Source organism: Planococcus citri, chromosome 2 (assembly GCF_950023065.1).
Source record: "Planococcus citri chromosome 2, ihPlaCitr1.1, whole genome shotgun sequence".
NCBI lineage: Eukaryota > Metazoa > Arthropoda > Insecta > Hemiptera > Pseudococcidae > Planococcus > Planococcus citri.
In genome coordinates, this window is record NC_088678.1 from 62,534,584 (window position 1) to 63,609,741 (window position 1,075,158).

The 1,075,158-nt window shown below is 34.7% G+C and overlaps 26 protein-coding genes, 13 long non-coding RNA genes and 1 other non-coding gene across 72 annotated transcripts; 23 read left to right on the plus strand and 17 right to left on the minus strand.

Annotated features, from left to right (window-relative positions):
* Positions 1 to 2,027: 2,027 nt before the first annotated feature.
* On the minus strand, positions 2,028 to 13,413 carry LOC135836962 (microsomal triacylglycerol transfer protein-like). The gene is made up of 15 exons (XM_065352058.1): positions 12,053 to 13,413; positions 10,855 to 11,061; positions 10,408 to 10,551; positions 10,140 to 10,308; positions 9,805 to 9,953; positions 7,951 to 8,111; positions 7,700 to 7,863; positions 7,499 to 7,596; positions 7,210 to 7,364; positions 4,424 to 4,684; positions 4,037 to 4,268; positions 3,756 to 3,971; positions 3,518 to 3,672; positions 3,265 to 3,432; positions 2,028 to 2,363 (listed from the first exon to the last, which is right to left on the minus strand). Exons 1-15 carry the CDS (start codon positions 12,347 to 12,349, stop codon positions 2,210 to 2,212), a joined length of 2,730 nt encoding a protein of 909 aa, XP_065208130.1. The 5' UTR covers positions 12,350 to 13,413; the 3' UTR covers positions 2,028 to 2,209.
* Positions 13,414 to 16,187: 2,774 nt separating this feature from the next.
* LOC135836968 (basic salivary proline-rich protein 2-like) lies at positions 16,188 to 18,602 on the minus strand. 2 transcript variants are annotated; one of them, XM_065352062.1, is made up of 6 exons: positions 18,444 to 18,602; positions 17,337 to 18,277; positions 17,077 to 17,249; positions 16,892 to 16,997; positions 16,696 to 16,806; positions 16,188 to 16,609 (listed from the first exon to the last, which is right to left on the minus strand). In XM_065352062.1, the coding sequence occupies exons 2-5, from the start codon at positions 18,254 to 18,256 to the stop codon at positions 16,704 to 16,706; spliced, it is 1,302 nt and encodes a 433-aa protein (XP_065208134.1). In that variant the 5' UTR covers positions 18,257 to 18,277; positions 18,444 to 18,602; the 3' UTR covers positions 16,188 to 16,609; positions 16,696 to 16,703. The 2 variants fall into 2 exon arrangements, with proteins under 2 accessions (XP_065208134.1, XP_065208135.1); XM_065352063.1 differs by having other exon boundaries at positions 16,188 to 16,626; positions 16,695 to 16,806.
* Positions 18,603 to 23,188: 4,586 nt separating this feature from the next.
* Positions 23,189 to 24,131, plus strand: LOC135836963 (uncharacterized). The gene is made up of 3 exons (XR_010557105.1): positions 23,189 to 23,375; positions 23,483 to 23,556; positions 23,844 to 24,131. It is a non-coding gene; the product is annotated as an uncharacterized LOC135836963 (long non-coding RNA).
* A 2,437-nt stretch (positions 24,132 to 26,568) lies between these two features.
* Positions 26,569 to 29,555, plus strand: LOC135836965 (uncharacterized). Its single transcript, XR_010557107.1, has 2 exons — positions 26,569 to 28,143; positions 28,214 to 29,555. It is a non-coding gene; the product is annotated as an uncharacterized LOC135836965 (long non-coding RNA).
* Positions 29,556 to 29,602: 47 nt separating this feature from the next.
* Positions 29,603 to 31,171, plus strand: LOC135836964 (uncharacterized). The gene is made up of 2 exons (XR_010557106.1): positions 29,603 to 29,828; positions 29,919 to 31,171. It is a non-coding gene; the product is annotated as an uncharacterized LOC135836964 (long non-coding RNA).
* A 4,548-nt stretch (positions 31,172 to 35,719) lies between these two features.
* On the plus strand, positions 35,720 to 37,138 carry LOC135836966 (uncharacterized). Its single transcript, XM_065352060.1, has 2 exons — positions 35,720 to 36,016; positions 36,108 to 37,138. Exons 1-2 carry the CDS (start codon positions 35,894 to 35,896, stop codon positions 37,038 to 37,040), a joined length of 1,056 nt encoding a protein of 351 aa, XP_065208132.1. The 5' UTR covers positions 35,720 to 35,893; the 3' UTR covers positions 37,041 to 37,138.
* A 6,558-nt stretch (positions 37,139 to 43,696) lies between these two features.
* Positions 43,697 to 46,512, plus strand: LOC135836969 (uncharacterized). The gene is made up of 2 exons (XR_010557109.1): positions 43,697 to 43,838; positions 43,947 to 46,512. It is a non-coding gene; the product is annotated as an uncharacterized LOC135836969 (long non-coding RNA).
* LOC135836967 (uncharacterized) lies at positions 46,326 to 140,724 on the minus strand. Of its 2 annotated transcripts, XR_010557108.1 has the most exons (37): positions 140,267 to 140,724; positions 139,977 to 140,114; positions 95,633 to 95,763; positions 84,503 to 84,626; positions 79,651 to 79,782; positions 74,044 to 74,187; positions 70,767 to 71,057; positions 70,498 to 70,658; positions 70,271 to 70,376; positions 69,940 to 70,062; positions 65,204 to 65,421; positions 65,015 to 65,114; positions 64,743 to 64,928; positions 64,400 to 64,653; positions 64,169 to 64,304; positions 63,958 to 64,095; positions 63,696 to 63,881; positions 63,447 to 63,618; positions 63,264 to 63,359; positions 62,803 to 63,185; positions 58,768 to 58,948; positions 58,278 to 58,672; positions 58,035 to 58,183; positions 57,798 to 57,933; positions 57,537 to 57,716; positions 57,320 to 57,453; positions 54,345 to 54,504; positions 54,055 to 54,266; positions 53,707 to 53,972; positions 53,408 to 53,628; positions 53,157 to 53,333; positions 52,834 to 53,073; positions 52,573 to 52,740; positions 52,371 to 52,484; positions 52,133 to 52,289; positions 47,946 to 48,157; positions 46,326 to 47,851 (listed from the first exon to the last, which is right to left on the minus strand). XR_010557108.1 is itself a non-coding variant. In XM_065352061.1 (36 exons), the coding sequence occupies exons 2-36, from the start codon at positions 140,091 to 140,093 to the stop codon at positions 48,018 to 48,020; spliced, it is 6,228 nt and encodes a 2,075-aa protein (XP_065208133.1). In that variant the 5' UTR covers positions 140,094 to 140,114; positions 140,267 to 140,724; the 3' UTR covers positions 47,943 to 48,017. The 2 variants fall into 2 exon arrangements, 1 of the variants encoding a protein (XP_065208133.1); XM_065352061.1 differs by lacking the exon at positions 46,326 to 47,851 and having other exon boundaries at positions 47,943 to 48,157.
* A 6,824-nt stretch (positions 140,725 to 147,548) lies between these two features.
* Positions 147,549 to 346,827, minus strand: cno (canoe). Of its 8 annotated transcripts, none has more exons than XM_065352083.1 (35): positions 346,552 to 346,827; positions 319,753 to 319,914; positions 285,095 to 285,287; positions 282,127 to 282,236; positions 279,081 to 279,243; positions 278,064 to 278,347; positions 273,542 to 273,686; positions 192,043 to 192,213; positions 184,035 to 184,279; positions 181,799 to 181,920; positions 177,892 to 178,158; positions 174,420 to 174,699; positions 170,451 to 170,614; positions 170,270 to 170,372; positions 169,912 to 170,187; positions 169,665 to 169,814; positions 169,328 to 169,585; positions 169,106 to 169,234; positions 165,614 to 165,679; positions 165,467 to 165,540; positions 165,249 to 165,367; positions 161,309 to 161,518; positions 157,073 to 157,204; positions 154,498 to 154,624; positions 153,993 to 154,409; positions 153,750 to 153,903; positions 153,512 to 153,661; positions 153,179 to 153,417; positions 152,972 to 153,098; positions 152,721 to 152,897; positions 152,292 to 152,521; positions 151,992 to 152,160; positions 151,398 to 151,883; positions 148,544 to 148,647; positions 147,549 to 148,465 (listed from the first exon to the last, which is right to left on the minus strand). In XM_065352083.1, exons 2-35 carry the CDS (start codon positions 319,870 to 319,872, stop codon positions 148,162 to 148,164), a joined length of 6,465 nt encoding a protein of 2,154 aa, XP_065208155.1. In that variant the 5' UTR covers positions 319,873 to 319,914; positions 346,552 to 346,827; the 3' UTR covers positions 147,549 to 148,161. The 8 variants fall into 8 exon arrangements, with proteins under 8 accessions (XP_065208155.1, XP_065208153.1, XP_065208157.1 ...); XM_065352081.1 differs by lacking the exon at positions 346,552 to 346,827 and adding an exon at positions 335,045 to 335,065; XM_065352085.1 differs by lacking the exons at positions 177,892 to 178,158; positions 346,552 to 346,827 and adding an exon at positions 335,045 to 335,065.
* Positions 346,828 to 352,699: 5,872 nt separating this feature from the next.
* LOC135836970 (mitochondrial ribonuclease P catalytic subunit-like) lies at positions 352,700 to 355,104 on the minus strand. The gene is made up of 5 exons (XM_065352064.1): positions 353,956 to 355,104; positions 353,635 to 353,887; positions 353,426 to 353,562; positions 353,160 to 353,346; positions 352,700 to 353,084 (listed from the first exon to the last, which is right to left on the minus strand). Exons 1-5 carry the CDS (start codon positions 354,930 to 354,932, stop codon positions 352,947 to 352,949), a joined length of 1,692 nt encoding a protein of 563 aa, XP_065208136.1. The 5' UTR covers positions 354,933 to 355,104; the 3' UTR covers positions 352,700 to 352,946.
* A 297-nt stretch (positions 355,105 to 355,401) lies between these two features.
* Positions 355,402 to 357,711, plus strand: LOC135836991 (uncharacterized). Its single transcript, XM_065352094.1, has 8 exons — positions 355,402 to 355,609; positions 355,697 to 355,965; positions 356,062 to 356,140; positions 356,246 to 356,348; positions 356,434 to 356,637; positions 356,724 to 356,972; positions 357,053 to 357,301; positions 357,385 to 357,711. Exons 2-8 carry the CDS (start codon positions 355,768 to 355,770, stop codon positions 357,503 to 357,505), a joined length of 1,203 nt encoding a protein of 400 aa, XP_065208166.1. The 5' UTR covers positions 355,402 to 355,609; positions 355,697 to 355,767; the 3' UTR covers positions 357,506 to 357,711.
* A 77-nt stretch (positions 357,712 to 357,788) lies between these two features.
* LOC135836990 (mitochondrial ribonuclease P catalytic subunit-like) lies at positions 357,789 to 362,842 on the minus strand. The gene is made up of 6 exons (XM_065352092.1): positions 362,633 to 362,842; positions 361,565 to 362,552; positions 361,238 to 361,490; positions 361,027 to 361,163; positions 358,040 to 358,238; positions 357,789 to 357,965 (listed from the first exon to the last, which is right to left on the minus strand). The coding sequence occupies exons 2-6, from the start codon at positions 362,533 to 362,535 to the stop codon at positions 357,831 to 357,833; spliced, it is 1,695 nt and encodes a 564-aa protein (XP_065208164.1). The 5' UTR covers positions 362,536 to 362,552; positions 362,633 to 362,842; the 3' UTR covers positions 357,789 to 357,830.
* Positions 362,843 to 366,633: 3,791 nt separating this feature from the next.
* LOC135836989 (uncharacterized) lies at positions 366,634 to 688,538 on the minus strand. Of its 3 annotated transcripts, none has more exons than XM_065352089.1 (9): positions 688,215 to 688,538; positions 640,183 to 643,287; positions 630,902 to 631,256; positions 474,543 to 474,608; positions 406,162 to 406,992; positions 376,606 to 377,969; positions 369,846 to 370,008; positions 369,492 to 369,660; positions 366,634 to 368,687 (listed from the first exon to the last, which is right to left on the minus strand). In XM_065352089.1, exons 2-9 carry the CDS (start codon positions 643,027 to 643,029, stop codon positions 368,492 to 368,494), a joined length of 5,991 nt encoding a protein of 1,996 aa, XP_065208161.1. In that variant the 5' UTR covers positions 643,030 to 643,287; positions 688,215 to 688,538; the 3' UTR covers positions 366,634 to 368,491. The 3 variants fall into 3 exon arrangements, with proteins under 3 accessions (XP_065208161.1, XP_065208162.1, XP_065208163.1); XM_065352090.1 differs by lacking the exon at positions 688,215 to 688,538 and adding an exon at positions 662,790 to 663,506; XM_065352091.1 differs by lacking the exon at positions 474,543 to 474,608.
* LOC135836971 (uncharacterized) lies at positions 567,373 to 568,705 on the plus strand. Of its 2 annotated transcripts, XR_010557111.1 has the most exons (5): positions 567,373 to 567,623; positions 567,720 to 567,816; positions 567,896 to 568,065; positions 568,143 to 568,299; positions 568,382 to 568,705. It is a non-coding gene; the product is annotated as an uncharacterized LOC135836971 (long non-coding RNA). The 2 variants fall into 2 exon arrangements; XR_010557110.1 differs by having other exon boundaries at positions 567,377 to 567,816.
* On the plus strand, positions 571,313 to 572,643 carry LOC135836972 (uncharacterized). Of its 2 annotated transcripts, none has more exons than XM_065352066.1 (4): positions 571,313 to 571,732; positions 571,923 to 572,104; positions 572,174 to 572,330; positions 572,408 to 572,643. In XM_065352066.1, the coding sequence occupies exons 1-4, from the start codon at positions 571,711 to 571,713 to the stop codon at positions 572,428 to 572,430; spliced, it is 384 nt and encodes a 127-aa protein (XP_065208138.1). In that variant the 5' UTR covers positions 571,313 to 571,710; the 3' UTR covers positions 572,431 to 572,643. The 2 variants fall into 2 exon arrangements, with proteins under 2 accessions (XP_065208138.1, XP_065208137.1); XM_065352065.1 differs by having other exon boundaries at positions 571,321 to 571,732; positions 572,391 to 572,643.
* On the plus strand, positions 573,230 to 573,688 carry LOC135834120 (uncharacterized). Its single transcript, XR_010556609.1, has 2 exons — positions 573,230 to 573,382; positions 573,452 to 573,688. It is a non-coding gene; the product is annotated as an uncharacterized LOC135834120 (long non-coding RNA).
* Positions 575,454 to 576,661, plus strand: LOC135836974 (uncharacterized). Its single transcript, XM_065352067.1, has 5 exons — positions 575,454 to 575,502; positions 575,682 to 575,780; positions 575,948 to 576,129; positions 576,199 to 576,355; positions 576,425 to 576,661. The coding sequence occupies exons 2-5, from the start codon at positions 575,759 to 575,761 to the stop codon at positions 576,451 to 576,453; spliced, it is 390 nt and encodes a 129-aa protein (XP_065208139.1). The 5' UTR covers positions 575,454 to 575,502; positions 575,682 to 575,758; the 3' UTR covers positions 576,454 to 576,661.
* Positions 578,276 to 579,514, plus strand: LOC135836975 (uncharacterized). Its single transcript, XR_010557112.1, has 3 exons — positions 578,276 to 578,718; positions 578,899 to 579,216; positions 579,290 to 579,514. It is a non-coding gene; the product is annotated as an uncharacterized LOC135836975 (long non-coding RNA).
* On the plus strand, positions 582,334 to 583,662 carry LOC135836977 (uncharacterized). Its single transcript, XR_010557113.1, has 4 exons — positions 582,334 to 582,836; positions 582,946 to 583,121; positions 583,199 to 583,349; positions 583,429 to 583,662. It is a non-coding gene; the product is annotated as an uncharacterized LOC135836977 (long non-coding RNA).
* On the plus strand, positions 585,803 to 587,092 carry LOC135836976 (uncharacterized). The gene is made up of 4 exons (XM_065352069.1): positions 585,803 to 586,254; positions 586,366 to 586,523; positions 586,598 to 586,748; positions 586,829 to 587,092. The coding sequence occupies exons 1-4, from the start codon at positions 586,206 to 586,208 to the stop codon at positions 586,867 to 586,869; spliced, it is 399 nt and encodes a 132-aa protein (XP_065208141.1). The 5' UTR covers positions 585,803 to 586,205; the 3' UTR covers positions 586,870 to 587,092.
* On the minus strand, positions 666,427 to 666,562 carry LOC135838264 (small Cajal body-specific RNA 8). The gene has a single exon (XR_010557354.1). It is a non-coding gene; the product is annotated as a small Cajal body-specific RNA 8 (non-coding RNA).
* Positions 688,539 to 689,547: 1,009 nt separating the features above from the next.
* LOC135836978 (uncharacterized) lies at positions 689,548 to 693,176 on the minus strand. Of its 3 annotated transcripts, XR_010557115.1 has the most exons (7): positions 692,943 to 693,176; positions 692,700 to 692,847; positions 692,357 to 692,562; positions 691,457 to 691,551; positions 691,200 to 691,309; positions 690,404 to 690,527; positions 689,548 to 690,163 (listed from the first exon to the last, which is right to left on the minus strand). It is a non-coding gene; the product is annotated as an uncharacterized LOC135836978 (long non-coding RNA). The 3 variants fall into 3 exon arrangements; XR_010557116.1 differs by lacking the exon at positions 691,457 to 691,551 and having other exon boundaries at positions 692,700 to 692,824; positions 692,943 to 693,171; XR_010557114.1 differs by lacking the exon at positions 691,457 to 691,551 and having other exon boundaries at positions 692,943 to 693,171.
* A 2,500-nt stretch (positions 693,177 to 695,676) lies between these two features.
* LOC135836992 (ras-related protein Rap1-like) lies at positions 695,677 to 790,911 on the minus strand. 4 transcript variants are annotated; one of them, XM_065352095.1, is made up of 5 exons: positions 790,396 to 790,911; positions 715,223 to 715,415; positions 705,489 to 705,617; positions 699,505 to 699,657; positions 695,677 to 699,277 (listed from the first exon to the last, which is right to left on the minus strand). In XM_065352095.1, exons 2-5 carry the CDS (start codon positions 715,403 to 715,405, stop codon positions 699,188 to 699,190), a joined length of 555 nt encoding a protein of 184 aa, XP_065208167.1. In that variant the 5' UTR covers positions 715,406 to 715,415; positions 790,396 to 790,911; the 3' UTR covers positions 695,677 to 699,187. The 4 variants fall into 4 exon arrangements, with proteins under 4 accessions (XP_065208167.1, XP_065208168.1, XP_065208170.1 ...); XM_065352096.1 differs by lacking the exon at positions 790,396 to 790,911 and adding an exon at positions 790,117 to 790,374; XM_065352098.1 differs by lacking the exon at positions 790,396 to 790,911 and adding an exon at positions 789,598 to 790,042.
* A 2,288-nt stretch (positions 790,912 to 793,199) lies between these two features.
* Positions 793,200 to 802,382, minus strand: LOC135836993 (uncharacterized). 2 transcript variants are annotated; one of them, XR_010557119.1, is made up of 4 exons: positions 802,239 to 802,382; positions 801,669 to 801,771; positions 801,540 to 801,572; positions 793,200 to 793,929 (listed from the first exon to the last, which is right to left on the minus strand). It is a non-coding gene; the product is annotated as an uncharacterized LOC135836993 (long non-coding RNA). The 2 variants fall into 2 exon arrangements; XR_010557118.1 differs by lacking the exon at positions 793,200 to 793,929 and having other exon boundaries at positions 801,196 to 801,572.
* A 112-nt stretch (positions 802,383 to 802,494) lies between these two features.
* On the plus strand, positions 802,495 to 808,298 carry LOC135836979 (beta-galactosidase-like). Its single transcript, XM_065352070.1, has 12 exons — positions 802,495 to 802,844; positions 803,017 to 803,216; positions 803,304 to 803,454; positions 803,651 to 803,714; positions 803,798 to 803,892; positions 803,992 to 804,172; positions 804,245 to 804,466; positions 806,532 to 806,653; positions 806,723 to 806,992; positions 807,077 to 807,211; positions 807,295 to 807,504; positions 807,587 to 808,298. The coding sequence occupies exons 1-12, from the start codon at positions 802,791 to 802,793 to the stop codon at positions 807,998 to 808,000; spliced, it is 2,118 nt and encodes a 705-aa protein (XP_065208142.1). The 5' UTR covers positions 802,495 to 802,790; the 3' UTR covers positions 808,001 to 808,298.
* A 146-nt stretch (positions 808,299 to 808,444) lies between these two features.
* LOC135836980 (beta-galactosidase-like) lies at positions 808,445 to 820,122 on the plus strand. 3 transcript variants are annotated; one of them, XM_065352071.1, is made up of 12 exons: positions 808,445 to 809,493; positions 811,453 to 811,652; positions 811,738 to 811,888; positions 812,735 to 812,798; positions 812,882 to 812,976; positions 815,504 to 815,681; positions 815,754 to 815,975; positions 817,765 to 817,886; positions 817,962 to 818,231; positions 818,312 to 818,446; positions 818,528 to 818,737; positions 818,818 to 820,122. In XM_065352071.1, the coding sequence occupies exons 1-12, from the start codon at positions 809,440 to 809,442 to the stop codon at positions 819,166 to 819,168; spliced, it is 2,052 nt and encodes a 683-aa protein (XP_065208143.1). In that variant the 5' UTR covers positions 808,445 to 809,439; the 3' UTR covers positions 819,169 to 820,122. The 3 variants fall into 3 exon arrangements, 2 of the variants coding, with proteins under 2 accessions (XP_065208143.1, XP_065208144.1); XR_010557117.1 differs by lacking the exon at positions 818,818 to 820,122 and having other exon boundaries at positions 817,962 to 818,131; positions 818,528 to 818,659; XM_065352072.1 differs by lacking the exons at positions 818,312 to 818,446; positions 818,818 to 820,122 and having other exon boundaries at positions 817,962 to 818,131; positions 818,528 to 818,686.
* Positions 820,123 to 820,450: 328 nt separating this feature from the next.
* LOC135836981 (uncharacterized) lies at positions 820,451 to 826,840 on the plus strand. Its single transcript, XM_065352073.1, has 2 exons — positions 820,451 to 820,733; positions 824,834 to 826,840. The coding sequence occupies exon 2, from the start codon at positions 824,890 to 824,892 to the stop codon at positions 826,621 to 826,623; it is 1,734 nt and encodes a 577-aa protein (XP_065208145.1). The 5' UTR covers positions 820,451 to 820,733; positions 824,834 to 824,889; the 3' UTR covers positions 826,624 to 826,840.
* A 4,806-nt stretch (positions 826,841 to 831,646) lies between these two features.
* Positions 831,647 to 835,026, plus strand: LOC135836983 (uncharacterized). Its single transcript, XM_065352075.1, has 2 exons — positions 831,647 to 831,768; positions 833,309 to 835,026. The coding sequence occupies exon 2, from the start codon at positions 833,368 to 833,370 to the stop codon at positions 834,595 to 834,597; it is 1,230 nt and encodes a 409-aa protein (XP_065208147.1). The 5' UTR covers positions 831,647 to 831,768; positions 833,309 to 833,367; the 3' UTR covers positions 834,598 to 835,026.
* Positions 835,027 to 856,967: 21,941 nt separating this feature from the next.
* Positions 856,968 to 863,345, plus strand: LOC135836984 (uncharacterized). The gene is made up of 2 exons (XM_065352076.1): positions 856,968 to 857,057; positions 858,774 to 863,345. The coding sequence occupies exon 2, from the start codon at positions 859,500 to 859,502 to the stop codon at positions 860,547 to 860,549; it is 1,050 nt and encodes a 349-aa protein (XP_065208148.1). The 5' UTR covers positions 856,968 to 857,057; positions 858,774 to 859,499; the 3' UTR covers positions 860,550 to 863,345.
* A 2,761-nt stretch (positions 863,346 to 866,106) lies between these two features.
* On the plus strand, positions 866,107 to 873,328 carry LOC135836985 (uncharacterized). Its single transcript, XM_065352077.1, has 2 exons — positions 866,107 to 866,207; positions 870,939 to 873,328. Exon 2 carries the CDS (start codon positions 870,994 to 870,996, stop codon positions 872,722 to 872,724), a length of 1,731 nt encoding a protein of 576 aa, XP_065208149.1. The 5' UTR covers positions 866,107 to 866,207; positions 870,939 to 870,993; the 3' UTR covers positions 872,725 to 873,328.
* A 3,399-nt stretch (positions 873,329 to 876,727) lies between these two features.
* Positions 876,728 to 880,078, plus strand: LOC135836986 (venom protease-like). Of its 2 annotated transcripts, none has more exons than XM_065352079.1 (7): positions 876,728 to 877,010; positions 877,195 to 877,260; positions 877,353 to 877,540; positions 877,637 to 877,743; positions 877,835 to 878,094; positions 879,499 to 879,656; positions 879,810 to 880,078. In XM_065352079.1, exons 1-7 carry the CDS (start codon positions 876,920 to 876,922, stop codon positions 879,987 to 879,989), a joined length of 1,050 nt encoding a protein of 349 aa, XP_065208151.1. In that variant the 5' UTR covers positions 876,728 to 876,919; the 3' UTR covers positions 879,990 to 880,078. The 2 variants fall into 2 exon arrangements, with proteins under 2 accessions (XP_065208151.1, XP_065208152.1); XM_065352080.1 differs by having other exon boundaries at positions 876,729 to 877,010; positions 877,198 to 877,260; positions 879,810 to 880,077.
* A 43,533-nt stretch (positions 880,079 to 923,611) lies between these two features.
* On the minus strand, positions 923,612 to 926,987 carry LOC135836994 (uncharacterized). The gene is made up of 2 exons (XR_010557120.1): positions 926,703 to 926,987; positions 923,612 to 923,934 (listed from the first exon to the last, which is right to left on the minus strand). It is a non-coding gene; the product is annotated as an uncharacterized LOC135836994 (long non-coding RNA).
* A 3,253-nt stretch (positions 926,988 to 930,240) lies between these two features.
* On the minus strand, positions 930,241 to 957,531 carry Dhc64C (dynein heavy chain, cytoplasmic). 4 transcript variants are annotated; one of them, XM_065352099.1, is made up of 62 exons: positions 957,390 to 957,531; positions 956,972 to 957,306; positions 956,804 to 956,903; positions 956,567 to 956,740; positions 956,241 to 956,496; positions 955,977 to 956,163; positions 955,689 to 955,909; positions 955,490 to 955,611; positions 955,153 to 955,417; positions 954,776 to 955,084; positions 954,567 to 954,702; positions 954,289 to 954,488; positions 954,039 to 954,212; positions 953,906 to 953,944; positions 953,320 to 953,391; positions 952,985 to 953,248; positions 952,770 to 952,913; positions 952,542 to 952,694; positions 952,345 to 952,458; positions 952,148 to 952,269; positions 951,892 to 952,075; positions 949,036 to 951,812; positions 948,778 to 948,964; positions 948,512 to 948,635; positions 948,333 to 948,421; positions 948,156 to 948,185; positions 947,703 to 947,938; positions 947,450 to 947,627; positions 947,139 to 947,366; positions 946,899 to 947,056; positions 946,581 to 946,797; positions 944,163 to 944,322; positions 943,908 to 944,095; positions 943,559 to 943,834; positions 943,279 to 943,472; positions 942,942 to 943,203; positions 942,664 to 942,855; positions 942,405 to 942,585; positions 941,861 to 942,317; positions 941,625 to 941,784; positions 941,334 to 941,535; positions 941,060 to 941,255; positions 940,871 to 940,988; positions 940,585 to 940,800; positions 939,748 to 939,903; positions 939,487 to 939,660; positions 939,231 to 939,395; positions 938,857 to 939,154; positions 938,548 to 938,759; positions 938,288 to 938,464; positions 937,989 to 938,212; positions 936,366 to 936,528; positions 935,987 to 936,279; positions 935,687 to 935,900; positions 935,401 to 935,595; positions 935,103 to 935,314; positions 934,883 to 935,013; positions 934,615 to 934,802; positions 931,476 to 931,799; positions 931,178 to 931,355; positions 931,003 to 931,102; positions 930,241 to 930,927 (listed from the first exon to the last, which is right to left on the minus strand). In XM_065352099.1, the coding sequence occupies exons 2-62, from the start codon at positions 957,219 to 957,221 to the stop codon at positions 930,750 to 930,752; spliced, it is 14,094 nt and encodes a 4,697-aa protein (XP_065208171.1). In that variant the 5' UTR covers positions 957,222 to 957,306; positions 957,390 to 957,531; the 3' UTR covers positions 930,241 to 930,749. The 4 variants fall into 4 exon arrangements, with proteins under 4 accessions (XP_065208171.1, XP_065208174.1, XP_065208173.1 ...); XM_065352102.1 differs by lacking the exon at positions 953,906 to 953,944; XM_065352101.1 differs by lacking the exon at positions 948,156 to 948,185.
* A 414-nt stretch (positions 957,532 to 957,945) lies between these two features.
* Positions 957,946 to 961,419, minus strand: LOC135836996 (uncharacterized). The gene is made up of 4 exons (XM_065352104.1): positions 959,869 to 961,419; positions 959,628 to 959,768; positions 959,404 to 959,559; positions 957,946 to 959,335 (listed from the first exon to the last, which is right to left on the minus strand). The coding sequence occupies exons 1-4, from the start codon at positions 959,973 to 959,975 to the stop codon at positions 958,120 to 958,122; spliced, it is 1,620 nt and encodes a 539-aa protein (XP_065208176.1). The 5' UTR covers positions 959,976 to 961,419; the 3' UTR covers positions 957,946 to 958,119.
* A 13,128-nt stretch (positions 961,420 to 974,547) lies between these two features.
* LOC135836997 (uncharacterized) lies at positions 974,548 to 979,247 on the minus strand. 7 transcript variants are annotated; one of them, XM_065352110.1, is made up of 4 exons: positions 978,370 to 978,560; positions 977,851 to 978,014; positions 977,520 to 977,771; positions 974,548 to 975,716 (listed from the first exon to the last, which is right to left on the minus strand). In XM_065352110.1, the coding sequence occupies exons 3-4, from the start codon at positions 977,718 to 977,720 to the stop codon at positions 974,877 to 974,879; spliced, it is 1,041 nt and encodes a 346-aa protein (XP_065208182.1). In that variant the 5' UTR covers positions 977,721 to 977,771; positions 977,851 to 978,014; positions 978,370 to 978,560; the 3' UTR covers positions 974,548 to 974,876. The 7 variants fall into 7 exon arrangements, 6 of the variants coding, with proteins under 6 accessions (XP_065208182.1, XP_065208179.1, XP_065208181.1 ...); XM_065352107.1 differs by having other exon boundaries at positions 977,520 to 977,779; XM_065352109.1 differs by lacking the exon at positions 977,851 to 978,014.
* Positions 979,248 to 991,782: 12,535 nt separating this feature from the next.
* On the plus strand, positions 991,783 to 1,037,912 carry LOC135837000 (D-beta-hydroxybutyrate dehydrogenase, mitochondrial). The gene is made up of 5 exons (XM_065352115.1): positions 991,783 to 992,301; positions 997,601 to 998,128; positions 1,033,570 to 1,033,722; positions 1,037,010 to 1,037,211; positions 1,037,514 to 1,037,912. The coding sequence occupies exons 2-5, from the start codon at positions 997,627 to 997,629 to the stop codon at positions 1,037,734 to 1,037,736; spliced, it is 1,080 nt and encodes a 359-aa protein (XP_065208187.1). The 5' UTR covers positions 991,783 to 992,301; positions 997,601 to 997,626; the 3' UTR covers positions 1,037,737 to 1,037,912.
* Positions 1,011,708 to 1,017,277, minus strand: LOC135837003 (uncharacterized). Its single transcript, XR_010557123.1, has 2 exons — positions 1,015,823 to 1,017,277; positions 1,011,708 to 1,012,560 (listed from the first exon to the last, which is right to left on the minus strand). It is a non-coding gene; the product is annotated as an uncharacterized LOC135837003 (long non-coding RNA).
* cin (Molybdenum cofactor synthesis protein cinnamon) lies at positions 1,037,641 to 1,067,102 on the minus strand. Its single transcript, XM_065352114.1, has 13 exons — positions 1,066,935 to 1,067,102; positions 1,066,699 to 1,066,835; positions 1,066,446 to 1,066,630; positions 1,066,171 to 1,066,375; positions 1,065,976 to 1,066,100; positions 1,065,762 to 1,065,909; positions 1,065,506 to 1,065,687; positions 1,065,319 to 1,065,435; positions 1,065,094 to 1,065,252; positions 1,064,852 to 1,065,013; positions 1,064,603 to 1,064,771; positions 1,064,427 to 1,064,523; positions 1,037,641 to 1,038,063 (listed from the first exon to the last, which is right to left on the minus strand). The coding sequence occupies exons 1-13, from the start codon at positions 1,066,960 to 1,066,962 to the stop codon at positions 1,037,930 to 1,037,932; spliced, it is 1,848 nt and encodes a 615-aa protein (XP_065208186.1). The 5' UTR covers positions 1,066,963 to 1,067,102; the 3' UTR covers positions 1,037,641 to 1,037,929.
* LOC135837001 (uncharacterized) lies at positions 1,049,918 to 1,051,728 on the plus strand. The gene is made up of 3 exons (XR_010557122.1): positions 1,049,918 to 1,050,383; positions 1,050,466 to 1,050,676; positions 1,050,761 to 1,051,728. It is a non-coding gene; the product is annotated as an uncharacterized LOC135837001 (long non-coding RNA).
* Positions 1,067,103 to 1,067,233: 131 nt separating the features above from the next.
* On the plus strand, positions 1,067,234 to 1,071,067 carry LOC135836998 (putative leucine-rich repeat-containing protein DDB_G0290503). 2 transcript variants are annotated; one of them, XM_065352113.1, is made up of 15 exons: positions 1,067,234 to 1,067,504; positions 1,067,580 to 1,067,664; positions 1,067,742 to 1,067,843; positions 1,067,916 to 1,068,110; positions 1,068,187 to 1,068,275; positions 1,068,346 to 1,068,543; positions 1,068,619 to 1,068,858; positions 1,068,927 to 1,069,183; positions 1,069,253 to 1,069,425; positions 1,069,492 to 1,069,547; positions 1,069,625 to 1,069,769; positions 1,069,843 to 1,070,057; positions 1,070,118 to 1,070,258; positions 1,070,336 to 1,070,538; positions 1,070,610 to 1,071,067. In XM_065352113.1, exons 1-15 carry the CDS (start codon positions 1,067,385 to 1,067,387, stop codon positions 1,070,617 to 1,070,619), a joined length of 2,229 nt encoding a protein of 742 aa, XP_065208185.1. In that variant the 5' UTR covers positions 1,067,234 to 1,067,384; the 3' UTR covers positions 1,070,620 to 1,071,067. The 2 variants fall into 2 exon arrangements, with proteins under 2 accessions (XP_065208185.1, XP_065208184.1); XM_065352112.1 differs by having other exon boundaries at positions 1,070,336 to 1,071,067.
* Positions 1,071,068 to 1,075,158: the final 4,091 nt, after the last annotated feature.

Here is a 1,075,158-nt window from a genome sequence, read left to right on the forward strand (position 1 = left end):
AAACACGTTTCCACAATGCTTTGTGAAAAAAAAAACTTCAAAATGAAAATATCGCGAGTCAAACTTACAAAAAGTTACCAAGAATGGGCAAATTATCCAAAAATTGTTCAGAAATCTAACTCAATATCAGTAATTGCTAAAAATACAAATTTTAATTTCTATTTTCAAAAATTTAACAAATTTTTTTCAAATCCAAAAAGTACCATACACACATATTATTATGCTTGATAGTGAGAGGAAAAAAATTTCGACTAATAGTAACCCATCGAAATGCAAACCAATCGTTTGAAAAATCCTTTTTTTTTAGCATTTTCGTAGGTTTTTTAGCCATGCTAAATATTCTAAAAAAAATATATTAAGTACGTTGTGTATCTTATCTGTAGATGTGTTAGCAATAGGTATCATTTTATCTACAAGTAGGTATGATCGCACATTTTTTTCGGGTCGGAATTTTTCTATTTTTAAAGAAAACTAGAAAAAATGAATAGAAAAGGAAGTCGAGAGGAAAAATATAAAATTACGAAGATTGATTTTAAAAATTGAAAAAGCAGCACCTTTTGGACAAAATCTGTCAAACGTTAGCACTAGCACTTTTTGACAATTTTTGCAAAAGCTGTACTTTCAGACTATTCTGGCTAACAACAATATTTTATTGAACATTTCGGCATAAAAAAGAATTTTTTGGATAACTTGTAAAAAAAAAAAAGCTCTTTGTCTACAATATTTTGTCAAAAAAGTAGAACTTGCTGCTGAAAGTTTTGTGCAAAAAGCAGGAGTTTTGAAAATTTTGGCCGAAAGCAGTAGTTTATTTTTTACAATAATTTATTCATTCTGGCAAAAAAAACCTGTTGTTTTTTTATTTGATAACTAAGTACGAAAAAAATAAATTTTGGTAATGATTTGGCATAAAACAGGACTTTTTAGGATGATTTTGGCAAAATTTAGAATTTTTCCCAATTTTGGCAACAGGATGTTTTGAAAATTTTGGCAAAAAAATGGGAGTTTTTTTGGGCAATTTTTACAAAAGTTAGGAGTTTTTTATAATTTGGACAAAAAAGGAACTTCTTTACAATTTTGACATACCTAAACGAGATTTTTTTGACAATTTTAGGCAAAAGCATAACTTTGCAGTCTACTCTGAAAATTTTTCCAAATTCGCCTAGAAAACTGAATCTTGATTTGTATCCTATTTTCGAACTTTTGAGTTGATTGGCTATGGTTTCAAACCGTTCCGAAGCCTCTGTGGGATCTTATTTTTTTTCCAAACGTAATCATTGCAGAGAAAACGTGGGATTTTGAACAAGCTTTCAAAGTTTTCAAAAATATTTGCCTAAACGAGTTGACATTTGGCTCACCGAAAGAGCACGTCGCCCATACCTCGGAACCCAATTTTTCAGCTGTCGAAGTTGCAAGTTGATTTTTTGAACAAAACGAGCAAACATATAAATATTAGAGATAAAAATTGGAAAAACTTGACCCTTGACTGCGTGTTTTCATTTTTACATCAAATTATTCATTTTCAAAAATAATGATAAAAAAAGGAATCATTGAAAATGAACAAATCAATGTCGTGAACGACAAAAAATTACGACGTAATGTACCAGAAATTTTCCGCTCAGTCGACATTCCGTATTTTTCACCTCGAAAATGAAACTCTCTGGTCTCTGATCAAAAATTAATCTAGATTGATATTGGATTAATCGAACTTCAAAAATCGATTCGTTTGTTATTTTCATCAGTCATTCCATATGATCGATAATGTACCCATGGGAATAGAAAGTCAAGTTGAGCCGCAACTGCCACAAGAATTGATCGTGTTATTTCGGTTTGATCGCAGTAGGTATAGCTCTTGGACTAAGGGTTCGTGATTGAGCAGAAAATATGTTCCAATTGCCCAATCGCCTTTTTAGACCAGGAAATGACAATTTCCTCGTTCGCCCATCTCATAGAGTTTTTCAATTTAAAATGATGATATTATGTAATTAGGCAAGAGTTGTAGGTTGTTATCAATGATGCTTCTATAGACGCAAGTGTTCAAATTTTCTTTATTTTTTAGAGATAGAAGGGGGAGGGATGGAAATTGTTCCCAGTTTTGAAGAACAAAAATAATAGAAATAAATAAGCGAACATCTTGGATTAGGTAATTAGAAAATCGACGTCAATTATGAGGATGCGTGTGAAAATTTCAATGATGATTTTTAATTACGACTCAGGATGGCTGTTTTTTCAATATATCGTTGCACATTTCGTTATTATTTTGATTCAGTGCGAAAGTTCGTCCCGGAACTACCACTTTCGAGCGTCTCTTCTGCATATGAACGAACTTCGTTTCCTCCAACTTTTGGTATTTCTCACCGACCGATCTGTGAAAAAGTCAACATCAAATCTGAGTCTTAAAAACACCATTATCCGCACTTCTTTCAAAATTGGTTCCCTAAATGCTATTTCAATTCGGATGTGACATGTGAGTGTGACCAAAAATGTATTTTTTTTTTTTTTTTTTTTTTTTTTTAGAATAAATTATATTGTAATTTGAATTTTTTTTTCAATGTATAATATAATTCTCTGAACATCAAAAAAATTTAAATCCTCGTAGGTACCTAACATCTTTTAATTTTTTTGCTTGAGCACCAGAAAGATTTTTTTGGAATCTTCGAAAGGGATCTTCACGCTCTGGAGGGAAATGTGTAAAATCCGTGACTTGAGTGATCAAGAGGTTCCACTTTACACTGATATTACAAATATGTGCTTAAGAAAAAAATACTGACTGTAATAAGGTACAAGTACTAATGATATTCCGCTCCTTCAGATTCGAATTTATATTTGCCATCCGCATCCTCCCTGATCAATTTGAGCATACTTTTCAAATATAAACTTTTGTCAAATTAAATCTGTTTTTCATTTTTCTCAAAAAATTAATTACTTATGAGTAAAATATGGCAAAACTTCCCAAAAATATAACAACTTGCACAACATTTCAAAAAAATTATCAAATTAATCAATATAGGTACCTGTTGTGAGAATTGAATGAAATTTCAAAAAAAAAAAAAATACTTGAAATATCTCATAAAGGTCTATACATTTACTCAAAAATGTGAAATATTTGGCAAAAATGAGGTACGTACACATTAAAAATTTTGAAACGGATCACGGATGTGAAAACAACTGAAAATTATCAAAAATGGCCACAATGATTTGAAACACCATTCATCCCTGAGATCCTTTTGGAGAATATCATAGGGATCTCAATCTCATCAGACATACCTGACTTCAGAGTCCAATTGCGAAATTCTTAAACAGAAGGCCTTTTCGTCCTGAAAATCGAGATCACCGGTCATTTCGCCTTTCTGTTGAGAGTATACTTTGAAATCAACGCCATTTTTGACAAATGACGAGCTTACATTGAGAGTGCCTTCTATAGAGCCCCCAGCACTGAAAAATTTGTAAGAAATGTCTTAGATATTAATGTCGCAGGAGCACGAACATTCAAAAGTAAGTAGATTTGGCCAACACTTACGCTGCTTCTACTAAAGCATGGGCATTTCGCTTCCAAAGGCTGAATTGAATTTGACCAGATAAATCGTAAGAACCGGCGCCATTCAGTTGAACCCTGAGGATGTTTCCCGTTCCTAGAGCTATCATTTGGTCGACTTCTTGAAGCAGAGCTGTGCCCTAAAGCATTTCACGTTCGAAATTATTCATCAACTGCAGCAGAGGGCAGAAAAAGTCGAATGTTGTACGAATTTTTTTCATACTTGTAAAGCGGTGGTTTTCTCAGAGGCTGTTCCAGAGAAAATGTGACCCATCAGTTGAACGTGCCCGTCGAAGAATACAAAAGGTCGAATTTGCACACCTAGCACAGATGCCTCTAAACCAGCAGTCAAGTCTTCAGGCTCGTCAAGTTCGTCTTCAACAGTGGTAGTGTCATCTGACCATAGGAAAGAGCTTAATCCATCGGTGAATATATCTAGCTGATAAAAATATGTCAAACTACGAATACAATATTGTGATATGACGATAAACTAAGATGACTTACTGCGCCCACTTCCAACGTATCATTGAACCTTTGGAGTGAAACGCCAACGTGACCTTTCTTGAGCACACTTTTTGAGATTTCATTGACGCAGAAGAGGGTAGCATTCACACTTGGGTCTTCTGAAAACGTTCTTCTGAGCACGTTGGACAAACCTCGTTGAGCCAAAATGCCATAATGATTCATATTTTCCTCTCTCATCAAGCGTTTAAAAATATTGGAAAATTTCTGGTCGCTGAAACAACCCCGGATGATCAAATTGATATACAAAATTTTTTTAGGGGAATTACCGACTGAGTTGGAATTTTTATGATCAAAAATTGAGAAAATTATAGTACATATTTTAAGGTATTGTTACTGTTGAAATATACTTAGTATACTCTTACTCACTTCGAAGCGATCTGATTGAGTCTTTGGAGAAGGTATTTCCTTATTTCGAAACTGCTGTGAGACAATAACGATTTCACCAAATGTCTTACAGTTTGTTCGCTGGGATCAGCTTCCAGGAGAATATCGACGGCAATCACTCTGCTACTGCTGTCGTACTTCTTGTCTTTTTGGTAGTAGATTTTCTCCATAGCTGAGAGAACTTGTTCATCCCAGCTGGAATGTGGTAACACGTAGAGCACCTTTAGAGCATTTACGGTCACTCTGCGAAGAATAAAAATTTTGCTTGTGAGCTGCGTAGGATGCAAATAATGCTCAGAAGTGTAATATTTTTTCTAGACTTCCAGATCAAAAATCGAGATTAGGCACTTAATTGGACCAAAAAATTAATTCATTTGCGATTTTTAATTCCATATGATCGATCAATTGTATGTATTTGTACCTATTTATTGACGAGTCAAATTTAACCTCAGAAATAGAATTCCTTGTATGAAAATTCATCATAATCAAACATTAATTAATCAAAACTCAGAAATAGATTTTTTTACAAATTAGAAAATTCCTTGTATGAAAATTAATGATAGGTAATTAAACATTAATTAATCAAAACCCAGAAATCGATTTTTTTCCAAATTTGAAATGAAGAATCAATTTTTGCCTAAAAAAATACTTCTTTCGACCAGTCAGGGGGCCCGCATAAGGATCACCTGCACCCCCTTGCCGATTCTCCGGGACAACTTTTTTCTTAAAGGGGAAGTCCTAAGGAACATTTTTAGCCCTTGTCCTCAAAAAAAAAAGTGGCCCTACTTACAAAATGGCGGCCATTTTGATTGACAGGTCAGCCGAAATCGCAGGTTTTGCGTTCCAACATAGGACTTTCACGGGATTTTTCAAATTTTGGTGAATTTTCAAAAATCAAATTTTGGCCAAAATGTGAGAAAAAAATCAAAATTTTACCAAATTGACCTAGAAATCTGAAATTTGGGATATATCCTATTTTCGACCTGCCAAATCGATTGGAAACTGTTTCAAACCGTTTTGAGCAGTTCTGGAGCCTCCAGCAGATTTTTGAAACTTGAAATTCTCACAAAATTTCATCAAATGGAGTTGGAAAGCTGAAATTTATTCTGCAAACTAATTTCAATACGCTATGAAGTCGACTGCGGGTGGTTTTCAAGTCGTTTTGGAGCCTCCAGCGATTTTTTGAAAATTACTAGAGCCTCCAGCAGATTTTTGAAACTCGAAACTCTCACAATCACAAAATTTCATCAAATGGAGTTGGAAAGCTGAAATTCATTCTACAAACTAATTTCAATACGCTATGAAGTCGACTGCAGGTGATTTTCATGTCGTTTAGGAGCCTCCAGCAATTTTTTGAAAATTACTGGAGCCTCCAGCGATTTTTTGAAAATTACTGGAGCCGCCAGTATAGATTTTTGAAACTTGACATTTCCCCAAAATTTCATCAAAATGGTGTTAGCAAGCTGAAATTAACTCTGCACATCAATTTTAACACCTTCTGAAGACGACTTCAGGCGAGTTGAAGTAATTTTGGAGCCACCAGTGACTTTTTGAAAAGTTTCACCGCGTTTTTAGGAGAATTGAAATTTCGAAAAAGTAGCTGGAAATTTCAAAACCACTTGAAACCACCATGCAGTCGACTTCATATTGTATTGAAATTAGTTTGCAGAGTAAATTTCGGCTTGCTAACCCCATTTCATGAAATTTTGGGAAAATTTCAAGTTTCAAAAATCTATTGGAGGCTCCAGTAATTTTCAAAAAATCGCTGTAGGCTCCAAAACGACTTGAAAATCACCTGCAGTAGACTTCATAGCGTATTGAAATTAGTTTGCAGAATGAATTTCGGCTTTCCAACTCCATTTGATGAAATTTTGTGAGAATTTCAAGTTTCAAAAATCTGCTGGAGGCTCCAGAACTGCTCAAAACGGTTTGAAACAGTTTCCAATCGATTTGGCAGGTCGAAAATAGGATATATCCCAAATTTCAGATTTCTAGGTCAATTTGGTACAATTTTGATTTTTTTCTCACATTTTGGCCAAAATTTGATTTTTGAAAATTCACCAAAAATCGAAAAAGGCACTTTAGCACTTGAATTTTTGCCTGCTCTTTCCATCTATCTTTGTACGGTTTAAAAAATTTTGTGCTAGTCCTATGTTGGAACGCAAAATCTGCGATTTTGGCTGACCTGTCAATCAAATGGCCGCCATTTTGTAAGTAGGCCACTTTTTTTTTTGAGCACAAGGGCTAGAAATGTTCCTTAGCACTTCCCTTTTAAGAAAAATGCGGTCCCCCCGACTTTTCTTGTTTTAAATATGTTTTCTTGCTCTCAATTTTTGAGCAGATTTTAGTTTTGTTTTTGATTTTTCAGTTTCAATTCAATTGTTTTACAATCGTTTTCCTTTCTAATTTTTTTTGTGCTTCAATTTTGTTTTGTTGTGTCCCATTTCGTTTTTAGAATTTTTTGTTTTCATTTTGAGTTTTTGAGGATGATATTTTCTTGCTTTTCATTGCGAGGTCTTGTCTTTCAGTTTTCTGTGTTTGTTTTTAACGTTTATTAAAGTTATTCTTTTTTGCAGTTGCAGTTTAAGTTTCAATTTTGGTTTTATTTTATTTTTTATTTTTTAATATAATTTTTAATGTTTTTTTTTTTGTTTATCATCTTTTATTCAGTATGAATTCGCGTTTCATTCCTCGAGGCTCGATATCATTCAACTGGATTTGATTTAAAGATCGAGGAGTCTAATTACGACATAGGTAGGGTCACTTACGATCTGGTGCCATTCAAAGCAAAGTCCAGTAGAAGCGATTTTGAATGCGGACTTCCTAAATTCTTCAACGACCTAATGAAGGTTATTTTGCAAGGATCGTCTTGTTTGCATTGTGACATTTTTTCTGTAATGAAAGAGTACACCTCCAACGCCACCTGTGTAACAGAAAAAACAACAAATTTTTAGATTAGACTATACTTATTATGCATTTGTGTAAACGAAAATCACGGATGCAAGACATTAATGATTTTTTTATTTGTTTGTAATGTAAATCTGAATAGGTACTCACTTCATCTGAAATTTTACGCGCCATCGCAGTTAAACATAAGACTAGAGAATCTAATAATTTTACATCGTTTGGTTTTTGATTTATAATATTCTTCAAATCTATAAAAATGCGAGAAAAAAAAGATGAAATTAATTTTTATACGTTATGGTGAGGAAAAGGACTAGAATAGGTCTGAAAGGTTGACTAAATATTTCCCCTTACCTCGTACAAATTCGATTTTTGGTTTCTTGGCGACAGACAATGACCACAAATATCGCTCCACAGCATCCAATGACGGGCCAGGATTAACGAAATTGAAATGATTTAAAACGGATTTATGGGCAGGTAACGTTTGAGCAGATCCCAGCACATCCATTAATTGTTCTCTAGACAATATATCGAAATAAGGTACCAAATAGGTTGATGATTCCATTATTTATAAAAATTGAATATTTCGTGTCTTTGGCACTTACATAATGAGTTCGTTTTCTTTGTTTTTCAAAACTTCGCTTATTTCTAATTCTGAAGATTGAAGAACTGATCTGAGCACAGCAAGAAAAGCCGAAGCAGATGTCGCGTTGCCTAAGTTGTTGCTTTTTAAATATTCTTCATTATCTTTGATCACTTTTGGTAACTGAAATGGTAGGAAATGTTATTGTTAAAACCTTATTCAGCTCTTGTCAGCTTCGATCAAGCTGAAATTCGGCTCATTGAAAGAACGTGCCACCAAAACCTCAGAACCAAATTTTCAGCTGCCGAAGTTGATTTCAACGCCTTCATGGAGATATTGGAAACTGCTGGAGAGAAGTCAACTATTGCTGGAAGCTCCAGATCGGCCCAAAAATAATGGAAATCTATTCGATGGGTTGATTTTAATTAAAGGGATGGGCAAACGTTGATGATTTTTCGATGTTTGGTCAATTTTTGAAAATTGCCAAAATAGTCATGTTGGTAGGTCCTACCAAATAATTTTTGACAAAAAGAGCAAACACAGAGATAAAAATTTGAAACTCGGTTCGTATTCCAAAGTCAACCTCCCGAATCGATTGGCACCATTTTCCAGCCGATCTGGAGCCTCCAGCAAAAGTTGACTTTTCTCCAGCAACTTCAAATCGTTCCAGAAGGCGTTGTAATCAATTCCGACAGCTAAAAATTTAATCATATCTCAAGATCGATATTCCAAATCGATTAAAATTGGTGAATCGAAAATCCAAAGTAACCGGTTGAAGTTGAAAACCGCTTGAAAAACTCAAATTTTCCAAAAATTCCAAAAACGTCAATTTTTGCAACAAATTGCTCAAAACTTCACCTACCCTATTAAAGTTGACCCCACAAATCCATTTCCATCATTTTTGGACCGATCTGGAGCCTCCAGCCAAATTTGAGTTTTCTCCAGCAATTTCAAATTGCTCCAGAAGGCGTTGTAATCAATTCCAACAGCTAAAAATGTAATCATATCTCAAGTTCGATATTCTAAATTGATTAAAATCGGTGAATCGAAAATCCAAAGTAACGGGTTGAAAAACGTATTTTTTTTTACAAAATTGAAAAATCTCAAATTTTCAAAAAATTTCAAAATCGTCAATTTTTGAAAAAAAATGCTCGAAAACCTCACCTACCCCTTTAAAGTTGGCCCCACAAATCCATTTCCATCATTTTTGGACCGATCTGGAGCCTCCAGCCAAAGTTGGCTTTTCTCCAGCAAATTTCAAATTGCTCCAGAAGGCGTTGTGATCAATTCCAACAGCTAAAAATTTAATCATATCTCAAGTTCGATATTCCAAATCGATCAAAATCGGTGAATCAAAAATCCAAACTAACGGGCTAAAAAACGTATTTTTGTAGGGCTTACAAGTTTTTAAAAATCTCAAATTTTCAAAAAATTCCAAGATCGTCAATTTTTGCAAAAAATTGCTCGACAACCTCGCCTACCCCTTCCAAGTTGACCCCACAAATCGATTTCCATCATTTTGAACCGATCTGGAGCCTCCAGCAAAAGTTGACTTTTCTCTAGCTATTTCAAATTGCTCCAGAAGGCGTTGTAATCAACTGTCGGCAGCTGAAAATTTGGTTCTGAGGTCTTGGTGCCATGTTCTTTCAGTAGACCAAATGTCAGCGCGATTGGAGGTGACGAGTTGTAAAGGTTTCCTTGTTTAACTTATCAATTAACAAAATAATCACTCCAAAAGTGCCCTCTTCCGACTTTTTTTTTACCAAAATTGGATTTGGATTTCCATTAAAATTCGAGACGGACACTCGAAGTGATTTCCTAACGAAGCAAGCTACGAGTATATATTTGCCAGGATGGCATTTGAGGGTTTATTCACCGGTTTGACAGTCGACTGAATAGGCTCCTCGATGATGTACAAGTTATCTGGTTCCAAATTAAGGTCAAGATTCGCGATGGTTATGATGATGACTTTTTCATACGAATTATATGGTAACATTTTTCGGTTAGTAGTCGAAGAATTTGTACCTGGAACAAAAAAAAAAATTGAACGAAATTTCGGTAACGATTCAACATTTAGTAGGTACCTATTGATAATGGAATGTTTGAGAGGCTAATTACAGAAAACACCTATTTACTACTTTTGACATGGTATTTTTTTGAAGGCTTCATGGACTGTCTTGTTTAAGACAATAAGCGTTGAATTATACGTACCAATCAAGCTGAGATCCATGGAAGCAGTAGCTGAAGCACCAATTTCTCGCTTTATGTAGATATTAAGATCGATATTCTCGTACAACGTTGCTCTGACCAAATTGCTCATCTTATCGTCGTCAAATTGGTACAAGACTCTTCTACTTACATTCGTATTCGTGCCCAACATCTGCTTACACGAATAGGTAATGAATAATATACTTAATAATCAGTGGGTAAGAAGATTGACTCGAGAAAAAATTATTTGTGCTACCACTATCAGATCTACCTTTTCGGGATGCTGATTATCAGGTAGGTTCGAGATACACTTGTTTTTCGTCTTCAAGATTGTTTTTGAAACGATGAGTTCGTATGTTACGGAACATAGGCCACATATGTCGCATTCTTCGGTGTGAATGTGATGCTTTTGAAACTGAAACGTAGGTAAATATAATAAATTATTAGCTGATATAAACGTATTTTTTTGCCATTCTACAAGTACCTATTTATGCCGGAAGGCCATCTATGATAAATCTCCTAATGTCGATCTATTCTGCGAAAATTAGATTCCAATCGCAACAAATTGATCAAAATTACCGGAAATTCGTTATTTTTGCTTGCAAGGTTCTCGTGAATAGTGTATTTGGAGATGAAACAATATTTTTTTATCCCATTAGGGATAAATTGAGCAGATTCTAATTTAATGCATTCAAAGTTTAAGTATCTAAATTCTCACCTGAAATAAGCTGGCCAATGATTTTTTGATGTTTCTCAACGATACGTCTTCTTCCGGATTCAGGTATATGTTCAAGATTTTGAAATTTTTCCAGTGCACGAGGAATACGTCGTTCTTCAAATCGTCTAAAGATTTGGTCGGTTGCTCCTCGAATTTCCATGACGAATTTTTTTGATATTTGATTAGCGTAATTTTCAACGAATCTATCTGGCCAAAAAACAACAGTTTTATGTACTTAAATACAAATATGACTTAATTATACAGGGTGTCCGAGGAGTGGTGGTACAAACTTCAGATTTAGATACAACCGGGTACGACTAAAAAAAAAAGGTTATATGTGAAGGGGTGGACTATCTTAAAAATTGAAGGGGAAAATACGTTTTCAAAATCCAAGAGCTAAAATCCAAATTTGACCATTGGGCTCGGTAGTACCTTGAAAAATGAACAAAATTATTTATTATGGCTTTTTGTCTAACTTGCAAATTGAAGGGGCTACAAATGATTTTTAATTTCAAAAAATGAAGATGAAAAAAAATAAATGCGGGCTACGTCAAAAAATAAGCAAATTATTGTTTTATGATCATTTCTGTTTCTTACTCTGAAAGTCTGTTTAAGAAGTTTGTGAAGCTCGAAAATTGTAAATTTAATGAAATTTTTAGCAAATCAAAAATTGCTGAGCTTCAAAAACTTTTTAAATTTTAGAATAAGAAAAAAAATGATTGAAAATTCATTGGTTACTTTTTCATGTTCTATGGATTTATTTTTGTTCGGACCCAACATTTTTTTCTCAAATTTTTGACCAGTGCCAATAAAGATCAGTACGAAGTAAATTTATTACTGGAGTGAAAATTTGATTTTACCCCTAATTTATTGCTCACCTGCACTTGAGAAAATTTTTTTTAGAAAATTCGAATTCTTGAAAGAAGGAGAGGCCAAATGGAAAATTTTGAGCTGATTTATTTTCGTTCAGTTCTACGTAACCAAAGATGAGCAATCAAAATGCCAAAAAAAGACGAAAATCAACAAAAAATGTCGAAGTTTGATTTTAAAAATGGGGAACCAAGACAATTTTCTCCGGTGTTTCAATATTTGAGAGGAGGAGGAGGAGGAGGGAGGGGGACTGTAAGTTTTTTCAGATATTTTTTTAAAATTCCGAGTCGCTCAAGAGAAATTTTTTAAAAAATTTATACAGACTTACTCTGAACTGAAGCAGCTTTTCCAATCGATCATCAGGATTCTGCCATATCACCGAAAGCTGAACATTTCCAGTAGTCTGGAAGGCCAAATCACTCTCAGAATTGCTTTTATGAACTTCGTTCAGCCGAATGATACTATCAAAAGCGTACAACCTGTCAACGGCGCTATCCGTGAATAAATCGAGTTCAGCCTCAGGGTGACTGTGCAGTGAGCCGGACACGATGTGGATTAACAACAACAACCACCGGAATGGCACTGTTGAAAAATACGCGATCAATATTGAAACATTGGTTAGCATATTTTTGCATTCATTGTGATCCAAGAACTAAAATTTACGATCCATTTTTGGCCTACGTTGTTGGTATCGATCATCGCAGTCGCAATAACGCGAAACAGACCAGCTGAACCGAATACGAGTGGCGCGAAGCAACTAATAATCTGGGCTGTGTGCTGTGTGACTGTCTGTGTTCGAATAATAAACACAATATCGAAATGGTAGGTACAAGAGAATTAACTGCATACCTTGCTACACAAGTACGTCTATTTCTCTAGAGCTCGCGTCTAAAAAATATTTCGAGGCAGGCTTAGGTACTGGTATGTATGAGCCTATGGGCTATGAGCCTTCCATCAGCTGATGAGTACAGTTAGACGCGATTCCAAACGCGGAAAACCGGTTCAACTACGTCATCAGCTCGCGCATTCGCATTGTTATAGGAACACGAACCATGAACTTGATCATCAAAGAGACAGCGACCCCGGGCTTGGTCAGTTGAACACCGGCATCGACTTGGGGGATTCTCTATCAACTCGGTACCTATCGGCTTAGATACTTCCTCTGTGTTTGTAGTACGTGGTGTGGTTTGTACTCCTGCAGATTTGAAAGATTTAGAAAAATTACATAGAAAAATTGATCTTGAAATCGATGAAAGTCGTGTGCAGATGCATGCTTTTTGCTGATTAATTTTCCTAGCCATTTTCAGGTGGAAAAGGATGAGCAGTTTTCCACGGTAAATTCTCATCAGTTTGTCTGGTAGACAATGGTGGAATCAACAACAACAACAACGCAGAAGGACGAGCAAGCGGCTAGTCCACAACAAAGACGATTTCGTTAAATTTTCATGGACGATGCGCGTAAGTGGCGTTTTGGCTGAATTTCATGGAGCAAAACCGCCCCACAGGCATCCAATCAAACTCTAGCAGGCTACCGATCACCGCAATGAATTCCTTGGCCCGAAAACCCCCCCTAGACGCAATTCACGACTCATTTGCTCGAATTCGATTCTTGATAAATTCACACTTTTTGCCAATAGTCGGGGGGCTCGCATAAGGATCACTTGCACACCCCTGCCGATCCTCCGGGACATCTTTCTTCTCAAAGGGGGAGTCCTAAGGAACATTTCTAGCCCTTTTCCTGAAAAAAAAGTGGCCCTACTTACAAAATGGCGGTCATTTTGATTGACAGGTCAGCAGAAATCGCAGATTTTGCGTTCCAACATAGGACTGGCATAACATTTTTTAAACCGTACAAAGGTGGATCGAAAGAGCAGACAAAAATTCATCACCTGTCAAAATTTCAAATGCTAAAGTGCCTTTTTCGATTTTTGGTGAATTTTCAAAAATCAAATTTTGACCAAAATGTGAGAAAAAAATCAAAATTTTACCAAATTGACCTAGAAAGCTGAAATATGGGATATACCCTATTTTCAACCTGCCAAATCGATTGGAAACTGATTCAAACCGTTTTGAGCATTTCTGGAGCCTCCAGCAGATTTTTGAAACTCGAAATTCTCACAAAATTTCATCAAACGGAGTTAGAAATCCGAAATTAATTCTGCAAACTAATTTCAATGCGCTATGAAGTCGACTGCAGGTGAATTTCAAGTCGTTTTGGAGCCTCCAGCAATTTTTTGAAAATTACTGGAACCTCCAGTAAATTTGTGAAACTTGAAATTTTCCTCAAAATTCCCTCAAAATGGAGATGGAAAGCTGAATTTAATTCTGCAAACTAATTTCAATACGCTATGAAGTCGACTGCAGATAAAATTCAAGTCGTTTTGGAGCTTCCAGCAAATTTTTGAAACTTGAAATTTTCCCCAAAATTCCCTCAAAATGGAGATCACCCTCTGAAAACGACTTCAGGTGGGTTCAAGTAATTTTGGATCCTTCAGTGACTTTTTGAAAGGTTTCATGGCGTTTTTAGCAGAATTGAAATTTCCAAAAGCTGGAACCTTCAAAACCACTTGAAACCACCATGTAGTCGACTTCATATTATTGTATTGAAATTAGTTTGCAGAGTAAATTTCGGCTTGCTGACACCATTTGACGAAATTTTTGGGAAATTTCAAGTTTTAAAAATCTACTGGAGGCTCCAGTAATTTTCAAAAAATTGCTGGAGGCTTCAAAACGACCTGAAATTCACCTGCAGTCGACTTCATAGCGTATTGAAATTAGTTTGCAGAATTAATTTCTGCTTTCCAACTCCATTTGATGAAATTTTGTGGGAATTTCGAGTTTCAAAAATTTGCTGGAGGCTCCAGAACTGCTCAAAACGGTTTGAAACCGTTTCCAATCGATTTGGCAGGTCGAAAATAGGATACATCTCAAATTTCAGCTTTCTAGGTCAATTTGGTAAAATTTTGATTTTTTCCACAAATTTTGGCCAAAATTTGATTTTTGAAAATTCACCAAAAATCGAAAAAGGCACTTTAGCACTTGAAATTTTGACCGGTGATGAATTTTTGCCTGATCTTTCGATCTACCTTTGTACGGTTTAAAAAAATTTATGCTAGTCCTATGTTGGAACGCAAAATCTACGATTTCGGCTGACCTGTTAATCAAAATAGCCGCCATTTTGTAAGTAGGGCCACTTTTTTTTGAGAAAAAGGGCTAGAAATGTTCCTTAGGACTCCCCCTTTAAGAAAAAAGTTGTCTCGGAGGATCGGCAGGGAGGTGCAAGTGATCCTTATGATGCCCCCCCCCCCCCGACTACAAAAACTACGAATTTCTGTCTTATGAGTGCATTCCAACCCAGTTTCCGAGTGATGGCGTGAGTTTGGTGAATAACCAATACCGGCAATGAACTCAGCGCCTCGAAAAACCCCCGTAATCAAATTTTATAGCTTAGGGGTGACATTTTCTCCAGTTTTTTTTTTTTTTTGTAGACAAGAATGAATGAAATAAAATGAAAAATAAAACAAACAAATAGACTGAATAATTAATCGTGAGTAAATGAATAGTCATGTTGAAACTACAGTCATAGAGAACCAAATGAATGCGATTTTGAAATGATTAATCTGTGAACATGAATGAAATTGAAGAATCGTAATTTGAGCAAAACCAAATCATACTCCCATTAAATGAACAAATCCAGAACAAAACAAATCAGAGAATTCTCAGCGAGTCAACATCTTGAAAATGTTTAGATTTGGTACCTAGGTACCTATACCTATTGGTGAATTCTAACAAAATTGTTTGTATCATATTACAATCTAGAAGCTGTAAAATACACATTTCTCCGCACCAGATAACTCCAATTTTTAGCTACCGATAAGATTATTTTATTCTCATATTTTCTCTATAGACTTTTATATGTAGTAACATCACATCGCAATGAATATGAAAGACACAGTTACGCGATTCATCATAATTGCAATGTTTTTTTTTCTTTAATTTGTAAACGAAGCTAGACTAGTCACAAATACTTAAGCGAGCGATGAAACCATATTCCTGGACAGAAAGAATCTATCCACTAAGTCGAACAGTACAGTGATTTAAAAATCTCTAGTAGGTATATAAGATAAAACAATCATCAGCCTTAAAATCAGTAACAATAACCACCTAACTTAAATATCCACAGATTAAAACTGTGAGAACAGTTGCAATGACGACGTTCATTTCTCAGGCCGATGGGCATAAGTGGAATTTTGGCTAAATTTCATGGTGCAAAACCGCCCCACAGGCTCCCAATCAAACTGTAGCAGGCTAGCGATTATTGCAATGAATTCTTCGACCCGAAAAACCAACGTTTTTTTTATATAATGGTCTATCGTAATAGGGTACTTCAAAATGCAAATTGCAGATTACCACTTTACATGAGAACATGACCAAGAGTTGTTTCATCAAGTATGCACATTCAATTCAATTGTTAAAATATTTTATAATAAAATTTAAAAATTCACTATGTACAATCATTTATGCAAAATATGAATTTAAAGATCAATACAAAAAGACGCTCGCACATCAACTACCTATCTACATAATTATAGTGAAAACACATGAATCCACTCAAGCAAATCAATAGGTATACCCACATAATACGAGTAGGTACTACACAAATGAACACATTCACGTCATTACTCCTCACAAATGCATACATTTTTACAAAACATTTTGTTCTCAAATTAATCTACAAAATATAAAATACACTAGGGGAAAATATCCTCGGGACAATGAACTGTAGAATGTCTTATCCAGTAAACAACACAATCTTCCTTTCTTCATCACCAAAATTTGCCAATAGACACGTTCAGGATAACCAAATAAAATACAGTTGGACAATCTAATGAGCAAAATTTCCATAAATAAAATCTAAGGAGATCCGAATTTAAGAAATAAGCATGAACAATCGTTATTTTCCCCACTCACTTCGCTTTTCAAGCCCATTCGAAGAAGTTGCACCGGTCTGGGTCATTCCGCTGTCTAGGACAGCAATAAAATTCGCGACCTTTGTTCGGAGTGTCTTTTTTCACCACAAATCTATATAGGGGAAACATTATTGTCTAGTAAACTCCTCATAATAAGAAGTTATTTCTCAAAAAAAAAAAAGAAGTTGCGATCTTACTTTTTAGCCGGAGCACCACACCCACATACAGGGCTGTCGCCATTATTGGCTGGTCCTTGAGGAGGACTATCTGCATTGGATCTACCATAATTTGACTTCCCATAATCTATAACATAGCTGCACTGTAGAACAATCCTAGTTTGGGTTCATTTTGATATGTTCAAGAGATGAGTTTGTGTATGTACTTTTGTTTTTGGGTTTATAATTACGGTTTGAGCCACCACTAAATCTACCACCGCCTCCACCAGCAGCTTGATCTCCCCATGAGAAGAAATTACACCTTTCTGGATCATCTCGTCGTCTTGGACAAACATACATTGTACGACCTTTGTTTGGTGTGTCTTTTCTCACAACAGTTCTAGGTATTTATGAAAAAAATAGGTAATCAGAAGGTATAGGTAATTCAATTCGAAAAACAAACAAATCATATTTCAATGGATCTTACTTCTTAGCTATTTCACCACAATCACATCGGATTTCCCCATTTGCTGGTGGTGGTGCAGGATAGTTATTTTGAGGAGGTGGTGGATAATTGTTCTGAGGATGTGGTGGATAGTTGTTTTGAGGGGGTGGCGGATAATGATTTTGAGGGGGTGGTGGATAGTTGTTTTGATAAGGCGGAGGCTGGTTGTTCTGGGCATAGTAGTTATTTTGCGGTGGATAATTGTTCGGAGGTGGTGGCTGATCATTGTTTTGGGGCGGGTAACCATTCTGAGGAGGGGGAGGATTATTGTCTTGAGGTGGATAGTCGTTCGGAGGAGGTGGAGGATAGTTATTGCCCTGAGGTGGATAGCCATTCTGAGGAGGAGGGGGAGGATTATTGTCTTGAGGTGGATACTCGTTCGGAGGAGGTGGAGGATAATTATTGCCCTGAGGTGGATAGCCATTTTGAGGAGGGGGAGGATTGTCTTGAGGCTGATAGTCGTTCGGAGGAGGTGGAGGATAATTATTGCCCTGAGGTGGATAGCCATTTTGAGGAGGGGGAGGATTATTGTCTTGAGGCGGATAGTCGTTCGGAGGAGGTGGAGGATAATTATTGCCCTGAGGTGGATAGCCATTTTGAGGTGGTGGAGGATAGTTCGGTTGGACCTGGTAATCATTCGGATACTGTGGAGGATAATTGTTTTGAGGTGGATAACCGTATTGCGGTGGTGGATTATACTGGAATGGAGGTTGATGATTGTTTTGCGGAGGGTGATTCATTTGATCGGCATTGTTTGGGTCTTCATCTGGATACGCATTACGTTCATCTTCGGGTGTGTTTTCGTCATTATTCTGTTCGTCATCTTCTTGGGTTTCATCATCTTGGGCGATTATCACTTTCAATGCAATAAGAACCACAAATAGGCGAAGAATGCCTTTCATATTGGGTCTACGAAAGGACAGCTGCTGTCAACAAGAAGAACAAAGAAAAAAATGGTAAGAATCTTGAGGGCTTGTAATTTGAGCTATTTCAATCAAAAATACGACAGATAATCAGAGAAAAATATGCCCAAACGTAAGTATTACGAGTATGTTTGCATACTAAATGTTAGAAATCATTCTTACATACCTGAAAGGTGTTCAATAAAACAAGCAGTTAAAAATTTCAATTGGCCATAAAATTACCTATTCGAAAAATTGAAGTAAAATATGATTTTGTTTCAACCTCATGGTTGCCATTCGGGCTCATGAGATTAAAATCGATTAAGTACGAAAAATTAGGTATGTACTTTTGTAATACTGATAATTCAATATTAAAGATAGGGAAATTTCAGGAAATGTACAGTGATCAACAGCTTATCTAGATGAGTAAAACGAGCAGATTAAATGAGTTAATTATAAAAGATAGATATCAAGTACCTACATATTAAGTAGTCAAGTTCGGTTATTCAAGTTCTATGAGTTATATGTACTTACTCTAGTTGGATGAACTAACCTTTGAACTTTGAAGCATAGTCGTACAAAACAAATGAATGGCTGCTGATATTTAATAAGGACAGCCGATTTGAAATTGCATTTTAAAAAACATGGAATCGAAGCTCTCTGGTGAAATGGTCAATTTGGGTGCCTACCTCACCTACTGAGTAAAAAGTGATGAAATCAACTTTTTTTGATCAAATTTGAAAACTCCAGCGAATTTCTGGATTTTCTGTTCCTAATTCCTAAAAACTCAAATGATCGTTCCTATCTTAAATTTCATAGTTTTAGGTCTAGAATTTGGTTGGATATAACTGTTTATTTGTTTTTATTTCCATTTTTTTCATTTTCTCATTCTTCCATTTGTTTTTTTTTCATCTTCATTGTTTTTGTGTTCAATTGAGTTTTCTTTTTTTTGGTTCTTCCTTCATTTTTTAAATCTTTTTCACTCTTTTCTTTTTCTTCAATTTTTTCACTTTCATTTTTTTGCATTGTTTTTTTTTTGTTCATTTTTTCATTATTATTCAGTTTTTACTCTTTTTTCAGTTAATTAGGCATTAATTGTAGTATTTATCTATTGATCATATTTTTATTTTTTTCCGCTCATTATTTTTATCCTTTTCTGTTTTTCATCAATTTTTTTCTTGAAGTTGGTTCATTTTTATTTTTATGATTTTATTTGCATCTTTCTTTTTTTTATTCAATTGTGTATTTTTCTTCATTTTACTTATCTTCACTCATTGTATCAATTATTCATTTTATTTTAAAGGTAGGTAATTGTTGTATTGGTAATTAAAATTTTCATTAATTCCCTCTATTATAGTTTTTTTATTTCTTTATTCTTTTTCTTTACAATTATTTCATTCTTTCATTTTTTCTCATGTTTAAATTTTTTCTGATTCTTTGTTTTATTTCATTTCAGTTCCTACCAGTAATTGTTTTGAATTCTATTTTCATTTTTTTCCCAAAGTATTTTTTTTATACTTATTATAGATCAAAATTGAGGGAAAATGAAAGAATAAGAAAATTGAAAAACAAATTAATGAAAAACAAAAAATAAAAAACAACAATGAAAAAAAAAATATGAAAATGGCATTAAGTATAAACAGAAATTATATAAAATGAAAAAATAGAAAAAATACAGTAAGTATTTCAATTCAAATGACAATAAAAAAATTGAAAAATATGAACTAAACAAGTAGAAAAATTTTAATTTAAACATGAAAATGAATAAGATTATATCAATTTGAACTGAAAAAAAAAACAAGACTGAAAATGTAAAACAAATTAAATAGGTAGGTGTGTAATGAGGACATTACTAGAAAAAGAAAAAAAAAGGAGAAAAAACAATAAATAAACTAGAATGAATGAATTAAAATGAATATAAACAGGAATGAAATAAAATTATAAAATAAAAATGAACAAATCTAGAGAAAAAAATTTAAAAATTACAAAATTTCAGGTACAAAAAGAATTTTATTGATACTGATATGGTGCAATATGCCTTCATCGCTAAGGTGGTTATTCTAATAATGCATCCTTACATCATTCTATTTATAGCCCACAATGTAAAGATGCATGGTAATGTGGGAAATTATTTAGGGTGTGTTAGAGGATGTACTTGAAGGTACCATGCTATGTGCCAAAGACCAGAAGTACATATATACAATCACTTGATTCCAGCTATTCACGGTGGCAGGAGTCTCGTCAATGATGGAAGTTAGGTGTAATTCTATTTATTGATATGTGACAGGGATTTATGATTTATCTCAAGTCACATTGTTTTTTTGTAGCGGCCCAATACTTGCTTGGTGCTGAAGTGATTTAAATCTCTCATTAAGTTGAATTTACCCAAAGGGATAATTTAATGGTTTGGTTACCTTTTTGGGGCAATTTGGGATGTAATGTACCAGTACCTAGGCATCTACAAATTGGTGCGCATGTTTATGGGTCCCAGTCCTCAATTCCTCATCAAAGTAACACAGCCACCAACAGCCACTAATTATTGGGGTGGGCTAAGGAAAGAAAAGAGATGGTGAGATGGTCAGCAGTGTTAGGTAAGTAGGTACTAGAGCTGAAAACGGATACGCTACCAGCTAACCAGTATCTGGTTAAAATACCGGCTAAACCCGCTAGTGGTGGTATCGGGTTGAATCGGGTATAGATAGTAGTGTATAGTGAGCACAACCCGAATGTTTTCTCACTTGGTCTGCACACGCGACCCCAAAATTTGATAATGCGTAAGTGGGAGGAGTTACGCTTCAACACCTGTCGTTCGTATGTGTGATTGACATTTGACATGATTGATGACAATGATGATGTCATGCCAGTACACTAGCTACGCATTCAATGTGCTACTAGTTATATTGTGCACCGGTGCGACGTTTTTTCAACTTGCTACCTGCTACTAGCGAGAAGCGAGAATTTACGATACGGGTACAGTAGACTAGTTACCCAATGTCAGCAAGTTCCATTTTCAGCTCTTGTAGGTACTTACATGGTGGTGTCTCCACTGAATTAATTATAGCCTAATCTAGTTAAATGATGAAGTTATTTTATCATAGGTAAGTAGAAGACAATGATCTGATACTCAAGAATGTTTTAACCTCATTTTGCATATTTGATTATAGTGAGAATATATGTAGAGTTGAATAAGATATCAAGGTCTGTTAATTGCCGCAATCTGCAGATATTTGTACCTTCTTTGGTACCTATCTTATTTATTAAAATGAATCGGATTTGTTATGTACTATATGTATAATGGTATATTATGTATACTTATATGTACTAGAGCTGAAAACAGTACTCGCTAACAGCGGGTAACTACTGTACCCGTAGGTACTGTAAATTCTCGCTACTCGCCAGTAGGTGGTATTGAGTTGAAAAAATGTCACACCAGTTCACATTGTAACTGGTAGCATGTTGTATGCGTAGCAGGTGTACTGGCATTATGTCATCATTGCCAACAATCACTGTCAGATGTCAATCACACATACAAACGACCAGTATTGAAGTGTAACTCCTCCCACTTATGTCTTATCAAATTTTGGGGTGCGTGCGCAGACTAAGTGCAAAAATGATCGGGTTGTGCTTGCTATACGCTACGCTACTATCTGTACCCAAATCAACTTGATACATCCACTAGCGGGTTTAGGTGGTATTTTCACCAGATACTGATAAGCGGGTAGTGTAACTGTTTTCAGCTCTGATACGTAGGATGAATGTTGTTGAAACTTTAATAAAATAAACCTTGCACATAGAAACTGTTATACATGTTCATTTGCTATGCATTATGTGTAGGTTAGAATTGGTTGGATTAATCTAGACTAATGCCTATCCAAGCTAGGTAGGTATTCAATAAATCTCCCTTCTAAAGGAATATTTATTGATCAAAACACTAAGGAGATCATTCATCACCTTTTTACTTATACCTAGTAATCCAGAAAAATATGAATTGAACTAAACAACAATTTTTTTTAGAAAAACAATTATACTGAGAGAATGAGGGAATTGAGAGGAAAAAAAATTTAAATTTAAAGAAATAAAATGAATAAAAAATATGAATAATTGAACTACTTAAACAAAAAAATTGAATTAAATTAAAAAACAATAAGTTTAATAGGCTAATAAAGAATGAGAAAATTAGGAAAAAATGAAAAAAAAATGAAAGAAAACTCAAAAAATGAACGCGAATAAAAGAAAGTTGTAAAAATGAATGAAGATAAAAAAATAAAAGTAACAAAAATTGAAAAAAATTCAAAATTTCAATGTAAAAAAATGAAGAGGAAAAAAAGAAAAAATGAAACATGAAACAAAGTTAAATTTCGGGGGAAAATAATTAAGGAATGAATGAATCAAACTGAAAAAAATTAATGGTTAATGAGAATGAAAAATAAACAAAAGACTGCGGAAATTGGAAGACAATGAATGAAAATGAAAGAAAAAACAAAAAGTAGACTAGAATGAATTAAATAAAATGAAAAAAATAACAAACAAACAATGAAACAAATAGACTAAATAAGTAGGTACTGGTGAGTAAATAAATACGTAGTCGTAGTCGCAATCAAACTAGATTCTAGAACCAAAGAATGCGATTTTGAAATAATTAATCTGTGAACATGAATGGAATATTGAAGAATCGTAATTTGAGCAGAACAAAATCGTACTCCCATCAAATGAGCAAATCCAGAACAATACAAATCAGAGAATTCTCAGCGAGTGAGCTTTTTGAAAATATTTAGGTAGGTAGGTAGGTAGGTAGGTAGGTACATAGGTAGTTAATACTGATCAATTCTAACAGAATTTCAAGTACCTACCATACCTAATATTACAATTTCAAATCTGTGAAAAACACATTTCTCAACATCAGATAACTCTCATTTTTATCTACCTACCTAACTAGATATCATACTCGTAAACCAAACGATAAGTTTATTTTACTCTCATATGTGCTCTAAAGACTTGTTCACATCACATTGCAGAGAAAATCATGATTACGCGATTGATCATCCTTTGCATTATTTTATCCTTCGGTTTGAACGATGCTAGACCAGAAACGTATTCCTGGACAGAAAGAATCTATCCAGTAAGTCGAACAAAATAGTGATTTAAAAATCTCTAATATATAAAATAAAACTATCATCCGCCTTAAAATCAGTAATAACAATAACTACCTAACTTGATTATTCACAGATTAAGACCGTAGGAACATTTTCACTCCCAAGTAAAACGTGGTATCCCACAATATGGTTACCACCCGAAGACCCGTAAGTTTTTTTTTTTCAAATGATACACACTAAGCTTTAGCAACGTAATTATTTAAGAACGAATCCGAAAAAGGGCGAGTGGGTGAATTATATCATACGTAGGTACCTAATATATGTAGATTTTTCCTATCTTTTCGTTCAAGCAATACATATTTTCGGTTTCAATTTGGAAACTCTTCGAAAAAGTACCCGAACTTCAAAAGTTTTTCTTTACCTATCTCTTGAAAACATATTCATATTGATTATACCTATGTACGTATTTCTCATCACCATGATTTTTCCACCAGGCCCGTACCTGAACGATCAAGAATAGGAAGAATATTCTCAGACATGAAAAACAAAATAAGGAATTTCCTTGTTGCTAGCCGGCCTAAGTGACGACTCGATCAACAAAAGTATCTGTCAATCTTACACTTATCTTATGCTACATAATTTATAAGGACCTGAAAATGTTTTGTTGTTGGAAATCAAAAGAGGAAAAAAACTTGGTAAGTAACTAAGTACTCAATGGTAATTTTAAAAATATGAATGTATCTATATGTTGTTCTTCTTTTATTAAAATGTTCTTCTCGTAATTATTTCAATAAGCTGCATTCAACATGAAAAACACGCAAAATTTTGCTCTTTTTTTTGAACTGAACATGAAAATTACTTAAGACAATTGAGGTTCACAAAATGTTCAACAATTACTGACTTATTAGGCATACATAAACTATCAAAAACGCACTATGATTGCAGGTGGACGAAAATCATTCTAAAAAAACATACCTAATTTACCTATAAATACAGCGAAAAATAGAACGAACCAAAGTGTTAAGATCGCAAAAAATAGGCCAAGGGTTGCGATTGGGAACGAAAAACCAAATTGAAGTAGTTGAAAAACCACTGAAAATTACGATACCTATCAGTAAAGTTTTGTAAACCATTGGAATGATGCTAACAAAAATCATTGGAAAAATACTGAAAAAATAATAAATCGAAATTATTGTGTTAATCTGACCAAAAAAATGTGAAATAAAAAATTTGTAAAAAATTGCCAAACTGACACAAAAAAAAGTTTATAACAAATTGCAAAATTACGAAATCAAGAATAAAAACAAGTCGTGAATTATCGTTGAAACAGTATCTGAATTTCATGAAATAAAAGTAAAATTCTGAAATACAAAATAGGTATGTAACTATGTATTATCAAAATGGCTAGTTTTCGTTTTTGATAAAAATTGTCAAAAAAGTCTTGTTTTTTGCCAAAATTATTAGTACAAAGAAACTTTTTTTTTTGTGAAATTCTCCAGAAAATGTTGCTTTTTTTGTTTCAAAAACATCTGGGTAAGGGTAGTCGTTTTTTTTGCCAAAATCGCAAAAAACGTGCTTCATCATAAAAATTGTAAAAAAGATTCATTTTTTGTCAGAATTACCAAAAAAAAACATTTTCTACCAAAAGTCCTGGTTTTTTATTCAAAGTTGCCAAAAAGTGTTATTTTTTACCAAAACTGCAAAATAAGCCTTATTTTGGGTTCAAACTCTCCAAAAATCTTGCCTTTTCGCCGCAAAAAATCTGCTTTTCTAGTCAAAATTTCTCAAAAAAATATTTATGTTTCTTGTTAGTTCCACTTTATTCGTAGAAATTGCCAGAAAAAGCCTGTTTTAAAAAAATCAGAATTGACAAAAAATTTCTGTTTTTTCATCAAAATATAAAAAAAAAACACTTTCTGGTTAAAATTGCAAAAAAATCCACTTTTTTGTAAAAATTTGTAGAATTTAAAATTAAAATTGCCAAATGATTAGTTTTTTTTTGAAATAAAAAAAAAACATGGTTTTTTGATATCATTACTTGCCTAAAGTCTTGGCCTACTTTTTGCTTGCAAAAATTGCAAAACATCCTATTTTTTCATTAAAATTACAGGGAACTTGAGGTGGCCACATTCAGTCACTTTACTTTCTTGTAGAAGATTAATAAGTTGACTGAAATTCTTCCTGGTGCCGCATCATCCCTAGGGGGGGGGTATTGTGATTACGATGCAGGGGCCGCCATTTCCCTCCTGACACATGCTGGGAAGCTGCGCCCAATAGCCTTACCAATGGAGTCTGTCCATCTTGAGGGGGAGCGTCCACGCCCTCTGGTTCCCTCTACCTTGCCTTGGATGAACAGGGACTCCGTCACATCAGCCCTTGTGACATGCCCAAAGTATTTGAGGATACTGCTGAGAACTACTGCCAACAGCCTTTTCTGGATACCAATTTCCCCCAGGATGGAAACATTGGTCCTTTTTCTCCATCCATAGGATCTGGAGCATTCTTCTCCAACACCACATCTCAAGCACATCAATTTTTCTTCTGTCTCCCTCGCATACTGTCCGGGTTTCTGAAGCATAGAGAAACGCTGAGGAAACCAGAGTATATACAAGCCTTATCTTTAGGGTCTTGCTCACTGCTGCATTTAACCAAATCTTCTTTAGGCGAGACATGGCGCTTCTTGTGATTTGCACTCTGCGTCTTATCTCAGCTTCATTGCCTCCTTTGTTATCCACAATGGATCCCAGGTATACAAATTGGTTCACCACTTCGATTCCCTCAATTTCCTGGATCTCAGGTGAGTTGTTCTCAGGCCGACTCACAATCATAATCTTATCTTCATCTTTACCTTATTTATCAGCAGGCCATATTTTGCACTAACCTCTTCCAGGCATTTCAGAAAACCAGTCATATTTTCGACACTTGAGGCGATGAGGGCTGTGTCATCAGCTTAACGGAGGTTTGACATTTGTACACCTCTGATTGACACTCCTCCCAGCCATTCTCCTGAGCAGGCCCGGACCCACCCACTGAGTTACCAAGAAAATCTTGGTGGGCCTCGGTGTATTTGGGCAGATGAGGTAAAAACTGGTCTTTAAAAAATGAGAGAAAAAAATGTGGCTGATTAATTGAGAAGCCCAAAATGAGGACCGCTAAAATGGGATATCTCGGTGGGCCTCTAAATTTCCCGTGTTCTTGGGTCCAGCCCTGCACCTGAGCCATCATCATTGGTGCTTTCTGATACAAGCAGCTGCAGAGTCTCACAAATTATATATTCTCGGGAAAGATTAAACAGGAGTGGGGACAGAATGCAGCCCTGTCATACTCCTCTCATTCTAGGTGGAATTTCTCCAACATTGTTTCTCTGTTAATTCAAACATTTGCCATGCTCCCCTCGTACAGTTGTTTTATCTGCAGTCACACCAGAAGTATTGGGGCTCCCATCTCGATTAAAATTCTCCACAGTTTTTGCCATTGTACGCAGTCAAACGCTTTCTTGTAATCTACAAAACACAGAACAGTATGCACATTGTATTTGTGTGCTTTCTTCACACCAGAAGTATTGGGACTCCCATCTCGAGTAGAATTCTCCACAATTTTTGCCATTGTACGCAGTCAAACGCTTTCTTGTAATCTACAAAACACAGCACAATATGTACATTGTATTTGCGTGCTTTCTCAATCAGCAATCTGAGGTTCAGGATCTGCTCCCTAGTTCCTCTTCCTCTCACAAATCCTGCTTGTTCTGGAGGGATTTGACTGTGCATGAGTGAGTATAACCTGTCGTACATGATCTTTAATAGTACATATACCTACTTTCTGACTAAAATTATGTACCAAAAATTGAGCCCAGATTTCATTTAACTTGTAAAAAAAATGAAAATAATTGGTACTACCAAACATGAAACGAGGTTAAATTGCTGCCAGGTACAAGTAATTTCAGCAGGTTTTTATTGAGATAAAATTTTTCATATACTTCTTTGGCTTTTTTTTACGATTTTTGTTGTCAATTTTCTAATTATTTTTTCAACTAATTTTCTATAAAATTTTAAAACAATTTTCTAATGACCTATTCCTAATTGTCTGATAATTTCTTTTGTTAATTTTCCAAGTAAGTATGTAGTGATTTTCACCCACACATACTTATATATCAATTTCCCTCACCAAACCAAATTTCTATGATTTTTCCCAGTGATTCTTTTCTTCATTTTTTTCCTAGTGATTTTACATTTTTTATTCTCTCTTGATTTTACCCGAGCTACCCAATATGATTCTTTTCTAATCAGTTCATTATAAGTATTTTCAGTAGTTTTCTAGATATTTCTCCCTGATCTACATAAGTAAACTGTCAAGCAAAAAATATTATTTCATACACAATTAAAAAAAGGTTTTTCAGATAAATTTAAATTCCATTTTTCCCCTCAATCTAAAGACCACACAATTCTTGAGCAACTGTATGTAGGTAGTAATCTGACACAACTAACAGCATTGTTATCTACTGTATCATAGGTAGCTAATTTCAACGTCGTACCAATCAAAATTTTTCTTCATCAGATAACAACCATTTCAAATTCAAACAGACTATCGTGCCTCAAACGCTAAGAGTATTTCATTTTACTTTTCATCCTGAGCGAATGGTATATTCATTAAATGCATCGTTTTAGAAAATATAATATGTGAATCATGTATATTACGCAATTCGTCATTATCTCCACTATTTTATTGCTCGATATCAGCAACGCTTTTAGGTTCCCGTTTCGGTTCCCGTTTCGGTTCCCGTTTCGTTTTAAACCGGTAAGTCAAACAGTAGTGATTAGAAATTTAAAAGTGTAATAATTCTAAGAAAATATTTTAATTCCAACAGCCACCAATGCCACCATACAGACGAGGACAAATACCAGCAGGAGGAATACCAACAGCACCACTGCCATTCTTTTTCTTTGATTTTCCCACCCCACCGCCAAAGAAACCAAGATTTACATTACCTATAGATAAGTACCGCCTTGAGCAATACGTGAAGAGAAAATTGGCTGAACGTTCAAAAAAACATGAAACATACAGGAGGCCAAATTTTGTAGAGTAAGATATTGATAAGATGATTATATAAAGATCGTTGAAATTGAAAATTTTGAAAAAAGTTGAAAGGATATCAAAATCGTGTTAATTGAGATTAGGAGTGGTATGCAAAAAATAGGGATAAGAATTGAAAAATACATTTCAAAAATTATGGAATCTGCAGAAAGTATGAAGCAAATTTTGAAAAATCCTTCTTTGGGAAAAATTTTTATTTACCCTTTACCTCTCTGATGAAAGGAATAATAGAATCTACGATACAAATAGAATTAATGCACATGCTGCTCAATTCTATTCCAAATTGGTACCTACTTATAAAGACAAAAAACATTTGAATCCATTAGAAAATATCTCAAGAATAGGGCCTTTGGAGCCTGAAATTTTATCTAGGGAAGTGGAGTGGACTATAAAAAAAAAAACTTGAAAAATAACAAATCTCCTGGTTCTGATAAAATTATACAAACGAATGCTACAAAATAGGAGGGGAAATTTTTGCAAAAGTGCTGACCAATTTTTTTCTTTACAAAATCTTGAAAGAACAAAATACCTGAAGATTGGAAAACATATTTCAGACATCGTTTTAATTTTCAAAAAAAGGGGGAAAAGAACAAGATTAATAATATCTCTTCAAGTTCAAACATTTCTGAAATTTTTCTAAAATTCTATAGAAAGTAGAATTAGACCTTTTTTGTTCCAACCAAGAGAACAGGCTGGTTTTCGTTCAGTGTTTTCCACAATAGATCATCTTCATGACTCCATGTCTTGAACCACCCAAAGTGATAAAATCTAAAAATGGTGGTGGAGGTGGAGGGGAAGGGGGTAATGTGGGTACATTAAGGGATAACAGATGGACACAAAACGTCAATTTTTGGTTCATGGATACAGGAACAAGAAGACAAGGAAAACAGAAGGCTATAGCTGATGGGATGGCTTTAGGAAATTACCAACTTATCACCACTACACTACCAAAGAATTGCCCAATGGTGCAGCCGGATGGAGATTCTTGCTCTATACATAAATATGCTAGGGCCATGTTGTAATGTAATGTATTATTCTAATGTAACATTGTAACTACCTATTTAACACTTGTAAATAATAAAACTTTTGATTGATTGATTGGCTGATCTACCATACCGTATCGTTGTAATTTCAAAGTCATGCCAATCACATTTTTCTTCATCAGATAACAACTACCTACCTATTTTCAACTGTCTATCGTGCCTTGAACGATATAAGATTATTTTATTTTACTTTTCATCCCGAGCGAATGGTACCTAGGTATATTTATTTAAATGCATCGTTTTAGAAATAGAATCATGGTTAGTAATACGCAATTCGTCATTATCTGCACTATTTTATTCCTCGATATCAGCAACGCTTTTATATTCCCGTTTCATTTTCAACCGGTAAGTGAAACAGCAGTGATTATAGAAATTTAAAATGTGTAAAATGATACAACCATAATTTATACTAAGAGAATATTTAAATTTCAACAGCCACCATACAGACGAGGAAGAATACCGCCAGGAGGACTAAAACAGAATCTACTGCCATTCTTTTGGCCTATTTGGCCCGAACCGAGACGAAATAAAGCCCCTAGATTTACATTACCTATAGATAAGTACCGATTGGAGGAAAAATTACGAAGGGAAGTGCGAAGGGAAGTGCTTAAAAATTCCGAAAAAGTATGAAACACATGATGAAATACAGGCAACATTTTCTAAAGTATTATACAACTAAGAAGCGTCAAAAATGTTGAAAAAAATTGAAAAATATCGCAATCGTGTTGATCGGTAATGGTATGCAAAAATACTTACAATTAATATAAGTTACCATTACCGTTAATTTACCAACGAAATAGATACTGGTATATTACTGAAAATTAAAGTATTACCTACAAATAAGTAATTTATAAATATATTTTTCCAAAAAAAATTGAATTTTCTCGAAATGTTCAGAACTTTTCAAATCGAGAATCCAAAAAAAACGCCACCTCATGTTGATATGCAGTTATTCTTGTAATCATTTTTTCGAGAATTTTTGAGCAAGGACGCGATGGAGAAAATATCATTCTAGATTAGTAGTACCTAAGTAGGCATATTTGTAAATAATTTGGAAACATCTCTGACACATCAAACAACATTGTTTCATCTCCATATCAGCATAATTATTTTAATCGCTAAACCAAACTCAAAACATTTATCTTCATCAGTGATCAGATAGGTTACCCAAAAGTTTCATGCTCTCGTAAAATTAAGTTTATTTTCGTTTTCGTTTTGAGCACTGTAAGTGTAAGTAGACGTAAGTACGAATCGTTTTAAAACCATGGTTACACGATTATTCATCAACATCATCTACCTCTTTAGTATTTTATCCCTCGATTTGAGCGACGCCAGGTTGGGGATTCGTTATATTCCGGTAAGTCAATCAGTATACTGATCAGAAATTCATTCGTAATTGCAAAATTATACGTACGAGCATCGGTCTCTTAAAATAAGTTATATTTTGTAAATTTGAACAGCCATGAGCCAGAGGAAAACCACCGTCAGGAACGGCAGATCCCCTCTTATTGCCATTCATGTTATTGCCTACATTCAGAAAACCAGAGGTGAAGGTGAAGCAAAATGAATGCGCATGTTTGTGTAAATTACCTCACGAAAATTAGATTAATTCTAAATATAAGAACATTATTATGTAGCAAGTTGTTGTTTTCCTGTTATTCAATATACCTCAAACGACTGAAAAATTATATAATTACGTCTAGTTCAATGAGATGTAGGTACTCGAAATCAAAAACACTATGTTTGCTCCAATTGTTAGGCTGAATAGTGAATTGGTATGATGGACAATGGACATGCTTTAACAAAAAAATAATTAATAAATAAATACGCTCAACTGCCACTAAAAATCTTCAAAAAAAAAAGAATTGCGTTGAAAATCGTTCTTAAAGAAAAATACGAGTAACTTAAATACTGAAGAATCTTTACAAATGAAAAATGATAAAAATCAAGGGTAACATTTCGTGAAATATTGAAAATATGACACAAAAAATCGTTGAAAATTCCAAAAAAAAAAAAAAAGACCAAAATGATGTGGACCTTGAAAAAATATATTTGTCAAAAATTAACCAAAATAAGCAGAAAAATCATGCTTATGTTTTCAAAACATTTGTTCAATTCACAAAGAATGACTGAGTTTACGTAGAAACTGCGGAAAACTATACATAGTTGAAAATTGTGATACCTAAATAAGAAATATTTTCACCTATCTAAATTAAGTAAAGTAGAGTGGGGTAATTGCAAAAATGGTGTAATTGCAAAATTGTGACCTCATGCAAAGAAATATCAATTTTCTGGTTGTTCCAACTAGGGGGTGTCGAAGTAACAACCTTCACCGACATATTCGCCTGGTCACAACTCTCGGGGTTCAACTTGCTCTGTAGCAAACACTTTTATCAAAGCATGTTGAAACCACTCATAAGTAAAATGAGAGATGTTCTTTTAAAAAATACATGTGAAATAGAAAAAACTGCCGATTTATTTGGAATTTTCACGATTTAGGGTCATGAAGGATTGAAGTTTAAAGTAAGATATCACAATTTGGAAATTCTCGGGGTAATTGCAAGAAATGATTTTTTTTGCATTCACGCCAAATATTTTTTTGCCCTAAACTGCTTGAAAATTTCCAAAAAAAAAAAAACTAGACAAGTGCAGCTGTAACAGTGTGCGTAGCTTCTTTTGTTACAAAAGTACAACCAAATTTCAAAAAAAAAAAAAAAACACAATTTTGGATTTCAAAAGCACAACCGGAATTTGAAAAAAAAGCACAACGCAAATTTGGAAAAAAGCACAAGCGATTTTGAAAAAAAGCACAAGCGAATTTGAAAAAAAGCACAACGCGATCTAGAAAAAAAAGCACAACGCGAATTTTTAAAAAAAGCACAACGCGAATTTGAAAAAAAACATCATGAATTTGAAAAAAAGCACAACATGAATTTGAAAAAAAGCACATCGCGAATTTAAAAAAAACAACGCAATTTTGAAAACAAGCACAATGCGATTTTGAAAAAAAAGAACGCGAATTTGAAAAAAAGCACAACGTAATTTTGAAATAAAAAGCACAACGTGATTCCGAATAAGTACCTACACTATGCTGTTCTAAAAGCTCCAGAGTTGAAAATTTATAAAGAAAAGTAGTGGTAAAACTTGTAAATTGTGGAAAATTGTAGAAAAATCTTTAAATTTTTTGAAAAAAGTCATGATTTTTATTTTTTTGAGAGAATATTCTCCAAGCATTTTGAGAATATTCGCAAATATTCTCAGATTATGCACATTGAGAATATTCTCAGGCCAACACTAGTACTGAGAGAACCTCTTGGGAGCACAGCAAAATCACAAATGACTGGTGGGTTTTGATTCCGAAAGGGTAACCACCTGCTTTCGGTGTCTAGGTACTGAATGTGTGTAAATGAAACACCTGCAGGTGTTCTAAAAGCCTTTCTCAAAATTGAACAATAGAGAAATGTTTGAAATTGAACAATGGGAAAGATAACACTGTAGATAAGTTAAGAATATTTTAGGACACCTGTGGTGTTACATTTTAAAACAGATGTCGGGTCCGCTTTTGATAAATATAACACCACAGGGGGTCGGCTTCGCTTTTGATAAAATCTTTTCCATTATTCAATTTTGAAAAATAAATTCAAAAATTTAACAATAGAAAAGATTTTAGAACCCCTGTGGTGTTACATAAATTTCGAAATTTATCTGAGGTCGGCTTTTCTTTTGTCGGCTTTGCTTTTGATATGGCCCTTTTCCCCTTTTTATTCTTTTTTTGGTACAAATTTTCGTAATTAATTGCAATTACTCAAGAAGCTAATTGAGTAATTGCAATTATAATTACGGCGTTCCATGCTTCACGTTAGACCATATCTACCTATGTTATCTCTCCAAATATACCCAAATTCAATGATCATTCCAGATAACCCTTCAGAAATCCAGCAATTTATAACCCTACTAAAAAACACCAATCTAATAAACCAAATCTAAACCCTTCTTTCCACGGGTGTAATAATCCTGCAATTATAAACACCCAAAAAAAAAAAAATATCTACCTATGAAAATTTCAAAAAAATCCGCCCATCCATCTAAGAGAACATTCGTTCCAAAGAATTTTTCTACTTTCAGACCAAAACTAGGCCAAAATGATGTGGAACTTGAAAAAATATATTTGTCAAAAATTAACCAAAATAAGCAGGAAAATGTTTATTCAAAGGTAGGTAGAGTAGATTGAGACAGACAAATCAGTTTCTGGCTGCTTTTTCAAACGAAACTGGGTCCAAAAAATTGACCAGGATGAAAAAAAAGTTTCTCAACAATTTTAGACCAGTTACGCAATTACATATTTTAGGATTACGCCAAAACGTGTTTTTTTTTTGTTTCAATTTCACTCAATTTCAATATTTAACCAATTATTCGTAATTTTCAGGAAATTTTTCGACCATATTGAAGCATTTTTAGCTCAATTTCTGTAATGTTTCACCAATTTTCAGTTGATTTAAAATACCTAGGTATTCTTATAGGCATAAATTGTTAAATTTTCAAGATTTGGAAAGTCAACGAAAAAATGTTTATTTTATTTTTTGCATTTTTGACTAATTACCCCTCGATAAAATATCTATTATCTAACAATAGAACTTGGAAAAAAAATTAAATCCAGTATAAAATATGGTGAAGTTTTAAACACAAATAAATCACGTAGGTATAAAACACAACAAATCTATGATTTTCTGGTTTAGATATTTCAATTTTAATTCTTCATTTTCTGATCAGATTACCAAACCAAGTGCTGAAGGATTACAACTTTCAGAGTCAGAAAATTATTTTTTTTCTTGGTTTTTTCAAGCTATGTATTTGAGTGTAGATATATTCAAATTTGGTTCCAAATTTTCAAATTTAAATTAAACTAAAAAAAAATTTCAAAAAAAGTTGGTTTTAATAAAACATACATAGGTATGTTTTCAGTGTTTCCCTCATAAAAAACATTTTAGTTAGGTACTTAAATGATATCATATTAAATTAAAAATTCAATTTTGTGTTTTTCTATTGTTTTAAACGAAGGGGTAGGGGTGTATGGATGTTCGAAAATCGTATTTTTAACCATGGATTCTGGAATAATTTTTCGAAAGGAACCAGAAAAGTTCTTTTTTTCTGGATGCCCTAAAATTTCTGTAAACTATTGGCTCTGGCTTCTTCAATTATTTCAAAGTTGGACAATTTCACGAAATTAAATTTTTTACTCGTCTTGAAAAGTTAAGTACACAAGAATTTACCTTCAAAATTGACAAAAGTTCAACTTTTGAAAATTTAAAAAAAAAACTACAAAAAATGTAAGTAATCTATTCCCAAAATATCAATCAATCAATCAATTTCATTTATTTGGCTGATTGCTCGTAGCGCCTGCAGTTTTTGAGATAGGCAATTTTGTCAGAAAATCTTTTTTTCTTCCTTTCAAAAAATTATGCCAGAAAATCCATGGTCAAAAATTGGATTTTTTAAAATTCATGCTTATAGCCCTACCCCTTTAATTTCCAGATTAGACTCTCATGGCAGAAAAGCTAGGTACTTTATATTCAATCTAGCTCTAGACTAGCTCAATTCTTGCTTTCGCTTAACCCCAGCTTTATCTTCAATTGGCTCTAGTTTTGATTTTACTTTACAGTATTCATTAAACTCTTTCTCAACTTTGATTAGCCCTAGCTTTGGTTTTGCTTAGCTCCAATTTTCTATTCGTTCAACTATGTATTTCTGACTTTTACTAAGCTCCATTTTGAATTCATTTTCTTTCTGAACCGAAACCTACATGGTGAGGAGGGACATACGACGATTTTTTAAATTTAACGATTTATTACCTGTACAGAAAAAGTTTCCAAACATTCGTCAGAAATCGAAAGTCAACTTTAGCAGCTGAAAATTCGGGGAGGGCGGGGGGGGGTTAATTTGAGATTCGTGGACTCGATGGGTTCCCTGATCAAATGGTTTTTATTCTTCAAATCGACAAGTATCAGTGAGTGCCCATCAGCTCTGAACTGTTGTTAATCAGACTCGAAAACGTGATCAAATGATTTATCTACATTACAGGCCACAACAATTAATTCTTTATACGATACAGAGAGAAACATTTGAAATAATGCGTAGAATTGCACGATTACGACGTATCGAGTTATTGGAAATGGAATATTCTCCAACTTTCGCGCACGTGGTGGAAACTGAGCCCTTTTCAACATCATTACAATATAGGTAGAGGTACCTCTACCTACCTATCAGTGTTTTTCAATCCCGAAGCCACGCTGAAAAAATTTTTCTTCATCAGATAACAACCATATTGAGTTAATTATCGAGCGCAAGACGTTGAGATTATTTTATTTTCGTATTCGTACTCGAACACACACTAGTAAACGCGTTTCTTGATCATGATTATGCGATACTTCATCTTCTGCAGTATATTTTTATTCATCGATTTGAGCGACACAAGACCAGCACCGTTCAGGATACCAATACGTTTCGGGTCCGGGTTCGGGTTCGGGAGACCGATGGTAAGTTGAGCAATAATGATCAAAAATTTATTATGGTAATCATCAACCTAAACTAAGTACTATTTTTATAAATATAATTGAATTTCAACAGCCACCAGTGAATCCGCCACCAGTAGCGAGGGCACCAGTAGGAGCAGGGAAGGCACCAGCAGGAGCAGGGAAGAAGGCACCAGGAATGAAGCAGCCAGGCAAAGGAAAAATAGCCATACCTCGAACAATGCCATACATATTGCGTCAGTTTCCACCACCAATGCGCACTCCTCCAATACGTATAAATACAGGAAGAGAAGTAGGTGGAGCTGTAAGAACTCCACTACCAATGCGCACTCCTCCAATACGTATAAATACAGGAAGAGAAGTAGGTGGAGCTGTACGAAATGCACTACCAATGCGCACTCCTCCAGTACGTATAAATACAGGAAGAGAAGTAAGTGCAGCTGCAGGAACTCCACCGCCAATGCGCACTCCTCCAGTACGTACAAATACAGGAAGAGAAATCGGTGCAGGTGTAGGAGCGCTACCAACATTAGGCGCGGCAGCAAAATACAAAGCACCAGGCGCCAAAGCTTTAGGTGCTGCACTAGCAACGCCCAGGCCAATATTACGTCCGGCACCAAAATACAAAGCACCAGACCCCAAAGCTTTAGGTGCTGCACTAGCAACGCCCACGCCAATATTACGTCCGGCACCAAAATACGAAGCACCAGACCCCAAAGCTGTAGGTGCTGCACTAGCAACGCCCACGCCAATATTACGTCCGGCACCAAAATACAAAGCACCAGACCCCAAAGCTTTAGGTGCTGCACTAGCAACGCCCACGCCAATATTACGTCCGGCACCAAAATACGAAGCACCAGACCCCAAAGCTGTAGGTGCTGCACTAGCAACGCCCACGCCAATATTACGTCCGGCACCAAAATGCAAAGCACCAGGCCCCACACTACCACCTATGCGATCACACGAACACCCCCTATGGGATATACTTATACGCAAATTTGGGGGCGGAGATGATTCGAGTGAGTAATTTTAAATGTAAGAATAAGTATCATTAAGTATATGTATGTATGTAAATATGCGATGTTTTCCTATTCAGTATTCAATATAATTTGTACTTGAAACGACTGATGAAGTGATCATTTTGATGAGTGTTCAAAATCAAAGCCATACTCAAATCTTATACTTGGTCGTTCAAATGTCAAATGAGACACGTTTTCGTTTCAGGTCATTCGATTTTGCTCAACGTTGTTTTAAAGATTCCATATAATTTGAGAAAAGAACTAGGTAAGAGGGAAATCGTCATCGCTGACCTACCCCACTCGGTCCAACCCCCTTAGAATAGATAAAATGGTGTTTCTTTTTTTCAACAGTTGAAATTTGTCGTCGTAATGTTGCTTGGAACTTCTCTTATTGGAGTAAATCTACTTGAGATGTCTCAAGTTTCAAAAACATGGCCTCTCAAGGTCGTCTGTCGGACTGTGTGGTCTTTTAAGGTTACATTAGCCCGTCTTGCTGGCATCTTGGGGTCACTGACCTACCTGCCTAGCCTATTATGGTTGAATAACCTTTCGAGGTCCCTGACCCGGCTGTCTGACTTCTTAAGGTCGTCCGTCTAGCCTCTTCTGGTTGTCTGTCTGTCATCTCAAGGTCATTGACCCGTCTGTCTGGCCTCTCAAGGTCGTCTTTCAGCCAGTCTAGCCTCTCAAAGTAACTGACCGCCGTCTGGCTGGCCCCTTAAGGTCACTGACCTATCTGTCTAGCCTCTCATGATTGTCGTTCTGTCTGTCTGTCTGTCTGTCTGTCTGTCAGCTTTCCTTCCTGGAAATGACCCTAGGAAGTACTGGCAACATATAGATTTGATTAGGGGGAAACAAAGGGAAAAACTGAACAAATTAAGAATAAATCAGGAGGATGTTTTGGTTGAGGGAAATGAAATTAAGGTTTCTAATGAGTTTAATAAATTTTTCATTGACTCTGTTGATAACATCTCAAATGAATTCCAAAACCTTGAAACAAATAGGGTGTTCCCAACCAAGAAAATATTAAATAGCATGGGGTTCCCTCCAGCAACTTGTGATGAAATTCGTGCAGAGGTCTCAAGTCTTCCAAACAAACCATCTACAGGATATGATAACATTCCCTCTAAACTGTTTAAAGAAAATTCTGTTATTTTGGCACCAGTTATTACTGATATCTTCAATAAATCAATAGATCAAGGTAAATTCCCAAATTCTCTGAAAAAGGCCATTATTGTCCCAGTTCATAAAAATAAGAGTAAGATACTGATGGAAAATTACAGGCCAATCTCCCTCCTCCCAGTTCTGTCAAAAATTTTTGAGAAAGTTGTAAAAAATCGAATTTTAAATTTCTTGCATTCAAAAAATTTCTTTTCAAAACAGCAATATGGATTTTTAAATGGGAAGAGTACCTGTGATGCCCTGTTTGATCACATAACTGAGGTAGTTGAGGGTTTAGATGCGGGTGATAGTGTTGCAGCGGCATACCTTGATCTCAGTAAGGCATTTGATACAGTTGATTTTGGGATTCTATTGCGGAAGCTCTGGGACTGTGGAATAAGGGGTGTGCAGCATGATTGGTTCAGATCCTACCTGAAGGGAAGAACCCAGGCTGTTAAAGTTGGGAATAAAATTGGGAATTTCTTACCTGTGGTACATGGGGTACCACAGGGTAGCATACTGGGCCCAGTCCTCTTTTTAATATACGTTAATGACATTTTTGAACTGAAATTGAATGGGACATTATATGGATTTGCTGATGACACTACTTTAGTAATCAGGGCAAAAAATCAAGAAGAACTTATTGAGGTGATTAATGAAGATTTGAAATTATTGGGAGGGTGGTTCTGGCAACATAAATTAAAACCAAATTCATCCAAATCAAAATTGTTAAGTTTTGGCTATAGGGTTTCCCCTAACCTGGAGTTTAGGTGCTATTTGCATGAAAAACCAGAGTGTAGGGCTCTGTGTAGCTGCATGCCCCTGTCCCAAGTTGAGTCAACTCGGTACCTTGGTATAATGATAGATTCTAAATTAATCTGGAAAGAGCAGAGTTTATACCTGCAAACTAAACTTCGAAAACTAAACTACTTGATCCGTTTCCTGGCACAACATTTTGGCACTCAACACATGGTAAAAATTTATTATGCCCTTTATCAATCTGTGCTTCAGTATGGCTTGCTAATCTGGGGGGGAGCGGCGGACTATCATTTGGAACCTATTCATATTCTACAAAAATGGGCAGTTAGGAGTATTGTAGGTAAAAGGAGGGGTGAGAGCACAAAAGATGATTTTCGAAAATTAGAAATCCTGCCTATTCAAGAGCTCTATCAAGTCCACGCTATTGATTATGTGCAGAGGAACAGGTCCAAATTTAAAATTTATGTCAAGGAGAAAGGAAGGAAAATTGATAACTCTATTGCTCCCATACCTAGGTACCGACGAGACAGATCCAGTGCTCAGGCTCCTGGGTGTTTACCAAGGCTGTTCAATGCAGTAATGAGTAGAGGCTTGGGCTCTCGGCTGGCACTTATCCGGTGGCTGTTGGAGGGTGAAAACTCATTACAGACTGCTGGGTAGTGTTCATTGTATGTCTGTTTTTTCCCCCTTGTATTTCTCTCTTTGACAAGAATATGTAGGGTCATGTTATTCTTCTGCAAATGCAATTGTTAGTTTATTCCAGGTTGATGTATTCTTTACCCTTGTCAAATTCTCCCCATATTTATCATTATTTATCATCATTCTGTTTTGTTTTGTTTTATTTATTTATCCATTTATTATTCAACTTTATTTTTTATTTATTTATTTATTTATTTATTTATTTATTGGTTATTTCACTGTGTATGTCTTTAAAAAAGGTGTAAAACTGTAAGGTGTAGGTACTTTTGATGTTTACTCTTGCAGGAGGCCCCCCTCGCTCGCGCAATTGCGCATTGGGGGGGATATCTTATAAATTGTATAATGTATACTGATACAAATAAATAAATTCGTTCGTTCGTTCGTTCGTTCCTTCCTTCCTTCCTTCCTTCCTTCCTTCCTTCCTTCCTTCCTAGGGAAGAACTCAGGCTGTTAAAGTTAGGAATAAAATTGGGAATTTCTTACCTGTGGTACATGGGGTACCACAGGGTAGCATACTGGGCCCAGTCCTCTTTTTAATATACGTTAATGACATTTTTGAACTGAAATTGAATGGGACATTATATGGATTTGCTGATGACACTACTTTAGTAAACAGGGCAAAAAATCAAGAAGAACTTATTGAGGTGATTAATGAAGATTTGAGATTATTGGGAGGGTGGTTCTGGCAACATAAATTAAAACCAAATTCATCCAAATCAAAATTGTTAAGTTTTGGCTATAGGGTTTCCCCTAACCTGGAGTTTAGGTGCTATTTGCATGAAAAACCGGAGTGTAGGGCTCTGTGTAGCTGCATGCCCCTGTCCCAAGTTGAGTCAACTCGGTACCTTGGTATAATGATAGATTCTAAATTAATCTGGAAAGAGCAGAGTTTATACCTGCAAACTAAACTTCGAAAACTAAACTACTTGATCCGTTTCCTGGCACAGCATTTTGGCACTCAACACATGGTAAAAATTTATTATGCCCTTTATCAATCTGTGCTTCAGTATGGCATGCTAATCTGGGGGGGGGGGGAGCGGCGGACTATCATTTGGAACCTATTCATATTCTACAAAAATGGGCAGTTAGGAGTATTGTAGGTAAAAGGAGGGGGGAGAGCACAAAAGATGATTTTCGAAAATTAGAAATCCTGCCTATTCAAAAGCTCTATCAAGTCCAGGCTATTGATTATGTGCAGAGGAACAGGTCCAAATTTAAAATTTATGTCAAGGAGAGAGGAAGGAAAATTGATAACTCTATTGCTCCCATACCTAGGTACCGACGAGACAGATCCAGTGCTCAGGCTCCTGGGTGTTTACCAAGGCTGTTCAATGCAGTAATGAGTAGAGGCTTGGGCTCTCGGCTGGCACTTATCCGGTGGCTGTTGGAGGGTGAAAACTCTTTACAGACTGCTGGGTAGTGTTCATTGTATATCTGTTTTTTTTCCCCTTGTATTTCTCTCTTTGCCAAGAATATGTAGGGTCCTGTTATTCTTCTGCAAATGCAATTGTTAGTTTATTCCAGGTTGATGTATTCTTTACCCTTGTCAAATTCTCCCCATATTTATCATTATTTATCATCATTCAGTTTTGTTTTGTTTTATTTATTTATCCATTATTCAACTTTATTTATTTATTTATTTATTTATTTATTTATTTTTTGGTTATTTCACTGTGTATGTCTTTAAAAATGGTGTAAAACTGTAAGGTGTAGGTACTTTTGATGTTTCTCTTGCAGGAGGCCCCCCTCGCTCGCGCAATTGCGCATTGGGGGGGGATATCTTATAAATTGTATAATGTATACTGATACAAATAAATAAATTCGTTCGTTCGTTCGTTCGTTCCTTCCTTCCTTCCTTCCTTCCTTCCTTCCCGCTCGAGGTCACTAACCCGACTGTTTGACTTCTCAAGGTCGTCTGTCTACCTGCCTGGCCTCTCTAGGTCATTGGCCCATCTGTCTGATTTTTCAAAGTCGTACATCGGCCTGTCTGGCCTCTTCAGGTCATCTGTCAACCAGTCTAGCCTCTCAAGGTAACTGAGCCCGGTTTGGCTGGCTCCTTAAGGTCAATGAACTATCTGTCTAGCCTCTCATGGTTGTCTCTCTGTCTGTCTGTCTGCCTGCCCGCTCGAGGTCACTAATCCGACTGTCTGACTTCTCAAGGTTGTCTGTCTACCTGTCTGGCCTCTCTAGGTCATTGACCCATCTGTCTGGTTTTTCAAAGTATTTCATCGGCATGTCTGGCCTCTTAAGGTCATCTGTCAGTCAGCCTAGCCTCTCAAAGTAACTGAGCCCCGTTTGGCTGGCCCCTTAAGGTCAATGACCTATATGTCTAGCCTCTCATGGTTGTCTGTCTGTGGTTTTTCAAAGTCTTACATCGGCCTGTCTGGCCTCTTAAGGTCATCAGTCACCCAGTCTAGCCTCTCAAAGTAACTGAGCCCCGTTTGGCTGGTCCATGAAGGTCACTGACCTATCTGTCCAACCTCTCATGGTTGCCTGCCTGTCTGTCTGTCCCCTCAAGGTCATTGACCGGTCTATCTGGCTTCTCGCAATTTTCTGTCTACTCGTCAGAGTGCTTTTTTAGGCAATAGGAGGAGATAAAAGTAATTTGGAGGATCAAAAATTGTCACCAGAGAGTTTTTAAACGCACTTTTGGCCAGAGTTAACGAAAAGTAAGATTTTTTGACGGTTATTTTGGCAAAAAAAAACAAGATTTTTTGATAATTTTGATGAACAGCAAGATCTTTTTGATATTTTTGACCAAAAAGCAAAACTTGTTCACAATTTTAGCAAAAAAAAAAAACAGTAGAACTTTCTATCAATTTTTAGTGAGTTGGGCTAGTTTTTTTTTTTTTTTTTTAATTTTACAAAAAAACATGAAAAGAAAATTTTTTCAAAAAATTGAAAATTTATGGCAAGTTTTGAAACAAAATCAAGATTTTTGGCAGTTTTGTAAAAAGCAAAATTTATTTGGCAATTCTGGAAAAAAGAAAGACTTTTTGACAATTTTTGAAAATTTTGACCAAAAAAGCTAAAATTTTTCATAATTATTTTAGCAACTAGAAAAACTAGGTCAAGGTAACTACAACTTTTACTTTTTCACAATTTTTAGCAATTTCTGCAAGAAATCAAACTTTTTTAAGCAGCAAAACTTTTTCAGATTCAACTTGAAAAAAAATGTTTTTTCAAAAAATAAAGGACTTCCCATTTGTAAAAGTTATATAATGTTCATGTTCATTTTTACAAAAAAAATTTTATTACAAAATGAGTTATTTTTCTAATTTTTTTTTTTTGGCGGGAAATCAAATTTTTTGGGGGTCAACATGTCATTTTTTTCGTAGTCCACGTTAAATACAAGTAAATACGTATAATTTCAAAGATAACCTAGATAGGTAGGTAGAGGTACCTACACCTAGTAATTTTTTTCAAGTTTTCAAAAATCTAGCATAATGTCTGAAATTGAATGGAATTTTTTTCATGTTCTTAAAAGTCAAGATCAAAATATAGTAAAATTAGATAAATGTTCTAAACAGGGTAAATAATCAAATTTTTTCCAAAGTTTTTAAAAGTCTGATAAACTTGGTAATTAAAATGTCAGAGAGTATGGCAATATGACATAATATGATATCCAAATACCAGGAATTGGTTATTTTGGTAAGTTTTCAAAAATCATAAAAATAATAAATGAAGTATTGAACAATTTTTTTCAAATTTTCAAAAGTTGACGAAGCCCATATTAGCCTCGCGTGTATCAAAAATTTCGAACAAAACTCCGGCTCAAAAAATATTTATGTCAATACAAAATGTCTCAGCAAACATTTTCGAAAATACAGACGCAGGCGAATCCAAAATGCAAGTAATATTACCCCCCCCCCTGTGAAAAAACCAGCTGCGTCTGAATGATTCGTGTTCGTGATTCGAATCATTTTTTCAGCTGCGATTCTAATACAGCTAAGCTAATAATCATTAGATACGTTTATCTGCTATATCTTATATGTATGTATTATCACGAAGCGAACTACCGTGCACCAAACGTAAAGATTTATATTTACTCCCATGTACGAGTATTCGTTGAGCACATTGTAAATTGCTTTATTAAAATCATGGTTACGCGTTTCATCATTCTCTGCACTATTCTATTGCTCTATTTGAGCAATGCTAGCCCAGCATGGTACAAGAAAACGCCGAAAACGGTAAGTCAACAAATTAAGATACCTATTGTTAGAAATCCATCTGTAAAATGATATACTCGTTAGTCATTAGCTCTCAACTAATTAAATACATGCATACATAAATTTTAGCAGCAACCAAAGAAAGATCGGCCAAATGGTAATGAACTACGAATGCCATACATTATCCCCATACCAAGACCGGCATCCCAACTCAAAAAACCACCTTACCGTCCTCCAGAAGATAATAATGTGCAGCCTATACTCGTACCCGACTTTGATTGATTAGATTAATTTTAAATTGTATAATAACACCACTAGGTATGTAGATGTACATAAAACATTGTTTTTCTCTAACCACATTTAATATATCTAAACGGCTTCAAAATAATTATCTCAACGAATTTTAGATACTCTTATCAAAACCGTGCTCAAATTTCGCTCCAATTGTGATGCTGAAAAAATTTTGTATGGTAGAAATCCTTCTTCAAGGCATAAGTTCTGCTGTTCGAACTAAAAATTCAGTTTTTTTAATTCACTATAAAAAAAACAAGGGGAAAAATCATGCTGTTTGATTCCCTTTTTCAATCATTTAATTTTTTTTGTTAATAAAGGGTAATACCGGCCGAAAATTCTGAAGAAATTTTGAAAAAGTTCTGCTTCTAATTTTTCATTTTTTATAGGCTAAGTTATACTCGTACTTTTTTTTGGGGGGGGGGGAGAAAATTAAAAAATATTTTGTTGAAAATGTTCTGTGTTTAAAATTAGAAATTCAATCACTTAAACTTTCTTTTGCATGAAAAAGATCCTGAAAAGGAATTTTCTTGAAATCAAGAAGGTCAATGAACTCACGTTCAAGGTATCAAGGTACCTAATTATATTACATAGTACATACTAATGTTAATTTGAATTAAAATTATGAAAACTTACCCGCAACAATGGCAGAACATCATGATGATGATGCAAACGAAGTTCAAAACTACGAAAACGAAATTCGACGATTGTTGAATTAAATCTTCGGAAGTTGATATGAAATTAAATTCGCGACAAATCACCGCCGAAGCCAAACGAACTAATCAACAGGGCTGAAGCATAAAAATATTGAATCAAAAATATGAAATCACCAACTCTCAGTCGAGGGAGAACGAACTTATCAAAATTTGAAGAAAATATTTTTTGAGCATGTTTGAGAATTTGAAGCCCAAAATTTGGTCTAGATTTTCCGTATTTTTGAAAAACATGCCATGCGACTTATCAATATGGGTCAAAATTTTGGACAGAAAATCTGACGTTGAGCCCAAAATTGGGTCACGATTTTTGAAGTTTTTGAAAAAAAATTCCATGAGATCTATCAACTTATTTGAGTTGAAATTTTGGACAGAATAAAAAAAATTCTCATAACAACTTTTTTTTAGACTTTTTGAAGAATTCTGAACCCGAAACTAGATCTGGCATGATTGGCTTATCAGAGTGGCTTAAAATTTCGGCAGAAAATCAAACCTTTTTCAAAAATCGTACTCCAATTTTAGACCAATATTTTTCAAAAAATTTTCAAAATCGAATTTTTTGTGAACTTTTAACTCATTTTGATATTTAGCTTTCATGATAACTTTTTCGAAAAACCAAAAAATCGTGACCCAATTCTAAGCTCACAAAGAACTAAAGTTCTAACGGAAATTTTTGATTTTTTTTCAAAATTCAAACTCTGTAATAACTTCTTTAAAAATCCAGAAAATCGTAACCAAATTTAGAGCTTAAAATTCTCAAAAATACTCCCAAAAAAATTATCGTTGAAATATTCGAATTTTTCGTGAAATTTTAATCTACTTTGATATGTCGAACGATACATTTTCGGAAATCTCGAATCTCATTACTTAATTTTGGGCTCAAAATACTTCAAAAATGCTGGAAAACATTTTCGTTAAAGTAATTCGAATTTCTAGTGAAAGTTCAACTCATTTTGAGACGTTGCATGGCACATTTTTAAAACACCTCTACAATCATAACCCATTGAGGGGACTTACAATTCTTCAAGAAAGCTCAAAGAAAGTTCCGATGGAAATTTCTAATTTGCTGCCAAAATTCCAAATTATTTCGATAAGTCGCATGATACTTTTTACGAAAATTCCTAAAATTACAATCCAATTTTAAGCTTAAAAATTTTTCAAAAATACTCAAAAAACATTTCCGTTGAAATATTTGAATTTATCTCGAAATTTTAACCTATTCTGATATGTCGCTTGACACATTTTCAGAAATTCCAAAAATCACGACCCAATTCTGCGCTAATTTATTCTTCAAACATGTTCAAAGAGCATCGTCAAAAATTCTAATTTCTCGCAAAATTTAACCTAACTAATTTCGATAATGGTTGAATCAAATCTGACCAAACAGATGTGATCCGTTTTCCGAATATCAGGCTTAGAAAAATTTCCAAAGTAAATTCCCTCTTGAAAAAAAAAAAAAAAAAAAAAAAAAAAAAAACGTTGAAAAAACCTCTCAAAAAACCCATCTCAGTGAAAGCTTTTTTATTCTCAAGAAATAACATAATAATAATTATTGTCTAATGTCTATGTGAACAATCTTAAAAACAACATAGAAACCTGCACTTTCAATTCCCAGGTAACATGTTTTAGAAAAAAAAAAAAATCGATAAAAAAATTCGAAAAAAATGGATGGAGCATCGAGAGCGTCTTGCGTTGTAATCATTCAACTTATACACATTTCTAATTGACTTTAGACATACCCAAGTTAAACATTTTTAAGACCAAAAAAAAAAGAGAAAAAGAGAGGTCAAGCTGTGCGTTATCAATCATTGAATGAAAAAAAAACGAAAAAAAAACACCCACCTTTGTTCACATTTAAAAGAATGAATAAAAATCGACATTTTTACGAGGCGCTAAAATAAAATCATGTCGCTTACAGTCGCTTATATAGAGAAGAAGAGGGGTAGGTAGTACAATAAAAACATTCAAAGCTTATCAACGATAAAATAATTATAAATATAAATATGTATATGACGTATATAAATAGAACAAAAACAGAAAAAAAAGAGGTAACTTAATAATATAAAATGTATTATATATTTATATAACGTAATTAATCATATAACCAATAATGATCATATTCTATTTAAAATATAGTAACACATAAATGCAGAAAAATTTCTCAACAATCAAAAGTTTAATTTAGAAAAAAAAATTATTAAACAGAAACAAAAAAAAGAAAAAAAAAACAAAACCACCGCGATACTTTTTTTAAAAAAAGAATAAAACAGGATGAAGGACTACAAAAAAAACGCGGATGGGAGGCCGAAGACGAATCAGTGTTGCTCGAATATATAGGTAATGAAAAGTGCCCGACTCCATAACGAATGCAACTTTCTATTTAATTACACACTTATTACTTTGACTAGAATTAAAAACGTAGTTAGTATAACTCGTAAAAAGCATCATCACTCCAAGGCACGTTAAAATAGTAACTTACACATCGCCGTAGTAAATTTTGATTTTATATTTTTCAAAAATAAACAAAGAGGGAAGGAGGGACACTACGGCTACCCAATAAGAAAACTTACACATACAACCCATGATACAAGAAAAAAAATCCGTTAGAAAAAAAACAAGTTCAATATTATTGTCGCAGTGATTGTAGATAACAAAACGAAAGAAAGAAAAATGGAAGCCAAATTTTACGATAGGCAATTTGAAATGCCTTCTGTGACTGTGCTCGAGTTTCCAAAATTAGATAATAGGTAGGTAATTGGGTAGGTATAATTTTAAAAAATCAATCATTTTCAGCAGCTGTTCGATAAAGTTATACGTAATTATTAGCTTACGTACGTAGAAGAATAAAAATTGAAATAGGAGGAAAAATCAAAAGGAAAGATACCATTATAGGTAAGCACATCGATGAGATTTTTTTCTCGCGTAGTAAATAGAAAATTATACGATAAGATCCGTTCATGTAGAGGAATGATAATTCAATTGAGCTGATTCGAAGATGACCATCGTACACCGCAGCATTCTTTTTTAAATCTAAATAAGCAAGGTGTAAAAGATTACATTAGAATGATAAAAATGATCACCGGTGGAGGAGAAGGGGTTTCGATGGATTACTTAAATACGGTACCTTTTCTGATAGATCGTCCTCGTCACACGCGATGGTGTATGATGAATGGATGATAATTAACATTTTTAGGAATTAAGAAACGCACGATGCTGTGATCATGCCACCAGCACCTGGTAAATCGGTGCTGCCCATTAGGTACTGATCGACTTCTTTGGCCGCTTGACGACCCTCGGTGATACCCCATACGACCAGAGATTGTCCTCGTCTGCAGTCTGCGAACGAATAATAAAAATTATTTTAATTTTTAGGCAGCACAACGAGATGTTTTTTTGGTTGAAATGAAGATGTTTCATTTTTCTGTATTTTTTCCATTAGTGTTTGACTCACAAGGGAACCTCTTGAGGTGTCACACTCCGATTTGAACGGGACCGTGATTTTTGAAAAGAGCATAGTCTAAAACCCCCAAAATCAAATTTTCAGCTGCCCAAGTTCATTTTTCGATTTTTGGCGAATTTTTGAAAATTCAAAATTGACTGTTTTTGGCGATTTATGCTTTTTTTTTAAAACGTACTTGATCAGTAAAAATGGTCAAAATAAGTCCCAAAACTAATATTAATTACCCAAGTCCAAATTTCACCATTTCCAGCCATTCTGGAGCCTCCAGCGTAATTTTTCAATTTCTTCAGAATTTTGAATTTGCTCCAGAAGGCGTGAATATGCAGTTGGGCAGCTAAAAATCGAGTTGTGTATTATATTCGACCTGCTTAACGAGTTTATCTACATTTGAACCGATTTTGAGAGTGACACCTCAAGAGTGGTTTTTTGACCAGCTTTTTTCCAAATTAAAAAATCCAAAAAATCAAAAGATAACAGTTTGTGAGGAAATTTTTGAAATTTGTGCGAATCGCTATATTTCTTCAAGAACTAACCCCCGGAGCGCAAATTCTACCACTTCCAGCCGTTTTGGAGCGAGAGTGACACCTCAAAAAACCACTCTTGAGGTGTCACTCTCAAAATCGACTCAAATGTGGATAAACTCGTTAAACAGGTCGAGTGTAATATACAACTCGATTTTCAGCTGCCCAACTTCATATTCATGCCTTCTGGAGCAAATTCAAAATTCTGGAGAAATTGAAAAATTGCGCTGGAGGCTCCAGAATGGCTGGAAATGGTGAAATTTGGATTTGGGTAATTAATATTAGTTTTGGGACTCATTTTGACCATTTTTGTTTATCAAGTACGTACTTTTTTTTTAAAAAAATCATAAATCGCCAAAAACGAGTCAATTTTGAATTTTCAAAAATTCGCCAAAAATCGAAAAATAAACTTGGGCAGTTGAAAATTTGGTTTTGAGGGTTTTAGATCGCAGTCTCGTACAAATCGGAGTGTGACACCTCAAAAGGTTCCCTTGTCAGCTTTTTTCCAATTTTCCTAGAGGACCCGGAGCAAATATAATTCAGCTCTATTTCTAGCGAAGAAGCCAAGGAGAGGTTTTTTGAAAGGGAGGGGGAGGGGATTCGACTTGCCAATTGATATCATATTCACATGACATTAAAATTTTTATTTTTTGTTTTGGATTTTTGTGGGCCTAAATGTGAATTTTTTCATTTTAATAAAAGAAAAAAATTGGCTCGAGGCAAGTACGGGCGAAAGTTTTTGAAATTTGTATTTTGAGAGAACTAAAAACAATAATATATTTTTATGCAAGGAATTTACTTTTTGGCTATTAAAATTTTAGAATTTGAAAGACTTTTTTTCACGATGTTAATTTTGAAAAATTAAATAAAACAGACCCTAAAGAGGGCGAAAGTTCTTGAAAATTTTCATTTTGAAAGGCATAAAAGCGATACTTTTTACGCGAGAAATTCATTTTTTCACATGCAAAATTTTGAAAGTTGAATGATATTTTTTTTTAGAAATTTCAATTTTGAAAACAAAGCAAAACGAGCCCCAGCCAAGCGAGGACAAAAACTTTTGAAAATTTGAGTTTTGAGAAGCAAAAAAGTAAAAAAAAAAAAAGGGGTTTCTTTCATCATAGGCCCTTCTTTTAACGACCACACCAGAACTACCCCATTTGCCCCTTGATTTTTCAACTCATTTCATACAGAAAATTTCCTCTATTACTATTTTCGAGATGATTTTTGTTTCAAGTTTATTTTTCTCAAAATTTTTAGCAGCAATTTTTTTCCAAGTTTTTTATTTTTTCGTATAATGAGTCTTATACACGCCAAAGTCGTGGAGACTCAAGGAAGAGGGCAAAACGACCAGAAGGAAATTTACCCCGGATATCAATTTTCTGGAGAGCCTGAAAATTAAGGGACGTGAACAAAATCTATATAGCAGGCCATTTTTTTAGATGTTGCAATTTCTTAAAAAAGAAAAAGAGATTTGGATCAAAATTCAGGGCAACATTTTTTCAATTTTTCAAGAGAATTGGAAAAAAATATATTTTTTGAAAATGTTTTAAAATACATATCATTTTAATAAGAAGGAGGACGAGAGGTGGAAATTCGGTTAACATTTCTTAACTTTCAAAGGAAAACTAGAAAATTTTTTCAAAAATTCAAAAGTTTGGAAGAGAGAGCTTCAAAATTTGGAAGAAAAAAAACAAAAAAACGGGTGATTTTTTTTGCAAATTTGTCATAAAAGTGGAACTTTTAACAGAAATTTTTTTCAAATATTTCAACGATGAAATTGAAGGAAGAAGGAGGGTGTTTGGGTCAAAATTCATTCGTAAAAAATTTGTCAATACTCAAGGAAATCAAAAAAAAAAAAAAAAAAAAGGAAAAATCAGTAAAATAAAGTTTGATTTGCAAAATTATAAAAAGTAAACTTTTGTGCAATTTAGCTTGTTAACCAAAATTACTAAAAAAAAAACCTGTTTTGTAATTTTAGGATCAGGAAAAAATTTCAATTTCCAAAAAAAACTTGAAAGAAGTGAAAAAATTCAACATTTTGAAAAAAGAATAAAATTAATGAAAATGTTTAAAATTCAACTTCAAAAAGGAAAAAAAACAAGTACCTAGCTTTTTGGTGACTTTGGCAATAAAGGAAGACTTTTTGAAATTGTTGAAAAATTCAAGACTTATGGGAGGTAAATTCTTTTAAACGCTTATTTCCATGATTTGGGGGGGGGGGGTCGGAGGGTAATTGTGGATAAGAAAAATTCCAAACTTTGATCGAAAAATTTGAAAATAGGATTTTTTATAATAACAACTTTCGCATAACATCTGGATAAGATTAGGATAGCAAGACGTACAATGAAAAGACAGTTGGAAATAATTTTTTCTATAGGAGAGGTGGGTGTAAAATGGACTCGACCAATTTTATAACTCTATACAGCTCCGCATATTATAAGGTTTAATAACAGTTTCCATTTGAGGAGAGAAGGGTGAAATAAAAAATTACGACAGTCAAAAACCATGTTTTTAATTTTATTTTAGAAATGACTTTTCAAATTTTATTTTTATATAGGGTAATTTTTTTTTTATCATTTTTTGATGTTTGTTTTTCAGAAAATAACGTTCAATTTCTGATATATAAAATAAATAAAACACACTAGAGATTCAGAAACTGCAGAAAAATATTGTAGAACTGCTGGATTCGCATCGAAAAAGAGATAGGAATGTATTGTACATTTCAATTGAATATTGAATTACCAAAATATGATACTTACCTGGATATTCACACTTTTTAAATGAAATATAAATTTAAATTTGAGCAATCAAAATACTTATAAGAATTTTACAATATGAACGTCAAAAAACAGAATGAATTTTCAAAAAAATAAAAAGTCAAGTATTTACGTATTTAAAACGTGCAAAAAAACGAATGAAGAAAAATCAGAACTCACGAATAAAATTTTCACCACAAAAAAATTCTAAAACATCGAGGAAAAAATCGAAAAGTACTAGTTCACTTTTGAAGATTTTTCTGGTTGATTTGGATCAATTTTTTCGAAAACAGGAATTCAAAGCTGAAAATCCAATCATCAAATAAATGCAACTCGAAGAGATACCTACGACGTCATTATTACTCGTTATCTATCTTTTAAACTGAAGGGAAAAAAAAGTTGAAATCATTTTCGAAATAATACCGAATTTTACTTCTGTTTCAAAACAATTCCGAACTTTCCCAAAGTTTACCAAAAATTAAGAATTTTATCAGCGTATAGTGATCTGTACATAAAATCAACCCCTATTTCTATAAAATACATTTATAATGCAGAAGATAAAAGGTGTACTCACCTCCGGCAGCGAAAACTTTAGGATGCGACGTGGAATACTTTCCAGCAGGCGTTTCGTAATTCGAGCGAGGATCTAGTTTCAAGTCGAGTTCGGTCGAGATATACTTTTCCGGACCCAAGAAACCCATTGCCAAAAACACTAGGTCACATTTGAATACCTACGAACATACGAGATAATTTCACACATCGTGTTATGGTGTTCACTGGTAGGTACAGTTTATTTTAAAAAATCAACTTACTTTTTCCGATCCGGGTATTTCATCCATTTTCCACCTTCCGATTTCGTCTTTCGTCCATTTGACTTGAGCTGTTTTTATACCGCTGATTTGTCCTTTACCATTATCGATGAATTCCTATCATCGCAATAAAATACGAACACACGATTAGAGGGGGAAAACTTCACCCGAATATTCATTCTTCGACGACGTAAACTTAACTTACTTTGCTTAAAATGCTAAATTGACGAGGATCTTTGCCAGTTTTGGCGCGAACTTCTTCGTGTCCGTAATCGACTTTGAAAACGCGAGGGAACTGAGGCCATGGATTATCTTTCGACCTGCTAGTCGGAGGTTCTGGTAAGATTTCGAAAGCTATCACCGAATTAGCACCCTAGACCGAACAAAAAACACCATTATCATCGATCAGTGCCTCAAAAAAAAAACCCCAATAGGTTCATTTTGCTCATTTTCTACAGTTACCAACCTGTCTGAAGGAAGTTCCGATACAATCGCATCCCGTATCACCTCCTCCGATCACAATTACGTCTTTGTCTTTGGCCAAAATAGGCGGTACGTTCATATCGCCGGCTTGTTTCTTCTGCCACGATTCCAAGAAGTTCATCGCGAAGTGAATACCTTCCAGTTGTCTTCCTGGAATGGGTAAATCTCTGGGCCAGGTCGCTCCAGTACACAGGATCAACGCGTCGTAATCTTGCACTAATTCCTATCGATGGAAATGTCAAAATTAATCGTTAAAATCCTCCAACAGAGTCAGCAAAAAGGGTACGAAAAAAGATAAAAACGTACTTTAGCCGAAATATCTTTTCCTACGTTGATATTCGTCTTGAACTCGATACCTTCTTCGGCCAACAGCGTTACTCTTCTTTGTACAACTTCTTTGGAAAGTTTCATCGTAGGAATACCGTATCGTAGGAGACCTCCGACTCGATTATTACGTTCGTAAACAGTAACCCAATGACCAGCCTGCAAAATTACAACACCATCGTTATATAGTCTCGATTTCAAACCGCTAACTTTTTCTCAGCTAACCAACTCACTTTATTGAGCTGATGAGCGGCAGCCAATCCAGCAGGACCGGATCCGACGATGGCTACTTTTTTACCAGATCGTTTCAACGGGATTTCAGCTTTGATCCATCCTTTTTCGAAAGCGTTGTCGATAATGGCGCATTCTATGTTCTTAATGGTAACGGGCAGCTCGTTAATTCCGAGCACGCAAGCTCCTTCGCAAGGTGCCGGACATACTCGACCGGTGAATTCTAAAATATACACACATTCCAATCAGTATGCAATGTAACGAAGTCCACATGATTACCGGGTATACTTAGTCAACGTACCAGGGAAATTATTCGTCTGCAAGAGCTGATTCAAAGCTTCGGTCCAGTTATTATTGAAAACCAGGTCGTTCCATTTGGGTATAATGTTACCCAACGGGCATCCGTGAGAAGATTGGCAGAACGGTACACCGCATTCCATGCAACGAGCAGCTTGCACTTGCAGATTCTTACGTACGTATGGGAAATTGTAAATTTCATCCCAGTCGTTCATACGTTTCTCGACCGAACGATAAGGGTTCGTTTCACGACCGTATTTGACGAAACCTCTGCAAAAAATAATCAATTAATTAAAATAGAAAATTAATTTAAAATCATTTCAACTTCTTTAGTAGAGGAGAAAAAAAGAACCTAGTCTTATCCAAAATCATCTCCAGTTTCTTTTTCTGGAACGAAGCATCGGTGACGGTCTCTTCGATATCTTTAACAGAGCCGGAACCAGGTTTAGCAGCTCCTTGATCGCCTGAGGCTTGTTTCTGCGGTGCTTTGCCGTCATTGGCAGCAGTAGCCGGTTGTTTGGCAGCCATTTGTTTCAATGCTCTCTGGTATTCGAACGGGAATACCTGAAAAATACCACAGCATAAATGTATAAGTAGCCTGCGAGAGGGACTGGTTGAATAATTGTACTGTAAAATGCTTACTTTGACGAATTTCTCAGCAGCTGCGGGCCAGTTTTCGATCAAGTTTTTTGCGATAAGCGAGCCAGTTTTCGATTCGAATTCGATCAGGAGATCTTTAACGTAGTCCAGATCCTTGGGATCGTTCAACGGTAACAATTCCACCATTTCTTTGTTGCATTTGCTGAAAATTAAAATGGAAATTGAAACATTTTCATCTAAAAAGTGATATCGAGAAAAGAAATCAACAGAATTAGAAAATCGATATCTTGGTAGGTCATTTCAGAAGGTGTCCAGTTTTCAGATCCAAAAAAGTTTTCGAGCTAATGTTTTTCATTTTCAAAATACTTCTAATATGTATAAACTGAACATTACAAAAAATAGTGAGGCGTGGGAAAAGGAGGGGAGGGGCAAAAAAAGTTCACACGTCGTCAGTGACGAATTCCTTCAATTACCTAATCCACAAAATTTTGCAGAGTGTGCTGGTTGGCTTTCATTTTGTAAGTGTAAATTTTATTGCCTCCTCCCTCAGTCAACAATTTTTTTTGCAAAAAATGAAAATGGTCCTCTACGTATAATTGGGTTATCAGGATCTTAAGACCCTGAAAATGTTGAAATGGAAGTCGGTATTTTTGTGATTTTTTGCTTATTTGAGCGTTACACTGCTATTTCATAAAAAGTAGAAAAACATTAGAGAAAAATGTTGACCTTTTTTTTCAATCAAAAATTTCTTCAATACCCCCCCCCCCCCCCAATAAAAAACATTTTCGGTTATATTTGTAAAAAAAAAAAGAATTTTGGGCCATTCGAGGAAAAAAAGAGCCTTTTTGAAATTTTCTCAAAAAAAAAAAAATGATCAAACAAGCAGGACGTGCAATTTTAACAAAACAGAGAGATTTCGCTACAAAAAGCAAAGTTTTATACAATTTTAATTTTGACAAGGAATAAGAATTGTTTAAAATTTTTTTTCAAAATCACAGAATATTTGAAAATTTGCTAAAAAAAAAATCAATTCAGTCAAAATAAGGTTGTAATAATTTAGTAATTAAAAACACCCCCTCCCCTCACAAAAAACTTTTTAGGCAATTTTGATAGAAAATGATGTATACTTACCTATCTTACTTTCTCGCAATTTTGACCAAAAAAAAAACTTTTCAAAAATTTACCCAAAAAGCTGAACTTGTTTTGAAAAGTTGATAATTTTTGCAAAGTTGACAAAAACCACGTTTTTTCAAAATTTTTGGCAAAAACTGAATTTTTTTGCAAATTTTGTCTTAAAGACTGAACCTTTTTGAGGAAAACAAAACGTGTTCTGCAATTCAGAAAATAGACAAACTTCTTTGCAGTTTCCATTTAATCTAAATTTTTTGTAATTTCGACAAAAAAAATTTCAAAACATGGAAAATCGGAATATTGATTTGAAAATTACAGACTACAGTAAAATACTTCAATCATATTTGGGTTACCAGAATTTTGAGAAACTGTGTGGGACGAAACGAAGGGTAAACACTACGAAAATGTTGAAAATCTGTCAGTATTTCATTAATTTTTGAACATTTTGGCATCGCACTAACCCTATTTCTCCGAGCCAAAAACTGAAAAATAAATAAAAACTGAACCTCAGAGAATTTCGACCTCCAGGGGCACATTTGAGGACACTTTTATGCACCTCAAAATTATTAAAAACATCGGAAATTCACCTCATTCCACAACTTTTTTGACTAAAAAATTTCAACAAAGAATGTGAATTTTGACTAAAAATTGAAGGTAAGTATTTCAAGCTCTCGAGAAGATCTGGGAGGGGGGAGGGGGAGAAATTATAGTTAAATCTCGAAAAAGTTTAGAAAATTGTCATTTCGGTAATTTATTATGCATATTTTGGCGTTGCACCTACTTCTTCGTCCCAAAAATTAAGAAATACATGAAAAGCAAACCTCGAAAAACAATTTTCGATTTCAGAAGGTCAATTTGGGAAATATCAAAAATTTTGAAAATAACGAAAATTCATCTGATTTGACAATTTCTTTGACTGAAAAAAAAAAATGGATAATCTGAAAATGGTCGGGACTTTTTACACTCACAGTAGGCTGGGGGCAGAAGTGGAGGGGAAGGATTTTTAAAATGAAACAAATTTTGAAAGCGTTGAAAAAAATTGGGAGAATTTCTAAACCCACTTTCCCAGCCCATTCCAAGTATCTCATTTACATAATCAAAGTATACTTTATTTCAATTCCTAAATCAAAAATTAATTAATAATGATCAATTTTTGTAATTTCCAACAATTTTAGAACACATTAACTCTTTTCCAGTTTTACAGCTAAAAAACACTGCGACAAAATGTTCGAATTTGAGGAGAATACAAATTTTCAAAATTTTGGGACATTAAACCCCCCCCCCCCGCCCACCCAGTTCGTTCCCAGGTCCTTATACGAGTACCTTGAATACAATCGAAGTGTCTACAGCAATTTTTAAGCCAACAAAATTCGTCGATCAAGAGAATTTTCCTTGATTTCGGCAATTTTGGAGCATGAAACACCCCCCCCCCCCACCTAATGGGTTTCAATGATGGCAATCTTATCCTTCGACGTTTTCTTCAAAAGAATTTTCAATCAAAAAATCTCATGTTGTATTTTGTAGCCAAAACTAACTGATGAATAATAAAATTTGAGAAAAAATTTCCATCAAGTATAAATACGAGCCTTATGAAGAGGGAGAGGGGGCCATTAATTTCGTACTGAAAATTTGCGAAATTCAATGAAATTTCCATGACTTTTTCAAAAGAGACTTTCGTAGGTTTTCAACGTTTTCCACAGTCTGGACACCCTGTATTGTATACTTATATTATGCAGAAAAAAAATAGTCACGACCAAAAAATTTTAAAATGCATCGAATCAGAGCTGGGATTTTCCACGCGATGACAGCGATTTAAATCGTCCCAGCTCTGCACCTAATCTACAATTCATAATCTGTCATCATTCAACTTGACACTACTTATGTACCTGTTAAAACTGCCATCGACATCCAAGACGTAAGCAATACCACCGGACATACCAGCTGCAAAATTACGTCCTGTCAAACCCAAAATCACAGCACATCCTCCAGTCATGTACTCACAACCGTGATCACCAACACCCTAAATGAGCAAAAAACGCCAGATAAAATAAATGAAAATATTGATGCTAATTCGGTTCTCTCTCGTATTTAGTATGTATTTACCTCGCAAACCGTAACAACTCCGGAATTTCTGACGCAGAATCTCTCTGCAGCGATACCTCTGAAGAAAGCTTTACCGCAAGTGGCACCGTAAAGACAAACGTTACCAGCGATGACGTTTTTGTGCGATTCGAAGGTAGATGATTTCGGAGGATATATGATCACTTCACCTCCAGACAAACCCTGCGCAGAACAAAGTCAGAAATTCGATTAGAAAAAATCTCTAGCGAAGAGAATATCAAGAAGATGCTGATGACTTCTTACTTTGCCAACGTAGTCATTGGCGTCTCCTTCCAAGGTTACGTGGACTCCTTTGGTCAAGAATGCGCAGAAACTCTGACCAGCGGATCCTTTCAAATAGATATTGATGCTTTTTTCTGGTAATCCTTGATCGTATTTCCTGCAAATTAATTTAAAAATAATAATGATGTATTATGCATCGAAATTATGTACATATTGAGATAAATGAGACGAACACAGAGAGAGACAGAGAACACCTACATTGAAATATGGTAACTGAGAGTAGAAGCGAAAGCTCGGCATTCGTTATTAATAACCAATTCGATATCCACACTCTTCTTTTCACCATTCAAAACCGGTAACGATTTTTCGTACAAAATATTATCGAGTCGTTTCTCCAATTGGAAATCCTAAACGAAGGCAAAATAAAAAACTCATTTAGAAACATTTTTCGAAACACCAAAGATCTCTTCGATACACTTTGGAAATGAGAACTTAACGTACTTGAGTTTTCGATCCAGCCACAATATCGACTCCAGGTCTCATGTGCAGAGCATTTTTCAAAATTAATCCCAAGTTTAAGAACTTCGCCTTGGGATTATTCAGGTTTTCGGACGTCTTGAGTAAATCGGTTCTACCAATGAGATCTTGATACCGTTTGATACCCAGATTGGCCATATGTTCTCGGACTTCTTCGGCCAGCATGAATAGATAATTAATCACGTGTTCCGGTTTACCGGCGAATTTCTTGCGCAGTTCCGGATCCTGAGTAGCGATACCGACCGGGCAGGTGTTCAAGTGACATTTTCTCATCATCGTGCAACCCATGGCGATCAAAGGCGCGGTACTCATGCCGATTTCGTCCGCTCCCAAGATGGCGGCTACGATTACGTCGAAACCTGCGAACCAATAAATCAATTTTTAGAATAAGTTGTTGATAAACAACAATACAATTTCTACGAATCGAAATGAATGATTTATACTGAATACTGACCAGTTCGAATCTGTCCATCGGCTTGAATAACGACTCTGGATCGTAGATTATTCAACACCAAGACTTGATGGGTCTCGGCGACACCTAATTCCCAAGGTACACCGGCGTTCTTGATACCAGTCCAAGAACTAGCGCCGGTACCACCGTCGTGACCGGAAATGGTGATATGTTCAGCTTTACCCTGCAATCATACCCAGAAGATTAGTATTCTTCGATCACTGAATCATCGTTTTTCATTTCTTTCGAATAGAGTGGCCCTCATTTTAATCCCTTCTCTATCCTATTCAAATCTTCATTCAACTCAAAAATAAGCCACGAAGGTTCCGGTACAAAAATATCAAACCTTCATCGCAAGATACCCCTCCCCTTTCCATACAAAAAATTCTAAATCGGAATCGTACAAAAAAAATGAAAACCGAAGTTCGATTACTTGAAATCTGAAAATGCAAGTAGGATAAATTTCAAATCGAAGAAATCAGGAGGGCAAAGTAAAGGAGAGAAAAGTCTCATGACCTGAGATTTCGAAAAAAATATTCATTACATGTATACCAATACCCTACCTAATAGTACAAATTTATGTGATTTTACAACACTTGATCAATTGCTGAGAGGCCCGACAGGTAGACAAACGACCTTGAGAGGCCAGATAGACGGTTCAATGACCTTAAAAGGCCAGACACGAACACAGACGACCTTTAGAATCTGAACAGACGCGAGACGGGTCAATGACCATTGGAGGACAGTCAGGAAGACAGATGACCTTGGGATGTGAGACGGACAGATAGAAAGACAGACGACCTTGAAAGACTGGAGAAGTAGATCAGTGATCCTCAGAAGCCAGACAGACGGGTCAATGACCTTTAGGGGACAGACAGACAGACAGACAGACAGACAGACAGACAGACAGACAGACAGACAGACAGACAGACAGACAGACAGACAGACCGACGACCTTGAGAAGTCAGGCAGACAAGTCAATCTCAATACGCTGAAAACTTGGTTTTGAATTCTTGTAGAGGAGACTTTACACCCATTTTTCACTTTGGGAATCCAAAAAAAAATTCCTGAGTTTTTAAAACCTCAAAAAAATGGGTTTAAAGCCTGCTCTCCAAAGTCAGAATTAGACCAAATTATTGCAAAGTCAAAATTCATGCACCCTAAATACTTAATGAAAATGGATTAAATTTTTAAAAAAAGTTTTCAAGTCTGATAGGTACATAATATAATGTTAAAATGTTGAAAATTTCGTTTTTAAAAATGTTTTCAGAGGTCTGACTCAATATCGAGAATTTATCGGAATTTTTTCCAAGTTTTTGAAAGTCAGTCCAAATATTGTAAAGTCAAATTTACTTTCAACTTTGAAAATTGATCAATTTTTTTACCAAGTTTTATAAATCTAATATAGGATAGGTATTAAAATCCCAAAAATTCGTCTATTTTTGAACAAATTCTCAAAGTCTAACATTATGTCAAGAATTTGTTGAAATTTTTTCCAAGTTTTTTCTGAAATTTTAATTTTGTTTTTATCAAACTGAAAATGAGGAATGGACACATAATAATCTACATTTCGTCTCCACAAACTTGCAGTTGTCATTGAATTTCTACTCAAGTTGATTTTCAGTAGCTGATTAAAAACGGAAATAAGAGAGGGAAAATGTAAATTCTGACAAAATGATCGATTTACACAAAATTTTCAATTTTAGCCTCCATCCTGGACTAGGGGTCAAATTCAAGGCTCTTGCTGAATTTTTTTTTTTCAAAAAAATAATAAATTTGGTTACCAAAACAGTCAGAATTTCTAACTACAAAAGTGACAAAATATGGATGAAACCATTTTAGCATGAAACCATCACTGAAAAAACTAGAAAATTTCAAATTGAGATGTTCTGGTTTCCAATTATAAAAAGTTGAGTGAAAAAGCTAACTTTTTGATAACAACTTTAACGGAGGGAAGGTTTTTTTGTTGCAATATTTGAATAAAAAAGATACTTTTTTGAAATTTTTTACCAAAAAAATGACAATTTTTGGCAATTTTTTTGAAAATCTAGAATTTTTGACAATTTTTATAAAAGGAAAGCCAGTTTATCAATTTTTTGAAAAAACGTGAAACTTTTCGACAATTCCAGCAAAAAGCCAACTTTTGGCAAAAAGCGAGCCAAAGGAAGGGCATTTTGGCAATTTTTGAAAATACAGTGGAACCTCGATAACTCGAAACTCTATAACTCGAAAACCTCTATTAGCCGAACCAACTTCCATTCCTCTTGAAATCTCCATAACACTCAATGTTAACTTTACTCGGATAAGTCGAAATTGACTATACAAACCAGTCATAACTCGAAGCTAAAATTTTGCCGAAAATAGCAAGGAAGCCTCTATAAGTCGTACGTTGTCGAGCGTTTACCTCTATAACTCGAATATTTTTGAATTCATACTTCTATCTTTTATGCACTTACATATCTCAGTTTTAACTCCAAGCTAAACTGTTGCCAAAAATAGTAAGAAAGCCTCTATAAGTCGTACGTTGTCTGGCGTTTACCTCTATAACTCGAATATTTCAATTTGTACTTCTATCTTTTATGCACTTACATATCGCTCAATTCATTCATTTCGTAAGACCTCTATAACTCGAAGGCTCTCAAAATCTTACCTGCATAACTCGAAACTGATTATCTCGAAAACCTCTATAAGCCGAATGAATGACCATTCCCCTTGGATTTCGAGTTATCGAGGTTCCACTGTAAATCAGAATTTTGGAATTTTTTGCAAAAAAACGACAATTTAGCATTTCAAGCAATTTTTTTCAAAAACGAAGATCATTGACAATTGAACAAAAGGAAGGGCTTTTTGATAACTATTGGAAAAAAAGTAATACTTTTTGGCAATTTTTGACAAAAAAGCAAGACTTTCAAGCATTTTTTGGAAAAAAGCTGAAAGGGCTACTTTTAGAAATTTTGCTAAAAAGCTATAAAATTTTTAACCAAAATCAAAAGTTGACAATTTTATCAAAAAATTAGGAATTTTTAACATTTCTAGCTAGAAGACAACTTTTGGCCAAAAACGACGAAAAGGCTTTTCGTCAATTTTTGATAATTTTTTTTTGTTGCAAAAAACGACAAATTTTTAGCAGTTTTAGTGAAAAGTGAAAAGTTTTGATAATTTTAACATAAGGAAAGGCATTTTGGCAATTATTGAAAAAAAGTGATACTTTTTGACAATGATTTATGGCAGAAAAATGATACTTAGGTAATGTTGGAAAGAAAGTGAGATTCTTTAGCAATTTTGCTCAACAGCTAAATTTTTTGACCAAGCAAAATTCAACAAATTTTAGCAAAAATCAGCAATTTTTGAGAACTGTGTATTAACAAAGAATTACCTATACTTTTTCGAAAAGCGAGACTCATTTTGCGTTTTTTTTTTTTTTTTTTTTTAGGTACAAAAACAAAATTAGGTAATTTTTGGCAATTTTATTGACGAAAAAAGCCAGACTTTTGGACAATTTATGGCAAAAAGCAAGACTTCGACAATTTGGGCAAGTGGCAGGGCTTTTCGGGAATTATTTTGTTGCAAGAAACTGATAATATTTAAAAATTTCATTGAAAAGAGAGATTGACAAAATAAAGGGCTGTACTTAACACTTTTTGAAATTTTCTACAAAACACAATAAAATGTGAGAAATCTTTTTTTTTTGTCCCATACTTATTATTTCATTTTTTCGAAAGGTTTCTACCACCTCTCCGCCTTCCATTTTCTCCTGGCCTATGGAAATTAAAAATTTTATAATTGAAACTTTTTTTCCAAAATTTTTGTTTTATTTTTTCCAATCATACTTTGAATAGGGGGTAGGTCCTTGACTCACGGATTATTGTTATTTTATTCCTTGGAGGAAAACTTTGAAATTATAAATTTCACAATTGAGATGGATACTTTTAGAGAGGAAAGGGAGAACTGTACTTCAAAAAAAAAAAAAAAAAAAACCCACCAAGGACAACTAGGCCACTGCAAATTACATAAACCTTCTTCTGTATCTGTACTCACTTTAGCCACACCAGAAGCAACAACACCAACTCCGACTTCGGATACCAGCTTGACCGAAACACGAGCATTCGGATTGGCGCATTTGAGATCGTAAATCAACTCGGCCAAATCTTCGATCGAGTAAATATCGTGATGAGGAGGAGGCGATATGAGCCCGACTCCGGGAACGGAATGCCTAGTACGAGCAATATCTTCGGTAACTTTGTATCCGGGTAACTCGCCACCTTCTCCTGGTTTGGCTCCTTGAGCCATTTTAATCTGCAGATCGTCGGCGTGCGCCAGGTACGAGCTAGTGACACCGAATCGTCCCGAAGCTACTTGCTTGATAGCCGAGCGTTTGGAATTTTGCAGATCTGTGTCCAGGTATCGGTCTGCTTCCTCACCTGCAAACGAGAAAAAAAATCCGAGGTGAGATTTCTCTATATTTTAAAAGAGTCAAACATCATCGAGTGATTGCTAACCTCCTTCTCCTGTGTTGGATTTACCACCGATACGATTCATGGCAACAGCCAGAGTCGAATGAGCCTCGATCGAGATACTGCCCAAACTCATGGCACCTGAAATCAGCGTTAAATTTCATCATAATAATTGAGCAAAAAATAAAAATGTTTAATACAGCTCTACATAAGGGAAATAAGTCTCACCTGTGGCGAATCTTTTCACAATAGCAGCCGCTGGTTCGACTTGTTCGATAGGAACTGGACTTCTGGACGGGATTAACTCTAGCTGACCTCGTAACGTGCATTCTTTCACGCTGTCCATGGTAGACTCGCAGAATTTATTGTACGCGGTGTCGCTTTTATTGTTGACCGCTTCCTGAATAAACCAAAAAGACCAATTAACCACTTCTAAAAAGCTCCTGCTTACAAACGGAATTAGAACTGAATTCTTACTTGTAAATTAGCGATACTCAAAGGATCATTGATATGTTTCTCGCCTCCACTTCGCCAGTGGTAGTATCCAGGGTTACGTAGAACCAACATATCGACGCTACGTTCGGAATACGAAAGATGGTGCCTTTCGAAAGCCTCCTCGGCCAATACGTCGAAATCTACTCCACCGATACGAGAAGGTGTGCCCTAAAATATCGAATAGAAAATTCATAAATTATTCCAACCGAAGAATCGGGCTCTCAGATATGAAAATAATACTCACTTTGAAGCATCGATTGATCACTTCGTCAGCTAAACCGATAGATTCGAAGATTTGAGCACCTTTGTACGATTGCAGCGTTGATATGCCCATTTTAGCCATCACTTTCGAGATACCTTTATCCATTGCTTCCGAATAACTCTGCATGGAATTAAATGTATTTAAAATTAAGCATAATTTGGGGGTTGGAGGGAGGAGAAACTGCGATACTCACCTCGAAAACAACTTTATCGGTGAAAGACGAATCCAAAACGCCTTCCTCTCTAAGACTCTTGGCCATTTCAAATACCAAATAGGGGCAAATGGCATCAGCTCCGTAACCGAGAAGAACGCACATATGATGCACCTCTCTGAAAAACATCCCAACATCATAATCATAAATAACGAAACTCTCGCCAATTAATCTCATAAAAAATGGTAAAATTTCAACGATGGGCTCGCTCACCTGGCTTCTCCAGTTTCCAAAATCAATCCAACTTTCATCCTTTGTCTCTCTTCAATGAGATGATGATGAACAGCACCCAAAGCCAATAAAATACTCAGCGGTATCCTGTTAGCCGAAGCTTTGCGATCGGACAAGATGATCAGCTGGTAATTACCCATGGCTGCTTGACAAGCTTCGTCACAAACTCTAGTCAAACTATTCAAGAACCCTTTTTTGCCTTCGGATTTATGGAACGTGATGTCGATAACTTTCGTCTAAAAGATTAATCAAATAGAAATTAAATTTAGTTATTATTTCGAGAAACATAGCAACAAGGGGGAGAAGGAAACTATAATTTGCTCACTTTCCATCCTCGATGAGTATTGCATCTGAGCACTTCGAGATCGTAAAGCGAAATAATCGGGTTGGGTAAAAAGATACGATGACATTGCTGAGGTCCTGGTATCAAGATGTTTCCTTCTGGTCCGATGGGACACATCAGAGACATGACGACTTTCTCACGAATCGGATCAATAGGCGGGTTAGTGACCTGTAGATCGATAATTTTTTGAATTCAGTACAAAAATAAGATAAATAAAATTACGAACACAATTTGAAAATCATGATAATACCAACCTGAGCGAAAAGCTGTTTGAAATAATCATAAAGTAAAGGTTGGAATCGCGACAGACAAGCCAAAGGAGCGTCATTTCCCATCGATCCGAGAGCTTCTTTACTGCAAAAATTAAAAAACAGCCATTTAATTGAGTAAATATTTTCATAAAAATACCTACATAAATTTTGAAATTAAAAAAAAAAACTAACCCGGTACGAATCATAGGTAACAAAAGCATAGTAATCGTTTCGATGGTGTAACTGAATAACGAAAGTCTTCGGTCACCGCCCCAAATCCTGGTGATCTCATGCTCGGGTAGATTATCCGATATATATTTATTCTTTCCACCGCTGACGAATTCGATAGATTTGGCTTTAACTAGGCCGACTTTTTTCACAGCTTCGTTGCGTAACTCGTCCATTAAGATCTGATTCGACAAATTGGAAAATTACAGAAGGGTAGAGAAAACAGAATATAGTGCTCTGTGAAAGAGATGAGCGACAGCGGCGTGCTAAAGAAGTAGGTAGATAGGTAATTAGGTATAAAGCTCTGTGGTGATAAGAGTGGTTAATTTTGATAGACTGGTGTGACTGCTGACGAGACAGGAAAGCAGACCATCCAAAAGAAAGACACCGAGAAGGGGTGAAAATTGAATTTCCAACCACAGATCTCGATATCTCAGGTCAAAGTACAATTTCTCATCATCATAATATATTTTTTTTTTTGAAGTCAGTAATATTGAAATTGTGAATTTACAAATTTTTGTCAAAACAAAAATCAATTCAGAAAATAAAATAAATGGATTACTCCCCCTCATCCACCTCCTGCTCGAGCCAGCCTCACGACGACGACGAAGCCAAGGCACCAGTCAACTGCTATAAAAATTTAATAGGACATTATTCGAGCATTATACCTCATCGCCCAGTTGCTCGAAAAGGAGCCATGCGAATCCCCTGATTACCATTAATGGAAAAAAACAGCCGATAAAATGTAAAATATCATAATGAAAGTGCATTCTACAATTTAATTAGCTTATATCGTGATAGAACATGCAGAGTGTGCTAATTACGAGTATGAGATTCGCGGACAATTTAATAACTTTGCAACCCAAACAGCAAACATATTGGTGAGCTTACCGTGAGTGGAAAAAGCAAAAAAAAAAAAAAAAAAAATTTGGGTGATTTTTGATTCATTTCCTGAAAATGTTTTTTTCTTCTTAATTTGTAACCGACAGTTTGACAGGATTTGTTCCATTAAGGGAGATTTTTTATTTCCAATTTAATCTACCTATTGTTTCTGATGATCTCAAAAATATATATTTTCCGATCAAAATGAAAGTAGCTTCAAAGAAACCACTCAAGTTTCAACACCAATCAATAAAGAAAGGAAAAAGTAAAAATCTCTTCATTCAGAGTGCTTCAAAAATTGATCGATCAAACTGAAAATTTGGATTGATAACAGAGTAGATTTATCATTTCCACGCCCCTTGAAAAAATAAAAATTTACTCCTTCCACCTCCCCCTTACCCACAAAATTGTTCACCGGACTTGAAAAAAAATTAAAATACAACCAAAGGATTTTTAAAATGCAAACATTTTCAACTTTTATTCAAATTTCTATTACAGTTTTGGAAAAAAATTGTTCAACATAAATTTTGGGAATTTTGGACTGAAGGGAAGGGGATGCAATACATGTATTTTCAACTCGACAAGATCGTTGATAACGATTCCCCGCCATTTTTTCTCATTTTTGTATTTTGGTGGATGTTAAACCTTGAAAAATATTGCGGAAAAATTTTTTGAGCATCCAAAAAACAATTTTCGACAATTTTTTTGAAAATACCCAATTGCACTATCATAATAGGTGTTGTGAATTTAAATTTTTCAATTTTTCGAAATTCCAGTTTGATATTGATGATATAGGTCAATCAGAATAAGAATCAATTATGGTGAAAATTGATGGAAAGCTACCGAACGTTTGAATTTTCAAATCACTTTAGGGCGGATTTGAGCCACCCAGGCGCATATTTACATTTTTTTTTTTTTTTAGATAACCCAAATAAAATTTTAGCTCATCCCATCCACTCACATTTACTCAGATAAATTGTACTCACGAACCATTCAATTAATTTAGAAACGATTTTCTAAAATTCATTATGGTCTTTCTACGATGATTAATTTTTGAAGGAAAAAAAACAACATAAATATTCTGATTCGAAAGGGCAGAAGTATATTTTGGAAAATTGAGCATAAATCTGCAGTCAATATATCCAACTCCCCCCCCCTCAATTTCAAAAGAATCTTACGTAAGCCAAAATGTTAGATGCTTCAATGCAATGTTCTACTTTTTGTGAATTTTTTAAAAGTCAAACTTTGACTAGAAATGGAAAAATATTAAAATCTCACCTAGTAATTTGGTAATATGTACTATGTACCCTAATTTCGACCCCCCTCCAGTTTTGAGGCAATTTGAGAATTTCTACAGCCTCCAGCAAATTTTTGCAAGTTGAAATTTCCACAATATTTCATCCAGAGAAGTTGGAATGCTAAAAATTTATTTTTTATTCGAATGCAAACATGCTGAGTCGATTGAAGGTGGTTTTAAGCCATTCTCCAGCCTCACAAAATTTTGAAATTGAAGAATTTTTCGATATACGATTTTTTAAATGGAAAAAGTGCAAGAAATTCGATTTTTTTAAAATCAAAGTTACGAGAAAAAAAAGTGCAAACACTAGTTCTTTTTTACTAAAATTGCCAAAAAGTCTTATTTTTTGATGAAGTTGAAGAAAATTCTCTTTTTCATTTTTTTTTGCAAAAAAATCAATTTTTTTCATAATACGTAGTAAAAACAATTATTTTTTTTTACCAAAACCGCTGAAAAATCTTACTTTTTTCCAATAAAATTTTTAAAAAATACCCACGTGTTGTCAAAATTGCCAAGAAGTCCTTTTCTGGGGTCAATATTTCCGGAAACTCTTGCTTTTTTTGTCGCAAAACATCCATTTTTTTAAAATAAAAAATTGCAAAAAAATCAGTTTTTTATCAGAGTTACCAAAAAATTCTTTTTTTAGTCAAAATTGTGTAAAATTTGTAAAAAAAAAATCCAATACATGTCAAAATTGCCAAAAAGCCCTTTTTTTGGGGTCAAAATTTCCGAAAACTTTTGCTTTTTTTGTCGCAAAAAAATATTTTTTTTTTAAATAAAAAATTGCAAAAAAATCAGTTTTATATCAGAGTTATCAAAAAATTCATTTTTTATTCAAAAAAGTATAAAATCTTACTTTATGGTAAAATTTGTAAAAAAATCCGATATTTGTCAAAATTTCCAAAAAGCCCAGTTTGTTTTACCGAAATCCCCAAAAGAACTACGTTTTTTTTTTCTTGTCATGATTTCTCAAAGGTCTTATTTTTGTTTGCCAAAATCGCCAAAAAAATCCTACTTCTTTATCAAAGTGGCAGAGAAGACACGTTTTTCATTAAAATTGTCCATAAGTGTTGTTCTGTTACTGAAACTGTATGAAATTCTTACATTTTGAAATTAGGTTTTGGGCTTTTGAGCAAAATACGTTCGAGGGAATGGTCGTTCGATGAATTTTCATTCGGGAAACCGGTTTTAGGATTTTAGTAGTCGAGAAAAAACGACCGGAAAAAATTTATTCGGGTAAATATTATCCCACAATCTATTTTACATCTGTCCAAGTCACATTCATAGGTATCATTTTCTTTCAAGTACCTATCAAAATACGCAAATTCACTCACGTCACCACAACAGTGTAGTTTGGGTTGCAGCATTACTAAATTGAAGGAAACGTTAAGGGTAACTGATACACTCGTAAAAATATTAACATTTTCATGCAATTAATCAAGATAAGCGTATCCCCGTCCACCTGAAATTCAACCACAACCTTCATCTTCATCATTTCTCAATTCTCCATCACTCTTCTCCTTATCTGTTTTGTTTTCACCAACTGCACCACACCATCCTTAATCCAAATATCATGCTCAACATTAAAAGCAAATTAGATGATAGATGCACAATAGGTATTGTAGAATCATATAACCACAATTTGTTAATATTACAACTACATTAAAGTAAAAGGACAACTTGTATAGGTAATTATTATTAGGCTACCTCACAATCGAGCGATGACTGCGATATGTACAATATCGTACCATATTATATCTACATCAAAATCTAATCCATTAGAAGTTAACTTTAACTACCTTCTAACGCGTGATACTACGTACAAAGTTGAACACAAAACAAAAAAAAACAATAAAAAGCTAATCTACAACATCGTGTGTAATACCAACAATTGTGATAAATATTCTACTTCGGAGGAGGAGGAAAACAAAAATAAAAAAACAGCCTACACATAAAATAGCGTTGAAAACATCCCGAAAAATAAAAAAAAATTCAAACACAAAAAAAAAAATAGAAAACCCAAACAATAATACGATTCAATCGACTCACCCTCTGTTATAAATTTGTCAATGTTTCAATATAGTAAACGAACGGCACAACAAAAACACATAAAAATGAAATTAATTAATCAATCATAATTACATGAAAAAATGTACTCGGTAAAGATTAAAATTACTCGGTTTTAGTACGAGGTAGAATAGTACCTATTCCAGACCGGTGGAAAATTTATGGATGATCACCTTTCACCAACATGAACACTAATATTATACGAGGAATATCTAGTATAAAGAGATTTATGACGGTTTTTTTTCATGCTTTATTGAAAAAAGAAAAAAAAATGAACGAATAATAAACGAGACGTCGTCTATAATAAGGATGATTAATGGATGAAAAACGATGGAATACGTTTTCGTTAAGTAGATGCCTACCTACGAATTTTCTCGTATTTAAATTTTTTTAATATTTATTTCTGTATTCTTTAAAAATATTTGAATGAAAATTTTGGGTTGAGGAAACGTACCTGTTCTGATAACCAATTCGTGTATGGACGCGAGGTAGCTATGTGCTGTTTCAATTCGACATCTTGGATGATGGTTTTTTCTTTCGTGTCTACCAATAACATTCGGCCCGGTTTCAAACGACTCTGGAAAAAATTGAATAATTTTATTAAAATTACCTTCTCATTTTAATTTTTTTCAATTTGAATTTTAAAAATTGCCCAATTTTTATGTAATTCTCTAAATCAATCAATCTATCTTTCTTTTCAACTCTGCTTCTGACCCTCCTCCTCCTCCTCCTTCTCCACGAATAAAAAACCCTACCCATTCCTTAAACATAATGAAGGTTCTTACTTTCAAAGCCACATTTTCCGGATCCGTATCGTATACTCCAACTTCGGACGCCATCACCATAATGTTATCTTTCAGCACGTAGAACCTCGAAGGTCTCAATCCATTTCTGCAAAATTACCAAAAATTAGTCAGCTGTTCTTGCTAAAGTCTCATCTTTACATCAGCCATCTCAAATTTGAATTGATTTCTCTTTGATTTCGGATTTCACCTTTTTTTTTTCCACTCACCTATCTAAAATAGCACCCACATAACGTCCATCGGTGAACGTAAACAACGCCGGACCATCCCAAGGTTCCATAGCGCAGGCTGCCCAATTATAAAAATCTTTCTTCTCTTTTGGCATAGTAACGTCGTTATGCCAAGCTTCCGGTACCATGGTCATAATAGCCTGAACAAAAGCAAAAGTGAAAATCAGTAGTGGAAAAATTACAGCAAGACGACTTGAAGCTTTTAGTGGTTAAATCATTCGTATCTAAACGTGCGAATTGGCACCTACCTCTGGCAAAGATCGGCCTCCGGCCATGACTAAAAATTCCAATACACAATCGCACGATCCGGAATCCGACAAATTCGGCTCGACTACCGGATACAGCTGCTTGATGTTATCGACGTACGAACTTTTCATGACACCTTCGCGGGCTTTCATGAAGTTCACGTTACCGCGTAACGTGTTTATTTCGCCGTTATGAGCTAGCATCCTTAGAGGATGGGCTCGCTCCCAACTTGGAAACGTGTTCGTCGAGAATCTCGTATGCACCAAGGCTAGATATGTTTCGAATTGCGGATTCTGTAAAAATGAAAAAAAAATTACTTCAAGTTCTTTAAGTTATACGTAATTTTGATAATCAAGTACATCGATCTAAATTTGTAAATAGTTTTTCAGGTAGCATTTTGAAAACGAGAAAAACGAATTATGGAAATGCTCCTCTCATTTTAAAATGGTACCGATATAAAATAATGAGGAAAAAATCAATAGGTTAACTTCAAGTTTATTTTTGGAAAACTAAAGGCATAAAAAACCTACCTACTTCTTTTTAATCGACGACATAATTTTAGCTTTTCTGAACACCCCCTAGCTCCCATTCCTTTCTTCTCTTCGTGAATCTAATTTGCCTAACGATAAAGAATGTGCTCAATTTTTGGCTCGAGAAAACTTTTTAATTCAATTAAGCTCCTTCGTCATTCTTCACAGCAAAGAAACTGTTACGTAATTCTTCGATATGGAAAAGGCAAAGGAAAATAAACAGTTTAAAAATTCTCCGGAAAAGACAATAATTTATCAATCGTTTACAAACGCACCCTTTCGTAGCACTCCTTGAAAAAACTGGACTAGACTCAAAATACATTTTGTAATCTCGGAAATTTTCTTCGAAGGAGTCAAAATTTCATTTTATATTTCTACCAAAGATCGAAAGAATTTCGAAAATATGTATAAATATGAGTCAATTTTATAAAAACTTTCAAACTGAATCCCTGAAAGTATGTAAAGTTATAAAATGTTGTAAGCATCAGGCAGGTAAATACGATAAAATTTCAGGAAAAATTGTTCAAAACACCACGAAAATTGTAAAAAAAAGATCTCTAATGAAACAGGAATAAGGGAATAAGACTATGACAAATTTTATTTTCAAAATTGAAGCTACAACTTTTCACGTTGAACACAAAAGTTGAATGCCAGGTACAGTTTTAAATTATATACGGAGAAAATCTGGAACGTACCAAAAAATGATTGAAAAAACAAGAATTAAAAGGACATTTTTGCAGTTTTTTTGAAAGTTTGGCCAAAAAGAATCAGTTTTCTTTTGAAAATTTTGTTTAAAAAGCAGAATGTTTGTTTGTTTGACAAAAACATCAGAATTTTTCGAAATTTCGATGAAAAAGTAAGAAGTTTTGCAGAATTTTTGGTAAGTTTGGCAAAAAGAAATATTTTGGCAAAAAACAGGTTTTTTTACAAGTTTTGTTTTTCTTGTTTTGTGAAAAAAACAGGATTTTGGAAATTTTAACAAAAAAAGCAAGATTTTGGAAAATTGTATTTTAAAATAAGATTTTGTGAAAAAAACACAATTTAATGCCAGATTTTTTGAAAGTGTGGCACGAAAGAAAATAATTTTGCAATTGTGACAAAAAAGCAGGATTTTTGACAACTTCTGCAAAAAACAGAACATTTTTGCAAACTTAGTTTAAAGAGCAGAATTTTTTACAATTTTTTGCAAATAATATTGAAACTAAGCATTTAATGAAAAAATAATTTTTTAAAAGTTTACAAAAAAAGCACGATTTTAGAATTTTGGTAAATGAACAGATTTTTTAACCAATTTCACACTATTGTAAAATTGGTAAAATTTTGGGATTTTTTAAATAAAAAAAACAGGATTTTTTCGCAAATGTAACAGTGCAATTTTTCCAAAAAAAAAAAAAAAAAAAAAAAAACAGGATTTGCTTTAGTCTGACAAAAAAGAAAGAATTCTATAGCCTACTTTTGGCAAAAAAGTAAGACTTTATGCAATTTTTGTAAAAAATGAAACTTTTTAAAATTTTGTAGAAAAGGCAAGATTTTTCCCAAAATTTTCGCTAATTTGACAAAAAAATCGAAATTTTTGCAAGTTTGGCAGAAAATAAGGATTTTTTTAGAAATTTTTACACAGGATTTTGCAACTTTGTCAAAAAGCACAATTCTTGCAGGTTTGGCAGAAAAATCAGGTTTTTTTGTTTCCAATTTCGACAAAAACTAGGAACTTTTATGCAATAGGTAGGTATGTAATAGAACTTTTTACAAATTTGACAAAGAAGCAGAATTTTTTAAACAAGTTTGACAAAAAAAACACGAAATTTTCCATCAGTTTCATCAAAAAACAAAACTCTTATAAAATTTCAAAAACTAGGATTTCCTGCAGGTTTGGCCAAAAAAACACAGATTTTTCAGACGTTTTGACAGAAAGGATAATTTTGTAAAAAAAAGTAAGCTTTCTTCAGCAATTTTGACATTTTTGCGAAAAAGAATATTTTTGCTACAACGAAAAACAGAATTTTCCCAGATAATTTTTTTTAGAAGGGGGAGGGACGTCAAAAATACCGCCATCACTTCAACGTTAAAATTTTCAAGCATTTGACAAATTTCTTTAGGTAAATTTTCATTCTTGGTACAATTTACAAAACGATGGACATTTTTCAAGATGTTTTGATGAATTTTTATTCAATTTTCATAGATTGTCGGTTCTGTAACCATTTTATTTGCTTGTTTATTTGAAGTATTTTAACAAATTTCAAGGCATTTTGAACGATTGCTACATTCAAGCAAGTTTTTTTTTGCATTTTGCATAATTTTACATCGTTTTTTTTTGTCATTTTTAAGATTTCTGCTACGAGTTCATTTGAAAAATGTCATTCGAGATATTTTTTCACTATCAAGTATTTTATAGTTTTTAGGAACTTTTTAGGAATTTTTTGCAAATTTTCCAATATTTTGAGTAATTTAAAATTCATTTACAAAAATTTACATGGCATTAAAATAATTGTTTGATATTTTTAAAATCATTTTTGTCATTTTAGAACGAATCAATCACGAAATGTTGATGTGTTTTTTTTTTTTTTTTTCACGAAATGTTGATGTGTTTTTTTTTGTTTTTTTTTTTTTTAACAATTTTCATTGTTTTTTCCATGACGAATTATATCAATGTGACTTTTGCACCAAAATTGACTTCGCCACAAATTTTCTCTCTTTCTTTGAACATTCACCACACCCTCGATATAAAACGATCCTCCAAAAAACTTACTTTCAAATCCACAAAATACGTCCATAACTGATCACCGGTGAGCTGTCCTTTGTAGACGATAATGGCCGAAGATAACGAACAAATATAAAATCTTCGTCCCGGTTTCGGTATCGTATGAGTTGCTCTTTTCCTCAACACGAATATCTGTAACAGCAAAAAAAAAAAGAAGCAAAACAACCGTGATTAATTGATCATTTATCACACCACGTTACCTAAATGAAACTTGTCAACGACATATTTTAACGACGACCATCACGTTAACGTGATTAAATTATTACCCCAACCCCCCCCCCCCGGATTCCACCTATACGTAGGTACACAACGACCAGCCATCACGTTAACGTCCAAAAAAAGGGACAGGGGGCATAGAAGGACACTGCGGGCAGTAACTGACGTTTGAATTTGTTATTTCAATGAGCCTTTACTTTCACTTTGAAATTACAAGCACGTAGTAGGTAAAAAAATAGAAAGGTATACGTCCCTTTGAAGGGGGGAGGGGAGGGGGTCGCTGTTTTCCAAACATACACATTACGTTACGTCCAACCAAGCACCACAACAATAGGTACGAAAATTTTCTCGTACACAAAGCCTCGTCAAGAAGAGAAGGAGCAGAAGCAGAGGGAGGTTGACGTTGAAGGAAAAAAAACATACACACTGTTGTCGATCGATTAAATACGCAACCTTATAATAATATCGCGGTGACTTAGGCCGCCTCCGCCTCTTTCTCCTCCTCTGGGAATATATACGCGTAAATTCTTTCCCACCCCTTGCTCCTTTCCAATTTTCCATCCACCATCCTGAGTCGATTTAAAAGCTCTACGTAATTCGACAATTTTTTCCCCCGAATACACGTATAAATTCTATCGGTACCTTGAGGTCTGGTATTCCCCTCTCGTCCTCACTTATAATATTACCTACTTTCGCGTGTGTGTACTGTGTAGGCAGGTAATAGGCACCGACCGAGTAAACTCCGACAAATGTGTACATTTTTCACGGGCTATTTGCTTATTATGTTCCACGTCTGCCTCTCTCTATAGGTAGAGGTACTTTCGCAGCGTTCACGACTCTCGTCATATGGCGAAACATCGTCGTCGCGCCGAGTTTTTTCACGAACAAGTGCAGAGCAGAGTAAAGAGTACAGCGTAACGCTATTAAATCGAGGAATGGCAAAAATCCAATTTTTATTATTCGCCATTAAACAGTCTTACCCCGTTTATAGAAGTTATAATAATCGTTTCGTTTATAAAAACGACGACGACATCGGCGCAGCTTAGGAACTCTTCCTCCTCGTAAGCTTTTCGCCCTTCCCCCTCCCTTGCCTCTTCAACGTGCACCATATTTACCTCATTACTCTTCCTCTTCGCTCCCTCTCTACTCCTCCGGTCTCGTTCGCATGCTTACTTACGCCGGAGACGAATGGTTAATTAAAACAAATTTGCCTTGGCTGGCAAATGCTGGTGTTGGCTTTTACGAGAAACAAATTATTGTACAGTTTAAATCCTCTCTGCTCCCCCCGGGGCCCTTCCTCGTCTTCTATATCACATATGTACATATAATTCGTCTTTATACACCGCCATTACGGGGAGAGATAACAGCACTTGTGCCTCGAGCATCGAAATTTTACGTAGTCGCGGTTGTAAAACTAGAATTTAATAGCGAAATTCTATCCGGAACGAGACGAGAGGTAAAGCGAAGAATATGTAATTACGCGATGAATAAAAAATTCACTACTAAATTTAATCGTTTTATGCATACATAAGCGAGAAAGAGGGAAAGAACGAGCGAGGGGTAGATTAACGTACTAAAATGCCCAGTCTAGTCTGAAATACGAGAACGTCATTAAAAATGGAAATTAATTTAAATTTTTCACTCAGCTGAGCAAAATTGGGGTGCTTGTTTTTAACTAAAATTTTCCGCGTTATTAGACGAATGAAAAATTTCAAAGATTCCTGTCAAAAACATGTTTATTAGCTTTTCAATGTTAGCACAGCCTGAAAAAAAAATTTCACCGAAAAATTCCACCAATTTTTTTTCTTCTATTTTTGCAAAAGAAATATAAAAGAAATAAAAACGAGCAGAAAATAATACGAGCATAAGAGTATCTAATCTTCGGTTTTATTATACGTATCTAATTCGAATTTCATAAAATTTTCACAATTTATGACTGATAATTTCCTCTTGACCTACTTCTGTGTTTATTTGGATCGTTGAACAAATCCGGGATTTTCGAAGGGAAAGATAAGCGATGGCGAGGAGCCGACGAGGATGGAATGGTACAATAATATAAAATCCACATCACGTATAGAATTTTGCCGAGCTCAGAGCTGATATGTAGAATTTTTATGTTCGAGATCTTTATTCGCCTATGAGAAGTCTATGAAAAACTTCATACGAAATCGTGAAAAGCAAGGCTACGTATTCAGCCGAATACGTCATTCACTCCTCCATAAATTTGATCCCATAACTTGGATGAAATTTTGAGCCCTTCCTCTCTTCATGTTATTTGTTACTAGCGGTGATCCCGTCTTTCAGACGACGGTAAAAGATTCAGAAGTTTGCAAAATTCTAAACTAGGTATTTAAAAAATTTCTGTAGGATCTAGAACACAGCATTTCTTAATTTTTTAACTTCTCCCCTCCCATAAAACAGATCTCAAGTGCGGTATTTCTCAGATGTTTACGTCCACCTCTTCCTTTAGAAAACCAAACCATCACAAACTGTGATTTTTTTTTTCTTCTTCATTTCAATCCAACTTTTCTTTTTATTATAAATCCACTCTCAAAACTTGAGAACATTTTAGTCTTCAAGTCATCCAAAACAGTGTTACCAAACTCGATTTGTTCTTCTCAGTTTCTACAATAATACCTAATTGGAAAAAAATGAATTTTCTACGAATGTTTAATGAAAATTTCAGAAATTCAGAGCTAAATGCAAAACTATTTTAACAGGTACTAATTTTGATTTTCAAAATCACATTCTCGAATTCCATTATTTTTCATTACTTGAGGAACTACTGGACTACCCCGAAGCACTAAAATGGAGCTCAATGGTCCAAAATGTTCACAATTTCAAAAAAAATTTCTTCCCACAAAAACAAAATTTGATTAAATGAGATGCAAAAATTGAGTATCTAGAATGAGCAGAACAACCTGAAAATGTAGGGCAAAATCAACACTTTTAACGTGACGTTCTTTTAAATATTTCAATTTTGGAAGAGGAAGAGAACATTTCTTTAGTCAAACTTTTTCAATTTCTAATGTTTTTAAAAAAAAGAAAAAACGGACCAAAAATTGAAAAAAAAATGAAAATGAAGTAAAAAGTTTTTTTTGACAATTCAGCCAAAAAATTAGGGAAAAATCAGGATAAGCAGAAATACGGGTCATTTGGCAGGTCGTCTTTTACTTTTTTTTCAAAGTTGAAAGGGAAGGGAGGGGTAGTGATGGGAAGGGAACGTTGAAAAAATTGTGGAATGCTGTCAAAAGATCACGTATAAAATTTTGGGTCTGTGACTTGGACGTCAATTTGGCTCCCGAAGGTTTGAAATTCTGAAATCTGTGATAAAAATTGAAAAAAAAACACTTCATCAAAAAATTCTTTTTATCCATAAAAAGAGAAAATTCCAGCAATTTTTTCACTTTTTAGAGTTATCTTATCATAAAATTCACGAGAAATTTGTTTTCAACAAAAAAAACAACCACGACAATATTTTTTTTTCAATTTTTACTGTAAATTCCAAAATTTGAACCACAGGAAGGCAAATGGAAGTTCGAATCACGATTCCAAAATTTTTTCTCGTGCTATTTCAGCATCATCGTGCAACTTTTTTCCGGATTTCCCTGCCGAGATTCTAAAAAAAGTCGAAGACTACCCATCTCAAGTGTCGAACAGTCCTGTCAACGCTGTTTTTGTGCTGATTTTCGATCAAATTCTCAAAAAATTCTTCAAAATAAAATTTCAAAAATTTTCAAATTAGATATTTATTCTCTTCTTAAAAATTGAAAAATATTTGCGAAATGAAATTTGAGACCTCTCTCCTCTCCACCCCCCCCCCCCTCAAAAGAAATTTTATACTATTTGATTCTCATAAGTGAGTAATTTTTAAACAAATTTCTTTCGAGTGAAAAATCACAAAAGAGGAAAATTAAAAAATATGCACCAATAATTGAGCAGGAAAACCTAGCAAAATTTTGTCTCATACAAAAACATAATCAAAACCTCCACATACGATTTTGCGATGGAAAATGAAAATTTAAAACTAAACATTAATTCACCTCTTTTTCATCACCGATGAATTTTCAACGATCCACCTTGAAATCCTCCTCCTTCCCTCCCAACAAATTTTTTGAGAAGAATGTTGCTTTGGATCTTTTTTGCAATTTAGGTTCATTATACATATTACCAAAAAAAATGAACATCACTTTTTCCTCGCACATATTCTTTTTTTTCAGGAGACAATCGTTACCACGGAATTCCAATGCTAAAAAGATTTGAAGAGCAAGTTCACGATGGGGAAAAAAATTGGCGAAGGCTTGCAGAAAGGTCAAGATTTTCGGTGTTTTTTTTTTTGTATGATTTTTCAGCACTTTTATTATTTTTCAACATTCATCCTTTGGCCTATTTTTTATCGTTTTGATGTACACATCATAGATGAATAAAAAGCTTTAAAGTCGACCGACAATATTTCAAAAATGAAGCCCAAAAGGTCCGTCTTCTCGTTTCAACAGAATGAAGTAAGCTTCATCAGATTTTTTCTCAACAAACCATATTTTCATATATTAAAGAATATAAAATTATAGACTTAATTACTAACATGGGCTTTAAATTGATCATGAATGAAAAATGAATGAAGACATTGTGACCAAAAATAAAGCAAAATAAAAAAGTAATAGAAAATCTCAAATTTTGAAGTTACCTAAGATAAGGATAAAATTTCAAATCTTAAAATCGTAAGAAAGAACCAAATTCAAACTTAACTCCCCCCCCCCCACTACATCATCAGTTCATCACATTTAAACTGATGGAAATGTGGATATGTCTTTGACTTCCATATGTGGGTTGAGTAATTTTTGTTCAACGTTGAATGTAAAATGAATCAAAATAGAATTGAATAAGAAAAAACAGCTCAGCCTATCTGACCCAGTTACATTTTCTTAAATATTTTGCTCACAATAAAATTTAGGTACCTACTTTTATTCAAAAAAAAAAAAAAAAAAAAATGTCACTAGGCTATTGCAATTTAAACCTCGGGACGAATATCTCGCTTTAAACAATCATTTTCAAATATGTATGTACAAGTACATAATACATGTACACCTATTTTCGACGTTATAAGAATATACCTATCCTTTTTCACAGGCACCAATAACTTGAACCCCTGCAGAAATAATGAAACTCAAATATTCAAGTAAAAAATACGTTGAGAGCATTGAAAATCCCACACATTTTATTCAACTAACAAGAACACAAAGCTACAGTTCAAGAAAACATGAACTATATAATTGGGACAACCCAATACCAACCCATCCATCTTGTCACCAAATAAACCCTTTTTTCGGGGTTTTCTTTACCAATACCAACATTATTCGAGCATCGTCAAAATCAACTCACCTGTCGCTTAAACACTTCTTCCTCCATTTCCACATCCTGAACGACGAAGACCTGCCGCATGAAAGGTTCGCTGCCTCGGGCCACTTCACCGATACCCGAATTCTTCGTAGGCACCGTTCGCCAATACAAGACCTGTAAACAGCACCAAAATTCGTACTATTATGATCCATCTATCTATGTACATACAATCTATACATAAATAAACGAGTATAAATTGGGTAAGTATTTTTATGAATGTATTCTGCGTATGGGTAAGTTAAGTATGTATTTTTTCGTATGACACTGGGTGTCAAAAAAATATTTCCATGCAACTTTTTCCCAAAAGTACCTACATTATTATGCAAAATATTATGTTACTCATTTTTTAGGTAGGTACGTGTATCTAGTAAATAGATGGGTGAATCGTGTTAATTTATTAGATAGACCTACGAGTATCCCTGCGAATATTATATTATGTACATCTACAAATTATGTACTGAAAATCACCCAGTTGACGTTTATCAGCAGCCAGATGATATAATATGAACACAAATACGTACTATAGAACGTACGTATCATCGCACAGAGTGTTACATATAAAATACTCACGGTCAAGTATACAGGGTGTCCTATCGAACGTCCTACAGGCCACATATATCGGTTTTGAACGTAGCAGAGTTAGATTGACCACAAATCATACCCAAAAAGTGCTTTAGAAGTTGATTCTGATCTTTTTTTTTTTTGATTCCAGAAAAAAAAGAATAAAAAATCTCTCATTTTTTCAAAGACGATTCCTTCCCACCCCTTTCACCTCCCCGACCTATTTTTCTAAAAAAAGCCTCGGAAATATTTCTCCAAAACCCATATCAACCAAAAACCACATCGAAATTTCATCCATCACTACCCTTTAGATCCTAAAATGCTTCAAGAGACACCCTGTATACAATTTTGACAACGTTGAATCCGGCATTTCACAAAATTTATCATTTCTATAATAATAATCATTCGGTAAAGTAATGAAAATACCAGTCGTGTATTCGTATTCGTACTCGTACTCGCAATTTAATCATCGGCTCGTGAATTACACCGCAACACGATATTGTACATTGAAATGGCGCACTCAGGCGCACATCATGATACTAAAATGCTCACATAGTCGTCGTCGTCACAAAATATATACGTACTCGTATACTGTACGGTATTCCATAAAATACAAAATACCGGTAAAATATACAAAATACCGTCATCGAAACGACTACAGTATGTAAGCAGAGGAGTAATATTACGTACATTTCTTCGGTATATCTACACATCGATTCGGATTCTTTGGAAATTATACAATACATAATAATGTAAGAGATAGTAAGTATGTAATTTTATAAGAAGAGAGAGTAAAAAAAAAATAGAAAGAAGAAAAAAAAGGCGAATAGTAAAGTATATGGTATGTACATTATTATATTTGTAAATTTACCGATAATGATATGACGTTGGACGAATGGCGTTCGAGCGCACAATGCCAACTTCACAACACCCGCAATGAACCGAAAATTCTGCAATGAATAACACCTTACCTAGCTATGCTAATTCGTTTACTAATTAATTTCGCGCGGCGGGTCTCCAACCGACCTTATTTTTTACAATAATACTACCCGTACCCACTTCCTCCACTTTTGCATTTTGCTTTTGCTCTGTGTGCTGTTGGGGGCGTATGGTGTGGGGTGCTCACTCGTCGATCTCGATTCTCGATATTGACAATGAGAACTTTATAGGCTAGGTACTTTTCTGCTCTTTTTTCCTTTTTTCGCATCACTGCCATTGCCATGAGAAAAAGCGCGTTTTGAAAGCGAAAACTAATAATCTAGAAAACATTTCGTCGGATTTGGCATCATCGTTTTTTTTTTCGTTCGTTTGTTCGGGTTCGTTCTCGAAATTGGGCGTTACAAAATCGAAATTCAAGCCACGCATCTATTTTGTATCTAAAATATGTGATTAATGTGAAAAATATGTAAATATGGGTATCGTACAGGGTGATTCGTAATTCAGTATAATGAGCTCGGTTCCTTTGGAAATATGCGTAGGCAACTTATGTGACGATGTGTAGGTAAGTTGGAATGTTCATGGTTTGGTATCAAAACTGAACTTTAGAAAATTGGTCATTCCACGTCAATTCAACCAAGAAGTGGTAAGGGGGGGGGGTCGGTGATTTTTTTGAAATTTTTCCTGTGGAAAGGCCTTTCGAAGGAATGACCAATGGCGCAAATCACAGCCCTCTAGCCCTTTTTTAAATGCTGTTAGGGGGGTGTCAACGTTTTCAGTGAACTTAAAAAATATCATCCATTTCAGCAGTGGATTACTCGATAACCGCGACACCTACCAAAATGGAAATTTTTCCAATAGTTAGGGGGTTTGAAAGGCTTTTTGGTGATATCATGAAAATCAGTGTAGCCACTTTTTTTTGTATGAAAAATTAGCTCGAAAAGTTTCAAAACGTAGTTTTCATATCGTTTCGACTTTCAAAAATTCTTGAAAAAAAATATTATGGACAACTTTTCATGCTGAACAACACATTAAAAATTGGGATGGCGTTATTTCGTGAAGACGATTTTAAAAAATTGAAAGTTTGCAAAAAAAATGTGATTTTTTGATTTGAAACTTGAAAATAAGTTTTTATTGGTGATGTTGATCGATTTGACCGCTATTTTTATGTATCCGTTAAAAAATTTGGAAAACCCCTTTCACTCAATAAAATGAACTCATCACAAAAAAATCAGAATTCGAAAAAATTCAAAAAAGAAACGAATTCCAATTTTCTGCTATGGGTGTAATTTTCATCAACTATTTCATGAAAATACGAGTACGTCAGAAAGAGGTCAAAATAAGACAGCTGAATAAAATTAAACTCTTTTTAATGTTTGGAATTGAAAATTTAATTTTTTTGAATTTTGATTTTTTTGTGATAAGTTGGAAATTGAGAATAGATGAACAATTTTTTTGCAAGTGAATTTCTTATGAAGAGAAGATGATCGTTTCTGATTCTCAAAGGCTGCGCAGGGTAGTGTGTGGAAAGGGTGAGGAGAGGGGAGAGGGGGAAGAAGAGGACTAAACAGAGTAGAAAAAGGGCAGCAAAAAAAAATTAATCGATATGAAAAAATAAAATAAAAACCAAACTGAAGAAAAAAAATCAAAAGTTGAGGATTTATTTGAAAATTATTTTATTCTAACTTTCTTCATTTTCTCAAAAAAATTACTTTTTGCGATCTTTTTTTCGCGACTTTTTTTTTTCAGTACCCCCTCATTTTTGACGAAAAAAACAGGTTTCCAATAAAATTCACAATTTTTTTATTCAATAGGTAGTTCACGACATGTGACATAGGTCGAGACGATTTTAAGCGACTTTTTTTTTTTTAGTAAATTCGCGACTTTTTCTTGACTTTTGCGACCTATTTTCAAAATTGCGACTTTTTCAAGACTTTTGCGACTTGGTAGAAATCTTGATTTTCTTCTTTGAACCAGGAATCTCAAAATTTTGAAGAAAAAAAAACATAAATTTACTAATACTCTTTTTTTAAGAAGGGGAAGGGGAAGGGGGAACAATTAGCACTTTAAAAATCTATTGAATGCTTCAGACATGTTCAAAACGGATGTCAACTGCTTGCGATCAATTGAGAGGAGGAGGGGGAGGGGATCATAAATTTTAGAAGGGAAAGGGGAAGGGGGAACAATTTGCACTTTAAAAATCTATTGAATGCTTTAGATAATATGTTCAAAACAGCTGTCAACTGTTTGCGATCAATTGGGAGGAGGAGGGGGAAGGGATCATAAAAAAATGAAGATTATATCTCAATTAGGAAAACATATGGATTTTTTGATTTTTTGGGTCCAAACTGAATTCCTAATTTCCCAAAGCATCAAACATTAACTTTCCCTCGTGAAATTTTGGTTAGTAGAGTTTTTTTGAATGTTCTTTCAATCTAGCTTTACATTGGATTTTTTAGGGGGAGGGGTGGGTGGGGGGACAAATTGTCAGCCAATTAATTATGAATGACCCAGTCGTAGCAAAACTGAAACTGAAACTGAAATCGCAATCGATCTGAAATGTTGAAATTAAAATTACACGAGGTCTGAATTTCCATCTGAAAGTTCGAATTTAGTAAATCAAGTTTCACTTTCAGAATTTGCAATTTGTTTTGTTTAAAAACCACAAATTTCCGGACAATTTTAGGTTTTGTTTTCATCCTCAAAAGAATTTTTTTTTCAGTAAATCAAGTTTCGCTTTCAGAATTAGCAATTTGTTTTGTTTGGAATTGGAAACCACAAATTTCCAGGAAATTTCAGGTTTTGTGTTCATCTTCAAAAAAAAAAAAAATTTCAGTTTCATTTTTTATTCATTTTCCTGATAGACAACTTCTTTAGTCAGCATCAATGTGATGTGAAGCATGGAAGGTCGAATAAATTTGTTTTTTTAATCATTCTTAAGTCATATTATTGCAAATCAAAACCATCGAGTTCAGTATTCCAAACAGCTTTTATCAACATCACCGTTGCCATCTCGTGAAGCTATCATCGGCAACACGATCAAAACACACGTCACCAAAATTGCCTATACACAATAAGGACCCGCAACACTCTCGAATCACCCTGTACATTAAAATGAAATGGTTCGAGGAGACAGAAATAAAAAAAAAACCTCTCCTCGACCATCGCAATACATAAATGACAATGTTGGAGACCACATACGACGAGTATCGATTATTTTATGATGAATTTACGTAAAAAAAAAACAAAACAAAAAGAAAAATGTTTCAATTGCTTATCTGTGATGACCTTTAAAGTAGGTTCGTTTCACCAGTACTAAAATTGGAACTGTACCTACCCGTAGTTTACATTCTTGGGCAATCTGATCGAATATTTTTTCGCCATCTTGATGGTGCTGCTTATCGGTGTACACGATTCCGGTTGCGTATTTACCCTTGGCTGGTAGATCGATATTTTCATCTCTGTAGGAAATCAAAAATGAAAAGAAAAAAAAGCGATGAGTAAAATTTTATACAGCTTCATTACACAATCAGTCGAATCGTACACCTAAATAAATTACTCGTACATACAAAATGCCAAATTAGCTGCGTGTTTACGAACACACATATCACATTATACATTATACCAGTGCCTAATGTAAGAGAAATATCTCGCTGCTTCATTCATTCATTTCATTTCCCTTTTCCCTTTCATCAATTTCGCTTTTCTGCGAATTGCGATTCTCTTTTCACTAGCGTGAATATTGTCACCGATATATACTCGTACAAAAGCCGTCTCTCTTCTGCACCTCCTCTCTATTCTAGGAAAATACCTGCTATCCGAGTTGAGAGAAATATTATTCCGAATTCGATGGCGTGAATCGTGAAATTTCAATGTTGTTGTATAGAAGCGTATACCATTTGATAGTTTAGAAACGCCCTTTCGTTCTCATTTTTCATCCCTTTTATAGAGTATTATACCGCAGATCGAATAGTTCGACTCTTTTGTGCGTCACTGTGCCTCACAGCTACCTGTATAGTGTGTATGAATAGCCTAGCCTCAAAAACCTCATATGTATCATAATATGATATTTGACGAACGTGAATTCCAAGAAATCAAATACCACGGTACAAATCACCCAAAATTGAAATTTTAGAATCTATTCAGTAGATGTTTTGGTAGCTGAAATAACATTAGGATTAATTCATTCCACACTTCAACTTATGAAAAACAGGGTGTCTACTAAAATCCAAAAAGCTAAATTCATGGTTTTTTCGTACTCTCAAAATGAAATTTCGTACCGTATCAATGTCGTCAAATATACCGAAAGTTACCCCCCCCCCATCCATTCAAAAATTAAGTCTTCAGATTGTCCTCAGATTGTTAAAATATTCTAAATAAATAGGACATTTTTTGATATTTTCTTCATGAAGGCACATGGCCTAGCCAGTATTCTATGTACTATGGACCTCTCCAATGAAAATGAAGGCTTACTGCTCGAGCGAAAAAATTTTGAAAAAATTGGTTCAAAAAACGAAAAAACACTTATTTTTTAATGTTTCATATTTTCAATTTTTCAACCGAAAGAGGAGCACAATCTCCCCAGATTCCCTCCTTGGCTACAGCACTGATAAGATTTCAAGATTAAATCTCTTCTCCCCGCCCCTCTCTGCCCCTTTCATCATTTTATTCAAAAGAACGAGAGAGCTGTCAAAAAAATTTCACACAACCTCTAACAAGGTTTGTATTGTTCATTGAAATCCTGAGTCAGAATGTTTTTGTGATTTTTCGACTACTTTTTTGAATTTAAAAAAAATTGATGTGATGACCTGCAAAATTTTCATTTCTTTCCCCACTCAAAACTATCTCTTTTTTGAACAATTATTTTTCAGAAACGCGGAAAATTTGCCATTTTGTATGAATTGCGCATTTTTTAACAACTTTAGCAACCAACTGTTGAATTCGCAAAAAAATTTTGAATATCAAAAGTTGCTAACGAAAGTAGTGAAAAAGATGCACAATCAGACTAAGTAGATAGGTATTAAACTGAATTTTTCAATCAAAAATCACTACTTTTTCACTATCGAAAAGAAATTTACACAGCAGCTGCCTTTCTTGATGTAGAAAAAGCGTTTGATCCCATTTGGCATCTGGGCTTTCTTTACAAACAATCCAACCTCAACATTCCACTTTATATTATAAAAATGATGCGCTCATTCTTGCAAGATTGAACATTTGTCGTTAAAATTGGAACAGAAATATCAAACGAAAAAAAAAAGTGTTCATTGGAGTACCACAAGGAGCAGAAGTAAGCCCTCTTCTATACAATATTTACTGTCATGATCTGAAACCCGTAGACTGTGAAGCACTGATGTTTGCTGAGGGGCGTTTTAACACGAGACTACTCCTTAGAAGAAGCTATCATTAAATTACAGTTGTCTATAAATGGAGTCAGCGACTAGTACAATCAATGGAAGCTGAAACTTAACCCTTCCAAATGTGAATCAAAGATCTTTATATTACGAAGAGGACAGCCACAAATGACAAAACTGTATCTCATTCAATAACTCTGAAATTCTATGGAAATCAGACGCTGTTAGATATCTGGGTGTATGGCCCAATTCAAAACTTCATTTCACTAAGCACATCAAAAAGAAATTGCAATTGGCTTACCAAAGACTTTGATTACTCTATCCTCTCCTAAACAAGACATCAAAACTCAATGTAAGCTGTGGAAAAATTATATACACCTGGTTGCTTAGACCATTGACATTTTAGATATGGACTGCTAGTGGTACATAAGCCAATGGTCTTGAACATTTGGGCTGGGTACTCACAAAGAGGGCGCTAGTGTGCCCATTGTTCAGCTTCTTCAGACGGGGCTTTTTCTTAACTCTTTCTTATCAATAATTTTTTGCCAAAACGTTGGATTTACGAGTTAAAAATGAAAATATGATTCGGTCATGATTAATATGCAATAATAATCGTAAAAATAATGTACATCGAATTATTTTTTTTAGTTTTAACCCTTGAAATTAATGCTTTCCTAAACACTGATAAGAAAAGCCCCGTCTGAAAAATGTAAACATTTGCCAGCTCACTAGCACCCCTATGTGAGTGCCCGGTCTGAATGTTCATCCGTTAGTCGAGGTTTGGCTTCTGCGCATGCTTGAATCTGAAAAATGATGTCGTGTCATAACAGAGCTGAGCTGGCGCATGCGCAGATTGCAACCCTCGACTTACTATGTTCAAGACAATGGCTGTATGTTAAGCTTATGGGCCACTAGCAGTCCATATCTAAAAAGTCAATGGCTTAGACCCATCTCAACTTATGGATGTATAACATAACATGGCCAGAGATGGAACAATTACTGATTATAATCGATTATTTGGGTTCTGATTAAATAACTGGGACATCGTCGATTAATCGGATCTTTTATTTCAGCCTTTTTGATTGGTCAATGGTACCAAATGCCCCACATGATGTCATGTTTTATTGGCTGATTTAATCGGTCGATTATTCGGTGATTATGTTCGATTATTTTGAGAAAAATATTCGATGTAGCATTGATTATAATTGAATTGATTCCATCTCTGAACATGGCTAAGTACATCAAACACCAATATCAAGAAGATGGAAATCTTTCAAAACAGAATAATGTGAATTATTACTAAGAGCCCTTGGTTTATACCAGAGTACTGCACGGTGTAGTTGAAAAAGCCAGATAACCACCGGAGCTATCGGTTAATCTAACTACAGGTTACTAACTGCAACTGCAGTTACTTTTGTCGGCGCGTGCAACCAGTGGTAAGTTAGGTTAATAACAACTATAGGTTAACCGCATTTGGTTCTCTGGTGTCTCATCAATACATTTTGGTGACTTATCAAACAGATAAGACAGAATCAAACATTACATTTCCAATAAGAACGCAGTATAATCGCAGATAGTTTAGTTATTTCAACTACAAAATTATCCGCATAGGCTAACGCGGATATAACTGCTTTTGGATGAGTTATATTTGGTAGCTTACCGCACTCGACACGCAACTAACGCAGATAACTTTTAACTACACCGTGCAGGACTCTGGTTTGTATGCAACCTCCAGCTTCAATAATAACTCAAATTAACCTCCATAAAAGAACATATCCAGCTATTAATCATGAAATGTCTTGATCAAATGTGAGAAATTGAAGAAATACCCAACTCATCTAACAACACCTACTCCAAATTGGCGTCTAAGTCCAAAATTAGCTCAAGACATAATTGATATGATCTAAGTATGTAATATTGTTCCACACAATTTTAAGCCCTCTCCAGTCCCATTTTCCCCAACTTTTTTTGTGTTATTCAGAAAAAGTCACGTTTGAAGACTGGTGTGACATTTGTTAATTTCAGAGCAATCACAAACATCGAATGAAGCAAGGGCAAAAGTTTTACAAAATTTATACCAATTCAAAAAATAATCAACTCAACAATTGATATTATTATTTTTCATGTCTGAAGTTGATGTCATTGACCTTTGCATGTTTAAAATTTGAACAGTGATTTTTTGAAAATTTCAGTTTTGAACAAGAAAAGAAAATTGGCCCTAGCAAAGCAAAGGAGAAAGTTTTTGAAAATTAAATAATCGAAAGCTTGAATAGCATTAGGCCTATTTTTTAGGAGAGAAGTTGTTTTTGAAAATTTATAAATTCAAGAAGTATTAGATGTGTTCTTTTTACACGGATTTTAGCAGATTTTCGAGAATCTGGATTTTGGACGTTTTTTTAAATCGTTTTTTTTTCAACACTTCAGAGATTATATTCACCAATCTTTCAAAACCTCAAGTCTTATTTTTCTAAGTAAAATCCAAAATCCATTTTCAAAAGCTGCTACCCGAGCAGATTCTTGTGGATTCTAAATCTGCCAAAATCCAGATTCTCGAAAACCTGCCAAAATCCGTGTAAAAAGAACACATCTAATAAAATTGAAAACGACAGTTTTGATAATGACGTCAATTTTTTTAGAAATTTCTGCACTATTTTCGTGCTTTTGCGCTACCTAGGTCAAATTCTCGCCTTTTTCATGCTTTCTCGCCTGTAGACACTCTGAAAAGTCATCTCAATTGTAAAACAAGCCGCAGGGTCACTAGGTCTAATTACAAGAAAAAAGGTCAAAAGGCATTCTCAATTTCCCAAATATCTCTTCTGCTTTGTACAAGTAAATTGTCTCCTAATCTCGACCTATCCTATATGTTTCAAAGCACACAAAAACCCTCCACTCAAATACCACCGATACAGAAATTTGCGGTCTACACGAGTTACACAACAAAGGTGATATTTATTTACACGCAAAAATTCCATCATCAACACAAACTCCCCCGCAGTGCGATCGTTTCATTGGCTGGTTCACCGAAACACGTAGTATAAGAGAGAAAATTTCGCCCAGAACAGATGCTATAGCTCGGCTGGTGCCACATCTGTTAAGTGTCATTTGCACGCGCCAAGGGTTCATCCTTTATTAGATCCTATATACCCCTTCATGCCCACCAACTCGGACTCGAAATCGTGGCAATTTGAAGTTTCTACGTTGGTTTTCGAAGCTCGAACACGATGAAGCGGTATACAGGGTGCACAGTGGTATCCTATTTCAAACGCGAACCGAATTGAAAGGGTTGATGATGGAGAACGAAGACGAGGAAAATTCAAAACGAGCCAATAAATCTCGTATCTTTCTCTATCTACGTATTTCTCGCTGTTCTTCATTTGCTGAGGTGATGATACAAACTCTACCCTCCTCTTGGTGTTGTCTCTCTCTACTCTACCATACGGTTTGAAACATTCTACACGACTACACGTACACATACTCGTATCTATGCTTTTATGGAAAAATTCGATCGAATTGTTCGATGTTCAATTCGTATAGGCCACCCGAACGAGAATACATACATTTATTGTGTGCATTTGGTGTTCATATATTATATCTATACTCAAAAAACTTCCATTATATCGTCATCAAGTATCATTTTGACACTTTTCTCGAAAGATAGGATGATCGATAAACGTGAAATAATATCGTTATCCCCGGTTCGGTCTATCTATAAGTAAGCACTTCGTATTTCTACGAACGAGTATTATTTTCGGTCCAATCGTAATTCGTATCAAATGCCAGATAATAACGAACGTCTCTCAACGTACTTATGGTCGTATCGAATAAGACAGTCTCTCAATTCAACATGTATAAACAAATCAAAATTGAATGTCTGAATGGTACTCGAAAGATAACACGACAATCGATTAATACATATCGTAATAATTTCAAATGGAATAGAAACCAAACTATAATAATGTTATCTCGGTCTGTCTCTTCAAGTATTGATTATGGCTAGATAAAAGTGTTATTATAATCCTACAAATTCCTTTAATACGAGAGGATGACAAAAAATTGACCTTGAACCTGCAATCGGCGACCTTGTGGCTCAAAATCACTTGAAATGTTCCTACATTTATGAAAATTATTGTTCTTGATTCTTCGAGCTCATAAAACCCATTTTTCAAACCAACAAGCACAAGGAATACTCTGATTCGTACAAGATCAAATTAGATCGCAAAATCACGTTTTCTAACCTGCCAGGCCAAAATCTGGCTGCGATAGATGGTTGATTCATTTTTAGGAATTTGAATTCAACTTTATGACCATAATGAGGTAGGTACCCAAGTTGACTTTTGGCCTTTAGAGCAATTTGAAGTACCTTGAGAAAATTAAAAACTCACTACAGGGTCCAGAAAGACCCCAAAAAATGTGGTTTTCGAATTGTAGAAGTTTGAAATGAAGTAATTATTATTCACACCGCTTCGTTTTGTTTCCAAAAAAATTGTTAAGAACGAGAAAATTCGTCACGAGGACTGTTTTTTAAAAATTTTGAAGTATTTCAAAAATTCGCCAAAAACCTAAAAAATAATTTTGGTGATGAAAATTTTGAATTCGTGGGTTTGTAGACATACTGTTTCGATAATTTAGCTCAATCTCCTTCAAATTGAAGAGTGTCAGTCAGTTCAAGTAGTTCCCTCTTTTGTTGTAAGTGTGAAATTTTCGCAAATTGTATTGCAAATTGTATTGCAAATCGTACAAATAGGTACAAATGATAATTACATCCAAGAATTTAGTCACTCGTAATATTTAAAGAAAAAAGATTACATTTTTCCACTATTCCTAGTTATATAGCGTAATAGTTCCAACTAATATTCAATCACGCATCACAATCAAAATTATTTTCAATTCAAGCATGATTATGATGTTTCAAGAATCGAGAAGAAGATAGTAAAATACCACGAAAATTAAACGCAGTACGTCGTGAGACCGTTGAAGTACAGAAAAATGAAGCACAATTTACACGAAATTATTTTTGGTGCTCTGAATGAACCCCTGTTAAAAAGACTAGAATTCATTTGCAACAGAAAAAAATGATTTTTTGGACTGGGGAGGGGGGTACCAAAGTAAGATGTTTCATTTTTTTTTTCTTTTGGTTCTGCACCCCGAAGTTGTTGGCTTCTATGAAAGAAAAAAATTCCAGAAATTGCACCTCCCTCACCCTCAAACGAACCCAATTGAAAATGAAATCGCACTGAAAGCTTTTCAAGGTTGATAAAAATTTTTAAAATGAGACGAGAACATTTCTGCAGAAAATTAGCAATTTTTGCGTCAAAATTTTTTCTAAAATAAACCCCTCTTCAAAATAAAATACCTCCTCTAATCCTTGATCCAACGTTTTCCCACAGTTGAAAGAAGTAGGTACTTAAAAGAAAATTTTTCAATAATTTTGAAAAACAAATTAAAAATCAATAAAAAAAAATTTTTGAATCTCTATTTTTGGACCAGGATCGCATTAAATAATTCTATTTTTATGAAAAACCTCCCATACCCTCCTAAACGATCTTGGCCTTCTGTACAAAAACCCACAAAACTGAAGACGAAATAAAAAAAAGCAAAAATAACTAATAAGCATCGAATAAAACAATTTTTTTCAAATTTGAATTTCTGTATCGAAATTTCCTCTCGAAATGACCCACATTTTTTTTAGAAAAAACCTCCACTAGCCCCCTAAAAAAAATGTTGTTTCTCTATACTTACTCCTCTTTCAAAAACAAGCCATTTAAGCTTCGAAAAAATAATAATAAAAAAATTTTATTAGCACAGAAATTTGTAAAATAATTTTTATTTGCCTTTTTATTTCTGTTCTGAAGTTTTTCGACTATTTGAAAGCTCCAAACAGGGAAGTCAACGGTATTTGAAAGACAGAGAAAGTTTATTTTTCTTTATAGTGGCATCATTTAGATATGAACCACCTTCATTAATAAGAATACCTAACTAATAAGCAAACTTCATCACAGAAAACACGTTCATTTGATTTGAATTTACACCCCCTCCTTCCCCTCACCCTTCTCACATAAAAACATACCGAATCACATTAAACGAAACGGTCTTCCAAGGCTTCCAAGGTCGAGAAAATCGAACCCAGTCTCACACTAGCTCCATGCAGCTTCGAGCACTTTCCCAACACCATTTCTTCCAACTCAAACTTCCCCTTTCCTAAAACCAACAACATAATTCTTTTCTCAACATCACCACTCCAGCCACCGCAAGTTTTCAAACCCGACACAACCATATTACTCGTACAACTTTTAATATTTCCGTCTTCGTTTTCCACCGGGAAAATATTCTTTTAGTAATATTTATAAAGTAAATATTAGATATAGTAGTTCGACGAATGACACAGCGAACACAACACAGCGGAAAGACACTCGAAGCCATAAATTTCATTTCCCCAAGCGCGACGTTTCTTTTCAACTTTTCGTTATACTTACTCGAAGGAGAAATTCTTTCGCTATAGAAATTACTACTTACATCGGGATATACTAGGTACGATTCAATTTTCAAACAAATTTCACGACACGATTGTCAAATCGACGCCCACACGTTCGGTTCGTTTTCAAACTACGTATACGAGTAAAGAAAGATTTTAAAGAAATGTTCGCAGCGAGTTTGACGAAATTAAAAATATGTCTCATAGTCAGAAATAATATGAATATTGTAAGAGGAAGAAGGGTCATTGTGCACTTTGAATGAGCGAAGGAGGTATAAAAATTCAGTCTGAACTTTGAAATGACGATAAGATGAAAATTTTAATTTCACACTCTTGACTTGACTTTTACAAGTACATAATCCTTTACAGTATTCTTATAAAATTTGATTAAATTTCAAAATTTTTGAAAAATCGTAAAGCAAAATCGAAAAAATTATCCGAAAACCATCTCTAAAAATACACATTATTTTAACTTTTTCAATAATTGTAACTGAGAATGGTTTTTGACCAGGGACCACTCGAAGTGATTCCTCAATTAGTCAATTGTGAAGGGGGGGGGGCAAAATCGCTGAAAATGCCAAGTCTTGTTATCAAAATTGCCAACTTCACCCATTAAAATTTTATAAGAGCTTTTTTTGCTTCATGAGCTTGAAGTCAAGATAAAATATTTTTTATTTTGGAAAAGAGACAAACGAATTGGCTCAAGCGAAGGGAGGGCAAAAACTTGAAAATTCCCATTTTAAAAAGTAGGTAGGTACATATTTTTTTGGCTTTAAAATTTTAGAATTTGAATTGATTTTGTTTTGGAAATAGTAATTTGATGAAACAGAAAAGCATAAAGTCCTGGGCAAAGGGAGGGCAAAAGCTTCAGAAAATCCCTATTACGAAAGATAAAAAAGACGTATTTCTTGTACATATTTTCTATTTTGGTTTCAAAATTTTGGAATTTGAATATTTTTTTTTTTTAATTTGGAGCAAAGTTACGTGCCTATTTTTAAAAATAAGAAGTCAATTTTTCCAACTTTGGAATTTTTAAAACTTTAAAATTCATAAATAAATTTTTCTGCTTCAACATTTGACAATTTTTGTGAATTCAGTAAATTTTTGAATTTTTTTACAAAACGTTTGTACAACATTTCATAATTTTGACAACATCATAAAATTTGCCAACTTTGAGTCAATTTCTCAATTTTTTCCTGAACAATTTCGCGTAAACAACGCGTTAAAATCATAAAAGTTGCCTATTTTTGTAGTCAATTTTTATCAATTTTTTTGAAAAAGTAATTTCACCTGAGTGGTAAAAATTTATAAAATTTGCTGCATTTTATATATAAAAAGGAAATTTTTTTGGACTTGGAAATTTTAAAGAATTTGCCAAACATGTAAAAGTCTTAACAATGACAAGTATAAGAAAAGTTCGAGGTTTATCGACTATTTTTTTTAAGTTGTATTTTCAGCAGCTTTGGACAAAAAGTAGGATTTTTGAGAATCTTTGGTAGAACAATCAACGTTTTTCGTAATTTAAAAGAAAAAGTGCTTTTTGATAATTTTACCAGAAAAAACAGGATTTTTCATGATTTTGGCGAGGAAAAAAATGGAATTTTATAATAAGGCTGGAAATTCTCGTGACAAAAAAGATTTTTTGACAACTTTAGGCAAATTTCTCACAATTTAGGCAAAAAATTTAACTTTTACTTGTATATCAATTTTGGCAAAAAGTGAGATTTTTAACCTTTTTGAACTATGAAAGAAGATTTTTTGGATAAATTTTGGCAGAAAAATAGAATTTTTTATACCAAGGCAGACAAAAAGAAATTTGAACTTTACAATTTTGGAAAAATACTTGACTATTTTGAAATGAAAAGAGATTTTTTTAGCAAATTTTGGCACAAAAGTAGAATTTTTTACGAAGGCAGAAAAAATGAAAGTTACACTTCATATTACAAACACTCTTCCCCTCCCCAAAAAAATTGAAAAAATACTCATTTTAAAATGAAAGGGGATTTTTTGCAAAATGTTGGCAAAAAGTATAATTTTTGACTGAGGCAGAAAAAAAGACATTTCAAGCTTCATAATTGTGAAAAGAAATGGCCATTTTGAAATGAAAATGGTAGACTGTGAAAAAATTTTGGGAACAATAATTTTTCAATCAATCAAAAAAAGAATCCACTTTAAAATGCAAGATTTCTTCAGTTAACAAAAATTGGGACTTTGGCTCCGTAGAAAAATTTCACCAACGTCAACTTAACCACTTTCAAATTCAAACTTTGCTCCTTCAATTTCTCCAGTCGACAGACCGATCCACGCTTGTGTAGTTTGGGTTGCTGAATTACCATACAAATTATTCCATGGTTCGAATGAAACACCTGGTCCTGGTATTCTAACGATTTATGGCTATTCACGGTGGAATAATTTCTCAAATGCCAAAATTTCGATTCGCAGAATTATTATTTCTCCACATTTCACAGGAAAAATTATACCGGTCAATTTTTGATCTAATCATCATTTTTCTTAAATTCTGAGTTACTATAATTCCTCATATTTTTACGAAATAGCCCCCCCTCCCCCAGATTTGCAAAATATATTGGGCAACAATTCCCATTCTAAAATAATTTTCAACATAAGTATCTGATCGTACACTTACTTGAGTATAGCGTGAAAAAATTCATGAGGAATAGCGGTCAAAACGCCGGCTCCGTCACCAGTATCATTATCGCAAGCGCAGGCACCACGATGGTTCATACGAGACGATAACTTCTCCGCATCTTCTACGATCTGTAATCACAAGACACATACAACATCGTAGATTAATAGGTATGTAAAGCCAAAGGTAATAAGAACGTCAAGAACGAATGGAAAATTACACGCAGTACTACGTCTATACTTGTGCATTCGAGTATGTAGGCAAAAACAAAGAACTTCTGTTTCGCATACCTATTAGGAGTATTATGCATGTACAACAGTATACGTTTTTCAAATTGTATAGGATTCGATTGTGGATAGGTATAGAGGTACAAAAATAATGGTAGGTAACAGTGGTCTAACGACGGGTGGCAAATCAACTTGTTGAGTTGTTGAGCCCGAATGAATAGCTGTGTATAGGTAGATTACCCTCTAATTATTCGCGTTTGTCTACGAGTATGTTGTGATCTTTTCTGTGCCTTTGGTACAACAGACACAGGAGTATATGCCTCATTGCCTCATCGCCTCTTGCATTTTTGATCTTCAAATTCGCTCTAATGTGCTGTCGAATTCCAACCACATAGGTGATTTTGTTTCCCTCGCCCATGTTTGGGTAGATGGTATTTTCTAGCTTGGCATAAATTTAATTTGGGTATTAAAAATAGAAGAAAGAACTTGTTTTCTTATATATGTACGAAAACGCGACCGACGTTAATAAATACCTTGTTAATGAACGCGTATTCAAATCCACCATAGGTACCATGGTAATACTCATATGATTTACGAGGTTTTCAAAAGCACAAGTAGATAGGTACATATATAGGTAACGTATGTCTACGTAGTATGGTAGATTCAAGTACACATCATACACACACCTATCTATGTATACCTTGCCTTACCTTCCAAGTGCCAACCAATACCTACTTATGTATTCTGTACACTCCTTGGTACATACAATATTGAAAGGGAAACCGAAACCGTCTACCAAGCTGTAAACCAGACAGCAGATATTCTAATACAAACGAATAGGTACTCGAGTGCTTTTTGTTTGTTAAATCAACACATACACTCTCGCACATTTTACCACACTCGTAGACATAAACGACGAGTATCTTCTGTCTGTAAACAGATCGTAAAATCGTAGTGTGAAACTAATTTGCACTTTTTGATGACAAGACAAGACGTTGTTGTCGCCGGTCGTTGACGATGAATTCGCGACATATAACGTCATCTTTTGCACACATAAATAGGTACATACTACATAGTAACACTTCTCCGTAAACTTTATATACGCTGCTTTGCAACTTTTTAACGTCTCTGGTCGGTCGTATAATGTACAATAAGATGCTAACGAGAATAGCATTATCATTATGCGCAATATACATACGATGCTCGAGTGTGAAAATTACAATATTTGCGGGTTTTCTATAGAGAATATGGGTAGATTATGCAGGCACGTGTGACATAGATGATGAAAAACTGGAAAAATGAAAATACGACGAATGCAACACGTTCACAACATTCACACGTTACCAGGAGATCCGATCTTCAGTCTATAAAACTACGAGTATATTTGTTTTCTTCATGAGGTATCCATTTTTCTCTCTCTTGAAGATTCTTCTTGACTATTAGCAGATTAAAAAAAATTTGCAGGTTCTTTGACATCAGCTTAACAGCAAAAACAGCGAAGTGAAGGAAACATGGAAAAAATGTTCACGCCATTTATTCGTACCTTCGACTGATATGAGAAAAAAAATGCCAATTTTCCCAAATAAAACGAAATACGTATGAGAAAACAATAATTCTGCCAGGATGTCCACTATTTTTGGCAGGTCATTTTCTCTGACTTTTCCAGGTTTTCCAGACCAATTTTCCAATTTTCTATACTTGGATACCCCATACTTTGATTTTAGAAAAGTTTCAGGAGGGGGGGGGGTATTTCTCTTCGAACTGGATACTTCTTCGGATAAAAGGTACGATAAAAAACAGCTATACTTTGATTATCAACTTTTATAATTTAAAAAAAAAAATCAAACGTGCAATCAGTGAGGTCGAGCTACAAATTTTCTGGCAGTGAGGGAGGGGGAGGGGGTGGTGAATTGGGTACAAAATGCCGAATGAAAATACAAAGGACCGCCTCGAGAACTGATGAGGACTCGGGGCAGATATCATGTTGGGTCCCATTTCTAAAGTAGAAGTTATTTTCAGATTTTTGAGAGGGGGCATGTATTGATGTGAAACGAAAAACATCGATTTTGCTAATTGATACAATATTCATATGACTTATGAAAATTTTTCTTTTATTTTTTGGATTTTTGGAGGTCTCAAAAAAATGTGAAATTTGGTTATTCTAAACGGAGAAAAAAATTAGCCGAGCGAAGCGAGGGCGAAAGGTTTTTAAAATCTTTACTTCGAGAAGCCTAAAAACGAGGGTTTTTTAATGCGAGGAGTTTATTTTTTGATTTTTTAAATAATTTAGAATTGGAATGATTTTTTTTTAAAAGGAAGTTACTTTTGAAAAAGAAAAGAGAACAGGCTTGAGCGAAGCGAAGGCGAAAGCTTTTGAAAATTTGTACTTCGAGAGGCATAAAAACGATGTTTTTTTTGGTGAGGAGTTGATTTTTTGATTTTTATTATCCAGAAATTTTCACTTTGTTTTCGAAAAAAAATCTTTCGAAAACTTGTGTTTTGAGAAGTAAAAAATAATGTTTTCCTTTCTTCTCAGGCCTTCATCCGAAATTTGCAAATAGTTTTTTTTTTAAATTCCAGAGATTTTGCGTGAAAATTACGAAATTTCCTTGACTTTTCCAGATCGACCAAATTTCCTGACCTATCAAGGTTTTCCAAGAGAGTGAACACCCTGTTATAGCCTATCATGAAATAAACATTTTCGTTTTCCTAGTTCAATTTTTAAAAGCCTCAATTTCTTATTTTGCAAAAGAGAAACAAATTAACCCGAGCCCAGCGAGGGCAAAAGCTTTTAAAAATTCGTATTTTGATAGGTAAAAACACAAGTTTTTTATGTGAAATTTGATTTTTATCGATTTGAAAATTTTAGAATCTGAATAAGTAAGTAATGATTTTTTTAGAAATTCCCAGCTCGAGAAAAAAGCAAACAAGCATGAACGAACTGAGGGCAAAAGATTTTGAAAATTCGTACTTTGATAGGTGAAGAAGTTAAATGTGTATTTTATTAGAAGAGTTTGATTTTTTTGGTTTCAATATTTTAGCATTTGAGTGATGGTTTTTTTTTTTTTTTTAGAAATTCAACGTTCAAAAAAGCAAAGAAAACAGGCCCGAACGAAGTGAGGGCAATTTGGTGCTCGCTTCGAATTTTATGGTAAAAATATAATCATATAAAACTGGATTCAGAAGCTCAAAAACATTCCCCCCTTCGTCCGCCTTTCCCCACCTTTTTTGGCGTCCAATTTTATGGATTTGATAACTGAAAATCTTTCGAGTTTGATATCTTACATAAAGTTCTGAAATTTCGAGGCTCAATTTACTCTACCTACATTCAAAAGCGAAAAATGTTTAGATGCTTACGCCTTAGACTTGAGTAATGAGTATACATAGTTTTTTTTTTCTATTTTCAAATAAAGTCGAAACTGAATTGAGAAGCTCATTAAAATTTTTGAAAAATTGACTCTTTTATACCCACACTCTCCACCCTTTCTTTCTCGTCTTCTTTATAGGAATGAAAATGTGTCACTCCAGTTTTTGCAAAAATTCATTCCTTAGTATCGATCTTCTTCTTCATCTTTTGGAGGCCAATTTGCATTTGAGGTAAAAAAAAATCATATCATTCAAGAACGGATTCAAGACTTCAAAACACGTAGATCTCACATTTTTCAAAAACTCACCTAGTATCTTTTTTTATACGCCCCACCCTGTTCTTCCTCTTCCAGAGTCTCATTTCAACTCCGATGTGAAAATAAAATTGAAACCGAATTCAGGAAAAACAAGGGAGAAGGTGAGATAAGGAGAGAAAAAGAACATATTATTACTAAAAACTGGTGGACTGGACCAATAAATGTAAATTCCAAGCAGAAAGATCGAAAGAGCATCTAGAAATACATCACAAGGCACAACTTCAGAACCTGGATTTAATTTTTTCAATTTTTAGTAAATTTCTAAAAAAGCAAATTTGACTTGTTTTTCGTAAAAATGCAAAATTGGATCAAATTGAGATTTTTTCTGTTTTCGAAAAGTATGTACTCGGTCATCATGAAAATATGAATTATTTTGGAAAATCATGCCCGAATCGACCATTTGTAGGAATTATAAGAACAGTCGATCCAAATGTTCAGAATTACATAATTATACTTAATGAAAACATTCTCCCATTTTTTTTTCTGAAAAAAAAAAGGAAAAAAGAATTGAGATGCAAATTAACATTTTTTTAAACCGGTCTGAAGCTTCCAATAATCATGATGTTAATTGTGAAGCTTTCTAGAGAACCAACTTTTGCTGGATGCTCCAGATCGATCGGTTTAGAAGTTTTTGCAATCGATTTAAGAAATTGACTTCATCGTAGAAGGCGATTTCCAAAGTACGAATATTTAAATATTTTACTCTTTTTTTTTTGTAAAAAATGCTTCAGCCATTTTCGAAAATTTGCCAAAAATCTAAGAATCAACTTCGGCAGCTCAAAGTTAAACCCTGGGCCTGAAATGTGGATGACATGATCTTTCAGTAGGTCAAATTTCACCCCAATCAAAGTTAACGAGCTTTAAAGGTTCTCTTCAAAAATACTGAAAAGACCTAATCTGCATTATCTTTCTTCATCATCACTCTCAATCGATCACGTACATCTCAAGAAAAATTCCAACTCTTTCGCGTGACAGAGTGCACCTCCTCGAAAGTAATCAATGAAACAACAATTTGGGCTGACCGATCGACCAACAGAAAATTATTTTTGATGGCGTCGCGTCGTCGTCGTCGTCATCGTCATCCTCGTCAGCGTCGCGTCTTACTAGTACCCCAGTCGAGCAACGAGCCGGCCGGCCGGTCAGTCGATGAATAATTTCACACTACAGAGTGCTTCGTAAGTACCAAGTGCACAAAATCGTCCACCTACACCTACACATTCAATACTGATACCGACCATATTGACATTTTGAAAGCGAAATTTTTTCACTCACTTATTAGTAAATACTCTCGATATACTATGTAAAATAAAGACAACGTGGTTTCGAACCCGACTTCCGAACCATTAGAATACAAACATTCACCACAATCAGACTCACGTGAACACCACGTGACCGGTAGCTAGGTCGACTATTAACTCACAGTCAGTCACATGTATGTACTAAAAAATACTTTGGCAGGTACATTACACAATTCGTACGAAACCTATGCTTCACTTTACCTGGCTACAACTATACAACTAAAGTAAACTAAATATCGTCACACACCTGCAGTTGTCGCGCTTCGCATTACCCACATGTACCAGTACCACAATACATACCATTGTGGAATACCAAGAAATCTGTATAAATAATTATATTATACAACAACGTGGTTTCTTTGGCCGTCCACTATGTCGTCGTCATCGTCGCTTATTTTAAGAAAGCAAAGAAAAAGCATAATACATTGGGGTACCCCTGCATCATTTATACACACATTGCTGCTGCGATCTGATCCGGCCGGCGCGGCGGTCTTCTTTCGCGCTAGTTCGAGCTTCGAGCCATCAATTTTCATTCTTTACAGTGTTGCTGTAGAGACTAGAGAGTGTGCATTTATGTAGATGGCTTCAAGCCAGAGACGCACATTGAGGGCACACAAACTTCACACAGTACGAGCACATTGGAGTGAAAGAACTCGTAATTTGTATAGCTTTATTACGTGTAGGTGGTCATCGTCGGTCACTCAAAAATAATCACAGGTAGATAAGGATAAGAGGGTTATTCACACATTTTTCGAATGACTTTTTCTGAATTGGGAACTATTTTTACCAAACAAAATAGAGAACGTTTGCACCCCACCCCCTCACACCTCAAAAATGATTCGATGAATACCCAAAAACACAGAACGAGTCTACAATAAGTAATTGGGGCAACAACTTTTTTTTGAGGGGAGAGGGAGACAAAGTATAATAAGAACAGAACTAAAGGTTTTTCAAGAGGGGGAAGAGTGACCTGATTTGTCCATACTATTCACCTGTCTAGACTATCCACTCTTTCTCCTAATACTCACATTAAGGCTCATTGAAAAATTGTTATTTTCGTTTTTGAATTTATGGAAGATTCAAACGTGGATTTTTTCTTTAGTTTAGGAAAGAGATACGAGAAATTGGCTTGAGCAAAGCAATGGCAAAAGCGTTCAAAAATTTGTATTTTCATAAGATAAAAAACAGCGAGTTTTTCAAAAAATTGTTCATTTTTTTGGTTTCAAAATTTTATAATTTGAATGTTGAGTTTCAAAAAATTTCTATTTTGAAAATGAAAAGCAAACACAACTGAGCGAAACGAGAACAAAAACTTGATTCGAGAAGAAAAAAACAATGTTCATTCACGTGAAAACTTGAAAAGTATAAAAAATAATAAATTATTTCAAAGTTCAACTTGTAAAAAAAAAATACGCGCAAATGCGAGAGAAGATCGACGTTTTCTTGAAATAAAAATCTTTTACAAACGAATTGATTCACTTTTTTTAAAACATTTGCATAGCTATTGATTTGTTTACAATCGAATCGAATCATTTACGAACGATTGGTGATTAAATAAATTGATTGATTTCCTGGTGAATCATTTGCAAACGGATCATTAATTTACGATTGATTCAGTTTTTGTGAAACTATTGTACAGGAATTGGTATGTTATAAGCAAAGTGAATCGAATCATTCACAACCGATTGGTGATTGAACAAATTGATTGATTTCTAGGTGAATCATTCGCGAACGAAATATTTTTAGTGAATCATTCGTGGACGAATTGAACAATTTTTTAGTGAATCATTCGCGACCGAATTGATTTGTAAAAGTGACTCGTTCGCAAACGAATCGATTCATTTACTCAATTTTTGGTAAATCGTTCGCGAACGAATTGAATAACTTTTTAGTGAATCATTCGCGAACGAATTAAATAACTTTTGATGAATCATTCGCGAACGAATTGATTCGTAAAAGTGATTCGTTTGCGAACAAATCGATTCATTTACTCAATTTTTGGTGAATCGTTCGCGAACGAATTGAATAACTTTTCAGTGAATCATTCGCGAACAAATTGAATAATTTTTGGTGAATCATTCGCGAACGAATCGATTCATTTACTCAATTTTTAGTGAATCATTCACGAACGAATTGAATAATTTTTGATGAATCATTCGCGAACAAATTGATTCGTAAAAGTGCTCGTTCGCGAACAAATCGATTCATTTACTCAATTTTTGGTGAATCGTTCGCGAACGAACTGAATAACTTTTTAGTGAATCATTCGCGAACGAATTGAATAATTTTCGGTGAATCATTCGCGAACGAATCGATTCTTTTACTCAATTTTTAGTGAATCATTCACGAACGAATTGAATAATTTTTTAATGAGTCATTCGCGAACGAATTAAATAATTTTTGATGAATCATTCGCGAACAAATTGATTCGTAAAAGTGCTCGTTCGCGAACGAATCGATTCATTTACTCAAATTTTGGTGAATCGTTCGCGAACGAATTGAATAAGTTTTTAGTGAATCATTCGCGAACGAATTGAATAATTTTTGGTGCATCATTCGCGAACGAATCGATTTATTTACTCAATTTTTGGTGAATCATTCACGAACGAATTGAATAATATTTTAGTGAATCATTCGCGAACGGATTGAATAATTTTTGATGAATCATACGTGAACGAATTCATTTGTAAAAGTTACTCGTTCGCGAACGAATCGATTCTTTTACCCAATTTTTAGTGAATCATTCACGAACGAATTGAATAATTTTCTAATGAATCATTCGCGAACGAATTGAATAATTTTTTAGTGAATCATTCGCGAACGAATTAAATAATTTTTGATGAATCATTCGCGAACAAATTGATTCGTTAAAGTGCTCGTTCGCGAACGAATCGATTCATTTACTCAAATTTTGGTGAATCGTTCGCGAACGAATTGAATAAGTTTTTAGTGAATCATTCGCGAACGAATTGAATAATTTTTGGTGCATCATTCGCGAACGAATCGATTTATTTACTCAATTTTTGGTGAATCATTCACGAACAAATTGAATAATATTTTAGTGAATCATTCGCGAACGGATTGAATAATTTTTGATGAATCATACGTGAACGAATTCATTTGTAAAAGTTACTCGTTCGCGAACGAATCGATTCTTTTACCCAATTTTTAGTGAATCATTCACGAACGAATTGAATAATTTTCTAATGAATCATTCGCGAACGAATTGAATAATTTTTTAGTGAATCATTCGCGAACGAATTAAATAATTTTTGATGAATCATTCGCGAACAAATTGATTCGTTAAAGTGCTCGTTCGCGAACGAATCGATTCATTTACTCAATTTTTGGTGAATCGTTCGCGAATGAATTGAATAATTTTTTAGTGAATCATTCATGAACGAATTAAAGAATTTTTGGTAAATCATTCGCGAACGAATCGTTTCATTTACTCGATTTTTGGTGAATTATTCACGAACGAATTGAATAATTTTTGGCGAATCATTCGCTAACGAATTGATTTGTATAGGTGACTTTTACACGAACGAATTGATTCAAAACTTGAAGAATTGATCAATTCGTTGGCAATTCAGAATTTGAATACTAAATAGGTACTTTTTAAATTAAAATTTGTTGAATAAAAGATAAGCAAACAGACCCGAGCGAAGTGAGGGCAAAAGCATGCAAAAATTTATGTTTAGAAAAAGTGAAAATAGTATTTTTTGGTCAAACATGGGGCCCCGGATGGGAAGGGCTTGCGATCGCCGGGTAACATCATAGGCCAGTCCGTCCCTCGAAAAAACTCCACAATTTTGAAAATGAAATTTTAAAAATTTCTCTTCCTAGTAAAGCTCATTAAAAATGACTAATTTTGGCACCACCGCCAACATTAATACCGACATCGTCACCCAACGTGGACAAATCAGTGTTAAAATTTCGCCCATCTGGTCTAGATGAATTTCACCCACGATTTCCGGAATCAGAGGGTAACGGTTGAAGAGTTCGGATAAGGTCGGGTGTTTGTTGACACTTCTCTTTAGGTCTTTACGAACGGTTTAATCGTTATAATCGCATATCGACGGCGCACAAAGTTAATGAAATCATCATAGCATGGCATATCGAGCGATAAACGAGCAAACGAAGTTAATTACATCATCGTTGTCGTCGCACACCGCGATGGCGACGACGCTATCTCGCTAAATTAAAAAAAAAAATAAAAATGGAAAAATACTAAGGCCAGTATGGTATTGAACCCTCGACTGCGACGTTACTTTACTTTCCATTTCGCTAAAAGCGAACGTGGTTTGTGAATCGATATAATTTATGGTATACTACTGGTACGCTATATTACCTACCTACTCTAGCACCTATAGATACTTATGGAAATCGTTGCCAGCTAGACGTGTCTGCTGGCGTCGTCATTGCCATCATCATCGCGATGAGACTGAGGTGCGGGTGCGGGTAACGCGAAATTTTTTTCGGTGTCCTAATTCATTCGTATGAAAGGTTAGGAACCATGCTGTAAATTTATGTAAGAATATGTAATGTACCAAATTCACAGGATTGCTGCAGGTGTAAGTGAGTTGAGTACCTATAGGTGGTTAGGTAGGTAGGTATTAGGTATCTTCAAATGAGCCATCTCTGTGGCTTTAGCTTTGAATTATTAAGAATGAAAGTTCCTCATTTCGGGGTTATGAAAAGTAAACTTCGATCGAAAGTCTGGGAAATTAGAAGAGATGTGGTAAACAGGTAGAAATTACATCGCGTGTTCTACTCATAAAACGTTCAATTTTACATTAGCTGGCGTTTTAAACTGTGACCAACATACATAGGAAATTTCCTACGAACACGTGTATACTTCTCCAAGTGTATACGATGAAATTTACAAAACTGCTCGAAGTGCAGTGGTTTTGTTTACGTAGGTGCACATATTGATGGTTTGCGCATTCATCGATTCGAATTAGAACTACTTTAAGGAAATTGGAGAACATTTTCGATGGGCAATCGTTCGCGAACTTGGATTTATTTATTTGGAAAGGGCATAGAGCTAATCTCTCCCTAAAAAAAAAATCATAAAGGTAATGAATCTGATTTTAAGCATATCGTTCGCGAACGAGAATCACATTTTTATAACGAAATGCGAACGAAGACCACGGTTCATTAATTCAGCACAAATTTTCTGATAATATTTTGAATTTTCAGTTTTTCACTCGAGTAATTTCCAGGAAATCGTTCCCGAACGAGAATCGAATTTTTTTATAGGCCTAATGAATAATTTGTAAGCAAAGACTCAGTTTTGGTAAGAATTTTCAAAACTATAAATCAACCATTCCAATTTCGAGCAATTCATTCGCGAAAAAAATCACATTTTTTGAAACGAATCATTCGTGAACGAAAGCTTGGTTTTGATATTATAACCCATCATCGTTAATCGTTCGCGAACGATGAATTTATTTCGAAGTTTTGCTCAAACCATTTGAAAACAGTGAGATTGGAATAATCTGCTATTATCAAAATATCAATCGTAATTATAACTGATTTCAAAATTGGTAAATGGAAAATCCTAATAAAATGATTATGAAAAAAAGTGATTCGAATGAGTCAATTCCGTTCGTTGTTCGCGAACGACGAATCGATTTCAAAGTTCGGCAAGAACCATTTTAAAACTGCTTTAAAGGGAATAATTCGCCTCCATCAAAATTCCCCTACATAATCCACCATCTCGTACAATTCGATTTCGAATAAATCGTTCGAGAACGATTATCTTGCAATCGCGAATTATTTACTAGACAAGAATACTATCGAATGGCAATAATAACTCGTTCTAAAATTGGCAAATGAGAAAACCAAAATGATCTCGAAAAAAAATTTGATTCGACTGAGCCAATTTCGTTCGTCGTTCGCGAACGATGAATTGATCTCAAAGTCTGGCTCGCGAATGATTCGTTCGATGAAAACGATCAGCGAAAATGGTGACAACTAAATTCAAAAATGGTAAAAAAATAACTTGGAAATGATTTTTGGAAAATTCGCTTCGATCGAGTCAATTCAGTCGATCATTTGCGAACGATAGATCAACTTCAGGGTTTTGCTTAGGTCGATTGGATTTACCTACCTATAGTTTAATCAAATGGAAATTTTTTGATTTTTTTTTTCTTAAAAATTTGCTTACCTACTGTCTGTAATTTTTTGAACTTCGAAAATAGACTACGGAGAGCCTTGCGAAAAAAATTATCCCCGAAAATAAAAATAATTCTTGAAACACCTTCGGGCCCATTTCCTCGCAAAATTTCGCTACGTAAACCTTCGAATGAGTTAGGTCAAGTCTGTGTACTCGTTATTTTATACCATATTCGGCAATATTCCAAAATCGATACCATCCTACTCGACACTCTCGTACCTCGTAGGTATGTTTCTCATTAACACCGTACCATGGCGACAAACAAACCCCCAAAACCAGTATCTCGACTCAATACACTAATCCAAGCAAACAACACAAAACTATTTGAAAAATGTCATCACGTTGTATATTAATGTCACAGCATCTGCGTCCACGTAGTCGACATCTATACGAGAAAACACCCAAAAATAGAAAGAGAAAAAACCAGTTCAGTCATAGTTTCGTATCATAAATCAATGAAACCACCATCATAAGTACATACTGTTCCAAAAATAACCCATGCAGGCTCTGATAACGTTCTCTACTATGCATAGCACTCGTACATATTTCCAAGGTCAGTACAACAAATCCGGTCATCCCGCCATCGCGTCAAAAAGGGAAATAGAAAACCAGAGACACAAGTAGATGAGTTTCGTGCAGAATAAAACCACCACAAATTCCAACTTCCGCCTCGTTTGTACCTTTTCGTTTCAAAATTTTCTACACAATTGCATCGCATTCGCGTACTCGTATTTTATCAACCTCAATAATTTCACATGTAAAGGAAAAAAGAAATACGTAATAAATTCCACAAATCCAAAAAAAAGTGCACACATCATCCCATGTTACGAGTACAATCCATCGTTATCTAAAACGGTGAAAAAAATACATAGCGCGATATCGTATTTTATTAACATTACAAATCACCACGGTTAATTTATTTCGATAACCTTTACCTCTCTATACATTCGTATACAAATTTGTACTATACGAGTACATATCTTTATGCCTTTATTGCCTTTTCAATTATCTGATTTTATTTCAACCACGTTGATACGAGGTTCGATGCTATTTTCGCCTCGACTCATTACTCTCATAAAATGAAAAAAATAATCGATCAACGAAGAGAGCGTTTATCATTCACTTACTCGATACAATTACGTACTCGTACCTACTACATACGTGCGATATAATCGAAAAATTAAAGCATGCTCGCGACGTTTCGGAACTTTCAATAGCATTTCCCATTCGATTTTTTTTATTCAACGCTTCAAAATGTCGAGCTTTATCTCATTCGATAAAAAGTATGTAATGTACTACTAGCGTTCAAGACCCACTCGAACGACGAGCACGAAGCGAAAAAAACAACCAACACTCGATCGTTAACCAAATTAACATGTACTCGATGTACTCGTAGTTATCTGTATAATCGTGGTTGGTTTCTCCACGAAAAGTTGAGCGAGCATCGAGTACTTCGTCCAATGATACTCGACTTACATATCATATCGCCATAGAGAGAGTGCAGACTTACTCAAGTGCATTCAATGTTACAAATTCACACACCATTTTGACGCAATACTCGAGAGACAAAGTGAAAAAGAAAACCCCTCGAATATATAAAAATTAACACGTATTCGTTAAACCTACAACGTAATCAAAAATGGAGTGACGTTAATTTATCAATTTTTAATTTTCAACTCTTCGCCAACGCTTTGCCTCATCTCTCCACACCAGATTATCCGTAAAACGCTGCTTCGTATCGCAAAATTAACCCCATTTTCGTGTTCAGCGTCGTCGAAAACCTACATAACGACATACATGACGATATTTTATCATTTTTCAGAATCAAACGATCCCCTCCCCCCCCCCCCCTCCACCCGTATCACAGAATATTGTTCGCTGAAAATTAACCCCATTTATGTACTTATAAGTGCAGTGCTTTTTGACGTGACTGAAAACCAAGGCAATTTACCGATGTTATTCGATTGATTTTCCATCAAATTTTCATACACTCATCGCCCCCTGCTTCCCCTCCCCACTCATTTGCATCCGATTTATCCCTAATTAAAGCTTAAAAATGAGATCATGTGATTCGTAGCTAGACTCATCTTCGCATTTTAGCGCTCGAAATTGGGAGTTTCAATTATTGTGAGAAAAATTCGTCAATTTTGCTCTTTCTCCTGCTAAATGCATCCCCACTTCGTCTTCCAAGCGTCAGAAAAACGACACGTTATTCCTCAAAATTAACGTCCATTTCGTATTCTGCATCGTCAAAAACCTATAAAACGATATGCATGATGCTACCTTATCATTTTTTCTCCCCCCATCTCCTCCCTTCCCCCTTCTTCTACCCCCACCCCAAACTATCTAATTTTTGAATTTTTAATAAATGGTCACATTCCTTATACCAGCAAAAGATCCACAGTTTTGCCTCAATTGGGGTAAGATGGTTATGCTGCCACGTTTTCATCTCAATTTACCCCGCTCCACCTCCCTGTCCATAAACATCCAAGATGGCGGCATTCATGTAACATTTATTTATGTGATTTTGTTCTGCTTGAAAAAAAAAACTACTCGAGTCGAGTTCTTTTAAAAATTCATAGCATGGTACTCGAAGTTACATAATGTATAAAGACAAATACCTTAGACAAAGAGAGAGGGGGAACCTGATAAGATAAAGGATCCGAACATACGAGAGATAATTAATAAGTAGGTATATAGGTAACTCATTAGTCATTATCTTAAGCTTTAAAATCGAACACCTATACACGATTATGTAATAAATCACCCATGCAGTGTGCTAAAATGACTGCAATCATCGATAGAAAAATTTCAAGGTTAAAAAGTGACAGCGTGGAGGGGGCAATAAAATAAAAACCAGTGTCACGATGAAATTGATAAAAAATCATCATGCATATCAAAATATAGGTTTTCTAGGACGCCGAGTACAAATCTGATGTTTATTTTAAGCTAGGATCCAATCATCAAAACCTTGAACTCGAGGACAATGCAAAAACAGGTTTTCAGTTTGAATTCTTAATGAACGTAGTCCAGATTTTGATTGATTCCCATACAAAATGTCATATTTTTTTAATGGTATGATTGAAAAGTGCCAAGGGAGCAATTATGATTTTCACTGGGCTAGTACTCAATTTTTTTTTCAAAAAAAAAGTAAGTAACCAAAAATGTTGAAAAAAGTAACTACACTTTTCCCAAATTTTTGTCAGAAAAATGGAACTGCAAATATTTTGTAACTTTTTGACAATACTTAAGCCAAATTTTTAGACAATTGTTGACATAAAAGTGAGAATTATTGACAATTTTTGACAATAAAAAATTACAAATCATCATTAACATACATCATAATTCATAATACATACTTATTTTTCAATATACAGTATACGAAGTATGTAAATGAATGAAACTTAGAAACGTAAATGATCTATCTATATATGTGTGATACGAGTAGGTAGATCAACAAAATGATGACAATAATCTAGTATTGAGACTTCAACCTCCCCATCTTACATTTGGTTAGGTTGGGTAAATTGGGTACAAATTAGTCAAAATATATACACGTTGAAATTACGTCTAATTCTTATTTTATTGATCAGAGATTACGACACCTTGGTACAGATGCCGCCGATATTGAATATCACAATAATCGAATTGATTGATTGAATTGAATATGTGAGCTATCGCAATTATCATGATATCATGATACTGACAACTTGCGATCTTTTCTGCTAGAATCGCTAAAGTGAATGCGAAAAATCGGACACTGCGCATGCAGGCATGAAACTCACTATTTTATTTTTTTTAGTGACTTAAGTGACTGAAAAATAGCAAAAAAGTGACCAAAAATTTGAAAAAAAGTGACCAAAATTTTAAGAAATGTGAACAAAATATCGGAGAATTTTTTAGTAACCATCCCCGCCCCCTGCATGGGCGTAGAAAAGTGTTGATGTATACCCAGGGGCGGATGGGGCACTTCGAAGTACCGGGATTTGGCGCCAGTTGCTGATGCGACGCCAGTTTTTTTGGGGCGATGATTGGGGGGAGGGAGTGTGTAACGAACGAATAAAATCATGTGTACTTTTTTTTGAATTTTTTTACTTTGAATATTTTAGCCAATGTTGTAATTTTGAGGGAGGTTTAAAAATTTCAAATTCGTCAACTTTTGAGGGAAAAAAACGCAAAAAGTTGCTGATTTTTTTAAAAATTGAACAATTTGACGAAATTGAAATGAGTGTATTAGATCTACGTATTTACTGAACTAAATTAGAATTTGTATGCTGAATTAGGTCAACCTATAAGTATGAATTCGTAAAAAGATAGAACAAATTTTTGAAAAATTTACAGGTTTATGACTAAAAAAAAATCCACTAGCACCTACACTAAATTGAGTCAAAAAAGTTGAATAAAATAGGTATGAAACGGTGAACATTTTGCCAGAGCGGAGTGAGGGCGAAAATTTTGGAAAATCCAAACTTGAAAGGTGTAAAAAATGTTATTTTCGTTACTGAACATGCAAACTTTGGAGCAGATATCATCTTGGGTCCTATGTTGGAAAGAAAAACAAATTGGCCCGAGCGAAGCGAGGGCGAAAGCTTTCGAAAATTTTCATTTCGAGATGCCTAAAAACAAGGGTTTTTAAATGCAAGGAGTTTATTTTTATTTGTTTTAATTTTAGAATTAGAATGATGTTTTTTTAGGAAGTTAATTTTGAAAAAGAAAAGAGAACAAGCTCGAGCGAGGGCGAAAGCTCTTGCAAATTTGTATTTTGAGAAGAGGCATAAAAACGATGTTTTTTAAATGTGAGGATAAAGAGTTTATTTTTCGGTTTTAAAACTTAATTTTTTTTAGAAATTTTCATCTTGATTGTGAAAAATAAAATAAAACAAGCCCGAGCGAAGCGAGGGCAAAAGCTTTTGAAAATTTGTGTTTCAAGAAGTAAAAAATAATATTTTTCTTTTATCAGAGCTACACTTTCAGCACTGCTGCGGCGCCGAATCTTTTTCTTTTTTACACGACAAATTGTTAAAAAAGTGACCAAAGTCACTTTTTTTGGCCATTTTCGCTGAAATAGTGACAAAAAGTGACTTGCACGTGAAATAGTGACAAAGTCACTTTTTAAGTGACCTTGTTTCATGCCTGCGCATGTCAAAACTGTGGGTGGAGTTTACTTCCAAAAGTCAACTCCTCCCTCCAGTTTTTAGTGTAAATTTCTTGTTGCACACTAGCGATCCTTACAGAAAAGATCGTAAGTTGTTGGTATCGTGATATCACAATAATCGCGATAATGCGTCAACCTACGTCAACCGTATATAATGGACGAATAATTCAAATCGAAGAATATGATGGCCACATTTTGGATGCAGAATCCAGGAAATGTTCTGCACATGCGCCAGTTTTACTAGTGTTGGTAAAGTGGTCGGTAGTGTTACGAGATAGTTATGAGTGACATCGACTCGCGACTGTGTAGCATAGCAACTGCAACACTGAACCGTCCCTTTCTCCACCAGTGCCTGACCAATCATGACACTAACTAAAAACATCATGTTTAGCGCATGAGCAGAAGGTTTCCTGGATTCTGCATCCAAAATCTAGCCATGACATTTTGCTTCATTTTCAATGTTTAATTATTTGTCCATTACATATACGTATATGGTCGACGCGATAATGGGGAAAATTAATCAATTACCAATCGATAGTATCAGCGGCATCCCTGCCTTGGTACGTGAATCTATGAGAAAAAACTCATAATTAATTAAGTAGGTGTTTTTCATCACTTACTTGAACACTATACACGTTTACCATCGCTTTCTGCGGTCCCCCTAATGCTAAGGACGTTGATGGCACTTTAAAAAAAATTCAACTTTTGGAAAAAAGTGACACTAGCTATACATTGATCATTTACTAATAGACTGCCCTTCCTACCAGAATGAACGCTCCAGACACCTAAGCTCTAACCAACTCCAGGTCCTCCTCTCTGACAACCCTTCTCACACAGACAAAGTTATTAAATTTCTAATCTCAATAAAATTAGATAAAAAAATTTAAAATTTTGTGTACATACTCAGCTTTATTTCCTGTATAACCTAATTTTAAGCTTTTCACTTGTAAATACGAGCCTCTAGCCGATAAGTTGCTGTATATGGCTCATTAAATAAAATAAATAAATAAAAAGTAACCAAAAAAGTTATAAGACATGATGAGCAAAACATTTTAATGTAGAAAAAAATTACCAAACAGCCAGAACATTTCATTACCTAACAAAGGTAAAAAAAAATAAACAAGTTTCTGGAAATTACTGGATAAAATTAGGTATACTTTTTCCAAAGTTTTGTCAGAAAAAAATGATAAAAGTGACACACTTTTTGACTTTTTGATAATTCTTGACTATCTCTGACTTAATTGAGACAGCGATTGTTCACAATTACTGCTTTCTGGATTACCTACAATGGCTCAGAAAAAATCTTTAAGCAACTAAAAACAATTTAGGGCTTATCACGTTTTTTTTGCAAAAATTTGTTTTAAATTTTATGGGCTGTGAAGTGATTAAGCACTATCGTGACGCCAAATTTCAAACACTGAAATCAATTTTTTTTTCAATTTCACGCTAAAAATTCAATTTGGCTCATGAGTACAATGTCAGGTCCAACCGAGGTAGAAAGCCGAAGTTTGAATTACCGTCATATTTTCACTTTTCTGCACCAATTGAGAGCCGGTTTGAGCAGTCGTGAAGTCTCCAGCGGATTTCTGGATTCATAGTTTTGAAATAATTTCTGTGAAATGACCCAAATAAAATTTTAGCCACCACTAAAATTAATTTTTCTCGCGACCCTTTGAATTACCTCAGTAATTATGTGTACCTACCTACCCTACATACAATTTTTCAAAAGTTTTTCTCACGAGAATTATTTGAGCTATTTTCCATATAGTATAAATGTATTATGTAAATTCTCTCAGATTCAGACGCAATTTATACAATTATCTTGAAACATTCAATAACTACAGATAAAATGATGATAATGCAAAGGCACAAGCGATAGATTGAATTCTGTAAATGATAGGAATCCTCATTAAAATATCAAAACACCATTTTTCGAGATCGATGAACTCGATTTCAGAATTGATTTTAAATATTCAAGTTGAATAAATCTCATTGTAATCTACACTTGCACAACGAATCGTGTTGCTCATCGAGGTATGAGAACAATCAAGAAGGAACAATTACGTTCAAAATACAGATACCTACTTGGAAAAAAAATCAGAAGAAAATCTTAAACTGAAAATAAAATGAAAAATAGGTTTCGAGACGGAGAAACACCAATCCGAAGAAATCATCATTCATCACTCGCAGTAGTCGGATACTTTCCCATTTTCCTTTTTACTCACCATGCTCATACTGATAAGCAATTATAAATACGTACAAAATTCCTACATCTTATCGAAAAATTGCAAAAAATACGATAATTATTTCATCGTACTACAGATAAATCCACAATTAGCGACTACATAGTTGTTCATCCTCGTTAGTTTCCGCAATAAGCACCGGAAAATGGCGTCATTGGCGCAGACGAAAGAGAAAAGAGAAACAGAGACAGGGTTCACAAAACTTGATAAAAATTCTATTCGTACTCCGAAGACGTATCGATTTTCAAGGACGATAGATTCGAATTTAAATTAGAAATTATTTCAAGGTGAATTACTCATCGTGTCATCGGAGCACTGGGTTTTTTGATTAAATACCTACGTTGCATTCTACTCGTACTTAATATCAAAATTTGGCCAAATGTTATCTCATCTTTCACTATACTTGGAAACTTCATCTCATCAATCTAACTACAGCTAATTATTTTCACATCGCCAATTCGCCATTGCCATTTAGAATTCTCCCTCGCGAGTCGTTCATAAATCTGCATAAAATTTCGGTCATTTTTTTTCTAATAGCGAAATTCGGCAATGAAACGAGACGACCTAACCGCCAACCCTCTACATCTTACTCGAGAACTTTATCATGCAACGCTGCTGTAATTTTGGCTGCTGCCCTCGTAACACGTGCAACGTAACATTTACCTTGGCTTACTTCAAGGTGAAGTTTTGCAGACATTTGCCGCCGTTCTCGTCGTAGTCGTCGTGCTAACAACCGCCAATCGATAAAAGACCTATCGTATATACCCCTTTTTTGAACCAGCAGCATTTGCTTTCTCCTCCTCTCTTGCAGCTCTTCTTCTATACCGATTCTAGCGCCATTTACAGACCGAAAACACAAGAGAGCAGAAACCTTTTCCGGGACCACTATTGTAGCTCGTGCACCTGTGGCACTCTGCTGGAAAAATTCACCGGCCGGCAATTTTTCAACGACTGGAAATAGCCAGCATGTTTGAAGAACGCCATGATACATTTTTATAGGTAGGTAGACGTACGATATTTTGCTGGCAAGCACATTCCACGATATTACACTAACTCGATAACGATTAGTATTTTTATTATGTACGATGCGATGTTAAGTATAAGTAGGTATGTGGTTTAGTGAAGAAAAAAAAATTCATTAAGCTCTCTTATCAGATTCTGCTGCCAACGATAATCTCTCGATATCTCGAATGTTTCAATTTTACACGGTTAATTCTCAATAGTTGCTATTAAAAATATTGTTTATTGAATACGCGAGGTGATAAATTTTAATTCGTTTGTACAATGACGCCAAATGGATCGAGACCAGACGAGTATTTCGCACTACTAATCAGCAGAAGTACTATATTAGATACTACGTAACTCTTTCGAGTTGCTGGCGAACCGTGTTACCCTGATTTCCTTACGCGTTGATTGAATCTCGCAAAATTATTCGGTATCAGGCTGTTTTTTTTTAAGGACGAAATTCGAATAAGTTTTTGCCTATTTTTTCACGATGTGAAATATTTTGAGAAGAAAATATTTTCAAAACGCGAAACTGCCAACACAACGATACGAGATTTTCAATTTTTCATCCACTCGGTGGAACCCTAAAAGTAGTCTTGGATTTTGATGGCAATGGCCCAGATCGTCGCAAAATTTCAAATAACATATTCTGGGACTGGGTCATCCCCCCCAAACGGGTTCAGGTTGGGCAAGGGATAGAGCAAAAAACCACGATTTGGTTCAAAAATGCCCCCTCTCTAAGAACCCATATCTCCTCTCCAAGGGTACCATCGAAGCTAAAATTTTGCTGGGTGAATTTCCAATCAAAATTGAGGTCTGGTCTACTCTAAATTCGGTTAATGTTCTCCGATTTTTTTTTGGCGATCGACCCCAACATGATTAGGTATGGTATTGCAATTTCAGCTAAATTAGAAATTTATTGACTTTTTTTACTTATTTTCATTTTAATTAGATGAGATTATTTTTCAATTTGAAAAAATATACTCACCACAAACAGGAAATATTTTCATGCTCATGCTTAATTTGAAATTTCATCAAAACTTCAAACATTTTGCTCCTAAGGCTAAATCTACCCTCCTCTTTGAAGAGTAGGTGCCTATTTTTTGAATTTTTTTGAAAAACAACGTCAACAACAAAGTTGCGAGTTTAAGAAACATAAACTTTGATGCTCCATTCAAAAAACACAACAGATTTTGAATATTAATTCATTTAAGGGAAACATTAATGAACCAATTCATTAATTTTTCGAAAGAACCATTCGCGAACGAATTGATCAATTCTTCAATTTATGAATCAATTCGTTCGCGAATGATTCGCCAAAAATAATTCAATTCGTTCGTGAATGATTCACCAAAAACCAAGTAAATGAATCAATTCGTTCGCGAACGAGTCACTTATACCAATCAATTCGTTCGCGAATGATTCACCAAAAAATTAATTCGTTCGCGAATAATTCGCCAAAAATTATTCAATTCGTTCGCGAATGATTTACTAAAAAAATGATTTAATTCGTTCGCGAATGGTTCACAAAAAAATGAATTAATTCGTTCTCGAATAATTCACCAAAAATTATTCAATTCGTTCGCGAATGATTTACTAAAAAAATTATTCAATTCGTTCGCGAATGATTCACAAAAAAATTATGCAATTCGTTTGTGAATGATTCACTAAAAATAGAATATTTCGTTCGCGAATGAGTCACCTATAAATCAAACAATTTCACTAAAAAAATTATTCAATTCGTTCGCGAATGATTCATAAAAGTTGAGTAAATGAATCTATTCGTTCGCGAACGAGTCACTTTTACGAATCAATTCATTCGCGAATGATTCACAAAAATTGAGTAAATGAATCGATTCGTTCGCAAATGATTCAACAAAAATTATTCGATTCGTTCGCGAATGATTCACTAAAAAATGATTCAATTCGTTCGCGAACGAGTCACTTTTACAAATCAATTCGTTCGCGAATGATTCACTAAAAATTATTCAATTTGTTCGCGAATGATTCGCCGACAATTAATCAGCTCGTTCACGAATGATTCACTAAAAATTAAAGATTTCGTTCGCGAATGATTCACATAGAAATCAATCAATTTTTCAATCACCAATCGGTTGTGAATGATTCGATTCGATTCACTTCGCTTGAAAACGGATCATTTCCTATACAATAGCTTCACAAAAACCGAATCAATCATAAATTAACAGATCCGTTTGTGAATGATTCACCAACAAATCAATCAATTTATTTAATCATTAATCGTTCGTAAATGATTTGAATTTCGATTCGATTGTAAACAGATCAATTTCTTTTTCTATACAAATGTTTCAAAAAAAAGTGAATCAATTCGTGGATGAAAGATCTTTATATTTTGAAGAAAATTCGGTCTTGCTTTTTAGATTCCTCCCCTCCCCTCCATCCTAGAAGCTAATCTATCAGACGTGAAGTCTAAGTGACTTTGGAAACAGGTTTTTGAAGTTCAACTGTCAAACTCGGAGCCCTTACTCAATTTTTTCCCAAAAAAAAAGTAACCTAGTAACCAAAAAAGTGACAAAACATTAAAAAAACATTTTAATGTCCCTACCAAGAAAAAATCACCAAATTAAACCAGAATATTACAAAATGAAATGTTCGATGGTTATTAATTTCAAGAAATTCAGCTATTTCACATTATTTTGATAAAAAAAAAAAGCGAGACTTGGGACAATTTTAGCAAAAATAATGAATTTTTGGTAATTTCTGGCGAAAAATCGTAAAATTAGGACAATTTTTAGAAAAAAGTGAGGCGTTTGAGAATTTTTAGCAAAAAAAAACCATTTTTAGCAATTTTGCAAGAAAGCGAGAATTTTTGGCAAAAAGTAAGACTTTCACAATTTCAGTAAAAAGCAGGACTTTTCGGCAATTATTGACGAAAAAAGGGACTTTGGTAATTTTAGTAAAAAACAAGAATTTTCGGTTACTAGAAAGCAAAAATTTTAGGCAAAAACCAAGACTTTGACAATTTAGTAAAAAATAAGAATTTTTGGCAATTACTGGCAAACTAGACTGACAATTTTAGCAAGAAGCAGGACTTTTTAGAAATTATTGGCGGCAAAAAAACGATGTTTTTTCACAATTTTTGACAAAAAAAAGAGAGTCATTGGCAATTTGTGGAAAATAAGCGACACTTTTGGACAACTTTCACAAAAAGTGAGACTTTTTGGAATTTTTTCCAAAAAGACGACAAATTTTTGTCAATTTTAGATTTAGATAAAGGCTATTTTTTTGTCGAAGTACACGACTGACAGTTCTAGCAAAAAGTAGGACTGTTTGAAGACCATCGGCTAAAAAATATACTTTTTGGCAATTTCCAACAAAAAACGACACTTTTGGACAAATTTTGAAAAGTGAGATTTTTAAAAATTTTTTGCAAAAAAAACAACAAATTTTTGTTAATTTAAAAAGCGATATTTTTTGTAAGGAAGCAAGGCTGACAATTTTAACACAAATTAAGACCTTTTTATGAACCATTGGCAAAAAAAAACTACATTTTTTGGTCATTTCTAGCAAAAAAGTGAGCCATTTTGGATTTTTTTCAGAAAGCGAAATTCCAACTATTTTAGCCAAGAGTGGACCTTATTAAAAATTATTGTCAAAAAAATATATTTTTTCAAATTCTTTCCTTCAAAAAATAGAATTTTTGAAAATTCGTAAAAAAAAAAAGGTAACTTCAGGAGTTTAGTTATTCGTTGTAAAGTAACCGAGTACGAGCCCTACAAAGTTTAATCGAAATTTTTCAACAAAAAAAAGTTCACAACAGTACAAACATACTGAATTTAAATGATAAGGTTATCACTCAAAATGACAAAAATTTCGGCCAAGTTGAAAAGTGTTTATTTCAAAGTTGAATATCAGAGCAACGAAGCAATAAATTTTGAAAAGAATAAGACTGATATTTCTAGAACTTTTTCAACTTTTAGGACGAGAGAAAGGAGAGCATTTTGAATAAATTTGAAGAACATATCAATTCAATCTAAGGAGTTGAGTAAATATTTCAATTTGGCTTACTCATTTTCATGTTATTTCACTCAAAACTTGTAGGTATGAAGGTACTCACCTGAAACAAACAAAAAAAAAACAATAAAATATTAATTTTATTAATGGATTCAATTGACAATCATTTTTACAGAATATCTCTGAAATTACACAAAAGCAACCAACTATCACAAAGTTATCGCAATTCCCCACTTCTTTTTTTTGCCATCTTCATTTCCCCGGTATCGATTTCTTTTCACCGCTGTGCTCATCAAGAAGGGCTTGTTTTCTTAAGGGATCGTCTTATAAATTCGTCGTCGAAAAAGCAAACGAACTAATGCGACAAAACTCTTAATTGGAATTCTTTTACGACGATGAGAATTACACAACCCACACGTACACGTAGCACGTAGCAGGCACGTAAGGTATCCGAAAAACAGCGAGTCGAGTTCGGTAAACAAAATTTACAACAACATCGTGCTCGTCTAGAACGAGAATGCGAGAACAATTAAAACCGATTCGAAATTCATCGTTCGATGAGGAGATGAACCTGGCCGGATAAAAGAAGAGATCTTATCTCGAGCCTTTTATCGTCACTTGAGACACGTATTTTCTAGAACCAGATCAACGGAGGGGTTTGTTTATATGTTGTTTAGGTAACTCGAACAAATGAGAAAAGCTTATTGTTGAATACCTCCTGTGACTTTGTATTGTACATATAACTTTGTCCCTTGTAGACTTGAAATTCTACCTGAAATACGAGTAATTTGTCCGCCAGCAATAGTACACGTCAGGCCAATCCTACGTGTTAATTCAATTATCGTCGAATCGACAACAACGTGCTAAATTAGCAGCCTGCAGTATTCAACACGAATGCAAATCTAGCAATAATTTCAATCAGCGAATAACGACCAATAACGTCGCTCGCATCCGAAGTGCCATTTTTTGAGACGTCAGCATCGATGTGCTATATGTACGAGTACTAATGCTGAACTAATGCAACGAGAATACTCGATCGGATTTGAAACACGTATTACCCTGATAAATTTATTATTATGCATTAAGCAGGCAGCTGTGCATCATCTCGATGAGATATTTTAGACCTCGTTAAACTCCCAAGTACATACATACACACAATTTATCTAGGATTTTCAAACATTCATAAATCCAATTCGAAATCATCGCCAATAACAGAGGTCATTTTTATAGATACGATAATTTAATACCGAGTATACGAGCAAGTTTTTCGAAAAATTTTATCGATTCAATCGTTATGGCAGCTGAGAAAAAGCGGAGGAGACGAGGAGATGTTTTTTAATTCAATTTCGCCCTGCAAGAGGGTTGGATTTCTTCGTACGTATTTCGAATTTAATGTGTGTACCTACTATTTTTAAAACACAAAGCACGTTCGATGTACGAGTACATAACAAGACGAGCTCGAAACAAACCAATCTTGCAGTTTTTTCAGCGGTTATAATTTTAGGTGGGAAATCCCTCATCTCTCAACGGTTTCTCACTTCTTTAAATCCTAAACATATATGCGAAGAAGAATCGAATTTTCCTCCCCCATCCCTCTAAAAATACTTCTAAATAATGACGAAGTGCAGCATAAGAATAGTTGAACGACATTTTTGAAATAATAAATAAATTGTAAATAAAATTATACAAGTAGGAATAGTCTCGTTCCATTATCCAGCCTTCATTTCCAAATTTCGCACTAATCTTCAATAATTCTTAGCATAAAAAGGGGAAAAATATTCCAGAAAATAACGCCATCAAGAGAGAAAACTGATGGAAAATTTCCATCCCCCCGGCCCCCACCCACTCAACAAAAAATTATTCACGTTTGCTTTTTAAAAACATCGAATGAAAGGTGACGCAGATTACTTGGAAAAAAATCAAAGAAAAATATTTTCAATAGTTTCATTGTTTGTTTCTACCTTTTTCCTCTTCATTGTTCCTTTTTCTCTGTTTTTTTCTTCTTTTAAGTGAAATATTTTTCAATAATTTATCCATTCGAAACGAAATTTCCAAACGTTTATTCTCATTTGTTATGACGTTTCTTTCTTAAATTTTTGTTTCGTGCATTTTACATCAATACTTACCTAATCATTCCTTCGAGTGCCAAATTTACGAATTTTTTTCATAAATTTTCGCATTCAACCTTTCGAAGCTTTAAAATAAAATAAATTTAACAAATGAATTTTCAAAATTCTCCAATAAAGAGAAAGAGTCGAAAGAAAAATCAAGAAAGCAGTTTACATTCAATTTTAGAAATTGAAGAATTACTCAAGAGGAATTTCTTAATTTTTTCGAATGATAATGAATTCTCCTTTCCTCCCCATCACCGGTCATTTTCACAATATGTAGACTCAAGTAATTAATAACTAAAGCCTTCATTCAAATTCATCTCAAGTGAGGCGAAAATAATTTCAAAAATTCGCAACTAAACAAGCAAAAAAAAAATCATTTTCAAAGGACAAGACTGATTTTAAGATTTTTTAGGGGGGTGGGAAGAATTTTCCAAGCATCTTGTAACAGGGATCTATTTTTCGATTTTTGTCTAAATTTTCTGGCTGATTTCATTTTTTTTTGCTACTTCTCTACCAATTTAAAAACTCTCGGCCATTTCAAGGGAACTGCTTTGATTTTTTAAAAGTTAGATTTCGGAATTTCACTCATCTGAATTTTAGAAAAACAAAAATTCGAGTAAATTCACCATCGAAATTTTTATAACAGGTGAATTTTCCGTTTTAAGAGACCACAGAACTCGTTTTTACACTCCATCAACGTTCACATCAACATTTCAAAAGAGGGAAGGAGAGTGCAAATTGCATACTCTGTTTTAAGACCCCAGAAGTTAATTTTCATCGATTTTAGGTACATACGAGTATGTCCAATTTTTCATTTCCACTCAACTTCGAGATCATCTGAGTCAGAGAGCTCCAATTTCGTTTTTAGATTTGATTATCTAGATGTTGAATTTGAAGGGTTTGTCAATTTTCAGGAGGACGGAGGGAGGGAGGGAGGGAGGGTGAAATGATCAAATTACCTCGATTAGGAATTGATTCTGCGACCAATCCAAATGGCTTAAATTTCACACGAGAAATTCAAATAATTCGTTGAAATCGTATTTTAAGCATTTTTGAAGGATTCTGACAATAAGCCCAAAATTGGATCATGATTTTAGGGCTTGAAAAAAAAATATCATGCGACCAATCGAAATGTGTTAAATTTCACCAAAAATTCGAATATTTCGACGAAAATGGATTGAGCTTGAGATTGAAATTGATCCTGTGACCAATCCTAAATGGCTTAGAATTTCACACGAGAAATTCAAATATTTCGACTAATTTTATTTTGAGCATTTTTGACGAATTCCAACAATGAGCCCAAAATTGGGTCATGATTTCAGGGGCTTGAAAAACAATTTAATGCGATCAATCAAAATGTGTTAAAATTTCACGAAAAATTCAAATATTTCGACGGAAATGGATTGAGCTTAACATTGGCCATAATTTTTGGGGTTTTTGAAAGAGGTGTCATGTGATCTATCAAAAAGAGTTGAATTAGTTCTGGTTTCTGGTTAAGGTATCAAAGTTTCTGACAAATGAAATTTTAAAAAGGGCAATTTTGGGCTAAAATTCTTCAAAAAAGATCAAAAAAACATTTTCGACGAAATATTTGAATTCCTCGTGAAATTTTAACCCATTTTGATAGGTCGCATGACACTTTTTCAAAAATCTAAAGAATCGATGCACCCATTTCAGTGCTTAAAATTCTTCAAAAATGTTCAATTTTATCGAAATATTTTGATTTATTGTAGAATTTTAACCCATTTTGATAGGTCGTATGATATTTTTCAATGGTTCCGAAAATCACGAATTCATGACCGAATTTCAAGCTCAAAATATTGACATGTAGGATTCAAAGAGAAGCATTAGATGCGCTTTTTTGGAGGTTTCCATTTTTCAACCCCCCCTCCCCACAATTGCTTACCAGCCACGAAAAAGTTTATCAATCATCATGTTTTTTTTATGGACTTCAATTTTTTATCATTGCTGGAGCCTCCCTTGAATGACTTGAATGACAGAAATTCGACATCTACATCATGGAAAGATGCTCTAAATCAGGTTATAGGGAATTTCTACCTTTTATTCCTGCTCACCTCCTCTTAGGAACCTGAAAATTGGTATCTGCATTTGCAGGAAGCCATAAATGTATTTTTTGGTAGTTTAAAATTCTCATTTTAACCCCACATACTTAGCCACAAAACAAAACAATTAATTTTTTTGCCTCTTTTTAGTTTTGAATTTTGACTAATTTTAATTTTTTTTTCTCAGAAACATTTCTGGCTTTCAAATAAAATATTTTTTGAAATCGTAATCTTCAAATGAGTATTCTCAGCTAGTGAAATTTTGAACAATTTTCAACTCCTCGTTTGAACATCACTTTTTAAAAACTCATTGGAGGAATTCCTCAAAGCTGAAAGTGAGCATTGGACCGATTTTTCTATTCACTTTTTGTTTTTTATTCGACTCTTTTTCAATCAATGACCACTTTAAAATAAACGAAAAGTTTCAGTTGCCAAACCAAGAGTCCTTTGCAATCCTCCATTACACTCGCACACCATTTTTCAGCGAAAAACCAAGCCAAACATTTCGTTTTTCCGATAGGCTCAAAATTGAGCTCACACATTTCCTCTGCTAATCTCCACTTAGCATATTTTTTCCTCCAAAATTCAATTTACTTCGCAGTCACGTTCAATAATGCTCAATTATTTTATAAAAAACGTCTTCCTCGAATTGTTTTTTCCCCTTCAATATACATTATACAACATCAGGTATCTGTATCCTATCAACTTAATCCCACAATAAAATCCATTGTTTTTCAAATAAGGTCACGAAATTGGCAATTTTTTCTTCTCTCGTTCAAGTTAGGTATAGTCTCTCATCTCTACTCCACCAGCATCAACACCAGCAAATTTGAAGCGACAACATAGCCGCGTATTATTCTTACATCTCTTTTATTTTTTTCTGTTTTTTTTCTCTCTCGAGATAACGTGGTAAAGTTGACATAACAAATCAACGTTAACCTTTTCTTTTCTTCTGCACTTTCCTGCGCATCTTATCGCTTTAGTATAGGGGGAGGGGGTTAGTTTCTCGTGTGTTATATTTTACTATGGAGTCGAGTTGACGATGAAAAATTACCCAGACTAGCCCAGCGAGCACGTCCTCGTAATCTATCACTCTAGTTTGCTGTAGCGACGGATTCTGCCCACAAATTTTGTACTTTTTTTTTTCTTCTTCTCTTTTTCTTTTCATTTTTTTTAGGGTACGTAGTTTCTACTTTCTATGCAATAATAAAGAGTATATAAACTTTCGAATCAAGATGTAAGAAAAGAAAAGGAAAGAAAAAACGAACCATAATGAATCTCGAGTCGCAATAGACTCACCCCTTTTCACATCTTGCTTCTTCCTAAGCCATCGTGACCAATCAGAGAGTTCCAAACTTTCAACTTTTTCCTCCCAGTTCCAAGATAAGAATTTCATTTAATAGCCTAGCAAGTAAGCTAGCTAAAACGTAAGTACTCCTACGCTTATTCTTAACCCATAACACTTCCTGCAGTAATATTTTACCAGATTCACTGTTCAGAACTCAGAGAGAACCACGGCTGGCTGTATGAAAAACGAACGCCATCATCGTGAGATAGGGACAGGGAGCTACACCTACTCAGACCTCCGCCTACGATCGATTTTCCACAGGCAGCCAACACAGCCACCGTCCAGCACCACATCCCTGTACCCTACTTTCCTACAATGTAATCGTCGTTTAGTATTCCACAGAGTAAGTGAGAAAGAAAGGTACGTACATTCAACTCGCGACACACACGACACAATATTCCAGTCTCATCGCAGCATAATTATACGAAAACGAACAACGATCCTTTTTTTTATCATCCATCTCGCTCCTCTTCTGCCCTAATTTCAATTTCGATGACGTCATCGTCATCGTTTGCGCGTGAAAATTCTATTTCGAGATCCAACAACGGCGGAAAGCAGCTACGTCGTCGTTACCTTCATTTTTTTTTTACGCATGTATAGCGAATGGAATGGAATTGGAATACGATACACAGGAAGATTATAGTGGAAAAGAAACGATAGGGTGAAGGGGAGAAGGGACGGATTGATTCGGATTATTTTTCTTTTACACCTCGCTTATATACGAGTACTACTCGTATTTTTTTATGCCTTTGAAGAACTCGAATCGAGAAAACACCGACAACTTTAGGACTGTTTTGTATCGTTTCGTTGTTGAGGAGTTGGTTGGTGTGTTATTGCGGCAAAGGAAAAAACCTTCGTCGAATGGGCTAAGGGTGGGAAGGCGAAGGGATGTACACTACTGGGGTATCGATCGGTGTCGCCTATAACCGTCTAGGTTCTGCATTTATTCTCAGGCTTATTCTTCGCTCTTCGCCTGCTCTCTCTCTCTATCCTCCTTATACTATATTGCTCGGTTATATCGATATGGCTATTTATAAAATGCGACTTGCGAAAACACTCGTACGAATCGCGTACGGTCTTCTAGACGAGGGAGGAAATACTGTCGCGTCGAAGATGCAGCAGCAGTAGCAGCATCGACATGGAAGTTGAAACGGTGAGGAGGAGGAGGGGGGGTATCTGGTGAATTGTCTCTTGGATAATTTTGACGAAAAGTGGTTCAGGTAGTAACCCTCTGGGAGGCATATTATGCTATCTAAATTTTAGATATCTGTTTAAAAATTAAGACTTGAAATGAAATTTTGAAAAATTAATGTCTTCTGCTGAGGGACTTGCAAAAAAAAATATTGCATTACTTAATTTTTCAAATTTAATTGGGCAAAAAATATGTTCAGCCTTCGAGACTCCATGATAATCATGGTGAATCCAATTTCAATATTTTCTGCCTAAATCGTTATTTTGAAGCTTAAAAACAAAAGAATCAAAAATCAAATATTCGACTTCAGTCAGAAAGCCTAATAAAATTTTAAAATCAAAGTACAGAGCTTCTGTAGGTTCCTCCACTCCGATCAAATCTCGATATTCAAGGTGTGTTTTTGGTACGATACCATAAGTAACTTAGGTACATAAATTCAACACAAAGTAAAATATGTACATATCTCAGTTTTTGTTTTTTAAATAACTTAACGAGAAAAAATTAATTTTAAACAAATTTTAAAACTTTTAGCGGAAAATTGTTTCAAGTATTTAAATCTAATGAATGATGAGCGGATAAGGAGGAGGTGGGAGGGGGGGGGTCAGAATTGATTCCAGTTAGAGAATTTCTCCAAGTCGAAATTCGTACAATGTACTCGTACTTTCGAATAGAACCAGAAAAAAAGGGGGAAATTCGCATTTCTGAAAAAGAGAATGATGAAAAATTTCAACGTTTCATTTGGAAAATTGCTGGAAACTAAAAAACATAGGTATATTTTTGGTTAGTTTGGCAAAAATCAGAACTTTTATCAGGTAAAAAATGAAAATCTGTCAATTAGGGGGAGATGAGTCAAAATTTAATCGAATCATTATTTATCATCGAAAGAAAAGTTGAATTTTAGAAATTTTTCAATTTTCAATTATTTTACGCGATTTTGACATTTTTTTAAATTAGCTTCAATTTGCAATTAATTTTGTCATTTCAACAATTTCCTCAGAAATTTTGAGAAATTAAATGAACGATTTGAGCAATACTTCAACATACAAAAAGTTTTAGGATGATTTATTTCCAATGCTTTTAACGCTTTCGATGAATTTTTCACCAATTTCACTGGTTTTTTTCTGTTAAGTTCAAGCAGTTTCTCGATTTTGCATTTTTTTAAAACCAATTTCTTACATTTTAAAAACGCAGTTTTGATTACCTACTTTTTCATTTTTTTTCCCAACTCAAATGGTGTCATTTTTCCCAATTCTGCAGCAAATTTTAAAGAGTTTTATCAAGTTTTTGAGCAACTTATTGATATTTTTTTATAAAATTAAAAATGTTGGTAATGTTTTTCAAAGCTAAATCCAAAAGGGCACACCGGTGCAATGAAACTTTTTTTTCCAATTAATTTAAACATTTATACAGTTGTTTTTTAATAGCACAAATCGCCGTTTTTTCATTGTAAAAATTGTCGTTTCTAGATAAATAATTATTTGTCGTTGAATAAGTCACCAAAGTCATGAATCGATTTGAGAACCATATTAACATGTTTTGTGCTTCTTTTGAAACACAATGCCCTTGAAAAGCTGCATTTTCCAATTCAATGTTCATGGTTCAGGAGACTTTGAAAAATGTTATGTGAATTTTAGTCGATTTTTTTAGCAAAATTTTAAAAAAGTGTTTTGATTTCAAGGATTGGACGAGCTGATTTCCATCAAAATGAGTTCCAACAATATACTCTGGTTCTATTAGACAAGCTGGTTATTTTTCATCAAAATTGTTGACTAAAAATTTTAAGAGGGGGTGAAATAATAGGGTACGATTCAAGCACATTTTTGTATTTTTTTACCCAGTAAAAAAAAAAATAGAAAATCCATTTAATTATTGTTCTCTATTTTTTTACCCCCCCTTTTTTTAGAATTTTAGCTCGCTGACGACTGTTTAAAGGCGTGATATCAATTTTATTCATTTTTGGGGATGTAGGTATGTATTTGAATTTATGACTTTAAAATTTTGTAAATAATATTGTCCAAAAAACACTTGCTACATTATTGATACGCATCAATGTAAACAATCAACCAAAAAATTGAAGGTTTTCTATGATCTATGAAAGCAATCGAAACCAAAACTGTTGCAAAATTGAAGACCTTAGGTATAGCAGTAACATGAAAACAGAAAATTGGAGCAGGAACTTTCAGAGCAATTTTTCATCACTTATATCCGCAAAAAATTCTCAAAAAACAGTTTCTTGTGAAAAACAAGGCGGTCGGGTCATCTGGTGAAATTTGCGCAAATAATCTTTATAAATTCTCAATTTTATTCTCAATCATGTTTTTAAGCAATGAATACATACTAATGATCACGGAAATGGCACTTTTTGGCGTAATTGATTAATAATTTTTTAGGAAACGTTGAATTATAAGGCCGTTACCCCTACTTCATTAAAACGAAGTAAAATAAATTTCTCATAAATTGGAAAATTCAACTACATAAAATCATTCGTGCATGAATAAAAAAATATTAAAAATTAAACTCCAAAACAGTCCTAAATTTGGTTTTGATTTTTGATTTTGATAAACAGCAATTATTGCTGATTGCCTTTATGTCAAAATACTGTTTGTTGATTGGGTATAAACTGAAAATTCATAAATTTATTGCCGTTTAAAAATTGTGTAGAAATTTCTGATGAATACAGAGCTCAAAGTGCTAAAACAACTGCTACAAATAGATACTTCTTCGAATTTGGCGCCAAAATATTTCGGATCGTGAATTCGAAAAGATGTACAAAGAAAGTTCGATTACACGTCGTGAAATATAATTAAGATGAAGTCTATTTGTGGTAACATTGAGATGTGCTCGTTGGTGTATTAATTTTCAATGTTGTCTTTTATTTCGTTGTAAAATTTACTCAGATCAAATTTTGTGTAATGATAGATAAGTATATTTTCAATTTTATATCGCATAAAGCTTATTATCGAATATATTGTGTGAACATTTTTTTTATGCTGCCGAAGTGCTGATGAAATATTTTGCACCAGGGAAGCCATACATTTTCTTCTCATTTAGACTCAAACCGTCCAAAGGGAAGGTATACATAATTATTGTAAGCCCTCAAAAGTTCAACTTCGAGAGAAGCTATCGAATGAAACCCAGCAGCTGAAATTTTAACTATCAAAGTCTAAAGTCCAAACTACAAATTTGGCAGCAGCGTTTAAAATCTCTTCCTGCCCCCTCCCATTCCTGTCATTTTATCCATCGTCGAAACGACACTTCGATCGAGAATAAAATTACGCCACTCGTCTCCGAGTAAGTATCTTGTTCAACTTCTCGACAAAAAAAAAAAAAAGAAAAAAGGTTTACCTACCTACCTATTTTACAAGTCTAACAACTTGCAAGTTTCTTATTCACTCCCTCTTCCACTCACACCACCATCATTACCACCTTGAAACCCTTCGAAACCGCATCTTTTACATTGTAAATTAGGCACAAATAGTAAGTTTGTCGCGTGAAGTTTGTATACGCCATGGTTTGTTTGTATTGCATCATTTTTCAACAAGAAAAGCACCAACAGGGGAGAGAATAAGGACAGGCTACTACGTACGTATTTCGAAACGTTACGTAACTCGATATTAAACCTAGAAAAGAAAAAAAAACTTTTTTGAAAAAAGAACTAGCACCCGGTATCTTTGTCGACGTTGCCAAATATTCAATTACTGAGAAGATCTAGTTTAAATACAAAATACTCGTACAAACATCATGAAAAAAAAAAAAAAAAAAAATGAAACTACCTTCAAATTTCGTAGAAAAATTTTTTTCTCGTATAGTAATGAAAACAATGCAGAACAGTAACACACGAGAGAGAACGAACATCGACGACGAATCCTTGACCTTTTATTATTCAACGTGTAAAATATTGGATGTTGCCCAAAAATATTTAGAAAAATGGTACCTATTCTCATCAGAGCGTACCACCTCTCTCTCTCCTCCTCACTTTCTCGTTCTCTTGAGAACACACATACTCATTTTGCACGACATTAGTAGTTAGTACAAAGTAGTAGGTAAAATATATATCTACTCGTACTAATGCTTCGGCTGGCGTTGTTCAATTAACGAAGAGAACAGTACTTTTTTTTAACAGCCGAGAAAAAAAGAGATTTACCATACTTATTTGCGCTTTTAACGTTGAAAGCTCGCGAGCTTTAGATACTCGTAGAGCGAGAGGAGAAAAGCGAGCGTTTTGAGGCCATGGTATCCATAGTGGAGGGTGAGGCAGGTACATGGGTATTTATGTAGATATAAGCGATAAATGACATCGTTGTACTATAATGAATCGAGTAGCTCTTAAGAAACACATCAAAAGAAATACGCTCGGTTTTTTTCTTCTACTATGCTTGTACAAGTGCAGTATAATTTTTAAAGCTCGTGTCGTCGTGCTTTTTACATCGTTTCTTACGACTTACGAGTAGGTATTCTTTTTCCTTTTTCATTTCCTTTTATCTCGATAGACAGTAATACGTAATTCCCTTCGATGAGTTGGTAATTATTACTCGTACACAAATTCGCGCAGGAGACTTAGGTATTTAGTAATTCAAACGACTAAGGAATTTAATCCGCAGACATTGGCAAAGAGACTTGAGATGCTCAACAACTTGTAAGTGGTGGGATTTTATCGAGGGAATTTTATTGTAATTGATGGTGGACGAATTGAATTCGGCGTTTTGCAATATTAATGGAAGACTTTTTTCTTTTCCGATTATCACGATTAAATGGACGATATTTTAGGGGATGTTTTTGTTGGGAACAAGACGTCTAAACCTCCTACCTTCCTTCTCAACTCACACTTTGGATTATAAATTTCTATTCCAAATTATTTTCCAATCAGGTGAATCGACAATGGATTGCTTGCTTATTTATTGCTTTCCAACATAGGGTTCGCATGAAAATTTTTGAACTGGATAAAGCTAGATCAAAAAAGCATGCTAAAATTTATCACCAGCCAAAATTTCAAGTGCTGAAGTGCAGATTTCGATTTTTGGTGAATTTTTGAAAATTAAGTTTGAACAAAAAAAATGAGAGAAAAAAATCAAAAATTTACCAAATTGACCTAGAAAGCTGAAATTTGGAATATACTCTATTTTCGACCTGCCAATTCGATTGGAAACGGTTTCAAACCGCTTTGAGCAGTTCTGGAGCCTCCAGCACATTTATGAAAGTTGAAAATTACACAAAATTTCATCACATGCAGTTGGAAATCCGAAATTCATTCTGTTAACTAATTTCAATACGATATGAAGTCGTCTGCAGGTAGATTTCAAGTCGTTTTGGAGCCTCCAGCAACTTTTTGGAAATTACTGGAGCCTCCAGCGAAGTTTATTCGAACAGATTTAGTGGCATTTTTTGAAAAATATAAATTTCTAAAAAGTTGTTCGAGGTTCCAAAACGTATTGAAACTACTTGCAATTAAATGAAGGCAGAAAGATAGCTTTTCAAAGTTTTGAATAAGTATGAAATCGATGGACAAAAATATGTTTCAGGCTGGATTCGCCGATTTTGAAAAAAAATAACTGGTACCTTGTTATTGTCCATGAAGGTTCAAAAAGTAACTGGAAGCTTCAAAACGACTTCAAATCGTCTCCACTCGACTTCATAACGTATTGAAATTAGTTTTCAAAAGAAATTTTGACTTTCTCACTTCGTTTGATAAAATTTTGAGGAAATTTCAAGCTTCAAAAATCCACTGGAGGCTCTAAGAATTTTCAAAAATTCGTCGAGGCTTCAAAATGACTCAACTCTTCAGCAGTCGACTTGACAGCATGTTGAAATTGGAGTGCAGAGTAAATTTTGGATTTTCTGCTCTCTTTAGTAAAATTTTATGGAAATTTCGACCGTTGGAAAATCTGCTGGAGGCTCCAGTAATTCTCAAAAAGTCGCTGGAGGCTCCAAAACGACATGAAATCTACCTACAGTCGACTTAATAGCAAGTTTAAGTTGGAGTTCAGCGTGAATTTCGGTTTTCCAAATTTATTTGATGAAACTTTATGGAAATTTCAAGTTTTAAAAATCTGCTGGAGGCTCCAGAACTGCTCAAAACGGTTTGAAACTGTTTTCAGTGGATTTGGGAGGTCAAAAATAGGGTATATCTCAAATTTTAGATTTCTGGGTCAACTTGGTAAAATTTCATTTTTTTCCTCATTTTTTGTTCAAATGTAATTTTCAAATGAAATTTTCCACAAAATGTCACTAAAAGTTAGGAAGCCGAAATTTACTCTGCAGCCTGCAAACTAATTTCAATACGACGAATGAAGTCGACTGCAGGTGGTTTCACGTCATTTTGAAGTTTCCAGCCACTTTTTGAACCTTCATGGTCGATAAGGTAACCGAGCCCTTACTTTTATTCAAAATCGGTGTACGAGTATTACACTTTAAAATGTGATTTTGTCCATCAATTTCATACTTCTTCGAAAATTTGAAAAATTACCGCTCCGATTACACCCTACTATTGACATTAATTTTATTCAAAAGTGGACTGCAGGTAGTTTCAATCCTTTTTAGAGCCTCCAGTGGCTTTTTGAAAACGTCTGTTTTTCAAAAAATGCCACAAAATCTGTCCAAATTACCTTTAGCACGTACTGTGCTGAATGAATTTCGGCTTATCGACTGCATTGAAAATTTCAAGTTTCAAAAACTCACTGGAGACTCCAGTAATCCCCAAAAATCCGCCAGAGGCTCCAAAACGACTTGAAATCTGCCTTCATTCGACTTAATAGCACGTTTAAGTAGGAGTGCAACGTGAATTTCGTTTTTCCAAATTTATTTGATGAAACTTTAGGAAATTTCAAGTTTTAAAAATCTGCTGGAGGCTCCAGAACTCCTCAAAATTGTTTCAAACCGTTTCCAATGGATTTGGCAAGACGAAAATAGGGTATAAACCAAATTTCAGATTTCTGGGTCAATTTGGTAAAATTTTGATTTTTTTCCTCATTTTTTGTTCAAATTTAATTTTCAAAAATTCACCAAAAATCGAAAAATACACTTTAGCACTTGAAATTTTGGCTGGTGATGAATTTTTGCATGATCTTTTGATCTAGCTCCGTCCAGTTCAAAAAATTTCGTGCGAGTGCTACGTTGGAAAGCAAAATCTGCGATTTCGGTAGACCTGTCAATTAAAATGACCGCCATTTTGTTTGTATTGTCAACTTTTTTTAATTTATGGCAAATTTGCTATAAAATATTCATTTGGATTTTCTAGTGCTGAATTTGAGATCTTCGGTCAATACCAATCTATAAAACTCGAAAAATTAAATTACACGAAGTTACAGGCGTTTCGATACTTTCGACGCGGCAGTAAAATTGTTCTCAAATAGGCCAAAATACAGGCATAACTTTCCTCTAACAGCACATAAGGGGAACATTAATGCTGCGTTTCGAATTCTCTTCGTAACGCGATGAAAGCAATACAAGCTATGAAAATTCAGTCTACGAAAACGAAACCATGAAAAAATTCGCTCCAAAGGCAAAAAAAAATGATACTAATATAAGAATAAGAATTCATCTAGATAAATTTTCCCATCATCGTCGTTTCAAATTTTTGTAATTTTTCAAACAAAACGATAACGCCATTCATGACGTACCTCTATCATATCTACAAACGAAAAAGATTTTCTACAGCTGCTCAAAAAATATATATCTAATAATAAAAAGGAAAAAAGAAAACTTTCAACAATGCTGAGAAACATTTATTAAATTCCACAAATTCCACATCAATTTTCTCAGTCATTGTTTCAACTTTCAAGATCGAAATCGTACACCCAACCCACACAGAATTCCAACTTGAATAAGTTCCCTCCCCCTCCCCTTCATCCCTTCATTCATCACGTCGAAAAAAAAAACTCGACATTACGTATATTACGTACACAAATCTGAACTCAACTGAACCGAACATTTAGATCGACATTTCAAAATACGAGTAAAATCTCCCGAGTCTCTTATATATTTTTCTTTCTATACGTACACAACCCTTCCTGGCCTCTCTCCTCTCTCTCTGCTCCTTTCTTCTTTCACATCCTCGTCTCCAGCAGCAAGTTTGTGGCGTAGAACTTTAATTAGTTTCAAGCTGCGAGACAGATTTATTTTTCATTATTTTTTGATGGATTACGAAAAACAAAAATTTTACCAAGCGTCGTCGCGTTTGCTCGCAAAACCTATGTATTTTGCGAAAATGCCTGTCTGCCGTGCCTTGATTTCTCGTTAGTTTGTTCCATTAGGGTTGGGTTGGGTTGGTTGGGTTGGGTCGTAAACGTAGCAAAATTACCGAAAAATGTCTCATCTTTGTTAGCTTTTCTGTTTCCTTCATTCTCTTCCTTTCTCCCGTGAATTTCTCGATTTGCGCACGTTTCGGGATATTTTTATACAGGGTGTCCAAATCGTGATGGAAACTTCGCGAGCTTTTTGGTTTCAGGCACCATTTTTTTTCTCAATTTTGAAAAACATAGTGCTCCCTCACCCGTTTCAATCTGGTCGTAAAAATTGTAAAAAAAAAATGAAAAAATTTCCAGCAAAAAGTTTTAGTTTGAAAATTTCAAAACTTCGAAGGGGTAGAGGGAGAAGGTGGTTTATGAATACTTTTTAATTTGGTATCATTATATCAGAAAAACTCGAAAAATTAAAGGAAAAACATGACAAGGAAGGGTAATTGGGATCAGATACATTTGAGATTTTGGTTGAGTACGAATTATTCATACCTACCCATATTTTTATTTTTTTCAACTTTTCAAGACAATTCTTGGCTCAATTATCCAAAAAATACTTGCTTGAAGCACAAATAGAAAATAGATAGGTAGCAAATTATGAATTTGTGACCACTAAAAATAATTTGGATTTGAAATAGAAGGGGATTTTTCACCAAAAAAAAAAAAAAATCGAATACTTATCTATTGAAGAAAAATAACGAGCAAGAGGGGAAGAGGAAAAAAAATTTCAAACACTTATTGAACAAATGCACAAGGTGGCTCAAAGTCAAAAAAATACAGTTTCAAAAATTGAAATCTTGAATCTCCAAAATAAAGCCCCTTAGATTCGTTTCTTTACATTTATTTTTTCACAGAACATTTCAAGCACTAAGAGGAAAGTTCAACTTGAATTGATCGCACGTGAACGTTGTGATGAAAAATTTAATTTTTGTTCATTTTTTTTTCACACACAAAAAAATCAATAATTATTTAGTTTTACGAAAAAAAAATTCCTCACCAGAAGAGCCTAATTAGTAGGTGATTAAATCAGTCTTTTCCTAGAAGGTCTGTCCTCTAATAGCTCATTAAGAAACTAGAACTAGATTGAACAACTTTTTACTATTATGTTAAATATGAGCCACTCAGCACATTAGAAAATTAGGCCTCCTGCCTCACCAAAAAATTAAAATGTTAGGTGGCTTGAAGACAGAACATCCTCCTCTCTCCTCTTTTACAAACTCAAATTTTCAACCAAACTAGACAAAAATTCATTAAAATGGTTTGAGAAAAATCATTTTTCGATTTTCATTCTTTCATCTCGCACCTTCGACTTGAACGGAAAGACGATTTTTGGAAAGAGAAGTGTCTGGAACCTCAAAACCAAAATTTTAACTAACGTAAATACATACTCAAATTGATTTTTATCGAATTTTCAACATTTAAAAATAGTACGAGTTTGTACTAGAAATATTACAATGCATGGTATCTAACGGAATTTTTTTTGAAAAAAAATCTCTACTTTTTTCAACCAAATTTTCAGAAAGCTCTCCACTCGATTACCCCTCCCCTCGGCATACAAAAAAATTAACAAAATCGAATTTTTCACAGGAAAAATTTCGAAAATGAAAAAATAAAATTGGAAGAAAATTTGTATTGTACAGAGTATTTTTCAATTTCATCAAAAATACATTAATTTTTTTTAATGATTTGAAAGTTATTGTTGCGAATTTTAATTTTTTAATTTTTTCACTACCTTTTATACTAAATTTACTACTTTTCCAACACTTTCACAACCAGTTAGATACCCTGCATTGCCTCAATAAGATTAAAATCATGAAACTGGTGAAACAATTGAAAATCACAAAAGATCCTCCAAAATGGCATAAAATAGTGGAATTGGGAACCAAGAAGCGTTTATTTTAAAAAGGAAAAGATCAACAGAAAATTTTTGATTTTTTTCAATTTTTCGCCTCAAAAAAATGGTGATTGAAACGAAAAAAAACAAGACGTTCAGATGGAAATCATTCCAATGGAGAATAAATTCGTTCAACAAGTCGAAAATGAGCCGAAACTGGATTTTCAGTTTTGGGACTTTTACTGAGTATTTGAAAATTTGCAAATCTCTCATTTTTGGATAAATTTGTGTTTTGAAAATTTTGTCCCCTCTCCAATAATTCGTTTCAATTGATTAAGCCAAAACCTGGAAATACATATAATTTCATTCCTGGAACCGGCGAAATATTTTGGAACGCAATAGTGGCATTTTTTTAGGTATAAATATTATTAAACATTTTTAAAAAATTGCAAATTTTTCTCAAATTTTTGAAATTGGCAATAATGATCCAAAAATTGGGTTACTTCCCAAAATCCCGAATCCGAATTCCCGAATGGGATATTTCCTAAAACCCAAAATCCCGAATGTTTTTATCTCGAATTGCACTTTGCAGACATAATTTTTTTTTAATTAAAAATTTCGAAACTTTTTCTTTTGTGTTATTATTGTTTTAAATATATTTTATTCCTATCGATTTGCGATTCCTCCCCCACCCCAATTTATTTAACATGATTCTTCAAATTTTCAATCTTTTTTATTAAAGATCCCATTTTTTCAAGACTACTTCGTAATTTTTCATTAATTTGCGTTGTTTTTCATTTTTCCAGAATTTATTAAAAATTATTTTTGAAAATTTCAATTTTTCCTTGTTTTTTGAGATCTATTGCATTTGAAATTTCGACTTTTTTAATTATTGCATGATCGTTTGTTTGGTCATTTTATCGATTTGAGTTGGGCTTTTCCAAACTTTAAATTGATTTTTCCACTGCAGATCAAACTTTTTTAATACCTTAAATTTTTTTTATTCACTTCCCAAAATTATTTTTTATTGTTCTCTGGGCCATATACTTACAATTGAAAAAAATTCAAATCTTGCTTTGGTGTTCATTTAGTTCAATTTTCTCATTGAAGATCCGCGATTTTTTCAAAACTATTTTAAATTTTAAATTTTATCATTTCTGATCTGTTTCATTCATTTACGATTTCTTTTACAGAATTTACTTTGACCGATTTCTTAAAATTTCAATTATTTCATTATTTTCAGTTAGTACACTTTTTCCAATTGTATATGCTCATTTGTGCGAATTTCTGAATTAAAAAAATTAAATTCTTTGAAAGAAAAATTTTTAGGATTTCAGGAAAACAGTATTCGGAATTATAGAGCAGTCTCCTTTTGATATATTGTACAGGGGTCATTCCATGTCAATTGGACCAAGAAGTATTGGTGGTGGTGGGGGGGGGGGGGGGTCGGCGATTTTTTTTGAAATTTTTCCTGCGGAAAAACCTTCCGAAGGAATGGCCAACGGCGCAGATCGCAGCCCTCTATCCCATTTTTAAAGGCAACCAGGGGGTGTCAAAGTTTTCAGTGAACCTAAAATATCATCCATTTCAGCAGTGGATTACTCGATAACCGCGATACTTATCAAAATGGAACTTTTTCCCATAGTTAAGGGTTTTGAAAGGCTTTTTGGTGATAACATAAAAATCAGTGTTGCCACTTTTTTTCGTACAAAACATTAGCTCAAAAAGTTTCAAAACGTAGTTTTCATATCGTTCCAATCCTCAAAAATTCTGAAAAAAATACGTATATTATGGACAACTTTTCATACTGAACAACATATTAAAAAATTGGAATGGTATCATGTCGCAAAGTCAATTTAAAAAAATTGAAAGTTTGCGAAAAATGTGCGATTTTTTGATTTACAACATTAAAAAAAGTTTTGATTGGTGAGAAGTTGACCCATTTGACCCCTATTTTTACTTATCTGTCGATAAAGTTGAAACCCCCCTTCCACTCTATAAAATAAACTCCTCAAAAAAATCAAAATTCAAAAAAATTCAATTTTCAATTTCAAACATCAAAAAAAGTTTATATTAATTTATCCAGTTGTCTTATTTTGACCTCTTTTTGACGTATTTCATGAAAAAGTTGATAAAAATTACACTCACAACAAAAAAATAAAAATTCATTCATTTTTTGAATTTTTTCGAATTTTGTTTTTTTTTTTGTGATCAAAACTTTTTTTCATGTTTTAAATAAAAAAATCGCATTTTTTCGCAAACTTCAAAATTTTTTAAATCGACTGTGCGACATGGTGCCATCCCAATTTTATAGTATGTTGTTGAGCATGAAAAGTTGTCCATAATATATTTTTTTCAGAATTTTTGAGAGTCGGAACGATATGAAAACTACGTTTTGAAACTTTTTGAGCTAATTTTTTGAACAAAAAAAAGTTGCAACACTGATTATTATGATATCACCAAAAAGCCTTCCAAAATCCCCAACTATGGGAAAAAGTTCCATTTTGATAGGTATCGCGGTTATCGAATAATCCACTGCTGAAATAGATGATATTTTAGGTCCACTAAAAACGTTGACACCCCCTGGCTGCCTTTAAAAATGGGCTAGAGGGCTGCAATTTGCGTCATTGGTCATCACTTCGGAAGGTCTTTCCACATGAAAAATTTCAAAAAAATCGCCGAACCCCCCCTAGCACTTCTTGGTCCAATTCACGTGGAATGACCCACAGAATACTTGAAATTAAGTACCCTAAAAATTTCAGATAGATTGGTTAGTTACTTTTTGAATAATACACTGTCAAAATGACGTGTTTGGCATTTCAATGCCATTTTGCGAACCCCTGCTATACCGACGAAATTTCATGGAAAAGAAATGCGCAAACGATGTATTTTTTCAATCGTTTGCGCTTTTGAGAATGATAATCAAAAGAAAGCGCAAACGATGATTGGCCTTCTCAAAAGTCAACGATGCCTACGTTAAAATATCCGAGAACTTCTTTTAAATAAATAAATTCGGTTATAAATTATTCCTCAAGTAGCCTACCTAATTCTACACAATTCGGCAGGTAATTTATTTAACGAGAGTTGAAATTTTCGCGCATTATGCTGAAAAAAAGTACCTACCCAACCGAATCTAATTTAACAAACGACGACTAAGAAAGTAAATTCGTGCCTTAGTTACCTTATTCTCGCGCTTTTTAGTGCTAACTCAAAACTCGAAGCTCATTCATTCCTATTCGTTCGGTATACCTTTACCTATATATACCTAATTGCACCATTTTGTATACCTCGTTAAGGATCGATTTTTCACTTAGGTCGTAAAAAATGACACCAGAAAACACGTTAAATGGATCAGAGTGATTTGTGAGACGAGCAGGCATCGAGATCGAGGTCAGGGTTTGTGGTATTTAGCGGTACAACTACAAGAGGAAGGTATCACCGGAGACTGCAGCATATAGGTACAATGAATCGAATCAACAAACGTCGAACGTGTCCTGACTTGTCTTGGCTGATCATATCGTCAGCTTTTGGCAAGTTGAAGATTGAAATAGGTAATCTGAACGTTTGTATTCCAGCTCAGGTTAATTTCATTTTCATCGTTAAAATAACTTTGAGATTACCCAGCTTGGACGATATAGGAGGATCGCAGATGAGCCGAATAAGCCAAGCTGAAGTTCTAATCTCGCCAGAGGATTATATACCGGTACACCTATCTATCTATGTACGTATTACGTAACTCTGTATCAAAGTTGGTAAAAGTTTACGAGTTCTTACCTTGTGACAACTTTTGCCATCAATCGAGACGATGAAACCAACACCGCAGGCATCTTTCTCTAATTCAGGATCATATAAGCCGTCTTTAGGAGGTAAATTCCAACTATCGTGTTCCATCTGAGAACGACGAAGACCAATCTGCAAAATATTCAAATCAGTCGCAATACTATTAGTCACTAATTACGTATTTAGGTATGTAACTCGAATCTTAAGTTAGGTATTCGAGCACGACTAAGCAAAATCCAAATCACCGTGTTCAAATTGTAAAAAACTAAAAATACTCAACTTACCAGAAAAGCGTTTCGGTTACGTTGATATGCACACAAACTTGCTATTTAAAATAAATAATCTAAACGATCGACTTCGTCTCGTGTCGTAATTCGAAATAAAGAAAGAAACAGCGAAACACACGCTACTGACAGACAGCAGATTTTGCACGCTGTAAAAATCACAATCAGCCTTTTCCTTTGGCCAAGTTCGCAAACTGGAGTTAGTTTTACAAACTTTTCTTGCTGCACTACAACTCTATATAAACACTACTAACGACGATACGATTAATAATTATCACTCTAATTACCAAACAAAAAAAAAACAATAAATAAACTATTACACGATAAATAAAATTGCACAGCGATATACCGGCACAAAACGTGCGTACTCGGTCACCAAAAAAAGATATCACAAAATCGAACGTATTCGCGTACTCACAATAGCAACTTACGAATACGAACTAACACATTGACAAAATTCCTTCTCCAACGTACAACGCGGAACGTAGAACGTAGACTTGTCCTAGGCTGGCGCATGCGCAGTATCGGGGAATCGACGTTTGCGCGGACGTTATCGACTCCCTTCCTGCCGAGCTTCGTCTATGACTCTTTTTTCTGGCGTGTGGCGTGTAATTTTTTGGGTTGCTTTGGTTCTGATTCTGATGGTTTGAATATTCCGATTACGTGTTTGCTTTTTAGATTTTTAACTAAATTACTCATTTAACTAAATGAATAGGTACCTGGGATGGATTGTTTATCAATATGGAATTTATTTCACTTTTAGTTGCCAATTAAAAAATTATTGTGACTCGATTCTACGATATTTGCACCAGTCGCAGACTGATAAAAGGGTGCAAAAGTTAGTATTTTGAGGTTGAGGGAAATCAAAATTCGTTGAGATAGTATTGTATTCTGTATGACGTCAATGACGTCATATGGTGTTTGGTATGTTTATCGCTAAACAATGTTGCGTCTGTGTTTCCAAATTGTATAATGCAATAAACGATTTTATTTACGTAAAAAAAGATAATTTAAAGACTGCGGGTAATTAGATGGAATGTATAAATAAACTGAGTCATTTGTTTGTGCACGTATAAAATGCTATAAATGAACATGAAATCAAGATGAACTTTCGTTTTTCGGAATTCGTCGGTGAAGAAAAATATGCCTAGTTGGAAATCTGAAGGGGCAAATGAATGGTCAGAGTTTAAAAATAATGACACTTTTGAAGTTTTGAATACGTTTAGATGTTGCACGAGGAAAGTTATTTTATGCAATGACTATTCTTAACTTTTCACAATTTTCTAGAGAAATTTTACCAATTTTCCTCATCTTCCACGTACGAGTAGGTATCAATTTCACACAATATATTTAATAGTTCGGAATATGTCAATAAAATAATTGACCCCCCCCCCCCCACATCCATCACCGAGACTACTTTTTTCTCAAAGGGCACATCCTAATAAACATTTAAAGCAAACTTGCCAAAAAAAGTTAACCCTACTATAAAAAAAATAGCGTCCATTTTGATTGACAGGTCAGCCGTCAAGGAGCCCGCTTAAGGATCTATTGCACCCCCCCCCCCCTCTTGTCGATCCTCTGGGACAACTTTTTTCTTAAAGGAGGAGTCCTAAGGAAGATTTCTAGCCCTTGTACTAAAAAAAAAGTGGTCCTACTTACAAAATGGCGGCCATTTTGATTGATAGGTCAGCCGAAATCGCAGATTTTGCGTTCCAACATAGGACTTGCCCAAAATTTTTCAAACCGTACCAAGGTAGATCGAAAAATCGGGCAAAAATTCATCACCTGTCAAAATTTCAAGTGCTAAAGTGCGTTTTTCGATTTTTGGTGAATTTTTGAAAATCAAATTTAGGCCAAAAATGAGGGACAAAATCAAAATTTTACCAAATTGACCAAGAAAGCTGAAATTTGGGATATACCCTATTTTCGACATGCCAAATCGATTGGAAACTGTTTCAAATCGTTTTGAGCAGTTCTGGAGCCTCCAGCAGATTTTTAGAACTCGAAATTCCCACAAAATTTCATCAAGTGGAGTTGGATAACCGAAATTTACTCTGCATACTAATTTCAATACGCTACGAAGTCAACTGCAGGAGAATTTCAAGTCGTTTTGGAGCCTCCAGCGACTTTTTGAAAATTACTGGAGCCTCCAGCAGATTTTTGAAATTTGAAATTTCCCCAAAATTTCATCAAACGGAGATGGAAAGTCAAAATTCAATCTGCAAACTAATTTCAATACTCTACGAAGCTGACTGCTGGTGGATTTCAAGTCGTTTTAGAGATTCCAGTGACTTTTTGAAAGGTCGTATCATATGGCGTTTTTTGGAAAATTGAAATTTCCAAAAAGTAGCTGAAAGCTTCAAAACCATTTGAAACCATCATGTAGTCGACTTCATATCGCATTGAAATTAGTTTGCGAAGTAAATTTCAGCTTGCCAACTCCATTTGGTAAAATGTTGCTGGAATTTCAAGTTTCAAAAATCTACTAGAGGCTCCAGTAATTTTCAAAAAGTTGCTGGAGGCTCCAGTAATTTTTAACAAATCGCTGGAGGCTCCAAAACGACTTGAAATTTACCTGCAGTACTCTTCGTAGCGCATTGAAATTAGTTTGCAGAATAAATTTCAACTTTACAACTCCATTTTGATGAAATTTAGTGGAAATTTCAAGTTTTAAAAATCTGCTGGAGGCTCCAGAACTGCTCAAAACGATTTGAAACAGATTCCAATCGATTTGGCATGTCGAAAATAGGGTACATCCCAAATTTCAGCTTGCTTGGTCAATTTAGTGAAATTTTGATTTTTTCCCTCATTTTTGGCCTGAATTTGATTTTCAAAAATTCACCAAAAATCGAAAAACGCACTTTTGCACTTGAAATTTTGACAGGTGATACATTTTTGCCTGGTCTTTCGATCTACCTATGTAAAGTTTGGAAAATTTTGTGCAAGTCCTATGTTGGAACGCAAAATCTGCGATTTCGGCTGACCTGTCAATCAAAATGGACGCCATTTTGTAAGTAGGGCCACTTTTTTTTTGAGTACATTACAAGGGCTAGAAATTGTCTTTAGGACTCCCCCTTTAAGAAAAAAGTTGTCCCGGAGGATCGACAGAGGGGTGCAATAGGTCCTTATGCGGGCTCCCCGACTATTTCCAACATGAGATTCACACGAAATTTTTCGAACTGGACAAGCTAGATCGAAAGAGCACGTAAAAATTCATCACCAGCCAAAATTTTAAGTGCTGAAGTACATTTTTCGATTTTTGACGAATTTTTGAAAATCAAACTTATAGGCCAAAAATGAGGAAAAAAATCAAAATTCTACCAAAATGGCCTCGAAAGCTGAAATTTGGGATATACCCCATTCTCGACCTGCCAAATCGATTAGAAACGGGTTTAAACCGTATTGAGCAATTGTGGAGCCTCCAGCAGATTTTTGAAACTAATGAGGTTGGAAAGCTGAAATTTATATTCTGTAAATTAATTTCAATAACTTACGCTATGAAGTCGACAGCAGGTAGATTTCAAGTCGTTTTGGAGCTTCGAGCGACTTTTTGGAAATTACTGTGACCCCCAGCAAATTTTTCAATGGTCGAAATTTCCATTCAATTTTATCAAACATGGCTGGAAATCCAAAAATCACTCTGCACTCCAATTTTAACACGCTATCAAGTCGACTGTGGATGGGTTCAAGTCAAGCCTTCAGCGACTTTTTTGAAAATTCCTAGAACCTATATCAGATTTTTGAAAAACTAATTTTAATACTCCATGAAGTCGACTGCAGATGGTTTCAAGTTGTTTTGAAGATTCTGAAAACTTTTTGAACCTTTATGGCCAATAAGATATATGCCCTTTATTTTTTTAGAAATCGGTGTACTTCGGTCAAAAAGATATTTTTGTCTATCGATTTTATATGTAGGTACTTCTTTGGAAATTTATTTTGATAAAATTTTGTGGAAATTTCAAGTTTCAAAAACCTACTGAAGACTCATGGGAATTTTCAAAAAGTCACTGAGGCTGCTAAATGACTCAAACTCACCAGCAGTCGACTTGACAGCATGTTAAAATTAGTGTGCAGAGTGAATTTTGGATTTCCAGCTCCGTTAGGTAAAATTTTATGGAAATTTTGACCATTGAAAAAACTGCTGGAGGCTCCAGTAATTTCCAAAAAGTTGCTGGAGGCTCCAAAACGACTTGAAATCTACCTGCAGTCGACTTAATAGCATGTTTAAGTTGGAGTTCAGCGTGAATTTCGGCTTTCCAACTTCAATTGATGAACTTTTGAAGAAATTCCAAGTTTCTGAAATTTACCTGCAGTACTTCGTAGCGCATTGAAATTAGTTTGCAGAATAAATTTCTGCTTTCCAACTCCATTTTGATAAAATTTTGTGGGAATTTCGAGTTTCAAAAATCTGCTGGAGGCTCCAGAACTGCTCAAAACGGTTTGAAACCGTTTCCAATCAATTTAGCAGGTCGAAAATAGGGAATACCCAAAATTCCAGATTTCTAGGTCAATTTAGTAAAATTTTGATGTTTTTAAATTTTTGATCTAAGTATAAAGTTTGATTTTCAAAAATTCACCAAAAATCGAAAAATGCACTTTAGCACTATCAATTTATGGCTGGTGATAAATTTTTGCATGCTCTTTCGATCTAGCTTATTCCAGTTCAAAAATATATTTCATTTGGAGCTGTTTTTTTTTTTTTTGAAATTCCAAAGTTTATTACCTTAGGGCCAATTGATGAAATCGTATTTTTTTGACTACAGAATTGAAGTAAATGAAATGTGCTGAAATGTCAAGATTTTGAGATGTACAGAGAAAGGCGGATGAGGTTGAAATGCTCTAGAAACTTTGAAAATTGGACTGTTTCAGCCTCACAATGATTTGACTTTTACGACCGGAAACCCATAAAATACACGAGCAAATGTGAAAAGTCGGTTATTCTTACCATAATCAAAAATGAACTGATATACCAATTTTTCACCTCACTATCGAGTCCAATCATTGAGAATTAATCAGAATTTCCAATTCTCTGTATTCAATTAGATCAGGATAAAGCGCCGATTCGGATGTTTTTCATGATAAGGATCTTGGAAAACGATTGAACTTGCTATCAATAATACATATTAATAGATACCGAATGGTATAACATAATAATTACTCATTTTCTGCTGACGAATGTGATGGCTGATGGCGATAGTGGCTAAATAATAGTATAATGTCTATTGTCTATGGGTTAAAGTGGTACATGTAGAAGCTCTTCCCCTCTCTTCTTCATATCTCTTTTCGACATAAAGTTTTTACAAAAGTTATGTTTTTGTTTTAGTTATAATTTTACAAGTTGGAATAATTTGTAGTTTTGCTCTTGTAATTTGCACTCCGAACTTCCTGTTATCCTGGTCTAGTTTTCAGTCTAATCCCTTCTCTCCTCACCTCGTATGAATTTTATTTTGCCTATCCCTATATCATTTCATTTCTAAATTGAACTAACAATGTACCGAAAAACAAGCTTTGTAAAGGAAAAAGGAACATTTTCAACACTAGAAATTCATTTGCGAATTAAATTTCAAAACGACGATTTTAAATTCGTAATTTTTTGAAGCTATCGATTCTTGGAAAATTAAAAAATAAAGTATTTCTGTACTCAAAATGATCGTGGAGAATTTCGAGTAATATCAGATCCTTTTCCTCTTATATACTGTAATTTTACATCCAAATTATAAAATACGTAGCCCATGTATTTTTTTTTTTTTTTTTTTAAATAAGACCATTTAAAAAGTAATTTAAATAGTAATCGAAATCAAATATTTAATTTCAACTGATGCGAAATTCCAAATAAAAAACCGAGAGAAGAAAACGACCTAATTTCGCATCAAAGGCAAAATAAATTAGCAAATCAAATTGAAATTTTTCCAAAGAAAAACAAATCTACTAAAAGAATTAATTTGGAATTATTTTGGGTAGCCTTGTTCAGAGAAAAACAAACATAAAAAAGGTCTAGCAAAATAACCCAACTACATTGACGACGATTTTTCTATTTCTATTTTCTAACTGGTTCTGGCTGACGAATCTTTCATCATTATCAACCTCTCCAATATGACACCTCCACACAACAACTCGACACACTGAAAACCTCCCTTTTAACACTCTCGATAACTTTATCTACCTTTCAAGCTCGTACACTGCAAACATTGAGTTAAAAACCAGATAAGACGAATTTTGAAAAATAAACGTACGATTATGACAATCATATGACTTATCGATGAATCTCATTTGAAATTGAAACCGACAACGAGACCGTATCACCTTTAAAAACAACAACAAAAATAACGTGAATTTGTCATTCGAAAAAAGGTATTTCCTCTCATACCCTTTTCACTCTTCCCACTGCCTGATTATTCGTATCCGTCAAAATTACTCATCGATTTAAATTTAGTTCTTCGTATCTTCTTATCTGGTCCCAATTTACCTGCTCGCTTTTATTCCAGCCATTACCCTTTCCCTTTACTCTTCACCTCACACACAATACGAGTAAGATGAATTTCACACTGATAAACTCGTGACGTACGTAACGACGATCATAAAGTAATACGTTTCTGGATCTGGTACAATAACACGAATGTAAATATTTACATTTTACATCGTAATATTGTACATAGAACATTAGCATAAGACGTACTACGAATAAATATATCTAGGTACGAAATATCCCCTACCTACGTAAAATACCGAATTTATAGTTTCAAATATGCTAATAATTTAGTCCAAATTAAACGCGTATTATAATATTATAATACACTATTATCCTAAACACGTCGCGACCTATCTTGGAATAATTACCAGGGTATTCAGCTGCATTAGTCTTAGTCTCTAACATCACCATCAGCATCAGCATCAGCATCTCGTCGTCGTTGAATTCTCAATTCTCATTACATTCTGTGCGCACCTGTAGAACAAAAACATCGCGATTTATAAAGAATTATATTTATGCATATAAATTTGTGTCGTACAACTTAAGAGGTATAAAAAATAATAATTATTATTGTACTATAAATGGAAATTGATTATTATACATAAAACAGTCGTTCAAATTCGACCGTTTTATCATATATACTCACACAACGTAAATATTTATAATATAATTTTCAATATAATTAAAAAAAAACAGAAGAAAAAAAAACTTTTTAAATATTACACAACATACAACAACGAACGATATAATTTAACAAGATACAAATGAAAAAAAAAGTAAAATAAAAATTCACCATCAACAGTAAAGGTATATATAAATATTGATGTATTGCTATTTAAATAATACAGATACATATTGATTATTACAAGGTATATAAATTATGTAAGTTAGCTCGAGGAGAGAAAAAAAAATAATAAAAATGAAAGAAAACAACATATCGTACATTATACATTTGTTCTTCGAATTTTGTTCTTTCGTAATACAAAGAATAATAATAATAATGAGAAAAAAATAATAAAACAAAAAATTAAATAATATCAACAAATCGTGACCTATTTTGATTTAAACTTACGCTCTTCTTCTTTATTTTTTTTTAATAATAAAATGAGAGAGAAAAAAGGAATGCATAAAGGAATGTCCTTTTTTTTAGATGGGGACCCCCTTCCCATAACTAAGTGCTTAGAATGTGCTATTTACCCTAAATTTATGTACCTAAATAAAATACGTACCTCTGTATAAATCTCGAAATTCAAGTTGCTGGGAGGGTCGGGGCCGATAACTCAAAATGCAATGAAAAAAATTAAATAAACGATAACGAATCTTTGGTACTTGAATAATGAAGAAAAAAAGAGAGAGAAAAGAAAACTACATAGGTCCTAAAAGTTTTTCTTTTTTAAAAAAAATGCTCTTTCGTATAAATGTAAATCTATTTAACCTTATTATCGATAGAATCGTTATTCGAGTTGCTGTTTTTATTATTAGCGTGTGCGTGATTGGTAGGGGTAGATGCTGCACCAGCTGCATTCGGCGTAGATGGTGAATTTAGATTATCGATATCGCGTTGAGCTCGTGAGATTTTCACTTTATCTTTGGGTGTACCTTCTTCGCCCGTTTCCATCGCGAACATCTTCATTTTTTCCTTGAAAGTCAACTTTTCCGGTACTGGGACTACTTTGTTCGATAGAAGTTTCTGGTGTTGTTGCTCGGCTAAACGGCGTGTTCTTGGGTCTCTGCAAATGGAAAGTGAGTTGGGTAAATGAGGGGAATAAGTCGATATAAATGTGTAAGTGTGGAGCTGGTCAACTTACCGGTAAACTTCTTGGGTTCCGATGACTCCTGGTGTGGCGCCGATGAATTGACCGTCGGGGCTTTTCGGTGATGCCAACATTGATTCGGCTTCGTTAATGAATCTCTGTAACAATTTATTGTGAAAAATGTGTTATTAATTGACTGTTTTTTTTTCAAATCTGGATTTTGAACTTTGGCAAATTAATCAAAACTGTAAAATATAAGGGACAAGTGCAGCAGATATTTAAAGAGTTCGTAATAGTGGAATTTTAATCTTGCATAGATGCGAAAGGAAAGGGGAGAAAGAAGTTTCTGGAATAAAAGACACTCGAGTAAAATTTGGCTAAATCTAGGGAAACTGAAGAAATCGAGAAATTAACATCAAATCGTCAATTCATTATTTGCAAGTCTTATGATTTTCTGTCTCCCTCCCCATTTGCTCTCAGTTTCATTACCAGAAAAATTTATTTCAAAAATCATAAAAATGAAAAATATTTTTTTGGTCATCATTTTTAAAAACTACTAAAATTACGAGGGACATCCCTGTTATCAAGTTTATGAAAATAGGGGCAAAAAATTAATCTCGAAGTCGACCCTTCTAAACAGAAAATCAAAATCTTCAACTGATAATCTTTCGCCATCAAAAAATATATATATATTTTTTTTGCCAGAATACATTGGACCTAGAAAGAAAGTTCTTCATGTAGGAGGAAGATTCGTCGATTTTCATTTCAAAAACTAGACTTTTTTGGGAAGCCCTGAAACACTTGAAAAATTGTTTGCAAGGCCTTACGCATAAGTCTTTCCCTTTCTAAAATAAAAAAAATAAGACTGAAAAGTCTGAAAGGTTTTATTTTTTATATGTATCCCCCTACCCCTTCTAGAACACTTTAAACGAATTTTTATTTAAAAATCCAGGAACATCGAGCCAAATCCAAAATAATTTTAACAGCTTCAAATTTTCAAAATTTTAAAAGTTTTTTTTATACCCCCTTAACCCTTCTAGAACACTTTAAACGAATTTTTATTTAAAAATCCAGGAATATTAAACCTTTTGAGACACCCTCTGTGCGTGATTTTTTTTCCAAATGGCTTTATGTAAACTTGCTTTCCAGTTTTACACCTTCATGTCCTTCATACAAAGAATGTTCTTTGGGGAAGGGGGAAGGGGGTTGAGAATGGGAAACAGAAAGAAAATGAAAGATGATTTTATAAAAAAAAACCTTCCAAATTAAAACACAATTATTTTATGCTCCTAATTTGATTTTTAAAAAATTAAAAAATTTACAAACTCATAAAATATAATATTAAAAATAAAAACAGTTTTGCTACAAGCCAAGAAAAAAATCAAAAAACGACAAAAATTTCTCAAAATTGTATTTTCAGGGCATGAAGATTAAGTATACTATTCTGCCAGTAGATGTCATGAAAATACTTCTGAAACTTTATCCAGAGACAGGAGTTTTCAAAAACAATCTTTGGGTATTTCACTCGACATTTTTTTGAAAAAAAAACTTCAACAAATTTCTTCAGATGAAAAAAGGAACATAGGAACTTGAAAAATGCCAAATATATGAAGGTGAAAGATGAGAGAATTCTTCAATTAAATTCAAAAACAAAAAAAATAAAGAACAGACCAATAATATTTAGCCATCAATTTTGAATACATAATTATTTCAACAACTTTTTTCAATTTTTCAATTTTAGTAACTAAATTTCAAAAAAAAAAAAAAAAAAAAAAGATTTCTGGAAAGAAATCGAAAATATTATTTTTTGATGAAATTTTAACCAATAGAAACTTTTTCTGAAAAAAAGTAACAAAAAGACTTCAAAATTAATTGAAAACATGACTAAAATGTCGACCCATGTCTAAAATTTTCAAAAATTGTTTCGATCAACATTCTCGAAGTAAAATCTTGAACTGAACATAATTCACAGCATAAATAAATGATTAAAAATCTTACTGCAATTGAAAAAAAAACAGATATCAAACTTTTTTGAAAGAAGAGGGTAAGAGGCCCCAAAAAACCAAAATTTGAAAGAAAAATGATTGAAAAAGAATTTTTTAAATATTCGAATCAAGAGGCAAGCTTTTCAAGAACTTCCTGCTGATTTTCGAGCAACGAAAAGTTCATAAGCGTAGAAAAAGAATGATAAGAGCTCAAAAGGTGGGAAAACATTTTTTGAAAAATTTCAAAATTCGGTTTTCTCCGTCAAAAAAGGGCTCAATACTGCATGACAATTTTAGTTACCATTTTCTTAATAAACATTTAAAATCCTTGAAAAATACAACAAAAGGTCTTCAAGTGAAAGAAATAGATTTTTCAAAAGAAACATACAGTACTTGTTTGGAAAAAAAATCGACACGAAAATTACGACAGAATAAAAAAAATTGTAATGACAAAAAAATTATAAAAATTACAAATTTTAAATACACGTTTTTGAAAAACTTTTTTTTGTGCATTTTTTCTTTTAAAATTTAAATTATCAATCCCAATTTTTTGCAAACACATTGAATTTCATCAGATTTTGTCAACATTTTCTAACAGGTCATAATTTTTTTCTAATTTTTTCCACACTTGGAAACAAGTTGGTTGCGACTTTACATTTGAAACAAAAAAATTTAACCCCCCCCCCCTTCAAATTCTGAATTCAACACATTTTTGACAAGTAAGTTGCTTATTCATCATGGACCTATAATTAGCTCTCGAAATTCGACACATATTCGTAAAATTGAATTTCAAAGGAAATTGGGTAAACTGGGTTCAAGTTTGACATATTTTTTTGAAAAAAGGGGAGGTCAGGGCAAGTGAAGTAGAAAAAATTACACCCTCATATTACGTGAAAATATCAAATAACACGACAATCACTTACATTCGGATCCTCCAAAGTCTTCTCGACAGGGGTACTACTCATGTTATTCGTAGTATTAGCACTTTCGGGCGACGCATCCTGGAACGAGACCTTCTTCGGCGTCGTGTTACTCTGCATCGAGATATCGTTTCTGCTCTGCGAAGGCGTCGTCACCGGACTCCTGAAAGCCTGCGACATTACAGCGAACGACGATCCACGTTCCGGGGGCGGGGGAGCGGAATTATTCTGCTCTAGTAAGCTATCCAATCTTTGTTGGGGTGCCTGACTCGTTAGCGTCGAGTAATCGGTGATATTGCTGTACGAATTATTCGTAGACGACATCGAGTGGTTTTGTTGAACGGATGAGTTGTTGCTGTTGCTGTTGCTGTTGTTGTTACTCGTGTTGTTATTCACTAGATGGTCTAGTCTCAGGTGCGTGGGTCGGGTTAGCGTCTTGGTCGAGCCGACGTGGCCGTTGACGGCGATCGGTGAGTGATCATCGGTGTCCTGGAGAGATCAAGTATCATCGTTAGCAGAGTGAATAGATTTACAATCAGAATAACCTGCCTAGTTTTATTAAATTAAATGATAGATTACGTTGCTCGGTTTACTTGCCTTTTGTTGCTGATGTTGTTGTTGATGTTGCTGCTGTTGCATGAGCATATGAAGATGCTGCTGCTGTTGTTGTTGTTTATAGCGTTGTTCTTCTTGTTTCAAGTTTTCTTGTTCGACTTGTTTCATTCTCATGTCTTTTAACCGTCTTAATCGTTCTTTTTCTTCGGATCTGAGACGAAAAAGAAATGAACACGTTCGAGAAATTAAATCAAAAAAATGTATAAGTTCGAGAAATTAGATCGAATACATTCAGCTTCTCATCTCTACTCTCAAAAATGCATAAAGAGGTCATTAACTCACATATTAGGTGCTCCTTGAGAGTATCTGGTGGAAGTTCCGTTCATTTGCGAGTGCTGATGTTGTTGCTGTAGCTGTTGTTGCTGTTGCTGCTGCTGTTGTTGTTGTTGTTGTAGTTGTTGTTGAGTCCACCTCGGAGGAGTGTAGTTGGAGTTACTTTTGGTGGGTACAGTGTTTCTTTCGTCTTGTTCTCTCGCAGCACGCATAACGTCTTGAATACGTTCTACGGTTTCCTATTACGAGGCATAACAAACACAAAGGTTAATAATAAGCAAATAAATTTTCATTTTCAATTTTGAAAATTTCCTCCAAAAAAATGAACTAAATTTTGGAACTTAAAAAAGAACCTTTTCAATTTAAAAATGATGAAAAAAATTTCGATCCACCCAAAAATTCTCAATTGTATTAATTTCAAGCCCAAGTTATGTTTACCTGATCCTCTTCATCGTCATCTTCCTCTTCTTGAGCCCTTCGCTCGAATTCCTTTTCCAAACGCAGCGCTCTCAATTGCTCTTCCTGGCTTTGATTTCTATTCTGTCCCAACGACACGAGCTCGCTAATTTGCTGATCTCGCCATTCTTTGGCCGCTTCACGTCGTCGTTCCTGCTCCTAGCACAAAATAAGCGACGTCAAGATCGCCCCCAAAGGTACAAATGACAACTAATAAAAATCCCAAAGCTTACCCTTTCTCTTTCCTCTCTTTCCCAAGGATTGGTACCTTGCAATTGGTACTGCTGTTTGTTGGAAGGTGTAGACGGTGACGATGGGTAATAACCTCCTTTCGGTGGCTCTCCTACGCTCGCGGTGTATCTATTAAAAAAAACACACACAGATTAGCTTCCAATCTAATCCACAGTAGACTAAAGGCATTCTGGCTTCAAATAACTCACCGATTATCCGGCGACCGTTGCAAATTCGACTGGTACAAAGGATGTGTGGACGTAGGAGGAGGTGGAGGAGGCGGAGGACTCTCTCTGTATCCTAATTCTTCGATACTAGGTCTCATTGTACCGATTTTATGGCTTGGATAAGGCGGCCTGGCCGGTTGGCCGTCGTACATTAGGTGTTCAGGAGGTGGCGGTTTATGGTGCATGTATTGCTGACCTGGTTGTTGAGGTTCACCAGGTGACTGCAGAAAAAAAACACAAATTGGTCAATAAATCGAGATTCGGTCATTTTGACCAGCCTGGTGGGCAGTGAAATGAATAATTCCAATCAAATACCTGTATTCTGTTAGCTGGGCTAATGGGATACTGCTGCTGAGGTGAGAAATTAGCTTTCATTTCACGTCTGCGAACTTCTTCGCTCATCTCTTGGAGTTTGGCTTCTTGTCGTAGCATATCCCTGGTGCTTTGAGACCGGCCAGACATAGTCTGCAGAAAAATACACGTTTATAAACACTTATTTGAAACAAAAAGCAAAGAAAATCAGAAATCTCATCAAGGAAGGTGTTTTATTTACCATATTTTGAGGTGGGTAATTTTCTTTTTGCAGATACGCCGACGATGGTCTATCTTTCATGTACGTTGGTAAAATTTCAACCGAAGCTCGTCCTTGGGGTTGCTGCAATGAGGTTTGCGAACCTCTGAAACTTCTTTGGAATTGATTCGAAGACCTAACCAAGGCAGAGAAAAAACCAATCAATATTTCTTCCAAATTAAGATCATCAGACCATCGATTTCTGACCAGAAAATACTCAAGTACCTGTCTTGCTGCGGCGACAAGATCTTCCCCTTCATCATAGTCGCTCCTCCGGCGCCATCGGGAACGCCTCCATTTTGCATTTCGTGATTTCTATACACGTTTAAATTCTGATAGAAACGTTCGCCTTCGACGTGATTCGGTTGCTGGGCCGCGGCCGCCGAGTAATTGTACGGATGGTGATGTTGCTGCTGTTGTTGCTGTTGCTGATGGAGCAGCATTTGTTGCTGTTGAACGTGTTGATGGTACATGGGATGTTGTTGTTGCGGCATCTGGTGGTTCGGGATATAGGGATGATGCGGCGATGGTACGTTGTTTTGTAACAGGTTCGGATTCGATGGCTGTCTGTGCGATAAATTCGGCGTCACGTTTTGCGAATAATTACTCAGCGATCTGCTATCGTTTAGGTTTTGGCTGGACCTGATAAAACAATAAAGATTGAAATTAATTCTTCCTGCAGTGCAAAATACGTGGAAATTAAGGTGAGGTTTTATGGCCATTCGCTTACCTAGATCGAAGAGCCGGATGCTGCATTGATATATTATTTTGGGACGAAGTGCTGTTATAACTTGTATTGTATACTTCGTGTGTAGATCTACTCGCTACTGGGGAAACTATCTGACCTTCGTTAACACCTGTTGAAACAGAAAAACAACACATAGTTAGTAAATTGTTTGAAAAAATCAGAATTTCGAATAAGATTTTCAAAACAAGCAGATCAACAGAACACACAAGGTGAAAAGAATATCCAATTCCCAAATCAAAAATATCAGAAGAATTGTACAGGGTGTGAAGTTCACAGTTCACTGCACTCAGGTGTAAAGAAATTATCCTCCATAGTTGTTTTTTTAGGGGGGAAGGGGGTAAAAAAACTAAATTTTTTCGCAATTATGACAAAAACAGGTTTTTTAGAAAATTTTGAAAAAATTAATTTTACAATTTCTACAAAAAAAGGACTTTTATGCAAATTTTGACCAAAAAAAAAACAACAGACAGAATTTCCAAGTAATTTCAATAATTGTAAAAAAAAATAAAAATAAAAAAAAACTATTTTTTGCGACTAAAAAAAGCAACATTTCCTGAACATTTTGACCAAAATAGAGGTTTTCTGCAATTTTTGCAAAAAAATTAATCCTTTTTGTATAATTTTGACAAAAAAACGTCTTTCTTTAAAATTTGCAAAAATTAGGTAGAAATCGCAATTTTGGTAAATTTTCTCAGAATTTTGATCAAAGATTGATTTTTTTGAAATTTCAACAAAAAGCAAAAATTTTAGGAAATTTTAAGCAAAAATATTTTTTTTGCAATTTTGGGGTAAAAATAAAACTTTTTGGCAATTTAACAGAAAAACAGACTTTTTCAGAAATTTTAACAAATAAGGCAAACACTGACAAAAAAAAATGTTTTTCGACAAAATAATAAAATTATGAGCATATTCAGCAAAAAAGTAAAATTTTTTGGAAATTTTGATAAAAAACTTTGTTTATTTTCAATTGTGACAAAAAAATCAGATTTTTGTGACAAAAATGCAAGACTCCGAAATTTTTGACGAAACAGAAGGAATTTTCAGCAATTTTGGCAAAAAACTTGGACTTTTTGGAAAATTTTGATAGAAAAAAAACTGGCTTTACTGGCAATTTTGACGAGAAGTAATATGTCTTTTTGACAGTTTTCAAATTAAGTAGGACTTTTTTTGAATGTTGGCAAAAACAGGTAAGATTTTTTGGTAAATTTGATTTTAAAAATAAACACATTCAGAGTATTTTGCAATTCTAACAAAAAGCAAGACCTTTTTGTAAAATTCCAATCAAAAACAAATTTTTTCTGCAATTTTGGCCACAAAAACAAAATTCTAACAAAAAAACAAGTTTTTAAAAAAATTTTGACAAAAAACAGACTTTTTTAAAATTTTTGCAAGAGATGCGTTTTTTTGCTATTTTTACAAAAAAATATGAATTTTTCGCGATTTTGGAAAAAAGTAAGATTTTTTAATATGTAGGTGAAACAAAGAACTGATTTTTTTGCTTTTTTCGTTAAAAAATGTGTCTTTATAGCTGCTTTTCTAAAAAAAAATAAGACTGCCCTCCATTTTGCCAAAAAAATAAGTTTTTTTTCGTAATTTTAATGAAAATTCAAAAATTGTATTTTTTTTTGCAATTTTGACAAACATACAGATTTTTTTGCGACTAAGAAAAACAAGGCTATCTAGAATTTTTGAGCAAAAAAAAAAGGGTTTTTCTGAAATTTTGTCAAAAAACATGACTTTGTGGTATTTTGAATGAAAAAGAAGCTTTTTAGTAGGTAATTTCGATTTTCAAAAACTGAGCAAATTTTACGTCAAAAAACTGATTTTAGTAAAAAAAAAATTATAAAATAAATCCTTTTTGGAAATTTTGATTAAAAAAATGAGGATTTTCCACAATTTTTACAAAAGGTATGATTTTTTTGCAATTTTGACACAAAAAAGTTGAGATTTTTTGATAATTTTGGTTACAAGCAGATTTTTTATGGCGATTCTAGCAATTTTAAATACCGAAAAATTGGACTTATTCTGTGATCAAAAACCTAATTCAACCTAATCAGTAATCGAATTGCTGTTTGAGTTGTAGCATTATTGAATTGAAGACAATGACAACGATCAACACACCCTGTACACTATTTCACCCCTTCCCTGAATAAAAACAGCACAGGGTGCTCAAAATTTCAAATTCAGAGCACTCTGAAAATATTCCTGTGGAAATGAATTGCAACATTATTATCAATTTATTGAGCACATTCCCATGCCTTTCCAAACGATATTTTATTATAATAAATTATAAATTAGATAGGTAGTATATGTACAGAAAAGCGTTAATGATCCAGCAACCAGCATTCATGCTTTGAAAAGCGTGAGAGAGCTCCAAGTACCACAATACGAGTATTTTGCCTCCTTGATCTTTCAAATCAGCTCAAAACCTCCGCCACCATGTAAACTTAGAACCTTATTTACCTATACTTTATCATATCTCATTACAAAAATGAGATCCCAACACCCACTGATCCCTAAAAAAAATACTAATTCTACTCCAGAACTCCATTCTTACCGGGACTATTTAAAGATGGAACAGATTTAGAACTATGAATTAGTGGGGCGTGCATTGGAAGCAGAGTGGCTTGGTTGGTTTGTTCGTTCGATATCCGAGACGGAAGGTCTCTCTCGCTCATCCGTCTCCCACCTGTGTGAAAAAATACGCAAATTGCTTAAACTTTACTCCACGTATAAGTATATAGCATTAGTTTTGAAAAGAAAAAATGCAATGCAAATAAATGATTTTAAAAAAATAATCGCATAATTAATTCAAATGAAGAAAAAATAAAATGAAAATTATGCTGAAATGCGCAATAATGAAGGATTCGAATTCACCGATGGTCTTTTTTTTCAAAATTACGTACAAATCCCAAATTCTATGAAAAAAAATAGACAAATTGAGAAAAAAAACTCCCAAAAAATTATAAAAATGATGAATTTATGTGAAAAAATGTGATTCAAGTTCACAATTGATCATTTGAAAATCAAGGATTTCAAAAAAGCCCAAAATTTTCTATTTTTATCCTTAAAAAAAATTCAAACCAATTCCCACCTCTTATGAAGACCATCGGTATATTTTCGAATCCTCAAAGAAATAAATACGAAAAGCGCAACCTGAAAGCTGAAAATAATAATATATAATTCAAAAAAAAAATTAAAATAAAAAAGAGTGGTTCTCAAAGTTTTCTCAACCATTTTTTAAAAAACCTCCATAAAAATCATATAAATTCGCACAAAACTAACGTCAAAAAATCCCAACTGAGACGCTATAAAAAATATGATCTCATCAACGAAACATGCACGACGTATGTAGGATAGATGTACATTATCGTAAGTAAAATTCGTCATAATACATACATATTCCCACCATTTTCAATGCTTAATTTCGTTCGTGAATTTCAAAAATAAATGACCTAATCATTCCAAGTACTCCCACAAATCGCATTAATTTTTACGACAACCCAAAAAATTCGTAATGTTTTACATGTGTAATTAGAAGTAAATCTCGTGTACAAAATTGAGAACCACTATTTTTTTCTTTTTCTCACTCTTTATCGAGCGAATGCGATAATAAAATACAAATTCTGCGTAATGAATAATCCAGCCAGAAATTTAAAATATCGTAATTAATAAATCATAAAATTAAAACATTCGCAATTAGTACCCACGATTAAACACGCGGGTACCTCTATCTACCAATATTGGCAATAATACTAAAACAAAATTATCAAATCATCTACTAAAATAGGTACCAGCAACACTAAAAAAAAAATCAACAAAATCTACTCGACAACACACTCTAACTACTCAAACAGGGGGCAAGGCGAAATCTAAACCACAACAAAAAATCCAAGCAAAAAAATCAACAAAACTACAGTGACTCTAATCAGCCAACGAAAACAAAAAAATACCTCGAGAAAAAAAATCACAGAACAGAAAAAAAATGTCGTAGAGCCAAATGAAAAAAAAATAACGAAATGAAATCAGAGTCGATGCTTAAAAAACATAATGATAAAAATCCCATGCAAAAGCCAATGTAATAATTTTTGTCTGTAGGCGTAAATTGAATTAGTCTCTCACAGCTTATGACTCCGTCGGAGGACATCCTGCGATCTAGGGGCTGCTTCCATACCGGTATCCAGGCTCTGGCATCTGTTTCGGTTAAACACCTCTTTTTTCATTTCTTCGCTCAGCTTGAACCGATTAAGGTTCTCGCCCGGATACATCAAGAAACTACGACGACTATCGAGCTTGCGACATCTACGGAATCGGCGTCCTTTGAAGTAAGGTCCTTTGTAAACCCTTCTCAGATTACTTTTGAATGTGAAATCATCGCATTCGGCCATATCCATCTCTTGCAAAGGAGCGCTATCTCCGAAATAAATCGCGTCTACGGACATGCCGAATTTCAGATCTCTTTTCATCGCTGGCCTTGTATTTTCGGCTTCTCTGATCGTGGTGAAGTTGACGCAAGTTCGATTCAAGTTCGATAACGAGCAGCTTTTCACGTTGTATTGATCGATGCTGTTGCTTTTCATTCGCTTGAGTAGAAGCTCTTTGTTCGCTAGGTAGTCTCGGATCGCTGTGGTCATTTTATCGTAGTTGATTTTCAGGTTCTCTTCGTAGGCTGGTTTATTCTTGGCCAGAAACGATTCCAGGTTGAATTCCTTCTTCTCTTGTGACTCGCTCGAGGATCTTTTCTCCTTTTGTAGCTGTCTTCTGCGTACGGTTAGGTCATCGAACGAGACAACTTTTTTACGATCGTCGGTTGTTTTGCAGGCCGATTTACCAGCTGGTATTCGAAAATCGGCTAAGCTCGCGTATCTGTATAATTTCCTAGGCTGGCGATTTTTCGATTCTAACTCGTCGACGCTTTTCATTTTACAAAACACCGTGTTCTGGCGAGCGAACGATTGTCGACGTTTATCCAGCATCGATTCCTGTTTCACGATAGACGGTTCATTACCTCGTGACCGGCTCCGACCATCTTCTTGCCCGTTGCTATCCAAATCGTCGTTCAGTTCGGTCAAAATGACCCCTTTTCGATCCAAATCCTCCATACTGGACGATCGATTCGGTTTATGGTGCTTCGTATCGTCGTACGAGACACCGAATCCGGCCAGATTCGGTACAGATTTAGTCTTGGGTTCTGCACCAGGAGCCTTGATGATGCCGGCTTCTCCCAGACGTGAAAAATGTCTCGCTAATTCGGCCACTCGACCGGTTCGAAAATCATTCGAATCGGTCAACGAGGAGAAATTCGATCTGTGCAGACTTCCTTCGCTGGCTGAGGTATCACTATCCTTCAATGTATTCAGATCTAGATGCAGCATCGACGATGGGAAGCTACTAGCGCCAGTTTTCTTGCTCTCTGCTCCTCTGGAACCAGCCACGTTGTTGAAAAATTGCCCCGATATAATATCCTCTAATTCTTTGAGTATATTTTCGCGTTCTTCTTTGGTGAGTTTGCGATCTTTATCGGACATCTCCGGAGCAGATTCTTTATCACTGGACGTATCCGTATCGTTGGAACTGGTTCCGGACGTGGACGACGATCCGGTCGTCGTCGTTGTCAACGTCTCGACCGCCGGACCGTTGAAATACTTCCCCCTGATATCGAATTTATTCCCGCATTTGGTGCATTCGGCGATCATCGAGCAGCTTTTTTGGTACAGGCTCATATCGCTACTGGAACGTCGGGTCAGATCGACCAGATCTTTGGCAGGAGGAGCGATATCGCCTAGACTGCGGAAATTACTCAACAGCCGTTTCAAATTATGCTGATGGTATTGCTCGTTCATCATCACAATATCGCGGATCGCTTCCGCCGGCAAGGAAGACTTCACAGCCGGTTCCAGGGGCAGTGTTCGAGGCGGCTCCGAAACAGGAACCACCATCGATTCGCCACTGCTCCCTGTATTCGTTCCGTTCTGATACAGGATCTTAGTAGCTGGCTCAGTACCGCTGCGGATCTTCTTCTCGCATTCGCACAATTCGTTCTCCGGTGGCACCAGAGGGCACGAGTTTCTGAATCTGACCGTTGTCGTCGCATCGGCCGAATAACTCCTCCGGAACGAAGACTCTTCGGTCATCACAGATCTATCGACACGTCCACTCGGTGGCTCGACATCGTCGTTACACGTGCTCGCGTCACTTTCCGGCACAACACCCAAGCAACACGCCGTCACATCGTTCACTATACGTTTAGTTAAACTGGACGATGGAGGCTTCGGATCCGAGTAACTTCTCCTAGGACTCATTCGAGCCGCAGCAGTAGTTCGACTACGATCTAAAAAAACACCTTTTTCCGCATACCCCCAGTCCAGAGACCGTCTCGGCACATCTTTCGGATGCGGTTGCTGCTGTTGCAGCACATCTTCGCAAAGGCACAACTTGGTGTTCGGTTCTGAGGACGTGGTAATCGCTCCTGGAGCATAAGAGGAGCAAATACCAGCGGTCGTGTTACGTCTAGCGTTGTAATTATCCGCCGTCAAGACACCTCGAGGAGGTTTCGATGAGTTCGCAGCTGCGTTGTCGTCGTCGTCATCCTCTTCGTCGCCACTATACTGGTGATCTTCTTCCGGGCATGCGTTTTTGGGCCTTAACAAAGCGTATTCGGGAAGCAAGAAATTACCGAACCGTGGTTGGAAACCGGATTTATTACGAGGCATTCGATTCAACTGATTACCAGCAATACTACGACCACCACCACCACCAATCGTCTTGCAACTTGTACCGTTGCCTATCACACCTGTAGAAATCGGCGAAGGCATCATCGCCGCCGTCGTAGTCGTCGAAGTCGGCCCCATCCGATACTCCGACGGCGATGAAGAATCCCAATGAATGAAAGCCGGCTCCATGTAGCTGTTATTCTGATGTAAGTTTATCATCGAGTAACTCGACGGCAGCATTTCGCGGAACGGCTCGTTGAATAGTTCCGATCTGGGTCGAGGCCTTTCTACTAAAGTTGTCCGAGGGGTTCGGAATATCACACCATAGCGAACGTACGAGTATATACCCAAATACACGCACACACACATACCATCACGTATCCGATGAAATAATTTAAGCGCAGCGATAAAAAACAAAAGCATGGTTGTTAGTACAAATTATGTATAGGGTGGCACTTCGAATAGTACGTAATAATATGTAGATTAGAGAGCTACTGACGCCAAATTCCATCTGAACTGAATGTATAGTTCCATTAGGTCTGATGAAATGAGATATCCTCCTACCCTCCTTCTATCGAGAATTTCAAAAAACTTTTAAAAACTTCAAATATTATCAGCACCATATGAAATGGGTTGAAAAGAAAATTAATTCAAAAAAAAAATATCGCACAGGGAAAGCGAGATATTTGTACAATCCAGTGGCCAAAAACATCTCAAATAATTACTCTCATTTGCCAGTATCTTTCAAATGCTGAAGAATGATAGTATATTTTGCCCAACGCCTCCCCCTTCCCCACCAAACCGATTTGTACACTTGATCTACCTCAAAAAGAACCACTTGAAACAAAAACTTTCAATTTTCAAAATCCAGGAAATCAAATAACTATCTCTAGGGTTGGTTTTGGTACCCGATTTTTTCCAAAAAAAAGTAACTTTAATGACCAAAAAGGTTCAAAAAAGTAACCTAAAAACTCATATTAAAGCAAAAAAAAAGCTTCAATTAAAATTTGGTAATAATAAACTCAATTGAGACTTGGGACAATTTTTGCAGAAAGCAAGATTATTGGAAAAAAGTGACGCATTTTTGCCAACCATTTCTCAACTATGTGGCAAAAAACGTGTATTTTTTCTACATTTTTTTTGTGAAAGCGGGGAGGAGGAACAAATTTTTAGGAATTTTTAGCAAAACAAGAGACCTTATAGCAATTTTGAAAACTGGCGAGATTATGGCAATTTTAGAAAATACAATGCTATTTACCTATTTTTGGGCACATAACAAAAATTTTTAGTCAATTCAAACAAAAAAGTGCAACTTTGGTAATTTATGGAAGAAAATGAACATTTTTCGCAATTTTAGGTAAAAAAGTGAAACTTCTTCAACATTTCTAGCAAAAAGCGAGAATTTTCAATTTCTTTGGAAAAGCAGGACTTTTTGGAAATTTTGAATAAAAAAAAAAAATGATTCTAATTCGTAATTTTTTTCTTGAAAAAAAAAGCGTAAATTTTTAGCTAGTTTTGCCAAAAAATGTCCCTTTTTTTATGCCAAATTTGATAAAAAGGCAAGATTTTTACAGTTTTTGGCAAAAAAACAAGGTACAATTCAAGATTTTTAAATTCAAAAAAGAAAAGAAAAGAAAGGCAACCTACATGACCAAAATGTTAAAAAATTAACCTAAAGTGACTTTTCGTAACTCAAGTTACTTGATTACTTGAAAAGTATAACCGACTACAAACTGAAGTTGATATTGAGCATTGAAGGTTGAAGATTATAAGAATTACCAAAGGTGGCAGAATTTTGAGACATTTAAAAGAATAATATTATTTTGAATAGTTTTGGGGGCAAAATATGATTTTAGAATTCATCATTACAATCCTATGACCTCAAAAAATAAAATTTTCACAATTTTACCCGCATCTTGGGTATTTTTTTAGCTTTTTAAATTTTCAATTTCGATTTTAAAATTTTAAAATGAGCACTCCTCTCGACTCCAGTTTTGGGTTGAAAAATTCATATTTTACAATTTTTTTGAACATATTGTCCACCTGTGGACCTTTACACCAATTTTTAGCACTTTTCGAGTGATGGCATCTCTCTAATGATCAGAAAAACATGTTTTGACAACATTTTCTGCCCTCTTGAATCAATATCACCTCATTTGACCGAGATTTTTTTCTCATTGGAGCAAATTCAAAATTCTGGAGAAATTGAAAATCGCGCTGGAGGCTCCAGAATGGCTGGGAATTGTAAAATTTTGATATGGGGGGTTAGTTACGGACAAAATACAGCGATTCGCGCAAATTTTAAAAATTTCCTCACAAAGGGTTATCTTTTGATTTTTTGGATTTTTTAATTTTGAAAAAAGCTGGTCAAAAAACCACTCTTGAGGTGTCACTCCCAAAATCGGCTCAAATGTGGATAAAATCGTTAAACAGGTCGAGTATAATACAAAACTCGATTTTTTGCTGCCCAACTTCATATTCACGCCTTCTGGAGCAAATCCAAAATTCTGGAGAAATTGAAAAATCGCGCTGGAGGCTCCAAAATGGCTGGAAATGGTCAAATTTGGATTTGGGTAATTATTATTAGTTTTGGGACTTATTTTGACTATTTTTACTGATCAAGTACGTACTTTTAAAAAAAAAGCATAAATCGTCAAAAACAGTCAATTTTAAATTTTTCAAAAATTCGCCAAAAATCGAAAAATGAACTTGGGCAGCTGAAAATTTGGTTTTGGGAGTTTTAGACTATGCTCTTTCCAAAAATCGCGGTCCTGTTCAAATCGGAGTGTGACACCTCAAGAGGTTCCCTTGTGAGATAGAAAGCTTGAAGTTGAATTCAGGTAGCATTTTTGATAGAAACCTCGAATCGATCGATGACGATTTTTAGCCTTTTTCAAGTTTATAGCTAATTTTTAGATTTTCCAGTTTTGGAAAAATTGCCATGAAAAGGGTAAAAATAAAATTTAGCACCTCATCCATACAAAAAAAAAGCTAAAAATCTGCTGAAAGCTCTAAGAATCTAATCGATTCGTGAGATCAAAAATAGATCACAATTCAAAATTTCAGCTCTCAATCTCAGTTTTATCGAAATTCTGCGTTTTCCATGAAAAGTGGACCAAAAATAACTTTCTTCAAAATTATCACAAATTCATTGCTTGAAAAAAAAAATCCCAAAATTGACAAGAAACGTCAACTTATCAATCTTTCATGGAGAAATGGCCTGTAGAAGGCTGAAATTGAGTCATAGTTCCTTCAATTTTCAGAATACCTAGGCAAAATCCAAGTCTAGTTTTTCCAAACAGATTCAACTAGATCTTGGTGCAAAAAAATTCTATGCAATTTTTGTACGTAATTCTCACGACTAAACATAAACGAGTTAAAAACATTTAAATTTTATAAAAAATCACAACTCTTTCAATTTACAGCCAAAAGTACAAAAACAACTGCTTAATAAAACAAATTTGGATACGATACACAATGTGAGCAGAAATTCTCACTCGAATCAGAAATTCACTCATATTAAAGCTATTATCACTCCTGGATAGCTAATCCAACCTAACATTTCAAGAGACCAAATGGAACAAATTCAGTACCTACGAAGAAAGAAAAAAAACCGTAAAAAGTGCCTTCCTGGGACTAAGGTTAGTTTTCCAAGTTAATATTCTAATCGAATTATAAGGGATAAATAAAAACTATCTTCGGATAACATATTATAGGTATTAATATTAAATTTCACAATGTGTAAATATATATAGGCCAAGTTATCGATGTTTAATAATTTATTAGGTTTTACGTATTACTCGTATTTTTCTACGGAATGCGTCAGGGGCGACGTCCGCGCCATTCCTAATACGTGTGCGTCAGGCTACAAGCCACAGTGCTCGTGGTGCCTTTCTACTCACGCACGTCCGGTCAGACCGGACGCCGCCATCGCGATTAGCTCATTATATTAGGTAAAAAAAAAAGGTGTTAGAGAGATTTTCCAGACATTAAGACGCGAGTTAGTAAATCGAAGCTTACCTCTGGTCATGACCGGAGATGGTTGCGAGAGCAGGGTGGCTAATCCGTGATATATGGCACCTTGTTTGGCGACTTCTAGAGTTACGATCGGGCCGGTTCGTACGAGATATTCGGCAGCTCTGCAGGATTAATTACATTAGAGGAAATTAGTCGAAAAAAATATACAACTGATTAAATTATAAAGCAATTTTTCCACTGAGGAGATCAGTATTTCTTACCTTTCTTGGGTAATTCCAACTAAACTCTGGCCATCGACTTTGATCAGCTGATCTCCGGCTTGGAGTCGTCCATCCTGTAAAAAAATCACCACCATGTTAATCATTCGAAGCCAAATTCAGAATAAAAATCTGCTTCTGTATACTTACAGCATCGGCAGCACCTCCTTTGACCACAGCTTTGATATAAATACCCAATTTCTCTTGTCCGGCTCCCTGTAAACACCGAAAAGAAAAAAAATACTTTAAGTACACACGAAAATGATGACACTTCCACAACAATTCACAACTGAACGAAATTCGCACACGTCGTACTCTTAACCTTAGTACTTGGCAGTAGTACAACTACCTGATACGTTCGTCTACATAGCAACCAGTTCTACGCGTTTCGTTTCCCTCCCGTCTTCGTAATTACGTAATAATTTATGAGAAAATTACTGACAATGATGAGAATCATTCGTCACGAGGTGTACACGGTCATACGCGTACATATCTTTGTTAATTGCGAATCTTGTGAAAACTGCTATAAGACGTCTACTATATACCAGATACCTACATATACGATGTCTTCGCCGAAGCAGTTAACACGTTCAGACTTATTACGAATGGCATTTTTATTTCGCGCCAACCAGTACAGCGTTATAAAACTTGGATTATTTTTTTCCATTTTAATGAGAAACTTGTACCTATGTATCTATTCGTAAACGCGAAAACGCCTCGCACAATGTAGAAATTGTATAGCTACCATTTCCATATACGAATATGTTGTTAATTTTTTTCTCTTTTTTTCCCCTCGTACGTCTATACGTACAAATAATACGAGGAAATTTAACGTATGTAATAAAGCGACTCGTGAACCTACACTCTTGTGGATGTCAATCAATTTAAAATTCAATATAGATTTCGTAATTACGTACGATATTTTTTTCTTTCCTGTCTTTTTTTCTCATATTTTATTTTTCTTCTCAATAATTCACGACTTCGCTACTGTCGGTTGCTTCGAATTGCTCACTTGTAAGAATAATCAAGGTTATTCGATTTTTTCCACGTTTCTTTCATATACTCGTACAATTTGTTTTTCTTTTCTTTTTTTTTCTCTCTTCAACGAGACATTTATTTAATTTAGGAAAAAAATAACCCCGAGTAGTTTTCTAATCTATGTTATTGTTTCGTTATGGTTGTTTTTCTTTTCGACTATAGAAGTGAAGAAAGGGGAGGTGGAATAAAGAGGAATTGTAAAAAAATGATCCTGACCTGAGTTTACAACATAAAAATGAAAAATTTTGCTATCTTATCATCTAGAATAAGTAGGTATTGGAGTTTTTTTTTTTTTTTTGATTTTGTCCATCAGCTTGCCCCAGATCTAAAATGAACTCTTGAAGGGATGAAGAGTTGGAAATTCAAAATTTAGAGAACTCTAAACACGAACATGGGTATCAAAATGCAGGTTTTCCAAGATGCTGATTTCCATTTTTGGCCTCCATTTTTCCCCACCCCAAAAATGGGCCCTTGATGAAGGTGAAAAACTCGAATTTGATGAAATTTTGACGTGGTGATCAAAATATAGATAATCCATAAAGCTGATTTCGATTCTGACCTAAATTTAAAATTAGTCCTTGGGATAAGGAGAAAGTGAGAGGAAGGGTGAGCTGATGAAATAAAAATTTCAAGACTTTCAATCAGAGTGTTTATCTATTGCGGGCCTTTATTTTTCCACTCCTCTCCCCTGACCCAAAACACAGTTTCAAAATTTTGAAAAATTAAAAAAAAAATTTAAAGAACGCAGAATTTTAAGAATAGTTTGAAACGGTTCAAAATTTTACATAAAATCGTTGAAATTGCCCAAAAATGTATAAAAATTGCTCAAATTATTACAAACATTTTTCAAAATAATGTGAAAACAGACAAACATGAAATAATATTGAAAAATAAAATAAAAAGGAATTAAAATAGAAGGATTGATGACAAGATGCTTTGAAATGCATAAAATATAACGTCAAATTTTTTCCCAAACCGTGTGAAGCTAATTTATGGTATTATAAGTGCCCCACAATGAAGCATACCTTGAAAAAAAATGACCTGAAATGTATAAAAATGACCACAACACACGTTAAACATCTTTGAAATGGAAACAAAATTCATTGAAATGTAAATTGGCAGAAAGTAAGTTTGGACTGTTCACGAAAACTGAATTAAAATACTTCAAGTGAATTTCATTAGAACTGCTCCAATATTGTAGCCAAAATCTCGAAAAAAAACACTTTTGAAATTATAAAAATAAACAACAAAAAATCAAAATTCAAAACTATCATTAAAAAAACAGCTTCAAAGTTGTGTGCAAAAAATAGTAAATCGGTACTAAAAAACGACGAGAAAATAATGAAAATGTTGCAAAAAAGTTAACACAAAAATTTTCATAAAGGGGTGAATAAAAATAGTTGAAAAATATCATGAGAATTCAAGGTGGCATAAAATGGTTTAAAATGCAGTAAAAATTATAGATAAAAATTGAACTAAAATTATTTAAAATGCAGTCAAAAAAGTAAAAATCGTAAAAATTACAACAAACCTGCTCAAAAATGCAATGAAAATTGATAGAAAATTTTCTTTTAAATATTTTTGTACTTCGTGATTTGACAAATAATTTTCAAAAATTCATCTCATTTCAACACCTTAACACTTTTCAGCTGTTTTCAAGAATTTTCATACAAATTCAATAATTTCTCCTGCATTCTGAACTACTTTTTATGAGTTTTTAATTGAATGAAATTTTATCAATTTATATAGAATTATTTTAAACAATTTTTATGCAATATTCAACACACCTTTTCAACTTGATTTTCTCCTTTTTTTGTTTTTTTTCGAGAGGATTCAAGTTTTTACACAATTTCATTAGGCCTATATTTATTTTATTTTATTCACTTTTATTTAATTGTTTCAATTTTGACGTTATTTTTTTAGCAATTTTTAATCATACGAATCCTTAGCGTATTTATATCAGTACATTTTCGGATTTTCTGAAAAAAACTGTTTCAATTTTTCCAAGATTTCATAATTAGTTTTCTTACAAATTTTTGTCTCCCAATTTTATAAAATTATATTCACTTCAAATTGAATATTACATATTTCCAAAAAATACTGTTTCAATTTTCAAAGCCTTCATAATTTTTCCTCAAGAACCCGGTTTTCTCGACAGAGGAGACATAAATGATTCTCAACGATTTGAAAACTGAATCAAGAAATCCAGGGCTAAGGGAGAAGCGAGACAATGGTATAAAAAATGAATGAAAAAAGTACGAAATAATGTGATTTTCATCAATATTAATATGAGATATTAATTCATGACTTGCTCAAAAAAAAATAATTAAATAAAATTATTTTTGGCCCCTAAGCACATGATTTTAAAATCATTAAAAACTGTGATTGCAATAATTTAAATTTTTCGGCCAATTACCACGTTTCGTTTAAAAAGTTACAACGAGGTTTTGAAAACTTCTAAAATTCAAATAACTTCTCTTCTGTCCCTCTCGAAATTCCATGTCAAATAAAATAATTTTTTGTGAAAAAAAAACACAAAAAAAACCATTAAATCAGATTAAAATACTGCCATCGAATCTCAAAAATATACTTCGTAACACTCACCTTAGCAGCCACGATACTCAATCCCATTCCATTATTGGATTTATGTAATTTGATGACGTGAATTTCAGGTTCCTGGGGTCCTGGCAAATATCCCATCGATCTATTACTCATGGCGCTCGGACTCCTCATCTGTAGGTTAAAAAAAACACATGTATAAATTTATTGCTCCAATTTTCATACTTTTTTACTGAAAGTTCACATTGATCATTGATCATTACTTACCGTAGCACCTTTGGCACTAGGTAATTCCATGTAAACAGTCCATAATCCATTCGAACTGGATTGAGTTGATAATCTACATAATCCCATACTCTGCAGTGGGGCGACAAATTCGATCAATCCAGGAGGAATGCCTCGAACCACTTCGCAACTGTAGCTATCGATAGGTAATACGAATTCTAATTTCAGTTCTTGGTCTTCTTCTAGTTTCACTTCGCGGCCATCGGATCGAGCTAGTTCGTCTGCTAGACTTTCAGCGACCTGGTAACATGGAAAACTCGAATAAGTAAACATTTTCTATACATCCATTTAGCCAGAAATAATAATCAATGGTACATACCCTGACAACGTTTTCGATCAAGTCTTTAGGCAATAAAGGTTCATCTTGAGCCGGTTGATATTTCATTAAAAGCGTACGTAGCTGTAACGAGTTCAGTAAAAAACAAGTCGAACTTAATGAAGCTAAGTCTTCTCCGCTGTATTTAGGAGCCTGAAACAAAAAAATACACCATAGATTAATTTTCAACTGTTTCTTTCTATCCCATCTTCGATTCTTTTGCTTGTATTAAAGAATGATGTTACTCTACCTGTAAAAGATGAGCAGCTTGAACAATCCTAGCAAGATGTGTATCGGTGGAAATCTCTAATCCTTGTCTTTCAGCCCAGGCCTCAATCTGAGCCAGTCTGGACTTCAGTCTATGGCCCCACAATCGCGAACAGTAATTAGTATTAGACGCTATTAGCGTGTTGAAAGCCCATACGTTTATGTAATGAAACAAATGACTAAATAATTGTACGGTTAAGGCAACGTTGACTCGGTATCTGCGCAGTAACGCCATCGCTGACGCTAGAACACCTAACACCTGTACAAAAACAAAAAAAAAAATCAGTAAATTCTCCGGTCTAAATCATAAGATCTCCCTCAGGTGAATTGGCACTACTTACGGTAGGCGAATCTTCTGATTCATGACTAGTATCGTCTTTATCGGCGAAAAAATGAGGCATAACTGCAGCCAATTCACTCTTCTGGATACGTTTCACTAAATGCCTGCAACGAAACACCACGTTTATTAATATTTGGCAATTTAAAACCTCCAAATTCAACCATAGACCTATTCCAACTTACCGAAACGATATCTGAACGGAATCACTCAGAATACGACGAGCGTCTTTCGAGAAAGCAAACAGATGCCGATCGAATTGTAGAAAAAATAACAACTCCGATGAATTGGCCAGCCATAAAGCCAACGATTTAATATCGCAGTAGTGCTCCTTATCGCAGTAAGGTTCCTGTAATAAAATTAAGTTCGTAAGTTAAGTACATAGATGAACAAGTTAATACTTTCGTAGTCTACTAAAGGTAGGTACTGCAAAAGGGGGAAAATAAAGTAAAAGAAACATCGCGTGAATCTCTCATCTTATACGACGTCTTCTCTCACTTTAAAGACGAAGAAGAAAAAAAGGGAACACGAAGGCTCTTCAAGAGAGTTTTAAAATTATACCAATAGCTCCTCTTCTCTTTCCCTTTCCGTTCTTTTTGAATCTCAACTGAGCAACTTACAACCCGACGAAGTAATATAGCGTAAAATTTACATTTTTTTTTCACTCGTAACCTTAAGCGCTTTTTTTCACCGAGTCAATTAACGTAGCTCAGCTGATGCGAGTATCGTCTTAAAAATTTAACATCCTTGGAAGCCTAATCAAACTCCCCTTTTATCATTAATGTATTTTTTACTACTAACGTTTTTATTGTCGGGTCATTTCGACGAGCGAGGATGCTATGAATCTGCAGCACGAGTAGATAAGATTATTTATAGGGTGAAAAAAATAAGCTTTTGCGATAGTAGATTAAGATTCAAGTCTCAGCGAGATATTCTATCTAGTCGAATGAATCGAGTATTTTTATATCGTAAAATAATTGCGAAAAACATCTTATGATGGAGGAGAAGAAAAGGGTAAGTCAACTGGTGTTTTCATTGCCACGTCATTTTTTTTCAACTGGCTAAAAGGGATTCATTTTATTTTGCCCAAAAGCATAACTTGACCAATCACAATGCTCCTCAGTGGCTCATCAAGCTTTACAGTTACCTACAATTTTTTTGACTTGGCCCAATTAAAAAAAAACTTCTCAAAAAGTGCAAAATTGTGTGCAAATTTTTTGAAAATTTTCTGAATTCATTCTGAAAGATTCATACGATTTATACTTGAATTTCAACAATGTTCCATAGTGACCAAAATTGAAACAAAAAATTGATGAAAATTGTTTCGTTTATCGATGAAAAATCGTTGGAAAAATAAATTAAAAAAGAAACGAAAAAAATGAGAAAATTGAGAAAAATTTGACAATATTATCCATTAAAAGAATATATTTATTCTCAACTTGAATATTTTGGTTTGTGGGAGGGAAGAAGAAAGGCTTTAAATGTGAAAAAATGACCTATTAATATTATGTATAAATGTAAAGAGAAAAATTACAAAAGCTGCTTAAAACTTCTACCTCGTCAGGGTCGTTGAAAACGAAAAAAGAATCAAAGATTTCATAGTCAAAAATGAAAAAATTTTGGAATTACAAACACACATTTTCGAGCCCATTTTTTTAAATTTTTTTAATGTTCTAATTTTTACATAAAATTTTCAGGTCTCAATTTTGGAGAAATACATCGAGAAATTCATTCAGCCAGTTAGGATTTCGTAAATCGTTATCTCTAGTTCTTTAAACTTCAATTTTTTACAACTTTTCAGGCCATTTTTCTAAACAAGCAATCCAAAAAACTTTTTTTGAAGCTCACACAGAACTTTGTGAACTGACACCCTTAGATTTGAACTAAACCCAGCTAAACCAAAAGGGCATGTCCGAAAACCCCAATAACCAAAATTTTAGTTAATAAAGATCATTTTTTGAGATTCAGCAATTTTTTAAAAATTTGGAAAATTCAAAAAAAAAATTTAATGGTGATTTTTCAAGTTTTTTATAAAATATATTTTTCAAAAAAAAATGAGTCAATGTCTAAAAAAAAAAAAAAAAAAAACTATCAATTTTAGGCCATTTTGGACTAAAACCTCCAGAAAAACTTCAGTCTTTTCCAAAAATTTCAAATTGCTCAACCTGTAACTTGCAGATTCTAGTTAGAAAAATGATGAAAAAATGAAATTTTCACAAATGAAATCACGAGCAGTTTTTTGTTGGAATATTAAAAAAATAAGGGCTGAACTTAATTTTCAGCCTTTTCAGAGCCATTTGAAATTCCTGGAGAAAAACGAAATCTCGCTGGAGGCTTCAGAATGATCTAAAACCCGGTAATCTTGGAAGTGTGAGTGTTTGGAAAAAGGGAGGGGGTAATATTAATGAATCGGTTCATTTCGTTTGAAAAAAAAAAATTAATGCAGTAGAAAAATTGTCATAAAAACACTTTTCGTTTTTAAAATTTTCAAAAATTCTTCAAAAATCCAAAAATGAACTCGAACATCTGAAATTTTGTTGATGGCAGACTTAGGACATGCTCTTTCGATCTGGCTTGGTTTTATTTTAATCAGAGAGATAGTTCAAAATGTTCCTCAGCTAGATTTTGACACAGAATTTTCCAAAAAATTGAATTTGAGGGGTTTAAAATTCTCAGAATATCTTGTTTTTTGTACCCCCCCCCCCTCCCCAGTAAAATATTTGATGGAAGAAAATATAAATATTCGAAAAAAGTATGCATTTATCAACAATGCTGCCATTCGAAGAAATATCAAAATCCAGTATTTTTAATACCTTTTCATTTCAATTTATAGATTTTTAGAAGTATTATAAATTTTAAAAGATCAATTTCGAGCTGATTTAATGACTTTCTATGATTTTTACAACCTTTTTTCTTCAATTTTCTCCCACATCTGACTTTTCAAACACACGAATCGAGTAATTTTCCACACAAACATTAAACAAACACCCCTTCCCTGTTTCATTCCACCAACACACCTGACAGGTCACTCGACAAACCCACATCACGTATCTACATGACAAGAAAAACACGCTGCGACAAAGAAAATGGAAATCAATCGTTTACATTCTAAAATACGCATAAATAATAAACCAGGTCTCGAGCTTAATTACTAATGGGGAAACCTATCATGATAATTTATTGCCAAACGTTCGTTCGGCAGTCAAACTATTAATTTTACCTCTTTGAAAATGAAGAAAAATAATAAATAAAAAATAAGGAAGGGGTTAAAAAATCTAAATCTCACGTTACGCCCTTAGCCTATAAATTTCAAACGTATAACTTCAACAAACACATACGACCATTTACAAAAAGACCTTTCGAAAAAAAAAACCACAACGCCACTTCTACTCAAGGTCAAGAAAATACGAAAAACTCGCCTTCGTTCTTCTACACATACTACAACATAATACGATACATACATATGAGGTGAATACGCACGCTATCTCGAAATTTGGGATAAAAGGTGGCCGGAGAGGGGTAGATATTGCGAAAAAAAACCTTATTGTCCGATGCGTAGGTATAATTACGTATACGACGAAGCCTTTTTTTTTCCAGATCGAGTAAAATACCAAACGTTATTTCGCAAACTGAACAAATAAAACTTCACCCCCTACTCTACCCAGCTGCCTAATTTCGTGTCCACGACGCGATTATATCCGTTTGAAAAAAAAATAGCGCAATTAATGGCGTCGATGTCTGTTATGACAATACACGGTTGTGAAAAAGCTTCATCGCTCCCGAAGCGAGCTTTTATAAAACCGTACCCCCCACCCCACCCTGATACGATTATTTTAATCGTTTACGTACGTACACCGTACGTCGAAAGCTCATTAGCCCTACGCTGCGAGCATGAGCCTATCGGCTGAAAAAAATTACCGTTTCAGGGAGCAAGAACAGGAGGAAAAAAAGAACCGTCTATATCAATTATTCGCCACGACGGACGTGTTGAGCTCGTTAAACGTGCGTAAAAAGCCTCTAAATTAATACCCGTCAAGCGAGCAAGTGTCACATGTATCGTTAGGCGCGATGACGATGACGACGACGATGGCGAAAATATGCATAAATACGAGTATGTGTGTAGAGTAGTAGATGTGATGTGAGGTATTTCGCACCTGGATAATGTTCAAAATAAGCGTAGCTACACGTTCTAGCATCAACGTCAATCGATGTGCCCTTTCGGTAGGCGTAAGCTCCGGCCTGTAATGAGTGGAAGCACGATATCTGGCCATCAAGTACAAGCAATACGCTGGTGCTAGTTTGAAACTCGGTACGTTCGGATTGAGCGATGATACGATCTCGTTTAGCAAAGCCTCCTCGGTCTCTTCGCGGATTTCTAATACCGCTGGTAAAATAGCATCGGTACCGGAGCGCTGGTACGACGATCCTGGTATTCTGTAACATACGAATAGTTCGTTTAATATGGCGAACGAAATATTTGATTCTGTGAAGTAGTTTGATTCTAAATTATGAATTAGATAGGTAATTTTTTGAAAGAGTTTTTCAAATTCGTGGACTGTGATCAGAATTGGTAAAAGAATTAGAAATAAAAATTGGTAAGCTGAAATGGTGAAAATCGTAGATCTCAGACTTGGGTTGGGTATCGTTCAAACAGACTCCAATAAACTAGAATTGTCTCACTCGAAAAAAAAATCATGAAATACAAGGAACACTTCAATTTAAAATTCGCAGAATAATGAACAAAGACTGTTCTTACAGTTCAAGTTCTGATTAATCAAAAAGATTTCATTAAGAAATCAATGAAGCTGCATTTTTTGTAACAAGGTCGACCAATACCAGCGAAAAAAATCCAAGTCCAGATTCAGAATGTCCAAAACGTTTTTTTTTTTTTTTTTTTTTTAATATTATTAATTGTGAAAGTCAGATTATTTAAACAAACAAAAAAATCTTCGAATTTGTCAAAAATGTAAGATGGCTCGTAATTTTAGAGACACCCTATACACCAATGTAAAAGTTTTGGTACTAAACGTTGATGTTTGTCATATTGAAAAAAGTTTGGCCCTTATTTCAATTTCATAATGTTTCAATAAAATACCAAAATATCACTCAAGATACTTTTAACTATGTATTTTGGTAAATTGGGGGGAGGAGGAGGGAAGAATTTCTACTTTTTCAAAATATTCATGTTTTTCTCAATTACATATTCGAGAAAGTACGTCCTCCCCACTTTTCTGAAAATAAAATGAGTCATTTACCTAATACTTACATAATTTTTTTTTGATAGAATTTCAAATTGATTTCCTAAAACTTCAACTGAATCTCTAAAGATTTTGTCAAATAGAATTCCTTTTCCATTTCAGATTTTGTTTCTATTTTAAAAAATTGTATTTTTTGCAAAAAATGTTTCATGATTTTTCAACATTTTTTATAGCTTCATATTTTAAAAACACTTACTTAGATTCTTAAAAAAAATGTTATCCAATTTTTTTTTCACAAACATGTTTTGACACTTCATTTTAATATTTAAAAATTTTTTCGGATCTTATGAATTATTTTGAAACTATTTCTTTCTCTTATTCAAATTACTTCAGTTTTAGCAAAACTGGTTAATTAACTATTTTCTCAGATTTTAACTTATTTAAATCAAAAAAAAAGAAGAAAAAAATGCACCACTTTTTTTAGAATTCAATAAAAAAATATAATTAATGTTTTTAGAGAAATTTGTTCTCCTTTTATCGAGTTTTGATTTGAGTTTAGAAAATTGATGTGTTAATTTTTCAATATTTCAACAAAATGACGAATAGGTGTAATTATTTCGATTTTTTTTATTTTTTAAAAACATAGTGCCAAATGAGATTTCGTTCCATTGGGGAGGTGAGGGGGGGACGACTGAAGCAACGCTCTTTACATGGCTCTTCGTCTCAATAAGAAAACAAAAACATTTTTTAATTTATTCAACAGTTGCATATTATTTTTTAAAAAATTTCTCAAAAAAAACGTTTTTTGAAGAAGAAAAAAACGCAAATGAATTGGCTGTGCGACGGATACATAGAGCGCGCTGCTACGCGCCGAAACGTAAAGTTGAAAACGGGTCCAGTTGTACAGAGAGGATAGGGAGAAATCGCGTTTTTTAATTTTTACTCAAAAACGGTAGGGTTTTTTGCTATTATGTATAAAACATTATTTTAAGAGAATTTAATTTCCGATTTTTTGGTGTAAAAAAATTGAATTTTGATAATTTCTTTCACCCGTTTTCAGCATTTTACAACTTTTCAATTGAATTTCTTCGCGAGTATTGAAGCTAAAAATCTGGTAATTATATTAATGTAAAGAGGAGAAAATGCTGATTACTGAGAAAATTAAAAAAATTGGGATTTACCGATAAAAATTTTTGTGAAATGTTGAAAACGGGTGAAATTTGCTACACGAAAATTGAATTTGTCGCGTTGGAAATGGTCGAAGTTCATTTTTTTTTATACCAAAAAATCGGAAATTAAATTCCCTTTAAATGATGCCCTATACAATTGGTAAAAAACCCTACTGTTTTTGCGTAAAAATTAAAAAACGCGATTTCTCCCTATCCTCTCTGTACAACTGGACCCGTTTTCAGCATTTCGAACGTTCGCCGCTAGATGTCAGCCACTTTGCGTCGCAGTGCCAATTCACTTACCAGAACCAACTCCATCCCCCCTCCCTCACAACCCAACCTCCTCTCAAAACAAGAAATCATTTCGACATTTGGGAATTCTGAAAAAAGATTATAAATAATCACGAAACTTTTGCTTTTAATTTAAAAAAAAAAAATCAGAATTAGAAAATAGAAAAACAAAGTTTTATATATTAAAAAAGTTGAAATCAAAGCATTTTTCAAATACCTATCAAAAACAAAATTTGAAAAAAAAAATAAAAACAGAGAAAAATTGATAAAACAATTTTTAAAATTTTTTGAAATTTTTGAATTATTAATTTTTCATTTCCTTCTACCTCTCTTCTTGACGAAGTTCTTTTTAAAAATTCATCCTGAATCCTTGGTCGATTTTTCAAAATTTTGAAATCTGTTCAAAGAGGAGAGGACAGTCAAGTTGAAATTAGAGTTACATCATTAAAGACAAGATCAGCAAAATTTTGTCCAAGCAAAGCGCAAACAAAAATTCTGAGTAGACCAAAATTTTGTTTGAAAATATTCTAATCTTGAAAAATTGAACGAATTTTTCAGAAAGGAACAATAATTTTCTTGATTTTATGTAATTAAAATCAAATCTTGTCACTGTCGTGTCTGATCACAGCCCACTTTTTAACCTACCAAAAAATTCATGTGGGTCCACCACTTACGAAATACCCATTTAAAATTCCATAATATGTACTAAAACCCTTCCTATAATGTACACGTATCTATCTAATATGTTATGTAATTATTATGTATGAATATTTGATAAACTCAACGTGCAATATTTACACTACGATCACCATTATCATCAACAAAACACACACACAAGAAAAAAATGTGTCAATACAGTGATACCGATATGATAAAAAAAATGATAAGAAAACAAGCGCTTCGCAGAGGGATGCGGGGCCTTGCATTATGATACGAGTATTTCATATTTTGTACTGTATAATAAATACCTATTTCCATCTTTGCTACCACTTCCGACCGAACGTTGAGATCTAGAGTCCTCTTTATTGCCTTGACTAGACGTCGATCTTGTCTCGATATTGCCATCAACATCGAACGTCGTCTCAAAATTATGCGCCAGTTGCGGATCGGTTATATTTTGTTGTTGCTGCAGTTGGTGGAGTTGTTGATGTTGATGTTGCAGCGAGACATTTCGGGGTGATTTGCGATCCATGCTTAGGGTAGTCTGGCTAGAGGTTTCTTCTTTAGTCGATTGTCTGTGGCCCAATCAAGGTAACACACAAAAGCCATATAACACAAAGCCATTCTCACACATGCGATGAATATGAATATCGAACAACGAGGCTACTGTATACGAATGAGGGGTTTAAAGTATATTACGAATGATATTGGGGATATTGACACGAACTGGTTTTTGTTCTGTTTTTTTTTTTACATAAAAATTGAAAATTTACATCAATTTACATAATATTGATGATTTGACGAGAATATGATAAATTCGAGTCTAAATAGGCGATAAGCTGATTCGCAAAGCAAATACGTTCTAAGGTATTTTTTTTACAGTGAAGCAAAACATAAATTGAAAAAAAATGAAAGAAAAAAATGCTTGTGAAACACTCAAAAAATCAAAAAAAAATCAAAAGTTGTGCTAGGTTTTAAATCCTTAAATAAATTCTTCCATCTTCGATTAATTAAATAATCGAGACCAATTTCAAACAAAAAAAAAAAAAAAAAAAAATGTATAAGAAATTTCCCTCGTGATAAAATGACGTTATTTTTCTGTTTCATTAAAATGGCAACACTGAATACTTTCTACTGTTTTTTTTAAATAAAAAATTCACCCACACAGCAAACGAACATGACAGCTTGAAATTTTTTTCTTGTCTCGAAGTAGCCTACTTCAGAAAATATCATCAAAGATAAGAAAGTGAAGGGAGAGAGGGGGAAGCCAAACTAGCGATAAAACAGTGACATCGAACCAATCGAGAATTTTTTTCACTCAAGGTCTGGCCAAAATAAAGCACACGCGATGTTTTTCATCGAGGCGCTTTGAAGGTCTCGAATGAATCATCAAACAGAGCATAATTTCGCCCTCCTAAGCCTTGTTCAAATTGAAAACAAATTGAAACTCGAAAAGAATAATTGAAAAATTTAAACACATGTCCAAAATTGTTTCTCGATTAAAACCTTGGGGAATCGAAAAGTTATTAATTATCTACCAATCTTTGAGTAGTATGTACAACCAATAATGATAAGGGACGAGCAAGAAGGTAGACATGTAGACAATCGACAAAAAATTGAATATTTAATGAAATTGGCTTCACTGAAATTATTTTCAACAGGTAAGGTAAGTAGATATCAAAGCATCAAAATCTAAAACTTTTTCAAGTTGACCAGTCCCATATCTACCCATTCAACTTGAACAACATATTTTTTTAATCAATTTAAACTGTTGACAGCTCCCATCCCCCGGAGTTGCTGGATTTCATCCCTTGGGTCCTAAAAAAGTGGTTCCAAAAAACTCCTCAAAGTTTGAAAAATCAAAAAAAAAATTATTTGAAAAAAGTCTCACAAAAATTTTCGATTTTTGCAACAGATTTTCTGAATACCCATCTTTTGAAAACAATCCTCCCTTTGGATCAAAACAATATTTCTTTCCCAAATTCAGAGCCCCTTCAAATGTTCAAAAAATGAAAAAAAAAATCAACACAAATGAAACGAAAATTGATGAAAATTCTTCTGAAAAATTGTACAGGTTCCTACAAAAGCTCCTTTCCAAAAAAATGTCCAACCGTATAAAGTCCCAAAAATTTGAAAAAAAATCAAAAACATTGAAATAATGGAAATGTTTTTTAAATGTTTAATTTCTATGTTGAAGTTGCTCTAAAAATAGATAATCTTCTTTTCAAAAAAAAAACCACACTCAAAGCTCTCCCATTTTTGAAGTTTTTTTTTCAACTTGGATGTGCAACGTAAATTGAGAATTTTTCATGAAAAATATTTTTTTGCTTCTTAAAACTTTTTCAATGGAGGGAGAAGGGAGGGAGCTTCCAGCATGGCTCAATTTTCAATTAATGGCTAAAATTTTCAGTTATTTTTTCACAAAAATCCGACAATTTTAGAGGGTGAGAGCAATAAAAATCGAAAAAATCAATTCACTTTACTAACAGCGATCTCCTCAACAATCAAACTCATCAAACTGATTTTTTTTTTTTTTTTCAAACACATCTTCACAATCTAAGAAGCCTTCTACTTAACTCCTTTTCTTCATATTTTTTGAAACAAAAGTCAAATTAAAATTCAAAAAATTCATCAATTTTACAATCAGTAACCTCATCAAGGATTAAACTCAACAAACCATTTCTCGAATCGTTGAAATTCCAGCTCATTCCTCATCGAATAACTAACCAAAAATATATTTTTTCGAGCACCCTGTTCCCATGGCTAATAGCAAACGATTGAACCACCACTTCACAACATCAAATCTTTCATAAACTAACCTCATCCGTCATTCTGTAGTCTTTCTCTGTACCATCGCATCGAAAAAGATTCTCGCAATGAAAAGACCCGAGCACTCGAAAGTCAAAAGTCGAATCATTTACGAGTAATTCGCATCGCTCGTATAATATTTACACCGAAATAAAAGAGCACGAAAGGCAAAAACTTTGCAAAACTCTCGCCACAGAAACCACTTTCTGCTTGTTGCTTGTTCGTCTCTTCCTACTCATCAAACCGAGCCAATATTACATTTACGTCACAATATTTAGTCAGAATTACAGCAGCTAGCTAGCATCACGTATCAACTGCACTCGTAGTCCTTCTCTTCCTCCTCATCCTCGCAAAAACAAATCCTATCCATTCATTTCGCTATACACAAAATTGCACAGAAGACGGTGACGCACGCAGCATTAGGTAAACTTTCGTATGGTTTCAAAAACTTCCATTCAATTATCCACTCGACTTTTAACTCCATTACCACATCTCATTCTCATCCTAAGTCTTTCGAATCTGTCGCTCGGTTCACTTTTCCAAGCTATATACTTCATTCATCGTACAACGATGAGGATGAAAACCGCTGCAATTATCTTCAATTAAAATCTAAAATCTTCCTCTGGCTGGTTAACACGTAGCTATAGAGCTACGTCTACTTTAGATTTACCTGCTCGTTGTATAAAGCTTTATCCGATCAGCTTACGGAGTTGTACCTTTGAAAAGCACTCAACGAGTGTTAAATTAGCAGTGCACCTAATAACCTAACCCCAATATCTAACTATACACTAACTACAATCAAGGTACATATACACGTACCTACAAATGGCGTATGTGCGAATTAATATTAAATTATTTCCACAAAATGGTAGAGAGAGGTAAATCAGGGTACGATAACAAATCGAATAATTACTTTATATGTGCTTCAAGTTCGAAACAGTGAACACAAAACACTTTGTTCGACTAATAGGGTTAGTTGCACCACAACTATAAACCAATTAAGTCTCTGAAATTTTGAAATTTGAAACAAAAAGGCCCTTCGAGAGGAGCGAAAGATGGCAGGGGGCTGATCTCATGAAGCGACAAAGCGATCATGTTCGGTTGCGTGTAGGGACTACAACGAAATAAAATTAACCCGATAAAGTACGTACCTCCCTATCTACCCTTTCGGTAGGCTCATTTTTTTCTCTACCCACATTAAAATACATTGCTCGATAACGAACAAACGCGTCGTATTATTACGACAAATGTGATTTACAAGTCTCGCATAAATAATTCTATGTTGCCTTTTTTTTCTGCCAAAAAAAAAAAACTACTTAAGAGTTCAACAAAGCCTACGTAAAAAAATATGTACGTATTTATAAAAAGCCCACACACACGGTAGACTAATTAACATCGTATAATTACCTATCGTAAGCGTATTCGTGGATACTTCGTAGCGAATCATGGCGTTGTCTGAGTCTTTCTTCGAAATACGGATCGAGAAAACGAAAACAATGAATTCGGCCGAATTTAACGATAGCTCCGTTCTGTAATGAAAAATCACTTAATTAGATATGCTGCTGGCGGAGGGCTGCAAAAGTTGTGAAAAAATCGACGACGAGAAAAAAAGAACACCAGGAACTAAGCCCGTAAACAAAATGAATACTTACCGAACATTCGCACAAACAAGTATCTAACTTTTTTTGGTTCATTTTTCATCGAGAAACCCCCCAATTATTAAACTACGTCGGATGAAAAACTTTTAGTATTTAATTTAGCGTAATAGTGTAACTTTTTTTTTTTGGTCTTTTATTTTGTCAGGTCAAAATCATTAGGCAGATAAACCTTTTGCAGCTAGCAAAATAAAAATTGTACGTATAATTTTTTTTTTAATTCTTACATAAGAAAAAAACTTGTTTTTCATGTTTTTTTGGGGTGGAAAGGGGGTCATTATGGCTAAAATTCAAATTATTTCAAAATCAAATTTCTTCCACGAAATTTCATGAAAAGGAGATGTAAAGCCAAAATTTACTCTGTGCTCCAATTTTTAACACCCTCTGAGAACGACTTCAGGTGGGTTCAAGTCATTTTGGAGCTTCCAGTGATTTTTTGAAAATTACTGGAGGCTCAAGCTGATTTTTGAAACTTGAAAATTTCACTGTGCTCGTATTTTTAACACCCTCTGAGAACGACTTCAGGTGGGTTCAAGTAATTTTGCAGCTACCAGCGATTTTTTGAAAATTACTGGAGTCTCAAGCTGATTTTTGAAACTTGAAAATTTCACAACATTTTATAAAATAGAGTTGAAAAGTCGAAATTTACTCCGCAAACGAATTTCAATACGATAATAAAGTCGACTGCATGGTGGTGTCAAGTGGTTTTGAACCATTCCAGCTACTTTTTGGAAATTTCAATTTTCCAAAAAAACGTCATAAAACCTGTTGATGAAATTTTGGGAAATTTCAAGTTTTGAAAATCAACTGGAGGCTCCAGTAATTTTAAAAAATTCGCTGGAGGGTTCAAAATGACATGAACTGACCTCAAGTCGTCTTTGGAGGGTGTTGAAATTGGAGTACAGAGTAAATTTCGGCTTTCCGTCTCCATTTGATGAAATTTTGGGGAAATTTCAAGTTTCAAAAATCTGTTGGAGGGTCCAGTAATTTTTAAAAAGTCACTGGAGGCTCCAAAGCAACTTGAAATCCACTTGAAGTCGACTTCGTAGCGCATTGAAATCAGTTTGCAGAATGAATTTCAGCTTTCCAACTCCATTTTGATGAAATTTTGTGGAAATTTCCAGTTTCAAAAATTTGCTGGAGGCTCCAAAATGACTTGAACTCACCTCAGGTCATCTTCGGAGGGTGTTAAAATTGGAGTGCAGAGTAAATTTCAGCTTTCCATCTCTATTTGATGAAATTTTGGGGAAATTTCAAGTTTCAAAAATCGATTGGAGGCTCCAGTAATTTTCAAAAAGTCACTAGAGGCTCCAAAACGACTTGAAATCCACTTGAAGTCGACTTCGTAGCGTATTGGAATTAGTTTGCAGAATAAATTTCAGCTTTCCAACTCCATTTTGATGAAATTTTGTGGAAATTTCCAGCTTCAAAAATTTGCTGGAGGCTCCAAAATTGCTCAAAACGATTTAAAACAGTTTCCAATCGATTTGGCAGGTAGAAAATAGGGTAAGAACCCAAATTTCATCTTTCTAGGTGAATTCGGTAAAATTTTGATTATTCCCTCATTTTTAGCCTAAATTTGATTTTCAAAAATTCACCAAAAATCGAAAAAGGCACTTTAGCACTTGAAATTTTGACAGTTGATAATTTTTTGTCTTCTCTTTTGATCTTTATGATTCTGAATCAACGAAAATGTTCAAAACAATGGTAATCTGTAAAATATTCTCAAAGAGATGCATTTTTTGGGCTAATGAAAAATTTAAAAATAATTCAATTTTTCACCTCGACTACATCCTCTATATTACAAAAATGAAAGGAAATATTTGAATGTGAGAAAATTTTCCTGATAACTTCACTCTTTAAAATTTTTTAAAACACAAAATTTCAATATTATAAAAAAATAAGCCACCTAATTTCGCGTTAAAATTGTACACGCGGGCAAAATCAGGGCTAAAAAACCAACATAAACCGAAACTTTGAGAACTCACCCTTAATATAGTCGTTTCGTAGATTCGCTGTCCGTTTACATAAGTCTCAGAATCACGGCTACAGGGTGTGACTGTAACGATACCTTCGGTATTGGCAATCACGCAATGCCTAGGTAGAATATTTGGTCCGAGTAATTGCAGGTATTGCGATTGCGTAGGTGAAGTATTTCGCTCGCAACCGACCTCCGTCACATTTGGATGCAGTCTATGACGTTTGGCAGCACCGCCACATATTTCAGTACCGTCTGAAATTCAAAATTAATTCGTAAAATCAAAGGGTAATGAGAAAACAATGATGCATGTAGTCGATGAAGGGTTTCAAACAGATGAGGAGTACGGTGCGAAGATCCTTTCAAAAGATTCCAAGTTCAGTAGTGAGATTTCAAATTCAAATACCTACTCCCAAAATCAATTCAGGAAAGTTGAAAAAAGCTACCTAGAAATTCTGTCACTCTCTCGTTGATCCAATGATCCAAAATCCATCAGATCTTTTTTTTTATTTTTTGATTCTTGAAATCTTGGAGATCCCCTCCCCCCCCTATATCACTCAAAACATACCATAATTCAATTTTTTCCATATTTTTCCCAACTTCATCTCAACCCCAATCAGAAAATTAAAGAAGAGATTCCAAAAATCACCTTATACGAATGAATAGGTACAACAATTATCCATTATGGCAGGTTAGGTTACTTTACATAAACAACTCAAGTACTCACTCCCACATACAACAACACACTCCTTGCTTCATTATTTGCACCCAACAAACGTACAATTAAAAAAATAAAGAAATAACCCTAACGTCTCCTTCATTCAATACCTTACATTTCAACGTCACATGTATGTCAAAAACACCATTCGAAATATTGACATTTCTACGTAGAATAGCCATCGCTCGTTGAACCGACGCGACTGACCCGAACGAAAGTGGATTCGATCGAGGTAAAAAAAAATAGTAGAAACATGTCAAAATTTGCCAATAGGTACATACAATAACTTAAATTATTAAAGTCACCATTAACAAAACAAAAAAAAAAAAATGAATAAAAAGAGACAATGGACATCTGCTGAGGGATGGACGATCAAAAGGAGGTAAGGTATATATAAGTTACCAGTATATTTTTGAGTCACGCGATACCTCCCTCTTCTGAAATACTTTGATTAACTAGGTTATCAATATAAGAAATTGTAATCTTGGCTTAATAAAACATTCACAATGGCTTCGCCCCAATAGTTCGATTAATTTGAAAAATTTCTCGATAGAGTACACACGTTCTATACATTATGTACTTTCATTCACCTTGTACCAGAAAAAAAAAAAAGTGAAAAGGTAAAAGTTGGGTACCAATAGTATGAACAAATCAATTCGTAACTTTCGAACAAATAAACCTCGAAACAATAATACCACCAAATTCGAGAGAAAACCTAGGTAAAAACTCTATTAATCTGTCAACGAATCGTATCATATATCAGGTATCACTCTCTTTCTGCCGTACTGCTTTTCTTTTCAGCACACCACACCGTATAACGCACGCTGTATCCAGCCGTTAAAATACCATTTATCGAACGAGTCACGACTTAAAAGCGAACAATTTAATCAACTTTGCGATGCTTCAATATACCAATTCACACATACACACATCTTCGCATTTTCCATTATCGAATCTTGCGAGTCTTTCATTTTCTCCTTATAATCATCTTCTTTCTCTATATACGCCGCTGTAACGTAATTTTTCGCAAATTGATAAGAAAAGAAGTAAATCGAACCATTAACTTGGTAGGCTGACTTTTTTTCTCGAAAATAAGCCCTTCCCCTCCCTTCTAAAGGTCACAACGTAACCAATATTTTTCCATCAACGTTACATTAGCTCTTTTTCTACTCAATGCATAAAAAAATCGTTTAAAAAAAATGAAACTCCGGAAATTAATCGCCACTTCATAATGTTTTTATTTAGTTAACATCAAAATTAGGTACCACAATGCTCTATGTCATACTCGTTGTAGGAAATATGTGTTTTAATTAACGTCGAGGGTGTGTGTTTGTTTACACTCGAGCACGATGCAGCAGCCGTCATCATCATCTCAAACATCATGAGAAATTTTTCCAACCGAATTTCCCCGGAGAGATGTGAAAATTAATTATATTAAATCCGAAGAAACGTTTAGATGCGTTATTTTATCGCTGTATCGTCGCTTTGTGGTTTGCGATTTACCTTTCCGAGTGTTTAGATTAGGTATTTTTTTAATGTATGTAGTATTTTATTAAGGAGAAGTAATTTTTTGCTCGACAAAAAAAGGGCGCCAGCATGGCAAGTATTTTTACATTCATGGAAGTTGAACACACGACAAACAATGATACAGTTTCCAGAGTTTCCTATACCACATGAAGAATGACAGTAAGGTATGGATAAACGACTGAGAGTGTGTAATGAGATAAGCAATAAACACGCCTAAAAAATCATAATTTGCAGTCAATGTGAGGTATTCAACGAGGGGGGGGGGGACTGGAAGATCAACGAGAGGGAGAAAATGATCGGAGCTGTGAACAACAAACTCACCAGCCAACTCTCCTAGTAAGACCATGAAAGAAACGATCAGATATGCTATAGATACTGGCTAATATAGATGGAAATATACACTATCTCCTGTAAAGGAGTGCAACTACAAGGACAACGACCTATCAAAACATCGAGGAGACTATTTTTCTTTGTTTTCTTGATTTTAAAAATGCAAAAATTTCAAGAAAATACTGTTTTTTTTCTTCAGAGATTCAACTGCATGGTTGACTCATTTTCATCATTTTTTTTCACACTCCAAAGAAAAATCAATGAAAATCAGTTCAACTTGAAGAATGAAGATACATTGTAAGACATAGGCTTTTGCACCGGATTCTCATTTATTTATTCATTTTGGTGGTCATTTCTTGAATATTATAAGGTGCACCGGGGGAAGTTGGAATTCGGGGTAAGTTAGAAAACTTGCTCTAGCGCCTAGAGGTTTATATCTGGCGAAGTGCCACTAAAGGTGACTTGAGGGTACTACCCCTACTTCATCACAGCATAAAAATTTTCGAGATTCAGTTTCATTTTAGATGTCTTTGGTTCAATTGTATTTTGTTGTTGTTTTGAACTTATTTTGAATTTGGTCTAAAATACAGACATTCTATTTCTTAGTTTTTCGCATATAGCGGACGAACCGTGCGTCCTAGTGAAAATCTGATGAGAGTGATCTCAAAGAGAATTAAATTCTCTACAATTTGGTTTCTGTGCAATTTTTCTAGGACGCTCGGTTTGTGATCTACGTCTCCGCAAAGTTTAGCCTGTTCTGACTTCCCCCAATTGGGGTAAGTCAGGACAGTTTATATTTTATTCCACTGAGCGAAAGCTACTGTGTCAATCGCGCTCAAATTTTAACCATAGGTTAAGAACCCTTATGGGAGCCTACATAATAAATTTGATCCATATTGGTTCATTAGAAGGGGAGTAACAGCTGGTCAAAGTTGAAATTGCGAAAAATCATTCTGACTTGCCCCGGTGCACCTTACCAAAAACTAAACCCAGTGAGGAAAAAATTAATGATAAGTAACCAAATCTGAAGAAAATCAAATTCAGACTCGTAAGTATACGTTTTAAATTAGTTTTTCTGTTGAATTGTCTGCGCTTTGGCTAGTTTTTCATGATGTAGATAAAAATTCATTTTACTCCATAATCTGTAGCTTCAAGCAATTAAGTGTGAGAACAATGATAACGTTTAATTTCTTCTCACTTTGAAAAGTAAGAACACTTAGGTTTTACAAATCTAATCTTTATTTTAGAATGTTTTTAATGATTTTTAACTTATGTAAACTGATAATTCACAGGTCTAAGATCCTACAAACAATGTGATAGGTTTTGAAGGGAGAACATTTTTATCTGGATTTATCACTGTTATCAATAAGATAATCCACATTATCGACTACCTACTTAAATTATTAAAAATTGATGTACTTGAACCATTCTAATGCTGTTAACATATTTTCAGAATGAATACAGGATCAGGTGTCTATTTTTGAAAATGTTTTAAAACGTTTACAAGAGCCAATCAACTGTGGTCATTCGAGGTGCTCTCCCTTAATTTTGTATGTATGAATTTGGTGTTTTTATGTACTTATTTTTCTTCCTACTTCATCTTTCGTGATTTTTGTTCAAGTTTTTTGAACTTTTCACAATCTATACCTGATTTTGTTTTTTCAGTCATTGTATGTTTAATATTTACTACGAGTACAATGGAGGAGAACCCTTTTTTCACCATGCATAATATCTTCATGGAAGTGCATCATCTCATGAGTGAGGCGAATTTGCAAAACGTAAAACTAGAAGAACAAGTTAATGATGAACGAGAATGCAACAAAAATGCCATCATAAGGTTATCTAATATGCCGGTTCCAGACTATGCGCGGTTCGCGTTTTGTGGTTCGCATTTTGAGATTCGTGAAGGATTCGTGATAAAAATGATGAAATACGAAACACCTCGAATTTGCACTCTACACACTATTCGTATTTCGTCGATATATGTACATTTGACAAGAACGAACTTGAAAATTCGTGAACGAATCGCGAATCCCTTTGACGATTTGTCTAAAAACCACCTGGTTGAGAGATCGGGCGCGAAACCCGAAACGTGAAAAAACTGATTTGTGATGATTGCGAATCACCACAAACAGGTGTGAAATGTGATCTACACACTATTCGCAGTTCGCGATATATTCGCGAATCATGTTTTTTTCGTAGTGATTCGCGCATAGTCTGGAACCGGCAATAAACACGCATCTGACATCCAAGCAATGAATGAGGTAAATTGATCCTTAATGCTGGAAAACAATGTGTTAAAAGAAACCATAGAGAAGCAGAATTCAGAAATCCAGTCCATAAGAAAGCATAATAAAAAAACGAACTCCGATTTAGTTCAAACTGCTGAAGAAGCGTCGAAATATAAGAAACTATACAACGAAAATAGAGAACTTTTGAGGAAAGAACAAGATCATCAAGCTGCAGAAAGGGATGAAATAAGAAAAGCGCTGAGTGTAGTATCCAGAATATTCGACTACAGAGAAGACCATTTTCTTGAGTCAGTGAAAGGAGAATTAGAGATGGAGGATGAGATAGAAGCCCGTGCCAACGTAAAACAAAGCAAACAAAGTGATGAAGGTGAGTTCAAAGAAAAAGAGACCATTGAGCTGAATACAGAACCTGAAAACTTATCGAAATGAGTATGTTTAGAATAGATGGTAATAGGTATACCAGTATACCTACTGTTGCTCAACATTTTTATTTCCTAATATTAGTTGCTTTAATGCTCTCAAGTCATTTTCATTTTTCATTTTTTAACCAAGTTTTACTTGAATCGAGTTATCTATTTTATGTATTGTTTTAAAATTCTGCAAATCTGTAAATACTCATTTAAATACATGTAAGTACATAAATTTTGAGACTTTTTTTTACAGTTTTTTCACCTTGTGATCACTAAAAAGAAGACAACTAAATATAAGTAAAAATGCATTCTTTTTCCAAGGTCCTTATTTACAGAGTCTTTGAAGAGAGTCTTTTTTTTAGAATTTTATTGTTACATGTCTAAATTGGACCATTTTGACTTGTGATTTTTTCCCATATTTTATCATTTTCATTTTTAAAAAATTGAATCATGCTATTTTGAGAACCCCTGGCCTTCGTTTTGAAATATCCCACTGGGGTGAACTTCACTTACTAAAAAATTAAAAATAAGATCTAGAAGTATACAGAAAAAATTCTCTGATAATGTCCTATACATGTGCCTGCAAGTTTGAGAAAGTCAATCAATCATTGAAAGTCTTCAGGCAAATAAATCTAACTCAGAAATTTGAAGTTGTGGTTGAACTTTTGTTGTTGTTGTTGTTGTACTGTAACTGCTTTAAACTAATGCACAAAATTCACGAAGAAAATATTTTTAAAACACAAATTTGCTCAAAAATCATAATTTGTAAATTTTTAACCTCTCACTAGGACCTTAAATGGTATTGGATTTTGAGGGCAATGGCCCAGGTCAACACAGAATCTCAAATATTACAAGTATCTTTCAAGACTGGCCCATTTTTCGTAAAGTAGGTTGAGGGGGAATTGAAAGGGCGGAAAAACACAATTTTTTTGAAAATGCCCCATCTTTGAGACCTCATATTTCCCGTTCAGGCGCACCTCTGGAGCAAAAATATTTTCCGAGTTCCTTCAACTTGAATTTATGGAGGTCTTGACTGAATTTGGAGAAATCTTCCAGTATTTATACAGATTTTTTTTAATCCACTCTATTTTTTTAGAATCAATAGTTTTTTTTTTTAAATCAAACATCGTCTTTTTGAATTTTTTTCATAATTCATAACAGAAACACAAATTTCAATTCAACTTTTGAAACATCAAAAGTTTTTGAGAAAACCTCCTAGAAAAAAAATAAATTGCATTTCACTAGTTGAAATCATATGTTCAGCATGTTCGTTCTTCTTGGTTTTCTTTGTTTAGATTTTTGATTTTTCTAGAATTTTTTTCAATTCTCTCAAAGAACAAAATGACGATTTCTGAGTAAACCACGTGTTTTAGAAAAAAAAGGAGAGAAATAAAATCACAGAGCATACGTAGGATTTCCCACCTGTACTGCACTAGTTTTATTTCTGGGCAGATTTTTTCATGCGATAAAAATGATTCAAACTTCAGAAACCAATTTGTTTATTGATTATTAAATGGACCATCCTGCGTTGGTGAAGTTGGGGACGTTATCTTAAAAGTTGTAATGTACCTGCTAGAAATCAATACATTAAGTTGATAGCCTATACTTCAAGCATTTGTAGAGTTTTCACGCAATATCAGCACAATTGAATCGTTTTCTCATGGTAGTCTTACATTGTCTCAAAAGTTTGATATCAAAAATCTATCACATGACTTCATACTAACGAATCTCGGAAATTATATTTTGATACCTCTGGTACCGCCCCCTCCCTCATTTTTTTACACAATTGGTGATCAGTAGTTCAGTAACAGAAGAATTTTCGAAATTTCAATAAACAATAATTAAACCCATTTCATCTCATCTTTTCGCCATTTCCTCATATCCCTCAAGACTATAGGGTACTCCTTTCTACACAGCGTCGCACACCAATTTAAACCGCAATAAAGCCCACAGCCCCCACACCAACCCATATAATATACAAAACCATAATATAATTTAAACGAATATTTCAAAACCAATGTCCATTTATTTTTGTTTTTTGTTTCATTCTCATCTGCATGTCATAAAAAAAACTTGTTCGCATATGTCACGAATGGACGATGAAATAGAGTGTAGGTTAGGTACGTGTATCGTCCAAAAAATCCTACGCACCAACCAACCGTCGTACGTATTTATCGTTATCCGCGGCGTGCTTTTCTTTTCCATTATTTTCCAGCTTGGGTAAACCCTCGTCAAATGTATTATGGTAAAATTTCAACATTTATTCATGTTTATTGTACCGTAATAAAAAGACATATACGCGAATGAATAATGCACGTAGCATCGTACAAAATTGCCAATTATCATAGAAAAGTTTGGTACATTTAAAACAGACTCGTATAAAGTTGGAACTATTCGTATCTACGCGAAGGGAAGGGTTTTCTATCATTTGATGTGGAAAATTCCAGAATACTGAATAGAAAAATATCGCTGACGGAAGTTTCTACGAGTATCATTTGATGAGGAAAATTCCAGAATATTAGACAGCCCTTCTATGGTGACAATGGACACTTCTCACTATTTTCTCATCACATGAGCAAAATTGAAAGTACAATATTTTAGCAAGTAACCAACAGTTGGACTTTTGTTTTTAGTCATATCTTGAACACCATATCAGCTGATCATCGATTCCCCTTATCCATTCCTCCCATCACAACCATCGCACCGTACCACCCATCACATCCCAAACCTCCCCAACACCACATTAAAAAAAAAAAACAAATCAAATTATTCAGTACAAACCTGAATTTAGTTCTAAGAATAATGGTAACCTATCCAATCCGTCTTCATAGCGATACTCGAGCAATTCATTACTGCCGGACTGATGCTGATTCCATTTATGCTGCGGTTTTTTCTTTCTTTTCCGAGGATGGTAATCGGCCGGTCTTCTCCTCACGTGGAACATAATCGAACCTGCGCATAAGACAATACAAATCGCGTTAAATTAGAAAATAAAAACTGTCTCGGTTTCAAATCTCATCATCAGACATTTCTCGAATATAAGATGAAATATACGAGTAGGTACGCGAGAACAACCACCGAAATTTACAACTATTATCGTATCGTCGCATTATATAAATTAACTCTGGCGGCTATACATCGATAAAGCAGAGGTACGCATTTGCACATACGAGTAAAACACATTGCAAGTATACAATACTGACAACCTCAAGGATATCGTCGATGGGTGTGTTGGGACGTAATATGGCGAGATAATGGGTAAATCACAAACACACACTTTGCGTGGTATTGCCACAACAACAGATACTAAATCTACATAGTCTCGATTTCACACACGTAGACATATTTTGTTCAAAACCGTGTGCACATGAATGAGATCTGAAAATGAAAAAAATCTTCACACAACAGTCTCGCATATCACCGGAAAACGCACTCGGTACACAGATTTCAAATCAAATCGAGCTTCAACCTTGATCTCGAGCTATAAATTCATCGAGAATGGAACATTTCACTCTGAAAGGTAAAGCTACTTCAATTATGTCGAATGATTTAGTTATACGAAGCCAATGAAGAGAACTAAATCGTATGAAAATATTTTTGAAATGTCGAAAACAAAAAAAATGAAAAAATATAGGAAAGTATAAGAACAACGACCCACGCAGATTCTCTTCAAATTCTACATCACTAGAAAAAAACCACCAACAACTCGTTAGACCCTCCTTCCCCTCCAAATGAAAGGGATAAGCACAGCAGGAAAAATCAAAACTATAATTCTCATTTCCAGCTCACTTTTCTTCAGCCCCTACCCAATCTCCAGCAGTAAAAATCCAATTATCTAGCACGATCAATCACTACCTTATCGAAGATAATCAATCAAAATTAATTCACCGGTTCACTATTCGTTATAGGTTCAACCGGAACAGACGATAATCATTACCCTCCGAACTCACCCCTCTCATTCCTTCCAAGAAACCTGGAATACCTCACCTTTTTCTTTTTCGTATCGTAATACAGCAATATTAGGAAAAAATTACTCTCCTAGCACCATTCTGGGCGTCGGGTATACTAATCGAATGCAAATACCTACATTTCCATCATCATCGAAACACTATCGTATCACGATGCTAATCTCGCAAAAACGATGAATACAATTAACCACTCTAACCACCTTGTCCATAAGCAAGTACACATTTTATACAAAACGATTCGCGCTTATGGCTGCGTGTATTTTACCCTTTTTCACACCCCTTTCTCGTTTCTTCACTCAAACCTACGACGTAGGTACCGCTTAACACTCAACATAATTGAAACCTATAAATCAACTGTTATTCAACGTGCGTTATACGTAAGTTCGTGTTTGCAGAAATTCTACTTCAAATGCGCTCCCTTTGCACTTTACCTTCACGTCAGATGAAGTTCTCTCGAACGAATCTTCAATTTTCTGAACCTCTCTTTCTTTCTCGTATCTAAATTTTTCTTCCTTCGACTCTTCCTTTTCAATATTACGTACACGAGCACGTCAAAATTCTCCCCATCCCTGTACCCTTACCTTCATTGCTGAAACTAATCAACATTACAAATTAGCAAATTTACCAGCTACGTTTCACCTGCCAAACCCGGCGCCTTGCTTTGCCACGTTTTCGTATTTCTTTTTCATCGTTTACGTATCGAAAAGCAGCAATATTTCAAAATATACAATCTAATCGAACACGAGCTACTCAATAGACAGCATCGCACGTTCGACTTCGAGCTTACTCGATGAAAAGTACCAGAAGTAGTGAGGGGGCAGGGAGGGAAGGCAAGGAAGAAATTACATCGATAGTAAACGATACTTACAAGAGACCGAAGAGTACGGGATATGACAATTGGAATAATTGCACCCCCTCCCCCGCCAATCATCTGAGACAACTTTTTTCTTTAAAGAGACATCTTAAGGAACATTTTAAAGCAAACTTGCCACAAAAAAGTTGGTCTCACTAACAAAATGGCGGCCATTTTGATTGATAGGTCAGTCGAAATAGCAGATTTTGCTTTTCAACATGAACTGGACAAAGCTAGATCGAAAAAGCTAGCAAAAATTCATCTCCAGCCGAAATTTCAAGGACTAAAGTGCATTTTTCGACTTTGGTGGAATTTTGAAAATCAAACGAGGAAAAAAATCAAAATTTTACCTAACTGACCTAGAACGCTGAAATTTGGGATATGTCCTATTTTCGTCCAGCCAGATCAATTGGAAATAGTTTCAAGGCGTTTTGAGCAGTTCTGGAGCCTCCAGCAGATTTTTAAAACTTGCGAAATCCGAAATTCAAGCTGTACTCCAACTTAAACGTGCTGTTAGGTCGACTGAAGGTAGATTTCAAGTCGTTTTGAGACCTCCAGTGACTTTTTTAAAATTACTGGAGCCTCCAGCAGATTTTTCAATGGACTAAACAGAGTTGAAAATCCAAGATTTACTCCAATAACAACATTAAGTCGACTGCAGGTAGATTTCGAGTCGTTTTGAGACCTCCAGCGACTTTTTGAAAATTGCTGGAGCCTCCAGCATATTTTTCAATGGTCCAAATTTCTATAAAATTTTACCAAACAGAGATGAAAATCCAAGATTTACTCCAATTTCAACATCAAGTCGACTGCAGGTAGATTTCTAGTCGTATTGGAGCCTCCAGCGACTTTTTGGAAACTACTGGAGCCTCCAGCAGATTTTCAAATGTTCCTTAGAATGCTCCCTTTGAAAAAAAAGTGGTTTCAGAGGATCGACCGGGGGGGGGCAATTATTCCTATTGTCTTACGCCAGGCTAATACCTAGTACAAGTTACCCCCCCCCTTTTATACTATCCCACAACAGCAGATGATTTTTATCAGCAAAATTGCCATTTGAGTGGATTTTTGACCAATTTTTTTCAAAATAAAGGAAGAGTGGCGATTTTTGAAAATTTGACGAAAAAAAATTGAAAAACGACCCACTTTATGGAACTCTCACAAAAATTATTGAATCTTAAATGCTGAATATTCCCGTCTATCCGAACTGAAAAATCAAATTACCCTTAGAAAGTGAGTTCCCCCTCTTCATCCTGCCATCCACCTTCAGACACACGTCTCGATCAAAACCAGGAAAATACGCGGACCATCGTCAGCATCATCGGTATGGTATCGCGAACCTCCTACATTTAATTACACTTTCAATTTATCGCCTCCGCGTTCAATGCGTTCATAACAGCACATTTCTAACTTTAATCAGCTTTACCACCCCGCAACCCTGGCTCACCCCCAGTTCTTTCAAATAGCAAAAAATTTTCGATTGCTTTTCGAACCACGTATCGCACATACTGGAAAAGATAAACATTTTAACCATCGATTCATCAAATTTTGACAACGACGCATTTATTACCATCGAACACGAACAGCACTAAATTTTATTTTAATCAACTAGCACACGCATATGTCGTGCTCTCCTCCTTCCCAGTCCCCAGGGTTCCTTTTACCCCTGGCATTTGCCTCTTTTTCTCTCTCTATCTCTCTTTATCTGTATCTATACGTATCTTTGATAGCGCGACGACTGTTTTTTTCCCAACACACGTCGAGTCGTCGACAGCGCACAGCATACGACGGTGTGAATTATTTTACCTATAGCTCCTCCGCGTCGCGTCGTCTCTCGACATATGCAACATGACAAATTACAACGAAAACTCGCTCGACGTAGCGTAATTTTTTTCTGCACGTTCAGTACTTATGTAGACTTTTGGCTTTTACTTACCAAGAATGAAAGGGGGGAAAAAGCATCGGCATTAAGGACAAATAGGCATGTTTGCAAATACGTAACTTGAGTAAATGAGTTTTGCATTCTTTCATATTATTTACTTCGTCTCAACCTTCCAACCATTTATTGTATTATAAATACTTGCTCGTCTATTACACCAATTTACCTAACTGTTTTTGGAAATTACATACTCGTTGTACTTTACCTCATAAATACGTACATATGATATGACTTTTCCTCCTCGTCAGCTCTACCTCTACTTATTGTTCAACGATGTCATTATTGTCGGGAAATTATTCCTCGTTTACACTAACTTTCCAACAAACCACCCATCAACTGCGACTCATAGTCAGCCACAAAAGTTACACAAATTCTCGAGAGTTGAAGCACACAATAATATACGAGTATGTTTCCTCTCAATTGCACATAATACATATATTCTTCGGTACAGTGCTTTTCACACGTCATTGTCATTTCCATTCATATCAAACTTCTACTTACGTATGTATACAACAAAATGTCTCTATGTCTCAATGAATGCACTTGTTTGCACTTGCAGTCGAATAAATCCGCGATCGTCTTTTGTCGTCGATTCTCACACACCTGAAAAATTCCAACTCAGCCCATTTTCACGGCTGAATTGCTCATTTTATGAGCATAAATGTACAAACACATAATCAAGAGTAACGGATTTTAAAGATTAAGTTGACTGCAGCATTATAGCTTCCGAAACTGCAGTCTTGAAAGTGACTTTTTTTTTACAGTGCACATCGTTAATGCCTCCAGAGTTCAGTCTAGTGGTCATTTAGGTAATCAAAAAGAAAGCAGATGATAGACGAACGGAGGGAGTCGGAGGGAAAAAAATGAAGATTTTCAACGTTCATTGCGAATTTTACCCTGGAAATGAATGCATGACGCCTACATTGGAAATTTACGCAAACTGGCGAATTTTTGCACATAACCTCATTTCCACGTGGTAAGCTGCAGAATAAATTACAATAAATTTCACACATGCAACGTATTAAGGGACATCCATAAGTATGCTGTGAAATTCCCAGAACATCAATTGCAAATTCACGTAGAAATTGAGGTTTTTATACGTCCATGTTGTATATTCCATCCTCTTTTTCGGTTCTTCAAATCGATTATTTTTTCCATTTATAAAAATGTACTTAGGCATGTATTTTTACCAACATTTTTACGCTCCTTTTTTTTTTTTTTTTTTTTTTTACAAATTTTTGAATAAGAGGGAGAGGGGGTGCAAAAAAATGAAAAAATTTTGAAACTAAATCGAAGAATATTCTGGGGCAAAAACATCTACATCTATTCAAATTCATTTTCAAAGAAATTAAAAAAAAAAATCTTTTTCTCTTTACTGAAAAAGTCGATAATTTGCAAGGGATATACGTAGAAAAGAATGAAATCTCATCGAAATTGCTCCAGCCAGAAAACACAATTTTGAACTGATAAACGTTGCAGAATTCATAGATAAAATGCTAAAGTACATTTTTAGACTTTTGGTGAATTTTTGAAAATCAAAAGGCCAAAAATCAGAAAAGAATCGAAATTTTATCAAATTGACCTAGAAAGCTGAAATTTGGAATATACTTTTCGTCCTGCCAAATCGACTTGAAATAGTTTCAAGCCATTTTGATCAGTTCTGGAGCCTCCAGCAGATGTTATCAAGTCGACTGCAGGAGGGTTCAAGGCATTTTTGGAGACTTCAGCGACTTTTTGAAAATTCTCGGAGCCTTCAGTAGATTTTTGAGACTTGAAATTTCACAAAATTTCATCAAAATGGAGTTAGACAGCCGAAATTCATACTGCAAGGTAATTTCAATACGCTAAGAAGTCGACTGCAGGTAGTTTCAAGTCGTTTTGAAGATTCTCCTACTCAGCAGCTCGAAACCATGTAGCTCCAAATTTCCAGACAGAAAGTACTTTGGAAACATCGTGGCCAAAGTTCATCAACTTGAGAAATCTAAAATCGCACTGGAGGCTCTAGAACAATTCAAAACCATCATCAACCGACTCGAAAGGTCGAAAATTGGGCACAATCCAATTTTCAGATTTCCAGGTCAATTTGGTAAAATTTTGTTTTTTTTTCATTTTTGACCCTTTGAATTTTTTTTAATTCGTTAAGTAATAATCAAAAGATGAATTTCAAAATCTGAAATTTTGGCTAGTGCAGTATTTTAAGATCCTTTCTACCGATTCCATTTTATCCAGCTCAAAAATTTTTGTTCCGGATGAGACAAGACAAGACATTTATTTTTAAAGTGCTTACAACACAATAATATTTTGGTTTTAAAAGCACTTATACTATTTTTTGGAAAATTAAACTAGATGGAGTAAATTATCATTTTTGATTAACTTAATAATATTATTAAAATTTAATTTATTATCAATGAATTTGTTTAAATCATCTTTTAGATTTTGAAGGTTTAAAAAGGGGCAAACAATCATGGGTAATTCAGAATTGCAAAATAGGTGGTGTTCATATCACACTTCTGGGTAATAAAAAAATTGGGCAAACCCCTCCCCCTCCCCTCCCCCAAAAACACATTTCAAAATTGTCACAAAATTATGATCCATGGCATTCGTATTACTTTTCTGAATCCACAAATACTCCGATCACAGAAACAAAAAGTGAAACCGTAATTTTCTCATTTCTTTCTCATCCTCATCTTCACCTCCCTCCTCTCTTCTCTGCCTGATAATCAAACCGCAACCCCAGCATCAAAGTTTTAATTAAGTGATTTCGAGACTCCGGAAACTTTTCAATTCTGCCTTTATCAATTTAAACGGAAATTACTCGTCGAACCGTCGAAGGGGGACGATAAATTTCCAGCTGTATCTACAAACCATAATCTTGGCCAAGATGTCACCTTCCTTCTCCTCCTGCAGCTCCCAACAAAACCTTAAAATTTAATCCGCCTTTTTCGTGCTTTTCACAAACATTACATTGTACCTACTTCCCACTTCCCATTTACTTAGTTGCTAAATTGTTATTCAATATACATATTACGAACTTCGATAATTAAACCAAATCTAAGTAAACGAAGGCGTACCACAATCGCCTATACAATATTATTCGATCAATTAATATATCGTCGTAAAAGTGGACTTTCAACGAGTTCGATACTTCGCACTTGGCATATGCTAATAAATTAATTAATTACGAGTACACAATGTAAAAAAAAATCACAAACCTAGTAAAACTTCGCATTTCGAATTACGCAATCTGAAATTCGTATACGACCACAGTCCAATCATGTTGACGAATCCTTGCTCTGGACTTCGATATCGAATAGATAAGAGGAACTCTCGCGGTAACAAAAATTTACTTTGAAATAAAAAAAATCGCGTCGACTCGTCTCCCAAAGAGTCGTTTGGTAACGTCTAATTTTCTATCACAGCAGCGTCGATCACTATGATTCTAACGACATGATCGTCGTTTCAATACATCAAATTCGTTTTATATATGTACTTGTATCACACAAAATGTAAAAACAAAATTCTAAAAAAAATACAAATTTGAGATTTTCAATTCTCGAAATTGTCGTAGTGTCGTCGTCTCGACTACGACGATAGTACTGACGACAACCACGAGGGGAATTCTGATCGAAATCTTTTTCTCATACGACATAGCTCGTTATTTTAAAACTCCGCCACAGCGTGAATAATCAACCGACATAAACTTAACGTTATTCTTATACGTATACTATTCTTTCGAATACACCTCATTTGGCATTCGGCAATTTCAATTTGCATGTTGTAATATCCTCCACCTATATCTTTATCGTCTCTTTCGACAGACAGCACACACACACAGACACAGCTCGAATATCGAATGGAAAAATTTGTGTCATTTTGCTCTTTACTAGGGGTGCTTTCATCGTGAACTTCTCAGTCTCTCTTCTTTCTTTTCGTTTCAATTTTAAAATTATTATAACGCTCGTAAAATTGAGCTCACAAACACAAACCCAGCCTTATCGACAGCGAAAAATGAAAAAAATTTTAAAGCGATTTATACTCAGCATGTATACGCCTTCGCATTACTCCTTACACCCTTCCCTCGCTTCCCACACTCTATCAGATGGGAAAATAAAGCCACAACAAAAATCCTCTATATACTTATAGAACACTTCTACGTAGTACATACGAGTACGAGTCCTATATGTACGTAGTTAGTTAAAACTAACTGCAGAGTAGGTATTTAAGCGAACCTTTGAAAGCACTTTAAAAACGTTACCCCTGCATACCCTTCTCTCCTCAGATTACGGTCAATATTAAATTGATTTCGTGATGTATTCGAAATAGTTATTAATTTTTTATCGTCGTAATCGGCTCTAAAGGGAAAAATGAATAATTCAAGCGAGAGAGAAAAAAATTTTTACCCCAAAAGCAACCTCTTACTCCCCCACAACACAAACGCTGCTCGAGATATAATTGAACGATAACACACGTCCATTGGAAATTCACGTTTTGGCTTTATTATTATATTAATAATTTAACTATGTAGAAATAAATAACATCTCGAAAATTGCGAAATGAAAAAATGCTGTTACGACGTAGTTAACGCGAATGAGAATGGGTCGGAGACGCAGACGTGCTGTTCTAAGTACTCGATAAATACCTACGCTAAACGTACATGTACTGCGTATGTGGCTTTTTCCATCGCAACCATTCGACCTTTTTACTTTTCACTTTCCCGCGAGGACGAACGATAATTTAAACTGATAATGATACTCTACGTACGTATATAACATCGTAAATGTACCTCGATTACATTTTATTGCCGTTGGACGCAGAATATTCGTTTGACAACGATACCTAGGACGAACTTTACATCATTTTCACGTAAAACCTCATCGTTGTGTCCTTTCTCAGAGAACATGATTACATTATTTTCACAATACATCACACTTTTCGGTGGCTAGAGCGATTTATTTCAGTTCACTGCCAATTTCCATCTCATTGCATACAAATTGCATTTCAATTTCCAAAACATTTAAATTGATTCAAAAGAAGTAATTTCAATAAATAAAATGCAGCAGCTGTCTCAAATTTAATCAATTCCTAGTCCCTCCTCTAGCTCCTTCCCTAAAAAAAATACGTAGGACAGGAATAAAAGAACAATTTTATGGCGATAAAACAGAGGAACACTGGTTTCAAAAAACTTGAACCAGTTATTTTTGTAGCAAAACTTTTCAAACGGAAAGATGCTTTTCAAGAACTAACAACATAAAGTAAAATACTCAAGGTGTTTCTTCATCACAACTGTGTCGAAATTTTTCAGAAAAAACTATAGAAACCGGTTTCATCACTCATTTGAATCATAAAAAAACAGTTCGTTCCAGAAATAAATTTCAAGATGCAACAAAAAGTATCCTAAAATTAAGTAACCATTGAAAATGACGAATGAGTAAAAACCAACCAAACTGAACCGGTTCAAATCAGAAATAGAACTCACGACCAACCGGTTCATCATCGACTCAAAAAAGTAACACGTTCATTAAGGGGGTATTTCATCAGAATGTTTATGAATAACATCATTAGCATTCTTAAAAATACTATCAATTTAAATAAAACCAGTTCCAACCAGATTTCATTTCACAGGAAATCCGGTTTAACGAAAGAAAAAGTTGTAATGATTACCTCCCTCCCCTCACCCCCCCCCCCACAAAAACCTCGCCATCAGCCATTTTATAATTTATTCATACAGAAATGATCAAAAAAGTTCCATCAGAACCGGTTTGAACCAGTTACATGGGATGATCGAAACCAGTTTCAACCGATCCAAAACTTGAAATATGATTCCACTTTCATCAAATTTTGAATTTCTATAATTATAAATACCTATCAGAAAAGGCATTACTAATTGAGCAATTCAATTATTGAAAATCAAGTCAATTAAACTGGTTCAAACCGGTTACAAAATTGGTATTAAACCAGTTCGCCTCTTATTGAAAAATAACGTTCGTTCCAAACGTAAATTTAATCAGAATTTCTATTCAGGTAGGTAGATGAACAAAATGTAGCATCATGCATCAGTACCCAAAATCAAAAAAATGTTGATGAAACCGGTTCCAACTAGTTCAAGTATATATACTTCATAATTTTCAAAAACCAAATTTTCAAAACATAATAGAAAAATTCTTTCAAAAAAAGTACAATATTGTAGACATCACACTGACAAAAATACTATGAAACTGGTTCAAACCAAATACAAATCATTGAAACCAGTTTCGAACAATTCAAAATTTCATTTTTTCAAAAGTTCAACAGTTCAATTACAAGAAATTTCAAACAGAATAACAAAGTGATAAGTCATTTGATACCATAAACCTTTATTTGAAACAGTTCAATCTACTAACTGATTAATGAAACCGGTTTCAACCGATTCAAAATTTTATTTCTTTTAAATGATTGGTTCCATCAGAATGAATCCTAGGAAAAATAACAAATTAATGTCCCTTTAACCAAAAAAATTCTATTTGAACCAATTCAATTCGCTTACCAGTCGATAAAACCGGTTTCAACCGATTCGAAATTTCATTTTTTTTAGATTGATTGGAATTTAAATCAGAATGAACATTGTACAAAAATAATGAATCGATGTCACATTCAAAAATACCGTCTAAATCCAGTCCATTTGGTTATAAATTGATTAAACCGGTTTCAACCAATTCAAAATTTCATGTCAAAATAACTTGGTAGGCCATCATAATGGTCAAAAAACCTCATTCAAATTCGCTAAACTCGACTCAACTGCATAGTGATGAAACCGGTTTCAACCAATCCGAAATTTTTTGACAATATAAGTTTTTTTTACCGAATATCAAATACATATGACAAGCTGCAAGTGATTAAAAAATGACATTCGAAAGATGATTTGCATTAATTCATCAGAAATTGAAACGAATGGAACTCAATGTCATGTACCTACTCCTCGTACTAAACTTGTTAGCAGCACTAATTCCATATTCTGCCAAATAAAAATCACCTTCACCACCCTATAATTTTCTCAATTTTCACAACTCGACTATCTCCTCATTTACACCCATAGGACATCTTACTCTTGAAAATCTCTTCGTACATAATAATGTCTAGAAAGGGGGTTACACGACAATGTATTCAACCATAACACCACACACTCACGCATACGAAAATACCTCCTTCGCTACCCCCTCTTTCGCAATAATATCAGGTCCAAACAAAACAAAACCTTTGCTGCTCATTCGTGGCGCAGGCAGTCACCGAATCAATAAAGTAAACAAAACCAATATTTATCTTATAAAATTAACCCCGTAATTACTTTCTCGCTGTGACGATGCTATAGCGATAGAATTTTAATTTTTCCTCGTGTATCGCGGCCACGACAATTATGTATTCGTTCCTCGCACGAGCATAAGCCGATTCTCATTATTAGTAAAAACTGTCTCCATCAAACAAAAATGGCAACGTGGTATTATAAATTTCATACTCGTGATTCCTTCAATCGACAGAGTTTATATTGTTTTCAAATTCCAAGCTAATCAACAAATCGTGCAACGAAACAGCCCTTCTTAGCCCTATATTTCCAATCAGACAAATCACTGTGGGTGAAATCACCTTCTTTTATTCTTAAACGTACCATAATCACACCATTTTCGAGCCCTCTTCCTTCTTCCTCCACCAACTTGTCTCATTTTCAGATCGACTACCTTGGAAAAAAATTCGCCAAACTCGATAAAATTAACCCTCGACCGAAACGCATTAAACCAAACTGCGGTTCTAGTAAAAAGCTAGTCTTAATTTACAGGAAAAAATTCACTCTCGAGTCTCGAGTTCAGCTTACGTTACACTACGTTTATCGAAACAATCGCCATAAAATCGTATCGCCTTCGCACGTTGGCTCCACTATAGTAAAAAATTTTCACGATCCTCAACCAATCGTACCACTTTTATCACTTCGCCATATCTACAACGTGAAGTGAAAAAAACCCCATCATTGGATACAAAATAGTAAAATGAGGCTACCCCCTCGTCAATCTCGCTGTGTATCGTCATTCGTAAAAAATATAGCGCAACATAAAATCACAAGAGCGCGCAATAAGTGGATTTACTCGTCAATGTATAAAATAATCCGTAAAACCGAGTACCTAGTACTACATTTTCGTGAAGTCTTTTTTTCTCATCGTTGAAAAAAAAAAATACATCCTACTGTCTTGCCAAAAGACAGAGAATTTACCATTGTTTTTTTGTGAGGGTTTTCCAACCTCGACCATTGCACAATTACTCTCATACAGAGATCTGCTCGCTGAGGCCAAACTTAATACCAAATTTTTTCCTCAAAAACTACATAGCCCCTGTGTTCTTTACATCAACTCGTATGTCTGGTTGTATAATTTTCATTTCAAATTTTTTTCACCCCCCCATCTTCTCACATACTCATTCGCTGTTATTGTAATTGTATCAAATGTGTTGGTATTTTCTAGAACGTAACTCTCTCGTCTGACTTTGCCAGCTTCGTTCTACGGGTATTAAGATGAAACTCGACGAATATGTATAACTAAACAAATTTATATGCCCAAGTTATTCTCCAAAACACCGAAACTTTTTCCCAACTGTAGTCGTAAAATTAATATTTTTCTCGCAAACATAATACGATACATTATAAAATTCTACCCACAATCTTCATCTACCTTCTCCTCTTCGTCGACCTTCCGAGACGATGTAAACATACACACGTTCTTCTTTCCCTTCATCTTTCATTTCGTACGGTTTTTCCATCTGATTTTCCTTACGAAATTTACCACACCATCATCACCTAACTTTTATCCAGCCTTCGTTATTTTTCACTTCTTTAACCACCACCACCATTCTTCTCCTCATCCTTGGTGCCTTGTTTTATGGCATAATTTTCCAACGTGTATATTAGGTACCTAAATTGATTCATTACATTGGCTCTAAGTGTAATGGATGATCTTCATACTACGATTACTTTATACTGATCTACTTTCTTCTCGCTTCGTCAGGCTCTTTTCCTCGAATTTCCATATGTTTTTCCAAGTTTTTTTTCTGAGAAAAACATAACTGAGACCTCATAGGTTGTCTAGGCTGATTTAGAAAAGTATAAATGAGCAATACCGATCGAGAAAATTTCCCAGCTTCAGGAGAATTTTTAGAAACACCCGAGTAAAAAATTTCTAGAATCCAAATTTGAAGCTAGATACTCAAATTGACATTCGATCATTATAGTGAATTTTCGAAATTGGCAGAGTTATTTGAAAATCTGGCTGCTGATCCTATTCAATATCGACTCATTACATCCTGTTTATCGTCCTCAAAAAATTCTCAAGTTCATCTTTTCCAGTAATTCGACCAATTTTTCATTAAATGTTCGAAAATTTGCCAAGACTCGATAAATTAACCTGAGCAGACAGATATAAATGAGGAATATGGATTCAGATGCTCTTTCCGAAAAATTGGTTTTTCGTTCGATTCAAAACGTTCCCTGGCGAGCAATTTTTTTAATACAATTTCGAAAAATAACCAATCATTTTCTGAACAGGTTGTTACGATCGACTGTCGAGAAGAAATTTGCTTTCCTCAACAAGGCATCATCTTCTCCTTCGATTGCATCAAACTACTGGGGGGAAAAAGCTCAAGGTCATTAAAAAATAATTTAGATTCTGGCATATTTTCAGTCGATTCTGAAACCAAAGAAAGAGATACAGAGAAGGAGAAAATACATCAAATTAATTCAGGTAAACGGAAGGGGGGAATTGAATATTTAAATAATTTCAAAATACTTAAAAAATGAAACAAGAGAATAGCAACAAGACGAGACTACCTAACTTACTTCGAAAAAAAGAAACCCTGACCCATAAAAATTCCATACTTATAGCAGACAACTTTCCATTTTACGTGGCATCCGAAGAGTAAATTCAAAACACGACAAACGTTCGCGTTCGGAAAATTTACATAAATCTCGAGTCCCTTCCATGCTGTCAAGTTTCGAAAAGAAAAATCGCATAAAAACTTCGCCATTTTGGTGTTTTCCTCTAATTACAAATATCTATTCCCATATCAAATTACAACGCGCAGCGACGAACGAAAATTTGGAAGAAAAAAATTTACTCGTATTCTCTCGAGACTTCGAACGTCTTCTTGTAAGTACGAGTACTACGATGCAAAATAAAAACGTAAACCTGAACGGGGCGAAAACTCCTAAAAACTTTGAAATTTTTTCAACATGAAATACTCGTACTTCGGTGGAAAAAATTCTCGTTTTACGATTCTTAATAATTTGGTTATCCTTCCTCAGCTGCTCCTCTTACTCGCATTTTTTCGAAACCATCAAAACAACACGACGTCTTTCTTATTTACGCTTAAAATTTTTTACGAATTTTGTATTGGGCATCGAAAACATGCAATGATAAGGGTAAATTTCGCCACTTTAAAATTTTTTTCTCTGTTTTATACCAGCGAAAGAGGGAAAAAAACCTGATTCGTTTACGACGATCTTGTATAGTAAACTATAACGACATATCGTTACATCGAAGAAATTATCAAGGGACATTCGAAGAATACGACACTATTCTAGTGGTTAACTCGAAGAAATACTTGGGAAAAAACCATACACATTGCTCGATTTGTTTCACTTTTCTCAACATGTATACTTTTTTTTTCAATATAAGAACGAAAGAGAATGAAGAGGAGAAGTAGGGAGTACAGAAATTATTTTCCAAAGCTTATTTTTTTCCTACGACTTATTTTCAATTTCGTGGAAACTCTTTCGATTTTCATTTTAGAAATGATCGATTCTGGCAGCTAAGTACCGCTGAAAAATTAATTCTCCACTTTGACCACCTCCGTGATGACCTGTTCTTCATCAAGTCACTTCGTTTCGACCTCTCCAACAACAAATATCACTTGGCTAAAAATTAATAAATCAATCATTCGAGCGTGTATACGACTTACGATTTTCCAATGTTTCGACATAATAATTCCATTAAGTAATTTTTGATTCCTTCCTACTGCTTTCCTATCGTGTATCTCGTTCCTTAATGGAGGTGTATTGATATTATTTTTCGATAATTATATCCCCCTTTCCCACCCAGAGAATGGGAGAGGGTCAAAAAGTTGAAACAAGTACACGCTAAAAAGGTTATTACGAGTCAATTCGAGCGTACATTTTTCAATGAGGTAAAATAAAATAAAAAATAAAAATTATTGCCCACGTTGTTTTTTTTTTACTCAAATACAGGGTGCCTATCAAGGACTGACCAAAAATGTGCTTCAATATCGAAATGAGGAAAAATGAAAATGTTCTAAAATTTCACGATAATATGTAGGTACATGTTCAACCATTTGATAGAAAATTGGACCCCCCTTCTGCCACCAATCCCTCTTCATTCGTGTTACTCAACTGTTTCACTCTCACAGGTCGATTTCAGCCGAATTTAAATTTTATAGAAAAACACGAGTTGATACGCTTTGTGGAACACTCTGTGTACATACAAAGATAGACTTATTTTCCTATAACAACACGTTTTTGGTAAACGAGCACGAATCCAATACACACCGGTATACAACATACCATATTTCGATTTCGATTGCGTAATTTGTTTCTCAAATCCAGTCTATTTTTTTTCCTACGAGTACGTTACGTATCCTTTCCATCGCACACAATCTTACGTACCTATTTGCATCTCTTCCCTATGATAGAAGTTTTCTTAATTTCGCTCGGCTGATGGAAAGATTTAGATCAGATTGCTCGCGTTCGTTCTCGTCGTCGCCGAGTAAATTTTCACACCTCTGTTTTCCATTTTCTTCTCAAAACAGAGGCATAGAAAACTCGCACACACGCTTATACATATAGTACAAGTACACGAACTATAGGCAATAAAAATATCGCTTAGTTTAGCCGCACAAATCACCCTCCCGTGGAATTTGAACTCGACGAAAGGGAAAAAAATCACGTCGACACATAAAGTAGTAAACAAGCCACCTCATCACCATTTGCCGCCGATACAACTAAATGTGTGCGTCCCGTCCAATGATTGATGAATGAAGTTTTTTCTTTTCAACAAACGTGTGAAAAACGTGCGTATCGATTGCCATACCCTGTCAATATCCTTCACATATACGCACACAACACAGTACGAGTACAATACCTATAAGTATAATGGCCAAACTCCAACACACTGTGAACACACTCTCGTTCGGGTAATTCGACTCTTGGATGCTTAAATCACGAGTCGAGTACCTACTATGCAGGGTGAAAAAGCGTCGAGTAAAAAATGCCTACGATGTGAAAAAAAAAGGCAGCAGAAAAGAAAGAAAACAGTCGCAATTTTAGGATGTGAAAAATAGCCACCTGTATAAAAAAAAGTCATCCAGACTTTTCTAGTACTTCAATTTAATACCATCGGTGATGATAACAAAATTTATTCTTCGTGTTTTCATTCTGAAATTTTTTTCTCGAGCAAGGCTAATTTTCAATTTTGACTTCATTAAACCTCTGAGGTTTAAGTAAAAAATATTTCCAAATCTTCTGAAAAATTTCGAACGAAAATGCAGAATTTAATCATACGTAATTTTATCAGGTTTTTCTCGAGGCGATTTTTATCACCTTCCTCACCCCCCCCCCATTTCCCCCAAAAATAATCATTTTCAAAAAAAGAGAGAATGATTTCAACCGTTTGCAAACAAACTCCAAATTCTAAAAAAAAGTGATCGAAAAATGCAATCAAGTTTTTGAAATACAGAAGATGGATTTTTTCAATCATTTTTTTAAAAAAAAGCAAGAAAATTTGAAAAAAAAATGCAGAACTTTTCAAGCACACTTTGCAGAAATCAAAAGTTTTCCAGCACTTTTGCCATTCGCAGAACCTGTTAGACATCCTGTCCCTGAATATCATGTCATTATCAACACCTGACGTTTCTGAACAAAAAAATATATTTTTTTAAAGAGGGAAGGGGTAGGGCTGGATTTCTCAATAGGCAAGACCAGGCGACCAACTAGAGCAGCTGTCAAATTTTGAAAAAAAAATGATAAAAATGAATCATTTTGAGGATTTTTTTTTGAAAAAAAAATGAAAAGATGTTCTAGATTTTTTTTCAAGCAGTAAAATTAATTTATGGTTTTCCTAAAGTTTGTTTTTATACTGCGTAATTTTAAAATGGAAAAAATTGCGACAAAAATCAATTTGATTTCCGAATTTTTCAAAATTTTGTACTTGCAACTGTGGCATTTCTTACTGAAAGGGCATCCAAAAATACACCACGAAACCAAATTTTAGATGTTGAATTACATTTTTTGATTTTTGGCGAATTTTTAAAATTTAAGATGTTTTTTTTTCATTTGGAAAAATATCAAGATTTAATTCAATTGAAGTCTGGTTTGTGTTTTATTTTTGATCTCTGGAATTGATTGATGATAGTTTCAAGTCATTTTGACGCCTCTTCAGCAAATATTGTCGGAAGAAAGGACCCAAAATAAAATTTAGCATCTCATCATTTTCAACACAGAAAAATTTTTAAATCTCCTGGAGACTCCAAAAGGGTATAAAACAACCACCAAATGATTTGAATAGTCAAAAATGAGATATGAACCAAATTTTAGCTTTCTATCTCGGTTTTATCAAATTTTGATCCATAAATGTAAGCAGTTTTGAACTTGAAAAATTCGCAAAAAATTAGAAAATGAAATTTGTATCAGTGGTGTATTTTTACACGCTCTTCTAACTCTGTTTGCTTGATTCAGAAATTGTCTGTTGTTTGAGACATATTTTATGGTCATGATACGGGGAGGCGGAGGGAGGTTACAGTAAAAAAGTTCACCTACATCTGAGAATACTCGAACTCGGACCTGGAAGCGGGGTAGGTTGTCTCTATTTCGCTTCCTAATCGAGAAATAACCACAATCATAAATTATTTAAATTTGATGAACGAACAGAAAATTTTTGAATTATACCTATTCAAGTGAATTTCAATATTTCAAAACTTTAATACGTTACTTGTTTACCATCTCATTTTTGAGTGATATGACCCTCTGATAATGAAAACATAACAGAATCAGGTTTCACAACACTTCACATTGATTTGTAACAACCCCCCTCCCTCCCTCCTACGTAAAATTATAAATTTCGATCATGATGCGATTTGGGAAAACACACGATCAAAGGTTAAGGCCCAATGGGGTTGAGATAAAACATTTTTCAACACGAAATTGTAAGAGACCAAAGCTGTAGAGAATTAAATTTCTAATCGTTCAAATACCATCGGTTTTTTTCAACGTTTTTTTTTCAGGTAAGTATTTGGAAAAACTTTAATTTTTGAAAGGTGTTTACTGCGTCTAGTTGAACTTATTTTATCACATTCAAAACATTTTCACATAGTTTTCATGACATTAATCTCCAAAAATTCTTAACAAAAGGTTCTTTTCTTCTTTTAACAACATTTTCATACCAATAAAATTGAGAATGAACAAATCTTTGTATGAAGACATTTTGCTCTAGCAGCCTGAAGGCTTGTCAAACATGCCAAAAAACAATCACAAAAAACTATGAAATTTTCAGTTGGAGAGTGACTTAGGCTCTCGTAAAACATTCTGATACATTAATTTCTAAATTACTCATTTTCAATCCCCCACAAAAAGTATCCATAAACCTATTTTAGATCACAGCAATCGTCTCAAAAAACGTCAATTTTCCCGACATTAACTCAAATATGTATGTACCACGATTTTATCACATTTTTATGACAGTTTCACCTTCATTCAACGTCTTTCTCTCAAAAACAAAATACATATCACATAATCACACCAGCTCTCAAGATCCATGGCTCAAAATTAAACCACATTACAAGACATTTCTAGCGAGAAAATTCACTCAAAAACACTAACCAAAGGTTCGTTTCTTTTAAAAATAAAAACAAAACCATCAACTACAAATACTTGTACGAATAACGTCTAAAATTACACCATTACTTAAAAAAACACAACACACACGTCAACATCTCCACACCACCCCCACATACGTCAAAACAATCTCACTTTACACAATTTACCAACAATAAAATATCGATGTCGATCAGAATTCCTCGTAAAAAAAAAACAAAACAAAAAAAAAAGAAGAAACACTTCGAAGACTACACAATCACGTAAACAAACCAGTATAACGATACTTTTTCGTTAAATTACGAAAACGAGAATAATAATATTTAGGTAGGTAACGTCGGACGTCTCGAACTGTCGTCGTCCACCACACGACAAAAGATTATCGCACGTGGCACCGGGTACAGTACGTGTGGCGGAAGCTTTAAAAACACGACGTAAACTGTTCCATTCTTTCGCGGTTCGGCTTCTTTTCTACTCGTATACTTCAATTTTCCACATTCCTACGCTACGCGAGAAATTACCGCCGCCGATCAAAACGCGCACACCGTAACCCCACCGCGTACGTACCCGATGACGAGTATAAGTTACGACTACGACGACGACCGCGACGATGAACATGACGGTGGCTAGGCAGACCCCCACACATACAATTCAACCCCTTATAGCCATCTAAACAATCCGCCCGCCGCAAAACGCACGCGTAATTTACCACCATATGCACGTAATATACACGTATGTAGTAGTTGTATAGCATACCGTTCGCCTGCTGACTTCCTTCCCCTTCCCCTACCACCCTTACCATAATCGGTTACCTCTCAATCTCCCATTAAAGTATAAATGTCGTCACTTATTATACAGGTTGTCTGGTGAGGGGTGGATGTCGAGATTGGAAAATTTGGATCACTCTAAATGAACAAGTTACCAATTTGTTTACACAAAAAAATTAAGAGATGAATGGCAGTTGGAAAAAACTAAGCTCAAACAGGTTGCTTTCTGCTATGAAAATGAGGAATATCGAGAAAACGAAATGAACCAAGCTGCCATGAAATTATGGGCACTCGAAATGAAATTCGAAAGATTTACATTCGCCTTGCTATGAAATTCAAGGAGCAAAATGGCATTCAAAATTTTTACATGGATCATATCATATGTAATTTATTTATTTTTGTGAAGTTGGAAACAAGAAACGATAGAAAAATTATGTAGAAAATATACGTAGTATAGCTCAAAGCTTTAAGATTTATTTCTATAATCTCATTCGTTCCATGGGCATCAAAGTTATAAAATTCTCAAACAATAAATTGTATTTTATGTTTTGAAAGACCATCTGGGACTGTTTTTTTTTGTCTTCGTTCATTCTTCGAGACATTTTTTTCGGGCTGTCATCTATAAAATCAACTAGCAAACCGCAGCCCTTCTCTTTTGCTCATTAAAAAAAACTGGACGGGAACTTTGAATGGAAAATTATATTCTTATAACATCAAAGGCAACGTTTTTAAGTGAAAAAAAAAATGTTTATTTTAGAAAAGAGCTACTAGCATTTTAATTTGAAACCAAAATTATAAACCTAATTCTCAGACAATGTCCATCAAAAAATCAATCACATTCTAATGATAGGACATTTTATGCTTTATTACAAGTTTGCTTCTCTTCATTTTTTCAGTAGTAACCTCACTTTTTTTCTTTTTTTTTAAACAACTTTTTTGTAATGAAACAGTTTCTTGGAAATCTTAATTTTTACATTTTAGAAAATTGATTTTTTTAAAAACAAAAATAAGGGTCCTACTTAAAAACGGAGGGAAACAAAATCGTAGATCATAAAAATTCCTATCAGTACAAAGTTATTAGGTTTTTTTTTCAGAAAATTTTCAGTGGGGGATTATTTAGAGCGAATGTTTGACAACTCAAAAAAAAAAATAATAATAATTTCTACAAAAACTGTCGACCTTATGAAAAAAAAAAAAACGAAAAGAGCAAACAAAATTGTAGGGCATAAAATTCTCAATCAATTAAGAGTTATGTAAGTACTTTTTTCTTGAAATTTTTTTTAAAAAACATTTTAAACAAAGATTGGAATTTCAGCCACCCCCCCCCCCGAAACTCTGATTTTCAAATTTTAAAACTTGATTGACCGCACCTCTCTTGATGCTTTTTTGAAAACAATACATATAAGAATTACAACCGCAAACAAAATTGGGGATTGGAGCTCATGGGCTATTATGAAGAAAAAATTGAGCATGGACATCAAAAAATCAGGAATGAACTAAAACTAAAGTTTTACCGAATTACCAAATCGTACAGTTAATTTCATAAAATTCCACGATTCTGGTAAGAAAATTTCAAATTTCCCTGACATTTCAATTTTTTTTCCAGAGGGGCAAAATTCCTTGACTTTTCACGATTTTCCATTTTTTTTTTTTTATTTTAAGAAAGGACGCCCGCGCCCCAATGAATAGAATTGAGAAAATTACAGATTTTTTCAGGCTTGAATGTCACCCTGATCTTTAACCAGAAGAAGGCATTAAAAAAGAACGAAATTTCTCATCATATGTCTCAAACATGATTCTAAAATTGTGACTCACAACTCATAAGTCAATCAATCAATATTTATTCATTTCTAAAAATATTTCGAAATTACAAAATATCCCCCCCTATGCGCAATTACGCGAGCGAGGGGGCAAGGGCAAGGGGACGAATATCGATGCATGAATGGCATTTGCTTCAATCTTTCAACCAGAGCAAGATTCTTCCACAAATCATAAATAATAATGACTTACTTATTCTTACATGTACTCGAGTGTATATTTCATTACCCAAAGATGAAAATTGGTACTCACCTGAAACAAAGAAAAATACGATTTCGGGTTAGATAATGTTATTTAGTTATCTTACAGTTTACCTTATAATATTACAATGAGTCGTCTGTTTGGCGCGAGAACAGGAATAAACATCAGGCAAAAAACTATTCGCGATATGCACCCCCAAAGAACACCCAAGATTTTAGTGACGAAAAAATTACAATTTCGAAAAAAAAAATAATAAAACAAAAGCTACCCAAAAAAAAGTTTTTGAATCTCAAAAATTAATTGAAATTTTTTCATTTTTCCAGTTTTTCTACACTGTTTTGTATAGTATTCTTCAACCCCCCCCCCCCCCAAATGTAAAATCAGTCCAATTTTGACACGATTTTTTCGAAATTTCAAAAAAAAAAGTTGAAATTACGAAATGTGTACTTGATAAATGAGGGAAAGGAGGAGGGAGGTGGATGTTGATGCATTATAAAAAAACTCTAATTTTTTACCAAATAGATCAACATTAGTCACCTCAGAAAAGCACTCCAGCAAAAAATTGAAAAAATACCCAAAAAATCAAATCATTTCCAGGCAGAAGAACACTCGAAATGATTTCATTACGCTTTTTAATCATAACTTTAGACATCCACTTGCTTCTTCGAAACTCTCCGAGGCTCAAATAAAGATGAGTATATCCAATAAAACGCACCTCTTACCAGGTAAAAATTACAAAACTGAAAAAGTCTATCTTAATTTTCAATCGTACCAGCCCAGTGCAATCTCCGAATCACGAAATAGGCAACTGAATACACAAGGGTGCCACTTGAATCGCATATACTCGTACGAGCGACGCGTCGATACGTGAAATGAAATTTAGTAATCAACAAAACACACAGCATACTACCTCTTCTATATACCTTGCTACCACATACTGTAAAGTGTACTACACACATTATTATTATTCTGACGCGAGTTGAAAAACTCGAAAGTCCCTAGTACATACAAGCCGCCAACGTCCAATCGTCCATTTATCAAACTCTTCAAGGACCAAATGATGCTCGATTCCTGTTTGGTATTTGCTTTTTCACTCATCCACTCGGCGATATTACCTTTTGACCGAACGATTCGGTTATTTACCTTATCATCGAGGTGTTCTGCATTCCACATAGCAAAATAGCGACTAGAAAACTCGGTCAGAAGAATTCAGCAATGAAGGGCAAATGATGGGAGGAATAAGGTGACTGGTGAGAAATACTTTGAGCATTTTTAATCATCGAGCTGAGAAGAATACTGACGATGAGAAGTACGAGTACGATTTCGAGGAAACGACGAGACGACGCGATGAGGATAATTTGTACGTCCATTTCTCGCGTACTACAATTCGCTTCTTGTCTAGAGGAAAACAACTTTTCCAATTAATACTCGCCCAAGACTAAAGTACGCTTATTCCTCTCCAGCTTTTACTTCCTCAACACATACTGTAGCTGTCAATCTGCTATAACTTATTAATCGAACCTGCTATTTCTCTGATCGTTCTTACAGTAATTACAAAAAGTACATAGAACAGTCGATGTCGATATAGAAAGCTGGCTGCCATGCAATTGCGCCAAATATACCCTGAATTGCGCCGAGTAAAAAAATAAGCATACCAGCAATTGCGCCACATAAAGAAATGTGTTCATGGGGAATTGCGCCAATCAAAAGAACGAATCTTCCCGACCCTTTGCTCACAGTATGGACTGTCAGAATCGTAATTTTGGTGTAGTTGAAAAATTCGTTCTTAAAATTAGGTGTAGACGTAGGTACATATTAGGGGCATGAGGTACTGGTACTTATTGCCACTATATTTTCCACTTTTTATAAACATAAATTTTTGCAGTCTAAGGACATCGTTTTTTTTTACTTTTCGAAACAAGCTATGTTCTCCCTTCGTTCAGACCTGTTTGCTTTTCATTTTCAAAATTGTAACTTTCAAAAACTCAACATTTAAATTCTAATAAGTTTTCAACAATTACATTGTTTTTCACTTCTTTAAATACGAATTTTCGAACACTTTTAACCTCGTTTCGCTCAGACCAATTCCAATTCCTACCTCTTTCCCAAACTAAAAAATTTCATATTCAAAACTTCCATAAGTTCAAAAATTAAAATTGCAATTTTTTAATAAGCTTTAATGTGAGTGAGTATTATATATCAATTGGTAAAATTATCCTTTCATCTCCTACTTCATTTTAGAAATGCATCATTTTATTCGACGAAATTGGCATTTTTTCCTCATACCGATTGGAAAATTTTCAGTCACCCTCCCCCCCTCCCAAAAAACCTATAATTTTGTTCCTGTTTGTTGGACTTCCTTTTTCCGACATTAGGAGGTAACTAGAAGATTCTGGAGTGGATGAATAGATAACTTATGCGACTGAACGATTCATTCATATCTTGCTCGTTTCGCATTTTCTTAACTCGGCGCAATTGCCAGTATACTTTTTTGAATACCCGGCGCAATTTCGGGTACGCGATTTTGGTGATTTGGCGCAATTGCAGGGCTCCCAGAAAGCTTATACACACACTAGCTTATTTTTTTATTCTAGGTATAAATATGAACGCAGGTACATAGTACATACGTACATAGAACATGAACAGAAGCTCACGTACCACGAATACATTATATATTAAACGTCATTAACGTAAGTGAAAATCATTTCGAATCTATACATACGTGTACGTCAGAAAATAAATATCGAGCTGGCTGGCGTAATATCGACGACGACGACGACGACGAAAAGCTCGCGGTAAATCAACAATACTTACATCGTATCTACGTGCGAAAAGTAGGTATAGACACGGAGGAGGGAGCAGGGCTCACTCGTCTATTTCTCTACCTTTTTCAATGTTGTATCTATGTAAATACTTTTTCACGTATAGTAGATGCGGTATATTGCCTTCGAGTATACAATATGCATCGTATATCGATCATCTACATCGCATTTGTAGTCGATGTCGATATTTCCCAATTGCATACAGATTCTTGTCAGCGTCTCCCTCTACCACCCCCCCTTTGTTATTTTCATTCATTTTATCCATTTGCAGAATTCTTTGGAAGAAAAAAAAACTCCACCAAACACGTTATCTACATATCTGAAACACTATCTCCATCTTTGTTATCACCGACGATAAAAAAAAAAAGTTTACCCACTCAACAAGTCTCACACGAATACACGATTAGAACGCATAGCAAATTGAAAGCCCATCGAGAGTACTTTTTTTCACACAATTACATTACGTAAGCAGAAAATGTAGTAGTAGTACATCGATGCACTCAGCCTTGCCTTCCTTATGAATGAGGCAAAATGGAAAAATGTTCGTAAAGTGTGGAAGGGGAGGAAGAGTGCTTCGAATCGCAACAACTGGAAATTTTTCAATGAAGTAGATGCAATTCAATTTGTTATGTTTTTGAAAATGGTTCTTATTTCTAACTTTCATACAGATACGAATAAAAATATTACCATTGCGCAACTTTTGAAAAAAATTAAACTTTTAAGAATTCTTATCAAAAAAACGGCAATTTTTTAAAACTTCTGGTAAAAAAGTGAGTCTTTTTGACAATTTTTGGAATTTTTAGATAAAAAAACAAGATTTTGTGCAATTGACAATCTTAGCAAAAAGCGAAACTTTTGGGCAATTTTTGGAAAAAAAAACTGCATCATGAATTTTTTGCAAAAAAGCGACAATTTATAGAAACTTTTGGCAAGAAACATCGCTTTTAGGAAATTTTTGGCAACAAAGCCGATACTTTTGCTATTTTTAGCAGGCAGCGAAATGTTTTTTTTTTTCAAATAGTATGCCAAGATTTGAAAAACTTGAATTTTTAAAAATTAAGAAAAAGATAACTTTAGTAAACTTAGTTACTTACAAAGTAACCAAGCTCGAGTTCTGCTTTATTCATCCAAAAAAAAATTGAAGAAATATGAGTTGGGAGGGAGAGGTATGGAGGCAGAATTGGAGGTGGCAGAACGAGTATATTTAAAGCTTTCCTACTCTTTTTCGAGTGTTTTTGCTACAATTCATTCCCCTCCCTTGCCCCCCCCAATGAAAAATAAATCCTAGTTCATCTGTTTTGAATTTTTCTACATTTTCAAAATTAAAAAAAAGGAACTTCAGAACATGAAATGTTGCTTAGGGAGGTACATATTTAGGAAATGCTCTTTATGATCTAGCTTGATTTCGTTAAGATCGCAGGGAGCTAGTTCAAAGGCTCCCCTTTTTATTTCAAGTGAAACGAAATGTTCTAAAAAAAATGTTATTTTAATAAAAATTTCAAACGTTTCAAATATCCATGAACAATTTTTTGGATTTACATTGAATAAAGAGGCTTTTGGTAATAACATGTGACGCTCTGGTTATACCTATTACGTCATTACCTCACACAATTCAGTGCGTAAACACGTAAAAGTTAATAGGAAGAATGGGTCAATCGAAGTATATACATATTGGGCACTGGTTCTTGAGACCGAATTAAACACAGACAATGGAATGAACTCGTAAACAGTAAGTAACTCAGGTTCCAAATAAATCGACTGACGTGTTCGTCAAATTAATACTTAATAAGTCGGTTACTCGACCGTACGTATGTATGACGAATATCCCCGAAATAAAATTCAAATCATCCTTGAAAATCAAATGAAAAAGAAAACACCCCAAAAATAAAAGAATAATGGAAAATATCGAATGGAAAAAAAACAACATGTGTGGGTAGTTAATTCTTTCCTTCGTGTTTCGATGTATACATATACGTATTGCTTACCTATACATTCTTTTATTATTTAGGTATATGTGCTTATGTATTCTAGTAACTGTAGTTGGCGTAGGGAATTATGAGAAGGGAGGGGAAGTTTCATAGGAAAATTGAAGGAAAGAACAGGGGTTCCGCGTGTATTTACGATAAATAATCACCTTGAACTGCAGGTAAAATGTCACTGTGGTATCTTCGACAGTTAATATTGGTGATTGGTGTAGTACATACGTATAAGTTTTCATTGAACGTACACAGTACCTTAGCGTATAATATAACGAAACTAATGAAATTTTGTTCGAACCACGAATACAGTGGTAACGAGGTGTGGAATGGGGGTAGGGCAAGAGGGTACATGATAAATTATTCAGACAACCGGTGATACTTAATCGCGTGTATGGTGACGTTTGACGGATATTGGATATATTATACCATTTTCTTCTTTTCATTTAGGTGTATTTTGTTATAGCTGCTTTTGAAAATATACTGTGTAGTTTTAATGATGCAAGTCGTAAACGCACGATGACGATGAGGCCGGGACACCGGCGAGGGGGAATAAATCGACCATCAGGGGGGTCGGACGTAAAGCTCTTTCAAGTTGTGGCAAGTTTTTCTCTGTTTCGTTGCGGTTTTTTGAAAAATAACAGATAGGAAGAAGCTTAGCGATGGCTGGCTCGATCATTAGCGAGAGAACGTCGGAGCTAAAAGCGTTGTAAATTTAAATTAATAAATTCGTTGTTGCGGTAAACGACGACAAAACAAAACCAAAAAAAAGAAAGAAAAATTCGATAGCGAAGAGAGTATTAAAAAAATAAAAAGTATACCGGGGGATGGCGTGTTACGCTTTGCTGTACACCGCCGCCATTAGCAGTACGGAGTAAAGAAAAATGAGGGTGGAAAAAAGAAAAACAAGAAAGAGAAGAAATATCCGTTCAGAAGATGAGCAGTAGGTACGTCTACGTATAATATTCTCGTATTTTTACGAACCGTGTTTTTGTTTGACGAGCACCCGGTTAAATGTATTATTCGATTAGAGTTTATTTTTTATCTCGTTTGCAGCCGAGTTACTAATAAACGTTGCATCGTTTAAAACGAATGATTTTTCGTCACTGTAATCGAACAAACAAAAGTGCGGGAAAAAAGCCATCTCCGTGTACAAGAGCAGATCATATACATTTGCAGTGGTTTTTGACGTGTGCGAGCTGAGAGAAGAAGAGAGGGTAGAGAAGACAGGAAATATGAACACTGTTTTCATTAACTAGAGCATACAGGGTGCTGAAAAAGGACACCTTTTGATGAGAAGTATTCACTAACGTACGATAAGAATTTAAATTTCCAAGTTCTGGAGCATCTACTTTTTTTTTTAGATTTTAGAGCCCCCTTTTCATACTTCTGAGTGAGTTCTGCTATTGTCATCCACCTTCTTCTTCAGTCGAATAAAACATAGGTAATCTAAACTTACCTACCATTTCTCAGTAGGGCAAATATTTCGACGGAAATTAAAGTAGCGCACGACTTTGAATCGGAATGTCAACGCGAAGGAAGGAATTTCTAAGCTTTTGTGATTTTTTCCCCCTCGTTGAATGGTCGAGACCGTCAAAAAGATTGAAATTTAATGAGATATTCGTGTCATTTCGAACGTATACGAATTGATTTTTATTTTTCATAAGTCATAACGCTAGCGTCGAAGGTGGTGTGATTTACTTAAGATGGTTGGTAAAGGTTTAGTGTAGCAAGTCGTGAAAACTTTCAAGTATTTTTGCACATTTTTGCTGGTAGAATTTTATGCTCGTAAGTTGAAATCATGGAATTTTTTATATATTTTTCGAATAGGGAATTTTTAATTTTTGAGAAAGCACAATTCTCTAATTTTGAAAAAGCTCAATTTTCAGGTTTTGAAAAATCTCAATTTTGGACATGATTAAAAAAGCCCAGCTTTCAACTTCTGAAAAATCTCATGTATCAAAAGCTTGATTTTTTTGTGAAAATTTGAAAAAGCTCAATTCTCAACTTGTGAAAAAGCTCAATTATTCAGCTTTTGAAAAATTTTAACTTTCAACGTATACAGGAATTTGACTTCTGATTTTTGAAAAAGCTCGACTTTCAACTTTTCGAACAATCACCTTCAAAGATTTGAAAATGAAATAAAAAAGCTCGATTTCAATCTTTCAAAAAAGCTCAATTCTCAATTTTGAAAAAACTCATTTTTAGACTAGTCAAAAAGTTCGACTTCCATTTTCACAAAAGTTCGATTCTCAGCTTTTGAAAAATTTCAACTTTTAACGTGTAACATTTGAAATTACAGTTTTTGAAAAAGCTCAACTTTTAACTTTTGACAAAGTGCAACTTGTGGAAGACCTCGACCTCCTACTCGTGAGAAAGCTTGACTTCCAACTTTTGAAAAACCCTACATTTTGACTTCTGAAAAATCTCAGCTTTTATCTTCTAAAAGCTTCTTGATTTTTTTCAATTTTCAAAAAAAAAAACATTTCAAATTCTCTTTGGATTGAAAGGTTTTTAGCTGGTAAGATGACATGATTTATGTATTTTCCAAAAAATTGAGTGAAATGGGAAAACGTCCGGCAGAAACTTGGTCATTATTAAAGCCTCGTCATATCCTTTGTGATCTTTTTTTTTGGATAGCCTTCGAGTTCAAAAAACGTAATAATTTTCGTTTTGAAAAGTGATATAATGAACGCGAGGGAGGTTGAAAGGTAACGAAATAAACCAAAGCTCTCACGTGCGAGTATATTTTTAGAATTGGAAACCGCAACTTCCGTGTTTTATTTCCGGTGCCTATATCGTTATAGCAGCAGCGAGTATCGGCCAAGGCTGAATTTAATAATTGGTAGTCTTACGGAATTATAGGGTCTTTGGCATACGTATCGTAAGTAAAGTACGAGTATACCATTATTATTCTATCTTTGGATGACATTTTAAAAATAACTGACCCAAAAGCTCGTAGGGAAATTATAATACAATTCTGCCTATAAGTATATGCGTAGGTTATGCTGGAAAAGTGGAAATATTACACATGAAATGAAAAAAGGACGAGGTTTCTTTTTCTCATGGGAAAAGTATAGGAACTTTCCTACACATTTTTGAGTATGTATGTACATCTATGCCATGCATATTTCGTAGACGACTGCCGAAGCAGAAATACCCACACATTGATGGAAATCTCATCGAGTGTGTGAATGCAAATGGAAAAAAAATCTGTCAAGGGTACCTGTATCTTCTACTCTTACAATAGGAAAGCTACAAAATGTTTTTGTATCCTGTGTGTACGCACACTTAAAGAAGCATCGAATCGTATTTAATCGTATTGCGAACGCTTCAAATGGCAGTGTGTATTCGCCTTGCCAGGATGCACTATGGTTTGCCAGAATGCTACACACATGTGAGTGTAGGTATAGGCTTTTGTAAGTCACTCGAACGTATATTCTTGTTTTTTTCCGAAAGCTCATCTCCTCTATCGATATGGTTCTCTGCTTACGTAGGTACGTATAGTATACCTAATGCGTACGTGCGTCTTCTGTAGGACGATAAGTTTTGTGTAGTGGGCTGTAGTGTATAATTCGTGGAAAAAGCTCGAGATATGCACATTGACAAAGGATGTTTTATCTGTCATCGTTTCCATTGTCCAGATCTGGACTTGAGTAGACGACGTCTGTATTTTTCCATACGAGAAAACTAGTTTTGAATTTGTAAATGTTGAATTTCGATTTCATCTTCCTTCTCCACCATCCCCCCCCCCCCCAATATGAAGAGTATTTGATTTTACCTCCAATAGTTTGGCCGCTTCAAAAGTTGAGAATTGGATTTTTTTGAAAGTGCGAGATCAGCTTTTTCAAAATTGAAAGTCGATTAGTTCGAAAATCAAAAAAAAATTTCACACACGTTGAAAGTTGACATTTTTTGAAAGTTGATTTTTTCAAAAGTGAAAGTCAAGCTTTTTCACAAGTCAAAAAATGAAATTCTTTGAAAGTTGAAAATGCGAAAGCTGAACTTTTTAAAAAGTTGAAAATCGAGCTGTTCGAAGAAATGAGTTTTTATTTTGAAGTTGGAAAATTGAGCTTTTTTATTTAAAAAAGTCGAGCTTATGCACAAGTGAACTTTTTCAAAATTTGAAAATCTAGATTTTTGAATAATGAGCTTTATCAAAAGTTGGAGGTGGAGCTTTATCAAAAAGTGAATGTCGAGCTTTTTCAAAAGCAGAAAATTGAGCTCATTTGAAAAATGAACTTTGAGCTTTGTTGAAAGTGTGAAGTTGAGCTTTTACAGAATTTGAAGGTCGAGCATTTCGCTGGTAAAAAGTCAAGCTTTTACACAAGTTGAACTATATCTAAAAATGAAAGTCGTGATTTTTATTAAATAATGGGTTTTGTTCAAAGTTGAGCTTTCACAAAAATCAATGTAGATATTTCTCACACGTTCAAAGTTGAGGTTTTTCAAAAGTAGAAAATTGAGCTCTTTCAAAAGTGAAAATTTTTGCTTTTTCCCAAGTTGAGAGTCGAACTTTTCAAGATGAAATTTTTTCAAAAATTGATGAAAAAGCTGTAAAGTTGATTTTTCCAAAACTTGAACGTCGAGCTTTTCCAAAAATCAGAAATCAAGTTTTTTCACGGATTGAAAATTTAAATTATTCAAAAATTTAAAATTGAGATTTTTTGAAGTTGAAAAGTTGAGGTTTTTGTCAAATGAAGAGAAGAATTTCAAAATTGAATGTCGAACTTTTTCGAGAGTTGAAAATTGATCTTCTTTAAAAGTAGAAAATTGAGCTAATTTGAAAAGTGAAAATTCTGCTTTTTGAAAACATAAATTTGAGCTTTTTCAAAATTCAAAAATTGAGCTATTTCATAAGTGAAAATTGAGCTTTTTTGCAAGGAAAAAGTCGAGCTATGGCACAAGTTGAAAGTCGTTATTTTTGAAAAATTGGTTTTGCTTAAAATTGAGCTTTTACAAAAATTAATGTAGAGATTTTTCACACAGTCAAAGCTGATTTTTTCCAAAAGTTGAAAAGTGAGCATTTTCAAAAGTAGACCACTGAGCTTTTTCCCAAGTGAAAATTCAGCTTTTTGAAAGCATCAAGTTAAGCTTTTGTACAAGTTGAGCTTTTTCAAAATTTAAATTGAGTTTTTTTTTCTTCAAAATTCAACAATTGAGCGCAATTTTAAAGTGAAAATTTATCTTTTTCGCAGGTTTAGTCAAGCTTCTGCGCAAGTTGAGCTTTTTCAAGAATTGAGAATCGTGATTTTTGAATAATTGGTTTTGTTTAAAAATTAAAATTGAGCTTTTACAAAAATTAATTTAGAGATATTTCACACCGTCAAAGTTGATTTTTTTCAATAGTAGAGAATCGAGCTCTTTCAAAAGTGAAACTTTTGCTTTTTTGTAAGTTAAGAGTCGAACTTTTCAAAGATGAAATTTTTTCAAAAATTGATGAAAAAGCTTTAAAGTTGATTTTTCCAGAACTTGAAAGTCGAGCTTTTTCAAAAGTAGACAACTGAGCTTTTTCCCAAGTGAAAATTCAGCTTTTTGAAAGCATGAAGTCGAGCTTTTGTACAAGTTGAGCTTTTTCAAGAGTTGAAAATCTTGATTTTTGAATAATTTGTTGTTTAAAATTGAGCTTTTACAAAGATTAATGTAGAGATTTTTTACACCTTCAAAGTTAAGGTTTTTCAAAAGTTGAAAAGTGAGCATTTTCAAAAGTAGAGATTTGAGCTTTTTCAAAAGTGAAAATTTAGCTTTTTTGCAAGGAAAAAGTCAAACTTTTGCACAAGATGACTTTTTTTCAAAACTTGATGAAAAAGCTCTTCGGACCCGATTCAAAAATACAGTGAACACACTAATTTTTATTTAGTATATGAAACCATCTCGTTTGCATGGTTTTCGTTCTGATACCCAGGGTCACCGGGGGGGGGGGGGGCAAAACCTTCAAAATCTTGTGCAAAATGGGGGGGGAATGAATGCGTTGTGTAACATGTTTGATCAACTTATTTTTCGACTGTAGCCCTCGGACTTTCATAAAAATCCAAAAGAGATATGAAAATAACCCGACTGCAAGTCATTTAGAGGCTTTTATAAACTTCAAGTGGAACAAAACTCATAATTTCGATCTAAGGATCTACTTCGGTTAAAATGTGTAGATTTTTCTCTCGAATCGCACAGCTACATCGTTCAGATGACAAACCAACTAAACAGACACTCCGTATTTTAGAACTAACACGTAATCCACGTACCAACACACCAAAACCGTCACAAAAACAGACCAACAAGATACTCTGCAGGCTTACAAAACACAATCATTACTCTCCCATACACGACGACCTGACACAACGTAAGTAAGTTTCTCCAACCAACAACCAATCTCTTAGTACTGTACATAAAAACGTAACCTTCGCAACAATATTATACCCTGGCCTCGGAGTGAATCCTTTTCTTCATCATACCCATTACCCATTTACTCGCAGTACCTACCCTACCACACGCACCATCACACCACCATTTGGCTTATGAAAAGCATTACATCGTATGAGCCATGAGCCATACCACAGCAGGTAGGTCTAGGTGTAGGTACACGTATTCGTATACGCAGCAAAAAGCCGAGCCGAGCCGCCCAGTTAACTCATTAATCACGACGGCTTATTCAGTCGAGTTGTACGTAGCCTATACGTGCGCCTTGTTACCTTTTCTTAGGGTACCCCGTATACGTTGCTACCCGGCTCTATTGCCGGAAATATTCTTCTACGGCGTTATATTATCTAACGTACATTTGTCTTTTTCACCGACCAAACTTTCGTTCGCGTTTCGTATTGTTTTATCTGTCTGTATATTTTGAAAATTATTACGCTCGCCACAGCACCACCGACCAACCAACCAACCAACGTACACTAAATGACAAGGTCATTACGATGATTTCTCTCTAGTTTGCCTCATTTTGCGGTATACACTGTACATACATACCTACAGCGGGTAATTATAAATACATTTTTCGTTGTCGGTCATTATTACGAAGGGAGGAAGGGAGGGAGGATGGGCCAATGGGGAGACAAAGCACGTACATAATTTCGCATTGTTTTGACGGCCTGTCTGTTACGAATGCTGACACGCGAAGGGTGAGTCTTTTTGTTGTTTCAGTTTTTCATCGTATATATATTTTTTCCTTCCCATCCCCCTCCCTTCCGCCTTCCCACTCTTCAGCACCCACCGGTCCGAATGATAAACGGGTTTGTATTGTGTAATAAAGGTATTTTGTACGGTATATTAATACGCAGCTATGTCGTTTTCGTATTACGTCTACGTACCTATACGTATAAATTTACAGCGGAGGTTTCGTGGTCGTTTTCAAATGATGATAATGATGACGTTATTGGGGGTGTGGTGCCATGCCCGCCGTTTAAAGCAGTCGTCGTTATTAGAGCCGCATTATCTGTCCGTCGATATAACCGTTTCGGTAACATAAACGTGAATAATGAACGATTAAAAATGTCAATCGGTAATTAGACGTACATTTATGCGACGACGTGATATAATTTATGTTCTTCGCATAGAGCACGATCAAAATCAAAACCATTTTTCAAATTCACAACGAGTTAATTTGCACGGTTCATCGATTCGTATTGGGGTTTCGCAGGCATTGCGTCGAGATTTTAGGAAAACAAAATGGGTAGAAAATGATAGGGGTGGGGTTTTATTCGAAAAATATGTGTTATAATAACTTATAGGGCGGTCCTTATTTTGAATTAATGCTTTTTTATGCTCACGTGTCCCCTAAAGTTGTTGCTGGATTTTATGAGAAAATGATTTCCCTATTTTTTTGTTTTTTTTTTCTGCGGAGCTGGAAGCCCCCTCCCCTCTCAATGGAAAAAAGTCGAAAACGTACAATGCTTGAAAAAATTGGATTGAAAATGCGCAATTTGCAGCAGGATTTTCCAAATAACCCCTTTTTCAAGAAAACACCTCTTCTGGACCTTCGATAAATGCTGGCCTCCTTAAATAAAGCCTCCCAGTCCAATAATAAAAAAATGACAAAAAAATGAAATAAAACTAAAAAACATTGTATTTTTTTAAATTTTCAATTCAAGCATCATGGTTTCTCTAAATAAACTTTTTATCAAGAAAAAGTGTTCCCCAATTCACTGAATCATATTGGTGCCTTTTATAAGCCCCAAAAAGTAGAAAAAATCCAAAAAAGGAAAAAAAAACAAATTTTTCATCATGTTTCATAACGTACGAGTATTTTGTGTGAAAGTCCTTCAAATATTCTCTACACCAAAAAATTTTTTAGAAACTCCGCAAAGAAAAAGTAGGAATAGCATCGTTGATGGAGCCAGGGGATTTTTTTTCATGAAAAAGGGTTATTTTAGAGCGACGTCGACCTATTCAAAAAAAAGTTTCATTACGTTTTCCTCTATTTTATTTTTTTCGACTTTGGGGAGGGGGGTTCCGTCATAACTCAATTTTCAGTTGAAGGGCTAAAATTCTAATTTTTTCCCCCAAAAAACCAATAACTTAAAGAGGTGAGAGCAAAAGAAACTGCAAACAAAAATTGCTACAGTTTTGCATTGAATTGAAGGTTCTGACCCGATCTCAGAATCACTCTTAGCCCCCTCCACCTCTCACGTCAAAATTCGAAAACAAAAAAGGATGACCTTGTGCTGATATTTGAAGATTTTTACAAAAAAATTTCGAAAATAAAAAAAAAAACATCTTGCGCAGTTTGCAAGATCAACCGACTTTGCTCTAAATATACCTCAGTAATTTACCAACATTTATCTCAGTAATTTACCAGACATTACTTAAAAATTTACAAATTTATCAAAATGCGCGGAAGTACCCAAATTTACCGATTTAATGAATACGAAAAGTCGAAAACATTGACAAAATAAAATAGTCAATCATAAGTAGCCATCATATTACACTTTTATGAAATTGATTTTCAAATAAAAATTAGCGTACTTATGAAGACGTAACTGTCCGTATTACAAGTGGAATAATATATCAGGAAAATTGTTGACAAAAAACAAAATTATTACCGAAATTTACCTATTTACCAAAATTTACCAATTTACCAAAATTTACCAATTTACCTAAATTTACCAATTTACCAAAATTTACCTATTTACCAAAATTTACCAATTTATACCAACATTTATGAATTTACCAAAAATTACCCTATCAATTTACTAACATTTACCTCAGTAATTTACCAGACATTACCCACTAATTTACCAATTTTCCAATTTACCAAAAATTTCCCCAGCAATTTACCAACATTCACCTCAGTAATTTACCAGACATTTCCCCCAATAATTTACCAATTTTTTACCGAATTTTTACCGACTTTTACCGACTTTGTTTTTAGTTACCCCAGTAATTTACTGCCAAAGGTTTTTTTTTTACCAATTCACCAAAAATAACCCTAGCAATTTACGAAAATTTACCAATTGGAATACCAATTTACCAATAAAAATTACGCCATTAATTTACCGAAATAAAAATTACCTAAGCAATTTACCAAAATTTTCAACCAACTTTAATTACGAGTAATTCACCAAAAATAACTAATCATTTTATTTACTAAAAATTACTATTAATTCACCAAAAAAAAACAAAATTATCAAAATTTACTGGCTATTTACCAAAAAATTAATTTTTTTTGTTGAAACAAAAATTACACTAGAAATTTTTGAAAAATTTTGATTTTTTATAGCAAAAAAATTTTGGACTGATAAAATTAACAAAAAAAATAACAAAAAAATCAACAAAAAATTTTCTCCTCTTGACTCGCGCGGGATTCGAACTCCCGACCTCCGGCGCACCAATCCGTAACCTATACACCCTAACCACCCCATCAGTTTGTTGAGGGGTGAGCCATTTGCGAGATATAAGGGTTTACACAAATTTCTGCTTATCCATAACGTTGAAACACGCTTAAACGTTCATATCTCGTAAACGGCTGAACCGATTTCGACCAAATTAAAAATTTCTCTAGTTCAGTATCAAAGCAATATTTTGCCATCATCAGTTTCGACTTAAAGTTCGGAGCTTTTGAGTTCAGCGTGACACAAATTTATACATAAATTGATATATAAATAAATATATGAATACACGTACATAGTACCTTGTGGTGCCCGGGTCTTTTATGGTAATTGTGGTGCCCGCGTACATAGAGGATCACATATATATGTATGATAAAGGTGTTTTGGTGTAGTTTGGATTTTTCATCATAGTTAGTCATAGAGGTGCCCGATACATAAACTTGGTACTTGTAGTGCCCGCCTCAAAATTTTTTTTTCACCTTAGAGTGCATTTCACTCGATTCTGCATCGTTTTATATAAAAAGACCTTGTGGTGCCCGATTTGGGCGCCACAAGCCCAAAACCGGGCACCACAATGACTACGTATACTTAAAACGGGCACCACAATGACTAAGTTTAAATCTATGAATATATAAATAAATATATATATAAACTTATCTCGTTTTGCGCCATATGTCTTATCGTGATCAGCACACTCCAAAACGTCAAGAAAACCCACCCCCACCCAAATCTTCAACCATCATGACAAATACAATACCTTACTTTTCCGTTTCACGGCAAAGTCGGTAAAATGCCATCAGGTGAGAATTTATCACAATTTCTGAGTTAATGACGTCATCATCACTGAAATTTCATCAATTTTTGGTGACTTTCAAGCCATTTCTATGGTCACTTTTTATGACATTTATTCAAGTATTTTTTTTCTCAATTTCATTCCAGTTCGATTTATTTTTGAATAATTTTTCACAATTTTCCTCATTTTTTTTGGCGATGTTTTGCTCAATTTCAATTCGAGCAATTTATTTTTGCAAAATTTTGGGGGGGGGGGTAATTTTGCACATTTTTATCATGTTTTGCATTTAAAAAAAAATATATATTGTTCAATTTTCGAGGATTAAAGTTGGTATTTTCAAATAAAAAAAAAAATTGGACCTTTTTTCGTTCTTTTTTATGAGTTTTGATCTTTGAAAATTGAATTCAAAAAAAGAAGAGAATATTTTTAGCCCAAAGAAAGAGAGAACGCAAAATTGTAGTGAAATGATCGATTTTGTTCGAGCGAAAAACTTACAATTTGTGAGATACAAAAAAGTCAATTTCAAGTGAGATAGAAAAAATTTGTTTAATTTTTGACCAAAATGATGATTCATTCATGAAGAAAAAATTTGTTCAATTTAAGACCAAAATGGATGATTTTTTGACGACTTTGATGACCCAGTAGATACTTATTCAGTGGCGGAGAGAGGGCGAATAGTGCACTCGCCAACTCGACTTAGAAGCAGAGCTACCTCTTCCCTTCGAGAGAGTCAATTTCTGAAAAAGATATAAATCAACTTCTTCATTTAGCGACAAGAATCATAATTTTTCAATTCGTAATCGTCTTAAATATTAGTAAGCTCCCTGTACCACGTCTGAAAAATTATCTCCACCCAAAAAAATCCCAATTTCTAGCAAAAAGAACCCCGGCAGCGATAAAATAAAAACAAACATACTCGTATGTACTATGTACTACTGCAAAGTGCAAACACAGCATCGAAATCCCTCCTCCATTACTTCACCCAGCGAAGACTTGGCGTTAATAAAATTGCCTACGCAACCGCCGTAAATACGTTCAGCATTTCAGCAATAAGAACTCTCAGGCGCGTATATGCAACTTATGTGTAATCAACTCTCCGGCTACTCGTTTGTTTTCACGATCGTCGAGCCAATTAAGCCGAATCAATCGCTTACGTCAATCACCTCTATGTACATACTTTCACTTTTACCTAGAATGGTTGGAAAATCAAATATTACCAATTTTATTTCACCTTAACTCGAAGCATATTCAAGGTCACTGACATGGTCGGCGAATTTCTTGGGCATTTTACGCGTACACGCAATCAGAATAATTTATGAACCCGTCAAATACTCGGTATAGAAGAAAATTTTACACGTGTGTGCAAAAATCCGCATTATTGGAATAGTACCCTGACCCTTTTGAGTAAATACTTACATAGCTCAGAGACCCTTCGTACGAATATGACACAATGTACCATACTTATACTCTTTGCTCATTTGAATTTCGTCATTATTAATCTATTGTATCGTATACTTGATACACTATTATTAAATTCGTATAGAGTATCGATATACATATACAAAACGTACATCACCACCAAAGGTTAACCACCTCATCTTCGGTTTCGCGGAAAGTTTTGTTTACGCAATCAATACACACACACACACAGTACATAGGAGAAGCTCGCTGCAGGCTATCAAGATAACCCGAGTAAACGCCACACAGCATCATCATCGGCTGCGTTTTGTTTACTTGTCATCGCACAACGACCTTTACACCCTACCAGGGCAGAATTTTAAACCACCGTAATAATTTTTCAACCCTTAAAAAAAAATAATACCAATTTCAAAATCAATTTATTTTGGTTCCTTTTTAACGAGATGGCCTCGTAGGATTCGACGAAACGTTACCTTTACCAATGAGTATATTTAACAAAAACACAGCTATGTTGAGTATCGTGGGTACATACACCATTCTCGTTCTGAATCTTCCTCCTAAACCCTATGAAATAAATTTTGAAAATGACTAAAAAATTATACACCGAACTCATCATAACTTGATTTTTTTTTTGAAGAATAATGAAGAGAGGCGAGTCAATCACTTCTACACCCAAGTGCGATGCTAATTCCTCTCAAATAACGTCCCACATCACGAATATTACATCGAAAAGAAAAAATTAAAAAACCAACAAAGACTTCTATTTGCTCGTTTTTCCTAACAGTTAATAAAGTTCCCTATAGAGAGAGCAATCGTGTACACTTTAACCAACATCGTCGTCGTTGTCGTCATCAACGTCGTACCCTAACATTTTACAGCTGAGAACGAGAACTACCCTAAAAGCCGGCTAACCCCCTTTTATTCAGTATCACGTCGAAAGACGAAACCAGCGTGTTACGCATTCTACGTGAAAATTTAACCCTCTTTAGCGAAGGAATTTTCGCGTGCTTCGCAACGAGAAATTCCGTCGTCGTGTGGTTCAAATTCCTTATGTAGCATTGTTGGGCCAAAAGATACCAGTCACGTGGAAGATGGAAATCAGATTTTTTCACGAATGCCAGTCTACCATTCCATCTTGCATCAAGATTTGTACATGAATATGAATACACATCGCAGTATCAACTTCATTTACTCGCTATGGGGATCGGGTATTTTTAAGACTTTCTGTTTGCGAGGTTTGCAAAAATAAAAACCAATTAAAAATTCAAAATCAGAATTTAAAATTTGAAAATTTCAAAACTTGGAAGCTCAACTTCTTACAATACTAAATGCAAAAGTTGAAATCTGCAATTTTTCCCCGGGCTTTCACATTTTTTTGGGAGGCTGATAAGAGAAAATATTTGAATCTTCAGATGATGATACAAAGTTCAAATTATGACTCTTTACCTTATCCCTCCTTCCCTCCCTCCCAATCGAAAGTTGAATTTTTTTACAAATTTTCGAAAATGATGCACTAGTTATTTTACAATTTTTCCAATCAAATTTTCAAGTTTTCAATTTAATTTTTTCTTCAATATGAATTATTTTTCATTACCAGTTTTTGCATCGCATCGTAGCACTTTTTGAAAACCAAACATTTTTTTTGGAACGGATTTCGACCTTCCTCGACCCCTTCCAAAAAAAATTTACGACTGAAAAGTGAAAATTCTACTTTTCTCATTTTGTTAATACAACAACTTTTGAATTTTTCATTCATTCTCCTCTGTATGAATTTTGAATTTTTTTCGTTCTGTTTTCATTTTCTAAATGAAAAAATTTCAACTTGAGTAAGATTTGACACCCTCCGGCCCCCTTCAAAAAAATTTGTTTTTTTTTCATTTCTTCGGCAACAATTAATTTCTTCTTTTAGAGAATTTCTTTGAAAACGAAAAAATGTTGACCTCCCCCCTCCCCCCTCAAAATAGAAAATTTCCAGTCAAAAGATCTCGTTTGACAACTAAAGTTTCCAAAAAATTGTTTTTCAAAATTTTTTTAAACATTTTGAAAGTGAAAAAACGTTTAATTGGGCAGATTTGGACCCTTCTCTTTGATCTTGTTTTTTTTCAATTTTCAATATAACTACATCAAAACATTTGAAAATAATTTTTTGAAAAAGTCTTGCATTTTCCAAATTGCAGAAATGCTTTGCTTTTTCCCATTTCTCTGATCTGAATTCTCGACTACTAGAAATTTTGACTCTCTCCTCACCTCCCAGTTGATAAATTTGAAAAAATTCCTGCTTTTTTGAATTTTTTCACTTATTTTGTTGGTACGTGAGTTTTTATTCCCCCCTTCCTTTTCTAGTTCTTTTCAAGAATGAGAAAATTTTGACCCCCAAAATATTTTTTTTGGAGGGGGTGGAGTATTGAATTGAAGCTATATAACTTGAAAGTTGCCTCAACCTAGGTAAATATTGAAATATTGCCTCTGATAACGTTATTAGGGGGGGGGGGGGGGTATAAAAATATTGAAAATGATAACAAATCTAATAAGGTGCACCAGACGCATTCTAAATAATTACTTCTCATTCAAACATATCATAAAAATTCCTTCGATTTTGAACGTGAGGGTTCATGTTCGCACAGACGACTTACATGTTAATAAAATTGCATACTCAGTTCGCCGTAAATACGATAACCCATACAAACTCAACCTGAACCGAAAATGAAATCAGATTCAACGATTTTGTGTAAATTTTCTTTCATTAGCTCTCATCGATGACGCAACCACCATTATTTTCGTCCAGACCCTGCCGAAGTTTGAAGGGGAGTGGGGGGGGGGGGTAAACCAATTCGTCAACTTCAAAGGCTAATATAAAGTTGGTTCGATTTAGAGCAAAGCTGTTCGCAGGGTTCTGCAGAAAATAGAAAGGAGATTCAAAATCAGGAATCAAAATTTGAAAAGCTTGACACGAAACATTGATAGTGAAAGCTCAATTTTTTACAATTTGAAATTTGAAAAAAATGATGACGACGACACTTTTATACTCTCCTTTTCAAAAACTTATTTTCAAAATGTAATTTCAAGACCCCTAGTGAGAACAAAAGTCCCCCATCCTGCGATTTTGGTCACTAATCGAAAGATTTTAAAAATGCGAGTAGCATATCGATTGTTTCTCAATAATCGACCAATTTTTTGAATTCTACCCCTCAGTGTCCCTCCATCCATCAACTCTTTTTCGAAATGGGAGCTAAAAAGACGTGAATATGTTAAATTCAAATAATAATTTTGAATAACTCATTAGATGGGACTACTCATCAATCGTTCTGAAAGTACAGCTTGCAAATAGAGATTTTTTTGTTTCTCTAGGCCAGTTTTACAAGCTCGTAAAATATTTCAAAGGCATACTGAATCACCTCGTAAAACGTAAAAAAGGAGATTTGTACATGTACCTATCTCTTTACGCCTCCTTCCACCGATTCACTTCCTCATCCACACAACCACGACGTTACATTTACCAACTCGATCTGTCAAACGATGTGTGAAAAAAAAAGGAGCAGGAAAAAAATCCTCCACACTCCACAGCTTGAACATTTCAATCGAAAGACCATTTCGATTTCGTACACGAGGCGCTGGTAATTGATAATGTGCTGCCAGGCGGAATAAGAATGGATATGCGAACGAGAGAAACGGTTAGATTGGTTAAAAAAATTGATGAAAATTCGTCTGGTAATATTTCGCCTTTCGGAACGATCGACAGAAACACTGTAATGGTGTAGTATTCGTGCGTAGCGTCGTGTCACTCGTTGGGTTCTTTTCCTAAGGTATTTTCAACGAGCCTTTTTCTACCCCTTTACCTTCCTCTTTCTCTAGTGTTCGGAAAAACGGGGTTGAAAGGACGACGAGCGAAAAATAGCATTAAAAATAATACTAAACAAATTTCAATACCGTCGGGGTACAAAAGACCGGTGCCTTGTGATTGGGAATCGTATCGTATTGAAGGTTTGTTCGTTCGTTCTTCGTTGTTGGCAAATCGACTAGTATAGGTACGAGTAGAATGATGCGAAAATTTCTAAAAGAGTCGCTAGAAAAAATAGAGTACTGGCGTATCGAATTATTTCATCTCGGTTAACTCTTTTGATTTTGTACTAAAACGTAAAGAGATTTTTTTTGTACCTACGAGACCGAGCGCGAAAATCGTTGTGAAATGAAATGAAAGGCAGGAAGTGTTGTATGCAATGAAAATATACATCGTCGAGCTCCCTGTATAGCTTGCTTGTACCTTGGTAGTACTTACCCCCTTTCCTTATTTTCTTTCTCTCGCAGTTTGGAATTTTTTTTTGTAAATAAAATGTCATTATTTTTCAACGTCGTCGTCGAGGAATTTTCCCTAGTAGCTTTTGATTGCGTAATCGAATTTTTAAAAATCTTTATTATTTCACCGACGTACCTATTTTCGAATGTGCGAGAGTTTGATTTTCATTGTAGGTAAATTTCTCAAAATTATTTGATATCCAGATCCACTTATGTATTTTGCATGCGTAAGAAATACCTACATCGAAACTCCTGAAAAACATAGAACGAGAATTGCGAATAGAGGGAGGGGGAGGGAGGGCAGGACAAGGAAATCGTACAGAAAAAAAATCAATTCGCTTTTGTTTACGACGACGAAAACCTCAGGTGGAAAATTATGTCGACCTGTTTCGAGTAAGTATGTATACAAGTAGGTATAAAAGGTTTGTAAAACAGATAATGATAATATTTCCATTTAAAAGCGAAACCTTTGAAATATTCTCGCATTCACGTGGCCTGCAATCGCACGCGTACACATATTTGATCGAGGTAGAACGTTTAACCTTTTGTAGAACAGCTTTGGAGGCCGTTGAAGCGGATTAACCGGCGTGCTCGGTAAATTAGATTAATTAACGGGTTCGAATGTACACATAAATGCTGACGACGCGGTCAAGAGTTGCGATGTTTATCGTAATATTCAATCTTGTTTGGTGCTGAAGTGACTATAAGGATGAAAAGAGTCGAGGTAATTAGCGCTTCGTTCGAGGTTGGTGAATGGTGCAGTTTTTGTGGTCGGTAGAAGGTGGCCAAGTTTGGAGTTTGGTATTAAAGAAAGGTAGCTTATGTCGAGTGAGTGCAATTCACGTGAACGTAATGAAAATGTATCTTTTGTTTGCAAGTTTTCGGGTTGATTTTCTTGCAATGTTGCCGTGGTATTTCCCAAGCATAACTAGCTGAGTTTTTGAGTCAGTGTATGGTCAAAACACGGTTCGCGAACGAATCATACCATCACCCTCACAATCTGCTCCTCAAATCCCCAAAATCGCGTCGTCAAAAAGAAACCACGCTCTGCTACCATTTGATGAATTTATAGCCATGCTTTGCTACCATGTGGTGCATTTTCAACCACGTTCTGCTACCATTTGGCGAATTTATAACCACACTCTGCTACCATGTAGTGAATTTTCAACCTGCTACCATTTGATGAATTTTAAACCACGCTCTGCTACCATGTGGTAAATTTTCAACCACGCTCTGCTACCATTTGGTGATTTTCTAACCACACTCTGCCACCATGTGATGAATTTCTAGTACCTACTCATGGTATTCCTTCAAATATGACACTGCATTCACAGAAGTTTTTTTCGTTTCGCTCGGCTCATTCTACTTCACCAGTAACTCAAGGCGATATTGTAAAAATACTCCAAATCGAAATCACCTTGAACAAAGGCAGTAAACCCACAACCAACCCTCAGATTTATTGATTCGGTTATTCGAGAACTAGCCAAAGGGGCCTTTCGTTTCGATAAAATGACATTCGAATAGGTACATAAGATTCACATTACTAGACGAGTTAAATAACGGTAGGTGTATCTGCCAGCTTATCGTAGTGACGAATCATGTTCGTCGATACAATTACATACCTTAAAGGGGCTTAAACAAATCTTCGACATTTACGTCTCTCTCAGTACACCTCTCTTCTCTCGGTCTCGGTCTCAAAATACCAAACTGCCGCAAATGAATTATTCACCGACATATTCGAGCACATTAGTTAAGCGTCTCTTCACCTCTTAATCGACATGCCTATACTACTTATTTAGAGAAGAACCACTCTCGACACACCGCCGCCTGGGTCAATGAGTTAATCGTTCGCCATCTCGTTCCGCGATAGTACATACTTCCTCTTCGTGCCATATCTTTCACACATTCAACGTGCCAAACCAGCCCTATATCAGTTGAAGTACCTCTCCATGCACCCTATATGTACAACCAGGCATTAGACACATACAGCATACGTGTGTATCAATATCTACTTTTGCAACGTTATGGCACCATTTTAGTTAAATGTCGTTGTGGCACCAGGTAGCAAGTGAAAAAAACTTAGTCATTTACGCGAGCGTTTTTGTGGCAATGGTTAATTCATTAATAAAAACCAACTGGTGCCTCTTTATTATATGAGTATAGAGTGATGATTAAGGGTATAAGCAACAGCGCCATCTAATCGAAACATTTTACAACAAATTTTTACAAAAGAATACTTCGAAAACCAATGAGACCTGAAATGGTGCCATAACGTATGTTCACTATATAATTTTACCAGTATATATAAGGGATTTTTAAATGTCGTTGTGGCACCAGTACAAAAATTTGCCTAACGACCCCTGGCAGTGCCCTGATGACATTCCACACGATTTTAGGTAAAAACGTTGTGGCACCATTTGGTGGTGCCATAACGTAAATTTTGGTGCCTGAACGTGTGTAAAGTATATAAAATGGTGTCACAAGTACATCAATTATGAGTAAGGATAAGACATATTATATGTACATATACATATGAAATACGAATTCGCATCAAAGCAAGAACATTGTGCTTGTGCTCTAAGGTAAAGGTATACTACACCAAGCACAATGGTGCCACATTTCACGCCTCTAGAGACCGAAAGCGACTATACGTGTAATTATTTCGCAACATTAGTCAATCTTTCATTCCTTAATGAGCTGCTAGCAACCTACACCCCCTCCCACTCGATTTCGTACAGTTCATTTAGTATCGTTTAAATGTATTTGACGCTTTTTATCGTCGTATAAATAAATCCCAGTTACGTTTTCAATGTTCTTTTCTTTCATCGTTCTTTCCTACTTACTTAGATACGAACGAGCTGCGTTCCCGACGAAGGAAATTTTCACCGTCGTCGTCGTATTGTGACGAATAATAATATATAATGGATGGATGCTGAACGCGACAGAGTGACAGGGTGACGATGTGGAATGAGCTTTCATTTGACTTTTAATCGATTTAGTACTAGGTAGTTAAGTATACCGTTGAACAGAGATTAAAAAATTATAAAGGTATCGCCACGCATGGATTTTGCTGAATTGTTCCAAGGCGTGAGAAAAATCACAACGAGTTATCAAGCGATTGTTCACAAATCTCCCTTCATTATCTACGTTTGTTTTTTTCTGGATGAGGATGAGGGGAGGGAACTGGAAGGGGTGGAATTTCATAGAATTAATCGATGAGAAAGTTATAAAAAATCTAAAAAACGTGACAAAAACTTGATGATAATTTTAGGGCAAAATGTCCACAAAATTTTTCCTCAATTCATTTCTGATCATCCAAAAGCTGTCAAATGTGTTGGAAAGAAAGGAGGGAAAAGAAGATCGTTTTGAAATTTTCAATTCCAATACAGTAGACTCCCGATTATCCGACCTAATCGGGGGGGGGGGGGGGGTAAGGTGGGTCGGATAATCCAAAATGGCTGTTTTAAGCGTAGAAATGAAGTGCATAAGCTTGAGAAGACAATCTTTCATTCAGAAAATCAAGTTTTGGCTCAAAATAGGAACAAGGAATCGAAAAAATAACGAATAAAAAAAATTATGTACTTTTGTACATAAAAGACAATGAAATACTGACTCAAATTATAATTTTTTGAGAGAAGTTGGATCGATTTCAAGTAAAATAACACCGTTAGAATACAAAATGCTGCATACTGCATTATTATTTACACTCCAAAATCAAAAATTAGGTGTTTTTTGGATTATCCGACCTTGGTGGGTCGGGTAATGCGAACAGTAAGTCGGATAAATTCGTACCGGATAACCCGAAAGTCGGATAGTTGGGAGTCTACTGTATTCTTAAAAAGTCTTTCGTAGTTGATTAAAATAAGAAAAAAAGTAAAATAATTGAAAAATTGAGAAAAATCATTATGGCAATAAGCAAAACATTTAGACAATTTTTGGAAAAAAAGTGAAACTTTTTGGAATTTTTTTTCTGGCAAAAAGCAAGACTGAAAATTTTAGCAAAAAATACAAATTTTTGGAAAATCACCTATATTGGCAAAAAACGACATTTTTTCGCAATAATTGTGAAAAGAGAGAGACTTTTTTTGGCCAATTCTTCGGTTAGAAAGTGAGACTTTGTGCATTTTTTTCAGAGAAAAAAGCAAGACTTTCGGGTAATTTTCAGGGGGAAAAAAAGAATATTATTTTTTGAATTTTTTTGCGAGAAAACGACAATTTTCAGACAGTAAGAAACGAGACCACTGACTTTGCAAATTTTGTCAAAAGGTGAGATTTTTCGCTATTTTTGGCAAAAAGGTAAACTTTTACAATTTTAGAAAAAGTCAGGGCTCTTTTAATTGTAATGTTGAAAATGCAGTGTAGCCAGTTGAAAAGGAATAAAAAAGTATACTGTCCAGTTTCGCAAATTGTTCACTTATTGACACCGGTTATTACCATTTTTCCTCTTCTAGATGCATAAAAATCTGAAATTTTTGAGATTTTTTTTTTGAAAAAGTAACTCAAAAATGTAAAAAAGTGGCCAAAAATTACGTCTAGTAATATTACTTATTTGAAAAATAACCGAGTACTTATAATCCCTGGAATACTGAAAACACAAAAATTTAAAATCTACTTTCAAGATATCAAAAAACATTTTTCAAAGATTTCCTTTAAAAAAAAATTTTTTTTGCATGTTTTACATTTTTTTTTCTATTATTATTTCTCTCCTTATTTTTGCGTTTTAACCTATTCGAGCGATTTTCATTCCAAAGAAGCATTCATTTTAAACTAAAATATGGCTCGATTTTCCCATTTTTTTTTTGCTTGAAAAATGAATTTTTTTATGAAAAACAGACGATTTTCAATTCGTCTCAAATGTCGAATTCTTACACTTTGAAATGAGCTGTTGTTTCAAAACTTCAAAAAAAAATGAATTTGCACAATAAACAAATATTGTGAAATAATTTCAAAAAGGGCAAAGAAAAAATTTGAGTTTTCCAAGTACAAAAATATTGCATCCCCCCCGCCCTCTCCTTAGGCTATAACCTTCGAAGAAAAAAACGTACATTATTTTACTTGAAAAATCTTTCAAGATCATTTCGAAACAATTTCATCGATTCACACAAAAAAAAAAAATACCACAGCCCAAGAAATTGATCTCGAACTGAACAACAAATCACAAGATTCCGCAAAAAATGATTCACTCAAAATTCAAGAATAACTCAATCATCCATAAATCACATTTCTAGATCCAAAAATGAATCCCAATATTCAAACCATAATTTTCTAAACGAAAAAAAGTACTCACAACTTACACGAGTGACACGTTTGTATTCTCACTCGTCACTTTGAAATCACTTCAACCACATCTTCACTTCATCTGCACCATCCTAATCTTTCAAAAAAGTCATAAAAATTCCAAAAATACTCATTTTCACCCCCCCCCCCCACACACACACTCGTGCATTACCCAACATGCCAAAAAAAAAAAAAGGTCCTTAGGATAACCTTCAATGTTTACAACCTCGGTAAAATATTCATTCGCACAGTATCACCTGCTACTGTACACAAACACATACATACGTTAAGCGTAAACTCGCTTATAAAATTTCACCTCATTAAAAAAACATTTGTCTCGAATATCGCGAGCATCATACTTAAAAACCTATACGCCACTCATATTCGAAGCTTTATTTCCATCAGACACGATAGGCTACTTAACCATAAGCACTGACAGAAAGACACAGGTGAATATGGAATCCTTCGTTCGTTTTTATCGAAACAGGAAAAAATCTACAATCTACTACATGTCAAGTTTATAACCATACCCGCAACAATACGATACCTACGTATAATTGGAAACCGTCACATTTGTTTTTGTTTTTTTTTCAAGGGTTAATTTTCACATTAAACTGGGTTAAAATTAAATACCTACGTACAGAAATATGTAGATTGTAGATGTACTACTCGTAACACGAATACCTACTCGAAACTGAAACCATACAAAGTGAGCATATCGAAGTTTTGAAATTCTAAATCTCTTCCACTTCGTTAGATACCTCGTATGTAAAAAAAAGTAATACGTCGGATTTTCTGATGGAAAAATTCGTCAAAAATTCCATCGACGACGAAGCAGGCAGGCAAATATTTTTTCCAACAAGATAAAAATCTGCACACATTCGTACCATAAAATGTTCGATATTTCTACATATTCGACCTGACCAATACCTACCACTTTTCCAAGTAATTTTAGAAATTTACGAATCGATCAAATTTATGCATCGTTATATCGTACACTTCTATGTATGTATTTCTTTACCTCTCGTTTTCGTTTATTCTGCGCTAGTCGACTCGACTCGGCCACACACCAAATAGCACTTTCATTCTTTTCAAAACGATCCTATCAATCTATTATCGTATAACTTATGTACATACTTTAAATATTCCAACACACAAAAAGCTTCCACCCATATCAAATATATTACGTTCGCGTTTTTTCTTACTTTTTTTTTCATATACTCGTACGTATGTACATATTTTAATTATACAAAAAGCTCCCATAAGGGCCAGATTTACCTCATCGTGACACTGTCACCTTACCTACGTATATTTGACTGCAAATCGTAGGCGAAGGTACGAGTAGAAGAAGAAATGCGGCGATATTGTCAATAAAAATCAAACTCGTATCTCCTAGGCAATACGGTCGAATAAAATATTCATATCGTACATCGAATACCTTCACCATATCCGCACATTTATAGCATTTTCCATTCAGATGAATACTCATCACGCTGCCGAGAACAAGCTACAAGGAATGTCGATTTGCTGCTCTGTTCGAAGGAATTTTGCGTAGGATGGTTTGGAAAAAAAATTTCTACCTTCGAGTACGCATTTCCTTAAATTTCAATTAGTTAAAGGACAGGTGGGTACTGTAGAGAAAGAATCGATTTACGATAGTTCATAGCAGTTTTGTTGCGCTAAACCCAACGGTAATGCCGTCAGCAACGAGGTGGTCGTGATTCGAAAAATTATATTATTAGGCTGTTTCGAAACAGCACAGTTTAGAAAGACTAAAAATAGCCGAAGGATCGAATTAGCAAAAGTTTAGTATATGGTTACATATTAATTTTGTTTTCGGACCGGGTTCATTAATTATTCGTGAATTTTTTGTTACTTTTTCTTTCTTGGTCGTATTTTATGTATGTTATTCTTTCTCAAATTTTTGTTTTTCGGTTCAATTAAGTCAATAACGATACAGCGGTAGAAAGTGAGGAGTAAAATTGGCTCACTGGAAGCAGAAATTGATAAACGTATTTTTAGATCGAGGGGAGGAGGTTTGGGGATGTGATTACATCACGAATATTATGTTTTTGAAACAGAGGCTATCCCCAAAAAAACACTTGTAGACGATTTTTTTAATATCAGGGTGTCTACCAAAATTTGAATTTTAATATTCAAAAATCGCAATTTTTCGCGACATTTTTTTTTGGTAAAAATCACGACTTTTTCACGATTTTTGCGATCTATTTTCGAAATCGCGACTTTTTCACTTTTGCGATCTATTTTCAAAATTGCGACTTTTTCGCGACATTTTTTTTTTGTAAAAATCGCGACTTTTTCACTTTTGCGATCTATTTTTAAAATTGCAACTTTTTCGCGACATTTCTTTTTTGGTAAAAATCGTGACTTTTTCACTTTTGCGATCTATTTTCGAAATTGCAACTTTTTCGCGACTTTTTTTTTGGGTAAAAATTGCGACTTTTTCACGACTTTCGCGACCTATTTTCGAAATCGCGACTTTTTCACTTTTGCGATCTATTTTCAAAATTGCGACTTTTTCGCGACATTTTTTTTTTGTAAAAATCGCGACTTTTTCACTTTTGCGATCTATTTTTAAAATTGCAACTTTTTCGCGACATTTCTTTTTTGGTAAAAATCGTGACTTTTTCACTTTTGCGATCTATTTTCGAAATTGCAACTTTTTCGCGACTTTTTTTTTGGGTAAAAATTGCGACTTTTTCACGACTTTCGCGACCTATTTTCCAAATCGCGACTTTTTCACTTTTGCGATCTATTTTCGAAATTGCGACTTTTTCGCGACATTTTTCTTTTGGTAAAAATCGCGACTTTTTCACTTTTGCGAACTATTTTTGAAACTGCAACTTTTTCGCGACTTTTTTTTTGGTAAAAATTGCGACTTTTTCACGACTTTCGCGACATTTTTTCAAAATCGCGACTTTTTCGATACTTTTGAGACCTGGTAGACATCCTGGGTATCTACTTTTGACAATCCCCGAACCTTCCCTAATTTATCCCCCCCCCCCCACGATTCGATTAAAAGCTTCAAATATACATTAGTACTTCGTTCTCCAGAAATTTCAAAACTCATCACTCCGTGAGACTCAAACACCCCCCTCCCCGGTCATCCATCCACCATCTGCCTCACCCATCATTTCCTCCTCTTCCTCCCTTACACTACAACCAAAACGACTCATAATCGTCTCAAACAACATCATTAAATATAGGTCGAGTGAAACACGCGGACATAATGAAGAGAATAGGGGCAAAGGGCTCAACGCGTATAATTAAAGTAACATTAAGCCATCTCGGAGTGGAGTATATACTTTGATCATTCATTTTAGCAGAAAACTGTCGCCGTCGTAGACTATACTCGGTTTGTACCGAGCATTTTTCCAAATCCGTCGCCACCGAAAAACGACCAGCAACGAAAGTTTTAATGAATTATATACGTTAACGTTTTTCTCGCAATTTAATCATCCTGTGTTGTTTGCGTTAAAACACTATACGACAAGGCTGGCGTAAATGTCAACAAGACCGAGTGTTTCATCCATCGCATCGTGTGCCTGCACTCGGCCTGTCTGCTCGTCCATTTCAATCGGCCTGCTTTTCTTTACTGCCACATGCCACCGTCGTCGTTGTCTGTATACTACTGGTGGCGGTACACAAAGCTTCCTTTTTATTCTCTCTCTTTCGACGTCCCACTAAAAAGGTCTAACTTACCTATGTCTACTTCCCCATCGCAATTCTCGAGAGAAAAATCCGACACACTTTTGAAAAAGTAAAAAAAAAAAAAAACCTGACGTCGCCCCGACGATGCTCACTGTGTGTAGGTATGTATTTGAAAGATATTTATATGTACGTACCTGCGAACAAAACAAGAAGAAAAAAAATATTAGAAAACTCTTCGCTTTACCTACGGTTTTTTTTCATGTGTGCGTGTTTTCACACTGCAGTCAAAAGTCTAAACGAAAAATTTATCTTCGAAAAGCATAGTATAGTATCTCGTAATAATAGAATAGTATTTGGTATATTGGTCTACGATGAAGTACGATAATATTTGCGGGGGGAGGGGGGTAGGGATTTTTCTTTATGTGTTTTTTTCACGATATTATGTTCACGTAACGTATACGAAAATACAGTATCATATATATTTTGTCACGCAGCGAAATTTGGCAACATTGTCATTGATATGTATCATCAGTTCATCACATGTGTTTTTCTATACTTTTTGGGCTTGGAGTTAGTAACATTTTTTCAATTGTATTATTTGAAACTGTTCGAATAATGCTCAATCACGTTCTTAAAAAATTGAACGATTTTGTTTGATTGATCAAATCAAGAGCGAATATAAAATGACTCATTTAAAGGAAGGAATAAATGAAAAAAGAATGTAGACAATTCAATTTTTTGCATAAGCAGGGTGTCTAACAAAATTTCTTCGAAGAAATGCAATACTTTTACAGTACCTTTTGCATTACCTTATTTTTTTTATCCAGCTTACACCGACCCCTCCCCTCCCCTCAAGAAAAAAAATATATTTTTTAACCAGTTTGAATTTGTTGATAAAAATAAAATAGGTGCGTTCTTTTTACCGTCAACTGTTGGATAATTTTTCAACTAGTTTATGTTTAAAAAATTGAGTTGAAACACCGACGACGTCACAATTAATAAATTTGACTTGGTTTCCAACAAAACTCCTTTCCAAAAAGAACAAAAAACACTAAACTGTTGACTTTCACCAGAGTGCTGAACAAAATTCACGAGGTAATACATCAGATAAACATAAACAAACTCCTCAACTGATTCAACTCAACTTTGTAAACTGCTCTGGAGCAGTTTACAAAGTTGAGTTAAACTGTTTAAATTTTACGTAAAAAGAACGCACTCAACAGAAATCTGTTGAAATCCGTGACGTCATCGTTGTCAACAACTTTTTCAACTGAGTAAATAGAACGACCAAAACTCAACTTTTCTCAACAGTTGAATAAGTTGAGGTAAAAAGAACGCACCTAATTTTTACAAGTATCAATTTAACAAGTGTTGCCATCTTTTGAGGTACAAAATGAACATTTTTTTTTTTTAATTTTCACCAATTAATTCATTTTGAGGTTTTTAAAAAATTTTAGATCAATGATTCTGAGAAAAAATACAGTACTTTGCAGGCAAAATGCAATACTTTGCAGTATTTGCAGTACCAAGGATTGCAATGCAGTACTTTTACAGTACTTGCAGCACCTGCAGTACCTGTTAGACACCCTAGGTAAGTCAAAAAGTGTCAATTAATTTTTGTAAAAATTGTCAAAAGACGTCAATTTAAGTAAAAAAGTGTCAAAAAGTGTCAATTTTTGTAAAGATTGTTAAAAAGTGTCAATTATGATAAAAATTGTCAAAAGCTGTCAATTTTTGTAAAAATTGTAAAAAGTGTCAATTATGATAAAAATTATCAAAAGGTGTCAATTTTTGTAAAAATTTTAAAAAAGTGTCAATTTTTGTAAAAATTTTAAAAACGTGTCAATTTTTGTAAAAATTGGTCAAAAATAGTCAATGTTTGTAAAAATTGTCAAAAATGATTATTTTTTGTAGAAATTGTCAAAATGTGTCAATTTTGGTAAAAATTGTCAAAAATTGTCGCAGGTGTCATCTTCTGTAAAAATTTTCAAATGGTGCAACTTTTGTAAAAACTGTCAAAAATTGGCAATTTCAGTTACATTTTAAAAAAGTGTCAATTTTTGTAAAAATTTTAAAAAAGTGTCAATTTTTGTAAAAATTTTAAAAATGTGTCAATTTTTGTAAAAATTGGTCAAAAATAGTCAATGTTTGTAAAAATTGTCAAAAATGATTATTTTTTGTAGAAATTGTCAAAATGTGTCAATTTTGGTAAAAATTGTCAAAAATTGTCGCAGGTGTCATCTTCTGTAAAAATTTTCAAATGGTGCAACTTTTGTAAAAACTGTCAAAAAGTGTCACCTTTTGAACTGCTTTCTGATTGGAAAAAAATCAATCTAGATCAAAAGAGATGAGGAATTAAATTTTTTTCGTGGGTTCTATACATAAATTAATTGAAGACAAAAGAATCAAAAACATTTTCAAGTAATCTAATGAAATTTTATTTGAAATTTATCAATTTAACTCGTTTTGAGGAATTCACAATTTCCAACAAAAAAAAAAAAACGATAACTCAACAATCTAATTTTTCAGCACAATTTTCGCTCACAAATTTATTTGTTTTGTTTGAGGAATCTTCAATTTTCAAAAGAAGTGATGACTCAAATTCATTTTTTTTACCCACAATCTAATTTTCTAGCACAATTTTTTGTTTGTTCATTTAAGTGTCATTTTCTTAGTATTTCAAGAGCACATATTCTGGATTTTCAGTGCATAAAAATGAGCTACCCAATCATACTTCTAATTAATTTTTTTTTAACTTTTCAATAATTTTGTAATGGTACATAAATTTATTCTCCAATTTATGATTTTGCAAAATTTCCAGTAGAGTACAATAATTAAAATTCTAATTTGGAAAACTTTACGATGTTATACTCCCCCTTACCCTTCAGAAGAAAACTAGACCTTTTCTCTTTTTCGACACTATAAAACACGATTTCGACACTTTTATTGCAATTTTATCCGGTTATTCAATCAAGAAGTCATCATGGTACAATTTGACCCAGGCACCAAATAACCTGTTCCCAATTTGCTTTCTTCATGTAAATCCAAAATAAGGCTGAAGCAAATAATATAATTTTTCTAGTTTTATAAAAAATCGAAATGTGAAAAAATGATTCAATATTATCAGTATTGTTCATTTAGTAAAATGAACATGAAAATAGAGATTTTTCGACTATTTCGAACTACGACAGGCACTAGAGCGAGCGAGTATATCGAAACGAACACGAGCACTTGTTTTTTACCCTTTCGGGTTAACCTTTTCAGATACAGGAAAAAATTCTGTCTCTTCAAAATCACTAATTAAAACACCCTTTGTTTCCTTCGACAGTCTACGCTTCAAGGTGGCTTTTCCGAAGGATCGGGGAAGGGGAGAAAGGTAGAAAATAACACATAAATGACACAGTGTGTAGTGTATCGTAATATGGTATTCTTTTATTACAGCCTACCACATCTTCGTACGAAGAATCGATTACGTACGTGAAACTATAATATGGTGAAAAGCATAACACACATACATCCGATCGTAAGGACAGGAGGAAGATTGCACACTGTAAACTTTTCTTTTTTCACCCAATAAATCTTCGAACTGGAGAAAGGGTACGAGGTAGCGCGAGTAAAGTTTATATTATGTTTTGCCAACAATAAAGCCGAGGAAAATTATATTTGTTAAGAAACAAATTACACTTCACACTATTTGCCGATATTGTAGCTTTATACCTATCTACAAGGCAACGTAGCATAGAAACAAATATTAAATTTTCGCGTATTTTTAACAGCTATTTTTCCTTCTCCCTGCCAGCTCTGCAGCCTTTTCGACGTTTCGATATGTGAGGCGAACGTCTATTTTTTTTTCTCTTTCTGTAGACGTATATGATGTGCTTTTGTTTAAACGCGTCATTTCCTCCCAACTTCGCCTCCTGCGTTCTAAACGTTTGGAAAGTCTCGCGGAAAACCACCCACTTTAACACGAGGTTTGGTGGGAAAATACCGCATATCAGCAGCGCTGTGGTACCGCGCTGTGTTGTATTTCATATTCGATTCTTTTTTCGGCGGTTTTGCTTCATTTTCTCAATGTAATACTTGTTTTTACCAATTTACACGGGTTCTACTCGTACACACCCTGCCCCTGTGTTTTAACCCAATGATTATCATCAGCTAACAAAAAGCAAACTCGAAGAGCTTCGCGTTCGTAGTATATTCGTTTGGGTTGTTTTTGTTTTAGCTTTTCTCATTCTTCTCGCGATCCGTACGCTACTTTTACACAGTCTTACTCCTACACTAACTTGCCTTATATTCGTCTTTAATCTCAAAGCAAAGGCTAAGTGTACAGTGTACGAGTAGGTACACCACATTTCAACGTTGCAGTGTTTTAGTTGCGATTTTTGCTGCTTTTGAACACCCCCCCTCCTCCACCACAGTCACTCATTTCGCCTTTATTTCGTCATTAACCCTGTTTGAGCCGTATCGCTAGTTCTATACTTTATTATTAAATTTTCTGCCTCATAAAGACGCGTTTGTTCGTAAATTTTATTACAATTCGTCCTACACCTACGCTTGAAATTTTCGATTTTAATTGAACGATAAATATCGTCAATTGGGTCCAGAAAAGGATTATAAATACTGAGAATGACTGCGAGGACTATGGGACGATGACGATGGACGAGGGTGGATGAAGACTGGTCCAAATGAGTCATTTAATGTTATCCTCAGGTGTAAAATATGGTTTGAAAAATGACACGATTTTCTCCAAAATGAACTGCTATTTCAGACATTTGATCATACAGACGCAGAGAATGAGAATATCATGTTGATATTTTTTTGGGAGATGGTTTTTCACACAGATGACAATTTACACTGAATAACTAACATCACCTACGTAGGCAGAGGCACTCAAGTAGATACTGGATAGATGATGAGAATTTCGTTTTTACCCCCCTCTCCCCTTCGCAAAAAATGAAGTCACGATGTCTCGAATGTTGAGGAATACATCCTATCGATCATTTTTATCACATTGTGACTCATGGCATCTTGGTGAATAACGAAAATTACGATTGAATGTGTATTTTTGCTAACAAGGCAACTTTTTGTGCAGTTTCTACTCAATTTCATCAAATTATTTAGAAATTTCATCGTTTTTTCATAATTTTTCACAACTTTGAAAAAATTAAAAACTGCATGGGCTTGAATAGTCCCTTATTTTTTCAACCCCCTTTTTGAGCTCCCTTCCTCTGAAGTTGTAAGATTATTTGAAAAAATAATTCTTCATTTTTTTATAATGCACTTCTTAAATTTTGATGTTCTGAGCAACCAAACTAACTAAAACTTGAAAGGCATATCCTCTTTAAATTGTTCCATGCAGAAAGAATTTCAATTTTTTTTCATATTTTTTTTCCGATTTTTGAATACAGTACGAGTACCTACATACAGAATGGTACACAATGGAACCTATTTTGAGTATTTTTACTGCTCGATATATGGGTACAACAAAAGAATATCAATTCGTTATCGTTAACACTTTGCACAGCCGCACTTGAACCGTGAACGTATCATCTCACTTGAAAAATAGTACATCGAACTAATATAGCATCATTGAATAGTCAACTATTATTATACATACGGTGCAATCTCTAAAACACACGTACACGTGGATTCATTTTTACATCACAACTTGAAAAAAAAAATTCCGCAAAGCTTATCTGGCACACAGATACAGTTTCCGGCTTCATTCACATTCATATACGAGTACATGCACATATCGTTTTCGTCGCAAACGTAGCACATCATAATATCATATTTTTGCATACGAGTTCATCGATAATAAAATTACCCTCATGCAAGGTATGTATCGCGCGACATCATAGAGTAATTTAAATTAGATTAACGATACACAGCACACACCCTCGAGAGCTTTGGTTTTTTCTGCTTCTTTTTACACTGTAATCATTGCCAATGAACCATTAACTCGACGCTCATCTACTTAACCACCTCTTCGTCTCATCTGCTCACCCCCAATCCCCATATCTGAACTGTCAGTGAAACATCGTAAATGGTTGCACATCACAAACCATATACTACGACGAGCTTGCATCATTCTCGTGGCCAGAATGTACACGTGAAGGAGAACGTTTGCGGGGTAAAATACATCCATCAATCCTGCCCTTTCGTCTCGTCTCAATTCATATATGTAGGATGGAATATAGACACACACGAGAGACGTATTTAAACGCTAATCAATTACCAATACGTTTAACACACGTCAGTTACAGATAAAATACATTAAAAACGTCGACATGAAAGTAGAACTAAATCGATACGTATTAAAAGCAGGAAAATGAAAAAAACAAAAACAAAAACAAAAAATGGAAGTGAAACTCGATGATATGACGATGGCATCGAAGCGACTCAACTTGAAACAGGTAGATATTTAATTTTTATTTAGGTATTTTTCAAATAAAATCATTGTATCCTAGTCAAAGATAAGCTACCCCATCTTTCATCCAATCAAGGCACTAAATTATGTAATTTCACTCACGAGCATCTCAAATTACACAATTAGGTAAAATTTTCAATTCTGAAATAACCTTACTTTTTTTGGAAAATTTTTACGAATTCAAATCGTAGTTATTTCTCATTGAAAAAAAATCTAAATTTGATCAACTTGAAGTATAGGAACCTAAAAATTTGGGCTTCGATCAATTTTCAACCTCAGTTGCTTCCAAAAAAGACACAGAAGTTGATGAGATTGAAATTTTTTCACAGCAATAAGCTGCCTATTTTCAATACCTACCTAATTAAGCGCTCTCTCTATCGAAATCTCGAGCCTATTTACTCGTATATCCTTCTCTGACACACGAGTGAGATTGTTTACGTCAAAAGTCACCCGCTGGTTTCACGTAATAAAACTCCCATAAAAAAAAATGAAAAAAGAGAAGAAAAACCTACTACACGAGCAAAAAAAAAACCAATTCGCTAAAGTGCACCCAGTTTCAATGTCATTGTTGCGCTGTCGTACTACTCAACGTCACAATACCTGTACATTAAACACAGCAAACAGCAGAAAACAGAATCGTCGACTCGTTACAATATTAACGAGTTAATAATGATGACTCTCTCGGTACCCTGCGATTATCATCGAATAACGTGACAGAATGAATTTAAACGTCCGCCAAATCAAAGCTCGCATACACGTATCGTATCATCTGCGTCAATTTTTCGCACTTATTATTACTCAAATCGTACCTCAATATTCTCAAGTAGTTGCTCAGATTCCACTTCAGCCGCCAAAATGAATTTACCATCAGGCAGGTAAGGAAATCTCTTACCCTTTCCCTCTTTTTTTACTCATTTCCATCCCTTAATTATTTTAAATCGTTCAAACTCAAACATACGGTCAGCTCGTAGCATTAGGAGACAAGTAACTTGACGAAATTTACCCTCCCCCTCCCCTCTTTCCATTTTGCGACTGTTTCGTGAAGTAAGTCAATGTTACGTTGCCTTTGAAAAAAGAACCCGAAAGGGGAAAAAAGAGAAAATAAATAAAAATCGCTTCAGCTCCTATCGACGTTCGCCTTGAAACTTTATATTCTTTGAAATATCGTTTCGGGTACCCGCCAACTCCTCCATTGGCATCGGCATTCGGTCTACGTCTATACAAAATGCGGTGTGCGTGTGTATTGTATGCTTACGCGCGTATCTATGCAGGTATTTTAAGCGTATATATAGGTAATTCGGTGATCGATGACGTCGGTTTTTCGATTATAATAATTTGTAAGCGCGACGTACTGACTACTGAACCATATACGAGACACGAGTACATATAAGTTAGTGTAAAAGCTATGAAATATACGATCTATACAACACATTTGACCAATATTAAATGTAAGTACTCGTAATGAACTTAAGTTGGTCCCATTTTTGAAATTTCAAATGCCTGACCACCTCTACTTACATTCATACAAAATTGGACAGCTCAAAATTTCCCATCGTCTCTTCTCCTAAAACGGAAATATTTAAATCGGTGAAGAACAAAAATAGGAAATCTGTCATGACCAAAAATCGATCAATCGAAAGTGAAACTTAAAAATCGATTCATTTGCGATTTTCGATCTCATATGGTCGATCATATTCGAAGTAAAAAATCAATTATAACCTCAAAAACCGACATTCCAACCAAAAATCGGCCATGATCGAAAATCGATTAATCGAACTTGGAAAATCGATTCATTTGCGATAATCGATCATGTTCCAAATGGAAAGCAAACTTCAGCCTGAAAAATTGACCCTCGGACGAAAAATCTGTCATGACCAAAAATCGATCAATCGAACCTTGAAAATCGATTGATTTGCGATTTTCGATCTCATATGATCGATCATATTCGAAGTAAAAAATCAATTATAACCTCAAAAATCGACCATGATCGAAAATCGATTAATCGAACTTGGAAAATCGATTCATTTGCGATAATCGATCATGTTCCAAATGGAAAGCAAACTTCAGCCTGAAAAATTGACCCTCGGACGAAAAATCTGTCATGACCAAAAATCGATCAATCGAACCTTGAAAATCGATTCATTTGCGATTTTCGATTTCATATGATCGATCATGTTCGAAGTAAAAAATGATTTTAGCCTCAAAAATGGACACTCCGATCAAAAATCAGCCATGATCGAAAATCGATCAATCGAACCTCGAAAATCGATTTATTTGCGATTTTCAATCACATTATATAATCCATCATGTTCGAAATGGAAAATAAATTTTAGCCCGAAAAATTGACCCTCGGATGAAAAATCAGTCATAACACTCATAATCGAAAATCGATCCATCGAACCTTGTAAATCGATTTATTTGCAATTTTTGATCACATATGATCGGTCATGTTCGAAGTAAAAAATCAATTTTAGCTTCGAGACACTCCCATCAAAAATCGGTCATGATCCAAAATCGATCAATCGAACCTCGAAAATCGATTTATTTGCGATTTTCGATCACATGTAATCTATTATGTTCGAAATGGAAAATAAATTTCAGCCTGAAAATTTGACCCCCTGATAAAAATCAGTTATGATCGAAAATCGATTATTCGAACACCGAAAATCAATTCATTTGCAGCCAATTTTTTATCGTGTGATCGATAATGTTCAAAATAAAAGATCGGTTTTGCTCCAAACAAAAATAAACCTCACGATCAAAAATCGATTAATCGATTTATTTCATCGATCTTGAACAAAATTATCTTTGAATGTACGAGTATGGTTTCGTTTTTTCTTTGTTTTTTGTTTACCAAAAACTAACAAAACATTTTTCATCTTGAAAAACAATCTTTTGAAAACAGATTTTTTTTTATTTTCAAAAACTATCGATCTTTTGAAATCTGTACTAATCATTTATTTTGTTTTTTGTTATTAATTATTCATTTATTTATTCATCATTTTTTTTAGACAAAGTGACCAAATTTACGTACGTTTTTGTATCTTCACTAGTCGATATTTTTAATCGACTCATTTTTGAATTCCAATTTTGACCATAATGATTAATCAATCTTTTCAGGGACGATCAAGAGGCCTAAACAACTCGACTTTGAACTGCCCAAATTTATTTCAGTGTCTTCTGGAAAACTTAAAAAATTGAGGAAAAATCGAAAATCACGCCGAAGGCTCTAGAATGACTTTGAACAGAGGAATTTGGTTCGAAGCAGTCGATATTAGCTTCGGAACTGATTATCATCATTTTCACTGAAAAAGTAGTGGAGTCTCCAGCTTCGTTAATGTTTTCATAAAAAGATCTAAAACGAACTTCAGTAAGTATTTATAAATTCAAATTCGCATCCAAATAAACTTAACCCGACCCTTATAAAAAATAGAAGGAAAAACGTATCAAATTTTCCAACTCAATAGCAAATCCCAAGATAATCCTTTAATTAGTCATTCGCTCTATTTCCACGTAAAAATAAACAAATACGAAAGTATTCTCCAAAAAAGATCCCCTTTTTTTGTAGGTCGCCAACGTCTCCGCTGGTATTAAAATATTATTCTATACGTTGCTTTTTGTTGCCAGTGTTTTCTTCAAGGCTGCTTCTCTTGTACTATATTTTTACCCAGCCTTTCTTTCATTATATCATCCTTGAATTTTAATACAACGTAGGAAGAAGATATCGGCAGCCCATCTACTTGTTCGTTTCGTTATCTTTCGGCGCTTCGTTAATGTCGCGTCCCAACGACGACGACGACGTCGTCTTAACGCAGCAGCAGTCAAAACGAGAAACTTTCTATATAAATAAATACTGTATACCTAGTATTTTTTCCATAGGTATAGTATAGTTTCGCTAAATGAACGTAATCGTTGGTAGGAATCTTACACGTTTGAGAATATCTTTCCTTGCGGCGTTATTTTTTTTATACGTATAATTTTTCCATTGCACGGTATACGTATTTTTCTATTCGGGCGAGAGAAAAAAACCTCGAAGCATAACGTGAAAGGAAACGTTGTCGTGTAGGAGTTTTCTCAAACGTTATGCTTTTCAGTAAATTTTTGCAGGTAATCGTCTCGAATATGAGCTGGAGAGAAGAAGGGGAGAAAACTCATTGACGGAGAAGATATCTCATTCATTTTACTGTGTATGGAAAACTTCGATAATTTAGAATTTAATTTTCGAACCGAAATATCGTAAATATCGCTCCGAATTTCCTCTCGCTATGCAACTTCAATATACTCGTAGGTAGGTACGCGATACGCGAAAATTTCATCGTCTAATGTAACGCGATTCGCAAGTGTTTCCTTTCCGAGATACTGAAAAATCGACGGCGCCGGAGAAGTCAGCCATCTTGTCGCAAATTTTGAACTAAATAATTGGAAAAGTTTACAAAATATGCCGAATTGATTGAAAGACGAATTAAATTTTTGGAAAATTTCGTTGAAATTTTTTTAACAATTTCTTGCGAAAATTGCGATAAGAAATGTTTATTGTGTCTAGAAAAATGACGATAAAAATGATAAAATTTTGTTCAACTATACTACCTATTCAGAAATTCAAAGAGCAATGGTTTCGAGAATTTAAAAAAACGAAAGATAGGATGGAAAAGGGAGTTACATGAAAAATTGATAGATATATGTATTCGTTAAATTTGTGAGAAAAAATTGACACGTGTTCAAGGTCAGAAATGGGGAGGGAGGGGGTCGCCAGAGGCATCAAATCGAAAAAAATCAGTTAATATTCCAACTCAGTGCCTTCAATTCAGTAACAATCGATATGCAACTTCACTTAAATGTTTTTTTTTTGAATTTTGATCAAAATTACGGCCCTTACGCCCCCCAAAGAAAATGTGGGGATGGGATCTCATTTTAGTAATTATTAGTTTTTGGCAAAAAAGATAACAAGTGTCTTTCGTACTTTTATTTAAATTTTTGAATGGTAACTTTAAACTTTTTTGACTACTTACTCATCTCGCAAAAGTTGAGCTTTCACTCTGAAAATTCAAAATTGAGGATTTCAAATTTTAATTACCAAATTCAGATCCCTCGTACTCTATTATTCTTTTCAAAACTCCTCAAATGGATTTGCTCCAAGATCAACTAGTCTTGAGAACTATTAAGCCTTCAAAATTATAGGCATTTTCGCTTTCGCAACAAATTGCAAATGCAAGAAAATGACAGGGACCACGTCTCTCTCTCACTCTTCTGGAGGGTTTTGACCGAAATTACTATCACTGAAAGAAATGATTTTCAAAACGCTGTATTCAGTCTCGAAATTGATGCAATGGTTACTGCACAGTACAGTAATTTTCAAGTTACCTCATTTTGATGTAATAATTACATAGTTCAAATCAGAGAATGCATCAAATAATGGAATGAGTACATCGCCAGGATGGATTTATTGCATCACCTTCTAAAATTCATTTCTGTGTTCTCATTACATTTCTTGGGGGACTCAGTCCTGCAGACATGGTATTCAGAACATCATTTGGTGGGTAATAGTTACATCGTATAGTAAGCAATGATTACATTCCTTAAACAAGGCTGAGAACCATGTAGTGATTTACTGAATACAGTAAACGATGTACGAGTACATCGTCAGTGGTAAACATTCCCAAACAGTGAAAAACTTATAAATACTTTCTAGGGCCTGAATTAAATATTCTACTCGCGGCCATGTCGTTAAGTGCAGGCAGTTAGAACGAGAGGTCGCAGGTTCGAATCCCGGTTAGGTAGGAAAATTTTCGTAGGGATATTAGGTCTTGAAAAATTCGGTGTAGTGAAAAACATTTAGATGTGTGGAGAAACTTTAAATTGATAAAAAAAAAAAAAAAAAAAAAAAATACCTAACCCCACTTTTTAAAATTTAAATACTGTTGAATAAAAACGATGGAATGGTTACTGCACTTCTGTGTAATAGTTACTTCTCTAAATGTGTACTGATTAATGCGTTTCATTCCTATACCAAAATTACCGCATTTTAATGCACTGAGTGCATCGTTTTAATGCAACTATTACTGTTTATTTCTTTCAGTGTACAGTCCATCAAAAAAAAAACTGAACAAAATCGGAGGATCCGACTTATTTCTTTGTTTCTACATTTATGTAGTTCGCATGCGAAACCACTATGAAGACATCTGGCGGTGTTAATAAAATTGCATACCCAGTTTGCCGTAAATACGAGTACAACGTATTTTATTTACGATGAACCGAGTAGGTAGGACACAATTTCTTTCGATCTTTTTCTCTGCGCAATTTCTTGCACTACAAATGGAAATGAACTACGGACGAATCCGTTGGAGAAGGGAAGGGGGAGGATTAGAAAATGTACACGAAATTCAAATTCAGTCATAAGACTTTGAAAGTCTCAAAGCTGAAGTTTCAAAGCGAAAGTTCAACTTTTCGCAATAAGTAAATTGAAAGCTATCATGTATTTCAAAAATTGGACAGATTACTTTTACCCTCCTTTCATCTAACTAACTCATACTATATTCGAAATGAAATTTGTATATCGGGTTGGGGGGGGACTTGAAATATGTCCAACTGTATTAATAATCAAAATATAAGTAAGTATTCAGAAATACTTAATATTAATTGTTTTCAGTTCAGGGGTGCTGAGTTGGATTAATTCATTTCTACGATTCAACCTCCTTCCTTCTTCCCTCACTAGTGCCCTTAAAAATGGTCAAAATATCAAAAAGTTGAAAATGGCGAGTGAGTGGCGCGTTGTATGTACGGTTTTAGATGGAACCGACTTTAAGTCTCTACTTGTTTTCAGGAAATGACCCCTCAGTGTCACTCTAAGCCTCCTCCAGCATCTCCTTTTTTTTCAATTCAAAAAAATACGAAAAATGTGACCTGAAAAGTCGATTATTACCAATTCAAGATCTCTGAGTTCGGATACTCACAATTATCTGTTTATTTTTCGGATCCAATTCCTTGATGTTCCTCAAGCCTCACTATTTTTTCAAAAAATAGGGGGGGGGGGTTAAAGAATCATTTTAAAGCTTTGGAATAGCAATTTAAAAGCTCGTTGTGAGAGTTGAATTGTACATAATAATTTGTACTTTATTATACATTGATAAATTAGGGTTGGGGTTTTCGCAGTATATAATTGTTAGTAAATGTATAACTATGCAACTTACTCATTTCATCTTTTTTTAGTTACAACATGAAAATTGATTACTCACCTGAAACAAAACAAAAAACGAAATTTTGATTAATTTATTGCTAATTAGGCTAGTATATCGTACGATATCAGGACACACTATATAAATAAACAATAGTCAATAATTGATCAAATTCAACCATTTTTTCACAGAATCATACTGTAACGTGTTTTGATGGAAAATGTGGCTTCTACTCACACCTATACAGAAAAAACATCGGTCTATCTTCGCAATTTTTTTTCAAAATTTTTACCCCCCCTCCCCCTCCAAAAAGAGAGATATACTGACGAACGAAAAAATTAAATAACTACATCTCCAAATATTATTCTGCACCTCCTCTAAAAAATATGTTTACACGAGTAGTACCATTTTTTCACATTTTTCCTACAGCTTGGTCGTCTTCAAAAGCTCAAAAAACTTTCAAAAAAATAATAAAAGAGTTCTAAAATTTCACATTTTAAAACTCCTTCAAAATGAGTAGAAAACGAAACAACCATTCAGAAACTCAATTTCTGCCTCAAAGACACCCTAACCCCTAATTTTGGGGCAAAGGAAGATCGGTTGAATTTAAAGTGATGGTGGGGAGGGGGAGAGGGGGATGCGGAAAAATTTATTTTTGCTGGCGAAAAAATGTTTAATTAGTACCATGTGAAAGTGAGCACTATTTCCAGAAAATGCTCTACTTACAATATTTCGTCCAGTTCTATTTTAGAAAACACCACAAAACTTTTGTAATTCCAATTCGAAAATTGATTTTTTTTTTCAAAGATATGCAGCAATATTCAAATTAAAATTTCAAAAATCCAACAACTGACGAATGAATTTTTTCAACATATTAATAAAGAAAACTTTTTCAAATTTTGAAATGCTTAATTCCTGAGTAAAATATTGACGTAGACAGGAAACACTTTTTTTTACAAAAATTCTTATAGTTACTCGTTCAAATATACGATACGCACTTCGGTCGAGTTTTCGTACATTTTAAGCACTCCATTGGTCACTCGGGTCAATTGAAAAATTGAAAGCAATGACGCTCTTACGTCATTCATGAAAGTAGCTTGTCGAAATCAAACATTCGTTATATTATCGCATAAACATCATAATCAATCATTTCTCCTTCCGAGTCGTTTCATTTCTTCAATTTTTTTTTACCTCTTTTCACTTTCAGGGTGTCTAACAAAACTCCCAGACAAAAAATCATGACTTTTTCATGACCTATTTTACCCCCCCCCCCCTCCCAACATAAAAAAATGAATAACTTGAAACTGCGAGGAAATCATACGGGGTTGACATTTTTTACAGGATCAAAGATTAGATACCTATTTCAATTATTTCATTTTTCTGGGTTTTTGAACAAATTTTTCATTTTTTTATTTCATTTTTTTCATTTTATGGGCTTTAAATAGATTTTCAAGAGTGTTTCGAGCAAAATCCATCACTATTTCTTGACTTTTCATGACTTTCATGACCGTTAGACACCCTGTCTTTGCAAAAACAAATCGATTAATTACTCCTCAACTCAAACTCATTCCAATTCTTTCAAGATCTCAACATTTTAGTATGATCTTCCTTCTCTCCACCGAAAAAATTATCACCTCAATTATCAAATTTTCATCTGCCGCTCAGGATCGTTTCGACTATCACATAGTAAAACACACAGTGACCTCTTCTCACTCTCCTTCTAACTTTCACCCATTCAAACATCGTTATACTCTCACACACTGATGTCGAATAAATTGCATACCCTGACCGCCGTAAATACCGCATTAATCTTTCGAGAACGACAACGACATCGCATCAGCTCGTAGTGAATATACGAATAACGATTATACACAACAAACGCACGAAAGACAGCAAAGAAAGCAGGGTAGCAGAACAGTCGAGGAAAAAATTATGTACAGCACATTTCATAATGGTCCATTTTGCAACTTCCTGTATCTCGCTTCGCTTCATCTCTCGAAACAATTCCGCAATTATTCGAATATACTCGTACGTACACATTGTACTCTCGTACGTATAGCCTGCTCCTCCTCCAGCTGCTGCATCGTTGTACAATAATAAATCTCCAGAATGGAAATTACTCAATTACTCGTCGGCGTGATGGCGTTCGCGAGCGAGTCGCGACGACATTTGAAATCGTTCAATTTACATAATTTACGTTCACGTTAGAAAAGCAACGACGATGACGAGTAAGTATAGAGAAGTACGCCACTATAGTACGAAAGGATACCACTTAGAATATATTTATTTATATTATTGTCGTACAGAGAATGAAGGCGGTACAAAAAACACAGAAATTCCACTTTACTAGATAGGTATTAGGTAGGCATGCCAGCTACCATATACGTACAGCAAGAGGTAGGTGTACATAGACATAATATAGGAGTACACAAAGCGACCATAATATATACGTGATGCGTGATGTAGTACAGTACACGTATCCCTATCCACCTCGCAATCCACACATATGCACGTAAGATACACCAAGTCGTCGTCGTGCGTCAGGAAATAGTGGAATAGCTCGCTATTTTACCTCCTCTCCCTTCGCGTTTCTTTTTCTCTTTGTGATATTTAAATAATGCTTTTCGAATACGCACTAAACGAACCATTATTCTACACGGTACTGTTCGCGCCAAGATGATGGTAATTTTAGAATAAATCTAAATTTTCGATTATACTGCACCTCACCTACACCTACACACCTCTAGAACACCTCGTATTTATGTGCTTTAGCTTCTTTGTAGTGTATAGTAAGATACCAAGTTACTCGTACGACGACGAAGAAGAGTGAACCTGAGTCTACGTACACGAGTAGGTACCTACATACATTATGTACAGATACAAAGAATACGTGTTTTTCAAAAACCACACGTACGTAGTACGTACATTACATACGTTATGTTTGCTCTTTATTTAACCTCATATTCGTAAATTTAAATAAATAACTTTCTATAACGAGCCAGCAAACGCGAAACTTTCATCTGACGAGATGAACAAGAGGAGAAAAGTGAAAAAAACCAAAAAGCCAAAAAAAAATAAAATCAAATATACGCACGTCTAATCCCCCAGTCCATCATTTCTACGCCGATGAGATGCGAAGAAAAATCACCACGAACACGAAGAAGTAGAAGAGGAGTAGGAGATCACCGGCTACTTCTCCTGCAGGGGAGCACCGGTCCAGTATCACCGCATACAACACGTAACTACACCATTCGCACTGACCACATCCCCCTCAAAAAAAAAACTTTTCGAAAGGGGGGTACTCGCGCACCACAATCGAAGAGGGTTCTCCCCTCGCCGAAAACTTGCTAAATCGACATAGGTGATTATAGATCGCGATCACGTGGCGGATCGTTCGAGAGAATATCGCGAATTGACGAGAGACGACGATTCGCGATCGCGAACGACGTGTGTCCCGGTCGTTCGAAGGAAGCGAGTATGATTTATATGACAGATAAGGGAAGAAGGCCGCGACGAAATATTCCCGAATAAAAACGTTAAGGTAGGTGATAAGCAGTTGGCAACGCAACCGTCTCGATACTGCCAGCCTAGCTCGTTAGAGCGCGTTACCTACGACCTTACAGCCATAAAGTATAATTACATACTGTATACATACACTATACACAGTATACAAAAACCACCCCGACGGCGTGTGTACCTACTACCTACCATACTGTGTAGTGTGTGTAGTACGACGACACATAAAAACCCCAACCCCCAACCTCTACTCTCGTCCTGCTCACACACACACGCACCACGACTCGAGCAAGCACGTCAAAAGGCAACGAATAAATCGTCTCCATGATTGGCATTTAATTGAGTAGGTACCTCAATAAGCGCCGCGCCGAATATCGAGGCATTTTTTACACGTAAAGTAAAATGCACCTCGCACTTCTGCCTCTTTTGAACGATGATGACGACGACGACGACGACGACGTGTCCTCGCGACCTCTCAATATACTCGTAGTATACCTACACCTACCTACTCGGTATCGTCGAAACACTCCAATTATCACGTGTGTTTTTCTTTGGCTTTTCCAACCATCGACGTCTCCATGCCCCACTATCTTCTTTATATACGCCTATTACAAAAACACTCGAGTGTATTCTGCGAGCTCTCGCGAGTAATTGTGTGCATAATTTTCGCAGAATCTACATACTTGGTAGCTTATTTTTTAGTGTGCGTAGCACACTATTGGTTTCGCTTTGAGAAATGAAATTTTATTGGAACTGAATGTTCTCTTAAGCTATCCAACCGTTTTTTGTACCTATTGGACACCATTTGAGAATCATTAAGACGGAGGGAATAGATTAATTTTCATTCAATTCGGATGGGTAGTTGCTGAGTAATTGCAATTTTAGTTCATTATTTTAATGCATTAAATCCTAAAAAAGGGAAAAGGGGACTTGTAGAACACCTGCCGCTCATTGTACCCTGCTATACCCCCAGTCTATTCCATCACCAGCTGTGTTTCATTGTACCCTGTTACACCCCCAGTCTGTTAGCTGTAAATTCCAAGTGGGAGTGGTTTGGTGGGGCGTTTACCAAACAAATATATTATTTTAATGCCGTAACCCTCGTAGCGAAGTGGTGGCTGAGTGGTTAGGGCATGTAGGTAGGAATAGGAAATTTAGGGACCCAGGTTCGAATCCCCGTGAGGTAAGTAGGTAGGTGACAGATTTTTCGTAGGAAAATTGGATAGGTAAATGCTTCGGAGTTACCTATGTAGTAGGTACCAGAGTCCTGCACGGTATAGTTAAAAGTTATCTGCGTTAGTTGCGCGTCGAGGGCGGATAGCTATAGTTAGTAGTCATCCTAACGGCAGGTTATAACCGCACCGGCCAGTGCGGTTAATATTTGTAACTCAGATAACGTAACCATTGACTAACTTGTAGTTAAAATAACTACACTACCTGCGATTATACCGCGTTCTTATCGGAAAAATAACGTTTGCTTCTTTCTTATCTGTTTGATGAGTCACCAAAATGTATTGATGAGACATCAACAGAACCGAAGCTAACTTACCGCTGCATCGGCAGGTAGTTATAGTTAGTTATTTGTCGGTTGCGCGCGCCGACAAAACTAACTACAGTTCATAACGTGTAGTTGAATTAGCCGATAGCTCCGGCGGTTATTCGGCTATTTTAACTATACCGTGCAGGACTCTGGTAGGTACATGATAATGGGGTAAAAATAATGCTGAAATTGAGTTATGAATTATGATATATTTGCTAACTAAAAATTCATTTCATTAATTTTTTGTCTACCTATAGCCATAAGTATAGTAAGAATTACCTTGACATGAATAATTTTCAACTTTTTACTTATAATTTAAAAATTACTTCAAAATGAGTAATTAAACTAATTTTTGTACAATTGAAACATGTAATTTTTATTATCATGATTTAGTAAAAATTATTAAAACAAAACGATTTTTACTATTGGTACCTATAGCAAAATTTATTAAAATGATAAGTTTTACTATACGATTACAGTAAAAATTATTGAATGGGATCTGGTACTTAATTATGAGTATTTAGTTAAATTTTTTTGTAAAAATTACCCATATTTTTTTCGTGTAATAGGCAATGCAAATTCTTAACATAGGTATTTTATAAGATTTAATTCTTAATTTAGAATGAAAAGCAAGTTCTGAAAATTTGAAAATTGGTTTGAAAATTTATAAAGAAGACAATGGAAATTCTAAAAAAAATAATATGAAAATTTGTATTTAGAGACGCTAAGAATTCCAAAAATTGATTAAAAGTTCTGTAAGTTGCAGATAATGTGAACTTGAAAATTATATGAAATAAGTATTGTAATATTTATGAAGAAGATGAGAATTCTGAAAAATTGGAGGCAATGTGAATTCCAAAAATTGAGTAAACGTTTTACAATTTGTGGAAAATATGAACTTGAAAATTGAATTTGAAATTTTTTAATTTAAAGACAATAAGAATTCTGAAAAAATATTCAAAATTTGACTATTTAGAGGCAATGTGAATTCTAAAAATTGATTGCAAATTTCCTAACTCAAAAGCAATGCAAAATTCTGAAAATTTATTGAAAACTTTATGAAATTGTAGCGATGGGGAATTCGGGAAATCGATTTGAAATTTTGTAAATTTTAAAACAATGCAAACTATGAAAAACAACTAGAAATTTCTTAATTTAGAAGCAATACAAGCTTATAAATTATTCTGAAATACCTATTGTAATTTGGAAAATATGAAAACACTGAAAAACAATTATTATTTTGAAGCAGTGGGAGTTTCAAAAATTCTCATCACTGTGACATGGTTGATTCACTTATGCACTACCTAGATGCAATAACGGTTATAGCTGTAGAAAAGGCAGCTAGCTACGCACACTTTGCAGCTAAGCTTTGCTTAGCTGTCTAGTTTTTCTCTCCTCCATCTTAAGGAGGGCTAAATACGTATTTTCTCTTCATCTTTAGTTTTGCGAGACGATCGCCTGTATGACTAGCTAATTTACCCCACAAATACATGCACGCAGGGCTTTTTGTGGGGGAGCGCAGGAGGATGCAGTCTCCACAAAGAAAAGTTCAAAAATATCGAAAAAATGCCATAAAAACTAAAAAAATTAAAAAAAATTTGGTAACAACTTTTTCAAAAAATTTTGAATTATCAGAATAGTAAACTGCGAAAACAAGATTAGAATTATGATGAGATAAAAATCTGGAAATTGCTCTAAATCTAAAATTTAGCATTCAAGTTTGTACCTTAGTACTACTTACCTTGCACTTAAATTGAAACCAAAGTTACATTTTTATACTTCCAAAAATATTTGTTCAAACAATAAAAAAAATAATTTAGGTACATCGATTTTTTCCCCTCAAAATACAGTGGCCAGGGGGAGGGGGTATGAAAATTAGGGACTTGCAACTTCAATTTAGCGTCCGCCCAAAGAAAGAAATACAAAAAAAGGCCTGCAGTGATGCACGTATAAGTAGAGAAGGCAATTATAGTCACATTTGTGTCGGGTAATTTGCCTAACCTCTGAATGACATAAATTACTCGTATGCTCGTATTATGCAAAAAATGCGCAAATTGGCGAATCGATTAAAAAATTGAGTTTTAAAGAAGGAGAGGGTGGATGAAAAAAATTTCAAACTATCGAAAAAAGGGTCAAGGGTAAAAGGGTATCAAATTAATGACTTGAAACTATCCTTTAAAATCGTAATTTTCGAGAAAAAACGACGTAATTTTTTACGTTTCTAGACACATTGTGGTCCTATCGCAAATCTGATGCTTCTAGATGACTCTAAATCGAATTTTCCACAGCTTTGGTTATTATAGATTTTTCCCTAGGAAATCCCTTTCCCCTTTAAAATGTAAAAAACAAACGAAAAACTATGTGAAATGATGAATATCTTTAGGTACTTGAAACACATTCGATGATGCTACTCAATTTATCAATACTCAATAATTTTTTACTTTGGTTACTTATTATCATTTTTTCCCAATGAATATTACTTATTACATTAAATTCAAAAATTCTACCCATTAATTTTTTTTTTTAATGGTAAGTCAAAAGTGTCAAACTACCTACTGTATATATTGTCTGTTGGTATAATAAATCGAACAAATACGAACAATTCGAAATGTTCTATTTTGAAACAGATCAAAATGTTCATTTTGGATTTTTCAAAAACCCGAAAAAACGTAATTTTGAGAACATTCCATTTGTGAACCTGTACGGTGTCTTGAGGGGAGAGGGAGGCGGTCAAATCAAAAAATCAATTGCATAACGACATTCAACTTTCAAGTTCAAAAAATAATGAAGGAGTTGACATTTTAGACGGAAAAAAACTCGCTTTTTGTTTTGTTTCTGCAAAATAGGAATGTTTTGGGATAGTTTGGTTTATCTCCACCCCCCCCCCCCCCTCAAATATGCGATCACAAGTTTTTAAATTTTTACTATGGAACTCCTCAGAAAGCAGTCGATGAAAAATAAAGAGAAAAAATTTGAAAATTATCAACCTGACAAACTACAATTTCTATTTCCATGTTATAAATTTTCAGATTTTTGAAATTCAACTTTCCCTCCCTCTAACTGTACCTTCAGAGTGTCTAACAAAATCTGAAAACTAAAAAGGACCTTGAAAGGGAATTTTCAAAATTGAAAGTGTAATAATACCTCCCTCCCTCCAATTAATTTTCAAAAAATTGCCCAAAAAAAACTTCAAAATAATATAATTTTTAAAAGAAACAAAAAAATAATCAAATTGGGTTTCATTAACAAAATATTCAATTTTTTGCTATTCTATGTAATTATTTTGACGTTTAAAAAATAAAAAATTCTGAAAAATTGAGTTTTCATTTTTCTCTTGATTTTGATTAAATGACAGAATTATTTGAAAATTGGGAAAAAGAAGGACCGTCGAACAAAAAGAAGAACTTTTTCCTGATTTTCTGAATCGGGAGGACTGTTAGACACCCTGACCTTCATCTAGAGGGCTCAGCTTTGATCAGGTTGAAATTAGGGGAAGAAATAAAAATTTAATGGCATCTCCCCCAGCTGCTTTTATTCTCACGAGCTTAATTTGGGTGTGGATGAAATCAACTGAAGAAATCAAAGCTATAGTCACAACAAAAACCTATGCAAATTTCCATAACCATGCCACTGTTTTTAAGATTTCAATAATCGAATCCCTTGGGCATGTTTTCAGTAGTAAGGGAGGGGGTGGTAATTTGAGGTCAAGAGGGGCGAAAAGGGAAGAGGGAGGGTCAAGTGAACATTTTATTCGAAACAAAATTTTTTCATTTTTAAAGAAAACCACAAAATTTTGAAAGAAGAAAAGAATAAATACACAAAGTTTCTAAATTCAAATTAAAAAATTGAAAAAAAACAACATTTTTTGCAATTTTGGCAAAAAAACAGTACAAAAGCAAGATACGAGTAGAAGAAATCTTAAGCAATACTTAAGTAAGACAAAAGTAAGGAAAACAGGACAAATGATTTTTGAAAAAATCCATTTCTGTTATTTTATAGAATTCTGACATCTCAAAATCATAGCATTTGTTCAAAAAATAATAATGTCTCTTTTTGAATAATTTTTTCTTTGATCCAGTTTATCACTTTATCCTTTACCTAAATTCAGTAAAATGGTAAAATAAAAATTTTGGTTTTTTTGAAAACGGGAACAATTTTTCTAAAAGACCAACTTCTGCACAATTTTACACAATTTTGCTATGTTTTTTCAATTTTGATTTAATTCGGGATACCTAATGAAAAGTGTGATGATTTATTCACCAATTTTCTGGTAATTTTCAAGGTGCCACAATATCACTTAAGGTATTATTTCATTAATCCACAATTTTCAATGATTTCTAGTCGCTGACTTTCTGTTACATTTCAACAATTTATTCGACTTCTTGAGAAACTTTTCAACTTCACGTCCTTTTACACTCAATTTGTAATATTTAGCTACAATTTTCGAATCATTTAATCAAGATTTTACAAGATTTTTTCACTATTTTTCTTCAATTTTTCCATCATTTTTGATCATTTCACATCAATTTCGTTGAATTTCGAATAAAAATAATTTTGCAGTTTTCTCGACTTCTCAAGAGGTTTTTTGACAATTTCTATTATATCCATTTCAAAGTGATTTAGCAAATTTCTGGTATATTGATGATTATTAACATGCACATCTTGAAGAATTATTATTATTTATTGCAATTTCAAGCAATTTGCACAATTTTACAGAACTGACAAACCCTAAAACTTGAACCTTACAAAAAATCTCAATATCCATCCAATCAACAAGCGAACTACTTTTCAAAACAGACCATCTTGTTCCTATGCAAATCTACACACACTCGAGATGCTGTAATTACTTCACTACGAAGCATTCAAAGAATCACGTACAGTCACATTACACCTTGCACACTGAACAGTGCGAACACCATCTCAAGTACACGTATAGTCGATATAACAAAATCAACACTTGGCTAGTAACTAGAACAAAATACAAGAGCCAGCCAACCAACTAAACTTACCAGCGCTGTGGCGAATGAGAAAAACGATGGAAAAAAACAACGACAAAGAAAAACAATGAAACGAAAAAAAAAAGAAAATCGTTATCTGGTAATTAATAATTCAACCTTTGCGAAATTTTATACCATCGTCGTGTTGTTTTTTCGCTCGCAGGTGTAGGTAGGTTGAAAACAAGACGTCTTCTTCGTCGTTCAGCTCGTTTGCCAGTACGATATTAATTACCATTAGCGACAAAGTAGGCGCGAAAAATATTTCAAAAAAGAACACAGCAGTGTAACGACCATCTTTCTCGATACGAATATTACGACGACGACGACGACAGCTATGTTGACTTTTTTTTTTAAATATAAAAAATGTTCGTATGATTGCGAGGCAAGTGAGGGGAACGCGGGCGATGATGAGGAAGACATACCTACATTAACTTTAGAGAGTCGAGGTAAAAAAAAATCAGCGGTAAGAAAGACTTCAAGATACGCCAGCGAAACAAGAGAAGCGCAGCACGTAGGAAAAACGAGCGAGCAGAATACGACAGTGGGACAGAGAGAGAGGGACACGAAGAAAACAATAAAAACTACTCGTAAATGGGGGAAAATGTACTTATCTATGTAATTGTGACGAGAAATTAAGGGTTTACTTCATTAAAGCACCGAGCATGAAAATCAAATTAAAATTGGGTAAAAAAATGTTACAGCACGAACTCCTTTAAAGAAGAAAATAAAAACTCGAGAGAGCGAGAAACAAAGAAACCGAACGAGATAGAGAAAAAATAAATTGAAAATTTTCACCAATAAGACGAAAAAATTTACCAAATAATCGAAATAAAAATTGGAAAAAAGGTCAATCATTTTTTCCAATTGTTTCGAATCGAATAATGGAATTAAATTTTGCTGGGTTTCTTCCAGTCTTCCAAGTTCGAAAAGATTATGTTCAGAAGGACTCCCAAACATTGAAACTGGGTAAGACAAGGCCCTTTTTTTACGAGATATTCATCCCTGTCAATTTAATAGAACCCCTGTACCCCTTTCACCTTCCAATACTGATAAATTCCCGCCAAAATACCACAACCGAATGAAAATTAGTAAAAATTTTCAAATTCTAATAATTTCGTGTATTTTTTGATAAATTCCAAGTTCATCTGGCGAATGTTTTCGTTTAAAAATTACGTCTCATTTACCATCCAAGTAAAATCATTACATAAACCAAAGAAAAACTCCACTCCCTTCAATCCTCTCCTTTTTCTCTACAGCTTCCACTTATTACGCAAGAAAAAAAAAACTTTTCACATTAAAATGCTGTCAAAACGAAATTTATGCCGAAAGGAAAACTGTAAAAAAAAACACCACCAAAAACTTTCTTTTTTCATCCTTAAATCTGTTCACGACGCGTGTACGTCTCAGCATCTTCGAAACAATTTCATCGTTGAAATTTATGAATTGGAAATCCGTCTATTTGAATAATTCGTCGAAAACGTTATTTCCACAACCTGTTGCTGGCTTTCTTGCTCGCGAGAACGATTTCTCTCCACTCGTTTCATCATCCCAAAATATGACTTTTGTACGAGATGAAAAAATTCTTCTTTTTATTTCATCGTCGGTCGTACTCGTTTCCTCTCATCTTTTAACTTATTCTTACGTCTCGTTGGGGTAATATTAGCCCAGAAACGAACCTATTATTAGACTCATCAAACAAAAAGTAGGTTAAAGCAGTAGACAATAAAATACTTTATATACTTATTGTGAACTCTGGCGAGTGTAGACTAGCAACTAATGATCCTTCTTCATCTGCTACGCTTATTTCTGTTTTTCTTATACATTATGCATAATATTATTATGTTCATTTTTATTTCTTCGTTTTCTAAAATGACGCAATACGATAATCACAACTCTCTGGGGGGCTTCAATTGAGCTCTCTGAAGTCTGAATCTCGACAAGTATCACCAATTTTCCGCTCAGGTCTCCATTACTCGGCGATATTGGTGCCAAAAAATTAAAACGATGCCACGATCGAGTCGAAGATCAAGCAATAATCGATCAATTTCTCCACACTGAACGAACTCGAAACGTATTCTGTTCCTTAGATGCAAACTAGTCAATTTTACAGCATCTTCATCCTGTTTGTAACGTTCCAAAACGAAAAAAAAAAAAAAAATCACGCATCGAAGGAACCCCGACCGAAAAAACCCACAAACACGCGAGAATCTTACATCGACAAATTGATTTCACTACACTGAAAATTTCTTCACCATGGTGGACGTCAACGATAGCTTCTTCGATAACGGCGTGAAAATTACCCGCTATTACGAGTAAAAAAGAGGAGGCGCGAGAAAAAACAACAAATTACCAAAATGATATTTACCCTAGACCTTCGCAAGTCTACGGTTTGGTCGGAAAATCAAACAAAATCGTGGCCGTCGCCGCCGGAAATTTTTTTCACCGTTTTAATTTGTAACCTCGCGCGTGGCCGGAATTAAATTGACGTTTTTTCGCCTCGACTTCATCGTACCCCTTTGCCTGCTTTTCGAAGGCTATTTTTTCTCGTACTCCTCCTTAATTCTTTTTTTTTTTACAAGACGAAGTGCGTGAAAATTTAATCGGTTATTCTCGACGCTCATACGATAAAATAATACAAGGAACAGAAAAAGCATTGGTCGAAGTCGCTGGTAGTCGAGTCGTTGACAAGTCTACACACTACACACTCTTGTAGTTATATTTTATTACGATATACCTCTACCTACTCAAATCAGCCTGTTCTCGTCCTCTTTTTTTATTTTTTATCCTCGTCAATTCTATGTAAAAGTTCGTGCCCTTTTCATACTACATACTTATGATGTCTTTCTTCTATTTTCAGCTCACTCTAACACTACATAAGTGCAGAACAGTACGAGTAGGTATATTCATACGACAACTGTTCTAACAATAGGCATCGTATTATTGTCGACTCTCGACAATTTGAAAAATTAATATACACAATACGATGAATTTTTTTATTCGGTCGTTTTTTTTATTTATGTTCGGAGAAATTATTGTTCCTGTTCTCTTCGCGTACTTCGTAATACTCGACACGATGAGTTTTCAATCGAATTGGGGAGTTTGACCTTTTCACAAAAAATAACGAAATGGTTTGTTTACCTCGAGACCAACAGATACAATGATCAATAGACCTTTTCTTCTCTTTTCTTCCCATCTCATTTTATCCCATCTTGAGAATTTCATACTTTCAACTATTTTGGTCACAGCACTCTGAGGGGTCTACGGCACGTCTACGGATCACAGACGGATTGACAGCTCATTGACTCACCCACAATAAGATGAACTCGAAAGAAGGATTTTAGTCATTTCAAAGTTCACACAATTTCCTGTCCCTTTCAAAATCAAAATCCTTTATACTTTTTCACATCGAAATTTGAGTTGATTATTGAGAAAAAATGAGGTGGGGGAGGGTCTTTGAAAAATATAGGAAGAGAAAAAAATGATGGACAAAAATAAAAAATTGTTGTCGAAAAGCGCTTGAAAAATTTACGTTTTATAGTTCATTGTGAAAGATAAGGAGGAGAGGAGAAGAGGGAGACCGGTTATCTGTGACGAAATAAAACTTTTTTTTTCTACTCGTATTTCCGTTTAATATGGCCCACTCAGCTTCTCATAAGCTCATAAGAACATGAAAAAAGATATGCAAAATAGTATTTTTGCAACAAAAAAAAAATCCTCAATAAGGCTACTGATGATAGAAGGAAAAAATTAAAGCAAGGCGAAAGAAAATCAAAGAGTTAAAGATTGAAAGAGAATAATAAATGATAGAAAGCGAAATCATTCCACATGATAGCTAAAAGATAGAACATTTTTCCCTCTCAAATTATCACTGTCGAAGTCCCCCCCCCCTTCAACCACCTCAACAAAATCTATCGTCGAAACTAAAATTTTCAAAAGCTTAAATTAATTTTCGGGAAATTTTAAACAAATTATATAAATTAAAAAAATAATTTTTTACAACGATTTTCTTAAACTTTTTGTAATTTTTTTTTTTCAAAGACATGAACCAAAGTTTTAAGGCATTCTGGAGCCTCCAACGAGTTCTCAGTTTTCTCCAGCAGAAGTTTCAAATTGCTTTGAGAGGGCCAAAAATGAACTTCGGGATCTACAACTTTGCCTTGTGAACTGGTTACTTCTAAATTCCAAAAATACCAGTTCAAAAGAGATTTTTTGAACAATTTTTAATTTTAAATGAGTGATTAGGTGATTACTCGATTGATGCGTCTATATGACCATCCGACTTTGAAAACGATCGCTTTCAGATCATTTTACAGTCGCAACGTGATTTCAACTTTTTGCAGAAATTTTAAATTGCTCTGAAGGCTTTAAAATGTGCTACGTTGAGAGAGAAAAAAATGAATAAATATCGCGAGACGTGAATTTCTCAGATTTTTCTCAACTTTTTCGATCAGTATTAGCCACCTTATAGTTTGGTGTTCAGGAGGAATACGAGTATTCGATTTTTTTTTCAAAACAAACTGAACTTGGCTTGAAATCGGAAGATATGTTTCAAAATAAATAATGATTCCCTCCCCCCTCTCAGCCCCCAAATTACAGCATTTTTTGTTGTCGGTGTACCTCATTTTGAAAAAGATTTGAATTTTCCAACTCCCACCCCCTTAAGTTGTTATTTTGGGCGAGAAAATAATTCCCTATTTTTCATTTTCTGCCATCATTAAAAATGTGATGCCGGTAGCTCCCTCTCCCTCCCCCTCCAAGTTCAAAAAATAAAAAAAAACAATTTTTCCACAATTCTATCTTTTTGCATCAGAATTTTACTAATAAATCCCTTTTTTCAAGAAAAAAAACTTCGTCTGGGCCACCAAGCCATACTGTCCTCTTTGTAAGGAGCCTCTCAACGTTGAAAAAAAGGAATAAATCAAAATCAATACGATGTTGGTTCTCTTGTATGAAGCTCTCCAAATTTGAGAAAAAACAAAAAATTTAAAAAATCGTTGTGTCTACAAATTATTTTAAAATTTGTTCGCTTCTGGACAGAATCATTCCAAATAACTTTCATTTTCTAGAAAAACCTTTTCTCAGTACCCTAAATGATGTTGGTCTCCTTACGTAAAGCCCTTCAAAGTTAAAAAAAAATGAAAAATTTACATCTGTGCAAATTTTTTGTTAAAAATTTACACAAAATTGTTCGAGAAACTTTAAAAAGGTGATGTGAAAAAAATTTTTAAAAAATGTTAAATTAGTTTAGAATTTAAAATCAAAATTCATTTTATTGTTATTTATTTTTTTTTTTAATTTTCACAATCTTGATTTTGAACAATTTTTAAAATTATTTTCTTACTTTAAATCACTGTAACAGAGTTTGAAAAGTGTCACCCACTCGAAGTATTATCAATATTAATTTAAAGTTTTCAATGCACATTAATACCAATGATTAAAATTATTTTACCACATTTCGAACAGCTTTTCCATCACATTCTTTTTCTCAGTATATCTCAAGCAAGTAAAATTTCATGAATGCCGTTTTAGTATTTTTTTTACGTTATTTAAAATGATAATAGCGCAATTTCAAGCCATTTCACAAATAAATACTTTACTTTTTTCCAACCGCCAGCGCCACCAACGCTGACATTTTTTTCTCAACAATTAAATCGGTATCTTTCTGCGGAATAATTTCTTTTACACTCGAAAGTATAAAATCTCGCCAAGTTTTCGAGCACATTGAGCATGAATTTAAAAAACTTTCGTTATACGCAGGTAACGACTTGAACCGAGAAATTCATCGTAGGGAAAAAATAAATCGAATAATGCTGTGTCGTTTAATCGTTTGGAAAACAAAACAGGCAGTAAATAAATATCACCATTTTCCCCCCAAAAAAAATATCTACAGAAAATACGCCGCACATTATTTCTCTCATTTTGGCTGGATGATTTTCAACAACGTGACTGTTCCAAAATTAACAGCGAACCGAACGAGCACCAATATTGACAATTTATGAATAATCGTGCACGTTTTGTGTATTCGTAATACAGACAGATTAACACACAGCAAAAATAATTTCTCACGCGCATTTCTATTCAATTTTTATCTTTAAATATCGATAAGGAAATCTTACCTTGCGAAGACTGATGATTCATTAATATGGCGAGCGGGCATTCGTCATCGTCCAGAATATACTCCTGATTATTGTTATTATTATTGGCTACGTTATTCGGGTGATAATCTTTATTCTCTTTCGAATACTCGTTCATTCCGTTAACCTGAGCAAAAAAAATCCACAAAGGACGTGTTAGTTGATAAAATCCGATACAATACTTTTAGCTATATAGCACACATCGCATGAGTAATTATCATCAAAACTGAAGCAACATATACGATGAAATTTTTCACGACAATCCTGCACGTGAAAACGTACCCATATTCGAACGAAATGTCATCTACTCACGAGAATCTTACATTAAACGTACTGGCCGAGATTCCATATCAATTTCAAATCCATTATCTTTACTTTCGCAAATCCATGTACACTAAATAGCAAACATCGTTCTAGACCGGACCTTAAATAAAATCTACAGTAATCTTTCTCGAAAAAAAAATCACCAACCTTAAAACGATCACAGTACTCTCAACTTAATCTCGAACTCGGTTGTAAATAACGTTCACTCCAAATTACAAATACTTATCGTAATTAAAACTACCGTCGTGTGCTTTTAATTACTTTCCATCGATTTGCACTATTTCCTGTATCCTTTTCCTTTTACTTCCGATAGAATACGAGAACGTACGGTGCAACGTACTTAGTTAGTATTTTCGTATTAATTATTTCTCATGTAGAATATACTACGGTTCGGTTTTTCAAAACCACTAAATTACGTATAAATAGGTAGTCATAGTACTACGAGTACGAGTACAAACTAGTTAACAAACAAGTCAGCAGCAGAAATACGTATGTAGTTTGGTAAACTTATTGAAAAAGTTTTCAGCTGAAAGACCATACAGAGAAAAAATAGAAATAGAGACAATTCGAGTCACGAAATGTATCCTTTTTGGTTGCATTTTTGCATCATCAAAGTGATACAATTATGTCATATAGTTACTTTATCAAAGCTGGTTTTTTTTCATTTCATTTCAAATTTTAACGAATAAAAAAAAATAATGAAAAAAAGATACGAAGTTTGAAAAATATACACAAGTTTTAAAATAAGTAGTAACATCGTATATCATTTTTTTTTTTTATGGAAAATTATTCAACCGATAAAAAGCAAACGATACATGAGGGAGATGAGTTTTCCACTCGAGTAAAAAATGCCATTAAAAAGAAAACACGTACGCATAATAATTATTGTAAAACATTCCAAGAACCAAATCGAAATTTACTGTTTTATTTTTAAGAATTTTTTTTCCTGGAATGAAAAAACTTTATAAGCATTTGACTTTGAATTATAAATCAAATTTTATCGAGTATTTCGAGAATAAGGACAATCGCCTGAAATTTTCAAACTTTTAAAAATAATTTAATAAAAAATTATGACAAAATAATCATTCAATTGAAAAAACTCACCAACTCGTACATACGATACTTTTTTTAGAAACACAATAAACATGTTTATCAATATAGCATATATTTTTCATTTAAAAAAAATAATCATCTAAAAATCCTTCTTTTTTGCATTTGAAATTTTGCTTAAAGAACTGCCCTAAACTATTTTCCACCACTATCGAAAAAAAATTTAAATACTTCAAATACATCAAATTTCGTACCTTTTAAATAAACTTTCAACCTCAAAAATTGAGTACAAATAAATACCTTATCAATTATTTTAATAAAACGAAACGAAACTTTATTTTTTTTCAAACGAGAAAAAAAACTTTCAAAAAAACTGCTAAATAACTGAATAGGTAGAGGTACCTAATTCTTAAAATCCATCTATTTTCATAAAATAACATTCTCGTCGCTTTTTTTTGCTTCATTCAACAAATTCGACCCCTCCTAGGCTTATTTTCAATTTCATATTGCGTTTTAAAAATCTATTTTCTCATTTATTGATTCAATTTTTTAATATTCATTATTTTATGTTTTTTTTTCTCAATTACATACTTTCAGAGATCGTTGAATGGAAATTTTCATCCGAGTATATCGTTTTATCTACGAAATGAATAAATGATAAAAATTCATTTCGAAATTGAAAAAGAAAAACGAGTGAAAAAATAACACTGGAGTAGAAAAATTTCAAGATTAGATAATTTTACAGTCCCAATGGTTCAAAAAAAAATGACAAATTAATTTTTATAAATTGATAATAAACATGAAATGCACGACTTGCTAAAGCTACACGCACACAACACAGAAAATTTCAACTTTGATCTCCAATCATTCGTTAGGGAGAAAATAAAAACAATAAATTAACAGTTTCTTTTTTTTAAAAAAAACTAAAAAATGCAATAAAAAATGATTAAAAGCTCTTTTTTACATATTTTATACCTCCAAAAATGAAAAGAAAAATTGTAATTGAGAAAAGTATTGTTCCTCGCCATTAATTCGTCACATTTTTAGATTCAACTGAAATCTTATTATTCACTACAACGTTTTCCCATTCTCTCAATGAAAGAATTTAACTTTTTAAACTTATCAAAACATCAAATTATTTTTCAATTAAAATAGGAAGTTCAAAACTTTGACTATTTTTTGAACAGAGAGTAGAAGATGAGAAAAGTCACACATGCTAATTTTCCATAAAAATTATTTTTAAAAACACCTACAAAAAAAATGAAAAAAACGAAAAAAAGATTACTTTGGGAAAATTGAATGCCAACATTTCAAAGTACATTAAAAACATTTTTTATCAAAAAAAAAGGGGGAAAAAAGAAAAATTGATATCATGACAGAGAATAAAACAAAATTTTCACAAATTTAGAGACATCGAAGAAGTTTTTCAATTCAAAAGTATCATAATAATATTTTGATACTGAATTAATGTTCAGAAATTGAAATCTTACACAAAATATTTTTTTTTAATGAATAAAAATGAAAGAAAAAATCAATAACATTAAAAATGTACAATATTTAAGAAAATATTCAACTAAAAAAAATATTAAGTAAAAAAATCATCTTGATGAAATAAATGACATTTTTTCTGTTGAAATTTTGAAAATTGAGACTTTTTGAAATACATAAATACTCGTACTCAAATTACTTTTCTTATTTTCTCTTTTTTTTGCTGTTTACAATCGAAGATTTTTTTACATTTTAGTCAATTTTTGACGGATTTCAAAAAATTTTAATTCTCCACAAAACGAATAGTAATCGAGAGAAATTATTTTTCCAATTTTGTAGGTAACTAATGCTCATTTTTGAGAGTACATAAACTATTATCAAATCACGTCTTCCTTAAGATTTCAACTCGGGTAGTTTTAGCAGAAATCAGTCTAGAATTCTGTTTACCCGGAGCTAATAAAATTTTAGACAAGGTAAGCCACGATTTTTTTTTTTTAATCAGCAAAATTCAGCTGGTTCCATGAGTTTTTCAATTAAGTTTTTCAAAAATTAACATAGAAATTTCAAAAGAATCATGTCCAGTCAAGTTGAGCACAATGTAATTTCTATTTTTACTGAAATTTTTCGGGTGTGGACTATTTTTGGGAGAATATTACGTAATAATTTTAAAATTAAGGATCTGACTGTTCACCTGTGCGGCTTTAAGAAATTTTTAAATTCAAAGTTCGATTTTATTTTCAAGACTTGCCTGTTTTTTTCCATTATTTTTTATTTCGCCTCGCTGCTTTTTTCCCCTCAATGAACAATCTTACATTTTTTATTAGTTTCTAATGGATTTAAAATATTAAAAATTCTTCAATTAGGTACAGAATTTTTCCAAATAAAAACGACTCAATCTAAATTGATAAAAAATTCATCTTATTTTCCCAAAATACTCGTAACTTTGAAAAATTTTCTTAATTTCAAAACTAATATTAAAATTATTGATGATATTTCTTCACTTTTTTTTTAATTAAAAAAAAAACAACACCAAAATAAGGAAACTCGCAAACATGAAAATAACCTAATTAAAATCATCATCGAAAAATTCGACAAAATTAATTCGCGTAAAAACATTCAAAGAGGGTTCATCTTTTATCCTACTTTAGACCCAGCTCCCTTCCCCTCCAGCCATAAAAGAGTTTAAAAGCCATAAACGAATGACCTCTTGCTTAAAAATTCCTTCAAACATCTGCACATTGAATAGCCGCACACTTTGCATTCATTTCTATTTCTACACAGAACAACTTTTTACACAAAAAAACAACCTAACCCTTTCTTTTCTTTTCGCATCTCATACCTGCGTTCTTTTATTCCGCGACTCAAATCTCAATAAACCTCGTAATCTACACAACCCTATCGTTATAATCTGCTCTATTCATTGCTTAATCGGCCTCTCGCTCGTCACAAAGTTTACGAGTAAAATACACACGACTCCGACAAGATCGAATCAAACATGTACTTCTACCCCCTTCAGAGCTCGACGGAATTTCACGTGCAAAAAAAAACCTCCACCGCTCGAACCAGTTCGTTCGTCCCTTCAAAAAAGAACCCTTCTTTTCGGTTGTGTCTCGTGCATGGCTTCTGTTTCTCGGCGACTTACTTGAACTAAGCAATAATTATGCGGATCTTCTTTATCTAGACCGTATTTGTTCAGCATTTCTCTAACCACTTGCTGAGCGGTGTCTCGTATCGATAATAGCAACGTTTTGTAAGGTACGTCTCGACATAACGATTCGCCGTAGATTTTCAACGTTCCGCCGGTATCGGGGCCGCCGTCTTTGCTTCGAAATTGTTGTAATTTACGTTCTAAGATCTGCTGTCGACGACGACGCATCACCGCTTCGGGATTCGATATCGATCGAGTGAAACTGGTTTCCGGTAACTCTGCAAAAATACGTACATCGTCAAAATATAAATTTTCAAAAAATCTAACCAACGTATTGAAATATCTATTCGTATGTATACTATTATACGTAAGTCAATTTACAACTTCGACCAGAACTAGACAATTGCACAGATGCTCTCTCTGCATGTTCCCAAGACCACAACCACGTTTATGACTCATCCTGCATCATCGCCCAAGAAAGTACTACATGCGAAACCTCTTCTACGACTCGAATTACTATTCATTAAACTGGGTCATTTCTATTCCAACTGGCAATAATCTAGACGGACCTCTCGATCAACACCCTACGTACATATTCGTCCATAAAACCAACTGGACATTTTTCATTTTCGTCAAAATACTCGAGTATACAATACAATGATCTTTTATAAGAGTACTCTTAATTATAGCCGGTCGTCGTATTAACGACAACTGCTGCCAACCGAATCACGTTTCCAATCTACAACCGTAGGAAAAGTAATTAAAAACTCGCTTATAAATAGTCCAGTCGTTGTAATAAAATTCGCCAAACAAGCAAAAAAAAAATACTCCGCAACGTAAAGAGATCCGAGAGAAATTCTCTTTCTCCATTTTCCTCGCTATTTTCGTATTCGTCCCTTTTTCGTAAGTAGTTGTATTTTAATACTCGTGTAGTACGTGGCTCGGCACTGGACAGGAGACGATCTTATACAAATAATGTCTATGAACGTCGTGTTATGGTAGGGTATTAACCTGAATATAATTTTTCCGCGACTTTGGCGTCGTTTTCGTCGTTAGCAGTTCCGCGGCTTTGAATACGATTCAATTTTTCTTGCTTTTTCAACTGTTTCTTTTCGCGTTTAGATAATTTTCGGCGAAAACTAGAACCGTCTTGTTGGAAAGTCGCTGCGGCCACCTGAGGAAGAAAAAAAAACAACGATATTATTATAATGTCTATCGTGATTAGTACGAGCACGATGATGGTGATGGTGATCGTGATCGTTTGATCGTCGATCAACACAGTATGAAATACGTGTATACGACATGAGTATGTGATAAGCGATAAAACAAACAATCTAAATACGTCGCTTATTGTAAGACATAATAAAACACGACTGAAAAAAAGAGGTCATTTTCGATTATGATCCATTGTCGTTGTCGATATATACTTCCAACTACACCAACAGATGGCTACGTAGTGTTGATAAATTGTACCCAGCATGTTGAACAACGTATCAATGGCGATTAAAATTTTCATACAGACGAAATTTGCAAGCATGAGGTTTTTTTTTTAATTGTGCATATAAATTTGCTTTTTGTTATCACTGTTTTCGCATTAATAAATACGCTAAGTAATCTATGAGCATTATATTTCAAAGTTATTTCAAATTCACAGAAACATTGTACTTGAATTATCGAAATTACCATCAATTTGACAATATTTACGCCAGTCAACGGTAATTACCAGATTTTACCAACTTCATTTGAGAATAAATATAGGAAAATTTTGGAGCAAAAAAGCACGTGGAAACATATTTTTAAAATTTTCACATGAATTACCGTAATTACCAGTCATATGTTAATATTTACGTCAATTGACCGTAATTACCAGAATTTACCGACAAACAGATGACCGTTTGAGATCAAAATGTGGGCAAAATTTAAAGTAAAAAAACACATAGAAACGCATTAGAGAATATTTCACATGAAATTACCGTAATTACCGTCAATTTACCGGAATAATGTTGAGATTGACAAAAATTACTGACCATAATACCGACTGAAAATCAACATTACGACTTCGGTAACACAACTGACGCTTGGATTACCAAAATTACCATTTATTTCATTTGAATTACGGTAATTTACCAATTTACCAAAATTACGGTAATTTACCGAAATAATAAATACAAATTTAGAAAATTTGAAAAATACATGATACAATGATTGCATTCTGATTATTATTTCAACGTGTGGTGAATTACCACTTATTTACCTTCACGTACGGTAATTACGGTAATAACTCATCTAAAATGGAGAATTCTTGAATTGTTCCCAGCTTAGGTGAATGAATTGCCTTACAGCACATACTCAGTACTAAATCATAAAAAATTTCGTTCAACCGCCTCAATTTAGTGATAATTTACCATAAATACCGAAATTACCGTCGATATTGAAACATTTTGAAAAGTGTAGTAATTTTACCAATTTTACTGGCCGACGAATTTACAGATTACTCGTATGAACACAATAATTTCAGTAACTGCTCTTTTATTCATGGAAAAATTGAATTTACCGTAAATATGAAGTAATTACCTTAAATCCGGGGAAATTACGGAAAATCTTAGGTAATTACAGCAAATCTGAGGTAAATTACCGTAAAAGCGAATTTATTATGGTAAATATGAGGTAATTGCTACAAAAATGAGGTAATTACCAATGTAAAGTAACAAAGTACCTTAAATACGAGCAGCAAATCATCGTAAATACGAAGTAATTACTGTAAATATGAGAAAATGGTTGTAAATATGAGGTAATTACCAAAAATATAAGGTAATTATCTAAAATACATATGAAGTAACTAATTATTGTGGACCCGAAAAACTGTTAAAAATTCGAGGTAATTACTGCGAATTTAAGGAAATTACCGTAAATACGAGGTAATTGACATAAATCTCGGAGAATTACAGAAATTCAGGAACTGATTTATGCAAATAAATGCCATTCCATTGAAAAAATCATGATCATCATTCAGAAAGACGAATATTGTATTGAATTATCATATGAAACATTTTTCAAATAAAAGGCAAATGACAATTCAATTTCTACCCATTCCCTCCTCCTCACCCCTCCCCTCCCCTACTGCTTGTGTACTTCAGTAAAATTCTCATAAAACCAAATTTCAACGAGCTGTACCACTTAAAAACTTTTGATTTTCTTCCTAAGTTCTTTATCCTTATGAAATAAAATTAATTGTGTATTGAATCAAAGTTTTTGAACTCCCCTTTCCTTATCAGATCACAAATGTACTTTGTTTTAAATAATTCAAGATTTATGGTGATTTTTACACTTCAAAATTACGGTAATTTTAAGAGTTTGATTTCGATAATTTACCCATCGATATTGGTAATTACGGTGTATCGTATGATTTAAACCGTAATTACCGGTAATTTCAACACAATTTAATTGATGAAACATTTGTTTTGAAAAAACACAATTTTTTCAATTCCGGCAATTTTGGTAATTTACCCGGTAATTACGGTATTATACAATCAAACCTGGTAATTTCTGGTAATTTTAAGGTATTACGGAATTTTACAATTTTGTGGCAATATTTAATGGATTATCCATAATTTCAAGTCTTTGCGAAACCACATCAATTTTCAAATCATTTTTTTGGAAATTTTCGAGGATTAAAGTCGTCTTCATAATAATTACATCTCATTCATTTTCAGCAAGGAACTGTCATCAGACAACAAATTTCGAATATGTAAGTTCCATCAAATCCTACGACAACCTCCTCCCTCTTCCTTCCACCCTCATAAATTCGATTACACCGCAAAAATACCTCATATCTTGTAACGAATCATTCGCATAGATAACCTTCGCCTTCAATATTTCGCCATTAAATTATCTCCACCAATTACCATATGCAACATGCTAAGTACAAGACAACCATTCAACAATATACAACCATCATCGAAACGAAACCGACAACATGACAACCTAAATAGGTCTGAAAAAGATGAATTTCGCCGAAGTGGCGATTCAATTCGGGCCAATGATTCATAATACTTACATTGGTTTTGTCATCCAATCTACGTAATAAAAATCTTCCTTCTCTGTCATCCTTATGCCAATTCAATTGCACTAATAATGGTTTCTCATCCATGGCTAATTTTCTCTCTTCTGTATCAACAACAAAAAAGAAACATACGCGCATATTTAGTAGGTAGCTTAACCCATTATAACGTCAACTACAGTATAATAATCTCTATACTAAACTACGTACTAGGTACTCGTATGTATATTAAAAAGCAGCAAAAAATGTACGCTATTAAAATATCGACTTGTAGAATGGGGAACGAAGAATGTATACTATATACGTTAATACTCAGTATACATCCCAGATATCCATTCTTTAATTCTTTAATGTTGGGAAAACATAATGCACGTTGTACAAAAGCTTGTACATACATTGCTTCCAGTGATACAAGCAACGAATTTTATACAAGATCACCGGTCATTTCCCGAAATATTCCAACGTTTCACCTATTTTTTTAAATACAGCTCGAGCGTTTACAATACGTTCGCGATGCTTTATTTATACGTTGCTAGGCGCGATAAAGCGTGAAATTCAAAGTTTTTTTTTTTTTTACTTCGAAGATTCTACGATATCGTACACCGCACTGTATCGAGCCAATGAAATATTATCCGTACTCGCCAGATCTATACAGAAAGATGCTGTAAATAAACGTATAGATTACAAGAATAAAACTGCAGCAGTATAATCGTCGCAGCAGATTCGATGAATTAAATTGAGAATAGAAGCTCAGCTCAGGCAGCCATAATAGCTCAGTCATTAGACTCAAATGGGTAAAAAATTCCCAACTATAATGGTGTCGTCGAAGAACCTGTTTTAGAAGCACTTTTTAATCAACATCTGAACGAAATAAACTTTTCCATTCTGAAGGATCAGAAGAACTCACATTCTCAAAAAATCGTGCCATTTGAAACGGAAATCGAAAGTTTAGATTCATGGATCATCCATTTTTCCAAAGAACCCATTTTGGGCTGTAAAATTTAAAGAGCATCGATGTCAAAAATTTCAAAATGTTTCGTTGACAGGCAGGTAATTGAGGAAAAATCGAAAAATCAATATGAAAAAGTGCATAAAATTTGAGGAATCCCCTCCCCTCCTCCCTCCCTTCCTCCGCCAATCAACTACTATTCAAGATGCCCAGCAAAATCTCTTTAGCTTAAATTGGTATTTTGGGCCACTTTTCCAGTTTTCTTGACCTTTTACACCAAAACATTGAACAAATATTTTACAGACATACAATAGATAGGTATGTACTTACTTAATTTATTTTTTAAATTAGAGCAAGAAAATGTTAGGAAAAAGTGGTTTACAAAAACTTTCGATTCCAGTTAAATAATCATGAAAAGTGACCCCAGGACGAAAAACTGTATTTTTCAATTACAAAGAGTGAAAATATTTCTCAACTCCGTTAATTAAAAAAAAAATAAAATAAAAAAATAAAAATAAAAACAGCCACAAAAAATTGAAAAATTAAAATTAAGGAAAAATAGAGATAAAAGTACGATTTTTTTGAAAGGGAAAAACAAAAAAATGTCAGCAGAACTTTTCAATTTGGAAAAGGTAAGAGCAGTCGATTTTCAAGCAGACCCTTATCAATAACATGGTGAATGAGATGGAGGGAGGGGGGGTGGTCGACTTAATTTCAGGAAAAATTGGAACTTGAAAATGAGAAAACTTCACATTCGGGCAAAATTATCACCTCAAAAATTTCAGGAGTTGAAATTCATTTTTGAATTTTTTGCGAATTTTTGAAGATTCAAATGCACATTTTTTATGGAAAAATCAAAATTTGATCAAATTGACATAAATGACTGGAAGTTGCTTTGTACCCTATTTTCGACATCCAGAGTCAGTTGTTGATGATGGTTCCGAACCATTCTGGAGCCTCCAACGGATTTTCGGATTCTCCAGTTTTCAAAAAAAATCTCAGCAAATAAGATGAAAATAGAATTCAGCATCTATAAGCTTGAATCAACCACATTTGCAGATCTTTCGATCAATTTTAGTACATGTCTTTAAAAATTTTTTGAGTCGGTTCAAACAAAAAAATTTTCCCAACAATTTTATTTTTGAAAAAAAATTCAAAAATTCATCGTTCAGAAACGCGAGAACGAAAAAATCTAAAATTTGATTTTCAGCCTATTTTCAATAAAATGAGTCGATTGGTGATGGTCTCAAACCGTTCTGGAGCCTCCAGCGGATTTTTGGATTCTCCAGCCTTCGAAAAATCCTGCAAAAAGGGTAAAAATGAATTTCTGCACCTGAACTCGCATTCACTATCTTCGTGACATTTTCGATCGATTTAGGTTGATGTGATCAGAATCTTTTCGATCCGGCTCAAACCCAAAATTTTCGAATTTCAATTTTTTTCCAAATTGCTCGCTGGAGAAAATTTTATTTATTGAAGGGGTCGCAAATATGGTGAATCCGAGGTGCTATAACGGTTCGAAACCGTCCCCAATCTACCCTTGGGAGTTTGAAAATATGGTACATGCTAAATTTCAGCTTATTATGCTAATTTGATCAAATTTTGAGTTTTTTTCATAAAAAATGACCCAAAATTGAATGCTTGAAAATTCGCCAAAAATTGAAAAATGAAATTTGGGCTGATAGTGTCTTTTGGGGTCCTCTATCGATTATTTTTGAAAAACCTGAGCACCTTATGAGAAAAATAAAATTGTTTTTCCCGAAATACTAAAGCGACTCGTCGGTGACCAAACTAGAGAAACAGCTCTAGGTCTATCCCAATTCTGTTCTGAGCTCTTGGTGTTCTTTGAGGATTTGGATTGGATCCTTTTCAGTTCTTTCTCCAGGTTCCTTGACCCAGACATTATAATACATCGCAACACAAAATACAATTAAAACATTCAATTACACCGAATCATTATGACTTAAACTGAACAAAATCATCTTCGAATCTAAGACTTCGAAAGGAAAATCTCACCTCCATTTTCATGGATTTCGAACAGAGCATATTCTGGTAACGACAACATTCGCATATCGGGTCGAAACTTTTCTATCAGCGTTTCGACGACATCCTGAGCTGTGGCATCCGAAGCGACTCGAATACATTTCGTGGCTACTTTCTGACCCGAGTCTTGAAAGTAGAATCTCATGACACCATGAAATTCCAAATTCTGAAACAAAAACATCAAATAGTAGGTTAATATCAGCGAACATACGAGCTATTTACAACATCGATACGTAAATCTAATACAGATCTAATATCTATCTATCGGTCACACATCCTCAAATAAGACCGGAACTCAACCCAGCGTGAGAACCTCTCATTCGCATCTTTAGCCCGATAAATAACGCGTATTTCGCAGTAGGTAATTTCAGACACGAGATCATCCAGTGGCCAGCGCCAGCGGACAAGGGGACGAAGGAAGGCAAAAATCGGTTTATAAAGTGGCGCCTTTTCTGCTGCGTTCGGCCACCGCCGCGTAGTCCCCCTCAAATATATATCTCGCGCAATCGGTCCTCGGTCGTACGACTACTTTATACAAAAAAAAACTACTACTAACTTACAAAACCAGTTTGGTTTTTGTTTCTCTCTGTCTTTTATACGTACGTTGGTCGCGAGCGCGCCAGCCTCATCTTTGAAAACCACCATCCATACCGAGAGTAAGTGAGAAAGAAGAAGACGAGAAGGGATCGATAACCACGGGGCAAGTTGAGAGAATATACATGTACATGAGTATAATGATGATAAAAAGTATATCGATATTATTGGTTCATTCCGAGAGTACCTACAGAGAGAGAGAGAGACTTCCAAGGCAAAAATAGTAGTACTACATTATCCAATATACATGCATAAGTGTACCTAGTATCTATTCATGACGTTATTGTTGTTGTTGTTGTGCTTTAGCTCTGAGCGCACGACAACCAGACCTCTCCCCCTTGCCCCCTTTACTCTTCCAACTGGCTAATCCTTCTTATAGGTAACAAAACGGTAGCCGATGCGCAGTGTTACCATACGCAGCCACTTATACTCTATGAACTGGTTTCAAGATGCGATCAAGTGAATCAAACTATACATATAATCATACGCATAGCATTACGCACGGTATGATCCTCTCCCTCTTGCTCCTCTCATTACCGGTCACCGGTCTCTGGAGCCGATCGACGATCTACTTACGTCAATACACAAGAAGACGTGAGCTACAACAATATTTTCTGATGTGCCTTGAAACTGGAAGATTTGCCCGAAGGCATCATCTTCCAGCTCGCAGAGGCGAATTTATCAACGCCCCGGGGCACCTGAACGATCCTCGAACTGCGCACAAACGCGACAGTTGCGCGTACGTTGGTAACACTGTGAGTAAGTAAGTAACTCTGGGCAGTGGGCATAGAGAGGATAGGACAACAAGATACAACTAACAGATACCATAGTAAAATTTTTTCCTCACATCGACAACAATAACAAGCTGGTTTTTATGGCCGATATAGTATATGCTCCTCTTACATACACAATTACACATACAAGTATCGCAGAGAGTCAGAGAGACGAGAACTAGATGGCGTATTATTCTCTCTGCTCTGTTGTCGTCTTGGGCTTCGTACAACAACCCGTTTGATTATTTGCCAAATGCCAGCTCTAGCAGCGGAGTAATTTAAATAATCCGCACTCTTCCAAGATTAAATACATGTACTTTATACTATGAGAAGCTAAACTACTCCGAGGTTCTTGTCGGATCTTTTTCTTCGCTAGGGCATTTCACTTCAACTCTGACATGATGTGATCTTCCTCTCGTAGGTAATTATCACGTTGAGTGCTGCTTCTGCGTTTACTTAGCGCGGTAATTTCTATAACACACCTAGCTCATTCTTTTGGACATATCGATCAATCAAGTCACACATCAGGGGTGTTCCTTCTAAGCGCTAATAATGCAATAAAATTTTATAAACGATGGTTGAAAAAATTAATAACTCGTTAGACGCGCTACTGGAATCGTTGTCGTTGTCAATGGCTCGGAAATCAGTCGACGAACAACGATGCGTAACTTATTTCGTAATGGAAAGGATATTAGCTCAAAAAGTCTTTTTGGTTGAGGAAATATGACTCTCCCAGTTTTACTCAATGGAATTACAAAGAGCTTGAATAACGAGGTGTCTGAGAAAATTTGAAAATGAAAAAGCAGGACTTGCAAAATTTTTTCGTGACTTTTTATTTTGCACCCCCTCCCTCCCTCCCTCCCTCCCACCCTCCTCAATTTTTTCAACGAAAAAATTAGATTTTGACCAACTTTTAATATAATTTTAAAATCAAAAATTTGCCCCTTTTTATGTTTTCTCGTGTTTTTTGAGCTCTTTTTCAGTTTTTGATCTTTGAAAATTGAATTCAATTCAAAAAGAGAAGAGAGCATTTTGTTGCCAAATGAAACAAAGGAGGAGAATTTTTGGAACATTTTCCAATTTTAACCGAGCGAAGCGAGGGTGAAAGCTCTTAAGAATTTACAATAATAATTTTTAACATAAGAAATTTCAACGCAAAATTTTTTTGATCTTGGATGGTTCTGAATGAAATTTTGCTCCTCCTAAATTCGTGGTACGTAGTAAAATTTCGCAATTTTTGCACCGTTTTCAGCGAATTTTTGACAATTTCTGGAAAAAATTTAGACTTTTTCGGGATTTTCGAGACCTTGTAGAGACCCTCACGTTCTTCTATGTAAAAAAAAAAGTGTTCCTGTTCTTCAAAAATAACATACAACAGAGGAAAAAGAGTTTCGTTCGGGCGGACAATTTTTTCATTTGAAAATTGTTGTATTTCTCCATCTGCTGATTTCTACGTTTTTATCAGTCAAGTGGGAAAAACAACAATTTAATATATTCAAAATTCTACAAAAAAAAGGGGAAATAAATTGAAAATTTTAAGTCTGATTGAAAAAAAAGCAGAACTTGCAGGACACATCACCAAAAAGCAGGACTTGCAGGACTGTCAGATACCCTGGAATGAGCTACATTGACCAAACACCACATGAAATGAGCCCATCGAATTTCAAAAAGTGAAATTCTTGGCTTTTTAAATGTAAATCTGCCAATTCTTCTTAATCCCCACCCCCATTCTCTCTTCTGTAAAAATATGGAAATCAAAAATGGAAATTTGCAGAATAATTTCTCAAAAGTGTCAAATAAAAAACATACACAAATTCGAGCAAAATAAGGGTAAAACTTGTAAAAAAAAATAGATTTCCAAAGAACTTGAAAAAAATGCCTTTCTAGACTACTTGAAATGAAAAATTCGCTGGTGAAAAATGTTTTGTTTTAGGAGATACAAAAAAAAATACTATGCGAAATTCGCAATTGATACACAGAAACAAGATAAATAAATTTTTACGATTTTATGAGAGTTTGAAAAAATTCAACAGAGAAGTGAGAGTTACTTTGCACATTTCAAGATTTTTTTCCGAGGAGGAGGGCGTCAAAAATACCTTTCATCAGTTCAATTTTTAATCGGTAGGATATTCTGCTAAATTGTACAACTTTTTTGGGGGTGAGGGGGGAAATCCAATTCTACACGTCAATTTTTTACTTTCGGACATTCCAGTATTTTTCAGGGGAGACTCGACCCACCCCCTTCAATCAACAAAGGCAAATTCATCAACAGAAAAAATTTCAAATTGGACAAAACTCTGAAATTTAAAAAAAATGTAAAAAATGAACACTTTGATGGAAATCGCTTTCCACATTATCATATAAATAGTGATGCAATTTCGATTTCTGAAGATTTTGGGGCAACTTTAACTACTTAATTTGGAACTTGAATTTTCAACTGTTTTTGACTTCCTCTTCCGATTGTACAGACAACCCTATGAACAATTGAGAATAAAATTTTGGTACCATTTTCCCCCTCAAAACTTCAAGTTATTTGTAAAATACGTGTGGAATTATTTTTCAATTTCTCGAAATGTTCATTAATTTTCTCACAAACCAGATCGAACAAAAAACCGTCGCAGTCGCATCGCTGCTTTTTAATTATTGATGACTCATCGATTGTAAAATACCGCTTAGTTAACATATTTACATTTATACCAACCATACTTATTACACGCACACACAGCATAATATGAGTATAAGTATAATGTATAGGAATAATACGTCGAAGTGAATGTTATCGACATCTCTCTCTCCTTTCTGCCCACTTCGGCAACCAGTCAGCTCGAGGAATCGACAACCAATAATGACGAATAATTACATACGATAAATGGTTTCGGTCAACGAAGGTAATTTCTTGCTTATGAGAGGACGAACGTCTACACAAGAGGGGAAGAAGAAGTTTCAAAGATACGACGAGTACGACGACGATGTGATTCTCCTAATTACACACGTATACGTAGTAGTAAAACACGTAAATATCGTCGAAGAAAAATTACAAATTAGATAAAATAAACGTTAAATAACAAACTACAAGGAGGGGAAAAAATACGCCGCACAGTGGGCACCATACACACAATAAGACTTTTAGGTAAGTACGTGAAATAAGAATCATTTCGCATAAAATATTATCATTAGAGCGAGACGCAAGTGCTAAGTACTTCGTGTTCTTTTATAAACTCTTGTCTGTAATGTGTTACAAGTAAAGTATACATAATGAGAGAAAAACAGAGAGAGCATTTTGCGAGCTGTGTCATTCGATACGCGCTAATTTGTTCATATCGGTCGACAAACGTGTGTACGTAGAAAAAACGAAAATTGCGTTCTGAAAATTTTTTTTGCAATTTTTTTATACGAATAGATATCTTTCTCCTTTTTCGAGGAAATACACAAGGAAAAAAATTTAGGTTGATAGCCATATTCACCGGAACTCATTAACAAATATGATCACATCTCAAGTTCAAAGCAAAAATTATACCGCTTTTCAGGAATCTCTTCTTTGATTTCAATTCAAACGAAAACTTTACAAAACTCACTCGATGGAGAAAAATGACGAATTGAAAAATTGAAACGATCAAATCGAATCATAAAATTTCACTTTTCAATAAAAATTTCAAAAACTCATCAGATGCAAGTATGAGTAATTAATTTATCAATAAGACGACTTTTTGAAATTTCAAAACAAATTTTGAAAGGCACTTCAGCACTAAACTTTGATCGAAGCACTCAAGTTGATGTAAGAAAAGTTTCTGAGAAGCATGAGGATTCAGCAGAACACTTCTTTATAATTACGTTTCAGTTTTTGAGAGAAGGTAGTTTTTTAAAAAAATGTCTAATTTTTTCAAAAATGTTCATAAATTTTTGTTCAGAATTTTTTGAGGGAAAGAAAAATATATCTGAAAATGTTCTGATGTAAGTTTAAATCATTTTTGTAGCCTGAACGAATTTTTCTGAAAATTTTGTAAAAAAGGAGTGAAGAAGGAAGCGAAAAATTTTTTTTTTTCTGGGAGGGTGGGAGGGGAGAAGGATTTTTTTGAGTAGAGACGGAGAAGATTGAAAGACGTTTTATAATTTTTACTTTACGTCATAGTGGTGATTTTTATTTCAGACTATTTTTTCAAAAACAGTTTTTGAAAGAAGAGATGAGGAAGAGTAAGGAGGAAGTCAAAATTTTTCAGTTTTCAAAGAGAATACAGATGACAAAAAAACATAATTATAATCGGTCTGAAAGAACGTTTTTGAAAATCTGGTGAAAAAATAGTGGAAAAGTCAGGCATGAAATCCATTATTCAATTTTTTTAGTGACTTTAGTGACTGAAAAATAACAAAAAAGAGGCCAAAAATTTAAGAAAAAGTGACCAAAATTTCGAGAAATGAGAGCAAGTACATAAATTGCATTATGTTAGTCGGGGAGCCCGCATAGTGATCTATTGCACCCCCTCCCCTTCCATCCTCCGGGACAGCATTTTTCTTAAAGGGGGTGTTCCTAAGGAACATTTCTAACCCTTGTCCTCAAAAAAAAGTAGCGTACTTACAAAATGGCAGCCACTTTGATTGGCAGGTCAGCCGAAATCGCAGATTTTGCGTTTCAACATAGGACTTGCTCGATTTTTTAAACCGTACAAAGGTAGATCGAAAGATCAGGCAAAAATTTCACGAAATTTCAAGTGCTCAAGTGTCTTTTTCGATTTTTTGTGAATTTTTGAAGATCAAATTTAGGCCAAAAATGAGAAAAAAAATCAAAATGTTACCAAATTGACCACAAAGTTGAAATTTGAGATATACCCTATTTTCGACATGCCAAATCGATTGGAAAGTGTTTGAAACCATTTTGAGCAGTTCTGAAGCCTCCAGCAGATTTTTTAAACTCTAAATTCCCACAAAATGTCATCAAATGGTGTTGGAAAGCCGAAATTCATTCTGCAAACTAATTTCAACACGCTACGAAGTCGACTGCAGGTGGATTCTAAGTCGTTTTGGAGCCTACAGCGACTTTTTGAAAATTACTGGAGCCTCCAGTAGAATTTTGAAAATTGGAATTTCCCAAAATTTCATCAAATGGAGATGGAAAGCCGAAATTCATTCCGCAAACTAATTTCGATGTGCCACGAAGTCGACTGCAGGTTTGATTTCAAGTCGTTTTGGAGCCTCCAGTAGATTTTTGAAACTTGAAATTTCCCAAAATTCCATCAAATGGAGATGAAAAGACAAAATTCATTCTGCAAACTAATTTCAATACGCTACAAAGTCGACTGCTGGCGGGTTTAAAGTCATTTTGGAGCCTCCTGCGACTTTTTGAAAGGGTATGACGTTTTTTGGAAAATTAAAATTTTCAAAAAGTAGCTGGAAGCTTTAAAATCAATTTTAAAACCATTTGAAACCACCATGCAGTTGACTTCATCTCGTATTGAAATTGGTTTGCGAAGTAAATTTCAGCTTGCTAATAACTCTATTTGATGAAATGTTGTGGAAATTCCAAGTTTCAAAAATCTGGTGAGTCCAGTGATTTTCAAAAAGTTGCTGGAGGCTCCAAAACGACTTGAAATCTACCCGCAGTCGATTTCGTAGCGTATTGAAATTAATTCGCAGAATAAATTTCGGCTTTCTATCTCCATTTTGATGAAATGTTGGGAAATTTCGAGTTTCAATAATCTGCTGGAGGCTCCAGAACTGCTCAAAACGGGTTGAAACCGTTTCCAATCGATTTGGCATATCGAAAATAGGGTATATGCCAAATTTTCATTTGTCTTGGTCTTGGTCAGTTTGGTAAAATTTTGATTTTTACCTCATTTTTGGCCTAAATTTTGAGATTTACAATTCATAAGTAGAGAGCCTATAACGCAGTCTGCAGCTTGAGCCAGGCTTGTCTTCGTAAACAATTTATTTATTGAGGCCAATGAAGAAAAAAAAGTCCAACCCTAAACACCACAAACTTCAACAACGCGTTCCTTCCCTCTCTCTCAAAAAATCTGGCAATGGTTCTTAACACATGCATTGCAGTGAAATTCATTCAATTTTCCTGCTTCAATCACTTCGCTTCATAACTACCATAATTCACTCAATTTTTCACGATAATTTCACTTCATTATCCTCATTATCGCCGCTTCAATCCAAACAAGGAACTTGTTAATTAGAAGTGAATTTTCATTTAAGTAAAATGAAAATCATCTTCATCACTTCTCTCCCTGATTTAGACTTGTTTGTGCCATGCCATGCCATTTCAACTTTACAAATTACAAAACTACCGAATCCGATGCATTCCCTTGCACCAGCATCATATTGTATAGTACGACACTTTGAAAAAGCTGGCTCTCTTCCTCGCCTCAATATCCTGTTTAATAATCGGTGCAATGCACTCCGCATAAATATATACCAGAGCATAAAACGGACGTAATGTACGAGTATAACGTTGAGCATATGAGAGGAAAAGGAGGATTGTCCAAGAGGGGAAAAACTATACGAGTATCCATTAAAATATTACAACACTTCAAAACGTGAAAGAAAAACAGCCCTATAGTTGAGCCATTTAACTTCGAACGTATCAGTATACTTAGGAGGAGATTACATTTTGGCTTTAGATGTACTTACACGTTCACTGGCCTAATAACAATCAAATTAGCTAGAAACAACAACAGCAGCAGCAGCAGCTTGGACGATGACGCCACCTTCTCTTCTCTCATCCAAGTGCTTATATGCAGGCGACCGTACCAGTAACAATCCATAACGAAGAGTACGTCGGTAGTACCCGTTCGCCGGTGAATAAGTTATTTCCTCATTAAACACGTGGGTTTTACGTACGAGTATGTGTGTTTTTGTCTGCTGCTGCTATGTACGACGATAATAATATAATTTCTTCCGGTTCTCGCTTAAATACTCGTAGTACATAGATGAACACTGCAGTCTCGATCTAATCCAGTGGGAATGATCATCGCCCACTTACCGAGTACCCTGCTCTAGCTCTGCTTATTACATTCATTTGGTAATCGTCTCCATTTAGCTTAATTTTTCTCGTACCCTGCTCCGATGGTGATGATATATTAGGTATAAATCTAGCGACGAAGACAAACTTCCCAAAACTTACACCGGTTCGGCCTTTTAAAATCAAAGAAAGGCTCGTTGTCCATGACGCGGCGTCTAGATCATTTATCATTTAACGAGTCGGTCGCGAAGACGTCGCCATGAATGGGGATCGTTATACGAGGAGTTCCTTTGGCACCCTCTTTGGCTTGTTTTTTTCTCTTTTCAAAGTCGAGTACCCTTGTATATAGGTTGATAACGCCGAGGAAAAAAAACCGAATTGTATTACACGGATCTTTTGTTAGAGATGCGGAAACGGGGAGACGACGACGCGAAATGATACTGATTTTATAGCATTGTAATCCGCGCCTTTTCAATGGCACTAATGAAGGCGTGGACTAGTTTTTATAACACGTCATCGAATCCCCCAAAGAGCCGCAGCCGCCACCGGTCTGTTCGTCAAAACTGGAAACCTGAGATTCCGGTGTGCGGTGCACGGTGGTGCTGAGGTGAAATACAGTATGCTACACAAATGATGTGCGAAAGGGTTACTCTACATTGTTTGTGAAAAGTATTATCAACCGGAGTTGATTTTTTTCAAGTGGGTACTCTATATATGCGATTACGACGAATTTAATAAGCATTTGCCCAGTTAATGAGACATAATGTAAATGTATGAGTGTAATTTTATACACATACGCGGTGTTAGAGGTGTATGTGGTATAAGGCAGACGGGGGGAATGAACGTGCTCGGGGTCCTTGTCCCTGTTCTGCGACGAAGGTCGTAGGTAGTTGGTAGTTAACGTACGTCGTCGTCGTCACTGCGTCAAAAAATGAATCGATTCCGGTTCTCTCGTTTATTAGACTTTTTAGGGTCAGTGATTTTTCAACGACGATGGGGTGTGATATGACGCGACGTCTACGCGTCTGTCTGGTCCGAAGTGTCACGCGGAATACCCTAATAACGGGCGACGAATGGCAGGAGTCGTTTGCCTCCCTTTAGTACACGAATTATTCGCTTATAATGGTCGAATTTTCCGAATGAAATGGTCTCGTTATTTACCTTACCTACATCGTAGCTTGAGATCGTAAAAGTACATACATCATGCTTGTATGGATTCGTCACAAAAGGTTTCCAAAGGCGTGTTTTTAAAAAATTTCCCAGTTGCTAAGCGTATTTTGAAGAATAAAAAATGAAAGTGACATTTTCGCTCGAGCGAGATTTTTTCGAAAAAACTGACTCAAAAAACAAAAAAACGCCCATTTTACATGTACCGCAAGGAAAATGACGAAAAATTTGAAACTGTGGAAAATATCAAGTAAATTATGCGGAAATCTTAAGGATTCGGTTTTGGATTGGGCAACACTGCATAAAAAAATTCAGAACTAAAATTGAAACTCCATTCACACGAGTATGAAACAAACACCACTGAAGTATTTTTGAAGATTTTGAAAAAAATTTCATAAAAAATGATAATATGCTCTAAAAGGTGTGCAAAAAACTAAAAAAAACTTGATGAAACTGCATAATAGAAAAAGTGGCTGAAATTTAATGCAAAGATGATTAAAAGCAGAATAAAATATCAACTTCACAATGAAATTTAAAAATTTTCAAGTCATTTTTTTCCGCATAAAAATGTTTTGCTCACGTTTTGTAATTTTTTTTACGTTTTGATTACTTTTTCGAACTTTTTTAGCTACTCAAGTTACTTTTATTGAAAAAAATTGAGCGCAAACTTTTGGTATTTCTTTCTTTTACTTATTGGATTTTGCGACATGCTAGAAAAAATTACTTCTCCGCCACTGATGACATTTCAAACCATTCTTGCATTAAATTCAAGAAATTTCATTGAATTTTCATGCAATTTTTTAAAAGGTCAGCCCTCGCCTCGAATTTTGCTAAAATTGAGAAATTTTTGGAAAATGCTCCATAATAATAATAATATTATGTACGACAATTACAATAAAATCTGGACAATTAAAAATTTTGAACTCATTAAAATTTATATTTTTTGAAACGAAGACAGTACTAATGATTTTTCGACAACTCGAAATCAGTTTTGCAAAATTTATTACTGAAATACGAGTCAATTTTTTTGGAACTTTTCACACCAAAAATAATTTCTCATCACTTACTGTTTGAATTATAAATTCTCATTTCTCACAGCTTTTCCCCTTTTTTCACTCGAACCAATTTGCTTCTTATTTCCAAAATTCAAAACATCTACAGACAACCAGTTTGGCCAAAAATTCGCGTAATCTATACTCTCACATTAGATCATCTCAAACACCCCGCACCACGCTTAGCTCTACTTCAACACTCGTGCCTCTCCATCATCAAATCATATGATCGTAGCAAATATCCACATAGCAAAAAAAAAAACGAATAAAAAATTCGTCGAAAAACGAAACGGTCATTTTAACGGTACTCTTATTATTGGTTTTCCAACACCTCTTTTTTTTCGCCGTATCTCTTTGTCCTTGTAAAAATCCGCCAAACAAGGTAAGAATAAAAAATCATTCACCTAGGCCTTCGCCTTCGCCATCGCGTCCAGGCGTTGCGTCGAATCGCACCTCGCGGTCACGTAATTACGTCCGGCGGCGCGTCACTTTTAATGAAAACACCTTCTCGTCGACGATCTTCTTTAAATTAATCTTGTATCTACAATGTGCTCGTACACTTGCAAGTTCCAGCTTCCTCGAATAACGGATACATCACGTGCTATACCGGCATCGACTTCGGAATAAGGCATAACCATCGCCATCGCCATCGCCGCGTAAACGTAATATCCACAAATAAATCTCTCGGAAATCAGCGGTCGGCCGTTATACGAGTACACTAAACGTGTCGAAAATCTATTTATAAATACATAAATCGGCCAGTTTTTTTTATTCCTTCTTTATTCGGTATCGTTTCCATAAACAAAATATTCATTAAAAACCGATCATCGACCATACAGCTTTCCTCGTCTCTCCCTCTCACTCTGCACGCATCTCGCTTCCCGAATCTGGTTAAATTGCCTGCCGCGTGCAGCACATGTAAAACGACTTGTACTACTCTGTGTAGTACACACTAAAAAAATGCATAATATACACTCAGTGTTGCCGTTTTCAATTAGTAAGATTAGTCGATCAAAGATTCGATAATTTTGAAAAAAATGTAATTTTGGTTTTTCACCAGGTATTTTATGGAAAGAGAAAATCGAAATTGGAGGCAATTTTCTAAAAACTCTTTGTAACACATGATTATTTAAAGAAGAGGAAAGTGACATTTTCGCTCGAGCGAGATTTTTTCGAAAAAACTGACTCAAAAAACAAAAAAACGCCCATTTTACATGTACCGCAAGGAAAATGACGAAAAATTTGAAACTGTGGAAAATATCAAGTAAATTATGCGGAAATCTTAAGGATTCGGTTTTGGATTGGGCAACACTGCATACACTTTGAACTGGTCTCTCTCGTCTACATTTACGATACGATCTTTCGCACTCTTCTGTTGCGGTTCTGTGTATCGAATTAATTTCATTACGAGACCGGAGACCGGCTTTCGGCGCTAAATTCCGCCTGACCCGATTCAAGTCTAAGTCTAAATACCGTATAGTAGTATGGTTCGCGCCATCGACCCAAAAAATTACAGCTTCGGCAATGCTGCCGTGCCGCCGATTCAATGGTCGCGATCTCCACCAGCGCCTCGGGCCATTATAATTACGCAATCTGCAATCCAAAACATGGGCACGAATTTTTTCCATTGCACGTTTGTTTAGACATGTATGTAATACAGTCATAAGTACATGGGCACGTACGCATACGTAAGTACGCAAAATAAGCCTACCATTTTTGGAGACATTCGTACGTATCGCGCAATAGCATACAGGAATATCTAACTATAAGCCAAAGCAAAATAATTCGACCGAATAACTGCACTCGTGTATAATTTAACCTCCTCCCCAAAGGTGATTTTCGAGTCTCTCTTTATCGCATGTATGTAGTTGTGGTTTTCTACGAGTATTGCGTAGAAAGGAGAAATATACAGAGTGTCCTATCAAACATCTGCCATAAAAATATTCAAGTGTATTTGATTTTCGAAAATCGGCTAAAAATTTTGAAGCAAAAGAATACTTGATGATTTGAAATTCAAAGAAGCACTGGACAATGGTTTGGTGAAGAGCAAAAAAAAAAAAAAACAATTTTTCAAAATAAATTTCAGCCCATGTTATTCCAGATGGACTAGCAAACCATCAAATAAAATTACCCACCATCCAAGATATCGGAGGAGCTGAAATTCAGAAAAATTTGTCGTTTACAAACACTTTTGTGTAAAAAGCAGGAATTTGGTTGCATCAACACCCATTTAAAATTTATTGAGGGCTTTGCATAGCTATTATTAAGCCTCTAGTAGATTTTTAGATTTTTGAGTTTCGAAAAAGTTTACAGGAAAGATCAAAATGAAATTTAACATCAACATCCATTAACTGGAATTAGCCATGCTTGCGAGCCCTGAGATCGATTTGAGCACAAAATTTCAAAATTAATTTTTGTCAGTTCAAATTCAATTTTTTTTCACTTCTTGAGAACTCGAAAATTCAAAAATCTACAGGAGGCTCCAGAACTCGTTAACAGGGCCTCCAAATCGTTGGTACGGGGTCAAACGGGCGATTACTCCGCATTTGTACGAATTGAAACTCATTTGAAGCCTTCTTATGAGCATTTTTTCAGAACCTGGAAAAATCCAAAATTATCTGGAAGCTCCAGAGTGTCTCGAAAGCACCTCTGAATCGGTAGAAAAAGTCAAAAGAGCGATTAATCTAGGTTTGTAGGAGTTACAATCCATTTACCTTTTTTAAAAAAAAAAAAAATCAAAAACCGAAAAATCCAAAAATCCGCTGGAGGCTTTAGAATATCTCGAAAGTACCTTCAAATCGGTCGAGAAGGTCAAGAAAACTGGAACTGGAAAATTTAAAACTTCACCGAGGACTCCAGAATGGCTTGAAAGCATCTCCAAACCAATCAAAAGGTTCAAAAAGACAGTTAATCCGAGTTCGTGGCCGTCAAAATCCAATTGGGCCTTTTTATGCAGATTTTTTTCAACGTTTAAAAAATTCAAAAATTTTCTGGAGACTACAGAATGCACTGAAAGTACGAGTACCTCTAAATCGGACGAGAAGGTCAAAAGGACGAATAATCCCGGTTTGAGAGATCTGAAATCTATTTTTAGGCAACCTATTGAAGAGTTTTTCAAAACTGGAAAATTCAAAAATTCGATGAAGACTCCAAAATGGCTAGAAATCGCCTGAAAATCGATCAAAAGAGTCGGAAAAAGGTTAATCTGAGTTTGAAGGTGTTGAAAATCCATTTATGCTCTTTTTATAAACATTTTTTCAAAACTGAAAAATCAAAAAAATTGCTTGAGGCTCCAAAATTGTTCGAATCCGCGTCCGAAACGATCAAAATGGTTTTACAGCTCGAAAGGACTGTTATAATCTGACAGTGAGTCTGTGGATGTAAAAATTCATCAGACCTTTTTTTATGAAGATTTTTTCGAGACCAAAAAATCCAAAAATTCACTGGAAGGCTCCAGAATGGCTTGAAAGCACCTTAAACTATATTAAAAGGGTCAAACAGATGGTTAATCCGAGTTCGTGGGAGTTGGAATTCATTTAGCTCTTTTTTTATGAAAATTTTTTTCAAAGTGAAAAATTCCAAAATTTGCTGGGGGCTCTAGAATGACTCAAAAGTACCTCCAAATCGATTAAAAAAGAGCAAAAGACGGTTAATTCAGATTTGTAGGGACTGAAATTCATTTAAGCCCTCTGGATGAGGATTTTTTTTGAAATTGGAAAATTCAAAAATTCGCTGAATATTTCAAAATGCATTGAAAGCACTTCAAAACCGGTTGAGAAGGTCAAAAGGACCCAGGTTTGTAAAAGCTGAAATTCAATTGCGTCCTATTATGATGTTTTTTCTTCAGCAGTGAAAAGTCCAAAAATTCGCTGGAAGCTCCAGAATGGCTCGAAAGCACCTCTAAATCGATTGAAAAGGTTAAAAAAGGACGGCTGGTCCAAATTCGTCGTAGAAGCTGAAATTAATTCGAGCTCTTTGCTTGAGAATTTTTTCAAATTTCAAAAATTCATTGTAGATTTTAGAATTGCTCGAAAATACTTCTAATTTAATAAACGTCAAAACGGAAAATTCAATTGGGCCCTTCTAATAAGAATTTTTTTCAAAAATAAAAAAATCCAAAAAATCGTCTGGAGACTCCAGAATAGCTCAAAAATACTTCTAAAATGATCAAAATGGTCAAAAGGACGGTTTTTTTGGGGTTCTGAAATTCTCTGGAGACTTCTTTACAAGAATTTTTTCAAAACCGAAAAATCCAAAGACCCGCTGGAGGCTCCAGAGTGACTTGAAACATGATAATTGACAATACGTTTTTTCCAATACAAACTTAAAAGTTTCACCATTCCTATTTCCAACCTAGCTACACCTATAAACCAACATCATGACAGACGTTTGATGGGACACCCTGTACTGTACGTATTTCCAACTCACAAACGAGTACCACCTAGACCTACCCATACGTATATTTAAGTTTACTCGATAAAAACAAGGCGTGTACGAGTATATCTTCAACTCGTAGTCCAATGCTCTCCTTTCGTGCCTTCCTCCGGTTCTGTTTCGTTTCGTCCAAATACGCATAATAACACACGCCACTAAGCTCTAGGAAATTCGAACAGAGAAAACCAATTGCGAAACTAAGTACTTCTGTATAGCATCGGACATCAACCGGAACTGCGTAACAGGATAATGAAAATCGTTCAGGAAACGGACAAGACAACGCCTGGCCCATTAGAGTCAATATTAAAGGCTCTCCGACATTGGTCTAATTTCGTATCTTTATTCTTCTTCGAGTAAAATTTTTCCCCCTCGAATTTTACCACTACTTTTAACTAAGCTCTTCCTGTCAGAGAGCTCGCTCATGAGTGCGTTTCGTCTACACCGCGACCATCAAATTCACCACCACGTGATCGTTGCACAGGCAAGGTCGCCGTCGTCGGTCCACGAATCTGAACGATGATGGCGATGTGGTCGCAGCAAAATTGCATTAAGGTAGATAGTCGACTACCTGGTTTACTCCTGCTGCTGTGTAAGAATCGTCATTTATGCACTTGGAAACGTTTATGGTTGTAGGTATTTATTACTCCTCGTACAGTACAATATCGAAAGTAAAATCTTGAGTGTTCTCTTTCTCGCCTGTCTTTCTCCTTCCTTCCGCGATCTCTTTATCAAGCATCGTGTATCGTTTTTCTCGGTTCGTTTACTTCAGTAAGACCACAAAAAAAACCTAGGATGAGTAAACGATGGAAATATACCGAAAAGAGGAAGATAGCGCAGAAGATAGCGAATAATGGTACAAGGAACCTGAATCTAGCCGGTCGCGTCGCGTCGCTGCATCGCCGTAGAGTGCATCGTATTTGCAGCCGCTTCAGCCACGGTTGCTTGAAATGATAAAAAGCATTATTTATACTACTCGAGAGTACAAACTGGACAATATTAATACGCTAATACGCGCGGAATGTGGACGCCTTGATGTCATGGTCTGACTATCAACTAGGTCGTCCAGACTTCGAGACTGTAACCAATATAATTAGCTATCATTCGCTAGCCCATCGTGAACCATAGAGTCAGAAAGATGGCCGGATGATGGAGCTTAATACGAAATTTACTCGCAGGTGGATATAAAAAAATCTACAGGGAAAAATGATGACCATAGAAAACAATCAATAACTTCACAGAAATCAATCACTCCTGATGACATTAAATCTCTAATCACTCACAACACATTTACTAACTGGCAGAACTTTTGGTCACAACAAACTTCAAACAAACTCTTCCAACATAAAAAAACTACTCTCCCCTGGAAAAATCTAGGCCACCTGAACAGAAAAGAAGAAATCCTGATTACCAGACTGAGAATAGGCCACACAAAAATTACTCATAACCACTTGTACCAAAAAGAACCAAAACCCTCATGCCAATTTTGCAGAAACGAACCCATATCCATCCAACACATACTTTTCAACTGTCCCCAACTAAAACAAAACAGACTTACACTACAGATAAAAGAAAACCCACCTACTATCCCTGACGAACCCTCAGAAATACAAAAATTCATCTCCCTAGTAGAAAACATCGGCCTCACAAACCAAATCTAGCCCCCCCCCCTTACGGGTGTAATAATCTTGTAATTATAAACACCCCAAAAAAAAAAAAAAATTTAGCCCTGGAGAAAATCTCAAATGCCTATGATGTTAAGAATTGAAGTTTGAAAAAATCCATTATTCAAATTTTAAAAACAGTTTAAACCAAAAGAATTTTTTGATTTTTTTTGACAAAGAATGAGACTTTCTTGATAATTTCTCCAAAAAACGAAACTTTCTGACAATTTTGGCTCAAAAAATATGACTGACTTTTCAGCAATTTTGAAAAAATTAAGACTTTCTGATTTTTATTGAAAAAAAAAATGAGATTTTATGACGATTTTGCCAAAAAGCGTAACTTTCTGACAATTTTAGCTTTAAAAATATGACTTTTCAGCAATTTTGCAAAAATTAAGACTTTCTGATTTTTTTAAAAGCAAAGTAAGATTTTATGACAATTTTGCCACAAATTAGAACTTTTTGACAATTTTGCAAAACAACGTAACTTTTTGACAATGTTGGCCCAAAAAACATGACTTTTCCGCAATTTTGAAAAAATTGGGATTTTCTGATTTTTTTGAAAAAAGTAAGATTTTATGACAATTTTGTCACAAATCAGAACTTTTTGACAATTTTTCCAAAAAACGTAACTTTTTGACAATTTTTCCAAAAAACGTAACTTTTTGACAATTTTGGCTTAAAAAATAAGCCCTATGACTTAGCGTAACTTTTTTACAATTTTGGCCCAAAAAACGTGACTTTTCCGCAATTTTGAAAAAATTAAGATTTTCTGATTTTTTTGAAAAAAAGTAGGATTTTATAACAATTTTGCCACAAATCAGAACTTTTTGGCAATTTCGCCAAAAAACGTTACTTTTTGACAATTTTGGCTTTAAAAAATTGACTTTTCAACAATTTTGAAAAAATTAAGATTTTTTGATATTTTTGAAAAAAAGTAGATAAGATTATATGACAATTTTGCCACAAATTAAAACTTTTTGACAATTTCGCCAAAAAACGTAACTTTTTGACATTTTTGGCTCAAAAAATATGACTTTTCAGCAATTTTGAAAAAATTAAGACGTACTGATTTTTTTGAAAAAAGTAAGATTTTATGGCAGTTTTGCCACAAGTAACTTTCTGACAACTTTGGCCCAAAAAACATGACTTTTCAGCAATTTTGAAAAAATTAAGACGTAGGTACTGATTTTTTTGAAAAATTTGTAAGATTTTATGACAATTTTGCCACAAATTAGAACTTTTTGACAATTTTGGCAAATAGTAGAACTCTTGACAATGTTGACAAAAATTAGGGTTTGTTTTACAATTATGACAAAAAATGAGAATTTTTGACAATTTTGGCCTAAAGAAAAGATTGTTTAAAAAATTTTGAAAAATTGGGACTTTTTGATTTTTTTTGCCAAAAAATAAAACTTTTTGACAATTTTGGCAAAGCTTGATTATTTTGACAAGAAATCAGTGTTGGTTTTACAATGTTGAAAAAAAACTCCAAAAAAAAGGGAGTCTGATGATTTTGACAAAAAAATCAGGAGTGGGCAGAATCGCATTAAAATTAATTCGAATCATTGTCCTTATTTTTTTTTGGAAATTCAAGCAAAATATGCAGTTTTTTCAAAAAGCAAGACTTATTCAGAAATTTTGGAAAAATAAGACTTTTTAAAAGGCTGATTCAAAAATCAGTATCTTTATTTCTTAGCAATTTTTGTAAAAATTAGAACTTTTTGATAAGTTTTGTAAAAAGCGACACTTCATGACAATTTTGGCCAAAACGGGACTTTTTGTCAATTTGGTCAAAAAAAAGAGTTTTCAACAATTTTTTTACAAAATTGAGTTTTTAACAATTTAGTCGAAAAAATGGTGCTTTTGACAATTTTGTCAGAAATGAAACTTTCTAATAATTTTTCCAAAAAAAAACAAGTATTTTTTGGCAATTACATAAGACAAAATTTAGCATTTTTTTGGACATTTTGACAAAAAAGGACACACAAGAGCAAAAAACAAGACAAAATTAGTAAAATAATGATTTCCAAACTCAACCACACAAATTCCACCTCCGTAAGGGAAGTTTCAAAAATTCATAAACCATATCGTCCCTTTACCTATCTTCTCACAGCGAATCTCAAATAATTCACTAAAATAATCTAGCCACCGGTTAAAAAAAATATCATCATTTATTCAAACGACTCGATTCGCATTTTGCGTTCAATTTCACCTCATTACCTCCGTCGGTTACGTTTATTCGCGGTTTACTTCACAGGATCGATTGATCTTGACAAGGTAGCAGGTACGTCATTCCATCTCCACTCCGCCACTTTATCGTCGCCGATTGCTTGGCTTTTATAAGAGTATAATCATCGAATATCTTCGGACTAATTTCAATTCGCGTTGTGTTCAACCTCCCAGCAAGCACTACCGATTAATTCCATAGCCTCTCTCTGTATTACAAATTACCACGTCCATATCTTGACCGGTAATCGTAATTCGATCGATGATAATTACGTTAGATAAGCAACTGCGAGCCATTAGCGTTTCACGATTGCATGAATCCGCTAACAGGTTACCTCCTCACCGTGTGCCGGATACCTTTGCTCAAAATACATACTACATACTTTCCAAGTCACTATCTCGACTATATAGTGAGCGGCTCCAGGTCTTTATAATATTCTCAAAACGACCACAAAAACAAACGGTTGATCTCTTTTCGCGAAAACCATCAACGTAACCGGCCTAATCGTTTAGCTCGTTGAACATATATGCCGTTTATGATCCTAATCGTCGTCGCGGGCTAAACTGCGAATTACCAACTAACGAAAAAATCATCGTGATGACGAAGAGCGACTCGACGATGCGTGTTCGCGTGCTTTCTTTCACGTTTAGGTCGTCGTTCTTGCTGCCGAGAAGAAGAGGAAATGGAAATTTGACGCAAATAAAACCGAATTTATTAAATATGTACTCGTATACCTACAAATAGTAATAGTTTACAAATACACTACATATTCTCATCGACTCATGTCGACAAATAGGAAACGGTGTTCACCAACGTGTGGACAAGGTTCCGGCCAGTGTTACTGGTTTTTCATTTCTTTTTTTCCTTTCCTCCACTACACCTAGATATATGTATTTCGCGGTTCGATGTATGTGTGCGAGTGCAGCGCATAAAACGATCCTCTCTCTTTCTCTCTCTCTCTTTGGTACTCGTATAATTGGTTAATAGGTCATTATCGCGATCTACGTAGTACATATGATCGTTTCATCTTGGTCACGGGAGAGCGAGTATATTTTTTTTGGAGTCGTCGACATCGCATCCAGTACTGTAGTAGGGTGCGTCAGTCAGCTTTTCCTTTTTTTTATTTTTATGCAGCGGTGTTTTCTTTCTCATTTTCTGTCTTTGTTGCTCTGCTACAATGGAACTAGTTTACTCACCGCCACCACCACCGTGAGAATACTATTGGCAAGCAGGTGTTATTTTTTACGTCATTATCGACGTACCTCTACCTACTATGAGCGTACTCGTATATTTGTAGTATGTTGTTTATATACACATTATATACCAATAATACGGCCAGTACCTAGACCTACGCGTACTAAACCGGCACACCATATACAGCGAGAGCTTATTAGCTCGACAATTAAATAAGAAAATTGTGCACCGGTTCGTAATGCACGGCACATGACTGTCCGATCGTTACATATGTCAACAACTTTGTCCAATTTTTCTATATTTAGATAGATAGTAGGTAATACATTATACGTGATTGTACTTGCAGAGACTTCCAGGGAATAATAATCGACCGACGAATCAGCAGATACGTAAAATTGCCGCGGTAAAGAAAGCTGGCTGAAGGTATACCAAGTCCATAGACCTCGTCACGTCTTCTGTGGCAGACGGAGCGATGTGATCTAGGTTTAAATTGATAACGTATCGGCAATTTGCTTTTTGAACAAATTTTCTCAAAAAAATATCTCAAATTTTGAATTTCTCAGACCGAAAAATTTAATTTTGTGATTTTTTTTTTTTTGATTTCGATCGAACTTGTTTCTAAGCAGCCATTGAGATCAAAAATGCAAAACTTCTTCTTCAAAATGAATTAAAGAGACAAAATGTTGGAAAAATTTTCAAAAATTATGCACAATTTCACTTTTTTTTTGGGGGGGGGGGGGGGGGTTTCTGAGCTTACAATGGAACCTCTTGAGGTGTCCGCCTCCGATTTGAACGGGACCGCGATTTTTGGAAAGAACAGGTTCTAAAACCCCCAAACCAAATTTTCAGCTGCCCAAGTTCATTTTTCGATTTTTGGCGAATTTTCGAAAATCCAAAATTGACTATTTTGGTGATTTATGCTTTTTTTAAAAAAAAGTACGTACTTGATCAGTAAAAATGTTCAAAATAAATTCTAAAACTGATATTAACCCCTAAAATCCAAATTTCGCCATTTCCAGCCATTCTGGAGCCTCCAGCGCTATTTCACAATTTTTCCAGAATTTTGAATTTGCTCCAGAAAGCGTGAATATGAAGTTGGGCAGCTAAAAATCGAGTTGTGTGTTATACTCGATCTGTTCAACAAGTTTATCCACATTTGAGTCGGTTTCGGAAGGGACACCTCAAGAGTGGTTTTTTGACCAGTTTTTTTCAAATAAAAAATATAAAAAAAATCAAAATTTTACCGGTTGTGAGGAAATTTTTGAAATTTGCGCGAATCGCTGTATTTCGTCCAAACCCCCCCCCCCCCCCGAGGCCGAGTTCTGTCATTTCCAGCCATTTTGGAGCCTCCAGTGCAATTTTTAAATTTCTCCAGAATTTTTAATTTGCTCCAGAAGGCATGAATGAAATTGGGCAGCTAAAAATTTGGATTTGGGAGTTTTAGAACATGCTCTTTCCAAAAATCGCGGTCCCGTTCAAATCGGAGGTGGACACCTCAAGATAGAAACTGATTCAATTTTTAAACACGATTTCAATTAACTGAGTTCACCACTGCAGTAATGGTCAATTTTTCATGTTTGGTGGGGGGAGGGGGTGTCCGAATACTTTTTGAAGAAAAGACTGAACGTACAAAATCGTCATTAAAGATAAAAATTTCTACAGTGAGATTATCACAAATGAAAGCCACCTCGATTTTTAATCAAATTTTGAATTTTTTGGGATAATAATAAAGAGAAGTGAATCGAAATTAAATCTGAGCTCGATGGTTTTTACACTTTCTTTCAAGACATGTCCACTATTTATTATTTATTTTTCCTCACGGTGCTAATATACACAGATCAAAGACTGTCTTTTTTGGTAAAAAAAAGTAATACAAAAGAAATATTGATGCTTGAAAATTTATGGAATCACTGGATTTGGGTAGATTTTCATATTCTTCACTCAACCATGGAAATCAAGAATCTATCTAAAAATTGTTTTGATGGGAGGGGGCGTGAGTATGAAAGGAGGGGGTCTTTGTTGAGATTTTTAAAAGCTGTACAAAATCTTTAGAAATGAAAATTGTTTCCAGACATGGAATACAATTGATTTCGTTTTCTTTGAAAATTTACAATTTTTGTGAAAGGGAGGGGGAGAGGAGGAGGAGAAGGGAGGTTTGAATTGGATTTCTTTCAAAAATCACTACTTCTCTATTTCTTTTTCGCAATTATTTTCAGAAAACTCGCCTCAGGCAACAAAAATGGTTCACTAATTCAATTTCGAAAATTTCCTGACCTCCTTTCCGCTTCTCTAGCAAAAATTAGAAATTCAAATTATTTACAGAAAAAATTGACCTCACTGCATTTTTTCAATAAAAACTGTTCAAATAAAGAGCAGCTTGAATTTTCAAAATTCGAGTTTTCATTTTGAAACATTTTTTAAAAATCTTTGGCCCAAAAAATGAGAAAAAAACTCAAAATTTTACCAAATTTATCTAGAAAGCTGAAATTTGAGATATACTCGTAGATAGCCTATTTCCGCCCCCTACCCCTCCCATCGATTGAAAACAGATTCGAATTTATTTTGAGCTGTTCTGAAGCCTCTAGCAGATTTTAAAAACTTGAAATTTCCACAATTTCTCCAAATTGAAATGAAGTTAGAAAGTCGAAATTCACTCGGCATCTGCACTTCAACAAAAAGCAATTTGCTCGCAGCAGTATCAAAAGGTTGGTATCAACTGAGTTTCAGATTTTTACCTCAAAAGCCGGGAAAACTGAACCGAAATGAACCTCATAGACATAATAAGGCAGTGGGTAGATGCAAATGACATAAAAATCGACATCCAATTTCAAAGAAAAGTAACATCATCGATGTCGCTATTTCGTAGCCCATCAATTACGAGAATTACTGAAATTATAATCAATTTACTCGACTCTACGATTTCGCGAACCGTCGTCCGAGAGAGTTTTCATCATCATTTTCACGGATAGCAACAGCATCAGCAGTCACAGCAAACAACATAACCGACGCTTGAGGACGACGAGCGACGCCGACCAAGATGATGTCGTTTCACCTGTTGAATTTCGTGACTTTCGTGACCAAGACGCGGCGCGACGACTGCTGCGATTCAACGGTGTATTTTTGTTGTTTTGTTTTTATTCGCACGTAATATATTCGTATACGTAGACTATATCTATGGAGTTTCACCAGGTAGGTAAGCAGATCTCAATGCTCTTTATGTCACTAGTTGTTGTCGTCATCATAGACCATAAAGTTGCAAGCCGCAGCATGCATCTTTTTCAACTCGTACATACGTGTCGAGTCGGTGTAACGCAATATTTAATTATTACGTTAGAAATCGAAAAAGACGAAAGAAAAAAAAGCCAAAGAGAAGTGTCGCTAGACTAGACGTAATCGAAATATGTACGTTCATCTGAGCTAATGAAGTAGAAATATGTAGATTATAAGACAAGGTAAGAACTAAGTACTATTTAAAGTAGAACTATTGCATAGCATATTTTCACAGCCAGCAGATTTCGTATCTCATACCTACTGACGGTATAATATGTCCCGGAGAAGGTACGAGTACATAGAGAACATATCATAGTACTATGTTATTATGTGTACATCGGAGACATACGCAAATAGACGCAGACAAAACGATGACGTCGTGGTATAATAATTGTAACTATTCGTCGAATGGATATATAGAGGCTGAAAGAAATGGCAAATGGTACAGCTGGCATTACGAGAATCCTATAGACATAATCATAGTATAGATGTATCGAATATAATTGCAAAAATAACATCAATAAGAAGAAGAAGAAAAAGAAAAGAAATAGGTCTATATACATTTTACGATTGGGGGATAACTTGCAGGTATTATTTTACGACGATACGCCCCTTAATTTATTACAGAGTAGTATCACTTTTGCATCGAACGAGGGTTTGGTTGGAAGGGTGGGAGGGGAGGGAAGAGGAGTGATTATATCCGGCTTCATTTATCTCATGAAAATATAGTATTTCATGTGCTTGGTATTTTTTCGTAAGTCGACTTGACGAGATTTTTTTTTCAAAAATATTTTGTAGAATTTGTATTGTTGGAAGTGAAGGAGGAGAGGAGGATTGTAAAAATAAATTCGGTGCAAGTTTGTTCAAAAATTGAAAGAATTCAAGAAAATGTGATAAAAATTGACAAAAGGTCATCAGAATTTCAAAAAATTGTTATAACTATAACATCATAAAAATTGTTCAAATGTCATTTCAAAAAATTCAAACTCCTTAGAACATGCTGAAATCGAAAATTTTTGAATTAGACCGAAAGAGCAATTATAAAAATTCATGATGACCAACCAAAATTTCAAATGCTAAAGTGTATTTTTCGATTTTTGATGAATTTTTAAAAATCAAATTCTAGCTAAAAATGAGAAAAAAAATTAAAATTTTACCCAATTAATTTAGAAAGCTGAAATTTGAAATATACCCTATTTTTGATCCACCAAACTGATTGGAAAGGGTTTGAAACCATTTTGAGCAGTTCTGGAGCCTCCAGCAGTTTTTTGAAATTTGAAATTTCCACAAAATTTCATCAAATGGATTTGGAAAGCCAAAATTTACTCTACACAGTACGTGCTAAAGTTGATTCGGACAGATTTTGTGGTATTTTTTGAAAAAGATAAATGTCAAAAAATTCGCTGGAGGCTTCATAACGGCCAGGATTGAAATCGCCTGCAGTCCACTTCGTAATAATGTCAAAAATAAAGGGTAAACTGAGAATTTCATCTTTCTACCTCAAACGGAGCAGGAAAGACAATTTTTCAAATTTTCAAACAAGTATAAATGAAATCGATGGACAAAAATATGTTCCAGACTGGAATACACAGATTTTGAAAAAAATAACGGATGCCTTATGGGCCATGAAGGTTCAAAAAGTAGCTGGAAGCTTCAAAACGACTCGAAATCCATCTGCAGTCGACTTCATACCGAATTGAAATTAGTTTGCGGAATGAATTTTGACCTTTCAACTGTATTTGATAAAATTTCGTGGAACTATCAAGTTTCAAAAAACAGCTGGAAGCTTCAAAATGACTCAAACCCACCAGCAGTCGACTTAATATTGTGTTTGAGTTGGAGAACAAAGTAAATTTCAGATTTCCAACTTCATTCGAGGAAATTTTGTGAAAATTTAAAGTTTCAAAAATCTACTGGAGGCTCCAGAACTGCTCAAAAACAGTTTGAAACCGTTTCCAATCGATTTGGCAGATCGAAAATAGGGGGTATAACCCAAATTTCAGCTTTCTAGGTAAATGGCCACCATCTTTTTTTTGGGAAGTTGGCTTTAAAATATTCCTTAGGATGTCATCTCTGAAAAAAAGTTGTCCCAGAGGATTAGGGGGGGGAGGCGGTTCAATTATTTCTATTTTCATACGCCGGATTAATAATACAAATCATTTAGCTGATGTAATGAAAACCTCTAAAAATGAACTGAAAATCGTTCAAAAACATCAAAAATGGTAAAAAAAAATGGAAAAATTGTTTCGAAAACAATTTATAATCAATTATTATTTTTATTCAACGGTGATTAACAAAATCTCAAAATAAAAAAGCAGGACTATTAGCAGGTCAAACACTTTACAATTCTGGAGGAAGGGGTAAAATCTCACATTTTAATTTTTCGATTTTTTTGAACCTTTTTCCGGCATTCCAAGTTTTTAGGTGGGGAGGGAGGGGGAGGCGAATCAAAAATACCTCTACTATTTCAATTTTTGTTTTTGACGAATTCCGCACCAATTCGTGCCGAAAGTGAAGTCGATTCCAATCCAGCCCCCCTCCCCGGACGATCTAGTAAAATAACCACCATTATTTCTTACCAAACTTTTTACTAAGAGTAGAAGCCGTCAATGAGGCTCGAATCTTCTAAATCGCAAATTCGCAACAACTTTACTTCAAAGTTCAAAAATCTGCACACCACCCACTGCTCGAGGTACCTCACCATCAAACACACAGAACGCAATTCAGCAAACGGTATCGTCATCCATACCAGTCCATAATTGCAAACCCGAGTACCTCCATCGGCATACAGCTTTTGTCTCTGCGCTTGTCGCGTTACTTCCGTTGAATTTTACCTATGGACGTACATATAGTACCAGCAAGCACCTTTCTTCACGCTTCGAGAACAGAGGAATTTTAAAAACCGATCCACAAACAGAGCTGTGTGTTTGGCCGGAAATCATACCGGTGGCTCAGCGATGACCATTATGCCATTTTACACATACATAGGGTACTAGAAGCTCGCTCGAGTACGATAAATGGTCACCTCGCTCTTCAGCTCCGGAATAAGTTGAAACAATTCAGCACACGAAGTTTCTGCGCTGATTGCGATTTTCTAATTGGTTCAATTGACCCTTCAGTGACTCTTTGTAAATGAAGTGACGATAGAAATAGCGCAGATGAGACGCAATTCGCAGTTCTTTGATTTCGAACATACACAGACTAATATGTACCTTGCGTCCAGGATCAACTTTTGCATGGTGGATTTCTTCTCCAATATCGAAGTCGTCTTCAGCCGAGTTCTTTGGCCCGCATCATGGTCGTTTATAACGTGTGACAAATCCAATAAGAATTTAATTTAAAGTGCTCGATTTCATGCAAACATACATCTCTGCCCCCACTACAGCGCGTAGAGAGGAAAAACTAGTTGATCTTCGTCGTTGTCGTCATCACGATCATCATCACTATCATCGTCAGCTCATTTACGCAGTAAGAGTACGACCAATATTTCAAATAGGCTCGATCTAATGCTCGTACATACATATGTAGTAGTTCGTAACAAGTAATATAGTAATTTTTACTCGCGTACTTATTTCAACAGCAACGTGTTACAAAGCAGGTTTTTTGGTGCGTTTTGTCTCGCTACTCTTTTTACTTCTATCACTCTGCACAGATTCTGTGAACCCATCTCTCCAAGATCATCGTCGCGATCTATAACTCTGGTATCTTTGGATCTCGACTCTCGCTCGAGCTGGATACTCGTAGTATGTTTGTAAATACTCGTCAGACTCGTACCCCCGACCGCAGCAAAACCGGATCAGCGTCTTGGACCGCAGATCGCTGATCAGCGGCAAAACGCTATACGACGTAAGAACTCCGCGAGTACATTACGACGACGACTCAATCTTACTGAATGAAATTCAAAACTCGATAGACGACTTTTCTAACATCCTTTATGTATGTTTGGTACTCCTCGACAATCTTCGCTCTGCATGCGATAATATGTACAGTGAATCATACGACGCTACGTAACGTGTTTCTTACCTCCTCCTCCTTCTTCTAGTTCAAATCACTTTTCACGTCGCGTTTGTTGACTTCTTTTCCTCGGCTCGTCTGTATAGTCTTTGTATGCATGTGTTTCTTCTTTTTCGCAACCGAGCGATACATTATCCCAAAATTTAAAAGAAGATTAACCGCTACTGAAGTAGGTCTGTGCAACTAAAAGTACCTATAGATATGTAGCTGGATACATATAAGATAATTTGATTGGCTTGACAGAACGATACGTACTGTACGTATTTTAAAATGTCAGATTGTCAAACAAAATGTTTACCTACTATTTTGAAGGGTATCGCCAGAGATTATACGACTGAGTACGACGATGCCACGATTTCGAAATCATACCAACGTGTAATAGAAGAAGACATAAAAACGTCAAAATCTTGCAACACAAAGTCATTTTTTCTTCCTCTCTCTTCGATGAAAATATCTTCAATACATAATTTGACAGATTTACGACGAATTACTAGAATAATAATGCTACAATACTTCCCCCTCTACAATCTCCGTCTGTATTTATAAATGAAATATTTCTGGATGGAACTGAAAACTGAGCTCAAATCGAGGTCAAAAATATCGAATTTAAGACGAAAAAAAATATCTTTTTACGAAAATGAATTTCCAGATGAATAACTTCGGCCATAATCAGGATACAATAACGTTATCAGTCACTGAAAACTGAACGATTGTGTTTAAAAATAAAACACGTGACTTCCATGATAATGCCAGATGACTTATTCTGTAATTAAATGAATGAATAGGTCGCGATAAGAAAACATGCATCATGGATAGGTAAGGTACGGTAGGAAGTACTCGTACTCATAAATACCTGAACAATTAGTCATACAACTTTCATAGATCACCATTCAACGTGTAAAATATAATAAATGATAACGAAAGATAAAAATGTTCGCAATAAACTACAAATTCTACGAAAATACAATTTTTGAAAACTTGATTTTTTTAAAAAACTGTACCTTCGAAAAAAATACTAATAAAAAGAACACTGATAGAGAAAGGCAGGAAACATGGAATTGAAAAATAAAAAATGGCCAGAAGAAAGGCAGAAGGTAGTGAAAATTGGACTAATGATACCGTATATTGAAGGGGCCATAATCAACATAAGACTTCATTCATTTTTTTCACAAATTATGACAAGGTCAATGACCTTCAAGAAAAAGGTCGATGCAATTTTGATAAGAGCTGAGCACCAAATTTAATCAAAAAAAAAAAAAAAAAAAAAACAAGCTATCTATCACCAATTTGTCATTTACTAGTTTATGGTGCTTTATTAAAAAAATGCATAAAATATCGCGAAAATAAAAATTGCGCTGATAAACTACACAAAAAAGAACATTATGACGTAAAACGTAAAAACACTTAAAAAATTGTGAAACTTGCCAAAATTTAGCGAACATTGCGAAAAATATATCTCGTTAAAACCTCCTCAAAACACAAATCAATGCAATAAAAACACTAAAAATCAACAAAAAAAGACAAAATTGTAGTAAAATTTCCAAAAATGCACGAAAAAAATGATAAAATCAGTAAAAAATAGTAAAAACGTTCAAAATAGCATTGAAACTCTTAAAAATTAGAAAATACGACGAAATTCAAATAAAAGTACGAGTCCCGATCACACCATTTTTTGGCACCAGACAGTTATCTACTCGACCACTCTTAAAATGTTGCAATAAATGGGGATCCGGGGGTTTCCAAAGTTGTGAATTTAAAAAAAAAATTAGGAACCACTGAGTATTATTTTCAAAAACTTGTATAGCGTAAAATACCTGTTTGAAAGACCTCCGTCCTCCAACCATCCTACAAAATTTTGAGCCAAATAAAATTTTCCGCGGGTACTCTCAGAAATCCAATTTTTCAATTTTTCGTAATTTCGATATTTTGAGAACCCCTGGAAAACGAGAAACCTGCGATTTGCCCCTAACGCAACGTTTTAAAAATTAAGCATCAAGCTCCCTCAATATTCGTAATTTTCAACCCTTTTTCAAACCCCCCACCCACTTTGGGGACCCCTAAAAAAGGAAATTATGCATATTTTTTCAAACAAATTGAAGAATTTTTACATTTGAAAAACACTAACAAATGCTCGATAGTTTTTCATTTGATTTTTTCTGTAAATTTCATAATTACTGAGATTTTACTTCGTTGAAAATTTGAAATCGTGAAAACGTGACGTCAAAAATTAGCCAAAAATCGATTAAAAAAAGCGTTAAAACTATAAAAATGGAGTAAAAACAATAATTGGAATGAATTAAAAACACTTAAAAATATACGAAACTGCAGCAAAATTCATCAAAAATCCACGAAGGAGTAGTTAAACTGGCCATGCTATCTGACGGAATTTTTTTTTTTTTTGAAAAAAATCACTTTTCACTACTTTTTTCCAACCAAATTTTTAGAAAGCCCTCGACTCGACCCCCCCCCTCTTTATACACAAAAAATAACAGAGCCGAATTTTTCACAGGAAATTTAAAAAAAAAAAAAAAAAAAAAACGAAATTGGGAGAAAATTAAGAATAATATTTCTTACTTACAAAGTATTTTTTAATTTCATCAAAAATAAACTTTTTTCAATAATTTGAAGTTATTGTTTTTTGATTCGAGTTAGAATTTTTTAATTTTTTTACTACCTTTTTGACTAAATTCACTACTTTTACTAGGTACCTGTTAGATACCCTGACAGCATAAAAATGATGTAAAATATTCAATGAAATATTAAAATTACTGAAAGTTGGCAATTAAAGAGGAAACTTCAATAAAATTTGTAAAAATACATGAAAAAGAGCTGAAACTGCGTGAAAACGACGTAAAAATATATGTATTTGAAAAAAATTAAATAAAAAGGCTTTAAATGACCAAAAAACGACGAAATTACAGTAAAATTTCGCAGAAATGTATGAAAAAAAGTTAACGATTTACTACGTCATTCAATCAACTTTTGTATTATTGGATCTAATATATTGTGTATTTCCAAAAATTCATCATTCTAAATAATATTTCAACCTTTACGTTCAATTCTGCGATAAAATGGCTATATTTGTACACTATCTAAAATTTCTCCTGAATTCCTGATTTTTATTTTGTCCTCACAATCCGAGCCAAATATTCGGAGACCTTCTCACATGTGCAACTACCATCTACCTTCAATACCGACCTACCCTCTTTTTAACGCAATTTCTCTTCCAAATCAACACAACATTCACCCTAAATAATAACTCATTTCACTCAACATACTCGTACATCACAGCTACGTCACCGATACGACAGCACCAACGACACCATGTGCACAGCACACACCAACAATTCACCTGTTCACTGGTAGTGGCTGACGCTGGCAAGTTGCACGCTGCGCTATGCTGCATGCTGTATGGAGTCGACGGGCTCGCGAAAAAATATGCGTGTGAGAACGCGGCCGAGCTCAATGGAATGCGAACACGAAAAATGTAAAACACTCTTCAATGAGAGTACCATCATCGAGAGCCATCGAGTACTTGTACAGAGTACATGAAAGAGAAAGAGGGGCACGATGATGCGTTGTGTTAGGTTGATGGGTCGGTCGTTGACAATCTCGTACTAACGCAGCATCCATCCTTCGCGTGAATACGCCGAATAAAAAAATAAAATAAAATACTACCTTTGACAAAAAAAAAAAAAAACACGCATTATCTCCACGTACATACAAGTATCTCCCTCCTCATACATTCTGCTGCTGTAGTTAGTGACCGATCGAGAAAAAAGTACATACCATTGAATACAACTTATTACATCGTATACTAGAGTACATGAAATATGTCTATAGAATGATTTTTTTTGCTGTGCAGAGGTAGTTCGACCAGACTGCTTGATTGCTACTGTAGGTCTAGGTACATATCGGAGTGTCGAATGAATTGCAAATATCTGCAGCACATTTTCCCGCGTTCATCGATTATTATTCTATCGATACATAAACTTTCCATACTCCATAGTCCACACAGCTTCACACCATAATAAAGCAATGCTGCTAATTGGTACGTATAAGTACATGTAACAGGTTTATCTAGGTAAGTCATACACATCTACGTAATTTTTTATCTCCTCTAGATACCTGTAAAGGAATTCGTTAATGAGGAAGGAAACCGGACATGTGACCAATGTTGACGTAATCGTCACCATACACAGAGTAACGGATTTTATTCACCACATGACCATATCTTTGTAAAAAAAAAAAGAAGGGTTCAAAGTTCATCTCATGTTGTGAAAGATAATACGAAATCTACAATATTATTAGCTGAAAGACATCCCTAAATCTGTTATCGACATTCTTGGATACATTTCTACTCGTAGATTTCAATTGGTATTTGGTATCACACAAATAAGTACTTAGAGTAGAAACTACGGAATTGGTTTCGATGAGTTATCAACCAAGTTCAAGATAGTCCAATTTTTGAGGGTGTGGTGTTCATCGAGATGGTAGGCTAATTGAAAAACATCTTTCAGCATGTGGAGAGTGTTCAAATTTTAGATTCGAGATTTTTTGATTAAATTCCAACGTTTCCTTATTGGAAGAATGCATTTTTATAAATGTTTCAATATTTTTTGAGGAGAAAGGGAAGAGGGAGGGAGAAAAAAAAGGAGGGACAGGGGTCAACTTTTGTCATTTTCAAAAAAAAAAAAAATTAAACAAAGGGCAAACAATTATTTAGATTTTATTTTTGAAATTCTTTTTTAGATGGAAAAAAATAAAAAAATAAAAATTAAAAGTTGAAAATTTATGAAAAATTTTAAAAATTGGATTTTGAAATGGAAAAAATGGGACTTTTTTGGGATTTTGCCAAAAAAGCAAGAAGTAAGGCTGATGGGTTAAAGACGATTTAAAAAAAATTAGCCTTGAATAATTTTTTTTGCTCCTTTTTCTCCTCATTGGGTTACATTATTTTTGATGTTTGCAAAATTTTACTCGAATTTTGAGGTACTTTGTCAACTTTTAACCATATTACACGCAGTTATTGCCAACTTCAACTCAATTTTACAAAAATTTCATCAATTTCTTGCTGAATTTGTCAAACTTACAGCAAGTATTTGGTCATTTTCAGCAACTTTCAAGCCTATTTTTACAATAATTTTTCTACGTGTAATTTTTGCAACATTTCATTCAATTCTGACAATATTTCACGAATTTTCAGAATTCTTTATAATTTGTTTGATATTAGAATATTTTTGCAATTGTACACATTTTCAAGTATTTTTCAAAAGGTTTGCCGAATTGTGCTGATTTTTCATCAATTATAGTAATTTTTAATAATTGAGAAGTCAATTTGACAAATTTTATAATGCTTCACACAATTTTCGGAAATCTTCACGTAACTTTGAAAATATTTGATCAAAATTTGGAAATTTTTTAACAAGTTTCATCCAAATTTTTAAAGCAATGGTTGTAAAGTTTTTTTTGTTTTTTTTTACATTTTTTGAAACTGGGCGTGTATAATTGCCATGATTGTTATGCCCAGTTTCAAGGGGTCACAAAGTTTTGAATTTTCACTAAAATTCCATCAAATTTTTTTTTGGTAATTTTTAGCAGTTTTTGTACCAATTGGACAGTTTTTCTGAGACATTTCATCTAGTTTTTTTGGCAAAATGTTTAACGATTTGTTCGGTACTTTTTTGAATATTTTTGCTCAATTTTCACATTGCTTCATAAATTTTCAGTTATTTATTCAATCAATTTTTAATAATCTGGGTGACTTTTGCAAAATTTTACTCAACTCAAATTTCGAAACATATTCATCAAGTTTCAGTCGTTCTCAAGTTTTTATAAATTCTATGTCATTCTAACAAATTTTAACAATGTTTTAAGCGCAATTTTTGCAAAATTTCACATACATTTTCGGCAACTTTCAGATGATTTATACGCCAGTTTAACTGTTTTTATGACACTTCATGTGACTTTTCCGCTATTCATTCCATTTCGAAATCGTTAATATTATTTCAATCAATTTTTCGCAATTTTCAACAAATTATCCTTTTTTCAAATTAGAGCATTTTGATGATATTTTACCCAATTTTTTCGACGGTTCATTAATCGTTACCTCATTTCAGTCATTTTCATGACATTTTAACAAATTTTCAAGCAATTTTCGTAAAATTTTATTCAATTAAGTATGCTGATTTTTCATCAATTCAAGGTAATCTTCAATAACCGATAGCCGGGAGGGGGGGGTGAAACTAATAATTTTATTTTTATTATACTCATTTCACACAATTTTGGCAAATTATCATTCAATTTTTAAAATATTTTATTCCTTTTTTTAGTGATTTTCAACTATTTTAGCGATTCAATGCAAAATTTTACCCAAATTATTTGAATTTCCAATTTTTGTATTTTAGTTTCAGTTCGTTTCATTTTCCAGCTTCAGTTTCAGTTTATTTTTCAATTATTTTCAACTGTTTTTCCGCTCGTAAAATATTCCAACAACACGTTTTTCCATTTTCAAAAATGTTTCGTAGACCACGATTTGCTAAAAAAAAAAAAACTTCCAACCCCAATTTGAGTCAAAAACCGCATTTTTTCAACTTATCTATAGCACATCGATCGTCAAGTTATCCAACTTTTATATTTCTACGCATTATCACAAAATCCTTGTAATCCCCTCTTCTCTGCTATCGTACATATTTCAAATTTATCAATCAAAACAATACACGAATAAATAATAGAACAACGATCCATAATCAAGGTAGCAGCTAATGCCGAAGAGAGGAAGAATAGACGATGACGAGATGGGAAGAGAAAAGGGAAAGCTTTCTCTCCTCTCCAAGGCTTACCCACGAACAAAAAAAGTTCAAATTTAATCAGGCGTGCACCTAAACGACGATCAAATTATCTATCATCGCATCATCTATACCTAGTACAAATACAAACAGGTATCGGTATTTAGGTACCTCGTTCGTACTTGTGCAGCATAATGCGCATTATACACAACAATAACAATAATACGAGCCAAGCTCCACCATAGTGCTATGTACTACGAGTATCACAAACATCAATGGTGATAGCGTCCAAGAGGACCTAATTACCAGCCCTAGCAAACTGATTGAGAGTGAGGTGTGCGGCAAGGCAAGGTACACGTGGTATTTTCAGGCAGCCACCACCCATCATTGCATCAAGTTATCAGCTCAGCAGTGAATATCAATGTACCTCGTACGTACATGAAAATCAGAGTCACTCGCAACCGATAAATTAAATTACCACCTTTAGTCAGCTTACCTCGTTCGGTTCGGATAATTCGAAGAGATCCAATCGATTGGCATTCCACTGCTGTATGACGCTGCGTAAAGCCTCCCTTTCTTCGTTACGCTTCATCACCATAGCCATTTCCGGATTCATTTTACGCGGCCGCCTTTGGACACCAACGGCAGCTTCGGTGCGCTACAGGGTACCAAACAGAAAGAAAAAAACAGAAAAAATTACTCATCAGTTGACACCATCTACGATCTCTACATTGTACATGTACATCTACATACATAAACAATTATTATCGCGTATTATGTTCTTTATATAATTTTTCAATAAGCTTCACACCTTGCACACGTTGGTATACGCCATCATGGCACGATACCATTAACACCGAGCAGGAGCAACTCCTCGATTGTGCATCGTTCCCGTTAATCGACTTAATTCAATTAAAAAATCTAACGGGTTAGCTGCGTGAGTATGTGTCTCTTTCTTTCTACCTCCCTCCTTGCAGGAATACCACAGCCCGAAAATTCCTTCGCGGATCTCTTCTCTCTGTACTACCTTGCTATAACTTAATAATCTATACAGCGAATAATTCGTCGATTCCTCCGCCATCCTCGTCCTCGTCATCATCATCGACATCATCGTAGAAAGAATGATGATGACGAATCTGAGCGCGTGCGCTGTTCGACCTTCCAGCACGCGCCTCTTCCGAGTCCTCCCAGCTAACGAGAGAGGTTTTATTACAACTTTACCTTGTTTTTGTTGCTGTTGTTGTTATTATGGTATCCATTCTATACTCTAGCTTGGTTAATCCAATTCTCATTCCGTTAAGAAGCCTTCTCTATGTAATGAAAATATTTCTCGAATACATGGCTCGGACAACACGTCGCTCGTCAGCTTAAAAAGCGGCACGATTACGATACGGTTGAAGCTCCCTGCCATCCTCCCTCCCCCTAGTGCTGTCCGACCCAACCTTTCATACCAACTCGTAATCGCGTAGCACTAATTGAATTACAATCTGGGCGAAAAATTCCGCGTATGTGTCTCACCACACATTTCTTCCTTCTCAAAGTCCAAAAAAAAGACCAATGCTCTCTGCAACGTACAATATCAACAATGTCCAAAGGAATGAAATTGTCTCACCATCTCATCGTATATAAACGTCATCACGTACCTACAAATAAAAATATACGATTCTTTTCCTCAACTGTAGAGCAGTCGCAGATCACGCCATGGGTTCATTTCATTGACACCGACACGCACATTCCAACCTCTCCTCAGCTGTTTACCTGGCTTCTGTATTTTTTTGCTCGGTTCGCAGAAAAAATACGAGACATTATCGCGTATGTCATCGAATTGGCGATACCACAACAGAAAGGTAGGGCAAGCAGGTAAGGGGTTCGAGTATGGGTTTTGGTACTTGTACATAGCATATAGCATATTATTCGAGGGCGACGTAGTGTCGTTGGTACCACGCCTCTAATAAATCTCCAGTTCAATTAGCTCGTCGTCGTTGTCTTTATACTCACTCGTACATATTACACGTAGGTACGTCCAGGTACGTCGTATTTATAGGTATATACTCGTACTCTTCAATTCCACGAGCAGAAAAACACTCCTCTGTGTCCTCTGTCTTTTCCTTCGGTCGACTACGTCGTTGAATTATCGTCGTCCCCTTAACCTCTCACTCTCTCATTCCATTTTTTTTTCGTAGTAAATACGCGCTCAAGAATAATTTTTACGTCGTTATTGCCGAATAATTTCACTCGTGCACTCGAGAAGCAGTTTCACGACTCTCGAGTACGTTCTTGGCGATGGAAAAAATACACATACACGTTTAAATCTAACGGATCGTTTCTCGGAATAATTTTCGTAATGAAGTACCCATTCATAAAATATTATACCAGGGGGCTCAACAAAAAACCACGTGTAGTTGTGTTAGGAAGTTACGAATTTAAAAAGTGTAAAATGCAAGAATTCATTGGAAGGAGCATTGACCAATTTATAGTCCTTTTGTGGTGACCGTGACTTTGATGACCGAACAAGGTACGAAAAAATATAGCTTCATCATGGCCTCAGGAGACCAACAATTTCTGTATTTTGCGGCTGATATCATCTTTCTCCGGGTACATTTAACTATTATTCGTGATTTTTCTCCTTTTTCAATTGACTGTCGAGAAGATTTTTTCATGGGGTTTCATCCTCCTCCATTCATTTTTGGAGATTGGGATTTGTGGGAGGGACGGGGGGGTCGAGAAAAATTTTGAATTGGCCATTTTACTCTCCAAATAAATTAATAACAACTTCCTCCAAGTCAATTTGCAAATTTTTTCGGGGGGTCTTCATCCTCATCCTCCATTCATTTATGGAAATTTGGTTTCCTGGGGGGGGGGGGGTCGAGAAAAATTTTACACCATATTACTCACTAAATAAATTAATATCAACTTCCTCCAACTCAATTTGCAAATTTGGGGGGGGGGGGGTTTCTTCATCCTCCTCCATTTATTTCTGGAAATTTGGTTTCCTGTGGGGGGGAGTTCAAGAAAAATGTTACGCCATTTTACTCACTAAATAAATTGATATCAACTTCCTCCAAATCAATTTGCAATTTTTGGGAGGGGGGGCCTTCATCCTCCTCCATTCATTTTTGGAAATTTAGTTTCCTGGTGGGGGGGGGGCAAGAAAAATTTTACGCTAGTTTACTCACTAAATAAATTAATATCAACTTCCTCCAAGTCAATTTGCAATTTTTTTTAGGGGCCTTCATACTTCCCCATTCATTTTTGTAAATTTGGTTTCCTGGTGGGGGGGGGGGGTCAAGAAAAATATCACGCCAATTTACTCACTAAATAAATGAATACCAACTTCCTCCAAGTCAGTTTGCAAATTTTTTCAGAGGTCTTCATACTACTTCATTCATTTTTGGAGATTAGGATGCATGGGAGGGGAAAGGAGGGTGGGGTCAAGACAAATTTTGAATACGTCATTTTAACCAAATAAATTGATATCAACTTGGACTCCAAAAATCAATTTTGGATTTTTTTTAGAAAGTCGATTTTTATTGGTTGATGGGCTGTGAGGATAAAGAATGGGGAAATTTTCAAAATGTCATTTTGTTTCTATAGCATTTCAAATACTTACAAAATAATTTTCTTCCTCGTAATATTTCGATTTTCTCGTATATTTTGTGTCATGGGGTATGATGAAAACGGGGGGGGGGTGGGGGGGTCTGCAAAACATTCAGCACAGTGTTTTCAGATCCCTCTCCCCTGCCTGTATAGAAAAATGCAACACGGAGATTTGGAAGCATTTTCAGATTACATATTATCCGCAATCTGAATTCATTCTCGATATTTGAGATCGTTTTTCAGATGTTCATTCTTCCCCCCTCCCGGTTGTTCATCAATAGAGTGCGGATTTTTATGCACGAAAAATCTAAAATTATGCACATAATTTATGCATTGTAAAAGCCTGAAATATGTCATTTTTATGCATTTAAATGCTGAAAAATGCAAAATATGCACAATTGAGATGGGTGTTGTTGGAAAGCATTTTTCAATCTGAGTACAATGGTAGGACTCATTTTTTGTTATTTTCCAATTAAATTCTATAAAACACACAAAAAAAGGAAAAAAATACAAACAGCATATATTGAAAATTGTCATCAATTGAAAAATCACAAAATCAGTTGTAAAAAATTTTTATTTTTATTTTTTTTTTGTTTTGGCAGTCATTTTGATTTTCAAAAAACTTGGAAAATGAAAATTTTCGTCAAAATTTTTGAAATATGCTGAAAATGGCCAAAATATGTCGTTTTATGCACATTTATTGCTAGAATTATGACGTTTTATGCATTCACAGCCAAAATATGCAAAATATGCACAATCAAATTGGGCTCATTTTACTCAAAATGTTCCGAATCACAAAGATCAATACGATATGCGCAATTATCTCGTACATATCAAAATATGCAAAAAATAAAAATCCGCACTCTATTCATCAAATAAAATTGGGTCACTAAAATGAGCTTTTTTACACTTTTATTTCACCTTGACTCTAAATTTTTTAAATAAAAATACAAGATTTTCTTTTCGATTTCACGTGGAACTTTGTCCAATACAGAGCTTTTCCCATCCAACACTTCAGAAAACACAAGCAAGGAAAGCAAATATCAGACCCATTTCAAAAACCAGTAATTGTAACACACAAGTACAATATTCTAAATTGGAACGAATTTGAACAATAAAACCAATTTCTTAAAATCAAGTAGCTAATAGACCGATCAGCAGAACACATTAAAAAATTGCATCACACTCTCTTCTTTTCCTCACTTCTCCTACACGCCAGAAAAAAAACTCGTACGCGTCATTTCAGAAACAAATTGCACATCACCTTCACTTGTTCGATAAAAACTTGATCGAAATTTCAGCTGAAAAAAAAATTCGCCAAATTCCACCCAATCTCGATTTTTTTTTCAATTTTTACAAATACAAGTATGTCTCGAGAATGATATCGCTTGAGACTCATTTTTGGTAAAAATAATTCACCTTATCGTACCTAATTCGAGATAAAACAGCTATACTTATTACGTACGTAGCAACACTACTAGGTTATTCCAAATTGAACTGAATAAATAAAATTATAATTATCGCGTACGGAATGTTTATGGAATTCACCGATACAATTGTGAGAATAGGCATCTAAACTGACGACTATACGATGAGGATTTAATATCTGAATAAACAAACAATACACACATCGATCGGCGATAACTTTCGAGTTTTCGAAGAATACGTTTACTCAATACGTAATTTCAATTACATCATGTTCGAAACATGAACGATAAGCGGAAAACTACATACATACGTGAGATGAAAATTTGAAAATAGCAGACACTGGGGAATGTGTGTTGAAGGAAGGAAGAAAGAAAAGGGGCTACTCGATGTTCAAAAAACAAACGGTTTTGAGAATTTTTCAAACAAATTCAACAACTGAATTATAGATTCATTCCAAATAATATTTTTCATGAAAACTCATTTCCTGTTCTGATTTGGCGACAAATTCGTACCAAAGTACAAACTGCTACTATAAACGAATAAGTAATACTGATTGACCAATCTGACCTTATACGTATATCTTTTCTCGCTATCTCTATTCTTCTTAGAAATTGAAAACTCAACACAATCACTTTAAAAAATTGAATAATTTCTTGAAATGTCCCGATAACTTTACAAAAGCTCACCTTGACTTGAAAAAAAAACAGTAAGTTCGCGAGAAAAAAAAATATTTTACTGGGAACAACAATTTTTCAACCAAAATACCTCTTCACACTTTTACTCCGATTCCCATACCCTTTCTTTTCGTATTGACCACTGCTTAATTATTGAAAATTGGAATAACCTAATTTTTTGTATTTTTACAGTTTCAGAAAATGATCTCTATATTTGCTCCACATTTTCGCTATCGAATCTACGATAACATAAATTTGTAATTTTTCCACAATATCGACAAAGAAGCGACCCGACCGATTACGATACGTTGATTATTTTCGATCAAGTACGTGCTATTTGTAGACACAGATAATTTTTCATAATTGCGCATTTAGACAGCTGGTATCGAAAATCAAATAATATTCGTGATAAATAATAAACGTACATGAGAGCAGGGAAAGGAAAACAATTGGACAGAAACGTGATTAGTCGACAATATTCTCTTTTGCCATATTTTGTTCGTCGTTGAGTTCCTCATTTCCTCATTTGATCGGATGTTCAATAATCGATACATTACATACTGAATGTAGAAGAGGTTTCATTTTATCAACGCGATATCGCGTTTTGATACAAGAATATTCGTCTTCCTTCCTATATTTGGTCCAAAATTTGCTATCATGTTTTCGTACGTAATTTTCGAAGTGAAAATATTATTAGAAAGCTCGAATCTTGGGTTGCCCTCCCCCTAGGCAAATTCTGGCTATGTTATTAATGCAGTCTAATAATTATCATTTTTTCTTCAACAAATAACAAAATTCTGATTCTGATTTAAAACTGCAGAATTTTTCAGACTTTCAGTAGTATAGGATGTTTTTAGATTCAGGACCTTTTTTTCGACTCTCGAAAATCGTGTAATAAAAAGCTCGCTTTCAAACTCTCGAAACTTTCCGATTAGTACGAATTATTTCAAAATTTGAATTATTCGTAGCAGTTGTACGGAATTTCTCACCCTTCTGGCCAAATTTTTCTCACCTGTCAAGTTCATTCATCTCACCAAAGCTGATCCTCGACTCTCGTCTCATTCTAACCCATGACACGTTGCTTGACTTTCATAATTCACCAACTCCTAGCCATCATAACGCGTGTTTCCATGTACATATACCCGTATTACGACATGTACGAGTATACTAATTACTCGCTGCTTACATTAGATAATTTCCATGATCGTCGTATCGCCGATAAAGCGTTGTCGAGGCATTATTAATAATTCACCTCTAATCGCGTCAGCCGCCCATATTCGTTCGCCAATTTCCATTTCCGTAATGGCATCGCGAAGATACACAAATGGTTTGTCGAGAGTGAAAGTGAAACCACATCCATTTGAGAAGGTACTTCATCGTAGAAATTATTTGTACATCTACGTAGTACATACGATATTTTTATGTCACCGACATCTCCATCCACCACGTCAATACCCTCGAAATCTCGAGGCAAAAAATATTGATAATTGACGAACACGTAGTACGTCTATATAACGATACTTGGCAACAAAAATCTCTTGCATCTTGGGTCGTTCGAGGTGCAGTCTCGATAAAGTAGGTGTACGTACGATTTTCACCGCGTGGTCTACTTTTTTCATTGATCTTGGCGTAACGATAATCATCTGGCAGAATCGGTATCATGGTCAAGAGAGTAGGTATCTGGTATCTGCACCACAGAAACAGATGATACGCAGACGATTTCCACTTTGTTTTTCAGATCTTCTTGTAATAATAAAGCTGTCTTCACGATCACGTCGACACGTTTACCGGAATGGTGACCGGTGGGTGACGTTTTTCTCGTGTGAATTTCTCGTATTTTATTGTTGTTGTCGTTGTCAAAATGCAAAACGAGCGACGCGCCAAATGCAATATAGAAAGGTATAAATACGCAGCCTCATCATCGTAAGCATTACTAAAGAGACGATTAACATACTAAACAGCTAACACCTTGTATCAGAGATCGTCGATCGATCTTGATTAACGCACCAATCGTAAACCCAGTCGTATAAATGTGTCATTACGGCGTAGTAATCGAATCAAGAGAGTATAAGTATAAGTATATCCACGAAGGGAGAAATATATAAGAGACAAACAGTCTGCGAATCGTTTTTTCCTCTTTGTCGCCTGATTCATCTGCAAACATCACCTTCTCTTTCGTCTCTCACACTAATTGACTGCCCTCGTATCCTCCTCCACCTCCACCTTCATCATTTGCTCATCGTCATCAGTCAGTGATGCTAACTGATGGTACTTCATTCTTCTTCTCTTCAACGAATTCTTCTCATCTAGACATACCATCAACGATGTAAAAGAGATGACTACGTACGTCACAAATCTGCTCACACATCTACACTGCACAGAGTACTCAAATTAATACCACCTCGGTTCTTCTTTTTATTTATTTTTTATTGTAATTGTTTTAACGACCGCGGCGACGACAATGACGACTGTATAATTCACGTCCACGACGAATTTGCTGCTTGCAATGTGCGGTGCTCTGCAAGTGTGCACATTCTTCTCTTCTTCCTCCTCCGACGACGCACAAGGTTTAATCCACTCCGCTGATATGACAAATTAACTGTAAATTAACAACTGTAAATTTACGAGCCGATTATTTCGGGTTACCGGGTAAACACAGTCAACGAGGACCATATTCGTCTTATCGAGTTCGCATGTGTGTATCGTGATCGTGAAAAATTATCGCACAATGCGTCAGTAGTACTCGTGATGATGGTGGCGATTAATGCCGATTTTTCGGTGCACGAGCTGACTATTTTTGAGATACATATATTTATCGCTGATGTCATAGATCTGATTCGAGGTGATGATTGGAGTCGAATCAACCAAAACGAGTATCTAATGTTTGCCAAGTTGCTCCTGAGATGATCGTAAAAATTGTTTCAGAAAGTTGAGGAAATGGAGGACCAAGGTGGTTACATTCTCTATTTCAGACGCGTAAGAGTGAAAGGGAGGAAGGAGAATATCTTGAAAATTTTATCGAGATCTTAACATCTCAAATGAAATGTTAAAATCGTTCCCTTTCCTTTTTGTTTGCGAGGAAACTCATTAAAAAAAATAACAGTACAGGAACCCATTAGATAGCATTTACAAATGAAATGCCAGGAACTCACAAGGGAACTGTCTGAACTGGCAGAAACGAAAATGAACGAATCAAAGCTGGATCGAAAGGGGGCCACCTCAGGACCTCAAATCCAAAATTTCAAGTGCTAAAGTTGATTTCTCGATTTTTGGTGAATTTTTGAAAATTGAAAAATTCAAAAAATTATCAATTAATACCAAAAATAGAAAATATTCATGAAAAATGGAATTTTCTCAGGAAGTGGTTCAGATAGTGTCCCTAATTCATTTACAACTATCGAAATTCGTAAAACCTTTTTTCATGAATATTTTATATTTTTGGTATTAATTGATAGGTAATTTTTTGGATTTTTCAATTTTCAAAAATTCACCAAAAATCGAGAAATCAACTTTAGCATTTGAAATTTTGGATTTGGGGTCCTGAGGTGACCCCCTTTCGATCTAGCTTTGATTTGTTCATTTTTGTTTCTGCTAGTTCAGGTAGTTCCCTTGTCAGATGAAAAATTGAGGGTCCTACAAGGTTTTGGCTCCCTCCCCCCCCCCCAAAAAACGAAAATTACCTACGAGTAGTTGGAAAGAATTAAATGACAGTTAATACATTTCTGGTCACATTTTGAATTGCAATCATTTGCAGTGACTCTATGTTGACGTGAATAAGATTAATGGTATTTTTGGGGGCCAAAGTCTTCAAAAATGACCTAAAAATTGGAGATCGAGAAAAAGCTAGGAACAAAAGTTGCAGAGCGTGAAAAATTAAAACCATTTTTGCTGATCGGATTTTGAAAATGGCTAATTACGTAATTTGCAACCAGGTAACTTTCGATGGTTAGCTGCGAATTAACAAACCGGTTTCAAAATCTAATTAGCGAAAATAAATCGTTGCATTTTTCACACTCTACAACAACAACTTATGTTTCAAATTTTTTTCTCTATCTTCAATTTTTAATTTTTAGATGATTGTCAAAAACTGGTTGCTAAATGCAAACCAATGAACCGGTTTGAAAATGTGGTTGGACAGAATTGTGTAATTTTTCACGCCCTATAACTTTTGTTCCAAGCTTTTTTCTCTATCTATTTTGTACAATTTTTGGGTACTTTTTGTCAACTGGTTGCAAATTAATGAACCGGTTTAAAAAAATTCCCATTACGTGTTTATTGCCTTAGTGTGTAGAATACATTGCACCACTCAGTAAAAACCAGTTTGAATTTTTTGACCAAACCGGTTTTTCAGTTTGTGGACACCCTGTGCATGGGTCTGAAATTTTTAAGATCGCTTTTGAAAGCTCTTATTTTTCCCTACTCAACGTTGCTTCATTCATCTCGCTAGCTTTTTCCACTTGGAAATGAAAGCCACCGAACACTACTTAAAAATGTCCGAATACTTAGCTTGAGAAATGAACTGAAACTGAAACTGAAATCGGAATCATAAAACTATAGTAAATCAAGATGCAGAAACAAATTGAATGTAACCAGAAACCAACTGGTGAGAGAAAATTTGATTCGAACGAGTACTTTTAATCTATTTTCACACGATAAATGGCTAATTGATATCAAAAACTAACACCGAATCTGTTTTGACCTTTGCCCTGTCTCTCCTAGCTTCTTTTTAAAACCAGCTGCCGTTCTTCCAATCAGACACAAAAACCAAAGATGGAAATTGAGATAATTTGGACCATTCGTTCCCTTCCTCACCGCCGTAGTTCACTTCTTCAACTTGATAAACCCCAAATTTTCTATGCTTGACTTACTTATCTTATCATTTGAACGAAAATATATACTTAATGGATTGTTCATAGAGTTCGTCATATTATCATCTAGCAATAAGAGCAAGACCTTTCTACTCCAGATAGATAAGGGAAAATACACGATTAGTCATTCTTGAGTCTGGTCATCGCGATGACCTCCACCTCCAATTTTATTCGCAATTTTTTTTTTTGGATCACCTACTTTCATAATTCATAATAATTAATACAACCTCGATCATTCATCTTACAGCATAATTTTACAATTATGCCAAAATACACGTAAACTTCTGTAATGAAAATTCAAATGGAAGCGTGCTTTGCACTAAATTTTCAAATTTTCCCCAAAATGATCCTCGTGTCTTACAGAGATTTAATCAGTTAGGCTCAGGAACGGGAACCAGAAATGTACCAATGAGAGAAAAAGGAAGCCCTCTTCACCTCCACAGCTGAAAAAGTGTTGATTACTAAAAAATAATTTCAGAATGTGAGGGGAAAAAAATAAAATTGCAAATTGATTGATTAAAAATCATTATACTCGCAGTACGTAATTCTAGCCATTAATTTTGGCAACTACTTACAAAATGTCACACTGATCCTCCCCCCCCCCCTCCCAAACACCAATCCAAAAACTATAAATTAGTTCGCCACTGCTCACAGGCAAGATAACACAAATTTTTGCCACTATGAAATGATCTGAAACTAAAAACATGAAGATCGAAAAAATACTTTTGCTTTTCATTAAAAAATCTCGAATCTCTGCCATTATCATTCCAACAAAAGAAAGCAGGACTTCGCAGCAGGTAGAACAAATTAGCAGCCAATTCGACAAATATGCAAGCAGTCTAGACAACTGGGGTTATAGTATAGATCAATTCTAAGAATCGGTCTGAATTCGTACTCTCCTATATGTAGCGAGAATACGAGAATAGAACTCCACTCGAGACTTCAAATGGATGGTCGTCGTTTGCGCCTCGTTTATATTGAATTCGCAAAAGCAGGTAGGTACTAGGTAGGTACTAGGTAGGTAAAGGTACACACTTTGGTACATATCATGAGACAGAGATAATTTTCTTTTTTCTCATGGTTGATATAATATTATTGTGAATAGTGAAGACGTATAAAAATGTTCATATTATGCGGAGTAAGCATGAGTACAGTAGCGACGAGACGATCCCATATATAATGGCGAACGAAGCGATAACAAGGAGTATTTTTATTCATCATCGTATAATCTTGATATGATGCGTAGGCAGAATAATGTGAATCGAGTGTACCTTACCTTTTCTACCGCCTATTTTTATTTAAAAGAAATGTAGACGGATGGGGAAAGGTGTATGAAAATGATTCACAATCAGCATTGGTATCGATCGAGTGAGTGTGCGAATATTGCTCATAACTCTTCAGGTTACCTTCAGATTTTCATTTTCCAATTCAAAGCGAAGAAAAGTCAGAAACAGCTCGAAAATTTGAAATTCTGGACAAAAAATTTACAAAAGGGGCACATGAAATTGTAAAACTTGAATACTGAGAAGAAAAAATCCGAAGAATTTCATCTCGAGTTGGTCCCCTTCCCCTCTATAACCTTTTCTGAGGAAACGTTGAAGCTAAACTTGACCCTTGAACTTTCACAATCACACGGAAAAACATTACGAACTTCTATTTTTCAAGCAAATACTCACCACCACCACCTTCAATCTGCCTCATTTTAATCTTCTCAACATTCCAAAAATTCCTCAATAAAATATGCAAATTGCAAAAATACATCCACTCTGCTAGTTCCTGATCTCAATGACTCAACTCAACGTCTTCTTAAAAAAACCCACTATTTCTAAATCGATTCTAATACGATCACGAAACGTGCAAACCTTCGAGTCGCATCGCACCTCCTCTCTACTACAACCTCCCACGCAATCAACATGCAACCTTCTCGATGACCAGAATAGGTACACGTAATTTTACGCGAAAAAAGAAACAGCAAATTCTCGGTATTACACGAGAACGAACTGAAGACGTCGTCGTCGAATGGAGTAATTTTCGTTTTCATTCACGAATATATTCTCGCGCCGGCCGGGCCGCGTACATCAACCCATCAATTACCTTCCTCTCTTCTCCTCTCACCTTAATGGCGGTGGTTCCCGCGAGACCGGAACAATTACCTTTACCTGTGTATATTCGGAGCACTCGTATAATATCTTTTCACATTATGATTCAACATCGAACCGTATGGAATATCGCGAATAAAAAACCACTTCTCTTGATAATGTACGTATACCTTCAAGTCTTACACTACGACTTCTCGAAACCTGCAACCATTCATTCGATGATGATGAACTGCTGCGCCGTCTTATATACGTACGATGAAACCGAACCGATTCTCGGTACACGTGGAATTTGTCATAGAATAAACACGAACGAACGCGAGTTCAACGTGATAATTTCCATAAACAATAACCTTAATAAGTAAGCTCGCGATATACGCAATTGTATGTAAGTATACGAGTTGAACGAGGAAACCTAAAATTATATTTTATACTCGAATAATCGTTGCTGAGCTGATTCATCTTATTTCGTCGTCGATGGTTTATGTGAATATTATCTATTACATGTTGTGATGTACGAATCGCGCGTAGGACGTAATGTCCTTATCTAAATCCCCAAAGAATTTTACAGAGACAAAAACACCACATACGTTAATCGGGAGTTAGTCGTTTGTCGTTCGAAATAAAATTTCGTGTGACTTTATCAAATTTTTCAGAAATATTCCAAAAACTTCTAGCGACATATTCATGAAGCAGGAGAAGGGAAAAAGAGGGTAGGTTATAGATTTGAAGAAAAATTTGGTCATTAGAGGATGTAAAGATTAGCCAAAGTGGTGATTCATTTTATGACCTCGTAGCTGAGTGATGATTATTTTTTCAGCTTTCATTTTCAAACTCGTAAGTGGAAATTATTTTCGAGAATTTTAAGCCCAACTTGGGAAGATTTAAAATTCTGGAATCACAGTCTAACACCCCTTCGACTCCAACCACCGTGACTACAAAATCTGAAGCACACACTGAATCTACATTGAAACAGCTCCCACTTTTTCGATTTCGAATTTTTGATCTCCCAGCATCCAAAAAGTCATCCACGAGATTAAGGGAGCTGCAAACTCCCAAATAAAACTAAAAATTATGGAAATTGCTGACCTCGCTATCTCTTCCTCGCAGTCCAAAATTCAAATGAAATATCCCATTTTGACCCAATGGAATATTTGATTTTGAGGCAGAAACTATCAAACTGACTCAAAAAAATCGTTTTTCTGACACATCCCCCCCCCCAAATTGAAAAGTAGCTTGGCTCATTCAATGAGAAATTGAAAACAACTGCCATCAATTACGAATTTCAGATCTAAAAATTCGCGAAAAATCTCCAATTTCGAAATTGAAAATTTCAATTTTGAATTCAAAGCAAATGCAAAGTAAAAATCATCAACGCCATTTTAAGTTCTGAGTAAAATTTTAACCGCCCAGATCACGAAATTTGTAAGAAAAGATCCATTTTTGAAACTAAAAATTTTTGTTTGGAACTTTGGAATTTGCAAGTAGTATGAAAGGGGCAAACGTTGAAATAATCGTTATTTTTGGATCCAGTGCTAAATTTTAACCTATTTCGATAGGTCACAAGAGCAGTTTATTTAAAATGATTGAAATGTATTTTTCATGGACAGTCGCTCGAGTTTGAAAAATGATTACTTAAGTACTGTTAAAAAAGTGCACTTGAAGTGCAATAAAATTCCAGGTATAGTTTGAATATCCATTTGAGAAAATTCTGAGATTTAACTCTTCGAAAAAACGTTAAAATCACGTTTTCACGATTTCAACATAGTAAAAATCTCAGAATTTGCCCCAAAATAGCTCAATTTTGAAAGTTACTGGAAAAATCATTCGAAAAATTATCGAGCACTTGCTAGTGTGTTTCAAATGTAAATTCTTCAATTTATTTGAAAAACTATGCATAAACGCCTTTTTTAGGGGTGCCTAAAATGGGGGCTCTAAAAAATGGTTCAAAATTACGAATATACAGGGAGCTTAATTCAACTTTTTCATCTAAATAATCGAATATATACCTCAAAACGTTACGTTTGGCGAAATCGCAGTTTTCTAGTTTTCCAGGGGTTCCCAAAATTGGATTTTTGAGTATGTACCAGCGAAAATTTTTATTGAGCTCAAAATTTGGTAGGATGGAGGTCTTTCAGATACTAATAAACTGTAAAAAGCTTTTTGGCGTGGTTCAAAGGGGTAGGATCAAAATGGTGGTTCCAAAATTTTCAAAAAACTGAACCCCCCCCCCATTTCTGCCCCCGAGGGTCGAAAATAAGAAAATCACCTCACATAGCGTTTATCTGATTCAATAAGATATTTTACGCTAAAAAAGTTTTTGAAAATAATACTCAGTGGTTCCTAAAATTATTTTCTTAATCGCAACTTTGGGAACCCCTGGAGCCCAAAAAATGGTAATTTTGGGTCAACTAACCACGGATTCGTATTTCGGACATTTATTACAACATTTTTAGAGTGGTCGAGTTGAAAGCTAAGTGGGGCCAAAAAATGGCCTTATCGCAACTCCTCCTTTTCTGCCATCGAAAATATCCACACAATTTATTTTCTAGTGCCTTTTTTTGAACTCGAGGGGTAGACTATGTTCTGATGGGCACCTCCCTCACTCCACCTTCGAACAGATTGGGTGAATTTTTTGAATGAATCTTCGATCCATATCGAGTTGAGAATTTGAAAAATACTCAGAAATATGCCCATCGATCAGAACAATAGGTACATATTATGGCAAATCTCAAAACTCATGAAATCCACATTTTCCTCTTTTTCTCCACCATCCAGTTCAATACTCCAAACATAACAGTCTTTGATTTTCAATTTCATACGAGAAAATTCGTCCAAAACATACCCACGTATACTGCACTGGGAATTTCACGCCGAGCTAACAATTAGGTCTACTAAATCGAGGAAGACAGATAGATGAAATAAAAAACAACAAATCGCAATATCCGATCCATTTCCGGGATAAATGGTGTACGGCAAATTAACGCGATTATCGATGACCTCGAAATACCACCACCTTCCTCTTTTCACCGCATTTTTTCTCCAGTTCACGAGTACCTCAACCTATACCTAAAATAATAATACCGAGTTTATGTTACATATTTACTAATAATATAATTTCGTACCTTCATCGCAATGAATGAATATTTCGATCCAATTTACCAAATCGGATCACTCTCAACTATAAGTTTGAAGCGCGCACAGAGAACACCGGTTTATCACGACTCAGCATTACACATACACTCGTATATTAGAGCATTACGAACTCGAAACTAAAACGCGAACTTTGTGCCGGAGATGCGGATGCGGTTGCTGCCGCAGCCGTTGTCATCCTTATCAGTAATTTTGTCTCATTGATACGCCGTTGCCACTGCTCATTGCTGTCGTAAACCTGTGTATTTTTCCTTCTCCCAGAATCATTGGCAATTATTACGTACGTCGACTAATTTACTCTCACTCAAACAAAACATACGCATAAAGCTCGAACTATACAACTAACTATGAGTATGTACAATCGATTACGTAAAAACACATACTATAGTACATTTACGAATACGTATAAAAATATACCCGACGACGGCCGTATTACATACTTTATGTCGTCAATTTGTTTAGCGTATACTGTACACTGTACATAGAGTAGGTACTCGCGTATATATATATGCGTGCGCGTGTTATTTTCAACCCTCCTCTGCTCTCCTCTCTTAGCCTTTCTCCTATAAAAATTTCAACGACTCCTGTACAGAGCGCCGCTTGGTACCAAAATATCCGCGACGAGACGTTATCGTGGCGCTTTCAAAACGAAAACGAAAACAGTCCTCGCTCTTTCTTTTGATTTTTGCAGAATTTCCCAACTGAAAGAAATTCAGACGCTATTACGGTTATCAAGTTGGTTAACGATAAATTCTGTGATGGGGGAGGGGGAGAGGGGTTGGAGAGAGAAAATCTATTCTTTGTCAATTTCATGGAATTTTCTGGTGGTGGGGAGGAGGCTGAAATAAACGGTAAGAATTTGATAAAATTTGAAAACCAGCTTTGTAAAGAAATAGAAAACGATTATAATTTTCTGGTCATCTCCTCTCTGCACTTCTGTGCTCACACTTTTTCACCACTGGATTGGAGAAAAAACTGCTCGTAAAACCCAACAGTCGTAAAAATATCACATTTAGAAAAAAATCGCTGGTGAACTTCACATAAAAATTGGTCGTTGGAGGGGGGCTACTGGAGAATTTAAAGTATTATTTGGTCAAGAACCTCTAAATATAAGTCAATCCATGCATCACAACTCACAAGCCCCAAACCCTCTTAAAATTCTGACAAAAATTATGGCCGAGAAGGGGGAGAGGCAACGTTCCCCTTCTAGAGTGCCTACATTGAAAAGAAACAGAGTATTGTACATACATATTTCAAAATAGCACCAAGAATTGGTGGTAAGTTTTATATGTATGATTATTTATTACAGCTGGTGCCAACTACGTAAGTCGTTTTGAAATCTGAATTTTCAAATGAAAGTTCAATTTCCAATTTTTGAAAATTCTTATGAATAAGTTATGTCAAAATATCATAATACGTATGTTTTTCTAAGAAGTACATATTTCCATCAAGGCTTTCAAACCATAGAAATATTGTCTTTCGTTTTTTTTTTATTTCCAATTTTTTTCTCAGTTTCTACTTTCAGGTTTTGGGTTTTCATTTTTGCTCTCGTTTTTTTTATGTTTTTTGGTGTTTTAGTTTTTCCTTCAAATTTTTTTTTGCTATCAAGTTTTGCTTTCGCTTTTGCTTGGGTTCTATTTTTCATCATTGTTTTTCTAAAATTTTGTTCTTAACAAGGCTGTAAAAATATTCATTTGTTCGGTTTTTACGTTTTTTTTTTAGCTTTTCGAGCTTTTGTTTATTTGCAAGTTTTCGTAGTTCGAAATTTTCGCTTTGTTAAAATTTTTGTTTTTCTTCAGTTCTTATGCTTTTTTTTGTTTCTTTTTTTAGGGGGAAGGAGGGAGGGAGGGGTACTTAAAGGGTTATTTTTTTAGCTTTTGCTCTTTTCTTTCAGTTTTGAAGTATATTTTTTACTATTGTTTTTCTAAAATTTCGAACTACGAGTAACACTGTTGTAAAAACGATTTTTTCAGGTTTTTCCGATGGGGGGGGGGGGGGGGAGACAAAAGGTTTTGTTTTGTACTCATAATTTTTGTTTATCGTTTTTTTGGACTTCAAATTTTTCATCATTTTTTTCAGTTTCTGGTTTTTAGGATTCTTGGTTTTCATTTTTTTTTTTGTTTTTATTATCTCGCTTTTCATTTTCAGGGTTGTAAAAACGATTTTTTCAGTTTTTTCATTATAATTTTTTTGGGGGGGAGGGAGATGAAAGCTTTTGTTTTGAACTCATAATTTTTGTTTATCGTTTTTTTTGGACTTCGGATTTTGATTTTTTTTTCAGTTTCTGTTGTTTAGGTTTTTTGGTTTTCAATTTTTGTTTTTGCTTTCATGTTTTTTTTTTGGTTTTCATTCATGTTTTTTTTTCATTATCTCGCTTTTCATTTTCAGGGTTGTAAAAACTATTTTTTCAGTTTTTTTCATTATAATTTTGGGGGGGGGGGGAATAATAGCTTTTGTTTTATGCTCATAATTTTTGTTTATAGTTTTTTTGGACTTCGGATTTTGATTTTTTTCAGTTTCTGTTTTTTAGGTTTTTTGGTTTTCAATTTTTGTATTTGCTTTCATGTTTTTTTTTTTGGTTTTCATTCATGTTTTTTTTTCATTATCTCGCTTTTCATTTTCAGGGTTGTAAAAACTATTTTTTCAGTTTTTTTCATTATAATTTTGGGGGGGGATAATAGCTTTTGTTTTATGCTCATAATTTTTGTTTATAGTTTTTTTGGACTTCGGATTTTGATTTTTTTTCAGTTTCTGTTTTTTAGGTTTTTTGGTTTTCAATTTTTGTTTTTGCTTTCATGTTTTTTTTTTTTTTTATTATCTCGCCTTTCATTTATAGGGTTTCTAAAAACAATTTTTTTTTTGTTTTTGGCTTCCAACTTTCGTTTGCTTTCAGATTTCTTAGTCTTCAGGTATCATTTTCAAATTATATTTGTGTTCTTTTTCAATTTTTTCTAGTTTTTGCTTCTTATCATCATTATTTTTGTTTTTCCAAACAGGCTCGTACGTAAAAATATTTTTTTCAGCTTTCAGTTTTGGTTTTTTTTTTGGTTTTTGTTTACATTTTTTTTTTCGATCTCAAAATTTAAGTTTCAATTTTAAATTTATCTATTCAGTAAAAATGAAAATAAAAAAAACATTTTTTTTTTGGTTTTCGTTTATTAATTCTTAATTTTTATAGATAGTTTTTAGGGAGGGGGTGGGGGTCATCAATCGTTATCTGTCTCGATTTTATGTGTTTTTGTTTTTGTTTTTGTTTTCTTTGAAATTCGATACTGAACGTTAATCTATGTTTTAAGGTTGTACAACAGGGGAATTATTTTTCAAGAGATTTCAGTTGTTGATATTACATCACTGAATTTTTTTTACTTGATTTCATCTGAGATTCAGAATATTGGTTCGGCAGTTTTTCTAAACATCTATCAGAGGAATATGAAATGTGAATGGGGAATTTTCAACCATTTAAATTTCATCTTTTCCTTCTTCAAGCTTATCCCTGAACAAAAACCTCAACGAGAGAAAACCAACAACAATCACTCATTCTTGGACATTTGAGTGGCTTTGCCAACAGAAAAATCACACGCTCCGAGGAAAATTCGGCCATTGCAAAGCCGTATCCTACAGCGACGTCGTTTCACTTCCTTCTCCTCCATTATCACACAGAGCACTGGGGCTTTGAGGAGAGAGGGAAGGGGTTTCAACAGAAGCTAGCAATATCGACATTTTTTCCACCCCTTCCCTCCTCTTACCTTCATCACTCCCATATCGTCAATCAGCTCCATTCTTATATCCAAATCACTCGTAACCTCGAAATTATCTCGGTCAACGATTATTACGTAGAACTATACCAAACCAAACCATGTAGTATCTTCTTCTAATTCTTCAACAAGCAGCTCATATCCATCGAATAAATAAAAAAAAAAAACAAGAAGAAAATCGTGCTGCCAATAACGTCTTTATTACGATGGCGATTGGCAAGTATACCACATCGTGCTACGGCAGTGGCAGCGGCAGCGATGGCGGCATATGCCGCATACATAGAGGCCATTATCTGTCGGTGGCGGCGCGGCGGCTCGCGTAAATAATGGTAATTAAATCATCGCCTCTCATATCTCTCGGACGTGTGTAAATCGTACAGTATGGAATGATGAACGTACTACGAGTACGTACTTGTACAGCAGGTAACACATGTACACCTCCTCCATTGCCTGCTTTCGTTGCCCGAAAAATCACTCTGCCTCTTCCCCAACCCTCATCAACGTAGTAAATTTCTTCGAATTGGTCGTGAACGTCCGCCACACATCTCTTTACTCGTGCACAATACACATAGAGATCTGCGTATAGGTGCTCTGCTCTCTCTCCTTTTGTGTACAATTTTATGTATCGCGGATTAGGATGCTAATTATCGTCGTAAATACATACGTATGTACTCCAACCAATGAACCATGCTGTAAAATGGCCTCCTGCCTTGCCGACAATTTGCCAATATAATTAGCCCCTGATTGAGTCGTCTCATTGCGAACCAAACACGAGAGAAATCATTTCTATACGTCGCGTCGCGCCATCGAGTATCCTGGTATTTTTCTCTTCAATTTCAACTCGAGAGTCGACACTTGGATATTATTTTCGGCGTCCCAGCCAAGTAAACAGAATAAATAACGGTAAATAAGCCGCCATTCGCGTTTTGTTTACCTTAAAATCACGTAGATACTATTTCCGAATATCGCTATCGTCCAATTCTGACGGTCCGGACGGTACGGGCCCTACAGCTTCAACTACGTACTTGTAGATAGTAACCAGACTCGTGTGGTTTTTCAAAATGGCCAATTTTTTTTCACGTAAATAAGTAGAATTTTCGATAAATTCGGGCATCTGCGACGATGCTAGGATTTGAGTCATCTTATACGAGTATATCTGATCCTATAAATTCTGATTCATATCACATCAAAATGTACTGCACACTGCTCAAATTCATTTCAATTATTTCCGGTCCGATTATTCACGCGGGGAAAACCCATCATTGAATTTTATTTCCAATTTGAACATCACGAGACGAAGAAGAATAAAGCGAATGAAGATTTCCTGGACAACGAGTATACGAAACACAAAAATCACGATGAAATTTCACCGAACATTCTTCATACTCGTACAATTTGGCACGATTCGTATAAATAATTTAAATATTGACGAGCAGAAAGCGAAAGTAAAACGATTAAAAATTTAAATAGGGAAAATTTCAATTTACGTACCAACGATTTATTTAGCATTTTTTCGAGTCAGTTTGTGAAAAAACATTAAAATTTTTCGTATTCGTTGAATTTTTTCAAATGAATATGTACGACTATAAATACATCGTAAAATCTGTATGAAAGGAAAGTAAGAGGGGAAACTGATTGATATAAATAAATAACGAAAATGAAAAGGCTTCGAAAAAAATAAAGTCCCTGGCAGCTTTTCGATTCGATTTCCATCATCTAGTTAGGCCTTTGGAGATGATTGAAAATTCTGCGGGCAATCTGAAGCTCTTTCGAAAATTTCACAATGAGCCGAAAATTACTTTGAATCGATAGATCACGTCAAGAATGACAAACTGAATTTTTGAGGGCTAAGTATATGAAAATTTGAAAAAACTGCAAAGCTGATGCTTTTATATCCCTTTTTAACAAATCAACTTTCAAAATGGTATCTCCCCCCCTCCCCCCGATACTCCAACATAGTTGAAATTCTAAAAAATTCAAATTTTCGAGTAACACATGTCGTTTATCAAGTTTTCAAGGCTTCTGATTTCGAACATCAGTGAATTTTAAATTTTTTCCAGGAATTTCAAACCACTCCGAAAGAGCTAAAAATGAACCCATAACTTTGACTGGCGTTGATGGCTCAAATGGATAATTTAGACCCAACTATTTCGAACTACTACTGAAAAATTCGATTGGCTTGTTCTGAGAGGGCCAAAAAAAAATCAACATAAGCATGAGTGAGCTATATTGAAAAATTCAAAATTTTGTAAGATCTCCAATTTTCTAATTGGCAAGGGAACTCAATGATAGAAAAAAATACGTACTAAAATCCCATTGAAGAAAATTTTAGTAGCTAAAGCTAGTTTTTGGATTTTTGAACATTTACAAAATTTAAAAAAACAATTTTTACATCGATTTTTTAACTTTTTATCAAGTATGTACTTGTATTTCGATTTTAAACACAATAAACCACTGTGAATAATTATTTCATTTCATCCTCTCCTCTTCCCAGTTCGAGAACTACGTACCAATTTTGGGCAATTCCGAAGTCTCCAGCGAGTTTGAAATTTTATGCAGAAATTTTTAATTGCTCTAGAAAGGCCAAAAATTCCCTATAGCACGACTTTCAAAAATATGATGACGTTCTTGAGTTACCTATTCTGAAAAACCAAATCCATCCCTCGGTCCTCTCAAGCAAAATCTCGAGTAACCAAAAAACTCACAAAAAAAATAATCAAAAAAATTAAACAGTGCGAGTAAAACGTTTCAATGCAGAAAAAAAAACAGAACAAGTTTTCAATTTTAAAAACTTGGACTATTTTGAAACCTCATTTTTGCAATTTCTGGCAAAAAATCAAATTTTTGGCGAGACCTTTCAAGTTTAAAAAAAAGGAAGAGCTCTTTGGAAATTTTTGGTGAGAAGCAAGACTTGACGATTTCAGCAAAAAGCTGCACTTTTTGGGAATTATTGACAAAAAGTGACGAATCTTTCATCTTTGGTGTAGCAAACAAGCGAGACTTTTGGATGATTTTTGTCAAAAAAAATAAGACTTTTTAGCATTTTGATAGAAAATTAGAAAATTTTTATCAAACAGCAGGACTTCCAGAATTTTAGCAAAAAAGTAGGATTTTTAGACAATTATTGGCTAAAAAGTTTTTTTTGGTGGTAATTTTTAGTTGAAAAATCAAGAACTTCTCTGCAAAATTTTTAGGTAAAAAACAACTTTTTGGTGATTTTTGGCATTTTTCTGGCAAAAAAGCGAGACTCTCGAGAAATATTTGAAAAAAAAAATAGATTTTTTATGAATTTTGCTAGAAACCGAAAATTTTTATCAATTTTTAACAAAAATCAAGACTGACAATTTCAGCAAAAAACAGACATTTTTGGCAATTTTTTGAAAAAGCAAGATTTTTGGGTACTTTTTGGCCATTTTGACAGCAGTCGAGATTTTTTGCTATTTTTGGCAGAAAGCGAGACATCAAAAATTTTAGCAAATGGAATGACTTTGTAATCGATAACCATCTAGTCAGGGGGCCCGCATAAGGATCTATTGCACCCCCTCCCCCGTCGATCCTCCGGGGCAACTTGAGTCCTACGGAATATTTCTAGCCCTTGTTCTAAAAAAAGTGGCCCTACTTACAAAATTACGGTCATATTAATTTGACAGGTCAACCGTAATCGCAGATTTTGCGTACCAACATAGGACTTGCACGACATTTTTTAAACCGTACAAAGGCAGATCGAAAGAGCAGGCAAAAATTTGTCACCTGTCAAAATTTCAAGCGCTAAAGTGTCTTTTTCGATTTTTGGCTAATTTTTGAAAATCAAATTGAGGCCAAAAATAAGGGGAAAAAAATCAAAATTTTACCAAATTGACCTAGGAAGCTGAAATATGGGATATGCCCTATTTTCGACCTGCCAAATCGATTGGAAACGGTTTCAAACAGTTTTGAGTAGCTCTAAGGCCCCCAGTAGATTTTTTAAACTTGAAATTCCTACAAAATTCAATCAAAATGGATTTGGAAAGCCGAAATTCATTCTGCAAACTAATTTCAACACGCTACGTAGTCGACAAGTCATTTTGGAGCCTTCACCAACTTTTTGAAAATTCCTGGAGTCTCCAGCAGATTTATGAAAATTGAATTTTCGCTAAATTTCATTAAAAATGAAGTTGGAAAGCCAAACTTCGTTCTGCAAACTAATTTCAATACGCTATAAAGTCGACTGCAGATGGGTTGAAGTTATTTTGGAGCCTCCAGCAGATTTTTGAAACTTGAAATTCTCACAAAATTTTATAAAATGTAGTTGGAAAGCCAAAATTCATTTTGCAAACTAATTTCAATACGCTACGGAGTCGACAGCAGGTGGATTTCAAGTCGTTTTGGAGCCTCCAGCAACATTTTGAAAGTTACTGGAGCCTCCAGCAGATTTCTGAAACATAAAATTTCATCAAATGGAGATGGAAAGCCGAAATTTACTCTTCACTCCAATTTTAACACTCTCTCAAGACGACTTCAGGTGGGTTCAAGTCATTTTGGAGCCTCCAGCGACTTTTTGAAAATTCCTGGAGTCTCTAGCAGATTTTTGAAAATTGAATTTTCGCCAAATTTCATTAAAAATGCAGTTAGAAGGCCGAACTTCGTTCTGCAAACTAATTTCAATACGCTACGGAGTCGATTGCAGGTGAATTTCAAGTCGTTTGGAGCCTCCAGCGACATTTCAAAAAATACTGGAACCTTCAGTAGATTTCTAAAACTTACAATTTCATCAAATGGAGATGGAAAACCTAAATTTACTCTTCACTCCAATTTTAACGCCTTCTGAAGACCACTTCAGGTGGGTTCAAGTCATTTTGGAGCCTCCAGCGACTTTTTGAAAATTCCTGGAGTCTCCAGCAGATTTTTAAAAATTGAATTTTCGCTAAATTTCATTTAAAATGCAGTTGGAAGGCCGAAATTTACTCCGCAAACTAATTTCAATACGCTATAAAGTCGACTGCAGGTGGTTTCAAGTGGCTCTGAAGCTTCAAACTACTTTTTAGAAATTTTAATTTCCCAAAAAACGTCATTCCCAAAAATTATAATGGTAATTCTACCACAAAAAAACTCTGAATCATCAAAACCTTTTCGCTACGCCTTTTGCAATTCTCTATTCCAATTCTATACTTACCTACATAATCTCATCGCTATAAACTCGACCTATTATCTCGCATGGGAGATAACCTCTTGAACCCAAACACTCTCCTCTTTTACTTCTCGGTTCTCGATCATCACAAAAATCCATTCACTTTCGACGGCCACCTCGGTCATTTACTCTTTACGCAATCAGCTGATTTTAACGTATATTCTAAAAGATAATAGCCCACAAAAGCCGGGTGCGTGTTACAGTGGTATACGTAGCGTATATTAAAACAAGGGTAACCATGGTATTCCTTTGGAGCCTACTTCTTTAAATAAACATCCGTGAATTACGACCATCGTCGCGTATTTTTACTACTTTCATGTACTATATTTTGTATACAAAGTATACGTACAATGTACATAGATTACTTACTTGTATGTACCACATACATACAAACTCACTCTCACTTGTGTGAGTTTATTCACAAAATGCGCATCGTGTAGAGCTTATAGACTCAGTAACCCTCATTGTAAATGGCTTTTCACTTTCAACTTTTATACAGCTTCTTTGGTGAGGGCGATTTTAGCACAAGTTCGAGTCTCGTAGTTGGACAAAAAAAGGTAAATTTTAGAGGAAAAAAATCCATCTGCTAGCATCCATCTCATCCGATGATAATCTTCGGGTACTGGTTTGGTTGACACGTTGGTCGTCGGTGCTTCGATCAGTTCAGCAGCGACTCTGAGAGACCACGACCACGATCACGACGACGAAGACACTGGGACAGGGGACTGGGACGAGTATGGTGAGGTTCTGGAGAAGTTTCAAGGTTCGCAGGGGGGCCATTAGCGTCGATAATGACAACCTATACACAAACCTGGCGACGACAACAAGTATGCAAGAACTTCCGTTCATCTTTCACTCGGTGTTGGTTGTCAAGATCATGTTACCTAGTCGATTGCCGATTCGCAGAGTGTACCATGTACACTACATACGAGAGTACTACTCGTACATACACGAGAAATACGTAGCCCAGTACACCATAGCCATGGTACGTGGAAGAAATACAGAGAGTACCGCTTCGCTTCGATAGCTTTACAAATACACACACGCATTCGTCTTGCATCGTTTGGTGTTTCTGTTTCTCTCTCTTTCTCTCTCTCTCTGTACGTAAATAACAATACCTCTCCTGGAAAAAAATTTCATACGTACGTGTCGCGCACGCCTCACTCGCAACAGATATGCTCAGGTATTCCAAAGTCATTGTTTTATCAACTCCACGAGGCATCAGTGAAGAAAAATTTTCACCATAAAATCACCTCGATTGTTAACAATACCTTTACACATCTTCCTTGTTGGAATGGTTCGACAGAATACACTGTTTGATCGACACATCTGCGCCTGATCCAAAACACCCATAACCGCAGGGTGCTTTACCAGAAAGCCAGATCCACTCCACTGGTCTAGTTGACGTGTCTAAAGAAACATTTGTTAACGAGGGGGGTTTACCCTGGTCGTTCTATTTAATTGGGTTCGAGCTAATCACGAGGAAAAAGGCGCCTGGATTTTGATAAATCACCACCGTAGCACCTTCGATTTCAAAGGTCGCTATCGCTGGGTACTTTCCCTCCAAAAAATTGCTACACATGGACTGGACTACACTACGGTTTCATTCATGATGCTGCATCAGGATGACCAGATCTGCGAACTTATCACTCTGTGTACGTTGGGAACTTCCTACGATAATTAATTCGAAATACTATCAAACGAACACACATACCATTACCATTACCTACATATACACATAAATGATAATATCATTCATCTCGATCGCCGCAGCTAATAAAAAATTACACGGCGATAAAATGCGATTCAAGGACGTATAGTATCATTAACAAATCACACGTATAAATATTTCGCATAATTTAACATCACCTAATCAAAAAACTATCTCTTTCTAAAAAAAAGAGGATAACAAACTTTCACACAAGTTGTAAACGGTAGAGTTAGAAGTTTCAAGTTGCCTGCGATAGAAAGGAAGCTTTGACATACGCAGTGGTTTGAAAAAAATGCCTCAGGGTTCGAGTCGAGGTGTTGTCTACCTTGACTTTAGCACATTCTGCCATCAATTATATTATTAGAAATGGAGTAATGCTTTTGTAAGTTATAATTCGCGTTGAGGTTATTCAGTTATTTTTCAAAAACAGTCGAAGAACGGAGTTCTATATTATCGCGAGTCGATCATGAATAAACAAAGATCGAGAAAAACAATACAACTCTGTACAGCACGAACAGTCCGGTAACAATTACGATAAAATGCATCGATTGTGTTCTCAGTGTTATGGTATTGAATAATTGCTAAACAAAATGCACCATCGAGTAATTATTCCAATCGTACAATAATCCTCGACCGAAGGATCAAGATCATTCGGTGCATTGATTGCATCAAGATCCAAGAGTAAGTACATTGTACACAATATACTGAATATTTCCATCAACTATTTATTTTCAATCGTTCGAACGAGTAAAATCTTCCTAGCATTGATCGAATATTGAACCGAAATATATAAGTAAATAATAATAAATGATAAAAAATACATATCAAATCAATTCGAATACATACTGGACTTTGTTGAAATCAAACAGGTTGTTAGTTAAAACGCTACCAAACGCGTATCGTATCACATCTTCACTTTGATAAATTCACTTAAATGTATTATTGAACCGAGTATTTACACTACGCACATCACACCATATAATTAATACACTGTTCGTACACCGCAATTAATACAATTTAACAATTATTAATGCATTTTTTCTTTATTAATTTTAACACTAGTAATGCAACGCACAACACCGAAACATTTAAACAAAAACACTACAACACCTTCACTGAATAGGGAAAGGAGAGAGATGAAAAAATGTGAAAAAATCTGCGGGGTTGTGAGACGTCGAGAGGTGGCTAGTCACAGATCGAAAGTTATAGAAGGGTGACGTTGGAAACGGGTTTTGAGAATGTAGGGAGCGCTAGTGTTGCGGTTACGTGTAGCACTGTAGCGGTATCTGGCGGAAGTTGAAGTGTTTATGAACTGGTTGATGCGGTTTTGCTTTTTTTTTTTTATTTGGGATTGGGAAATGAATGAATACAAGTCGACCAGTTGCGGATAATTCCGCAACAAATTCTACATAAAATGTAGATACATGACGTCATTGTGAAAATAATGAATTTCGTGTCAATCAATTCTCCATTATTTCATATTTGTTAGAAGTTAATTTCATAATTTCAATAATTCAAACAAAATACTCTTGAACTTGGCTATATGCAGGACTGCAGGAGAATGGGAAAAAAATTTCCAAGTGGAGAATTGAAGAAGTTTGATTCTTTTTACTCAAAATCCTTCTATAGAGTACCTGGATCCCATAATTTTTTTATACCATTCCATAAGTAATAAGAAAATTTTATCAAAAAAAAAATCTGAAGCACTAAGCAGAACCCTTAACCTAAGCCTATAAATGGGTCAGTTGTCATTGTCATTTGACAATTCTTTCCAGCTGTCAGCTGTCCAGTTATAGAAAAAGTTGATGTTTTTCACTGTTTTTGTAAATCACCATCATTTCTATCAAATTTGAGTATTTGAGATGAATTGATGAATATAATTATGATCATTCGCATTCCCTAGTAAAAAAACCAATGGTTTCAAATGAAAATATCATGGGGTATTTTGAAACCACTAATATTTTTTTTAATCAGGGGTTTCTCTTATGAATTCGTTGGTGTTTTTTTAAAAATTTTTAAATCAATTGCCTAAATGAAAAAAAATGTACGAAAAAAATTACGAATTTTTTATTTTTTGTAAGCTAATCCAGGGATGTGAACTGCGAACAAAAAAAAATAGGTCAATTTATTTGCTCACTATATATGTATACTCACATATTTATTCTCGAAAAGAACTAAGAAGTTCAAAAAAGTCGTACAGACAGTGAGCTGAGCTCAACTGCTCAAGTCAAAGGTCATGTAAAAAATCTTACTTAGTTATAGTTTTATTTAAATCTGCAAAATGATGCTTCTGGACAAAGCACTGCCTCTTTACACATAATTATATGTATTTTAGTTGTTTTCTGTTGAAAAATGTGCATATTTTCATGATTTGTTAAATATCAATATATTAACATCTACGCCGATTTTCGGAATGTAGGTATTCATTTTCATTTTTTGTTCAACATCTTTTCTGCATTATTTTCGAGAAATGATGTATTGAATTGATGTATGACAAATTGACGATGATTTGAAAAATTTAATTAGATTTAATATTGATAGAAGTCTCATTACTCTCATTCAACAAAGTCTCTTCAACTTTTTCAGTTTTCAATTTTCATTTATCATCATCTTTTCAAAAACGAAAAAAATGTCTTCGTATGACGTCACACAACCTAGCCCAAGGTTTGAAGGTTTCATTGATGTTAATTGTTTCCAAGGTTTCGAAATGATGGAGGTACTGCGGATCTATTTTCGTGATCGAAAACCAAAACATTCTCCTGATTCCAAAATCCAACCATTTTTTAATTACAATTTTTTTGGAAAAATGTAAATTTTCAAAAAGATTCGAAGGCATTCGCTCAGGTAAGGAGGTTTCTAAACGTCAAAATTAATTCGCAAAAACCAAAAACGGCCGTACAATCGGCGCAAAAGGTACCAAATGGCTCCAAGTTTTGTGTATTAATAGTTAGAAATAAAAATAAAATAAATAATAATTATTAAATTACCGGGCAATGAATACTTCAACAGTTTCCACTCCTTCGAAACCGTAACTTTTACGTTCAAGTATTAAATGAGGAGGTTGGTTACAAAGTTAGACAAACGCCACTTCTACAAAAATCGAGTTAGATATTGATTCTTATAGGATTTTTAACGCTCTTTTCATTGCTGAGGTCTGTTATTTTCAATATAGTACGTATAAGGGGAGAAAATGCGCTCAAAGTTTTGACTTAGTTTCAAACACAGACATGTGCAAATTGTCTTAGTTTCAAAAACAGACATATCCAGGATATGTCTGTTTTTGAAACTAAGTTGATAGGATATGTCTCATTTTGAAACTAAGATAATGTTCACATGTCCGTGTTTGAAACTAAGGCGCAACTTTGATCGCGTTTTTTGACCTTTTATGCACTATTTTGAAACTAAGGGACCTCAGAAATGGAAAGAGGGTTAAAAATCCTATACGTATCAAAACCTAACTGATCTAGACAGCTTCACTTTCAAATTATCTTCATCTTAGTTTCAAAATCAGACAAGTGCATACTGCATTTTCAGGTTCTTTTTATTAGTGGTGGGGGGGGGTGATGGTGGAAGCATATTTTTTGTATTTTTGTTACTCAGTATCATCACTACAATTTGTAAAATATCCCCCACCTTTACAATGCTGTATATTTTTGTAACAAAAAACATAGATTTTCTCGAAATCAACCCTGTGGCGTTTGTCTAACTTTGTAACCAAGCTCCTCAAATTTACTTAAATTTTATTCTTTTCTTATTCATCAATGACATCAAAATTCAAATTCATTTCATTACAATACAAATTACAATATACATACAATAACAATTTTGAATTTTCTCCAATTTGATTAATTATAATTTATTAATTTTAGTTTAGTACAAGACTGACTATTGAGTATTGACTTATGAATTTATGATTTATGATGTTATTGTTATTGATCTTGGTTGGAGAAAACAGTTAGAATAGGAAAAGAATTGGAAAAGATGAACAGAGATGAGACAAATATGCAATCTTTTTGTTAATTTTGTTTCTCTGTTACTCCTTACCTACTCAAAATTTATTCGAAAATTCTGTCACTTCAAAATTCAAAAGTCAAAATAATGAATAATCGACGTAGATAAAGGAAAAGGAAAGGATTGAGGCTGTCGTACTCGCAGTTCGCAGTAGAATACATAGGAAAAAAATGTTCCAGTTTTCCACTGAAAGTTTCTGGAAATCATGATTGAAAAAATGTCGATATCCTTATCCAGTTATCCAGCCATTATTAGAGATGAATTAGATGATAAATTTCAGGAAATTTATTTTTTGAAAACTTCCAGAAGCTTTTGCTTTTGAAAGGTTTCCGGAAATTCATTTTTGTTTGATGAATGAGGCACCCCATACAGGTTTTTAACAAATACCAGTTTTAAAATGCTATTGTCAACTACAAACTGATGAATTATTAAATTTCCAATAGGCAATAATTCCGTTTTTTTTTTTTTTTCATTTATTCTCATTAAATTTCTGCAATAAAATGTTGTCATTTGTGTGGTGTTTTATGAATTTAAAAATGTGACCAAGTTCAAGAATTCAACGATTACTTCACAAAGAAAAAAAAACTGCACCAGAAAAATTTTAAATAACATGTGCCAACCTGCCAAGGTCAAAAAGGGACTCCTCCAAAAAACCACGGCTTGCTGCCGAAAAAAAATGCAGGGATGCGAACCAAAAGTTTCAACTGTAACTGGAATCAACCAGAAAATTTTCGGGGAAATAATTTTCAATTTTTTATCCAATTAGCCTTTACTGAAATCAAAAAAAAATTGGAATTGGAACCCAAATTTGAAATTTTCATTTCTCCAACCATGAACTTGTAACCTTTGAATATATTTGGTTAACTATGGTCCATATGAAATTTGAGACAATTGAGACAAATATTGCCATTTTCTCTCATTAGTCATTGATTCATTTTTTTTTTTATTTTAAAAAATTGATTCTTGAATCATTGACAATGCATATTGCATAAATACCTAGGAAAAAATAAAAGTATTAATGAATTTCTCATTTTTCACATTCTGAACTTCATCTGGATGGATCTGGAGAGTCCTTGAACTCCTTAAAGGAGACAACTAATTATAGGTATTTAATTATTTATTTTTGAAAAAATGTGCAGTATTTTTTTAAATTTCAAGAAATTGTCTCAAAATGGTTCATTCGCAGGTTTGTTATTGTTTCACCTGTTGAAAAAATGATACCAAGTCGTATAAATACGCGTATTTCGAAAATTTCATTCGAAAAATTTTTTAAAAAACCAAGAAAAACATATTTTAAATGTCATAATCTAGGTGTTTGTTTACTGTCAAGCATTTTCTTATTATGAATGAAAATGCTGAACTCTGGTGAGTGTTTTGTTGAAAATTTATAAATTTCCATGAAAATGGAAATTTAAAAATTTGAAAGTTTCCGGAAAATTTCCAGAAAAATTTCAAGAAAGTTTCCATTGAAAATTTCCTATCGTCTCTAAGCCATTTACTCGAACGAGGATTACAGAGTCTAAGCTACACGACGCGCATTTTGTGAAATAAACTCACCAGTGAGAGTGATCTTGTAAGGTGACCTATAGTATAGATATTATTTTTCAGAGGGGAGGGGGGGGGGGTAAAAATATCAGAATGTTCTTCAATGCTGAATTATTTTGTTTTGTTGCTTCCAATTTCTATTAGAAAAATGCAGAGGTACTTACATTTATTAAAAATGTTTTTCGATGAAACATGATTATTGATTACTTATGTTTAGAATAATTTTGAATTTATTTTATTTGACTACCTATTCAATCATAGTAATGAGTAGGTGCTTCACATTATGTATTATGCTAGAATTTTTCAAAATGTTTCGTTCGAGCGATTTTTTGTTTCTATTATAACTTATAAGTAAATATTTCCCACATTTTTCCGTAAGAAAATTCAAGTGCAATTTTTGGACACATGTACAACTCTCTCCTAATTTTGGGATGATGGATTGATGGAAGGTTGACACTTGACAACATAGCCGGGTATCGTTATCATTTAAATCAACTCCCTCCCTCTAACACGAATAGCATGAGCATACTTATTCATTTCCTGGCGGTGCTTAAAGCCTGAAAGTAAAGGTTGTGGGCGCACTCTATTTTTTTCCCCCCAAAAAAAGTAACTTTAGTAACCAAAAAAGTTTTCAAAAAAAAAGCTAAAAGTCGCGCGCTAAAGCATTCTAATGCATGAGAAAAATCACCAAAAAAAGCCAGAATACTACTTCAATCAAAAACGTAAAAAAAATATAGCACCTATATTGAAACTTGGACAATAAGCAAAACTTTAAGACAATCACTGACAAAAAATGATATCTTTTTCAAACTTTTTTCAAAAAATGAGACTACTTCGCAACGTTTTGGCAATTTTTGACATTTTTAGTTGAAACAGCGAATTCATGTAGCAAGTTGCTAAAAAACGATACTTTCTGTCAATTTTTTGACAAAAAGCACGAAATTATTCACAAAAATGTGATGCTTTTTCGCAATTTTTGATTTTGTCGAAAAAGTGATAAAGTATAGAGCCAAAACTTAAAAAAAAGTAACTTATTTATACTTTGGTAATCGAAATTTTAAAAAAGTAACGTAAATACCTAAATAATTGTTTACTCTCTCTATTTCATTTAAAAGCTCTTTACGTAAAAACAGATTCGTGCAACTGCGTAAGCATTTTATTCAGGCTTACCTACATGAATTGGCTGCCGAACTGGAAAAAAAATCAGCAAAAAATTAAACTATCAATCCAAGAATTATTTATTGAATTTTATGAAAAACACAAGGATCATATGATTCATAAATCTTACCTAACAATCTCTCATAATCTTGCATTTGGATCTATTTGCAGTCTACGGTGGAATCGCCTATCTATACCTTAGTAACGTTTTCACAAGTTTTCTTCATTTCAATAGAATTGAAAACACGAAAATATCAAAAAATGAATAATTCGGCAAAGCGAGAATGAAATCGAGAATTTAATTTCCACTTTAAACGTTTAGATTTTTAGAATATTATTCGTAAATCGTACGGTCTACATACTTAATAATGAACGTGAAATACCCAACGAATCAATAATCAACACGAAGATAATGATTAAAACTTGAATTAGATTCCACCTGGCAGAATTGGAATATTTCCCAGTAGATTTCTCAAATTTGACGCACCTAATTAAAAAAAACAATATCAACGGTGAAACAAGAAATATTATTTTCTCAAACACAACCATTTGGTTAAATTATCCTTATCATAAAGCTGAGCTCCGGTATAATCATCGTCGTGGTAAGGAATATGCCAATTCTGAGACGAGTTTCTCTGAGCACATATTTTGAATTGCAAAGGAGCCTGAGGGGAAAAAAATAAATTATTGCACGATAATCTTAAATTACTCAAGATGGTAACTCAATTTGAATAATATACTTCGACAAGTCCATCAAACCCCTGAGATGGAACTATTTGATGACTGAGTTGCCACCGTTTGAATAAATCACTGAGACGATCATCATTTAAACGAAACTTCTCACTTCTCATATAATCACGAGAAACAAAGTAGCATTTGGGACCGCTGTATAACGTGGAGTATATAATGAAAAGATCATCTCTCGTTCTACGTAAATAAATTAACATTAATTCGGTTTAATTTGCATGCGAACAGATGGGACTAAAATGTTGAAAAGAATACCAACTCGTTGTCAATTAAAAACATGGTACTTTTTTCTGCAACATCCTCCTTTATTCTTCGAGGAAACTTCGTCATATTTTTTCTGCCAATGACCAATATTTTTTTATCGGAGTTGAAAAATATGTTGACCATTTGCTGTAACTGAAACACAACCGAATCATTAAGTAATTCTAAGCAAAAAAAAATCCGACTAAAAATGTTCATTAAACCAACCAGGGAAGCTTTTATATGAAGAGGTTTTTGAGGACCTAGACTATTGACCACATTTAATCCATCAATCACGATATCAAAGGGAGCGTGCTTTTCGACCACTTTGTAAAATGAGTCCAATTCTTTAGGAGTAGTATTCCTGAACACATCACCACCAACCAGAGCACGATTAAGGAAAGCATCCCGTAACTCGTTGAATTCGTTCTTATGCAGTAAATTTTCTTCCAACTTTTTCTTGCAACTTGAGCATTTACCGCTGAAATTGAAATAATAATTAGTCGAGGAAATCAAATCGGATTATAATCTAATAGATGAATATTTTACTTGTGTTTAACAGTGGTCAATTCTCCAGTAAGCTTGTATTCGGTGGGTAGATGAGAATAAGCTCGAATCAAAGATTGGCACAGTGCTCTTCTCGGAACGACGTTATAATCTTTGAAAATATTTAATAGTTCTTCTAACCGTTGCGGATCATTTTGAAAAACTTCGACCCATTTTGTGAACACCGCATTAGTCAGTGTTTTTTTCTTATCGAGGTATTCAAATACTATTTTACGAGCTTCATCAAATTGGTGATTTTCCAATAAAGATATAATTAAAGGCGATACACTAAAACCATTAATTAGGTGACTCCTATCTGGATTTCTAATAAATTCAAAGCACGATTTCCAGTCACCTAAAATCGATAAGCCTTTGACCACCGATGATATCAACTTTCCATCCATCACTTCGAATCCAGTCAATAAATAATTGGTGAAAGAACGAACAGTTTTGATATCAACTTCGTCTAAAACAGCACGGCAGCCGTAGCAAGTGCTTAAAAAATCGATAACAACAGCTTGATTGAATTTTTTACCGTTTTTTTTTAAATACGTCAAGAAACTTTTAGCTAATTCGAGTTTTTCAAGGTGAGCACAATGCTCCATCACTTTTCCATGAATGTTGGATTCGTTTAGCGTTCCAGGCAGTTTGCAAATGTTTAGCAGTAAATCATCCCACTCTTCGTCGGTTGCAGATGTTTTATTAGAGAAGAAAGCACGAAGGATTTCCTTCTGGTTGTGGGTAGCTTCCTTTACTTGCAGAGGTGTTTTCAGTTCTTTTTTCCATAATGCTTTCTTCAATTCTCTCAGCTCAGCGCTGGTGTATTTTCCATGGAATTTTCGACAGCAAACTTGTAAGTGAGGAGGATACGGGATGTTCGATTCAGATTGATGAAAATTACAAACCTTGAGCGGTGTTTTTCTCGATAGAGAAAACACTATCGGATGAAATAAACGTAGCACATTACGGTTTGGCAGCATATTTTATGGTTGGTTATTCGAACACCTTCACAACGTTGCAATGTCCTTCAGCAGAATTAACTGAAAATTGGGAGATTTTCAAGCATATTTCGATCAATTTTCAGGTCAGAATTTTCTAATTTCATCATTTTTCTGAGATCATGCGGTTTGAATATTGTTATCAACGGAAAAATTCACTGATAAAAACCTACAGAGTGCTTAATGGAGAACATAAAAAGTCATGAATATTAAAACAGAAAATTGTTTTCATTGATGAGAAATATGGAGAATAATAATGCAATCGTCAAATACACTAAAAGACATAGTTTTGAACAAACAATTTTTAAGAATGATTCAACTTTTCAAAATAATTATGTTAATTAATTAAATTAAAATTTTGAATCTCACATTTGAGAAATTTATCGCTGGCTTAACCGCACATACTGTTTTGACACTTGTTTATTTTTATAGTTCATTAAAATTCCGCTAGGTTCGCTTTCCATCAGTTTCGATTTTCGAAAAAAATGTGCATCGAGTACTGGTTGAAGTTTGTCTTGAATTCGTAAATGAAACGTGCGATAATTAGTGATTCTTAGCGAAAAAATGAGTCATCTGCAAGTGTAAATATATCAGACTTTCATCCTTTTCAATGCACTCATCGTTGAATCGTCTATCAGTGAAGATTTCGAAATCGCAGAGTAATCATTTTTCATTCTCTCCATTCGATATTTCAGTGTTCGGAATTCCACGTGATTTTTACATCCAGTTCACGAAATTTGTTTCAGAAATTCAGAAAAGAGGATTCGTTCGATATTCGGTATCATTCTACGGTAAATAGTGCTTGAATACTTCTGACATGGACGACCAAATACTTCGAATGAGCCAAGCTGATTCAGAATTCGAAACTGTGAGGTTGATGAGCTTACAAGAAATATTTCGACAAAAGTTGAAGGAATATGTCAGGAATACTTCTGGCATTTATCGTCGCAGTTCTCCGGAGCCACTTGAGCAACTCAATTCTGACGAGTGTACGAAAGGCACCGATACAATCAGAGTAAGTCTTGAAAATCTTCGTGTTTAGTTAGAAATCGACTTCGATGAAATTGAATTTCAAACATTTGTCTTCAAAAATGGTACCTGTTTATTGCAGGAAGAAACCAGTACGAGTCATGAGCGAAGAAGTAACGACGTATTGGAAGAACCTATTTCGCCTCGTTCTGAAAAATCGAGTAAGTGTTCAGAGTACGTCGAAATTGTAAGAAAAAGAGAACACGAACAACATTTTGATTTTGTCGATCTTCATAATTGTTTCAATTAATGTGTATTTTGTGCAGTTACTTTCGAAAGTGATGGATATGGGCAAGAAGATGAAGACGTACTCATGGCCGAAGAATTCAGCTCTGACATCGCGTGCAGTTCGGAGAAAAACAATGCATGGTTCGAAACTTTAAAAAAAACTTGATGAGATAATCGATGAGGTAGTTAGGTAAAAAATAGTAACCAGTGTTTGTATATATTTCAGTGTGATCGAATGGAAAACACCTTATCCAAGAACAGTTGGTGCCTTTAAAATCAAATGCAATTTGAGAATATTTGTTCCCTGTGACAAGAACTCCAGATTGACGAATCGTCGAGTTTACACCTTGGATTGTGACGAACGTTGTAAAAAATACGCTAGAACTGCTGAAAACCCGAATGGAAGGTTTGAAAATTGTTACGAATCCAGGTATAGGAAACTGAACACTATTTTCTCATCACAAACTGTCATTAAGGATGGTATAAAAATTACGTTAATTTTCTCATGTTTCTTAGTTGGCCCAGTTGGTTTGGTATTGACGACTGCGACATCGCAAGATGCGATTTGAGAGTATTTCTGGACGCAGATTCGCTCCAAAATCGTCAAGTTTTTGTGCTCCGGTGCTGTGGAGAGTGTGGAAAATTCTGCGAAAATCGTGAATCGTCTGCGGTGTTCGAAAAATATCTCAAGTTGACGAATTTCAACGATAACGAACGAAGTAGGGAAAGTTCAGTGGACGAGTTTGAAGATTGTCACGAATGCAGGTATTAAAATTGACGCGAATTTTATCACAAAAAAAAATCGAATCTGATAGAAATGTACCTCAATTCTGACGTTTTTTTAGTTCTCCATGTAACTTTGAGAAAGACCACAGCGATGATAGCCACAACGAAGGAAAGTGTAACTTGAGAGTGTCATCAGATGAAGCTTCGTCCCACGGTCGTCGGGTTTTTGTATTGCAGTGTTTTGGCTATTGTGGAAAATTGTGCGAAAATCATAAACCTCGTGAAACTTCTGGTGAATATCTCGAGTCAATGGATTTTGATAGCTGCGACAGCTTATATGACAAGTTCGATGATTGTTCCGAATTCAGGTACTGTACTTGAAAAACATAATCTTCAGAAAAAAGTTAGCAAGGGGTGAATAAAAATATCTCCATTTTCGTGTGTTTTTCAGTTCGCTAGATTCGTTCAAATCATACTCGAGGGATGATTACCACTATAATAAAATACTCGATTTGATAGTCAGACTGGACGTAGATTCATTCCACGACCGTCAAGTTTTTGTTCTTCGTTAATGAAAAATATTTTGTGTTGGGTGAGTTCAAAAGCTCGTTAAAATATCAGTGTTTAGTTTAATTATGATTAATTTGTGTTGTTTTTCGTTTAAGTGTTTGTTTCGATGTGATATTTTTATACGTTTTTTGAAGTTATTTGTCACAATATTATGTAAGAAATCACGGTGCTATCGATCAACGTGTCGCTGTTTTTAAATTAAATTCTATTAACGCAAAAAATTCATTTGAGAACCCACAGCTGCAGGATTTTTCCAATTCGATAAACGAAATCAAACCAAACGTGAAACAAATAAAGAGAAAAATTTAATACAAAATTAGTTTAAAATCAACCATCATTTTTCAAACAAAGCCAACGTTCGTGGAGTCCATAATCATCAGTGCCACTATAGGTGTCTGGATGATAAGGTACATGCCAGCCAAATTTGGAAGGTTGGGCAGCCATCTCGAATAAAATTGGAGTCTGCGAAGACAAAAAACATCTTTGAAATATACTTTTTAAATTATCGTTTTCACGAATTATAGATCTTTTCGTACCTTGAAGAACACTCTGCCGGAGGAATAATTCACGTATTCGATGAATATCTGGTGACTTTGCTGCCATCGTTTGAACAGCAACGCTAATTTATCACTGGATAATTTATATTTTTCGCTTCTCATCAAGTCTCTGGTAACAAAACACGACTCAGGACCGCTGTAGAATGTTGCGTAGATCATGTAAGGATCATCTTCGGACCTGGAATGAAATCGAGATCAGAATATTGAGGTGATTTTTGGCACAGGCAGGGATTGTACTCAAATTTTTCTCAAAAAAAGTAACTTTGGTAACCAAAAAAGCCGGAAAAAGTAACCAAAAAATAACCAAAAAAGTGGCAACCAAAAAACTTCAATGCATTCAAAATCAAAAAATTACATTTGATTTTAGATTACAAAAAAAAAACAAAACGTAATGAAAATTTCGATAGCAGTTTTTTCAAAAAACACAGAAAAAAAACATCAAATTTCAAATACCAACCATTTTTGAAAAAAAACCTACCAAAAGCTCAAAACAGATAATTATTAACATTTCAAAAGTAAACTACTCGTAGATTAAAATACAAAAAGAACGCATGAAAATAATATTATGGATTCCGGAAACATAATCGAAAAATGTGTTAAACTACTAAAAAAATTGCAAAATTGAAAGAAGAGGGGGAAGTCTACCGAAACAGGGAGGAACGAAATTCAATCTTTCAATCAAAATCATTTCAAAAAAATCAAACACAAAAGTACCAATTGTAAAATACCTAGCAGAAATATTGACATGAGCGAGGATTTGACGAAAAAAAATCGAGTGTTTGAGAAATAATGAACAATAATTTGTAAAAAAAAATACATAAATGAGAAGACTCATTTTAGAACGGGAAACTCATTATAAAATAAACAGGAAAAGGCGGCAGGGGAGGGGGAGATTGCAATCCAAATTTGGAAAAAAAAGTGATTTGTGAAAATCATTTCAAAAATTCGAATACAAAAAAATGTACCTCGCTTCAAAAAGAAAAAAAACCTCCATCAAAACTGTCAAAAAATGACACGATCCAAAAAACATGGAAAAAGGTGACAAAATTATTGAAATTGAGAGAAAATAACCAAAAGAGGAAGCAGGGCGAAGATTAAGATCTGGAGAAAAAAAATATAGTCCAAAAATAATGTTGAAAAATCTCTTCGTGATCTTCTTTTAATAAATCAAAATCGCGAAATTCAAAATGAACCAGAAAACAGAGTTTTGTCAAAATTTAAAAAGTTGAAAAAAATCACGAGGATTCCAGAATAAAAATTCGATTAGAAGTACCTAGAAAAACTCCACCGAAAAAATTAAGGTAAAAAGCACTAAAATTTAAGAAAAAACATCGCAAGAATTGAAAAAAAACTCACGAAGGAAAATCGTCGAAAAATTGGAAAATAGAATCTATGAGAATTCAAAAGAATAAAACTTGAAGAAATCTTCAAAAAAATTCCAAATAAAATCATCTAGTCTCAAAGTCCAAAAAAACTCGAAAAAAATCTGTAAACAGGGGAATTCTGCAAAGATTTAGGCAGAAAAAATTTTCAAGATTTGGGACTAAATTAAGAGGAAATGTTATTGAAAATCTCGAAAATTCTAGAAAAAAGGTTCCGCCGAAATTCAGAACAAAAATTTAGGCAGAAAAACGAATCAATGAAATTCAAAACAAAATTGTGGAAATGATAAAAATTGAAATCTTTCGAAAATTATTCAGTTCTGCAAAAATCATTAAGAATTCAGAACAGAGAACTCACGAGAATTAAAATTAATTATAGGTACATTCGGAAATAAAATCGAACATTTTTTGAGGAAAATCATCGAAAAATTTCTAGTAAAACTGAAGAGGATTCAACAGAGAAAAAAAAATGTTCGAAGAGAGAGAGGGATCAACGAATAAAAGATATCAAGATGAAGAAAAATCCACCACAAAAGGTGAAAATACACAAAAAAAAACAAAGTCATCAAATTTTGAAGAAGCTTTCCTCCCTTCTCGAAAAAGAGATCAAAATTTAAAAGAAATTATTATTTTTGGAAAAAGAAAAATTACAATTCCACAAAAATGAGAGAAAAAAAATCATTTTGTTTTTTAAAGCACGAAACTCAAAAAAAACTGTTGAAATGAAAAAAAAATCAGTCAATAATTAGGCAAAAAAATGACCACAATAATTTTGGACAAAACTACAGAATCGTGAAAATAAAAAATTAAAAAAATCTTTCAAAACTGTAGAAACTTCGCCAAAATTTGAAACGAGAAAAAAATAGAAATTTCGAGAAATTATCGAAAAACTTGAAAAAAGAGAACTCGCGAAAATTCAAAAAAAATCATACCCGTCAGAATAGGGAAAAATCTACAAAAACTCAAAAGAAAACTCACCAAATCGGCGAAGAAAAAAATTCACAAAATTCAATAAAGTCATCGAACCGAAATAAGGAGAAATCCAGACTATTTGAGCAATAAAACCACACAAGCTAGAGGGAAAATTTTTGTGAAAAAATCACGAGAATCAAGGTGATAAAATTCGGCAAAAATTCAGGGTAAAAAGTCATCAAAATTCAGAGCAAAATCATGGAAAAATTATTTTGGAAAAAAATCACCACTAAAATTCAAGATATAAAAATCAATCAAGACAGGAGAAAATCCACTAAAAACCATCGAGAAATTCAAAAATAATAATACCTATCGAAATTGGAAAACCTCTTAGTCTTAGTACATTTCAAATCAGAACTGAAAAAAATTAAATTCATAACGCTGAAAAAGCAGTGATGCCATTTAAATGAAAGCAAAGTTTTTTTTTCGATGTTGGATAGAATTTTGAAAAAAAAAAGGAAACTTGTGAAAAAATTTGGAAAAGGTAACCTTTAGTGACAAACATTTTAAAAAAGTAACCAAAAGTTACTATTAGTAACTTTAGTAACTTGGTTACTTGAAAAGTAACCGAGTACAATCTCTGCACAGGGACCTGGGAAGGTAATAACGTACACGTCGTTGATTAAAAATAGAGTTGAATTTTCTCGAACGTATTCTAAATTCTCCTTGGCGTAATTATACATGTGTTTTCTTCCAATAACCAATACTTTTTGATCACGTTCGACGAAATGGCGAACTGTTTCGGTGAGCTAAAGGAAGTAAAATTGAGTTTAAAATGCTTCGAAGTTCACTGCAATTTGCATTTTAGGAAAATTCATCTCACCAGTCTGGAATAAACACGTTCGCTTTTCATGGTACCGCTCATATAAATAACATTTAATCCATCGATGACGATATCGAACGGCGCGTTACGTTTAACAATTTCGAAAAAATTCTTCAATTCTTTCGGAGTGGTGTTTTTAAATATATCATCTCGGATTAAAACACGATTAAGGAATTCGTCTCGAAGCATATTAAATTCTTCATCGGTAATATCAACCTTCTGTAATTTTTCTCCACAATTCGGGCATTTACCTCTGTGAAAAAAACACCACGAAATTTAGAGAAACACGAATCTTCTATCGAATAAAGCTACAAGAATTTAACTTACGAGCTTTCTATTGAAACATAAGTTCCGGTGAGCTGTTTCTCCGGTGGGTATTGCGAGAACGCTGCAATTAAATGATCACAGACTGTTTTACGAGGGATCACGTTACTAAATTGAAGAAACTTCAATAGCTGTTGAATCTGATCCGGGTTTGATTTAGTTTTTTCTATCCAAGCAATAAAAACATCGTTTCTAAGTGTAAGCTTCTTATCTGTGGAATTGGTCAGGATAGACCAAGCTTTCTGAATCTCATCGTTTTCTAATAAGCACGTCGCGAAGGCGCTGATTATTTCGTTATTTACAGCGATGTATTCTCTCATTTGATCAACGATTTCGGCACATTTTTGCCAATCGTTTTTCAGGCAGAGTCCTTTAACGATGCTTTCTCCGACGATGCTATCGAATACTTTGTACCTGACTAGTAAATACTTAGTGAATTGTTCCACCTTGGCGAGATCCTCCTCCGTACAAAGTCGTCTATTTTCGTAACATAATTTGATAAAATTGCAAACGGTAGATGAATTATATTTTCTACCGATATCTCTTAAATATTTAAGATAGCTTCGACCAAGATTCAAATTATTAAGAGTGATACAGCAATCTAGGACTCTACCGTCGAAATTTATCTCATTAATACTCCCTTCTTTAACTTCGAATACTTTTCTACTAAGTTCTATCCAATCATCGGTACTTGCTTCTTCGTTATTCATGACGAAACTTCTAATAAAGGTGTCTTGTAATGAAGTTGCGGCTCGACCGTGGATCAATCCGCTTCCTGGCTTTGAACCTAACCAGTGTTCGTTCATCACTGGTTTTTCTATTTCGACGCTGTAGCTGCGAGTGAAATTCGAAGAAAGATACGATTTTGTGGCATAAACCGAACAAATTTGATTCACCTTCTTCACTTGGTAAGTTGAGCAACGACGGTAGATTGTTGGTAAGTAGACCAATCGCTGGCTCGACTTGAGCAGCATTTTGGTGTATTTTGAAACTGGACATACGGAATATAAGATAGAGAATTATTAGCTAATGTTCGAGAGAATGATGAAATCGTAGAATTTATAGGCTTACCAAACTGCGAGTTGAAACTAAAGTTGAGCTATCATTTCACTGTACAAGAGAAGTTTGAGATGAGCTGCGAGGATTTTTAAAATTTGACTTCGATATTGAGCATTTTTATGCTAAAATTTGAATATTTTGTTCAGCAGAAGAGCAGAAAACACTTCACTTATCAATTTTTCCTTCGTTATTTATTTTTTTCCGCTCGTTTGTTTGTTTATTGACTTCGCTGCGATGATTTCTGGGCATTTACATGGACGTGTGCGAATCTTATTTTGTCTCTTCGCAGTGGAAGTCGTGCCCTCGTGCGATTTTTTTTCTCACAAATTCGAACTTCTTGATCTTCACTTCCTTGAACTCTACAGAAGGCTCACTGATTTTTTTTTTCGATTTGCAGTGAAACAAAGTGAAGAAATCAGGAAAGAACTGAAAAAATTTTCATTTTCAGTCCAACAAATGATACTGAAGTCTGAAATAATTCAGTAACATCATAACATGCTTTATTGGTCGAACATGCAAGAAAACCAACGGTACCTACCTATGTACCTGACAGAATGTATTCGTAATATTTCGTATGGTTCGATAGATTGCAAAAAAATACTAAACAGTATCAGTAAACAGCGATAAATACCGAGATGAAGATTCAACGTTTTATACGAGTGCAGTGTGTGGAATGCAGATTGTATTTAGATTTACATTTTCATCTAGTACTACATCTCCTCTGCTGCTCTGTGCTCTTCTATTGACGATTAGTAGTTATAGGTATTCGGCAAGCTGCTGAACACAAAAAAAAGAAAACGTTCGTTGAAATTTGATTTAGCTTTTGCCACTTTGTTGAGTTTTTGAAAAGCCTACTCGCCGTGGAATTACAATAGAATTTGACTCGAGTGAATTATACAAAATATGTATCCAGGTCCAGGTACCTGGGTAATAATCACTGATCAGTGAGAAGGTTCGTAGATCGCAGGAATAGACTGAGAATTCAGGATATTTAATCGACAGGAATTGTCAATAAGAACGTTGAATGATGATTGATGTATAAAAATACAAATTAATGATGCCTACTGTAGGTATGTTGGTAATTTGGGCTGCTGAAAAATTAATTGTTAAGAGTTCAGTACAAATTTATAATTTATCACGTATTTGGCCTTGTTCTGTAGATAGAGATGTGTTTTTTAATGTGAAATACTTGGGACTTGGGGTCCTATTAATAATGTTACTTAAGGACAGGGCTGCATACCGATAAACATAAACGGTATTGGTAGGTACCAGGTATTGGTATTTACTATTTAGCATACTTACAGTTCCCAAAATGGTATTGGTATTTTGGTATTCTCCAATACAGATATCGAATTTTGGTATTTTGGTATTGGTATTTTATTATGTTGTGGATTTTTTTTCGGTATCTGGTATTGGTATTGGTATTGTACCTACCAATATAATACCGAATAAAAAGTGTGTTTTTAGGCCAGAATTAACAAAGTTTTTCGATTTTTTTTAGAAATTACACTTTTTTTCTATTTGAACACCTCAATTTGCGAGTTCAAGGTTCATCATTATCAATTAAAAGCTTTTCAATGTGAGTAATTTATTAGTTATTTTATTTTTTATAATTTTGTAATCGATCAAAAAGAGTTGCCAACCCAAATGCCAGAATGGTGCTCAAGGGGGTATTTTGGGACGGCGAATTCAGTGCCGCAATCCGCAGCTCATGAAACCCCTCCATTCTCGCGGAAACCGAGATAGAATTCAAAATTTCATTTTTTCGGCAAAAAAGTGAATTTTTCAGGAATCGAATTCGCGTTCATGTTTTGTGAATGGGTTCCTAGAGGGTTTTTTGGGTCGAGGAATTCATTGCGATGATCGGTAGCCTGCTACAGTTCGATTGGAAGCCTGTGGGGCGGTTTTGCACAATGAAAAGTACCAAAAATGCCACTTATGCGCATCTCCCAAGAAAATGAAGGTCATATTCGAAATCAGCGACCCAAAATTAGTCCCAAATCGTCTTTGTTGCGGACAAATCGCTCACTTTTCTCCATACTTGTTGGTTCCACCATTGCCCACTAGGGGGTGGGCAGAAGGGGCCAAAAAACCACTGGAGAAAATGTCGCCCAAACGAGCTGAAAATTTGTGCCCGGGGGTTTTTTGGGATGGCGAATTCAATGCCGCAAACCGCAGCTCATGAAACCGCTTTGTTCTCCTTCAAACTGTGTTTGAATTCGCCAGAAAGATGAAATATCAAGGTTTTGACAAAAATGTGATTTTTTCAAGGACAAGAATGGTTTCCAGGGGGGTTTTCAGGGTCGAGGAATTCATTGCGATGATCGGTAGCCTGCTACAGTTCGATTGGAAGCCTGTGGGGCGGTTTTGCACAATGAAAAGTACCAAAAATGCCACTTATGCGCATCTCCCAAGAAAATGAAGGTTATATTCGAAATCAGCGACCCAAAATTAGTCCCAAATCGTCTTTTTTGCGGACAAATCGCTCACTTTTCTCCATACTTGTTGATTCCACCATTGCCCACAAGGGGGGGGGGGGTGGGCAGAAGGGGCCAAAAAACCTCTGGAGAAAATGTCGCCTTAACGAGCTAAAAATTTGGGCCCGGGGGTTTTTTGGGACGGCGAATTCAATTCAGCAAACCGCAGCTCATGAAACCTCTTTGTTCTCCTGAAAACTGGGTTTGAATTCGCTAGAAAGACGAAATTCAAAATTTTTGGCAAAAATGTGAATTTTTCAAGAATTGAATTCCCGCAAAAGAGGCGAGAATGGGTTCCAGGAGGGTTTTCGTGGCCTAGGAATTCATTGCGATGATTGGTAGCCTGCTACACGTTTGATGGGAAGCCTGTGGGGCGGTTTTGCACAATGAAAAGTACCAAAAACACCACTTACGCGCATCGCCCGTGAAAATGAACGTCAGATTCGAAATCAGCGACCCAAAATTTGTCCAAAACCGTTGCTTCCTGCGTGCAAAGTCGCAAGTCGCGCGGACCCATCAAAAATTGCAAATTGGAAGGTCTTTTACCTTGCAGTGTGCAGAAATGAAGGGTCCGCGCGAGTTTGCGAATTGGAATTTGAAAATGGTGTACCTGGGGGTTTTTTGGGACGGCGAATTCAATGCCGCAAACCGCAGCTCATGAAACCGCTTTGTTCTCCTTCAAACTGTGTTTGAATTCGCCAGAAAGATGAAATATCAAGGTTTTGACAAAAATGTGATTTTTTCAAGGACAAGAATGGTTTCCAGGGGGGTTTTCAGGGTCGAGGAATTCATTGCGATGATCGGTAGCCTGCTACAGTTCGATTGATACTCAAAAATGATCAAAATTGGAAAATATGCACTTTTTCAAAATTTGAGCTTTTCAGCCGAATGAAAGCCAAATAGGGTGCACGAATAGTCGATTATCAACTTTATTGAAAAAAAGCTTCATTTCACCGAGAACTTTGAGCTTTTTGATAGCACCAACACCAGAAATTGGTTCCTCGTGGCCAAAAAGCTCGTCTACGATCCTTCGTACGCTTCAATGTTCACCCAAAAGCTCAGAAAAAGAGTTTCAAATCAAATATACGACTGTAGCGCGATCTGTAATATAAAAAGTGAACCAAATGCCTAAAAAGAGAACATTCAGTGTAAAAAATACATGCAGCGCTGCAGACGGTCTAAACAGGAACTTCTTTTGTTCACATGGAAAATTGATTCGAAATAACCTTTTTCTGTATCCAAAATCAGGATTACAAAAGAACTTCTCGTTTACACCGCCTGAAGCGCTGCATCATAAATTATTGGAAATTTGTTCTCTCGTTAAGAAGTTTCCTTTCTTCACCAATAGATAGCGCTGCAAGTACGATTTTTTTTTTGGAAATTTTTCGTGGCAATTTTTCGCCAAGTATTTCTTTTCTACGAGTCGTTTTTGACCAATTTGAGGTCGCTGATCACGATTTCCACATTATTTTTTCATTTCGACGACCACTTCGGGCTAAAAAAAAATTTGCAAAATCAAAAACAATAACCAATACATTCATTACACAAATATTATATTTGTTAAATAATCAAAAAACCATTTATAAATAATGTTAATTAATACTATCTACACAAATATAATACAAATTGGGGGACAAGCCGCGATAAAAACATATTCGATATGATTAATGAAATTGTTCAAGGAGAAAAAAAAATAATAAAAGAGTTTACTCTGATCGTGTGTGTGCCTTTTACTATTTATAAAATTATTGCAAATCATTACAAAACTAAAATAAAATCATCTGTTAAAAATACAAAAAAAAAAAATCGAATAAATAAAAAAAAAAGAAGAAAAAACTCAAAACTCGAAATCAAATAAAACGATAATAATTGAAAATTAAAATACCATCTACCACACTAGAGACATCTTACACGAGTGATTCTCATCCTCGTAAGTAAATACATCTGAGCAGCAGTAAAATTAAAAACTCATTAAAATTAATTATTTAGAAAACATACAGTACAATAAATAGGGTTTGCAAAAATTCGTGCATTAAAAAAAATTATTATATTCGTCGTATTTTTTATTTTATTTTATTTTATTTGTACCATATCAATCGTTACAGACATTTTTTTTTGGCTCAATTTCAATCTCTCTGTAAGTAATTCACACAATATAATCGTACATACGTGAACATACCACACAAACCAATCTCGAATTATAACAATTTATAAACCGTTTCGTAGAAGAAATTACATAACGACGAATTCCTAAAAATCAACAGACACGTCGATGGCGATGATTGAATTTCTCGGTAAGTTTATCGTTGTCTAACTAAACAATAATAATTCAAACACGCGAATGCCTCTTTAGATATTCGAGTTACCAATTTGTAGATTTAAAAAAAAAAAAAAAAAAACGAATAAACATTACCGAAGAAAATATTTCACTTTGATAATCACGATTTTTTCAGGGGAAAATTATTTTTCACAGACTTCTCAAGATCGAAATGCTTAGAAAACCAATTGACAAGATTTTTTGTTTATTTTTTTCTTCTATTTGTACTTACTCTGAGCTCGTTAATTATTAATATTAATAAACAAAAATTTCCATTCGGATTCGACCCTGTGAGACGACTTCATCGAAAAAATAATCGATTATTGAGTCGATCGATACTCAAAGCACTTCGTAGAGCAACTTCAGCACGTAAATTTCTTCCAAAAACCAATTAACTTTCACATTCTATAAATTTACACCAAAACGACCCAAATTAACAGGGTGATCAATAATTTAAACAACCCGATCCATCATCCAAATTCAAACTACGACGACAATGACCCAAAACGTCGAATCCTTCGGTATTTCTAAGCATCAAGATCCACAGTACGAGTAGAGATAACCAAATCAGCCAATTATACATTCAAAAAATCAGTATTAAAGGGACACAGGGAGAGAAAAAAATCACAAATCCGAAAACTCTGCGGACTACACACAAACTAACATAAGCGAAAGAGTAAAAATTTAAGCGCACCCCTTCATCGAAACATTTCTCGACGGTTGGCGCTTTTTTTTCAACACACAAAAAAAAACTAATAAAAAAAATAAAACATTATCTAAGGCTCAAAAAAAAAAAAAGAAACAATTACACGAATGAAAATAAATATATAGAGAGAAGAGTGGGTTGGGGGGGAGGGAAGGGGGAAGAGAAAGGGGGACAGAAACGTATGGTTACATTTTCCTTTCATTATAATACACACGATAATAAATAATTCAACAAATTATATACTATACACAGTTATGCAAACATTTATAAAACATTTTTTTTTTTTTTTCAAAAAGTATATGTAATAAGACTACATAGAGTAGACGTTCAGGGGAACAGGGGCAAAAGGAGGGAGGGGAGAGGGGGACTCGTTACACGAAAAACGGATTCTTCAGCAACCTATGCTGTCGAAAATCGTATATTTTGCGGCAAAAGAATACCAAATCTAGCGAGGTGTTTTCCGGTGGCAGCAGCGAATGACGAGGGTAGCGTTTTTTCGACAATGGAGGCACGATTACGCTGGACACATCGACTGATTCTTCCGTCTGTCGTATGCTTTTATGGTACCTGCGTTGGAAAGGACAATAACAAGCCATTAAATCATAGTCGATTAAATTTATTCTATATAAACTAATTTCGTGCTATTTCGCCTGCACATAGCGTACCGCCGCTGCTCAAGTAGTCCAATACATAAGTAGTAAGTATTTAACCGGTTTCTCGTATACCAGAATCTAGAGGACTAGGACTATAGGAGTATACCTACGACGTATTTGAAATTTATTACGAGTTGATGCGAATTGTAAATCACCTCACACACAGCTAGCACTGAGATCTACACAGTAGACTTGATCGTAGCAGCAAGTAACACGAGCCATGTTTAATTTGTCGTTAACGATCTATACCCTATGGATGGTTATTATTTTTCGATGTCACTTTCGGATGCATTTTTTTTTTTATCAATCAGCTCGACCAAATTTAGAACCGAGCATAGACTACCAGAGAAATTCTTGGCTAATTTGAAGAAAGTTATTCGCAATATGATGACGTAGTCTGTGTGAAATTTCACCTACACCAGAGTAGTTGCAGAATCGAATCACTTTTTTTTGTGCAGACAATGACGATGGCATTTAAAATCCACCAGAGAGAGAGACAGAGAAAAGAGACAATGTGAGAGTGAGAGGTAAAAAACATATTCTGATTTACCTAATTAGCATGCTGGTTGCTGATGGTAAACCTTAAACCATACGATGAGGCATAAAGCATGGAAAATATGTAGGTACCATGTACATAGGTATCCTATCTATGTACCTCTCACTCTCACACAACAACTAACAAGAATAGGTAATATGGGTAAAAATATGGAACACGTACCTGCAATATTCGTTAAATGTTAAAACGTAACATTTATCTTCGATACAGGCTACACTATTAATATCCTTATGCTTAGACGCGTATAATTCGTAAGGCGATTCGCTGTGTATCGAATCGTGCTCCGTGTGTTCCGGTCTGTAGAACCAAAACAGCGACATCATCATTTCGCCTGCGTAAAAACAAAAAATTAGATACATCGATTATATATAGTTGTAGTTGCGAAGTGATGGGAATTAGAATGGAAATAATGTACGAAATACGGATATATAATACAAGTAAGATGATAGATGGATCAAGGATTATTGCTATTCGTTAAAGAGATAGAGGAACCAAAGTGATTAGAGTTGGACGTACCGTCTTCCGGATCTTCCCATAGATGGGCCACTTTGGCGACGTAAGGTAAATCAGACTTTTTACTGCCGGATCTGAGCAGTATGCAATCCTTTGGTTTAATTATGTCGCCGGATTGGTGCTTCATGGCGTGGTAACAGGTTCTCAGCACCTCGGAGCCTTCAGTCTGTGAGCAAATAAAGGGGAAAAAATAGAGATTAGGATGATTCGAAAATTTAAGTAGCAAATTATTGACTAGTATGGTAGATTAAAAAGCACATTCGATATTGTAATTTGTAATCAGATAATTTTCAGATAAGAATGCAGTGACATTTCAATTCAATTGACATGGATAGGGGAAAGGGGAGGATAGTCTGGACACTTTTTTTTCATTAATGAACGTGCTCTGAAAACTGATGAAAATTTTTTTTCAAGGAAGGATTTCAAAGTACTCCCTAAAGATTTGACACTACATTTTGGCGGGAAAATGTTAAAAAAAGATGCAGTAGGCACTTCCCAGCAAAATTTTGAAAATTTCCAGAACCAGAATAAATTTGAAATTAGAACCTCAAAACTAATATGTATTAGAACTGTTACAGTTTGTGATTGAAACCCGAATTTAAAAACCACCAATAAAATCCATAAGGTTTTAAGCCCTGCTTTTTTTTTCACCAAATTGAAATAAGAATTCAAATTTTTAAGGCAAAATGAGCGAAGTAAAAATATTTTTTTTTGATTGAATAAATGAGCTACCGGGTGTCCAGGAATAAGGGATTATAATGTTATCAAAAATGAGAGAAAATTCCCTGCTTGAAAATTAGAAAATTGAATAATCATAATTATGTAAAAAATGGGCGTTTGAGTGATTGTTTCAATGAAACACGAAAGAATCTTTCATTTTGTATCGAAACAAAAATTCAAAAGCACATTTTTTCGATTGTTATAACATTTTTCAATTTTTACTATTGGGAATTTTTTCCCATTTTGGCTGATAAAACCCCTTATTCTTGTACATCCGGTATCACAATTAGGTATTGTGATATCACAATACAGGGTGCCCAGGTTTTCTACTAAAATACTTTGATTGGTCACAGTGAATGATAATAATGATAGCACATGATTGGTTGTTGGACTGGAGAGATAACATTCCACCAATCATATGCATCTATTTCACGTTGCCAATGCCAAGCTATATTTTTAATGGAAAACTTTCTTTGGGGTACTCGATATTTCTGGGCACCCTGTAGTAGGGTAATTCTCAGAAAAAAGGTCAATTTTGATGTGCATAATTTTGAAAAATAAAAATCATTTTTTTGGAAAATTTCAAGTGGGAATCATTTGTATAGGTGTCCCAGATCCCTGTTCTAGTGTTGGCCTCAATTCAATCCCCCCCACTGTGGACCCCGGCCCCCCTAAAACGGCGATAATTAGGATTCGACCCTCATCGATGTGTAATATGTCGATTGATATGTTTTCGAGGTCGTAGAATTCGAATCTGGAGTTATTTTTTATGTAGAGGTGGAGGGTGAGGCGTGGGGAGGGAGAAAATGTCAAATTTTGCTTATATTATCGTGTAATATGTCAATTTATGTTTTTCAGGCCGCAAAGTTCGAATCTGGACTTATTTTATGGTAGGGGTAGAGGTGAGGTGTGGGGAGGGAGAAAATGTCAAATTTTGCTTGTTTTATCGTGTAATATGTCGACTAGCGCGATAAAAGTACAGCTGTCTGAAATTTGGCCAAGTCGAAGGACAAATGGGCGCTGGACAAGCCGAAGGACAATCTCAACATTTTTTCGTTTCTAGCCTTACCTACTGGACATTATTCGATTTTTAACGCGTAATAAATGTGTACTTATCATGTAGAATAACTTCCCTTTCTCAATTATCGTTTTTGGCGGGTTCATCAGGGTAAATAAAAAGGCAAGCCGAAGGACACCAATTTTGCGAAATATCATATTTTCAGAGACAAGTACGATCAGAACGAGCCATTGCGTAGGTTATGAGAATAACATTGCGGGGTAACATTTTTATGAAGACAGTGAACCAGTGCAGCCACTCACAAGAAAAAAATATTGGATTGGGAAGCTACCAAAAATAATTGAAAATTGCTCGAAAATTTGCGCAAAAAGTGTGTGACAGTTTTCAAATGTGAAATGTCAGCTTCCTATGAACTTATTCCAATTGCAATTTGCACAATAATGGACCTTCGTGTTCTATGATAATGAGAACGTGCCAATTTTTCCCCAAAAAAATGAAGTTCATGACACTTTATAACATTCATTTTCAAAAACATGGTGTGTGACAGCCAAGTCGAAGGACATTTGGGGTACAAAATCGAATGTACACCAATGAAAGGAGGGGCTAAAAATTTCAATACCATATGTGAAATGTGTGGGGGATGATCCTTGAATGGACCAAAAAAAAAAAAAAAAAAATTCATGCTAAAACCTTTGAGAAATTTGCCATGTACACGATTTTTACCTTTTTCTGAGAATTACCCAGTAACAACCTGGGATATTTTCCACAAGGATCGCTTAAGTGAGTGCGAAAAATCGGACACTGCGCAAGTCAAAACTGTGGGTGGAGCTTACTTCCAAAACACAACAACGTCAACAACCTCCCTCCAGTTTTTAGCGTGAATTTCAATTTTTTGTTGCACATTTGACAATGGCAATCAGAGCTGTGGGACCAAAGTGATTTTGGGATTGGGTTTTGGTTTCAGGATCAAAATTTATTCATTTCAGGATTGGATTTTTGTTTTAGTTTTGTTCTTCTAAATTTGTATACGAGGGCTGTCCGGAAAGTCGAGTGCACAATTTTTTCGGTGGGAAGGGTTGTACCTAGGAACCTGATTTTTGGATATGTTTTAGAGGGGAGGTTTTGGAAGCATTTGTCGCAAACCGCGTTTAGATTCATGCTGTAGTATAGTTTTACCGCCTTTTTGAACATGAGGGTCTCTGTCTATGTGTACTTGTCTGCAGGGCACTGGTACCTTTTATGATACATTTTTTTCATGCAAAACAGAGGATACTTTTGGAGATGAATCACAAGATTAGAGGTATACTTATATGGTTTGAGTGTGGTTTTTAGAAGACAAAGGTCGGTTTAGAGCCCAAAATTTGATATTAGTAAGATGTGTGTGAATCAGGGCTGGACCCATAGAACACGTGGTCTACCGAGATATCCCATTTTAGCCCCCTGATTTTAGCCTCCTCAATTAATCAGGCAAAATTTTTTCTCCCCTTTTTTAAAGTGCAGGACACTGAGCATAAAAATTCATTCAGAAATTTTTTAAGCGACCCAGTTTTTACCTCATTGGCTCAAATACGTCGCGGCCCAACGAGATTTTCTCAGTAACTCGATGGGTGGGTCCGGGCCTGGTGTGAATGATTTGCCACAAGATGGATGGGCAAGGGCAAGAGTGTTTTGAGACATTCAGAGTGTTGTTTTGGATAAATTTCTCCCATGTGGAGAAATAATTAGTATCTTTGAGGCGTTGAAGAAGCTGAGGAACAATATTCAGTTTGGTAAAAATCGTTGTGGATACCTCCAAGCTCGATCAATTTGTCTTTTTCGTGATAGCGCGACTTATCACATGGCAAGAAAAACAAAGGCTTGGTTATACAAAGTGAAATGGATAGTTATGGACCCCTCGCCATCCAGCCTGGATGTGGAAACCTTTGATTTTCACCTCTTTGGACTTCTAAAACAACATTTTGGTGGTAAAAAGCCCAATGACCACAACATTTTTCAAGTTTGAGTAAAAAATTCCTTCAAGAATGAGCGTGTACTGGTTTTTGAAGAGGGAATTTTGAAATTGAAAATATGGTGGGAAAAAAAGGTCAAAGTGGGGAAGTGATTATGTCTAGAAATAGTAGAAAGTCTATATTTTAAGGTGTATGTATCACTTTTTCATAAAATACATTTGTTGATTGTTTGAAATTTTGTGTACCTGACTTTCTGGACACCCCTTGTATTGAAAAAATTGTTTAGGTTCTGGTATGAATTGGTTCCAGTTTCAGGATTTTCATTTCAACTAATTTTAATGCCAAGTTGACTAATGAACCCTGCAAGGGGTCTAAAAATTGGTAGATTTTGACATGAGGAATCCAATGGTGTAATTAGTTTAATGTTTTAAATGCATATTATGCTTAATTTGTCAAGTAATTTCTATTATAATCTGAATGAATGATGATAAAATGATGTAAAATGACAATTTATTTACATAAAATCGGGGGAAAAATAAAAATCAAGAATAAAAATCCCAAAGCCTAAACGGTTTGGATTCAGTTCCAGGATTGTTTTGGGTTCAAGATTAGGTATATTGTTTCTGGAATTTTTTGGTTTTGGGATACCTTTTGGGATTGGATTTGAATTTTTATTTAGTTGGTTCCAGTTTTGGGATTGTTTTGGACCCACAGCTCTGATAGCAATCACTTTTTTTTTTGGAAATACTTATCCAGTTATCACTAACTGTAGCCATAACTGTAACTGTTTTTTGAGATCTAAATGAAACATAACTACATTTATAACTTAATTTTTTTTGGAAAAAACCTGTTAGAAATCTAAAAAAAATTTTAAAGGGCTGTTTTCCTTTTATTTATCTATGTTTTTTTTTCAATGCGATTTGAAATTTAAATTTAAAAAATGAAATGAAAAAACCAGAATAGAAAGTTCAAAAAATTTGAAACTGGTTGCATCATACTCGATAAACGATTTAAGCTTGATCTCAAATGATACTTTAGTTATAATGATAAGAGGTAATCAAGAATTGTTTTTTGAAAATATTGTTAAATTTTGAATTAAAATTTTTCCAAGATTTTCAACCTTCAAGTTCAAATTGAAAGTGTTTGGTATCATGTTAGAATGATAAAAATTTGTAAAATTTCAATCTCAGAGAAAAGTTTTAGAAGTTTTCAAATTTTCATCTGCAATTTTAACCATTAACCAAAATGTTTACCTTCAATTGGAAAAATTACCACCAAAAACATTGTAACCTTAACCTTAACCATTGACTGAAAAAAATGACCACCAATAACCGTAACCTTGAAAAAAAAATAACCTTAACCATAAACCTTCAACCTTTTGAATTTCTAATTTTTTTAACCATAACCTTGACCTGAATTTTTTTTTTACATTCAACTATCCTGTTCAAAACTACATTTGAAAACCTTTTGAGAGCCAGATCTGGGTACCTCTCATTTTCAAAGATCCTAAAAACCACCACCACCACCACCACCACCACCACCACCACCAATTCAAATTCAAACAGTTTTTTAATGCTCCTTTTAGATATGTACAAAAAAAATCAGACTTATGATAACTTGAAACAAAATTACTAAATTGCTGAGAGGTCAGACACAGGGATCAGAATGACTTAAGAAATCAAACGGAATGGTTAGGTCAGCAACCTAGAGAGACCAGACATACAGATCAATGACCTTGAGATTCTAGATGGGAAGGTCAGTGACCTTGAGTAGACCAGACATATGGGTCAATGATCTTAAGATGCTAGACAACCATATACATATATGACCTTAAGAAGCCAGGCAGACGGGTCAATGAACTTAAGATAGTGAACAGTGATCTTGAAGAAAGCAGACAGACGATTTTGGGAAGTCATGCTGACGAGTCAATGACCTTGAAAGGTCATACGTGCAGACAGACACCTCGTCAGCTAGATACGTAAGTCAGTGACTTTGAGAGTCCAGACACACGGATCCATGACATTAAGAGGACAGACAGTCAGACAGCCGCCCTTGGGAATCCACGGGTCAATAACCTTAAGATGCTGGACGGGTAGATCAGTGACCTTGAAAGTCCAGACACTAGGGGTAAATGCTCAAGAGACTGGACGGACAGCCAGACAAACAACCTTGGAAAGCCAGGCAGACAAGTCAATATGCTGAAAACTTGGAACCAGATGATCAGACTAGACCAGACCATATTATCAGATCAAATTTTGATTAGATGATTCATTGACATGAGTCCGTACAGATCATCTGACAGCTGACAGCTTGCTGAAGATCAGGCTGAAGACCCGGTTCGGATAATCATGTCTGATTTAGCATCGAGGCAACCAAACCAAAAAACATAAGTATCCATGATTTAAAATTTTCCTTGGAGAGGAGACTTTACAGTTTACACTTATCTTTTTCAAAAGTCTGGGACCTCCAAGGGCCCTGAGGCCTAAGTAGTTGTATTTAGAAAATGATTGGATATTCGAATAGATTGCAGTACCCTTGAATTGGCAGGAATTGACATGTCACATCACATCACATTTTCATGATTTTTCATTTTTTTTGCAAAACTGAGAAAAAACCAGACGCATTGGGGAGGGGGGAAATATTTTAAAAAAGGTGAATGAATTTTTTTCGAGTTTCAATTGTTATAATTTTTTATTTCATCAAAATTGAGGTAGGAACAGGGGACATCCGGGAGGGGGGGTCGTATCTAAAAAATGAGTGAATATTCGAATTCAGTGCCCTCAAGTTAGTAGAAATCGACATGTCACACCACCTTTTCAAATTTTTTTTTTTTTTTCAAAATTGAAGAAGTGGCATGGGACCTGAGAGGCGTGTCCTATCTAAAAAATAATCCAATATTCGAATTCAGCGCCTTTCAATTTTTCTACTTAGGAATTGACATGTTACACTACATTTTCAAGGTTTTTAGTATTTAGCTTTGGGGGAGGAGGGGGACAGGGCCACTCAAGTGTCATAAATTTAAAACATGAATGACGTCATGGTGTAAAAAAAATAACAGGTAGGTAGGTATACTCACATTGAGAAAAATTTTAGACACGAACGGCTCTCCCAGCCAAGTCCATCCGTTAGACCATTTCAATTTACACGAAGCTCTTTTCTGCGTCAACGAAAGTAACTCAGCTCGTCGGATTTTCTCCGCGTTTTCAGCCTCAATCTTCTCCTCTTCGCTGCCTTTGGCCGACTTGCTGCTCTTCTTTTTATTTTTCTTCTTGGTCGTCCATCTTTTACGTCTTAACCTGGGTGGTTTCTTTGGTTCGACGTTATCTGTACATTGGACCTGGTCCGAGGTAGATTTCGTATCCGGTATCTCAGATACCGATTCTTCGACCAAAATATCCTTACGTTGAGTCGTCTGATCGACCGTTTCGGTGGTCTTAGATTGTATCTTAAGACTCTTTTCTTCATCACGTTTCCTGAGAGGAGCCACATCTTCGGCAATCTTCAACAAATCCGCGTCTTTTTCTTCGATTTTCTCAATATCGACATCGTTAACCGAGCAAAGCTGTAAAGCCGAAAGATAGGTATTCTTTTCGACGTCGACTGGTTTCTGATCTTCGACTATTAGTATTTTTTCCAGTTCGTCGTCTAGTTTTGGTTTCTTGACAGCGATTTGACCATCTTCCAGCGGATGGATGATTTTTTGTACGTTTTCCCTCATGACCGGGTACGACTTGAGCATATCTTTATCCGGATCGTCGTCGATACTTCGACGTTTCCTGTTTTGGTATTTCTTGGACTTCGGTTCGTCCACCTCGAGCAAATTCTCATCGCAGTAGTCCGTTTCGCAGACTTCCATGATGGTTGGTTTTACCCTGGACACGTAATCGGTCACCGAGGCGGCGGCTATTAAACCGACGCTATCGGAATTCTCGGATACATCCGTGTAGAAAGGAGGCCTTCCGTTCATTCTGAATCCATCCGCCATCGATTTCATATTTTCGTCTTGTTTGCAGATGTGTTTGTTATGGGACGAGGAGGTTTTTCGCGATTTGAATTTCTTCATTTTTAGCTTCTTCAGTTCGGTTCGCGAAGGAGTCTTGAGGCCGTTGCGGACGACACCGTCGACGTTCTTCTCGTCACAGGTGGTTTTACTTATCGCCAGTAGTCCAGTTGTATCATAACTGCAGTCGGTACTCTCGGACCAACATGATGGATTCTTGGCCGTTGCTATGGCCGGCGATGGAGTGGGCCGGCATCCGGCGCTACCTCGAGCTGGGCTGGGTAAGCTGCGGATATCTTGCGGTTCTTTCGGCAACGATAAAGCTACGGGCGATAATGGGGTGCTGTGTTGTTTAACTGGCCCCTTACTGATGATACCAGTAAGCGGGCCAGTATGTCCGTTTTTTTGACACGTTTGAAGTGGACATGGACAACTCGTTTCTGTAACAAAAGAAAATACCAAAAAAATTATTATTTTATCAAGTTTAAAATTCAAATTATGAATAAATTACGCTATTTTTCAAAAAATTGACAAATTCGAGTATTTAGAAATTGAGTTTCAAAATTTTTCTCCATTTCTTTGAAATCGAACACTTAGTCGAGGAAACGTTTTTTCGAACTTGCACTCTTCGATTAGAACGAAATCAAACTAGGTTAAAAGGGTATGTTCTAAAACCACTATAACCAGAACGTCAGACCCCTAAAGTTCCTTTATCTATTTTTGGCAAATTTATGAAAATTTTAAAAATTTAAAAAAGCTGTTTCAAGGTGTTTAAAAAAAATCCGAGACAAAAAAAATCATGACTTGTTCATGACCCATTTTTCACATTTTTACTGAATGAAAATACCCCCCCCCCCACACACACAAAAAAATTGAATAACTTGAAATTGCGAGGAAATTTTTTCTGATTTTTAGGCAAGTAAGTGTATCAGATTTTTCATTTTTCTGATTTTTTGAACAAATTTTACATTTTTTGATTTTTTTTTTTTTTAATTTTAAGTTATGGAATTTTAAAACATGTTCAAGTGTGTTTCGAGCAAAATTCATGAATTTTTCATGACTTACATTTGAAACACACTAGCAAGTGTTCGAGAATTTTTCATTTGATTTCTCCTGTAACTTTTATAATTGAGCTTTCTTAGGTCAAATTCTGAGGTTTCACTTTTCGAAAACACGTTAAAATCATGTTTTCACGATTTCAACGAGTAAAATCTCGGAATTAAACCCAAAAAAGCTCAATTACAAAAGTTACAAGAAAAATCAAATGAAAAATTATCGAGCACTTGCTAGAGTGTTTCAAATGAAAATTCTTAAATTTTATTTGAAAAAATATGCAAAAACGTATTTTTTTTAGGGGTGCCTAAAATGGGGGGGGGGTGGCTTTAAAAAGTGTTCAAAATTACGAATACAGATGGAGCTTAATTAAACCTTTTCATCTAGATAGTTGAATATATACCTCAAAACGTTAAGTTTTGGCGCAAATCACAGGTTTCTCGTTTTCCAGGGGTTCTCAAAATATCGAAATTACGAAAAATTGGAAAATTGAATTTTCGAGTACCAGAGGAAAATTTTATTGAGCTCAAAATTTGGTTGGAAGGGGTAAGGTCAAAATGGCAGTTCCAAAAATTTCCAAAAATTAACCTCCCCCCCCCCATTTCTGGCCCCGAGGATCAAAAATAGGAAAAATCATCGCATAACGATTATCGGGTTCAAACATAGGTATATTTTATGTTAAAAAGTTTTGAAATAATACTCAGTGTTTCCTAAAATATTTTTTATTCACAACTTTGGAAACCCCTGGGGCCCAAAAAATGGTCATTTGGGGTTAACTAACCGTGGATTCCTATTAGGGATATTTATTAACACAAGATTTTAAGAGTGGTCGAGTCGATAACTGTCTGGAGCCAAAATATGGCCTTATTAGGACTCCTCCTTTTGATTAGAAAAAAAGGATTTTTTTCTACAATTTTTATTTCAAATAAAAACAGAAGGGGAAGCAAAGAGCGATCACTTTTTGAAAAATTATTAAAAAAACTCATTTTGTATGCATGTAGAATCTCGCTGCATATTTGGTTTTTTCGATTTTGCAGCCCTAAGAGCCGAAAATTGCAAATGAAATGTAATTATTTGCATGTTTTTTCTCAATGAAAATGGGAATTTTCAGTTTACATTGACGAATATTCCAAAAAATTGACGAAATTTGTTTCTGCATCTCCAATGAACCCTCGATTTCATGAATACCCAAACCACGAATACGTCATTTTGACTGATCAGAAATAATTTTAAATTAAAACTGCATAATCAGGGTGGACTGCGAGAAAAAAGGAGGAGTAGGTATCGATAAGGCCATTTTTTGGCCCCAGACAGTTATCGACTGAACCACTCTCAAATTGTTGTAATAAATGCCCCAAATACGAATCTGTGGTTAGTTGACCCGAAATGACCATTTTTTGGGCTCAAGGGGTCCCCAAAGTTGCGAATAAAAAAAGAATTTTTGGAACCACTGAGTATTATTTTCAAAAACTTTTTCAACGTAAAATATCTGTTTGAACCCGTTAAACATTATACGAGACAATTTTTTCATTTTCGACCCTCAGGGGCAGAAATTGTGGGGTTTTCATTTTTGAAAAATTTTGGAACCACTATTTTGAACCTACCTCTTTGAACCCCCCTAAAAAGCTTTTTACAGTTTATTAGTATCTGAAAGACCTGCATCCTACCACATTTTGAGCATAATAAAATTTTGCGCTGGTACTCAAAAATCCAAATTTCCAATTTTTTGTAATTTGGATTTTTTGGGAACCTCTGGATAGCTGGAAACCTGCGATTTGCGCCAAACGTAACGTTTTGAGGCATATATTCAATTACCTAGGTGAAAAAGTTTAATTAAGCTTCCTGTATATTCGTAATTTTGAACCCTTTTTTTAGAGCACCCCCACTTTGAGCACCCCTGAAAAAGGCAATTATGCATATTTTTTCAAATAAATTGAAGAGTTTACATTTGGAACACACTAGCAAGAGCTTGATAATTTTTCACTCGATTTTACCAGTAACTTTCAAAATTGAGCTTTTTTGGGCCAAATTCTGAGATTTTACTTCGTTGAAATCATGAAAACATGATTTTAACGTTTTTTCGAAGAGTAAAATCTCAGAATTTGGCCCAAAAAAGCTCTTCAAAAAAGAAACCCCCCCCCAATTTCTGCCCCTGAGGGTCGAAAATGAAAAAATTGTCTCGTATAATGTTTAACGGGTTCAAACAGATATTTTACGTTGAAAAAGTTTTTGAAAATAGTACTCAGTGGTTCCAAAAATTATTTTTTTATTCGCAACTTTGGGGACCCCTTGAGCCCAAAAAATGGTTATTTTGGGTCAACTAACCACGGATTCGTATTTGGGGCATTTATTACAACAATTTGAGAGTGGTTCAGCCGAAAACTGTCTGGGGCCAAAAAGTGGCCTTATCGATACTCCTCCTTTCAAAAAATTTTGAACAAATTCTGTAGGAACTTTTTAATAAACCAAAATTGTGAATTTCTTCCTGGTTTTCTCAAATTTTTTTTCCATAATAATTCCAGAAAATACAGAAAAAACCTTTTCAAATCACAAGTTTTTTTTTGATCTCGCTTTGTTTTTTGGCCACTTGGATTTTTTGCAAATTTTCTGAAAAATGATTGTTCAAAAACAGTGAGATAGTTTTATAAAATCGAGTAAAGAAAAAAATAAAAATTCTGCAGGTCATCGCATCGAATTTTTTTTAATTCAAAAAAGTCCAAAAATCACAAAAATGTCTCGACTTTTGAAATTTTTTTTGGCAATTCTCTCGTTCTTTTGAATGAAATGGGCAGTGTGTACCTTCATGGAGAAAAACATAAAAAAATCTCCTATTATAATATTTTTAAAATCTGAGGACACCTTGAAGACCTGATTTTTTTTGGGGGGGAGGGGAGAGAGGTGGGAGGAGGTGTACTTTTTTGGTTACTGGTGTTTTGGGACATGCTCTTTCGACCTAGCCGAGCTTCCTTCAATTCGAAGAGACTATAGAGAGAGAGCCAGTTCAAAACCTTTCCTAATCAGATCTCTGCACAAGAAAAAAAAATCCATAAAATAACCATTAAAAATAAAAGGTCCCAAGAAAACCTCCACCAAAAGCGTATCCCACTAAAAATTAATACGGTTTCGAAGACATCTTAATACTCGCATATTTCCTCATCCTCCAACTCGCTTCTCTCATCCTGACGTCTGGGTCTACTCCTTCCCTACCACAATCCACCGTGGGACACACGTAAACACGCAGTCAAAACACCAGCCCCTTCGTTCCTTCCCTTCTCCCCTTACGGGAAAATTTGACGCCAGCAAGTAAACGCAGCGCCACCATCATCTCTCTACGAGCCCGATTTAATTAAACGGCATTAATTTTCTAACGAAATAATAATGTAGCGATGGCGCTACCCCTCTCTCCCGGCCTCCTGTAGCTCTTTTAACCTCCACCCACGCTGGATTCTCGTAGTTCCCCACGTACAAATTTTCTTTCCCCAATCCTCATCCTAATTCGCTGGAAATTTCGTACTCTCCACCGCCGCCGACGAATTATCGAGCTCTTTCTCGTACATTCTCCGCATATTCGTATAGTATCGTCTTTAATTAATCGTTTTACATGTATACGAGCGTACATGAGAGGCGTCAAAGCATACACAACATACTCGTATCTCTCTCTCTCTCTGCCTCTCTCTGAAAGTCTACGTAGATTGTAGACACTCGCGAGTCGCGAGTCGGCGTGGTACTTTTTCATTAAGACGTTATATCGCGACAACGACAACGACGACGATAGCTATAGCGCGATATTCTTCTCGAGGGTAATTTTTCACGCTGTAATTAATCACAAATCCGCGAGTACTTCGTCAAATAGGCTTTTAAAATAAATCCGAGCGCGTCATAGAGTTGTCGAGATATGAAGAAGATACGCCAACGACGTGAGTCGAGTTGACAAATTGCTGAAATATTGGTTTCGGAATGATGTGATTTAACTACCAATGATAGGGAACGTCTTTGCTCAATTTTAAATTTTTTTCAAGAAAATAGCTCCTCTAAGAAATTTTAGCTGCCCAAGTAGAAAATTCAAAGTCCCCTGCACGGTTTTAAGTTTTCCTAAATTGTGCAAAAAATTAGGAAAAAAATTAGATTTCTATAGTACCTAATAATCCCAAAAATATTTACATCAAGGCTATAGTACATATTTATTAATTTTTTTGAAAAAATTGAGCTCCAAAAAAAAGTATACTTTTGTCACTACAACGTTGAAAGTGGCCTGAAAATTCCCCTAGGCCCAAAAATACACCAATACCACGAAAGAATTGGACCTCACAGCGTATTGATTGTTAGAATACATATAATCCAGAAAAAAAAATTCCTCGAATTGCAGCTGCTCAATCGTACATTTAGAGATATTGTGACAATTTTTTTGAAAAAAATTAGGCTCCAAAAATACCATTTTCTCACCTAGGTCGAAAGTGCCCCTTAAAACATGGTAATGGTCTATATACGTATTATTATGTGGAAAAAACAATCCCAGATTTACAGATGCAAAATCACACATTTCGAAAATTTAAGTCATTATTTTGAAAAAAATTTCTGTTCTCAAGAAACCCCCTCTTTCAAATCATGACAAAATATATACACATTGAAACGTATTGACAGTTCAAATATGACTCGGAGACTGGTGCTGTCGAATCACAAATTTGGAATTTAAGGGCATTTTTTAGAAAAAATTTGGGCCCCCAAAAAACACTTCTAAAAAATTGTGATGAAGTATCTACCTACCTACATTAAATCGTAATGGTATTTACGATAAAATATGACCTAAAAATACGATTCTCAGTGTTGCAGCTGTCCAATTGAAGAGCTCTATTCCAAAGTGGGTTAAGTCATTTTTAAAAAATGCACGTTTTACGGAGATTTTTACTTCAAAAGTGAGTTAAGTCATCGATTTTTCAAAGTGATTTTTTCAACAAGCAATTGTTCTATGTCCAAAGAAAGGAAATAATGTGCACCAACCTTTCGAAACAGAACAAATTTTAGCAACAAAAATTTTAAACGCATTTTTTGGTGAGAAAAATGACTTAACCCACTTTGGAATAGAGCTCTTCAATTGCATATTCAAGATTTTAGAGTATTTTTTTGAGAAAAAAAGTCTAAAAAATAAATTGGACCACAAAATCTGTTGGTAATTAATATTTAAAATAATATGACCTAGAACGTGGATTCCCAGATTTTGTAGCTGCCCAGTTGCACATTTGTGATTTTAGGGAATTTTTTTGAAAAAAATGTAGCCTCTAAAAATATAGGATCTATTACACCCCCCCCCCCGGTCGATCTTCCAGGACAACTTTTTTCTTAAAGGGGGAATCCTAAAAAACATTTCTAGTCCTTGTACTCCAAAAAAAAGTGGCCCTACTTACAAAATGGCGGCCATTTTGATTGACAGGTCAGCCGAAATCGCAGATTTTGCGTTCCAACAGAAGACTTGCACAAAATTTTTCAAACTGTACAACGGTAGATCGAAAGATCAGGCAAAACTTCATCATCTGTCAAGATTTCAAGTGCTAAAGTGCGTTATTCGATTTTTGGTGAATTTTGGAAAATCAAATTTATACAAAAATGGAGGAAAATCAAAATTTTACCAAATTTACCAAGAAAGCTAAAATTTGGGATATACCCTATTTCCGACATGTCAAATTGATCTAAAACTGTTTCAACCCGCTTTGAGCAGTTCTGGAGCCTCCAGCAGATTTTTGAAACTCGAAATTCCCATAAAATTTCATTAAACGGAGATGGAAAGCCGAAATTTATTCTGCACTCCAATTTTAACACTCTCTGAAGATGACTTCAGGTGGGTTTAAGTGATTTTGGAGCCTCCAGTGGCTTTTTGAAAATTACTGGAGCCTCCAGTAGATTTTTGAAACTTGAAATTTCCCAAAATTTCATCAATTAAGATGGATGGAAAGTCGAAATTCATTCTGCAACTAATTTCAATACGACTAGCTTGTACTTTATAAATTTAAATTCTCCAAAAAACGTCATACAATCTTTCCAAAAGTCGCTGGAGGCTCCAAAACGACGAAATCCACCAGTAGTCGACTTCGTAGTGTGTTGAAATTAGTTTGTAGAGTAAATTTCGTTTTTCCAACTCCATTTCATAAAATGTTGTGGGAATTTCAAGTTTCAAAAATCTGGTGAAGACTCCAGTAATTTTTAAAAAGTCGCTGGAGGCTCCAAAATGACTTAAACTCGGCTTAAGTCGTCTTCAGAGGGTGTTAAAATTGGAGTGTAAAGTAAATTTCAGCTTTACATCTCCGTTTGATGACATTTTGGATTAATTTCAAGTTTCAAAAATCTACTGGAGGCTCCAGTAATTTTCAAAAAGTAGCTGGACGCTCCAAAACGACTTGAAATCCACCTGCGGTCGACTTCGTAACGTATTAAAATTAGTTTGCAGAATGAATTTCGGATGGAATTTTGGGAAATTTCAAGTTTCAAAAATCTACTGGAGGCTCCAGTAATTTTCAAAAAGTCGCTGGAGGCTCCAAAATGACTTAACCAACCTGAGTATCTTCAGAGGGTGTTAAAATTGGAGTGCAGAGTAAATTTCGGCTTTCCATCTCCGTTTGTGAAATTTTGTGGGAATTTCGAGTTTCAAAAATCTGCTGGATGCTCCAGAACTGCTCAAAACGGATTGAAACAGTTTTCAATCGATTTAGCATGTCGGAAACAGCAGGGTATATCCCAAATTTAAGCTTTATTGGAAAATTTGGTAAAATTTTGATTTTTCCTCCATTTTTGGCCTGAATTTGATTTTCGAAAATTCACCAAAAATCGAAAAACGCACTTTACATAGCATTTGAAATTTTGACAGGTGATAAAGTTTTGCCTGATCTTTCGATCTACCTTTGTGCAGTTTAAAAAATTTTGTGCAGGTCCTCTGTTGGAAGGCAAGATCTGCGATTTTGGCTGACCTGTCAATCAAAATGGCCGCCATTTTGTAAGTAGGGCCACTTTTTTTTTGAGTACAAGGGCTAGAAATGTTCCTCAGGACCCCCCCCCTTTAAGAAAAAAGCTGTCCCGGAGGATCGACGGGGGGGGGGCTGCAATAGATCCTTATGCAGGCTCCCCGACTAATACATTTTTCAACTTGGGTATGATCTGAAAAAAAGATTTTCAGAGTCGCTGAAATTTCAAGGCATTTTTTTGAACTTCGAGGCCAAAAAAATTCACGTTTTTTCGTTCATGTTCAAAAATGGTCCTCAAAGCATTTCAATGGCTCAAATAATACGAGAAAGAAAGATTTCCAGATTACAAATTTCAAGATTTTAAAGCATATTTAAAAAAAGAGCACAAAAATACACCATTTTTTTACTCATGTCAAAAGTGCTCATCAAAATACGTAATATGTACACTGTACAGCTTGATAGTTGAAATTCGACCTTTAAAAAACACAATTTTTTCTTACTTATGCCAAAATTTGGTTTCTAAATGTGTCTGCAATTAAAATGTAGCCAAGAAATGTTTTCAGGAAGTCTTGAAAAAAACTGTTTGCTGTCAGGATTATCAAAATCACTGGTTCTTTTTCATAGAAATTGCCAGTCTTGTTTTTTTTGGCCAAAATTATGTATTGCTTTTTTTCGGTCAAAATAGCAAAAAAAAAAATCAGCTTCAAAATAATATTACCAAACAAATCTTACAATTTTATCAAAATTGTGAAGGATTCTACTTTTTAGCAAAAACTGTGAAAAATATCGTTTTGTAAAATTACTAAAATGTATCCCATTTTTTAAAATCAAAATCACCAAAAAATCTTATTTTATTTCCAAAATTATAGAAAAAACCTTTTCAGTTCAAAATTTTTTACAATTTTTGTCAAAAACATCCGTTTTTTCGTCATATTTGCCTCAAACAAATCAGTTCTGTACTAAAAATTATTAAACAATGACAATCGTATTTTTTTTTTGCCAAAATTGCGAAAAAATTTTCTTACTTCTTTTCAAATATTATGAGAAAAGACCCACGTTTTGTTAAAAATACCAAAAAAGCTACGTTTTTCACGTTTGAAAATTTCAAATGGAGAAAAAGTCACGAAAATGTGCACTAAAAATTAAGAAAAATACATGGTAAATGCCTCTTTAGAAAAGTTACCTAACTTTGTGCCAAAGAACAAAATTTTTCTTTCATATTACCAGAATAAATTTTTTTTTCAAGTAACGTGATGAAAAAGCTGGAAATACAGAAGGAGGTGGAGTCGGGGAAGGGGATTTTTTCTCATCCAAGGACATCACCCGAGCCTACAAAAGAAAATCGAAGGGGCCATTCCTTCTCTTATCCGGCCAGACCCTTTTTGAAAATTCAAAAAATTCAAAAACCTGTTTTGGGCGATTTTCATAAATATACTTTTTTCATCACGTCGGTTTTTCCAAAATTGAAAAAATATCGAGAATAGCAGGTCAAATTTCATTTCCAAAAACTTTACAGCTCATACCGATTTCCTATTAAAAATTCAACATTCCAAATTAAGGGCGCTTCCACTCCAAATTTCTCATAAGGTCGTTCGATTCGTTAAAAGGAATTCCTCAAATCGTATCGATTCCATTATAGCTCGTAAAATTAATACACCGCTATTACATCAACAGCTACTCGTATTTGAAAATTAAGCTCGTAAATTCATCGAGCTACCGCGTACATCGTTAAAATTGATGGCGCAGGTGAACAGGTAGGCCGCACAAACAACACCATCTACTCGATTCATCTGTTGAATACACCTACTCGAGGAGAAGAAAAAAGATAAACAATCTGGGATTTTCATCATTTTAATCAACTTTACGTTCCCCTCCTCCTGTGCACCTCTCATCGTCGCATAGACCATCTTAATGTTAGGGTCGTTTCTTTACTCGTATTTAGTCGCGTTTTCGCGTCGTCGTTTTCATTGACGATTAATTCTCTCTCTAAAATGATCCAAATAGCGTAGCCTAAGGCGGAGACACGCAGACCGGAAGACGAGCTCATTTAAATAAGCGTAGAATCCATCATCTCGTATACACGAGTGCGAACTGCGAAAATGGTACCTCTCGTGGCTCTCGTATACTCGTTCGTATAGGCAGGGAGGCCAAAATACGAGTATACACGTTCAATTGGTGTCTCGCCTCTCTCCTTTGGCCGCATTTCGAAAGCATTTTAATCATCTCGACGGCTCGCTAAAGTAAGATGCGGCGCGGTGTGTTCATTTAAAATAGATACACAGAGGTTGAGGTACCGTTTAAAAGCGGCCCCCTGAAAACCTGAGCTGCGGTGTAACGTAGAATGGATAATTTATGCGATTTATCGACGTAAAAGAGAGCTCGCGTTTACCAAAATTAAATAATTACCATTTGAAATGGCCGTATAAAGCGCGGTGAGATTGCCTTCAAGTACGATGACAGCGCGAGCGCATCCATGTAGGGTGGGTAGGCCGACCCAGCCTACGTTCTCATTACTCGATTTACCTGTTTATTTGTTTAAAGGCGCAGAGATGATACTGTCAGAGATATACGTGGGAGTAATTGAATATCCAAACGCCTTCTTTCTCTCTATTTCTCCCTGTTTTATGTCCCTTTTTTTTGTCGTCACTTTTTTCACGTATGACGTAAGAAAATCAAAGTCGAGAATTGAGCTACGGTGCTTTTTTTCATAGCTGAAATCTTCGAAAGTTATGATTTTTAACGAGAATAATACTGGAAAAAATGCAATTGTGGTTGTAGAAAAATTTAAATTGAGATAGGTGGTTTAGACTTACAAAAATCACCGATAGATTTTTAAAGCACGTCAATTTTGAGCAATTTCAACATTTTGTGAGACCCTGAATTTTGAGACTTGACAGCCAAAAATGCAGTAATAAAGTTTTCATTTATTTTGAGCAGACAAAAAATTCCCTTCAATTTGAAAGAGAGACAGATTGTGGCAATAGGCATTATTTTCCATTTTCAGCCAAATTTTTGTCAGAAATTATGGTTGCTGGTCAGTTTCAGTCCCGTTCGAAAATTTTAAATTTCTCGAACTAACGTTTATTCTAACAGATTACACGAGACCAAACTTGGAGAATAGAGTTCCTTAGAGGGCTGGATTTGACCTTTGACGTGCAGAAGGACGAGGCTGAAAATGCAGAAAGATCATTTATAGGGGGGGGAGAGAAAAGCGTAATAAGGACATGGACATACCAAATTGATGAAAATTCTCAAAAGTGAAGCCATGGATACGTAGAGTATCTCATTATGATCAACATATTCGCATTCCAGCATCTCAGATCACCCCACCCTCTTGAAGATGAAAAAATGTCATTTCCCGCCATTTTTTTACCCCCAAATTGACTTGAGAGATTCAAATTTGGCAGGTACATTACAACAGGAAGGTGCCAATGCCATACACAGATGTACTTTTGCAGATTTTAACTATTTATATTCGACCAAACTTGACCCTTCCATTTTTTTCTCTTTTTATAATTTTACACTCGCCTGTCAAACTCTCACAGTTCAACTCAGGAGGTCTAAAATAAGCATACAAAAGAAGAAAAATGCCATAGATATGTATTTTGCAGATTTCAACAATTTGATTTTTGAGCCAGTTCTTCGCATTTTATGATCTTTAGACAAGCATGCAGCCCCCCCTTGCAAGCTTTTGAAACTTTCAACTTTCCAACTTCATTTGACCTCTCCCCAGAATTGAAAAGGTCAAATTTCGAGCCATTTTCCACCTTTTTTGACATCAACACCAGCCTACAGACCTTCAAATTTAATCCAAGAGGTCCAAATTTGGCACACATGATGGAAAAATGCCACAAGAATCTTTTGCAAGTTAGTTTATTCAACCCTTTCAACAGATTAAAAAAAAGACTATTGTTTTTCATAGGTTTCAACCTTCCAATCCCTATTTTACATCTGTTCGAGATCAGAAAAGTCGAGTATTGAACTATTCCTTCGTTTTTCAACCTTTAGATCAGCCTGCACCCCCTCCCCCCATACATGGTGTCTAACAAAATCTGAAAACTAAAAAGAAGGACTTTAGAAGGACCTTTTGGAAGGACATTTTCAAAATTGAAAATGTACCAACTGATACCCCTCCATTTATTTTTGCAAAATTTTCAAAAAAAAAAAACTTCAAAAATTTATAATTTTGTAAAAGAAACGAAAAAATTAAAAATATTTAAATAGACCTGATCAGTTTCTTTTCCAGGGTGTCCGGTGTCTACCAAATCCATAAAACAAAATCTTATACCTTTTCCTTATTTTTCTCATATTTGTTTCACACGCCATATTTTTTAATTCTTTTTAGACATAAAAATTATATAAGTAATTATTTGGAAACTATTTTAATGAAAATTGTTAATATCAGGGATTGTACTCAAATTTTTCTGAAAAAAGTAACTTCAGTAACCAAAAAGTGATCAAAAAAGTGATTAAAAATTTTTTTAGTGCAACTCCCCCCCCCCTTCACACCAAGATTTTTCCAACTAATTGGCCAGATGTGGTTTGACATTTTTTAAAAAAAGAAGTTGAAAACAAAAAATGTCGAATAAAATTTTTTTGAATTTTTTTATTGATTGGATTATGTTTTTGGAATTTCTCGAGTTGATTTTTCCATTTTAGGAAATGTTTGAAAATTGATGTAGTAGAATTCAAATCTGATCGAGCGATGCAAGGATGAAAAAGCTGTGAAAAATTGATAATTCAAAACGTAAAACATCATTTTTTATGCAAAAAGTTGATTTTCATAGCTTCAAAACTTTCAAATCTTGAAATTTTTCAGAATATAACATAAGGCAGGTACATATTTATCAGTTTTAAAAATATGAGTAAACGCCCGAGCCAAGCGAGGGCAAAAATTTTGAAAATTCACAATTCCTGAGGGGTAAACCAACATTATTTTGGATTTAAGGAATCAATTTTTCTACCCTCTAATTTCGATTAGAGAAAAGAAAAGAAAAATGATTTAGCCCGAGCAACGCGAGGGCGAAAGCTGTGGAAAATTGATAAAATGAGATGTAAAACAACACCATTCCTAATTTCGAATAAATGACCGAATTATTTGAAAATTTCGAAAAAAGAAGGACCTTCGGGCAAAAAGGAGGACTTTTTACTGACTTTTTTGAAAAGAAGGACCTATAGGCAAAAAGACAAACTTTTACTGACCTAGAAGGACCGGAAGGACCGTTAGACACCCTGCGGCATAGAAAAGAATCACAGATATATCTTCTACTGATTTTTAATTCCTAACCATATTTCACCCCACCTTAGAATCGAAAAAGTCAAATTTTCAGGTCATTTTTTTCAGTTTTTGCAAGCTTCAATCTTCCAACCTCATTTGACATCTTCCGATGTAGGATCAAAAAAGTCAATTTTTAAACCATTTTCCCCTATTTGACTTTCAGACGCCCTCCCATCCCCTAAAAAATTGATTTTCGAGCTATTTTCCGATTTTTTTTCGGCTGCCAGACCAGCTTGCAGACCCTCATATTGATCTTATAGGTTCAAAGACATGTAGATGTAATGGGAAGGTGCCACAGATATGCCTTTTGCAAGTCTCAAATTTTCAATTCTACTTATGTATCTATTCAAGGTAGATAATAACATTCTTGTGTTGAACGTGTTCCGAGACAGTCATGTTTTTCGCTCGTTTCTGTGCTCATGCTACATTTTTAGAGAAACTTTGATCATATAATCGTTTTATTTTATCATCAGTAGATAACGTTTTATTTTCACACTGATAGTGACTGTTGCAAATTGTTATCTCCGGTCTCAGCTTGGCTGAGCCGGCTACACACCACACAATGACAAGTAACCCCTCTACTGGTACTGACTACAGACCAGTCACAACCTACTCATCTATAACAAGAAAGACAGATACCTTCCCCTCTGCCAACCAAGCAATTATCTTTCCGGCTATTGATAATGTACCTATAGCATACTATGCAAAGAAGATGATAAATGTAATTGGAGAAAATGTCTTACACTGCGCAAAAATCTCAGGTGAGAGAATTAGAATGTATTTAAAATCAAGAGAGATAGCTGAAAACTTCTTAAAATCCGGAGGTACCATTGAAATAGATAGGAAAATGATTCAAGCACGTTGGTATAAGAAAGAGCAAACAGACAAAAAAATAATAATCTCAAATGTACCTCCTCATGTACCTCATGATATCATCATTAAACAAATGGCAACCCATGATGTTATACCTACATCCCAGATGAGATTCCTACACATTTCTCAAGAAGAAGAACTGAAAAATGTCCTTTCTGAAAGAAGATCTGTATTTATTCCTATTGAATCTGAATCTAAATTACCACCTTCGGAGATGATTACTTATGATGAAGAGGAATATCGTGTTTTTTACAATAATGCTCAAGTTAAATGTTTTATATGTCACCAACTCGGACATACTACAGCAACCTGTGATTTTGCTAAAAAAAGATGACAATAAGACAGCAGAAAATACCAAAATAGATCCAGAACTTGACTCCAGTTCCAGTGATGTAAAAATAACAGAACAAAACATTGAAAATGTAGGCCTGACTACCACACAGATCCATGATAAACAAGTAGAACATATGGACCTTGACCCTATCCAAAATGCAGCTAAAAGACCCTTATCTACAAGTACACAATTATCTGAAGAGGTATTTAACCTACCTAATATCACCACTGAAGAAAAAGATAAACAGGACAAAAAACGCATAAGAGTTGAGCCTGAAACTGAACATCTAGAGCCAATTTCCATCAAACAACTACTTGCTCCAATAGAAGACAACTTCAAGGAAAACAGTGCAGATTATCCCATTTCTTTCAGCAATTTTGGTCTACTTATGGACATGGTAAAAGGCCAAAAAGATCCCTGCCAAAGTGTACTTCAATTCACTGCAGATTTCAAAGGAGTTATTAAAATTCTACAAGACAACTACAGTTATCTATCTCACAGATCCATGAAAACTCGTTTTACAAAGCTTCAAAATAAGCTCAAAAACCTCACCTCTAATGAACCACCTACTACAGAGCAAGATCAACAACTTTCAGATGAGAACTCTTAAACTTGAATTTAAATCATCAAGAACTCGCCAGATACTTCGGACAACTTTCTTTTTTTTCTTTTTTCATCAATTATTAAAGTATTTTAGTTATTTTTCCTCAAATAACTACCTGATTGATCTAATTATATAGGTACTTGGAGCAATGTATGTTAATTTTAGTTTTAATTTTAAGTTGTATTCACACCTAGGGAAATTAGTCACTGAGGTACAAAATTAAATTTTTTTTTTCGTAGCAAAAATTGAAAAAAAAAAAAAAAACATAAAAATTAATAAAAACAACAAAAAAAAAACAAAAAAGTTGAATTAAAAAAAAAAAAATGACATTTTTGATACAGTGGAACATTAATGGTGTTTATAGCCACTCTGGCGAGTTGAAAACTATGATTTATCACCTAAATCCTGAAATTATTGCTCTACAGGAAACACATTTTCGTTCCCATCATTCTTTCAAGCTTAAAAATTATTCATCTTTTCGTTTTGATTTTAATGGTGGAGAAAAAGCCTGTGGAGGTACAGCTATTTTTGTTAAAGACTCAAAAACAGCCTCTCATCTGAATATCACTACTGGAAATATACAAGCAAATGCAGTGTTGATAAACTCACCAAATTCTGCCTTTACCAATCTCACAATCTGTAATATTTATGTTCCTCCCCACCAAATTATTTCTACACAAGAACTTGAAGACATTTTCTCTCAACTACCAAACCCTTACATTGTTCTGGGAGATTTTAATGCCCATTCTAAAACTTGGGGTTCCATCTCAACTAATAATCGTGGCAATATAATTGATAAATTTCTCCTAAAAAATGATACCATACTCTTAAATTCTTCAAAGCCAACCCATTTCAATATTTCTACTGGTTCTTTTTCAAATATTGACTTGACTTTTTGCTCTCCAAACATCTCTCATCTCCTCTCTTGGAATCCTCAAGATGATTTACACTATAGTGATCACTTCCCAATTAATATAACTTTTTCTGATCAAATTATAAAACCAAATAGAGAAAAATGCCCCAAATGGATTCTTGATAAAGCAAATTGGTCCAACTTCAATAAAAAAATTCTCCCTATTGATTTTTCAGTTGAGGACCTGGACTCTATAGTTGAACAATTTACTAATTCTATTATTCAAGCAGCTATACAAAGCATTCCAAAATCTTCCTCCAAAATTTCAAAAAAATCTGTACCCTGGTGGTGCCAGGAATTAAAAACTGCAATTCTTGAACGCAAAAGGTCATTAAAAAAATTCAAGAAAAATAGCACCATGGAAAACCTCATTGATTTCAAAAAAAAGCGTGCTATTGCACGTAGAATCAACCTATCCAAACAAAGAGAGAGCTGGAATAAGTTCATGTTGAAAATCACTCAAAGCACATCAGTGAAAGAAATGTGGAAAAAAATTCGAATTTTAAAAGGATGTTACATACCAACTGAAATTTCCTACCTAACTGATGAAAATTTAACAATTACCTCTCTTCAAGAAGTGGCCAATGTCCTGGCCCAATCTTTTGCAAAGGTTTCCTCTACAAGCTCTTATAGTCCTACTTTCCAAATGATCAAGGCACAAGCTGAAAATGAAACACTTGATTTCTCATCTGAAAACCTAGAGCCCTATAACACCCCTTTTTCTATGCAAGAATTACTATACTGCTTAAATCACAACATAAAAGACTCATCTCCAGGGCCTGATGACATCCACCCTCACATGTTGAAATATTTGGATGAAAATGGAAAAAACGACCTGTTGAACTTATATAACAAAATTTGGACTACAAATTTATTTCCTCAAACATGGAAAAGTGCTATTATCATTCCCATCCTAAAACCAGGTAAAAATCCTCATCTTCCTTCTAGTTATAGACCCATTTCCTTAACATCAGTCCCTTGCAAAATCTTAGAAAAAATGGTTATCAAAAGACTAAATTGGTTCATAGATAGCACAAACTCTCTCAGTACCTTTCAAAGTGGATTTAGAAAAAAAAGATCTACACTGGACCATCTTTTTAGCCTACAAAATGAAATTAACACTGCTTTTGAAAATAAAGAATATGTACTTTCAGTGTTCTTTGACCTTGAAAAAGCATTTGATAAAGCTTGGCGTTACAAAATTCTCAGAAAATTACACTCCTTTGGAATTCGTGGACACTTGGCATACTTTATTCAAAACTTTCTAACAAATCGTTCTTTCAGAGTTCGCCTAGATAATACTTACTCAAAATCCTTTGAAATTGAAAATGGAGTTCCTCAAGGTTCTGTTCTTAGTACAATCTTGTTTCTGATACAAATTGATGACATTTGTGATGTTATAACTAAACCACTCTCTTTGAGAATTTTTGCAGATGACTTAAACATCTCTCTTAGATCTAAAAACACCAACCTTATTGTAGAAATAATTCAGGAAACCCTAAACCAAATTGAAAAATGGGCTGAAACAAACGGGTTAAGTTTTTCAGAATCCAAAACACATTGTGTACTTTTTTCTAGAAAAAATCAAATCAACCCAAAACCCACTCTAAAATTTAAAGGTCGCTCCTTGGAGTTCAAATCTTCTACCAAATTTCTCGGACTTACGTTTGATGAAAAACTAACTTGGACCCCCCATTTTCTAAATGTAAAATCAGAACTCTTGAAACGTATCAATTTATTAAAAATAATAAAAAATCCTAAATATAACCCTTCCCGTAAATTATTAATCCATCTATATAAATCTCTCATACGCAGCAAAATTGACTATGGCAGTCCATGCTTTACAAAAATTTCCAATAAAACCGCCAATATCTTAAAAACTGTTCAAAATTCTTCTTTACAAATTTGCATTGGAGCTCTTTACTCCTCACCCATAGATAGCATCTACTGTGAAGCTGCAGAACTACCCTCAAATTTCAGAAAATCACTAGTAACAAATAAATTCATTACATCAGCCTCAGCTAATCCATCACATCCCCTCCAAAATCTTATCTCAATATTCAGCTTACATCATTTCCAACAAAATGACAACCCACTTGCTAAGTTCATCTCTGAAATAAAGAACCTTGAAATTGATCTCAAAAATCTCATCCAAAAACCCATAACATACCCTCCTTGGCTATTAAAACCCTTACAAATTGACTTTCAACTGAAAAATTATCCAAAAAGAAACCATTCCCTATTAGAAATCAAAAGCCACTATCTTGAACTCATATCAAACTACACAGAATTCAATTTATGCTTTACTGATGGTTCCAAAATCTCTAACCTACATACAGGATATGCTTTTTCAATAAATGAAAAAATTTTCAATTTTAAAATTCATGAGGTCTCTTCAATATTTACTGCTGAACTTCTTGCAATTTACCATTGTCTTTTGAACATATCCACCACTCAGCTTGAAAACAAAAACTTTTTAATACAAAGTGACTCACTTAGCTCCTTGATATCCATACAAAACATTTTTTCAGATCACCCTATTGTTCAAAATATTCACAAAATTCTGCTAGATCTTCAAAATTCAAACTACACCATCCACCTTATGTATACTCCTAGTCATGTCGGCATTGAAGGAAATGAAATTGTTGACACCTATGCAAAATCAGCCACTATCCCCCCTCCCTTCACCATTTTCACCCCTGACGATATAAAATCCTTCTTCAAACAAAATACTCACTCTAAATGGCAAAATTTCTGGTCATCACAGACATCAAACAAACTCTTTCAACACAAAAAAACAATCTACCCCTGGAAAAACCTTAATCACCTAAACAGAAGAGAAGAAATAATTATAACCCGTCTAAGAATAGGCCACTCTAAAATCACACACAATCATCTCTATCAAAAAATTCCGAAACCCCCCTGTCAATTCTGTGAAAATGAACCTATATCCATCCAACATTTACTATTCACCTGTCCTAAACTACAGCAAACAAGACTATCTCTCCAAATAGACCCAAATTCAATGACCATTCCAGATAACCCTTCTGAAATCCAAAAATTTATAACCCTACTTAAAAGCACCAACCTAATAAACCAAATCTAAACCCTTCTAGTCACGGGTGTAATAATCGTGCAATTATAAACACCCAAAACAAAAAAAAAAAAAAAAAAAAAAAGGTAGATAATAAACAATTAAAAAAAAAAAACTGAAAAAATATGTATTAGTTGCAAAGGCCACGAGAATTCAAAAATAACCCCCCCCCCCAGGCATCCTAATTAGCAAAAAAAATATCGTGACAAAACTAATAAAAATGGAAAGAATATTCAAAAATGTACCAATCTGGTCAAATTGAGCTGATAAATTTCAATTTTTAGTTTTTAACTTCCTTAAATTCAAAAGCCCATATCTCTAAAAAAATCCAAAATTTGATGAAATCAAGGTAGGCATCTAAAATGTTTGTAAGGAAAACAGAAATGGAATTCAGCTCAGCACTTATAAACTCAAGAGTACCATCTTTACAACAATTTCTGTCCATTTTGATGACAGATTTTCAAAATCCACTTTGAAAGAGTTCAAATCCAATAATTTTCTCCAACAATTTGTTAAAGAAAAAAAAATGGAAACTTTGTTGGGTGCTAACAAAGTTCCAAAATTTTGATTAGTGTACTATTTTCGACCTACAAAACTAATTTAAGGTCTGTTTGCAGGATTTTGAAATTTCCAATATGTACTTATAATTATATTTTTGACTTTTTCAGGGCTTGAAAAATCAATTAGAAACGACAAAAACGATTTCAGAAGATACGCGCCCAAATTGATCAAAACTTATTCGAGTTGATAAGCATCAAATTCTATTTCGGTCTTTTTATTAAAATTTTTCACAAACTGGAAAATCCAAAACTCCATTGAAGGCTATAAAACGACTCCACAAATTCATCACCAATCGGTTCAGGGGTTCAAAAAATAGGACACAAACTAAATTTGAGCTATTTGCCTCAATTCGTTCGAATCTTGAGTTTTTTATTTATTTATTTATTTTTTGGTTTGTAAAAAATTAGCCTGATTGGAATTTTTCAGTCAATACTCGAAAAATTAAATTAAGCTCTTGAAACTTGACCTATTGATACATTTTTGGATACTCTTTCAATTTTCTTACGTCCTTGTTCATCAATTATTTGCCAGTTTATACACCTTACTTGGTGCTTAATGTAAAAATCCCAGAAAGCACTAAAAAAATCAATCCTAAAACAAAAATCAATTTCACTCTCGTCGTCTCGTCTACCAAATAAAAACCACTTTCGTTCGAAAGTTTAACAAACTCTAACAACGAGCGAAAAAGTAAAAAACCTCCGAAAAAAGGCAACTTTCCTCGAAACCTGTGATACGAATTAGTTTATCGTATATGTAGGTATTTCCCAAACGCATCCATCTCATTCTCTTCTCACCTCTCCACCTTATGGTCATTCTTTGAACCATATTTCACGCTAGTCCAAAACACCTGCTCTGCAACCCCCTGGCAACCTTATATTTATCAGGCCAGGACAACGTTGAAGGAAAAAATCCCTTACCGGAACAATTTTCATTACAGAGAAACTCCCCTCCTCCCTTCTTCCCTCACCCACACAATTCTCACATACAAGTACACGGAAATACTAAAATGAGTCTAAAACACGACCAGAAAAACAGCCAAAGGGTGAAGAGGAAAAGGCTTTTACACTGTATGTATTCTCCTCGCCAAACCACCTCTCTCACATGTACACACGTCGTTAACTCGAAAATGTTAAACTTAATTTGAAAACTTTTGCAGGTAATTCGTGGGTGAGAAATTCGAGAGTCGAAAGCAGCGAGAAAGAGAGTCGCGTTTGAAAAACACTGCATCGCGAAAGAGAAGCGAAAGAGGGAGAAAAAAAAACGTAAACACATTAAAATCAAGTATTACTCGCGCGCGCCACCGAAAGAGAACAGCTATTTTAATATGAATTTTAATACACGTTAATGTCTGTATCCCCTCTTCACCCTCACAACCTCTTCTTACACAGCTTGCTCGTTAAATAACATTCTCTTCTCTTTCTGCGGCGGCGGGAATAGGAAAAAAAATACCCTACGCGGAAAAAAGCACCTCGTTGTAGAGAGAAAGAGAACCAGCCAGGACACAGAGAGGGACGAAGAGAGACGCTAACGAAAGCTCAACTCGTGTAAAACTTTTTTCAAAAACAAAATTTACATTCAATTTAGTTCAAACATGAGGAAAAAGAAACTTTTCACCGAGTTAACGCGCCACAGCTATGGAAAAGCACCCGGCTAGCTTTAGCTTATACTCGTACCTACCTATAAAGTAGGTATACCTCTGGTAACCTACGCAGTTTATACGGCGATGAATTGTACTCGTTCGTAGGTACCTTAAGGCGAGGTAGCCAAGGGGATGAGAAAATTACTCGTTCACAAAATACACCATTGTGTACTACGATAGGATGACTAACTAAGAAGTGTTTAAAATTGCTATTTAAATACTATACCTCTATAGTTAGGTCGTATTATGTAAGCTGGATATTATTGTACGTGTGCTTTAGAGACTTTAAAGCTATAGGTATCGTATACTTCCGGTCGGGCGGATGCCGCCGCGTTGTTGCTCAAGAGGGGCGTATTATCGTCATTTTCCGGGCACGATGTATCGACCTTGACCCGGTAAAGTTTTTAAATTGAATTAAAAAATTAATGCCGCGCCGCGCCGTACCGATTTGGCGAGCCTATAGAGGCAAATTTCGGTGCCAAAACGTGCGTGCTTTCAACGCGGATTTCGTCGAGTTGGTTTTTTGTGAGGCGAATTTCCTTCGAGAAATTATTACGTTAGCTCTTGATATTTTTACGGAAGGTGAGGAAGGAAGGTGGAGCAAGAGGGAGGGATAGGTGAAGGGGGGAGAGAATAAGATGTTTCAATTAAATAAATTTGCATTTAAACTTTGCAAATGATGTTGAAATATAAGTATTAGAACTCAATTGTGACTTTAAATAATAATTTCGGCACAATTTTTCCAAGTTACGATTTTTTTGCATGAAAATAAGTGATTCCAAAAATAGCCGAATGATGAATTATTATACAATATTCATACCAACATATTTTTCAATGGAAATTACAAACCACAAAAAATTGATCAACTGAATCCAAATTTGACTTGACAGTGAGAAGAAAAATTTTTTTGACCAAAATAGACCCACCAAGAGGGACAAATCGTTATTAGAAAAATCAATTTTTCAGCATTTTTGAAAGCTTTTACCCATACTAATATTATTATTTTTTTTTAAACACGATATTTTTTTCGGCTCAGAATTTTTCTATTTTTAAAGAGAACTAGAAAAAATAAATATTAGAAAAGGAAATCGAGAGAAAAAATATAAAATTACGAAGATTGATTTTTAAAAAGGAAAAAGCAGCATATTTTAGACAAATTTTGACAAACATTAGGACTTTTTGACAATTTTTGCAAAAGCTGTATGTACTTTCAGAATATTTCGGCTAACAACAAGATTTTATTGACCATTTCGGCACAAAACTGAATTTTTTGGTTGGCAATGTTGACAAAAAGCAGGAGTTTTGAAAATTTTGGCTAAACGCAGAAGTTTTTTTCACCTAGTTTATTGATTTTGGCAAAAAAACAGTTTTTTTTTATAACTGCGAAAAAAAAATTTCACAATGAATTTGGCAAAAAACTGGACTTTTTAGGATAATTTTGGCAAAAGCAGGAATTTTTGAAATTTTGGGTACTAACAAATTTTTTTGGTCATTTCTGCAAGAAATATTAAAAATATCAAAAAAAAGTATTTTTCCACAATTTTGACAAGAAACAGAGCTTTTTTTTGGCAATTTTTAGAAAATTGGGAGTTTTAGATGAGTAGTTTTTTTAAAAAAGAAACTTCTGTACAATTTTAGCAGAAATTGGAACATTTGGCAATAAACAAGTGCTTTTTTGGCAATTTTTACAAATTTTGGGAATTTTTTATAATTTTGACATAAACGAGATTTTTTTGACAATTTAGACAAAAACAAAACTATGCAGACAATTCGGGCAAATAACATAATTATAACAATGACTTCTTAGGATAATTTTGGCAAAAAACGAGACTTGAATTAAGTTGGGATTTTTTATAATTTTTTCAAAAAAGAAACTTCTATACAATCTTGGCAAAAATGACTTTTCTGACAAGTTTTACAAAAAGTGTAGACTTTTGATAATTTTGGCAAAAATAGGAATTTTTGTTCTTTTGGCCAACAACAAGGTTTTTGTTCATTTTAACAAAAAATATTGAGACTTTTTTGATAACATCGGCCACCTTCAATCCATTATTGACTACGGATCAATCATGTAAGTATATAATTCAGCTGCCAAATCAGAACTAGACAAACTAAATTCCATCAGAAATCATGCTCTTTGTCTCTGTTTAGGCACTTTACGCACAAGTCCCAAATCAAAACTTATATCAGAAATAGGCACCACCACGTTACAAGAAAGAAGAAACTGCCTCGCTCTAAAACACTACATAATATAAAGATCGCTATGAATCTGAGTCACATGAATTACTTCAAGATTTTTCATTCAAGCCTTAAAAAGCAATACTCCACCCACAAACCTTTTGGAAACCATACTAGAAAATTGCTGGCCTCTGATAATATTGATCCTGCCAACTTAAATGCTATATATGTAGTAAAGAAAGAATTCAGTCATAAATAAAAACATTATACCGCATTTAGCAAGAATATGAATAGGCCACACCTCATTTACCCACAGCTCACTCTTCACAGAAAAATCTCTAAAAAAATGTCAGATCTTGAAACAAAAAACAGATTGGGGGTTTTCAATTTGAGTTGTTTTTGTGGTCAGGAGAGACAGTCAAAGTTGCAAAAATGGCCGTTTTTGCCAGTTGCAGTGTAAACATAACGACGATTCAACACATATTGCACTTGTGTATTCTATACAAATCAAATGTTGAAAATATATTGGAAATAGGCTTCAAATATGAAGACTTGAAAGAAGATGATGAAGACTTATGCAGAAAATTATTCACTTTCTTGAAAGTTTCCACTTCCAACCTATTTAATGATATTTGAAACTTTTTTTTCTTTAATTATTGTTATTAATTTGTTACGTTTTTCCTTTACTATTGTTATGTATTTCTGTATTAGTCTATGTTGGTGATTTTGTTAATTAATTTAGAAATTTAAATCTATGTTTTTCAATGTATGTAATTACTGCAGAATAATTTTGACAAAAACGAGATCTTTTGATAGTTTTGGTGAAAGCAGAAATTTTTGGCAGATGTTAAATTATCTCAAAATTTGGAATATTAGTAGATTTTGATACATTTTCCCAAGAGGAGAAATATGTACATTGAAAGAGAATCATATTGATCTCAAAGGAGCTCATTTGGAAGGGTTGATGAGCCCCTAAATTTTCAAAACCCGTCGAAATTCATCCAATTCGAGAATATTTTCAACTAAAAAATGAATATCAATAATCCGGAGATATTGGAACACAAAGAACTTGGGATTAAGGAGGAAAAAATGGGGTGGGGGGTTAAATATTGAAAAAAATTAATTTATTGCTTATACTGTTTACATGAAGAAAATAGAATTAATAATTTGAAGACAGCTAGAATACTCAGAGTGAGAGACCACAGCGGCAAATAGGTGGGGGGGAGGGGGTTAAAATTCCCAAACATTTTTGAAAATCAGTATTTCATTCAGTTGATTTATCTAATCGTATTTTGAACAGAATGTCGAATAAATGTAACAAACTTCTTTTTTGCTGACCTATCGAGAAATCTAACACAACGACCATGACCTATACCTACGTTTGACAAGTCTCATCAACGAAATCCCTCAAGTCAAAAAGCGTAGACATCCTTTTTAATAAACTCCTGCGCCGAAAATTCATCACGTATCACTTTCCCAACTGTTTATTTAAACCGGCAGCGTCAACCGAGCGATAAAAGAAGGATTTATCGATACCATATTACACACGACCATGGAGCCAATTTGAAAGTCAATTTTTAACGCGTGCAAGTTTCCAACTCGACTCGACATTTTCACATTTTTTTTTCTTCTTCTTGTTCATCATCCTAGCACGTGTGTTATTAAAACCGCAATCGCGAATACGAACTACGAAGATTTTGATATTCGAAAATACCAGCCGAGATGTGCCCCTTTGCTCCTCTCCTTCCACCACCTTCCATCATACCAGGTTCAATCTTTCATACGAAGAGACGTTGGTGTTAGTACACAAGGTGACAGCGTTTTCAATTCTGGAACGTGTTTGTATAGGTATAGATATATGTAGAAGAACGAAGCGAAACGATGAGATGCGCCAATAACGAAATTGAGTGGAATAGGAATTTTTTTATCTCGCTCGTGGATCGAATCTGGGCTGTTGTAATGCGATAGTGTCGTATTAATTGTTTATCAAGTGGTTCGCGGTGTGAGTTCTACTCTTTCGTATCATATGTTCGATGTTCGGTACGTGTTTGTTGACCTTTTTTCTAATATACACAAATGCAGATGGAATGAGGAGGTAATAGAGATAAGAGAGCGAGAAATATGTACATCTACTCATAAGTTGAGATAGACGATGGGTTTGGTTGCGATTTAACAAAAATGAAGATGTTGGTTGCTCATGTAAAAAAGACATGACTGACATGAAGAATAAATCGGCCAACAACAGAAAAATTCGAAATATTTTTTATCCAGGGCTCGCAGTCAATTTTCTCCAAAAAAAAAACAACTTGGGTAACTAAAAAAGCACGAAAATTTAATCAATAAGAAACAATTTTAATGGAGACAAAAATGGCCAAAAGAAACAGCACATTTAAATTGTCTAGTTTTAAAAAGTTGGTATGCCTGCAACTTTTTGAAAAAATGAGAAACTTTTTCGTAATTTTTTGCAACAAAAAGAGAATTTCTGCAATTTTTGAACAAAAAGCAATAACGACAATTTTGGCAAAACTGGCTAAAAAGCAACATTTGTGGACGTAGGAAAATGTGGGATTTCTGGACTTTCCTGCAAAAAGACAACAATTTTTAGACTTCTGGCTAAAAAAATGGACTTTTAGACAATTTTAGAAAAAAGTGATTTTTTTTTAGCAGTTTTACTAAAAGCAAAAGTTTTTGTCAATGTTTTGCGAAAAGCAGGACCATTTGGCAATTATTGGCAAAAAATTTATACTTTCTCGAAATTATATCAAAAAAGCGAGATCTGGATTCTGGACCCTTCCTATACATTTTCCTAGAAATCAAAAATTTCTACGTTTTTTGAAAACGTGAAATTTTCGGTGAAAAGCAAGACTTTAGAAATTTTAAGCAAAATGAAGATCTTTTTAGCAATGTTTGACTAAAAAAAGTGGACTTTTGGACAATTTATAGACAAATGTGAAATTTTTGAGATTTTCAATGAAGTTTTTTAAGCGATTTTTTTATACAAAAAACAGGACTTTTGGACAATTGACCATTGACAGAAAATTATGTGGGTCTACTTTTGGCAATCCTTTCCAAAAAAAGCAAGGCTTCTCAACTGGACATTTTGCTAAAAAGTAAAAATTTCACATTTTTGAAAACGCTAGAATTGTTGACAATTTTTGGAAAACAGCAAGACTTTGACAATTCCAAGCAAAAGGAACTTTTTTTTGGCAATTTTTGATAAAAAAGCGACCCCTTTGAAACAATTTTTGAAAAAAAGTGAAACATTTTGTAATTTTTGGAAAAAAGTGAAATTTTTTAGCAATTATTTTGCTACAAGGTGGGAGTTTTTGTCAATTTTTTGCAAGAAGCAAAACTTTAACAATATTAGCATAAAGTAGGACTTTTTCAAAATTTTTGTCAAAAAAGTAAGTTTTGGTCTTTTTAAGAAAAATGAGATTTTTTGGCAATTGTTGGTCACAAAATTGAAATGTTGCAATTTCTAGCAAAGTAGCCAATGTTTAGCAAAAATCGAGACACAATTTTAACACAGAGATTTTTGACAATAAAGCTAGATTTTTGGACATCTTTTAGAAAAATGTAACTTTTGGAATTTTCTGCAGAAAAACGACACTTTTTATACATTTTGCTAAACAGTAAAAATTGCCATTTTTGAAAACGCGAGAATTTTTAATAATTTTTGGCAAAAAGCGAAACTTGAGGAAAGTTTTTTTTTGCCAATTTCTGACAAAAAGGCAAGATTTGGAACAATTTTTGAAACGGGTGTAATTTTTCAGCAATTAAGAAATTTGAAGTTTTTGTTAATTTATTGGAATAAGCGAGACTGAATTGGCGAAAAAATGATACTTTTCCGCAATTTTTGTGAAAAAAAGAGATTTATGGATAATTTTTGAGAAAAAGCTATATCTTTTGACATTCTTCTAAAAAGTAAACATTGTTGTCAATTTTTGAAAAAGCGAGACTGACAATTTTATCAAAACGCACGACCTTTTGGGAATTATTGTCAAAAAAATTATCCTTTTTGACAATTTCTGTCGAAAAAGTATGACTTTTTAGGCATTTTGCCAATAAGCAAGTTTTTTAATTTAAAAAAAAAAAAACTTCGACAATTTCAGCAAAAAACGAAGTAGAATTTTTTAGCAATTTTAATTTTTGGTCAATTTTTTGCAAAAAACAAGACATCGACAAGTTTGTTAAAAAGCAGGACTTTTCGGTAAATTTTAGGCAAATGAAGATATTTTCTTGCAATTTTTGTCAGAAAAGCGAGACTTTTCCCCAACTTTTTGGTAAAAATGCGAGATATTTTGGCACAGCCTAAACCAAAAAAGTGATACTTCTGCGTAATTATAGCAAAAAAATGAGATTTTTTGGTCGTTTTCGCAATTTTTATATGAATTGGAAAAAGTGCATATTTGATAAGATCTCCAAGAATCATGAAATTTCCTGATGAATGAGTTCAATATCATTTTGCATATTTCATATTTCAGGGGAAAACCCTGCACATTTCTGAATATTTGAATATTTTCTGGTATTTTTTTTTACATATTTATGGAAATTTTTCAAAAATTGACATTTTAAAGACTTTTTTAAAATTAAAAAAATCACAACACTGCTAAAATGTCATCAAATTTTTTTTAATGGAAATATTGAAGCATTTCATTTTTATTGGCACAGTTTTTCGGATTTTTTTCCTATAAAAAGTTGTTAAATTCGAGCCTCGTTGCTACTTCTTTTAGTTGGATTTTCCTATTTTTTTCTTTCTTTTTTCAACTTTATGAATTTTATAGTCAATTTATATAAAATGACTTGTTTTGCCAATTTTTTTTAAAAGTGTATTTTTTAATCACTGCCTTCACTTTGTTTTGAATTAACAGTTTTCACGTCGTTTTTTAGCTTAAAAAATCCTATTCAGGGGTACGTCACTCGAACTGAAATTTTTGCATATTTCAATCATATCTCTGCATAAAAATCCCCATTCTTATTTGATTGGAACCGCCTACCTTCTTTCCAAGCAGCACCATTCTTCTCCTCATTTCAACCATAAAATAACCCTCCAACTCTAGCAATCAACACACCGGTCACAAGAGTACTAAAATTATCACGAGCTTATAATTATGTATTTGTATCTAAAGCAAAACATAAAAAATCAGTTACTCACCAACTAGTGTAAGACTTCTGGACGAAGCGGCATAAGGATAATAAGGCGTCGGAGGCGCGCTCCCGTACCCCGAATAATACAACGGGGGAGGCGGCGGCGGATACGACTCGACCACAGAAGGAGTCGGAGGCGCGGAATGATACGATTCAGCGGTCGACGTGAGAGGATGAGCCGGTACGACGACCTGCTGCTGGACAGCATTGCTGACCGGAGCCGAGGACGAATACTCGTGATGGAAATACTGTTGAGGTGGCAGAGCTGGAATGTATCTTCGTTGAAAGGGTGGCGGAGGCCCGTGATACGGCGCACCCTTGGGCTGCAGGTAGCTCAGATGGTAAGGTCCTGGAGGTCCTGCTGGTGGTTGACTACTGTACAAGATCTCCTGGAAATGAGCCTGTTGTTGAGGATGCGATAGACTAGCGGTTGACGGAGGTGACGGGTAGTACGATTGGTAATTATGAGACGGCGACCGGAATGGTGGATTGGCCGAGGAGCCGAATCGGTAAGCTGGAGCGAAGTTTGGTTCTTCTTGAGGTGGTTCGGCCGAAGGAGCGATCTCGGTGGCTGGAGTGGTCGCCGAGATCATCTCGTTGTCCGAGTTCTCCGATACGGGCTGCGTCACGTTCGAGGCCGGCGGAGTAGGCGGTTGTACTAGAGGCGACTGCGAGACTTTGGCGAACGAGATGGTCGATGCTGAGCTGGACGTCGACGTGGCCGTCGATGCTGGTAGAGCGGCCGTTGACGTCGTCGATGTGTTCGTCTGCACGTGGTGGTGATGATGGTGATGGTGATGGTGGTGCGATATCAGCGGACCTGCTGGCTGGTAATAACCTGGAAACAGAAGATACGCATTTTGCATTAAATAAACTATCACGAAGAACTTTATCTCAATGATCAATACATTTGTATGAAAAATACACTGTCACGATTTGAGTAAGAAGTAAGAACCTCATCTCAGCGATCAATTCAATACACACATTCGAAGTTAAACTCAAATAGAAATAGTTCCACTAAATCATCACGTATTTGGAATCATCCCCTCGCTCCCCATCTCCATCCACATTCACATTCTTCGTCGTCAGTTCGTCTTTCTCAATAATCAGACGAAGAAGACTTCCGAGAATACGATTAACACTTAATTACACTCTCTGTCGCGAAGCAAAGACATTCGGTGTACTTCACAAGCGCGGTGCTTATTCGTTCTTCGAAATTCAATCTTGTCGCTAGCTCGAGCATGCAACATTTATTACGTATTTGTAGATATCCATTTCAAACGACGACAGTAACATCAAACGTCCGACTAAACCCATTTAAACAACTAAATATCTACTAACGAAATAACGTTCATTTAAAGCTGATTACAATCTTTGTGTAATTATAAATACTGGATACGGTAATCGAATCACCAACAGGGTGTTGAAAAAGGATGAGAAATGAACTGTTTTTGAAATTGATACTGTTACAGCCAAATTTTCCATTAATTTGAATGGGTTAAGAAATTATTGAGGGCGGTAAAAAAAAAAGTCGTATAACATCTTTCAAAGAATACGCAATGTGAAATGACCTGATTTAAATAATGGTTTCCGTACAGCATGCTGAATTTTTCAAAAATTCTTAGTCGTATTTTAAACCTTAGATAACGTATTTTAATTTAGTAGTTTGAAGCTTCTGCAAACTCCAAAATTCATTCGCTAATTTTTGTAATTTGGAGCTCCAGCAAACAGCAATATTCATGTTAAACGACAATTTTGCAGTTTAGAGCTCCTGAAAACTCCAAAATTCGTTTCCAAATTTTGTAATTTGGAGCTCCTGCAAACTCCAAAATGCAACTGTCAATTTTGTAGTTTGGTGCTCCTGCAAACCCCGAAATTCATTCGTCAATTTTGTAGTTTGGAGCTTCTGCAAATTCCTAAATTTATTTGCAATTTGTCGTTTGAAGCTCCTGCAAACTTCGAATTTTATTTTTGCAAATTCTCATTATTTGAAGCTCCTGCAAACTCCAATATTTAATTCAATTTTATAGATTGGAGATTGGAGCTCCCGCAAACTCCGAAGTTCAGCTGCCAATTTTATAGTTTGAAGCTCCAGCCAATTCCAATATTCACGTTCAATTTCATAGATAGAAGCTCTTGCAAATTTCAATATTCATTTTCAATTTTGTATATTTGAGTTCTAGCAAACTTCGAATTTCATTTCCGGATTCCCACAGTTTGGAGCTCTTATAAGTAGAGCTGTGATTTTTATGCAAAAATATGATGAAAATATGTAACTTATTTTATGCAATTTTTTCGCCCAAAATATGTAAAAAAATATGCATAAATTTCAGTTTGAGTAACGTATCCCTGAAAAGGATTTTTCAAGCTGAAAAACATGAAAACTTTAAATTCAAAACAAAATGAGCCTAATGATCAACTTTTTAAAAAATTGGCAAAATAAGTCATTTGTAAATTCATAAATTATTCTGAGAAAAAATATGTTCTTGGTCACATTTTTAGCAGTGTTGCGATTTTTTGAACCTAAAAAATCTTTAAAATCTCAATTTTTGCAAAATTTCTGTTAATATGCAAAAAACTACTCCATATAGAGTGCTCAAATGTAATTTGGAGCTCCTGCAAACTCCGCAATTAATTTTCAAATTTTGTGATTTAGAGCTTTTTTTATTTATGAAATTTGAAGCTCCTATTGATTTGCCAATTTCATAATTTGGACCTCCTACAAACTCGGAAATCAATTTCAATTTTATAGCTTGAACCTCCTACATGCTTTGATATTCCCTTTCCAATTTTTCGAAATTCATTTTCATTTTTGAGAAATTTGGAAACATTTTCATCATTTTTTAAAAGTTTTTGTTCAAAAAAATAAGAAAGCTTCGTTTCTCGGATTAAAAGTTCACAATAAAACTCAAAAATTTCTCAATTTTTCTTCCAATAAAATTTGTTTGCTTTGAAATATTCTTCTGGTTTGTTTTTCTTTGGATTATTAATAATCAGTGATCAGTGATGGGGCCAAATACTCGTACTACGAGTTTGAAAACGGAATTTCAAAATGAATATTTATTCAAATCATTAAAAGTTCACATCGATAACCTATTTTTTTTTTTTTTTTTTTTTTTTTTTTTTTAGATATAAAATCTAGGGAACTTTTTAATTATTCGTCATTATATCCAAATGAGGACATTTTTCAAATTGGGGGGGGGGGAGAAAAATCAATTTCCTTTGAAATCATCTAAAAGTATTTTTCGCGAATCTTCGTTTTTTCTTCAAAAATAATTTTCTTATTCACTCCGACAACGACATTCAATTTTGAAAAAAAAAGTCTCGTGAAACTTATGTCGATTTGGGCGTGAAAGTCTGTGCCAGAAAAATCGGATTACTTAAATTTTCCTCGTCGTCAGATTATTCAGCGTTTCAAAATGGGTACCTAATTTGAGATATTGTAGGTATAGGTAGTACATTCTACTTGAATATTATCTAATACCTATACTCTTAATCTTATCGATCACCGATAGTGAAAAATTATGTTCTTAATTTTAGGAGAATTAATTCACGAAAAAGAATTACAAAACGAAGCTCGAACCAGAAAATTAGTTCTAAAACGAACGAAATGGATTTGAAAAAATTGGATTAAATGAGTAGGTATTTCAAGTAGGAAAATCAATGATTTACAGATTTACAATGTGTAATTTTTACTTTCTGATTCGAAAAATAATCACACTTCGATCAGTAGACCTAACCCTCTACAGGGAGTCAACAGGAATATGGTTGATCGAAAAATCACTACGTTTTCGTGCCACCTACCTTTCCAAAAAAAAATTAACTATCCCCTCCCCAAATATTTCTAACCATCTTCTCCCCCTCCCCTCCAAAAAAATCAATTTGTTCATTTTTTTCTTTTTTGGTTTGGAGTTGAAATCGATTCACTCATAATTATGTGCGTACGTATTAAAAATACAAAATGAACGAACTCGAAAAATAAACAAATTAAAAATAAAACAATTCAAAAATACAATGACTAGAGAAATTGGAAAAAAGGAAGATCTCTTTGACAATTTTGACCAAAAAAGTGAGGCTCGAGGGCAATTTTGGTAAAAAAAACAGCATTTTTTAAAAGTAATTTTGGTAAAAAAGTAGAACGTTTAGAAATTTTGACCTACAAAAAAAAATGTTTTTTTATACCTATTTTGACCAAAAAAGTGAGGCTCGAGGGCAATTTTGGTAAAAAAAAACAGCATTTTTTAAAAGTAATTTTGGTAAAGAATAAAAATCTACCGGAAACGTGTTTCCTTGTAAGAAATTGCCTCAAATATACATTTGGCTTGAAGTAATAACGTCAATCACTCGTTTTTTAGAAATGAAAAATCACAGTCAAATTATAAAAAAAACTCAAAACAGTTGATCCAGGTGTGAAAGTAGAACGTTTAGAAATTTTGACCTACAAAAAAAAATGTTTTTTTATACCTATATTTTGACAAAAAAATAAGACGTTAATTTTCTCCAAGAAAAAAAAGACTTTCTCATCCATTTTGGCAGACAGACTTTTCAGAGGAAGGAAGAGGGGGAAGAGTCGTCGATTTTTGGAGAATTTTTTTATTAGTAAAATTCATTTAGGAACAATGGCAATTCGAGTTTTTTTCATTCGGGAAAGTGCATTTGCGGAAATTTTCAGTTAGCTTCCGTTTTTTGATATTTTTCCAAAGTGAGTTGGAGCCGTTGGAGGCGAAGGAGAGTCATTTTTCTCCCATTATTCAAAAACGATTTCTTTCTCTTCATTGTGGTGAAATCGTTTTTTTTTTCGACGTATATTATTGATTTGTACGTTTTCAAATACCTACGCAGATTTTGAATTTAGATATTAATTTCAGCTTAAAATACGTAAAAATGAAGTAATTTACAACTTAGGGTCATTCGAATGGAAAAATACAAACAAATGTAAGTACTACTTATTCGTATTTCGACGAAAAGAAGAATGAAAAAAAAACACACGATGAAAATAACTGAAAAATTCCATCGAATATTCGCTCGAAACGAAAATTGCGACGACGACAACGACAACGACAACGACGACGACGAATTGTGGAAAATTTAGTGTGAAATTGCCACTATATGCTGTACAGTGTACACGATGGTCGAAGTTTCGAGTGGGGAATTTTGTTACGTGTTATTAGGAAATTAGACTTTATTAGTCTACAGGGTGAAGCTACTTCCATTCAGTTTCGATTACCGGACGCGGGACGTTGAAAATCGGATTTCGTAAAACGCGCAGCTCGACGTTTGTTTGGCAAAAGAGGCTCTTATTAGGGAACCGAAGCTTGAATAGCGTCTCTGGAATATCTCTTTTAGAGAAAAGCGAAAGAAAAAGGAGTAAAATTAAATTACATGTAACGATATAGTATAGTGAGAATTATTTAGATTCTCATTCGGCGACGAGTAAAAGTGGTGGCGCTAGTGTCACTGTCGCAATCGTCAACGATGCAATTTACCGTTCGTCACCGTCAACCCCTATTTTTGTTCTCGGGGGTTGACTGCGACAACGACTGCAAATGGAAATAGAAGAACGAAGACTGGTCGCCTGGCACCTATTAAAGCCAACGAAACGATCTCGTTATCCGTGCAAATGAGGCGTTTTATTGCGAGTTTATTTGGAAATTTTTGTCCATCGACTCGAGTACGAGTACTACGTGTACGCGTGGATATGATTATAGCCGTAAAATTGACCCTATATTCTACCAGAGTAGCAGTCTAAATGGTGGATGGAGCCAGATACTCGTTGTAGTACATTACGCGAAATTAATACGAGTACATTTTTCCAATTCCTATTGTACGTGATGTTTACGCGATTTCGACTTGCGGTTGAAAATTTTTCTTTTCGCGTTACCGAACGAATTTCCTCGCCGCGATTAAAAACGTTATCGTGATTGCGTCACGTAGCGCATTGAAAATAGCCACAGTTGCACAATGTACGAGCTACGAGTATAGAAAACAAAATACGACGACGACGGATGTGCATAGGACGATGCAATTTGTTCGTTGTTGATATTGACGTCGTCGTCGCTCGTCGCGTCGTCGTCTGACGAGCTGCACGTAGTCGACGTTCGTGTTTTTCCAAAGTCCCCTTGATGGTCCTTGAGCTAGTGTATTGTAGAATGATACAGACTGTATTGATCCATTATTGTCTTTCGAAGCTGATTAGATCGTAGAGTACGTGGTGATGAAAATTCAATGAAAATTTGCATCGCGTAAGGTTTTGGTAGCGAAGATGCTGAGAGAGTGTAGGGTTCATTTGATCTGACGTTGATGGTGTTTTTTTTAATGAAAGAAATTGTATACTTAGGTATTATTTTGTTTTGAAATTAGATTCATGATTGGAAGGTTTTAAGAGTTCAATGTTTTAACATAACGACTTTGAATTTCGAGAAATCGAATGTTCCTAATTAGGTTCCAAAATTGGCCATCAATGATCGAGAGAAAAACAAATATTAAAAATTCAAAGCAAAACTTGAGAAATTTTCGAGTTCTGTCAGATCTTAATTGTAAACGTTTGATCCAAAACGACAAAGTCTTCTACATATACCTATATTTTTTCAAAATAATAAAAATAATCTCAAATTTTCAAAAACTGATTTCAAAACTTAAGCTTTTATCCTAATCAAAAAGTTTACAACAATTTTTCAATTTATTTTTTGCGTTCCAATCGCGAATTTTTTTCTTATAATTTATGCTTCAAATTACATATATTTGAAAAATAGATCGCGATGTCCCTTTATTTTTCAAAAAAAAAAAAAAAATGGGTTGTGACGTTGGCTGAACTGACTGAATCAATCATCAAACCTTTTTTTTCTAAGGTTTCATTCTCATCCCCCTCTGCTCACCACCTTCAAAAAATTGTTTCCTGCTGCGGTGTTTCAAGTAGAAGAAAATTTTTCTTGGAATTTTTTTTTCTGATGGGGAGGGAAGATTTCATTCTTTGTGGAAAGGTTAGAAATTTAAAATGCTGAAGGTACTATCCGTTACAATTGTTCACAAAATCTGTCACAGGCATTTTTTTAAATCAACGAAATCTTCAACAGGGTGTTCAAACTAGAAGGTCGTGGAAGCCCTATGAAAAAAATGAAAGCACTCATGCATTTGGCTAAAAATTCTGAATTGGCTTTTACGTAAGTACTTTTCAAAAAAAAAAAAAATCAACGAATTCTTAAGATTGTCAAAATGTTAAACATTTGAAAACTCGAGAAAAAAATTGGGTGGAATTTTGTTTAAACTGCTAGTAATTCAGTAATTTAGGGGTAAATTACGAGTAATCTGGTAATTTTTGGGTAAATTACTGGTAATCTGGTAATTTGTGGGTAAATTACTGGTAATTTGGTAATTTGTGGGTAAATTCAATACCACCTATAGTAGAAGGCCTGAGCGCTGAATTGTTATCACTTTATGACGTCACACCTAGTAGGGACTCGATCGTGTTTATCATTTGAATTTTAACGTATGTTTAAATGGCAAATTCGTGAAATTGAGTAAAACTTTTGTTAAAAAAGTTTTTTCAAATTATGAAATTTAATTAACATTTGTTGTAAAATGTGTTCTAGTAATGTGGTACTGATGTTTTCTGGTGTCGGTTTATTTGATTTGTGTACAAGAATGAATTTTTTGTAACTTGTTAGTGTTGTGTGATTTGAATGGATAGTGATGTAATGTAGATTAAAATGAAAATTAATGTGAACTAGTGCTTGTGTTTTACCGGAATGATGTCGGTCGTAATGAAATAAATAGTGAACTATGCAATCGCATCAAGTTGAAGAAAAATCTACAATACATTTTAAATCTACTTCTTGAACCAACCAGCTAAAGCTATGATATGATGGATATTAAAGAATAAATCATCAACATCTCAAACCAATTGAAACAGCTTTAAATTCCAAAACTCTTTCGGATAGATGTCAACAGGTATAGTGGTACAATGTTTGCAAAGAATTTCAAGAGAAATCTCCATCATGTATGCAATGTCTGGTGATCATTTGGTTTGGTGTAAGTATCTTATCTATGAGCTGGAGATTATGTTCGCGCATATTCACAATAATTTGTATTTGTTGAACTCATGAGATCTTCATCTACTTCTTTGCTATATTTCTCATTGTCAATTGTCATCCTCCAGAGTTTTTCTCAGTATTCTTTTAGAAATTGGATCATAAACGATTGTAGTTCTCATCTTTAATAATAAAAACAGTGTTGTTTATGAGCTCATTTTTACTTATTTTTTCATTTAAATCATTCCCACGTGATCTCAAAATTAATTATTAAATATCAGAATGTGATTTAAAACGCAAAATAAAATGTTCTTGGGATTTATTTCGTTCTAGTGCATTAATATTGCATTGATTTCTATAGTGTTATTGTAGTACGTACTCCCAACTAGTGATGATGTCACAAAACAGCGCTCAGGCCTTATAGGTGGTATTGGTAAATTACTAGTAATCTGTGGAAAAATTATCAGTAATCTGGTAATTTTTGGGTAAATTACCAGTAATCTGGTGATTTGTGGGTGAATTGCCGGTAATTTGGTAATTTGTGGCTGAATTACTGGTAATTTGGTAACTTGTGAGTAAATTACTGGTAATTTGGCAATTTATGGAAAAATTATCATCGGTAATTTGGTAATCTGTGGGTAAATTACTGGTATTTTGTGGAAAAATTATCGGTAATCTGGTAATTTTTGGGTAAATTACCGGTAATTTGGTAATTTGTGGGCGAATTACTGGTAATTTGGTAACTTGTGAGTAAATTACTGGTAATTTGGCAATTCGTGGAAAAATTATCATTGGTAATTTGGTCATTTTTGAGTAAGATATCCGGTAATTTTAGGTAATTTTTGGGTAAACTACTGGTACCTAATTTGGTAATTTTTGTAAATTACTGGAAATTTGGTAATTTGTGGTAAATAACAGGTAACCTGTGCAGCACGGTTGACTTTCAGTGAATTACTGGTAGGTTTTGGAAAACCAATGTTATGTCAAAGTTTTCAAAATAATTTTTTTTACATTTTCTGTCAAACATGAAAAAAATCCTACACATACAGCTGATCTCTATCAATTAAAGGTCATCATTACCTACCTATTAATGATTGAAAGTTGACCTACAACTAGAAAATTTTTTGATATTGCCATTAGGTATAATTTTTTAATTTATTTTTTGGAATTTCAATCGTGGTTTTACTCACATTTGTAGATTTAGATCCAAAAGAGGATTCATAATTTTGCTGAAAAATTTTGTACAAAACTTAAAACAGTATCAACTTCTTTTGGTAAGGTAGATTGTACAAAAATATAACCTTCTTCAAATTTTCTTGATGAATGATTTGAGGTCTTTTATATTGAATTCGTCTAGTAAGTTCATCGAATACAATCAGGAAATTTTTTACTTCGTGATATTTTGTCAAGATTTTGAAAACTTGGAAAAAATCCTCTTACTCGAGAATTCCCATCAATGACATTAGATTGAAACCAAATTTTAGTATCATAAGTAAGCGCAACACGAGTCAATGTCCACTTTCGTTCTTACCTTTAAAAACAATCGACTCGTGTTAACCCCTTCAAAACAGCAGTTAGGCAACAATAGAGAATGCTACAATATACGTGTCCTTTGTGCAAAAGGATAGGGACTAATTAAGATTTCAAATTAACACTCGATTCGAGATTATGATGAGACGTTGGCCTCAGTGCAATTCCTTTGGGAGTTGTAGTACCTAAGTTGTATATACTATACCAAGACCTACCATGTACCTGGTGAGATTTTATCACCACAAGGGCAACATTCAGCGAACACCGGCAGCATTTATAGGAATTTACTCGACTCCTATAGGCTATAGGAAGCTCCTTTTTGTAATCGGAAATCAAATATTGTAATCTAGATAAACCACGAAGCTGCTATACGCGATGAAGAGACGGTGACAAGTACATAGGCTACAGTAGGTCTACTCTACTCTAGGTACACAGAGGTATATACGCAAGAACGTGGAAAAATCGTTGAGAAAAATTTCAAATATGCGGCTCGGCGTTTTACCTTATCAATTATTATACGAAGAACAAGCAAAAGAGTACCACAGAACTCGATATGGATGCTCGTAAATTCGTTATCTCTTCTCTTCCTGTCTACACATTTTTCAAAGCGAAAACATCCCGTGTATAGGTTTTTTTTTCTTCTTCTCATTGGTATCGTGCAATATTATCTCGACGTAGAGAAGATCCCGCTCACCGTACAACCTAACCAGTTTATTGGTTTCCATTCTTCCGGCTTTTATGTGGAAGCTACAACTTTTACTCCTCGGTAGAACTGGTTTTTGTTTTTTATGAAAGAACGCCACACCAAAGCCACCAGGTAAACGTAAGCCGAATTAATAACGTTTCCGAGGTAATTACCGCGAATTTCAGTCTCGCCGATGAAAATTTTTTTTTACCAACTGGTAGAATCTTTAATGAGTAGTTTATTCGATTATTATTACGGTGCGAACAGCGAACATTATTAAATTCGAATTGAATTAGCCTTGGGGGAAGGGGGAGGGGAGGGGGGAGCTCTCACATCTCGTAGATTGATTTTTATTTTTTCTCGACTTCGTACAAAATCTTGGGAGGTTGAAAAAATCTCTCTGGTGTGCACGTGCTTTGAAAATAATCATTTTTATCCCGAAGTATCGTATATCGTACATTGTATATCGAAGGAATAACTGCTGAGCTCGACTCGGCGTTTGAAACTTTTTCAATTTTATCTAATGCGTAAAGCGTATTCGTATTTGTGATAATGAAACGCATGTCCTGAAAATAAATCGTCCGTCGCGTCGAGTTCGGATTCGGGTTGTATGCTCTTCTCTCATCGCTGATGGCAATGGTGAAAAACATGTATGTGGAATTTTCACGACCTTGAGAAACGATTCGTCTTTCGCGATGCGCTCGCCCATGTTAACTATGTAACATCTGATTCCCTGTATACGTATCTGTTTCGTCGACGTACGAGTATTATGATTGTAGTTGATACGAATGACAGACTTTTTATCAAATTTTTTTCATGCTAGAGATAGCTTTATCGTCGTCAATAACGGAATAGAAAAGCTCGGTGGTTTTGATCTTTTTCCTTTTATGTTTTGAAAGGCTCTGAAGCGGAGATAATCGCTCGTTTAATTGATAAAAATAAAGTTTAAATTTGCATAATGTGGCGTTTAAGAAAGAGAAGCACGAATTAGCTGATAATTTTTATCATTTTATATGCCAATTACCTACTCGAGAGTTTTCTCGATAAGTGGAAGAGTAGCTGATGATGATGAAATTGGGCGATAAAAGAATTCCAGATTGGTATATTCAGGGACATTGCAAACCATCAAGTCGATCTATTTCCCCTTCCACACGGTATACGTAAGTGACGATCTACATAAATAATGGTTGAATTGAAAGGTTTCAAGTTTTTCCAAAAACTTTTTTAATGCCGTTAGAAACCACAAACTTTTGTAAGATTTTATGAAGCTTTTGCAATGCTGCATCAACTTTTAATCATTTTCAAAAATTTTAAAAATATTTCAACTCAATTTGCATAAAATTTTGCTTTAATTTTGACAATTTTTCATCAAGTAATAAGAAACTGATTTTTGGGTAATTCTCAGAAAAAAGGTCAATTTTGATGTGCATAATTTTGAAAAATAAAAATCAATTTTTTGGAAAATTTCAAGTGGGAATCATTTGTATAGGTGTCCCAGATCCCTGTTCTAGTGTTGGCCTCAATTCAATCCCCCCCACTGTGGACCCCGGCCCCCCTAAAACAGCGATAATTAGGATTCGACCCTCATCGATGTGTAATATGTCGATTGATATGTTTTCGAGGTCGTAGAATTCGAATCTGGAGTTATTTTTTATGTAGAGGTGGAGGGGGAGGCGTGGGGAGGGGGAAATGTCAAATTTTGCTTATATTATCGTGTAATATGTCAATTTATGTTTTACAGGCCGCAAAGTTCGAATCTGGACTTATTTTTATGGTAGGGGTAGAGGTGAGGTGTGAGGAGGGAGAAAATATCAAATTTTGCTTGTTTTATCGTGTAATATGTCGACTAGCGCGATAAAAGTACAGCTGTCTGAAATTTGGCCAAGTCGAAGGACAAATGGGCGCTGGACAAGCCGAAGGACAATCTCAACGTTTTTTCGTTTCTAGCCTTACCTACTGGACATTATTCGATTTTTAACACGTAATAAATGTGTACTTATCATGTAGAATAACTTCCCTTTCTCAATTATCGTTTTTGGCGTGTTCATCAGGGTAAATAAAAAGGCAAGCCGAAGGACACCAATTTTGCGAAATATCATATTTTCAGAGACAAGTACGATCAGACCGAGCCATTGCGTAGGTTATGAGAATAACATTGCGGGGTAACATTTTTATGAAGACAGTGAACCAGTGCAGCCACTCACCAGAAAAAAATATTGGATTGGGAAGCTACCAAAAATAATTGAAAATTGCTCTAAAATTTGCGCAAAAAGTGTGTGACAGTTTTCAAATGTGAAATGTCAGCTTCCTATGGACTTATTCCAATTGCAATTTGCACAATAATGGACCTTCGTGTTCTATGATAATGAGAACGTGCCAATTTTTCCCCAAAAAAATGAAGTTCATGACACTTTATAACATTCATTTTCAAAAACATGGTGTGTGACAGCCAAGTCGAAGGACATTTGGGGTATAAAATCGAATGTACACCAATGAAAGGAGGGGCTAAAAATTTCAATACCATATGTGAAATGTGTGGGGGATGATCCTTGAATGGACCAAAAAAAAAAAATTCATGCTAAAACCTTTGAGAAATTTGCCAGGTACACGAGTTTTACCTTTTTCTGAGAATTACCCTTTTGTAAAATTTTGCTTTGTATGAATTAGGAATCAAACTCAATAAATAATTAATAATTTTAAAAAAGTGAAAAATTATTCTGTAATTTCAATCAACCGTTTACCAAAATTAAAATATAGGTGAACTTATTCTCCAAAAAGTCCCACAGAAACTTTGCTATTGGATGAAAAATACAGAAAATGTACGTACTGACAAGGGAACCTCTTGAGGTGTCACACTCCGATTTGAACGGGACCGCGATTTTTGGAAAGAGCAAAGTCTAAAACCCCCAAAACCTAATTTTCAGCTGCCCAAGTTCATTTTTAGATTTTTGGCGAATTTTTGAAAATTTAAAATAGACTGTTTTTGGCGATTTATGCTTTTTTTTTTAAAAGTACGTACTTGATCAATAAAAACGGTCAAAATAAGTCCCAAAACTAATATTAATTACCCAAATCCAAATTTCACCATTTCAAGCAATTCTGGAGCCTCTAGCGCAGTTTTTCAATTTCTCCAGAATTTTGAATTTGCTTCAGAAGGCGTGAATATGAAGTTGGGCAGCTAAAAATCGAGTTGTAATTACACTCGACCTGTTTAACGAGTTTATCTACATTTGAGCCGATTTCAGGAGTGACACCTCAAGAGTGGTTTTTTGACCAGCTTTTTTCAAAATTGAAAAATTCAAAAAATCAAAAGATAACCGTTTGTGAGGAAATTTTCGAAATGTGTGCGAATCGCTGTATTTCTTCTAGAACTAACCTCCGAGCGCAAATTCTACCATTTCTAGCCGTTTTGGAGCGAAAGTGACACCTCAAAAAACCACTCATGAGGTGTCACTCTCAAAATCGGCTCACAGAGTGTCTACTAAAATCAAAACAGCGAATTTCTCGCCTTTTTCTTGCTTCCAAAAATGAAAATTTCTTACCCCTCTTCATATTTACGCATAGATAATCTTCGCTAACCCCTCTAACCCCCCCCCCCCCCACCCAACAAAATTTCTCAAAAATTAATTCTTCAAAGCAGAGAAGTGAATTCAATTCTATGATAACAGTAACAAAATAAAAAGTAAACTCGAATGCGGATCGAAGTCATGTTTTTTGGGGAGGGGGTGTATGATGTTATTTTTTCAACAAAAAATTGTTATTTTTCCGACAAAAATCAAAATTTTAAGGTGCTGAATACCAGTGACATACATATACAATATTACAGGATCAAACCATGAAAGAGCTTATATTTTTATTTGTGATTGAGGGGAGAGCGAAATCAGAATTTTTAGACACCAAAAATCGACATTTTAAGTTGTTTTCAGAAAACTCTTCACAATGAGTGATCATTTTATTGAAATGAAAGTAAAATTACTGCTCGAGCGAAGCGAGAGCGAAAATTCGTTGAAAAAATTGGAGTGAAAAACGAAAAAACGAACATTTTGTATGCTTTATTTTACATTTTCGTCGGAGAACAATAATATCAACAATTTTGAAAAGTTAATTGTTCTGTTCAGAAAATTAGAATTTGCACTTTTCAAATGATTTGGGTATTACCTGGAAATCGAAAATTTCCTATTTAATTTTTGAATTCTTAACATTTTTAAAAATACTATTTTGAATGGCCCGAGCGAAGCGAGGGCAAAATTTTTGGAAAATTTTTAATTCGAAAAGTAGAACAACATCAATTTTAACAAAATGAAAACTTGAAATTTTGGTGGGATAGCTTCAATTTTTCAGAGATTTTTGATGTGAATTCTTGGAAATTTTCTTGCTTTTCGAAGGAATTTCTATACTATTTTCTAACTTTCTTGCCACTCATGCGAATTTCTCGCCTTTTTCTAACTTTCTTGCCTTTTGCTTGCCAGTAGACACTCTGGCTCAAATGTAGATAAACTCGTTAAACAGGTCGAGTGTAATATATAACTCGATTTTTAGCTGCCCAACTTCATATTCACGCCTTCTGGAGCAAATTCAAAATTCTGGAGAAATTGAAAATCGCGCTGGAGGCTCTAGAATGGCTGGAAATTGTAAAATTTTGATTTGGGGTGTTAAGGACAAAATACTGCGATTCGCGCAAATTTCAAAAATTTCCTCACAAACGGTTATCTTTTGATTTTTTTTTTTGATTTTTTAATTTTGAAAAAAGCTGGTCATGAGGTGTCACTCCCAAAATCGTCTCAAATGTAGATAAACTCGTTGAACAGGTCGAGTATAATACCCAACTGAATTTTTAGCTGCCCAACTGCATATTCACGCCTTCTAGAGCAAATTCAAAATTCTGGAGAAATTGAAAAATCGCACTGGAGGCTCCAGAATGGCTGGAAATTGTGAAATTTGGATTTGAGGGGTTAGTTGTGGACAAAATACAGCGATTCGCGTAAATTTCAAAAATTTCCACACAAACGGGAAACTTTTGATTTTTTGGATTTTTTAATTTTGAAAAAAGCTGGTCAGAAAACCACTCTTGAGGTGTCACTCCCGAAATCGGCTCAAATGTAGTTTAACTCGTTAAACAGGTCGAGTGTAATATACAACTCGATTTTTAGCTGCCCAACTTCATATTCACGCCTTCTGAAGCAAATTCAAAATTCTGGAGAAATTGAAAAACTGCGCTAGAGGCTCCAGAATTGCTGGAAATGGTAAAATTTGGATTTGGGAAATTAATATTAGTTTTGGGACTTATTTTGACCATTTTTACTGATCAAGCACGTACTTTTTAAAAAAAAAGCATAAATCGCCAAAAACAGTCAATTTTAAATTTTCGAAAATTCGCCAAAAATCGAAAAATGAACTTGAGCAGCTGAAAATTAGGTTTTGGGGGTTTTAGACTATGCTCTTTCCAAAAATCGTGGCCTCGTTCAAATCGGAGTGTGACACCTCAAGAGGTTCCCTTGTGAGCTAAAAATTACTGATCAGACGAATATCCAAATCATACAACAATTCTGGATAGAAAAGAGAAAATCAACTGTGAATGTTTATTTGTCTAAAAAAATTTGAAAAATGCAAACTTTCCCTTGAAAGTCACTTATTGTTATAGATGTTTTAATTTTGATGTCTGGAAGAGGAAGGAAGGAAGAGGCCGGGGAGGGAGGGAGGGAGGAGGATAATAATTTTATGTATGGATGGAGGAAAATACTCAGATATTTCAGAAAAATGTTACGAATTTCGAATTTTCAAAATCAGCAGGCACCCTCATAAAGTTGATTACAAAATTTGGAGGGACTAAAAAGCATGAAAAGGGCCAAATCGAAAAAATCAAGATCATCAGGATGGCTGTCATTTACTCATACATGTAAACTTCATTTGCAATTTTTTTGCTCCTTCTTTCTCTCCGGTTTGTTGGTTTTTATGAAAAAAACTCTCTCCAACTTGGAATACTTAAATCGTGCCAGATGGTTCTCAAAACAAAAAAATCTCATTTTTGAGTCAGAACTCCATTAAATTAATTTCGAGAACGAAAACTCACACCTTCATCAGCCTGTTGCGATGCAAAATAATTCCATCTCAGCGAATAAACCATGAAATCGCAGACGAAGCAAAGCACCAACTGTGTAAGAGGTCGAGGGAGATATTCGCGCATTAAGTAAAGATACAGCGATACAACTACTATACGTATCCAAGCACGCAAATACATAATAATAATACTCGTAATAACAACAGTAGCATCGCAGAGACAGTGCAGAGCAGAGGGTACCTGTACCTACTCCACAAAAGAGATATAATTTTCGCGAATCCGTAGCACGAGTTGTGTTAGCAGGAGGAGGATGATGATGAGGAGTACCAGAGGGAATCACATCTTCGTGGCCGTCGTTAAGAAGGTATAGTTTGTCGATATTAACCCGCAACTGAGAGCAGCAGGTCGTTCACTTATGTATGGCTGTGCTGTACACAGTACACTGACAGAGATAGAGAATGAGAGAGATGCAGATGGAGCGGGTATATTATACTTATTTTGAGCGCACAGAGCACCGGCGCTGGAACTAATTGTATCGGTTGCTCCTCGATTGACCTTTCTGTGGCTCGACGCTCTGCGCTGCCTCCTGCTCCTTGCTTCTTTTACGTAGTACAATGTTTCTTTGTAGTACATTGTCGACCTCCGACAACTCTTTGGCGGCGCGACGACTACTCCGAGTAGTTGAGGTAATTCGGTAGCGAGAAGATTTTCTTTCCCTTCTTTACTCGTTTTCGTATTACGTTCATGCGAGAAAAAAAAATCGTACACGAAGAGATCTATTTATTGTGTTCGTATATTGCCGCAAATTTGGGGTTAATTACGTTTGTAGGAGTGAAAAAGCAATCTTGGTAATTTTTGGCCTTTTACCGCATACAGCAGGTCGAAGCTTTGTAATTAGTTACCAGCTCTGGTGTGGGTAGTATTTTAGGGCAATCACGCGATGTATCATTTTACATGCGTTTTTTTCCACTGTCAATATAGGTGTTGTTTGTGCAGGTTTCGTGAGCAGCACGACATCGACACTCGACAGCCCGAGCTTCTCTTTCTCGCCCAGCCCAAGGTTGAACTAACGCCGGACAAATTGCTGCCGTCGTGCTACCCCCAACCTCATCAGGCACCCTTGTTGTGCTAGTTTTGTCGTCGCTAACACAGCTGTTATTATGGTATATAGAGTGAAAGGGGTTGATACACGAATAATGAACTGGGCTCTTGATGAATGCGTGTACTCGAGAAGTTTGTCGTTAACTCTTTACCTTGTATAATGTTTAAAGGGGTTGTTACGAGTAGATCTCGTATACCTACTATATAAGGAGAGTGACAGCGTCGCTGAAAGCAGCTCGTTTATAATTAACAGAGTTTGTAAAATGTGTTGCAAAAGAGTTGGCGCTGTCGTTTTGTCACTGACAACCAGTGTCAGCAGCCTGGTCGGTTCCGGCGAAAGCATAGGTACCTAGAGCTATCAACGATGTGATTCTGGCAATCTTGTAGGATGCTGTATAGTGTATAGCGTAAGTAGTAAGTACAGGGTACAGCTACTGACAGAGGGCTGGTAATTGGAAAATCTCACCGAAAGTAGTACGTGTTGTGCGCCACGAGCGAGGTCAGATTATATAGGTACTTACCCCTTTTAGTCTTATGCGAAATATTAAAGCGATGTGAGCGAATTAGCGTCGGATTTGAAAATTAAACATTTCTACCTGATGGTGGGTAATGCTTTTATGGCGTGAAATTACGTATCCAAGGTGGTCGTGTTAAAGTATTCTCGTCGAGTTGGCATTTTTCCTAAGTACCCTGTTTCTGGTATGATGTTTTTCAAAGTATTTTTAATGGTTACATTCCTCTGATGGAATTTCGTTTATTTGAAGAGTGAGGAGGAAGATGGAGTTGGTGGTACTGAGTTCGTCATTTATATCAACTCGATTAAAATTTCGAATAATCATAGATTGGCCGACACTTGACGATTTTTTTTTGAACTCACGTCAATTTTTAAAACGTTTGGATATTTTTTCAAATTTTTTAGAGAATTTGAGAATTGAGCTTTTTTTTAGTTTTTTGTTGCCGAGAAAAAAATTATGAAAATTTGAGTGAAACGAGGCTGAAAGGTTATGAAGACTGTATTTTGAAAAGTAAGGAAAAAATGTAATCAAGGACGAAATTATGCTGGGGGGGGGGGGGGGGTGTCAACCAAAAATTTCCCGACTGATAGGTACGAGACAAAAAATATGTACCAATTTTACCAATTTCAATACGATATATGAAGTCGAGTACATGGTGGTTTCAAATGGTTTTAAATGATTTTGAAGCTTCCAGCTACTTTTTGGAAATTTCAATTTTCCAAAAAACACCATACGACCTCTCAAAAAGTGGCTGGAGGCTTCAAAACGACTTGAAATCCACCAGCAGATGACTTCGTGGCATATTAAAATTAGTTTGCAGAATAAATTTTGACTTTCCATCTCCGTTTGATGAAATTTTTAGGAAATTTAAAGTATCAAAAATCTGATGGAGGCTCCAAGAATTTTCAAAAAGTCGCCGGAGGCTCAAAAAGGACTTGAAATCCCCCTGCAGTTGACTTCGTAGCGTATTGAAACTAGTTTGCGGAATAAATTTCAGCTTTCCAACTCCATTTTGGTGAAATTTTGGGGGAATTTCGAGTTTCAAAAATCTGCTGGAGGTTCCAGAACTGCTGAAAACGGTTTGAAACAGTTCCCAATCGATTTGGCATGTCGAAAATAGGGTGTATCCCAAATTTCAGCTCGCTTGGTCAATTTGGTAAAATTTTGATTTTTTCCCTCATTTTTGGCCTAAACTTGATTTTTTCAAAAATTCACCAAAAATCGAAAAACGCACTTTAGCACTTGAAATTTTAACAGATGATAAATTCTTGCTTGATCTTTCGATCTACCTTTGCACGGTTTGAAAAATTTTGTGCAAGTCCTATGTTGGAACGCAAAATCTGTGATTTCGGCTGACCTGTTAATCAAAATGGCCGCCATTTTGTAAGAAGGGCCACTTTTTTTGTTGAGTACAAGGGCTGGAAATGTTCCTTAGGACTCCCCCTTTAAGAAAAAAGATGTCTCGGGGGATCGACCGGGAGGGGTGCAATTTATCCCTAAGTGGGATCCCCGACTACATAGGAATGGTGATGGAATTTTTGTAAATCATTCACGAACAAATTGATCAATTACTAGTGAACCATTCGCGAACGAAAATTGTTGGTGAATCATTCGCGCATGGCTCGATTCATTGAATTAATTTTACGTGAATCATTCGCGAACGACTCGACTCGTTCACGAACGAATCGATTCATTTACTCAATTTATTCATTTAATCATTTTTCGTGAATCATTCGCGAACGACTCGATTTATATTCAATTTATTTTTGGTGAATCGTTCACGAACAAATTGATAAATCAATTGTTAATGAATTATTCATTGTATCAATTTTTCGTGAATCATTTCGTGAACGAATTGACGAACAAATTAATCAATTGTTAATAAACCATTCGCGAACGAATCGAATTATTTGAAGACTATTTTGACTAACAACAAGATTTTATTGACCATTTCGGCATAAAACAGAATTTTTCTTGCTGACAATTTGGACAAAAAGCTATGTTGGCTAAAAGCAGAAGTTTTCTTTCACAATAAAATTTATACATTTTGGCAAAAAAATTTTTGGTAACTACGAAAATAATAAATTTTAACAATGATTAGGCAAAATACAGGATTTTTTAGGATAATTTTGGCAAGAAGCAAAATTATTTTGGCAACATTTGCAAAAGTTGGGAGTTTTTTATAATTTTGACAAAAAAGGAACTTCAAAATTTTAGCTACTAACAAGTTTTTTGGTAATTTCTGCAAAAAATACTAGGACTTTTTTGATTTTTCGACAATTTTGGCAAAAAACAGGACTTCTTATAAATTTTGACAAAAGGTGGAATTTTTTCTAAAAAAGAAACTTCTGTACAATTTTGGCAAAAATGAAACGTTTTTGACAACTATTCTGACGATAAGATTTTTTGAACATTTTGGCAAAAAATAGGTGCTTTTTTGGCATATTTTTACAAAAAGTTAGGATTTCTTGATAACTTGCACGCCCCCCCCCCACATCACCATACATTCGAGATTTGGACTTTTGAGGCCTCCAGCATGATTTCAGTTTTCTCCAGCTAGTTTCAACAGAACGAACTGAAAATGTTTTAATATTCAAAGACTTCCTAGCTGATTCTTGGTAATTCTACTCATCTGTTGGCTTCGCATCTGGACTCTTCTGATAAAAATAACTGGGCTTCAACTTTAAAGCTAAGCTAAAAAAAAACTCGCAGATATATCTATAAAATTAGTGATCGAAAAAACTCAATGAAAATTTTGGCAAAAAATTCGAAATTTCAAAGTGCATTAGAAAATTTTCTTCTAAAATCACGTATTTTTCAATAAGTAGGCAGAGGCCCTCAAAGCCAGCTGGACTTGAAGTACAATAGGTGTTTCTGCTCAATCAAGGTGTAAGATGACTCTCAAATGTCCGAAAATTACTCAAAAGCAATAAAATTTCGACGAGCATCTGTTGACTCTCGTTTTTAAAGCCGAGTTCATCAAAAAAAGTACTTCAACAAAATCATGTTCTTTCATTAAAGAAAAAACAGAACAACTAAAAAAAAAATTCAATACCAACGCACACTAAAAACACGTTTCATTTATGTAAGCTTGCGCATGTAGCCTAATTACCCAAACATCTCTGATTCTACATCGGTTAGGTATCTGTATAGCCGGAGACAAATCACCGCGCATTATCGAGTAAAGAAAACCGGCTCAAAATGCTCATACATAATTCGAGCCATCAAATGAACCGCGATTTATTGTCTACAATTTACATAATGATCGTTTTCAGTGTGTATAAAAGAAAAGAAGAAGGAAAAGACCAAACATGGTCGTCTATATACCGAAACACAGATAATAGAAGCAACTTAAAAATCTGCAAATCTTTATCGACGACGCCGAAGCAGTAAAAATATGGAAGACGATGGAAGAATAGAAGATGGAGACAAATCCGCAAATAGAATTTACCCCTTTTCGAAGCGGAGCAGAAGAAAAAAAAACACCACTACGATATAACAAAATGAAATAAAAAAATAAAAATGTTAACGTTTGAAACCTCGTCGAATAAATTTATCGACGGTTGGGGATAAAAGTACACCTTACCTACACCTTTTTGGACGACGACGACGTCGACTCGATGGATAAATTGATACGGAGAATTTTAAAAAGCTCTCTGTTCTTGTAGTCTGTGATTGGGGGGGAAGGAGAAAGGAGAAGATCCTCGGTGTGTTCTTTTGTTCTTACGTAAGTATACAGGAGGATAATATAGCGAGAACGTCGTCGTAGTCGTAGTCGCTGTGAAATGAAAAAATTGCGTCGACGAGAGAGGTACCTGCGACCCGCGAAATTGGAAGCGAACTCGTTACTTAAGAACTGCTACGCGAGATCGATTGGAAAATAAAATACGCGAGAGTTTTTAATATTCTGAGAAAACGTTGTTGGTAGCCATTACGAATGAATTATCGAATTTCGTGCCAAAGTGATTTTGACTTCGACTTTGTAAATTGCTCGTATATACGGTACCTACGTTGAGAGAAGAAGAGCATCAATAACGTAGTATCCTTTGGAGACTTTAAGACGTACAGAGTGTCCCATCGAACATCTGCCAGAGGGTGGCGGATTGAAAATTTCAAAGAACGTCTGACGACGTGAGATTTCAGATTTTTCGTTTTTCAACTATACCATTTTTGGTAGTAAATTTGAAATGAACTGAAGAGATATTTTTAAAAAATTTATTTAGCCACGCTGTGTACAGCCTTTTGGCTAGAGACGTGGAGACAATTTGGAATTAGATTTTGTTGTACAGATCGATTTCTTTCAGGAAGGTAAGGGGGTGTTAACGCTCAAAAAAGGTCTGCATTCGGAAAGAAAAATCACGAATAGAATTTCTAGTTTTGAAAAAATTTAACACCGAAATTTGGGATTAAAAAGAGGACCCCAAAATACTCGACCATCAAAAATTTCAAGGAGTAAAATTCATTTTTCAATTTTTGGAAAATCTTCGAAAATTCAAATTTTTTTACGAAAAAAAAACAAAATTTTGATCAAATTGACATGGAAGGCCAAAATTTGGTTAGAGCCTTATTTTCGACCTTTTTTGAATCGTTCTGAAGCCTCCGAAGAATTTTTGGACCCTCAAGTTTTCAAAAAAATGATGTAACAGGGTGTCTAACAAAACTTCCGGACAAAAAATCACGACATTTTCATGACCTATTTTTCACATTTTTACCGCATGAAAATACCCCCCCCCCCTCCCAATGAATAACTTGAAACCGGAAGAAAATATTTTTTTTAATTTGTAAGAAAGTAGGTAAGTTCCTATTATTTCAGTTTTTTCATTTTTATAATTTTTGAAAAAAATTTCATTTTTTTTCATTTTATGGGCTTTTTAAAAAATTTCAAGTGTGTTTCTACCAAAATTCATGACTTTTTCATGACTTTTCATGTCCTATTTTTCACACTTTTACCGCATGAAGACACGTCCCCCCCTCAAAAAAATCAAACAACTTGAAACTGCGAGGACATTTTTTTCAATTTGTAAAAAAGTAGGTATTTTTCTAATTTTTGAAACAATTTTTTTATTTTTTCATCATTTTTTTTTCATTTTATGGGCTTTTAAAAAAATTTTCAAGTGTGTTTCGAGTAAAATTCATGACTTTTTCATGACTTTTCACGACTTGCACGACCATCTACCAAAATTCATGACTTTTTTATGACTTTCATGAGTTCATGACCGATAGACAGTTAGACACCCTGTGTAAGGTCATTTTTGATAACAGGAGAATTCGAAAATCCACTGCAGGCTTCACAAAGCGGTTCAAATCTATCACTAATCAACTCGACAGGTCAAAAATACGTAGAATAGCTACGAGCCAAATTTCAGCCATTCTGAGCTTTCGACTTTTTTCACAGGAAATTGGTGAGATTTAGATTTTCAAAAATTCGCCAAAAATCAAAAATAAATTTCAGAACCTAAAATTTTTGCTAGTGGTGTATTTTGGGGTCCTATATTTCAATTCTTCTTTGTCTGGTTCAAACAATTTCGGGCCAGGACACCTGGAAAAGTACCTTCCCAAATTCTGCCATCATTTTGAATAAAAAAATTCAAAATTTGGAACATTTTTTAAAAAACTTTTCTGATCAAAAACTAAGGTTTCTGGGCAAAACATGAATTTTTTCACCGAAAATCACTACTTTTTTTTTACTAACCTTCAGAAAAAAATCATAACCATCAGAAATATTGTATTTCCCCCCCCCATCCACCCACCATTGATTTTTTTCATTTTTTTTTTGATTTGTACTTAATAATTTTTTGCATTGAAGTACATTACATACACGTTTTTATCAATTTGAAATCAATTCAATGATTACCTATAAAACCATAGCTACATTCATTTTTAAAATTTTTATATTGTGTGAAAAATCGGATTTTCCATTTTTTCATTTTTCACTACCTTTTAGGTAAACTTGCTGAAAATCACTACTTTTTCACTATTTTCACAATCAACTTTTAAAAGCACTACAAATACATTTTCACTACTTTCACTACCTGTACAGTGTAGACATCCTGATTTTTATGTAAATCGTGAAATATTAACTTACTCAATACCACGTTCGCTTACTCAAACGACAAAAATTGGTACTCACCTGCAACAAAAAACAAAATAAATAGTCGATTAGTAAATTAATAACTCAACAGCAAATAAGTACATAAAAATTTAAAAAGTAAATTCAGCTAACATTATTGATCGATTGATCAAATACAAAGACACCAGTGACAAGAGGGAGGTTTAGAAAGGTTGGATGGAATTTTCAAATATTAATTTCATCAACCAGTTCCCAATCAAAATTCAGCTCCGAATTCAAACCCCGGAACTCCCAAATCCCTCCAATAAAACTCCTTCGAACATTCTCAACGCGGAAAAAAACATCAGCCTCGAATTCGTAACAAAAAAAAATCTAACCCTAAAATCTGCGAACCGCAACGAATTTTAAAACCTTTACACGTAAAACGCTCGTAAACCGTTCTTTTATTGGAAATACTTTCGCTTAAATCGCCACCGTAAAACAGAGACCAAAAAAAACTACCACTATTTCATCTCTTTTCGCCTGCCTATGATACCCTACTCTTTCTTGCCCACCCATCATGTAAAACTACACTTCTCAGTTCTCGCATTCAAGTTGGGAAAACTCTGGCTAATTTGATGCCGGCATCTCGTTAACACATTATAGGTAAAAAGTTGATTAAGTTGGCCGTCTCTCAGTCATTCATCCGATGGGAGTCGTAAAGCTAAAGAAAAAGTTAAGTTTTTCAATCAAGCTCAACTTTTTCCCAAGTAAAAACGCAAACTTGGCTGGTAATTTCCTTTCTTATCAAATTGTTAATCTTTCGCATAGAGAGTTGACGTGAGATCATGTTGAAGGAGAAATAATACCGATGAACCGAGAGGCCTTTTCTACTATTACCCCTTTGTAGTCGAACTGGTGCAATAAAAGAAAACAGTAGGAGAAAAAGGACCTATACAGTTCGAGAGTATTTTCTTTACACGTGTTTATACCAGTTCATTTATCGTTTCGCACGTGTTGTTGCATTTTTCCATGTTTTCCCTTCTTTTTTTCAAAAAACATCTACGTACATAAAGTGTAATAATGTTAGCATATCTACTTTACACAAAAGCACATTCATATTGAAAAATAACATACACTATTACACTCTATGTTGGTGTGTATTTCAAATTTCATTCTCTCTAAAAATACCACACAGAGAAGAGCGTGGATCGTGGAATTAAATCTGATGCAACGAACCGCTATCACATCGGTTACACACTCGTGCGGTGTTTTCTGTCTCTTTCCATTCTCTCTCTCTCTCGTACATGTCGGTATGGTTAATTAAAAACATAAACGAGACGATGACAATTCACCGCAGCTCGGCGATCATCGTCGTTTTATAACTCGTCAATTAGACACGTTAACGGACGTCAGCGTCATTCACTCGTTGGACCAATATTATTATTTGAATTTTTAATTTACACAACGAAGATCAACCAAGTGGAAATACCGTGTTCTTTCAATGTCTGCCAAACCTCAAATTTCAGAATAGGTAGGTGAGTTTAAATAAGAATACAGGTAGCCCAAAACTTTATAGAATTTTTGAGGTACTGTTTGACTGAAAATTTTGAAAATGTTTGTATACATAGATAAGGAGGGAGAAGAAGTTGCTAACTTTGGAAAAATTGCGATGAAAAAAAAATCAAAAATTCAAACTGCAATGACGATGAAATCACAAAAAATTGGGGCAATACTAAGCTAGATTAAAAGAGTATGAGTTGATAACCCCCCCCCTCCCTAACCAAATTCAATCACTTGAACTCATCTTTGAATTTTCAACGAATTTTTGACATTTACTTTCTAACTTTCCCATAATTTATTCCATTTCAACTGCCTCCTCACCCTATTCTTCCCCACCATCCATTACTTTGAAAACTAACAGTTTCAGGCCACTCTGGATGAGCAGCAGCGAATTTTAAGCCTTCCCTAGAATTTTCGAATTACTCTGGTATGATCAGAAAATTAATTTCTGGAAAAATTGAACCTTCTAAAACGGTCGAGAAATGTCCAATAAGCACCAATCAATGTTATACGAGGTCAGTTTTATGTTTGTCACTTCCAGGGCAATTAAGAATTTCTGGAGAAAATTGAAAATTTGCTGGAGGCTCTAGAATGACCTAAAACTAAAATGTACGCCTTGTTTGATGTAGGGGAAGAAATTAAAATGAAGTAAGCACCTACTCACACTGATTGAAAAATCGCCCTAAAAACAGCTTTCTTGAATTTACAAAAATTCGTCAAAAATTTAAAAATAAATCTAAGTCTCCATAATTTTGGCTACGAGGATTTTAGAACGTGCTCCTTCGATTCATCTTGATTTTTCGTTCAAATCTGAGAGAATCAGTACATTCAAAAACTGACTTGAAATCAGCTGAAAATTGTTTGGAATTTTATAAAAATTGGTTAACATTTTGTAAAAATATTTAAAATAATTCAAAAGTCATCAAAAGTTGAAAAAAGTTGAAAACATTGAAAATTTACAAGCTATTTTGCTTATCTACGTAATTATATTCTATCATTGTGAAGATTTTAAAGAGATTTCAAATCATTTCAACAGTTTACAAATTAATTTACACAGAGTTTCCATAATTTCAAATTTCGAATGTGATTTCATCAGTTTTAACTGACAAATGCAACGAGCCTTCAAGCACTTTGACAAATTTTTGATAAATTTTTGTGGCATGAGACAAATTTTATGCGTTTTTTTTTTTTTACTAGATAGCTTTTTCACTCGTCGTCGTGGTTCCTTGTCCTTTACAGGACATTGGAAATCGCATTTTTGTGGTACCCTAACAGGGTAAGAACATATTTTTAAAAAAGTTTAAATTTTTTCAAAGCTCAAGAATATTCTCAAAATTTCAGGACAATTACATTCAATTATTGGCTTTATTTAAACTACTTTCCTTTTAAAATTCCAAATGGTTCAGGTAAACAAAATTTTATAAATTTTTACCCAGACTTGGATAATTTCTCCAATTCTTGATAAAATTTCACGTAACTTAGAAACAAATTATGTACCTCAATGAAATTTTAATCTCTTTCTCGCTGTTTTTAAAAATTGTTATGCAATTTTTTAAATCTTTAAAAAACATTTGAAAACTTGGTTATCCAAAATCTTGACACTTCTCTATTACCTTAAAAGCATTTTGAACCAAGTTCGATTTTCAAAGACGAACATTGAAGAAATAACAAAATTTTGAAATGCTACCGGGTGTCCCAAAATTTTTTGAGATTTTCAAGCAATCTAACAACGGGTGTAAAATCTTCTGCAGTTACAAATATGTACCCCCCCCCCCAAAATCAACTTCCATAAAATTCAATAATAGGTGTAAGAATTTTCTTCAGGTTCAGAGCCTGATCTCCTTAAATATAGCGTAATGATTATTGGCAACATTGCATTGCTGAAGTATAACCAAAGGACGCTCATTCAGAAAAAAATTCAATCAATTCATAAATATATTCCAAATCATAAAAAAAAATTTTGCGAATTTTTCGTAATTTAGAAAGGGGGAGGGGGTTAAATCTTGTAATTTCCAAAATATAAAATTTCACATGTTTTATACATTATGAAAGTCACAACAAGAAACGACGTAAATTTTATTCTGGAAATTTCCCGTGAAAAAAAATAACTTCTTGAAGAAAGTGAGCATTCGAATTATTACCAAAAAAACATTTACCATTCAAAATTTCATTACTCAAATTCCAATGAATTTTCAAAAATTTCATTTACTTGAAAAATCGTGTTTGAAGTGAAAATGCTGAGCTTTGGTTCATAACTCAAATTTAACCATCAAATCGACTCCAGGTGGTTTCAAGTTAATTCGAGGTTTCCAAAATTTTTTGAATTTTGCGATCAGATCAGTAAGTATAATTTTTTTTAAAAGTGGAATTTAATGTTACTTATTATTGTTTTTTTTTGTTTTCGAATTCAATCATATTTTCAAAATGTTCACAATTCATGTGTAGCAATCAATCAACTCAAAAACTGCATCAAAATTTAAAAAAAAATCAATTTTAGAAAGTAAAGCCTTAGAAATGTATTTTTAATGCCAGATGCTAAAAAATGATAAGAAAAAATTGTTCTTTCGAGCAGAGCTTTTAAATTTTTGCTCAACCTATGTATCTTAAAAGAGATGTCTTTCAAGAATAAACTGATCAAAATCCACTAGTAGAAAATTTAATACTCCCAAAAAACCAAAAAAATTCTCTATAATTTTTTCTTCAGAACTCTTTGTTTTTTCGTCAAAGAATAATAAAAAGTATGTTTTTCACGATGTAAGAATTCAAACAAAAAAATTTCAACTTCTTTCATCACAAGCAACTGATTTTCAAGAAAAATCAAGTTTCTTATACAAACAAATGAAGAAAAATGACCATTTGAAGAAAAAAACGAGCAATAAAACTATAAAATATGAGATTTTCTACTTGTAGGGGGAACCTACTTTCTTTTTAAAAGTATCTTTTGTTGGTATGATATTTTGAGAGAAAATTATGTATAATCACAAAAATTTTATTGAACATAATCCTTAAAATGTTTTGAATAATGGGACAACCTGTAACTATAATTGAAGATTTCAAAAACAAAAAAAATTTTAATTTGTTCAAAAAAAGATGCCACTTCGATTATGACGGAAGAGGAGGAGGGGAAAGAGGGGTTCAATTACTCAATTTGGAATAAGTTGTCTTATCACTATTTTTCAAACGACTCATTTTTCATTAAGAGCATCGATTTCTATATTCAAGATCCTTCCAGTGAAATTTTCCAACTTTCTTTCTCCACTTCAAATTTCGCAAGTCGCACTCTTCGATCCAAAATACGAGACAGAAAAAATTTCAACCAATAAACACGAAAAATTTCTATCATAAGCACCTTCTAAATTACTGCAACTCAAAACAGTACACTTTTCTCGTTTCCTTTTGAGAAACCATCGCTGCCATAAGCACCACACAGTACACACGCGTATAATTAACCATTTCTATTCATTATCTTCTCTGTAGAAAAAATTTATATTCCACTTTTTATCGATCGAAATTTCATATCATTCGCTAAAACCTGACTCGAGCCGAGCCGGTCATCGCCATTTTAATTTCGCAAATAGCCACGTAGCCGTGTTTTTGGGGGAAATTTTGCGATGAATCGTATACGAGGTAGGTATTCGCGACATCGAAATTGAATCTGTCCCCGGTCGACACTTTGTTTCTAAGGAGCAGGAGGGTATAAAATTAGCGCACTTGCTCGCATTTAAATAGCTTTCTCGCGGACCGTTCGTATAGTAGAAATTCGACTCGTGTAAAGGATTAAAAAATTTCTCCAAGACTAGGGTTGGTTCAACGTTCATGGTTTTTGCGTATAGGTACGAAAGATATACCTATACTATAAAGGCACAAGCACAAGGCGAAATGCAGCTTTAGCTTTATATTACTCGACACAATAGCTACGCCCGATGTACTCGTAGGTATCTGTCGTAATAAACAAATTGAAGCGCCAATTGAATTCATCGCTGGAGGAGCGCCGAAGGGAAACACATAACCTATGGTCAAGGTCGATTCGCCAGCGAAAAAAAAAACTACTTGGGCAGCGTTACCAATTTTAATCACGCGATCTATAATTATAGAAGTTTTTTTATCCGATATCATTCGTCAGCTCTGTGAGCTCCAACTCGGCGTGTGGTTCGTATTTTAACGCCATTTTGGGCGAAAGAAACGTAACCGCGAATTGAAATTACACACACAGCGTCGTAAATTAATACACGATAATAAAGGATTTAAAATAACCACTCACTTAAGCTCATAGTACTCATCACTGCCGACGATTCCATAGCATTTCGTCGTCTACGCGGTCTACGTCTTATTCTTTCGAGCGAATCAACATGGCGCTGGCGTCTAGAATCTGCACTTCTGGGGCTACCAGCTGTAGCTTCAGCACCAGCGCCATTTTCGTACACAAATCCCATCGGTTGGGATCACTTCTTGAAGGAAAAATCCTTCAAATTCGCGAATAAGACAACTACCTGGCTACGTGTATAGCCAGCTACCTTTGAAAGAACCCACATGCACAAGTCGGAAGTAAATACTACTTGTTAAATTGAATCTATCGAGACGTAGACGTTGAAATACAGTATCCGTCGAGTTGTTATGACGTCATTGGGCTAAAAAACACCGCACAACAAGACGTTTATATAAATCGCACCTACGCGAAAATTTTCCCAAAACAATGTACTTTTCACAGTCTCACGACGACGACAACGACGACGACGAGTAGACAAATAAAACGATAAAAGCTTCGTATATTACGAGTATATCTCCAATTCAACACTTTCCATCTCCCTCGATTTTCTTCACTGGTTCGTGCCTAATTATCAGCCATTTTGTAGACATGTCCTGTCTCATACAGCAGATACATCTTTTTTCAAATATGTATACCTACGTAAGTAATTTGCGAGCTTTTTTTTAAAGCTTTTTTCTTATTTAAACAAACATACGTTCGAATAATACGGAAATACATCGAGTCGTTAAACGCGATGTAAATTCGCTCCAGTGGCTTGTCGTCTATCGTCGAGTTATTGGGTAAGATAATGGTCCGAAGTGGAAAATGTATCTATCCAAGTCGAGGCGAAATAATACATGGCAAAATATTTACCAAGCTCTCGAAATCGAAGTGCTTGCGTACTCGAATCCCTTTCTTCTAATAGACCAATTTTATTCGCTTCGAGGTTCCGTATTATGCTTGTGACAAGTTCGTCAAAAAACATGGCTGCCCAATTTGATGCTCATTTTGCTTAACTAATTTCCTATTTCGTTGTTTTTCTTCACCCACCGATGAATAATTTCGTATATTTTTTTCTTCTTTAAATACCAACGTAAAAATTGTCATCATTTTCCTATGTATGTATTTGATCATGTGAAATTTCCACTGGATAATTTTTCAGTCTCCGAGTTGGTGAAAATTGTTCGAAAATATGTTTATGAGGGTTTTTTGAAACGTCCCAAAACTATAACGCAAAAATTTCCACATTTGAATCGATTGAAAAGAGGGGAGAGCTGAGGGCATTTAACTAATCGTATACTTTTTGAAAAAATGTACCAAAAGATGAAACAAAATGATTCCTATGGCATCTAAGTATGTATAGTTTTTCTTCGACTAGACACCAACCACTTTTTTCTTTACATTTTTATACGCAGCATGCGATTCTGCTTACACTTCAAGAGGCAGACGGGAACATCTTCCGGATGTTTTTTTCCGCCGATGATTTTTTTTTCAATTTTTATGAATCACGTCTACCATGACAATCCATGAATGAAGCTCTTGTAATGTTTATATATAAAAAAATTGAATAAAAAAAAAACAAAAAAATCAAACATCTTCCCATCTACAAGAAGAGGATTTTTTCACTTTTCAATTTCTCGGCGGTTTTCTTTTTACTCGGTATAAATGAAGAGACCGTGAGAACTCCGTGATGAATTTTTTTCTATCTTGTCGAGCTACCAAGTATAAGTGCGACGAAGATGAGATTTCACTCATTTTTACCCTCTTTTGACGTTCGAAGATGAAAAGATTTCGACGAGCTGTTCGTTAAAACTGATAGATATGTATAATTTTTTATCAGTGGTATAAGATCGAGAATTGTACGTAAACTTGACTTTTTTTTAAATTTTTTTTATTTATTTAGATATTATTATTTTAAAAAAATAATTGTGGAAACATGAAATGAGTCTTGATCGATCGTCGTGATGCCAGAAAGCAAAAATTCTACATAAATGTTCAGAAACCTTTATTACATGCACGTGTGAAATGGACACTTTTTTGTAATTAACCTCTTTTTTAAAATCAATTTTCAACTCGGCTGATAGTTTGATCGAAATACAAAGTTGGTGGATATTTTTTCGAAAGTTTTCGGTATTTTTTTTTTTTACAATTTCTGTGTATCAAATTTTCAGTCCACTTCTTCTCAGTTCACCTTCAGTTATCATTGTTAATTTGAAAAAATGTAGGTTCTAATTTTTTTTTAAATTCAATTTCTAAATTTTCATTTTTAAAGGAAAATTTGCATCATTTTCCAAAAGTTTTTTGTTTTTTTTTTACATGCATAGTTGAGGCTTTTGTAAGAAAAATTCAGGTCGATTCAGGGTGTCTAACAAAATCTGAAAACTAAAAATAAGGCCATTGGAAAGAATGTACCAACTGATCCCCCCCCCCGAATTTATTTTTACAAAATTGCCAAAAAAAAAACAAACTTCAAAAATTTATAATTTTTAAAAGAAACGAAAAAATCTATATAGATAGACCTGATCAGTTTCTTTTCCAGGGTGTCTGACTGCCTGGTGTCTATCAAATCCAAAAAATAAAACTTCGTTATCTTTTTCGTATTTTTTTCATATTTTTTTCACACGCCATATTTTCAAGTTCATTTTAGACATGAAAATTGAGCAATTATTGGGAAACTATTTTAATAAAAAATTTTAATATCAGGGATTGTACTCAAATTTTTCTGAAAAAAGTAACTTCTTTAGTAACCAAAAAGTAATCAAAAAAGTGATTGAAAAAATGTTTAATGTAAAAAACAGAGGTGAGCATAAAACTAGTTTCCATACAAAACGTGTCATTTCATTTTCAGAGGGGTGACGAATCGATGTGAGGAGGGAGATTGGGGAGGGGAGGAGCGAGACTGAGAAATTCTCCCAACTTGTCTCGCTACATTTTCCCAATTATTTACTCCACATCCCCCCTCCCTTCACACCAAGATTTTTCCAAATAATTGGCCAGATGTGGTTCGAACCATTTTTTAAAAAGGGAAGTTGGAAACAGAAATGTCGAATAAAATACATTTTGAATTTTTTCATAGATTGGATTATGTTTTTGGAATTTCTCGAGTTGATTTTTCCATTCTATAGGAAGTGTTTGAAAATTGATGTAGTAGAATTCAAATCTGATCGAGCGATGCGAGGGTGAAAGCTGTGGAAAATTGATAATTCAAAACGTAAAACAATTCTTTATGCAGAAAAGTTGATTTTCATAACTTCAAAATTTTCAAAGTTTTCTGAAAATAACATAAGGTAGGTAAGTATTCAACTTATCATTTCGCTGGCGGGTAAAAAATTTCGAAAATTCACAATTTCTGAGGAGTAAACCAGCATTATTTTTGATTGGAGGAGTCAATTTTTCTACTCTCTAACTTCCGTTTGAGAAAAGAAAAGAAAAGAAAATTGATCTAGCCCAAGTGAAGCGAGGGCGAAAGCTTTGGAAAATTGATAAAATGAGACGTAAAACAACACGATTCCTGATTTTGATTAAGGGAAATATATATCGGCACGACAGAAAAAGTGATTCAAACGACAGGACATTTGAACGACAAAATAGGCTATTTCAACGACGATTTTTAACGACAGTTCAGCACGACAAGTTAGGTAATACGAACGACAATTTGATTTCATACAAACGACGAAATAAATGTAATCCACATCCAAATAAATTATTGCCCGCCTAAAAAGTAATTGCCCGGGAAAATAAATTATTCCCCACCAAAAAAAAAAATCGAAAAATTTACTCTTTTTGAAAAAAAACAACTTGTAAACATGAATTTACGAGAAGAGAACGTTTGTGAAACTTTCCACCTCGTCACGTCCCATCAGTAAAACTGATAGTACATTTAGGTATATAGGTGGGTAATTCTCAAAAAAAGGTAAAATTCGTATACATGGCAAATTTCTCAGAGATTTTAGCATGAATTTTTCTTTTTTTCTGGTCCATTGAAGGATCACCCCCCCCACACACATTTCACATTTGGTATTGAGATTTTTAGCCCCTCCTTACCCCAAATGTCCTTGGACTTGGTTGTCACACGCCATGTTTTTGAAAAGAAATGTTATAAAGTGTCATGAACTTCATTTTTTTGGGGAAAAATTGACATATTCCCATTATCATAGAACACACAGGTTTGAAAACTGTCACACACTTTTTGCGCCAATTTTAGAGCAATTTTCAATTATTTTTGCTAGCTTCCCAATCTAACATTTTTTCTGGTAAGTGGCAGGACTGGTTATTGACTGTTCTCATAGAAATGTTACCCCGCACCATATCAAAATTGACCTTTTTTTTTTAGAGAATTACCCAGATACATGTACACTATACAAATTCCCTATTTGATTGATCTGAACACTTCTTCATACTTCGTTCTTCTGGAAGGTCAGCGAAATCGAAAAAAGCACTGCTGGTTCAGTAGACGAACTTTTTATTTTTAATTTTTTGTGACGTGCTTTTATAATTTTTCATGTCGTTCGTTTTCCAATAAACTTGCATTTTTTTTGTCGTTCATTTCTATATTTTTTTGTCGTGCACATTTCGTCGTTGAATATATTATATAGACGTGCAATAAATTATTCTGTCGCGCAATATCTTACATCGTCGTTCAAATTCATTTATCGTCGTTTGAAAACTTTTTTCGTCGTGAAATGATTATTTTCCCGTGCAATGTCCTTTTTTGTCGTTAAAATGCCCTTTTCTCGTCGTGAAAACAGGACCGGAAGGACTGTTAGACACCCTGGATTTTGTAATATTCATTTCGGAAATTCAAGAAAGAATTCCTCAAATGAGGCTATCAGAGGAATTCTAGTAAAAAAACGAATTCGCGAGGTTTCATTTTTTAAATTTTAAAAGAAAAAAACAAAAATGAAAATTCTGAAAGATGAAAAGAATAAGTAGGATGTTGTTCGATTAATAAATGAAAAAAAGATCGTCTTTTTAGCAATTTTGATTTTAAAAAAGCAGGAAAATTAGGATACAAGTCTGGTTAGACACTAGAGTGAGGTCATTGTTTGATTTTTACAAAGGATGGAGCTTAGCACAAAATTATGACCAATGATCCCAAAAAATGTAAAATTTTTACGTCTTGTTTAATCTCCTCGACAAGAGCTGATCAAAGTTTGAAAATTTTTCACATGTTGTAGAATTTTCTTTTCAATTTTTTGTTTTTGATTCCAGTGGTCTTTTGGTGTCTTCAGAATTCGTCAAGATGCGAAAAGAATCTCCTGAACCAAAATTTTGAAGTTTCTTTCGAAGCGTGAAAAATTTTCTAATTCTTTGAACTTGAGGTTCTTGACCGGAGGAGAAAAATGAGGGTGAGGTGGGAGGAGGGGGGTAAATTGATCACTGACCTATAAAATTTCAGTGGTTCAATGGTTCATTTTCACCTTCAAATTCGAAGTCAAAAAATTATCAAAAATTTTACATTTTTACTCACTAACAAAAAAATTTCCAAGAAAAAGGTTGATTGTGGAATTTTTAAAAATTTATATTTGACTCATTAGTCATTTCTCATTTTAAAAAATCAAAATTTTGATTAAATCAACATAAAGGGCTATTTGGCTTGTGCCTTATTTTTCACATGCTGAGTGGACTGGTGATGGTTTCGAACCGTTTTAGAGCCTCTAGCAGATTTTTGGACTCTTCAGTTTTCGAAAAATACTGTAAGTATGCAGGATGGTCATAAAATTCAGTCCCTTCAAATTCGGATTTGTCATTTTGTGACCCATTCGATCGTTTTAAGCACACATTTTCAATATCTTTTTGTGCCGGTTCGAATAAGAAAATTTCAGTTGCGATTAAGTACGTATTTTTGAAAAAAAAATGAATAATTTGTCGCTCAGGAACGTTCAAACAAAAAATTACAAACTGAGTCTGCATGAAATTTAGCATCCTTGAACTTGAGTTTACGATTCGGAAAGTTTAAAATAGTTTTAAAGCCTCTTAGTCGGGGAGCCCACTTAAGGATAAATTGCACCTCCCCGTCGATCCTCCGGGACAACTTTTTTCTTAAAGGGGGAGTCCTAAGGAACATTTCTAGCCCTTGTACTCAAAAAAAAAAGTGGCCCTACTTACAAAATGGCGGCCATTTTGATTGACAGGTCAGCCGAAACCGCAGATTTTGCGTTCCAACATAGGACTTGCTCAACATTTTTCAAACTGTACAAAGGTAGATCGGAAGATCAAGCAAAAATTTATCACCTGTCAAAATTTCAAGTGCCAAAGTGCGTTTTTCGATTTTTGGTGAATTTTTGAAAATCAAATTTAGGCCAAAAATGAGGGGGGAAAATCAAAATTTCACCAAATTGACCAAGAAAGCTGAAATTTGGGATATACCCTATTTTCGACATGCCAAATCGATTGGAAACTGTTTCAAACCGTTTTGAGCAGTTCTGGAGCCTCCAGTAGATTTTTGAAACTCGAAATTCCCACAAAATTTCACCAAAATCAGCCAAAATGGAGTTGGAAAGCTGAAATTTATCCTGCAAACTAATTTCAATACGCTACGAAGTCAACTGCAGGGGAATTTCAAGTCGTTTTGGAGCCTCCAGCGATTTTTCGAAAATTACTGGAGCCTCCAGTAGATTTTTGAAACTTTAAATTTCCTAAAAATTTCATCAAACGCAGGTAGATACTAGAAAGTCAAAATTCATTCTGCAAACGAATTTTAATACGCTATGAACTCGTCTGCTGGTGGATTTCAAGTCGTTTTGGAGCTTCTAATCACTTTTTGAGAGGTCTTATGGTGTTTTTTTGGATAATTGAAATTTCCAAAAAGTAGCTGGAAGCTTCAAAACCATTTAAAACCATTTGAAACCACCATGTAGTCGACTTCATATCGTATTGAAATTAGTTTGCGAAGTAAATTTTAGCTTGCCAACTTCATTTGGTAAAATGTTTCGGGAATTTCAAGTTTCCAAAATCTACTGGACGCTTCAGTAATTTTCAAAAAGGCGCTGGAGGCTCCAAAATGATTTGAACCTACCTGAAGTCGTCTTCAGAGGGTGTTAAAATTGGAGCGTAGAGTAAATTTCAGCTTTCTATCTCCATTTGATGAAATTTTGTGAACATTTAAAGTTTCAAAAATCTACTGGAGGCTCCAGTAATTTTCAAAAAATCGCTGGAGGCTCCAAAACTACTTGAAATTCCTCTGCAGTTGACTTTGTAGCGTATTGAAATTAGTTTGCAGGATAAATTTCAGCTTTCCTTACTCCATTTTGGTAAAATTTTGTGGGAATTTAGAGTTTCAAAAATCTACTGGAGGCTCCAGAACTGCTCAAAACGGTTTGAAACAGTTTCCAATCGATTTGGCATGTCGAAAATAGGGTATTTCCCAAATTTCAGCTTTCTTGGTCAATTTGGTAAAATTTTGATTTTTTCCCACATTTTTGGCCTAAATTTGATTTTCAAAAATTCACCAAAAATCGAAAAACGCACTTAGGCACTTGAAATTTTGACAGGTGTTGAATTTTTGCTTGATCTTCCGATCTACCTTTGTACAGTTTGAAAAATGTTGAGCAAGTCCTATGTTGGAACGCAAAATCTGCGATTTCGGCTGACCTGTTAATGGCTAGAAATGTTTCCTAGGACTGCCCCTTTAAGAAAAAAGTTGTCCCGGAGGATCGACGGGGGGGGGGGGTGCAATTTATCCTTAAGTGGGCTCCCCCGCGACTATCTTGGAGTTTTTACTTTACGTGTTCGCATTTTTTTTTTTTTTTTTTTTGAAAGATCACTAGTACCTACTATTACAATAATTAACAGACCATCTATTTTAATTTCTCTCAACAGGCTAAAATTAAACCCTCATCCCGAAGCAGGAAAATTCTCAAAATTCCATTATCTTTTCTTAAATCTCCCAACGTAGCCAAAATTATCCCTTTACAGGCGAGGAAAAAATTTCTCAACTGCTCCCCTCACCTGTTTTCTTTTTCCACTTGGTAAACTCCAAACACTATAACAATTTTTTCACTCCATTGAAGAACATACTTCTTGGTACACGTAATAAGTTGAACAATTTACATAAATAGATTTTTATGTAAACGAATTTACACGTATGAACGAACCGATGCGATGTGCAACGTGCAAGGGGGAAGGGGGGTTCGTATAACTAGCTCTATAATGCACTATGTCTGCTAGGACGCAGATACCGGCGAATATACGCGGGTATTTAATCGCCGCTCTTTAAACGTGTGTCTGCTCTGTGTATGTATATGAAATTTACACATTACACTCTATAATATGGCCCTCGTTTTGTCGTATATAATTATGTAATTAAAATTTAAACGATTCTTGTAATCGCAATTTAACTTAATTCTAGTTTTATAATCCCATATATATATATACGAGATAGTTGATTGTGCAGGGTACCGAGCGAGACCACGCTGAGTTCACTACTTTACTTTTTCCTCCATTTTTCATACCATATAGCATTTTATACGAGTAATCGCTGCAGCGATCTCGTTGATTTCTTTATTCTTTTTTATATTATATGGTGTCGACTCGTCATCGTCATTTTCTTTACTTACGCTCTTTTTTTTTTACGTTTATTTTTATTTTATATTACACGTTTCCGCTTCTTTTTATTTATTATTTTTTTCAATGTAATGAGGGTGTTTGCGCGTTTTTATCAGATCGAAATGCTACGTATACCGTGACAAACGTCACATTAATTGTTACTTAGGTGTTTAATCGAGACTAATATATGTTTGTTAAAAAGGTTTCGGTGGTTTAGAGTGAGTAATCCTATACAAAATAGGGTTCCCAGTCCAATACTAAAAGACTTTCAAGGGCGATACGACGAATACGAAAATAGGGTTAGCTCAAAAAGAGTACATATGTACGATTGTGGTTTTAGTTTTAATTCGATTTTATAGACGTAATTTGTAGTCCATATAGCCTGATACATATTAGGTATATTTCCTACAGAAAAAAGCTAATCTCTCAAAGTGGAAATTTTCTCCATGAACACTCTAAGCTGTTTTTTGATCGAGGCAGAGGATGATTTAAAAAAAAAAAAATCGTTAATAAAGTACGAATGATGCAGAGTCAACAAAAGAGAAATTGATAATTTTTATTCCAGTCAATTTTTTACGAAGGGGTTGAGAAAGCAAAATACCATATTATGGTTTAGAAAATTGAGTAAAACGAATGTTGAAATCAAAAAAAAAAGCGCAAAACCTCTAAATTTGTGCAAGTATTTAAATTATTATTTCGTCGATTACGGAAACAGTACACAGACGAACGAGAGAATGAGGGTTTAAATTATGTAAAATATACGCCCGTTTTCTGTGCTCCATAATGCGATACTGTATAAACTGCATTCAGATTGGGTTCGTTTACCCGAAGCACTCGAGAATTACATAAGACAAAGCAGCGTCATCGCACAGTCAGCCAAAAGAAACAACATCTTCTAATTTGCAATTCTTAGAATTAGGTAGTAAGTGCTGACTTGTCTTGCGTAATTCATTCCTGCTTCGAGTACCAGATGAACTAGATCGAAGTGTTATGTGGTTTGCGGCATTTGAAAGAGGATGAAGAAGAATTAAAACACCTTCGAATTGAACGAAAACCAAAGCTAGATCAGAACAGCGCGTTTTAAAACCCTTGTGACCAAAATTTCAGTTGCTAAGGTTTATTTTTGAATTATACCTGAGCGAATTCTTCGAAATTTATAAATGAAAAAAAAACTGTTTTCCGGCGATTCTTCAACTTTTTCATTAAAAAAAAAACGAACTAGACGATAATTGTATTTTTATCCTCTCCTCCCTCCCACTTCAGAGATTTTTGATTTTTCTTCAAAAATTTCTAGTTACTCTGGAGGCTTTGCAATGGTCTACAAGCGGTTATTTGCACTTTTTCTGCTCTCTTCACTGTAATACATTCTATTTCAATCTAAAGGCTACAACGGGGTTAGAAAGATGAATTGGCTTGACAAGGAAATAAACAATCGAAATAGGACCCCAAAATACACCACCACTAAAAATTTCAAGTGTTGAAATTCATTATTCAATTTTTGTCGAATTTTTGAAAATTTAAACTCGGTTCATTTCTTATGAAAAGAAATCAAAATTTGATCAAATTTACACACTTGAATGGCTGAAATTGAGATTGTACCATATTTTCGACCACTCGAGTCGCATGTCGATGGGTTTGAACCGTTCTGGAGCCTCCAGCCGATTTTTAGATTGTTCAGTTTTCGAAAAATTGCTGTCAGTAGGATGGAAATGAAATTTAGCACCTGTTAACTCGGATTTAGTATTTTTGTGACCACGTTTCGATCAATTTAGGCACATATTTTCAAAATATTTTCTTGCTGATTAAAATCCATTATGTATTATAGTATGTACCTTGAAGTATGGAAAAGGCAAAGAGGATTTTAATATTACAAGACTGATTGATCATGGTATCTAAGTAACTAATTTTTTTTTTTTAATCACTCCTTTATTTTTACTACCTTTTTCAGGGTGTCCATTATTTTTGGCAAGTCATTTTCCCTGACTTTTCCAGGTTTTCCAGACCAATTTTCCTATTTTTTTTGTACTTTTATCCCATACTTTCATTGAAGAAGTTTCCGGGGGGGGGGCCGTAATTTATTTTTTCCATAAGATTCTCTACGAATTGGATAATTGTTCGGATATAAGAAACAACAGAACAAGCCCAAGGGAGGGCGAAAGCTCTTGTATTTGTACTTCGAGAGGTATAAAAACGATATTTTTTGTGAGGAGTTCATTTTTGCCTTTAAAACTTGATTTTTATTCCTAGAAATTTTCATTTTGCTTTCGAAAATTTGTGTTTTCAGAAGTAAAAAATAATGTTTTCCTTTCACCACAGGCCTTTATCAGAAATTTGCAGTTGATCGTTTTTTCAAAATTCCTGCAGGGATTTTGCGTGAAAATTACGAAATTCCTTGACTTTCCCCTGACTATTCCAGACCGACCAAATTCCCTGACTTTTCCAGGGTTTTCGAGTTTTCCAGGAAAGTGGATACCCTGGAACTTGTCCTAAAACATTTGTAACCTAAATTTCAGATGCTAAAGTTCATTTTCGGATTTTTTTAATAGAAAATTTGACATAAAAATCCACAAATGGACTTCAGCACATACAATTTTGATTAAAAGGGTTTCAAGACATGTTTTTCCTGGTAAAAATGAACCAAATCCAAGTTTTACAAGTTGTTGATTTTTTTTATTTTTGAGGGAGATTCATGAGTCAAGTTCCATTCTTCCATCATGTTTAGGAGAATGAAAGGGAATGAGGCGGGGAGGGGGGGGGGGGGTGAAAAACTATCAGTTAGTGATTTTCTATAAAAACATAGGTACCTAACAATTTAATTTTTTTCTCGATTTTTACTATTTTTTGAGTGGGTAAAATTTTTTTGATTTTTTCGAGAACTTGGAAGGGTTCCTAACACGACTTAATTTTAACAGGACCCCCCCCCCCACCATGAATCTGAGAAAAATTTAAAAATACAAATTATTCGCGTTTTACCTATTATCCGAACAATTTGAAGTGATTGTTTTTTCTAACGTTCCAATTGCTGGAGATGTTTTTGTGGTTTGAGTTCTGAATTTTTTCATGGGTTGGGAAGATGGAGCGACTGTTGCTTTAAAGTTTTGCTTTTTTTGCTCCACTCCACCTCACTCCCTGAAGTTATTGAATCGTGGGAGAAAATATTTCCATATTTTTTGATTTTCCTGAATTCAAACAGGGTTGTACCGGCAACACTAGGGTGAGTCGTTTTGCAACTGTTTTCGAATTTTGATAGACCTTGGCAAAAAATGATGGTGTAATGACCTCGATAAGATGCAGTACTGCTTCAAAACCTGACCTAATGAAATTAACTCCAATCACCAAACATACGTTACGCTTATCATTACTAGGAGCGTTCCGAACTAGCCAAATAATCAAACTTACTGAGGATTCTGGAATTACTTCTCTGCAAGAAAGAAGAAACTATTTAGCTCTGAAACAATATGTCAAAACCACCAAAAATACTCATAGTCATATAAATCATTTCAAAACATTCCACTCTCATCTTCAACACAAATACCATATCGTCGCCTTAGTTGCAAAACCTTGTATCTCCAACTCTAAGATCACACCTTGTGTAAACCGTTCTTTTTGCACTGTAGTGCTACCAGTGTTTGTGACAGACACTGTTCAAAACCAGTATTTGTGACAGAAACTGTTCAAAACCAGTGTTTGTGACAGACACTGTTTAAAACCAGTGTTTGTGACAGACACTGTTTGAAACCTGTGTTTGTGACAGACACAGTTCAAAACCAGTGTTTGTGACAGAAACTGTTTAAAACTGGTGTTTGTGACAGAAACTGTTCAAAACCAGTGTTTGTGACAGACACTGTTTAAAACCAGTGTTTGTGACAGACACTGTTTGAAACCTGTGTTTGTGACAGACACAGTTCAAAACCAGTGTTTGTGACAGAAACTGTTTAAAACCGGTGTTTGTGACAGACACTGTTTAAAACCAGCGTTTGTGACAGACACAGTTCAAAACCAGTGTTTGTGACAGAAACTGATCAAAACCAGTATTTGTGAAAGAAACTGTTCAAAACCAGTGTTTGTGACAGACACTGTTTAAAACCAGTGTTTGTGAGAGACACTGTTTGAAACCAGTGTTTGTGACATACTCTGTTTAAGACCAGTGTTTTTAACAGACACTGTTTAAGACCAGTGTTTGTGACAGACACTGTTTAAAACTGGTGTTTGTGACAGAAACTGTTCAAAACCAGTGTTTGTGACAGACACTGTTTAAAACCAGTGTTTGTGACAGACACTGTTTAAAACTAGTGTTTGTGACAGACACTGTTTAAGACCAGTGTTTGTGACAGACACTGTTCAAAACCAGCGTTTGTGACAGACACTGTTTAAAACCAGTGTTTGTGACAGACACTGTTTAAAACCAGTGTTTGTGCCTGACAATGTTTGAAACCAGTGTTTGTGACATACTCTGTTTAAGACCAGTGTTTTTAACAGACACTGTTCAAGACTGGCGGTGTTTGTGACAGACTCTGTTTGAAACCAGTGTTTGTGACAAACTCTGTTTAAAACCAGTGTTTGTGACAGACACTGTTTAAAACTAGTGTTTGTGACAGACACTGTTTAAGACCAGTGTTTGTGACAGACACTGTTCAAAACCAGCGTTTGTGACATACTCTGTTTAAGACCAGTGTTTTTACAGGCACTGTTTAAAACCAATGTTTGTGCCCGACACTGTTTAAAACCGGTGTTTGTGACAGAAACTGTTTAAAACTGGTGTTTGTGACAGAAACTGTTCAAAACCAGTGTTTGTGACAGACACTGTTTAAAACCAGTGTTTGTGACAGACACTGTTTAAAACCAGTGTTTGTGCCTGACACTGTTTGAAACCAGTGTTTGTGACATACTCTGTATAAGACCAGTGTTTTTAACAGACACTGTTTAAGACCAGTGTTTGTGACAGACACTGTTTAAAACTGTTGTTTGTGACAGAAACTGTTCAAAACCAGTGTTTGTGACAGAAACTGTTTAAAACCGGTGTAGGTGACAAACACTGTTTAAAACCAGTGTTTGTGACAGACACTGTTCAAAACCAGCGTTTGTGACAGACACAGTTCAAAACCAGTGTTTGTGACAGAAACTGTTTAAAACCAGTATTTGTGACAGAAACTGTTTGAAACCAGTGTTTGTGACATACTCTGTTTAAGACCAGTGTTTTTAACAGACACTGTTTAAGACCAGTGTTTGTGACAGACACTGTTTAAAACCAGTGTTTATGACAGACACTGTTTAAAACCTGTGTTTGTGACAGACCCTGTTTAAAACCAGTGTTTTTGACAGACACTGTTTAGAATGCAAATATTTTTTGTGTACGCTGGTTGAACTACATAGGTACTTAAAATTCCAAGACAAAAAATATAATAATTTTTCAGAAGTATTGGGTTGTTTCAAATTTTAGATATTTTTAAAGGGAGGAGGTGTTCCTGCGATAGATCGTATTCAACTTTAAAATCCTGGTTAAATGATCTTAATCATCATCATCGTCGCACTCCTTTACAGGAGATATCGCATAATTCCATCTATATTAGCCGGTTTCTATATGACGCAGGAAAAATTCAAATTTTTCAATCAACGTTTGAGAACTCCGCCCTCCCTTCCCTCGGGTTGAGCTCAAAATTTTCCCGCTTTGAGGAAATTATCACAAAATTATCATATTCCAAAGGAAAACCCGAATATTTTGAGAAATCCAGCATTTGGCAAACATGAACTTTGACCTTTTTTAATAGCTTACATATGCATGCATGTACTAAAGATGTGAAAAGACCAGACCTAAACTAAAAAAAAATTAAAAAATTGAAACAATTGAAAATTGAACCAAGGGGGGTGGGGTTAAACATTGACCAAACAATTCGAAATTTTTCCTGCGTCTCATTGAAGTTATTTGATAAATTCTGAAAACTTTTGAAAAAACATCCACCAACTTTGTATTTTGATCAAACTATCAGCCGAGTTGAAAATTAATTTTCGAAGTTTAAATCAGACTTATAGCGCAGGGAATCTGATGATAAGAGATAGGATGTATCTATAATAGATTATGATGAGGGAAGTGAAAACAGGCAAGCCAAAGTAAGAGATAGCAGGTCGTAATAAATATCAATTTCAGAACCAACTTTCCCTTCGTAGGTAAATGAAATTAAGATAAATTCGACCGCACACTTTTAATTTGATTGTTTCTCCTAACACTAAGTATATTAGACCTTTGTATAATAATTTATTTTTAATTTATATAACAAAATTTCATCACTTAGGCTCCTGTTTTTAGTTACCAAAACTATACCTATAACGCAAAAAAAAATAAATATTTAATACGAGTAACAGCCCTCTCGTACGCCAACCAAAAAAATAAAAAGGAGAGAGAAAAACTCATCCCATCAGAAAACGTATAACGTATACCTAGGGTAGGAATTCGCAGTTCATTAGTTATATCAAGTTTTTATCATTGTTTCAGCGGTGATATTATATGTATGTTTTTTCCCTGTTGAATAAATGGTCAAATGTATTATACAATAAACGCAGCGTGCGAAATCGTCGGCCTAGCCTAATTTAAAGTTTAACGTAATTGCGTGAAATTTCACCCTTTTTTGGGCGACGTGTCGGTCGCGCCGTAAACGCGTAAATCATCGCGCTTTTAAACAAAGGCATGGCCTGGTCTGGCCCGTAGTCGAAGCCGAAGGCGGTATTGTGGCGTAAAATTAATACTCGGTGTTGGCGGCTTTGTTTGATGACTTTTACACGTATAAAAAGCCATAGACGTGGGTATATACTCGTATAAGTTTAGTCAGTGTGGTGGTTTGGTTTGGCAATTTTCGCGATCTGAATTTTTTGTATAGTCTTTTGAGACCTTGTTCGGGGGATGTGACCTTTAATTAGATAGGTAATTTATTCCACGATGCGAAATTTTGAATTGATGGCAAAATTTTCAACCCAGATTAGGTAAATTTTGTAGCTCGATATAACTTTTGGATTCTGTTGAGGGAATTGTCGTTATATTGACGATTGGACGTGATTCGATTTACGTTAATTTTTATCCCTAAAATTGCCAACTGTTTGATCGCAAGGTCGAAGGAAATTAACAATTGGGAATTGTACTACGATCCGGATCGCGATATCGATTTGTGTTTCGAGCCAAAGTTGAGTGAATCCATTTGGAAACACCTCCTCACGAATATTCAGCCTGCAGGATACGATGGTGTCGAAAAAAAAAATAACCGAACGTCTACACGTTCGATCTTCATCTAGAAAGACAAGAACCAAAGAGGGAGGGGGGGGGGTCAGAAACGTTCGAGTCGAATAAAGTAACAGAAAATGAGAAAAATAACGACAGATAACATCTGTTGGCGATTTTTTCTGCTGTGTTGCGTCTTCTTACTATAAGTTCTTACGGGTCGATTGTATGGCCAATTTCGCGTGTACGTATTTTATATTTTGTAATGTACAAATAGGTACTTTTTTTTGCTTTTTTTTCTTCTTGTAAGCAGCATCGGCATATCTGCGAGAGGCGATCACGTTACATGAGCTCGTGTTCCAATGTACCTAATCGTTAGAATATCAAAATAAAACAATAAATTTGCACCGAGCTGCAAGAGATAGCGGATACTTGGAGGTTAGACTCGTATATGCTTCAGCATTAGAGACATTCAGATTATTAGGTACAAACGTTTTGATTTCGCGGTTTATTTGCTCACGTCGCGCGCACACACAACATTACATACTCGTATAGTACGAGTATTTCGACGTACATTACATTGAGTATATAATACAATTATTATGCTATATTGCTTCGCGTGATGTACTCGTACTCGTACGTACACTGGTAATTCGTGTAAACTGTAAAGTGTTCCGGGAGCGGTAGTGGTGCTCAAAATTGTATTTTGATCGGCGACCGTGTCGCATATAGAAAATGCAGCACGAGGCGAGCCTGACAAGGACATCGCATCGTTAATGCTATTTTTAAACAGCATCCGGCAATGAGATGGGTAATTTTAACGTATCGGCGGATGATAAGCGAAATATTGATAACGGTTCGCAGAAATTATCCGGAAATTGGAACGAATGTCGAGTGATAAATGCTCGTTGCTCAATGTAAATTAAATTGTACCATGCACAGTGTACAATTATCGTACGTATACAGGGTGCCCTTTGTGTATTACAAAGATGAGTGCTGACGAATCACGAAGTGGTATCTTTTAAAATTCGTTCTAAAAATAAAGCTGAATCGTTTCTTTGTATCGTAGTAAGAAAAAAACATTACAAGTTTGATCTGATGAGATGTACTTGGTATCATCTGCCCCAATCAGAAGAACATTTTTCACATTGTACGAAAAAAATTGAAAACAGAGGCTGAAAATATGTACATTACTAGGCTAAATTTCACAAGCAGAATTTCATTTTTAAATTTTTTGCGAATTTTTGAAAACTCAAATTTGGATCGTTTCCTATCAAGAAATCAAAATTTATTTAAACTGAGGTAGGTACTAGTAAGCTAAAATTCAATTCATACTTTATTTTCGATCTCTCAAATCGATTAGTTACAAATTCAAGTCGTTTTGGAACCTCAAGAAAATTGCACGTTTGGATGGATCGCGAAAAAAAAGTGGTGGGAGGATTTTGACCAAATTCACCGGAGACCTTCGAGTTGAGTTAAGAGTTTATTATTTGCTGCAAAATTCTCAAATTTGAATGATGATTTTAAAATCAAAAACGTTCAAAAATTCATACTTTGAGAAGTAAAAAAAAAGTTTATTTATGCAGGGAGGAGTTTACTTTTCTGATTCAAACTTTGAACATTTCTTGAATTTGAACCAAAGTTTTTCATTTCGAAAAATAAGAGCAAATAGCTCGAGCGAAGCGAAGGCCAAAGCTCTCAAAAATGTATAATTCAAATTCTAAAAAAGTCGGCAAATGGGCCCTTTTCAACAGATTTTTTTCAAAATTCTAGAAGAGGGAGAAATGAATTGAAAATTCGAAGTCTGATTGAAGAAAGGCAGAACTTTTGCAGGACTTGCATAAATTTTTCGATAATTCTCCTCAATTTTTTGAAATAGACAAAAATGACTAAAAAATTGGCACCACTGTATTCCAAAATACTTCCTCAGTTTCAGAACGATATCTTTCGATGTTTTGGAATAATTAATGCGAAATATTTGAGATAAATGAACATATTCTCAAACACGAATTTACTCAAAAATGAGAACCTAATTCGAAAATCGGTCTTGGACTCTGTTGGCAATGACCTAGGTTGACACAGAATCTCAAATATGTATGTACAATGTACATGTATCTACTATCTTTTGAAAGTGGGCCATTTCCCCCAAAACAGGTAGGTCAAGGGCTAGGGTGAAAAAACCATGATTTTTCCAAAGTACCTACCACACTCCTTGAAAACCAATATCTCTTCTCCAGGCTGAGTGATTTCATTCAACTCAAAATGAAGGTCTCCGTGGCCTCTACTGAATTTCGTCAGAGTCAGCTAGAGCCCTCCAGCCATTTTTTTCACGATCCTCCCAATTGAATTTATAGTTTTCAAAAAAAAATCTCATAAAACAGAACTAAATCGATATTACAAATATGTACAAACGAGAAAACTTTCTTTGAAATTTATAATAATAATTATACGAAAATGCACTCTCTAGGAGTCTACCGAATCGAAAGAAAGAAAAAGGGTAACTTTCTGATGATTTTTGGATGACCAAATTTTTTCGTCTTTTGAACGAGTTAATGCAAAAATAATGAAAAAACTTCATCGCGTCAGGATTCTCCAATAATGAAATTCTATCAATTTTTGCTTATTACTTTCAAGCGATTTATGGTGATAATTTTACGGTTTTTGTTACGATTTACGTAATTTTTTTCAAGATTTCATTTCATTTCGATATTTGATCAATTTTCACAATTTTTATTCATAATTGGGAATTTTTGGGATATTTTGATCAATTTTTACAATGTTTCATCAATTTTCAGTCCATTCAAATAATTTTTATGGCATCTCAACGGATTTTCAAATGTTGCCAAGTTATGCCAATTTTTTCATCAACTTATTGTAACTTTCAGTAACTGACAAGTCAATTTAACAAAGATTTTTTTTCTGCATTACGCGTAAAATATAATTCAATTTTGAACATACTTGATTAATTTTGGGTAATTGGGTTTAATTTTTGGCCAAAAGGATGACTTTGTGAGGACTTTCATGACTTTAATGACCTATAGTCTATAAGGATGTTTTTTTGATTACTTTGGTAACCTGAGACACACCTTGAACACTTATATGTAGCTATCAACTGTAAAAATTAAAAAAAAAACATTTATGGCGATAAATTTCCAGCGAAATTGAGAATCTCATAGGTACACTAAACACATTTTTAATGAGAAAGGGAGGGGAGGTTGAAAAATTGTATGTACTTTGCAATTTAGCGTTAAAAATCGCAGAAGTCGTGTAAAAAATTTGAAATGTCAGAAAACTGAAGAAATTCTGTTATTGACTTGAAGTCGAGCTCGAATAAAAAATAGTGCTTCCATTTTTTTCGTAAATGTAGCTCGAGTATAAGATTTAGATTACCCCTCTCCTCCCACCCCTATTTAGAACATTTCAGCCTAAAAATTCTCCTTTTCGAGTACCTAATCGAGAAAAACAGCAAAACAATTGTCAACATTTTCATCTTTTTGAAATTGGAAACAATAAGCAGGTTGGGCACGGTGTAGAGCAAAAACCCACGATTTTTCAAAAATGTCCTTCACTGTTCCAAATGAAAAAGGTTTTCCAAGAACACCCTCATTGACGATGTTTTATTTCTTTCACTTGTCTATTTTGGTTTTAAAAGCGAACATTTTTGCATATTTTATACCTACTTTAGTTAGATACTAAACAGGTACATAAGTAAGTAAATATGGTTATATGTATTTTTAGATCTTCAGGTCAGAAAACACAGCCTTAAAATGAATAATGCTACAAATGACTACCCCTTTGACCAATCAAATCAATATTGCACGGAGTTAGGTAAATTAAAGGATCTAATTATTATGAAATTTAATAATAATGAAATTCTCGCATAAATCGTTAACAGACTTACTCATTACCAGGTTCTCTTAGTACGTAGGGTATATTAGTCTACAACCAAAGAAATGTACTCACCTAAAACAGAAAAACATAAAATAAATCTCGATTAGTGGATTGACAATAATAATCTCACAGAACACATAAATTTAAGGGGTAAATTAAATTAATGTATTACGTAAAAGGTCCTTATTTAACATTCGTATCAGAACAACGTCTATAAATAGATCAATTTGCACGGTTTACGAGTAAGTTTCAAGGTGACTGAAATTCTCGAATTTAAGCTGAATAAAGTGGTCAGAAAAACATCCAACGACAAACAGAAAGAAAAATAAACGCAAAAATTATCCATCTTATACAGGTAAAATAAGTTCCATCAAAGTACAAAGTCAATACCTGTAGTATGTACAACACATACGCGAATATTTTTCAAAAAATATCCATATGTATGTATGTGTAACAACTTGAGCGATGGTCACGCGATAACGACATAGTGGGTTTGGGTATGCGCGGTAATTACGAAACATTATATTTTGAAAAATGATGATGACCTTATTTGTAGGGAATTTTTACGACGTATTAATATACTTTGTATTCTGCGAAAAATCCATATTTAACGAGATAAACACGAAAAAGCATTTCAGTGAGGTTATAAATTGATAGACGAGCAGTAGGTACGAGTAAAATAGCATTAGATAATTTTTATATAAAAAGCGATACCTAATGACTTTAGTTTTTTAGTTGAAAACCCGAGTAATGATCAATCTGAAATAAATTCATTACCACCCAAATGATACGAGTCAAATAACTCTTCATCGTTCTGTTTATTTCTTTGAAACGGTCGCCATTTTTAAAATTAAAAATACCCTATGGATACATATATTTTTGGACAAAAAAGTTCAAAAAATTGACACAACAATTTAAAAGCCCCCCCCCCCCAAAACAGTACGAAATGATTCAAAGAATGATCAAAATTGACAAATCGGATTCGATATTGAATAAAAACTCGATCATTCATAAATCCCATCTCGATTAAAAAACTCATCGCAATAGACTAAACAGATCGTAAAAACCTAAAGTCTTACATTTTATTTTCGAGTTGGTTGAGTTTGGTCAAAATTATGTGAAAATCATTCAGAAAAATCATCAAAATACCGACCATAAAATTTGTGAAAGTTATTAGCACATCGTTAAAAATGATACACGTAAACTTCACAATACACTCGTAAAAGTTTAATTACCTGCTGTATTCGTGTTTTTATTAGTGGAATTTTCAACAACTGCAACTTAATAATTCGTAAGTCGAACCTACCTACTTACCAAGTGCATATTAATGAATAACTTGATTTTTTGCAGTATTTTTGAAAGTTATTAGAATATCTGAATAATGAATACATACCATGAGAAGTGTTAGAAAGTTCATAAATATATTTTACTTGTCTCAGCAAAATCACAAAAATTAAGTACGAAAATAATACAACCTGTTGAATATGTGTATGCCAATCTATTTTTTTTTAATAATTATTAGAACCGCGTAAAATTCATAAAAATCAATAAAATGGAAAGAAACTGGTTTTTAAAAAATCCTCAAAAAATTGAAAAGATCCTCGAAGTTGAAAATCATGAGCATAAAAATGAATTTAAAATGTTAGTTACTGGAATTTTGAATATCAAATCAATAAAAATGTCACAAAAATGTGTAAAAAAACGTGCGAACTTCTCTCAAAATAAAAAGACAATAATTAAATCGAGACTGTTTTTTTTTAAAATTACTTTTCAGCCAACTTCAATTTTTTTCTACAAATTTTCAGTCAAAAACAAACAAAATAAAAAAATCTCCCAATTTTATTTTCTTTTTTTATGGCAACAAATTTTTTTTTTTGAAAAAATTACGAAAAAATTAAGACTTTTTCGATTATATTTGAAAAGATTGATTACTTTTTGTGATCAAAATTGAAAAATCAAACATTGATCGATCGGAAATATCGACTTTTGAGAAAAAGCTGTAATTTTTGCCAATTTTTTCCAAATACATAATAATTATGTAAAAACATAAAAAAAAATTGAAAAGATTGATTTAAAAAATTCGTTTTTTGAGAATGAAAACGTAAATTTCCATCATTTTTTGACCAAAAAAAAACAAAAAAAAAAACGAAGATGAACCAAAACAATACGAAACAAATGATAATTTTGTACATAATCTATGTTTATTGATTTTTAGGGTTAGATTAATCGATTTCTAATCATTTTTTGATTGTGTGAGATGAATTTTCGGAGTACACATTGATTTCTTATTTCGAACGTGTTCGATCATTTTTGAGATCAAAAATCGCAAATGAATCGATTTTGATCCACAGGTCTCTTCTTGAGGCTAAAATTAATTTTTCATTTTGAACATGATTGATCTGATCACGTTATGGTATCGAAAATCACAAATGAATTTGATCAACCAATTTTCGATGATAATCGATTTCTGATTCAAAAGTTCGTTTTAAAGGATAAAATTGATTTTTCATTTCGAACATCTTTGACCATACAAAGTATCAATTACAAATGAATCGATTTTTAGAACATTCAAATAATCGATTTTCGATCGTGCGATCAATTTTCGATTCAGAAGAATCTTTTCAAGGCTTAAGTTTATTTTTCATCCTGAACATGTATCGCAAATGAGCCAATTTCTAGGATTCGATTAATCGATTTACGATCGTGATCAATTTCCAATTTGGAAGTATTTTTTCAAGACCGATTTCGATTTTTCATTTTGAAATCGATTGCTCATATCACACGGGATTGAAAATCGCAAATAAATCGATTTTCAATCACAATCGATTTGATCAAAAAGTATATTTTCGAGATAAAAATTGACTTTTGAATTCGAACATCTTCGATTACATAAGATCAAAAATCGCAAATGAAACGATTTTTGGGACTCGATTAATCGATTGTCGATCATGATTGGTTTTCGATTCAGAAATTTTTTCCAAGACTAAAATCGATTTTTCATTTTGAACGTGATTGACCTTATCATCATAATATGGGATGGAAAATCGCAGATAAATCGATTTTTTGGATTCTTCAAATCGATTTTCAATCACGATCGATTTGATCGAGGAGTATATTTTCAAGGCAAAAATTGATTTTTTTCATTTCGAACATCTTCGATTAGGTATACATAATTATAAAAGATCAAGAATTGCAAATGAAACAATTTTTGGGATTCGATTATTCAATTGTCGATCATGATTGATTTTCGATTCAGAAATATTTTTTCAAGACTAAAATCGATTTTCATTTTGAACGTGATTAATTAGACCACATCATATGGGATGGGATTGAAAATTGCAAATAAATCCATTTTTTGGATTCTTCAAATCGATTTTCAATCACTATCGATTTGATCGAGGAGTATATTTTTAAGGCAAAAATTGATTTTTTCATTTTGAACATCTTCGATTAAGTATACAAGATTAGAAATCGAAAATGAAACGATTTTTGGGATTCGATTAATCGATTATCGATCGTGATCGGTTTTCGATTTGTAAGTCAATTTCTACACCAAAAATTATTTTTCATTTAGAACATGACTGTTCGATCATGTGTGATCAAAAATCGAAAATGAATCGGTTCATCAGATTCTATTAATCGATTTTCGTTTTTCGATTGATTTTTCATTTTGAACACGATTGATCATACGAGATCGAAAATCGCAAATGAACCGAATTTTTGATTTCATTTAATCGACTTCTGATCAGAAAATCTACAATACGCATGAAAAACTGACCAAATCGCTTCAAATAGCCACTCTCGTCACACTACCCTTCCCCTTCCTTCACCCTCAACCTCAAAACCGATTCATTTTCATCTTTCGCAACTCGCAGTCGTAATAAATCAATTCAACACACTACACATTTACAAATACACCGAAGTAAAACCCCTGTAAACAATCTAAATTACAACTTGCAAACACGACTGTGTAACACAGACACCTAGTCCGCCAGCATCTGTGGCAGCAGGACAGGCACAGAGCAGCAGAGAGAATCCTATATCTAAAAACTCGATCAACTCCGGTCCCACCCACCTCTGCCCTCTTTACTCCCAAGTCCGATTACCAAACCTTAACAAGTCTGTGTGAAACCGGTGACTTGGAATCGAATTGAAATCTCATCTGTATTTAAAAATCGTCTACAACACGAGCCCAGCCTCACCCTCAGCCTTCATCTGGTGCCATAGACAGAGACTCGCGATTGTCGTCATCGATTACATCGTTTTAACACCACACCGCCTCATGCAGTCATCAGATAGTTACAAATTAGGTCTTTTTATACAAAGAGGTAGGTACGGTTTCAGGTATTTAGTATTGTTAGACATTGCCACTGTGCAGTTTTTCAGTCGTTGAAAAAAGAAAAATTCATTTTGTATTATTTGTAGGTACTACGATGATTAATGCATCGTGCAAACGGAACAAGGTTAATCTTAATTTTTAATGCAGCTATGTTAAAGAGCGTATAAATAAGTAAACTGCCGCATTTAGAATCGATTTTTGTCCCACTTAAACGCGACGTAATAATATAAAGTGCTTGATAAAATATTACATTATTTAAAAAATGGACTAATCTACTTTTTCAAATTGTCCTTACCTATGTTGGCTATAATTTCATACAGAGTGTTAAAATATTCAGCTTAATTACTTTTTGGATTCTATTCCTCAAAAGGCCGACAAAACTTTCGCAAAAAATTCTCATTTTTTGTTTTCTGACTTTTGAATGACCTTATTGCCGATGACTCGAACTCGATACACGCATATAAATTAACAGCTCGATATCCGTTACTTTCAACACCTCTGAACAATAATTATGCACCTCTAGAATTGAAAAAGCTGCCAGTTTACGTGTATCGATATAATTCATTGCCATCAAAAAGGAGAACGAAAGCCATAGACAGGAAGATACAGGAAGAGAAACAGGCATTAAAAAAAAACACAGAAAAAGAACCAACTATATAGACATATTTTTATAAGTGACATTGATGCATTAGTTTATAAAACGATTGAAATATTCACCGCGGAGAGCTTTTTAATTTCATTTTCTCTCCTTTTCTCCATAATAATATGCACACAGCTTGCCACGTAGTGTTTCACCCTTCGCCTTCAGCGACGTATAAACCAAATCTGCCATCAATTACCCACCTTTATCGACTCCATTAATTGGTAAATTGTCCGCATCGCGTATACGTAATAAATTAATCCCCTTTGAAGTACCTACATATATACGAGTATAGGTACGCGCACAATGCACACAAATAGAATTATCATACACACAAGCGGAAGATATGTGAAAGTATAATATAACACCTCGCATAGCAACCTCCTTTTCCCTTCTGTAGCTTTCTCGTGTGCTTATAGATTAAGTACATACGAGAAGGAAAAAAGAAATACTTAATCGAGAAAAGCCTCCGTCTAAAAGTCTATACAAGTTGACTGCAAAGTCGTGATAAATAAATCAGCTTCTTATAAAATTGTCTCGATGTATCATAGCTTGATACCTGCGTGATACTATTAACTCCTCGTATGTAGTACCAGACGTCTCTTGATGGTGTTGTAAATGCGGCGTAACATATTACGCTTTAAACACCTTTGGAGAAAGACACGCCCTGTAGTTTGAGAACTTCATACACTACTTGCATGTATACCAGACGTGTAGCTTGATGCCATTCGAATTGATAGAGATGTTTTGATAGGTGAAAAAGCGATGTTTTTTATGCGAGGAGTTTGATTTTTTCGGTTTCAAAATTTCAGAATTTGAATGATGATTTTTGTTTTAGAAATTCCAAGTTTGAAAAAAAAATCAAACAGACCCAAACGAAGTGCATGAGGGCAAAAGCTTTCAAAAATTTGAATCTGGACAATTTTTTTTTTATAAGAGGAGTAAGTACGATTTTTTTAGTTTCAAAATTTTAGAATTTTATTTGAATGATGGTTTTTTAAAAATTTCAATTCGGAAAAAGAAAAGAAAACAGACCCGAACAAAATGAGTGCAAAAGCTTTCGAAAATTTGAGTTTTAATAAGTAAAAAATCGTTTATTTTTTATGTGAGGAGTTTACTTTTTGATTTAAACATTTTTTTGAGAGTGAATAATAGATTTTTAAAAAGTTTGATTTTAAAAGAAAATCTAACAAGCCTGAGCGAACCGAGGGCCGAAGTTCTCAAAAATTTATAATTCAAGAAGTAATAATTATTGGGTATTTTTTTTTTTTTTTTTTACAAAAAGTCAATTTTTCCACATTTGGCATTTTTCATAATTAAGCAAGTACCTGAGTTCATAGAACAGACATTTTCTATGTGCAGAAATTCAGAAATAGAAAGTCCGAAAAATGTGTAATTCAAGTTCCAAAAAAGTTGCCAAAGTAGCTTCTTTATGAAGCCTAAAAAATTTTAAAAGTGGCTGACTTTGTCAAAATTTGCCAGCTTCATCAAAATTTACCGGTTTTTTAAAAATTTGAAACGGGGGGGGGGGTGTCTTCGAGGAAGCCTCTTGCCAGATAGGAAATCACAGAAGAGAAATGAAGAAAAAAACGTTCATGTTTGTCGCCAAAAAAAAACAATTCGGTGAAAAATTGTATTTTTTCAGCTTCAGTTCGAAGTTGACTCAGAGTTCAACTCCTTTCAAAAACGAGTTGAAAGCAACATTGAATCAGATCTTTTTCCAAGGAGTTTGGCCAGACTTTCTTCAACTCTTCGAAACCTCTGATTGAAACCTTGAAAAACGAAACGCAAAGGACCCATTTTTGATTACCTGAAAAATGGATGCAAAACTCCTATTTCTGACAGCATCAGAAGTATTCAACCAAGATCCTATTTTAAACTGCTCGAAAAGCGCAAAGGTCTCATTTTTGACTGTATGAGAAGTGTTCATCAAAATATCCTATTTCTGACTGCTTGAAAAATGGGGCAAAACTCCTATCTCTGACATCATTAGAATTTTGAGCGATGCATCATGAGTGTGCACAAAGGCCCCATTTTTGACTGATTGAAACGTATGCGAGAATATTCCATTTTTACTGCTTGAAAAGTGTAAAGGCACGATGCCAAATTTTGTTGAGATTTTATGTTTCTGGTGATCTTCAATGATTTTAATGCTTCATTCATGTTTCTGAGTTTTTTAAACCACGTTTTATTCTGCGGTTTTCAGTCATTTTCATTGGTTTTATTTTTTTGATACAATTTGAACATGTTTTGTCAAATTTTACAAAAAAACCATCACTTTCAAAATTTACGGAAAATTCAACAATTCATGGTGATTCTCAATGGTGTTATTTTGTGTTTCAGAGAACTTTCTACGATATCTTCTAATCAATTTCTGCTAAATTTTGTCAAAGTTTACAAAAATTTCATCAGGTTTTGGCAATAATTTTTATCGATTTTAATGTTTTTTTTATGTTTTAATATTTGTAATTTTTGTTAAAAATAATGTAAAAATTGTGTATTTATCAGTAATTATTCATTACGGCGTTTTTACTGGTAATTCTTTGTATTATTGGGATACAATGTACGAGTAAAGTCAACAAAAAACCTCTGATGACTTTTATGTTTTTTCTATTTGAATATCCGAAATCTTATTCGATTATTATTACCGTTTTCACGCTAACGTTCACATTATGGTGATTTTCTATCCGTATATATTTTTCTGTACATATTTGTTCGTTATCATCGATCAATGGTTTGACTCCTTATGAGTTGTGGTTTAGTATACCACTGTGAATAAAGCACCTTTGAATTGTTAGTTTGAAGTGTTACGTCAATGATCTGATCCAGTCACGTCAAAATCTGGATAAAAAGGTACTCAAAGATTACCTCGTCAGATACGATAGTGAATAGCAGTATCAAGTTTACATTCCTGAGAAATGTGACATTGTTATTTCGAAAGATGTCACTTTCAACGAGAAACTTCGAAATTGCGACCAACGAGTTACCATATGGATCAATCAAGATTTGTTAGATTGGATTGATACTGATACCAATACCTCTACCAAAATCAGTGATGCAAAGGAAACTAAAAGCACTATGTCAGAGCCAAAGGAAAGTGCACCTTCTATGTCAAAGTCATCGCCTGTTACTCCAAAATCTTCAACCAAATTGACGCCAAAAAGTTCACCGAAATCATCGAATAGTTCCTTATTCGGGAATGACGAGTTTGATGACGCTAACGATAATATCAACGATGACAGTCAAGACGATTCTGTGCGCAATACAGACTTGACAAAATGGTGATTATTACATGGCCAACATCGATCAAAATCTCCGATACCCAACGATCTTGCTAATTGCGTTGAAATCGAGATGATTTCAATTTTTTTCACATTTTTATACCATTTTTCGTGTTTTTTAGATTTTTTCAAGCAACTTATTCTGCCAAATTTTAATGAAGTTTTATTGTAAGTACTTACGTTTGATCACTTTTCAGTGTTTTTCATTTAATTAAAATTTGTTTCGCGTTTCTATAACATCATTTTATACTTGTAGCTTGTTTTCAACACTTTTTCATGCAATTTTTCTCATTTTTTTTCATTTTTAATTTTTTTTTGGGAGATTTACAGCGTTTTTTTGACGCTTCTATTTGCTGTTGTGCTGTTTGAAAAAACTTTCTGCAGTTTTTCAGGCAATTTTGCTAAATTTTACTAAAATGTTGTCAATTTTCGATAATTTACAGTGTTTTTAATGCTTTTATTTGCGATTTAAAAAATTCCTACGATATTTTATGCAATCATTCACCTATCTAAATCTTGTCAAAGTTTACTCAATTTTCATCAGTTTTTTGATAATTTTCAAAAGAATCCCTTAAAAGTTCCCATCTATGACATTTCATTTCATTATTAAATTGAAAGCAAAAAACCTATCCAATTAATTCAATGCTTTCATCACAAAGGAGACTTTACCACTATTTTTATGAATAGTTTTCGAAAAAATTGAGTTGACATATTCTAACTCTCTTCAAAATGAGTTTAAACGACTGAAGAATTGAATCATTTTCAATATAGGTGCGACAAGGAGAACCAGGATCACGAAGGGTAGAACATAGAGGACTACGAAGATGCAACGAAAGAGGCAATGGGAAGACAGCATGAAGTGATAGCTGATGCATTGCCTTTTCTATTCCTTCCAAAAACCAATCGAGTTCAATTTGATTAAAAATCAGACCCAGATAAAATTTCATTCCAATAATTTTATTCGCATCAAATAAAATCAATATTTAAAGAAGTGTGTCAGCTTAATGGTCGCCATTTTGTTCATCGAATACCTTTTTTTATACTGGACAGACCCCCCTATTCATTACAATGAAAATTTCAATTAACGAAATACTCATAATATGGATAATTCGAAAATTGACTCGAGCAACTCGACGACGTCTGCAATTTCTTATAAACAAAACAAACGACGAAAATGTCTCGAAATCGATGTGAACGAACGATAAAAATTACAATGAACAGGGTACTAGGTAAGGTACCAACTACCAAGTATAATAAGAAGTAGACAAGAGTTGAAAAAAAAAGTACCCCTTGAGAATAAAGAACGATAGATACTTGGAAAAGTTGTGGAAAAATTGCAAAATCACGTTGAAAAGTTCTAAATTATATCGTTAAAAATAGACGAAGAAAAATACAAAAAACGTTGGAATTTCGCTTATCTTGGCAGTATATAAAATAGAAATTTTCTTCTTCGGATTACTAATACTCGTATATAAGGCCGAATCCACGGTTAGGTACCTACTTACTTTTAACGTGAAAAAAATCCAAATCCAAATCCGCATTTTTTCGTAAAGTTTTTTCTGTCGATAAAAAAATCCCGAGTTTAATTCAATTTGTGTATAGATTGTAGAGATGGTACTTTGTCGTCGTCTTCTTGTACATATGATTCGAGCCTGAGCACGCGTCACGGTTCAATCCTTCAATAGGTAATAAATTTGTCGACCGAATAAAATAGTTCTTTTATCGTTAAACCGCTCGAGTATCGTAAAGTGGGTTGGAAATGGTTGAAACAACGCGTAAAAATTGTTATTCGTTAAAAGCCTGTTTTTATTAGCGTTTTTCTGTACGGCAGCGTGCATTTATTGGCCAAACGCCAGCTTGTTTTTTTTTTCTTTAGCGTATCTCTTAGCCCATCCCTACTTCTATATTCGATTTTAGTATTTCAAGAACTCATTTGCCGACTATATAGTATACAATGTATTGTTATAAGAAAGATGTTTTTTGCCCAATCTGAGCCGTCATTCTTGTTTGCTCGCGCGACGACGACGACGACAAAGACGACAATCTCATCCAGTCTACACAGCAAAAAATTACCCATATGAACCTTGAAATATTTGGCTTGGTTTGGTAACCGACGAAGATTTCATCTCGATAGTATTTTTTTTTCTATCCGTTTCGATTTTTTTGTCGGCTAAAAAAATTTCTCGCTTGTATCTTTTCCTAGTCTTTGGAAGTGTATTTCTCACAGAGTGTAATCGAGACAGTTGGTTGATACTCGTACTCTTATGTAGCCTTGAAGCTGCTTATTAAATCTTGCTATATGCTACGTACGATATCTTCCATACGGGTTCCTCTCCTCCATCATCCTTATACTGACGTGAGCTGTGCTGTGATTCTCTCTCTATAGCCGAAGATTTAATTGCGGTCGACGCGATGTGTATTTTTCTTATTATTTAGTACTTGTACGTATACAACAAATGTACACCCTGAGGGGATCCTTCGGCGCGATTCTGTCGCCCATTGTGATCGTGTTTTCATACTTACGTGTATATTTTGTAATAGTATACACGATGGAAAACACACCACCAAAATGAGCAGAAAGAGGAGGAGATCTCCAGATAGCCTTTTTTCTTTTTTCATATTTCAAGCCATTTGTCGAATTACTCGTAGTATTTGTTGGGAAAATGCGGAAATGGAAAATATCCGCATGCTCGAATTAAAGGCTATCGTATCCTATCGCAATTGTTGCCAGTACATAATGGACGTATACTAGTACGTACATTATAATATACGAGTTGGTTAAAATGACTCTTCCATTTTCCTCCCTCGTGCGTACAAATCCCTGTATCTCGAAGCCCTGAAGCTTCGCAATACTCCGGTTTGGTTATTTTTCATTGTACGCGTGATCTGCGGGCATCGTTGTCTTTGTTTTGCTTTAGTTCTTTTTTTCTCGACGAGTCGATTATCTGACTAGAAATTTTTTCTACCCAACGGAATTTTTCAACTGCAGTGAACGATTTGACCCGATTACTTTTATTAAACGTAAGAGAACATCTAGGCTAGTCCGCCTTAAAATTAGTAGCTGCACAATTGCAAAACCACTGGTCCCACAGGTTCAGAGGTTTCGAAATTTCGATTTTTTGGACACTTCCGTCAAAAAAAAATTGTCTAAAACAGTAAAATGGGTACCTAATGACTTGCATCATATATCAAGTGTCAAAAAATCATAGGCTCCGCAGGAGTTTTTTTGGACCCAAAATTTTTGAAAAATTCCCGAAAATTTTAGACTAAAAAATATCTACGTTTTTGGATGGTGAAACTCGAAATCCTTCTAAACTCCGCAAGTTTGACCTGTGACTAAAAAAGACGATCCTCAAAGTTTTTGTTGACTAATCGTAGTTTTCGACGATCAATTTTTCAAAAATTCTGGACCCAAAAAATATCTTTTCTTTTTTCTTTGGCAGAAGGGGAGACCTTTGGACCCTGTAGACCTCATGGTGCATCTACACATTTTGTAAACTATTCTAAGAGTCCTCTTATTTGAAAAAAAAAAATCAATTCAAATCGGTTACTGCACACTCGTGAGGTTCCCTAGTGGGTCATAATAAGGAAAGGTTCATTGGGGGTGGAAAATTATTTCCTCAGCTTTATAAAAAAAATCAGTACAATTGAGCAACGTTTTAAGGAAAATGTCTGATTTGTTAAAATGTCATGAAAAAGCGAAAATCAACTGAAAATTGACAAAACATCACAAAAATTGAACTTCTTGGACTCTATCTAGATGAACGTATGAATTGTAAGACTCGCCTCAACTATGTTAAACAGAAAGGAAACAATGCTATCAATATTCTAAAAAAACTCAGTCATACCAAATGGGGTGCAGACAGATGGGCATTGTTACAAATATATACAAGTCACCTCCAATCCATTATTGACTGCGGATCAATTATCTACAATTCAGCTGCCAATAATCAGATCTAGATAAACTAAATTCCATCAGAAATCACGCTCTTTGTCTCTGTGTAGGTGCTTTCCTCACAAGCCCCATCTCAAAACTTATCACAAAAATAGGTACATACCACCAATTTGCAAGAAAGGAGAAACTACCTCGCTCTGAAATACTATCTCAAGATTGCCATGAACCCACACCACCTGAATTACTTCAAGATTTTTCATTCAAGCCTTGAAAACCAATACTCTACCTACAAACCTTTTGGAAATCACATTAGAGAACTGCTTGCCTCCTACAATATTGATTCTACCAACTTGAATGCTATCAAAGAAAAAACTCAATCATACAAAAACATTATACCACCAAATCCAGTCACCTCATATCGCTTAACCCGACTCCCTCAACTTACAAAAAATGTTACTTGACTTCTGAATTTTCCTGCGCCAGAACTAAATATGGTATGGCATTGGGATATCCAAAGGGGGTGTGACGGTGCTTAGAGGTTGCACCATTAATTTCTCAAGTTGAGCATTTCGTTACCTTAATGCCAAATCCAAGTATGTCCATCAAAAAAAACTCGTCTTTTTGCATCACTGATAAGACTCTGGGATACCCTGAATTGAAAATTTTGCATCTCATGCAGTAAAAGTGCATCCTGGAAGATGCACAAAGCTGGCCAATGTTCAATCAGAACTCAACGAACCCTTCCAAGCATATCCAAACCGAACCAAAGATTCGCAAAATCGTGCTTTTTTGTATGGACATACTCGGATTTGGCATTAAGGTAACAATTTTTCCTGTTTCTTTATTTTAAAGGGGCAAACATTTTTTTTAAAAACTTGTAATTTCCACATTTATTGATTCTTCATTTTTTTTAAATTAAAAAAAAAATTAAAAACAGGTGGAACATTTTGATTTTTCACTGACAATTGTGTGTTGCATGTCCAACTTGCTCATGTACAGCAATTTGCCTATCCTTTTAATTTAACTTATTTTAGGGGCAAAAAATTTTGAGCTTCTGGCCTGTACAAATTTATTTTAAAAAATTCTGCCCCTTAAAATAAAAAAGTAGGCAACCCTCTCCACATGGCAAATGAACGGCAGAGCATACATGCATGTCGCATGTGTACCAGAACGAGTAATAGGGTAGTAATGACTCATTACTACCCTATTACTCGTTCTTGCAGAGCGATTGCAGGAAGAAACTGGTTTGTGATAATTGTCACCATATTGGGGTCAGTGGGTTAAGCAGGAGCGAAGAAGTAATTTTAGCTAGAATCCGCATAGGCCACACCACATTCACACATAGTTTACTCTTCTCAGAAAAATCTCTGAAAAAATGCCTAACTTGTGATACAGATGTAACCATTCAACATACAATTGGACTCATGCATACTATACAAATCAAATGTAGAAAATATACTAGGCAGTGACTTTAAATATGTTCATCTGAAAGCTGATGATGAAAATCTGTGGCAAAAATTGTTGATTTTTCTAAAAGTGTCTAACTTATTCAATGATATTTAAACACATTATTTTTTCTTAGTGCTTTTTCAATGTTATTTTTCTTTTGCATGTTAAACTTATATTTCCTATTTATTTTTGTTGTTATAATGTTGAATGTATTTTGTAATCATCTGTGCAAAATGAATTAATATTTTTGATAAGTGTTGAAACAACAGACACAAAAAAACCTAATTTGCTGGGTGTCTTTAAATAAAAATGTATTCCTTATTGAACTAAAAGAACGCAAAAATGCTCGAATAAGAAAAAAAATGTTGAAAATTGCAAAAAAATAACAATTATTGAAAATTATTAAAAATTTGAAAAAAAAGTAATTTAAAATTACTGTAAAATTGACCAAAAAAATTACTTTCAAGTTCAAAGTTAACAAAAATAGGTAATTTTCAGAAAAAATGTGCAAAACTTTGCCACAATTATTGCTTCAAAACATCGTTAAAACTTGTTAGAATGTCATAAGAACATCTACAAACAACCAAAACTCGATGAAATATCTTATATCTTGAAATTTGAGTAAAATCTAGCAAAAGCCACCTACATTAGGTATCGAAAATTGAAAATTACCTAAAAATGATTTAAAAAATCAGCACAATTCAGCAAACTTTGCAAAAATCACTTGAAAACATTTGTAAATTACAAAAATTCGAGTAAAACATTGCAAAATTTTGTGACAATCTTTGCAGAAAATTGAATATAATTTTGTAAAAATTACATGAAGGTTCCAAAAAAAAAATCGTAAAAATTATCAAAAAATTGACGAGATTTTCACAATTAATAAATAGCAAAAAACTGCGCAAAATAACGCTAAACGTGAAAATTGCGCAGGTTCTTACATTATAAAACATCGACAATCTAATAAAAATTCATTACATCAACGAATCGAAATAAAATTTGGCAAAAATTACACAAAGCATCAGAAACATTGCAAAATGGGTATACAAATGATTGAAAATTTATAAATTAAAAAATTCAAGTAAATTTCGAGGTGATCTAGGATAAAAATTACTTGAAACACTATTTAAAGTTGATTAAGTACCTCGAAATTCGAAAGCAATGTTGCCGTAATCAAAATCCAATCTAATCCTCACCACTGATTTGGATTCCATTAAACTTGAAAAAATAAATAAATAAATAAAATGAAATCAATCCTTTTCAGTCACTACTCAATTCCAACAAAATATCAAGATTTTCAAAACTCGAGTACTCATACTTTTCCTTGATTATTTTACATCTCTCAATATCCAAGATTTCCTCTCATACATACGAGTACAATCAAAAATTCCAAATTTCAAAAGATGTAATATTGTTATTTTCCAAAAATTCAACATGAAAAAGGCTATTTAGCTTTGTAACGTTTTAGAATGGCAATAAATATCATTTTCCAGCTCTACGTAAATAGTTGAAGAAAGAGGAGTGGGAAGAGCTTCTCAAACCACAACCAAATTCTCCACACACATTCTGTCAACCTCTGCCATAAACGAGGCTACTCATTGTCAGACTCCCCTTCAAACCTGTGTATTTGAAACCACCTCATATGAATTCCATCATCCCCCACTGAACTTGCATATCTACTACGAGTATTATGTCCAAGCCATTCCGAGAAAAAAAATTCTCTCGACGAGTGTATAAATAGAAAAATAAATACCACCATCCGAAATATGAATAAGTAAGGTACAAAACAACAACAAAAAATCCACACCACGTTATAACGTCATTTGCACGATGATGATGACGAAGGCGACGACGACGACAACAATGACGTAAGCAAAGCACAGCAAAACATCCACAACCATCGAACACGAGAGCTTTTTTCCCCCTGCATAAGTACAAAATACGTACACGAGAGAAGAGTTTACGTAGGTAGGTAAATCGAACCACCACCGCAGCAACCCGAAACATGGTTTTTTTCCTCCCTTTCGTCGTCGTAAGTATATCGAGTAAAAATCTAGGTAGACGAGGAATGGACGTGAGGTAGGTGTACCATACGGTGAAATATTAGTGCTCGTGTATACCTATTTTATCGTGTATGGGTAAATTGGCGGGCGATGCCGACGCAGAGCGATCGAGTGAGCTAGAAAAATTGTCGGCGAAAGAGTAAATTTTATGAACGAGAAAATCCTTTAATAGAATGCAGAATTATAGAAGACGTGCTGCGCGCTACTGTATTACGTAAAGATGGATACGAGTATATACGGCTGCTTACAAAATTACCACCCTCTTTTCTTCTATCGTTATTCGCCAGTATCGCTACGTCTTTTCCTTTACTCTCGTATAAGGTTTTATATATGTATCGTGTTATATTGTTCAAAGTATACACACGTACCATTATAAATGTACGAAGAGAGAATCTCTCCAGGTACACAACACATATTATAACGTATAGCTCTGCAATATAAGTATATGAAGACCATATTATACGAGTCTTATATGGCGTCGAGTTCGTAAGTAATTAGTATACGAGGTGCTTTTTCTAATGGGTACGTATTTTTCCTCTGCAATAAATATCGTCGAAGATGATACCTGCAGAAGAGTCACGTTTGAATAGTATACTCGTGCAATGGAAGACCAAAAAAATCTAAAATTTTTCCTGCAGCTGAATGGTCACGAGTGGTGCAGCGAATTTATGTACTTGGGACTATTGAAGGATTGATTATAGAACAAAATTGGGCCAAAGATATGCACTGAAAGTGATCAAATGTGTCTTACTTTTGGTTTTTCTAAAATGCTTACGCCGATTTGAAAAATGAAGGGGATAATGGCTCTCTATCATTTCAAAATACTCAAAACTGAGTAGGCACTCAGAGGACGAATCCTGGAATGGTTTTTAAAGAGAAACAAAAAAGATCCTGTAACAAAAAAAGCCCATCAAAGTAATCAGGAGGTTCGGTATTTCACAGAAATAATTTTCCAAGACTTTTCCTCGGTTTTAAGATGAATTTTGTTTCCACCCCCCCCCCCCCGATTGGGATAGAAAGTGGTTTCAGTGGTAGCCCTTGGCCCATGTACCACACCATTAGAATTTTAACAACCAGTTTTGTGTTTAGTCCCACAGTGGAATTTTAAAATTTTCAAAAATCGCTACCCCGACTCTCAGGTTTTTTCCCACCGCGTTGTCGTGGGAAAATTCTGACTCACGCGCTTGGCCAAGGAGCATGTTTCATTTTCCCTTTCAACTAAATTTTTCCTAATATATTTTTCGAAGATTATCCAATTCTTCATTTTCAATGACCATTTGAATAGTTCTAGAAAGATGTAATATGAAAAATTCAGTTGAATGGGAAAATGAAAGAAGTCCATTGTGCAAACGCGTGAGTCAGAATTTTCCCACGACAACATGGTGGGAAAAATCTGAGCTTCGGGGTAGCGATGTTTGAAAGTTTCAAAATTGTACTGTGGGAGTTGAACTTAAAACTGGGAGCTAAAATTTTAGTGATGTGTGTAATTGCAGAGTGTCTACCAAAATTTGATATTCAAAAATCGCGATTCAATTTTTAACAAAAAAAAAGAGTTTCCAAAAAAATTCACACTTTTTTTCATGGAGTTTTTGGCCAACTTTCAATAGTTCCCATGTGAAATAAAAAAAATTTATGAAATATGTGTGTACATACTCTGTACTAAATGAAATGAGAAAAATTGATAATCCACCCCCTCCCCCTCCAAAAAATACCAAAAACTAACCTCAAAGAACGATTTTGCCCTCTCGGAGCCCATTTGAGGACACTTACAAAGGGAACTACTCGGAATATCCACCTCTAATTTGAACAGGAGCTCGATTTTTGGGAAAAATATGGTTTGAAGCCTCGTGATCGAAATTTCAGCTGCTCAAATTGATGTTTCAATTTTTGGCCAATTTTTGAGTGTTCCAATCAAAATTTATCACTTTTGGCGATTCATGTTGTTTGGGGGGGGGGAGGAGGAACATTCACTTGGGTAAAAATGATGAAAATTACTCATGAAACCAATAAGTATCAATTTCCAGTAATTTTGGATCCTCCAGCGCAATTTTCGATTTTCCCAGAGTTATTGATTTTTTTTCAAAATGCGAATAAATTAATGTGGACAGCTAAAAATCGAATGGTGACTTATTCTCGTCCAGATTAACGAATTCATCCTCATTTGGGCCGATTTCCAGCCAAACATCTCGATTGTGCTTTCTTAACCAGTATATGTAAGAAAAAAAAATTCAAAAAATCAAAAATTTTCCATTTTTAGGAACATTCTTGAAATTAGCACGAATATCTGTATATTTTCTAAAATCATCCCCATCGTTCTTGAACCAGAACTTTATCATTTTGGGCCATTTTAGAGCCTTCAGTGCAGTTTTCTATTTCTAAAAAAAATTTAGAATAGGTATTCAAAAATTCCCTAAAAATCGAAAAATTAATTTGACTGGCTGCAATTTAGGTTATGAGAGCTTCAAACCACGTTCTTTCGAAAAACCGCAGTCTCATTTAAATTGAGGATAGACACCTGCAGTGATTCTCAATTAATGTTGAACGCACAGAAATTTTCAAAAAGCAGATGAAATTCGCTTGATTTGACGATTTTTTCGATTAAAAATTCAAATTGTAAATACATACTTTGGAAACCGTAGGGACATATTTTGTGAACCACCATACGCTGAAAGTTGCTGCTTTGACTTCACCAAATTGTACAACGTCCACTCCAAAAATATTGAAAAAATTTGGAAACATTGAAACCACCTTCCAAAATTTTTTCACTCTCCAAATCAGAGCATTTATTTCAACAATTCGTGAATCAACGATTCTTGAATTATCGTAGGCGAATTTTAGTAGTTTTCAAAAAATTTGAGGCACACAATCTTTTATCCAGTTTCAGAGCTAAAAAGTCAGCTTCTTATCATCCGTTCATCGGAGGAAATTCAGCAGATTAAAGACAGGGGGGGGGGGTCAATTTCGACTCGATATTTACTGAAATGAAACGTCGTTCGAATCGTCGTAGAGGAAGGAAAATTTCTTCATTTTTTCCAAAAAACAATCAACAATTCACAAATCTGGAAGAAAACTAGTATTTTGCATATCTTCAAAATTACAACACAACGATCCTGACCCCCGGATAAATTCGCCAAATGTACTATACGTGTACCCTCCCTCTCTCTCTATCGAGTGCCAATTAACATAAAGCTGCGGTGGTGAAGGGTGGCAGGGAGGGGAGGGGGTGAAGAGTGCAAACCTGTGTAAAACACGTACACGAGATGTGAAACTCGCGACGACAACAATCATAGTTATGTACTTACGATGAGGATAAGAAATTCTGTGTAGTTCGTTGGACGACGTTGGAAAAGCTCTGGTGGCCAAGGCACCTGAAATGAAGATAAATATCGGGTTCATTATCGGAAGACTGCCACTCCTAGCCCCTCTTCTTCTAGATAATTGGAAACATTTTCCAAGAAAAAAAGGGATTCGAAGGTAGACTTTAGTGTTTTAACTTCTTAAAAAAGATGTCTCGAAAAGAAAAATTCAAGATTTTTCCATTTTTTTGTAGATTTTAAACTCTCTCGCTCAATTCTTAGATTTTACTCATTTACTCGAATATTATGATGACATGAAAAATAACTCGTTTGTTTTGGAAAATGAAATTAATCTAACGTTGGAAGGTCATATCTGATCAAAGGGAATTTAAAATTCAAAGAATTGAGAAGAGAAGAAAGACTCACAGATCAAAAGATGTATTAAAATTAGGCTTTGTTCTTACGAGTATTTCATTTTTTCATTTCCTTAATTTTGAAAATCAACTTCAAATTTTTTCACTAGATGTAGGTACAATTTTTCCAGATTTTTCATCAAAAAATGCCACATTTTCTTGGAAAATAAAAAAAAATATCCTGACCAAAATCCCTATTTTCAGCGAGAGAGGGGTTGGGGAAATTGAGGAAATTGAGGACTTCCTGAAAATTCAGGTTAAAAAAGATGAAAATTTGCATTATGAAATTTCACCCTCCGAAAATTCTTTCAGATTTCTTCCCTCAATTTTTTAAAGCCTAAATGTCTCAAAACACAGACTTTCATTTTTTTTTTTTTTTTTTTTTGTAAACTTCAGTACCTCATTTTATCAGCAAAAATTCCCAACACGTAACACAACACAACAAAATTCGAAAGTAATAGGATAAAATGTCTAGGGGGTTTTCAATTTTGAAAAAGTTTCATTTCAAACTTTGAAATTATCATAAAATTTGGTCAAAAATAAAAATTCTATCCTGCATTAAAAATGCAACGAGTTTCGAACCCCTTAACTTATATTTCCCCAAAAAAAAGGACAAAAAATGCGAATAATTTATCTCGTCTCTCTTTCAACTCCTCATACCTCTTGAACTAACAAACCTTCGTCTCGCAATACAAATATTACCAACCTTCCTTACCTTCCACCACCATTACGAAATTCTTTCAAAATAACGAGCGTGCAATAAACGCAAAGAACACGAGAAAATCAACCAAAAAAAAAAACAAAAAACAAAAAATACGCCAGACAAAATTCCAAGGTTGCGGCAATTTTCAACGTCTCAAATTTTAAATAATCCCTGCGAACTGAAAAAAAAAGTAATTTGGTATCAAACCAACCCAACTCGAAGCGTTTTCTAATGGCACGAAAATTCTTATACATAGGTTTAAATTTCAACCTTTCGTGATTTTTTTTCTTCACTTTTGCGTCTGGTGTGCAGAGTAAGTAGACGAACACGAAACGAAAACTTCGCAAAATGTGTTCCCAATGCAGCAATTTTACCTTGGAATTCTGTTGTTAGATTACATTTCGAGCTATTAATCACGTAGCCGACGTATACGAAAATATATTGAAATCATTTCGAGCGAATTTTTTGCGACTTGAAGGATGGCAAAATGGCGTTTTCAGCGTAAAAAACCGTTCTAGACGTATTACCGTGCAGGACGTAGGACTATAGGTAGGTCTAACGTATACGTATTCAGATTATCAGCATAGAATGTGGTAAAATGAAAAGACGTGTCATCTTGTTGAAAAGGATATTGGTATTTAGTTCTGATACGATGTCATCTTTCGATATGATATTGAATTATTTTTTCCTTACCTGAAACATAGAGAAAAAAAAACAAAAAATTAGATGAAAATTCCATCAAATTATAATAATGATCATTTCATGTAAATATTTACACTAAGAACCTTTGCCAAATCTTGTCAATATTTTAAGGAAATTTTCCAAAACCAACCCTGAACCTTCATCGTATTTTTATTTTTTTTTTCGCCAGTAATTACTAATTACAATCTGTAATTATACAGGCACATGCCAAAAGATAACGATACGATGGCGATACTTAACTTATCCAACACTATCAATAAACCTTTCCTATATTACCCAGTCACGCATGAATACTTAAGTGTACCCCTCATCGATGCAGTTTCCGGAATAACACGATAGGTAGTTGAAAAGGTATAGGTAAAAAAAAGCCACCTATGGTAAAGCAGATCGCAGGGCGTATACCGGAGTTACACGATCGCCTATGGCATGGAAACTCGGTCAAAAACGTATCAATTTTCAATTAACGCCAATTAAAAATAACTTGTTCGCGGTATTATATAATTTCCACCACGTTTTCGCCAACTCGCTATAGGTGCATAGATACTAGATAGATACCAAACCACCTTTCAGACATTATTTTCTGTTAGCACAATGTACTGTACATGGTACCCGCAATGGAAGACCTAAGCACTGGTTAAGTACCTTGTACGAGTACTTCTTCTCTCAGTCTGTCTTTGTCTAAAACGTTAAATTGGAACGATGCTCGGTTACTTCGCTTACGAGAAGAAGAAATATCTTGGTAAGACGACGACACAGCACGACGACCCTTCTTCCTCTTTTGCTTCGTGATTTATACGCGTTCGGCTAGATTATTAAATTTGTAAACAGTTAATTTGTTTGGAAACTCGACACAATGTTAGAAGATTCACCGTTATAATGCGCCGTGTCGCGGAGCGCTAACTTTTAATAAATTAGAGCACGTTGTGCGCTCGCTATGACTCGAGTATCTTTCTGCACAGCGTCGAAGTGGTCGTCGTCGTCGTCGATGTACCTTACCTACTCGTACACTATCGTGTCGAAGAATTGAAAATACGCGCACTTAAGTGCTACGATATCGTTGAGAGAGAAGGGACTCGGTGGTGGTGGAGGGTTATTTTATGTGTGTCAATACAGAGCGGCGATATTATTATTGATGATGATTATCGAATCGAAGAAAAAGTTTTAAATTTATTTAGGAAGCTCTTTTTCTTTTTTTACACGAAGAAATAAAGAAAATAATCGTTCGAATGGATGGTACCACTGAACGAAAAACGTGAAGCGAGTTGAATACCGTAATTTCTTTTCGATAAGTGGATCGTACTTCGAACGATTATAAATTCTTGGCGAGATGAATCAATCGTTATGTAGACGAACGAATTTGTGTTTCGATGAATCTTTCGCGAAAGGGTGACAGTCGAACTGATTCAATATGAATCATATACAAATGAGAAAATCATTCGTGAATGATTGAATCATATTTCTAATGCATCGTTCGCGAACGATTCAATACCGCCTCAAATTGTTCGTCGCAAGCGATCATCGACAGACGAATTCGTTTAAAAATAAGAAAATCGCCCGTGAACGATTCAATTCGATCACATTTTCAATGAATCGTTCGCGAACGACGTACCAAATACATTGGAAAATCCTTCGCCAACAATAACGCATTTTCAAAAAAAAAAACTCGTTCGGGAATGATTTGGTTACATTTAATTTGATCACAATTTCAACGAATCGTTCGCGAACGACGTACCAAATACATTGGAAAATCCTTCGCCGACAATACCTCATTTTCAAAAAAAAAGTCGTTCGGGAACGATTCGGTTATATTCAATTCGATCACATTTTCAACGAATCGTTCGCGAACGACGTACCAAATACATTAGAAGATCCTTCACCGACAGTACCTCATTTTCAAAAAAAAAGTCGTTCGGGAACGATTCGGTTATATTCAATTCGATCACATTTTCAATGAATCGTTCGCGAACGACGTACCAAATACATTAGAAGATCCTTCACCGACAGTACCTCGTTTTCAAAAAAAATTCGTTCGAGAACGATTCGGTCATATTTACATCGAAATATTGTAAATTACACTCAAAATGAAGAAATCGTTCCCAAATATTGAGTCATGTTTTTAATGAATCGTTCGCGAACGATATTAAAGCATATCTCCTAAAAAATTGTTCTGTTCATCTAGAGGTAAATTGTTTTCAAAAAATCAATCCGTTCCAGAACGATTCGATTCAATTGCATTTCAAATGAATCATTCGCGAACGACACACCATCTGAACAAAAAAAAATGTTTGTAGACACTGCATTGTTTTCAAAAATAAGGTCGTTCGCGAACGATTCGTTGAACGATTCATTTTCAACGAATCGTTCGCAAACGACATAACACTTACACTAAAACATGGTTTATTGACAGATGAATCATTTCATGCTCGAGTAAGGAAATCGTTCGCGATCGATTAAATCAAGTTTTGATGGATCGTTCGCGAACGATATAACTCACATTAAAAAATTGATCGCTGGCAAACGAATCGGCTTCAAGATCAGAAAGTAGTTCGCGAACGATTCAAGTCAATCGTATTTTTAATGAATCGTTCGCGAACGATTTATTCAAGCGAAGTAATCATTTTATTTATGGACATACAGGGTGTCTAACAAAATTTCAAAATGAAAAAGTAGGACTTAAGTAGGACTTTTATCAGGACTATCAGCAGGTCATTTTTCGAGCACTTATGGATTTTTTTTAAGGGGGGGGGGAGTAGTAAAAATTTACGTTCAAGTTTTTAGTCAAATTTTTGTAAAAAAATGTTTGCTTTTCTTATGTTTTCAAACACCATTATGATTTTATTCAAACAAGTAAACGCTAAAAATATACTTAATGTTTCACTTCAATTTTTTGTTTTATTTTCTCCTTATCAATTTTTAAAATTGATGAAAACACATCATGTTCGCTTGAAATCAAATTTGATTCGAATTCTTCAATTTTGATTGTAAATATTTCATATTACTAGATACTTATTTGCTTCAAAATTTCAAATTTGAATAGTTAAGTATATTTTGTTGAAAAATTGAAAATGTAAAAAGAAAACCAAATGGGCTCGAGCAAAGCGAGGGCAAAAGCTTTCCAAAAAACAGTATTCCAGGAGGCATAAAAACAATGGTAATCGAGTGATGATTTTTTTTTTTTTAGAAAAATTCAAAATTAGAAAAGAAAAACAAACGGGCCCGAGCGAAGCGAGGGCAAAAGCTCTCGAAAATGAGTACTTTGAGAGGTATAAAACAATGTTTTTTTGGTGTGATGATTTACTTATAAAAGTTTTATTATTTTGCTTCAAAATTTTAAAATTGAAAAAATGATTAAGTATTATTAAAAAAAAATCAAACTTGAAAAAGAAAAGCAATTGAAGACGTCATAACAAAAAGGGGTGTATATGACACATATGTCCTTTTTGAGACGAATCCATATTGTTATTCTTCAGACCTTCCTCTATCATATGAGACCACCCCCACTCCACAAAGTCGAAAAACCAGTGAGCTATCGCCATTTTAAAACTGCGAAGTCGATTAAAAATTTACTTTTTTAGAGATAATGGGTTACTCATGGTGGATTTTGTGTTGTCAACCGTTATTTACCTGGTTTAAATCCAAAAATTTGCTCAAAAACATTTTTAAATCAATAAAAAAACTTGTCTTTTTTGCAATTTTTTTTAACTTAACATAGCGATTTTTTTTCGGAGGTAATGGGTTACTCATGGTTGATTTTGTGTTGTCAACCATTATTTACCTGGTTTAAATCCAAAAATTTGCTCAAAAACATTTTTAAATCAAAAAAAAAATTGGCCAATTTTTCGCTTTAAAAAGGACATATAATTCGAAATGTTTGAGCGCTTACCGCTAACACACAGTTTCCTCCAGACTGACGGTTCATAGCATTTCGTATAGGTAGATAGTGGGAAAATAAGATAAAATCGTCACTGTGTTCAAATATGCACATTTCTAAACTTCACAAGCGCTCAAACTTTCAAACAGTGTTTTCTCAAAACACAACTTTCACACATATGTCCTTTTTGCTATGACGTCTTCAATTACGCCCTATAAAGAAGCGTGGCCAAAAGCTTTCAAAAATTCAATCGTGTTTTCAGAAGTGAAAACAAATAGTTTCTTCATGGAGAGAGAAGTTTATTTTTCTGATTCAAACTTTGAACATTTCTTGAATTTGAACAATACGTTTTTTATGCGAGAAAAGAGGAGCAAATAGCCCGAGCAAAGCGAGGGCAAAAGCTCTCAAAAATGTGCAATTCAAAATCTAAAAAAGTCGACAAATCAGCCCTTTCCTACAAAATTTGTTCAAAATTCTGGGGAAAAAAAGGGGAAAAATTGAAAGTTTTAAAACGTCTAATTGAAAAAAAGTAGGACTTTTGGATTGAAATTGTTGAAAAGTAGGACTTTAGCACGACTAAAAGGACTTTTGAGAAAAAGTAGGACTTCAGTAGGACTTATAGGACCAGTAGGACCTGTTAGACACCCTGACATAAGTAAGAATTATTTTCAAAATAAAAATCGTCCAATTCAAGAACGAGTCAGGCATATTTTTAATGAATCGTTCGCGAACGATTCAGTTACGTTTTTAGTGAATCGCTCGCGAACAACAAGAACAAGATTCATCTTAATCTACCCCAAAAAATTGTCGTCGACATTCGACAAGAGAATCGTTTTCGAATGACGGATTCGTTTTCGCACGATTTAATTACCTGATTTGAATTTTTTAATCAATCGTTCGCGAACTTCATAACACTCACATCCAAAACCATATTCATGCACGTAGGTACGAATTTTCTTCAAGTATAGAAAAGGTCATTCGCGAACCATTTAATCAATTAATGTTTCACGAACGACTGATTCATTCTATTCAAGAATCGTTCCCGAACAAGACAGTAACATTTTACGATTTATGTTATGCATAAAAATAAAACCAACTTGACGGCTTGGTTTCGTTGTTAGCCACATAATTTCGGGCAAAACGTTCGAAAAAAAATGAATCACTGAGGGTACCATGAATCATTCGCGAACAGTTTATTCGTTTTTGATGATTTGATCATGAACGATAAAATCAGGGATGAAAAGCTAGCCGAAAGCTTAAAGCCGAAAGCTGAAAGCCGAGCAGATTTTCGCACTTAGCCAAAAGCTAAAAGTTTGCAAGTTTCATTTTTTCCAAAAGCTAGCCAAAAGTTTCATTCTTTTGGCTTTTTTCAAAGGCTTTTTTGCAGAATTGAATTTTCTAAATTCAGAAGAAACGAAAAAATGAAAAAAATTTCATTCAATTTCATTTTAATGTGATTTACTAAAATGAAAAAAAAACGAAAATAATTCTAGCAATGAATATTCTCCATTATCACTAATTATGAAATCAATGTACCTAATCTAATTTTTAATTCCCTTTTTTTGTAAATTGATGGCATATCAGCTAAAAGTTTGAAGTCAAAAGCTTAAAGCCAAAAGTTTAAAGCTAAAAGCTTAATGAAATATAGCTGAAAGCTGTTGAATTGAAAATATAATATAAGGGAAAGCCATTGGAAGCCGAAAGTTTGGCTAAAGCAAGCCTTAAAAATCAAGATAGCCGAAAGCTAAAGCCAAAAGTTTCAATCTTGAAATTTCAAGCTAAAAGCCAAAAGCTGAAGTTTCATTTTAAGGCTTTTCATCCCTGGATAAAATCACTTTATCAATAAATTACTCTCGAACAATAGCATTATTTTTAAATGATGAGATTTTTTTAAACTGAATTGTTTACATGACTGATTGAAATGATTCACTTGAAGTATTAATGATTCATGTTATGAATCGTTCGTTTAGGAAGGATAAATCATTTTATTTAGAGTAAAGAGCCTCCTGAACGACAGAATCATACTATCATTCATCAACGAATCTTAAAATGGACGAAAAAATCACTTCATCCAGTGAAATTATTTTCAAAAAATAATAATTATAAGTACATATTAACACCAAATTGAGAATATTTTCTTTATTGAATTGTCTGTTAAATGATTAAATCATGAGACTAACAAATCGTAAAAAAAACTATTGAACTTGTTTCTAAAAGAGCACGCATAACAAGTTAGTTTCTTGGATTGAAGATCTCACAGAACCACACATTATTTACGTGCAAAAGACGTGAAAAAAAGATTGAAATTCCAAATTACGTAGGTACAGAAATCTTCGAAGATTTCGGGAAAGAAATTGACACGAAAATTGTTCGAAATGTCGTGAAAATCGTTTAAAAAATTTATACTATAAAAATGGAAAAAAAAACAGATTAGAAAACGATAAAATACTTTTGAATAAATGGGAAATATCTACATAAAAAATGAGCTCAAAATATGGGGGAAAACGATTAAAAACATAGCAACAAAAGTCATCCTAAGTGTTCAAAAAATCATAAGAATTTCTAGAAAGTATATAAAAATTGATTTTATAAATTCTGAAATTAATTCAATAGTATCATAATGTCCAAAACACTTGAGTAAATTTTCATTTAAAATCAACGTTGTTTCCAAAATTAACAATGATGATGAAAAATTTTCAAAAATATTCCAACAAATAATTTTTTTTTGGGGGGGGGGGGGTGTTTACTGTTTGTAATTACTTGATTATTACACCCGTCGTATGAGAATTAAATCGAGTCGGTAAGGTCAAGTTTTTTAATTAGGTCTAAGAATTTTTCAATTTCGGAAGGGTCGTCTGGTATGAATAGGGATCTTTCATCTATTTGTAGGGACTGTCTGTGCTGATGTAAGGAGGGACAGTGAAATAGTAAGTGTTGGACAGATATAAGTTCTGACAGGCAGAACTGACATGTGGGTTTTGGGGCCTTTTCATAGAGGTGATTGTGTGTGATTTTTGTGTGGCCATTTCTCAGTCTGGTTATAATGATTTCTTCAAGTCTGTTCAAGTGGGAGAGGTTTTTCCAAGGATGGACTCATTTTTTATGTTGAAAGAGCTTGTTTGTGGTTTGGAGGGACCAAAAGTTTTGCCATTTCTCAAGTGTGCTTTGGGTGAAGATAGATTTAAGGTCGTCAGCTGTGATAAATATGAGGGGAGAAAGTCTCGAGATCTCAATTTTTTGGGAGGAGAGGGGCAAAAAATACAAAATATTTTATCTACGATTTTCACAAAATTTCAATCTTTGTTGCTCGTAATAATTTTTACAATCACAAATTATGTAACATTTGAAATTTTTCTAGAATTTTCATAACAAATTTTATAAGATTTTAAATCAACAATAAATTTTTGATATTAGTAAGTAGGTAAGGTACCTGCTACCTACTTGAGTCAATTTTTGGGAAATGGAAAAAAAATTAAAATGAGTCTCTTAGAATTTTTAGCTATTTTTACCAAGCTTTACTCACTTTTTGCAATTTTTTTTTAAATCAAATTTTGACCATTTTTTATAATTTTTTAACAGCTTTTTGAATATAACTTTTTTGAATAATTTTGTAAACTTTTAGCCAATCTTATGGCAGTTTTACTGATTTTAGAATTTCAGTAGGTCGCTAACGTTTCGACTGATATCCTCTCTCCTCCCCACCCCTCCCCTTGTTCCAAAACATATCAGCCAACAGACAACCAAATAATTTGAATAAGCAGTAAACATTGATATTGTAAAATACGTTCGCAAACGATTCGTTAAAAATACTCCTCACACGAACGTCTTCATACATCTTCCCTCTTCTGGTAGGTATAATTAAACACCTGTAAAGCTCGATATACGTACGTAAAAACCCCCACTCAAAACATTTCACACTCGCAGCTCACGTATCTTGTAAACAATCCACTCGACATTAAAAAAAGCGAGCCAATTTCAACTGGCAATTTAACACGATGGAAAATCAATCGAACACACGTTTTGCTCGACGTCATCTTTGAATTTCCATAATTCCACCCTTATTATCCGGTCTGTCGGATGTTTACATAGGCAAAAGGGTTAAACACGACACGATGCGATAGTACGAGATACGAGAATCATCATCCCAAGCCAAAATGAGAAGACGCTTTGCCAGCAAGCACAAGCAGAGAGCAGAGAGTCAACGATGCTGATCCGTGTAATTTGATAACGCTTCCTTCTGTGTGTGTATTCGCCTGTTTGGCGGTTCGGTTCGGTTCTTCATTCAGATCCCCGAGGAGAGTTCGAAAACAAGGTTAAATATTCGCAATTTCGCCGTATCATTATCGCTCGCCGCTCGAGCAGGGCAGCACACTGCACAGAGAAGCTAACAACATTCGAGGTGAAACGTCTCGTCGACTTATCGAGAGAAAGTTCCTCATATATACTTGTACGAGGACGATGATGACGAACGAGCAGAGTGAAAAAAAACACCATCTCTTCGTATCGTAAAAAAATTACTAATAGGAGAAGGCTCAGAAGGCGACGAAGACGAAAAAAAAAAGGCTTAAAGTCGAAGAATTGTTATCTACACGACGAAATAAGAATAAAAATCTGCGAGACCGCGTAAAATATTAAGTATTCGCGAATATACGCGTAAAAACTTAAAAAAAAAGAAGAATACGACGAAAAGAAGAAGAAAAAAAAACAAGTACACGTTAAACTCTAGTAAATAGTTTTTCGAAATACGCGAATAAAAAGTCCGAAACAATCACTTATGTTTACCAAGTTTTTACTGGCAATTTTCGTATACGCGAATAGCAATGATTTCCAATTTTCGCGAAAAACTTACAAAATACGCCGTTTTTATAACTTTAAAGCCTTTAAAAAAACACACTAAACATTGTTTATGTTGATAGAATTTCTTCTCTCGCCACTTTTACTCCGAAGTCATCGCCATACGACACAACGCGACCCAAAACGGCCCTTTTTACACATGCCCCCCGAGCGCCTCTCGAAACGTCGAACGCACCCTTCAGCCCCTCAAAAAAAAAGTCCCATAAAACCGACGTTGTCGTCTATTTTGTACCCATCTTCGCTCCATGCATAGTTTTTCTATTCGTCTTCTTCCTCGCTCGTCGTAATATTTCAACGTACCGAGTTTTTCCCGAGTTTTTATTTCGTTATCTGGTATACATTCTTGCTTCCCTTGTCGTCTGTCTTTGCGTGTTTCCTTACATTTTTTTCTCGTTTTTTTTTTTTTTTGCTCGTAAAGCAGTCGTCTTTTGCAAATGCAAACAAATGAGATCGAATGGTCGGTCTGCGAGAAAATATAGCTATATTTTCATATATGTATCTTTAGTACGTAACTAGTATACATATTTGGCCTTCTTTACGATGAAATTGCTGTGTTAAGAGGTTATTTTCGTGTGTCACATAAGGGTAGGGTATTTTTTTATCGAGTTTTATTTTATTTATTGTTGTTGTTATTTTTCGTACTTACATAAAGCATATTTTTCAACGTATCAAAGCAGAATACATACTCGTATTACGCATGAATGACGAATACTCGTAGCCAGTTTCCGATTTCTATCGGTTCTCAAAATGTCGTATACGTAGGTATTTGAAGCAACGAGACGAGGATATTATTAGAAAACAAAAAGTTTTGAACATCGATGAGAAAGATGCTAAAATTTTTTGCTCTTGCTTGATATAACATACTATTAACTCATAGTAAAGGTTTCCAAAGTTTACCTAATTTGATTCTGAAGGGAAAAAACTGTAATACTGGACAAGAAGAGGTCTGGAGGGGAATCCAGAACAAAAATCTATCTGGATAGGTCTATTTATACTGAACAAAATTCAATTTTGCCAATTGTATGTAACTCCTCCAGATTGAGCTTTTTTTTTTTAAGTGCAAATTATTTGGAATTTGAAAAAGGCCTGGTGATAAAATTCCCAGATTTCTTGTTACTCTTCACGTGGATTTTATGGCAAAATCATCGTAATTATGTACTTATTATAAACGAAAAATAAAGTTTACCAAAATTCGTTTCGAAAAAAGAAATCTTCATTTATCGGACAAAATAAAAAAAGTCATTTCTAAAGAAAAGACGAAAGCTTACAAGAAAAAATGCTGATAGATTTTCGAAGAAGCTGAATTTCAAAAAATAAGAATATATTATGAAAATAGGAAGGTCAACGATAATTCTCACCGCCCCCACCTCATACAAAAAAAAAAAATGGATATGGTCTTTTTTCATTCGCATTAAGTTCACTTTGATATCCAATAATAATTTTTCAAGTAATGCGCGAGCTGAAGAATAAAATTCTGATTAAGAGTGTCAAAAATCGATCATCCTTTATTATTGATCTTGTATCTTTCGAATAAATTGATAGTGATCAAAATTTGGCACCCCTGATTTACTCTAACAAGTTCAAAAATTCATTACTAAAAATTTGAGGAAGAATCAAACCATCATATTTAAAACATGAAACTTATATTCTTGAGATTTTATTCAAAAAATAGCGAGCTTTTAATCAAATGAAAAAAATTTCAATTTTTGAGCTTCTGAAATACGGAACAAAAATGACAATTTTTCAAATCATTTTCTTGAAAACAATAGTGTGATGATTTTACAACTTCTCGAAATGGAAAATTAAAATTTCGCCAATTCGGGATTGTATACGTGGGTTTGATAGTTGAATTCCGAAACGAACTTTTGTTCAATATCAAAAAAGGTTCGCAATGATTTTTCTATTTTTTAAGCCAATAAACCAATTATTGCTTTGACAGGAGGTCCAGAATTCAAAGATATTGAAATTTCACTCGTCAGAATAATTATCTCGAAATTTCTAAACATTGGAAACAAACACTGAATGAAACGTAATAATTCAGACGTAGCTCAAAAATTTGTGAAAATTACAACAAAAAATCAAAAAAAAAAATTGGTCAAAACTTGACAAAAACAAGATCAAAATTATTTCAAAAATCTTAAAGGTGATCTCAGGTCACAATGAAAATCGTTTTGGAAATTTATAATCAAAAACTTGGAAACCGATAACTCTGCAGAAAGAAAAAAATATATAAAAAAATGAGCACAATTTTTCATGTTATTGTTTGCGAAAAAAATAAAATAAAATAAAATCGATTCAATTCAATTCAATTCAATTCAATTCAAAAGCTTCATATGTTATGAAAATTCTTCTAAAATTCGAGCAAATTATTTTTAGTGTTATAAAAATGACCGTACATTGAACTGAGAGTTCAACACTAAAATAAACTAAAGTCTCAAACTTTGCTCAAAAATTCGCAAAAGTTGAGAAAAAATCACAATTAGTTTTAAAAAAATCATCGTTAGTATAAAAAAAAAAAAAAACACAGAAAATTATCAAAAAAATTCTCAATAGTTGTTCAAAAAAAATCACAAAAACTGTTTAAAATGGAGAAATATAAAAAAAGTAAGTTGAATAAAAAAATAATTGAAAAAGCTCCAAAAACGTTCAAACTGTTGTGAAAAAAGCTTCAAGTTGAAAAAATTTTCTGAAAAACTAATGCATAGGTACTTACCTACAACTTTTAAAAATGATTTTTAAAAATTTTATCAAGTTTTTTTTACACCCACATGAGTCATATTTAAAGATTTTAATCAAATTTTCGCCTATTTCAGACAACATTCGAATACAAATTAAGTACAATTTTTATGATATTCAAAATGCACTAAGATTTTTTAAGGCTATTTTCAAGAAATTATCAACCATTTTCCATCATATTTCCGCCACTTTCTACACCCTTTCCAATTTTTGTCAACATTCAAAATCATTTGAATCGCATTTCAACGACTTGAAAAGAATTTAAGGAAAATTTCATGCAACATTTCTCAAACAAATTTTCTGAAAAATGTTGGTAAAAAATTTTCAATCAATTTATTGATAGTTATAATATGTACTAATTTCAATAGTTCAACAAACCCAATTTTTCCTGTACTTTTCCTCGAACATTTACACTTACTCAGATTCAAATGTAAAAAAAGAGCTCGATTTGGCTATCATCAAGAGCTTCATTTTTCTAAACGGCGATCGGTGATGGGAGGAAAAGGAGAAACAGAGAAAATTCATAAAACAGTCACACGACTGAGATGGGTCATCTGATTAGGGGATGGGGAGGAAAATATTCCAACCTGATGCTAAACTAAAATCGAGAAATAAAAAATGGACTATAGAATCATTTTTTGAAGTATAAACCGAACATGAGTTAAATTACAAGTAGGTAGCTTCGAATTTCTGCAAAAATTACGCTCGAAAACGCATTTTCTTGTAAAATAAAATTTCAAACAAAAGTTCTCATCTATTTTACCACTAATTTTCATTTTTTAAAGCAAATTTTTTCGACGAATTAGAGACGTATTCAAAATTGGGCATTTTTAGTAAAGTCGTTCAACCAAAAAAAAAAAAAAAAAAAAAAAAAACAAAACAAAATTCCATTTTGGGAAAGAAAAAAATAGTGAGAAGATTTTGAAACAGAAAATGTAATTTTAGATCTACGTAAGTACGTATTTTTAGCACACAATTAGGTGTCTATTGTCACGTAAAAATTTCACGACTTTTTTCACGGTCATTTTTACACTTCATCTTTCAGTTATCCTCACATTCTATCCATCAAGGTAAACTCACCGTAAAAAATGTATAAACAATAAAAACAAATAAACAGTATTGTTTACAATTTCCACCACTGATCAGCGAATCACCTGGTAAAATACTCATACAGTCTAATTTTTCTTCAATCCCTCAAACTCCTCAGTCCTCAATCAACATGAACAACCTTCCAATACAATTCGCAAACAAACCATCATATCCCGTTTCAAAAAATCCAATCTCGAATGGTAAAAAATTACGCTAACTCATCCTCTACTCGGTTTCAATTAATTCGAATCCCACACGAGGAAAATCGCACCTGTAACACCAACACCACCTCACCTAATACTCATTCGTATAGGTACTTCATCTCACAATCCTGCCTGCTCCTTTTTCACCTTCTTCTTCAGATTTCACCGCTATTTCAAACCGAGTATAGTTAGGTAACTAGGTAGGTATAGAAGAAAAACACACGATAGTCTTTTAATTTCGCATTTTATACTCGAGCTCGAGGCAATTAATTGTTTTCGTTTCCTTTTCTCGAACAAGGCCCGTTCAAAAGCAGGCACCAGCAGCCAGCATTGCGATAGACGCGTGTAACTGTACGAGGAGTATAGCCCCCTATGAAATTACTCTGCTCTCTTTTTCTGGTCTCAACACCCTCGCCTTCTCTCGTAGTATAACAGACGCAGCACCTGCATCACGACGACGATATATGTAGTATACGATTCTAGGTACCTACTAAATTCGCCATTTCACTTGACTTTATTCGATATCGTATAAGGAATCAGTTAAAAGTCGTCGTTTGTTAGGTATACAATATAAAAGACTGCTCGAGGCAAAGTCCAATACACAACAACGAAAACGAGACGATCTAAAACATCTTTACTTTACATTATCTCGTATTAACCCTTTTCCTTTTCAATCCCATACACCCTGCTTAAACAGAAAGCAAAGTGTACGGTTTCATACGTAGATACGTACAAGAGAAGATGATAAAGTTACACAATTTGCATCAATTCACGATGTACATACTTATACAAACTAATGCGCAATTATTTGTACTTGTACATCTCAACTCTAAGCTCACATTAATAGTAAGTATACTTCACTCAAAATCAAAATACGTAGCTATGTAATTGTACGATATTATGAAGTACTTGCTCAGCACCTGATCCTTATTTCCTGCGACGTTAACATTAAACTTTATATACAAAAATATAGCACACACACGAACAGGTACGAGTATTATAAACTCCTATTACAATGCTTTGTTTACCCACCTGTTAAAAAGTATATAGGGAAGGTGAAAAAAAACACACTCTTCAAGGTCGCACTATACACGTATATACAATTTAAAAGAGAAAAAACACCACGTCATTACCCATATTAGTCAACAATCGACATCGACTCGCGCAATGAAAATTTCTTTTTTACGCGACAATATTTACGACGATGATGTTTCATCTCATCCATAAATCGAGACGAGAAAAATATAAGCTAATTTATACGTACACGAAATACGAATGGAACGAAGTGAACTGTGAAGTGTTGAGAGGAGTTGCAGATCGGTGCAAGATGCAAAGACCAAGTTTCACCAAAAATTTATTGTTCTAAAAATAAATGGGTTTATTTGCGAGATAAAAATTTTGTGAATTTTCTGCATACATGTTAGATATTATTAATACGCAGATATCAGTATCTGCATTAATTTGGATTTCCCAACTCACTAATCAACTAAAGAAGATAATATCAAAAATATGTAATATCAATTCATATGGGAGAATGAGAAGAATGCTAACCCCTAAGGTATTCAAATATTCAAGTTCTATGTCACAATCTCTCACTTGACTAAAAAAATATCCATTTGCCAGGAATTGAGAAATCACTCTAAAAAATCGTTACTCTGCACAAGGGATCGAAAAATTGCAATTGCATCTCCTGAACAATTATAAAAATGTTGAATTTTCAAAAAACATTCGAAATGATCGCAAGAGAGAGAAATATTGCAGATATTCAGATTCACTCTGAAGAAACTCTTCGGTCTTCCAGTTTTAGGTTCATTCAAAGGGACCAAAATATGCAACAATGTGGAGGGAAATGATCAAATATGAAAACTATCAATGTAAAAATACAATAAAACTGCATAAAATGGCAGCAAAAATTGTTAAAAATACATTTTTAAGGCGTAAAGACGATCAAAACAAATTGAAAATTATTTAATTGTCAATAAATCAATAAAAAATACTGCAAAAATTGATGAACGAGGAAAAAAAAATTTCATGTAGATTTTACTGGGTTCACCTTCAGAAATTTTTCATTATAAACTCACTTGAAAATCTCAAAAAAAAAAAATCAATAAAAATGTTCACAAAATTGAAATGAATTGTTAGAAACAAACGTCGAGAGTCAGTACGAGCGCAGAGCAAATGACCCCCCTCCCCCTCCATTCAAAATCAACCCTTGAAAAACTTGAATAAATCAACAGTAAATTCTGAAACATTATGATGAAATTTGAAAGTTTTCAATACATTTTTTCGGTACGATTGCTAAATATTCATCTCACAATCAGTCCTTTTCCTTCTCGTTTATTGGTCCATCAATTTAGAAAAAAAATCAAAAGTCACGATGCTCCTTTCGGATGAAAAATGAGCTCAAAATGCAACATTGCAACACTTTTGCGGGACTTCTGCTGCAGAACTGCGCAGAAATATTTAGAGGATCTTTGAAGAAACCTCTCCTGCCCCTCACAGATGAAAAAAAAGGATATCTTCAAAATAAGAGAATAATTTTGATATGTACATATTTAAAGACAAGTTCGATTCCTATAAGTAATGTGATTTCATTCATAATTTGAAAATTTCTAAAATTCAATGTAACATTTTTAAACAAACATTTCTGATTAATTTTCAAACCGAAAAAAAATCAAGATAATCGAGCCGTTAAAATGCATTAAATATGCGTAAAATAAAATAATTCAAAACTCATGTCAACCTTATTTGATCAAGGCCATGGAGAAGGGAGGCAAGGGGGACCAATTTTCCAAGAGTTGGAAAGTCTCAAATTTCCTGACGGACTACAAAAATGAAAGAATTAGAAGATAAAGTTGTTCAGCTCCGAAAATTTTCAATTTTTGTATTTTTTCCCCTTTCGTATAAATTATTGACTAAAAAAAATCCGAAGCTTGTTCGTGAATTCACAAATTACTTACAAATTGTTCGACTAATTCAATTTAACAAATTTCTCTTCGAGTTAATTTTAGAGTGCGATAAAGAGACCGAAATTATATCTACTCCGAGCTCATTTTGGCTCTTAAAAAGGGCCTCAATTTTAAAAACACGTTCAACAAATTTGTAAGCATCTATTTTGGCGAAATATTCGTAGATTTTTTCAAAAATTTGAAACTTGATTTTTTCTCAATGGTTTTTTTCAAAATTATTTTAATATTTTTTCAAGTGCTCGACTCTCATATCGTTTCAGGATATTTCACGATATTTTCACAATATTTCAATTGTTTTTATTACAATGTATCAATGATTAATATATAATGATAAACTACATTTTCTACATCGATTTCATCCGCCCAATCCACGAGATGGGTGGGGAGGGGGCTAAGGGGGCAGTCTGCCACGACGGGGCCACGCTTTCTGGAGGGACCGACAAAAGAAGATTTTGTGATGAAAGAAAAATCTGGTTTTTTTTTTACTTCTCAAAACATAAATTTTAGAAAGTTTTTGCCCTCGGTTGTTTTCTCTTCTTTTCCAAAATTAAATTTTTCAAAAAAATATCATTCAACTTTTAAAGCTTAAAAGTGAAAAAATAAACTTCTCGCATGAAAAGTATCGTTTTTATGTCTCTTGAAATACAAATTTTCAAGAGCTTTTGGCCTCACTGAGGCCTGTTGTCTTTTCTTTTTCGAAATTGAAAGGCAAAAAATAAAAATCTAGCATAAAAACATCGCTTTTACAGGGTGTTTAACTAAATTCCCAGACAAAAAAAATCATTGATTTTTTCATGATTTTTTCGTGGCCTATTTTTCACATTTTTATCGTATGAAAATACTCCTCCCCCCGCCACCCATTTCAAAAAAATAAATAAATGACTTGAAACTGCGAGGAAATTTTTTAAAATTTGTAGGCAACTAGGTATTTCATTTTTCTGATTTTTTGAACAAATTTTTCATTTTTTGATTTTTTTTTCATTTTATGAGCTTTTTAAAAAATTTTCGAGTGTGTTTCGAGCAAAATTCATGACTTTTTCATGACTTTTATGATCACCTACCAAATTTATGACTTTTTCATAACATTCATGACCGTTAGACACCCTGTTTTAGTTCTCTGAAAATACAAAGTTTCGAAAGTTTTCGCCCTCGTTTTGCTCGGGCTTGTCCTCTTTTTTTCGATATCAACTTCCTAAGAAAAATCTTTTTTAGGCCTCTCGAAATCAAATTTTCATAAACTTTCGCCCTTGCTTCGCTCAGGCCAATTCGTTCCTGGCTTTGAATAAAAAAAATCACATTTGGGCCCCCAAAATTCCAAAAAAAAAAATTAAAATGTTTATAAGTCATATGAATATGATATCAATCGGCAAATTTTCAGTCGAACCTCCTCCCCTCCCCTCCCCTCTTTCACTGAAAACACCACTATATAGTTTCTAGAAATGGGGCCAAATATGCAATTATATATTCGTCTATTAAAGTAAATTTTTCAGTTGCCACTCAGAATTTGTCAAAAAAGCGCAGGGAAAGTCACCCCACCCCACCCCCCTGCGCCAAAATGAATGAAAATTTGATGTAAGCACACAAAAGCAACGTTTTCTACCTTTTGAACCATTTTTTTTTTCAAAAATGTTTGCTCGTTGAACATGAAGAATTTTTTGAAAAATTTCTGTCTAATTTCATCAATTTTATCTTTGCAAATCTTGTTTTGTCCTATACTCTTGAGAAACCCCTAATTACCCCACTGCCTCCAAGAAAACCCCCCTTATCGTACTAAAAATTTTTACATTAGCCCCTTTCTCCCTCCTCCTCATTAAAAAAAAAAAAAAAAAAATAGACACATTCTTTAAACGAAAATCCGTCCAAAACACCATTCCTTTGAAGGAATAAAAGACTCGTATAATAAAACGGATCATCTAAGAGATTTTTTAATGCGGTATTGTTAGTCGTAGTTGGTTGGTATACGTATATATATGTAATACGTACACTTTGGTATAGCTCGTAGTACTATACCATAATAAAAAGAAACAAGACCTTATACCTACCTCTATAAGACTAGGATAAGAGAACGAGGGGGGAGGGTGGGTACTTCGCTGGATAAACTTCTTAAACTGGCAAAGCTTCGGCTGAAAAAGGCTGCGGGCCGGAGCAGGGAAGTTATTTTCATAATTTAATTAAACTTTGCACATTTCGCTTGGGTTTTTATCTTTGCTATTATTTTCAATATACGCGCCATTAAAAGACGTTATTCTTTGCTGTATTGCTGTTGTAGTACCGATCATTAAATTATAATTATTCGCACTTTCGACGTTCATTTTAATCTTTCGGTCGCTCGTTAAACTTTCGCCTAATAAATATATATAGCCAAAGCTCGTGAAAATTTTTTCAAACACACCGACATCGACATCGTTTGTCGTTCGGTCCGTATGCCAGTAACGTTACCTACGTAACTCTTTATACTCGTACCTAGTACCTACTACGTTTCGTCGTAGAGAAAAAGAAGAATAGAAAAGCGGTGGAAAAAAAAGACCAGGCCAGCATACAGAAAATAATCACCTGTAAAATTTACAACGTCCATAAAGGAGACTCTGACTCGGGTACACGATGCGATGCGACGACATCTAACGCATTGTAAACTCGACACAAAACCACATTTAGCCAGTAATTTAAACAACTTTCAATTATGGATGAATCACTTCGAGCGTAAAATACTAATAACCCGTACGGATAACTTTATTACTATCTTGTCCCCGCACTGGTTCGCCGAACCACTCGGCAGTGTCGGCGCTTTTCCTGATGTGCCCGTGCTCGAGCACCCCAATACTACACCACACCGTCGAACAGCACACGACGACGGACGAGGACGACCCCTAATACACCACCATCTCTATATACACGATCGTGTAGTACTTATTACCCCTTTATTATTGAAAAAGCGACGAAACTGAAAGGCAAAGGCGACGAGACGCGGTATAAAAAGGCAACGTACCAACTTTCAAGTCGTTCTAATCGAATTCCGATATACGATACACAACCGACAACGTAATCGCAAGCACACGCAGATCGATATAATTATCTCTCGAACCTGGTCTCTCTTATACGAGTACGAGTATGTGAGAGAATAATCGAGCGCAATAAATCGCCTATCATCAACTTCAATCGGCCAGCACGTGTTACGTCATTCATATATAACAAATAGATAACGAGTTGTGTACTTTATCTTTTTAATTATGAGTAATGCACTCGTCTATTGTACATAAGTGGGGGATTTACCTAGATATACATATGTACTGTAAGCGATGTAAATTCGTGCGGAAAATTTGAGTTCATTCACAGGGTGACCCCTCCCTGCCCTTTTCAGCGCGAACAAATTTTGAAAATCATTTTTTTTGAGGAATTTGATTTCAATTATTAATCGTTTATGATACACAATACACGTTGAACGAAACAAAGCTAGATCGAAAGAGCATGTCCTAAAACCTCAATTTCAAAGGCTCAGGATTTTTGACGAATTCTTGAAAATTTTAAAAATTCAAAGGGTGATTTTTGGACTTTTTCATGGAAAGTAATTTTTTTGCGACACATTGATCAATATATTACCTATGAATAATACTTTCAATTCAACTCTCACAACAAATACCATTTTTGAGCCATTCTGGAGCTTACATCAATTTTTTGATTTGGTAGGGTCAAAAATGAATTCCAACGCTTATAACTTTGGTCAGTACTAATTGAGCAACCTGAAATTTCATTTTGGAATCTTAAAATTCAAAAAAAATTTGGTAAAAACCAGGGACGAAACTAAAGGTTTGAGTTAGGGAGGGGGAGGGGAGAGAGGTTTGTGCAACTGAAAATTTACCAACTGATATGAGAAAAAAAATGTAAATTTTGTCCAATAAAATGAAAGATGAGAAAACAATTCTGCCAGTTGGAAAAATTACAGGTTAGCCTATCATGACCTGAGAAAAAAATTTCGTTTTCCCTGTTCAATTTTCAGAAGCCTTGAACATGGAATTTTTTTTCTTTCAAAAATTCGTACTTTGATAGGTGAAAACACAATGTTTTTCATGTAAAGAGTTTGATTTTTTGGGTTTCTGATTTTAGAATTTGAATGATGATTTTTTTTAGAAATTCTAACTTCGAAAAAGAAGAGCAGACAAGTCCGAACGAAGTGAGAGCAAAAGCTTTCGAAAATTCGTATTTTGATAGGTATAGATTAAAAAGCAATGTTTTTTCAAGTGAAGAGTTTGATTCTTTTCGGTTTCAAAATTTTAGAATTTGAATGATAGTTTTTTAGAAATTCCAACTTCGAAAAAGACGAAGTGAGGGAAAAAACTTGGAAAATTTGAGTTTCGAGAAGTACAAAAATTCCGACGTTTTCGAAATTTGCCAACTTTATCAAAATTTTCCAACTTCCGAAATTTGCCAATTTTTTAAAATTTGACCACTGGAAGGGGTGATTCACCCCCCCCCCCCAATATCTTCCACAGTTTCGTTCCTGTACAAAAAAAAAAACAAAAAACAAAGGGTATTCCCGGGTAAGATAGGTGAAATGCCCCTGTCCTCGGATTTTTGAAATTTTGATGAAACATTGTTGGGTGTCTTTAAAAAAAATGTTGGAGCCCAAAAAATGCCTCCCACCCCCACCCCCTTGCCCCCTATGGCCAAAAAACACTTTTTTCGGGGAAAAAATCGTACTTCAACGAGTTTTGAATGAAAATTTTTGAATTCACCCAAAATATATGGAGGAAACATGAGTCTATCAAGGTGAATTTTTTCTAAATTTTTCGGCCCCCCAGGGGGGAGATATTGACAAAAGAAAATTTGAAACCGCCGTATCTCCGAACCTAATTCTGGTGCCCAAAATTTTTTTTCTTTCAAAAATATATCTGCATGAGTACTATAATTGGTATTTTTTTCAAATTTTTTCTCCAGGTGGGTCATCTTCAAAAACTCAAAAAACAGTCAAAAATGCGTTTTTTGTGTCACGGAACCACCAAAAAAAGCGATACTCCCAGTGATATAATTCTGAAATTTTGCATTCGGACCTCTAAAAACAATATAAAACCAACCAACTTCTTGAAACCTTAATTTTGGGGCCATGAGCACCCCCTCCCCCAATTTTGGGGCAAGAGAAGATCGACAATATGGGTATCGTTTTCATATGAATCGAACTTGCTGAACACGAATATGAAGTTAGATTTGCAGTAGGACCCTCCTAAGAGTCACATTGGGGGAGGAGGTTGCCCAAAAATTCGATTTTTCGAGAAATATGCTTCATTATAGCGCTACTAGTGTTTACGCAATGAGTCAGTTGCATGGCACAAATGTGTTACAAAAAATTCAATTTATGGGGAACCCCGCTCCCCAATGTACCTTTTAGGAGGGTCCAACTGTAAAAATATAACTTCATATTCGTGTTCAGTGGGATTTTTTGCAAATATTTCGCATTAATGATGCCAAATATACCTATCGAAAAATATCATTCCTAAAACTGAAGCAATATTTTGAAACGCACGTGGTGTTAATTTTTTATAGCCAAAAATTTCCTAAATTTTTCGCGATTTTTCTCGATTTTCTTGAAATTTAAAATATTGGCATCACTGCGTTCCAAAATATTTCCTCAGTTTCAGGAATGATGTCTTTCAATATTTTGTCGTCATTAACGCGAAAAATTTGCTAATAAACATTTTCAGAAGATCAACTAACCCAAAAATAAACGATATGCAAATTTTCAATCGCTCAGTAGAACGCTAAAAGTGGTCTAGGATTTGGACGGCAATACCATAGATCAACTCAGAATCTCAAATGCTTTCATTTGGGACTGGGCTATTCTGGGTAGGGGCAGTAGCGGAAAAACACGTTTTTTTTGATAATACCCCATCTTTGAGGGCCCATATCTTCCTGTTGGGATATTTTTCAATTCAAAATGACAATTCTGCTCAATTTGGTAAAAAAACCACCTTTTTTTGAATCATGTTTCACGAAAAATCGAATTTTTGGGCAACCCCCTCCCCCAATGTGACTCTTAGGAGGGTCCTACTGCAAATCTAACTTCATATTCGTGTTCAGCAAGTTCGATTCATATGAAAACGATACCCATATTGTCGATCTTCTCTTGCCCCAAAATTGGGGGAGGGGGTGCTCATGGCCCCAAAATTAAGGTTTCAAGAAGTTGGTTGGTTTTATATTGTTTTTAGAGGTCCGAATGCAAAATTTCAGAATTATATCACTGGGAGTATCGCTTTTTTTGGTGGTTCCGTGACACAAAAAACGCATTTTTGACTGTTTTTTGAGTTTTTGAAGATGACCCACCTGGAGAAAAAATTTGAAAAAAATACCAATTATAGTACTCATGCAGATATATTTTTGAAAGAAAAAAAATTTTGGGCACCAGAATTAGGTTCGGAGATACGGCGGTTTCAAATTTTCTTTTGTCAATATCTCCCCCCTGGGGGGCCGAAAAATTTAGAAAAAATTCACCTTGATAGACTCATGTTTCCTCCATATATTTTGGGTGAATTCAAAAATTTTCATTCAAAACTCGTTGAAGTACGATTTTTTCCCCGAAAAAAGTGTTTTTTGGCCATAGGGGGCAAGGGGGTGGGGGTGGGAGGCATTTTTTGGGCTCCAACATTTTTTTTAAAGACACCCAACAATGTTTCATCAAAATTTCAAAAATCCGAGGACAGGGGCATTTCACCTATCTTACCCGGGAATACCCTTTAGGAAATTTTTCACAATCAACATTTGCATGATTTGGAATTTGAAAAAAGGAAATTTTTTCCTCATGAGTTATCGAAGTTATTAATAAAAAGAAAATGAAACGCTGTGTTTTGGGGCATTACATTTTTTTTCTGAAGGTCCTATAAAATAACTGAGGCGAAAAAGTCGAAAAATTTTTGAAGAGACAAGATTTTAGAGAGAAATTTTATCAATCAGATCTTTCGTTTCCATTTAAATTTTAAAATTTGAGTTTGTAAATTCACATCCACTTATACTAGTTTTGAAGAATCCTTCATTTTCGAAATGAGTGGTGATTCAAATTCATTTTTTTAAAAATATCACAATCTACTTTTTTAATCCAACTTCTCACACGAAAATTTTTGACATCTACCCACCAAACTTCTTCAGGACGTTAAATGATTGATCGATGAATGGGTGATTGGACTTGAAATAATTCCAAAAATGAATTCAATTCAGCTCGATCACGATGAATGTTGAAAAATTTTTGAGTTTTTCCTTTCCTTTGCTCTCCTCTTCTTTCCCCTCCCCTCCATTTTACTTCCCTGTCCCTTCTCTTCTCTATTTTCGAGATTTAGTTAGCTTTGTTGAAAGCCCAAATTTTGATTTAAAACACGAAGAACTGAAAATTTTGAGATTTTGGCTTTGCTTTCTTCTCTTCTACATATTTCAAGTTTTGGTAATTCGAAATGATATATTCATAAAAATGAATGGACACCTCCAAAAACTCTTTTGAAAACCTGCGTGAGAAATTTGATGAATCTGAATTTTGAAATTTTTGATATTTTTTCTACAAACGACTTTCATTAATTTTTAATTTACGAGTAAGTATAGTTACATTTTTTTCTGCTGAAAATTGTTAAAATTAGTTACATGATGAAAATATTGTAAAATTTATACAAAAATTTTCATAATTTTAGAAATATTTCGAAAAACGTCAAGATTTTGTAGCAATCACAAAGTACAATTTTGAACCGTTTTGGCCTGGTAATTGCTACGAAATCTTGACATTTTTCAAAATAAGTACAGTAAACTTCGCTTAATGTTATAACGTTTGTCCCAACCCATTTTAATAACATTAAGCGACTTATAACATAAACCGATTGAAATGTAATGGGATATTAACAGATCGGGACCAGACGATTTTAATAACATAAAGCGATTTATAACATTAACCGTTATAATAATAAGCGAAGTTTACTGTACTTCTAAAATCACGAAACCAATTTCAATTTATCAAAAATATTGTGTAAAATTATAGTTCACTTTAACAATCCCATTTTAAAATCTTCACGCCAATCTAGAACAATAATTTCCCAACCTAAATCAAACAACAATTGACCAAATGCTCATAGAAAAGAAGGAGAAACTCAAAAATCATTCTTTTCTATATTTTTAAGTCAATACTTCTCCTATCCCTCTCTCCTTCATCAACACAAAATTTTAAAAAATTCAAAGTTTGAAAATTAAGGAAATTTTCAATTTTAAACATTCCATCCAAAAAAAGATTATCTGTTCTCGTTCTTCACAGCCCTTATGAGCCAAAATGAACTCAGAAAGGGCCCGTTTACTCCCTCCTTCCCTCTCTTCCAACCCACACCAAAAAAATTTACTTGAAAAATTATTAAATTTTTCGAATTAAAGAAAACTGAAGCTCATAATTCGTAAAATTTTCAAATTTGGAAAAAAGTGTTGGCGATAATTTATTTTTAGAAGAAATTGACAATTTGCAATGAATTTGAAAACTCCAATAACTGAAACAACTTCATGGATGATAATTCTATGTACCTTCAGCCCTTCGAAAAATCCGGGTACGGGGCAATTTAGCTCTCTGACATCTTCCCTTCCTCCTCTCTCCTTTCCCATCAATTAGAAAAAAATCAATACCTACAATTCATTGTAGATACGAGTTGTTGTTATTGATTTTTTAAAAATGTATTTCATCCAGAATTTTTTGATTTACATAATTTGACAAAAGCAAAAATTTCGGACACAAAAAACTTCCTCAAAACCATTTCTCTTTTCAACTTTCCCCCTTTGTTCAAGTGCTCAATCACCGAGACACCACTTCAAATCAATACGATAGTTAGCACCTTCCACGTAGGTAGTTTATTCTCGAAAACTTTCAAGTGCACCAAGTAGTAGGTAGGTAAATTAGTCTTTGTTATACATACAAAAATACCAAATTTCAACTCGCTACAATGGTGTCGACCATGAAACCTAATCCATTTTTTCATCATATTATTCACGATCCTCTACAAACCATTCGATATCCTTATCACCAAACCAACTTCTCTATCACTTGAACGATTTCTCAAAAGTAATACATAATTTTTCGAATTATACGATGAGTTTGTAGAGTAAAACGACAGCTCGTTGAGCTCATGAAAAGAAATAACGCGCAGGTATCTGTAATCCTTACAGACATGGTGTTTCGATATCATCGATTCGTAATGACTTTACCCTTGAAAATATGTACAAGATAGGGTACGGGACATACCTATAACTGAACAACTGTCATCGAGTACCTTTATTATAATACATACGTTTACGTATTAGGTAGTCTCGTATATACTATGCAAAGTAATTTTATACACTCGGACGAATACAACATGCTTCGAGTATACGGAGGTGTGCATGGCAGAGCAATACGAGTACATGCTGACCTAGTTCTTTCTTATATACCATCGCAAAAACGAGTTAACGATGTAAAAAAAATATAAGAAACCACCCTTATGAATTAATAATTATTTTCACTTCAACTGATACGTCATAATACGTAATATAGCGTACTCCAAGTCGAACCTTGGCAATAATTTCACGTTCATATGAACTACTTAAAGTCCAAGTCGATGAAGACGAGACGTGTTGTGTGCTTTTCCAAGTCTCGAAATTATTCATTATGTATTATTATAGTACGTATAGTTTAGTGTACTGTTTCTCTATCTCTTTCTCTTTACATCTATTTCCTTCTCTTTGTTTAATCTGCTTGGCGTGTTTGAGTACAGTACAATGAACGTGTGCAGTCAACTACGAAAAGCTTAAGATATGGTTATCAAGATTTTTACAAATAGAAACCAACAAAACGATTAAATGGCTCAACAAGTGACTTTATACGTAGATATACGCATTTTGTTGATCATTTTTCTCAAATTTTTATTAGCTCGACGAAAGCTCGTGCGTACGAGTAATCGTTATAAATCTCGCAAGGGTCCATCGTCCTTTTTATTCGCAACCACGGATCGCCATTTTGAGCACACGTGTGCCTAATTGCGTCTGGCTATACGCTTTGGCTCCACAACTAAAAGAGCAATATTGCGGAGCAAAAAACCGTAGACAATTTTTTTTACACGTATCATTAACCTCTAAGTCGCGAAAGTATGCGGACAATTTGCGGTTTTTCAACTCACTGCAGAGGTAGCTTCTGCGTGATGATGAGTTAACTGGTTACGACAACTCACGATGAGAAGCAACATCTTAGGATGAAAAACCGCAACGGCAACGCAGCCTGGAATACCCATCGAACTGAGCGTATTATAAAAATAACGCTCAATTTTCCCGCAAAAGAATTCCAATATCCTTGAAGATTTTTTTTTTCCAACGTTGACGAAAGGAAAAAAAAGCCCATGAGCCAGACGACTTTGAAAACGTCGCTTTCTAGACAGCTTTTGGTATGGCCGTTGCGACTATATCTGTGTTTATTTTCTTTTCAGCATTGTAACGCGACTGGCCCGGTGCCATTTAGCTTTCATTTTATATTAATGACTTCTATCAATCTTCTCTCAGCGGCGAAGAACCAAGTTTACGATAAATCAAGACTTATGCTTGAATGACGACGATGTTTTTTTTCCCTTACGATTTCTTCACTCTTCGGTTTCTGTCGTATAGTACGTTTACACCGATTCATTCGTCGGACTTGAGGAATGCTATGTGTAGCGACGACATCGAATTAGAGAGCGTACCATTGTCTTTCCTTCGGAAATCAGGTTGCTGGAGATTTTTTTTCCACTGGATATTACAGGGTTTTGAATGTTCGATGGGCAGATGAGGTGTGAGAGGTTACAGTACGTTTATGTAGATCACCGATGGATTAACAGTGGCCTGGATACCGAGTATAGAAAATTCGGAGTTTGAAAAATAGTTTTGGATTATCGAGCAGTGCTGCCAACATTCGAGATATTTCTTGAAATATCGAAAATTTCCACTAATTTTCAACATTGTCTTAAAATGTTTAGATCTTTCTGAACTTTTCGATTTTTTTTTAAAATAAATTTGCCTACAATGCTTGAAAGAAAGGACATTTTCTGGATACACCAACTCAATACTACAATTTCAAGAATCCTTCAAAGAGAGGGAATGAGGTGGGAGGGAGGGTGTGGGGGGGTCAAAATTCTTCAAAAATTTAAATTTGTACTCAAAGAATTAAATAAACTAATCTTTACAATCGCGTTTTTCCTGTTTTTTGATAAATTTTTTCAAAGAAAAGTTTTTCAGTGAAGTTTGAGAATGCAACGTTGCCAATACTCGATTGATTCTCGACTTGAAAAAGGAATTATTAACAATAAATACAAATTAAAATGGTCAGATTTATGACAGAAAGTTGAAATATTCATTTTCCTATCTGGGGTTGAAAAGTACTACTTTTCCAACCTCGCGAGAATCGCTCGGATGTAAAAATAAGTACTTTCCACCCTCGTTCAGGAAAAATTACTTCATTAAACTCGGAGAAAAAGTGATTTTGAACTCGTGTGAGTTGTTCCCCTCACTTCGTTCGGGTCACAAACCTCACCCTCGTCAAAAATCACTTTTTCGGCCATCGTTGTGTAATATACTATTAAAAACATCACCGAATTTCAGTTCTGAAAAATCAGATAACTTTTCAGGTTTGCAACGTTGCCAATGTTAGATTTTGTACCATTGTACCTACAAGAAAAAATCGACTTATTCGAAGTCATTCATAATAATTAAAACTGAAATTACAAAATTTGAGGAAAAGTACGCAGATTTCATACCCAATTTCATTTCTAAAAGGACAAATTACATTTCAAGAATTTTGCGTTGATGCGACGTTGCCAATTATTGATTTTGTACCAGAAATGTTGATCTATTGAAGGTATATTTACTATTAAAACTGAAATAAGTAACAGAATCATTTAAAAATATTGCCCACTCTCAATTCAACGACTTTTTGAGGAGAATTTTTCGACAAAGCGACGTTGCCAATTATTGATTTTGTACCAGAAAGGTTGATCTATTGAAGTCATCAACAAATTGAACTTGAAATAAGTCACAGAATTTGAGGGAAAAGGTGAAGATCTCCATTTAAAAATGTTACCCACTCTCAATTCAACGATTTTTTGAGAATTTTTCGACAAAGCAACGTTGCCAATTATTTATTTTGATTTTGTACCAGACTTAACAGAATTGGAGGGAAAAGGTGAAGATCTTCATTTAAAAATGTTGCCCACTCTCAATTCAACGACTTTCTGAGGAGAATTTTTCGACAAAGCGGCGTTGCCAATTATTGATTTTGTACCAGAAAGGTTGATCTATTGAAATTATCAACAATTGAACTTGAAATAAGCAACAGAATTTGAGGGAAAAGGTGAAGATCTCCATTTAAAAATATTGCTCACTTTCAATTCAACGATTTTTTGAGAATTTTTCGACAAAGCAACGTTGCTAATTGTTTATTTTGATTTTGTGCCAGACTAACAGAATTGGAGGGAAAAGGTGAAGATCTTCATTTAAAAATGTTGCGCACTCTCAATTCAACGACTTTTTGAGGAGAATTTTTCGACAAAGCGGCGTTGCCAATTATTGATTTTGTACCAGAAAGGTTGATCTATTGAAGTCATCAACAAATTTAACTTGAAATAAGTTACAGAATTTGAGGGAAAAGGTGGAGATCTTCATTTAAAAATAAGTATGCCTACTTTCAGTTCTACTTTTGAAAATTTGTCAACGGAGCGACGTTGCCAATTATTGATTTTGTACAAGAATATGCAATTTATTGAAATCATTCGCTATTAAAATAAAATTGAAATGACCGAATTTCAGACATTACGTGAAAATATTCGTTTCAAAATACAGCCTAATTTCAATCTTGAAAGGATAATACATAATAACTCTTCAAGAAATTTAGTCGGGGAGCCCGCATAAGGATCACTTGCACCCCCCTGCCGATTCTCCGGGACAACTTTTTTCTTAATGGGTAAGTCCTAAGGAACATTTCTAGCCCTTGTCCTCAAAAAAAAAAGTGGCCCTACTCACAAAATGGCGGCCATTTTGATTGACAGGTCAGTCGAAATCGCAGGTTTTGCGTTCCAACATAGGACTTTCACAGAATGTTTTAAACTGTACAAATGTAGATCGAAAGAGCAGGCAAAAATTCATCACCTGTCAAAATTTCAAGTGCTAAAGTGCCTTTTTCGATTTTTGGTGAATTTTCAAAAATCAAATTTTGGCCAAAATGTGAGAAAAAAATCAAAATTTTACCAAATTGACCTAGAAATCTGAAATTTGGGATATATCCTATTTTCGACCTGTCAAATCGATTGGAAACTGTTTCAAACCGTTTTGAGCAGTTCTGGAGCCTCCAGCAGATTTTTGAACCTCGAAATTCTCACAAAATTTCATCAAATGGAGTTGGAAAGCCGAAATTCATTCTGCAAACTAATTTCAATACGCTATGAAGTCGACTGCAAGTGATTTTCAAGTCGTTTTGGAGCCTCCAGCAGATTTTTGAAACTTGAAATTTCCCCAAAATTTCATCAAATGAGGTTACACAGCTGAAATTAACTCTGCACATCAATTTCAATATGCTATGAAGTCGACTGCAGGTGATTTTCAAGTCGTTTTGGAGCCTCCAAATGTTTTAAAATTACTGGAGCCTCCAGTAGATTTTTGAAGCTTGAAATTTCCCCAAAATTTCATCAAATGTGGTTAGCAAGCCGAAATTTACTCTGCAAACTAATTTCAATACAATATAAAGTCGATTGCATGGTGGTTTCAAGTGGTTTTGAAACTTCCAGCTACTTTTTCGAAATTTTAATTCTCCTAAAAACGCGATGAAACTTTTCAAAAAGTCACTGGTGGCTCCAAAATTACTTGAACTCGCCTGAAGTCGTCTTCAGAAGGTGTTAAAATTGATGCGCAGAGTTAATTTCAGCTGTCTAACCTCATTTGATGAAATTTTGGGGAAATTTCAAGTTTCAAAAATCTGCTGGAGGCTCCAAAACGACTTGAAAATCACTTGCAGTCGACTTTTTAGCGTATTGAAATTAGTTTGCAGAATTAATTTCGGCTTTCCAACTCCATTTGATGAAATTTTGTGAGAATTTCAAGTTTCAAAAATCTGCTGGAGGCTCCAGTAATTTTCAAAAAATCGCTAGAAGCTCCAAAACGACTTGAAAATTACCTGCAGTCGACTTCATAGCGTATTGAAATTAGTTTGCAGAATGAATTTCGGCTTTCCAACTCCATTTGATGAAATTTTGTGAGAATTTCGAGGTTCAAAAATCTGCTGGAGGCTCCAGAACTGCTCAAAACGGTTTGAAACAGTTTCCAATCGATTTGACAGGTCGAAAATAGGATATATCCCAAATTTCAGATTTCTAGGTCAATTTGGTAAAATTTTGATTTTTTTCTCACATTTTGGACAAAATTTGATTTTTGAAAATTCACCAAAAATCGAAAAAGGCACTTTAGCACTTGAAATTTTGACAGGTGATGAATTTTTGCCTGCTCTTTCGATCTACCTTTGTACAGTTTAAAAAATTCCGTGAAAGTCCTATGTTGGAACGCAAAACCTGCGATTTCGACTGACCTGTCAATCAAAATGGCCGCCATTTTGTAAGTAGGGCCACTTTTTTTTTTGAGGACAAGGGCTAGAAATGTTCCTTAGGACTTCCCCTTTAAGAAAAAAGTTGTCCCGGAGAATCGGCAGGGGGGTGCAAGTGATCCTTATGCGGGCCCCCCGACTTTCAGGTAAAATTCGAAAATGCGACGTTGCCAATAATGCATTTTACTTAGTAAAAATCGAGCAACCTTTGTTCAATGGTGATTCGCATTTTCACTTAATATTGATGAAACTGCAGATAATTCATCTTTTATGGAATCAACAACCTTCAAAGCTTGGTACATAAATGTTTGTTCACCACAGGAGCATTTTCATCATCTTAAAAGTGTAGGGGGGGGGGGGTTCGATACGAAGCATGCGGTTAATCCAATTCATAATTTGAATATGAACAGAGGTCACCGTAGGAATCCACAGAGTGCTTCAAAGTTCAATAAAATACAATTTTGAAGAAATAATAAAAATGCGACGTTGCCAATAATCGATAATGACTTCTATAATGCTCGTGATAATGAATTTCCAATAAATTAAACGATACCTTTAACATTTTCTAAAAACATCAATTTCCAAATTTGATTCACCTCTGATTTTCAAAGAGTAGAATTTTTATGGGACTTTGTAGCTCCTTGAGTATGTCTAGTTCGGGTATTAAATTGAAGTAAAATTTTCAAGTGCCTTTTTCTATAATAAATTTCAAGCACTATACGACCTTCTAAGCGATTCAATTGCACTGATAACACGCTTCAAAGGTTGAAAATATAGATATTCGTAATTTAATTTCACTTACGATAACATTCTGCTCATCAAGTATAACCATAAATTCAATATATTGTACTCGAGTCGGTACTCACCTAAAACAAACAAAACAAATAAAGTCTTCATTAATATCAATGGTCATTAATTACATGCATTAAAATCGAGTCACTACAATACAGTACTTAATTATGATTAGCGATACGATTTGATAATTTTTCGCTACATACCAAGTACATATTTCCTCTTCCTCTCTTTTCTTCTGCCCCATAAAATTAAAAACAGCAACATTCTACACAACAGCAAAGAAATACGCACCGTCCTCCTACATCCTCAAAAAAAGAGAAAACCCCCCCACACCCCTAGCTCCCTCTACATAAACTTACAAAACGTCGACGCAATAATCCTGTGAAATTTCCATCTATACCTCATTCATCACAACCAAATGCGGCTCACAGCACAGACCCCGCGCGTAAATAATTAGACTCAGCAAAGCGGGTCACAAGGGCTATCACCTTAAGCTGGTACATTTTCGTCGGTGCGAATATTAAATTCCTCTCTTACTCGTACAGTTACTTGGCTGAATCCTCGGGACGCAGCGCAGCCTTTTGCAACGGCACTTAATAAATTCAACTTGTAAACGGTATTACGCCGGGCTTAAATTTCACCAAATTACCACCCTTTTATCCACGCATAGTAATTCCAAAGTACGACGAAGGTGACGGGCCGGGCGCTGTAGCGTTGGATACGATCATATTTAGGCATAGATACAAATCAAAACAAACCTCTTGTGTACCATTTTCCATTCCCCTCCAATTTCTTATTTGTATCTGGTTCAATGAACTTGCTCGAAGAGCGCGGAGCCGGGGCGGCGCGGCGGTGTACAACGTGTGCATTGAGACAGTCGCCGAACCGAGTAAATAGCGAAATAAATGGGTCATTTCGCGTTAAATTATCCGATCTCTTTAATTTCTCGTTCTCGTACTCTCGTAAGTTATACTTTTAGTTAGTGTATCGGTTCGCAGTTCAATTCGACTCGAAATCAAACTCGTTTTTGGCTAATTTATCTTCGCGTTTCCCTTCTTATATAGGTACCGATTCTGATGAAGAATTACAACCCTTAAAGGTACCTCATCGTAAGAGAGCCGCCGGAGGTCACCTGGTTATATGGTATTTTACACGTTTCAAACCAAATGGTGGGGTTTGATGTACTCGTATATTATAATCTGGACGTACAACAATGTCCGGGTCTAAGGGGCAGCGTTTAATTAAACCTCATCAACGAATAACACGACTATAGTCACGAGCCAGAGACAGCTGCTCATTTGTACCTAACTATATAGGGGCACCTGTAAGCGAGCGCATGTTTCCTCCAGCACCTGTATGAGTTTTGGTGAATGGATGTACATTTTAGAAGATTCGGTTTCAGATTAAAAAGGCGTAAGACAATTCCAATGAGGGTGAAAAATCGAATGCAAGATTCTAAAATTGGTTCGATTGCATTGAAAAAAAAAATTGGATCATTTTTTGTTGTTTTTCTCGAGGTTTTCAACTACAGGATTTCCAACGAGTTTCCAGATTATTCTGGAAGGATTTTCCAAATACGTATTCCGAACAAAGTCATAAACAACTTTGAGGTTTAGCAGAATTTTTTCGTGGAGTCTTGAACAGTGTGATAGAGTTTTAAAAATGTACATATTTTAAGATGATTCCGATACTGAAAGGGAGGTTGCAATTTTGAATAAATTCCTAAATATTTTGGGAGAATTTTTCAATTTTGAATTTTTTTTTGAAAATTCATGATTTTTAAATCTATTTTAAATGAATTCCTCGAGATTTTGGAAGAATTTTGAATGCGTTCTTGACAGATTATGGAATCTTCAAAGGATCTTTACACGATTCTGAGAGAATTTTCCGATCTTGAAAAGATTCTTGACTTTGGGCAAATTTTCATTAATTTTGACAAGTTTTAATGAGATCTCTAGATAAATTTAGGACTTCTCGATTTCAAATCAATTCTCAAAGATTTTGAGAGAATTTTGAATGAGTTCTTGAACAAATATGGGATTTTTAATTAATTTCTAGGTGATTCTGGGAGGACTTACGGATTTCAAATTAGGTAATAAACTAATCGCCAAACTAATTTTGAGAGAACTTTCTCGATTTTGAATGGCTTCAATGGATTTTTCGATGCCAAAAATTGCTTGAAATTTTTGCTTCTTTGCAAATAATTATTCTCATGAAGGTTCACTCTTTTTCTACAAAAAAATGTCAAAGTCACGCTCCATTTTAGCCGACGTTGCCTAAAATTTTCAAAATTCTGCTTTTTGCCAAGTGCTAAAAATTCTCACTTTTCTGCCGAAAAAATGTGTTGTTTGCTAAAAAAGGGCATCTAAGAGGTAGTGAAAGTAGTGAAAAAGTAGTGAATTTAGTCAAAAAGGTAGTGAAAAAATACAAAACTTCACACGTTCAACAAAACCTTTCAAATCATTGTAAAAAAAGTTCATTTTTGACAAAATTGGCGACAACGTGTTGGAATATGTGACGTCAGTTTAGCTGGAAAATTTTCTTCCAATTTTCAAATTTTAAAAAAAATTTTCCCTTGAAAAATTTGAGTTTGTTTGTTAATTTTTTTTTTTTTTTTTGGAAAGGGAAGGGGGGGTCGAGTGAAGAGTTTTTTCAGGTTGAAAAAAATTAGGTAGTGACTTTTTCACCAAAAATTAACTGTAAATCCCATTTTTTTGCCGAAAATAGCTAAAAGTTATGCTTTTTGCTGAAATTGTAGTCTAGCTTTGCTTTTTGCCAAAAATCAAAAAGTGTCATTTTTTTCCAAAAGTCACACGAGTGTCACTTTTTTGCCAAGAATTTCTAAAAAGTCCTATTTGCTAAAATTTTTCCACTTTTGATCGAGTTTTTTTGGTGATATTTTCTGCATTATAAATTTTTTCGGGTTTTGTTACTCTTTGATTACTTTTTCAAACTTTTTTGTTTACTGTAATTATGTAGTTATTTTTTTTCGGAAAAATTGACTGCTGTGTACGAGCCCTGCACTCCTGCAATGGATTTCCAAATATGTAATATCAAGGAGAGGGAATTTTTCAAATTTTGAATGGATTTCTAGACGATTTTAAAACAATTTTTCAAATTTAAATGGTTATTTGAGCTACAAGCGTAGCATTTCTTATGGATTTCAAGATGAATTGCCAAAATTTTTCGATTTTGAATGATTTCTTGAATCATTATCAATACATTAGCAAATAATTCTGGAGAGAAAAGACGGTTGAGGGAAAATTTCTCAATTTTACGTGGTTTGTCGTACGAGTACTTTTGGAATTTTCAATCTGCAGACGATTTCGGGAAGATTTCAATTTAACAATTTTGGCATTCTTAATTCTTTGAATTTTTTTTTGAACATCGTGAAATTTTTATGGATTTTCAATGATTCTAGAAAAATTCTCCACTTAGAATGTATTCTTATAAAAAGTCTTGGAAGAATGTTCGAAAGATTTCTAAAGAATTGGAATGCCAGTGGATTTTTCTTGATCGATTTTTGGGAAATTTGTCTAATTTCCGATAGATTTCTGTATTTTTTCAACGCTTTGAACTGGATAAATGAAGTCGTTTCTCCGTTTCTTTCTCGCAAAAATGCATGATCTTCAAGATTTATTTCCATCTCGAAATTGATTAGAAAACATCAGTTTCCTGGATTCTCAAGAAAAAAAATGAAAGATTCAAACCACCAAACGATAATTTGAAAAGCTCGAACTTTCAAGTTGAACGCCCAACTTTTCATAATCGATATAAAACCTGGATTTTTTCATTTAAAAGTAAATGCGAAGTAATTGAAATGCCTACTTAACATTTTCAAACTGTGCGAAAACATATTTACGATGCGTTTTGCCACGTAATAAAGACGCCATTTTGTGAATCAAATCAACCAATAAGGAATGAAATTAATCGATAACGACTTCGAATTAGATAAAAGCAAAATTCAAATACGCAGGTATGTGTAGTGTGTACCTATCTGTATTCCGCGACGTAGCTGTATGTACTTGAAAATTGGAAATTTGCATTTATTCGCAATAATGGCCCTGTTTTTGTTCATTTATCATCGGTTAACTTCGTTTAAAATCTATTTCTGCAACTACGTCGAAATTTTCGTCAACCACGATTGCGAAAACACAAAAATACTTCGAATGAAAGCGTAAGCATCTCGTGAGATACCCTCGTACTACGTTGTTGCAGAAAAAAAGCCGAGAGGTTTGGTACAGTGAGATTAAAAATTCGAGAAATCATCTCGAAAATTACACGACGACGACGACGTATACACGATAATTCGAATATTATACGCGCTTGTTATCATTATCAGTGCAGATAACGAGAATGGCATTACGTCTTAATAGGTCTGGCGTCAAAAACCTTCGAAGTGCTGCTCATCACATCATCGCATCGCGAATACGAGTACAAGAAGAGAGAATCGTATTAAAAATATGGGTAATGGCGACGTTAGCTAACTATACGATAAACAGCCAAGGAGAGTGTGCGGTTACGGGGACGAATAAATTAATAAAAATTAAGATTCGGCGCGAATTTTTACTACACAAGACTCCGGCGATGAGATGCAGAATAGTGTATTCGACGTGCGGTGCTGCGGACGAGTTAACGTTGCTAAAATATATAAAGGGTCACGAATGAGGAAAAAAAAATGGTCGTCTAATAAGTGAAATAAGTTCTTACGTAAGTCGTAGCAGTTGCGCTTACGATACGAAAGGTAAGCTATATCGAGAATACTTTCTCTATAGGTTGATAGTACGTACGATGATGACAAATGTGTAGTCTATAGGATAAAGACTCACGTTAGTCTTCTTTTTGTTTCTGTACTTCGAAGATGATCCGCGATGGTTGAAAAAAGATCGTTTGGTTTACGACGTCTGCGAAGAATTATGAACCATTCGAATGTTAATTGATTCCCTATACAGTCGAGATGAGATAAAGAATGGTAGACTTGTTCACAGAAGCGTGAAATACTCCGACATAGAGGATTTTTTTCCTTCTCAGACGTCGTCGTCGTCTTCGTCGACAGTATACTAACCAGAGAAGAGAACATGTACATGATTTCGATGACAGCTGTGGCAATTTTTATTCAATACACGAACTTAGGGTACTATTCGGGTTCGGACCGAGCATCGTTTAATCCGACAACGAGATGTGCAATTGCGAAGAAAAAAATCGTCGCGTATTTGGTATTGTGAATACGTGTGTTAGGATGTCTTCTTCTCTTCTGTAGATACTACGCTACTTTTATGCTTCGTATGAGAAAGAAAATCTCTTTCAGATAGGCCTACGTAGTGGTATTTTATCTGATTGGCGAGTCTAGTCGGCCGAAAATACTCGGTTCGGCAGATTCAGGGTGCTCTATCTCAGAAAAGAAAACTCGGGGGGTATTTTATATCAATTCTTATAGTGAGGTTTTGAATTCATGTATGTACTTCGATTTCGCTGAATATTCTTTGTTTTACCAAGTTCAATCAGCCAATAATCGAGGAAAATTCTTTCACTGTTTCTTCTCTGTTCCCAGGAAAGTGTCGTGGTAGATATTTTGAATATGGGAATATGATCTTGTGGATTTTTTAAGCCTAAGGACCCAAATAGAGGAACATAGAGAGCACATTGAAAGACGTTGTATCAAAACATTAAGACCATATTCGTATTCAGCGCCTTTGAAAACTAACTACAGTAAAAGCTCGTTATAACGCTCTTCAAGGGACCGAAAAAAAAGAGCGTTATAAGCCGAAACGCGCTATAAGCAAAAGTCTCGTTTTAACGCTGATGAGCGTAATATCGCGAACTCTCGTTTTAAAATAAAAAAAGCGTAATAAAAGGAAGTTGAAATGTGAACTTTATCTTCAAAACCTGAAATTTTACTTTGATTTTGAGGTGTAGTTTTACAAAACTGTTTTCTTTGGTTAAAATTTTCAGAAAACCTGACTTTTTTGTTCCAAATTTACCAAAAAGTAATCAGTGTTGCTTACCAAAATTATGAAAAATTTTATTGCAGTTTTCTTTTTTATGCAGACGAAAAATTTAGAGCTCTACTTCTATAAAAACTGTAGATATCTGCCTTTTTTTTTGTAAGAATTGTAATCACACTTCTATTAAAGTTTGATTTTAAAAAAACTTACTTCTTTTCTAGGTGAAAATCGAAAATAATCTTACTTGTTTGTACATGAACTAAAACTATTGAAAGCTAAGAAACAGATTTTTTTGGCAAAATTTTGCCAACAATTTTTTTTAAATTTTTTTAAAAATCAAAGTAGCAAAAAAACTGTTGATGCGGACAAAATTTTCATGTAGTCTTGCTTTTTTGTTGCAAAAATGAATTTTTGTTGTCAAAATCATGGAAAAAAATGCAATTTTTCCAGAATTTTAGAGCGTTATAACGCGATTTATAATCGCTTATGAGCGTTATATCGCGATTAATTTTACATTGGTTTAAATGGGGTTGTCAAGGGACCAGAGGAAATCAGCGTTATAACGAAATCAGCGTTATAACCGAAAGCGTTATAACAAGCTTTTACTGTATTCAATATGCCACATGATTTGGCCGTTTTGCTGGAAATAACTTCATTTTTGGTTCAAATTGAAAAAATTTAAAAATCTATCAAAAATTGAGGAAAATGTCCTCAAAATTGGCGAAGAAAAATCCATTGACATTCCGATCGTTCAAAATCGTTGATGAGTTTATTCCAAATCAGAAAGTCCCCCTCAGGGACAAAACCGAAAGGGGCAGGGGACTTCTGGAAAATTAGAAAAAAAATGGAAAATTCGTCTTTTTTGGTATGCAGAATTGCAGAAGTTGGCTTGACATTTTATCAACTTCCGGATACGGATAGCAAGTACATAAAACTTGACTAGACAAATTAACGCAATAAATCATCAAAAGTTGAAAGTGATGTACAAATGTTTGGAACAGCTTGAAAATTTCAACTGATGCCTCGAGTGATTTTGAAAAATTGACTGAAAAAAAGAGTTAATTTTATAATCTCGACGACTTGAGTGAAATTATTCAAAAAATTGGAAAAATTGGCTAATTTCACGATTTTGACAGCGAGAAACGACTTTATTTTCAGTTCGAAGCGTTGAAGAAGTACAGAAATCTACCGGAAATTGTACAAATTTCCCAAAAATTGATAAAGAAAAATCCATTGGCATTTCAATTCTTTATAGAAGTCCTTCGAACATTCTTCCAACACTTTTTAGGAATACATAATAACTTTAACCCAGATTTTTAGGAAAACTGTAGGGGGAGAAGGGTGTTGAATTCCTGAAATTTTTGTAAATAATTGCCAATTCGGTAATTTTTGGACATTTTGGATGGACTATTTTTCAGAGAACATCTTCTGTTCGCCATAAAGAAGTTGTGTCATGCAACATTTGGTCTCATATGTATTTGATTTATGAAAATTCACTATAACTTTCTGACAAAAGAAGCGTTTGAACTGGAACTCGAGGATTTGAACGAAATCTAGTAGATCGAAAGAGCATGTCCTAAAACCTACCGTAACCAAAATTTCAGGCGCTGGAGTTCATTTTTGGATTTTTGACAAGAATTTTTTGAAAATTAAAAATACAAAAAAGTTGTTTTAAGAATGATTTTTCCAACTTTTTCACGAAATATAAATCTTTTGAGCAGAGTGAACAATCTAAATAATTCCTTCAGTTCAACTCCCCCCAGATCAAGAACTACTACATTTTGGGCCATTCTGGAGCTTCCAGCGATTTTTCAATTTTCTTCAGGAATTTCAAATTGCTCTGGAGGATCCAAAAATGAACTTAAGAAATTATAACCTTGGTCAATGCTTATTGAGCACCCTCTTTTAACCCTTTTATGTGATAATCACAAATTCCAGGGATTCCAGGTCAAAAGTGAATTCTCTGACGTGAATTCATGAAAAATTGAAAAAAAATCAACGAAAACGAACCACTCGTAGAGGGTGCCCAATATGCAATAAGTAACCAAAGTTATAGGGGGCAAAGTTCATTTTTGCCTCTTCTAGATCGATTTGAAATTTCTGGAGAGAATCGAAAAATCGCTGGAGGCTTCAGAATGGTTCAAAACAGTATTTCTTAATGTGTGGGAGTTGAATTACTGTAGGAGTTACTCACATTGGTTCACTTTTTCTGAAAGAATTAATTTTTCATAAAAAAAATGTAAAAATCGCACTTGTTTTAATTTCTAAAAATTTGCAAAAATTCCAAAAATGAATTTCAGCATTTGAAATTTTAGTTATGAGGGAATTCAGAACGTGCTCTTCCGATCTAGCTTGGTTTAGTTCAAATTCAAGAGTTATTCAGCAAAAAAACGACCTCGTAAGAGAATTTTTTTGAGGAGATGAAAATTGAATAATTCACACTTTTGACATTACAAACTCTTCTACGATTACATCAAGCTGCCTGTTTTTTCATCTTACTTTTTTTGTGTTCGCAAAAAATTCAACCGAAAGGCGAAGAATTCATAAAGAAACAAAATCGATCCGTCAAAAGTTTCATATATCATCAGCTTTACTAAAGTTGTAGGAGCAGAAAAGTTAAACAAACACAGAACTAGGTCAGTTATCGAGTCCAAATTTTTTTTTGAAAAATTGACCAAGTTTTAAAATTCTATAGAAATTGTTATCGTCTTTAAAAAATTTCCAGGGTCATGTTTCAAGTGAAGATGTGCAAAATACAAGTCGAGAAATTCGTTTCACCATTCTTGTTCATCGTAAAAATATCAATCCTTGTCATTAACTGAACCTTTTAAAAGACAGTCAATCCCACAAAAAAAAAAAAAAAAAAAATAGAAAAACTTTCTCAACGTAAACAATTTTTTTCCGCTGGCGAAATTCTCGAATATTTATTTAATAATACGACGATAGGAATCGACTCGAGTCGACGCGACGATAAAAACCCCCTAACTCGTTAATCAATCTTTCGAGGGTAAAAATACTTACGCAAAAGCAGAATTTGCGATAAAAAAAAAAGAAAATGTACAGACGATGAAAGCGGATTTTGCAATTTCCAAGCTGCTCGTTCGTAAAACTTACGATTCTTTAGAGTGAAACAACAACAACAACGCAAACCGTATTTCAATTGTAAATTAAATTTTCCATATTTGATTAACGACACAGAAGAACATCCCAAGTCGAAGGTACGTAGACGTACGATGAGTAAATTTTTTTTTCGCTCGGAGACATCGAATCGAATGCTATTAGGTGACGGGGAAGTTGCAAGTTCCAATCTATCCCTTATTTTTCTTTCTATTACAAAATGCGACCTTGCGTGCAGCGTCATATTGATTATTCCGAAACAGTAAGTAATGTTGTTTGAAATTTAGATTGTTTTTTAACTGTGTTTTTAAAATGTTGGCAACTTTGGCTCGCGATGAGACAATAATAACTTTTCCATATAAAACTGTTTTGCCAACTTTTGTGTCATTTTTTCTTCGCGAATGTTTTTTCAAAACAGAACCAACTCGGCGAGGAAAATTTATAAACAGAGGAAAACACGGATGGAAATTCTGTCTGGATGAATTTATAATTTAAATTTTTACGACGAATATGGCGGAAACGGATTATACATATTAGGTTCCTGACCTACCGCAAGATTTAAAATATTCCCCAATCACATACGAAGGTATTTCGACGCGGAATACAAATCCTCGAATGATTTTTTTCCATCCATTAAAACTCGTGAAAACTGGTAGGATACCCATTCGTGAGGAAAATGACGATAAAAATCTGCCTTTTGGAAAGAAAACAAGGACTAAAATTACCGTACAAATCTGGAATTATCCCTTTCATCCCTTTCTCTTGCCATCTGGGCACGATTCGTTTCGTCGTCGTCGCAAAAACAAACCCTCTTATCTGGGTTGGCCATCGCCATTATACGAATTGGAAATCACGTAGAAGGAAGTATCGCTGATGTACAACACGCCACAACACTCCGCCATCAAAGTCGAGCATTTTTAATCACTTAAAATCCTCGACTCGATGGAAAGTTCGCCAGAAAACACGGAAGAGTCGTCCAGCGAGAAGAGTCGACCCTCTGGAGATTTATTCGTGTCGCAACGAAGAATCACTGTGAGTCGTAAACCATCTAATCCTCTCGTATATATATAGTATTTTTATATACCTAGTAATTTGATTACATGGCAAATGCCGAAAATATCGTGCAATGTAGTTCTGTGGAAGAGGAAAAATAGTGCTAAATGCATCTTAGACCACAGTGGTCGCTGGTCGCGATAAAAGGGGCGGGAGCTGTGGGGAAAAATTCAACTGTGGAATAATTTGATCGATTTCAACAGTCACGATTGTACATTTAACCAAATCGTTCTCTCTCCGTCTTCCTTTCCTTTATAGCCTCCTCCTCGTGGCCCCTGTAATCGCTCACAGTGTGATGCTGGTAACGATTTTATTATTATGTTGTGTATTTTTTTTCTTTTTTCGTGGGTACTCGCAGTTACAACAACTTATAACGGTGATAACGATAAGTAATATTACGATCGTACATACTGTTCTAGTATAAAATGGGCTATCTAGGTACTACCATCGAGTATAAATGGTAATCGTTGGTGCGGAGCCTATATAGACAAACGGGCTACGATCTCGTATGTAGATTTTTTTACCTCGGTCAAGCCTCCGCTTTGTCCCATAAAGCTGTCAATGCTGCTGCGGTAATTCGACCACGATCGTGAGGCTGGAGAAATTTTGCCTTATGAACCGGGTGTTCGCCGTTCGCGAATTACTGTCGAGACTGTATAAGTGAGCTAAAAAGCAGCTCGAGATAACGGATCGAGCGTCGAGATGGTCGATGGTTTGTTGCCTTATTTTTTTCACATTGTCCAAGTCCAGCTCGAGAAATTTAGTCGTTAGAGTATTTTTTTTATATGGAAGTATGTACTGAATGGAATGCTACGTTGATTCGTCTTTTTCGCAAATTTTTCAAAATGGTATCGACTAAGGTTTTGAATGAATCCATTTTTTGGCCTTTTTAAGTGTCGAAATTAGTCAATGATGTAGGTAGGTAGTGTATCAAAAACCTCGAGAGTGCTTGCGAAATTTCCTATTGAAAATTATACACTTTAAAGACTCATAAAAGTGGTTCTCATTTTTATGCTTGAGGAAAATTCATTGTTTTTATGAAGAAAAAGTATCCCTGAAAAAGTCTCGTTTCATGCAAACATCCCTGAAAATTATCGCTTTCCCGCAAAAAATTAAAAGTGTCTCACTTTATTTGAAAATTTGGCCAAAAAATGTCGTTTTTATTCGCCAAAAGTTGCCTGAAATGTTTTTTTCGAAAATTGTCCGTCTCGCATTTTGCCAATATAAACTGCAAAAAACCTTTTGGAAACCATACTAGGAAATTGCTGACCTCTGAAAATATTGATCCTGCCAACTTGAATGCTGTTAAAGAAAGAGTTCAGACATATAAAAATATTATACCACCAAATCCTACTACCTCATACCGTTCAAGTAGACGTGAAGAAGTAATTTTAGCCAGGATACGAATAGGCCATACCTCATTTACTCACAGCTCACTCTTCACGGAAAAATCTCTCAAGAAATGTCCATGTTGCAGTGTAAACATAACGATTCAACACATATTGGACTCCAGTGTTTTATACAAATCAAATGTTGAAAATATACTGGGAATAGGCTTCAAATATGAACACTTGAAAGAAGATGATGAAGACTTATGCAAAAAATTGTTCACTTTCTTGAAAGTTTCCAACCTATTTAATGATATTTAAAACTTTTTTTCTTTAATTGTTATTAATTTGTTATATTTTTTCCTTTACCATTGTTATGTAATTTCTTTCTGTCTATGTTGGTGATTTTGTTGATTAGTTTAAAAATTTAACTCTATGTATTCTAATGTATGTAATTACTGCAGACGCTAAAAGCCTAGATGTTGGGCGTCTTTAAATAAACATTTTTTTCAGTTCAGTTCAGTTTCAGTTCAAATCCTTTTTTTGTTGTAGTTGTCCAACTGTTGAGTTTCATCATGTTCTAAAAGCTCAAAGCTTCCAAGTTTATCGAGCGACAAATTTTTTTCCAATATTTTTTAAAACTCATTAGTCATTACATACAAAAATGGCTGAACCGATTTCGATGAAACTTGAAATCTTGAAATCTCGCTAGGCCTGCATGATTCCTACTCCTACAAAGTACTGATGCGACCCTCAATTTTTGGTGAATCATTCATGACCGAATTGCTCAATTTTTGGTGAATCATTCATGACCGAATTGCTCAATTTTTGGTGAATCATTCATGAACAAATTGATCAATTTTTTGAAAGAATCATTCGTCAAAGAATCGATCAATTCTTCAATTTATGAATCAATTCGTTCGCAAATGAGTCACTTATACGAATCAATTTGTTTGCGAATGATTCACAAAAAATAATTTAATCCGTTCGTGAATGATTCACCAAAAATTGAGTAAATGAATTGATTCGTTCGCAAATAAGTCACTTATACGAATCAATTCGTTCGTGAATGATTCATCAAAAATTGAGTAAATGAATCGTTTTGTTCGCGAACGAGTCACTTATACGAATAAATTTGTTCGCGAATGATTCATCAAAAATTGAGTAAATAAATCGATTCGTTCGCGAACGAGTCACTAATACAAACCAATTCGTTCGCGAATGATTCATCAAAAATTAAGTAAATAAATCGATTTGTTCGCGAACAAGTCACTTATACGAATCGATTCGTTCGCAAATAAATCACTCATACAAATCAATTCATTCGCGAATGATTCGTCAAAAATTGGGTAAATGAATCGATTTGATCACGAACGAGTCGCTCATACGAATCAATTCGTTTGCGAATGACTCAGTAACTATTTATCAACTCGTTCGCGAATGATTCGCCAAGAAATCAATCAATTTATTTAATCGCCAATCGTTCGTAAATGATTCGATTCGATTGTAAACAGATCAAAATTGCTGTACAAATGTTTCAAAAAAAGTGAATCAATTCGTTCGTAAAGGATTTTTATGTGAAGAAAAGTCGGTCTTCTGACTTCTCACGCTAAGGGTTTTTTTTAGGAAAAATTTGTTCAAAAAACCAGCTTTTCGCTAAAACTGACAAAGTTGCGAGTACTTCGGACAAAAATAGAGCAAAAAGTCTGACACCTTCAGTAAAAATGATCAATCATTCTTGTTTTTTTGTCAAAAAATGGTTAAAATTTTCGCCTTTTTGCAAAAAATTTCGAACAGTCATTTTATCCAATAACTGCCCAAATATCTTGATTTTTTTATAAAAAATTTCTAAAAAGCGCTGCCTTTGCGGCTTTGCCAAAATTGTTAACATTTTCTTATTTGCAAAAAATTGCTAGAAAAAAGCTTGCTTTTTTTGACAGAAATTGTCGTAATTTCTGATTTTTATGCCATACGTTGCCAAAAAGTCTTATTTTTTTAACCAGAATATTGCGAACAGGTCTCTCTCTTTGGACAAAAACTTTGAAAGTCCTATTTTTTTCAGTAATTGCCTTAATGATCCGCTTTTTGCTAAACATTTTTTTATTGATTCTTGCGTTAATTGACGAAAATTTTCATTCATTTCCCAAAATTTCTTTTCAACTAAAAATTACCAAAAGGTCTCATTTTGCCAAAATATTGTTCAAAATATTTGTTTTTTAGCAAGAAATTCTCATAGTCTCTTTTTTCTCCAAAAATCTGCCAAAAGTAACTTTTTTTTCGATCAAGTTGCCTGAAATTTTCAAAATTTTGCTTTTTGCCAATATATGCTTTAATTTTATACTTAATAAAAAAAATTTTGAAATGAACGATTTTAGCTTTTGGGCTTCTCAGAATAAGAGTCACCCTAATCCCCCTCCCCCATTGTAGCTTCGTAAAGTAGTTTTTGAATATTCAGCTTCTTCGACCCAAAAACCAAAAAAAAAAAATACTACTAAACAAACATCAGAGGATAGTTTTGATCTCATAAGACCTCTTTGAAAAGATTTATGCTCATCAAAGGTTTTAAAAACAGCAAAAATTCGCCTAATTCGACAACCTTTCCAACTTGAAAATTCCTTGCTCGAACGTGCGTCTTCGAACACGTGATAAAATACTCGAACAAATTCAGCTCGAACCTATTTCACCCAGTCGATTAAAATTTTCCATTTAAAAAACTCTTGGCAAAATATCACAAAAATTAAATTCTCACAATGGAAATTTTTCGCATAAACTTTACGCAATCGAGTAATTAGATAGGGAATTGGTAAGCAAGTACTTCGCATTTGTTGCGGCGTCAGATTTACACAAATATAGCTTAATATCGTGTACAAGGACACCACATAGAATGCCTATAGGGAAATTAAAAAGGTGGTGAAAAATTTCTCAAAGGTAATTACATCAATCGATGGCGTGCTGGCGTCATCGAGTCAATTAAAAAGATAGATTATCATTTTATTCCAGAAAAAGATATCTATAAATAATAACAGATCGCATCTATTAAGGCATTTTTTTCTTCCATATCCTTTCCTTTCCACTGCATTTTAAAACCTTGCATACCCATACAAAGAGTTAGGTACGTACAGCAAACAAATGCTAGTCAGCTGCCTAATACCGGTTGGTTAAAAAGTAACCTTTATCTACTAACAAGTAATAGAGAGGCGAAACAGCCTACGTATATCAGCTGGTTCGGTTCCAGCTTTGGATCTATAATAACAACACTGGCATTGGCATGGCGCTACAGTTCGATATCCTATTCATTTCATATGCATCACAAAACCCATACATTTTAAATACCGAAACCAACGCATTTATTATAAATACGCTATATCTGGTAATCGCCTGTCCACATCACATGCTGCCCGAGTCAGCCAAGAGCTACACATAGGTGAAATATACACAAATTAAAAATCACACGGTTTATCAACGACGATGAATGCGTACCTATAGAAATGTAGAGGAGAAAAAAAAACCTGTTGAATGTAGGTACGAGTAAATATGTAAGACGAGTTGAAAATAAGAAAAAAAAATTTCAATCCTACGTACATTTCACGAAGATAAGACAACTACTTAATATGGAGGCAGCAGGAAATATGATAAACGCTTGACAGTATTATGTGCCGCAAATTCTCCGCATTTTTCCTCCTTTCTTTTGTCATTTTTTTTACACGATTGGGTTTATGGTTTCGTAATTTTTAAAAATAAAATTGAAAATTGAAAGAAAATGAAATTCATCACGATACGACGACGATTAGCAGTACCTAGACCTACTCGAGTTTATGTTCGTGATTAAAAATACTTATTCGTCGCAATCAGAATTCATAAAAAATTCTTGAGCTGTAAGTACGAGTAATTTTTTCAATAAATGTCTCGTTTTCTAGTCACATTCGTATTGATTTTTGTTTGTTTGTTTTTTTTTACGAGAAAAGATGACAAGAAAAGGGGAATTAATGGAAAAAATTTTCAAAAATTAATTTTTCGAAGTTTTGCAACGTGAAGGGAGTTTTTTTTGCCTATTCGCAGTTGGATGGTCACATTTACCAACATGAGTTGAATTTTAATGAGACGTTTATTTATCAAAAAAAAAAATTTTTTAGGGGGAAAGAAAGTCTAGATCTCAATAGGACATAATAATTTTTCAAATTTTCTTCAGAAGAAACCATGATTGTAAAAATTTCAATTCAAATTGGCAAAATGGGTACTACCAAAAAGATAAAATTTCTACTGTATTTTCCAACAACAAAAAAAAAATAGATCATCTCTTCGTTAACTTACAAATATGATGAATAAAAAAATAATTTGGCTAAAAAAAACAAAAAAAAAAGAAAACATTTCAAATATTTCAATTGTGTGTGGGGGAGGGGGGAAGGTGGTTAAAAATCTATTCAAGTTGAAATATTTCCATTTCCATTTTTTTCAGGTCAAATTTTTCATATTATAAAGAAAAAAAAAACAAGAAAAATTGAAAAATATTCAAAATTATCCGAGAAAAAAATTAAAAATGGAAAATTTCAAAGTTTGATGGAAAAACATGAAAACAAACAAGACCCTTTTCGAATTTTGGCAAGAAAAGGAGCACTTTCTGGCAATTTTGGCAAAAACGCAGGACATTTGAAGGTACCTAAATTTTTTCGAATATTGAAATGGATGACGAAGGATCAAAATTTATCCAAGACAAGATTTTTTGGGTTCAAATTATTTCACTACCCCCCCCCCCCCAAAAAAAACTAGAAACAATGAGAAAGCTTCCAAAATTTACAATAAATAAATGGAAAATTTTACAGTGTGATTTTGATAAAGTAAACATGAAAAAACTGTGGATTTTCTGACAAGTGACAATTCTGGCAAAATTTTACGAGTTTAGAAAAAAGCAGGACAAAAGTACAATGAGTGACAGTGTAAAAAAAAATAAAATCTGTAAAAATTGAAAATTGAAATTTTTTTGTGTTTTTAAAATAAGGCACGAAAGCGATAAACACGAAAAAATTGACAATTTTAAAGCTTTCTCGAATAGAAAAAAATTCGTTTCATTTTTTCTTCGTGGTTATTTCGAAATTGAACTAAATTGGAGAGTATAAAGTGGAGTGGAAAATGGTCGATTTTTGAGCAGAAATTTTTCAATTCAACATTTCAAAAACTTAAATGCAAAATGTTTGAAAGTTTGAAGGAATATAAGAAAAAAAACAACAGAAAAACACATATCATAGAACTACGTATCCGGTTATGATCTTCAACTTTCGAAAAAAAAAGCATGACTCATTCGATCACTTTCGTCTCATTGCATAATAATTATTTTCTCAAAGGGGAAAAAATGAGGTTGAGCGAAACAAACATCCAAAAATTCTTAGCAATACATAAATAAATATTATCGTTTTTTTACTAGAAAATTCAGAGTTCAAATCCTTATCATCAATTAATATCTCACGTCAGAAAACCGAGAAAGTTTTCATTCCCTACTATTTCATTAAATTGAATACGAATTTTTTTACTTTGAATCATACTTGATAAATTCTTCGAAAATGCTCTTCGCGTAGATATTAATCAAATAATCACATCATTATTGCACAACCACACCACTAAAAACCTATTTTTACATTTTTCTTCCATTTTCTTTCCAATTTTAATATTCTAAGAAAATTTTCGACTATAAACGACATGAAATATTTTCAAAGAAAAAAAAATACCCAATTGCCATTTCTTGAAAAAAATTCATCGTTACTCAATAGAAAAAAAATTCCACGTGACATCAAATCCCAGTCTTTCAGCTTCAATTTTCGTTGAAAGGCAGAATTACGATGAGATCTTCCGCAAAAAATGTCTCCAGAATGAGTAACTAATACAACTAAGTACATAATTTCTTACCATTAACTAATCAAGTACTTCTTTGAATAGAATTTAATTAGGTACCTACACGAAATTCGAAGCCAAAATCCACACTTTGATATTTTGTCACCCATTCAAAATATGCAATGTGCATGGAGTCAATTCCCTCAAATCAATATATCTACACCTACGTGATCAACATACGAAAAAAATTACATCCACAAAATATTTAGACAGTCATCCCAATGAAGATTCATTGCTCACAATTCGCGAAAGTCAACCAGCATTCTACGAATAATTATTCCAAAAAAAGACGTACATTGACATTCCATTCGTTCGGCAATCCCATAAAAGGGTACATTTTATCTACTAACTTTGTAACGTGTATGTATTAATTTCAGGTTAATTTTTTTCTGAGTCATCGCGAAACTCATACCGCAGCCATTTTCTTTTTTTGACCAAGCTGATAAAACACATCGACTGCTAATCATTCGATCAAACCGCAACCGTGATAAATATATTGCAACATATTTTCTTCCTGTACTCTCCTCCGTCAACAGATATGAATTACAACAACAATAAAATAATTATTTCAGTCTCATCTTCGACCAAAATTTCATCCTCAAAAAAATACCTCCAGTCCTCGCCTTGAAAAATGACCCAAAAAATGCTCTATTCGGCACCATCTCTCGAAAGCAAGCGTTGAGCGACGATGAAAAAAAAACCTGGCGAAATTCATTTATCTTGACTCATCGAGCGCAGGTGCCTTTGAATAGGAAAATAAATACGAGAGGGAAAAAATGACACTAACAACATTCACCTTCGTATATCCGCACACTGACTGCTCAATTTATTTCACCGCCGAAGTGAAAAAATTCTCGATTTAGGGTACAGGGGGTAAGATGGAGGTTTTACACATATGACGAGGCATCTCTTTAAACTACAGGCTCGACAAAAGTAGGCTATTCGCAGATGTTGAGGGTTTTCCCATCGTGGCTAATGAATGACGTAGTAAGATCTAGACCACGAATTGGCTTCTGTGAATTTTTTGTTTGTTTATTTTTCTCCTCGAGATGATCTTTAAGATTGATCGTTTCAAACATCCTGTATTATTTACATTTCTCCAACGAGTAAAAAAGATCATCACTTAATTTTCAAACAAAAAAACCCATCGCACCTCTAAAAGGTGTAAAGCTATCGCAGCTGGTAAAATTCATCGCCAATCCAATACCAATTTACATTCTCAACGAAATAAAATGTATTACGAATTCGATTTTTTCCCTCCGAATTCCGATTCAAAAACACGAAAAAAATCGATCGATTATGTACAATGTAAGAACTTTATATCGCATCGAATCCTTAATAAAGCTGGCTTTCAACGCGCGTAAAACCATCATCCTACGAGAACCTCAACTCAACCATCGAGTAATTTTTTTGCAAAACGCGTAAAATTTCCCTCGCTTTAATATCGTACAATTTAAATAGAATATATAGCGCGGTAATAAACTTTTTTACGGTTCGAATCGCGACATAAATTTTTATTTTCGATCGTAAATCAAATTCACGAAAAAAAAATTTTCCTCGTAAATAAATACGATACAGGAGCATTCTGCAAAGCGCCAAACGAAACACGATAACGTTTGAACGAAAAAATTTTTGTCATGTATCCGACCATATAAGGGACCACCTGCTGCCAATAAAAAAATTACCCTCGCTGTGCCCCCTTTCCGATTCTCACGTACTCGAGTCATTTAAATTGTTGTTTAGCAACATTGTGAATTGTTTGTGTTCGCGAATTTGATAATACATACGATAATAATATTATAATGATTTTCGTGAGTTGGATGAGGATGACTTTTTTCGATTTCGTATTGGGTATCTACATTGTTAGCAACGTTTCTTATTGGGAGGTTGCTTTATTTATTGATCAACTTTCCTCTTTTCCTCTCCATATATTCTTGTATCATTTTTTGTATCAGCTAATTCGTTTCGTTCTTGGACAGATTTGTTATTGTAATCCTTCAGTTTGTACTTTTTAATGCGCTTTGGCATGCGAGACATAAGAAAGGCGGTTTCTCCCACTGGATCCCTTCTTACTTCTACCCTTTCTTTCCCTCTGCCATTCCCACGAACGAAAAAATATCAATTTCGAATCCTATGGTATTTTGAGTAATTCGGGCGAGTATTCCGAAGTTTTTCATCAATCAAAATCACCACCGAATTTTTATTTTCATTAAATTTTTTTAGATTTGTTTTTGTAAACGTCGTAACATCATCAATTTTCATAATTTGACTTTAAAATTTAACAAAAACATGCATATTAAAAAAGAAAAAAATGGGGAGGGAAGAGGAAGGTACAGCCTTTGATGCACTTGACAATTTGGTTAAAGGGGGAAAAAATGGCAAAGCTTGAGAAAATTCAAAAAAATGTCAGAATCTATAATTTTGATTTGTATTTGTTCAATAACTATGAAAAATTTTTTCAATTTTCTCAAAAAAATCTCGAGTTTTTTTCAAATAAAAAAAAATTACGTTAAATGAACGAAATTGATGTTATTTTGCTTCACATTTTCATTCGTCATGATCCAGAAGGAAAGGAAAGGATAAGAGAAAAACTTTCGAAATGAATTTTCAAAAAAATTGAACGTGTGTGTGTTTTTTTTCAGAACTAACAACCATTATTTGCACAAATTTTCAATTCCCATATTTCATGGGATTTCAACAGAACCAAAGCTAAAAAAGAAAAAAAAATTCAAAAATCAATTGTGCTTATTATGTATTTTTTTTCGATTTTCGTTCAACATGAAACTTGAAAAGAAAATGAAAAAATGAACTTCGTTTCGGAATTATAATTATTTGGAACTTTTTGTGATAATTGAATACAAGCATTTTATGGGAAAGGAGGCTCACAGGGTACTTCTCAATGAAAATTCCAACTGAATCAAACAATCGAAAAGACTTCCGAGTCTTAGAATTTTGTTCTAATTTCACAGGAGGTTTATAATGATTTTTATGTGAATGTGGCAAAAAATTCAAGACAATTCCAGATAATTTTTTCAGTTTTTGCTCGTTTTTTTGATTTTTTTCTTGTTTGAATTTTCTTGGTACGTTCAAAGCACGTTTTCAACATGAATAACCGCAGAGAGAACATTTTGTACCCAATTTTTCTCATTTGAATCGTCAAAAATTGAATTAAGGAGCAACAGTTTCGCAAAATACGAGTACGTATCTTTTTCAAAATGGCGACAAAATTTGATTGCTGAGCAGCAAATTTTTAAATAGTTTTTTCAAATAATCTCTTGATTTTTTTAATTGCTTCGAGAGCTACTTCTAACATAACAACATAATTCGAGTAATCAAAGTGGTATATTTAATGTTCAACTGGTTTAGTAATAATTCTTAAAACGCTCAATAGAGACCCGCCCCCCTCAAAAAAAAGAAAAAAAAGATTTTAAAAAAATGCTTACAATATTTTTTCAAAAAAATCGTCTCTAAAATTTTTTTAAATACGAAGAAGATTTCAAAAATTTAGGGACACCAAAACAAGACAAATAGAAAAAAATCTTCTTCAAAGCCTTTCTTGCTCAATAAAATGTTCAAATTTTCTTTTGGCAAATCAGGGGGGGGGGATATTTTGGCAACTTGAAAAACGTCTAGAATTATTGATTCATCAATTAAGCAACTAGAGCTATACTGTGTACTCAGTTTCTCTGAAAAATTGATTTTTTGTGATGGAAAAACTTGAAATTTTTCATCACAAACGATTTGAAATTAAAATTTCCAATTTTAGCTCGCAATATCTCAAACACAAAACCTCTAAAGAAACAATTATCAAAAAGCACCCAGTGAGATGACAATTTCCATACCGTACAATTTTACTTCCCCTCAAATTTTTCACAAGACCTTCGGATTTTCTCAAAAATTGAATTTTTTGTGATGAAAAAAATTGCAAAACGTGTCAGATTTTACATCACTAACAATTGCTTAAAATTGAGCTTTCAACTTTGGCTCAAAATATTCCAAGCACAAAGCATCCTAGAAAAATTGAATCAAATTTTGCTGATGGTCAATTTGATGATCTAACATTTTGTTTCCCATCAAATTTTCTCAAAAATTGATTTTTCGGATCAAAACGTTCAAAAGCACCCAATTTTCATCAAAACCATTCAAATAAAATTGATCTTATAATTTTAGCTCAAAATATTTGAAGAATTCAAAAGCTACAATTTTTTTTCGAAAAGCCTTCGCATTTTTTCAAAAATTGATGTTTGTCATGTAAGGTTGAAAACAATGGAAATTGCCATCAAAAATAGTTCAACTAAAATTGATTTTCCAACTTGAGCTCAAAATATCTCAAAAACAGCAAATCAATTTTCGCAGATGAGAAATTTTTTGCTCTACAATTTTGATTCCCTTCACTTTATTCACAACACCTTGAGGTTCATTTCTCAAAAATTGAATTTTTGGTGATGGAAAAATTTTAAAAAGATCGAAAATTTTTCAACGATTTGATTGAAATTGAAACATTTAACTTCAGCGTGTGAGAAATTTTATGTTTTGAATTTTCGTTTCTCTCAATTCTTTTCATAGAATCACTAGATTTTCACAAAAATTAGAATTTTTCAACACAAGTTTTTTTAAAAAATTTTTTGCAGGACCTCTAAAATCTTATGTTTGTGATGAAACAATAAAAAAATATAATTTTTCACATTACTAAAATTTTCAAATTTTTGAAAAAATTTTGAAAATTTTTATTCGGAAAAACTCAAAATTCTTGTTAAAATTTTTTTATAAAATATTAAAAATTTTCATTAAATGCGTAGGTAAATTTTATACGTTTTTTCAATCAATTTTATGAAAAATTTTCCTCGTCAATTTTCACAATTTCCATCAAAAGATCACTTAAAAGTTGAGAATTCGATCAAAAAAATGAAAAATTCATTTAGTTTTGATATTTCACACCAAATGCATCATCTATGATCTAATATCACATAATTCATCCTTCCTCTCCCTTCACTTCCATTTCTTCCTCTTATTATTACGCAACTTCGTCACATAACCACTAGTAGAAAATTTCACCGCTCTCACAAGGAATAGTTTTACGACTTCTCGACCGCCATCAGCACCACCATCACAACAACAACACCAACAACAACAACAATAAAACCCGCAACAACACGTCGTCATTATTATTGCAAATACAACAAATCATCTCGATCTACACCTTCTCCTCTTGGCTCCTCCAGCATGGCAAATACCTCATCCATCACCTATCATCTCCATTTACGATTCGGACAAACGCACATTACAACACAAGTTCAACCAAGTAGTAAATAGTAAGTAACAACGTACAACGGTGATCTCGTGATCTTTACAGCGAGAGAGGCAGGGCAAAGCTGGGGCAGGGGGCAGGGTAAGAAAAAAACCGATACACTACACACGTACGTACGTACGAGTATGTAACTCATTTACATACCAGATTTGCAGAGATACTGGGACAGTAGCAAATCGCCGAAGAATCCTTTCGGTACGAAGAAGGCGGCTGATAAAAGAGACAGGTTGGTGTCATCGTCGAACATGAAAGGTCTCCTGAAGAATGGACTAGTGGCCGCAGAAGCCGGCGGAGTGCTCGGCGATTTCATCGCATTGTGGTCATTGCAGAGTAATGGCGAAAGAGGTGGAGGAGGCGGAGGAGGTATCGTCGATTGAGGTACAACGGGCGGCGGTATCAGGTTCGAGGGGCTCGTGTAGGGTCCGAAATTGGCCGGATTTCGATCTTTCTCCGGTAACAGGTTCAGGTACCAGGCCAGCTTACTCAGACCAGATGAGTCGAATCGATCGACGTTATACATGGCTTGGCCGCAGATTGGATCAATACAGCGAGTTGATTATTTTTTCACAGAAAAACTGCACTACACAAAAGCATCGTTGCTCGATTTGCACCAATGAAAATACCGAATACGCGAACAACACACTCAAAAAACAATAACGATAGAAGAAAAATAACAAGATTAACTTATACTAATTAAGAAGGAAAAAAATTAACAAGGTATATCACAGGGATCACAACAAACATCACTTGACAACAACAAAAAAATCACAGCTCGATCATCACACACTGATCTGTACGATTAGAGGAAAAAAGCGAGGCGACGAAAATCACATCACAATTTTCGACACAACAACGATCACTTCACAGGAAATTTCATATCGTCGTCGCAAAGCCATTAGAAATTTTACGACATCCAAGATGAAGAATCGCGAACATGGCGCAAAATATAAAAGTGCCGCGGGAGCAGCGGCAGTCGCGGCAACACTTGTCGATGCGAATCGAATAAAATCGAACCTTGCGGTTTTCCCAAATCCTGCTCCTTCGTTAATAAAGGAGACAGGCAACACTGCACATGTTATCACACAACATACGTTTCGAAACAAAAACAAAACGAAACGAGGAAATGGGGGGTAAGAAAACGCATACACACCGGAGGAAAATTCGGCGCAATGTCGCGCGAAATGAAAACTCGACTCGGGGAAAAATGCACACGAAACGAAGAAAGCTAGTCGAGTCAGCAAACGCAGAACACTTGAGTAGTCTTGGCGATGAGGCGCACCGTTCTTTAATAGAATGCTCGACGGTCTGTTCGCAGTTCGCGGCGTATAAAACTAAAACGATAACAACGATGAGCCACTAGAAGGGGAACAAACAACCTGGCCGTGGCCCATGTAACTGTTTATTACGCTTGCTCGTCGAAGTGAAACAGCACTCGATGGTGTACCTTCTTGTCACCAGTGATCGATCATTGGTGCTGAACCAGCCAGATGTACCACCATCACCTCCTTCTGTATCCTCCTTCTACGCAGATTTTCCCCGTCGTTCGCGATCTTCGTGATGTCGTAGCAGTCGATTTGCAGAGTATTTCCAAGACTTTGCGAGTGGAAATTGTCGTCAAGACGGAGGTGAAGAGGAAGGGTGTGGTTTTTTCACGTTTCAAGGGTACGAGGATCTTTTCATTTCGTCGTAATATTCGTTCGCTGTTGAGATGACCCTTCTTTTGCAATTTGAAGAGAAGAAAATTGGGAATTTTTCTCGATTCGTAGCAGGTCCCTAAATTGGTTTAATTTCTCTAGAAAATAACGCGTAATTCAATTTCAACTCGATCGATGCTCACTTACTCGTATATCATTGTCCATTTTCACAAAATAAGCTGGCGCGTCTGAGCACGAAATTTTCCACGAGACTCCCGTGGGAAACACAACACACCTATCGGAGTCTGTACACACGTTCTTATCAACGAATTTTCCGAGCCAAGAGACATGATAACATGAGAAGACGATACTAATTCAGCCTCTGAACGACTGAACGAGAAATTCAATTTCCAACTGATTAGTGATATGAGACAGACAGATCTGTGAACTTTTTATTTCGTTTTTCATTAAAAGATGGCGAACTAAAAAAATATGAGTTTTAATTGCTACGAATGGTGAAATTTGCATTAGTCACCCTTATCATCAACTTGGAGAGTCAAATTTACAATGTGAATCATCTCTCGATATTTTCTTTCAGCCCTTGAGAGGATTAATTCTGGTTAGAGTTCTTCATAATGATATGTTGTACAGACCCCGAAGGTTGCGTTGAGTTTTCCACGGAAGTGTCGTGGAAAATATTGAGCACTCGGACGAGTTAGACTGAATGTGGAAAAATGGCCAATCTGAGTTGAGTGAGAGAGCATCGACTCAGCTGAACTAAAATTGTGAGTATTTTCATCACGAAAATAAAATTAATCTGGCGTATGGCGAAAGCAGACTCGAATTCTTGTTAGAAATTTCATCTAATAGTACTTAGAATCACGTAAAAATTGAAGTTGTGAGAGTTAAAAATTTTTTTCACGAAATACTTAGAATCAAAGCTTGAAATAATCAAGTTCGCAATTTCCTTCATTTCTGATTCAATCGAAAAGCACTACTCTTGAAATTTCTGATTAGTAGGTACCTGGTACATTGTGAAAAAGCCATCATCTCTGCCTACATTGTTAAAGATACAAAAAGATTTTTTTACGATCACAACTTCTCCTCATTTCGGAGCTCAAATGAAAGGATTTGAATATATTTTGAGGAATTATACAATTTTGTCATAGTTTTCAAGAAATTGGATAGTTTTTTCTATTTTCTTTTTGAAATATTTTTTCAACGTTTTTTTTTTTTCATTATAAGTACGTTTAAAAATTTTGCCACATGAAATGATTTTCCCAGTGTTGCAATTTCTTTGATTTTTTTTTCGTATCTTCTTTTTAAATATTTTTGATTTTTGATTAATAGAAACACGTTGTCAAATGTAATCTTAACTAACCAGATTTTCCGAAATACTGACCCCTCTCCCTTCTCCCTTAGCATATCCATTTTGAGGCAAAAATTGAAGCACATACATCGACATTTTTTGTATTGAATTCTTGAAAAAATCACTTTTTTATAGAAAAATTTCAATAAAAAAGAGATCACATTTTCATTTTTTTCATTTCTTGGTTTTTTGTTGGTTTGTTTTGAAATATTTTTTCGGGTTTTTGGACATTTTTTTTTGCTTTTTTAATTCTCATTCCCTCTTGGAAGAAACTATAAAATTTCAATTTTTCAACATTTCATCAAGCACCCAATTTTTTTTATATGGTATATTACCCTTTTTGAAACAAAATTTATTAGCATAGAATGATGAAAAGAAAACGAAAAATATATATTTTTAGTAGTCGAATGATCACTCTGATTTTGGCTCCTAAACGAATACTTACTCGTACATCAAAGGAAGGGGGTGAAAAATTGGAAAATTCGAATAAAAGAAGAGTGAAAAAAATTGTTCAGCAATATTTTTTTGGAATTATTCGCAATTTTTTGGTTTTTTTGTTCTGTTTTTTTAAAATCAATTTATTGAATGAAACACGTCATTCCTTTTTATTCTTTAACCGTTGAAATAATTTTGAATTTTTTGTACGTTTCATTTATCTAAAAAACTGAATAATTTTTTTCTGATTTTTTAAATTTTGTTTGTTTGTTTGCTTGCTTTTTTAACTTGAATATCAGAAAAAAGTATTTTTTTTTTTTGACCATAAAAATGTTTTAAGATCTTTGAGGTTCTTTTTTGTTTCTGTTTTTTTTTCATTATCAGAAAAATTTTCGTCAATTTTTTCGGGATTTCCGATTTTGTTTGTATTTTTTTTTCAACCAAGTATGTACATCAGGAAAAACAGTCAAAATTAAGAATCAATTTTTTCCGATTTCTTATGGCAAATTTTTTTTCAATTTTTCACGACTATTACGCCTTTTTTCATGCTTGGAATTTTATCAAGTTTTTCAAGTCTTCTTTTGTGTTTCTGAATTTTTGGTTTTTTAATTTGTTTGATTTTTTTTTCATTATCAGAAAAAAAGTTCAATTCTTTTGAGTTCTCATTTTTGTTTGTTTGTTGTTTTAGCTAAAATATCAGAAACATAAATTGTCTGAATTTTTATTGTTCGATTACTTGTTTTTTTTCAATCAATTTCAGAAATATTTTACCTGCTATTTTTTTCGTCTATTCAAGTGTTCAAGTGCACGATATTTTTTTCATTATTAGAAAAATGTTGTCCAAGTGTTTTTAAAACTCGAAAATCGGTGGAAAAAATCAAAACAAAACGTTCATTTTTTCAAATTTTTTTAGAAGTTTTTTTCGTTTTTCTAAATTTTTTTTTTAACTATTAAAAAGAAAAAATTTAGAACCAAGTATAAAATAAAAAACAAAACAAAGACTCAAAACAAATATTTTAATTTGTAAAATTTTTCCACTTTTTGAAATGTCCTCTGAAAGATATCATTTCAATGACAATTGCTGGAAATATCAATTTAAAAAAAAAGTCTACATTAAAATATTGAACATAGAAGAAAAATTTGATTTTTTTGGGACCTCATCTCTCGGAGAAACGCTATGTGACGCAAATTTTCCAACTTTTCGGTTTTCTATCAAAGAAGTAGACTTCCATTTTGTTTCAAATACTTTTTTTTCAAACAAGTATTCTGAAGAAAAAACCTTCTGAAAACCAACTGAAAGTTTTATACGAAGATTGTGAACCAAGTCATTAGATTTTTATAAGGGAAGGGCAAAAGGGGGTGAGCAAACATGACCGTTTTGTTTTATTCGTACAATTCAGTGTCACATTTTTCCAATGATAATAAACAGATCGAGAGTAATTATGTTTTTCTATGTCGCAATTTTCTCTCAATTTTCAAGCAAAACACCACCCACACCCACACATTTAACTCAAGTACACGTTTTTCCTTCACTCTTTGTGTTTACACTACGTCGTCGTCAATCCTACCCCTTTTTTCTTTCTTTGCACCTCTTCGAGGGCCTCTACTACGAGTACACCAGCAACACCAACAATAACAACGACGCAGCAGCCAAATTCACCAAAAGTAGAAAGAAGCCAATTTCCGATACTAATAAATCACCGGAGCGAACGTCCGCGTCCGCACCTTCTCGTCTTTTAAATGAGTATTAGCGTAGTTTAAAGCTCGAATACTTTAAAGAAGAACGGTAAGATGAGACAAATTCTCAATCTTGAAAGACTTTACTTTTTCATCGATAGCGCCAATAAAACGCCACGAATTGTGTAGCGATTACAATTTCGTATCCTGTACCCTGTACCCTTCACCATCAGCATGCGTCAGTTTTCATGCTTTTCACTGGGTTTTAAGTATTTTATTTTCTCATTGCGTAGTCGTACGTCGTCGTCGTACTCGTAGGTAAATTCGATCTACGATGTTACCCAAGTTAGTAGGTATAAGTACTCGTATACAGTCAGATATGTAGGTAGGTAGACGTAAATACAAATAAAATACGCGCACACACTAAATATAATACAAAGTATAGTGAACAACCGTCGAGGATAATTATAACTTTTCCGCAGGATTTTATTCCCTGCCTTCGCATCCCTTCGTATATTTCTATTTCCTTCTTTTAGCCATTTTCTACGTCGTCGTCGCGTCGCTGGTACCAGCATACGCACCCTTAAACGTCGCCTAAACCGCGAAATTTAATTGAAATTTTATTCGTTTTGCTGTTTCGTCGACTCGTCGTCGTATACAACAGTGAAGAATGAAGACTCGCCGCTGGCTGCTAGCAGGTGTGTGTTTTACACGCGAGTCGAATAGAATTACCGAGATGAGATCGTCGTCATACGTAGGTATATATTTTCCGCAGTTATAAGCGATGTGTTTCTTATTTGCTCGTACACAGGAGGGGAAATTTCGCGACGTATTTTTGCTCATTTTGTTGCTCGATGGAAAAGTTTCGTTTCCATCTTTGTAATGAAACGACGAAATGTTGAAAGGTTGCGGAGGAATTTCTAACGCGATAAATGACTTGTTGATTCGCTGAGAAAGTGTATATCGCGAGGGAATGTTAGCAGAAGAACAGGGTGGAGGCGGGTTTGACCTAATTTTTGCCTTTATTTGAAAAAGACTCGTTTAAACGAACTTTGCAAAACATTATTTCGCTCTTTACATTTCAAATTAGTGTAATTGTGAAGGTTGAAAATCTAATACAAGCAACCACGTTAGCAAAATTGCGAAATGAAATACAAATGCAAACGTAATCGACAATTCGAAGTCGAATTTTATTACTTTTAATTGATTTGAAGCCTTTGGTGGTACAATTTTGATGTACTCGATATGTTTTTAAAACTCTCATACCGAAGATTTGAAGGTAGATTTGGGTGGATTTTCACCTAAGAGTGCTCAACTAACTGCTCAACCGACTAATCCATAAGACTTACGAATTTTAATTTAACACATCAAGAGTGAATTTCCGGATATTTAAAAATTCGAAAAGTTTAAAATATTGAAATTGGCCAAATTGGCTCGACAGTCAATATTCAAATTGGACATTTCAAAAGCAAATAAAAACCAAATTTTCATTCGAGATTTTCTAATTTTTTGTAGAAAAAACCTGGCCAGTACTTTTGAATCAGTTTCAGAAGATTGTTTGAAAATTCGTCATGAATCGAAAAATAAAGTCGAATAACTCAAATTTTAGTAATTGAAGATTTTTGGACCACAATTTTGCCAAAAATCCCACTTTTAATGAGGCTGAAACTGCGACACAACCTTAAAGGCTAAAATTTGGGGGGGGGAGGACAAAATGAGACATGAAGTCATCGCAACTCCAAAATATATTTTTCTCCACTGATTTCCATCATAATTTTTTTAGCTCATACATAGCAACTAATAACTAAGCCATCCATATTTGCGATCCCTTTGGACAATTTAGGAACAATTTTCCCAAAAATTTGTCCTTCTTGATATAGCTTCAAATTCATATTTTACTTTTAGAAATAATTTTTGACAAAAAAATATCTGTACTAAGTAAAAGCTTTCAGAAATATATTTTGGGTTTGGAAAATTTTTGCGGAAGAAATGCAAATGATATCAAAATTTGAAAACTCTGAAAAAAAAAACAATTTAAAAAAATGAATTCTTGACATTTTGTCAGACTTTCGGTAACAGAGAAAATTTGAACGAGTTTTTTTACACCGACAGATTTTCAAAAACTGGAAGAAAAAAAACAATAAAATTATACCAAACTTAAAATTTTAAAGAGTTGGGATAAAGATTAATCATCTACATTAGATATGTCAGATTTCTGAAATTTTGTCCAAAATCTCGTTGATTTTCTGATACTACATACATCAGAGTTTCAAAAACAGAAGAAAAATTCAAAGCTTACAAAACTGACGTTTCATAATCATTAATCAATTTTCAATACAAAAATACATCCATGATTCAAAACTCCGTTTTCAGAGGAGACTTTACACTCATTTTGCTTCCAATAAAATAATTTTTCGGAACTAATCATCCCAAAATTTGAAATGATGAAAGATCTACAAAAATTTACGAATCTTAAAACATTCGTATCTATTTCATAATTCAAATTGTGGCCAAAAATTCGACATATTCAGGAAATTTCAGTTCACTTTGAGAGGTCTTTCCTATCTAGAAAAGAACTAACCCACCTCCCCTCTTGTAAGCCGATTTGAGATACATTTTCATTACCTAAATGGTATCCAATAAATTCGAATTTCAAATTGAAAAAAAATCTACAGTTTTATATTTCTTTACTTTTTGAATTCCTTTCCTCAATTTCCAATTTTTAACTATTAAATGCCACAAAAATATCCATGACAATTTGAAAATGAATTTCTAAATTTCAAGGATTCAGGGTTGTTTTGAAGCAAAAAGATGATGGAAAACATGAAAGGCAAATTTTTCAACTCTTTATTCGCAAATTGATAATGATTGTAATAAGCTTCTCACAAAAGGGGGGTATCCCACCAGCAGCATTTTTTTTTGGGGTCGGACAAAAACTAACGTGATCGACAGAGAACTCAAAAATATACCACCAGACCAAATAGATGAAATTTTGTGGGAATTTCGAGTTTCAAAAATCTACTGGAGGCTCCAGTAATTTTCAAAAAAAAACAAAATTTCATCAAATGAAGTTGGAAAGCCGAAATTAAGTTTGCAAACTAATTTCAATACGCTATGAAGTCGACTGCAGGTGAATTTCAAGTCGTTTTGGAGCCTCCAGCAATTTTTTGAAAATTACTGGAGCCTCCAGTAGATTTTTGAAACTAGAAATTCCCACAAAATTTCATCAAATGTTGTTGGAAAGCCGAAATTAATTCTGCAAACTAATTTCAATACACTATGAAGTTGACTGCAGGTGAATTTCAAGTCGTTTTGGAGCCTCCAGCGATTTTTTGAAAATTACTGGAGCCTCCAGTAGATTTTTTAAACTAAATTTCATCAAATGGGGTTAGCAAGCCGAAATTTACTCTGCAAACTAATTTTAACACCCTCTGGAGACGGCTTCAGGTGGGTTCAAGTAATTTTGGAACCTCCAGTAACTTTTGGAAAGGTTTCATGCCGTTTTTAAGAAAATTGAAATTTCCAAAAATTAACTAGAAGCTTCAAAACCACTTGAAACACCATGCAGTCGACTTCATATCATTGAATTGAAAGTAGTTTGTAGAGTAAATTTCGGCTTGCTAACCCCATTTGATGAAATTTTGGAGAAATTTCAAGTTTCAAAAATCTCCGGGAGACTCCAGTAATTTTCAAAAAATCGCTGGAGGCTCCAAAACGACTTGAAATTCACCTGCAGTCGACTTCACAGCGTATTGAAATTAGTTTGCAAAATTAATTTCGGCTTTCCAACTCCATTTGATGAAATTTTGTGGGAATATCGAGTTTCAAAAATATGCTGGAGGCTCCAGAACTGCTTAAAACAGTTTGAAACAGTTTCCAATCGATTTGGCAGGTCGGAAATAGGGTATATCCCAAATTTCCGCTTTCTAGGTCAATTTGGTAAAATTTTGATTTTTCTCTCACATTTTGGCCAAAATTTGATTTTTGAAAATTCACCAAAGATCGAAAAAGGACTTTAGCACTTGAAATTTTGACAGGTGATGAATTTTTGACTGCTCTTTCGATCTACCGTTGTACGGTTTAAAAAATTTTACGCTAGTCCTATGTTGGAACGCAAAATCTGCGATTTCGGCTGACCTGTCAATCAAAATTGCTGCCATTTTGTTAGTAGGGCAACTTTTTTTTTTAGGACAAGGGCTAGAAATGTTCGTTAGGATTCCCCCTTTAAGAAAAAAGTTGTCCCGGTGGATCGGTGGGGGGGGGTACTAGTGATCCTTATGCGGGCCCCCCGACTATATTTTGATCTAAAAGCGAGGTAAAAAGCCAAGAATTTTTTCCTCGATTTTTTGAGCTTCACAGCGAAACTGCAAGAAATCGTATGAAAACAGGGGGAAGATCAGACACTTCGTCAAAATAAGACATTTCGTAAAAATTCAACTAGAAACTCAATTTCAAAGAGAAAAACTTCAAGTACAAGGAATAATAAGCGATTCTCATTCATAATTTTAAATCATTTTTCAAGTGTTCATTTCAATCAATTTGGCATTTTGTGCTAGATATTTAAAAAATAGAGAAAACAACGATTTAGACCAGATTTTAAAAGTTTCTGAATCAGATTTGTACAGTTCTTATCTTCAATAAAAACAATAATAATATAAAAAGATTATAAACACATTTGAAACTGCTTATCAGTAGGTATATTACCATCCCTCAAACACCCTCATAAAATCAAAAAAAAAAAAAAAAAAAAACTCGCATCAGACCACCCATAACATAAATTAGACCCACCCGTGTTTTTCTAATCCTCGACATTCCTTTAATTTTCACTCCTTTATCGTTTCAAAATCTTCACTATCAGAACAGAAAATGCACCAATTACTACCTACTCGTCAAAGGGTAGACAAATCTACCCGTATTCATTATTCATATTTTTAGTCTCGAAAAGCTTCGAATATCTTATCATATCACTGAAAAATCTACTCAACTAAAGGCTATCGAACTCGAATCACCCCAGCTAATGGTTCCTTATCAAAATAAGAAACTACTTCGGTGTATCTAGATAGATAAGTGTAAATTGTAAGCTTTTAAACCAAACTCACGATTCACGAATCCCTTCGAGTATACACTTTATATCTCCAACTCGTTCATATAAATCCCAATACATCGATAATGAAAGAGACGAAAAGAGAGTAGCAGAACTTCACAGACAGACAAACGTATGTTCGTATGTTGTATGGTAGCACCACGTGCATAAGTTCGGGATAGAAAACTCGCGAGAAAATGTGAAAATTGTACAAGACGGAGCTGAGGAAGGACGAGGTGAGGGTGGGAGGGGGTCGCTGTTTTCGAGTTTGCAAAACGTTGATGTATTTGTTCGGGTATTAAGTTTTTCGACGAGTTTACCTTAGCGAGTCTGCTTTTTTTTTCAACGCGTAGTGTTGACAAGTTGAAAATTAAACGCGAAAGTTTTTATTACTTTTTCAAAAGGGTACCAACCAGGGCTAAGAAGCAGAGTAGATAGGGCACAAGGGTCAAAGGGGGGAGCTCAGTCACCGCGATTTTATTCCTCTCCCTTTCTTTATATTTTCTCGACGAAATGTATACGAAGAAAATTGGAACAACTATTCGTTCGGTAAAGTCGTAGGCGTATTTTTCGAGGTAATTGTTAGATTTTTCGGCACCCAGTCGACCAAGTCGGAATGCCCAACGAGGTAAACGAACACACGATGAATTTCACCAATAATGGTATTCGCGTGTTTTGGTAAATATTAACTCGAACGTTGGTAAAATGAGGTCCCTTATCGACCATTCCAAGTGTTTGGAATAGGCTTTAATGGTAGGGTTATACACATTGTACGTGTACTTTTTTTTATTTCGCCGTGCCGTTTCATCCCTTCTTGTTTTATTTTTTTACTTCTTCAAGACGATAGGATACGCGGTACCACCGATGCCGGGGATTTATTTTAACCTCGTTCAGATTTTTACCAACGTAATAAGATAAACTCGTTCTCGTTCTGGTATAGTTTCGACGACGCGGTTTCTCGATTTTTTATTATTTGATACGAGGCCAAGACACAAGCATGGGGAGAGGATAAGGATAAAATACGATCGATGTGTGGTATTGGTATACCTTACCACTACTATACGCTATACCACGAATTATCAACGAGGGGGAGGTGCCCGAGGGGGTAGGTTTTACTTAATATGGTTCACTTGTCTTCAACCCCCCAAAAAAACATCTTGTATAGGTATATACGAGTATAATATGCGGCATGTGTATCGGTTTTTCTTTTTCATACCTACCTACCCTTTGCAGTCGTCGTCGTCGTGTGCTTTATCGCGCGATTGAAATCTCTCTTCTCTTTTTTTTTTTTTTTTGCTAAAACGCGTCAGACCCGACGTCACCCTTTACTCACCCTCTACCCCCCTTGATCCTTTCACGATTAGTAAACCCAGCCGAACCGTTATGTTAGTCGCATTTTAAAGGACTTCGCGTGATAAGCGTTATCGTGTCGACCTTTATTATCAATAAAAGTGTCGTTTTCAATTTACAAATACCCTTCGAGCGAGTGTAACCATTAACACGTCGTCGTTGGTGGCTATTGTTTTTTCTTTCCTAAGCCGAGCTAGACCTTTAGGTATACACAGTACCTCTACAGAGTATGTATTGGTCGAAATTTTTGGGTCATTAAAGTACGATCGTTGAGAGATAAAGGGTGATAATTGGTCGAAAAAGGGGAGAGGGTCGTTAAATTAGCTTATTGCGGGGAAATTGAATTAACCAAATGAGAGGAGAGGTTTTTATCGGTGGATATAATTTGACCAGTACAGTATTTCTTTTTGGTTCGTCATTCCGAGTAATCTGAGTTCATATTTTTTTCACGAATTTATCGGAATTAATTGAGATTTTTTAGAGACGAATTTTGAATTTTTTAATTCCTGTGCCAATGAATTAATTCTGGTTGCAAGAAATCTTCAGGAAAACATATTTAAAAGACTAATAGCAAAAAAAATTTTTAAAAAAGATCAGGTGAATAATTTTTGCATAAAAATAGTATCCAATGAAATTTGTTTTAAAAAAAATCACTACTTTTTCACTACTTTTTTTACAACCTTCTTTCAACCAAATTTTCAGTAAGCTCTCCACTCGACCCCCCCTCCTCTACACCCAAAAAAGTCAAACTTTTCACAGGAACATTTTCAAAAAAAATTGAAATTGGAAGAAAGTTTGCAAACAAAGTATTTTATAAGATCAATCAAAATTATTTTTTTTAAAAATGAACGCAATAATGAATTTTTTTACCAACTTTTCAACTAAATTCACTACTTTTTCACTACTTTCACTACCTGTCAAGATACCCTGACAAAACGTCTCAAAACAGAACTTTTTCAGAACCGCCAATAACACGTCACAGATGGTAAAGGTTTTTCCAAAAAAAATCGTTCAAAAGCTTGATTTGAAAAAATGAAAAAAGGGCAGAATTTTTGACAATTTCAACGAAAAAACAGAACCTTTTTTCAACGTGTCTAACAAGCAGGACAAAAGAAAAACTTTTAGCAGATTTCTATACTTATTAATTACATATTTCAATAATATTGTACGTGCATTTCTTTAGAGAAGAGGATAAATGATAAGTAAGTAAGTCAAAATTTCTTAAAAATCAAAATTTTTTGCAATTTTTTTCATAAGATTTCTGTCTAATTCCAAAAATTTTCAGAACTTTGAAATAAGGATTAGTAAATAGTGAAAATTTTCAATGTTTGATTAAAAAATGGAAGAAAATGGGGTTCAACGCAATTTTGGCAAATTTTCATACGTTTTAATGAGGGGGAGGGGGGCTAAAATTTATTCAAGTCAATACTTTCTCGCCTGAAAAATAGAATTAAGAAAAAAAAATCATACTTAATACTGAGCAAAGAAGATAATGAGTTGAAAAATTTCAAAGTACAACTTGAAAAATGTAGAAAAGCAGGACTTCTTTTAAATTTTAGCAAAAAAGCAGAATTTTTTTCAAAAGTGTCAGACAAACAAAACCACACGAAAAATCAGGACAAAAACAGAATTTTTAGCAGCACTTTTCTCAAATTTGATTCCAATCTGTATTTTTCAGAGGTAGAGGGAGGCAGGGAGAGAAACATTTTTTTAGGTCCAAAGTTTTTTAAATATATTTTTTGCTTTTCAATTTTAAAAATTTTGAAAATTTCGAAATGAGGAATGGTAAATTGTAAAAAATTTCAAAGTTTGATCAAAAAATGTTAAAAACTGAAGTTCGCTGCAATTTTGGCAAAAAGCACGACTTTCAGCAGAACATTTAATCATACGTTTCAGGGGGGGAGGGGATTTGAAAAAAATCATAATATTGACTGAAGAAGATGATGGTTGAAAAATTTCAAAGTTTAACGTGAAAAATTTAAAAAGCAGTACCTACCTACCTACTTCTTTTGAATTTTAGCAACAAAAAAATTTTTTTTTCAAAAGAGTCAGACAAACAAGGTCTCACAAAAAATCAAGACAGAAACAAAACTTTTAGCGCCACGTTTCTCAAATTTTGATTTTAATTTGTATTTCCAGAGGGAAAGGTGGAGATGGATCAACTTTTTTTTCGTGTCAAAAGTTTTTTTTTGATTTCATGCTTTTTAATTTTGAAGGTTTTGATTTATTGAAAATTCTGAAATGAGGAAAGTATAGTAAATTGTAAAAAATTTCGAAGTTTGATTAAACAAGACAAAACAGCAGAACAAAAGTGGGGAAAGTGTAGGAAAAACCTGCAAATTATTCTAGAGTTGGCTTTATTTTTAAAAAATTGCTAAATAAACCATAAACGAGGAAATAACGGAATAAAAATGATTTTATGTTATTTTGAACGCTTTAATGTACAATTACTGCGTTGTTTAATTCATTTTTACGATATTAAGATCAATGTTTATGCCACTTCGACATATTTTTCTGGGATTTTTCCAATTTTTTCGCATCTTGGATAATTTTTTAATCTCATTCATTCTCTAAAATTTTTCTCCAGGCTAAAACTCGTCATATGTAATATCCTAAAGGAGTGAGGGGGGGCCTACACGTCCTCACACAATCTGCGACCCCATCCTCTGCTCACGCCTTAGTCTAATCAGACAATTTTTTTTAATGAAATGAGAGAGGCTAAAAAATTCTAATAAGTGTGGTTTTCAGAGCTGATCTGCCTCTCTGTAGGGCCAAAAAAATTCAAATTTTGAATGGGGTTTTTATCAACATTATAAATGCGAATCAGAAGAAATACTTCCTCGACATATTTTTCGTCTCAATTTTTGCACCCCTCCTCCAAATTTTGGGCTCAAGAATCAGAATATGCCCCTCGATATTTTCTCATGAGCAAGTGCTCATCAAGAGCATTCCACTACAGAAAATCAGTTTTCCAATACAAGGCGACAAAAAAAACTCCCAGACAAAAAAATCATATGACTTTTTCATGACCTTTTTATGACATTTGCACGATCTTTTAATGACTTTTTCATGACCTGTTTTCCACATTTTTACCGCATGAAAATAGCTCCTACCCAAAAAAAAAATTGAATAACTTGAAACTGCGAGGAAATCAAACAGTGTTGCCATTTTTTACAGGATCAAAAATTAGGTATTTCAGTTTTTTCATTTTTCTGATTTTTTGAGCAAATTTTTAAATTTTAAATTTTAATTTCATTATAATTTATGGACTTTTTAAAAAATGTTCAAGTGTGTTTCGAGCAAAATTCATGACTTTCATGACCATCAACCAAAATTCATGACTTTTTCATGACTTTCATTACCTTTGATGATCAGTGTAAGATACTTAATGCCAATTTGGGAGCCATAATTTACAGGCTAATGATAAATTACAATATAAATTCCACCGAATAGTTCGCGTTTTGAGAGAAAATTCATCCCCTTCGCCCCTCGTCTTTCATTTCCCAAAACTACACGCACCAGCATCACCCCTAAACCCTATACCATGGTAAATTTCCACCAAAAAATCTACATCACACTTCACAGAGCCATTGGCCATCGTCGAGAGTCGATATCGTGTCACCTCAGTAATCTGCACGTGTTTACTACATCTAGCACACACGTCGAATTTTGACTGTAAAAAGAACAGACGAAGAGTCAAAGAAGGAGGAAAATACAGACGCGACAAAACGAATACATACATACTCGTAGCTGCGAAGAAACACGCCGACGACGACGACGACGATATAGAAGAACAGGGGTGGGAAAAAAAGGCAATCGCGTGGCCTTATCGTGAACGTGGGATAGACTTAGCGCATGAATTTAAATAACCAAATTATACGAGTACCTGACTTTGTAGTAATACGTACGCTGCACACTCGCAGAAAGAAGAGGAAAAACTTAGCTTCGTCGTCGTTGGAAAAAAACATCTAAACCAACACTTTTTCAGCGACTTACCTGAAAACATAACAAAAAATTACGCAATTAATTACACGCCGTAATAACGCTCGTATTTCTCTAATTAAAAACGACTATTTTTTAGCAAATTAACCCGAGTAGATTCGCGTTAATAAATTTGCATATTTTTACTATTACAGGGGCTATGCGAACTGCGAATGAAATTCCGCGCGTGTAGGTTGTGCGGGGCCAAGTTTAGGCGCCATTCGATTAGATGAAGACGTGCGAGAGGGGAAATAGCCGGAGAGAAAAACGGAAAAATGACGAAAAACTGCAGCAAGAGCGAGAAAATTGTTGGTCGTTGCGGCAACCTTGACCAGAATCTGTTGTGTGGGGTACACTTTTGATTACTTCGGCGAGCTTGTGTACGTCGTATAGAATGATGCGCTATACTATGTCTTAATGTATCTCTCTCGCTCTGTATATTTACGCCATTACTACATCAACACAGCCAGACAGATATACAGAGACAGACACAGACACACAGGCACACACACAGCTAACGAAAATAATCAAAACCGCTATACAATACGCGAAATTATTCTGCAGCACGAATTAAACCGCGTAGTAGTATACTCGGTATACACCTTGGATAGGTACAGTTGGTAGGTATGCGAACTCTAATGTACAATTTTACCATCGCGATAACGCTAAATAAATTGCTCGCTCATACAAAGGCCGAAAAACACGGTTAATTTTAAATTCACGCCATTCGCAAAAATACCAACAACCATTCAATATGGTACCTTATACTTATTTCTAATGGGAATACCGTCCCCGCATTTTCCCGATGAATTTTCCCTCCTACTCCTTTCCTCTTTATTCTCCCGTTCGTCTCGATGTAAGTAATTTATTTCACCTACTTTTTTTCCAGCATATACTCGTACATTGAGAGAAAGAGGATGCCCTTTAGAGTACCCATAGAGCAGATGCTTATATGATGCGAATTTGCCAACGAAATAAAAAGAAAGAGAGCCGTTCCGGTATTTATGCGGTATTGTTCGCGATCTCCAAGACTTAAATTATCGCTGGCCTTCGGCTTAACGCCGAAATCCTTTACGAAGGATTAAGCATGTTTTTAACGATCAATACAACTTGACGGGGTGCCCTTTTCAACGTACACAGCATAGTCTTCGTTTCGGTACGATAAACTTATTTTTACTTTTTTTTTTTCCTCTCTCTTTAACGTCATCACATCGCTCTCCATCTTATATTGTAGGTATAGTTTTTCGGGGTACACTTATAATCTGTAGCACAAGCCTTATATTCTGTGATTGTATGGCACGAGGTCTTTAACATTTTGTATGGATTTTTCTTTTTTTTTTTTCTTCAACTACCTACCTACCTATAAGAACTCGTGAATTCTTTTTGTTATTTTTCTTCTCTCTTTTCTTTTCTTTTTTTCTTTTTATTTTCTTGCCGAAATAAGATACCTACTCGCGTACCTTACGAAGTTGTTAGGAGTTTATAAGGTAACTTCGACGTTCGCTATGCTCCTGCCACCTAAATAAAGTACACGAGTTTTTTTTCTTTTTTTTTTCATTCGTGATCAACGTACCATATTAAAGTATTTTTACTCGACTAAAACATCATAAATTGTCTTTATTTTCATTGTGTTACGGTCGGACTTGGTTTAAATTATGGCTAATAAATGTCCTGCTCTGATTACAGATTCTTTTCGATGCTGTCAAATTAACTGGTCAGATCAGCTCGACGTATCGGAGGATGAGATAAATTTTAGACCGTGGATTTTGAAAGAAATAAAAGCAGCATTGCGTACGAACGATTCAAAATTGTGACCAAACTACGAAGAAAGTGTCACAAAAATTCACCCAACTTACAATTAGTATACATTTTGAAAAATTATGAAAATGTGGCAAAGGCTATATTCGTGTTCAGCGATACCAAAAACATACAATTTCAAGTGTCACACAAATGAAACCCATTTTTTTGACTTTTACCCCATAAGGGGAGGTGCTGGGGGCAAATCAAAAATCTGACGTCACATTCATGTTCAGCGTCATCAAAAACATACTATTCGATACATCACATGCCCCAGATTTTTTTGAAAGTTTTGCCCAAATTTGGGAGAGGAGGTGGTGCTCCCCCCATTGAAAGATCTCATCTCGAAAAGTGAATACTTCGAAAAAGCATCAAAAGTTATATCTATCGAAATTTTTTCAGAATTTTAAATGGTAGCTCCCACTTTCAGCGCCATTTTGAAATTTGAACTTTCATTGAAGGTTCGACTTTCAACAGTTGGAACTTTCAAAATACTTAAAAAGTTCAAAATGCGATGTCCTTTTGAACTGTGAAATCAGTTTTGATCAAAGTATCACAGCTTTGGGAGTATGCGTTGCTAAAGTTGAGTACCTGTAGACAACGTAAAAATAATTGAAGCCCCCCTCTCGTCTCCTGAGGGGGCTGGAACCAAACTGATTGTGGGGTTCTTACTTATTGGATGGGTAGACATTGTAAAAAAAATTGAGCGAAATCGAAAGACATGACTCGCATTTTTTTTTTAGGTCGAATTGACATGGAATGACCTCCCCCCCCCTCCTGAAACCATGTCACACATTATGTCAATTTTTTAAACGTTTAATAGTACTGGGAAGGAGAGAGAGGGGGTCAGAAAAATTATCTGATAGGTAATAGAAATCAGCGCCTTCAAATCATCACTTCCAATGGGGTGGAGAAAATTCTCAAACAAGCTGAGAAGGAACTAGAAAAGAAAATCCAACACTCCAACTGGGGAAAGATAGAGACCAAATCAAATGGGATCTTCACCCTAGAGGAATTAGAGGATGATCTGTTTAGACAATACCCACAGTTTGCCCTGGCCCATTGTGTCAGCAGGGATTTCAGGATGTCCAAAGGCATTGCGCTCCTATTTAAACGAGCCTTCGGCAACCAGGACACTCTAAAGTCAAGGAGTGCTAAGGTTGGTGAAGTAGTTGAGCTCAAAAAAGGTGGAAATTACATACTCTACGCAATCACCAAAGAACACTACAATGATAAGCCGTCAATCAAGGACTTCGTAACGACAATGAAAGCACTTGCTGCCAAATGTGACCAACTCAAGATCAAAAAGATAGCAGTACCAAGACTAGGGTGTGGTCTGGATAAACTGGAGTGGCCAACAGTGAAACAATCCATCATCGAATGCTTCAAGGACCACCCAGTTACTGTCAGAGTATGCACCCAGAAGGAGTAACAGCTTCAATCCTGATCTATCAACCAAACATTGACCAGTAAAAGCCCTGTAAATAACCCATTAAAATGCCCTACCTCAAGCTGTAAATAACTATAGTTAGATTTTTTTTTCAAAACCTATGCATATCCTAAATATATTCTTCTCAAAACCACAACCTTAACCAATTTAGTGTGGGCTTCTTTATTGTATTATAATTTATTTTTTGTATTATAATGCTGTACATATTTGCAAAGTAGAACAAGATAACTAATCATACCTATTTTCCTACATTTTTCAGCCTAAAATAATTAGCCATATCTAGTATTGTACTCATAAGTCCAATGTGAGAGGCTGGTGTGAAGCCCTTAGCAAGTGCACCGGCCTCCTCGCAAATGTCCCCCCATATCCGAAACTCATGTAATGCAAAGGGGAGAGCAACACTTGTTGACCCCCCCTAGGCACCAAATTCTGCTCCCTAAAATCCTTTTCCCAAGACGGGTTGGGGGACTCCAACTACCTGATAGGCATGCGTGAGTAACGAAGCCTGGTAGGGTGATTGTGTCCTTGGCAACCGCCTAGGGGGTATGGGTCGTGGTGGACAACCCGTCTTTCCCCCTCCCCCTCCCCCTCCCCCTCTTCCCGCATCTTAGATCTAGGATTAGGGATAAATTGAGATAATACACTTTGTTTAGATTTAGTCTTAGATTTAAGATGTAAATAAATTTGTTTATTTGAAAAAACCCCCGGCACCTTGTGTGTCCGGGGAACCAAAAATAAAGAAAAGAAAAAAAAAAAATATTTTTTTTGAGCTGTGCATTCAACCTTTCGCTTCCATGCTTGCCACTTTTCTTTGATACCTTGTTCTTATTCCAGCTTGTCTTCCTTTTGTTTTTCCAGTTCTTCTCTGAATTTTTTTTGCATGTGTTTTGATTCAGTCTGGCATATGACAATTGGAGTAATGGTACTCCCCCCCACCCGGCTCATCCGCCAAGACAACTTTTTTCTTAAAGGAAAAGGAGACATCCTATGGAGCATTTTAGAGCAAACTTGCCAACAAAATTTGGCCTTAGTAACAAAATGGGGGCCATTTTGATTGACAGATCAGCCGAAATCTCAAATTTTACTTTCCAAAATTGGACTCGCACAAAATTTTTAGAACTGGACAAAGCTAGATCGAATGAGCATGCAAAAATTTATCACCAGCCAAAATTTCAAGTGCTGAAGTGCGTTTTTCGATTTTTGATGAATCTCATTTTTTGGTTGAGTTGACAAGAAAGAAACCATTTAATAGCCAATGCCAATGATTAATGGTCACTGAGAAATACAAATGTGGATATGCCAATTAAAGTTACCAATTGTTGATTCTCTAATGAAAATAACGTTTCAACATTCAACGTGCAACGATGACTGATTCTATCGAATGAAAGCGTCCAAACAGAAGGAGCTGATCGTACATTTAATGAGCTACGAGCGAATGATGTCCTATGGTAAATTACTATTGTAAAAGTAAAGCAGATTTTCAGCTAACGATGGTAACGGATGATCTCAATTACAACAGGAAATCAATCCAGGTTACAGAGTAGTATTCTACTGCAATCTGCACCAATATTTCTCTTTTTTGGAGCAAATACTGATGACATAGCACATCACCAGGAATTCGTAGGTAACTACGGATAAGTATCATCACTCATCAGTTTTGCTTGATCGATTCTGGGACACAAAGTACAAACAGAAATACACATGGTAATGCATATTTGCACTTTGCAAAATAATTATTTCACCAAAAAAAAAACACACCAACGCATCAAATTTCATCAGTACGTAACAAATAATTTCCAACATAGAAATTTCTTCCACAGAAGAAAGGAACGAAAAAAGAAGAAGGTTTTCTGCCTACATTAGATTACTTTTTTTTTTCATTATTCCACTAAAGAAAAATATATTAGATTTTGCATGCGGTTCGATGCTTCGATACATATATACAATAAAGTATGCTAAGGTTGAACGTTGCTTTTCCTCCTAATGGCAAACGGATGGATGAATGGAGCAGGAAAAACTCGAACGTATTCGACGATCGAATTAAACTACTCGTAGATATATTCACTCGTCGAATTATGTTGGTGTATGGTTTCATGCACAGTTTCCTTCTATCTACTCTTTTTTTCCCTTTTCCTTCGACTTCTTTTTTCTTGTGTTTATGAAACGAGAAAGGAGAAGCACCAGGTATCAAGTATACGTGTGCAGTTTTCATTTCCTTCTATGTACAACACACGTACCTTATATACGTACAAACCGTAAAATATTTAGAGCTGTATTTTGGTACGTGAAACTGTTTTTTTATTATTTTTTTTTTTTTATTCAACTGCTTCTCTCGTTCATGTCACCTTTACTCTTACTTAGATATAGCTCACATCGAGGCATCGAGCACAACACGCGAAATTGAGAAATTGTCTAGAAAAGCTGATTTGTAATATTGAAAAATTCTTTACGTACTTCAGACGATTTTTTTTCTCTATCTGTTAAAGCGTTTGCTTTCACGTAGGTAAAAAAAAATACTTATATGTATACAAACTGAGAGATAAGGGATTTGTATATGTAATGGGATTCTTTTTGTCTCTCATAGTGAGACAATTTAATAAACATTGTGTTACTGTTTTTTTTTCTATTTTATTTTTTCCTTCTTTCTGTCTTTATGTCTTTCTTTCTTTCAAAGACAACGAAGACGATTTTTTTTCGGTCTTTTTATTTTATTTCGTATTCTTTTTTTTTTAATAGACTGAGTCATTGTACGGTTGTTGACTTTGTATAGCTTATGTTGTACGATGAGTTCGAGTTCGCGGTGGTTTGAGACGCAGAAGGAGAACAGAACACGAATAATGTGCTAAATATGCTGATTCATTTTCGCCAATCGTTTCTAGTCGAGCGACGAGCGCAGAGCGCATTCGGGTCAGTTGAATATAATTTGTAATTTTCCAGCCCGGCTGGAAAATCCGATTTAGACGTGAGGTTCAGCGTTAGGTGAGATTTCCAAAGAGAGGGATACGACGACAGCGACGTGTATCCGAAGCTCAAGTAGCTCAAGTTGTAATTTTAGATATGGAATCGGGTTACTATAAACTGTATTCAACTGGAGTGTTTCCAAAACGTCTAAATCCTCGGTGGAGAGAATTATTATGGTAGTTTACCTAACCCGCAGTAAAGTTGGATTCCAAATAAGCTTTTAAATTGGGACAGCTCTTTTTCCATATGTTTTTCTGCACGTTCGAGTTTTTTTTCAATTTTGAATTTTTCAACAAAAAATTAGCTACTTTATTTTTTTGAATTTTTTATATTATGTAGCTCTTATAAACGTGTGAAAATTTTTTGTAGTTTTTTTTTTTAGGATAGAAACGTTTGTTTGTTTTTTTGAAAAGGGGGAAGGGTAATTTCTTGCTACATATTAAAATCGTTTCAATCTTTGAAAAAAAAAAATTGAAAAATTTTTCACTCATATTACTACGAACATTTCACATTTTTCAAATATCATAGGTATAATACGAAAAAAAAATAGATCGTGAGTATAAAAAATGATTACATCTCAATATAGTAACACAACCCTCGCAAAAAATGAATCCATTAAGTACGCAAATTTTCCAAACACCGCCTACGCGTTTACTTCTTTGGAAATATTTCGATACAACGTAGCTTTTTGTTTCTTTCAGCGACTAAATTGAAACAAGAGATAACAATTTGAACCCACCACTGCCAATTTTCTAGTCTACATCGTTTCGAAAATTTTCTACCAACAGTTAATTTTGAAACGATGCGAAGTCATCGTCTATACAAAAGAATTCGTCTGAAACTTTCTAAAAATAATTTCTTTCATCGTCGAAACGAAAAAAAAAGGAACGAGTAACTTAGGTGCGTTCACCTTATACAGAGGCTAAATTTTTTCGCAACGAAATTTTCTTCTTTTTATACGCGTCAGTTGGTTAAACAAAGGGACCCCATCGATAAAATATGCCAAATTTCGATACCACGTTCGTTTTCTGCGGGTCTAGAACCTCTATGGGGTGATTCTATGATATGCAGTCGTAGGTGGCTGAATAAAGGCCTGTTTGAATAAAAGTTAAATTGGAAATCCATCAATTTTCTATGTACAATACATACAATTATTTTTTATTACTTTCCGATAAGGATAACAAAGGTTATTGATTAACGTGTAGTTGAGAATTAGGGTTAATAACTTCTAAAAATCAAAAAAAGGTACTTTCATTTTATGCCAAATTAAATACAAACACTTGAAATTTTGTTTCGCCCTTCTCCCCGCAAAGTATGGTACTAAAATTGATAATAGTTTTTCTCTTTTTGAAGAAATTCTAAAGTGAAAGAAAAGACAGCTTTATAATTTAATCTTCTTATAATTCAAAACAAAAATCTAAATTCAAAAAAATTAATTTTTTATGACAAAAGCAACTGGCTAAACTTGAAGAAAATCTTTTTGTAGATTTTTCGCGAGAATAAAAATAAAATGAGAAAATAAAAATTTTAAAATCTCAAATTTAAACTTGTAAGGTGAAAGCTCATCTTTTCATTCCTAGTATGTGAAAAAATTGATGAAATAATTGAAAGCTACTATTTAAAACTTTGAAAAAATTACAACTTTTAATCCACTTTGAAACAAACTACATACGAATAATTTTCAAAATGGGATCTCAACATGGAGGAGCAAGGACCTCAAAGTTTGGTAAAATCTGAAAAAAAATTTCAAAGTAAAATGACATAGGTACCTATTACCTAGATTACCTACCTACATTCATTGTTATTAAATTATTGAAAGTGTTGAATTCAAATTTTTAATATTGGCTGAAGTTTTGATCCCACCCCTATAACCCCATTCCTTATCATGAAGTTTTCTTTGTTTATGCTTCTGTCCCCAGAAGTTATGCAATTTATGAAAAAAAAAACTTCTATCACCATTTTTTCATCACATTTATGATCAAAGAAACGTTCAGAGTCCATTAAATTACAATTGCAATACATCATTTTAAAGGTAATTTCACAAGGAAAACAAAAATTCATATGGTTTTCACTCGAAAATAACACTTTTGAAGATTTATCGAAAAACGTATCAAAAACAAGCTCCTTCCATAAGAGACAATGTTAAAAATTCAGCACCTATACCGCTTGTTGTAGTTCCTCATTATTTCCGCTAGGGGCGACTCTTGTCATGCACAGTTAGAATAATGAATGAAATATACAATGAAGATACGCTGCCCAAGGACTTCAAAGTGGTAAATTTTGTACCAATACTGAAAAAGAACAACTTGCAAAAATGCTCTGAATACAGAACTATTGCATTAATGAACCGCACACCGAAGCTATGAACTACTCACCATTATGAAAATCTAAGCAAAACCAATATTGCTTTGTAGCAAAAAAAGTGACAAGAGTCGCAATCACCCTGTTGAAAGTGATCATTTAAGGAGTACTGAATGCAACTAGGGAAATCATTGCTTGCTTTGTCAATTACGAGAAAGCATTTGATCATGTCAACCATGAGAGGATGTTGGAGATCCTGAAGAAATACAATTTTTTGCCAACAAGATTTGATTCTCACTGAATTGGTGAACTGCCAAATGACCTGTTTTCAATCTTGCTTTTTTATATTTTTTCTAATTCATTTTTTAATTATTTTACCTAAAAGAGTGCTTTTGTTCAATGTTTTTGATCCATTTTTTTAAAAAAAAATTCTGCATAGGTATTATATTCAATTTTTTTGTTGGAAATGTCACATTTGTACTTTTTGGAAACTTCCATTTTCCAAGAAATTTTGTTATTGAAAGCTCAACTTTTTTGTGATTTGGCCAATTAGGCAAGGTGCCCTATCACACTCATCAAAGCAATTCAATTTGCTAATCCGACAACCTAGAGAACCTCCAAAGGGTTAAAAAAAAGTTGTCTCAGATGATGAGCCGGTCTGGAGGGGTACCCATATTCCAATTGTCATATGCCGGACTATGAAGAAATTTCAACTTTCCAAGTTTGTTTTGATTAAAATTTTGTTGAAATTTCAGTGTAAAGAAATACAACGAAGCTAGAGACCGGCTCAAGCAGGCCCTGATGTTGGATGAATGGCCCTGCGAACTGCCCGAGTTGCTCGGACAGGGAGGGAGACCATTCTCAGTCTTCGCCAGCGAAGCATTGACTGTGAAGACACGCCAGCCAAGCGAAAGCGAGGCTGCATGATCAAGTATCCGAACGCAGCAGGAGCTAGCTAGTAGTGAGATCTGGCCTATCATCTAATAGGTGAGTGGGCCAGGGATGCTACCCCGACTTGCGAATCATCGACCTAAGCAAAGAAGATGCCAGCAGCGAAGCGGACGAAGAGGAAGCCAAGCTAGCCACCGTCAACACCAATTCCGAAGAAGTCACCAAGCAGCGAAGCGGATGAAGAGGAAGCGGAGCTTGCAGAAACCCGATCAAGACATCACCACTGGACGAGTCAGATACCAGCGAAGAGGATGCCGGCAGCGAAGTGGACAAAGAGGAAACCAAGCTGCCAACTAACCGGACAGAATAAGTTACCTTTAGTTTAAGTTATGAAGAAGAATGTTTTGTTTAAGTTAATTAAAGTTAAGTTAAGTTGAATATAAGAAGAGTGGTGATGATCCATAGATAACAATTGAAAATAAAACAAGGTGCGTTACTATGGGGAGCCAAAAAAAAAAAAGTGTAAAGAAATACGCTGTAGAGGCTCCAAAACTGTTTAAAACAGTTTGAAATCTTTTTAACTCGATTCGGGAAAGGGGTTCAAATCAAATTTCAATGTTCCAGATCAATTTTTTGAAATTTAAATTTTGGATCTAATAAATATAGGTATATCTGGAATCTACTCAACGTTTTGTGCTATTCCAATTTCACGATCTGACATTCATTTATCGCAGATAACTCTTGATTACACTAGGGCAAAATTAATAGTATACATTTGTGAATTATTCGAACTCTGCACGAGTTAACTTTTCAACTTTAGCTCTAAACACGTTCTATGCGAAGAGGGGCGCAGAGGTGCGAACAACGACGGAAGTATCCGCAACATACGCGCGGTATATACTCGTATCATTGGCTCGGCTGTGTACTTTCTCCATTAAAAGGCGCGATTTCCTCCTGATCCCTTCTGCCATCAGTGCGTGTCTGGTGTTTGTGCGCAACTTTTACTTTGAATTCAATTTGAATACGTTAAAAGTAAATTTATCGCGATGTAAACATGCCAAAGAACAAAGTAATCGACGGCTCAAACTGTGGTTTGCGACTTACACTACTCGTTTCCATGCCCCGGTCCATTTTCAGGCCATCGAGAGGCCAGAGAATGACAAATCGCCAAGATTTCGTAATAATTTATCTCGTGGCCCTAATAAAGAAGTGTGATAAAATAGTAGCCGAAGATGTCGATCGATGTGCGGTAGTTGAAAATTCCAATATATGGTGCTTTCTACGGCCACAGAGAGCTTCGCGGATCTCCCAATGAGACAAAAAGAGACAGAGGAAAAGAGACAGTAGAAATCTCTACCGCATATGCGGATCCCACTCCACCGCATAAATATATTCTGTGTGTGTGTGTGCCATCGCCACCATTCATCCAACCTCCTCTATATAGAGACATATCGCAGACTAGTTAATTAGACGCGAAAACTGGTTTTTAATTAAATTGTATGTACTGTACACGCTATGTATATTATGGTGGTGTAAACGCCCGCGTCCACGTACGTCCTTTAAGTAATTACGTAGCTTTCGTACTCGTATCTTACCTGCATGGCATTTATTCGTCTACCTATATGGAATGGTTATCAAAAGGTAGCATTTATACGTCATTTTTTAAACCCTCCTCTACCTACTCCGCGTTTGTCTTTGGAAGTTGCGATGATTGTGTTGTCGTGTTCCAGCACAACAACTCCCAACATCCGTATCTCGTAAATATCGAGAGAGCTTCCCGAATTCCCTGTCCTCATCGTACGTAGCTTTTTCTTATGTATATCGTGTTATTTTCATTCTTCGAGTGTATTGTACATTGCCTACCTTGTACCTGACGGTGTCTGTAGGCTGGTAGGGTATAACGAAATGAACACACACGAATTAGTCGTTCACTGTGATGCATAGCATTGCCTGAACGATGCTCTGTGATGGTAATACTGGTTCGTGCACGAATATCAAATGACTGTATAGAAATTCTTTTAAATGATGGCTTTATCGAACTTCAAATATGCGACTTCTTCCGTCATCTCTTCTTTTACTGCGACTATACGTATAGTAGAGAGAACGATGTGGCTGTGGATGTATTCCCACGTATTATGGGTTGTTGAATGTTGTTGATGTTGTTGCTGGTGCTGGTGCATTCGGTATTCGGCATCTGTGTGCTGGTTGATAACGGCATCCTTCTTCCGTCGGCGCCATTTGAATTATTTTTCTGAGGTAGGTGTACGAAACAGTGCGGATGTGTGAGTGTGAATGATATTGAAAAGGTTGCGGCAGGTTTGCTTTTTTGTTTGGTTTGTATCCGGGTTGTAGTTGGTTTTGGTGTGAAAAGGGTGAAATTCGTGGTGTTTTGTGTATCAAGGTGAAAAGAAACTATAGAAATGGGAGGTTCGATGAGAAGATGTAATCGAGTTCGTGGTTGATGTTGATCGAAAATTGGAGTGAATGTTGCCTGGGATTTTTTTTTGCTGGTTAGTCTCCTGACATGTAAATCACTTCGTTCTTTATGACATGACTCTTAAATTTTTTGTCAAAATTTCATACTAGCAATAAAAAAAGATCACAATAATTTCCATTCGAGAAGTTGGACTGAAAAACTAAATGTGATAGGTATACTTATGAAAAAAATTGATTTCATCCATCATCACTTTGGAGATTGACGATGTTTCGATGAGTTTTATGTAATTTTCATTTATTTTTATCGTGATCTCAACAGTTCTGTTTTTTTTTTAAATTGAAAATATTTTATGCAATAAATTTCACCCCCTCCTACCACTGTTTTGATAGTGCCAAGCACCCTTCAAAACTGAAAAAAAAACCAAACAATAAAAATTTTAATATGAGTCAAAATAGAATAACCTACTTTTCAAAAAAGTTACCATTATCCCCCAGTACTGTTAGGTGCTCTCACCCCCCCCCTCCAACCCCGTTCAAAGACATCTTAAATTGTAAGTATCAAGAACAATGAATAAATGAGAAATCAGCGAACGTTTTTTTAAAATGTCAAATTTTTGCTCCAGAATTGTCCAAAATAACTAATTTTTTCACCATTTTGGATTAGAATACAGACAGATCCTATTTTGGTTTCTCAAACAATACTGGCCCTAATGTGAGGAGCTTTCTGAGTCTGGCAAGTCACAAAAGTGAGATCAGCAATTTTTTAGAAAATTTTGAAGAAGTAAAGAAGATTTTTTCTGAAGTTTTGGTATTTTTGCACCCTCCCCAAAATTTTAGATTTTATGTGAAGATTATTTCCTATTTTTTGGTTCGCTTTTACGTCCAAAAAAAAGCTTCCAAACTTGGAAACAATGTAAAAAATGATGAAAAAAATGGCCAAAAGTTTCTCATTTCGGCGTCAGAATTTTTCTGTAAATAACTCCATTTTCAAGAAAAAAACCTTCCTCAGTTCCCTGAGCTGTATTGGTTCCCTTGTATGGAACGCACCAATGAAAAAAAAAAAATTAAAAATTGAATGAATTAAAGTTGGTATTTTTTTTGAAAATTTTCCATTCCTGTGTCAAAAATTTTTATAAATGAACCACCTTTTTTCAAGAGAGAACTTTCATTGGTTATGCAAACAATGTTAATCCCTTTGTAAGGAGCCCCTCAAAATTGTAAAAAATTTGAAAAAATGACAAATTCAAGTCTGCAAACTTGATTTTTTCATCTCTTGTCAAAATCCTTCCAAATATAACTACAAAATTTTCAAAAAAAAAAAAAATGTTTAGATACTTCAATTGAAGACGTCATAACAAAAAGGGGTATATATGACACATAAATGTCCTTTTTGAGACGAATCCATGTTGTTATTCTTCAGACCTTCCTCTATCATATGAGACCACCCCCACTTCACAAAGTCGAAAAACCAGTGAGCTATCGCCATTTTAAAACTGCGAAGTCGATTAAAAATTTACTTTTTCAGAGATAATGGGTTACTCATGGTGGATTTTGTGTTGTCAACCGTTATTTACCTGGTTTAAATCCAAAAATTTGCTCAAAAACATAATTATTTAAATCAATAAAAAAAATTGGCCAAATAAACTTGTCTTTTTTGCAATTTTTTCTAACTTAACATAGCGATCTCTTTTTAGAGGTAATGGGTTACTCATGGTTGATTTTGTGTTGTCAACCGTTATTTACCGGGTTTAAATCCAAAAATTTGCTCAAAAACATTTTTAAATCAAAAAAAAAAATTGCTAATTTTTCGCTTTAAAAAGGACATATGATTCGAAATGTTTGAGCGCTTACTGCTAACACACAGTTTCCTCCAGACTGACGGTTCATAGCATTTCGTATAGGTATGTAGATAGTGGGAAAATAAGATAAAATCGTCACCATGTTCAAATATGCACATTTCTAAACTTCACACGCGCTCAAACTTTCAAACAGTGTTTTCTCAAAACACAACTTTCACACATATGTCCTTTTTGCTATGACGTCTTCAATTATTATTGATTTTTTCCGACTTTAGGAGACCCTTAATTTATCAGAGGATTATCCTTGTTTGGTGGTCCAAGGAAGGTTATTTTCTCAAAGAAGAGACTCTGACCAAAAATTGAAAAAAAAATGCTTATAAACTTCCATTTTGGGGGGGGGGGGGATCTATGCAAGGGAACCAACATTGTTTGAGGAACCGTTGACCAAGTAGGTAAGTACTGAAAAGTTTTTTTTAGCAAAGAGATTTATTTAGAAGAACTCCGACACCAATATCGGAAATTTTCAAAATATTTTCACCATTTTCTTTATTTTTTTCCTCAGTTGGTGGGTTGTAAGTATACACGGTGGTAAAAAGCTTGGAAGGCTCAAATACAGGGTTTTCTTGATAAGAAGATTTTCTTGAAGAATTCTGGCGCCAAAATGGAAAATTTTTGAACTTTGTTTTTTTTTTCAACTCATTCAAGTTGTAAGGCCAAAATTTTCAAAAGTTTCCTCATGAAAATCAAGACCGGGGGGGGGATGAGAGAGCAGAAAAAATTGCTTTGAAAATCGTAAGACATTTAAAAAAATGTAAAAAAATAATTATTGGGAAGTAATATTTCAAAAATTGAATATTTTCAATTTAAATTCACCTATTCATTTTTCATTTTTGAAATGATTTTTCAAACAATATTTTCTGCCATATCAAATTTTGTCATCTTATCACAATAGGGCCTAGATAAAGATGACCTGAAAAATCTGCAGCCTCAAAATTTTGCTAGGAAAAACGAGTAATAAAACTATATGGTAAACGTTTTTATATCATTTTTAGAGCTTGTGCTTCGAAAAATACGAACGAATTAGGCGAACATGCAAATAGGTACATCAACAATACGCGTAATATTCGGGTAGGGCATTAAATAAGCATCATTCAGCACGCGTTATCTCGTTGTTGGGAAATTTTCTCTTCATTAGCGCGCGATATTTTCCATAAGCGAAGTTTCGAAACAAAATTTTCCTCGTCAAAAATGAACCTCGCAATTATACCACATCCACATCCCACGCCATGCCACCGCTGGCGGATGAAAAAATCCTCAACTTTATCGCATATTCGCATCTTTTCGCGGCTCTCAGCTTTTGGAAAAGTTTTACTCATTAATTACGAGGAAAAGAGACGACGCCATTCATCTTATGTGTAGAACAGGGGGGTGTACTCTTTCTTTCGTATCCACAAATGCCGCGATAAAATCACGTCTCGCCTTGCCTTGTCTATGTCTGTTCTCTGTTATATCTTTATTTGTTATTCTAGACGATCTATCGAAACACGCCTGTCAACATTGTCGTTTCCTTTACGACTTACTAGAATCAAAACACCACCAACAACAAAAACAACGTGCGTAAAAGCTGTCTTCAGACGTAGTATTTCCGCCTCTCTCGACGAGAATAAAGACCTCGATGTGTCTGTTCAAAGCTCGAGACTCGCGGGGGGAGGGAGGCGGTGTGATGTGGTGTATTACGTATAAAAAGGGCGCACCTGAACAACGCGGTGGCGTATCTAAAACTAGGTACTACTTGACAACATAATCGACGTCAATTGAACCAAAGCTCGCGGTGGAGAGCACAACCAACGTTTCAAAAGGGCTTTTCCCTATGTACTCGTAAAATCTGCTATCGCAAATGTCAAAACTCCAAGTTGTATAAGTTGGAATTAGGTTACACGATATACTATACGTAGACTTAGCTTCTCCCTCGTATACTTATATACTTGTGTATAGTGTCACACACACTAATGAAAACCTTCTTCGACGATGAGACCAGTAATTGGCATTCGCTTGTAAATCTTCACCCTCCTCAACTCCTTCAGCCGCCTTTGAGCTGCGAAAAAAAAAATGTCACATTCAATCGTGTCGCATCTTAAAGCTACTAGCGAACGAGAGAGAGATAGAACGAGAGATCATCTCTCGAGAAAAAAATTTAATAAACGATGCGTCTGGTGGAGTTGGAAGCTGGGAATGGTTGAAAAATAACATATTTAAATGGCTTTCATTTTCCCAAATGGCAAAACGAGGATAAAGTTTTCTCTTATGATTTAAGTTTTTTTTCCCTTTCGCTTGCTCCGGCGCTACACACTTTTTTTTGGCGTACGCGTTCGTTGTCTTCGTAATACAAATACACAACGACGACGAGGAAAAACTTACTTCTTCTCACACTTGCCGAGGGAAAAAAATGTTAAGTCCATCGTAGCATTGTTGATTTTATTATCGTCGTTGTTGGCACTTTTTCGTATATTTCTTTCAGCCATGTTATGCAGTCGGTATGCCTGGTAATGGGCTATAAATTTCCCTCGTCGAGTTGCCTTCTCTCCATTAAATTTATACGACAAAGTTCACCATTTTGAAATGACAAATTTTCCTGTATCCCCGCCGTTGTCGTTTTGAGTTGCGTGATGTAGGAGCTTTTTTTTTACGAGATGGAGTTATCTTCGAATATTGATTTGGCTTTTTTTTTTTTGGACGAGTTTGACCAATGAGGAATGTTTTGTATGGTTTTTTCTTTGATGCGAAGTAAAGGGAATTTTGCTATAAAAAAGGGGAATTTATTTGGATGATTTTGGTTACACATGTCTTGATAGAGCGTAAATTTATTTGCTCGAGTTATTCTTTCAAAACTGGATCATGCCTGTTCATTTCGATTTCGGCCTGTCAATCAAAATGGCCCCCATTTTGATAGTAAGATCAACATTTTTTTTTTTGGCAAGTTTGCTTTAAAATGTTCCTTAGGATGCGCCCTTTGAGAAAAAAAGTCGTCTCAGTCGTATGCCGGACTATTAATAGGTACCTTAATTTCAACGTATTGAATCGATTGAAGGGGGTTTAAGGCCATTCTGGAGCCTACAGTGCAATATTTTAGAAATTTCCGATTTTTACAAAGTATCATAAGAATTGTCCAAATTGACTTAATAAACGTAAAAACGCCCTACTCAAACCCCTACTCAATGACCTCGTCTTCGCCCCTCAAATAATTCACCCATCAGAAATTTCTCTAGTGAAAAAATATGTAATTTTGAAAAGAAATAACATCAGTACCAATACTTACAAGGGAACCTCTTGAGGTGTCACACTCCGATTTGAATTGGGCTGCGATTTTTGGAAAGAGTGCAGTCTAAAATACCCAAAACCAAATTTCCAGCTGTCCAAGTTCATTTTTCGATTTTTGGCGAATTTTTGAAAATTCAAAATTGACTGTTTTTGGCGATTTATGTTTTTTTTAAGGTACGTACATGATCAATAAAAATGGTCAAAATAAGTCCCAAAACTAATATTAATTACCCAAATCCAAATTTCACCATTTCCAGCCATTCTGGAGCCTCCAGCGCGATTTTCAATTTCTCCAGAATTTTGGATTTACTCCAAAAGCGTAAATAAGAAGTTGGGCAGCTAAAAATTGAGTTGCATATTACACTCGACCTGTTTAACGAGTTTATCCACATTGGAGCCGATTTTGAGAGTGACACCTCAAGAGTGGTTTTTTGAGGTGTCACTCTCGCTCCAAAACGGCTGGAAATGGTAGAAATTGCGCTCCGGGGGTTAGTTCTTGAAGAAATACAGCGATTCACACAAATTTCAAAAATTTCCTCACAAACGGTTATCTTTTGATTTTTTGGATTTTTTAATTTTGAAAAAACTGGTCAAAAATCCACTCTCAAGTGTCACTTCCAAAATCGGCTCAAATGCAGATGAACTCGTTAAACAGATCAAGTATAATTTACAACTCGATTTTTAGCTGCCCAACTGCATGTTAACGTCTTCTGGAGCAAATTCAAAATTCTGGAGAAATTGAAAAATCGCGCTGGAGGCTCCAGAATGGCTGGAAATGGTGAAATTTGGATTTGGGTACTTAATATTAGTTTTGAGACTTATTTTGACCATTTTTATTGATCATGTACGTATTTTTTTTTTTTTTTTAAAAGGATAGATCGCCAAAAACAGTCAATTTTGAATTTTCAAAAATTCGCCAAAAATCGAAAAATGAACTTGGGCAGCTGAAAATTTGGTTTTGGGGGTTTTAGACTATGCTCTTTCCAAGAATCGCGGTCCCGTTCAAATCGGAGTGCGACACCTCAAGAGGTTCCCTTGTTAGAATAAAAAAATTCTAGAACATTATTCGAATAAAAATGACTATTTATCTCATAGATATTACTTTTTGAATGGAGGATCATTCAAAAACAAAATGTTCTTTACACATCTAGTTGAGTTGAAAATTCATCTATCTGACACCCTGTTGAAATAAATTCATTTTGGCACAAAAATGATTACCTCGTTTTCACGCCTTAATATCCGATATTTGATCACAGATAGCGCTGCTCTGAATCGCGACAAGTTTCATACACATAAAACGAGGGAGAGAAAAAATCCGATTAGACGCTACAGATTCGAAGGCACGCGACCAAAAAGCATGCAGCTGTTTATTTCAAGGACCACATAACAAATATTCCGATACCTCCTATTAATGCGTACAAAAATGGAGTTCTTTTTCGATCGTCGCTGCGGCCGAAAAAAATGATGAAAAATATAAAGAAAGGTAGCATTGCATCTGTTTCGTCTGTCTAAACCCGAAACTATGTTTATAGTGTAAAGAGAAGAGATGCCTGTGTAGGTATGAAGAGTGCACAAGAGCAGATGTCTTTCAACTGGAATACGTTTTCGTGAATCTAGCACCTTTTCATCTAATTTTTTTCCAAGATATTGACTAAAAATGTTAGCTCGGGGAGTAAAATGTATGCATTCGTACAAATAATACCTACCTATAACTCTATATGACGAAGACCAAGGATTACCTATATTATACTAAGAGACTAAAACTTTAATTTCCCACAAAAATACCTAATTAACCTGTTCCCTGGAACCAACTGCAGGCACGTGGACGAGCTGGCGAACCTAACAGAGACGATGGTTTAGTCTTTAATTAAGCGCTGGCCACGTGCTGGACGACAGATAATATCTCTTTTAGGCAGAGAGCGAAGGTGGAATCAAAACTGTAGCAACCTGGCTGGCAAAAGGTGTCCGTGTAAAAGCTGGTGTTTGCTTTTAAGGGTTGAAAAATAATAATGTGTTTGTGTGGTTTGCATTTTGGGACTCATTAGAAAAGCATAGTAAGCCACACGAATCGTATACTTCTCTCTAAATTTAAAGCAGTCAAATTTAACTGCTTAACAGTCACGACATTTTGCCTTTTTAAAGCAGTAGTTTTTTTTACTGCAAAACAGTGAAAAATTACTGAATTGGTCAGTCAAAATGATTTTTTACTGACCAATTCAGTAATTTTTCACTGTTTTGCAGTAAAAAAAACTACTGCTTTAAAAAGGCAAAATGTCGTGACTGCTAAGCAGTGAAATTGACTGTTTCAAATTTAGAGAGTTGATATGATGATGACGATATGAGAAAAGGTTCTATTTCACGAGAACATATAGATCTTGAGAAAATTAGGCAATTTTTGTACGAATAAACGTAGGTAAAAAATTTTGAAAGGTTCGAAGAAAGGAAAAAAAGTAAAATAAAATCAAAAGCTGAAGTTTGTTTCTTTTCAGTAAGGCAACAAGAATTTTAATAAGATTTTTTTGCTCCTCGTTCTCTTCGTTAGATGACATTATTTTTTGAGCTTCGCAACATTTTACTCGAATTTTCATGTAGATAGGTAGAGGTACCTTACCTACCTTATTTCATAATCTTTACAGGATGTTTCAAGCAATTTTTGCCAAGTTCGACTCAATGCAACTCAAATTTAACCATTTTTTTTGCAATTTTCAGTAATTTTTATGAATTAGGGAAGGAATCTGATAGCCAGATCCTATTGAAGAGATCTAAGAGTTGTAACTTTGCATGATCTGGAAGATACCTACGAGTACATATTTCAGCATGATAGTGTGAAGAATGTTGCACCCTCTCAGAAAGGAATTTTTAATACTGTGATTCACAGGGTGTCTAACAAAACTCCCCGGCAAACTGCGAGAAAATTTTTTTAAATTTGTAGGTAAGTAGGTATTTTAGTTTTTTAATTTTTCTTATTTTTTGAACAAATTGATTTTTTTTTTTCATTTTATGTGCTTTAAAAAAAATGTCAACGTTTGTTTCGATCAAAATTCGTGACTTTTTCATGACCATTCCTGACTTTCAATGCCTTTCATGACCTTTAGACACCCTGAATTCAATACATAATCGAGCTCATCCACGGTGAAAAGTAGTTTGTACGTTTTAGAATTTTCATAGTGAAATTTAAAATTGATTTTTCAGTTCCTGATTTACCAAAATTTAAAGCAAAGATATTATCAATCTCGTCAACTGAAGTGATGACTGAGTCATTTTGCAGAAGGAATGAGATATGAGAAGGAATATAAGATTCATTCAAAAATTTTAATACTCCGATGCATTTTTCAAATGGTTTGTAATTTTATACCATTTGTTCAACATTTGAACATTTCTGCGATATTTTACCCGAATTTCAAGATATTTCATCGAATTTCAGTGATTTTCAAATACCTATTTTCAACACATTTTTCGAGCAAATTTTTGCAAAGTATGCTCAGTTGTATCGATATCGCATCAATTTATGGTGATTTTCGATAACTGAAGTCAGTGTGAGAAAATCTAATGATATTTTTTCAAATTTGGACAAAGCTCCCAGAAAATTTTAGGATATTTAGTTCATCTTCAACAATAAAGGCAACTTTTGAGACATTTTGATCAAATTTTGAGACATTTCGCCAATTTTTGGTAACCTGCAAGTGATTTCTGAAACAATTTTTTAATATTTGTGACACTTCCTATGATTTTCTCACAAGATTTCCTCTTTTGAAAAAATTGATTTTCTCCAACTTTCCTAATTTTACAATTTTTCTAATATTTATGATACTTTCGATGATTTTTTACAAGATGTTCCCTCTTTTGAAAAAATGATTTTCTTCAACTTTTTTAATTTTTCAAACCCTTCAAAATATCAACTGGGTACATTAAAATAAGAATGGGGGCGCGGAGGGAGCAAAAAATTGATCTAAAAACACAATATAGAATTAAAATCTGGATTTTTAAGGACGCAGAATCCATTTTGGAAGATCATTTTACCCCAAGCCCCAAAATATGCCCAGAAAAAAAGGTGCGAAATTGAAAATTCTCGAAAAATACAATATGGGTATCAAAACCTGGGGGTTTAAGGACGCTTATTCATATTAGAAGACCTTGTCACCCCAAACACCCTCCAAAAGGGGAGGTACAAAATTGAAAATTTATTCAAAAAAATATAATGGGGTTTTTAAGACGTAAAATTCATTTTAGAAGACCATTAGACTCCAAACCAAACACCAAAATTGGATCTTCTGAGACATTTGGTTGTTTGCTAACATCCCATCGGTTTCTTGCCAACTTTAAAGCGATCTCCAAGTACATAAGTATACCAATTATACGTTTTGTATACCTGATGAAGGTTCTGCGTGTCGAAACGTCGTGTTATTTTACTAGAAAAAGTAATCATAAATCATGATCGTTCAAATTCGATTTTGAACTTTTTTTCATGGAGGTAAATAAATAACAAATAACACCAACCAATTGTATTCACTATTCAGCAACACCCTCTGGTGAGTCTCTGCGTGGTGTGGCGGTCCAAACAGGTGAACATGAAAATTTACCTGCACTAATGATTCGTTTTACATCGCGATATCACGTATTCACAAACTCTGCCCCATTAGTTTACACATCCCTTGAAATCATGTTCAAAAACATTCCTTTTTCAACAAATAGGCTTCATTGAACCAACGAATTAGATTCTGTTGCCATGATGAAGCGTTAATCATGAGATTCGGTCGTTCTATTTTCACAACAATGAACACTCGGTTTCTATTCGGGACCCTCTTTGTAGATTGTACATATGTACGTAGCTAAGCTACGACTGAACTGATAGAAGAACACAGAAAGACACTGTTCAATTCATTTTATTGATAACGTCGTATTTTTCAACTATTTTTCCATTTTTTTTGCGGCGAATTAAGCATTTTGTAATAAATTAACGTTAATTTTAATTTTCAATCGATCGATTACTTCAGTTGTTGAACCTCGGGTCGTTTATTATTCATTTCAAACAAGTAGTTTATAAAGTGATAGGTTGTATTATTTTTATCAACATAGTTGACTGAGCTGTTCAATATTTTCACGTTTTTTTCTCCTAATTTTATTAAATCGACATCCATGAAATTATAGGTGAGTTACACTAATGATACGTGTACGATGCACGACTTGTTGTTGGTTTTGTCATCCTTTGCTCCTGCGGTGATATATGGATATTATAGACATACCGGTAACATTCCAACTTGAAATTTTTTTTGTATTTTTGTTTTATACTCACTTTTCAAACTAATACAGATCTCTGTTTCCAGCTCCAGCTTCAAAGTGTAGCTCTCTATGGAACCTAATTCCTCAAGGTTCAGCTAGCATTAAGATAGCAAAATTAGGCTTCGTTTTTACGGCGGGTTTTGTAGGCTACAAAATTACAATTCCGCCAATTCGGGCACTAATTTCCAAATACCGCAAGATAAGAAGACTACATGTACGATTTACGTTCATATTTTTTTATTTCCAAGTACAGTTTGCCTTGAAATTAATTATATTTTCATACGTTTATAGTATCGGCAAGCTCTCGTAAAAAGATACGTGCAGACGTTCTTTTTATTTTTAAGCCAACAGCCGCGAGAGCAAATCGAACAATTTTTTGATCTGATTGATGAGGTCCGAGAAATGCCAGAAGAATTTCGATACCGTTATTACGAACAAGGAATCCAGAGTGAGTATGAATACTGAACTCTTATTAAAGCTGGTAAGTGTCATGTTCAGATTATACGTCTTAAATGAGGAAATTTTTGCAGGAATTTTTGGTATAGAGATGTACAATCGGTCGTGCAAAAGAAATCGAGGTTTTTAGTACCTAAATATACACCTGATCAATCTACCAGACACTGAGACAGTTATGTTTCGAACATTACGCGAGTTTTCTCAAATCGAAAAATGTCTTGATTCAAAATTTTGTAATAACACCAGCTTGCATTTCTATGTGTTAATTTCTCGATTTGATGTATTTACTGTATATGTACATATATCTCATTAATTTTACTTTTTCATTTAATTTTGTACGTACTAAATTTTTTTTTGGAATATATCGTTGTTAATGCAACGCAGCCTATTTAGCGAAACGTACTTTCTTCTTTACAATTGCTTTTCAGGCTTACCATACCCAACTTTTGGAGCTGAATAAAACAAATTTCTTCACGACTAGAACGACGCAATTCAGCAATATCTACATTTTTTCTCAAATTGAGAAGTAAATGAAATCGATTATTTTGATCCAAATATCAAGTCAAATAGTGAAAAGTACATTATTTTTGAAAAATCCACACTCGTTGCTCACTAGTCATTGTTTTATTTTTTACGAAGAACTAAAAACATGGTTTCAAATTCACCCCAGCCCACCACCAATGCCGAAAAAAACGACTGACAAGACACGAAGAATTATTTAATACGTTTAGAATTATTTTCTATAGAGGAGAAAGAGGGTGAAGATGAACTAGAATGAAAATTAACGCAGAACAAAAATTGAATAATTCGATTTAAAAAAATTTTCAGCGTGTTACTCGCCTCCTCTCTCTCCACTTCAATTAAAACACATGCGACAAATGTACATAGATTCTAACCGAACTCCCACCTTCGCTCTCTGACTTCTATCAAAACTCATGGAAAATTTGAAATTCAAACCTTATCCTCCAAATCCTTCCCCTAAAAAATGAATGTGAAATTTCGACGGAAAAATTTAGTTTAAAAACGCGTTTTTGTTCCAAATTCTACCTTTTATGGTTTTTTTCTATTGCTGATTTCTTGTTTGTTTTCATAGGGGAAAAAATCCATGCGAAATTTTTGATCTCCCCCCCTCCCAAAAAAATCTTGTGATTATTAAAAACTCCCAATTTATGCGTTAATAGCTTCCTTTACAAAAAAAAACAAAAAACAAAAACAAAAACATGATCTCCAAAGAAATTTAGGTCTTTCTCCTTTTGTACAGAGCCGTTTGAAACTTTTGAAAATCAAAAACATCAAAAACTTGAGAAGAATTTGGTGAAAACTTTTCTGAAATTTAAAATTTTTGCGTCAGAATTCTTCTAAATACCTACTTAGTTTTATTTATCTTTTCAAGGAATTTTTGGTGCCTCTGTTTCAAGCCCCTTCCAGTTGAAAATGAATCAAAAAAATTATAAGTATAGAAAATGTTTTCAATTTTTTCATGTTGCGTTGCATTTATTGATTTTCTCTCCAGTCCAAAAACAATTTGTGCCGCAAGATCCCCCCCCCCGATCAGTTGGAAATGAAAAAAAAAACAGTACATAATTTTTGCTTCGAAATTTTTCCAAATAATTCCCTTTCCATGTAAATCCTTTTCCGATCCACTAAACTTCGGTCCCCTTGTACGTATTAAGCTCCTCAAAAGTAAATCAAAGGGAAATTTTTTCGAAAATTTTTCATTTCTTTGCCCAAATGCTTGTAAATGACCCGCAGCATTCCTGCAAGGTAGAACAAAATTCGATTGAAAACCATCAAAGATGAAATTATTTTTTCAATGATAATTTCAATCCCACTCTTTAAAAAAAGGGGGGGGGGAGACTATAACGATCTGAAAATTTTATCACGGGAGTTTTGAACCACAAACTTTAAAGTAAATTTGCTCAGTTGTATCTACGAAGTCAACTGCAGATGGATTTCAAGTCGTTTTGGAGTCTCCAGTATAGATTTTTGAAACTTTAAATTTCAACAATATTTCATTTTCAACTGCATTTTGATGAAATTTCGTGGAAATTCAAGTTTCAAAAATCTTCTGGAGATTCCAGGAATTTTCAAAAAGTCGCTGGAGGCTCCAAACTGACCTGAACCCACCTGAAGTCGTTTTCAGAGAGTGCTAAAATCAGAGTGCAGTGTAAATTTCGGCTTTTCATCTCCGTTCAATGAAATTTTGTGAAAATTTCAAGTTTCAGAAATCTACTGGAGGCTCCAGTAATTTTCAAAAAGTCGCCGGAGACTCCAAAACGACTTGAAATCCATCTGCAGTCGACTTCGTAGCGTGTTGAAATTAATTTGCGGAATTAATTTTCTCTTTTCAACTCAATTTGATGAAATTTTGTGGGAATTCAAGTTTCAAAAATCTGCTGGAAGCTCCAGAACTACTCTAAACGGTCTGAAAGAGTTTCTAATCGATTTGGTAGGTCGAAATTAGGATATATCCCAAATTTCAGTAACCTTGGTCAATGTGGTCAGATGTTGATTTTTCCCCCTATTTTTTGGTCTAAAATTTGATTTTTAAAAATTCACCAAAAATCGAAAAATGCACTTTAGTACTTGAAATTTTAACAGGTGAAACTATACACGTAAATCAGAAAATAACACCAATCAATCGTGTTCAATGGAACCCTGATGAGTCTCTGACGTGATTGGTGTGACGCTGGCGGTCCAAATACTCGGATGAACACACAAAATTTTACACATGCGTGGTGTGGTGGCCCAAACAGGTGAACGTGAAAATTTACCTGCACTAACGATGTGTTTTATTTTTATCGCGATATCGCGTATTCACAAACTCTACCCATTAGTTTACAAATCCCTTGAAATCATGTTCGAATACATTCCTTTTTCGACAAATAATACGTAGGCTTGATTAAACGAACGTTCGAACATCATGGATCAGACTCTTTAGCCATTATGAAGCGTTGTTCATGAAGTTCAGTCGTTCTATTTTCACAACAATGAACACATAGTTTTCATTCGCGACCCTCTGTGAACGTAGACCTCCTGTATAGGTGTCTCTACAGCTGTCAGCTCAGCTGTGCTGCTACGACATGAACTGAACTGATAGAAGAGCACAGAAAGACAATGTTCAATTTATTCATTTTATTGATAACGTCGTATTTTTCAACTAGTTTTTCGTTTTTTTTTGCGGCGAATTAAGCATTTTGTAATGAATTAACGTTAATTTTAATTTTCAACTGATCTATTACTTTGTTGTTGAACCTCGGGTCGTTTATTATTCATTTCGAACAAGTAGTTTTTAAAGCGATACGTGTAATTTTATCAATCCTTAGATGACTGAGCTGTTCAACATTTGCACGTTCTTTTTGATCGAATTTTATTACTCGTGAATCGAATATTTTATTCAATTATGAGCATCCACGAAATGATAGGTAAGTTATACTATGTATTGTATAATGATACTTGTACCATGTACGACTTGTTGATTTTGTCATTCTGCGATGATATCGTATGAATTGTGTAAACATTCCGGTAAAACACCAACTTGAAAAATGTTTTGTACGTCTGTTTTATATCAATTTTTCAAACACTAATACCTATCTACTATATCTCTGTTTCCAGATCCAGCTTCAAACAATAACCCTCTATGGAACCTACTCGAAATTGCTGAAGACCTAGTCAGCTCGATAGCAAAATTTTGCTTAGTTTTTACGGTGGGTTTTATAGGCTTCCACCTTACAGTTCGGATAATTCGATCACTCATTTCCAAATTGTACAAAATGTACAGGAGAAGAAACCCAGAGGTACGATTTTATTGTTATTATTTATTTTCAAGTAATCTGCTTTGAAATTAATTATTTTCATACGTTTAGGATCCGGAAGTAATATGGGAAAGGATTAGGCCGCACTTCGAATTACTTATGCAGCAACGGCCGTTCGAAGAAATCGAACAATTTTTGGATCTGCTGGTGGAGATAGCAGAACTACCAGAAGAATTATTCCGCGAACGTTACAATCGAGGAGTCCAAAGTGAGCATGAATACGCTGTTATAATTTTCATGGCGAGATTATATCTGGAAATTTTTGCAGGAATTTTTGGTTTCCAGATGTGACTTTGACCGCGCAGTAGAAATCGAGCTGTTTTTAGTACCGAAATAAACCTGATCAATCTACCAGATAGTTATGTTTCGAATATTATAAGCGAGTTTTCTCAAATCGAAAAATTACTAAATCCGAATTTTGTGATGATACTAACTTGTATATTTTCTATTCAGGTTAATTTCTCGTTTTACTTTCTGCATCAATTTTGTATGTATAGTAAATTATTATTTTTGGAATAATCGTTATTGCGTTACAGTCTATAATTAGCGAAGCGTACTTTCTTCTTTACAATTGTTTTTCAGGCTTACCATATCCGCAACTTTTGCAATTGAATAAAACAAATTTCTTCACAATGCGACTCGAGTGGCGTAATTCAGCAATATCTACATTTTTTCTCGAATTGAGAAGTAAATTGAATCAATCATTTTGATACAAATGTCAAGTCAAACAATATTTTCAAAAATCCACACTCGTTGCTCACTAGTTATCATGTTTTATTTCTTATGAAGAATTAAAAATATAGTTTCAAATTCACCCCCACCCCACCTACAATACCGAAAAAAACTGGAAAGACATGAAGAAATATTAAAACGTTTAGAATGATTTTCTTTGCAGTATGTTACTTGCCTCCTTGCCTCCTCCACACTACTTCAATTATTTAAACACATACATACCTAACTCTCGCCCCCCTCTCTGACTTTCATCAAAACACTGCAGGGTCATTCCACGTCAATTGGACTAAGAAGTGGTAGGGGGGTTCGGCGATTTTTTTGAAATTTTTCCTGTGGAGCTGCTTTGAAATTAATTATTTTCATACGTTTAGGATCCGGAAGTAATACGGGAAAGCATTAGGCAGCACTTCAAAAATATTATGGAGACATATCCGTTAGAACAAGTCGAACAATTTGTGGATGTGGTAGAGGAGATGGCAGAACTACCAGAAGAATTACAATACGATCATTACAAACGAGGAGTCGAAAGTGAGCATGATATTATATGTATTAAAGCTGTAATTTTGATGGCGAGATTATATCTGGAAATTTTTGCAGGAATTTTTGGTATACAGATGGGACATTGATCGCGCAGTAGAAATCGAGGTTTTAATAAGTACACCTCATCGATCTACCAGATAGCTATGTTTCGAATATTACGCGAGTTTTCTCAAATCGAAAAATTACTAAATCCGAATTTTGTGATGATACTAGCTTGTATTTCTATTCAGGTTAATTTCTCGTTTTACTTTCTGCATCAATTTTGTTTGTAGTAAATTTTTTTGGAAAAATCGTTATTGCGTTAAAGTCTATAATTAGCGAAGCGTACTTTCTTTTTTACATTTGTTTTTCAGGCTTACCATACCCGCAACTTTTGCAGTTGAATAAAACAAATTTCTTCACGACTAGAGCAACGCAATTCAGCAATATCTACATTTTTTCTCGAATTGAGATGTACATAAATTGAATCAATAATTTTGATCCAAATGTCAAGTCAAACAGTATTTTGAAAGATAATCCACACTCGTTGCTCAGTACCTAGTTATTGTTTTATTTCTTATGAAGAATTAAAATATAGTTTCAAATTCACCCCCACCCCACCCCCAATACCGAAAAAAACTGGAAATTAAGCCATGAAGAAATATTTAAAACGTTTAGTATGATTTTCTATAGAGGAGAAAGAGGGTGAAGATAAACTAGAATGAAAATTATCGCAGAATAAAAATTGAAAAATTCGGTAAAAAAATTTTGCAGTATGTTACTTGCCTCCTTGCCTCCTCTCACACGACTTCAATTAAAACACATACGACAAAAGTAGACCCTCCACTCTGACTTTCATCAAAACACGTATGGAAATGAAATTCAAACCTTATCCTCCAAATCTTTCCTCTAAAAAAATAAATGTGACATTTGAACGGGAAAATTTCACCTTTTTTGTGAAATTATTTTGTTTTTTTTTCTTTTGTAAATTGAAAACATTTTCGGTAATTTATTTGATTTGGGTTCAGAGAGAGGGGTAGGGTAATTCTTGTTTGTACCACTGTCAAATTTTCCATGATTTTTTTCTGCTTCTATGTCTATTCCCTAATGTTGCTGATTTTTTGTTAGTTCTTATAGGGGAAAAATCCATGCAAAATTTTTGATCCACCCCCCCCCAAAATCAGATAATGCCATGAACCCTTTAAACTTTGGAAAAATAAAAAAAAAAATCTTGTGATTATTGGAAACTCCAGATTTATGCGTTTGAATTTCTTTTAAATGTTAGGTATAGCTTCCTCTAGAAAAAAAAATGACCCATATCTCCACAGAAATGTTCGTTCTGCTATTTTTGTATAGAGCCCTCAGACGAAATTTTAAATACTTAATCAAAAACATAAAATACTTATGAAGAATTCGGTGAACTCTTTCAAAATTTTGAATTTCTGCGCCAAAATTATTCTAAATTATCATCTTTTCAAGTGATTTTTGATGTCTCTGTTTGAAGCCCCCTTCAGCCTACGAGTATGAAAAATTCTCTTCCGATCCCTTAAAAAATTTCACCATCTTTATGGGGGGGGGAGGGGGGTGTTCTAACGACCTGAAAATTTTATCACGAAAGTTTTGGACCACGATGACTAACTTTTACCGGTTAATTTCAAAATCCGAAAATCCGAGCTGTGAGTAGCCGATTCGCCCCACATAACTCAATTGCTCTTGGTCATCAATTTTCAGATACTCAACTTTCAACAATTTTAATGCCAATTTCAGTTTTTTGTTTTTTTTTTTTGTATTATTTCACGTTAGTAATGCCATTTTTTGCAACTCTACCCCATTAGTTTACAGATCCCTTGAAATCATGCTCAAATACATTCCTTTTTCGACAAATGGGCTTGATTGAAGTTTAACATTGAACCAACATTCGTACAAGAGGTGGATTAAGATTCTCTAGCCATGATGAAGCGTTGTTCATCATGAGGTTCGGTCGTTCTATTTTCACAACAATAAACACAATGGTTTTCTTTCGCGACTCTTTTTGAACGTAGATCTCCTGTAAGTAGGTATCTGAATTCTGAACTGATAGAAGCGGCCAGAAAGACGATTTTCAATTTATTCATTTTATTGATAACGTTGCAGGTATTTTCGAACTATTTTTTTTGTGGAAAATTAAATATAATATTGTGATAAATTAACGTTAATTTTAATTTTCAACTGATCTATTACTTTGTTGTTGAACCTCGGGTCGTTTATTATTCATTTCGAACAAGTAGTGTTTTTAAAGCGATACGTGTAATTTTATCAATACCTATAGATGACTGAGCTGTTCAACATTTGCACGTTCTTTTTGATCGAATTTTATTACTCCTGAATCGAATATTTTATTCAATTATGAGCATCCATGAAATGATAGGTAAGTTATACTATAATGATACTTGTACCATGTACGACTTGTTGATTTTGTCATCCTGCAATGATACGAATTGTGTAAACACTCCGGTAAAACACCAACTTGAAAAATGTTTTGTACCTACGTCTGTTTTATAACTAATACCCACCTATCTACATCTCTGTTTCCAGCTCCAGCTTCAAACAATGACCCTCTATGGAACCTACTCGTAATTGTTGAAGACCTAGTCAGCTCGATAGCAAAATTTGGCTTAGTTTTTACAGTGGGTTTTATAGGCTTCCACCTTACAGTACGCATAATTCGGTCACTCATTTCCAAATTGTACAAAATGTACAAGAGAAGAAAACCAGAGGTACGATTTTATTGTTTTTATTTATTTTCAAGTAATCTGCTTTGAAATTAATTATTTTCATACGTTTAGGATCCGGAAGTAATACGGGAAAGCATTAGGCAGCACTTCAAAAATATTATGGAGACATATCCGTTAGAACAAGTCGAACAATTTGTGGATGTGGTAGAGGAGATGGCAGAACTACCAGAAGAATTACAATACGATCATTACAAACGAGGAGTCGAAAGTGAGCATGATATTATATGTATTAAAGCTGTAATTTTGATGGCGAGATTATATCTGGAAATTTTTGCAGGAATTTTTGGTATACAGATGGGACATTGATCGCGCAGTAGAAATCGAGGTTTTAATAAGTACACCTCATCGATCTACCAGATAGCTATGTTTCGAATATTACGCGAGTTTTCTCAAATCGAAAAATTACTAAATCCGAATTTTGTGATGATACTAGCTTGTATTTCTATTCAGGTTAATTTCTCGTTTTACTTTCTGCATCAATTTTGTTTGTAGTAAATTTTTTTGGAAAAATCGTTATTGCGTTAAAGTCTATAATTAGCGAAGCGTACTTTCTTTTTTACATTTGTTTTTCAGGCTTACCATACCCGCAACTTTTGCAGTTGAATAAAACAAATTTCTTCACGACTAGAGCAACGCAATTCAGCAATATCTACATTTTTTCTCGAATTGAGATGTACATAAATTGAATCAATAATTTTGATCCAAATGTCAAGTCAAACAGTATTTTGAAAGATAATCCACACTCGTTGCTCAGTACCTAGTTATTGTTTTATTTCTTATGAAGAATTAAAATATAGTTTCAAATTCACCCCCACCCCACCCCCAATACCGAAAAAAACTGGAAATTAAGCCATGAAGAAATATTTAAAACGTTTAGTATGATTTTCTATAGAGGAGAAAGAGGGTGAAGATAAACTAGAATGAAAATTATCGCAGAATAAAAATTGAAAAATTCGGTAAAAAAATTTTGCAGTATGTTACTTGCCTCCTTGCCTCCTCTCACACGACTTCAATTAAAACACATACGACAAAAGTAGACCCTCCACTCTGACTTTCATCAAAACACGTATGGAAATGAAATTCAAACCTTATCCTCCAAATCTTTCCTCTAAAAAAATAAATGTGACATTTGAACGGGAAAATTTCACCTTTTTTGTGAAATTATTTTGTTTTTTTTTCTTTTGTAAATTGAAAACATTTTCGGTAATTTATTTGATTTGGGTTCAGAGAGAGGGGTAGGGTAATTCTTGTTTGTACCACTGTCAAATTTTCCATGATTTTTTTCTGCTTCTATGTCTATTCCCTAATGTTGCTGATTTTTTGTTAGTTCTTATAGGGGAAAAATCCATGCAAAATTTTTGATCCACCCCCCCCCAAAATCAGATAATGCCATGAACCCTTTAAACTTTGGAAAAATAAAAAAAAAAATCTTGTGATTATTGGAAACTCCAGATTTATGCGTTTGAATTTCTTTTAAATGTTAGGTATAGCTTCCTCTAGAAAAAAAAATGACCCATATCTCCACAGAAATGTTCGTTCTGCTATTTTTGTATAGAGCCCTCAGACGAAATTTTAAATACTTAATCAAAAACATAAAATACTTATGAAGAATTCGGTGAACTCTTTCAAAATTTTGAATTTCTGCGCCAAAATTATTCTAAATTATCATCTTTTCAAGTGATTTTTGATGTCTCTGTTTGAAGCCCCCTTCAGCCTACGAGTATGAAAAATTCTCTTCCGATCCCTTAAAAAATTTCACCATCTTTATGGGGGGGGGGAGGGGGGTGTTCTAACGACCTGAAAATTTTATCACGAAAGTTTTGGACCACGATGACTAACTTTTACCGGTTAATTTCAAAATCCGAAAATCCGAGCTGTGAGTAGCCGATTCGCCCCACATAACTCAATTGCTCTTGGTCATCAATTTTCAGATACTCAACTTTCAACAATTTTAATGCCAATTTCAGTTTTTTGTTTTTTTTTTTTGTATTATTTCACGTTAGTAATGCCATTTTTTGCAACTCTACCCCATTAGTTTACAGATCCCTTGAAATCATGCTCAAATACATTCCTTTTTCGACAAATGGGCTTGATTGAAGTTTAACATTGAACCAACATTCGTACAAGAGGTGGATTAAGATTCTCTAGCCATGATGAAGCGTTGTTCATCATGAGGTTCGGTCGTTCTATTTTCACAACAATAAACACAATGGTTTTCTTTCGCGACTCTTTTTGAACGTAGATCTCCTGTAAGTAGGTATCTGAATTCTGAACTGATAGAAGCGGCCAGAAAGACGATTTTCAATTTATTCATTTTATTGATAACGTTGCAGGTATTTTCGAACTATTTTTTTTGTGGAAAATTAAATATAATATTGTGATAAATTAACGTTAATTTCAATTTTCAACCGATCTATTACTTCGTTGTTGAATCTTGGGTCGTTTATTATTCATATCGAACAAGTTATAGTTTTTAAAGGGATACGTGTAATTTTATCAATCCTTAGATTACTGATTAACTACTCGCGAATCGAATATTTTATTCAATTATGAGCGTCCATGAAATGATAGGTAAGTTATACTATAATGATACTGTTTCATGTTTGTACCATGTACGACTTGTTGATTTTATTGTCATCTTGCGATGATATGAATTGTGTAAACATATACCGGTAAAATACCAACTTGAAAATTGTTTTGTACGTCTGTTTTATATCAACTTTTCAATCTAATCTATATCTCTGTTTCCAGCTCCAGCTGTAGACAGTGACCCTCTATGGAACCTACTCGTAATTGCTGAAGACCTAGTCAGCTCGATAGCAAAATTCATCTTAGTTTTTACGGTGGGTTTTATAGGCCTCCACATTACAATTCGGATAATTCGGTCACTCATTTCCAAATACTTCAAGAGAAGAAGAACACCAGAAGAAGAAAGGACTTGGGAGCGGTTCAGAAGACTCTTAAGCCAACTGCCGCAAGAAGAAGTCGACCAATTAGGGGATCTGATACAGGAGCTGGCAGAAATTCCAGATGAATTACGAATCGCGCATTTAGATCGAGGACTCGAAAGTGAGTATGAATACTGAACTCTTATTAAAGAGGTTAATTTTCATGTTGAGATTATATCTGGAAATTTTTGCAGGAATTTTTGGTATAAGGATGCCAAATTGATCGCGCAGTAGAAATCTCGAGGTTTTTAGTACCTAAGTATACCTGATCAATCTACCAAACAGTTATGTTTCAAATATTACGCAAGTTTTCTCAAATCGAAAAATTACCAAGTTCATGATACCAGCGTGAATTTCTATGAGTTAATTTCTCGTTTTGTTGTACATCACATTTATATTGCCTATATCTAATTAATTTACTTATTGCTTTAATTTTGTATGTACTAAAATTTTTTGGAGTAATCGTTATTGCGTTACAGTCTATAATATTAGCGAAGCGTTATTTCTTCTTTACAATTTTTTTTCAGGTTTACCATACCCAACTTTTGGAGTTGAATAAAACTAAATGTCTTCAGTTCTTCACAATGCGACTCAAGTAGCGAAATTCAGCAATATCTACATTTCTTCTCGAATTGAGAAGTAAATTGAATCAATTATTTTGATCTAAATGTCAAGTCAAACTGTAAAAAAGGAACATTATTTTTGAAAAATCCACACTCGTTGCTCAGTAGTTATTGTTTTATTTCTTATGAAGAAATAAAAACATGATTTCAAATTCACCCCCACCCCCACACCATCAGCAATACTGAAAAAAACTGGCAATAAGACACGAAGAAATAATTTAAAACGTTTGGAATGATTTTCTGTAGAGGAGAAAGAGGCTGAAGATAAACTAGAATGAAAATTATCGCAGAAAAAATTTCATATTTCGATAAAAAAAACTTGCTGTGTGTTACTTGCCTCCTCTCTCTCCACTTCAATTAAAACATATACGACCAATGTCGATTCTAAGGCTCCCCCCCCCCGCTTTCTGACTTTCGTCAAAACAGATGGGAAATTTGAAATTCAAACCTTATCCTCCAAATCTTTCCGCTTAAAAAAATGAATGTGAAATTTGGACAGGAAAATGTTACCTTTTTTTGTGAAATTATTTTTTCTTTTGTAAATTGAAAACGTTTCCGGTAATTTATTTGATTTGGGAGAGAGAGGGGTTAGGGATAGTTCTTATTTGTACCACTGTCAAATTTTCTAAGATTTTTTTCTGCTTCTATTCCCGAATGTTGCTGATTTTTTGTTAGTTTTTACAGGTAAAAAAATCCATGTAAAATTTTTGATCTCCCTCCCAAAACAAAAATATATCAGATGATGCTATGAACCCTTCAAACTTTGAAAAAATGAAAACAAATCTTGTGATTATTAAAAATTCTCAATTTATATGTTTGAATTTCTCTTAAATCTAGGTTCCTTTGTAAAAAGAAAAATGACCCATGATCTCTACAGAAATTTTCGTTCTGCTCCTTTTGTACAGAGCCCTCTGACATTTAAAAAAAAAATCAAGAACATACGAGTAAAATACTTATGAAGAATTTGGTGAAAACTTATCTAAAATTTTAAAATTTCACGCCAGAATTTTATTACATAATTCTCTTTTCAAGTCTTCTTTGGTGTCTCTGTTTCAAGCCCCCTTCAGTTGAAAATAAATTAAAAAATTAGACAGAAAACATTTCCAACTATTTTCAATTTCTATGTTGCGTTTTTTGATTTCTTCCTAGTCCAAAAACAAGTTGTGCTGTGAGCCTCCATCCTCCTCAGTTGAAAAATGAAACATCTTTTCCCGATCCATTAAATTTTGGTCCCATTGTATTAATGTCCTTCGAAAGTGAATCAAAATTGGTAAATTTTTTTCGAAAATTTCTTATTTTTTCGTCAAACGCTTCTAAATGACCCTTAAAAATCCAGTACTCAAGGTAGAAAAAATTCGGTTAAAAATCATTAAAGATGACATTTTTTTTAATTTTCAGATAAAAGTTAGCAATTTTTGCGCCAATTTCAGTTGTTTTTTATGTGTTATTTCACATGCTTACATTATGCTATTTTTCGCAATTTAATGTTTGGACATTTCTGCAACATTTTACCAAAATTTTTACAACATTTCATCAAAATTCAGTCAGTTCCAACTTTTCCTTGACATTTCAAAACAAACTTTCAAGCAAATTTTCGAAAAGTTTACTGAGTTGTATTGATTTTGCATCAGTTTAAGGCCATTTTCACTAAATGAGAAGCCAGTTGGGCAAATTTTACAATACTTACTGAAATTTCGATAAATTTTCCAGAAATTTTGAGAATATTTTGTGAATTTTCAATAATACGTACAGGCAACTATTGCGAGATTTTACATACGTTTTGAGACATTTCATCAATTTTTTGTAGCACCTGCAAGTGTTGTTTAAAACAATGTTTTTTAAATTTTTTGATACTTCATGTGATTTTCTTCACAGAGTGCCCACTTTTTTGAAAAAATTATTTTTTCCTGCCTTTTCCCAGTTTTCCAGACCAATTTTTTCAACTTTTCAGACCCTTCAAAGTCAACTAAGTAATTACACTGAAATAAAATGAGAGAGGAGGTGCAAGAAAAAATTGAAAATTTTCAAAAAATCGAATTTATGTACAAATTTGAAAATTAAAAAAAAATTAATAGAAAATGGGTATCGAAACCTGGGCTTTTTAGGACGCAAAAATTTATTTTTGAAGATCATTTGGCCCCAAACACCAAAATTGAATCCATGTCGAAGGTATGAAACTGAAAAATTTTCAAAAAATACAATGTTTGCATCAAATTAATGGATACGAAATGAATATTATTCATTTTCAATAACATGGGAGATCGATTCTGCAACTTTACATTATATTTTCTGCATTTTAGACAAATTATGATTTATTTTTAAAACTAAATACCCAATCAGAAATTACGCCAATCAATCGTGTTTAGTGGAACCCTGGTGAGACTCTGGCGTGATTGGTGTGGCGGTCCAAATACTCAGATGAACATGATAAATTTCTATACACAATGTTTTATCACATATTCACAAACTGTCTAGTGCCTAATGTCTCTATCTACCCATTAGATTACACATCTCTTGAAATTATGTTCGAATACATTCCTTTTTCAACAAATAGACCTGATTGAATCAACGTTCGAACACAAGATGGATTAGAAATTAACGTTTTCCTGTCATAAAGCGTTATTCACGATGACGTTCTATCGTTCTATTTTCACCACAATCAACACTTGGATTTCATTCGCGATCCATTAGAATTCTCTCGTACTGTATCTTTATTGTCTCCTCTGAGTGAGCTGATAAAGTAGAGCCCAGAAAGTTGAAGCTCAATTTATTCATTTTATTGATAACGTCAGATTTTTCAAGCTCAGCTTTTTCTACGTTCATCTTTTTTGCGGAGAATCAAGTGTTTTGTGATAAATTGGCGTAAATTTCGATTTTCAATCGACCGATCACTTTGTTTCTGGATCTTCTAACGTTCATTATCCATCTCAAAAAACAGTTTTTTATAATCTGATACGAATGTATGCACTCGTAGCTAATTACGCTGTTCAACGGTTTCGCGTTCTTTCTCGGCTTTCTCGGCGAATTTTATCAAAACGGATATTTTTTTCGATCGTGCTCGTGAAAATCTACGAAATGTCAAGTTATACGAGTAATAGTACGAAGACCATGCACGATGGTAAGCATAACAGTGAAATCGTAATCACACTTGTAAACACTCACTAATCGTTAAACACTTTCTGTAGGTACGTTTGTTTTACCCTCTTTTCTTATATCCCTGTTTCCAGATTCAGCTTCATACTTTGACTTATCGTGGAACTCAGTTTTTAATTTAATCATCGATGCGATTGTACAATTAGGATTGGCTATAACGATGGGTTATATCGCGGATCGTATAATCGCCAAAATACATCTGTTAATTCAGCCACTAATTTCCAAATACCGCCGAAGAAGAGCACTGAATGTAAGATTGTATTGTTTTTATTAATCTGCAGGTACGTAGTTTAGTTTGCAATAATGAATTTATTTTCATACTTATAGGGTCCGGATAGAGAAAGGTGGATGCAAGAGTTGGTCGTATTTTTAAACCAACGGCCGCAAGCAGAAGTCGATCGTTTTTTTGAAGTGATGTTTCAGTGGCTAGAAATGCCACAAGAAGAGCAAGACGCTTATTTGAGACGAGAACTTCCGAGTGAGTATGAATACTGAACTCTTACCTATATTAAAACTGTTAATTTTCATGCTGATATTATATCGGGAAATTTTTGCAGGAGTTTTGGCAAGAATTTTTGGTATGGAAGAACAGCGACCGCGAAGCAGAACTCGAGGTTTTTAGAAATCGAACTACGAGGCGTTTATATTTTGAGAATTATGGTGTTGTTTTTTTTTTTTTTTTACTTTATCAAAATGCATATTATCCAATTAATTTTAGATTTCGCTTTAATTTCGTGTTTAAAAATTTTTGAATAATCGTTCGTAATACATTACAGTTCATAATTAGCGAAGCAGACTTCCTTATTTACAATCAATCGTTCTTCAGTCTCGCTAAATCAAGCTTTTGGAGTAGGATAAATTAAATTTCTTCGTAATAGACTCAAATGAAACAACTCAGCAATGTCTTGGAGACTCCAACAAGTTTTAAAGTTTTTCTAAGAATTTTGAATTGCTCTAAAACTGTTTAAAGAATAATTAGTGTTCGTGCTTATTTTGCAAAATTCCAGGATGAGTCACTCAAAAAGTAGATAAATAAATGTTCAGTCTGATTTTCCCCAGAACAAAAAAAAAATCAGGTTTAAACGATCCATCGCAAATTTTGGAGTAGAGATATGAGAACGCTCGAAAAATTCGTTTTAGGTTTCCTGAAGTCCATTTTTATTGATTTTAGGTACACATGTCTGATCCTCCCCCCCCCCAAATTTCAAGACAACCTATCTCAGCTAGAATCATTTCAACGAAATTCGCTCGAATTAGGTATTGCTTGATTCATGGCATTGAATTTGAGAGGTTTGAGTGGGGATGGCTTTAACCCAAAATTAGCTTAGTGTCAACATTTAGGAGAAAATAAATGAGGGGGGGGGGTGAAAATGGCCCAAAAAAAGTCGAATATAAATCAATCAATAGGAAGTCAGAAGATGAATAGAATATCCAAAAATCAGCATTCCAAAGTAATTAAATGGAGAGAAATCAGGGTTTTTCGTGTTTTTCGACTTTGAAACCCTGCCCTGGATAGAGATTTCGACTTTCAAACTCCAACCTACCCCTTTCTAGCTTCAGTGAAGTAAATTTTTGCATTATTTTTCATAGGTTTCGATTTTTGAATCTCTTTCAAATTGACCTAGAAAGAGAAAATTTGGCATAAACATATTCAGAGGATGTCCTACATGTACCTTCCAAAGATACTGACTTTTTAACCACTCTCCACCCTTTCCAGCTCCAAACATTGCAATTTTCGCTTTTTTTTAACAGATTTTGATTTTGTTTAACCAACTAAAAATTTTCTAAAATGATCGAAAATATTTCCAACTATTTCCAAGACATTTTAAAACAAACTTTTAAGAAAATTTTCGAAAAAGTTTGTTCAGTTGTATTGATTTTGCATCAGTTTAAGGTAATTTTCACCAACTGAGAAGTCAGTCTGACAAACTTCACAGTGCTTTCTGCAATTTCAACAGTTTTTTCAGCAATTTTCAATGATATGATACATGCAAGCAACTTTTGCAAGATTTTACACACGTTTTGAGACATTTCATCAATTTTTGTTAGGTCACCCACAAGGTAATCTCTAAAACAATTTTTTTCTATTTTTGTGATACTTTGTGTAATTTTTTTTACACGGTGTTCACTTTTGTGGAACAATTTTTTTCCTGCCTTTTCCCAGTTTTCCAGACCAATCTTTCCAATTTTTCAGATCCTTCCAAATCAACTAATTACACTCAAATAAGAAATGTGAGGAGGTGCAAAAATCGAAAATTTTCAAAAAATCCAATATGGGTAGGTAGGTAGGTAGGTAGGTAGGTAGGTAGGTACTTAAACCTTGGGTTTTTAAGGATACAGAACTCATTTTAGAAGACCTGCTCCAAAAGGAAGGAACAAATTTAAAAATTGAAAAAAATAAAAATAAAAAATGGGTATTAAAACCTGGATTTTACAGGGCGCAAAATTTCATTTTTGAAGATCATTTAGCCACAAACACCAAAATTGGCTCCATAGCGAAGGTACAAAACTGAAAAAATGTTCAAAAAATATACAATTTTGGCATCAAATTGATAGATACGAACATAAATATCATTTCAGAATGGCATTGAGTGAGCCACATACTGCTGAGTTTTTTTTTTTTTTTTTGCAAATCATAATAACTGGGAGATCGATTCAGCAATTTTCCTTATTATTCTGACGTGATTGGTGTGGCGATCCAAATACTCGGATGAACACGTAAATTCTAGACAATGGTTTATCACGTAGGTATTCACAAACTGTCTAGTGTCTCTGTCTACCCCATTAGATTACACATCTCTTGAAATTATGTTCAAATACATTCCTTTTTCAACAAAATAGACCTGATTGAATCAACGTTCGAACCCAAGGTGGATTAGAAATTAAGGTTTTCCTGCCATAAAGCGTTATTCACGACATTCTGTCGTTCTATTTTCACCACAATCAACACTTGGATTTCATTCGGGACTCGTTTGCATTCTCTCTTGCTGTATCTCTATTGTCTAGTCAGAGTGAGTTGATAAAGTAGAGCTCAGAAAGTTGAAGCTGAATTTATTCATTTTGTTGATAACGTCATATTTTTCAAGCTCGACGTTTTCAACGTTCATCTTGTTTGCGGCGAATCAAGTGTTTTGTGATAAATTGGCGTAAATTTTAATTTTCAATCGGCGCGGCCGATCACTTTAGTTAAATTGGATCTTCTAACGTTCATTATCCATCTTCAAAAAGCAGTTTACAAATATTATAATCCGATACGAATGTACTCGTAGTTGATTGAGCTGTTCAACATTGGCTAATTTTATAAAATCTGATATTTTATTCAATCGTGAACATAATGTCAAGTGATACGAGTAATACGTGCAGGTGCTGCACCATTGACGAAGGTAAGCATAACGGTGAAATCCTAATCATACTTGTAAATACTCATCTTATCATTAAACTATTTCTGTATTTGTACATTTTGTTTTACCATCTTTTCTTATCCATGTTTCTAGCTCCATGGAACCTAATTCTTCCTTTAATCGCCGATGCGATTGTAAAATTGGGATTGGCTATAATCGTGGGTTATACGGTGGGTCTCATAGTCGCCAAATTACACCTATTCATTCGATCTCTAATTTCCGAATACAGAAGAAGAAGAACACCGAATAATGTAAGATTCTATTGTTTTTATTAATCACCAGATAGTTTATGTAGTTTGTAATGAATTTATTTTCATACGTTTAGGGTCTTAAGAGAGAAAAGTGGATGCGGGAGTTGATATCATTTTTTAGCCAACGGTCGGAAGCAGAACAGGGACGTTTTTGGGACGTGTATTGGGAATGGCTACAAATGCCAGAAAAAGTTCGAGACGCTTATTTCATACGACAAATCCCAAGTGAGTATGAATACTGAACTCTTATTAAAGCTGTTAATTTTCATGTTGAAATAATTATGCATATCGGGAAATCTTTGCAGGAATTTTTGGTGCGGATAAAGAAAAACAACCGTGGAACTGAACTCGAAGTTTTTAGAAATCGATCTACGAGTACGAGGCGTTTATATTTTGAGAATTACGGTGGTTTTTTTTCTTACTTTATCAAAAAATTACTATAGATAACTTATTATACAATGCATTGCATATATTATCCAATTAATTTTAGATGTTGCTTTAATTTCGTGTAATTTCGTGTTTGAAAATTTTTTAATAATCGTTCGTAATACATTAGAGTTTATATCTAATTAGCGAAGCAGACTTTCTTATTTACAATTATTCGTTCTTCAGTCTAGTCATACCAAGCTTTCGGAGTAGGATAAGATTCAAATGAGACTACTCAACAATGTCTACACTTCTTTTCAAAAAGGTGAAATTAATCAAATCAATTATTTTGGTCGACATTTTAAACCGAACAGCAAAAGAAACCATGTACATATTTTTGAAAAATTTACATTCGTTGCTTTCCAGTTATCTTAAATTTTGATTCTTATGAAATTAAAAATTAACGAGATTGTATGATTTGGATTCAATGTAGTTGAATAAGGTATCAACTATAGAGAAAGGTACACCGAAAATCGAAAGTAAAATTTGTTTTGGGGTTTCCAGAAGTCCATTTTCATTAGTTTTAGGTACACATGTCCGATTTATTTTTTTTTTTTTCGAATTTCAAGACAACCTACGAGTATTTCAGCTGGAATCATTTCAACGAAACTCGCTCAAATTTGGTATTTAGGCTCAATTTGGCATTGAATTTGAGAGGTTTGAGTGAAGATGGTTCCAAAAATCGCGTAAGTTTCAACGTTTAGGAGAGGGTGAATGGGATGAAAATGGCCAAAAAAAATCGAAATTTAAATAAATCAACAGGAAGTCAGGATGAATAGCATATCCAAAAATAAGCATTCTGGAGCAACAAACCTGCCCTGGATGGAAATTTCGACTTTTTTGCATTATTTTTTATGGGTTTTGATTTTGGTCACTTCTGAATGCCTTTCAAATTGACCTAGAAAGCGAAAATTTGGCATACATATATATTCAGAGGAGGGCCTAAATGTGCCTTCTAAAGATATCGACTTTCCAACCTTTCTCCACTCTTTCTAGCTCGAAAAATTACAATTTTCGCGCCATTTTCAACAGATTTTGATTTTGTGTAACTACTAAAAATTTTCTAAAATGATCGAAAATGTCCTCAATAAGCATCAATCAAAGCTACACTTACCTAAGATAATTTTTCGTTTTTCCAAGGCAATTTGAAATTCCAGAAGAAAATTAAAAATTTACTGGAAGTTCCAGAAAGACTCAGAAATGATCGTTTTCGAGTTAGGAAGGTTGAAATAAAGATTCATGTTGGTTTATTTTGTTTGAAAAAAAAATGAAAAATTTGTCGTAGTGTAGTAGCAACATTTGTGAATATTTTGCCTTTTGAAAATTTTTTTTAAAATCCAAAAATGAACTTAAACGTTTAAAATTTTGATCAAGGAGAATTTTAGGACATATTCTTTCGATCTAGCTTAGTTTTGTAGAAATCAAACCGTATCAGTTCGAGTGGTTCCCTTAGCTCATCTATTGTATTCACACAACAACAAAATCTCGACCAAAATGGTTAAAAAATTATGATTTTCTAATTTTCCAATTTTTAACTCGATATTTCTATCTAACTTTTTCAAATTTCTATCCTTCGTAGAAACATTACAATAAATAATTATTTCTCCCGAATAAATACTTCCGGAAGTAACTCGTCGTTAAAACTCAACCTCCAACGCTTTCTTAATTTCACAATAAAAAATTTCCATTCATAAAAAATTCACCATAGCATCAACATTTCACAGTCCTTATGTCGACAAGTTTCACACTAAAACTACGCAAATAGACCATCGCAGTCAACACGTTACTCGAATAAAAGTCGAAAAAATTTCCTCGACGAAACTATACAAAATAAACATTTTCTAGCATTTTCGAATCATTCTACGCGTGTATTTCATTTCAATAATGTCGAAACAACATTTTTACATCGGTTTCTCGACATTTATTTCTTTCAAAAATTACTCCGCACGTCAACAGATTAGTAAATAAAAACGAACGAGGGGAAAACTTTCACGAAGCTCAATCGCAACGTCGACATTTACATCGTTGAACTCTTTATTGGTCGGTTGGTTTTGAAAATTCATCGAATAACCTCGAATCGTTGCCCTTCTCATGATTCTATTATACTCTCGGCAAACTTTATACGTACGCGAAACAACCCCTAATGAAAAATTTCGCCAACAAATTTCACTTTATAAAGTAAATTTCGACTCGAGAGCAAATACAGACTGAACAGCTGCCGCATCGTTCAAACTTATGTAACAATCCGAACGAGCCAAGTAAAGGCGAAAACGTAAAAAGCAATTTCTTTCGTCCAAATTTCCCATACAGCACTTTCGGCTTTCATTACATCTGCTTTTTGAAACACGTGCTCGGAGTTAACGAAAGTCTAACGTAAGCTGCGACGATGATGAAGACGATGAAGAGAGCAGGGGCGTAAATCTACACCTATATAAATCTCAATTAGTTGACGATAAAATTTCAAGTATTACGATCACATCGTATCGTCGTCGATACGCGAGTTTCAATTAAAAAAAATAAAACGAGAGTAATACGCGTTGTTATTGACGGCTTAGCAGCGAACGAGTAAAAAAAAAGGCTAAATAAAATTTACATTTTATATCGCGAATCACAATAGGATTTTTTTTTTTCGACGGTGTACAAAAACATGGAAAATCTAATACCGAGGGATTTACAGACCGTATAGGATTAAGCGTATCGTGAACGTGTTTAATTTGTTCTCAGCTATTAACAAAAGCTCTACGGAAATTAGACGATTAGACCGGACACGACGATGCAAGAAATTTTACTATAGGTAACTTCGAAAATGGCGTTATCGTTAAGTTTTAACAGGAAAAAACCCCCTGCCCCCGACGCCATGCTATACAAACGTATAAGCACGAACAGAGGACTGAAATTTCGCGAATTTGCAAAGTTGGAGAACAGAAGGGAGAGGAGGGATTGCTGTAAAGTGAAATTTAAATTCGTGAGACGAAAATTATCTATAGGTGGGTAGCTGGGTACCTATAGCTAAGATGGTTGAAGAACAATCAAGAGGAACAATATTGATTTTATCATGAAATGACTTACCTACCCGCTTCAACGTACTTAGATTTCAATTTTTAAATGAAAATTTGCACTCACCTAAAACAAACAAAAAACACATTATTATTAATCGGTTCACGTTAATTAAATATTCATATAACTAATAACATAACCACACAGGAATTCTTTTTCTATACCAATAAAAAAAAAGTGAAAATACACATTTTGGACCCTCAAGAATAATTTTCATCGCAAAGGGGCAGAGCTGTAAGAGGAGGGTTTTGCACACTTCAACATTTTTGAAAATCTGCGCAAAAAAATACTACACAGATAGAATACCCATTTTTGAAATCTTTAGGGCATTAATCCCCTATTTCCTTTTTGCTTCGAGTGCCTTCTGCCTCAAATAAGCTTAAAGTATTCATTACGTACAGTTAGCAAATCATAAAAATTCTAAAATAAGGTGAATTTTCGTAGCTAGGTTGTAAAATTTTGAATGCTTCACAACCATTTCTCAAAATCTCTCTTGAGGTCGAAATTCTTCTCTCCAACAGTTATAGTTTCGAAGCTCTAAAAAAAATTAACTCGACCATAAAATGTTTGAAAATGAATGAAATAAATTATGTACCGAGTTCATATTTTTTCACGGGCCTTTCAATTAGCCTTCCTTACACTCACTGTATGTCTCTTAGGTCAAAATTATTGCCAGATTTTTCATTCAAAGTTTTTTTTTCAGTAAAAACAATTCTTTAATCACGCAAATTTACTATTTTCTGGAATTTCGGGGCATATTAACCCCCCCCCCCACAATGAGTCACACTTTTCATTTATTTCTTCTTTGGTTTTACGATCGGAGAAATTGATGTGCTGACAAACTGTGAAAAATTACTGAAACAATGATTTTCAACATAAATTTTGTGATTTTATACCCTCCCTTTCCCTCCCAATCAGATTCCAAAACCATCCTATCCTAACAAGGGAATGTTTACAACCCCTTTGATATTAACTCCAACCGAACTAAAATTTGGTTCACTGTAAAAGAACTTCACCCACATCCTGAAAATAAATTTTGAGCTGTTGAGGCTGACTTTTGGATTTTCTGCGAATTTTTGAAAATTATAAAAATACTCGAGATGAAAATTTCAAAATCGAGTTGTATATACTAAAGTCGACCTCCCGAATTTATAGCTAGTTGCTACCATTTCTGAGCTGATCTGGAGCCTCCAAGAAAACTAGACGTTTCTGAAGTAATTTCAAATTGTTATACATATAGATGGAATTATCATCAAATTCAGCTTGACCAAATTGTCACCCAGTGACTGAGTTTTGGCAACTCGGAGAATACGATTTGGCCACAAAAATATTAGTTTCCATTCGATCATGAAAAAAAAAAACAAATATTCAATTAATATATTCAAAATTTCTGGAGGAATAATTAAATTTGAGAGAAACTAGATTTTACCGACTTTTCTTAAGAAAAGTGGAGTACTGTATTTGTTGCGATGGTGGAAGTTGGGTCGGGGAGTGACTTTTCTTTACGTTTTGAGGGTCTGGGATCACGATACGACCATTCCCGAAAATTCAGGTTTCCTTATATAAGGTTTATATATATATATTTGCTAGCGACCAGACATGTCAACTATGCTTGGCATATATGCAGAAAAGTGAACAAAACTTTAAAATTGGTATAATTTCTGTTCTAAATCATTTATTAAAATTTTATTTGCAGATTCAGTCTAATATTAAAAAAATCTATGTGTTGGAAAAAATTATCAGATTTTTAGGCTAAATTTTGAAGAAAAATTTCAAAAATGGAGTCGAAGTAATTTGAATTTTAAGAAAGTTAAGACACCACAAGAAAGCTTGAACAACATAAAAAATTTTGATGTTTTTAATTTTTCCATGGGCCAATAAAATACTGAAAAATTTCAGGGCAAATTTGTTGTGGTGTACACTCAGGTTCACTGTATTTACATACATCTCCACCAGCGCATCACATTCTACTCACTACAAATCGACTGTAGACCCTGCGTTCGTCTTCGCGCCTTGATTTCTAAGCCATGCGCGCTCTGCTGGAAGTTTCTGAAAACTCATAGTTGACTTGTATAGTAAAATTAACCCATGACTTGTCAACTATAGTTGAGAAGTTGGTCAGTCCACTTGTATAGTAAAATTAACCCATTCATTAGTTGACAAGTCTGGTTACTAATACCTATATATATGGACCTAAGTATCCTCGACGTCACCATACATAAACAGTACCTTTTGGTCACCAGGCTTTTAAATGCCTCCGGAGGTGTATTTACTTCATATTCGTAACCAGCACAGTTGTAATACTGCTTATACTCTTTTCCCCACTTGATTTACATGCTTTAAGCTTATACAAAAAAAATTTACGAGAATGGTACCAATTTGCCTCCGATTATAAATTGATCTCTTCCGTGACCTTGTGTATTTAAAAAGATATTGACTATACCAAATTGTCACCTGCTGCCTTGCCTAATAGATTGCAACTGCGCTGGCTACGAATACGAAAATATAACACAACTGGAAGCATTTAAAAAGCGGTGACCAATAGGTACTGTTTATATACGGTGACGTCGAGGGTATGTCGGTGTTGATGGAACAAAATTTTTAAAATCTGTATACAGTAGGTGTATACATGACCTTTTCGTCACCGGACAAACTTTTGCCCTTTTACGTTTCAGGGGAAAACAAACCGTTTGGACTTGTTATACACAGGGCAACGTCTTCGTCACCGGCAAAACGCCTCCGTCACCGATTTCGGTGACAAAGAGAACGCGTGAGTATATAAAAGGTGACGTAGAGGTACCGTTTGCATATCTATATATAAATATTCTAGGGGGTAAACTCGTAACTTTTTTATAGATTAACCAGTAAACTCATAACGTTTTGACAAACTCGTAACCTTTTTAGGACGTGACTTTTCGATGAGGTGCCATATGAATCTACAAGGTGTGGGGAGTCTACTGGCAAAGTTTGAGCAGGGACGTGAGATTGCCGTTTATACACTTTCTCTTTTGACTCAATTTTCAAATGAGTGCATAGCCTAAGTATTATGTACAAGGACATGAGGAAAAGGTGTTTATTGCCAAGAATCATTTTTTACGTTTTTTACGTTCTTTTTGGTGATTTTGGTGGTTGAAGATGTCCTCTTTCACATGGCGTGGTCAAAAATCGTCTAAAATAAATTTTTGACTGCTCAATTTTAATTTAGAGTTGATTATACAGGTCCGAATTTTCGTGTTTTTCAGTCTAAACAGTGATTTTATGGGAAAAGTATGCATCCTAGGAAAAAAATGCAATGAAGGAAATTGTAGAGAATAAAATTTTCTTTCTGCTCAGAGCTGGTTATTTTTCTGTGGGATGCTTTGTTAAAAAGCTATTTGCGAAAAACAGAGACGTATGGGACTTTAAAAAAAAAAGCTTTTCTGAAAAATTGATGTTTCGGCAATGAGATACCTCTCCACAGGTCACCCAAAAATCAAGTTAACGAATATAACGCGGCCTAACATCGAGTACTATCAGGCCTATGGGGTGACGCATCGAGCGCATGCACAGCAACGAAGTTATAGGTGGGACGTGAGTTTGTATTTTATACAAAACGTTATGAGTTTACCTGTATGCGGCTATATATATATATATATATATATATATATATAAGTTTTTTTTGGTTTTTTCGATATAACTCAAAAGCTGTAAACTTTTGGATCGTGGTGATAATTTTGGTTTGTAGGGACGGTAAAGGACTAGTTGTATGCAAAGTTTCATCAAAATTGGTTCAGCCGTTTTCTAGATATTGAATTTTGAAAAATTGTGAAAAAAAAGTTTAAAGTTCAATAACCTCGAAAACTTTGAACTTTTGGAGCATGATGGTTATGTCAAAAAATCGGGCTTGTAACCTAGTTATAAGATTATAAATTTGATCAAAATCGGTTCAGCCGTTCCTGAGAAATTTCATTTTTAATGAATTTTGTGCAAAGTCACCCCGCAAATTTTGTCGCTCGATAAACGCTGAAGCTGCGAACTTTTGAAACATGCTGATGATGACAAAATGTTAGGCAAGTATCCAACGGGTGAAAATTTAAATTTCATCAAAATCGGTTAAGCTGTTCTTGAGTAATTAATTTTTAAAGTTGATGATTTTTTCAATGTGCCATTTTATCAAATAAAATTATCGATTTTCGTATTATTTCGAAATTCGAATATTCGCGGATGAATTTTTGGAAATTCGAGTTCGACAAAAAATCGAGGATATTTTTATTGATACAATGTACGTTTAAACGATACGTTTATCGATCAATTTCACGAAAATAGAAATGAAAATTTATCGAATTTCTTATTTCAAATAGGTAGTCAACATGTATACCTTTTAAAATTGCATTTTGGAAAAGTACAACGGTGGACCTGTGGCGAAGGAGTTGGCTTGGTGAGCGAGTGGTACACGGTTCAAATCTTACCCCAGGAGCAAATTTTTTTTAAAATTTTTTTAACGATTTTTGACAGAAAATGTTGGAATTTATCGATTTTTTTATTTCGAATGTACGCGGATCAATTTTGGACTCGATAATTACTCGATATATTCGCGAATAATTAACCAAAAATTAATTAAATGGATTTTTGACAGAAAATGTTGAAATTTATCGATTTTCTTATTTCGAATTCGTTCCTGTATAATTTACCAAAAATCAATCGAATAATTCGATTCGTTCGCGAATGATTCATGAAAAATTAATACATGAATGATTCATTGGCAATTGATTAACAGACCCGTCAATTCGTTCGTGAACAATTCAACGAAAATAAATTGAATAAATCGAGTCGTTCGCGAATGATTCACGAAAAATAATTCAATGAATCGAGTCATTCGCGACTAATTTATCAACTATATTCGTTCGCGAATGATTTACTAACAATTGATAAATTCGTTCGTGAATGATTTACCAAAAATTAATCATACGAATTGATTCGTTCGCGAATAATTCACAAAAAATAATTCAATTCGTTCGTGAATGATTCACCAAAAATGGAGTGAATGAATCGATTCGTTCGCGAACGAGTCACTTATACGAATCTATTCGTTCGCGAATGATATATTAAAAATTGAGTGAATGAATCGATTCGTTCGTGAACGAGTCACTCATACGAATCAATTCGTTCGCGAATGATTCATCAAAAATTGAGTAAATGAATCGATTCGTTCGCGAACGAGTCACTTATACGAATCAATTCGTTCGCGAATGATTCAGTAACTATTGATTAACTCGTTCGCGAGTGATTCACCTAGAAATGAATCAATTTGTTCAATCCCCGATCGTTTGTAAATGATTCTATTCGATTGTAAACAAATCAATTGCTGTACAAGTGTTTAAAAAAAAAACGAATCAATTCGTTTGTAAAATATTTTTATTTAGAGAAAAGTCGGTATTCTCACGCTTAATGCGTGAGTGTTTTTTTTTTAAACTAAAAAGTAAAAACTTTTTTCAAAAACCACCGCTTTTGTGAAAAAATATTCGTACTAACAAGAGCTATGGCCTCTCAAGGTCACTGACCCGTCTGCCTGGACTATCAAGGTCATTGACCTACTTATTTTGTTTCAAGACTGTCTGTCTGTAAGTCTATTTCTATTTATCTGAATCCTTAAGGTCATTGACCCGTTTATCTAGCATTTCAGGGTTGTCTGTCTGCTTGCTTGGTCCTTCAAGGTCATTGACCCATCTGTCTGGCCTCTCAAGGTCACTCACCTACCTATCTTATTTTCTAAGACTCTCTGTCTGACTGAATTCTTAACACGTAATCGTTGACAGCCGCCGGCCTGACTTTTTTTGAAAAAAGTCCCCCGTGGTTGTAGACATGGCGGCTGATAGCCACCGCGGCGGCTGTCAGCCGCCATGTCAACGATTACGGGACTTAAATTTAAGTCAACATTTAAGTGTTAAGGTAATTGAACAGTTGTCTAGCATCACAGGGTTTTAGGTATGCTTGTGTGGGCCATTAAGGTCATTGATCCATCTGCCTGGACTCTGAGGGTCACTGACCTACCTTCTAGTCTTCTAAGACCATATGTCTGTCTTGTCTGAATTCCTAAGGTCATTGACCTGTTTGTATAGCCTCCCAGGGTTGTATATCTGCTTGACCGGCCCTCCAAGGTCATTGACTCATCTGTCTGGACTCTCAAGGTCACTGATCTACTTATTTTGTTTTTCAAGTCACTCTGTTTGTCTGAATTCTTAAGGTCATTGACCTGTTTGTCTGATCTTTCAGGGTTGTATGTCTGCTTGACTGGCCCTTCAAGGTCATTGACCCATCTGTCTGGACTCGCCTGTACTCTTAAGGTCACTGACCTACTTATTTTGTTTTTCAAGTCTCTCTGTTTGTCTGAATTCTTAAGGTTATTGACCTGTTTGTTTAGCCTCACAGGGTTGTCTGTCTGCTTGTCTGGCCCCTCGAGGTCATTGAACCGTCTGTCTGGACCCTCAGTCTCAAGGTAACTGACCTATCTATCTTGTAATCCAAGACCACATGTCTGTCTGTCTTAAATTCTTAAGGCCATTGGCCCGTCTGTCTGCTTGTCTGGCCTCTCAAGGTCATTTTCCCGAAGGTATGAGCACTCAAGGTCACTGACCTACCGCTCTAGCCTCTCATGATCGGCTGCCTGGCTTCTTAATGTCATTGACCTATCGTTATGCCTTCGCTAGGTTGTCTGTCCGCCTGCCTGGCCTCTCAAGACCATTGACTCAATAGACTGGCCTCTTGAGGCGAATGACCCATCTGTCTGGCCTCTCATGGACGTCTGTCAGTCTGTCTGTCTAGCCTCTTGAGCTTGCCTGAGTGTCTGGCTGGCTTTCCAAGGTCGTACGTCGGTCTGCCTTCTTAAGGTCATTGAGCCATCTGTCTGGCTTCTCAAGGTTGTCTGTTTTTATATCTTCAGATTCAGAAAAACTGTTTTGAAATGATTTCATATCGGAGAATTACCACCTTGTAGTTACCAAAAATTGATTTCAGTTTCAAAACTACCATATTCAAAGACCACCCCCCCTCACATCCTTCTCTTACTCAAACACATGAATATTATTCGTTTGACGTGAAAAATGCAATAAAAAAATCTCCGTATCTTTCATCGAGTATGCAAAACTTGGAAAATTTTCATTATAAATAAATCGCAAAAAACTCACGTTTTCGAATATTCACGAGACGAATATTTCTGTCGAATTTCTTCACTTTGCAATAAAATATTTAAACTTACCTAGCGCAGAAAATTATTAAAAAATTTCTCATCTCCCTAAGGGTAAAATTTATCGGAAAAGATTTCATCTTATATACGCGAATAAAACATACTCAATATGTTGTCTAGCTTTTGAAAAAAAGGCAAACTTTAAAGGAAGAAAAAAATATAAGAAAGCATCCCGTCTGCATGGTACATATTTGGAACCCCCTCCACCAACATATATTGTTTTGCTATTCGGCAACATTTGGAAAACAATATTAATATTTATACCTGAGCGACGACCGTAATAAATCACGCGTAAAATTTGCTATTCATCGATTCGTGTTTTTCGTTGCTGGTGATGTTGGGCCAGGCCATGTTGAAATGTACGAGTTTGCTGTTTCTTTTTTTTCCAAAATATATAAGGAGAAAAATATTCGAGAAAATTGGGCTGCGACGAATGAGGGGCAGAAAAAAGCTGCAGACGAGATAAAAAATAAATAAAAACTCGTTGGCGAAAGCATACAGCGAGCAAAATTATATACACGAGGTAAAAGATTAGAAGAGCAGAAGTAGCAATAAAGAGAAGACGACGACGACGTATAGAGCAAGTTAGAAGCGAAACTAAAATCCAAATTTCTTGTATAAATAGAATTTAAATTATGGCGCTAAAATTGCCGTTTCACCATCAAGGTTTTTATTTTGCATCGATTTGCACAAAACGACCAACGCGACGCGACGACGGTAATCTCATCCCTGAGACGAAGAAGTTATCAGAGAGGGAGGTTAACGTTGCAAAAAAAAAGCCAAAGAGATAAATCTTTTTCGCTTGTCTGCTTCGAAGTAATAGTTATATAACAGAGTATAAAACTGATGCCCGAAGGTGAAAACCCTCTGTCTGTATCCCTTGCCCCATTCCTAAATTCCATCTCCAAGATAGTAGACCACCTATAAGCATACGTGCATAGTGATGAAAAATACGAATACTAAAAATCTGTTTCCATTTTTACATCGCTGTATGGTCGCAAGTTTGAATATGAAAAATTACACTGCGTGTACTGCAGAGCTGATGGTATTCTTCGTTTATAAGGAGTTTTTCATCCACTGGCGTGAAAATTTCGTACACGAGGCTTACTCGTCGCGAAACAAGACCTATATTTTTTCCTCGACGACTTTTTCAATACGACAATTTCAGGCGAAAAAACTCGCAACTCAGGAATTATTCTGTCGTATGAAAGACGCAGCGCAGAGTAAAAGGATTATGGTGAAATTTGCGATGAAATTAAAGCGCTCTGTATAAATAAATACGAAGTACGAACGAAACTGGTATTTTTTTTGTTTCTTTTACGTAACGAACCTCCCCCCTTTGATGTGGCAGAGGCTTTCCATCTCGACAACATCCCTTCGTCTAGTACATAGTAAGCTCGTCGCTTATTGGGCTTTTTCTGTTAATGGGAAACTTTCACGAGTGTATAAATTTTGCGAACTGGCCTAGCTTCAAAATTGACCCAGTTCTCGTTTAAAATAAATTGAAACAATTACGCGCCGTCTAACCTATATTTATTCGCTGATAAACTATACGTTTTACTCGTCCCGAGCCGGGTTTCTGTATGGTGAAAATATTATGCTGGGTGTACACGACTACACGTAGTACTTATTTTATGCAATGTATATGTACTTTCACCGAAGCAGAGCGCTGCGAATCTTAAAGCTGCTGTTTAGTGCTTGTTAAGACTGTAAATTGCTGATTGTTTAGGATGGTTTGGTGTTAACTTTATTGACATAAAAGTAAGTATTGATAAGCTGTACATACGATTAAAAGAAGTAACAGATTTAGCACAGTCAATATGAAATTTGACCCAAACATAATTACAAACAAAGGTTTTTTTGGTGAATATTGTCTAGGGTGGTGTGCTGAATAACATACTAAAAGTCCCCGCCCCTACTCCACGAGCTAACCCCCCACAGTGGATCAAAGCCCCCCCCCCAAATCAGTTTTTCATCAAAAACTCCTGAAATATTGAATTTTGAGTAAAATGAGCCCAGTGATCATTTCATCTTCTCCCCAATACCTATCAAATGAGCTATCGACCAACTCCCTAGCCTCAAGGGTGGTGGCGCTACGACCCCTCAAAGTGACGTGATTTCAATAATTTGACACTTTATGATTGGGGACTTGTAACCTGTTCTAATTGATAAAATGAAGTCAAACTTGGGGAATGGAATTCTTTTGAGAGCTAGAGTTGACCTGTGGAGTGGGGAGGGTCAAAGTTGAAAATTACAGAAAGGTCATTTTTTTGGAGGGGCATAATATGACCCCAAATGGATGAAAAGGGTCCAAAATCATACCATAAGACAGTATTCCCATTGTGATCAACATATCCAAATTTAAGCTTCCTAGGTCATCCCCACTCCTTTTAAGATGGAAAAAAAACGAAAATAGGGGCAAAATAAGGGGGTTTTTAGCTTAATTCCGCTTTAAATGGGGTGGGGATGACCTAGGAAGCTGAAATTTGGATATGTAGATCACAGATAGGGTACTATTCGATGCTATGATTTTGGACCCTTTTCTTCCATTTGGGGTCATGTTATGCCCCTCCAAAAAAATGACCTTTCTGTAATTTTCAACTTTGACCCTCCCCACTCCAAAGGTCAACTTTACCTCTCAAAATAATCCCATTTCCCAAGTTTGACTTTATTTTATCAATTAGAACAGGTTACAAGTCCCAAATCATAAAATGTAAAATTATTGAAATCACGTCACTTTGAGGGGTCGTAGCGCCACCCCCTTGAGGCTAGGGGGTTGGTCGATAGCTCATTTGATAGGTATTGGGGAGGAAATGAAATGATCGCTGGGCTCATTTTACTCAAAATTCAATATTTCAGGAGTTTTTGATGAAAAACTGATTTTGGGGGGAGCTTTGATCCACTGTGGGGGGTTAGCTCGTGGAGTAGGGGCGGGGACTTTTAGTATGTTGTTCAGCACACCATCCTAGACAATATTCACCAAAAAAAACCTTTGTTTGCAATTATGTTTGGGTTCGCCCATTTTTTTCTGCTATTTGACTGGGCTAGATTCATTAAGTTGAAAGTTGGTAGCGATGATTATGGAATTAAAATTAAGTATGGTGTTACCTTGTCAGGAGAACGAGAGACCAAACTGGAAATTTTGAGAGAACCGAGTTTACTGGGGAAGTGAACTTTCCTTTAATTGCACTTCGTGGGAAATTTCTGGAGGAGCAATCTAGGGTAAAAACTTGGGAAAATCTGGCGAAAAAATTTGATGGAAATTTCAGTCTCACCCCCTCCCTCCTCCCACAAGACATCACTTCGTCACGCCTCTGACATCACTCACTACAAAATTGAAATGAAATGAGGTTATGATGTAAATACGCCGTTGTTTGAGAAAAAAAAATCATCTTAGCAAGAATTCGTTTGATTTACCGAGCATTTCTTATCGGTTCGTACTGCACTCTGTGAAATCTGAGAATTTTAACGTGTAATGAAGCGAACAAATTTAATAAAGCATTAACCTGCCTCTTCGTATCACCTTCTATGTCTCTCAAAAAGCCATTTGTTTCCAGTTAAAGGTATTCTCTCTGCTGGAAACACGGTGTAAAGATAAATTTAGTTACAAGTTTATAGTGTTTATGTTTGGAAAAGCGTTCGCTACCAGCAGCAAGCAACAAAGGGGGCGCAAGAGATGGAAATCTACGTACGAAATTTCCAGATGCAATCCATTGACAGTTCGTTAACAATTTGGCGTACGCAATATACTACATAGAGGAAAACTCACTCTGAGTTCTCTCTGCCTATTTATATAGAGATAGTTTCGTGTCCTTTTTTCCTCCTTTTACTGTGTGCCATCCTCTGTATATACTTTATCGTCTTGTATACGTCTCTATTGTGATAGCGAATTTCACAAAAGAACAACTCGCAAGTGTATCCTTTTTGCTGTGCTAACAATACCGTATAAGCTTCAATTTGTCGATTACTCGTGAAAAAGCAAGTACCGTCGTTCGGTTCTTCTTTCGTCTCGATATATACTCGAATAACATAATGTAGGAAATTGATCTTTCTATTTTTTTTCCTCTCGTCGTCGTCGTGTTTTTGCGCTGCGGATATCGGTATTTTATTTGTTCGTCGAACGTCGACGATGCGATGGTACGACCAAAGAGGTTTTTCAACGACGAATTAGTCGAGTGTGTGTTGAAAAGAACAGCTTGCTTTTTCAAGTGCTATATAGCGGTGTAATATCAATAGCGATAGATGGTGATGAAAAACATGCTAATGTTGATGTTGACCAGAGAGCCAATGGGTGTGTGTGTATCGAAAATTATAAGATAGGTTAATCCATAACACTTTAGAAAGCTTTGTATACAGGGTGTCCTAACACATATCCATCACTTTTTGATTTAAGACATAAGTATATCAAAATTAGGTAGGTACAAAATAATTTATCATGGACGAAGTGCCTGGTTCGGCAATCGAAAGGTCAATTGCCAATAAATTATTTCTTCATTTTTGATTTTGGTTTAATTGGAGAAATTTTCCAAGTTGACTCAGAAGACGGCTGTTTTGGACTAATTTTGAGACTCCAGTATTGAATTTTGTCACATTTCAGGGCCTTTAAATGGAATTTTCATTACGTTTCTGGATAAGAATCGATTCCGGTGAACTGCAATTTGCGGCAATGGACTCGTCGTGTCATAAATTGCAGAATTCGTGCTCGATTTTTTCCAAAAAAAATTACTTTAGTTTCCAAAAAATTTGAAAAAAAGTAGGGAAAAAGTTACAAAACGAAAACAATACATGAAAAAATCACAAAAAAACAAAATTTCAATTGAATTTAAAGAAAAAAAAATTACAAAGCAAAAATTAAGAATTTTTGGCAATTATTATTATTGGCAAAAGTGATTTTTTTTGCAATTTTTGCCAATAAAGCGAGACTATTTTGTAACTTTTGGATTAAAAAGCCAGTTTTTTTTGGTCATGGGCTCATGGCTAATCTTGGAAAAAAGTGAGAATTTTTGGCACTGAAAAAAAAAAATAGTCTTTCTGAAATTTTTTATAAAAGAGAAAGTTTTCAGCACTTTTTTTTTGCTAATTTTGACAAAAGAAGAGACTTCTTTTTTTTCTGTCAAAAAACGAGATCTTGACAAATTCTAGCAAAAGACACGAGGTTTTTGGGAATTCTTGCAAAAAATCGAGACTGGAATTTTTCGCAGGAAAGCGACACTTTTTATGAAAGTTTTTGGTAAAAAAGTGACTTTTTTCAGATTTAGAAAAAAAGGGAGACTTGCTGAAATTTTTGACAGAAGGCAAGACTTTGACAATTTTAGCAGAAGGCAACGATTTTTTTGACAAATTTTTTTCAAAAAAGTGAGAATATTGGGAAATTTTTGATGAAAAAAAATTAAAATTATAGATAATTTTGTGTTAAAAAGGGGGATTTTTTGTCAATTTTTGGATAAAAGCAAGACTTTTACAATTCCTTTTTGTATTTTTTTTGCCAAAAAATGAATATTTTCGCAATTTTGGCTAAAAAGGGAGAAATTTTGATAAAAATTGAGAATTTGACAATTAAAGGATAAGGCGGAGAAGTCTTGGCCATTTTCGGCAAAAAAGCGAGACTTTTCAGCACTTTTTGACAAAAAAATAAACTTTCTGGAAATTTTGACGAAAACCGAATTTTGTCAGTTATTTTTTTATAGCTAAGAAATTTTGTTTTTTTTTACCCAAAAATTCCAAATTTTAGTATTAGCTTTCTAAAAAGTCATGTTTTTCCAAAATTGTAATTTTTTTTTTTGAAAATACGTCAAGAAGTTTTAAATTTTAAAATTTCCAAGAAATTTTGTTTTTGTTGCCCGAAAATTCCAAATTTTTGTATCAACTTTCTAAAAAGTCATGTTTTTCCAAAATTGTAAAAAAATTGCGGTTCATTTTTTTTAAAAAAACACCAAAAAGTCTTAAAATTGTAGAATTGCCACGAAATTTTATTTTTTTTTGTCCGAAGATTCCAAATTTTTGTATTAGCTTTCTAAAAAGTCATGATTTTTTTTAAAAACGTCTAAAAGTCCCTTTTTTACAAAATTATCAAAAATGTCCTAAATTTTAAAATTGCAAAAAAATTTTGTTTTTTTTTCGCTTAAAAATTCCAAACTTTCGTAAAGCTTTCTAAAAAGTCATGTTTTCATGTTTTGCCAAAATTGCAAAAAATTCATGTTTTTCGCCAAAGTTGCGGTAACAAGTCTAGGTTTTTGTCAAAATTGTTAGAAAGTTCCATTTTTTGTCAGAATTGTGCATCAGTTCTAATTTTTATCATAAAATCCTGTTTTGTTTCTAAAATCGCCCAATAAAAGTCGATTTTTTTTTCAAAGTCATCAAAAATGCTCATATATTGGCAAAAAAGTTATTTTTTTCCAAAATGACTGAAAATGGAAACATTTTGACTACAAATAATTCTGGCTCGAATAAAAAACCCTCTTCTCCATTTTTTGAATAAATCGAGGAAGAAATTTGAAACTTGATTTACATCCCATTTTCGTCAATCTACCGATGTGATTTGAGCCATTCTTGAGCCTTCAACGAATTTTTGAAGTTCCCACATCTTGAAAAATTCCATCTTACTTGAATCACACACATTCGCAAAAAAAACCTTCTTTCTTCACATCATCTACTTACACGTGAAACAAAACAATACCACAATTTTTAAACTTCTGCCTCACTCAATTTTTATCTGATATACTCTACAGCCGCACTCAAGCCATCGCTTCTTTCCATCGAACTCGAACCATTAAAAACTAATTTCGGCGTTAGATTTCGCATCTCGAGAAACGTCCCGTCCTCTTCCACCCTCCATCTCTTCGTCATTTCTTCATCTCCATCACATCCTTAAGTTCGAATAAATCAATCACTTCGACGCGAACAGAGCGAGGAAAAAAAATCACGTAAATAGGCAAACGAACGCATTAAAGCTTCTAAAACATCAATCGTTTCATTAACCACGGTTGAATTTTTCATCGGCTGTTATAAAAGCCCACGATACGAGCGAGCAAATTGCCGACGGCTTAAAAACCTTATGTTTTCATCCGATTGAAATTTATTTATCAACATCCCATCCCGTTCATTTCAGCTCTTTTTTTCCCGCTCTATCTTTCCTTCTCGCGCACGCACGCAAGCGCACCATCATCATGCTATAGTCTATACTTCATTTATAAAGCTCATCTCATTATATACCGTCACACTATAATACGTGCCCCGATCAAAAGAGTCCTTTTGCCGCCGCAAATATTGAAAAGATTATCGGAGCTTTTATATCGCTCGCCTCGCCTCATCTTTCCGGATGAATGTTTCGCGCGCCGACGCTTGTTACTCGTATTACTATTAAAACGAAACACCGTGTAATGAGATTTACAAAAGTATAAATTGAAAGTTCATTACGCTTTTGTGAATTATAAAACAAAAACGGATTAACTATAACACGCTGCAGTATATTTATGGCTGTTCTGTGTTCTGTTCGCTGTGTATGTGTAATATAACGCAGGGGAGGTATTTTCCTTTATGTTTTTCACTATCTTTCTCGCCACTCGAACGATATTTAAACCAATTAATGTATCGAATTTCATCGACGTGTGGATCGATTCTTTTTTTCTAGTTTTTCTGACAGCTTTAGCTCATTTACGTACTGCACATGGAGGTACGAGACACGAGTATACAATTTCACATTAGAGTGGATCCCCATCGCCCAAAAAAAATTTCTACGGATTTTGACCAAATTCAGCAGAGACCTTCATTTTGAGTGTAAAGTTACCCTCGAAACATTTTTAGCACTCAAGGTATTTCTGAAGGGGAGATAGGGGCTCTCAAAGAGGGGGCATTTTTGGGAAAATCTTGGTTTTTTGCTCCTGTCGCTTGCCGTTGAAATTTAAGATCACTTTTGGAGTTCTACTAAGCGGGTCTTTGAGGCCCCCTGTCACCCCTCCAGAAACACCTTGCGGCTAAACATTTTTTGGGTTACTTTCAAATAAAAATGAAGGTCTCTGCTGAATTTGGTCAAAATCCGTCGAATTTTTTTCGCGATCCTTTTCGAACTTTGAAGGAATATTGGTTTTAAATGAAAGAAGTATCCTTTAGTAAAATGAACTATAGTTACGTAAAAAATCAATCAATCAAGTTTTTCGGAGGTAAAAAGGCGGAGTCGAGTAGAAAATTCATTGCCCAAATCGTAGCTAACCAAGCCAGAGTTTTAGGTCTCGTTTTGCCAGAAATTACCGCAAAAAGTTCTTCTTGCTACAAATTGTCAAAGTTTTTGATTTTTTATCAAAAAAATGCAAAAATTGCTAAAATGGTCCTAATTTTTGCTAAATTTGTAAAAAAAAAAATCGACAAAAAGTCTCACTTTTTTGCAAAAAATTTGTCAAAAAATTGCTTTCTGTCAAAAATAGGAAGTTTATTTTTTGTTAAAATCAGTAAAACGTTTCTTTCTTTGCAAAAAAAAAAAAAAAAAAACTGCTAAAAATTCTTGCCCTTTCCAAAGAATTTCCCAAAAAGGCCTGCTTTTCGCAAAAATTGTCAAGTCTAGCTTTTTGTCAAAAATTAATTAAAAATCTCGTTTTTTACCAAAATTGTTAACAATAAGGTAAAGTGCCCAAATTCCACCCAGTGCCTAATTCCAACCACTTTCAATTTCTCATCCGTTGATAACGCTACCTAGCGGGTGTTTGTGAAATTATGTTGCTAAAGTGATTAAATGATGACGTACAAAACGCCAGCACCTGAAAGCCAAATGGAAAAAAATCATCGCCGAAAAACCACATTTCAAAATTGCCGGTTGCAAGGAAGCTCGGAGAAAAATACCGATGGAATTTTTTTAACGAAGTTTTTCGTCAAGTTTGATGAATATATCTTGAAAGTAGATAGTTTTCAACATATGTGCGGTATTCATTTGTGTGAACCACTCACGGAAGGCCCATTAATTTCACAATTTTCAAATCTCTGTGGGGGTCCTAATTCCAACCACCAGCAAGTACAACATGATAATTCATTTTCAAAATTTTTTAATACCCAGTAAATTAGTGGTAGGTAGGAGAAAAGAGCTGCCGTCATCATTGTTGAGTGAAATTAAGGCCTCTGAGGGGAAAAACCACGTCAGATACACCTCTTTTTACATAATGAATTTTTGAGTCTTTAAATTCAGGTATGATGGAGAATCTTGAAATTTTGTTTTTTACTGCCCTCAAATTTGCAAATCTCGGCATGTGATACTTTAATAATAAATGAAGATTTAATTACTTTTGTATTTTAATCAATAAACTTTGTATTTTTTGCAATTTACGCTACTTTTTTTCATAGTAAAAGTAGGTGGTTGGAATTAGGGACCCAAAAATGAAAATTTGCGATTTGACACTTTTCACTAAAGTTCATTTTTTTTTTTCTGTGGATGGTTTTTCCACAAGGTGACAATGCCAAATGAATTTTGAATAGTTACTTTATCAAATGGTTACACAACTTTTTAAAAAAAATCAAATTGAGATATCCGAAAATGCATTTAAAAAAAAGTGGTTGGAATTAGGGCACTTTACCTTACTCGTTTTATTCTACCTAAAATTGTCAAAAATTTTCATTTGTTTACCAAAATTTGATAAAAGTCTCACTTTTTAAAAATTTAGGACTTTTTGATAATTTTGCAAAAAAAGGGACTTTTTAACGTATTATCAAAAAAAAACCGCAATTTTTCACAATTTTGAAAAAACATGACTTTTTAGAAAGCTAATACGAAAATTTGGAATCATCTGGGCCAAAAAAAAAATTCTTGGCCATTTCGAAATTTAGGACTCTTTGATACTTCCTCAAAAAATAGGACTTTTAAATGTTTCTTTATCTCCTTCAAAAATTTAGCTGCAGTCAAGGTAACCAGCTCCCTCCCTTCTACCGACCAAAAAAAAACATAATTTCTCTACCAGTTCGCTTTAGAGGTTCAGAGAGGACCAAAAACTCTCAAAAAATCGTTAATGGTTTGTTGAAGAGAGCGTATAGGGGTTTTGGAAGGACTTAGTGGGTCTTACAAAGTACCCATATTCAAGAATAAGTCAAACCCATCTCCATGGCACTTTATTCAATTTTATATTTCATCATTCTGCAGCCAAAAAGTGCACAAACACGTAGGTATATTTTCGCAATAAAAAGCATTGCTTTCGTAACTCTATAGGAGGTGGTCTTAAATAACATTAAATTTGCTACTTCTCGAAGTGCTCCAGGCGACGGCATGTGGCTATAATTTGCCGGTAATAATCAATTTATCGATACGATGGCACTTACACAAGCACCGAGCTATCCACGTAATCGATACCAACCCTTCTCCCAATAAAGAAGCACATACTACAATATATCGTCTACAATAATTATTAAAGGTTTACGGCCCCCTTACCATGTGCCACTTTGATCTTATAATTCTCGTTCCATATTATATAGGTACATGAGCCATATACACAGGCTAATAAACTTTAGCGAATGCGGATAACAAACAAAGTACACACAACACATGCATGAGGTAAAACAAAACTCTTCATAAAGAGCGCATCCAAACAGCTTATAAGCTCGACTGTTCTTTGAAGTTATATACTTTTGCAGAAATCCAATTAGCCCGAAGATGCAAAGACAACACGCTCGAGTACTGCAGCCTTCTCCAGTCAGTCTCCACTTGCAACTCTACGCGGTTAATTCTAAACAACCGACCGACGAGACGTATAGTATAAGCACTTAAAGGTCGGGATTTTTCCACTTTTAAAACCAAAGCTCTTCGATATTTTTACGCAGAATTAATTATCTTGAAATTACGTACTATACGTATACACTGGTATTGTGCCTTACCTACTACGTTGTCGTCGTCGTGTGTACTGAAAGCTCTTTGTATACATTACCAGAATAGAAAGCCTCATCACCGCCAAGATGTGGTGTATGCTTTGCTTTTTCAATGTGTATGGTAAGGTAGTAGGTACCTATATGCCGCCATTGCGTCGTTTTACTTCGTTTAGGTGGGTACTTTGTTGTACATGAGGGTAAGTCTAGCTGCCTTCTGCAACCGCTTTACTTTTTCTTTGTTATTAAAATTAGCCTTCGAGTCGAATTCGACATCTGCATTGTATAGGAAACCGATATATAAGTGAATCGATACATTTATCGTCAAATTTCATCATTCCAGCATACCTCATGCTAGTTCCTTATTTATTTATTTCAACCCTACTCCTCCCTCTCAGGCTAAATTCCAATATTTGTTTCACCTTAATTAGCCAACTGCTCTAATTTTAATTGCTTAAAAGTTTCCAGTATTTAATTTTATGAATGAGTTTGGTATTTCAGCTGTGAAAAAAATGGAAGAAAAATTCGAAACCGTTGTCAAAATAGACCAACTGAAAAAATTTATAGTTTCAAGCAAAAAGGTAACTTACACAGATTTTTGTTCAATTTTTAAAATTCTATCAAAATTCGTGATTTTTTTTTTTTACTAAAAATAGTTATTTTGAAATGGATGGTAATGTTATTACTGAGCCGAATTACTCTATTTGAATAACGCAATTTTTCAAATTTTCAAAGAGAATAAAAAAAATTAAAAAATTGAATTAAACTCACCGCACAAAAACACAACCTTGAGCAGGACATTTTTAAATACATTTTACAAATTATTATTGGCAAGGGGTGGGGAGGGGGCAGCAAGAGGTGACATTTTTCAATTTTCAAAGAGAAAAAAATGAAGAAAAAAATCCAAGAAAACTCACCGCACAAAAACAGAATCTTGAGCAGGACATTTTGTAATACATTTTCCAAATTTTTATAGGCAAGGGATGGAGGCAACAGAAGAAGGAATTTTTCAATTTTCAAAAAGAAAAAAAATGAAAAAAAAATCACAGAAAACTCACTTGAGCAGGGCATTTATCATACATTTTCCAAATTTTTACTGACAAGGGGTGGGGGCAGCAGGAGAAAAAATGTTCAATTTTCAAAGAGAATTTAAAAAAATCAACCTAATCAACAAAAACTCGCCAATTTTCTAATTTTTCCAAATGAATCAATAAGAATTGAAATACCGAATGAAGCAGAAAATAATGCAGAATTTCCAAGAGCAAAGAGCAAACAGCAAAGCAATTATTCAAACACAATTTGTGAAAATATTGAATTTGCAATAGCGTTTAGTGGGAAGAGGGGGTGAAAATCTCTTTCAAAATAATATTTTTTCAGGTCAGAATTTTTAAATGTTTGACGAGAATTTTTAAGAAAATGAAAAAAGAAACTAGAAAGTAACAGAAAATCTTTTTTTTTTCGAATCTAAATTCTGCATCACAAAAGAAAAAATATATTTTTTCAAAATTTGACCCAAAAAATGCAAACTTGAAACTTTTTTTGACAATTTGTGTAAAAAAGTAGTAGCTATCTACAAAAGCAGGAGGAGCAGGACTATCAGGAATGTTTTACCATTTTTTCTTTGCGTTTTTCTCCTCAATTCCTCCCCTCTATCCAAAAAAGATAGGAAGATCCGTTTTGGCGTTCATAGACAATTTTTCTACATTTTCCAAAAATTCCATAAGTTCAAAATTGAGTTTCTCTGAAAAACCAATTTTCAAAAGCTCACCAAAATAATGATAATTTGAAAAATTGAAAAAAAACTCAGAAAGCACACATTTTTTCATGAAATTTATAACTGTGAACCTTTCGTTATGATATTCAGAAAATCATTGGAGGGAAGAGAGGGGAGAATTTTGGTGAAAATGTACAAAAAATTTCAAAATATCGCTTTATATTTTTTCAAGAGCGATGAATACGAATATCAATATTTCGATTCGACCTCCTCCCCCTCCTATGACAAAAATCAACAACACGATTACTTGTTCTCATGATGAAAAGTATCAACAATTTATTCATTCTGTTTGTGAACAGCCTTTGAATGTTATAATCATTGAACAAATAATCAACATTAGATATTTCCTAAAAAAAAGTTTCATTTTATAATTCTCGAAAAAAGGAGGAAGGGGGTGCAGTGGTGGTGATTAAAAATTAAGTGACCAAAGGGAGAAAATGTGATAAAAATTAACAACACGATTACTTGTTCTCATAATTCATAATGAAAGATATCAACAAGATAATATTCTGTTTGTGAACAGCCGTTGAATATTATAATCATCGAACAAATAATCAAATCGATAGGTACAAATACATAATGTTCTTCTCAAGAAGAGTTTTATAGGTAATTTTATATTTTGTGATAGGAGAGAATAAGGGAGGGGATTGAGTGATGGTGATGATGAAAAATGAAAGGACTGAGGGTGAAAATACATACAATACAAATCAGCAACACGATTATTTATTCTCATACCGAGAGATATCAACAAAATACATAATTCTGTTTGTGAACAGCCTTTGAATATTATAATCACAGAACAAAATAATCAAATCGATATTTTTTTCCCCTACAAAGTTTTATTCTTCCGGAAAGGAGGGGGAAGGGGCTGAGGGCAAAAATATGATAAAAATCAAAAACACGATAATTTAAGTAGATATTTGTTCTCATAATGAAAAACATCACCAATATAAGCAATTAAGCATTCTGTTTGTGAACAGCCTTTGAATGTAATAATCACAGAACAAAATAATCAAATCGGTATTTTTCCCCCCTGAAAATAATATTCTTCGTGAAAGGAGGGGGGAAGGGGCCGATGGCAAAAATATGATAAAAATCAACAACACGATAATTAAGTAGATATTTGTTCTCATAATGAAATACATCACCAATATAAACATTCTGTTTGTGAACAGCCTTTGAATGTAATAATCACAGAACAAAATAATCAAATCGGAATTTTTTTTTACTAAAAAATAATAATCTTCGAGAAAGGAGGGGGAAGGGGCTGAGGGAAAAAATATGATAAAAATCAACAACACGATAATTATGTACCTAGGTATTTTGTCCTCATAATGAAATGTATCAACAATATAAACATTCTGTTTGTGAACAGCCTTTGTGTAATAATCACAGAACAACATAATCAAACCGGTATTTTTTTTTCCTAAAAAATAATATTCTTCGTGAAAGGAGGGGGAAGGGGCTGAGGGCAAAAACATGATAAAAATCAACAACACAATAATTATGTAGTGTATTCGTTCTCATCATGATATGTATCAACAATATAAACATTCTGTTTGTGAACAGCCTTTGAATCTTATAATCATTGAACACAATCAAATCACTATATCGTTTCCCCAAAAAGAGTTTCAAACTTCGCGATAGACGTGTGGACGTGTGGAGGGGTGGGGGAGTAGTCATGCTGAAAAATGAAGGGACTGAGAGAGAAAATGATTAAAATCAGCAACACGATTATTTGTTCTCATATTGAAAGATATCAACAAGTAACATTCTGTTTGTGAACAGCCTTTGAATCTTATAATCATTGAACACAATCAAATCAATATCGTTTCCCCAAAAAGAGTTTCAAACTTTGCGATAGACGTGTGGAGGGGGGGGGGGAGTAGTCATGCTGAAAAATGAAGGGACTGAGAGCGAAAATGATTAAAATCAGCAACACGATTGCTTGTTCTCATATTGAAACGTATCAACAAGTAACATTCTGTTTGTGAACAGCCTTTGAATCTTATAATCATTGAACACAATCAAATCAATATCGTTTCCTCAAAAAGAGTTTCAAACTTCGCGATAGACGTGTGGGGGGGGGGGAGTAGTCATGCTGAAAAATGAAGGGACTAAGAGCGAAAATGATTAAAATCAGCAACACGATTGCTTGTTCTCATATTGAAACGTATCAACAAGTAACATTCTGTTTGTGAACAGCCTTTGAATCTTATAATCATTGAACACAACCAAATCAATATATCGTTTCCCCAAAAAGAGTTTCAAACTTCGCGATAGACGTCTGGAGGAGGGGGGGGGGTAGTCATGCTGAAAAATGAAGGGACTGAGAGCGAAAATTAATAAAATCAGCAATACGATTATTTGTTCTCATATTGAAAGATATCAACAAGTAACATTCTGTTTGTGAACAGCCTTTGAATATTAAAATCATCGAACAAATAATTCAAAACGTTGAATTGATCGCAAATTCCAAATATAAGAGAGAGGAAGGGTGGAAAAATGGTTGTACTGGTGGAGAAAAATCAAGTGGTAGCGGAAGAAAATTGATACGTGTAGTTATCGATCAATTTTTTAAAAGCCATTTTCACGTATTTTGAGATGAAGTGAAAGTAGATACATATGAGTAAAAAACGAAGGGACTGAGGATAAAAATACCTACATACACGATAAATATCAACGTGAATATCGATTTCACGGGTTCGAGGGTGATGATTTCAATTTTTAGATCCATTTTCATATTATTTCATATAAGGGGAGGGGGGAGAAGAAGAAGAGTAGGGCAGAAAACGAAGGTACTGAAGGTGAAAATATGATAAAAATCACAAATTTCAATATTTTGATCCATTTTCGTGAATTTTGAGATAGAAAGGGGGGTAGGGGGGAAGATGAAAAATGAAAACGTTTTTGGTAAAAATAAAATGAAAATTGACAAGTACATCGATTCCATGGTTTTCTAGGACGCTGATTTCAATTCTTTGATCCATTTTTCATTCTTATCACTCTGATAGGAGGGAAAAGGGTGGAAAATGAAGGGGTTGTGGGTAGAAATATGATAAAAGTCGACATATAATATCGATTCCATGGTTATCGAGGGCGCTGATTTCAATTCTTTGATCCAATTTTTCATTCTGATCACGGTGATTGGAGAGATAAGGAAGGAAAAAGAAGTTTGTGGAGGAAGGATGAGAGAATGAATAAGATGAAAATCGACATGTAGTGTAGGTACATCGATCCCATGATTTTCAAGGATGCTAATTTACATTATTTTCGACAGTTTTCAACATTTCAAACAAGAAGTTGACGGAACAAACGTGATAAAAAAATCAACAAGTGCATCGATTCTATGGTTTTCGAGTGCGCTGATCTCAATTTAACGATCCACTCGTCATTCCGATCACTTCAATTAGAGTAATTCACCAATCGGTAACAAGTTCTTCGAAACAATACTCACTAAGTTGAAAAATCCAACACTCGGAAAAACACCCCAAGGCCATTCTACGTTTATTAGAAAAGCTTCATCGTAATAAAATCTACCGCATCTACTTGAAATTATACAAAACACCGTATTCTAGAAAACACTCGAGAATAAAATTTTATATGTGAGAAAAATGCAAATGACGTCGATACGCTTATTTCCAAGTACAACATATTTTCTCGCCGCAGATGTCAAGGCTGCGAGAAGCGAATTAAAATATTAAAAACGGTCCGAGAGAATTTCAATTAATTTTCACCAAAGAGTATGTATAAGTAAAGTACGTATCTGGTAAGTAATTTCTTCATGTCATATAGGGATATCTCTGTTCACGACTACGACAACGACGACGGTAAAACAGGAGGAAAAAAACCTCAACGAGCAGTTTATTTTGGTCGTGTGTGTTGAAAAACAAAAAGGGCTATGGGCAGACAGAGACAGGCGGTTATAGGGTTGAAAAAAAGCTCTCATCGGGTACATGGTAGGTATGGCATGGCATCCTGCTTAATAATTTTCACAATAGCCTACACCTCTCGGCTCTTTCGCGACGATGACGTGCGATGACGCCGAAAATTATCAACGTCGTCGTCATCATCATCATCGTCGCCGAATAAACAAACGACGACAGCCTATCGCAGAGCGGCGAAAATATTAATAAAAAATGGACCCCTCTTTCCCTCTTCCTTTGATACCCTATTTGCACATGTTAGGATGGTGGTGATGATGATAGAGCATGGCGGTGGAGGTGAAAATGAGGACTCGGATACGTAAAAAACGACACCTCGAATGACGTCGTCGTCGTCGTCGTCGTCGTTGTCGTTGGTCGCCGCGACGCTTCGTTCCCTCTCCGCGTTTAATGATACGATAACACGAACATCTTTTCGGTGGAGTTGCCTTTGCCTGCCTATAGCCATAGCATAGCATAGCGAACAAAGGTGCTGGTAAAAAGGCTAGGTATATAGATACATGGGTGAGAGAGATACGAAAAAAAAGGCGCGCGCCAGAGAAAGAGATATACGTAGTAGTACGTAAGGGTGTACGCGACTTTATATACAATAAGGGGAAGGCAGCAGGTCTCTCGTATAGTCGTATCTGCTGCTCAAACGAATTTAGATTGTGAAAATATTGATCTGCGGCCGTCCACTACCTTCTCGCTGGCTCACCCTCTTGGCTGCGCGTTCGCGAATACCAGACATATCTCGGTGCGGAAACATGTACAGCCAAGATTTTCCGCTTTGTTTCGTTTTCCGGCCATACTCGCGCCTCAACCCCAAGAAAATTCCGACTAAATTCTTCCTCCTAGGGTACTTCTTCTCTACCTGTTATTATACTCTCGTACATTTTTATCCGACCATCGAATACACAGACGACCAGGTCGCATGTGCACACGCGCGTTCGTGCGTGCCACTTTTCAGTACACTCGGCGCAAATTACCGCATTTGTAACGCTTGTTAGGCCTTATATACTCGTATGTACAATACACAGTACACTATATCTCTATACCACTATATTACTACATATATGATATGGTACAGGAAAGAAGAGATTTCCCACTGCACACTGCCATAGTCTCGTAGTAGTACCTCTACCTACTACGGTATTTATACACCACACTGTAACACGACGCAGACCTCGTTAACAGGTGCCATTCCGCAAAGCGCCACTTTTCAACGCTCCATCTCCTCTCACCACTCACATTTTAATTAACCTCTTCCCCGCTGCGCCCCAACTCGCCAATGCCCTTAAACGCCACCAACGCGAACTCGGCGGTGTCGAGTTGAGTGACATATAATTACACGTTTTCAGAATCAAACAAGACCAGGGGAAAATCGACTACAATATGGAAGCGGAGTTGGGAAAAACATTCCAAGGTTGTCGATAATTTATATACTTTGTATTTACCCGAAAAAAAAAAAAAAAAAACAGAGAAAGAAACGCGCACACAGCTCGATATTCGTTTACAATAATGAACCGGACAAGCGAGCATTATCGGTAATTTCGATACACGTCGTTGGTAATTGGACCTTCTTTCTTTCTACGAGACTGAAATGTATTTAATTTTCACCTAGCTCGTGCACCTTTTCGCAGTGCTTTGGCATCATAGTCCCTATATTGTCTTCGACCTGTGTGTTCCTTCCTTTCCCCTGTCCTGCGGTCTTCATTTTCAAGCCACCTTCTCTGAAACCCGCGATGATGTTTGAAGCAAAATTGAGTGATAACAGTAAGTTTACGTAGGAGTGTTTTTAGGTGAACCTTCCCCTCCCTGCCTCTCAGACTCTTTCACTATCACGTCACTATCTACCTACCTTTCTCATTTGTGGTGTATTGGATAGCTAGAAGAGGTATCTACACGTATAGCAAGTGGTGGTGGGTCGGTAGGTAGAGGTACGATACGAACAGTATACAACGACGCCTTTTTACGCTCCTGCGACTCCAATCGTTATGCAAATCTATTAACATGTCCGAAATATTACCTTCGGGCGACGCGTCGCGTCGCGGCGCCATTAATCGTTCAAAACGTTCAGGTACGTCGATCATTTGCATATTTTTGTTTAAAGTGGGCAACTGGTTCTCAAAATGTGGCAATTGTACCGTAAAATTATCTTTTTGAATAAAATACTGACAGGGGAATCACTCGACCTAATTATCACGAATTTGAATAAAATCATTCGTATAGGTGGGCAAAGGCTTGTCGAACATGAGGGGTGATGGGGGGGAGTGTGTCTCACCCCCCCTCCCCCCGACAAAAAATGTTGGCAAAAATATGACAATTTTTGGGATAAATTGGGTGAGTTAAAAAAAAAAGTTGGAAAACTTGAGAATTACCAAAAACCATATGTTTTTACAGTACTTCTTGAATTATAAATTCTCCAAGCTTTCGCCCTTGCTTCACTCGGACCAGATCACTTTCTTTTTAAATTCTCCGACCATAAATTATAGGGTAGAAGAATCGACTTTCTCACATCAAAAATAATGTTTTTTCACTTGAAATTTCCCAAAAGAAGGTCTCTTCATTCCAGACAAAAATGCCAAAAAGTCTCAACTTTTGCTAAAATACCAAAAAAAGGTCCCATTTTTCGTCAAAAATTTGTAAATAATTTCTAATTTTTGCCAAAATTGATTCTTTTAGAAAACATACAATTTTGTTCTGAAAAAATGAAGAATTGTGAATTTTTGAAAGCTTTTTACCCTCGCATTTCCTGAAAACTGAAAATGTTGAAGCCAGAAAAATTGACTTTTTGCGTAAAAAGTGATGTTTTGCGTTTCGAATGATCACTTTTTCACAGTTTTCGCCCTCTCTAGATCATTTTTCTGTCCCTTCCTCCAACCAAAGTTAATAAAAGGATTAAAAAATCAACTTCTCCAATCAAAAAATATTGTCTTACTTCTGAAGAATCATTCATCTTCAAAAATTTTTGCGCGGGCGTTTATTCCGATTATTAAAAATTTTATACGAGTAACTTCCTGAAACTATTGTTAACATTTGAAAACGTCGAAGTTATGAAAATCAATTTTTTGCATCCATAATAATATTATTTTGTGTTTCAAAAAATCAATTTTTCACAATTTTTGCCTGTGCAATTTTTCCAAATTTTTCATAGAATAAAAAAATTAATTTGAGAAATTTTGGAAACACAACCAAATCAATAGAAAAGTCCAAATTTTTTGTGTAAAATGATTATTTTTGAAAATTCAAAATTACATATTCGACATTTTTGTTTCCAACTCCCTTCCCAAAATTTGTTCGAATCACATGTGGCCAATTGCATGGAAAGATCTGGGGAGAGTGAGGGGGGTCCGAGGTAAAACGTTGAGGAAAATTTTAGTCTCACCCCCTTCCCCAACCCAACATATCACTTCGTCACCCCTCTGTAGGTATGTGATGGTGAAGAGATCACATCAAGCAAATCCACATTTACAACCCAATTTACACCTAACGAAATTGATTTTAAATAATACATACAATGGAACGCTTCTAGAAAAATTCAGAAATGATTTTAAAATAAATTAATTAGAAAACATGTGATAGGCGGGACTCTCCTTGGTTTACAGAGGGAAAGTCCAGGTCTATTCGACATATAATTAAGCCCAGGGAACCCAAACTCTACTGATGACCTTACGAAAGTACATCGAACAGCAAAGGTGACGAAACACCGCATAAATGATCATAGACCGCAAATGAAGTGTTATGCTTTATTTGTACACATCTCTGATATAAAACCAAATCGATTAAATACAAAAAAGACACACTAATCATTATAAAAAGACACTTGCAATGTCGATTGCAAGTGGAAGCTCTGAAATGCATCCGAACCGGAACACCAGTGAAAAAATACCTAACGTTTGTAACGTCTCTAACGGCGGAGTGGCTATACTCGAACTAATCCGACAGAGTGCACTACTTAGTCAGTGCTGCCACTCCGAGGGAACACATCTTCCCTTTAGGTGGAAGCTGTGGGCGCATCCCCTACCGTCACATATGCCCCGCTTCCATTGAACAGCGTGGACATCGGAGATGCTGGAACATTGAAGCCAAAAAACTGGCCAACGGACAACGGACGGGAGGGCCCATCTGCCCCGCTTCATATGAACCCGCAGCTTCCAGATGTTGACTGGCTGGGTCCTTCGGAATCCGATTTCAGCCTCCAACTGCTGATTTTTAAAACGTCTCTGCTATTTTTCACGGCACCAGCGACTTAAAATTACCTTAGATGCGAACAACTTCCGAAAATAAATTAATTACATTCACATCTTAGTCGCTAAGTGCTACAAAAATTCACAAACAATAAATATTTACATAAATAGCAGAAAAACAACACATAATTTCAAAAATTACACGCAAAGCTATCAGAGATGATTGAAAACTATTAATAGAGATGATTGAAAATTCCAAAACAAGGCTCCAGTACTCAAGAATAATAACAGGTACGTTGAATTCACGTTGAGCTTGCTTCTTTCTCAATACTCGAACTAATTTTCATTTTTCTCTGTTATCAGCAAGCTGATATTTTCGTCAAGTTGGAGTTAGACGATACTGGAGCTGGAAACTGCTTTATTTCATCTCTACTACAGTAAGTACTCCGTTGACTAAATCGTTTTCGCGAACTCTGCTCTCGTGTAGTTTCTTATTGGAGCCGCGTTACTGTCCCAGACAGCTAGCCACACGTCGCTATGTTCACACACACCTGGGAATATTTACGTTATTCCCACTGACAGCTGGGACGATGCTATTTTCCCAGACAGCTGGCCGGAACTGACTTTTTGCGCGTTTTCGAGTCGCATTTTCTCTGATTTTTCTGCAACCAAAAAACTTCTTGTGCCTGTTTTGATCTTTTATCGAACGAAGTTTCAGGCCTCTCTGATTTCTGGAACTCGCTCATACGGTTTTCAACTTCTCTGTTTGATGATAAAAAAGTATTTACAATAAAATAATTCTATAACTAAGTCAAAATTACACTAAAAATAAATTAGTCATAAATTAACCATAAAAAAATTTGCTCCGAGTGCAATTATAAATAAATCAACAATGTAAAAAAATAACCAAATTGTACCACTAATTAGGAGCTAAACGCAATACAGTAATACGAATCGAACTATTCACTATGCTTTCAAGTTGGCGAATGAAAGTTCCAACTGTTGTGCATCAAAAGTTCTGGCAATAGATAAGTTTGCACAAAATGGCGTTTTTAGAGATAAACTTTTACATAGCTACAGTTATCTAATTTACAATCTTATCTCTAACGTTGCACTCGGATGTTAGAATATAATTACACTGGTCTACATAAAAGTAGTTGGCCTTGAAAGTTTTCAAAGCTTCAAAACTCGCTTACTTCGTTGTTGAAACAATAACAATTGAAAGCTTGAACAAAATATGCTCTCTCGAAATCATCAAGCATTTCAAGCTGTATGAAATTCAAGGTCTTTTTCCGCTTTCTATTTCTCTGATTTCCAAGGTCATCCGGTGCATTTCGAGTATGCAAGTTCGAACTTTCGAGATTAGTAGGTACCTGCTTAGCTTTAGAACGCGTTTCGTACCTCTCCCGCGCCGCCTCTCGCCTTTCCTTGTATTTTTTCTTATCAGGAACGTTCGTTCAAGGCAATGTTCGAGCTTTCGCTCTTCGGAGGGGGGGAGCTTTCTGCGTAATCTCTTCTTTATTTCTCGGAACTCTGCATCATGCTTTGAAATCTCTTTTTTAGGCATCTCTGATTGGCAAGTTTGGCGAATTTTTTCCAGGGTTTTTTCAGGTTGTTTTCGCGAACCTCTGGGCAAATACTCTGGATCCTTGGGGTCGTCGACCTCCTCCTCGTCCTCGCTTTCCTCTTCCAACTTCTCTGTTTGCTCGATGGTTTTCTGCTTTGAATAATCTCTGATTTTTTCCACCAAGTCTCTGTTATCGAATTTGGACTTCTGCTTCAAATCATTTTTCAACTCCTCCAGCTGGTTTTTGTTAAGATATGATGTCATTTGGCGAGTGTTGACAATTTGCTCGTCAGTAGGGTCAGCCACATTTTTGACCATGTAACAATTGCTACCAACGTGCTGTTCTACTGTATAAGGACCATAGCGTTTTTGAAATAGCTTTTTGGACAAGCCTTTTTCATAAGAAGACAAGCGGTGTGATGTTAACATGACCAATTCACCATTTTCAAAAATAGTGGGGGGCCCATGTAACTTGTTGAATGCAACTTCGTTATTGATTCTCTGTTGCATTCTTTTTTCACGAATGTAATTCACCAACGCCTGCTGGTCAGTCATATTGTCAATATTTTCATCAATGACTTCTTGAGTATAGACTGCTTTTCTGGCCAGCTTATCTGCTACGAAATTATTATGATCATATTTTCTCGCTCTGACATGTCTTAACTCGAACTCCTTGAATTTTTTGGACAGTTCAATGACCTGCTGGAAAGCTGCTTTATGATGAACTGGTTTTTTGTTCGAATTCTTCCAGTTATTTTCAATCCACCTTTTCGAATTGTGGTTTACTGCAGTAACTAGGTAGTTGGAATCGGAAAATACTTTGAGCTTCTCTACTTCATTTTTTAAGGCAATTTCCATCGCTTTGATCAACGCAATGATTTCAGCCAAATTGTTGGAATTTTTATAATCAGGGTGCACGACTCGTTCGGAAATATTGAAATCTCCACTGGGTGTCCAACTGATTCCGATACCCGCAATTGCTTCATCAGTGCCATTTTGAGAACAAGCACCGTCTACTGCTACCCATACAAATCCTTTCTTATCAACAATGAGCTTTTTGGGGTCCATTTTCACTTTTAGAGCCTCTTCTGATGTTATCGATGGAACATTGTTGGCACGTTGCTCTTCTCGTAACTTTCTCAACTCGAATTTGGCATTTATGCCAACACTTGGCACTGGCAAATCCTGAGCTAAATCATCTCTGATTCCCCAAGCTTCATTTGGCTTTACTCCGAACTCGGTTGGCGTATTATTAATCTCATTTTCAACTTGTTTGGCATATTTGTGCCAGCCATGGTGAGTGTAATCGAAGTTCTCTGCTGACTGATTTATCTTGACTCTCAGTCTATCGCCAATTATTCTCATTGTTCTTTCCACTAGGCTTGATTGTGGATTATATTTTGTAGTGTGACCAACTTTCACACCATAGGATTTGAGTAGGTCATTCCAGGCATCACTCACAAATTGAGTACCATTATCAGTAATGACTTTACGCACTTTGTGCCCCAGTTTCTTGATTTCTTCGAGGATCTCTTTCATAGCTTTAGAAACCTCTTCTTTGGTAGCCACAATCAGGGTTTTTAGCCAAACTTTGGCAGTGAATACACATTTCACAACTAACATGTATTTTGGATCACTGGCCTTGTTAGCAATTTGTCCAATTAGATCAGCTGATAGTACGTCTGCTATGCCATAAGCTTCAATTTGAGCATACTCTAGCTTCTTTTTCTGCCCAAAGTTCTTGTTATGTTTACAATCGAGACATTCGCTTGTGGCCAATTTGGCAGATTTTGGTACATTTGGCGAATAGTACATGTGTCGAAAAATTGCATCTATTTTGGCAGCTCCTACGTGTCCGTATTCCTCATGTAGGTACATTATGGTATCTTTGTACAGCTCATCTGGCATACATGGCACTTTTGAGCCATCTTCTCTGATTCGATGAAGTACTCTGACACCTTCTTCTTCTTCCAAAATGACATATTTTTTCTCGAGCTGTCTCTTCGCTTTTCTCTGCTTTGAAGTCATGTCCAGTTCCTCAGCTTGAAGTCTTCGTATGACCTTGGACCAATTTTCATCTCTGTTTTGGTACAAGTCCAGCCTCTTCAGACAGTCTACCAACTGTTCTTTTACTAGGTCTTTGTAAACAATGCCAAATGGCACCATTCTGGTCCAGTTCGTCTTGTATAGGGTCAGCTCAGGTGCCTGCATTTCCCACCACTTACCAACTCTTTTTGGCAAATCATAAACCAAATCATGGCAATTGAAATGGGTAATCCATGCTGCTGCTTTGCGGTGTATTTGAGCCAAGGTATTGAATCTGTGCACTATTGACATGATATCTTTTCTAATATGCACTTTGTAACCATGAAGCCACATTTCAAGTTTCTTCAGTGCATTCGCAAGCGAGTACATTTCTTTCTCTATAATGGTGTACTTCTTCTGGTGGTCTTTGAATGTGTTGCTCACAAATAAGATTACACGATCTGTACCATCTTCTTCTTTTTGGTACACTACAGCATTCATAGCATCGTGTGTAAAGCTGGTTTCAAGATAAAAATCTTGCCCCTCGATCGGAGATGCCAGCTCAAACTTCTTCCGGTACTCAGTTTCCAACTTCTCTAATGCATTCTGCTGCTCTTCTCCCCACTTGAAGTTCTCTTTTCGTACGACTTCATAAAGTGGCACTGCTAACTGCTGGTAATCTGCTATGAAGCGTTTGTAAAATCCAACAATGCCCAAAAATGCCATAACATCTTTTTCATTTTTGAGTTTGAATTCACCTTTCTTGTTGGTATGCTTGGCTTTGAATTGATCAAGCTTTTCAATCTTTTTATTCTGCTTCAAAATTCTACCAGGTTGGAGCTGAAATCCAAGATGGTTTATTTTACTCTTGAAAAACTTTGATTTCCTTGGATTAAGCCTAAGCCCATTATCTCTGATAATCTTGAGAGTGTCAACAAGTAATTCCATCATCTCTTCGAAAGTTGCAGCCTTAAGTAGCACATCGTCAACGTATTTAGTTCTGCCTCTTTTTGCTGGCATAATTGTGTTCATCATTTTCACAAACAATGCAGATGACACCTTCAATCCATATGGCACTCTGATAAATTGGTGGACTTCTCCGTCAACAATGAAAGCACAATATTTTCTACATGCTTCATGTAACACCATCTGCCAAAATCCTGCCACAAAATCCAAGCAGCAGTATATTTTGGCACGTCCATCTGTCGTTATAATTCTATCAAGCAATCCAGCCTCATTGTAATCATTTTCGAGTATAGGATTTAACTCCATAGGATTTAGGCATAATCTCACGTCGCCATTTTTCTTGATATTGACAACCAATGCATTGATATAAGGTGAGCTTGAAGGTTCAACGATCTTTTTTGCAACCATCACTCTGAGAGCTTCTCTCACAAGTGGCATCTGCTTATTCGAAGGAGTGTACTTAGGACCATGAAATCTCTTGATGTTTTTAGGATCTTTAAATCTCAGCTTCATAGGTGGTCCTACCCATTTTCCTGGGTACTTGCTGAATATGCAGGCAAACTCTTTAAGTATGTCAAAAGCTTTTTTAGCCTGTTTCTTCGTAATGGTTTCTTCATTTACAGCTTGCTCCAAATCTGCTCGCAGTGTTTCCAAAAATATTTCTGGACCATCATCGACATCTTCAGGCTCTTCTGCCTGGTACTTATCAGCAGTGTTGGCTTTTTTCGAGATACGATCAATTTGCTCAACATTCTTTTTCTTTACTCTGATTCGCCTGAGTGTGATTTTTTCTCTGTACTCCTGCTCTGACATAAATTTCAACGTCTCTGTTTTCTCCTCTCCTGGAGGGCAGCAGGTAGCTTGTTGATTTTCCACATCAGGTTTAATTCCAAGCACTTTCATTGTTTTTGTGCCAATAATGAAAATTTGATTGCACCCTTTTAAGATATAAAATGGGATTTTGAGTTCACAATCTCCAAATTTGAGCTTCAGCACTATGACATAGCGATATGACTCTACTTTTGAATCGTCTGCCAAGTTACACACTATAGGTCTTTTCAGCATGATATACTCAACATTGTCATAGTGGTCTCTGAGTAGAATGTTGGCTGTTTCCTCTGATACTACGTTGGGAGTGGCACCTGTGTCGAGTTGAGCCGGATAGGCGGTGCCATTTACCGTTAGTGGCACTACACACGTATCAAATTTATCTTTTTCTCTGAGAATCTGCTCTCTGACTCGAGCTTCAATTTCTTCTCTTCGCAGCGGTGGTTTCGGCGTAACAGGTGTCCTGAGCAAGTTCAACGAACTTTCGAGAGTCGGTTGTGCACTCTGCATGTTTTGGGGGATATGTGTTGCCCCATTCACGTGATTAACATTAATTTTAATCGTCTCTGATGCCCCAGCAGGGCTGACAGGTGTTTCTGCCGTCTCTGATAAGTTTCGTTCCTCACCAGGAGGGGATGGGATTCCTATCCTGTTGAGTAGCTTGTGGAGTGTCTGAGGTTTGATGAATTTTTTTAACTTCTCTATTTTTTTAACAGCATCAGCAACTTCTTTTTCAATGTTTTTAGGATTCTCTGCTTTTTTCTTCTCTATCAGGGTCTTTTTTCTGATAATTTCGTACTGCAATCCATCTTCTTCTGTTACAATTTCTCTGCTCTCCTGAGTTTCAGCGCCATCTTGATCAGTGATGATTTCAGGAGGTGTCTTCTTATGCCAATCGTAATTGTACATTTTATCCATTTCCTGAATCAACTCTGTTTTGCGTGCAAATCTCGGATAGTATCTACCATTTTTCTTACTTAAATGGAATTTGTGCATCACTGGTATCATGTTGTAGTGTTCATCCACTCTGAACTGACGCATAGCTTGATTTTGCTGGTCTCTTTTTAAGTCCAAAAATACAGCAGCAGGTGTCCACCAGAATGATACAATATCATCTTCTAGTGATTCCAAAGCTCTTCTGTACGCAAAGTATCTGTCCAGCGAAACTGGATTACTTGCAGCAACTTTTGGCTTAACCGGTGGAAACAATAAAATAATCTTCGTGAAACCTTTCTTTTTTAACATCTCTAATATCTGCGACGCATAATTCTTCATAGCTTGTGAACTCATGTCAGAGTAATTCAGCTCGTACTGAGCCAACGATACAATAGCTTTTTTCTTCGTAAAGTTGGCAGCTTTGGCAGCTTTTAACAGGTCACTGATGTTAAGTTGTTCTTTGAGGTAGGGCTGAGAAATTTCAGGCCTTCGTCGTGGTATAACATTCGCTAAAAATACAGCGAGTGAGTCGCCAATCAGCTCAAATTCATCTTGTGGTAGCTCAGGGAAATCCTCCACTTGTGCTAAATTGCACGCGTCAGCTACTCGTTTCCCGACGGCATTCCTGTTGAATCAATAGACCCCTCTGGTGATGTAGGGGGGGTCTGTTCGTCTGAAACTTCAGTCTCTGATTGCGTTTCTTCTTTTCCAGTGACTGAATTCACCTGATGAGCGTTTTCTTTGTTAGGCTTTTTATACCTGTGCTCATCTTTTTTCTCTTTCTGACCATTTTTCATTGTCTCTGATTTGGGCTGGTTTCTATACTTGTCATACGATTTTTTCTGCTGATCAGTTGTGCGCTCATTTTTGCTCTCACTGTTGTTGTTGCGAGAATTGTACGAATTAGAGCGTCTATCATTTCCACCAAAGCTAGATCGACGATTTTCAGATCCCTGCTGAATATTTCGAGTCTGAGTAGGCCTTTCAGGTTCAGCTGGTTTCTGAGCAAACTCTTCCACACGAGTCATCGCGTTTAGCCTTTTTTTGAAGATGTTGATGTCTTGAAGTTCAATCTCAGTAAAACGAGGTCTGAGACTGGATGTTAGTTTATAATAAATCATCATTATTATATCTTCGAATGGTGAATTGGTGGTCTTCAGAACTTTCAACCATATCATTAACTCAGAGCACTGAGTGGTTGATGACGTTTTGCACACTGACATATTCCTAAAGTGATTTCTCGCCTCATTTTGCCTCTGAGGGCTCCAAGCGCAATCAATAAAATCCTTTCTGAGTTGATAATAATCAGTGCTATTTTCCTGAAGATCTTTCCAGGGTGCCATATGTATCAGCTTATCATCGATAAGCACCATCAGAGCATCACAGTATTGACTTTGAGATACCTGATATGGCTGCATACGTCTCTCAAAATGGTGAATAAAATTGTAAACTTGGTACTTATTTTCTTCTGAATAACTAACACCAAATTCGCGCAATCTATCAGGCCTAATGTTGGTATTGGTACCGCCAAACTGGATTCGATAATTTAGCCTGCGCTCTGGGGGGTGGTTTTGCTGCTCACGCTCAGCCTGAAGCCATCTTGGATCAATTTCAGGCTCTCGATCATCGTTACGTCGACTGTTTCGATCATCTCTGTTGCCATTGTTGTTATTGGCATTGTAATTGCGATTACTGTTATTGTTATAATCGCTGCTCCTTCGATCATCGCCACTACGATTATTTCGATCATCTCTGTTATCTCGATCGCGACTATTGTATCTGTCTCGTCGATCACGACGATCACTGTGATCACTGCTGCCGTTACCGTCTCGCCTATCGCGGCTGTCTCTGCTTTCGCGTCGATCGCTGCTGCCTCGGCTGTCGCGGCTGTCGCGTCGCGGTGTGTTACTTCGCGAACGCGATCTACGGGATCTAGAATCTCTGGATGATGATCTATTTTGATTACCGTTACTCGGAGTGCGATGTCTGTCGTTATTGAAGTTGTTATTGTTCGAATTCGAGTTGCCCCTGGAAGGGGCGAGGGATCTAGATCGATCATTTGAGTCCCTCCTTCCTCGGAAGAGACCCACACCTTTACTGGTATTTCCACTGCTGCGACTGGCAGTGTTACCAACGATGTTACTGTTCACGTTGTGCGCAACTGGTGGCACAACAGGGGGCTGGTAGGGTGGTTCATCCGGTTCGTGGAGATTTTCTATAAATCCATCCACGTGATCTTTCCATTCAAAATATGCAGCACGTTCTTCTTCCATATTCTCGATAAACTCAACATGTTGTAACTGCATCTGATATAATAGTCCACCTTGGTACATATTTCTTTCCTTCATTTTATTCATAATGAGGACGTGAGATGTGAGTACTCTATCGGTGGTTTCTTTGTAAGCTTTAAAAATTGATTTCATCTCTGATTTCAAATCTTCGATTTTTTTATCATTTTCTCTCTTTAACTCTGATTTCATATTCGCTATTTGAGCACGCAGCTCCAGATATAGGTTGCCTACATCCTCTCTGGTTTTTGAGATGGCTTTCTCAGAATCAATGACTCGCTGAGCAATAACCTTATCGTTGCTATCGTGATTGTCAGCAGATGAATAGGCCCATTTATGGAAAATTAATTCCTCCTCTGTTAAAGTTTTCGGAAATAATTCTTCTGGCCTTTTTTCAATTTTTATCTCAATTTTTTTATCAAAATTTACCGGATCAAAATTACAAATTTGAGCCATTTTGGACTCTGCTATATTCTTCATGTACTTATCCGACCGGGAAAGTTCACCTTCAAGTTCATAATCAGGTTGAAACTGCAAAATTGACGCCTCAGGGGTTTCTTCACCTGACGGTTGTGCACCGTTTCCAGCTTTCGCTTCATCAGCACCGCTTGCGTCGATCTCATCTTGATCATCATTCAGGAAAAATAAATCGCCTTCTTCGAGTGCTTCTTGATACTCGATCGAATCAATTTTTATTTCAGCACTGCGCCATTCTCTTCTCTGATCTAAAATATTCTCGTGCAATCTGCGCAATAATTTTCGATCCTTCATTTTAGGCTTGATTTTCGGCGTGGCTTGAATTCCTAACTGATTCCGGCGTTGAATATCAGCATTCTTTGCAGCATTTCTACTCGAACGTCGTAACTGCTGATTGTGAGTATTTTGAATTTTACAGCTTTCATGGTTTGTAATACTCTGATTTTGGAAACCATCGCTATCATAATCTCTACTATTTGTTTCAGGTCTCAATTCGGTTACACGTGCATCCTGACTGACCAATGGAAAGCTGGATCTACGTGCATTGTCAATTCCAGGATTCGGAGAATTTCGATCGGCCGTCATCTCAAATAATCGTCGCATTCGATCAGGTAAGTGATCCAAAAATTCCTCTGATAAATATTCCGGTAACCGCATCGGCATGTCGAAGCTTTGTATTGTCTCTGTTAGGTACGTAGCACGGTACAAGCTTGCAACGAGCTTTCAACGCTTGACCTTGAACTTTGGTACGAGCTTGTTCAACTGTGCTCGGTTTTTCCAAACCAAAGCTTGTCGAACTTGGAACGAAAGCTCTAATAACGCGATTTTTCGGCACTTTTTCGCGATTCTTTCGAGAAATAAACTCTCACGTACCTTTTTAACGAACGTTGCAGTCGCCTAGTTGACTGATTGATACGATGTAGTCGCCTGGTTGACCAATTTTCGCCATAGTCGCCTGGTTGACCAAATTTTGACTGGAATTCTGGGGTTTGTAAAAACTCTGATAAGTAAAAAACTCTGGTTGGAATACGCGATTCCGCCTGTACTAGGTACAGTTTGCCTCTTTCGAGAGCAGTAATAGCGGTTAGGCTAGAGGTTAGGCTAGAGGTCGCGATACCTCGTGACTTTGCCCTAATTTGTGACACAAAAAGTGCACTTGAAAAGCCCTGGGTACAGTTTTTACCACGTTTAGGGCGCCAAATATGTGATAGGCGGGACTCTCCTTGGTTTACAGAGGGAAAGTCCAGGTCTATTCGACATATAATTAAGCCCAGGGAACCCAAACTCTACTGATGACCTTACGAAAGTACATCGAACAGCAAAGGTGACGAAACACCGCATAAATGATCATAGACCGCAAATGAAGTGTTATGCTTTATTTGTACACATCTCTGATATAAAACCGAATCGATTAAATACAAAAAAGACACACTAATCATTATAAAAAGACACTTGCAATGTCGATTGCAAGTGGAAGCTCTGAAATGCATCCGAACCGGAACACCAGTGAAAAAATACCTAACGTTTGTAACGTCTCTAACGGCGGAGTGGCTATACTCGAACTAATCCGACAGAGTGCACTACTTAGTCAGTGCTGCCACTCCGAGGGAACACATCTTCCCTTTAGGTGGAAGCTGTGGGCGCATCCCCTACCGTCACAAACATTTGTTGAAAACTCCCCAAAATTTAACTTTCAAGATGAAAGTTTGACTTTCTATGATTAATACACAAATTTTGAATGCTACTAATTAAATTCAAACAACTACATTATGTACCTTTTTTTTCGTACATACATGATCCCTCAATTCACCTTATCCTCCTCTTCCTTCTTTCCCCAATTTAGAAAGACTAAAAAACATGACTAATCAATTTTTAAAAAGATGCCATTTTGCCAGTTCTCACTTCACTAAAAAAATTAATGTTTTGCTTGAAATTTCAATTTAAAAAAAATATGAGAACCCCTACCAAGAAAATATGTACTATGTACTAAAAAGTGAAATCTCATGAAAAAAAGCTTACATTGAAAATCAAAAATTTGATTCCTTGGAAAGCCAATAAAATCTGCAGAATTTTCAAGATTTCTCACAATTTTATTCAAAAAAAGAAAAAAAAAGTTTTTCAAAATCACTTTTAATTTCAATTTTCAAACTAAACTAAAATGGTTTTGTCGCTTCTTACGTGTTTTTATGCGATTTTCAACAATATTTTAAGCAGTTTTTCACTAAAGTTACCATAATTTGTCAGTTTTTGACAATTTTCAAAGAATTTAAGTAATGCTTTTTTCGAGTTTTAATGTTATTTTCAACATGTTTGTAGGATGTTTCATGAAAATCTCACTAAATTTTGAGCAAGTCATTTGCTCAGATTTCATGGGTTTTAGATAATTTTGAGTAATTTTATTGCTTTTTAAGTGTTTTAAGTTCAATTTTTTAAAAATTTTATCAAAATTTCATCAATTTTACGTTGAAATTTCATCAGGGTTTGGTGATTTTTTATTTATTCCATTTCTTTTCTTTTTCGTTTTCTTTTGTTTTTACATTATTTGAATAGGTTTTCAATGGATCACGTTTTATGCAAATTTCGCAAAATTTTAAATTTAGGTGAATTTCTAAAATTTTTTGTATTGTTAATATTTTTAATGCTTTTTAAGAGTTTTTACACCATCGTTTTTAAATGTTGTTATAACATTCTATGGAATTTTTGTAGGGTTTGCCAAATTTTGATGTTTCACGAGTTTTTGGTAATTTTCAAAGATGTTACAGATATTTTCCAGTTTTTATATTTTTTTGAAGGGTTTTTATTACTTTTTTTTTTTTGCAATTTTCACTGCATTTTGCTAAATTTTCATGTTGTTTTATCAGCTTCTTTTCATTGGTAATCTTAAATAATTTTATTAATTTTTTAAAAACTCTGATGTCGTTTTTAACACATTTTAAAGATATTTTGGGCAGTGTTCACTGAATTTCAACGAATTTTTCCAACATTTCATCAGTTTCTCGTAACTTTTATTGATTTTATTATACTTGTATTTTCCAATTCTTGACAAGTTTTATGCCATTATTGCCCAATTTTCGCCTATTTTAAAAATTGTAACTCGTTTTTAACCTGTTATCCAATTTTTTGGAAATCTTGTTAAATTTTTATGACGTTTTAGGGGTTTTATCGCGCTACTTTAAATGTTTTTATGCCATTTTAACTTGTTTCAACGACGTTCTATGTAATTTCGTGTAAAATTTGGCGAAATTTTATCACTTTTTGGAGGTGTTTGATGATTGAAATATTTTTGTGGTTTTTATATAATTTCAACAGACCTTATTAGGCCTAATCATGTTTTACACATTTGGTGATTTGAAATGATTTCAACATTTTTTTATGCCATTTTCAACGTCAAGTCGATAATTTTATAAAAACAAAGATAAGCAAACAATCCCCCCCCCCCCAACTGCCAAAAGGTATTAAATGCTCTGACTAACATCATTGTCATCATAGGCCCAGAATCAAAAAAAAAAAAAAATACGTGAAAGATATAGTAAAAATGAGAACAAATTCTGGGAATTTTGAAAGTTAGGTCAAGTTTCTATTTGACTAAACATTCAATTAATTAATCATCAATCAATCAATCAATCAATCAATCAAACAAACAAACAAACAAAAAACACACAAATCAATCAGGAAATTTCAATCTTTATATCAACGAAAATATTCATCAACATTCAATGAAAATATAGTCTACTATTTCTACGGTGCCCAAAAACTTCACATCAATTTCCATCCACCATATTTGAGTATATTCCCACCTCACCATGCCTTCCTGCCCCTCGATCATTTACTTCAATCGACTCAAAATAAATCAAATCATCACTAACCTGTTACATATCCGGGCTCCGGCGGCGTCTTCGACAAAATAGGATACGGAGGTCTCGTAGGCACATTGGGTAGCGGCGGCGGTGGAGGCGGCGGAGGGCCATATACGGCCGGCGCGCTGAAAGCACTCGGGCAACCGTGCCTCTCAAGCGAGGATATCTCCTGCGTCGACGATATGGTCACGGTTTTGGGATGATGATGCAAATGATGCATGTGATGAGGTGATCCGGGAGGCTGCATGTTCGATAACGCTCCCAAAGGCGTATAAGTCTTCACAGGTGAAGGATGATTCGCATTCAGACCGACATGAGGAGGGGGAGGAGGAGATTGCCTATCCGGATGCAACGAGACGGTAATCTGCAAAAAAATGAAAATGAAAAAATAAATAAATAAAAATCACATCAATTTACGCTATGGTAACGACTAATTCTCGTATATATCTGAGAGGAAAAAAAAATTTCCTCGATGAAAATGAAGCATAAAAGGTCATCTTTTAAGTAGCTAAACCCTTAACCAGGTCGTATTTTCGACGACCAAGTTTTTCTAACCGTCTTGTAGGAGCGTTAAAGTGATTAAGAACCAAGTGCCGAAAAATAAGGGGAAGAATTTTCTTCTCTTTGATTTTTACGTAATTCTTATACTACGCCTTCTTGTTACCCTTTATGCCTCAGTCAGCCTCCATTCTCGGTGTATTTTACGTCCCAGTCACGTAGTAATTTCTCAACACAAACACACCATCTTTGCCTCGCCGACTCACCGTATCGTCCAAATAAAAGAGTCGTTTATACCGTTATACGCCTTATATTCTTTTCGCAACTTTTTCGAAGAAGAAGAGAAAAAAAACCGAGAGTAGCAGAAAAAAAACTTTATGAGAAATAGATAAACGAATTTTTTTCTTTCTCTGGAGGCGAGCTTCTTTTGCCATTATACATAAAAAGAGCATCGATTATTTACTCTTTTTTATTACAAACATTTACATGTTTTCGCTCGTCGTTTATGGATGCTTCTCTTTTTCTATCTCTCAATGCTATTCCCTCTTCACTCTGGTTCTCTTTGTCGTCGACATTTTCACACCGTACCTACGTCTTTCTCTTTTCTGTACGTGCTTCGTCGGCCTCGTTTCTCTTCAGTTCGCACTTTAGCACCATCGTTTTGGAAAATCGGTAATTTTTTTTTCGTATACGTCGATAGGGGTTTTCTTTTTCTATTTCCTTTTAGTGCGGTTAATAAGTTTATCGAAGTTCTCTTTGTATATAATATACCTCCTTGCGTATATATTGCGAAAATCTTTATTAGGATCAAGTTGCGAATTGTAAAGAAAAAATAAAAACGTATAAATTCGCTAGTAGGTATTTTTTCTCCTTCTAATTTATCGACTAAAAGCCTAAGGTTACGTTGATTTTTTTCACTTTTCGATTTACGAAAAAAAAAAATGAAAAATAAAAACAGAAAAAAAAAACAACGTAGAAATGATAACAACAACACTGTACACTTTTCTCTTTTATCTGGTTTTTTTACTTTTTAAAATAGCGAGTCGAAAAAAACTAAAAAGAGCGGAAAAGGTTGACCTGTTTTTTTTTCCATTTCAATATTAAACGGCGCTTAATTTATGTAAAACGTTTAATTAAAATTTATCGCGTTTTTCATTATAATTAATAATCGAGCTGGGTTGCTTTTTAAACAATCATGAAATATAAGGAAAAATACGCGTATCAGATTAAAAAAATTGGCATTTGTAAGTCGAGATTGTTTTTTACTTTCTCGCGTTTGAAGCTTCTATAATAAGAAAAAAATCCACTGTCCGAGTCTCTTTTATAGTGGCAATCTCGGATGAAAATAATAAAGAGGTGAAAATACCGTGGTAAAGCTTTTGAATTATTTTTCTTTGTGTACTGTTAGTCTGGTCTGGTCTTAATAAAGAAGCGAATATAATTAAGAGCAGCTTTGAAGAGTACGAGAAAAAAACCTGAAATATTCTAATTGGAATAATTTTACTAATTTTTTTTTTAGGTACAATGTTTTAATAAAAGTAGATGCGAGTCAGGGACCAAACTGACGTGGTTTTTTTTTTTTGGGGGGGGGGGCTCTTTTTATAGCCTATCATGCCTTATAAACAATTTTGGTATTCCCTGTTCAATTTTTAGATGTGTCAAACATGGGATTTTTTATTTTTTGAAAGAGGAACAAATCAGTCCTAACGTAACGAGGGCAAAAGCTTTCAAAAGTTCGTACTTTGATAGGTGAAAACACAATGTTTTTCAAGTAAAGAATTTGATTTTTTGGTTTCAAAACTTTAAAAAAGAAAAGCAGGTTCCAAAATGGGATCTCGACACACGACACACTCCTCCCCTTTTGATGAATTCGGGGTTCGTACTCAATTTAAAGAAAAATAAAAAAAAATCAAAAAAATGAACATAAAAGTGTCGAAACGCGAGCAAAACAGTTTAAAGGAAAAAATTACAGAACATTACAATTGAAATGTTCGAGTTTTCAATTTAAAAAGTTGAATTTTTCTGATTAAAAAAAAGATACTTTGACAATTTTTGTCAACAAAGTGAGAATTTTTGTAATTTCTGACAAAATAACTTTGACAATCAATTCTAACAAAGGGGGGGGGGCTGTTCATCAACTTCTGGCAAAAAAAGCGAAAATTTGTTTACAATTATTTGTAAAAGGCAGCAAGACTAACAATTTCAGCAAAAAGGTGACTATTTGGCAATTATTGGCAGGAAAATGTTAATTTTCAGCAATTTTAGGCAAAAAAGCGAGGCACATGGATAACTTTCGAAAAAATAGGATGATAATCTTTAAAAATAGCAAGAATTTTTCCAAAGAGCAAAAATTTGACAATTTCAACAAAAATGAGTAATTCTTATCTAAACTTTGGGAGGGGGAGGGGGGGGGTTAAAAACTTTTTTTTAAAGATAAACTTTTTTCACTTTTTGGGCAAACGAACGACATATTTGTGAATTATGGCAATATTAGGTAAAAAAAATTACAATTTTTGGGGGAAAAACAAGACAGACAAGTTATGAAAAACAAACAGGACTTTTTGGAAATAATACATATATTTTTGGTAAAACCTTTTGAGCAATTTTTGGAAAAAATGAAACTTTTTGGAATTTTTGACAATTTTTGGCAAAAAACAAGATGGACAAGTTAAGAAAAAAAATAGGCTTTATTGGAATTTATTGGCAAAAAAAGGCATGTACATTTTTGGTAATTTTTGGTAAAAGGCAAATCTTTTGAGCAATTTTTGGAAAGAAATGAAACTTTTTGGAATTTGTTGCAAAATACCGAGAATATTAAATTTGACAATTTTTGGCAAAAAACAAGACGAACAAGTTGAGAAAAAAAACAGGACTTTCTGGAAATTATTAGCAAAAAAAAAATATGTAGTTTTTTACAATCTTTGTTTAAAAATGGGAGTCTTTTTTTGAATTTTGCAGTTAAAAAGCAAGACTTTTTAGCACTTTTTGAAAAAAATTGAACTTTCGAGGCAATTTTTAGAAAAAATTGAGATTTTTTGGAATTTTTTACAAAAAAAATCGACAATTTTTAGCTAAAAACAAAATTAGTTGACAATTTTGACAAATTTAAAACAGAAGGTGAAACTTTTGAAAAAGAATAAAAAATTGATTTGAATACGTCTTTTGCAAATTATTCACTAGTATGATATTATTACTTATTAGAAAGTATTCCCCCCCCCCCCCCCCTTCAAGATGTAAATACGAATTTTTGAAAATTTATATACAAAAGAAGAAACACTGCTACCCAAAAATTAATCGAGTACGAGCCTTGAAAGTTGAAATTTAATAAAAAATGAAGTGACATCAATTTTTATTGATTTGAAGGTGCTAATTTCTAATATGGGTAATTTGATGTTGAATAATTCGACTTATTTTTTGTTGTTGCTGCTTTTTTTTTTTAAGTTAGAGAATAATGGATGATATTCAAAGTCAAAAACAATTCATTGAGAAAGGTCAAAGCACGTCAATTATTCTGAAATTGCTACGTTATTATAGCTTTCCAAACTTCACATTAATGTTTGAAAAAGCATAATACTATTTCTCCTCAAAATTATATTTTTGCAATTGTTTTCATTCGTCTAGATTTCTGCAAAATGAAAACGTTCAAAAACGACACTCGGAAACACCTCAAGTTAGTTACACATTCAGGGGAAAAAAATCCAGCAATATCTCAACGTTGAAATCGGCGCTACTGGCTTCAAAACCCTTTAAATTCTCTACTTAATAACAGCCATAAATTCAAACTTGTTCGACGTAAGCTTGAAACAAATCCTTCGCACACCTGTTTATTTTGACAAATCTAAAAAAATATGTCCCTTTTAAACTGCTCTTCACTCACTTTTCATAATCCTTTCATTTCTATCATCTTTATTCCCTCTTTCAACTTTCTATCTAGTATCACAAACTGAAAAAAATCACCATCTAGAACACCACCTCACAGACTCGCATACTTTCACAATTATTATTAACGATAAAATAAAAATAAAATACTTAAAATTTGTCTGAAAAATTCAACCCTTTAGAATACCAACACATGACACTTGTCTCATTTAAAAACCATCAACTCACAATGCACACTGCACATTTACGTTTTCTTCCATCGAGAGGCTCGTTTTGTTTGAGCAAAAAATGGAATACTTTTTGTTTTAAATTGTCATTATTTTCATACAATGCAAACATCTCGGGCTCGGCGGATTGAGCATTTAAGCCGAAAGAAAACAACGCCATCGCCGAAGGATACAAACAAGACACACGCACACAGTGAGAAGACGAGTAGTAAATTACTCGGTACACAAAAAACATCGCCGCTCTGGTTGTTTGGTCGTCGTCGTCGTGTCGTAAAACTGTAACGCGGGCAAAAGAAATAATTAAGATTTACATTTTGAAAAACAAAGGCGTGTAAAAGCGGTTCTAATTAATGACGTGGTTAGTTTTAAGCGACCCTCGACAGTGTCGACGATGAGATTTTTTTACATTACAAATCTAGTACCTCTACAACGCTGCTGTACATTGTACAATGTGCATGATAGGTACCTACACGCGTTTGTTTTAAGCGAAAGGCAGTACGTGGATAATTTCAGGTATACGGTATAAAGCATTCTATAATTAAAGGAACGCTTTAATTACAATGCATTGAAATTTTTCCCAGCTCAAGTGCGAATCAACAGAATGTCTCGAATCGATTACACAATCTCACTGACCTAGAAAAAAAAGCTCGGTTTTTGAGACAAGTGAATGAATGTACTGTGGTACAGAGATGAGCAAAATTTCAGTATTATAAAATGACTTCTAGAGAACTTGTCATAGAGCTATTAACAATCGATTTTTTGTCTCTTTTATTATTTTTTTCATTACAAAATTATTTACATAATCAAAACTCGAAAAACTTGCTTTCAAATACCTTTCACTCGATTCAGAAAAAAAAACTCAATTATTTGAGTCCTTTTGAGAAGAAAGTGAGAAAGAAAGTTCTTCAAAAGTGAGTTTTATGGGTAAAAAGATCCTCGCAACAATCATTACTCCGTAAATGGTATTTTTCAAACACATCCACAGTTCCACACCCTTCCTCAATCTCCATTTATCCACTATTTTATCTTTGTTTCAAACTCGGAAGATCATTTACAAAAATATTCATAATTATTGTTATGTTTTTTCAAGAATTGTGAGGTTTTATTGGCAGAAGAAGAGAGGGAGAGTAAATATTTTTCATCACGCCCTTAATTTTTCGACTTACTTGATCTTTTTCAAAATATTCAACAGACATACTCAATTTTTTCAAAAAAAAAAAAACAAACAAGACTTAATTAGCAAAAAAAAACACAATTGAAATATCACTTTTTTATAAATTTTTTGCACCGGTTTTAAAATGTTTAAAGTCTCAAAAGCTGAAAAATTGCTTCCTCCGGTGATCTGTCTTCGACAAAAAAAAAAGGTAAAGTTATTCAAAATCGACCATCATTTAATTTTTTAAAAGTTGAAACGGAGCTAAGTTTTGAAAAAATTTGAGTTGTCAAAGAGTCATTCATAGGGATGTAACTTTTTTTAAATCCAGATATTTGTATCTAAGCGATTGGAGAACGATTTTTCAACATTCGAAAAAATAGTAAACCTGGAAGGTATTTTTAGAAGGTTCAAAACTTCGGATAAGCCTTTGAGATATGATAAACGAGACGATAAAACAGCTCCCCTTCCCTTAAGGATGCAAAAATAACAATTTTTGAGAAAAACTGAGCTTGAGTGAAAAAGTTGCAGTTTTTTCAAAACGAAACGGTAGAAAGAAATCTGTACTTTGAATGGAGAAAAATTTTAACTCAGATTGAGATTAAGGGCTAGTTGCTCAGTGCGTAGTTATTGAATGATTTAACCTACGAAATGTTATTTTATGCTCCTCCACCCTCCATTTTTCTAAAATATTCACTGGGCATCAAAAAAAAACTTAAAGACAAAATGTACCCAATATAACGTAACATAGGAGCAAAGTGGTTCAAATAATTTTTACCACTAAAGATACACTTGATCATAAAATACCTGCAGTTTTTTCAACATTTTGGAGAAGGGGTGGGGTCAACAATTCAAAAATTTGGTTTTTGGGACATATCTTGCTTTCTAAAACCAAATCGGTTCAAATTTTGAAATGCAATTTAGGAAAAAAACCTTTTCCAAAAAATTGTATTTTGGTTTTAGCAACAACTGACAAACTGAGGTTGGGGAAGGGGATTTGTTTCACATGTTCGTCTACACATTGGTAGAATATCTCAAAAAATGCAAAAATTATCAATTTTTAGGTTTCTGATGGTAAGTATATGTGTACCGATATTTCAGAAGGGCCCATTCGATCGGTGCCGAGAAGGGTGTAGATTTTATTTTTCAAAAATTGACATAGTCTTCCAAAGTTTTCCAATTGATCTAAACGGCGCGCGAATGTGAAGCTTTCATGGACAGCTTCACACTCAAACACTGTTGAGATCCACTGGAGAACACTGGAAATTTATTTTGATTTTTGAAAAATAAAATCTATACCCTTCTCGGCACTGACCGAATGGGCCCTTTTGAAATATCGGTACACATATTTGCAATAAGTGCCAAACTTGTAATTTTTTTCCTCGAAAATAAAAAAAAATGTCCGTCCAATTTTATGATATGTTATTTTACATAAAAAAGACTAAAACTGAGAATTTTTTCAGAATTTTAAATCGTGGACATCATGGTTGTATTTAAATTAGGTATACGAGCGGTTATACCACTCGATGATGATGATGATAGTTTTTAAATCGATTTGTTTAGGTTTTTGAAAGTGGCAATACTGATTTTGACATCATTCGTCGATTACCCTCTCAAATTCAACAACACGTACAACGGGAGCAATTTGCAAATGAAATTTTCCATTTTCGACCATTTCGGAGAACTTTGAAGCCCCATAGCTCCTCGAAAAAATGTCCAGTTTGCGTCATTCGTCATCGTTTGATGACCACTACCATGATCTGATTTTGAAATTATGTATCGTCATAAAAGTTGTCAAATCAATATTATAAATTATTCAAACTTCAAACTTCGTCAAAATTGCATTATGCATCATAAAAGTTATCGGATCAACGTATAAATTATTGCATCAATAAACCTGAGCAAATTTTACAAAAATTGCACTACCTAAGCTCTGTTAAAATGCCATCAAAACAAAACATATGAAATTAACCAGAACTTGATATAAAATAATTATTGTAAAATTTTAATCAAACTACTCGAAAAATGCTCAAAAAATGAAAAAAATTGTCAAAAATTGATAAAATTCCAGTGAAATTGAGCAAAATTAGAGAAATTGAATAAAACATCTGTTGAAATGACCTAAAAACTGTTGAAAACGACTGAAAGATGATCGAATATCTTGAAAATTTGCGGGGGGGGAGAATAATAAAAGCATAGAGTATTAACGTCGTTTTCAAGAACAAACACAAATTGAAACTAAAAATTGAGTTGAAAATGCAAAAATGAATTCAAAATATGCAATAATTATGTGAAGTAGGTACATATACTTAATTTGTCGCAGAATTTTGATAAGCATTTGATTCAAAACCAGCATCAACAAGTAATTGATTATGGTGAAAAAAAAACAAAATAAATTGATTTTTGAAAATTGCACTTTTCAAAAAAAATTTTAAAAAGTTTTATATCTTAACCGTGATTTTTTTATTTTTTCATCAAATTCGATATCATAAGTGGGGTTTTCCTATAAAAACTTGACATTTTTGAAAAAAAAACTCTCAAGAGGGGACTGGATTTTTCTTTAGCGATCATATTAAATGGGCTTTTTTGAATTTACACTTTTACAGCATTTTCAGTAGGCAAAATTTCAGAAGCAAATTACATCGATTTATAATCCATGTTTTCTGATTCGTAATCTGAAGCTCACTTAAACCATAAAGAAATTCATCTTAAAAAATTTGTTATCTTAAAAACCAAATGCAACAAATTAAATTAATCACTTTTGACTCTTCAAAAAGTTACAAAGAGTTCAGCTAGAAAAAAAGTGAAGTCAACTAAACCCCTTCTTGGATTTGCCATGTCTGTCTCAGATTATGTCCCTTGATGAGAAGAAATTTTCCAGAAATTTTTGAAGCCTCCGTCCTCCCCCTCCAAACTCATTGAGTCACTTTGAAACACGAGTATTTTGTTAAAGATAAAGGGAAATTTTCGTTCTTTTGCACAAATTTACGTCTTCCGGAGAAGTATTTCAGATTTTTTTAAAATCTTCTTTGGTTCACATTTTCGTAGTATTTTCGCCATCTGAAGTTTTCAAATACCTATAAAAACTCAGGCAATGCAAGAAGGACCATTTTTGAAAAATTATCAAAATATTGATTTTTGATATGGAATCTCTCTCTGCATTTTGTTTTTTCTATGAATTTCTAAAAAAAATTTTCCTACTATTTCGTTGGACCTTTTTCAATAAATGTTCACATACGACTTATTTTAAATAATTTTAAAATGTTTTAATTTGTATTTTTTAAATCTGTTTATTTTTTTTTCTTTGTTGAAAAATTACTCATGACTTGATCAAATAATCAGAACTTTGCCAGTTGCCACCCTGTCCAAAGTGGCAAAACACAAAAATCAACATTATCGCAGGCTCCATTCGTTTCACAAGCTATGAACCATAACCTAGATCAAGACCACGAACGAAGCGGTAAAAAAACGTAGGTAGGTAATACAATAATAATAATCTAGACCTTTAATGCAAATTAGAAGTATGTACATACCGGTGGCCTCAACGGTTCTTGCGTATTTCGCACGATTGGTTCGGTCGTAACGGTGGTGGCTTCCGTTTGCGTATGACTAGTAGACGAAATTCTGTACTGCATTCCCGATATGCTGCAGTAGCCTTGATGATGGGTGGATTTAGTTGTACTATTGAGATAAACGCCGGTAATCGTGACACCGGAGTCTTGATTCACAATCAAAGATACCTGCTGTTTGCCACTACTCGAGGCAGTTTTCACCACAACTTCGCCTCCAGATAGGTCAGCTTCGTCTTCGACATCTGCGTCCGAACTAGAGCTGAATTTCTTCCTGATGAAAGGCAGCTTGCGATTTTTCAACTTAGCCATGACGCTTTCGGTGGTTTTTTCGAAGTTCTCGACGTTTTCTCGTTTTTCTTCGGCTTTACCCGGAGATTTAACCGTGATGGTTCGTTTACCAGTCAAGCTGCTGTAGCTGGCGGCCAAGATGGCGGTGGCGTTCAAGCTGGCCATACGTTTACATACGACCATATCTTTTAAATCCATGGTGATTTCTTTGCGTTGTCGACGACGTCGTCTCACCATTCGTTTCTTCTCTTCGAGCAGTAAAGCTTGGTGTTTTTCTTCTTCGGACGATTCCTCGGATACTTGACGTCGGAGAGCACGAGCGAATTTTTTCTTCAGGATGTTTTTAGGTTTTTCTAACGAAGACGTTATTTCTTTGATGACAATGGGCGAAGCGATCACTTCCAAGTTCTCATCAGATAAAGTAGACGATATAGATGAACTATTCATATCCCAATGTTTACCAATGCTTCGAAGACCAGGAGCGGTTCGGAGAGATTCTCGATTGATAACGGGATCTGCTTGGTTTTCAACCACCATCGGTTCTTTTTCGAATTTCACTACGGCTGTTTCTTTATTTTCAACTTTCGGCGTCTCGGGTACAGAACTCGGTTCAGTTTTACGCTTCGTTTCGACCGGTTCGACGATCATGTTATCATCCGAGTATTCTGTACTATCGTAAGACGATACAGAAGCGCTTTTACACTCGTTATCGTACAAGCAATGCACCATGGCCATGGCGTTCAACGAAGCCATTCGTGGTTTACGTTTACGAATAACTTTGGGGGCAGGTTTAGGGGTAGCTTGTTTTTGAAACCTGACTACTTTTTTGGGGGTTGACTTTTTGGGCGTTTTTTCACTTTTTTTGTCCGAGGCGACGGATTTTTTAGCGGGCGAGGCTTTGGCGGGCGATTTTTTGGCGCCTTTTTTCGAGGGCGTTTCAGTCTTGGGTTTCTTTTTGGTTTCGATTTCACTATCGTCAGAATGTGGTTCACGTTTGACTGCTGATGCCGATGAGGCTGTTTTCGATTTGGAATCTTTTTTCGAGGAGGTGGGAGTTTTTGCGATGAGTCTGTTGAGTGGCATGCTATCGGATGACGGGGATGAGAGTTCTTCCTCTTTTGGTTTGGTTTTTTTGTTTGTTTTCGATTTCGAAGATGGTTGTTGCGAAGCTGCTGACGGTTCATTGACTTGGTCATTGTCACCACCGGCATTCTTCTTCGCTTTTTTACAAACTTTATTATCTACTTCGCTGTCACTCTCCAGTTTCCTTTTATCGTCTTTGTTTGAAGTATCTTTGGCCTTAAGCTTAGTCTTTTTGAACTCCTCCAGATGCTGTTTCATTTTTAATTCAGTTTCTTTGCCGATTTTCGACACTTTTACTTTAGAAGGTTCTTTCTTTTTGGTAATCGTTTTATTGTGAGTGCCTTCGCTGAGTTCGTCGATGTTGTCGTACACACTGAAGGCATCTTTTAGATCGTTGCTCTTTTTTGATACGGGTTCTTTAGGTTTTTCAGCTTTTTTCGACTTGGATTTAAAGAATTTTATTTTATTAGATTGACTGGGAGGTTCTTTTTTATCAGCGGGTTCGTTCGAAGGCGGAATTTTATCTTCGGTATCTTTTTTGGCAGTTTCATTGACAACGGGTTCTTTAGGTTTTTTAGGAGGTCGTTTTTTAGCTGGTTCGGGTTTAGTGAGCTTGGGTTCTTTTTCTAATTTTGAGGCATCTTCTTTGGATTTTGGTTCTTTTTTGGTCGCCGGTTCTTTTTTGATCGTTTCGTCGATATCTTTCTTGGAGATATTCTTATTGTCATTTTTATCCTGTTTCAGGGCTTCTTTCTTTTCACCGTCGTCTTTTTTGGCTTTGGGTGTTTTCTTAACCGGTTCTTTATCCTTTTTGGTATCTTTTTTAGCGACTGGTGGAGTAGCACCGTCGATATCGTCTACTTTATCATTTCTGATCGTTTCTTTCTTATCAGCTGCGTCGTTCGTTTCTTTTTTAGAGGCATTTTTTGGTACTTTTTTCACCGCCGGTTCTTCTTCTTTGTTATCATTTTTCACCTTTTTTGTTTCTTTTTTCGTCGTAGTCGACGTTGGAGTAGTTGTTGTAATTGTAGTATTGTTTACAACAGTCGACGCCTTTTTCACCGGTTCTTTTTTGGCTTTGGGTTTTGTTTCTTTCGGTTTAGGCTTCTCCGCCGCTGGTTTCTGTTTCTCTTTCATTTTCGGGACGCTCGGGCTCGTTTTAGCGACATTGGAGTCTAGTACAGCTCCGCTACGTGTTTTGATCGGTACAACAGAGTTGACCTTCTTTTTAGTATCTTTCAACTTTTCAGCTGTAACTTCATTTTGTTGGATTTTCTTTGGAGGGGTTGTCTTCGTCGCGATTTTCTTTTTCGCGATCTTACTCGCCAAAACTTTGGGCACGACCTTGATCAACGAGTTTTTACAACCTTTCGAAACGACGACGTTTTGTTTTTTCGTATCAGCACGACATGACTTATTTGGCAAATCTTTTGGCATCGCAGAGTACCACCGGTTGTTGGGCTACGCGTCTTCGTCAATATCGGAATTAATGGAAGTCCATTTTGGATGTGAGATTTTTATTTTCCTGTTTTTTTTTTTACCTACCTACCACCGAAGCAGACAAAAAAAAAGTGCGAACGGGTCGAGTTCGCAGGGAATGACCGTTGTGATGCGTTCTCGTTCGAAAAGCTGACGATCTCACCGATTACGATCTGATACGACGCGGCTGATCGAATGTTGACCCGATTAAATCATCTGCAACAAAAGAACAAAATAACAGAAGGGATTAGAAACGAAAAATTTGTCAAGTATAATGTACAACAACACACAAAATTTAGAATCACATTATTTAGATCGTACTAGAGGTTGAAATAACATGCTGAGATTAAAATTAGGAGGGGAGAGGGGTAAAAATTTGATTCAGAGAAGTTGTTCCCCATCCTGGAGAGTACCAAAATTTTACTGGAAGTTCTAAAAATTATTGAAAAGCACAGCTTCAGAATTCAGGAACTGCAATTTTCTTGTGATAAATTTCAAACTTCAGAAAACAGGATTTTTTACAATTTTTTCTGGCTATTCAGTGTTTTTTCAGGAGGAAGACGGAGAGAGGAATTGAGCGATTTTGTTCGAAAATTATTTCAAAACTTCGAGTCGACTTTAAAATAAATCAACAAATTTAAAAAAAAAATGGGAGCCAAATTTCATAAAAACGAAGAAAATCCTAAAACAGAAAAAAAACGAAAAAAAAAATCCTGATTCAAAACATCAATAATTCGAAAATCTGGAAAATGCAATTCTTATCGAGAATATTCAATTCTCAAAAAAATATATCACCGAGGAGGGGGTAGTTTTCTTGGAGTTTGAGCCAGGGCGAGGATATTGCTGAAAAGTTGTGAAATAGAATTCTCATTTTTTCAAAACGCAGTACAGCTGTCTATCGTACGAGAATTCAATTCTCAAAAATAAAATAATTCAAGGGAGGAGGTGCCGAGTTTAAACCAGAACATCACATCACTTCGCAAACGTCAAAAATATGCAATTCAGGAAACCTATGTCACAGTCAAGCGCTCTGAAAAAATGTCATCGCTTCCTTACCCTTCTTCAGCTTCACTTATCAGGCTTAGATTGGAATTAGGGTGCCAAATAATGCCAGATTCGGATTCTACGCCCCAGAAAACCTAACAATCGATATGTCACACGACAGGGGTTAAAAAATGTCATTTTCACCCCCTCCTCTTCAGACCCCTCCCCCCAACCCCACCAAAACTCACGCAAAATGCACAACATGCCCCATAAACTTGTTTAACGTTTGATGGATTCAAAAGTAGACCCGGTGCATAAAGCATTAGTCCCCAGAAATAAACTTGTGACAAAACTACATCACTATATAAAATTGTGGTGAAGGGGGGTGGGCCAAAGACCCCGAGGGAGTATACAGCTTTTCTAACAATAGTCGCGCAATACAAGGTGTGTAAAAATCTAGGTTTTCGAGATCTTAAATCGCAAATTAGAGATCATTCTGACGCATAAATACCTGCAAACGATATATTATCTTGCCTGAATTGGTGAAGGGGGTAGATCAATGACCCCGGGGGGAGCAAGTATATGACTTCTTCAACTATAGTTGTGTAACATATCAAAATCTTGGTTTTCGAAGTCGTCAATTACAAATTCGAGGTCATTTTGACGTATGAATACCTCTAAACGGCACATCTCACTTGAATAGGGGAAGAGGGTGGATCAACGACCTGGGGAGGCGGCGGATACAGAATGTTTCCAACTATAGTCGTGTAATATATCAAAATCTAGTTTTTCAAAGTCGTAGATTACGAATTCGAGGTCATCCCGACGCATAAATACCTCTAAACAGTACATCTCGCCTGAATTGGGGAAGAGGTGGATCAATGACCCGGGGGGGGGAGCAAGCATATGACTTTTTCAACTATAGTCGTGTAACATATCGAAATCTCGGTTTTCAAGGTGGTTAATTACGAATTCGAGGCCATCCTGACGTAAAAATACCTCTAAACGGTACATCTCGCCTGGATTGGGGAATAGGGTGGATCAATGACCCAGGGGGCGGATGCTGGATGCAGAATTTTTCCAACTATAGTCGAGTAATATATCGAAATCTAGGTTTTCAAGGTCGTAGATTACGAATTCGAGGTCATTTCTACATAAAAACTTATCCAACAGACGATACACCGCGTTTAAATTCATTCTGCATCACTCATCTCGTTCTTTGTAACATTTCATCACCGAGTTTCACCGATACAACTCATAGAGCAAATTTCTTTCAATCCAAACCACATTTCCCCTTGATCGTGTTCCAAATATCAGTTCAGATTAAAAACCCTATTCTTAATTGGTCGATTGATCTCGACCACAAAAAAAACACTCAATTCAATTAAATCATCGGGGGTTTAAAAGTATAAAAAGTATCATCGACTACGGAAGTTTTTTTTACGATAGTTTATACCAAACCACCACATAGAGGATGATGGAAGAGGGAGGGAAAAACCTCGTATAACTATAAAACATCAAAACACGCTATCCTCGTGAATTTACACAACGTTGGCAAACGATAAAGAAATCTTTCCGCGTAATAGGAATATTTTATAAGCATTACATCTGACCCGTGTTACCATTTTAGCGGGATTTTGTCAGATCTAAAGGTTTAAAAAAGTTATTCGAAGGGTAAATGTTTTCGATTAGGTACTTAAACGCGAATACTTTTTCTCGGCGAATAATCTGCTCGTATTTTCTTGCCAAGCTATAAATTGTTATTCAATTTGAACTCGTTATTGAGAATACATCTATCTACAATCGTGTTATATTCGCGTTTTAATATTTCTAAATGAATAAATTTCATTTCTTTTTTATTCCAACGTTCGACTGCGGCGAGAGAGAATACGTCGTTCTTTCAAATTGAATAATTACAAAAGAGAACGACGACGAAAGAAAATACATAACGGATCTGACTCTTTGAATATGATGTTGTGAACATATTGCTCCATCTATCCTATTCCTATATGTGTATAGGGTTTTCTTTTTATGGGTGACTGGTTAATTTTTCACTTCGTAGTAACTTATGCTGTACAAACTGGGCGTGAAACCAGTTAACTTGTTATCTATTATACGAGCACGGTTGTTTATTTATCCATTTATAATGCGCCGAGGAAGATTTAGTTCTTATTTTAATACCTTTTTATGTCATTTTTTTTATTACGTATTAATGGATTGTACTACGATCATCGAGTGTGTGGATCGCGATCTTCGCTTCGAAGCACGTGATCTTTTTTCTTCTCGAAGGGGTAAATCTATCAATAAATTCTTTTTTAATAATCCATTAATTTATACGATTCTTAAATACTATACAAAATTAACCACGATGGAGATAATCTGCATCAGCGATATGTTGAATAAAGCACGTACAAATACGAATCGTTTAACTCGCATACACTCGAGGAAAAAAGACCCTCTCGGAGAAGAGTTTTCAATTACTCGTCGAACAATTTGGGCTGCATTAATGGCTAATACATTGATACGATTTCTATATAAACGGATACCCCGAGTAAATTGGACTGATGCCAATTTCGAAGACATTCCGACACCGAACCTCGACATTTACGAAACAGCGAAGAGTAAATTTTCGTCGTAAGGTTATCACGCAGACATACACAGACGTGTACAAACGTACTACACATAGGAAAAGCGAACCAGAGTAGAGCAGCTATAAGCTCGGGGTTGTTTATACATTTTTACGAATTCATTAAAGCAACTTGGAATAGCCTAGAAGGGGAATACGCCGACTATATCGTACAACTATTGAAAAAGCACTTTGTAAAGGAGTAAACCGGAGCGGCAAAAATTACGCCGATCATTTCAAGCGGAAAAAGTTAACGCAACTTGCAAATATTTCCACATTCTCGGGCTTCTTTTTCTCCTCTGGCATTTCAATCATTGAGATTTCGTATTTTAAAATTCAATGACCGCATTTCGCCTTCGTTCGTTTCCTTATACACAGCCTAAGAAAAGTACAGAAAAAGAGCAAAAAATGCCAGCGTCGTAATGTTACCACCACCATCGGCAGTCTCGCTCTCGATCCTTCTACCTTCGCACACAACCCTCTCTGTATAGATATTCGGTGAAAAAATCTGGCAATTCCCTCGGTTAAATTCGTGAAAATACCCGTTGAAAAATGATCTCTCGTTTTATAGTTTCTTTCTCGCTTAGGCGTATTAAAAAAATCTACCATTTTTTTTTCTTTTAGCCATCCGGGGCACCTCGGATGGATTTTTTCTTACCAAGTATGGAGGTGTTCGACCATATGAAAAATTCCGCTAACTTTTCCTCCTGGTCCATGGCCACTGCCTCCCGTGTAATTATCATTTTAATTAGATGGTAGAAATATAAAGCACGTAGATTCGTTTTGTCTTTCGAAGCACGCGCCGCGTACACGGTACACAGTCTGCTTTAATAATTTCGTACAACCTGCCATGCCATGCCACCCCTGCTCGAACTTGCAACTCCGAGACGAGTAACTAACTATACAGGCGCAAGATTCGCTTGCTGATTTCAAAAAGAGAAACTATCGGGTCTCTAAAATGAGTCGTCACTTTTTTTCTCCAGTATCCTATCCTCGAGTACCTACATCTTTCTTCGCAGATATTCTCCTCTCTTTACAGCTCGATATACAAGTGAAATCGCCCATATTGTACGAACGTTCGGCGAAATGTCATTCAATACAGCACTAGCTAAATCATCGTTTCTCGACGGTTTTTTCTTCGCTATTTTTCATCTTTTTTAATACACGCTGTAATGGCGAAGAAGCGCGAAAAAAATTAGTTACAAAGTAAATATTTAACGAGCCGTGTTTGTGGTTTTTTTTTCTCAACTCCTTTATGTACTCGTATACCATAGGATATGACGACGAAGAAGCCGCCGACAAGACACAGTTTTGATCGTTCATTGATGAATGCGATGAATATAGCGAGATTACTTAAATGGAATTTTCCTCGATGGCGTCGTAGTCAAAGTGTTTTATATACAGGTAAGGAAGTAGGTAACTGACACATGTCTATGAAAGTGGAATTTATTGGCGAATTTATGATCGAATAAAATTTCACAAGTCGGTTACCAGATACATTCTGGAGCCTTGACCAAGTTCTAAGATTAAACATAAGTAACTAGTATTAATACTTTTCTGATCCTAATCTCGTTTTTTTGAATACCTACTCAAATTTGAAACCATTCTCCACCAATGTCTAATATTTCAGAGAACTTTGGGGGTTTGGAAAAATCAAAATTTAAAAATAAATATGGAAGTCGGTGAGATCGTCACAAAAAAACATAGAAAACATTAAAGTTATCAGCAATTTAGCCCTTCACCCCCCCCCCCTCCCTCCCATCACCCTCCCAAAAAAGCCAACAACATTCGAAAAGACAAAAAATGCTAATTTTTTAGAAGACATGAAGAATGGTTCGTCTATTCACCTTCAATGAATTTCTGAAAAATTAATTCTGAAATTGAATAACAATAACACGAAGACATGAATTTGGTAGAAAAATGACTCGAAATCAATTATTTGTGTGAAATATTCAACTTTAAATTTCTAGAACTATGATATTCGATTTTGAGTTCGCACATTTTCAAGTTCAACTCTCAATAAAAAATTAAAAACTGCAACTCGTCAAAATTGGTTAAACTTTTTAAATTTTTTTCTTACTTTAAACGAATTGTTGAAAAAATATTCTTAGTTGAAGTTAAGCAGTGCTAAGTTTTGCTGAAATAAGCAAACCTCCCTCCCCTTCGAAAATTCGGACCACTGAAGTGTTTTTCTTGATTGTTCGGTAATCCGGTCTTCTGGGTGATCGGATTTCGTGAAAAAAATTGGAACGAAATCAAAAGACATCAGATTAGAAGAAAGGAAGAAAAGATAGTAGTGAGAGTAAAAATGCCTAAATTGATTTAAAATGTTAAAAAAGCACTTGAAATATCATAAAAGTCATTGATACCGAATGGAAACAACATATAGTAGTAAAAAACAATTTGCAATGCAGAAATAATATGAATTCTATTACAACATAAAAAAACTGAACATTTTTACGATTTTTTTTGGGGGAAATATTTTTTGCACGACGAAAAAGGGCGTCATCACGACAGGCATTTTTTTGTTTAAAAAGGATGAATGAACGACGAAAAATGATGAAGTTCCACGCCAGATGACGCCCGACAATAAAGTGTTTATGAACGACTACGATGTAATTAAGAGATAAGCAGTATTCACGACAAAATAATTTCATTCACGACAGATCATTATCGGTTCAATTACAATTATATTTTCTACAAATTTTGACAAATAATCAACAAATAGTTTCTTTTTAAACAATTTGAGTGAAATTGTAACTCTGTAGAAGAGAACCAAATTGGCCTAAGCTAAACGAGGGCAAAAACTTGGGGGAAAAATAAGAATTTTGAGGATAGATCGGCGATTTTGTCGGCAAATGAAAGATAATTAAATACATGATTGTAAAAATTTTGAATTTTTGAAAACTGAAACTAAAATATAGTTGAAATTATTGTATTTTTCCAACTTTCTTGAATTTCTAGAGGGGCAAACTGTCACCCCTTAGCCCCCTTTCGATTCGTCCCTGAGTCAAAAGAGAAAGAGGGGTCGCCCATCAAAGTACACAAAACATTACTTCTATAAACAGCAATTTTTTACGTACCTACTTCGTTTTTTTGGTATCATTTTAATATTTTTAAAAGTTTATTTCTGTCGATAAAATATCTCTTTTTGACAGAAAAACTTTGTCATGCATGGCCTTGTATGGCAGCTGCAAAATGTATCACCTTAGGTCAAAAAAGGAAGAGGGGTCGCCCAACGAAGTCAACAAAAGCTTTACTTTTATCAACTCTAAACAGAAATTTTTTTAATAGATACTTCGTTTCTTTGTATACATTTTTTATATTTTTCAAACATTTATTTCTGTCGGTGAAATGCCTATTTTTGATAGAAAAATGTTGTCGTGCATTGCCTTTTATAGCAGGTGAAAGTAATAAAATGTCGTGAATTTTTTAATTCGTCGTTTGATACATTATTTTGTCGTTGAAGTGCCTTTTATGTCGGGGTAAGCTCTTTATTGTCGGGAATTTCCAATTTAGTCGTGGTAATGATTTTTCTGGCGTGAAAGTGCCTATGGTTGTCGTGCTGACGCCCTTTTTTGTCGTGGTATTAAATCACACCCTTTTTTTTTCATTTTAATAACGTTTTGTGCAATTTTATTTCAGTAGTGTTTTATCGAATTTTACATACAATGTTTTAAAATGAGTCACGTAATATTTTACACTATCGACAATTTTTGACTGGAAAGGGAGAATTTTGGACAATTTCTTATAGGAAAGCGTCATTTCGACAATATTAACAAAAAGCAGAGCATTTGGCAAAAAAGCGACATTATTCAGAATTTTTCGATAAATAATTGACATTTTTTTTTAGCAATTCTTAGCAAAAAAAGTGAGACTTTTTGGCAATTTTTGCCATAAAAGCAAAATTTTTTAGATGTTTGGTAAAATGCGAAAATATTTGTCAAAAACGAAACTTTTTGAAAATTACTGACAAAAAGTGATACTTTTTGGCAATTTTTGGGAAAACAGTGATAGAATTCGAAATTTTTTGGAAAGAAGGGACAGTTTTTAGAAATTTATTGGCAAAAAACAATATTTTTTGACACTTTTGACATAAGATGGGATTTTTTGTTGCTTTTGGCAGAAAGCGAGACTTCGCCAATTTTAGTCAAAGGCAGGGCTTTGTAAATGTAACGCTGAAAAAGAAGTGTAACCAGTTGGAAAAGAATAAAAAAGTGAATGGGTATTTTCGTAAATTATTCATACATGTTGATGTCATTGACATTTTTTATTTTTTTCTTCAAGAAGCGGAGTAAAAATTTGGGAAAACCGAGTTTTTGGAAATTAGAAAAAAAAAACAGTTTTAGTAACTTCAACTTCTAGTTAGAAACTTAAGTTACTCAAAAAGTAACCGAGTACGAGCCCAGCTTTTTCGCACCCTTCCACCTCCCTTCTAACTTCCAAACACTTATGAAAGTGTAGAAAAAGATATTTCAAATTTGAACATGAAAAGTTTTAAAATTGTGGAAAAATTGAAGAAAAAAAACACTTCAAAAACTAATGAAATAATAACAGGTACGTTGAAACTTCAAGAAGTAGGTATTTCCAAAAAATTAAGAATTCTTACAAGAGCACATTTTTTTGACTCGTTCCACAACTTTTTGACTAAAATCCAATGGGGCATCAGCTGGACCAAAATTCCATTGCCAGTCTCCTTTCATCGATCAATTTCTAACTCGTTTTGCTCTTGATTTATATTTCAAAAAGTTTCCCAAAACTCAATTTCCAATATTCCAAACATAAAAAAAAGTTTGAATTTATTCAGTTGTCTTATTTTGGCCTTTTTTTGACGTATTTCATGAAAAAGTTGATACAAATTACACTCATAGCAAAAAAATTAAAAGTCGTTTATTTTTTGAATTTTTTCAAATTTTGATTTTTTTGTGATGAGTTTATTTCATCGGGTGAAAAAGTTTTTTCAATTTTTTCAACGGATACGTAAAAATAGTGGTCAAATGGATCAACTTCACCGATCACAACTTTTTTCATGTTTTAAATCGAAAAATCGCATTTTTCGCAAACTTTCAATTTTTAGTGTGCGTAGCACACTATTGGTTTCGCTTTGAGAAATGAAATTTCATTATACATGAATGTTCTCTTAAACTATCCCACCGTTTTTTGTACCTATTGGACACCATTTGAGAATCATTAAGGCGGAGGGAATAGATTATTTTTCATTCAATTCGGATGGGTAATTGCTGAGTAATTGCAATTTTAGTTCATTATTTTAATGCATAAATTCCTAAAAAAGGAGAAAGGGGACTTGTAAACCACCTGCCGCTCATTGTACCCTGCTATACCCCCAGCCTTATCCTTTCATCATTTTATAAACAGCTGCGTTGCATTGTACCCTGTTACACCCCCAGTCTGCCAGCTGTGTATTTCAAGTGGGAGTGGCTTGGTGGGGTGTTTACCAAACAAATATATTATTTTAATGCCGTAACCCTCGTAGTGAAGTGGTGGCTGAGTGGATAGGGCATGTAGGTAGGAATAGGAAATTTAGGGACCCAGGTTCGAATCCCCGTGAGGTAAGTAGGTAGGTGACAGATTTTTCATAGGAAAATCGGATAGGTAAATGCTTTGGAGTTTACTACCTACGTAGTACATGATAATGGGGCAAAAATAATGCTGAAATTGAGTTATGAATTCTGATATCATTTGCTAACTAAAAATTCATTTCATTAATTTTTTGTCTACCTATAGCCATAAGTATAGAAAGAATTACCTTGACATGAATAATTTTTAACTTTTTACTTATAATTTAAAAATTACTTCAAAATGAGTAATTAAACTAATTTTTGTACAATTGAAACATGAAATTTTTATTATCATGATTTAGTAAAAATTATTAAAACAAAATAATTTTTACTATTGGTGCCTATAGCAAAATTTATTAAAATGATAATTTTTACTAAATGATTACAGTAAAAATTATTAAATGGGATCTGGTACTTAATTGTGCTAAATACCAGTATTTAGTTAAATTTTTTTGTAAAAATTACCCATATTTTTTTTCGTGTAATTTAGAGGCAATTCAAATTCTTAACATATTTTATAAGATTTAATTCTTAATTTAGAATAAAAAGCAAGTTCTGAAAGTTGGTTTGAAAATTTATAAATTTGAAGACAATGGAAATTCTAAAAAAAATAGTATGAAAATTTGTATTTAGAGACGCTGAGAATTCCAAAAATTGATTAAAAGTTCTGTAAGTTGCAGATAATGTGAACTTGAAAATTATATAAAATAAGTATTGTAATATTTATGTACAAGATGAGAATTCTGAAAAATTGGAGGCAATGTAAATTCCAAAAATTGAGTAAACGTTTTACAATTTGTGAACAATATGAACTTGAAAATTGAATTTGAAATTTTTTAATTTAAAGACAATACGAATTCTGAAAAATTATTCAAAATTTGACTATTTAGAGGCAGTGTGAATTCTAAAAATTGATTGCAAATTTCCTAACTCAGCAGCAATGCAAAATTCTGAAAATTTATTGAAAACTTTATGAAATTGTAGCGATGGGGAATTCGGGAAATTGATTTGATTTTAAATCGACTTTACGAAATAACGCCATCCCAATTTTTTAATGTTGTTCAGCATAAAAAGTTGTCCATAATATATTTTTCTCAGAATTTTTGAGAGTCGGAACGATATGAAAACTACGTTTTGAAACTTTTCGACCTAATTTTTCGTACGAAAAAAAGTGTCAACACTGATTTTATGATATCACCAAAAAGCCTTTTAAAACCTCTAACTATTCGAAAAAGTTCGATTTCTGTAAGTATCGCGGTTATCGAGTAATCCACTGCTGAAATGGATGATATTTCAATTTCACTGAGAACTTTGATAACCCCTAGTAGCTTTTGAAAAAGGGCTAGAGAACTACGATTTGCGCCATTGGTCATCCCTTCGGAAGGTCTTTCGACAGGAAAAATTTTAAAAAAATCGCCGACCCCCCCCCCACCCCTGACGTGGAGTGACCTCCACTACATGTACTATTGTACTTGTACCCTTCTCTCTCACAGCTCTTCCGCACGTAAATATCATTCAATCTTCACCATCCCACCTAGCATTAACAATATGCATTTAAAATTTCAATACGGGGCAACACCTAATACCTACAATACCTGCACTTCAATCTTGACCTTCACAGCCGTTCATACAGTCCGAGAAAACACAGCGGCGTTAATGAGTGAATGAATGAGAGAGAAAAACGTCACACAGACCATCGCCGAATAATACTCGTACTCAGAGACGCGAGATCTGAAAAGACACATTTAAAATGCGAACGCGAGAAACAGAGAGGACAGTACAGTCAGAGAGAAATAGACAGATCCAGAAAGAAAGAATAAAAAAAAATAGAAAGAAAGAAAGAAACACCACACGCAGATAAAAAAAAACCGACATTAACGATTGATTGTCGTACATTAAATAAAAAGACATTTCAAGAACAAATGATTAATGTCGCCACACGAGAATTCACCAAGTAGAAACATCCTTATCGAAGCATTCCAACCAAATGCCACAAAGAGCGTGGAAAGGTTTTTTTTCTTCCTCTTTCGTTAGCAGACCGAATTATTGGAAAATAGGTAGTACTCGTGGCTGTGTAGATGTTCGCAGTGTAAACACAAAACGTTTCTTTGTACAACGATCGCATGACCGTTGGGAATAAATTGTTTTAGGTTGACACAGAACGGCCTGGATTTTCACAAAAAGTCGTAGGTACCTACTTTTTTTTGCGTGAAAATTTAATTCTCTTAATTAAATTATTCACAAATCAACGCAACGGCGGTGTCCTTAACCGACTACCGTGCTAGGAGATCCCTCATCCTCCCTCATAAAAGAACAAATGTATCGTCAATCATATTATTAGCTGTGGCACTAGGGCAATATATGCAATAAACCCTTCAGTTCGGTTGTCACAACACGCACACTCGCACCATTGAATATGCCACGAACAGCGGTAATTTCTCGCGTGAAATTTACGCTTCATTGTCCATTATATAACACTGTATAATATTATGTCTCTGTGTCGGCCATCTTCATTACTGTGTTATTCACGTAACCCGAGCTGCGGACCGAGCGATGTGATGCGATGCAGAGAACGTCAACTGCATATTCATGTGAACGACCAACTGCGTTAGAGCTAAAAAAGGCAAATGCTACGAGCTTCCACAAAAGTGACCATCATTTTGAACGTGAGAACTAACTAAAATGGTACATACATCAAATACTAAGAATTTCTGTGTGGATATGGCGAATGTGAGAAAATAGCAAGATTTTTGGAATTTTTAGTTCACGGTAGATACCTAGAAACAATACTACTAGGTAGGAAATAATACGAGAGATTGCTAATTGAAAGCGACCTTTGCAGAGATCTTGAATGGAATTTTGAAGAACGTAAGAGGAAAGGGTTAGTTGAAGAGAGGAGAAGGGACATCAGTAACAAAGTCAGTGCGACCTTCTTTGAGGAGTAGAAAAGTCCAGAAATGATTTCAGAGGAAAAATTCAGAGAATACCTATGGCTGAACAAAATTACATTTTATCTAGTTATAATCAAAATTGGCGTATTGGAGTGAGGAAAAAATGAGTTTTGTGGAAATTCCAACTTTCATAAGTTTGCTTGAGGTTCCAAAACTGCTCAAGAGCAATCGACGGGGAGAGGGGAGAGGAGGATGAAAATAGGCAACGTACCAAGCTTACGCTTTGTGGGTTAATTTTATGGAATTTTTGGTTTCTTGTCTTTTTGGCCTTTTGATTTTCAAAAATTTACCAAAAATCGTAAACTGCACTTTGCAGAAACTGAAATTTTGGATGATGATGTATATTAGCATGCCCTTTCAATTCACCTTTTCCAGATCCGAAAATGATTCCATCGGGTGGAATACCCCGTTTGTGTCAAAAAAAAGCTGGAAAAGTACGAGTACATACAAAAAAGTTCATAAAATGTCGTCAATGCTGCGTAAAAATTGCAAAAATTCTACACTACAACTGAATTTTTTTTTTTAAAAATCGAAAGAACTCGATCAAAATTACCAAAAAACGTGCACAAAATAATTAAATATCATTGTGCTATGAATGCCAAAAAAAAAAAATTGTGTGTTTTCACATTATTCTGACACATTTTCAATACTTTTCAAATGCATTTTTGGCCAATTCCACTGAAATGTTATCATTTCTCAATGATTATCAATGATGGCTTATTGCTTTTTTGGGTGTTTTCACATCATTTTGACAAGTTTCAACACTTTTTGTGAATTTTTTTGGCAAATTTTTTCAAAATTCTAGATGTTTTTCGAATTTATACATTACTGTAACACAGATTCAAGACTTCTCACGCATTTTTGGAAAATTTCGCAAAATTTCATAAAGATTACAGTGTTTTTACATTTTTTAAATTTTTACACCACTTTGATACAATTTCAAGACCTTTTTCATGCATTTTTGGAACATTTCGTTGAAATTTCATTACTTTCGGCTAATTTTTCAGTGCTTTCAATGCTTTTATGGGTGTTTTTGCTTCAATTTCAAGACTATTCGTGTATTCGTGCATTCTTGGCAAATTTTACCGAAAATTCATCTTTTTTTCTTCATTTACAGAGTTTGAATGCGTTTTTACCTACATCATTTTAAATTATCTTCAACACTTTTCCTGTATTTTTGGCACACTTTATCTAAAATTCGTAATTTTTCAAGATTTACAGTGTTTTTAATACTTTGACAAATTTTACGGAAATTTTCAACATTTTTGTTGATTTTAACAGTGATTTTATTCGAGTGTTATTACATCACTTAAACACGTTTTAATACTTCTTTGTGCATTTTTTGTGCAAATTCAACTAAAATTTCATTCTCCCCCCCCCCCACACACACAAAAAAATAAATAACATGAAACGAAGAATTTTTTCTAGTTTACTTATAGACAAGTAGGTACTTCAGTTTTTTCATTTTTCTGATTTTTTGAACAAATGTTTTATTTTATTATATTTTTTTTCATTTTGTGGGCTTTTTAAAAAATTTTCAAGTGTGTTTCGAACAAAATTCATGACTTTCATGACCATCTACCAAAATTCATGAATTTTTCATGACTTTAATGATCGTTAGACACCCCATTTTCACACGATTTTCACAGTTTTTTTGAGGGTAGGTATTTTTGGAAATTGTGTTTACAAAAAAATCTAAAAAATCGCTCAAACGCCATAAAACTGATCAAAAATTTCAAAAAAGTAACTTCGGGTTGAGTTTGGTTGGTTTTTGGAGAAAATATCAAAAAAAAATATATATATCCAAAGTAGAATTTTACGTAGGTATGTACAAACAATGATTGGTTTTGGTTTTTCCGAAAGATGAAAACAATAAAATAAAAACTTTTTAAATTGAAAAATTAAGAAAAAAGTGAAAAAAAAAACTCTGATTAATGTTGAAAATTAAGAAATTAATACCATACCCTTAAAATAAAAAAATTAAAAAACATGGAAACGCAGTGAGATGAAATGAAATGAGCATAAAACCATGAAAATGACCATCTTTCCCAAAAAAATGCATGATTTGATGTAAAATAAAGGGATTTTAGATTCCAGTTATCAGTTGAAGAGAAAATTACTCAATCCAAACTTTGTAATTCAATTGAACAGTCTCTTTTCATCACTACTGTTTTTTTCTCAACTATCAGAAAATTATTCAAAATTGACTCATTCAACAGGATAAATCACATTACTCATCATCACAAGGATACGTAATACGACTCAAGTTTTCGAAAAAATTCCTCTCAAAAAATCTCGACAACAGAATATCTATTCGTATTTTCATCGCTAAGCAACAATATTATTACTACATATAATGATCACATCAACTCATACGTCGAACCACATCTCCCATGGTATCTTCTTCGAACACCGAGACACGTCCAATTTCCAAAAATACCGCAAATTACACATCCAAGTTGTCTCTAAACGGTGCATATTATCGCCCTTATCATTATGTACATTCTTTAACCTATCCTCTTCTCTGGCTGGCGTCGTCTTCGTCCCTCTACTCTTCACTTTTCCATTGGACAACCACGTAAATATTTCGTCTTGCAGTAAACCAGCATACTTACATAACACTTGTGTATGTGTACGGAGTATTTAAACACTAACAGTACATATATGAGATAAAAACTTGACGGTACATAACGTAATCTAAAACATCCGTTAATTATTCGAGCTATATGGTAATTCGCTCGCGGCTCGCAAATTTATCAAAGGAGGACGTGTAATGTTGGCGGTTGCGAGATGTCGAAGACTCAATTGTTTAATATACTGCACTTGGGATGAATTCATTCAAGAGTTCTGGTTTTACAAATACAGAAGCACTAGCAGCAGTAGCTGGAATACTTGCATTCCATACGGGTTTAGAAAATACGAGTAGTAACCTAATGATATATCTCCAGAGAGCAGACAAGTCGAAAAAATGAATGGAATTCCTTTCAAGGGGGGATTTTTCAAGAAGAGGGGAATTTCCAGCACTTGGGAATGGATCAGACAATGCCTACTTCGATCATCAAGGAAATGAGTTGTTGAATGTAAGAATCGAAAATCGCGTTATTCGATAAAATTTACCCAATGGTTGGAGGGAGGGGGATGTAAGATGCCAAAAATCAAAACGATACAATAATTAACCGACTCATTTTTACTCCCGAAAATACTATAAAAAATTTGGCTTCCACAATTACGAGAAAAACTTGACAAAAAAACACTAACTCAATTTTCCACGTCTTGTTAAAAGAAAAATACGTAAAAATTAAACTCATCCTCGTATACCAAATAAAAAGCACAAAATACGCAACAGATTAAACGAGGCAAAAAAATACATTAAAAATGAATCCAATTAACAAAAAACTAAACGGTGAAAATTTTTTAAAATGCTGTTTCAACGGTCAAGTTATTTTTTTGAATAACATTTTCGCAATAGGTATAAACTTTCAATTAAATAAAATCAACTTTTTCATCGCCCTTCATTTTTTTTTTTTCCTGCTTTAATAATCTAATCATCATATTTTCCTTTTATCGACCTCTCGTATCCTTCAGCATCGTCTCTGGAATAACGATTTTTTATTATTTTTTTTTCATAATTCCGGGACTTCGGGTGGCGGGGGTAACTGTCGACTGAAAAGAGTCGACGAGGAAACCATCTCTTTTTTTTTCGCTTTTGGCTTTTTTCAATTGGAACAATATGGTTCATGTTTAGTACCCGAGCCATCTTTATACTTTCCACCCTTTTTGGCTTTGTATATTACCACCTCATCATCGCTGGGGTTAAAACAGAGAGCCGGGTGTGGGTAGAGTACCTTTGCTATTCATAGCATTGTACTCGTACTTGAGTAAACAATCGATCAGTCTGTTCATTTACTTTTCTATGAAGAGTGCAGACGTAGGTACATCTACATACATACGTTGATGTCGCGAATACGAGAGTTCGTCGGTGGCGAGATACGAAGAAAAAAGTGAGTTTAACCAACACGAGAATGATAATTATAAATATAAATTCAGTTTTATTCTTATAATGATGATGAATGAATCATCTGATAGGTAAGAAATTAACTTCAACTACACTAAGTCTGTTGCATATTGACCGACTAACTTTACTAATGAAATTTCAATAAGGAAGCTGTTTTACTTGATATTCATACAAGAATAATGGAAAGAGGAAAGGGAGAATTATTTTTTAGGGGCTGGACCAAACTCGAGATTTTCTACGAAAATATGTACTAAAAACAGCACACCAAACAAAACGACGAGAGGAGCATAAAATGGTCATAATTTTTTATTTTACGATTACATTGCAAAATAATCTTCGCCTCTTTCTTACTTTCACACACCGCAGCCTTTTTTACAGCATTTTCTTCTGTATTTTCATTACCTACTTTTGAAAAATTTACACCAAAGTTTACCATTTTTACATCAAAATTTATATCTGGAGGCCAGACTTCTCGTTCGATCTTGACCCCCTTCCCCCTGACCCAATCGAGCATGCTCGTTTGATTCTCGTGAATAAAAAAGTATAAAATTTTGAGTAAATTTGAGATACAAGAGTATAGGTCCCTACTAATAATAATTTGAGATAAAAAAAAATTCCAATGAAAATAATTTTACAGAATCATTTTTGAAAATTGCAAAAGTGATAATTCTTCTTTTTTCCTTCCAAAACATTAAAAGTGAAAATTAATCGAAAAAATTGGGGTCACAAACCATCCTCTCTCTAAAAAGGTCGGAAGTGAAATTTTTTTCTGCCATTTATTTTTGTTCCTAACCTAAAAAGGTTATTTACAAGACAAGTTCTTTGATTTTTTATAAACTAAAAATGAATCAACAAAATTTTAGGTTGAAAATTTCCATTCCAATTTTTTTCACAATTTTGAAACATCGAGCTTTTTTAGGGGGAGGGGAGGGAGGGGGAGGAGGAGAAGGAATGAAAACTGACACGAAGCTTCAGTATTCGTGCTTTCTTCTTCACCCCTCTACTCTTTAAAAAAGATCTTACGAGATAAATATTTAAAAAATTTGAATTGTTCTTTTTAATTTTCCTGTACTGATGTATCCTTAACCCCCCTCCCCCTTCTAAAATAAAGTTATAAATGAACGAACATTAATTTTTTTAAAAAATAATAATAATATTGGAGCAAAAATTTCCATTCTCATTTTTTAAATGAAAATTTTAAAACTATCGAATGTTTGAGAGGGGTGGAAGGGGTGTAAAAAATTGAACCAAAGGGCTCAATTTTTCTTAAATATTTCAAGTTTCTGTTGATGAGAGGGATGAAAGTGTGAAATGACTCCAAGAACTTGGCAATTCGACATTCATTATACTTTTTTTTTGATTCTGTTCACAAAACCCTTCCTACAAAAAATTCAAAAAAAAATTGATCAAAAAATGTTTGAGGTAAAAAATATTTGTTACATTTAGGTTTCAAAATTTTTAAACCACAACTTTTTTGGAGAAGAGGGGATAACGGAATGTTAATTTAAAAAGCTCAAACGTCCATCAATTTTTTCACAATTTTGATGTTTGAGGGTCAAGTATTTTTCTGGTTTAAATTATTCGTAACTTTGCATAGGTACACCCGTAAAAAAAAACAAAACCTGGAAGGCTGTACTACTGAAAAATACAAATTTTTCTGGCACAAATCAAATTTAATAATTCATGATGAGATTTTGGTGGAAAATTGATTTGAATTATTTCACCCAAGAGGGTTCAGCACAAACTTTCCAACGACGAAAGGAAAATCTTTGTACTTACCAGGGAACGTTTTGAACTTGCACCCTTCGATTTGAATAAAATCGAGCAAGGAGCTCAAAAGAGCATGTCCTCTCAGACAAAATTTTTGGTGCAGTTTTTTTTTGATTTTTGGAAAAATTTTTAGATGAGCTGTTTGACAATTTTACAACTTTCTTGTATTTTTGTTTCAAACAAAATGAATTAATAATTTTTTTCTGAAATTAAAAATTGGTCAAAAATCAAGTTTTGAACTAGGAATCATTTTTCCAGCGAAAATCGTCATTTTTTCATTCTCGGAATTTCCCGATCAACCCCCCCCCCCCCCTTTAAAACGGTCGAAAAGCTACCCAAGAATCTGAAGTTCTCTTTTTTGCTTCTTTCAGAGCTATTCGAAATTCCTGGAGAAAATCGAAAACTCGCTGGAGGCTCCAGAAAATCCTGAAACTTATCGTTTTCGGGATGAGTAGAGGGGATGAATTGAAGTACATAATTATTCACGCTGGATTATTCTGTTTGAAAAAAATACCTTTAAAAAAAGTAAAAATTTTCCAATAGGACTTCTTTTTTCAAATTTTTCAAATTTTCATCGATTTGAATGAAACCGAGCGAGGAGCTCGAAAGAGCATGTCCAGAAACCCCCTCAACCAAAAATTTTAGTGAAGTTCTTTTTTGGTTTTTGGAAATTTTTTTAGATGAGCTAGGTGTTTGGCAATTTTCCAACTACATATCTTGTGATTTTTTTTTTCAAACAAAATGAATTAATTTTTTTTTCAAAAATTTAAAAATTGGTCAAAAATCAAATTTTGACTGTTTTCAAGTGAAAAATGCTATTTCTCATCCTTGGAATTTCCTGATAACCGCCTAAAATGGTCGAAAAGCTACTCAACAAGTACCAAGGAAAATGATAGATGTAGAAGTTCTTTTTTGGTCTTTCCAGAGCTATTTGAAATTCCTGGAGAAAATCGAAAACTCGCTGGAGGCTCCAGGAAATCCTGAAACTTGCCATTTTTGAGGCGAGTGGAGGAGGTGAATTGAATCACGTAATTATATTCACGTTGGGTTATTTTGTTTGAAAAAAAATAAAAATTTCCAATAACACTGATTTTTAGAATTTTTCAAATTTTCAAAAATATGCCAAAAATCCAAAAATGAACTTCAGAATCTAAAATTTTGGTCACAGGGGTTTCAGGGTCTGCTCTTTCAATCTAACATCGTTTGGTTTAAATCGGAGGGTCCCAGTTCAAAAAGATTCCTAGTTACTTATCGAATAGAAGGATGAGACACTTCATCTATGGAAAACTAGACCACCCTGTATAGTTCATCCTTTTAGTCCTCATTTCGTATTACAAGCTTTCTACCTCCCCCCTCTCGTACCAAGTCAATCAAAACTTCACCTCGATACCTTAGCACACAGCAAAGTACCGGTCGAATGGCCTCAGCAAGGAGCTTCGTTCGCTATATACGTATAATTTGATAAAGTGAAAATGAAAGAGGATAAAGAATAGAAAAAAATTCATGCCTTCGTCTCAGGGTGGTATAGTCACTAGTCAGCAGTGTCGCTGTCGTAGTTATACGTATTTCTAAGTACCCTTTTAATGGAATCCATTAAGCGGCACAAAAGTTTACATACGGTCATTTAAGAGAGCAGCTATCGTAGTATAGTGAGAGAGAGTATAGTGTACACGATATGGTCGTCTCTTGTGCCCTGCCCCTCCGCCTGCGTTTAAAAATTGCGTCGACGTTATCGAATTTCCTCGTAAACCTCGACCAAAGAGGAACGGTTTAATTAAAACTTTTCAGATTACCGTTTCTCGCATATTGGCCTCGATAAATCTGCGCCTCAGCGACCGTATCCTTTTCGCTTGTTTCCAGCAGCTTGAGAGTGTAAAGAGGTAAAAAAATGCCAGGTTATACGAGGGCTGATAGATACCTCCAAGTATATAGGTATATCGACGACGGCTACAGGAACGAATATGTAGTATAAGGAAAGCGATGAGCCCAGCAGCCGCGAAAACACACAATACAAAAGCACACAAACCGGGATGGTTTATTATAGAGACGATGAAAAAGGCAGCACAACAAACGCGCACAGCACAGAACACCACACCAGTAAAATAGAGAGAAAAAAATAATAAATAACACCGATTACACTACCAATCGAGTAAAAAACTTATCACAGGACAACAACCTTTTCTCACTGGTAACAAAGCGAACCGCACATCGCGAACACTTCAACAAAAACTCCACCAACTATAATATTATAGAGACGAAAAGAGCAACGACCAAATTTTCTGAAAATTTTCCGAGTTTTTAAAATCGAGTTGTTTAGGCACACTTCGCGCGGACGAGTCGAGGAAAGGTTTTTAAATTTTGGGGGAAAAAATTCGATTAAATTTACGAGTACCGATTTTTTTAGAATTAATTCGGATATTTGGACGTTGTCGACGCGAAACTTGTCACTTCGGAAAAGCGAGTCGTCTCACACACGAGTCCGACCAGACCACCAACTCGGCACGTAATAGTCGCCGCGGCGCGTTCAGCCAATGTGAAAAATTCCTCCTCATCTTTTCACCGAACCTCGATGGTGGAAGCCAGTGCGCCTGCGACGACACGCCACGCATCCTTATCCCGTTATCGTCCGTCTCACCACGAGGCGATGGTGGCGATGGAGGCGAAGAAGACGGAGGCATACAACAGCAGTTGCGCGTCACGGTGCATTTTTACGCACAAATCATATGCTTTTGTACGGCCTCACCGTACCGCTGTGCCGCTATATTCGCAGTATTGGTTAATTTACTTCCAACTTAAAAAACTATTATAATCTAATACTCGTATACCCAGACCCGCCACCAACCCTTGGGCCTTGTTGTCGGTGCCCTGCCGCCATCCCACCGCCGACCGACGTTGATCGCCTCCATATACGAGAGAAGAGATTTTCTACTTTGCTGCTGCGTTCGTTGGTCTCCTGTGCTTGCCTATCCTGTATCCTTATGGTTATAATGCTTACTATGTATGTATTTATATTATGCTAACCAAACTTTACACAATTTTGGCCACCTTTTCAACCTCCCGTCGACGTTTTTAGGGTCTGCTGCCGGTGGTGTAGCTTTGCAGATATACGTTACGTGTGCGGTATGTGTACTCATGTCTATAAGTGGTTGTATCTACGAAACGTACCTTTGATATCGTTCTATCGTAAATGGATATTCCTCCCGTCCTCCTTCGTATACCGGTGATTTTTCTTACCCCTTTCTTTCCATCGACCGTTTTCTTAATATCTGTTTGATTCTTTGATGTAAAGTGGTATGTTATAATTTCTTTTGTAAGGAATACCTCGGGACGGGTAGTTTTTGCACTCTTTCAAAATTTGGAAAACAGGGGATCTAAAACGGTGGCCGAATGAGCTCAAATAAAGGTACAAAAAGTTCAAAACTTGTAACCCTTACAGGAGCTGAGAAAGATGTCTTTCAGTGAGCTAAATTGTGAAAAAAATTATCATTTTCAATAGAGCAAAACGCTCTGACGTCACACAGCGTATAAGTGGTTGCGGATCTTGATTCCCCTTACATTCTGTAGGCTTCAAGCTAGTGATTGTTCTGTCCACTTTGCATTTTGATATGCCAAAACTTTCAAACCATCTCGAGGATCCCATTATCTTATGGCTCTAAATTGTAGAGAATTTTGTCCCCTTTCCAACGGTATTAAATTTTTTGAAATCCGCAAAAGTCTTCCTTGAGAAAATTCACTTAAGGAGCTGAAAAAGGTAGCCAATTCAACATATTGTTCTGTTCACTTTGCACTTTGAGGCAACAGAACTTTTAAACCATCTCGCGGACCCCGTTATTTTATGGCTCTAAATTGTAGAGAATTTTGTGCCCTTTCCAACGGTAATAAATTTTTTGAAATCCTCAAAGGTCTTTCTTGAGGAAATTGACTTAAGGAGCAGAAAAATGCGGCAAAATTCAACTCATTGTTCTGTCAGCTTTGCACTTTGAGGTGGCAGAACTTTTAAACCATCTCGAAGACCCCATTATTTTATGGCTCTAAATTGTAGAGAATTTTGTGCCCTTTCCAACAGTAATAAATTTTTTGAAATCCTCAAAGGTCTTCCTTGAGGAAATTGACTTAAGGAGCAGAAAAATGCGGCAAAATTCAACTCATTGTTCTATCAGCTTTGCACTTTGAGGTGGCAGAACTTTTAAACCTTCTCGAAGACCTCATTATTTTATGGCTCTAAATTGTAGAGAATTTTGTGCCCTTTCCAACGGTAATAAATTTTTTGAAATCCTCAAAGGTCTTCCTTGAGGAAATTGACTTAAGGAGCAGAAAAATGCGGAAAAATTCAACTCATTGTTCTGTCAGCTTTGCACTTTGAGGTGGCAGAAGTGGCAGAACTTTTAAACCATCTTGAAGACCCCATTATTTTATGGCTCAAAATTGTAGAGAATTTTATCCCCTTTCCAACGATACTACATTTTTTGAAATCCGCAAAAGTCTTCCTTGAGAAAATTGACTTGACAAGTTAAAAAAGGTAGCCAATTTAACATATTGTTTCGTCCACTTTGAACTTCGAGGTGGCAGAACTTTTAAACCATCTCGAGGACCCTATTATTTTATGGATCAAAATTGTAGAGAATTTTCTTCCCTTTCCAACGGTACTACATTTTTTGAAATCCTCAAAGGCCTTCCTCGAGAAAATTGACTTGACGAGCTAAAAAGTAGAAGTGAACAGCATTGTTTACAGCTAGACTTGTAAGGTTTAGCCTACCATTCACAAGGCGCATGTATGCAACCTGAAATGCGCGTTTTGCCCTATACTTTTTCACTTTTTTTTCCATTTTTATATTTTTAAGCTATATTTTGGATTAAAAATTTTAAAAAACATCACCCAGACTTCTGGAAAATGAAAAGGGCTCAAGTCTAAAAAATTGCAACTGTCGAAATATCAGTTGAAACAAGATAAACCCTATTAGGTAGTTATGAGGGAGCTACACCCTTCAACTTCACCTGGTGATATCAAATAAGAATTGATTAAAATTGTACATGAAATTAATGCGACCAATGTAATTATCAAAAAAAAAACAGGGATGAAAAAAGATGAATCTGGAGAAATTGTGAGTAAAAAATCATACAAGGTACCTAGCATTACCACTCCTTTATGTGTATCTTAGCCCAAAAGAAAACAACAAGACCATTTTACAAAATGGGGTTCTTGTTGCACACTAAAGTGAAGATAGAACCTCCAGCTATAAAAAGAGAGCTGCCTCAATGTAAAAACTGTCAACAAGTTGGTCATACCAAAAAACATACCTACTGTGTAAGGAAATCCATCACGACGAATCAGTGGAACTAGAAGAGCTTTGATTTTTAATAAATAAGATTTCTTCGAATTTCAAAAAAATTTCTGGAGGTTCCAGAACGGTTAAAAATTAAAAATTAAATCATTGTAGGCCACGTATCTGTCCGCACCACGGTTCTAAAAATGCTGCAGTCATCAAATGGTCTTTCAAAGTTTACTTTACGGGGAAATTAGTGTCGTGTAATATATTCTATAATATTAAACGAGTATCTGCCCCGATGTGCTTTGGTGACATTTGGGAACTGCTACAAAAAAACTGCTAAAATAATTTCTTCAGTTAAATAAACTCACAGAACAAGCTCAAAACAAAGAAACTTCCATCATTTAAAACTAGGGCTGTGGGTCCGAAATGATCCCTAAACCAGAACAGATTAAATCCCAATTCAAACCCAATCCCAAAACTTATCCCAGAACCAATATAATTATTTTGAACCCAAAACAATCTCCCAACTAAAATAAAATTGTTTAGGTTTTGGGCCTTGAAATTTTTGATGTTTTCCCCAATTTGATTTTGATAAATTGTCATTTTACATCATTTATCATCATTCATTCAGATTGTAATAGAAATTACTCGACAAATTGAACAAAATAAATGCATTTAAAACATTAATAAACTAATTACAGTGAAAATTTCTTACAGCGAGATTGAAGGGACCGGACATTTTACCGACTTTTCGGAGAAAAGTGGAGTATTGTATTTGTTGCGATAGTGGAAGTTGGGTCGGGGAGTGACTTTTCTTTGCGTTTCGAGGGTCTGAGATCACGATAGGCTCATTCCCAAAATTTCAGGTTTCCTTATATAAGGTTTATATATATAGATATATATATTTGCTTGCGACCAGACATGTCAACTATGCTTGGCATATTTACTGAAAAGTGAACAAAATTTTAAAATTGGCATAATTTCTGTTCTATATCACTTATTAAAATTTTATTTACAGATTCAATCTAATATTTAAGAAATCTATGTGTTGAAAAAAGTAATCAGATTTTTAGGCTGAATTTTGAAGAAAATTTTTGAAAATGGAGTCAAAGTAATTTGAATTTTGAGAAAGTTAAGACACCACAAGAAAGCTTAAACAAAATAAAAATTTTTGATGTTTCTAATTTTTCAATTGGCCAATAAAATACTGAAATATTTCGAGTCAAATTTGTTGTCGTGTACACTCAGGATCGATGTATTTGCATACATCTCCACCAGCACATCACATTCTACTCACTACAAATCAACTGTAGACCCTGCGTTCGTCCTCGCGCCTTAATTTCTAAGCCATGCGACCTCTGGTGGAAGTTTCTGAAAACTCATAGTTGACTTGTATAGTAAAATTAACCCATGACTTGTCAACTATAGTTGACAAGTTGGTCAGTCCACTTGTATAGTAAAATTAACCCATTCAACAGTTGACAAGTCTGGATACTAATACCTATATATATAGCCGCATACAGGTAAACTCATAACGTTTTGTATAAACAGCAATCTCAAGACCCCTCTGTAACTTCGTTGCTGTGCATACGCTCGACGCGTCACCCCATAGGCCTGATAGTACTCGATGTTAGGCCGCGTTATATTCGTTAACTTGATTTTTGGGTCACCTGTGGAAAGGTATTTCATTGCCAGAACATCAATTTTTCAGAAAAGCTTTTTTTTAAAAGTCTCATACGTCTCCGTTTTTCCCAAATGCTTTTTTAACAAAGCATCCTACAGAAAAATAACCAGCTCTGAGCAGAAAGGAAATTTAATTCTCTACAATTTCCTTCATTGCATTTTTTTCTTAGGGTGCACACTTTTCCCATAAAATTGATGTTTAGGTTGAAAAACACGAAAATTCGGACCTGTATAATCAACTCTAAATTAAAATTCAGCAGTCAAAAATTTATTTTAGACGATTTTTGACCACGCCATGTGAAAGAGGAGACCTTCAACCACCAAAATCACCAAAAAGAACGTAAAAAACGTAAAAAATGATTCTTGGCAATAAAAACCTTTTCCTCATATCCTCATACCTGTTAATTAGGCTATGTACTCATTTGAAAATTGAGTCAAAAGTGAAATTGTATAAACAGCAATCTCACGTCCCTGCTCAAACTTTGCCAGTAGACTCCCCACACCTTGTAGATTCATATGGCACCTCATCGAAAAGTCACGTCCTAAAAAGGTTACGAGTTTGTCAAAACGTTATGAGTTTGCTGGTTAATCTAGAAAAAAGTTACGAGTTTACCCCCTAGAATATTTATATATATAGACTGCCCCCATACATTACGCAGCCCATGACATTTCACTGACTTTTTGCGGACCGATGTTTGATTTGCACTAGCAAGGGCGCGCTTGATTTTTTCCATGTGTTCTCAAAGCAGCTCACTGCTGGGCTATGGAATGAAGGTATATACTCAATCAGGTTGGAGAAAGACTTATATTTAGGCTTGTAATCCAATTTTCAATTTTCAAGGAGGGCTCCCCACTCAAGTGTATGTTTTGTAGATATTCCCCAGACTTTTTCCACCATCAAAAAAATGTTTTCATTCGCTTCCAGAGAGGTGAGGAACTCAAATAGCTCGTGCATGTAACGCCAAGTTCATAAAATCGGATAATGCAGGTCTTTAATGGTATTCTGCCTCATATTTACACTGCGTTGGCTTGTTTGTAATGTCTGTGGCTAGTGAAAACAGAAAAGTCCAGATGGGCCGCAAAAAGTCTGAGGTTTATCTAGTATGGGCTGCGTAATACCACTTTTCATGTGTAGAGATATATATATACAATTTTTTTTTTGAATTTTTTATTTATTTCGAAAGCTACGAACTTTTGGATCGAAGTGAATATGCGAAATTATAGAGATCGTAGAGGCCTACTTAGATTTCAAGTTTCATCAAAATCGGTTCAGCCGTTTTCTAGGTAATGAGTTTTGAAAAATTTCGAAAAAAAATTTTGTCGCTCGATAAACTTGTAAGCTGCGTTCTTTTGGAACTTGATGATGATGCCAAAATGTTCGGCTAGTAGCCTAGTTGTGACATTTAAAATTTGATCAAAATCGGTTCAGCCGTTGCTGAGAAATTAAATTTTTAATAAATTTTGTGCAAAGTCACCCCCCGAAAATTTGAAAAAGCTCAATTTTGTTTTCGATTACGTAAGAAAGCTACGAACTTTTGGATCATGGTGCAAGTGCGAAATCATAGGAATGGTGACGGACTTGTGATACTTCAAGTTTCAGAAAAATTGGTTCAGTCGTTACTCAAGGTAATGATTTTTAAGTGAAAAATGTCGAAAAAAAATTTTGTCGCTCGATAAACTTGGAAGCTTTGAACTTTTGAAACACGATGATGGTGACAAATTGTCCGGCTAGTATCCAAGGGCTGACATTTTGAGTTTCATCAAAATCGGTTCAAAGGTTCCTGAGAAATAAATTTTTAAATGAGTTTTTAAGTGAAAAATGTCGAAAAAAAATTTTGTCGCTCGATAAACTTGGAAGCTTTGAACTTTTGAAACACGATGATGGTGACAAATTGTCCGGCTAGTATCCAAGGGCTGACATTTTGAGTTTCATCAAAATCGGTTCAACCGTTCCTGAGAAATAATTTTTTTAAAAGTTCAATTTTAAATGAATTCGTGTGCCAAGTCTTTACTTAAATATTTAAGTACTCGTATGTGATGAGGTGAATTTACACATAAAATTTAATTTCTCAGCAACGGCTGAATCGATTTTGATCAAATTTGAAATTTCAGAACTACACTACTTAGCGGAGATTTCGCTATCATCATCAAGTTCCAAAAGTTCAAAGCTTCCAAGTTTATCGAGCGACAAAATTTTTTTTCAACATTTTTCACTTAAAAACTCATTTAAAAATTCATTTCTCAGGAACCTTTGAACCGATTTTGATGAAACTCAAAATGTCAGCCCTTGGATACTAGCCGGACAATTTGTCACCATCATCGTGTTTCAAAAGTTCAAAGCTTCCAAGTTTATCGAGCGACAAAATTTTTTTTCAACATTTTTCACTTAAAAATCATTACTTTGAGTAACGACTGAACCAATTTTTCTGAAACTTGAAGTATCACAAGTCCACCACCATTCCTATGATGCCAGACTTGCACCATGATCCAAAAGTTCGTAGCTTTCGCGCGTAATCGAAAACAAAATTTTCAAAAGCTCAAAGCTTTCAAATTTGTCGAGCGACAAATTTTTTTTTCAGAATTTTTCAAAACTCATTACCTAGGAAATGGCTGAACTGATTTCGATGAAACTTGAAATCTCACTAGGTTTGCTCGATTCCTATTAAGTATACGACCCTCAATTTTTTGTGAATCATTCGTGAACGAATTGATCAATTTTTTGAAAGAACCATTCGCCAACGAATCTTTAATTTATGAATAAATTCGTTCGCGAATGAGTCACTAATACGAATCAATTCGTTCGCGAATGATTCATTGAAAATTGAGTAAATGAATCAATTCGTTCGCGAACGAATCACTTGTATGAATTAATTCGTTCGCGAACGATTCACTTGTACGAATCGATTCGTTCGCGAACGATTCACTTGTACGAATCGATTCGTTCGCGAACGATTCACTTATACGAATCAGTTCGTTCGCGAATCACTGTTTAAATAAAAGTGGATCAATTCGTTCGTAAAAGATATTTATTTTACGAAAAGTCGGTCTTCTCACGCTTAATGCGTGAGAGTTTTTTGCTTGTTGTATCCGGTCTCTCGTACTAAAAGGTTTTGCATTTATAACGACTATCTTGTAATAACCAGATATAAAGAGCTTCTCATTAATTTGTTATAAATAATACTTGTAACGCGTGTAGCAAAATTTTTTTTATCAATTTTACTACTGTTTTTGACTTGTCAAATCAATCAATTGGAAACGGTTTCAAATCGTTTTGAGCAGTTCTACAGCCTCAAGCAGCTTTTTAGAAAGTTCTGTTTGTCGAAATTGCAAAATTTTACCAAATTAACCTGTAAAGCTAAAATTTGGGGTTTAACCCTTTCACTGTTACGTAAGGAATCACTTTTCACACATCTTGTGCGAAGTTATAAGAATAACACACAAACGGGGGAAAAACTCAGAAATTCGATGCAATGGCCTGCAAAATTTTCATTTCTTTCATTACTCAAGCTTTTGTAAAACTATCTCACTGTTTTAGAACAATCATTTTCCAGAAAATTTGAAAAAAGTCAAGTGGCCCAAGCAAAGCAAGGGCAAAAGAAATAAAAATCGGAAACAACGACAGTTTTTAATAATGACGCCAATTTTTTAGAAATTTTCGAGTTCTACTTACTCGTATTTTTGTGCTTCCAAATTTGTCTTTTCATTTCTGCACTTCATTTTCAACTTAGCGGGGCTGTAAACAGAGAGACCAACAAAACTAGGGAACCCAAAGGATGTTTTGTAGGGGGTGTCATTTACAAGAACTTATGCTTGAAAAAATTCTCTTGGATTTTTGTTTTATTTCATCCCGCATAAAAAAGTTGCTGGCAGTATTTTTGCCACGCAGTTCTTGCTTGTAAACTGCCATTAACTGGATGCAAACTGCCGGTTACTAATTGGGAACTGTCAGTGAGTGGAAGGGCAACAGCAACGCGGCAAAAATACTTCCTGTACTGCCAGTTATCACACACAGTTACTGGCAGTTTTACTGGCAACTGCCAGTAACTGGCAGTATTTTTGCCGCAATTGCAGTTATACTGCAAGTATACTGCCAGTTACTGCCAGTACTTTTTTATGCGGGATTTCAGGAGTAAAAAAATAATGAAAAATGCCTCTCAATTTAGAAACAATTTTTTTCTTGATTTTGATCGATAAACTACATATTAAAGAGAGTTTATATTTTATGGAAATTGAAAGGGGATGGAAGCATACAAAATCGCAAGAAAATTCAAAGAAGAACCAACCTAATAAAATTATATGAATTTTTTTTTTTTTTTTTGGGTGTTTATAATTACAAGATTATTACACCCGTAAGGGGGGGGGGTAGATTTGGTTTGTGAGGTTGATGTTTTTTATTAGGGAGATGAATTTTTGTATTTCTGAGGGTTCGTCAGGGATAGTAGGTGGGTTTTCTTTTATCTGTAGGGTAAGTCTGTTTTGTTTTAGTTGGGGACAGTTGAAAAGTATGTGTTGGATGGATATGGGTTCGTTTCTGCAAAATTGGCATGAGGGTTTTGGTTCTTTTTGGTATAAGTGGTTATGAGTAATTTTTGTGTGGCCTATTCTTAGTCTGGTAATTAGGATTTCTTCTTTTCTGTTCAGGTGGCCTAGATTTTTCCAGGGGAGAGTAGTTTTTTTATGTTGGAAGAGTTTGTTTGAAGTTTGTTGTGACCAAAAGTTCTGCCAGTTAGTAAATGTGTTGTGAGTGATTAGAGATTTAATGTCATCAGGAGTGAGAGTGGTAAGAGGGGAGGGGGTAGCGGCTGTTTTTGCTAATCTATCAACAGTTTCGTTTCCAGTGATACCTATGTGGCTGGGAACATACATGAAGCTAATTGAGTAATCATAATATTGGAGGTTAAAAAGGGACTTATGTATGTCTTGGACTATGGGATGGTCAGAAAAAATGTTTTGAATGGATAGCAGTGAACTTAGTGAGTCGCTTTGGATTAAGAATTTTTTATTTTCTGATTGAATGGAAATTATATCTATTAGGCAATGTTTTATGGCAGTGAGTTCAGCAGTAAAAATTGAGGCACAGTTGTGAATTTTAAAACTGAGAACTTTGTCATTAATTGAGTAAGCATAACCAGTATGAATATTAGAAATTTTTGAACCATCTGTGAAGCATAAGTTATATTCAGTATAGTTTGATAACAGTTCTAAGTAATGACTCTTGATTAATAATGGGGAGTGATCATGTTTTGGGTAGTTTCTTAAGTAAAATTCCATCTGTATAGGTTTGAGAGACCAAGGGGGATAAGATATTGGTTGATGTATTAGGTTTTTCAGGTCAATTTGTAGGTTGTTCATATTTTTGATAAATTCTGGGATTGGACCTGAAGTATGGAGGAAATGCTGGGAGCTGTAGACATTGAGTGACCTTTGAAGAGGGTGAGATGGATTATTTGCAACAGTTGTTAAGAATTTGTTTGTCATGAGAATTTTCCTAAAATTAGGAGGAAGCTCTGCAGCTTCACAATAAATACTATCAATTAGAGACGAATAGAGAGCACCTATGCAGATGCGCAAGGAGGAATTTTGAACAGTTTTGAGAATGTTAGTAGTTTTATTTGACAGGTTTATAAAGCATGGACTTCCATATTCAATTTTACTACGTATCAGAGCTTTGTACAAGTGAAGTAATAGTTGGCGTGATGGGTTATACTTTGGATTTTTAACAATTTTTAGTAAATTTAGACGTTTGTTAAGTTGAGCTTTTATGTTGAGAAAATGAGGCGTCCAAGTAAGTTTTTTATCAAAAGTAAGTCCAAGGAATTTAGTAGTTGGTTTGAAAACTAAAGGATGTCCTTTAAATTCAAGGATAGGTTCTGGGTAGGTTTTATTTCTCTTGGTAAAAAGTATACAGTGAGTTTTAGATTCAGAAAATGTTAGTCCATTTGTTTCAGCCCATTTTTCAATACAATTTAGAGTTTTTTGGATCATTTCTGAGGCTAGTTTGATGTTATTTGAACGTATTGAAATGTTTATATCATCTGCAAAAATTCTTAAGGAAAGAGGTTGAGGAATAATACTACAGATATCATCAATTAGGAGTATAAATAGTATGGTGCTAAGCACAGAGCCTTGAGGGACTCCATTGAATTCGAACTTTTTCACTATACAAGTCGTGTGTCTGTCTGTCGTTCAGCAGTTTATTCCACGAATGGTATTGTAAGCATTTTCAACCCTCCCCCTCTCAAGATTATTTCTGAACTTCAGAATTCGACTTTTTTTCAGTCTACTCCATCGTGTTGAAATTTACAAAAATTGTCATCAGTGAAATGCAATTCACCCTATCCGCTGTATAAAAATCTATGGAAATAATATACATTTCACTTTGCATTGAGCATAATTTTCTTTTTAAAAATGCTCAAAAAATCGCCGCCATGACCTAAAAATTTCCATGCAATTACCTCCCGCGCATAATTTCTCGACACCCTGTACCGAAAAGGGGAAAAAAATGAATCAAATTAACGAGGAGAATAAAAAAGCCCTTAATTTTCTCAACCTTACGTTATAAAATTATATCAATTGCCAGCTCGTTGTACGCCTCGTTCGTCGCCACAGCATCGTACTACAGAACTTGGCTCTACGAAGTGCGAGAAGGCATTAAAAATAAAAATAAAAGATTTATCACGTACTGTACGTTTTTTCCTGCTTGTTTTTTCAAGGAGAGGCGAAAAAAAAGAAGGCAAAAAAAATTTCGCGTACTTAATTTGGTTACGTATGCGTTATGACGTTAAAAAAAGCAACCTACTACTACTACCCCTATATACTGCTCCTATTACATTTACCAAGAGACTACTACACGGTTATATTATTGTGATGTTTACTCGCGAAAATTTGGTTTTTATAAAGGCTGCCTCGCTTCATCCTTGTGCACTTTCGTCTTCGCCTGCGCCTTCAGCTTCCATAGATTGTTTTTTTGTTTAACGTTCGCATGAAAAAATACGCACAACGTTCGTTTAACGCGAGTAAAGCAGAAAGAAATTACGTAAAACGAAACAATAAAACAGCTCGAATAAGCAAAAAAAAACCTAACAAGATATTTAAAAAGCATAATGAAAGAAAATAATGGAAGGAAAATTACGCTATACCAGATAAAAAGCAACGAGAAACGTATTAAAGAATAAAGAACGCTGTCGAGAGGAGGAGGAGGAGGAAAAGCTCGAGCAGGAAAAAAGGAGTATAATGTAATATTATGGCGAAGTGAAAAAAAATAATAAAATAAAAAAGAGGAAAGAAAAACTACAACGTTGGATATATCTAGAATATTGTAGTATAAGGACTATATATGTATTATGTAGTATGTCTATGTACATAGTTAAAACAAACACCATGTACATAGTGAAACAATTCATCAAAAAGTTATTTAAAATTGCACTAGCGACTCTCCTCGTATATATACCTTTTTGCCAGTTAAGTTATAAACTAATATTATTTACACTCGGTGTTTCAATTTTTTAAAAAGTCTGCGAGTTAAATTACGCGCCAATTTTTTTTTTGCAACTTTTCCCAGCGAGTTTTCCTTTATTTATACCCACCGAGACAGACGTTGAACTTGCTTCTGATAGTGAGCTGGAAAATTCGATCTGTGCGCGAGTTTCTCTGGCGTATATATAACTGTGTAAGAGGTGTGTTATGTGTAGAAAAATTATGATCGTCTTCGAAGGTAAGAAAAACATATCTTCATTCACGACCCCTTTACCCCCTTTTCTCAGCGTATTTGTATATACTCTGGCGGTATCGTGTTTATACATTATACCGCACGTGCACATCGTACACCGCCCCTGGTACAAATCTTCCCCCGTATGTACCTACAATGGAGCCAATGAACCCCAACCCGAAAAAACACGAAAGAATATTTTAACGGTCTCGTCACGGTCTACTTGGATAAGAATAATTTGACAAGTCGTCGAGCCAAGCCGTGAATATGAATAGAAACTTCTTCGTCTTCATCGTCCTGATTCGTCGTCGTGATGCACTCACTATACTTACGTAAAATATACCTATCTAAAATATACGTAATTTGAAGCAAACAAGTGAAAAGCATCGGTTTCCATTTTAATGACCCCTGCGCCTCACAGCCTGCAATTCGATCCTCGAATCTAATCGGCTTTGCTGAAATGAACCGAAAATCATTTCGAAGATGAAATTTATTATTTCGCCAAGAGATGAAAAATGATGGTAAATTCGGATTCCGCCCGCTCTAATATGTGTCATTTGATACCCAAGTTGGTGGAATGTGAGTTATAAGATGAGATGGAAGGAGAGAGAGGATTGTAAGGGATGTTTATGTTTTATCTCGTACGATGCTGGAAAGAAGACATTTGCAGACATGGCGAATGAAGGGGAATTTCACGTTTACATGTTACAACTTTTGCAATCTGGTTTGGAACTTGTTGAATTTGGTTTTTAATGGCTCGTCATCACTATTTGTCTCCAAGGCCGTCGAGAGCCAATGCGGGCTTGAGGGAAATATAATTTGGCCCCATTTCTGGAGACGAAACTGGAGGGGAGAGGGTTTCAATGAATATTTGGCGACTGGTATGGGGGGGATATCAACTTGGCCGGTTGATATTATATTCATATGACTTATAAACATTTTCATTTTATGTTTTGGATTTTTGGGGGCCCAAATTTGATTTTTTTTCAATTCTAAAATGAGAAACAAATTGACCGGACCTGGGGCAGACTGCTCCGTTTACCCCTCCTCTCGACGGCCCTGCTCGTCATTTCTTCTCTTCTCTTACCCTAAGAAGAAGAAAATAAATTAAGATCAGATCATTTTCTGATTAGTTTTATAAACATTTTGTGTTCTCAACTAATGATTTAATTTTCCAACTAAACCCTTCCATCGTAAATTCCCTAATTTGTATATTTCACGATGTTTTGAGGAAATGATTTCAAAAATTTTGGGGTTCAAAATCCACCTCCCAAGTTTTCTTACAAGTCAACACTTCTCTTCTAGAGAACCGTCTCTATGACATCTAGTTTTAGAGCGGAAAAAGTCAACATCGCAGCAAAATGTTTTGAAATGAATAAAGCATTAGGAAGAAATAACTCTTGCTTCTGAGAAGCAAGAGTTATTTCTTCCTAATCTAACAAACTTCTCGCTAAAAGGTTCTTTTTACCTTTGATGAATAAAGCAGTTATTTTTTTCCAAATTTTAGCCCATTTCATCTAAAAACTTTCAAAAGTTCAGAGTTGTGGTTGAACAGTAGTTGAAAGCTTTTTACTGAAACTCAAATCCCCTGAATCCAGTAGTCATAAGCTAGACACAATCTCATGATTGGAAAAGACGACTTCTGCTCATGCAATTTTCATGATGTAGAACTACATTATCTATGATCAAGGAAGGATAGTGACCTCTTCATTAATGCTTGAACATTATGAAATGCCAGAGAATGCTGCAATTTGACTGTGTAAAGCTTTTCAAAGTGGTAGATAAACCTATTTCGATATTTCTGCAGAAAAACAATCCTACTGCTAACTGTTGCGGGATGTAGCGGGATGTAACTGTTTGGCGACAAATATCGAGAAAGAATATCCACGGTGTGATAAACAGATTTGATGGGTGGATTGTAGATTTTCTGAACTTATGTCCCATTAAGAGCATTTGTGTTCTTTTCAATTTTCAGATGGAAAACATTCTTAAATACATCAAAGAAATCAATCTTTCAAACCAAATCTAGACTAACCCCTCGAAACTGGGCGTAAAAATCCTGGCAATTATACACGCCCAGTATAAAAAAATTTTTGTTTCTGTCATTTCAAGCCTATTTGAGAATATTTCTGTATTATGTACTCTGCGTATTCATGCTCTGTTTTTTTGGTTTTTTTCCGAAACAAGTTTATCAAATTTGTAAAAAAACGCTCTGGTCCACCCTGCACACACCTTTCTTGATTTCATTTGGTGAAAGCTCAACCATCAATATGTTCATCCAAAAATGGAGCATGGGTCCCTGTATTTTATCCCAACTTTTATCAATGTTTGCCCCCCAAAAAGGGGTGAGGTGTTCTTTGGAATTATGCTTTCACTTATTCATTACATCTAATGAAACTATATCATTCAGTTCCAAGATTGACCCAATTGGGTTTTTTGCTTCTTCGATTTTGGAGGATAATCAAATAAATACGTCTATCATTTCCGAAGTGGCTTCAAGGGGTGGGGGGGGGTGAACTGTGCGTAAAAGTGATACTTGTGATGATCTTAATCAGGAAATTGAAAGCATTTTTTCATAACATCGCAGGATTTACCTGGGCCTTTAAGGGTTAATTGAAAAATTCCCTCAGTTATGGTATTTGGATTTTCTCTATTTTAAAAAATTATCGAATTCAACCACCTCCCCCTCCCCTTGTCAAAAAAGCACTATTTTTGGTCATAACTGTCGAAAAATACATTTTCTTCTGACGTTATCAAAAAAGTCCTAATATTTTTTGTAAAACTGAACAAAAGCCCTGTTGTTGGCCAAAATTTTAAAAATACCTATGTTTGCCAAAATGATCAAGAAATCTCAACTTTTTTTGTAAAAATTTCCAAAAAGCACATGTTTTTTGCCAAAAGGTTCAAAAAATCTTATTGCCAGAATAATTGTTGAAAAAGTCTCATTTTTGCCAAAATTTTACAGAAGTTTCATTTTTAAAAAAATTATTAAAAAATCCCAACTTTTGTCAAAACTGCAAAAAAAGTACTGTTTTTTGCCAAAAATGTTGAAAAGTACCTTTTTTTTGACGTTATTAAAAAAGTCCTAATATTTTTTTCTGAAATGACTAAAAAACTTTGCCAAATTACTGTCAAAATTTATTTTTTTCGTAGTTATAAAAAAAAACGTTTGCTTTTAGCCAAAAAATCTAAAACGAATTTTTAATGAATTTTTAGCATACAATTTTGGATTTTTTTTCAAAGTTTTTTAGGTAATTTTGGTAAGATTTGTTAAACAGGTGTGTAGGTTACTTTTTGGATACGAAAAAGATTTTTTTACATTTTTGAAAATTGAAATTGAAATTTGTAGTTTCTGCCATCACTGATTTTGAGTTGGACTTCTGAACAATTTTTGGGGAAATTGCCCATTCTTGGTAACTTTTTGTAAGTTTACCTTGGGATATTCTCATTTTGAAAGATTTTTTTAAACTAACAATAAGCGGTGGAAACGTGTTTAAATTGAAAAGAATGTGAGAATTGTAACTGAATTGCTGTGACCTCAATTTGAATTTTTTGGTATTGTTTTATTCACAGAGCTCATGATTACTTAATCCTTGCTAACTTCATCTGTAGATGACCGTTTTGACAACCTTTTGAACACTTTTTCTACGGTTAAATTTGATAGCTGGGGAGCCCACATAAGGATCTATTGCACCCCCACCGCCGTCGATCTTCCGGGACAACTTTTTTCTTAAAGGGGGAGTCCTAAGGAACATTTTTAGCCCATGCCCTCAAAAAAAAAAGGTGGCCCTACTTACAAAATGGCGGCCGAAATCGCAGATCTGCATGGTGGTTTCAAATGGTTTTGAAGATTCTACATAGATACTTTTTGGAAATTCCAATTTTCCAAAAAACGCGGTACAACCTTTCGAAACTTGAAATCCGCCTGCAGTCGACTTCGTAGTGTACTGAAATTAGTTTGCAGAATGAATTTTGGCTTTCCATCTCCATTTGATGAAATGTTGGGAAATTTCAAGTTTCAAAAACCTACTGGAGGCTTCAGTAATTTTCAAAAAGTCACTGGAGGCTCCAAAACGACTTAGAATCCACCTGCAGTTGACTTCGTAGCGTATTGAAATTAGTTTGCAGAATGAATTTCGGCTTTCCAACTCCATTTCATGAAATTTTCTGGGAATTTCGAGTTTCAAAAATCTGCTGGAGGCTCCAGGACTGCTCAAAACGGTTTGAAACAGTTTCCAATCGATTTGGCATGTCGAAAATAGAGTATATCCCAAATTTCAGGTTTTTTGGTCACTTTGGTAAAATTTTGATTTTTTTCCTCATTTTTGGCCTAAATTTGATTTTCAAAAATTCACCAAAAATCGAAAAAGGCATTTTAGCACTTGAAATTTTGACAGGTGATAAATTTTTTTCAGATCTTTTGATCTACTTCTACGGTTTAAAAAATTGCGTGCAAGTCCTATGCTGGAACGCAACATCTGCGATTTCGGTTGACCTGTTAATCAAAATGGCCGCCATTTTGTAAGTAGGGCCACTTTTTTTAGGACAAGGGCTAGAAATGTTTTTTAGAACTTTCCCTTCAAGAAAAAAGTTGTCTAGAATGATCGACAGAGGGGGGGGGGGGGGTAAACAGTTTTTGTGTCCAACCCTTAAATCCGGAGCTGTGGCGGTTCAAAGTTTTCTTTTGTCAATTTTCCCCATACCACTATGATACATAGAAAATGTTGAAAAAAAACGCGTTGAAAGGGGGGATTCTCCTCGAAAATTTTATTTGGAGGCATCCAACAATAAACCACCACAATTTTCCAAATCTGGGAACAGGGCCATTTCGCCTATCTTATCTGGGAATACCCTTTATTTGAACAGAAAAAGGAATCGAGTTGGATTGTGACAAACGTGGAGTAAAGGTCAAAAATTAGCCACAGTAGTTGTATTGTTTAGCTTCCGTCAGTGATGGGAAACATTCAAACAATTATCAACTATAATTGAAACGAATAATCCACAATCGCGTTTCTTTTGTCATTTTTCTCCCGAAATAAATATTTAGTAGGTAAGTAGGAAAATACACATAAAATAACTCGGTCTATTTCCTCACAAAACATAACAAACGTGGTGAAATTCAGTTCCACACAAAATACACCCTTAAAAAATTGACACATAATTCCACGTGAAATTCCTCACCCACAAAAATGTTTCTGCCCTTCGACTCATTAATAATCCGTAATCCTTAATCCGAGAGACCCGACAACTGGAAAAATTTCCACGTCTTGGGTACCCTCCCACCCCTCCCATCAGAGAGCTCTTTCGACATTCGCAATCAATATTCAATTCGAATCTATTTATACCTATCGAAATACCCACGCACGTTTAAAAGCTGCCATTGCCCTCGGAAATTCCCCCATCGCATCGGTTTGTTCAGAAGAGGAAAAAAACAATTGTATCTGGTCGATCGTCAATAAGGTAGGTATTCGATTTCCAGAGCTTTTCTTCTTCGCAAAAGAAACAACCACGTCGCAAATCCTTCTACTATTTAATAATTGAAAAATTTCCTACACATAAAAACGCATCATCGTCAAAACTAAGTATAGTAAAACGTGGTCTTCGTTTCTCGAAAAAAAAAGAAAGAAAAAATTACGAAAAAAGCGCGGGAACGAAAAAAAAACAATTTATTTTTTTAACCCCCTTCAAAAACACACCATTTGGAACAATATATTCTTAATTCTGGAGACTTTGTTATATTAGTGTTGATAGATATTGATGATGTTCATTGCTCCTGTAACCTTGTGCTCTCTTTTACAACCGGGGGAGGAAAAAAAAATAATTCAACGTTGAAAATTTGCTAACTCGATAAAAAGCATGGTTTTCTCTTCGCGTGGCATGATTTATAACGTCGACCTAGGCAGCATTTTGCAATTTGCCTTTATACAACGAATCGCGGTATATTTTTCTTTAATGTATGCGACCCAAATGCTAATAAACTTTTTCGCTTTTAAAACAAATCTTGGCGAGTTAAATTCGTGAAACGAAAAGCCCCTCTTCGCCTGTATTAAAATATCGTCGTATTTTATATAATTTATTACACGATGAAAATTTCGAGACGCGGTATCGTTTATACAACATCACATCACACACAAAGTGAAATTATCCGAACGGAAATTTCTTTTTCAATAAATCGGATTTTGCGAACTGTCGACGAATCGTTTCGTTTACGTTTCGTTCCGTTCACCTTCTCCAAGTTTCGAAATCAAACTATCACTTGGAGTTTTCATTTAATAAAGCCCATCTTAAGTAGGTTTTTTTCGTCGTATACTCGTACAAAAGAACCAACCAAGTTGAAAGGCAAAAATTAATTAACATTCGAGAAAATATTCTTCAATTTTTCTAAATTATCGTTATATTAACGTTGTTTGGTTATTTAAACGTGAAAAATTAATTTTCGACTAAGTTGATATTTTTTTTACGCTCAAAAGGGGGATTAAAACTTACGAGTTTTTAATGGGGTTAGCGTAATTTTCAATTATTCTTCTAATTATCTTAAAGTCGCAGATCTCCAGACTAAAATTACCCTCGATGATGAGATGTTTGCGTACGTTTATCGATTTAGTTATCCTTTCGACAATCGAATATGGAATTTATTTGGGTTTTCAGAATTTTATTACAAAGGAGAAATTTGTGAGAAATTCGTTTCCCGAATTTTTTATTATTTGCTTTGAGCAAAAATTGCATTTGAAAGAAAATTAAATTGATTATTTTCCCCAAATTCAGAATGCACCAATTTTTTCCAAAAAAAGTAACTAACTTTCGTAACCAAAAAACTCTGAAAAAGTGACCAAGAAGTAACTACACTAACTACCAAAAAACAACCAAACAAAACATTTTGATTCAGAAAAAAAAATCACCAAAAAATACGATCGGTACTTGATATTTTATCATGACTTCAAACTTTTTGGGTATTTTCAGCAGAAAAGTGAGAATTTTTGGTAATTTTTGACAAAAAGCGAGACTAACAATTTTAGCAGAAGGCCGGACTTCTCACTAACTTTTGACAAAAAATCGAAACTTGGGCAACTTTTGGAATAAAAAGTGAGACTATTTGATTTTTTGGCAGAAAGCGAAACGTGGAAAATTTTAGTAAAAGGCAGGGAGGGGCTTTTTAGCAATTTTTAGTGAAAAAGTGAAGGTTAGTGGAAATTTTCATTTACTTTTTTGGCAAAAAGCAAGCCTTTGAAAATGTTGACAAAAAGCAGTTGCCTTTGGGCAATTTTTGAAAAAAAGTGAGACTTTTTGCAAAGTTTTGTTTGGCATGAAACGAGACTTTGGCAATATCAGGTGAAGGCAGGGCTTTGGATGTGAAACCCAGAAAAAACAAGCTCGACAACATGTTTGAGCATCCGATGTACATAAATGATTCATTATTTACAGGGTGTCTACCAAAATTTGATATTTAAAAATCTCAACTTTTCGCAACTTTTTTTTCAGTACCTCATTTTTTAACAAAACAAAAAAATTAGAGTTCTAATAAAGTTTGCACTTTTTTTAAGAGTGTTTTTGGCCAACTTTCAATAGTTCCCATATGACATTAAAAAAATTGTACGCATGAAATATATACATATCTACTCTGTACTAAAAAAATATATTATGAAAAAAAAATTGAAAACTTCGTTTATAATTCAGTGAAATAAATATTAGGTAATAATAGGAAGTACCTACTTCAATAAAAAAAAAAAAAAATGGAATTTAAAGTCGGGACGATTTTTAGCGACTTTTTTTTGGTAATTTTTGGTAAAAATCGCGACTTTTTTGAGACTTTCGGGACTTTTTCACGACTTTTGCGACCTATTTTCAAAATCGCAACTTTTTCGAGACTTTCGCGATCTGGTAGACATCCTGATTTATCACAGGCCCTTCTGCCCGGTTTCCCACTCCGAGCCCAGGGCAAACTGCACCCCCTCCTCTCACCTATTGAAGGCCCTGATTAATTTATAGTTTTCATTAAAACCAAAACTAGAATCGGTATCTTCTACTTCTTCAAACAATTTCTAAATTGCAGTGCTTGTACTCAATTTTTTCCAAAATAAAAATTAACTTAGATAACCAAAAAAAATTGAAAAAGTAATTAATCAAAAAATGACAAAACATGAAGAAAAAACCCAGAACATTATACAAAATAAAAAGTTTTGTTTTTCAATTTTAAGAAGTTGAACTACTTTGCGACGTTTCAGTAAAAAAGTGAGACTGGGAAAGTTTTAGCAAAAATATGTGCTTTTTCCGTAGCAAACGTACCCTGGCAAAAAAAATAACAATTGAATAATTTTTTTTAAAAAAAGGAGACTTTTTGGATTTTTATCCACAAAAAAACTACGATTTTTTTGTCAACTTATGAAAAACAAGAATTTATTTCGTTTTTTTTTTTTTTTTTTTTTTGCAAAAAACAGAACTTCTTATTCATTGGGAATTATAGGTAAAAAATTACACTTTTTCTCAATTTTTTTCAAAAAAGACAAGATTTTTGAACAATTTTTGGAAAAAAGAAACTTTTTGGAATTTTTGGCAAAAAAAACAAATTTTTGTCAATTGACAATTTTAGAAATAAGCAGGTCATTTTGGATAGTTTTGTCAAAAAATACACTTTTAGGCAATTTTTGGCAAAACAGCGAGATTCTTAAGGTAATATTTTGGGGGAAAGGTGATAATTGTGCAGAAAAGGGAGCATTACCAGATGAGATCTGAACAAATTTGATTTGACCGGATCTCTTCAGATCCGAATTTGAATCAGATAATTAGATCTGTTCAGACCCGATTACATCCAATATTTTCTTTCTCCTTAGTAGTCAGGGAGCCCGCTTAAGGATCGATTGCACCCCCTCGTCGCTCCTTCGGGACAACTTTGCCAAAGATGCGTTTTTCGATTTTTGGTGAATTTTTGAAAATCAAAAGGCCAAAAATGAGGGAAAAATCAAAATGTTACCAAATTGACCAAGAAAGCTGAAATTTGGGATACACCCTATTTTCGACATGCCAAATCGATTCGAAACTGTTTCAAACCGTTTTGAGCAGTTCTGGAGCCTCCAGCAGATTTCTGGAACTCGAAATTTCCACAAAATTTCATCAAAATGGAATTGGAAAGCTGAAATTTATTCTGCAAACTAATTTCAATGCGCTACGAAGTACTGCAGGTAAATTTCAAGTCGTTTTGGAGCCTCCAGCGACTTTTTGAAAATTACTGGATCCTCCAGCAGATTTCTGAAACTTTGAATTTTTACAAAATTTCGTCAAATGACGATGGAAAGCTGATATTTACTCTACACTCCAATTTTAACACCCTCTGAAGACGACTTCAGATGGGTTCAAGTCATTTTGGAGCCTCCAGCGACTTTTTGAAAATTACTGGAGCCTCCAGCAGATTTCTGAAACTATAAATTTTCACAAAATTTCATCAAATGGCGATGGAAAGCTGATATTTACTCTATACTTCAATTTTAACACCCTCTGAAGACGACTTCAGATGGGTTCAAGTCATTTTGGAGCCTCCAGCAGATTTCTGGAACTCGAAATTTCCACATTTCATTAAAATGGAATTGGAAAGCTGAAATTTATTCTGCAAATTAATTTCAATACGCTACGAAGTACTGCAGGTAAATTTCAAGTCGTTTTGGAGCCTCCAGCGACTTTTTGAAAATTACTGGATCCTCCAGCAGATTTCTGAAACTTTGAATTTTTACAAAATTTCATCAAATGTCGATGGAAAGCTGATATTTACTCTACACTCCAATTTTAGGGTTCAAGTCATTTTGGAGCCTCCAGCGACTTTTTGAAAATTACTGGAGCCTCCAGCAGATTTCTGAAACTATAAATTTTCACAAAATTTCATCAAATGGCGATGGAAAGCTGATATTTAATCTACACTTCAATTTTAACACCCTCTGAAGACGACTTCAGGTGGGTTTAAGTCATTTTGGAGCCACTAGCGGCTTTTTGAAAATTACTGGCGCCACTAGTAGATTTTTTAAATTTGAAATTTCCCCAACATTTTACCAAAATGGAGTTGGCAAGCTAAAATTTACTTCGCAAACTAATTTCAATACGATATGAAGTCTACTACGTTGTGGTTTCATATGATTTTTAAGCTTCCAGCTACTTTTTGGAAATTTCAATTTTCCAAAAAACGTCATACGACCTTTCAAAAAGTCGCTGGAGGCTCCAAACCGACTTCAACTCCACCAGCAGTCGACTTCGTAACGTATTGAAATTAGTTTGCAGAGTACTTTTCAGCTATCCAACTCCATTTGATAAAATTTTGTGGGAATTTCGAGGTCCAGAAATCTGCTGGAGGCTCCAGAACTGCTCAAAACGGTTTGAAACAGTTTCCAATCGAGTTGGCATGTCGAAAATAGGGTATATCCCAAATTTCGGCTTTCTTGGTCAATTTGGTAAAATTTTGATTTTTTCCCTCATTTTTGGCCTAAATTTGATTTTCAAAAATTCATCAAAAATCAAAAAAGGCACATTAGCGTTTGACATTTTGACAGGTGATAAATTTTTGACTAATATTTTGATCTACTTTTGTACGGTTTAAAAAATTTCGTGCAAGTCCTATATTGGAACGCAAAATCTACGATTTCGGCTGACCTGACAATCAAAATGGCCACCATTTTGCAAGTAGGGCCACTTTTTTCTTTGAAAACAAGGGCTAGAAATGTTCCTTAGGACTCCCTCTTTAAGAAAAAAGTTGTCCCGGAGGATCGACTGGGGGGGGGGGGAGTGCAATAGATCCTTATGCGGGCTCCCCGACTATAGAGATAACAGTAACACAACTGCAAAACCGAAGCTGTAGGTACTTTGAATAGCCTTAAAATGAGGTTTATTTTCAGATGGTCCCAAATTGAAAATATTCTCTTTCGAAATGGGCCCAAAATTAATTTTATTCTGAAACCGGAGACACAATGAAATCGGCTTGATTTGATCATCTCGAATAAGGATACCTAATACCTTCGGGTTTTCTGCTTCGAACAACCTCAAAATTGAGTTCACTCTTCAGTAATAGTCTCAGCTTATTTGCTTATTCGTAAAAAATCGGCATTACCTTCGGTTTTCCTTCTTCGAACGACCTCAAAATTAAAGTTATTCTACTAGTAGATTGTTTCATCATTCAGCTGATTCGTAAAGTCAAAACTATCTTTGAGATCTTCGAATGACTTCGAGTTCGAAACTGAGTTATCTATTCGCTTGTTCGTAGAAAGTTCAGTCATGTTACCTACCTGTAAAAAACAAAAACAAAAAAATATTTCTCATTACAATTGCGATAAAATGTCTTCCTCTCAGGTTAACTACTCGTATTTCATACAATTTTCAACTCAAGAATCATTCGAGTTTAAACTAAAATACTTTCGATTCTTAAAATAAAATAATGAACAGAAAAAAGGAACGAAAGTTTGAAACACCTTGATCACGATCTAAGCTACGGTTTCTGTTTCTCAGCGTTCGCAGTTCAGACTTTTTCACGAAAATGATCCTTGATTTAGAATCTAATTCCTCAACCAAGTATTTTGTACATTTCGATTGAATAATAAATAATTATACGTCAATAATTCAGTATTCTCTAATTAGGAAAACAATCTCAAGCCATCACTCTTTCACAAACTCGAAATTGTAAACGTGAGCTTTCTTATCACTCATCAAAACCATATTGCTACTTTTCCTCCAGTAGTTTTCTTTGAGAACATTTCAATCTCATTTTTACTCAGAATTAATTTCTTCTCAAATATTAGAATTCATTCATTACGTTCATAAACACAGAGATGACGATATATCTAGACATTTCACCAGAATCACAACATCTCCATGACCCAGATATAAGAATACCTCAGAAATCTAACAATCTGTGCTCAACGTTTCTCAATACTTTACTACTTTACACATTAATTAACTCAAATCTCAAATACCTTAGCGATAATTTCAAGGCAGATTTCGAGAATTCGACCCGAGTTGATGTACTGCAGAGATAGTGTATGAGATGAAGTAGCACAACAACAACAACAAAACGATCTCGTATTTACACAGGAAATGATAACATTGTGAGATTTACACAAAGGACGGATTATAAAATTCAACGAAACACGTCATCGATAGAAGAATTAATTGGTGAAATGGTACATTATAATGTAGATCGTCCAATGAAATAATAATGAACGATGACATTGTAGCAACCATATAAAGAAAATTCAACATATAAATATACGACGACGACGACGACATACCTCAGTCAGTACGTATAATAAAATCCATTAATGGTCAACTGTGTAAGTATGTAGTATATATTTTACAAAATACACAGATATTGAGAAAACCATCGAATTATTAACTTTCAGCGAATAAATTGGCAGTCGAATTCGAGTGAATTTCAAATTCCAAAGTTCACATCATCGAGAGATCACTCGAAACACCACTCAAATATCCGGTTATCACTAAGATATCTTATACGTACAATATCTCTGCGACTAATGCACTCGAATTAGTATATTGAAACTTATTAGAATGAGAATTTTTTTCATATTTACCTCGATTGTTACACAGGTTCGTAGGCGAGGCTATCGAACAAGTATTGATTTCTTCTCAACACATGCTTCACATCAACTGATAAAAAACAATCACTCTTAATTAATATGGCGATACGTAACCAACGCGGACACACCGAAACACTACGATTATTCGAAGCAAACACGCCACGAAAAACCAAAACAAACGCGCATATATTTCGGTATCGAAAATTCACACACGCACAACGATAATAATAAAATAATTCGAAATTAGTACACCAAACAATTGGGATATTTCGCTAAGAACATGGCGACTAACATCAAAGAAAAATACTAACATTGAGGTAAATGTTTGAATTATACGATATTCCTCATTCTGTTCTGTTTGGAAAGTAGAACAGTACCATGTGACGCTATCTATCGGCGAGTTGGTGAAGATCGAATTTTATGAATATTACTTCATTAGTTGATGATTTTTCATTCCTTTTCGCAGGTTTTCTTACTTAAATTGGAAATATTTTTCGAGTAATTACTCCATAGATGACCTTTCTTGTTATTACAGCTCGAAGTTATTCGAAAAAATCACTGCAGGGAGGAATAACGATGAAAGTTTTACTCACCAATCACCATTGGCTTCTTCTAGCTACTACTAACAGAGATATAAGAAAATGAACATTGATCTAAGGACTAAGGAATAAGGATTAATAAAGGCAGCTTTTCTTAAAATTTCAAAATGCCAGAAATAATAAATCATACAAATAAAACAATCGTAATGAATAATCAACTAGGCCTAGGAAACTGCGAGATGATGGTTTCGAACCAAATCTCAGGATGAGGATTTATCTTTAGGCTACTGATTTCAAATCTATAGTAATAGCCTAGAACTAGATTTTGAAGTTCTATATCTTCGATGACATCAAATAAATGAACAGAATTCTTCAGATTCAAGATTCACATGAAATTAAAGCTCATTACCGAAGTGTACAAAATAATTAAGCCAATATGTTTGGACTTGGATTAAAACTTCTAGGTAGTATCTTTATCTTTTGATCAACCTTATTATGTATGATCCTCATTTCCTCAGTTAGAAATGTTCGAATTAAGATCATCAGTCGTCTAGATTATAGCGTAAACCTCAAAATTCAATTTCGAGTTCTAGTTCATAATATTTCAGTTTAACGAGATACAATTTGTAATGAGAAATTTCCAGATGACCTCGAAAGTTTACGTCAAGTTCAACATTATTTGTACAAAGTAAATTATAAAAATGATAAAATTTGAGAATGTTTCGTTGAGTACACATACTCGAAGATATATGCCTACATAAGAAGCATTAATTGATTTTCTTGGAAAATATCTTCAATGTTGAGTTTATTATTCTAATGACAGTATTAACTACATACTAAAAGACATATGATATGTAAAGGATCGTACATAACGAAAGCTCTGACATACAAGGTGCTGAATTTCAAAGTTCAAAATTTTATTCAATCATCAACACCATACCTAAGTACGTTCAATGTGAAAAACAAAAATAATTAAAACTAAACAGTATTTAACCATAATATACGATTATAAAGTAAACAAAATATAGCGATATATTTTGATTTTAAAAATTAAGTACATACAATTTATTCACGAACTTTTTGAATAAACATAATTTTGATTTACAACGCAAAATTAATTTTTTCTAACACAATTACAAGCATATAGAAATCCCACAAATACTCGAAGACTTGACGAAGCTACGAGTAATGCAATTTAGCCGAATGACGTTGAAATAAAACAGCTACTTCACTTTTAGAAAATCTGTGGTGGTCTCTAAACTATAACTTCACCGGAGGCGATGTTTAGATTGATTATAAGTTGTTACCGGTCCGGCACGTGTGGAATTCAAGTGAACCAGTAGCGACAACTTATTTAGCTCGAGAGTTGAGAGCATCGATTATAGGTACGCAAAATCTGTAGAGCTGCGAATGAGAAAAAAAAATAGAATTATTTTTTTTTTATAAGAATTGAACTGAAGGAACGAAGAAATAATATGTGGATAATTTTTCATGGAAAATGTTAAGCAATTTTTCTTTCATTTTAACGTGTAAAAAATAGATGAAAATTCAGTCGTACTAGATTCATTTAGGGAGATTTATTGACTATGGTGTTTTTTTAGACCACTGACTGGAATCTTGAACGAAACATAAGCCAAAACTTACTCATTGGTGTTGTGATAACTGAAATGCTGATACGATAATTTCAGTTGTCTGAACGTAGGTCGTTTGATGTCTCATAAAACTCACGAGTAGCATCAAAACCAGAATGAATAGTTCTCTAAGACCACTGAAATGAGAAAAAGGTTTTAGTACGTTGAATAAATGAGACAATTCGCGAATTCACGAATCGCTTGGATCGCTGTTGTTATTGTCTGAAAAGGGGGAACTGGAGACTATTGACCAATCAGATTACAATTCACAACGCAAAAATTAATAATTTAGTGGCCAACAATTTTTTTTCTTAACTCAAAGACATCAAACGACTCTTTTGCTGATATACAATTTTCTCATTTTTGTTTAAAATACGTTTGCAAATGAGTTCTGGTGTCATGAATTTTTTCAATTACTCAAATCCGAATCATTCAGTTGCAAATTTGAGTTGAAAATTATTCCACAATATAAAAATGTCTTATCACAATTTTGCACAGTTCCCCCTTTTCAGAATTTACGCAAAAATCCGCCAGATCTCAGCCATTTAGAGTGAATTCGCGAATTGATTGCTAATGGAGCATACAAGTACAAAATTACTCCTCGTACACGCTTACTTCAAGATATTCATTAAAGTAATAATCTAAAATCAGGCGTTTATATGAAAATAAAATCTCGACAAGAACTACAGAACGAAAATGTCTTAACTCGTTTCGATTTCCTTTGAAAAACGAAGATAAAAATGACGAACAGTCACTTTATATTGAACAGATAGACGTAAAGCAAATTGAAAATTTCAAAATATACCTACTCATAAAAATTCATTAAAACGTGCGAATCGTTCATTTTTGAAAACAGAATCCTTCTGAAAATACGTCTATTAATCCAATCATCTTGAATTTTTCGAATTCATTCCTTCACCTGTGTAATCAAAAATACATAAAAATAAATTATTAATTAATAATTAGGTGTATGCAGGCCTTTTTTTGTATTTCCTTCCTCGGGGGTGGGGAAGAGGGGACGCTAAATTCAGTCACTGTGTTTTGAGAACAAAATGCAAGTACCTACCTAAATTATTTTTTTATTGTTTGAAAAAATATTTTTGTCTTTCTAAAAATACGTCTAATACAATCATCTTGAATTTTTCGAATTCTTTCCTTCACCTGAGTAATCAAAAAATAATACACAAAAAATAAATCGTCAATTAATTAGGTGTATGCAGGCATTTTTTTTGGTATTTTCTTCCTGCGAGGGGGGGGGGGGGAGGAGGAGACGCTAAATTCAGTCACTGTGTTTTGAGAACAAAATGCAAATTTTTTAAAATATAAGCTTTTCAAAATAAAAAATTTGGATCGCTTTTTTTTGCTCTTCAAGCAATAATGTTCCATAATTCAAAAATTTCAATGTGGCAACTTTAATAGAGTTTATATTTAGATAATTTTGACCTAAAAAAATTTTTAATTTTTTGAAAAGTTATCGTAATTTATTTTTTAATTTTTTTCAAATTCTGTCATTTTTTAGTTTATAATAAATGGTAAATTGGCAATTTTTCGATATTTTCAAACTTTCCTTGAGAGGACTATCCCCCCCCCCCAAAAAGCCCTGGGTGCATGTATTTTACCATAGATACACGTACAAATTCTTGAAAATAGATCTGAAAAATCAAAAATGGAATTGACCAAATTTTTACGAACAATATTATAACATGAAAATAATTTTAAAAAATCACACATCGTTGAATATTTTTCAAGCGAGATGATTCAAGATGATCGCTGTTATTGAAATGATATTATACATATAACACAGAAAGAGTCGATATTGGGGGAAAAGTTTTACTGATATGTAACTAACAAAATAATAAGAGCAATACGAATATTTTGAACACTTCAAACAGCGATCTGTAAAGTGTTGTGAATTTGTGTTTCGAGAAAAATTCTTAATACACTCTTTTGGAGTCAAATTACTCACTTCTCATTGAATAAAAGCAGCATTTGACTGTGGATGGTTGTCTTTCCATTATTATTGCTTCATGAACTTCGAATTCGAGTTGAACATCTAAATATTAGCACTTCAGAAGATTAAAACACCTCCTAGCTAAGCGATCTTTCGTAATCATCCAGTACATTTCCAACTATAGGAACTGAATTTTGAAATTTAATCTGTACTGTCCACATCTAAGCAAACATTCAAACAATATTACCATTAGAATTTATTATTTACAGAGTTTCACCAATAGCTGCCATTGCTGCCAAAGATCATGAACATCAATGAGTATAATATATTTCAATTAGCACATTAAATATGTAAGTACCATTCTAATATTTTCTTTTCTCATCATCTTCATTCGTATAGCAACGTCCAGCTGACTTTTTCTCCAATTTATTCTGCTTCACTTCGTGATCAATTTGAGAAGCTTCCTCGCACCGAATCATTCGACTATTCGTGAGAAACATTTCTTTCTATAGTAAAGATCAGTGAATGACAGTATAACAAAAAATTTATCATCAAAGTAGAAAATAAATTGGACATAACAGAAATTTGTGGATTGACTCACCAAGTTACTGAATTCGTAACCTCAAAACTGATGAAATATCCTTCCAGAAATTTTGCTCACTTTGAAATCGGTGCCATCGTAGACTACGAGTAATTTGAATTATTTATTTATTCGTTGAATACATCTCGAATTATAAAATGAGGAATTTTTCCTTTTTCAGTTTTTCAAGTAGATCAGAAAAATTATTATCAATTTTTGATAATTTTTAAAAACAAAAACAAATAAAACAGTGTTGCATTACCTCAATTTGAAAATCAGGTAAGCCAAAACGTCGAACGTAAAAATTCTTGTGTCGCTTTTTATTTTATTTTTTTCGTTGGTGGAAAAAAATAGAAATTCAAAATTTCAAATCAATTGAGAACTTACCTCAAATTCTCGTATACCTAAATCATTTCATGGAGCTTCTCAAGATCAAATTTGTAAGTAGGTTTAGTTATATTCGATCCTCTTCACTCCTGCAAAGTACTAACTTCACAATTTTAGTAAAACTAAAATTTTATTAATGTAGGTACAAAATTAGTGATGATTTTCGAAAAAGAAAGATGAAAATTGAGAAATGACAAAAAATTTGAACTCACTACGCTATCAAATAAAAATAATAATACCTCGATTAGTTTTTTCAATTTGCACATTTGTAAGATTACGAGTCATTTCAAAAATACTGCATTTTACAAGCACAATTTCAACACCGGTTCAATCATTTTCGCAAAATAAATTCCACGATATGACATTTCCATACAATTTAAATTATACGAAAGCTTTGATTACTAATCAACAAAAACCTATGAAATTTTATGGCATTTCTAACAGTTCAGAACTCAATTTTCATGATTTTCTACGACTTGAGATATCAATTTTTTTCAAGAAGCTATGTTCACAGGAGATTTTTCCTGTACAGCATTCTTCAAGAATTTTCATTTGAGCACAGAAGAATATAAACGAATAATAAAATTCCAATTTTTCAGAAAAATCAGACGTTTTAAAAATGTTATTTTCTATGCAGGTCTACTGACAAGGGAACCTCTTGAGGTGTCACACTCCGATTTGAACGGAACCGCGATTTTTCGAAAGAGCATAGTCTAAAACCCCCCAAAACCAAATTTTCAGCTGCCCTAGTTCATTTTTAGATTTTTGGCGAATTTTTGAAAATTCAAAATTGACTATTTTTGGCTATTTATGCTTTTTTTAAAAAAAAGTACGTACTTGATCAGTAAAAATGGTCAAAATAAGTTCCAAAACTAATATTAACTACCCAAATCCAAAGTTCGCCATTTCAAGCCATTCCGGAGCCTCCAGAACCATTTTTTAATTTCTCCAGCATTTTGAATTTGCTCCAGAAGGCGTGAATATGCAGTTGGGCAGCTAAAAATCGAGTTGTATATTATACTCTACCTGTTTAACGAGTTTATCAACATTTGAGCCGATTTTGGGAGTGACACCTCAAGAGTGGTTTTTTGACCAGCTTTTTTCAAAATTAAAAAATTCAAAAAATCAAGTTTCTCGTTTTTGTGGAAATTTTTGAAATTTGCGCGAATCGCTGTATTTTGTGTAAAACTAACCCCCCCCCCCCAAATCCGAATTTCACAATGTCCAGCCATTCTGGAGCCTCCAGCGCGATTTTTCAATTTCCCCAGAATTTTGAATTTGCTCCAGAAGGTGTGAATATGCAGTTGGGCAGCTAAAAATCGAGTTGTGTATTATACTCGACCTGTTTAACGAGTTTATCAACATTTTAGCCGATTTTGGGAGTGACACCTCAAGAGTGGTTTTCTGACCAGCTACATATTTGCAAAATTAAAAAATCCAAAAAATCAAAAGATAACTGTTTATGAGGAAATTTTTGAAATTTGCGCGAATCGCTGTATTTTGTCCGTAACTAACCCCCCAAATCAAAGTTTTACAATTTCCAGACGTTCTGGAACCTCCAGCCCGATTTTCAATTTCTCCAGAATTTTGAATTTGCTCCAGATGGCGTGAATATGAAGTTTTGCAGCTAAGAATCGCGTTGTATATTACACTCGGTCTGTTTAACGAGTTTATCCACATTTGAGTCGATTTTAAGAGTGACACCTCAAGAGTGGTTTCTTGAGGTGCACTCTCGCTCCAAAACGGCTGGAAATGGTAGAATTTGCGCTCCGGGGTTTGGTTCTTGAAGAAATACAGCGATTCGCACAAATTTCAAAAATTTCCTCACAAACGGGTATCTTTTGATTTTTTGGAGTTTTTAATTTTAAAAAAAGTTGGTCAAAAACCACTCTTGAGGTGTCACTCCCAAAAATCGACTCAAATGTAAATAAACTCGTTAAACAGGTCGAGTATAATATACAACTCGATTTTTAGCTGCCCAACTTCATATTCACGCCTTCTGAAGCAAATTCAAAATCCTGGAGTAATTGAAAAATCGCGCTGGAGGCTCCAGATGGCTGGAAATGGTAAAATTTGGATTTGGGTAATTAATATCAGTTTTGGGACTTATTTTGATCATTTTTACTGATCAAGTACGTACTTTTTTAAAAAAAGCATAAATCGCCAAAAATAGTCAATTTTGAATTTTCAAAAATTCGCCAAAAATCGAAAAATGAACTTGGGCAGCTGAAAATTTGGTTTTGTGGGATTTAGACTATGCTCTTTCGAAAAATCGCGGTCCCGTTCAAATCGTTGAGTGACACCTCAAGGAGTTCCCTTGTGAGTAATTACATATACCTGAATTGAGATTGAAAAAAGGAAAACTCTACACGTGAAAAATTGAATCTTTATTTATACATAATATAACTAAGTTATACTATTACATACACATTTATTTATATTTAAATCAACATTTTGAGAATACACCCAAAAAAAAACAAGCCTGCAACTTGATCAAAAAACGTGACATACTAACAAAAAAAATTTCTCTACCTTACAAGTCACGTATTTCGAAAAAGAGCAAGCCAGGAAACAATAATTCATCAATTCGCAATATCCCAGATATTATTAAAATATCGCGTGTATTAAGATGTTCTTTTTTTTATATACTTCATTATCGCGATGATGCTGAACATATTTATTACTACATCCAGTAAGCCAAATATCTTCGTAACATCGACATAATTATCACATTTAAGGGTCCTATACCATTAACCGATAATTTTTTTCGCCAAGTTGGAAAACATAAGTTACTTTCATTGATACGGTAACACGTACGAGTATACTTGAAAAAAAAAAATCGATTCGTACGTAAAATTTTGCACTAAGTACGAGCTAGAAAATCTCATATTGTAAGAATATTAAAAGCGATATAAATAGCAGATTTTTAAAAAATGTAAAATTTTCCATTTTGAGTACATAACAGAGAGAAACAGAGAGACTGAGGGGCTCAATTAACTAAAAGAGAATTTATCATTTAAAAATAACTATACACAATTATTAAAAAGAGTAAACGTATAAATAAATAATCATTGAATATAGGTATTATTGAATCGTGTTTTTTTTTTATTCTTTTATAAAGGTAAATTAATTTTTTCTTCGTCGTTGTAATTCTTTTATTCCTCTAGGTGGTTTTTTCCAAGATGAAAATGGTAAATTAGGAGAAAAACATGGATAAATAAAACAAACTTTACACCTTTTAAATGATATTAATGTATACAGTAAATGAACAAATTATAAAGTATACAGCGTGTGGTGTTTTTGTTTCAAGGCAAATATTTTTTCGGATTAGAATAATGTTTTACAGTAAATACGGTAATATCCATTCAATAATTAAGTTCCCTTAAAGGCGATGAACTCTCCCATTGCAATAGCACCAGATAGAAGAAATTTTGGTAATTTTGAAAAAATTTTACAACCGTAAAATCGTAGTCTTATCATCTGAAAAAATAATCTAACGCAACGGTAAAAAAAACCGAAATTGACAATTTTTAGAACGATTACGAAATCAACTTCCCCAAAAAAAACTTCTCTCAACAGTGAATTCGCACAATCCTTCGTAAAACACATTTTTTATGGAAATTTTCCACTTCAGCCTCATCACTTCATCAGCGAACATACGTAAATTCAAAACACTCGCAAAGTTTGTCACCTACGTCATGAAAACCGACATTTTCATCTTTTTTTTTTTACAATGGTTTTCAATAACAGCTCAACAACATCTCAGCCAGGTATGTAAATTCGATCATCGAAGCAAATAAAATTTAATTTCACTCTTCAATAAGATATAGTGGCATCGTCGTCAACCCTCCTACCACAAGCACAAAGTCTAGTTCAGTCGCTCGTAAAACTAACTTATTCGTAAACAAAAAAATAATATTTTTTCAGCATTACGTGCGTATAAAATTGGCCCATTCGACTATTCGCGCTAAAGTACGTATTAATATTTAACAAATTAACAAAAATAATAATAATATAATATTAGAGGTAACGATATATCGCGCGTCCACTAAAAAACTTTTTCTTTTTTAAAATGAACACAAGAAATTTGAAATATTAATACGGTCTAACATTCCTATTGCGTTTAAGTAAATTTCAAATTCAAAATAACAATCAAAAAGAAGAAAAAACATCAGCATTTTTGAAAAATCAACATTAACGAGACAGTTAACAATGTTGCCTTTTTCAATTCGTCGTTTAAGGGGAAAAAATACTACAGATGCATTATCCAGTCTCCATACATTCTTTAAAAATAATTGGAGAGCAAAAAAAAAATTTTAAACAAAATGAACATGAAATAAAATTACATTTAATATTTATATAATTTGAATAAGGTATAATGTGCTGTTTTTTCCTATAAATGGGAAAATTTTCTTTACATTTTTCCAAAAACTGAATTTCAAATGAAACGAAAGGAACAAAAAAAAAATTAAGAACAGAGAAAACAAACGTATACAAAATAAAATATTGGTGTTATTAAAATTTCATTAAGAAAAAAAAAGAGAAAAAAACACGAACAAAGATTTGGTAAAAAGAATTATACAAAGATATAATAAATAAGTTGAGAAAAAAAAGGAAAAAAAAATACATCTAAGACAGATTGATGTCGGAAGACAACATCGTTCAACGAGAAAAAAAAATCGTTTAAATAAATAGATGACAAAAAGAAGAAAAAATTTAAATAAATAAATAAAAACACGAAAGAGAAAAAAATTACGAACGTGAATACAGTGTAAATTGAGGTGTATGTGTGTTTACGTGTAAACAAAACGAAAAACTAAATTTTATAAGGCGAAATAAATTAATACAATTTAAAAATTCTATACAACATATTACACAATACACTAAAAAGAAGAGGAGAAAAAATAACATCGTCGAGGTAAATTGATACATTGTACTTCCAGGTATCGTATAGTAATTATACCACTCAAATCAGTTGATCAATTTTTAAACCAAATTTCCAACGTGGAATATGAAAAAGAACGAGAAAAAAAATTTAAAAATAACGAAACGTGCGTTTAAAAAAAAAGAAAAAAAACGTCGTGGTGCTTACAACATAATTGACAATTTTTTCGAATAATTTTTACCATTTGAATTTTTTTTAAATTTGAAAATTCGTACTAACTTCGATTTATGTATAATTTTTGCCTCTCAGAATCACACACGTTCGAGTATGATTATTCTACGACAGGTTTTTATTTTTTTTAATGTATAATATATGCGTATAAAAATAATAATATATCGGATATGTAAATACAATATTTCTAAAAACGCTGTGACAATATAATGCGACTTTCTTTTTTTTGTTTTTATGTAAAAAAAAAAAAAAAAAAAAAAAATACGTAAACAAAAAAAATATATAACTCGAATAATAGGTAGGTATTTTTAAAAAGGTAGAAAAATAGGGAAAAAATATATAGGTAATGGTTAAAACACCTTAACAAAAAAATATTTCGTACAAACGAGGAGAAGAGAGAGAGAGGAAGGAAAAAAAGTAGAAAAAATAACAAAATTACAATATACGGAGAAGAAATTACATAGATAATACAAATATAATATTCACATCGTATATAAAGAAATGCAATAGTATAACTGAGACTGAGAGATATTATAGAGAAAGAAAGAAAAAAAGAAAGGAAAAAAATAATATTTTAATATAAATCGAACCAGCTTCGCGTCACTACCATAAACACGCACACGTATCGACGACTTCCGAAATATTATTAAATTGTCACAACGACACACGATATAACATTGGTTTTTTTTTACCATTTTATAATCATCATCATCATCGTTATAATTATAATATTTTTTTTACATACAAAAAACACACATACTTTTTACAGTAAACTGCACGAAGATTTCTTTTTCGTTTTTTGTTTCTTTTCCGGACTTTTTTTATTAATTTGCCTTACAAGATCGTAGAATATCTGCAAAATAAATGAAATATTTGTTAGTACATATGTGATTGAGAGGAGAGAGGGGAACATCTTTATACGTTAATTTGCAACCTACGAGTACAGAAAGTGGCGTACTAACAAGTTACACATCTCTTTGGTCGCGAACTAGAAGGCGACAATAATTAATACTGCAGATGGTGTGACCAATATATTGTGTTATGTACGAGTAAGTACCACATACTTTTATAAATACTTACATCATTGACATTAATTTTAGCCTTAGCGGACGTTTCCATAAAAGCACAGTTAAACTGACGAGAAAGGTTAACACCTTGTTCTTTGCCGACTACGCGTTCTTCTTCTAAATCACATTTATTACCCACCAAAACCATTGGTACATCGTCGGTATCCTGCAAAAAAAAAAAACAAAACATAATATTAGTCAGATGACAAATTGAGATTTTTTTTGAAATTACCTATTCTATTTGAATCAACTAAATCAATCAATCGACCAAAAAAATATACAAATACATAAAAATGATTTTTGATTTTTTTTTTGATATTGTACGTAGAATTAAAAAAAAAAAATAATGTTGAACTTGAACATTGGCAGAGCTCACCGGGTCACTCCGAATTTTGGGGGGGTTAAGCAGGATTTCATTTTTTGCAGTCAACATTTTCAGTATTTTCAAATACGAGTAATCTGTACTTTCTAATACATTTCGAAAAAAAATTCCCATCAAACACTTCATTTTCACCTATTTTTTTCAAAAAATCCAACTTTTACTTCAAAATTACACTTAAAAAAATAAATAAAAAACAAAATAAAATAAATGACAAACATTTAATCAAGGGCTCAAAATTTTTTTTAAATTTGAAATTCTTGAAAAATGATGATCAAAATTTGAATGATGCTAAGTTCAGTAAAATCAACCTCTCACATCATGAATAATTTCATTTTATTTCCTAAATCATGAAATTGTTGAAAGGTTCTGCTCACACTTCATCTCGAGTCAAATCATTTTCAAAAAATTTCTGTTCAAATTTTAAAAAATTTCCAAGTAAGTAAGTAAGTAAGTAAGTAAGTACATTTAATAGAAAAGTGATCGAAAAAAAAAAAATTATGGTTTGAAAGCGCAACTTGGGTATAAGTATGCCTCCAGAAAGCCAAATTCGTACTTTTTTCGAGCCTCCTCCCTCCCTCTTCTCCTCCTCCTCCCTTGAAAAATCCAAGTCATTTATGTGTCTACAAATTTTTAAAAATATACTCGAATGAAGTTTTTTTTTTTTAAATATTTTTCTCCAGATTACTTGTTAGTATTAGGTAAATGAGATTCTAAAAATGGCCAGCTAAAGTTTAATGTCTTCCCTCACTCAAGATTTTGTAAAACTATCTCACTGTTTTCAATCAATACATACTTACTTAGTTTTGCAGAAAATTAATTTTAAAAAAATGAAAGAATAAAATAGGTATAAAAATTAATTTTAGTGACCAAAAAAGCTCGAAAAAGTGACAAAACGCGAGAAAAACATTTTAATAAAGAAAAAAAAATCATCATTTAAAAAATATAGAAAATTACAAATTGAAATGTGGTTTTTAATTTTGAAACGTTAGAACGTTGAATTATTTTGAAACTTTCTTACAAAAAAAAAAAAAAAAAAAAAAAAAAGGAGACTTTTTAACAATTTTTGGCAATATAAAGCGAGACTTTTCGAAAAAAGAGAGACTTGAGATTTTCTTGAAAAAGGAAACCAAGAACTTTCAATAATTTTAGTAAAAAAGCGAGAATTTTTCACAATTTTTGGCAAAAAGCAAGACATTGACAATTTTATCAAAGACCAGATCTTTTTTTTAGAAATTTATTTATTATTTGTTGACAAAAAAGTGATCCTTTTTCAGCAAAAAACGGAGGCTTTTGCATGATTTTTGAAAAAAAAAGTGAAAATTTTTAGTACTCGCAAAAATTTACTCCAAAAGCAAAAATTTGGCTAAGTAAAAATCAGGTTTTTTTTCTCGAAATGTGAGACTTTTCTGTAACAATTTCAGCAAAACGTATAGTTCTTGATAATTTCTGGCAAAAAAGCAAACGCTTTGGAATAATTTTTGAAAAAAAAGTGGAAATCTTTACCAATGGCAAGAATTTTTTCAAAAAGCAAAAATTCGACAATTTTTGGGAATTATTGGGAAAAAAATGTTTCCTACATCTGAAATTGAAATTCTTCAATCGATTTGAATCCAAGTTTTAAACTGACTGGAACTTTTTTTTTTTTTTTTTTCAGGAAAATAAATCATTGTTGGTTATGTAATTAATTATTCTTAAAATGGAAAAAACACGAATCGAGCTCTACTTTCAACTTTTTATATCAATTATGAAAATTTTGAAAATTGCAGTCGGCAAGAATTTTTTCAAAAAGCAAAAATTTGATACTTTTAGCAAAAATTAACAATTTTTGGGAATAATTGAGAAAAAATTAAATTTTTTACATCTAAAATTGGAATTTTTCAATCAATTTGGATCCAGTTCTAAACCGACTGGTTTTTTTTTTCAAGAAAATAAATCATTGCTGGTCATGTAATTCTTAAAATGAAAAAAAAAAAAAAAAAAAACGAATATAGCCTAGTTCTTGATAATTTCTGGCAAAAAAGCAAACGCTTTGGAATAATTTTTGAAAAAAAGTGGAAATCTTTACCAATGGCAAAAATTTTTTTTTTTTTTTTTTTTTTTTGGGTGTTTGTAATTACTTGATTATTACACCCGTCGTATGAGATTTAAATCGAGTTGGTAAGGTCAAGTTTTTTAATTAGGTCTAAGAATTTTTTAATTTCGGAAGGGTCGTCTGGTATGAATAGGGATCTTTCATCTATTTGTAGGGACAGTCTGTGCTGATGTAAGGAGGGACATTGAAATAGTAAGTGTTGGACAGATATAAGTTCTGAGAGGCAGAATTGACATGTGGGTTTTGGGGCCTTTTCATAGAGGTGGTTATGTGTGATTTTTGTGTGGCCAATTCTCAGTCTGGTTATAATGATTTCTTCAAGTCTGTTTAAGTGGGAGAGGTTTTTCCAAGGATGGACTAATTTTTTATGTTGAAAGAGCTTGTTTGTGGTTTGGAGGGACCAAAAGTTTTGCCATTTCTTAAGTGTGCTTTGGGTGAAGATAGATTTGAGGTCGTCAGCTGTGATAAATATAAGGGGAGAAAGGATGGTGGCAGATTTTGCACTAATATCTACAATTTCATTTCCTAAGATTCCAACGTGGCTGGGTACATACATAAACTGTATGAAGAAGTTTGAATTTTGTAAGTCAAATAGAGTTTTATGAATATTTTGAATTAGAAGGTGATCGGAAAAAAGATTTTGGATAGCAGTTAGTGAGCTGAGGGAATCACTTTGAATTAAGAAGGACTTATTTTCTGATTCATAAGTGAGTATGTCACAGAGACAGTGGAAAATAGCTGTGAGTTCGGCAGTGTAGATTGAAGAACAGTTATGGATTTTAAAATTTGAAATTCTATCATTTATAGAGTATGCATATCCTGTGTGAAGTGTAGGTATTTTTGATCCATCTGTAAAGCAAAGATTGAATTTTTTGTATTCTGATAAAAGTTCAAGATAGTTCTGTTTTATTACTAATGGAGAGTGGCTATTTTTTGGGTAGTTAATAAGCTGTAGGTTGACTTGAGGAGGTTTTAGAAGCCAAGGGGGGTATAATATTGGTTTTTGGATGAGAGTTTTGGGATTGATTTGAAGATCATTCAACATTGTGATGAAATTAGAAATGGGTCCTTCTATATGATCAAAATGTTGGGGGTTGGGTGGGTTAATTGAGTTTTGGAGTGGATGGGAAGGGTTGGTGGATGCATTTGAGATGAATTTGTTTGTTATGAGAGTTCTTCTGAAATCTGGGGGTAATTCTGCTGCTTCACAATATAGGCTATCTATTGGAGAGGAATAGAGGGCTCCTAAACAGATCCTTAGGGCTGAATTTTGAATTGTTTTTAGGATATTTGAAGTTTTATTTGAGATATTTGCAAAACATGGGCTTCCATACTCAATTTTACTGCGAATTAGAGATTTATACAAGTGAAGTAGGAGTTTGCGAGATGGTTTATACTTGGTGTTTTTGATTATTTTCAACAGATTTAGGCGTTTCATGATATCTGATTTTACTTTTAGAAAATGAGGAGTCCAATTTAGTTTTCTATCAAAAGTTAAGCCAAGAAATTTAGTTGTGGTTTTGAATTCTAAAGAGTGTCCTTTGAAGTTGAGGATGAGATCTGGAGGAATCTTATTTTTTTTGGTGAAAAGTATATTGGGGAAAAAAATTTTTTCTACATCAAAAATTGGAATTCTTCAATCGATTTGAATCCAAGTTCTAAACTGACTGGATTTTTTTTTTTCAAGAAAATAAATCATTGCTGGTTATGTAATTATTCTAGAAATGGAAAAAAAACGAATCGAGCTCTACTTTCAACTTTTTATATCAATTATGAAAATTTTGAAAATTGCATTCGGCAAGAATTTTTTCAAAAAGCAAAAATTTGACACTTTTAGCAAAAATTAACAATTTTTGGGAATAATTGAGAAAAAATTAAATTTTTTACATCTAAAATTGGAGTTTTTCAATCAATTTGGATCCAGTTCTAAACCAACTGGATTTTTTTTTCAAGAAAATAAATTATTGCTGGTCATGTAATTCTTAAAATGAAAAAAAAAAAAAAAAAAAAAAAAAAACGAATCGAAAAATTATCGAAGTTTGAAAATTCTAATGGCGATGGCGGGATGAATTTTGATTTTGAGGGAAGAAAATGAAAAAAAAATCAAGGAGGTTAATTAAAAAATACAAAATTGAAAAACCGAGAGAACATTCAACATGAAAAAAAAGCTGTACTTTCAACTTTTTTGTATCAATTATGAAAATTTCGAAAAATGTTTCAATTACCTTGACTATTAATTTCGGAAATAAGTTCGAATTTCTGCAAAAAGTTGGACATACTTTTATCATTTCATACGGTTTGAAAATATTCATTTTTCCCAGTAAAATTAGAGATTTGTCCAGCGTTTTAAATGTTCATTTTCAAGTTGTCTCTTTGCCAATATTGTCTACTCATTCCGGAAATGTTTTTACGCAGATGGCAAGTCTCATGAAGAAATCCCCCCCCCCCCCAAAAAAATACATCAAAATAACCCCAGTAACGAATGAACACCGTATACCGTATCAGAGTTGAAACATTAAAAATCTTATTTTTGCAATCCATTTTTGAAAAAAAATAAAATGAAAAAAATCAGTTCAGGCTTATTATTTCCTATTAATGTTTTCTATGAAAGGACGAGTGACTTAAAAAATACCTATATGGAGAATGGGGGAAAAAAAATTGATTTCGTGGGGATTTGAATTTTCCCATTTCTAATCATCGTTCTCCCCTTCGAGTACCTATTCCTATTTCGTTAGAAAAAAGTTAAAGCGTGCCCAATCAAGTCTAAAAATGTTTTTTTGTGAAAAATCATTTAAAATGAAAATCAGATCGATTTGATAAATTCAAACACATTTGCATTAATCTCATTTTCACCTAATGTTATACGAAAAAATTTAATTTTGGGAATAATTATTATTAAAATTTTCAAATTAACGAGCGAATTTCGAAAAAAGTAAACCCACAAGTGGGATCTAGAGAAATCATCCCATCGGTCATCGGTCAAGGGTAAAAATGTTGTACCTTATTTCTCATTGTGCTGAAGAATGAGAAGGTTTTTTGAGATACACGCTCTGTTTAGCATAAGCCAATCTCTTCACGTATTCATTTTTTTTTTCAAATTTAAAAACGTCAAAATTATTCATCAATTTTCCTATTGAATCCCAGTAGGTTACAGTGTCAAACAATACATACAAAAACTGACTCGCTGAAACCGTATAAATGTACGTATGTGGATTCCATGTTCACAAATTGGTTAAAATAAGATATAAATATTTCCAATAAAGTCTTCTAAAACCACCCCTTTCGTATCATAAGTTACGACATCGTCGGTGACATTGAAACAAAATACACGACGCTTTTCGAAACAAAACACGCTTATTTCAGCTCCAGGCTATAAATACGAACCAATAATACGAGTAGGTATATGTAATACGTACGTATGTTGGCGATTTTCTCCACAATTTTTTTTATAGGATTAGGAGATACAAAAAGATGCTACATAGGGGGTTAAAAAATAATAGTTATGATTATGAATAATGCTTACTTTGACGCGTAATATTTGTTCCCTTAATTCTTGCAAATCGTTATACGTGGACTGAGCCGTAATCGAATAAACTAACACGAATCCTTGGCCGTTTTTCATGTACAAATCACGCATCGCGGTAAATTGTTCCTGTTGATGAAAGAGAAAAATTAGAAAAAAATCGTCCAAACTTTGGTCTACACATATTACATTACACATACTCGTGGAAAAAAAGGAGAAAAATTTAATTAAAATTTCATTACGATAAAAATATCGCCCGCACTCGTACCCTCGTGACAGGCTCTCTTATCGAGTACGTTTCTGCTATACGATGTGTAGACAGAGAGGGATGATAGAGAGAGTTAGCTAAATTTTACGAGTACAGTACGTGAATATGAACGCACATAATATCATATTTGTCAGGACGTATAGGCAGGCACGTCGACATAACGATCAAAATAAAACGAAAAAATTGTCAACAGCGAACCCGGAAAATTGTACTTTCTTATCTGTTTGACTATGGAAAAAAAGACAGCAAAATAGCGGGCAAAAAAGTAGGCTAACAAAATCACGATTCACAAATACAAGGTATACGAGTACTCCAAATCTACGTATAACTTGAAACAATGTTTTCCTCGCGTATTTTTGCAACACATTCTCCAAAAAAAAACCACAACGTACGACAGATTGTATGTGCAAAAAAATATTTACCTAGCCCTTCTTGCTTTATTTCTCTCGAGCCTGAGGAGGAGGAGGGGGGGGGGGTTGGTGGCGTGACGATTTCAATTTGAATATTTTTATGTGCCCAGATCGCTTTAATATTGTGAAGAAACTAATTTGCAGTGTTAAGCAAAGAGTTTTTTTTCAACTTCAATTCATAGTCAACTCTGAGTTGACTCCAAGTAAACTTTTGGTTTGATTCTTTTCAAAAAAGGTTTCAAAAGACTTTCGCATATTTTTTTTTTCAAAGAGACTTTTTTAACTCTGTTCTCCATATTAATTTTTTTGCATTCTAGCATTGTAAAAGTGAGTAGGCCTAGTGCCTTCATTACCTGAGATACTTTGAATTTTTTTTTAGAATTTGATCATTTTAATTTTGATAGGGCCTTCAGAAGTACAAGGTGTAGTGGCATTGATGAATATATTTTGAAAATTGGGCGAAAAAGTTCAAAAAAAGTTGATTTTTTCTACAAATTTTCAAAAAAATATATTTTTAAAAATAGATCTTAAAGAAATAAATATTTTGAGAAAGTACACACTTTTTTATTCTTTTTCAAATGGCTACAGTGGAATTTCAGTGTTGTGGTTACAAAGCCCTGCCTTTTGCTAACTCCAGTTGATGAAATATTGTGGGAATTTCAAGTTTCAAAAATCTACTGGAGGCTCCAGTAGTTTTTAAAAAATCGCTGGAGGCTCCAAAACGACTTGAAATTCACCTGCAGTCGACATCGTAGCGTACTGAAATTAGTTTGCAGAATTAATTTCTGCTTTCCAACTCCATGTGATGAAATTTGGTGAGAATTTCGAATTTCGAAAATCTGCTGGAGGCTCCAGAAGTGCTCAAAACGGGTTGAAACAGTTTCCAATCGATTTGGCAGGTCGAAAATAGGCTATATCCCAAATTTCAGCTTTCTAGGCCAATTTGGTGAAATTTTGATTTTTTTCTCACATTTTGGCCAAAATTTGATTTTTGAAAATTCACCAAAAATCGAAAAAGGCACTTTAGCACTTCAAATTTTGACAAGTGATGAATTTTCGCCTGCTCTTTCGATCTACTTTTGTACGGTTTAAAAAAATTTATGCTAGTCCTATGTTGGAACGCAAAATCTTCGATTTAAGCTGACCTGTCAATCAAAATGGCCGCCATTTTGTAAGTAGGGCCACTTTTTCTTTTGAGGACAAAAGCTAGAAATGTTCCTTAGGACTACCCCTTTAAGGAAAAAGTTGTCCCGGAGGATCGGCAGGGTGGTGCAAGAGATCCTTATGCGGGCCCCCGACTAATTAAATCTCTCAATTTTTTCTGCCAATTACTCAGAAAACCTGGTTTTTCAATTTAAAAATGCCAAAAAATCTCCCTTTTATCAACCGAAAAATTAAAAAAAAGTCTCCCATTTCCAACAAAGATTGCGAAAAAGTGTAAGCTTTTTCACCTAAAATTGCCAAAAATTACAATCAAGGTGTCGTCCTAAAAAATGAAAAGAGATGGTCTATACTCACCACGTTCATGGAACACAAGTGAACGACTGACTGAATCATATGTTCGATTTCCGATCTGATCTGATCCATCACTCAACACTCATACGGCACTGCTTTACGAGCATCCTTTCGCGTATTTTATTTCGATTTAAAATTTTTTCATTGCAATTTTTGTATTTTGGTAAAATAGCTGTTTTCACTTCAGTGTTGGGGGGCGTTGTGTCCGCTCACCTCGGCTTCGCCTCGGTTGCGCGGGTCGCTTTGTTGTTCATGCTATGTCTGTTAACTTCCCTCGGCCTTCGGCCTCGGTGAGTACAGTTTTTTTATAAACAACCGCAAGTGCTACATACACGGTAAATGTCCAGCCTCCGTCTGAACTCACCAAGGGGAGTAATGCTCATCGAGTGAAATATAAATTTTAAACGGCTCGGCTTCGCCTCGCCTAATGCGCGCACTATCCAAAAAAACAGTATTCGTGACGAAAGCGAAGGTAAAAATAAAATAAATTTACATGATCGTTCAATAATCAATTTGAAAAAAATTTGAATCGAAAAAAAATTTAAAAAAATTTTCAGGATCTGGCGGGGATCGATCTCTAGACCTTCCGCGCTGTTATCCATTTCTTTCACCACTCAGCCATCGACGCTGCTTGCCGGATAGCGTTTTCGTTCGGTATACAAGCTGGCAAACAGCGACGAAAACTACCCCCCCACGCGCGCGTATACATGTACGCGTACGCGCTCGCAACTAGCAAAAAAGAACGAATCTGCACTGATACTTCATTGTTATGTTCCATGAACGTGGTGAGTATAGACCATCTCAAATGGAAACATTTATGTAGTTTCACTTTTCAAAAAAAATGCAAAAAATGTATTTTCTTGGCCAATAATTTCCAAAAGTTGCTAAAACATTTTTGCTTTTTATAAAATGACTAAAGATTTTCTCTTTTTTTCAAAAATTGTCCACCATCCTCGCTTTTTTGCCAGAAATAGCCGAAAAGTATGGTATCCCTTTTTTTGGTAATGATGATGCCAAAATAAAAATATTGTAAAAAATTCTCTTTTTTCAACAAAATTGCTAAAAATTGTCGTTTTTTCACAAGAGGTGTCAAAATAAAGTCTCACTTTTTTCAAAAATACTCCAAAAGTCTTGCCTTTTTGCCAAAAATTGTAAAAATTCTTCTCTTTTTTTGTTGGTTACTTTTTGGAGCTTTTTAAGCTACTAAAGTTACTTTATTTGGAAATAAAAAACCTGAGAAAATATCAGAAAGTTATTTTTGATCGAATCTACCTTACCTTCAATTTTAATACCATTTCTATATGTACCTACATATAATAAATAGAGGATGGAAATATGTAGTTGGAAAATATTATGACGGTCGAGGAGAGAGGGGGGGGGGGGATTTAAAAAAATTGTCACTTTTTCCACACAATTCTCAAGTTATCAAAGTCATCCAGTTTGATTTATCAGCCAATTTTTACGAAATTTTATATCGATTTAATTTCTACCGTTAGTTTTTTTTCAGCAATTTTGACTGAATTTTAAGTAATTTTAATACCGATGAGGCATATAGAGCTAATTTCTTATTCTCTGTGAATCTGAAGTCGCGAACTTGCTTCAAATATTAGATACTCTTCTCGGATTAATTGCATCGTATTATTTTCATCATGACAGCTTTTCTATTAGATACCTAAGTAAAAATTGAACTCGCGTTGAAATTTCTATAGATGTAATATGGCGATAACATAAATTTTTCAAGCGAATTGACAAGGGCAGGAAAACATCAAAATTCGTCTATGTGAATTTATTTTTTGTTAATTTTCAATTTTCGTTTACTTCGTGTTACTTTGGGAGAAAATTGAAATTTTTTAATTAAAACTTTTTGTACTTTTAATTAAACTTTTCTGGTAATAAATTTTCCACAAAATTTGCAACATTTTAAATCAATTTGTCAAGTTTTTTTTTAGAATTTTTTCATCATGCGGGGGAGGGGGTTGTTCTTTTTTCAATTTTTGTACCTATTAAATCTTTAGTAGGTACAGGTAATGAAGACGAAACAGACGTAGTATGCTCAAACGATAAGAATATAGCGACAATATTATGCTTCTGCTTTCTCAAAAAATTAAGAATGATTCAACATCAATAAAAAAAAAAGGTCGCGAACGAAGAACCCGAAGCGAGAGGAGGAAAGCTGCAGATAAGGGACGAATTAAAATTAAGTAAATTGTTCATCGTCGCATAACGTTGTTAAAAAAAATTGAAAAAACAAGCGTAAAGAAGAAGAAAAAGAAGCAGTAGAGGGAGGAAAAAATGAGATATAATGAATTTGCCTTACAGAAAAGGGTTCGGTGTACTTTACACTTCAACTCAAAGCATTTATAGTATACTCTACTCCTACTATACCATGGTATACCGTTTATGGGTTATTAAAAATTGAAAAAATACTTTTAAAATATAAGAGAGGAGGAAAAAAACGAACGACCTTCGTAACTGCTTTTATAACGGTATAAATATACCTACTGGACGAAGATAAGGGTGGAGGATGAGAGGTGCTTTGATAAAGGCAGAAAAAATTTAGACGATGAAATATCACGCCACGCCGCATCAAGTTTTTTAAATGACGAAAACCCGAATTAAAAGACCGTCTTTGGAAGAAGAATTTTAATTTACGCGAAGTCGGCGTCGCGTCGGCGCGTTTCGCTGCTTTCTTTTTCTCTTCATCGAGAAACGAAAAATTGAATTTAATGCATTTTTGAAATTTCCTACGAGGGCAGTTTGATGGAAATTTTGGAGAATGAGGGACCCAGAATAAGTGATGAAAAAATTCAAGTTTTTCATTGCCGATGGGTAAATTTCGGTATTTGTAGATGAAGATTACAGCATAGGTAAGGCAAAAGTGTGGAGGAGGATTTAGAGGGTGATGAGGGTAATATAAGGGGATTGTGTAATGTTAGTTTTCGACTATTAATTTTGCAAAAGGTTGGTTTTTGGTAATTGCTTCGTGTCGTCGCGTAAACGAGATGATACGATAATAGGAGGCAGCATTCACGATGATGAGGATGAAATATGAAGTGAGCAGGGGAGTATATCGAGCTATACGGTTATGCCTACCTGCCTTTTAAAAGAAGAGCACTAGCAGGGTATCGTCGTAATTGGATTTTCACACAGAGGGTGGTGGAGGTCGATACACGAGCTGTGGATTTTTCGGACACATGGTCGAAAATTTTTAAAGAAATGGAAGCCGACGTGTGTAGTTTTTCGAATATCTGCCCCAGTATGCTGCTATATGAAACGTGAGCTGAGGAAAGTGTACATCATATCTTATCAAAGGAAAGCTATGGTACCTATACGTATTTTTGTTAAGACGTATTAACAATTTTTTTTTTGAAAATTTCCACCAATTTTTGCACAATATTTTCGATTTTGAGATCAAAAGTTCATTTCATCCGCCCTTCTTGGTCCCAGTTTTTCATCTCTTTTACGATCTATGTATTTATACCCAAACCCGAAATGTATCGTTGACATTATTGATGAAACTCAGTGTATAAAATGGGAAATTGGAGGTTTTTAGTTTACTCGAATAAAATTCGATCCGAACAGAAGCGCCTACGTCGTCATTGAATTTGAAAATAGGCAAATCTTGGTGGACGATTGGAAGGCGGAAAAAGAGTTTCTTGTTTTCGATTTCATGGTCTGATAAATTACACAGTACATAACGCCGCGTTCGACCGTTTATGGCCAATGGTATTGTTCCCAGCGAAGTCGACGACGATTATAATCGCGTTGTTGTGTTGAGTAATAAGGTAGGTAGGTACGTAGTAGTAGTAGGCAGTAGGCACTAGGCAATGTGTTCGAAATCGAAATCTGGTGTACGACTACGTTACGATAATTATTCAAATCGTTTAACGTAAGCGTGTACTTATATACTTATGTACGTAATACGTATTAATGTACATGAAAAATACTTAATCGCAAATTTGCAATATGGGTGAGATTAAAATGCATAGGAATCATAGGAGCTCGCTGCTGTGATATTCCAAGTACGCTTTTACTGAATTTTTCTCGACGTATTTTCCATCTACAGAGAAAGATTTTTTTTTCATGAATTTGGCTCATTTACAGTGCGTTATGAAAATCACTCCAGCTGTCACCTATGTAGATTTTTTGAAATTTGTTCGTAAAGAGAATCAAAATGAGCTTGGCAGAAAATCGTTCCTTGGAAATGCTCAAGGGTGAAATTGACTGTTGTTAATCAACAAGTTATTCAGAGGGTGTCTACTGTCTACAGGTTAGTGAAAGTAGTGAAAAGATAGTGATTTTGACTGTAGGTAGTGAAAAAAGTGAAAAAGTAATGATTTTCAGCAATTTTGCTTAAAAGGTGGTGAAAAATGAAAAAAGTGGAAAATCCAATTTTCCACACAAGAAAAATGTTTTGTATAAAAAGGTTCATTTTTCAACTTTGTTAGAACTTGAATTACACATTTATGGGAGCTTTCGCCTTTTTTCCAAATGAAAAGCTTATTGTTCAAATCAAAAAAATATGTTCGAAGTTTGAATCAGAAAAACAAACTCCTCCTTGCATAAATAAACTTTTTTTTTTACTTCTAGAAACATGAATTTTTGAAAGCTTTTGGCCTTGTTCGCTCGGGTTCGTTTGCTTTTCTTTTCCAAGTTTGAACCTTTTATTGTTCTTTTGTATCACATTGTATGTTTTTAAGAAAATTTAGGCGATTCCATGTCAATTCGACCAAAAAAAGGCGATTTTGAAAGTCATGTCTTTCGATTTCGCTCAAATTTTTTTTACAATGTCTACCCACCCAATAAGTAAGAAACCCGAAATCAGTTTGGTCCCAGCCCTTTCAGAGGGCGGGGGGCTTCAATTATTTTCACATTGTCTCGAGGTACTAAACTGCAGCAGCGCATGCCTCGAAAGCTATGATACTTTGTTCAAAACTGATTTCACAGTTCGAAAGGCCATTGTATATTGAACGTTTCAAGTATTTTGAAATTTTCAAAAATTGAAAGTTGAACTTCCAAATTGAAAAATTTTAAAATTCAAAATAGCGCTGTAAGTGGGAGCTACCATTTAGAATTCTGAAAAAATGTCCATGGATGTACTACCTTTTGATGCCTTTTCGAAATATTCAATTTTCGAGATGGAATCTTTTAACTGAGGGGGAACACCCCTTCCTCCAAATTTGGGACAAACTTTCAAAAAAAATCTGGGGCATGTGATATATCGAATTGAATGTTTTGGGTGATGCTGAACACGAATATGACGTCAGATTTTTGATTGGACTCCATCCACGCCCTCCCCTCCCAGCACCTCTTCAAAGGGGGTAAAAGTAAAAAAAAAAAAAAAAAAAAAAAAAAAGGGTAGTAAATAATAAATATACAACAGAACTCAAAACAGTGACCAAACGTTTTAATGCAAAAAAAAAAAAAAAAAAAAAAAATGGACACTAAAAACAGGTTTTCAATTTTAAAAAGTTGGACTATTTCACAACTTTTTGACTATTTTTGACAATAAAGTGAGATTTTTTGTAATTCATCTACAGCAAAAATACTAATTTTGGACAAAAAGAAAGACTTGAACAATGTTAGCAAATGGAAAGAGAGGAACAGCTTTTTGGCGATTTCTGAAAAAAAACGAAACATTTGGACAGTACGAGTAATATTCGAAAAACAGTAAAACTTTTTCGCGTTTTTTTTGTTTTTTTTTGTCAAGTACCTACCTACTTCATACTTGAAAAACGGGAATTTGTTTAACCAATTTTACGGCAAAAAACATAACTTTGACAAATATGGCAAAATGCAGGATTTTTAGACCAAAAAAAAAGATACTTTTTCGCAACTCTTATTAAAAAAGCGAGACTTTGGAAAATTTTTGAAAAGAGTGACACTTTTGAATTTTTTGCAAACAAAATACAATTTTCAGTAACTTTTCTAAAACGCTAAAATTTTTCGCATAACGACAGCAATACTCCACAATTAATCAGAAAGCAGGACTTTTTGAAAATTATTGAAAAAAGTAAGATTTTTCAACAGTTTTGCAAAAAAAGCGAGAATTTAAAAAAAAAAGACGATGACAATTTTAGCAAAAAGCAATACTTTTTGGCTACAAGTGTCAAAAAAATGACGAATTTTTGTCAAAAAACCCGAGATTTTTAGCAATTTTTTATTTTGCTAAAAAACGAAACTTCTGGGTAACTTTTTGAAAAAAAGTAAAATTTTTCAGAAATGTTGCAAAAAAGTGAAAATTTGTTTTTTTTTAAATCAAAAAACAATACTCTTGCAAACTGACAATGTTAGGGTCATTCCACCTCAATTCGACCAACGTTTTTGAGTCATGTCCTTCGATTTCGCTCAAATTTTTTTTACAATGGAAACCCGCAATCAGTTTGGTCCCAGATATTTTCACATTGTCTCGAGCTACCTTTGGTCAATTGAACAAACTGAAAACTAATTAAAAAACGTGTGTTATAAATCTAAGGCTATTAAAATCAGTTGAAAAACACAATTTTGAAGGGTAAATACGAAGGGAGGGGGTTGAAAATTCTTGTAGGTATAGCTCTTATGTTCACCACACCACTCTAGAAAATATTCATCAAAAAAACCTTTGATGGCAACTATGGTATTTCAATAGGATTTTCAAAAAAAATCAAGTTTGAGAGCGCGCGATAGGTGAAGTTTTCCCACGGTGGTGTCGTGGAACTATGTTGACAAAACGCGCGGTAGTACTGGAGATATTTTTTTTTTTCAAACTTTCTTTTTTTCGACCATGTTGCACCCTCCTTTGGGACCTTGGAAAAATTATACGTTATACCTTAGGGTGTAACTAAATTTCTGAGAAAATTTCATAGAGGCCCCCCCCGTTTTTTTCTACGAATTCTTGAAATTTTGAACGCCCCCCAATCCCCCAATTATGAATTTTTTTCCCGAAAAAAATTCCACACATGCACCTACTTAGTGACTATTTTCTGTGAAAGTTTCAACATTTTTGGACCACCCCCTCCGGAGAACGGGAATTTTGAATTTTGAGCACGTATGAGCACATTTCTGTGAGGAGGGGGGGGGTGGGAGGGTCGGCTCAAAAATTTTTTGGGATGGTTTTACATCCAAACTAATATTTTGGGTGAGTTTCAACCAAATCGGAGAAAGTGTGGCTTTCACTACCTTACCCTAAAAGGCTCTTTGGGGGAGGGGGTGCGCTTCCTTTCCATTAAAAGATCCCCTCTCGAAAATTGAATACATATTTCAAAAAAGTATGAAAAAGTACATCTATGGAAATTTTTTCAGAATTTCAAATGGTAGCTCCCATTTACAGTGCCATTTTAAAATTTGAACTTTTAATTGAAAGTTCAACTTTTAACTTTTGAAAATTTCAAAATACTCAATGTAAAAAATATGAGCGAAATCGAAGGACATGACTGAAAAACGTTAGTCGAATTGAGGAGGAATGACCCGTCTCTTCTCCTGCTTCGATGAAACATCTGAATCATTCTAATACTATGCAAAAATTATGTAGATAATAAATATGTACTAAAAGCAGTACTTACGGTTCCAGCAGTATCTAAAATTTCCAGCATGCATTGCTGTCCGTCGACTTCGACTTGCTTTCTGTAACTGTCTTCGATAGTCGGATCATATTTCTCAACAAAGATTCCTTGGACAAACTGTACCGTCAGCGCCGACTTACCGACACCTCCACTACCCAGGACGACGATCTTGTATTCGCGCATTTTTTAAAAGCTGCAAGCAAAAAAAAAAAGGAAAACCAAATTTAAAACTTGAGTCTTTATGTCTAAAAAAACATGTATGTACTTTGAATTATTATAATATTAACTTTTGGCAGGCAAACCGATATAATTATGTACTACCGCATATTGAGAATATCCCCACCAGACTGGGTCACCCTGTATGCATTCTTCCAGCGAGTGTATCATTGTACAATATACGTTTACGTAGATACATGCTCGGTTCTATTTCGTTTACCATATAGGTACCTAAGTACCCTACCTTATTTTTTACTTTTTTGGTAAAAAAAAAAAGCGGAAATCGGAAATTCGATACTTCGTGTCACCGAACGAGAGTATTGAAAAAATTTCACAAAGAAAGGGTTCACAGCTCACAATCATTGAAAAGATTCCAGTTCCTGCGCTTTAAATGTTGAAACGTTCGAACACGAAAAACACTTTTCCATGTTTTCATTTCGCTTTTCATTCCGGACCAAAAGAGGAGAAAAAAATCTTGAATATACTCGCTTGATGAGATTTTTTTACCACGTCGTCGCGTCGAACAAGCCTTATATACTCGTACTCGTACACGCATCAGCGATATTTTTCAAATACCTACGTATACCAAACATGTCCAAAAATCCAGCTATGGTATAGCTGTAGGTTTTGGAAAAGGACGAAATAACGTGTAAAGGGGTAAGAGAGGGTACATAGAACGAAGCGAAGCGATTCTAAAAACGATTATAGTGTAAACGCGATTAAAACTTAATTAAACGAAAATCACGACGACGAGGCCGGCGTATTATGGTAGTTCATCGCGCGAGAAACAGAGATTTACTTTTTAATGAGAAAGTCAAACCTTTCGCGTCTTTGCTAATATACTAAGCCGCATTCATCTCTCGGGGCCTTAAAAAGAGAGATGCGGCTGTACCCTTTCGCGCTTCTTTGTAAGGGGTAAATATGTTGATACGTGGTATACTCTGTACCGACGCGTACATCTACATATACAGAGTCACAGACAGCTCCACTCTCACCCCTTATTTCTGTAAAATTGAGGTTTCTATTCAACGTCTGAGACACCCTTTAACGAGGACTAATTACTGAGAAAATGCCATCGCACTGTATCGACTCGACTTGCTCGACGTCATCAACGATGACGAAGCTGTTAATGCTAAACCAAACAGCTATCGAGAATCGGAACGCGAATTCAATAGGTGGGCGATTTTTCATTTCCTCTTCGCCCACTTTCGTCGTGCTTTCCATCACATTTTTCATTTACATAGCTTTTCCACGACCGCGACACGTATATTCAAAGAGATAATTTATAAACCTACATTTGAAATTCGCGTAAATGTAATCGTCATAAAACACCGTAACTTTTCTATACCTAATGGTGTCAAGTCTTTGACAGGTTCGTATTTTTGGGAAATTAAATAAGGGGAAAGGACGCAGCTGGAATGTGTATTTAAGCCAAGTGTTTGACAAACAAAATCTTAAAAATCAAAATTCGTTATTTTTTTGGTAACTTTAAAAATCACGTTTTCCATTCTTCCTTTCTATACAGAGTAACTTGGGACAGTAATAATTAGTCGGGGAGCCCACTTAAGGATAAATTGCACCCCCCCCCCCCGTTGATCCTCCGGGACAACTTTTTTCTTAAAGGGGGAGTCCTAAGGAACATTTCTAGCCCTTGTACTCAAAAAAAAAAGTGGCCCTACTTACAAAATGGCGGCCATTTTGATTGGCAGGTCAGCCGAAATCGCAGATTTTGCGTTCCAACATAGGACTTGCACAAAATTTTTCAAACTGTACAAAGGTAGATCAAAAGATCAAGCAAAAATTTATCACCTGTCAAAATTTCAAGTGCAAAAGTGCGTTTTTCGATTTTTGGTGAATTTTTGAAAATCAAATTTTGGCCAAAAATGAGGGAAAAAATCAAAATTTTACCAAATTGGCCAAGAAAGCTGAAATTTGGGATACACCCTATTTTCGACATGCCAAATCGATTGGAAACTGTTTCAAACCGTTTTGAGCAGTTCTGGAGCCTCCAGTGAATTTTTGAAACTCGAAATTCCCACAAAATTCACCAAAATGGAGTTGGAAAGCTGAAATTTATTCTGCAACTAATTTCAATACGCTACGAAGTCAACTGCAGGGGGATTTCAAGTCGTTTTGGAGCCTCCAACGATTTTTTGAAAATTACTGGAGCCTCCAACAGATTTTTGAAACTTGAAATTTTTACAACATTTTATCAAAATGGAGTTAGCAAGCCGAAATTTACTCTGAAAACTAATTTCAATACAATATGCAGTCGACTGCAGGTGGATTTCAAACCGATTTGGAGTCTCCAGCGATTTTTTGAAACTTGAAATTTCAGCAATTTCATCAAATGGAGTTGGAATGTCGAAATTCATTCTGACAATCAATTTCGATGCGCTACGAAGTCAACTGCAGCTGCAGGTGGATTTCAAGTTATTTTGGAGCATCCAGCGATTTCTTGAAAATTACTGGAGCCTCCATCAGATTTTTGAAACTTTAAATTTTCACAAAATTTCATCAAATGTAGATGGAAAGATAAAATATACTCTACACTCCAATTTTAACACCCTCTGAAGACAACTTCAGGTGGATTCAAATAATTTGGGAGCCTCCAGCGACTTTTTGAAAATTACTGGAGACTCCAGTAGATTTTTGAAACTTGAAATTCCTGCAACGTCTTACCAAATGGAGTTGGCAAGCTGAAATTTACTTCGCAAACTAATTTCAATAAGATAGATGAAGTCGACCACATGGTGGTTTCAGATGGTTTTAAATGGTTTTGAAGTTTCCAGCTACTTATTGGAAATTTCAATTTCCAAAAAACACCATACGACCTCTCAAAACGTGGCTGGAGGGTCCAAAACGACTTGAAGTTGAAATTCACCAGCAGATGACTTCGTAGCGTATTGAAATTAGTTGCAGAATAAATTTCAGCTTTCCAACTCCATTTTGGTGAAATTTTGTGGGAATTTCGAGTTTCAAAAATTCACTGGAGGCTCCAGAACTGCTCAAAACGGTTTGAAACAGTTTCCAATCGATTTGGCATGTCGAAAATAGGGTGTATCCCAAATTTCAGCTTTCTTGGCCAATTTGGTAAAATTTTGATTTTTTCCCTCATTTTTGGCCAAAATTTGATTTTCAAAAATTCACCAAAAATCGAAAAACGCACTTTAGCACTTGAAATTTTGACAGGTGATAAATTTTTGCTTGATCTTTCGATCTACCTTTGTACAGTTTGAAAAATTTTGTGCAAGTCCTATGTTGGAACGCAATTCTGCGATTTCGGCTGACCTGCTCCCCCTTTAAGAAATAAGTTGTCCCGGAGGATCGACGGGGTGGGTGCAATTTATCCTTAAGTGGGCTCCCCGACAATCCTAGATACAAATTTAAAGATTAATTAATTTTTCCAGGATCATCCAATAATTAGTAATTAATAAGCCCATATTTGTACAAGTCGTAGAATGGCGAAACGTGATCCTTTAGTACTATTTCTCTGGCTATTCAAAGCGAAGCTGCAAAACTCGAAAACGATCTTCAGATCTACCGTACTTACTGCATCGTATGTAAGATCGGATGCAATTAATTTTCGAAATTACCCATCAAGATGAGAATAGTACGATAGTACACGTAAAAGGGAAGCAAAAAAGAGAAAACATAGGTATCGTGGGTAGGACGAACATTAGCTAAGTATTTAGTACGACATTAAAAAATACGAGAAGGAGCAAAATGCAGCCAGTCGACCAGATTGGGCATGAGAGGGAGGGGGGGATACAGCAGAATGAATGTTTTAGAACGCTGTACGATAATTATTAATGCAAACGAGAAAAAGAAATTAAAAAACGAGATACACGTATACAGAAGTGTGATTCTCTCACACAGCATCTTGGAAAACAATAAACGTCGGAATACTTTTCATTTTAACGTAAATTGCACCACGATGATGCTGGCGGGCGAGATGAATCAGGTGTTTTTTTTTGTTCTCGTTCAACTATACTTACTTATATTCTGCTGGAAAGACACGAGGAATGAGAAGGGTGTTATAAAATAAAGTGTTTTTTTTCCCTATCTCTCTTTCACTCTCTATGTCGCGATGAAAATACGTAGTACCTAACCTATACGTACGAGTATGAAAGCGAAAGATGTCGTGTAATTTTTACGAATAAGCTCTGCAAAAAGAGAAAGATTTTTACGGTGTGTTTTTTTAATCGAGCGAAATACGGAGGCGGTTTTGATGTTGTTTTTCCCTCTTTTTTTCTCGTTCGTTCGTTTGTTCTTTTCTTTTGTGAAAAATTTTTCAATTTTTTTCCTCTCTTAGCGAGATCGGTAGAGTTACGTTGGTTGAAATTAATGTAGACGAGGTGTCTCGCAATAATTTGTTAATTGCTGCCCGAATACGGTGGGGGGAGTCAGGTTGCAGGCCTGCGAATAATTGATTGCGTAATAACTCGTATTTTTTTTTCGCTGGCCGAATAGTTGGTTGGTAAAAATGAAATATACGCGAGGTGAATGCAAGCGAACGATAATTACGGTTTGTATTTTGTTGTATTTCACAGAAGGGATGAAAATGAAGCTGTCTGATCAACGTGTAGCTTGGTCGAAATATGTTGTTTTTTTCAATTCATGTCAAATTTGGCGAGACTTGCATTGCTAGCATATTGTGTGTAAAGCAGCGATAGAAGCAAATTTTAAAATATGAAAATTCAGGGTGTCCATAAGCCTGGAAAACCTGGAAAAGTCAGGGAATTTGGTCGGTTTCAAAAAGTCAGGAAATTTTGGAATATACAGCATTTTTTACTTAGTCAAGGAATTTTGTGAAAGGTTACTGTAAGCAGATTTTTTCATATCTCATAATGAAAAAATTTACCTTCGCTTTGCTCACAAGGGAACCCTCCCACATGATAATCTCCGATTTGAATGAAACTTGGACAGGTGGAAAGAGGGCCTCAAAAAACCCCCATCCCTAAATTTTCAGCTGCTGAAGTTGATTTTTCTATTTTTGGCGAGCGTGTGAAGTTTTGTGTATTTTTTATACTTTTTCTCATGTTATGTGTCAAAAAATTCGATTTCTGATGATAATTCCAGATTTGACCGACAGTGGTACTTATCGATTAGGTATCAAGCAGAGACCCTTTGGCCAAAATTTCAGCTGCTGAAGTTCATGTGGTGGGGAGAAACGGCCATTTTTTGAATTCATTCATAACATGGGAAAAAACAGTAAAAAATCTTGTTTCCTGAACGGATGGCCGGATCCGGCCAATGATGGCATGAGTCGATTTGGTATTCGGCAGAGACTGTTTGACCAAAATTTGAGCCCTTGAAGTTCATTAGAAGAGCTTAATTGACTCATTTTTCAAATTTTTCAATGGCATTTAAAAACCAGCAATTGGGCAAAAAATTCAATTTCTGATGATAATTCCAGATCCGGCCGGCAGTAGTATTAGTCAATTAGGTATCAAGCATAGACCCTTTGACCAAAATTTCAGCTGCTGAAGTTCATGCGGTGGGGAGAAACGGCCATTTTTCTAATTTACAGAACAACTTTACCTGTGTATAGAAAACTTCAGACGCTCGTCAAAAATCGAAAAATCAACTTCAGCAGCTGAAAATTGGGGGATGGGGGTTTTTTGAGGTCCTCTTTCCACCAGTCCAAGTTTCATTCAAATCGGAGATTATCATGTGGGAGGGTTCCCTTGTCAGGCAATTTTTCGCAGGTCACTTTCATCAAAAATTTCCAAAATCTCAAAAAGTCTTGCTTTTTTGCATAAATATTTGAAGTCTTGCATTTAGTCAACTTTTCCTGCATTAAAATGAATTGCCTATATTTTGTCACTTTTTTGGTTACTTTCTTGTGCATTTTGAGTTACTAAAGTCTTTTTTTCTAATTCAAAAAAGCAAGAATGTAATTATGTTATACTATTCTGGAAAACGACTTCACTTGTAAAACAATCTAATCTCAATTCTCAAACCACTATAATTATTCAACACTGATTTTGATTTTCTCATCAAAGGTTGCAAAAAGTATCAAGTGATATGTAATATGTTCTGCGCAGACGCAATTCGATTCATTTGATGAAAATATTGGATGATTTTCAGGATGAGCTTGAAAATCATCAAATGAACGTAATTGGTTGTCAAATCACTTCAAATTTATTTGATGGGTAATCAATGCGTCCACATGGTCCAATATATTTGACAAATCTCCAGATATGTCAAATATATTGGATCGTCTGGACCCAGCTTCAAGTGCCAAGTCGTAGGCGCAGCTGCCAAGCGCATCTGCGCGCGCAGCCAACTATGACATAGTTTGAGGTGTTATCTATACCTACCTCTAGCCACAGACGTAGTTCATCTATTTATTCATTACATTTATATCTCGCGCGCAATTACCATGTACTTATTTTGTGTTCCTCTTATAAACGTTTGTCACGCACCTGTCTGTTGACATATTTAGCTTGATTTCGAGTTGAGGCCCAGACCTCACACCTAATATGTGTCATTCCGTAGGTAATGGGCCCATTTGGTCATTTCTATTCATCGAGATAATTGTGTTTTTAGTGAAAAAGTCGAGAGAATCGATAATTGAGGTTTTGATGGATTTCGATATAGAACATACTTATCAGACTATCACGTGTTAAAGTGGCCGCAGGTGCGCCCCAAGCGGAGAAAAATGGAACTAAAGTTTTTCCAAGAAGGGCCCATTTGGTTGATTTTTATTTTTTTCGCGGTAAATTCATTTCCAAAGACTTCCAAAAAAATATCTTCCGAATTACAACTGCACCTAGTCGCCAGTGGCAACATGTATACCATTCAGAAACATGTTTAACCTAGGTGCAGTGGCCTACCGTGTGGCACTTGGAATATAGATTGCGGAGCAGGAGGTGTGGGATCAAATCGCATCTCTGGAAGAAATTCAAAAAAAATTTTTACGATTTTTATTTTTACAAGTTGAATTTTGACAGAAAATGTAATTCAATAATTTTTTTTGCTTTTGAACAGAAATGAATTTTTTATGCAAAATTTTAATTTATTAATCATGAACATGACAATATTGAGTAATAAAAAATCGCTATTGCAGATGGGTAGTAATATTTGACATCGGAAACAATAATCTTCAATTTTAAGTACAAAGGTTTTTGGATTACATGAAATTTCAGCTTTTTTCAGAAAAAAAACTTAGAAGGCAATTTTCTCAAATGTTGAGCTTTTCAAATTTTTAATTATGGATTTTTTTGGATTTTTGGGCTTCTATCCCGCTCATATGATTGCTCCGGAGGTCTACTTCAGCCCCCCCCCCCCCATAACTCAATATCGACCAAATGGGCCCATTACCTACGGAATGACACATATGGCTTTTTAACAAAAAAAAAAGGGAAGAGAGATTCAATTGCCCTGCTGAAAGTGATCATTCAAAGAGCACTGAATGCAAATAGGGAAACCATTGCTTGCTTTGTCAATTATGAGAAAGCATTTGATCGTGTCAACCATGAGAGGATCTGAAGAAATACAATGTGTATGCAGAAGAAACAATGAGAGAAGCACGAATCGAACATATGGGATTCAAGATCAAGGGCAAGAGAAAAAAATGAAATAAGTTACGCAGTTGACAAAGTGATCCTTGTTGGGACAGAAGCGCAAAACAGACAATGATCGGCCGAATTAACAATGCTGGATTAAAATATGGAATGAAAATAAATGCAGGCAAGACCAAGGTTATGATATTTAAAAAAGGAGACAATAAAGAGGTCAAAATCAACATCAGAACTAAAGAAATTGAAAATGTAAATCAATTCAGATACAGTAAAAGCTCGTTATAACGCTTTCGGATATAACGCTGATTTCTTCCGGTCCCTTGACATCCCCATTTAAACCAATGTAAAATTAATCGCGATATAACGCTCATGAGTGATTATAAATCGCGTTTTAACGCTCTAAAATTCAGGAAAAATCACATATTTTTCATAATTTTAACAACAAAACCCCAATTTTTTGCGAAAAAAAGCTTACTCATGTGTAAAAAATTATCACTTTCTAAAAATTTTGGCCAAAACAACAGGTTTTTTTGGAATTTTCGTAGTTTTGATTTTTAAAAAAGCAAAAAGAAACTTTTATTGCAAAATGTTACCAAAAAAACATTCACATTATTACAGCAGACCTCAAAATCAAATTAAAATTTCAGATTTTTTTATTTCCAACTGGAACAGTTGTTAAAATTCAAAATAAAGTTCACATTTCCACTTCCTTTATAATGCTTTTTTCGCTTTAAAACGAAAATTCGCGGTATAACGCTAATCAGCGTTAAAATGAGACTTTCGGTTATAACGCGCTTCGGCTATAACGCGCTTCGGCTTATAACGCTCTTTTTTTCCGGTCCCTTGAAGAGCGTTATAACGAGCTTTTACTGTACCTTGGAGTGCTGATTAACAACAATGGTTGAGATCATAAAGACATTAAATCACGGATTGGAATGTGGAATGGCAAAAAGTGCTTTCAATAACCTAGCCAATATGCTAGAAAATTGAACGACGAGTCTAGGTCTGAGAAAGAGAATTATGCGATGGTACATTTATGGACCGTCCTGAAGTATTCCTGTGAAACATGGACCATGAGTGCAGAATGCGAGAAGAAAGTATCTGCTTTTGAGAGTGGTGCTATCGAAAGCTACTACAGATCTCATGGAAGGACTTCATTACCAACAAGGAAGTATTAGCAAGAATAAGAGAGGAGTGGAGAATAAGAGAGGAGTGGAAAGTCGTAGTAGAAGATATAAAGAACAGGAAGCTGAAGTAAGCTCAAACCCGAAAAATTCGAATTATTAATAGGTACAAATTTATGTTTTTTAAAAACTTAACAGAATCACTCCTTTTTTAAAAATTTTGATACCATCGATTGAGCTCAGCACGTTAAAATCTTGATGGTTTAGTTTGACACTCCCCCTCCCCTCCCACCTGATCGCATGTTCAATTCATTTTTCAACGGTCTGGAAAATTGGAGAAATTGATCTGGAAAATCTGGAAAAGTCAGGAAAAATCATTTCCGAACATGTATGGTATGAAAACTTGAGAAAAAATTGCTAAAAATTGTCATAAAAATTGCCAAAAAAATTGAAGAAGTTTTAAAATCGATGAAAATTACCACAATGCAATGAAATTTTGGTGGACTTTTTCGAAAATGCACGAAAAAAAGCTTAAAACATGACAAGGTCAAGGGTACAGACTATAGAGTGCCTGAAAATCTGATACATATAATAATTTTGAAATTGAATTACTCCAATTGATAATTTGAATGGAAATGAAAAGAAACTGTAGAACTTTCTTCCGAAGTAATTATCATAATTTTGGTACCAACTTTAGTAGCACTGTATGAATGGATACAAATATAAATAGACATATTCTTACGTATTCGTTAATTAACTCAAACCTGATAAATATTGATTACTTGGGGAAAATGTTGATGGATTTTTACCTCATCGAAGGCCATTACTTTTTCAAACACGCGATTCGCTTACCTCAACCATTTCTACAAGTTCTCCTGCTTTTTGATTTTTGTAACCAAATAAATCGAATATAATGTATTCAACTTCAACGACTCGGAATAAAGTAAACTGTAGAACTAAGATAGGATTTTATACGAATATACGAGTAATTTGTCGTCGCACGCGCATCAACTACGACTACGACATCGTATAACGTAATAAATTACGACATTAAAACGAGCGCGCTCGTTTCAGAACATCTTTAAAATTGATATCATTTACGACAGAAGTATATTGTATGGTATAAATATCCAAACGAGATACGGTAAATACTTGCAAAAAAAACACCTCCATTATCGCAACAGTGTTGCATTTGCGTTTGAAAATAAAAAATAACGATAATATGTACCTACGTAGACGTACCTGAAAAAAAGAGAATAAAAACACCTACGTATACTTCCTCGATCTGAGAAAAAAAAAAATGCTCGACGAGTGACAAAAAATACGCTCATGGTGGCGTTTAGAGTAGAAAAATCTCAACCACTGCGAGAAAATCTAGCGAGGTGAGAAAAGGCGGTGGAGGGTGACGATAATGACATTCTCGTTGTCGTAAGGGTTACACTGTTGCGGGTGGAAAATGAAAATGAAGAAAAAAGAGGATCTAACAAGTTTACTCGGCGAAAGAGTTGCCTGATTTTCGTAATTTTTCTCATTAGCATTACTTACTCTATATCTTGGCTCGAAGGAAGAAAGTTTCGTTTTATAGTGAAAGAAATCGAAGGCAAACACCCCCGCGGTTTTTGCATACATTTTAACGTTGTGTATTCTTTTTCAAGTTGTTTCTCTTTTTTTTCTTCTTTGGTTGTTGCGAGTATATTTACCGACGACGTAACGCCCGCGCTCGCGCAAATCTGATTTTTTTTTAATACGATAGATGTGCTGATGAGAGGAGACCAATGAAGGGTGGAGGAGATGGTTTGCCTTAAGCAGAGTGATTGTTGACGCGATGTCGACGTCATAGTCGACGATTTACCTCGTTCGTGCTTTTTAAAGAAAAACTTTCTTCATTAAAAGCACAGACGTGACGTATCGAGTCGTTTGTGTGCGTCGAATATGTAAATTCTCAATAAAATATAAGAAGGTTAAGAGATGCTGAAAACGTTCTTGTTGGATGCAATAAGTGTATAGTTATTGAAGAGAAGGGTAAAGATCAGTACAAGGACATTGGAGAGGGTAGGAATGGTTCGAAATTAAATACCAGAACAGGAGTAAAAAGTTGTGTTTTTTGATTGCAAAACCAGATTAGTCGCATCATCGGCAATAAATTATCATTTTTCAACGCCCTGTTATTAGTTCTAAAAGGACTTTTTTTTTTTTTTTTTTTTTTTTAGAAAATTGGTCAAATTATTATAAGCTATTGAACGTAGATAACTGTCAAATGCTGCACCCAGAGGATTTTTCTTCCAGATTTTTTCGTGCTAAATTGAATTATGTACTGCGAAATAAATCTAATATCGTTAGTTTTGAAAATTTCAAGGCACCTTTCATATAGGTCTAAATATTGTGAAAATTCTTCATCTTGTACGTGAAATGATTATATAAATCCCTCATGAAAAGATGAAAAAGTATACTTTTATCACTGTTAGTGTTGCCTCGTCAGGCGATGAAAAAGAAAATTTTGTGCGTGCCTAATTTAATTTAAAGCTCAAATTGTTAGCGTTATATATATATGTACTACGTTTTTGTGCGAAAATTTTTGGTAAAGCGAATGAACGTTTCGAATTAATAACTCCATTTTTGGGATAATTCCATGTTCATTGACAGCAAGATCAGAGGCTGAGAGTTTTGTAAGTAAGTATGTGAATTTGGAAGGATCGTGAAAACAAAGATGCTCGAAGGATTTTGATTAAATTCAGTGGACTTTAGAGTGTTCCTTATATTTGTAATAGTGAAAACATTTTTTCGATTTTTTTCGCTCCCACCCTCTAAAAACATGACCTCGGGTGAGAAAATAATACCCTGAAAATTTCAACCCCCTAGGTGAAAAAAAATCGTGCCGGTTGGGCCCCCCAATTTTCCCATATATGAAAAAATCGAAGTATCAGGCAACATTTTTTAAATTGTAACCTTTCTAATTCTAACACCTCAGTTAAGTCCCTACTTACGTAAAATCAACCTATATAGTATATACCAATTTTAGCCCCCTATCTCCACCCAAGACTAACCAGTGGATTAGAGGGGAGAGCTCATACTTATGCCCACATACTCGTCGTCGTGGTTCCTTATCCTTTACAGGACATTGGAAATCGCATTTTTGTGGTACCCTATACTAGTGAAAAAATATTTAATGACGCCCTAAATTGTTGTCGGGTTTCTCGAGAAAAACTGAGTCGTGCTAGGGAGCACGCCTTTCCCCCCTCCCCCATCTCAAAATATAAAAGAAATCAGAAAAAATGAAATTTTTACTTTTTTTTCTCATCATAATCCTTGGATTTGGACCATTCTCATTAGAAATACTGTTAAATATTTCATGACCTGTCTACATGATGGAAAGGTGGAACTTGTCTATGTCTCCTTCCCCAGAAAATGAAAAAAGATGAATATTATAAGACTACATTTTTTTCTTCCATATTCTAATCCTTGGATTTGGTTGATCTTCATCAGAAAAGCACTACTTACCTATGTCAGAATTTGAAAAACTTGTAGAAAAAGGACAAATTTCTGAATTTTGACTTTGAGAAACATTGAAGTGGACGTTTTGTAGTAAAATTAACTCATGTCAAATTTTCACAGAAGACTTATTGACGTTCTGATATTTTGTAATGTAAGACTTGAAAACTTGGAAAAAATCGTCAAGAATCCCTATCAATGAGATTTAATTTTCAAGTTTAAAGCATTCATGACGTGGAACTATCTTTGCAGAGGAGACTTCACCTCCATTCAAAAAAAAAAAAAAAAAATCAACTTTGTGGATCTCTATCATCTATGTAGATGATGAGCATTGTAGAGGGGACTGAGAAAAGGTTTTTCTGGAAAAAAGAATTATCTAGAAGCATTCTGCACAGAGATGAAAAATTTTCACCTAATTACAAGTATGTACCTATAGACATCAATTTTCATCTTTCCCAATAATCTTCAATTTTGGGGGTCTCATAAAAATGGACCACCATCATTTGGAGGACGAAAGGGTGCTTTTCTTGAAAAAGTGGTTATCTAAAAGTACTCTGCTCAGAAATGAAACATTATCAAAAAATTTGTATAGATATGAATTCTTCATTTTTCTGTTGATTTTTTTCAACTTTGAGGGGCTTTAAAGGTAACCAACATGATTTGGGAGACCGGGGAGAAGGTTTTTCTTGAAAAAGTGCTTATTCAGAAAGATTGAAATTTGAAATTTATTTATTGAAGATAGCATTACACAGCAAGTACGTACGTATACAAATTAACGACACCCCTACGCCTTCTGCGCATAAATAAAAAATTTTCAACAAATTTCTACAGACATCAATTTATAATATTTTTTTTATTTTTCCCAAATTTGAGGGGCTCCATGCAAGAGAGCCAAAATCATTTGGGGGTCCAAAGATCGGTTTTTCTTGAAAATGGGCTTATGTAGAACAATTCTAATGTGGAAATGAGATATTTTCATCAAATTTTCCATAACTTTGATTTATTATCATTTTTTTTGTTTTTCAACTTTGAGGGGCTCCTCACTAGGAGGCCAATATGGTTTGAAGGGCTGGGGAAATTTTTTTCTTAAAAAGGGGATTATTTAGAAACATTCTGGCGCAGAAACAAAAAATTTTCACAAATAGAACTTTTTTTGATTTGTTCCCCACTTAGGGGGCTACCAGCCAGCACCACTTTTTTTGCAGATAGGGGGAAAATAAAAAACAGGGAATTATTTTCTCACCTGAGGTCATGTTTTTGGAGGATGGGAGCTACAAAATTCCAACTTTTCAAAATAAGGAACATCCTAGTGGACTCCTTCATGAGTTGGAGTTGAAAATTATTTAAAAACATTGGTTTTCAAAGAGAGGACATTTTCGAAAAAAAACGTGTATTTTTCATTCTAATTACCAAAAAATAGGCAATATATGTTTCGAAAATATTTCCCCAGTTTCAGAAATGACATCAAGGATTTTGAAACATTTCCATTATTTGAGTTCTTGCTTGGATTTAGTTGCGGATAATTTTTTTTTAATTTACGAAAATTTCATTCGAAAACCCGAGAGTGTTTGTTTTTACGTTCTTGAGGTACACGAGGAGGTTCTGGGGGCCATGGGTGAAGTCTATTTGAAAAACTAAAACTACATATATTCGTGTTCAGCGATATCGAAAACATACTATTTCATGTGTCACACGAATGAAACCATTTTTTTGACTCATACACCCTTTGGGGAGGTGCTGGGGGCCGTAGATGAGGTCCAATCAAAAATCTGACGTCATATTCGTGTTCAGCGTCACCAAAAACTTACAATTCGATATATCACATGCCCCAAATTTTTTTTGAAAGTTTTGCTCAAATTTGGGGGAGGGGGTGCTTCCCTTCCTTAAAAGATCCCATCTTGAAAATTTTTTCAATCAATCAATCAATTTCATTTATTTCAAAAAAGCATTAAACGGCACATCTATAGAATTTTTTTCAGAATTTTAAATAGTAGCTCCCTCTTACAGCATCGGTTTGAAATTTGAACTTTCTATTTGAAAGTTCAACTTTCAACTTTTGAAAATTTCAAAATACTCAAAAAGTTCAAAATGCAATGACCTTTCAAACTGAGGAATTAGTTTTGATCAAAATATCATAGCTTTGAAGGTATGCACTGCTGAAGTTGAGTATCTCGAGACAATGTGAAAATAATTGAAGTCCCCCCCACCCGCCCCCTGAGGGGGCTGGGACCAAACTGATTACGAGTGACTTACTTATTGAGAGGGTAGGCATTAAAAAAAAATTTGAGCTAAATCGAAGGGCATGACTCAAAAACGCTGGTCGAATTGAGGTGGAATGACCCAACGTTCTTCATAACTTCATAAGTAATAAATAAATTCGTACAAATATTATTGAAAAACCTATACACTAGCGGAATATTCCTTTCAGCTCAAAAGGCTTCCAAATAGAGGAAGCAAGGAGGTAGATGAGAGATATTCGACATCATGTACACAGCAGGCGAAAGCAGCAACAATTGCGATCGTACCAAGAAGAAGGGAGAAAAACCACATCTAGAGCGTTTTAATGATTAACACCGCACCGCCTTCTCCGGTCCATGCTATCGGCCGTAACTATAATAAACTCGATATTTAATTTTTCACATCATCACGACGGCTGTCTAATCTTTCAATTGATTATAATTGACGGACCCATTCTTGACCACATGTACCGTACTTCTATCCGCACTTTTTTAACACTGCGAACTTGACGGTGTCTGAAAAAAACCACACACTCACACACGCGCAACGAGTCGATACAGTTCGACTTATTTTAGTATTTCATTCCGCTCTCGGACTGTTCTTTAAAGCACGTACATTAAAGCTAACACTTTAGCGTAAAACGTTGACCCAAGTGGAACGAGACGAAGAGAGCAACTTTGTTAAAACATTCTCGTTTCGTTTTTTTTTTTTTTTGCTTTTATGAAATTTTCCCAAGAGCAAGTTGGCGAACTGCGAAAAAGCCTTTTGAAAGAGGACGAGTCGGGGCAAATCTGTAAAGCGGCTTTTTAAACAACGACGGCGCGAAAAAAAAATACCCATAACGACGCCGGCGTTTCTTATCCTTCGAACGATTATTTAAAAATGAGAGGAAAAAACCTCAACTTTTCTTCTTTATTATATCGTCGCATTTTATTACAGATTTATTATCGACGACCCGTATAGCGTATAAACCTCACACGCCCTGTCGACTGAAAACACTACGACGATGGTGTATCGGAAGCAGCCATATTCTCCGAAACGATTTTCTCCGTTCAAAAACAGCAACAATGACAACGAAACACTTCGATGGTTACAGACTTCTTCGTCGTCGTCGCCGCAAATTTCGTTTGCCAAAAAAAAATATACCTACTCGTATATAAAAAAGGCGCGCAAAAGTCGCAATGAAATTTTATTTCCTTTATACCTGGCGCGTTGGCTTGGAATTTCTTTTCGAAACGATACGTTGTAAAAATTCGATAACCGAGAGAGGAGCGAAAAGCGTGCTTAATTTGGTACTTAAATTTGGGCGAAACAGGGTGCTTGTTAAACCATGTACGAATTTTTGCATTTTCCGCGAAATTGAATATGCGATTGAATTAGCCAACAACCGCAGCGTGTAGTTTGGTATAGTATTTCAAGGGGCAGTGACTCGAGAAATTTTCCTATAGTTTAAAATTTCAATAATGAATTCGGCTACAAAGCCGTAAGATAAACAAGAGTTTCCCGAAAGTAATGAATTGGAAAACGATTTAATTAGGGGATTACTTTTGACCCCTTCGGTATAAGCAATACGAGTGAGCAGAGCTTTTTATGAGCAGTAAAACGTTTCCTATGTGCATTATACGAGTAGGTACGTACAATTTTAGCAAAAAAAAAAAAAAAAAAAAAAAAAAAACAGAGGTTTACTGAAAATGGATTTATCGCGTCGAAGGATTTTATTTTCCAAAAATCGGATTATCGTATTATACAAGGTGTTCTGCGAATCGGAAGATTGCCATACTTCATTTTGGAGGAAAGCACAAAGTACACAACTGGTACTCAATTTTTGCAAAAAAAAAAGAAGGTAACTTCAGTAAATAATCAAAAGAACTCTAAAAAGGTGACCAAACATTTTAATGCAGAAGAAAATGATGCAAAAAACAAGTTTTCAATTTTGAAAAGTTGCACTAGGTATTTCGCATGCAAGACTTGAACAATTTCAGCAAATGGAAAGAGAGGAACAGTTTTTTGTCGACTTCTGGCAAAAAATGAAACATTCGGACAGTAATAGGTACCCGAAAAACAATAAAACCTTGATATGGTGCAATATGCCTGCACCGTTTAGGTGGTTATTCTAATAATGCATCCTTACGCCATTCTATTTATATCCCATAACATAAAGATGCATGGTAACGTGAGAAATTATATAAGGTGTGATAGAGGACGTACTTGAAGGTCACTGAAGTATGTGCCAAAGACCAGAAGTACGTGTGATCACTTGATTCCAGTTATTTGTGGTGGCAGGAGTCTCGTCAAAGTAGGAGGTTAGGTGTAATTCTATTTATCAATATGCAACAGGGATTTATCTCAAGTCACGTTGTTTTTCATAGCGACCCAATACTCGCTTTGGTGCTGACTGCTGACCTGTTTTATTTACTTATTAAGTTGGAATTATCAAGAAAAAGGATGATCCAACGTTTACCTAGTTATCATATTACCTTTGGCAACCAATTTGGGATAAGCCATGGTATCCACAAATTGGTGAGTGTGTTTATAAGTCCTCTTCAAAGTAAATCAGCCACCAACAGCCACTATATTGGGGTAGGCCGTCGACCGTATATAATGGACGAATAATTCAACGGTGAAAAAATGACAAAATGTGAAGCCTAGATTTTGGATGCAGAATCCTGGAAACCTTCTGCTCATGCGCCAAACATGACGCTTACGGTGCTGGTGGAGAGAGAGACGGTTTACTAATTGAACAATGAACATGGGTGGGTTGAACTAGTGAACCGTCTCTCTCTCCACCGACGCCGTAAGCATCATGTTTGGCGCATGTGCAGAACGTTTCCAGGATTCTGCATCCAAAATGTGGCCGTCATTTCCTGCGATTCGAATTATTCGTCCATTATATACGGTCGACGGGGTAGGCTAAGGAAAAGAGGTGGTGAGACAGTCAGCAGTGTTTGGTAAGTAGGGGTAGTTGCTTACATAGTGGTGTCTCCACTTAATTAATTATAGCCTAATCATAGTTAATTGATGTCATTTTGTCATGATAATTGGACAATGATCCTCTATGATCAAATGTAATTACCTATTTCACCAATCGGAAATATAATGGAATATATTTTAATAGGATTTCAATGTTAGTTAATTGCCATGATCTGCAGAGATTTGTACCTTCTTTAGTAGGTACCAGAGTACGTTACTTTTGTCAGTGCGCGCAACCAGCGGTAAGTTAGGTTAATAACCATATGTTAACCACATTCGGTTCTCTGGTGTCTCATCAATACATTTTGGTGACTCATCAAACAGATAAGACAGAATCGAACATTACATTTCTGATAAGAACGCTGTATAATCGCAGGTAGTTTAGTTATTTTAAGTACAAAATTATCCACATAGGCTAATGCGGATATAACCGCTTTTGGATGAGTTATATTTGGTAGCTTACTGCACTCAACACACGACTAATGCAGATAACTTTTAACTACACCGTGCAGGACTTTGGTAGGTACCTATCAGAGTTCTGCACGGTATAGTTAAAAGTTATCTGCGTTAGTCGCGCGCCGAGGGCGGGTAGCTATAGTTATTAGTCGTCCTAATGGCAGGTTATAACTGCACCGGCCGGTGCGATTATATTTGTAACTCAGATAACTTGACCGTCGACTAACTTGTAGTTAAAATAACTACGCTACCTGCGATTATCCGCACTCTCATAGATAATATTATTGTGCAATATATTTTTGAAAAATGATTTTTCAATCCCTTCCCCGATTGATGAGTCATTGAAATATATCGATAAGGTCTAATCATTGCAACGATGACGAATGCGGTATAACCGTAGTTATTAACCTAACTACCGCTGCATCGGCGGGTAGTTGTAGTTAGTTATTCGTCGGTTGCGCGCGCCGACAAAACTAACTACAGTTAGTTACCTGTAGTTAAATTAGCCGATAGCTCCGGCGGTTATTCGGCTATTTTAACTATACCGTGCAGGACTCTGGTACCTATCATATTTATTAAAACTGATCGCATTTGTTACATACTATATATTGGTATACAGTGGAGTCTCAATAACTCAAACTCCATTAGCTCGAAAACTCCGATAACTTGAAGCAAAGTCTGTTTCCCTTCAACTCCCCATAAGACTCATTGTAAAATTCACTTCTTTACCTCGAAATAAAAAGTCCAGAACTCCGATAACTCAAAGTTAAATTTTTGAAAAATATAGAAAAAAACTCTGTACTTGTAAGTCGAACGTTGCCAACATTTTGCCTTTATAACTCGAATTTCTTGTTAAAAAAACTTGTAAATTTGAATCTCATTGATGCAAACCTCTTTTACAAACAAATCGAGGTTACTTATAAGTACATTTATGTCCATAAACATGAACATTTCACTGAAATACATAGGTATTATACATTTTCCACTTCATTCCATGGTAAAAAAAAAAAAACATTCATCTAATTCAAACTTTGCTAACTAGAAATATACCAAAAACAAACCTCTATAACTCGAACTCTGATAACTCAAAAACTCCGATAACTCAAAATCAACTCCTTCTCCCTTCAGCTTCGAGTTATCGAGACTCCACTGTATTATGTACCTATACAATGAATGCTGTTGAAACTTTAATGAAATAATCCTGTACATAGTAATTGTTTTATGTTCTTTTATTATGTATTCTGTGTACATTAGACTAGTTCTGTTTGATTACTCAAAAGAAAAGCCTATCTGAGCTAGCTAGGTATAAGATAAATCTCCCTGCTAAAGGGATATACTGTATATATATATTGACCAAACCACTAAGAAGGTCATTATTGATCTCTCTTCGTCTTCCTACATAATCATGCTAGATTTAACAATAACAACCTTTTTGGATTTTTTAAAAAAAAGGACTCAAATTTTTTCAGTTAAAACAGGAATTTTTCAGCCAATTTCATAGCAAAAAACATAACTTTGACAATTATGGCAGATTGTAGGATTTTTAGACCAAAAAAACCATACACTTTAGAATTTTTTGCAAACAGAATACAATTTTCAGTCCTTTTTTTAAAACGCTAAAATTTTTGGCATAATGACAGTGCAAGACTCAACAATTTACCAGAAAGCAGGACTTTTTGAAAATTCTTGAGAAAAAAGTAATTTTGCAAGAAAATTAAAAAAAAAGACTGCGACAATTTCATCAAAAAGCAATACTTTTTTTCTGGCAAAAAGGCGACAATTTTGGGGGATTTTTGGAAAACTTTCAAAAATTGATGGTTCGTTTTTTAGCAATTTTTGGCGAAGAAAGAACAAGATTTGGGCAATTTTGATAAAATGTGAGATTTTTTGGTAGGTTATGTACTTTTTGCAGAAAGCAAGATTCAACATTTTCACTAGAAGGCAAAAGGCTTTGTAATAGTGAAACTACAAAGGCACGGTATCCACATGTAAAAGAATAAAACAGAGCATACTTTTGCGAATTATTCACTTATATGTATTAATACTTTTTCCTTCAAAATGTCCCAATGAAAAAATTAAGTTCTTGAAACTTTGTAAAAGAAAAAAAACTATGAAAAGTAATCAAGTACCGAGTACGATCCCTGAAAGTGAACTTTTGTCAGAGGTAGAAGAGAGGCTTAAAGCTATTTTTGGGCAGTTTCAAAAAAATTCGGAACATGCGTCGGCTCAAATCATCATGCTTTTTAAAATCGCTGAATAACAACCGCTCGTGGCGATACTGGAAATGGAATTTTCACGCGTCGTCGTTTACTATACTGAGCACCCTGTATAATATCGGAGCATATGAAATGAAAAACAGAAATAAATTATACGACATTTCTATTCGCGCTCCGATAACGTGGAAACGATACCTCGAGATACGAAAGATCCGATCTTAATACTCCATTTAATTACCTGAAGAGACGCAGACGCAGAGAAAGAAAAACGGAGACGATTCTACGGTTCGACGTGTTCGAAAAAGCGTTTTTCCCTCCCCCCTTACTCTCTCGTACACTTACACGTACAGCATCGTTTCGATCTTTAGCGTAGGTACTTTTACGCGAGATTAATTTTTCCATTGACGTGGTAAGTAGAAAATTGCGAGTTGTTGGGAGGTGGAGTTGGAGAGGCACAGATGGAAGCGGAGGCGGAGGATTACTCACGAAGAGATTATCTTTTCGCGAGGCTTTTATTTTTTTCAAAATGATGGCAGAAGGGGCGCAAAAGTACCAACATCGGTTAAACGTCGAAGATCATTTTTAAGATGGAAAACGAGGCATGGGGAGTAGTGCGGAAAATGCTGCGTTACGTGTTGAACATTTAGTACCCCGTTTTCCAACTCTTTTAAAAGCTGCCTGCGTTAGTTTTACGTACACGATAGAGAGGGGAGGAAAAATGTCATCGTGACTTTTCACACGAAGTATATACTATTTTTTTGGAAAAAATTCTTGGCGTTTTGATCGACATCTTATTGCTTTTTTTCACTCCCCGTCTATAGTCTGTCTTTTTCTCACACGCTGAGTACGTGTGTAACAGTATGTTAAGTTAATTCGAATCTAGAAATGTGTTCGTTGTGGCGCCTGAATCGAGCTCTCTGCTCTCACGTAGGATAACGCGCTGTGCCGCCTGCCATTGCCTTTTTCTGCGACTTTTAAAGGCTTTTACGTACCTTCGTCAAAAATTTAATCAATGGTAGGATACGTAAGTATAAAATTTCCTCTGTTGTACATATCTCCTCGTGTGTGTCTGTTCTTCTGCGATATTCGGTCGCTTACTACGACGTAGCTGCTGCGGCTTCGTTCTCAGTATGAAAAGACGACAACGACAACGACAGATACGACGTTGTTGGTTGCTTTTTTCGCCGTTATGAAATGTGAGGTTGTTCTGCCCCCTTCGGATGTACCTCAACCTTTTACCTATACAGTATGTATAATGTGTACACATAACGTCGTATACATATACTTATTATACTTACTGCACTGTAGGAAAAGGAATATATACAGACGTAGGTAGGTAGGTAGGTAGGTAGGTAGGTAGGTAGGTAGGTAGGTAGGTAGGTATGTAAGTAAGGTAGTAGGTATGCTATATATTCGGATTCGCAGTGAGACGACGACGACGACGACGCCGTCAGCTTGAGAGTTTATTCGACCACGAAAACGAGGCGTTTTTAATTTCATTCTCGTATATATTCGCTGCTATGATGTTGATAATACCATCCGTACGTATTACTACCTAGCCCTAGCCGACGATTTTACTACATACTACATCGTTGTTGTTATTATGTCGTATTTACGAGAACTTTATGCTTTTCCGCCATATACACCTACTGTATTTCGCGTGCTATAAATGTTCCTAGCTACGGAAAATGCTTCCACATAAATGAAAACACATATGTACGTTAGCAAAGAAACAAACTCAAGTCTCTACAGTGACCCCGAAGATTAAATTTTCACAGGGCGTAATTTTTCTCGACGTTGAGAAGATCTATGTATTACACAAAATCATGGAAAATTATTTTTTTGCGCGTAGCGAAAGGCGATTAATACATTTCGACGTTGAATCCTTTTGAATTGGAAGCAAAACTGCAGCACTATCACATTTCCCTAGAATTATATGGACATCAATTTAGCAAGGCAGCCGAATAGGGTAGGAAGAATATGCGGAGTCAAAACAAGGTGGAACAACATCAACGTCGCAACCTGGAATGTAAGAACTTTGTATCAAATTGGAAAACTTGCTAATGTAATTACGGAAGCCCAGAGATTACAAATCGATGTATTAGGAATAAGTGAGAACCGATGAACTGGAAATGGTAGAAACCAGGTAGATAAAGATTATGAAATGATTTACTCAGGGAAAGACACACATAAACTAGGTGTGGGTATATTAATACATACCAGAATCAGCGATAAAATCGGTGCCATAATTCCAAAATCAGAGAGGATACTACGAGGGGTAGTCAATATATAAGTTTCACATGGTTGAAAAATTATGAATGCGTGGACATTTTTTGACCAAAATTGGAGGAAATATAGTTCAAACATTCGACCAGATCTGACAAAATTCATTTTGCATATGGGTGCATTGTTCGTATTTTACAGCGTTATTAGTAAAGTACCTGCTGATACAAAAATTCGGTCCAAAAATTATATTTTAGAAAAAATTAATTTTCCAAGCTAGAAAAAAAAATTCATCAGAAAATTGATTGAGAACCACTCAAGACATAACATATGTACTAACATTATTTTGATTCGATCACAGTCCAAATGGAGTAGATTGTTCAGTGATAATCTGCTGGATATTGAACAGTCACTCAGCACCAGAAATTTTGCAACCATCAGATGAACAATTTACAGCACCAAATAATGTCCTAACAGGCATTGTAGCCAAATTTTTCTAAAAAAAAGTGACTTTAGTGACTTTCATCAATGAAAAAAGTGACCAAAAAAGTGACCAATTTTTTTCTAATTCCAGCGTTCAGGAGAGCAGAAAATCGAAAAACAAAAGCAAAAAAACGTTCAATATCTCACCTAAAAACTATTACTTTATTTTCCCGTCTGGTCCCACCGGAAAATCCGTTAAAAAAAATGAAATGTGAGAACGAGTAGTTCATTTTTTTATTTTTAAAATTTTAGAATTTGAATGATGTTTTTTTGAAGGAAGTTGATTTTGAGAATGAAAAAAAAAGGCCTAATCGAGGGCGAAAGCTCTTGAAAATTTGTATTTTGAGAGGCATATAAACGATGTTTTTTGTGAGAAGTTTATTTTTTGGCTTTAGAACTTGATTTTAAAAAAATGAATTTCCATCTTTATTTTGAAACAGAAAAGAAAACCAGCCCGAGCGAAGCGAGGGCAAGAGCTTTCAAAAATATGTTTTGAAAAGTAAAAATTGGTGTTTTTAAAATTCTAAAATTGTTTAATAAAGAAAATTCACATAAAATCCTTTGAAAATGAATTTTAAAAAAGATAATTTGGATGAAAAACGTTTTTTTTTTGTTTAAAAAACAAAAAAAATTCAAAAAAGTGACTTTTTTGGAAGAAAAGTGACCAATAGTGACTTTTTGATGAAAAAAGTAACCAAAAGTGACTTTTCGAGAGAAAAGTGACCAAGTCACTATAAAAGTGACCCGCTACGATGCCTGTCCATGTTTTCAATAATTCTTGATGAATTTTAGTCATAATTATCACAACTGAAAAAAAATTTTTTTGACTAAATACCACACCACATTTGGACAACATTTTTTTCATTAGCACTCCACTAATCACGCTTTAAAATACGAACAACGCACTTAAATTCAAAATAAATTCTGTCAGATCTGGTTGAATGTTTGAACTATATTTCCTCCAATTATTTTGGTCAGAAAATGTCCACACGTTCATGAAACTTACATGTTGACTATCCCTCATACTTGTGAGATTGGAGGTCAAGCCAAAACCAACCCTGATAATTCAAGTTTATGAATGAGTCAACAATGGAAAGCAGTACAGCGGAAATCAACAACTTCTACAACAACCTAAAAGACGTGATGAGCTGCTCAAAAAACAACAATGTGTTTTTGATGGGAGACTTCAATGCAAAAGTTGGAAATAATCATGGCAGCCAAGTTGCAGGGAGGTATACACTTGGAGAGCAGAACAAAAGAGGTGAAATGCTTGTAGAGTTTGCAGAAAGACACAATCTAGTAATATGCGATACCTGGTTAAGACAGCATGCACGAATGATTATACACATGGGTCAGTCCTGAAGATCGAGTCAGAAACCAGATAGACTACATACTTGTAAAAGAAAGATTCAAAAACACAGTGAAGAACTGTCATACATATCCTGGTGCTGACTGTAACTCTGACTCTTCACAAGCTACTGACTGCAAAATGCCAGATAGTTTTGAAGAGCCAGAAGAAGAGCAAAGAATGTTACCAACAATTTGACATCCCAAAAATCAAATCAAAAACCGTGTAACAGAAATTCAGAGAGGAACTGGAATAACAAAAGGAAGACAATTTGGAAGAAGAACAAGGTATCAAAGAAAAGTGGCAAGCATGGAAATGAAAGGTTAAAACAGCAATAGAAAAGTTTATTCCACTCATAGGAAACAGAAAACACAAACCATGGATGACTCAAGAGATACTGGATCTGATGGAAGAACGAAGAAAAGCAAACAGACCAAGCAGTGAATACACAGCACTAAATAACGAGATCATGGGAATGTGCTCTCACTACCTATTTTTAAAATCACTACTTTCACTGCCTGTTAGATATCCTGTATTTAAAAAAAATTACGCTGAAATTAAATTGGATGGTTTTTTAGACCACTTTTTAGAAAATCTGACCAAAATATACCTGAAGGCTCAAAACAGTCTGAAACTACCTCCAATCGACCCAACACGTTGGAAATGGGGTACTAAGTAAATTTCAATTCAAAAACTCAATTGGGTAAAACGCTGTAGAAATGTCAATTTTCAAAAATCTGCAAGGGTGCTCCAGAACTAAACACTAAAAATGGTTTGAATCCGTTTCCAATCAATTTGTAGGGTCGAAAACAGGACACACGCCAAATTTCAGCTCTCTCAGTCTATTTGGTAAAATTTTGATTTTTTTTCATTTTTGATCCAAGTTTGATTTTTTAAAAACTCATCAAAAATCAAAATCGTTTGTGAACTCAAAAATTTGGTCTATTATTTCCAAATTTGTATTCGGAAGATTAGATCACCTCAATTCAAACCTGATAGACAATTATTCCAGCCGATTTTCAAATTCAGTAAATGGTCACAGGCTTAGAAGAGACTTATGTAACTTTTCTCATAAGGATTATAAAATTACTTACTTATTCTCATACGCAAGTTCGTATTCTACATATCATTTTTGGAAAGAAATTGTACTCACCTGAAACAAAGAAAAATTAAGATGCATTAGTTAGCTATAAAATTATTGATCAATCAACAGATATACTTATGTATGAAATAATAATGGTCGAAGGCCAAAGTAAAAATTCTCAGGGTAGGAACGAATCCAGTAAAAAATGGATTCGAATCCGAATCCACGAATCACTCCTGTTTTTTGCATTCGAATCGGATTCGAATAATTGGGTCTGATCTGTGGATTCGAATAATTAGGCGGATTCCCACCTTTGAGGTCTATTCACAAAAACAAAAAACAAAATCAAATTCGAGTAACACCTTCTCCCCTTCATTTATAAGGATGTTTTGAAAAATCAAACTAAATTGCATCAATTGCTCCAAAAAATACCTCAAAATAAAAAACCACGAATGATACAGAATTTCCAAATTCTTGTGAAACACGACGAAAAAAAGCACGAATTTTGCGAATTAAAATCGACAAAGGATTGTTCTTTATGGCAGTAACTGTTACAGTAGAGAAGTTGGAGAATCAGGGGTCTCTCCATAGAATCCACGTTTTCATTCACCATAGTCCATAAGGTTTTAGGTACAGTACAACAAGCTATGCTAAATTCAAAGTACTGTTTTAGCATTTCAGTATTTGATCGATGGGGTAGCTTTTTATTCTTTCTTTTCCTCCATCGGCCTACTCTTCGTCTTGCCCTTTATCACTGCTGGCATTTCTTTAGAAATTCTCTATTCCATTAATTCATCTTTATTGCTACTGAAATGTATCGCTGTCTTATTTTCTTTCAAATTGAAGCATTGCTTTAGAATATTACATCTCTCTTCCTTTATATAAATCGCATTTATTGTGGACAATTGCTTATGTACTCGGATGGGTGGATTAGATGAGACTCTTTTTAACCATATACTTAAAACTTTAGACCATTTTGTTTTCAAACTCACATTACACATACGATGGAAAATTTTTCTTTCTGAAGGCTCGTTTCTAAATCTTGATTATTTTCACTTTTTTTCGTCTTTTAAAGTATACAATATAGTTACATAGCTTAAGTAGGAAATTTGGTCATTCACAATTCTCGTTTAAAATTCAGGTATTTTTAATTACAGCTCGAGCTATTCGTTTAATTTTACAGTACGCAAATAGCTCATGCGAAGTTGAAATTTTCATTTTGAAATAAAAATCGATAATGCGGTTAGTACGACTTTCAACAAACGAGTAAATAAAATTTACTCTATATTTTGACGTAATTTTTGTCACTGAAATCGAAATCCCCGCATTGTTTTGTTTCAAGTCGATTTGAAATTCATGTTTTATTTTTTGGTTGCACGATTTCTCATTGTGTGGGTTTATTTTGAGGCGAAAATTTTCTCGCATCTGTGTCGATTTCACTTTGAGACAAAAGTGAGATAATTCCGTCGTCTTTATTCCCGTATATTCGCGTAGAATTTTCAATAATTCGACAACAACACGGCGACGCTGCCGAGTTAATTTTGAAATCGCTACGATAAGAAATTATCCGAGTGAAGTCAGCTTGTTGCTGACTTTTTGTCGCTTGCTTTATCGTAAAAGGCAGAGATGAAAGACGAAAACAGCGCGAGTTTCGTGACAATTTCTCGCAGAAATTCCACCCTACGAATCAATTACCTATCTCTTTACCTAGTTCGTCGACGATCCAACTATATACTCTTGGAAACAAGGACGACGAATCATAATGTTTGCAAACTTTTTCTTTCTTCTGTTTTACAAGATAATTATTCCTGGGATTCTATAAAACCCAAAGCTCTCTTACTGAAAATTATCTACGCGTGGTATAAATTATTCGAGTAATAATCTGATAAAGCTCAAACAACTTTTGCTCGCGGTATATAATTTCAACTTTTATCAACCGATAAAATACACAACAGCAGATGAAAAAAAAACCACCAACTTCAAAACCAAATAGAAATACTATCAACGTGATTATTCGTTCAGACAAAAGACCAATAATTCTGAAAAATTTCTGCGACATGATCGAAAATCACAGAAATCCAAAACGAGGAAAATTTTCTACATTCTTATAAAATTCCAATCCGCTAAAAATTTCAAACACGAAGCCGGAAAAGCGAAGAAAAATACGCCGAAATAAATTTATTTTTACGTTAACGACAAAGCCATCGAATAAAGAAGAGACGTCTTTAAAACTGCGATTTTTCTCCAAATTCTTCAACCACTTTAAAATTTTACATCGTAATAGGAAAATACCTACGCTTCGAATTAATCAACGACTTAACACGATGTCTTAAAAAATCTTTCGTAAGTAAAGGTATATACTTTTTAAATATTGACTATGTAAGAAGTTGGGTTTTGTAATGGAAAATACACAAACTTGAGGCAAATTTCCAAAAAACCTCCGACACATTTCCATGTGCCTTGTAAACTGTATCGTGTAACCGCTCCCAGATGGATGGAAATCGACTCGTTGAATTTTTCCACCAGCCTACTTCTATACTTTGTAATTTCTTCAAACCGCACGTTGTAAAACGGATTATTTAATAATAAAATTACTCCAGAAAAAGTTGCGCTTTCAAGTTTCATTTTAAGATCTTGCTTTTTTTTTAATAATAGCGTTTTTCAGCGCTGGTTTTTTTTCATTTTAAACTTGCCAGTAAGAAAAGAAAAAAAAATAGCGATGGTTATTTTGTTTCATAAAAATACATAGAAACAAACAACAAAAAAATACTACGTCAAAATAAATCTCAAGTGGCAAAGATAACGACACATACGATTGCCGCTATTTCCGAGCTGGTCTGGAGTCTACAGCAAAAATCGACTTTTTTCCAGAAATTTAAATCGCTCTGGAAGGAATTGCAATCAACTTCGGCAGCTGAAAATTCAATCTTGTTACAATTTCGCAATTCCAGGGTGTCTACCGGAATTTTTCGGCCGAAAATCACTACCTTTCAAAAAAAAAAATCACTACCTTCCAAAATAATTTTACCCCCCCCCCCTCCCACAAAAACGATTTTTCATTTTTTTTTTTTTGGTTTGAACTTTGTAATTTTTTACAGAGCAGTAAGTACACGTTTTCATCAATTTGAAATCAATTCAATGATTTTATAACCATTAAAATGAGCGAACTCGAAAAATTAACAAATCAACTACATATTTCGAGAATAAAATTCTTTCAAATATGAAAGATGAAGGATTTTTTTTTCAATTTTTAGCATTGATTTTTCAGGCTTTCAAGTGCAAAAAAATTTCAAAATAAAAAATCAGGACTTTATCAGGACATATTTTTTAAACACTTGGGGTTTTTCAAGAGGGGGAGGGGGTGGACGAGGCAAAATTTGACATTAAAATTTTTCGCTATTCCAATATCTTCAAACATCTCAAGATTTTTTCCAAGCAAGCGGATGTTGAGAATATAATTTTGTCATTTCAATTTTTGATTTTATTTTCACCTTTAAGGTTTTTGTTACTGTAATGAAATTGGGCGAATAAAGAACTTTTCAAAATGAAAAATTAAAAATTAAATGGAAAATTTGAACAACATTTGGAAAAAAGATACCAATTTTATGAAAAAGACTACCGAAAATTAGAATTTCGAGGGGTATAAAAACCTTGTTTTCTTGGGTAATCAATGAAGAAGTTCATTATTTTTGCTTCAAAATTTTAAAACTTGAACTATTATTCAAAAAAAAAAAAAAATCCAAATGTGAAAAAAAGCAAACGAGCCCAAGTGAAGCGAGGCCAAGAAAGCTTTCAAAAATTCATGTTTCAAGAAGCAAAAAAAATGTTGTTTTTTTTTTATCGAGGTAAAGAAGTATTTTTCTGATTGAAACTTCGAACATTCCTTGAATTTGAACAATTAATTTTTTTAAATTGAAAAAGAAGAGCAAATAGCCCGAGCGAAGCGAGGAGGGCAAAAGCTTTCAAAAATATGTAATTCAAATTCTAAAAAAGTCAACAAATGACCCATTTTTTACAAAAATTTTCTTGTGTGGAAAATTGGATTTTTCGTTTTTTTCATTTTTCACTACCTTTTAAGAAAAATTGCTGAAAATCACTACTTTTTCACTACTTTCACTACCGACTTTCAAAATCACTACCTTTTCACTACTTTCACTACCTGGTAGACACCCTGAATTCTGAATCGATTGGGAAAGGTAGATTCAGAATCCAAGCCTCCAAGGTAATAAGGTCGAAAGTGTTCATTTTTCCAACTCTAATCTACATTAGAATGTCTAACATGTGATAAGATTTAATTTTCAGCTGTTGAAGTTGATTACCATTTCTTCTGGGACGATTTTTAATTGCTGGAGAGGACTCCAATTTTGCTGAAGCATCCAAAGCAGCTCGAATTTGGTGGGAATTGATTTACAAAGTCGTCTTTAAATGGCAGAGAAAGTTTTGAGTATAGAAATAATACGAGCCGAAGTGATTTAAAATAAGTATTCCATGATAAAATGTAACAGTATGGGTAACTGCTTTGTCAATATACGTATGTGTTTGGTGCGTCTGTGCAGATCAGAATTGCTTTCTGCTAATCGTTGAGCGTTTTCATTATCAATTTGCAGAACTGGTGTTGATGTTATACCAGTTAGTTCTAAAAACAGGGGGGGGGGGAGACCCAGATGATTTCTTCTGAAACATCACTCGCAGCAACAATGTTGATCATAAGGTGGTTATACAACCAGCAAAATCTGCATCACTGAAGCATTTCAGATTGTCATGCTTTGATTTAGATTTGTACACTAGTTTCAATTTTTGAGTTCCGGATAAATATCGAATTACATGTTTCAACTGTCTAATATCTTCAGCCTAGCTGTAGGATTTTCCAGTAACGTGGATAAAATGCTGACAGCATAAGCAATATCGAAGCAAGTACCTCTAGCTACATAAAGCAAGGCTCCAACTGTCGAATGATATGGGAAGTTGGATGAAAACGTTTCAACAGTGCTTTCAAATTTTGCACATTTATCGATTGGTGTGTGGACCAAGTTACAACCTTTCATTCCAAAACGATCCACAATTTTGGAAATGTATGTTTCTTGGTCAAGTGCGATATCACTGGTATTATCTTGTGGAGATATTTGGATACCCAAGAAGAATGACGTGGGCTTGGATATGATTTTGAACTCAAGTTGGAGTTCTTCGAGGAATTTGTTCAAAATTTCTTCTTTGGTACAAATGAAGAGTCCATGGAAAGAACCAGGTAAGTCACTTTTTTTCAAAAATGAGTTTATGGTTGAATTAAATTCACACTGAGTAGTAGAAAAATGTAGTCCATTTAGATTTTGAAAAAAATCGAGTTTTTGTAGTTAAAATGGCCTTTAAAAAAAAAGACGAGGGGAGAGAAATGAGCCGAGACCAAATGTGAGACGACAGGAAGAAAATTTCAACATTGTTAACTGGGACAAAATGTAACACAGTTTTTCATCTTCTGATCTTCTCAAGGCTGGAATACAATTACCTTCGCTCTTCAACTCCAAGTAATATTATATCACAGATGGTCGAAATGATTCCTGGATTTAGATTTTAGGATATTATGAGCGTTTTTGACCTAATCTATCAACATTGTGAAGTTTTGGTAGTTTTGATCCATACAGCAATAATTTGTTATAATAGTAGCCTATATGCGTAAGAGAGTAGCGAGAAATGAGGAAACCGGGGCATTAGGGTATATTATAACATTATGGACACATTTACAAGGTTTCCAAAAAGGGATCCACGAACGAAATAATACGTAAATGAATTATTGTGTATTATTGCGTATGTACATAGATACCCATAATATACGACAAGGATAGGATACATAAGAGAAAGAGGAACAAAGACAGGGAAACGAACCTTTCCATTATAAACCTAATATGTCGTATAAGGCGAAGGAAAAATGGAACGGGGGTAGAGAAAATAGAATGAGAAAAGAGGTGGTTTAGTTTTGAGGTTTCTACGTGTCCTGTGATCGATTACGTGTATATAGGTTGGTTTTGTGACGATTCTGTGTACGTAACGCATACTTACTAGAGATGATAGAAGCGGAGGAGAGTTCTTTTCAGAGAATATTATGCATAATAACATATTATACAAAGTGTACACTAGGTACTGTTACAGTATACAGCGAATATATTTTCATGTTTATAAACCATAGTCATAGTCAACTATAGGAACGTGATTTTAACGAAATAATAGCAAAAAACCGAGATTTTTATCAATCGAATATGACGCTACGATCAAGTGGCGAGACCAATAATAGTAAACCAATACTGTGGAATATTCGCCAAAATGGCGATTATAATTTCGTTGCGGTGAAATGTCGCGAATATCTGTAGAAAAAATAAGGCTGACTCGAGAAGAGTCGAGTAAATACGGGTAATTTAATTAAAAATATTACGCTCGATCTTGGTTCACGTTTCATTTTTTGTAACGTAAGTACGTACCATAAATATAGTACCTACGTATACGTAAAAGGGAGATTATGGATTTCACGTGTATAAATGTATAGATACCTAATAGCATTTGACGAGCATTTTTACCTTTCGAAAATTTTCGACGAAACGGTAGTTTCACCGATAGATAATTTGTTAATTTGGTATCGGGCTGAGCAGAAGGGAATCAGGTATAGGTAGGATTAAAAATATCGAGGGAATTTTAAATATCTGCACAAATTGACCCAATTTTTACGTTGTTTTAGTTTCTGCCATTTTTGTTTTATGCAGTAGATTTTTACATGTACCTATTGCTGATTTCAATTTTAAAAGTGGAAATTTTCGATTCGAATTCATTACTTTTTGCTCGAAAATACCTCAAAAAACAAAGCATTCTACAACAAATAAAGCTGACTTAAATGATGGAGAATTAAATGCCCTACAATTTTGTTTCACCAAAAGGGTATTTCCGGGTAAGATATGCGAAATGTCCCTGTTCCCAGATTTATAAAATTATGATGGATTATTGTTGAGTACCTCCACAAAAAATTTTCGAGCGAAATTTCCACCCCACCTCACTCCCTTGGACGGTATAGCCAAAAAGCGCGTTTTTTGCGAAAAAATTTTGTATCCATGAGTAGTGGGGAGAGAATTCTGGCACCACGCAGAATGTGTAGAGGAAACCTGGGCCTTTGAACACGATTTTTTTCAAAATTTTTCATCATAGAGGTGGGGGTAAAATTGACAAAAGAAAACTTTGAACCACCACAGCTCCGGAGTCCGGATTGAAAGATTGATCACAAAAACTGTTTTCGTCAAAATGTGCCTTTTTGCAAGTACTTTCTTTCTACCAATCCATAAAATCAAAATTTTGTCTACAAAGGGCTCATATTTGCAAAAAAAAACAGAAAATACGTGTTTTCGCGTTTTTTTTGCATAATTATGCGAAATATGTGAAAAATGTTTAGAACAAGAAATGCTGAGCGTCAAATTTCACCCTAGAAAACGTGTTCAAAAGGTTATCAAAACGCTCACCTACTGATACCAAAAAAAGTCGCATTATTGTCGAAATAAAATTCCTATGTTTGACAAAATTGTCAAAAAATCTTCACTGTTTGTAAAAATTTAAAAAAAGAGCACCTGTTTTTTGCCCAAATGTTCAAAAAATTTCATCGCCAGAATAATAATTGTCAAAAAAGTCACATTTTTCCCAAAATTATCAAAAAATTCCAACTTGTCAAAATTGTCAAAAAAGCACTGTTTTTGGCCATAATCGCGGAAAAATATGTACCTACTATTTATTCTGGCGTTATCAAAAAAGTCCTAATATTTTTTTAAAAAATGAACAAAAAGCCCAGTTGTTGGCCAAAATTTTAAAAATTCCAATTTTTGCCAAAATTATCAAAAAATTTCAACTGTTTGTAAAAATAGCCCAAAAAGCAGCTGTTTTTGCCAAGACGTTCAAAACATGTTATCGCCAGAATAATAATTGTCAAAAAAGTCACATTTTTCCCAAAATTATCAAAAAATTCCAACTTGTCAAAATTGTCAAAAAAGCACTGTTTTTGGCCATAATCGCGAAAAAATATTTACCTACTATTTATTCTGGCGTTATCAAAAAAGTCCTAATATTTTTTTAAAAAATGAACAAAAAGCCCAGTTGTTGGCCAAAATTTTAAAAATTCCAATTTTTGCCAAAATTATCAAAAAATTTCAACTGTTTGTAAAAATAGCCCAAAAAGCAGCTGTTTTTGCCAAGACGTTCAAAAAATGTTATCGCTAGAATAATAATTCTCAAAAAAGTCTTATTTTGGCCAAAATTGTACAAAAGTTCTTTTTTTGAAAAGATTATTAAAAAATCCCAACTATTTTCAAAGTTGCCAAAAAAATCCTGTTTTTTGCCTAAATTGTGCAAAAATACCTTTTTTTGACGTTATTTGCAGGAACGACCAAAAAACTTTGTTAGTAGCCAAAATTTCGAAAATTCCTGATTCTGCCCAAAACTATCCTAACAAGGAGTTCTTGTTGTGTATTTTGCCAGAATTGTCAGCAAAGTTCTGTTTTCGCCCAAATTGTCAAAAATTATCTCGTTCATGTCAAAATTGTAAAAAAAAATTCCTTTTTTTGGTCAGAATTATAACAAACTTCCAACTTTTGTAAAAATTGCCAAAAAAAACTCCTGGTTTTGGCCAAAATGTTCAAAAAATCCTGTTGCCAAAATTGGCAAAAATTATTGAGAAGGGTGATTGGGTAGATGGGGGGGGGGGGGGGTGGGAATTCTGCTCGAAAATTTTGTTTGGAAGTACCCAACAATAATCCATCATAATTTTCCAAATCTGGGAACAGGGCCATTTCGCCTATCTTACCTGGGAATACCTTTTTTTTCGATGGTCGCCATTGAGTTTTCTTTTTTAAAATTGATTTTTCGTGAAAAACTGAAGGCCCTACAGAAATTTATGAAGAGGAACGAAGTAAGTAATAAAACTTGGAATTTCCTGCCGTCTGAATGAGAGGAAGTTTTTCTAAACATGTTCTGTTATTGAAATATTTTGAGCAAAAATTAGAAAGTTGAACTTTTAAACCACTTCTTTTTTTGGAACTTATCATGTCCCACTTCCAGTGTTACACGTTTAAAATCGATAAAAAAATATGTAGGTATCTCGCCTTCAGAAACCCCACATTCCCCATTCTCCCACTTTGCAATTCAGAAAATATACGATTGAATTCAGAACACAATAATATTTGGATAATATCTTCTGAAAATATGAATATGTCCAATTCCCAGCCAATTGAAATCTGAATTACAACCATTTCTAAGCTCGCCCAAGACTTAAGACCTCTATATGCATCTTGCTCCACACCGCCATCGCTCTCAATAATTCGCTACGAGTCGCGAATTCTTTCGTCATTCCGTCATTTTCACTCCATATTTTTAGAGGTTACTTTCTTGCTGCTGCGAGAGAAATGATTTTGCCTTCGTTGCGGTCGTCCGCTTCACTGCAGGCTGTAAACTATGTCAACTGGACATGAGTCGATGACGTGAATTGCATGCGAAAGTGCTTCCAGTCGACACAGACACAGTATCGTCATCCTCATCCAGCGGTCATCGTCGCTCGTAGCTTCGGACCCTCGATAGTGGACAGTACACTGTGCTATCTTTTTCTTTGTATATATACGATTAGTCGCCCGATTAAGAGGAGTAGAAGAGGAGGAGGTAGAAGAGTCGACAATACACATTTCCATTATTGTAATTAAGCTTCGGCGGCGGCGTAACAGTCTCTAGCCTTTCTTCATCTGTGTGTCTTTTTCCAGCATTCTCCACATATGTACAAGTGGACTTCACACACAATCGAGCAAATACGTACGATATGTGTTATCGCTGTCTATGTGTAGCTCTCAGCATGCACTTTGGGCTGCATCTTTTATTTCAACTCATCAACTCTGTCAGCCATCCAAATATTCGTAATGCTCGCCTTCTTCATCGTTTCGGCCGTGTACTAGACCTACGTACTTATAGACTTACGTGTGCATTATTTACACAATAAACACGCTACACATACGTTTTACTTACAATACATGTACTCGCTCTCTACATTGTATACGTATATGTGTATATAATTCATCGCGAGTAAGGAAAAAGAAAAACAGACAGCTGAGAGAGCCGCTGCGCCGGCCGCTGTGTCCACGTTTTCTCTCTCTATTTCGCCGGCTGTTGGTCTTCTTCTGGCGCAACAGAGTCTACCAGGAAGTAGATCACCGGCCTCAACGGTAGGTAGGTAGTAGGTAAATCGTTCGTTCGCATTATTGTACACATAATCGCAGAACAGAGGTACCTACACGTCGGTATGTCTAATTTTTCACACGCCACTTGGATACCGGGTTTCTCGCCATAGCCAACGCGAAAAGAACCGAGGAAAAAAATTGAAGAAAAAAAAAACAATCCCAAGCTTACCTACCTTTTATCGCGGTATCATATTTATACAGCGCGAAAAATCCACATCCACATGCACACGTTGAAAACTGATACGCCACCGCGAACCAAGCTCGGAAGCTATAAAGCGTGTATTTAGCCGCGAAAATTCATACTATTCTACAAGTTCGCCGGCGACGAGAGCAACAACTGATGGTGAGACAAATTATAGTGGAACGTCGGTCGCCGCGCCGTATCACAGTCGACGACGTTAAGGCACAAAAAACACTTCTACTCCGCCAACCTTGCGTCGTCGTCGCGCAAAAAGCGAAAATATGTACACGAACGCCTACAACACGCAACCCAAGCTACCCGCGTCGCCTTCGTTCTTAAGGGTGGTTTTTTTCCTACTGAACGGGCTAACTAGACGTTCGTTAGAGAGCATCGCTGTCGGTGGTGCCTATAAGATTCGAGAGGGTTTTCTCAAGCTTACAGGGTTTCCCGCAGGGTGCCTATGTCGAAATTTCTACAGCAAGGTATTGTTCGAAATTTCCAAGGAATCCGAAAGTACGACGAGTAGATTCGTGACTTACAATAGAGTAAGGAATTTTATCAAAAAGCGCGTTTTTCCCCATGTTGTTGTCAGTCGACTGTATTGTCTTTCTGGCGGCTCGTGAAAGGAGGAGTCCTGATAAGGCCATTTCTTGGCCCCCTGACAGTTATGGACTAGACCTCTCTTAAAATTTTGTAATAAATATCCAAAATACGAATAGGTGGTTGGTCAACCCAAAATGACCATTTTTTGGGCTCCAGGGGTTCCCAAAGTTTTGATTACAAAAAGAATTTTAGGAACCACTGAGTACCATATTATTTTCAAAAACTTTTTTAGGGTAAAATATCTGTTTGAACTCGATAAACGTATTACGAGGTGATTTCCCTATTTTCAACCCTCGGGGCAGAAATTGGGGGGTTTGATTTTTGGAAAATTTTGGAACCACCATTTTGAACCTACCCTTTTGAGCCCCCTAAAAAGCTTTTTACAGTTTATTAGTATCTGAAAGACCATCATCCTACCAAATTTAGAGTTCAATAAAATTTTCCGCTGGTACTCAAAAATCCAGTTTTCCATTTTTTCGCAATTTTGAAATTTTGGGAGCCCCTGGAAAACTAGAAACCTACGATTTGCGCCAAACGTAACGTTTTGAGGTATATATTCAACTATCTAGATGAAAAAGTTTAGTAAAGCTCCCTGTATATTCGTAATTTTGAACACTTTTTTAGAGCCCCCCACTTTAGGCACCCCAAAAAAAAGTGTTTAAGCACATTTTTTTCAAATAAATCGAAGAAATTACATTTGAACCACACTGGCAAGTGCTCGATGATTTTTCATTTTATTTTTCTTGTAACTTTCAAAATTAAGTTTTTTTTTGCCAAATTCTGAGATTTTACTTCGTTGAAATCGTGATTTTGGCATTTTTTCTAATAGTAAAATATTACAATTTGACCCAAAAAAGCTTAATTTTGAAAGTTACAGGAAAAATCAAATGAAAAATCATCGAGCACTTGCCAGTGTGGTTCAAATGTAAATTCTTCAATTTATTTGAAAATGTGTGCTTAAACACCTTTTTTAGGGGTGTCTAAAGTGGGGGGCTCTAAAAAAAAAAGGTTCAAAATCACGCAGAAAAAAATTCCATAGGTGTAATTTTTGATGCTTTTTCGAAATATTTAATTTTGAGAAGAGATCTTTTAGTGGACGGGAGAGCACCACCTCCCCCAAATTTGGACAAAACTTTCAAAAAAAATCTGGGGCATGTGATATATTGAATTGTATGTTTTTGGTGAAGCTTAACACGAATATGCCGTCAGATTTTTCCCAGCACCTCCCCAAAGAGGGTAAAAGTCCAAAAATGGTTTCATTCGGGTGACACATGAAATAGTATGTTTTCGATATCGCTGAACACGAATATACCCTTAGATATTATTTAATGTGTCACACAAATGAAACAATTTTTTTGGACTTTTACCCATTGAGGGAAGTTCTAGTGGCCATGGTTGAGGTCAGTTTGAAAAATTAAGGCTATATTCGTGTTCAGCAATATCGAAAACGTACTATTTCATGTGTCACACGAATGAAATCATTTTTTGGACTTTTACCCCCTTTAGGGAGGTGCTGGGAGCCATGGATGGGGTCCAATCAAAAATCTGACATCATATTCATGTTCAGCGCCACCAAAAACATACAATTCGATATATCACATGCCCCAGATTTTTTTTGAAAGTTTGACTCAAATTTGGGGGAGGAGGTGCTCCCTCTTTATTAAAAGATCTCATCTCTAAAATTGAATATTTCGAAAAATCATCAAAAGTTATATCTATGGACATTTTTTAAGAACTTTTAATGGTAGCTCTCAATTACAGCGCCATTTTGAAATTTGAACTCCCAATTTTGAAAATTTCAAAATACTTAGAAAGTTCAAAATGCAATGCTCCTTCGAACTGTGAAGTCAGTTTTGATCAAAGTACTATCATAGATTTGGAGGTATGCGCTGATGAAGTTGAGTACCTCGAGAAAATGTGGAAATTATTGACCCCCCCCGCCCAACCAGCTTCCTGAGGGGGCTGGGACCAAACTGATTGCGAATTTCTTACGTCTTATTGGGTAGGTAAACATTGTAAAAAAAATTTGAGCGAAATCGAAGGACATGACTCAAAAACGTTGGTCGAATTGATATGATTTATTTTCAGAAATTGAACGAATATCTTCATTCGAAACATCAACATTACAATCAATGATTATGATGAAGTCTACCCTCTTCCTCCACCCTGTATAGAAAATTCATCAAAAAATCTCTCCCTCCTCCTCTTAAAAAAAACGCTGAAACTTGACACGATAATATGCTGTTAAAATTACAAGAATAGAATATGCAAAAAATTGCATTCGTGCTTGAAATTTGTAATGGGGCTCAAAATACTGGAAGGTTCATGAATCGGGGAAATATACATTAAATCCCATCATCATCATCAACACCCTAGACAGAAAAACATGCAACTTCATATACTTAATCCTTCGCTCCAACCTGTCCAACGAACATAAAATCCCCTGGGTCTCCTCTTCCCCTAATTTCCAAAAAATAGGGAGTCTCTCTCGAATCTCAAAAATAAAATTTCTAACTTTTTCACTATTTGTTTCCGACCTTTCTGTTTTGACGAAAGTTGGTTAAAAAGTGTATTTTGAGTGGAGAATTTCGCTGAAAATTTGAGCTTCCTAACTGTACAGAAGGTTGAGTGAAGGCTTGCCAAAATAAAGTCATTTTTGAAAAAAATATGTACATGGTTTTCTTCACTTTTGAGTGGTGCCGTCTCCTCCTCCTCCTCCTCCTAAAAAGGTTAGATCTGACGATGAACTTGTAAACCTTCCAGACATCCAGACCCATTACCCTAGATTTTTCAACTTCATGCATGGCTCTTTTCAGAACTGAGGATGGATTCATGCTCTGCAGTCTGCACCAGATTGAAATATCTCTAATAACACACTTTTCACTGTTATTCTGATAAAATTCTTCAAATCCTTTTTTTTTTCATTTCAAACATTGATTAAAATAAATGTAAAAACTACGAATAAAAAAATTTATAAAAACTTTGAGAATTTGAAATGGAATTCAGGAATAAAAAATACATAATTTTGTTTCTTTTCCCCTGAATAATAATTAGTTTATTCGATCAATTAACGCCAGATTCATTCATAAAATTATTTCAAAACTTACTCATCAGCGGTATTGAATACAAAATATTCTACAGATTTCTAAGTACTCCAACACAAATTCGTACTCACCTAAAACAAAGAAAAACAAAATTATGAATTAGCTGAATTCAATTTATCATCCTACTCGTCGTAAATTGAAAAAACACACACAAATACTTAGGTACATAAAATATCAAAATACGAGTTGAAACTGAAATAATGCGACTCTAAAAAAATATTGTAGGCTTGAAATTCAACTTTGGGTAATTTTTATATGTAGAATTTTTCACGCTCATTACGGCAAAAATATGTACTTAATGAAAGAATTCCATCACGTCAAAATTTTTCACAATTTCTGAGTTGATGGCGCTATCATGACTGAAATTCCATCAATTTGTGGTAACTTACAAGTAATTTCGATGATAATTTTTCAGTTTTTACCTTTCAAGTATAATTTTTTTACAATTCAATTTCATGTCGATATTTGGTAATTTTTTGGTGATTTTCTGCTATTTTTTTTTTCACATACGTACTTAATTAAGCATTTTTGCAAAATTCCACTCAACTCTTACAATGTTTCATCACAGGCAATTTTAAAAATGTGTATGGCATTTCAACAAATTTTTAATCTTTGTAATTGTAAGATAGTTTGAAACTAATTCACACAAAAACCTAACTGGAGCTCCAAAAATTTTTTTATAGTTTGACCAAATTTTATCAAGTGAACTCATTTTAATAGCAATCCTCTCGAGAAAAAATATTCAATTTGTAAACTTTGGAAATAAAACTTTAGAATTTTTTTCACAATTTTGTACACCTCATTTATTTTGATTAGGTACTTAAATTTACCTACCTACGTAAAAGCACATAAAATTTGAGAGAAAAAAAAACACTACCTACGAATTTCGATAAAAATACTGTACTGTGCAAGACGTCATTTGTTAGCGAAAATATGGTACAAATAATTCTCGTTTACGTCTTCTCGTTATCGTAAGAAAATTCTGCCTGCGAGACAGCTCGTTTATACGATCCTGTCAGCACAGCTAGATCTTATTCTTTCGTTTCAAGTCACGTGGCCTTTCGGTTATATTTTTTCTTTCCTTTTCTACTCGTACAAATCAGAATAAATACCCAGAAAATGAAAATGTTTCTCGTTTTTACGTTGTCAACTGCTCGTTACGACCCTCTTCATCCTCCTCACGGTACAATCTCGCATTATACGTACTTTCCTCGAATCCTTTCGGATCGTCATCGTCGACTTTTCAAAAACGAGTAGGTACATATAATTTGTACATCACGATCGTTGTGAATGGGAATTTTCATCTCCATTGGATATCTTTCACAAACGCGAGAGCCAGGCTTTCATTTGTTTCGGTTAGTATTGAACACACAAATACATTATATATTTTAAACGAAAAATACGTGATATTTTGTCAATACCTCGAATTAATGATAGATGGGAGTTCGACCTTCGCTTACACCATGATCCGAAGAGTATTTCGTCGCGTACATGTGTACAATATATGCTCGTAAATGTGCAACGGCGATAAAAAAACATCCCTAGAGTATTTTGCATAATCGAAGAATTCAAGGCAATGGAAAATTTACAAACGGGCGTCAAAAACTTGTGACGTTCAACGCTTGGAAAATTTTTGCGAGTAAGTATTTCCATTCTCGAAGGATAAATTTTGTTTCTACGTGAAATGTGCTAATTATGTATTTTACCTATCAGGCGAGAGAATTCCAAATTGAACCGTTTCCAGACAGATTATTTTTTTTTTAGGTTTTACGTATAGAAAATATTAACGAGGGGGAAAAAGCTCGACATTTTTTTTTTGGAGAAACGTTTGCTGCTGTTATGAGTTGAAATTCTAAATCAGGCTTGTAAGACCGCTCAGGTTTTTCGACTGCTCTAAAATTAAGGTATTTGTTTGGAGTTTTCAAACGGTCTGGTCCGGGCATTCTGTTTGATTTTTTTTTGTCTTTGTAGGTAAGTTCGGTCTGGTCCTGACTGGAAATTTTTATTCTGGTCATGGATCAGCCCAGGTCTAGGAAACAGTCTTCATTTTTCAGAAAGAAAAAAACTTCCAACACATTAGATGAGTTGAAAAATGGGATTTTTGATTTCAGAATATTACAACTTCAAAAGAAAGTGAATCATAATGGAAATTTTATCAAGATAGTCATCTAAACTGGAATTAAAAATTTGAAAAATTGCACGTAACTTATGTGCGAACTGCAGTCATTGCCCATTTGGTCTGATTTTTTGGAAAGGTGATATGTCTAGGTCTGTTCCTAGTATTTTTCTGGAGAGGGTCATTCTTTCAGTTATGTAATATTGACATAAATTTGTTTCAGAGGGTCAGGTCTAGTCCGTTCCACTCGGTCTTGTGAGCATTTTTGGGTCCAGTTGAAGTCATCAGTCCAGTTTTTTGGTCTGGTCAGACAAGCCTATTCTAAATAGAGAAATGAGAAAATGCAAGCATGAATAAAAGGTCTTTAAACAAAGTTTCCTAACTGATCAGCAGTAGGTGAGCTGTTATACATACATTGCCATGAGGCACACGCTTCAACATCTTGTATGTTGTTGGCAGTATTGGCGTGTTATCATGTTCTCTAGAAAATCCTACCAGCAACATATCAGTTGTTTAAAGAGAGTGATTAGATACCAGTCTAGCAGAACTGAAAACAGTTACGCTACCTGCTAACTGGTATCTGGGTTAACCCGCTAGTAGCATATAGCGTGCACAACCCGATTGTTTTTGCACTTAGTCTGCTCACACACCTCAAAAATTGATGATGCATAAGTGGGAGGAGTTACATTTTAGCACCTGTTGTAGGTGCGTGTGATTGATGTTTGACAGTGATTGTTGGCAATGATGACGTAATGCTAGTACACCCACTAAGCATACAACATTCTACCAGCTACAATGTGAAACAGTGTGAAATTTTTTCAACTCTCTACCAGCTACTAGCAAGCAATGGGAATTTATGGTATGGGTACAGTAGTTACCCCCCAATTGACAACGAAAAACGCGATCCGCTAGCGAAAACGCTGGCGGATAGCTAGAAAGTCCTAAAAAGTCGCTAGCGAATTCGCTTTTCGCCATTAAAGTCGCTATCTGGAGTTCTTTTCACATGGCGGAAATTACAGCGGATAGCGAAACCGCTACCGACAGTTTTTATCACAGAGCATTTTTGTGGGCGAAAAGCAAAACCGCTGGCGTTTTTGAGACTGAAAAGCGAAAACGCTATTTCAGGTATTAATTTACTTCAGCATTTCGCTTTTTCGCTGGCATTTTTGTGATGCATGTTACAATTTGGAATAGTTTAGCCACGAAAACATCTTTTAACGTTTTGCTGTTGAATTTTTCGCGAAAAGGAACTTGAATTAAATAATTAATTCTAAAATGGATTTCAATTTAGAAGGTTAAAAAACATTTATTTTGATGCTTCATTCAACAAAGTTGAAAAATAATTTCATTTTTTCCCCATCTCCCTCTCTGAAAAGTTTTATTTTTTCTCCATCTCCCTCCCTGAAGATTGAGTATTTAGTTTGGAATAAAAATAAAATTACAGTTTTCTGACTCAAAAAATCCAAGGAATTAGCTGATAATGCGAATTTCAAAGCTCTATCCTTTTTTTTTGTGAGGATTGTGTGTGCCTTTAATTTTCAAGTGAAACTGTTGCCCATTTATTACACTTTTTTGGGATTAAAATTTGAAGATTGTTTTTGTCTCAAAAACCCCTGGAAATTTGACTGCTATGTACCCCAAATCGCTTGTCTTTTCCTCTTATTGTGGATATATGTGCTTAGGTATGCAATTAAGTACATATCTTTTTTTTAGTGTGAAGCACTTTCAGTTTCAGAAACCCATGAAAAGCAGCATGTTTTTCTTTTTGCTGGAAATGTTTCACAAATGACCAATTTCTTTTTTAAAAAAATATTTCACTGTCATAAACATATCACATACTGTTCAAACACATCTCAAAAAATTTGAAAAATTATTGGCTACAGATACATATGTTTGGGTGGATAAATTTCTCAAAATTGATCAAAAAAAATTACCTCCCTGAACGAGAATCGATTGCCATATATCGCACCTCGGGAGTTATAAGGTCACATCTCAAAAAAAATCGATTTTGATGTTTTTGCATTTTTGGGGTTTGCATGACCCCCTGCAACCAAAAATAACACTTTGAGTCGGGTATGCTGCTTAGATCATGTAAAAAATGCAAAGGGCCTAACTCAAAATTTCTACAACATTGCAAGTTGTTTGGAGTTATAAGGTCACATCTCAAAAAACTCCTCTTTCTTTGAGTAAAATTTGCACATACAAAGTGTCAGAAACCAGTTTCGATAGTGTTGAACGTTTTTAAGATGTAAAATAATCACAAGGAGTGTATTTTTTGTAGATTTGTTCCAAAACAAAAAATTTTTAAAATAGAACATTTTTCAGAAAAATTAATTTGCATAAGGTGCACCGGGGGAAGTTGGAATTCGGGGTAAGTTAGAAAACTTGCTCTAGCGCCTAGAGGTTTTTATCTGGCGAAGTGCCACTAAAGGTGACTTGAGGGTACTACCCCTACTTCATCACGGCATAAAAATTTTCGCGATTCAGTTGCATTTTAGATGTCTTTGGTTCAATTGTATTTTGTTGTTGTTTTGAACTTGTTTTGAATTTGGTCAAAAATACAGACTTTCTATTTCTTAGTTTTTCGCATATTGCGGACGAACCATGCGTCCTAGTGAAAATCTGATGAGAGTGATCTCAAAGAGAATTAAATTTTCTACAATTTTGTTTCTATGCAATTTTTCTAGGACGCTCGGTTTGTGATCTACGCCTCTGCAAAGTTTAGCCTGTTCTGACTTCCCCCAATTGGGGTAAGTCAGGACAGTTTATATTTTATTCCACTGAGCGAAAGCTACTGTGTCAATCGCGCTCAAATTTTTACCATAGGTTAAGAACCCTTATGGGAACCTACATAATAAATTTGATCCATATTGGTTCATTAGAAGGGGAGTAACAGCTGGTCAAAGTTGAAATTGCGAAAAATCGTTCTGACTTGCCCCGGTGCACCTTATATATTAAAATTTTAGTTTTTTGGGAAAAACTCAAAAACTAAGCACTCTAGAAAAAAACTAACGACATTATGTCGATTGGAAATTTAATTCTCTACAATTTTGTTATCATGAAAATTTTTTTGGACGCTTTTTTTCGCCTCCAGATCACTTTTTATGAAAGGTTATAACTCAAAATGTTTTCCAAACATTGAAATATTTCCTCTTTAAGATTTTATTTTTCAAAATATTCTTATGTTAAATGAAGGTAGGATACCCAATCTTCAAAATGACATGCTATTCATTCCTCACAATTGATTATAAGTTGATGAAAATAATGAATCAAGTTTTAAAAAAAAAGAAAATCACTCTCCTGTAAAATTTCACTTTTTTGAGATGTGACCTTATAACTCCCGAGGTGCGATATGCTTAATTTAATACCAATTTCTAAACCTGCACCAGTGGTGTACTCCTGTAAATGAAGTTGACAAACATCCCTTACATCAGTACCAGATACGCGGGGTAGGAGGAGATCAGCAAGAACCAAAGACATCCCAGAGAAAGTAGAGAAGAAAACAGGTTCCATCACTCATTCACTCTTCAGTTGGAGTGTAAGGGGGAGATAATGACTTTTCTGTGCAACTACAACATACTACCTAGGCGCCTAGCTACCACACATTCATATTTCTGTTAATTGTGGTTGTAGTTTTGTCACAAAAGGAATCTTTTTCTTTTGTTTGGTTACTTGTTCCAGCTACACATTACCCCCTACAGTGAATAGCATACCTTGTAGAGCGGATTTGCTATTCGCCAGTGAAAACGCTATAGTGAAGTGGTCCTAAAAAGTCGCTAGTGAAAACGCCCTCATATTTTGTCACTAGGGCCCCTGTTAGCGAGTACCATTTTCAGCTCTGCTGTCTATTATGATACGTTTCAAATTGGTTTACAAACACAATCCAATTTCAAAACAGCTCAAGTGCTTCAACAACTCAGATTTTGATGGATGTCTATATCGACTGGTGTACTGATAAAATTTGCTGATGCAGCGATATCATGGAACAACAGAAGACAACAACTCGTGGCAGATTCTAGCTGTGAATCAGAACTCATAGCCGGGAATGAAGTGTCAAAAGAAGTTATTTGAATCTCGAGGTTGTTTTGTGAACTAATCAATCTATGTGAAGTTCTTGTTTTACTAATAGATAATGAAAATGCTATTAGAATAGCAGAAAATGTGGAATTTCATTCTCAGACAAAACATATTCAGAGAAAATATTTTTTCATCAGAGACTGAATCAAAGAAGACATGCTTGTAGTACAGCATGTAAGCTCAGAGCAGCACTTAGCTGACATCTTGACAAAAGCTCTCCCACGTTCTTTTCGGTCAACTGGGCCATTCTACATCAATTCAGCCAAAAAAAAATAATGGATTTTCGACGTCTTGATCTTCCATTTGAATTTTGGAAAATTATACAGATGTTACTTTTGATATCAGTTCAAAATGGGCACTTTCGATACAAGGGGCATTGGCAAGCCTTCTATACTAAATTGAAGGCAAAATTTAAAAAGATGTTTTCAAAATTACCGAGCACGAATATGACGTCATTGTTTCAACCTGTCCCCTTTCACGCCCTCGACACCCTCTCCATAGAAGACAAGACCTGAAGATATTGGCAATGCACGAAAGAAAAGTTATTAGCAACATGTTCAAAACCAGGAGGGGAAAATTTTCCGATTTTTTCAGTCGATTTACTTCCTGATGCTTGGAAATACAAGTATGTAGAATAGATCGACACAGTCAGCTTAGAATACCGCCCATTACACAAAATTTTGTCACGACCACTTGATTGAAAAATCAAAATATAAATGCAAGAAATCAAACTTGAAACCTCATTAAACTGGAAAACATCTCGTTGTTCCGAAAACTAGTCAGTACCTACAGGGTGTTCCAGAATAACCTTTCACATTTTGGTAACCACTGATCTGTGTTCAAGTGGAGCTAGGGGAATGGTAAAGGCGGTTCTAGGTAGCCAAAGCATGCCGAATTATGTTTCAATAGTTATTTTTTGCCCTGGAGAAGTAGATGGCTGTACAGTGTGCTTTTACTGTGAAGGCCTTTTTTAAAAATAAAGGTTCCTGTAACTCTTTACTCCTTACTCATCAGTAACGAAGCTCATTTTTATCTAAATGGTGAAGTGAATAATTGGAATGTGCGCTTCTAGTGTACAAAGAATCAGTTGATAATACTTGAGAAACATCTAAACCTCCGCCAAGTTGACTGTTTGGTTGGGCGTGGCTAAATTCGGTATAGTGGGACCATGTGTGTTTAACGAAACAGTAACGGTGAGGGGTAAGGCAAAATGTTAAACGAGTTTCTTGTTCCAAACTAAAAGACAGACGCGATGTAATAGAGTTACTTACTTCCTTCCAACATGTTGGAACTACCAGGGATGTACACATATGTTTAGCGCGTGAGCACTTCGGTCATCAAATAATTTTGTTATGGTCGACGTGTTGAACCAGAAATTTAATGGCCACCTTGATCCCCTGACTTTTCAGCCTGCGATTTTTTTTTATGGAGTTATTCCAAGTCAAAAGTGTATCGAGATAAATCTAGGACTCTGAAACAGCTTCTAGGTTCATGAGTCGCAACTGATTGGAAGAGAAGTGTTCAATAATTTGAAAAAATGTTTGGTTGAATGTGTCAAAAATGAAGGAAAATATCTCGATGGAAAAATTTTTAAAACTTCATTTTTAATGAAAACTCAAATATACGGTCTAAAAACGGCATATTTCTACTTCATTTTGGTTGTAAAAGAATTTTTGTAAACATTTTTCTCTCAGAGTAATAAAAAAAACAAATGTGAAAGGTTATTCTGGAACACCCTGTACAAGTATAAAAGTAAGTATATTCAGCTAGGAAAAAACACAAAAAATTTCAATTTTGTACCATTCAAAAAAGGCGAAGGAAACAAAATGAATACCGAGCTTGAAAAATGTTCGCGAGTTATAGATTTTGTGAAATTTCAAATACACTAGGTACGATGTAAAGCTCCTTCGGTCGGGCATCATTTTTTAAAAACAATTCACTCGATATCGAGCGCCTGGTTCCACCGGAGGAAGAAATCTCATTATTTTTCTCCTACGAAAGGAAGAAATTCGTCCTACAAAATAAAGAAATTACCTCCGCACACACATACAGCACTTTTAATAAAATACTACGTAACGTCGAACCGGGATCGTTCTTTTCAATTGTCGATTTTTTTTTAAGGTCAAAAAAAGAAAAAACAGAGAAGCGAATTCGCGTTAATTCGACGTTGCCCTAAAAATCTACCACTACAGATACCAAGGAGCACACACGTATCGATACACGTTCATGTATGTAGAGGTATAGGTAGCTTACCAACTCATATATGTAGGGTTGGTTTCCTACGAACCTTTTAGTCTCAGGATTTCTCTCTTACCATTTCTCTTATTCTCGTTTTCAATGGGTTTATTTTGGGAAAACGCCTTGAAATTAGCTCGACTACGTGGAAAAAAAGAAAAGGTAAAGCTTCCATTTAATACGTAGGTACGTAGAACGAAAACAACCATCAATATACAGTAGTTTAATATTGATGGAAACCACTTGGCCAATGAACCAGCAACACAGATATACAGAGGAGAGTTACGTAGTAAATCAAAAGGAAACAACATTCAGAAAAATATAACTCTTAGCATCTTGGTTCATCGTATACTGTTTTATTCCCATTTTTTGATAGAGAAAAAAAAATCATCCACGTATCTTTGAATTTCAGCTTTTCGTTGACCGCTAAGCCTATCTCTCGTTTCTCTCTTTCATTTATATGAATGTACATACCTACTCATATTACGTACTTACACGTTTCGCTCGAATGGAAATCCTCCCGAGAGAAACAGTGCAAAGGCAAACCACCCGCCAAAATGCGGTCAACGAATTATCGGTTAAAACGAAAAACGACGAAATTTTCAAAAAAAAAGGAGAGCGAAAAATTATTATTATAAAATAATATCGGTCGAAGCGATAATACGCGTTAAACCTATAATATCTTCGTATATGTGTACCATACTATGCGGTATAGTACCTACCTACCTACGGTTGTATTATACGAAAAGCTTTAATATCACGCCGGATTCGGTACACAAGGGTTTGGGACGTGAACAGGGTTAAACTGTTGAATAAAATCGAACACGCCATATTTGCCGTATACTGCTAAGCCCCTAAAACCTACACTTACCTATGTAGTTTACCTACATACTACGAGTAAATAGGGTGGCGGTGGCGACAACTGCGACCGTATTTATACTTATATTGGGCTGCTGAACACGGCCTCAGCACGCCGGCTTTATTTTAATCGACGAGTAACACATCGCGCACTTTTATTTAGACCTACCTACCTATATATCTAGTAAGTTTTCAGCAAATAAGATAGGCTGTAATGCATCGCGATCCTTAACCTACTGCAGGATAAACAACTTAAGTACATATTTATGATAAAAAAATAGAGCGAATTTACAGCACATTTTTAGCTTTCATTTATTTTTTTATTTTTTCAGAACTTGTTTGTTTTTTCTTTTTTGGCCAACATTGTATTCCCCGAAGCTTATTTTTTTACGTAATGCGAACTTGATTTTAAAAAAGAAAAGCTACCGGATAGTAATAGATGAGAAAGGGGATAGGGATAGAGATAGAGAGAAAGCTGGAGAAAAATTACATACACGAGAAACCAATAAATGTACAGTACGCTACGTTCAGATACTTTAATGGAAGGGTAAGTAGGTATTCGTATGTTCGTTTTTTTGTGAATTTGTTTTTCTTTCACATTGCGATACGTTTCTTTGAGCAAATGGTTCATGAACGAAGAGTCACTTTTGAAAGTCTCGCGAAAGATTTAATCTATAAATAAATGTTCTCATTCAAAACCAAAGATTTCTGCGAAAGATCCGAATTGTCCATTATTAAAATCAAGAATCGTGAATCACACAAGGGAATCATTATTTAGAACTACTGAACCATAATTCAAAAAAATAAATATTCGATTCACCGATAATTAGCTTACTTACTCGCGAATTGTATGACTATTCAGGATGTCTACCAAAATTTAATGTTCAAAAATCGCGACTTTTCGCGACCCTTTTTCGCGACATTTTTTTCTGTACCCCCCTTTTTTCAACGAAAAACACTGGGGGGGGGGGAGTTTTTGGAAACTGATTCGTTTGATTGCGAACAAATGATTCATTTCAAATTGACATGGTACATATCTAACGGAGTATTTTTTGAAAAAATCACTACTTTCTCACTTCTTTTTTCACTACCTCTTCTTTTCAGTCAAATTTTCAGAAAGTTATCCACTAGACCCCCCCCCCCCAACCCACCACAAAACACGAAAAATTAACAAAGTCAAATTTTAAATGTTCAAAAAAAATTGAAATTGGAAGCAAATTTGTATGCAAAGTATTTTTCAATTTCAATCATAATTATAAAAAAAAAACAATACAAATGAACGCATCACGGAATTTTTTCATTTTTTCACTACCTACCTTTTTGACTAAATTCACTACTCTTTCGATACTTTCACTGCACTGAAACTGATTCACGACTGTCAATTAATCATTAATAACCCCTCCCAAAAACACGCAAAAATTCCAAAAAAAAAACTTCAAAAATGAGAAAAAATTCCAGAGAAAAAGAACCGCTACTTGATAATTAACAGAACAAGTCAGAGAAGCAGAATTATTAGCCGAAATTTTTTCACCTGATTCAATTGTGGTGAGGAAAGAGGAGAGGATCAGTGGGATCAGGTCACAATTTCTTCCAGGCCAATTTTTTTCTGGCCACAATTTTTCTATTTTGCAAAGAAAACAAGAAAAAATACAATACCAGGGTGTCCACTCATTTCTGGAAATGATTTTCCCTGACTTTTCCAGGTTTTCCAGAACAATTTTTCCTTTTTCCATTTTCCAGACCATTTTTCTCAAGTTTCTAGGTTCACTGCATACTTTAATTAAAGAAGTTTTTTTTTTTTTGGGGGGGGGGTAATTTTTTTCATAAGCTTCTCTTCGAACTCGATACTTCTTCGGATATAAAAAAACAGCTTAACTTTGATTATTAACTTTTCTAATTAAAAATAAATAAAACATGCATCAAGTTTGGCCAATTAATAAAATACATAATTATGTATTCATATAACTTATGAAAAGTTTTCTTTTTTTTTGATTTTTGAAGGTCTCAAAATGTGAAATTTGTTCATTTGAAAATGAGAGACAAATTGGTCCGAGCGAAGCGAGGGCGAGAACTTACGGAAATTTTCATTTCAAGATGCCTGAAAACGAGTTGTTTTTTTTTGAATGCGAAGAGTGTTTATTTTTTTGTTTTTTAAATTTTAATATTGAAATGGATGTTTTTTTGAAGGAAGTTTACTCTTGAAAAAGAAAAGAGAACAGGCTCGAGCGAAGCGAGGGCAGAAGCTTCTGAGAATTTGAGTTTCGAGAGGCATAAAAACGAGGTTTTTTTATCTGAGGACGAGAAGCTTTCTTTTGGCTTTTATTGAAGGAAGTTAATTTTGAAAAAGAAAACAGAACAGGCCCAAGCGAGGGCGAAAGCTCTTGTAAATTTGTATGCATTTTGAGATGCTTAAAAACGATGTTTTCTTCGTGAGGAGTTCATTTTTTGGCATAAAAACTTGATTTTTATAATCTAGAAATTTTCATGTTGTCTCTGAAAAAGAAAAGAAAACAAACCCGAGCGAAGCGAGGGCAAAAGCTTTTGAAAATTTACGTTTCGAGAAGTAAAAAACAGTGTTTTCCTCTCATCAGAGGTCCTTATTCAAAATTTTCAATTGATCGTTTTTTCAAAATTTCAGGGATTTTGCGTGAAAATTACGAAATTCACTGACTTTTCCCTGATTTTTCCAGACCGACCAATTTCCCTGACTTTTCCAGGTTTTCCAGACCTGTGGACACCCTGCTGAATACATCAAAAATCAAAATCGTGAAAGCGAACAGAATAAAATACAGAAAATGTTAATGTTGAATTAAAAAATGGAAAAAAGCCAAACTTTTTTCAGTAAGTTTGGCAGCAGATTAGATTTTTAGCGAAAAATGTTCAAAATGTTTTCACGATTCCCCGGTGGTGAGGGGGGGGGGGTAGAGAAGGTCAACAATTCAAACAATTCATCCAAGTTTAAATTTGATAGACTAAAACAAATTTCCATATGGAAACAGAAAATTTTGTTGAAAAAACAAGATTCAGAGAGACAAACCAAATAAATGGAATTAAAATTCATCAAAGTTGATTTTTTTCCTAATTTTTATAGAGAAACAAAAAAAGTAAAGTAATAAAGCAGGAACTTTTTGTCAATTTTTGAAAAAAAAAACAAGACAAAAATGTAGGTATAGAGATGCGGTGAAAGCAAGACGCAGAACTTTTATACAGCTAAATACCCGTTTGTGCATCCTGGTTTCTGAACTGTTGTCTTGATTTTTGTCAAAATTTCCAAAAAGTTTTGATTTTTTTACGAAACTTGAAAAAAACCTCTTCTTGTTTATATTTTTCTCTCAATCAAATTCATTTCCACGATTTTTTTTTCTTCTGAGTTTTGATTTTCATTCGTGTTTTTCAAGTTCTATTTGAACATAGAAAAAATTAGACTTCAGAATAGGGCTACTTGACAATTTTTTTTTGTTGAAAAAATCACAACTTTTTTCAACCTAATTTTCAGAAAGTTCTCCACTCGAACTCTCCCCCCTCCCCTCACTCAAAAAAATTAACGATTTTTCGCGAGAAATTTTCAAAAAAAATTTTAATTGGAAGACAATTTGTACACATAATTTTTTTTAATTTCATCAAAAATGAACTTTTTAAAAAATGACTTGAAGGTTTTTGTTGCCAATGCCCGTTCAAATTTTTATATTTTTCACTGCCTTTTTGATTATATTCACTACTTTTTCACTACTTTTACTACCCATTTTTAAAATCACTACTTTTTAACTACATCACTACCTGTTAGATAACCTGATTGATTTTTATTTGAAATTTCATGATTCTAAAAATCGATTCATTCCACAAATTCACTACTCTTTTCCAAGTAAGATTACCTGAAGATTTATTTTAACGACTGTAATTTTTCAAAAAGAAATGAATCTACTTCTCAGTTTTCATAGAACAAAATATCATCGATATCAATATTATGACTCATTGAATACGATTTTTTACCACATAAAAGGTAAATTTGTTAAAAATAGAATAATTACGAAGCGATTCAGGTTTTCTCGTGTAAAAATAATTTTCGATTTTAGCACCAGAACGTCGACGGTATCGAGTGGGCTGGGGGGAAAAAACGTGAATTTTCGATACCGCCGAACATTTAATTACTCGAGACATTGTTGCCAAATCGAATTTTCATGTTAATAGAATTCGAATCCGTATTCCATACACGGTTCATCCTCTTCTACAGCCACATCTAGAGAGACAGTCGATTTACAGTACGATGCCAGAAAAGGACGGATGGACTCGGGTTCGGCGAGTTAATTAATCATATCAACACGACGAACGAGAGAGTGCCTACTTTACGTACGTACGTAAAATTCTTCACTATGTTATTTTCGGTTCAATTGAGAGAGATTGGTATATGAAACTACAAATTATCACCAACAGTAATTGAAATTGAAAATACTATTCTGGAACACCTCTCGATTGCAACACATATGTACGAGTATTTTTCGCGATCTTTCTCTTTTTATCTCCTCCATTTCTTCTTACACTTCATAGAAACGTCCAATTCGGGTATAAATAAACTAACCGGTCGAGTAGAATTTTCTCGAGAAAGATATGCTTGCATATACGATTGATTAACGCGATTCGGTTATTAACTCGTTTTCACGCCTATCTGATTAATCATCGATGACATAATTATCGCGTAAACGTCGCCCGGTCTCGCCTCCGCTCTCCTCCGCACCCAACTCGCTGATCTCTTTCGCTCATTCCTCGCACTTCGTTCATCGTTCGCCGCAGCGCGTTAATTTATTCGGTAAACGTCGAATAATCAATTTTATCGCGCGCGGTCGCCGATACCGATTATTTTTCCTCTCTGTCAGCGTCTCTCTTTCTCCTTTTCTATCCTCGCAGCCAGAGAGTATACTACTACGTAGTTTATATTACATTACAGTTCAGTCAGTCAGTCCCGGTGATACACCTTCCTTCATCACTCCGCAGATACGCGACAGGAACGGTGCTTTACAAGAAGTAAAAGATAGAATACAAATTTTTTTCTCAACCCTGGTATATGTATAGGTATAAAACTCACGCCTCTTTTTATTCGATCGATCGACGAAGCCGTCTTTAGCAGCAACAATTGTCAACCGCAACCACTTCAATCGTCAGACCAACGAGGCGAAAAATAAAGATAGGTACCTGCGAAAATGCTGGTGAACTTTATAATGTAATGTAGATATACGTATTTGCCTTGCATGAGTACAAATGCGAAGATATTAGTCAGGGGGCCCGCATAAGGATCTATAGCAACCCCTGCGACAACTTTTTTTTAAAAATGGGGAATTGGGGAGTACTAAGGAACATTTCTAGCTCTTGTCCTCAAAAAAAAGTGGCCCTACTTACAAAATGGCGGCCATTTTGATTGACAAGTCAGCCGAAATCACAGGTTTTGCGTTCCAATATAGGACTTGCACGAAATTTTTTAAACCGTACAAAGGTAGATCGAAAAAGCAGACAAAAATTCATCACTTGTCAAAATTTCAAGTCCTAAACAGCCTTTTTCGATTTTTGGTGAATTTTTGAAAATCAAAAGGCCAAAAGTGAGGAAAAAATCAAAATTTTACCAAATTGACATAGAAAGCTGAAATTTGGAATATACCTTATTTTCGACCTGTAAAATCGATTGGAAACTGTTTTAAACCGTTTTGAGTAGTTCTGAAGCCTCCAAAAGCGTTTTGAAACTTGAAATTCCCACAAAATTTCATAAAATGGAGTTGGAAAGCCAAAATTCATTCTGCAAACTAATTTCCATACGCTACGAAGTCTACTACAGGCAGCTTTCAAGTAATTTTGGAGCCTCCCGCGACTTTTTGGAAATTCCTGGAGCCTCCAGAAGATTTTTGAAACGTTAAATTCCCATAAAATTTCATCTAATGGAGATGGAAAGCTGAAATTCACTCAACACTCCAATTTTAACACCCGCTGTAGACGACTTCAGGTAGGTTCAAATAATTTTGGAGCCTCTAGCGACTTTTTGGAAATTCCCGAAGTCTCCAGCAGATTTTTAAAATTTGAATTTCCATGAAATTTTATTAAAAGGCGTTCGAAGGCCGAACTTCATTTTGCAAACTAATTTCAATATGCGCCATGAAGCCGACTGAAGATGGATTTCAAGTCGTTTTGGAGCCTCCAGTGACTTTTTGAAAATTCCTAGAGCCTCAAGCAGATTTTTCAGCTAGAAATTTTCACAAAATTTCATCAAATGGAGATGAAAAGCTGAAATTTACTCAACATTCCAATTTTAATCCCCTTTGTAGACGACTTAAGGCGGGTTAAAGTCATTTTGGAGCCTCCAGCGACTTTTTGAAAATTCCTGGAGTCTCCAGCAGATTTTTAAAACTTGAATTTCCACGAAATGTTATCAAATGCCGTTGGAAGGCCGAACTTCATTCTGCAAACTAATTTCAATATGCGCTATGAAGTCAACTGCAGATGGATTTTCAGTCGTTTTGGAGCTTCTAGAAAATTTCATGAAATGTAGTTGGAAAGCCGCAATTCACTCTGCAAAGTGCGTGCGAAAGTTGATTTGGACAGATTTTGTAGCATTTTTTTTAAAAACTAAAGTTTCCAAAAAGACACAGGAGGCTCAAAAAAGGATTGAAATTGCCTGCAATCCATTTAGGAATAATGCCAAAAATAGTATGTCAATTGAATTTTACATATCTTTCTTCCTCAAACGAAGGCGGAAGCGATAATTTTTCAAATTTTAAAATAAGTATGAAATCGATGCACAAAAATATGTTTGTTTCGAACTGGAGTACATCGATTTTTTTAAAAAATAAAGGGTATTTTATTGGTCGTGAAGGTCTTTAATAAGCATCAATCTCAAGCACGCGGGCTCAAGATTATTTGAACAGGTTTTATGGCGTTTTTCTGGAAAATTGAAATTTTCAAAAAGTAACTGGAAGCTTCAAAATCACTTGAAACCACCTGCAGTTGATTTCATATCATATTGAAATCAGTTTGCGGAGTAAATTTCGGTTTTCTAACTCCATTTGATAAAATGTAATCGAAATTTCACATTTCAAAAATCTGCTGGAGACTCCAGGAATTTTCAAAAAGTCACTGGAGGCTCCAAAACGACTTGAAACCCAGCTACAGTTGACTTCGTAGCGAATTGAAATTAGTTTGTAGAATGAATTTCGGCTTTCCAACTCCATTTTTGATGACATTTTGTGGGAATTTCAAGTTTCAAAAATATACTGGAGGCTCCAGAACTACTCGAAAAGGTTTGAAACAGTTTCCAATCGATTTGGCGGGTCGAAAATAGGATATATTCCAAATTTCAGCTTTCTAGGTCAATTTGGTAAAATTTTGATTTTTTCCCTCATTTTTGGCCTAAATTTGATTTTTAAAAATTCGCCAAAAATCGAAAAAGGCTCTTTAGCACTTGAAATTTTGATAGGTGATAAATTTTTGCCTGCTCTTTCAATTTACCTTTGTACAGTTTAAAAAATTTCGTGCAAGTCCTATGTTGGAACGCAAAATCTGGATTTCGGCTGACCTGTCAATCAAAATGGCTGCCATTTTGTAAGCAGGGCCACTTTTTTTTCAAAGGACAGGGGCTAGAAATGTTCCTTAGGACTCTCCCTTCAAGAAAAAAGGTGCCCCAGAGGATCTACGGAGGGGGGTGCAATAGATCCTTATGCCCCACCCCCGAATATACAACTTGCCAACTTTACGTTTATGGGAAATACGAGGCAAAAATTCTCGATATTTTACTGGCTCGAATCATACTTCAGCTCAAATTACCGGATCGTTATTGCTCCTCTCGACCTTTGCAGGCTGAATCGTTCGGCTGCGGTATTAAAACGACAGAGCGACGCGATGGCGATGTCGACGTCGACGTCAAACCGAGTCGACGTTCGTGGCGCGGTAATTCCTCCAGGATACCCGGTTAATTGAAGCGTTTAGAATTTAACCTGCATCCTACAGGCCGATTTACCGCGCCGTAAATCACCGTCGAGAATTCTACGTCTCTCGACTCTTCTTACTCTATATTTTAAGCTGTCGATATACGTAGTATACTTAGATACGATTCAAAGAGTACAGTGAAACAGGTCGCGACCTCGCAAGCTCCCCACACACAAGAAAACTTGAGCAGGAAAAAGCTACCACGCCACGTGAAACTCATTACACACGGTTTACCTATTCGGACATATGAATGAAATTTTCTTCTCCATTACGGTTATTTATGGCGATATCCAAGAACGGGAACTATCCTTAACATATCTGCCAGACGACTGTATCGGTCTCGGTCACCTTATACTCGTAGATACGAATAGCCACGACTAGGAAGAAAGAGCCACAGCGATGGAATGAAGGGAGGTGAAGAGGAGTACATCATAAACAGTCACGTAGTACATACATATTCAAATTAATATCGCAGTTCGATTACGTGCCACTGAAAGCTTTTTTTTTTCGCTCTCGGGTCTCACAGGTTATGTTCTTCGACGATGGATCTTTACACCGTCGTCAGCGTTTCTGCTCATTCTCGCTTACTTTTTTTTTTCATTTTCATTTTCATTTTCTTTTTCTTTTTTTCGTAAATTGTAATATCCCGCAGACGACTACGGCGTAGTAGTTCGACGACGAGTATATTGGATTTAAATGCTGTCAACACATAGCGCGCAATATGTCAAGAAGTGACTAAGTGGATGAATATTTGATTCGACAGGAAATCGACGCCCTTATTATCATCGACGACAATTTACCTACTATACCTATACAATATAGCCTACATACATATTACATATGTTATAGGTGTATACGTTCACTCGGATGGAAGTTAACGGGTACCTAACCTATTCCTACGCCAATCTATAAATATATAGGTAAGCAGAGAACTCCTGTAGCGAGTAATCATTAAACGAGGATATATTTTCAAAAAATATTGAACGTACAGGGCGTCCAATCATACATCTACCAAATTTCAGTTCAGATTTGAAGGAACCCAGGCACCTATACTCACGACGAAAACTTGACATGAGCAGGACGCTCTCTGCTTCATGTTGAAATATGAATGAATTATTTTTATTTCATTTCATTTTTTGCGGATGGGGGTGGAGGGAATTCATTATAGAAAATTGGTAATTAAAAAAAATTGGAAAAAAATGAAATTTAAAACTTGAAGCCGAATGATTCGTTCCATGAGTGCAGATTGGAGTTATTTGACTCGTCAAATACAAAAATGTAGTCTGACAAGAGATTGTCTCGAGGCATCCATCCCCAATTTTAAGGGAATCGTAATTTTTGGAAATTACAGCTAAGGAATAATTCATTTTCCGATTTTTTGGCAAATTTTTGAAAATCACAAACCGACAAATCGACTATTTTTGTGCAACATACAATACAATCCTGAACAGAATTTCACCATTTCCAAGAAGTCCGGAGCTTCCAGCGCAATTTTACGATTTTTCCAGAATTAAAAAATGTTTCCAGTAGGATTCTGGAAATTAATTTGGGCAGCAAAATACCGAGTAGTGGCTTGTTCTCGAGTCTTGGGCTTGTTTGACAATACTTATTACAGAAAAATTCAAAAAAAAATTTTGTGAAAAGGTATTTTCCGGGTAAAAAAAGTGAAATGCCTTTGTCCTCGGATTTTTGAAATTTTAATGAACCATTGTTGGGTGTCTTTGAAAAAAATGTTGGAGCCAAAAAAATTTCCCCGTCCCATCCTCCTTGCCCACAATGGCCAAAAAACGCTTTTTCCGAAAAAAAAATCATACTTCAACGAGTTTTGGATGAAAAATTGTGAATTCACACAAAAATACATGGAGGAAACAGGAGTCTATCAACGAGAATTTTTTCAAAATTTTTCGCACCCCCAAGGGGAGATATTGACAAAAGAAAATTTGAAACTGCCGCATCTCTGAACCTAATTCTTGTACATAAAACTTTTTTCTTTCAAAAATCCGGCTCAAAGGTGGATTAACTCATTTAACAGGTCGAGCATAACACATAACTCGATTTTTAGCTGCCTAATGGATGCCATTTATAATGTGATTCATCAGGTATTGCATTCAATCAATAATCATGAGCAGATAATGGCCCTCTTTTGCGACTTGTCCAAAGCTTTTGATCGTGTAGTTCATGATATCTTAATTGGAAAACTGGAGAGGTATGGCATTAGGGAAGTAGCACTCTCATGAGTAGAATCTTTCTTGGCTAATAGGTTACAAATAGTTGAAATTGACGATGATAATGGAGTTGTTTTTTCAGATGAGTTGGAAATAAAACAGGGTGTTCCCCAAGGAACGATATTAGGTCCATTCTTTTTCATAACATACTTAAATGATCTACCCAATTGTATCTCATATCCTTCAACTTTATTTGCAGATGATTCCACTGTTCTCCTGAAAGTAGATAAAAATAACCAACTCGCCATCCTTAAAGAGGCACTAACAGATCTCACATCATGGTTTGAAATGAATAAAATGGCCCTGAACCTAAAGAAAACTGTAGTAGTCCCCTTCATCACTGCCATATAGCACACTTTAGACAACTCTAGAAATTCCTCTTTACCAGAATTCAAGGAAACTGCAAAATTTTTGGGCATTACTGTAGAAACCAACTTGAAGTGGACTAACCATGTAAATAAGCTTTCAAACAAACTATCATCTTACATATGTACCTTCTCTACCAACTAAAGAACACAGCATCCATCCCTACACTAAAAGTAGCTTACTATGGATTGTTTTACTCTAATACCTTAATGTCATATGAACTTGCATTCTGGGGAGGAAACGAAACCCTTCTAGATAGGATATTCCTTATCCAAAAGAGAATTGAGGAGCTTGGAATCAAAACTCACTTTTGCCATCGGACAAAGTTTCGAGAAAATCGACAATAACTGATTTCGCCTAGTGCGTTGATGAAAAAAACGATACAAAGTGTGTCGAGCTCTTGAGTAAGACTATTAAATAGGATTCCATGAGAAATTTTTTTTTTTCAAGTTGCCTAATCGTTGCAGTATGGCTATCAAGTTTGGCAAAAGTGAGTTTTGATTCCAAGGTGGGGTAATTTTACTTTCTTTTTCAAATATATCGAAAAATAAGCCTCCTAGAAAAAAACTAATGACATTATGTCGATTGGAAATTTAATTCTCTACAATTTTCCTCGACTTAATTTTTCCGTAGAATGCTTCGTTCCGTCTCCATACAGCTTTAAAAGTTTTAAGCGCTGAATTTTTCCAAAAATTATACTTTCTTTGGAAATATATCGAAAACTAAGCACCCTAGAAAAAAACTAACGACATTATGTCGATTGGAAATTTAATTCTCTACAATCTTCCTCGACCTCATTTTTCTGTAGAGTATTTTGTTCCGCCTCCAGAGAGCTTTAAAAGTTTTGAGCGCTCAATACATCCAATTTTTTACCTCCTCAGTTGCATAACTTCCAAATTCAAAACTACCATTTTCGCTATTTTCACTATCAGAAAATGCTTCCGAAGTTGCAATTGAATTATTTTGGCTTTGTAGACTGCCATGCGACCTTGAAAATACAGTTTTTTTTATAGCTTGGAGTCAAAACTCACTTTTGCCACTGGCAAAAGTGAGTTTTGATTCCAAGGGCACTTTTTAACACGAAATTGTGAAGAACTGGGGCCGAATTCGGAAAAATGGATTCTGTAGGGTGATAGAGAAATTGAAGAAGTATCCGAATCCGCAAAAAAACACATATCGATTTTTGGTGTCAAAAGTGAGTTTTGATTCCAAGCTCCTCAATTATTTGGACAATGTTCAACTTAGCCCCTACCCAATCCTCTAAACAAACCTTCATCAATGAAAAAATGATTACAACACCATCCCTATATGTGTCATTCTGCAGGTAAAGGGCCCATTTGGTCGATATTGAGTTATTGGTGGGGGGGGGGGGTGAAGTAGACCTCCGGAGCAATCATATGAGCTGGATAGAAGCCCAAAAAGTGCAAAAAAAAAACTCAAAAAAAATCCATAATTAAAAATTTGAAAAGTTCAACTTTTGAGAAAATCGCCTTCAAAGTTTTTTTTCTGAAAAAAGCTGAAATTTCGTGTAATTCTAAAACCTTCATACCTAAAATGGAAGATTATTGTTTCTGATGTCAAATATTACTACCCACCTGCAATAGCGATTTTTTTTACTCAATCTTTTCATGTTTATGAACATTTTAAGCCTCAAAAACAATGATTTAATTAATCAAAATTTTGCATAAAAATTCATTACTCTGTTCAAAAGCAGAAAAAAATGATTAAATTACATTTTCTGTCAAAATTCAACTTGTAAAAATAAAAATCGTAAAAAAAAAATTTCAAAAATTTCTTCCCGGGGTGCAATTCAAACCCACACCTCCGGTTCCGTAATCCATCACACATGCCACGTGGTTACTGCGGCAATTATCAAAATCGTGTTTTTGAGTGGTATACATGTTGCCACTGGCGACTAGGTGCAGTATAATTCGGAGGGTATTTTTTTGGGAAGCGAATTTACCGTGAAAAAAGCAAAATCGACCAAATGGGCCCTTCTTAGAAAAACTTTAGTTCCGTTTTTCTCCGCTAGGGGTGCACCTGCGGCCTTCATATTTTAATACATGATAGTTAGATATGGTCTACATCAAAACCTTGATTATCGATTCTCTCGACTTTTTCACTAAAAACTCGATTATCTCAATAAATAGAAGCGACCAAATGGGCCCTTTACCTACGGAATGACACATATATACTACAGGTATCAATAATGATAAAAAAGAATATTATTCAGCCTTCAGTATTGATCCATAACTATAATACTAGAGGGATAAATTCAATCTTTACTGATCAAATGAGGACTAAAGTCAACAGGGAAGGAATAGATACTATGGCAGTCAGAATCTTTAATAGTCTCCCTCCACAAATCAGAGATGTGCATAATACCAAATTATTTTGAAAAGTTCTACAAAAATGGCTAATCAAGGAGGCATTTTATTGTGTAGATGAGTTCCTGGGTAACCTCTAACCCTCTATTTAATTATTTATATTCATTACTTTACTTTATTTTATTTTATTTATTTTGTTACAATTCATTTCATTTATTGTGTATTGTTGATTATTGTAAAGTGGCTCTGTAGGCACTATCTATGTAAATGACCTTGTAAGTGCCGCTTGAGGTCCCTTACAATAATAAACTAAGTATTTGAATTTGAATATTCACGCCTTCTGGAACAAATTCAAAATTCTGAAGAAATTGAAAAATCGCGCTGGAGGCTCCAGAATGGCTGTAAATGGTGAAATTTGAATTTGGGGAATTAATATCAGTTTTAGGACTTATTTTGATCATTTTTACTGATCAAGTACATACTTTTTTTTAAAAAAGCATAAATCACCAAAAACAGTCAATTTTGAAGCATTTGCCGAAAATTGAAAAATGAAGTTGGGCAGCTGAAAATTTAGTTTTGGGGGTTTTAGACCATGCTATTTCCAAAAATCGCCGTCCTGTTCAAATCGGAAGGTGACACCTCAAGAAGTTCCTTTGTTATTTTTCGGTGAACGTACTTCCGTCATTTTCATAAATTTTTTCAGTTGAGAGAGGTGAGGGTGTGACGAATTTTTCTCATTATAATGATTATCTAATTCAGTTAGCAGTTATCATCCTACAAATGTCAGAACTAGAGTAATGGATGGCAAAAAAATGATTTGAAGGATGGATGGCTCTTCCTAATCGAAAAATTTATAAAAAAAATTACAACTAATGAAAATATAGTAATGTTATTAAAAAAATGAACATTAAAAAAAATTACCACCGAATTCTCTACGGGTAACGAAGAAGGTTTACATACAATTGATGATCGCTGTGCTCATATTTCGATATGACATCTGTGGGTACGTTGTTGTTATTATTCGTATAAGGTCGTCAATTAATTTACGAGCTCAATTATACGATCGTAGAGAATTTACGACGAGTTTTCGATTACAACTACGACGACGACGCCCTCGATAATTCCGACGCAGATGAGAATATACAGTCGTTGTGAAAAACAGAAAAACAAAAAAGCACTTGATACACTCAATCGTGAGAGATCAATAGAGAAAAAGAATTTTAATTAACGAATTTTCTTTCCTTTTTTTTTCAAATACGGCGGTGAAATCTGCTCTTGGTATTTGCAGGATTAGTGGCAAATACTACTTTATATTATAACGTTGCGGTAAAGCTCTCTCGAACAAAGTTCAAATTATTTCGAACCTTTGCGAAGGAACGCATTTTCAAAAAAGAAAATAAGTCGAGATTTGAATCTGCACGATATTTTGTCGTCACCTGTGCTGTATACGAGTATATCTCAGTCTACGAGTACATATGCTGAGAAAATATCATCATGGATGCTCGCAATATCATGTGGAAAACGAGCCAGAGCGTCGTTTTCTCGCATATAAAACTCATCTCCGCAGTCAAGGATTCTGTCTGTATCTAGTTTTTCTCTGCTTTTCGCGAAAATATTATTCTCGATAAAATAATGTGGATGGGGTACAGCAGTCCGAGGAGGGATACGGTTAATCTGGCGTGAAATGTATATTTTAATATATTACACACAACATGGTTGTCTTCGGTATCTCGTTCGGTAGGTATATGCCGCAGATTGAATACCTCTCTCTCTCTATCTACCCTACCACGACCTGCGAATAATACCGATATGTGCTTCAGTTTTTTTCCACCTTTTGGTGAATTTTCGCATATAAAGCCGTGTAGCAAATGCTGACAAATGCTAGCGTGTATCATGACAATGTGTTATCAACGACGCAATGCGACACGACCATCGTGTTAGAGTTTATATGAGTCGAGTATAATATCAAGTATGTGTTGTGTAGATGTGTACTATACTAATGCAATTTGCCAAAGGCGAATTTTGTGGTTGAGTAAATTGCAGCGGTTTTGTCACACAAGGTGGTTCGGGTTAATCCTTCATAAATTGTTGTATCCCACTTGCCGTCTATTTTTCCCAGTTCATAGTGTTCGTGTAATTATACGCGTACGATCTCTAGAGTAATTAACGCAGAAGCAGCATATTTAATAATAACTAGATAAAGTCGTCTATAATGATTATAAACGATGTAGGCATTTTTCTAACCGAATGACTGTTGCGATTCGTATATGTAATTTTCATTTGGTGTTTTGTTTTTGCAAATTCAGCAAGAAATTTATACATTTTGGTTGTTTTTTGAAACTGTCCTCACTAGAGAAAAGCGATAGAATGTATATACACACACGTTGTAAATACGAAAAAATCGAAAAATGTTAACAAAATATCACAAAACCCCGAAAAAACTTTTAAAGAATGGAATTTTGTGTGACTTATCGAAAATTTTCTGGAATGGCATTCCTGGGCACAATAGGTGAAATGTTCCTGGCCTTGGGTTTCTGAAATTTCGATGAAATATTGTTGGGTGCCTTTAAAAAAATTTCACCTACCCCCCCCCCCTCCCTCCCAGGCCCACAAATACAATGGCCAAAAAACATTTTTTTTTCCAGAAAAAAATCACACTTCAACGAGTTTTGAATAAAAAATTTTGAATTCACCCAAAACATATGAAGAAAACACGAGTCTATCAACGAGAATTTTTTCAAAATTTTTTAGCCCCCAGGGGGGGAGATATTGACAAAAGAAAATTTTAAGCCGCCGTATCTCCGAACCTAATTCTTTCAAAAATATATCTGCATGAGTACTATGATTGGTAATTTTTTCAATTTTTTTCTCCAGGTGGGTCATTTTCAAAAACTTGGAAAATACTCAAAAATGTGTTTTTTGTGTCACGGCACTACCAAAAAAAAGCGACACTGCCAGTGATATAATTTTGAAATTTTGCATGAGGACCTCTAAATATGTACATACAATAGAAAACCAACCAATTTTTTGAAACTCTAATTTTGGTGCCATAGGTCACCCCTCCCCCTTCCCTCAATTTTGGGGCGAGATAAGATCGACAATATGGGTATCGTTATCATATGAATCGAACTTGCTGAGCACGAATATGAAGTTGGATTTGCAGTTGGACTCTCTTGAGGGTCACATTGGGGGAGGGGGTTGCCCAAAAATTGGACTTTTCGTGAAGTATTTATGCTTCATTAATCATTATCTCACTATTTACGCCATGATCAGGAAGTTGCATGGCATAAATAGCTCTATGATGAAGCATGTGTCACAAAAAATTCAATTATAACTTCATAGTGTTCAGAGGGATTCTTTGCAAATATTTCGCAATAAGGATGCCAAATATACTCTTATTGAAAGATATCATTCCTAAAACTGGAGAAATATTTTGGAACGCACGCACGCGGTGCCAATTTTTTATTGCCAAAAATTTAGGAAATTCATGGCGATTTTCTCGCTTTTTTTGGTGAAAAAATTCACGTTGATAGATTTATGTTTCCTGCATATATTTTGGGTGAATTCAAAATTTATTATTCAAAACTCGTTGAAGTATGACTTTTTTCCAGAAAAAAGGCGTTTTTTTGGCCATGATGGGCAAGGGGGTGGGGTCAAAATTTCAAAAATCCAAGGACAGGGGCATTTCACCTATTTTACCCGAGAATACCCTTTTGACTTTTATTTTCAGATTTGATCTGTATTGACCTCCTCTTTCTCGTCCTCCCCAAAATGTATTTTGGAGGTAAATAAAATAATAACCATTACCCTACTGTGTTCCCTTCTAAACACCACACCGTTGATTCTAATTAACCCATTTTGTTGCTAGAATCCGATTTCCTTCCCCTCAATTAGATCGGATAATTGGAATTCTATTGCAATTAGAATTCTTTCATATCGTACATATAATTTCATTCGCATTTTTGTTCATTTAATTACCATCGTCTCGTTCTAGTTCAATAAACTTTTGCAGATTCGAATAGTCTTTATCAGTTCACGTTTCCGGTCATTACTTTGGATTTTTTTTATATGTACTTGTACACTTTCAATTTTACGTTTCGTAGAATCAGTCTGTAGTAAACCTGTATAAAATTATCTGTAATCTGTTGACGTGAAAGGAATAAGGATTTGGTTAAACTTAATACCCTTTTGATTGAAAACTGAGGAAATGATATGTACCTATCTCAAAAATTATATATTCATGATCCATGTTTGTTTGGTGATTCTTTGAATTTAAAAAAAATTACCTACCTAGTTACCTACCTACCTACCTATCTATCTATCTATCTATCTACCTACCTACGTAAATAACTAGATTATTGACGTTATTAGAAAGATTTTTTTCCATATTTCCTTCTTTGAAAAAGCATCGAGAGATTTTTGAAACAAATATGAATCACCTTTCCTTGAATATTAGTGTGCATATTTTCTCACTTTTTATGACAATTCGACGAGATTTTATCTTATGAAAAGCCATTTCATAGTGAAACGAGTTAAATATATAATTTGTATGATACCTAGTGAATTAATCTATTCAACTTGAGGGTCATTCCACATCAATTCAACTTTTTTTGATGTTTGAAATTGAAAAATGAATTTTTTCGAATTTTGATAGCAGCCTTTAAAAAAGGGCTAGAGGGCTGCGATTTGCGCCATTGGTCATCCCTTCAAAAGGTCTTTCCACAGGAAAAAATTCAAAGAAATCGCCGACAGCCCCCCCTCCCCCTTAGCACTTCTTGGTCGAATTGACGTGGAATGACCCTTGAGACGTTTTTCATATCAAAAAATCGTTGCAATTCCTCTGTTGTCGATGAACTGTGATAATTATTTTTGACTAACAGTCTCACGAAGATACCCATAATTTCAGCTTAATTTAGAGCACAGAACATAGGTATGAATTTCAGTTTTCTTTCGATCGCCACTTTAGGCGAAAAAACTGTTTTCGAAATTGGTAGTTTGTTCGTACTATATATGTACGTTAGTTTATCTCACTTCAAATAGTTTTATCCGTTTAGAAATTCACCTAGCTGCGTATTCCTTCAGTATTTTTACTCTTCGTGTATGTAGCAGGAAAACTTGGCGGATTTTATCTACAGCCGAATAACTTAAAAAACTTCAACTTTCAACTTTCAGTTTTATTTCCTCGTGAGATGTGACCTTTTCTCATTTTTAACTTTATATGTAGGTAAAGGTACCTAATCGTTTCACTTTAGTGTCAATTCAGTTTTTTTTTCTCGAATCGTTCTGTTCGCATTTCAATGGTAAAATTTGTGTTTTTTTCTCCTCTCAAACTTTCAATCGTTTGGAAAACTTTTTCGTTATAGTTTACGTATTTTCGGACCATGGCAAGGGGGTTCCTTTTCTAATTCGCTTAGGTAGTTTCTTTAGACTTGGTGCACTGGAATGAAACGAATCGCGTGCCGAATATTCAACAGAGTGTCTCAGTCCCTTCATATAGAGTTGTCATTCATATCTCGACATAAACTGGCATCAGAATTCAAATATTTACAACAAAAAAAAAATGGACGTGAAAAGACGTGCGTTGCCTGTCTTGCAAAACTTGCCATTTGAGCCGTTTCTGGAGCCTCCAGATGCTGGTCGAGTATAACACACAACTCGATTTTTAGCTGCCCAACTTCATATAATTCACGCCTTCTGAAGCAAATACATAAGTACAAAATTCTGGAGAAATTTAAAAATCGCGCTGGAGGCTCCAGAATGGCTGGAAATGGCGAAATTCGCCCTAGAGGGGTTAGTCCTGGATGAAATGCAGCGAATCGCGCAAATTTTGAAAATTTCCTCGCACACAGGAAATTTTTGATTTTGAACCATTTTCCTTACCTTAAAAAAATTTGGTCAAAACCCCATTCTTGAAATGTCCCCTCCAGAATCGGCTTAAATGTGGATAAACTCGTTAAACAGGTCGAGCACAACACACAACTCGATTTTTAGTTACCCAACTTCATATTCACGCCTTCTAGAGCAAATTCAATATTCTGGAGAAATTGGAAAATCGCGCTGGAGGCTCCAGAATGGCCGGAAATGGTGAAATTTGGATTTGGGGAATTCGTATCAGTTTTAGGACTAGTTGGATCATTTTTACTGATCAAGTACGTACTTTTTTTTAAAAAAAAGCATAAATCACCAAAACACGAGTCAATTTTGAATTTTCAAATGTTCGTCAAAAATCGAAAAATGAAGTTAGGCAGCTGAAAATTTGTTTTTTGAGGCTTTAGACCATGCCCTTTCCAAAAATCGCGATCCCGTTCAAATCGGAGGGTGACATCTCATCAAGAGACTTGATTTCTTTCTATAAAAATGACTGATTGACTGACCTTAAAGGTGTAGGATCAATTTATGATCTTCATTCACCACGTGTTTATTTTCTTATTCAATTTTTCAAAACAAACAACAAAATCTCTTCAAATTTTTACATCAAAGATATTTAAATTTTCATCGCGTTAGAATTTCTATCCCAAGGATTCGTTGGAATGGCGAAATTTCTCTAAAACTGGATGAAAAGAATTATTATTCTTTTCGAAAAAAAAAACGAAAGAAAAACAAACAAACAAATACCTTATTCTCAAACGTTTTACATTATTTTGCCACAATAAAGTTGGGATTTCGGAGCAGAATTGTAAAAGAGAAAGAAGTTACCCCGGGGATAAAATGAAAATACCAACATTAGTAACCTTTCTTTGGTTAAAGGGAAAACAGAGCGGTCCGTATAACGACGACTGGCTAATGAGAAAATGAACGAAGACGCGGCAACAAGAGAGACAGAAAAAGGAAAAAAAAACCTAGCCACCTCAGGATCAACAAGTGATGCAACAAATTACAGCAAAAATCTACGCTTTTGCCGAAATTATTATTTAATCAACATTTGATGAAGGTAATGAGAGTTAGTTGGAACGTTATTATAAAATTACAGACGTCTCTCTCGTTCAACTTCCCCTCTCACCCTGCTTCCCAGTTCCCACTGCTGCGGTATTCCATCAATCGATGATAAATGTTTACGAATTGTACGCTTTACTTTAGAGACTGATAACGAGTGACGAACGTGAACGTACGAAGCTCTCTTATCGTTTCGATCCCAGATGCGCTTTAGGGTCAATTTTTTTCTCTCGATTTAACTATAGGTTTTTACCATTAGATACGAATACGAGGTGTTCGCTGAATTCGCTGCGCAGCGTAGCGAAGTAGATAAGTAGTCGATGTAGAGTAACGAGAAGACCGATAAATAATTTTTATAGCGCGGATTGTTTCGTTTTAGCTGCCATAGTCATAGCGATCATCTTGAATTTGGAAGTTTGGTCGACGAATTACGCGTAAAAATGACTCGGTCAACGGTGTGAGTTCCATTGAGGTCAATATGTGGTCAAGAAACCAATCGGGTCTATATTGGAATTCCGAAATGAACTGATATCGTATCAATTTATCCTTTGAACTTGACATTTAAACATTTTCTCAGCTGTAAACACATATGTACAGGGTGTTCCAGAATAACCTTTCACTTTTGTTTTATTAGTAGCTCTGAGAGAAAAATGGTTACGGAAATTTTTTTATAACCAAAATGAAGTAGAAATGTGCCGTTTTTAGACCATATATTTGAGTTTTCATTATAAATTAAGTTTTAAAAATTATTCCACCAAGATGTTTTCCATCATTTTTGACACAATCGACCAAACGTTTTTTAAAATTATTGAACACTTTGTTGAGCATTTCTCTTCTAATCAGTCTTGATTCACGAATAATATTATCTAGGAGCTGTTTCAGAGTCCTAGGATCATCTTGATATACTTTTGACTTGAGGTAACCCCATAAAAAAAAAATCACATACTGAAAAATCAGGGGATCGAGGTGGCCATGAAATTTCTGTGTTCAGCGAAATTATTCGATGACCAAAATGCTCACGCAATAAAGAAATCGTGTCCGTTGCGGAATGACAGGTAGCGCCATCCTGTTGGAACCAAGTAACTCTATACTTGTGTCTGCGTTTCAATTCAGGAATGAGAAACTCGTTTAACATTTTGCGATACCTCTCACCGTTCACCGTTTCATCAAACACATACGGTCCCACTATACCGAATTTAGCCACGCCCATCCAAACAGTCAACTTAGCGGAGTGTAGAGGTTTCTCGTGTATTATCATCGGATTCTCTGTCGACCAGTAGCGCATATTTTGTTTATTCACATCACCGTTTAGATAAAAATGAGCTTCATCAGTAAAGAGTAACGAGTTCAATGGAATCTCACCAGTATCAATTCTTGTAAGCATATCCTCGGCAAATGATTTTCTTCTCACAAAATCAGTTTTTTGTAACTTTTGAATGATTAAAATCTTATATGGATGGAAACTGAGGTCTTCAGATAAAATTCGTTGCAGAGAAGTTGGTTTGATTTTTAAATTTAACGCTCGTTTACGTATTGAAGTGGTAGGGGTAGTCTGTACTGAATGCCTTACTCGGTCCGTTGTTTCTGGCGTTCTTACTGATCTTTTCCGACCTGTAGGCTTATTTTTACAAGCATGAGCGGTTTTCTCGAAGTTTTTTACCCATAATTTCACTGTTGGCCTCGATGGCACTTCACTTTTACCGGTAAGTTTAAAATGTTTGCGGAAGGCACGAATTGCACTAATGTAAGAGTCATTATTTTTGAAAAAGGCCTTTACAATAAAAGCGCGCTGCACAGCCGTCCACTTCTCCATGGTAAAAAATTAATACTGAAACATAATTCGGCATGTGTTGGCTACCTGGAACCGCTTTTACCATTCCCCTAACACCATTTGAACGCAGATCAGTGCTCACCAAAATGTGAAAGGTTATTCTGGAACACCCTGTAGTTTATCTCGAGAAATTCGTCAGGAATACACTCAATTCGACCAAGAAGTACATAGTAAGGGGAAGGAGGGGGGGGGGGTCGGCGATTTTTTTGAAATTTTTCCTGTGGAAAGACCTTCCGGAGGGTTGACCAATGGCGCTAATCGCAGCCCTCTAGCTTTTTTTTAAAGGCTGCTAGGGGGTGTCAAAGTTTTCAGTGAACTTGAAATATCACCCATTTCAGCAGTGGATTACTCGATAACCGCGACATCTACCAAAATGGAACTTTTTCCGATAGTTAGGGGTTTTGAAAGGATTTTGTAAAGCTCTTTAAGGATTTTGGTGATATAAAAATCAGTGTCGCCACTTTTTTTCGTACGAAAAATTAGCTCGAAAAGTTTCAAATGTAGTTTTCATATCGTTCCGACTCTCAAAAATTCTGAAAAAAATATATTATGGACAATTTTTCATGCTGAACAACATATTAAAAAATTAGGATGGCATTATTTCGTAAAGTCGATTTAAAAAAAATTGAAAGTTTGCGAAAAAATGTGATTTTTTATTTAAAACATGAAAAAAAGTTTTGATAGGTGAAGTTGACCCATTTGACTCCTATTTTTACGTATCCGTTGAAAAAGTTGAAAAACACGATTTCACTCGATGAAATGAACTCATCACAAAAATATCAAAATTCGAAAAAATTCAATTTTCAACCAAACATCGAAAAAAGGTCAAATTTATTCAGTTGTCCTATTTTGACCTCTTTTTGATGTATTTCATGAAAAAGTTGATAAAAATTACACTCATCGCAAAAAAATTAAAATTCGTTCTAGTCGGGGAGCCCACTTAAGGATAAATTCCCCCCCCTCGTCGATCTTCCGGGACAACTTTTTTCTTAAAGGGGAAGTCCTAAGGAACATTTCTAGCCCTTGTCAAAATTTCAAGTGCTAAAGTGCGTTTTTCGATTTTTGGTGAATTTTTGAAAATCAAATTTAGGCCAAAAATGAGAGGAAAAAAATCAAAATTTTACTAAATTGACCAAGAAAGCTGAAATTTGGGATACACCTTATTATCGACATGGCAAATCGATTGGAAACTGTTTCAACCCGTTTTGAGCAGTTCTGGAGCCTCCAGCAGATTTTTGAAACTCGAAAGTCCTACAACATTTCACCAAAATGGAGTTGGACACCTGAAATTTATTCTGCAAATTAATTTTAATACGCAACGAAGTCAATTGCAGGGGGGTTTCAAGTCGTTTTGGAGCCTGCGGCGACTTTTTGAAAACTCCTGGAGCCTCCAGTAGATTTTTGAAACTTCAAATTTTCTAAAATTTCATCAAACGGAGATGGAAAGTCAAAATTCATTCTGCAAACTAATTTTAATGCTACGAAGTCGACTGCTGGTGGATTTCAAGTTGTTTTTGAGCCTCCAGCGACTTTTTGAGAGGTCGTATGGTGTTTTTTGGAAAATTGAAATTTCCCAAAAGTAGCTAGAAGCTTCAAAACCATTTAAAACCATTTGAAATCACCATGTAGTCGACTTCATATCGCACAGAAATTAGTTTGCGAAGTAAATTTCAGCTTGCCAACTCCATTTGGTAAAATGTTACGGGAATTTCAAGTTTCAAAAATCTACTGGAGGCTCCAGTTATTTTCAAAAAGTCGCTGGAGGCTCCAAAATGATTTGCACCCATCTGAAGTCGTCTTCAGAGGGTGTTAAAATTGGAGTGTAGAGTAAATTTTCGCTTTCCATCTCCATTTGATAAAATTTTTCGGAAATTTGAAGTTTCAAAAATCTGATGGAGGCTCCAAGAGTTTTCAAAAAGTCACCGTAGGCTCCAAAACAACTTGAAATCCCCCTGCAGTTGACTTCGTAGCGTACTGAACCTAGTTTGCAAAATAAATTTCAGCTTTCCAACTCCATTTTGGTAAAATGTTGAGAAAATTTAAAGTTTCAAAAATCTGCTGGAGGCTCCAGAACTGCTCAAAACGGTTTGAAACCGTTTCCAACTGATTTGGCATGTCGAAAATAGGGTGTATCCCAAATTTCAGCTTTCTTGGTCAATTTGGTAAAATTTTGATTTTTTCCCCTCATTTTTGGCCTAAATTTAATTTTCAAAAATTCACCAAAAATCGAAAAACGCACTTTTGCACTTGAAATTTTGACAGGTGATAAATTTTTGCTTGATCTTTCGATCTACCTTTGTACAGTTTGAAAAATGTGGTGCAAGTCCTATGTTGGAACGCAAAATCTGCGACTTCGGCTGACCTGTCAATCAAAATGGCCGCCATTTTGTAAGTACGGCCACTTTTTTTTTTGAGTACAAGGGCTAGAAATGTTCCTTAGGACTCGTTCTTTAAGAAAAAAGTTGTTCCGGAGGATCGACCGGGGGGGGGTGCAATTTATCCTTAAGTGGGCTCCCCGACTATTCATTTTTTCAGTTCACTCAGAATTTTGATTTTTTGTGATGAGTTTTTTCAGCGGATACGTAAAAATAGGGGTCAAATGGGTCAACTTCACCAATCAAAACTTTTTTTCAAGTTTTAAATCAAAAAATCGCATTTTTTCGCAAAGTTTCAATTTTTTAAAATCGACTTCACGAAATAATTCCATCCCAATTTTTCGATTTGTTGTTCAGCATGAAACGTTGTCCATAATTTATTTTTTTCAGAATTTTTGAGAGTCGGAACGATATGAAAACTACGTTTTGAAACTTTTCGAGCTAATTTTTCGAACGAAAAAAAGTGGCAGCACTGATTTTTAAGATATCACCAAAAAACCTTTCAAAACCCCTAACTATTAGAAAAAGTTCCATTTTGGTAGGTATCTCGGTTATCGAGTAATCCTCTGCTGAAATGGATAGTATTTCAAGTTCACTGAAAACTTTGACACTCCCTAACAGCCTTTGAAAAAGGGCCAGAGGGTTGCGATTCGCGCCATTGGTCAACCCTTCGGAGGGTCTTTCCACAGGAAAAATTTCAAAAAGCCCCCTTACCACTTCTTGGTTGAATTGACGTGGAATGACCCTAGAGTCACTGGATTCATAAGTGAATGTCATTTTGAACCTGGTAGCCTCTATTCCAGATGATCTTCGGCGAGATTTTTCTACCAGTTGCGATTTCAGGACCGAATATCAATGCCAGAATTCTCTACGCAGTTGAGAAAATCTCCAACTCGTACGATAATGAAGCCAGGTCTTATCAGAAGAAACTTGCAATCGATCTAAGCCACTTGGGAGTATGCTGAGCATTTAGCATGTGTTGGGACAGAGTTCCCAACGAATCCGCCTCTGATAACGCGAGTAAACCGGATCGTACTCCAATAAAGCTGTTGTATGATAAGAAAAGCGTGGAAAAAAATGTAAAATAAATACCAGAGTATAGACAGAGACAGAGAGAACTACTCGACTAATTCCTAACACAGAGAACCTGCAGCTGTACATATAAGTGTACATACTGTAAACGTACATACAACAATAATAATAACAAAAACTCGAACCAAATAAAAGCGCCAGTTAATGATTAATTAAATAAGGAAAGAGAAAAGAAGAGGAAAAAAAACACACATGAACAAGAAACCTGAAATTCTAAATTTTTATTACAACAATGGTCTATAGCGAACTGGAAACTTTCACATTAACTCGCAATCAATTGGGTTGCGAACGTAGTTGAATTAAATGACTCGATACTAGAGTCAAGAAACTAGCATTGCGAGATATCGACTGTATAAAACACATAAAATTTTTCACAGCCATTTCCAACAAAAATCCATCTAGTTGAGGCAGAATAAAATTGTGTATAAAAAAAGGAACGTAAAAGCGAATAAAAAACATATAACTCGAGCTACCTGTTCGATATTTTCCGCTAACAAAATACCCAAACGATAATGGTTAAAATGGGACTATAAAGCATCGAGTATCGAATAAAATACACCAAAAACTGTGCACACCTGAACGATATTTTTTATTTTTTTTTTTCACGAATAATATTACCAACGAGATGTAGAATTTGAACAGATGACCAGCTTGATTCGCCGCATATATGTAATTATTCGATGTACGTATGCTTTGGTCCGGTCCGGTCCGTTTGAATCATTTCGAATAATTCGTGGAAATATATTAATAACGAAAATCAGCGCTGATTACGAGTTATCTGAATATTCTACGATGACAAAGAACGCAGCCCAGCTTCAATGAATTGTACAATAACGTGTTAATACCGTATACGATTCGTAATCGATGTAGTGACTAGTGAGCAATTTGAATATACGTTCAGGTTCCAATAGAAAAAATCTGAAATCACTGCTTCATGACTCATTCCGATGATGTATATGTACAGGTTGAATGCAATGCAATTACATACGTACCGTTTTGTTTGAACGTTAGTATTCGCCTGAGTTCGTATCAAAATGGAAACAAATGATTATGAAATGATATAATATAATAACAACCGACACAACACCGATCAAATAAACGACGAAATTATTAAATACTCGAGTCGAATCTCCCCCATGGATGAAACGGAGACCAACATATCGAACACGTATAAATTATCATAGTACGATTAAAATATCATCGTGTAATTGTGTTAAAGAAACACTCGGATGTAAACTAGTGATTAAAAACACCAAACTGAATTTACTTACTCTATATTACATGTGAGAAAGTATTTGGTAACGTAAAGTATAGCAGAGATTTTGAATACTTCGGTTCGGCTGATGAGTGATGCACCGCAACAATGTACAACGTTTCACACACACACGCGACGATTAGTAAAAAAAAATTGAACACAATGTAGTTGTTGAAAAAAATTACGTTATCATTAACTCATCGTAATCGATCGAAATTAAAGATTTTTAAGTTTAAAGAAAAAAGCATACGATACGAACCTCTAATTACACCGACATCGATATGTACATGGAAACTGAAACTAAAGGGGGAGTGTCGATCAAACTTGGAACGTTTGTTTTTTTTTCGGGTTTCACTTTCTTTTGCGAATATTTATCGAAAACTAAGCATCGTAGAGATAAACTAATGATATTAGGGTGATTAGAAATTTAATTGTCTACAACTTTCATCGACTTCATTTTTTCGTAGAATGCTTCGGTCCGTCTCCAGAGAGCTTTAAAAGTTTTGAGCGCTAAATATTTTCCAAAAACTGTACTGATAAGAATCGAGCACCGCAACCGCCTCAACGAGACAGAGTAGCACAAATGAAAAATATGGCTACTTACGACGATGGTGCGAAAGTCTGTTGTTACGAAAGAAGTTTTTGAATTTTATTTTTATTTTTTTTCAGAATATAAAATTATTAATTTTTTTATTATCATTAATTTTATATTTTCGGTGTTTCTTTTTTTGTAATTTTAGAGTGATTATATTTGTGTAATTACAAATTAGATTATCTTTGTTCACTTCAGTATGAAATTAATTTTTAATTATTACTTTACGGATGTTCATACTAATTTTCATAGAGCCTTTTTCAGGCTCGACCATAGACCCCGACCCGTACCCAAACTTAACCCAAACAAATCAGCCATCCTTATCACAAATTTTGGACTTGGTAAAAATTTACGTTGTTGATCGTTGATCGTTAATCCAATCATAAGCATTCTAAGCGATAAATAAGATGAGTTCCAAGTTATTTTATTAAATTCAATCGCTAAATCATACGAAAATAATGAAAAATCCTATAATGAGTACGAGTAGTAGGTAAATGAAACTTGGGAAATGACAGTTTTATGTTATGTGCGATCTGTGGTGTTGAATTCGCTTAAAACTGTAGTCGAATCGTCATTATGCGAAAATTTCATGATTTCCCAGCAATTGTTTAAAAAAATTTGACTATATGGTCATGTAGTATGTGCCAATGCGAAGACTCGCCGTTGAATCTTCGAAATAACACAACGCAATGTACAACTGGAAGAGAAAACTTTGTATTTTGAAGGGAAAAATTCTTTCTAGTGTTTATTCATTGTATTGCAATTTCAAAGTTCTTTGTTGTAGTTGTAGATATTACATACGAGTATCATTTGCTGCTGAGCAAACTGAGTGTTTTTCAAAACTTCCAAAGATGGAATTACCTTACATGTAGGATTTTTCTTCGTTTTTTCTTTCTTTTAGTATGATTTAGCGATTGAATTTGATAAAATTACTCAGAACTCATCTTATTTATTGCTTGTGATTAGATCAACGATCAACGAAGTAAATTTTTACAAGTCCAACATCGTGATAAGGATGGCTGATTGTTTGGGTACGGGTCGGGGTCTATGGTCGAGCCTTTTTCAGGTTTTCTTACTAGACGTTAAAGTGCACTAGTTTTTTTTTCCGGTGCAAAAACTCGGAAGCCGTCGGGTATTGTCGGCGGTACTTCGTTCAACTTGTTCTATTTCTCTAGTGTGATAACTGATAACTCTCCAACTCTGTTCTGCTTTATAAAGGTGAAAATATAAAATAACATTATGTACTACATAATATGATTACTTATTCAGAATTTTCCATAATATTAATCGTTATATGGATCAATTATCATCATTTCAAGGTGTTTTTTTAATAAAGTTAAGCCTGATAGTGTTGATACATAAACATAACTATCGTTCATCAACTGAACTGATCATACTCCACGAAACATACTATGTACGCAAATTTGGTATATATGAGTTGAAAAACAATTGTCAAAAGCTCGGAAATACGTAATAATCTACTTAATTCAACTTGTTTACTGTTTTTTCATATTTTCTTTCTCAGTTCGCGGTGATTTTGCCAATAATCTTCGCCTCTGTACGTAGTGACAGTGGTTTTTCAATCCACATCAACTATCAAGTAAGTTCATACGAACATCATTAGTATTAGGCTTTAGTTTTGGATCAAGAAACCGAAAAATACTTGACATCAAAAATTTGAATTTGAAAAACTAGTGTCGGGAAGATTATCATCAAATAAAAATAATAAAATCATCACACTGACAAAACATTGGGAGCCTTCGGGAACTGGGAAGAACAGAAAGATGACGAACTGACGATCAAATGATAAATACAAGTTGAACGAAGTACCGCCGGCAATACCCGACGGCTTCCGAGTTTTTGCACCGGAAAAAAAAACTAGTGCACTTTAACGTCTAGTGGTTTTACTAACGTCTTGAAAGTTGAAACTCTTGAATTGGAAATATTTTTCAAACAATTACCTCCATGAAATGTGCTTTTTTTGTTATTACAACTCGAAGTTATTTCAATGTAGTAATGAAAAACGATGAAAGTCTTACTGACCAATCACTATTGGCGGCATTGGCATTGGCTTCTTCTAGCTAGTTGTACCAACGGAGATATAAGTAAATGAACATTAACATTGATCGAAGAACAAACTAAGGATTAATAAAGGCAACTTTTCTTTAAATTTTAAAATTCCAGAAATAATATATCATACAAATAAAACAATCACTGCGAGATGATGGTTTCAAACCGAAATCTCAGGATAAGGATTTATTTTTAGGCCATGTACTGATTTTAAATCTCATAAAAATAGCCCAGAACTAGACTTTGAAGTCCTGTATCTTCGATCACATCAAATAAATAAACAGAATCTTCAGTTTCAAGATTCACATGAAATTAAAGCGCATTACCGATGTGTACAAAATAATTAAGCCAATATGTTTGCACTCGGATTAAAACTAATTCCAGTATCCTTATCTTCCGATCAGCCTTATAGTAATATGATCCCCACTTCCTCAGTCAGAAATGTTGGAATTATGATCATCAGTCGTCTAGATTATAGAACAAATCTCAAAATTCAATTTCAAGTTCTTGTTGATAATATTTCAGTTCAACGAGATACAATAATTGTAATGGAAAACTTCCAGATGACCTCGAAAGTCGAAAGTTTACGTCAAATTCAACATTATTTGTACGAAGTAAATTGTAAAAATGATAAAATCTGAGAAGGTTTCGTCGAGTACACATACTCGAAAATATATGCCTACATAAACATAACAAGCATTAATTGATTTTTGTAGAAAAATATCTTCAATGTTAAGTTTATTATTCTAATGACAGTATTAACTAAGTATATGTTAAAAGACATATGATACGTAAAGGATCATACATTTCATAACGAAAGCTCTGAAATACAAGGTGTTGAACTTCAAAGTTCAAAATGTATTCAACCATCAACACCATACCTATCTTCTATGTGAAAAACAAAAATAATTAAACAGTATACCTATGGGTCATTCCACGTCAATCGGACCAAGAAGTGGTAGGTGGGTTCGCCGATTTTTTTGAAAGTTTTCCTGTGGAAAGACCTTCCAAAGGGATGACCAATGGCGCAAATCGCCGCTCTCTAGCCCATTTTTAACGGCAGCCAGGGGGTGTCAAAGTTTTCAGTGATCCTAAAATACCATCCATTTCAGCAGTGGATTACTCGATAACCGCGATACCTATCAAAATGGAACTTTTTCCGATAGTTAGGGGTTTTGAAAGGCTTTTTGGTGATATCATAAAAATCAGTGTTGCCACTTTTTTTCGTACAAAAAATTAGCTAAAAAAGTTTCAAAACGTAGTTTTCATATCGTTCCGACTCTCAAAAATTCTGAAAAAAATATATTATGGACAACTTTTCATGCTGAACAACATATTAAAAAATTAGGATGGTAACTTGGCACAAAGTCGATTTAATAAAATTTAAAGTTTGCGAAAAAAATGCGATTTTTTTATTTAAAACATGAAAACAAGTTTTGATAGGTAAATTTGACCCATTTGACCCCTATTTTTACGTATCTGTTGAAAAAGTTGAAAAAACCCTTTCACTCGATGAAATGAACTCCTCACAAAAAAATCAAAATTCGAAAAGATTCAAAAAATGAACGAATTTTTATTTTTTTGTTGTGAGTGTAATTTTTATCAAGTTTTTAATGAAATTGTAAAGATTTTCGTTATAAGTACGTTAAGTACGCACAGTACAATTGTACTCTGGCCGTACATAAATTACGTTTTAAATTCTATTCGAGAAAAATATTGTTAAAATTTAAATTCGTATTGTTCGTTCGGTAATATGTGGCTGCGCCAGACTTTACGTAATTTCGCGGAAATGTAAATATCGCTGGTTAGCAGCAATTTGAAAAGTTAAAATGTTGAACTTATTTTTGTTTTGGAATAAGTTCATTACTCCGAGAATTTTTATGACGATGACATCGTCATTTGTAAATACGTTATGTACGTATGAATTTAATGTTCAATTTTTTTTTATTGAAATTTTTATTTAAATAAATTTCTAATTTTTCGTGATTGGAAAGTCTATCCACGTCTGTTAATCGATTTGATCGATTGTTTCTCGTTACGTTTCAAGTGAAAACGTAAGATGGTAGCAGAGCGTGGTTCATTGACCTTCCGATCCGATTCCAAGTACGTTATTTTCGATTACGTAGATGTTGGGTGCTATTTTGGGCACTAGTTCGACGAAAAAAGTTTCCGATTCCGAAACGAGCGACGATTCGTTAAATTTGGACGAATCCGGTGAATGTCGTGGGTTTACTACTGGTAGTGCCCGCACAGCTCGTAATCGCAAACGTAACGCGCGTAAGAAGTTGTTACGCAAATCTCTCGAGTTGAAGAAAGCTGCAGCGTCGTCCGCGAGCGGTGATCAATCGAAAAACGTATCCGTCGTTACTCCGTTGTCGTCTAGAAATCAAACTTCTTCTGCTTCTGTCGAGCAATCCGTCGAGCCGCCAATAACGTCGTCCGAGAATCCGTTGGTAAACGTAGAGAATCCGCCGTCAAACGCTGAGATTCCAACGCCGTCTCCAATTCGTATACGTAATCGCAGTCGTAGTTCCAGTTCGCAACGTTCTAGCAGTCGTAGCTCTTCGTGCAGCAGCAGTTCATCGTGTAGAACCAGCGACAAGTACTATTCAGCTATGTCGGGTGATAAAAAAGAAACCAATTATTCGTTATTTACAGTCGGAGGTAATTACGTAATGTTTAAGCGTCGTTTATTAATCGCGCTTCGTGCTAAAAAACTCGAGCAGTGCGTTTTAACTCCCGATAATTGTACACTAGACCAAAGGGACAAAGCCTTCAATTTTATATTCGAACGTTTAGACGATACGATCGCGCGTCTTATTAAAGAGGAACGGTGTCCGAAAAAATTACTAAAAGAACTAGACGATAAGTACGGGCAAATTGACGAGATCGCGTTAGTAGAGACCCGTACGGCCTTGGCCAAAGTCGATATAGATAGGTTCGATACGTGTAGGAACTACCTAGATGAAATTCAGTCGCTCGTTAACAAACTGGAGGCCGCTGGGGTTGTCGTTAACGCTGCGGAGAAATACTCGTACATATTAACGGGTATCAAAGATAAAAAAAGATTCGATAATATCTGCGTTTCGGCCCGCACAGCATTACACGGCAAACCAGCCGATCCCGAGTTACTGGCATCATTGTTGAAAGACTATGATGACAGAAACAAATCGTCGTCGTCAAAGGAATCGTTGAAAGGTGCAGCCTTAGTGGCACCTGGCCCCTCTGGGGAACAGGGGAAAAGGTCGAATTCGTCGTCTGATAATAGGGACAAGAAAGATAGGTCGCCCAGATGCTACAAATGTCGCAAGGTCGGACATAAAGCGAATTTGTGTCGCTCAAAATTCGACGATACGAAACGTGATCGAAATCCAAACGAATCCGTTCGCTGTTACAGATGTAATGGCTTAGGCCATTTTGGAAAATCGTGCCCTCGTTACGGAGACGAGGCGAACGAAAAGCGAAGCAAGGAGGCAAAGAACAAGAGGAATGATACTGGCAAGGGACCTGGAGGTCGTCCTCCACCTACCGCTATGATTGCATTCCAAAACGGATCAGTTTCTGGCTCAATTGATCCGGTACCGTCGACTTCTTCTGGTAACGTAGCTCCGTCGTCCGCTTCGTCACCTGCCTCGTCGCCCGTAACAGTGAGTCAAAATTTTGTTGATAATTCGAGTCGTAATCATAGAAACGCGTCGATCTGTGCTTTAGCTAATTTAACGGGCTGCTCTGATTCGGCATTGCAGACAGTTTTCGGTAACGTTAATTGTAACGACGGTGAAGATTTTATATCTTTTATCGTCGATTCCGGTTGCACCAATCACATGATCAGGTTCCCTGGAATTCTGAAAAATGAGGTGAAATTATTTAATGAACAAATAATAGTTGCGAAAGAAAATGTGTATCTCGATAAAGAAAGCATTGGGAATCTCCCAATTCTCGGTGAAAACGATCGCGAATTCGATTTACGTGATGTATTTTACGTACCAGATCTATCTTGTAATCTGTTGAGCGTGACAAAATTAACCGATAATGGTTTTAGTGTAATTTTCGACTCGAAACCTCGTATAGTAGATAAGAACGGTACAATTGTAACGTATTTGAAGAAAGTGAATGGCTTATTCGTAGTGGAATTTTTAATAAACTTTCCTTCTGCTTGGTACAACGTTGCACTTTGTTCAAATTCAGCAGATTCTTCGGACTCTGCTACTCCTGGTAATGGCAATGCAGATAACTCTGCAATTAACAGTGATGTAAACGATATAACTCGAAATATGGAAAATTTAAATTTAAATTCAAATTTTAAACGCAATGAATTAAAAAACGGTATTTGGCACCGTAGGCTCGGACACTCGTCGAAAAAAGTTTTATACTCGATTCCTGGTTTAAAAAACTGTAATTGTCCTCGATTAAATCAGTGTTCTACGTGCTGTAAAGCAAAACAAAAGAAACATAGTTATAAAAATACTAGGTATCGTTTTAAAAATCCTCTGGATTTAATTCACGTCGATATTATGGGGCCTATTTCGAAAAGTATTGATGGGGAAAAATACGTAGTCGCCTTTTTAGACGATTGTACGCGTTTTGCGGTGACATACGCCATGGAGACAAAGGACAAAGTAGGGTACTATTTTGACTCGTATAGTAAATTGGTACAAAATATTTTTAATCGAAAAATAGTGAGAGTGAGATGCGATAATGCGCCTGAGTTGGTAGGTGGCAAGTTTAAGGAAGTAGTTAATCGAGAAGGCATGTCGATGCAAAATTCTGAGCCTTACGAAGCGCAACACAATGGCGCTGTCGAGCGCTTTTTCCGTACGTTACAAGAAAAAATGCGCTCACTTCTTATTGACGCGAATCTCCCGAAGAAATACTGGGTATACGCAGCGTACACTGCAACGTTTCTGTACAATCGAATTCCTAACTCGTCTCTAGCTTTGAAATCACCGTATGAAATTTGGAATAAACGTAGTCCCGATCTGTCTCATTTGAAATTGTTCGGTAGTGTAGGTTTTGTTCTGAAACCAAAAGAAAAACGCGATAAATTGGATGAAAAATCCGAACCGATGATTTTGGCTGGTTTTTCCGATACTGGGTATTTAATGCTCGATGTAAAACGTAACAAAATCATACCTTCGTCAGAGTGTGATGAAACTAAAACGTATGCTGATTTGACTGGTGAAAACGTAGAAAATGATTTTATCGACTTTACGCAAAATAGCGAGAACGTAGTAGATCCAATACCAGCGACTAGTGGTGCCATGGGTCAAAATTTTTCTAGTAATTCTGATAGCGATATTCTTTCGGTGAATTCTTCGAGCGATGATTCTTCGGATAGCGACAATGACGAATCTGAAACTAACGATGAATCATCAACAAAACAAAGTGCTTTGGTTACAAACGAAAAACAGTCGAATGAACTGACCTACGAAAAGGCGATATCAGGTCCAGAGGGTAAATTTTGGCGTAAGGCAATTCAAGAAGAGCTTGAAGCGATGGAGAAAAAGGAAGTTTGGTATGAAAGTACGCTGGATGAGCTTAAAACCGATAGTTACTCTCAAGTCGACTCGAAGTGGGTTTTGACCAAGAAGATCAATACCCAAGGGGGAGTAAAATTCAAAGCTCGACTCGTCTTGAGAGGTTTTAAAGACCTCCATAAGTATGAGCTAACAGAAATTTACGCGCCGACTCCAAATAATCCGATCATTCGTGAGGTTATTAATATTGCTACGGTGAATGATTGGCCGCTCCGTCAGTTAGATGTGTCGACTGCTTTTCTTAACGGCGACATTACGCGTACTATTGTATTTAAGCCACCTCAGGGTTCTTCACCTGAAAATAAAGGAAAAATTTTCGTTTTAAAAAGGTCACTTTATGGCTTAAAAACCTCACCAAAAAATTGGAATTCTAAATTAAACGAGTATTTGATATCGTTGGGATTTGTACAATCCAAAGTGGAACCGTGCGTATACTACGATAGCAAAGATCCATTGAGATGTTTCTTTGTAGTTTTCGTAGATGATTTTTTAATTTCGGGCAGAGATTCTAAACTAATCAAATGGTTAGTCGATTCTCTTGAAAACAAATTTGGAATTCGTGATCTCGGGGAGAGTAAAAAATTCGTGGGAATTGAAATCGATAGAAATAAAAGTAATAAATGTACGTACTTACACCAGGTAGCGTATATCAAATCGCTGATAAAGGAGTATGGTCTCGAAAGTGCCAATAACTTCTATTCTCCAATGGAACCGAATCTTAAAATCGTTAAACCCAAACTCGATAAATCGTACGAGACCAAAGTGAGAGCTCTGTTAGGTAGTTTAGGATATATTTCTCGTGGTACGAGACCTGACATTGCGTTTCCGGTAAATTTTTTGTCACGATACCAGCAGTTCGCAAATTCTGAAATTTATCAGTATGCATTACGCATATTGAAATATTTAAAAACTACGTTGAATACAAAATTAAAGTATGATTCTTACTTTAAAGACCGGTATAATTTTCGAATATTTGTTGACGCCGACTTTGCTGGGGATTTAATTGACCGCAAATCCACTAGTGGAGTAATGATATACCATTATGGTAACTTGATCGATTGGTCGGTCAAGAAACAAAATTGTGTTAGTACATCGAGTGCTGAATCGGAATACATCGCGCTTTCTTATTCGGCTAAACAGGGTCTTTCGTGGCGAAATTTTCTTTCGGAATTAAATATAAAAATCGAAACGATCCCCGTTTTCTCCGATAGCTCTTCGGCGATTGCTATCGGTAGTACAACAGAAAGTCAACGAACACGACACATTGATATTTCTGTACACCTCGTTCGCGATCTCGTACAGAAACATATCGTACAATTAGTTAAAACAGCAGGGACTGACCAAATTGCAGATGCAATGACCAAATCCCTTACGCGTAAAATTTTTAAGAAAATGTTCAATTTAATGTATAAATTGAAATAATCATCATGTTTTGATTTACGAAACGTTATCAGCGTGTTATTGTTATTTTATTTTCGACTTCGTGCATATGTTATGCGTATTGTATACACCACCCCATTTATTATGTTCGTTCGTTCGGTGAAATCTTATTGTAAAATTTTTATTTTTATTGAAAAATGTTAATTTTAAGGGGGAGTGTAAAGATTTTCGTTATAAGTACGTTAAGTACGCACAGTACAATTGTACTCTGGCCGTACATAAATTACGTTTTAAATTCTATTCGAGAAAAATATTGTTAAAATTTAAATTCGTATTGTTCGTTCGGTAATATGTGGCTGCGCCAGACTTTACGTAATTTCGCGGAAATGTAAATATCGCTGGTTAGCAGCAATTTGAAAAGTTAAAATGTTGAACTTATTTTTGTTTTGGAATAAGTTCATTACTCCGAGAATTTTTATGACGATAACATCGTCATTTGTAAATACGTTATGTACGTATGAATTTAATGTTCAATTTTTTTTTATTGAAATTTTTATTTAAATAAATTTCTAATTTTTCGTGATTGGAAAGTCTATCCACGTCTGTTAATCGATTTGATCGATTGTTTCTCGTTACGTTTCAAGTGAAAACGTAAGAGAAATACGTCAGAAAGAGGTCAAAATAAGACAACTGAATAAATTTAAACTTTTTTTGATGTTTTAAATTGAAAATTGAATTTTTTCGAATTTTGATTTTCTTGTGAGGAGTTTATTTCATCGAGTGAAAGGGTTTTTTCAACTTTTTCAACAGATACGTAAAAATAGGGGTCAAATGGGTCAACTTTACCTATCAAAACTTGTTTTCATGTTTTAAATAAAAAAATCGCATTTTTTCGCAAACTTTAAATTTTATTAAATCGACTTTGTGCCAAGTTACCATCCTAATTTTTTAATATGTTGTTCAGCATGAAAAGTTATCCATAATATATTTTTTTTCAGAATTTTTGAGAGTCGGAACGATATAAAAACTACGTTTTGAAACTTTTTCAGCTAATTTTTTGTACGAAAAAAAGTGGCAACACTGATTTTTATGATATCACCAAAAAGCCTTTTAAAACCCCTAACTATCGGAAAAAGCTCCATTTTGATAGGTATCGCGGTTATCGAGTAATCCGCTGATGAAATGGATGGTATTTTAGGATCACTGAAAACTTTGACACCCCCTGGCTGCCGTTAAAAATGGGCTAGAGGGCTGCGATTTGCGCCATTGGTCATCCCTTTGGAAGGTCTTTCCACAGGAAAAATTTCAAGAAAATCGGCGAACCCACCTACCACTTCTTGGTCCGATTGACGTGGAATGACCCCTATTTAACCATTATATGATATTCGATTTATAAAATTAGGTAGGTACTTGTTCACGAACTTGTTGAATAAATATAATATAATATTAGATTAACGACGCAAAATTAATTTTTTAACACGATCACTCGCACATAGAAATTCCACAAATACTCTGAAGACTTGACGAAGCTACGAGTAATGAAATTTAGCTGAATGACGTTGAAATGAAATAGCTACCTACTCAAAAATGTCTTCACTCCTTTCAATATTTCATCTGAAAAATAAAGATGAAAATGACGAACAGTCACTATATTGAACATATTCACGTAAAACAAATTCAAAATTTCAAAATTCAAAATACTTATATTACAGAAATTCATCAAAAATTGCGAATCGTTCATTTGAAAACAAAATCCTTTGAAAAATATGGCTAATCTAATCATCTCGAATCTTTCGAATTCTGTACTTCTCACCTGTGTAATCAAAAATACATATAAATGAATTATTTATTAATTAATTAGGTAGGTATGTGCCTATGTTATCTATCACAGATACACCAAAAAATTCTTGAAATTTGAACTGAAAAATGGAATTGATAAAATTTTTACAAACAATAATTGAGATAAAAAGGTTCACTGAAATGTACCTAACAAAATAATAAGAACAATGCGAATATATTCTGAAGATTTTAACGAGAAGATCAACAATTATTCAAACAGCGATCTGTGCAATGTTGTGAATAAGTGTTTCGAGAAAGATTCGTGAAACACTTTTTTAGAGTCAAATTACCTACTCACTCTGCAAACTCCTTGATTTTGGTAAAACTAAAATTTTATTAAGGTAGGTATAAAATTAGATGATTTTCGAAGAGGAGAACCAACAAAAAAGTGAAAACCCATTCATTTTAAATTCACGAAACAAAGAACTAATTACGACTTACGAATAAAAAACTTATCGACTTCTGTTTAGATCGGAGGCAAAAACAATCCTATCAACGGAGTACCGATCCCATGGACAACAGCTTAGGTAGGTATATACTCTGTATTGTTTTTTCAAACTTCACTTCATGATCGAAGGACTTTTTATGTGCATTATTTATTTATTTTTTAATTGCCTATAAGAAAATTATTCCCTAATAAAAAAATTATGTCTCATTCGACCATAACACGTAGGTACTTGTATATTTTACAGTCAGTTAGGTATTGATAGAGCTAACAATGTTTTCAAAACCGTTTCTGAAATATGAAGTGGGTATAGGTACTTAGCAGCTAGTATTTAATCTAAAATCTTAAACAAACAAACCTCACGTATAGATAGATAGTGAGTGAGTACACTGTGCATATAAGTCATTGAAAAAACACGCCATTTCATTTTTGTCATATAATCGAGTTAGGTTGGTTTTTTAAAAATGGTAGGTAGTGTTAATCATTTGTCGTGATTTTTTGATTTTTTTTTAATGTAAATATTTTTTTGAATGTAAATAAATAAGTCAATGGGTTTTTTAAGTTTTACTGTGTCCGTTTTCCTGGTTTTTTTGCAAGTGCAAGTGAGTATTTTTTTTTTAATGATACATAAATCCAATACTTACCTACCTACTCTATTTTGCTCTACTCCCTAGTCCCTACAAATGTTCTCTTCCACATTTTTTTATTACCAATTTTTTTTCAACGACTTGTTTGACGTAAAGTTTCTTGAAAACTGGAAAACATTTCTTGCAGATAATAATCGCATCAAGTTCTTCATTCCATTCCAATCCAAATCGTACTTTTCAAATAGATTACGACAAAGATGTATTCTTAAAAGATGGAAAACCTTTCCAGTATGTAGCCGGTTCCTTGCATTATTTTCGGGTGCCAAAAGTTTATTGGCAGGATAGACTGAGGAAGTACAGAGCCGCAGGATTAAACGCTGTTACAACGTGAATATTTCAATTATGAAAAAGTTTTCTCAAAGTAGGTAAACTGTTGATCAAGATATTGACTTTTTTTCTATTTTTTTTTCACAGGTATGTCGAATGGAGTTCTCACGAGCCTTCTCCTCGCAAATATCAATTCGATGGAGATAATGATTTGGAACATTTTCTGGATTTAGCTGTGAAAGAAGATTTACTCGTTATCTTACGTCCTGGTCCTTACATTTGTGCAGAAAGAGATTTTGTGAGTGCCTACAATAAATAATTATGATACAATACATAATACATTTTACAATATTTACTTACTCAATTAGTATGAAATAATTTTCTACGCGATAATAAAAATATTATGAAGTGTGCTAATTAAAGTAATATATTGCTAATGCTTACAACAATGGATGGTAAATGAAATGATTAAATCTATATTTCACTTTGTTTAGGGAGGACTTCCTCCATGGCTGTTGCATTTATATCCTTCAATCGAGCTTCGAACTGATGACAGTGGTAATATACTTTTCTTTTTTTTAAAAATTAGGTGCCAATTTTTTCTATTTTTTTGTTTATTTTTTCCTTCGATTCGTTCATAGATTTCAAAAAGGAAGTCAAGAGATGGTTTGATGTATTAATGACGAGAATGAAAAAATACTTGTACGGTAATGGAGGCCCTATAATCATGGTGCAGGTAAAATACCTACCAAATGTTTATTTTCGACGTTAGCTTACTTACCTACCTACTCAAGTATTTTTCAATCATACCTGCTTTCATAATGGTAACTATAAGGTTGAAAATGAATACGGAAGTTACTACGCTTGCAATTCAAATTACAAAATTTGGCTGAAAGAATTACTATCGTCATATGTCAACGACAACGCCATTTTGTTCACCACTGACGGAGCTGCTTCTTATTATTTGAAATGTGGAGCTACTCCTGATGTGTATGCAACTGTGGATTTCGGCACAAGTAACAAATCTACAATAAACTTCAAGAAGTGCTGCCTATTAAATTACTTACACCGATTAAATCGTATTTCAGGCGGAAGTGTAGCTTGGTATTTTGCAAATATGAGAGAGTTTACACCTAAAGGACCTCTGGTCAATTCGGAATTTTACCCAGGTTGGCTCACTCATTGGGAAGAACCTTTACAAAGAGTGCCTACAGAAGCAATACTGCGAAAAATGGATGATCTGTTAGCTTTAAAAGCTTCTTTTAATTTTTATATGTTCTTCGGTGGTACGAATTTTGGATTCATGAATGGTAAAGTCAATTTTTATTAATATTTCATTACCATAATATGCTCAATAGGATGGATCACTATAGAAAAAAAAATGTCGGAAGATTTTAACTAAGTTCAGTGAAAACCTTTATTTTGAGTTGAAAATTTCTGAAATTTGTTTAGCTCTGGAAGTACCCCTGGATGGGGATACGAGTATATATGAGTCCTCAAATGGGGGGAGAATTTTGAAATAATCGTGGGTTTTCGCTCTATTCCTTACACAATTTGTTCTGAGAAATATAGTCCAGTTACAAAGGATAGTTTTTGAGATTCTGCGTCGATATAGGCCATTGACATTAAATATTATCAAAGATCAATTTTAGGGCTCAACACCGGCCGAGTGGTTGAAAATTTGCAAATCTCTTATTTTTGGGTAAATTCGTATTTTGAAAATTTTTTGTTCTCGAATATTTCTCATTAATTTTGCTAAAATATTAAAAAATACGAGTATTATTTCTAAAACTGGGAAAGTATTTTAAAATGCAGTGGTGTCAATTTTTTGGTCATTATTAAGAATTTCAAAAAAACCGAAAATAATCAATAAGTTTTTGGTTACCTACCTAGGTAGGTACTTTCTCATTGACCAAAAAGTTATTTATCTGTCTGTTTGGCCTCTTCAGGTCATTGACCCATCAGTGTGGCTTCCAAAGGTCATTATGTATCCTCTCAAGGTTGTCTGCGTACCTGTCCGGATTCTCAAGGTTGTCTGTATGCCAGTCTGGCTTCTCAAGGTCATTGATGCGGCTGTGTGGCCTCTCAAGATCGTCTGTCATCCTGCCTGACCTCTTATCTACAATCCATGTCTAGCTTCTAAAGGCCATTGACCGGTCTGTCTGGTCTTTTTCAAGGTTGTCTGTATGCCAGTCTGGCCTCTCAAGGTCATTGACGCGTCTGTGTGGCCTCTCAAGGTTGTCTGTATGCCAGCGTGGCCTCGTAAGGCCATTGACACATCTGTGTGGCCTCCCAAGGTCGTCTGTCATCCTGCCTTCTTATCTGCATTCCTGTCTAGCTTCTAAAGGCCATTGACCCGTCTGTCTAGGTTCTCAAGGTCGTCTGTCTGCCAATCTGGTCTCTTAAGGTCGTCTGTCATCCTGCCTGGTTTCTTATCTACAATCTTGTCTAGCTTCTAAAGGTCATCGACCCATCTATGTGGTTTCTCAAGATCGTCTGTCATCCTGGCTGGCCTCTTATCTGCATTCCTGTCTAGCTTCTAAAGGTCATTGACCCATCTCCCAGGTCTCTCAATGTCGTTTGTTTTCCTGTTGGGCCTCTCAAGGTTGTGTACCTGCCTGCCTGGCTTTCCAAGGTTGTCTCTCTGCCTAGGGGCTGCTCCAATGTCCAGACTGGATGCTCCAACTTGTTCCAACGATGCTCTATCCCTTCAAAAATGTCCCTCTTCCCCTTCTGAAACATGGTAGAGCCGGCGAAATCTTTCTGTGGTTTCTAAATTTCTCTACCGCTTGATAGAACCCTAAAATGGTCTGGAATTTTGATGACAATGCTGTAGGTCGATGCCTAATCTCAATACTACCTATCTTTTACTAACTGAGAATTTTTCCCAAATCAGGTTGGGTAAGGGTTAGAGCGAAAAAACTACTATTTTTAACAAAAATTTCACCTCATTGAGGACATGAGGACCCATATCTCCTCTCCAGAGGCTTCTCTCGAGCTAAAATTTTTGCTGAATGATTTTCAATTCAAAATGAAGGCCTGCACTTAGTTTGGTCAAAATTCTCCTACATTTTTTTCTCACAATCCATTTCAAAATTATTCAATCAAGGTATTAAAAAATTTGAAGAATTTGTGTTCGGGTTTGAATCTTGATTTTTGATACAACAGCCTACTAGACTCCATAACGAGCCTTCAAATTTCATAAAATACTCTTTTCTCTCTCCATAAATTATGTACATTTAATTTTTTTGGTAAATTTTTGCTACAATTGTCTGATGAATGGCTATCGATTAGGTAGTTAGGTAATTCTGATGCTTTGAATCAACACTTTCCATCTCACAATTGTAATTATTTTATTACTCTATTTAATGGCAGGGGCAAATATTGACGAAGGTCGATACGATCCACAAATCACCTCTTACGACTACGATGCTCCATTAGATGAAGCAGGTGATCCCACCGATAAATATTTCGCCATAAGACAACTGCTTTCAAAGGTGATTTTTATCTGAAATTCTAAATAATTAATCAATTAAATATAACTAATTTATCTCATAATTTTACAGCATTTTGAAATACCTAAAATTTCAATACCTAAACCCACTCCGAAAGGAAATTATGGAGCAGTTACCTTACGACCTGTATTGTCAGTCTTCAACAGCTCGCATATTCCAGATAAAGTGCTCCAGAAGTCTGACAGACCATACACTTTTGAGCGATTGCAAGTATATTACGGGTATGTACTTTACGAAGCTGAGCTTCCAAACGATTTGAATGGTTCGGCTCATTTGTACGTGCATGATTTAAGAGATAGAGCTCATGTTTTTATCGACCAAGTAATTAAAATTGTATAACTTATTTTCAATGCAAATCTGCAAAATTTAAAATTCAATTCACTAGGAACAGATAAATATTTTTAGATCTTTTGCGGTATACTCTCTCGCACGAAACAAGAGAAAGGTATTCAATTGAAAGCCAGATCGAAGGCAAAATTGCAGTTGTTGGTGGAAAATCAAGGACGTGTAAATTTTGGTTCTTATTTGAAAGATTTCAAGGTATAGGAACCTACCAACTTTATTTTAAATAACCTATCGTGATCTATATCTAGGTACCTATTTATGTTTATTTTATTTTCAAGGGGATCATATCAGATCCAAGAATAAATGGGCGACTTCTTACCCCATGGACCATGACAGGATTACCATTTTCCAGCGTCTCATGGGTTGAAAAATTAACCCCTTCGGATGAACATATTTCTCCTCCTGCGTACTATTATGGTGAATTAGTGTTACCGAGTACATCGCCTAAACCTTTACACACTCATGTTGATTTAACTGGCTGGGGCAAAGTAAGTAAACTATGTAATAACTTGATTGACAGACTAATTTAAAATAAGGAAAAGATCATACCTACATGTAACGTAATTTCAGGGAGTGATATTCATCAATGGTCACAACCTTGGAAGATATTGGCCTGACGCAGGACCTCAAGTTTCATTATTCGTTCCAGCCAGTTTCTTGAAACCTGCTCCAGAAATCAATAAAATTGTTGTTTTCGAAACTGAAAAAGTTGCCGAAAATTATCAGATATACTTTACGAGCAATAGTCAGACCGCTTCGATTGTCCATGTTCATGCTCTTTCATTTTCATTTTACTACGGTATTCTTATCGTTTGTGTTATTCTAGTGTTATTAATAAGTACGAGAAGGATTTTTTTAGGATTTTGCTCGAAAGTTTGTTGTATTAAAAAAATTCCTCGGTGGCCTGCGGCGGGTAAATCAGGTTCCTCGGAAGTAAGATATGGAGCAACAGGCTGCCCAGTAACCGGGCACATCAAAAATTGAAAATTGGGTTCTCGAATTAAAAATTAAAACGTGCTTTTGGGGAAGCATTCTTACTGTGATTTAAAAATACCCACGTATTATGGTTGTCATTTTTTTTTTTTTTTTTAGTTGGTTTTGATCTGAGAAAATGTATTCTCAATTTTTTTTTTTGTAAAAAAACAGGACCATAAATTTTACAAATTATTGATTATTGTCAATTAACGTTACATCATGTAATAAGCATTTACTTTATACAGTATTAATTATGCATAATTCATCATTACGTAGAAAATAAATTGGAACACGTTGATGCAATTTACGAGAAGATTTGAATTTTTTTAAGTAAAATTTTAATTTAAAAAAAAAATTGTGAATCAGATAGCTTCTTATGAGAATTTAGTCCAAAAACATGAAATTTGCCAAATTTGCCAAATTCGCTCCCCCTTTGACCCAGTCTGGCAGGGCTTTGGCGGCACTTAAGGGTCGGCAGACCTATATATTCGGATTCAACGCGAAAAATGCTATAAGTAGGCTATAGGCACCAATTTGAGCCACCATTTTCCTCGGCCGAAAGTTCAGAAAAATTGTGAATTTTCGAACTTTCACTGAGCTTTAAAGCAACAGCTGCGGATCTGCAGACCAAGTGTTTTCAAAATGGAGGTATGTATACTAACTTCTGAGACCAGCTCCAGCTTTCAGTTATTTTATTTCGGTGCAATCACAGTAGGTACCTAGTACAGCTCTTGGACTATGTAATAATGTGTGTGAATTTTCCAGTTTGACGATAATTTTTTAAAAATCATTTTCTTTTTTGCCGAGTAGTGGATTTTTAGTGAAGGGTGAAACGTAGGCCAGTCGTCATGGACCACAAAAACGCGGCCAATCAAATAAATTTACTTGTCACTGCTAGGAGTGAGAATACATTAGTCTACATATATTAAACTGGCTGCTGTACTATTTCATGTTTTTTAAATTACACGAATTCTGGCAGATCATGGGACGGGGGGAAAGCATCGCATCTGTTGAAAATTTTTTTATTGCGACGAAAAAATTCGCGCTTGCAAATTTATTCAGGCATCTTGTCGCGTCTGTGGATGCATCGTCCTTGATGTGCAAATTTATTCATTAAATCGCCGACGAAAAACGTCACAAATTTATTCAGGCAGCTTGGCACGATGCATGCGATGTCCCGACTCTGTACAGGAGTGACAAAGACAGCTGCCAAATTTTTACGCTCACTTTTAAATTTAATTACGAGCGGGGTGAGGGGGAAATCACTTATTCCATGATCATGGGTGCAGGGAAAGGGGGCATATAAGTCATTGAAAAAACACGCTATTGCATTTTTGTCACAATCGAGTTAGGTTGATTTTTTAAAATGGTAGGTAGTGTTAACGAGTGTTTTAAATTAATCATTTGTCGTGATTTTTTGATTTTTTTAAATGTAAATAAATAAGTCAATGGGTTTTGTAAGTTTCACTGTGTCCGTTTTTCTAGTTCTTTTGCAAGTGCAAGTGAGTATTTTATTCATTTTTTATTATGATACAGATAAATCCAATAGGTACCTACTCTACCTAGTTCTACTCCTTTCAAACGTTATCTTCCACGTTTTTAGTGTGCGTAGCACACTATTGGTTTCGCTTTGAGAAATGAAATTTTATTGGAACTGAATGTTCTCTTAAGCTATCCAACCGTTTTTTGTACCTATTGGACACCATTTGAGAATCATTAAGGCGGAGGGAATAGATTAATTTTCATTCAATTCGGATGGGTAATTGCTGAGTAATTGCAATTTTAGTTCATTATTTTAATGCATTAAATCCTAAAAAAGGGAAAGGGGACTTGTAGAACACCTGCCGCTCATTGTACCCTGCTATACCCCCAGTCTATTCCATCACCAGCTGTGTTTCATTGTACCCTGTTACACCCCCAGTCTGTTAGCTGTAAATTCCAAGTGGGCGTGGTTTGGTGGGGCGTTTACCAAACAAATATATTATTTTAATGCCTTAACCCTCGTAGCAAAGTTGTGGCTGAGTGGTTAGGGCATGTAGGTAGGAATAGGAAATTTAGGGACCCAGGTTCGAATCCCCGTGAGGTAAGTAGGTAGGTGACGGATTTTTCGTAGGAAAATTGGATAGGTAAATGCTTTGGAGTTACTATGTAGTACATGGTAATGGGGCAAAAATAATGCTGAAATTGAGTTATGAATTATGATATCATTTGCTAACTAAAAATTCATTTCATTAATTTTTTGTCTACCTATAACCATAAGTATAAAGTAAGAATTACTTGACATGAATAATTTTTAACTTTTTACTTATAATTTAAAAATTACTTCAAAATGAGAAATTAAACTAATTTTTGTACAATTGAAACATGTAATTTTTATCATCATGATTTAGTAAAAATTATTAAAACAAAATGATTTTTACTATTGGTACCTATAGCAAAATTTATTAAAATGATAAGTTTTACTATACGATTACAGTAAAAATTATTGAATGGGATCTGGTACTTAATTGTGAGTATTTAGTTAAATTTTTTTGTAAAAATTACCCATATTTTTTTCGTGTAATAGGCAATGCAAATTCTTAACATCTATTTTATAAGATTTAATTCTTAATTTAGAATAAAAAGCAAGTTCTGAAAATTGGTTTGAAAATTTATAAATTTGAAGACAATGGAAATTCTAAAAAAAATAATATGAAAATTTGTATTTAGAGACGCTGAGAATTCCAAAAATTGATTAAAAGTTCTGTAAGTTGCAGATAATGTGAACTTGAAAATTATATAAAATAAGTATTGTAATATTTATGAAGAAGATGAGAATTCTGAAAAATTGGAGGCAATGTGAATTCCAAAAATTGAGTAAACGTTTTACAATTTGTGGACAATATGAACTTGAAAATTGAATTTGAAATTTTTTAATTTAAAGACAATAAGAATTCTGAAAAATTATTCAAAATTTGACTATTTAGAGGCAATGTGAATTCTAAAAATTGATCGCAAATTTCCCAACTCAGCAGCAATGCAAAATTCTGAAAATTTATTGAAAACTTTATGAAATTGTAGCGATGGGGAATTTGGGAAATCGATTTGAAATTTTGTAAATTTTAAAACAATGCAAACTATGAAAAACAACTAGAAATTTCTTAATTTAGAAGCAATACAAGCTTATAAATTATTCTGAAATACCTATTGTAATTTGGAAAATATGAAAACACTGAAAAACAATTATTATTTTGAAGCAGTGAGAGTTTCAAAAATTCTCATCACTGTGACATGGTTGATTCACTTATGCACTACCTAGATGTAATAACGGTTATAGCTGTAGAAAAGGCAGCTAGCTACGCACACTTTGCAGCTAAGCTTTGCTTAGCTGTCTAGTTTTCTATTAGATAGTTGGGTACTAATTTTTTTTCAAAGACTTTTGACGTAAAGTTTCTCGAAAACTGGAAAAAATTTCATTGCAGATAATTATCGCATCAAGTTCTTCATTCCATTCCAATCCAAATCGTACTTTTCAAATTGATTACGACAAAGATGTATTCTTAAAAGATGGCAAACCTTTCCAATATGTTTCCGGGTCCTTACATTATTTTCGGGTACCAAATGTTTATTGGCAGGATAGACTGAGGAAGTACAGAGCCGCAGGATTAAATGCTGTTGCAACGTGAATATTTTCAATCGTGAAAAGTTTTCTCAAAGTAGGTAAATTGTTGATCTAGGTATTGATTTTTTCTAATTTTTTTTTACAGTTATGTCGAATGGAGTTCTCACGAGCCTTCTCCGGGCAAATATCAATTCGATGGAGATAATGATTTGGAACATTTTCTGGATTTAGCTGTGAAAGAAGATTTACTCGTTATCTTACGTCCTGGTCCTTACATTTGCGCAGAAAGAGATTTTGTGAGTGCTTATAATAAATAATTATGATACAATGCATAATACATTTTACAATATTTACTCAATTAGTATAAAATAATTTTCTACGTGATATGTAATAAAAATATTATGAAGTGTGCTAATCAGGGATGTTCCTTGACATGTCAAATAACTTTTTTGACATTACATGTCAAATAACTGTCAAATAACTATTAGTGTCAAATAACATGTAAAATTACATTTGAGAATGTAAAATAATTCAGCCAATCACAGACAAGGAAAATTCACTGATAACAACTGATAACTCAGTAATTTTTCAGCTTAAGAATGAATTATGAATGATTACGAGTCAAAATTCGTTTCAAAATGGAAAAATTTTAAATAAATTACCACCAGTAAGGCTGCAAAAAGTAACACTTTCATTTCATCTCATGAAATAACGTTTAAAACACAAAATCACAGTCGAGTCAATGAAAATTTATTCATTAATATCATTATTCGGATTTGTTTTCACAATGATTGCTCTTCCAACAGTACCCATTGATCTCATCTCATTCCTTCTCACATTTATTTTCACAAAACTTTCAAATCTAATTATACTCAAATTTAGTACTTGTTAATTGGCTTGTGAGAATTTGATTTTGAGCATTTTTGTAGTTTTTTTACATTTTTTTTAGTTATTTGACATGTGTCAAACAATTCGCATTATTTGACAATGTAAAATTACGTTATTTTACACAGTTATTTTACAGTAAAATAACTTTAGTTATTTGACGGAACATCCCTGGTGCTAATTAAAGTAATATATTGCTAATGCTTACAACAATGGATGGTAATGAAATGATTAAATCTATATTTCACTCTGTTTAGGGAGGACTTCCTCCATGGCTGTTGCATTTATATCCTTCAATCGAGCTTCGAACTGATGACAGTGGTAATGTACTTTTCTTTTTTTTAAAAATTAGGTGCCAATTTTTTCTATTATTTTGTTTATTTTTTCCTTCGATTCGTTCATAGATTTCAAAAAGGAAGTCAAGAGATGGTTTGATGTATTAATGACGAGAATGAAAAAATACTTGTACGGTAATGGAGGCCCTATAATCATGGTGCAGGTAAAATACCTACTAAATTTATTAACAAACCAAATGTTTATTTTCGACGCTAGCTTATCTATGTAGTCCGGCATATGACAATAGGGGTAATTGCACCCCCCCCCCCCCGCCGGTCCTCCGGGACAACTTTTTTCTTAAAGGGGACATCCTGAGGAACATTTTAAAGTAAACTTGCCCAAAAAAAAGTTGGCCTTGCTTACAAAATGGCGGCCATTTTGATTGACAGGTCAGCCGAAATCGTAGATTTTGCGTTTCAACATAGGACTTGCACGAAATTTTTCAAACTTTACAAAGGTAGATCGAAAGATCATGCATAAATTCATCACCTGTCAAAATTTCAATCGCTAAAGTGCGTTTTTCGATTTTTGGTGAATTTTTGAAAATCCAATTTAGGCCAAAAATGAGGGAAAATATCAAAATTTTACCAAATTGACCAAGAAAGCTGAAATTTGGGATATACCCTATTTTCGACATGCCGAATCGACTGGAAATGGTTTCAATCCGTTTTGAGCAGTTCTGGAGCCTCCAGCAGATTTTTGAAACTCGAAATTTCCATAAAATTTTATCAAATAAAGTTGGAAATTCGAAATTCGAGCTGCAGTCCGACTTCAACTGGCTGTCAAGTCAACTGTTGTAGAATTAAAGTTATTCTGGAGCCTCCAGCGACGTTTTGAAAATTCTTGAAGCCTCCAGTAAATTTTTGAAACTTGAAATTTCGTCAAATGCAGTTGGAAAACCGAAACGCATTCTGTAAACTAATTTCAACGTGCTATGAAGTCGGCTGCAGGTAGATTTCAAGTCGTTTTGGAGCCTCCAGTGACCTTTTTGAAATTACTGGAGCCTCCAGCAGAGTTTTCAATGCTCGAAATTCCCATAAAATTTTATCAAACAGAGTTGAACATCGAAAGTTTACTCAGAGTTGAACATCGAAAATTTACTCTAAACTCCAATTTCAACACATAATCTAGTCGACTACAGGTGGGTTCAAGTCATTTTAGAGTTTGCAGCAACTTTTTGAAAATTCCTAAAGCCTCCAGCAGATTTTTGAAACTTAAAATTTTGTCAAATGCAGTTGGAAAACTGAAATTTATTTTGTAAACTAATTTCATTACTCCATGAAGTCGACTACAGGTAGATTTAAAGTCGTTTTGAAGCCTCCAGCGACCTTTTGGAAACTACTGCAGCCTCCAGCAGTTCTTTCAATGCTTGAAGTTCTCATAAAGTTTCACCAAAAAGAGTTGAACATCGAAAATTCACTCTGCACTTCAATTTCAACACGTAATCTAGTCGACTACAGGTGGGTTCAAGTCATTCTGAAACCTCCCGCGACTTTTTTGAAAATTACTGGAGCCTCCAGTAGATTTTTGAAACTTGAAATTCCCGCAACATTGATTTATCAAAAGGAGTTGGCAAGCTGAAATTTACTTCGCAGACTACATGGCGGTTTTAAATGGTTTTGAAGCTTCCAGCAACTTTTAGGAAATTTCAATTTTCCAAAAAAACGCCATACAACCTTTCAAAAAGTCCCTGGAGGCTCCAAAACGACGTGAAATCCACCAGCAGTCAACTTCGTAGCGTATTGAAATTAGTTTGCAGAATGAATTTCGACACTCCATCTCAGTTTGATGAAATTTTGGGGAAATTTCAAGTTTCAAAAATCTACTGGCGGCTCCAGTATTCCAGTAATTTTCAAAAAAGTCGCTGGAGACTCTAAAATGACTTGAACCCACCTGAAGTCGTCTTCAGAGAGTGTTAGAATTGGAGTGTACAGTAAATTTCAGCTTTCCATCTCCATTTGATGAAATTTTGTGAAAATGTAAACTTTCAAAAATCTGCTGGAGGCTTCGGGAATTTTCAAAAAGTCGCTGGAGGCTCCAAAACGACTTGAAATTCACCTGCAGTACTTCGTAGCTTATTGAAATTAGTTTTTAGAATAAATTTCAGCTTTACAACTCCAATTTGATGGAATTTTGTGGAAATTTCGAGTTTTAAAAATGTGCTGGAGGCTCCAGAACTGCTCAAAACGGGTTGAAACCGTTTCCAGTCGATTTGGCATGTCGAAAATAGGGTATATCCCAAATTTCAGCTTTCTTGGTCAATTTGGTAAAATTTTGATATTTTCCCTCATTTTTGGCCTAAATTGGATTTTCAAAAATTCACCAAAAATCGAAAAACGCACTTTAGCACTTGAAATTTTGACAGGTGATAAATTTATGCATGATCTTTCGATCTACTTTTGTAAAGTTTGAAAAATTTCGTGCAAGTCCTATGTTGAAACGCGAAATCTGCGATTTCGGCTGACCTGTCAATCAAACTGGCCGCCATTTTGTAAGTAAGGCCGACTTTTTTTTGGGCAAGTTTGCTTTAAAATGTTCCTTAGGATGTCTCCTTTAAGAAAAAAGTTGTCCTGGAGGATCGGCGGGGGGGGGGGTGCAATTACTCCTATTTTCATATGCCGGACTAATGTACTTACCTACCTACTCAAGTATTTTTTAATAATACCTGCTTTCATAATGGTAACTATAAGGTTGAAAATGAATACGGAAAACACTACGCTTGCAATACAAATTACAAAATTTGGCTGAAAGAATTACTATCGTCATATGTCAACGACAATGCCATTCTGTTCACCTTTGATGAAGCTTCTCCTTATTTGAAATGTGGAGCTATTCCTGATGTGTATGCAACTGTGAATTTCGGCACAAGTAACAAATCTACAATAAACTTCAAGAAGTGCTGCCTAATAAATTATTTACACCGATTCAATCGTATTTCAGGAGGAAGTGCAGCTTGGTATTTTGCAAATATGAGAGAGTTTACACCTAAAGGACCTCTGGTCAATTCGGAATTTTACCCAGGTTGGCTCACTCATTGGGAAGAACCTTTACAAAGAGTATCTACAGAAGCGATACTGCGAAAAATGGATGATATGTTAGCTTTAAGAGCTTCTTTCAATTTCTATATGTTCTTCGGTGGTACGAATTTTGGATTCATGAATGGTAAAGTCAATTTTTATTAATATTACAATAGCATATGTTCAATAGGATGGATTACGAGGGAAAAACCTTTATCTTGAGTTAAAAATTACTGAAAATTTTTTAGCTCTTGGAGGTACCCCTGAATGAGATGTATTATGGGTCCTCAAATTAAGGGGGGAATTTTTGAAAAAAATCATGGGTTTTCGCTCTATTCCTTACACAATTTGTTCTGACAAAAATGGCCCAGTTCCAAAGGATAGTTTTTGAGATTCTGCGTCGATCTAGGCCATTGACATTAAAATTCAAGACCACTTTTAGAGCTCAACTGAGTGGTTTAAAATTTGCAAATCAGCTCTTATTTTTGGGTACCTAAATTCGTATTTTGAAAATTTGTTGTTCTCGAATATTTCGCATTGATTTTGCTAAAACATATAAAAATATTATTTCTAAAACTGGGGAAATATTTTAAAATGCAGTGGTGCCAATTTTTTGGTCATTTTCATTATTGAGAATTTCAAAAAACCAAAAAAAATTAATAAGTTTTTGGGTATCTACCTAGGTACTTTCTCAATGACCAAAAAGTTATTTATCTGTCTGTTTGGCCTCTTCAGGTCATTGACCCACCATTATGGCTTCCCAAGGTCATTTGTCTGTCTGTTTATCTGTCATCTGGCCTCTCAAGGTCCTTGACCCATAATATATCTATCCTCTCAAGGTTGTCTGTCTGCCAGTCTGGCCTCTCAAGGTCATTGACGCGTCTTTGTGGCCTCTCAAGGTCGGGTCGTTTGTCATTCTGCCTGACCTCTTATCTGCATTCCTGTCTAGTTTCTGAAAGCCATTCACCCGTCAGTCTGGTTTCTGAAGATCTTCTGTCTGCCAGTCTGGCTTCTCAAGGTCATTGTCGCGTCTGTGTGGCCTCTCAAGGTCGTCTGTCATTCTGTCTGGGCTCTTATCTGCATTTTTTTCTCTCTAGCTTCTAAAGGTCATTGTCCCGTCTGCTTGGTCTCTCAAGGTCGTCTGTCTGCCTGCTGGGCCTCTCAATAAGGCTGTGCATGTGCCTGGCTGGCTTTCCAAGGTTGACTGCCTGCCTAGGGGCTGCTCCAAGGTCCAGACTGGATGCTCGAACTTGCTCCAACGATGCTCTATCCCTTCAAAGGAGTCCCTCTTCCCCTTCTGAAACACGGTAGGGCCGGCAAAATCTTTCTGCGATTTCTGAATTTCTCTACCATTTGGTAGAACCCTAAAATGACCTGGAATTTTGTTGACAATGCCGTAGGTCGATGCATAATCGCAATACTACCTATCTTTTAGAACTGGGATTTTTTCCCAAATCAGGTTGGGTAGAGGTTAGTGCGAAAAAACTACTATTTTTTACAAAAATTTCACCTCATTATGAGGACCCATATCTCCTCTCCAGAGGCTTCTCCCGAGCTAAAATTTTTGCTGACTGATTTTCAATTCAAAATGAAGGTCTGCACTTAGTTTGATTTTTTCCCCGCAATCTATATCAAAATTCAATCTATTAAAAAATGTGAAGAATTTGTGTGGTCTGTGGTTCGTTGGGATTTGAATCTTGATTTTTGATACAACAGCCTGCTAGACTCCAGAACGAGCCTTCAAATTTCATAAAATACTCCCTTAGCTCTCTCCATAAATTACAATTCATTTTTTTGATAAATTGTCGCTACAATTGTCTGATGAATGGCTTTCGATTAGTTACTTCTGATGCTTTTATCAATGTGTGAAATCACTCGAGAGATTTTAAAACTTTCCATCTATTTTATTACCTACTCTATTTATTTAATGGCAGGAGCAAATATTGACGAGGGTCGATACGATCCACAAATCACCTCTTACGACTTCGATGCTCCATTAAATGAAGCAGGTGACCCAACCGATAAATATTTCGCCATAAGACAGCTGCTTTCAAAGGTGATTTTTTTCATCTGAAATTCTAAATAATTAATCAATTACATACATACATAACTGTATCTCATAATTTTACAGCATTTTGAAATACCTAAAATTGCAATACCTAAACCCACTCCGAAAGGAAATTATGGAGCAGTTACCTTACGACCTGTATTGTCAGTCTTCAACAGCTCGCATATTCCAGATAAAGTGCTCCAGAAGTCTGACAGACCATACACTTTTGAGCGATTGCAAGTATATTACGGGTATGTACTTTACGAAGCTGAGCTTCCAAACGATTTGAATGGTTCGGCTCATTTGTACGTGCATGATTTAAGAGATAGAGCTCATGTTTTTGTTGACCAAGTAATTAAAATTGTAATTTTTTTCAATGAAAATCCGCAAATTTAAAATTCAATTCACTAGGAACAGATAAATATTTTTAGATCTTTTGCGGTATACTCTCTCGCACGAAACAAGAGAAGGGTGTTCAATTGAAAGCCAGATCGAAGGCAAAATTGCAGTTATTGGTGGAAAATCAAGGTCGTGTAAATTTTGGTTCTTATTTGAAAGATTTCAAGGTATAGGGACCTACCAAATTTATTTTAAAGAACCTATCGTGATCTATATAGGTACCTATTTATGTTTATTCTATTTTCAAGGGGATCATCTCTGATCCAAGAATAAATGGGCGACTTCTTACCCCATGGACCATGACAGGATTACCATTCTCCAGCGTCTCTTGGGTTGAAAAATTAACCCCTTCGGATGATCGTATTTCTCCTCCTGCGTACTATTATGGCGAATTAATTTTACCGAGTACATCGCCTGAGCCATTACACACTCATGTTGATTTAACTGGCTGGGGCAAAGTAAGTAAACTAATAACTTGATTGATAGACCAATTTAAAATAAGGAAAAAAATCATACCTACATGTGATATAATTTTCAGGGAGTGATATTCATCAATGGCCATAACCTTGGAAGATATTGGCCTGACGCAGGACCTCAAGTTTCATTATTCGTTCCAGCCAGTTTCTTGAAACCTGCTCCAGAAATCAATAAAATTGTTGTTTTCGAAACTGAAAAAGTTGCCGAAAATTATCAGATATACTTTACGAACACTAGTCAGATCTCTTCGATCGTTCGTGTTCATGCTCTTTCATTTTCATTTTACTGCGGTATTCTTATCGTCTGTGTTATTCTAGTGTTATTAATAAGTACGAGAAGGATTTTTATAGGATTTTGCTCGAAAGTTTGTTGTTCTCGGAAGCAAGATATGGAGCAACAGGTTGCCCAGTAACCGGGCATATCAAAAATTGAAAACTAGGTTCTCGAATTAAAAACTAAAACGTGCTTTTGGAGGCATTCTTACTGTGATTTAAAAACACCCAATTGTGCTCATTGTTTTTTTTTTCAGTTGGTCTTGATTTGAGAAAATGTATTCTCAATGTTTTTTTTTTTTTAGAAAAAAGCAGGACCATAAATTTTACAAATTATTAATTATTGTCGATTAACGTCACATCATGTAATAAGCATTTCCTTTTTACAGTATTAATTATGCATAATTCATCATTACGTAGAAAATAAATTAAAACACGTTGATGCAATTTACGAGAAGATTTGAATTTTTTTTTTAATGAAATTTTAATTTAAAAAAAATTTGTGAATCAGAAATTTGACAGTCTGTTACTAACTAAGGTACATACTTATAATCAAATTTTCTAATATTTTCGTTTATTAATAAAAATAAAGTACCTGCATAATAGAACGATTTATTAAAAACAGACATTAAAACTAGAAATATAAAACCATCTCTTAATTTTGAATTTCAGCTCTAGGATACGATCAACTAGGTACTGAATTTACTCCAAGTTTTTCTTTTTATTTATTTAGGTAATTTTAAGGATTTTCAATTTCTTTATGAGTTTTTAATTTGATTTTTTTTTCAAAAGTGATACTCACTTTTCTTGATCTTAAAACCGAAAACCTCAAGTAATTTTTTTGTAATTTCAAACAGAAAAAATCAAAAATATGCAATTTGAAATTCAGAACGGTTAGAGATGGGCAATTGGCATGATACCTACCCTTCACGAATTCTTCACTATGCACCTAAGTAATTACTCAATATATTTGTAGGTACCAAGGTACCCATTATATAACTTGAGGTACCTACTCAATTCCTTTTAGAATTACCCGTATATACTTATCACCGAGTTACCTACTAAAAAAAATAATTAAATAATTTTTCAAAGAATATGACACATTTTCAACATTTTGTTTTTCAAATTTCACAAAAAGCAACTCTCGACCTAGACGATCCACTATGTAGGTATATATTTATTGCACATTTACTCATCGAACATTTTCATTCACTGATAAGAAATTTTATTTACGAGAAAAATGCAAAAGTATCGCAGCTAATCCCGACCTGATAATCTCTAATTATTAATGAATCAATTTTCTTAAAATGTATATTACCCGAATTCAGCATGCATTATCTTATCAGAGCGTCCGTCATCGAATCGTTCTTTTAATAGAATTAGTACGTATGTTGTATGAATGCAAAAATACATCTTCATTATAAGTAATGAAGTAGATGTGTATTTTGAAAATTTGAAATTTCCCAGTACATAAAGATATCCCCGAATTTGTTGTTTATCATCTCACAATTTACGCACATCGTTGATTCATCGAAAATTTTTATTTGTGTGACGAAAATGTTGGCATCCTACATCTACGAGTAAGTATAAAATGCCAGCGATTTCGTATTTGAAAGTTCATAACCGTGTTGAAAAGTGTTGCTGATACTTTCTTCAAGACAGAATTTTTACAACTTGGAAATAATTTTTGCGGTTATTTTCTTAAGTAAGTATAATATACATATGTACCTATCGTATACTTAACTACCTATCTAAATACTTTACGATTGAATTATATAACAAAGGTAGACTAATTTTCGGTAATTTAGTTTAAAATGGTATAGTATGGTTTTTGTGTTGCGTAGGGATTTTTTTTTGTAATATTATTACTACTTATTGGAAAAAATTTCAACAGTGTCATCCGCGTTAATTCAACCGCGTAAACACGAGTCTTTTGATTTGAGGAGCTCATTGCAAAAGTAGCCCTTGTCACATGAACTTTTAGACACGTTTTACTCGATTGCACCTATTGCCAACAGCGGAGATCATGTTGTAATGATGAAATGACCGTCAAGTTAGTCTACCCTGAGTAGCCCTGAGAGGAATTGCTTTATAGAGTTTACATTCATGATACTGGGTACGCTCAAGGGAGAGCTTTGGAGATTGCATAGGTTCATGTGACAAGGGCTACTTTTGCAATGAGCTCCTCATTTTCTTCCGAAATTTCACACGTAGAAACAGAATTATCAAATTTTAAAGTGATTTTTTTTTTTTAAATACCTAGCAATTTTTCCAAAAGTAGTTTTTTCTAAAATTGATTTCTGCCACTTTGAGAAATTTCTCCAGCGATTTCATAATTGAAAATTCAAACCATATTATGCAATTCTGAACTGATGGAAACTGACTTTTGGAAAATAATCGCCGATCAAGTGAATTACAAAGATGGATTGAAGTCGGTCATAGGTGTTAAATTTCATTTCTGCAACTTTTATAAATTTTTTTGGGGAACAAAAACTTACAGGAAAAAATTTTGAGGCTCTAAAGTGGCCTTAAACCATTTTTAGTTGACTCGGTATGTTGAAATTAAGGTATAAAGCAAATTGTAGCTTTGCAACTACTAACGTGAGTGAAATTTTGTGGAAATGTCAACATTAAAAAATGTTCTGGAGGCTTCAAAGCTGCTCAAAATGGTTTGAAACTGTTTCTATTCAATTTGGAAAGTCGAAAACACGGTATACGAACACAATTTTCGCTTTCTAGGTCAACTTGGTAAATTGTAATATTGCTATTAGGAAGGATTGCCGTTTAATATAATAGTAACCTGCTACACTAATGGTGTTTTATAGACTAATTTGTTCGTGGGAATATGTTTAAAATTACTCCCAGGGAAAGGAGATTTTCCCTGGTCGTTGCTAGCTCGAGAGAATGAGTGTCTATGATTCCTAACTGCATTATTCATCATCAAAAAGAAGAGGGTTAAATAAAGAAACACCTCTAGAATAATATGTACATTCTGTTTTATTCTGATTTTTACATATTATACAAATTTATACTCAACGAGTTATTTAGATTAATAGCTACTTAACGTGCATCGTACAACTAGGCAATTTATTATACACTAGTGTTAGAGAAATAGCTGAATTATGTCACTCAAGAGGCGTAAGGCCTGGTGCGTAAGAATATTTCTATACTTACCCTATGGAAGGAGCAATAAATCGTTCCTTGCATCTGTGTAAGCTGATTAGGCTTACTGCACATGATTTTATGACAATCACGTCATAAAACCCAGAAAAGAATGGGCGGCAATTATCTTACGATAATTACGGCAAAAACACTGTACACTTTCACACCCCTACTGAACGGCTCACGAATACTAGGCCTTATTGGTGTGTACATATCCTACTCTGCACTTTTACCGGATCACGCTGGATAACCTCCGGATTGGTTACCAGTGAGTCGAAAATACCTCGTTCCCTCAACGACATAACGGGGGACCAAGTTAATAACAATTATATCAACCCTCGGGGGGGTTACAACGGGGGATGAATGTACGGCACAACCTAAATTAGATGGGTTGAATGTCACTTGACTAGATCCTATCATCGCGAATAATAAGAACTTGTCCTTTTCGATGGAGATTCGACAACCGAGACATCACACTGGACCTCTGGTCCGGTGCATAACGACGACGCGAGAAGGCTCTTAAGAAGATGTTACCACTTCGGAAGACTTGAACGAACTCTCTTTCTTTTCTCATCCGATGATCCGTCGAGGCGCTCGCCCGGATCATCGTGGGAGTTAACACGTAGACCTTGACCATAAAGAGGTGGATCTTATTTCTCCTCTTTCGAGAAGAATACATTAGAACCGGTATGGAGAAGCTTCTAGCAATTTCCCCTTACGCGGTTGGGCCATACCTGTACCTTACAAAATTTTTTATTTTTTTTTATTTTTTGGACCAATAGATATGATTTTTAAAAATCAGGCAAAAATTGAAAAATGAACTCTAGCCCCTAAAATTTTGGCTTGCATGCTCCTTCGATTAAGCTTTGTTCGATTCCAAACTTCTTCTGTCAGTTGGGGCACTCTTCACTTAATTCCAGCTAATTTTTGATTTTCAATTTCATTTTGGTAAAATGGCTTCAAGAATATCCAAAAAGTCACTGGAGGCTTCAAAACAATTTATAACCATCTGCAGTCGACTCAACACGCTGTGAAGATCGAATTTCGGCTTTTTAAATTCACTTGGCAAAATTTTGTGAAAATTTTAATTTTCAAAAATCTGCTGGAGACTAAAATTTTACAAAAAGTCGTTGGGGGTCCCACAATGACTTGAAACCACCTGCAGTCGACTTAACGTGCTGAAATTAAGAGTGCAGAATGACTTTCTAACTTTATTTGGTAAAATTTTGCGGAAATTTCAATTTTTGAAAACCTGCTGAAGGCTCCAGAACAATTCAAAGCCGTTCTCAATCGATTTGACAGGTCAAACGTAAGCTCAGTTTGGTATATTCCAAATTTAAACTTTCTATGTCAATATGGTAAACTTTTGATTCTTTTCTTATTTTTGACCCAAATCGTCAGATCTTCAAAAATTCATCGAAAATCAAAAACATGCAACTTGACTCTTGAAATTTTAACTGATGGTGTACTTTTGCATGCTCTTATTGCTCTTTCGATGTAGCTTTATCCGGTTCAAAACTTTTTCCGCTCGTTGAGATTCTCCCAGTCTCCCTCACCTAATTTCAGACGATTTCAACATTCCAACTTTATTTGGTAAAATTATATGGAAATTACAAAATTCAAAAATCTGCTGGAAGCTTTTAAAATGTCCAATAAGTTTCTTAAGGGCTCCAATACGACTTGAAACTCCTGCAGTCGACAATAGCGAGTTGAAATCAGAGTGCAGAGTAAATTTTTTGTTTTTTCAACTTCATTTGGTAAAATTTTTCCGAAATTTTCAAATTTCAAAAATCTGTTGGAGGCTTTAGAACCGTTTAAAACGAAAGTAAGATATATCCCAAATTCCAGCTTTTCAAGTTCAATATGGTTAAATTCTGATTTTCTTCATTTTTTGGTCAAAATTTGATTTTTTTGAATTCGCCAAAAATCTGAAACAAACTTTTTGGACTTTTACACAACGAGCAAGGTTCTGGAGGTCATTTGTGAGGTCAATTTGAAAAACTAATACCATATTCGTGTTCAGCTATATCGAAAACATACTATTTTTTATGTATCATACGAATGAAACCATTTTTTTGACTTCTACCCTCTTGGAGAGGTGCTGCAGGACGTGGATAGGGTTCAATCAAAAATCTGACGTCATATTTGTGTTCAGCGTTACTAAAAACATGCAATTCGAAAAATCACATGCCCCAGATTTTTTTTGAAAGTTTTATCCGAATTTGGGAGAGAAGTGCTCCCCCTCCATTAAAAGCGATCCCATCTCGAAAATTGAATATTTCGAAAAAGCATCGAACGGTTCATCAGTGGAAATTTTTTCAGAATTTTAAATGGTGGCTCTCACTTACAGCGCTATATTGAAATTTGAACTTACAATTTGAAAGTTCAACTTTCAGCTTTTGAAAATTTCAAAATACTTACAAAGTTTAAACTGCAATGCCTTTTTGAACTGTGAAATCAGTTTTGATCAAAGTATCATAGCTTTGGAGATATGCGCTACTGAAGTTGAGTACCTCGAGACAATGTGAAAATAAGTGAAGCCCCCGTCTCCCGCCTCCTGAGGGGGCTGAGACCAAACTGATAGCCTTTGTTTAAGTATCGACCGTTTTTTATATAGCCTTTTTTTATTTATTTTTGTTTCAGGAACCTACCAAAACTGAATCGAAGCCACCGGTGAATTCCGTACGTATACCAGAACTATGGCAAAGTACTGGGCGTTTTCCAGAATCCTTGCAGGACTAGCAATCCTTGTCGTTTTCGCATCATCAGCTCCTGCCGCTCCTTCCTCCAGTGCGAGTGAGACACTCGTCAAAAACTTCGAAGATGCTAGAAAAATCGTACGTGACTACAAAACTACGCTAGAAAGTCGTATGACACCCAAGCCCCAACGTAAAGTACCTGGAATTTCTGCTTCCTCTGCCTCCAATTCTGATTCCAATACAACCGATCTGCTTCGTAGTAAATTCTCTAAATTTCAAAATCAGTTTATCACTTTAAGTAAATCCGGTTCACTCGATAAAGCAGCAATCAACGTGCTAAATAATACCTTCAATGAATTCAATAAACTCGTTGATGAAAAATCCGAAGAAGACCTAAAGAAAGCCGTCAAAGAGCAGGAATTGAAGGAAAGAATCTCAGAATTGGAGAAAATATTGCAGACTATACGTCCATTACTGGAATCCATTCTTCGTAATGATATTGTAAGAAATGTACAATCTCGTCGGTTTTCGGATGCTGAACAACAATTACAGTATTTCGATGATTATAAATATCTCGGCAGCCAAGTTTACAACGGATCAATTAATAACTTCGATTTGCTCCAAAATTTTGGAAGCTCCGTCAAGGATTATCAACACCGATTCAACGTGTACAATGCCTTATATAACGAGATGAAATCCAATGGTCATAAAGATATTTCGAAGCTCCTTCAATTGAGCGAATCATTGCAGAAAGGAATTTCCAGTTTATCAAATGTCAATAACACCGTTGAAACTCAAACACTCATCAGTACCTTATGGAATGAAAACCAAGATGCGGCCATCGAGCCCATTTCTAACGCCTTCCTAAACGACAGCTCTTGGGAAATGGTTAAACAGCTCACTAATGTTATCAATGGCAGTTCTGTGAAATATGTTGACAACGTTTACACCAAAGTTATCGAAAAAGTCTTTGAGAAGATGGACACGGTTGAAATATTGAGAAAAGCCAAGGCAAATTTGAAATGCTTGGACGAATGCGTATCGATTCATCGAGCAGTGTTTGATCAATTACAAAGTAATGGAGATTTATTTGGAAATTCCACCATATCTTTAACTCGTTACATAAAAGCAACCATGGATGATGCGGACTACAAAAATACTCACCCGGATATGCAAACTCGTCACAAACAAATCAAAGACAAGCTACCCAAGTCTGTGAGAAACGCTGTATTTTCGTCATTGGTATGCGTTAAAAATACCAAGTATAATGAGTTCTTTTATGCATCTGGTTTATCGAATGAAACAAATTCCGAAGGTTTACATAATGTTTCCACTTTGATAAATGGCGATGGAGGTAGCCCGGCCAATTTTAAATGGAAAGTGTCCTTTTTGGGTAGCAGTACGAATTTCAATTTGACCAACGAAGCACTGAATGAATACTTATACTCGTCGGACAATTTTGAGGGTTATAGACGAAAAGTTTTTACTAAGAAGTTATCGTCTGATACGGCCACCGGTGTAAATGGTTCCTGGAGATTTGAAGTGAATGGAGATGGAGTTTTTATCATAAATGTTGATAGAAATGAGTACCTGTTTGCTGACGAGAAGAGAAAAGCCATGTCTCAACGTGAGGTATTTACGTCGATCAACGTCACTTCTGGAGCAGTTCCAGCTGATAGTAGATGGGATATCGTTGATTGCACTGATTCTGAACAAGCTCCTTTCAAAGCTTAATTTAGCTCATGCTCATTGAGTTACTTTGTACCTACTTCTTCATGATTAGGAATATATGTATAATTGTATATTCTATACCGATACCATATTTATATTATTGATGGATTAAACATAGCAAATTAACTAGGTACCTACTTATTAGTATCTGTTATATTACCTATTTATTTGAATCCTTGGAGTATAATCTAATAAAATTTCTGTTCCTATAATTTAAAAATGTTGTACATATAATCTACCTAATAATTCGATCTGTGCCCCCCTTCACCGATCCTCGAATTTTTAAAAATCAAATCTCGGCCAAAAAATAATTTAAAAAAATCAAAATGCTACGAAATCGTTTTCGAAAACACGTCCAACCATTCAAATCGATTGGGAACGGGTTTGAATCGTTCTAGAGCCTCCTGCAGATTTTTAAAACTTGAAATTTTCCATGAAATTTTACGAAATGAACTTGGAAAGTCGAAATTATCGAAATTACGTAATCGAGAATCTCAACCAGCAGAAAAAGTTTTAAAACTGACAAAACTAAATTGAAAGAACATGCAAAAGTTCTTCATTAGTCAAGATTTCAGGATCTAAGTTGTATTTTTCGATTTTCGGTAAATTTTTAAAGATCTAATATGGGTCAAAAATGAGAGGAAAAATCTAAATTTTACCAAATTGTTTTGGAAAACACTTCCGACGACCTGTCAAATCGATTGGGAACGGTTTTGAATCGTTCTGCAGCCTCCTAAAGATTTTTGAAACTTGAAATTTTCCATGAAATTTTACGAAATGAAGTTGGAAAGTCGAAATCGTCTGAAATTACGTAATCGAGAATCTCAACCAGCAGAAAAAGTTTTGAAGCTGACAAACTAAATGGAAAGAATATGCAGAAGTACATCATTAGTCAAGATATCAGAAGCTAAGTTCTAATACCTAAGGGTCAAAAAGTAGGAAAAAAAATCTAAATTTGACCAAATTTACATGTAAAACTTAAATTTTGGATATAGTAAGGTAGGTACTCTTCTTTTGACTTGTTATCGATTGGAAACGGTTTTGAAGCGTTCTGGAGCATCCAGCAGATTTTTGAAACTTAAAATTGCCATAAAATTTTACCAAATGATGTTGAAAAGACAAAATTCACTCTGCGCTCTAATTTCAACTCGCTATCAAGTTGACTGTAAGTAATTTCAAGTTGTTTTGGTGTCTCCAGCAACTTTTCAAAAATTCCAGTTCTCCAAAAAAAGTGCTATAAAATCTGTGTAAACTACCTCAAGCACGTACTTACGGAGGAGGCATTTTTATGATACATACCTATTAATGGACAAACAAAGTCCTAAAATTATGATCAAAATTTTAAAAACAAAAAAATACATTACTGACTAAAATTTGATTTTTATAAGAAAAAAAATCAACATTTTACCAAATGAACCACGAAAGCTGAAATCTGGTATGTTTCCTATTTTGGATCCCGCAAAAGTATTAGAAATAGTTTTAAACCATTTTGAGCAGTTCTGGAGCCTCCAGCGGATTTTTGAAAGTTGGAATTTCCACAAAATGTTGACCAATGACGGTGGAAAGCTAAGATTTGCTTAGAAGTATACCTACTCTAATTATAACATTCTCAGTCGATTCGAAGCGGTTTTAAGCTATGTATTCTAGAGCCTTCAAATCATTCTAGGCTTTTTTTCAAGCCATCAACAATTTTTGAAAAAATCCTGTACCTGTTTCTCAAGTCATACTTAAAACCTGTTGAAATGAACTTAGCTTACTAAAGATTTTGAACAACGGAAAATACGTATTTACGGCAAACTGGTTAGGCAACTTAATTCACATCACTTTTTTTTCTAAAATAAAAATTTACGGCGAACCAAATTAGTCAGCTTATTTTTACGTACATCCTGTTTACATAATTGGAGGATTTTTTGTTTGGATAGATTAGGTGAACTTTTTCCCTCAGCTTTTCGCTCTAACCTGATCGAAAATTTTATTGTAGAGCGATTCAGAGAGCGTGTGCGAAGCTTGGGCTATTTTCAAAGCTGCAAAGTTTTCACCAAACACTAAGCTTTAACATTTCGAGAGAAGATCTACTATCGACCATGTTTGTTTCAAAAAGTCAGAATATTAATGAATCCCCAGGGCAATCGTTATATAATTTTAAAAATGAGATTTCAGCCCTTCTAAAGGCACAAAAAATCCCTATTTTAAAAAAAAAAAATTAAATTCGAAGCAAAGGGGCAAGTTAGGTAGGTACCTGCTTACCTTCCTGATTGTTATTTCAATTGAAGGCACTTGGTTGAATATTCAGTTTCTTTTTTAGATTATAGACGTGCAAAATTAATTAACCCAGACAGTTTATATAAAACTTTTTGAAAATCTGGAATTTCCAAAATGCTTCTGGAGATTCCAGCGCTCTAATCAACTCAGCATGTTGAAATCAGGGTGTACACAGTAAACTATAGCTTTTTGCAACTTCATTGGACAATTTTTTTTTGGAAATTTCAAATTTCCAAAATCTTCTGGAGTCTCCATGGCTGCTCAATACAGTTCAAAACCATTTCCAATCGGTTCAGAGGGTCAAAATTTAAGCTTCATAGTTCAGTATGGTAAAACTTCGACTTTTCTCTATTTTAGGCCAACATTTATTTTTTTTTAAATTATTCATCAAAAATCTAAAAGTTTATTTCAGCGTCTACAATTTTGACCAGTGATAGCTTACCCAAGACACCTTTTGAACCTTTGTTCAGGAACTCTCTACAATTCTGTCGAGGAGAGTCTCTGATCCTTTTCCCAAGAAACCCATAACGAAAAATAGTTCTAAATTTGAATTTATTTTCCTCAGAGACATTCTACTTTGTTCTGTATTTAAACTAAAATCATTCAAATTCGATGCAAAGGTTCGTAATGGTTACATATGCAAGGGAGAAAACTATGATTCTGCGGAAAATCGATTTTTTTGATCTTAAAGTAGGTACTCAATAATGTTCCATAATTTAAAATTTTCAATGTGGTAACTTTGATAGATTTTTTATTTGGATAATTTTGACCTGAAAAAAATTCAAAATTTTTGGTAAAATTACCAATATTTATTTTTTTTTTTACAATTTTTTTAGTTTTTGTGGCAATTTTTCGATATTTTTGAACTTTCTTTTAGGGGAACTACGTCTTCCAGCGGCCCACTACAAAAAATCCCCCCCCCCATGTTGGTGTCGTCAAATGTATCTCCTAGTTAAAGATTTGTTTACTTCATTTTAAGCATATTTCTTCCAATTAAAACAACAGCTAAATTGAAATACAATGATATAGACCTGTCTCCAGGTAATATACAGATGGCTTCTTTCATTTTCAGCACTTTTTCCAAATAAAAATCCCTCATCAAATGCTCTTTTCAAAACCTGTTTCTGCCTGATAAAATTCAAAATCTCCTCCAGGATTTATTTATTCAATAAAAATGAATTATTGATTGATAGTCATTTTGAGCTATCGAGAGACTCTCGAGTATTTGGATTATCTAGTACTGTTGGAAAAAATTATTAGAATATTATGAATTTGAATTAGCGAAAACCAGTTCTTAAAATTTGTGCCGAAATTGATCTGAGAACTCACAAAGACGGCCAATCAGAATTTTCGGACGCTGAGTTTCATCTTCGACTTATTATGACAATTTTCCCGGAACTAGAGTAAAGTCTAAAAATTGGATAGAGGCGCTGAGTGGCTCGAAACCACCAGAAATCGATTTCAAAAATCGAAAATTGAAATTCACGATTTAAAATTTGGCTCAATGATGTATTTTTGGATATAAGAGCGTGCTTACAAAAATGTTCCATAAATACCATATCTAAGTAGATATACTTAGGTTCCTCTCAGTCAATTGAATCGAAAAAATTGACAAATTTTGCTTCTCAGAAGTGCGATTTACGAATAGTAATTTCAATTTTTAGTCCTCATTTCATTCATGAATTAATCACACGTTGAATTTTTCACGAAAATGAGTTCATTTGTATCTTAATAAGATGTTTTAAAGGAAATACCACAATTTTTCCATTATTCTCCCCTCTGCAGCCTTCCAAAAAGAAATTCTGGAGCTGAAAATTTGATTCTGAGATCTGGTTGACAATCATGCTCTGAATTTCACTCCCCGTCGGAGTTGGCGAGTTGTAAAGGTTATTCCTTGTGAGTACAAATTGTTTTTAAGAGTTGAAACATTAATTTGGATATGCTGAAAAGTGAAATTCAAAGTACATACACGATGTTCGAATATTGGATATTTTTTTATTTCAAAAATGATACTTATTTTTTGATATTTGAACTGAAAACCTCAAATAAGTTTCTTGTACCTAATTTCAAAAAAAAAAAAAAAAAAAAATCAAAAATAGGCTAAGCAATTTGAAATTCTGAACGGTTAGAGATGCGCAGTAGGTATGATACCTATACCTACCATTTTACGAAGTCTACATACTTAATATGCTCCTAAGTACTTACTTAATATGATATAGGTACCTATTTTATAACTTGAGGTGCCTGGACCTACTCAATTCCTTTTAGAATTACCCGTATTACCGAGTTACCTATTTGTACTAAAAAAAATAATTTATTAATTTTATAATTTTCCCGAGAACGTGATCCACTATGTAGGTAATTAGTTCACATTTACTCACCGAACATTTTCATTCACTGATAAGAAATTTGATTTACTAGAAACATACAAAAATATCGCAGCTAATCCCTACCTGATAATTTCTAATTAATGAATCAATTTCCTTAAAATGTATAAGCCGAAATACATTATCTTATCAGAGTGTCCGTCGTCGAATCGTTCTTTTAATAGAATTAGTATGCATACATATATGTATGAATATAACAATACCTCTTCGTTAATAAAGCATAAAATTATGTAATTTGAAATTTTGAAATTTCCCAGTACATAAAGATATCCCTGAATTTGTTGTTTATCATCTCAGAATTTACGCGCATTGTTGCTTCGTCGAAAAATTTTATTTGTGTTACGAAAATGTTGACATCCTATACGAGTAAGTATAAAATACCAGCGATATCGTATTTGAAAGTTCATAACTGTGTTTGAAAGTGTTGGCGATACTTGCTAGATACTTAAAAACAGAATTACCTACAACTTGGAAATAATTTCTGTGGTCAGTTTCTTAAGTAAGTACCTATAAGTATGTAAATACTTTACTCGAACTATATTATAATAAAGGTAGACTATTTTTCGGTATTTAAGTTTAAAATGGTATATGTAGTTATGGTTTTTGTGTTGCGCAGTAATACTCGTGTTATTATTATTACCTACCTATTATTATTGACTAACTCAGAAAAGACTTATTCAATATCTAACTACACAAAAAAAATTTCCAACAAATTTGATTTTTTCTAAAATTTCATGTGAGGAAGAAGAATTGTATTTTAAAATTGATTCTAAAAATCATGTATTGAAATCGGTCGTATAGGTGTTAAATTTCATTTCGGTATATTTTTTTTGGGGGGGGGGGAACTAAAATATACAGAAAAAAATTTGGAGGCTCTGTCAAAATGGCTTGAAACTGTTTCCATTTGATTTGAAGAGTCAAAAACATACATAGTAAGTATACAAACACAATTTTAGCTTTTTAGGTCAACTTGGGTAAAATTTTGATTTTTTTTCATTTTTTGGACCAAATATGATTTTTAAAATTAGGCAAAAAACGAAAAATGCACTTCGGTCTTTGAAATTTTGGCCGATGATGTATTTTGGCGCGCTCTTTCGAATTCAAAACGTTTTCTGTCACTTGGAACTCTTCCTTACTTAATTCCAGATAATTTTTGATTTCCAACTTCATTTTGGTAAAATTTTGTGGAAATTTTGATTTTCAAAAATTCTCTGGATACTCTAAAATTTTCCAAAAACTAAAACCATCTGCAGTTGACTTGGCGTGTTGAAATCCAGAATAACGATTCAAAACCGTTCCCGATCGATTTTACAGATCAAAAGTAGGCACAGTGGGGTATATTCCAAATCTCAACTTTCTTGGTCAATGTGGTAAACTTTTGATTTTTTTTCTCATTTTTGGCCCAGATTTTATTTTAAATAGCTAAGCAAAAATCGAAAAATGCAATTAGCTTCTGAAATATTCACTACCTTATGATTACTTCTGCATGCTCTTTCGATTTAGCTTTGCTCAGTTCCAAGCTTTTTCTGCTAGTTGAGATTCTCTCTTAATTAATTTCGGACGATTTCGATTTTCCAACTTGATTCAATATATAATTTCATGGAAATTACAAGTTTCAAAAATCTGCTAAAAGCTTCCGAAATTTCCAAAAAATTCGAGGGGGGGGGCTTCAAAACGACTTGAAACCACTTGCAGTCGACTTATTAGCACGTTGAATTTGGATGGTGGAGTAAATTTCGGGTTTTCAACTTCATTTGGTAAAATTTTTTGGAAATCTCAAATTTCAAAAATCTGTTGCAAGCTCGATACAACTGCTCAAAAAAGTTCAAACCCGTTTCCAATCGATTTGAGAGGTCAAATATATGGTTTAAGTTACCCCAAATTCCAGCGTTTTTGGTCAATCTTGAAATTTTGCATGCTCAATCGATTTAGCTTTGTCCGGTTCAAAACTTTTTCTGACAAGTGGGATTCCTCCTCATCTGTTGAAATATTTATTGGCAGTTTTTCATATGGCCTAATTTTCTTTATTTTTCTTTCAGGAACCTTCCAAAGCTCAAGTAATAGAAGCCATTGGTGAATTTTCGTGAACATCAGAACTATGGCAAAGTACTGGGCGTTTTCCAGAATCCTTGCAGGACTAGAAATCCTTGTCGTTTTCGCATCATCAGCTCCTGCCGCTCCTTCCACCAGTCCAAGTGCCGATGAACAATTAGCTGTCAGAATACAGGAATTGGAGGCTCAAGTTAAAGAATTGAGAGCAATATTGAAAACCATTCTTCCTAATAATATTGTAGTAAATATTCAATCTCGTCAGTTTTCGGTCGCTGAAGAACAACTGCAGTTTATTGAAGATTACAAACACATTGCCAGCCAAGTTTACAACGGATCAATTAATAATTTCGATTTGCTGCTAAATTTTGGAAACGACGTCAAGGATCATAAACACAGATTCAACGTGTACAATGCCTTGTATAACGAGATGAAATCCAATGGTCATAAAGATATTTCGAAGCTTCTTCAGTTAAGCGAATCATTACAGAAAGGAATTTCAAGTCCATGGAATAACGATAACATCGTTGAAACTCAATCACTCATCAGTACCATATGGGATGAAAACCAAGATGCGGCCATCGAACCCATTTCTAACGCCTTCCTAAACGACAGCTCTTGGGAAATGGTTAAACAGCTCACTAATGTTATCAACGGTAGTTCTGTGAAATATGTTGACAAAGTTTACACCAAAGTTATCGAAAAAATCTTTGGCAAGATGGACACGGTTGAAATATTGAGAAAAGCCAAGGCAAATTTGAAATGCTTGGACGAATGCGTATCGATTCATCGAGCAGTTTTTAATCAATTACAAAGTAATGGAGATTTATTTGGAAATTCCACCATATCTTTAACTCGTTACATAAAAGCAACCATGGATGATGCGGACTACAAAAATACTCACCCGGATATGCAAACTCGACACAAAGAAATCAAAGACAAGCTACCCAAGTCTGTGAGAAATGCGGTATTTTCGTCATCGGTATGCGTTAAAAATACCAAGTATAATGAGTTCTTTTATCCGTCTGGTTTATCGAATGACACAAACTCTAATGATTTACATATTGTTTCCACTTTGATAAATGGTGATGGAGGTAGCGCGGCCATTTTTAAATGGAAAGTGTCCTTTTTGGATAACAGTACGAATTTCAATTTGACTAACGAAGCTCTGAATGAATACTTTTATACTCACCATACTCACCGAACACAGTTGAACATTACTCGTATAGACGAAAAGTTTTTACCAAGAAATTATCGTCTGATACAGTCACCGGTGTAAATGGTTCCTGGAGATTTGAAGTGAATGGAGATGGAGTCTTTATCATAAATGTTGGTAGAAATGAGTACTTGTTTGCTGACGAGAATAAAAAAGCCATGTCTAAACGTGAGGTATTTACGTCGAAAAAGGTCACTTCTGGAGCAGTTCCAGCTGCTAGTAGATGGGATATCATTGATTGCACTGATTCTGAACAAACTCCTTTCAAAGCTTAATTTAGCTCATTGAGTTACTTTGTATGTACCTATTTCTTTATGATTAGGAATCTATATTCTATACCCATACCTATTTATATTATTGATGGATTGAATGTAGAAATTTTTTTTCTTTGGGGGGGGGGGATTAATTACCTACTTGTACCTATTATTTTACCTATTTATTTGAAACCTTGGAGTATAATGTAATAAAATTTCTGTTCCTATGATTTAAAAATGTTGTATAATCTACTTAAGGATTCGATCTGTACCCCACTTCACCGATCCTCTGAGACACATTTTCTTAAAAAGTGAACCTCCCAAGGAAAATTTTAAAACTAACTTGCCAAAAAAAATGGCGGCTAATCTGATTGACAGGTCAGCAGAAATCGCAGATTTGGATTTCTAACACGAGACTCGCACAAAAATGTCTGAATCGGTTAATGCTATTAGATCGAAAGCGCTTGCAAAAATACTACGTCATCAAACAAAATTTCAGGTCCCTGAAGTGCATTTTTTAATGCTTCGTGATTTTTTAAAAATCAAATCTCGGCTCAAAAATAATTTTAAAAAATCAAAATGCTACCAAATTGTTTTCGAAAACACTTCCAAACCGTCAACTCGATTGGGAACGGTTTTGAATACCTAATTCTGCAGCCTCCTAAAGATTTTTGAAACTTGAAATTTTCCATGAAATTTTACGAAATGAACTTGGAAAGTCGAAATCGTCTGAAATTACGTAATCGAGAATCTCAACTAGCAGAAAAAGATTTGAAGCTGGCAAACTAAATCGAAAGAACATGCAAATGTACATCATTATTCATTAGTCAAGATATCAGAAGTTAAGTTGTATTTTTCGATTTTCGGTAAATTTTTGAAGATCTGGATATGGTAAGTGTGTATTCTTCAATTGACCTGCTGGGCTGTTAGATCGATTAGAAACGGTTTTGAAGCGTTCTGGAGTATCCAGCGGATTTTTCAAACTTAAAATTGCCATAAAATTTCACCAAATGAAGTTTAAAAGACAAAAATCACTCTTCACGCTAATTTCAATACGTTGTCGAGTCGACGGCAGGCAATTTCAAGTCGTTTTGGAGCCTGCAGTGATTTTTTGGGAATTTCAGTTTTCCAAAAAAATCGTCGTAAAATCTCTTTCTATTACCTCAAGCACGTACCTAAATAGGAAGCATTTTCATGATATTTACGAACGAATAGAGTCCTAAAAATTTTTAATAAATAAGAAATAAAAATACATCACTAACCAAAATTTTAGGGGCCAAAGTGCATTTTTCGATTTTTATAAGAAAAACAAGCTAGGTCACAGGTGACCTGGCAACGGGTTCCCCGTAAACATGATGACATTAAAAAAAAATTGAAAAAACTCCTTTCTATTAATTACGAGTACTATTTTTGACAAACACAATGAAATGTCTTTTTTTAAATTTTCATAACGTATTAACGTTTCATAAATCATAATGAAAAGAAAATTGAAAATGGTGGAAAATTGCTGCTAAAAAATTAAAAAAAAAAATAAACAAGCCATCAGCTATTCGCTGATCGCAAAAGGATTTTTGCTTTTTGTTAGGTGTTTTTTAGTTTTTTTTTTTCGTAAATTTGATTACAGCCTAAAGCAAGAAATTTATAGAGTAATGAATTTGCAAAAAAAAACTAAAAGAAAACTGAATAAAAATAAAGCTTTTGGCTTTGGCTAGCTTTCAAGTTTCAGTTTTTAAAATTGAAACCGGCCCAAACTTCCTCAGCTTTCAGCTTTTAGCTTTCAATCTCTGTATGTACATTCACAATCACATCAGATTTTTTTTAATACCTATTTTTCAATTGTAGGTATTTTCTATTTGGGTATATATTTGGGTAATTTGCCAATTGGGTAAATTTTACTTTCAACTTATTAGTGTGCGTAGCACACTATTGGTTTCGCTTTGAGAAATGAAATTTCATTGTAACTGAATGTTCTCTTAAGCTATCCAACCATTTTTTGTACCTATTGGACACCATTTGAGAATCATTAAGACGGAGGGTATAGATGTATTTTCATTCAATTCGGATGGGTAATTGCTGAGTAATTGCAATTTTAGTTCATTATTTTAATGCATAAATTCCTAAAAAATGGTAAAGGGGACTTATAAACCACCTGCCGCTCATTGTACCCTGCTATACCCCCAGCCATCATCACTTTATAAACAGCTGCGTTGCATTGTACCCTGTTACACCCCCAGTCTGCCAGCTGTGTATTTCAAGTGGGAGTAGCTTGGTGGGGCGTTTCCCTCCAATGTATTTGGTTACCTCTGGCAGTAAAACAAATTGGCAGTTCATTTTATGTGAAACTCTTGTGAAGTATACATCATTCTAGTTTATGGTTTGCTTCTGTTAAGAATAGTGTTACCTATATTGTTCTTGTGTTGATTTAATGGTTGCAGCTTTGCAGTTAAAATAAACAGGTAATTATTACATCATCATTATTGTTTTTATTATTATCATTTTTTTAATTTCTGTTTTTTTAGGCTAGTTCAAATTCCTAATCTGGTGTTATTATTATTTTTTTTTTTTGAAATTTTTGATTTTTGTTTTTTTTAGACTAGTTTAAGTTGAGTTTCTAATTTGGTGTTTTTTTAATTCAAATCTATTATTTTTTTTTTTAATTTCAATTTTTGTTTTTTTCAGACTAGTTTAAATTGAGTTTCTAATCTGGTGCTTTTCTATTTTAAATCTATAATTTTTTTTTGAAATTTTAATTTTTGTTTTTTTCAGGCTAGTTTAAATTAAGTTTCTAATCTAATCTGGTGTTATTATTTATTTTTTTTTGTAATTTTTTTGTTTTTGTTTTTGTTTAGACTAGTTCAAATTGACTTTCTAATTTGGTGCTTTTTTAATTCAAATCTATTATTTTTTTTTGTAATTTTTTTGTTTTTGTTTTTGTTTAGACTAGTTCAAATTGACTTTCTAATTTGGTGAATCTATAATTTTTTTTTTGAAATTTTAATTTTTGTTTTTTTCAGGCTAGTTTAAATTAAGTTTCTAATCTAATCTGGTGTTATTATTTATTTTTTTTTGTAATTTTTTTGTTTTTGTTTTTGTTTACTTAGACTAGTTCAAATTGACTTTCTAATTTGGTGCTTTTTTAATTCAAATCTATAATTTTTTTTTTAAATTTCAATTTTCGTTTTTTTCAGACTAGTTTAAATTGAGTTTCTAATCTGGTGCTTTTCTATTTTAAATCTATAATTTTTTTTTTGAAATTTTAATTTTTGTTTTTTTCAGGCTAGTTTAAATTAAGTTTCTAATCTAATCTGGTGTTATTATTTATTTTTTTTTGGTAATTTTTTTGTTTTTGTTTTTGTTTAGACTAGTTCAAATTGACTTTCTAATTTGGTGCTTTTTAAATTCAAATCTATTATTTTTTTTTTGAAATTTCAATTTTTGTTTTTTTCAGACTAGTTCAAATTGAGTTTCTAATCTGGTGCTTTTTTAATTCAAATCTATAATTTTTTTTTTTGAAATTTTAATTTTTGTTTTTTTCAGGCTAGTTTAAATTGAGTTTCTAATCTAATCTGGTGTTATTATTTATTATTATTTTTTTTTAATTTTTGTTTTTGTTTTTTTTTTAGACTAGTTCAAATTGAGTTTCTAATCTGGTGCTTTTTTTTAATACATAGGGACAAATGAAGCCAACAAGTAGTGGCATACCTAATTGAAGCTAATAAGTAGTGGCAATGTGGAGGCAAAATTAAAGTCAATACATAGGGACAAATGAAGCCAACAAGTAGTGGCATACCTAATTGAAGCCAATAAGTAGTGGCAATGTTGAGGCAAAATTAAAGTCAATACATAGGGACAAATGAAGCCAACAAGTAGTGGCATACCTAATTGAAGCTAATAAGTAGCGGCAATGTTGCGGCAAAATTAAAGTCAATACATAGGGACAAATGAAGCCAACAAGTAGTGGCATACCTAATTGAAGCCAATAAGTAGTGGCAATGTTGAGGCAAAATTAAAGTCAATACATAGGGACAAATGAAGCCAACAAGTAGTGGCATACCTAATTGAAGCCAATAAGTAGTGGCAATGTGGAGGCAAAATTAAAGTCAATACATAGGGACAAATGAAGCCAACAAGTAGTGGCATACCTAATTGAAACCAATAAGTAGTGGCAGGTCAAGCCTATATATGGAGGCCAAATTAATGTCAATATATAGGGACACTTTTTATTTTCATTTTATTTGTTTTTTATTATTTTTTTAAGTTGATTACTAAATTTTTTTTTCTTTAAAAATTGTCCAAAAATCTTATTGTTTTCTGTTTTTTGCTAAAATTTTATTCTTGCATTGAAGAATGAACATGAAATTATTGTTCCTAGTACTAGCTTCTTTGCTAATATATTTTACTAAATTTTTGTTTGTGTTTAGAATGCAAAGGTTGTTTTTTTCTGTTTATAATTTTTGTTTTTCATATTTTATTCAGTTTTCACAAATAACATATGTATTTACTTTTGTTTACATTTAGCATTAAATAATTATTCTGATTTTTGTTTTCACATCTTATTCAGTATTTACAAGTACCTATATGATTATTTTTTGTAAACTATCAGTTAAAACTGTACAACTGTATACAGCTACGCACACTTTGCAGCTAAGCTGTGCTTAGCTGTCTAGTTCATTAATTAAAAAACTATTTGGTATTAGACATAAAACATGTTGAATGAATAATTATTGATGAAAAAAATCATTAAAAACAAATGTGACCTGGTCTGAGACTACGGGCCACAAGTCGGAAAAAATTTTTTTTGAGTTTTTGGCCATTTTGAATACTAGACATCCCACCGAGTCGAATGAGACCAATCCCAGCCTTCTAGCCCATTTTTTTCCACTTTTTTTTACATCTTGAAGTTGTAGGATTCAAAAACGCGTTTTTGAGAAAAACGAATTTGAAGAAAAAAATTGATGAAAACTGATAATATGATGTTTTCCGAGAAAAGGTACATAATGTTTCAAAAAATGGATTCTGGTACTTGAAAGTGCGTAGAATAACATGGAATAAGTTAAATTTACGATAAGAACACATATACATTATAAAAACGTAAAAAAATAAGATAAAATGAGAAAAAAATGTTTAAAAAAATTGAAATTTTTTCCCAATTTTTACTTTCTTTTGCAATTATATCGAAAACTAAGCCTCCTAGAAAAAAACTAATGACATTATGTCGATTGGAAATTTAATTCTCTACAATTTTCCTCGACCTAATTTTTCCGTATAATGCTTTGTTCCGCCTCCAGAGAGCTTTGAAAGTTTTTAGCGCTCAAATTTTTGACTGACACTAACTTCAAAATGCGCTTTCAACACATGTTGCGGTCAAATTACGTGTTGTGCAGTGCTGTGAGAACGAACGAAAACGGGAACGGGAACGCATAAAGAACGCAACTTTTCAAATTTCCTTCAAAGAACGAACGGATAATCACACATATCCTCTTGAAGAACGTTCTTACTGAGAACGAGAACATTAAATTTGTGAGAACGAGAACGGGAACGGGAACGGAGTGCTAATTTGGCATTCTTAGATGTTTTTTCAGGGTTCTCAAATTACCTCCCAAAACTCTGAAAAATAGGAAAAAATATGCTTTTTCCACAAACTTTTAGTAGTTTTTGGGTACAATAGAAGAAAATGAAAAAAATTCCATCAAAAATGGCTTCGCTTGTACCACAGAACCCTATTGGGAACGGGAACGGGAACACAGGAACGTAAATTTTGGAAATTTGATTGAGAACAAGAACGGGAACGGGAACGGGAACGCTTCTGCTTATGAAGCATAAGAACTAGGAACAGGAACGAGGTGTTAGATTTTTGGGAGTGATAAGGAACAAAGAACGGCGTTCTTTATTGTGAGAACAAAGAACGGGAACGGGAACGAGCACTTCCGCGTTCTCACAGCACTGGTGTTGTGGCTGTGTCACATTACAGTTCACGTGTCAAACAACCGAAATCCGCGAAAAAACAATTTTTCAAAATTTTGACTTATTCTTACATTTTTGCCTCTACTGTAAAAAAACGTTTTCTGACTTTGGGCTTTACTTTTCATTTTAATTTACAAAATTTTCTTCTCCAAACAAAGTGGGTTGGCAACAAAAATATTTTTCCCTTTTTTTCCCTCTTTTTCTACAACTTGACCATTCTAATACTTGTCCATTCTAACACATGAGGTGGTCTCTTTTTTTTTGTCAGAAGGTACCACCTCTTGTGTTAGAATGGCCAAGTATTAGAATGGTCAAGTTGTAGAAAAAGAGGGAAAAAAAGGGGAAAATATTTTTGTTGCCAACCCACTTTGTTTGGAGAAGAAAATTTCGTAAAATAATTAAAATTAAAATGAAAAGTAAAGCCCAAGTATTAGAATGGTCAAGTTGTAGAATAGTCAAGTAATAGAATAGTCAAGTATTAGAATGGTCAAGTATTTGAAAAATAGGGGGAAAAGAGTAATCTGTTATAAGAGGATGAGGAAGTGGTACTTAGACTTACTACTTTTTTGGATAATAGGGTACAAGGGTAGCCGTTTTCAGGGTTGGGGGGCGTTGTGTCCGCTCACCTCGGCTTCGCCTCGGTTGCGCGGGTCGCTTTGTTGTTCATACTATGTCTGTTAACTTCCCTCGGCCTTCGGCCTCGGTGAGTACAGTTTTTTAGAAACTACCGCAGGTACTGTCTACAATTCTACATACACGGTAATGTCCAGCCTCCGTCTGAACTCACCAAGGGGAGTAATGCTCATCGAATGAAATATAAATTTTAAACGGCTCGGCTTCGCCTCGCCTAATTCTCACATTCTCCGAGTCCATCCTGATATTTGTATTTTCTAACACTTGTCCATTCTAATACTTGATTATTCTACAACTTGACCATTCTAATACTTGGGCTTTACTTTTCATTTTAATTTACAAAATTTTCTTCTCCAAACAAAGTGGGTTGGCAACAAAAATATTTTTCCCTTTTTTCCCCTCTTTTTCTACAACTTGACCATTCTAATACTTGTCCATTCTAACACATGAGGTGGTCTCTTGTCGGAACAGGTCACAAATAATAAATTAATAATAATTCCAAATTATAGGTAAAATCTATCATCTGACATTCTGGCATTTCCGGCAATGATAATTGATAAATAAGTACCTTCCACTGCGTAAACGGAAAGAAAGCGAATAGTCGATAATTAGCGTAATAATTAGCGAAACAATTGAAACAATAAAGAACATCAAAATTGAACTCTTCATATTAGGCCAAATGTCGTTATGTCGTGTATACGCGGCGATGACGTCACGTAGACTTTATGCACTCTCATATCCAAATCACAGAATTGGTCTCTCCGAAATACTGTTCACTGATTGGCTAAAAGTTGAAAAATTAAAATCAATTGCAATAGGGTTTATGCTGCTAGCAGCAAAAACCCTAAAAATCTTAATATGTTGTATCTTTACGTAACGCCAGACAGCGCTAGTATCTTGTTTACTTTACGCTTCAGGTTATCTTATCTTATCATTGAACTTGTAATTTTTTTCGAAATTGAATGAATTTGAAGTGAAGGAAAAAAAGCAAATACACCTCTAAAGCTAGAAATCGTAACTATGTACCTTATTTTGGACCCCACTCCAACTTGAAATTTCCACAACATTTTACAAACTGAATAAATTTGGTTAAAATTTGCTTCAAACCGTAATTTCGTGAGCAAGAAATTTCCAACTTTCCAAGCTACTGGATACTGGAAGGCTGTTTTCAGCCGTCATGAAGCCTCTAGCGGATTTCTGATAAAAATCCGAAAAATACTGCTGTACCTGAATACACTAGATAAACACTGATCACTGATCTAGCAATTACTTGGTCAGTCAAATATTTTCCCCTTAAAATTGTGAATCGCGTTGTTTCCCACATCCTTACAAATTACTGGGAAAATTGATGCATCAATAAAACAGATACGTAACGTTTAATTATTCGCGATTCACATCGTTTGAAAATAGATCAATTCATACTGCTGTAGCTAAATACAATCGCGTTTGCTTCATTAGACTGTAATGGGAGAAAATTATCACATTTGTGTCACCTATACTGGGAGAAAACTAATTAATTTCTCCTACCTATGGTGACAGAAAGCTGTTAGAAATCAACTGCCTATACTGGGAGAAAACGTAATATTTCATCTTATACTGGGAGAAAAATATGGCTTTTCTCTCACATATACTGGGAGATAATATCGACCTCGAAACAATGGAATTAAATGATTTTTATGCCGACTACGTGGGAGGAAATATTACGTCAAAATCTGTCAACTTATACTTGGGAGAAAAAACACTGTTATTTTTTCTCCCTCCATACACGGAAGAATATTTTGCCGATCCCTGAGAAGTCGAAATATTACGCGATTTTAATGACCACTTGATGTACTTCGACCCTATCGACCACCCTGCCTACCTACCCAGTCGATCTACCTACTCAATAAAAAGATGACGCAATTCTCGGAAATATTACATCAGATTTCCGTATATGATGCAATCGAATATAAATATTGCGTCATTCAATCGACTTCCTATTCGTTCCTAATATTTATGGGGGTAGCGCTTTAGCCAATCACAACGTTTGGCGTGCGCACAACTTACTCCCACTTTTTTCCTAAAAAAACTTATGAAATTGTTAACAAGCGAGCTAAAGAAACACCACACAGTGAGTTCTGTTTGGTATCCAGTAGTGTTCAGTTCTACATCGGTAATGTTCATTCACCTTATAGATCCCCGATTCGTTATTGACCCCGGGGAGAGGCACCTACACTCATGGGCATATAGCAGTCGGTAATATTGGTTCCTGTGTTGTTTTATATGCTGTCGTTTCCAGAGCTGTGCTTGGGACTCGCTCCCAACACTGCAGGCCGATCCGTTCCGGTTCTTTTCGACGCCGAATATTTTACTAAATTTCAGTTTCTGGACTTAGTAAAATTTCCAGATCAAGTTGATGTATTCGACCTCTCATCTTATAGTAACACAGCTTATAATGGACCAGCCCAATCAGGAATTGAAAGTCAAATTCCATACGTGAGTGTTCCCTCGGGGGTCGTTGGTGTTTTCTTTACGTTCTCAGATCGCCTTCGTTAACTTATTGTGGAGTTCGTCTTATTATTTTCCTTTTCCTTATCATTTCCTTATTGACCTAAGTTTTATTGACCTAAGCATTCTCGTGTTATTGACCTAAGTAATCCAAAAAACCAGTCCTAGGCTTATTCTGATAAGTTCCCTCGTGTTATTGACCTAAGTTTTCCAAAAATCTATTTTTCCACAAATAGTCAAATAACCTTCAATTAACCTCCCTTAAATGGTGAGAAAGAATTGGTATTGCGATGCGTTTCGATCCAATTAAATCGTGTGTTACGAAGTTATTTGTGTGTTCTCGATTTATTCCTATCGTAATTAGTTCGAGTGTATAAGCCGAGTATATTATACAATGTTCAAAATGATTATTTTGAACATTCAATCGTCAAAGTATTTTCATCTTATATTAATCATGATTCGTAAGTATAATAGTCGAAAATTGCGATTTTTGACTTATTTTTATTAGCAATTGCTGATTTCGACTAATTCAAGACATCTTATAAATATTCATCTTATAAAAATGCGCCCAACTCCAAATAATTATTTTATGCCGTACCAACAATATCTTAAATCTGTCTGCGATCTATCACGACCCTGAAGATTCTATGAGCTAGTTAACAGATCGCAAGAGATATCACCTTATAATTTACAGTCTATTAATTGATCACAACCCAGTGCTTAATAAGATATCCAGAACAGGCAAAGTGGTATAGATTAGTCTATATTTCTATACTTCAAAAGAAATCTCGGAATTGTTAACCAAAAATTACTATTTTTGGTAATTACGCAATTTTGGATTTTACGCGGTACCGGTACAAGACAATTTTCTAAATACACTCGCATTTACTTCGTTACTCTTTAGACAATTTTCGTATAAGTAATTGCCAATTGGGTACCTAATGAATTTACGGAGATCAAAATATTCGCGATTGCCGTCAATATTAAAACCCAAATCTCTGAATTCCTGCAAGGACAATGAAACACATATGATATATGAGCAATTTGCATTACGTACAAGTAAATAACAACTGGATTCAAAACCCATGACTGATTCAAATAATAACACAACAGCATTGACTAATCTGAAAACGCTAATCATTAATTAAAAATACAAAATAATTAAAAGAACTGTATACTGTATTCTAATTTTTCAAATATTGTTATCACTATCCATTGTAAAACAACACACAAAACATGGCGGTATATTTCAATATTAAAATTCAATGTGAGAAATGAAAAAAAACTTCGACCAATAAAAACAAGGAATAAAACACTTCCACCAATAGAAAAAAATTTTTACATTAAATGACGCTAGAAAGCGTTGTTGTAGAGTTCTGAAAATATCGTCGCCGATTAAAAGGTGTCTTATGTACACCAGCAACACCACGCATAAGATACCTTTCTATATCCGACAACAAAAAAATCTACTGAAAATCTCCTGAAAATCACTCGTCACCAAGAAAGGTGCCTTATGTACATTACACATAAGACACCTGCCTACACGCGGTGTGAACACTGAATTCTTCGTGGCGATTTTAATAGGGTTTCCCGAGGCGGGGCTCGGGGAACCCTAAAAAATCAAAATTTTACCAAATAAATCAGGAAAGCTGAAATTTGGTATGTTTCCTATTTTCGATCTCACAAGTGTATTGGGAATAGCTTAAAACCGTTTTGAGAAGTTTTGGAGGCTTTAGTGAATTTTTGAATGCAGAAATTTCCACAAAATTTTGACCAATGGCGTTGTAAAGATAAAATTTTCTAATAGATATACTCTAAATGTAGAATTCTGGAGTCGATTCTAAGTAGTTTTAAAACATTTCAGGGTCTCTACAATGATTGTTAGACTGTTTTTCAAACCATCGGAAGTTTTTGAACGATGGAAAATACATTAAGTACATATTTACGGCAAACTGGTTACTTATGCAACTTAATAAACATCATTTTTTTTTCTCAAATAAACATTTACGGTGAATTGATTAGGCAGCTTTATTTTACTTCCTGTTTACATTTATGTACTTCGTAGATTTTTTATTTCGATCGATCAGATGAACTTTTTTTTCCAACTTTTCGCTCTAACCTTATTCAAAATTTAATTGTAGAGAAATTCAGAGAGCGTGTGCGAAGCTTATTTTAAAAGTTGTCAATTTTTCACCGAACATTAAGCTTTAACATTTCGAGAGAAGATCTACTATCGACCATGTTTACTTTAAAATGTCAGAATATTAATGAATTCCCAGGGAAACTGTTACATAATTTTCAAAATGACATTTCAGCTCTTCTAAAACACAAAAATCCCTATTTTTTAAGGGGCAAATTAGGTAGGTACTTACCTTCCTAGTTGTTATTTCAATCGAAGCCATTCTTTTTTGGATTATAGACAAGCAAAATTAATTTAGACAGTTTATACTTATGGCACTTTTTGAAAATCTGGAATTTCCAAAATGCTACTGGAGATTCCAGGACAGCTTGAAATCACCTCTAATCAACTCAGTATGTTGAAATCAGGGTATACCTACGTAAACAGTAAACTACATATAGCTTTTTGCAACTTCATTTTTTTTTTTTGAAATTTCAACATTCAAAATTTGCTAGAGGCTCCAGGGCTGCTCGCAATACAGTTCAAAACCATTTCCAATCGGTTGCGAGGGTAAAGAATAGGACAAATGTCAAATTTCATAGATTTTGTGTTGCGATAATTTTGACCTGAAAAAAATTCAAAATTTTTGGAAAACTTACCAAAATTTATTCATTTTTTTTTAGTTTTTATGGCAATTTTTCGATATTTTCGAACTTTGCTTAAAGAGAACTGCGTCTCCATGCGTCCCCCTTCACCACAAAAAAGCCCTGTATGTTGGTGTCGTTACGTCAGTACTAGAATTTAAAGTAAACAAAATGTACGTATCTCCTGGTTATAAAGATTTGTTCACTTCATTTTAAGCAAATTTCTTCCAATTGAAAAAACAGTTAAATTGAAATACATAGACCTGTCTCCAGGTAATACAGATGGCTTCTTTCGCTTTTAGTACTTTTTCCAAATAAAAAGCCTCCTTCAAATGCTCTTTTCAAAACCTGTTTCTGCCTGATAGAATTCAAAATCTCCTCTAGGATTTATTTATTGAATAAAAATGAATTATTGATTAATAGTCTTTTTGAGCTATCGAGAGACTCTTGAGTATTTGGATTTTCTAGTACTTACTGTTGGAAAAAATTATTAGAAAATTGAATTTGAATTAGCGAAAACCGGTTCTTAAAATTTGTGCCAAAATTGATCGGAGAACTCACGAAGACGATCAATTCGAATTTTCCGATGCTGAGGTTCATCTTCGACTTATTATGACAATTTTTCCGGAACTAGAGTAAAGTCTAAAAATTGGAGAGAGGCGCTGAGTGGCTCGGAACCACCAGTAATCGATTCCAAAAATCGAAAATTGAAATTCACGATTCAAACCTCTTAGTCAATTGAATTCCCCTCTGCAGCCTTCCAAAAAGAAATTCTGGAGCTGAAAATTTGATTCTGAGATCTGGTTGACATGCTCTGAATTTCACTCCATCGGAGTGGGCGAGATGTAAAGGTTATTCCTTGAGAGTACAAATTGTTTTTAAGAGTTAAAACATTAATTTGGATAGCTGAAAAGTGAAATTCAAAGTACACGATGTTCGAATATTGGATATTTTTTTATTTCAAAAATGATATCTACTTTTTTTTTGATTTTTGAACTGAAAACCTCAAATAAATTTCTTGTATCTAATTTCAAAAAAAAAAAAAAAAAACAAAAATCAAAAATAGGCTACGCAATTTGAAATTCTGAGAACGGTTAGAGATGAGCAGTAGGTATGATACCTATACCTACCTACCATTTTACGAAGTCTACATTATGCTCCTAAGTACTTACTTATACTTATAATATAGGTACCTATCTTATAACTCGAGGTACCTACTGAATTCCTTTTAGAGTTACCCGTATTACCGACTTACCTACTAAAAAAAATAATTAATTAATTTTTCAAAGAATATGACACATTTTCAATCTTTTTTTTTTTCAAATTACACATAAAACAACTTTTGATCACGTGATTCACTATATGTAGGTAATTAGTTCACATTTACTCACCGAACATTTTCATTCACTGATAAGAAATTTGATTTACTAGAAAAATACAAAAATATTGCAGCTAATCCCTACCTGATAATCTCTAATTATTAATGAATCAATTTCCTTAAAATGTATAAGCCGAAATACATTATCTTATCAGAGCGTCCGTCGTCGAATCGTTCTTTTATAATAGAATTAGTACAACATATATGTATGTATGAAAATGAATGCAAAAATACCTCTTCATTAATAAAGCATATAATCATGTAATTTGAAATTTTGAAATTTCCCAGTACATAAAGATATCTCCGAATTTGTTGTTTATCATCTTAGAATTTACGCGCATCGTTGATTCGTCGAAAATTTTTATTTGTTTTACGAAAATGTTGGCATCCTATACGAGTAAATATAAAATACCAGCGATATCGTATTTGAAAGTTCATAACTGTGTTGGAATGTGTTGGCGATACTTGCTAGATACTTAAAGACAGAATTACCTACAACTTGGAAATAATTTCTGTGGTCAGTTTCTTAAGTAAGTACCTAAGTATGTAAATACTTTACTCGAACTATATTATAATAAAGGTAGACTAATTTTCGGTAATTAAGTTTAAAATGGTATATGTAGGTACGGTTTTTGTGTTGCGCAGTAATACTCGTGTTATTATTATTACCTACCTACCTATTATTATTGACTAACTCAGAAAAGACTTATTCAATATCTAACTACACAAAAAAAATTTTCAACAAATTTGATTTTTTCTAAAATTTCATGTGAGGAAGAAGAATTTTATTTTAAAATTGATTCTAAAAATTATGTATTGAAATCGGTCGTATAGGTGTTAAATTTCATTTCGGCAAATTTTATATTTTTTTTTGAGGGGGGGGGGGGAACTAAAATAATTATACAGAAAAAAATTTGGAGGCTCTAAATGTGACCCGAAACTAATTCTAAGTAGGTGAGACTCGGTTTGTTAAAATTACCTGAGGTACAAAATCACAATGGCTTGAAACTGTTTCCATTTGATTTGAAGAGTCGAAAACATAGTACCTAGGTATACAAACACAATTTTAGCTTTTCGGGTCAACTTGGGTAAAATTTTGATTTTTTTTTCATTTTTTGGACCAAATATGATTTTTAGAAATTAGGCAAAAAACGAAAAACGTACTTCGGTCTTTGAAATTTTGGCTGATGATGTATTTTTGCGCGCTCTTTCGAATTCAAAACTTTTTCTGTCACTTGGAACTCTTCCTTACTCAATTCCAGATAATTTTTGATTTCCAACTTCATTTTGGTAAAATTTTGTGGAAATTTTGATTTTCAAAAATTCTCTGGATGCTCTAAAATTTTCCAAAAATTAAAATCATCTGCAGTTGACTTGGCGTGTTGAAATTGGAGTGCAGAGTAAATTAATTGGGTTTTCCAATTTTATTTAGTAAAATTTTGCGGAAATTTAAAATTTTGAAAATCTACAGAACGCTCCAGAATAACGATTCAAAACCGTTCCCGATCGATTTGACAGATCAAAAAAATCTCAACTTTCTTGGTCAATAAAGGTAAACTTTTGATTTTTTTTTCTCATTTTTGGCCCAGATTTTATTTTAAATAACTAAGCAAAAATCGAAAAATGCAATTAGCTTCTGAAATATTCACTAATGATTACTTCTGCATGCTCTTTCGATTTAGCTTTGCTCAGTTCCAAGCTTTTTCTGCTACCTAGTTGAGATTTCGATTTTCCAACTTGATTCGATATAATTTCATGGAAATTACAAGTTTCAAAAATCTGCTAAAAGCTTCCGAAATTTCCAAAAAATTCGAGGGGGGGGCTTCAAAACGACTTGAAACCACTTGCAGTCGACTTATTAGCACGTTGAATTTGGATGGTGGAGTAAATTTCGGGTTTTCAACTTCATTTGGTAAAATTTTTTGGAAATCTCAAATTTCAAAAATCTGTTGCAAGCTCGATACAACTGCTCAAAAAAGTTCAAACCCGTTTCCAATCGATTTGAGAGGTCAAATATATGGTATAAGTTACCCCAAATTCTAGCTTTTTTGGTCAATCTTAAAATTTTGCATGCTCAATCGATTTAGCTTTGTCCGGTTCAAAACTTTTTCTGCCAAGTGGGATTCCTCCTCATTTGTTGAAATATTTATTGGCAGTTTTTCATATGGCCTAATTTTCTTTATTTTACTTTCAGGAACCTTCCAAGGCTCAAGTAATAGAAGCCATTGGTGAATTTTCGTGAACATCAGAACTATGGCAAAGTACTGGGCATTTTCCAGAATCCTTGCAGGACTAGCAATCCTTGTCGTTTTCGCATCATCAGCTCCTGCCGCTCCTTCCACCAGTCCAAGTGTCGATGAACAATTAGCTGTCAGAATACAGAAATTGGAGGCTCAAGTTAAAGAATTGAGAGCAATATTGAAAACCATTCTTCCTAATAATATTGTACAAAATATTCAATCTCGTCAGTTTTCGGTCGCTGAAGCACAACTGCAGTTTATTGAAGATTACAAACACATTGCCAGTCAAGTTTACAACGGATCAATTAATAATTTCGATTTGCTGCTAAATTTTGGAAACGCTGTCAAGGATCATAAACACAGATTCAACGTGTACAATGCCTTGTATAACGAGATGAAATCCAATGGTAATAAAGATATTTCGAAGCTTCTTCAGTTGAGCGAATCATTGCAGAAAGGAATTTCAAGTTTATCAAATGTCGATAACATCGTTGAAACTCAATCACTCATCAGCACCTTGTGGAATGAAAACCAAGATGCGGCCCTCGGACCCATTTCTAATGCTTTCCTAATCGACAACTCTTGGGAAATGGTTAAACAGCTCACTAATGTTATCAACGGCAGTTCTGTGAAATATGTTGACAACGTTTACACCAAAGTTATTGAAAAAATCTTTGGCAAGATGGACACGGTTGAAATATTGAGAAAAGCAAAGGCAAATTTGAAATGCTTGGACGAATGCGTATCGATTCATCGAGCAGTGTTTGATCAACTACAAAGTAATGGAGATTTATTTGGAAATTCCACCATATCATTAACTCGTTATATAAAAGCAACCATGGATGATGCGGACTACAAAAATACTCACCCGGATATGAAAACTCGTCACAAACAAATCAAAGACAAGCTACCCAAGTCTGTGAGAAATGCCGTATTTTCGTCATCGGTATGCGTTAAAAATACCAAGTATAATGAGTTCTTTTATCCATCTGGTTTATCGAATGACACAAACTCTAATGATTTACATATTGTTTCCACTTTGATAAATGGTGATGGAGGTAGCGCGGCCATTTTTAAATGGAAAGTGTCCTTTTTGGATAACAGTACGAATTTCAATTTGACTAACGAAGCTCTGAATGAATACTTATACTCATCGAACAAAGTTGAAGATTACTCGTATAGACGAAAAGTTTTTACCAAGAAATTATCGTCTGATACGGTTACTGGTGTAAATGGTTCCTGGAGATTTGTAGTGAATGGAGATGGAGTTTTTATCATAAATGTTGATAGAAATGAGTACCTGTTTGCTGACGAGAAGAGAAAAGCCATGTCTCAACGTGAGGTATTTACGTCGACCAAGGTCACTTCTGGAGCAGTTCCAGCTGATAGTAGATGGGATATCATTGATTGCACTGATTCTGAACAAACTCCTTTCAAAGCTTAATTTAGCTCATTGAGTTACTTTGTACCTATTTCTTTATGATTAGGAATCTATATTCTATACGCATACCTATTTATATTATTGATGGATTGAATGTAGCTAAAATGTTTTTTTGGGGAAATTAATTACCTACTTGTACCTATTATATTACCTATTTATTTGAAACCTTGGACTATAATCTAATAAAATTTCTGTTCCTACGATTCAAAAATGTTCTATAATCTACCTAATAATTCGATCTGTACCCCCTTCACCGATCCTCTGAGACACATTTGTTTAAAAAGTGGACCTTCTAAGGAAGATTTTAAAACGAACTGGCCAAAAAAAATGGCGGCTATTTTGACTGACAGGTCAGCAGAAATCGCAGATTTGGATTTCTAACACGACGCTCGCACAAAAATGTTTGAATCGGTTAATGCTACTAGATCGAAAGCGCTTGCAAAAATACTTACATCATCAGCCAAAATTTCAGGTCCCTGAAGTGCATTTTTTAATGCTTCGTGATTTTTTGAAAATCAAATCTCGGCCAAAAAATAATTTTAAAAAATCAAAATGCTACCAAATTGTTTTCAAAAACACTTCCAACCCGTCAAATCGTTTGGGAATGGTTATGAATCGTTCTGAAGCCTCCTGCAGATTTTTGAAACCTGAAATTTTCCATGAAATTTTACTAAATGAAGTTGGAAAGTCGAAATTATCTGAAATTACGTAATCGAGAATCTCAACCAGCAGAAAAAGTTTCGTAACTGACAAAACTAAATCAAAAAAAAAAAAAACAAAAAAAACTTAATCGAAAGAACATGCAAAAGTACATCATTAGTCAAGATTTCAGGATCTAAGTTGTATTTTTCGATTTTCGATAAATTGAAGATCTAATATGGGTCAAAAATGAGAGGAAAAAATCTAAATTTTACCAAATTGTTTTGGAAAACTCTTCCGACGACCTGTCAAATCGATTGGGAACGGTTTTGAATCGTTCTGGGGCCTCCTGCAGATTTTTGAAACTTGAAATTTTCCATGAAATTTTACAAAATGAACTTGGAAAGTCGAAATCGTCTCAAATTACGCAATCGAGAATCTCAACCAGCAAAAAAAGTTTTGATGATGACAAACTAAACCAAATCGAAAGAACATGCAAGAGTACATCATTAGTCAAGATATCAGAAGCTATAAGTTGTATTTTTCGATTTTCTGTCAATTTTTGAAGATCTAATACCTACCGGTCAAAAATGAGAAAAAAATCTAAATTTTACCAAATTATCATGTAAAACTTGAGTTTTGCATAGGTAAGTGTAGTAAGTAGGTAAGTACTCTTCTTTTGACCTGTTAGATCGATTGGAAACGGTTTTGAAGCGTTCTGGAGCATCCAGCAGATTTTTAAAACTTAAAATTGCCATAAAATGTTACCAAATGAAGTTTAAAAGACAAAAGTCACTCTTCACGCTAATTTCAATCCATTATCGAGTCGACTGCAGGCAATTTCAAGTCGTTTTGGAGTCTGCAGTGATTTTTAGGGAATTTCAGTTTTCCAAAAAAATCGCCATAAAATCTCTTTATATTACCTCAAGCACGTACCTATCTAAAGAGGAAGCATTTTCATGATATTTACGAACGAATAGAGTCCTAAAATTTCGATTAAAATTTTAATAAATAAGAAATAAAAATATGTACATCACTAACTAAAATTTTACTGTGCCAAAGTGAATTTTTCGAAGATATACCTACTCTAAATGTAAGTATAGCATTCTGAGTCGATTCCAAGTAGTGTTAAACCATTTCAGGATTTCTACATGATTCTTAGACTGTTTTTCAAGCCATCGGAAGTTTTTGAACGATGGAAAATACATACGCATTTACGGCAAACTGGTTATGCAACTTAATAAACGTATTTTTTCTGAAATAAACTTTTACGGTGAATTGATTAAGTTAGGCAGCTTTATTTTACTTCCTGTTTACATATGTACTTCGTAGATTTTTTATTTGAATGGATCACGTAAACTTTTTTTTTCAACTTTTCGCTCTAACCTGATCCGAAATTTACAATTGTAGAGAAATTCAGAGAGCGTGTGCGAAGCTTATTTTAAAAGCTGTCAATTTTTCACCGAACATTAAGCTTTAACATTTCGAGAGAAGATCTACTATCGACCATGTTTACTTTAAAATGTCAGAATATTAACGAATTCCCAGGGCAACCGTTACATAATTTTCAAAATGAGATTTCAGATCTTCTAAAGGCACAAAAATCCCTATTTTTATTGAATTATTTTTTTTAATTCGTAGCGAAGGGGCAAATTAGGTAGGTACTTACCTTCCTAATTGTTATTTCAATCGAAGGCATTCATTTTTGGATTATAGGATGGCTTTTTGCAACTTTTTTTTTGTTGAGATTTCAACTTTTAAAATCTGCTGGAGGCTCCAGGGCTGCTCAATACAGTTAAAAACCATTTCCAATCGGTTGAGAAGGTAAAAAATAGGACAAATGTCAAATTTCATAGATTTTGTATTGCGATAATTTTGACCTGAAAAAAATTCAAAATTTTTGAAAAAGTTACCAAAATTTATTCATTTTTTTTTCAAATTCTTTCATTTTTTTTAGTTTTTATGGCAATTTTTCGATATTTTCGAACTTTGCTTTATGGGAACTGCGTCTCCATGCGTCTCCCTCCCCCACAAAAAAGCCCTGAATGTTGATGTCGTTAGTACTACAATTTAAAATAAACAAAATGTACGTAAAAATCTTCTGGTTAAAGATTTGTTTACTTCATTTTAAGCATATTTCTTCCAATTAAAAAACCAGCTAAATTGAAATACATAGACTTGTTTCCAGGTAATACAGATGGCTTCTTTCATTTTTAGCACTTTTTCCAATTAAAAAGCCCCCATCACATGCTCTTTTCAAACCCTGTTTCTGCCTGATAAAATTCAAAATCTCCTCCAGGATTTATTCATTGAATAAAAATGAATTATTTATCGACAGTCTTTTTGAGCTATCGAGAGACTCTTGAGTATTTGGATTTTCTAGTACTTACTGTTGGAAAAAATTATTAGAATATTGAATTTGAATTAGCGATAACCGGTTCTTAAAATTTGTGCCAAAATTGATCTGAGAACTCACAAAGACGATCAATCCGAATTTTCGGGTGCTGAGTTTCATCTTTGACTTATTATGACAATTTTTCCGGAACTAGAGTAAAGTCCAAAAATCGGATAGAGACGCTGAGAGGCTCGAAACCACCAGTAAGAGATTCCAAAAATCGAAAATTGAAATTCACGATTTAAAATTTGGCTCAATGATGTATTTTGGGATATAAAAGAGCGTGCTTACAAAAATGTTCCATAAATACCATATAAGTAGATATAGGTTTCTCTCAGTCAATTTAATCAAAAAGACTTCATATTCGTGTTCGAGATGTTCGATTCATATGGAAACGGCACCAAAATTATGAAGATATCTCAACTTTCAATATAGTGAAAATTGATTTGGGGCAGAGGCCCGGAGGGGTGTGGATGAGGGTAGCATAAAAATGGACTTCATATTCGTTTTCGGGGTGTTCGATTCATATGGAAACGACACCTCGTTTACCAAAAACAATGATTTACACGAGAATCCATTTTTAACCCCCCTCTGTTGGTTTTTTCAATTTTTGACCACGGCCCACCAAAAAAAATTTTTTGAAAAAAATATATGTTTTGTAGGGGTTAAAAACACACTTAAAAATGCTGTTCGCATTTTTGTGCCGAATCATGACCATTGCTAAAACAGGCAAACAAAACTAAAAAAACGCCATTTTGAGAGGAAAGTGTGGGGGAGGGGGTTGAAATTTTTTGTGAGGATACCTCTTATGAATGTTTACAACATACCAAAAAATTTAAAAAATCGGTTCACATGGGGCTGAGAAAAAATTTTTTATTGTAATTTCAGAATAGGGGGGGTTTCTCAAAAACGGGGAGGGGTGGGTCTGGGGGTCTGAAACTTTCCTGACGGAAGATGCTCAAGGGTACCCACCTTCTATGCAAATATCAACCCTGAAGCTCTCGGGGGCAAATTCACCATACTTATCCACCTATAGCCTTTTGTTTTTCAGAAGTGCGATTTTTGAATAGTAATTTTAATTTATAGTCCTCATTTCATTCATGAATTAATCACACGTTGAATTTTTCACGAAAATGAGTTTATTTGTATCTTTATAAGATGTTTTAAAGGAAAAATCACAATTTTGCCATTATTCTGCCCTCTGCAGCCATCCATAAAGAAATTCTGGAGCTGAAAATTTGATTCTAAGATCTGGTTGACATGCTCTGAATTTCACTCCATCGGAGTTGGCAAGTTGTAAAGGTTTGAAAAGTGAAATTCAAAGTACACGATGATGTTCGAATATTAGATATTTTTTTCTTTCAAAAATGATACTTTTTTTTGATATTTGAACTGAAAACCTCAAATAAGTTTCTTGTACCTAATTTCAAAAAAAAAAAAAAAAAAAAATTAAAAATAGGCTAAGTAATTTGAAATTCTGAACGGTTAGAGATGAGCAGTAGGTATGATACCTATACCATGCCTATACCTACCATTTTACGAATTCTACATACTTAATATGCTCCTAAGTACTTACTTAATATGATATAGGTACCTATTTTATAACTTGAGGTACCTGGACCTACTCAATTCCTTTTAGAATTACCCCTATTACCGAGTTACCAACTAAAAAAAAATAATTTATTAATTTTATAATTTTCCCAAGAATATTACACATTTTCAACATTTTTTTTTCAAGTTTCACATAAAACAACTTTTGATCACGTGATCCACTATGTAGGTAATTAGTTCACATTTTACTCACCGAACATTTTCATTCACTGATAAGAAATTTGATTTACTAGAAACATACAAAAATATGGCAGCTAATCCCTACCTGATAATTTCTAATTAATGAATCAATGTTCTTAAAATTTATATTTTTACCTGTTATATTTTTACCTGAAATATCTATCTTATCAGAGCGTCCGTCCTCGAATCGTTCTTTTAATAGAATTAGTATGCATACATATATGTATGAATATAACAATACCTCTTCGTTAATAAAGCATATAATTATGTAATTTGAAATTTTGAAATTTCCCAGTACATAAAAGATATCCCTGAATTTGTTGTTTATCATCTCAGAATTTACGCGCATTGTTGTTTCGTCGAAAATTTTTATTTGTGTGACGAAAATGTTGGCATCCTATACGAGTAAGTATAAAATACCAGCGATATCGTATTTGAAAGTTCATATCTTTGTTGGAAAGTGTTGGCGATACTTGCTAGATACTTAAAGACAGAATTACCTACAACTTGGAAATAATTTCTGTGGTCAGTTTCTTAAGTAAGTACGTAAGTATGTAAATACTTTACTCGAACTATATTATAATAAAGGTAGACTAATTTTCGGTAATTAAGTTTAAAATGGTATATGTAGGTATGGTTTTTGTGTTGCGCAGTAATACTCGTGTTATTATTATTACCTACCTACCTATTATTATTGACCAACTCAGAAAAGACTTATTCAATATCTAACTACACAAAACAAATTTTCAACAAATTTGATTTTTTCCAAAATTTCATGTGAGGAAGAAGAATTGTATTTTAAAATTGATTCTAAAAATTATATAAGTATTTAAATCGGTCATATGGGTATCAAATTTCATTTCGGCAAATTTTATATTTTTTTTTTGGAGGGGGGGGGGACCAAAATAATTATACAGAAAAAAATTTGGAGGCTCTAAATGTGGCCCGAAACTAATTCTAAGTAGTTGAGACTCGGTTTGTTAAAATTGCCTGAGGTATAAAATCACAATGGCTTGAAACTGTTTCCATTTGATTTGAAGAGTCGAAAACATAGTAGGTATACAAACACAATTTTAGCTTTTCAGGTCAACTTGGGTAAAATTTTGATTTTTTTTTCATTTTTTGAACCAAATTTATGATTTTTAAAAATTAGGCAAAAAAACGAAAAACGTACTTCGGTCTTTGAAATTTTGGCTGATGATGTATTTTTGCGTGCTCTTCCGAGTTCAAAACTTTTTCTGTCACTTGGAACTTTATTCCTTACTTAATTCCAGATTTCCAACTTCATTTTGGTAAAATTTTGTGGAAATTTTGATTTTCAAAAATTCTCTGGATGCTCTAAAATTTTCCAAAAATTAAAACCATCTGCAGTTGATTTGGCGTGTTGAAATTGGAGTGCAGAGTAAATTAATTGGAGTTTCCAATTTTATTTAGTAAAATTTTGCGGAAATTTAAATTTTTGAAAATGTACAGAACGCTCCTGAATAACGATTCAAAACCGTTCCCGATCGATTTGACAGATCAAAAGTAGGTACAGTAGGGTATATTCCAAATCTCAACTTTCTTGGTCAATGTGGTAAACTTTTGATTTTTTTTTTCTCATTTTTGGCCCAGATTTTATTTTAAATAACCAAGCAAAAATCGAAAAATGCAATTAGCTTCTGAAATATTCACTTATGATTACTTCTGCATGCTCTTTCGATTTAGCTTTGCTCAGTTCCAAGCTTTTTGTGCTGGTTGAGATTCTTCCTTACTTAATTTCGGACGATTTCGATTTTCCAACTTGATTCGATATATGTAATTTCATGGAAATTACAAGTTTCAAAAACCTGCTGGAAGCTTCCGAAATTTCCCACAAAATTCTGGGGGCTTCAAAACGACTTGAAACCACTTGCAGTCGACTTATTAGCACGTTGAATTTGGATGGTGGAGTATATTTCGATTTTTCAACTTCATTTGGTAAAATTTTTTGGAAATCTCAAATTTCAAAAATCTGTTGTAAGCTCTACAACTGCTCAAAACAGTTCAAACCCGTTTCCAATCGATTTTAGTCTATTTTAGAGGTCAAAAATATGTTATACCTTAAGTTACCCCAAATTCCAGCTTTTTTGGTCAATCTTAAAATTTTGCATGCTCAATCGATTTAGCTTTGTCCGGTTCAAAACTTTTTCTGCTAAGTGGGATTCCTCCTCATCTGTTGAAATATTTATTGGCAGTTTTTCATATGGTCTAATTTTCTTTATTTTTCTTTCAGGAACCTTCCAAAGCTCAAGTAATAGAAGCCATTGGTGAATTTTCGTGAACATCAGAACTATGGCAAAGTACTGGGCGTTTTCCAGAATCCTTGCAGGACTAGCAATCCTTATAGTTTTCGCATCATCAGCTCCTGCCGCTCCTTCCACCAGTCCAAGTGTCGATGAACAAATAGGACGTGCTGGAAAATCCTTACATGCATACAAATCTAAGCTGGTAAGTCGTCTGACATCCAAACCCAATCGTAAAGTACCCGGAATATCCGAATCTAATTCTAATTCCAATTCCAATGTAATTGACCTGCTCCGTGAGGCATTCTCTGAATTACAAAATCAGTTCGCAATTGCAATTAAAAACAACTTACCTAAGGAGAAATCAATAATTGACGTGTTGAATAACTACATATTTCAATGAGTTGATTAAATTCATTGATGACGAATCCGAAGAAGATCTGAAGAAAGCTGTCAGAACGCCGGAATTGGAGGCTGAAGTTAAAGAATTGAGAGCAATATTGAGAACCATTCTTCCTAATAATATTGTACAAAATATTCAATCTCGTCAGTTTTCGGTCGCTGAAGTACAATTGCAGTTTATTGAAGATTACAAACACCTTGCCAGCCAAGTTTACAACGGATCAATTAATAATTTCGATTTGCTGCTGAATTTTGGAAACTCTGTCAAGGATTATAAACACAGATTCAATGTGTACAATGCCTTGTATAATGAGATGAAATCCAACGGTCATAAAGATATTTCGAAGCTTCTTCAGTTAAGCGAATCTTTACAGAAAGGAATTTCAAGTTTATCGAATGTCAATAACATCGTTGAAACTCAATCACTCATCAGCACCTTGTGGAATGAAAACCAAGATGCGGCCATCGAACCCATTTCTAATGCTTTCCTAAACGACAACTCTTGGGAAATGGTTAAACAGCTCACTAATGTTATCAACGGCAGTTCTGTGAAATATGTTGACAACGTTTACACCAAAGTTATAGAAAAAGTCTTTGGCAAGATGGACACGGTTGAAATATTGAGAAAAGCCAAGACAAATTTGAAATGCTTGGACGAATGCGTATCGATTCATCGAGCAGTTTTTAACCAACTACAAAGTAATGGAGATTTATTCGGAAATTCCACCATATCTTTAACTCGTTATATAAAAGCAACCATGGATGATGCGGACTACAAAAATACTCACCCGGATATGCAAACTCGTCACAAAGAAATCAAAGACAAGCTACCCAAGTCTGTGAGAAACGCCGTATTTTCGTCATCGGTATGCGTTAAAAATACCAACTATAATGAGTTCTTTTATCCATCTGGTTTATCGAATGACACAAACTCTAATGATTTACATATTGTTTCCACTTTGATAAATGGTGATGGAGGTAGCGCGGCCATTTTTAAATGGAAAGTGTCCTTTTTGGATAACACTACGAATTTCAATTTGACTAACGAAGCGCTGAATGAATACTTATACTCGTCGAACAATGTTGTGGGTGTGGGTTATAGACGAAAAATTTTTACTAAGAAATTATCGTCTGATACGGTCACCGGTGTAAATGGTTCCTGGAGATTTGAAGTAAATGGAGATGGAGTTTTTATCATAAATGTTGATAGAAATGAGTACTTGTTTGCTGACGATAAGAGAAAAGCCATGTCTAAACGTGAGGTATTTACGTCGACCAAGGTCACTTCTGGAGCAGTTCCAGCTAATAGTGGGTGGGATATCGTTGATTGCACTGATTCTAACCAAACCCCTTTCAAAGCCTAATTTAACTCATTATTGAATTACTTTGTACCTATTTCTTTATGATTATAGGAATCTATATTCTTCTATACCCATACCTATTTATATTATTGATGGATTAAATGTAGCAAATTAATTACCTATTTATAAGTAGGTGCCTATTATATTAATACTAGAAAACCCGTTTGACCGCGCAGACTGCGCGGTTCTCCTAGACCGTGAACTATAAATGTTGAAAATATATGAGAAATGTAAGAGATTCAAAATGTTGTTTAGAAATAAATAATGAATAAAAGTAATATGAAGCTTTTTGAGCTGGTAAAATTAGGAATTGAACTCGAGATCAATAATGCGTTTGTCGCCTTAACCCTTTGGCCACAAACGCTGATGGACTACTTGCCAAATGCTGCGTTGTAATTGGCCAAAATTGCTTCTTAAGCTTTTTGAGTTTTTGGCCAAACTTTTAAAACTTTCATTAATAGCCTGCATATCTACACTTCACATGCTTTGCATTGTGAGGTCTTTAATTAAAATCAGTTGAGTACTCTTATAATGATATCTCGTGGAATCAAAAAAACTTTGCTGAATGCTGCGTTGTGATTGGCTCACTTTGGCTGAAATGGTTTTTGGAGCTTTTAGAACTTTTGGCCAAACCTTTTGGACTTCCAATAACAGCCTGCATATCAGGTCTAATTCCCCAGGATGACCACTTTCAGGTAGGGGGGGGGCGGAGGTTCCCAAAATAGCACGATTTAATTTTTAAAAAAAGTAATGTACGTAAAACGTGGAAAAAATTGACGAATTTGGTTCAAATTCAGGTTGATGGTGCCAATTGACTGGATAAAAATTGCTGAAAAAAAATATTTTAGTGATTGCATCTCTAAAGCACGTTACTCTAATGAAGTTAAAGAAGTGAAAATGCGCATCTTACGTGAGAAAAGAATTGAAGAAATTTCTACGAATGATCATTGTTCATTCACGTTTAGGGGCTCCCACTGAACTTTTTTTGAAGCTCTTAGCTCCCGTCTCTCGAGGAAAGGATATGCTTGTTTCCTCAATCAAAATAATATTTAATTTTTCTTGATGTCAATTGAATTTTGAAAAATGCCCAAATTGTGTTAGATAAGTAAACGCAAATTGACTTACGCGAAGCAAGGGCAAAAATTTTCAAAATTTTTGAAAAATAATATTACTGTCCTTTGCATTTTTCAAATGGAAGTTTGTCCTTGAGACCCAAAACTCCCGCGATTAAAATTTTAAGATCGCCGGATCACCCTTTATGCCTTTAAAAGGAGTGAAATTGACGTTTCTTTCAAGAATTTCTATCTTTGGTGGTTCTCTATTGAATTTTATCAAACTTGCATGGATGCTAGAAACTACTAACGGTCATTTGTAGAAATTTCTTTGATTTTTTTCGAAAGTAAAATGTGCATTTTTACTTCTTCAACCCCATTTGGGTATAACTTACTTCAGAGGTGCAATCACCAAAATATTTTTTTCAAAAATGTTTGAAAGTTTTTTTGGTTAGATGTTGTTTTTTCACGGAGATCTTCCAAGGTACAATCTGTACATTTTTGCATCGAATTAGATCAAATACAACACGACCGGAACTTTCGAGCTTTCACTCAGCTTCGGCAGGGAACTTTCGTAGGTAAGCTTTTTTTCTTCATGTTCGTCTTTTTATGAAGCTCTTGTAAGGTACAATATATATACTTCTTTGTATATGTAGAATAAGCTAAATATGGATCAAAATATCGCATGTCACAAAGTTTTGAGCTTTCGCTTAGCTTTTGCTGATAACTTTTAAAAGTTTTTTTCCGCCAAAAAACTGTTTTCCGCGAAGATTTTTCAAGGTACAATATAGGTACTTTTGTCTATCCACTCAATGTTGCATTATAGATTATTGAACTTTTTTGAGCTTATATACGGAGCAACTTTTTGAACTTTCAACATGAACCTGCACATTTATACACTTTGAAGCCTTAGGCCATTCACAACGCAGCATTCAGCAAATAAAAAGTTTGGCCAAATTTCAGAAAAAAAACAACTCAATTTTATGAACTTTCAAGCGTTTGATTAGCTTTGGCCAGAAACTTTCTCAAACTTTTTTTCACCAAGAATTGTCTTTTTGTGAAGCTCTTTCAAGGTACAATATACGTACTTCATTGTATATGTCAAATCAGCCAAGTATGGTCAATACTGCATATTTTCAAGTTTTGAGCTTTTGCTGAGCATTTACCTTAAACTTTTGAAAGTTTTTTTCGGTCCAAAATTGTTTTTTTGAGGAGATCTTTCATGGTACAATGTAGGTACTTTCGTGTACCCATCAAACATAGCATAATCAATTTTGAGCTTTTTATCAAGTTTTGAGCTTTTGCTGAGCTTTTACAATCAACTTTTGAAAGTTTTTTTTGGTCAAAAATTTTTTTTTCGGGGAAATTTTTCAAGGTACAATGTAGGTACTTCTGTGTACCCATCAAACATAGCATGATCAATTTTGAGCTTTTTATCGAGTTTTGAGCTTTTGCTGAGCTTTTACCATCAACTTTTGAAATTTTTTTTGGTCAAAAACTGTTTTTTCGGGGAAATCTTCCAAGGTACAATGTAGGTACTTTTGTGTACCCACCGAATATGGTATAATCAATTTTTGAGCTTTTTTGAGCTTTCAGTGCAACTTTTTGAACTTTCGACATAAACCTGCACATCTACACTTTAACCCCTTTCTATCGAGAGGTCGTTCATCAAAATCGGTTCAGCCGTTGCCGAGATCTCGCTGTGACAAAAAAACCGACTTAATTTTAGTATATAGATTTATGTGAAACCTTGAAGTATAATCTAATAAAATTTCTGTTCCTATGATTTTAAAAATGTTGTATAATCTACCTAATTATTCGACCTGTACCCCCCACACCGATCCTCTGAGACACATTCTATTTTTCAAGTGAGCATCCTGGGGAAGATTTTAAAGCAAACTTGCCAACCATTTAGATTGACTGCTCAGCAGAAATCGCAGATTTTTATTTCCAAGAGCTTGCAAAAATACTTTAAACGTCTACGTCTGTCAAAATTTCACGTGCATAAAGTACATTTTCTGATGTTCGATGCATTTTTAAAAATCCAAATATTTTACCAAATTGTTTTGGAAAACACTTCCAACCTGTCAAATCGATTGGAAACGGTTTTTAATCGTTCCGGAGGATCCTGCAGATTTTTGAAACTTGAAATTTTCCATGAAATTTTGCGAAATGAAGTTGGAAAGTCAAATCGTCTAAAATTAAGTAATCGAGGACCAAATTCCGCTATTTCTAGCCGTTTTTGAAGCTTTCAGCGCGATTTTCTCAATTTGTCGTGTTTTATTATGTCACACAATCCCGCTGGAGGCTGCAGAATGTCTGGAAATGGCGAAATTCGTCCTCAGGGGGTTAGTTCTGGACAAAATAGCGATTCGTGCAAATATCAACATTTTTTTGCAAACGGGAACGTTTTGATTTTTTGGATAAGTATTTTTATTATGATAAAAGCTGGTCAAAAAACACTCTTGAGGCGTTCCTCCCAAAATCGCCTCAAATGTGGATAAACTCGTTAAACAGGTCAAGTATAACACGCAACTTGATTTTTGGCTGCCCATCTTCATCATATTCACGCCTTCTGGAGCAAATTCAAAATGTTGGAGAAATTGAAAATCGCGCTGGAGGCTCCAGAGGTCCCGCTCGAATCGGAGGGACACATCTCAAGTGGTTCTCAAGTTGCATTTTTTTCGATTTTCAGTAAATTTTTGAAGATGTAAGAACTTAATATGGGTCAAAAATGAGAAAAAAAATCAAAATTTTACCAAATTAACAATATGTAACACTTGAATTTTGGATATGGTAAGTACTCTACTTTTCACTTGTTAAATCGATTGGAAACTGCTTTGAAGCGTTCTGGAGCCTCCAGCAGATTTTTGAAACTTGAAATTGCCATAAAATTTGACCGAAAAGACAAAATTCACTCTGCAACTCTAATTTCAATACGCTATCAAGTTGACTGCATGTAATTTCAAGTTTTTTGGGAGCCTCCAGCGACTTTTTGGGAATTTTAGTCTTCCAAAAAAGCGCCATAAAATCTGTTTAAATTGCCTCAAGCACGTACCTATGAAGGAGGCATTTTCATGCTATTTACGAACGAATAGAGTCCTAAAATTTTGATCAACATTTTTAAAATGAAGAAAAAATAGGCACATCACTGGCTAAAATTTCAGATACCAAAGTGAGTTTTTCGATTTTTAAAAGGAAAAAAAAAATCAAAATTTCACCAAATGACCAAGAAAGCTGTTTGGAATGTACCCTATTTTCGATCCCACAAGGTGTATTAGGAATAGTTTCAAACCGTTTTGAAATCTGACGTCAAATTCGTGTTCGGCGTTACCAAAAACATATAATTCGATATGTCACATGCCCAATGTTTCTTTTTGAAAGTTTAGCCCAAATTTGGGGGAGAGGGGGTGCTTCGCTGCCCATAAATCGGAATTTGTGAATAACGACTCTCAAAAACATATTTTCATTTAAAAATTACAACATTATAAACAATATACTCCAGAAATTACTTCAATAGCAGTGGCGTAAGTATACCACTATACCATATTAACCGTATTACAGTTATTACAGGTGAGGGGGTGTTGGTTTTGGTCGAATTTGACTATGACGCACCCGAGGTACAATTTTGGGTAAGATATATGTTGTTCTAGGATCAATACTGCATCTAAAAAATATTTTTCAAAAAGTGTGCCGAATGGCCTTGGGGGTAAGGGGGACCTCAAAAAATTGAATCGAAATTTTGGAGGGGGAAAAGTGAGGGGAGGAGGCTGTTGATTTTTTTGTGAAAAGCCTTTATGCATACGTACACTTTGGTTCAAGTTTGAAAAAAATCGGCCGAGTCAATCCTGAGAAAAAAAATTAAAACGATTTTCGATGAATTACTCAAGGAACCACTAACAGTTGAGGTCCAACACTTGGGGAAAATACTTATCTTGGGGTACCTATACATCACATAAGTTTCACCTCCGAAGGTCTCGGAGGCCGCTCGACCATACTTATCTGCCTAGGGCCTTTCACATAAAACAACTTTCGATCCACACGCGATCCACTATGTAGGTAATTAATTATTGCACATTTACTCATCGAACATTTTCATTCACTGATAAGAAATTTGATTTACGAGAAAAATGCAAAGGTAGCGCAGCTAATCCCTACCTGATAATCTCCGATTAATGAATCAATTTTTTTTAAATGTACCTACATATGTATATTACCCGAAATAGATACCTACATAAGTACCTACGTTGTCTTATCAGAGCGTCCGTCATCGAATCGTTCTTAACAGAATTATGTACGAATGCAGAAATATACATCTTTATTAATAAAACAGATATGTGTTTTGAAATTTTGAAATTTTGAAATTTCCCAGTACATAAAGATATCCCCGAATTTGTTGTTTATCATCTCAGAATTTACGCGCAACGTTGATTCATCGAAAATTTTTATTTGTGCGACGAAAATGTTGGCATCGTCCGACATTGTACGAGTATATAAAATGAAAGCGATTTCGTATTTGAAAGTTCATAACTGTGTTGAAAAGTGTTGGCGATACTTTCTTCAAGACAGAAGTACAACTTGAAAATAATTTCTGTTGTTATTTTCTTAAGTAAGTACATAACTACCTACCTATCTATATTATAAAGCGCCTTCCCAAAAAGTCGCCGAAAAATACGTGAAAAATCAGAAAAAATTATTTAGCCCGTTCTATGGCACCTAGAAAGCTAATTTTTTTTTAATCGAAACCTTAACGTGTCTACAATATGAAAAAAATTATCAGACCAACAAATTTTGAAGTTAAAGGGCCCAAATTTCGAGTTGAAATGGGCTGTTTTTGCCGTTTTTTCGATTATTCTCCAATATATCGAAAACGAAAAAACCGATGAAGATGGTTAATGTCTCATTTTAAAGAGCATTAAATGTTGAACATTTCCCTCACTGACATTACCCCTCTAGGGTGCTTAGTTTTTGAGCTATTTTGAATGCAAATTTTGAATTTCAGTTACACAATTTTGAATTAAATTATCTCGAAAACTAAAAAGGCTGGATGGGTAATGTAAACGAGGGAAATGTTCAAAATTCTATGCTCTTTGAAATGGTATAACCTGTTATCAGATCAAAATTAATCATCTGCGTCAAATTTACTGTTTAGTTCAAAAATACCCGAAAAATAGACGAAAAAATACGTGAAAAATAAAAAAAATTATTTAGCCCGTCCTATGGCACCTAGAGAGCTAATTTTTTTTTTAATCGACGCCTCAAAGTTTCTAGAATATGAAAAAAATTATCAGACCAACAAATTTTGATGTTGAAGTGTCCAAATTTCGAGTTGAAATAGGTCTATTCAGCGCTTGAATTAGATGCATAGGTTGTTCGGTGGTGATAACCATGTGCGGTGAGAGGAGGGAGCTAACATATCGAGGCAGTGTTTTGTCAACGTTACCCCGCACGAACTCACCCTTAAACCAGTTCTTCCTATTCATTCCATAACTGTGTATCACCAAACACAGAAGAAACGTCTTTTGTTGAGAGATTGCTAAAGACTTCACGGAATTAGTCATTTCATTTTAAAAGAAAACCATTTCACCTACAAAAAAAGTACATGTCATGTAAATACCTACAGTGTTTAAAGTATTTTTTCTTTTTTTTCAAAAAAAAAATCTATGAATAGATGGCAAATATAAAATACCTAAGTATAGTGTGAATGATTACACATTTCAGAGAATTATGAGGTGTTAACATCATCAAGTGAAGTTATCTATCAATCTATCTATCTACCTCATCTATGTACAATTGTGTATTTATCTCTATTAAATAAAGCGCCTCTCCCAAAAAATACTCTACATGGAAAAATACCCGAAAAAATGGAACCTAGAGAGCTATTTTTTTTTCATTTCGACACGTTAACATATCTAGAAATAGAATGTAGAAAAAATATACAGCTCAACAATTTTTAAAATTGAAGGACCGGTCCAAATTTTGAGTTCAAAAATGAGCTGTTCTTGCCATTTTTTCGATCATGCTCCAATGTATAGACCTATCAAAAACCAAAAAAGCAATAAAGGTGGTTAATGTCTCTTTTTAGAGAGTATTAAACATTAAGTTACCCTCGAGGGTTCTTAGTCCTTGGGCTATTTTGAATCCAAATTTCGAATTAAGACTTAAAAACTAACAATGCTAAATGGGTAATGTAAGCGAGGCAAATTTTCAAAGTTTCATCTCTTTGAATGAGGAAGTGTACAACAAAGGGGGGTTTGGGGCGCAGCCCCCAAGAGCGAGTTCCGAGGGCGAAGCCTGAGGAACGAGTAACGGGGGTTGGGCCGCGAAGCGGCCAGGGGGCCGTAGGCCCCCTAGTATCGTATACTTATCTAAATGCTTTACAATTGAATAATATAACAAAGGTAGACTAATTTTCGGTAATTAAGTACCTATAGTTTTTGTGTTGCGTATGGATTTTTTTTGTAATATTATTATTATTGGCTGACTAAAAAAAGAACTAGGTACCTATGTATTTAACAACCACTCTAAAAAATTTCTACAAAGTCATCCGCGTTAATTCAACCGCGTAAACACGAGTCTTTTGGTTTTCTTCCGAAATTTCACATGTGGATGCAGAACTATCAAATTTGAAAGTGATTTTTTTTTAAAAATTGGTTTCTGCCAGTTTGGAAAATTTCTCCAGCGATTTCATAATTGAACATTTGAACCATATTATGCAGTTCTGAGCTGACGAAAGTGACGGAAATTGACTTTGGAAAATAATCAATTGAAGTCGGTCAAAGGTGATAGATTTTATTCCGCGGCCAATTTTATAAATTTTTTTGGGGAACTAAAATTTACAGAAAAAAATTTGGAGGCGCTAAAGTGGCCCCAAACCAATTTCTAGTTGACTCGGTATATTTAAATTAAGGTATAAAGTAAATCGTAGGCTTGCAACTACATACTATGTACCATAAGTAAAATGTTGTGAAAATTTTCTGGAGGCTTCAGAACTGCTCAAAATGGTTTGAAACTGTTTCCATTCAATTTGGTGAGTCAAAAATATGATATACAAACACAATTTTAGCTTTCCAGGTCAACTTGGTAAATTTTTTTTTTTTTTTTTTTTGATTTTTTGGACCAAATATTATGATTTTTAAAAATCAGGCAAAAATCTAAAACTGCGCTTTAGCACCTAAAATGTTGACTTGCATACTCTTTCGATCAAGCTTTGTCCGATTCAAAACTTTTTCTGTCAGTTGGGGTTCCTCTTTATCTCATTCCAGATAATCTTTGATTTCCAACTTCATTTTGTGGAAATTTCGAGTTTCAAAAATCTGACGGACGCTTCAAAAATTTCCAAAAAGTCACTGGTGGCTCCAAAACGATTTGCAACCATTTGCAGCTGACTCAACAGCGTGTTAAGCCTTAAGTGAAGATTGAATTTCAGCTTTCTAAATTCACTTGACAAAATTTTGTGGAAATTTCAATTTTCAAAAATCTATTGAAGGCTCTAAAATTCTCGAAAATGTCGTTGGGGGCTCTGTAACGACTTGAAACGACCTGCAATCGACTTGGCGTGTTGAAATTAAGAGTGCAGAGAAAATTTTGACTTTCCAAATTTATTTGGTCAAATTTAGAGAAAATTTCAATTTTCTAAAATCTATTAAAGGTTCCAGAACGATTCAAAACCGTTCCCAATCGATTTGACAGGTGAAAAGTAGACACAGTTTGGTATATACCAAATTTCAGCTTTCTAGGTCAATGTGATAAACTTTTTATTTTTTTTTTATTTTTGATCAAAATCAGATCTTCAAAAATTCATCGAAAATCAAAAAAATGCAACTTGGCTCTTGAATTTTTAACTCATAATGTACTTTTGCGCTTGCTTTCGACTTTGTTTGTCCGGTTCAAAACTTTTTCTGCTGGTTGAGATTCTCTCAGTCACCCTTACCTAATTTCAGACGATTTCAACATTCCAACTTCATTTGGTAAAATTTTATGGAAATTACAAACTTCAAAAATCTGCTGGAACCTTCCAAAATTTCCATCAAGTTTTTGAGGGCTTCAAAACGACTTGAAACCCCTACAGTCGACGATAGTGACTTGAAATCAGAGTACAGAATAAAGTTTTTGTATTTTCAATATCATTTGATAAAATTTTCCGAAATTTAAAATTTAAAAAATGTGCTGGAGGCTTAGCCCAGCTTTCTAGTTCAATTTGGTTAAATTTTGATTTTCTTCATTTTTGGGTCTAAATATGATTTTTTTTTGCCAAAAATCGAAAAATTAACTAAAGCTTTTGAAATTTTGCATGCTCATTCCATTTAGTTTTGTCCAGTTCGAAACTTTTTCCATCTGTTCGGATTTCTCTTGATCTAACATAGACCTGGTGGACACTTTTGGATAGAAAAATTTACGTTGAAGGGTCTTCCACCTCAATTCGACCAACGTTTTTGAGTCATCTACTTCGACTTCGGTCAAATTTTTTTTACAATGTCTACCAACCCAATAAGTAAGAAACCTGCAATCAGTTTTGTCCCAGCCTTCTCAGGAGGGCGGGCGAGGAGAGGTTTCAATTATTTTCACATTGTCTCGTGGTACTCAACTTCAGCAGCGCATTACTCTAGAGCTATGATACTTTGATCAAAACTGATTCCATTGTTCGAAAGGGCATTGGATTTTAACCTTTTTAAGTACTTTAAAATTTTCAAAAGTTGAAAGTTGAACTTTCAAATTGGAAGTTTAAATTTCAAAATGGCACTGTAAGTAGGAGCTACGATTTAAAATTCTGAAAAAATTTCCATAGATGTACCTTTTGATGTTTTTTTGAAATATTCAATTTTCGAGATGGGACCTTTCGATGGAGGGAGATCATCCCCCCCCCAAATTTGGGCAAAAGTTTTAAAAAAAATCTGTGGCATGTGATACATCGAATTGTACGTTTTTTGTGACGCTGAACACGAATATGACGTCAGATTTTTGATTAGACCCCATCCATGGCCCCCAGCACCTCCCCAAAGGGGGTAAAAGTCAAACAAATGGTGTCATCAGTGTGACACATGAAATAGTATGTTTCCGATATCGCTGAACACGGATATAGCTTTAGTTTTTCAAATTGACCTCACCCGTGGTCCCCAGAGCCACCTACTCCCCCATGCGCGTAATTCCAAAAAATTTGTTTCATTCGGTCAAATCAAAAATCTGACATCATATTAGTATTCAGCGTCACCAAAAACATACTATTTCCTGTGTCGTGCGAACAAAACACTTTTTGGAAAAAAAGATTATAGCATTACGAGCCTTTATTGAAATATCGACCGTTTTTCATTTGGTTTTATTTTCTTCATTTTTGTTTCAGGAACCTACCAAAACCTGAATCAAAGCCACCGGTGAATTCCGTGTATCCCAGAACTATGGCAAACTACCGGTCCTTTTACAGTATCCTTGCAGGACTAGCAATCCTTGTCGTTTTCGCATCATCAGCTCCTGCCGCTCCTTCCACCAGTGCGAGTAAGACACTCGTCGAAAACTTCGAACATGCTACACAACTCCTATGTGACTACAAAACTACGCTAGAAAGTCGTCTGGAAGCCAAGGCCCAACGTAAGGTACCCGGAATATCTGCATCCAAATCTGATTCCAATACAACCGACCTGCTTCGTCATGAATTCTCTAAATTACAAAAACAGTTTATCGCTTTAAGTAAATGCGGTTTGCTTGATGAAGCAGCAATCATCAAGCTAAATAATACCTTCAATGAATTCAATAAATTCGTTGATGAAAAATCCGAAGATGACCTAAAGAAAGCTGTCAAAGTGAAGGAATTGGAGGAAAAATTCTTAGCATTGCAGAAAATATCGAAGACTATATTAGCAGTCTTGAATTCAATTGTTCGTAATGATATTGTAAGAAATGTTCAATCTCGTCGGTTTTCGGATGCTGAACAACAATTACAGTATTTCGATGATTATAAATATCTAGCCAGCCAAGTTTACAACGAATCAATTGATAATTTCGATTTGCTGCTAAATTTTGGAAGCGCTGTCAAGGATCATAAACACAGATTCAACGTGTACAATGCCTTGTATAACGAGATGAAATCCAATGGTCATAAAGATATTTCGAAGCTTCTTCAGTTAAGCGAATCATTGCAGAAAGGAATTTCAAGATTATCGAATGTCGATATCATAGTTGAAATGCAATCACTTTCACTCATCAGTACCTTATGGGATGAAAACCAAGATGCGGCCATCGAACCCATTGCTAATGCCTTCCTAAACGACAGCTCTTGGGAAATGGTTAAACAGCTCACTAATGGTATCAACGGTAGTTCTGTGAAATATGTTGACAAAGTTTACACCAAAGTTATCGAAAAAATCTTTGGCAAGATGGACACGGTGGAAATATTGAGAAAAGCCGAGGCAAATTTGAAATGCTTGGACGAATGCGTATCGATTCACCGAGCAGTTTTTAATAAATTACAAAGTAATGGAGATTTATTCGGAAATTCCACCATATCTTTAACGCGTTACATAAAAGCAACCATGGATGATGCGGACTACAAAAATTCTCACCCGGATATGCAAACTCGTCACAAACAAATCAAAGACAAGCTACCCAAGTCTGTGAGAAACGCTGTATTTTCGTCATTGGTATGCGTTAAAAATACCAAGTATAATGAGTTCTTTTATGCATCTGGTTTATTGAATGAAACAAACTCTAATGGTTTACATAATGTTTCCACTTTGATAAATGGCGATGGAGGTAGCCTGGCCAATTTTAAATGGAAAGTGTCCTTTTTGGGTAGCAATACGAATTTCAATTTGACCAACGAAGCACTGAATGAATACTTATACTCGTCGGACAATTTTGAGGGTTATAGACGAAAAGTTTTTACTAAGAAGTTATCGTCTGATACGGCCACCGGTGTAAATGGTTCCTGGAGATTTGAAGTGAATGGAGATGGAGTTTTTATCATAAATGTTGATAGAAATGAGTACCTGTTTGCTGACGAGAAGAGAAAAGCCATGTCTCAACGTGAGGTATTTACGTCGACCAAGGTCACTTCTGGAGCAGTTCCAGCTGATAGTGGGTGGGATATCGTTGATTGCACTGATTCTAACCAAACTCCTTTCAAAGCTTAATTTAAATCATTGAGTTACTTTGTATTTTTTTTATGAGTTTTCTCTTTTAATTATTGTGCCCATAGGATTACAGTGGAATCCCTAACATAACATTTATCTACATTCTATAACCATATCTATTTAAGTATATTATTGATGGATTAAATTAATTACCTATTTATAAGTACCTATTATATTACGTATTTATTTGAAACCTTGGAGTATAATCAAATAAAATTTCTGTTCCTATAATTTAAAAATGTTGTATAATCTACCTAATAATTCCATCTGTACCCCCCTTCAACGTCGAGCCTCTGTGATTCATTTTTTTAAAAAGTGGACCTCCTAAGGAAAATTTTAAAACTAACTTGCAAAAAAAAATGGCGGCCATTTTGATTGACTGGTCAGCAGAAATCGGACTCGCACAAAAAAATTTGAATCGGTTAAAGCTACTAGATCGAAAGAGGTTGCAAAAATACTTTCATCATCAGGCAAATTTTCTGGCGCATAAAATGGATTTTTTGATTTTTGGTGAATTTTTAAAAATCAAATCTTGAAATTTTCCGTGAAATTTTACAAAAAGAAGTTGGAAAACTAAAATTTTCTTATAAATATACTCATTGTAAAATTCTGAATCGATCAGAAGTGGTTTTGAGCCATTTTAGGACCTTCAGATAATTTTAGGCTGTTTTTCAAGCCATCAACAATTTTTTAAAAAAGCTAGTTTCTCAAAAAATGTCATAAAATCTGTTGAAACGAACTTGGCCTACTGAAGTTTTTGAACGATGGAAAATAGTACGTATTTACGGCAAACTGGTTAGGCAACTTAATTCACATCACTTTTTTTCTAAAATAAAAATTTACGGCAAATTGATTAGGCAACTTATTTTACGTACATCTACATAAGTACATTTTTGCTTACAATACTTCGTGTATTTTTTATTTGGATGCATTAGGTGAACATTTTTTTCTAAAGGCACTTGGTTTGAATATGATTATAGACATGCTAAATTAATTTAGACAGTTTATATGGCACTTCTTGAGAATCTGGAATTTTCAAAATGTTACTGGAACTCCAGAACAGCTTGAGCCCTCTTATAATCAACTCAGCAAGTTAAAATCAGGGTATATATATACAGTAAATTATAGCTTTTTGCAACTTCATTGGGCAAAATTTTGTGGAAATTTCAACTTTCAAAAATCTGCTGGAGGCTCCACGGCTGCTGAATACAGTTCAAAACCGTTTCCAATCGGTTTAGAGGGTCAAAAATGGAGAACATGCCAAATTGCAGCTTCCTAGGTCAATATGGTAGAATTTCTACTTTTCTCCATTTTAGGACCAAATTTAATTTTTAAAAATTCACTTTAGCGTTTACAATTTCGACCGGCGCGGTGATGGCCTACTCAAGCAATTTTTCGAAGCTTTGCTCGAGAACTCTCTACGCTTCTGCCGAGAAGAGTCTCTGAGCCCTTTTCCACTATAAACCCATGACGAAAAATAGCTCTAAATTTGAATTTAATTTTCCTCAGAGACCTTCTATTTTTTGTCCTGTATTTAAACCAAAATGATTCAAATTCGATGAAAAGGGTTGTAGGGGTTCACTTGCAAGGGAGAAAATTATAATTCTGTGGAAAATCGATTTTTCGTTTAAAAGATTACAAATTTATTTTTCTCCTAATTTTTTAACGTAAAATTTGATATGAGACGCATTTTTTTAAGGAGAAGGGTAGAGAAAGATTTGCAGAAGTCTTCCTCTTTGAATTAGGATACTGGAGTTGGTTGTTCTTCAATTTTTTTTGGGAAGGGGGATGATATGACGAAGCATATCAAAAAATGATTGCCAAAATGACCTTTACAAGACATAGGAAACATTTTTAAATTTGAAACTTTTAAAAACAAAACAGCAATTCAAAGTGAATAAATCTGTTTTCTTAGTTTTGAGCACATTTTCTCGAAAAATTCTCAATTTTGAAGTGAACAGATTCGACTCCCAATTCAAGTTACAAGTTCGTTTACTCAAGTTTGAACGGATTTTTAAAATAAATACATATAGGTATTAACGTAGGCAGACCTTTTTTGTATTTCCTTCCTGGGTGGAGGGGGGCGCTAAATTGAACCTGCTAGTTTTGAGAGAAAAATCAAAGTACTTAAATTATTATTTTATTGATAAAAAAAATATTTTTGGAAATACATATAAAAAATTAGGTACCTAACTTTCGTTTTAATTCAAGTACAAATCTTACATGCTTTGAACTTTTTTGAATTGAAAGTTTTTGATCACTTTACTTTTTTTTGCTCTTCAAGTGTGTACTTATGCTTACTTAATAAGTAATGTTCTATAATTTAAAATTTTCAGTGTGGTAACCTTGATAGATTTTGTACTCGACTCGTATTTGGATAATTTTTACCTGAAAAAAATTCAAAATTTTTGGAAAAGTTACCAAAATTTATTATTTTTTTTCATTTTTTTCAAATTCTTTCATTTTTTTGATATTTTCGAACTTTTCTTTGTGGGGACTGCGCCTCCATGAGTCCTTCCACAAAAAAGCCCCGCACGTTGGTACTACAATTTAAAGTATACAAATTTATCTCCTGGTGAAAAATTTGTGTACTTCATTTTAAGCATATTCCTTAGAAATGAAAAAAACACCTACGTTGAAATACACAGACTTGTCTCCAGGTAATACAGATGACTTCTTTAATTTTTAGCACTTTTTTCAAAAAAAAAGACTCCTTCAAAGGCTCTTTTCAAAACCTATTTTTGCTTGATAAAATCTCTTGAGTATTTGAATTTTCTAGTACTTAATGTTGGAAAAAATTATTAGAATATGGATTTGAATTACCGAAAACCGATTCTTAAAATTTGTGCCAAAATTGATATGGGAACTCACAAAAGACGATTAATCCGAATTTTCGGGTGCTGAATTTCACCTTTGGATTTTTGTGTCATTTTTTCGGAACTAGAGTAAAGTCCAAAAATCGGATGGAGGCGCTAGAGTGATTCGAAACCACCAGTAATTGATTCCAAAAATCGAAAATTGAAATTCACCATGTAAAATTTGACTCAATGATGTATTTTTGGATATTTTTTCGATTTTTCTTCGTTCAATTTGAAACATTTACTTTTTATTGGAATAATACCTCTCTTGTTAGTAGCCTAGTATTACGTACCTATCTGGATTCAATTTTCGAAATTTTTTGTGTCTCGTACCCTCACTATCCTATACGCACTTACAATTATGTAGATTATACATACATTTGTTGAACAAACTGCGTAGCTCGTTGGAAAGATAGACCAAAAATTGAAAGATGAATTTCATATACTGAATCATCGAGTCATTCCATAATGTTGATTCGTCAAGGTTTTATTTTTTCACAAGTTCCTCTCGTTTTAAAAAAGTGTGAAAAGCATCACCATACCTACTTCCTGAGAGTATACCACATTCAATTTTCTCAGATTACCTCACTCGTTTTCCATGTAGAAAAAAATTTTTAGAATAATGTGGAAAGACTTGTCGAGAAATTTTATTGTAAGTACATCTTCAAATATTTAAAGAAACTAAGTACATCATAAAAGTTTGAAAAGATTGTTTTAATTTTTTCGATTCCACTTAACAGTAATTTTCGCTTAATACCTACTTACTTATTGAAAATAAATTAAAAGTGAAAGGGTTTCTCTTCCTCTAAAAGATCCACTGCTAATAAATTTGAACAAAATCTATTTAATTTTAAAGTAGGTATCCAGATCCACAGCTGGATTTGGGTACTTCTAGTTTAGGTAAATTCCTTCAGCAACGAGATCAAGGGGTTCGCAAAGCAAGCTACTCGTACCTATTTTACTCATCATGCTCTGCCATTCATGGCCGAAATCAAATTGAAACATGAAACTTGAAATAATAAAATACAAAAAGTAGGTATGTATGTACTTGTATAATAGCATCAATGACGTCGATTCTTATTTCAAGCTGACGTCATAAACAAATCCTTAGGTATTGTAATAGTAAAACTAGTTTTGATTTTCTCGTCATTTCGATAATTTGTAGGCGTAGGTACTTAGCTTATACTCGTACGTACTTGGAATAACCATCAATCGAGTGATTACAATTTTTCTAATTATTTTCGCCAGATGATAGGTAACGATTAACACTTGTAAAATTGAATCGAACATTATAATATTTCGTGTCGAGTTATTTTTTTCTCAAAAAAGTTGTTACGATGGTTCTTTCAAAAAACCAAATGTTTTATTTGTTTTATTTCTTTTCGAGTGTAATTTTATTTTCTGTAGCAACGACAACTACCAATAAGAGTGAGTTAAATTTAAACTACACTTACTTGAATACCTACTTGTGCTTCAATTCTTAAAGACTGCCTCATAAATGGTTGATTTCGCATACCTACCTATTTTTATTTTTTATTTTTTATTATTTTTCATTGATCGATGGATTAAATTATTCAACGTCTATGGTACGAATATTTTACTCGTAATTAAGAAGAATTCCGACGTGATGTTGTATTCCCTTCTCCTCGTACTTACAGTGGATCGAAAGCTCAACGCAGTAAGTACTGAATAACCAAATTAACTTAGGTACCTATTTGATTCAGTTTAAGCTAGTAGAATACCTATTTGTAATAATTCGAAATATTTCAGTGTGTAATGGATACATTACTCAAGCATGTAACGGAGTCTTATCACGAGTTCGAATAGGAAGAAGCATCCGTAAGCTAACCGAACGCAAATCGTTATTTTCAGGAAACTCCACCGGCATAGAGAATAATCACTTTCATATTACTGTTGTGGGAGGCAGAGCATCAAAACCCAAAGAATATCCTCACATGGTAAAAATTTCTGACAAATGTTCCACAATATTCATCTTAGGTAGGTACGTCAGAATATAAAGTGTTCTCTTGATGAAAATTATTTAAATTTCGAAGGCACTGATTGGATATGGTGCAATTTCGGCAATCCAGTGGCTCTGCGGAGGTTCCTTGATAAGTGAGAATTTTGTCTTAACTGCCGCACATTGCGTTCAATCAACCGCGTAAGTGTGAAGCTTTCTTCCTTCCAATAAATCTTACCTTAAGTACAGATTTGATGTGATCATACCCATAAAAAAATGTTAATTTTCACAGAGGTAATCCTAACTGGGTACGTTTGGGCGAATTGGATTTGGCTGTCAGTAATGATAACGCTAGACCAGTTAATTACCCAGTTAGTCAAAGTATCGTCCATCCGGGTTATCATCCTCCTGCAACGTATAATGATATAGCCTTGTTGAAATTCCGAGGTCTGACTGCATTCAACAGCTACATTAGGCCAATATGTTTGAATATATTTCAAAATATTCCGAATCAGAAAGTCACTGCTGCTGGATGGGGATCTACAGGATACGGTAATTTTACCAACGTAAAAGTCGATAATTATGCTCATTTGTTTGTGATAATTTTAATATGTACTGGCATAAGTCGGACATTCGAGAGTGTTTCGATATCACTTCACTCATAGATTAGATCTTAAGACGCACACATCAATTCACATTTTTGCGAGATGGGATCTTTCAATGGAGGGGGATCACCCCCTCAACCAAATTTGGGCAAAACTTTCGAAAAAAAAACCAAAAAAAAATGTGGGGCATGCGATGCATCAAATTGTATGCTTTTTTTGATTAGACCCTTTATATGGAAATCATGACCTGTTTGTTGGACCTTTTACCTATTTGGTGAGATTCTGGGGGCCATGGGTGAAGTCAATTTGAAAAACTAAAGCTATATTCGTGTTCAGCGATATCGAAAACATACTATTTCATGTGTCACACGAATAAAACTATTTTTTTTGACTTTTACCCCCTTTGGGGAGGTGCTGGAGGCCGTGGATGGGGTCCAATCATAAATCTGACGTCATATTCGTGTTCAGTGTCACCAAAAACATACAATTCGATATGTCACATGCCCTAGATTTTCTTGAAAGTTTTGCTCTAATTTGAAGGAGAGGACGTGCTTCTTCTACATTGACAGATCCTATCTCGAACATTGAATTTTTCAAAAAAGCATCAAAAGGTACATCCATGGAACTTTTTTCAGAATTTTAAATCGTAGCTCCCACTTACTGCGCCATTTTGAAATTTCAAAATACTTAAAAAATTCAAAATGCAATACCCTTTTGAACTGTGAAATCAGTTTTGATCCAAGTATCATAGCTTTGGAGGCATGCACTGCTGAAGTTGAGTACCTCGAGACAATGTGAAAATAATTGAAGCCCCCCTGCCTGCTGAGGAGGCTGGGACCAAACTGATAACGGATTTTTTACTTATTGAGTGGTTAGAAATTGTAAACAAAATTTGAGCTACATCGAAGAACATGACTCAAAAACGTTGCTCAAATTGAGGTGGAATGACCCAAGGGGGGGGATATATTGACAAAAAAAAAACTTGAAATCGCCGTACTATTTTTGGAAATTTTTTCTCTAGGTGGATCATCTTCAATAACTCAAAAACCTCGCATATTTTGGAATAAATCAAATTTTTGTATTCAAATCTCGTTGATGTGTGATTTTTTTTTCGTCGAAAAATCTGATTTTTCGTCATTGTGAACCAGGGAAAAGGGGTAAGGAAACAAATTTTCGAGCCTACATTTTTTGTACAGGTGTCCAACAATATTTAATCAAAATTTTAAAAATTCGAGCACAGGGGCATTTCACCTATTTTTCCCTGGAATCAGTACGAAAGCATCTTTTGAAAAAGAAAAAAAAGAAATGCGATCAATATTGATATGTAATGCAAAAAAAATGTTGCTCGCAGGTGAAAAAGGTAGCTCAGGATTACTGAGTGTTGAATTGGACATGCAGAGGAGTGAATTATGCAATTCTTTGTACACTGGGCAACGATTACCACATGGGTTCAACGACAGCACAATGCTGTGCGTTGGATATGCTCCTGGAGGAAAAGACACGTGTCAAGTAATCATTTTTTGTACTTATTATACATTTATCAAATACTTACCTATCTGTACAAATCTACACACGAGTAGGTACCTAGATCTACCAACCTACTACAGTTTGTGAAGATATTGTTTGTATTATTTCTATACGTTTTCTTTCAACTGTCATCAGGGAGATTCCGGAGGTCCTTTGCAAACTTCAAACTTCAACGCTGGATGCTCGAGTGTACCTATTTATAAACAAATCGGGATCGTGTCATTTGGAGATAACTGCGCTCTTCCTAATACCCCAGGAGTGTACACCAAAGTATCATATTTTATTCCATGGATTGAAAGTATAGTGTGGAATTGAAAGTATACTTATTGTAGTACCAGAAGTTTCAAATACATTTTATTAATTTTTAAAAAAAATTGAGTATGATTTATATTGTTTTGTTTGCTATTAAATACGTTAACGACAAAGACGATTAGAAGTGATTGTTTAACCCTTAAAGACCCAGGCTAATCCTGAGATGTTGGGTGAAAATGCTTTCAATTTCCTGAATTAGATCATCACAAGCATCACCAGTTTGCCCCCCAGCCCCTTAAAGCCGTCTCGTAAAAGCCGTACCGATTTATTTAATTTTCCTTGAAAACCGAGAAAGATAAAACCCCAATGAGGTCAATCATGGAACTGAATGATATAGTATCATTAGGTGTACTGAATGAGTGAAAGCATATCCCCAAAGAACACCCCACCCCTTTTTGGGGGGCAAATTTTCAAAAAAGTTGGGATAAAAAAATTGGACCCATGCTCCATTTTTGGATAAACATATTGATGGTAGACCCTTCACAAAATGAAATCATGAAAGGTGTGAAAATGGTGAACCAGAGCGATTTTTTGAAAATTTGATTCGCTTGTCTCGATAAAAACCCGAAAAAACAGAGCATGAATACGCAAAGTACATAATATGGGAAATATTATCAAGTAGGCTTGAAATGACAGAAACAAGAATTGAAAGGAACACAGATGCTTTTAACAGCACATAAGTTCAGATAATCTACAATCCACCCATCAAATCTGTTTATCACTCCGTGGATATTCTTTCTCGATATTTGTCACCAAATAGTTACATCCTACAAAGGTTAGCAGTACAATTGTTTTTCTGCAGAAATATCGAAATAGGTTTATCTACCACTTTGAAAAGCTTTACACAGTCAAATTGCAGCACTCCCTGGCATTTCATAATGTTCAAGCATTCATGAAGAAGTCACTATCCCTCCTTGATCATAGATAATGTAGTTCTACATCATGAAAATTGCACGAGCAGAAGTCGTCGGTTATAATCATGAGATTGTGTCTAGCTTATGACTACAGGATTCAGGGGATTTGAGATTCAGTAAAAAGCTTTCAACTGTTGTTCAACCACAACTCTGAACTTTTGAATGTTTTAAGAAATTCCTGCTGAAGTTGATATTCTATCTCGATATTTGTCAACAAATAGTTACATCCCGCAAAAGGTTAGTGGTACGATTGTTTTTCTGCAGAAGTATCGAAATAGGCTTATCTACCACTTTGAAAAGCTTTACACTGTCCAATTGCAGCTGTTTCTGGCATTTCATAATGTTGAAGCATTCATGAAGAAGTCACTATCCCTCCTCGATCATTGATAGTGTAGTTCAACATCATGAAATATCATGATTGGAAACAACAAATTCTGCTCAAGCAATTTTCAAGATGTACAACTTCACTATCAATGATTGGGGAGAGATAGTGACTTCTTCATGAATGCTTGAACATTATGAAATGCCAGGGAGTGCTGCAATTTGACTGTGTAAAGCTTTTCAAAGTGGTAGATAAACCTATTTCGATATTTCTGCAGAAAAACAATTGTACTGCTAACCTTTGTAGGATGTAACTATTTGGTGACAAATATCGAGAAAGAATATCCACGGAGTGATAAACAGATTTGATGGGTGGATTGTAGATTATCTGAACTTATGTGCTGTTAAAAGCATCTGTGTTCCTTTCAATTCTTGTTTCTGTCATTTCAAGCCTACTTGATAATATTTCCCATATTATGTACTTTGCGTATTCATGCTCTGTTTTTTCGGGTTTTTATCGAGACAAGCGAATCAAATTTTCAAAAAATCGCTCTGGTCCACCATTTTCACACCTTTCATGATTTCATTTTGTGAAGGGTCTACCATCAATATGTTTATCCAAAAATGGAGCATGGGTCCAATTTTTTTATCCCAACTTTTTTGAAAATTTGCCCCCCAAAAAGGGGTGGGGTGTTCTTTGGGGATATGCTTTCACTCATTCAGTACACCTAATGATACTATATCATTCAGTTCCATGATTGACCTCATTGGGGTTTTATCTTTCTCGGTTTTCAAGGAAAATTAAATAAATCGGTACGGCTTTTACGAGACGGCTTTAAGGGGCTGGGGGGCAAACTGTGGGTTAAAGTGATGCTTGTGATGATCTAATTCAGGAAATTGAAAGCATTTTCACCCAACATCTCAGGATTAGCCTGGGTCTTTAAGGGTTAAGGCGAGGGGGGGGAGTGTAGATGCAAAAATGTCGACTGACATTTTTTTTTCATGTACTGTCGGAATGGCTGTCTGAGGCACCTCCGAAAAAATGTTGAAAACATTTTTGAAAAAATTATACTTGTACTTTGAAAAAGAGAACATTATCAGAAAATTATTCGAAAAGGAAAAGCAATATGCATCTGCCTCATAGCAAAGCAAAGGTGAAAAGTTCTCAAAATTTTTCAATCGGTGTTTTTAAAATTCAGTGGAAATTTTTTTCAAAGTTTTCAATTACGGAATTTGTTAGAAAAAATTGGCAAAAATACAAAAATTACCCTTCCAAAATTTGGCCACCTGGGTGAAGTTTTACAAAAAATGTCGACTGAGATATGTCTGGGAGGTGATGCTCCTGCACACCTCTCTCGCACCAGCTCTGATTACAGACCACCTTATTGGGTAGATACGTCTTTCATGATTCATTTGTGATTGATTGAATATTGAATGTTTTTAAAAAAATTATCAACTTCGGTGGTAGCCTAAAATTGTAACAAAGTAAATTATCAAAAAAATAAACTTTTTTTGAGCATTTCTCAAAATTGTGTGATTGTTTTATGGGTTCTTGAAAAAAATTGTCATATGACGTATTAAAAAACTTGAAAAAATTACGAGTAGGTAAATAAAAATCTAAAATTCTTTTAAAATTTTCAAAGCACTTTTGAATAATTTTGAGTTCAAAATTGTTTCTGAGTTTTTGAAAAAAGTATCATGCAACCAGGCAACCTGTCGAAACAGGTAGGTTCAAATTTTGAAAAGAAATCAAAAATTCTTCTCAAAGTTTTTTTGGGCTTCTTCGTAGAATTTTGAGCCTAAAATTGTGTCATGTTTTTCAGAAGTTTTGAAAACGTGTGCGACGAATCAATATGGATTAGAATTTTGTAGAAAATCAGAAATATGTATGTACCTATCAAAAAGTCGACAGTTTCAACTTTCATGCTTCATTTATGCAAATTAGGGGTAGATAGCGTTTGCTTATTTCGTAGGTAGGATTTGATTGATGCACGCAAAACAGTACTTACCTGTCATTGGCTTTAAAATACCAACCATGATCAACAATGAAGAGATAAATAAACAGGAGGCATATCGATGAAAAAATATTTATTTCAATTAAATTATTTACCCATAAGTATAAGGTACAAACAAATTTATACTTATAAAATGTAGGTATAGGTAAATATAATGAATAATAAATTACGAACAATGGGGTCAAATCCAATCAGGTCTCCTCAGATTATGATTTGATTAAAGATGTTCCCCTTGTTTTTTCAGCCCCCCTTTCGACCTAGGAATAATTTTCGTTTCCTCATTATACGTATTGTTTATTTTATTTGCAATTAATGTGAATTCTCTACAGTATCTGATCAATTGATATTACTTTTTAGTTTTTTTCTCTCATGTTTGACCTTATTGTGCTTCCTCACTTTTAAGTAAAATTCTATTTAAAAATGTATTAAGTATACATAATTAATTGATAATCCTTTTTTCTCTCAAAATTTGGTTCATTTACTTATTTTTTATAGCAATAAGTATTCTATTTTTAATTTTCATGTCTATTTTATACTTATGGTAGGTACCTAATTTATTCATCTACTCATAACCATTTAATATTTACTCAAGTATTTTACTCATATTATAAGTTATATTCATCATTTAGCAATATTCTATTTTTTATTTTTATTTCTATTTTATACCTACCTACTTAACTAGTGTATGTATTTGTCTACTCATCATCTTTTAATATTTAGTGATTTTACTCATATTATATAAGTTATATTCAATCACCTACTTTCTAATACATCATTCATTTAATCATAGTTGTTGAATTATTCATTATCATTATCTAGGTACCGGTCTACCTACTAATACAAAGTATTTCTAGCCTCCTACAGCTTAGGTACAATTTTAGGAAACCAAGCAGAAAAGTGAGGGCATTTTTTTCAGAAGCATGGAAAAATATCACCATTTTTTCAATTCACTCAGTTTGAAAAAAATAAACAAAAATTAATTTTTTTGCTTTGAGTGTAATTTTTATCAAATTTTTCATGGAATACGTCAGAAACAGGTCAAAATATTGAGACGACTGAATAAATTTAAACTTTTTTTGATGTTTGGATTTGGAATTGAAAATTGTATTTTTCCAAATCTTGATTTTTTTTGTGATGAGTTCATTTCATCGAGTGAAAGGGTTTTTTCAACTTTTTCAACGGATACGTAAAAATAGGGGTCAAATGGGTCAACTTCTCCAATCAAAGTTTTAAATAAAAAAATCGTCACTCAATTAATCAATTAAGCTAGGTAGGTACAAACCAAACTCTTGAACTTATCATCCACATTCCACCTTAACTTCATACTCTTCAACTTCAAGTTTGTGAAATCATTTTAGACCATTTTTCTAAAATAAAATGAATAAAATAATGAAATGTTTTTATTTGGATAGTCAAGTCATCACACTACATCTAGTTTTTGTAAAATTTGTGAACAATATTTACTGTTTCATTGCTTTATTCATACTGAAGTGGTAGTACTAATCAAGTAATCACCTTCATGTTGACCTAAATGATTATACCTTAACCAGGTGATATTTGGCAGTCAGGGGTTAATTTGGCACTACTAGATGGAGCATTAGTTTCTTATACTGTAGCACTGATAAACACCCAGTTGTGTGCTATCACTTTCTCTCGGTTCCCCAAGTCCATAAACAACATTTTAGAATGATTTCCGCCATTCCAAATACATTTTATGATAAATTAGATGAATATTACTGAGTAATGGTGTTATTTTTTGTTCAACAGTTACCTATCCTTAAAATTAGATTTACTGAGCGAGCCCTTTGAAAGTGACCTTGGTAAGAGTTACTTTTTCATATGCAGAATTGTAGCCTCTTCCTAATGGTATAAGTACATGAAGTTGGAGTTATATTGATACTAAAACTGTGGCATCAGGTGGTAGATTCGTTCTGGGTCTCTTGGCGTCAGAATTATTTGAATGAACTTCAGGTTCACCATAAATGGGAAAGTAAAGAGAAAAATTTCGAAATTGACGATGTCGTTTTAGTATCTGATAAAAATGGCCCTAATTTGAAGTGGCCAATGGCTATTGATGAAGAGGTCTTTCTAGACTCTTCAGGTATTGTTTGAAATGTAGTAATTAGAATGGCGAATGGTATGAAAAAAAAACGCCCATTCAGAAGTTGGTTTACCTACTTTTAAATGTTAACCTCAATTAGTTGTAAAACTTTGTTGTTTTTTTCTCAAATTGATGTAAATTTATTGAATTATGTATTGTAAAATTCTTACTCAATTATGTCATGTTTTTATCGAATTCGTTGATAATTGGAACATTGTCTTATTTTTGTAATTTTTTTTTTCATTTATTTGTACTGTACTTATATCTTATCTAAGATTAAGTAATTCAGCGTCAAAGTTTATATTTTTTTGTCTCTCTCAATTACATAATAGTACTTTTGTTGAAAGTGAAAAGGTTTGGCCTAATTTTATACATTTATTATTTCATTTTTGAAGTTGTAACATGTATTGTTATTATTAATTTTTTTTGAGAATTCGTATTTTGTTGTATTTTGATTGAGGTTATTCCTCAATTGAGCGGAGTATGTTAATGTAGGTACATATATGTATTGTGTAAATACAATGTAATTTGTCGATGAGTTTTACTTATTTGAATTATTTCGTTTCGTAATTTATAATAATTTAAACCATCGACCTTGTAAATAATTTTGAAAAATTATCGATAGTAAAAACTATTGAAATTTTCACTCGAAAAAACTATCGACAGTAAAAACTATCTATCGTTGCTATCACTATTTAGTAGCGTATGTGACAGCAAACTGGGTGTGTGTTATTTTGAGACTTAGCGAAAAAGGTTAATACATACTTACCTAAAGTTCATATCTAAAACGTATCAAAGATGGGATATTCTCCGATATGTACGTAGGTAATATTTTATTTTCAATAGGACAAAAACGTGTTACAATTTTTGTTTAAAAACAGTTTTTTTTTGCATCTTATACACACAGAGAACTGTATGGAGGTACGTACCTAACATACGTACTACCTATCAGTTCTACTGATTAGCTTAAGTATATGTTTTTTTATGTGAAAATTGTTTTTTAAACATTGACTAGCCAACCCATTAATCGCGCATACTGCACGATTTTTCAAAACGTAACTGTACATTTTAAAAATTCAGTAAGTACCTACTTACTTGATCTTTTTTGATTTGTAAAAAAAATATACAGATTTCACGTTGATAGATAGCCGCAAAAAAAACATTATAGACTGTAAAAAACTTCTAAAAATTAACATCAAGAGTTCAGGGAAAGTTTGAAAGTTCATTAATATTATTCCATGTGTCGCATGAACAAAACACTTTTTTGAACTTTTACCTCCTTTGGGGAAGTGCTGGGGGCCGTGGATGGGGTCCTATCAAAAATCTAACGTCATATTCGTGTTCAGCGTCGCCGAAAACATACAATTCAATATATCACATTCCCCAGATTTTCTTTCGAAAGTTTCACCCAAAATTGGGGGTGGGGGTGCTCCCCCTCCGTCAACGAGTGCCATCTCGAAACCTAAATATTTCGAAAAAGTATCAAAATGTACATCTATGGAAATTTTTTCAAAATTTTAAATGGTAGCTCCCACTTACAGCGCCTTTTTGAAATTTGAACTTTCCAATTGAAAGTTCAACTTTCAACTTTTGAAAATTTCAAAATACTTAAAAAGTTCAAAATTCAATGCCCTTTGGAACTGTGAAATCAGTTTTGATCAAAGTATCATAGTTTTGGAGGAATGGGCTGCTGAAGTTGAGTACCTCGAGACAATGTGAAAATAATGGAAGCCCCCCCCACCCGCCCCCTGAGGGGGCTAAGACCAAACTGATTGCGGCTTTCTTACTTACTGGGTGGGTAGATATTGTAAAAAAAAATTGAGCGAAATTGAAAGACATGACTTTCAAAATCGCCTTTTTTTTGGTTTAGTTGACATGGAATGACCCTGATGTTGAAAATGTAAAAAAATAAATAAATAAATAAAAATGACCCCCACTTTCGCATTTACCCCAATTTTAAAATTGCAATTTGGTTCACAATTTGTGGACCAAATTGTACCAAAATCTTGCCATTGGCAGAGAACCCCTTGAAGTATAAGTGGTACAAATTTCAGAACATTATATACACATAGGTAAATAATTAAAAATAAAATTGTTTTTGAATTTATACCTATAGAATACAAATTTCAGATTACTTCGGAGGAACTGAGATACTATTCTTCCAGATTATTTGCTGTTGAATCGCCATGGATAACGAAAACGAGAGAAATCCAATGAATTTCTTCGGCACTGCGAGAAGTATCAAGAATTTTCTATTTAAGATCGTTTTATCTACGTATATTTAATTATTCAATTACTAATCTCTGTTTTTCCCCTACACTTAGATTTCGAATTCGATACGTGCCGGTGACAACACTACAAGAATTTGAATTTGAGATTGAGGTCACCATGCCCAACAACCTCTGCCTCATAGTTTGTTGTGGCCGTATTGGCTGCAGGGATGGCATTAATAGAAAGATGAACTTTTATTTTAGTATAATATAAATTTCATTTTATTATTTTAGTTTTACATGTTGAATAAAGTTTGTTATTAATTTAAGTATTTTTTGAAGCTGTGGTGACAGATTTATTGATTCAGTTTTAAAAAGAAATATTTTATTTACTTTGTTTTACACAACAAGTAGATGATGGATAATGTGTACTCAACAGGTATATATTAATGGGTACTAAATAAAAAACTATACAGTATATACATCTTCAATTATTGAAGGGTTGGGGGGGGGGGGTGTTTTGTTTTTGAATACGGAACAAAAGATATGATTTTCAGAACAGAACGTTTCATCAACAAATTTGGCATGAAAATTTTGAGTATTCTTATAAATGAATGCTAACACTAAACCAATACAGTTAGGTATGCGTTGATAACTATCTGACCAACAGAAAAATGACATTCTTTAAAAATGATTTCTTGGCAATTTTTGGCAAAAAATGGGAGAATTTGATAATTTCAGAAAATTTTAACCTGTGGTGGGGGTTTGTTATCCACTAATATTGATGGTAAATTCTCTTTGAGACAGAATTGTTGTTATTGGTTGGTTAGTTTGCTCACTTCTGAAGATATTGAGTTTCTCTGCTTGTTTGCTTTCTTGGTCCTTGGTGTTCTTTTGAGTAAATTTCTTTAATCTTCGTACATGTACTACTTCTGTATTTCTTTGTTTTAATCCATCCTCGTATTGAACTTTATAGTTCAATGGAAAAGTTTTCTAAAATTCGAACGCGTCCGTTGAATTTTTGAAGAAAATTTTCCTTTCTGAGGGGATTTTGAAATCAATACTACATCACCTTTAGTGAATAAAATTTCTTGATGTCTCTTGTCATAGGTAGTATTTTTTTGTTTTTCATAATGTTTGATATATATGTAAGGCCTGGTAATTTTTTCTCTCATTTTAATTATTTCTTTCAATTTGTCCATCCTATCCTTGTTTTCTCCTGTTTGTAAGGTCAGGGCATTGTTGAAAGGAAGATTAAGTTCTCTTTCAAACACAAGGAAGTAGGATGTTAGCTGGCTAAAGCTAGATACTGGGGTTATATTATTTCAATAATTTAACCCAGTTCTTTTTGTTTTCATTTGTATAAAATGATACAATGATTATTATTGTTGAATTGGATTTTTCAGTTTCCCCTTGACTTTGGGGTACTGAAAACTAACTTTCATGTCATATGTTTTACAAAAATCTTTAAAACATTCATTTTGAAAGTGAGTAGGTACCATTGTCATAGGAGGTCTTCCTTAGGCAAACATACGTGCATATAATTTGCATAATGAAATTTAAAATATTTTCTGAATTTGTACTGTTACTTGCAATAGCAAGTACATATTTGGTGGCCCTGCAGGTACCAACCAGAATATGTGTTGTATTCTCACTTTTAGTGAATTGACCAAGAGTATATTTCATTCAAGATGAAGTAGCAGGTCACATTCATCAATTGGGGCTATGAAAGTCCTTCCCCTTTTAAGAGTTGACATGGTTCGCAACTCTTTGATGTAATGCTCAATATCTGATGTGAGGCCAAACCAATAGTATTTGTTCTGAGTTGTTTTTTTTTTTTTTTTTTTTTTTTTTTGTGTAGATGTACTCCAGTGAGTTGATCATCGTGGTACAAGAATACCAATTTTTGAACTAGATGGAGAGGGATAACAATTAACTTTAAAAATTTTTTGGATGAGGCTTGAATTGAGGTGCTTGCATAAATCTACGAGTATTATACTTTCTTCGAGGGTCAATAATTCTATAAAATGGTAGAATTGCGCAGGTGGTATTACAGTAAAATACTTGTGGGCCTGAAAGGTAGATTGAAATAAAAGTTTATGTTTGGAGATAATTTTGGTGTCTGTGATTGTGGTTGTCATTATTTGAGTTTTCAGAGATTTTAAATGGGTTAACATTAACATCAGTTGTTTTTGTTTTTGTTATAGTTTTTGTTTGTTTTGAATCGTTATCTGTTATATTGTCACTTTTTGTTTGTTAGTACAGTAAATTTGTTTGGAGAGTATTGTCTATGCATATAACTTTAAAAATAGTAACTAAACTAATTACAATAGTTATAATAGAGAAAAAAAAATTTGAAGAAGAAAAAAAATGTTGGGTAGGTTTATATTTTTTTCTAATTTGATACTTTGTTACCATAGTGGTGATGTGATACTCTGGATTAGGATATCTTGAGTTTTTCCCAAGTCCAAGTGATGTTTGAAGATTCCGTTAGTCCCAGTGTTGCTAGATTTTTAAAGTCCAGGTATTGCTCGATTTCTTTGAATTTTTCCAAGTCCATTTGTTGTTTTGAAAAAGTCCATTTTTTTGAAATTTTACAAGTCCAGGTGTTGTTTGGAAAGTCTGGATGTTGTTTGAAGAGTCCAGGTGTTGTTCGAAAAGTCCGGGCGCCATTTTGTGGTGACAGATTTATTGATTCAGTTTTAAAAAGAAATATTTTATTTACTTTGTTTTACACAACAAACTTTAAAACACTTTTAAATATACTTTTAACACTTGTTAAGATATTTATAAGTTGAAACAGTAAGGTTTCATATAAGTTATTCCAATGAAGCTTGGAAGAGAACTGAATACTGTTACTAGGTTTGCTTGAGCTTATATACTAAAATACTAGTACCTAATAACAGTGTCCTTATGTAAAATAACATACAAGTAGCTATATGAGATGATAAAAGAGTTCTTATGGAAAATACCATACAAGTAGATATATGAGATGATAATGGAGCTCTTATGGAAATTAACATACAAATAGATATAAGAGTTCTTATAGTAAATAACATACAGGTAGCTGTATGAGATGATAAAAGGGTTCTTATGGAATATAACATACAAGTAGGTATATGATGATAAAAGAGTTCTTATGGAAAATAACATACAAGCAGATATATGGTGATAAAGTAGCTCTTATGGAAAATAACATACAAGTAGATATATGGTGATAAAGTAGCTCTTATGGAAAATAATATACAAGTAAATTTATGGTGATAAAGGAGCTCTTATGGAAATTAACATACAAATAGATATATGAGATGATAAATGAGTTCTTATGGGAATTAACATGAGAAAGGATATTTTGGTAAAAATTAAGGTAGACTGTATCATAATGACCTATATTGTTCAACCAGGTAAATTTTATAATGTAGGTTATATAATCTGTCACTACAGAAGCATACTATTATGTATAGTGTTGTATCAAATGCGATTATATTTAATTAATCGACAAAAAAAATCGATTAATCGATTATTTTTACATGATGTGATCTGTCATCTACTTCAGTCAGCCATTTTGACATTATTGGCGAGCGACCAGCTGTAGGTACTAAATTTACTCTGACAAAAATGACCACCAGTATATTCGTCTACATTTCGCTAATGGCCTCTAAAAGCTAAACCTTGTCTTGATAAAGTTCGTGTTCATTTTGGCTAAATTTGAACCTCCGATCTAAGTAATCATAGATTTTATTTAGCGTAAAATGACTAATTGTGACCAGGTCAATCACCCGAATACTCCCTGCATCCAATCTGATTACAGTAAATGGTAGGTACCCAAAAACGCACACACACATATCTATAATTTTCAACGTCTGAAGTTATTTTTTGATTTTTTCAGCGAATAATTAGAGTTTTTCCTTAAAAGGTATCCGATACTAATACTACATTACCCCATTTCACGGCTCGAACTGAATAGATAAGGCACTTTTTTGAGAGCACCCACAAAATATTTGAGCCATATTGGTTCAATTTGCAAGGGGAGTACCAGCATGTCAAAGTTGAAATACCTACGTAGTAAAAACCCATCACAACTTATTCACCCTAGTAGGTATTTTAAGAAACCAAGCTGAAAAGTGAGGTCACTTTTTTCAGAAGCACGGAAAAATATCACAATTTTTTCAATTCACTCAGTTTGAAAAAATGAACAAATTTTAATTTTTTTGCTATGAGTGTAATATTTATCAACTTTTTCGTGAAATACGTCAGAAATAGGTCAAAATAAGACAACGAGAGGCGTTTTGCGATAAGGGCTCTTGTGGTGATAATTCGATGTTTCCAGGAGAGACAAAACATCAAATTATCGAAAAAATCGATTTTTCGTTTTCTGGTAGGTTGAAGTCTTCTGTAGCGCCTGCATAAGCCGTTTTGGACTGAACATTTCCGTTGAGAAGATATTACAAGAAACACTCAGGGACCTTGTGTTGAAAGAGTAAATTTCGAGTTAAAGAAACAGTTTTGATATTTCTGAACATTTTTAAGATGGAAATAGTCACAAGAAGTGTACTTTTTATTGGTTCGTACCTAAATAAAAAATTTAAATAGGAAACACTTTTTAGAAAAATGAAATTTGCATTATTTATAATAAAATTTCAGTTTTTCGAGAATAACTCAAAAACTACGCATTCTAGAAAAAAAACTAACGACATTATTATATGTCGATTGGAAATTTAATTCTCTACCACTTTGTTCACATGAAATTTTTTTTGGACGCTTCCTTTCGTCTCCAGGTCAATTTTAATGAAACGGTATAACTCATTTTTATACGTTTTTTTCAAAATAAAAATACTTTCATGAGTTTTTTTTAAAAAAAAATTCATATATTTATTAAAACCTCAATCTTGAGAGGCGTTTTTCTCAAAACTTTACTCAGGCCTTACTCACATTCACATAAGTGTGGAGCGGTGTACAGCTAATGTCTGACCACTTACAGAAAAACTGATTGCATCACTGGATTCGTCGTTGAAAAAAGAACCCAAAACGCCAATAAAAAAAACATCGAATCACCACAAGGACCCTCATCGCAAAACGCCTCTCCTGAATAAATTTAAACTTTTTTTGATGTTTGGAATTGAAAATTGAAATTTTCTCGAATTTTGATTTTTTGTGAGGAGCTTATTTTATCGAGTGAAAGAGTTTTTGCAACTTTTTCAACAGATATCGTAAAAATAGGGGTCAAATGGGTCTACTTTACAAATCAAAACTTTTTTTCATGTTTTAAATCAAAAAATCGCATTTTTTTGCAAACTTTAAATTTTTTAAAATTGACTTCACGAAGTAATGCCATCCCAACTTTTTAATAAGGATGTTCAGCATGAAAAGTTGTTCGTAATATGTATATTTTTTTCAGAATTTTTGCGAGTCGGAACGATATTATGAGAACTACGTTTTGAAACTTTTCGAGCTAATTTTTTGTACAAAAAAAAGAGACAACACTGATTTTTATGATATCACGAAATAGCCTCTCAAAACCCCTAACTATTGGGAAAAGTTCCATTTTGGTAGGCATCGCGGTTATCGAGTAATCCACTGCTGAAATGTAGGTATATCTGATATTTTAAGTTCACTGAAAACTTTGACACCCCCTAGCAGCCTTTAAAAAAGGGCTACAGGGCTGCGATTTGCGCCGTGTTGGTCATCCCTTCGGAAGATCTTTCCACTGGAATGATTTTTAAAAATCGCCGATCCTCCTAACCACTTCTTAGTCGAATTGACGTGAAATGACCCTGTACTGTCCAAGGGTGGTTAGGGGGCGGAAATTCCGCTCAAAATTTTTATTTGGAGGTACCCAACAATAATCCATCATAATTTTCCAAATCTGGGGGCAGAACCATTTCGCCTATCTTGTATGGGAATATACCCTATAGAAGCAAGAGTTATTTTTTATCAATCTAACAACTTCTCGCTAAAAGGTTTCTCATTTACCTTACCTGTGTCCGGTATTATCAAGTGTTTTGGAAGTGGGAGTTTAAGTATTGTGGTACGATACCAGTATCATACATATACCATACCTACATGGTATAATTGGTACATATTTTTAAAAATTCGTCACAGGTGCAACAGTTAGGTCGCCTATTCGTGATACTTTAATTTGTTAAAACACTATCAAAATATTTTTCCACGAGTTGTGAGTAAGTATTCTTTTTTTTTTTTTTAAATATATATTTATGTGATATTAACCTTCCTCCCTTGTAACTAAAATACCCCCCTTTTACTCAACTTAGGAATTTTCAGTTTGGAACTTGATGATGATGCCAAAATGTTCGGCTAGTAGCCTAGTTGTGACATTTAAAATTTGATCAAAATCGGTTCAGCCGTTGCTGAGAAATTAAATTTTTAATAAATTTTGTGCAAAGTCACCCCCCGAAAATTTGAAAAAGCTCAATTTTGTTTTCGATTACGTAAGAAAGCTACGAACTTTTGGATCATGGTGCAGGTGCGAAATATAGGAATGGTGATGGACTTGTGATACTTCAAGTTTCAGAAAAATTGGTTCAATCGTTACTCAAGGTAATGATTTTTAAGTGAAAAATGTTGAAAAAAAATTTTGTCGCTCGATAAACTTGGAAGCTTTGAACTTTTGAAACACGATGATGGTGACAAATTGTCCGGCTAGTATCCAAGGGCTGACATTTTGAGTTTGATCAAAATCGGTTCAAAGGTTCCTGAGAAATACATTTTTAAATGAGTTTTTAAGTGAAAAATGTCGAAAAAAAATTTTGTCGCTCGATAAACTTGGAAGCTTTGAACTTTTGAAACACGATGATGGTGACAAATTGTCCGGCTAGTATCCAAGGGCTGACATTTTGAGCTTCATCAAAATCAGTTCTACCGTTCCTGAGAAATAATTTTTTTAAAAGTTCAATTTCAAATGAATTCGTGTGCCAAGTCTTTACTTAAATATTTAAGTACTCGTATGTGATGAGGTGAATTTACACATAAAATTTAATTTCTCAGCAACGGCTGAATCGATTTTGATCAAATTTGAAATTTAAGAACTACACTACTTAGCGGAGATTTCGCCATCATCATCAAGTTCCAAAAATTCAAAGCTTCCAAGTTTATCGAGCCACAAAATTTTTTTTCGACATTTTTCACTTAAAAATCATTACCTTGAGTAACGACTGAACCAATTTTTCTGAAACTTGAAGTATCACAAGTCCATCACCATTCCTATGATGCCAGACTTGCACCATGATCCAAAAGTTCGTAGCTTTCGCGCGTAATCGAAAACAAAATTTTCAAAAGCTCAAAGCTTTCAAATTTGTCGAGCGACAAAATTTTTTTCAGAATTTTTCAAAACTCATTACCTACCCGGTAAACACATAGTACGCGATACGCCAGCGAATAGAAGGCGATCATCGTATTGGCAGCTGGCGGATCGCCGGCGGGAATCGCGTTCTATTCGCCGGCGAAAATGTCCGCTTTTTCCGCAGCGAAATCCGAAGGCGAATAGCCGGCGGGAATCGCAGCGATATCGCTGTTGAAATAGAACGCGATTCGAAGGCGATTCGTCGGCGGAAATCGCAGCGATATCAGAACGCTATTCGAAGGCAATTCGAAGGCGAAAATCGCAATGATGTTTTGCTTTGGTTTTTTCCTAGTTTCTTCTACCACATTAGAATCAGAAAGTATTCTTGAATTAATTTACGAGTGATTTACTTGTTTATACAATTTAAAATTAAGAAAACAAATAAATAACTAGTAAATTAAGTGCAGAATACTTTCTGATTCTGATGTACATAGGAGAACAAACTAGGAAAAGACAAAGAAAAAACAATGAAGTACCTATACTTGGGTAAATCACTCAACACAAGAATGCAACAACGTCATTATTGTAATTTATTAAAATAACCAAAAACTACAAAAATTAAATTATGGAGATTCTGAATCACCAAATCACCGTAAAAAATTCTCAGAATTCACATCACTAAAAAACAGTTTGAAATCGAATCACCATGAAAAATTTTAATCTGAATAAAAACAAATTAAATTTAAGTCACTATTGTGAACATTTTATTTTAAAAAAATCACCAAAAAAAAGTGTCAAAAATAGCTACAAAAAATTCATTCGAAATAAACACAAAAAAATTCCAAACTGACTCATCACCGAATAATTCATTTTACATCACCACGAAAAATGCATGTACATACATATTTTTTAAACAACTTGGTAAGTAAGCATTTTTTTTTAATAATCTTTGAAGTTTATTTATTAGGGCGATCACTATACATATTATAAATTAACAACTTTCCCAACTTTTGATAGGTATTAAAATTGTTGTAAATCTGGAAGAATGTCTGAAATTCTATCCAGATTCTAGTACAAAACCTCGTGAAAATATCCGAATGATATGGGTATAGAGCGAGTGGGGTGATCTTCCACGAGGGTGAAGTGTCACATTTTGGATTCTCAGTCTGTATGTAGCATAGCTGGGTAAAATTTTTGTGAACTATTCCCTTTCACCTAACAAACCATTCGAATTTGACTGTTCTAAAGTTGACATTGTCCTGATTTACATTTTCCTCGAATTAATTCAAACTGAATAATTTAAATAAAGGTAACTAGGGGGCCTCGCCCCCTGGGTCGCTTCACTCAGACCTCTCGCCACTTCGGGGCTCGCTTTTTTGACAACTCAATTCATGCCCCTCGCTTCGCTCGGGCTACCTCTATATGCAAATCAGCTAAAATGTGTCAATAGAAAATTCTGCTTTGGTTCTAATATAGGTACATCTTTTTAAAAAATCAAATTTTTCAAGAAAAAAAATTCAAGTTTTAACAATATTTCTATAAATTGCTAAAATGAATTACGACATTTTTTCCCTCAAAAAACTTACGTCTATTCACTTGAGATTTATATTTGAGTTGAATTACTCTGGTATACCTACTGACTTGACATCATCATTTTTCAGAGGTAACATTTCTGAAATTCTGTATGTAAAAATTGGGTAGAAAAATGTTTGAAATTCTTGTAAAATGATGGCATAAAATGAGTAAGTTGGTATAATGAGTATGCTGGAGTAATTCACTCCTGTTAAATAAAAATCTGAGGTAGGGTAGACAAATTTGTATCCTAAGTATAGAAACCCTACCAGTGGTGATGTACCCCTACTGTGATTTTTTTGGCTATAAACTTTTTTTTAAGGCGCCCAACAAGGTTTCATAAAAATTTCAAAAATTAATGTTCTCTACACACCACCAAAATTTCAAAATCTGTGGCCAAGTAAAAATTTTGCGCTTAAAAATGTTTTTTGGTCCTCTAAAGAAACCTTTGGATTATATTCAAAATCCGAGCCGAGGGTTGATTCATCACTCTTAACCCTCAGGTAGCCCGTTGGGGGTGGGCTGGGGATTCTGATGGGGGGAGCTTCAAGTAAGAATTGATAAGGACCATTCCACTGGTACCACATACAAGTAAGTATATGTACAGTACATTTATAACAGTATTTTTTGGTAACTAAATAATGATAACTCACAGAAAGAGAAACGGAGAAAGAATAAGATGGCAACAAAGCAGCATTACACAGACCAATAACAGCACGTGCTATCCTTCAAAGGAACCAAAGTAAGTACTCTTTTTTAGTTTTTTTTTTCAAATCTTGAAAACAATTTATTTTTGTTAAATGTTGCATCGCGATGTTTTTAATTGTCTTTTAATTATTATTCCAATATTTTTCACATTGGAGGATAATATTGAATTCTACAGCCCAAGAACATAGGTATATTTCGACGTATCACAAGGTCATATTTGGTGAATTCATCAATACTCTCCTCACGCCCCCCCCCCAAGGAAAATTTTGAAAAATGTGTGTGTCTAAAAATCATCTTAGCCCTAAAACATTTTGTTTAAACTACTTGAAAATAATTTTTAACCCGATTTTATAGCTTTTTTATGAGAATTTAGTCCAAAAACATGAAATTTGCAAATCTTCTCCCCATTTGACCCAGTCTGGCGGGGCTTTGGCAGCACTCATGGGTGGTGCAATCACAATTCACAGTAGGTCTAGGTACGTAGTCTAGCTCTTGGACTATGTATGAATTTTCCAGTTTGACGATAATTTTTTAAAAATCATTTTCTTTTTTGCCGAGTAGTAAATTTTTAGTGAATTAGTGAAGGGTGAAACGCACGCCAGTCGCCATGGATCACAAAAACGAGAGCATTCCAATAAATTTACTTGGCACTGCGAGGAGTGAGATTACATTAATTAAGATCAAGTTAACTATATTAAATTATTAAATTACCAATTAATCTGTGTCATATTTCTTCTACTGTTGATGACATGACAAATTGAGTATCATACCTAACTGAGAATTCATAATATCGGTGGAAATAAGATAAAGTAGGAAGATGGAGTTTTATTATGGTTAGGTACATATATTTACTATAATATATATGTATTTGTGTCACTGTTGTAATATGTAATAAAATAGTTTATGAGGCGAAGTACGTATTGCAGGTCAAATCTGCAAAATTCAAGTAATGTTAGTAAACATAGTAACTATAAAGGTTGTAATTTTTAAATTCCAAAAAATCTTAGAAAAATCACCAAAAATTTTGGAATTTTTTTGATTTTCCAAAGTTGGCAATAATGGCCAAAAAATGGGCACCACGTCTGTTCCAAAATATTTCCTCAATTTCAGAAATTACTCATATCTTTCAATAGTATATTTGGCATCATTAATACAAAATATTTAGCACAACCACAAATATGAAGTTATATTTACCAACAGTTGGAATCTTCTGAGGGCCACATTCGACGAGGCATTGGGTTATTTCCCAAAAATTGATTTTTTGTTGGTGAAAAATGCTGCATAATTGCTTAAAACTAGAGAGGGGAAAAGGGGGTGATTATTTTTCCATGTTCCACAAGGAAAATGAGGAAAAATGAAGGAAAGATGTTGAAAATATCAGGTAAGTTTGGGTCAATATTATATGCATCGTAATTGCAGGTTACCACTGACGTTCAAATTCAAATGATCAGTATCAGTATCACAGAGAAGGGGCCAAAAATCAAAACAGGAGAGACATGTTTTAAACAAACAGAAATCGGAGATGCGGTTACGTTAGTGTTCAGAGTTCTTTAATGGTTTGAACCTTCACCTGAACTCCAAAAAATCTGAAAAATTCCAGAAACCATGGAATCAATTCAGATACGGTAATATGTTCGAAAATACTGTAGTACACAGAGGTAAGTTGATAGTTAATGTTTAAAGTCTTGATTTTTTTTGTTTCCATTAAAAAATTAAGCCAACATGATGTTTATCTTGCATTTTCAAGAAATGGAATGAATTTTAAAGACATCATGGAACATATTATTCAAATGACGTCCAATAATCACCTGTCCGTTTGCACTTGGATGACGAAGCGCAGACTCGTCAATCGATTGACCAGTCATAATTCAGTTGTTCACAACTTTTTCCAACCAAATGGACCAAGTTTTTTGTTCGCTAATGATTTACTAGTAATTTCAAGAATGATTATTTACAGGCATTTTTAAATAATATATTAATTCGAAGTAGGTACCTATTTCATGCGCGAATGATTCATTTTCAGAATGATTTAATCGTTCGCGAATGATTCACTTGTTATTTCCAGAAATCATGTTTTTTTTCATCATTTTATTCTCGATTCTCACCTCATAAATTTTGCTTTTCAGTATCAGTATTTCATATCTTCCAAAATTTAGTTTGGTTTTCGATATTAGGTATCGGTGTTTGTCTCAAATAAGCATAAAAATGAAAATTTTTCTATCAACTGTGACTGTGAAGTATGCAACATTCTGACCTGATGTGGAAGTTTGTAATAGTACCTAGGTATATTCGCATGCCCATGCAATAAATAAGGTTAAGTAATGATGACAAAAAAAAAATCAAAACTCTGAGTAAATTGAAAAAATAAACAAATTCAAGTTTTTTGCTTTGAGTGTACTTTTTATCGACTTTTTCATGAAATACGCCAGAAAGAGGTCAATATAAGAGAACTGAATAAATTTAAACTTTTTTTGATGTTTGGAATTGAAAATTGAATTTTCTTGAATTTTGATTTTTTTATGATGAGTTTATTTTATTGAATGAACATGTTTTTTCAACTTTTTCAACGGATATCTACGTAAAAATAGGGATCAAATGGGTCAACTTCACTAATCAAATTTTTTTATTTCGCGTTGATTTTATTCGTTTTTATTTAAAATTACTTCGATCAAAATCAAATTAGAAACAATTTCATTCAACTGACCATATACGATTCCGACGGACTCTGGGTGTCTGGGTCATGGTGAAGAAGCGGTAGTACCCTCATGTCACCCCTAGGTAGATCATGTGCTAACCTCTAGACTGTAGACACTATAGCAGGTTTTATGACTTGGGTACCCCGAATTCGGGCTTACCCCAGTGCACCTTATTTCATCTTTTGAAAAAAAAACAGGTATATTTTACAGATTTTTTTTTTGGGGGGGGGAGAGGTACATTAAAAAACATCCGAATTTTTTCGTTTTTTAATTTTGTTATAGCATGACAATTTTTTCATAACGTTATTATTCCGTTATCGTTTGTTCCGTAGAAAATTTCGTTTCGTTATGGTTTCATCATTAATTGTATAGTGGAGAAAATTCCGATTTTTTAGTGTTTCATTTCGTTATGAATAACGTTATGACATCACTGATTTAAATAATACTTAATAACTTATACACACAATTACCGCTTACATTCTTATTTTTATTGTTTTTTGTTTTTTTTTTTTTTTTAGAAAAATAAGAAATCCCTGTATAGTATAGGATACAGGAGAAATTTTAAACAAAGTAGGTACTTTTTTTTACTGCGCATAGTAAAATTAATTTTAGTAGAGTTTTATTGTTTAAGTTCAGTTATTGCGCAACGACCAGTGACCAGTGCTCTGGTTACCACGCACCTTCCATAATACTTATTTCCTTAGTTTTAAAAAATTATATCTTTCAAGATATTTTGCATCATTAATGCAAAGTATTTGGGAAGAATCCCACTTAACACAAATAAGTAGGTATGTACGATGTTAAATTTTACAGTTGGAATTTTCTGAAGACCACATCCGAGGCGTTAGGTTCCCCAAAAATTGAGGGTCCCATTGAGAAACTTCCGCGTGAAAAATTTCAGATCGGCACCACCTCCCCTTTTTGGGGAACCCCCTTTTTCTGTAATTTCAATATACCAATTTTCTCAGCCCCATTTCAACCGATTTTGAAAATTTTTCAGTATGTTATGTATATTCATAGTAGGTATCCCCACAAAAATTTCCAACCCCTCCCCTCATATTTACTCCTCAAAATAGCGTTTATCAACTTATTTCATTATTTTTAACAATAGTATAAATTGAGGGGGCTATGTGCTGTGGAGAGGGCTAGATGAGTGTAGCAAAAAATCTGACGTCATATTCGTGCTCAGCGGTATTGAATCATAAGAAAACGACCCCTACTCGTAATACTTAGTTATTTTTCCCGAAATTTTCATTTTTTCCCCAACCGTCCCCAAGACACATTTTCACACCATTTTGAGGGGTAAATATGAGGGGAGGGGGTTGAAAATTTTTGTGGAGATACCTACTATGAATATACATAACATACAGAAAAATTTTCAAAATCGGTTGAAATGGGGCTGAGAAAATTGATATTGAAATTACAGAAAAGGGGGGGGGGGTTCCCCAAAAAGGGGAGGTGGTGCCGATCTGAAATTTTTCACGCGGAAGTTTCTCGATGGGACCCACCTTCCATGCTGATATCAACTCGAACGCTTTCGGGGACCATTTCACCCCCCTCAGACGCCTATATCCTTCATGTATTTTTCAGGAAACCCCCCTTTTTTGAATGGTTGTAGTTCCACCCCTCTTGGGGGAGGGAGAAAGACAGCTGATATATCAATAGATCGGAAATTTGACGTAGAACAACATTCTTCAATCATTTTTGCACTAGAGTCGATATTTTTCGATATATTGGCCAAAAACCGATTTTAGGGGGCTAAAATCCACAATTTGGGGGAAGGCTCACCCGGCACAGTAGTGGACTCCTCGGATTCGTTTTCAGGACATCAAAATGGACCAGTATACCAAAAATCAGCTTGCCACCTAGAGATTCACTATAGCCCCTATATTTTTTTGCTAAAGTTACTGGACTAATAACATCGACTTTTATTAACCTAGACCGCTAATCATACGCGAAAAAAAACAATTGGTTATGTCGCCAACTCTGTGTAATAAACAAACGCAACTGCGCATGAGTCAACAACTGATGATGTGAGTGTGTGTGTATATGTGTGTAATTGTGTATATTGCTGTTAGTAGTTGAGTTGAGTTTACCCCGGTTTACCCTTACCGTAAATTCAACTCAACTACTAACAGCAATATACACACATATACACACACACTCACATCATCAGTTGTTGACTCATGCGCAGTTGCGTTTGTTTATTACACAGAGTTGGCGACATAACCAATTGTTTTTTTTCGCGTATGATTAGCGGTCTAGGTTAATAAAAGTCGATGACTAATAATTGGTCATTTGGACTTGTATCGCTGGAGGGCAAATTCTTATCAAAACTCATTGGGAACAAAAATAAAATAGATGAAGTACGTGACGACGTACTTGCCATCGGAAGTATAATAGGTGGAATATGTTGGGTAATTCAGAATGGGAAGATGATTTCAAACCTAGAAGTTTTCAATCATTTTAACTTATTTTGTACAAATTTCCAAGTTTTGGCTAATTTTACGAAAATTTCATCAGTTTTTAGATCCTAACGTACCTAACTTTGATTCATTTTCATTGTACATATTTTGTGTTACTTTTTTTTGACGTTTTTATACTACATACCTACTCATATTTTATTGTGTTTTCTGCAGTTCTGATTTTGTCCTGTTTGGTGCGTTTTTTTTTTTGTTTTTTTTTTTTTGTAACTAATGACTAGAGCTAGGATTTTTATGCAAAAATATGATATTTATGCAATTTTCTCAGCCAAAATATGCAAAAATCACCCAAAACATGCGAAAATTTTAGTTTGAGTGACGTACCCCTGAAAAGTATTTTTCATGCTGAAACACATTGAAACTAGTAATTCAAAACAAAATGAACGCAGTGCTCAAAAAATACACTTTTTAAAAAATTGTCAAAATAAGTCATTTTACAGGTAATAATATTACAAAATTCATAAAATTGAGAAACAAAAGAAAAAAAAATAAATTCAACTAAAAAAATTAGCAGCTACCTATTGAACTAAAGGAATTTTTTTTGCATGCAATTATTGAATGCATTCTGAGATTCTCCACCAAAACTCTGCCTCATGTCACTAACCTATTTTAACAGTGTTGTGATTTTTTAAACACAAAAAAAAGTCTTAAAATGTCAATTTTTGCAAAATTCTTATAAATATGAAAAAAATTACTAAAAAATGCTCAAATGATTAGGTATACAGAAATATGCAGATTTTTTCCATAAAATAAGTATGATAAAATATACAATTTGGTCTGAAACATGCAAAATATATGCAAAATGATATTGGGCTCATTTGTCAGGAAATTTCACGATTCGTGGACATCTCATTAAATAATTATGCACTTTTTCTAGTCCATAAAAAATTATGCAAAGCATAAAAATCCCAGATCTACTAATGATACAGAAGTACATTTTACATACATGTGTCATTCCGCAGGTAATGGGCCCATTTGGTCGATATTGAGTTTGGGTGGGGGAATGAATTATACCTCCGGAGCAATCATATGAGATGGATAGAACTAGAAGCCCAAAAAGTGCAAAAAAAACCTCCCAAAAAAATCCATAATTATAAAAATTTAAAACGCTCAACTTTTGAGAAAATCGCCTTCAAAGTTTTTTTTCTGAAAAAAGCTGAAATTTCATGTACCTAACCCCAAAACCTTCATACCTGAAATTGAAGATTATTGTTTCTGATGTCAAATATTACTACCCACCTACAATAGCGATTTTTTTTTACTCAATCTTTTCATGTTTTTGAGCATTTTAAGCCTGAAAAACAATGATTATTGAATTAAAATTTTGCATAAAAATTCATTACTCTGTTCAAAAGCAAAAAAAATTTATTAAATTACATTTTCTGTCAAAATTCAACTTGTAAAAATAAAAATCGTAAAAAAAAATGTTTTTTAATGTCTTCCAGATAGAGGTGCGATTTGAACCTATCTCCTGTTCAGCAATCCATTACTAATGCCACACAGCTAGCGCTTCAGGTAGCTAAAATGCGTTTTTGAATGGAAATGACACCAATGGCGAAGGAAAAAAAGAAAAATACAGAAATGAACAATTAAAGGAATTTTAATTGATATCATTTGAGTAAGTAAGTCATTTTCTGTACAGTTTTTATACCATTTTAAACTATTTTGGGTTTTGGGCAAAGTTCAAGTTTTGGCAAATTTTACAAAAACTTTAACTTACCTATTAGTTTTTAGTACCTTACTCTGATTTATTTTCATTGTAGGTATAATTTTTTTAACGTTTTTATACTATTTTATCGTGTTTTCTGCAAGTTCTGATTTTGCCCAGATTTTTGCTGGTTCGTTCTAATGTCCTGCTTTTGCTCTGTTTGTTTGTAGTAGATATGTTTGTTTATTTTTTGTATCAAAACTCCTGCTTTTTTACCAATATGAAACTTGAATTTTTTCAAATGATATCCTTCTCCAAAATTTGAAAAAATTGCATTTTACAATAAAATAGGTAGGTACTCAATTTTTCAACTTTTCAGATCTTTCCATTTTACAGTAGTAGGTAAATTAAATAAAAAATTAAAAACATTTTCTGGCATTTTTGCATCTTCTTTTCAATTGAATAGAAAGTATGTTCTCCTCTCCCTGTCTTAAAAGTAATTATTTTTCGTAGCATTGCCTAGCTATAATTTGTGACCTATTTATATTTTTGATAGCAAGAGAATCCTGCAAACCAGTTTTCATTGAAAATAAGATACTAACAGTTCCATGTGAGTACGTACATACTGCAAATGAGAATTATGGTAAAAAATAGAACAATAAAACTTAAGACACCTTCCCATACCTATGATACAAGACATCCAAATATGGCAATAAGTGAAAATTTACGGACAGAAAATATGCAGAATAATGTTGATTTTATGGCTTCTAAAATATACATATAACAAAATCCCCCAGGAATTTAAATCTCTGACATCTGGTTAACCATTCAAAAATAAACTCAAACTAGACAGCTAAGCAAAGCTTAGCTGCAAAGTGTGCGTAGCTAGCTGCCTTTTCTACAGCTATAACCGTTATTACATCTAGGTAGTGCATAAGTGAATCAACCATGTCACAGTGATGAGAATTTTTGAAACTCTCACTGCTTCAAAATAATAATTGTTTTTCAGTGTTTTCATATTTTCCAAATTACAATTAGTCCAGTAGAATTAGCCATCGAATAGGGAAAGACTTCCGGGCAAGCTGAATTTTGGTATGTAGGGGTATTTTGATGTGCTGAACACGAATCCGGCGCGTCCGGTCCTCTCCAGGCTGTGCGTTTTCCCCCATTGTGGATCCAAGCCCCCCAAAACACGTTTTTGGCTTCTATCTTCGCAAATAAAGGACGTAGCGCGTAAATGAGGGCAAAATAGTAATCTACCACAGTGGACCGGATGGCTAAAAGAGGCGCGCATGCCGTATTATAACGTAACTATGACTGAAATCAAAATAGTTATTTGTGATGTTGAGGTACTTTTCAACGTAGAATTCGATTTTTTGGTCATTTTTTTTCTTGCTCCCCCAGGGGGGCTGGTGCGTCCCTCAAAATTTGAAAAAATTGAACAAAATTGATATGGGTGTGATAATCTAGGTATTTTTCGACGTAGAATTCGATTTTCTGGTTATTTTTTTTCTTGCTCCCCCAGGGGGGCTGGTGCGTCCCTCAAAATTTGAAAAAATTGAACAAAATTGATATGGGTGTCATAATCTAGGTATTTTTCGACGTAGAATTCGATTTTCTGGTTATTTTTTTTCTTGCTCCCCCAGGGGGGCTGGTGCGTCCCTCAAAATTTGAAAAAATTGAACAAAATTGATATGGGTGTCATAATCTAGGTATTTTTCAACGTAGAATTCGATTTTTTGGTTATTTTTTGTCTTGCTCCCCCGGGGGGCTGGTGCGTCCCTCAAAACATGAAAAAATTGAACAAAATTATATGGGTGTCATAATCTAGGTATTTTTCGACGTAGAATTCGATTTTTTGGTTATTTTTTTTCTTGCTCTCCCAAGGGGGCTGGTGCATCTCGCAAAATTTGAAAAAAATTGAACAAAATTGAAATGGGTGACATAATCTAGGTATTTTTTTACGTAGAATTCAATTTTTTGTTCATTTTTTTTCTTGACCTCTCAGGGGGGCTGGTACGCTCCTCAAAATTTGAAAAAATTGATGTGAGTGTCATACTGTCATAATCTAGGTTCCATCGAGATAGAGGAAGGAAGGGAGCCGATCATTACACGAAATTTGATTTCATTTTCTGTTTTTGATGGGTTTAAACCCAGTGAACATTGGTGGAGAAACTGGATGACCGTAACAAAAAATCTAACATCATACTAAAGTGGGTTTGATTAATATGGAAATGACTCTAATATAACAGAAATAGATCCATTTCAAAACTATGATGGAAATTCAAAAGGGAAGTTGAGGTTCAGCTAAGGATTTGATGAGTGTAACACGAAATGAAACGTCGTATTCGTATTCAGGAGGTTCGTTTATCATGAAAACGATACCAGCATATTATGTTGTAAAAGCATAGCTTAACTTCGAAAATACTTTAAATTTAAGTGGGGCCGAGGCCGCAGAGGGGCTGGGTGAGATTAAAACGAAATCTGACGTAATTTATTTCTTATTGGAGGAGGTTCGGTTCATATGAAAACGAATCCAATATTGTAAAAGTAGCCGTATTTCAAGAATAGTGAAAATTGAGGAGGGAGCTGAGGCTCTTGAGGAGCTGCGTGAGTGTAAAACAAAATCTGACGCAATATTTGTGCTCAGGGGGTTTGAATCTTTTGAAAACAACACCAATATCAACAGAGTAACTTTACTTCAAAAATAGTAAAAATTTAGGTGGGGGCAGAAAGCTCTGATGGGGGTTAGATAAATGTGGCATAAAATCTGATGTAATATTCGTGTTCAGCAGTATCGAAGTATGCGAAAACTATGCCCTACTCATGTATAGTTATTTCTCCCAAAATTCCCATTTTACCCCCTTTATGACACATTTTTTCAACTTTTTATCACGGCGCACCAAAGCAAAAATTTTGAAAAAAATATATGATATGTAAGAGTCAAAAATACATCCAAAGAACGTGGTTAGAAAATTGTACCTCGTGTTCTTCAGTTGTTAAAAAGCATTAAAAATGTTGAAAAATGCCATTTTGAGGGGTAAATATGAGGGGGGGGGGGGGGGTTGGAAATTTTCGTGGGGAATACCTCTTATGAATGTTCAAAACATACCAAAAAATCAAAAAAATTGGTTGACATGGGGCTAAGAACATAATCTTTATTGTAATTTCAGAAAAGGAGGGGGGTTATCAAAAACTGGGGGGTCTGGGGGTCTGAAACTTTCCCGGTGGAAGTCTCTCGGTGGTACCCACCTACCATTCAAATATCAATTCCAAAGCTATCAGGGGCCATTCTATCCTTCTCATGCGCCAAATGGCCTTTCATTGTATAATTTGATACATTTGGACGAATTACTCAAAAAGCACGGACTTCCACCTAGTTCCCCCTAAAAATCTAACCGAGGTCGTTTTCACCACTCATCACCCTACAATGTACCGCAGTTGATAGCTTGATCGCGGTTGATCCCCTGAACTTAACCCATATTGAATTATGCGAAAATAATTTCACAGTGATAAAAAACTATCCAAGTTTGAACTAATATTGCTCTTGAACGAATAAAGGTAGAGATCTACGGTTTGAAAATTCTAAAAGTGCTTACTTTTCTCTACATTTTCCATATTTCACTTTGGCTCTACACAAAATATTTCATAATAGAAAACGGAAGCGAAAAACTTTTGCTAACACAAACTGCACAGTAGAAGCGGGTAAAGCATTTTTTACACCCTGCACATGTCTACTACCCATATTGCTATACAGCACCTCGTCTGTTACACTTTTATTTTTTCGCCTATGCGCGCCTATTTCAGCCATCCGGTCCACTGTGAGCTACGTTGAATTTCCTATCAGGAAACATTTGATTTGTTGCGCCAACCCCCAGGGGGGTGAGCCTAATGTCACTCAAAAGGAACAACTTTTGAATTTGAGTCATAATGAAATGAGCATGAAAAAATGTGTCGCAATGTACCATAAACAGAGATGAAGTGCGTAGAAATCAATACTGACCCCCTTTCAAGTTCCCTTGCGGACTCGGAGACTTGCCCCCTCCCCCTCCCCCTCCTCCTCATAAAAGTTACTCTATCACTACGAGTCAAAACTAAGCTCAATTGAATAAATGACAGCGAAAATGTGAAATTAAAATAAGTTATCACATTGCTGACCAAAAATGTTGGCGCCATTTTTACCAATTCTCCCCTTTTGTGGATCACTGACCCCAAATATCGTTTTTGGCGTCTATCTCCTTTACTATCGCTTTAATCGAAAAAATACCTCAGTACAATTATTTCGTATGTAAAATTTTCTTTCATATGAGCTATATAACATGTCCCCAACCCCCGGGGGGGTGGACCCTCGAAATTTTAAGTTTGGGAATTTTTGGTCGCAATTATTCAAAAAACGTAGAATTTATGCTACGAAATGTACGAGTGAATGCATTTTTTTAAATTTTTAAACAACACAAGATAAATTTATCACATAATCACAAGACGACGTATGTACTTGCCATCGGAAGTAATAGGTGGAACATGTTGGGTAATTCAGAATGGGAAGATGATTTCAAACCAAGTACGGTCTGTTTAAAGAAATAAAATGTAAGCATGCGATGCAAGTACGTTGTTTTGATTTAATTCTTATCCAGCATTTTCAAATTTAGATTTTAGTTGCGGAGAACGGCATATTATATGACTTTAACTGAGGAAGGAATCGATCTTCAACTTCTTTATTCATAAGCAACTTCTATAGTAAGTATTAGTAGGTATCACTCATTTCCCAATGATTCTCTATGGTTTCAGAAATGGATTCCGAAGCTAGATGCTGAAATTTTGGATACCATGGTAGTATCAGACCATGCTCTTTCCAAAAATCGTTGATATATGTACGTTGTCCTTGTTTTTATATGTATTTTGATTGTTTCAAAATTTTTTTATATATTTCAAGTGAATTTCCTGTCGACTTGAATGGGATGAACAAAGCGTAGGTAATCATTCAGTCGAAGAAATAATGGAACAGGAATTCGAGGATCCGATAGGCGTAATAGATTTCACCACGGATGAAGAAATATCATCAGTTAAGAATTGATAAGGCCAATTACATCACCACACTTTACAGATATGGATATAAAAGCATTTTAATTGATATTGAAGTAAGTAATTTTCTGTCCAGTTTTCATACCATTTTAACCTATTTTGTGGAAATTTCCAAGTTTTGACATATTTTACGAAAATTGTATCAATTTTTAGTAGGTACCTGACTTTGATTCATTTTCATTGTATGACGTATTTGTGCGTATTATTTCAATATGTATTTCATTGTGTTTTCTGCAAGTTCTGATTTTGTCCTAGCAAGTACATATTTTTTTGAAACTGACGAGTACAGCTGGAATTTTTATGCAGAAATATGATGAAAATATGCAAATTTTATGCAATTTTCTCAGCCAAAATATGCAAAAAATATGCAAAAATTTCAGTTCGAGTGACGTATCCTTGAAAAGGATTTTTCAAGCTGAAAAACGTTAAAACTAGCGAATCAAAACAAGATAAACGCAGTGCTCAAAAAGTACACATCTTTTTAACAAATTGGCAAAACAAGTCATTTCATAATAATAAAATTCATCATAAAATTCATAAAATCGAGAAACAAAAGATAAAAAAGGAAATTCAACTGAAAAAATTAGCAACTACCTATTCGACTAAAGGAATTCTTTTTGCATGCAATTATTAAAATGCATCCTGAGATTTTCCACCAAAAAACTTGCCTCATGTCACTAACCTATTTTAGCAGTGTTGTGATTTTTTAAACAAAAAAAGTCTTAAAAATGTCAATTTTTGCAAAATTTTAAAAATATGCAAAAAAAAATTACTAGAAAATGCTCAAATACTTATACAGAAATATGCGGGGTTTTCCCCATAAAATATGATGAAATATACAAAATAGGCAAAATTATATTGGGCTCATTCGTCAGGAAATTTCACAATTCTCTTGAACATCTCATTAAATAATTATGCACTTTTTCTAGTCAATAAAAAAATATGCAAAGCATAAAAATTCCAGATCTACGTTACATTTTATATAAATGGAGAAGGAAAAATATAAAAAGACAAAGAAGAACGATTAAAGGAGATATCATTTGAGTAAGTAAGTAATTTTCCGTCCAGTTTTTATACCATTTTAAACTATTTTGGGTTTTGGGCAAAGTTCAAGTTTTGGCAAATTTTACGAAAATTTGATTAGTTTTTAGTACCTTACTCTGATTTATTTTCATTGTAGGTATAATTTTCTTGGCGTTTTTATATTATTTTATCGTGTTTTCTGCAAGTTCTGATTTTGTCCTAATTTTTGCTGGTGCGTTCTAATGTCCTGCTTTTTGCTCTGTTTGTTTGTATGTTTGTTTTTTTTTTGTATCAAAACTCCTGCTTTTTTACCAATATGAAACTTAAATTAAATTTTTTCAAACGATATCCTTTCTCCAAAATTTGAAAAAATTTCATGGTAAAAACTCAATTTGTCAACTTTTTAGATCTTTCCATTTTACAGTAGTAGGTAAATTTAATAAAAAATTACAAACATTTTCTGGCATTTTTGCAACTCGTTTTTAACTGAATAGAAAGTACTAGACACACGGTAATAACGCGCATAAATGCGCTACGTTTTAACGGATTCATAAGTAAAAATAATTAGGTAGGTACCTAGATAATTATTATTTTGTTGGTACTGATTTCAATCAGTGAAATACATCCAATTTTTTCAAAAAAGTGAGAAATGTCAAATGTGATACACATTTGCAGTCAGTGAAGGCAAAAAATCAATATCATTCAAAATTCTAATTCTGAAAAAAAATGGAAATTTCTCAAAGCAGGTTTAATTTTAAAAAAATATTTTTGAGGTATACCGCATAGGAAATTTAAGAAATTTTTTTGAGAACGAAAATTGTCAGAAAAAAAGCTTAATAATAATAATTACCTTTTTAAACCTTCCAGAGCAACATTTTTCATGTTATGCAAAATTTAAAAATATGTTTGTTTTCATTGAAAAGTAAATTGGTCAACTTTCAGGGTTCATCATTTCATCAGTAAGTTTCTTGTTTTTTTTTTTAATTTTTGGAAATGTTGAATTTGAAACTCTCACTGTGTTTGTCTCAACCACAAAACAACCACTGATTGAAACAGTGTCTGTCTCAACTACAGGTCCTCACTTGAGTCTGAAAACACCCACTGATTAAAACAGTGTCTGACTCAACCACTTGTGTTCTACATTCTGATTAATTGACTTTGGCCAAAATGTGTAGTACGTTTCTTGTTTTTTTTTAAATTTTCGAAAATATTGAATTTGAAACTCTCACTGTGTTTGTCTAACCACAGGTCTTTTAAACTTGGGTCTGAAAACACCCACTGATTGGAACAGTGTCTGTCCCTAACACAGGTCCTTACTTGGGTCTGAAAACAATCACTGATTGAAACAGTGTCTTATTCAACCACTTGTGTTTTCAATCGCATATAGGTAACAATGTATTGAGCTTTAGCTGAAAAAACGTTTAAAATTTGTGGTGTTCATTTTGTTCAATCTCAAAAATGTACAACATTTGTAAAAAAAACTTGGTAAGTCTAAGGACATTTTTTTTTTTTTAATACAATCATTGATTTCAAGAAAAAAAGAGCTATTGCTCGCCAAATCAACTTATCTAAACAAAGAGAAAGTTGGAATAATTTCATGTTGAGCATCACCCAAAGCACATCTACAAAAGAAATGTGGAAAAAAGTTCAAATCCTTAAAGGAAGTTATATACCTACTGAAATACCCTACTTAGTAGATGACAACACTGAAATAAACTCAATAGATGACATTGCAAACACCTTAGCTAGATCCTTTGCAAAAGCTTCTGCAACTGCCTCTTATAGCTCTGCTTTCCAAACACTAAAAACACAAATAGAATCCACCCCCTTGGACTTTTCATCTCAAAATCTAGAACCATACAACTCTCTTTTCTCTCTTGAAGAGCTAAATCATTGTCTAAACTACAACATTAAAGATTCATCCCCTGGACCTGATGAAATACACCCTCACATGTTGAAGTACCTTTCAGACACTAGAAAAGATTTACTTCAGTTATATAACAAAATTTGGACTTCTGATTCCTTCCCAAAATTATGGAAAACTGCAACAATCATTCCAATATTAAAACCTGATAAAAGCTCAATCTGGCATCTAGTTATCGCCCCATCTCCTCAACTTCAGTTCCTTGCAAAATACTTGAAAAAATGGTTATTAAACGTCTTAATTGGTATATTAATTCCTCAAACTCTCTTAGCATTTATCAAAGTGGTTTCAGAAAGAAAAGATCTACCCTAGACCACCTCTTTAGTCTCCAAAAAGAAATTAGTTTGGCCTTCCAGAATAAAGAAAGTGTTCTTTCAGTCTTTTTTGATCTTGAAAGGGCATTTGATAAAGCCTGGCGTTATAAAATTCTCCAAAAATTACATTCCATTGGAATTAGAGGACATTTGGCTTACTTTATTCAGAATTTCTTAACAAACCTTACTTTTAGAGTGAGAGTTGACAATACATACATACTCAGAATTTTTTGAAATTGAAAATGGAGTCCCCCAAGGTTCAGTTCTTAGCACAGTCTTATTTATACTTTTGATTGATGACATTTCCAATGCTGTTTCTAGACCTAGTTGAATATTAATATTCAACTAGCTCTTCAAGTAATCCAAGAAACCCTTGAAAAAATTGAATCATGGGCGGATTCAAACGGTCTAACCTTCTCTGAGTCAAAAACCCACTGTATACTTTTCACCAAAAAAAATAAGATTCCTCCAGATCTCATTCTCAACTTCAAAGGACACTCTTTAGAATTCAAAACCACAACTAAATTTCTTGGCTTAACTTTTGATAGAAAACTAAATTGGACTCCTCATTTTCTAAAAGTAAAATCAGATATCATGAAACACCTAAATCTGTTGAAAATAATCAAAAACACCAAGTATAAACCATCTCGCAAACTCCTACTTCACTTGTATAAATCTCTAATTCGCAGTAAAATTGAGTATGGAAGCCCATGTTTTGCAAATATCTCAAATAAAACTTCAAATAACCTAAAAACAATTCAAAATTCAGCCCTAAGGATCTGTTTAGGAGCCCATTCCTCTCCAATAGATAGCCTATATTGTGAAGCAGCAGAATTACCCCCAGATTTCAGAAGAACTCTCATAACAAACAAATTCATCTCAAATGCATCCACCAACCCTTCCCATCCACTCCAAAACTCAATTAACCCACCCAACCCCCAACATTTTGATCATATAGAAGGACCCATTTCTAATTTCATCACAATGTTGAATGATCTTCAAATCAATCCTAAAACTCTCATCCAAAAACCAATATTACACCCCCCTTGGCTTCTAAAACCTCCTCAAGTCAACCTACAGCTTATTAACTACCCAAAATATAGCCACTCTCCATTAGATCAGAATACAAAAAATTCAATCTTTGCTTTACAGATGGATCAAAAATACCAACACTTCACACAGGATATGCATACTCTATACTTAAATAATAGAATTTCAAATTTTAAAATCCATAACTGTTCTTCAATCTACACTGCCGAACTCACAGCTATTTTCCACTGTCTCTGTGACATACTCACTTATGAATCAGAAAATAAGTCTTTCTTAATTCAAAGTGATTCCCTCAGCTCACTAACTGCTATCCAAAATCTTTTTTCCGATCACCTTCTAATTCAAAATATACATAAAACTCTATCTGACTTACAAAATTCAAGCTTCTTCATACAGTTTATGTATGTACCCAGCCACGTTGGAATCTTAGGAAATGAAATTGTAGATATTAATGCAAAATCTGCCACCATCCTTTCTCCCCTTATATTTATCACAGCTGACGACCTCAAATCTATCTTCACCCAAAGCACACTTAAGAAATGGCAAAACTTTTGGTCCCTCCAAACCACAAACAAGCTCTTTCAACATAAAAAATTAGTCCATCCTTGGAAAAACCTCTCCCACTTAAACAGACTTGAAGAAATCATTATAACCAGACTGAGAATTGGCCACACAAAAATCACACATAATCACCTCTATGAAAAGGCCCCAAAACCCACATGTCAGTTCTGCCTGTCAGAACTTATATCTGTCCAACACTTACTATTTCACTGTCCCTTCTTACATCAGCACAGACTATCCCTTCAAATAGATGAAAGATCCCTATTCATACCAGACGACCCTTCCAAAATTAAAAAATTCTTAGACCTAATTAAAAAACTTGACCTTACCAACTCGACTTAAATCTCATACGACGGGTGTAATAATCAAGTAATTACAAACACCCAAAAAAAAAAAAAAAAAAGTTTTTTCATCAGGGCAATCACTATAATACTTGTAAACTAGATAACCATTAATCGCGTATATGCATCCCGCATACTGCGCAAAATCTTAAAAGTAAGTATCTTTTTTTGCTTATAATTCCCAAAAAGTCCTGCTTTTTGATAACAATGTTATTCTTGCTTTTTGCCAAAAATTGTAAAGGGTTATGGCTATTCTAAGAATTGACAGAAAAAAATTTGTTTCAAAGCAAAAAATTCCAATACTTAATTCTTACTTTTTTTATCAAAAAGTACCCAAAAGCGTCTATTCTTCTCCAAAATATTCTAAAAAGCATCACTCTGTCATTGCTTTATCAGAAATCAAAATAAAGCCCTACTTTTCTACAAAAATTGAGAAAAAGTATCATTCACTTTAGAGGCTTTTTATTAAGTGGTCATATTATATCAATTAGATTTTAGGTGTTATACTCTAAAATAATTATTGAAATTACCTTTCAGATTCAATCAAAGATGGGACAGACAATGAATTTAGAGAATCCTGTCGCTGTAGTAGTCACCACGGACGAAGAATTATAGTAGTATCTACATACATTTAGTAAGGACTAATTTTTGTTTTATTTTCAATTTTTTTTCCAATTTTGATTTGTTTTATTTTATTTTATTTTTTTAATTACTAGAAGATTACGTTAATTTTATTTAGTTTTTTCATGTTTTTTTTTTGTTCATTTTATTTGATTCAATTTTGTTTTATATTCCTAGCTTAGCCTAATTCCAATATTGCATGTGCAAAATTGGAGGGGCGGCAATGGCGGATAGTGAAATCTAATATTTATTTTGAATTCACTCATTCTGAACTCAAAATTATTCTTCTATTGCAAACGAACATGCTTCCGTGGTAAAATTCTTCACGTTAAATCATCTTGTGGAAGCAAACTCTTCGCATTATTGTGATTTTTTGGTAGAAGAAACACCAAAAACAAGATATAGTCTATGGCTTCACATTTGATACAAATGAGACGCTCTGTAAAAAAAAGGGACCACTTGGATAAAAAAGATGCAATATTATAAAAATTTATGTACTTGCCACTAGCAAATAGGTAAGAAATTATTTAAAGCTTTTCAAATTCACTTCCATACGTCGTGAAGAATGCTTAGTTTCACTTAAATTTTGAACTTTGAGTATAAAAAGTGAAAAAAATTTGCAAAACATGGAAAGTTCATTTTTCGAAATTCAACTTAGGTATCAAATTCATGGCACGACAAAAAGAATTTCACCAAAATGTTTCCCATCATCCAGCGTTGTAAAAACGAAATCTTTTCGTTTTGATTTTAGGAAAAATTTAGTTTTTGTTGTTTTGTTTGGTACGGTTTTTTTTCGTTATTTATTATTTTCCTTAAATTTGGCCAATTTCAGTGATTTAAAAAAAAAAAAAAAATGATAATTTATCGGTAGAACCCTACAAAATACTTATTTTATTTGAGACAAAATACATTAGTTTCAGAATTTTGTCATTGATATAAGTAAGCAGTTTTCTCTCCAGTTTTCAAACAATTTTATACTTTTTACAGATAAATAAAACGAAGAAGGAGTAGGTAGACATATTAGCGTTAACCACTACGTTCATGGTATAGGTGGTATTTATTTTTTAAAGTTTTATTGAGTGTCCCCTTTTTGAAGTTTTGCTTCTTGCATTGGCTTACCTACCTGAGTAACTTTCTCTCAATTTGTCTTATTTTATAGGTACTCGTTATTACTCGATTTTACGTTTGTATGTAATTTTTAATCTATTCATGTTTGTTTGTTTTAACTCAAGTAGGTATTTGAATATTTTGTTTTACAATTTTTGATTTGCCCTATGTTTTAGCAATTTTAATATATGTATATATTTTGGCAATTTATCATGTTTTTAATATCTCTATTTATAGCAATTTCAATTTTGTTATTTTTATACTTTGTTTTGCCAAGCCAAATCACTGGATCAGGAGGGAAACGCCACAAATCGATTTTCAAAGCCCAAATTACTCGTAATTTCCACACCATCCTAAGAAATTTAAAATTTTAGAAAAAAAATCAAAAATGGCACTGGAGAGTAGAGAGTCCAAAATAACTGAAAATGAGGAAATTTTTTTGGTTTGGAGGATTGGATATTATAATTTTAGGACTGATTTTCGACATCATATTTGTAGTTTTTATGGAATGAGTGCCTATTTTTTTTTTTTTTTTTTTTTTTCAAGACAAATCCCCAAAAATTGTCTACTTTAAATTTTTGGAAATTCGCCAAAAATTTAAAAAATGTATTCGAGCTCCTGAAATTTGGGATACCATGGGTGTATCAGACCATGCTCTTTCCAAAAATCATTGATACCTATACGTTGTCCTTGTTTTTATATTTCGATTTTTTCAAAAAATTGTTTTCCACCCACTTCACGTGAATGGCGCACTTATTCGAAAAAACGTTAATAAAAAACTTGTAAGTACCTATATGATGAGCCATAGTGGAATAGATGTCTCACTTGGGTTATCTCTTTATTCCTACTTCCTGTCGACCAGGCCCGTAGCCAGAATCTGACTGTAGTTGGGGCCAAGGAAATATCAGCTGGGGCAGCACTTTTTGAGGCTCAAACATCTATGAAACATACCCCCTTTAACCCCCCCTCCGCCATCTGTTTTTTAAAAACAAATGAACAGAATGAGTGTGTATATTTCAGAAAAAGATTATACATATGTACATAATGCATAATGCTGGGGTTGAGTCTAATTCAGCTGTAATCGGCGCGATTTACTGCGAAACTCTTGTAATAATTTTTTGGCTGTGACACTGTTTCTGTTAAAATTTTTTCATGAGGTAAAATAGTCAAATTTGACTCGCGTCCAAACAACATTAAAAAAATATATCATTCAAATTTTTAAAGAAATGTCAAGACAAAAAACGCTCTTTTCACCTGAAAAAAATTTACTTCTCAAAACAAACTTTTGCCCTCGCTCAGGGCTTATACTTGGTCACTTTTTAAGAAACTAAGTTACTAAATTGGGTTACTTTTTCAATAGGTAGCTTTGGGCTTCCAAATTATTATTTTTTTTTAAATTTCAAAAATTCAATTTTTGCATTCATCTTGATGAGAAAAAAATGCTAGTAACATCCATAAGTGAATAATTTGAGAAAGTTGACCTACTTATACATACACTTTTATCGCCAAAAATAGCTCAAAATTTCACCTTTTGTCAACATTTCCAAAAATATCCTCGTTTCTTGCCAAAAACTGTTACTTTTTGGTAAAAAAAATTCAAGAAATATCCATTTCTCTTTCTAAGAATTACCTAAAAATTCCGCTTTTTTGCTTTAAAAAAATGTCAATGACCAAAATTTCTCCCATTTTCAAACGAAGGTTGCGAAAAAAATAATCATTTTTTTGGCCTATTGCCAAAAATTTGTGATTTTCCTCAAAAATAGTGAATCTTGCTTTGCTTAAAATTGTCAAAATTCTCGGTTTTTCGCAAAAAATTATAAAAATTTTCATTTTTTCCTAAAAATTTGTCCATAAGTCTTCCCTATTGCTGAAAATTTTAGCTTTTTCATAGTGTAAAAGTTTTAATTTTTTATGTAAAATTGCCATAAATTGCACAAAGTGAAAATCTCACTTTTCGAAAAAAATTGCAAAAAGATACATGTACTGGATTTCTTATCCTCACAAATTACTAATTTTTACTCAAATTATCAAATTTTTGATTTAAAATTTAGTATCGAGCGAGCCATCGAGCTATCAAATGCAATTCATGCCAGTGTGGCCATTTTATAAACGTAAAAATAATTTTACGTTGTTGAGTTTATGCACTTTCTGATTTTTTCTTTCTGATTTAGCTGGTCGGGGCAAACGTGTTTTTTTTTTTGGATTTTGCTACCTGGGGCAAACAGCCTTTCTAGCCGGGGCATTGCCCCGGCTGACCCTACGCTGGCTACGGGCCTGCTGTCGACTTGAATGAATGGGATGAACAAAGTAGGTAGTTACAGGTCCTACCTAATCATTCAGTCGAAGAGATATTGGAACACGAATTCAAGGATAGCATAGACGTGTACTCGATTTTACAACCGATGAGGAAATATCAGGTAAGAATTGTTAAGGCCCACCACAGCGTTTTACTTTACAATGATAACAATCAATACACTTTAATGGGATGAGCAAAGAAGTGATAATTCAGTCGTAGAAATATTTGAACAAGTATCGGAGATCCTATTCTATCGGCGCAATCAATTACACAGATGATGAAACGTTAGGTAAGAATAGGTAATGAATAATATTACATCATCTTATTTCACCAACTACACAAGTATATAGTACGTACGAGTATAAAAGTAAGTAGTTCTCTATTTTGGGTACCTGATTTTATTGCTTTCAAGCAATCTAGCTCCGCTTTCATTGTTTATTCATATTTCATAGTCAAAAGGTTTTGTATTGCAAGTAAGTTTTACTTTTGAATTATCTGTAATAAAGGCGACCCAATATACTTGTTTTGAATGTTTTTTTTCGTGGCACTCCAATTACAAAATGCAACAAGTTTATTTAAAAGGAACGTTTAGAACTGTTGAAGGCCTGGGTGGCAACACTACCACGTAAATTTATTCATTCATAAATTTTTCATTTTTGGAAGCTATTTTTTTTCTTCAAAACTTTAAAATCATTTTCTTACAAAAACTGAGCAAAAAGTTCCAAAAAAAATTCCTTGTATTCAGTTTTATTTATTTATTCTACCTATTTTCAAAAACTATTTGAGGCTTGGATGGCTTAGAGATCAGCTGTTGCTTGAATCAATGGGTAAGAGAATAAAGCACAAAATCCGGAGATCGGATCCACTAATAATGATTTGTTACTTCCAATTAGGTTTATTTACCTATTCTTCACTTTAAACATCTATACCTAGGTCTATTATACCATACCTATACGCGGTGTTTTTTAATATTTTGTTGTGTATTAAAATTTTTAATTTGAAACAACTAAGTACTCTTTTTTTCCAAATCTTAAGATATTTGAGGCAAGAAAAATGACACTTTGAAGTTTGAACATTCAACTGTAGAGACTTTGAAAGCATACATTATACTTAATCAGGAAAAATATTCCTCTGTGTCACAAACTTGATATACCTTTCATACATTTGTCTCATGCCCTCCTCTGTTCCTGGTGGCATTACATGACATACAAGCACAAATCAAAAAACCAGTATACTGCTCACTCTTTGCTGATGACCTAGCTATGTACATCCGGAGCTCATCTCTAGCCTACATTGAAAAAACACTTCAAAAAGCCATAAATAAGCTTGAAAAGTGGGCCAGTAGTAAAGGTTTGCGCTTTTCTCCAGATAAAACAATGCTGATAAATTTCCATCGAAAGCAGAATACCCCGCCCCCCCCCCATCAACATCACATTATATGGTCAACAAATTCAAAATGTAACAACTCACAGGTTTTTTGGGCTGCACTTCGATCAAAAGTTGACCTGGAAAATCCACCTACAGCATACAAAGAAAATTAAATTTACTCAAAAAAGTCAGTGGTACAAAATGGGGAGCCGATTGAAAATCCATGCTATGTATTTATTCGAGTCATTAGTCATGTGTAATCTATCTTTGATTATGGATCAATAATACTTATAATTATAATACTGCATCTTCTAAGACTGAATTGAAAAAACTAAACTCAGTGCAAAATCAAGCACTTCGACTCTGCTCAGGAGCTTTTTGTACCAGCCCAATAACCAAGATTGGAATACTTCCTTTATCACAGAGGAGAGATCAGCTTATATGTTAAAGTGGTAGGTACCTGAATGAAAGTTAAAAATTCTCCAAGTCATCCTAATTTATACAAAATGTTTTACTCTCCACTGGAAGAAAAGTACGACTACTTATCGCTCTATTGGCTGTCGTTGTAAAGATCTGCTGAATAATCTTCACATAGATCAGGAAGACACAAATGCCATAAAATATCAAGTGCAGCAAACGAGCAGGGGCAAAGCCTGCGTGTAAGCCAGTAAGCCCGGCTTACATCAGAAAAAGGAAAAAAGGAAAAAAGAAAATCGGTATAAAATTCAAAATCTCAAATCACGAATTGCAAGGTATCAAAATTATCTATTAAAATGTGGGGTTGGAGTAGGCAACTTGTTTTGCTGGAAGCCCTATTCGTTCGGCTTCAACTGAGGCTAACTGAGGCTGGTTGAGTCGTTCTGACGCATGCGCATATAGTCATAAGTGGTAGTGAAGGGTGCAGGGAAAGAGTGGTCCATAAGCGCGTTGGTGTCCTTGGTGAAGCCGGCTTCAAGCTCGCTTCTTTCGCATTTTTAAACATTGTTGAATTGCTCAAATTGTTTTGTAGTTTGTACCAAAAACGTTCCGGTAAAACTTTTATCCCAGGTTGTTTAAAACTTTTTTTTTAACACCAGCATTTTTTTAAATTTCTTTTTTTTTCTAGCTTTTTCAAGAGAAAAAAAAACGTAATACATTTTTCAAATTGAATAAATTAGGTATTATTTTCTTTGCATTATATTCTTCAAAATGAATTTTGAAAATTTTAGTTTCCAGTCTGAATTTTCAACTTTGAAGGCCTGACTCAGCTCAATTTTAAATCAAAATTCAATGCAAAAACAGGCAGTGAAATAAAAAAGTTTTTTTGCAGCACTGTTTTTAAATTGCAAATGTTGTTTGGTTTGGTTTATAATTGTTATAAATTGAATTATTATGGTATCATATTTTTATGGGTAATTTTTTCAAATAAAATACTCGTAATTGATACTTTCAATTTTGCAATTATTGATACTGCTATAGCTTTCTAGCTTACATGCCGGCTTTTTCGCGCTTCGCCATTGCAAACGAGACTCTACATTTTCTGATTCAAGGGCTATTCCATACAGGAAAAGTAAGAGAGAAGAAGTAGTGCTAACCGGATTACCATACGAATTGGGCATATTGCCTGTACTCATTCTCCAATTTTCAAAGACCAGCAATTGGAACAATGTGACCCTTGTGGAGTGCCAATTAACATCATACACATGATTAACCACTGTCCCAAATATAAGAAAGACAGAGAGCAAATTCTAGGGGAGCTTACTTATGAAGATGTTCAAACAGATGATGAAGATATAATTATGTCAGAAGTTTTTCACCTTTTTATTAGTGAATCTTTATTTTTTTGCTATGTTATTTTGTGAATTATTTTTTTGCTTGTTATGTTGTGTGTGCTTGGTTCAGTTTGTTTATAATGTAAGTGTATTGTGGACGCAAAAAAGCCTGCATGCTGAAGCGTCGTTAAATAAATAATTTCATTCTTCATTCATTCATAATTTGGCACTTTTTGCAACATTAATTTATCAAAAATGCAAAAAAAACGATCTGTACCTTTCTAGCCATACCTTTTGTAATCACATTTTGTGAAAGCGTAATAGAACAACAAATCCCTTAAATTAAAAACTGAGCACCTTGGCCCATATTTTACCTCAACTTTTTCCTATTTATGCCCCACTGAAAATGGAGTATAGCTCGTCCAAGGTTTGCTTTACAAGTTACTCGTACCTATATGGAATGTAATCATATCACATTGTTTCAAAATTGATCCAATTGAGTGCTTTTTTGTCATAAATTACAAAAAAAAAATGAAAAAAATAACTTATAATTTACGAAATAGTGTTGAGGGGAAGAGGGCCACAAAGTACATCTAAATGATATCCATGTAAGCCGTAAGGCCTGCTTAAAAAATCAAAAGAATTTTTTTTTGCTTACTTCTAGATTTGTGTGAGCGTTCAAAGTTTATAAGAGCTTTTTTCATACCTACCTAGCTATTATTTTTTTCTAGGCTCTTGAACTTTCCTCATTCTATTTTTAGCTTTGAACTTTATTTTATTTTTTTTGAATGATTTCGATTTGATCAGAATCTTTTAACAAAGTTCAAAAAATTAGCGTTAAGGTAAGGTTTCTCTACCTATCAAGAATTATTATTTTTGATTTTCAATTCACTGAAAATTTTAAACTGCGAATTCAAAACGAAGGCAGTTGAGTACACAATGGATTTTTAAAAATCCCTGTAAGTGTATACTTAGCTTATGTTTGTTTCTCAATTACCATATTTCGTTAAAGGTTCACAATGACCATATTCCACTAGAAAACTACAAACACTTACGTTTCTGAGTAAGGTAAAGTGGGGTAATTCCGATGGTAAAATTCAAAATTTTAGCAATTTCTCATTTTTTGGATTTCCTGTGCATTTTGGGGCAAAAATGATAAAACAACTTTATTCCTACATTCTTCAGCTACACATTCACTATATTGAAGAGTGATTTGTGCGGAGGCTTCATACATATAATTTAAAAAACATTTTGTAAGGTTGAGTTATCGGAATTACCCCAAAAATGGGGTAATTCCGATAATGAGTTAATTTGAGTTTTATAAGGAAAGTAATTCTCCTGGGATAATTCCGAGCCAGTAATGTTGAAATATACCATTTATTGCATACTTGGGTTTTTATTTCATGTAAATTGAATCATTAGAACAAAAATTGAAAAATTTTTACAAATATGCATTTTTGAGGCATAATTTTTGAAAACTGGACTAACTAGAGAAAAAAGCCCCCTTCTAAGTTTTTTTGTTGATAATTTTGACCCCCCAAAACAATACTACACCAAAACAGAGAAAAAAACATTACAGGGCAATTTTGCTAGGGCTATCGGAATTACCCCAGGGCATGAAAAATGATCGACATGTTTAATAATTCAATATCACCAAACAAATAATTATAAAAGCAAAATCAAAAGAGGTACTGACACTTTAACATGTATCCATCAAATTTCAACTTCTAAACAGAATTTTTCAACAAGTTTTGAACGGTAAAAACGAGTTTCAAAAATGCACTGTTTTTTGCCGCAAAGGTTTTGGGCATTCAGATTTTGAACACTGCACAGACTTGACAAAACGGAGCAGATGGACCATCTGATCATTAATGGATGTAGGTTAGCACTAAAACTATCTACTTTCTTCATCATTTGTGCCAAAATGTGTTTTGCAACAAAGCTAGGGCTTGCTATCGGAATTACCCCATATCGGAATTACCCCACTTTACCTTACGTAAAATAACTTTGAATAGGTACTCAGCCTACACCGAAAAGATAGTAAGTAAGTATACTTATTGTTGGGTAAAATCTCAGTGCATATAAATGCGTCAAGTCTAGGTGTAAAAAGTTTTGATAGATACAGGTAGAAAAATATTGTACATACTGGTCTTAAGCAAAATGTAAATGCGATACCTATACGTCTTCAACTATGGGTATACCAACTATAACTGCATACGAGAGATTATGAGAAAAAACGAAATATAATGTATGTAATTAGGTAGGTACTTGTAATATTTTTTTTTTTTTTTGAAGAAAGTTTGGTAACCAGATATGAATTTCCTTTGCAGCAATTTATACCGGAGGCGCCAAATTTGAATACATGAACGATGCGCTTTTCCAGGCGATGGATAGTGAAAATCTGATATTTAGTTTGAATTCATTCTTCCAGTACTCAAAATTATTCTTCTACTGCAAACGAACATCGATACCTACTAGAAATTATTCGTCACTTTGAATCGATGGAAGCAAGTTCTTCGTAAGGTATTATTGCGATTTATTGCTAAAAGAAACACGAAAAAAAGATATAATATTAGCTTTAGGTAAATTTGATGCAAATGAGACGTTATGTGAGAAAAGGGACAACTTACAATTAGTCAGAAAAGATAGGTCAGGGTGTAAAGTTTGAAATTATGATGTTTGACAGTACCTACCAATTCAAAAAGTTTCATATTTTTCACAAATATCTATCTTTTGAACGAAAATATAGCTTTCAGCAGAAAGAAAAATATAGGTAGTAGGTATGTAACTGTTAGTCCAGTCATACATTTGAGACCATCTTTCTGTCATTTTCAACTTTGACCTTCCCCATTTCAGGGGTCACCTCTAGCTCCAAAATAATCCCATTCCACAAGTTTGACTTGTGATTTGATCAATTAAAACAGGTTCCAAGTCCCAAGTCATGAAATGTAAAAATCATACCACTTTGAGGGGTCGTAGTACCACCCCTCTTGGGGCTAGGGAGTTGATCCATACGAGTAGCTCATTTTGGTAGGTAACTGAGATGAAATGAAATGATCCCCCTGAGCTCGTTCTACTAAAAACTTGATACTTCAGAAGTTTTTGACAAAAAACCAATTGGGGGAGGGCTTTGATCCACGGTGGGGTAATTAGATCCAGGGGTAGGGGCGGGGGATCTTAGTAAGTTGTTCATTACACCACCATGGACAATTATAGCCTAGGCAAACAGCAGAAAAAAATGGGCGAACCCAAACATAATTGCAAACAAAGGTTGTTTTTGGTGAATATTCTCTAGGGTGGTATGCTGAATAACATACTAAAAGTCCCCGCGTCTACCCCACGAGCTAACCCCCCCCCTCACAGTGGATCAAAGCCCCCCCCCCAAATCAGTTTTTCATCAAGAACTCCTGAAATATTGAATTTTGAGTAAAATGAGCCCAGTGATCATTTCATCTTCTCCCCAATACCTATCAAATGAGCTATCGACCAACTCCCTAGCCTCAAGGGTGGTGGCGCTACGACCCCTCAAAATGACGTGATTTCAATAATTTTACACTTTATGATTTGGGACTTGTAACCTGTTCTAATTGATAAAATGAAGTCAAACTTGGGGAATGGAATTCTTTTGAGAGCTAGAGTTGACCTCTGGAGTGGGGAGGGTCAAAGTCGAAAATTACAGAAGAGTCATTTTTTTTTGGAGGGGCATAACATGACCCCAAATGGATGAAAAGGGTCCAAAATCATACCATCAGACAGTACCTTATCTGTGATCAACATATCCAAATTTTAGCTTCCTAGGTCATCCCCACTCCTTTTAAGATGGAAAAACCCGAAAATAGGGGCAAAATAAGGGGATTTTTAGCTTAATTCCGCTTTAAATGGGGTGGGGATGACCTAGGAAGCTGAAATTTGGATATGTTGATCACAGATGGGTACTGTCCGATGGTATGATTTTGTTGGACCCTTTTCATCCGTTTGGGGTCATGTTATGCCACTCCAAAGAAAATGACCTTTCTCTAATTTTCAACTTTGACCCTCCCCACTCCAGAGGTCAACTCTAGCTCCCAAAATAATCCCATTCCCCAAGTTTTGACTTCATTTTATCAATTAGAACAGGTTACAAGTCCCAAATCATAAAATGTAAAATTATTGAAATCACATCACTTTGAGGGGTCGTAGCGCCACCCCCCTTGAGGCTAGGGAGTTGGTCGATAGCTCATTTTATAGGTATTGGGGAGGAGATGAAATGATCACTGGGCTCATTTTACTCAAAATTCAATATTTCAGGAGTTCTTGATGAAAAACTGATTTTGGGGGGCTTTGATTCACCGTGAGGGGGGGGGGGGGTTAGCTCGTGGGGTAGAGGCGGGGACTTTTAGTATGTTATTCAGCACACCACCCTAGACAATATTCACCAAAAAAACCTTTGTTTGTAATTATGTTTGGGTTAAATTGCATATTGACTGGGCTAAATGTTCACCAAAAAAAAATCTTTGGTCGCAATTAACTATGTTTACTGTTTGGGTTCACCCATTTTTTCATGTTATTTGACTGGGCTAATACAGGGTGTCTGGTGAATGGATGTTAAAACTTCAGATTTGAGTATAACCGTGTACGACTTGAAAAAAAAAACGTTATTAGGACAAGTTTCCTATCTTTAAAATTGAAGGGGCAAATGAGCTTTGAAAAAAAAATAGAGAAAAACTTTTTTTTGACCTTGGAGATGGGCAGTACTTTGGAAAATAAACAAATTTTGTCATTATGAATTTTTGTCCAACTTTGAAGTTGAAGAGTTTAAAATTATTTTAAAAGAAAAATGTATTGAAAAAAAATTGAGATAATGGATTGCATTTTAAATTAAGTAATTTTAGGCCCTTCAATTTCACAGTTACCTACCTTGGTAAAAATTCATAATGACAAAATTTATTCATTTTCCAAAGTACGCATTCCCAAGGTCAAAAAAATTGTTCCTCAAGTTTTTCCTTTAAAATATTTCTAGCCCCTTCAATTTCAAAGTTGGGCAAAAATTCATAATGACAAAATTTATTAATTTTCCAAAGTACTACCCATTTCCAAGGTCAAAAAAAAGTTTTTCTCTATTTTTTTTTTCAAAGCTCATTTTGCCCCTTCAATTTTAAAAATAAGCAACTTGTCCCAATAATAACGTTTTTTTTTTAATTAGTCGTACCCGGTTGTATCCAAATCTGAAGTTTTGACATTCACTCATCACAATTTTCCCAAATCCGACCAAATTTACCTTCTTCATATGTACCTAGACCTACAGAACGTCTGAATAGTTTAAAAATTTACCTTTTAGCATGGCTTGAAGATATCTCCCGCTGAATTCAGGATGAAGACATTGATTGAATAATGCTATCTAAACTTTCGCGTCTTTCGCATTCGCAGCACATCAAATCGAAATAATAAGTACATGAATATCATCATCGTAGGTATTCTGAACACATATTAAACAAGTACCAGCAGCCATTACGTGTAAATTCAAAATATAAAATGGATTCAATTAACCAAACTGAAACAAGTAATTCAGGCTAATTGTTACACTGAACCGAAAACTATACGGTGAAAATATTTGTACTTAAGTTTGGAACTGTAGAATAGAATTTCTATAAATAACGGTGACAAGTGACAACGACACCAAACCCCCATCTTACCGCATAGATAATGCATGCGTATCTATTAGCATACAAACAGGGTGTCCAATAATGAGGGACTTTGGTTACATCAAAAAAGAGAGAAAATTCCCTGCTTGAAAATTGGAAAATTGAATAATCATTGAAAAAGTAGGCATTTGAGTGATTGCTCGAGTGAAACATAAGAGAATCTTTCATTTTGCATTGAAACAATAACTCGAATGAACATTTTTTTCCATTGTTATTCAATTTTTCAATATTGACTAACGTATAAGGGAAATTATTTTCTTATTTTGGTTTATCAAAACCCCTTATTCTTGAACACCTGTTACGGTTTCACGGTATAATAAACACGAATTCAGCACCAGATGTCTTTAAGCCATGTCAAATAGTAAAATTCTAAATACTGTAACCGTTTTGTACGGTACATACAGGGTGGCCCTAAAGTCAGGCCGCACTCTCGAGTTTTTTTCATCGTAGACGAAATCTAGTTGTGCACTACATTGAGCTTGGGCTACGAATTGAGTCGCCGGGTTGAGTGGAAAGTTATACAAGCGTGTTCACAGCATTCCAAACTTTGATTATCACTACTTACTTATGATTTTACGTGATTTTAATGCGGTATTTTAAAAGATTTTTTGTACAAAAAATTCTGTGAAAATGTTTCCAAACTCGTTGGTTTTGCAAATTTGCAGCATGACTTTTAGACCAACCTGTAATTATTAAAGTAAATTAAAGCAATTGAAAAAAAAATGAACAACACCTCAACTCAATCTTGCTCCTTTGAGTGTTAAATGCAGGGATTGTACTAAAATTTTTCTCAAAAAAAAACTTTAATAACCAAAAAAGCAAGAAAAAGTAACCAAAAAAATTTTTAATGTAAAAAAAGAGGTGACCAAAAAACTTTGATCAAATACTAAAATATCAAATTGTAAAATTACAGAAATTTTGACATTAGCGAGCAGTTGATGAAAAAAATTGTTCAAATGTTGAGAAAGAATAAACAATAGTCGTGAAAAATTCCATAAATAAGAAGAATCATTTTAGAACGGTAAACTAATTAAAAGTCAATGCTGCTACAGCGTCGTTAAATAAATTTTCATTCATTTATTCAATCAAAGGTTAAAAGGGGGAGATTGTAATCCAAGAAAACTGTGATTTGTGAAAATCATTTCAAAAATTTGAATACAAAAAAATGTACCGTGCTTCAAAACTAAAAAAAATGCTCAAATTCAGGAGAAAAATACACCAAAACTTGGCAAAAATTGACCCACATTTGAAAAAAAAATAAAAAAAGGAAAAAATGCAACAAAATTATTAAAATTGAGAGAAAATGACCAACACAGGAAGCAAAGAAAAGATCATGATCTGGAGAGGAGAAAAATTAGTGGAAGAATATTGTTGAAAAAATCTCCCTATGATCTTTTATAATCAAAATTTCGAGTCCCTAAGAATAAAACTCAAGAGCGAAATTTAAAATTAAAAAACATCTCCAAAAATGAGAGAACTTCTGCTAAAATTTATAAACTAGAAAAAAAATCACGAGTACATAATTATTTCAGAATAAAAATTTGATTAAAAGTAGAAAAACTCCTTCGAAAACATTAAAGTAAAATTTAAGAAAAAACACCATCAAAATTGAAAAAAAAACTGCTCGAAAATTCACGATAAAATTTGCAGAAACTTCACAAAAAGTTAATCACAAAAAAAAACACGAAAATTTGGGGGAAATAGTTGAAAAATCAAGAAATAAAATCTACGAGAATTCAAAAGAATAAAATGTGAAAAAATCTAGAAAGCTCTAAAAAAAAATTTGAAATAAAACCATCAAGTCTTAAAGTGCAAAATAAACTCTCTAAAACTCAAAAAAATCTGTCAAAAAGGGCAATTCTTAAGAAAAAATTTGATAAAAATCACGAAAAATCAAGAAAAAATGTCAAAAATTTAGGCAGAACACGAATTAATAAAATCCAACAAAAAATCATGCAAAATAAATGATGAAAATAGAAAACTCTCGAAAATTCAGTTCAGAAAAAATCACTGAAAACTTAGAACGAAGAACTCACGAGAATTAATAAAAGTATAAATGCAAAAAAATACATCACGAAAAGTGAAAATGAAAAAAAAAAAAACTCATCAAATCCAGAAGAACCTCTTCTCCATCTCTAAAAAAATGTCTAAAATTTAAATGAAATCATAACTTTTGGGAGAAGAAAAATCACGATTTTACAAAAATTAAAGGAGAAAAACACTAGTTCTTTTAAAGCACAAAACTCGAAAAAAAACTTGAAATAAAAAAAATTCAGTCAAAATTAAGGCAAATAAATAACCGTACTTAATATTTTGAATAAAACTAAAATCGTGAAAATTCATTGGTAAAAAGACTGTCAAAAACTGGAGAAACTTCGCTAAAATCTGAGGAGAAAAAAATTGGAAATTCCGAGAAAATCGTCGAAAAAGTAAAAAAGAGAACTCACGAAAATTCAAAAAAATGATACCTACTCTTTAAAATTGAGAAAAATCAACAAAACTTTGAACGAAAAATTGCCAAATCGGGGAAAAAGAAAACTCATAAAATTCAAAAAGTCATCGAACGAAAATAAGGAGAAATCCCGACTAAAGATTTGATCAATAAAATCACACAAGCTTAAAAAAGCAAATTTTTATGAAAAAATCACGAGAATTAAGGTGATAAAATTCAGCGAAAATTCAGGCCAAAAAAAATCATCAAAATTCAGGAAAAAAATTATGGAAAAATTACTATATAAAAAAATTGCCAAAATTCAAGATGGAAAAATCAATCAAATCTGATAAAATCCACTCAAAATCATCGAGAAATTCAAAAATAAGAATTATGTAATACCTACTCGTTAAAATTAGGAAAAACCTAAGAAAATTTTAAAATAAAAATCATCAAATTTGGAAAAATGAAATTCGTAACGCTGAAAAAGCAGAGAGGTCATTTAAATAAGATCAATTTTTGTTTCAAGAATTCTGGTTATAATTTTGAAAGAAAGGGAAGTGAAAAAACTCGAAAAACTAATTTTTAGGAACTAAAATTTTTAAGAAGTAACTTTTAAAAAAAAGACCGAGTACAATCCATCTAAATGGAAAGTTTAAACTTTCAAGAGTGAAAATTCAGTACAGAGTCGAGTAAATCATAACTAAACGACACACGTTAAAAATAAACCACTTCGTAATAAAAAGCATTTATCCATAATAAATTACAACACGATTAGTAATACATTCGTTCGATAAACGATAATCTTTGGACAACTTGACAACCGAAGAAAAAAAAATTTGAAAAAAAAAACAAGAATACCACATAGACAAAAAAAAATACAACACGAATAATAGAGTAACATAAATATTCATACTTTTTCTACGATGTTAATCACAAATTACGAGTATACTGTAGTGGAATGTTAATTTATTATTAACAATTTACCTAAATAAAAATACAAATAAAAACACCAAGCTATTGAGCGTAGGAAATTCTTTCCAGAGGATCCTTCATACTTGTTTTATATACGTATAAAAACGCGATTTTTTTTTTGATTAAACGATGCGCATTAAATAATATAAAAATATAATAATGTAATAAATTATGCTAAAAAAAAGAAGAGCGAAAAAATGCGTAAAAACGTAAAACATTTATAAATGCTCGACGACTTGACACAGAAATAGAGATATTAAAATATAAAGACTAATTTAACGCGGTCGATGTTAAAATTGCGACTCCGCGTTCGTAGAAGCTATGATGGTCTTGACCAGAGGCGATGTTCAAATCGATTGTGAATAGAAGTTCGGTACGAGTGGAATTCAAATAGACTGGTAGCGATAGCTTGCCTCGTTTTGATGCGTCCATTACAGAAGTAGTGGAACTAAAAACGAAAAAAAAAAAATTAAAATTAAAATCCACATCTCAGGTAAGTAATGTAGATCTGAAAAATACTAACGCTCTGGTCCAACGCAGAAGAATCAACGGAAGCTCGGTCATTATGGTCGAGGTAAGTAAAAGCTGGTTATTGCGACACTGAGCTCCTTGTAATTTTAATCCTAGAAATTGAAAAAAAAATTAATATCCAGCACTATTTATATTTACTATTGCTGAGAAAAAAAATCCAAACTCACCGGTAACACCGAAACTGCACTCATCCAGCATATTCTTCTCAACGCTATTCGAATCGGTGATAGTCACATCCAAAACGAGCTCCTCCAGCGACCAATTATTTGCCTGAGCGATACACTGCCTCGTAGCTGTAATATAAGCTTCTGGATTCAACAATCCTCCCAGCCAAACAGGGAAAGTCTGCAAAATATAGAATAAAATCGAATCGTTATCGATGCACTTGGAATTTTTCCAAAATTTCCTACACGTAGTATAACTTAGGATTAGAGACAAATTCTCAAATTCAAGTGCATTTCTAACCTTAATCTGTTGAGCTCCTTTCGAAACGAGCTGAGAAACTTGCTGCAGTTGTTTGATTCTCTCACTGAAATCGGTGATCCATTGGATAACGGTACATCCTCGAGGCACCGTGTATCTTCTCCAGCTACTCGGTATGATACCTTTGACCAAGTCGCTGAGCATGGCTCGATGATAATTGGTTTGCTTTTTATCTCCTTGGCAGATTAAAACAACGTCGTCTAGATCGTGGATCACGTCTTTGAGTAATTTCGAGCCAGAGTTGACCTCGCGTTCGAAGTATCGGTACAACGGATCTTTGATGTTTTCGGCTGTTCTTTTCAGCGTCTGAAAATGAAAGAAAATCATTACCACGTTAGCTCGAAAGATCATTTCAAATTCGATCATTCTCATTTAAAAAAAAATTAATTATTGAAATAAAAAACAAATTGCACGATCATTTCATCTTTGTGAGCTTGAAAAAGCTCCGCAGATATTTCCAGAAGTAGGCAAAAATACATATAATCGAATATACTTTCTGTCAGGAAAAGATAAACGAAATCGACTTCTGAGAGAATTTTTTACCACTCAATGTCCTTCTAGCGGTTCAATTTTTCAAAAATAATTCGTACCCCAAAAAAATGAAATTTGAAACTCACGTCATTTTGAATTGGTGGGAATCGATTCGTCACACCACATTTTCAAAATTTCACCACTTTAAAAAAAAAAAAATCGTATCCAAAAAAACAAGCAGATATTCGAACTCAGCACCCTCAAAAACTCAATAAACGACAGGTCATTCATAATTTTCAATTTCTTGGTATTTTGTCAATGTTCAAGGACACTGGTGGGAGAGGGAGGCTTCGAAAGGGTTGAATCGTAAGAATAAACCAATATTTAAAATTAATAACAATCAATAAGCAACTTTACTTCGAAAATATTTTATTCAAAATTAATCATTTTTGAGCCCTTCAGGATGTTAGGATCCTATTTTGAAAATTAATTCATTGAAAAGAGGGCAACACATTTTTTTGGTGATTTTTTTCAATTAAATAGTACCTACTTAGTCTTCAACTTCATTATTATGAAAAATTGAACTTTTCTTTCAAAAGTTCCGGATCCCAGACAGTAAAAGTTCTTTTTTGAGATTTTCAGAATTCTTTACTCCTCCAGAGCCAAAGGAATGGAAGTCCATTTTTTTTTTCAATTTTGAGATTTTCACATCATCAGAAAGAGGTTTTCGAGAGTTTCTAATGATGTGAAAATCTCAAAATCGAGAAAAAAGGACTTCCATCCTTTTTGCTCTGAAGTATAGAATTGAATTGATGATTTTGAATCCCTCATCTATTTATTTATTTATTCATTTTCAACCCTGGAAACAAATTTGCTCCAAATTTTAACCGATTCTGAGATAAGAGCCATCGAATTTTATCTGTTTCACAAAATTACAAACCCCCCTCCCTCCTCCACCTCAGGGTATCAGATTGCGAAATTTGGGAGTAAACTGCCAGACTGTTTTGAAAAATTACTCAAAATGAGAATCAAGCCCCCATACAGCCCCAAAATAAGGTGCTTGGGGCTCAAGATTTTTAAAGATTCGATATTGGTGTCAAATTATAAGTTTTCGAGAAGATTCAAATTCAAAATCAAAACTCAACTTCAAGACAGGGGGAGAGAGTGGACCAAAATTTTGAAAAATGAAGTATGCTTATCGAATTAAAAATTTTTGAACGCCTTGATTTCGATTTTGGAACCGGTTTGGACTCATAATCAAAATTAAACTTCCTGAAAGGGGCGTAGCTTGGGGCTCAAAATTTCAAAAATTGCAATTTATTTCAATTTTGAGCTCAAACGAATTTTAGAACGAAATCAGTGCTTCAATTTTTTCAAATTTTGAGTCCACAAAACATCTCTCTGAGGGCTCAATTTTGGTTAAGGGGTCAAACGAGTTTCATAATATTTCAATGCCCATGCTACACTTTTTCTGATTTCGGTACCAAAGCCACCTAAAATCAGGATCAACGCGTAGGAAAAATCATGTTTCGATGACCATCTCACTTTATACAATAGTTAGAAGTTTTTTTTTTAAATTTTATTCCTTCTCCTTTTGGATGTCAATATTGAGAAAATTCTCAAAAAATGCGAATAAATGGGAGAATAGAGTCTCTAAAAGTTCGTATTTGAGAGTACAATTTCTTCTCTCGAAGGTTGGAATTTTCGAGTGGTAAAGCCATTTCCTTCTGAATTCAGCTCTAGCACGCTGTGACCTCCTCCCGCCCCCTTCTCCCTTCCCCCATCCCGGAAAGTAAGACAGAAAAATGATGATAGTCATGGAACGAGTCAGTTGACCTCCCCTTCCCCCTTTCTAGAGGAAAAAATGTACATCGTGTCCTAAAAATTCATCTTTTCCTCCTATAATAAATTTTATTGAGATACCTGGATCAGAAGAAGGATAATTATTGAGGGTTTCTAAACAGTCGCATGATTTTCAACCGATAAAATGAGAAATTAATTTTACGAGACATTAAGATTTGCAGTGTTGTTGAAATTTTCAGAAATGTTGACCACTGAGATCAAATTTGAACCCTTCGATAACTTGTCTTAAAATGTCAGAAAGTGTTTGAATTTTTGCAATAATTGCATTTTTTTTTCAATGAGAAAGTGGTTCAACTTTTTAAAAAATACTTTTACTTGTATTTGTGGTTTTTTTTGGTAACAATGTTTTTGAAAAATCAAAAAAATATTTTTTAAATTTCATCTTCTATAATTTTTTGTAATAATTGATATTAATGAATTTTTTGAGATTTCACAATCTCTTATGAAAATAACTCGTTTAAAAACATCCAAAAAAAAATCACATTATTGGCAAAAAATACGAAAATACTCCCCCCCCACCCCCTCCCCCCACGAAAATAATCGAAACTGAGAAAAATCATTTCAAAGTCAAAAAGACCACATTAAAATAAATACAATTTCAAGAGAGAGCAGTGAAATGACGATAAATGAAAAATGGCATCTTTGATGAAATCCTACGAAAAAAATCTACATCAAAATTACCCCTTCAACTCTTCCCTGCCCATAATAATAATCAACTCGAGCCTAGTACGAGTAACAGAGCTGCTAAATACACAATCCACAATACTACGAGTAATTCATAGCACACCTGTAACGATTCCGGCAACAATTGCAACCAAGTGCTGGCCGAATTATGCAACGTTTTCATCCAGGATGGTCTTCCATCGACGTGCTTCTCGTCATCGCTGATTCGGGCCGTTTCTTCGGCCGAGTACGCCAATTCATCTTCGTCTTCGAGCTGTTGCATTTTTAATAACTTGCTCACCAAATCAGTACCTAGAGTAAAATTCGCACAGGATGAGAACAAAATATCAAAAAATGTCTCATTTCGCTCGAAACTAATTTTATGTACTCACCTCTGGTTGTCAATAGCACCTTTTCAGCATTATTAGGTAATCCTAGCCAAGACGGGGTTTGTCTATCGGATAGATTTTCAATCCAAGCCAAGAAATGATCTCTTCTCGATCCGTCTGGCATCGTTATGTGTCTGCGGAAATGAAAAAGACAATGCATCGCATTCAATTCGAAGATCACTTCGCAATTTATTCATCGATAGATTTGACCATCTCAACTCACCTATTACCACCAGGACCGCCGGCTACTCCGTCTACGTTGGCGACCAGGGCGAAATCGCTTTCGAAACTTCTCGCCGTGAATAATTTCGACAAGAAGGATGATAGCAGACGTTGATCGTAATCGTTATCGATTTTACCACCGTAAATGCATTGAGATAATAAGGTTACCAGGGCATCCCAAGGTACTTTTTCCGGTGGCAGGTTAGTTCTTCCCTGTAAAGTAAAAACATACGGTTAATATCGACCTGAAGTAATTAAGACGACGAAACACGATCAATATGGTAAGAAATCGTCGATACCATGGCAGTAGCATCAATCCACGTATCCAAAGTATCGCAAGCAACACGAAGATCCGATTCGTTGAATTCGTAATACTTCGACCATCCTAATGGCACGTATCTGAGACGTTCTTGAACAATGGCATGGAACCAGGCTAACAAGAAGTACAGTCTGGCTCTTTCGTTGGGTATTTTCATCATACGAGAAGCCGAAACCTGCGAACGAGTTCGTTAAACGATTAGGTAATTTCTGACTTTAACAACACTGTATTATGAGGAATTACTTGGTGAAAATCTATGTACTCACGGTGCTGAAAGTTCTCAATAAATTAGCTTTTATACCGGGCGGTGGTTCGAACACGAATATACGACCAGCTCGGAGCAAATTGACTGGTACTTTGGGATTCATTTCCATAGTCAAGAACAGCCTGAAGTTGGTATGAGGTTGCAAACTATGGAGTTTCTTTTCGAGCTGCACTAACCACTGAGGAGCTAGGTGAACGTTCTTGAGCAATACCCATCTGAAAATTAATCACAGAACACGTGTTATTATTTAAAACAATACTCAACATCTACGATATGAAAAGAGAAGTACTGAGATACTCACTTTCCAGTACGAACAGCCGCATTAATAACATTGGTAGCTTGATTAAACCCTTCAGCCGATCCAATAGCGATGGATGCGATCTGTTTACCGAGTTCGGCAGCCAAATCATCGACTCTGCCCGAAGCATCGTATCCGGGCACCGAACACAACAATACGGGTACATTGGCACGTATATCTTCTTCGACAATCTTACTCAAATTCAATTCTCTTTCGGCAGACATCATGAACTCTTCGCCCAACACCGTGTCGACGAATATGTGAGCAGCTGCTATGGCACGATCAGCTCTAAATGCCTGTAAAAAAAACCATTCCACGTTACAATACCTCGTGAATGTATTCTAGCTTCTGGTGGACTTCTGTGTTGTGCTATTCAGCTTACTTGGATAATCAAAAGTTGATACATTGCGGTACCGATGGCGCTAAGTTGCTTTTTCTCGTCCCAAAGCTGAGGTACGCATTGTTCCGGGGTGCCTTGTTGGAGCCAAGCGCCAAATTCCGGCATTTCTTGGATTTTCTGCGGTAAATTTCTGAACGCCGGAAGCCTAAAGCGATAAAAAATATTTCTGTTAGTTCGGATTGTATTTTTTTTTCATGGGAGTTGAGTTTGACTGAAATCATAGAGGCTTCGGTTTTCTTTTTTAAATCCATAAAAATGGTCCAGAAAACCTCCTTTTCCTCCTCCCCCTTCCTACAGTGGTTCTTATTTTGAAATTTCGCTTTTTATGCTTCCATCTCCCCTTTTAAGTTGTACGATTTTATGAGAAAATAATTTTCTTGGTCCAAAAAATGACTTAGAACCCCTTCCCCCTCAAATTGAAAAAAAAATTGAAAAATGAAAAAAAAAGATTTTTACCGAAAATTATCAATTTTTTCGATACAATTGATCTAAATAACACTATTTTCAGGGGAAAAACTCTCCTGAACTGCTGATTCAATGATTCAAGTCCCCCCCCTCCACTTTCAAGAAAATCAAAAAAATGGAGGAAGAGTCGGTGAAAAATTCTAAACAGTTTTTAATTCCCACGTCTTCCAAAAACCTCATTTCCAGATGAATGCTCCAAGTAATGTTGATCACTCCTCGCAGAACTCTCAAAATCGAAAAAAATCGAATAAAAATGGAAAAAAAAAATCGACGAACATTTTTGTCAAAATTCTTTTAATTAGTCCACATCTCTAAAAAAAAGTCTTCTTCGCTCTTAGTACTCAAAAAAAAAAAAAAAAAAAAAAATTAAAAATTAATTTTATTTCAAGTATTTCAGATTTTTTCAAACTGTAGGGGGAGGAAGAGGACGCTCTGTGCAAAGGGACAATCCTTGCTTGGGGTACCAGAGCTGAGTTTTCTTGAAATGGAAGTTACTTTTTATTGTAAGAAGAATTCTGAAATTTCGAAATGTTTAAAAAATTTTCACTGACTAATTTTTCAATTTTTTTTTTCAATTTTTCAAATTTTGGTAGGCTCTGTTGGGAGGGGAGGGGAGGGGAGGGGGGTCGACATTTCTTGGAAACTATGGTTTTTTTTTCTTCAAAAAAGGCTATTTCGTAGAATTTTGAAACAAAAAACTAAGAATTTTTCAAACACTTCTTTCATTTTTTCGTTTCTGATTTTTTCAACTGTGGGAGGAGGGAGAGGAACCCCACACAGAGGGACCAAAGTTGCTCGGAGGACCAAAGAAAGATTTTTTTCTGAAATAGGAGTTATTTGGAAGAATTGTGATGCAGGAAAACTGGTCTTGAAAATTATTACCAATTTCTTTCATTCGATTTTTTCAATTTTTTGGGTTGGGGGGAAGGGTTGTACAGGGAGATCAACATTTTTGATTTTTTTCTTAAAGGAGGGTCATTTTCAAAAAATTCTGAAATCAAACAAATTGAGAATCGTTTTTACAAAAAAAAAAAAAAAATTAAATAACTTTAGGGAGATGGAGCAAAGAAAAATCGCCAAAAAAATGTTCACAACACCATCATCGAGAACCAAATACATATAATCATCGAATCATTTTACCTCGTCGATAATCTTATCATGGCTTCGAGCTGTTCTTGATTTAACCCTTCGATCGCAGGAGGTTTGGTATTCAGGACACCTTCTTTGCCTCGAAGGAAGAACTGGAATTCCGCATCCAAACTGGGTTCGGTGTGGACTCCTTTCAAATGTATTTTACACAGCAGTAAAGCTAAAGTAAGCCGGTCGTTGTGCAGCATACCTCGAGCGACTCGTTCGTAACAAATCTAAGCACACAATTTCATCGCATTAGTTTCCGCTCAACAGATGGAATAAATCGTGATTGAAATTTTATAGATTACCGAGAATAAATCTTTAGTGATGATATTTAATCTAGCTGCGTAATCTGTGACCGTTTTCAGCTTCTCGTTGGACAATAACGCTGAACTGAATATATCCAAGAAGAATTTCAACGAAGATTGGTACAGGAAATGGATCTGGTTGAGGGTATCCATCGTGAAATACATATTACTGCAAGCCTACGAAAGAGAGAAAAATTTCATCGATGATATAATTTTGCCTTGAGTACAAAGCCATTTCCTCATTTAGGATACCGGTTTACCTGAGATAAAGGTTTATATTGCAACGATACGGTTTCAATTTCGGCGATGACTTTATCAGTTTCTTCGACTTTTTTGCTAATATCGGCTGCTTCTTGTTTCAGCGTCTCCAAGGTGGTAATAACCGAATCATCGTCTAATATTTTACCTTTAGCTTCGTTCAACGCCTGCAGCAGGCATTTTTCCAATTGTCTCAAACGTAAATGGAATTCACCTACGAAAATCAAGTCAAAAAACACCTTATTAATTCGCGTTCGTTCTATTTTTTAAAAATTTCAGGGCTCAATTTCATCCAAAAAAAAAATGCATACCTTGCAACTTCAATAAATCTGATCGTTTGGTATCGATATCTGGTCGTTCTGCTTTCAGCACTTTATTCAAGCACTGGCTCTGCAAAGACGATCTGGTCACGGTGAAGTTGACGAACGTCACTCTGGAGCAAATATCCGGTGGGAATTCGACCGTAGGGTCTCTGGTCGATAAGAATATAACGAACGATGGCGATAAATCGATATCTTGGTCTCCTAACGTGATCAAGACACGACCACCGGTTCTGCGAAGTTCGCGATTCAGGACTGGATTCAAGATAGGGTCGTAATTTTCCACATCCTACGAACCAGGAAGTTCAATTAGTCAAAATATTTTCCGAGTAATTAAAAATGAGGAAGATGGTTGTTCAAATTACCTGTACGAGGAGCGGATTACCGAATCGTAACGCTGATTCTAAGTTCTTACGGAACGAATCGTCCAAGAAACTGGTCTTGGTGATTTTCCTATCTTTATATTCGTTCAATATGAATTCGGTGGCTTGTCCTGATGGATCGATTATCAACGGGTAACGGTTGAAGCGCTGAAAATACGAGATGAAGTGTTAAAAATTTCAATTTTCAAAAAGCAAGAACGCAGAGGATCTTTCAAGTCGAAAAAACTTTCAGTTTTACCTTCAACATGATGGCATTCTCAGTACACAAATCATCAGCAGGTAAAGCATTCGCTTGCCATCTCAATCTTTCGTCCGGATTAGACAGATACTCGGTCAAGGCGATATCTGGCCTGTATTGTATACCTGCTTGAGTCAGATGGTGGCTCCAGGCTGAGAATAAGTTGGTACGATACTGAAAAAAAAATAATCAATGGATTATTCATCTATAAGGTTGATTCCAAATCCAGCATTTTAAAAAAGAGAAGATTTTTCAACTTACGTGCTGATCGAAATATCCAGCGTAGGCTAAATATGCCGAAGAAAGGAGAACGTCTCCGATAATCGTGGCCATTTGCGATTTAAACGTTTCACTGGTGGCTTCCCATCTTTCACGTTCGATTCCTAACGATTTTAATAAGGCGATTGATCGATCAACCTGCAAAAAATAACAGAATAAAAATCATTTCAACGAAATACCACATTAATGAACTCTTTCAGCTCCCAAAAATCATAATTTTGGACAGAATGTTACGATATGTTCCAATTTCAAATTCCAATTATTTTTAAAAATTTTTTAGGCAGAAAAATTCATATTTTTGAGAAAACGAGAGAAATGTTCAGAACTCTGAAAATCAGTTTCAGATTTAAAAAAAAAAAACAAGTTTCAACCCCTGTTAAAATATTAAAAAATCACTTGGAATTTTGAAAAATTTGACAAAAATTGAGCACCTTGACCCAAACTTTGATTTTCGATCAATTTCATCAAATGAAAAAAAAGCACTAGGGAATCACTCATTTTGGAGCTAAGAACTGAGTCGATTTTTTTTTTTTGAAAATTGCTTTTAAAATTGTTTCATTACGTTTTCTGACTAATTCGACGTCGCTGAGCACGAAAATGGCGCCCAAATTGACCCTCGATTCGTAGTTTTCGAGAAAAATCTCAATTTTCTTCAAAAAATCCAATTTTTCCAATAAAGTGGCAACCAACGTACTAAATGGATTTCGAATTCGGGCTCAATGACTTTGAATCAGTCGAAAAACGCATTTTACTCAATTTTTTGAAAATCCAAAAAATCCAACAAAAAAAGGAAAAAGGTTACTCTTTAGAAAATCTTACCTTCGCTTGAACATTCTCTAGATCAGTTTTGATGGCGGTTGCTTGAGAGATGAGCAAAGCGTATTCTTCTTTATAGGCCGAAATACTTTTTTCCAATTGGGTAATGAGTGCCTTCATTTCTTCACCCTTTTGTTTATTTTCTTCGGCTTGTAACTCTAAAGATTTCAATTCATCTCGCAAAGGTTCGACTTTTTTCAACATATCAGCGTAGCTTATCTGCAAAGAAAAAATAAACAAGGTCAAAATCGTACCTCAAACAAAGTAGAGAATGAAAATTCCAATTTACCTGAGCTACAGCCCATTTAACCATAGGACCACAAGCCATACTAGCTCTGTTGACTTTTTCGAACGAGTAATCCGGATTATTAAGATACTTGGAGTGCATTTTCTCTCGTACTTCGTCCCTAAATACATAAAATATAAAGGTAGAAAAAAATTTCAAAATTCTCTTCCAAAATAATACGCATTTCCTTACGTGATGCTTTCGGTATCGAAGTACACGATGGAATTAATGAAGTTTTCTCTCATTACGACAGCTCGAATAGCCTTCCAGTCGTTGGCAGTTTCCCCCAAAAGCAAACAAATTGATTCCAAGGCGACTTTTATGACGGCCGGAGGATTAGCCATGCTTCTGACTTCGACCAGTTGTTGTTTCTTGATCTCTTTGACAGCTGCAAACAGTAAATCAATCGTGAAGAGGGGTTCTTTCCATTGCAAACACCAAAATGGAGATATTTTCGAAGCATTACCTTGTTGAGCATCGATGACAGCGGGTTCGACTTGAGCCAGATCAGCTTTGACGTGTTCCTGTTTTTGAGAAATTTGTATGGTTTGTTTATCGATTTCGTTCTGGATCTCTTGCGATTGTACTTTTTTCTTTTCGGCTTCTTGTTGATCTTTGACCATTTGTTTGAGTTTAGCGTTGGCTGCTTCGTTTTTAACTTGCAGTTCCTGTCAAAAAATACGCAGAAAAGGTCAGTTTGAGGTCTCAAATGCGAAAAATCGAGATAGTTGAGCGATGCAGATCAGGCAGAACGTACTTGTGATTTGACTGCCAATGATTTTTGCATTTCTTCGACTTGTTCTACGGTTTCGGCGATTTTACTCAACCCGACGTTCAAATGCAGTTGTTGTTCCTCCAGTTCGGAGCATTTTTCGCGGTGTAGTTTAACGAAATGATTAATAAAATCGAGATAATGTCTGCGAAATGGAAAAAAAAACCAATTAAACCGATCGTATTGAAATATTTTCGGGACAGTCGAGAGTCCACACGTACCTCGGTGTGATGGCCATCGTGCGACTGCCTCTTTTCACGAGCCTGGCATTAGCCTTATGCAGCGTTTGGTGAATGTATACGAAAGCATTGACCACAGCGTTACGATGAGTAGGAGTTGACGAAACCATGCTGCACGCAGATGGGAAGAAATCTGGCACCTTCCAACTGGCCGGACCGTCCAAATCCAATCTGCACGTGAATTCTTTTCCTACTTGGAACAAAGCGGTATCGGACCAGTCACCGAACCAGTTCAATACGCAACGATTAAACAAAGCAGGCGATGTAGCTGCGCGATCTTTTAATCCTTCCGAAGATGGGTTCATGGTGAAGACGACGTGTAAATTCTTCATCACTTGTCCGGTGAACCATTTGTAGAGTTCTTCGTTCGAGTCTAACATTAATCCTTCGCGTTGAGCGCCCTCTTTGCATTGAGTCATCAGAGTGCTGTATTCGTCCCCTGAAAAGTATCATAATTTGAAATTACGTAATACATTTTTAAAATCGATAATTGGGCCAGTGTTTTGAGAGTACGAATCTGCGATACCTTCGAATAATCCGGGGACTTCTCCGTTCGCCAAAAGCGTATTCATCCTTTCCAAGAATCCGGACTCTAGTACATTCGATTCGTCCAAGATGAACGCTATTTTTTCGTTTTTACATCCAGATCTGCGTAAAACAGCTCTGAGATCTTCGTCGAAATCTTCGCTGGTGTATTTATTATGAACCTAAAAAAATAAATGGTCAAATTACTCCAAATCATTCATTCTAAACACGTTTTCAAAGTCATAAAAATCAAATCTTACTCTAATTTGGAACACCGATAACCCATTCATAAAAGCAACGAATCTAGACAAGGTGGTTTTTCCTGCACCGGACACACCGATCAGTAAAAGATGCCCTTGAGGCTGTCTGAATATTCTGTCGATCCTCAAAACGTGATCCAGAACTTCATCGAATAAGACCAAAGGTACGTCGAGTTCTTCGTCATAAAATACCTACCCAAAAAAACACAATCGATCAATTTAATCACTTTTTGGCTCCTTATTTCGCTCATCTGAGCCTTGAATCAACCTCAACTTACTTTAAGCCTAGCCTTAACGTATTCCTTCAGCTCCTTACGATCAACCGGAACGTAATCCTTGGAGAGCCAATTACTGTACAAAATAGGTCGAGCCAGAGCAGTATCTTTTTCAGCAGTAGGGAAATGCTTCATGGCAACCAGATCGATATTCTCGTTCGTCCATCGTCTTTCAGTTTCGTCAACCAGACGATCTTGGAACAAACGTAACGCTTCGTGAGCCCATAATCTGACCAATCCTTCGACAGATAAATTCTCCAAAGGTCTGAAAATTCCAATACATCGTTAAAAATCTCAACATTAAATTCATGAATCATTCAAAAATGATCGTAAAAATTACCTGATCGCTTCGCAGATACCACGAACCCATCGAGTCATTTCACGAGGCGAGTACACGTAATGAGGTTGCATATCTTGGGTAAATCTTTCCTGCGATACCAAGTAGAACTCAACCATAGCGTTTGTAAGAGGTTCAGCGAATCCTCTCAGAGACGGAGTCAGCCTCAACATAGCTCTATTGAAAGTACCGTAGATCTACACGAGACAGACAAGAGATTGGTATCGATTAATAAAGCCGACTAAGATTGATTTATAAATAATAAAACCTTCCGACAAGTTACCTGTTTCAAAGACGTCTCTCCTGGATAATCGACGTAAATCACAGGCACATGACGTAAGAACCTGTGCGATAATGGTTTTCGCCCAGGATCAGTAGGTGGATTACAAGCACCAACGAACTGGATACGTTCTAAAGTGACCCAGGTTTGATCCGATGGTCTGAAGAATCCACGATGTTCGACTAATTGCCTCAAGAACGATATAACTCTTTGAGTGCCATACTGATCCATATCGGGTAAATTGATTTCATCGCAGAACAGAACTAGCCATTTACCCAGCTGAAAATCACAATTAAAAATCCATATAAATACGTGTAATTTTCTTATTTCCGGTGGTCATTCAAATTCGTACCTGTACTGGGGATAAAATGATACCATTCGGAGTCTTACGATACTCGCAATAGTGATCGAAAGTTTTCAGCAACAGTTCCGGAGTTGTAGCTGACGAGAAGTTCAATCCAACTACTTCCATGTCCGGTAACGCTCTCAACGCCGAGAATAATGTCATCGTTTTACCGGAACCAGGAGGACCGCAAAGCACTGCAATGAAAAAAATAAATAAATAAATAAATGAACATGTTCGATTCTGTTTTTATGATTTGCTTACCGATTGGTTTGTGTTCCGCTAACCAGGTGTATAAAAGGGATTCGTGACGAACGGTATCCAAAGTTGGTACCACTACATCTGGTGCGGCCACTTTGTGCGTTTCAACTTCAATCTGAGGCACACGATTAGACCAAGGATTCCAGTCACCGGTTATGCTCACCTAGAAATAATTATATTTGAAAATTTTTAATACAATTGATGAAATATTAAGAATAAATTACGCTATATTTTCAAATTTTAGTATAGCCTAGGCACAAAAACACATCGATGACTCAGCAGAAAATTGAAAAAAAAATCTCAACTCTTCTCTAAGAGCTGAATTTTTCAATTTTCCAGTTCGTTTATGTGATTGAAAAATGGAAAAAATTGAAAAAAAATGGTTTAAAACGCTTTACAAAACCATGGAAGCTGCAGAAAAAATCAGGAGAATTTTTTTCAACTGATTTTACGACTGCGTTGAAATCTAGAACTCATTTCGAAAAGAAGACCTGGGATTCTATTTTTGGGAATTGTTATCTCTAGACCATAATTATGATCTCCATTGAAAAATGTTTCAAACAGAAATTTTGCTTAGAAACGTTAAGTTATGAACATTTTCAGATGTCAGGTAAACTTCAATACGAACCCTCCCTCCCCTCCAATTTCAAAAATTAGTGGCATAAAAGGGCCTTCAGATTCAAAATTGTTTAGAATAAAAAAAGAAACACATGCACCACGTTTCCTCTTCTCATTCAAAGAAAACCCAATCAGGAAAAACCTTCTTGACTAAAACTGTTCGTTAATTTCATACCTCGCAAATATTTTTAATCAGTATGAAAATTTTAATCCAAACTTCCCCATCTCACTAATTTTTTTAAAATTTCATCAAATTCTTGGTTGAATTCACTTTTTTTTTTTGGTAAAAAATTGACAATCAATAAAATTGAATTCCGTTTGAAAAATGAAAATACAAAATTTTTTAAAAAATCATAAAAGTTATCAATTTTTGGATCAAGATTTGAAAAAATTAAAAAACCATTCAAAAATACTCCTGCATGCAAAAATTTTTGAATTCCGTTGTTCAATTTTTGAAAATTCAAAAAAATCTCACAAAAAATATTAAAATTTTACTCAACAAAAGTAGAAAGTTGAAAATTGGCTAATGTTCTATTTCGGACTTCTTAAAATCGAAAGGTGTCAGCTTTGGCCTCATTCTCGAACTTTCAAGAAATTTTTGAACTTCAAGGGTTTTAAAAAATGAGACCACGATTTTCGAAAAAAAACGGTCTGAAATCCTCTTCATCAAAATTTCAGCAACCTAACTTGATTTTTCGATTCTTTGAGAAATTTTAAAAACCCAAAACTGACTAGGTATTTTCGACGATTAAAAAACGTGCTGATAATTTGTCCTAAAAATGATGTATCAACTCTTCGTAGCCAAATTTCAACATTTTCAATCATTCTGGAGCCTCCAGCACGATTTAAAATTTCTTCACAACTGTTCAATTCCTCCAAATTGGGTAAAAATGAATTTGGGCAGTTATTTATCAGTTTTACGTCAACTGGAGAAATCTAAAATTGCTCTGGAGGCTCCAGAATTGCCCTAAATGGATCTGGGTGGCAACAGTGAGAGGGTTCATCTCGAATGTTTCAAGGATAAACTAGTTCAACAGGTCCAGAATAAATCAAAACTCGATTTTTAGCCACTCAAATCAATTTTCACGTCTCTTGGAGACATTCAAAAATTCTGGAGAAATCAAAAATCGCGTAGGAGGCTCCAGAAAAGCCCAAAAAAGTGTAATTTCGGATTCGGGGTTCATTTAAAAAATTTCTGTAAGAGCAGAACATTTTTGATTAATGGATTTTTTTGTTTTGCTTAAATAATGCTGATTTAAAAAAAAACACACACACTCGAGGTGTCCTTTTGAAAATTGACCTAAATGTAGATAAACTCGAGAAATAAGTTGGTAATAAGCCACAACTCGATTTTTTGCTCGCCAAATTAATTTCCGCGCTTTCTGGAAAAATTCGAAAATACTGGAGAAAACAAAAATTGTGCTGGAGGCTCCAGAACAGTCTAAACTGGCAAAATTTGGTTCGGCGAGTTGATATTATGAAATTTCAAGACCAATTTTCTCATTATCACAAAATAATACTTTTTGGAAAATAAAACATAAACCTCTAAAAATAATCAATTTTGAATTTTCAAAAATTCGTTAAAAATCAAAAAATCAATTCCAAAAGTAAACATTTGCACGAGGTTTCAATGTTGACCAAGGCCTCTAACTATTATTCGAAACATTTTTCGACAGATACCGTAGTCACCTAGATGAAAATTTCGTATGGAAAAAGTCGATTATCCCTTACCCACAGACTTTTCAAATCTCATAAATCCCTACTTCTAGCTTTCGATCACTTTTCAAATTTTACAAAACTTACTTCGTAATCGATTATAGGCATATTGCTGGAAATAGCCGGAAGTGGGATGGTCGTAATGGAACGCAGGAAATCTCCTAAATCCGATCTAACTTTGAGCTTCGCATCTCCAGCGAAACTCCACAATAACGCGTACACCAGGCTTTTCGGCACATAGGCTTCGAGTTGTTCGCTTTGAAGCGGGAAATCCGAGTGGCTATGATTATACTGCAATATATTCCTACAAAAACCGCCCAATTTTGCAATATTAATCGATTCGAAGCTCTTGCTGACCTTCCAAAGTCACATTCCGATACTTGTAAGTTGTAATCGATCACCTACCTGACACTTTGATTCAACATCGAGAATAACGAGCTCAAAGCTCGAAGTCTCGTGAAATCCATGATATGTTCTTGCTTCATACCGTATTCTAAACTCTTTACTACAATTCCATCGGGAGAGAAATGAGTCTGCAAGATGGCAGCTACGTCCAGTTGAACCTAAACATAAACATATCCGATTAGAAATTGCACATTACACAGCTACTCGTTCGTTCAAACTGCATCTTCGAGAAAATCTGACCTGCATCGAAGGCGAAATCTCCACTTCGTTGAGTAAAGTCTCAGTAGACGACTTCTTCACAACGAACGACGTGAACGACATATCGTCGTCGGTTTCTTCCAACGGAATATTACGTAATCTGGCTAGATAATTTTCAAATATCATTTCAATTGATAGGACATCTTCCGAGAACCATACCATACCACAACGTGAAACAGTAGCCAATGTGGCGTACTTCAAATCTTGAACCTGAAAATCAAATCATCACGTTCATCATTCAACTTTTCCAATAAGACTCCATAAATTAAAAAAAAAGGGGGGTTAAAAATTACCTCGAACATGATTCGAACGTTTGGAGGTAACGAAAGACGTTCACCATTCGGCAAAGTAAGCAATTTATTATCGTCGAGAACGGAATTAAGATTCTCAACCCATTCAGGATCCACATCTCCGTCGAAAATGATCCACTGCCTTTTGTTTATTTCACCTCTCACGTTATCGATGATTTTTCTACACACAGATAAATCCACAATTAAATTCGCAAGATCATTTTTTAAAAAACCAACGTGTATCAAAAACACAAACCTTAAAATATGTGTAAAAAGACCATCAGTCCATTCTCTGGTATTAGGATCCAAAACACCATACAAAGCTTCTTTCGAAATAGCTTTTGGATCGATGACGTGAGCGATTCCCTCAATTCCTTCGTACCGTTCTAGAGCTTTGAGCAATACTCTCCACGCCGTTGATTTACCAGATCCGCTCGGTCCGACCATCATGAGACCGTGATTCAGGTTGCAAATTTGATACAGTTGTAAAACCTGTGCAAAAAAACAATCTCGTTCAATCCACCATATAAAATAATTTCTCAAAAACAGCTATCTCCAACGTCGTATTTTTTTATAAACGCATAATAGATCATCAGGCAATCGACGACTCTACAGGATACTACCACATTCAATTCAAAAAGCTCAAAATCAAAATCTACCGATAAAGATTGATAGAGCGAGACAGACAATCGTATACACGTTTTTTTACCTTCTCGATCCACGTAATTCCCATGTAATGCTAAGGATGGCGCGAAAAACAATTTAAAACATTTTAAAATTAGGATTACAAAATTTTAAAACACACAATCACGTAAAATGGGCTTGAAAATGAAGAAAATTATTCGTTATTTCGAGTTTCGAGGAAATGAAATAATTCGGATCTCACCTTTTCCATCCACGGACCTCCTTGTTCGTCTCCTTCTCCGCAGACGAGGTATTCTTCTTGGCACACTTTCTTGATTTGTTCTTTTAATCCTGTGTTATGAAAAAAAGATAGGATTATGCCATGAAATCTTGAAATTGAAGTAAAAAAAAAGTCTCGAGAGAGTTAATAAGACGACAAACCTGTCATTTCTGCTCTGGAGTAAGCCACAGATGGGAAGACATCGTTCAATAATGAAAATAATAATGGAATATCTTCGGCGACTAATTTGGGAACCATTGTTTCGCAAACTGATTGAATCAAAATCTGAAAAAAATAAAGGAAAAATTATTTTCAAATATTCCAGAATATTTTTTTAAGAATCGAGTTGGAAATTATGATTTCAATATGAATTTGGCAAAAATAAAACCCCAATCCATCTTCGAGAATAATTTTCAAAAAAACGAACCTCTTGTTCTGGCAGATTTTCGGCGATAGAAGTCTCATCGACGTTCGAATCACCGGAACTCTTCTTATGCTCTTTAATTCGTTGAATTCTATCACGTTTCACATTACCAGCTGACACCAAGACTGATTTCAAAGCTCGAAGACCGAAATCGTAATGCGACTGATTGGACAATTGTTCGCTACACAACCTGAAAAACAACAAATCATCAATATTCGGCGTCCCTTCTCATCTACATTTAAATCTGTATCATCAACTTACTTAAAGAACGGTACAATTTTACAAGCCAATTTCTCCGCAGACCTGAACCCTTGCGAGAACAACATGACTTCAGCGATCAGCTGCCTATCAGGGGTCGTCATGGCCAAAGATCTGAACAATTTCTTCAAATTATCGGGTAAATTGGATCTTCCAGCGTAACCCGGATTCATGGTGATGAATATGGCCATATCAACCGACACTTTGACCTGTTTACCGACCAGCTCGACGGTAAGGCTGCCTTCTTTTTTGGCATCTTGTTGCGATTTCAACGCCTCCTGAATAGTTTGAATTTGCTGCGAGACAGCCGATAACATTCTCTCTTCCAATCTGTTGAATTCGTCGAAACATCCCCACGCTCCGACTTGGCACAAACCGACGAAAATCCTACCCATGGCTTGGAAATCGAACGTTTCGTCGCAGTTGAAGACCAGCACGAATCTACCCAGCTGATGTCCGAGGGCTTTGACCGATTCAGTTTTTCCAGTACCGGCTGGTCCGAAAGGTGAACCACCCAGTCGTGCTTCTAGGGCTTGGGTCATCGTTAAATAGCACCTGTCTGTCAACGGTGTTTGGACCAGACGATCTTGCACACCTAGGTACTCGAATCCGTAATAGAATTTCGCATTAGCCATGTGTATTGTGAGTTGTCTCAAGACTTCGCTTTGTTTCGGATCGAAATAGAAACGCATCTCGCTGAGCCATTCGAATGATCTGGGGTTATTCACACCGCTCGACAGAAGTCTCCTGGTGACTGTTCTCTTGTGTACGAATTCGTTGATTAAATGCTCCAGTTTCTTTCTACGAAGAGCAGGCTGTTCTTGGAGTACAGAATCGGCTAACATGTTCAAAGTGCCTTCCACTTGAGTGAGAACTTTTTCTAGAGGCTGCAATGAGCCAGATTTACCATCGGAGTTACTAATCGCTTGCAAAGCGGCTTCTACGTCTTCGCTCCATATGATTTGAGCGGCTAATACGACGATCTGGGCTTGGTATTTATCGCAGCAATTCATATAAGTAACCGTGTCGATGTTACCGTCTTTGAAATGTTTCATTTCTTGAACAGCTTGAGCTAAATACGAAGCTAAGGTGACTCTCATCTCTTTCTCTACCATTGTGAGCCATTCGTTGATTTTCGGGTGTTCTATGATCGATACTGGCGTGATAAACTTGACCTCTTCGCCTTCACGAGATGAAATACCAGTAATTATTGTATTATCATCGTTTAACAAGATGGACGAAACTCCGGCGAACATTTTCTTGAAATGTTTCTGTAATCGGGCGATATTTTTGGTGTTACCGATAATTTCCAGAAGATCTTCGTCTCCTACGAAGTAAAATCTGGGGAACGAGGTTCTTTCACGTTCTAAATATTCTCCCAGCGCTTTCTGAATTTTACCCAAGAGATCGGCTAAACGTTCCAATGATCTTTGGACACCTTGTATATTCAGTACGTCCATTACTTTGGGTGATTTCGAGACTTTTTTCATCAATCCCAAGAAATCCGAGCTGATGCTCTGGAATCTGGACGTTTCGACTGGTAATAATGTTTTAATATCGGCGCTACCGGAAAATATACCTTCTAAATAGACCCATCGTCTTTGCACGTCGATCCATACGTCGAACAGGGCGTTAATACGGTTCAGTTTCTCTTCCCAGGATAAGGCTTCTTCTTCGAATACTTTATAATACGGCGAGAGTTTCATCGCAGCGACTGAATTAATATGTTCTTTGACTTTATTGAAAAGATCATCCCAGCCTCTGATAAGACGACATTTATTCTGGTAATTGATCAAATCCAACTCGTAAGACAGCCAGGATTCTCGTACTTGGCGTAAGAATTCTTCCAATGCCATTTCTCCTTGAGCAGTTAGAATGATTTCTTTGACGATCGATTCGTTGGATTGTAAATCAACGTCCCAAACTTGTCCCAGAGTTAAATCAGATAAAACCCAGTTGACGCGAAGCTTTTTCATCAGTTGTTTCCAGTGACGTTCTTTCAAAGCGTCTGATTTCAACTCGACAACCATAATGTTGACTTTGCTGTATCCTTGCAAAAGTCGTTTCACGTACTCGTACGATGAATACTGTCTCAATCTAGCCGGTAGCTCTTTCAACTGCGTAGTTAACGTATCGAGTTGTTGACGAAGTTTACGAGGTTGAATGGACAACCAGGGTTTTTCTCGGATTTCATCGATCTGCGCCCAAATACGACTCAACTCGGACCAGACTCCACGTAAATCTTGTAACTCTTCGAACACCACCGTCATACGATCGTCGTTGGTGCTGATTCCGCCAGGGTCTTGTAACTCTAACGCTTCTTTCGCTTTGGCAACGTTATCGCGTTCTTCTTTCAATCGAGCGAATTTCGACTCGAACATTTGAAGTTGTTGGAGAGCGTCGTCGGGTCGAGTACTTCCTTCGACGGGTTTACTGCGTTCCCAATCGTTTAGGAAGTCATTGGTTCGGGTTTCGACGGCTTTGTCTTCCGCGACGATTTTCATCTGGAGGCTTTGAACTTGAGCTTGAATCGAGGAATCTTTACGTTTCATGATTTCATTGAAGGCGCCCCATTCGCCTTCGATGTTGTCGACGTGTAGCCAGTTGTTGGGGAAATGGAAGCGTTGTCGTTCGAGGATTTTCTGACCTTCGCGGTAAATTTCTACTTGGGTTTCCCAGCTTTTCAGGTTACGTTTCAGTGCTTGGACGTAGGTGATGAAGGAGACCGCGTCCGAGGTGCTGGCTGCTTCGATGGATTGTTGTTCGAGGTCGTTACGAGACTGCAAGGACAAAAATGAAGATTAATGATAATGTTTTGGAATAAATGAATGGTCACACTTGGTCTAGAATAAAGCTTACTTTAGATATTTGACCATGGAACGTGATCATCTCGTTGCCTAACAGAGCTCCGAATTTGGTTAGAATGTCTTTATGCCAGGAATCGTATTTGAGGGATACTTTACTCTGGACTTTGGCGTAATCGACGACAAAGGGTCCAATTTCACGACGAGTTTCTGTCGTATCGAAAGTCGTACGAGATTTTCTGCAAATATAACGATCCAAGTTAGAAAAACAACTATTTCAAGTAGAAAAGGAATTAATCAATCGTTCTAACTTGACATCTTTCAAGCATTTCATCCATAAATTAATATCTTCGCCTAATTTATTGTACAACATATCGGTTTGCAAATCCCACAAGGCTTGATATTGAAGCCATTCTTGTTCGTATTCTTTAATCTGTGAAAAATTAAATAAATCGTGAAACAAAATCGTAATCAATACGAAGAAAAAATAATAAAAATTATTAATTACTTGTTTAATTTTGTTATCGATAGCTTCGTAAGCACTTCCCATGACAGCACTACCGGTAGGCAACTTGGTGATTAAATTTCTATACGTTTCATGAGTGGGACAATCCCATCCAACCTAAAAAAAAAAACGAGAATTTTCAATTAGAGATACGTTCAAAGCACAATCTAAGTCAATTTCTGCAATTTCTGGCCACTAACTTGATATCTAGTACTCTGTAAACGAGTCTGCGATGTGACGATAGCCTGCCAAGCGTACAACTGTTGCAGAATGTGAACTCGAGCTTCATCCACACTTGGGAACAGATACATGATCTGGTTCGTGATTCTTACTTCGTGGACTAGAACATAAATCTGAAATTCAAGACGAAAAAAAAATTAGAAATTAAATTCCATCACTTAAAATGATCCTGAAATTGAGTAAAGTACCTGTGGCTCGCCACCAGGCTTATGAGTAGGTTGAGCTGGAGCATCTGTATCCATACTCAAATCTATATCCTTCTTTTTACCCTCTAGAGCATCAGTCCAAGCTTGAATTCCGGCTTGAAGCCTCGCAGCTAGATTTTTCTCAACCTAACAGAAAAAGACAGTTAAATTCGTCTTTTGAACGATTAAAATAGAACGTGGCATGATCTTAGACTTACTTCTTGATCTAATCGGTTCACCCAAATGTGTAAATTGGAATACTGTCTCAAAGACAAATCATCTATGGCGTGCTGTATTTTGGCCAAAATATCAGCCAAAGTGTTAGCCGAGTATGGGCAAGTTTCCAGTGACCGAACATCGACGTCCAGTTGTTCTTCAACGACCAATAAATCTTCAACTTTTTCTTGGAAGTTGAAAACTTGTTCGGCGAGCCGTTGTACGTATTGATCCAATTTGTAACTCTCCCAAACGAGTTGGATGCCCTGAATGAAAGGAAAAATTACTTGTTTGAAAAATACTGAAATTCCGAACTTTCGAACGTTGTGGGACTCACTTCAGCTATTAACGATTGTACTTCTTTACGTAATCCAGCCACTAGAGGAATAATACTGGTTTTATCTTCCATCTGTAAACGAAAAATACAGAAAATTTAAATTAAATCGTCATTTAGAAAAATAATTTGAAAATATTTCATCATGCGCCAAAAAACAAAAAACAAAATTTCTCATTACATGATTTTTTTGCTCGACTTTTTTGAAAAAAAAAAAAAAAATACAATGCAGCAATTGACTGATATTTCTCTTTTTTTCCAAGTTCAACTCCTGCCAAAGCTGATCACAATTAGCTCGTTAAATGCAGACTTGAAAAACCTTTAAACATCTCAAACACTCATTTTTCGACCACCAAATCGTCTCACTTGAACGAAAAAAATCAAAAACTGGACGAAAAACTTTCTCTGCCTGCTTCAAAAAAATCAAAACTTTTCAATCATTCTTTTCTAACCCTATCATCACCCTAATCACATCGACACTGATCACTGGACAGTTCACAAACGTCACAAAAACATCCTAATTACAAAAAAAAATGAAGCCTAAACGAAAATCAGCCAAGCGAAGCTCGCAAAGTCAACATATTACTACCTTTCCAGACGCGTTTGGAGCGTAACTCCTTTGTGAGAGCTGCGATCACATCAAAAATTACTTTTTCTCAAATTCCAAAAACAGAAAAAAAACTAGAAAAAAATAATAAAAATATTTCTCATAATTTTCGTACCTTTTCCAAAGTTCTTTCGTAAGTACGAATGCTCTCGATTAACGAGATAGCAAAGGGGTAAAGTTGATTAGCTTGATGAGCTTTATTTACGATGGCCAATGGTACTCGGAATCCTAAATTTTTCAAATTTCTCACTTCCTTGGACAAGGTGATAATTTCGGGTAAAAAGTTCACCTACAAAAGAGACAGAACATTTTACAAACGAGAAATAGAGATTACGATCCAATATTCGGTCATGAAAGTAAATCACCTTCAATTTCATAACATTTCCTCGTCCGGTCCGAGACCGAGTACTTTCGACGGTGAAAATTCTACCATTGACGCCTAAATTTCGTTGTTGCACGTTACGAGCCCAATCATCGAAGATTTCTTGCGTGTTTAATTTTAGGCGGAAACTGTCACCGTCTGCTTTTAATTTCTGACCTTCGATATGGTTCTCCCAACCTTTACCTGTGAATTTACGATTAGTTACGGATTAATTGGGACAGTTTTGACGAGGTTATTATCAATGTAAGGTGATCTAATTACCTAATACTGCTTCGACTCGGTTTAAGTACATGGTTAATTGGCGATCGATCTGTTTAGCCCAAATTATAGAACTGGAAATTGGAGGTAAATCCCTCGATTGACTCATGCGGAAAGATTTACTCAAAGGATACTGAATCTGAAACATCACGATAATGTTTAATGCATTCATTTTGGTTTAATGAGTAATAAAAATAAATTTAAAAAGGTACTTTGAATTTCTCGTGTAAAGCTTCAATATCATCCTTGACCCTTTGGATAAGTTGCGTTTGGTATTCACGTATGGCTCCTCGAATATGAGGTCGAACAAACAACGCGTTGAATCGCGAAAAAATACGAAACATTTCGTTGGCATTTTTCGCAGTGCCAAGTTGATCTCTAAGATGAGCAGTGATTCGAGCTTCAACTCGATCTATCCGTTCTTCGTATCTGTTCACAGCCGCATCCCAAGCTTCTTGACCCTCTCGAGTCATATCCAAGCAATTTACTTCTTTTACATTCTCATAGGCCAAGTTCACCTCCTAAAAAAACGCTTATCATTTAGTACAATTCTACAAAAATAGATCCAAACATGATAAACGATGAGTACCTCGATGGCGCTCGAATCAGCTGAATCGAAAGCAGACTCGTCGAGTTGCTCGTTAGATCCAGGATTCATAATTTGATCGCCATCAGCACGATCAGGAGTAGTTCCAATGTTCGGGCGTAGAACACGAACTATTACAGTTCTCAGTTGTTCGTGTTGATGCCGGAAACGACGCATGTGCTCCATGCGAGTTTGTAAACGTTTGTGTACTGGGGACATTCTCCATACCATTTTTAATTGTTCTTCGCGCTTCTTTTTAACGACGTCTCTGTTGACAAACAGAATAAATCAGTAGAAGTGAAGCTCGATTGAAGATAAAAATGAGAACACTTTTGTTTACCTAAGTAAAGCTTGAAGCTTATCGTATTCGTCATCCCAGCACGAAAATACGCTGTAGCATTGAGCCATAACTTTTTCGAATTCGTCAAATGGAATATGCATTAGCCTACGAGTTCCCAAGACCTAAAAAATACCATAATACGAAGGATGAAAATCAAATAGACGAAATTCAATAGCATTTTCTCGAAACGAAAACCTACTTTTAACAATTGAGTATTCAAATCTCTAGAAATGGCTTCGACTAGTTTCAATGCACGTTGCATAGGATACTTGGTGCTACGAATTTTACGCAAATGCTGGAAAATCTGTTGCACAGCTTCGCGAATACGATCTAATTCGGTGGCCGATAGCAGATTATTGATTGGAAAATCTTTCATTAACGGGTTGTAATCGTTGACAGTAGCTAAAGCTTGTTTCAATCCTGAAATAACATGATATTAGTAACATTATCTCAATAAATTTGTTCGCAGGAGGAAAAAATCAATCACCTGTATCTGTATCGAAACTGACAGTAGCATGGAATCTTTTTCCATGTTTCAAGATATCTAACGTGAGAGCTACCTCGATACTTTCTCGTTTTTCTTGAATTCTGTGCAAAGCTCGTTCCAAGTTCAACCAAAAACTGATCTCTTGAAGAGCAGTACCGTTTGATGGATCACGATCGAGTTTAGTCACCTGAACAAAAACACACATATCGAGATAAGTTAATTTGTAATCGTATAAAAAATAATGCTAATGAATTGCTCGTCCACCTTTTGGATTTCTTTAATCCATCGATTAACGCCATTTTGCAACTGATTGAGAAAAGTTGAATCTTCGACTTTATCGCCAAAATCAGCAACTTTAGGTTTGCGATTCTCTTCGGCGCATTTTTTAATCACAGTAGCAACTACAGGATGAATTATTAGAGATATTTCAGGTATATCGATGTTCTGTTGAAGATGTAGTAATCCCATTTCCAATTCGACCATTTTCTTTTCAACCGATGGTGCCATTTTATCACCGTCTCTGTTCAAAACACGTAACATTACGATGAGAACGTCATCAACATTCGCTTTCAACCATCAACGATATTTACCTATCGACGCGTCCGGTTTCTCTAACGTAACTTTTAAAATACGGAGCCATAGTTTTGCTAATAAATGCGTGAAGCGTTTCGTACGGAGACCCTTCGCTAAAATTGATAATACGAATTTGCGAGTTCAAAGATTTATCCGCCTCGACGACAGTGCTTCGTTTGATCAAAGCCATACTGTAAAATGAAACACAACGTACAATATGTTCTAGTTTACGAGTTTCGTATTCAAATTTATACCTGCTCATCTTCGGATTAGTGAAATGAACCGCGTTAGATATGAGAACGGTGATGAGTTCTTTGTCTTCTTCGTTTTCGGTACCGGGTTCAGCTTCGTCATCTTAGAAAAGAAAAGGTACGTTAACAAACACATCTAACACGTGAATGCTTTTTTAGTTCAATGTTTACCTTTGTTGCTTCCTTTTTGAATGAACAAAGATTGAACTTGAGAATCGGATAGAAATTTCTTGATGCATTCTAGAGTTGAACGGTCTTCGAACGCCACATTTAGAGCGGTATTCAGATCTTCGCCTTCTTCTTGAAGTAACACCGTGATTAGCTTCTTCAAATAGGATAGGAAAACATTGGCATCTATGATAGATGTCGAATGATCTTCGGAATTTTGCTCCAGGGTGGTATTATCCAACGAATCTCCCATTTTGGGTGACGAGAGCAAGAAATTACTTGAATTCTAATTCCGATCGGAGTTTTTTCTATATCATGTTGATGTTCTTCGATTCGACCTAAGGCAATATAACATAAGGTAGCGTGAAAGTAACAATGCGGACAAGTTGCTGTATCGTTTGAATACAAAAATGGCACTTACCCACTCCTATAAATGAAAAATATCGGTGATTTTCTGTTTCGCGAAATTTTCAATTCAATATTCAATTTTCAAATAATGACGAATCTTGTTAGGAATCTTGGGTGGCGGAATGATAGTACAGGTTGCTCAAGACAGATGGCGCTTTTCGTAGCGGTAAATTTTGATAAAAACAAAGCTACGGTTTGCAGCATCGAAATCTATTTTTTTTATTTTTTTATTTTGAACTTTGAACTTTGAAGCAGAGATGGGAAAGAAAGGGGTGGCAAGCTAGATGCAATTTTTGACTCAACTTTTAGCTTTCAAAAATGAAAAATCCCAAGCTTCCTCAGCTTTCACCATTTAGCTTTCAGTTATTAGCTTTCCAGTTTCCATCCCTGTTTTGAAGTCAAAAAGTTTGATGAATTTGAATTTTGATATTTTTGATTTTTGTAAGTTGGAACTTGGATGAGTTCTTGAGTTCGAATATTGAAAATTGAAATTTTATGAATTTATTCAATATCTGGAATCTGGAAACAAAATAAAACAATAGAAATAAATACTGAAGAGAAAAACGACATTTTCAAAAGAAAAACTTCTTTAATTTATTAAAAAAAACAAAACACTCATTTCAAAAAATGAAAAACTCATAAATAGTCTTACGTAAAATAAAAAATATAAAAATCACATTCGCATTATTAAATTGGAATTAATAAGAAAACTTAGAAAACCGAAGACGTCGAAGAAAGTTTCTTTAAAATTCTTCTTCCAACTCGAGATCGAATTCCTCCATAATAAATTCTACTTCAGATTCAGCTTCAGATTGAAGTCCATTCTCCACATTAAATTGTACTTCAAGTTCAGCTTCAGATTCAGCTCCATTCTCCACACTAAATTCCACTTCGTATTCAGATAGAGGTTCACTTTTACATGAAACTGTATCCAAACCATCTGCAAATACCGCAGTTTCGAATTCTAAACTGACTTCTTCATCGAATTCAGTTTTAATATCATCACCACCACTTTCTTCCTTTACATCAGTGGCATTTGACTGGTCAATCAGTTTCAACCGAGGATTAACCAGATTGGCTAAAGCCCCACAGACTTGAAATACTTTACTCGAATGGGTAAAAAGAGGTTTCGGTATAAAATTCAGGATGCTGAAATCTCTCAATCGTTTAATAGTTTGAGTATGTACTTCAGAATCTACTTCCAAACTGGTGTTACTCGATACAGAACTTCCATCTATCATCGTAAATTCAATATCTTGGTATTTTTCAGCGATCCCAGATCGTTTCATAATCACTTTATCATGTGTGGACGCCGGATAGAGCATACTACAATGAGTAATTCCTCCATTGGGATCAATAGCCACCATACATTTCAAAGTATTTTTATACTTTTTACTGGGCTTGTCAGTCTCATCGGTTTGTTCTGGTACTACGGTATCAATTTCGGCGAATCCTACGATCATTCTATCAGGCTTGGCAGTCCCTTCGGAAGTAATTTCGTTGATTTTGCGAACGTACCAAATCTCGTGCAGTAAATTGACGAACGTTAGAACAATGTTATTAATGGTATCTTCGGAGGTATTGAAACGTACTGCTAGATCGAAGTAGTCTAAATTCAGTCTCAGTTTCATTAACGTTATTAATAGTTGATCTTTTAAATCGAGATCCTCCACCTTCCAACCGAGGAAATACCTGAACGCAGATTTGGCACACGAATCCAGCACAACGTAAAATACAACTTTCGTCAGTCCTGTATAATACAACAGTAACTTTTCATCGTTTTCAACACAGTGGTAACCGAAGGGATGTTTTTTTAGTTTCTCTATTTCTTTGCGAAGATTACTGATTTGAGTTTGCAATGTATCGTTTTCAGTAACTTCACCGTTACATTTCTTCGTCGCCTTGTTCACCTTACAGATCATTGCGCGCGTCGTCACATAATCCTTTTCCGATTTAAAACTGCAAATAATAAAGTATAATTAAATGACTGTTTAGCAAATTCGATTACAGTTAATAAAGATACATACTGTTTTAGTTTATCTAACTCTTTTTTAGTGCCAAGATCGCTGATTTGAGTCTGCAATGCATCGACTTCAGTAACTTCACCGTTACATTTCTTCGTCACCTTGTTCGCCTTACAGATCAATGCGCGCGTCTTCACATGATCCTTTTTCGGTTTTAAACTGCAAATAGTAAAGTATAATTAAATGACTGTTTAGCGAATTCGATTACAGTGAATAAAGAAACATACTGATGCTGTGGTTTATTAAACTTCGGAGGTGTAACTATTGTTGCATTCCATGAAAAAAGAGTCGGTCCGTTATGCCTTTTACCGTCCACGAAGTGACACTTACAAACTCTATCAGATTCCTTGGGTTTTCTATCAAATCGACTGTAAGATCAGAACGTGTTCATTTCATTATCAATGTGACTCGATTTTATTTTCATACGGGTGGTTGATTACAGTTTCGAATCAGAATTCAGTAACTTACCGACAAGCATCTATCCATTTTTTACGTTCGCGTCTATTTGTAGGAAATCGGAAATTCGCACAACTGGTGCGGCCAAACTTATGATCACAATCCACAGCAAAACACATCGTTTTACTTTTCTCTCATACAACAATCATTCGAGATTCCTGTTTCAAAAGAATTTATTGATGGCGAGTGATTATCCAAAATAATTTGTAAGAATTCAAGAAACCAGAAGTAGAAATAAATATGCGGAAAGTGCAACGGCGCCAACGGCGGGCTGCATGAGCGATCGTTATCATTCTTATCAGTAGAGTTTGTAAGGTGAGAAGTCGAATTGGAGAGAATGTAAAAACACAGGTTTACCAAAACAAGGTTTACCCTTATCCTGGGTGAGAATGAAGTGTACTTCAAGGAAAGTCCATTTTTAGGTTTACCTTTGGTAAATCTGCACATCAATTCATTGTATTGGTTTACTCCAATACCACCTATAGTAAAAGGCCTGAGCGCTGTTTTGTGACGTCATCACTAAAGGGGAATACTTACATATCTAACATATGGTAATACACTATAGAAATGAAAGAAAAATGCACTCCAACGAATTAAATCCGGTGAAAATTTTATTTTTCATATTTTATTCACATGCATAATGAATTTAAGATCACCTACGAATGATTTAAATGAAAACAAAAATAAAAAAACGAGGTTAAACAACATTGTTTTTCAACATTAAAGATGAAAATAATGCATAAACTTGACAAAATTATACCTTCTGAAGGATATTATACAACTCACTGGTGAAATCGAATGAAATATTTGTCAAATAATCCTTAATTCATCAAAATCCCACAAAAATTAAATGATATCAACACTCTTGACTCTATTCCGAAGTATGTATTCCATTTCCAATTCCATTTCAACTACACAGGTAAAAAACGGAAAACCACACAGTTTCTTCAGCAGCAATGTGATTGATGATAACCAACTTGAGTGATAAATTAATGACTAGAACACTTTCAGCTAATTGGTTTCAGTTTTGAGATGTTGATGGTTAATGCCGTTAATGGTTTCTTGATTAGGTTATCCATTGTACTTTCACTTTGTAGTTGGATTGGATTGTTGTACTCAATAATATGCAGATTTAAAACGCATTGTAGATTTTATGGTTCAGGTCTATTCATTTCACTATGACATTATTCCAGTTAAGAGTAAAACACAAGCACATACACACATTAGTTTTCATTTTTCAATTCACTTGATATCTACATGTTCAAATCACACAACACAACAGATTGCGAAAAATTCGTTTTTGTACAAAAAGAAAGTAAACCAACACCACCAATGATTGAACACAACAATATTTCATCACTGTACCACATTTTAGAACGAATTTAATTAATTATTTATCATTTTAATAACTTTTTCAACGAAAGTTTTACTCAATTTCACGAATTCGCCATTTAATCATACGTTAAAATTCAAATGGTAAACACAATCGAGTCCCCTTAAGGTGTGACGTCAGAAGGTGATAACGATTCAGCGCTCAGGCCTTTTACTATAGGTGGTATTGTTTACTCTCGAGTAAACATGCACCCTAACATTCGTTGATCAATTTGTTAGGGTTTACTCCTAAGTAAACATGCATCATAACATTCCCTGAAATCAATTTTTTTTTGGTAATTCAATTTTTGCTTGATTTTGATTTTGACTAATAAAATAATAAAATATTGTGTAGGCAAATAATTATTTTATTTTATTTTTTATTTGAGCACAAATTTTTTCAATTTTTTTTACAATTTTTCATTTCGTTACCTTAATGCCAAATCCGAGTATGTCCAAGAACGTGAATTTTTCAGGAGAGGGAATTGAAAGTTTGAAAGATGATAAAAACAAATGGATGGGATATGGGGTAGTAAAATTTTGAAGTATGATAGTTCAATCTGTTATGAAGAGATTGTCTGAGCTACATTTGTAAAATTTCTCAATTTAGTATGTGTAATTAAATGTTTATCAAGCGGTGATGGACATACTCAGGTTTCGATTCTATATGCCATGGACATACTCTTACAAATGGGAGTATGTCCATGTTGTTAAGAATTGAGATCCGAGTATGTCCCAAATTTCTTACATATTTCTTACGAATTTCCGGTGTCTGTTTAGGTTTTAAATATAATTAAGTTGATGATACTTTGGTTTACCATTATTGGTAATGCTTCAGATGGAAAACTGGTACAAATACACGTCAGATGATTGATCACTAATTGTTTCAATCTTATTCATTCTGTTATTTTTAGCAACGTAGGTATTCCTTCGATGGGCGATAGACGGAATACCATTTTGTGTCAGCCGAAAAATTATGGAAACTAATCAATAGTTGTAAAGAGATAAAAACAAGTAGCTTTTTTTAGTACGTAATAAGTATCCTCTTACCCACGATTTTGGTTTTCGAGAATTTGATTCAGATTTCGTCTGTAATTTTTTTCAATACCCTTGGAGATAAGTACTGCACTAAGCCAGAATAAAGTTTTTATTTTTCTAAATGATGAAAATTATATTTTGTGAGTGAAGTTGCTTTAATCTTGCCAATTTTTTTAATGTTTTCGTATCATTTTTTGTATTGTTCAGCCTGGCAATCAAAGTGTTTGAAAATATAGTGATACTTCAATATTATACCACTTATAAATATTGTTTACTGTTATTAATTATTATGTCTGTTATTCTTCAAGTTTTCGTAAGAGCTTCCACCCTCACCTGGGCCTGTTATTATTCATTTTTCGGAGTTATCAATAACATCATAAAAAAATCTTTCCAATTTTATTTACCCTGATCTATGAAACCAGTTGTCTGGAGTACGAGTTAATAAGCAAGCACCATTTTCATCGATATATTTGTCTTGTAATAACACCGAATTAATAACACGTCTAAGCAGATTACCAGAATCACAAATAATTCCCAATCATTGATGGACATACTCAATGGACATAATCGCTTTTGGCGTCTATATGGACATACTCAATGTTTAAAATTTATTTAAATTCTATTTTTTTACAATTTCATAATAATTATAAGGTTTTTCATTAATTTCACTAGATTCGGCTGAGCATCAGCTTTCCAGTGATACCAATATCAAAAAATCGAAAATTTTGGACATACTCGGATTTGGCATTAAGGTAACGATTTTTACCATTTACGAGTTGATTTTTGATTTTGACAGAAAATTGATTTTATTTTTGTAGAATTCGCGTTATTCGAATAACGAAATCATTAAATAAAATATTATTAATCGTATATTTACATAATAATGAACGCATTACATATTCGGATATTAATGTGTCGTAAGTAAGAGATAAAGATAAATGCCGTAAACGAGGCGGCTATAACGTTGCAACGTAAATGCAACGTTGTCAGATTTGGTTCATTCGAACCGAACGTGGATACACTACAGTCTTCCCGGTGGCGAAATGAAATAAATGTTTCATTTATTTAAGACGTAATCGTTGAACTTCGAAGGGATTCGAATTTCGCGCTTCGGGCGACCAATTGTAGTGTCCTGGACTCTTGGACTCGAATGTTCAGTTGAGCTCGATGGTGCAGCTGGACTGCTCACATATCCCGACGGTTCCGGCGGCGGATCGTTACTTCGTATTTCAGGGATCTCAACGGCGGCAGGTTGAGGAGTCACGCTCGACTGAAATTCTTTGAGATGAGAACTATTTCGAGTATAGGTACGACCTCCTTTACTGATGTCGACCTCGGTACCTCGAGTTGCTACGACTGTCGCTGGCTCTGGGTCGAAACTTGGCGTGAGCTTGTTCGTTTTCTGCTCGTTTCGGACTAAGACCTGTTGACCTGGTACGAACCGGGTGGCGTGACGACTATCGTTGGCGTATATTTGACCCTTGTATTTCCGTTGATTTTCTCTATCTTCCATCTCGGGATCGGCTTGATAGTTTTGAATCGATGGAATTTGGTCACGTGGGCGGAAACGAAACACCAACTCGGCAGGAGCTACTCCAGTTGCGTGATTAGGAGTATTTCGCATCATGAGTAGAAATTTCTGGATTTCGTTTCTCCAATCCTTCCCCTCGATTTGAGCAATTTTCAGGGTCTTGAGGATGTTTCGGTTTTGTCTTTCTACGGCTCCGTTGGACTGCGGCCAAAACGGTGTTGAGTAAAACATACGAATGCCATACTCGTTGCAGAAACTTTCAACTTCGCTTGCGTGATGTTGCGGAGCATTATCGCACGTGATGATGGACGGGTAACCGTATCTAGCGAAAATTTCATGCAAGGTTTCAACGATGAATTTTGCCGTAGATGTCTTCGTGATTTTGATTTTGTAGAACCGGCTGTATAAATCGACTACTACGAAAAGGTAATCACCTGAGGGTAACGGTCCCATGAAGTCGAAAGCGACTTGATCCCAAGGACGTTCCGGCAATAGACGACGACGTATCGGTTCGGGCGGCTCGAATTTCGCAACTGCTTGGCAGGCTGGACACGTTTTTACTTTGTGTTCGGCTTCAGCGTAAATGTTTGGCCACCAAACCTTCGTTCGAAGACGCGCTTTCAGGCTGACAATACCAGGATGACCTTCGTGGGCAAGGTCTAAAACACGTTGGCGTAACTGAGAAGGTACGACGATTCGGTCTCCACGTAGAATGATGTCGTTGTATACGCTGAGTTCACTGCTGATAGCGGTATAGGCAGCTGGCATTTTGGACCAATTGTTAGACTCGATAGCGTTACGTAGTTCGACGAATTCGGGATCATTCAGGGAAGCTTGTTCGATTTCTTTCAGCGTCATCAGCTTCGGAATGCTGGCATTGATGACAAGATGAATATATGACTCGACGTGATCGTGCGAACGGTCAGTACTGGATACTAGTCGACTAAGGGGGTCGGCGATATTGTTTTTCCCCGCTTTGTGGACCAACTCGAAGTCATATCCCTGCAAACGAAGGTGCCATCGCTGTACTCTCAAGCTCTGGTTTAGATCGCTTGACGTTAAGATCAGCTGGATCGGTTTGTTGTCTGTGATAAGCTGGAAGCGGCGCCCGTATAAGTAATAATGGAAACGCTCTACTCCCCAGACAAGGGCAAGGGCTTCCTTCTCCAGCTGAGAGTACCTTCGTTCTACGTCGGTTAACGTCTTGCTAGCGAAATCGACGTACTCAGGACCTTCGGCGCCTATTTGAACTAGGACTGCACCGAGCGCGTTTGGACCCGCATCGCAATACAGCTGTGTTGTGTATCGCGGATTGAAATTCTTCAGGATGCGGTCCGTGGTCAACTGAGCTTTCAGTGCTTGAAACGCACTTTCGTGTTCTTGTTCCCATTTGAAATGAACGTTTTTGCGCGTGATATCGTACAACGGTGCTGCGATAGCGCTGTAATTCGGAATGAAACGACGTACAAAATTAACGAAGCCCAGGAAGCTTTCAACTTCGGCCTTGGACGTTGGTGCGGACCATTCCAAGATTTTGGCTCGTTTTTCGTCTGAAACTTGAATTCCACCTGGAACGATGGTGAAACCAACATACTCGATTTTCGTCGCGTAGAAGATGCATTTATCGTAGTTCAGCGTGAGACCATTTTGCTCGAGCAAGTCGATCACTTGATTTACATAACGGAACAGTTCTTCTTCTGAGTTAGCGAATATGAAGATATCGTCGGCTGAATTGATTGCGAAACCAAGAAGCTTCAGAAGTTTGCGCAGGATACTTTGGAAAATACCAGGTGCGCATTTTATTCCAAACATGAGACGTTTTGAACGGAATAAACCTCGATGCGTTATGAACGTTGTAATCACCCTGGACTTAATCTTGAGTAAGATCTGGTAAAATGCACGGCGTAAATCGAGACGGGCGAAACACTTTGCGCTCTTAACAGCGGCGCGAATATCCTCCATCGTTGTGAACGGATAATCTTCAGTGATGATCGCTTTGTTTGCATCACGCATATCGACACAAATACGAATTTTGTCGTTATGGTGTGAAATTACCATATTCGATACCCACGGTGACGGAGTATCTACCGGCTCGATGATGTCGTTTTCCAGCATACTGTCGAGTTCCTCGTCGATTTGATCTCGTAGATTGAGCGGTATGGGTCTAGGTTTCTGTCGATGCGGCGGTACGGACTCGTCGATGGGAATGTCTATTTCAACATCCTTCAGTAAACCAATCCCTTGGAAAACTTTGCGATTCGGTGAAATCGTCGAAGTTACGGCGTTAACGTTGGACTGTGGTATGCGAATCTCCAACACTCCAAGATCAGTCGCTGTTTCTCGAGACAATAACGCTGGTACATTGTCCTGGTCGACGACTACGATTTCGGCCACTAGCGAACGATTACCAACACAAATTTCTGCGGAGAATTTGCCAACTATTGCGAGAGGCTCCGAAGCACCGAATGCAAATAGCTTTTTATTTTCATCGTTACGCACTTGAGACACGACTTTAACGTTGCAACTTTTCAACGAACACCAATCACTTTTCGATATGATGTTTTCATCAGCACCAGAATCTACGGTGAACGCAAACTGGACTCCTCCGACGGCGCAAGGAAGTTCTTTGGCACGAGCTTTACTCGAAACGTGGAACACGTAGTTAACCGTACTAACTTGATTTACCGATTTCTTCCCCGAGGCGGACGAATTTTCGCTTTTTTCATCAGACGACCTTGGCGGTTTCTTTCTATCACGGCGGCGCGATTTATTCTGAGGTTTATCCTCCTTCTGATTCTTCTTTGCGTGACAGACGCTATCGAAATGACCAATTTTATGGCAGAAACGGCATTCTTTTCCCACTGCTGGACAAGAATCATCTTTCGTACGATGTTTGGACGAACCGCAACCATAACAACTGATTTTCGAATCATTCGATCGTGTAGAATTCGACGACGCAATTCTATTTATCGAGTTTACTCCAGGTATGGACGCTGGTGTAGATTTCGGCTCAAACGCTGACAACTGTGACGACACGGTTTCGATTTTCTGAGCAATTTCTTGAATAGCGCCTACTGACAGTACTCTCTTTTCAAGACATTCTTTGCGTATTTCTCCGTTACAACATCCGGCGACGATTTGTTGACAGAGTTGAGCATCTTCGTCAGAGTACTCACATTTCGTCACTTGTCGTCGTAAACAGAGTTGGCGCGATTCCAGGAGCTTGAGAATCGGATTCCAAATGGTGTGATTCCACAAAATTTTGAGTCCCGATTCCGCTTATCAGATTCGCCAGATATAGGAATCCGAATCCGAATCGTAATTTTCGATTCCGATTCCTTTCGCGACTCCGATTCAGATTCCACTCACGACTCATCTTAGGATCCTCTCACGACTCCAACCAGATTCCTCTCACGACTCCAGCCAGATTCCCATCACAACTCCTTAAATTTCATAAAAATGAAGCATTGAAGGTGAAATGAACATTCTAACAAACATTTTTGTAAAATTAAATTTTCAACTCACCATGTTATTAGTAAAACAATGATAAATTCTAAATTCATCATTCAAATTCACTTTCACAACCACTTTTCAGCGCCAACCGGCAAAAATTAGATAAAAGAAAATTTGGGCTTTTCTACAATCCGCGGGTTGCATACTCTCTGCCTGTTCTTATCACTCCTGGTAGGCAAAACATTCCTCTGTGCTATTAAAAATACACGGATTTCGAAGTTTTTATGTAAAAAGTCCAACTTTTTCGATTGTTCGCGGATGCTGGTGAACTTGAATGTGGTCTCAAATTAAAGACAGTGAAATTCCCTATCGATTGATGTATAATTTTTATCATTTCGCGTAAAAATAACGGTTTTATGAATACTTTTATCCACCGTTTCTTCGTAATGTCAACTTTGAAAGTTTGAACTAAAAATACTCGAAATTTCGATCGAACACATAGGTATTTTTTATTATATCAAAATGTTTGTAATTTTATTCTCTTTAAAATGGGTGCTTGCCCAAAGCTCTACCTTTTACCGTTCAAAAGTTTTCGAAGTTTAAAGTTGCGGAAACAAGCTTCAAGCGGTAAGTATTGAACTTTGAACTAAAAATACTCGAAATTTTGACCGAACACATGGATATTTTATTATTGCAAAATGTTCGTTATTTTATTTTATTCTCTTCAAAATGGTTCTTCACCCAAAGCTCTAGCTTTTACCGTTCAAAAGCTCTCGTAGTTTAAAGTTGCGGAAAGTGGTTAATTCAGTATGTTAATCTGTCCGCCATTACTGGCCGTTAGTGTTGAACTGTTGATCACTAACCACTTTCCGCAGCATTAAACTACGAGAGCTTTTGAACGGTAAACCTAGAGCTTTGGGTGAAGAACCATTTTGAAGAGAATAAAATAACGAACATTTTGCAATAATAAAATACCTATGTGTTCGATCAAAATTTCGAGTATTTTTAGTTCAAAGTTCAGTACTTACCGCTTGAAGCTTGTTTCCGCAACTTTAAACTTCGAAAACTTTTGAACGGTAAAAGGTAGAGCTTTGGGCGAGCACCCATTTTAAAGAGAATAAAATTACAAACATTTTGATATAATAAAAAATACCTATGTGTTCGATCGAAATTTTGAGTATTTTTAGTTCAAAGTTGACATTACGAAGAAACGGTGGATAAAAGTATTCATAAAACCGTTATTTTTACGCGAAATGATAAAAATTATACATCAATCGATAGGGAATTTCACTGTCTTTAATTTGAGACCACATTCAAGTTCACCAGCATCCGCGAACAATCGAAAAAGTTGGACTTTTCACATAAAAACTTCGAAATCCGTGTATTTTTAATAGCACAGAGGAATGTTTTGCCTACCAGGAGTGATAAGAACAGGCAGAGAGTATGCAACCCGCGGATTGTGGAAAAGCCCAATTTGAATTTGGGTGATTTCGTTCATTGTGAGAGTCTAGAGAATCGTAATGAGGAGTCGTGAGAATCGTAATGAGGAGTCGTGAGAATCGTAATGAGGAGTCGCGAGAATCGAAATATCGGAGTCGCGAGAATCAAATTACCGGAATCGCGAATCATATTACATTTGCGATTCCTGCTTGAAAAGAGTCAGATTTCACATTTTTCGATTCATCTGTCAGGTGAATCGAAAATGGAATCCGATTCCGGAATCGGATTCATGCGATTCTCACGACTCCTTAAAAAAATCGGAATCGCGCCATCTCTGGTCGTAAACGATTAATAAACTGTTCGGTCAGTTCATCCGGACGTTGGATTATTTTACTGAACACATACCTTTCGTAAGTAACGTTGCTTTTAGGAATGAAGTATGCGTCTAAAAGCCTTATGGTCTGTTGATACCAAGTTTCCTCGTCGGATTTCGTTTCGTTACCAGGTATTGCATAATAAATATCTTGCAAATCCATACCACCTAGTGATAACAGGGTAGCTTGCTTCCGTTTATCGTCTGTGTATCCTTTCGAAAGAATATATAGGTCGACAGCTCGCTTCCATCGAATCCATTCCGAGGAAGCTGAAGTTGAGTGGACATCAAACGCTTTGATGTTGGATTGATCCATTTTCGAAAACGGAGTTTTACCACACAACACTGCACTGATAATTACGAAATTACCGGCACTTTAAAACTGTCTTTTTACTTTCACCGACTGCGCCATTGTAGAATTCGCGTTATTCGAATAACGAAATCATTAAATAAAATATTATTAATCGTATATTTACATAATAATGAACGCATTACATATTCGGATATTAATGTGTCGTAAGTAAGAGATAAAGATAAATGCCGTAAACGAGGCGGCTATAACGTTGCAACGTAAATGCAACGTTGTCAGATTTGGTTCATTCGAACCGAACGTGGATACACTACAATTTTAATCAATTTTTTTGATTTTTTTATAGAATAATGAATTTTTTGGACAATATTGTATCGTTGAGCAGTAGAAACTAGAAAGCAGCATGGTCCTATTCGGCATGATTTTGTAATTATTAAAGAGAGGTTAGGTTAAGGTTAGGTTAAATGCCGATATGTTAATATTGAGGGAGGGCGCGAAGCGCCCGATTCACGAGGAATACTCGCGTAGCAAAAGTAGGAGATACGGACACGCGCGAGGCGAAGCCGAGCGCGCCCCCCAACACTGAAAACAAAATTTTATCTTACCAAATGCATGATAAAATTGAAAATTTTGTCTGGGTTTACTCTCGAGTAAACATACTTACATACATGGTAACATTCCTTGAAATTTTCGTCGGGGTTTACCCCTAGGTAAACCTGATCGTAACATTCCCTAAGGTACATGTTATTCCCGCCTGTGGGTGGTTTACCCGGAGGTAAACCAGAACATTCTCTCTAAATTGACGCGTGTGTTTGTAAGAGATGTTCTATGTTCACAGCACATACGGAACACGACCCTGAAGAATCACGCAATATTCGTTCTTTTTTGTTCAAACGAGTGATTCGAGTCGTAATATTAATATTTGTCATATCAAATAATTATCAAAACAATTTTCATGACAATTTTCTATTGAATGAAGTAATGAAGTACTTTTTGAATTTTATTTCATTAATTTGAAGGAAGAATAAATAAATACGAGTTCTCTGTATACCTAATACCCAACGAATTAACCAAGTACTTATTATACATATACATATTTATCTCTCACCCAAGTGCTCATCATTCAGTTACGTGACAAATTACGATTAACGATAACCCTAAACTAAACCACAAAATAAGCACATTTCTCATAAAAGCATCGTAAACAAGTTCGTTTTGGAGTTGCCGAATGGCCACAGTATTTCGAAGATGACCAGACTCCAGAGCTTTTTATCTACCCATCTATAAAAATAATCGCAAACTATGTACTTACATCGTGAAATTCACCTTACAAAACAGAGTTAATACATTATACCAGGGCTTAAAACCACCAAAACCAAAACCAAATAAAACCACCATAACCATTGTTTTTAATTGGTTTTAACTTTCAACCACTACCACAACCATTTCAACTTCTTTTTGTAAATTTCAAAAACAACAACAACAACAAAAAACCAATATATTTGAAAAAAATGAAAACCAATTCATTTAAAAACAACCATTTGGGAAAAAAATTTGAATTGAAACAACCAAAACCACCAAAAGTTGTGTTCTTTGGAGAAAACCACAACCACAACAACCATTTCAATTTTCAAATGTAACCATAACCAATTACAACCAATTCATGAAATGGTTCTTTTTGGTTTTTGCTATTTTTTTTCAATTTTTTCAGACCTGTGATGGAAATTTTCTGGTTTTTTGTCTCAAATCATACTTTTAGTAGTCCTGAATTAGTTTTTGTATAAATTTATTTGAAAATCAAAATTGTTTTTGATATCAAAACCACCACAACCACCAAAACCATTTGAAAATTTGAAATGGTTTTTGATGTGAAAAACCACCACTACCGCAAAAAAGAACTATTATTACAGAACCAAAACCACATCCACACCTTATTAAAAAAAATTGAAACCATTTCAAAACCAGAACCAGAAAAACTTTGAAACCTAAACCTTAAAACCAATTGGAACCGTTATGGTTTGTGATTTGAAAACCAATTCAGAAACCATAACCAAAAACCATTTATTTTTGAGTCCTTTAAAAACCACCTACCACAACAACCAATAAAATCCAAATGGTTTTAAGCCCTGCATTATACATTAGATCAAGCAGAGATGGAACGATTACCGATTATAATCGATTATAGCCGATTATAATCGGCCGATTAAAATAATCGGACAGCATCGATTAATCGGCCGATTAATCGAATCTTGGCGCTACCTATATTGTACTAATATTTCAGGCTTTTTCATTGGTCAATGGTTAAGTTGCAATGGGCCAAGGTACCGATCGTTCCGCATGACGTCATGTTTTGCTGTGTTTGGCCGTCGATTTAATCGACCGATTAATCGCCGTCGATTAATCGATTATTTCCGATTATTTTGAAGAAAATCATCGATGTAGCATCGATTATAATCGATTCCATCTCTGAGATCAAGTCGCTCTTCAGTCAAAAGTTCATAATTTGGCAGCGGACGAATCTATGAATAATTTTAATCGTCCGTATAATACCGAAAATGATTTTCTGTTGTGTTTCGTGTCACGGCAACAGAAAGCTGCTGCAGAAATTTGATGATAATTTATTATTCTGACTTTCGGAATATTAGAAACACAAAATCTAATATCAATAGCTCAATACATTCCTTTTAGATGAATTATACAAATTTGCTGAATCGCTATGTAATGTAAACTAAACTACTAAATTAGTAAAATTATAATAATGCGAAAATGATAGCTGATAGCAGTGATAGCGTTCGCGTTCAGATTTCAGAACGTTCAGTGATCGAACATTTGAATCAATCGTTCGTTCGTCCATGTTCCGTATGTGCTGTGAACATAGCACATCTCTGTTTGTAAGGAGAGTTTTTACGGAAAAGCAGGAATATCGAGGTGAGACTGGTGAGAGTATACCAAGTAAAAGATTCATTATACTGAACGACTGCTATCATACGATTCTACAACACGCGTTGATCAACTGGCGACTAGGTACAGTATAATTTGGAGGATGTTTTTTTCGGAAGTCTTCGGAAACGCTTCGGAAGGATTCGTATGACTTGGAGTTTTTCATCTTCGCCTGGTACATATGATCCATCACTCGTGTTTGTGTATGGTATGAGAATTATGATTATGAACATTCAAATTCAACATTCATAATATCCTATTGATGTATATATGTACATGTACGTTATTACGTATTTTTTGATCTTGATTCTTGCCTAATAACATGTAGGTATTTTGGATTTAGAATTTTGATTTGAAATTTGAGTCATTGACTTGTTCTTGTTCTTAGCAGTAAAAAAATTGTAATTATTTGGTATCGTACACATACACATTACATACATAGAGTATCATTTTTATTTTCAATGTCAAAAGAAAAAATAAATTACCACCTACTCCTTTGAAAAGGAGAAAGGAAAGGACCAATGTAAAATACATACCTACATAGTACATAGGTACTCTTAGTCTCTTATTAATTAATACAAATTCAAATATCATACTGGATCTGGAATATCAACTCTCAAGCTTCAATTTGAGTTCAACTATAATACCTCATAGGTGCCCTAGTTCTTACCATCATGATTATCAAAATACAACGTTGAAAGATGCGAAGATTTACGATTTTCATTTTTCAATTTTCATTCCCACATTTTTGGATTTTCATTTTTCAACGCTGTTCGCTGGGCAACGTAATTGACTGAAATGGCGCATCAAAAAATCTTTACATTTAAAACATAAACATGTACATTTTTGATTCTTTATATTTCATTTCCATTTCCATTTAATTTCATCATTCATGACGAGTTGAAACTTTGAAAGACGTAAAATTAAAACTACATAATTAGGTGAAATGCTGAAACTGGGCGAAAATGAAAAAACTCCAAGTCATACGAATCCTTCCGAAGCATTTCCGAAGACTTCCGAAAAAAACATCCTCCAAATTATACTGTACCTAGTCGCCAGTTGGTCACTTTCAATCTCACTCGTTTATAATCACGCACTTTATCTCCCTAGTTGCATAATATACTATTACGTTTCTAGGGAGATAATCCGCTACATTATCTCCCGCTCGCTAATCGCTCGGTGGACAAACTAGCGATTTTCTCCCTTAAAAACGTAAATTAAATTACCTATTTTATTATTTCTGTTATTACAGTTTTGTTTTTAAATGTTTTTTTTTTATCAATTTAGTGTTTTTCAAAATTTAGTAGATAAGGTTACCTACGTAAATGATAAAATAAAAAAGGGAATCTATTTTTCAAAAAATTTACAAGTTCATTAGGTAGGTGAGTTGACCTGTTTTTTCAAATTTTCCAATGTCTTGTAATTTCTTCTCGTTTTTTTTTTTAGTGAAGCAGCTGTACCTATGTGAACAAAACTCAGAAACGTTCGTCAAAAATAAAAAAATCAACTTGAGCAGCTGAAAATGGGGAGATTGGGGGGGGGGATCAAGGTCCTATTTCCACCAGTTCAAGTTTCATTCCAATCGGAGATAAGTACCTATCATTTGGGAGGGATTTCCTCGTTAGAAAATGCACAGTACCTAATCATTCTAGTAATCTGCTACTGATGCTATTAAGTACCTACATAATGCTTGTATAATTCTAATGACACGCTAGCACATTAATGGTAGCATTAGTAGCACAATTTTGAGCACCTTGCTCGCGAATTTGCTAGCATATGCCATACCTACCTTCTAATGCTAGCATTACGCTGGTGAAATTATTATTGTCGATAGCGTTACGCTCTGGGATTTAGGATTGGGATAGATTATTCATTCCGAGTCACAAACTCAACACCAGATTTGGATTTTACTGTATGTGCCTTAAACGATTTAGGCAACATTCGCTAAAATGGTACTCGAATGAAAAGAATAAGTTGTCATGAGAGTTTCATTCACAGCACAGAACTGACCAAACCTGAGTAATATGTAGGTAGATACCTAATGTTTTAGCATATGTATATTGTGCACACCTATAATTACCTACATTTCATGGTGTTAAGGAACTCAATGTGATACAAATTTTTTCAAAAAGTACCTAGATAAATAAAAACAGACAAGAAACATGCGCAGTGACGGTACACAGGTCGTGAACATTTTTTCGAAACAGTGGATTCAGAAAATTAAACAACCTCCATTTCTGTGTTTTATATATATTAGATTTTCATCCGCAATACGAACACACAAAAATGTAAACAAAAACTATACATAATTAATCATAGGTATCTGGTATATATTACTTACAACTTGACTGTCAAAAAAAAAATGACAATACATATCACGAAAATGAAAGCAAAAAAGTATCAACTTATTACTAGCATAATAAATCATACCTATAGTCAGCTAGATGCTAGATAAGTATTTATTTGGTAAAAAAAAACAAAGTACCTATTTACCTACAATAAATCATAAGCCTTAGGTAGGTATAAATTAGGTACCTAGCTACAAAATTATTGTTTATCAAGAGTTAGGTAAGTAGCGTTGCAGAAGGTGCTATCTTTTTTACAGGAGGAGTAAATCTTGTTGAGAACTTCCTTTCGCGTTTCGGAACGTATGACGCTCTCCCACACACTTTTTTGCCCGGAATTATAAAATGATCATGGTTTGATGGTATTTTCAAAGCTGCAAACATGTGATCAATTCTTTCTGTAGGGTTTTTGCGAGTTGCATTTATTAAAATGTTGAACATATCAATATGTTCCATCGGAAAATACCAATCCTGTTCAAGGCGTTGAATGGCTGTTTGAAAAAACACCTCCGTTCCATTTCGATATTTCTTTTTTAACTCTGCTTTAAGGTTATGCTGTTGCATGTATTCGAAATAACAGGATAGTCGGTAACTGCGCTGCATTATCGCCGAAAAGGTTGACGAAAAATTCTTCTTGTCATCATTGTATCTCAGTTTTCTGAGTTCCGGATCTAATTCATTATAATATTCCGTCAGGTTTCCTTGCAGATGAATAGCAGCTAATTTCCATTTTTCTTCATCATCATCTGCTGCTCGTACTCCATTTTTCATGAATATTAAAAATTCGGGTTCAGTTGACGTAAATCTAAACCACTTGCTGTAAGATTCACTATCTTTTTTTTTTCTTTTGTCTTCGCCCTCGTTTTTTACTTTTGGATACATTCGGCCAGGATTGAATTCATCATATTCATCATATTTTCTACGCAGCTCTTGGATACGAAATGGCCATTTTTCTAAAGTCTGTGATATTTTTACATAGGCAACACCAGCTACGTCAGTGAAGATTTGGGTTAAATCATACTTCATAAAATTCAGTGCACAGATGAAATCTGCGTGAGGCTGTATAACACAAAATGAAAACACTGTTAATGGTTTGATTAAACGCAGTGTAAATTCAGGTAATATACGGTGTACATTGACTTAAACCCTTCTTAAGTGTAGAGAAATTGATGAAAAATAAAAATTTGGTAACATTGAAAAGTTCAAACATTTATGCATAAGTATATCCGTGTAAGAAATTGTGCCCGGAAAAATTATTTTTAAGCTCTATTTTTAATGACTTTTTTTTCAAGTTCAAAATTGATCATTTCAGAAAATTGCAGGTAAAATATGGTACTAGTAAAAATTACCTTCAATGAAATGAATTGCAGGGTCATTCCATGCCAAATCGGCGGATTTTTGCACGAGGGGTCTTCGATTTTTTTCAAAATCAAATCATGCGTAGAAGTCATTAAATGATGGCGAATGACGCAAACCGTACATTTTTTCAAATTTTTTGACGGAGCTGTGGCGCTTAAAAGTTTTCCTAAACGGCCGAAAATGGAAAATTTCAGTTGCAAATTGCTCCGGTTGTACGTGGTGTAGAATTTTGAACTTTTTTTCAAATGTAGTACTTTGAGAGGATAATCGACAAATTAAAGCTCTTTAATACAAGTATAGAAATAGATTATACTCTTAAGAAAGTCATAGGATTTTACGTAAGTTTTACGTACTGCGCAGTGCGCGAGCAAGCGTCAAATCAGCTGTTCACGTACAACGTTGCACCCCATTGGTTGCTCCACCCACCTCTACCGCGTGACGACACCAACCTGCCATGCGCAGTACGTAATACATACGTAAAATGCTAAGACTTTCTTGAGAGCATAATCTATTTCCATACTTGTATTAAAGAGCTTTACGACAAATAATGTCAAAATCAGTGTTGCCACTTTCAAAAACCTAAAAAAATAGGTTTCAAAACTAATAATTTAAATATAACCACATGATCTCCCCCAGTAAAAATTTTGAAAAAATTCTCAGTTTTAGTCCTTTTATGTAGAATAACATATCAAAAAATTGGACTGGCATTTTTTTTCATTTTCGAGAAAAAAAAATTACAAGTTTTACAGTTGTTGCAAAAGTACCATCAGAAACCTAAAAAATGAAAATTTTTGCATTGTTGAAATATTTCACCAATGTGTAGACGAATATGTGAAAAAAAATCCCCCTCCCCCAATTTGTAAAATTTTATTTCAAGAATGAAATATATGTATGCATTTTTCATCAATTCTTTGACAAATTGATCGTTGCGCAAACTTGGGCACACTTACCCTACATATTTACATAATTATGTTACAGTTACGGACAAAACATGGTTTTTCATGAATTTCTTATAATTTTTCGATTTTTTTTGAAAGAAAAATGTTGAAAATTCATGAAGGAGTTACAGGTAAAGTGGGGTACTACTTGTTGAAATGAAAATAAAACACGTGCAAGATAAACAAGAAAAACGATTTTCATTCACCTTTTTTATTCCAGTCTTTTGGTTTTCTTTTTTAGGCATTTTTGGTCCAGAACATTATGTCAATAACATTCAAAAACCAAAGTATCCCATGTTACCAATGTAAAAATTTCAACACCAAAAATATTCCATTTTTTTTACAAAATTTAAGTCTAGAAAAAAAAATTACACGTGACCAATCGACTTCAGGTCTGGTTAGATCATTTTAGAATCATTTAAAAACACACCGTAAATTGTTTCCTGTTGGCTGTTGGATATCTCCCATCAACTACTTACAAAAAAAGCGAGTACCCCATATTACCAGCTTTTACCGTTTACCCTAATATTAAAAGTATGAGTATTTGTGGTTGTGCTCATCATACCGCGATTTCTCTTAAATAATTGATCTCTGCACTCATATCATCAATTTCTTGGTGCATGCAGCAAACATCCATCTCCAAAATGCGTTTGTTTATAAAAGTATTCTTGAAATCTTTATATGGGGGAACATTTCGAACCACATGTAATATATTCTTTTCTTGAATGTAATCTGCAAACTCCTGAGAGCTTTCTGAAAGCTTCATCTCCCCATTACCTTGACTTTGCACACAAGATAACCAAAGGACGGACAAAATCTGAAATGCTTGTATTTTTATGTTCATGATTTTGCACTCCTGAAACATTGAATACCTACATTTAAGCACCCCTACTTACATGTACATGTACATAGCTACCTATCCAATCCAATTCGTCTGGGGTTTTCGACGGGGTTTTTATAGTTTTTGGGCAACGCGTCGTTAACGGCGCAACGCGAAAAACTAACCAAAGGTTTAGGAGATGAAGTTCTGTTTCAAGGCTTTCAGAGCGATTTTTAATTTCTGGAAAAAAAATGAAAAAACTCCGGAGGTGCCAGAATAGGCCAAAACTAGTGCATAAATAGTAAGTTGTCAATGTGTGGGAGTTGAATAATTGTAACAATTAGGCACCTGTTCATATCGGTTCACATTGTGCAAAAAAATTGATCAGTAGGTACGCGTATTTTGTGAAAAATTGAAATATTTGCCTTTAAATCAGTTTTTTGGAATTATTTTAATTTTCAAATGACAAAAACTATAAAAATGAACTTTGTTCTTTAGTACCAGGAATTTTGTTTATGGTGATTTTGGGGTGCACTTTCGATCTAGCATTAGTCAAAATATTTACTGATTGCAAAGGTATAATTATTCAACTTACTCAATAGTTTGGCATAGTATCTCCTTGAACGAACTCTTTGAGGTACCTAAATGAAAAACCAACCTTAGCTTCAGAATTACGATTCACATAACACATACCAATTTACGAGTTGGAGAACTTCTTACGATGTTATTCGTACGTTAGCAAAATGTAAAATCAGTCAAATGAATATCAGATTGAAAATCACATCTACGTTTCAGGGTGTAATTACCCAGGTATTTCAAAAATTTAATAAAATTGATATTTCAAAAATTTAATAAAATTAAGCAGCTACACCAAGTACATATCTGATACCGAACTTAATTCGACTCTATTTTCTTTCATTACATGTACCATAATAAAAGTTTCAATTTATTTGCTTTTGAATTTTTCATTTGCAATTAAGTAGATATTCAGATAATATGTCATGTTTAACCCATCTGGTACCCCTTCGGATGTTTTTTCCTGCGCCTTAAGGGCAGATTCCGAATATTTTATTGCATAAGCAGCATGGGCAGAATCCTTGACAAAGATTCACACGTTGCAAGTTTACTTAATTCAAGTACATTTTACTTTTAAGTACTTGGTCATTTCTGATCAAATAAATTTACTTGTATTCGTGAAATGGACTGGATAATCCGTCAATTAATTAAAAAATCAAGTTACTTGCGGTAGTTGCGGTTGTTTGAATTGAATAAACTAGCAGCATGTAAACCTTGTTTATCAACTTGCATCTTCAGATCTGGAGATCTACTGAACAGAATTAGATGAAATTTGAAATATATATACTTTGAAACAATTAAAAGAAAATGTCGGATGCGATTTTCATTTGATTGAGTATTTTTTGCAGAATTGAGAATTTGAAATTGAAAATAAACGAAATTTGAACACTTTTCAATCATTGATCATTCCAAAACTATTCAAGTAATTAAAAATCCCATCCGACATTTTTTTCCAATTGATTCATAGTATCTATATTTCAAATTTAATCGATTTTCGTCAGATAGATCTCGAGATCGCAATACTCGAAAATCAGGCGGACCGGGTATGCAATCGTGCGGAATCGGCCGTAAATACCGCCTGAATTTTCTATTACTTATTTTGTACACGTACCTATATACGTAAGTATATTTTAAAGTAACTTTATTACTCTTTGGAGGTTCTCCAGGTTGTAGGGTTAATAAATTGAATTGCTTTGATGAGTAAGATAGAGCGCCTTGCTCAAATTGGCCAAATCACAAAAAGTTGAGCTTTCAATAAAAAGTTTTGTTGGAAATGAAAGTTTCCAAAAAGCGCAAATGTGACATTTCCAACAAAAAAATTGAATAATATGCAGAGTTTTGTTTTTTTAAATGGATCAAAAACATTTGTCAAAAAACATTGAACAAAAACACTCTATCAAAAAATAATAATAATAAATGAATTAGAAAAAATATTTTAAAAAAGATTGAAAAAGGGTCATCTGGCAGTTCACAAATTCTGCGAAAATCAAATCTCTTTGTTTAAAGAATGAAGGAATTGAAAATCAAAATCTATGTCACTAAGAGAGGATTTTTTCCATCAAGTCATAAAATCTTATTAGAAGTTGGGCCGAAATATGACACAAAGTTTGGCGAAATTGCGAGCTTTGTAGTGGGGCTGACTAATAATAATAAAGACATTTGTTTGTGTAAGCATTGTACCTATTTATTTTTGTCTACATACCTATTTGTAAACAGATCGTTATGATATTCTTATCCTCGTGTATGTGACTATGTGTCTATTTTCATTTTTCGTATTCTCAACTTTTTTTTTTCGATAATCGTTTTTCTGCAAGATTTTTTTAAAATGTAAGTATTTTTCAGTGTTGAAAGAACAGCACAAGAACGGAACAAAATTTAAATTAAAAGAACGGAACATTTTTTGAAGAACCAGAACAAGAACGAAAACAGAATTCAAATTTTTTCAAGAACAAGAACAAAACTGCAAAACCTATTTTTGAAAGAACAAGAACGAGAGCAAGAACAGAATCAAAATCTCCTCAACAAACAACAACAAGAACGGGAACAAGAATGGGAAAAATCCCCATGTTCTTTGTTCTTGTTCTCAAATGGTCATTCATTTTTTTCTTATGCCATTGTCATAGCTACAAATTTCTAATTTCTATGGAAAGGGTACCTCCGGATAAGATAGGCAAAATGCCCTTAACCTCGGATTTCGATGAAACTCACAGGGTATGTTAAGTACCCCGAAAAAATAATTTTGGGCCCAAAACCCGCTCCCCACCCCACCCCCCTCAGGCAGGGGTGCCAAAAAACGCGTTTTTCAGGGGAAAAATTCTGCATCAGCGAGTAATTTAGATAAATTTATTCTGTAAACGAATATAGTTAGAGGATACATAAGGGTACCTCCCTGAATTTTTTCAGAATTTTTCATCGCATAGGGGAAGAAGGAGGGACAAAAGAAAACTTTAAATTGACCAATTCAGTAGATTTTTCACTGTTTTGTAGTAAAAAACTACTGCTTTTAAAAAGGAAAAATGTCGTGACTGCTAAGCAGTGAAATTTGACTGCTTCAAATTTAGAGAGTAGATTGACAATATGGGCATCGTTATCATATGAATCGAACTCGCTGAATACGAATATGAAGTTTTATCTGCAGTTGGATCCTCCTAACGGTCACATTGTGGAAAGGGGTTGCTCAAAAATTAGTTTTTTTTTGTGAAAAATGCTTCATTATAGCGCAATTAACGCCGTGCAAGTTCTTAATCAAGATTTTCTTGAATTACAAGTATTTTTCAAGTACATAGTATCTAACTCAAAACTATCAGAAAGGTTTCTTTTTGGTGTCAACCCTTAAATTTTTATGTGAGTTACCTACCAAGTACATACATTGAAAACACTATAAGTATACCTACCTAGTAGATTGGGTGGATCGGGAAATAATGAGGAAAAACTGAATTTTTATCAATTACAGCAAAAACCGCCATTTTGAGTTGAAAGTTGCACAGAAAAATTCTAGCTCGAGAAGTGCCCCTAAAAGGAAAACATGGGCCCTCAAATTTGGGGGTATTTTCAAAAAAACCGTGTTTTTTCACTGAAGCCCCTGTACCCAATTTGTTTTGAGAAAAATTACGACCCAGTCCCAAATGAAATTATTTGAGATTCTCCGTCCATTCTATGCTATTATTTTTGATTGTGATTGCCAATTTCGAAAAATTACCCACAATTTTTTTTGCAATTTTTCTCGATTTTTTGAAACCTAAAACATTGGCGTCACTGCGTCCCAAAATATTTCCTTAATTTCAGAAATACATATATCTTTCTTCTTCTTCATTGTAGCGAAACATTTGCGAAGATAATATTTTCAAGACACCAACTACCAATACCCCCTTCCAAAAAAAAACGATTTGCAAATTTTCAATCGCTCAGTAGATCTCTAAAAGTGCACTTGAATTTTGACGGCAATAGCATAGATCGACGCAGAATCTCAAATATGTACTCGTATGTACTTTCCTTGCACTGTCTCCTCTATATATTTTGAGTGAATTTAAAACATCTCTTTTTTCAAAACTCGTTGAAGCATGATCCCTCCCCCAAAAAAACGTTTTTTCGCTATTGTGAGCAAGGGAGGTGGGGTGAGGGAATTTTTTTGGCTCCAACATTTTTTTAAAAGGTGCCCAACGATGTTTCATCAAAGTTTCAGAAATCTAAGGACAGGGGCATTTCACCTATTTTACTAAGGAATGCCCTTTCAGCTATCTTGATACATACATAATAAGCAAAAATACTTCTACACGTGTAGTTTTACCGTACGATCGCGCGGTGTAAATGAATTTTCAATTTCACATTCTGAGGTAAAATTTTACGCTGAACAACTTGGTTCTCTTCGATTTCGGCCACTTGTCCATATTTTTGGAGAAAAACGTAAAAAACGTGGTTTTTTGAGTTTTTTTTGAGCTTTTGAGCTTGACCCACCACTCCAAATGGCCGGGTGATGATTTCTATAGAAAGTAGACCTGAAGATACATATTTGACGAAAAAATTGTTTTGGTATGTTTTTTCGTTCCGGAGTAATGTCGATTTAAAGTTTTCTTTTGTCCCTCCTTCTCCCCCTATGCGATGAAAAGTTCTGAAAAAATTCAGGGAGGTACCCTTATGTATCCTCTAACTATATTCGTTTACAGAATAAATTTATCTAAATTACTCGCTGATGCAGAATTTTTCCCCTGAAAAACGCGTTTTTTGGCCCCCCTGCCTGAGGGGGGTGGGGTGGGGAGCGGGTTTTGGGCCCAAAATTATTTTTTGGGGGTACTAAACATACCCTGTGAGTTTCATCGAAATCCGAGGTTAAGGGCATTTTGCCTATCTTTTATCCGGGGGTACCCAAATTTATGCAAAAAATTTTGTAATTGTGATGCGATCTGGGATAGGGTACCCAAAGTCGGAAAATTTTTTTTCGTTTTTATTGTGTCATTTGAAAGCTTAAAATGTCAGCTTTTTTTTAAAAAAAAGATATTAAGTCTAGCCCTTTTTGCGGCTGAGCAATGAACAGTTGAAGTTTCTGCTTAAAAAAAGAAAATTTTGAGAAAATCAAAGTTTAAAATTTTTCCTTCAAAATTTCGAAAAAAAATTATTTTCTCGACTTCTACTGCACTAAATTGGCTGAAATTTTGATATGATACTTCAAAATTATAGACAATCAAATTTTAAAAATTGTGTCAACATTTGTTGACTATTTGTTGAATCATGTTGAGGGAAACACATTTTTTGTACAGAAAATTTGAAAAAAAAAAACATTAAAATGCGTAAAAAATGAAAATTTTACAGAAACTCACGACTTTAAAAAGAAATAAGTGAAAAAAATTATAAAAAAATTTTTGACGGGTACAGGGCTTGAACCCACGACCTCTGGCGTGTTGGTCCGCTCTCCAGGCATCAAGCCACCAAGGAAGCTTTGTAACAAGTGTTTTCTAATGGTATACAACTAATTTTATTGTGAATTTGACATAACTAACAGGAAAGAACAGAAGAACATCGATTGGGTAGTACCAAGTGGAATGGTAGTGGTAGCGCAAGCGGGGGAAACAACACGCCGACTTTGGGTACCTTTTCTTTTTTAACTTCGTTCGGGTATTTAAAAGGGAAAAATATTTCTTTCAGAGGTAATTTTTATGCTAGATGATAGCCAACAGTGTCTAGAACAAGTTTTCAGTGTAACCTGAAAATTGACATTTCTCAATATCACAACTGTTTTTTGCTGTAGCACGAAATTTACTTTTCCGACTTTGGGTACCCTATCCCAGATCGCATCACAATTTCTGAGAAAATCGTAAAAAAGGGTGTAATTTTTGCAAAATATTATTTTGTTTTTGTTCTTCAAAAAATGTTCCGTTCTTTTAAATTTTGTTCCGTTCTTGTGCTGTTCTTTCAAGTTTTAACACTGAAAAATGAATCAGTCATTTCGAAAACCCCATAAATCACCATTTAAGGGGTTTTTATGTTTTTCACCGATTCTGATGGTGCTTTGCGAGCTCTATCGGATGAAGTTGGAAGATAGCTCAAAAGTGCATATTTCAGCGTTTGTCATTTTGAAAACCCCATAACTCCTGCATTTACAGGGTTTTTGAAATCTTTTTTTTATAAGACAAACGAAGAACATTAATTTCATGAACATCGACGTAATTCAATTTTTTAATTTATGCCGTGAAATGAATAACATTTTTGTTGCTTTTTTATTACATTAAATTAATTGAGTCGTAGATTGCAGGTATAACTTCAATAAATGAATGAAAATCCATATTCAATCATTTTGGGTATTGTAGTTACTGGATTTTCTAGGATTACGTGTCATTTTTCAGGTTTTAAAAAAAAGTCATTTCGAAAACCCCATAACTCCACATATTTCACAATAGAATTGCTCGCAGCCTACAAAACTTTAAGTTCTGGTAAAGGTACAGAAATATTTGCAATCATAAGACCTATCGATTACTGCACAAGTTTACTATTATACCATGAAAATAAAGCGCACAAACAGTTTTTTTCATTTCCTGAAAAATTTTAAAAAGTTCAGAATGGGGTTTTCGAAATGACTGATTCAAATACTTACATTATTTTAAAAACATCTTGCAGAAAAACGATTATCGAAGTGAAAAAAAAATTGAGAATATGAAAATAGGCACAAATGACACATACCTACATGAGGATAAGAATATTATGACAAGTCCACGCGCATTCGCAAAGCGCAATGCTAAGTGAGGTTACGGCTACATAGAAATGCTCCTGCGGGGGGAACCCGTGTAACGGGTACTCGGGGAGAGTGACATTGTGCTTGTGCACCCCTGTATCCGTAAATAACAGCTGATGAACGTACATAATTATGAGAAACAATCAGTTTGTCATTGATAAGTACATTGCACAAGTAGAAATTGTGTAATATAGTAAGATTGACTGGCAGATAGATTTCCAGTCGTTTTGGAGCTTCCAGTGACCTTTTGGAAAATACTGGAGCCTTCAGCAGATTTTTCAGCACTCGAAATTAAATTTCCATAAAATTTTACCAAGCAGAGTTGGAAATCCAAAATTAATTCTGCACTCCAATTTTAATTTAACGCAGTATCAAGTCTACTGCAGGTGGATTCAAGTCATTTTGGAGCCTCCAGCAAATTTTTGAAAATTCCTAGAGCCTCCAGAAAATTTTATAAACTTGAAATTCCCACAAAATTCATCAAATGGAGTTGGAAAATCGAAATTCACTCTGAAAACCAATTTCAATACGCTTTGAAGTCGACTGCACAATGGTTCCAAGTCGTTTTGAAGCTTCAAGCTATTCAATCTATACCAATCCGTTTTATTTGGAACCTCAAGAGGCTGTTTAGAAACTACAGTTTTTCAAAAAATGCCACAAAAGTTGTCCGAAATACTTTACACATGCTTTGATTTTATGTCAAATTTTAATGTCAGAATTTCAGATCAGCAGCAGAGCAAAAATAGCAGCGCCAGGAGGAATATTGTCTATATAGTTACGCGATTTTGCGTAAACTTAAAATTTACTGGCTAGCGTTAAAATTTTGAACTTTTGCTTGTTATGGTTAAAGTTCATTACTCCGTTATAATTCATATCTATAACATCGTTATATAATACGAGTCGTTTATGTTATTTATTTTCGTATGCTATTTCAATAGCTGAATTTTTCAAAGTTGAATTTTTATTTCAAATAAAAATTTCATTTCGTTAATACGAATTAATCAGAATTAATTTTCCACGTTATATATTTCGACGATATGTCGAATACTGTTATAGAATTTCTCCTACAGCGTATTTCCAAAGATAACTTTAATACAAACAGCTTGTATCTGTTCTGAGCAAAAAAAAAAAAAAACGTGTTTATCTATCGTAATCTAACGAAACGAACGTTTATTTACGACTCTAGCAAACAACAAACGTGCGTATAATTATTCGATAAAATATTCTAAAAATGAATCAAACCGAATGCTTTTCTCAAAGATGCGAACTCTACGTCAAAAAAATCTCACCGAAGGCGATAAAACCAGTTTTCAATATCGTTCAGATTTGAAAAATTCAATTCGATTCTATTGCAAGGGCAATGATATAAAGGTGATTTTTCCTTGAAAAATTTTTTTTTACGATATGAAATTTTCTTACGTTATTAAAAATTCCATTACATATACGATCGAACGAATACTCTCGATATTTAATCCACATTATACCGATTGTGAAGTGAATAGGTAGGTATAGTTGGTAATAGGTATTGTAGTTCAAGTGTACGTAGGTAATCCATCCGTAATATTTTAATTTTTTCAATCAACAGAGCTGCAGAGGTCGTAAAGATGTAAAAACTAATTAAATTCTGCTCGCAATTACTGCAGACTGCAGTTGTTTCAGTTGATACGTTTAGAAGAGCGATTAAAATAGAGGACAGAAATGGATTGCGAGTTCGTTGAAGCGCTTAATGAAGAATGACCACCGTGCTCAGTATTTTACGTAAGGCGAACGAAAATGTGGAAAGCGTAAAATCACAGCGATGACTTTAAACGTAAATTTCCTACTTGATGGTTAGCGAATTAGAAAAACAACGATCAAGTCTCGACTGTAGGTATGATTTGTCTTGAACCATTACAGAAAAATCTACCTGCCTATAGTGCCTACGCATATAAATTCGTTATTTTTCTTTTCTTCAGGCCTCGATCGTTTTTCATTTCAATGTACTTCTTGTTGAGGAAATGCAGGTTACGAAGGCTAAACGCAAATATAGGTACCGATATATTTGTATATTCGACGTTCTTTAGGTATGTTTATGTAATCATCGGCCTTGAAATACAAATTAAACATCTCTCGACATTCTTAGCTGGTACCAGGTACCTGTATTTTGTCACCTTACGAAGCTTCCAACCATCGAACTGGCATACTGATGTAAAACTTATTTATATTCCATTCTCGGTTCTACACATCTTAGGTAATTTTTGTTCTCTCTTCGACGCTTTATATTACGAATATGAATATTAAATATTTCAAACCATCTTCATATTTTCTATTTTCTTCGAAGGTGTGCTGTGATGCACTCTCTACAGCTAGGTATTTCGAGTTAAGTAAATGGTAGGTTTAGGTATCTTCGTTTCGTGTTCAATAGGCAGTGAAGCCATATCGTTTAAAAACCTCCTCGAGGAATGTGAAATTTGTTTAAAATCTCTGCCGATAATTTACGATCATGGTAGATAGTTGCATCTGAAATGCATTAGGATAAGCCAGCTTTCTCGAAGTATCTACGGAAAATTAAAACCTCCTGTACTTTATGCTATCTTCGTGTTTATTTTGATAATTAAAAACCTCGAGTAATTGCTTGTTCTATTTACCAACGAAAAGTGTAACTTAAACGATAGAGTAATTAAAAAATTTAACGCGTCGATAATTCATTCGGCGTGTTACATTGTCGTTAAAATCATATTTCACATGTGATGTTAATAATATAAAGTGTATTTGTGTAGAATATTTACAGGTCTACATGTAGCTACCTAGATCTACGTGTGCACTTTCCATTCATGTGTTCATGAGAAATTAAGAAAAGTGCGAAATAAAAAGACGATGAATTCAAGATGAACGGATGTGAACTTGAAAACTAACATGTTTTTGTCATTTATGTGGTCAATCTCACGTTGTCGAGAGAAGACAAAAGTCACAAAAATCAGACTAACAAGGGAACCTTCCTCAAGCTCGACGTCAACTTCGATTGAACTAAAATTTGGCTCACTGAAAGAGCTTGTTTCCTACGCCACAGAATCAAATTTCAGCCATCAAATTTGGTTTTTTGATTTCTGGTGAATTTTTGAAAACAGTGAAAATAGCCTACCATGTTCTACAAAAAAAGTAAGCTAGAAGATGAAGATTTGAAACTTGGTTTAGGTACATTTGTACACCTGCTAAAATCGATCTCACCCCCCATGGATCGATTGGCATAATTTTTCAGCCGATCTGGAGCCTCCAGAAAAAGTTGGTTTTTCTCCAGTAACTTCAAATCGTTCCAGAAGGCGTTGTAATCAACTTCGACACCTGAAAATTTAATCCTATCATGAGTTCTACATTCCAAATAGGTACATTAGGGTAGGTGAATCGTAAATCTGAGATGACGAGTTGAAACATGTATTTTTTTTACAAGTTGAAAAATCTCAAATAAAAAAAAAAAAAACAAAATTGTCAATTTTGTAACAATTTTCTCAGAACTTCTTCTACTTAAGGTACTAAAGTCGATTAACACCCCTCGCTCGCCCCCTCCCCAAATATTGCAGACTCGAGGGCATATTTTTACTGAATCAAAAAATAAGTGTCGCGTGGATGGAATTTTCAAGTCTTGTTTGGAGCAGTATTGAAATTGCTGGAGAAAAATCAACGTTTGCTGGAGGCTCTAGATCGGTCTAAAAATTATGGAAACCAATTTGAGCCTTGAGGGGTTGATTTTACGAAGGACCAAAAGTTTGGAGTTTTTTTTTCAAAATTGATGATTATAGAATTTTTTTAACGTTTGAGATTTTTTAACTTGTAAAAAAGATACCTTTTTCAACTCGTCAACTCGGATTTGGAATTCATCCACCTTACTCACTGAAATTTTAATAGGATCAAATTTCCAGCTTCCGAAGTTTATTACAACGCCCTCTGGAGCGATTTTGAATTGCTGGAGAAAAGTCAACTTTTGCTGATGGAGGCTTCAGATCAGCCTGGAAATGGTGGAAATCGATTTGAGGGATCGACTTTAGGAGGTACTAAAAGTTTTGAGTAATCTGATGCAAAAATTGACGATTTTGAATTTTTTTAATTTGAGATTTTTTATAGTAAAAAAATACACTTTGAAAATCTTTACCTCGGATTTCGATCCTAATCGATTCATAATGTTAATGTCGTATTAAAACGCCTCCTGGAGCGATTTGATTTTCCTGGAGAAAATCCAACTTTTTCTGGAGGCTCCAGATTAGCTGAAAAATACAAGTACCTTGATTCGACTTTGGTAGTTCAGATTTTTATCTCCGGTTGCCTTCATTTTCCGCAATTTTGTGAGCGATTGGTACCTTTGAAACTTATGGAAAATTATAAAACTTGATCTGGAAACCCGGTAAAAGTGCAGAAGGAGAGGAGAATCATAAAAATTATTTCACATTTTTTTCTACTTTCTTTTTGAAACACACTCCCTTCCATTTTATTGGAGTTGATGCAGCGGGTCAATGACCTTAAGAGGTTAGACAGGCAGACAGAGGACATAGGGAAGCCAGGGAGATGGGACAATGACCTTGGTAAGTCAGATATGGCAGACAGACGACCTTGGGAAGCCAGACCAAATGGTAAATGGCCTTGGGAGGCCAGACAGGCAGACATATAGGAGCTCGGGAAGCTAGGTAGACAGGCTAATGACCTGAGTACACCTGACAGACGACCTTCAGAAGCTAGACTGGAGGGTCAATGACCTTAGGATACCATCGTGTAGATAAACGACCTTGGGAAGCCAGGCAGACGGGTCAAGGACCTTATAGGAGGGTAGACATGCAAACAACAAACGACCTTGAGATACCAGATAGAAAGGTCAATGACCTTGGGAAGCCAGACAGGCGGGTCAATGACCATAGAAAAGCAGACAGGCATACAGACAAGGACAACAATAGGAAATCCAGAAATACGGGTTAATGGCCGTATAGGTTGCCAGACTAACAGACCATCTTGGGAAACCAGACATAGGGGTGAATGACCAGGTTAATGGCCTTATAGGTGGTCAGACTAACAGACGATCTTGGGAAACCAGACATAGGGGTGAATGACCTTGAATGGCCTTACAGTCAAACGGACGACCTTGGAAAGCCAGACAGAAGGGTCAATGGCCTTATACGAGGCTAGACATGCAAACAACAGACGACTTTTTGAGATGCCAGATAGAAAGTTCAATGACTTTGGGAAGCCAGACAGGCAGCCAGAGCAGCTTGGGAAGCCAGACAGGCGGGTCACTGACCATAGAAAAGCAGACAGGCATACAGACAACAATAGGAAATCCGACATACAGGTTAATGGCCTTATAGGTGGTCAGACTAACAGACGATCTTGGGAAACCAGACATAGGGGTGAATGACCTTGAATGACCTTACAGTCAAACGGACGACCTTGGGAAGCCAGACAGAAGGGTCAATGGCCTTATAGGAGGCTAGACATGCAAACAACAGACGACCTTGAGATGCCAGATAGAAAGGTCAATGACTTTGGGAAGCCGGACAAGCAACCAGAGGAGCTTGGGAAGCCAGACAGGTGGGTCACTGACCATAGAAAGGCAGACATACAGACAATATTAGGAATCCAGACATACGGGTCAATGGCCTTATAGGTGGCCAGACTAACAGACGTTCTTGGGAAACCATGGACATGGGGGTGAATGACCTTGAATGGCCTTACAGTCAAACGGACGACCTTGGGAAGCCAGACAGAAGGGTCAATGGCCTTATTAAAAGGCCACACATGGGTATGAACAACCTTAGGAAGCCAGACAGACAGTAAGTAACCTGTTAACACCCATTTTCAGCAATATTTTATGCAATTTTTCAAATTTGGCCAAATTTTATCAGTTTTTTTTTCATATATTTAATGCTTTTTTGATGATTTTTTTTATGGTTTTTGTGTAATTTTAACATGAAATCTCGGTGAATTCTGGACATTTTGTCAAATTTTTGAAAACTTGGAGCGAAAAAATACGAATTATTCTTGATAAATATCCCGTAGGTTCTTAAGACCAAAAGATTCGATCAAATTCAACTGTACACTAAGTATAGTATGTTTTGTCTGACTTTCGAGAACTGGGAAAAAAGTCAAGATGCATTCTCAACATAACTTCAGGTTTTAAAATTTCACAAAGATCAGTTTAAAAAACAACAACAACAACATTAACCATTCATTTAAAATTCCTGTGTCTAAGAACACTTCGAACATCAAATTTTTTTCAGATTTTGATCCAAAATTTCCCCAAAGGTTAGGATAAGGTAGGTATTACATTTCTTATATAAAGTTGAAAAATTGAACAGTAGGTAACTTATTGCATTTTAGTCAATAATTCAAGCTAACAATTATTCCAGACTATCTTTGGAAGAAAATCATAAAATTTTACCCCTCCTCCCTCCTCTCACTTCTCCTTCAAAAATTGAAGTTAAAAGGCACACAATACAAATCCACTTCGAATATTCAAGTAAAATCTCGACTGTAAACAAAAAACAATCTCCTTTTATTGTTTTCATCGCAGTCAATTACACTTCACATTCATTCGTACTTAAGTAGGTATCACTGAATCATGTTAAATATCCAACTCCACACAGGCACCAATTCCAAAATTACGACTTAATTGGTTGCAGTAATTCCTGTGTTATGTCAATTGATTTAATCATCTTGACCACTTTAACGGGCTTTTCATTACCAATATTAATGGTCTACCAATTGTAAAATCTGGCTTTTAATTTCCTTAACGGGTTATTTCTTCCCAAAAATTGGCTCATGCTCATTGTACTGTACAGGTAGGTATCGAAGAATTTCACCTTAGATGCATTTTAACATACGATCAGCATTTCAATACGCATTGGGCATATTTTATCATTTTTTGGCACACTCTGAATACCATACACTATAGCAATTGCCCATAGCCTAATTCTTTTTTATATACGTGTTTTTTTTTCATTTTGCCAACATGGTATCAAATTAGGTCACCATTTTTTTATTTTGAAAACATAAAAATGCAGGTCATCGATGTTTAATTTACTCTGCTGCTATACGTGTATTGTATTTGTGTTTATGTATGTCTTTGCGGCTCGTATTATGAACACGACTCGATTCATCGTCCCTCGTCCATCGAATTCGAATAGGTAAAGTTGTAGGTACTCGTAATATGATCAGAATGTTGATAACGTGTACCAGGGATTGGTCATTCTTTTTACAATATCGCCACAATATACGAGTACAACTACAACAAGTATAATGGAATTCAAATGTTTATAAATAGTATACAGATACACAGAGCATAAGAATCAAAACTCCACGGAATTGGTGGGATAAGAGAGCTAAGCTATATACCTATACCATAGACACTCCCTGAGGGGGGACAACTTCTTGCAAGAACGTGATAACAGACCCTGAGGCGTGTTCCAGCAACCTTCTGCAGGTAAACCTGGCTTCTAATCGGAGTCGTCGAGTTGGTATTTTCGTTCGCGTGCCGCGATCATTTCGTCGTCACGATATATTTCGCGTTCGCGCTATTTTTTTCTCAATTTTTTTGCCTTAAAATTTGATATACCTATTTTGTGAAATAAAATGTGATAATCGATTTTATCGAATTCGCGAGTGTTAGTGAACTTGTGGTGAAGTGAAGTGATATTTGAATGGTTGTTTTATTGGGGAAAATTTCGGGTTTGTGAATGCAAACGTAAATTCATCGAAGGAAATTCGCAGGTAGGTTTTAATTTACCTAATGGTTTATTGAGTAATGTAAATGTATTGTGCCTATAGTTTATTTTTACTTATTTTTTCGTAGTATTTTGATGGTACTTTTAAAATTAGGAATTATGGAGGTTCTAGATCGAGACGATTGGCATTTTAAAAAAAATGAAATTTTCTAGCCTAGATGTCTTTGATTCGACGTTTTCACAGCATCAATGAAGGTAGATCTGGGAATCAAATAAGGAATACATAATTTTAGATAGAATATGTTGGGAATTCTACACAACACTTCATATCAATTTAAAATAACAAACATTCTTTTAAAAATTGAAATTTGATCTAAGGTCAGGGAGTTAAGGAAAATGAGTGATGATGGTGGGAGGGGATGATATGGTAAACCCTGCTTTTTTTTTGAAAAACGTCAGTACTGGTTTTGAGGATGTATTTGTCTATACATCCCTCCCCCCTCCCTCCCACCACAACAGGAGTTGAATTTTCTAAAATTAGCCTTATAAGTAGAAGATTTTCAAAAATGAAGATTTTGATAATAGATTTATATCCCCCCCCCCCCCATTACTTATGACTCCATCAGAGATTAGCATGATTAAGTATTTTAAAGAAACGTTTTATTGATATTTTGTGAAAATATGCATTTTTGTATTTCATTTTATAGAGATCCAACGGTCAACCTTAAGTTATTTCCAGTCAAGGAAATTCAAACGAATAATTATAAATCAACGCATAAATTCTGTTCTAATTAAGCACCTGTAAATTAATTTGAAATACCAGAAATACATAAAAGTAAATGAAATAATTGAGAAATTAAAAAAAAATACATTTGAAAATGCAAGGACTTATTCACGAAAGTGGAAAAAAAGATTGATCTCAGCAGCTATTTTTCGTTGAAAAAAATTACTGTACGCAACCAAGAGGAAAATTTTACAATTTTATCAATGTCGATCGGTCCAAAAAATTTGTCCGAGTTCAAAAGCATGTAAGTAGTTTAAACCACAGAACCAAATTTTGAGCTGCTGAAGTTGATATTCGAAATGTTGATGAATTTTGCAAAATGGCGGAAATGTCTTATTTGCCTTTCGCGCTGATTTTTTTGAAAATTAGTCAGTGAGCCAAAACTGACCAACCCCCTCCACCATTAAACGATTAGGGTCATTTTAGGGTTATTTTTGAGGCGATACTTTAGCAGAAAAATCCCCGCCCGTTTCTTCCCCATCCAAAAACTCATCAAGTAGGTACCCTAGCTGGTACCTACAGTTCATAAATAGGAAATTCTATTTCCTACAATTTCCATTCCTTTTATTTTTTTTTTTATAACATCAATTTTTTTTCAAAAATCCAACTTTTTGTGAAGAAGGAATTGACCAAAAACAAATTTTTTTATCGAAAATTTTACAGTTTTGAAAACAAAAGACTCCAAAAAATGTATTTTTTTGAAAGATAAGATTCTATGACCTGACATGCAAAACAAATTTTTCAGGCCAAAGTTTTTCAAATCAATTTTTCAACTTAGAAAATAAGAATTTTTTAAAAATTATTTCCCAAATTTAAAAAGTGTGAAATAAATGAAAAATTTCAAAAAAAAATTCAAGTCAATTTTTCAATTACTGAAGAGAACTAAAAAATTTTGAAAAATGATCTCGAAATTATAATTTATGTAAAAGGATTAAGAAATAAATTCAAAAATACAAAATTTTATTAAAAAATAAAAAAAAAAGAATTTTGTCAAAAAAAAGACAATATCTGGGGGTTGTGGCGCGAAATGAAAACTCAAAATAATGAACTTCGTGCTCGATTTTTTAAATAAAAATATTTTAAAAGAAATTTTGCTCCTTCTATAGTGGAAAAAGGATGAGATTTTGAAATATGAATTCTTTAAAAATATTTAGGATGAAAAATGTTGTCTACCTAAGTAGGTAGTTGGTATCTATTGATGATTTAATGAAATAAATTTCATTTTTTTCATTTCTTGAAGTCCATAATAGTGTTGCTTCAAAAATCTCAACAAAAAGGTCCATTTACAATCAATATTTTTCTACAAAAAAATGGTGGACAAAATTCGAAATAAATCATCAGTGTAAATTTCAGGTGCTGAATTCTTTTTTTTTTTTTTAATTTTGACGAATATTTAAAAATTAAAAATTTGATCGATTTCTTTTTTTCAATGAAATTCATTCAAATGGCTGACATTCGGTTTATATCCTATTTTTGGCCTCTTGAGGATTCGTGATGATTCTCTAGCGGATTTTTGGTTTCCCCAGTTTTCAAAAAAAAAGTCCCTAAATGGGTCAAAATGGACACCAGCTCGTAAAAATTGGATTTACCGTCTTTGAGACCCTTTCCATCGATTTTGACACATTTCAAAACTTCTTCCCCTCCCCCTCAGTTCAAATCCATCATTTTCTCCAACGACTTATTTATTCACCTGCTTATTTTTAATGAAAAATTTCCTTCTTTTGCAAAACTTGAGCACAAAAACTGCTGTAATTTGGTTTGCTTACTATTTTCGACCTCTCGAGTCGATTGGTGATGGTTTCGAGCAGTTCTGGAGCCTCCAGCGAGTTTTCGAGTTATCAAGCTTTCAAAAACATTTCAATTTCAAAATCTGCTGAAGGCTGTAGAACGGTTCAAAATTCCATCAGAAAATTGACATGGAGGTTCAAAAATAGCGTACAACTCAAGTTTCAAATTTTAGTCCTTTGTTTTAATCTGTTCAAAATTCTGATTTTAGGAAAAAATGAAAAAGAACTATAGGTGGGTCATTCCACGTCAATTGGACCAAACAGTGGTAGGGGGTTCGGCGATTTTTTTGAAATTTTTCCTGTGGAAAGACCTTCCGAAGGGATGACCAATGGCCCAAATCGCAGCCCTCTAGCCCATTTTTAAAGGCAGCCAGGGGGTGTCAAATTTTTCAGTGAACCTAAAATATCATCCATTTCAGCAGTGGATTACTCGATAACCGCGATACCTACCAAAATGGAACATTTTCCCATAGTTAGTGGTTTTGAAAGGCTTTTTGGTGATATCATAAAAATCAGTGTTGCCACTTTTTTTCGTACAAAAAATTAGCTTAAAAAGTTTCAAAACGTAGTTTTCATATCGTACCGACTCTCAAAAATTCTGAAAAAAAATATATTATGGACAACTTTTCATGCTGAACAATAAGTATATTAAAATTGGGATGGTAACATGTTGCAAAGTTGATTTTAAAAAATTTTAAGTTTGCGAAAAAATGTGATTTTTTGATTTAAAACATGAAAAAAAGTTTTGATAGGTGAAGTTGACCCATTTGACCCCTATTTTTATGTATCTGTTGAAAAAGTTGAAACCCCCCTTTTACTCAATGAAATGAACTCCTCACAAAAAAATCAAAATTCGAAAAAATTCAAAAAATGAACGAATTTTTATTTTTTTGTTGTGAGTGTAATTTATATCAACTTTTTCATGAAATACGTCAGAAAGAGGTCAAAATAAGACAACTGAATAAATTTAAACTTTTTTTGATGTTTGAAATTGAAAATTGAATTTTTTTGAATTTTGATACCTCAATTTTATCTACGATGATCCCCCCCCCCCATGAAGAAGTTTTGACCACATAAATAATCATCTCAACTATTTCTCCCTCATAATAAATTTGACAAAGTCTAACTCAAAAATTATTCAAATTAATTCATATTGATAAATTGATAATATTATCTTTTTACAAAAATAAATCTAGATACCTATGTTTGACAATCTATTGTATGTATCACTTCCTCACCTCAAAATCTGACATTTCAATGATGAAAAGTGAATTAATCATAAATGTAGGTATACTTACTATAGGTATAGATAATCCACATATCATGCAAATCTATTTCAATCTGTCACGTTGATGTCTTCAAAAATATGACACGACATTTCAGTAGAAGGTCATTCAAATTGGATGAATGAATACGTTTGATCCATTTCATAATTTTTTTAATCCTTCAACAAAATACCTCAGGTAATCCTCTCCCCCTCCTCCCAACCCTTCTTCAAAATTATACGGAGATTTCAAAAACATCCAAATTCAACCGACCATATTTCTAAATCCATCAAAACAACTGGACCAAGTTTCGAGCACAGACGAAAATAAAATTGACCACGTTACATAAATCACTTCCTCCGTTTTCTGATTTAGCTTCATCTCATTGTGAAAGGCAATTTTCACACCACAGGCTATGTAGGTACCTTTCTGCAGTGTTTCTGCAGAAAACGTAGAAGACATATCGAGGACCAACACCATTATTATTATGTCGTTTTTCCTGCCAAAAAAATTAATTGCTTCCCAGTAATCATTTTCCTTTCTCTGCTTTACCTACTTCACTTCAGGAGGAAATGTAACACGAGATACGAGATACAAGATGGCCCCGTCAGCGTTCTTCTGGGTTACTAATAAACCGTCAAATCTTGCAACTCTTCGTCGAACACAGTCACATTTTTAGCTCAGCTAGGCTACATCTCCAAACAACCACAAAAAAAACATGACATTTTTTGAAGGGAAATGTCAAGATCATGTACACAAACTGGTCTAAGATACGGTACATTTGTCTAGAAACAAAATAAACACGATGGACAAACTGTTAGATGTCCATGTCCATGTCCATAAGCTATAGTCATCGACATTCGACAACTTGTTGCATTAGCATAGCCTACACGATTCGTCATGTTTCCTGTAGTTACTATACGTACTTACTTATGCCAGTCTCATTATTCTTCGAGTTTTCGCACAATGTGGTTGAACACGTGTTAGAATAATTTAAGAGAAAAAGTGTAGGTATGATGATAATAAGTTCACACATGGTTAAGAAAAAAATGACTACTGTAGGTACCACCTTGGACACTTCGTCAGCATGTAATTCCCACAGCATTGCAACTTGAGCATCTAGCAGTTTGATATGGTTACGAAATGTCGTTTTAACGCTTATTATTATAATACTTTGCATACCTAGCTGGCTGGGCTACAGAAGCGTGTAGTTTTGTTTTCGCCTTTCGGGCACATGGAGATGAGCGTTAGAGTTAGGTACAGTGAAAAATTGTCACGGCCTTGATGCGTGAAACGCGGAAAAGAATAGGAAACCGAATGGACAATGGTAGAAATTGGTTAATTTTCTTGTCAATTTCTCGTCCCCCTACTCTCCCCACCACGCCAGTTCTGCTGGAAAACCAAACGCCACGTCTTATAGGTTGTCGTTCTCTAAACACAACATCTTACTCTATTTTATATAATCTCGAGAGGCAATAATAATTACAATCGATTATTTCCTTTTTACAGAAATATGGAATAACTCGACTCGAACCATGGACGAAGAAACGATCGTTGTATTGGCTATCCAATTATTCGCCTTATCATGCATCGCAGCAGCCCTCGTCGTGTACCTGGTCTGCAAGGTGAATCGTCGCAAACACACTTACGATTCGGAATTCCCTACCCTTAACGTGGGTACCGGACGTTCGGTGCTGATCACCTGTTGCGAAACCATCTTCGGCATCCAGTTAGCTCTGCATTTGACTTCGCTCGGATTCAGAGTTTTTGCCGGAGTTAAGCCGGCTCAAGGGCATGAAGATCGGAATGAAGATGACGACGATACCAAATCGTCCGAAGCTGTTAAGATCCTTAAGGCGAAATTGAAACAAAGAGAAGCCCTGTCTACCGCTTTGATCGGCGTTGATGGAGAAGAATATGTTATTCAGACGTCTAATTTTGGAAGTTTAATAACCGTACCGTTAGATGTGACCAGGGAGGATTCATTACACGAGGCTATGGATAATATAAGAAGACATCTACCTGCCGGCGAAGATGGTGAGTTTTTTCATTTTGCTTGAACATATTCTATTACCTGCATAATGATGAGTAAATATGTAGTAGCTACCTATCGATGACCATTAGAATTTTTACAACTTACTTCGTCATGTTGTAGTAATTATTACGTGCTCGAGAGTGTCTAATGTAATATTCTGGTTCATTGATGAAAACGTCACGCGAATATTGCGGGAAATTATGAGCTTTGCAATATTATAATTGGATTTTTCCATTAAAATTTTCCAGGAATTAGAATTATTTACCTATCTATATACTTACCTACAAAAAAATTTCATGGGTAAATTGATGCATCGATCAGAAATGAAAAAATAGAGAATAAAGGCTTGGGAAATTTCATTTGCGAATGATTCATGATAGAAGCATCATCTTACAAATGAATCGTTCGCGGTTCGCGAACTGATTTATGATGAATGAATCAGGATCAAGTCAACCATATGAAAAATAAACATTCGTCCGAACTTGTTCGGGAAAAATTGAATCATTGAGAAAGTATCCATGTAGGCGTTCGCGAATGATTTATAAACAGAAAATCATTCTGTAAGTGAATCGTTCGCGAACTGATGATTTTCCCCCAAAAAATCGTCAAATTGAAAAATATAGGTATTTTTGAGATTATTTGAAAAAATTGAAGCTCATCAGTCACCTATCGCGTAGGTTGTTCGCGAACGATTCACTATGGAGAATGATTCTTTAGATGAATCGTCTATGAACGAATTCCCATTGATTCGATCTGGCAGTTACATAGTCATAGTGAGTAGATTTATAATATTGGGTTGAAACATGAAAATACAAATTTTTTCACTTTTGATTATCGTTCACGAATGATTCAAAACAAAAGAATCATTTCACGAATGAATCGTTCAAGAACTGATTTTCCCAAAAATATCATCAAATTGAAAATATTTTCAAGATTACTTGAAAAAATTGAAGCCCATCAATTATCTCGCATAATTCGTTCGCGAACGATTCACTACGGAGAATGATTCTTTAGATGAATCGTCTGTGAACGAATTCCTATTGATTCGTTCCAACAGTCCTTTGATTATCGTTCACGAATGATTCAAAATGAAAGAATCGTTTCCCAAATAAAACGTTCGAGAACTATATTATTTCCTAGCCTGTATTTTTTAAAAATTTCAATAAAATAGTGAGTTTGTGGCAAGGCGTTCCGCGTTCGTGAGTGATTCTTGACAAGAGAATGATTCACCATTACTTATTGGATATATTTTATAATTTTTTGATAATTTTGCTTTTTTTGGTAAATTTTTGGTGATTTTGATAAATTATGGGTGATTGGTAATTATGTAAATATCATTGGTAATTTACTGATAATTTTGGTAAACATTTGGTATTTTAGCAAAGATTCTAGCAAACTCCTGGTAATTTCCTGGTAAATTCAGTAAATTACTGGTAACTTTAGTACATTTACTGGTAATTTTTTGGTAAATTACTGGTAATTTTTTGGTAAATTACTGGTAATTTTTTGGTAAATTACTGGTAATTTTTTGGTAAATTACTGGTAATTTTTTGGTAAATTACTGGTAATTTTTTGGTAAATTACTGGTAATTTTTTGGTAAATTACTGGTAATTTTTTGGTAAATTACTGGTAATTTTTTGGTAAATTACTGGTAATTTTTTTAGTAAATTACTGGTAATTTTTTTGGTAAATTACTGGTAATTTTTTGGTAAATTACTGGCAATTTTTCGGTAAATCACTGGTAATTTTTTTGGTAAATTACTGGTAATTTTTTGGTAAATTACTGGCAATTTTTTGGTAAATCACTGGTAATTTTTTTGGTAAATTACTGGCAATTTTTTGGTAAATTACTAGTAATTTTGACAACTTTTTGGTAATTTAGTTGAATTTTTGATAATTTTAGTATTTATGAAATTCTCGACACTTGAAGGTACTTTTGGCAAAATTTGAGAAGGATGGACGTTCAAAAGTTGCATTTTTTTGTAATTTTGACCATGTTTAAAGTAATTTGAACGAGAAGGAGAGGAGAAGAAGTTGAAATAGATCGAAAAAAATTATCAAACTCAAAACCGTAAAATCAATAACAATCGATACCTATGTTCTTCATCTTACTTTTTTTTCTGTTTTGAATTTTTGATTAAAATTCAGGGTTCTTGTGTCTTTGAGCTATGCCAGAATCCTCAGATGATGGATTTTAAATTTTGAACTCACCAAGCATGTAAAGTTGAACATTGACGAGCTCTTTGGAATTTAAATTTTGGTTTTAATATCAAATCTCACAACTATGTTCAACTACCTACTCTGTTTATTTGCTCAAAATTCAACTAGTTTCCAGGCACGGACCCTAAAATTTGATAGTTTCGCAGTCAATATTGCAAATATTGCAATTGCATCAAAAAATACGAGTCTAACCACCTCTCCATCCTCTCCACAACACTTGGAAGCTTTCAAGACGAAAATGATGATCATTTCACTATACCAAAGAATAAGGCAACTCGTAAGTAAAATAAATTTGAACACCCATCAAATTTGATCTCATATTTAATCCATAACAGGTCCACATAAAAATGACATTTCCACCCCTCTCGCTTTATTTTCTCCTCAGAACTCGAACCCATGGCACAATAGCCCTTGTTTTCCTTCGTCGGTGACAGGAAAATCTGGCTAATAATCATAATACTCGTATTCAAATGGAGGAGAACTCGCTCGAGCGTAAAATAAGCCACTGTAACTGTTTCCCATTTCCTTTTCATTGATAACATAAAATTTACTACTCGTAAGTCTCTTCTCTTCTGCGTATCTCGCGGGCTTGACGATCTGGCACATACAAAACCAATGCTATTAATTTCTAACTGGTTTTTTTTTCAAAGCGCTTCTGCCTTTTCAACCAGCAGTTGAATTTTCTCTTCTATAATGTACAGTTACATAGGAACGATTAACGCACCTCGTCGTATGCTATAGCGATAGGTGCTTTGAAATATGTAATTTTTCTATGCTTGGATTAACATACCTATTACTTTTTTTCTATTTCTTTTATCATCGTATATACATATGGTACCACCTATAGCCTACCTACGTGTACTATATACTTTCAAATTATAGTATAGGCATGTATGTGCAATGTGACATATATGAAATATGAAATATGGCGCAAAACAAACGCAAACGTAAACAAATATTCCTTATGTATCGAATAGACAGGACAGAGACTTTCATTTATGCGTTTCCGAATATGCCTACCTACGCGTTAATTGGGTTATCATAAAGCTAAGTATTATTTGTTCGAAAGCGCACACGTGTGTGCCGGACTTAATAATAAGTAGGTGACATTGATGACAGAATACCTAAGCGAAAAAGTTGGCTATTCAATACTCTAGGTACTTCTTACTTTTATACCTACGTTTAATAGGCGTATCTAACTAAATACGCACAAGAATTTATAACTCCCCCGGAGGTGTGCTCTGTACTTACCTACACTGCGAGTGTGACTATGCAGTGTACCTCTACAGTATAAGATGACATCTCACAGCGAGAGATCGTCAAATTGTACCCAGCGGCTATTCATGGGTTTTAATCGATAAGGAGAAAATAACCATAGAATGAGAGAAACTAGTGCAGATCGATATCTTAGTTATCACGAATAAAGATGCACTGGAATTCTATACCTATGAGTATACCTATGAGAGTATCATTTCTTTTTTGCGATATTGTGATGCATATGTGTGTGTCGTCGCATCGTGCTTAGTTACATAATTGAGATCAGGATCACGATTTGATGTAGGTAGGAATTTCTATTTGTATGCAACTGTACGTATGAACAGAGCTTTAACGAGCATGAACTAAACCACTTCGTAAACGGAAAAGGTCAAAATGTCTACTGATCTATGACTTTGTTGTGAATGGAATAGGTAGGGTTGATTGAACTTTTTTTCGTCATTGTTCGTTTTGATCGATTTCAATTGAAAGAGTTTAATTTTATTGAAAAGTGAGATAGGTTTTGTGAAAGGTTCAATGGCCCAAGGAGTGTAAGAAAATAGGTACCTACCTACCAATTTCTCGAGTTGAACATTTAGTTAAAATTGACGGAAGATGATTACAGTGGCCGAATATGTATTTCAGTGTGAAAATCCTGGAAAAGCGTGTTTTGTTGATACTGTTTGTAGGATAGGGGGAAAGGGGTGGTGGGTTGACGACTGATGACGATAGGGGAGGTACGTAGAAGAGGGTGGAATAAAAAATCTAAAAATTATTCAAAAAGCTCAAGAAACGCAGAAAGTCATCGCAGATTGTGAAATCCATTTCTATCAAGTTTAAGGTGGCTAAGATTCTTTTGAAAATTTTTGTTCAACAAGTCACATGTTTTTGAAAACATTTCAATTTTTTACATTATTTTAATCAATTTTTATGGTATTTAACAAGTAAAAAAAAGTAAGAAAATGACCCAAATTGCAAGAATCAGGAAATGGTTTGAAAAATTGTACTTATACCTAATCGTAAAATAACCAGTCAATTACAAATTAAAAATTCACTCAAACAATACAATAAAACTAGGATTACAAAAAAATTACCTAAATTCTATCAAGTTATCAGTAGATTATCAAAAATTTACCAAAATTACTTGTAAGTGTCAAGAATTTACGAGGTTATTGCGTTACTCGTGCGCATTTTTATTAGGGTCGAGTAGTTTTACTTTTTATTTCGTCGATCTTTTTTGTACAGAAGAGAGAAGAAATATGTTAAATTGTTTCACTGCAGAGAACAGGGATTATATTTTGGTAAAAACTAAAATATTTTACTGATTCGTCATGGCAAAGCTATTTTACTGTTTTATTAATGTTAGCTTTTTGGGGTTAATTTCATAAATTTATCTACTAAAATTATCAGACATTCAACACCTGAATTACCTACCAAAAATGTGTCAAAATCTCCAGTAATTTACCAAAAAGTTACCAGTAAGTTACTAAAAAATTACCAGTAATTTACCAAAAAATTACCAGTAATTTACCAAAAAATGACCAGTAATTTACCAAAAAATGACCAGTAATTTACCAAAAAATGACCAGTAATTTACCAAAAAATTACCAGTAATTTACCAAAAAATTACCAGTAATTTACCAAAAAATTACCAGTAATTTACCAAAAAATTACCAGTAATTTACCAAAAAATTACCAGTAATTTACCAAAAAATTACCAGTAATTTACCAGAGAATTACCAGTAATTTACTAGAGAATTACCAGTAATTTACTAGAGAATTACCAGTAATTTACTAGAGAATTACCAGTAATTTACTAGAGAATTACCAGTAATTTACTAGAGAATTACCAGTAATTCACCAAAAAATAAAATTACCAGTAATTCACCAAAAAATAAAATTACCAGTAATTTACTAAAAAAAAATTTGTTATTTACCAGAAAAATACCAGTAAGTTACCATTAATTTATCAAAATTACCAGTAATTCATCAAAATTACCAGTAATTTACCAAAGTAATTACCAGTAATTGTACCAAGAATTTGCCAGAATCATTAATTCTAATGCTAAAATACAAAATGTTTACCGAAATTACCAGTAAATTACCTATGATATTTACACAATTACCAATCAGGCAATCACCCAAATCCTTTTTTAGAAAATAATTATTGTGAACTACTTAAATTTATTCGAGATATTAAGTACAATGATTTAATTTAAGATATATATTTACTGATATCAAGTCACTTATGTATCTAATACCTTGTGACTGTTTAAACAATATATTAAAAAAAAAAAAAAAAAAAAAATTATCAAAATCACCAAAAATTTGCTAAATTTGCCAAAAACTTACCAAAAAGCAAAATTATCAGAAAATTATGAAATATATCCATTCCAACAGGTAAGTTACCGAAAATTTACCCAAATTATCAGGCAAGTTATCTGAATTTCCAGTAAATTATCAAAAATTTACCTAAAATATATCAGCGAATTGAATTACCAGAATTTACATAAATTACCAATTACCAGAAATTGTCAGCAAAATTTTTACCAGAAACTTACCCAATTCATCTACTTCCTTACAGAAAAATTATCAAAAAAATTACCAAATTAAAAATTGAAATAGCAAGACTGAAGAAGAGGACTGAGGGAAAGAAGATTTTTCTACCAAGAAAACAGACTCCTCCTTCCGAAATTTGTTCAAACCACATACGTATGGCTAATTAAGTAGCTGAAAAAATCCTGAAGGAAGATCGGAGGTCAAAACTTGAGAAAATCTGGGAAAATTTCAGTCTCCCCCCCCCTCCTACTTCACGACACATCACTTCGTCACGCCTCTGATGTCAGAAATTTAATTTGAAATTTCAAAAAATTACGAAGATCAAGAATGAAGTTGACCCCCGCCCCCCCCCCCAAATAAAAAAGTACAGAATATAAGAATCTCAAATTTTCAAAAATATTTCGAAGTCAATCTCTTTCCCGAGAGATTATTTGACCAGCTACACCTGTTCCATCTATGATAAATAAATGAAAATAATTTGTGCACTTGTAAGCTGAAAAAATCTCTTCTTCCTCTTCCAGCTTCTCCAGCAAGGCTCCACAAGCAAATTCCGCTAAAAAATCTCTGGACCTTGATTTTTTTGACATGATTTGAGTTTATGAGAAAAAATAATACTTATTGGTAAAATATTGTTAACATGTTGAGGACCTACATTGGTGCTGCCATTTACTGGAAATGGTTTAAAAGTAAATTTGGAATAACTGATTTTTAGTTCAATTTTGGCTCATTATCAGTCGACTGAAATTTTCTGAGCACGAATGAGCCTAGCTGCTCTGCTCAAGTGCTATCCCTTTCGCCCAGTCCCACTGACCACTGACTGCTGTACGATTATAAATGGAAGAATTTTGTAATTTAAAATTTATTTTATATAGATATCTGCTTATTTCAGAGAAAATTTCTCCACAACTATCTCATTCAAGTGACTAGTTGCACTCGTGAAATTATTATGACATACCTATCTTATACCTACCTACCCATAGTCGCTGGTTAAACTTCCGCAGTAGGTAAAACATAAACCAGAAGTTGAGTTCTGGCCATTCCAATATTGGCAAGAGACAACACGGTACTGTCAACACTGTACAGATCACGAGCCATTAATACGATTCACGTCGACCAGATCTTATGCATTCTACTTGGATCATGATCCAAGATACCAAGAACCATTCTGCATTGTATACGTAGTACATATAGGAAAATTCCACCTCATCAGCAATCCACATCCACATACCACGAACCTGAACCTGTTCCAACAAAGTGCCAAGTTGTAAATCCATCTGACACTAAAAACATTTATAGGTATTAGGTACTGGGTAGGTATAGGTAAAGAACCGTTGTAAAAATCTTTTACGAAACGACCGCTATCGGCTTATAACTATAAGTACATACATCGTTTAGAAATCATTAGAACATGTTAACACACCTTATAGCAATTAGAACACTTCCCATCATAATAAGTGAGGTACCTCTACCTCAAAAAGCAAAAGCAGCTCGCAGAGATCTAACACCTGGTAATACACGAGTTCATTTATGCAACAATTTGACCGGTTAATTATCTCTTAAGACTTGAAAGATGGAGGAAAAAATTTGTGAAACGTTCGATAATACTAGTTGAATAGATCGTAGAGCTCGAGCCAAGCAGGCGATTGTTGACCAACAATACTCTCTCACGAGAGCAATAAATAGAATAGGTACTGTACAGAGTAGTGTAACTCATACCTATGCATAGGGAATAGGGATACCGGCGTAATTATGTAAATTACGATATACCTACGACAAAATGCTGTCAAAAGAACTTACGCTATGTAGATTAAGGTGTAGACTATACGAAGACTAACAATTTTCTAATACGTCCTTCGTTAGGTTATTGCCTCGTTCGTAGATGACTCTGGTGAAAAAATTTCTATTCTAGCGTTTGATGATTTGATACAGCGAGACCGAATAAGGGAATACGACACAACAATCGGACTAATTTGCCGGGTAATTGCAGTTACGAAGATACAACGTTGCTAATCTGTTTACATGGAAACCGGTTTCGTAATCCGATAAAATGTATTAATGATGTGTTAATTGTTATTGCTCGTACGTCGATCATTAATCAACATCGAATGGTTTTTGAAATGAAATGATCGTACAAGAATGTTGTATCTTTGTTGTGGTCTGAATCATTTTGATTTTTTATGATCTTAGATCTGCACAAGCCGAATGAACATAAGGTATAGGTACCTAACTCACAATACAATTCCAGTCACGAGACTATGCGCAGGAGTGGTGGAGAAGAAATAGGTGCTTGGGTTGGAATAAAAAATAGCAATAATTGGTACCCGCTTGATTGTCTTTCGAGTCACGTCCACTGCGCCTTGTAACCATTTTCCTGCGGATAAATCCTTGAAATTTTCGAGTACTTTTTTCCGTCGAGAGAATTATGATGTCATTTTTAATTAACGCGTAGAAGAAACTTCGACTTCGAATGTATTTTTTTTTTGTTTTGTGGAATTTCTCGTCGTTGGTATGTAGATGATGATTTCCGGCCAATGCATACCTACCTAGTTTTCAATACCTACTTGAAAGTTCATCGAGTGAAAATAGCTCGAAAGCCCCCCTCCCCCACCAACCTGATTCTCTGGAACCCATTTTTTCTCAAAGTGGACATCCTCAAGAATATTTTAAAGCAAACTTGCCACAAAAAAGTTGGCCTTACTAACAAAATGATAGCCATTTTGATTATCAGGTCAACCAAAATTACAGATTTTTTTTCTAACATGGGACTCGAATAAAAACTTTTGAACTAGTCAATGTTGGATCGAAAAAGGATGCAAAAATATATCACCAGCCAAAATCTCAGGTCTTAAAGTGCATTTTTCAGTTACAAGTGAATTTTTAAAAATCAAAATTGTGCCAAAAATGTGAAAAAAATCAAAATTTTACCAAATTGACGTAGAAAGCTAAAATTTGAAATGCATCCTGTTTTCGACTTGCGAAATCGATTCGGAACGGTTTTGAAGCGTTTTGAAAAGTTCTGGAGCCTTCGGTAGATTTTTGAAACTTGACATTTCCTCAAAATTTTACCAAATAAAGTTGAAAAGCCAAAATTCACTCTGAATTTCAGATTTTAAAACGCTATTGAGTCGACTGAAAGTGGTTTCAAGTAATTTTGGAGCCTCCAGTGACTTTTTGGAAATTTCTAGAGCTTCCGACGGATTTCCAAAATTTGGATATATCACGAAATACCAAATGAAAAATGAAAGCCGAAATTTACTCTGCATTCTGATTTCAAAATCAAAACGCTAGGTACCTACCTATTATGCTGACTGCAGGCGATTCCAAAAGTCGTTTTAGAGCCTCTAGCGATTTTTTGAAAATTCCTATAAAGCCTCCAGCAGATTTTTGAAACTTGAAATTTCAAAAAAAGAATTACCAAATGAAGTTGGAAAGTCGAAATTTACTTTGCACTCCGACGCTATTTAGTCGACTTCAAATGGTTTCAAGTCGTTTTGAAGCCTCCAGTAATTTTTTTGAAATTCCAGAAGCGTTTTTAAAAAAAGTTTGCGAACTTGATTTTTAAAAGAGAAAATGAAATCGTCATTTCTGAGAATAAAAAGCACACTTTTGAAAATAATGAATAATAAATCTAAACTTCATTTTTTAAACGAAAATGAAACCTTTACTTCGTTTTTGAAGAGAAAATTCAAACTTAATTTTGCAGCAAAAAATACACAAAATCTTCATTTTTAAAGGAAAAATTGGAACTTCATGGAACAAAATCTTTTGAACATGGTTTTTGAAAAAAAAATTTCTTATGAGAATTTTTCTCCAAAAAAGAACTTTTCAACAAGAAAAAAATCTCTCGTCTCTCTCCAAAAATTGTTTGTCGCGAAACAAAAGTTGACTTGACCTTATGTTTAAAAATGTAAGTTTTCATAGTTGAAAAAAAAACATTGTAAAACTTTTTTTAGAAGCTTCTCCAGTAATATTTTTTGAGAAAATGAAATTATAATTTGTTAGGGCGGGGGGGGGGACTTCTCTACGGAGAAAAACTTGTTGAAAAATTCGGTTTTGTAAACAACTCATTCTCGATTTGAAAATTTTTGAAAAAAATACACTTGCTTTGGAGAAAAGAGAGTGCGTGAAAAGTTTTTAAGAGGTCTTTATTTTTCGGATTTCCAAAAAGTCGCTGGAAGCTCCAATACGTGACTTGAAATCACCAACAGTCCACTTAATAGGGTGTTAAAATTGGAGTTCAGAGTGAACTTCGGCTTTCCGACTTCATTTAGTTGAATTTAATGACAATTTCAAGTTTCAAAAATCTACTGGAGGCTCCAAGAATTTAAAAAAAATTCGCTGAAAGCTCCAAATGACATAATAGCGTTTTAAAATGAAAAATGCAGAGTAAATTATCTTTATTTGGTAGAATTTTAAGGAAATTCCAGGTTTCAAAAATCTGCAGGAGGCTCCAGGAATTTGAAAAAATTTGCTGGAGGCTCCAAAACGGCATTATAGCGTTTTGAAATCAGAAATGCTGAGTAAATCATATTTTTTTGGTAGAATTTTAGGGAAATACCAGGTTTCAAAAATTTACTGGAGCCTCCAGGAATATAAAAAAAAATCGCTGGAGGCTCCAAAACGACATAATAGCGTTTTGAAATAAAAAATGCAGAGTAAATTATCATTATTAGGTAGAATTTTAAGGAAATTCCAGGTTTCAAAAGTCTGCTGGAGGCTCCAGGAATTTAAAAAAAATTGCTGGAGGCTCCAAAACGGCATAATAGCGTTTTGAAATCAGAAATGCACAGTAAATTATCTTTATTTGGTAAAATTTTAAGGAAATTCCAGGTTTCAAAAATCTACTGGAGGCTCCAGGAATTTTTAAAAAATCTGCTGGAGGCTCCAGGAATTTTAAAAAAATCTGCTGGAGGCTCCAAAACGGCATAATAGCGGTTGAAATCAGAAATGCTGAGTAAATCATATTTTTTTGGTAGAATTTTAGGGAAATTTCAAGTTTTAAAAATCTGCTGGAGGCTTCAGAACTCCTGAAATGGTTCAAAAACCGTTTCGAATCAATTTGGTGGATCGAAAATAGGACGCATCCAAAATTTCAGCTTTCTACATCAATTTAGGTGAAATTTTGATTTTTTTCACATATTTTTTGGCCCAAATTTGATTTTTAAAAATTCACCTGAAAACGTTAGAAAAAAATCTGTGATTTTGGTTGACCTCATAATCAAAATGGCCGCCATTTTATTAGTAAGGCCAACTTTTTTTGGCAAGTTCACTTTAAAATAAAAAAATCTGTGATGTTGATTGATCTCATAATCAAAATGGCCGCCATTTTATTAGTAAGGCCAACTTTTTTTTTGGTAAGTTTGCTTTAAAATATTTCTTAAGATTCCCACTTTAAGAAAAAAATGGGTTCCAGAAGATGAGGGGGGGGGTTGCAGATTATCTTATTGCTATATACCTACCTAACTAAAGAGGTCTGACCTCAACGAATATGGTTTTTAAAATCTAATATTTCGAAAGAAGAAAACAGGTACTATTTCTCGAGGCAAAAGTGTCATCATATTCGAATGAAATTTTCGTAGAAGCCTCCTACAAGACAAATCTTTCTGCAGCAACCTACTACAAAACAACGTAGAAAATTATTTTTAAAGTCACAATCTAAACAAACCATCAGAAGTGGGCAAAAAACACTCCTCCACTTGTCTCGATGGCCTCATTCATCCTGCCATTTCCCATTCTAAGCCACACATATGAATAATCGTAGATACATCAAACTTATCAGTCCATCTTATATTATCATCTTCCATTAGTTCAAATTACCTATAGGTAGGTTGAGGTTCCAAAATAGGGAATCAATTCTTTACTTTTAGTTCATCTGCGTCTGCGTCAACTTATACTTACCTACCTCTAAGTACCTACCTATATGTATAGCAGCAGAATCTCGTAACGCAAGCTTCATCTGCGCTGATTCGCGAACCTGATTACACCCGGATGAAAATATATTATTCTCGATGATTTAACTGGTTTGCGAAGAATCGTGTACTGGATAGATTACCTATTATATCGTTTATCGTTATGTACTTACCTATCTACTTGAGCATCACGAAGACGAGTCCTAGAACACATTAGTCTATAACGGAATCTGCTCGTATATTACAAATCGGGCATGGGGCATTCGGGCAAAAGCCATTAATAAAAATACACTGGGTAATAATTTTGAATCAACTGAGTTAACCGAGCGATAAAATCGTCTAAATTAGCGTACGTAGGTATCTAGTATTCTCACCACAGCTTTGACTCTCAAAATTACCGCATAACTACCGCATTTTTATACTGCAATGAGACGAATTTCATGGTTCGAAATGTATAACTATCTGTACCGATGAGGCCTATATGGTCCACACATGTGGTCAATGGACCGTACCGTTTGCTCGATATATAGGAAAAAATATTTCGATTCGCATCAATGTCAGCGCTACGAATGCGAAATTACCATCTTATGGAGTATAGGTACTCGTATTTGATCGGATTCGTGTATCCGGTTGCGTAATTGGGCGTTGATGATATGTACCTACTGCAGACGAAGAAATGCGACGATTAAGCGTATCAAATGGCAATTCGAGACAATAGCCGTCATATTCAATATTCGGTCAATTGTAGCAATAAATTTTTACCTTTTTTTCGAGTAAAAACATCGGAAATAGGTTAGTAGTGGCAGAATAATACATCAATTACCCAGTCTCTGGTCGAATGACCGCTTTATATATCGTAAATCTTCTGTACGGTATTATCGAACATACAGACAGAGGTGTAATTTACCAAACACCGAACGTAAATACTCCGTAGGAGATACCAGATTCCTACACGAGAGGTTTTTCTTCAGTTTCTATTGACCTAATCTTCGAAAACAGGAAATATCCACAACCCTACGCTTTTCGTGATCATCTTCCCATACCATATGAGTGCGATATCGATCGAATTAGCCTCTGGTGAACTAAAGAGGTACCTAGGTACCTACTCGATGTTTTAATAATCATAAAGATCGTCGAATTGGTAATTGTTTCGTTATAATATAGGCAGGTTTACAAGTTTATTAAGCGAATATAAATTAGGTTTCTTGGTCCACGAATGAACCAATTTAACCGAGATGACCGCTCTGGAATTGATTTCACTGACGATAAAGTACACGATAGGGATAGGCTACCACGACGATGAAGGCGTTTTAACACGACCGCGATTAACGACCTTCTGTGTAGAAATTCACTTTATAGTTTATACACCTGATTTAACACCACTCGACTTACCGCAATCGATTGGATGTGATATTCTAGATGGTTAATTTTTCGCATAATTGGATCGCCGAGAGTGGTTGGTGCTGAGCTTGGGAACTGATTAGAATATTGTTAGCGATATTTACCTACAAACATGTTTCGAGAGTACGAGCGCTACTTGACACCGTAAAATGTGGTCAAGTACAAGTTGCATGAACAATTTGCGCTTAATTCATTCATATAAATGAAAGTAGAAATATGTCAAAAATAACGTAATGATTAATGCAAAACACATAGCGAGGTATTTATACTCAGATGTGGGTACATTTTGCTGTAAGAAATAATAAACAAGGCCGAAGACGATGAAGACAAATTTCATTTTCAACCGAAGGCGTTCTCCATGAAGTAGGTAATTCTGAAGCTTGAAGCTTGAAGCTAATACGCTGCAGTTCTCCGTCGACATCGACACATTAACATTGTTTCATCTAAAAACCACCATTATATTCAGCCAACTGGATCCGTATCATATACAAACTCCGGTGCAAATTTTACACGCTACAGTTCGTAACGCAGCTATGTAGTGTACATGAATGTGACATCATAATTAATCGAGCTGCGAATATAAAAATTCATATATGGTGTAATTTCCTTAAAGAATACGTGATAGATACCTACCTACCTACAAGTTAAAAATAAATCATTATGTAAACTTGTGAAAGCCGTTGGAAAAAAATATATCGTACATTTTATAGCAATAGGTTCCCTAGGTAGGTAGGTATCTTGTACGAACGAATCACATGTCCATAACCGTAAATGCTTCTGTTATTGAAATAATCTAACCTTATTTAATAATATATAACCACACTGATATACATGCTACATATCGTACATAGTACGTGTTTGTATTTGTAAATATAGGTACTAAACTTGATTGATATTTCAGCAAGTTCTTATTCCTAATTAGACGTAATTACTTGGTGGGTTAACGAACTGCTCGTACTGTAAAGGTTTTCTTATAGTTTAGGAGCTATTGTACCATCATCGTCGTTTTGTGTGTGTGAAGGTGAAAGGAACATGATGGAAAAAAACAACGTATTGTGGTCACAGGTGTTCTGTTTGATCGAGTAATTCTCTAAATAAAAGAAAAAATGATTAATTTGGAGTCAATAATAAATTACTATAGATATTAGGTAGGTCTACCAACATTCAGCCATAATAGTAAACTGAGCTGGTCATTCTGTCATTCGAACGATTCAAAAAGACAGCATCCAATTTTTTTCAGTAAATACCAAAAATGATGACACGATTTTGAGGCTCAGAATTGCTCAAAAATACTCAAATATATTTTCGTCAAAATATTTCAATTTTTCGTGCAGTTCTAGCACTTTTTGATGCGTTGCATGACACTTCAAAATTTCAAAATTTCTACCCCGAATTTTGAGGCTTAAAATTTCTAAGAAATGTTCAAAATACAATTTCGTTGAAATATTTGAATTTCTTGCGAAATTTCAACACATTTTGATAGGTCACATGACACGTTTTCCAAAACTCCAAAAGTCATATGGCCTGATTTTGAGGCTCAACAATGCTCAAAAATAATCGAAATACATTTTCGTTGAAATATTTGATTTTCTCGAAAAATTTTAACACATTTTGATAGGTCACATGATACTTTTTCAAAAATTCGAAAAATCATGACCCGAGTATGGGGCTCAAAATTCTTCAAAAATACTCAAAAGACATTTTCCTCAGAACATTGTAATTTTCTCGCGAAATTTCAACACACTTTGATAAGTCGTATGACACTCAAGTTTCGAAGAATTTTAATTATGCTCTACAAATTTTAACTCCAAATTAATCGGATCATGATTTTTGGGATTGTGGAAATGTGTCATATGACCTGTTGAAATGTGTTGAAATTTCGCAAAAAATTCAAATATTTCGACAAAAAAATGTATTTTGAATATTTTTGATGAATTTTGAGCCCTGAAATTGGGTCCTGATTTTTGAAAAAGTGTCATGCGACTAATTAAAATGTGTTGAAAGTTCACAAAAAATTCAAATATTTCAACCAAAAATGTATTTTGAGCTCCAAAATCGGGTCATGATTTTTGGGATTTTTGAAAAAGTGTCATGTAACTAATCAAAGTTTGTTGAAATTTCACAAAAAAATCAAATATTTTGACGAAAATGAATTTTGAGAATTTTTAAGGAATTTTAAACCTCAAAATAAAGTCATATTTTTTGGGATTTTTGAAAAATTGACATATTGTGACCTATCAAAATGCGTCGAAATCCAGGAAAAAATTCATGGATTTCACTGAAACAAGGTGTTTTGAGCTTTTTGAACACTTTTAAGCTCCAATATAGGGTCAAGATTTTTAGGTTTGAATATGCGATCTACATCTAACAGGATTCTGATTTCGTGAAAAATTCAAATAATTTGGCGAAAATGTATTTTGAGCATTTTTGAGAAATTTTGAGCCTCAAAACCGGATCGTGATGTTTGGGATTTTAGACAAAGTGTCCTATAACTATGTATCAAAATGTCTTAAAATTTTTCGATAAATTCGAATATTTCAACGGAAATTTATTTTGAGCATTTTTGAGGAATTTTGAGCCTCAAAATCAGATTATGGTTTTTGAGGTTTTAGAAAAAGTGCCTTGTGACCTATCAAAATGTATTAGTATTTCGCGAGAAAATCGAATATTTCAACAGAAATGTATTTCGAGCATTTTTGAGGAATTTTGAGCCCCAAAATCAGATCATGATTTTTGGGATCTGAGAAGAAGTGTGTTGTGACCTATCAAAGTATGTTAAAATTTTGCGAGAAAATCAAATATTCCGACGAAAATGTACTTTGAGCATTTTTGAGGAATTTTGAGCTTCAAAATGACATCACAATTTTTGGGATGTTAGAAGAAGTGTCTTGTAATCTATCAAAATGTGTTGAAATTTTGCGAGAAAAACGAATATTTCATCGGAAATGTATTTTGAGCATTTTTGAGGAATTTTGAGCCCCAAAATCAGATCATGATTTTTGGGATTTTAGAAAAAGTGCCTTGTGACCTATCAAAATGTGTTAAAACTTCGCGAGAAAATCAAATATTCCGACGAAAATGTATTTTGAGCATTTTTGAGGAATTTTGAGCTTCAAAATGACATCACGATTTTTGGGATGTTAGAAGAAGTGTCTTGTAATCTATCAAAATGTGTTGAAATTTTGCGAGAAAAACGAATATTTCATCGGAAATGTATTTTGAGCATTTTTGAGGAATTTTGAGCCCCAAAATCAGATCATGATTTTTGGGATTTTAGAAAAAGTGCCTTGTGACCTATCAAAATGTGTTAAAACTTCGCGATAAAAACAAATGTTTCAACGATAATGTATTTTAAGCATTTTTGAGGAATTTTGAGCCTCAAAATCAGATCATGATTTTCAAGAGTTTTGAAAAAATGTCATGCAACCAATCGAAATGCGTAAAAAACTTGGAAAAAATTCAAGGATTTCTACGAAAAAAGTATTTTGAGCTCTTTGAAAATTTTTGAGCCCCAAAATAATGGGTCATGATTTTTGGGATTTTTGAAAAAGTTTCATGCGACCTATCAAAATGTGTTAAAATTTTGCAAAAAATTCAAATATTTTGACGAAAATGTATTTTAGGCATTTTAGAAAAGTTTTGATCCAAATTTCGAGGCTTTTGATAAAAATGTACTCCTAATGTGATCTATCCAATAATGTATTGATGGTTCGGATGAAAATCAACCACTTCCATCAAATGCTTTTTTTTGAACAATTTTGAAAACTTTTAAGGCCAGAATTTGTTTTGAAGAAATGTCTCGCAATAACCTATAAAAATGGTTTAAAATTTCATTTTTTTGGGAGCCTCTGCTTAAAGTCAGCCAACTTGATACTTTTTGACTTTTGAATCGTAGACTAGGTAGGTTGCATAAATTTTTCCATTTTATTTATGAAAAATTGCTCATAATTCGAAACATTGTCAATTTATTAGGTCACAGGGCAAATGGAATATTCCTCAGGATAATTTTTACCATCTAAATAATCTCTCTTTCGCCTTATTTACCTCATTAGCATATTCCGCAGCTCGGTGTCGGTACCGAGATGCTTATAACATGATATGAGATAACCATTTTCCGGCTATTTGGTTGACCAAAAAGATGATCATTGAGAGAAAGTCTACGCTCATGAATATGAAAAAAATATACACTCGTGTAATGCATAGCTATTACTTACCTATAAACGTACGTACGTACCTATAATAAAATAGTATTCTTAATCAAATACATACGTATACAGATACACAGAACAACGTTATCACCTCGAAGATCACATAGGTAACAGACCTATACCATCTAGGTATCTATTACTTACCTATGGTTCAAAAATACATTCTTATAAAATTTCAACTTTCGATTTCATTAAATGATTCTATACACGAGTATTCTACATCTACACAGTAATCATGGGCACGTGTAGGTGTAACACTTCGAAAAGAAAAAAAATTACTTTACGTAATATTACAATGCACTCGTGCATTCGTTCGTGCATCATCCGCACCATAACAAAGATTTCACAATGCGTCTTACATTTAAAAAATATAATTTCACCGTTAGAAAAATTCCTGCAAATCAGGTTAAAGATAGCGAAATTTTTTTATTATTTTTTAACTCGTCCAATTAAGATTCGCCTGCCTACCTACGTCCTACGTGGTAATAAAATCCGTGCTATTTAACATCACGTGTGTCGTGTCCGCCGTTGATTTACCAATATAATTAATTTTTCACGCGGCAATTATCTGCTATTCTCTCTCTATCTCAGTATGTGAAAGTGAAGCCTTGTCAAATGATTCGTATAGGGCACCGAAAGAGTCAAAGAAAGATACAGCTATACCTCCATAGGAATGGAAGATATACTATCAACAAATCATATACATACCTCCTACGACAATTTCCTTCTGATGGAAACATGCTTTGACATCATCTTTCATCGGGTACAACCTGCGAGGTTCTTTCTCGTCAAATCTGTCAATCAATCGAGCAAAACGTAGGCCTATTACGGTTTGCCGATTTGCATTCGATGCGTGAATAATATACCGCTGTTTAGTGTTTACTGCTGATAAGAGGCCAATGCACTAATTTAATGATATTCAAATTGCAAACTAGATTACTTCGCTTGGTCGCGTATTGTGAGAATATTTGGCCTAAACAAAAGCAAATTAATTGGCGAGTTTATTGTTACAGTTAATTTTTTACTAATTATACTCGTGAGAGAATTTTTACGCGTAGGTATGAAATATTTTCAAGGTTAGATTCGCACAAGCAAGGTCCAACAGCAGTAAAGATATACGTGTTATGTAATTATCCCATTAGAAAAAAATTCTCGAATATGTAATTACCTGTGTATAAAGAGTATTTATCGAGTTTGCATCTAATTTAGAGCACGCGACAGGATTTAGTATAGGTACGATGGAGGCGATGAAGGTAACTAGGTAATGGAATCAGAATCACCTATACAGAGATTTTATTTTTATAATCGTAGAAACGGTGCAGCTTCTTTCATCATTTCATCAACATGGCTAAATTTGTACACAGAATATCCATTTTGAAAAGTTAGAATTTTCCCCCTTTCATCCCCCAAACTTGCTACCTCGGGTGAGAAAATAATTCAATATTTTTTATTTATCTCCTATCTGCAAAAAAGTGGCGATAGTAGCTTCTCAATTTAAAAAAAAATGTAAAAAATCAAGTTACCTACCGAAATTTTTTGTTTCTGCGTCAGAATTTTTTAAAATAATTCCCTTTAAAAAAACGTTCTCTGGCTCTTCAAACCATTTTAATCCCCTCGTAAGGAACCCCCCCCTTGAGTTGAAAAAATAAAAAAAAGGAAAATAATTCAAAATCAGGGAAATTTTTTTTAAATATCTCATTTCCATATTAAAATTGTTCTACATAACCCCCTTCTCATGGGAAAACCCTCGATGGACCTCCAAATGATGTTAACCTCTCTTGTATAGAACCCCTACCCCAATTTGAGAAAATAATAATGAAAGATAAAAAAACTAGAAAAAGTGAAAAATTGATATCTGTACAAATTTTTTTTTTAGACAGAGTACTTTTAAAATAATATAACCACACTTTCAAGAAAACCCTGTCTTGGTCCTCCAAATGATGTTGGCTCAGTGGCGTAGCCAGTATTTTCTCAGGGGGGCAAAACCAGATTTTTAGGCATGAAAAATCGAAATCAAAAGTAATTTTTTGAAAACTTTTCGTGATGTGTGATGATTTTATAAAAATTGAGGAAAAATTCTTGCTCTAGCGAAGCGAGAACTAGGATTTTTTGAAAAAATGGGTCCAAAAAACGAAAAAAGATCCATTTTTGCATGTTTTATTTCAAATTTTTGCTCGCTTGGGTGGAGCAATGGCCTCCTTCGCCCCCTTGGCTACGCCATCCACAGTGTTGGTTGCCTTGTGTGAAGCCCCCAAAGTTGAAAAATATCGAAAAAGATGAAAAATTAATGTCTGTGGGAATAAATTATGTAGGTATTTAAAATTTTTCATTTTTGAGCAGAATACTTCTAGATGACTTTTTTTCAAGAAAAAGCATCCCTCAGTACTCTCAACAAAGTTGGCCATCTACATAGAGACTTCCGAAATTAAAAAAAATCAAAAAGATTAAAAAAATAAGTATTTAAAAAAAAATTTAATCTCCTTTCACTGATTTGTGAGTGTTTTTAAATAATCTTTCAACAAATCAAATAAGTTTTAGAAACTTTAGAGAGAGACCAAGTTACACTTTTTCATTGTGGAGGTAGTGACGAGGAAGAGGGGGGGGGGTGAAAATCGAAAATATTAATTATTGCTTTTCTTATGAGGATGGGAGAATAGACCAAATTCAAGGATAAAATTTTTTAAATTTTTACAAAAATCATAAAAATATCCATCATTTTTTTATTTTTTAAGGAAGGGCCAACAAACAGAAAAACACGAAAAAAACTTCTCAAATTTTATTTTAATAGAAGGAGAAGGGATTCAATTATTACTATCAATCTTTTTCACTAACTAAGGTACCTCTACCTACGTAAAAAAACATTTCGATTTTTTTTTCAATTCAAAATTTTCAGATGTTTAGATCTTTTCCCCCAAATTCAGTATCACTTGCGAGGGAATTTCTATAAATTAAAATTTCCAAAATAAGGGAAAAATAAGAGGTAAATTCAAAAATTATTGACAGAAAATATGAAAAAACAAGTCATTTCCCCAAAAATACCTTAATATTTTTCAGAAGGACGAATCCCAAAATTTGCGTTCCATTTGAAAAATAGAAAAAAAAAGACAAAAGCAGTAAAATTTCTCAAATTTTACTCGAGTGGAAGGGGGTAAAGGGGGAAGGGTTTAATATTATTACTACCTATCGATTTTTTTTTCACTATTTTAGAAAGAATTTCGATTTTTTTTTCAATTCAAAGTTTTCAGATGTTTAGATCTTTCTCCCAAAATTTATTACCACTTCAGAGAAAATTTTTAGAAATTCAAATTTTCAAAATAAGGAAAAGTTAAATGGGAAATTCAAAATTTTAAAATTTTAAATTTGAAAAAACAAGTAATTTTTCCAAAAATAACTTGATATTTTTCAAAAGAGGGAGCCTCAAAATTTTTCTTCCACGATTAAAAAATAGAAAAGAATGAGTACAAAGTGTCAAACAAATAGGAGATCATGAATAAAAGGAAAAAAGAAGCATTTTCTGAAGAACATCTTTTTCAAACATTTCAATCTTTGGGAATCAAATTTATCAGGATCTCTTTACCAATAAATAGAAGGGTCAAAAATATTTAACGTTATTTTTGAGGAAAATGGACCAACTCTAACGTAAGGATTAGAAGGTAAAAAAAAAACGTAAAAATTTCATTTTCTCGGATTTCTTATATATTTTGAAAACGGGGGGGGGGCGTCCTGACACGACTTCTTCTTACTAACATATGGTTGGAAACATTTTTCTCATGAGACTCGACAACTTTAGGGCGTAAACAAAATTATATTTTTTTCACAAGCAGGTATGAATAATAGCTCTACCCTCTAATTCACAGGCTGGTCATGGGTAAAAGTGGGGGGGGGGCTAAAATTGGTATTAAGTTGATTTTACCTAAGTAATTGGAAGTAGAAAGTTTCCAATTTCAAAATTTTTTTCTGATAGGTACTTTGATTTTTTCATATTTTTTGTACATTGTTAAATTTGGGGGGGGGATCTCACCGGCACCACTTATTTTTCCCTGAGGGAGCCGAAAATTCCATGGCGTGATTTTTTCACCCGAAAAGTAAGTAACAACTTTAGAGAGCGGAAGCGTGAAAAAAATGAAATAACATCCCACTTTATATTAAAATAATGTAAACTCTAATACGAGTAATATCCATAAGCTTGCATTTCCATTTAGCCACCTAGGTACCTCACTCGATGTAAAAAAAAACAAGCTGTTAAAAAAACAAACAATGTCCAAACCAGCGAAAAAAATTAGTACCTAGTAAACGTTTTTATCACCGGCTTATTATCCTCAATTACTTCTGACGATATATTTATCCTTCGAAGATAAATTCTTTTTTTCTTAAAAAAAAATGAAAAAACCTAGTTATTAATGTCACTTTCTATACGATAATTCGCTGCAGCGTGAACCGGACCGTATAATCATTTACATCTTATGACCGACAGCGGCAGTTGTTTAAAGAATTTTCACCGATCCGTGGAATTACGAGTAGGTAGGTCTACTACGTATACGAATTATGAAAGATATGCACATTTTTTATTGAATATTTTTTTCATCTCCATTTCAATCTGCAGTAAAAAAAATTCAGAGTGAGATTCCCTTCGAATTCGGAAGTGAGAAAAAAAAATGTCGGAAACTTTTCCTTTAAGTATTCAGGAAATTTTTAGTGTTTTGGGCGTAGGCGGAATTACCTATACCTACCTTTTGATGGTGTTTTTTCGGGCGAGTTTTCAGACTACAAAAATATTAGCACTTGATCCGGATAGTGAAGTACGAGTATAAGTACTTAGAATTCTGGTGTATTGTATCGCAATTCGCAATATTGTAAAATGACAAGCGTATCTGGGATCTGGGCGGTATTCTAAGGTATTACGAAGATGTGCAGCCGATGACCGGACGAGAATTCGTTGGTATCATTTATTCTTTCAGAAGCCCATCATCGAAAATCTTTTCATGTCAATATGAAAGGCGTGAAATTCGTGTTTTAATTAACTTTACTATGGGTGTACTTGTAGTCTTGTGTACTTGTACCTGTGGCAAAGAAAATAGATGACCAAATATAGTCTGCTGAAGGTGTTAATGCGTATTAGAACTACCTATCTGAATTCTCTCCGGACCCGGAGTACAAGTATAGGCTCCGTTCAGGTTGGAAATTACAAGATGTGCACCTATGTGTTCTCTCAAAGCTTTGGGCAATTAATTAACGAGTAAGTACGAATACGAAACCTTTGTTTACAATAAAAATTTACAAATGTGCACAAATTTACAATTTACAACTTGAACGTATAGCCAGAGGTGGGGCACCAGCTGGGTGAATGGGCTCCATTTCGCTCTCAAATGATGCAAAAGCATAAAAAAATCACTAAAAATTGTCAAAAAGTGATCAAATTTTAGATTTTGACAAAAAAAGCAGATTGTTCAACGCATTCAGTAATTATTCTTCTCCTTCATTAAGTAAATGTTCACAAATTACGACGATAGATCATAATTCTCTTCCAGCTGAGTAAATAAGTGTAAGTGAACAACAAACAACAACTATGAACGTGAAAGAACTACAGAAAAAAAACCTCCATTAGTCAATAGTGCTAATTTATTCGAAAGTTAGCGAGTTTGCAAGCCGAGATGATACCAATTAACATTCATAAAATTGATCATGAGCCGGCCATTTGGTAACTGGAACTATAGTCAAATCGCAAATACGTACACCTCAAAAGTATACTTACTTATACACAATGGAAAGGTAGGTAGAGGTACCAAACTCGAACAATGGCCCAAATGAAGTCCAATACCTAGTTGTGGATTAGAAAGAAGGTGGACAGAATAGCAAATTAGATATGGATTTCCTACGTTATTATAAAACTATAGAAAATGATTTTTCTCTTATTATCGTACGTTTGAAGCGTAACGCGTTGTCGTTCATATAACATTATTTTATTAATAACTAACTACGAGTACACAGCCTAGGTCTACCTACCTCCTGTACCTTGCTAAAACGTTACAGGTTGTATCTAATCATCGAGCATGATCTTTCCTTTAGACATTTCTTTTTAAAGATTTTCAATCGTAGAACGCGTTGCTTCTCCCTTGGCTGCATGCACTCGTATATATAACGGAACGTCTTTCTAGTTTATTGATTTTGCTATTTCCGCGTGTATAGGTATAGACTATAGATAGATAAACAAAGCCTATGTGAAATTAACCGAGATGTGGAATAAATAAGCTGCGTAGAGTACCTAGACGTAGACGAGCATTTGAAACGTGATACCGACTATAACGGTATTTAGATTAGATGACGATGTAAAATATTTAATTGAAAATGGATTTTGGCTCATTAGATGGTTGACCACTGAGGCACTGAACGTTGGTAGGTAATTCTCTTTCTTTGACTTCCGATCGTTACAGATATGCATAATACTTCGGATCGATTCCAATTACCCATTTCCTTGATAAAGAAATAATACAAATCTGCCAGTCAGAAATGATAACGTCTAGTCCGGTATATGACTATAAGAGGTATCTGCACCCCTCCCTTCTCGCTACCGAGCCTCCGGTACACATTTTTTCAAAATTAGACATCCTAAGAGACAAAAAAATAGCGGCTATTTTGACTTTTGAACCGAACAAAGCAAGGCCAAAAAAGCGTACAAAATATACTTATCACAAGCCAGAATTTCAAGCGGTGAGTCTATTTTTCGACTTTTGGTGAATTTTCAACAATCAAATTTGGGCCAAAAATGAGAAAAAAAAATCAAAATCTCATCATATTAATCAAGAATACTGACATATTTTCAAAAACTTTTTTAGCGTAAAATATCTGTTTGAACTCGATAAACGTTATGCGAGGTGATTTTTCTATTTTCGACCCTCAGGGGGCAGAAATTGGGGGGGGGGGTTTAATTTTTGGAAAATTTTGGAACCACCATCTTGAACCTATCCCTTTGAGCCCACCTAAAAAGCTTTTTACAGTTTATTAGTATGTGAAAGATCTTCTTTCTACCAAAATTTGAGCTCAATAAAATTTTGCGCTGGTATTAAAAAATCCAGTTTCCCATTTTTTCGAAATTTCGAAATTTTTGGAACCCCTGGAAAACTAGAAACTTACAATTTGCGCCAAACGTAACGTTTTGAGGTATATATTCAAATATCTTGATGAAAAAGTTTGATTAAGCTCCCTGTGTATTCGTAACTTTGAACCCGTTTTTTAGAGCCCCCCCACTTTAGGCACCCCTAAAAAAGGTGTTTAAGCACATTTTTTCAAATAAATTGAAGAATTTACATTTGAACCACACTGGCAAGTGCTCGATAATTTTTCGTTTGATTTTCCCTGTAACGTTCAAAATTAAGCTTTTTTGGGCCAAATTCTGTGATTTTACTCTTAGAAAAAACCGCCAAAATCACGTTTTCATGATTTCAACGAAGTAAAATCTCAGAATTTGGCCCAAAAAAGCTTAATTTTGAAAGTTACAGGGAAAATCAAATGAAAAATTATCGAGCACTTGCCAGTGTGGTTCAAATGTAAATTCTTCAATTTATTTGAAAAAATGTGCATAAATGTCTTGTTTAGGGGTTCTTAAAGTGGGGGGCTCTAAAAAAAAAAGTTCAAAATTACGAATATACAGGGAGCTTAATTGAACTTTTTTATCTAGATAATCGAATATATACCTCAAAACATTACGTTTGGCGCAAATCGCAGGTTTCTAGCTTCCCAGGGGTTCTCAAAATATCGAAATTACGAAAAATTGGAAAATTGGATTTTTGAGTACCAGCGTACAATTTTATTGAGCTCAAAATTCGCTAGGATGGAGGTGGAGGTCTTTCAGATACTAATAAACTGTAAAAAGCTTTTTAGGGAGGTTCAAAGGGGTAAGTTCAAAATGGTGGTTCCAAAATTTTCCAAAAATTGAAACCCCCCCAATTTCTGCCCCCGAGGGTCGAAAATGGGGAAATCACTTCGCATAACGTTTATCGGGTTCAAACAGATATCTTACGCTAAAAAAGTTTTTGAAAATAATACTCAGTGGTTCCAAACATTATTTTTTATTCACAACTTTGGGAACCCCTGGAATCAAAAAAATGGTCATTTTGGGTTAACTAACCACGGATTCGTATTTGGGACATTTTTTCGTTTTTTTGAAATTAAAAAAAATTATCTAAAAATTGGCACCGCTGTATTCCAAAATGTTTTCCCAGGAATGATACTTTTTCAATAGGTATTTTGGCATAAATTAATGCGATATTAAATTGATTGTAGGTGACTTCAAATCGTTTTGAAGTCTCCAGCGAATTTTTTCAAAATTCTTGGAGCCTCCAACAGATTTTTAAAACTTGAAATTGTCATAAAATTTTACCAAATGAATTTGGAGAGCTCATGAAATCGACGACATTTTTCAAGTTTTTGGCAATTTTTTTCGTCAAAAAATTAGCATCACTGTGTTCCAAAATATTTCCTAAAGCTCTTTAATATTTCCCACGTTTCAGGAATACAAAATTTCAATCCCTTTTTTCAACAACTTCGACGTCTCACAAGCAAACATTTTTTTATTTTAGAATCACATTTTTTTTTTAATTGAAAATTTGAATTTTTTGTAAGTTGTTTTACATCATCAGTCAAAATTTCAGGTGGTAAGTTCATTTTTTGATTTTTGGTGAATTTTTCAAAATCGGAACAAAAGATTCGAAACGGTTCTGAACCGTTTCGAGGAGTTCTGGAGCATCCAGCAGAGTTTCGATACTTGGAATTTCCACAAAAAAAAAATTACCGCAAGTGAAGTTGGGAAATACAATTTTTTTCTGCACGTAATTTGGAGGCACGATATTAAATCGATTTTAGGTGATTTCAAATTGTTTTGGAGTCTCCAGCATATTTTTGAAAATTTCTGGAACCTCCAAAAGATTTTTGAAATTTAAAATTTCTATAACATTTCACTAAACGAACATGGAAAGCTGAAATTCACTCTGCACTCTAATTTCGACATGATGTTAAATCGATTGTAGGGGATTTCAAGTCGTTTTAAAGCCTCCAGCAACTTTCGGAGAATTCCTGGAGCGGCCAGTGGATTCTTGAAACTTTAAATTTCCTTAAAATTTTACCAGTCGAAGTTGGAAAACCAAAACTCACTCTGCATTCTAATTTTGGCACGATATTAAATCGATTGCAGGTGATTTTAAGTCGTTTTGGAGCCTCCAGCGACCTTCTGGAAATTCTAATCGACTTTCTAGCGTGTTGAAATTGAGATGTATGGTGAATTTCGGCTTTCTATCTTCATTTGTGGTAAAATGTTGTGGAAATTTCAAGTTTCAAAAATCTGCTCGAGGCTCCAGGAGTTTCCAAAAAACCGCTGGAGGCTCCAAAAAGACTTGAAACCACCTCCAGTCGACTTCATAGCATGTAAAAATTGGAGTACAGAGTGAATTTTGGCTTCACAGATTTTAATGTCTTTTAATAGCATTTTGTGGAAGTTTCGGATTTCAAAAATTTGCTGGAGACTCTATAGAACTACTCAAAACGGTTGAAAACCGTTTCCAATCGATTTGTCAGGTCGAAAATGGAGTATTTCCCAAATTTCAGCTTTCTAGGTCAATTTGACAAAATTTTGACTTTTTTTCTAATTTTCGACCCAAATTTGATTTTTAAAATTTTATCAAAAATCGAAAAGTGCCCCTCAGCACTTGAAATTTTCCGGCTGACTTGTCAATCAAATGGCCGCCGTTTTGTGAGAAAGGTCTTTTTTTTGACAAGACACAAGACTACTTTAAAATGCTTCTAAAACACAAAATTTCAGTCACTCTTTTCAAGAACTTCGACGTAGGACAAGGGAACATTTTTGCATCTCAACAACGTTATTGGAACAAAATGATGTAAAATAAGGTCAGAGTTTTCAATTTCGATTAAATTCTTTGTAGATTTTTTTTTTTTAAATAGGTAGGTAAATAAAAAATGTGAATTTTTTGAAAATTTTTAGAATTGGGTTAATAGAATTTTATGTTTCTGAATTTTAAAAAATTTCCGCTTCGAATAAAATATAATTTTGTGCGATGGAGAAAAAACGCAGATATTTTGAAAAATACCAAATTGGAATTTCATTTTGGAATTGGTAGGAGAAATTGAAATGTAAAGTATCTAATTTTGATACAGGTAAGATTTGAGAAATTACTTTTGAAAAAAATCAGATTCCAAAAAGAAATTATCAATAAGATCAAAAATTCAAATTGATGTATTTTTCATAAAAGTTCTTTAGTTTTCTGTAGTGAAAATTTTTTCAGTTGAAAAATTCCGATGCTGCATAAAAACAGTACCAGTTTTTTATACTTCAACCGAATTTTCTAAAATTCCAAAATAAAACTCGATCAAAATCAAAAACCTAGACATTACCTTCTTTTTACCCTATTTTAATCCAATTTTGTTGAGATGTAAAAAAATTTTCTGTGCGTTATCAAAGCTGTTGAAAAATGGAAAAAAGCTCGTGTTTTCGAACATCGAATTTTTCCTTGGGAAAACAATCAAAAAATTTTACTGCAGATTTCCATCAATTTGGCTTTTTGTTTCTGTCTGCTTCTGCAAATTTTCTTTCTTGAAAATATGTACTAGAAATTTATCGGTTGAACTCCACCCAGGCGTTAAAGGGTTAAGAAAAAATATGTTCCAGAGGATCGGAGGGGAGGGGGGAAGGTGAGCAATACCCTTATTATCATTATACCGAAGTATTATGACAAAAATGAAAATAACGATCATTATTTTTTCAAATCATGCATCCACACTTCTATTTTCACTATTTTACTTTCGACGTTGAACCAAATAGATACTTTCTGTTTTTTTTATACCCTGCACTTACGCGTGTGATCTTTATACCCATTCTTCAGAGATGATTTTTTATTACGAAATGACCAAGCATACTTCATAGTTCATTGTAAAATAAATACTGTATTGATTCGCATACTATGTATTATTTAATACCTACCGTACGTTGCATAAATTGAAAGATTCGCACGAAATACATAGGCATATTTTTTTTTTCTACACGATATATTTATCCTATTGTTTGCATACATATTATACCTACGTGTGCGATAATTTGTATACCAACTGCGAGAACTATAGTTAGGTAAATAGAACAGGTGTAAAATACAAATTCATTTTTCATAATAACCAGGATCCGGAGATCACAAAGTATCAGCTCATCTTTGCAGGTGCTGGGATAACATATTATATACATACCTACCTACCTCATATACTGGTTCCTGCATCTGCTCAAAAGGTAACTGAACTCAATAGAAAACCATCGCTGATTATTTTGCATATTAGAGTAAATTTTGAAATTAAATTTTACGAGCTCTAATCAGCGGATTTGAAAGGATTTCACTTGACCAATACCTACCTATATGTATAAAAAAAATCATACAGATATATTATGTTGATGTGGGACATGGAACCTATTCGTACGGTGAGCCACACAGCACATAGTTCTCTTGTCACGTACAAGGCTGTCAACCAGAGAGAAAGTTGAGTAGAGCTAGAGCTGTGCAAACTGTCACACAATAGAGATGGAAAAAAAATATTAAACGATTTTCAAACCTTAGTGACAGTCGGATCTACGAAGGTGGAATTTAAAAATCTATGACGTAATTCGCATGTGCCATGTAATTGCATTCGTGAACGTATTAATGAGATATTCAAATTCGTCCAGTGCACACCTATAATACTTACACGAGTAAGTAAACGAATGCTTGTGATGGTGATTTATATTCAGCGACATAAACAAAGAATGCAGCGGTGTTAATTGTAAATTAAACTGACGTTTATTATGATAAATAAGATGGGATTTAATTCACGGTCATGGACAATGCCACCTTTTTTGAGCTGAATAAAAAGGCGTCTCCCATGCAGAGGTATACACGAATAGTCGAATACCTACCTGCAACTTATCATGTCAAAATTTGGAACACACACGTGTAGGCTTTATTAATATGTGACCGTAAAGCTACACAAGTTCAGATTGAGATGTATTCCAGTGACTTGTGAATTTTACGAGCTTTCTCACAATATACAAATACATACGATGAAACATTGCGAGATTTTCAACATATGTAGTAGGTATATTTTTATACTTGCGAATCACGAACGTATATGAGTCAGGCTGGCGGGACGAGGTAGACCTCTTGAAGCGTAAATTTTTAATATTCACAGTATACCTACCTACTCGGGTTTAATAAAACGGTCGAAATAACATAAGTCGTCTTTCGCGTATCCGCTCTTACATATAGAATTTTTTTCTCTTCGGCAGTCTCATTTGCGGAATGCTGAATGAACATGTTTCAACAAAACGTGAACCAACGCTGAAACGAATAATTAGCGGACAAACGGTCGCGCATTGGACTGGATGCGGCCACCAGTTAATTACGTAACTCAGGTAGCAACTACTCGTAGATTTCATTGCTTACGTACCACAGTACCATGGTACTTGCTACTTACCTTTTTCTTATCATTAATTACTAATTCAGTCTTGATATTTTGTACGATATGGTGAATATCAAACAGTTAATTTCGCGTTGTGAAAGCGATCATTTTAGGAATTCAATACGAAGTCGGGTGCGATTGCTGCTCTGGTGCGTGTTTAGGTACTCGTAGGTATTGTGTGATGATTCGGTGGATACTTACTGCTCTGTGAACATGAACATTGGGGTGGATCGTTCCCAAAAAAAGTCGGTGGATTTTGAATAAATTCATCAAAGACCTTTATTTTGAGTAGGAAGGTACCCAGAAAAAATTTTAGCCCTCTTGGTGTACCTGCAGGGCAGATATGGGCTCTCAAGGACAGGGAATTTTCAAAAAAATTGTAGATTCTTCGCTCTGGTCTGAACCCAGCCTCTTTTGGGAAAAATGGTCCAGTCCAAAAAAATAGTATTTGAGATTCTGCATCGATCCGGTCGTTGCCATCCAAATCCGAGACCACTTTCATGGGTTCCACTGAGCGGTTGAAAAGCAGCAAATTGCTTATTTTTGGGTAAATTTGTGTTTTGAAAATCTTTTCTTCTACAATATTTTGCATTAATCAGACATCAGGCCAAAAATTGAAAAAATTTAATTTCCGAAATTGGGGAAAAATTTTGAAACGCATTGGTTCCAATTTTTTGGCGATAGAAAAATAGCCAAGAACTTATCAACTTTTTTCGGTTTTCTGAAATTTGCAATAATGGACAAAAAATTGGCACCACTGTGTTCCAAAATATTTATCGGTTGCAGAAATGATATCTTTCGATGATCTGGCAAGTATTTGGGACAAAAAATTTCAGAAAACAAATTTACCCATAAATAAGCCATTTTCCCCCATTTTTCCCAAAACAGGTTGAGTAAGGGCTCGAGCGAAAAACGACGATTTTCCCGAAAATACCTCCTCTTTGAAGGCTCGTACCTCCTCTCCAGAGGCACCAGATTTCTAGAATCAAAAATTTTTTTTGGGTGACTTTCAACTCAAACTCAAAATGAAGGTTTTTTCTGAATTTGGTTAAAATACTCCATTTTTTCGCTATCCAGGATTCATTCTGATAAACATACAGATACAGGGTGCCCAGAAATATTGAGTACCCCTAAAAAAGTTTCCTACTAAAATACTTCGGTTGGTCACAGTGAATATGATAATAATGATACCGTAAACTGGGGTAACATTGAAGGATTTTTCAGAATTTTTTATGTTTAGAGGTATAAACGACGGAGGTAGGGGAAATGTGTGTGGTACTTTTGATAAAGCTATGTTAGCACTACGTTTTGGCGGTTACAGAAGTTGCCTACCTTTTTCCTGTCAAGCGCAAGAGCCAAAAGAAGTGCCCTTCAAAGTTACCCAGCGTTTGGGGTAACTTTGAAGGCCCCTTGAAATGTGCTTCGCTCAAGGTCAAAAATTTTCAAAAACATGAATATTCACTTCTTGTTCACTTTGTACGCGTCAAGCACTTACAAAATGATCCATATTCACAATTGAATTTATAAAAGAATGCTCCAAAATGATAATTTGAAATTTTTCCAGTTTTCAGGCGTTTTTTATGCATTTTGGCCAATTTGACCAAATTTTATGATTTTTCAATGATTTTAGAGCTGTTTTTCAAGTTTTCACATAGTTTTTAATAAGTTTTCAAGCATTTTCATGCATTTTTGGTCAATTTTACTGAAATTTCACGATTTTTTTATAGCCTTCAAAGTTACCCCAGTTTGAATATTATTTTTTTACTCTTCAGGGAAGAACTTTGGCACATGAACAAATGCGCTAATTTATAGTCGGGAGGTGTGCCAACACATCTATAATGTCACTTGACTCATTATTTGAAAATTCAAAATTCCAGACATCCAGCTTTTCATGCTAATTAAAATTAATAAAAACACCACTTTTTTTTGTTTGATTTTTAACTGGTGTTGGAACCACTATTTGAAAATGATAAAACAGGAAAAATAACTCCCAAAGTGTACTCTATCCATTGTTCCATACTTCATAGTTCCACCACCATGGAGCATAACATGATGAAAAACCACACCCTTCAATGTTACCCCGCGATTTCAATGTTACCCCAGTTTACGGTAGCACATGATTGGTTGTTGGACTGGAGAGATAACATTCCACCAATCATATGTATCTATTTCACGTTGCCAACCTATATTCATAATGAAAAACTTTCTTAGGGGTACTGGATATTTCTGGGCACCCTGTATATGTACAAGCACTTTAATAGTCTAGTGAGATTAGATAGCAGTCAAATTGAGGGGGGGGGGGGGTTCTGACAGTGATACTTTAAACTGATCTGTAAAGCCTTCATGTTGACGTTTTGGGGGGGAGTGTTGTGGGCAATTTGAAATTGCTGGAGATCTGGAGAAAGATCAAATTTTGCTGGAGGTTCCAGATCGATTGGAAAAATGAGACAATCGATTCGGCGTGTTCACGCTGAAGAAGTAAAGATTGGACAAATTTTAGAGTATTTTTGATGTCAAAATTGACAAATGACGATTTTGATTTTTTTTTTTTTTGAAAATTTGCTTTTTTTTAACTTGTAATAAAAAAATACAATTTTCAAGTCGCCCCCAGGAATTTGTGATCCATCAGCCCTTATTGATTTTGGAATGTCGACCTCACGATAGGATTATGTACATTTTCCTGCAGCCGAAGTACTGAAATTGCTGAAAAAAAAAACAAATTTCTGCTGGAGACTCCAGATCAGCTAGAAAATCATATCAATCGATTTGGGTGGTCGATTTTAGGAGGGTAGACGATATTTTGCACAATTTACTCCAAAAATTGACGGCTTTGGATTTTTTTTTTCAATTTGAGGATTAAATTTTCAGCGGCTAAAGTTTATTAAAACGCATTCTAGAGCTATTTTAAATGACTGGAGAAAACCCAACTTCTGTTGGAGGCTCCAGATTGGACTGAAAATGATGAAAATCGATTGGGAGGGAGTCGACTTTATGGAGTGGCAAAAATTTTGAGCATCAATTTGCAGGGCTGAGCTTTTGATGCCATATAAAAACGTGAAAATGACAATATTGCTGATACAACTGAATATTGTATTTGATCAAAATTGATTACAATTCCAAGCTTTTTCTGTGATTAGTGCATTTTATTGACAAAATAGTTGATTTTCAATTCGATTTTTTTTTTTTATATTATGCAAAAAGCGAATTTGAAGGATTTTTTGTCAAATATGTGGTAGAAAACGCAGAAAAAATTGTAAAATGTGCTTAAAATATGTAGAAAAATGATCTAAGACATCAAAAATATGATACCTACTTTATATTTTTTTTGAGAAATTGAGTTCATTTTACTCAGAATTGTGCCCTGCTAATTTGTCACCAAAATTGATGATTTCAATTTCTTTATTTGAGATACATGCGGCAGCATTGCTGCCATTGTATCAGGTTAAGCATTACATAGATGATTATTTGAATATTACTTACATAGGTACCTTTAAATTTGAAAATTTTCAACTTGTAGAAAAATACATTTCTCAACTCATCTCTTCGGATTGGTGATCCACCAGTCCATAATCGATTTGGAATATCGAACTTATAATAGGATTAAATTTTCAGTCGCTGAAGTTGATTACCACACCTTCTGGAGCGATTCAAAATTGTTGCAGGAAAGGGAACTTTTTGTCTGAGACTTCCTTCCTTAGGTAAAAATTTTGCGGAAACACCTTTGAAAAATTTTCTGGAGGCTCCAAAACTGCTCAAAAAGGTTCGAAACTGTTTCTAATCGATTCGACTGGTCGAAAATCGCGAATATAGGTACCAACTTTCAGCTTTCTGAGTCATGGAATTTTGTTCTTTATTTTTCAAGTGGCCATTTTTGGGTACTTTTGAGTACTTTTGAGTGGCCACTTTTGAAATCTCTCTACTTTCAAATTGATATAGGTACCTATACCTAATTTTTAAGACACTAAGAACAATGATCAATATGGCTTGCCAGATTGCATTTATTTTTTTTTAAAAAACTGAAGGTGGCCAAATTTAGGCACTTTACGTTTCCTGGGCTATTTTCGCCTCTTTCAGAAAATTTTCCAAAAATCAAAAAATCAACTTTGGCAGCTGGAAACTTGATTCCAAGCTCTGGACGACTCGCTCACTCAATGAGCCAAATTTCAACTCGATCGAAGTTGACAAATTGCGAAGGTTCCCTTGTCAGGTAATTGTAACTAAAATTACCAGGATACAGAATATTTTATAGTTCGAGTCAAGTTTGAAGAAAACTTTCAATTTTTATGCACTATAGCTATAAATCTACATAACGAGTTCGTCGTGCGTGCCTTATACACTTACACGTATATTTGACGCTGTACAAACTGTAATTATCCAGGTCAGATAAGATTAAATCGATTTAAAGATGGTAATTTGCGCGTGCTAATTTTATTAAATCTCGATCGCGTTGCATTGTAATCTGCATGGTGAAATGATAAGAGAATGTCGCCAGATTGACCAGTAGAAAGAATTTTCGCACGATTGTTCATTAGGCCATATCGCATTATACGTGCCTGAGCCTGATAAGTGATAACCATTGGAAAGTAAGACTCGATAGGTAGGTCTTTGTACCTAACTACTTACACCTTTACATATTTGAAATGCAAATTTGAAAGACGTCGAGTGAAATTGCCTTTGACTCGAATTTTGATTTTTGTGCTATTTCTCTCGTTTACTGCGAGCACATGATAATTTTTGGATGCATATCTTCACTCAGAGAGGCAGTACCCTCCCCCCCATTACCATTTTCAAGCATTTACCCTGTCTTCCGGCTGCTTTGAGCCAATTGATTTGAAACCTGGTGTGAAGGTGAAGATACTTGAGGGTAATGGTCCTGAATTTTTTCAAGTTTTTTTGACCCCAACTACCACCCAAAAATTCATTTTGAAAACTTCAAGTCAATGCGAAGGGGAGTCTAAAATCTGAAAAAAAATCCAAAAACTCATTTTCAGATTTTTCACTGTATTTTCCACTATTGGTAATTTTTTCAGAATTTTTTGAGTGATGGCCACTGTTCTGTGGTTAGGTATAAAATCATTTGGAAATGCATTTTTTTCTCGTCGTCCAAAGTAGTTAATTTTGGTCGAAAATTTTTTTCTACTTAGTATGTTATTACAGACACCAGATATGATTATTTTTTAATTTGAAAAAATATGCTCATTAGGTACAGAGAGAGGGAGGGGGGGTCGAAGATTTCATTGAAATCTCATATTATAGTCGTAGTATCAAGCTACAAACTGTAATTTTAATAGTCTCCTAGCGCATACCTACACGTCCAATCATAGTTGAAACCTTCCATATGAGATGTACTTACCATCGATGAAATAATTACTATAAACCATTACTCACCTATATCTATTATTTTACAGGTTTATGGGCCGTAATTAACACCGCCGGAGTTTGCTTCAAAGGAAAACTCGAACAACAAGATAGCTCACAATGGGAGACTATGTTCAAAGTTAATGTATTTGGAATGTTACGCACTGCAAGAACATTCATGCCATTATTGAAGAATAAGAAAGGTAAAGTACTATAAAGATACTTAGTGATAGATTTATGCTATACATTTGCACCTAGCTCTAGGTATACTTACAGCGATGAGCGATGTCTCGTCTCAAATTGCTTATGGGAATCTGTTTTAGCACTTGTCCAAATTTAATACCTACAAGAAATTAAGTAGGCTCTGGTTGCGTCTAGGTGTCTGGCGTCTACTTTCACTCATCTTGTAATCTCTACAGAGTTAAAAATAGTTTGATGTCATTTGGAGATATAATCTTCAAGTTCTAGTTATTCGACATATTATGAGGAATTGAGTCCATTCGATACTTATACCTAGGTATACCTATCTGATTAGTGTATCTACTCTTTATTACAGCGGTATTGATGGTATCTGCTCAAAAATCAACATTTTAGGAGGTCTTAGTCTGGTTCTAAATCACAGAGGTCTGGGAAAACATGAAAAATTGATTTAAAAATATATCTCAAACAACAATCTTTATAGGTACTTATCTGAAATTATTCATCAATCGACCACGTTATCACATAAAGTGATAAAAAAAATTTTTCTTTGAAAATATCTTATAGGTAAACCCATTAACTAGGTACCTAATTTTGTAACTTTCGCTATTTCATGACAGAGTTGGCAATTTTGCCTGCATTTTTAAAATGTTTATGAAGTTCCTGGGGGAGGGGAGGGGGGAAGATCTGATAAGATCAGGAAAATGGCCATATCTGAGCAGAATTGAAAATCTCACCTGATCAGAGAATTGAACCGATGCTTATCTCAACTGATAAAATTATGTTTACTCAGAAGAAAAACCTGAGATGGTAAATTTTGGTCTAAGCACTTTTGAAACCCTATAATTTGTTACCCATGCTGCATTTTTCAAAATTTGGGGTCATATAAATCTTTGGGAATCCAATTTTTGATCTTGTGGTCAAATGGATATCAGAATCTGCAACGTTAAAAAAAAATCAAATAGGTAGGTATTGCAATTTTCAAGATTTTGGGACCCAACTTTTCTTTAAGGGCCATGAAGTGCTCAATTTTGATTTTTGGGTCAAATGGATTTCAGAATCGGAGTCTTTAAAAAAATCTATAATCTCAAATTTGATAGGTATAGGCTACCAATATAGCAATTTTCAAAATCTTGGACCCCAAGCTCTCTTCTAAAGAGCTCAATAAATCTAGATTTTAATCTCAAATAATGTATTTCAGAATTAAAACAAGCGCCTTCAAAAACCTACAATTCGATTCCCTTACCAAAAATTTTCCCCCTCAAGTTATTTTTAGGTGGTCTGATTTTGATTTTGGAGTCAAATGATTTCAAAAATTAGATTCAGCGTCATCAAGAACCTGCAACTCGTTAGCCCTCAAAATACGTAGGTAGGTACGTACATACTTTCATGGTGCTCTTGGTGGCTGAATTTTTCATTTTGAAGTTGAACGAAGTCTTGAAATCTGCTAATCAGTACTTATGTTGCATTTTTGTAAATTTTGGGCTCGCAAGCTCCTCCTTCATGGGCTCAATTTCGATTTTATGCTCGAATGGATTTCAGAATAATTAGAATCAGCATCTTTGAAACCCTGTAATTTGGTACCAATGTGCATTTTCTAAACATTTAGGACGCTTATCTCTTTCCTTAGGAGCTTAAATTCGATTCTCTGCTCAAACAGATTTCAGAATTAGAATTGGTGTCTTTAACAAACCTGTAGGTAATTTGATATGGTACGTTGCATTTTTGAAATTTTGGCCCTTCAGCCTCACCAAAGGACTCAATTTTGATTTTATGCTCAAACGGACTTCAGAATTAGAATCGGTGTCTTTAAAAACCAGAAAATCAATACCTTTCTTACATTTTTTTTTTGAAATTTTGGGCCCTTAACTCCTCACTCAGGGGCTCAATTTTAATTCTGAGGCTGAATTTATTTCATTTGACTTGATTTAAAAAAATATATATTGTGATCCCTAAAGTAGTTCAGCACAGAATTAATGGCTTGGCAATTCCAAAACTAAGGGTCTCACAGGGGCCCAAAGGTTTCAAAATTTTGATTTTTGGTCAATTCCTCCAATAAAGAATTGAAAAATGTGCCTACATTGAAAAATAGTAATTCCTAGGATATATCAAGCATCAAAAAGTCACGAGGCTCTTAAGGTATCTTTTGGGCCCCAAATTTCGAAAAGTCTAAAAATGGTCGAAAAATTCGAATGGACTGCTACAAGTTTGGGAATTGTCTTTTCTGGTCAAAAGTCGAGTTTCAGACAGTTACAAACGTTGCAGCTGCCCAATCACATTTTTCGACCATTATGGGATAACTTTTCGAAATTTTTGGGCCCAAAAAAACACACTTTCAGATGGACAGACTAGAAATCCACCCCAAACTCTAGAAAACAAGACTTGTGACTAGAAAAGACGATTCTCAAATTTGTAGCTGCCCAATCGTATTTTTCGACCATTTTTTGGAAAATTTTGGGCAATTTTTCGAAATTTTTGGGCCCAAAAAATGCATTTTCGGATACACAGACTCAAAATTACGCCCAAACTTCAGGAAACTGGACTTGTGACTAGATTAGACGATTCTCAAAGGCGATGCTGCCCTATTGTATTTTTCGACCATTTTTGGATAATTTTTCGAAATTTTTGGGCTCAAAAAAATACAATTTCGGATGCACAGACTTTAAATTTAGCCCAAGCTCTAGGAAATAAGACTTCTGGCTAGAAAAGACGATTCTCATAGATGTAGCTGCCCAATCGTATTTTTGACCATTTTTGAACAATTTTTCGAAATTTTTGGGCCCAAAAAATACACTTTCGGATACACAGATTCGAAATTGCACCCAAACTTCAGGAAACTCGACTTGTGACTAAAAAAGACGATTCCCAAAATTGTATCTGCCTAATTTCATTTTTGATCACTTTTGGGTAATTTTTTGAAAATTTTGGGCCCAAAAAATACCTCGGGTACGCAGACTCGAAATCACGAATCAAACTCCAGGAAACAATATTTGTGACTAGAAAAGACGGTGGCCCAATTTTGAACACCCAATCGCATTTTTTTTACCATTTTCAGGCAATTTTTTGAACATTTTTGGCCCAAGCAGACTTGAAAAGTGGGCCTCAACATCGAAATCAGCGCCTACTAACCATATCAAATTTTGGATCTGCTCAGATCCAATCATTTTACCTTGTTTTATCTCACATCTTCACCATCTCACCTCACCTCACACTATAGGATAATCGTAGACCATTCCAACACCACTTTTTCACTCTAATAATAATCCATTTCAACAAAAAATTCTTCTTACAGGTCGCCTAATAACAATCGGAATCGGCAACGAGCAAAAATTCGGCAATACAGGAGCCGTAGTATACAATGCTGCAAGATACGCAGTAGCTGGAGCAAGCTGTATGCTCGATCAAGAAATGTCGGTGCACGGTGTCCGCGTAATAACAATACATACAAAATCAGTTCCAAGCGAGAAGTTATTCGTGGTACCAAAAATACCTAGGTACATTGATACTTTTATATATTATATATTTTTGTTGAATACACATGTCATAAATCATATTTTGTATGTTGTGCTGTATTATGTACTATGATAACTGTGACAAATTCACGCTATTGCTTTCAAATTGAAGATGACGTTATATTAATTGCTTACGCAGAATGAAACATACCAATATTCTTATACATACTTACATTCTTACAAACAATTTCACGACTCTAATAAGCCATATGATTTCTTCTGCCACCGTGTGCACAGTTGAGATTTCTTTTCAAACGGACAACTAATCTATTCACCTGTTTCAGATCTGGCGAAGATAAAATACCCAGCGACCGGTACTTAAAATTCAGCATTAATGTTGTGCCAAATTACGCGTTGAATGTCGTAGAAGAAGCTTTACTCGTCGCAAATCCGCTCGAGGATTATTACATAAGTAAACCAACCGGCTTTACGAATTATCTATCGACTATCACAGAGAAATTGGAGAGTATTCATAAGAAAAAATACAGCATCGAGAGAACCGCGTAAAACTTGATTACAAAAGTTATTCTGTAGTATTTAAGAATAAATTATGTGCCAATTTTAAACATTTTTTATTGTATAAAAATACGAATTTATTTGTATATATTTTATAGTATTTAAAAAAACATCATTATTTTTTCATAATCTGACAATTGTGTAAATAAATTCATTTTTATGTATAATTCACCGAATTTTTTTTTTACCATTTACCGATAATTTCGGCATCCAAAATATGACCAATTGGAAGTGAGTTGATGGTTTCGGTGGCAACGGGTAAATAAATGAGACAATTTGCGTGCACCATGCTCAGCATTCTGGAACTTATTTGGTTTCCTAGAAATAAACATTGATTGGTAGTAAAAACTTTGAATTGGTCTCCAATGTCCGGTATATAAGGGTTTATGCACCCTTCGCCCGATTCTCTGGGGCACTTTTTTTTCACGTGGACATCCAAAGGAATATTTTGAAGCAAATTTACCAAAAAAAAAGTTGACATTGACGTTAAAGTGCATTTTCCGACTTTTGACGAATTTTTAAAAATCATAGGGTCAAAAATGGGAGAAAAATCAAAATTTCACAAAATTAATTTAGAAAGCTGAAATTTATGGAAATCCAAAATGCAGGTGGATTTCAAGTCGTTTTGGAGCCTACAGCGACTTTTTGGAAATTCCTAGAGCTTCTAAGCCTTGAAATTACTAAAAATTGAAAAGTTTCGAGCAGTTGTGATATACTACTATGCCGTACGTGGTATGTATAGGGCTCGCCCACATGGTAACACTGCGTTGCACTAAGGCAACACTGCGTTGTATTCTCGTCAGCTAGCCATACGAGCCAAGCGACGAGAGTACAGAACGCCAGTAATGTATCCGAGTGCACGCGGGTATGTTATTCACGGTTAATGGGTTAATGCAGTCATTTAAGTATAAGTTTTACTCTCGAGTGTTAAGTGTTATATTTAGTGCTTTAGTTTTAGTTAGTTATTAGTGAAACCAATTAATAGACGAGAAGGAGTGATGATCTACTCGTCGCCACTCTGGGTAAGTACTTGCACATATCAGTGTGAATAAGTTAGATCTCCTTGCCAGAGGAGATCACTTATCCAAACCTACACCACAGTGTGTAACACCGACGTGTGTATATTTAGTTTAAGAAAGTGTCATGTTAACTAGTACATTTACATATGTGCTATTCATGTAACGTGTTGTTAATATTGCACACATTAAATATTATTCTCGTGTATAACTTGTTATTATTTATGGTGTGTATGATCATATGTTAAGAGTGTAAAAGCAACCATTTCCTACTCACGCCCTAGCCGAGCATGTGAGGTATTCCGGTGAGTATTTAGTAGAAATACTCTAAGGGATATTTCTTGGAAACAACACAATAGCAACCATCGTAAGTCACATTACCAATCATGCTTTAAGTCATTTTACCCTCTTACATTGGCGCCCTTCCGAGTGTCCAAAAAGCACAGATTCATAGTAATCTGAGCTTGGAGGAAGTAAATCGTTATGAGTACAAAGTTTAGATCGCGACCAAACTTTGGAAAATAATACTTGCAGTATGATTTCATTGTACTTACGATTCACTTCTTGACTATTCTCAGACCAAAGTGTCCGAAAATAGGAAAGGAAAGAATACTTGTGAATATTTCAAAGTAAATAATCACGAAAGTATTAAGTTGCTTTCACTCATACACACACACACCTAGTCAAATTTGCCAGAATTTGACGAAAACGTGTTTATTTTTACATGTGTATGTGTGGTGGTAGATGATGAAATCCATCGATGGATAAAATATCCGTTGAGAATTTCTCAGAACTCAATCCGTTCGTTGAAACGTGAAAAGCGAGTTCCAGCTTGTCCGCCGCATTGTTGCGTGACCCCTACCACCACCCAAGGACAGACACACACGTCGCACTAGCCGCCATCTTTTGATGTCGCTGCTGCAGCTGCGTAGCCACCAACCGACGAGTTGATAGCTACCGCGGCTCGCATTATATATTTTTCTTTTCAAGTGTGACGACGGTTCTAGCAACGCTCCTCTAGAGAAGCAGCTTGACTGTCATTGTGTTATTTTTTCGCGCGCATTTTTTGCGTCCTCAGTGTATGTCTTGTCCGGTATCTTTTCACGTTTTATTTTTTAAAGTGAATTTTGATACTAAGCAATTTATTTGCATAATTTCTCCGCGTTTGTTTTTCAACCACGCGATCAGCAGCAGTAGAACTTCTGTTCGAAGCTACATTTTGCAGCAGTATTGGTAAGTAATATCGTTGAATATTACTATTCATTTCGCGAGTGGCTTTTAATCAAAGCAAACACATCGCAAGCATTTTTCGCGTATTTTTCAAACCAGCACTCAAAGCTGAGTGATAATTCAGTGTCCTTGTATCTTTTCAGAAATACCTAAGTGGTATTTTGGCACCTGAATTTTTCTCCAGCATTTCGTGTTCGCGATTCATTCGAGGCTAATTTCTCTAGCCGAGATTCAGTGCTCTTTATCTTGTCCGAGTCACCTCTGAAGTGACTTTGCACTCGAATCCCGCTAAGAAACACGTTTCGAGCACGTGTGAAACAGTTCGTCCTGACTCAGCGCTTTTTATCTTGTCCGGATTACTCGCCGTAGTAATCTAGCGACTTGAGTCAACCGACTGTATAGCTCAGTGCTAGTGAAGCGCAATTTACGTGATAGAATATTTTTGTGTACCAGAACCAACTCGCGAATTAAAACCAGCATTGCACGTGAATTTGTGTTCGAAATTTAATAGAAATTTCACACAAACAAGGGAAAATATTCGTCGTAATATTACCCCAGCTGTAGTTGAATTCGAACGAAATGGCATTTACTGGACCAGCTGCAGGCACCCGAAGTAAAGCGGTAGCCCTTACGCAACACCAAGTACATTGCTTATGTATTGGTGAAACGCACGAAGAATCGTGCGTCACGTTGAAAAATTCGGATAACAAATCCAAACGGAAAAATCGAAAAAATCCACCTACGCAGGATTTAAACGTAGAACAACCTGAACAACAATCGAGTCCGCAGAACCTTGTGGAATCATTGTTCAGCAGTCATCCGCCATCAAACAATTCTGACGAAGAATATGACGAGGATGATGATGAGGATGACGAAGATTACGTACCTACCGAAGAAAATAACATGGTACATGGATCAGATCTCCCTGACCCGCCCCCAGCGAGGACACGTCACCTGCAAAATTACAGGGACTCAAAAAGGGAAGAATGCAGATCCAAAACTGAACCGAAACGACCTGAAATCGCCACCGATGCTGAAATAAATGATCCGTTGAGATCGTTGTTTCAGCAAACATGGGATTTCACTGAAGGTGCCATAGAGAACCTACAGATTGGTCAAGCAGTTCAAGAACACAGCCTTATCCGAATAGAAGACTGTCTAATTAATCTTGTGGACCATGCAGGTAGTACAAACCGCAACATTGACGGATACAGAAACGACGTAAAAGACGTTCGTGAACACTGTACCCAATGGGCTGCTGGCATGAAAGAATATGTAGGTCAAACTACCGGTGCAGCTTTACAAAAAGCTGACAGCGCGATGCAAAAGGCAACGCAATGTGAAACCAAATTTGACCAAGCGACCAACCTATTCAAAAATGAAATGACAAAACATAAGGCAGAATGCAGCCAGTTAGCTCATGCAGTTGCGGATATGAGAAAGGAAGGTGGATGTAGACCCAACAGTGGTCTTAATTCCAACCCAACCTTGAAAATAAATGCCAACTTAGTCAGAAGTGCTGGCATTTATTATGACGAATCGAAACGTTACTTCCCTCATGAATTTGTACGTCAGTTTGAAGACTACGTAAACAAAAGCAATGCCGCCGAAACTCAGAAAATTTACGCATTCCAAGGAGTAATTGAGACTCAAGATGCGACAGAGTGGAAAGGCGACATGGTGGGAATAACGGACTACGAAGAACTAAAACAGAGATTCCTTCAACATTATTGGAACAGTCAGTGTCAAAACGATGCATGGGAATATTTCCAGAAATATTTTTGCGAAACCAAAACGGAGAAACGTCTGTTCTTGGAGATAAAGAGATGGGTCCTATCTCTAATCAAACGCAAACATCCAAATATTTCCAAAGTATTGGAAGTAGCAGCTGAAAAAGTGCCCTACCCATACGATAAGAAATTAGCGAAACAAACTACAGTGGAAGGTTTTATAAGAAAACTTGACGAATTCGCCAACTATGACTCTGACCCGAAGAATAATGTACGCATTGCAGTTCGCAACAGCGCGATGACGCCCGTTCAATGGCAACAAACTCCATCATTCGAATGGAATAGAATGCCTAACAACAATTGGAATAACGGAAACGGTTTACCACAGTCCACGTATTGGATACTCAATGCGAATGGACAATGGACTCAAATTCCCGGTAACCCGAATAATAACTGGAATTTGAATCAATGGGGTAATCAGACTCCGATGACTTCAAACCAGAATTTCGGTCCGCAAATAAGTTGGAATCAAAACTCCAACTCGAATTGGAACATGGGTAACAACCAAAACTTCCAGAATACCAACCCTAACGGGGGTTGGAATTCTCAGAAGAATGCGAAGAATTCTAATTCTGACAGGAATAGGAATTCAACCCAAGGTACTATTCCAACAGGGAACTGGACAAACCAACCCATGATCACCAACTCACCACATAATGCGCCGGAACATCCGAAGAAATCGTATCCAGCTGTTACGAACAAAAATGTAAACGAAGGACAACTACAAATGGCATACCAAAAGCTACAAAAGGCTTTAGGTAACAACTTCAAAGGGAATCAGAAAATTAATTTCTATCCCAACTTGAACAAAACTAGTAATAGTAATGGCGTTAAACAGAACACTAATACTAATACTAATTCGAACAATTCTGGTGGTAATAACAACAGTAATGATAATGCTAAACCCCAGAACAGCGACAATCGTGGTGAAAAACCGCATGAAGCCAGAAAACCCTCGACTTTCCAACCGAAAGTGTCTAGTCAGATACCTTTACCAGTACATTTCTTCGTAATAAACGAGGATGGTACGGTAGGAGAAGGTACTCCGGACAATGCCGATTTCTGTGCAGAAATCGAAGAAATCGACCTGAGTCAAGATTCCAACGAGAGTCAAGACCAAGGAAACGATGACAATTCGGAAAACTAAAAGGACTAGACACTACAGGGGCACGGTCTAGTAACATCAAAGTCCCCATGAAGTCAATCTTTACGGAATTCATTTGGGTAGGCGACGGTATAGCGCATTTCCTAAAAAGAGGAGACACGCCATTACCTGTAGCGGTGCCACCATATTTACGTGATCAATTACCAATTGAAGAATTATACAGACGTATAGAGAAAACGGAATTCCCCGAAGGAGAGAAATTCGTTCTATCAGCTCTGCAATTCGAATTGAATCACTCACCTCAACCTTATGACAAAATAAAGAAAAGTCTAAACAAACTCTTAGATCTACTAGTCAAAGATAAAGGGGCGGAATTGATTATATTAATCTTCCCAATAGTAAAACCCTGCATTCCAGGTGACCCCAAAAGCATTGGCGTTAAACTAGATCGATATATCGAATACCGTAAAATATTCCAAAACGCGGCGGACGACCAAATTGTAATATTCTGGAAAGAACCGCCCATGTATTATTTGCAGACGCAAAAATTGTTAACGGCCTCCGGTGTCGAAGCGATTGGCGTCATGGCAGATAAAAACCAACGAGTAATTCCTTGTGAACGAAAGTTCAAATTCGAAAAGGATAGGAACAAATACTACCCTGCTATACCTACGTACCGTGTGATTTACGACATGGTTTGTACAGGTATATACAGACTATTTGAAGAATGGAAACGAGTACGTTTAAGCAGAAACGCGCTCAAATCTCCATACGACGAAATGCAAAAGATTCTCCAACAACGTCCGCAACCTCCGTACACGTACATGGCTCCGCCTGAACAGCATCCTAAGCAGGAAGAAGCAACAAAGGACGAACCATTAAAAGGTAGTCAGGTCGTCGAACCTAGAAAGAAAACCTTATTTATGGAATATCGAACCTCGTGCAATAATCCTAATTGCCAACGAGATCCAACGTGTTGCATGTTACCAGAGGAGTATTATGAAACATTCACGGACAAGTACACCCGTCCTGCTCAGTTAACAGAACTTGACGACGACGGTTTAGTACAAGGAAATCAAACTAAGAAATCCATAAGAGAGATGGATGTCAAATGTTTGATAATGGAGGACCCAGAACTCGTATTAGACGAGTTTCCGGAACTTGATTATTCTCCAACTCCTTTTGAAGTCTTGAACATTCACCATAGAGCGAAGGATCGAAGACCAATCGGAGATTTTGGAGTTAAAAATGCAATAATCAAGAAACCTCCCAAAGACAGATTGCTCAGATTGTTGACAAGGGATGGCATTAAGACATTCCCGTGTAATAGTGATACGACTACAACACGTGTGAAATTCATAAGAGGCCTACCTGCCGACAAGAAATGGAGACATCATGCACTTCGAAAACGAATAATTAAAGAAGCTCGAGCACTCGAAGCGATTGACAACGCACACCTTGATGAAACTAAGCTGAAAGAAAAAGCTAAACCATTAGTGGTAAACGAAGGTACCGATGACCCAACTTGCGTCGTTCCAATCACAGTAGGTGATAAGATCGTTGCTATTCAGTTGGACTCGGGAGCACTTCCCAATGTTATCTCAAGGAATGTGCTGAAACAACTCAAATTGAAAGTGCCACATGCAGTACGCGAAATCGCTATGGATCGCATCGTGCAGCTACGTATGGCCAACAATGCAATTGAACGAGCGTCACAAATTCTGGCCGAAATTACATTCAATTTTGGTCCGAAGGAATTTGTAGTACCATTCTACATAATGGACACCATTGGCAACACTTTCATACTGGGAAGAGTAGCCATGGAGCATTTGGATCTACACTTACATTTCCGCCAGAGATGCGTAAGTCACGAACCTAAGGATGACGATCATTTTACAATTGCATTTATAAACCCAGATGTTTACAAAGACGCGCTCTCTTTATTTAAGATCGAGCAGATCCCTGAACACACAACAATAACTATTGATTTAATGGCCACAAGCATGTCTACAAGAGACAAGCTAAAAGAGCCTGAAGAAGACCGAATTAAAGCAGTACGTATTATGCAGAAAAATCTCATCGAAGATTTAGCTGAAATACGAGAGCTTGGCATTGCACCTCAAAAGGAGGTAGACGATGCCATGCACAAGATCAATGCTTATCAAGACATATTTAGTCTGAATCCGGGATGTTACAAAGGTGAAAAAGTACATTTCAACTTTATCCCCGGTGAGGGGCACCTAGCAGTGCCACGAGGTGAAAAATATAGACCTCCAGCTCGGTTAAAACAAGCCCTCGATATGACGACTCAAAAGATGTTAGATTTGCGAATAATTCGGCCATCTCGTTCAGTTTTTATAAATACACTCGCACCCGTCATTAAAAAGAATGGCGATATACGACTGTGTTTGGCAGCTGACGAGTTGAACAACTTTTTACAATGCGTACTAACTGAACCCGCTACAATCGATAGCGTAATATTCAGTGGTTCACCTGATGGTCTATTTTGTACGCTGGACTTTACGTCCGGATTCTGGCAATTAGAGCTAGATGAAGAATCGAAAAAGTATACAGCGTTCATAATAAACGGCCAAGTATACGAATTTAACAGACTACCGTACGGATTGAAGATCTCGAGCGGTGAGTTTGTTCATATGATAAACCAAGTGCTAAAGGACGAAGAAGGCATCTCCAAGTTTGTGGATGACGTCAAAGTCTCTGGTACTACGTTTAAAGAAACACTTGATAGACTACTCAGTGTATTCGAAAAAATAAGACGGGCTGGATTAAAACTGAATCCGACCAAAACCCACTTTTTCAAGAGGCGTACAGACCACTTGGGGTTCGTCTTATCCAAAGAAAACATTGATAAACAGGACCTTAAAAAGGAAAAATTCCTGAAATTTGAGAAAGACCATATGAAACATGGCAAATTCGTACTTAAAAACAACAAAGAAGTGTTAGCTCTTGTTGGGAACACCGTGCTATACAAGCCGTTTATTCCCCGATACATGCAAATCCTGAGCCCAATATACGAACTGACAAAGGGCGACGACCCTATAGTCTGGACGGATGCTCAACAGAAGGCCTTCGACATACTCAAATCGGAGTACTTGAAGGAATTCACGTTGAAACAACCTCCACGTGAGGGCGACTTATTCTTGGATACGCATTATACAGACGATGCAATGAATGCAGTTCTCTTCTACAAGGAAGATGAACAAAAGCAAATCATTATGTTCATTTCTGTTGGCTTCAAGGAGCACCAGAAAAACTTTACGCTGTATGACAAAGAAATGCTAACACTCTACTCAGTCATCAAAAAGATTTGGATGTGGATTTTCAGCAGGAGAGTCCACGTGCGCGCCAATTTACTCCCAATTTACAAAGAATTTGAGAGTCTGGCGAAAACGCACCGAAAAGCTGCAAAATGGGTTACAACCATATGCAATTTCGATCTAATCTACGACATGAAGTTGTCTAATAAAGCACTATACGACATCAAAGCACCAGAATTGGTAGTTGGAAATATCGTCATAGAAGAGCTAACAGAGCTCGATCTATTGATGATTAACCAAGTGGTACCCAGGTTCACGAAAGGTTTTCACAAGGAAGACAATCATGAACTAACAGGTGCCAGTAAAAAGACCGCTCTACCACCTCTGGATTGCAAATTCATGGACGAAAACGTACCCAGATTATTCGACCTACTATCTAATATAGAGGACGAACAAGCTAGAGATAAACATTGCAAAAAGATAATGGATGTCTTAGAAGAAGACGTACCAGCAAATAATAAGAAGCAACAGGGTACGTCACTTCGTAAAAAACAAATTTATGACATAATGTACACACGCGATGGTAAAAAACGTCTGATGAAAATTTTACCAGACAAATCGCAAGTACCATATTTACCTGATTGTTTGCTTTACGACACTGTCGACTACCTACACTGTGCCTATGGGCATACTGGGGCAAATCGATTAGACATGATTTTTAGACAACTATACTACCATCCTAGTTCACTCGCGTATATTCGCGATATTACAAACACCTGCATTATATGCAAAGTGAACAAGAACTACGCGAAGCACAAAGTGCTGGAATACGCTCAAATAGAGGCGTACGCCATTGGCAACGTGCTATCGGTAGACATATATGGACCAGTTCCAGCATTAAAGAACGATCCGAAATACTTGCTAGTTGCAAAAGAAATCTTTACCAGTCGTGTCTGGCTTCGAGACATGCACAGGATTCAAAAGAAAGTAGTTTGCAACGCAATGGAATCAATTTTATTTGAAATTGAAATCCACGATATCAAGATCAAGAAAGTGATCACTGACAACGGTACGCAATTTATTTCCGATTCCTGGTACAATTTGCTGGAAAAATGCGAGATCAAAGTTGCACACACGACAGCTTACAACCCTCAAAGTTCTTCAGTGGAACGAACAATGAGAGTCATAGGCGATAAGTTACGTGTCAAACTCAATGAAGTTTATGATCCATATCGCACTCACCTTGGTTGGAGTAAATTCGTTGGAGAAATCCAAAACGAAATTAACAACACACCAACGTCGTTTGGTTTCAAGCCCAACGAGGCTTGGTTTATACCAGACACGACGATTCCAGGTTTTCCAACTGAAATACGAACCTTCAATTTTCGAGATGCGTTAGCAAGATTACACGATCAGAACGAAAACAACCAAATTCCATCAATAACCATTGAGGAATGTCGAAGCCGTGAACTCAAGATATTTGACGTCCCGTCGAACGAACAGGAAGTCTTTATCGACAACAATGGCTATGCCAGAGTCACAGCCGACGGCGCCTGTTCCAAAAATGGCTCACCCGAAGCTATCGCTGGAATAGGAATCTGTTTCAAACCGGGTTCAACTGCTAACATATCTGACAGGATTGTAAGCACAGAATTCCAGGTTACGAACAATTACGCCGAACTAATGGCAATAATTATTGCGCTCGAAATATTACGAGATAACGGCGTTAAGAAGATAAAGTTGTTATCAGACTCGAATTACGTAATCAAAGCGCTAACGAACACATGCTCAATTTGGAAAACCAATAATTGGAAAAACTCCCGAAATAAGCCAGTTCACCATGCTGAACTATTTCAACGTATTCTTGCTATCAGGCAGGAGCTCGAAGATGTAGAATTTCAGCACGTATATGCACGCAAAGTAGAATACACTAACATTATAGCTGATATGTTAGCCAAAAAAGCTGTGTATACGAGTGCATGGCAAGAAGACAGAAGCGGAAATTTGACTGACCGCCAAGCCGTTGAAGCATTTATTAGAGAAAAAAGACGTCAAAAGCGTATTGAAGAAGAATATTGCTTCAACAAAACGCACGTTGATCCTACATATTTGCAACCTGGCGATATGGTACTAATTACCAACCACAAACAGTCAAGTTTCGAAAAACGAACAGCGGCGAAACTCTATCAAAAGAAACATGGACCTTTTATAGTAATAAAATGGTCAGGTTTCAACAGTTACCTTCTGAAACCTACAGATGGAACAAATGTAGATAGAATTTCGAACATAAGACAGTTAACGCTATTCCTAACTAGTAAAAACATCGAAGACATGGAAAAAAGCGACTGTCTCAAATCTCTACTAGACCAGCGTTCTATTGAAGAAAAAATCAAAGAATTTTTGTTCAAAGCTCGCGAAGCAATGTCTGACAGCGAGGAAGACGTTGACGACCCGCCAACTCGTGCACCGCAAGGTGTCGGTATTAATGAGCGTGACATTGCAGAAGCATCACCTGCTATTTTACGACAGCTTGAGAATACAGCACGCGACCTTCGAGCCCAACAAAGAGCTGAAAAACGCGATCAAGCTAGTACTTCAACATCCACTGAATTGCGAGTGGAAGTTGAAGTGCACAACCCACCGACTACTGAAACTGCAGTAAATGGTGAGGTGAAAACCAACCAACAGTCTACGGAACCAACATCCACTGAATTACGAGAGGAAGTTGATCCAAATGACTCAGCTCAAAATACCAATGCCACTGAGGAGACTCAGACGAGCGCAGAGGATCAACTAGAATCCTCAACTTCGACTGGGGCATCCGCAGCCACACCCAAACAAAGTGCACAACTTGCTCCTTCTAACAGGAAGCCGCGAGGTCGACCTCCAAAGACACCCAAAATTGTGACAAACGCCGCGGAGCCGCAACCTTCCATGTCGCAATCTCAAACAGGAGATTTGACGACAGGAGGCAGCGCACAACCGGCAAAGGATCCGAATAAATTGACTAAATCTCAGAGAAAATCTGAGAGAATCAAGGCACGCCTGATGCGTATGGGTCAAGACCCACTTAGAACCTATGATTTCCATCAGATTGTCCCATATCATTACTCTGAGAAAAGTCTATATAAAAGTTACTTTATTGAAGACTCAGAACTTTCGCTCACAGAAGACTTACAAGAAGTTTTTACTGTGGAACCAAGAAACTTAGAGGTCAATAAAGTCACAGTTGAGATTAATCCTGAGGAAAATGAAATTAACATTTTCATTTCTCTCCCACCAGAATATAAACTGGAAGGGGAAATCATAAAGGTTGAAATTCCACCTCAGTGTGAAATACCTAGAAATGAAAATGCAATTGCTCAATTCTTAAAGAGTACAATTACCAACGCCATGAACGGCTGGTTACTCAATAAAATCTGAAATTAGTCATTTTATTTGGTAAACTCATAACTGGAAATTTTGAACACTATAACCAGATAGTGACCAAAATACGTCACGGACCAGGATTCGCCGAAATCCAAGTCACAATACAAATTTATTTTGATTGGCAAAATTTCAAACAGGAAATTAACACAGTCAGAATGAAGCACAAATATGAGAAAAAGTTGCAAATTTTGAATAATTAGATTTGAAAATACAACCAAATATACGTAAACGCGGACTGGGGCATTTAAAATGATCAATTTCGAAAATAATTAGATTTTTGAATAATCACAAATCACGTATGCTCCATTACAAGTCTCAACAAGTTAAAATTCGGTAAAAGACTGAAATTTAACTACAATATTGGCTGAGTTTGGAATTTTTTCAAAGTTGAAATTCGGTAAAAAACTGAAATCTAACTTTGAAAATCACTAGACACGTAAATATTCCACAAGGGAATAACCACGTAACAGCCAATACTCGGTTTAGATAGCTAAAAACGCAAAATTTGAGTAAAATCTCAAAATTTTGAAAAATAACGCTATGTGAAACGTTACGCGTTACGTTACGGGCAGAAACGTGAGCCACCACATCCGCATGTACTCTGACGAAATAACACCGGCGAAAATGTGCTCTTATCACCATTTCATTACTTCGAAGGAAAATTTGACTGACTTATAAGTTGTTCCAAGTAAAATTGCGATCTTTTTGAATAATTGAAGCTGTTTTAAGGTTCATCCACGTATTAAATTACTGTTCATCGATTTCTACAGTGCCAGCTGTATTGAAACGAGTAAGTAAACCTTCAATTACGCAATATTCAGTTCAAACTAACATCGAGTAATCTCATTAATTTCGCTTCAATTTTTTAACAGAAAAATGGAAGCCCAACCGAATATTGTCCACCACGAGCACACTATATCGACGCAACGTATTCGTCAGACGTGTCGTATTAGAAAAATCAACGGCGAAATCTTCAGAAAATGTTACGTTAGAAATAACAACGGTAATGAAACGCCGAAATGGATTCAGTTGTCCTACCTGGAGTGGTGGGATAATCTCACGGAAAATACCAACCACTATCAGGTATATATTTTTCGTTAACACTCTGAATAATCATCACCGTTAATAAATCTAACCAATGACATGTGATTTATTTGTTGAATCAAGGAGTAATTAATTAATACGATAACGACGGCGCAGAAATTCCAGCGAATCGACGTATTTGCGGGTGAATCAGCGCACCAGATTGCGACAATGAAACACATACAAGATGTGATCATCGTCGTGATTAATTTAGTCATATCGTATCAATTTGCATTTCCGTACTTGTTTCCTACACCTTAAATATAAATGTATTTCGTACCGCTTGCTTTAATTAGTCATTCACACTCTCATTGCACAGCTTAACATTGCATACTTCGCCAAAAGTAAACAATGTACGCTCTCTCACAGCTTAATTACACGCAAATGAACAAATGGATACTTCGTAGGAAGTAACCTAACGTTCAACATATGCCTCACATAATTAACAACTCAACCGCTTGAGAGTATTTTAATCAAACTCGATACTAATATCGTTCTCGATCGATTATTTAGTGCTCAAGAAAAAAGGGAAGCTGCAATTAAGCAATGATGAAGGCTGAAATGAAAAATACATCGAATAACTACAAATACAAATTCAGGTAACAACTCGAAGTTTATTTGTATACTAAATTATTCGATGATAAAAGCAAGCAACGTGAATATTACACATCAATGGTAAAATGAATTTATACAATGAATTCATCACATTCGGTTTTCGTTTCAAAATAGTTAGCAACAAGCTACGTGAGTTGAAAATTACTCTAATAAGAGTTGGTTTCGAACTTATGATTAGATTTTGAAAGTTAGCATTACATCTACGATCAATTCACCGGCGAGTGAAATGATTCTAACGTGGAAGAGCTACGAAGATGAAACCGAACGTTGATGCAAAACTTTCTTTATGGTAAAATAAAACATCATTAAAGTACCAACTACATACTTCAACGTAAGTAAATAGTAAGTACTGTACGATCTCTCAAAGTACAGATTGTCATGATGGCGTTTATTTTTTGAAATCACCTAATAGTGAGAATTAATTTAGCGACGATGATTCTAACCAATACCTACGATCAATTTACCGGTGAGTAAAATGATTTTAGCTAGGAAGAGCTACGTAGAAAGTACCGATGGTTTATTAGTTTAGAACTTCAAAAGTAGCTAAAAGAGCCACGAAACTGAAACCGGCCATGTTACGACCAACAATCATGCTAAACTAACTTAGAATGATGACATAAACAATTAGCAACAATAATTTATTAGAAATTATGATAGCTAATAACGTTCACGTATTTTCATACAGATTCCAAATCGTATACGAAGGGCGAGCAAATTTTATCGTAGTATAAAATACCGCCAGCGATACAAATGGAATATAGCAACGTTGCCAGACGTAGCATTTAGAAGTAGAAAATACAGGTACAGTGACTAATTATGTAGTCGTTTAGAATTTCCAGCATCAGTGTTAAGTAATACAATGTTTATTTTTCTCGGTGAAACAACTACGAGTATGATGAAAATAAGCAGATTTTCACAACAGAAAGTAGCAGTTGAAAAGTAATCAGAAAAAATTGAATTCGAATTGGAATAAATCAACAACTTGGCAACTTTATTCAGAAAGTTACCTTTGGAACTATTCGTACAGGTAAAACTTAGTTAGTATACTGAGATTCATGTACAAATCCATATGCCCTTTCTTAACACTGCAACTCAAAATTCGAAAAAACAAAATTACGAAAACGCAATTTTCTAACGCAGACAAGTTCGAAATTTTTTTCGAAATAATAGATTTTGAAATTCATTTTTCACATACATATGCCCTCATGTTTGCGAGAAAATCAGATTCGTGCATTGCAAAGCGTTTTTGAGGCAATGAGAAATTTTTGAAATCAATTAAGAGCCCAAAATAAATAAAATTTTGTTGACTCGAAATTATTTCAAATCTCAAAATGTAATTTTGAAAATTCCAAAACGTGAATAAAATGACCGAAATAATAGATTTTGGATATTTTTTCACGAAATTTTTGCAATACAGTAAAAGACTGTGACGCAAATTTCTTCGAACAAATACCTGAAAAAGACATAAATAAAAGCCACAGGAGTAGTAATATTTAATCGATGACAAATAGAAATTTGAATAATTAGAATTTCGAGGTGATAATAACAAAAACCACCAGCACGCAAATTTCAACCATCGAATCCGATAAAAGATTGGAATCGATGATGAAATCTGACGCAATAATTTCGAGACAAAGAAAAAACGTGCATTTAGCAAAAGGCAGATGTTTTCTTTCGATGAAGAGAAAGCGACGTGACTCGTAGCGATAGCAAAATGGCTGACAGGCCGTTAAAAAATTCGATTTGATTGCGACGTAGTTTATCATAACAATAAAGACCGCCGAACTGCGCATTTAGGCGCACATTTTGACAAACCCGTTCCAGGAAAATCGGCGCCGTCTGATATTTTCTGCTTAGAACATTCTAGAAGGTTATAGTCAAAACCTGCCGTTCGAGCGCATCGCTACCAACACAACGCCGAGTTCGACCAATCCCGTTCGCTGCCGCCGAGTAGCGAAGTGGGGGAAAGACTCGGCAGTTGGAAGCAACGACGAACCTGATCCAACTATCGAAATCATTATTTCGTTTCACGTGCTACCGAGTACATGCCTTTGCTCTTGCTATATGTTTTACTAATGCGTTTTTGAATCTTCGTATTCTGTCTTCGCGTCTTATCTTTGCGTTGCTATCGTAAGTAATTATTACTTATTTCGAGTATAGTATTTTCGTTTCTCGTTTCAATTTTAAATATTTGTCGTCAGCTCCTGTGGTAAGTACAAACTCGTACGATTATTATGCTTTCACACTACTAAGCAGTGTTAACGTAAAAGACAATAGGCCTACCATGCCGATTTGTTTTCGAATAATTATTCAACATTTATTTTTCGCTAAACCGGCATTACCTTACATCTTCGTCTAACACCTCGTCGCATTTCTGTTCACAGTGATGGCAGAATATACGCATCTCGCATGCGACAAATGCGGTTTGGTGATTACGTCACCAGGCAAGCAGTATGGAGGCGACAAAAAGGTTCCCGAATCAATCTACATAACCAAGTGTCAGCATCTTTATCATAAGAGCTGCATCATGAAAGCGATAAAAAACTCCGAACTTCGAAATCCTGCCGGCGTGCAGTTGACTAAGTGTACTCACATTGGATGCGAACGAGATGTGAGCGAGGACATCTGCTACAAGGTAGAGGTAACTCGTATTCAAATCTCGACGCCTGAACCTACGGAAGCCGCAACCGGCGAGTTGCAAGCTCTCCGTAGGGAAATCGCTCAGTTGCATACCGACAAAGAACTACAACAAGATTTGTCCGAAGACATGTACAAGAAAATGTCAGATTTCGAAGTACAATTAACTGATGCTAATAATATGATCGCGAGTTTAAAAGCTCAATTGGAAACTACTACGGCGAAATACGAGGCACTTCGCAAAGCCAAAATGTCATCGCTATTCCCGAGCTCCACAGCGATAGCCAGTCACTTGAACCAGCAATCTGCAACCAGCTCGAATGCGACGACGCCAGCTTCGCTGCCGGCGGTTACGGCCACCTTACCGACGAATACGACGCCGATTTCGACGACCACTGCACCTACCGCGGCGACAAACGAGCTCTGCCAGGGGTTTGTACCGTCACCGTTCCCGCCACCACCTCCGGTCAACAACGGTACACCAAAGGTCACGCCGAAAGTTCCGAAGCCGTCAAAAAACGCGGAAAGAGGTATCCCCGCGCCCACGCCGATGAGCGCAGGGATACCTCAAACAAACGCCGCTACCGCGAGCAACCTTACGCAAGGCCTCCACCGCCCGCCGCCCGGTTTCCCGATCATAACAGGCGCCGCAGCGAACGCCGCGACGAACGCAGCGACAGACACTACGACGAACGCTACGATAATCGACGGTACAACGAATACGAGCACCATCACGACGAACGCCGCTACGACAACCGCCCCACGGACACTCGCTCACGTCGAGGACGTGGCCGACGGGGCGCTTATTAGTTTCAAAATCCCGTTCGTGCAACCGGGTACAGCGCCGACTGTACCGGATGCAAGTTCCCACTCGCCGATTTCACCTTACTGGGATTTCCCGCAAAAGAAGGAAACAGACTACTGGGGAAGACCACTCGCTCAAAGTGGCGAGCAGTCGAACTCCAGCGCGCCTGATACCGCCAACACGCAGAATTCCGTTGATCCGAACGCGAATTTGAACGTACCGAATCAAGCCAAAAGCGCTCAACCAACGGCGAACCAGTCTCCGGCGGTTGTACCAAAGAAGAAAAAGCGGGCAAAACCGGGAAAACAGTCCAATATGAAAGCAAATCGAGACACCTTCGATTCACGATACCCGGAGGTAACGCACGAAGTGTTAGCGCCATTCTACCCAACGAATGCCTACCCGCAACACTTTTCGGTCTGCGGTTTGAAAATCGGCGAAGCAAAACCCGTTATGGCTCTGTTCGCGTACAAATATTGGATTGTAGGCGACATCCATGCTCATGGTATCATGCATGCGATTACGGAAGGCAAACCATATCATGACAACATAGATAAACGCATGTATAAGCGTGACATGAAAATTTCGGAATTAATTGAATTAATCGTCGAATTAAAACAAATTCCGAAAAATCTCATGATATCCATTGGAACATATGACATCTTCGCATTTACGCCACCGAATACCTTCGACCTAAATTTCCGGAAACTCATCGAAGTTTTAGGAGACAAAAAAGTCGAACAGGTAATCATGTTGCCACCGAATGCGAGCGGCCGATTGCACAACAATACGTTCCGGCAAATTACCCAAACCTTTACGTACAACTGGGGAAACGGAAAATTCCAATATATGGTAGCGGGCCATTTGCTCAATGATTTGAACCTCGAATTGGCATCTGTGGACGAGCTTGGACCGAAGTATACGAAAGCTACATACCAAAAAGTAGCAAACTGTATTGCAGCAGTATTTATTCCGGAACCAGTTATCGAAAAAAGCGATTCAACCGTCGAGTTGAATAACGCTAATAGCGCCGCATCATCACCTGCAACGCCCCCAACATCAAAAGCGAAGCTTGATACGAACGTCGATTCGCAACAAACTTCCGCACCAGTGATGCCGCAGTTCAATCTGCCAAAATCATCGTTCCAGCAAAGCCCGAATGACATCGTAACCGACACCCTGTCACCACCCTACGTAAACCCGCAGTTGCAGCAGGCAACAGCGAATTACCTGGGAAATAAAGCAGTGGGTACGCCGCCATACCCCAAAGTGGGTACAGCGACACCTGGATGTCATCCGCTAGATCCGCGAAACCAAAAGGCGAAATCAACAACTTCAACGAAAGTTGAGATTTCACCATACAGTGGCTTGCACCTAACAAATGTAGGTTTTTCTGACGACGAACAGAAACCGCTTACCGACAAAGAGGTGATCGAACGCGCCAAAGTCCTCACTAAAATTCAAGCCGACGTAAAAGCTAGTAAAGCGAAAGAGCAGGAGCGACTAGCCGCAGATGCCAAATCGCGCGAATCGCTGAAGGAAAAGATGGAGTGGAAGAAAGAAGCTGACAATGCGAAAGCGGGCATCTCCTCGTCGAAGGAGAAACCAGCCCGCAATGTTTCTGAACAATCCGGGAACTCGTCGGAAGATTCAAGAAACAAGTCTAAGCAAAGCTCGTCTAAAACTCCATCCCGCGCAACCTCCAAAGCAAGAGAACGCTCCCGCTCAGAGCACCGATCGTCGAATAAATCAAAAGATCGCAAGGTAAAGTCGGGAGATGAGTCGTCCGTACTCAACACCGGTCTTAAACCTAACCCAACTATCGATAACGACAAATACATTGGGTTCTTGGTAAAAACTCCACCATCGGGTAAACCTCCTACCGAAACAGAGCGTCGAATGTACGAGATATTCGGCAATACCGATGGCGTACCTGAGCCTACCGACTCAACGACCTCTGCCTCTGCATCGGAAAGCGACACGACCAAAGCCGTTAAGTCAAAACCGCGCAAGTCACGCAGCGCGATAAAAACTAAGCTCTCGCCACCGCAAACGTTACTGACGTACATTCCGAGACAGCAGCGTGCAAAGCAGCTGCGAGTAAACGCAGCGCTTAAGCGCAACTTAGTCCTCAAAAAGGTATTCGGCACACAGTCTCAACCGAAAAAACAAACTGATGCCGAACATCCTACGACGGAAGGAACAGTCGGCACTCAGCCAAAGGTACTCGTGCCGAAGCTTGATTTAACAGAATCAACGCCGCATGAGAAACCAGTGAAAACGGTCGACTTAACCGGATCAACGTCGCTAACGGAGTCGGATAAACCGCTCAAAACAATCGACCTTACCAATACGGCAGATCCTTCCGCCGAGGAGGAACTACCTCAAGGAGCGCAGTCAGTCGAGCAGCGCATACTCACAAAGGTTGATACAGCGGTACAGGATACGACTCTAACTCTACATTCCGTCGAGAATGATGAGTTTACTACCATTCGACAAGTAGTGACCACCATAGTCACTACTGAAGCGATCGAAACAACCGAGCCGGCACACCTCGTTGGTACTTATGATCTGACTAATGAGAGTCCTCGCAACGACGAAGAATCTCAACAGCCAGTATCACCACGCACCGAAGCAGCGCTCCTCGATGAAGGAGTACAGCAAACGGGCGTACCGGCAATCGAACCTTCAAATGACGATGAAGGTGAAGACGACGAGGAGGATGAAGACGACGAAGATCTTTAAACCTACTCGCGTTTTCTTTATAAATAGTTAAAAATTCTTTTTTGTTTGTTTTGTTTCGATCGTATCTCGTTTTCTTACATTTGCCAAAACTCACTGTCGTAGTAGTAATAAGCTATACTGTATGAATTTTTTTTTGATATCAGAATACAAGATTTTGAATCAATGTTCTTTTCATTTACTTTGTCGAAACTATTTTTGATTACAGCAATGAATATTCAAGAACGCTGGTGCGCCTTCAATGATATTTATTATATACTGCGCTTTGTTGACAGATTAGTGCACGCATTCACAGTAACGTATGCCTTATCTGAAAAAACTGCGCACATAAGCATTAGATGTCATAATCAAGATGACTGCTTCTATGTATCGACAATAACTCGTTCAATTGAACTCGACAAAGAGTATTTCATACTGTGGTTCGCACTGCTGTTACTCTACGCAGACTTAATTTGGCAAATTTACAACATTGAAAGCTCACAATCGTCGAATTGTTGAAACTTTCAATACATCAACTTTCGAACTTCTCTAACAGGAGTTGATCGAAAAATAGAATCATATCCCAATCGTCGAATTGGTGGTCTTTTCTCTATGTTACAAACTCGTCGTAGTTTGTTGAGTTTTTTACTGCCAATTCTAATACTTTATATTTTTTCAACAGTATCGAAAAAATGGTTTGCGTATCGAAAATGCCAGTAGGGCATTCGTTCCGAAAGCCGTCGTTGGACGCGTTACACGAGCCAGTCCGAGGCAACGAAGTTCCAGTCCGACCATGGCCAATTATTCCACCGTGGCACCCAGTGTTAAGACGTTTACTCGCACCGAACAATGACACCGTCGAGCGTCGTCAGAGGTTCCAGCCAAATATTCTCACTCGCCGACCGCCCACTCCGGAAGCAACCGACATTATCACGGTAATGCCAAACGGCGAGGAGCGGCGATATTATGAGATCACCCGTAACGCCGACGGCGAGCCGCAACTTCAACCAATCCTGGGACCGGCAAATTCGACCGATCAGCGACAAATCGCATGGACTCAGGTTCATCGACGGCCCACTACGGGACCCCTCAACCGCTACGATTCCATCGTCGACGATATACTCCAGTCGCAGTACGAACCCGAGCCGAATACGGAATTCAACCGTCTGCCGTTCAACGAAACGATGACAGCTATTCCCTTTACGATTCGATTAGAACGCGTTACTCCACCGCTTACTTACGTCGATGACATTCGAATTGCACCGCAATGACCAGTTTTTTCGATACTACCATTGTAAACTTTTCTTTGTAAATAATTTTTTTTTTTGTTTTTTGCATTTTGTATTTTCTTTGTCAAACCTGCCTACGTGCAGATATTTCAAAGTTTTTATTGTTTTTATTCTCATCATGGTTGTTATGTAAATATCATGTTAAAATTACTTTTGTTTTCAAATTACATACCTACGTGTATGAATTTTCTGTTACTTGTATTTTCGTTTTGAACTAATTTTTAGAAGACTTAATTTTTTGTGATTGATGTGTCACGGTGATGACGTTTTTGTTCCTTTGATTAGTATTAATTCTCTTTTGTAACATTTCGTATTATTTCTTGTTTGAATTTTGACCCAGTGATGTGTTTTGTCACTTTAAAATTATGTTCTAGTATTAATTTTGTTAATTTTTGAGTATTTGTACATAGTTCCTACTGTTCGTTACTACCTCGTCGAAGGTAGAAGCGACCTCATTAGTAATAGTATTATTTGTTTGATTGTTTGCACTTTCGAAGAGTTTTTTACTTTATATTTTCTCTTTTCTATTATGCAAACCCTTAATGCAATATCGCCGTATATTGCAATTCGTTAAGCGTGATGACAACTCGTTGAAGTTATCTCACGTCAGCACCAATCGCCGAATTGGTATTCCATACCCCGTGCAAACTCGAGAATTGATTTGCCAGAATCGATTGTCACGCAGTCTGATATTTTACCACCTCAGGATAAGATGGCGCATGAATCGACAAACAGGTTGATACTGTAAGCCGCAAAGTCTCTTTGAACGATATATGCAACACAACAGGTGTAGCAAGTTTAAAGAGCACTCCTTTTGTCCTGGTTGACATAAGATGCGTCGTCGAACGCAACTATTTATTTATTTATTGGACCGCAGCCCTCAACAAGCAACAACGGGTCAGTTGAATGCGCATTATCCGACAGTCAGGTTGGAAATGTAAGTCGCTCGCTCTCACAAGAACATTAAAATAAGAGGCACTCTGCCAAGGCACGAATCGGATACGCGATACCTATCGAGCCTCTCTCTTTCTAGAGTCTTAGATTGAGGCGAGCTCACGCTATCCGAACGTGACCTAAAATGAAGAATTATCACGCTTCCCGTCCAACCGAGACGGCGCGAGTTCCACTGGACAGAGTTCTGATGGCTCCGTGAATAATTCCAATTTCGTACGTAACGCAAGAACGTTACAAATGTTCAGAGAGCTAAATGAATTACCGCGATGGTATTCGGGATTACCGCGGTGTAGTCCCTTTAAAAGATAAACTGACTTTCCTCTCAAATAAAACGATCAGTTGCAAAGCGCCTTCTCCGACATTCAGGTTGGAAATGTAAGCCGCAAGTCTCCTAGAAGAACATTAATTTAATAGGTACTCTGCCCTGGTATCGCAGGATATAAAGAAGCGACGGATTCGCGTTGTTTTCCTCGTGTTTTGTTGATACCTAAAACGACAACAGGTGCTCTGCCTGGGTAATACCGAAGTGGCTGTTAAAATTCTGCACGATTTTTTCGGAAACTTTGGGCCATTACCAAAAAGACAACAGGTACTCTGCCTGGGTAAACACCCACTATTTTTTCAACGCTGGGTGTTATTACCAAAAAATGACAGATAGTATCTCCACGAGGTGATACAATGTTCAGGGAGCACAATTACCGCGATGGTAATTAGAACTACCGCGGTGTAGTTCTCACACGATAAACTGATCGAGTCTTTCGAGCCATAGGAAAACGATCGTCGAATCGTATCTGAAAGCTCATTTCGGCCTTGTCACCTTGCTTGTAATGACAACCAGTTGAAGCATGCGCTTTAATCGACTATCAGGTCGGATTTTATAAGCCGCTCGTAACACCTCCACTAGGAGCATATTAATAATTGGTTCTCTGCCACGGTACATCTATGCGCCAAGATGTTGAGAAATTGAGACATGTCACCATCAAATCGCGAGATCTTGAGGAGACTTGCGCTCAAAGACTTCTTCACCTTTGGGCTGTGTAGATGATATTACCGAAAATAGACCGTAACACACTAGGTGTTATATTGGTATGCTCGGAGAGTTTATTTTTACCGTGTTGGTAAATGCGACTACCGCCGAGTAGACGCAAGGTATTATTCGAACTGGTTCACAATTACAGCAAGTTCAAAATTGGTAAATTAGTGGTCAAGGTTTACGAACCCTTTACACCCTGAAAAAAGGACATGCTATTAATTGGTACTCTGCCATGGAGGCATACCATGCCGACAACCTTGCGCAATGCAGCTTGTTCGAGAGCACGGTATTGCCATCTCCATTGCCAATGGAAAGAACCGCCTGCTAGGGCGATTGTTACCTTGATCATTGGCGATGTGATCCAAAAAATGAACTGTAACACACAAGGTGTTATATACGCATGTTCAAATCAGGAAGACCGCTGATCAGCACTCTTGGTCGTCGAACCAATTGAAACCCATCCAAAGGACATGCACTATTTCGGTTCTCTGCCTCGGTACTCACCTACCTAGTCAGCAAGCGGATACTTGTAACGTTACTCGAAGAAACAGACTCGGACAGTAACAGTTTACGGTTTCGCAGAAGACGAAGTAGTGAAGTTACCGAAAATGACCACGTGCCCATTCGCTGGAAAATAAATCGTTGTATTTGTCCCAGCGACTTGGCGATTGGAATCGAAAAGTAACATAAAAGATGTTGCAAGTATGTCCGAATGGGATGCTGACAACTAGGGAATTGAGAGGAACTTGGTAGCATGGTTTACGAACCATTTTTAAGAGCCGCATAAGAACATATTAATAATTGGTACTCTGCCACGGTACGCACCCCGTATCTGGAAGAAATCAGGCATGGTCCTGGAGGATTCCGCGGGTGATGACGTTACCGAAAAGGACAGGTACGCTGCCTGATAATGCCATGACTTGCACGGAACCGGTTACGGGTTCCAGCATGAGATGTAGCGATGACTACCTTTCTGCAAGTCATGACACACACGAAACCGATGACACAGCTTCAATTAAAGAAGCCAGTTTCTTTTCGTAGTTGGTGTTGTTCGAGCTTTCGTGTTATCAAAAATGCCAATTCTAACACAATTAAAGTGTTATAATATGTTCAGACGGACAACGCTGCAAGAAGGATATACTATAATAACAGGTTTCCCAGCCTGCGAATCCCCTGCGAGAATTGCAGAAATCGCTGTGTCATTATTTTGCATATCGATAATCGCGATCCGGCAGGCACGTGCCATTTTTCGCATTATCAACCCCAAAAAATGACAGATTTCTTGCAGACGTCGCAGTGAGCGATTTCGAAAAATGGACGTAACATACAAGATGTTACATATATATATATCCAATGCAGCGAGGCTACCAAGCACAAAATTTGAAATTTGAATACCATTCTTTGATTATTACGCGGTACCACCTATACATGAACCTGTTGCTGGACCTTGATGGTCGATTAATTTATTTTCTCTTGTCTAAGTTATTCTTTACCGTATGCCTCTGCCATTCTCATCGTAGAAACGCAGGGGGGCAGGGGGACAGCTCCGCTGCCACGTACATGCATAGTATATCATGTTTTTATCCGTGCTTTTCTCCGCTGGTTACGCCATCGAGCAAACCTCAGAGGGGCATATGTGATATACTACTATGCCGTACGTGGTATGTATAGGGCTCGCCCACATGGTAACACTGCGTTGCACTAAGGCAACACTGCGTTGTATTCTCGTCAGCTAGCCATACGAGCCAAGCGACGAGAGTACAGAACGCCAGTAATGTATCCGAGTGCACGCGGGTATGTTATTCACGGTTAATGGGTTAATGCAGTCATTTAAGTATAAGTTTTACTCTCGAGTGTTAAGTGTTATATTTAGTGCTTTAGTTTTAGTTAGTTATTAGTGAAACCAATTAATAGACGAGAAGGAGTGATGATCTACTCGTCGCCACTCTGGGTAAGTACTTGCACATATCAGTGTGAATAAGTTAGATCTCCTTGCCAGAGGAGATCACTTATCCAAACCTACACCACAGTGTGTAACACCGACGTGTGTATATTTAGTTTAAGAAAGTGTCATGTTAACTAGTACATTTACATATGTGCTATTCATGTAACGTGTTGTTAATATTGCACACATTAAATATTATTCTCGTGTATAACTTGTTATTATTTATGGTGTGTATGATCATATGTTAAGAGTGTAAAAGCAACCATTTCCTACTCACGCCCTAGCCGAGCATGTGAGGTATTCCGGTGAGTATTTAGTAGAAATACTCTAAGGGATATTTCTTGGAAACAACACAATAGCAACCATCGTAAGTCACATTACCAATCATGCTTTAAGTCATTTTACCCTCTTACACAGTTCTGGAGCCTCTAGCAATTTTCTAGAAATTCCAGAAGGCTCCAGCAGATTTCTGAAAGTTGAAATTCCTGAAAAAATTTTACCAAATGAAAATGAAAAGCCGAAATTTATACGTACTCTGCATTACAATTTTAATACCATATCAAGTCGATTGCAGGCAGGTTTGAGTCGTTTTGGCGCCTCCAGCGACATTTTGGGAATTTTTATCGACTTATTAGCGCGTTGAAATCAAGGTGTATGATGAATTTCAGCTTTCCATTTTCATTTTGGTAAAATTTGGTGGAAATTACAAGTTTCGAAAATCTGCTGGAGGCTCCAGAACTCCTCAAAACGCTTCAAAACTGTTTTCTATCAATTTGTTAGGTCGGAAATCGGGTGTATCCCAAATTTCAGCTTTCTAGATTAAGTTGGTAAGATTTTGAAGAAATTCCAATTTTGAAAATCTGCTGGAGGCTCCAGAACTGCTTGAAACGCTTCAAAACGGGTTCCAATCGATTTGTTAGGTCGAAAATCGGGTGTATCTCAAATTTCAGCTTCCTAGATTAATTTGGCGAAATTTTGTGAAAATTTCGAGTTTCGAAAATCTGCTGGAGGCTCCAGAAATGTTCGAAATACTTCAAAGCCATTTCCAATCGATTTGTTAGGTCGAAAATGAGGTGTATCCCAAATTTCAGCTTTCTAGATTAATTTGGTGAAATTTTGTGAAAATTTCGAGTTTCGAAAATCTGCTGGAGGCTCCAAAAATGTTCGAAATATTTCAAAGCCATTTCCAATCGATTTGTTAGGTCGAAAATCGGGTGTATCTCAAATTTTAGCTTCCTAGATTAATTTTGTGAAATTTTGAAGAAATTCCAAATTTTGAAAATCTGCTGGAGGCTCCAGAACTGCGCGAAACGCTTCAAACCCGTTTCCAATCGATTTGTTAGGTCGGAAATCGGGTGTATCCCAAATTTCAGCTTTCTAGATTAATTTGGTGAAATTTTGATTTTTTTCTCATTTTTGGCCCCAATTTGATTTTCAAAAATTCATCAAAAATTGAAAAGTGTATGTATGTACCTAAAATTTTGGTTGGTGATATATTTTTGCATGCTCTTTCGATGTTACGTTGTTCAGTTCAAAAAATGTTGTGCGAGTTGAGATGCTTCCCATTCAAGAAATCAAAATCTGCGATTTCGGTCGATCTGCCAATCAAAAATGGCCACCATTTTTAATGAGGTAAGTTTGCTTTAAAATGTTTTCTGGGACGTCCATTTTGAGAAAAAAATTTGCCCCAGAAACTGGGAGGGGGTGGTGCCGGACTACTGAGTTTCTTCTGGAAATAAGAAAATTATTACCAGCTAAGGTAACCCAAGGCACCGGATCATTTTCGACCCAGTAGCAAATTCCTCTGGCGTATTCGTAACGATCATCTAAGGTAACTTCATGACACAGCTGAAAATGAATAAATAAAATGTAATTTGGGTAGTTTTTTGAGCACAGATCTAATTTCAAAGCATTATTTACAACTTACTTGAGCTTTAATAATTGTAGGACTAGGATTTAAAACTCCACTCATACGTTTAAGAGCTGGTAGTACGAACAAGTGGCATGTAACCGTAGCCGAAACAGGATTACCAGGTAATCCAAATAGGAACTTTTTTCCGTTTTCAAAAGGTATCGAGAAAAACTTGGTGGGTTTGCTGTACAAATAAGGTAATAATTAATTGGAATATTTTTCAAATCATAGTTTGAGAAGAGTAATGATTTAGAAATAGCGTACCCTGGTTTCATATTAATGCGACCGAAATGGAGAGTAGCTTTTAAATCGGTAATCATGACATCAGTTAAAATATCACGTTCTCCCATTGAAACGCCACCAGATGTTACAAGAATATCGACTTCTTTTATGGCAGTTTGGATTTTATTCAGAACTACAGTCGGTCTGAAAAAAAAAGGTAGTAAAAAATAAAAAACCGTTCATTTTTCATTTTAAATAAAAAATAATTTCAATGAAGAACTTACTCGTCTATAACGATCCCAAAATCAACAGCATCGTAACCATATTCTTTCAGTAACGTTATTAAGGTAATTTTATTACTATCTCTAATTTTTCCGAACGAAAGTTCTTCTTGAGGTTCTTGTATTTCATTTCCAGTAGATAGAATACCAATTTTCGGACGACTAAAACAAACTGAAATTAGAAACAGTCGTTTACGGAAGATTTTCTTCAAAGTATGCACATCTTACCTTACAACAGGTACTTGACAAACTCCCACAGTGGCCAGTATACCCAACGCTGACGGAGTTAAAATATTTCCAGCGTTCAATAGTAATGTATTCTGTTCAATATCTGAACCAATTTCTCTAAAAATGTAACATTTTTAATACATTTTCCATCATTTTAGCATCAATTTCTACGAACAAGTTCACTTACCGAATATCTAATCCAACTCTGGGAGCTTTCAAAATTTCTATTTCTATCTCCGAAGTACCAGTACTGTCGGCGGATATCAGCTTGGTGTCTTCGACTTGGATCACAGCATCGGCTCCTTGAGGAATTGGAGCACCTGTCGTTACCCTGATGCATTCTCCTGGTTGGACAAGTTTCTGACTCGACTACGAACATAGTAAATCGATATGAATAATCAAAACGAAGATCATTAAGAATCAATAAGTAATTTAATACTTACTTCTCCTGCGATAGATCCGGAGACAACTTTTCTCTTTCCAGCCCCATCTGAAGCGATCACAGCGTAGCCATCTTTTACCGAAGCTCGAAACGGAGGGAAGGGTTCTTTAGCATAGATATCCGATTGTAAAATATATCCCAAAGCATCCCTGGTAAAATTTCGCTCGGTAAAGGGACGAGTTGAAGATGAAACTTAAGAAATTGTAAAACTGTACTTGATATCGACGGTGGTAGGAGGTTGGATTGTGATAGCATTTAAAATAATGGTTTGAGCATCTTTTACTAGGATCATTGGATAAGGCGAATGCCTCTTTCGATTGGCTACTTTACTAATATCCACCTAAATTCGAATATTTTCGTAGAATTAAATCAAATAATTCAAATTTTTGACGAGGAAATGTTTTTATTACTTTGCTGTGACACTGGTGACGATCACAACCGGTGTTCGGCTTCGAAATCATTTTTTCGTGTAATTCGTTAGCCGTTGGTTCACTTCTAATTACGTCAATAGCGTGGCATAAAATTGGCCTTAAAATCAACAAGCATTCGGTACAAGCTTTTGGACTACCGGGAAAGTTTACTATCAATGTACGATTTCGTATACCACATACTAATCTGAAACATGAATCATAATTCGTCACTAATGCTCTAAAAGCTCGAAACAAATGACTATTTTTTGGAATACCTTGATAACATTGCAAAAGGAGTGATCTTTAAACTGCCACTGATTAACGCCATCGACATTCCATTAGCTTCTTTTTCGATGACAGCCTTTGTAGCTTCAGGAGTAACATCTCTCGGAGCGAATCCTGTACCTCCTGTGGTGATGATCAAATTCACGTTATCCTTGGACCATTCGATCAATTTTTCCTGCGAGAATATTTCAAATAATTAGGGACTAGAATTCTCATAGTTATTACAGAATCGTATTTTGAAACCTGTATAGAAAGTGTTTCGTCGGGTACGCATGCTTTGATGACCACTTCAGCTTTGCCCAAGTATTCCACTTTAAATTCATTTTCAATTGCTTCTCCACTTTTGTCTTCAGTTTGACCTAAGTAGCATCTGTCACTCACTGCAATGTAAAAACCATGTTTAATTAAATTTTATCTAGGTACTGATAAGAGATTTAGAAGCCGAAAATACGTTCATTTTTCCATCAAAACTTTCATACCTGTTAGAATTCCTACAGTAAATGGCATGTTGAATAATTCGGTAACAAGTTTTTTGATTAAAAAGCTATAAAATAATTAAAAATACTTATTACGTTAAATTTTAATTAAACTTCAAATTTTTCACGTTTTTTCGGTGTTTTGATCTTTCAGTTCCTTTTTACCCCGCGAACTCCGCCCATCGATGATGAAAGTCACGTGTTTCCAATAAAGTCCACTAGAGTGTGTTTTTCAAATAAAATGCTGCAATTTGATTGGCTGTTTTAGTGATAAGATATCCCGCGTTTGTGTTTATAAATAGTGTTTATTTTCGTTGTTCATTCTTCAGAAAATTAAAAATGAAATTAAAATGAAAGTTTTCTTAAATTCTGTTCGTTTTCTAATTATATCGTAGTAAAAGAAATAATAATAATATCATATTCGATCCATCGAAATGATCTAAACTTTCCACAATGGACGGTAATCCGGGAATAAGTCTGTTCCAGAATTCCGAATTCAACAGGTTAGAGTACAATTTACCTGAGCCAGAGGAATTGGAAGCTGACGAAGATGAAAAAAGACGAAATGAAGAGGTAATTAATAGCTACGTATTCTATCTTAGCATGTTTCATTTACTCGGTGCTAAAATTATTCTATATTCTGTGCAGTTGAAGGAAATGATGCAAAATGCATTCGATGATCTCGAAGATGAGTCTCATTCTGTGGTAACTTCGTATTACGATTCATCGCATGGTACGTACCAATACCAAATTATCAACTAATATCAATCTGTATCGAAACACATCGTGATCAATTCATTCTTTTTTTAGGTTGTGAATCGAATTTTCGAAAACATCCGAAAGATCAGAAACACTTGAGCAATGAATCTCCAGTCAGCATTCCAAATTTCAGTCCTCGATACAGATCACCTGGTAAATATTGAATTTGATGTTGAATCTTGATTTTCGATACTTATATATCTTATCGACGTACGCATTTTCTAGGTTACGATAACTATCAGCAGCTGCAAGTGTTGTATGAAGTTCGTCTTCGTGAAATCGATCAGTTACGAAATGACTTTGAAAGTTTTAAAGAATCGTCTAACAAAGAAAAAGCTTACTTTTCTGAGAAAGTCGATCTGCTGGAAGCAGAAAAACAGAGAACTTTGGTAACACTCGGAGAATCACAGAAAACACTCGGTTAGTTACAATCTGTTTACTATGAGCTATTTTTTTTTGCTCTCGTGAAATTAAACTTTGCTCGTGTTCTTCGTAGTCGAAACAAAAACACGTTTATCTACCGCTGAAAAAGATCTTCAAGAATGGAAAAGCAGATATTCGGAAGCAGAAAACTTGAAAAATAAAGTAATAAAGGCTATTTGATTATTTTTGAAAGTATGAATCAGTGTTTAATTTCCTTTTTTCATAACTATAGGCTCTTCATGAATTAGAAATGTGTAAACTTGCAAACCGTGAAATGGAACAGAGACTAGTTGTGGCTGAAAAAAACGTATTCAGAAACGAAGACAAAAATTTTGATATTTTTCTGAAAGAAGTTAACTCGAAGCATAAACGAGAAATGGCCGATCTTCAAAAACAAATCACTTCGTTGTCGAATAAATTAATGGCTAAAGTAATTCAACACTTCAACTTTTTTTATGAATTTTTTTCCACTTGTAATATTAATTTTTATACTTTCTTTTTATAGGAAAACGAATGTTTAAAATTAGAACATCAACTCTTGGATCTGCAACGAATTCACGAATCTATGCTCGTAGAAAAAACCGAAATAATCAACAAATTAACTTCCAACTTGGAAGAAAGTCAATCCCAGTGCCATAAATTAATATCAAATTCTACCAACCACGATACTGTCAAGTTATTAAATCAATTGAGATCGCAAAAATCCGAAATAAATTCACTTTCTATACAAGTTACCGCATTAAAGGTAATTGAATGATTTTTTTTCATGATTTATTCAGAGATACTCTTTACTAAAGAAGTTTTTATTTTCAGAAAGAACGAAACCAACTCGCCGAACATTTACAGAGATTTAAATCTGAGAAAATATCTCACTATAATTCAATTCAAAACGAATCTCGTGAAGAAATCCAAGAACTGGAGAGAAAACTACAAGAAATATCCCTAGAAAACAAAAATCTCAAAGAAACGATTTCCATCAATGATTCGAATGCTAACAAGAAAAATAATGTTTTGAAAATAATCGAAGATAATGTAACTGCGGATTTAAAACAACAAATACTGAAACTAGAGTAAGGAAAAATTTTCAAATTTTTAAAGTTTACGTTTCAGTCGAATTAATTAACGTGTTTCACTTACAGGTCAGAACTGGAGGAGAGTGTTAAAGAATGTGATAATGTGAAAAAAATGTATATTGAAGTTTGTGTTACCAAAGATTCGCTGCTGAAGCAGAATAGCTCTATTGAAAAGGAAGTAGCCGATTTAAAGAAAGAAAAAAATGAAATGAATGGATTAATTCAGAACCTTATTAAAGGTTATTAATTTTATAGTTTTTCCTCAATCCAACTGTTCAATTTTTAAACGAAAAATTTAATTTCAGAAAAGGAACAATTGATAGAAAAACTCAACGCATTGGAAACTGAATTAAATGATCAGGTAAACATTTATTAATTCTCAATAAAATCACTCTTGAAATATCTTTCTTTTCTCAAAAAAACAATAATTGATTTCAGAAAGAAAAATTGGAAACTATAATCACCAGTCACGAAGACGAACTACGAAAAGTTACTGAGAAGCATATTCACGAATTAGATAATTTAAAACTCTCCCTAAAGAACGAATTCTCTAAAAACGAAGTATTCCATCAAGATCAACTAAGTAAGCCATTTCGAGTTCGATTACATCCTCGTTCCCATTACAAAAAGATTTATACGTGTTTTTTCCCCTGTAGGTAAACTGGAACTAGAATGCGCTAAAAAGATTTTAGAAATAGAAAGCTCCCATAAAACACAACTGTTACAAATGGAAGCCAACGTAAAAGAGGAAGCAGTGAGGATATGTTCGGAAGAGATTCAAATTCTAAGCGACTCGTATAAAAAACAATACGACGAATTAATTCTCCGTAGCTTAGATTTAGAGCACCGTTTACAAGAGAAAACAGCAAATGTAAGCACATCTGGTGTACTATTATATCGACAAAATGACTGATGATGTTTTATTTTACAGTACGATTCGTTGAAAAAACAAATGGACGCGTTGAAGTCCTTCGAAGGAGACGACGAGAAAAACGAGTTGAAGAAATTGAGAGCTAATTTGAAAAACATTCAAACGAAATATGACTCCGATCTAGTCGAGTGGAATGAAAAGGTTCGTAGTTTGAAAATTCGCCCATAAATCGATTTCATTTCCGAGTTGTATAATTTTTCTTTTTTTGTACATTATAGCTCGCGCAATCGAATGAAAAATACGAAAAACTGCGTGCTGATTTCCAAGAAGTTTACAACAAGTATAAAAAAGCTCGAAAAGCAGCTACCACTATGAAGGAAACATTGGAAGAACGTAATCGATATTTTAGTGAAAAACACGCTCAATACATGCAGACCATAAAAGATATCTCGTATCATTTGAACGATATCCCTAATTTCAAGTATGCTGAAACTGACGTTTCCCATCATTTAAACGATATTCCAAATTTAATGTGTGGTGATCCTAAAACAGCTCCGGATAATTGGTTAGAATCTGGCCCCCCTATCGCAGAATTTGAACGCGTTGTGAACGAAATTAACGAGAATTTTGCTCGATTGCAGAAAAAATTAGGATTACGGTCGTGATCTTTCGGTAATCGGTCCTAGTTGAGTTTAAGCATCGTCATCGTAAAATCGTAGAAATGAAAATGCGGAGGAGGTATTTTGTTTGTTTGAGTAATCTTCTCGGTGAAATTCTTGAAAACTATTTAAATGGATAATATATTTCAATTGCAGAATAATTTTAATGTCAATTTTCGACGTATTCTCTTTTATTTTTAGGCATTTTAAAATGTATTCTCAAAGGAATGTTTTTTTCATTTTGCATTGTCTATAGTTTATTTTTGAGTGCTTGTACCGCCTTAGATATTTTTTTAATAATCGTGATATTTGTAAAATTTTATAAAATATATGTATTTTGCTTCTTGGTAATTTTATGTAGAAATTTTTTAGGTAAAGCATCAAATTGAAAATCTTGTAGAGATGATAAATTTCAGGAAATTTATTTTCTGGAAAGTTTCCGAAAATTTATTTTTCTTTGATGAATGAGGCAACCAACCCATACCTATTTTATTACAAATACCAGTTTTAAAATGCTATTGGACAAACTGATGAATTTCCAATAATTCCGTTTTTTTTCATTTATTCTCGTTTCTGCAATAAAATGTTGTCATTTGTGGTGTTCTACGCATGAATTAAAAAATGTGACCAAGTTCAAAAATTCAACGATTACTTCACAGAGAAAAAAACTGCGCCAGAAAATTTTTAAATAATGAAGGAAAAAAATGCAGGGATGTGAACCGGAATTTTCAACTGCAACTGGAGCTGGAATCAACCAAAAAATTTTCGGGGAAATAATTTTCAATTTTTTATCTAATTTATAGTTTTTACTGAAATCGAAAAAAATTGGAATTGGAACCCAAATTTTAAATTTTCATTTCTCTAACCATGAACTTATTTACAACCTTTGAATAAATTTGGTTAAATGGTCCATAAAATTCGAGACAATTGAGACAAATATTGCCATTTTTCTCATTGATTCATTTTTTTTTATTTTAAAAAATTGATTCTTGAATCATTGACAATGCATATTGCATAAATACTTATACATGCGGAAAAAACAAAAGTATTAATGAATTTCTCATTTTTCACATTCTGAACTTTGTCTGGATGGATCTGAAGAGTCCTTAAAGGAGACAACTAATTGTACTTGTATTTATTTTTTCAAAAATGTAAAGTATTTTTTTAAATTTCAAGAAATTGTCTCAAAATGGTTTATCCGCAGGTTTGTTATTGTTACACCTGTTGAAAAAATGATACCAAGTCGTGTATATAAGCGTATTTCAAAAATTTCATTCAAAAATTTTTTTTTAAAACCAAGAAAAACATATTTTAAATGTCATAATCTCGGTGTTTGTTTACTGTTTACAATGAAAATGGAAATTTAAAAATTTGAAAGTTTCCGAAAAATTTCAAGAAAGTTTTCATTGAAAATTTCCTATCATCTCTAAAATCTTGACAGAAAAACCAAAAAAAGTGAATAATGATAATTCTAAATCTACTCTGCTCAACAGGTAGGTATTCAAATTCAAACCTTCATTTAAAAATAAAATAAAATAACACATGACATGACATGAGATGAGACAGGAACACAGAATTCATTGAAATGAAATTTATTGAGTCATCCTCATTATTTATATTTACATTCAAAATTTCAAAATAATAAAAATGAGAGGGGTTTTGCGATAAGGGCCCTTGTGGTGATATTTCGATTTTTTCAGGAGAGAGAAAACATCGAATTGCTTCGATTTTTTCGATTTTTTTTTTTTTAATTTTTGGGTGCAGTGTTGTCTTGCGCATATGTTGGATGGGAAATTTTGACGAAATTTGTTCATCATCGCCTGATATCCGTGATTTAGAAAGGGGACCTTGTGGTGAAAAGGCGAATTTACACAACGTTACAGACTACCCCGCAAAAAAATACCGAGAAATTCGGATTCGCCATGAAATTTTACATAGGTAACAACAATAAAATAATTTTTCCATCGACATTTTCTTCTTTTTTCAAAAAAAATCAAAAACAAACAAAAACGTTGTTTTTCGATTTCCCAAAAATGTGAAATTTTGAGTATTCACGTTCAAGTAATTTTTAAACGAGAAGTTGATGAGATAGGCGAAATCTGATTGCACCATTCGATTTCTTGTGAAAAAGTAAGTCGGATTCGCCAATAAAAAAAAAAAAACATCGAATCACCACAAGGACCCATATCGCACACGCCTCTCAAATACTCTAAATAGCGCAAGTAATTTTTTAACCCTTTCACTGCTAACAAGGGAACCTCTTGAGGTGTCAGACTCCGATTTGAACGGGACCGCGATTTTTGGAAAAAGCATAATCTAAAACCTCCAAAACCAAATTTTCAGCTGCCCAAGTTCATTTTTCGATTTTTGGTGAATTTTTAGAAAATTCAAAAAAATTGACTGTTTTTGGCGATTTATGCTTAAAGCACGTACTTGATCAATAAAAATGGTCAAAATAAGTCCCAAAACTAATAATAATTACTCAAATCCAAATTTCACCATTTCCAGCCATTCTGGAGCCTCCAGCGCGATTTTTCAATTTCTCCAGAATTTTGAATTTGCTCCAGAAGGCGTGAATATGAAATTGGGCAGCTAAAAATCGAGTTGTATATTACACTCGACCTGTTTAACGAGTTTATCCACATTTGATCCGATTTTGAGAGTGACACCTCAAAAAAGGATTTTTACCAGCTTTCTTCAAAATTAAAAAATCCTAAAAATCAAAAGTTTCCCGTTTGTGTGGAAATTTTTGATATTCACTCGAATCGCTGTATTCTGTCCAAAACTAACACCCCAAATCCAAATTTCACAATTTTCAGCTATTCTGGAGCCTCCAGCGTGATTTTTCAATTTCTCCAGAATTTTGAATTTGCTCCAGAAGGCGTGAATATGCAGTTGGGCAGCTAAAAATCTAGTTGTGTATTATACTCGACCTGTTTAACGAGTTTATCCACATTTGAGCCGATTTTGAGAGTGACACCAAGAATCTTGAAAAAAGCTGGTCAAAAAACCACTCTTGAGGTGTCACTCCCAAAATCGGCTCGAATGTAGATAAACTCGTTAAACTAAACAGGTCGAGTGCAATATACAACTCGATTTTTAGCTGCCCAACTTCATATTCACGCCTTCCGGAGTTCTGGAGCAAATTCAAAATTCTGGAGAAATTGAAAAATCGCGCTGGAGGCTCCAGAATGGCTGGAAATGATGAAATTTGGATTTGGGTAATTAATATTAGTTTTGAGACTTATTTTGACCATTTTTATTGATCAAGTACGTACTTTTTTTTAAAAAAAAACATAAATCGCCAAAAACTGTCAATTTTAAATTTTCAAAAATTCGCCAAAAATCGAAAAATGTACTTGGGCAGCTGAAAATTTGGTTTTGGAGGTTTTAGACTATGCTCTTTCCAAAAATCGCGGTCCCGTTCAAATCGGAGTGTGACACCTCAAGACTCAAGAGGTTCCCTTCATCCCTTGTAAGTTAGGAAAGAAGACTTTGCAGTTTGCACACATCCTGTGCTAACTGCTAAGTTAGGAATAATAACTAGGGCTAGGATTTTTATGATAATGCTTTTTTTTTGTAGCAACACCCTATACGGCATAAATATATTTTCTTTGCGTTTCATTCCATTCTGAGGCGAATGGTGAAAGTTGATAGTGCTTTTTTTTGCTTTTTTTGGGTGTAAATGCTTTAAAATGCTTATTTTGGGCAAAAAAGGTGGAAATTTTGCTTTTTTGGGGCTTTTTTTCGTCGTTAGCGCTTTTTTTCGTCGTTAGCGCTTTTTTTTGGTAAAAAATTGGTAAAATGAAGAAATAAGTTCCAAAAATACAAAAATTTATCAACTTTTTGCACATTTTTGAAAAAAAAAAAATAGTTGTTAAAAAAAGATGAGTTCAAAAAACAAGGGAAGAAAAACTGAAAAATAACAGATTCAGTTTTCATTTTTCTATTTTTATTTTATTTTATTTTTTATTAAATTTTTAGTTTCAGTTTTTTTCCTTTTTTTCTACTTTTCATCTTTTAGTTCATTTTGGTTCAAGTTGTACATATATTTAAAGGAGGTATCTTGCTCGGTTTGAAAAAACCTTTATTTTGATACGTAACATGGTAGGATTTGATAGCGCTTGTTTTTGCTTTTTTCTTACATTTTTATTGCTTTTTTATAGCGCTTAAAACGTGTTTGATAGCGCTTAAAAATCCTAGCTCTAATAATAACACTCAAATAGGGAAAAAATCAAAGAACTCTCAAACAGCCAAACTCAAAACTCGGTCAAAAAGCAAAGCTCAAAGCTGCAAAAAGGGCAAACTCAAAGCATTAGCAAATACTATCAACTAACAATACTGGCAACTCCATTTAAAATACATTGGGCGTTTTTGTCGCAACAAGGGCGCTATCTGAGCGGCTTGGCAAGTAACAGTAAGTAATAGGCATTCATGTCAAG

What these genes read in the sequence shown, in the direction of transcription:
- LOC135836962 (XM_065352058.1), bottom strand. Translation starts at nt 12,349, where the DNA reads ATGCTAACCAATGTTTCAATATTGATCGCGTATTTTTCAACAGTGCCA. An exon ending in GCTTTGAATGGCACCAGATC is followed by an intron (nt 4,685 to 7,209) that starts GTAAGTGACCCT and finishes TATTCTTCGCAG; the next exon opens with AGTGACCGTAAATGCTCTAA. An exon ending in ATACGTTGGAAGTGGGCGCA is followed by an intron (nt 3,972 to 4,036) that starts GTAAGTCATCTT and finishes TATTTTTATCAG; the next exon opens with CTAGATATATTCACCGATGG.
- LOC135836968 (XM_065352062.1), bottom strand. Translation starts at nt 18,256, where the DNA reads ATGAAAGGCATTCTTCGCCTATTTGTGGTTCTTATTGCATTGAAAGTG. An exon ending in TGTGGTGAAATAGCTAAGAA is followed by an intron (nt 17,250 to 17,336) that starts GTAAGATCCATT and finishes ATAAATACCTAG; the next exon opens with AACTGTTGTGAGAAAAGACA. An exon ending in TTATAAACCCAAAAACAAAA is followed by an intron (nt 16,998 to 17,076) that starts GTACATACACAA and finishes GCTATGTTATAG; the next exon opens with ATTATGGGAAGTCAAATTAT.
- LOC135836966 (XM_065352060.1), top strand. Translation starts at nt 35,894, where the DNA reads ATGATTATGCGATACTTCATCTTCTGCAGTATATTTTTATTCATCGAT. An exon ending in TCGGGTTCGGGAGACCGATG is followed by an intron (nt 36,017 to 36,107) that starts GTAAGTTGAGCA and finishes GAATTTCAACAG; the next exon opens with CCACCAGTGAATCCGCCACC.
- LOC135836967 (XM_065352061.1), bottom strand. Translation starts at nt 140,093, where the DNA reads ATGGAACACGATAGTTGGAATTTACCTCCTAAAGACGGCTTATATGAT. An exon ending in GTGGGTGCTATTTTAGATAG is followed by an intron (nt 70,377 to 70,497) that starts GTGAGTGGAAAA and finishes GTAATTTTGCAG; the next exon opens with AAATGGATTGAGACCTTCGA. An exon ending in CGATGGACAGATTCGAACTG is followed by an intron (nt 58,673 to 58,767) that starts GTCAGTATTCAG and finishes ATTGGTTCGCAG; the next exon opens with GTTTCGACGTAATCGTAGCC.
- cno (XM_065352081.1), bottom strand. An exon ending in TCCGTTCAGATATCGTTTCG is followed by an intron (nt 170,373 to 170,450) that starts GTAAGTTGGAAT and finishes GTTTCGTTGCAG; the next exon opens with GCATTTAGTGAAACGTATCC. An exon ending in AAGCTGCTCATCTTTTACAG is followed by an intron (nt 169,815 to 169,911) that starts GTAGAGTAACAT and finishes TTTTTGTTTCAG; the next exon opens with GCTCCTAAATACAGCGGAGA.
- LOC135836970 (XM_065352064.1), bottom strand. Translation starts at nt 354,932, where the DNA reads ATGCTGCCAAACCGTAATGTGCTACGTTTATTTCATCCGATAGTGTTT. An exon ending in TTGACCACTGTTAAACACAA is followed by an intron (nt 353,888 to 353,955) that starts GTAAAATATTCA and finishes TTTCAATTTCAG; the next exon opens with CGGTAAATGCTCAAGTTGCA. An exon ending in GGTTTGATGGACTTGTCGAA is followed by an intron (nt 353,085 to 353,159) that starts GTATATTATTCA and finishes TTTTCCCCTCAG; the next exon opens with GCTCCTTTGCAATTCAAAAT.
- LOC135836991 (XM_065352094.1), top strand. Translation starts at nt 355,768, where the DNA reads ATGGACGACCAAATACTTCGAATGAGCCAAGCTGATTCAGAATTCGAA. An exon ending in AAGGCACCGATACAATCAGA is followed by an intron (nt 355,966 to 356,061) that starts GTAAGTCTTGAA and finishes TGTTTATTGCAG; the next exon opens with GAAGAAACCAGTACGAGTCA. An exon ending in GAAAATTGTTACGAATCCAG is followed by an intron (nt 356,638 to 356,723) that starts GTATAGGAAACT and finishes CATGTTTCTTAG; the next exon opens with TTGGCCCAGTTGGTTTGGTA.
- LOC135836990 (XM_065352092.1), bottom strand. Translation starts at nt 362,535, where the DNA reads ATGCTGCTCAAGTCGAGCCAGCGATTGGTCTACTTACCAACAATCTAC. An exon ending in TATGTTTCAATAGAAAGCTC is followed by an intron (nt 361,491 to 361,564) that starts GTAAGTTAAATT and finishes TTTTTTTCACAG; the next exon opens with AGGTAAATGCCCGAATTGTG. An exon ending in CCGGCAGAGTGTTCTTCAAG is followed by an intron (nt 357,966 to 358,039) that starts GTACGAAAAGAT and finishes TTGTCTTCGCAG; the next exon opens with ACTCCAATTTTATTCGAGAT.
- LOC135836972 (XM_065352066.1), top strand. Translation starts at nt 571,711, where the DNA reads ATGAGCATCCACGAAATGATAG. An exon ending in GAGCATCCACGAAATGATAG is followed by an intron (nt 571,733 to 571,922) that starts GTAAGTTATACT and finishes CTCTGTTTCCAG; the next exon opens with ATCCAGCTTCAAACAATAAC. An exon ending in ACAGGAGAAGAAACCCAGAG is followed by an intron (nt 572,105 to 572,173) that starts GTACGATTTTAT and finishes TCATACGTTTAG; the next exon opens with GATCCGGAAGTAATATGGGA.
- LOC135836974 (XM_065352067.1), top strand. Translation starts at nt 575,759, where the DNA reads ATGAGCATCCATGAAATGATAG. An exon ending in GAGCATCCATGAAATGATAG is followed by an intron (nt 575,781 to 575,947) that starts GTAAGTTATACT and finishes CTCTGTTTCCAG; the next exon opens with CTCCAGCTTCAAACAATGAC. An exon ending in TTACAAACGAGGAGTCGAAA is followed by an intron (nt 576,356 to 576,424) that starts GTGAGCATGATA and finishes AAATTTTTGCAG; the next exon opens with GAATTTTTGGTATACAGATG.
- LOC135836976 (XM_065352069.1), top strand. Translation starts at nt 586,206, where the DNA reads ATGTCAAGTGATACGAGTAATACGTGCAGGTGCTGCACCATTGACGAA. An exon ending in GTGCTGCACCATTGACGAAG is followed by an intron (nt 586,255 to 586,365) that starts GTAAGCATAACG and finishes CCATGTTTCTAG; the next exon opens with CTCCATGGAACCTAATTCTT. An exon ending in TTTCATACGACAAATCCCAA is followed by an intron (nt 586,749 to 586,828) that starts GTGAGTATGAAT and finishes AAATCTTTGCAG; the next exon opens with GAATTTTTGGTGCGGATAAA.
- LOC135836989 (XM_065352089.1), bottom strand. Translation starts at nt 643,029, where the DNA reads ATGCCAAAAGATTTGCCAAATAAGTCATGTCGTGCTGATACGAAAAAA. An exon ending in AAGAACCGTTGAGGCCACCG is followed by an intron (nt 631,257 to 640,182) that starts GTATGTACATAC and finishes ATTTTTTTGCAG; the next exon opens with ATTACCGTCTCGTTGCATCC. An exon ending in TGTCTAAAATTTTTCTCAAT is followed by an intron (nt 370,009 to 376,605) that starts GTGAGTATACCT and finishes ATTTGCTCACAG; the next exon opens with ACTGAAGGCTCCGAGGTGCT.
- LOC135836992 (XM_065352095.1), bottom strand. Translation starts at nt 715,405, where the DNA reads ATGCGCGAATACAAGATCGTCGTCCTGGGTAGTGGAGGTGTCGGTAAG. An exon ending in AACAAATATTACGCGTCAAA is followed by an intron (nt 699,658 to 705,488) that starts GTAAGCATTATT and finishes TTTTTTTTGCAG; the next exon opens with GATACCGACGATGTACCAAT. An exon ending in CTAAAATTAATGTCAATGAT is followed by an intron (nt 699,278 to 699,504) that starts GTAAGTATTTAT and finishes TTTATTTTGCAG; the next exon opens with ATATTCTACGATCTTGTAAG.
- LOC135836979 (XM_065352070.1), top strand. Translation starts at nt 802,791, where the DNA reads ATGGGTTTTTTAAGTTTTACTGTGTCCGTTTTCCTGGTTTTTTTGCAA. An exon ending in CTCATGTTTTTATCGACCAA is followed by an intron (nt 806,993 to 807,076) that starts GTAATTAAAATT and finishes AAATATTTTTAG; the next exon opens with ATCTTTTGCGGTATACTCTC. An exon ending in CTTATTTGAAAGATTTCAAG is followed by an intron (nt 807,212 to 807,294) that starts GTATAGGAACCT and finishes TTTATTTTCAAG; the next exon opens with GGGATCATATCAGATCCAAG.
- LOC135836980 (XM_065352071.1), top strand. Translation starts at nt 809,440, where the DNA reads ATGGGTTTTGTAAGTTTCACTGTGTCCGTTTTTCTAGTTCTTTTGCAA. An exon ending in GGATTAAATGCTGTTGCAAC is followed by an intron (nt 811,653 to 811,737) that starts GTGAATATTTTC and finishes TTTTTTTTACAG; the next exon opens with TTATGTCGAATGGAGTTCTC. An exon ending in GAATTTTGGATTCATGAATG is followed by an intron (nt 815,976 to 817,764) that starts GTAAAGTCAATT and finishes ATTTAATGGCAG; the next exon opens with GAGCAAATATTGACGAGGGT.
- LOC135836981 (XM_065352073.1), top strand. Translation starts at nt 824,890, where the DNA reads ATGGCAAAGTACTGGGCGTTTTCCAGAATCCTTGCAGGACTAGCAATC.
- LOC135836983 (XM_065352075.1), top strand. Translation starts at nt 833,368, where the DNA reads ATGGCAAAGTACTGGGCGTTTTCCAGAATCCTTGCAGGACTAGAAATC.
- LOC135836984 (XM_065352076.1), top strand. Translation starts at nt 859,500, where the DNA reads ATGAAATCCAACGGTCATAAAGATATTTCGAAGCTTCTTCAGTTAAGC.
- LOC135836985 (XM_065352077.1), top strand. Translation starts at nt 870,994, where the DNA reads ATGGCAAACTACCGGTCCTTTTACAGTATCCTTGCAGGACTAGCAATC.
- LOC135836986 (XM_065352079.1), top strand. Translation starts at nt 876,920, where the DNA reads ATGGTTCTTTCAAAAAACCAAATGTTTTATTTGTTTTATTTCTTTTCG. An exon ending in TGGATCGAAAGCTCAACGCA is followed by an intron (nt 877,261 to 877,352) that starts GTAAGTACTGAA and finishes GAAATATTTCAG; the next exon opens with TGTGTAATGGATACATTACT. An exon ending in ATGGGGATCTACAGGATACG is followed by an intron (nt 878,095 to 879,498) that starts GTAATTTTACCA and finishes TGTTGCTCGCAG; the next exon opens with GTGAAAAAGGTAGCTCAGGA.
- Dhc64C (XM_065352099.1), bottom strand. Translation starts at nt 957,221, where the DNA reads ATGGGAGATTCGTTGGATAATACCACCCTGGAGCAAAATTCCGAAGAT. An exon ending in CCGAGTCGAAGCAGTATTAG is followed by an intron (nt 954,489 to 954,566) that starts GTAATTAGATCA and finishes GTAAATTCACAG; the next exon opens with GTAAAGGTTGGGAGAACCAT. An exon ending in TCATTTTATCCCCAGTACAG is followed by an intron (nt 943,835 to 943,907) that starts GTACGAATTTGA and finishes TGTGATTTTCAG; the next exon opens with CTGGGTAAATGGCTAGTTCT.
- LOC135836996 (XM_065352104.1), bottom strand. Translation starts at nt 959,975, where the DNA reads ATGTGTTTTGCTGTGGATTGTGATCATAAGTTTGGCCGCACCAGTTGT. An exon ending in AAATGGATAGATGCTTGTCG is followed by an intron (nt 959,769 to 959,868) that starts GTAAGTTACTGA and finishes CTGATCTTACAG; the next exon opens with TCGATTTGATAGAAAACCCA. An exon ending in TTTAATAAACCACAGCATCA is followed by an intron (nt 959,560 to 959,627) that starts GTATGTTTCTTT and finishes TACTATTTGCAG; the next exon opens with TTTAAAACCGAAAAAGGATC.
- LOC135836997 (XM_065352105.1), bottom strand. Translation starts at nt 977,819, where the DNA reads ATGTTTCAGGAGTGCAAAATCATGAACATAAAAATACAAGCATTTCAG. An exon ending in ATTATTTAAGAGAAATCGCG is followed by an intron (nt 975,717 to 977,519) that starts GTATGATGAGCA and finishes TGTGTTATACAG; the next exon opens with CCTCACGCAGATTTCATCTG.
- LOC135837000 (XM_065352115.1), top strand. Translation starts at nt 997,627, where the DNA reads ATGGACGAAGAAACGATCGTTGTATTGGCTATCCAATTATTCGCCTTA. An exon ending in TCTACCTGCCGGCGAAGATG is followed by an intron (nt 998,129 to 1,033,569) that starts GTGAGTTTTTTC and finishes ATTATTTTACAG; the next exon opens with GTTTATGGGCCGTAATTAAC. An exon ending in ATTATTGAAGAATAAGAAAG is followed by an intron (nt 1,033,723 to 1,037,009) that starts GTAAAGTACTAT and finishes TTCTTCTTACAG; the next exon opens with GTCGCCTAATAACAATCGGA.
- cin (XM_065352114.1), bottom strand. Translation starts at nt 1,066,962, where the DNA reads ATGCCATTTACTGTAGGAATTCTAACAG. An exon ending in TTTGGGATCGTTATAGACGA is followed by an intron (nt 1,065,014 to 1,065,093) that starts GTAAGTTCTTCA and finishes TTTTTTTTTCAG; the next exon opens with ACCGACTGTAGTTCTGAATA. An exon ending in CGCATTAATATGAAACCAGG is followed by an intron (nt 1,064,772 to 1,064,851) that starts GTACGCTATTTC and finishes TTATTTGTACAG; the next exon opens with CAAACCCACCAAGTTTTTCT.
- LOC135836998 (XM_065352112.1), top strand. Translation starts at nt 1,067,385, where the DNA reads ATGGACGGTAATCCGGGAATAAGTCTGTTCCAGAATTCCGAATTCAAC. An exon ending in GTATTACGATTCATCGCATG is followed by an intron (nt 1,067,665 to 1,067,741) that starts GTACGTACCAAT and finishes TTCTTTTTTTAG; the next exon opens with GTTGTGAATCGAATTTTCGA. An exon ending in CAACAAATACTGAAACTAGA is followed by an intron (nt 1,069,184 to 1,069,252) that starts GTAAGGAAAAAT and finishes TTTCACTTACAG; the next exon opens with GTCAGAACTGGAGGAGAGTG.